Here is a 1153433-nt window from a genome sequence, read left to right on the forward strand (position 1 = left end):
TTTCTGTCTTAGATTTTAGTTATAAAAAAAATAGATGAAATTTGCCAACAAGTGTGTAAACTAATTGAGGACAGAGAAGACATCTTAATTCTTTGCAAATAGAGTTCAGAAGTATTTATTAAGATATGAGAACAGTTTCTTTGCTGTTCTTTATTATGTGGTCATATCCAGAGTAATATAGTAATAATATAGTAATTAATATAGTAATATAATCATTAATATAGTAATTAATTTTTGGCAACCTACGAAATTTTTTTATCACAATTTAAGTTCTGGGATACATGTGCAGATCTTGCAGGATTGTTACATAGGTATACACATGCCATGGTGGTTTGCTGCATGCAACCCCCCATCACCTACGTTAAGTATTTCTCCCAGTGTTATCCCTCTCCAATCTCCCCACTCTGTGCTATCCCTCCCTTAGTCCCCCACCCCCCAACAGACCCCAGTGTGTGATGCTCCCCTCTCTGTGTCCATGTGTTCTCATTGTTCAACACCCACCTATGAGTGAGATAATGCAATGTTTGGTTTCCTGTTCTTGTGCCAGTTTGCTGAGAATGATGGTTTCCAGATTCATCCATGTCTCTGCAAAGAACATGAACTCATCTTTTTATGGCTGCATAGTATTCCATGGTGTATATGTGCCACATTTTCTTTATCCAGTCTGTCATTGATGGGCATTTGGGTTGGTTCCAAGTCTTTGCTATTGTAAACAGTGCTTCAGTGAATATACGTGTGCATGTATCTTTATAAAAGAACTATTAATAATCCTTTGGTTATATACCCAGTAATGGGATTGCTGGGTCAAATGAAATTTCTGTTTTGAGATCCTTGAGGAATCGCCACACTGTCTTCCACAATTGTTGAACTAATTTACATTCTTTTCAACAGTGTAAAAGCTTCACATCCTCTTCAGCATCTCTTGATTCCTGACTTTTTGATAATCACCATTCTAACTTGCATGAGATAGTATCTTAATGTGGTTTTGATTTGCATTTCTTTAATGACCAGTGATAATGAGCATTTTTTCATATGTTTGTTAACTGCATAAATGTCTTCTTTTCAAAAGTGTCTCTTCTTGTCTTTCTCCTACTTTCTGATGAGGTTGTTTGCTTTTTTCTTGTAAATTTGTTTAAGGTCTTTGTAGATTCTGGATATTACCCCTTTGTCAGATAGGTAGCTTGCAAAATGTTTTTCCTATTCTGTTGGTAGCTGGTTCACTCTAATGATTGTTTCTTTTGCTATGCAGAAGCTCTTACGTTTAATTAGGTCCCATTTATCCATTTTGGCTTTTGTTGTCATTGAGTTTGGTGTTTTGTCATGAAGTCCTTACCTATGCCAATGTCCTGAATGGTATTGCCTATATTTTCTTTTAGGGCTTTTATGATGTTAGGTCTTATGTTTAATTCTTTAATCAATCTGGAGTTAATTTTTTATATAAGGTGTAAGTAAAGGGTCCAGTTTCAGCTTTCTGCACATGGCTAGCCAGTTTTCCCACCATTTTTTAAACAGGGAATCCTTTCCCAGTCAAAGATCAGATGGCTATAGATGTGTGCATTACTTCCAAGGCCTCTGTTCTTTTCCATTGGTTCATATCTCTGTTTTGGTACCAGTACCATATTGTTTTGATTACTGTAGCCTGGTAGCATAGTTTGAAGTCAGGTAGCATGATGCCTCGAGCTTTATTCTTTTTGCTTAGGATTGTCTTGGCTAGGTGGGCTCTCTTTTGGTTCCATATGAAGTTTAAGGTGGTTTTTTCCAGTTCTGTAAAGAAGGTCGATGGTAGCTTGATGGGGATAGCATTGAATGTATAAATCACTTTGGGCAGTATGGCCATTTTCACAATATTGATTTTTCCTAACCATGAGTATGGAATGTTTTTCCATCTGTTTGTGTCCTCTTTTATTTCCTTGAGCAGTGGTTTGTAGTTCTCCTTGAAGAGGCCCTTCACATCCTTTGTTAGTTGTATTCCTAGGTATTTTATTCTCTTTGAGGGAATTGTGAATGGGAATTCATTCATGATTTGGCTCTCTGTTTATCTGTTATTGGTGTTTAGGAATGCTTGTAATTTTTGCACATTGATTTTGTATCCTGAGACTTTGCTGAAGTTGCTTATCAGTTTCAGGAGATTTGGGGCTGAGTTGATGGGGTCTTCTAAATATACAATCATGTCATCTGCAGATAGAGAATTTGATTTCTTCCTTTTCTAATTGAATACATTTTATTTCTTTTTCTTGCCTGATACCTTGGCTAAAACTTCCAGTACTATCTTGAATAGCAATGGTGAGAGAGGGCACCCTTGTCTAGTGCCAGTTTTCAAAGGAAATGCTTCCAGGTTTTGCCCATTCAGTGTGATACTGGCTGTGGGTTTGTTGTAAATAGTTTTTATTATTTTGAGATACATTCCATTGATACCTAGTTTTTTGAGTGTTTTTAGCATAAAGGGCTGTTGAATTTTGTCAAAGGCCTTCTCTGCATCTATTGAGATAATCATATGGTTTTTGTCTTTGGTTCTGTTTGTGTGATGTATCCTATTTACAGATTTGCATATGTTGAACCAGCCTTTCATCCCCAGGATGTAGCCTACTTGATCATGATGGATAAGCTTTTTGATGTGCTGTTCCATTCATTTTGCCAGTATTTTATTGAAGATTTTTGCATATATGTTTGTCATGGATATTGTCCTAAAGCTTTCTTTTCTTGTTGAGTCTTTGCTGAGTTTTGGTATCAGGACGATGTTGGTCTCATAAAATGAGTTAGGGAGGATTCCCTCTTTTTGTATTGTTTGGAATAGTTTCAGAAGGATTGGTACCAGGTCCTCTTTGTACATCTGGTATAATTCAGCTGCGAACCTGTCTGGACCTGGACTTTTTTTGGTTGGTAGGCTATTAATTGCTGCCTCAACTTCAGACCTTGTTATTGGTCTATTCAGGGATTCAACTTCTTCCTGGTTTGGTTTAGTGTTGGGCGGGTGTAAGTGTCCAGAAATTTGTCCATTTCTTCTAGATTTACTGGTTTATGTGCATAGAGTTGTTTGTAGTAATCTCTGATGGTAGTTTAGTTTGTATTTCTGTGAAATCAGTAGTGATATCCCCATTATCATTGTTTATGGCATCTATTCGATTCTTCTGTCTTTCACTTTGTATTAGTCTGGCTAGCTGCCTATCTATTTTTGTTGATCTTTTCAAAAAAACCAGCTCCTGGATTTATTGATTTTTTGAAGCATTTTTTTTTGTGTGTGTGTGTATGTCTCTATCTCCTTCAGTTCTGCTTTGATCTTAGTTATTTCTTGTCTTCTGTTAGCTTTTGAATTTGTTTTATCTTGCTCCTCTAGTTTTTTAAATTATGATGATAGGTCATTGATTTTAGATCTTTCCTCACTTCTCATGTGGGCATTTAGTGCTATAAATTTCCCCATAGACACTGCTTTAAATGCGTCCCACTGATCCTGGTACATTGTGTCTTCATTCTCATTGTTTTCAGAATACATCCTCATTTCATTATTTATCCAGTAGTCATTCAGGAGCAGGTTGTTCACTTTCCATGTAGTTGTGCGGTTTTGAGTCAGTTTCTTAATCCTGAGTTCTAATCTGATTGCACTATGGTCTAAGAGACTGGTTGTTATGATTTCCATTCTTCTGCATTTGTTGAGGAGTGATTTACTTCCAATTATGTGGTCAATTTTAGAGAAGTGTGATGTGGTGCTGAAAAGAATGTATATTCTGTGGATTTGGGGTGGAGAGTTCTGCAGATGTCTATTAGGTTTGCTTGGTCCATATCTGTGTTCAAGTCCCAGATATCCTCATTAATTTTCTGTCTCATTGATCTGTCTAATATTGACAGTGGAGTGTTGAAGTCTCCCACCATTATTGTGTGGGAATCTAAGTCTCTTTGTTAGTCATTGAGAACTTGCTTTATGTATCTTGGTGCTCCTGTATTGGGTGCATAGATATTTAGGATAGTTAGCTCTTCTTGTTGCATTGATCTTTTACCATTATGTAATGCCCTTCTTTGTCTCTTTTGATCTTTTTTGGTTTGAAGTCCATTTTATCAGATACTAGGGTTGCAAATCCTCCTTTTTTTTTCTCTCTCTCTAATTGCTTGGTAAGTCTTCTTCTATCCCTTTATTTTAAGTCTATATGTGTCTTTGCACATGAGATGAGTCTCCTGAATACAGCACACCAATGAGTCTTGACTTTTTATCCAATTTGCCTGTCTGTGTCTTTTGATTGAGACATTTAGCTCATTCACATTTAAGGTTAATATTGTTATGTGTGAACTTGATCCTGTCATTTTGATGCTAGCTGGTTGTTTTGCCCATTAGTTGACACAGTTTCTTCATTGTGTCAATGGTCTTTACCATTTGTTAAATTTTTGCAGTGGCTAGTACTGGTTTTTCCTTTCCATGTTTCATGCTTCCTACAGGAGCTCTTGTAAGGCAGGCCTAGTGGTGACAAAATCTCTCAGCAATAGCTTGTCTGTAAAGGATTTTATGTCTCCTTCACTTATGAAGCTTAGTTTGGCTTGATATGAAATTCTGGGTTGAAAGTTCTTTTCTTTAAGGATATTGAATATTGGCCCCCACTCTTTTCTGGCTTGTAAGGTTTCTGCTGAGAGATCCACTGTGAGTCTGATGTGCTTCCCTTTGTGGGTAACTCAACCTTTCTCTCTGGCTGCCCTTAGCATTTTTTCCTTCATTTCAACCCTGGTGAATCTGACGATTATGTGCCTTGGAGTTGCTCTTCTTGAGGAATATCTTTGTCGTGTTGTCTCTATTTCCTGGAGTTGAATGTTGGCCTGCCTTGCTAGGTTGGGAAAGTTCTCCTGTATGATATCTTGAAGAGTGTCTTCCAGCTTTGATTCAGTGTCTTTGTCACATTCAGGTACAGTGATGAAATGTAGATTAGGTCTCTTTACATAATCTCGTATTTTTGGAGGCTCCATTCATTTCTTTTCAGTCTTTTTTCTCTAATCTTGTCTTCTTGTTTTATTTCATTGAGTTGATCTTCAATCTCTGATATCCTTTCTTCTGCTTCATCAATTCGGCTATAGAAACTTGTGTATGCTTCGCAAAATTCTCGTGCTGTGTTTTTCAGCTCCATCAAGTCGTTTATGTTCTTCTCTAAGCTATTCTAGTTAGTATGTTGTCTAACCTTTTTTCTAGGTTCTTAGTTTCTTTGCATTAGGTTGAAACTTGTTCCTTTAGCTCAGAGAAGTTTGTATTACCCACTTTCCGAAGCTTGCTTCTATCAATTAGTCAAACTTATTCTCCGTCCAGTTTTGTTCCCTAGCTTGTGAAGAGTTGTGATCTGTTGGAGGAGGAGAGGCATTCTGGTTTTTCGTTATTTCATCCTTTTTTGTTGGTTTCTTCCTATCTTTGTGGATTTGTCTACCTTTGGTCTTTGAAGGTGGTGACTTTTGGATGGGGTCTCTGAGCGGATGTCTTCTCTGTTGACGTTGAAGCTATTGCTTTCTGTTTTTTAGTTTTCCTTCTAACAGTGAGGCCCCTCTGCTGCAAGACTGGTGGAGGTCCACTCCAGACCCTGCTTGCCTGGGAATCACCCATGGGACTGCAGAACTGCAAGGATTGCTGTCTGTTCTTTTCTCTGGTAGCTTCATCCCAGAAGGGTACCCCCAGATGTCAGCCAGAGCTCTCCTGTATGAGGTGTCTTTTGGATATATGGGGGTCAGGGAGCTGCTTGAGGAGGTAGTCTGTTTCTTATCAGAGCTCAGGTGTTGTTCTGGGAGCTCTGTTGCTCCCTCTAGGGCTGCTGGGCAGGGACGTTTAAGTCTGCTCTAGCAGAATTCACAACCACCCCTTTTCCCAGGGGCTCTGTCCCCAGAAGGTGGTGTTTTATTTATAAGTCCCTGACATGCTGCTGCTGCCTTTTTTCAGGGATGGCCTGCCTAGCAAGGAGGGAGTCTAGTCACAGTCTCCCTGCAGAGGCGCTGCTGAGCTGCTGTGGCCTCTGTTCAGCTGCTGTGTAAACTTCCTCGCACTTTTGTTTACACAGTTAAGGTTAGAACTGCATCAGCAATGGCAGGCACCCTGCCCCCCACAGAGCTGCACTATACTGGGTTGAGCTCAAACTGCTGTGCTGGCTGTGAAACTCTCATGACAGAGGGTTTCAGTTTGCTGTTCTTTGTCAGGGTGGGGCCCCCTGAGCCAGATCACTTGGCTCCCTAACTTCAGCCCCCCTTATTTCAGGGTAGTGGGAGGCTTTGTCTTTCAGGCATTTCAGGTGACAGCCAAAACGGCCACCAAGATTTGTGCGGAGAACCTGTAGTACCAGCTGAAATGACTGCTCAGCTCTGTGCTGGAATCCCACAGCGCTTGTTGGCTAGGTGGAATCTCCTGGTCTGTGTGCTGTAAAGATCATGGGAGAAGTGCAGGATCTGAACCGGAGTGCCAGAGTGGCTGGAGAAGTCCCCAGTGGCCTCCACTGGGTAGGAGGGGGGTCCTCTGGCCAGTTGCACTTCCCGGGTGAGGCAGCACCCCATCCTGCCTCTGTTTGCCCTCCTTGGGCTACACCCACTGTCCAGCCAGTCCCACTGAGATAAACCTGGTACCTCAGTTGGAAACGCGGAGATCACTTGCCTTCTCTGTGGCTCTCGCTGGGAACTGTGCTCCAGAGCTTTTTCTATTTGGCAATCTTGGCAGACTCCGGAATCCCTCTTTTATTTTTAAGGATTTGACGTTTTTATTTTTTACTTATTTGGTGATTTAAACATCATAAAATATATGAGGATTTAAAAAAAAAGTAAGATAGGGAACATTATAATATATAATCCACTATCTTTCTGCCACAATTTTTATCATGAGAAATTATGTTTCTGTAATATTTAACTCTTTAAGTATAATTTACAGAATCTTAACAAATTTAGTTAGATGTAGTCTTAATAAAATATTGAAAAAAGCAGTATAACATATATAATAAGAAAATTAAAAATAACTTTAAAACAACAATTATATTAGATACTGAAACTATAATGTGATATTTCTATAGCATGTTACTACTTTAGTGGCACATTTGCCAAGTAAATAAATCAATAAGTAATGTCTTAAGAAAATCTCCCAATTGAAATGACATAATGAACATAAATTTGTACTATTTGTACTAACAGACAATCAGATGGCCCTTAACCACCTTGATACTGAGACCATTATAAATAGCACAAAGGAGTTCAGTTGAAATTGACCCAGATGATGCCTTGAATTGATAATTCTATTGTATATTTTTAGAAATTATCTGGAATTGAATAAAGGACAGAAAATGTGTTTGAACACTTTTTGTTAACCATTTTATGAATCATTTTAAATATTTGTAGCAGAACAGTTAGCACTGCCTAAACAACAAAGTCCAAATCCTTTTCCTGATTATCAAATTCCCTTCTCCTTTTCCCTTCCCTTCCCTTTTCCTTCCTTCCTTCCTCTTTCTTTCTTTTTCTTTCTTTCTTTCCCTCCTTCCCTCCCTCCCTCCTTTTTTCTTTTCTTTTTTCTTTCTTTCTCTCCTTCCCTTCCTTCCTTCTTTTATTCTTTCCCTCCCTTCCTTCCTTTTCTCTTTCCTTCCTTCCTTCCTTCCTTCCTTCCTTCCTTCCTTCCTTCCTTCTCTCCCTCCCTCCCTCCCTCCCTCCCTCTTTCTCTCTTTTCACTTTCCAAACCTCTGAAACTTTTTAAGCACTCATTACAAATTAATCTTTAAAATTCCTTATGGCTTCACATTTCTCCATGTCTGAAAGAGTACACTCAAATATTTTGCACTCTAATCACCATTTCCCCTATTTCAGCTTTCCTATATTATCGCTAGTCTATGATGTCATCTAGATTTCTAGGCCTCATTTATTTTTCCCTGGTTATCCACCTTATTCACTTTATACCCTTATCGACCATATCATTTTCACAACACATTTTCATGCCCCAACTCATACAAGTACCTTGCTGCACTGATCTGATAAAAACTCCTTTGACTAACACCAATAATTGCCTTAAGTATATACATAATAGCTAAAAGTTTGATATCTTCTAGGGGAGAAATTATGTAGCCATGTAGATCAGTACCATTGTAAATCTCATTTGAAACTTCAGTGTTCATAGAAAATCATTTTGTATGTTACCTAGCTTACTATATCATTTTTTATCTTCAACAATCTCTCCAGACTTTGCTTTTTTCTTAAGTCCCTTTCACAACACCCTCCACACTCACTCACAATAGACTTCCTGCCTTTTTTCTCCGGCTCTAAATGAATGGGTTAAATTGAATTTATTACATGTACTCCTTCAAATTCAAGATCCTAATAACAAAATAAACAGGTTTGCTACAATATTTCTTCATTTCATTTAGTCTATGGGAAAAAGATACTCCATTTTCTCTTCAGTTCAATGAATTCATGTCTAGATAATGGCTTCTTTAAAATCCCTGTAATCCTTCTCATCTACTAGATCTTCCCCTATACTACTTCATTTTATTATTTTTAACATCCTACATGCTTTTTTAATACCTAAAGTCTAATCATGTCAGTATTTGCAGTTTCTATTCATCAAGTGCAGATGAAAAATATTTTTAAAAACAATAAAAATACAAATAAGAAAAATATATTATAACAACAATGTATATAATGTTCACATTGCGTTAAGTGTTATTAAGTAATCTAGAGATTTTAAAGTATAAGGAAGATGCAAATATTGTTCCATTTTATATAAGGTGCTTGAGCGTCTTGTGGTTGGTATTCCCAAAAGGTCCTGGAATCAATCCCCCACAATCACCAAGAGACAACTGTATATATAGATTTGATACATTATTCTTTGCTCAAAATTCTTAATATCTTTAATTTTGTTTATAACTCAAATTTGTTAGCCACACTAATCAGGCCTAACATGAGTCTGGCTCATTATTCAGCTGCCCTCAAGCCACATACCTCACATTTCCTTTATACCACATATTATCTTTTATTTTTTATCTGAGTACATGTTGCTGCTTCTTTCTGGAATGCCTTCTCCCAATCTTTCCTGTGGAAATTCCCATATGTAATTTAAAGTTTGCCTGTTCTGTAATATTCAACCAGACGGTTCATCTTCCAATGCTCTTTCCCACCAGTCTGGGTTTCACACTCTTCTTTGTGCTCTGTGGCACTGTTCTTGATTTCTGCCTTTTGTAGTTATCTCTGAAGTGGAGCTGCAGATAGCTTCATTTACCCAAGATCACATTAACTTTAATACAAAGGGCTTCCCCCCGCCGCCAAATTAACTTGTTGAAAACCGTTAAATGATCTCATTTATTTTCTTCTGGTTTTGCTAACATCTCATATTTAAAATGCTAAAGTTGTATACTCTGTCTTTAACATTGTGGACAAAATGAATAGCACTGTTTATATAGCACATATTACAATGTCACATTTACTTTGCATGATTTGTATATTTTATTAAGCAGTAGGCATTATTGAACAAAGTACTTAGTACTGTCAGTCTAATTCTGGGCCTAAAGAACTGGATTGAAGTATTATGATTTATTGGTATGTAGTGGGCAGTGAGAGCGTCCCTACAGGAAGATTTGAAGAGTATGTTTAGATATTTGAATATAAACACAGAAAAATCTTCATCATTCATACTATTCTTCATTTATATTCTTTTATTTCTCCCATATATATTCGTTCAATATCCAGTAGGTTCTAGGCACTATGTTAGTTCATGGTTATATGCTGGTTAAATACTATAGTTATATCTAGCTGTTTGACACAGTCTCTAATCTTATTTCAATTTCAGATACAAAGTGACAACAATATCATATATCAGATAAGGAGAAAATAAACACTTCTGATCTAATATAATTATTTGCAGATGTATGACAGACAAAGGCAAATTTATGTCCAGCCTTGAATTATACTAGAAGAAAAATTTACATTAGATTTTTGCATAAGCTTCCATTTAGTCTCTATATAGATAGTTAGCAGATTAGAGTCTTTATTAGGCAATGCAGATCCACTTTATAGCTGAGGAACACTTTTCAGTTATTAATATTCTACTGGCTCAGAAAAATGTAGCCATTTTCTGTTTGGAAATGAAGGAAGAAAATAAGCATGTTGAATACTTGTCATGATTCTGTCAGTATGCTAGCCATTCTTATATGCTGTTCCATTTGATATCACAGACCTACTATTTATATTCTTACTCTCATTCTGTGGACATTGATTCAAATATTTAGGACAAAAAGGCATTCTCAAGAGCAAATATGTAATACATGTCAGACTTATTAATAGGATTTTAATTCAGCTTAGTACTCTTCCTATTACCTAGTTGCTATATGATCAAAAGTACTGGTTTGAATGGGCCTTCATCTGACCAAAGATACAGAAAGTCAAATAATTCTTGCTAGAGAAGTGGCTGTAAGGTAGTGAACCAATGAAACGAGGAATTAGCACAAGAACGCTTATTTGCTTTCAAGGACACCATAGTCTATAGTTAGAAAAAAATAAAATGTGAGGAACAGTCAGTATTGACTATCGCAGTCTCCAGTAGATAGTACAACTGAAAAAGAATTACACTTTTGAACAGAATTAATAATATCACTTAATGGAGATGTCAGCAGAAAAAATTCAATAGACGAAGAAACTTGTCCATCTGATAGATTTTCATGACAAGTTGCCAAGGGGGATTATTTCAGGAAAATAATACCACACTAGATGAATTAGTGTCAAGATTTAGCTCCTCATACTTTGAGAACTATTTTGTAGGAATTTAAGCTCTCAAACCTGTCTATGAAGGTCTTATTTTCTGCCTCAGAGCAGAGATAAACTAGCACAAGATCACCTTACATCATTTTCTATCCTCCTAAAATGTTTCTTGAGAATCTTAGGCTGAACATAATCCAGAAGTGACACAGACATTTTCCCTTTGAAACTCTAGGTTTGGCTTCGTTTGTTTTCCTTATGAGAACTAAAAAGAAGTTAAGACTGAATTTATTTTAATATGTTTTTATATGCAAATTTAAAGTATTTGTAGCTAACTTTTATTTCAACTTTGTGTAAAAAACATCTTAAAATAATTCCAGTCTTAACTTATTTTTAGCTCCCATAAGGGAAAGAGATCAAATAGGACTGCATCCAGTTAGAAGCCCTCTGTAGTCCTTCCTTGATTTATTCATTCAATAATATTTAAGTGCATATTTTGTGCCAGGCTCTCAGCATGTACTAGGAATATAGAGGTACAATAAGCAGACATGGTCCCTGCCTTCATGGAGTAGCAATGTAAGGGAAAAATACTTCATAAGATTTAAAAAATACTTTAGGGATATGAGCCATCTTGGTATACAGTCCAGATAATCCTTCCAACATATCTGTCGGCACAAACATTTTAATATAAGATGAATTAACTTGCTGTTGGTTATTCTGAGGGGAAACTCACATTAAAGGAAACATGATACCTTTTTTGTTTATCTTCTGATACTGCTATTGTGAAGAACTTATTGGAACTATAGAATCATTTGTTTTTTTTCTCTGTAATGAGCGTCTCTCAGTTTTGCTTTCTTGGTATCCATCACTGCTATGGTCTGGTAACAACACCTGGATTTTCTGTGAGGAATTACTATTCTTTCACTGTACACAGTTTGTGTGTCTATCAATTCAGGTGCCCTGTGTTATTCTTGCCAAGAAGCAGGCAAGGGACTCAGGTCAGAACAATTTGAGCCATTTTTTTTGTGGGTATTTTGAGCCAAAGAGCATAAAAACACAGATAAGGAAAAGTTGATTTGTCCCCTGACAGGACCCTGAAGAGTCAGGCCAATATTTCTGCAGCCTGTATTCTCTTTGTAGCTCTGTTATTTGAATTTTCTTCAGCTAAATTCTGCCCTAAGTGTTAGGGTACAACGGTGAACAAAAGAAAAGTGATCTTTGCTTTGACATTCTTAAAACACAGAAGGGAGGATAGACATTTATCAGATAATCACAGAAATAAATTAGTTGCAAATTCAAATTAAATAAAGGCCAGAAAAAGATTGAGATAGAGTATTAATGAGGTGTTCCTTTTAGTTAGCATCATGGAAGGTGTAGGCACCTCCTTATCTCGCTTACTTGGAGAGACTTTTAAGATTCATTGAGAATTATAGTTTAATTTGGTTTATACAGGTAGATACACATGAACTCACACAGAAAACTCCAAGAAAGCAGAGAAAGCCAGCAGCTTGCATCAGTAATGTTTGTTTGTTCTACCTGAGGAATATGTAGTACAAACAAAAGGGTTTTTTTTTAATTCAGTAGAATACTGACATCATCAAAACTAAAATGATCCGAATCAAAAAGGTGAAGCAATTATAACACTGTTAAGCCTGTATGAAATAAATATAAGGTACTCAACACTTAACATTATATGCTTAACATATAGGTAGCTAAGAGATAATTGAATATTATATGAAGGTAAACCATCTGCCTTAATGATTGTGGTAGATATTGCTTCACAGTTGAAAGTTTTCTATGTAAGTGTTATGTTTCTTTTGGAAGAAAGATAGTCATGTTGTATTTCTCTTTAGAAATCATTCTCCATGACTCAAAAAGCAAAATCAAAACAGCAACAACAAAAGTCATTATCAAAAATAAATTTAAGTAAACAAAGGTGAAATTCAAGGTTGAATAGTTATTTATTTGCGGGATTAACTCTTCTCCCTATATAACATTCACGCAACTGCAAACAACAAGTGTTATAACTATAATTAATTCTGAAAATTTTTAAATTTCTTATTTGGGTAAAAATATTTATATGTGAACCCATTATCTAATGTATGGATGTAAACTATTTCTTATTGATTACAAAATGTAATTCTGAGAAAATATTATAAATATTAGCAATACTCTTATTCGTCAATAGTAACCCAAATCTAAGGAAGAAATTGAAATAATGATTTACAGTATAAAAACAAGAGTTAGACTGGACGTGGTGGCTCACACTGTAATCTCAGCACTTTAGGAGGCTGAAATGAGTGGATCACAAGGTCAGAAGTTCGAGACCAGTCTGGCCAACACAGTGAAAGCCATCTCTTTTAAAATAAAAATACAAAAAATTATCTGGGTGTGGTGGTGTGTGCCTGTAATCCCAGCTACTGGGGAGGTTGAGGCAGGAGAATCATGTAAACCCGAAGGTGGAGGTTTCGGTGAGCCAAGATAGCACCGTTGCACTCCAGCCCGGGCGACAGTGCCAGACTCTGTCTCAAAAACACAAAAACAAAAACAAAAAACCATAAGAGTTAGAATTTCGCATGTTTCTTGGCTGTGCATCCTGGTGTTGCGACCCAGCTCAGAGGTGTTCACTGGTGTTGTCATGATTCATCCGCTAAGCTGCCCTGTCGCTGTTTCCCAGAAGATGGGCATTGTCAGGAATGGGGACATACCCTGACCCTGGCTCAGAAATAAATTCAATTCCAAAAAATGACCACAACCTCTTCAGTAGAAGGTAAACAGAATCTAGTATTTATGAGTAGAAGACCTGGTTTTCAATTACTGAAAATAATCAGTCTTTAAAGTACAGAATTAATTTAGTTCTCAGTAGAGAACTCAAGGAACCACCACAAAGAGCTAACTTTCTTGCCTAAAGTCTGGATGATGCCTTAAAACTTACTGGGCAACTAGAATTCACAAATAAACTAGACATGGTTTTCAAAGTGGGAGGCAGTTCTGTTTAGAAGGAAGCCGTGAATTAAGAGACCATTTTAAACTATTTGAGACATGGACCATGCAGGATTTTGAAAGTGGCACTTTTTCTCCCCAGAAGTTGATTTAGAGAAATAGAAACCTCTCCCAGAATACCCACAACATGTTGTCTCCAATGTGAAGGAGGAGAAAAGCATTAAGTACAAATTTGAAGTATATTAAAAGAATGATTATAATATAAAAGTGTTTTCTGATTTATTTCAAGTTGTTCTCCTTTTCTCTAAAATCTTATACATTGTTACATTAGAAAAAAGATTTTCTTTTTAAATTTATTTTTATTTTATTTTATTTTTATTTTTATTTATTTATTTTTTTTACTTTAGGTGCATGCTATATCTGGCATTTCTCCCCAAGTTATCCCTCCCCATACTCCCCACCCTCCCCATCCCCTGCTGTCTCTCCCCTTCCTCCACCAACTGCCCCCAGTGTGTGATGCTCCTCTCCCTAAGTCCACATGTTCTCATTGTTCAACACTTTTAAAGCTATGGATAATTATTTCTGAGCAGCATGTTTTTATTTCCCATTAATCTTAATTAGACTATATCAAATACCATTTATAAAATATTCTTGCTAAAGCTGTCTAAGTGCCTCTCCAAGGCCAGACTATTCCAGCACCTGCTGCAGAGATGACATTTCATACCCATCACATTTGACACTTTTGTCAGTCCTTGACATTGTCAGATTTCTAAATGTTGGCAGTATTTATTAAAGGTGAGGATGCACATACTCTTAAAAAAAGGAGTTAGATTACGTAAGCTTGTTTTCTGACTCCAGCTATATGTAATTGAGCCTATTTGTCATCATTACTTTTTCACCCCCTTTGGAAAAACAATACATTTTAAAAGTTTTAAGAAAAATCTTATTTATTAATTATAAAAATGTCTCAGATTATTCATCAAAAGACACTTATGAGTTCTATATGAAGTCTACCAGTTACTGAAACATGAGATACCTCAGATGACTCCCTGATTTTAATTTTTCATTTAAAGAGGTACAAATAAGGATCGTTTTGTGGCTTAGATTTCCAGCTCATTTTATCTTAATATTATAAGCATACTTTTCTGGGTTTCTTTTTGGTTTTTAATAATGAACATCATTGAAATTAATAGATATGGCATTTTAGCCCCCAAGCTTTTCTACATATTCAAATTTGATCTTACCCATTTAAACTCTAAACATACTTCAGGCGTATCAAGATGGCTAAAGCAATTTATAAAACATATTTAACTTTTCTTATTAAAACTTATTACAGTGTATTATACAATGATTTGAAATAATTACAGTACTCACTATTGTAACCTGTCTTCATCATTAAACACATATTTTGAATATGTTCACATTTCATTAAATATCTTGATGAAACATAAGTTTTAGAATAGGAAGAGCCTTTTGTCTTTAAGGATATATCACAATTTATTTATCCAATCCTACTTAATGGAGCATTTTATTTGTTTCCCATTTCCTTATTATGTAGATTTGCAAGAAATGCTTTAATAATTTTTTGCATCTCAGCCTTCAGCTATTTTTAAATAATTAGTAACTGGAATTAATACTGTTGGATTTATGTTTGTATAATTTGGGATTTTAGAACAAATTTTATTGTTTACTTTCATTTTTTGCTACATGTCTTTGCTTTCAAACAGAATTGTTTTCATAAAATGTGTAGCCATATTTTCAACAATTATTTAAACAATGCATTACCTGTCCTTTCAGACCACAGATTTTCATTCTTGAGTTTTGTGGTGATTTTTTAAGTTTATTATTTTATTGAATGAAGTGGATGATATTCATCCTAAGTCCTCTTGGCATTACAAGGTAGCTGGGGAGAAGTCAGTTTGGCTGGTTTTCCCCCTAACCTCTCCATTATCTTCTCATGTTTAACAAAGCAGAAAGGAAAACTAAGAACAAGCAACAGTTTTCTTTAATGAAAAGAAAAAAATGTTTGCTCTTTGGTCTTACACAGTATATAATTTTAAACTTATAGTTAAATAATTTTAATAGAATTTGCTTGAGAATTTATCTTTTTTGGATTTTGTAATATGTGAAGGACTCTTAGATGTATAGAATTTTCTCTTTAGCAGAAAACATTAGCTTGCTACCAAACATACTTTTAATTTTTATTCTATTTGTTTACACATTGTCCTCAAGAATATGTACGAAAACTTTATTAGGGGCTGGGCACGGTGGCTCACGCCTGTAATCCCAGCACTTTGGGAGGCTGAGGCGAGCGAGTCACAAAGTCAGGAGTTTAAGACCAGCCAGGCCAACATGGTGAAACCCCATCTCTACCAAAAATACGAAAAATTAGCTTGGTGTAGTGTCAGATGCCTGTAATCCCAGCTACTGAGGAGACTGAAGCAGGAGAATTGTTTGAATCCGGGAGGCGGAGGTAGCAGTGAGCCGAGATTTTGCCCCTGCACTCCAGCAATAGTGACAGAGTGAGACTCCATCTCAAAAAAAAAAAACCTCTATTAGATTTTTGTCTTTGTCTTCATAACTATCATCTTTAACTTTTTCCATCTATTTGATATTTTCTCTAAATTCATTGCCTATATTTATTCCCATACAAATTGTTTGGCTTTCCATAGTTCATTTCTACCTTTATTAATACAAAAAGTTTTGCGTTATGTCATTATAATTTGTGGTTCCTTATAATAGTTCTAATTTCATTTACCTTTCTTAAAATCTCATCTCAGTAAAAAAATTATTATACTATCTTTTAATGTGTTCTTCATAAAATTAATTTTTTTCTCAATAACCATTATTTTCTGTTGCCCGTGATATGAATGATGAAATGTCTATTTATCCTGATTATTCCCTCAAACACCATACCCCCAACTATGATATTAGAGTTTTCTTGAATTCAGACACTCCCTGTGCATACATTTAGGATCCCCTTTTTACACCTTAAGTAGTTTTGGTGACTAAGATAAACTGACATCAGCAGTCCAGGAATTTAGCATTTTGAGATAAGTAGGGCCTAAAACCAGCAGTTTTCTCACTTTTCTTTCTAACAGTAGCTTACTTGTTGTTCTGAAATCTATTGTTCTTTGTATGTCATCCAATAGCATATTTGTGCTCTAGAAGAGAAAGGTACTTAAGAGGTACAATATGAAAAAAACAAACAAACGACCCCATCAAAAAGTGGGTGAAGGATATGAATAGAAACTTCTCAAAAGAAGACATTTATGTGGCACAGAAACATATGAAAAAAAGCTCATCATCATTGATATTAGAGGAATGGAAATCAAAGCCACAATGAGATACCATGTCAAACCAGTTAGAGTGGTGATCATTAAAAAGTCTGGAAACAACAGATGCTGGCAAGGAGGCACAGAAATAGGAATGCTTTTACACTGTTGGTGGGTGTGTAAATTGGTTCAACCATTGTGGAAAACAGTGTGACAATCTCTCAAAAATCCGGAGCCAGAAATACTATTTGACCAAACAATCCCTTTACTGGGTATCTACCCAAACGATTATAAATCATTCTATTATAAGACACATGCAAATGTATATTTATTGCAGCACTATTTACAAATAGCAAAGACTTGGAACCAACCCAAATGCCCATCAATGATAGGCTGGATAAAGAAAATATGGTACATATACACCATGGAATACTATGCAGCCCTAAAAAAGATGAGTTCATGACAAACACAGGAACAGAAAACCAAACACCACATGTTCTCACTCATAAGTGGGAGCTGAACAATGAGAAATGAGGAAGAAAGGGAAGGGAACACCACACACCAGGGCCTGTCAGGGGGTGGAGGGGATGGAGTGCATTAGGCGAAATACCTAATGCATGAGGAGCATAAAACCTAGATGATGGGTTGATAGGTGCACCAAACCACCATGGCACATGTATAGCTATGTAACAAACCTGCACATTCAGCACATGTATCCCAGAACTTAAAATAAAATTTAAAATTCCTCTCCAAAAAAAAGAGGTACAATATAACAAGAATATTCAACAATATTCAGGTAATACATTTTAGACACTAGATACTGAGACAGAGACTAGGAATGAAAGCCCTGAACACACCAGATACTACACTACACCTTCATGGAGGTCACAGTTTAGTGGAATAAAGTAGATTTTAAATAAAGTAGATTTTAAACAAATGCAATGTATATATGACACATATATACACACATATATATGACATATATATTTAGCTACAACTCTGATAAATGATATAAAGGAAAAGTATATAATAACTTCCATTTACACAGGAAAAAGAATTGGCCTGGTGTGGGAGATCAGAAAGCTTTGCTGAACGATTGCCTTTTAATGAATGTGTGGGAGTAACTAAGTGAAGGCAATTGAAAATAGGATTTCAGAAAGAGGAAAATGTACATATGAAGGAACTGAAGTAGGCTTTTTGCAGGGTTAGTGAGGTCAGATTGCCCAGAGCATAATGAAAAGAACAGAGACTGGCAAGAAATGAGGCTTGAAAGGTATTCAGGGAACAGATCATGCAGGGACTAGATAGAGGGTACATGAAAAGACTGCCTAGCCATGCCAAACGTTAGGAGCTCATCTGTGGGTGGAATTTGGGGATATATTTAGGCTTTGAAAATCAACAAATTTATTCAAAAGTAAAATACATATATACCTCTCCATTCTAAAACTGTAACACTGTTAATCATACTGTCCTTTGAAAATTTTTTCACATGCATTAATTGATATTTCTTTATAATTTTCCAAAAAATGTCCATAAGGCATAACCATTGTAATTTCACAGGTAAAAAAAAAATGCAGCAAAGTAAGTTGAAGTGACTATCCTAAATTTTCATAAAAGTTAGCCGACATATGATTCCTAAATCAATTTTCTTTCAGAGTACACTGAGGGCTATTACGCAAAAAGATCATAAGATCCTTAAAGTGCTTATAGATTCTACCTTGTTTTTTATTGTGTTTGAGACCCTATTTTCTTATTCCTCCTAAGTATTCCCTTTATCAGTTCAGGAAAGTGGCTTAATCATCCTGTTTCTGTTTTTCTTATAAAGTGGAGATAATAGCCTTCAAGAGTTATGTTAAAATTAACTAGATGATATTTATTAAAAGTTCTGATGTTGGAAACATTACATAAGAACTAAGCATTAGGCTTATCTCATATGAGATTATGAGATAATCAATTATTTCAGCATGCTTAGAAATTCAAAGCACAATGCAAATACTAATAGAGTGTACCATGCATAAATACAAATTTATCAGTAAAGAATATAGAGGTTATAAAACCTATGAGTATGGTAGCAAATATCCAAAGGTGTTATATATTTCATGTGCCTCATGAAAATGAATATGAAAAAGACATGGACTGTTGCATTCTCGTGCTTTGAGTACTCAGCATTATATAAATGGATGATAGCAATTAAACCTTCAAATTATTTTTGAAGTGACAGAGCCTCTCCTTGACCAAACTGCAGATGAGCTTCTCTGAGCCCTCTTTTCACTTAGGCCTCATCCTTGGGCCTTGTCCCCAAGTTCATCCCAATTGTAACAAGAATCCTGTTCACTGTACTATTTACAGCAGCAAAGATATGGAATGAACCCAAATGCTCATCAATGGTAGAATGGATAAAGGAAATGGGGCACGGACACCATGGAATACTGCACAGCCATTAAAAAGAATAAAATTATGTCCTGTGCAGCAAGGATAGAGCTGGGGGCCAGTATACTGCACGGACTAACAGAGGAACAGAAAAACAAATACCACACGTTCTCACTTTTAAATGGGAGCTAAACATTGAGTACATATGGACACAAAGGAGGGAACAAAAGATGCAGGATCTGCTTGAGGTAGAGGGTGAGAATGGAGTGTATCAAAAACCTCTTTGTCAGGTACTTACTTATTACCTGGTTGATGAAACAGTCCGTACACCATACCACTGCAACATGCAATTTACCTATATAACAAACCTGCACATGTACCCCTGAACCCAATAAAATTAAGAAAACAAACACTTAAGAAAAACCCCCAAAGCAAAGGTAGATTGTTAGAATCGATAAAAAAGCAGACCCATCTAAATGCTGCCTGCAAGGAATGTACTTTAAATAAAAAGACATACATTGCTTAAAGGATAGAACAAGATATACCACACTAACACTTGACAAAAGAAGGCTGAAGTGGAGTGACATTTAATACTAAAGTATATTTCATAGTAAAAACATGACCAGCACTAAGCAAGGTCATTTCATAATGATAAAAATTTTAATCAAGAAGATACGACAGTCTTATATATTTATGTACATAATAACATAAAAGTTTCCAAATCCATGGTACAAAAAAGTGGATAGAACTGCAAAAGAAATAGCAAAATTCACCCTTTACTCAAGTGATGGAACAAGAGATAGAAAATGAGCAAGAATAGAGGAGACTTGAATACATTCTCCTGAAGTACCCATGGAACACTTACCAAACCAGACCTTGTTCTAGATTATGTATCTTAATAAAATCATTAAGTCAAAGGATTTAAGTCATATAAAACATATTCCCTGACTAAAAAGCAGTCAAATTAGAAATCAATAACAAAAATATGTCTGGAAAAACAACCGTTTGTAAACTAAGTAACATACATCCAAATAACCCTGAGTCAGAGGTAAAAGAGAAATTAGAAAGTATTTTGAACTAAGTGAAAATGAAAACACACCATATCATAAATTGTGGAATGCAGCTACAACAATATTTATTTTATTTTATTTTTTATTGTGCTTTAACTTAATTTTTATTTTTAAAAATTTATTTATTATACTTAAGTTCTGGGGTACATGCTCAGATCATGCAGGTTTGTTACATAGGTGTACACGTGCCATGGTGGTGGTCTGCTGTATCCATCACCCCATCATGTACATTAGGTATCACTCCTAATACTATCCGTCCCCAATCCCTCCACCCCCTGCTATTCCTCCCCAAGCCCCCCACACCCAAGCCACGGTGTGTGATGTTCCCCTCCCTGTGTCCATGTGTTCTCATTGTTCAACACCCACTTACAAGTGAGAACATGTGGTGTTTGGTTCTCTGTTCTTGTCAGTTTGCTGAGAATGATGGTTTCCAGTTTCATCTACGTCCCTGCAAAAGACTTGAACTCATCCTTTTTTATGGCTGCATAGCAGTATTTTAAAAAAATTTTCAACATTGACTTCTATATTAAAAGAGTCTCAAATCAATGACTTTGACTTTTGCCATAAGAAATTAAAAACAAAGGAGAGGAAATTAAACCTAAAGAAAGCAGAGGAAAGGAAATTATAAATACCCGTTATGGTCTGAGTGTTTGTGTCCCCCCAAAATTTGTATGATAAAGCCAGATCACAGGGTGGTATTATTAGGAGATGAGGCTTTGGGGACATGATTAGGTCATGGGGGCCAAGACCTCATAAATCTATCAATATTCTTAAACAGGTGACTCGAGAGATCCCCTTAAACCTCTTCTGCTAAGTAAGGTCATGGGGAAAAATAATGCATCTAAGAACCATGAAGTGGTCTCTCACCAGACATCAAATCTGACAGCACCTTGATCTTGGACTTTGCAGTTTCCAGAACTGTGATAAATCAATTTCTTTTGTTTATAAGTTACTCAGTCTATGGTATTTTGTTATAGCAAGATGAAAAGACTAAGATGTCAAAACTGAAACCAATAAAACAGAAAAACTGTAGGAAATCTCAATATCACCAAACAATTTGAGGAGTTCAATAAAAATAATAAACCTTTACCTAGCCAGACTGCTCAGGAAAACAAAAAGATACAAATTAATAATTTTGAAAATGAGTAATATGACAATATTATTGATTCTATAGATACTTATAAAAACAAGGCAATATTACAAAATTTATGTGAATATGACAATTTAGACGAAATTGAAAAATCCCTTGAAAAATAAAAATTACTAAATCTTAATCAAGAAAGGATACTCTCTTTTGCCTATTATCTAGAAAAGAAAATTTAGTCATAGTTGAAAACCTTCCTACAAAGAAAATTCCAGACCCAGATAGCTATACTGGTAAGTTCTACCAAATATTTTAGGAAGAAATAATATAATTCTATACAAACTCTCCCTCAGAAATAAAACGGAGTACATACTAACCCATTCAATAATACTAGCATTACCCTTAACTAAAACCAGAAAATGATATTACAAATAAGAAAACTCCCTCATGAGCAAGGATATAAAAATTCAACCAATTTTGGAAGCAAGCAAAATATCCTCCAATATGTGAATGAGTAAAATGTGGTACAGACATGTAATAGCATATTGCTCAGTGATAAAAATAAACTATCAAGCTATGAAAAGACATGGAGGAACTTAACTGCTTATTATGAAGTAAAAGAAATCAATCTGAAAAGGCTTCTTCCTGCATAATTCCAACTATGGGACATTCTGGAAAAAGGCAAAATTATGAATACGGTAAGACCAGTGGTTGCCAAAGGGTTGACAAGAGAAGGAAAGGATACATAGGCAGAGCAGAGGGTTTTTAGGGAAGTGAAAATACTTTATATGTTACATTAATGATAGACACATGTTATTATACCTTTGTCTAAAGCCATACAATGTACAACACCAAGTGTGAACCCTAATGTAAACTATGGACTTTGAGCAATTATATGTCAATGTAGGATCATCCATCATAGCAACTGTACCACTGTGGTGAGAGGCATTCAGAATGAAGGAGGCCATACATGTGTAGAGGCAGGGTCTATACAGAAAATCTCTATATCTTTCTCTCAATTTTGCTGTGAACATTCAACTGCTCTAAAAAAGGAGTCTTTATAAAAAATTCCCCCCAAAAATGAATTCAGCTAACTAGTATACAGCCTCTATGAAGAACAGTATGGAGTTTTCTCAATAAACTAAAAATACAACTACCATACAATACAGCAATTCTGCTTGGTATATACTCAAAAGAAAATCAATATATCGAAGCGATATCTATACTCCAGGGTTTATCACAGCACAGTTCACAATGATGAAGATATGGAACCAACCTAAGTATCAGCTTAAGGGAATCAACCCATCAATGGATAGTTTTTTTTAATGTGGTATATACAGTGTGTGTGCGTGTGTGTGTGTGTCTGTGTGTACCACATTTAAAAAACCTATTTATCCATTGATGAACACTTAGGTTGATTCCATATCTTCATTATATATATATATAATATATAATTCCATCTATATATAATGGAGTACTATTCAAACATAAAAATAATGAGATCCTTCATTTGCAACATGCATGGGACTGAAGGACAAGGTTAAGTGAAATAAGCCAGACACAGAAAGACAAACATCATATTTTCTCACTAATATGTGGGAACTAAAAAAAAAAAAGTGAAAAAGAGAGAACTCAAGGGATAGAAAGTAGAATGATGGTTACTGGGCAAAGTAATGGGAAGGAATTTTGTTAATGGGAACAAAAATACAGTCAGAAGGAATGGAAGGAATAATATTCAATGTTTGGTAACACAATAAGATGACTCTAGTAAATCAATTTATTCTATATTTCTAAATAACTAAAACGGTAGAATTGGAATGTTTCTAGCACAAATAAATGATAAATGCTTGAAGTAATGAATTCCTGGCTTACCTGATTTGATCATTACACATCATATGCTTGTATCAAAATATTACATGTATCTCTTAAATATGTACAACTTTTATGTATCCATAAAAATAAAAAATTAAAACAAAAGAATCTTGCTAAGTCAGTTTAGCAAGAATCCCTGACCCTTGACATTTGATCATCTGACTTGCCTTCAGCAAGAATCTCATTAAGTCAGTTTAGCAAGAATCCTCCTCTGAGTAATTTTCCATCCACCGATGCCTTCCCTTTGCTTGTGGTCTACAAATCTCTAGCAGTTGTTCCTGTATTTGGAGTTGAGCCTGATCTTTTTACCCAATTGTAAAAATCATGACGTCTATGGCTAATAATTCTGAATAAAGTCTTCATTTTTAACTAGTGTCAGAAAAATATATCTTTATTATGAGTGATTGCCTTTATGCAATCTTTTTACCATTTTTACTGCTACTTTCCCACTCTCTCTTGAAAGGAAGAATCTAATAATCTAAATCGTGAAATTTGAAATTATTAAATTTTTGCCTTTGTTTTAAATAACATAGTTCTTACCTGCTATGAAAAAATTTAACAAGGTAAATATCTTGTAGAGATGATTTTGAAATATGTCATTATGATTTGTGTTGCATATTTTATCTAAATTCAACAATTTGCAGCAGAAAAAGCATGTACTATTGAGGCAAGCCAATTGCATATATTTAAGAGTGTGGAAAGTAAACTGACCATTATTTATTTATTTTTAAAACATATTCTGACTAGTTTTACATGTCTGTGATCATATGTAGGCAGGGCTTACATAAATATTGTTGATAATAATTAACATTATTACTGAGCTTGATAAATATACATTCATTTCAACCTTTTACCCCCTTAACTGTTTATTTGCATGTTGGGAACTATATGGAAAGAATTTCACAGTATGTATTTTTCTCTTATTATTTAAAAAGATACCTCAAAAGCTGTTTAGTCATGGAATCATTTCAAGGTGTATCTCATCAGAACTGTGTTTGGACATGTCAGATGAAGACTCTTTGATCCAATGGTTTCAATGCTTAGCATTAGAAATATTGTTTTAACATTTGACTTGTGCATGTGTGCCCACCTGTGTGTGTGTGTGTGTGTGTGAGTGTGAGTGTGAGTGTAGATACCACTAATGAAAAATATTATTATGGTTTAAAATTTTTTTAATATTTTATTTTGTATTTAAATCTATGGTCAGGAAATAAGATAGTTTACAATAAAATACTGTCTTATTTTTTCTGATATTCTATAGAGCTCTTTCTTCACCTATTTTAAAAATCTGTATGTTATTTGTGAGGTAAAGTACAACTTTAAGGCATATTTCTGTGAAGACAACAGATAAGCTTATCGAAACATCATTTTATTTGCCCAATTTTCAGCTTTCATTTTATCACCAAATGTATTTTATTACCAAATGGCAAGAATGACATTTTAAATCTCAGCTGATAAATTATTTAAAACATTTTCAACAATTATTATCTTTCAGAAAGTTTGAAGTCAATCAGTGGTAAAATGAAAGAAAACATTTGCAAGTTAACCAAAGTATCCTCTATACAGACAAACATATGATTTAATAGATATATGTAAACTTGTATTAGAATATCAATTTTTCACTGGATTTTTATTCACATGTTCCTGTATCTATTTTTTTCTATTTAATTTATTTTACGTTTACTCTATCTTCTCCCTCATCTATTTCTTGAGCAATTTATACTATCCCCACATCATCACTTCTTCCTCATTTCCCAATGATCACACATCTTGTAAAATAAAATATTTGGTAAATAATTTGAGGCATTTCATAGATGGTGTCCCTTCAATTGACTTTTTCTCTTCTAAATTTGAGGACTCTACCTCAGCCAAATAAAATTATGGGCAACAAATTGATTGAACTTCAGAAATATAAAGCTATTCATCTGCCTTCATTTATCATTCAAGTCAATATTGGTCTCAAATATTTTTCAGACTGGTCTAAGGTCTTTAACTTGAGTGAACTCCTCAACCTTTATAACTCCTCACCTCCTTGATCACTTCGCACTTCCACATATCTCAAGTGTTATTACCCAAAATGTGAAGCATTTAAAAAGAAGTAAATTAACAGGATGAATTCACTAATTTCAAATTTAATTATGTACAGTGTAAGAATAATAGATTTAAGTGAAATATTAGTATTTGAGTATAGACTGTCTTTTCAAGAATATCTGGTGTCGTGTACTATGATTTATTTTACTACAAGGTGTCTTTGCACTTAAACAGAATGGCCACTAGAGTGCTGCAAGTATCCATTCAAGTCAGTCACTGTTCTGGGCAGACATTCTATTAATGATAAAAACAAGGCTGATACATCTTTAGAGCTTATGGGCCACAATCAGTAAAGAAACACCAATATTCATTTAAACTATGCATAGTTTTATTTGTTGTACATTTGTGCTGATAACCCTTCATTAGGTTAGATGCAGCAAGTGTATAGATATAATTGAAGTAAAAGCAATCGCTCAGTTAATAAAAATTAGTTTTCTTTTTACCACTTTGCTATCAGCACTTTTACAACTTACCTCATTTTAAATATATATATATATTTATATTTATAGACAAGTATCTATATAGGTATTATTTATATAACATTTCTTAATTTTTATTTACAAAAAATATAGGTCATGCTGGAGATGAACTTTGATTAAATGTCTAAGATATATTGTTTGGCTTATATATCTGTTCACTATATCAGTGAAAATATTTTTGAAAAAGTGCTCCTTTTTAATGTTTTACTGGTTTAAAATTTAAAGTTCAACCTAACACCTGTGATGCATATTTTCTGTACTTAGAGATGAAGTTTTTTTTTAAAATATCAGGCAGTATTTTATTTCTCTTCATAGCTGCAGTGTATACTATGTATTTTAGCAAACAAAATGTGAAATTCATCATTTAAGAATAGATAGACAAGTACAACGCATTTACTAGCAAGCATCGAAAAAGCATTTGCTCTAGCATGTATGTATTTTATTGTCTGTATTGTTTACTGTTATTTACCTTTAGTAAATATCACATGAAATACCTTATTTCTTCTGTTAGGATTAGAAGTATAAGGTAGTGATGTTTTCATTTTAAATATAAATTGAGGAACAGTTTGTTCCATATATTATCGATAGATACTACACTGGAATTCAGATCTCCTTAGAACAACTATTTTAATGATTTTTAAAATATAATACAGTCTTGAATTTTCCAGAATCTCCATGTCTGATCAGTTAATAGCTCAGGAAATTGTGCTATATTTTAATTGCAAACATGCCACTACACACTAACAAAGTAGAAACAGTTAACTTCAAGTTAATTAACATAAGCATTTCTCAAATAAGACCAAGAACTATTATTTTCACCAAAGTCAAACGTAAACAAGAGATCAGAGTCATTAAGTTCCTACTTCTGTTGATTTGTCTCAAGGATTAATGGATGCACTTATGTTTATATGACTGCACGTGCATGATTGCTCATTGTTGCCAGATAGAACTAGTTGGTGAGACAGTTATATTCATTTCTTCAGTAAAACTCCACGCTTTCTAATATATGCAAGTATTCAGTTGGTTTTGTATGACATTGGCGGTAATACTGTAACTTCCGGCTTACTTCCCACAAAAATCCTTAATAAATGCTATCACTTAAATCATTTTCTGCCCTACCTCTGTATGCATCACACCGTCTTTTTCTGAAATACTTATTTCCCAAGACAGATCAAATTTCAATTCATTTGTAATGCCTTCTATAAATCCGAAATTGGAAATAATTGCTTTCTTATTTGGAATCCCACAGGATTTTGTTTACAGATCTAATTTTAATATTATTAACATATGTATTTCTCTCTGTTTTACAATTAGTCTCTTTTCGTATTTCTCTCTGAAAATTGACTAATTGAATCACTTATTCATTCGATTAATACCTGCAAGTATTTATTAATGATTACCTACTATAAGTGTTCAATGAGCACCTACTGTGAGCTCAGAATTGTCGTAGGCCCTGAGAATAAAATCATGAACAAGACAAAAATTCCTGCCTTCATGGAGTTTTCTGGAATGTAGCTAAGTCAGGTTATAAGTAAACAAACAAGTATACAAACATGATTATGTACTGTTATTGTAGGAAGTAAATACTATAGAAAAAGCAGGCTAAGAAAATCAAGAGTGATTATAAGTTTCCTCTCTGTGGAGAAAGAAAAGGTGAGATCTGACTGCCTAGAGGAGGCAAGACATTCTTTGTCTAAGGAAGGAGTGATTGAAAGAGAGGAAGTAGCAAGTGCAAAACATAGAGATAAACTTGGCAAGGTGAAGAACTTAGAGATTAGCAAGGGGAAAGTGAAAGAAGGAAAGGTGACAGAGTGGAAAATTATATCTTATCACCATGCTTTATTTTCCCTTGGTTCTTATATTGCATACCACATTTAGTACACAAGATTGTACACAGAGTATGTACTCAATAGTAATACAATGTTGTGATTTTGAAGTAAGCTAAATCTGGGTTTGAAATGAAGTTTATTCCTTTATTTGTTTCGTGTCCTTGACCTATTTGTTTAATGACAAGCTTGTTGACTTAATAGAACTGGTAACACTCCTGAGGGAGTGTAAGGTCTTTCTGCATTTAAAATCAGTTCTCACAGAGTTTTGTTTTGCTCCAAAGAACAAAGTTCTTGAACTAGACTCATCTACCGAATTTCAGCATTCTGCATTTAAATTGTTCTGCATTAAGTTCTGAGGTTGACTTTTTCCACTTTCTTTCTAGAGAAGACAACTGAAAAAAAAAAAACCTCTCATTCAAATGATATAAACAACTAGCTGATGACCTTCAGATTTTACCAATCAGTTTATGTCTATGATGAAAAGCATTTTGAGATAAGAAATAGTCATAGTGATTCTCTTCTATTTTCAGTGTGTAGGTTAAAATCAGGGTCTGTAGTGAAAATGCTTTTTCTCAAAATCTAAAAGACTATACAAATGCTACCAGTCCTGCCAGAATTATCTATTGTTCTCTTTGAGACAGAATAATCTTTGGATTGTATTTATGTCCTGCACTTACATGACTTCCTGCCAGTCTTCTCACATATATGGGAAGAAAATATTGATTATTTTAAGTGTGAACTGAAGAAGTGTCTTCATTTACTTCTTTGATGAGAACTCCAGACCTAGCAGCATATTTAATATGGTTGAGAGGCTTGGGATGGCTTTACTAGAAAATAATTAAATAAATAAATAGAATAATTTTGCTTTCTAATATATTTACTTTCAGCATATACCCTGAAAAAGTAATATTGACTAATTAATTATAAGTTTAGAAATGAATTTTTTTATCCATCTTATTTGTACTAACATCCTCCTTTGTGCTTCTGCTCTCCTTTATGCCTTTATACCCTGGAAAACATAACCTGTTCTTTTATATCTCTGTGAATTGGCATATTTTGCTGTTTTTGGTATCCTCATCTCCCTTTACTAGTTCTCATCTTTCAAAAACTCCTGTTTTGCACTCACCTACAGTCACTTCCCCCACTGTTTTGCACCCCACCACAACACTACTGATCAAGTGAGCACATCCTTGTGTACCCTGGTCAAGCAGACATTGCTGGTGTGAATGTGCACAGATGCCAAAGCCCTGCTCCCCACCCTGCACTTTCACTGCCATGGGAGCAATGTGTACATGGAGTACAGCAGCCCTGCAGCCTACCAGTGCCCAATCACCATGCCGACACTGCTGCCAGTACCAACAAGCACACAAATGCCAGCAGCCCTGCCCCTGTCCCCGTGCTGCCACCACTCCCACTGCAAACACACAGGGAGGCTGGAAGTCCCACATTCAGCTCTGCATACCAGTCAACCAGTGTGTACCCTGCCATGCGGTTGCTTCTGCTGGAATGTGCAAATAAGCAGAGATCTCACTGCCATTGCCCAAACAAAGCACATTGGTTGGCATCATACATTGGAATGTTGTGGCCAGTGGTGTAGAAACACCATATCCCTTCCAGCACAATAGGTTGCTAACTGACCAGAGGACAAAACTGGTGGCCCAATATCAGCCACAAAAAGTTAGAGCATGCAGCTCAGGAGTGTTAACTGAGCTTTGGACCCCTAAAATCTTCCATAAACAAAGTCAACTGACTGAACCCACTTTATACTACAATCAAATCCCCAATGGCAACAAAGAAGATAAAATAATAATAATAATAATAAAACCCTATCCAAAGAACAGCAACTTCAAAGATTAAAGAAACATCAGCCCACACAGATGATAAAGAACCAGAACAAGAAAACTCTGGCAACTCAGAAAACCAAAGTATCTTCTTACCTACAAATGCCCATACTACTTCCCCAGTAATGTTTCTTAGCCTGGCTGAAATATCTGAAATGACAGATATGAAATTAGGAATATGGATAGGAACAAAGATCATCAAGATTCTGGAGAAAGAATACAATAAAATGACACAGGAAATAAAAGATGAAATGGTCATCATAAGAAAGAACCCAAACTGGTACAGCTGTAAAACTCACTTCAAGAATTTCAGAATGCAATCGCAAGTATTAAAAGCAGAATTAAACAAGCTGAGAAAAAAATTTGGAGCTCAAAAATTAGTTCTCTGAAATAACTGAGACAAAGATTAAGAAAAAAATTAAAGAAGAATGAACAAATCTCTGAGAAATATGGAATTATGTAAAGAGATCAAATATATGACTCATTGGCATCCCTGAAAAGAAGAGAAAGCTAGCAATTTGAAAAACATATTTGAGAATATCAACCATGAAAATATCCCTATCTTCATTAAAGAGGCTGACATTCAAATTCAGGAAATGCAGAGAAGCCCCAGAAGATATTACCTAAGAAGACTGTACCTAAGACACTTAGTCATCAGATTCTCCAAGGTCAAAATGAAAGAAAAAAATGTTAATGGCAGCTAGACAGAAGAAGCATGACACATGCAAATTGACCCCCCTTTAGGCTAAAAGAAGACCACTCAGAAGAAATACTACAAGTCAGAAGAGATTGGTGGCCTATGTTCAGCATTCTTAAAAAAAACAAATGTCAACATTTCATATGCAGCCAAACTAACCTTCATAAGTTAAGGAGAAATAAGATCCATTTCAGGCAAGTAAATGCTAAGGGAATTCATTACCACTAGACTTGCCTTTCAACAGGTCCTGAAGAGAATGCTGTATATAAAAATAGAATAAAATTGCCAGCCACTACAAAAACAATAATGTACATAGAATATTCATACTGTTAAGCAATCATACAAACATGCCTACACAATAAAAAGCAAAGAACATATCAGGATTACTAAATCCACACATATTAATATTAGCCTTTAATATAAACAAGCTAAATTCTCCAATTAAAGGACACAGAGTAGGAAGTTGGATAAAGAATTAAGACCCAACTGTGTGCTGTCTTCCAGATACGCATCTCAAATGCAATAATGCCCACAGGCTGAAAGTAAAAGGATGGAAAAAAATCTACCAGTAAAATGGAAAACAGAAGAAAGGAGGGGATAATAATCCTCTTTCAGACAAAACAAACTTTAAACAAGAAGGATTAAAAAAGATGAAGGGCATTGTGTAATGCTAAACAGTTCAATTCAACAAGAAGACCTAATTATCCTAAATATATGCTCCCAACACAGGAGCACCCAGATTCATAAAGCAAGTCCTTAGAGACCTACAAAGAAACTTATATTACCATACAAAAATAAAGGGAGGCTTCAATACCCCGATGACAGTATCAGACAGATCATTAAGGCAGAAAACTAACAAAGATATTTAGGACCTGAACCCAGCACTGTATCAAATAGACCTAATAGATATATAAAGAAGTGCCTACTAAAAAATGACAGGTTATACAGCCCTTTCATCAGCCCATGGCACATACTCTAAATTGACCACAAAATTGATCATTAAAACAACAATAGGACTTCTGCCAAGATGGCTGACAGAAAACACCTCTGGAGCACACTTCCCAGCGAGAGGCAAGTGATCTCCACATTTCCAACTGAGGTACCAGGTTCCTCTCAATGGGACTGGTTGGACAGTGGGTGTAGCCCAAGGAGGGCAAACTGAGGTAAGGTGGGGTGCTGCCTCACCCGGGAAGTGCAATGGGTTGGAGGAACCCCCACCAATGGAGGTCACTGGGGACTTTTCCAGCCAATCAGACACTCCAGCTCAGATACTGAGCTTCTCTTATGGTCTTCACAGCCCACAGATCAGGAGATTCCCGCTGAACCAACAAGCCCCATGGGTTTCCAGCACAAAACTGGGCAGCTGTTTCAGCCAGCACCACAGGTTACCAGCACAAATCTGGGCAGCTGTTTTAATTAGTGCCTGGAATATCTATGAGATAGAGCCACCCACTCCACTGAAAAAAAGGGGCAGAAGGCAGGGAACCAAGTGATCTGCTTTGGCAAGTCCCACCCCCACAAAGACCAGCAATCTGAAACCCACTGGCTTGACAGTTTCACAGCCAGCATGGCAGTTTGAACATGACTCAGAATGGTTAAGCTCCCTGGGGTGAAAGGCATTCAGCATTACCAAGGCAGTTGGCCATTACTGAGTCAGTCCACCATTACCGAGGCAGTTATAACCTTACCTGTATAAACAAAACTGCAAGGAAATTTACACAGCCATTGGGAGGAGCCCATGGCAGCTCAGCAAAGCCTCTGCAGGCAGACTGTGACTAGGCTCCCTCCTTGCTGGGCAGGGCACCTCTGAAAAAAAGGCAGCAGCACATCAGGGACTTATAAATAAAGCCCCACCTTCCTGGGACAGAGCACCTCAGAAAAGGGGTGGTTGTGAGTTCCCCTGCAACATACTTAAATGTCCCTGCCCAGCTGCTCTGAAGGGAGCAATGGAGCTCCCAGCACAGCAATTGAGCCCTGATAAGGGACAGACTGCCTCCTCAAGTGGCTTTCTGATCCCTGCATATCCAGACACCTCATACAGGAGCACTCTGGCTGACATCTGGCAAGTACACTTCTGTAATGAAGCTACCCGAGGAAGGAACAGGCAGCAATGCTTGCTGTTCTGCAACCCCTACACGTGGTTCCCAGGCAAGCAGGATCCGGAGTGGACCTCCACCAGTCCGTCAGCAGAGGGGCCTATTAGAAGGAAAACTAAAAAGCAGAAAGAAATAGCTTCAACATCAATAGGAAGGATGTCCACTCAGAGACCCCACCCGAAAGTCACCAACTTCAAAGACCTAATGTAGACAAAGTCACAAAGAAGGGAAGAAACCAGTGCAAAAAGGATGAAATCACCAAAAACCAGAATGTCTTTCCTCCTCCAAGGGATCACAACTCCTCACCAGCAAGGGAACAAAACTGGATGGAGAATGAGTTTGACAAAGTGACAAAAGCAGGCTTAAGAAGGTGGGTAATAACAAAATTATCTGAGCTAAAGGAACATGTTCTAACTCAATGCAAAGAAACTAAGAACCTTGAAAAAACCTAGACAAAATGCTAACTAGAATAACCAGCTTATAGAAGAACATAAACGACTTGATGGAGCTGAAAAACACAGCATGAGAACTTCACAATGCATACACAAGTTTCAATAGCTGAATCAATCAAGCAGAAGAAAGGATATCAGAGATTGAAGATCAACTCAATGAAATAAAACAAGAAGGCAAGATTAGAGAAAAAAGAGTGAAAAGAAATGAGCAAAGCCTCCAAAAATATGGGATTATGTGAAAAGACCTAATCTACGTTTGATCAGTGTACCTGAATGTGATGAGGGGAATGCATTCAAGCTGGAAAACACTCTTCAGGATATTATCTAGAAGAACTTCCCCAACCTAGCAAAGCAGGCCAACATTCAAATCCAGGAAATATAGAGAACACCACAAAAATATTCTTCAAAAAGAGCAACCCCCAAGGCATATAATTGTCAGATGCACCAGGGTTGAAATGAAGGAAAAAATGCTAATGACAACCAGAGAGAAAGGTCGCATTAGCCAGAAAGGGAAACCCATTAGACTCACAGCAGATCTGTTGGCAGAAACCCTACAAGCCAGGAGAGTGGGGGCCTGTATTCAACATCCTTAAGAAAAGAACTTTCAACCCAGAATTTCATATCCAGCCAAACTAAGCTTCATAAGTGAAGGAGAAATAAAATCTTTTATGAACAAGCAATAGTTGAGAGATTTTGTCACCACCAAAAAAAATCACCACTAAAGGACTGATTTATGTAAACAACCACCACCTGTTCCCCAAAAACCTATTGAAGTAAAAAAGAAAAAAAAATCAGAGATGACATAAGCAAATGGAAAAATATTCCATGCTATGGATAGGAAAATTCAATATTGTTAAAATGGCCATACTGCCTAAAGCAATTTACAGATTCAATGCTATTCCTGTTAAACTGTCAAGGACATTCTTCACAGAATCAGAAAGAAAAAAAAAAAAAACTATCTTAAAATTCACATGGAACAACAACAAAAAGCCTGGAAAGCCAAGGCAATCCTAAGCAAAGAGAACAAAGTTGAGGCATCATCTTAAGTGACTTCAAATGCCACTACAAAGCTACAATAATGAGAACAGCATGGTGCTGATACAAAAATAGACACATAGAACAATGCAATGGAATACAGAGCCCCAAAATAATGCTGCATATCTACAACCAAATTATCTTTGACAAAGTCAACAAAAGCAAGCAATGAGGAAATAATTCTCTATACAATAAATAGTGCTGTGATAACTATCTATATGCAGAAGACCCCTTCCTTATACCATCTACAAAACTTGACTCGAGATGGATTAAAGGCCTAAAGTTCAAACCTAAAACTATAAAATCCCCGAAAAATAACCTAGGGGAAATCATTTTGGACATAGGATGGATCAAAGATTTCATGATAAAGATGCCAAAAGCAATTGCAACAAAAATACAAATTATCAAATAAGACCTAGTTAAACTGAAGACCTTCTCCACAGAAAAGAAACTATCAAGAGTATACAGAGAACACACAGAATGGGAGAGAATATTTGCAACCCATGCATCTGACAAAGTTCTAAGATCCAGAATCTTTAAGACATAAACAAATTAATGATCAAAAAACAACCCCATAAAAAAGAGAGCAAAGGACATGGATTGACACTGGCAAAAGAAGACATACATGCAGCCAACAAGCATAGGAAAAAATGCTCAGCATCATTAATCATTAGAGAAATGCAAATCAAAATGGAAAGGAGACACCATCTCATATCAGTCAGAATGGCTATTATTAAAATGTCAGAAAACAATGGATGCTAGTGAGGCTACAGAGAAAAGGAAACTCTTACACAGTGTTTGTGGCAATGTAAATTAGTTCCAGTTCTCAAGAGGAATGGTTTGAGCTTTTGCTAATTTAGCATAATGTTGACTGTGGGTTTGTCAAAGATGATTCTTACTGTTTTGAGGTATGTTTTTTTGATGTCTTGTCTGTTGAGGATTTTTATCTTGAAAGGATGTTGGATTTTATTGGAAGCTTTCTCAATGTCTATTGAGATGTTCGTATGCTTTTGATTCTATTTATGTGGTAAATCACAAGTATTGATTTGTGCATTTTGAAGTGCCTTGCATACAAGGAATAAAGTCTGATCATGCTGTATTAACTTTTTAATGTGCTGCTGGATTCAATTTGCTAGTATTTTTTTGAGAATTTTTGTGTTTATGTTCATGAAGAATATTGGTCTGAATTTTTCTTTTGTCTTTGTGTCTCTGCCAGATTTTGCTATCAGGCTGATGCTGACTTCATAGAATGAGATAGGGTGGAGCTTCTCCTCCTTGATTTTTTTGGAATAATTATTTAGGATTGGTACTAGTTCTTCTTTGTACATCTGGTAGAATTCAGCTGTGAATCCATCTGGTCCAGGACTTTTTTTGGTTGGTAGGTTGTTTATTAGTGATTCAATTTTAGAAGTTGATATTGGTCTATTCAGTGTTTTGTATCTTCCTGATTCAACTTTGGGAAACTGCTTCCAGGAATTTATCAATTTCCTCTCGATTTTCCAATTTACATGTACAGAGTTGTGCATAATAATCTCTAAGGGTATTTTATATTTCTGTGGGATTGGTTGTTAATATCACCTTTGTCATTTCTTATAGTACTTGCTTAGATATTTCCTTTCTTTTTCTTTGTTAATCTAGCTACAGTCTATCAGTTTTATTTATTTCTTTTAAAAAAGTGGTTCTTGGTTTCATTGATCTTTTGTATGAATTTTTGCGTCTCAATTTTATTAAGTTCTCAAATTTTAGTTACTTATTCTCTTCAGCTAACTTTGAGGTTAATTTTACTTTCTAGTCTCTTTAGGTGCGAAATTTGATTGTTAATTTGAGATGTTTCTAACTTCTTAATGAAGGTTTTTAGCACTACAAACTTTCCCCCAAACACTCCTTTGGCAGCATCTTGGAGATTTTGGTATGTTGTGTTCTCATTTTAATTAATTTCAAATAACTTCTTGATTCATGCCTTAACTTTGATGTTTATCCAGGAGTTATTCAGAAGTAAGTTGTTTAATTTTCGTGTATTTGTGCAGTTTTGAGACATCTTCCTGTTACTGATTTCTATTTTTATTGTACTGTGTTCCAAGAGTATACTTGGTATTATTTCAATCTTTTTTGAATTTATTGAGGCTTGCTTAATGACTAAGCATACAGTCAATTATAATATATGTTCCATGTATATATGAGAAGGATTATATTCTGTGGTTGTTAGGTGGAGTGTTCTGTAGGTGTCTATTAGGCCCAATTGGTCATGTGTCAAGCTTAAGTCCAGAATTTCTTTCTTTGTTTTATGCTTCAATGATCTGTCTAACACTGTTAGTGAGGTGTTGAAATCTCTCATTGTTATTTTGTGGTTGTCAAAGTTATTTTGTAGGCCAGGAAGAACTTGTTTTATGAATCTGGATGCTCCATTCTTGGGTACATCTATATTTAGGGTCATTAAGTCTTCTTTTTGCATTGTACCTTTTATTATTGTATAAAGCCCTTTATGATCCTTTTTAATTCTTATTGTTATAAAGTCTGTTTTATCTGATATAAGAAGAGTGACTCCTGCTCTTCTTTGTTTCCCATTTGCGTGATAGATCTTATGCCACCCTTTTACTTTAAGTTAGGTGGGTGTAAAGATACAGGGACTATGTCAGATAGGTCCCTTGAAGAAGAGAGATGATTGAGTCTTGTACTTTAAACATGCTGACACTCTGTGTCTTCTAAGTGAGGTGTTTAGTCTGTTTATATTCTAGGTTTGTATTGATATGTGTGATTTTGATCCTGTCATCATGTTGTTAGCTGGTTGTTATGCAGACTCGATTGTGTAGTTGCTTTATAGTGGTTGTGGACTATATGAGCTTTGTGGTAGTATATGTCATTCTTTCAAATCTGTGTTTAGCACTCCCTTAAAAAGATCTCCTGTAACACTTGTCTAGTTGAAATGTATTCTTTTCAGCATTTGCTTGTCAGAAAATTTCTTTATTTCTGCTTCACCTGTGAAACTTAGTTTGGCTGGATATGATATTCTTAGTTTGAATTTCCTTTATTTAAGAATGCTGAAAATATGTCCCCAATCTCTTCTGGCTTGTAAGGTTTCTGCTGAGATATCTGCTGCTACCCAGATGGAGTTCCCTCTGTGGGTAACTTGCCCTTTCTCTCTAGCCGACTTTATGACATAACATTTTTTATTCATTTTATTTTATTTGTGCACTGGCCTTGGTGAATCTGATGACTCTGTGCCTTGGGGATGATCATCTTGTATAGTATCTGCCTGGAATTCTATATGCTTCTTGAATTAGCACGTTGACCTCTTGGCAAGATTAGGAAAATTTTCATTGATTATATCTTCAAATATATTTACTAGGTTGACTATTTTCTCTTCTGCTTTCTCAGGAATGCAAATGAGTCCTGTAAATTTGCTCTTTTTGCATGATCTCATATTTCTTGGAGGTTTTGTTCATTTTTCTTTTTCTTTTCTTTTTTCTTTTTTCCCTTTTTCTTTTTTTGATGGAGTCTTGCTCTGTCACCCAAGCTGGAGTACAGTGGCATGATCTTGGCTCACTGCAACCTCCGTGCTCGAGTTCAAGCAATTTTCTTGCCTCAACCTCCCAAGTATCTGGGATTACAGATGCCCACCACATCTGGTTAATTTTTGTATTTTAGTAGAGACAGGGTTTCAGCATGTTGGCCAGGCTGGTCTCAAATTCCTGACATCATGATCTGCCTTCCTCAGCCTCCCAAAGTGCTTGGATTACAGGCATGAGCCATCACACCCAGCCTTGTTCACTTTTCTTAATTCTTTCTTTCTTTATTTTTATCTGACTCAGTTAATTTGGATAAGTGGTCTTTGAGTTCTTAGATTCTTTTCTCAGCTTATTCTATTTTAAAGTTAATAATTCCATTTGTACTATGAAGTTCTTGTAGTAAAATTTTCAGCTCAAGAAGTTCAGTTTGACATCACAAATAAATGGGAAGATCACTTCAAGCTCATGGATTGGAAAAATCAATATTGTTAAAGAGGCCATACTGCCCAAAGCAATTTGTAAATTCAATGCTATTCCTACAAAACTACCAACATCATTCTCCACGAAAGTATTATAAAATTCATATGGAACCAAAAACAAGCTCAACTAGCTATGGCAATCATAAGCCAAAAAAACAAAGCTGCAGACATCACACTACCCAACCTCAAGCTATACTATAAAACCACAGTAACCAAAACAGCTTGGTTCTGATACAAAAACAGATACATAGACAAATGAAACAAAATAATGAACTCAGAAATAAAGCTGCACACCTAAAATTATCTGACTTTCAACAAGGATGACAAAAACAAGCAATGAGGAAAGGACTCTATTCAATAAATGGGCTAGCCATAAGTAGAAGATTGAGGCTAGATCTCTAACTTTCACCATATACAAAAATTGACTCAAAATGAATTAAACATTTAAATGTAAGACCTCAAACTATACAATTCCCAGAACAAAACCTAGGAGATACTCTTCCCAACATCTTGCCAAATAAATTTTGGCTAATTCCCCAGAAGCTATTACACCAAAACAAATTATACAAATAGAACCTAACTAAACTAAAGAGCCTCTGCACAACAAATTAACTATCAACAGAGTAATTAGACAACCTATAGAATGGGAGAAGATATTCACAAATTATGCATCTGAGAAAGATCTAGTTTTCAGAATCTATAGGAAATTTAAAAAAATCAACACGATAAAAACAAATCCATTAAGAAAAAGAACACGAAAAGACACTTGACATAGGAGAAGACTTACAAGTGGCCTAAAGACTCATGAAAAAAATGCTCAACATCATTAGTCATCTGAGACATGCAACAGACCTACCATTTGACCCAGCAATCCCATTAATGGGTATATATCTAAAAGAAAACAAATCGTTCTACCAAAGGATACATGCATTCATATGTTCATCACTGCAGAATTCACAATAGCAAAGACATAGAATCAACCTAGATGTCCTTGATGGTAGGGTGAAAAATGGAAATGTAGTATACTGTAGAATACTATGCAGCCATAAAAATATATAAAATTATGTCCTTATGACAATATTGATGGAACTAGAGACCATAATCCTAAGCAAATTAATGCCAGAACAGAAAACAAAATGTCTCATGTTCTCACAAGGGGAAGTGCTACAGTGGGCACACATAAACATAAATATGGGAACAATAGACACTGTGGATTACTAGAGAGTGGTGAGGGTAGGGTAAAAGAAAACTTCCTATCAAGTACTATGATTACTACCTGTGTGACAGGATCTATAATTCATACCTCAGCATCACATAACGTCATGCGTTAAATCTGTACATGTATCCCCTGTATATAAAGCAAATGTTGGGGTTATTTAGACATTTAAGAAAAATGGCTAATGATCAGTATCAGAAGCTAAATGTCTTTTTAAAGCTTTATTTATTTAATGTTACTCTGATTAAAAGGTAGTATTATCAAGGAAATATCTGGGATATTACAGAAACCAGTCAAATTTTATTTCTAAAATTAATTTCAATTGTGACACACTGAACACGCACATGGTGTTTCCCAATAAATAAGCAAACATACACACTATGGACAGAATGTTTGTGCTCCCTGAAAACTTATGTTGAAATCATAATTTCCAGTGTAATGGTATTTGGAGAAGAAGCTTTTGGGAAGTGATTAGAGCTTGAGATGGAGTCGTCATGCTGGCATTAGTCCTTATAAAAAGAGACATGAGAGAGTTTTCACACTCTCTCTCTTTAACATGTGATGGTACACAAGAAGGTTTCCCTGTACAAACCAGGAAGAAGGCCCTGTACAGAAACCAAATCAGCCAGTGCCTTGGACCTCCCATCCTTCAGAACTGTAAGAAATAATTGTTTGTTGTCTAAGCCACCAAGTCTATGGCCTTTTTTATAGCAGCCCAAATTAACTAAGACACTATGAAAATAAAAATTAACCAATGAAAACAAAACAAACAAAACTCAGTCTCTATAGGAAGAAAACCGTATGAGGAGGAAGAGGAGATACTGATAACAGCTTGACAGACTGATAGACACTGTCAAGTGTCTCATATTCTCTCAAAAATGTTTTAGGACTGTGAACCTAACAGACTGGCAGCTGACACAGAAATGTAAATGACAGCATCTGAGATGAAAAGAATTGTTCGTCCAAGCCCATTCCAAATTGCTAATGAACAGAATCATGAGTTAAATAAACGGTGTTACTTTAAACAAATAGGTTTCTGGAGCACTTTGTTCCATAGCAAAGGCACAACTGTGACACAAACCCAGATCACACTCTTTCTGTCTGTCCTAATTTCCAAGCAGAGCAAGAAAGGCAATATGAATACAGGAACATTTAGCTTATTTACATTGAATTCAGCTAAATTATGGAGCAATAAAATATGTCTGCCTTAACCAATAAGTCCTAAAGATTTCCTGTTCATTTCAGCTGTTTGTTTAGATCCCACTTGCGCCTCTTCATCACTTCATTTATATTTTACTGCACAATTTTTTTTCAAAATCCTCCTCAGTTTTGCCTACATTTCATTTCCTCCTTCATTTTCAACCTAATACTTTTCTCTATTACTGTATTAATCTCATGGGGGGCAGAGTCTAATCACCTAGACAGCTTTCAGAGGTAGTTGTATACTTTAGTGTTAATTTAAATATGTCAGGATTTTTTTAAACTTTCCTTACTTTACCCTTTAATTCTCTAAAACTGGAAGCATTTCTTTAAGTCTCTAATTTTTTTTTATCATCCTAGATTTTTCCTCCAACCATTTCCTGAATTTACTGAAAAGATTCACATTATTTTCAAAGAATTGGCATGAAAATATTAATTATATAAAAATATTAACAATTAGTATGAGTATTATTAAATGTACGTTACCAAATAATTATACTCTTCTAAACATTTTACCAGTTGCCCCAACATCATTTTTACATTTTTTAAAATTTGTCTTTTATTAACTGATAAAATACTGACTTTATTATATAGCAAATTCAAAAATTGACTCAAATTTGTTTTTGTACTTTCACTTTCAATTCCATAGACTTTCCTCATTCTTATAATAAGAAATCTCTTTAATTATGCTTTTACTCTATTTCACCATCTTTTAGGGCCTATTTGTTTCACTTAATTATTATTCTTTTGTAGCATCTATTTACCCTTTTCATAAGGCATTTTTGTTTTTATAAATTTATGTTATTGGTCAAGTTTCATAATAATCTTAGTGCTTCAATTAAAATAATTTTGAATTTAGAAAACTAGGGGAACTAAATCATATGATTATCTTCATAAATGTCAGAAAAAGCATCTGACAAAATTCAATTCTCTTTTCTGTTAAACCATGCATAGAAGAGGAATTTATAGATAGTCCTTTAATATAATAAAATTAACATAACTTAGTGTAGTTGCCAGCATGTTACTTAGGGAAGTAACAGAGATGTTTCTGATAAAGTCAAGAAAATGATAAAGATATAGACTTTTGTCATAATATTTAACATTTAGTTGATGATGTTGGCCAGTGTGATTAAACAAGAAGAAACAAATATACGTTACAGATTAAAAATTACAAATTAACAGTATTTGAGACAGATAAATTTATATCAACCATCACAATTTAGAGTCCATTGTGTGTAGTCACCACTAAATCCTCTCCCTAATGCATCCTGAACTGATTTCTCAAAGTTTCTGCATATATTGGTTACATAAAGACAGCAGGAAAGGAATAAGGTTAGATGAGGGTAGGCTAACAGAATCAGACAAGTCACAAATCAGAGGGGCTTAAAATACAGTGATAAGTAAATATCTACACAGATCTCTGGTTGGAATAGATCCTATGACTCAAGATCCCACCCTTTTCACAGATGGTGATGACTAATAATTTGAATTCTGAGGGTGACATGATAATGAAACTTGAGAATAGAGACCCTTAAAATGTTTACTTTGCATAACCTACGTATCATTAATCTTGTCTCATAGAGATCTGGTTAAACTGAGCCTAAATCTCAATTACATTATCCAAGGGAATATAAAGTTCTGCTCACACTTTTTATAGTTTTACATAATTTTTTCAATTTAACTTTCTCATGTTCTCTCTTTGCTTCTGCATCTACATGGGATTCTCTCGATTTTACTATCATTCTGCTTGGGAAGTTAACCCCTTTTCTGAGTTTCACAAAAATACCCTCTCACTAAATTTACTTTCATTAAATTTTCTGAAGATTTTGAAATCATGAAAATTAAATCATCTTCTACCATATTACTGACTTCATACTCCACATCTTACACCTTACCCCACCCCTCATATCTTAGCCCTTTATTTTTTTTTATTGTGAAATATGTTTTTCTGCATTCGGTCCCTGGGGACTTACATGCTATCCAAGGGGACTTGCAAATACTTATTGATAACAAACCTGATATCTTCCTTAATAGAAGTCATGGTTAATATGGTTTTCCTTATCTTGCTTTTTTTTTTTGAGTTTATAATGAAGATCATATAACTTTGGTTTTTTGTACATGGCTGTTGGGAGTATGACTTCAGAACCTTTGATTGTCTAAATTCTTCTGATTATAAAAGTGTTAGGTATCTGATTACTCTAACCTGCTATTTAGAAATAACAATTCTTGGTTAGTTTCACCAAAAGTTACATCAGAATTATTTAGGACAAAATTTGCTGATGCAAATTAACAAAAACACCAAAAGCAATGGCAAAAAAAGCCAAAATAGGCAAATGGGACCTAACTAAATTTAGGAGCTTCTGCCCAGCAAAAGAAACAGCAATTAGAGTAAACTGGCAACCAACAGAATGGGAAAAAATTTTTGCAATCTACCCATGAGACAAAGGGCTAATATCTAGAATCTACAAAGAACGAAAGCAGATTTACAAGAAAAAAACAAACCCATTCAAAAGTGGGTGAAGGATATGAACAGACACTTTACAAAAGAAGACAAATACGTGGCCAGCAAACATATGAAAAAATGCTCATCATCTCTGGTCATTAGAGAAATGCAAATCAAAACCACATTGAGATATCATCTTACATCAGTTAGAATGGCAATCATTAAAAAATCTGGAGACAACAGATATTGGAGAGGATGTGGAGAAAAAGGAACACTTTTACACTGTTAGTAGGAGTATAAATTAGTTCAACCATTGTGGAAGGCAGTGTGGCAATTCCTCGAGGATCTAGAAATAGAAATTCCATTTGACCCAGCAATTCCTTTACTGGCTATATACCCAAAGGATTATAAATAGTTCTATCATAAAGACACATGCACACGTATGTTCATTGTAGCACTGTTTACAATAGCAAAGACCTGGAACTAACCCAAATGCCGACTGATGATAGACTGGACAAAAAAAATGTGGCACATGTACACCATGGAATACTATGCAGTCATAAAAATGATGAGTTCATGTCCTTTGTAGGGGCATGGATGAACCTAGAAACATCATTCTCAGCAAACTGATACAAGAACAGAAAACCAAACACCACATATTTTCACTCATAGGTAGGTGATGAACAATGAGAACACTTGGGCACAGGGAAGGGAACAACACTCACAGGGATAGGTAGGGAGGTGGAGGGGAGGGGAAGGGGGACAGCAGGGTGGGGTGCGGGGAGGATGGGGAGGGATAACACCGGGAGAAATGCCTGATGTGGGCGACTGGGGTGGGTGGAGACAGCAAACCACCATGACATGTATGTACCTATGCAACAGTCCTGCAGGATGCAGGACGTGCACATGTTCCCAGAGCCCACGTACAATTTTTTAAAAAAAGAAAGAATGAAAAAGCAGACACTTTGGTCCTGGCATGCATGACAAAATGTTTAAATTCATAGAGCCAATGGAATTGAAGACAGCATTTAATTCATTTCTCATCATTCTTATGAGGACAACAAAGAAGAAAAAAACTTCCCTGTGTCCAGAGTTGCTGACAACACCAGAGCTAGAATGCAGATCTTTGAATCTGTTGTTCAAAATGCTTTCTACTGTGTAGCGTCTAATCCCAAAAGGCATATTTTTCTTTGTTTGTGAAAATGCCAGACTTAAGGAAAGCAGAATATCTTCTGAGGTACAAAGAGATTAACTTTCCTTGAAGTATGAATTGAATCACTGTTGAGAAATATGACAAGCTCCCACTTCAATCCCAGATTATAATCTCTATTCTTTTCAGACGAGATAGACAATTAGTCTAGCAAGTTCTATGGATAGTGAAACTTGACAAAATGTAGAAGGAAAGATTTGAAAGGTGTAATTGAAACTGCAGGGTTTGTTTTAGAAATAAAGTACAAACATTCTGTGTATGTATGTGACAGAGCAGAATTATTTATTGATTCCAATTTACAATGTATTGGTGAGAATTTATGCCAGATAATAAATGAAAATTATGATAAAAACAACAGGCATTTTAACCATATTGTAAATTAATACACATGAAAATATAATTAACGGTTGAAAATCAAGCTATTTTGAAACAGATGTAGCAATTAGAAAGAAACAATCTATTTTTACATTTTTAAAAGGTGAACACAGGTAATTCTCAGTCAACAAATGCAGACAATATCCTTAAGTCAGATATTCTTAAATTGCAATGCACATCAAAATTACCTGGGAAGGTTTTTAAAGAACATATACGTTGCTCCCATACTAGACCTCTTGCCTCCAAATACCTATGGAGTGAAGTTCAAGAATTTCTGTAGTGAAAATGTTCCCCAGGTGGTCCTAATGCCCTGCACTTGTTAGAATTTGGTCCCTAAATACTGTATTATTGATATGCTTTGTTGATCTACTGAATGGGAAAGAGATTTCAGGCACCATTCACTCATCATCAGTCACTTGACAACTGCTGGTGGCTGTACACTGACATCTCCAGGTGGTGAGTGATACAGGGCATGATTACTCACAAGCACAAGGACAGAGGATTTTTCTGTTGAATGAATTTTTATCCTTACCTCTATATTCTGCATTTTAAAGAATCTGGTTACTCCTTTGTGTTCCTTTATGGTGAATTGACCACTTCAAAAAAGTTTAAATAGAATTTATTGATTAGAGATGCTAGGAAAATACCACAGACTGAGAATGCAAAGCAAATTGACCAAAAATTCTAATATTAAATCTGATTTAGATAATAAAATAAAGCTTATACAAATTAGTTTAAAAACAACTAATGATACTTCTATAGTGTTTTCTTTATTGTCATTACCTATCAAAATGCTAATTACTATATTTAAAGTAGTAGAATAAATAGGTAAATTATAGTGCAATTAAATGTGCTCATTTGGATCTTTCTAAAGACTAGAAGATCTTTCCAATTAAAGATTGTGAAGAATGAGACATTTTTAACTTTTTTGTCTGTAAAATTATAAAAATAGAAGTAAAACTAATAGCACTCATCTTTATTTTTCTTACCTAGCTTCAACAATCTGTCATTCTTGTATTTTCTGTAGTTCGATACACACCACGTCCTTCCCCTAGATTGTTATGTTTCTATATTACTTTTTCAGCTAAATTTTAGATACATTTTGCAAGTTTTGAGGGGGTGAAGTTCCAAAACCACTCTCAAGCTCAAAAATTTGTCAGAAGACATGACAGAACTCACCTGAACAATTATATTCAGAGTTATGATTTATTACAAGAACAGAATACACTAAAATCAGCCAAGTGAAGAGTCTGGAAAGATTCCAAATGCAAAACTTCCATTGTTCTCAGGGAAATATTACAGTCTGGCTTTGACGTGTGATGCTGGGAAAAAGTATTGCCAACCTAGGGAACTCACCGAAGCTACAAAGTCTGAAGATTTAATTGGCCCTTCATTATAGAGGCATGACTGACTAATTTTTCACATGGTTGAACTCAGTCTCTAGACTTCACCTCCATCCTTGGTGGTGTGGCTGATAAGGTGTGACTCAAAGTGTCCACAATGAATACCTAATTAGCATAAACTATCAGGCATCGTGGAAGAGGCTCATCATGAATATCAAAACATTTCTATAACTTGAAAAATGCCAAGAGTTTAGAGATGACCTCCTAGGAGATAAGGATAAAGATCAGATCTCTCTTTAAGAAAGAATAAATTCTGCATGCATGTATTATGATGTATAACTCTTAGCTATTCAATTTGAATATATTTAGAAACCTGTATAACTCATATATCTATCACAATAAAAAAAATTCATCTTTCTAGGAAATTTTTTTGATTTCTTTTCTACTCAGATCAATCTCTATTTTGACTACTAGTATTATCATCATTATTATTACTATACTTTAAGTTCTAGAATACATGTGCAGAACATGCAGGTTTGTTATATAGGTATACACATGCTATGGTGCTTTGCTGCACCCATCAATCCATCATCTATCTACATTAGGCATTTATCCTAATGCTATCCCTCCCCTAGCTCGCACCCCCTGACAGGCCCTGGTGTGTGATGTTCCCCTGCCTGAGTCCATGTGTTCTTATTGTTCAACTCCCACTTATGAGTGAGAACATGCCATGTTTGGTTTTTTTTTTGTTCCTGTGTTAGTTTTCTGAGAATGATGGTTTCCAGCTTCACCCATGTCCCTGCAAAGGATATGAACTCATCCTTTTATATGGCTGCATAGTGTTCCATGGTATATATGTGCCACATTTCTTTATTCAGTCTATCATTGATGGGCATTTGGTTTGGCTCCAAGTCTTTGCTATTGTGAACAGTGCTGCAATAAACAGATGTGTGCATGTGTCCTTATAAAAAAACTATTTATAATTCTTTGGATATATATCCAGTAATGGGACTACTGGGTCAAGTGGAATTTCTATTTCTAGATCCTTGAGGAATTGCCACACTGTCTTCCACCATTGTTGAACTAATTTACACTCTTTCCAACAGTGTGAAAGCTTCACATCCTCTCCAGCATCTATCGTTTCCTGACGTTTTTATAATCGCCATTCTAACTTGGGTGAGATGGTATCTCATTGTGGTTTTGATTTGCATTTCTCTAATGACCAGTGGTTTGTTTGTTGCATATATGTTGTCTTTTGAGAAGTCTCTATTCATATTCTTTGCCCACTTTTTGAAGGGTATTTTTTTTGAAGTTGGAAAGGGAGGAGTGTTTTTATTCATTCATTCATTCATTTTAATATTTGTGGATAAATAGGTGCACATATTTGTGGGGTACATGAGATGTTTTGATGCAGGCATGTAATGTGAAATTGGTACATTGTGGAGAATGGGATATCTAGCCCATGAAGCGTGTCTTTATTGTTTGAGTTACAGACAATTCGATTACATTCTTTATCTAAAAATGTACAATTAAGTTACTGTTGACTTTAGTCATCCTATTATGCTATCAAATAGTAGATCTTATTCATTCTTTCTAACTACCTCTTTTTGTACTTAATAACCACCCGCCCCCACCACTGCACCAGCCCCCTGACTACCCTTCCCAGCCTTTGTACCCATCCTTCTACTCTCTATGTCCATGAGTTTAATTGTTTTGATTTTTAGATTCCACAAATCAGTGAGAACATGCAATGTTTGTCTTTCTGTGCCTGGCTTATTTCACTTAACATAATGATCCAGTTCCATCCATGCTGTGGCAAATGACTGGATCTCATTCTTTTTTATGGCTCACTAGTACTCCATTGATCATATGTACCTCTTTTTTTTTTTTTTTTAGATGAATTAGGAGTTTTATTTTTCTCTTGGTACAAGAATTTCAGAGATAGCCACTTGAAAGTATAATTTAAAGACTCACAGACATCAGGGCCAGACCCAGTTAGTTCTTGGTCTTTTCTTTCTTTCTTTTTTTAATATTATTATACTTTAAGTTCTGGGGTACATGGGCAGAATATGTAGGTTTGTTACATAGGTATAAACATCCTATGGTGGTTTGCTACATCCATTGCCCAGTCATCTACATTAGGTATTTATTCTAATGCTCTCCCTACCCTAGTCCCACAACCCCTTGCTATACCTCCCCAGGCCCACCATCCCTGAACAGCCCCTGGTGTACAACGTTCTCCTTCCTGTGTCCATGTGTTCTCATTGTTCAACACCCACTTATGAGTGAGAACATGCAATGTTTTGTTTTCTGTTCTTCTGTTAATTTGCTGAGAATGATGGTTTTCAGCTTCATACATGTTTCTGCAAAGGATATGAACTCATCCTATTTTATAGCTGCAAAGTATTCCACAGTGTATATGTGCCACATTTTCTTTATCCAGTCTATTATTGATTGACATTTGGGTTGGTTCTGAGTCTTTGCTATTGTGAACAATGCTGCAGACATAGCAATATATGTGCATATGTCTTTATAACAGAATGGTTTGTAATTTTTTGAGTAGATACCCAGTAATGGGATTTCTGAGTCAAATGGTATTTATATTTCTAGATCCTTGAGGAATTTCAACACTGTCTTCCACAATGGTTGAACTAATTGACACTTCTTGCAATGATGTAAAAGTGTTCCTAATTCTCCCCATCCTCTACAGCATCTGTTGTCTCCAATTTTTTAATGATTGCTATCTAATTGGCATGAGATGGTACCTCAATATAGTTTTGATTTGCATTTCTCTAATAACCAGTCATGATGAGCTTTTTTTCTTATTTTTTTTTTGGCTGCATAAATATCTTCTTTTGAGAAGTGTATGTTCATATCTTTCACCTACTTTTTGATGGGATCGTTTGTTTTTTTCTTGTAAATTTGTTTAAGTTCTTTGTAGATTCTGGATATTAGCCCTTTGATGGGTAGATTGCAAAGCTTTTCTCAAATTCTGTTAGTTTCCTGTTCTAATGATAGTTTCTTTTGTTGTGCAGAAGCTCTTTAGTTTAATTAGATCCTATTTGTCAATTTTGGCTTTTGTTACCATTGCTTTTGGTGTTTTAGTCATGAAGTCTTTGCCCATTCCTATGTCCTGAATGGTATTTCCTAGGGTTTCTTCTAGGGTTTTTATGGTTTTAGGTCTTAACGTTTAAGTCTTTAATCCATCTGGAGTTAATTTTTTATAATGTCTACAGAAGTGGTCCAATTTCAGTTTTCTGCATATGGCTAAGCCAGTTTTCCCAACACCATTAAATAGGGAATGGGGAGCCAGTTTTCCCAACACCATTAAATAGTGAATCCTTTCCCTGTTGCTTATTTTTGTCAAAGATCAGATGGCTGTAGATATGTGGCATTATTTCTGAGGCCTCTGTTCTGTTCCATTGGCCAATATATCTGTTTTGGTACCAGTACCATGCTGTTTTGATTACTGTAGCCTTGTAGTATAGTTTGAAATCAGATAGCATGATACCTCCAGGTTTGTTCTTTTTGCTTATGATTGTCTTGGCTATATGGGCTCTTTTGTGGTTTTGTAGTTCCATATGAAATTTAAAGTAGTTTTTTTCTAATTCTGTGAAGAAAGTCAGTGATAACTTGATGGGGATAGCATTGAATCTATAAATTACTTTGGGCAGCATGGCCATTTTCATAATATAGATTCTTCCTATCCATGAGCATAGAATGTTTTTTCATTTGTTTGTGTCCTCTCTTATTTCCTCAAGCAGTGGTTTGTAATTCTCCTTGAAGAGGTCCTTCATGTCCCTTGTAAGTTTCATTTCTAGGTATTTTATTCTTTTTGTAGTAATTGTGAATGGGAATTCACTCATGATTTCACTTTCTATGATTGTGAAATTACAATTTTTCATAAATTACATTAATTTTGTATCCTGAGACTCTATATTTTTATTTCTTTCACATTATATTAGCTTAATTGAACTTCATAAATGCAATCTGGGTAACATATTTTTGGTAATGGCATCCTGAGAAAGTTGAGAAATTTCTTTCTGTAGAAGAAATGTATAAAAATAGACAACAATGTCAAAAACAAAACAAAACAAAACATTTTCAGGACATGAAGCAGAATACAATGACAAAAACCTGAGGGGAGTATACTTTTACAAATTGGTTCACTATCAGGTAATAATGGTTGTAAGTCTCCAGACATCTTGCTTTCTATTCACCTCTAATTCAGCATGCAAAAACTTTGTCAGAGGCATGTGGTGTCCAGGTAGGTTTGGCAATATCTATGGAAACCAGCAGCTTTACTATACTAGATGGTTTATTTGGTTCCGAGTGAGAGTTACAATTTACAGTGTTACTAGTCGTGGACTCAAAACAGGTAGAAAGCACACACACACAATAAATAAATAAATTCCAGGGTTATAGGTATAAACTTTGCTTTCAGTTTAGACAAATGGCAGATCAGGCATAAATTTAACAGAGAGATGCTGGAATTGAGGGAGAGGTAGAAGCACTGACATAATAAAGTCTCCACCAAAACCCTGGTTTGCAGCTAAACTATATGTATAAGGAAAAGACCTGAAAGCACTAGACAAAAAATTCAAATCAAATTAGACTTTAGAACTTGCCAAATCTTTGATGCTGCATTATGCAATTCATTATGCAATCCACATACAACTCAAGTGGCAGAAAGTGGAAGGTTTACAGGTCCCAAATATGTGATTATAGACTCTTAGCTCTAGCTCAAATTATTGGCTGACTAGTAAACTAAACTACACAGAGGAGAGCCCTAAATGAGGATACATACATAGATACACACACACACACACACACACACACACACACACACAAAATTGTATACCGTAAAGGAGATAATTCTGCAGTTTAAGTCCAGGAAAGTAAGTAAAACAAAAGCCCTTGGAAAAATAACACAAAATTTAGAAATACTGAAATGTCTTATCTACAATGAACAGTTTTCAACCAAAAATTATTTCAACCATATAATTAATAAAAAAGTGTGAACAAAATTCAGGAAAAATAAAAGCCATTAAACATAAACCAACCTTGATTGGGCTCTGACATTGGTAAAAAAAAAAAAACAAACAAAAACAGTCTATTAAGGCAGCTATTATAAATGTGCTTAAAGAATTAAATAGCAATATGCTGAAAGTAAGATACAAAAATATACAAAAATATTCACAGACAAATGTAACACTAACTGGAAATTATAGAGCTGAAAGGTACAATAACTTAAATGTTGCAGACATGAGCCTACAAGTAATGAGACATGGATGAATGGATGGGACATAGGTCCTGTTCTAACAAGTTAATTTACCATTTCTCTGCTTGCAGCTATATTCCCTGTTAGAAAACCTTGGTATCATTCTTTATTCTGACTTTCCTTACAATCTTCTCTAATGTATTTAACATATCTGTCCCTGTTTCCTTAAATCTTTGAAACTAAAACAATAATAGTATGTATAAAACTATGTTGCTATTTATTTGCTAAGAATCATGAGTTAATTCATACAAAATTAGCATATGATGCATACTATAAGTACTATGGTCAACACTATAATTATGTTCAGAGGTTTTGTGAATAAGCTAGTAGAAATTTCCAGCTCACTGGAAAAATTTTATTGAGAAAACTTCCCAATGGCACATCTTAGTTTATCAGAGAAAAAATTATTTCCATTTATAATTATGTCACAGTATCATTAATGTGCAAAATTTCGAGTTTTAAAATAGTTCAATTTTTCTATTCTAAGATTCCAGATGTAACTGAAGATAAAATAAATTTTAGTCATGGAAAAAGTTCAGCAATAGCACATCATCTGGTCAAAATCAACCTCCCTGAATTTTGTGACCTCCCAACCCCACTCAGCTCTTCCCCATTCATATACACTGAGGCACATACCCAGATATGTGCAAACAATGTTGCCTTTTAATATAAGGAACTTATAAAGATGCCAATATTAACACAACAGTTTTCATTTCATTCATTGTTACCACTTCATTTGAATAATACAGACTAAATCATTTCTCATAAAATGAGATTTAAGGAAGAATTATAGATTTTACAAATGATAGTTACTAATTTAAGCTTAAAGACAATGAATGTATGTTTTTTTTCTTCCTTATAATGATAATCCAATATAATGACAAGAGGGTGTACTTTTTAAAGGTATACTAATAATGAGTAAATGAAAGACATACTGTTATTGAATGATAGTTCTACAAACTTTTAGAAGAAAATTTGATGAAAGAGTGTTGAGCAATGAACTAGCAGAAAATAAATCTTACTTAGAATAATATGCAAAAGATGATATACCTGAGGAAAAAACTATCTGTGCAGAGGCTACTAATTTCCCTTAGTATCTCTCTGCTTTTCTTCCTTCTTGATAATTAAATCACTCCACCATCTAGACTCTCATTTTTAACAAGAAATATGGCTCAGCTAGAAATATTTTAGCCATCCTGTGGCTAAATACAACCACGTGCCTAAGTTCAAATTAATAACATGTGATCTGAATTTTATGTAAAATGTCTCAACTACAATCTTAAAGTCAAAGTGTATTGTTTTCTGTCCTTTTTCTGCTTTATTTTGTTAAGGAAATAGAATAGCAACAACCAAAGGAGTTGCCTTGGTCGCCAAGACAGAATTTTTATGCCAAGTATAGCAAAATTAATCCACCAGCTTGGGTCTATGAATGTCATGGAGTGGAGTCACCTATCAGCCGTGAACTGTACACAAACTTCTTGTCTTCTATGTCAGAAAGAAATTCTGTTTATTGTAAATTGTATTTTGGAGTGTCTTTGTTAAAGAAGTTTAGACTTTATCTTAGCCAATATAATATTTTTCCTAATAAAAATCACAGAGAGGATTTTTTTCAAATTTCAAACCAGAAGAAGGAGATTACAGTTAAGAATGAGAACAGGAGATTGAGCTTAAAAGAAAGTACTAGTTTGAAATTTGTAACTAGAACAGCCCCCCGAGACTTCACCCCAATAATGTCACTTTTTCCAACATTTTGTTCTGCGGTCTACTACCTTGACAGGAAAAGAAAGCGCTATTGTCTTCGAAAACTGAACTGATTCTTTGGAAGAAATAGGACAGTTGGGTTTAGATTTACTCAGGGCAGGAATTAGGATGAGTTGCATGGAAGTAAGTATAGTCAAGTGAGGCAAGTAGATATTTAGATTCTATCTTTATTTAAATTATTGATATTTTTCCATCATGGATTTTGCATTAATTTGAAATTTTTTTTAATTTGCTTTCCATTTATCTTGATTACTGAGTTTTTTGTCACCATCCTAAATTCTGTGCCAGAGGTAAAGTTTCACTTACCTCACTGTAGTCCATCCTAGGTTTTACCAACTCAGTCTTCACTATTGACCATTTAGATCTCTTACAAGCTTGAAGTTACCTTATTGACAAGCTTAGCCTAAATAAATTTTAATAGCCGAGAAGCTCAATACAAATGCACAAAGGTACTAATTTTGTCATTCTTTTGTATTTAAATTATTTCTCAATTTCATCCAAATTATAGAAATAGTTTTAAAGCCAATTACTACTAAGAAGTTTATCTAAGCCAGGCACAGTGGCTCACGCCTGTAATGTTAGCATTTTGGGAGGCTGAAGTGGGTGGGTTGCCTGAACTCAGTTCCAGACCAGCCTGGTTAACATGGTGAAACCTCGTCTCTACTAAAAATACAAAAAATTAGCCGGACATGGTGGCACATGCCTGTAATCCCAACTCCTCGGGAGGCTGAGGCAGAAGAATCACTTGAAGCTGGGAGGTGGAGGCTGCAGTGAGCTGAGATTTTATTACTGCCCTTCAGCCTGGGCAACAGAGCTCAACTCTGTCTCCAGAAAAACAAAAAAATGTTTATCTAAATAACTTGAATAACTATACTTCCTACTATTCACTTTTAGATGAAATCTATATATGTCGCTATTTAATAATTATTGAGATTTTAGCTGTCATACACCACTCCTCTTTACTTCTCAATACACCAGATATATTTATATTATATTTTTGTTTAAATAGTCAGTGTTTATTTCAACTATTCTTTCATTGTTGAGTTGAATAGTATAACAAATTTTTTCATTTGTTTCTTTTCAACTTTTTTTGTTTATCATTTGCATGCTTCTCTCTGCCTCTAGTAAAGAGTAAATGGAAAGTTTGTTTTCTGAGTCCTTGAACCTGAGAAATATCTTAATTCTACAAGAATAATATTTGAATGATGATCTGATAAGCTATAGATTTCTAGACTGAAAATTATTTTCTTCCATATTTTTTAAGGGTTATATATCTTGACTTTTCAGCTGTAGTAACTGTTGACCATTTTGGTATTATTCTTATTCCTTTCTTTTCATATTACTTCAACTTTTTTCCTATTAGAAGTGTTTCAGTTTTCCTTTACTATTGGTGTTATATATGTCATAATGATGTGACTTTGGTATGAGTTATTTTTCTTTATTTCATAGTTATTTCATAGGCACTTTCAGTTGTGAAAAATGTTCTTGTGATTTTATTTTCTAGCATTTTCCTCTGACCACTTTCTTATGTGTCTTTTTAAAAACTATTTTAGTATTAAACCGCTTTTTTATTGGTTACTAATTTTGCTCCTTTTCATTTCTACTTCTAAAATATTTCTCTTGGGGATACTTTTGGAGAGGCATTCTGAAATTTGTCTTCAAAGTCTTTAATTGATATTTAATTTTAAATATCTGAAGAACAACGTTCAAAGGTGTATCCTTATTCTCTTATTTTGTAGAATGTTTTTATTTTAGTATGATATTTTAGAGTATGTTTTAAAAATTTTTTTTAAGCTTTTATTTTAGGTTTGGTGGTACATGTTCAGGTTTGATATATAGATGAACTCCTGCCATAGGTGTTTGCTGTACAGATTATTTCATCACCCAATTACTATGCCAAGTATCCAATAGTTATTTTCTCTGAATCTCTCCCTCCTCCTATCTTCCATCCTTTGGTAGACCCCAGTGTCTTTGTTCCCCTCTGTTTGGTCATGTGTTCTCATCATTTAGCTCCCACTTATAAGTGAAACATGTTGTACTTGGTTTTTGGTTCCTGCATTAATTTGCTAAGGATGATGCCTATAGGTCCATCCATGTTCCTGCAAAGAACACAATCTTATTTTTTATGACTGCATAGTATTCCACCATGTACAGTATCACATTTTCTTTATTCAGTCTACTAATGAAGGGTATTTAGGTTGATTCCATGTCTTTGTTATTTTGAGTAGTGCTGCAATGAACATATCTGTGCATGTGTCTTTATGGTATAACAATTTCTATTCCTTTGTGTACATGCCCAGTAATGGAATTTTTGGGTCAAGTGGTATTTCTGTTTTTAGTTCTTTGAGGAATTGCCACACTGCTTTTCACAATGGTTTAACTAATTTACACTCCTACCAACAATGTATAAATGTTCCATTTCTCTGCAACTTCACCAGCATCATTTTTTGATATTTTAATAATAGCCATTTTGTTTCTTATAGATGCAGAATATTAGACTATTTGTCTAATATATTAGAATATTTTTCAGATGCATAGTGTGAAAATAATTTCTACCATTTTGTAGGTTGTCTGTTTACTTTGTTGGTAGCTTTTCTCTCTCTCTCTTTTTTTTTTTTTTTTGATGTGTAGAAGTTCTGAAGTTTAATTAGATTGCATCTGTCAATTATTGCTTTTGTTGCAATTGCATATGGAATCTTTGGCATGAAATTTTTGCCCAGTCTTATGTCTATAGTTGTATTGCCTAGGTTGTCTTCCAGGAGTTTTATAATTTTGAGTTTTATATAGAAGTCTTCAATCCATCTTGAGTTATTTTTTGTATATGGTGTAAAGAAGTTGTCCAGTTTTAGTCTTTTTCATTTTGCTAGATAGTTATCTGAGCACCATCTATTGAATGGAGAATCTTCCCCCCATTGTTTATTTTTGTCAGCTTTGTTGAAAATCAGATGGTTGTAAGTTTGCAATCTTATTTCTGGGCTCTGTATTCTGTTCTATTGGTCTATGTGTCTGTTTTTGTACCAGTACCATGCTGTTTTTGTTTCTGTAGCCATGTGGTATAGTTTGAAGTCAGTTAGCATGATGTCTAGCTTTGTTCCTATTGCTTAGAATTATTGTTGATATTTGGGCTCTTTTTTGGTTCCATGTAAATTTTTAATAGGTTTTCTGTTTTTTAGTTCTGTGACGAAAGTCACTGGACATTTGATAGAAATAACATTGAGTCTACAAGTTGCTTTGGGCAGTATGACCATTTTAATGACATTGATTCTTCCTGTTGGTGAGCATGAGATCTTTTTCCATTTGTTTGCTTCATCCCTAATTTCTTTGAGCAGTATTTTGTTATTCTCATTGTAGAGAACTTCCACCTCCCTAGTTATCTGTATTCCTAGGTATTTTATTCTTTTTGTGGCTACCGTGAATGAAATTATGTTCCTTATTTGGCTCTTAGTTTGGTTGTTGTTAGAATGTATAGGAAAGCTAGTGATTTTTGTATGTTGATTTTGTGTCTTGAAACTTTGCTGAAGTTGTTTTTCAGCTGAAGCAGCTTTTGAACCATGACTATGGTATTTTCTAGATCTAGAATCATACTGGTTTTAAACAGGGATCATTTCTTTCTCTATTCTTGTTTGGATGCCCTTTCTTTCTTTCTCATGCCTGATTGCTCTAAGACTTCCAATACTGTGTTGAATAGGAGTGGTGAGAGAGGGTATCCTTGTCTTGTGCCATTTTTCAAGGGGAATGCATCCAGGTTTTGCCCATTCAGTATGATGTTGGCTTATGGTTTGTCATAGATGTCTCTCATTACTTTGTGGTATGTTCCTTCAATACCTAGTTTGTTAAAAGTTTTTAATATAAAACGATGTTGAATTGTATCAAAAGTCTTTTCTGAATCTATTGAGATGATCATGTGGTTTTTGTCTTTAGTTCTGTTTATGTGATGAATCACCTTTATTGACTCAAATATGTCAATCAAGCTTGCCTCCCAGGAATAAAGTCTACTTGATCAGGGTGGATTAGTTTTTTTTGATGTCTTATTAGATTTGGTTTGCTAGTATTTTATGGAGTATTTTTTTCCATCAATGTTCATCAAGGTTATTGGCCTGAAAGTTTCTTTTTTTTTTTTTGGTTGGGTCTCTGGCAGATTTTGGTATCAGGATGATGCTGGCCTCATAGGATGAGATTGAGAGGAGACCCTCCTCAATTTTTTGGAGTAGTTTCAGTAGGAATGGTACCAGCTCTTCTTAGTACATCTGATAATATCTGACTGTGAATCCATCTGGCCCTGGGATTTTTCTTTGGTTGGTAAGCTGGTTTTTACTGAATCAATTTTGGAGCTCATTATTCACTTGATCAGGGATTCAATTTTTTTCCTGGTTCAATCTTGGGAGACAGTATCTATCCAGGAATTTATTCATTTCTTCTAATTTTCTAGTTTGTTTGCATAGAGGTGTTTATAGTAGTCTGTTATGACTATTTGTATTTTTATGAGGTCAGTGATAATATCCCCTTTGTTGTTTCTAATTGTGTTTATTTGTCTCTTCTCTCTTCTTTTTTATTAGTCTAGTTAGTGGTCCATTTTTTTTTTTCAAAAAATTAGCTCCTGAATTTATTGATCGTTTGAATGATTTTAAGTGTCTCAGCCTCCTTTAGTTCAGCTCTGATTTTGGTTATTTCTTGTTCTTCTAGCTTTGAGGTTGAGTTGTTCTTATTTCTTAATTCCTCTACATGTGATGTTAAGTTATTAATTTGACATACTTGCAGCTTTTTGATATAGGCATTTAGTGCTTAAACTTCCTGTTTAGCACTTCTTTACCTGTATTCTTAAAGATTCTGGTATGTTGTATCCTTGTTCCCATTAGTTTCATGGAATTTCTTGATTTCTGTTTCAATTTCATTGTTTATCCAAAAGTCATTTAGGAGTAGGTTGTTTAATTTCCATGTGGTTCTATGGTTTCAAAAACTCTTCTTAGCATTGGCTTATATTGTGATTCTGTTGTGGTTTGAGAGAGTGGTTGGTATGACTTTATTTTATTGCATTTCTTTGCATTTGCTGTTCAATTCTGTGATTGATTTTAGAGTACATGCTATGTGGCAATGAGAAGAATGTATTCCGTGGTTGGTGGAGAGTTTTGTAGATGTCTACCTGGTTCACTTGATACAGTATTGAGTTCAGATCCTGAATATCTTTGTTAATTATTTGCCTTGATAATCTTTCTAATTCTGCCAGTGAGGCGTTAAAGTTTGCCACTATTATTGTGTGGGAGTCTAAGTCTCTTTGAAGGTCTCTAACAACTTGCTTTGTAAATCTGTGGTCACAAAACTCCATTGGGTGGTTCCAGCCAAACAGTGCCTCTGTGTTGGGTATATATTTATTTAAGATAGTTAGGTCTTCTTGTTGAATCAAATCCTTTACCATTATGTAATGCCCTTCTTTGTCTTTTTTTTTTTTTTAATCTTTGTTTGTTTAAAGTCTGTTTTGTCTTAAAGTAGATTATTAACTCCATCCTTTCCTGGTTTTCATTTGTTTGCTAGATTTTTCTCCTTCCTTTTATTTTGAGTTGGTAGATGTCATTGCATGTGAGATGGGTCTCCTGAAGACAGCATACCATTGGGTCTTGCTTCTTCATCCAGCTTGCCAATCTGTGCCTTTTAATTGGGGCATTTAGCCCAGAAACATTCAAGTTTACTATTGATATGTGAGCATTTGATCTTGTCATCATGTTATTAGCTGTTTATTATGCAGACTTGTTTGTTTGGTTGCTTTATAGTTTCACTGGTCTGTGTACTTAAGTGTGTTTTTGTAGTGGTTAGTAACTGTCTTTTCTTTCCATATTTAGTGTTTCTTTCAGGAGCTCTTATAAGGCTGGTCTGGTGGTAACAAATTCTCTCATTATTTGTCTGAAATAGATCTTATTTCTACTTCCCTCATCAAGCTTTGTTTGGCTAGATATAAAATAATTGATCAGAATTTCTTTTCTTTAAGCCTGTTGAATATTGGTCAGCAATCTCTACTGGCTTATAGAGTTTCTGCTGAAAGGTCTGCTATTAATCTGATTGGCTTCCTTTTTTAGGTTACCAGTCCTTTCTCCCTAGCTAACTTTAATATTTTTTCTTTCATTTCGACCTTGGAGAATCTGATGATTATGTCTTGGATATGAATATTTTGTGTAGTATTTGGTAGGAGATTTCTACATTTCCTGGATTTGAATGTTGGCCTCTTTTGGTACTTTGGGGAAGTTATCATGGATGATATCCTGAAGTACTTTTCCCAGGTTGCTTCCATTCTCCCCATCTCTTTCAAGGATGACAATGAATTATAGATTCAGTCTCTTTACATAATCCATTATTTTTCAAAGGTTTTATTTATCCCTTTTCATTCTTTTTTCTTTATTCTTGTCAGACTGTCTTATTTCAGAAAGCCAGTCTTCAAGCTTTAAGATTCTTTCCTCATCTTGTTCCACTCTGCTGTTAATATTTGGGATTACATTATGGAATTTATTGTAGTTTGTTTATCAGATCAGTTACATGCTTTTCTATACAGCTGCTGTATTCTTTCATTGTGATTCCTAACTTCCTTAGATTGAATTTTAAAATTATCCTTTCTGTCAATATTCTGAATTCTATTTCTGTCATTTCAGCCATCTCAATGCAGTTAAGAACACTTGCTGGAGAGCTAGTGTGATCATGTAGAGGAAAGAAGACACTGTGGCTTTTTAAGTTGTTGGAGTTCTTGTGCTGGTTCTTTCTGATTTTTTTGTGGGCTGATGTTTCTTCAATATTTGAAGTTGCTATACTTTCGGGCTTTTTTTCTTGTATCCTATTTGATGACCTTAGCATTTGACTGTAATATAAGGTGGGTTCAGTGTTGGTGTGTGGCAGCCCTGTGCAGGGTTTCCAAGTTCTTTCTCCTTCAGCCTACCATCTGTGCTTTACCTACCTCTGCTCTCAATACCTTCCGTCTTAAGATTTGCTAGGAGTGCACCAGTCCTCCTAATGGCCCAGTTTCTCATTGAGAGATTTTTTTTCCTGGCTACATCTAGTTAATTATCTTGGAGAAGGAATCTAAAAGTTTTTAAAACTTTTATTTGTTTAAATTGATGGGATACAAGTGTCATTTTGTTAGATTCATACATTGCATGGTAACAAAGTTAGGGCTTTTAGGGTATTATTACCTGAATAGTGTACATTGTACCAATTAAGTAATTTCCCGTCAACCACCCTTCACCAACGTCCCACCTTCTGAGTCTCCATTGTCTATCATTTCACATTAAATAATGTGTGGTAAGTGAAAACACATGGTATTTGTCTTTCTGTGTCTGAGTTGGTTCACTTTAGATAATGGCCTCCAGTACCACCCATCTTGCTGTAAAATATATGATTTTATTACTTGTTATGGCTGACCTGTATTCCACTGTGTATATACCATATTTTCCTTATGCAGTCATCCACTGATGAACAATTAGGTTGATTTCATATGTTTGCTGTTGTGAATAGTGCTTCAATAAACATAAGCGAAGTTACATTTTTGGTATGATGATTTCCTTTCGGTAGATATTTAGTAATGAGATTGCTGGATCAAATGGGAGTTTTATTTTTAGTTACTTGAGAAATCTGTTACCCACAAACGTTGTTTTTCATAGAGGTAGTAATAATTTATATTCCCACCAATAGTATTAGCATTCTCTTTTCCCTGTATCCTTTCTGACATATTATTTTTTTGTCTTTTTAACAATACTTATGCTGACTTGTATAAGGTAATATCTCATTGTGGTTTTAATTTGCATTCCTCTGATCATTAGTGATGTTGAACATTTTATCATATTCCTGTTGGATATTTGTATGTCTTCTTTTGAAAAATATCGATTCGTGTCTTTTGTCCACTTTTTAATGAAATTGGTTGTTGTTGTTGTTGTTGTTATTGAGTTGTTTGAGATTCTTGAAAATTCTGAAGGTTAGTCCCCTGCCAGGTATATACTTTGCAAATATGTTCTCCCATCCTTCAGACTTTCTGTTCACTCTGTTATCTCTTTTGCTGTACAAGAGTTTCTTAATTTAATTAAGTGCCATTTGTCTCTCTATATTTTTTGAGACAGGTTCTCACTCTGTCATCCAAGCTGGAGAGCAGTGATGTGATCATGGCTCACTGCAGCCTTGACCTCCAGGGCTCAAACAATCCTCCCACCTCAGTCTTCTGAGTAGCTGGACTACAAGTACACACTGCCATGTCTGGCTAATATTTTTATAGAGATCGAGACTTTTCATGTTACCAAGGCTTGTCTTGAACTCCTGGACTCAAGTGATACTTTCAGTTTGGCCTCCCAAAGGGCTGGAACTACAGGCATGAGCCACCATGCTCAGCTCCATTTGTCTATTTTTCTTTTTGTTGCTTGGGCTTTTGAGGTGTTATTCATGAATTAGTTGCCTAGACTAACATCCAGAAGAGTTTCCGTTGGTTTTCTTCTAGTGTTATTATAGCTTCAGGTCTTACATGTTTTTATTTTATAATGGAATATTTTATTTTATGCTATCCATCTTATAATCCTCATTTTAGAGTATGTTTTTCTTTTGTAGGATTGTAATATTTCTTGAGATTTTAATACTAGTATTTCTGAAGTTTTCTTCTGTTTTGTGCTTTGGATTTATATTTTCTAAAATTATTTTTCTTACTGTTTGTTTTGATTTTTTTTCTGCGTTGGCATATTTTCTCAAATGTCTGGTTGACTCATGATTTATTTTAGTGAAGAAACTAAAATTTGATGGGTGTTACTATATAGAGAGTATGTATAAATACAGGGAGCACTTTGTGACTGAAAAATATTACTGTTCCTTAGGGAGTAATCAGAGCTTTTTTCATGGGGAAATATTTTTTCCTCTGAAACAAGTTCTCACCCACAGGGGATTTTTTTCCCCCACATTTGGAGGGAGACTGTGAATGACATAGTAATATCTATCTAGTTGTCTTTTGTTATAAGAGGGCAGGAGAAAGGTCTTGTGAGTCTCACAGTTATGCATGTGAGATAAATAAATAAATATAAATACACACACACACACACACACACACATTATGCGTGATATTTATATTTATTTATTTATTTACTTACTGCTTAATCTGAACCTCACCTCTATGCTTCTTTATACCTGATGTTTCCAAATACATAGCCCTTATTTTTTGTTTTACAAGAAAATAAACTTCCTGTAACAATTGAAAAGATAAATATGGCCGGGCGCGGTGGCTCACGCCTGTAATCCCAGCACTTTGGGAGACCGAGGCGGGTGGATCACGAGATCAAGAGATCAAGACCATCCTGGTCAACATGGTGAAACCCCGTCTCTACTAAAAATACAAAAAATTATCTGGGCACGGTGGTGCGTGCCTGTAATCCCAGCTACTCGGGAGGCTGAGGCAGGAGAATTGCCTGAACCCAGGAGGCGGAGGTTGCAGTGAGCTGAGATCGCACCATTGCACTCCAGCCTGGGTAACAAGAGTGAAACTCCATCTCAAAAAAAAAAAAAAAGAAAAAAAAAGAAAAGATAAATATTTAAAGTCAGCTTACTGGATAAAAAGCAAATTTAACAGTGTAGGCAAAGAAAATAATTGTAAAGGGTATGATACATTCATTAAATAGTAAAAATTTTACTGAATCAGGGCATTTGTGCCCAAATAATATTTCTGAAAAATGGAGGTCCTTAATGTTTATTGAGAAAATAGATAGATTTAGGAAAAAATGAATGTAGCAGAAAAAAGGAAGGAAAGAAGGAAGGAAAAGAAGGAACAGCCTTGAGAGAAAAGAAAGATTTTTTTTTTTTCATCTTGCAGGGAAAGAGTAGGTATTCACAGATACCAAAATAAGTAAGCCTATAAGTGAGAGGAAAAACGTAAAGATAGATTAAGACCAAGAGCATTTTCTTTTTCTGTAATTCATTTGGTGGTTAAAAATTACATTTATAGAAAGTTTATTTCAATGATGCAGTAAGAATGTATAAAAACTGTAATAAGTTTTGAATAATTGGAATATAGCTTTAAAAGCTTTATTGACTCTTTTTCAGGTTTATTGAGGTATATTTGACAAATAAGAATTGCATATAACTAAGGTGCACAACTTGATGTTTTGATATTATATACATCATGAAATGGTCAGCACTAAATCAAGCTAATTAACAATTTATTACCAAATTTCTTCTCCTCCTCCTCCTCCTTCTTCCTCCTCCTCCTCCTCTTCTTCCTCTTCCTCTTCCTTTTCCTCCTCCTCCCCCTCCCCCTCTTTCTTCTTCTTCTTCCTCTTCCTCTTTTTCCTTCTCTTCCTCTTCTTCCTCCTCCTTCTTCTCCTTCGGCTTCAGCTTCTGCTGCTTCCTCTTCCTCTTCTTGCCCTTCTTCTTCTTCCTCCTCCTTCTTCTCCTTTGGTAAGAGCACTTAAGCTCTACTCTCTTAACAAACTGCAGGAATAAAATACAATGTTATTGAGTATAATCACCATAAGGCACATTAAATCTCCAGAACTTATTTATGTTACATAACTGAAACTTTATACCCTTTGACCAATATCTCCCCATTTTCTGCTCTCCTTAGCCCATGGCAAGCACCATTCTATTTTCTACTTCTATGAGTTTGGTTATTTTTGGTCCAAATATAAATGAAATTGTGCAGTATTTGTCATTCTGTGTCTAGCATTTTTGCTTAACATAATGCCCCCAAATTTCATCTATATTGTCACAAATGACAGGATCTGTTTCTGGTTTACATTTTCTTTATTCATTCACCTGTCAACAAACATTTAGATTGCTTCCATGTATAGGATATTGTGAACAATGCTGCAATGGAGTGCAGATATAACTTAAAAATACTGATTATATCTCCTGTGGATACAGATCAAGCAGTGCAATTCTGGGTTATATGGTAATTCTATTTTTAATTTTTTGAGGAAACTCCTCACTGTTTTTCATAATAGCTGTATTAATATATATTATCAACAACAATATACCAGTGCTCCCTTTTTTCCATGTTCTTTCTTTTGTCTTTTTGATACTGGCCATTCTAACAAACATGAGGTAGTATTGTGGTCGGTATTTGCATTTCTCTGAAGATTAGTGATGTAGAGCATGATTGTATATACCTGATGGTCATTTTTTAAATGTATTTTTTATTGTACTTTAGATTCTGGGGTACACGTGCAGATCATGCAGAATTGTTGCATAGGTACACACATGGCAATGTGGTTTAGTGACTCCATCCTCCTGTCACCTATATCTGGCATTTCTCCATATGTTATCCTTTCCCAACCTCCCCACCCACTGTTGTCCCTCCCCTAGTTCCCCCCAACGGACCCCAGTTTGTGATGCTCCCCTCCCTGTGTCCATGTGTTCTCATTGTTCAACACCCGCCTATGAGTGAGAACATGCAGTGTTTGATGTTCTGATCTTTTTGTCAGTTTGCTGAGAATGATGGTTTCCAGATTCATCCATGCCCCTACAAAGGACATGAACTCATCATTTTTTATGGCTGAATAGTATTCCATGGTGTATATGTGCCAAATTTTCCTTTTCCGGTCTATCATCGATGGGCATTTGGGTTGGTTCCAGGTCTTTGCTATGGTAAACAGTGCCACAATGAACATACATGTACCTGATGGTCATTCTTATAGCTTCTATTGAGAAATGTCTACTGTGATTCTTTGCTGATTTTTAATATTTTTTTTTCTGTTGAGTTATATGGGTTCCTCATATGTTTTAAATATTGACCTCCTATCTAATATATATTTTGTAAATATTTTCTCCTATTCTTTTGGTTAATTTTTTACTGTTTATTGTTTCCTTTGCTGTGAATAAGCTCTTTAATTTGATGCAATTCAGTGTATCCATATTTGCTTGTGTTGCCTGAGCTTTTGGTGTCTTACCTAAAAAATCATGGTGTAGACCTATGTCAATAAGCTTTTTTTATTTTTTCTGTTTCCTGCTAGTAGTTTTATGGTGTGGGGTCTTACATTCACATCTTTAAGCCATTTCAAGTTGAATTTTTGTAATTCTTTCAATCCATGTACATGGGATGTTTTTTCACTTATCTGTGTCCACTTTACTTTTATTCGTCAATGTTTTGTAATTTTCAGTGTGAAAAACTTACCTTTTTTATTAAGTTTATTTCTAAATGTTAGTTTTTGTTTCTTTTGCAAATGTAATTATTTTAAATTTCATTTTTGGATAATTTTTGATTTGTGTAGAAAAATTCCACTGAACATTGTATGGTGATTTTGTGTTCTGCAATATACTAAATTTATTTCTTGGTTCTAATAGATTTTTCTGTTCATTATTTATGGTCTTGTACATATATGATTATGCCATCCACAAAGAGAGGCAATCTTACTTCTTCTTCTTTTTTTAAATTTCAATTACTTGCATTTATTTTTCTTGTCGAATAGATCTGGCCAAGAATTATTAGACTACATTGAGTAGAAGTGTCAAGAGTGAACATCCTTGACTTTTACTGGTTCTTATAGGAAAAGCTCGGTTTTTTTTATAATGTTTCCTGTGGGACTTGTTTATATGGTCTTTATTGTGCTGACGGATGTTCTGTTTTTACCTATTTTTTTCAAATTCTTTTTATGCATCTGTTGAGATGATCATGTGATTTGCATCTTTCATTTTGTTAGTGTGGCATTTCCTTATGGAAATACTCAAAGATAAGGAGAATCCTTTTGACACTGAGCTAGTCTGACCTTTATCATTGGGTTACACAAGTAAAATGCTTCCTATTATTTTCCATATGACCATCCTCAGTTTTTGTGCTCCATTGGGTTGCTACAGCTTCTCTATAGTAATCTAGAGCTTTCAGAAGGTTATTTTTATCTATGGTTAATTGTTAAATCATTATTTATGTGAGAGAATAAGAAGTGAGACCTCATGGTCCTCCATCTTGTTAGATTAGAAACAATCATTTTGGCTCTGAAATTGCAGAAGTCTCATCACGTAATTGCTTGGTAGAAGTGAAATTGAGTGCTTTCAGTTTAATGAAACAAAATGAAATTATGAACTAAGAATATAAGTCTTTTGACTCCTTCAACTTTTCTAGAGTAAATTTGTGTGTGTATCACCAATGTGATAGTTAACGTTAGTTGCCAATTTGACTAAAGAAAAGAATGCCTAGATGGCCAGTGAATCATTTTTTCTGGGTATGTCTCTGAGACTGTTTTTAGAGAAATTAGCATCCAAGTCAGTGGACTCAGTGGGGAAGAGACACGATCAATGTAGATGAGCGACATCCAAATCATTAAGGGTTCAGGTAAAACAAAAAGGTAAAAGAAGGGTGAGTTCTCTCTCTCTCTCCACCCCCCCCCGCCCCACCCCTTTGTTTTTGGAGCAGTATCCTCCTCTTCTCTTGTCCTTGGACATCAGAACTCCAGATCCTTCAGCCTTTGAACTCTGAGATTTACACAAGTGGCCTCATGGAGCTTTTCTGAGGCCTTCAGCCTTGGACTTAAAGTGACATCATCAGCTTCCTGAGTTCTTGGGTCTTTTAACTTTGAGCAGGGAGCCCTCCTCTGGCTTCTCTAATGCTCCAGGTCATAAACAGCTTTTTGTGGGACTCCTTAGCCTTCATAATCATGTGAGCTAATTTCCCTGATAAATACCTTCTCATGTATCTATATCTATATATGTATACAGGTATATTTTATTGTGCTTTACTTTATTACACTTCACAAACAGTAGGTTTTTTTTTTTTTTTTTTTTTTTACAAATTTTAGTTTTCTAGCAATCTTGCATCTAGCAAGTCTGTTGGTGTCATTTTTCCAGTGGCATGTGCTTACTCTGAGTCTTTGTGTCACACTTCATTGATTCTCACAATACTACAAACTTTTTCATTTTATTACATCGGTTATGGTGATGCTACCTTTGATCATTAACCAAAGACCTTTGAATTGGTGATCTTTGATGTTAATATTTTAGTTATTTTGGGGCACCCTTGGTCCTCATTCATATAAGACAGCAAACTAAATGGATAGATGTCATAAAAATATTCATGATTTATGGTAAGATGTCAAATTATCAACATTAACTTCAGTGTAGAAGAAGTCAATTTCTGTCTTCTTGGATGACATTGAGGAGGTCAAAATATCAGTGGAGGAAGAAATAGCAGATATGATGGAAATAGCAAGAGAACTAGAATTAAAAATGGAACTTGAAGGTGTGACTGAATTGGTGCACCCTCCTGATGAAACTTGAAAAGATGATGAGTTACTTATGAATAAGCAAATAAATTGGTTTCCTGAGATAGAATATACTCCCATGGAGCTGCTAGAACATTATTGAAATGACAACAAAGAATTTAAAATGTTATGTGGATTTAATTGACAAAGTAGCAGCAGGAATTGAAACAGTCAACTCCAATTTTGAAAAAAGTTCTACTGTGGGTAATGTGCTATCAAATAACATTGCATACTACAGAGGAATCTTTTGTGAATGGAGGAATTAACTAATGTACCAAACTTCATTGTTGTCTTTTTTAAGAAATTACTACAGCCATTCCACCCTTCAGCAACCACCACTCTCATCAGTCAGCAGCCATCATTTTTGATGCAAGACCCTCCACCAGCAAAAAGATTATGGCCTTACTGATTATTAGCATTATTTTGTAGTAAAATATTTTCTGAAAGTACACAAATTTTTGTGGACAATGCTATTATAACATAATACACAGCAGTATAGAATTGTTTGTCCATAACAGAAAATTTAAAACGTTGAGTGTGCACTGGAAAGTCAAAACATATACATCACCAATTTTTAGGTTTTCTTACATGATCATAAGCACTGATAAAGTCAATGAAAGATAGGCCAACTTCTAGAACATTAAGATTTCAGACAGGTAGAAAATTTATCTTAAGTGAGATGGAACCAAACTTAAAACTTAACTTGGGACCAGAGTTTGTCATGAGCATCAAGGAATAACCGTTCCTGTGATAGGAGTTATAAACTTAAATTACTACCCAATCTGGTCCCCAGCAAACATGTTTTCATTCCTGGAAAGGCCAGCCTTCCATTTGTGAATCTTGAAAACAGATGATACAAAGGGAGTAAATACTCCTACATATTCGGAACACCAGTAAAAGAGGTAGTCAGAAAGGTAAGAGAAAAAAGTACAGCAGACCGGGTGCAGTGGCTCATGCCTGTAATCTCAGCACTTTGGAAGGCTGAGGTGGGTGGATCACCTGAGGTCAGGAGTTCAAGATCAGCCTGGCCAACATGGCGAAACCCTCTCTCTACTAAAAATACAAAAATTAGCAAGGTGTGGTGGTGGGTGCCTGTAATCCCAACTACTCGGGAGGCTGAGGCAGTAGAATGTCTTGAACCTGGGAGGCAGAGGTTTCAGTGAGGCAAGATTGCACCATTGTACTGCAGCCTGAGCAACAGAGCAAGACTCCATCTCAAAAAAAAAAAAAAAAAAAAAAAAAAAAAAGTACAACAGCTCTGCTTTGTACACAGGAGAAATAATAATATTGTAAGTCACTGGTGTGCACTAAGGAGGATCTAGATCTAGGAGGTCTTCATTCCCAGCCTATGGTCCCAATCATTAATTAGCGGCAAATGCTGCTGGGCAACAAGTGAAAATATCAGGTCTGTGGTTTCCAAATGAATAAGCTCTTTATGTGACAAGTCACTAATGTTTTCAAGATTTGGGTCAGTTTAGTTATACACACATGAAAATATTTAAAAGATAAGTTTATTAATTGTTAAGAAAGTTTTGACTTCTTTTTTTTTTTTTTTTTTACTAATAATAGGTCATTAAACTGAACTAATAATTTATTTAACTATAAATAAATTTTTATTAAAAGCAAATTTTGAGGATATACATATGTAACACAATGACAATTTTTTTTTTTGAGACAAAGTCTCACTCTGTCATCCAAGCTGGCACAATCTTGGCTCACTGCAACCTCCAATTCCCAGGTTCAAGCAGTTCATGTACCTCAGCCTCTCAAGTAGCTGGGACTGCAAGCATGCACCAGTACACATAGCTAATCTTTGTATTTTTAGTAGAGATGGGTTTTGACCCATGTTGGCCAGGCTGGTCTTGAATTCCTGGTCTCAAATGACCCACCCACCTGGGCCTCCCAAAGTGCTGGAACTATAGGCATGAGCTACCGCACCTACCCTGTATGTCACAAATTCTATTGTTAGTGATGACAGTAAACACTTAGTGTTCCTTTTTATAAATTTTGTTTATGAATTTGTCTTAAATCTTTTTTTGTTGATTTATGAGTTATAAAAACATGAATAATTATAAACTTTATGTTTAAGCAGAGAAAATAAGCTCAAATCTCACTCTATCACCAAATCTACACAACTTGTTAGATGAGAAAATGAAAACAGTGTACATAAATTACTGAAATTTTATTTCCCCTTTCAGAGTCATATTTTCACTACCAAAAATAATAAATATTCAGTTAAAAAAATGGCCTTAGGGAAAAAATCCATATGGTTGTCCTAATTCTGTTTCCAGGGGATGAATTATAGACCTTCCAAAATATATATTGCTCATGATTATCATGACTTTGGTTCAACATAAATATTAAAAGTCGAACTTTTTTTAACTTTCAAGTTTAGGGCTACAAGTGCAGATTTGTTCCATAGGCAGACTTGTGTCATGGGGGTTCGTTGTACAGATTATTTCATCAACCAGGATTAAGCCTACTATTATTTTTCTTGATCCTCTCCCTCCTCCTACCCTCCATCCTCTGAAAGTCCCACTGTGTGTTGGTTCTTTCTGTGTGTTTGTTCATGTTTTCTCATCTTTTAGCTCTCACTATGTGAGAACATGCAGTATTTAGTTTTGTGTTCCTGTGTTAGTTTGCTAAGGATAATGGCCTTAAGCTCCATCCATGTACCTACAAAGGATGTGAATTCATTCTTTTTTTATGGTCACATAGTATTCAATAGTGTATATGCTGAACTTTTTGAATTTTAAGGTATTTTATAAAATATTTTACAAAGAATAAACACAATTAAAAGTGAGAGAGTATTTAAACAATTTTGATTTATTTGGACTATTTTTCTTTTTTAGAAGGAAATCTAAATTTTTATTTTTATAATACTGTATTATTCTGTGTTAAGTAATTATTTATTACAAAGGCTTTTTAATTTGTTCATATAAGATACAATTATATGTAGTAATAAGTTAAAATTATATATTCTGACATGTTCTGTTTAAAACTGTGATCCGAAAATTTTATAATAAAAAAGAAAGAGGCAGAACTCTGATTTCCTTGTTGGAGCAGTTTCATTATGGTTATATCCAAAGTAACCCATTGTCCTTTTCTAAAACAGCCGTTCTCCATGTGAACAAAGAAAAAGTAGACATTTACTCCTACTGGCAAGGCTCTTCTTAGTAGCAGTCACTTAAAGAAAGTGATGTTATTTCTTATTTTAGAACTTCTATAATGTACCTCCACAATGGTTCAATCAAGACTTTTTAATTTGCGTGAAACAAGCAACTATTCACTACACTTTTCTGAATATAAGTCATATAAAATGATTTATATCTGCTGCATTTTAACTTTAGAATAATTTATTTTTATTTACTTATATGTTTTCATTTTATTTTCAGTTGACATGTACTAATTGTACATATTTATAGGATACAGCGTGATATTTCAATGCATCTATTCCATGTGTAATGATCAAATCACAATAATTAATATATTCATCAACTCATACATTTATCATTACTTTGTGTTGTAAACATTCAAAATCTTCCCTTCTCATTTTTCAAAATATAAAATAAAGTGTAGTTAATCATATTCACCCTACAATGATGCAGAATACCAGGGCTTTAGAACAATTTCTAGTCAGTGTTTGAAATATTTTTTTCTAAAGGGCTATTTGTTTCAGAAACACTTTATGTCTCCTTTTAATAAACCAGTGGATATTACAGTTGTACATTTCAAATAAGTAGCATATTTACTTAAATATAAAATATATTTATTTGAAACTTCGTTGAAAATGAATTAATTGGATCTTATAATTTTACTGTTCCTTTGCATTTTAAGTTGAATTTGGCCAATTGTGATATATCAAATTCTTTTGACAGGGAAATAAACACATATGATTAAACAAATATTCTTTGCTATCATAAGTTTTCAAGAATAGCTTCGTTTGGAAAACTAGAGAATTGAGTGATGCATTTTTCCTTCATTTAATTCCCTTTATGTGATTTTATTAAATATCAAGCTGCATGATCCAAACATCATGACATGTGCATGCACAAAAGACTGAGAGAGAGAGAGAAAGAAAGAACGTCAGACAGAATGTCAAAGAAAGAAAGGAAGGAAGGAAAGAAGAAAAAAGAAAGAAAAGATACTCAGGTAAAGATGCAAAAACAACTAAATAGACCAAAAAGCACACACATAAAGACACAGAAACAAGAAAATAAGAAAAATGAGAAGATCACTAATTTTATAATTTGTTCTCAGAATGTACGTCTATGAAGTACATTATATTCCCTTCCTCCTCTGGGCATAAGTTCTTGGTAAGTTGCAGTTGCAGCATGCACTAATGCATGATACTTCAGAGTACGGGTTCTAGAGTGAGACAGAACCAAATAGTAATTTAAATTCTGCCATTTATTAACCATATGACCTTGGATAAGTTACTCAACCATTCAAATTTTCAGTTTCATCATATGTAATATAGGAAAAAATAATATTGACACATTCTTTATGATAATAAATATATAGCTTTAAAAATGCATAGCAGAGTATCTAATACACTGCCAAACTTTTCTATATTCTAAAGCTTGAAAGAGGCCAATAGATTGCTCACAATCTTTGTCACCCTTCAAATAATAAAAAAGAATGAGGAAAGAGATTAAAAAAGGAATAAACATGTCAGAAATCCACTTGTTTCTCATGTATAATATTGGATTGCAAGGCCTAGACTTGTAATTTATTAATGAGATAAAATAAAGATCATTAAGTAAGCCCTACCACAAAATAACAGAACAAAAACACTCAACAGATCTTTAAAATGACATTACCTATACATTTCGTGCCTCTCAGTTGAGATTATATCTTGGAATTAATTTGAATGAGAAGAGCTTTGAGAATAAAAATCAGCACCTGGGAGTTTGGGATGGTTTTATGAACAAAAGTTTAAAATTTTTTCTTTAATTTGAATTTCTAAATCAATAAATAAAAAATACTAGATGTAAGTTAAAAAGAAAATTTGATAAGTATGGATTTTAAGTATTTTAATCTCAGGACTGAGTAGTTGACAACTCACAGGCAAAACACTGCTTTGCTCATTTTATTTCATTACCTATATTTTAGCCTACTTTTAAAGTTCGAGTTTTTCCCCATATTATATTTTTTGAGACCTATGGTGAAATTTCTAACACACATACAATTTTTTTTTCTTTCCCTCAACTTTATCCCACCCCCTGTCTGGACTCTACACACCAATATTCTCTTCCGTGATAGATATTTAGGAAAATAATTTTCAAAAAGAATGTAGAATAATTACTTAGCTTATGAATGTCCTTGTGGAAATGTATTATAATATACTTTCCTTTCACTAATACACAGACAGTCTGAAAAAATTATTCTCCTCTGTTCTCACTATACATTTCTCTGATGTTAGCAGTTTTTACTTTTTGTTGCAATAATTGATTTTCTTGTCTATTTTTCTCCACTAGTTTATAAATGTATTGAAAGAAGCTATTGTTACGTATTCATCACTGAATAGTCAGAGCATAGCATTCTATGTGTCTTTTTTTACTAAGAATTCAATCCATATTCGAAATAGTGAATAAATGAAGGGGTGAGTAAATGACATCACTAAAAAGGGAGAAAATAATGGAAAGCCACATTTCTTACAGGAAGCATTTAGAAAGACCATTTTTAAGCACTACTTGTGTCTATAATTTTTGCAAAGACAAAAATAGATAAATTTATGGTTTATTCTTACCTCATAAGGGTTTTTTTTTCCCTTCACAAAATCTCTTAGAACATGCTGTATATTATGGCTTAGTATAATGAAAGGGTTCCAATAATTGGATTGGCTAGAAAAATGGGGAATAAGTAGATTCCCTCATCAATAGTTCTTGTTAAGATAAATGCATTGCAATATTTTTTGTCATGTCAGTCTTTTCAAGTTTCTTTCTCATCATCATACCACAATAGAGAACCTATTCAGTCAATGCCATGTTTTTACAGTTCAAGTCAATGGAGAAGCATAAGAAAATCAATTTGTAAATTTATAATTCATGATTCAGGATGGAATACTGTTCTTGTTTACAGCTATTTCTTTATGATACTAACTAATTGGAACTATCAAAAGGCATGTAACAATTATTTTTGGTTTCTGTATTTTGATCCCAGTAAAATAGAAATTGAACAGAGTAAGCTTTCACTATTTGGCTGTAAAAACACAGAATAATATTATTAAAGAAGCTAAGGTTAATTATACATTATTTTAAATCAAATGCTAAGAGTGGCTCGAGTTTAGCTCATGACACAGCCGTAAATATTGTTTAATATTAAAGCACTAAATCATCAGGTGAGTCACCTAAAGCTTTATTTGCTTGGGTACTTTTAGGAGAATACAGTTAAAATAACATTTATGAGATGTTAAAAATATTAATGAAATTTGAACTCATGTTAACATTTTCTTATTTATTTTGTCATTGAGAAATTATAGAAAAGCAGAAACCAGGGTTGAAATTAACCTTATTAAATAATTGATCTAAATCTTTGAGGGAATAATCAATTCTATAGTTAGCTTATTCTTTTCAACATTGTTGTAATAAATAAAACTCTGCATAGGTATATATTTAGTTTAGTATTTTTGTATACCTTCAAGAATGTTTTGCAAGTCCAAATCAATAATCATATTTTTTTAAAATTCATGCTAGCACTAGATTGCAGGATAGCTGAAGTAGGATTTTCAGAAAAATATGAGATATTCATTTCAATTTGATTTTTTGATACACAATTTATAATTTTTATAATATATATATGTAATAATTCAGACAGTCCTAGCCTAAAAAATATTGGTTGTTTATCTGAATTTCAAATTTAAGTATTTTCTTATATTTTTAATGGACAAACCTGGCAACGCTAACTAAAAAAGTTCTAGAGTAGATTACAATAATTAAATATTTTAACCTCTAAGTGCATCACTCTTTTGAAACTATGAGCATTAAGCACAACAATTCTGTTACTATTTCCTGAGATTCACTCTATGATGTGCTGTCTCATGGCCTTCAGAATATTTGGAAATTATTAAGTCCTATTGGGCAAAAAGAGAAATGAAAGAAGAAAACTGATCATTGGAGTTAGGTTTATGCAAAGGTAGTGCAGTTTGCTTTTGTCTGTGGCAGCATTTTAATGAAACATGGTGAAAAAATGCTAAAACGATAAAGTTAAAATACCATTTAAAGAATAATTAGTAGAATGCAATTAGTGAAGCCCAAATGAGGTCTGGCTTTTGTCCTTTACCTCTGGGAGATTGTGTATGAGCCATTAGAATGTCGTGCCTAATGGCACTATCTTTGTTTGAGGGCCCTGGGCCAGCTAGATAGTAATACTGTGATCTGGGGGAGAGCATTGAGCCACACCAACAATGTGATGTAGCATCTGGGCTTTGGGTCACCTCAACCTCCTGAGAGGGTAGAGACTGAGGTCAACCACTGGGGAAGTCAACAAGGCTTATGTGATAGAACCCCAATAAAAACTGGGCACCAAGAGCTTAATTGGTTCAAAATATTCTATGTGTATTGCGATATATCACTTCCAAAGCCATTACCACCGTCTACCACTCAATAGGAAGTTTGGAACCCTCCTGAACTCTGCCTTATGCATTTCATCTTTTGGATTATTTTTTATCTGTACCCTGCTTTCCCTGTTATAAATTGTAACCATGAGTATAATGATTCTCAGTAAATTCTGTGAGTCCTAGCAAGTTATCAAAACTGAGGGAGGTTTTGAGAATTCTCTAAACCTGCATTTGAAAATGATTGTGTAGAGTCTGTTTCTTCAAACTTTGCGGTTGGTTAACTCTCACCCACCTCAATCCTACTTTACCTATAATGGAATGTCAATTAGATTAGTTAAAAAAATCTTTTCAAAAGCAAATAAACACAAAAATGGAATGGATTGATTATATACTGGTTATTTGTTGCTCATAATAAACCAGCTCAAAAATATGTGGAATAAAACAATGTGTTATCATCTGTGAGAGTTTGGTTAGTTGATTGGACTCAAATAGAAATCCTTTTCTGTCTCCATAAGGCTAGTTTAGGCTTATTCACAGCACAGTAAGCTCAATTGGTGGAGACATTTTACATAGGGCTGACATTACCCTGTAGTAAACAGTCTAAGACCACAGGAGAAGTTGCAAGGCTTCTTAAGACATAGACTTAAGTGTCACCCAGCATCAGTTGTTCTGCATTTTGTTAGTAAAATGCTAGTCATACTGCCATTTGCAGTTCAATGAAAATTGTCTACAAAAAAGTATAAATATTAGAAGGCATCATTTACTAGGCGACCATTTTAGAGACCAGAACAAAATATTCAATGTGATATCAGGAAAATAATTACCCACCAGAAAGTAACAGAACACCAAGATTTTTAAAAATACATTTAATTATATTTTTTAAAAAACAAAAACTGAGAAAGTATATAAGTAGCTGATTTCCAATAAAAGAAATTTAAAATGAGTTCTATGGCCAGAAAGAAAATAATTCCAGAAGGAAGTTTGTGATACAGGTAATAAGATAAGCAAAATGATTGTACATTTGTTGTCAAATCAAATAAGTATTGACTGAGTAAAACAAAGATAATAATATCTTATAGGCCTATGAGATTTAAACAATAAAAAATAAGATAGATATAAATATTGGTAAACATTACCATGAAATTTTGAATAGAATATTTAGAATTAAATATACAGTGGTATTTTTCTGGAGAAGAAAAATATATTTATTAACTTTACAGTTTAGTAAGTTATATGTGTTTATCTAGGATATAATAAATTTAGAAAGTCGATATTTCTAAGCACTGAGAAAGAGAAATAGAATGTGAAATTCTGTTGAACTGATTTCAAAGTTGTCAAGAAAAGGAAGAATATAAGTTCAAAAGAAAGCATACAGAAAAATGCAGACATTATTTTCATTCCAAATCAAAGATTATCAGCAAAAAAATTTCAAAAGATTAATATTAAAACAATCCAAAATTAAAATTTAGCAGGCAAATACAAATAAAAAATAAGTTATATAACTATAATTCCTAATATAACTGACTTTAACAAAAGTTATTATTAGAGATAAAGTGATCACCAAAAACAGATTTTTTAAAAATTTTAATTTAGCAGAGAATTATAACAAATCAATCAAGTATGATTCATTAGAATAGCACCAAATTGTATAACACATGTGTTAAAAACTAATATAATTAGGGTAAGAAATAGATATGCAGTATGAAATTTTAACATGTTTGTAAGTGGTAGATTAAGTGTACAAAAAATAGTTAAATTTAAGGAATTATCTGACACTACAAGCTTGATCTAATGGACTATATGTAAAATTCCACTAAAAAAGTTAACAAAACAAAAATTTTCAAGAACATACAATGCATTAAGAAAAGTAATTTTTAATATAAACTATGATTTTTTGAAATAATTATAAATAATCTTCAAAACCAGAAAAAGAAAGTATAAACATGTAACTGTGAGAATTCATAGTACTAGCATCTCAATTTTTATGACATTAAAAAATGTAAATCTTATTGGTTCCGTATCGAGTGAAAAAATGTGACATAAACCATATTCTGAAGAAAATCTTACTAAGAATTAAACAATTAGAAATTTGTAAAAATTCAGATAAATCAGCAGCCACTGAAGACATTGAAAAAGTTATTAGGGAATCACCTACTAAAATAGCTCTGGAACGAACATTTTCAAAAAATTACTGTAAACTTTCTAGAAGTAGAAAATTCACATCATGATGTTTGTTGTCAAAGATAAAGTGAAAGGATGTCATGCAATTTTGTGCTAAAATCAACAATGAGCATTAAAAAACAAAAAGGATATGTTAATGACAGTAAGTTTCAGGTCTTTTTTGAACTTCGATTCATTAGTAGTAGCTACTGACAGGTATCACATAAAGAATAAAATGTTAGCCTCATTTGCTCTTACCAAATATGATATCTATCACTAACACATGTGGCTCTACAAATGACAGCAATTCCTATTCTTGCTATAAAAACATCTATTTTGAAATAACATAAATATAAACTCCTGTATAACATCATCAGAATCAATTTCAAAACTACATTAAAAAGAAAACTAATTATCCAGAATGAGTAAGATGTCTTCATCCCAGGAATCAGAGTGGTATTATCTTGAGAAATCTATTAATGTAATTTATCACATATATGGAAAACCATATATGACTCTAAAATGGTAGTATCAATTTAACAAGTATTCCTGATAAAAAACTTTTAAATTAGTGATAAAATTTTTCTTAAGTTGGTGAATAAATTTTTTCTTAATTTGATCGAAATATTCTGTCATAAACCAATAGCTAACATCATGTTTGATGGCAAAGCTCTGGTAGTGCTACCATTGCCAGCACAGTTTCTTGTTTATAGGTTATTTTGTTTTGTTTCATTTTAGAAATTCTACCCAATGTAAAAGAACAGAAAAATCAAAATAAGTGGTTTAACTTTTGGAATGAGAGAAGTAGAAAAATTAATATTATATTCATTAAAACTTGTGATACACAAGTGATTATTGTTGCAAGATAAAACATGAAATAACTACAAATAGCTCTGACTGTAAAAATGTAGAATTCTCCTTTCAGTCATGGTATAGAAGAATCTTAAAGACATTTGTCTCATAATTTAAACAAATAAGTAAATAATAACTATACTACTTTATGTGGCTAACAAGAAGCAGTGGACACAAGAGGGAGGACCTTGAAAAACTTAATTTCAGAGAACAACAAACTATTCTTAGGTGAGTACCAGGGGCAGTAACTTTTATACCTGGCATAAACATTTGTGCTGAGACAGGTAAATTGAGAATAGGCCTTGCCATAGAGAATTCTTGCAGGAAAAAACATAAATCAACTTTATCTTGGATGAGGATAGAGGCAGTCAAAATGGAATAGAATTAAGAAGGGCCCAAATGGAAAAGCAAATCAACTGACTAAACAATTCTCCCCCTGCCCCCGACACACACACAAACTCAGATGCCACCAAGAAAGTGCCATGGTGAGGGGCCTAGACAGAAAAATTGCGTAGCCTTGTGCATTTTTATGGTAATCTCATGCCAGAGTTGAAATGTACGGTAAAGAAGAAAATATCTTAAATTTCTGCCCAACACCGTCCAGCTGAAATACTAGTAAGAGCAATACCATATATTGATAAGGGGTTGGAAGTTTGGGGTTGAGTACAGGTGAACTCACTCTAACTTCAACTCAATCTAAATTGGGGAAGAATAAGAATGATCATCTGTCACCCTGCCAGGGGAAAGGGCTTGCATTAGTTTGGAAAATAAAACAAACAAAAAATGTTATTACGCAATATTTCTAAATTGCAAACTACCACTGAATTTCATGGATTAAAATACAGTTATGTTATAATTTCAGTATATTAATACAAAGCTTTTATGTAAACTTGGCTTCTCAAAAATGTCTTGTGGAACTGAATGAAGAGCTGTTGGACCTTGAATGAATGTCGGTAACAGCCAGCCAGTGCAAGCCGCAGGCCTTAGGTAGCAGTGGCCATGGGGAGAAACTCCTCTGCTTGGGGAGGAGAGAGAAGGAATTTGTCTTGTGGCTTTGGTTCCAGCTCAGCCACAGCACTAGGTAGATTCTTAAGGTTTCCAACTCAAGGCTCTGACTCCAAGATGGCATCTCTGAAACTGCCTGGAACCAGGCAGAACTTATCACTCTGAAGAAAAGGACATAAGCCTAGCTGGCTTTGCTTCCTACTGATTGTAGAGCCCTGGGGCCTTGAGTGAACATAGATGGAAGCCAGGCAGTGGTTACTGCAGGCCTTGGGTGAGACCAAGTACCATGTTGGCTTCAGGTCTGACCCAGCACAATCCTAGTGATGGTGCCCACAGTGGAGTTTGTATCATCTCTGCCCCATCTCCAGTCAGCTCAGCATAAAGAGACAGACTCCATTTGTCTGGGAGAAATTAAAAGAGAGCAAGAATCTCTGTCTGGTCATTCAGAGAATTCTTCCAGATTTTGTCCAAGACCATGAAGGTTGTATCTCTACAAGTCTGGAAGAGCCACAGTGTTAACAAGGCATGGGCTGCTCCCTAACATAGACACAGCTGTAGAGACCAAAAACAGATTACAACACTCAAGTACTTTTTGAATACCTGGAAATCTTTCCTGAGGAAGATGGATACAAACAAGCTGAGACTGAAAGGACTACAATTAATACTTAACTCTTCAATGCTAAGACACTGACAACCATCCACAAGCATTCAGACCATCCAGGAAAACATGACCTTATCAAACAAACTAAATAAGGCACCAGGGACCAATCCTGGAGAGACAGATATCTGTGACCTTTTTTAAGAAAATGAATTCAAAATAGCTGTTTTGAGGAAACTCTACAACATCCAAAGAACTTGATATAATTTAAAAGAAGCAGAAATTCTGGAGGTGAAAATGCAATTGACATACTAAAGAATGCATCAGAATCTTTTATCAGCAGAATTGATCAAGCAGAAGAAATAATTGGTAATCTTGAAGACCGGCTGTTTGAAAATACATAGCCAGAGAAGCCAAACATAAAATAATTTAAAAATTGAAATATGCCTGCAAGCTTTAGAAAGTAGCCTCAAAGGGACAAATTTAGGAGTTTTGGGCCTTAAATGGAAGAGAAAGAGAGAGAGATGGAAGTGAAAACTTTATTCAAAGGGATAATTAACAGAGAGAACTTCTCAAATCAAGAAACATGTCAGTATTCAAGTAAAAGAAGGTTATAAAATACTAAGCAGATTTAACCCAAAGAAAACTATCTCAAGAGATTTAATAATCAAACTCCCAAAAGTCAAGGATAAGGAAAGGATCCTAAAAGCAGCAAGAGAAAGAAACAAACCAAATACAATGGAGATTCATTACATCTGGTAGCAGATTTCTCAGTGGAAACCTTATAGCCCAGGAGAGACTGGCATAACATATTTTAATAGCTGAAGGAAAAAACAAAATCATTTATTCTAGAATAGTATATCCAGTGAAAATAACCTTCAAACATGAGGGAGAAATAAAGACTTTTCCAGACAAACAAAAGTTGAGGGATTCCATTAACACCAGATCTTCTTACAAGAAATGTTAAAGAGAGTTATTGAATCTGAAAGAAAAGGATGTTAATGAGCAGTAAGAAATCAGCTGAAGGTACAAAACTTACTGGGAATAGTAAGTACACAGAAAAAGAGAATATTGTAATACTCTAAATTGTAGTGTATAAACTACTCATATCTTAAGGAGAAAGATTAAAAGGTAAACAAAAATAAGTACAACTTTTCAAGATATAGAGAGTACAATTAGATATAAACAGAAACAACAAAAAGGTATAAAGTGGAGGACAAAGTTAAAGTGTAGAGATTTTATTAGTGTTCTCATTAGTTGTTTGTGTATGCAATCAGTGTTAAGTTGATATCAGTTTAAAATAATGGGTTATAAAATATTATATGCAAGCCTCATGGTAACAAGAAAGAAGACCAAAAAATCATAAAACAAGTAACAAAATGGCAGGAGTAGGTCCTTACTTATCAATAATAACATTAATATAAATAGACTAAGCTCTCCAATCAAAAGACATAGAGTGGTTAAACAAATTTATTTTTTAAAAAGACCCATGATTTGTTAGCTAAAAGAAACATACTGCTTCAAAAGACACTCATAAACTGAAAATAAAGGGATGAGAAAAGATATTCCAGCAAATAGAAAACAAAGAAGAGCAGGAATAGCTAAGAAAAAAATTCTATAAAGAGAGACAAAGAAGGTTTTTATATAATGATGAAAGGATCAACGCAGCAAGAAGATATAACAATTGTAAACATATATGTACCCAACACTGGAGCATGCAGATATATAAAGCAAATATTATTAGAGCTAAAGAAAGATATAGACCACAATACAGTAACAGCTGGAGGATTCAACACTCCCAATTTCAGCATTAGACAGATCTCTCAGACATAAAATCAACAAAGAAATATTAGACTTACTCTGGACTATAAACCAAATGGACCTAATAGATATTTACAGAACATTTTATCCAATGCCTGCTCATGTTGTGTCCTTGAGCTTATGAATCACTGTCAAAAATAGACATTTTAGGCCACAAAACAAGTTTTAAAACATCCAAACATTTAAATTATATTAAGTGTATCTTCTCTGACTACAATGGAGTAAACTAGAAATCAATAACGAAAAATTTTGGAAGCTATGCAAACACATAGAAATTAAACCATATGCTTCTTGATGATCAGTGGGTCAATGAAGAAATGAAAAAGAAAAAGGAAAAAATTATTGAAAGTAATGACAATGGAAATACAACATACCAATACCCATGGGATACAGCAAAAACAGTACAAAAAGAAATGTTTATAAGTACCTATGTCAAAAAATTAGAAAAACATCAAAAAACAACCTAGCAATGCATCTTATAGATCTAGAAAAACAAGAGCAAACCAAAACCAAAATTGGTAGTAGAAAGGAAATAATAAATATCAGCACATAAATAAATTTGAAATGAGGAAAACAATATTAAAAATAAAATGAAAACTTGGGTTTTTGAAAAGATAAATAAAATTGGCAAATCTTTTGCCAGGCTAAATAAGAAAAAAAAGGAGAGAAGACATAAACAAATAAAATCAGAGATGGAAAAGAAGACATTAAAACCAATACCACAGAAATTCAAAGATTCATTAAAGGCTGCTATGAGCATTGGAAAATCTAGAAAAATAAAAAGGATAAATTCCTAGACACATATAACCTACTAAACTTGAACCACAAAGAAATCCAAAACCTGAACAGACTAATAACAAGCAATGAGATCGAAGCCATAATAATAATCTCCCAGGAAAGGAAAGCCCATTACCCTATGACTTCACAGCTAAGTTCTACCAAACATATAAATAACTGATATCAGTCATACTCAAACCATTCCAAAAAATAGGGAAAGAGGGAATACTTTCAAACTCATTCTAGGAAACCAGTGAATGAGGTTAGCATTACCCTGGTACCAAAACCAGACAAAGCCATGTCAAATAAAGACTTCTACAGGCCAATATCCCTGATGAAAATTCATGCAAAAGTCCTAAATTTTCATTTTGTAGTATTAAAATACTACAAAACCAAATTCAACAACATATTAAAAAATCATTCATCATGACCAAGTGGAATTTATTCCAGGGATGCAAGGTTGGTTCAAAATATACAAGTCAGTCAATGTGATAAATCATTTCAACAGAATGAAGGACAAGAATCATATGATCAATTCAATTTCACTGAAAAAACATTTGACAAAATTCAACATTTATTCATGATCAAAAACTGTGTATAGAAGGTACATACCTCCATACAATAAAAGCTATACATGACAGACCCACAGCTAGTATCTTGCTGAAAGTGGAAATTCTGAAAGCCTTTTTCTAAGGTCTGGAACACAACAAGGATACCCACTTTTATCACTGTTATTCAACATAGTGCTGGAAGTCCCAGCTAGAGCAATCAGGCAAGAGAAAGAAAGAAAGAGCTTCAAAATTGGAAAGGAAGAAGTCAAATTATCTTTGTTTGCATATGATATGAGCTTATATTTAGAAAAACTTAAAGACTCCAGCAAAAATTATTAAAATTATTAAACAAATTCAGTAAAGTTGGAGGATACAAAATCAACATACAAAAATGGTTGCATATCTACATGCCAACAGCAAACAATATGAAAAAGCAATCATAAAGTAATCCCATTTACAATAGTTACAAATAAAGTAAGTACCTAGGAATTAATTTAACCAAAGAACCAAAAAATCTCTGTGATGAAAACTGTAAACATTGGTATAAGAAACTAAAGAAGTCACAAAAAAACTGAAAAACTATTCCATGTTCATGAATTGAAATAATGAATATTGTTAAAATGCTCATACTACCTAAAGCAATCTGCAGATTCTTTGTGATCCCTATCAAAATACTAATAACATTATTCACAGAAATATAAAAAATAATCTTAGAATTTATATGGAACCACAAAAGATCCAGAACAGTCAAAGCTATCCTGAGCAAAAGGAACAAAACTAGAGGAATCACATTACTTGATTTCAAATTATACCCCAGAATTACAGTAACCAAAACAGCAGAGTACCGGCATAAAAATGGACATGCAGATCAAAAAAGCATAATGATGTGCCTAGAAGCAAATTCATACATCTACAGTGAACTCACTTTTGACAAAGGTGCCAAGAACATACACCAGAGAAAAGACAGTCTCTTCACTGAATGGTGCTGGAACAAAATGGATATCCATATGCACAAGAGTGAAACTGGACCTTTATTTCTTGCCATGTACAGAAATCAAATGAAAGTGAATTAAAGTCTTAAATGTAAGACCCAAAACTATAAAACTACTCAAAGAAAAACATTGAGAAAATTCTCCAGGACATTGGACTAGGCAGGAATTTCTTGAGCGGTACTCCACAAGCACAAGCAACCAAAGCAAAAATGAACAAATGAGATCACATCAAGTTAAAAACTTCTGCACAGCAAAGGATACAATCAACAAAGTGAAGAGACAATCCATAGAATGGGAAAAAAGTATTTGCAAACTACACAACTGACAAGGAATGAATAATCAACGTATATAAGAAGCTTAAACAGCTGTATAGGGAAAAATTAATAATCCAATTTAAAATGAGCAAAATATCTGAACGGACATTTCTTGAAAGAAGACATACAAAAGGCAAACAGGTATATGAAAAGGTGCTCAACATCATTGTGAAAGAAATATAAGTCAAAATTACAATGAAATATCTTGTCACCCGGTTTAAATGGCTTTTCTTCAATAGACAGGCAATAATAAATGCTGGCAAAAATATGGAGAAAGGGGAACACTCATACACTGTTGGTAGGAATGCAAATTAGTACAGCCATCATGGAGAACAGTTTGGAGGTTCCTCAAAAACTAAAAATTGAGCTACTATATGATCCAGCAATCCCACTGCTAGCTATATGCTCAGAAGAAAGGAACACAGTATATCAAAGAGATATGTGCACTGTGGTGTTTATTGCAGCTCTATGAAGCAAACCAAGTGTCAATCAAAAGATGTATAAAGAAAATGTGGTACATATACACAAGGGAGTACTATTTAGCCATAAAAAATGATGAGATCCTGTCATTTGCAAAAACATGAATGGAACTAGAGGTCATTATGTTAAGTGAAATAAACCAGGCACAGAAAGACAAATTTCATATGTTCTCATCTATTTGTGTGTGCTAAAAAAAAAAAAAAAAAAAAAAAAAAAAAAAAAAAAAAAAAGAACTCATGAAGATAGAAAGTAGCAGAATGGTTACCAGAGGCTGGGAAGGGTAGAAGGGTGTCAATAAGGGGATCGTTAATTGGTGCAAAAATATAATTAGAATAAATCAGATCTAATATTTGATAGCACAGCAGTGTGACTACATTCAACAATTTGTTGTGCCTTTAAAAATAACTGAAAGAATATAATTAGATTGTTTATAACACAAAGAAAGGATAAATGCTTGAGGTGATGGATACCTAATTGACTCTATTGTGATTTTTATGCATTTATGCTTGTTTCAATCGATCTCATGTACCCCATACACTTAATATGTACCCCAAAAACTTAAAAATTAAAAAAAGTCTTGTGGGCAGAAACGTTAAAAAAAAAGAAATTTATTTTTAAAGTTCTAGGTTTATGCACAAAGACACATTGATAATTTTGTTTTTGTAAAATTTCTAACTGGAATATTAAAATTCTAAACCAGATTAATTTAGGAATCTTAACTTACTGATGAAAAAATTATGTTTTATTTTTTCTAGAAACTGCTATTACTGAGTTTTCTGTAAGTGCCCCTTTCCTGTCTGACATATCCTTTAACAATATCTTTGCCTGAGCCCATAAAGTTTTTTTTGTTTTGGTTATTCAAAATGTCTTATTTCAGTAATTAAAACTTGGTCTTGTTATTTAAATACTTCAATTTTACATTTTATTCAAAACATTCATTTTCTCTGTCCAAGAGATGTTAGGTTAAGAGCTTCAGCTGTCGGGTTAGAGAGGCTGGTGGTCTCTCCTTTCACAGGAGTCTCTTTCCAACATTCTTACTCTCATCTTGATGCAGCATGTAGAGAGAGCAAAGACATTTCTTTATGCACTTAGCCCTGTGGGCTAGGACAATGTGAGTAGCCCCAAACCCTACATATCAATGATTGTGAGGATGCTCTACTGTTGCTAGTTTTCATTGGTTCTTTGCCTTGCACTGTTTAGGTCTTTGTTTCTTCTGTATTTTGTTTCCTAATGTCATCTCACCCTTGGTGGTGCACTTTCTGGTTTGTTAATGAACTGGGTTCTCACCCTGTATGATCTCCTGCATAGACAAACCATCTGAAGTGCAACTTCTTTGCTTCCTGATGCCAAACCTTGCCTCTAGCTCTACACCTTACAGCCTTGAACAGTTAGGTTTATCTCCCAGTTGGTGGCCCATTTAGAAGAATTGGCAAGAATGCTTAAGCTCCAGGAACCATCCAAAGGATCAATAAGACCCATGAGGAGGGACTTACCATTGCTATGTTAATTAGAGAGTATCTAGGCTTTAATTTCCACTCTATTTCCTCTCCTTTGCCTCCTTTGTGCCTTTTTTTTTTAAATTGCATTTTAGGTTTTGGGGTACATGTGAATAACATGCAAGACTGTTGCATAGGTACACACATAGCAGTGTGATTTGCTACCTTCCTCCCCATCACCTATATCTGGCATTTCTCCCCATGCTCTCTCTCCCCACATCCCCACCCCTTGCTGCCCCTCCCCTAGTTCCCTCCAACAGACCCCAGTGTGTGGTGCTCCCCTCCCTGTGTCCATGTGTTCTCACTGTTCAACATCCACCTATGAGTGAAACATGCAGTGTTTGATTTTCTGTGTTTGTGTCCGTTTGCTGAGAATGATGGTTTCCAGATTCATCCATGTCCCTACAAAGGACACAAACTCATCGTTTTTTATGGCTGCATAGTATTCCATGGTGTGTATGTGCCACATTTTCCCTATCCAGTCTATCATCGATGAGCATTTGGGTTGGTTCCAGGTCTTTGCTATTGTAAACAGTGCTGCAATGAGCATTCATGTGCATGTGTCCTTATAGTAGAACGATTTATAATCCTTTGAATATATACCCAGTAATGGGATTGCTGGGTTAAATGGAATTTCTATTTCTAGGTCCTTGAGGAATCGCCACACTGTCTTCCACAATGGTTGAACTAATTTACACTGCCACCAACAGTGTAAAAGTATTCCTATTTCTCCACATCCTCTCCAGCATCTGTTGTCTCCAGATTTTTTAATGATCGCCATTCTAACTGGCGTGAGATGGTATCTCAATGTAGTTTTGATTTGCATTTCTCTAATGACCAGTGATGATGAGCATTTTTTCATATATTTGTTGGCCTCATGTATGCGTTCTTTTGTAAAATGTCTCTTTATATCCTTCGCCCACTTTTGAATGGGCTTGTTTGTTTTTTTTCTTGTAAATCTGTTTTAGTTCTTTGTAGATTCTGGATATCAGCCCTTTGTCAGATGGATAGGTTGCAAAAATTTTTTTCCATTCGGCTGGTTGACGATTCACTCTAATGACAGTTTCTTTTGCTGTGCAGAAGCTGTGGAGTTTGATTAGGTCACATTTGTCTATTTTGCCTTTTGTTGCCAATACTTTTGGTGTTTTTGTCATGAAGTCCTTGCCTATGCCTATGTCCTGAATGGTTTTGCCTAGATATTCTTCTAAGGTTTTTATGGTGTTAGGTCTTATGTTTAAGTCTTTAATCCATCTGGAGTTAATTTTAGTGTAAGGTGTCAGGAAGGGGTCCATTTTCTGCTTTCTGCACATGGATAGCCAGTTTTCCCAACACTATTTATTAAACAGGGAATCCTTTCCCCATTGCTTGTTTTTGTCAGGTTTGTCAAAGATTAGATGGTTGTATACGTTAGTGTTGCCTCTGAGGCCTCTGTTCTGTCCCATTGGTCTATATCTCTGTTTTGGTACCAATACCATGCTGTTTTGTTTACTGTAGACTTGTAGTATAGTTTGAATTCCAGTAGTGTGATGCCTCCAGCTTTGTTCTTTTTGCTTAGAATTGACTTGGCTATGCGGGATCTCTTTTGGTTCCATATGAAGTTTAAGGTGGTTTTTTCCAGTTCTGTGAAGAAGGTCGTTGGTAGCTTGGTGGGGATAGTGTTGAATCTATAAATTACTTTGGGCAGTATGGCCATTTTTATGATATTGATTCTTCCTAACCATGAGCATGGAATGCTTCTCCATCTGTTTGTGTCCTCTTTTATTTCCTTGAGAAGTGGTTTGTAGTTCTCCTTGAAGAGGTCCTTTACATGCCTTGTTAGTTGTATTCCTAGGTGTTTTATTCTCTTTGTAGCAATTGTTAATGGCAGTTCATTCTTGATTTGGCTCTCTTTAAGTCTGTTATTGGTGTATAGGAATGCTTGTGATTTCTGAACGTTGATTTTGTATCCTGAGACTTTGCTGAAGTTGCTTATTAGTTTCAGGAGATTTTGGGCTGAGACAATGAGGTCTTCTAAATATACAATCATGTTGCCTGCACATAGGAACAATTTCTTTTGTGCCTTGACAGTGGAAAAGACAGACGTTTTAGTGTTTCAGCAGTTTCCTGATAAGAGGACATCATTTGTAAAAGCTTAGCAAATGCATGTTTCAGGCACTTTCTATAGAAGAAAATGCTATAGTTACTGCTATAAAAACCACATTTTTTTAAAAGACCACATTTGTGGTGTAGCTAGTGTGTGTTTGTGTGTGTGTGTATCTGTATCTTGACAGTAAAGTTTACCAACAAAGTTTAACCTTCCTTTTTATACCAGAGAGCATAAGAATCTTTTTTCTAAAAATATTTTTTTTATTGCATTTTAGGTTTTGGGGTACATGTTGCTACCTTCCTCCCAATCACCTATATCTGGCATTTCTCCCCATGTTATCCCTCCCCAACTCCCCACCCCCTGCTGTCCCTCCCCTAGTTCCCCCCAACAGACCCCAGTGTGTGATGCTCCCCTCCCTGTGTCCACGTGTTCTCATTGTTCAACACCCACCTATGAGTGAGAACAGAGCATAAGAATCTTATAGAAATAGGTTTTCTTCTAATTTAGAGTATTAACAACTTCTTTGTATCTCCACTTAAATCACTGCATTATTTGAGTTGGCTCTCAATCAGTACATCACAACTACTTTTATAAGAGTAGTTTTGTGTTGGAGATTAACAAAAATAGGAATAAATTATCCATGAGACTTTTGATCTTCAATCATCTAAAAGCACAAAGGTATGCAAACTTGTATCTTAGAGCATTTAATATTATCAGGGATAATATTGGGACATTGAGTCTGAAGAGATGGATAGCTATGTTTCCTTTTGGGCCATTTTCAAATGCATAGTTGACATTTCAGCATAAATAAAATATTCAAAGTATCATGAAAGGTGCAAATTAAGATTAGTAATAACTATGGCATTAATTATATTAATATCATTTTCTGAAGTTATTATCCCATACAAAATTCTCTTGAGAAAGACAAAGAATGAGCTATAAAATTACACAAAATATAGGTGTCTTACAATTGCTTCCTGTGAAAGCTCTTTAAATGATTACTCTCCATGTGAATATTTTAGTAGTTGTAACTATCTAATTAGAAAGACTTAGGCATGGTAAATTAAAAAGTTTATTACATCGATTGTAACTCCTGAATAAATCACACCAGGGGTTAAGCAAAGGAAAAGTGTTCAGAAGTATAAATCATAGTGAAGAAAAATATACTATTTTTGGTTTTGTAATATTTTCTGAGCTTCTTAGATTGACAGATTGTCATCACCATACCTATGTCTCTAAGAAACATGGCTAGTTTTCTCATTGTCAAAGAACAGAAAAGTGGTTTTCTGGTAACAGTCGCATTTCTGCCATCCCTTAACACCAAATTTGACACAAATGGAACACAACATCCTATAATTTTCCAAAAAGTGGCCCCAGTGATATGACACCATCTTAAATTACTGTCAGCTCTATTCCCAGAGCTAATGGCTTACTGCTGCCAGAGGAAGAACTGGAGATGAAATTCTCTCCTGATGACTGCATGGGATCTTTGTCAATATTGGGAGTTCTGTTAGTTTTCAGCAATGCTCTGATTATCACTATATTAAAAAAATGCAAAAGCAAACAGAGACATTTTAGTACTAAAGAAGGTTTATTTTTCTTAGAAAACTACAGTTATCATATAATATATGCTAATTTTCAGTTGCATCCCGACATTTGTAGCTAAAACTCCATTGTAATGAGATTATTTTATAAATTGAATTCTATTCTAACAGACCTTACCTTTCTCAAATATAGAACTAATTACAGAGCACATTGTCTTACATCATTCCATCTCCAAATAACCTTGTAAAGTAAATTATTTTACTGTTACAAGGAATAAATTGAGAGCAAATAATATTCACATTTTTGTCAAACAACAGAGGTAGTACATTTTAAGAATGGAACTGGAAGCTGAGTCCACTTCAAGATCAATGCCTTTTCTAATACACATCATAGTTGTGTCCACCATGTGAAAGTGCGATTGGTGGGATGGTGGGCGGACCTACCTCTAAAGGTTTCAAGCAAACTCAGATATGAGGTTGGATTTTGGAAAACATATAATGTGTTGGTTTGTGAATAAATGTTTTTGAGAATATTGAAAATCATGTGTTAATTTCATGATGGAAGAACTCATCTGAACTACTTATCATCAAAAACAAAGACATACAAGTTGATGCTTGATGCACTTTAATTATTCATTGCAAAGAGCAGGAACAGAGACAGAAACATGCTCTAAAGTCCAGTTTCAGATGTGTGGTTGTCTTAGGACAACTTTGTTTCATTGGTACTCACAGCCTAGAGTATGTGGTTGTTCTGTCTCAGTAAAAAAAAGTAAGAGGAAATACATGCTGCTAGCAGCATCTTTCTTTCTTTTTTTTTAAGTAAGTAATTCAAATTTTATATAAAATGCCAAAACTCAAACACTTAGAAGTGATAAACAGTCTAAGCTGGCAAATCAAAAGGGACATTAGCATTTGATTTACTATTTCAGTGGCTCTCTCACCACTTTATTGATTAGTGAGGTGGCAAAAATAGGAATGATGAAACTAAGACAGAGGAAGATGATGAAACTAAGACAGAGGAAGATAACTCTGTTTTAGCGTGCTGCTACCGCATATCAGAAGAAACAAGAGAGTGGCTTTGGTGTTTGAATGGGCATTAGCTATCTGCCATGTGACCAAAGAGGAAATGCAAACTTTGTAATCTTGAGATTCACAACCACCTCTTAATTTTTTCTCTTTTATAATGTGGAATCAGATTAGAAGAAAGTTTTTCTAAGTTAAATAAAACATAAACAATAGTGTCAGACAGGAAATTGGCAGCTACTTAGCCATTTCCTTGTAGTGTTGCATTTTTTTAAAGAGTGTCTTCCAGCTATGGTATAAAACCTTACTTTCACAATGAAAAGATATGATTCTTTTGAAAATAATTTGCCAGGGTCTTTGGGTGCTACAATCAGTACCCAATGATTAAAAAAATATCATACAATAATGATATCCTGGAAGGTGGTCAATATTCTGACACTAAGCAAATGCTCACATCCACTTGGCTTTGCTTCGCTGGAACCAACCAGAAGCCCAGCAGTCAGAAACAAGCACAAATGCCAGAAGGAAGTATGTTTTGAGCAAATAATAACTGGGAAGTAACAACAGTAGGAAGCCAGGACTAGTATGTGTAGCAACGATCTAGAGATGAGAAAGCTCAATTTGAGCTACATTATCTGGCCATCTATGAGCCATATTATGAGTCACTCTCTGAGTCTGACCTGTAAGTAATCAGATGAATTAGTTATTTCCATCATTGGGCCCTACCTCTGTGTGTAGGCGCAGCTCTGAGTAAACATAGGGAAGAGTGTAAGACTTATGACGTACTTACTGATGGTGATGCTTTCTTGATTATTAAATACATGTTTCAACAAGTTAGTGGCTATTTGGTTATGGTCTCTGTACCTCTGAAATTGCATATGGACAGCCATTACCATACTTGGACTTCAGGTCATTTTTAAAAGCCAGTGCTTCTTATGAACATTGAATCAAAGTGAACATAAATAAGCAATAACACCCTATCTTATTAATAATAGAATTAAGAACCATATTATAAACTGTGATTAGAGTATACGCTGAATAAATCCTTTTTGTATGTGAAGGACTGCCTGACTAGTGTCATTTATCTGATAATGGGATATATTTTACTGATGCAGTGTTTTAGTTAGATAATTATAGGTTTAGTCCTTCTTACTATAATTTGTGAGAAAATAGTCCTATTAAAGTACCCCAAACACCCTGGTAGGCAAATGAACAAAGCAACTATCAAATAAATATTTTTAATTAGTCTAATAATAGGATGGGCTCATTGTTTGTAGGTGTTCTAGAAACACTGAATTAATTGCATTATCCAAAAACGCTCTTGTCAATTAACTTCAAGAGGGAAGTGATAATAACGCATTTCATTGCAGACATTTACTAAAGAATAACATTTTCATACCTACGTAGAGTGTGGCAGTTTCTGTGATAAAATAGGGAGCCTCATTTTCATCTGTGCAATATAAGAAAAAAGAGGATACATTCTCCTTTTTTCTACCAGGTGAAGTTGCAAACCTCCCAGGTGACTTTGTAGATTACAGTAAGATATTATTGTATTTACTTTACCTTTTATAATATTTCTGACTCATGATGTAGCCAACTGTTTCAACAGAACCATACTCAAAGTCAGAAGACCTCACATATGAAGTGCAAATAATAATACACATGGCCAATATAGTAAAAATTTAATAAAATTATGTACATTAAAATGTTTTAAAATTTAAGTATTACTTAAAATTGTAGAAGTCAAACTTTCTATTGACCTCAATATTTCTAAGGTAATTAGTCTCTGAACTTAATTTTACCTCTTTTATGTCTGGTTATAGCTGAAATTTATTGAAATATAACTTACATGTAATAAATCAAACAGATTTTAAGAGTAAAGCATCATGAGTTTTAAAAATGTACACCATTTAACCATTATGAAAATAAATGTAAAGGGAATTATCATCATGCAATACATTTCCATTTCATCTATTTTTAGATGATCTCCACCCACCTCTCCCTGTCAGAGACTAACAAAGATCTTATTTATTTTATTATAGTTTAATTTTCCTATTTTGAACTTCATATAAATGCAGTTATACAGTATTAGTTGTATATATACCTAACATTAATTACTTTTTGGTACTTCACAAAGTTGCAAACCACCAGGTGACTTCCTGGATTATGGTAGCATTTTATTTCATCTACTTTCATTTTTTTAAGGAAAAATAAATAGTAATGCTTCCTTTATCCTTGGGATAGAGACAAGAAGTAGTCCTAAGCCTAGGCCATTAGATTTTTTTTTTTTTTATTTTACAGCTGGAGGATAAACAGAATTATTCAAAAGCTTCCACCACCAAGACACAGAAATAGAGGGCCAATTAAAGACTGAAGCTAGATACAGTAGAGTACCCCACCTACTTTGCACCACTAGGCTGGTAAACACCAAGACACTAGCTAGCATCATCTGTCTACTGCTAGGTAAGAGCAAAAGTGTTGAGAGAAATAATGAGGTACTTTGGGTGGAATAGGAAGATGGAGCAAAATTACCTGGCAATCAAGTCCTCACTTTATAAGGTAAAGGTAGGCAAATTTGAAGCTGGAAGTACACTGAGGTTACCAATAGCGACATAAAAATCCAAACCCATCTCAACATGTGACTAGATTGACTCTCTTCCTCACATTTAGTGCCAAGTAGAAAAAATAGATATGCCTGTTTCCAGGTCAAAAATAATTTACCACTGTTAGTATTGTCATACACACAGTATCTGAAATATAACGAAAAACTGAAGATATGCAAAATGCAAAAATAAAAAAGCCATTGTAAAAATACAAAGCAATGAATAAAATAAGATTCAGAGATCATCCATATGTTGGAACCATTACACAAAAATTTTAAAATTACTTAGTTTAGTGTGGTAAAGACTCTGGTAGACCAGGTATAGACCATGGAAGAGCAGACGGATAATGCCAGGGGAGAGAGGAGAGCTAAAAGAAAGAGTCCATTTGAAATGCTAGAAAAATAATGGTAACACAAATGAGGAATGTCCTGAGTAGGTTCATCAGTAGATGTGACACAAACTTGGATGGAACAGGTGAACTTAAAGGAAGGTCCATAGAAATTATCCAACCTAAAGCACAAAGAGAAGAGAGAGAGAAAATAGTATACAAAAGCTGTAAGATAATATCAAGTGATCTATTTTATGTATATTTAGAATGGCAGGCTTAAAGAGAGTAGAAAAGAAATACTTGAAGTGATAATGGTCAATAGTTGAGGTGATAATGGTCCAGAATTACACAAAAATAATAAAAGATGCTAAGTTACAGATATAACCTCAGATAATTTCAAACAGGGTGAGTACACACACACACACACACCCATAGATACATTATATTCAAACAGCTAAAATCAAAGGTAAAGAAAAAGTTTTGAAGGCACCATGGGATGGGGCGGGGCAGGGCAGGGAGGTAGGGGACATATGGGCATATTACATGCAGGGAAATGAAGATAAAATACAACAAACATTCTATCAGAAACTACACAGGCAGAAAGACAGTTAGCTGGCTTTTTTTTTTATTGCATTTTAGGTTTTGGGGTACATGTGAAGAACATGCAAGATTGTTGCATAGGTACACACATGGCAGTGTGATGTGCTGTCTTCCTCCCCATCACCTATATCTGGCCTTTCTCCCCATGGTATCTCTCCCCAACTCCCCACCCCCTGCTCTCCCTCCCCTATTTCCCCCCTACAGACCCCAGTATGTGATGCTTCCCTCCCTGTGTCCATGTGTTCTCATTGTTCAACACCTGCCTATGAATGAGAACATGCGATGTTTGATTTTCTGTTCTTGTGTCAGTTTGCTGAGAATGATGGTTTTAAAAAGAGATAAAGATTTGAACAGGCATTCAGATGCATGGAGAGCAAATAATTACAATGAAAAGATGCTCAAGATTAGTTAGCCACGAAGATATTTCAAATTAGTGAAAGTCACAATGAAATGTCACTATATAATCATTTAAAATGCCTAAAAATAAAAAGGCACAATATCAAGTTTTGGTGAGGAAGTATATGTTGGAATTCTCACATATAGATGATGGCAATGTTTTTCACTTTAAAAACAGTTTGGACATTTCTTTTAAAGTTGTGAATTCTAAATATAATAGCATCTACTTCATACAGATATGAGAATTTACTAAGTCAATACATGTCAACGACTTAGAGCAGTGACTGGCACATAATATCCAACTGTTAGCTAGCATTATCACCATCATCATCACTATCATCACCACCACCATCATCGTTATTACTAAGGTATTTTCATACAGTAGGTCAAGTAAAACTTCAAAATTAAAGATATGTTGAAGTGTATTATAATGATGATTATAGAGAGAAGAACAACATGAAATTAAGATATTTTAAATTTGGAAAAGCTATCAATTTAACATTTATATTTTTTATTATAGTTAATTATGTACATGCCTTTTTTTCCTATTTGAGTTTATGTTCTTTGATTAGTGGAAAGTTCTGGTTTTCGACTCCCAAAGTTTTGAGCAGTTGTATGCATGATTTTAAGAAAAATAAATGTCAATTTGTAAAAAAAATTAATTTAAGGGCCAATGTTGTCCTGATAGAGGAAATTCTAGAAACCTGGCAGTCTCCTGGAATGTATGTAGTGGTTATTCAATATTTATTGGCTCATCAGCAAATCAACGAATAAAGTAAGTGTCATCATTTATAGCACAGCACATTGGAAATGATGCATCATTCATGTTAAACAGGAAGTTAATTGGAATAACTAGCTATTTTTGATTAAGCACTTTTCTCACTTATTTAAAGCCTTTGAAAGCATTGAAGTTGGCTGTGTATAAAGGGATTACTTCTGTTGGGGACATGAATTAAGATATATTGGTTTGTGTTTAATTAGCTGAGGATTTTTACTAATATAAATTTCGTTGAATTCAAATTACAACCCTATTAGAAAATGAATGCTGAATTCCTTTGTTACAAGGTGATTAAACAATAATCATCTCACTGCATGTGTAAGTTGAAAGGTATTTTTTTTTAATCTTATCTTCCTACTTATTTGATAAGGCGAATAGAGTAAATTCAATAAATTTCCAATAAAAAGCCTTTTAAACATTTAGTTAAAAATTCCCTAAATGGCTAGGAAGATTCATTTTGTTCTTTTTCTAGTGAAGTGATATGGATGTTTTTTGGATTCTTATTTTGGTAATTTATGCTCAAAGTTCATGGAAAAGATGTTTCCATAAAATAATTCTGCATTAGTAGAAGATAGTAACTAGTTGATCACATACTAATTCATCGAAGGCTGCTCATGACATGAAATTAATCTTCCACAGTGAAGATTCATCCTGGAATTGTTGCCCATGTGAGAGCATAATGTGCCTTTCTCAATATTCCTGCTTGGATAGTTAGAGCATGTTCATATTGATTTGTAACAGTCAATACCTTGGTAACATATGAGTGTTCACTCTTTTGTATAAAACAATTACACTTTGAAATAAACTTTTGAGAAAACTGGAAGGCATTGAAGTGAATGTATCTTTGAGTGTAACGTTCTGTGTTAATGAAAAAAGTGACCAATGCTTATAGTCTGAAAAAGACTCTGTGTACTAACATTAGGGGCATCTTCAACATTCTGGTATTTGCTTACTGTTCAAAAAAGGTAACATGTAATTCTTAGGCAGACACCGAGAGTGCATAAAACTGCTATAAAAACGAAAAGAAAATACGTCGCGACAAATGAGATTTATTTATTTATTTATTTGGAGGTGGAGTCTCACTCTGTCACCCAGGCTGGAGTGCAGTGGTGCAATCCCAGCACACTGCAACCTCCACTTGCTGGGTTCAAGTGATTCTCCTGCTTTAGCCTCCCAAGTTTCTGGGATTACAGGTAGGTGCCACCTCACACACAGCTAATGTTTGTATTTTTAGTAGAGAAAGTATTTCACCATGTTGGCTAGGCTGGTCTTGAACTCCTGATGTCAGGGGATCCACGTGCCTTGACCTCCCAAAGTGTGGGGATTACAGGCGTGAACCACCGCACTTGGCAAATAATTCTTTATTTGGAAGTATAAAGCAAAGTGAGTATATGAGAGAAACCCGAGATCTCTTTGAAGAATTTAAAACTATAAAAAAGTTATTAATACACAAGAATGAAGGAGAAGAAAATTAACAAGCTAATTTTTTAAATGTATCTGCTAGATCCTATTGGTCACAGACATTGAGATACATTGAACTGTTATAAGAGAATATGAAGAATATTTCTGTAAAGTGCTCTTAACAGGAAAATGATATCTGTAAAGTAGTCATGTTCTGTTAATTAGAATAAAGTATTGAAGGAACAATCATTACTATAATTGCTGGTAGAATAAGCTAAAACTATCTTATTATCTTTCCAAACTTTTAGCTTCCTGCTAATTTAGAATAATAAATATCCTCATGTGTATAGTGATTTATATGTGTATAAGCGCATGCATTTTGTGTGTTTGTGTTTGTGTGTGCATGTGAATTTGTATGTATGTATTACTTTGAGAATTGTGAAGCTCTGTGAGCTGTACAGTACAATTTTATGTTATCATTATATTGATTATGAAATGTTCACTCTACTTTGGATATCTCAGGTCAACTGTAACCTATGCCTATAGAGATTATAATTGCTCTGCTTCCAATATCTCCAGTACAAAAATTATTCTCTGATAACAGTCTCTGTGTCTCCAATTCTTAACTTTTTGCCTGTCTTGTTTTTTGACCAGCTATAAGCAGCCTTTACTCTTCTCATTGTTCCAATCTCCTGAGATTCTTCCTGATCTTCACAGCTTCTCCTATATCTAGAACCTGGATTCCCCACATCATCATTCTTCCCCTCCTTGTATCTTGAGCTCCCAATACTCTATAGATCACTGCAACATAGTCTTCTGTAATTTAAGAAGACCTACTACTTTCTTTTTTTAAACTATTATTATTACATTTTAAGTTCTAGGGTACACTTACTGAACATGCAGGTTTGTTACATAGGTATATACATGCCGTGGTGGTTTGCTGCACCCATGAACCTGTCATCTATATTAGGTATTTATCCTAATGCTATCTCTCCCCTAGTTCCCATTCCCTGAAAGGCCCTGGTGTGTGATGTTCCCCTCCTTGTGTCCATGTGTTCTCATTTTTCAACTCCCACTTATGAATGAGAACATGTGGTAGTTAGTTTTCTGTTCTTGTGTTAGTTTGCTGAGAATGATGTTTTCCAGCTTCATCTATGTCCCTGTAAAGGACAATAACTCAGCCTTTGTTATGGCTGCATAGTATTCTATGGTGTATATGTGCCACATTTTCTTTATCCAGTCTATTATTGATGGGCATTTAGGTTGGTTCCAAGTCTTTGCTATTTTGAACAATGCCACAATAAACATGCATGTGCATGTGTTTTTATACTAGAATGATTTATATTCCATTGGGCATATACCCAGTAATGATATTGCTAGGTAAAATGGTATTTCAGATTCTAGATACTTGAGGAATCACCACACTGTCTTCCACCATGGTTGAACTAATTTACACTCCCACCAACAGTGTAAAAGCGTTCCTTTTTTTTTTTATTATTATACTTTAAGTTCTGGGGTACCTGTGCAGATCCTGCAGGTTTGTTACATAGGTCTGTATGTGCCATGGTGGTTTGCCGCATCCACCCCCCCGTCATCTACATTAGGTGTTTCTCCTAATGTTATCCCTCCTCAATCCCCCCACCCCCTGCTATCCCTCCCTTAGCCCCACCACCCCCTGGCAGGTCCTGGTGTGTGATGTGCTCCTTTTGTCCATTTGTTCTCATTGTTCAACACCCACTTATGAGTGAAAACATGCAGTGTTTGGCTTTCCACATTGAGATACTGTCTCACACCAGTTAGAATGGTGATCATTAAAAATCAGGAGAAAACAGATGCTGGAGAGGATATGGAGAGATAGGAATGCTTTTACATTGTTGATTGGAGTGTAAATTAGTTAAACCACGTGGAAGACAGTGTGGCAATTCCTCAAGAATATAGAACCAGAAATATCATTAGACCCAGCAATCTCATTACTGGTTATGTACCCACAGGATTATAAAACATTCAATTACAAAGACACAGGGACACACATGTTTATTGCAGTACTGTTCAAAATAGCAAAGGCATGCAACCCATCCTAATGCCCATCAATGATAGACTGGATAACGAAAATGTGGCACATATATGCCATGGAAAACTGTTCAGCCATAAAAGAGGATGAGTTTATGTCCTTTTCAGGGACATGGATGAAGCTGGAAACTATCATTCTCAGCAAACTGACACAAGAACAGAAAGCATTCCCATTTCTCCACATCCTCTCCAGCATCTGTTGTTTCCTGACTTTTGAACCATCACCATTCTAACTGGCGTGAGATGGTATCTCATTCTGGTTTTGATTTGTATTTCTCTAATGACCAGTGATTATGAGCTTTTTTTTCCCATATATTTGTTTGCTGCATAAATATCTTCTTTTGAGAAGTGTCTGTTTACATTCTTTCTCCTCTTTTTGATTGGGTTGTTTGTTTCTTGTAAATTTGTTTAAGTTGTTTGTAGATTCTGAATTATTAGCCTTTTGTCAGAGGGATAGGTTGTGAAAGTTTTCTCCCATTCTGTAGGTTGCCTGTTCACTCTGATGATAGCTTCTTTTGCTGTGCAGAAGCTCTTTATTTAATTAGATCCTGTTTGTCAATTTTGGCTTTTGTTGCCATTGCTTTTGGAGTTTTAGTCATGAAATTTTTGCCCATGCCTATGTCCTGAATGGTATTTCACAGTTTTCTTCTAGGGTTTTTATGGTTTTAGGTCTTATGTGTAAGTCTTTAATCAATCTTGAGTTAATTTTTGTGTAAGGTGTAAGGAAGGGATCGAGTTTCAGTTTTCTGCATATGGCTAGCCAGTTAACACCATTTATTAAATAGGGAATTTTTCCCCCATTGCTTATTTTTATCAGGTTTGTCAAAGATTGCATGGTTGTAGATGTGTGGCATTATTTCTGAGGCCTCCATTCTGTTCCATTGGTCTATGTATCTGTTTTGGTAACAGTACCATTCTGTTTTGGTTACTGTAGCCTTGCAGTATAGTTTGAAGTCAGGCAGTGTGATGCCTCTGGCCTTGTTCTTTTTGCTTAGGATTGTCTTGGCTATGTGGACTCCTTTTTGGTTCCATATGAAATTTAAAGTAGTTTTTTCTAATTGTATGAAGAAAGCCAATGGTAGCTTGTTGGAGATAGCATTGAATCTATAAATTACTACTGCAGTATGGCCATTTTCACAGTATTGGTTCTTCCTAACAATGAACATGGAATGTTTTTCCATTTGTTTGTGTCCTCTCTTATTTTCTTGAGTGGTAGTTTGCAGTTCTCCTTCAAGAGGTCCTTCACATCCCTTGTAAGTTGTATTCCTAGTTATTTAATTCTCTTTGTAGCAATTGTGAATGAAAGTACATTCATGATTTGGCTCTCCGTTTGTCTGCTGTTGGTGTATAGGAATGCTTGCAATTTTTCACATTGATTTTGTGTCCTGAGACTTTGCTGAAGTTGCTTATCAGCTTAAGGAGATTTTTGGCTGAAATGATGGGGTTTTCTAAATATACAGTCATGTCATCTTCAAACAGAGACAATTTGACTTCCTTTCTTCCTATTTGAATACACTTTATTTCTTTCTTTTGCCTGATTGCCCTGGCCAGAACTTCTAATACTATGTTAAATAGGAGTGGTAAGAGAGGGAATGCTTGTCTTGTGCCAATTTTCTAAGGGAATGTTTCCGGTTTTTACCTATTCAGTACGATATTGTCTGTGGGTTTGTCATAAATAGCTCTTATCATTTTGAGATATGTTCTGTCATACCTAGTTTATTGATAGTTTTTAGCATGAAGGAGTGTTGAATTTTAGCAAAGGCCTTCTCTGCAGCTACTGAGATAATCATATGGTTTTTGGTTTTGGTTCTGCTTATGTGATGGAGTATGCTGATTAATTTGAGTATGTTGAGCCAGGCTTGCATCCCAGCAATGAAGCCATTTGATTATGGTGGATAAGTTTTTGATGTGCAGCTGGATTCAGTTTGCCAGTATTTTATTGAGAATTTTCACATCTATGTTCATCAAGGATGTTGGCCTGAAATTTTCTCTTTTTGTTATGTCTCTGCCAGGTTTTGGTATCAGGATGATGCTGGCTTCATAAAATTAGTTAGGTAGGAGTCCCACTTTTTCTATTGTTTGGAATAGGTTCAGAAAGAATGATACCACTTCCTCTTTGTACCTCTGGTAGAATTTGGCTGTGAATCCATCTGGTGATGGACTTTTTTTGTTTTGTAGGGTATTAATTACTGCCTCAATTTCAGAACTTGTTATTGATCTATTCAGGGATTCAACTTCTTCCTTGTTTAGACTTGGGAGGGGGTATGTGACCAGGAATTTATCCATTTCTTCTAGATTTTCTAGTTTATTTGCATAGAGATGTCTATAGTATTCTCTGATGGTAGTTTCCATTTCTGTGGGATCACTGGTGATATCCCCTTTATCATTTTTTATTGTGTCTATTTCATTATTCTCTTTTTTCTTCTTTATTAGTCTGGTCAGCAGTCTATTTTGTTGATCTTTTCACAAAAGATCAAAACCAGCTCCCATACTCACTGATTTTTTGAAGGGCTTTTCATGTCTTTATCTCCTTCAGTTCTGCTCTTATCTTAGTTATTTCTTGTCTTCTGCTAGTTTTTGAATTTGTTTTCTCATGTTTCTCTAGTTCTTTTAATTGTGATGTTAGAATGTCAATTTTAGATCTTTCCTGCTTTCTCTTGTGAGCACTTGGTGCTGGAAATTTCCCTCTAAACATTGCTTTAGCTGTGTCCCAGAGATTCTGGTACATTGTGTCTTTGTTTTCATTGATTTAAAGAACTTATTTATTTCTGCCTTAATTTCATTGTTTATTCAGCAGTCATTCAGGAGCAGGTTGTTCAGTTTTCATGTAGTTGTGTTGTTTTGAGTGAGTTTCTTAATCTCGAGATCTGATTTAATTGCACTGTGGCCTTAGACACTGTTATGATTTCCATTCTTTTGCATTTGCTGAGGAGTGTTTTACTTCCAATTATGTGGTCAATTTTAGAATAAATGCTATGTGGTGCTGAGAAGAATATATATTCTGTTGATTTGGGGTGGAGAGTTCTGTAGATGTCTGTTAGGTCTGGTTGGTCCAGATCTGAATTCAAGTCCTGAATATCTTTGTTAATTTTCTGTCTCATGTATCTGTCTAATATTGACAGTGGGGTGATAAATTTGCCACTATTATTGTGTGGGAGTTTGTCTCTTTGTAGGGACCTGCTATTTTCTTAGCAATCTTAAACTGATATTTTTCTTTCTATTGCTTTGTCACAATGTATTTAGGATCTTCTTGATAATTATTATAATAGTAGGTAATATTTCAAGAGTGCCTACAATGTACCAGATATTCTAAGAACTTTATTAACTCATTTAATATCACAGAAACATAAAGGTGTTTGTGCAGGAAGATTTTCAGAAAATGATTAGCTTAGAAATGCAAGAGGAGAGGCCGGGCGCGGTGGCTCAAGCCTGTAATCCCAGCACTTTGGGAGGCCGAGGCGGGTGGATCACGAGGTCAAGAGATCGAGACCATCTTGGTCAACATGGTGAAACCCCGTCTCTACTAATACAAAAAAAAAAAATTAGCTGGGCACGGTGGCGCGTGCCTGTAATCCCAGCTACTCAGGAGGCTGAGGCAGGAGAATTGCCTGAACCCAGGAGGCGGAGATTGCGGTGAGCCGAGATCGCGCCATTGCGCTCCAGCCTGGGTATCAAGAGCGAAACTCCGTCTCAAAAAAAAAAAAAAAAAAAAAAAAAGAAATGCAAGAGGAGAAAGTATTTATGTCTTTTAGGGTGACTTTCTGATCCACTTCTACAATGAAATTTATATTTATAAGGTCAACTATCTTCTCTCATTTACCCAATTCACGTCTTACTTCTGACCACTTTCTAAGGTTCAAAATTGGACCAGGCTCATTGTGACAGTCTTTTTTTTTCTTTGTTTTGCTAATATTGCTTTGATTTATTTCTGTTTGTATAAATACTACTTAAGCTTTTCTCATTTCTTATTATTCCCCTTCTTTTTTTTTACTCTAAATATTAGTATTCTTTTAAAGTTTGAGACCCATAGGATTGAAGCAGGTGTCTCTTGTAGATGTGTCCTGTGTTCTCAGTTCACCCCTGCTTCAAATGTGCATTCAGCTAGGAAGTCCAGAGAAACCTGAAACTCACCTTGGCTTAACATGTCCCACTTTAGGTGTGGAATGTCTTTCAGCATTTTGCCTCAGAGCATTCTCTGAACTAAGCGGTCCCCTCAGCAAGAAGCCCAGAAATTAAGCACGAATTAACCTTTAGAAGAAATCATCTACCAATGGGATATGGAAACTAACTATTCAGGCCTCAGTCTTTGAGGTGGACAATTCTGGAAGATTTTTGTGCTTTCTAAAAGTTCTGGTAGAAATGAACCCTACTGTTTATAGGAGAAACCTTGATAACGCATCCTTATATATAGACGTTTTCTTCTTCTTTGCCCAACTTCTGCTTCCTGGAGTCACCTGCTAAATAGATTCGTATTAGTTTTTTTCTCAAGCTTTGCTTTCAGGAGAATGCAAACTAAAATAAGGAGATACATGGTCTGTGGGGCCTGGAACTTGTACAGTTTGACATAATAATGGTAGATTTCAATACCCCATTTTCAATATTGGGTGGAAAAACAAGATCAAAATATGAATAAAACTGAACTTTGAACCACACTGTTTACAGTCCGCTGATATGTAATTTTTTTCAGTAACTATGTTTGAAAATGTTTTTGAAGATTTATAACGGCTTGAAAGCCATCTAAGCCATCAAGCCCAAGACAATCAATTCCTGCTGGGGAAAATGCTGTCCAGATGTTGTGTATAACTTCACAGGATTTATGACAGAGCCAATCAAGACTCACAGATGAACCACACAGTCTAAAAATATAAAAAATTAAGGAAAAGTTAGATATGTCATGAATGGATTAAAATATATATATACTTGTCTATTTTATCATTGACTACCATAAACTATATACAACTCTATTATAAAAAGTTAAAATTTATCAAAATGTACACAAACACCATACATGGTGCATTTCACAGTGGGGAGAAATGTAAACAAATGTAAAGATGCACTACTGAATCATAACTGTGTACATACTGTGTACATACTGTACTACTGTGTACACATACTGTGAATGAAGGGAAGAAACCAGCCTAAAAAGGCAGAGAATACTCAAAATCAGAATGCCTCTCCCTCTACAGGGGATCGCAATTCCTCCTCAGTAACGGAACAAGGCTTAATGGAGAACGAGTGTGTTCCAATAACAGAAGCAGGTTTCAAAAGGTGGGTGATAAGAAACTTCTGTGAATTAAAAGAACTTGTTCTAACCCAATGCAAAGAAACTAAGAACCTTGAAAAAAGGTTTGACGAAATGTTAAAGAGAATGGACAATTTAGAGAGGAATATAAGTGAATTGATCGAGCTGAAAAACACAACACGAGAACTTCGCGAAGTATGCACAAGTTTAAACAGTCGAATTGATCAAGCAGAAGAAAGGATATCAGAAGTCAAGGACCAGCTCAGTGAAATGAAACGAGAAGACAAGATTGGAGAAAAAGGATAAAAAGGAATGAGCAAAGTCTCCAGGAAATATGGGACTATATGAAAAGACCTAATTTACGTTTGATAGGTGTACCTGAATGTGACGAAGAGAATGAATTCAAGTTGGAAAATACTATTCAGGATATCATTCAGGAAAACTTTCCCAACCTAGCAAGGCAGGGTAATATTCAACTCCAGGTAATACACAGAACACCACAAAGATATTCTTCAAGAAGACCAACCCCAAGGCACATAATCGCCAGATTTATTAGGGTTGAAATGAAGGAGAAAATACTAAGGGCAGCCAGAGAGAAAGGTCAGGTTACCCATAAAGGGAAACCTATCAGACTTACAGCAGATTTCTCAGCAGAAACCCTACAAGCCAGAAAAAAGTGGGGACCAATATTTAACATCCTTAAAGAAAAGAACTTTCAACCCAGAATTTCATATCCAGCCAAACTAAGCTTTATAAGCAAAGGAAAAATTAAATCTTTTGCGAACAAACAAGTACTTAGAGACTTCACCATCACCAGGCCTGCTTTACAAGAGCTTCTGAAAGAAGCACTATACATATAAAGGAACAACCAATATCAGCCTTTCCAAAAATATATCAAAAAGAAAAGAGCATTCACACAACGAAAAATTTACACTAACTAATGGGCAAAACAGCCAGCTAGCATCAAATGCCAGTATTAAACTTATATATATTCTAACTGGATAAAAAGCCAAAACCCATTGGTATGCTGCATCCAGACCCATCTCACATGCAATGATACACAAAGACTCAAAACAAAGAGAAGGAGGAAGATTTACCAACCAAACAGAGAGTAAAAATAAACAAATAAAAAAAAGCAGGAGATGCAATTCTCGCCTCTGATAAAGTAGACTTTAAAGCAACAAAGATCAAAAGAGGCAAAGAAGGACATTACATACTGGCAAAAGGATCAAATTAACAAGAAGAGCTAACGATTCTATAGATCAATGAGACAGAAAATTAACAGGACTTGAACTCAGACCCGGAACAAGTAAACTTAATAAACATTTATAGAACTCTCCACTTCAAATACACAAAACATACATTACCACCTCACACCTATTCCAAAAGTGAATACATAATTGGAAGTAAATCACTCCTCAGTAATCACATAGCATTTCATAGGTTTAAATGAAATATTGGTTGGCTGCTCGTTTGTTATTTTCTTCCCTTATTCTTTCCTGTCTACATCATTAAGTATAATTATTAGTGTAAAAGAGGTTTTCAATACCCATTACTAAACTGCATTCTAGCCTGGGCAAGAAAGCAATACTCGCATTCTCTCTCTCTTTCTCTTCCTTTTTCTTCATTCTTTTTTTTCTTTCTTTCTAAAAAAAAAAAAAAGAAAGAAAATGACCAGGACGAAGACTTTTATGATGATCTGCTCCCATTTAATGAATAGTGAATATTTTTCTTTCTTATAATTTTTTGAATAATATTTTCTTTTATCTAGCTTACTTTATTATAAGAATATCATATATAAGTCATAGATCACACAAAATATGTGTTAATCAGCAGTTTATGTTATTGGTAAGGCATCTGGTTAGCAGTATTGTATTAGTTAAGTTTTATGGGGTCAAAATTATATGTGGATTTTTTAATGTGCTGGCAGGTGGCCCCTCAACCCTCATGCTGTTCAAGAGTCAACTGTATAGCTAACTATACATAGGCATATGTGTATGTGTGTGTGTGTGTGTATATACATATATATAATACATATGTGTGTATATATATATACACACACACATATGTATATATGTATATACACACATATATATGTATATATATGGGGCTTTTATAAAAACATAACAAGAATTTTAAAAACCTAGTGTTGCAACTTTTACAAAAATATATGACCATGTGAATACATTACTGGAGACACTCTCATGGCTTCAGAAGGAATCCACGCAAGTGAGAGGCCAAGAAGCTTAAGCTTCATTAATTTCTTAGCATAGGTTGGTACCCTTAGTCCTTCACTCTTCTCTCTCCACACTCTCTTTCTTAGCAGTGTTAGCTATTATTTTTGTGTATTTTGTCTGATTCTCAGCTATAAAGCTACATAAATATTGATATGCTGGATACAGTGACCTGAGTGTACTCTTGAGATTTCAGATGTAATGTGCCTAAACTAAGCACATTCTCTTTCTTAGGTTCCTTTTTTCAACTTCTTAATATTTTGCACCTCATTCCTTACATGCAATAGCTTTTACATTATTCTTTGGATGACTCATCTCATATAAAATCTTATCCTTTCTAATCTAGAACAAGTTCTTAATACCTCTTTCCTGAACTTTTAGATATTCCTAAGCATAGGCTATATATTCTACTATGGAATATAGGCTATATTTTAATCGAAGTCACCAGCTGCATTATTTAGCCCACCAATGTGGAAAGCACACTGGCTGTGAGTTAATGTTTCTTCCCTATGTCTCTAATGATATTATTCATTTAATTATATATCTTTAGATTTTCCCTGCTATCTAAACTCACATATTAATTTCCAAATTATTCTCTCTTTCTTTGCAAAGATGTACTGGTAGAAAAAAAATATTTACAAAGTAATAAACAAAAGGAAAGGGTAAAACCAGAAAATTAAGCATTTTGCCCAAAATTCATTGTTTGTAAATCAGTTTCAGGATTTAACTCACGCATTTTGGCTCCAGAGAATACCCTTCACTGCTGTGCTATTCTGCTTTCTTTAATCACCATTGAAAGACAGCTGTTTGGAAATTATATCTGAAGAAATTATACAGAATGTAGGATATTTGAGACAAAGGGATAGATTTGTGAAAGAGATAATCAACAATTTCAACATGCAGTATCTAGCTATGTCATTTATTTCTACTGATGGATGTTTGCTGGGTTTTCTGAATATGAGAAATAATACCTTTTATAAATTCTGTTTAAGAGTTTAACATATGTTTGATAACGTTGTAGAGGCTTGAATGGACTGGTGCCTGATTCCCATCCAGGGACTGCTTTTTAGGAATAAGATGATTTGGTTAACAACTTGAATAGAGGAGTAAGGAGCTTTATTACTACATTGGGATTGGCCTGACTTCTGGAAATTTCCAGCTAAAAATAAAAATTTTCCAGCTGAAAATTTTCCATGGGTCAGAGGGGAGTGATTCATCAGAGAAAGGTAACAGGAAGTCACCTTAAATCTTTTCAGAAGATTGTTCGAGGGGGAATGGGAAACCAAGAAGGAGTGGAGTGAAACTGTTAAAAAAGAGGATTCAAGAAAAATGCATGTCCCATGTTTCATTAAGTACAGTCAGATATCACCAGTGGGGAGTCCCTGAAGAATCTTCAAAGTGTCCAAGAGAGATAAAAAAGACATTTAAAAATATATACTAGACCCAGAGAACACAAATCCATCTTAACAACTTATTAATCTGTGTAAGAACGTTCCTCCTCACTTAACTCCCTCTTTTTGATTAGATCTGGTTTGAAGCCACACTGAGCAGGCTTAGAGAGAAAAAAGAAGTAGGATTACACTCCTATTTCCCACATCAAGCGGCCATCCATCCAGGGAGTAAGAGAAGAAGAGGAGCATATTTTTTGTTAAATCAAATTCAGTTTTTATTATCATTGGGATGGCACATTTTCAATTACAGCTTTGAGACCGTGTTAAATCTTACACAACTGTAGGTTTTTCTATTACCTAACATTGATTAGAAAAGTCATAGTATGCAAGTTAAGAGATACTGAGAAGTAAAATAAAATTTCTCTTATAAATAATTTCCATGAGTTCTTATTCAGCGTAACAGTTACATGTAATCAATTGATTCTCAATTTATTTGCTAGGGATATTAAAATAGGTTTATCCATTTAATTGTCTAATCAACATATCCAAGACATTAACACCCTGTGAAAAATAAACTTCTTAATTCATCTAAAAAAGATCTTAATTTTTAGTATGATTAGACAAAATGTTGGCATATGTCTGCTTCTAGACCAACACCATTAACCAAAAAAATCATACATGGTGATTAGAATTCTGTATCTGGCAAGGAGGATGAGATTATCCTGATTGATTAAGACTAATCAGTAGCAGTCCTAAAAGTAAAAATAGAGCCAGCTTTGAAGGAATCAGATGGGCTGGTTGTGAAAGAGATAAATATATAAATCAAAGCAGCATTATAATTTCAGGAGGTCTGGTGAAGTGGTTGCTATGAGTTACCTAAAGGATTCACTTTACTTATTTTACCTCCATTTTGGATCCATTAAAATTCTACCTCATTCTCCCCTAGTATATACCTCAAATCTAAGTACTTCTTTTTATGCTATCCATGATTGATCTATTATCCACCATCAGCCCTTGCCTTTCCTAAACTACAGTTCCTTTTCTTTTACCTCAAGTAGCTATCCTCTATTTTCTTTGTTAAATTTGTGTGTATGTGTGTGTGTGTTTGCTGTATTGGATCCATTATTTATGAAAAACCCGTGTGTTGTTAAACATTAAGAAGAGCTGTTATATAAATTATTCCCCTTTCTCATCATATTTACCATATATTTCCTTAATTTTATAGATTTCTTATTGTCTATTTCTTTAATTTTGGTCCTATCCATACATTAATGCCAGGGTAGTTCCTTCCTTATTTATCTTTCTCTTCCTTTATTATTTTTGACTCAAGCCAACCACTTGCTGTGTAATAGTATAAAGATTGTGTGAGTGACATCTGGAGACAACCACAGCTTTAAATTATGACTGTTATCATGAATTCTATTATTATGTCTATTATCCTCCAGGACATTGCCTCCCTCAGTTGTTTACATTCAGATGTAATATGGGCTCACTGCATACCCACCCAAAATCTCATCTTGAATTGTAATTTTCATAATACCCCTGTGTCAAAGTATAGACCAGGTGGAGGTAATTGAATCATGGGGGTAGTTCTCCGATGGTGTTCTCTTGATAGTGAGTGAATTCTCATGAGATCTGATGGTTTTGTAAGGGATTACTTCCCCTTCATTGGGCATTTCTCCTTCCTGCCGCTTTGAGAAGAAGGGGCCTTGTTTCCCCTTCATCTTCTGACATGATTATAAGTTTCCTGAGTCCTCCCAGATATACTGAACTGTGAGTCAATTAAAACTCTTTCCTTTATAAATTACCCAGTCTCAGGCAGTTCTTTATAGCAGTATGAAAATGGACTAATACAAGCTAGTTGATATGACTTATAATGAAGTCCCTTAATTCATGAAGTCTTTAAGTTATAAAAACTGTTTTTCTTCCTTCCTTTGTTGTAATTTATTTGGAATCTCTTCTGAACTAAAAGTCTGCATTAAATTGTAAACACCGATAATTATTATAATCTTTCAGTTCTAATTTCTCCTACATTTATAATGTGCCTCACCCATATTTTTTTCTATGACTACCCATGTCAATATTTTAGACAATTGTTAAACATACCATTTAGGTACACAGTTCATACTTTTAGGGCTACCCTAACACTCTCCCTACTCCCCATGTCTAAGCACATACAGGTGAACTGTTGACTCCCTACATTTTGGTTCAAATTTTAGAGTACCTGACAGCTTTTCAGTATAATGTATGAATTAGGATTATAATCTTTTATTTTTTCCTGCTTCTTTAATGACGAATGCGCTCTTCTATTTTTTGTTCATTTTGTTGTATTTTATAGGATTTAACAAAAGTAAAAAAAATTAAAACAATCTGACATTGTCAAACTTAAACCTCCATTTATAACTATTAGTACCATTTATTAAGAATGATTTCCACAGTTTTGATTTTGTTAGACTAATCTGATTATAACTGCAGCACAATATTTAGACTTTTGCATTTCTTTTATCAGCTGAGAAACAATTAAAAACCTAATTGCTTTAAATCCCAATTCATAAAAAATGCTCATCTTCAATATGATTTTCTGTCTTTACTGATAAAAAAAGCAACATGTCTCAAATAAAATAATATCTAGGAAGTTGTACTTAAAATTTGGCTTTAAAATCCCATTTTTCCTTTCCTGAAAGGTCTTTTCTTAAAGATGTATTTACTTGGCTAAAATATGACTTGAGATTTATAGCTAAGTCATGCAGAAAAATGTGTAGTCCAGCTTTATAAATATCCAAGACAGTAAAAATGGGAAGAAATCTAGAGAATACCTCATTGGTGCTTTTTACATTATGCCATAAACAACTTATAGTAGACATGTAAAAGAAGAAAGTATTTTCCTTTGTAGAAATATAAAATGAATCCTGTTGTTTCCAGTTTCCAAATTTGAATTGCCAAATAACATGCTTTGGCATTCAACTTAGCATATGTTAAAGCCTTGTTATAGGATCCTTTATTATTTTTGATGTAAGTATAATTTTTTCTCAAATGGCATTCAATGGGGCTAAAATACTGAATTGTCAAAATTATTTTCTTATAAAATAGTCCTGATACATGCCCTCTAAAGGTAAAGGCTCCAGAGTTTAATGATGGTGCTCTTTTGCTGACATCTATTAGCTGCATTCCTTTCTGTGGGTGAAGAAGCATGCTTGTTTTATGTTTATACCCTTGATCCTGCTTTCAGCTCAGCTTTCTACCTTTATAAGAACCATCCTATCTCAGATTACTAACATGCCAACTTGTTCTTCCTGTTGCTATGGTTTCTCAGTCATTGGCTATGCCCTGTTGCTCAAAATTATGCTTAGGCATGTCCTCGTAGAATTTCATGTTTCTACTGTGATTTTCATTGTTCTTAGTTTTGCATAAAGCAGTTATTCAACAGCACTTTGTAATTCATTTTTATACTGAGTTTATTTGACTTCAGTGTAACTGAATGTGTCCCAGTGATTTGGTTGGCACAGGATTTATGGGGACTTGTCTTGTTAATGGTGGACACTAAACTTGTAATATCTCTACTGCCCAATTAAGTTGAGCAAATGTCATGATCCCTGAGTCTGTTTCAATGTCATCATAAATCTGCAATATGTTATTTACTTAAGATGAGTTTCAATGGTGACACAGCTGTTGATTTCATCTAATGGCTTACCTTTTGTTCATTGTGACGTGGGGTAAGTACTGACATTTAGAGTGGCATCTGTGAAAATCTAGGTCTTACAGTCAAATTATGAATTGCATACTACCACCATTCTGTGGGCTATTAGCTTGGCTAAGAGCATTTTGCTCTGTTAGTGTCATATTTTGTTAGCTAGTCTTCCTGGGAACATGCTGTTTTTCTTTATTTTGTTCTCTATTTCCTGGACTCCACGCTGTTTAATGATATTTAGCCAAAATAGTAAAATTCAATAATCTAGTTTTCTTTTTCCATCTCTAATAAAGATCTTATGTTCTTATGCTATGATGCAGTCTCTCACCTTAGTGGACGTTAGACTCATTATCATTATAAACACCACTGTATAATAATTACTAAACATTTATTAAAATGATATGCTTTGAAATAGAAGTACTGAAACAAAAAGAAAGAGGTGAATCTTTTTTTGATTTTTGAATCAAATAATTTAATTTGATTTTGATTAGTTATTTGCTTTGTACCCAAAGTTAATTTTTACATAGTACTCTTGTCAATAGAAGGCAGTACAGGAAAAAACTAAATGAGAACATAGGGAAAATGAATTTGGGACAAATGATGGCAAGATTAATCTGTATGAGATAATGAAATATTATGTTGTAGACTCACGAACTTTACACATGTGCATTCATGTATTCATGTAAAGACAAAAAAATGATCTGCTAAGAATTTTCTCCTTCTCTCAATACTTCTAATTTATAATCAGCCATTATCTGGTGTATACTACATTTAAATTTACAAGGCTAAATTTAGATGAGGAGAAACAAAAAATTATAATCTCTATTTTTTTTAATTTAGCCATGACTAGAAAGTATAACTTCATTACTGGTTAATTTAAAACATCTTAGAAGAATGTTAGACATTTAATATAGGCAATTTGAAGGTACAACCCATGTGCTAGTTTATCCTGTTAAAAACAGTTAAGAAAAATGTTGGCAAATATTACCTTTAAATTTAAGTTAACTCTAAAGGTATTGTGTATCTTGGCATCATAAATCTGAAGTTCTATTGAGGTCCTTTTGCTGGAACAAAGAGCTTTCCTAAAATATTGGGAAAGGTTGTTATTAATATTGTCAAGGATTATTGACTTGTACCCTCTAGACTGTAATAGCTGGAGGATATTAGCTGTAAGAAAAATGTAGTATGGTATTTGTTATGTAAAAGCATGTTAACTCAAAGTTTAAATGATCTTTTTATACAGAGTAAATTTTACACTACAAATTTGGTAACACATTGACTCAATTTAACTCTAACAAAACCAAACTGTATAAAAGGACAACACAGAATTTATTCCAAGTAGGTATGGCTAATGTTCTATTTCCCCTCCTAAAATATAATTATTAGTAAAATAAAAAGATAAGTAAAATAATGATGGGTTTGAATATGATACAGTTATTCAATTTGTCATCACATGACATTGAAGAATGTTCAACTGGACACAAGGGCACTAACTAAGAAGTTTTAAAAATCTCAGCATTGAGGATGTTAATGTTAAAAACTTATCAATAGTGCTGCTTTTTATGATGTACAGCATTTTGTGTTATTCTAAGAGCATTTTCCTGCCTTTGTTATTTTGAGTCCACATGGTGAATAAAACAAAATTTGGAGTCAGAAGTACTGAATTATTATGTCCTCCATGGCCTCAAAAATGTCACTTTTTATGATTTTTGGTTTCCTTTTCTGTAAAATGAGGAGGCATTGTATGAGAATCAAATGGGGAAAAGTTTCGTCCTTTTTTTTTTTTTAACCCAGGCTGAAATACAGTGGCAGGTTCATAATTCAATGCAGCCGCAAACTCCTGTGCTCAAACAGTCTTCCTGCTTCAGCCTCGCAAGTAGCTGGGAGTACAGACACGTGCCACTATACTTAACCAAGAAAAATACTTAAACTTCAAAGTATTAACACAAATGTTAATTCTTAATTTAAAGGTTGAGCCTCAACTGATAGGTTTCTGAGGGTGACATGTATTAAATAGTCTAATGTTGAAACTGTTTTCTTTTTTGTTCTTTTTTTTATTTTTGTATTTTAGGTTCTGTGGTACATGTGCAGATCATGCAGGATTGTTGCATAGGCAAGGTGGTTTGCTGCCTTCATCCCCCCATCATCTATACCTGGCATTTCTCCCCAAGTTATCTCTCCCCACCCTCCCCCCACCCTGCTGTCCCCCAACTAGCCCACCCACCAGACCCCAGTGTGTGATGCTCCCCTCCCTGAGTCCACATGTTCTCATTGTTCAGCACCCACCTATGAGTGAAAACATGCAGTGTTTGATTTTCTGTTCTTTGTCACTTTGCTGAGAATGATGGTTTCCAGATTCATCCATGTCCCTACAAAGGACATGAACTCATCGTTTTTTATGGCTGCATAGTATTCCATGGTGTATATGTGCCATATTTTCTCTGTCCAGTCTATCATTGATGAGCGTTTGGATTGGTTTCAGGTCTTGTTACTGTAAACAGTGCCGCAATGAATATACATATGCATGCGTCTTTATAATAGAATGATTTATAATCTTTTGGGTATATACCCAGTAATGGGATTGCTGGGTCAAATGCAATTTCTATTTCTAGATCCTTGAAGAAACACCACACTGTCTTCCACAATGGTTGAACTAATTTACACTGCCATCAACAGTGTAAAAGTGTTCCTATTTCTTCACATCCTCTCCAGCATCTGTTGTCTCCAGATTTGTTAAGGATCTCCATTCTAACTGGCATGAGATGGTATCTCAATGTAGTTTTGATTTGCATTTCTCTAATGACCAGTGATGATAAGCATTTTTCTATGTTTGTTGGCCTCGTATATGTCTTCTTTTGTAAAGTTCATATTTGTGGGTGAAGGATATGTCTGTTCTTATCCTTCACCCACTTTTGGATGAGTTTGTTTGTTTTTTCCTTGTAAATCTGTTTTAGTTCTTTGTAGATTCTGGATATTAGCTCTTTGTCAGATGGGTAGATTGCAAAAATTTTTTCCCATTCTGCTGGTTGCCGGTTCACTCTAATGATAGTTTCTTTGGCTGTGCAGAAACTCTGAAGTTTAATTAGATCCCATTTGTCTCTTTTGGCTTTTGTTGCCAGTGCTTTTGGTATTTTAGTCATGAAGTCCTTGCCTCTGCCTATGTCCTGAATAGTTTTGCCTAGGTTTTCTTCTAGGGTTTTTATGGTATTAGATCTTATGTTTAAATCTTTAATCCATCTTTAGTTAATGAAACTGTTTACTATGAAAAAGTAAGACAATATCTATTTTATGCTGGGTATTAGATATTTTCTCTTTGTCACTTCAAAAAATGCATGAATATAACTATTTTAAGAGAAAAATACACTTATTTTCTTCAGAAATGTTTCTCTTTCTACTTGCAAATCATTTTCTGCTTTTACTTTCAGGTTGTCAGCTCCATACATTTTGTATTTTTATTGTTTTATCTTAAACACGTTTCATCAAAATAATTCATATTCATTATAAAAGCATAAAATATAAGTAAATGCAAAGTTGCTGGAAAAAAATAGCCTATTATATTAAGAACAAACTACATAATCCAGCAGATTTAGGCTAAATTTCAATGCTGTTGCTGTCTTACTCTGATCTTTGGAAAATGTTATAAAATTATTTTGTGCTTCTAATTACATGACATGGAAAATAATATCAGTTTTTCCAAGATATTCTGTGTGACTGACATGAAATAATGCTTGTAAAGTACATTCTATAAAACATGGCACCTAAGTGCTTAATAAATGACAGCATTTGTCATTATAATACTACCATTTCCCATGGAACTATTGATCATATTCTTGTTTCTTTGTTTAACATTTTTAAATTACTTTATAACCATAATAAAATCAAAACATTTAACCCCTTAAAAATTTTTAAATTATCTATCTAAGTCTTCTTCTCATGTCATATGGCTGCTTTGTTTTCTGGGTTACAATTTATATACCTGGAGCTTAAATAACAATTCCCAAGAATTTTTACCTTTTGGATAAGCTTTTGTGTCTTAGTCTCATATTCAAAATGTAGAAGTCTGAATTAGATATCCTATGCTTAAAGTGATCGGACTCCTGAATATTGAAATGAGACAAAGCTTTCTCTTTGTCTGAATAATATTCTATTAATAGAACCTTTATAACTTCCCCTTTCACCCTTGCAAACATAATAGTGTGGCTTCCTGTTAAGCTTGAGTTCCACTGAAACATTCTATCTGCCACTCCTCAAAGAGCTGCTAAGCAGTCTTCTCTAATCTAATATCTATATTTTTTAATTGCACACAATAATATAAAATTTTATATTTATTCTAAATAAAATTTATCTGCTTTTTAGCATATTATTCTTGCCTTAGCTTATTATTATTGTCAAAATATTGTATGACAGAATTGGACTAAAACTGTGACAATTTTAAAAATTCTTACTCATTTGTAACACTGATCTGCTTGCTTTATACATTTTCAGAAATATTGTTATCTTTTAAAATTAAAAAAATAAAGCCAACATATAATCTTATGACATACCTTGCTAGAGCAATTTCTCTACAGTGACATTTCATTAATCAATACTCGTTTTTTGAGAAGATTGCACAAATAGCCATGAATCTACATACCTATAATATAAACTAGTGTTTATTTTTTACACCTTATCTGTAATGTTATATTATGCTGAATGTAGGCTAAAAGAAAAATACACTGTTTATGCAGTAGTCACTTTATGAGTCTAAAGATCAAATCAGGATTTAGCAAGTCAATTTAATTTAAGTGATATGTTTTAGGATGATCATTATTGATATTACTTTTGCATATCTTAGCAAATTTATTTAATGATCCATTGGGGTATTTTTACAGTGATATCAAACATGTTGGTTTGATATTATAGATGCTAATAAATTCATTGTTTTTCTGTTAAAAAGTCAATTTCCTTTATTTCTATCTGATCAATTTATTTTCTTTGTCCCAAATACCATAATACTGCTTTTATTATATAAATTAATAAATATATATAGACCACCTACCATGTGCTAAGCTCAACAATAGTGCAATGTTGAACTATAGACAAGTTCACTTTTCTCATGAAATTTATGCAACAGGGAGTAACATACAAAATTAATGTATCACCTAATGTATAAATAAAAGACACCTAGAAGGAAGTATAATTAGGAAGGAAACGAACAGATTGCTATGGTAAAGAATAATAGAGGCACTTTAAATAAATAAATGGCAATGATTATCTAAGGTAGTGATATTTTAGACTAAAAGGGGCCAACTAAGGAAGAACCAGAAAAAGAACATTTCAGGCAGAGAAAGCAATGCAACGACCCTAGATAAAAAATATTTAATCTTTTCTGGAGTGGGACAAAGAGCCAGGTGACTACACTGTGGGAAAAATGGGGAGAGTGCCAGAGATGAAGTTGATGATATAGTTGGGGTGAAATCACCAAAATACCTGAAGGCTTCTGATAAGAAGTTTAGATTTTACTTTGTAAATTGGCACTCCATGAATAGACTCTAAATGAGTAGTGACACGATCGTTGTCGCATTTAAAAATGATAATTCTGACAGCTTGGTAGAAACAGGATTGTTGAAATGCCTAAGGACAAAAGGAGAATGAAAACTAATTAGGAAGAATTATAGTTTTCCAAAGAAGATATAATGAATGAATCATTTAAGTTTAATTTGCCCAAGGGAAAACATAAATTATAAAATGACCAAATCCTTAAAAATAACTTATAAATATACTGAATGATTAATTTGTTAAATTTATCAAATTATTAGAAAATGTTATTTATTCATAAAATTTAGGTATATTTTGATCAAAATGAATGATTTTAATAGATTTTAAAAATTCCTGAGATGTTTTAGTCAAGCAATTTGTTTTTATTTGTCTATTTTTATATCTAGTTTGTTTTTATTTATTATGATCCATTTTATTCTAGCAAGCCAGAATTTAGTGTATGCCTGGTTGTTCTACTATTTCCTGATTTGAGGATAAAAATATATTTTGCATTTTTAATGACAGTTATAGGGCATATATTCAATATTGGGACTTTAAAATGAAAGAATAAGTTTCTATTTTACAATAAATTTTCAATTATGTAATCATTTTTGAGCTCAATTAGATTAATATTTGAGAATTTCTTGAAGTCCAAAATGTGAACCACTCTTAAAATAGACATTTGAGTAAACTAGTCCAACAAATTCAGTACAAATAACTGAAGTAAGTAAAATTTAGCATCTCAAAACTATTGTGAATCAAGTCATCTTACAATTAAAAAGTTCCTCAAAACCTCTAGAAGCCATGTATGTAAAACAATATGCTAGAAACTATAAATATTTAATATACAAATGTTTGAGTGAATTTGCATTTTTGGTAATTGGATTCTGATTAATTGGCTTTTAAACAATTGATTTTAAGCAAATTAGTTTATTTAGAAAAACAAGATTTTGGTAAATTAATCATTTGGCAAATTTAGTAAACTAGTCAGTGAGTGAATTGATTATTTAACAAATTTATTTTGGTAATGGTTGATTTTCTTAAAGAGATACTTCAACTGAATTTTAACATATTGGCTATAAGAAGATTGATTTTTGTGAATTGAAATGAATATATTGGCCTGATTTGGGCTTGCAGTCTAATAATAGAAATGGAAATAGAGGGAATTGAGTGGATATGATGCTGCTTTGGTTTTGAAGGATGGGAGATAAAAAGAGTTCAATGATTACTCCTGCACTTTTGGGTTTGAAGACATAGTGAACACTAGCATCATCCACTGAGACAGGGAAACATGGCATGAAAACAGGTTTGCTGATGGGGGACAAATTCATTTTGAATTAATATTCGAATATACTTGGGATGCTAAAAAAAAAAAAACATGTGAGGATGCTGAATATTATAGACAGTAGAATATGCCAGCCTAACAGGGAAGGAATAGAGTGGAGGTAAAAATCAAATAGTCATCAGAATATGGATGGAACTTAAAATCAGGATAGGAAGTAAAGAAAGAAGCACCAGGATTCATTCCTGAGGTTCTCCGGCATTTAAATTGTGTGTAGAAATATTAATAACATGTTGAAGAAAGGAGTCTAAAAGGAGTAGCTGGTGAGATACACTGCTACTTAAAAAAAAAAGAAAAAAAAAAAAAGAAGAAAAGACCAAAGAAAGTTTTACAAGAAGGGTAGAATTGTCATGTATATTCAATAAAATAACAATTTCCTGTAGGCCACCATACTGAATTCCCTACCTCCCTTTTATTTATTTTTAAGGTTTCCACTTTATTACTCATAATTTCTGTGCTTTGTCTTATAGATACATACACACACAATCACACACAATATGTAACTGAAAACCATGTATTGCTTTTTTTATTGAACATGCATTTTTTTCTCTAAAGTTTCCTTTTATAATTTTTATGAAAATCTTTCAAAGTCATATAGTTAAATGACAAATGTTCATCTCAGAGCAGAAAATTTGCAGATAACCGTGTCTGCCTGCTACACCACCTAATATTCTGAAACTTCAGTCTGAACCTTTATTACTAAAATTGATTTTACTCATCTTTGCATATGTCGTTGATAGGTATGCAGTTTGAACCATTACTTAAATTTTTTATTAATTTTGGAAGTTGCAGTCCGTGAAAATGATTGGTTTTCTAAAAAGCTTTTTTGCTCATTTGCACCTAGACAAAGGCCATGTGTAAGCTCGTCAACAAAGCTATAAACTTGGCATTAGGCCATTATATGAGCAAAATTTCTACAGATTTATTTATTTCTGGGATTGAAATATTTACTGATGTAATGTAAATGGAAAAGAGTTTCATTCTATGAGCTAACACTATTAAAAATAGAATAATATAGCCCAGTGTATGTAAGAAAAATTTTTTTAAAAGTCTGGAAATGAGTCTTCAAAATCAGTAAGCATAATCCAAAAAATTTGTGGTTTAACTGGTATTAAACATGAATCTACAATATTGGGGATAGGAGCAAAGAAAACTTGCATTCGTATTTCAACTAACATTTTTTTTTCTTCCAAATTATATGCTTCTGAAATAAGACATCAAAGCTTTTATCCCAGATAATCTAATTCAGTACCTTGAAATTCCCTAATAAATAATGGTGTGATTGCAAGATGAGATAATTTCCTTTCAATTATACTCAAAGTTAAGGTACCAAAAAAACCTTCTTTTTATTTGGCTTTGTCATGTATTATATGACTAATAACAGCAGCATATCAATGTAATAATAAAATTGGTCTGTTCTACCTAACTACACACTAGGAGAAGTGAGAAAGCAATGCTAAGGGCATATTGTTGAGAATTTAAAAATTAACATTTGAAATAATTTGACTATAAAGAGCACTATTTCACTCATAGTTACATTTTAAATATTTAAAATATTGATGCCTATACCTCACCTTTTCTGTAAATTTTGTAAAACAAAAGATTCATTCAATGTGAGCAAAATAGAAAAGAACTTTTAGTTTTTATATTTAAAGTATGAATCACTTATAATAACTCCCATTAGTAGTAATGGAAATGTGCATGTAATAAATCATTTTGGCGTCTGGAGAATATACCAGAGGTCTTTTAAACTGTCTGGTCATTTTACCCCTGGGTTTTTCAGAAGTGATGAGCCATCAGCTACCATATAGTGTTCCTGGAAAGGAATAGGAAGGTAATTAGAGTAACTCCAGTTTTCTGTCTTTGCATATAATAGCCACTTTTTTTTCCAGAAGTGCATGCATATGTGTCTTAATACTCTCTCACAACAACATTTCAGTAGAGCTCAAGGAAAAAAAATACCAGATCAGATGAAGGGAGGGGAATGTGATTATTAGATATGAGACTCATAAAGATATTTCTATAAGAATAATTATAATTGGTTATAAAAGGAGTTACAAAAGATTGTTTATAACTTTAAGTAATGTCTGTTTAGCATTAATATTACCATTTTGTTTTTTCCTTTGAAAAGAAAAATCTATTAAGATAAAAATCATCTTTTAATGTATCAATTTTTTATTTTATAGGGAAATAAAGTATAATCTAGTTTTTATTGATAAATTAAGCCTGAGTCTGTACACACTAATTGCTCTGTTTGATTTGTCAAATTAGTAACAAAAAAATGGACTCAAAAGGAATAACTTAATATAGCAACAAGTATTTTGTGGCTGAAAATTTCTGCTTCCTTTGTTTAAGGCCCACTATTTATTTTATTTTATTTATTGTGAAAAAATAAATAAAACGTAAAATTTACATTTTAACCCTTCTTAAGTGTATACAATTCAATGGCATTAAGTACATTCATATTGTAGTGAAAGCATCACCACCATCTATCTCGAGAATTCTTTTCATCTTATGAAACTAAAACCCTATACCCATTAAACAACTCTCCATTCCTTCCTTCCCTCAGCCCGATAGTCCTTATTTTACTTCTATCTCTATGAATTTGACTATTCTAGATACCTTATGTGAATGTGATCATACAATATTTGTGGTTCTTTTTTTGTGACTGGCTTATTTCACTTAGCATTGTGTCCTCAAGGTCCATTCATATTGTAGAATGTGTCAAAATTTCTATCTCTTTTAAGGTTGAATAATATTCCATTGCACAGTATGTACATAGTACATTCTGCTTATCTATTTACCCATTGATGAATATTTGGGTATCTTCTACCTTTAGCTATTGTGAATAATCCTGGTATAAATGCTGAAATACAAATGTCTCTTCAAGATTCTGTTTTGAATTTTTTTGAGTATGTTTCCAGAAGTGAAATTTCTGGATAATATGGTAATTCTGTTTTCAATATTTTATGAAACTGAAATACTGTTTTCCACAGTGGCTGCACCATTTTATATTATCATCAGTAGTGCACAAGGGTTCCAATATATCGACACTGCTTGCCAATATTTGTTATTTTCCCACTTGATAGTAGTCATCCTAATGGGTATGAGGTGGTGTCTCACTGTGCTTCTGATTTGCATTTCCTTAGTGATTAGTAATGTTGAGTATCATTTAATGAGGACCTACTGGATGTTAAAGCTCCTTTTTTCTTTCATAGTTTTGATACTTCTAGGGAGGTCCACCTGGCATACATGTTGACTTTAGCTCTGTGTTTAATTTCTTTTTTCATTCATAGGTTCTATGCCTTCTTACTTATTCACTTCTTCATTACTTATAATGAGCACTCCATTATTTCAGAGTTTGCTATAGTCCACATATAATTATTTCAGTTTTTCTGATGTTTGGTGGTTTTAGTCTATGATAAATTAAGAGGGTAATATTTTTAATGGAATAACATTAAGGTATCTATTTTTGTCGATAGGGTTTCTTTCCAAAATACTACCCACAGCACATTCATTCATAAGCTTAATGAAATCTGAACATCTTTTTATCATTTCTAGTTAGCCTGCTGCTTCTACAATCTCCTTCTATGTAGCATTTGAATTCCTTCAGTAGAGACTTACTGAGTGACCTGGTTATAAAATATCAAACATAAGTGAATTCTCTAAAATTAGAGTGATTTATTTATAATCTTTGTTTCATAGTTTAATAGAATGAGGGCTGTGGGAAAGTCATTAACTTGTTCAAGCTGAAGTTTACTCACATAAGTAGGGATAGCAATATAACCCATCTAGCCCTTACTGTAAATTGACATGTAACACTGAGTAAGTACTGGCTAACTGTCAGACATATTTCTTTCAGATATTTAAAGACAGTCCTCATATCAGTTATCCTGTTGTTGTTCACATAAAAAGGCAGACACATAACAAATTTTCTGATATTTCAGAATGTGTATTTCCTCCCACAGAGAGGACTTCAAGTGCTGCAAAAGTACAAAGAGAATTTACTGGTTTACATATTTCAAGATTTGTATCAGAATATATATCATTATATTTTTATCAAGATAATTTTACATATGAGAGATTAATGAGGAAACGAGAATGGAAGTAAAAATATCAGTTAAAGCTCTGAAAAAATACTTTAAGTGAGAGTTGAACAGGCCCTAAATGAAAGAGGTAACAGTGTGAAAAGTATAGATTTACCTGAAAATTAGGGGTAAATCCAACAGAGTTCATAGGTAATTATACTTGGGAAACAGGGACAAGCAGGATTTACTCCAAGTATTTGTCGTTGTATCTGAGTGTCCCTCTCATTTGATGGTGCTGTTAACAAAATAGAAAAAAAAGGAGCATTGACAGGTTTGGGAGGGAAGAAAATGAGCTAATTTTCTCTACTTAAATTTGACGTGCTGAAAGAACTACTAGAAAGACGTGTACAAGGAAATGTAGAGGCCAGAAAATAGATTGATAGGCATAAGAACTGAGGCCATGAATATACATGAAACATAGAAGGAATAAAGGCAAGAGAAGCCAAAGATGAGCCAAGCAGACATACATCAATAGATAAACAGTCTTAAGCCAAAATTATGCCCAAATTATAATAGTATAAGAAGTGTTACTGGGATTGTTTTCTATTTATTAAGGAACATATGATGTGTCCTTACATATGCAAAATATACACATAAACATAACATATTACTTTTATATATTGTGCTCTTTTTTGTCAAAATAGCTAATTATAATCAAGGTACAGGAAGTAAGTCTAGCAAATTCTCTGACTGAGAGTATACTATGGCATAAGTTGGAGAACTTGAGAAAGCGGAAATTGAGACAAGAAAAACAATTTGGATTCAGTTATGTACACAAAATCAACATTAGAGAAGATCAAGGAGGGAATGGTGTGAGTAAATGACGTCTGAGTTTATAAAGTGTCCCCTCTAAAGGTTCGAGGTGAAAAGAGGCAAAAGAGTGAAAACTACTTTCAAGTCAAACAAAGATGTTTTTAGCCAAAATCAAGACTTATACAATTATAAAGGCAAAAGAAGAGCCAGAGGAAAGAAAGAAAAGAAGGTAGTGAGGGAATGAGAACATCTGAGAGCAAAAAGAGAGCAACAGAATAGTCCTTGAGAAGTCAGAGGAATCAGAAGTATGGTATTACTATGAAATTGAAGACAAGAGGGGTATGTGAAGACCAGAATGACAAATGAAAACATGTTCTCCTATTCCAGAGGGCAAAACTGGGCATTTGGAGGAGTTTTAAATAACTAAGGTGATAATTAGCTGAATGATATTTAAGCTGGTTCTAGTACAAATTTAAACAAATGTTCTATTAAAATCCAAAATATGTCAACCATACTTAGCAATTGACTGTAAATTTCAGGAAAAAATAACGCAGAAGTTAAGAAAAAAGAGAATTTGTAATATTGCAAATGAGGATTTAGTCAAAAATAAGGGAAAAATATAAACATATGGATGTTGTAGTTACACAGAGGAAAGTTCTGATTAACCTAAACCTATGTATATAAAATTCTTATTCAAAACTCAAATTTTTAAAATACAAAATGAAAAAGATTAAAGGCATTGAGTTTACCTGTTTGGTATCTGCCATATATTTATAGGCTGATAAATCATAAATTTTTATAGAATTTGTTATCAATAAATATATTCAGATAACTACATATGTCAGAACATTTCTTTTTTTAAAAAAAAAATTCAACTTTTATTTTAGATGCAGGGGTACACGTGCAGGTTTGTTACATGGGTATATTGCACTCAGGTAGTGAGCACAAGTAGTGAGCATAGTACCCAGTAGGTAGTTTTTCAGTGCATACCCTCCTCTCTCCCTCCTGTAGTAGTCCACATTGTCTAATTGTTCTCATGTTTATGTTCATGTGTCCTCAATGTTTACCTCCCACTTAGAAGTCAGAGCATGTGGCATTTGATTTTCTGTTTCTGCTTTAATTCCCTTAGGATTGTGACCTCCAGCTCCATCTTATGTTGCTACAGAGGACATTATTTCATGCTTTTTTATGGCTGCATAGTACTCCATAGTGTATATGTACTACACTTTCTTTAATCCACCGTTGATGGGCTCCTAGGTTGATTCCATGTCTTTGCTGTTGTGAATAGTGCAGTGATGAACATAGGAGTGCATCTATCTTTTTTTGCATGATGATTTATTCTTCTTTGTGTGTATACCCACTAATGGGATTGCTGGGTCAATAGTAACTGTTTTAAGTTCTTCAAGAGATCTCCAAACTGCTTTCCACATTGGCTGAAACCATATTCCCACTAACAGTGTACAAGTATTCCTTTTCTCCACAGCTTGGTCAGCATTTACCATCTTTTAACTTTTTAACAATAGCCATTCTTACTGGTGTGAGATGTTATCCTGTTGTGGTTTTGACTTGCATTTCTTTGATGATTTGTAATACTGAACATTTTTTCATGTGTTTTTTGGCTACTCATATGTCTTCTTTTGAGAAGAGTCTGTTCAGGACATTTCTGTATTCTTTGTGACACTACTAGCCTTTATTTCTTTCGTGTGTGTGTGTGTGTGTGTGTGTGTAAAACAGAGAAAGACAGAAAAAGATTGAGAGAGAGAGAGAGAGAGATAAAACTCCATCATGAATATGTCCCCAAAAGGTTGTATGCAAAATGTGTCAGCATTCATCTTTTATCCAAACAAAACCTGAATATTAATGGTGGCTTTTGGCTAATCATGGCAAAGCAATTCTAAATAAAGATTTCTCTCTTTTTTTTCAATCTTTTGATAAATAATTTAACTTTCCCCGTATTTTGTGTTAGGTGAACTTTATTTTAGTGAGATTTTGAATTGAAAGCTGATTTCATTGCTCTGTTTTTTGAATATTTCACCGTAATTTTCAGAATCCAACTGAAAAAACATATTTTAGCAGTATTTCCTTAAGCTGTAATAACTTAAATAATTTCATTCATGCTTAAAAAAAAGAAAAATTCCATGTAAAAGACAAATGTTACAAGACAATGGGCCACATGTTTTAAGAATTATTTTTTCTAAAATCCTACTGGCATTTAATTAGATGAAGAAGAAAACCCAACAATAAAGAACTTGATAGCATTATTCTTTACATGTGATACTGCTTATCATAAATGTAAGCAGTTTTCTGAAAATACATTAATGTAGTTTTCCATTTTCTTTAAATCAACATAAAATATATTGTATGTATTAATATTGTACACCATAAATATATAATAATTTCATCAATTTTTTAAACATTTAAAAATTTAAAAAAATTATCTATATTTGAAGATCATTTGACCTGGTTATAGTTTATGAATATCCTTTTAAAATACCATAAAAGGCCAGGTGTGGTGACTCATGTCTGTAATCCCAGCACTTTGAGAGGCCAAGACAGGAGGATTGCTTGATCCCAGGAGTTCGATACCAGCCTGGGCAATATAGCAAGACCTTGTCTCCACAAAAAAATAAAAAGTTATCCAGGCATTGTGGTGTGTACCTGTAGTCCCGGCTTCTCAGGAGGCTGAGGCAGTAGCATCACTTGAGCACAGGTGGTTAAGGTTGCAGTGAGACATGGTCACAACAATTCACTCCAGAATGGGTAACAGAAAAAGACCTCATTTCCAATAATAGTAAAATAATAAAGTACATTAATATATTTATTATACAAACATTTCATCTTTTTATAATTTTATGTTAGAAAATAAAGTGTCCTATATATATCACTGAGTATGTGTTTATATCAAGTCCTTGGATATAAAATAACTACTTTAAATCTTTTATAACTATCATGATGTTGGAGTTTTAAAATGTAGTAGGATGTACATCTTCTCTATCACTCTTGAGGCTACAGATTGCATGAGGGCAGAGCAGATACAAATGCAGACCAACGAGAGTCAGATTTAACTTTTAGCGTTCCCAAGAATCTTTTGATTGAAAAAATTTACTTCTCAAAATAATGTAACATTCTTCTTTTATGCAAGGCAAAGTTACATTGTAATGATGGTTTTCAGTTATTGATGCCAAAGCAATTAAACCTTATTTGTTAAAGAAATATTTCAGCTTAGGAAATATCCATTCCATTTTTTACTAAGAAATGCTGAAGATACATTGCTCTGCTTAAAAATCTCCATGGATTCTCTAGGAAATTAATATGCAAATTCTAATTTTCATTGGCAAGGGATTTCTCACTTTTCATTTTAAATATAATTAATTATTACCATGTATATGGTGTTAATAATACAGAATTTTGTGTTCCCTACTGAAGAGACACTTCACTGTCGGACTTCTTCATATTTGCCTTTGATCTTTATCTTAAAGATCTCCTAGTAGCTGAAGCATAATTATTTAGAGTCACAACCTTGACAAAAATCAAGAAGAAAACAAAATTAAAGGAGAAGTTAAAAGGGTGAAAATAAATAAAAGGTAGAAAGATATACTTGCCTTAAATAATAAGCTCTTAAGAGTTCTTGGTTGAAAAAATTAAGCTGGGAGTAGTAACAGAATTGTAGATGATATTTCTGCTGCTATAAACTTCACAGGAAGCAGAAGCAGCCTACTTTAGAATTGGGCCACAGATGCCAATGCGTAGATGTGGGAAGTGCAGATAATGAGGACTAGAAAGAGGGTAATACAACATTTCAAGAGTGCTGAACTGTTCAAATTCTTTCTGACAGCTTCTATTCAACAATATCCAAACTGAAATCCCACTTGCTCTTATCTACAATGGGCAAGTAGGAGATATTGGCAGTAAGCAGACAGATAGAGGAAATCATCCAAACCATGAGGTGAGGTCTGGATAGCTGCTCCAAGGTAATTTTTTTTTGGAATTCCAGGGAATAATCTTTCAACTCAAACCTCAAAGAGAAAAATTAACTCGGCCTTTAAACATGGAGCCTAAAATAAACACTTGTATTTTTCTATCCTACAAAGATTGTTTTAAAATAATGAATAAAATAGGGGCAAAAAACAGAAAAGATAGAAAGAGAAAAGGCAATAGTATGTATACAGAGAAAATAATTTTTGCAATCAATTATTCAGTAGTGTGATGTCTATATTTCTTACAACGGCAAAAATGAGGAAAATATTCTTCATTTTCTAAAATATTTTAATTATTGTTGGTATTCTCATGGATAGTTTTGATTTAAAAAAAATATAGCATCTGTAGCAAATTATTTCTCCATGATATTTTAAGTTTTTTGAGTTTACAATCTAAGCTTTGTATTTAAATTTATACTGAGAATCCACATTCTTTCAATAATGTACATGAGTTAATATATTCATACTTTCTAGGAATCTATTCTTAATACCTAAAAAATATGAGATTAAAATAGAATCCATAGCATCGTAAGTTCTATCAGATACTAAAAAGACAATATAAAACTAGGACATGAGGAAATTCCTTAAAATTATATTCTATCAACAAATAATTTTTAAGCACTGATTTTGTGCAAGACAGTTTGTTAGGTGCTGTGTAATATTAAAAAGTGAACCTCCTACCCTTAAAGCATACAGCCACTGACCTATTTCTGAATTCTATGTTTTCTTACTTTGTTACAATAATTTACAATAATTATCTAACTTGTTTTTCTTCATCCAGCTCTTTCCCCTTTAAAGCTACTCTAGTTCTTGTTTTGAATCTATTTCAATTGTTGTTTATTATTTTTTCAGTATAAATGTCTGCCATTGAACACTACTGCAAATTTGTTTTTCAGGGGTAAAAATAACATGTCAATGAATGATTGTCTTCCCCTCTAGGTTGGACATTCATAAATTCAGAGATTGTATTGTAATTACATTTTCCTTAATCATTAAATATATGTCAGTTGAATTAAAGGTAATATAAATTGAATTGTATTCAACACCAAATAAATGGAAAATATTTTTATTATTAAATTTTATTTATTATACTTTAAGTTCTAGGGTACATGTGCAGGTCATGCAGGATTGTTACATATGTATACACATGCCATGTGGTTTGCTGCCTCCATCCCTCAGTCACCTATATTAGGTATTTCTCCTAATGTTATACCTCCCCAATCCCCCCATCCCCTGCTATCCCTTCCCTAGGTCCCCACCCCCCAACAGGCCCCAGTGTGTGATGTTCCCCTCCCTGAGTCCATCTGTTTTCATTATTCAACTCACATTTATGAGTGAGAATGTGCAGTGTTTGGTTTTCTGTTCTTGTGCCAGTTTGCTGAGAATGATGGTTTCCAGATTCATCCATGTCCCTGCAAAGGACATGAGCTCATCCTTTTTTATGGCTGCATACTATTCCATGGTGTATATATGCCACACTTTCTTTATCCAGTCTATCACTGATGTGCATTTGGGATAGTTCCAAGTCCTTGCTATTTTGAACAGTGCTGCAGTAAACATATGTGTGCATGTGTCTTTATAATAAGACGATTTATAATCCTTTGGGTATATACCCAGTAATGGGATTGCTGGGTCAAATGGTATTTCTGGTTCTAGATCCTTGAGGAATCACCACACTGTCTTTCACAATGGCTGAACTAATTTACACTCCCACCAACAGTGTAAGAACGTTCCTATTTCTCCAGCATCTGTTGTCTCCACGTTTTATGATTGCCATTCTAACTGGCATGAGATGGTATCTCAATGTGGTTTTGATTTGCATTTTTCTAATGACCAATGATGATGAGCATTTCTTCATGTGTTGTTGACTGCATAAATGTCTTCTGAAAAGTTTCTGTTCATATCCTTTGCTCAATTTTTGATGGGATTGTTTGTTTTTTTCTTGTAAATTTGTTTAAGTTCTTTGTAGATTCTGTATATTAGCCCTTTGTCAGATGCGTAGATTGCAGAAATTTTTTCCCATTCTGTTGGTTGCCGGTTCACTCTAATGATTGTTTCGTTTGCTGTACAGAAGCTCTTAAGTTTAATTAGTTCCCATTTGTCTGTTTTGGCTTTTTTTGCCATTGCTTTTGATGTTTTAGCTTGAAGTCCTTGCTTGGGAAAACTGGCTAGTCATGTGCAGAAAGCTGAAACTAGACCCCTTCCTTACACCTTATACAAAAATTAACTCCAGATATATTAAAAATTTAAATGTAAGACCTAATGCTATAAAAACCCTAGAAGAAAACCTAGACAATACTGTTCATGGAAAATATTTTCAAAAGAATTTTTGTAAAGAAAGAAGAAAACCTGCAGTTTGCTATTCGAGTTAGTACTAAAAATGCAAATTATTTGAGGAGTAAGTCATTTTGTAAGTTTCATATTTTGTTGGACACAATTTATATTTAAAATTATTTAAGGATTGAAAGTTGTAAGAGCAGAATAATTTCTTATACAATTAAAGATTGTCAATGTAAACGTTTATTTTATGAATAATCAAGGGATTATTTAATTCTAAGTACATTTATTTAAATATTACTGCTTTCAGCTAATGAATGAGAAATTAGTAGAGAGTAAAGAAAGAAGAATAAGTATAAACCAGATAAACCAGAACTTAGGAAATACCAGAATGGCCTAGAGGACAATGTTCTCCATGATAATAATCTTTAAGTATATCTGTATTACTTTATCCACTTCCTGTTAGTCCTTCATCTATGTATTTTTCAAATACTTCTTGAACTTATTAATAGTTTCAACATGTATCACAGATTTAACAGATTCTACATATTGATTTACACCAATTAAATCCAAAAAATATTTACCAAGTACTTATGATAAACCAGCCTCTTATTCTGACAATGAGATACAAAGACATAACAGCACCTTCTGTTTTTAAGAAAGTTGCCTAAGATAAACATTGTTATGAAAGAGTGATAAAACTAGTAACATTACACAAAAAGGGTTATAGGATCCCTATGGGGGAACACTTAACTAGTGCTAGTGGTGCTACAGCTTTTCAAGTTTGTCAGAAAACTCGAGGTAAAGCTAGGTGGAGGCAGATAAAGGAAGAAATTTGAAGTGGAGGCAGATAAAGGAAGAAATGGAAATCTCAAGCAGAGGAAAAAATGTGATTAAAATCCAAGAGAAGCATGAATCAGCAGTGCCAGAAACTACGGACAGCTCAAAGTTGCTGAGAGATAAACCTCTCAAAGGAACATTAAGGGAATGACCACTATTTGTAATGTCTTAGAATTTGGGGAATAAAACTGTATTTGGTTGTTTTTTGATTTAGATGTCTTAAAAAAAAACAAACCCTGACCTTTTAGAACAATGATAATAAGAATACTAATAGTAACTATCCTTAGTTACAGGTTTATATACCAGACGTTGTGCTAAGTACTTTGCATCTGTCATATAACTTTATCCTCACAAAATGATTTGAAAAAGCTTATAATACAAGCTACATTTTATAGAATTAGGAAATAAGGATATAAATTTACCCATTTAAGTTCTTCTTTTTTCCATGTATAAGAATCCAAATAATTTTAGATGCTTTCTCCAATTACTTTAAGTTTCCCTGTATCATTTTGAGGTAATAATTAGTCTTACTAATTGCTATTTCAAGCAAAGAACTTTTTAAGTGATGTTTTTTAGTGCTAAGTAATTGCTTATTATTTTCTCTGTTCTCCAGAATAATGTAGAATTTTCTATGAAAAATAGCAACCCTATTTGTCACTGATTTTGAGAAATAATTATCTTTGCTCCTCAAAGCTCTTTAACTCCGTACCTCATTTTTTAATCACTTTCTAAATGACCATTATTTATTCAGTCATTCAGGATTAAATCATGGTTATTATATTTTTATATCTGTTCTCTTTTCCTTCTTTGAACTGGCAAATTTCTCTGCAAAAATGGATGTACTATCCCTGCCTTTTGAAGCAGATTATGTATCTAGTATTACAACAACATCACTATTGTGACTTCTTAATCTTGATTAAACTAATTTCCTATTTTGAAACCACCCATTATCATATTTCTCCCTTAAGCTCAGACAAAAATTAGTATTTATTTTGATTGTCATTAACTTGTTTTTCTGCATTTAGAATACTTTTATTACATTTCTGAAATTTAAAAAAGGAACTATGTCAACAACTTAAACAACTTCCATTTGGCATATTATAATTGAATTCTGTCCCACCCAAAATTCCTTTCTTCCTTTTAATGATATTTCTTTTGTTGAAACGAAGTATTTATTTTGTGCTAGGCCTTTACCTTATTTTATAGACTTATTTTTTAAGATATTTTGGTTCTGAAACTTGAAAGTAATTTATTTCTATTTATATGAACAGATTTACGATTTTCTTTATGTTTGACACAAATAATAGCATCATCCTGTAAAAATGAAATGCTAGTTGAGCTTAAAAATATTCAACTCTCCATCTATTCCTAACCCAAATCCTCAGTGTACTGTATTGTTAACCCAAATTACCTATCTCTTTTGACCAGCTGTTCTCAAATGTTAGTGTGAAAAATAATTACTTCAATAACTCATTAAAATGAAGATTATCTGGCTCCAATGTAGGATGGCAGGATGAGATACAAGAATTTTTATCTGTAACAAAGTTCATTATAGAATTATAAAATAGAGGGGTTCTCAGGTAGACTTAAGAATTACTGCATTTGACTGCTCTAGAACACTCACTTTTACAGGGCTGTCCTTTTGCTTGGGAAGTTCCTAGACACATATTCCCTGAAAGCTCACACAACTAATTTATTTAAAAATGATTTTATTGAAGCAAAATTTATATATTATAAAATATACTCATAATAATATGATTTGAGGCTTTTAGTAAATTTATTGGATCAGGTAATCATTATCACAATCAAATTCTAGGATATGCCCATTATTTCAAAAAATTTCCATATGCCTTTTTGCTGTCTTCATTTTACTTTCTGCCTTTTCTGGAGAGTCTATGTAAATGGAATCATGCACTATGGTCTTTTTTGTCTGGCTTTTTCACTTAGCATAGTGATTTGAGATAAATCTATGTTACTTTGAATCAGTGGTTCATTTGCTTTCATTGATGAATAGTATTCCATTGTTGAATTTACCATATTTTTAAAGTATCTCACTAGCTCATAGACCTTTGGATTGTTTCCAGTTTTTATCTATTATAAGTAATACTGTAGATTTATATGAGTCTTTTTACATGCAATATATATGTATATATTGAGATGGAGTTCCACTCTTGTTGCCCAGGCTGGAGTGCAACGGTGTGATCTCAGCTCACTGCACCCTCCACCTCCTGGGTTCAAGTGATTCTTCTGCCTCAGCCTCCTGAGTAGTTGGGATTACAGACATGTGCTGCCACATCCAGCTAATTTTGTATTTTTAGTAGAGACAGAGTTTCTCCATGTTGGTCAGATTGGTCTTGAACTTCCGACCTCAGATGATCCACCCTCCTCAGCCTCCCAAAGTGCTGGGATAACAGGAGTGAGCCACCACACCTGGCCTATACTTTTATTGGGTAACTTTATACAATTGATTCTTAAAACCATATGTCCAATATTGAAATATTTTATTTCCACAATCAAAATGGCATTATAAAAATAATTATTTCTCAAAGAGTTTATTTACATATATTGCTTATGTTGCATTAAAGATATGATTTATAGACCATGTGCCAGAGATCACTAGTTTTCTAAACCAACTTTTATGCTCCCTTTCTCTTTAAGAAACATAATTTTGACTTTCACTTGATGTGTTGTTACCTGAATGAAAATACTTCCCAAATTCCTTTGCAGTTAAGTGTGGACATGGATTAAGTCTCAGCCAGAGTTGTAACTAAACATGATGTTTAGAATTTCTAGGAAGGCTGCTTAGAGCAAGTTTACCAAGCTTTGGGTTAGTGAAGGCATGTACTTCTCCTCTCTGTTAGGGGTGAATAAAGTTAAAAATAGATCCTCCTATCAAAGGATAGGAGGATCAAATGCTAGACAAAGTGATTCGAAATGACCAAAACATGTTAGAGTCTCTCTAAGATGTATGCAGAAAAGAAATGATCTCATTTTTTTGGTCTCATTTTATGTCTGCATACACCATTCCATGGTGTATCTGTACCATGTTTTGTTTAGCCATTCTGTCATTGATGGGCACTTAGCTTGATTCCATGTCTTTGCTATTGTGAATAGTGCTGTGGTGAACATTTATGTGCATGCATCTTTATGACAGAATCATTTATATTCCTCTGGGTATACACCCAGTAATGGGATTGCTGGGTTGAATGGTAGTTATGCTTTTAGCTCTTTGAGAAATCACCCATACTGCTTTCCACATGGCTGAACGAATTTACACTCCCACCAACACTGTATAAGTATTCCCTTTTCTCTGCAACCTTGCCACCATCCATTTTTTTTTGTTTTTGACTTTTTAATAACAGCCATTCTGACTGATGTGAGATGGTATCTCATTCCGGTTTTGATTTGCATTTCTCTAATCATGAAGACATTGAGCTTTTTTTCATATGCTTGTTGGCACGTGTTTGTCTTCTTTTTAAAAGCGTCCACATCCTTTGCCCACTTTTAATGGGGTTGTTTTTCTATTGTAGGTTTAAATTGCTTAAGGATGCTAGATATTAGACCTTTGTCAGATGCAAAGTTTGCAAATGTTTTCTCCCATTTTGTGTGTATACTCTGTTGATAGTTTCTGTTGCTGTGATGAAACTCTTAAGCTTAAAGTTCCCACTTATCAAATATGCTTTTGTTGTGACTGCTTTTGGCATCTTTGTCATGAAATCTTTGCCTGTTCCTGTGTCCCTGATGGTATTGCCTTGGTTTTCTTATAGGGTTTTTATAGTTTTGGGTCTTACATTTTAAGTCTTTAATTCATCTTGAGTTAATTTTTGTATATGGTGTAAAAAAGGAGTCTACCTTCAACCTGCATATGGCTGGCCAGTTATCCCAGCACCATTTATTGAATAGGGAGTCTTTTCTCCAATACTTGTTTTTGTCAGCTTTGTCGAAGGTCAGATAGTTATAAATGAGAAGCCTTATTTCTGGGCTCTATATTCTGTCCCATTAGTTTATATGCTTGTTTTAGTAGCAGTACCATGCTATTTTCATTTTTGTAGCCCTCTGGTGTAAAGACAGGTAATGCGATGCCTCCAGTTTTGTTCTTTTTACATAGGATTGCCTTGGCTATTTTGGTTCTTTTGTGGTTCCATATAAAGTTTTAAATAGTTTTTTTCTATTCTGTAAAGAAAGTAGCTTGAGAGGAATAGCATTGAATCTGTTAACTGCTTTGAGAAGTATGGATATTTTAATGATATTAATTCTTCCTATCTATGTGTGACATGGTAAAAGCCCCATAAAACTGCATACCTCAACCATACCTCGGCTTTCTGTTGAAACTGCTCTCTATAACCCAAATGTGAATAAGTAATTAAGGACTGTAATTTCCACCCTACCCAGACAATGTGTAAACAAATGCTAATCTTTACTTCTGTGAACCACTTAAGTAACAATCAGAATGTCAAAAGTCCCCTGGCCCTCTGAGTGTCTGGAGCCCCTCACTCTCATCTTCACCCAGGAATCCACTGGAATGTCCGGAGCCCCTTACCCTCATCTCTGCCCAGGAGGTGATTTACAGAATCCACTAGCCCTCAGAACTTCTGAAGCCCCTCACCCCGACCCTTGTCCCTCACCCTCACTCCTGAGGTGGTTTTAGGGGTATAAAAGGTCTTGATACCCTCCTTTCAGGGCCACGGGTTGGAGAGACATGAGTCCTCCGTGGCCGCAGGCAATAAAGACCCTGAAATTTGGCATACTTTTGTTTTGGTGTTGACTTTCTATGCTCGGGCCAGTACAACATTTTGGAGGTCCCACCAAGATTTATCTTCATCCATCACCAGACAAAAGCTGTCTCAGAGTCTCGCCCAAGCAGCCACTCCCACCTCGGGGACCTCTAGGGGAGGTGCCTCTTGAGATGTTCCAGGGCCCCAGAGTTCCAGCCCCATGGAGGATGAGTGACTACACAGCCGACATTCACCCGAAATTCCTCAGGGTCCCGGGAACCTCCGGAGGTAAGTCAAGTCTGGGGTCCGGTCCATCAGGGGGGCCTGAGTTGGGGGGCTGGACGCGGTCTTTGCAACTCTGACCAGGCAAGACTATCATGAGACATCACTGGAGGCTCAGGTTGCCTCACTGGAGGCTCAGGTTACCTCATTAGTGGCTCGGGTTGCCTCATTGGAGGCTCCGGTAATTTAGTTTTCGGTTGTTTTCCATAACCTCGGGTGAGTGAGAGAGTTAGTGTGTATATATGTAGTCCCACGGCTGGAAGGCTACGGGGCTTGTATGGGCCTTCACCCGTGGTTCCACGGGGACGTCATAAGGCATAACAGTGATTCATCTCAGAACTGAAAATTCTGAGGTGACCAGGCCTCCAGGGACGTGGCCGGGCAGGCATCAGACTGGTCTCCCATCTAGAGGGCACCCATCCTTTGTCTGTCAGTCGTATATGTGGCTCTGTCTTTATTGTAAATTCACCAGTTTTGTTAGACTCCTGTTGGCTCATATACAGTGGTTTAGACCTGTTACTCTTGAGATGGATGATATTCTCCATTGGCTAAGTGACCATTGACTTCAAGGAATTCTAATTGAGTTTACACCCCTGGAACTAATTCTGTTCTCTTTCCTTTTCTTCTTCTTATTCTATCATTCAGGCCTCATTCTTCCTTTTTTTCATGTCCGAGAGAAAATTCTGCCCCCGACAACTTGGGTGTAGTTTTTTTCCTCTGTTTTAGGGAATCAAACTTTAAATAAGAAACTACCACCCCTCTTTGCCTGTTTAGGGTAAAAAAGGAGTAATTGTCTCTTCTTCCAAAAGAAACAGAAACAGGGAGGAAAAGAGGAGTGAGGACAAGAAAGTAGGGGAGGGAAAGAGGAGAGAGGAGACAGAAAAAGAGAGAGAGTAGACAGAACAGACAGAAAGTAGACAGGAGAGAGAGGAGAGAGGAGACAGAGACAAAGAAAAAAAGAGAGAGTGAGAAGAGAGAGAGATAGGGAGAGAGAAATTTAATGCATTTTAGGGTCCCTGTGTCAAGGTGACCAAAGCTGCAGGGGCGGGGAACTCGCAGCTGGCCCAGCGGCTGCGAGCTCAGTTTTTAAACTGACACAAAAAGCGTTTTTTACTTTCTTTGTGGTCTGCCAGCCCCGCTCAGCTTTCTGGCAGGCCACACTGCCTCAGGGTGCAGTATTTGCATCCAAAATCTGGCTTTCAGAAAAACTTTCTAACTCTTTGTAATGCAGGTGACTTGTTAGCACAGTAGTTAAGGTGTAGGGCCTACAACTACAAGGTTATTTGTTCAAATCCTCAGTGAAGCCAGTCTTAAATTAGTGAAATCTCTTGGGGGAAATTCAAAAACTGAAGGAAAAACCAAATAGGGTCGTCTAGCTCCCGGCCTTGTATCCCCCTCCAATGCATGACAGCTAACTTCAAGGTTGGGTTTTCAGGCCAATATGGGGTAAAATTAGCCCCTGGAGAACTCTGCTCTTTATCTAAACTAGAATGGCCATCTTTTGGAATTGGGTAGCCTGACACTGGGACCTACAACTCAAAAAAAAAAAAAAATTACCCAGGCTGTATGGAAAATGGTCACAGAAACTCCTGGACACCCTGACCAGTTTCCATACATTGACCGATGGTTGAATTTAGTCCAACAACCCCCTCCCCCCACTCTGCCGTGGCTGAAAAGCTGCATAAAACAGGCTAAATACACTTCAGGTCATGTTAGCTGGCCCAAAGAAAGCCCCTTCTGGGCCAGCCATTCTCCCCACACCAGCGGAGGATCAGGAATTACCTCCACCCTACTCAAGGCCCTCTGAACCAGGGCCTCAGCAACCCCCTCGACAGTACTAGTAACCAAACCTTGTTCCCCCTGCATACCCGCAGTGGGGCCCCACACCAGCAGTCCTTCCTCTCCAAGAGGCGCCCTCAACATAAGAAGACAATCGGGGTCGCCCATTCTTTGTTCACATCACCTTCTTGTCAAGTGACTTATATAACTGGAAGGTGATAGAAATTAAAGAGAGGGCCAAAACACCAAGTGCTGGCACAAGCTTTATTAAGAGCAAGGGAAAAGCTGCCAGGCTGCACCCAAAATTGGCGCTCAGCACGCATGGCATGGCAAAGGGTATTTTTATGGCCTGCAAGCCGGCAAATGCATCCAGTGTGAGGGGCTGTGCAGGAGGGGAGGGGCTGGGGAACTGCTGAGTTTAATAGTTCCTGGGTGGTGTTCCTGCTGGGGAACTGCTAAGATGGCCAGAGGAGGAGGGTTAGAAACCTGCTGAGATGGAAAGTTCCCCAGGAGGGGGTCATGCTGGGAGACTGGGGAACTTAAGGCGGTGGCGGAGTTTTACAATGGAATAAGTTCTGTCAGAAGGCTCAACATCCCCCATTCTCTAAGAAACCCCAGGCTTTAACAGGGCTCTTAGAATCTGTGCTCTAGACTCATCACCCCACTTGGGACAACTGCCAACAATTATTACTAATTCTGTTCACCACAAAGGAAAGAGGCAAAATTAGACAAGAAGCCCTGAAAGCCATCATAGGTCCAGGGTGAGGAACAGTAGGGAAAAAAAAAAGCGGGGGACCAAATTAAAAAGGTTTTTCCGCTACCCGACCCCAATGGGACCCCAACACCTTAGGGGGTCACCAGGCTCTGAACCCTTTTCACTGATATCTTTTAGAAGGGGTTAGGGGAGCGGCCCACAAGCCCACTAACTGCTCCATGGTAGGGACTGTAACTCAGTGTCCACAGGAGTCACCGGCTGCCTTCCTTGACCGTCTACGAGACGCTTATCACACCTACACTTCTGTTGACCCTGAAGCTCCAGAAAATCAGTGAACCATCAATCTGGCTTTTGTTTCCCAGTCAGCTGCAGATATTAAAAGAAAGTTACAGAAGTTAGGGGGATTCCAGAGAATAAATTTAAGCCACTTGCTGGAAATTGCCCAGAAAGTTTTTAATAACAGAAATACTCCTGGAGCCATACAAAACAAAAAAGTTACTAAGGCAGTAATAGCAGCTCTTCAGAAGACATGAGTCATTCCACAAGGGCAGGGGGCCTTGTAAAAAGGCCCCCGGGGTCCCTGGCCCCATCAGGAAGAAACCAATGTGCATACTGTAAAGAAGAGAAAATTAGAAAGAATGAGTGCCCCTTGAAAAAAAAGAAGTAATCGCTCAGGGAAAGCCACTGAGGGCTATCCTCAATTTAAAAAGTCAGGATTAATGGGGCTGGGACTCTTATTTACTAAGCCCCCAAGAGCTCAGGGTCACTTTAAGAGTTGAGGACAAACCTGTCAGCTTCTTAGTCGACACCGGGTGGCCCACTCGGTCCTTAGCCTCTGGGACCACTATTCAGTAAAAAAACAATTATCCAAGGGGCCACAAAAAAAACAAAAAAACAAAAAAAACCACAAAAAGCCCTTAGACCACCAACCAGCTCATTAATCTGGGGAATGGTACCATCAACTACTCTTCTTAGCCATTCCAGAGTGCCTGTACCCACTCCTAGGATGGAACTTAGTTCACAAACTTCAAGCAAATATTTATCTCTGTGAGAGTCAAGCTCGCCTCTCAATTCCTCTTCCCTTGGCATCAGGGCCACCTCGGCAAATCCTCATCACCTGTGCTCTGTCAGATGAGTTTCTCTTGCAGGAAACCTTATCCTCAGAGATGAATCAACCACCAACATCAGACCTCCTCCACCAATTCCAAAAGAATGTACCCAGAGTGTGGGCCAAGACAAATTCCCCAGGCTTGGCAAGTCCCCGTACCCCAGTCATAGTCCAACTATTAGAAATGGCAACTCCAGGGGCCAGGTGTGGTGGCTCATACCTCTAATCCCAGCACTTTGGGAGGCCAAGGCGGGTGGATCACAAGGTCAAGAGATCGAGACCATCCTGGTCAAGAAGGTGAAACACCGCCTCTACTAAAACATACAAAAATTAGCTGGGCATGGTGGCGCATGCCTGTAGTCCCAACTACTCGGGAGGCTGAGGCAGGAGAATTGCCTGAACCCAGGAGGTGGAGGTTGTGGTGAGCCGAGATCGCACCATTGCACTCCAGACTGGGTAACAAGAGCGAAACTCCATCTCAAAAAAACAAAACAAAACAAAACAAAGAAATGGCAACTCCAGTCCAGGTACGACAATATCCCATGAGCCAGGAAGCCAGATGGGGAATTGCTCCATATATAACCAGACTCCTAAAAGGAGAGGTCCTTACTACCTGTAAGTCCCCCTGGAATACCCCATTGCTCCCTGTCTTAAAACCAGGCACAAAGGACTATTGGCCTGTACAGGACTTAAGGGAGATAAACAAAAGAGTGGAAACTGTCCACCCTACAGTTCCAAATCTGTACACACTCCTAAGTCTCTTGGGGCCGCAGAACACCACCATTACACTGTCTTGGATCTCAAGGATGCAGTCTTTTGCATTCCACTGGCCCCTGTTAGCCAGCCCATATTTGTTGTTGAATGGACTGACCCTGGTACGGGGGTCTCAGGACAACTCACTTGGATAAACTGCCTCAGGGGTTTAAAAACTCCCCCACTCTGTTTGATGAGGCACTTAGCCAAGATCTTGCCACCTTCCGAGCTGAGTTCCCCGAGTACACTCTATTCCAATATGTGGATAACTTATTCTTGGCTACAAAAACCCAGGAGGCCTGTAAAGAGACCACCCAGTCATTATTAAAAACCCTACAGATTTTGAATTACCGGATCTCAGCTTAAAAGGCTGAACTCTGCCAACGGAAAGTTACTTACCTAGGCTACATCATAGAAAAGGTCAACCAGGCACTGGCACCTAGCTGAGTCCAAGCGGTGCTGCAAATACCCACCCCCACCATGAAATGCCAAGTTCGAGAATTCCTTGAGGCAGTAGGGTACTGCAGGCCATGGATTTTGAGATTCATGGAAATAGCTAAGGCCCTGTATGCCTGCACTGGGGGAAATCAACCTTTAACATGGACAGAAATAGAGCAACGGGCTTTTGACAAGCTCAAGACTGCCCTGACTATGGCTCCAGCCTTGACCTTGCCAGACATCTCTAAACTCTTCTGGTTGTTTGTGCATAAAAAACAGGGAGTCGCTAAGGAGGTGCTCACCCAGATGTTGGGACCATGGTCCTGGCCAGTCACCTTCCTTTCAAAAAGACTTGATCCCATAACCTCTGGGTGGCCAACTTGTCTTAGGTCAGTGGCAGCTACAGCCCTGTTAGTCAAGGAGGTGGACAAACTAACCTTGGGGCAGGAGTTAAATTTAGTAACACCCCACGTGGTGAAGTCACTACTCCATGGAGCTCCAGGAAAATGCATGTCAAATGCCCACATAGTTCAATATCAGGCTTTACTTTTGGACCAGCCCTGCATAAAGTTTTTAAAGGCTACAGTTTTAAACCCTGCCATGCTGCTACCAGACAGCGAGCCAGAGGAGCCCATACACGACTGCCAACAGACAATGGACGTCCTCCATGCTGCTCAACCAGACCTCACTGATGTCCCCCTGCAGAACCCAGAGGAGGTACTGTATACGGATGGCAGCAGTTTCATAGTCAATGGAGTCAGGTATGCCAGCGCAGCCGTAGTCACCCTAAAGTGGGTTTTCTGGGCCCAGGCTCTTCCACATGGAACCTTGGCCCAAAAGGCAGAACTCATACCTCTGACAAAGGCCTTAGACTGGGTGGAGGGAAAAACTGTTAACATCTACACGGATAGCCGGTATGCCTTTGCTATGGCTCATGTACCTGGTGCCATTTATAAAAAATGAGGACTACTTACCTCAGAAGAAAAAAAAAAACATCAAAAATAAAGAAAAAATCCTGCCCTACTAAAAGCTATATAAAAGCCCAAGGCAGTGGCATTAATACACTATGAAGGACACCAGAAGAGAAATTCACCAGAGGCAAGGGGAAATAGGGCAGCTAACCTACAAGCCAAACAGGCAGGCTTAAAACCAGTAAAACCTCTAACTCTTCTTATAACTCTGCCGACCCCAACCCTGACTCCTACCCCTACATACTAATAAAGAAAACTTTGCTAAAGAACAAGGGGGCACACAAAATTCCACAGGATAGTGGATTCTACCGAACACAAAAATTGTAGTCCCCAAGGCTCTAGGATGGGCCCTAGTTAAGAACACACACCAGGCCACTCACTTAAGACAAACCAAACTAACTGAGCTGCTAAAAGCCAAATACTACATTCCCCACTTACATAAACTTATGAAAAAAAATTACTACTCGGTGTAATATATGTGCCCGAGTAAATCTGGGAGGGAACAGGTCTCGCCAGGTAAGAGTACGACTCAGAGGGACTAGCCCTGGGGAGCACTGGAAAGTAAATTTCTCTGAAATAAAACCCCCAGCAAATAGCTATAAATACCTCCCGGTCTTTATAGATACATTCTCTGGATAGGTCAAAGCCTTCTCCACTAGGTCCGAGACTGCTTTGGTGGTCACAATAAAACTATTAGAGGACCTTGTTCCTCGGTTCAGCCTCCCTCTAACACTGGGGTCGGACAGTGGGCCCGCCTTTACTGTACAAATTTCTCAGGGCCTAGCCAAGGCCCTGGGTGTATCCTGGAAATTGCACTGTGCCTATCTCCTCAGAGTTCAAGGCAAGTCAAACGAATGAACCAGACCTTAAAAGAAACCCTGACAAAATTTATCCTAGAGACCAGTGAAAACTGGGTCAGCCTGCTTCCTTTTGTCCTCCTCCACATCCAATGCACACCCTATCAAAAAGGTTTCTCCCCTTTTAAAATCATGTTCGGCAGCCCCCTTCCTTACTCCCCAGACCCGCAGATACCATGCATGCTGAAGTCCATAGCTATACACTCCTTAAGTCCTTACAGGCGCTCCAGTCTGTTCAATATCAGATACACCAGCTCATTAAGGACACCCGTCCCACCCCATTAGACCTTGAAAACCAGCCAACACACCCCTTCCAGCGCAGAAGCTCTGTCCTTGTTAAAAGATTTGCCACCTCTGGCCTCACTCCCCATTGAAAGGGACCCTACACGGTTATCCTGACCACACCCACCTCACTCAAGGTGGACAGACTAACGGCCTAAATTCAACACACCCATGTCAAGACTGCCCCACCAGAAGGACAATGAAGTGTCAAACACTCATCCCCCGATTCACTAAAGCTAAGACTTGTGTGCTCTTCATGGTCACCACCCTCGCCACCCTAATCTGTGCTGTAAATCCCTATTGTAATATTGGGATGCGAGATTAAATAATTCACCAAGACAAAAGTATGCCAAATTGCAGGGTCTTTATTGCCGGCGACCACGGAGGACTCACGTCTCTCTAACCCGCGGCCCTGAGGGGAGAGTGTCAAGGCTTTTTATACCCGAAAGACCACCTTGGAAGTGGGGTTGAGGAGTGGGGAGGGGGATCAGTGGGCTCCAGACATTCCGAGGGCTGGTGGATTCTGTAAATCATCTCCTGGCAGGGACGGGGGTGGGGGTCTCCGGACATTCCGAGGGCTCGGGGGCTTATTGTCACTCTAATTGCTACATAAATGATTCACAAAAGTCAAGACAAACATTAGTTTGCACATTATCTGGGTAGCAGTGGAATTTACAGATCTTAGTTCACAGGGGCCAAGATGAGATTAGCTTGGGCTGCGCATTCTGATGAGCAAAGGCCAGCAATTCTGTCAGTTACTGATGAGAAAGGTAAACAACTTCACCTGGTAGACATTATCCAGAGCAGACTAGCAGTCTTATTTACAGAAACCAAGTCAGCAGTTATTGCAAAGAGAATGGGGCAGTTATTATAACTCATTTTTGGAGATTCATCTTTGTCATATAAAATGGCATTGCTCAGGTTCTGGCTCCAGGCCAGCTATAGCACATTCCCCCCTGTTCTTTTAACACGTATTAAATCTTTAATAGGTTTCCTCTTCTTGACATAAGGGCCCATAGTTGGATCTTAGGACCATTAACTTTACCGAATCTATTCTTTCCTGGATAAACTTGAGGAGAATGTTCAAGAGGCATGGCCCAAATGTTAACCCTAGGACTATTAGGATCAAGGGTCCTGCTAACCCAGTGAGCAGGGATGTTAGCCAGGGGGACTAAGAGAACAGTTTTTGGTACCAACTCTCTGAAGTTTCTCTAAGGCGCTTTCTGGTTTCTACATTTTTTTTAACTATTGCAAGACTGTCTCTAATGATTCCAGAATTGTTTGCATAGAAGCAGCATGGCTCACCGAGAGCTGCGCATAGCCCTCCTTCCTTTAAGAACAACAGGTCTAATCCCCTCCTATTTTGTAACACTATTTCAGCCAAAGAGTCATCTATTTGGTGTGACAGAGTAAATTAGGATGATGACCAAGAACGGCGCAATAGTCTTAGCTTTAGGGGGTCCATTGAGGATGGAGCTGCTTCCCATCTTGCATCTGGGGGGGCAGTCTTGATGTGTGAGTGGTGAATCCAGGCCGTCAGTCCGTCCACCTTGACTGCCGTGGGGGTGACCAGGATCACGGTGTAGGGTCCTTTCCAGCGAGGAGTTAGGCCGGAGGCAGTGAATCTCTTTACCAGGACTTCGTCCCCAGGCTGGAAGGGGTGTACTGGCTGGTCAGCAAGGTCCACTGGGGTAGGCTGAGTCTCCCTGATGAGCGTGTGCACCTGGGACTGAACAGACTGGAGTGCCTGCAAGGACTTAATGAGTGTATGGTTATGGACTTCAGCATGTATGGCGTTCGCAAGTTTGGGAAGTAAGGGCGGGGACCTCCCAAACATAATTTCAAAAAGAGTGAAGCCTTTTTTATAGGGAGTACATCGGGTACGGAGGAGAACAAAAGGAAGCAGGTTGACCCAGTTTTCACCGGTCTCTAGAATAAATTTTGTTAAAATTTCCTTTATGGTCCGGTTCATCCTTTCAACCTGCCCTGAACTCTGGGGGCGATAGGCACAGTGTAGTTTCCAGGTTATGCCCAGGGCCTTGGCCAGGCCCTGAGAAACCTGTGCTGGAAATGCAGGGCCATTATCTGATCCCAGTGTCAAGGGCAAGCCAAATTGAGGAACCAGGTCCTGTAACAATTTTTTCGTTACTACCAATGCAGTTTCTGACCTAGTGGGAAAAGCCTCGACCAATCCCAAGAAAGTGTCTACGAACACAAGGAGGTATTTGTAGCCACATGCTGGGGGCTTTATTTCAGTGAAATCTACCTCCCAGTGTTCCCCTGGGCTAGTTCCCCTAAGCCTTATCCCTGCCTGACTAAACCTACTGCCTCCTGGATTTACCCAGGCACATGCATCACAACGAGTAGTAGTTTCCTTAACAATCTCATATAAATGTGGAATGTAGTATTTGGCCCTCAGCAGCTCAGTTAGTTTTGTTTGCACTAAGTGAGTGGCCTGGTGTGTGTCCTTAACTAGAGTCCATCCTAGAGCCTCAGGGAGCACAATTTTTGAGTCCGGTAGAATCCACCATCCTGTGGAATCTTGTCGTCCCCCCTGTTCTTTAGCAAAGTTTTATCAGGTGAGTATATAGGGGTAGAGGGCAGGGTTGGGGCCGGCAGGGTCACGAGAAGAGTTAGAGGTTTCACCGGTCCCAAGGCTGTCTGTCTGGCTTGTAGGTCCGCTGCCCTATTTCCCCTTGCCTCTGGTGAATCTCCTTTCTGATGTCCTGTGCAGTGTATTACTGCCACTGCTTTGGGCTTCCATACAGCTTCTAGTAGAGCAAGGATTTCTTCTCTGTTTTTGATAATTTTTCCTTTTGAGGTAAGCAACCTTCTTTCTCTATAAATGGCTCCATGTACATGGGCAGTAGCAAAGGCATACCAGCTATCAGTATATATGTTGACAGTTTTTCCCTCTGCCTAGCTCAAGGCCTTTATTAGAGCTATGAGTTCTGCCTTTTGAGCTGAGGTTCCGTGTGGAAGAGGCTGAGCCCAAATAACCCAGTCTAGGGTGACCACAGCTGCCCCGGCATACCTGACTCCGTCGACCATGAAACTGCTGCCATCTGTATACAGTACCTCCTCTGGGTTCTGCAGGGGGACGTCGGTGAGATCCGGTCACGCAGCGTGGAGGACATCTATTGTCTGTTGGCAGTTATGTATGGGCTCCTCTGGCTCGCTGTCAGGTAGCAATGTGGCGGGGGTTGAAACTGGTTTTTGAAAATTTTATGCGGGGCTGGTCCAAAAGTAAGGCTTGGTATTGGACTACGCGGGCATTTGACATCCATTTTCCTGGAGCTCCACGGAGTAGTGACTCCACCGCGTGGGGTGCCACTAAGTATAACCCCTGTCCCAAAGTCAGCTTTGACTAATAGGGCTGTGGCTGCCACTGCTTTCCGGCACACTGGCCATCTGGAGGCTACTGGATCAAGTACATTCGTTTTTTCAGTGTCCCTCTCATCGGCAGAGTGCACATTGGTTGTGCCTTAATTTGGGCCTTTGTTCCCCGAGGCCTCTCTGCTGGTCTCCTGGTCCTCGTGAGATAACTCGGGTCTCCTGGAGTGCTGCTATCACTGCCTTAGTAACTCCCTTATCTTGTTTAGCCTCTAAGGTATCTCTATTGTTAAAGACTTTTTGGGCAATCTTCAACAACTGAGTTAAATTCCTTCCCTGTAACTCCTCTAATTTTTGCAATTTTCTTTTATATCTGGGGCAGATTGGGAAATGAAAGCCAGGTTGATGGCCCGCTGATTTTCTGGGGCCTCAGGGTCTATGGGGGTGTAGGTACAGTAGGCATCCTGTAGGTGCTCTAGGAAAGTGACTGGGGACTCCTGTGGACCTTGGGTCACATTCCCTACCCTGGAGAAATTGGTAGGTTTTTGGGCTGCCCCCCAACCCCCTCTAGTAAGTACCGGTGAAAAATGTTCAAAGCCTGCAGGCCCGCTGAGGTGTTTGGGTCCCATTCGGGCCTGGTGGAAGGGAAAATTTCATTAATTTGCTCCTGGCGGTCTTCTACTGACCCTTTCCCCGTCCCAAGTATTGCTTTATGGGCTTCTTGTCTAATTTTACTTCTCTTCTCTGTGGTGAACAGAATTAGTAATAATTGTTGGCAGTCATCTTAAGTGGGGCGACGAGTCTAGAGTACAGATTCTAAGAGCCCTGTTAAAGCCTAGGGTTTCTTAGAGAATGGGGAATTTGAGCCTTCTGACAGAACTTATCTATTGTAAAACCCTGCCACCGCCTTAAGTTCCCCAGCCTCCTAGCACGACCCCCTCCCAGGGAACATGTCATCTGAGTAGGTTTCTAACCCTTCTCCTCTTGCCACCTTAGCAGTTCCCCAGCACGAACACTTCCCAGGAACTACTAAACTCAGCAGTTCCCCAGCACCTTCCCCCCCACACAGCCTCTCACACTGGAGGCATCTCCTGGCTCACAGGCCATAAAAATCCCCTTTGCCACACCACAGGTGCTGCGCACCAATTTTGGGTGCATCCTGGCAGCTTTTCCCTTACTCTTAATAAAGCTTGTGCCAGCACTTAGTGTTTGGCCCTTTCTTTGATTTCTATCACTTTCCAGTTATACAACTTACTAGAGGAAAAAGGGATATGAACAAAGAAGGGGCTGCCCCGGCTGCTGCCATTTGCGGGAGATGCTTCCCGGAGGGGTAGCAGCTTTGGCGGGTGTGGGGCCTCGCTTTAAGTGTGGAGAGGAGACAAGAGCTGATTATTAGTACTGTCCGGAGAGGGGTGTCAGGACCCTGTCCCCAAGGGCCGAGAATATGGTGGAGGCATCTCTTGGTTCTCAGCAGGGGCTGGAAGAATAGCCGGTGCCAAGGGGCTCTTCTGTGGGCTTGCTAACATAACCTGAAGTCCGGCCCATTTTGTACATTTTTTTAAGCCAAGGAGGAGGGTGTTGGACTAATTCTAGCCATTGATTAATGTATAGAAATTGATCAGGGTGGCCCGGGGACCCTGTCATGATGTCTCAGACAGCCTGAGTTATCTTGGGGTCGTATGTCCCCGTATCTGGCCAGCTTACCCCAAAGGCTGGCCACTCCAACTTACAGAGAGTCCGAAGCCTCTGTAGGGTTAGTTTAATCCCATACTGGCCAGAGAACCCTGTTTTAAAATTTGCCATCATGCACTGGAGGGGGGTGCATGGTCGGGACTGTGACTAGCCCATTTAGTTGTTATTGATTTTTTTTTTTTTTCCTTTCTCGGGGTCCTGGAACCTGTATTAGCTATTCTTTTTTTGTTTGTTTGTTTTAAGCCAACTCAAATGGAAAAGTTCTGTTGCAGAGAGCCAATTTTAACTGCACTAACAAGTCACTCGCATTATAAAGGGTTAGAAAGCTTTTTACAGCCAGATTTGGGATGCAAATGCTGCACCCTGAGGCGGTGTGGCCTGCCTCACACCCGGGGCGGGGGGGGGCTTCTGGCTGACAGGAGAGAAAGAGAAAAAAAAAATGCTTTTTGTGTCAGTTTAAAACGGAGCTTGCAGCCGCTAGGCCAGCTGTGAGATTCCCGCCCCTGTGGCTTTTTGATCGCCTTCACACAGGGACCCTAAAAAAAACATCAAATCCCTCTTTTCCCTCCTCTCTCTCTGTCTCTCTCCTCTCCTCTCTGTCTCCTTTCTCCTCTCCTCTCCTCTCTCCTCTCTCTCCCCCTCTCTCTCTCTGTCTCCTGTCTCTCTCCTCTCCTCTCTCCTTCCCTCTCTCCTCTCTGTCTCCTGTCTCTCTCCTCTCCTCTCTCTCTCCCTCTCTCCTCTCTGTCTCCTGTCTCTCTCCTCTCTCCTCTCTCTCTCCCTCTCTCCTCTCTGTCTCCTGTCTCTCTCCTCTCCTCTCTCCTCTCTCTCTCCCTCTCTCCTCTCTCCTCTCCTCTCCTCTCTCCTCTCTCTCTCCCTCTCTCTGTCTCCTTTCTCCTCTCCTCTCCTCTCTCTCTCCCTCTCTCCTCTCTGTCTCTTTTCTCCTCTCCTCTCCTTCTCTCCTCTCTCTCTCTCTCTCTCTCTCTCTCTCTCTCTCTCTCTCTCTCTCCTCTCTGTGATGTACCATTGGGCACTGCCCGTAACAACATTGGACACTTTTCTGGCAGAATAGGCAGTTACCAGTTTTTCCACCCCAGCCTGAGAAAGAACACTCGTAGACTCTGATCTAGGGCTTTGTTCCCTACGGCCCCAAAGAAACTACTTCTGAGGTGCTGAGGGCACAACTGCCTCCCCGACATGGAATCAGACCCAGCACGGGCAAAGATACTCTTTTCCCGGGGGAGGTGGCTGGGAGAATTTACAGGCCACAATGATTATAACAAGGAAGAGAATAAAGACAACTACAGTTAAGACTATCTGCCACATGGCAAAAGATGAAAGAGTGAGGCCTCAGTGATAGAAGAAAAAGATGACAAAGAAGGAAGAAGAGTAATTTCTGCTGGAGTGTTATCAATAAAAGTTCCCTGCATCCAGAGGTCCATCAACCACTGTAAAACATCCTCTACCTCAAGGGAAGATGGCCTGAACCAGTGTATGTCTGCTAGCAGGAGTCTAATAAAACTGACAAACTTACAAACAGGACAGGACCACATACAAGAGTGACAGACAAAGGGTGGGTGCCCCCCAGATGGGAGACCAGTCAGATGCCTGCCCGGCCACGTTCCCGGAGGAATATTTCAGGGGCGTCTTAGCGAAAGATGTACCTGTATAAGCCCCAGGCCAGGTCACCTCAGGATGGAAGTCCGGGTAGGACAGCTCTGAGGTGAATCACCGTTATGCCATATGACGCCCCCGTGGAACCGCGGGTGAAGGCCCACACAAGCCCCGTAGCTTTTCAACCGTGGGACTACATATATACACACTCACTCTCTCACTCACACAGAGGTTACGGAAAACAATCGAATGCTGATACCCACTATATCAGCTACCAGAAGGCTGGTACCCCCTGCACCAGCCACACGAAGGCTGACGCCCACTGCGCCAGCTACCAAAAGGCTGATGCCCCCTGCACCAGCCACACGAAGGCTGATGCCCACTGCGCCAGCTACCAAAAGGCTGATGCCCCCTGCACCAGCCACCAGACGGCTGCCACCCACTATGACAGCCACCAGAAGGCTGACACCCACTGTGCCAGCCACCAAAAGCCTCAAGCGACGTCTCGGTGAGGCTTGCCAGGTCAGAGTTGCAATGACTCGTCAGTCCCCCGACTCAGGCCCTTCCACTGAACTAGTTCCCAGATCAAACTCACCTCCGGAGGTTTTTAGGACCCTGAGGAATTTTGGGTGAATGTCGGCCGTGCAGTCGCTTTGCCTCCTCGGTGGCGCTCCGGGGCCCTGAGATAGCTCAGGGGGCGCCTCCCCTAGAGACCCCCGAGGCGGAAGCGGCCACCCGGACGAGATTCTGAGATGGCTTTTGTCTGGTGATGAGAGAATATCTCGCTGGGGCCTCCAGAATAATGTAATATTGGGATGCGAGATTAAATAATTCACCAAGACAAAAGTATGCCAAATTGCAGGGTCTTTATTGCCGGCGACCACGGAGGACTCACGTCTCTCTAACCCGCGGCCCTGAGGGGAGAGTGTCAAGGCTTTTTATACCCGAAAGACCACCTTGGAAGTGGGGTTGAGGAGTGGGGAGGGGGATCAGTGGGCTCCAGACATTCCGAGGGCTGGTGGATTCTGTAAATCATCTCCTGGCAGGGACGGGGGTGGGGGTCTCCGGACATTCCGAGGGCTCGGGGGCTTATTGTCACTCTAATTGCTACATAAATGATTCACAAAAGTCAAGACAAACATTAGTTTGCACATTATCTGGGTAGCAGTGGAATTTACAGATCTTAGTTCACAGGGGCCAAGATGAGATTAGCTTGGGCTGTGCATTCTGATGAGCAAAGGCCAGCAATTCTGTCAGTTACTGATGAGAAAGGTAAACAACTTCACCTGGTAGACATTATCCAGAGCAGACTAGCAGTCTTATTTACAGAAACCAAGTCAGCAGTTATTGCAAAGAGAATGGGGCAGTTATTATAACTCATTTTTGGAGATTCATCTTTGTCATATAAAATGGCATTGCTCAGGTTCTGGCTCCAGGCCAGCTATAGCACACTATAGCAACCCCCCCTAGAACCCACCTGCTATCAATGGGTCCTCACCAAGAGCTCCACTGGAGGTTATGTTAGTTCCTTAACCAGGAAGGGATCCACCCTAGTCAACTTAACCCTGAAGTACATTCCAAAGAACCCCATTACCTTCTACCTAAACCTCTGTGCCCTCCTGTGCCCCAACCTAAATTTCAGAACAAGTGAAGGTGTAGCAGGGTGCAGCAGTTCAGGGGTAGAGCAGCAACTATCTGTGCCCAGGATCCACCCCCCCCAAAAAAAGATGAAACTGTAAAACTTAAATAAATTCTTTTGCCCCCATTAGAGTTGTAAAACTGTCTCCACTGTATCAGGGTACACCAAAAACATAGACTAATAATATTAAGGTCTCAATATAAGCCCTTAGAACCAACAAACAATACTAGCTTGTTAGAGAAATCAATAATTTAATTCCTGTAAATAAAACAAGGGGGAATGTGACATGGTAAAAGCCCCATAAAACTGCATACCTCAACCATACCTGGCTTTCTGTTGAAACTGCTCTGTATAACCCAAATGTGAATAAGTAATTAAGGACTGTAATTTCCACCCTACCCAGACAATGTGTAAACAAATGCTAATCTTGGCTTTTATGAACCACTTAAGTAACAATCAGAATGTCAGAAGTCCCCTGGCCCTGGGAGTGTCCGGAGCCCTTCACCCTCATCTCTGCCCAGGAGGTGATTTACAGAATCCACTAGGCCTCAGAATGTCAGAAGCCCCTCACCCCCACCACCACCCCTTACCCTCACTCCCGAGGTGGTTTTAGGGGTATACAAGGTCTTGACACCCTCCTTTCGGGGCCATGGGTTGGAGAGACGTGAATCCTCCGTGGCCGCAGGCAATAAAGACCCTGCAATTTGGCATACTTTTGTCTGGTGTTAACTTTCTATGCTCGGGCCAGTACAACACATGAGCATGGGATATTTTTCCATTTTTTTGTGTGTCGTCTATTATTTCTTTGAGCAATGTTTTGTAATTCACATTATAGAGATCTTTTACCTTTACCTCCCAGGATAGCTGTATTCCTAGGGATTTTATTTTTTATTTTTATTTTTATTTTTTTTTTGGCAATTGTGAATGGGATTGTTCCTGATTTGGCCTTCATCTTGGCTGTTGTTGATGTATAGCAATGCTAGTGATTTTTGTACACTGACTTTATATTCTGAAATTTGCTGAAGTTTTTTATCAGATTAAGGAGGTTTAGGAATGAGACTATGGGATTTTCTAGATGTAGAATCAGGTTGTCTGCAAACAGAAATTGTTTGACTCACTCTCTTTATTGAGAGTAAGTCAATTATGCCCTTTCTTTCTCATGCCCGATTGCTCTGGCTAAGACTTCCAATACTATTTTGAATAGAAATGGTGAGACAGGGCATCCTTGTGCCAGTTTCCAAGGGAAATGCTTCCAGCTTTTAACCATTCAGTATGATGATGACTGTGGGTTTGTAATAGATGGATTGTATCATTTTAAGGTATGTTCCTTTAATGTCCAGTTTGTTGATAGTTTTTAACACAAAGGAGTGTTAAATTTTATTGAAGCCTTTTTCTGTGTCTATTTTGATTATCATGTTTTTTGTCTTTAATTCTGTTTATGTGATGAATCACATTTATTGATTTGTGTATGCTGAACCAATCTTATACTTCAGGGATAAAGCCTGCTTGATCATAGTAGATTAGTTTTTTGATATGCTGCCTAATTTGGTTTGCAAGTATTTTGTTGAGGTTTTTTGCATCAATGTTTATCAAAAATATAGGCCTAGAGTTTTTGTTGTTGTTGTTGTTGTGTCTACCATGTTTTGGTTTCAGGGTAATAGTGGCCTCATTGACTGAGTTGCGGAGGTGTGCCCCTCTTCAGTTGTTCATAAAAGTTTCAGTAGGAATGATTCTGAATCCATCAGGTCTTGGACTGTTTGGCTTGGTAGGCTATTTATTACTGATTCAATTTTGGAGCTTATTATTGGTCTTTTAGGGAATCAACATCTTCCTGGTTTAATCTTCGGAGGGTGTATGTATCCAGGAATTTATTCATCTCTCCTATGTTTTCTAGTTTGTGTGCATACAGGTGTGTGTAGTAATTTCTGATGGTTATTTTTATTTCTGTGGTGTCAATAGTAACATTCCCTTTGTCATTTATGATTGTGTTTATTTGGATCTTCTCTTTTTTCTTCTTTATTACTCTATCTAGAAGTCTATCTTTAATTTTTACATAAAAACAACTACTGTATTTGTAGCTCTTTTGAATGGCTGTTTCTCAATTTCCTTCAGTTCCACTCTCATTATGATTATTTATTTCTTATGCTAGCTTTGGGGTTGATTTGTTCTTTATTCTCTAATTCTTTCGGTTGAGATACTAAGTTGTTAATTTGAGGTCTTTCTAACTTTTTCACATAAACATTTACTGGTCACACAAATTTCTCTCTTAACACTGGCTTAGTGGTGTCTCAGAGATGCTGGTATGTTGTGTCTTTGTTCTCATTAGTTTCAAATAACTTCTTGATTTCTGCCTTAATAATTTACCCAAAAGTCATTCAGGAGCATGTTAATTTCCATGTAATTGCATGGTTTTAAGTTATTTTCTCAGTCTTGACTTCTTTTTTATTGTGCTGTGGTCTGAGAGTGTGCTTGGTATAATTTTTGTTCTTTTGCATTTGCTGAGGATTGTTATATGTCTAAATATGTGGTCAATTTTAGAGTATATGCTATGTGGTAATGAGAATGTATATTCTGTTGTTTTAGGCTGAAGAGTTCTGTAGAGGTCTATCAGATTCATTCAGTCCAATATTGAGTTAAGGTCCTAAATATCTTTGTTAATTTTATGCCTTGATCTAATACTGTCAGTGGAGTGTTGAAGTCTCCCACTAATATTATGTGGGAGTCTATATCTCTTGGTATGTCTCTAACAACTTGCTTTATAAATCTGGGTGCTCCTATGTTGGATACATATATATTTAGGATAGTTACATTTTCTTATTGAATTGAACCCTTTACCATTATGTGATGCCCTTGTTTGTGTTTTTTGATCTTTGTTGGTTTGAAGTCTGTTTTGTCTGAAATAAGGATTGCAATCTCTGCTTTTTTCTATTTTCCATTTGCTTGGTAGATTTTCCTCCATCCTTTTATTTTGAGCCCATGGATGTCATTACATTTGAAGTGGGTCTCTTAAAAACAGTGTACAATTGGGTCTTGCTTTTTGTTCTAACTTACCCACTCTGAGCCTTTTAGGTGGGCCATTTAGCATGTTTACATGCAAGATTATTATTGATATGTATGCTTTTGATTCTGTCATTGTGTTGTTAGCTTGTTATTATGCTGTCTTATTTCTATGGTGGTTTTATAGTGTCACTGGTCTGTGTGTTTAAGTACGTTTTTATATCAGCTGGTAGCAGTCTTTCCTTTCTATATTTAGTGCTTGTTTCAAGATCTTTTGTAAGACAGGCCTGGTGGTAATGAACTCCCTCAATATTGGCTTATTTGAGAAAGATATTATGTCTCCTTTGCTTAGGAAGCTTAATTTGGCTGGATATAAAATGCTTTTTTAAGTTTTTTTTCTTTAAGCCTACAATCTCTTCTGGCTTCTAGGCTTTCAGCTGAGAGATCTGCTATTAGCCTTATGGGGTTCCCTTTGTAAGTGATCTGCCTTTTCTCTCTAGCTGCCTTTAACACTCTTTTTTTAGACCTTGGGAAATCTGACAATTATGTGTCTTGGACATGATCTTCTTCTGTAGAATCTTGCAGAAGTTCTCTGTATTTCTTGAATTTGTCTGTTGGCCTCTCTAGCAAGGTTGGAGAATTTTTGTTGAACAATAACCTGAAATATATTTTCCAAGTTGTCTTCTTTTTTCTTTATTTTTGTCTGACTGTTTTATTTCAGAGAACCAGTCTTCAAGCTGTATTTCCTGAATTTGTCTGTTGGCCTTTCTAGCAATGTTGAAGAATTTTTCTTGTACAATCTTCTGAAATATGTTTTCCAAGTTGTTTTCTTTTTTAAATTTTTTTTTGTCTGACTGTCTTATTTCAGAGAGCCAGTCTTCAAGTTCTGAGATTATTTTCTCAGCTTGGTTTATTTTGCTGTTAATACTTGTGATTGCATCATGATATTCTGTCAAATTCATTAGGTTGCTTTTTAAATCATGTATTTCATCCTTCAGCTCCTATATTGTTTCATTGTGACTCTTTGTTTCCTTGGCTTGGGTTTGCCATTCTGCTGTATCTTGATGTTCATTACTGTGCACATTCTGAATTAAATTTCCATCATTTCAGCAAGATGAGCCTGGTTAAGAACTCTTGTTGAGAACAGCTGTGGTTGTTTGGAGGACATAGGACAATCGCCATTTGAATTACTGACATTCCTGCATTTAGTTTTTCTCAATTCTGCATATGGGTGTTTCTTTAACTGCAGTTTAGATTGGGTACAGTCAATAGATTTATTTTCTGGTTGTTTTCACAGGGCTGAGGCTTTGTACAGGTCTTTATTTGAAGCTGACATCTCGTCTTTGGTTTCAGACATAGCAAGGTGTTTTTGGTTTGAACCTTTAAGAAATGAGCCAATAGGTGACATTTAGGTGTATTGGTCAGTTGGTAGACTCTTTCTTGGTTTTTGTGGCTCCCCTATGTTCCTTAAAAGTTGCAGCCATGTTCCCTCTTAACTCTGTAAAAGGGTGGGTTTTCTTCCCCTTGAGTGCTGGTTGTAGATCACAGCTTGTCACTCCTGGGCTGTCCACTGCAGCTCTGGGGTAATCTCAGTATTATGTTCCTTCTCCAATGTGGAGGCAGCAGAGGAAGGAAACCTGGTAGTGGTTGTGGCCAAGGTTTTTTGCTTGTCAACTAGGGGCTCCCCCTTAGAGAGATGCAGGTCAGCAATCACTCATTGCAATGAGCCCAGGATAAAGGGTTCATGCTATGAGCCCAAGCCAAAAGTTCCGTGTCTGGTGGCAAGCAGTGGGGTAGGGTTGGGACCCATGGGAGATGGACCTTCATCTTCTACTTGAGTTGACTGCAGCTTATTATAGATGTGGATAAAACCCTAAGGATCTTTGGTTCTTTTTCAGTGTGAGGGTAGCAACTGCAGAGGCAGTGGCAGAGAGGCTTTTAGTTGGCCCTGGGGGCCCTGTCCAAGAAGTTGACAAGCCGCTCCTGCCTCTATAGCTCTGGTAGGAGGAAGCTAGAGGCCCAAGCTTGGAGGACCTGCTCAGTGAAGAGATACGGGAACAAGCACCCATGTAACAGTCTGAGGTTTTTATCATAAGGAATGCTGGATTGTATTGAAAGCTTTCTCTGTATCTGCTGAGATGATCATATGGTTTTCTTAATTCTGCTTGTGTGATGAATCACATTATTGATTTGTGTATGTTGAACCAGCCTTACATCCCCATCCCAGAAATAAAGCCCACTTGATCATAGTGTATTAGCTTTTCGATGTGGTGCTGGATTGTTTGATAATACCTTCTTAAAAATTGTTTGTGTCTACGTGTAGGCTATTGGCCTCAAGTTTTCTTTATTTCATTCATTTTGTTGTTGTGTTGTTGTTGTTGTTGTGTGATCTTGGTATTAGGCTGATGCTGGCATTATAGAATGAGTTATGCCGGCACCCCACCTCATCAATTTTTGGAACAGTTTCATAGGATTGATACCAGTTTTTCTTTGCATGTCTGGTAGACTTCAGCTGTGACTCCATCTGGTCTAGGAAACTTTTTGGTTGGTAGGATTTTTTTTTTTTAATAGCACATGTGATTTTATGAAAACTTAAGTACAACATTAAAAACTCCCCAATAAATAAGACAAAAACAAAAGAAAACTTGTGAGATAATGTTTTTAATGAAGCTCAACAGTCCAGATCATAAAGGAGCACTCATACATTTATATCTGGAACACTGTTGAGCCTGTTTTTAGACTAGGTTTTTCTTTTAAGCTGATCACAGCCTAAAGTGATTTCATAACACTCGACTAATAGGTTATTTTCTATTATTTGAAATACAGTCTTCTGGAGTAATGCTCCCACACCTCTTCTAATGGCATGCAAAATGTGGTTAAGCAGTCCACAGAGAAAGTGTTCCACAGGCAATAAATGTAGAAAATGGTGCATATGCTTTACCTTCTTAGAAATTTACAATGCACGTTACCATATTACTATCTCTGAGAAATCCTATAGTGAAAAGAAATATATTATCCAATCTTTATCAAGCATTAGCATGTAATCCTTCCCATGTATTTATTGGGTCAAAGAGAAAATAATCCCTAATATGTGGATATTTTAAAATAATAAAAACCACAATACCGTATTTTTGATTTTATAAAATGGAGTCAAAATTACTTTCAGATAAAAAGTCATAGCTTTACTAGACTTTGTTGTCTTAAAACATAATTCATATATATATATAATTTGCATTTTAGGTTCTGGGACACGTGAAGAACATGCAGGATTGTTGCATAGGTACAGACATGGCAATGTGGTTTGCTGCCTCCATCCCCATCAGCTATATCTGGCATTACTCCCCATATTATCCCTGCCCAACTCCCTACACCACACTGTCCCTCCCCTTGTCCCCACCCCACAGACCTCAGTGTGTGATGCTCCCCTCCCTGTGTCCATGGGTTGGTAGGATTTTTTTTATTATTGATTTAATTTGAGAACTTGATATTCTATTCAGGGTTTCGATCTCTTCCTGATTCATTGAGATATTGTGTGTTTCTAAGAATTTATCATTTTTTTTTCTAGATTTTCTAATTTGTGCACATACAGTTGTTTATAGTTTTCTCTGAGGATCTTTTGTATTTCTGTGGGACTGGTTGTAATGTCATATTTATCATTTTTGGTTGTACTTATTTTGATCTATTTTTTTTGTTAATCTATCTAACAGTTTTAAAATTTTATTTATTTTTTCAAAAAACAGTTTCATTAATCTTTTGTGTGACTCTTCACATATCAATTTCATTAAACTGTTTTCTAATTTTAGTTATTATTTTTTCTTCTTCTGCTAGTTTTGAATTATTTTGTCTGGTGCCTGTAGGTGCAAAGTTAGATTATTAACTTGAGGTCTTTATAACTTTTCGATGAAGGCATTTAACCTTATAAACTTTCTTCTTAACACTGCTTTACTGGATCCCAGAGATTTTGGTTGGTTGTGTCCCTATTTTCATCAATTTCAAATATATATTTAAATTTCTGCCTTAATTTGGATGTTCATCCATGAGTTATTCAGGAGAAAATTGTTTAATTTGCATGAATTTGTGCAGATTGAGAAAGTCTCTTGATAATAGTGTTTTCTGTTTTTATTGCACTGTGGTCCAAGAGTGTGCTAGGCATGATTTCAAATTTTTTTGAATTTATTGAAACTTGCTTTATGACTGAGAATCTGGTCAATTTTAGAATATGTTCTATGCATAGCTTACAATAATGATATTCCTGGTTGTTGGGTGGGATTTTCTGTATAAGTCTCTTAGGTTCAATTGGTTAAGTGTCTAATTTAAATTCAGAATTTGTTATTCAGAATTTATTTTCAGAACTTTCTGCCTCAATTATTGATCTAACACCATATTGAAGTGCTGAAGTCTCTGACTATTATTTTGTGGTTATCAAAGTCATTTTGTATGCCAAGAAGAACTTGTTTTATGAATCTGAGTGCTACAATGTTTGGTGCATATATATTTAAAATAGTTGTCTTTCTTTTTGACTGTACCCATTATCATGTAATATCCTTCTTAATGTTGATTTAAAGTTCATTTTATCTGCTATGAGAGTAGCAACTCCTCTTTTTTAGTTTCACATTTGCATGTTAGATCTTACTCCATCCCTTTACTCTAAGCCTGAATATGTCCTAACAATGAGATGGGTCTGTTGAAGAAGTCAGAGGGTTGGATCATGGATTTTTATCCAAATTGCCACTATGTATTTTAAATGAGGTGTTTAGCCCATTACATTCAGGATTCACATTTATATGTGAGAGTTTGACCCTGTTATCATGTTGTTAGCTGGTTGTTATATAGACTTGATTTTGTGATTGCTCTATAGTAACTGTTGGCTATGTGCTTCAGTGTGTCATTATGGTAGCAAGTGTCATTGTTTCAATTCCATGTTTAGTACTTCCTCATGGATCTGCTTTAAAGCTGGCATAGTTGAAATATATTCCCTCAGGATTTGCTTGTCTGAGAGGAATTTTGTTTTTCCTTCACTTATGAAGTTTACTTTGGCAAGATATGAATTCTTGGTTGGAATTTCGTTTCTTTAAAGATGCTGAAAATAGGTGCCCAGTTTATTCTGGCTTGCAGTGTATCTGCTGAGGGTATGCTGCTAACCTGATAGTGTTCCCTCTGTACATGACTTGATCCTTAACTCTAGCTGCCTTTAAGATGATTTTCTTTTGTGTTGATCTTGATGAATCTGATGACTATGTGTCTTGAGAATGGTTGTCTTTTGTAATATCTCACCAGGGTTTTCTATATTTCTTGGATTTATATGTCAACACTTCTAGTGACATTAGAGATATTTTCATGAACGGTATCTTCAAATATATTTTCCAAGTTATTTATTCTCTGTCTTTCTCTCTCAGGAATGTAATGAGTTGTAGATTTGGTCTCTTTACATAATCTTATATTTCTCAGAGGTTTTGTTCATTTTTTAAAATATTTTTTTCTTTTTTGAGTTGCTTTGAAGAATTGTTCTTCAAGTTCAGAGATTATTTCCTCAACTTATTCTATTTCATTGTAAATACTTCTGATTGCATTATGACATTATTTTAGTGACTTTTTTAGCTCTAGAAGGTCAGTTTTGTTTTCTCTTAAGATGAATATTTCATCTTTCAGCTCTTGAACAATTTTCCTGGATTTGGGATTTCACCTTTTTCTTGACCTTCGATGGGTTTTCCTGCCATCCAGATTATGAATTCTATGTCTATTGTTTTGGTCATTTCTGACTGTCTAAGAACCATTACTAGGGAGTTAGTGGACTCATTTGAAGGTAAGAGGATACTGAATTTTTTCATTGCCACAGTTGTACTGGTTCTTTTTCATATGTTAAGAGTGGTGTTCTTTTAACTGTGGTGTAATATGGGTATAGTCAGTTGACTTTATTTTTGGATGTTTTCAAAGGACCAAGGACCTGTACAGTGTCTTTATTTGTTGCTTAATTTTTGCCCTTGGTTTCACAAGGGAGTATATCAGCAAGATATTTTTGGTGTAGCAGTTTGGGCTGCGATCCATTATATGGTGCTTAAGAGTAATAGTTGGTAGATAGGCTGTTACTCATCCACACTGCTCCTCATCCACACTGATCCTCTGTATTTTCTTATGTTTGCCACAGTGCTCTGAGGTGACAGGCAGAGAGCAGTGTCCCCTCACTAGGTCCACTCCTGCACTTTGGGGAAGCCCACTTCTATCACTAGCACTGCATCTGTTTCTTTTGTTAGGTGTTCCAGGCTGTGGGCCTCTCTGGGGCAGAGGCCACAACAAGGAGTTTAAGAGTGTAAGCTTTTCTTGCTCCAGTGCTGACCACAGATCTTACCTTGACACTCCTGAGCCGTGCACTGTAGCCCTGGGGCAAGGTCAGGCTTTTTATTCTCTTCCCAGCTTGAGGCATCAGGGGCAAGGGCCTTGAGTAACAATGACAGAATGTCTTTTACTTGTCTTTGGGAGCTGCACTGCAGAGGAACACAGAGCTGCTGCCAATTGGAATAATCAGCTGATGGTGGGTGTCTGCCTGCTGGCCCAAGCTGAACTCGCTTTGCCTGGTAAAAAGCAGGGGGAAGAGTAGAGGGGCTCTCAGGAAAGACAATCTGGCCTCCTCTCTATAGGGTAGCTGTCATGTGCTGTAGGTGCAACTAAAGCACAGGCTTTTTGCTCCTCTCCCAGCCTGAGGTCAGCAAAAGCAGGTACAGCAGCAGACAGTGGCAGAAGGGCTATTAGTTGCCTCTGAAATCACCACCTAAGAGATGCACAAAGCCATTGCCAATGGGAACGTTCAGCTGAGGGTGGAACAGCTAGGTTGTGGGCCCACTGCAAAGGTTGGTGGGGCTTTCTTGGTGAGGAGCAGGGAGGCAGCAGTTTGTGGGGAAGAAAGGCTGGCCTTCTCCCCATAAGGTGGTTGTGGCTACTGGGGGTACCAGTAAAGCAATAAGGGAATCACGGTCTTTGTTTCTTCACTAGCCTGATGGCAGCAAAAGCGAGTACCACTGTGGCAGCAATGGCAGGAAGACTCTTGGTTGGCTCTCAGTGTTCCACCCCCAAAAAATGCAGGGCCACCACCACTGAAGTGATCAGGCAGTGGTAGGGCAGCTGCACTGGGGGCATAGGCCATCCCTGCTGCTGAGTGAGGAGTAGCAGGGATGAGGACCCCAGTGGAAAATGGCCCTGAAGCTTTTCTGTACAGAGGCCTGGGACAGTTCTCAGGTTTTCTGCTCCCTCTCTAGCCTGAGAGCAGTAGGGGTTGGGTGGTGGCAACAGGCTATCCTGGTGGGCCTGTTGGTTACTTCTGGATGCTCCCTCCTAGAGAAATGGAGAACCAGATGGAGTGCTCAGCCAGGGTTCAGGTGGTTGTGTGGTAACCTAACTTGGGCTAGCCTGACTGACTCCATTTCAGCTGAAAACTCCGGCCTCACTTCCACCTCCCTGCCTTGGCCCCTCAGGTTCATAACTGGGTCATGCTGTACTCAGAGCTGTGAAGTGTTGAGGTTTGAAGCATGCTGTTCTCAGCACCTGTAACCATTGTAACTGCATCCTGCTTGGCAAGCCTCCCTGGTATTGTGGAAAACTCCTCTTTGATTATTATGTAGAAAGTACCTGAACACCCCCCTTAGTGATTTTATGGAAAGTTCCCCCTGCTACCCCCATTAATGCCTGCTACTAACTTGCTTTTTCTGCTTCTGTAAAATTCTGCTTCAGCTGGGCACCCCCTCCCCTACCTAAATCAAGGTATAAAAGATAATCAAGCCCCTTTCTCGGGGCCTAGCGAATTTTGAATGTTAGCCGTTTCTTGGTTGCTGGCTAATATAGAACTCTTAATTTGGAACTCAGAGTGTGGCACATTCCTTCTAACTCACTTGGATACAACAGTTGCCCTGGGGGCCCAGGCCAGTGGGGGTTTGCCTGGTGATATGGTTTGGCTGTGTCCCTACCCAAATCTCATCTTGAATTTCCACATGTTGTGAGAGGGACCTGGTGGGAGATAATTGAATCATGGGGGCAGGTCTTTCCCATGCTGTTTTCATGATAGTGAATAAGCCTCACAAGATCTGATGGTTTTGAAAAGAGGCATTTCCCTGCACAATCTCTCTCTCTTTGCCTGCTGCCATCCATGTAAGACATGATCTGCTCTTCCTTGTCTTCTTCCATAATTATGAAGCTTCCCTAGCCACATGGAAATGTGAGTCCAATTAAACCTCTTTCTTTTGTAAATTGCCCAGTCTTGGGTATGTTTTTATCAGCAGTGTGAAAATAGACTAATACGTCTGGTGAGATACAGCAGAGATGAAGCTTGTAGTCTATCTGCTACTCAGCACTATGGATGTGACCCCTATGCTGGGGGTATGCAAGAGTGTAGTCTCCCTTGTTGGTCTACAGCAGCTGGCTCCAGGTTGCTCATGGACCCAAGGCTCATGGGCTCCATATGGGCTTGAGCAGTGGCTCTGCCTTGAGCTGCTCTCCATGTTGGTCTGGAAGTCTTAAGTGGGTCAGGGGGATCTCCCGTGCTTGGGATTGCAAAGATCAGTGGCAGAAGTCTGGCTCCTGAGGGCTGTCACTCACTCACCCTTCCCTCTGCTGGGTGCCTCTCCTGGCTTCACACCATTCCCAGTAAAGCAGCTGTCCTGCCTCACTCCTCTTTGCTCTTTATGGATTGCCATTGCTTCCTTGATGAATCCTGATGTGGCTTCCTGGATGATGCACTTAAAGAGCTAGTGTTTACTCACCACTCTGTCTCCTCTCTGTGAGAGCCTCTCACCCTCACGCTTCTAGTCAGCCACCTAGTTTCTGTTTTTAAAGGCTTTCAGCTGATTGGATGATCCCCACCCACATTATCCAGGGTAATCTCTTTTACTTGAAGACTGCTGATTGTAGATGTTAACTATATCTACAAAATAACATTCACAGCAACACCTAGATTGGTGCTTGGTTGTATTACTGGGTTATTAAAGCCTAGTCAAGTGGACTCATAAAACTGACATTTACACATGGGCTATGGATTAAATCTGTCTTGACACAAAGAAAGACAGTGGTGCTAGTTTTCAAAGTTTTTTTTTTTTCTATCTAATATAAACTTAAATTTATTGTCTGTCATTTGCATTTTAAAATAAACACACAGAATAATCAATCAAATGAAATGTGTAGAACTATATGGTGACCGGAGCAAAAGCTAACTTTGATTATTTTCTGAAAAGGGATAAAAATGAAAAACAATTATATAAAAGGCAGAGTAATTGTTCTGTCTTTGCCAAGGTTCCCTTGAAGTAGAGGCTGAGATAGAGCCTTGTGTTTAATTTATATGGGAATGTAAGCCTAGGATGCAAGAGTGAGGGACATGTGGGTACATAGAGAAAAAATAGGAACAAAATCTTGTGTCTATCACAGGAGCCAATTCTATGAGTAAAGAGTATGAGTACTTCACTTCTAAGGAATCTTATAAAATGCACTTCAGAATTGGCTTCAATTTCCTATTGGTCTAAAGTAGCCACCCTGGCCAACACCCCACACTTCTGCATGTGAGTGCCAAATAGATTTCTAAGACACTGGGGCAGAAAGTGTGCAGGCTCAGGGGAGGGCCTGTTAGATTGCAGCTGTGAGAAGCTGGTCATGTCTTGGGAAACTGGCATCTGGAGTGGTAGCTGGGCTAAGAGGTGGGCCAGGGTAAGAGGTGGGGTTATGAAGATGGAAGAGATGCATAAATGGTGCCCAGACATGTTCCTAGTATGTACAATGATGTTCAATAAAACCATCCTCCATGTCTATTTCACTGTCGGTAGAACATCTGTGTCATTAAAAATATTCCCTTAAATTTCTCACAAGCAAATGCAGCCATTTCTTTATTCGCTTTGGTATACCCAGATGACTAGAATAGACACTGAATGGCTGAAGAGATGCATTTTTCAAATGTTAGAAAAATGAAGTAATTTTCTCCTAGATTTGAGGATTCATTATTTCAACATGGAATATGGCTTCTTGATTGAGGCTCCAGGGTCTCTTTCAGGGACACTTCCATCCAATACCTCCTCCTGCATTGTTTTGTCAGACAAATCTTTTTATTCTGTTCCTTTTGAACAAATTGAGTCTTCTTGCTCCAGTGTTTCTGATAACATTAAAACTAATTTTGAGTTTTAAAACACTGCTTCCAGCATTTGAATAATTCCCAGAACATATTCATCAACTTATAGTATTCTTCTCTCTGAGAGAGAAACTATTATTTTATTTTCCTGATCTTGTTGGTAAATCTTATGGTCTATTGAATCACAGTACCTCAATATGATACTATTTTAAACCTTTTTTCTTTAAAAATTAACTATTCTTTCTTTGCTTGATGCATTGTGCATGAGCCACTGGTCACAAATATAGCTTGCATATGTATATATTTTTTTAACTCAAGAAGTTTAGAATTTTACAAACAAATATTTTCTCTGAAAAAGAATACTGTAAATGAAAGGTTCCTATATATATAATTACCATATTATATTAATTAGGACAAACATCATTTAGTCAGTTTTAACCATTACTGCAAAAATATAAATTTACATATATCTTTCTCATTTGTTCATCTCTTGTTTGGGAGATCTTCTCCCTGATATGTTTTTAATTATGGTTACTGGATTCCTCCAGGTCTCATCAAAATAACTGCAATATTTCAGAAAATAATTGACTGATGAATTATGATAGCAAAATTCATTGTGTTCCTACCATGTGCCAAACATTGCACTAAGTACTTCACATACATTACTTCATTAAGTTCTCAAAAAGACCCGATCAACAGATGAGGGCACTGAAGCGTTTTTAGTGACCTAGTTTGTCAAGCACTGCAGAGTCAATAAAATGCAGGTCAGTCTGTCTCTATGATCAGTATGACAAACCTAATTTTAAAGACACTGCAGAAGCTGGCACTACACTAAAACATTTTTAATTTCTGCTTGATATACATCATTGTCTCCACATTAATCCTTTCTGCGGCTCTCATATAAGGTCTTCTGAAAGGTACAGCTTTGACAAGAGTTTCTGTAATTTTTTTCCTCACAATCTCAATTTCACTCTTAATTTAAACACAGTCTTTCTTCTTTTTACCACAGTGCAAAAATGTATTTTTCCTGTCACTATTAAATACCACCATCACTATTACTCTGCCATTTCTTTATTGCTTCTGTCTCCTCTAATACATTGTGCATGGAATCATTCTTTCTTGCCTGTAAGTTTAATTGCTCTCTCGCCTCTAGTTCCTCCTCTTGTATATAAAAATATGCTTAACTATATTCTATTTTTTAAAGCCATTTAAAAACTGATAGAATTCCTTTGAAAACTTTTTGAGTCTTGTTAAGACTGGATTGTTGGTTGGAAAGAGACTCCACCTTTACATTAAGATATCTGTGGTTCTAGCTGTGCAGAGCAGATAGAGCAGGGACAGGGAAAATAAGACCTAAATTGTCAAATGCCATAAAAACAAAGTAAAATTTAGATTAATAGGGGAAGTAGAGGGGTGTTCTAGATTGATAAGAAAGAATGGGCAAAGGAAGAATAATTCTGACAAGTCCAACAGATAGTAAAGACTTAACCATAACTAGCAGAGAGACAGAAATTTGGCCTAGTTCACCAAGAGCTTGAAATTCTAGCCTGGGAGTGGATTTCAATTAAAATACCTGGAAGAGCTTTGCTAGGTCCTTGATGAGGAAGTAAAGAAATGAACTAGTGTTTCTGAAAGATATTTCAGGTGAAAATGAGAAAAAGAGACTGCAGTGGAAAGTATCTAGAAACAGAAATATTAGTTGAAAGGTATTTCAACCAAATGTTGGTTGAAAGACCTAGGCTTGTAGGTGACTTTGAAAAATATTGTGGTAGAAACATCAGTAAACTATAATGTCTAAATTGATAGTGAATGGAATGGTATACAGGCAGAATGTAATACAAGACAATATCAAAATTTTAAGAATAATGGACCTAGAGATTGATAGTTCTTATTGTATAGTATAATTTTGTATGAGGAGATCTAAGAAAAGCATTTTTACTCATATTGTTGAAAGCCAGAAAATTTTGCAAGTTCTCAGAAAAAAAAGGATTTGATATCCAAAGAACAGAGTTTCATAATCATTTATTTTTAATTAATTTTTAAGGGAATATGTACTATAATGTGGAAATTATTTCAGGTTGTAATGCATTTACTTTGTGTAAATCACTTGTGTATTCACAGAGTTGACCTTTTGTGGCTAGATCAATAGTTTCAAAGAGATCTTTAAATATCAGCCTTATTTTCTATATCCTGATCTGTGCTACTTAAATATCTCTTTTTTTTTTCTCTAAACTTCTGTTTTGGATTCTGTCTTACTTTGATATTTGAATATAGGCAGGGCACAACTTTTAAATATCTGCTTAATAGACGAATATATTAACACAAGCTATATATTCACCTACTAACATTAGGTTCATCGGGAATTTCCTCCTGTCTGTGACCTAGAACCCTGCATGGGTTTTCTTTCTGTCACTCTTCATTTATTAATGTGTATTTATTGGGCACTTAAGAAGTGCTAGCGCTAAGGAGCCATGTGTAACCTAGCACTTTGGGAAATTATATTCTAGTAGGTAGGAAGTGACAAAAAGTAAGTAAGTAAATAAATGGTGTATTTCTGATTGTGGAAACTGCTTTAAAGGAAATAATTATGGTATTGTGATAAAAAAAATATGGAAAGAAAAGTCAAAATTAGACAGAATGGTCAGCAAAGACCTTTCTGAAGACATGACTTTTGAGAGAAGACCTGAAAAATCAGAACACTAACCACGCTGAGTGCCAGATGAAAAGTATCTGCAGCAAAGAAAATAACAGTTAAAGGATAGGACTGTAAACGCTTAAAGGAAAACATTAAGATAAATTTCTATGACCTTGTATTTAGCAAAAAATCTTTAGACAATTTCAGAAGCACAAGATCAACAAAAGATAAAAATAGATAAATCAGGCTTCTTCAAAATTAAAAACTATTGTGTTTAAAGGGAACCACCAAACAAGTGAAAAGACAATATGCAGAATGAGGGCAAATACTTGCAAATCACATATCTGTCTAGAACATATAAACAATTCTAACAACTCAATGATGAAAAGGCAACCAAATTAAAAATGGAAAAAGAATTTGAATAGATATTTCTCCAAAGACAATATGTAAATGGCCTATAAGTACATAAAAATATGCTTAACATCATGAGTAATCAAGAAAAAGTAAATGAAAACATCAATGAGATACCATTTCACATCCGGTAGGATATTTTAGTCCATTTGAGATGCTCTAACAAAACTATCTTAAGCTGGGTGGCTTGCAAACAACAGAAATTTATGTCCCTCAGTTCTAGAGGCTAGGAAGTCTAAGATCATGGCATGAACAAACTTGAAGTATGCTGAGGCCATGCTTCCTCATAGACAGAACCTCCTCCTTGTGTCCTCATTTGTTGGAAAGGGTGAGCTAGCTCTCTGGGATCTCTTATATAGGGGCACTAATCCCATTCATGATGGCTCTGTTCTCACAATCTAATTGCATCCCAAAGGTCCCACTTCCTAATACTATCACCTTGGGATCTAAGATTTAGAGATATGAATTTTTGGGGAACATAAACATTCAGTTCATTGCAGATGCTATAATTAAAAAGTCAGATAACAACAAGTGTTGGCAAAGATATGGAGAGATTAGAATTGCCATACACTGTGGGTAGGAATGTAAAATGGTACAACAGCTTTGGAAAACTGATAGTTTCTAAAACAATTAAACATATAGATATCATATGACCCAGCAATTCTACTACTAGAAGTATATTAAAGAGATATGGAAATATATGTCCACATAAAAACTTGTTCATGGATGTTTATAACAGCATTATTCATGATAGTCAAAAGGTAGAAACAACCCAAATGTACAATAACAGACAGATTTGTAAATAATATAGGGTATATCAATACAATGGAATACTATTTGACCATAAAAAGAAAAGAATTACTGACTGACACATGCTATGATATAAATAAAACTTGAAAACATTATGGTGAAAGAAGACAGTCACAAAAGAAAACATATTACATTATTTCATTCATGTAAAAATCTAGAATAAGAAAATATAGAGACATAAAGTAGATTAGTGGTTGCTTAGGGATGGAGGTGGGGGATAGCAGGATAGGTAACTGATAGTAGCTAAAGGGTGTACCGTTTTTTGAGGTGATAAAAATATTCTAAAATTGACTGTGGTATGGCTGCACATATCTGTGAATATACTAAAAACCATGAAATGGTACATATTATATGAATTAATTATATGGTATGCGAATTATATCTCAATAAAGCTAGGGTTTTTTTGTTTGTTTTATAAAAAGTTCCTATAGAACACAGCCTGCATGACTGAATTAGAATGATATAAATTGCAGTTGGAGGCATGATAAAGCCAGATCTCAGAAAGCCTAGGATGTCCTCTGGAAGCTAACCTGTGGGCTTCCCCTCCTTTCCTACTAACTCTCACCTCAGTAGCTTCTGCCTGACATCTGGGATTACTAGCAGGTACTGAGTAACTGTTGGAATTACCTTCACAGCCATCTCCATAACATATGACTTTTCTCTACTGGCAAAACCAAATCTCAGCTTTCCTGGGAAAATGAGTGATAAAAATGGGAGTCCCACATTTCAGGCTGAATTTAACTGTTTCCTTCTCCTATTTTAAAAAGTTATCCACATACACACTTTGAGACTTGGTTATTATCCCCATTCCCTTTTGTATTTCCTCTCTTGTCTACTTTTCAGGAAAGTAGATCAGTGTCTGGGAAATTAGGGGTGAAAAGTTTGGATTTCCATATGGATCTGCACATGAAGTTTATTTATTTATTTATAAATGTACTTTAGATTCTAGGGTACATGTGCAGATAAGGCAGGATTGTTATATAAGTAATACATGGCAATGTAGTTTGTTGCCTCCAACTCCCCGTCACCTATATCTGGCATTTCTCCCCATGTTATCCCTCCCCAACCTCCCCACCCTCCTGCTGTGCCTCCCCTGCCTCCCCCAAAAGACCCCAGGATGTGATGCTTCCCTCCCTGTGTCCATGTGTTCTCACTGTTCAACACCCACCTATGAATGAGAACATGTGGTGTTTGATTTTCTGTTCTTGTGTCAGTTTGCTTAGAATGATGGTTTCCAGATTCATCCATGTCCCTACAAAGGACACAAACTCATCATTTTTTGTAGCTGCATAGTATTTGTGCCACATTTTCCTTGTCCAGTCTATCACTGATGGGCATTTGTGTTGGTTCCTGGTCTTTGCTATTGCAAACAGTGCCACAATGAACATATGTGTGCATGTGTCTTTATAATAGAATGATTTATAATCCTTTGGATATATACCCAGTAATGGGATTGCTGGGTCAAATGGAATTTCAATTTTAGGTCCTTGAGGAAGCACGGCAGTGTCTTCCACAATGGTTGAACTAATTTACACTCCAACCAGCAGTGTAAAAGTGTTCCTATTTCTCCACATCCTCTCCAGCATCTGTTGTCTCCAGATTTTTTAATGATTGCCAAAGTTTTTAATTAATGTTAAAAGGTTTTCTGTACTTGGACATGCAGCATTTTCATTGTAGCATGTCTGACACAAAAGGAGCAGGATATCACATGTGGTCTGAAACCCATTCTTTGTTTCCATTTCTTCAGTTGTGACATAGAATATTAATACATGAGAAGGGAAAGTTACATGAAATAAGGGAAACAACCATTTATTGAGAGCCTACTGTGTACAAAACCCAATGCTCAAAACACATTATATAATATAAGTCTCTGGACAATTCTATCCTATACGTAACATGAATTTAATATTATACCTAAATAACCTGAGGTTCAAATGTATTGTTCTTTTCCAAAATGGCCACACATATCTGTGGGGGGGGGCCTCTGACATTTGAGACAGAGTTAGGAGGTGACAAGAAGGTAGGTTGCAGTGCAGTACGGAGAGGGTGACGCTCTGCAAACTGCCACAGTGAATTCTGAAATGTCCAAGAATTTTAAATTTGAACATGAGCTTCAAGAATGTTCTGAGAGTAGGAAAATGGAACATATTTGTTGAATATTATTACTTTAATTTCTAAGTAAATTTAGACCTATGGTATGTGGTCTCCCTTTATCCTTTTGTCTCAGGCCCTTCAGTGTTGAATGTAGGCTCATGTCTATGTATGTGAGCATGCAAGGGTTGCAATGTAGACATAGGGGTGGGCACAGCCCAGGGTAGATTAAGGAACTGACTTTGCGTTTACAGAATATAATACATGAAGACCAAATAATTTACAGAGCTTGATATATAAAGGAAAAATAACATGATACATGAAGATGGAATATTTATTGAGCACAGAGTCTTGAAGAAAGTATTTGGCTCCATGGAGGATGTTTCTCCTAGGTACCCCTCTATAAAGGAAGAAAGAATAGATTTGCATGGCAATCTAAAGATGAGAGCCCTTATGAAGCTACCTCAGGCTGGGAGACATGGGCGCAGTTGAGAGGGTGTCTGTTGCTGACCAGAAGTAGAAACTCCACAGTGTCATCTTAGACATTTACTTTTGAAATAATTTGCAGCAGAACAAGACTTCGATCAACTTCCTTTGTGCTTTTCGTTTTTTCAGAAGCAGTAGGGTTGCAGAAAAGCAACCCAACCCTGCCTCTGACTGAAACAGAGTAGAGGATGGTAGTCGGTTGGGAATATATCCGAACACTTAAAAACACTCACTTCCACTTTGAGGGTGTCAGGGTGCACCCAGTGAAGCAGGAATTCTCTTTTCTTTTTTCTTTTTTTTTTTTGAGATGGAGTTTTGCTCTTGTTACCCAGGCTGGAGTGCAATGGCACGATCTCGGCTCACCGCAACCTCCACCTCCTGGGTTCAAGCAATTCTCCTACCTCAGCCTCCCGAGTAGCTAGGACTACAGGCTTCATCACCATGCCCAGCTAATTTTTGTATTTTCAGTAGAGACAGGGTTTCATCATGTTGACCAGGATGGCCTCAATCTCTTGACCTCGTGATCCACCCGCCTCGGCCTCCCAAAGTGCTGGGATTATAGGCGTGAGGCACTGCGCCCGGCCAAGAATTCTCTCTTATTCTGTCCACAGATCAGAGGGTATGGAGTTGAAAGGAGTGCAGAGTGACAGGTAAAGAAAGAGAAATAACAGAAATTATTATTATGGTAGATGCAAAATCCACTGGGAATATAGTAGTTTTACCAATCATGGGTTAGTTGGGAAGATATTTATCTTCCTTCTAATGTACTTAGATCAAGGGTCACAAAGGAATATAGACAGGATGAATTCAGCCTGCTGACACTTTGCATTCTGGCACATGACATTTGAGTTTGTTTGATGTATTTAGATAAGGAAACATACATACAGTTCTCTGTTTCCTAAAGATTCACATTATTTTTCATTTTATATTTACATTACCTTTCTGACTCTGGCAGCATTCTAGTTTGTGGCCAGCTTGGAGCTTAGAACATGTTGTCTCTGAAAATTAATACTTATTCTTGGAAGAGGTGTGTGTGTGTGTGTGTGTGTGTGTGTGTGTGTGAGAGAGAGAGAGAGCAAGAGAGAAAGAGAGAGAAAGTGGAAAAAGAGAGGCAGAGATAGAGAGACACAGAAAGAAAAGAATGACAGGACAGGGAAGCAACAACAGAATGCAGGTACTGAGCAGAAAACATCAGATAAATGTATGCAGCCATTAGCTGCAGCATTCACTAATATGGCAGCCTCTCAGTGGCCTTGACGTTGGGTGTTCACCATCTCCCTGACACCACTAGGAGATTGGGACCCACTAGATTGAACACATTAGTAGAAACATATTGCTATAGATTGAATTGTATTTCCCCCAAATTCTTATTTTGAAACCTTATCCTCCTATGTGACTATATATATATATATATATTTTTTTTTTTAGGTGGTAATTAAGGTTAAATGAGGTCATAAGGCTGAGGTACTAATTCAACAAGATTGGTATCCTCATTAACATGGAGATATCTCTCTCTGTTCATGTGCATGCACTAAAAACAGGCCTTATGAGGATACAGCAAGGAGGCCATCTGTAAGCCAAGAAGAGAGCCATCACCAGAAACCAAACCCTGCTGGAATTCTAATCAAAATTTCAGCTCCCAGAACAGTAAGAAAATAGATTTCTAAGTTACCCAGTCTATGGTATTTTGTTATGACAGCCTTAGCTGCTTAATACTCATATTAGAAAGAAAGAAACATGGATTTCACAGTGAGGCAACCTCTACAGTAATAAGGCTTCCTCCCAGGTGATCAGAAAAAGGAGGTACCAGAGAGTTGTATATTGAGAATAGGATAGCAAGAACAGAAAATGGGATATCTAAATGGAGTTTAACTTTGGGATGCTTTTCTTTTGTGCTCTAGGAAAGTCATATTTAGAGCAGTGATTGAAATTTCTCTATCCCCTTTTACAAAGAAATTATCTGTAGTGACCTTACCCCTTAAGAAAAATCTGATAGACTTCTTTGGTGTTGTTGTTATGGGAAATAAAGATGTAAATGTTCTGCCAACTTTTCTTCAGAGAGAGATGTAGACTATCAAAAAAGAAAGGAAATCAGAGAGAGAGAGGGAAGGATGGAGAGAGAGAGAGACAGAGAGATGTAATACACACTGACTCCCTGGCTAAATTTGGGATGGTAGGGAGACCTTAGTTATTGAGTAGCCACTGCCTGGTGGACAAAAGTAAAATGAATATGAAATAGCCCTTTGTTTATCAAGCTAAGAATAGAGAGGTAACCTCAATTAGTCCTAAAAGGCTTGCTGAAACTGGAATTTGAGTAACTTATGTAGCATTATATGAAGTAACTAGACTCAACATTACTTTGCAATCCTAAATCCTCAGCCTCTAGTTCCAAAAGAGAGATAATACACAGGAATACCTGGAGTGAATTTTCTTCTACCATATACTTTTGGACTGATAATGGGTCATACCAAGATAATAGAAGAGATTCAAAGACAAATCATCACACAGTCTTTTGCAATGGCTGGCCCTGTAGAGGGTGTGGAGATGAGAATGTGGTCAGAGCATTTGAAAAATACATCCATCTTAGCCCCAATGTTTCTAGCATATATACGTGCAAAGTATGACTCAGTGTATAGGTTAGAAGATTTTACTGTATTTCCAGGCCCCTATACTCAATGTATACTGTACATTGTATGAGGAATGAAAATAAGTGTAATGTTATTTTGTTTTGTAAAAGATCTGCATTTATGTCTGTAGAGCATGTACTGAAAATATAGATAATAAAATATTGAGTCAGCATTAGCTATAAGACTATGATAAGGTTTCCATGCGAAATGAAATAATAATGTCTTGCATGTGTATTGCACTTGATAAATTATCACAGATGATCACATTTAATCTTAACAAACAATAGCCCTTTAATCTAGGTAAAATAAATATTATGCTGTTTTTGCAAGTCCATCTAATTTGTAGATTAAAGTTTACAAAATAAGTCAACAAGAACTTGGTGAGTACAAGTCCGGTGCTCCATCCACCATGCCACAGCTCTTCTGCTGAAGTAATTTTCTAAATCTGTTATTGAAATATTTAAATTAAATTAACTTTTTATAATTTACCAGCACAGGTCCTTTTACCTTGCTCACAAATTTAATTGTAACAAAGAATATGAACTTACTATTTTCACTGGGTCATTAGATATTACAACTTTTAGCATTATATTTTAGGATTGGTCAAATATTTATTTTTGAAACCAAGAATACTTGGAGACATTTACAAGGCCATGTGTGTATTAGTTGATAGTTCCTTACAAGTGAAATCCTTGTCTTTGGTATATTTTTAGTCTTAGCACAGAATACAATGCCTGGCACATAGTAAGCATTGAATAAGCATTTAGTTAATTGAATAGAAGGCCATAAATTGCAACATTCAAGAAGTTAAAGGCATGACTTCAGTTATAAGCATTATAGTATTCCAGATAAAAATAAATTCAGAAACAATACCAGCGAATACCAAATCATTAAGCTATACATTTGTAAACATCTTTTCCTTTCCTTTAAAGTCTCAAGTTGAAAATCCTCTACATGATAAAATCCTATTGAAAATCTAGATTGGGTTTAATTTTTGTTACGTATTGTTTTCCAGTGGACAGTGAGTTTCTTAATACAGAGAACCATGATTTATCTGTAAGTACAGATTGGGCTTCCCTGCACTGTACTCCCACAGCAAAATTGACTCCCCCCCACAGATTATTCTGTAGACTAAATGCACATATGAATTTCCCACTGGACTACAATTCCAAAAGACAGGTGCTGACAGTTGATGTATCATTATTGTCTACTCAATTTCTTGTATATATCTTGCAAATAATAGACATTTAATAAATATTTATTTACTATCAAAATTATAGTAATACAGAAAATTTGCAGTTTATATAATCTCATAAATAGTGTATACCAAAGGTAAATCAGTACCTTACAACATTTATTGAACCATTATTCTGTGTAGAAAATTGAATCATATATTTGGAGACAAAAAATATTTTATAATGAAGTTAAAATAAAGCATATGAAATTACTTAAAAGGTTTATTTGACCAGATGTTTTGGCATCTGCTAAACATAATGTGAATAGATTTTTTTATCCACTTTCAACAGAACTGGCTAGAGAAAAAAAATGTCTCAAATAAATTATTTCCAGCTTCTAGAGCTGTATTTGTGTTTATATCCAGTTACATGCTGCGATTCACTCAGTTATTCCTGGGGCATTCTTTACTCAGAATCTGAAAATACTTCTTTCTTGTTCTTATTCCTTTTTCCTTTCCCTCAAATCTCAAGACAAGAAAACAGAATGCAAAAGAAAAAACTTATATTGAGGCACAGAGTTTCACTTTTGAAAGGAAAGTAAGTAAAATACTGGCAATAGGTGAGTCATATCTCCCTATTTGTAGTTTGATTGGAGCTCCAGGCTCTGTAAACCCAAGGAAGAGAAGTCCATTGGGGTCTCCTCCTCATGTTGGGCATGACCCCTACCTCAGGCATATCAACAATGTCCAATGTGAGAGATGAACCTATGTTATCCATTGATTAAATGTCTCATTTGAAGGCTGGGAAGAAAATAAATTAAATTGGTGTTTAAAAATATAAAAATAGATCCATGATGGTCAATATACTAACATCCCTGTATCACACAGTGCTCTTTAGAATTTTACAGAAGAAAAGTAAAAAATTTACTAAGTACAAGAAAAAGTCTTAACCCTAATTGTTACAGTTATCTGAAGCAGACACCAAGATTTGTAAAATCTCTAGATTTTCGGTAATTTTGACTTAAAATAGCTAAATAAATCTCTTTGAATAACCAAACCTCAAAACATTTGTAAATTTTTTTTCTTTGTTGTTCGTTAGAATTTTCAGTCTTATATTGGTGTTTTGGCCTCTCCCTGAAGCTACTAAGACAGTTTCCCCGCTGGTCTCCATGTTGCTAGTTTCTCAATTACCAAATGTCTCAAATAAAGTTTACAGAATAATTCAACATCAAATTTAAGAAAAAAATATTTGTTCCAGTGGCCACTTCTAGGATAGTGAGAGGGAAATTGTAGTGCTGGACAGCCTGAAGTTCTAAGGATACATCTTTGAGGATACGAAAAGAAAAGGCATGAGCAGCTAAAATGTAGAAATACATCTGTGGAAGTTGTCAAAGTGCTCATTCTTAGAGTAAAGATAAAGCAATAGGAAACAGAAAATACTGTAAAAGTTCTCTTTGTGGCAGAAGGGCTGTCTGAAATGATAGAATAAGAATTAGAACATGGGGCCGGGCGCGGTGGCTCACACCTGTAGTCCCAGCTACTCGGGAGGCTGAGGCAGGAGAATTGTTTGAACCCGGGAGGCGGATGTTGCGGTGAGCCGAGATCGCGCCATTGCACTCCAGCCTGGGTAACAAAAGCGAAACTCCGTTTCAAAAAAAAAAAAAAAAAAAAAAGAATTAGAACATGGACTAAAGAATCCCCTGAGAAAATATTTGTCATTCAAAAAAGTTTCTGAATATAGCATAATGACTACATTGTGAATTATTTTCCTGTCTGTCTCTTTTGGATTTGGTCTGTCAGGGTGAGACCACAAAAGAGCTATTTTACTGACACAACATGAAGGGTTATGAAAGAGAATGATTTCTGCAATTCCTTCAATTGCTTTGTGCAAACACAGGAGCACGTGGCTGGAGTTTTGGCCTAAAGAGAAAAATGAGCTTTGAGTGAATAAACTAAAGTAGATGTGGCAGAAAATGGTGACACTATTACAGGAAAACCAAGAGGATTCATTTACACAACCTATGTAAGAAGTACCATTCAAAAGAAAGACTTGGGGGCAATTGAGGTGTGGGGATTTCTTCATTTCTGAAACTATAATTTATTTTGTAAGAGGTTTCATTCCCCCTTCAGCAGTGCAATCTGTTCACGCAACTCTAGGATTTATAGTTCTATCCCTGATTTGTAAGATGCATTTTCAATTGTATAATAACTACTCTACTTGGATAACCTACATGGACCTTGAGCAACCCAAATTTATTACTTTGGCTCCAAAATCAGCGACTCTTGTTGACTTGCATGTTTTGATTAATGACACTTGCAGTCTCTCACTTACACAGAATTAAACCTTTGAGATATGTTTGACTTTTTTTCACATCTACCTGATATATTGAAAAATCCTTAATTACCTTTAACTGCCATATTCTACTTTCCATGTTTACATCTACAACCATTTTTTTAGTTACCTTTATTGATAATGACAATAGCTATTAGTATTTGGTGAGTGCTTACTAGGTGCTTACTAAAGCATGAAGAGCCTTTCATGACTACTCTTAGGTAATCCTCATAACAAATATAAAAAAGATTCAAAATTATAGTCACTGTTTTCCAGAATAGTGGAAAATAGTACTAAAAAAGAATTAATTATTTGCTTGAAGTCACTAAGACAATAAAAAATCAAGCCAGGAGTTGACCAGTATCACTGTAGCCACAGAGCCCAAAGTCTTACACATGCACTTATCTGACTTCCACAGAGATATTTGTTACTATATAGAAGAAGAATTTATTAGACTTCTACGTGAATCCTGCCTTCCAACTGACAGTCACTCATAACACTAATTTATCCTAAATATTGCTGTAAGAAATATCTTGCAAAACCTCAATTATATCAGCTTCACAGTAAACTTTTAATAGCTGCTCATTGCCTTCACAATTAAGCAAAACTGCCCCCTTTGCAATTTCAGACCTTTCGTTTTTTACACACGACCTACAGTGCTCACCCTATTTCCTTCTATTTTTTCTATGTAATAATTCCTAAGGAATTTCTGTTGTCTGATACCATAGTTTATATCGACATAAGAGTAGTTCTTTTTACCTTGGTTGCCATCATGCTGATTTACTTCTTTGTCTTTAAAACTTATTTGAAATAGTGTCTTCATGATTAATATATTTCCAAGCAAACATTTGTAGTGGGGCTTTAGGTCTCTTGGTCTCCCATCGTACTTGGTCTATAAATCACTAAAAACCCTTATCTTACTCTCATGATAGTTAAACTACATATGGGTACAATTATATTTATCAGAGAAGAAATTCCCCTAACATTGGAACTTACTTCCACTAATACTACTCATTTTTTCCACAATGATTAATTAATTGGCTAATTAACTGTGTATTGAATTGGGCTGAAGTAGGGACAGAAGGAGCAAGGAAAAGTATTCAATGTGGAAAATAACTAAGCAGAGGGAAGAGCAAAGGCCCAAAGGAAACAGTAAAATTTAAAGGAATGGGGAGTGTAAGTGATATATAAACTCCAAATTCAGGCATGAGCAGACCACAGATGCAGTCCTATCCTGGAAGGGTCAAGGGCAATATCATATGTAGTCTGCGAGAAAATTGGAAATAAATAGAATTTCTAGGATGTTTCATGGCAGTACAGAAAGTGTTAGGACAGAGGTATTTTAAAGAGGGGAAAAACCAACCATGTATGTGAGAATCACACTGGATAGCCAAATTTCATAAATTGGCAACAAAGCCATCATCTGGGACTAAAGAAGAAAGAGCAAGCTGATGCTTGAAGAACAACAATGTCTCCTATGGGGCAGAAGACAAGAATCCAACAAAAATAAATGAAAATATTTATCTGCATCATAAGACTCCAGTGAAAGAGATGTAATATGAATTCTAATGAGCATAGTGATCATGACTTTCTTACTTTTATCCACAAAGCTTAGACAGATGTCTAGGCAATTAAGAAACAGTAAGTTCTCATACAGCACCATCAAAAACATTGCATAGAAACAATTAAAATTAAATATAGATTTTTTTCATTTTTTTTATTAAAGAAAAACTTTTCCAGCAGTTTTAGGTTCAGTGTAAAACACTGGCAAGTATACAAGGTTCATATGCATGGCTTCATTCAGGATCGATATCCTGTATCTCAGTGGTACATTTGTTACAACCAATGAACCTACATACTGATATATTATTATCCCTAAAGACCATAGTTTACATTAGGTGCATTCTTGGTGTTTACATTCTGTGGGTTTTGACAATGTATAATGAAATGTATCTACCATTATAGTACCATATAGAATAGTTTCACTGCCCTAAAAATCATCTGTACTCCACCTACTCATCTCTTCCACCTTCCTCCCAATCGCTGGGTAACCAGTGACCTATTTACTATCTCGGCAGTTTTGCCTTTTCCCGACATCATATAATGGTTGAAATTATATAATATGTAGCCTTTTCGGATTGGCTTATTTCACCTATTAATGTGCTATGAAGGTTCCTCCATGCCCATTCATGGCTTGTTAGCTCATTTATTTATAGTGCTGAGTAATATTTCATTGTATGAATATACCACAGTTTATTTGCCCATTTTACTGAGAGACATCTTGGCTGCTTTCAAGTCTCGACAATTATGAATAAATCCACTCTAAAACTCCCTGTGCATGTTTTTATGTGGGTATAAGTTTTTCAAATCATTTGGGTAAATACCAAGGAGAACAATAGCTGGATCATGTGGTAAGAGTGTGATTAGGCTTTAAGAAACTGTCTTATAAAGCAGCTGTATTATTTTGCATTCCACCAACAATGGATGGGAGTTCCCATTACTCCACATCTTTGCTAGCATTTGATGTTGGTGACTTAGATTTCCCCATTCGAATAGTTGTGTAGTGACATCTTATTGCTGTATTAATTTGCATTTTTCTAATGACATGTGATGTTTGAATACAAATTTTTAACACATAATCTGTATGTGTATGTGCGTGTATATGTATATACAATCAATTTTGGCACCATATAGTTCTTAGTTCTAAAAAAGAGTATTTTATAGAGTGAAGGCACGTGTGTATATAAATGTATATTAATTGAACATTTAATTCAGATGTTTAATTGAACATAATATATGCCTAATACTCTACATATATTAATTAAATACCAAGTACAGATGAGAGGAGAAAGTAATGAATAAAGTGACACTTTTTCTTTAAACAGTCATATGTTAATATTCAAATGCAGCTAATTTTAGTAAAACTAAATATATTTGACTAAGACGATAACTTCAAATCAATTAAAATGTTACAATTTTTCCAGAATATCAGCTAGATTAATGATGACAATTTCCGCTTTAATATGGATCCCCTTGTTTTTCTTCTATTTTATTTTTATAACACTATAAATATCTGTACTTTTTATAAAACTATTTTTCTGTATTACATGGTTATCTCTTTTCCTAAATAATCCTCTCCCATGCATATAACAAATGCCATTCAGAGAGTATTATTAAAGTCTTATCATCATCAAATATACATTTGTAAGTGGTTATCTATATTTGAAATGATCACTCAGACTCTAAAGTCTCGTTCTCTTCTTTATCATGGCTCTAATTGGATATAACTGGATTGAATATTAGGATTTGTCTTAGGTTAAGCTACTCAGAAGCAGTACCTTGACAAGAATTAATGTGCGAGTTATTACATACTAAGCGAATGGTAGAAGCAGAATAAAAAAGATGAGGCAGGCAAGGGTGCAATTTTAAGAAAAATCTGGCCAAGCCTTTTTCTTTTGGGTTAAATCATTTCTATTCCATCCTCTTACTTCTATATTTCCCTGTCTGCCTCTTATTTTTCCTTGTCTGTCTCTTTAACTTTACATTTTTGAGTATTCAGCTTTTGCAATCTAGCTTATAGGGATAAATTGCAAGACAAACTTTTTTTTTTTGAACACCAAATCATTTCATAACCTTGCCTCTCTATCCAACACTGGCTTGGAATCCCAGTACCTCTCCAATCCTAGCATATTTGAGACTCATCTCTTCAAGTCTGATTTGCTCAGAAAATGATGAGGTTCCCAGAATTTACTCTGACAGTGTTTATGCAAGAACACATAGACATCATTAAATAATTAACTTAGCAATCGGTTTTTATTTTCACTTTTCCTTTTTAATGATAAATAAAACTGGATGAAATATTAGGATTTGTCTTAAGCTATTCAGAAGCAGTACATTAACAAGAAATAATGTACAAGTTATTAAACACTAAGTGAATGGTGGAAGCAGAATAAAAAGATGAGGCAGGCCAGGGTGCAATTTCAAGCAAAATCCTGCCAAACCTTTTCTTTTGGGGTTAAATCATTTTCATGCCATCCTCTTACATCTATGTTGCCCTGTCTGCCTCTTCTTTTTTCTTGTCCTTTTCTTTAACTTGAAATTTTACATTTTGAGTGTTCAGCTTTTGCAATCTAGCCTATAGGGATACAATTGTAAGACAAACATTTTTTTTTTTTCAAATATAGTAAAACACAGATAAAAATAAAATTTTTAAAAATTTTAAATTTCAGATAGTTTTAGGTTATTTCTGAGAAGGTAGGCTGACTGAGATCAGGTGGACTAAAAATGCCTAACTTGGAATATCTTTGAGTGGGATGTAATGGCAAAGAAACAAGATATAAAATAGGGTCTTTCATGCAGAAGACACTAAGCAAATGCCCAAGAAGAAAACAAATTTGCTATATTTAAAGAGGAGAAAGTAGACCTATTTAGCTGTGGCAAGGGAAAGAGGTCTCAGATATTTATGAAAGCAAATTCCTATATGGTCTTATAGCCATAGCAAAAAAATTAAATTTTTTAAAAGGTGATGGGATGCCACTAAAGGCATTCACTTTTGTTTTTTAATCTTGTTACGTTTGTTGTATGGAAAATAAACTGTATAAGGCGAGTGTAGCTGCAGGGAGGATCATATTTTAGATAATGTAAGGAAGAAATATTGATGACTTAGATTCGAGTGTTAGTTGCAGTTGTAAAAGTTTCTCACAAAGAAAACTTTCCAGTGTTATTTGCAGTTGTAAAAGGTTCTCACAAAGAAACCTTTTCAACTTGGTTTTCTTCTTTCTGTCAAAGCTTATAACCCTGTATTTTTTTTACTGTTTTAAACAGTATAACAGTAAACTATTTTACTGTTTTAAACAGTTTTAAACAGTTTAACTATTTTAAGCAGTTGTTCTACAATATAGAATATGTAGCTTGAATAATTATTTAGCATGGAAGCATTCCAATACCAGCAGATCTGTTCTGGCAATAAATAGATTCTCTATTTTTCAAAAGATAGTTCATTGCTTTTTTCAGGGTTTGTGTCATGCTCATTTATTCCAGTCCCTACGAGGATTTCTAACCCTTTATTCCATACTAAGTACCAAGGCAGTGTATTAGTTTTCTACGGCTGCCATAGCAAAATACCAGAGACTGGGTGGCTTAAGCAATAGAAATTTATGTTCTCATGCTTCTGGAATCTGGAAGTCCAAGAGAAAAGTGTTGTTAGATTTGGCTTCTTCTGAGGTTTCTCTCCTTGGCTTGCAGATAGCATCTTCCTGCTGTGTCCTCACATGGCCATTTCTCTGTGCATACATGCCCCTGGTGTTTCTTTGTATGTTCAAAATTAATCTTCTCATAAGGATGCCAGTCATATTGAATTAAGACCTATCCCCAACAGCCTCATTTTAACTTAATCACCTCTTTAAAGGCCATATTTCCACATAGTCACATTCTGAGGTACTGTGGTTAGAGATTCAACATATGCATTTTGCGGGGACACAATTCAGTCCATAATAGGGAGCCTGTTCTTATACTAACTGCCTGGATCTGTGCCCATTGCCTATTGCCAGATCCTTTGATGCCGAACATTATCTAGATTGTTTTTCTCCAGTAAACCTATGTCTTACCTGTACATTGACTTTTTCTACTGTTTATTCTTTTCACACTGTCATTCCACAGCCTTTCCAAGGTAGGTATCTAAGCATCAAATCCTATTTGCTGTTAAGGTCTGAAATACATTATTAATTCTTTTTATATGATATCTGCTCTATGTAGAAACTTTTTGATACTTTGGAACTTAATTTTGTAAAAAAGATGACTTTGCCTCATTTAAAGTTGAATAGAAAAAAAATGCATAGATGTTTCTATTACATCAGTGATGCAACATATAAACTTATTTTCCAAGGGTCACTTAAGTGAAATAGAGGGAATGGAGGTCAACTTGCTGAGCAATGAGACATGACTGGGAAATAAAGAGTTCAAAACAGAGAATTCTTTGTAGATGCTGCTCTTTGAAGCAAGAGATGTTAGTAGCTGGAGCATTTGGGCCCTCTAAGGATGTTTGTTAATTTTTTTCTTATAGCCCTTATTTTAATCAATATTCATTGAGTGTCTGCTACATGTCAGACACTGGAATACTGAGGTGAATGTAACGGAATGGCTTATGGGCTTACTGTCTTGGAATTCAGTCAGAGTAGAAGATGAGACAGAATAAACAGGTAGGCAACATGTGAGATGATCATAAGTGCCGTGGAGAAAAATAAAGTAAGAAAGCAGAAAAGAAGGTAGAAAGGGATGGTGCAATTTTCAACAAAGTGATCAGAGACAGCTTCTCTAATAAAGTGACTTTGAAGCAAAGACTTAAATTAAGTGAGGGCATAGAGATCTCAGGGAAGCATGTTTCCAGATGAATAAATATTCAGATGTTTAAATGCTGATGAAAAAGAGCCAGTGCCAAGTGAGAAGTGGAAGATCCAGAAAAGTAAAATAATTGAGAGAGCAAGGTACCTGATGAGGTGAAAATTGACAGGGAACTGTAACAGTAATCAGATGGACTGACTGGCCTTAGAGAAAAGACACAGGATAAGAGCTTAGATTTAATTTCATTATGATAACAAGTAACTCTTGTGGATTGCTTCCCATGTTTCAAACACTGCTCTAAATATTTGACATACTTACTCATTTATTCCTTATAACAACACCCTAAGGTACTAGTTATTCCCATGTTACTGATCGGGAAACTGAGGTCCCGTGAGAAATTTGCCACAGGTCACAAGCTAATAAATGGTGGAATTACGTAAATACCCAAACATTCTAGAAATGATTAAACTTTTGAGAAAATGCAATGAAAAGATGGAAGTAGTGTTGTGAGGGGTTAGATGTCAGTGAAGAGGGAGCTAGAATGGGAAAGGGTAGCAAGAATCTGGGCTTTGTGAGTAAATAAAAAGTTTTATAATTACTGTTTTTCTACTCCAGACAAAGGGATACTGTGATGAATTAAAACACTGTCATAAGAACTTGTCATCATAAAATTTATTCAGAGTGGAGAGAGAGCTAACAAGTAAATAAGCAAAACTTCACCTATTTTCTATTCTGTTCTTTTTTTTTTTTTCTATAATTACTGAGGTACAGGTGGTATATGGTTACATGGTTAAGTTCTTTAGTGGTGATTAGTGAGATCCTGGTGGACCCATCATCTGAACAGTATACACTCCACCATATTTGTTGTCTTTTATCCTTTTCCTCCCTCCTGCTCTTCCTTCCAAGTCCCCCAAATCCGTTGTATTATTCTTACGCCTTTGCATCCTCATAGCTTAGCACCCACAGATCAGTGAGAACATTCAATATTCGGTTTTCCATTCCTGAGTTACTTCACTTTGCATAATAGTCTCCGATCTCATCTAGGTCATTGCAAATGCTGTTGATTCATTCCTTTTTATGTCTGAGTAGTATTTCATTATATATATATATATTATATATATATCACAGTTATATATATGTGTATATATCTGTGTGTGTGTGTATATATATAGTTATTGTTTTTCTGTTCCAGACAAAGAAAATAGTATTTCATCATATATATATGAGATATGAATTTCACATATATATATGTATATATGATGAATATATGTGATATATATATATGTATATATGATGAATATATATGATATATATATATATATGATGAATTTCACATTTCACAGTTTCTTTATCCACTCACTAATCAATGGGCATTTGGGTTGGTTCCACCACTTTGCAATTGTGAATTGTGCTGCTGTAAACGTGTGTGCAAGTATCTTTTTTGAATAATGACCTCTTTTTTTCTGGGTAGATATCAAGTAGTGGGATTGCTGGAACAAATGGTAGTTCTCCTTTTCGTTCTTTAAGGAATCTCCACACTGTTTTTCACAGTGGCTGTACTAGTTTACATTCCCACCAGCAGTGTAGAAGTGTTCCCTGTTGGCCGTATCTGTGCCAACACCTACTGTTTTATGATTTTTTGACTATGGCCATGCTTACAGGAGTAAGGTATTATTGTATTGTGGTTTTGATTTGCATTTCCCTGATCATTAGTGATGTTGAGCATTTTTTCATATGTTTGTTGGCCATATTGTGTATCTTCTTTTCAGAATTGTCTATGCATGTCCTTAGCCCACTTTTTGTGGGGATTGTTTGTTGTTTTCCTTACTGATTTGTTTGAGTTTGTTGTAGATTCTGGATATTAGTCCTTTGTCAGATATATAGATTGTAAAGAATTTCTCCCACTCTGTGGGTTGTCTGTTTACTCTGCTGACTGTTCCTTTTGCCTTGCAAAAGCTGTTTAGTTTAATTAGGTCCCAGCTATTTATCTTTGTTTTTATTGCATTTGCTTTTGGGTTTTTGGTCATGAAATCCTTGCTTAAGCCAATGTCTGGAAGGGTTTTTTCCAATGTTATCTTCTAGAATTTTTATACTTTCATGTCTTAGGTTTAAGTCCCTAATACATCTTGAGTTGATTTTTGTATAAGGTGAGAGATGAGGATCCAGTTTCATTCTCCTACATGTGGCTAGCCAATTATCCCAGCACCATTTGTTGAAAATGATGTCCTTTTCCCACTTTATGTTTTTTATTTCTTTATTGAAGATCAGTTGACTATAAGTATTTGGGTTTATTTTTGGGTTCTCTATTCTGTTCCATTGGTCTGTGTGCCTATTTTTATACCAGTGTCATGCTGTTTTGGGAACTATGGCCTTAAAGTATGGTTTGAAATCAGATAGTGTGATGCCTCCAGATTTGTTCTTTTTAGTTAGTCTTGCTTTGGCTATGCGGGCTGTTTTTTGGTTCCATATGAATTTTAGAATTGTTTTTTCTAATTCTGTGAAGAATGGTGGTGGTATTTTGATGGGGATTGTGTTGAATTTGTAGATTGCTTTTGGCAGTATGTTCACTTACACAATATTCATTCTACCCATTCATGAGCATGGGATGTGTTTCCAATGGATTGTGTCGGCATTGATTTTTTTAATCAGAGCAGAGCTAAATTAAATTGAAACAAAAAAAAATGCAAAAAAACCCAAAAAGCTTCTTTGAAAAGATGAATAAAATTGATAGATCATTAGCAAGATTAACCAAGAAAAGAAAAGAGAAAATCCAAATTATCTCACTGAGAAATGAAACAGGAGATATTACAACTGACACTACTGAGATACAAAAGATCATTCAAGGCTACTATGAACACTTTTATGTACATAAACTAGAAAACCTAGAAGAGATGAACAAATTCCTGGAAAAATACAATCCTCCTAGCTTAAATCAGGAAGAATTACATTTTCTCAACAGACCAATACCAAGCAGCAAGATTGAAATGGCAATTTAAAAATTACCAACAACAAAAGAAAGTCCAGAACCAGGCAGATTCACAGAGGAATTATATCAGACATTTGAAGAATAATTGGTACCAATCCTTTTGACACTATTCTACAAGATAGAGAAAGAGGAAGCACTCCTTAACTCATTCTGTGAAGCCAGCACCATCCTAATACCAAAACCAGGAAAAGACACAACCAAAAAGAAAACTACAGAGCAGTATCCTTGATGAAAATTATCAAAAAGATAATCTACCACGATCAAGTGGTTTTCATACCAGGGATGGTTTAACATACCCAAGTCAATAAATGTGATGTACCACATAAACAGAATTAAAAACAAAATCACATGATCATCTTAATAGGTGCAGAAAAAGCACTGACAAAATCCAGCATCCCTTCATGATTAACACCTTCAGCAAAATCGGCATACAAAGGACATACCTTAATGTAATAAAAGCCGTCTGTTCTATTTTAAACACAGTAAAGGATTTGTATAGTTGTTGACTGATTTAAATAAGTAATGTGTCATTTGAACAGTATTTCTTGGGTTTTGCAGTATTTAAGATATCAAAAACTGGCCCAAATATATTCTCTGCAATTTATATTTTTAAATATTAAGATACTATATAAAGTGTTTCATTGGTCACATACAGTAAATATTGAATTAGAAACTAAATTAATTGATAGTTTACTAAGCAATAAAGTGAATTAAGTATTGATCTTGAATTTTTTAAGAATGAAAAACTAATTAACATCTGAATTTGATACTGGGTATGCCCTTCATAAAAAGAAGCCTTTTCTTAAAAGAAATAATACAAATATTAACAGAAGTAATTTCTAGTTTAATGAGCATTAAAGAAGCATTACTTGGTTGATGTAGTAAGCTAGTACAACAGTATGTAGAAAAGTTAACCTGGAATTAACAATACAAAGATTGATGACATATGAAACACTAGGAGATCAGAAGGTGTCAAGAGATATTTATCAAAAACAACCAGCTTTATAGGTCATATTTTATTATGGCTGCCTCTTGTTTAAGATGGTAACAATGATAGAAGCCAGAAAATGAATAGTTTTAAATTCACATTGAAAAGTTTTTGAACAATTCAAAAACACAAAGGTGGGAAATAGTGTAATCAGATTTGAATTTTTAAAAATCACACTGTCTTTAAACAATGTATGAACTGAAGAGAGAGAGCAAACCTGGGAGACCAAGAAAGTATTTAAGAAGTTATAGCAAAGTATGTGGAACAGTGGTAATGACATTTAGGCAGATAGTGGCAGGAGTAAAGCTGGAGAAGAAGCAATAAATATGTAACATATTAAGAAGTAGACCCTACAGAATTAGTGGCCAATCAAATGTAAGGAGGTGAAAAACAGGAAGGAATCAGATAGGATTAGGTCATTGATTTGTGCAACTGAGCAGGTAGAAGAATGCCAAGGAACTTATTGTGTTGGAATATTTTCCATTTTCCTTGCAAATCCACCTGCTCTGTGCTCTAGGAAGGTGGCCCCTATCAACTGTTGCAGATGTCTTCTTGTTTTGTGGCTTCTGGGTTGGATTTAGCTTATAGGTAAAAGAAAAGAAGGAAGGAAGCAAATAAGGTGAGTGTTTTTCCCTGGGTCTCTCCTGAGTCATCTCAGCTTGTGGATCCTTTCAAAGGAGCTCCCTTGACCCTCTTTTTTAGAATTTTATTAAGCACTTTTGGTCCTAGACTCAAAAGACCAGGGTTAATAACAGCCCTGCTGCAAAAAAAACTGTGATTTTTATGCTGTTTTTTGTGGTTTTCCCTATAGACCACTAAACCTCTCTAAATATCCCTCCCCTTTGGATATAAACATTCTTCACATTTTTTAGATATAATTTTGCCATCCACTTTCTGTTGAAACTCTGACTAAAATAAGTATGCTCAATTTTTATTCCAAACTGTATTTGTAGATTTCAGCTTTACATCCAGATAAGAAACAGGTACTGAATGTCCTCTCTTGCATGAAACAATAAAAAATTGTGGACATAAGTTAATAATGGACAATGAATCTGGAAAGTAGAAAATAAAAAAGATAAGCTCTATGATTACTATAGGTTTTTGAATGCCATGAGAAAACTTCTAAGCCAAGATACAAAAAGGAGTATCCATATGGAAACAGAGGTGAGAGTGCAGAGAGACTAAGGAAGTTACTATTCACAAGATGGAGTACCAAAGAGAGCTGCATACAGAGAGAATTCCAGACATCTACAGAAGGTCCCCATCAATTATTTAAGAAAAAGCTGATCAGCTAATGAGTGTGAGGAAAATATCCAGAGCTGGGAGAAAGAACCATCTGGAAGGATGAAAGGAAGCAGTGCCCAACACTCAAGAAAGCCAGGAATATCATCTGTTCCAACCAGCCAGCCTGAGAAAAAATTCTTAATTTATAGAATATTAGGTAGAATATTCAAGAAGGCTTACTCAAATAGTGGATAAAAAGCAGTCCTAGACTTGACAATGCTTCAGACTTACCTAACAAATTATTTTATTAAATAGCAGGAAATAGGGAAAAAATAATATGGACAAATAGAAAAGTCCTATGAAGAAGTTAGATTTAAATCCAAATATATTTGGTGATTCCAGTTACCCTGATTTGACTATAATACATTTTATACATGTAGCAAAATATCACATGTAGCTGTAAAATATGCACAGCTCTTACATATCAAGACAATGTTTTAAAAATTTGTAAATGGTATAGTCATTCCTATTAAAAGATACTATCAGAGAGACTAAAAACATATGACCCAATTTTATGCTGTTTATAAGTACACCAATTTTATATGAATAAAAGTAAAGGCTAAAATGAAAAGACTGAAAAATCATAAGGTATGAACACCTTAATCATAAAAAATATATAGTGGCAATAATTGTGTAATATCCAAGAATATTAGAGATAAAGTCAGTCATTTCATAATGACAAAGGAGTCAGCTTATCTAGAGGATCATAAAAATCCTAAAGGCACATGCACTTAACTGAGCTTCAACATGCCTGAAGAAAAATTTATAGAACTGAAAGAAAAACAGAAAAATAATCCCATAATTTCAGTTCAATAGCTTCTGTAAAAAACTGATAGGCCGGGTGAGGTGGCTCACTCCTGTAATCCCAGCACTTTTGGAGGCTGAGACAAGAGGATCACAAGGTCAGGAGATCGAGACCATCCTGGCCAACATGGTGAAACACCGTCTCAACTAAATACAAAAGAATTAGCCAGGCATGGTGGCATACGCCTGTAGTCCCAACTACTCAGGTGGCTGAGGCAAGAGAATCGCTTGAACCTGGGCAGCAAAGGTTGCAGTGAGCTGAGATCGTGCCACTGCACTCCAGCTGGGCTGCAGAGCAAGACACTTTCTCAAAAAAAAAAAAAAAAAATTGATATAAAAAATTGAGAGAAAATCAGATAAGTGTTGGAGATTTCTCTGATTAATTGATAGATAGTTGCATAGATCGATGATAGATAGATAGATAGATAATCATATTCTACCCAACAACAATCCATGGAAGATTAAACAGAAATGGGCCTTGTACTGAAAATTAAAATTTGTCTCAAAAAATTTAAGGTGATTCACATCGAAGTATGTTCTCTACAAAAACAAAATTAAATAAGAAATCATTAACAGGAAAATATCCAGATAATCTTCAAGTGTTTAGAATGTAAACAATATTCTTCATATAATGAAGGTAGAAGACTTTTAAAGTAAATTACAAATCATTGGAATTAAATAAAAAAGACTGACAGTATCAAATATTGATGAGGGTTAGGAGTAACCAGAACTCTCATACTTAGCTAGTAACAATTGTAAAACAAAGAAACAAACTAAAAACAAACTCTTTACAAGTTTGCCACTTCTTATAAAATTAAATATTTACTTACGATTACACTAAGAAATTATATGCCTAAGAATTTTCCCTATAGAAATGAAAGTATATGACTATACAAAGACTTGTACATGGATCTCATACTAGCTTTATAAATAATAAAAAATACTGAGTAACCCAAGTGTTCAACAAAAAATAAATGGATGACCAATTTGTGGTATAATATAAAAAGAGCAATAAATAAATATATAAATAAACTACTAATACATGCTACCATATATTATAGCAGAATCTCAGAAATTCTATCTTAACCAAGAGAAGCCAAATACAATGGATTATATAATGTGTGATTTTAAGTATTTGAAATTTTAGAAAAAACAAAAACCAATTTGCGATGACAGAAATGTGTTCTGTGGTATCTGAAGCCAAGGACTTGGGAGTGAGTAGGTGTGAAAGACCATAAGGGAAACTTCTATGGTGTTGAATATATTATATATCTTGATTAGAGTAGTGGTTACATGGGTATGTAAGTTGGTCAAAATTCATTAAACTGTGCATTCAAAATGTATAAATTTTATTATATGTAAATTGCACCTTAATAAACTTGATTTAAAACAAGAACAAACACATTGAAATGACATATTTGAAGTGCTGTGAAAAAAATTCTGTTACTGTATAGTACCAAGTTTACTAAAAATACCTTTTAAGAATAAAGACAATAAATACACTGTCAAATAAACACATACCAAAGACCTGCATTAAAAGAAATACTGCCAGAATTTTCAACTAGAGGAAAAATTGTTTCAGGCAGAAATATCGAAAGGAAATTTGAGATTTGATAAAGGAATCAATCGAGCTGGAAGATATATAATCCTAAATTTGTATTTAGACAATAAAATAGATTCAAACATATAAAGCAAAAATGGACATAACTAAAAAGATAAACATAATTATCCACAATCACAGTGAAAATTTTTAACATAACCCAAGAGCTGATAGAACAAACTGATTAAAAACTACTAAATATACAAATGACTTGAACAACTTTGACATATTAATACCTGTTTGTATAATGAAGCTAAGAGTTAGAATTCACAAACTTTCTAACAGCACATGAAATTTTACCAAAACTAACCGTAACTGATGGGATAAAGAAAGCCTAAACAAATCTCACATGATTAAATTAATTCAGAGTACGCCTTATGATCTCTGTGGAATTAAAGGTCAATAACTAACTCAGTGGAATTAAATTAAAGATCAATAATTTGAATCATATATGATGCATATGCATATTACTTAATTTTCAGCCAAACATACTCATATGTATTATATATGGTTCAAATACAAATGAAAGTTAAATTATAAAATATTTTATATTGAATAATAAAAACATAACTCGAGGGATGCAGATAAAAAGTGATCAGAGGAGAAATGTAATCTTAAATGCAGGTACAATAAAAGAACATCTGGGCCAGGCGCAATGGCTCATGCCTGTAATCCCAGCACTTTGGGAGGCTGAGGCGGACGGATCACCTGAGGTCAGGAGTTCAAGACCAGCCTAGCCAACATGGTGGAACCTCATCGCTACAAAAAAGAATTACAAAAATTAACCAGGAATGGTGGCAGGTGCCTGTAATCCCAGCTACTTGGGAGACTGACATAGGAAGAAATGCTTGAACACTGGAGGCGGAGGTTACAGTGAGCCAAGATTGTATCACTGTACTCCAGCCTTGGTGACAGACTGGAGTACAGACTAGACTCCGTCTCAAAAAAAAAAAAAAAAATCTGAAAATCATTGATCTTGTTCTAACTTGTCATGTCATCTCAAATGCTAGAAAAATAACTGCAAAATAAACATTAAAATATAGATGGCAATAATAAAAATAAAAGTAGCAATTAATTAACTAGAAAAAAAATGTGTGAAAGAGAAAATCTACAAAGCCAAATGATGGTTCTTTGAAATAACTATTTAAAATGACAAACACAGTAAGGTTGGTCAATAAATTCCAGTCCCAACCAAATAGATTTATTTCAGAAATGTAAAAGGTTTTACTATTTGAAAATTATTTAAATTAATTCATTATACTAATATTAAAATGAAAATATATAGTTGATCTTTAAATAAACTGTAGAAAAAATATTTGATAATAATGAACACCACTTCATGATAAACACTTGTAGCAAACAAAGATAGAGTGAAACATTTTTAATTGAAAAAATTTCAACAGAATCCCTATAACAAATATAGATAATCATGAAATATTGAGACATTTGTCCTTGAGAAAAGTACGGCAGTGTACTACCACATCTATTCAATAATGTACTAGAAAAAGTAACCAGTGGGGTGGGGGGGGGGGGAAGAAAACAAGAAAGAGAATTTTAGAAGGTCAAGTGAAATGGCTCACTCCTGTTATCCCAATACTTTGGGAGGCCATGGCAGGAGGATTAAGGCCTGGAATTCAAGAACAGTGTGGGCAACAAAGCTAGACACCCATCTCTACATAAAATTGAAAAAAATTACTCGAGTGTGTTGGTGTATGCCTGTAGTCCCAGCTACTCTGGAGGCTGATCCACTCTGGAGGACCTCTTGGGTTAAGGTATTTGAGGTTACAGAGGTTGCAGTGAGCTAAGATTGCACCTTTGCACTTCAGCCTAGGTGACAAAGTGAAACCATCTCCCCCAATAAAAAAATAAATAAATAAAATCAAAAGGACTGAAAAATAAGTAACAAAATTTTCTAATGCAGTAATATCATATGTAGGAAGAAAATTCAAAATAATCTAAAGACAGCTATTAGCATTCAAGTTAATTCAACAAGTTTAATGACCAATAATTAGTCAAGATAATAAAACAAAAAGTCAAGAACCAATAATTAATTGCACTTGCATATACAGCAAATAAACAAATAGAACTTGAAATCTAAAAAGACTTGATATCCAACAAACCAAAAAAATCAAGCATATATTTAATATGCTATTCAAGATCTCCATATTATAAAGAGTACATTATAATTGAGGGGAAATTTTTAAAAAGCTAAGCAAAAGAATATACAATCTTCATTGGTCAAAAGATTCAATATTTTTAATCTATTCATTCTTCTTAAATTGATCTATAGATATGATGGATTTAAACAAATTTCAAAAGGGCTTTTTCTATGGGACTTGGCAAGCTATTTCTAAAATTCATATGAAAATCAAAATGGTCAAATAGTCACAATAATCTTAAATAGTACAACATTGAGGGGCTTATATCCTGTATCAAACTGATTATAAAACCATAATATAGGTATACTGTAATACTATGTACATGTGAAGTTGATTCATAAGTTACACAAATAGACCTATGGAGTGGAATAGAGTTTAAAAAATAGAAAGTGTCACTAAGGTAGTCTTTTCAATAAATGGTGCTGGGTCAGTTGGGAATTTATATGTAAAATATATATATATTTGAGCCTATCTCACATGAACATAAAAATTCAATTCCAGATGGATTTCAGATCTAAATTTAAAAAGTAGAATAAAATCTTAAGAAGAAAACAGGTGTCCACCTATAGTTTCAAATAGTCTGAAGCCTAGAGAGAAAGATGCCTGAGGCTAAGTATTTCAGGCTGTAGTGCACTTTTATCATTCTCGTGAGTAACCACTACCCCAGAATGGGCAACATAGCAAGACCCCTGCCTAGAGAAAGTTAAATAAACAAGAAAACTAATGAACCTCTTGATGACCATGGAAAAATCACAGATTTATTGAGCAGCACATGCAAGACAAATTGCAAAGGAGAAAATAACAGTATGTACCACACTGAGGTTAAGAATTTCTGCTCATTTAAAATTACCATTAAAAGTGAAAATGAAACTGATGGAGACAGAAGAAAATATTAATAGTATGTACATTACAACCAAGGATTCACATCTGGAATTTATAGATTTCAAATAAATCCATATGAAAATAAGACAACCAAGCAGAAAAATGGTCAAAAGTCTTAAATGAGAAAAGAATTAAATGTTAAAATATCAATAAAAACCAATAAATATCTGAAGAGATATCCAACATCTATTATTAACCAAGGGAATGCAAATTTTCACTAACATATCATTACATACTGAACAAAACAACTAAAATTTAAAATTTTAGCAATGTCCATTTTATTAAAAGAGAATAACTATTGTGCCTGGTAAGTCATAATATAAAACTGTAAAATCACATAGTGGAACTTTTTGGCAGTTTCTAATAATATGATTTAAAATATATATACTCTATGTCATAGTAATTTACGTAATGGAATATTATACAGTATTAATAACACTTAATTGCCATACAAAATCTCATGGAAGAATATTTAAAATAATACTACATATATAATGTTGCAAATGTAATATAATATTGAGATACAAAAGATATAAAAAGTATATGTTGACTGATTCAAATTTTGTAAATTTTAAAACCTTGCAAAATAAATATATCATATGTAAAATGTAGACTATTATAGTTATCTTTAGAAAGTGAGTAGAGAATGCAAGGTGAGTAAAAGTGGGTTAGGAGATTCTCCTCCAGTTCTGTTTCTTGTTTTGGATGCTAGCTTTACATGTGTGTTCTGTTTGTACATATTTACTCACCTGCACACTAAGATTTGTAGACTTTTCTCTATCTAAAGTATACATCAATAAAAAGGTGACATATAATAATTATTAACAACTGGGAAAGCATTTGCATTTCTGAATATAAAGGGCATTTTCTAATGCATAAAGTGCACCTATGAATACATAAGAAAAATACCATCAACACCTTTTTACCATATGCAATGACATGAACAAAGTTTATAGAAAAGGAAATAAAAATAAAAATATCTCTTACACATTCCAGGATGCTCAATCTCCTTCATAATAAAAGATATACAAATTTAATAGAACTGATATAATGTGTTTTACCAATGTATCAGATTAGCAAAGATCCAAAAGTTCGACAACAGACTGTGATGACAAAATTATGAAGCAAAATAAATTTGATAAAATACTCTTGGGGCCATAATTTTGTTTAAAAAAAAGAGGCTAATTTAGAGATAAATATTTTTAAAAATTTTGTTCTGCTTCTAGGATATTATCTTAGAAATATATTCACATACATGAAAAATGACATAATTTACGCTCTTGGTGATATTAACAAAATTGTAAAGAAACTTGAACGTACATCAGTGGGTGTATAGCATAGACACTCATCAGTGATCACTAACATTTTATTAGTTTCTTTCTGGTCACATCACATTTATTATTCTCCGTATTTTTAGGTGAGATCAGGTAGCTGAGTTCTGTGGGTCAAAGGAATGTAGACAAAGAGATGTGACGAGCTTCTTTTTTTGCATACATTTGACTTTATTATTATTATTTTATTATTGTACTCTAAGTTCTGGGATACATATGCAGAACATGCAGGTTTGTTACATAGGTATACACGTGTCATGGTGGTTTGCTGCTCCTGTCAACCAATTAACTACATTAGGTATTTATCCTAATGCTATCCCTCCCCTAGCCCCCCACCCCCCAACAGACCCTAGTGTGTGATGTTCCCCTCCCTGAGTCCATCTGTTCCCATTGTTCAACTCTCACTTATGAGCGAGAACATGTGGTGTTTGGTTTTCTGTTCTGTGTCAGTTCTCTGAGAATGATGATTTCCAGCTTCATCCATGTCCCTGCAAAGGACATGTATCCTTTTTTTATGGCTGCATAGTATTCCGTGGTGTATATATGCCACATTTTCTTTATCCAGTCTATCACTGATGGGCATTTGGGATAGTTCCAAGTGTTTGCTATTGTGAACAATGCTGCAATAAACATACATGTGCATGTGCCTTTCTAATATAATGATGTATAATACTTTGAAAATACACTCAGTAATTGGATCGCTAGGTCAAACGGTATTTCTAGTTCTAGATCCTTGGAGGAATCGCCACACTGTCTTCCACAATGATTGAACTAATTTACACTCCTACCAACAGTTTAAAAGTGTTCCTATTTCTCTACATCCTCTCTAGCATCTGTTGTTTCCTGACTTTTTAATGACTGCCCTTCTAACTCGTTGGCATGAGATGGTATCTCATTGTGGTTTTCATTTGTATTTCTCTAATAACCAGTAATAATGAGTTTTCAAAAATATGTTTGTTGGCTGCATAAATGTCTTCCTTTGAGAAGTGTCTGTTCATATCCTTAGCCCACTTTTTGATGAGGTGGTTGTTTTTTGTTTTATTTTGTAAATTTGTTTAAGTTCTTTGTAGATTCTGGATAAATTTGTTTAAGTTCTTTGTAGATTTTGGATAAATTTGTTACATAGATAGCTTGCAAAATTTTTCTCCCATTGGGTGGGTTGCCTCTTCACTCTGATGATAGTTCCTTTTGCTGTGCAGAAACTCTTTAGTTTAATTAGATCCCATTTGTCAATGTTGGCTTTTGCTGCCATTTCTTTTGGTGTTTTAGTCATGAATTCTTTGTCCATGCCTATGTCCTGAATGGTATTGCCTAGGTTTTCTTTTAGGGTTTTTATGGTTTTAGGTTTTACATTTAAGTCTTTAGTCTCTTGTTAATTTTTGTATAAGGTGAAAGGAAGGGATCCAGTTTCAGCTTTCTGCATATGGCTAGCCAGTTTTTTTACCATTGTATATTAAATAGGAAATCCTTTCCTCATTGCTTGTTTCTGTCAGGTTTGTCAAAGATCAGATGGTTGTAGATGTGTGGTTTTATTTCTGAGGCCTCTGTTCTGTTCCATTAGTCTATATATCTGTTTTGGTATCAGTACCATGCTGTTTTTGTTATTATAGCCGTGTAGCATAGTTTGAAGTCAGGTAGTGTGATGCCTCCAGCTTTGTTCTTTTTGCTTAGGATTGTCTTGGCTATGCAGGCTTATTTTTGGTTTCATATGAAATTTAAAGTATTTTTTTCCAATTCTGTGAAGAAAGTCAATGGTAGCTTGATGGAAATAGCATTAAATCTATAAATTACTTTGGGCAGTATGGCCATTTTCATGATACTGATTCTTCTTATCCATGAGCATGTAATGTTTTTTCATTCATTTGTGTCCTCTCTTATTTCCTTGAGCAGTGGTTTGTAGTGCTCCTTGAAGAGGTCTTTCACATCCCTTGTAAGTTGTATTACTAGGTATTTTATCCTCTTTGTAGCAATTGTGAATGGGAGTTCACTGATGATTTGGCTTTTTGTCTGTTATTGGTGTATGAAAATGCTTGTGATTATTGCACATTGATTTTGTATCCTGAGACTTTGCTGAAATTGCTTCTCAGATTGAGGATATTTGGGGCTGAGATGATGGGGTTCTAAATTTTCTTCACCATCCTCCCTTCCTCTATGTATACATGGATATTTAAAACATATTGCCCTATGGGCAGGAGAATTGCATGAATGGGGATGTTGGAATAAAGAATAATAAGTATATTTTAGCAATAATGTAATATAAATGATTAGTTTCAGCTTTATAATCTATATCAATATAAATAAATATATTTTTTTATATGGAAATTACATTTTATGTAATGCCTTTCCAGCTCATATTGTCTATTCTTCTCCAAGTATATATTAATATGTTGAATTTTTAAAAACATTTTTTCAATAAATAAAATAACTGCAAAAATTAATGCTAGTTCAAATTATAGGTAAGAAATTATGAACTCCTACAATTTTCTGGGCACTTTTGTAAATGTTTAACAAGTATTTTCCAACCTAAATCTTCAAAAAATTTATCTGAGATAGGTAATATTAGCCTGATAACATGGATTTAAAAAGTGAGGCATGGCACATTTCATTAACTTGACAAGGTTAAACATCCAAGATGTAGTTGAGCTAGTCTTCAAACTCTCCCTTATATACAGATTGGATGTTTCCAATTTACATTTATTTTTAAATTAGCCTTGCATTTCTGAAATTAATGCCACTTGATTACAAGGAATTATTTTAATGTACTAATGAACATATTTTCTTAATATTTAACTTTTTTGCATTTTAGTTTATAACAGAAATTGGGGAGGTTAAAAATAAAGTTTTGGTTCACTTATATTAGCTTTTGAAAATTTTGTTGATGCCTTATTTCTTACTCAGAAATATACAGTATAGAATGTGAATTAGGCAGCTTTAGGAAAGTTGGATTGAACTCATTCATCTAACATTCAGGCTGGAGATTTCAAAGGCATTTTCTTTCCAATATTTTGATTCTCTTCCCTAATTATCTTCTATTCTGATTGTTTTTAAGCCAAGTCTGGTAAAATGGTATATTTTCTCTTAGAATTATTCTGGACCTATATTCTTGTAACTAGAAAAAGTAGAATTTGTTTGCCGATATTCTAGAAACTTTCTCTGTAAAATGACAGTTTTTTATCTGACTTGTAATTTGATCATTACTTATTTGGGTGGATATCCAGTGTGAGACTGGAATTCTCTCTTTCAAGAAATCTTTGTGCAATATGGCCATTTTCACAATATTGATTCTTCCTAACCATGAGCAGGAAATGTTTTTACATCTGTTTGTGTCCTCTCTTATTTCCTTGAGTAGTGGTGGGTAGTTCTCCTTAAAGAAGTCCTTCATGTCGTTTGTTAGTTGTATTCCTAGGTATTTTATTCTCTTTGTAGCAATTGTGAATGGGAGTTTGCTCATGATTTGGCTCTTGTTTCTCTGTTATTGGTGTATAGGAATGCTTGTGATTTTTCCACATGATTTTGTATCCTGAGACTTTGCTGAAGTTGCTTATCATTAAGGAGATTTTGAGCTGAGAGAATGGGTCTTCTAAATATACAATCATGCCATCTGCAAATATAGACAATTTGACTTCCTCTTTTGCTGTCCCCATCAAGCTACCATTGACTTCCTTCACAGAACTGGGAAAAAACACCTTAAACTTCATATGGAACCAAAAAAGAGCCTGCATAGCCAAAACAATCCTAAGGAAAAAGAACAAAGCTTGAGGCATCATGCAACCTGACTTCAAACTATACTACAAGTGTATAGTATTCAAAACAGCATGGTACTGGTACAAAACGGAGATATAGAACAGTGGAACAGAACAGAGGCCTTGGAAGTAATGCCACACATTTACAACCATCTTATCTTTGACAAACCTGATGAAAACAAGCAATGGGGAAAGGAGTTTAATAAATGGTGTTTGGAAAGCTGGCTAGCTGTGTGCAGAAAGCTGAAACTGGACCCCTTCCTTACACCTTATACAAAAATTAATTCCAGATGGATTAAATATTTAAACATAAGACCTAACACCATGAAAATCCTAGAAGGAAACCTAGGCAATACCATTCAGGACATAGGCCTGGGCAAGGACATCATGACTAAAACACCAAAAACAATGACCACAAAAGCCAAAATAGACAAATGGGATCTAATTAAACTTAAGAGCCTCTGCACAGTGAAAGAAACAATCATTAGAGTGAACTGGCAACCAAGAGAATGGGAAAAAAATTTTGAAAGCTACCCATCTGAAAAAGGGCTAATATCCAGAATCTACAAAAACAAAAACAAATTTACAAGAAAAAAAAAAACAACCCCATCAAAAAGTGGGCTAAGGATATGAACAGACACTTTTCAAAAGAAGACATTTATACAGCCAACAAACATATGAAAAAATGCTCATTATCACTGATCATTAGAGAAATGCAAATCAAAACCACATTGAAATACCATCTCAAGCCAGTTAGAATGACAATCATTAAAAAATCAGGAGACAACAGATGCTGGAGAGGGTGTGGAAAAATAGGAATGCTTTTACATGGTTGGTGGGAGTTTAAATTAGTTCAATCATTGTGGAAGACAGTGTGGTGATTCCTCAAGGATCTAGAAATAGAAATACCATTGACCCAGCACTCCCATTACTGGGTATAAACCCAGAGGATTATAAATTGTTCTGTTATAAAGACACATGCACATGTATGTTCATTGTGGCACTGTTTACAATAGCAAAGACTGGGAACCAACCAAAATGCCCATCAATGACAGACTGGATGAAGAAAATGTGGCACATAGGAGGAGAGATCCAAGATGGCCGACCACTAGCAGCTCAGGATTGTAGCTCCCAGTGAAAGCGCAGAGAATGAGAGGACACCACACTTTCAGACGAATTTTTGTTGCTCATGGACCAGATTACCAGTGGAGGAGCCCCACGGGTTGCCAGCACAACTCTTGTGGCTGGCATGGCAGTTTTGCCAGTGCCCTGGCGCAGCGGTTCTTGGTGCAGAGTAAACAGGACTGGGTCCCCTTTTGGTCGACATTTGGAGCTCCAGGAAGGCAGGATCACCTATTTAGCTGATTGAAAAAGGGCTCAAGAAGGAAGCCAGACCAGAGATTCCCGGGCAGAAAAGCACCACGAATCTTAACATCGCTGTTTTAGCCGGTGCAGTGGGTTGCTCAGATCCCAGCACTGGGAATCAACAAGTTGGACGTCCACTCAGAGACTTAATTTGAAAGTTGGTAATTACAAAGACGACAGGTGGATAAATTTACAATGACAGGAAGAAACCAGCGTAAAAAGGCTGAGAATACCCAAAATCAGAATGCCTCTCCCTCTACAGGGGATCACAGTTCCTCATCAACAAGGGAACAAGGCCTGATGGAGAATGAGTGCGTTCCAATAACAGAATTAGGCTTCAGAAGGTGGATAATAAGAAACTTCTGTGAGCTAAAAGAACATGTTTTAGCCCAATGTAAAGAAACTAAGAACCTTGAAAAAAGGTTTGACGAAATCCTAACGAGAATAGACAATCAGGAATATAAGTGAATTAATGGAACTGAAGAATACAATACGAGAACTCCGCGAAATATGCACAGGTTTTAACAGTCGAATTGATCAAGCAGAAGAAAGGATATCAGAGGTCAAAGATCAACTTAATGAAATGAAATAAGAAGACAAGATTAGAGAAGAAAGAGTAAAAAGGAATGAGCAAAGTCTCCAAGAAATATGGGACTATGTGAAAAGACCTAATTTATGTTTGATAGGTGTACCTGAATGTCATGAAGAGAATGAATCCAAGCTGGAAAATATTCTTCAGGATACTATTCAGGAAAACTTTCCTAACCTAGTAAGGCAGGACAATACTCAACTCCAGGTAATACAGAGAACAGCACAGAGATATTCCTCAAGTAGAGCAACCTCAAGACACATAATCGTTAGATTCACCAGGGTTGAAATAAAGGAGAATATTATAAGGGCTGCTAGAGAGAAAGGTCAGGTTACCCATAAAGGGAAGCCTATCAGACTCACAGCAGATCTCACAGCTGAAACCCTACAAACTAGAAGAGAGTGGGGGTCAGTATTCAATATCTTCAAAGAAAAGAATTTTCAACCCAGAATCTCATATCCAGCCAAACTAAGCTTCATAAATGAAGGAAAAATAAAATTTTTCACAAACAAGCAAGAACTCAGAGATTTCATCACCACCAGGCCTGCTTTACAAAAGCTTCTGAAAGAAGCACTATACACAGAAAGGAACAACCAGTATCAGTCATCCCAAAAACTCACCAAAAGGTAAAGAGTATCTCCATAATGAAGAATCTAAATCAACTAATGGGCAAAATAGCCAGCTAGTATTAAATGACAATATTAAACTCACAAATATCAATATTAATCCTAAATTTAAATGGATTTAATGCCCCAATCAAAGACACAGACAGGCAAGTTGAATAAAAAGTCAAAATCCATCAGTACGCTATATCCAGACTCATCTCATAAGCAAGGACATACAAAGGCTCAAAACAAAGGGCTTGTGGAAGACTTACCAATCAAATGGAGAGCAAAAAAAAAAAAAAAAAGGAGTTGTAACTTTTGTCTCTGACAAAATAGACTTTAATAGTAACAGAGACTAAAAGAAACAAAGAAGGACATTACATAATGGTAAAAGGATCAATGCAACAACAGGAGTCAATGATCATAAATATATATGTACCCAATACAGGAGCACCCAGATACATAAGACAAGTTCTTAATGACTTATAAAGAGACTTGGACTCCTGCACTATAATAGCGGGAGACTTTGACACCACATTGTTAATATTCGACGGATCAACGAGATAGAATATTAACAGGGACATCTATGATTTGAACTCATGTCAGTGAATATTTACAGAATTCTTCACCCCAGGTCCACAGAACATACATTTTCCTCAGTATCACATTACACCTATTTTGAAAGTGACCACATAATTGGAAGTAAATCTTTCTTCAGCATTTGCATAGCATTTCACAGACTTAAATGAAATATTGGTTGGCTGTTGGATGTTTGTTATTTTCTTCCCTTATTCCTTCCTGTCTCCACTGTTAAGCACAATTATTGGCATAAAAGAGGTTTTTAATACCTATTTTTAGATTGCATTTCAGCCTGGGCAATAGAGCAAGATTCCTGTTCTCTCTCCCCTGTTCTATTTCTCTTTCTTTCTTTCAAAAAAAAAAAATTCTGTTCTCTTTCCCACTTTCTCTTTCTTTCTTTCAAAAAAAAAAAAAAAGAAGCAATAATGAACAACAAACAACAAAAAATTGGTAAACATGAGTAAATATTTAAAAAAAAAAAAAGAAAAGAAAATGTGGCACATATACGCCACGGAATACTATGCAGCCACAAAAAAGGACGAGTTCATGTCCTTTGCAAGGATATGGATGAACCTGGAAACCATCATTCTCAGCAAAATGACACCAGAATAGAAAACCAAACACTGCATGTTCTCACTCACGAGTGGGTGTTGAACAATGAGAACACATGGACATAGGGAGGGGAACATCACACACTAGGGTCTCTTGGGGGGTGGGGGGCTGGGGAGGGATAGCAGGGGGTGGGGAGATTGGGGAGGGATAACATTGGGAGAAATACCTAATGTAGTTGACAGGGGATGGAGGCAGCAAACCACCATGGCATGTGTATACCTATGTAACAATCCTGCAAGATCTGCACATGTACCCTAGAACTTAAAGTATAATAAAAAACAAACAAATAAATAAATAATTAAAGAAAACCAGAAAAAAAAGAACTGTTTCACTCCTTCATACATTAAAACTAATTAATTTATATATTTAAGCCTTCCAGAAGTCTTGCAGAATATATCTACTTTGTTCTATATATGAATATATCGGAAAATATGACTATAGTCCATTATATTAAAATTTTGCCTTTAAAATTACCTACATGCAAAAAAAACCTTTCATTGAGTTTTTAAAAGCATTTCTATATTTCCAAGTAGAAATATTTTCTTTAGCATTAAAATGAAAATTTGACAATTGACTGACAATTTAAAAATTTTCTTTTTAAAACATCTATCAAAATTAAGCAGTCATCATGCTTAAAATGCCTTATTATGTCCATCAATTTCCCTTTTTACAGGTGTCTCTCAAGGTTTGTTTTGTTTCTTAATGTAATAAAATATACTAGAATATACCAGTGAACCTTATTCTACTTGATAAATATAATTTCTGATTTGATGAAAATAATAATTTCCAGTAATATTTACTTCTTTTGAAAAAGCATGTAAGTAAATTGTTTAAAAAAACAAAGAAAACATGGAGAAAAATTTTGTCTTAAGGGGGAAAAAATATAAGGACCACATATTTTTTCATGTGAAAGTGTCATCAAATAGAAATGAGGTAACTTCAAATATACAAAATGATATAATTTTATCTGGAAGTTTTGGGGTCAAGATTGCACAAGGCAAAGATAAAATTTGGGAGAGGGCAAGAATGCTAACTTACGTTCAAGAAGGAAATGTTGCAACTTCAGAGTGTGAGCCATTGGCCAGCTACTTATATTTCCTCAACACCAGAGGAAGGAAGCTCAGCCAGGTACTCACTTTTTATGTTATATGGGCACAGGAAGGAAATCTTTAGGTTAAAAGATATTTGTACATCGCTGACAGTGTGTATGTTCCTGATTCAAAAGAGAGGATGAAGTAGGAGGGGGATAGGAAATGCATTAGGAAACATCAATGGGAAGGAAATGAGCTGTGAGGGGGTGGTGTATAAATAATAGCTGTTGTCCTAATTGTTCAACAGTCAGCTTAAAAGTCTTAATTTGAGTTGGCAATATACAATGTTTAAATATGCCAATTGAATGCAAATTTAAGGTTACTTAAAAAGGCACAATTTATGTATGGATCAAATTATTGTTTACTTCTTTGACATAACCATTAGCAATGAATGATACACTAAATAAGTTCATGAGGAGTTAAGCTTGTTTTTGTAGACTTAGAAATGTAGCATAAACATAATGACAGGCATAATTTGAACACAGTTATTTGTATATATATGTGTTATTTCAGTGGAATGTGAACTCCTTCAGACGAGAAACTATTCATTTCTCTTTTGTATCTACTCATCACCTAGTACAAATCATTTTATATAATGGGTACCCAATGACTGTAAGCATGATATGGTTTTTTTTAAATATAACGTCTTTACATTTGAATCTAGTACTAAGAACAAGCAATTTGCATGATGATTTACTCTGTATAGATAGTCAAATAGTTGAATTTTAGGATATTATGCAATGATATACTAAAGAAAAGTAGGATATTAAAAAAAGAATCTAGGGAAAAGGACTCTCTATATAGCTAAATTATTATTTTCTATGAAAATGTATTCTAGCCTTTTCCCTACTGGATGCACTGTAATTTCCCTGGCTAGAATTGGCAGTATCCTTTAATTTACTCCCTTCACTTCTCATTTAAATATCATGCACTAGATGACCATTCTTGATTTTACTACTTTTTACTGCCTTTGGGCTTTTTATTTTCAACTCATTTAAAAGGCATTATGCTTTGATAATGGACTGTCTGAAGATGGAACTGAATTATAATTTTTTAAACTTCAATTTAATCAATGCCAGAGGCTACCAAAAGATACAAGTTTGCTCACAAAAAGTTCTACTGTAGTTTAACTCTTTATATATTGTTCTTATTGGAAATATTTTAGAGTGTATACACATGAATATTTGTGGATAAACATGTAAATATATTTGCAAAAGTAATTTTCATAATTATAACAAATTAAGGTATCTTATAATTAAGCATTAAGATATCTTAGAATTTTTATGGCTTTATTTATAGGATGAACATACAAGAAAGAAGCAATGTTTAGTAATTAGAACACAGGCCTTGGGATTTGGCAGGTGTAGCTTTAAATTCTTGTTCTGCATTTTTCTAGCTATGTTATATAACTTCTCTAAGTCTGGAAAATGATGATGACAAGCTCTATTGCTAAGGTCCAAATTAAATAACATTGTAAATCACCAGCATGGTAGAAAGCCTCCAAAAACATTGGTATTCCCCTTAAGAAAAATTAGAGAATCTACTGGCTTAAATCTAGGTGGTGGTGGTTGGTTTTTGTTTGTTTGTTTGTTTTTCTTTTGCTCTGGAATACATAATAACCAAAAAAGAGGAAATTGCATTTTTGCACAGAAACTTAATCTACTTATGAGTAACATAAAGCAAACAGCAACCAGATCTACTTTTGAGTAACATAAAGGAAAAATAAACTAAGTTCAGTGAGACTTCCTAGCCTGGCTATAGGTCTTCGGGTAAAATTATAATTAACTATGAATGTTAGAAGAAATTTTGCATATGTGTTTAGTTTTGCCTGATGGATTTAGGACATATTTAAAACAAATATGAAGAATTAAAGTATTTTTAAAATATATCACAAAAATGAATTCTTTATTTTGCCTCATATCTGTGCCTCTTTAATTTTTCCCTATTTAGTCATGATAACACCATCTCCACAAAAAAGTTGCTCAAACTTGGATTAGTTCTTGATATTTTATTTCCCTTACTCTTCCATATCCAATCTGTTAAGTCCTTTATGCTCTACTTCCAAAATATATCTTTAACTTGTCCTCTTCTCTTTATACCCACCATTATTATAGCACAAGCCACTGCCACCTTTCATTTGAGTTACTACATCGGTCTCCTGAATTAAGTATTACTTGTGATCATAGAAACATCCAAAATAACCATAACTTTAAAAGTTAGTTGTTTTCTCTGTAACGTAAAATAAAGAAAAGTTAAGTAATCCAGAGCTGGTATGATAGATTTATGAAGCTGTCAGAAAGAATTCAGCTAGAGCTCACTATGTAGGTGTGATCCTCAAGCCTATGTCATAATCCATGAAGATTGATAGAGCTCCAACTATCACAAACAGCAGTATGGAGGAAGTAGAGCAGAAGACTGTGCTCCTCCCATTAAAGAGACCACTAGAAGTACATATGACACTTCAATTTTCAGTACCTTGGCCAGAAATTAGGCATATGTTTCAATTATCTGCAAAGGAGCCTCAAAAGTACTTCTAGGTTAATGTGATTGGCTAACAGCTGGGCTTCTGTTTTTATCTGCTTCTTGTCTACCTCTCTAAGTTATGATGTAGTATGCTTCCATTACACTTCAGTCATCTAAGTGTATACTAAGCTTTCTCCCTCTTTATGAGCTTAGCACACACTGTTTCACATCGAGGAGGTTCCAACTTCATCTCCCACCTCCCTCCCCTGCTGGCTAACTGCCTCTCTTTCAGGTTTTGCTTTAATGCAACTTCTTCAGATAGATCTTCCCTGATAACCCAGTCAAAAATTGCTACCTCTCATCAACTATCTATTTCTCTTTCTCAGAGGCCCATTTTTATTCTTCATATAAACCATTGTTTATTTGTTCATTTTCTTATTTGATTTAAATCTTATTCTCTAGTCTAAAAAAAAAAAAGATCTATGAGAGAACTGTGTTTCTTTTTTCTTAGTGTGTAAAGCCTGGTATTAGAAAGTAAAAAAGGAAAGAAATGAAGTAAGGGAGAGAGGAAAAAAGAGAGAGAAATAGAAAATAGAAATTTATTTGAAAACCCAGGTATGTTATTATCTTTTATAGACTAAATGATTGGCTTTCACATGCCTTTTGGACACTTTCCATGTTCCTTACCTCACAGTTATAGTTCAGAAAAAGATACATCTAATTCAACAAACATTCATTGAGTGAGTAATTTGATCTTAAATGGAAAAACAATCAGCACTGATTTTTCAGTGCTGTTTTGCTGTTTCAAAATAATATTATGAAATCTATACCCACTGGATTTAACTCTCCAAGTGAAAATGGAACAGGGTGAATCTAAGAGTTTTAAATCATATTTAGACAATGCCTCCTAAGAAAATGCCTTGAATACGTTCTGGAATAATGTATGAGAATAAAGGCTAACAGGCCTCTGCAAGTACAGGAGCAAAAATATAGGAATTAAATTTGTGAATGCTTTATAAAGTACATTGTCTGCTGCTATAATTGTATGTAAGGAAGTAAAAATACTTTAAATGGCCTTTTGCCTGTGTGGTAATGAGTATGAAAGTGTTCTATTACATACAAGATCATTTATTTCCCCTAAAAAATCAATCCAACTGGATTGTTTCTGACTAGCTTATGAAAGTTTGTTAATCTTAAACATCATTCTTAAACTTGGTTTGTGTTCAGTTGTCAATAGTAGTATCTTGTTTTGCCTTTCCCTGAATGGCAGTTTAACTTTCAGTAACGAAGATTAAAAAAAATTTAAACCAACATTTATCTTGACTAGCATGAGATTATTCTCAATGCTCTTAGCCATTCCAGTCTGTACTTTGATTAGTTTTATTAAATATTTTTTTCTGTTATACAGTGTTAGTGTACATTTGGATTTTCCTTTCTCTCTCTTTTTTTTAATTGATTTGGTTTTACTTCTTCTTTTGGTTGGCTTTGTAGGAAATATAAATTTCTCTTCATTTTACTTTGTACAGGCCATCTTTGAAACTTTAGTGCCTTTTTTAAACTTATGTCAATGAGAGCTTCATAAACATTTGTGAAACAGTGTACTGCCAATACTTTTAGCTGAGCTATATTTTATTTTTAATAAAAGCATGTATTAGTATTCATGGGAGTATATTATATATTTTGAGCTCAGTCACATTTCCATTTGGCTGCTGTGTTGAAATAATTTTTCTTTTTATGTGAACTTATCAGAGAATTTTTAAAAAGGAAAAGAGCATTTGAAAGCCATTACCCTGCCACTGGCAAATGATTCAATGGTCATCATCAAATATGAAAATTATTTTCACCTAAGTAGAAGATGATTCTTCATTGACAAATACAATAACAAGCATTCATACTTAGGAAGTCATTTACCTAAAAATATAGATGTTGTGGTAGGCAGAATAATGGCCTCCCCAAAGATATCCACATCTTAATGCTAGGAACCTGTAAACATGGGGAGATTGTATTTGTGAGTTTCTTCTGTCTACTGTAAGAGATTATCACACACTTAGTTGCTCAAAATAATATTATTGTATTGTTTTATAGTTCTGAAGGTCAGAAGTGTAAAATGGGTTGGCAGAGCTGTGTTCCTTCTGAATTCTCTGGGGGAAAGTGTGTTTCCTTTCCATTTTTAATTTCTGGAGGTCACATATATTTTTTTGGCTGGTGGCCCTTTTCTCCTTCAAAACCAGCAAAGTAACACCTTCAAGTCAATCTCTCTCCTCCACCACCACCTCACTCTCTGTTTCTCTCCTTAATCCTTCTGCTTCCATTTTGTAAGACCTATGATGACATTAGATCCTCATCTCTATTAATCTTGAAACATCTTTAGTTTCTAAGGTGGTTTACTTAATCATATCGGCAAAATCCCTTTTTACCATTTAAGGTAACTTATTCACAGATTCTGTGGATTTAGAATGTGAACCCTGGGGCATTATTCAGGTTACTGCAGTCCCAGATAGTTTAGATTGCCAATCCTCTGACCTTAAAATAAGGAGATTATTCTGGATTATACTGATGACCCCAGTGAAATCACAAAGGTCTTTCAAAATGGAAGGAGGCAGAAGAGGAAATCATAGTGATGCAATGTGGAAAAGGCATAACCCATTGTGGCTGGCTTTGAAGGTGAAGAAAGGGAAACATGAGCCAAGGAATGCAGCAGTCTCTAAAAGCTGAAAAGGCAAATGCCACGTTACAGGAATGAAAAACACCTCTGACAACACGTCAGTTTTAACCTAAAGATTCCCATTTAAAACTTCTGGCCTACAGAACTCAAAAATAACAATGTCTTATTGTTTTAAGCTGCTAAATTTCCGGTAATTTGTCACAGCAGCAACAGAAAACTAACATGGGTACCCATTTTAGGCAACCCAGCAAACTAGTTAGCAAATGATCTCGTAACATTTTTCTTTCACTTAAAAAAGTTTCATTCACTTAAAAAAGTCTTAAATAAAATAATATATTTGATGAAATAATTCGGATCATGGGAAATGTCTGCTTACGTGGGGCATAGTAAAAATATGTTTGTGGCTTCACTTCACTATTCTTTAGACCATTTGGGTTGCTTTGGCATCTGGAAAAATATTATTGAGTTGAGTGATTTGTGTGTAATCACTGCCTTGCTATTGTTAACATTCAAGGAAATTACAGTAACTACTGTGACACTTAATACATTTTATATGTTTTCAGATACATTTAATGAGAAATTGATAATCTTTGAATTAGTATCTACAAATGCCAGACAAGAAGAGAAAATTTCTGTTTCTATAATTCAATGTTATCCTGAAAGAGTTAAATTTAGTTAAAGCAATAACCTGTAAGCCACAAAAATATATATCTTGATTTTATATTCTACATTTTGAATATTCTTCTTGAAAGGTATAGCTTTTGTGGTATTTGACTAATACTAGTGCTTAACAACAAGTCCTAAGAAGAGGATAACTTGTTTTATTTTGAAGATAGATATCCACAAAGGGATGACCTTTAAAGCAACATGGATTACAAGTAATATAAGAACTGTTTGCATTTCCCAGAAGTGCTGGGAAATTCTCTCTGTGCTATCATCGCTAGCCACATTTAGTTATGTCATTTTTTAACATAATGTGGTTCTCAGATGAACAGACCCTTGGGCCCAACCACCTGTTTTTGAATATTAATTCTGTTACTAGTTAGCTTAGATGCTTTGGCCAACTTAACTTCCTCATATCTCAGTTCTTTTCATTGTAAAATGAAGAGAATGGTAATAATACCCACTTCAAAGGGAATTAAATGCAGCCTTTCTATATTTGTGGATCCCATCCTCAAATTCTCTGTGTTGAGAGACCTCTGTCATGACAAACTGATGGTTCTGGCTAACAGATATGTTGGAGAAGTTCTATATTTTAATCAAGGTTTCAGATGACTATAACACTAGCCAAAACCTTGACTGCAACCTCATGAGAGACCCTAAACCAAAACCACCCAATTAAGTTGGTTCAGGTTTCCGACTCCCAGAAATTGTCTTATATATTAAATGTTTGTTCTTAAAAGCTGCTAAATGCTGTGGTTATTTGTTGAATAGTAGATAAATAATGCAAGAATTGAAATAAGCTTGGCAAATTGTCAGCATTATATAAGTGACAAGTATTGCTTTTCTCTTCTTTTGAGGATATTACTATTCTCATATATATACATATATACACACATATATACATATATACATAGTATACACATATGTATATACATATACACACATATGTACATATGTACATATATACACACATATACATACATATATACATAAATACACATATATGTATATACATACACATGCGTGTGTTTATATATGTATATATATGTGTTTATATATATATACACACACACATATATATGTATATATATATTCCCATTTACCTCATTTCAAAGGGAATTCCTAAAGTCAGAAAAGATGAGTAGTCAACCTAGTCACTTTGTGGAGTAAGCCTTCCTGCTCCACAGGCTTGTTTGTGTCTCTTGTATTTCTTTGGGGCTCTGCTCATGTCTGTTTCTTAGCAGGCTTAGGATCACAGTACTAGTAATGACCTCTGCCTTCAGTGTTAGATTATGATCGTTTAAGTTTAGTTTGATAGAACGTGGACAGATGAGCCCAACAGAGTTGGATGCAAGAACTCACAATTAATAAGTGAGAAGGATAAGCGAGTGTGTGTGTGTGTGTGTGTGTGTGTGTGTGTGAAGTGAATGCATTAAGGATTCAATATTTTGTAATGAATTGCATTATTTAAGGGGCCTTCGGGGAAAAAGATTTTGAGAACCTATTAAAAAACAGGAAAACAAGTTTATGTCTAAACAAAACTCATAGTGTGTCATTGTAGTGAAGCTTACATAAAAAATTCTTAATTGTTGACTTGCCAAATAAATAACTTTTGATGCGTTTGGTTTCTAAGGACCTAATATTTAATGAATGTTATAGGTGTATATTATTTGTCTACTTTCAACTTAGAGCAAATGAGGATTAAATTTGAAAGTACTGATTGCCTTTTTATTTATGTTTATTTTTATTTAAGTAATAAATGCCTCCTAAGAGTCTTAAATTATTATATCAGGATAAATATGAGATTGATTTTATTTCTTTAAATTTCCAAAATCCCTGGTTAGTTTAACAAGTTTATGCTGCCATCCTGCTGTCTTTATATTACGTAATCCAAGAAATACCTGAATTTTTTTTTTTTAAGATCTTTCATGCAATTAGTAAGCATAGTTTGATATCATACGTGGACAAAGTTAAGGTCTTAATTCCCAGTGTGTGTGTGTCTCTCTGTGTGGGTGTTTGCTTGCATGCACATAAGCATAAATACCCTTCAACTAAATAGGCCAATTCTGCTATGTTATTAGTGACTTTGAGAAAATAATCTGAATGAAAGAAAGGGACAGCAGCTTAACTTGAAAACAAAATGAATAGAATGAGAGACTCCTTAGCCCTGGAATCCCCTTGAATAAGTAGAATAAACAAAGATGCATTCTGAATATTCCCAAGCTTGAGATCCTATAGCAGCATTTTCCTGTTCCTAAACACTTAACAAAATTCATCTTACTTTATAAATGTTACTGAAATGTGAATTAATGTAACACAAAAATAATAATTTTAAAGAAAAAAATCAGATTTAGTTGATTCACAGTATTATATAGCCATTACCTCTATCTAGTTTACAAACATTTTATCACTCCAAAAGGAAATCCTATATCCATTAAACAGTCACTCACCATTTTCTTTTCTCCTAGTCCTTGGTAACCATCAATCTACATTTTGTCTCTATGCATTTAACTGTTCTAAATATTTCATATAAATTGAGTAATACAATATGTGATTTTTTTTGTATGTTTTTTTTGCTCAGCATAGTGTTTTTAAGGTTCATCTACATAGTACATATTGATATTGTATTTCTTTTTATGCCTGAGTAATATCTTATTGTATGGATATACATATTGATATTGTATTTCTTTTTATGACTGAATAATATCTTCTTGTATGGATACTCCACATTTTCTTTATTGATCCAATGGATGATGAACATTTGGGATGTTCCCTCATTTTAGCTATTGTGCATTCTGTTGCTATGAATATGTGACTACATGTATTAATTCGAGTACCAGTTTTCTTTTCTCTTATATATATATGTAGGATAGGAATTGCCGGATCATATGGTAATTTTATGCATTTTGGCGAGCTACCAAACTGTGTTGCATAACTTCTGCACCATTAGCCTCTGCATTGTACACTCCCATTGGCAAAGTATGAGGACTCCAATTTCTTAATATCCTTGTCAAAAATTGTTACTTTCCTTGTTTTAATAAAAATTATAGCTGTGCCAGTGGATATGAACTGGTGCCTCACTATTGTTTTAGTTTGCATTTCCTTAATGATTAATAATTAATGATATTGAGCACTATTCTGGATACAAGATATTTATCATCTATCAAAATCTACAAATATTTCTCCCATTGTGTAGGTCATTTTTATTTTACTGGTAATGAGGAACAAAACGTTTTTAGATTGAGCACAGTTTATCTATTTTTTATTTTGATTCACGTGTTTGTGATAGCATATCCAAGTATTCATTGCCAAGCCAAGGTCATGAAGATTTACTCCTATGTTTTCTTTTAAGAGTTTATGGTTTTAGATCTTACATTTAAGTTGTGGATCTATTTTTGAGGAAATTTTTGTGTATGGTATGAAGCAGGGGTGTAACTTCTTTCTTTTCGTTGTAGATATCTAGTTGCCCCAACACCATTTATCAGAGACTATTCTTCCCCTATTGAATGACATTGGCACCACTGTTGAAAATTAATCGTGATATATGAGTTTGCTTCCAGACTCTCATTTCTATTTCTTATTTCACTACCACAGTGTTTTGATTACTGTAGCTTTATAGTAAGTACTTACGAAGTCCGAGTACTCCAACTTTGCTCTTCATTTTCAATATTGTTTTGGCTATTTGGTGTACCTTGCAACTCCACAGGAATTTGAGAATCAGCTTTTACATTTCTACAAAATGTGTTATTGGAGTATTGTCAGGAATTACATGGATTCTATAGATTGCCCTAGGGAGTTAAGATACTAATACATCTTAAGAATATTAAGTCTTTCAATCAATAAACATGGGATGTCTTTCCATGTATTTAAGTCTTCTTTAATTTCTTTCAGTAATGTTTTGTAGTTTTCAGTGTATGTCTTTCATCTTCTTGGTTAAATGTATTCCTAGGTATTTTATTATTTTAGATGCTATTGTAAATAGAATTTTTTTCCTATTTTTCTTTCCAGATTTTTCATTGCAGATGTATCGTAACACTGTTTTATGTGTGTAAACTTGTGATTGCAAATTTGCTGAATTTATTACCTCTAGCAGTTTTTTGTGGATTCTTTGGGATTTTGTACTTACAGGAGTAATAGGTCTCTGGATAGACAGAGATTTACTTCTTCTTTCACAATCTGGATACCACTAATTTCTTGTTTTCTAAGTGTTCTGGCTAGTACTTCCAACATTATGTTGCATGAGAGTGGTGAAAGTAGGCAGGCTGGTCTTATTTCTGATTTTAGGGGGAAAACTGCCTTTCTCTGCTGAGTATGCTCTTACTGGGTTTTCCATAAATGCCCATTACCATATTGAGGAAGTTTCTATCTATTCCTAGTTATATATACATACTAGTTATATATAATCATAATATATATGTATATATGTGTAATACATATATACATATATATGTGTGTGACATATATTTATATGATTATATATATAATCATAAAGGGTGACTGCTCCCAAACTTTGGTCACAATAGTACAGCAGTATTTACCGCTCCTAAACATTTGCCACAATGATAAACTTTCGTCACAGTAAGACAGCAATAACTTTTGTTACTTTGCTCCATTACTTCCATTCCTCCACTTAGGTTCTGAGCTAGCCAACTGAATGCATTCAAGGACATATAAAGCACATTGTGATAGAAAAAAAAAGTATACATTTTGCCTATGGCAGCTAACAAATGGAATGAAAGCATTTAGAAGATAGAGTAAAATCAGAAATGCAAGGATATCACAACACACTCAAAGCCCAAGATCATATACAAGAAGCCTGTAGCTTTCTTCCCATGTTTGCACCTATCATTAAAATAGAACTGTAGTTACTTCTAATTTTTTTTTTTTTTTTTTGAGACAGAATTTTGCTCTTGTCGCCTAGGCTGGAGTGCAATGGCATGATCTCAGCTCATTGAAACCCCCACCTCCTGGGTTCAAGCAATTCTGCTGCTTCAGCCTCTCATGTAGCTGGGATTGCAGGCACCCACCACCATGCCCAGCTAATTTTTGTATTTTCAGTAGAGATGGAGTTTCACCATGTTAGCCAGACTGTTCTAAAACTTCTGACCTCAGGTAATCCACCCGCTTTGGCCTCCTAAAGTGCTGGGATTACAGGAATGTGCCAACGTGCCCAGTCAGAACTATAGTTACTTCTAATATCTATTAAAAATAAATGGTTTATTGTTTGATTAATTGATGCCATTGTGATTTTGAAAAGAAATAATTAATCCAACTTAATTATTTGTACTATTATAAAGAATAGTAAATATAAATATAAATATATATATACTTGAACTATTCTTTATATATATATATATATACTATTCTTTAAATATATATAAAGACATATAGGTAATTTACACACATGTGCTTGGTATTTTCAATGAGATTTGTAAAGTTATGTTTTTAAAAAAAATTGGTCATTTTTTGTGGCCAAATTTGTGAACTCAATTCACACTATAACAAAGGTTGTATAATATAAATATGGACGTATGAACTCCATGGCTGGCTAGTAAAATATGATACTTAAACTAGGGTGTGGATAAGACATTTTGAAGTTATTTTTGTTAATAACCAGCTAATTTTAAAAATATATTAATATTTTGAACTAACTTCAGATTTTCAAGAAAAGTTACAAAAAATAATACAGAAAGTTTAAATATACTCCTTATCAAATTTCAAGTGTTAATATTTTATCATACTTACTTTATCAGTTGCCATTTTTTCTTTCTGTCTTTTTATGTCCCACTTCCTTCCACCTCCTTTATGTGTATTCATAAACATTTATTTTTTTCTTAATTATTTGTAAGTAAGTGGCTGATCTGATGCCCATTTAACCATTGAACACTTTGTTGTATATTTCTAAAAACTCATACATTCATTTATATAATCACAATACATTAGCAAAATCAGTAAATTTAAACAATAGAACTTTTTTACATTTAGCCAGTTATCCCATCAATGTTTTTTCTCACACAAAAAATAAAAATGAAAACACAATATGGTCCAGGATCAAATCCAGTATTACACTTGTATTTATTTTTTATGTATTGCGATAATTTTCATTACATTTATTAGCTCTATGCTGGTTGGATGGTCACAACAGTCTGTCACTGAGCATGACATGCAATGTCTGTGTGTTCGATTTTACTATTTTACTTTCTTCTCCCAGAACTGATAAATTCTTTAATTTGGAACTGTCTATTCTAATTTATTATCATTCTCTTAAAATGCCTGGCACTTGCTTTGTAAGAACTATTTTATACAGTATACTTAATAGTGATTGTCATATGCATGATGTCTTTTAATATGAAAGAGCAGAATGACAAAAACTTATACCAAACAAATGTCTGTAGTAATATAAAAACTTGAATGGGATGGTATTCTCTTAAAATACTATTTCAATATTGATAATCCTTTTCAATTGTGTTTTTTATTAATCTTCAAATTAAATAGAAATTTAATCCACTCTTCCTTTTTTGTATTATTCATGATATAAAACAATTGCTTATACATCTGCCTGTCTGGCAAAAGTTTTAATGTACTCTAATACTGTTTTATTAAATCATGTCCTAGCCTTCATATTTTTATTTTATACTGAATACAACAGAAATTAGATCTTCATTTGATGTGTATGAAAAATGTATTTTACTGATGTGATTTTTACCTTAATGAATTGATCTTCCTAAATAATCAATAGTTGAGCTACAATTCAACAATTCAAGGATTTAATTTTAAGAATGTAGTCAATAACTTTCTTCAACAACAATAACTTTCTAACAACAGCTTCATTCCCCTTTTCTGTAATGAAGTACTGCTCCTCAGCTGCTATCAATGCCACCTGAAATCTGTCAGTGCAACAATTGTCTATAGAGATACAAGGACATCCACTCTGTCAGTTTTCCAAACACAGATACTTTAAACCTCAGAAATAGTTTCTCTGGGCTGTTAGGTCACATTAGAATTAAGAATAGTTTCTTCCTTGGCTTTCCTTCCTTTCTCCCTCCAACCCGCTTGTGAGGATTCAGAACAGCAGTGTTCTAGCAGCAGCAGACCCTCAACAAATGTCAATTATTTTCTTTCTGTCTCTATTCTGTTGTTCTTTAATTATACATTTGTGTCAGTTTAAATGTAATATGCTACTAAATAACTAGAATACTTTCCACTTAGGAAACACACACACACACACACACACACACACACACACACACACACGGCAGCTTTAAATGGTGAATATTTATGTGGTACTAATGACATATTAGCATATAGCATAAATTTTGGCTATGAGCATATTACATATTAGAAATTCCTCACTACACATGCTATTACCACTATTGGTAAACAGCAGAGCCAAGTCCCCATTTCCCTGTCCCTTCTTACACTTGTGTAGTTAGTGAAATTAGGAGAAATTAAGATAGTAAAATAGCATCTTTTATATAATGAGCTCTGTTGGGCTTTTCAGTAAATGTGAGACAGTCCTTTATTATACTTTATTATACTCTGTTCTAGGCACGAAGGCATTTGATTGCTAAATGAATATTATACACCTTCATTCTCCATTGTCATTATGTAAATTATTAGTCCAGAACAATTTGGTAAACATATGGTTCTTATTGTGAGTTGGGTTTACTGAGTTCTTAGAGTAACTAGCCAAGAGTTAGTTAATCCTTGGAGTAACTAATCAAGAGTAGCTAGTGAGGTATCCATAAAGTTAATCAGAACTCTAAAAGCAACAGAAACTGTGTTCTATTTGATAATGCAGGCTGGGTATTTTTTTATTAGTTTGCAAGGATTCATCTGATTAAATGCCCTTTAGCATGACCTTTCTTACAAGGGTATATGAAAGTATTGAATACACAGTTTGTGCTTTAACCACAGAACATATTCTATGGTGCATGACTTATTCATCCTTCAAAACCAAATTTGGTTGGGGCAAAATTTTCTATAATATCCCATTTTAAAAATAATGGTTCAGTTACTAGAACACCATTACAAATGTTTTGGGACTAAAACTCATGTTTAAAATAAGATAAATCTCTATTTAAGTTAGATGAATCAATTCAGTGGTGATTTAGGTTTAGTTATTTATATCATTAGAAGAGGTGGGCTAACCAGCAGTTATAATTTATTCAAGGATAGATACAACATATTTTATATTCAATAATCATTTTTAAAAGTTTTTTCTACTTACATTTCTGTTTATAAAATGTTTGCATTTTCAAGGTTTCTCTGAGAGTATTAAATGATAATGTGATACCTATAAAATATTTGCATGTGAAATTAATGGAGAACGTGCAGTAACACAGAGCCATCTATTGAAAACACGTGGATCTGATGCTGGATGAGTGTATACATAGGGCACTTGGAGTTTGTCTTTATGTAGTCATATTCTGTGTAAAAATAGGCAATATTTTGTGAGTTAATTCTGAAGCATATTGATTTTGAAGGGTTAATATACTTATATATCTTTATTTTACAATGTCCATCATGTACTAAGTACACAAACTTTTCTAAAGATTAGATTTTATTTTCTTTTGATTTTTTAAGTTACATGAATATATTGCTTTTGTTAGAACGCATTTTAGGTATTTGATGGGGGATTACATGAGACACTACAAATAATAAATCTTTCATTTTGATTTTGATAATAACTAGAAAAAATTAACTTGACTGTGTTTATAATGACTTGAAGACATTATATGATAAAGTCAGCACTTGGACAGCTCTCTGTGGTAGCCTGTTATTAACCCTTTAATCATAGAAAAGATGGCTGTGAATAATAATGTAATTGTTGTTGCTGGACATTATAAGAGTTACTAAACCTTTTTCATTCATGAAAATGGGTTTCTGCACATCCCTATCAGCACCATATGCTTTTAATCACTTGATATGCTGCCAAGAAAAATGTTATTGTAATTATTGTAAAATATTTTTGTTCTAATTTACATTTATTCAAAAACTGTTACAGTTTTTTGGCTGTGGTTGCCATTGTATTTACCCTTTATTACTATGGCAAATCATAGCCACCTCTTTGAAGTTTGGCAACACATTTTCCCTTTGTATCCCTATTGCAGATCAGGTGCAGGATGCATGACCCTTCAACTACTAAACATGCTGCAAACAGATAAAATAGCAAGAACTTTCTATATATATCCTCAATTCTAAATGATAACTTTGAAAGTAACATAAGAATCAGAAAGAGATTAAGAAGCACATGAATAGAGATACCAATACTTTATGGTTTCCTATTACCTTAGAATAAAATCTAAATAATTTTTATCCATCGAATCCTGGGTGTTTGTACACATCAATCCCCCACCCTTATTGATCCATCCTTTCCCAGATCACAGTAGTCACACTGACTCCAGTCAATTCTAAAAGTCGGCACAGCTCTTTCCCATCACAAGGCTTTTTTCAGGGGCAAGTTCCCCTGCTTAGAATGCCTTTCTTTGCATTTTTTACACACTTAGTTCATTATTTTCCACGAGTTTTCACCTTAAATATCATCTACTTAGCAAGACTGTATGTTTATCCAAATCAAAAATAAAGAAACTAATTTCTTCTCTTGTTTTCTCTTTCTTAACTCATCGGTCCTTTCTTAAGCTTTATAGCAGCCAACAGTTACTATTTCTCTTGTGTGCTTGGTTTTATTTATCGTCTCCCATTAGAAAACATCTTTGTGATGACAGGGAATGAATATGTGTGCATCGTGTTCACCAGTGTTTCTCCACTTTTAAATACTGACCCTAGACTCTTTTCAGTATTCAATAAACATTTATTGAATGCATATATGCACAAATAAGTATTTGAGATACAGAAAAGTAGGTTTAAGCAGCATAATCTGGATCTAAATGGTGCTAATATAGAATTGAACTTAAATCTCAACTTCAGCATTAACTAGACATGAGACGAGTTGTGTTTTGCCTCAGTTTCCACATATAAAAACAGAGAAAGTAATACTTGGCCCACATCTTTCTGAGTGCTTTCTGTGAGGACAAATTGAAATAATGGATGTGAGGCACGTTAAATTTTTTTAAACATTACATAAATGAAAGATAATCTCCTGAAATTATCAAAAAATCAAATAAAAAGGAAAATATTTAAATACAGTAAGATAACTTGGAAAAACTTCAGCATATCTTATTTGTAGCAAAGTTGGCCTTCATTCATACACACCAAAAATAATGGGGAGAGAAGAATGGGGAAATGACTGGTTATGAAAAGAGAACCCAAGACTTGGGGAAAGATTGTTTCCTATCATTTGAGGTATTCAAATTACGTTTTATGGCCGCATTGGTAAGAGGAGGATGGACTTTGCCTCCACGGTTGGTGATATCATGAGGGTTTAACTTTCCTTTAAATAGAGGTGTAATAGATAATACAAAGTAGCTCAGCAATAGTACCTGGTGAAAGAGACTGGAACATCTAAAATGAGGAGAAAGGGGAGAATTAGAGCAAACATAGTTACCTATTTTCTTGTCTCTTCTTTCTTCTACATATCTTCCCAATTTCTTCACAAAGAGTGACTAATTGATCATATATATATATACATACACACACGCACATATATGTTTTATATATATATGTTTTTAAATTCAGCGCCTCTCAACCTCCCTTCCACAGATAGGGTCTGGGGAAAGGAGGCCAGGATAGGTTATCAGAACTAATTCAATATCCCAATGATTGTACACCGGAAGCATGTTTCTGTACAATATTGCTCCGAGACGTCTTATTTGTTTATCAATGAACATCCTACTGCGTCCCTGAGATGTAGGTCATCGGAAATACCAGCTGCCGATCACATGCAGTCTTCATTGTATTTCCAGACCCAGTGCGCTGCTGATTTCTGCGCAACTGGAGTGCGTCTGAGCTATGTGAGGGAAAGGAGACACCTGTGCCTTAGGGACGCAGGTGAAGTCTCAGCTGCCATCCTGAGACTTTCCCTGGCGCTTTTCCACCCTCTCGGCGGCTCACTTCTCATTTCTATCTCCCCTGTCCACTTGGACTCAGGCCTCTCTGTTTAACCTGCGCTTTTCCCGCCCTCTCTCTCCTCCGCACCTTAGATGAAGACACAGAGAGCCCCAAAGAACTGGGCATGCCTAATAGCCAGGGAAGGCTTGGGCTGCGAGAAGAAAGCGTTTGCACCTTCCAAGCTCCCCTCCCCTCTGCAGCTGCCTCATGCCAGTCAGGCGACCCGACGTGCTCCACGGCCCAATGAAGGCCCGCGGCCCTCGCGAGCGCCGCGCCTCTTCTGGCACCACCACCAATGAGTGGCTGGCGGAGGTGGGCCGCGTCCTGTTCCCGCCTCTCCAGTTAAGGCCGCTGGTGTGAGCCGGGGTTCGGCGCGAGCGAGAGACGACGGAAGGGACGGGCAGGTGTGGGCGCGGGGCCACGCAGCCCGACGGCGGGAGTCGCAGGCGCTGGGTGCATGGGCCAGTGAGAACGCGCAGAGACCCCCTCGCCACTCGGAAGAGGAGCAGCGCAGGAGCCAGGCTGTGCCCCGCGACCCTGCATCCGAGCGAGCGGAACCTTGCGCTTCGCCCGGGGACAGTCCGAAGTCCGCGCTATGGAAGAGGAGAAATATTTGCCTGAGCTGATGGCAGAGAAAGATAGCCTGGATCCATCTTTTGTGCATGCATCGCGCCTTTTGGCAGAAGGTAGGACTTGCCCCCACCGCTGGGCACTAAGCGCCGGCTGCCCATCTTGCCCGCAGCTTGATTAGGGGAGTGAAGTTGGGGAGGGACTCCTGTCGCCGCCTTCGCAGTAACTGTCCCCTGAAGATGCTCCTCTCGGAGCTCGGGCGGACAGACCTGGTTCTTGGTTCTTGGGGAGAACAGCTGTGCTCTTTCTCCACGTCTTAATTTGGAGAAGACCAAAGCTACGGAGATCTAATGGCAGTAGAGATGTGACCTGTTAGGATCATAGATAGAGATACCATGAAGTGTAACGCGGTCCACAGGGACATTTTCACTTTGCAGAGGGAGGGGAGAGCAATTTGGAAGTAAATGGTAATCAATGTAGTGTTCTAAGAGCTTCTTAGCTACAGATAAGCATTTGTTTTTTTGATTGTTGTTGTTTGTTGTTTGTTTGTTTGTTTTTTTTTTCGCTGCATTTAGGAAGTGATGTTTGATACCCTTTAATCAAAGTCTTTCCTATGGAAAGTGTTAGAATTAAACTATGCATGTTTATATATATATTTGAATGTGGAAAGCAGAGGCTAAAGTGCTTACACATTTATTTGAAGTGTGATGATTGGGTACTCTGTGAGATATTGGTCCCTGGGAACACTCCATAATTGATCAACTGTTTTACCAAGTGTGCATTTTCTTTTGTGTACCTGCAACGTTAAAGGAGATTTCATTCCCAGAAGAACATATATGTCTTGTCTTTTGCATTGCTTTGAAAGGTTTTTTTTAAAAAAAGACATACGAACTTAACCAAATTACTCCATTTATGTTACAATTATGCCATCTAACTACTAAAGACACCTATGATGTCTGTAGTTATTTACACATGCCTTTTTAAAACATCTGCAGATATTTTTGGATGAATGCTTCATTAATAATGAATTGCTTCATCATCAAATTGTTCACAATGTAATTTTGTAGCTAAGGTTGTTCTGGACTTACCTACAGCAAAAACCTAAAAGGGATAACTTCCTCTACCCAAGCTCCTCAGTATTAAAAGGTTTTTTTTGAGACTTAGTTGTACCATGGAAGAATAAATTTTGCTCCTCAATATATGATTCAAATAGGCATTAGCTATATATTTTTAATTGATGGATTGTTATTTATAATAATGAAGTGTAAGATATGTTTCTATATTTAAATGCTAAACAATTAGGATAAGATTTATAGTCAAAACATGAAATATATGAAATAACTAAATTGTTTTCAGAGAAAAAGCAGATTTTATAGCTAAGTGGGAAGTTGAAATACAATTATGCTTACTACTTTCTTGGTTATTGAATAAAAGATAGAAATTAAAGTGGAAAAGTAAGTCAATAAAAATGAACTTTTGAAAATTTATTTAAGAAGATAACTACATAAAAATAATAGGAAAACAATGAGTTAATAGATGTTTAAGGTTTTTTGAAATGATTTAAAAGGCAAGTCTTATCAGTATTCAGTAGTCTTTAATATATTTTGAATAGTCTTTGTATTTTCTGGAAGTTTCTTCATGTAGCTGATAATGTCTTTCAAGTGAAAAAAAAAGTTACAAATTGGTCATTTTCTTTGACCTGCTAATTGGAGTTCTATTTGAGACAGGTAGCTCAAAGATTAATTTATCAGTTGTTAATGTGAGTTACTGTACTTGAAGACTGCCAAGCTGAATAAGGGCATACAAGAAACTCTGAAAAGAGTGCATAAGTATTTCTGTAGCTGGCAAAACAGTCAGTGAAGGCTATGCACTTGGTTCCTTAACATTTTGTCTTTCCTAGGAACTTGATTTCTTGATACAATACTTAGGACCATGTTCGAATGTATCTTGTAATTTGATTTTTTCCCAGCAGGGGGAAGCATGCCCTGCTTTTGTAAAGAATTAGAAGGAAAAGCTCCTAAACAGAGAAAAGCTAAGTAAGAAACAAAGAGGGTGCCCAAATTTCAGAGAAATCAGAATGAGGAAAAGAGAATGAAGGAGGTTATAATAATCTTGGGGTACATAAAGAGTTATGCAAAAGGATGCATAGGTTTTAGATTACTTCTCTAATTGTACCTCGGGCTCTTTATGTGTGCTTATTAAAGAGTGTAAGATAATTGTTCTTGGAATCTCAATAATGTTAATGTATATTTTATGGTATAGATCTTTCATTATCCTTCCAAAGGCCACTTGCCAAGATGTCCATGCTTTGTTTCAGATAGCTATAGAAGAGTATCATTGAGATGATTTTTTTTCTCATACCTGAGAATGCATTGATTGAAGGCAGTGGCTATAAATAAACCTGACATAGATATTCATTTAGAAAGAAGGTGCATACTGAAGTACATTTCAGTCAGTACTGTGCAGACAGTGTCAAGCCTGAGTGAGTAATAAAAATGATACAGATGATTCAGTTCTTCAGAATGATTTTCCGGAAGCTAATATATATAAAGGCAGTAATATAAACCAATGAGCTTTCACAGTGATTTATTTTGCGTTTTGATTGGTGATAGATGAAAATCAGTGCTCGATTGCCACTGTTTCATGTAGAATTGAAGGCTGTGGGGTTGAAAGTACTAGCTGAATGGTTATTTGAGGTTTTGGTTGGGGGGCTGTCTGTTGTAGTTTATGTCACCTGTTTCTGCTGTGTGTTTTCAGTGGAGGTGATTTCAGTTGATTGTTACTAAAAAGAGATCTTGAATAATATAGTTTGAAGTTTGTTTATGACATGCTTAAATAATCAAAATAATGTTCATTCTGTGATTATAATGTTGTTTAGTTATCCACTTGTTGTGGTAGGTGCTTTTGAATATGATAAAACAGCAAACTCAGCACCATACTTTAAGTTCTACTCAGCCTCTGAATTTGGTTGCCAGATGAAATTCCATGAGGTTATTTATATCTATGCTACTTCTGGGAAATGCATTAAACTGTCAATATAGACACCTGGATTTGAATTCCACTTTTACTTCAAGTGAATCTGTGTAAATTTTCTTTCCCTGGTCCCTGTTTCCTTGTCTTTCAAATTAAGGAGTTGGACTAGGTGATTTATTTGTTTCTTTGCATTGTAATTAAGTCTCAGACTACTGATGATACAACGAAGTGATGTTTGTATATTTGGAACAAAAAATCAATGGCTGCACATTTTTAAAACTTTTCATTCTTTCTGAGTTTAATGGTTAATAATATATTTATGGCACTAAAATGTAATTTGAGGCATATACTTTATTTTGGGTACTGGAGACAGATTTATGTTCTTAAGTCTGTTGAACTACTATTAATACTTGAGGCTAAAAATGTATATACATGAAAATATTGTCTGGAAATATTCTATGTCTGCTGACAGACATAGATCTGTTCAGATTTATAGATTAATTTATGGTGATTCCGTACTCTTAGAAGCATTATAATTTTTTTGCCCAATTGAGAGTGCTTTGGGCAAGATTTTCTAGCCTGAAATCTTTACAAGCACTGGAAGATTCATAACCATTTTAGTTGACTCATCATATGACATGTCAAATATTGCCAAATACTCCAGCAGTTCGAATGGTTTTTGAAAAACTGTAGGTGCTATTTTCAAACTTTAGTGAAAAGTTTGACCTGCCATTTAGAATTGGCATTTATTTTTGCAGATATAAATGGGTTCTTAAAAATATTAAAAGAACAGGGATTAATATTTATCACAAATGCAAACTTGTGGTGAGTTAACTACATTTAGATTATCAATAAGAATCCTTTTTTAGTTAGACTGTATTTCTTAAATATTTTTTGTAAAGCTTGATAAGCTTATAAATTAAGGAAAGTTATAGTGTAATGTCTAAAACAGCTTCTGATTAAAAAATAGTGTTCATGTGACTCTTAAGTGACTTTTCTTTTGATTAATGTAATCTCTTCTCACTGTAGATTTGGGATAATCTTACTTATGTTTCTTAAATACAAAACAAACACGGGCAAAAAATTAAATTCAAGTTATCTTTGATCTTCAATTACAATTTATGACATAGTGGAAAAATTCTACTTTGACAAGAAAAACACTTGGGAGTGAATATTGACACTTCTACCTTCTGGAAAATACAGGATGCATCATTTTTCTCTCTCAGATACTCAGTTTCTTCATCTATATAACGGGAAAAGTAAAACCTACCAGGCAGGGTTCTTTTAAGGTGAAAAAGAAAAAGCTTTTGCTTTTGATAACATAAGGGGTATTTCTAAAATTAAAAAAAAATTTTTTTGAAACAGAGCCTTGCTCTGTCACCCAGGCTGGAGTACAGTGGTGCAATCTCTGCTCACTGCAACCTCCACCTCCCAGGTACAAGCAATTCTCCTGCCTCAGCCTCCCAAGTAGCTGGGACTACAGGTGTGTACCACCACACCTGGCTAATTTTTGTATTTAGTAGAAACAGGGTTTCACCATGTTGATCAGGCTGGTCTCAAACTCCTGACCTTGTGATTCATCTGCCTTGTCCTCCCAAAGTACTAGGATTACAGGCATGAGCCACCATGCCCGGCCAGTATTTTTTTATGTGTATAACAAAATATATAAGCAAAAATTAAACAAATACAAGACGATGCTTGGGAGATTTCACCCATTGAGGACTTCACCTCAATTTGAGAAAATAAGGAAAATAAACACTGCCTTACTTCAGATCACTGTTGAGTTAAATTTGAAATCATAAAGCAAATTATAAAATAAATTACCTCATGAAAAAGAATTACATCGAGGGATTTAAAAATATCATGTTTAGTAAATGATCACTTACCGGTCTTTAACCATGAGCCTGATTAGCTCTGGTCCTATTTATTTCAAGAGTAATTTCAAACCTATTCAGGCTTTTTTTTAAACCTACGTGTTCTTTACTCTCAGCAGGTGATTTTAATATCCATTTTATCAATATCTCTTCTGCTAGTCCTCAACCGCCTACTACCTAAAAATTTCCATAGCCGTCATCACTGCCTTTCATGCTCAGAAAACCAAATGTTTCTTTTCTTCAAGGTTGACTTGCCACCCGAAATGCTCTTCATTTCTGGACGCATTCTGTAGTTAAATTCTTTCTTCAGTGTCTCCTATTCTTTCTCCCAGTTGACTCTTTCCTTATAGCAGCCTGTCACATGATTCAATCTGAATAATTTGAAAAAGTAGAATACTTCTTTCACTTGCCACCAGTATTAAAAAATAATCTCTCTTGACATTTATCCTCTCTTGTTTCCTTCAACTTCTGATAACACTGGTATATACTAGCTGCCTCACTTTCTTAATTTACCTCTTTAAAATTATTCAGTTTGGCTTCTGTCCTCATCACTGCCCTGAAACTGATGACCCTAGTGACAGAATAATCTAATAATTGGCAAATCAAATACATTTTTTCTGACCCCCTCATCAGGTCTCTTGGCTGCACTTTCCACTATTGATCTTCTTCTGATTTCTTGCCATCTTCCTTGTCTTCTGGGCATTATACTGGTTTTACTTTCTTCTTTGACCATTTCTTGCCCTCTTCGTCCTTCATTTTCCTCCTTCCCACACCAACACACATAATGCTGTTACAGTGATTCATTTAAAGTCTCACCATGTCACATTTCTTAATAATTTCCATTGCCTACAAGGTGTCGTCCATACCCCTGGATGTTCTTATAACACACTTACCTCTTCAGAAGCATGTCTTCAGCCTTTCTGCTTCATTTCTCTCAGGTATATCAAACTGCTTTTAGTTCACTTTCTATGCTCCCTTACCACTCCCATACCTATTCACAGAAAGCTGGATATTTTCCCCCCATTCCCATAATGAACACTTCTAGATCACTGTTCAAACTGTTATTTTCAATGATCAGTTTATGCCTGTCTCTCTCACTAGACAACCAGCTCCTCTCTGTGTTCTCTTGGGGAGCAGAACTACATCTTTTTCATTATTATATTAGCAGGACATTTCACAGTGCCTAGTATGTGGTGGGGCCAGGTAGAGGCCAAACAGGCTTTTCTCCATCAGACTTCAGAACCCGTCTTCTGTTGGCCCCTCTGCTACCTCTTCTGCATGTGAATCACACTTGCCCTTCTCTCTGTCCTCTCCTATCTCTAAAGTGTTATGCTTGCTAGGACCTCGCTTTAGAATGCCCTTCCTAGCTTCTCTCCATGATTAAAATTTATCTTCATTGGATAAAACTGAGTCCTGCTCTGCTATTCCTTATTCTAGGAAGCCTTTCATAATGGCTTCTCCTTCTAGTCATTATAAATTAAGTGCACTTCTGGCTTTTTTTTCACCCTATCCACTACTACGACTTTGCAACATGCAATTCTGTTTGATCTTCGCTGTCTTCCCCTCTAAACTTGAGGGCTATACTGTGACTTCTGTCTTTGAATTCTTAATGCCTGCCTTCAGTCTCATGTGAGAAGGCCTCAATAAATGTTTATTAACTGAATCATGCTGACCTCATGTCTTCTTTTTTTTTCCCACTTTTTGTTTAGAAGGTATCTCCAGAAACAATTTTTAGTAATTATATCATTTTAGAATAATTCTAATTCAGTTATATTTTATCTTTGCATAATTCAAAACCTCAGGAGGCCATTTTGAAAGTTTCCATTTGTTTTTTTAAGTCAATTTTGAAAAATTATTCATTTGCAAAAAGTTGGAAAGACAGTACAAAGAGGTCCTGCTTTACTCTGTGAGGTCTCTGAGAATCTGCCCATTTGTTTGCTTATTGTCTGGATTGAGGCTTTGTGTTATGTATCTGCTTTTACTATGTCTGAATTGCCAGCTTTTCTAGCACTCAGTCTGGCACATATAGGGCGCAAAGAAAATCTTGTAAAACCATTGACATGTCATTCCCGAGTCTTGTGGTACTCAGACAGTTGGCCTCCTTTTTTTCCAGTTTCTAGAAAAGAAAGTCTTCTTATGTTTATCTGTAATGTCTAGTCCCCATTCATTTATGTGTTTTGATTTATATCTTTATAAAATTTTCTTTTGAATGAATATTAGGCTTTTTACTTTAATGTCAATATTTCACTAACTAGTTATATAAGAATGAGCATGACCAGGATAAATTCATCTGGATAATGGACATAGTCATCTTCTCTTTATTTATCTCATTTTAAGGTTTTTTTAATGGCATGGTACCTGAGAGTGGGAAGGTAACTGATCATTCTTGCCAGTTTATCTTTATGTACACAGTCTAGAGTGAAGCTCTTTGTTCCTTCAGCAGCTGTAGAAGTGGAGGAAGTGAGGTTTAGAGGTAGTTTTTAGAAACCATTGGAAATAACTATGTAGTATCATCAGCTTTCCTTATGCACTTATTTGAACATTGAATTTAATCTTTCTTTTTGGTTTGGCTATAAGAAATATATCTTCATTGGAATTATATTCTGACACCAGTTTGTTTTTTAAAGCTATAAGCAATGTAATATTTAATATATCCATGGCTGAAATATGATACTTTTCTCCACAAACTGGTGAATTCCAATAAATTAAACATGATTTGGAAATTTTATTAGAGATGGAATACCCACTAATAGCTGATATTCTACATTAATGTTAGCAAATATCCATATTATATGGTTTCCTCTTTTTCTCAAGTGCAGACTTCTGTAATGATTGCATCTTTTATTTGCCAAATACTTGAGAGGTCATGGCCAAGCATCCTCTTGCTCAATGGTTATTAAATTTTGTGGGGGAAAGAAGTTATTTTTAGCACATTCTCCATTTGACTCATGAACAGTACTTCCAAAAGATTTTGCAGTATAGAGAGATAATAAATCATCATAAAAGCATTAGGCTGTTTACCTTATATTTTAGCTATAGTTTGGGAGATGAATTCCATCAGACTAGTACTCTACTGTATTTGACCACACAATCACACATGCCCTTGAATGTGTGTTGGTAAAAACATAGATGATATGTGCTATTTATAAATGAAGTATCAAATGTTTAATTTATGGGGTTTATAATCTATAGGGAATTCAACTACACATATATATATATAGAGAGAGAGAGAGAGAAAGAGACAAATATATGATATAAGTAAGTATATAGAAATTCTGATAGGTATTATATGAATTTTAGAGACCACTGATACAGGAATTCAGAGAAAGTCTTATCTCCTGTTGTTTATAATAATGAGAGATTTATCATTATTACCACTATCATCAGCTCAACATTTATTGGGAGTTTACTCTTTGCCAGACACTGTGCTAGAAGCTTTGCGTGCATTACCACAAATAATCTACCCACCAATCTTATTGTATTGTTTATAGTTAATAATCGTTTATAGTTAATATTGTATTAGTTAATAACTAATGTTATTAACATTAGTTTTACAAATTAGAAAAATTAAGGCTTAGAGAAATTAATTTATATCAGGTCTCAGAGCAGTGAAAATGTAAAGTTGAAACCCAGGCCTTTTCACCTGGATACCACGGGTAACCATTACACCACACTGTCTCCTATGATCGAGACCCAATATTAGGCTTTGAAAGAAGGCCAAATATTAGTATGCAAATTTTATCTAGAAGACCAGTGTTGCTGCTGACATTAGCTTCTGAAATATGTTTCTGAATGCAAATATTGGATGAATTATTACATGTTATCATAAAATATAAGTATAGCTTATAAAAGTCAAATAAATTTATAAATGGAGGAATTTACCTTAGTATGGAATTGAATTAAGCATCATCAAGACAGCCTACATTTTCTGAATGAGTTATATTAACTGCTTCTTAGAGAACTTAGTGATGTGGTGGTAGAGCAGAGGGAACATTTCAAACTTTTTTTGACCAAAAAGTGATTGGAGAATTTTATATGGTTTGCTGAGGCATTTTTTCCCTACGTTTTTTAGAGAACTGCTTACATTTGCTGAATTCTTCCAGAAACAAAGAACAACTGTAGGTCCTCTCTTGTGTCTTGAGGAGGCCAGGATTTTGTTTAACATTTAGAAGTGAACAAATTTCACATTTCATCAGAAAGAGAAAACTTGACAGTATGACTTGATTTAAATGTTATCTATAGGTTCTGAGGTATTAGGATATAACAACTTTCAAACAGATTGGCTGGTGTTATTGTACAGTTATCAGAAATGACACAACTGATGTCTGTTTCCTTTAAAACATTAAAGATTAGATTTTACTATTCTTAGAGAAAAGCAGAATAAGTGTTTTTCTCTAGAGCGTGGATATTTTTAGCAGTTCATAGAACTGTATGCTAGATAATGATGAGTCCTGACTGCAACTCAGGAGAGGGAGCTTCTGTGATGGAAGCACAATAAAGAGGCTGAATGAGAAGAAATTTGTTTAATTTTGAGAAGAAAGGGGTGACTCAAATAATAGCTGCTTTTATTGAACATACACAGTGGCTTAGGTCTTTACATCATATTCTGAGGAAGGTAATATTGTCCCTATTTTATAGGAAAAGATAAAAAAGAAGATTACAAGGTAGCACAATCAATTTGGATTTCTAAAAAAGCAATAAGTCAGAGGTTAGGCAAATGTCCAAAAAAGCGTGAAAGAGTGTCAAAAAGCAGGCATTATACATTGAAACCTTAAACAGTATTAAAGAACATAACTTATTTAAGGGAATAGCAACATCTTTCTTTGATAAACTTTTATAAGAGCGAACTAACTAGGTTATTGTATAATTTATTATTTCCTTTAAAATAATTTTCGCCAGGAAATGTAAAGATTTTTTTTTTCAGGAATTTGATTTACATGCACCAGTACATTCATTTTATAAAAGAATACTATAAAATGCAAACAGTAGATGAATGACTAAATGATATAATATATTTACCATGATATTTATTCCTGTAAATGATAAATAGGGAGATTTAAGTAAGTATAAAATTGGATTAAGAATCATCCACGTCTCCAGACAGTTTTCTGGGGAAAAGTAGAAGCTGCCTTTTTATCCATCTAAGACTTGGTGGAAAAGGGGGCCTTTAAGGAATTGTGTGAAGATGAAAGAACATTTGGTATGCTGAGGCAGATGGCATTTTATTATATGATATTGCTTTGGAATGGACTTCAGTATGATAGATGGTTATACATTAAGCTAGTCTTCTGAAATTAGTGAAAGATTGGATATTATGTCATCTCCACATAGGAAAAATCTGTTAGAATAAAACATTATGATAATTAAAAGCAGTTTAATGAAGTCAGATGAAGTGATAAGTGTTTGAAACGAGTTTCAATAAACCAAATGGTTTCCCTTTGAGTAACATGAGTGAAATACACACACACACACACACACACACACACACACACACATATATATTCAATGAGAGATATAAATATATATTGTGTGTTAAGCATACATTAGATGTAGGGAAATCAAAGAGAAGCAATATAGACTTGGCCCAATTGGTTCTTATTGTTTGTGCTTTACATTATTATCTGAGACTTACATTTAGGTTGAGGAGGGTGTAGGAGATACATAAAATCTGCATAATACAACGATAAGAGAAGTAGATGATGCTTTAGAAGTTCAAGACAAGACACCTAAATAAGCCTACAGAGATGAAAGCCTTCCATAGGAAGGGGCATATTAGTTGAGAGTCTACAAACAAATAGAATATGACCATTATTCAGTGATGAAGAAGCTATAATTTAGAGAGAATTGTACATGAATATAGTAAACAACAACTCTAAAATCTGATAAGAAAGAGAATATTTATTCAAATATGTAGAAGTCAAGCATTGTTAGAGACATAGTAAAGGGGAAAGAATAAAGAGGAGTGTGTTTGAAGAGTGGTAGAGGCTTATCATTACATAGCTTGCAAAATATGTTAGGAAGTTTGGACTTTATACTACAAGCAATGGTAAATCATTGAAAGGTATTAGAAGGGGGCAAGTGTGATGGAGTTTTATTTAAAGCATAATGTAGCTGCATTGCTGGAGACGGGATTGGATAGGTACAAGACACGGGCAGGCCATTAGGTCGCTAGAGCAACAGTTCAAGAGAGAAGTTATAGTGACCTGGATTCAAATAATGAGATCACAGACAGAGAAAAGTAGACAGATATAGGGAGGCCGAGGTGGGTGAATCACAAGGTCAGGAGTTCAAGACCAGCCTGACCAATATGGCAAAACCTCGTCTTTCCTAAAAATACAAAAATTAGCTGGGCATGGTGACATGCACCTGTAGTCGCAGCTACTCAGAAGGCTGAGGCAGAAGAATCACTTGAACCCAGGAAGCAGAGGTTGTAGTGAGCCAAGATCGTGCCACTCCACTGCACCCCAGCCTGGGTGACAGAGCAAGACTCTATCAAAAAAAAGAAAAGAAAAAAGAAATTTGCAAGTAAAATGTAAAGTATTGGGTTGGATATAGGGGCTGAAAAATAAAGGGTAGTCAAGTTGGCTATCTGGATTGCTCCTTGGCAATTAGTTAATGATGGTGTCAATTACTGAGATATTTATTCAAAGAAGGCTAGTGCTGAATTCAGTTGGATACACACTGAAGGGACTGTGAAGTGTTGAAGTAAAAATGCAAGTGGAGAGCTGAATCTGGAGAAAGATCTGTGCTGCAGGTAATGGTTTCCCTTTTTTTAGCATCTAGGTGATCATTGACCTTGAGAGTAGAAGAGATCACCCTAGGAGAGCATATGAAGTGCAGTAGGAAAGAGACTAAGGATAAAACTCTGAGAAACATCAGTATTTAAGGGAAAGACAGAAGAAAACTCGTCTGCTAAGCTGACTAAAAGAACTTGCCTAGATGTAGGTAGGAAAGACCAAGTAAGTTCAGTATCGGGTAAATAGGGTATTTGAAGAATGAAGGATTTGGTTAGTATTTTCAAATGTTGCCATAGATCAAGTGAGACAAGGATTAAAAGCCTCTAGTGGATTTGGAAACAGAGGACAGACTGAGAGAAGGGTTGGAGAAAATCCCTTATTTCTGAAGGTTTAAGAGTGAATAGAAAGTGATGTTATGAGCGAAGGAGGTTGGAGAACTCGCTCAAGAACTTTGACTTCATAGGGGAGGAGAGCTAGTAGTAAGAAAAATGTTGAACTGTATGAAATTGATAATATTTCATCATTTTGACCTGAAAAAATAGCAATTTTGTGTGATTTAACTTATAGACAGGGATAGTAGAAAAAGAGAGACATTTGAAGGTAGTGGCTGAAAGCATAGATGCTGAAGTTAGATCCCCAGTCCATGACTTCATCCTAGAATTAAAGACCCATATTATTTTGGGTGAAGTGCTTTAACTTCTATATCCCTTTTTTCCCTCATGTGCAAACTGCATACACTCTTAGTTCTAAACTGAAAAGATAATGACGGCTGCGTGTTGTTTCTTTTGCTCACTATAAACTACGACACAACTCCTGTAGTCTCCTGTTCTCTACATCTCTGTCTGCTTCCACCTTTCTAACTTGCTCAGTGTAATGTGGAACTTCCTTTTACAAAACTACGTGTGATATTATAAAATTGTAAAATTAATTCTAACTCCTTTTATAGGACTGTTCTTGGAATCCTGATTATTTTCCTCTCTCAAATCCATTGTATAAGTCTGCTTTTTCCTTTTTTTGACAATTCTTACTGACATCTTGGCATATGTGATTTTGCTGACCGCTCACTGCCAACATCTTGATACTTTTTTCCCTTGTATTTGTGCTCCTATACACAATACGGAAGTTTACTGCCTCCATTATGGTCAGCGAAGCTCTGATCCACGGTGAGCATGAGATGGAATGCCTCAGTGGGCATGCCGTTGGATCCTTACTGCTTCTTGTGGTATGAGCATTTCTCTTACTGACTGAGAATATAGTAGGAAAAGATAAATGTATTGTCTTTCAATGCAGTCTGCTACATAGGTCTGTTTCAGTATTGGAGGAAATCATGACCATGTTGGACCTACGAAAAAGGATGTGCTTATGTATCATTTCAAATACAGTCATTTGTTGCTCACTATTCTGAGAAATGTGTCATTAGGCAATTTCATCATTGTGTGAATATCAGAAAGTATATAAATGGTATAGTTACCACACATCCAGGCTATATGATACAGCTGTTGTTACTAGGCTCCAAAGCTATGCAGCATGTTACTGTACTAATTATTGCAGGAAATTGTAACATAATGGTATTTTTATACCTAAACATAGAAAAAAGTACAGTAAATATACAATACAAAAGATAAACAATGGTACACCTGTATAGGGTATTTACCATGAATGGAGCTTGTTGGACTGGAATTTCCTCTGGGTGAGTCAGTCAGTAGTGCTGAGGAGTGAAGGTGAAGGTTGAGGACATACTGTGTACTACTGTAGACTTTATAAACACTGTAACTTAGGCTGTACTAAATTTATTTTAAAAAATTTATTTCTTCAATAATAAATTAATGGCTGACTAGAACTTTTAATTTACAAGCTTTTTAATTTTAAAAAACTTGACTCTTTTTGTAATTAGCTATACAAATATCTTTATATCCTTATTCTGTAAGTTTTTTTGATTTTTAAATTTATTTTATTTTATTTTTTTACTCTTTAAACTTCTTTGTTAAAGAAGGCCCAGCCACATACATTAGCCTAGGACTATACAGGGTCAGGATCATCAGTTTCACTGTTATTCACCTCCCACATCTTGTCCTACTGGGAAGTCTTCAGGGGCAGTAACACATAGGGAACTGTCGTCATCTATGATAATCATATGTCCTTCTGAAATATCTCCCGATAGACCTGCCTGAGCCTGTTTAGCAGGTGACTTTTAAAATATGTAAGTTGCTGACCATGTTCTAAAATAACAGTAAAAAGAGTTGTATAATACCTACATAAAATAGTAACATTTATTGTCATTATCAAATATGAACTATACATAATTGTGTGTGCCATACTTTTATACTACTGGCAGCACAGTAGGTTTGCTTACACATAATCACCACAAAACACATGAGTAATGCATTGCGCTAGATGTTAGGATGTCTAGGCCTTAGGAATTTTTTTGACTCCATTATAATGCTATGGGACCACCGTGATGTTATATGTGGTTTATTGTTGATTGAAACATCATTATGTGTCATATGACTAAATATACAAACATGCCCATATATATGTATTTATATATACATATACATGTGTATATATGTATACATACATATATATTTAGGGGTAAACATAACTTTATGAAACATTTATTATAGTTTATGTGTGTATATGGAATTTGTTTGTGGATTTATCAGGTCATTATATAAAATGCATTCCTTACCCTGGAATATGGTAAAAAATGCTGAAAGCTACTGTTACGGTAGAAAGAACATGGTAGGTAAAGTCAAAATATTATTGCTTGAGTGCCAGATCTGCTAATCTGGTAGCTTTGTGACAGTGGTCTTGAGCCTTCGTTTCCTCATTTGTGACATAGGTTCTTACCAATGATCTCATAGGTCATCCAGTCATCTCATGAATCCTATGCAGGTGTATATACAATATTTATCCAATAGCAGAAATAATAAAGAATTTTTTCTTATCTACTTTGCTTTGTCTAGTTTTCTTACTTTAAGAAAGTTTAGGTAAACTATATGAACAGCGAAATGTAGTTTCTACTTATAAAACTTAATGAATTTTGGTAATTATATACTCTTGTGTGAAGAATGCGCTTGGCAAAGTAGACTACATTTCTGTCAGGCCAGAGACTTACCTTGTGCCCCCTTTCTGTAACCTGCTGTCTCAGTCTTTTTTGTATAGTTATAAAGAAATACCTGAGGACGGGTGATTTATAAAGAAAATAGGTTCATTTGGCTTATGGTTCTGCAGGCTGCACAGGAAGCATGTTACCAATATCTGCTTCCAGTGAGGACCTCAGGAAACTTCCAGTCATGGCAGAAAGGGAAGAGGAGATGATGTGTCACATGGCGAGAGAGAGAGAGAGACAGAGAGAGAGAGAGGGAGAGAGACAAAGGGTCCTAAAACCTTTTAAACAACCAGCTCTTGTGTGAACTAACAGAGCGAGAACTCACTCTTTAGTGTAGGGAAGGCACCAAGCCGTTAATGATGGATCCCCTTCATGGATCCAAACACCTCCCAACAGGCTCCACCGCCAACATTGTGGATCAAATTTTATCAGAAGATTTGGAGAGGGCAAATATTCAAACTATATCACCTCCATTTTCTTTAGGAACCACCTATTCTGATTTCTGTTATTATAGAAAACTTAGTTCTTCAACTTTATATGAAGGGAATAATGTAGTATACACTCTTCCTTTTTCTTAAGTTCAGTATATTTTTGACAATCATCCATGTTGTTGTATTAATAATTTCTTTTATGGTTGAGAAGTACAGCATTGTACAAATATGTCCCATTTTGTTTATTCAATATCATAAATGTACATATGGTCTCCTTTCAGTGTTAGCTGATTTTAGATAAGCTGTTGTAAAAGTTCACCTACAGGATTTTTATAGACATGCTTTCTTTGCATGGAGTGTAGTTACTGGATCTTAGAGCTTATATATGCTTAACCTTTTACTATAATATGTGGAATTGTCAAACAGTTTTCTAGAATGCTTATGCTATCTTACTCTCTTACCAGTGATCTATGAAAATTCTGGCTGTTGCACTTCCCTGCCAACATTTGAAGTTCTCAGTCTTTAGTGGTTTGCAGTGGTAACTTACAGTGGTTTTGATTTGCATCTCTTTCAATATTAATATTGATGAGCATGTGCTTTTGTGGGCTTTATTTTGGGCCATTTATATGTATTCTTACTTGAAATGAGTGCCTACAATATTGAGAAATTTTTCATTGGATTGTAGGTCTTTTATTGTTGTAGGAGTTATTTGTGTTCTGGGTTTGCATCATTTGTTACAAATATGTTTTGTGAATATTTTCCCTAATATGTGGCTCACCTTTTAATATTCTCATCTTTCAAAGAGCAGAAGATACTAATTTTGCTGAAGTCAGTTTATTATTTTTTCATACTTAGTCCTGTGAGTGTTCTTTCTACTGAATGTTTGCCTGTATCAAGGTCACAGAGTTATTCTCGATGTTTTCTTCTAGAAGCTTTATGCTTTTACTTTTAAGTATAGGTTTATGTCCCATCTAGAAATAATTTTTGTGTATGGTGTCAAGATAGTCAAAGTATTTTTTAATTGGAATATCCGTTTGTTCCAGAATGATTTGCTAAAAAGATTTTTCTCTGCCCAGTGCTGTGTTTAAAGTGTTCAAAAATACCGTATAAACACAATGAAGGTATCTGTTTAAATATATAAAATATGGCAAAATAAATTTTATAGTGTTTTAAGAATATTCGAATTCTTTCATTATTGACCCTCTATATGTCTGTTTCAATTTTGAAGGAGACAACAACTGTGTTGAGATTATTAAGCGTGATATTTGTTTATACTGTACTTCAAATTTATACAAAGTCATGTAATCATATCTAGTAAATCCTAAGCACTGCACTGTCCTGAGTAGCAAAGTAGGCTCTAGTGTGACAAAAAAAAGAGGAAACGTTTTACCCTCCATTAACACATTAAACATTTCCTTTAAAAAGGACCATGTAAATTTAGACAGTATGTTATATGCTTTTTATGTTTTTTTCAAGAAGACAATATAGTTTATACAAACAGAATTGGCATACCCACCCTTGGTAGAGTAGATGTCTTGGTAGACTAACAACTGAGACCTACATCTGCATCCACAATGATAGCTCATCTTTATATCTTTATCTTCAGGGGCATATTAGCTGCCAGCATTGCTGTCACTCTGAAATGTGACAAAGTTCTTGAAATTGCTTAACGGCATAAGTAACTGGTAACTTTATGCTTATCCCTCAAGTACCAAACCACTATCATTTAGTAAACATGTATGTACTCATCATGTCAACACTAATAACCAAAATGAAGATTTAGCAATGATCTAGACTGACAGAATATATCAGTGCTGGCATTTGATGAGGTAATTCTCAGAAAAATATGTTTTTATGGGCACAAAAGCTATGAACCCCAAAAGCAAATGAACCTATATAATGGGATTTAGAATAGTGTTGTAGTAGAAAATTTTTGTTTGCATTTAGGACAGCAAGACAAATAGATTTAGATGCTATAAAGTCATATAAAATTATAAAATACTGAAATGTGTTCTCATAGAAGAATTTAATACCCCCTATAGAAAGTTATGAGAAAAGGAAAATACTTCATTTTCTTAAAAAGCTATGTATTGATACTTTCTGGAAAATGGAACTTTTGCTTAGATGACATATAAATATCTATTTCATCTTATTTTTTTTTTGCAATTTCATAGTATTGAACAATAATTTATCATAAAAGCAAAACAATTTGGAAATTTAAGCACAAAATAAATTTTGTGTATGAATGTAAGAGTTGATGTTAAATAATAGTTGATAGATATAAATCCCTGAAAGCATCTTTTTACACTTTTATCAAATTTTTGCAATAGTAGTCAGTTTAATATCCACATGGAGGGACTAGGAGAGTATAAAGTCTCTGGTGCATTTCCACATTTATCATTAGTCTATAGCTCATTTTGACTAATCCCAGTTACAAACAAAAAAAATACAGTTTTCTTATGTGCAATTCGCTTTTTATTCCCTAGAAACTGTTATTATTATATAATTGATATTTCATGAAATTTTTAAGGAGATTGTCCAAGTTTGTTTTGACCCCTCTTAGAACACCTTTCTCCTTCTCTGAGCACTTATATTATGGACCCTTGTTCACCTGGCTGCAGCCAAATGTCTCAGAGCAGCTAAAAGACTCTTTCTGATGAGAACTTGGCACTAAATCTGAGAGGAAGCGAAACAGGTTGAGCTGATTCCTAATATAGAGGACATGTAAACTTTGGAGCTGTAGGTCTCATCTTCAGACAGAACAAAGCAGATGTATCGAGTGAGGTAGAGATGAAAGAGACTTTCCTTGGTTTGCTGTGGCCTTCCAAGCAAGTCTTTGAAGGGGCCCAGCTGATCTTGGTCTCTTGAGAAACCCCACAATTTTTCCAAGATAGGTCCTTTTCTGATTATTGTTTAAGATGGCTTCGATTAGTTTATGCTATTTGAAACCAAAAGGGTTGCAAAGGAGAACAGGACTGGTCATAGAATAATGGCAATCTCTTCCAATGTTTCAGTTTGGGTTCCCACAGAAGGAGACATTGAAATTAGGACTTGAGTGTAGAAACTTGCACTACTACTAATTCCCAGCACTGAAACTAGTGAAAATGCCAAAGGAACTTTATTAATTTCTAAAGAAAAAGTATTTTTTATTTGAATGTGGGTGTCTAATTATAATTATGTATAAATTAAAAACATCTATATATGTTGTACTCCATTCTTTAAAATATTTCCTTTTCAAACTCTACTAATCCTTGAAGATAAAAATAAGGACAAAGAATACAGTTATTCTCTGTTGACATCTGCATTTTTGCTAGCATGTTAGGGTAAATATGTATCTCAGATTTGCCCTTCATTCATTTTGGCTGAAATTAGGCTCAAACTTATTTAGTAAGAGGTGCACAGTGTCTTACAAATTCCTCCAGAAATAATAGACTTTGAGACAAATCATTTGAAATGCAGGTAATTTATTTTTGAGGTGATCTCAGGAAATGAGGAAACTAGACCTGTAAAACAAGCGCCCACATAGGATTTGTTTTCAAGCAAATTACTGCTACCGGCAGCTGGTGCTTAATCAGGGACATTTTAGAAGGTAAGCATACACAAGTGGAGCAGTGAGGGAGCTAAGATATTTACCTGAATTTCATCAGCCATAGATTGAGAGCAGCTCCTAGGAGACATTAATTCACTGATATTTCATGCTTGTCATGTAGGGGCAAATAAGCAGGTTCTGACAGCCAGATATAGCCCTCAAGCAAGAAATGGATAGGCCCTGACTCTTAGAAGCTGGACAGTTGCATACTGAAGCCAAAAGGACAAGGGATGGTAGTCAAATGCAGACACTGCAATGCATAGGATGCTATAATGTAACGATTTTTATTCCTTTTTGGCTGTGTAATACAGACAAAACCTGCCAGAGTCCTTCGTGAGTTGAAAATCAGTCACCTAAGTAAGGAGGAAGATGGCTTGTCAGCCCAGTCTTCTTCTTCCCTCCAAATCAAGAAATGAATAAACATGAACTAGGTTTGGAAAATACCTCCGCTGAAATGTTTCTATATGAATGAACTTTAGAATAATGCTGCTTTTTATTGAGCTGAGGTAAAATATTGCAGTCGCCTGATAACAGCCTGCCACATTACAAATCACCACTTGCAAGGTTATACAAGGTGCTTTTAGAAAAAGCTAAATGAATTACTTCAAATAGTATGTTTGTATTCAAAAGGAAAATTGCTGGTAGTTTGGGAGTGACAATCTTTTCTTTTGATTTCAAAAGGCCCATTGCCATGTTCTGCCTTTGCATTTGCTGCTGGGAGCTAAAAGCCTGCAATGAACAGATGAATATAAGATATTCCTAATTGAGAAAGAAAATAAGAAAAGAGTTTTTGTGAAATAGTCACAAGGTCTCTCATTTTACTATTGTAATATTTCTAGGCTTTTGGGTTGGTTAAACTAAATGTAATTGAAAATATTACAATTAGCTGATTCATTTTCTTAATCCTTCCTCAATTAACTTTATTTTTTAAAAATGTTCCATCTTTTTAAATCTATCTTTATGTGTTAAATTTGGAGTTCATTTAATTTCACTACGAGTGATATGTCTCAAATACACACGCGCACGCACGCGCACACACACATACACACACAGGCATACACACACACAGACACGCACACACACACAGACACGCACACACACATACCCTCACTGTAATGCTGTTATTTCTGCCTATCAAGGTGGAAGCTAATTAATTGGCAAATTTGGTTTGCAATTGAAAGGAACTAGCTGCTCTTTCAGCAAGGGTGGCATGCTGGAGAGTCTTTTCAGTGGTCTATTTTATCCTTTCCCCTTATCATTTAATTACTTATTGTATGAACAAGATCAAATAAGCTCATTTTCTATATAAATAATATTTTAGTGTATATTGCAACACCAGTATTTTCAGGGTCCCCATTGCATCCTTTAATTAAATTTTAAGTAAAACTTTAGCTTAATAGTTCTCTGATAGTTTGTGAATCTAAGCTTATTTAAATAATCATTCTCTTTTAATAAAAATGTGAATTTCCTGTGATTATGCTCTAGATCTATTTGCGTTTTAGAACTTACCTTCATATTAGATAGTTGCAGTTGTTAATCTCATGAGTTTTAGTGGGAAAGGGCAGGGATGTGAAACAAAATACTAGCTATTCAATTGTTAGTCATGTGAAGTTGTATTTGTGGGACTCCTAGGAAGACAGCAGGACCTTTAATGCCATTTACTTTTTGAGCTTCATGTCAGTTTTTAGATTCAATGATTATAATAAGAAACAGGAAAAAGGCCTAATAAATTGGATAATAAATATATATTTATCATATATATGATTAAAATATATATTTCAAAGAAACAAAAAGGCAGTTGGAATGATGTGATAATAAATCCCTACTATATATATCTCAGTAAGTGTAAAACCAGTCAATTGTTGCATGTCACAATAAGAATTACATCATTTAAAACCGTTAACTGTCTTTTGTGAGTTCTTGCAAAAAGAGAGGGCTGTTGGGATAAGAAAAGATAAAGTCTATAGTTAAGGAAAATGAAATAGCCAACCCATGCTCTTTTGTAGATTCAAAAAGTCACCAAGTTGAATTTGAAAATCACTATGAGATCACCAAGTTTAATTTAAAAACCACTGTGAGAAAAAACAAACTGGCTTTCTGTTTAAATGGGAGTGTAACTGCTCTATTAGAGTACATAGAATAAAAAAAATGGTTATGGATATATTCGTTTTGGTCTTAGAGTTTTCGATGATGGGAATGAGTAATAAGCATTTTTGGTATGACATGTTGCAAGAAAGAGAGCCCTTTGACAGATCCCTGGAACACTGATAATTATTACTTTTAAAACTAGCATTAGGAACATAAAGAAAGCATAGTAAAGTGATCAGCTAGTATTTTTTCAAAAAATGTTGTGGCTCAATCATTTCCTATTATTTGCTGACTTTGGGACACAATTTTAGGTGCTTATAAAGAATGTATATATTATTTACATCTTTATTCTGTGTATTTGGCTGGATACCCAATTTACCTGTCATATAAAGGCAGGTTGATTTTAAATGATAATATCTGGTTGATGTTTTCACATTGCATTTTGTGCAAAACTGTGTATCTAACTCTGTGTTTTGAAAATCAAAACTTCCTCTAGTGCTTTTATTTGGTAACAGTAAGGACAAGGATATCCTGTGGCTTTTATTCTGGAGGCTGAAATGATATCCCTGAAATTAAAGCATTTTCTGATTTGTGCAAAATTTGCACATTCAGTTAGGTGCAAGGATTAATTGTAAATGTTACTCTGTGTCAAGAATATAAAACCAATGTGTCAAGACCGTTCTACCTCAAGGCTTGATGCAAAGTTTTATAAATTGTTGAATATGAAGTAGTAACTAAGAGAGTTCAGTAGGCAAACATTAGTATTTAAAGTAACTTCATTTTATAAGAAACACAAAGGATTCATTATATTATGTACGCTTGTGAAGAGATTCTCAGATTTTCCTGTTATAAAGTTGAGAAAAATATTGTTATATTTGCAGTAATATTTTTTGGATGGTAAAATATGAAAACAGTTGCTATGTATTATTCTAGTTGGAATTAACAGATTATCACTCTGTTAAACAAGAATAGTTTATTGTTTCTATTACAATAAACATTAATCATGCATTAGTAAATTTGGTTGAGACAATATGCAGCAACTCTTATTTTTTTAAATATTTTCAAAAAATATAGTTGATATCTGAAGTAATGGAAAAAAGAATTGATATTACATTAGCTGCTAGATCCCAAACATGCTAAAAATACCGCCGTGTTTTTAAGCGTTAAAATGTTCCACATTATTACCCCAGAAAGTAAATGGTATTTTTTGTGAAAATTTCATAACACTGAATGCATTTTTAAAAATTAGGCTGAATAAAGTACACTTACTGCAAATGGTTAGAAAATGCAAATATAAAATTCTAAATTACTAATGAGTCTTTCCTTTGAGTTTTCTTGGCAAACACGATATATGGCAGTGTATGAAAATCAGGTTTGTTTCATGTAATGTTAATGTTTATACTCAAACTTTGATCTCTTGCTTTTTGCTTGCTTGCCTGCAAGGCATGACTAAATGTCAGTATGACACAGGTAAAGCTGACCAAGGTATCAGTTTTACATAGATTTGTTTTTAAAGAGAATGGTTTCTCTCTAGAGAAAAGTACACATATTTTCTATATATTTGTAATTATTTTTTTTGAAATTTGGTTTATTTTTGGCAATGATGGACAAATACTTGTGGATACTTTCATGTATTAAACATATTCTAATAATCCAGTTTAGCCAATACTAATTGAGTATAACCATGTTTTAAGCACTGTGCTAGATGCTAAAAATCAAAGATAATAAATCAATACTTGCTAAAAATAAGTCCCCTGGTACCCCCAAAATTTATTAGAATTTCAGATAGTATTAGGGTCAGATTCCAGTTGAGATTTGATAGATTTCAATAAACATTTGTTGAAACCTATATTTCAAATTATTGAGATTTTTTAGTGTTCATCTTTGTCTTTTATTATTTCATGGTGTGGATTAATATGAATACTCGATTTTGCTGACAGTGACAGAAATGAATAATTCTGTGATATAACCTCACACGGTTTGGCTGACCGATGGTTTTTAATGTAATTTAACTTGAAGTTAATTTCACCTGGTTGTATACAAAACAGGAATCTTTTTATAAAGTGAAGTTAAGTGCTGGAAATGCACAACGGATTCCTGAGTCCTCATTTCTGTGTTTTTGTACTAAGAGAGTATTTCCAGAGTTATCTAGATACTTGAATCCAAATACTGGGGTATTTGTCCTGCCATGTCTTGATAAAATAAACAAAATAAATCTATAGAAGTTCAAAGGTAAGTAGAAAAAAATGGAGTGAGAGAAGCTACAGAATGTGAAATTTTGTTGCACTAAATTCACACCACAGGATTGGTGACCTTAATGAACTTCTAATGCACTGTACAGTCTACATAAACCTAAATCCAAAAAAAATAATAACTCAATGGAAATTATCTTATAATTTTAAGAGTAATCTAGAACTTTGGCCAAATTTGTCAGTTCTTAAATATATCAAAGCCACAAATGAAAACTGCTAGATATATGCTCATATGTTTCCACAACTGATATTTATGGGGACTTTGGAATGAGAAAAATCTCACTATTTTATAAGTGTTGTCAGAATTATCATCCAATTTATGAGCTTTTTAGTATACTAAATGCAAGACTGTGATCATGAGCTTTATAATTAATATTTATTATGTTAAAATTAATGAATTCCAAAAATTTCTTTTATGATCAGCCAAATGCCTCTGAAGCAGATAGGTAATATATGATTTAGAAAGCTAATTTCTAGTCTGGGTCTAATTTGGTTTACCTAACATGATAACAAAAACCATTGTTTCTTGCTTCAGTAGAACTCGATGGCTAATGCTGCCACTAATGGGAAATGGTTCGTTTGTCTCTTATTTAGAGGCCTATTTACTTTTATACTACATAAATAGAATTGGAAAGAGCATATACACATCTCTTTAGTCATGGAACACTTTATATAATGCTTTTTGGTATTATTTTAGCAGATAGTAATGCACTGCTCGTATTATAAAATGGGACTAAATAGTTACCACTCATTGAGACAGGTGGGCTTCTGTCAAAATAAAGACACTGCTAATGATACTGATAATTCTGATCTTTCAGTGCAGAACTGTTAAGTAATTCCATGGAGCTAAAACATAGGCACATGTGGAATAAGGAGTTTGCAGAAATTGACAAGGACAAAATCATGAAGAAATATATACCCTAATGAGCTGAGTACTTATCTTTTTGGTAATAAGGAGCAATTGTAGATCTTAAGTAAAGGAGTAAAATTACTGTATTTGCTTAATGCTACTTAACTGAACAACTTTAGCACATTCATTTGGGATCCCTTCAGTTTTTCACATTAAAAGCTATCATTATGGAATAAAAGTGAATATGTCTGTCGAGAGTCTACAATTTGATATATTGCCAGTGACTAGATTTTAGGAGGAGAGAATTCTGGCTCTGAGAAATGAAAATATCTCAGATATCCTTGAAAAAAGGATACTGGAAGACAAAAGCTCCACTAACACTATTATTGTTATTAAATTGTTATTTTCTTATTAATAAGTAATTCTTCATTTTGCCTGGTTCTTAAATTTTTATTTAGGGATTATGCATACTCATTATACTTAAAAACAATAGGAATGGAAATACTCAGACCTAAAATTTCCCACAATCAGCTTTAGTTAAACTTGCCACAGGGAGATTGAGACTATTTCAGAAGTTATTTTCCTCTAAAATGCACCTTGGAAGTTAGATATATTTATCTACAAATATAATTCTTGAAAGAGATCACCAGGAATTCCAGGTGAAAAAAAGCAAGATTAATCAGGTTTGCTTTAAAAAAAGATTCTAAATACCAGTTTATTGGCGAGATCAGATCTATATCTAACATGGCTTTTTCTTGGACAAAAGAGAAGTGGAGATCAAAGACTTGTTGGTAACTGCTTAGAAATAGTGTGGAATTGTTAAATCCAAGGGTGGATGCCACTGCGTTCCATTTAGTCTAAACATACAGCTCAGCCTGGACCTCTCTGACAAAGAGATTTGGATAATAGAACTAAGAATTGTATTGACGGAAGTTCATTCTGCCCTTCCTTCAAGAGCCACAATCTACATTAATCTGTAAGATTCTGTAAAAGGAAGGTACCTGGCACTTATTATTTCATTTGAGACTCATTCTGCCCTATTATTGATAAGCACAGTCTACATTAATTTATAAGATTTTTTAAAAGGCAGGTAACAGGTGCTTATTACTTCATTTGAGCCTGAAAGCTTTTTGAGATAAATATTGGTATTACCTTCTCATTAATGACAGAGCCAAGGTCCATACAGCTAGGGAGTGGCCTATCTCAGCTTGGACCCCAGCTCTGACTGGCAGCAAAGTCTGGGTTCTATGTACAGCACTACGTGGTCTTCCTGACAACAGTAGAAGATCCTCGTTATATGCCTACACCTACATGTAACAGACTCTACCCTGTATAATGTTGACAACATAAAACTGCCTTGATAATTAGACTTATAGAACTGTGCAAGGTATTTGAACATATTTTCCCTATCAGAGTATAGGCAAAAACACATTTTAAAAACTAATTCTGATTTAAACTTTTTATTTATGCTTTATTCATACAAATAATAATATTTTAAGGGTTAAGTGGCAATGAATATGATGTGTAAAAAATTGCTTTGGAGTGGCATTTACCTTTCTGTGGTTCATGATTTACTATCATAAAAATTATCATAAAATATGAGGCTGATTATTTAATCAGGTGATCAGAGCAAGATTTATTATTTTCAATCAAGAAATGCTTTCTGTCATCTGATTTTTATTTTAATTAATCTAAACCATTCCCCTCTATTCACTTGACTACATTAACAAAATGAAACATTGAGAAACTACTATCATTTATGTAAGAGTGTTTATTCATCATAGTAATATATAATGAAGTAATGAGTAATGAAATTGTACATTGAATGATGGAATGAGGCAGTGGAGTGATAAAAAATAATAAGTTTTGGCCAGGCGCGGTGGCTCATGCCTGTAATCCCAGCACTTTGGGAGGCCAAGGTGGGTGGATCACGAGGTCAAGAGATAGAGACCATCCTGGACAATATGGTGAAACCCGTCTCTACTAAAAATACAAAAAATTAGCTGGGCATGGTGATGCGTGCCTGTAATCCCAGCTACTCAGGAGGCTGAGGCAGGAGAACTACCTGAACCCAGGAGGCGGAGGTTGCGGTGAGCCGAGATCACGCCATTGCATTCCAGCCTGGGTAACAAGAGTGAAACTCCGTCTCAAAATAATAATAATAATAAAAATAATAATGATAATAGGTTTTAAAACTAAATTCCCAGTCAGTTGTCTTGTGAGGTACCTTTTAATGAAATACCATGTAGAAACAAAATATAATATTTGAAGAAAATTTAAGGACTAAATGATAAGAAAAATCATAGAAGAAAAATTATATGTGTAATATGATCCTGACATAAATATTAGAATATATATACCTAAAATTTTGAATTCTGGAATTATCCATGATTATTTTCATTATAGTTTTGGTAATTTCCATTTTTCTTACAATGACCATACATTTCATTTAGAATCAGTAAAATATTATTAAAAGCAAAGTCTTACTATTTTGACCTGTGCCTCTAATAGACATAACTCTTTTATCTTTTGAAATACATCCTTTTTGCCTTCCTTATCTATTAGAGCACAAGACTGGTTTCTCTGCTGGGCTGTACCTTGGTAAGTGAAAACCTGGAAGAGGAGTAATTTCTCTTTTCCTAGTTTTCTTCTCTTTGAAGTGAAGTCATTGCACCTGATCACCTGAGGTCTATTTCTGTACCATCACTGGGTATGTTCCAGAATGCTGTCATGGCTGAGAGGTCACCCTGATGGCAACATGTGCAGTGCTGAAGCTACCTCCCAAGGGTTACCAACAGGAATACTACTCATCTTCATGTACAGATTGAGTAACCCATATCTGAAATGTAGAAGAGTTTTGGATTTCAGATTTTTTAAGATTTTGGAATATTTATATATACATAATGAGTTATCTTAGGGCTGAGACAACTCTAATCATGAAATTCATTTACATTTCATATGTACCTTACACACATAGCCTGAAGGTGATTTTATACAATATCTTAATAATTTTCTGAATGAGACAAAGTTGATGTTCATATCAGAAAGCAAAGGTGTCACTCTCTCAGCCACCCATGTGGACAATGTTTGATTAGTCTGGCAACACTGTCCTTTCTGACTCTGAACTTATATGCCACTAATCCTCAGTCATTTTCTTACATTTCACACATAAGTACTTAACAGTAAGAAGTATGACATGCCATTAATACAATGAGAAGCATAGTCTGTTCCGGGTAACTAAGCAGTACAGAAGCATCACTAGAATATCTATATTAACCATCAAACTACAGCAACAAAAAACAGTGCCAGGCTTTCAGTCTATCTACGACACTGTGTTTTGATTAAAAGGTCACTATAGACTGGAGGAAACATTTAAAAAACCCATCCAGCAGAGTGCTTCTTTATCCTTTGAGGATCCACTTGGTGGTCCCTCAAGTGCTTCTGATGTTTCTTATTCTGGTCTGTGGCATCATGTTGGCACTCATTTTGGAGCATTTCAGATTTTGGATTTTTGGGTTAGGGATACTGAACCTCTATTGGTAACTAGTTAAATGTGCTTCAGGCTTGAACACAAGCTGGGTCATCCTAGAGAGCAAAGGGAGCAAAAACTTGGTAATTGGGTAAAGACCAGATGACGGATGTGAGTTTATGCTTCCAGAAAAGAAGCAAGGTATTTGCTCCATGGCTTTAGTGTTTCACAAAGAAAATCTTATTGGGAAGCCGGTTGAGTGAGAGGTTTGAAACTTTTAAAGTAGGTCACGAAAAGAGGGAAATATGTGGCTGAAGGTAGCTGTGCAAAATGTGGATTTTTCTCATGTAGCTGCAAGGGCCACCTCTGCCCAGATATCAGAGGAAAATAAACTGCTTGAAGATTTTCAAGCCATAACTTAATATTCACAGTAACTTTTGAAAATAAATATGAGTTATTAGAGAGCAAGTAAAAATTAGCAGTAAACGAATGCCTGTTGTAGGAGGCTTAATTGCCTCATGGTGCTGTGAAGAATAATCTGCTGTTATTTATTTCAAGTATTTTTGAGTTTGATAGTTTTAACAGAGCCGAACAGATAATACACAGCTTAAAGAAAAGAAGGAATCAGTGTGTATAGCATCGGTTGTGTGCTATTCAATATTCTCGTGTTTTACACTTCCTTAAATCCATTTAACAACCCAGTAATAGAGTTGATAATAGGGATGGCAACAAAAATCGTAACAATGCATTTTATTGCAAGTTATGTGTCTAGGAGAATGCTGCAAGATTGGAGCTGAAGGTCTACACCGCTAGTGTTCAAATCCCAGTATTAGTACTTACAACCTGATTTACCTTGGAAAAAGTCCTTATCATTCTGCAAACCTCAGTTTCCTATTTGTAAGATGGCAATTACATTTCACTTAACATGAATGGCAGTTTGAGGACTGATCTATATAAAGCATTAACAAACTACATGACATAGGATGTGATGTACTGAGTGAGATAGCCGAGGCTGCTTTTCCTCCACCACTATCTTGTTAATCACCCGCACAGCCAACTCACGGTGCACGTACTGTTTTAACCCTACATGATTAAAACAGGGTTTTTACAGGGAGACAGGATTAAGGAATACAGGCAACTAGCTCAAAGTCACAAGAGGATCCAAGAGTTTCTGTTTCCATATCCATGTAGTTTATCTTCTGTGCAACCTGCATTTGCAAAAATAACTACTGCAGTCTCCTTCCCTTGGCTACTGGGGTAACAATGCTGCCCCCCTGGCAGCTTTTGAGAGGAATAATTTAAATTCTTCAAAAGTAGATACAAGTGTGTATTAGTCTATTTTCATGCTGCTGATAAAGATGTGCCCAAGACTGGGCAATTTACAAAAGAGAGTTTTAATGGACTCACAGAGTTCCACATGGCTGGGGAAGCCTCATAATCATGGTGGAAGGTAAAATGTGTGTCTCATATGGCTGCAGACAAGAGAAGAGAGTCTGTGCAGGGAAACTCCACTTTATAAAACCAGCAGACAGGCAGACTTATTCACTATCATGAGAATACCAAGGGAAAGACCCACCCTCCATGATTCAATTACCTCCCACTTGGTACGTCGACAACATATGGGAATTGTGGAAGCTACAATTCAACATCAGATTTGGGTGGGGACACAGCTAAACCATATCAAAGTAAGAAACTGGGCAAAATGCTAACAGGTTATAAGGTTCTTTGGGTTTATTCAGCTTGTAGTGTGATGTCAGGGCAGAGGTGGCCCCTGTAGCTGGGGCTTAAAATCTAAAATCTTTCTTTAACACTGAGATGAATATTATTTTTTGAGGTTTTTATTTGTTTGATTATTTTTGTTTGTTTTTGGGATGGAGTCTCACACTGTCGCCTAGGTTGGAGTACAGTAGTGTGAATCTTGGCTCACTGCCACCTCTGCCTCCCAGATTCAAGTGATTCACCTGCCTCAGTCTCTCGAGTAGCTGAGATTCTAGACATGCATCACCTCGCCCAGCTAATTTTTGTATTTTTTTAGTTAAGATAGGGTTTCACCATGTTGGCCAGGCTGGTCTAGAACTTCTGACCTCAAGTAATCTGCCCACATCGGCCTCCCAAAGTGCTGGGATTACAGGTGTGAGCCACCATGCCTGGCCTTCTTTCTAGTTTTTTAAAAAAATTGTGTCAATATAGTTTACCAACTTAGTTCATGTAAAAGTGTATAGGATGGTTTTACCTGGGATAGTATAGCAGTATATCTAGTATTCTGAGATGGAGTAGCAGGATATAGTAGTAAATTCCAAAAGGGTTTGGTAAGAACTCACAGTCAAACAGCAACCATTTCTACATTGTGCGTGTGTGTTCACAGTATTTACAGAAATGGTTGCTTCCTTTGAACTGTGAGAGTTTAACTCCCTGCCCTGTTGCTAGTGCATGGGCTAGTTTTTCACCTCTGTGTTTCTTAGTGTTTCATCCATAAGATGGAGATAGCAATAGTACCTACCTCATGAAGTTACAACAGGCTTCAATTAATTAGTGCTTACATATGTTGGCACTCATTTAGCGTTCAGTCAATAGTGGCAGTCGTTATTTTCCTCTGAGATATCATGTGGACGTCTAACTCCAAAAACTAGTGTTAGTAACATGTTATAGATTAGATAGAATTCTCCAGGATACCCTAAAAATATAGGTAACATGTTTTGTTTCTATAAGAAAACGTGTTTTGGATTTCCAAGGACAGATGTGTAAGGAGAGTTTGGAAAGATGATCTACTTGTAAATTAAAAGCTGCCTGTTTATTTTTCTCATATTAAAAGTGCCACTATCTATACTGATTACATTTGCATGACCTTAAGAAGAGTATATCTTACAGTAACTCTCAGGTAAGGTCTTGGCTCACAGCACGTATTTCAGAAATCATGGGAGAAACAACAGCAATACATTTTTATCACTAAAATTTATTTTGGATATACATTGTGTTGTGTACGCTATTAATATTTTACATGTGTTACCAGTTTAGTTGAACAATTGTTTTATGATAGTATTCTTTCTTTTTAACTATTTAAATTGTACTTTAGGTTCTGGGGTACATGTGCAGATTATGCAGGATTGTTGCATAGGTACATCATACGTGGCAAGGTGGATTGCTGCATTCATCCCCCCCATCACCTATATCTGGTATTTCTCACCAAGTTATCCCTCCCCACCCTCACCATCCCCCACTGTCCCTCCTCTAGCCCCCCTCAACTGACCACAGTGTGTGATGCTCCCCTCCCTGTGTCCATGTGTTCTCATTGTTCAACACTCGCCTATGAGTAAGAACATGCGGTGTTTGGTTTTCTGTTCTTGTGTCAGTTTGCTGAGAATGGCGGTTTCCAGATTCATCCATGTCCCTACAAAGGACACGAACTCATCGTTTTTGATGGCTGTGTAGTATTCCATGGTGTATATGAGCCACATTTTCTTTATCCAGTCTATCATTGAAGGACATTTGGGTTCATTCCAGGTCTTTACTATTGTAAACAGTACCACAGTGAACATATGTGTGCATTTGTGTTTATAATAGAACAATTTATAATTCTTTGGGTATATACCCAGTAATGGGATTGCTGGGTCAAATGGTATTTCTATTTCTAGGTCCTTGAGGAAGTACCATACTGTATTCCACAATGGTTGAACTAATTTGCACTCCCATCAACAGTATAAATGTGTTGCTATTTCTCCACATCCTCTCCAGCACCTCGTCTCCTCATTTTTTAATGATTGCCATTCTAACTGGCGTGATGTGGTATCTCAATGCAGTTTTAATTTATATTTCTCTAATGACCAGTGATGATGAGCATTTTTTCATATATTTCTTGGCCTCATATATGTCTTCTTTTGAAAAGTATCTATTCATACCCTTTCCCCACTTTTGAATGGGTTTGTTTTTTTCTTGTAAATCTGTTTTAATTCTTTGTAGATTCTGAATATTAGCCCTTTGTCAGATGGGTAGATTGCAAAAATTTTTTCCCATTCTGTTGGTTGCCAGTTCACTCTAATGATTGTTTCTTTTGCTGTACAGAAGCTCTGGAGTTTAATTAGATCCCATTTGTCTATTTTGGCTTTTGTTGCCATTGCTTTTGGTGTTTTATCCATGAACTCCTTGCCTATGCCTATGTCCTGAATGGTATTGCCTAGGTTTTCTTCTAGGGTTTTACGATGTTAGGTTTTATGTTTAAATCTTTAATCCATCTGTAGTTAATTTTAGTGTAAGGTATCAGGAAGGTGTCCAGTTTCTGCTTTCTACACATTGCTAGCCAGTTTTCCCAACACCATTTATTAAACAGGGAATCCTTTCCCCATTGCTTGTTTTTGTCAGGTTTGTCAAAGATCAGATGATTGTACATGTGTGGTGTTGCTTCTGAGGCCTCTGTTCTGTTCCATTGGTCTGTCTCTGTTTTGGTAACAGTACCATGCTGTTTTGATTACTGTAGCCTTGCAGTATAGTTTGAAGTCAGACTGCATGATGCCTACAGCTTTGCTCTCTTTGCTTAGGATTGTTTTGGCTATGTGGATTCTCTTTTGATTTCATATGAAGTTTGAAGTGTTTTTTTCCAGTTCTGTGAAGAAGGTCATTGGTAGCTTGATGGGGATAGCATTGAATCTGTAAATTGCTTTGGGCAGTATGGCCATTTTCACAATATTGATTCTTCCTAACCATGAACATGGAATGTTTTTCCATCTGTTTGTGTCCTCTCTTATCTCCTTGAGCAGTGGTTTGTAGTTCTCCTTGAAGAGGTCCTTTATGTCCTTTGTTAGTTGTATTCCTAGGTATTTTATTCTCTTTGTAGCAATTGTGAATGGGAGTTCACTTTAGATTTGGCTCTCTGTTTGTCTGTTTTTGGTGTATAGAAATGCTTGTGATTTCTGCACATTGATTTTATATGCTGAGACTTTGCTGAAATTGCTTATCAGTTTAAGGAGATTTTGGGCTGAGACAATGGGGTCTTGTAAATATGCAATCATGTCATCTGCAAATAGAGACAATTTGGCTTCCTCTTTTCCTAACTGAATGCGCTTTATTTTGTTGCCTGATTACTCTGGCTAGAACTTCCAATACTATATTGAATAGGAGTGGTGATAGAGGGCATCCTTGTCTTATGCCAGATTTCAAGGGAGTGCTTCCAGTTTTTGCCCAGTGAATATGATATTGGCTGTGGGTTTGTCGTAAACAGCTTTTGTTATTTTGTGGTATGTTCCGTCAATACCTAGTTTATTGAGGGTTTTTAGCATAAAGGCTGTTGAATTTTGTCAAAGACCTTCTCTGTGTCTATTGAGATAATCATGTGTTTTTTGTCTTTGGTTCTGTTTATGTGATGGATTACATTATAGACTTGCATATGTTGAGCCAGCCTTGTATAACTGGAATGAAACCTACTTGATCATGATGAATAAGCTTATTGATTTGCTGTTGCATTCTGTTTGCCAGTAATTTATTGATGATTTTTGCGTTGATGTTCATCATGGATATTGGCCTGAAATTTTCTTTTTTACTTGCATCTCTGCCCGGTTTTGGTATTAGGATTATGCTGGTCTCATAAAATGAATTGGGGAGGATTCCCTCTTTTTGTATTGTTTGGAATAGTTTCAAAAGGAATGGTAACAGCTCCTCTTTGTACTTCTGGTAGAATTTGGCTGTAAACCCATCTGGACCTGGGCTTTTTTTTAGTTGGTAGGCTGTTAATTGCTGCTTCAACTTCAGCCCTTGTTTTGGTCTATACAAGGTTTCAACTTCTTCCTGGTTTAGTCTTGGAAGAGTGGAAGTGTTCAGGAATTTATCCATTTCTTCCAGATTTACTGGTTTGTGTGGAGAGAGTTGTTTGTAGTAATCTCTGATAGTAGTTTGTATTTCTGTGGAATCTGTGGTGATATCCCCTTTAGCGTTTTTTATTGCATCTATTTGATTCTTCTCTCTTTTCTTTTTTATTAGTCTGCCTAGCAGTCTATCTGTTTTGTTGATCTTTTCAAAAAACCAGCTCCTGGATTTGATTTTTTGAAGTGTTTTTTGTATCTCTATCTCCTTCAGTCCTGCTCTGATCTTAGTTATTTCTTGTTTTCTGCTAGCTTTTGAGTTTTTTTGATCTTGCTCCTCTAGCTCTTTCAATTTTGATGATAGGGTGTCGATTTTAGACCTTTCCTTGCTCCTTATGTGGGCATTTATTGCTATAAATTTCCCTCTAGACCCTGCTTTAAATGTGTCCCAGTGATTCTGGTATGTTGTGTCTTCGTTTGCGTTGGTTTAGAAGAACATCTTTATTTCTGCCTTCATTTCATTGTTTATGCAGTCAATTTTCAGGCCAATTGTTCATTTTCCGTGAAGTTGTGCGGTATGAGTTAGTTTCTTAATCCTGAGTTCTAATTTGATTGCACTGTGGTCTGAGAGACTGTTGGTTATGACTTCCGTTCTTTTTCATTTGCTGAGGAGTGATTTATTTCCAATTATGTGATCGATTATAGAGTAAGGGCGATGTGGTGCTAGTATTATTCTTATCTTTTTATAATTCTTCCATAATTCATTCCTCCATTGCTTTCAAAGGTTTCAGAAGTTGGAGCATATTGTCAGTCTTCTCCAAACTCGAACTGCCTGTTGCAGTTAGAATGAAATCCAGTATCCTACTCTACTCCGCCATCTGGCTGCTGTCTATTTTATGACCTGATTTCACACCACAGTCATTCCACTGCTCATTTTATGCTAGCAGTGCAGATTTCCTTTCTCACTAGACTGGATATTGGCTTTTTCCTGTCTTAAGGCTATTATAGTAGCTGATTACTTTTCTGATAATGATCTGCTTACTTTTCAAAGATCAATCCCAGATCTTTGCATGACTGATTCCATCTTATCATTCTTGCCTCAGCACAGAGTGATTTTCTGTGGATAGTATAAATCAAGTAACCTCCTCATACTTCTCTGTCCCATCATCATCTTTCTCTTATTGAAAACATTTGTCACTAACTTAAATGTGTTAATGTGTAAATATCTTATTGCTTGTCTCCTTTTGATTATATTGAAAATTCTATGACAGGAGGATTCTTTCCTTTATTTTTGTGGTTCACTGTACCTAGACGTATACTTGAAATATACCAAATATTCAAATATTTGTCGAATGAAAAAGTGGGTGCAGTTTAGCACGGTTACAAATGTCTCCTTTATCTAGAGCTTAGTAAAGTGGCCGGACACGGTAGCATTTTAATCTAAAGGCTTCTGTGCTCTGAGCTGGTGAACATATAAAAAATGCAGGAGCAGCAACTGAAAGAACTATAAAAGCGTGTTATGTAATAGTTTTTTGACGTTTATTTTTTCAGTACTCTACCATGCTTTACTTCTTGTTGCACCTTTACTTCCCATGTGAATGAGTTTCTGTCCACAGTGATGTTGTGGATCAGTCATTTCAATCTTTGTTAAAAGTTAGGATTCTTGCTTGTGTTATTCCCCATGGCTGCTAATGGAATAATTTCTCAAATAAAAGAAGAACTCTAACATGCGGTCCTCAGCGCTATGCAAATGAAGAAAAAATATTCCCCACAGTTACACCAGAAATAGCAAAATTTTATGACTTTGCAATAATAATGCTAATTGCAATACATTGTAAGTTCAACATTCAATTAATTTAAGGTCATTTAAGGAATAGTGAGAATGCATTTGGGCCTCAGGGTCAGATGGAAATATTGACTTCAGGGACACGGGCTGTTATTGTAATAATTATTACAGTAAAATTTATTACAAATGGATTTCAAAAATAATAGGAATTTTTTCTTTTTCTTCCTCCTCCTCCTCCTCCTTCTGTGTGTCAGTTTTATTCACTGATAGATTTTTTTTAGAGGAAAGGAAACCTGGATTTCAAACAAACAGCGTTCCAACTGTACAGCTTGCATTTTAACTAAGATAAAGAGAGGGAGTGAAGGAAAGGCCAAAGAGGGGGAGGCAGGGTTGCACACAGAATAGAGAGAGAGAGATTGCCTTAATGAATTTTCTGATCCTAAATACAAAAATCCTAGAGATGGGTCTCGTTGACCCAGATTTGGCTCAACTAGCTCTTTTCAGGGGAGGACCACATAGAGGACAGTCTGTGAGTGTCTGTAATTTTGTATGAATATCTATAAATAATGTATAATTAATATATATACATATACAAAGCAAAAAACCTCCCCTCATTAAAATGTGAGACAATCTTGATACATGACAATATTACTGTATACCAGAGTCCTGGAAATGATGTTGGAGAAATAAAAGATACTCATTGGCTTCAAGAATCTCATAATGACATTTGGGATATATTAAACAAACAATAGTTATAAAGCCCACTCTGTTTTTTTTTAAAGAACATAGTGTTGTATATGCTGTTTATAGAAATTTGAGGGGGAGGTGATCCATGCACAAGAGATAAACCACCCAGTGTTCCACTCTAAGGCTATTTCTGATAGTATCTTTATGTATGCCATTCTAGTTGCTTTAGTTGCTTTATAATGTAACTTGTTTTTTTCATAGTTATGATCATAATTTACATGCAGTTTCTATTTTATGGGTTTTACTTAAGGTTGTACAAATCTGTGATTCAGATTCACATTATCAATAGACTGACTTGAAGAAGAAGAGGAACTGGAAAATTCTGTGAAAATATCTTCATTTGAATAGGAGTTTTACAAATAAAATATTTTGAGCAGAAAAAAGGAAGGGCATTCATGCCATTTGTTTTATTTTTTAAAAAAATAATCAAAAGATTGAAAGTTATTTTCACTTTCCTTGTGAAACTTTGAGACAGATAAAAATAAAATCAGTAAGTAAGTATTGAGTTGACTCATCTAGAGGCTTGTAGGCATTATGGTTAATGAAAAGAAATCTGATACAGTCCTTAGCTCAAGGGGTACATCATCTGTTTGGTTGGAAATGATAGAATTGGTAAAAAAAATAAATAAATAAAATCCAATATCTATAATAAGATTTGCATAGCCTTTTAAAATAATAATTAGAAGACATAATAGAAAATGACATTTATTGCTAAACAATGAGAACAATTGAGTCTGAAATAGGAAAGGTGTTATTCAAATAGATAAGATAAAATTGATCTGAATGGATGAATGGAGACCAGTAGTGACATGATGCTGGCTGGCATGTTGATAAGAATGAAAGCATAGAGACCCCAAAAGTATGAAGTATTGCTGCAAATAAGTCTACCATGAAATGTTCTTCTTGAGTAAATCTAGTACTGATTATATTGAGTGGTATCATCAAGCAATGAATATTATCTTTATTTTTTTGTCAAACTCTATTAAAAATTTTAAAACCTGAGGGAAACAAAACATTTCTAAAAAATTTATTATACCTCTTTTCATAAATTTAGTCAATAAATATTGTTATGTGAAATGCTATGCCAAGAATTTTCTCCTCTTCCTTGGAAGCTATTCATTCATGTTCACGAATGCCCCACTTTGAGGTATTATAAATGGTTATGGAATTGTATTTTTAAATATTTTAACATTTAGTAGGATATTTATTATCCTCATAACTTTAAATATTATTTATATTTTATCTTTCATACTACATTGCTATTTTTTCTTAATAATTGTGAATTTTCAGTAAAAATGTGAGGCTTTGCATGTCTGCAGAAAACAATCTATTTTTGGTTGATTTTCAGAATTATTTCTGTATGTGTGATTACATCAAACATAGTGTTAGGTATATATCCAGGTTAGAGTTTTAGTACCTGGAATCGTTATTAAGTAAGCATCCTCTAACCCATCTCTGGGGATAATTTACTACTTTAATGCCATTTATTAAAACTCCTCAGCTCCCTTTGTTATGTATACTAAGCTAATATTCTATTATTTAACAAAACAGAATTGTCCTAGGAGTAGAGACTTTGGATTTGAACTGCTTAGGTTTAAATGTCACCTCTGTCAGTTATAATCTATATGATATGGATTTGGTTGCTAACTTCTCTGTGCCACATTCTAATATTTCATTATAAAGTAATTGCAAACTTACATGGAAATTACAAAAATAAAAAATGTTTTATGAGCACCAATATACCCTTTACCCAAATTTATATATTTTAACATATTCGTGATTTTTTATGAACCATTTGAAGATAAGTCGCATATATCATGACTCTTTGCTGTTAAGTAGGTCAGTGGGTATTATCTAAAAGTAGAGATATTCACTTATATAGCTACAGTTTAGTTATCAACCTCAGTGATTTAACTTTGATGCGATACTTTAACCTACCTTTCTTAATAGAATTGTATCATTAACATGATAATATTCTTCATAGTATTTCTTCCTTTATTCAGTACAGCATCTAGCTTGGGACCAAATGATCTGTTGAGGAGTCTCTTCAGCCTCCTTTATCTATAACATTTCTATAGCTTGTCTTTGTCTTCGATCACTGATATTTTTGAATACATTTTATCCCCCCCTTTAAATAAAAAGAAACTTCCTTTTTTGTAACTAATATTTTTCCCTTGAAACTTGTGAGCTTATAATGAGAAACTTCAACACCATGAAAATATCTAGTTTCTCCTAGATTTAGCATCCATTGATAATTCCTGTGTTATCTAGTGTTTACTATGAAGATTTAAAAATGATGGTTTTCCAACTATAGCCTCCCTCCACATATACTAGCCAGCCTTCAACATTCTGTTGAAAGCCAGGGTTCTCCCTTTTCTTTCCTCCCTCCCTCGCTCCCTCCACCCTCCCTTCCTTCTTCCCTTCTTCCCATCCATCCTATCTTCTCTCCTTCCTTATTATTTCCTTCTTTCCTTCCTGCCTTTCTTTCTTTTGATATGAGCTCTATTTTTCTATATCTGAAATATATTTCCTAAACTATGTTATGGAATTCCTCATAGAAGTTACCTTTTTAAGTATGTAAAACAAATTGATAGTAACAGTTTTATTAGAATTACAAGACACTTGTCTGATTACACTTTAACTTGTATTAATCAAAGCTAGTTGTCTTCTAAAGCTTGTCATTTTATGGTATTATTTACAGGAAATATCAGGAGATAATATATATGTGGAGAAGCATGTCTAAACAATAATTTGTAATTACAGTATTTCCTTAACAACAGCTGATCTAGAGGATGTCATTTTTCCTCTGCTATAACTGAACTTTTATTCATTTGTCAGGATAGTCAATATGCACTTTTTATTCCTTAGGATTGACTTTTGAAAGTTTTCTGGATAGCAGACCATTGCCCGTGAAACCATTTCCGTTTATCATCTTAAACCATACAATAGTATTTTTCGCTAATTTAAGTCTAGTACTCAATGCAAGAAAGAGTGCTACAGTTAATAAAGAAGATAATTAAGAGACAACATGGGGATAAAATTGGCGCCTTAGTAGATCTTCAGAACATCCTAGGAAGCTGCCTTTTTAAATGTGAACTTTAATTATATAAATTTATATTACTTATTTGAAGCAAAGTTTTTTTTTTTATGGCAGCGTTCTTCATAAATTTAATCTTACGTTAAGAATGGAAGAGCAGTTCTGTTCCTAAATATGAAAGCAACTTTTCTGAATAATTCCACATAGAAAATAGGCCTTTTATAGAGAAATAGAACACAGTCATGCATTGGTTTTCATATGGACAGCAAGCTGGCAGGTTTTCAATTATAGTTAAATGGCCGCCTGCATTCCACAAACTATAGGAAGTAAACTTATTTTTGTTGAATTTTATATATTTCCTAAGTTACTTAATATTTATGAGTTAAGGGTAGAGGAAAATATACAAATTAATGTTTTCCAAATACTGTATTTTTTTTGAAAATCTTAAGTAGGCTTTAACTATACAATTATCTAGATAAGATTTTGGTACATTAATATGTGTGATTTATGACAAATATCCTTTATAGTGTTCAATGATTTTCCTTAGAAACTGACATTTAAAAATCACTTTCGAGTATCAATATGCTGTTATTATTTTGTAAAGTGTGCCTTACAGAATACTTTACAAAATCTATTGAAGGAAGCTTATAGAGTCAGACATTCATTAAGGACTTACTGATTTTCTGTACTTCTGATCACTGTGACTATAAATACGGTGAAATGACATGTATATATATCCATAATTATGGCATTTAAGCAGTTGTGGGGCCACTTTATGAGAATTTTTACACATTTGACCTATAAATTACTTCAAAGAATTTATATAGAAATGGCTGAATGGACATCTTTTTTTTTTTTAATTGTACTTTAGGTTCTGGGGTACATGTTCAGATCATGCAGGATTGTTGCATAGGTACACACATGACAATGTGGTTTGTTGCCTCCATCCCCCCGTCACCTATATCTGGCATTTCTCCCCATGTTATCCCTCCCCTGACCCTCGCAACAGATCCCAGTGTGTGATGTTCCCCTCCCTGTGTCCATGTGTTCTTATTGTTCAACACCCGCCTATGAGTGAGAACATGCAGTGTTTGATTTTCTTTTCTTGTGTCAGTTTGCTGAGAATGATGGTTTCCAGATTCATCCATGTCCCTACAAAGGACACAAACTCATCATTTTTTATGGCTGCATAGTATTCCATGGTGTATTTGTGCCACGTTTTCCTTGTTCAGTCTATCATCTGTGGGCATTTGGGTTCATTCTAGGTCTTTGCTATTGTAAACAGTGCCGCTATGAACATACGTGTGCATATGTCTTTATAATAGAACAATTTATAATCCTTTGGATATATACCCAGTAATGGGATTGCTGGGTCAAATGGAATTTCTATTTCTAGGTCCTCCACACTGTCTTCCACAATGGTTGAACTAATTTACACTCCCACCAACAGTGTAAAAGTGTTCCTATTTCTCCACATCCTCTCCAGCATCTGTTGTCTCCAGATTTTTTAATGATCACCATTCTAACTAGTGTGAGATGGTATCTCAATGTGGCTTTGATTTGCATTTTTCTAATGACCAGTGATGATGAGCATTTTTTCATATGTTTGTTGGCCTCATATATGTCTTCTTTCAAAAACTGTCTGTTCATATGCATCTCCCAATTTTGGATGGGTTTGTTTGTTTTTTTCTTGTAAATCTGTTTTAGTTCTTTGTAGATTCTAGATATTAGCCCTTTGTCAGATGGGTAGATTGCAAAAATTTTTTCCCATTGAATGGACATCTTTAAAGCATCTTTTGAAACAGATTCTTCAGCACTGAGTTGTGAAAACATTGATTAGTCTCATTACTTTTCCATCAACATTTTGCTGAATTTACATGGTCTAAATGTAAAGAATTATTTATCCAAAAATATTACATTTAATATAATAGCATTTATGCTAGGTTTGTTTTTCTTCTCTCTCTATCCCAGGTCCCTAAGTTTAAATGCTCTCATTGTCTTTTGAGCACAGTTTTTACTATCTATGTTGGTAGATTTCACTTCTCGTGTGGTCGTTTTGCCCTGTTTGCAGTAGCAATGGTATAGCATGTTTACTTTGTAATTGTTTTGTAATATAACTTTTGCCCTTTAGCGTTTTTCTCAAAGCAAAAACAGGCAATTCAACTGAGCTCCCCATGAGTCTTTTGAAGATGAAGATATAATGTCATCATTAATATCTTCAATATTAATATCTTTGATAATTCGAGATGGCTTATGCCTATAATTGCAACACTTTGGGAGGCTGAGGTAGGCAGATCACTTGAGGCCAGGAGTTAGAGACCAGCCTGGCCAACATGGTGAAACCCCATCTCTACTAAAAACACAAAAATTAGGTAGGTGTGGTGGCACATGCCTATAATTCCAGTTAGTCTGGAGGGCAAGGTGGAAGAATCTCTTCAACCCAGGAGATAGAAGTTGCAGTGAGCTGAGATTGCACCACTGCAACTCCAGCCTGTGTGACAGAGTGAGATTCTGTCTCAGAAAAATAAAATGGAAAAAATAAAAAAATAAATAAAAGTAAAATAATATTAAAACTGTATTAGATGTTTTGCTGAGCCCCAGTTTAAAAAAAGAAAAGCACTACAAGCTGTCCTTTATTGTACTAGTAATTTTACCTAATTCACTTAATTACCCATGCTTTTGTGTTAGTAACTGTCTCTTTATTTCCTTCTATTTTTATTTTTGGAATTATAGAGGTAATGAAGGCTAGAATACTCACAACCTTAGTTTATGTTAATTTAATGAAATTTATCTTGTGACTACAACTAGGTGTAAAGTAGAGCTAACAACTCTAAAGTAGGCTAATAACTGAGAATTATTAATTTATGGGTAACATTTCCTGTTTAGTAATCTTATCTAAAAATAATTTAGAGGCTGAGATTTGAAATGCTTTATTTGTTTTAGAATACTATTTCATTTAAGGAAAGATATAATCTCATCTTACAGCTTTCTAGGAAAACTCCTTTTAATCGCTACTGAAACTTTATGGATTTTAAAAATGGACATATTCTCTGGAGAGTTCCTTGAATAGAAAATTAATACCTACCTATGGCCTTGTCTTTGACATGTGGAGTGATAGTATTGGTTCCTTGGTATTCTAATCTTTTACAGTTATTAGTAGAATTAACTGAAATGTAATTGTTATTGTGCGAAACACTTATAGGTTTATCTCTTTTCATAGTGATGATTTCTCTAGGAAGTATGAGCTATCATTTGCTCTCTTTTACAAATGAAGGATATGATGCCTAGAGGACCTAAGACAACACAGTGAGTGAGTGGAGCAGCAAGGTCTGGAATCCAAGTTTGCTGGGCCAAAAAGCCTACATATTAATTAACTTGGATAAGCACAATACATTTGTAAAATATTTACTGTAGTTGGTTTCTCTATTTAAGAAATACCATTATTACTTTAGGACAATTCTGAAAAATCTCCCTTTTCTCTTTAAAAGCCAAAAATTTCTTGTTTGTGTTAAATAACATGCGATATAAGTATATACTCTCTTTGGTGTTGAGTTGGTGCAAAAGTGATGTGGTTTAATGGAAAAACCACATGATTTTTGCACCAACCTAACACCAAAGAGAGTATATACTTGTATAGTATATAGTACGTTGCATATAGTATATACTTACAGGTAGTATATAATATACAGTATGTAGTATATACTTACATTATAGTATATACTCTCTTTGGTGTTAATAATAATGTGGTTTATCCATTAAACCACATTACTTTTGTACCGACCTAGCACCAAAGAGAGTATATACGTATACTACATGTTATTTACTTTTTAAAATTATACTTTAAGTTCTGGGGTATATGTGCAGAACATACAGGTTTGTTACATAGGTATACACATGCCATGGTGGTTTGCTGTTACTTACTTTTAATGGCAAAAAATGCAATTACTTTTGCACCATCCTAATAACTTATACTATAATATCTTTGGAAATAGAACTTAAACTTTATGCTAGAGCTATGGCCCTAGTGGGTAGATTTCTAAATGCCCAGAAATGTTAAGTATAATACTACTGGTAACCCAGGAGTGAGAACAAAGAGAATTACTATTTCTCTTTACTTTTAGAGGAGATTTCCTTCCCTTCTCCCCCAAGAGACAGTTTGTGTGAATATATTTGGGAATTGAACAAATCTTGATAGTGAATTGTTGGTAAAATTATTTCAAACATATCTTTTGGCCTAGGATTTAGCAGTCAACACGTTTTATAAATAAAACTTAAAGTAATTTGCCATCAGGTAATTATTCACTGTTACCACTTTTTATGATTTACTTGCTAAATTTTCATTTCCTTTATTTAAAAAATTATAACCTTTATATTTAATTGGCTTATTTGATTGAAATTGAAATCATTATTACTCATGATACAGTAATATTTTGACTTACCAAATTAGGAAAAAATATCTTAATATCAGAAATCACTAAGATATGTGTGGATATATTTCCCTGAAAGCTTCGTTAAAGATACATGGGGGTCGATTTTTCTATTCCTACTTTGTCAGCATTTGAAAATGGTTCTATGTCTTTCTTCCTAAAGCTGACTTTGATTAAATGTCCTATGTACTATACACTAAAAAGTTCTTGTTTCTTTAATTTTGCAGTGCAGGATATAAGTGCAGCAGTAGAAAAGAAAGGAGGAGTGAAGGTTTTTCTTATAGAGGTATCTCAGATATATTTTGTCAGAGAAAGTAAGTTTTCTGAGATACAAAATCATGTAAGTCCAGCTAGCCTATATAATTTGCTGACTAATTCAAAAAGACCTTGTCTATATCCCCTTTTGTAGATACTTCATGATGATAAGAACCCCTTATTTTAATATACATTCTTCTGCTTTATGCACTCTTTTACACATAAAACACGATTAGTATTAGTTTATCTGGGAAGCTTTAACATTGATTATATATATGTATATATGTACATACACATATACACACACATAACACATTTATATATATATATATATATATATATATATAATTGATTACATTAATGTTTCTATGCTGTAGAACTCATAAAATACTATATTCTCCTCTTCAGCAGAAAGTCACCTTTACCTTCCTGGTGTGAGCAAGGTTTGCACATGCTGCTGCATGGCCCAGGGTACTACAGCCCTGAGGTTGTGAGGTCCAGATGTTTACTTGACTGACCCTGCCCATTCTTGTATTTAAAGTCACAAACCTCCACAGATACAATGTGAAAACATGGTGGGACTAATGCAAACTGCTCTGTTCCCTAGAGGTGACATTCCAAAGACCTGAGAGTAGATACAAAAAGGCTTACTTCACAGATCTGTGATAAAGATTTATTGAAACAGATTAAATCTAGTACTTAATGTATTTCTATTTATCGAATGTTTAATTAGAGCATATTATTATTTACCACATAAGTTCATAAATGATGTGTTTGCAAATAGTATGACATTCTTATTCCTATAAACTGTCTTCAACAGACTGGCATTGGCACATGATTTCTCCTATTTTATATTTAAAATATAGATTGAATCTTTTAAAGATATAAATAAACATTGTTTGGGATGATCCTTGCCAATAGTTATTGCAATTATTGAATTTATTTAGGCCCAAACTTTATGGTCAACTAAAATTGCTTGAAGTAGAAACTGAAAGAAAATCAAAGATAATTATTTGATGTCAAGTTTTCAAAAGATTTCAACCACTGTTTTGAATTTAGGGGAATGACGTAATCCTCAAAGTTGTTTTTTTTTAGAGTAGTGAAGCCAGGATTTTCTTTGCATGAGCTACATAGGGTTAAAACATGCAATTAAAATTTTCTTTTAATATATCTGGGCAACAGAGATGACATTCATGAAATTAAAATACTAGAAAGACAACCAGAAAATATGTTGAAAAGTAACAGGGAGACTAGCAGGAACAAAGAGAATGCAGCAAATCTTCTAGGAAACATTAATGTGTTGGAGAACATTTCTGATTTGCACTTTCCACCTTGTGTTCAGTTATTCAGTAATGAGTCTCCAAAAACTCTTCTAGCTGCATGAGAATATTGGTTCTGTTTTCAGTTTTCTAGTATATAGGGATCTCAGGAATATGCTGTAGCACTCATAAAATACTGTATTCTCCTCCTCAGCAGAAAGTCACCTTTACTTTCTTGATGTGAGCAAGGTTTCCACTTGCTGCTGCATGGCCCAGGGTACCACAGGCCTGAGGTTTGTGAGGTTCAGATGTTTGTGTGGTCCTGCCCGTTCCTTTTATTTAAGTCACAGACCTCTGCAGATACAATGTGGAGACATGGTGGGACAAATGCAAACTGCTCAGTTCCCTAGAGGTGACATTCTGAAGACCTGAGAGTAGATACAAAAAGGCGTACTTCGCAGATCTGTGATAAAGATTTATTGAAACAGATTAAATCTGTTGCTTAATCTGTTTCTATTTCTCAGCCTACAGTAGGGACCTGGATTGGTACTGTGGTGACTCAATTCACCTGCCTACAAAGAAGATGTTGAAAAATGAAAAAAAATTAAAATATCTGAGCTATGCTCCCCAAAGATCTAGCCCATTGTCTTTAATCTCAGGATATTCTTTTAATTACTACTTAACAATACTCATGAGCTTTCTTTATTATGTCATAATGTTGACACTTGTTAGTCCTCTCTTACTTCTCTCTATTCTCTTTGTTTTTTTAAAGCAGAACTAGGACCATGGAGAGACGTTATAGGCAGATGAATTTAAATTTCTTTTACATTCTTTTTAAAAAGGATAATCATTCAACAATGGGAAGAGTCATTTAAAAATAGGCAAGTTTCATCCAATTTTCATGGAACTTGTGATATTTATGATATATAAATACTTTTTCTAAGTATAGAGAAATACAGAAATATCTCAGCTTTTATTTATGATAGCTAGCAAAACCTAACACAAACTGATAAAGCAAACAAAGCAAAAATCTAATAATTTCATGTGTAAATTTAGATACAAAAACCCTACATAAACGATTAGCAAACTCAGCAATGTTTTTAAAAGTCGCAGATGACAGGAGCAGGCAATGTTTTGTTTTGTTTTTGTTTTGTTCTAAGACTGGCAGCATGCCTCAATATTGGAAATATGATTGGTAATATTTATCACACTAATTGATTAAAGAGGAAAATAATACTTGAGGTTCTCTAAGAAATTCCAAAAAAGACATGAAAATCGAATGAATTTTTAGTACCCTGTGTATAGGATGCTTCCTTAATCTGCTAAAGATTCACAGCCTCCATTTAGTGAATATCTGCTGTATCAGGCTCTCAGGTTGGCATTTGGCGTACCTCCTAACATATCCACTCAGCAGCTCTGCAGTGTTGGTGATGACATCTTCACTTTGTAGATGAAGCCCCAAAGGATTATAAACTGAGAACTGGTTTTTGAACCTTCATGATATGACTAAAACCACATGCTTTTCCTAGTAGTTCCTTATTACAGCAATTCTCTTTTCTTGCAGTTATTTACAGTTTTTCCTAGTATAATGAGTTGTGTTTTTTAAATAGGTATGATGCAGTATTTTTGAGTCTACTTCATACTATCATTTTTGTTCATACTTAAGAGTAAATGTGATATATAAAGTAATCATCCTTGAGGGTGGGCATCTTAACACATCACATGTCTGTAATTGGCTTAAAAGCCAGACTAGCAATGTGATCATTTCAATTTTAGATTTCTATGTTGAGGCTACTGACTCTTAGGGTGTCTACTGTATAGAAATAATATTTGCATTATACATTTGAAATTGACCCATGAGTACGTATAAACTGCACCCTGTCAATATTTATCAAGAGGTTCACTGACCGTTATAGAAGCATATAGAAATTCACCATTATAGAAGCATATAGAAATAGTATTTGCTCCCTGGAAAACATTAGCATTTTCACAACAAATATTCTATTAATTTGTATATATTGTATTTCTAGAGCAACTTGCACTGTGCCCAAACAGGTAACAGTGAGCCTTGTAGTTAGGCCACTGTGTGACTTCCTTTAAACTTCAGATACAGTGGTAAACTGATGCAAAGCTTACCGAATGGGAAAGTGTTGCTGAAAAAAAAATGATCTGAGTATACACACTGTTACTTTCATACCTTCTGTGAATGTTATTGTTGTGGCACCTGACAAAGTATATAGTAGCAAAAAGGCATGTCCTGCAGGCATAACATGTGGGTCAGATTTGGATTGGATTTTAAATTGTGTCAGTGCCATAAGGGCAGATGTCTTTAAAGAAACAAGAAAAACATCAGTTTTGAAAGAGATTACCTTGTTCGGTTCTCCACTTGTAAAGATGTAATTTTTAGAAGAAAATATTTTTCTTTTTTCTTCAGTGCAACTGAAGACTGTATTTTAGAATAAAATTTGTTAACTCCCAGGGGGAAAAATAACCACCTTTGTTTTTTAAAAAAAATTAAAACTTCTCTTGTTTGCTGTATTACCAATGGTTCTCCTTTTCAAATTCAATAAATACTATTCATCTGAAGTATTGGTTTTCATCCCGGGTAATATTGTCCCCAGGGGGCATTTGGCAATGCCTGAAGACTATTTTGCTTGTCACAACAGGGGAATGTTACTGATGTCAGTGAGTGGATGCCAGGGATCCTGCTAAATATCCTGTAATGTGCAGAATAGCCACCATGACAAAAATTACCTGTCCTGAAATGTCAGTAGTTGAGAAACCTTGCTCAAAAATGTATCCATTGTTTTTAGTAAGTGGAAGAAAAGGTGTCATCAAGAAAAATGAATAACCTGACTTGAAGATTTTGATAGTCAGGGCTGCTTTAGGCTGATATAGATAGAATGTTCTCTAAATTAAAACTCCTGCAGAATGGCTTACATGTTTGAACGGGGTTCTTAAGTCTGTAACCATGGTTGTATCCTCTTTACGCGTGCTGGTCTTTCTCTTGGATTGCCAGGTCCAGTGTAAATTTTAATAATAAGATGCTAAATACCTGTTTTCCTTGTTTGAAGTAAACTGAAAAGAGTGTAAAGTCGTTTGATAAAGACTACAAAGTAGAAGTCTTCAAAAAGTCTGTAAGTTAGGACAATCTAAACTATCTGATGTTGAAATGCTACAAGATGGCATTTGGGAGATCTTTCCCAACCATCTTCCAAAAAAGAACACCACTCCTGGAGATCAGAAGACCAATACAGCAAAACTTTATTTTCAGAGCCAGACTATATGCATATTATATGTATAATACCAATTTGCCCTTGTACTGCACTTGACTCACAAATCTTGAATCCTGGATAACCATGATAATTATTGCTAACATTTTCTGGCAATAACTAGGTTCCAGGCATCATGCCAAATGCTTTATTATCCCTGTGTTCAAGTAAAACTTAAACCTAAAGTATTTCAGTAATTTATTTAAAGTTACTCTTTTAGTTAATGGTGGAACTGAGAGTCAAACCATCTGGTTCTAGACCTGAACTCTTATCCACGATGCTGTGCTGTGCTATCAACACACTTATCCAGGATAACGGAGCACTGCTGGGAGAAAAAACCATCATCTAAAACTATGTGGAATAGTAAAAGTGTAAATGTATTTTTTAACCTCAGCTGGTTTCCTTAGTAATCAATTTATTATTTTCTTCTATTTCAAATGAGCTATTTAGTGCTTTCAACATTTTCTTCAAGTTTATCTTGGGATTCTTACTTCAAATTAATGACCTTGTATCTTTTCTCATAGAAAAAAAGAAGAGAAAAAGACCTTTATTATTGTTTTTAAAGTTAATTCTTGCAGAGAACCTTATTCTGCATCCTTATATGGTGTGTAGTTTCACTGTCATTGCAGTTTTCTTCATTAAGTTACCGCAAATATACTAAGAAGCTAATAAAGCTTAAGGTTCACAGTCTCTTTTGTATGCTTTTTTTACGAGGCACTAGGAGAGCCCCTAGTGATGTGTTTGCACAACTTTATGATTTTATAAATTTTTCAAAATATGTTTTACTTTATTCTTTCCAGATTTAAAAAATTTTGAAACACTTCAAATGGACAAAGAGTTAGTAACAAAACACCCATATAAAGGGAAGAGGTGCTGATCTAATTTTCTTTGGAAATGAGTGCAGTCTGTAAGATTAAAGGCAGAAGGAACTGCAAATTAGCATTGTGCTCTGTTGATAAAGTTGTGTCCTATGGAGATAGAGGTCAACAGTTATGAAACCACTGTATATGTATACTGAGGTTGAAAAATGAATTAAATCTATGATGAATGGTAGAGTTGAAAAGGGAAGTTACAGACAACAGAGGGGAGACAACTAGAATAATTTCTGTGGTAAAGGTTTTGAGTTAAAGACATTCATGTGAGCTCACGTTTAGCAATATATATATAAATACACATATATGTGTGCACGTATGTATATATGTAGATATATGTGTATATGTATTGCATCTATGTGTATATATAGTCACAGATATTTATAAATATTATATATCCAATTGTATGTATGCAATTAGTGTACACCTACTTATTTCCTTGTTCTTTCAGCCCAACTGGCCTGCAAGCAATGACACCCCAAGAGCAACAAACATACCCATTACCCACATCTTAATTTTTGCTAAACTTCTCTAGAAAAGGATTCAGGGTGTTTCGAAAAATGGCTGAGGTTGGACTGGGTAGAATGTATACAAGATGAGTCTGAACATCCTTTAGTACTAGCAAGTAAGGAATTACCCAAAACAAAACACCCACAGTGATGGGGTGTGTCAGAAGTACACAGGAGCCTACTGAGAGAACTCCCAGTGGCAAATCTGGAGCAACTTGAGTAAGAAAACAAATAAAGCAATATTGGATTATAACACAAAATATAATGTATCAGTGATGGTTCATTAACTGTGACAAATGTATCATACTAATGTAGGATGTTAATAATAGGAGCAACTGGTATGTGATATGTGGGAACTTTCTGTACCATCTTCACAACTTTTCTGTACTGTGTATTCTGAAATAATGTTTTTTTTTTTTTTTAAGTTTAAGGCCTGGCATGGTGGCTTAGGCCTGTAATCCCAGCACCTTAGGAGGCCAAGGTGGGCAAAACACCTGAGGTTAGGAGTTCAAGACCAGCCTGGCCAACATGGTAAAACCCCATCTCTACTAAAAATATAAAAATTAGCCAGGTGTGGTGTCAGGTGCCTGTAATCCCAGCTACTCAGAAGGCTGAGGTACAAGAATTGCTTGAACCCAGGAGACGGTGGTTGCAGTGAGCTGAGATCCTGCTACTGAGCAAGGCCCACAGAGCAAGACTCAGTCTCCTCCCACCTCCATCAAAAAAAACTTCAAGAAACATCCACCTTCTAGGGTTTTTATGGTGTTAGGTCTTATGTTTAAGTCTTTAATCCATCTGGAGTTAATTTTAGTGTAAGGTGTCAGGAAAGTGTCCAGTTTCTTCTTTTTGCACATGGCTAGCCAGTTTTCCCAACACCATTTCTTAAACAAGGAATGCTTTCCCTATTGCTTGTTTTTGTCAGGTTTCTCAAAGATCAGATGGTTGTAGATGTGTGGCGTTGCCTCCGAGGCCTCTGTTTTGTTCCATTGTTCTATATCTCTGTTTTGGTACCAGTACCATGATGTTTTGATTACTGTAGCCTTGTAGTATAGTTTGAAGTCAGGTAGCATGATGCCTCTGGCTTTATTCTTTTTGATTAGGATTGTCTTGGCTATGTGGGCCCTCTTGGTTACATATGAGATTTAAGGTGATTTTTTTCCAGTTCTGTGAAGAAGATCATTGATAGCTTGATGGGAATAGTGTTGAATCTATAAATTACTTTGGGCAGTATGGCCATTTTCACAACATTGATTCTTCCTATCCATGAGCATGGAATATTTTTCCAACTGTTTGTGTCCTCTCTGATTTTCTTGAGCAGTGGTTTGTAGTTCTCCTTGAAGAGGTCCTTTACGTTCCTTGTTAGTTGTATTCCTAGGTATTTTATTCTCTTTGTAGCAGTTGTGAATGGCAGTTCGTTCTTAATTTGGTTCTCTTTAAGTCTGTTGTTGGTGTATAGGAATGCTTGTGATTTTTGCACATTGATTTTGTATCCTGAGACTTTGCTGAAGTTGCTTATCAGTTTCAGAAGATTTTGGGCTAAGATGATAGGGCCTTCTAAATATACAATCATGTCATCTGCAAATAGAGACAATTCGACTTCCTCCTTTCCTAATTTGATACTCTTTATTCCTTTTCTTGCCTGATTGCTCTGGCTAGAACTTCCAGTACTATATTGAATAGGAGTGGTGAGAGAGGGCATCCTTGTCTAGTGCCAGATTTCAAAGGGAATGCTTCCAGTTTTTGCCCATTCAGTATGATATTGGCTGTTGGTTTGTCATAAATAGTTTTTATTATTTTGAGATATGTTCCGTCAATACCTAGTTTATTGAGGGTTTTTAGCATAAAGGGCTGTTGAATTTTGTCGAAGGCCTTCTCTGCATCAATTGATAATCATGTGGTTTTTGTCTTTGGTTCTGTTTATGTGATGGATTACATTATAGACTTACATATGTTGAGCCAGCCTTGTATCACTGGAATGAAGCCTACTTGATCGTGACGGATAAGCTTTCTGAGTTGCTGTTGCAATCGATTTGCCAGTATTTTATTGAAGATTTTTGCATCAATGTTCATCATGGATATAGGCCTGAAGTTTTCTTTATTTGTTGAGTCCCTGCCGGGTTTTGGTATGAGGATGATGTTGGTCTCATAAAATGATTTGGGAAGGATTCCCTCTTTTTGGATTGTTTAGAATAGTTTCAGAAGGAATAGTACCAGCTCCTTTTTGTACATCTGGTAGAATTAGGCTGTGAACCCTTCTGGACCTGGATGTTTTTTGGTTGATAGGCTATTAATTGCTGCCTCAACTTCAACCCTTGTTATTGGTCTTTTCAGGGTTTCAACTTCTTCCTAGTTTAGTCTTGGGAGGGTGCAAGTGTCCAGGAATGTATCCATTTCTTCCAGGTTTACTGGTTTATGTATATAGAGTTGTTTGTAGAAATCTCTGATGGTAGTTTGTATTTCTGTAAAATCAGTGGTGATATCCCCTTTATCATTTTTATTGCATCTATTTGATTCTTCTCACTTTTCTTTTTTATTAATCTGGCTAGCAGTCTATCTATTTTGTGGATCTTTTCAAAAAAAAAAAAAACAGCTCCTGGATTTACTGGTTTTTTGAAGAGCTTTTTGTGTCTCTATCTCCTTCACTTCTGCTCTGATCTTAATTATTTCTTGTCTTCTGTTGGCTTTTGAGTTTTTTTGATCTTGCTCCTCTAGCTCTTTCAATTTTGATGATAGGGTGTCAGTTTTAGATCTTTACTCGCTTCTCATGTGGACATTTAGTGCTACAAATTTCCCTCTAGGCACTGCTTTAAATGTGTCCCAGAGATTCTCTTATGTTGTATCTTTGTTCTCATTGGTTTCGAAGAACATCTTTTTTTCTGCCTTCATTTCATTGTTTATCCAGTTGACATTCAGGAGTCAGTTGTTCAGTTTTCATGAAGTTGTGTGGTTTTGAGCTAGTTTCTTAATCCTGAGATCTAATTTGATTGCACTGTGGTCTGAGAGACTGTTATGATTTCCGTTCTTTTACATATGCTGAGGAGTGATTTACTTCCAATTATGTGGTCAGTTTTAGAGTAGGTGTCGTGTGTTGCTGAGAAAAATGTATATTCTGTGGATTTAGGGTAGAGAATTCTATAGATGTCTATTAGATGTGTTTGGTCCACATCTGAGTTCAAGTCCTGGATATCCTTGCTTATTTTCTGTCTCATTGATCTGTCTAAGAAAACCTAGGCACAACTATTCAGGACATAGGCATAGGCAAGGACTTTATGACTAAAGCACCAAAAGCATTGACAACAAAAGCCAAAATAGACAAATGGGATCTAATTAAGCTTAGAGCTTCTGTACAGCAAAAGAAACAATCATTAGAGTGAACCGACAACCAACAGAATGGGAAAAAATTTTTGCAATCTACCCATCTGACAAAGGGCTAATATCCAGAATCTACAAAGAACTAAAACAGATTTACAAAAAAACAAAACCCATTCGAAAGTGGGAGAAGGATATGAACAGACAGTTTTCAAAATAAGACATATGTGAGGCCAACCATATGAAAAAATGCTGATCATCACTGGTCATCAGCGAAATGCAAATCAAAACCACATTGAGCTACTACCTCATGCCAGTTAGAATGGTGATTATTAAGAAATATGGAGACAACAGATGCTGGAGAGGATGCGGAGAAATAGGAATACTTTTACACTTTTTGTGGAAGTGTAAATTCGTTCAGCCATTGTTGAAGACAGTGTGGTGATTCCTAAAGGATCTAGAAGTAGAAATACCATTTGACCCAGCAATCCCATTTGACCCAGCAATCCCATTACTGGGTATATATCCAAAGGATTATAAATTGTTCTATTATAAAGACACATGCACACATATGTTCATTGCAGCACTGTTTGCAATAGCAAAGACCTGGAACCAACCCAAATGCTTATCAATGATAGACTGGATAAGGAAAATGTGGCACATATACACCATGAAATACTGTGCAGCCATAAAAAACAATGAATTCATGTTCTTTGTAGGGGCATGGATGAATTTGGAAACCATCATTCTCAGCAAACTGATACAAGAAGAGAAAATCAAACACTGCATGTCTCACTCATAGGCGGTTGTTGAACAGTGAGAACACATGGACATGTGGAGGGGAATGTCACACACTGGGGTTTGTTGAGGGGGCTAAGGGAAGGACGGTGGTGGATGGGGAGGATGGGGAGGGATAACATGGGGAGAAATGCCAGATATAGGTGATGGCGAGAAGGAGGCAGCAAACCAGATTGCCATGTATGTACCCATGCAACAATCCTGCATGATCTGCACATGTACCCTAGAACCTAAAGTACAATAAAAAAAAAAAAAAAAGAAAAAAGAAATATTCACCTCCTGTCATCTAAATTGACAGTATGCCACTTTTTTTTTTTTTTTTTTTTTTTTTTTTTGCCACAAGCACACTTGTGTTTTATTTTTATTTTTTATTTTTTATCCTTTTATTGATATGGGAGTCTCACTGTGTCATCCAGGCTGGAGTGTAGCGGTGCGATCTCGGCTCATGGCAACCTCTACCTCCCAGGTTCAGGCTATTCTCTTGCCTCAGCCTCCTGAGTAGCTGGGATTACAGGCATGTGCCACCACTCCTGGCTAAGTTTTGTATTTTTAGCAGATACGGGGTTTCACCATGTTGGCAAGGCTGGTCTTGAACTCCTGACCTCAAGTGATTGCCTGCCTCAGCCTCCGAAAGTGCTGGGATTACAGATGTGAGCCACCGTGCTCAGCCACACTCATGTTTTCAATGTTTGTAAATGTTTTTGCAAACCACTTGAAACTAGGTTACAGACATCAAGACAATTTCAACCCTACTCTAAGGATTTCATTATGTACTTCTGAGAACAAGGACATTCTCATATATAGCAATCTACTATAATAGCCAAGAAATTCAACGTTGATTAATAATACTTAATTTATATAGTCCATTTTTAAGAATCAGGTTTAACACAAGATTCACATATTACATTGAGATGTCATGTCTCTTTAGTCCCATTCATTCTATGAGTTCCTTAACTTATTTGTCTTTCATAACATTGAATTCTTTCTAACAGTTCCATCTAGTTATGTTACAGCATCACTGCACTGCTTAGATTGTTCTCTCATTATTAGATTCTGGTTATACATTTTTGGATAATGTATTATAGAAGACACATAAATCTCCCATGACATCACATGAGAAGGTGCATTATTTCCATGTGGCCCATTATTGCTCCTGCTAAGTTGGTTTACTTGGTTAAGGTGGTACAGACATATCAATTAAAAAAAATTAAAAATTTTCCCACTGTAATAAATAATCTGTGGACTGTAGTTTGAAACTGTACTCAAATATATATATACTTAAATATAGATGTAAATTTTCTTAAGAGCCTTTCACCCAGTGTTCTTAGCATCCATCAATGGTGATTGCCTGAGTTATTATTTTAAGGTTTGAATATGGGAACTTAATAATTATATATTTTCACATTTAGGATCTTGAATTATTGTCTAAATAAGAGTTTTTCCTTCCCTCCAAAACTGACTTTAGTCATTATATATTTTCTGAGAAAATATAGTTTTATTTTATAAATAGGTATTCTGTTAAACATAATATATTTAGGTCATGTCCTAAGAAAGGAAAAAGGGAATAACATGTTTGAGTTGCAAAAAACAAACAAACAAACAACAACAAAAAAACTTTTCTGAAAACAGTTTGGGAGTTTCTTATAAAGTTAAAAATATACTTATATAAGACACAGTCATCACACTCTGATGGGTCTCTGTCTCCTTCTCACGCTTCTTATGGGAGAATAATAACAGGCAGCACTAACTGATAACCTTGTACACAAAGATGCATATTTTTTTCATATATAATATTAATAAACTACTGTGAAAATAATGTATGCTAGACTATGTGAGCATATAAATTAATATATCCCAAATGAAACTTACATTTAAAAAACTAGATAATTTTTTAAAATACATTTTTTATTGTACTTGAGGGTTTGGGGTACATGTGCAGAACATGCAGGATTGTTGCATAGGTACATACATGGCAATGTGATTTGCTGCCTCCATCCCCCCTGTCACCTATAGATGGCATTTCTCCCCATGTTATCTCTCCCTGACCTCCCTACGCCCACTGTCTCTCCATTAGTCCCCCACAACAGACCCCAGTGTGTCATGCTTCCCTCCCCGTGTCTATGTGTTCTCATTGTTCAACACCTGCCTATGAATGAGAACATGCAGTGTTTGATTTTCTGTTCTGGTGTCAGTTTGCTGAGAATGATGGTTTCCAAATTCATCCATGTCCCTACAAAGAACACGAACTCAACGTTTTTTATGGCTGCGTAGTATTCCATAGTGTATATGTGCCACATTTCTTTGCTCTTACTGAGAAACTCTATCAATATTTTTCTTGATGTGAGACACAGCAATGATGGCGCAAGGTTGATTTCCAGATGTGGTGTACATTTTCCCTCTAGTGGAAAGGAGTGGTATATTTTTTCACTCCTTTTCATTGCCCTGTGCATATTATAAAATACTTCCATAGTATCAGTCTAATATTTTTATATTTAGGCAAAACACCTGATTTCCAAAGTGGTCAGACATTTATTTGTTTCACCCATCATATTTCTACCTTTTGATACTATTATACAAATAAAATTCAAACCAGAACTTTTTTAGACAACTGCATATCCAATTATGCATTTGGATCCTGATAAGGATTAGGACTTTCAGTAGGTGATTTATTAAAATTAATTCTTTTTGAGACTAGGGAGTAGTTGTTGGACTTATTTGTTCCTGACTTGTCTAAAACTATGTAAAACAATAGACCACTCACACAGGACACTTGCCTTTATATAACACAACCTATAATTGTGATTTAATAAATCCACTGCACAGCCATTATAAATTTTTTTATTAGATACAGATTGTGAAATTCAAAGAAATACATGTCTTAGAGTCTCTATCTTTTTAACACTTTCTTTAAAAATAATTATGCTTATGTAATTGTATAGTTTTTTTGCATATAAAAAAGCACATGTAATGCAATGACGATCTGGAAAACAAAGTGAGCCACCTTGCGTCATTTAGAGAGGAAGTAAGCCATCATATGAAAGTCATAGGCCCCAAGTATAACACTATAATTCAGGACAAGATAGTTATTGAAGCTCAAAAATGGATCCTGAGTCATCAAATAATCTCTTTTGATAGTGAGAAACTTCTAAAATTGTTCTTTTGTATTAAAAAAAGAAGATAATTCCAAATGATGCATTTCTTGAGGATTTACCAAATAAGCTTATTTGTTAACTTACATTTCTATAAATCTTTTGGCACTGTCAGTTATGCTAAGCACTTGTTTAGTATCATGCCATCTTATCAATGTAGTAATATACCTAACAATCTATTCGATACTTTTTCTGTGTCAATTTTTAAGCATTTTGCAGGTATTTTCTTTTTTTAATTATTAGAATAAACATTTGAAAAATGTACTGTTACTGTCCCCATATTATTGAAGAGCAAACTGAGGCACAGAGAACAAAAGCTAATGTGATAAGGCTAGTGTTAGAACTCATATTTACAGTATTTTTGTATGAAATTGCCTTATTCTTTTAAATACTTGTTGGTGAGTTTCTGTGGAGGTCCTGATGCTCCCCATTCTCAAAAACATATAAAATGATTCTGCTAATAGATTATTTTTAATATTATATGTATATATACCTAAAACCCTCTTATTCTCTGGTAAAATTATGTTGTAAATCCTGAAAATCAGAAAAATAGAACTTTTTCATTAATTCTTTTAGTTTCTCTTGTTTTAGTATACTGCTAGTTAAGACTTTGAGATCAAACTATTAATGTTTACTGATTAATCTGAAGATTTTTTCTCCACTAAAACTATGTGCATAGAACATGATATTAATGAAGCTTTCAAAAGAAAAAAAAATCCCTCCTCTATTGTTAAAATATAGAGAGTGCTGCCAGCTCCTCTTTGTAGCTTTGGTAGAATTTGGCTGTGAATGTGTCTGGTCTCAGACTTTTTTTTTTTTTAATTAGTAGGCTATTAATTGCTGCCTCAACTTCGGACCTTGTTATTGGTCTATTCAGGAATTCAGCTTCTTCCTGGTTTAGTCTTGGGAGGGTGTAACTGTCCAGAAATTGATCCATTTCTTCTAGATTTACTAGATTAAATGCATAAAGGTGTTTGTAGTAATCTCTGATGGTAGTCTGTATTTCTGTGGAATTGGCGGTGATATTCCCTTTATCATTTATTATTGCATTTATTTGATTGTTTGTTCTTTCGTTCTTTCTTAGTCTGGCTAGATGTCTATCTATTTTGTCGATCTTTTCAAAAAAATCACTCCCGGATTCATTGATTTTTTTAAGGAATTTTTGTGTCTCTGTCTCCTTCAGTTCTGCTCTGGTCTCATGTTCTCACTCACAAGTGGGTGTTGAACAATGAGGATACATGGACACAGGGAGGGGAACATCACATACTGGGGCCTGTTGGGGGTGTGGGGGGCTTAGGGGAGGGATAGGAGGGAGTTGGGGGATTGGGGAAGGATAACATTAGGAGAAATACCTAATGTAGATGATGGGGGAATGGATGCAGCAAACCACCAAGGCACGTGTATACCTATGTAACAAACCTGCACATTGTGCACGTGTGCCCCAGAACTTAAAGTATAATTTAAAAAAAAAAAAAAGAAAAACAAGCTTACAAAAAACACTAGAGGGAGTGCTAAATAATAAGCAGTTTATAAAGAACTCTAATATATAATGTGGTATATTTATGGTGTGTCATAAATAATTAGTAATCAAGAAAATTATTTTGAAAATTAATTAGTGGCCTGTGCCAAGACCATGAACAATTTTGATTTTGATTATCATTAAGCAAATTCTATAAACATAAATAGACTATTGAAAGACATTAGAGTTGATCTAATTTTCTTCTTCCAGAATAAAATATTGTATTTGAGACAGATAATGTGATTTACCTGAGATTATAATGCCAGTTAATGTTAAATCGAAATGTATAATCTGTCACTTCTTTAGGCTCATAAATTATTTTCAATGTAATTAACATGGACTTTATATTTTATAAATCTCCAAATTATACCATGGAAGAGTTGTGATGTGTTCTTTATTTTGGAGAAGTAAATGGTGACAAGGAAGGGAAACACTTTGCTGATATCCCCATTTATTTTATTAAATTTTAAAAGGACTCAGGATGTTTTTTTATTTTCATCTTTTAAATGGATGTCACTGAAAATATTGTAGTATTACATCAGGTTGTCAGGAAATTCTGATTTTTCCACTGCCTTTTTGGGACAGACTTTAAAAATTTTCAGTGAGAAAGCACAAGGTAACTGCACATAATATCTGATCCCAGAGGAAATAAATATAATTCTGGGACCAGAAGATAAAATTAAAAGCAAATAAAATTCTCTGTAATAATTAAACTCAGAAAGATGTGAAAAGATAATTTGAGTTTTGGTTTCAAGTTTGCTAAAATAGATACAGAATGCAGGCTGGTAAATAGGTGGGTTACAAAACTAATATGTGGGAGAAGAAAGTATCTATTTGGCAGTATTTGGAAGGTTGTGGTACCAGTCAATTGAAGATTAAGATCTAACAGTATATCTCTAGAGGCAATGGAGAGATAAATATAAAACAGAGTTCAGAGTATAAAGAAACAGGCTTTCTTTCTTTTCTTTCTTCCTTTCTTTCCTTTCTTTCCTTCCTTTCTTTCTTTCTTTCTTTTTCTTTCTTTCTTTCTTTCTTTCTTCTTTCTTTCTTGACGTCTTGCTCTGTCGCCAGGCTGGAGTGCAGTGGCGCAATCTCAGCTCACTATAACCTCTGCCGCCTGGGTTCAAGGGATTCTTCTGCCTCAGCCTCCCAAGTAGCTGGGACCACAGGCGTGTGCCACCATGCCTGGCTAATTTTTGTATTTTTAGTAGAGATGGGTTTCACCATGTTGGCTAGGATGGTCTTGATCTCTTGACCTCGTGATCTGCCCATCTCGTCCTCCCAAAGTGCTGGGATTACAGGCGTGAGCCACCGCGCCCGGCTGAAAACAGCATTTCTTAAACAATTTACCGTCCCATGTATCAAGTGTTTAGTCAACTATAAACTGAAAACCTAAAATAGAAATAAATCATGTAAACATTAGTCCAATGTTTCCTTATTTTTAGCTGGCTCAAAAAAAGCCTAAAGTAAATGGAAACATCTCAGTTTGTAAGAATATGTTCTATCATTTCACATAATAATTTTTGTAATTTTTATTCATTTTTTATCATTATAAACAAATTCACTTAAAAATAAGATATACTAACATTTTAAATATTATAATTTTTGCAGTTTAAAATTTTGTTTTAGTTGAGTTTTGGTGACAAAGGGGAACCTCATGGAACTTTCTGATTTAGAAGCTCAGTTTTAATCTTTGTAAAATCTACTTTAGCCGTAGAGATAGCACTGTAATATTACAGATAATGATTGTGTGGTGGTGTCAGAAGTGCTTCTGGATGACTTCTTTTTAAGTACTCCTAGGAGCTGGCCACCATTCACTGCCCAAGACAAGTAATGAGGTAGTCAGCATTAAATGGACATTAGGTATTTGATGATGTTAAGGCCTATTCTCTCTATCAAACTTGCTCAGACTACTCTGTGGCTATTGAGTTAGAAACTTTTCAAACTAGCATTCTTCACCTTATTACAACATTTTTATATTTTTAAAACCATTGTTTTTTTTTATGTTCCAGGTTAAGTATGATGAAAAATATTGGATATAATGAAATGATATTTGTCATTTTCATCATTGTGTGTGCATTTTCTGGCATATAAAAAGTTCTCATTAAATATTTTTTATTGACTGAATAAATTACTTTCATTCAAATTGACCTTTCATATGCAGGTTGCTTAATCTTTATAACAGAATTATGCTGTAATTAGTAATAAACCTACATTGCACACAGAGAGAGAAAGATTAGATTGCTTTTCCAGGGTGACCCAACTAGTATGTAGTAAACTAGAACTCAAATTCGTTTTCTTCCAACCATAGGTACTAGTTTGGGAGATGTTTTTACCTTGATCATTTCAAAGCATAGAAGGGTGCTATTTTTGGAGAATCCTGGAAAGATCCCAAGGGGATTTTATTTCATTATTGTTACAGACAGTTGTCAGTCTGGAATTTATTTTCTGAACATATTGCTTTTATTGACCAATTTTTTAAACAGAAATACTACTTGACACAGCAACCCCATTACTGTGTATCTACTCAAAAAATATAAATCATTGTATCACCAAGACACATGCACACATATGTTCCTTGTGGCACTATTCACAATAGCAAAGACATAGAATCAACCTGAATGGTTGACTGGATGAAGAAAATATGGTACATATACACCATGGAATATTATGCAGCCATGAAAAATGAGATCATGTCCTTTGCAGGAACATTGATGGAGCTAGAGGCCATTATTATGCTTACAAAACTAACACAGGAACAGAAAATCAAATACTACATGTTCTCACTTATAAGTGGGAGATAAAGGATGAGAGCACATGAACACATAGAAGGGAACAACGTACACTGGGTCTATCAGAGGGTGGAGGGTGGGAGAAAGAAAAGGATCAGGAAAAATAACTAATGTGTACCAGGCTTAAAAATAACTAATGTGTACCTGGGTGATGAAATAATCTGTACAACAAAACCCTATAACACAAGTTTATCTATATAGCAAACCTGCACGTGTACCCCTGAACTCAAAAGTTAAATTTTAAAAAGATCAGTTTTTGTTAACTATGCTATGCTTGAAATAACTTATATTAAATCTTCTCTAAATGTTAAAAGCTTAACATTTAACGGTATTGATTAGATATGAGAAGTTAAATCTTTGGTTTCTGTGAAATGAATGTGATATTGACAGCTTTTAATGAGAACCATTAAATTTCCATTTTACACCTTCAAGAGTTAGAAACATTCAGACAATCATGGTGTGAGGTCTAGGAGAAGGAGATTGTTTGTTGGATGTGTATTTTACCCACTTACTCATTATGCCTTCATTCCTTCCAATGGAAGCCAGATTTTCCTCTGGCATCTGAGCCTCCTTCACACAGCTTTGTGGTTCTGAGTAAGCTACCCTCTTCCTAGCTTCAAGGGTGAATCCCAATTAGTCTAAGTTAATCACCATATGACAATTTTTAAGCAACTATGGGAAACTTAATATTGCCCATTGAGACCGAGTGGAAGGACTTATGGCTATGGTTCAAAGATTGATTTCTTTCTCCTTGGTTAAGATGTGACAGAGGGCTATAACAGTACGTGCTACTCTTTGGTTGGGTATCAGAGCAAGGAGAATCAAGGTCTCTTTGACCTTGTTCTACTTTGTTGGTGGCTTTTAGTTCCCTAGTGGTTTGCCTCAATTCTAGGCTTCTTAAAATGTCAAATAATTAATTACAATTTTGAAGCCATTTTGAGCTTGTTTTTTGTTACTTGCAGTTAAAACCAACTTAACTGTCCCCTTCAAAGACATTTCAAGAGAGTTTCACAATAGAAAAAAATGGACAAAAGAAGATAATAATTTGTTTACTTGGCTATCTATAGGGATATGTGTAATAAAGTGTTAGGCACAACATAGTCACTGGGTTTCAAGTGTGTGTATTTCAGGTATATTTGCATAATTTAAATAGCATATGTGTGTATTTCAAGTATGTGGTTGTGTGTATTTAAGGTGTATTGTTTTTTCCACTGGGGAAGTGACTGGTACCTTTTCCTGTTTTAAACTTACTTCCTTAGAATTATTCCATAATAGAGCAATGGTACGGTCAAAATATAATGTTCATACTATACATAATGGGATTAGGTAGGATGAAAATCATTCTCAATTACATGAGGAGAGGACAATTAAACTTATTTTCTGACGTTTATTCATTCAATAGTTATTTGTTAAGTGACTATTACATACCAGGCAATATTTTGAGCGATGGGAATATAGATCTCAGTAAAACAGAGTTCTTTCTTTCATGGGGCTTATAAGTTTACGTACCTAACATATTGTCATATTACAGTGTTATTATATCTGTACTGTTCATGTAAGTTTGAAAGTTGTATAAATAAAAAGCAAAAAAGTTCTCTCCTTTCTAAGAATAATTACCTTTTCCAATAATTTGCTTTTTCATCAATAAAAATGACAGTGTAACTCAGGTTTAATACTGCCCTCAAAGAATACAGCAAATGAGTAACATTAGATAGGCACATTATTTCATAACATATTAAGCCAGGAAACTCTGTTTAGATTTATTTCTATGAAATATGGCAAATTAATGTTTATAAGAAATATTTTAACAGAGCTTCATAAGAATTCATCAGGAGGTAATCAAGACAGATTGGTATCTTGAGCAGTGCATCATAAATAGAGTATTTATTCTACTTCATCTCAAATAAGCGCTGAGAGTAAATGCTTCCAGAGAAAGAAAATTCTTCATGAAGAATAAACAAAGGGAAAAAATGAAAGATATTAAAGATCTTCTTTGGAAATTAAACTGTAGTGCAAACAATATTCTATAAATTTTACCAATTTATTTCCAGCTGCACCTGATATGCACGATTTGGGCTTGATGTAAAATACTCTTGATGTTTTCTTGTTCTCATTGTTGAATAATCTTGGGATGTTTTATATTGCAGGGTAATATGGTTTGGCTCTGTGTCCCCACCCAAATCTCATCTCAAATTTTAATCCCCCTGTGTTGAGGGAGGGACCTCTAATCCCCATAGAAAAGAACCATCACAGCGTGAGAATCCTGCATTAGCAACCCAGGTATCCAGGCTCTGTCATCAGGATGGACTAGGAGGCTGGTGTGACCAATGAAGAGGAAGGAAGAGTAGTGTGGAATGGCAACCAGCCTGAGAGTCACAAGGGGCAGGGGAGCTCCTACCCCCCCAGCCAAGTGAGGTGGTGAGTGAGCATGCTACCCAGCCTGGGAAAACATGCTTTTCCACAAAACTGTAAAACCCATGGATTAAAAGTCTCACTTGTGAGCCCATGCCACTGGGGCCTAGGGCCCCAACCATGGAGTTGCACAGATTCTCAACAGCAACTAAGCTAGAATCTGCTTAAGCCTGCTTAGCTCCCATGGGGAGGGGCAACAAGCACCACAGCTGTGGAGGCCTGCTGTCTAAGCCATCTGAGTTACTTGGGAGAGGGGCGATGGCCAATACTGGGACTGATAGCTGCCTGACACACTAAGCTCCCAGGGCTGGGGAAGGGCAGCAGCCATCTCTATAGCTCCAGGCCACACTTTTCTCCTGCTGGAACCTGGAAGACTAAATGGCTTGGTTGCAAGAGGTATCCTCCACAGCCCAACACAGCAGCTGTGACAGACTGTGGACAGAGTGTCTCTTCAGGCCTGACCTTGACCTGTCTTTCCTCACTGGGCAGGACCTCCCTGAAGGAACTCTGACAACTTCTGCCAGGGGCTCAGTACAGAACTCTGATCTCTCTGGCATGAGCCCCTAGGGGAAAGGATGACCACAGTCTCCATAGACCAGCTGACTTAGCCTTTCCTCCTGCTAGTTCTGAAGAATGCCGGCAGCCCAGATGATTGGGTTTCCCCCCAGGGAACCACACCTCCTCCACCAAGGGACAGTCAAAGTGCTTTGTTAAACAGTTCCTGCTCCCTGTGCCACCCAACTGGGTGAGATCCTCCAACAGGGGTTGTCAGATGCCCTATACAGGAACGTTCCTACTGGCATCAGATCAGTGCCCCTCAAGTTCAGAGATCCCAGAAGAAAGAGCAGGAACACATCTTTGATGTTCTTCAGCCTCCTTGAGTAGCAGCTCCAAGCACAGGAGCAAACCAGATGAACAGGGCCTGAAGTGAACCCCCAGCAAACTGCAGCAGTCCTACAGAAGAGGGATCTGAGCAATGCAAGAAAAATAAACAGAAAGCAACAACAGCATCAACAAAAAAAATCCCCACAAAAACCCCATTCAAGGGTCAGCATCTTCAAAAATTGATACTAGAAAAATTCATGAAGATGAGAAAGAATCAATGAAAAAACACTGAAAACCCAACAGGCTAGAATGCCTCTTCTCCTCCAAATGGTCACGACACCTCTCTACCAAGGAAGCAGAACTGGACAGAAGAAGAGATGGGTAAATTGACAGAATTAGGCTTCAGAAAGTGAGTAATAACAAACTTTGCTGAGCTAAAAGGAGTCTATTCTAACCCAATGCAAGGAAGCTAAGAACCTTGATAAAATGTTACAGGAGCTGCTAACTAGAATAGCCAGTTTAGAGAGGAACATAAATACCTGATGGTGCTGAAAAACACAGCATGAGAACTTCGTTAAACATATACAAGTATCAATAGCCAAATCAACAAGGCAGAAGAAAGGATATCAGAATTTGAAGACCAGATTGCTGAAATAAGGCACGCAGACAAGATTAGAGAATAAAGAATGAAAAGGAACAAAGAGAACCTTCAGGAAATATGGGACTATGTCAAAAGACCAAACCTACAGTTGATTGGAGTGTGTGTAAGAGAAAGGGAGAATAGACCCAAGTTGGGTAACACACTTCAGGATAGTATCCGGGAGAACTTCTCCAACCTAGCAAGACAAGTGAACATTCAAATTCAGGAAATACAGAGAACACAACTAAGTTACTTCATGAGAAGATCAACCCCAAGAAACATAATCTTCAGATTCTCCAAGGTTGCAATGAAGGAAAAAATGTTGAGGGCAGCCAGAGAGAAAGGCCAGGACACCTACAAAGGGAAGCCCATCAGACTAAAAGCAGACCTCTCAGCAGAAACCCTACAAGCCAGAAGAGAGTGGGGCCCAATATTCAACATTCTCAGGGAACAGAATTTTCAACCCAGAATTTCATATCCAGCCAAACTAATCTTCATAAGTGAAGGAGAAATCAAATCCTTTCCAGACAAGTAAATGCAAGGAGAAAAGAGATTTTGTCACCACCAGGCTTGCCTTTCAAGAGCTCCTAAAGAAAGCACTAAAGATGGAAACTGCTTTCCATATTTAGTGGTATAAGCCATTGCAAAAACACACCAAAATATAAAGTCCAATGAAAATCTGAAGAAACCACATCACCTAGTGTGCAAAATAACCAGATAACATCATGCTGACAGGATCAAATTTACATATAACAATATTAATCTTAAATGTAAATGGGTTAAATGTCCCAAATAAAGACACAGACTAGCAAATTGGATAGAATCAAGACCTATCAGTGTGCTATATTCCGGAGACCCATCTGAAGTGCAAAGTCACACATAGGCTGAAAATAAGGGGTTGGAGGAAAATTTACCAAGCAAATGGAAAGAAAAAAAAAAACGGGTTGCAATCCTAGTCTCTAACAAACAGACTTTAAACAAACAAAGCTCCAACAATACAAAGAAGGCCATTACATAATGGTAAAGGGATCAATTCAACAAGAAAAGCTAACTATCCCAAAAATATATGCATCCAATACAGGAGCACCCAGATTCATCAAACAAGTTCTTAGAGACCTACAAAGAGACTTAGACTCTTACACAGTAATAGTGGGAGATTTTAATACCCCACTGTCAATATTAGATAAACGAGACAGAAAATTAATAAAGATATTCAAGACTTGAATTCACCTCTGGATCAAGCAGACCTAGTAGATATCTACAGAGCTCTCTACCCCAAGTCAAGAGAATCTGCATTCTTTTTAGTGCCACATGGCACTTATTCTAAAATTGACCACATAATTGAAAGTAAAACACTCCTCAGCAAATGGAAAAGAACTGAAATCATAACAAACAGTCTCTCAGCCCACAGTGCAATCACATTAGAACTCAGGATTAAGAAACTCACTCAAAACCATACAATGACATGGAAATTAAACAAGCTGCTGCTGAATGACTCCTGGGTAAATAATGGAAATTAAGGCAAAAGTCAAGAAGTCCTTTGAAACTAATGAGAACAAAAAGACAATATACCAGAATCTCTGAGGCGCAGCTAAAGCAGTGTTAAAAGGGAAATTAACGGCACTAAATGCCCACATAAGAAAGCTAGAAAGATCTCCAATCGACACCCTAATATCACTATTAAAAGAGCTAATGAAGCAAGAGCAAACAAATCAAAAAGCTAGAAGATCAGAAATAACTAAAATCAGATCAGAACTGAAGGAGATAAAGACACAAAAAATCCTCCAAAATATCAATGAATCCAGGGAGTGGTTTTTTGAAAAAAATAAAAATAAAAAATACAGAGACAACTAGCTAGACTAATAGAGAAGAAAAGAGAGAAGAATCAAATAGACACATTAAAATGATAAAGGGGCTATCAGAAATACAAGCTATCATCAGAGAATATTATAACGACCTCTATGCAAATCAACTAGAAAGTCAAGAAGAAATAGATAAACTCCTGGACACATTCACCCTCCCAAGACTAAACTAGGAAGAAGTTGAATCCCTGAATAGACCAATAAAATGTTCTGAAATTGAGTCAGTAATTAGTAGCCTACCAACCAAATAAAGCCCAGGACCAGATGGATTCACAGCAGAATTCTACCAGACATATGAAGAGGAGCTGATACCGTTTTTTCTGAAACTATTTCAAACAATAGAAAAAGAGGGACTCCTCCCTAACTCATTTAATGAGGCCAGCATTATCCTGATACCAAAACCTGGCAGAGATACAACTAAAACAGAAAGTCAATGGTAGCTTGATGGGGATAGCATTGAATCTATAAATTACTTTGGAAGTATATCCATTTTCATGATTTTGATTCTTCCTAACCATGAGCATGTAATGTTCATCCATCTGTTTGTATCCTCTCATTTCCTTGAGCAGTGATTTGTAGTTCTCCTTGAAGAGGTCCTTTACATCCTTTGTTAGTTGTATTCCTAGGTATTTAATTCTCTTTGTAACAATTGTGAATGGGAGTTCACTCATGATTTGGCTTTCTGTTTGTCTGTTATTGGTGTATAGGAATGCTTGTGATTTTTGCACATTGATTTTGTATCTTACCTGTCTCCTTCCTTCTTCAGCAAGCTACTCTCCCATAGGAAAGTTGTATTTCACTCTGCATCTTCATGATCTGGATTGTAATAGGCAACACTCTCCATGCAAGTTAGGAGATATAGCACTGCATGTATGTTGGTGAGGAGGGAACTATATCGAATTCTAGAGTTCAGAATTGGAAAACTCTCTTGTGTATATAAGTTATATTTTTGAGTTTTTACTTTTACAGTAATGATGTGATATTTTGGTCTTTCTAATGCTTCACTTTTATTTTTCAGCTGGTTCTGACTTAGCATAGGGAAAAGGTATGCTACTTGTTAGACAGACCCCTGTTAGCTTTTTAAGGAAACAATAGACAATTCAACAAAACGGTTGAGATTTTGGATTTTTAAAATTTTCTTTATCTGATGTCTTGATTTGTATGTATATCTCTGTCCTTAGTTATCTGAATGAATTTAAAAAATGTGAGTATCATATGAAGAAGAACATATGGTTGGAATCATTGATAGAAGAGAATAAGGCTTTCACCCCCTCAACTTTGGAAGAAATAAGGGAAAATTGATTATCGTGATATGTTACAGAAAGAAGAAAAGTATATGTGTGACGTACTTAGCATCCTGCTAGTTTTGCTGCTCTGGGTAAACTCTGTATGTGACAGAGACTTGCTGGATGCTACTCAGACGGTTTCCTCTTTTGAGCACTCAGAAAAATCTACCTTCCTAAGTATCCCTTTCAGATAAGTTGCAGTCATGTGAATGAGTTCTGGTCACAGTGATGTGAGTAAAAATATTGTTGACCACTTCGAGTCCTGCTTCCGTTTCTTTTTCAGTGCCCTCAGGGGGCTGTTTTTCTTGGTTATGTCTTCAGCTTACTGTTGTTATCCATGGGAGGACTGGTCTGATAAGGTTGTAGCCATTAACAACAGTCAACTTTTAGATGAGTGCATAATATTTGTAAGTTACTATATCTAGGAAATTTTATCCTCTGAAATTTCCTGTTAATTCAGTTTTCTAGGGTCATGATTCTTAGTATTTAAAAAAAACTCATAATACATTAAAATGTCATACTTACCTGCATTGATATAATAATTAATGGCTGTTCTAATATGATATATAATCTTTTCCTGCATATGGAAGAATGGTATAAAATTTCTATACTGTGGTTGAAAAAGTAAAGGGTATATCAGCAGTCACGACATCAATATAGGCTTTGCACAAGGAAATTTTGCCAGGGATGTATTTTCTGCAATATAAATTAAATCTAAAAAGTAAACAAGTGAAACATCAAAAAGATTTGAACCTACAGAGAGATCTACAAGAGCTAGAAGATAAAGCTGTCCAATTTGCCATAGACAAAATATTACAGCTTGTTAGCTATTTTCTAAATATGTTTTATACTCAAATGTCTAAATATTTTATCATCATGTGTTTCTTTTGCTAGAAAATCTATTTGAGAAAACAAACACACACGTATGAGAAGGAGTTGTTTAAGATACTTCATTGTTTATTTTAATAAGGATAGCATACCCCAGACATGATTCATCTCTTATATATGACTGCAGTTTGGTTTCTTCTTTCCCCATGACTCTGCTAAGTCTGTTTTATCAAAGTCATCTCTTCCAACATTCTATCCCTGCTGAAAGTCTTTCTTACTTTTCACTTTTCTGATTTTCCTTTGATTTCTAAGACTTTTGTCTTTTCATTAACCTTCATGATCCCTCTTCTTCTGCTGGCTCTCTAAAAGAGGTAGGGTTCCACAAACCCCTATTCTCAGATAATTTTTTTTTTCATATTCTGTTGTATTTGCAACGGCAAACTCAATCTCAGGACATAAAAAAACACTTTGGCATCTTCTCCCCCGAACTTGCTTCTACTCTTGAGTTTTCTCTCTCAATAAACATCTCACTGAAAGGCAAAAAAAGATTGAAACTGAGAAGGTACTTATCTTATAATCATGTTATCAATGCCCCAGCATTATACTGATAGCCATTATAAAAGGATTAAAATTCCCCTTTCTGCTTATCTCTGGAATCCTACACTTTGCTACTTGTGCTGCCTTGGATGAGCCAGGTAGCAATATTTCTTTTTTCTGAACCATTCTCTGAATAGCCTTTTTTACAGTCTCCCCTGTCTTTAAGTGTTCCATATTCTACAAAAATATTTATTCACTTTATTTATATACCTAAATCTTTTAATAAGCGATTTCCTAGCGCAGATCATGGTACATATTATGTACCCCCTTCCCTCTATCCCGTGTTCCTGTCTTCCTGTAATTAGTTTGCTAGGGCTGCCTTACTAATTACCAAAAATTGTATAGTTTAAAATGACAATGACTTATTGTCTTATAGTTCTGGAGGCCAGAAGTCCGAAGCTGAGGTGCTGGCAGGGCTGTGCTCTCTCTGAAGGCACTAGGGAAGAATCTGTTGCTCTGTGCCTCTCTCCTAGCTTTTGGTAGTCTCAGGTATTCTTTGACATGTAGTTGCATCATTCTAATCCTCTGTCTTCACATGCCATTCTCTCTTTGTCCTCTTTTTATAAGGACACTAGTCATATTGGATTAAACGTCCACCCTACTCCAATATGCCCTTATCATTTTAACTTTGCTAACTGCATCTGCAACAATACTATTTCCAGAAAGGTTATATTCTGAGGTACTTAGAGGGTTAGAGCTTTAACATATTAATATCTTTCAAGGGGACACAATTCAGCCCATAACATTTTCCTTTTTCCCCTTTCCTCTTTATCTCTTATATCATTTCTCTCTCTCTTTCTCTCACTCTCTCTCTGTATGTATATACATACATGGTATAATATTTTATGTATTTCATATGTATATGATTGAATATTTTTTAGTTTGTAGTGAATTTTACATTTACTATGTATAGCATTTACCTATCTATATATACAGGATATATAGGAGATGAAAGTTCTACATTGCATTTGACTGAGCTTTTCTCTAACAAGTATTCAAAAATATTATCACAAGTAATTAGTCTTAAGTTTAGTATCTCTATCAGCCATTAATCCTTGTGTAATGTTAACATGATGCAACTGATAATATAGATATACAAATAATTTTTATTTTTGTAAAGTAAAATATTTCATTTTTTATCAACCAGAAATTATGTTATCAAATAAAATGTGGTTCCACATGATGTTGCAATGTTTATTTTCCAAATAATTGTGAATTTATAAATATTAGTTAATGCATTATTAGTCTATTAGTCTATATGACAATAATATTTCTGCTTCAACTATTTCTGCATATCTCTGGAAATTAAAGACTAAATTTAAGCAAACGTCTAAACCTTAGATTTGATAATTTTATTCATATAATATTCTGTTTGCAGAATAATTTAATAACCCAAGATGATTTTTTTTAAGGAGTACACATCTGTTTTGGTACAGACTAGCTTATAATTACAGCAATTTAGATGCTTAATTTATGATGTAGCTTTGTTTTAGTATAAACTAAAAGGGATAATTTGGAACTGTGTATGGGTGTTTGAACATATGTATATTTAGAGAGAAAAAAAGAGAAAGGAATTAGGCTGGGTTTGACATTTTGATAGCTTTATTTCATTTTTTAGTATTTATTATAAATGGAACCTAATAGTATATTAGGCTATTATTAAGAAAAAATTTACTGTCTTTTTGGTCTGTACTCAGCCTCACTTTGTCATGTTTATTTTATGGAGTAACTCTGTGAGAACTGACCAACCTCATCTTTCATGCGAATGAATTAAATTAATGATAAATTATTATTTATTGAATTAGAATGTTAATTTAACTATTAATATTCGGGGTTCTCTGTTAAAATAATTTGTTCTGTGAATAACTCTTAATTGGAAATATGTGAAGAAATAAGATATTTCTAGAAAAAGGATATTCTATTTACCAGTGTTTTTAAGAATGATGGAATAATACGACTTTTTTCCTTTAGTGGCTAGTATGTGCAAAAATAGGATCTCCATTTTAAAGGTGAAAAACAACAGTAAAATATTATTGTATATTTACACATATTACCACATTTTCTTTATCTATTTGTGCACTGATGGACACTTAGGTTGTTTTAGTATCTAGGCTAGTGTGAATAATGCTGCAGTGAACATGGGAATGCAGATATCTTTTTGAGGTGGTGATTTTACCTCCTCTGGATGTATATTCAGAAGAGGGATTGCTGGTTAGTCTGGTGACTCTATTTTTAGTTTATTTAAAAACCTCCATACTGTTTTCCATAATGACTGTGCTATTCTACATTCATACCAATAGTATACTGGGTTTCACTGTTATCCACACCCTTGCCAACATTTGTTATCACCTAACGGGTGTTAGGTGGTATCTCATAGTGGTTTCAATTTGTGTTTCTCTGATGATTAGTGATGTTGAGCACTGTTTCATAGATATTGGTCATCTGCATGTCTTCATTAGAGAAATATCTGTTCAGGTCTTTTGTCTATAGAAGAAAAGCCCCTTGACATGGGCCTTGGCAATGATTTTTTGTGTGTCACACCAAAAGCTCAGGCTACAAAAGCAAAAATAAATAAATAGGACTACCTCAAACTTAAAAGCTTCTACACAATGAAGGAAACAATCAACAAAATAAAAAGACAGCTTACAGACTGGGAAACATACTTCTTCAACACATATCTGATAAAGTGTAATATTCAAAGTGTATAAAGAGCTTGAACAACTCAATAGCAGAAATACAAATATTTGTATTTCTTTAATCATTTAATATGATTAAAGGGAACTATATAGTTTTAACGGTAGTAAATAATAGTAAATAATTCCTTAGAAAATCCATGGTAGGAAAAATAGAAACATGATTTTCAACATGTTTTGTTTGAAATGATCCTATCTGGCAAGGTGGCGCGCCCTGTAGTCCATGCTACTTGGAAGGCTGAAGCATGAGGATCATTTGCAGCCAGGAGTTCAGGACTCTAGTGCACTATGATTGTGCTTGTGAGTGACACTGCATTCAAGCCTGTGCAACAAAGGGAAACCTTGTCTCTAAAAAACAAGAAAAAAATTGTAGCTTTTGCCATTTGTTATAACATAGATGATCATGGAGGACATTACGCTAATGAAATAAGTCAGATATAGAAATAAACATATTTCCTGATCTCACTTATTTATAGAATATAGCTCAACTATACAGAGATAGAGAATGAAACAACATTTATTATGGGTGAAAGGGGGCAGAGGAAATGAGGAGGTGTTAGGTCAAAGGATATAAAATGCAGATGTATAGCTTGAACACATTTAGAGATCTAATGTAAAACAGAGGACTAATAAAATTGTATTGGAGATTTCTGTCAAATAAGATTTTAGCTGCTCTTGTCACAAAAATAAGTATGTGAGATGATGTGTATGTTATTCAGCTTCACTATAGGAACTATCTTACTATCTATATGTATTCCGTAACATCATATTGTAAACATCAAATATGGACAACATAAATTAGTTTTTTAAAAATCCAATATCATTTTAATCTTTGTATGAAATGCTCCTCAAAATATAGAGATGACATTAGGTTTAGCCATATGACAATTAATGGGGTTGACAGATGTCAAAGGCAGCTTATCCTGCTGTGATAATACTTAGTTAACAGTAAAGAGCTTTGTGGATTCCTATTAAATTTTATTGTTTTATTATGTGTATCTTTTATTAGTTACAAGTTTTTTTTTAACTTAAAATTCACATGGATTTTTACTTTGGCTTTAAATAGTCTGTAAGATAAATTGGTATAGTTTTTACATACTTACCTTCAGGGCTAAGTAGGTATCAGGTTTTGTAATGTAATGGTTTTCATTTCTTTTATAGTTTATAAGCTTAAACTGGCAGATCCAGGAGTCTTGTTTATCACGTAAACCACATCAGCCTTGGCATTTGTGGATAAAGCAGACATTGATAATACATATTGAAGTATATCTGTGGATAGCAAAGTAGATCCTTTAAAATCATTAATTTTAGTATTATTAGTGTATTTATATATACATATGTGATTTTCTGATTTTTACATAATGCCTTATCATTTACAGAATCTTTACACTTTTTTCCTCTGATTTTCATAACATAGACATAATTCTGTTTTATAGCTTAGAAAATTAGATGTTGAACAAGTTTAAAGATAAATGCAACTCACAGATAGGAAGTATCACAGGTAGGATAGCTACTTAACCCTACAAAATTAAAGTCTTACAGGATTAAAGTCCATTGCTTTTTTCATACATTATATTGTGATGTGTTTATGTATACAGCACTTGCAAACATGGATATGTACCTGTACACATAAGTTTGAAGAGAGAAGATACGGACATTTTTATTCTTGGGAATGAATCAAGGATTGAAATTTCAAGTTAAAACAAATTAAGGGATTTTTGTTGAAGTCAAACTTTATTCTTCATCACAAGCACTGAAAAACAAAATATTCTTTAGCTTATGTTCCCAGTTCTTATCCTCATATACTGTCCAAGTGAGAGTCATTATTGCCACACATACATGTGGCATGTAGAGGAACAAACTAAAGCAGAAATTTGAGACAGGAAAACAAATAATTATAAAGAATTGAAACCTATTGGGAAAAGAGTAATTAATTATGTAAGCATTATTAAAATTATTCCTGACTTAAAAATCTTATTATAGTTTTATTTCTGTATATATAAAGAATATTCAAAAGTATCACTGTTTTCATTTTATTGAAGGTATTTAAACACTTAGCATATGAACGAATAGTGAAATATATGAGAATATTCACTAAAAAATAGGACTTAACATAATGTTAGTATTTAGAATTTTCTAAACACAAGTGGCCTTATTAATAACAAGGCGTCTGAGAATGCCATTCATTTACAGTCAATTGATATATGTTTGAGTTTCTTTTTACCAAAGAACATTGTAGAGAAAAGCTACCCAGAGCTCTCTTTTGTGGGCATTTGCTAGATTTATTATGACATATTTGTGCATAAACATTTAGGTTAAAAAATGAAACCTAAGTAGATTTGCTCAATGAACTCTACTTGTCATGTTAATGATTTTCTAAATTTATGTATAGTTTTAAAAATTAAATGTAGATTCTATTGAAGTTAATTTTAGTTTGGGTCTCAGTTGTATATGGACTCTTTAGTCTCCAACAATTATTAGTCTCCAACAAGTATTAGTCTCCAACAAGTAGTTTAAATAGAATGAATGGATGTTTACTTCTAATATGTAAACCATACTATGTATATGTATACTGTGGTTTACATATTAGAAGTAAACATCCATTATTATTCACCATTAAGCATTTGACCATTTTTTCTTAAGCTCCTTTAGTAAGTTGGCTTTTCTTCTCTTTAACTAAAATTCATGAATTCCCAATTTTTTGCTATTCATTCTTTTTTGCTTTTGCCATACTTCTTGGATTCTCAGAGTCCCAAAACCAAATTCCAAATCCCACCAAACCTGCTCTTTTGCTTTCATTTCCTGTCACAGTTAAAATAATCACAAGTATTTGGTAATCCATGATAGACAGTTTGATATGTTTCTACACACAATCTTGTCTACCATTCCCTAAATTCTAAGATGTGCAGATTTTATTTAAGGCATGGGAGGAGGAAATTTGCTAAGAAAGGAAACCTTTCTTCATCCTGTCTTCTTTATTTTTCATTAATTTTTGCCTTACCATGCATCTCTACTCTTTTCTTTTCTCTCTAATGCAGATTCTGTCTTTCCTGTTTGCTAACCCTCTTGCAGTCAGCTGTTCCTGAAATTAAATCTGGGCTTATCAGAAGGGAAAGAGACCCTTAGTAGGTTTAACCTGTGATTTCTGCCTAGTTCAGGAAGCTGTGTTGTTATTTGGGTCACAAACACAGCCAATAATAAAGAAGACCTTACTTTGTGTTATCATTGCATCTTATACATTTGGGGATCTAATAGGAAAAATATGGATGCTGAGTAAGGCTAGATTCAAATATTTCTGGGTCCCTTAACCATGGTACTGCCAAGAACTTGAAATATATTAGATTTAGCCCCACTTGTATACTAACAAGTTAGCTTGCCTTATGGACACTGGCAGAATACATAAATCTCCTGGGTCATTTATGGAAGACTTTACTACTCATAGTAATAGCAGTAGCCAGAGTCTCAGCATTTGTGTCAATTCCCTAAATTCCAGATCCCACATGGTATTTTGAAATGGATCACATGATTCCTCACCATGCAGTGGGTTATGTTACAAAAGATGAACGTTAAGTTTAGGCAACTTGAATGTTTTAAAATTGGCAGTAAGCTGATTAGCTTTGCCCCCGCAAAAAAGATATGATCTTCATTATATTAATTAATTAACAAACATTCCCTTTGCTCCAGAGGGAGACACTATTTCTGTCCTCTGAGGCCGTTTCCTACCTACTATTAACCCTTGAATAACATGGGCTTGAACTATATGGGCCCATTTATACATATATCTTTTTTAACAAAATATACATGGAAAATACAGTACTCGCAGGACATGAAACCTGCATATACTGAGGACTGACTTTTTGTATATGTGGATTTCTCACAGTCATGGGTTGACTAACCATGGGTTTTTGTATACATGGGAGTTCTGGAACCCACCCCTGATTTGTACCAAACAACCACAGTAAACATCTTCAAAAAATTAGTCTGGTATAAAAGCAGTCAATGCCTTTTCTCCTAAGAAGTACAGAAACATGAGAGAATATCTAGCATTCTAATACAGGTTGGGCATCCAAAATCTGAAAATTCAAAATCTGAAATGCTCCAGAATAGATTACTTTTTGAGTGTTGACATGGTGCTTAAAGAAAACGCTCATTGAAGTATTTTGGACTTCAGATTTTTAGATTTGGGATGCTCACCTGTTAAGTATAATGCAAATATTTCTAAACCAAAAAAAGTCCAAAATCCAAAACTCCTCTGGGTCCCAACCAGTTTTGGACAAGGGATAGTCCACTTATAATATCCAGTTTGCCTCATTCCATAAAGCTACTTTCCAAAGATTTCATGAGTCAGTTCTTTGCTAAGGAAACTCATTGCTGCAGTCTTAGTTTTAGTACTGACATTACAGTGCATTTCAACTGATCTTTGATAATCACTTCAGCCTCTTTGAGTAAGTTCCCAATAATTTTGTATTGCCTAGTGTCATAATCCATTTGTGTTGCTATGAAGGAATGCCTGAGGCAGGATAATGTGTAAACAAAATAGGTTTATTTGGCCCACAGTTCTGCAGGCTGTACAAGGAACACCAGCAACTGTATTTGGTGAGGGCCTCAAGCTGCTTCCACTCATGGCAGAAGGGGATAGGAACTAGGGTTTGCAGATCACAGGGGAGAAGCAAGTGGGGCAGAGGGGAAGGCAGGCACTTTTTAACAACCAGCTGTCATGTGAATTAATAGAGTGAGAACTTATTTGTTACCTTGAGGAAGACACCAAGCCATTCTTATGACATCTGCCCCCATAATCCAAACATCTGCCATTAGGACCCCCAAAATATTGGACTAAACTTTAATATAATGTTTGGTGGGACAAACATCAAAAGTATGTTTGATGTTGGTATGTAGGAAGTACCAGATAAATGCTAGTTATAGCTATGTCTCAGTTAAAAATCTGATCTTGCCAGTTCCCTCTAGTATTCTGCCATAAACTTACCTTTTATATAAAATCTTTTATGATTCAGCTATGGCTACTTCATGTACTCCTGCATTGGATAGTCTCACGTGGATGCTTCAAACATATCAAGCTCAAAACATCTTATACAAATCTCCTGGTCCTTTTGCCTCCTTTCCCCCACCCACAACATGCAGACTCATTCTCTCACAGTTCTCCTGATCTGAGTGAATTTTATGCAAGTACCAGTGGTGCAAATCAAAAACTTAGAAGTTTTTTATTGTACATTCCTCTTTTCTGCCCACATCCCTGATCTATTAATAAGTATTTTGAAATTTATCTTCTAAATAAATATCAAGTTATTTCACTTCTCTGCATTACCACCCTAGTCCAATCTATCATTAGCTCCTCTCTTTCCTGAAACATTGCACTGGCCTCCTATCTGTCTTATCCCTGCCCTCTCACTGCCCCCACATGTATTTCAGTTTTTCTAGGTGTAAATATGCTTATGTTAACATCTTTAAAATCTTCCCTAACATCTCATTGCCATGAGGATGAAGACAAACTCCTTCCACATCCTAAAAATACCTGCAAGATGTTTTTCCTGGCTACCTCTCCAATCTTATCCCACGCTTGCTCCCCCTGGCTCCTTCTACTGCAGATTCACGTCATTGGTCCTTCAACAAATATTACTGAACAATAATTTTATTTCAAGTGCTGGGGTTATAGCAGTAAACAAAGAAAATATTCGTAACCTCAGAAATTGCATTCTGTTGAGGAAAGATGGATAAGAAATAATAAAATAAAATCAGTTATAGTTGCCATGACCTTTTCTGCCATAAGTTGATCATACATGCTATTTTTACCGCCTGGAATGAATTCTCATACCCTTTTCACACAGTTATCTTATCCCTCATTTCTCAGATCAGGGTCCCTTGCTTGGGATTGCCTCCTCTGGAATCATAGACTGAACCCATTCTACTGTAAACTCTAATAGAACCATGTACTTTTTTTAGTGGCACTTGTCATGATCATGACTTTACATTGAGTTATATGATTAATAGATTGATATTTGTCTTAACCAGCAGGCTGTAAGCAACTACTTTGGTTTTCCTCTTCCATAACATATCTTGGGTCTAGAATGAATACCACATAACAGTAGACTACCCAAAGCTAGAGGCTTTGTTCTGTTTTATTCACTGATGTGTCCCAATCAGCTTGTCAGTAGGGAGAAGAAAAAAAAAAAAAAACTCTCTCTCTCTCTAAAAATCTCTCTCTCTCTAAAATCTGTCTCTATTATATAGCATAATACTTTTGTCTCATGATTGAATATGATATATTGTGTGAGTATATGAAAATATTTTAAAAGGAAACTGAGGAAATCGAGCAATGTCTTAGATATATAAAGATAAAAACTTTTGAGGTTAAGGATGTTGCACAGTTTCTATGTTTTTAGGTTACCAACAGATGATGACTTGGATTGGAAGGTCAATTGTTAGTCACAGTTGGTGTGGGAGTCTCTAAGAATACAGTTTCTATTCATTTCAAAAATCTTATTTACTGATTACACATATTTGAGAATGGTATAATCTGTTTTAAACTACAATTTTCAACTAAACTAGAATTTGTATACTTTTTTGAAGTGCATAGTCAGAAATACAAGTTCTATACCCAATTCCAATTTCTCTTTAAGATTATCTTTGCATATTGCTTGAAAACCTCATCTTAAAAAAATGAATATTTATTTTTTGTACATTTAAGTAATTACATAAAGTTTTTGACCCTAAAAGTTATTTAAAGATAATTTTTAGATATCCATAAGAATAAATATTTCTGAAATTCAGGAGATATATTTCAATGTGCCTTAAACATATATGTCTTTACTTTTAGAAATGTGTGTAACTTTGAAGTGTGTAAACATTGACATGTCTATTCTCATGTCTATAGTCTGTTGACTATGATCAATTTTAAATAAAAATAAATATTTTTAATAAAAATGACTTATGAACAGGCACTTTTAAAAAGAAGACATTCATGTAGCTAGCAAACATAAAACGCTCCTCACTGGTCACTAGAGAAATACAAATCAAAACCACATTGAGATACCATCTCATGCCAGTTAGAATGGTGATCATTAAAAAATTTGGAGACAACAGATGCTGGAGAGGATGTGGAGAAATGGGAACACTTCTACACTGTTGGTGGGATTGTAAATTAGTTCAACCCTTGTGGAAGACAGTGTGGCAATATCTCAAGGATCTAGAACTAGAAATACCATTTGTCCCAGCGATCCCATTACTGGGTATATACCCAAAGGATTATAAATCATTCTGTTATAAAGACACATGCACGCATATGTTCATTGCGGCACTGTTTACAATAACAAAGACTTGGACCAACCCAAATGCCCATCAGTGATATACTGGATAAAGAAAATGTGGCACATATACACCATGGAATACTATGCAGTCATAAAGGATGAGTTCATGTCCTTTGCAGGGACATAGATGAATCTGGAAACCATCATTCTCAGCAAACTGACACAAGAACAGAAAACCACACACCACATGTTCTCACTCATAGGTGGGTGTTGAACAATGAGAACACATGGACACAGGGAGGGGAACATCACACACTGGGATATGTTAGGGGCTGAGGGGCTAGGGGAGCGATAGTAGGGGGTGGGGAGGGTGGGAAGGGATAACATTAGGAGAAATACCTAATGTAGGTGAAGGGGAGATGGAGGCAGCAAACCACCATGGCATGTGTATACCTAGGTAACAATCCTTCAAGATCTGCACATTTCCAAGCTTAAAGTACAATTTAAAAAAAAATAGAAAAAAAATGACTTATTTGCCCTACTAGTTTAAGGTATTAGGCACAAATGACTTTATAATGGTTTCTGGTGTTTTAAGGTGGTGGAACAAAGTATTTTATCCTTCTAACCGTTTTTTCCAAAGCAAAAGTGAAACTTTAAATTTTCAAATTAACTTAGTTTTGTTAGAAGCATGTATTTTTCAATTGTAGCTTATTGTCTTCTTTTATTTATATACTAGGTAGATTTCATTTATGAAATTTGTTAGAAGCATATATTTTCTATGCACAGCTTGTTGTCTTCTATTTATATACGAGGTAGATTTCATTTATGTACAGTCTCAAAGTATTTTGGGTATTTTAATAAAAACAGCACACTAATGTTCTAAGCATGTCAAATGATTCACAGCCCCTTCCTACAACTTTCAAAATGCCTTTCAAATGTCTGCCACATCTGCCACATTTTAATTGTACCTTTTCTGTTCTAATTTTGTATAAGCTATCTTTCATCTATTTATATAAGCATTAGAATTCTTGTCCCTACTCTAAAATCTGTATTTATAAATTCATGGACTTTGTCTCTACTAGACACACTAGAGGGATTTCATGTTTATTAATCTGAAAAACTGGGCTCAGGAAAGCTCATTTTTAATGCTTAGTGTGATAAATACCTGAATTGGCAAATAACATGTCTTACAAGAAGGGCAAACTCCTTCAAGACCCATTATCCCTAGAAGCAATGTTCTTAGAGTAATCTTAAGGAACGGTTTCTGTAGATGATTGGTGATATATTGTATATAATACCAGTCAGAATTCATGCTGATTTGATTGTAACCTTAGGTTTTCTCAGTGAAATACAGGTTTTCACAAATATTGTTTGAAATTGAGTTTGCAAGTTTTAACTTGATATTACAGTACATATCTTTATCCCATTTGTGTCGGCTTGTGAGGGAATTTTAGGGACTACATAAGACTGTTAAATTTACTATATATGACAAATTCATTTACTATAATTTAATGCCCATTTTTGAAGGGAAATCTTCATGTTCTATATTCTTGTTATGAAAATTTTCCAGAAGATTAAAAGGTTAAATAGTTGCTCTACTTACTGTGCAACTTCTTTCGTCAGTGTGATTTTACTCATGTTTCTACTCATGTTTGTTAGTGTGATATACTCATGTTTATACTGCAGTGTGATTTTTATACTACAGTGCTAGAGGACAAAGTAGATTATAGAATGACCAACATAGTACTGACCCTATTATAGCTGGATTGGAGGGGCCATCTGTGCTTTATGGGAGCTTCCTATGGTTCTCTTCTGGCTGTACCCATACCATAAGGCAAGGAGTGTCATAGGGCCCAGGTGTGAGCATGTGGAGCCAGTGTTCCCCTTGTCATACTCTAGTACATATTCTGAGCACCTGAAATCCCCCAAGTCCTTGCCTATTTGGTCCCAAACCCACCTCCAGGACCTATTTAAGTCTGTTCCTTCGGTGCATCTACCTGTGAACAGACCTCATTGCTAGTGAATGAACTTCTAGGTCTGCAGGGTTTCCAAGAAGTGGATATGTGCAGGGGATGTATGACAGAAGCTGGCAGTGTGGGTTTAGTGTCGATCTTCCCAAGGGTAGACCATAACACAGATGTACGTACCTCAGACCTAAAGGATTCCAGGACATGAGTCTATATAGGGAGCTCAGTGGTGTGGGAATGGATGACCATGCAAATGTGAGCATAACCTTTTGTAGTACTGTACATAACTAAGAGTGAGTCTAGACCTTCCCATACCGATCTGTTCTGGCACAGGTGGAGTTCTAGAAATCTAAATTCTATAAGGCTCTTTGCCTAATTGGAAGTATACTGATAGGAAAGTAATTAATGCAAAGCCAATATGAATAAGAAGGTCTAATTGTCATGGTAGAAGTGTAGAATTTATTTTATTTTATTGTTAACTTGGCTTATAACTCTAAATATTTTAACTTATGCTATAGGAGCTTCCATTTGCACTACTACCCTAGGCTCAACGAATGTTAGAAGTCTATACAGGGATTTCAAATTCTGTTTTCTAAAATCAATATTAATTAATTTATTAGAAAATTTGACTCTTTTTATAAAGCTTTTGATCCTAAAGGGAACCTTGAAGTCTTCGGGTCCACTGACTCACTCACAATGGGAAATCACTTTCTAGAATCCATAAAAGATGCTTATTCTGCTTCTGTTTTAATATTTTTAGAAACTGTTTTAATATTTTTAGACTTAGTATCCTTTTAAGGTCTCAAACATTACAGCATCAATTATAAATTATTAATATTTAAAGGTAGTAATGAAATATATATGATGAAAAGAATTGAGAAATTTTAAATTAAGACATTTCAGTTAAGCTCATAAAATTTCATTTTATCTTTGGGAGGCCGAAACAGGTGGATCATGAAGTCAGGCGTTTGAGACCAGCCTGGCCAACATGGTGAAGCCCCATCTCTACTGAAAATGCAAAAAGATGGTCGGGCGTGATGGCACACACCTGTGGTCCCAGCTACTTGGGAGGCTGAGGCAGAGGAATCGCTTGAACTTGGGAGGTGGGGGTTGCAGTGAGCCGGGATCTTGCCACTGCACTCCAGCCCAGGTGACACTGTGAGACTCTGTCTCAAAAAAAAAACCAAAAAAACCCACATTGGTAGGGAGTGATAGAAAATTTTTATTTAAAATAATTAAAAGAAATTTAAAAATAAAAACAAAAAGAAAAAAGTTTTTAAAAAATGTCATTTTATTTTCATTTAAAAGGGGATTCACATTATTGATACCTGGATAACTAATCATATTAAAAGACTATGTGGTTCCAGCTCAACTTTTAATATATTGTATCCTTTAAAATTATCATGAAGATTATAATTCTTTTGGGAAAGTTTTTCTTTTTGTTTTTTGTTTGTTTTTGAGACGGAGTTTCGCTCTTGTTGCCCAAGCTGGAGTGCAGTGGTGCAATCACGGCTCACTGCAACCTCCGCCTCCCAGGTTCGAGCAATTCTCCTGTCTCGGCCTCCCCGGTGGCTGGGATTGCAAGCGTGTGCCACCATGCCCAGCTAATTTTGTATTATTGGTGGAGATGAGGTTTCTCCATGTTGGTCACACTAGACTGGTCTCGAACTCCTGACCTCAGGTGATCCACCCACCTTGGCCTCCCAAAGTGCTGGTATTACAGGCGTGAGCCACCATGTCCAGCCGGGAAAATTTTTCAGATAGCAAAGATTTCAAATGTTAAAAGAGATAAAAGTCAGATAATACTATCATAAACATTGAGTCAGAAAATCTTTACTGTATAGAAGTTGCTTTCCTGATCAAGTCTGAAGTTCAGCTAGTGCTAGAGAACTATTTTCTATGACTTACTTTAACCAAGTTTTATTTTAAGCTGTTTCTTTCATAGATTGGCCATGAAAATAGGATAGGAGGAGATAAGGGATTGGTTTGGTCTTTCTCAATAAAGATAGAAGTTGTTGAGGTTTTCTGAATTAATAATGACTTAGATTGTGACCTTTTAGATTTGGTGTTGAGCTCTGTGTTCTATTACTTCCTAAAAGATAATGCTTAAACATTAAGCATTAGTGTGCTCTTCATGTTAATATGGCAGACTTTTGTAAACTAAATTAAAACTTACTGATATATTGGAGTTTGAGCCAAGGGAAAGAATGAGTACTATCTTTCCAGATATCTTAAGGGTAAAAGCTTATTCTAAGATTGTCTGTCCATTGAGATTATTAGATTTCTGACTTGCAAATATGCTTTGTGCTCCAGAAGAATTAGAGGGAAAGCAGATACTAGAATTCTAATTGAATTACATATATAGCAGTCTTTGTTTATAGCGTAGAATTCTTTATATTTTGTACAAAAACTAATTCTTCTGGTAAAATGAACCATTTACAGTTTTGTTTTGCACTCTGAGTCAAAGGATTTTCCTTTCAATGTTTGTCTCAATTTTAGTCTGGTCTTTTGGACTTTTCTTCAGAAGAAATGAATTAAAGGGTACAGCTGCATAAAGTGGGGTTTTATCCTAATGTATTGGAAATAAATGATAAACTTTAAAAAAAAAGTAATAAAAAAATTGGCAACATGGTGAAGCCCTGTCTCTACTAAATATGCAAAAATTAGCTGGGTGTGGTGGTGGACACCTGTAATCCCAGCTACTTGAGAGCCTGAAGCAGAGAATCACTTGAATCAGGAGGCAGAGGCTGCAGTGAGCTGAGATTGTGCCACTGCACTCCAGCCTGGGCAATAGAGAGAGACTCCATCTCAAAAAAAAAAAAAAAAAAGGAAGGAAGGAAGGGAAGTGAAGTGAAGTGAAGAAGTGAAGTGAAGTGAAGTGTGGACATAAGAACAAACATGTAGATCAATAGAATTGATTAGAAAGTCCAAAAATAGACCCTTAGACATTCATGGTTAATTGATTTTTTTTACAAGGGTTCCAAGAACATCCAATGTGGAAAAACAATAGTCATTTCAACAAGGGGTGGTAGAACAGCTGGTTATCCACATGCAAAAGAATGAAGTTGGACTTTAACCTTATTTATAAAAATTTAGCTCAATATGAATCAAGTAATTAAATGTAAGAGCTGAAGTTATAAAATTCCTGAAAAAAAAATAGGAGCATATTTACCACTATGGGTTAGGCAGTCGTTTCTTAGATATGACACAAAAGTTAAATGGTGAAGAAAAATCAAAATAAATTGAACTACATCGAAATTATAACTTTCATGGTGCAAATAGTATCAAGGAGTGATAAGAAAACATGCAGAATAGGAAAAATATTTGGAAATTATTTTTCTGATAAGGGACGTGTATCCAAGAGTATAAAGAACTTTTATGACTCAGTAATAAAATGACAATTCATTTGAAAATTGAAAGCAAACTTGTGTGTTTATTTATAGAAGATACCAAATTTCCAGTTGTCATATGAATATATGTCCAACATTACTGGTTATTAAAGAGCTGTGAATCAAATTCTCAATGTAATACCACTGCATACATGCTATAATGGCTAAAATTAAAACAGACAATAGCAAGTGTCAGTGAAGATGAGGAGATCCTGGAATCCTCATGCATTGCTGGCATGAGTGTAAAATGGTACAGTAACTTTGGAAAACATTTTAGCATTTTTTAAAAATGTTAAGTGTATAGCTACTGTATGACTTATTCCAATTCCAGGAATTTACCCAAGATAATGCATTAGAGTAGCTTTCTCCTTTGGAGTTGTGTGAAGGGGTTATTGTTAAAGGGAAATGATGTATAATCTTTTCCTGGAGATTAAAAATCATCACAAACATTGACCCTTAAGTTATATATATTAGGGCTAATTTTCAAAACAACTCAACAAGTCCAGATGTAGTTTCATAATTTTATATGAGATCTATTTACATTTTTCAGGCCCATAAAAATTAGGACACATTTTTGATTAGTCTGACTTCAAAAATTGTGGCTGTTTTATCTTTCATCTCCAACCACAGAATCAGTTTACAAAATGCTGATCTATTTACCTAAAACAAAGGGACCATATCAGATTTCAGATACACCTTAAATTTAACAGAAGAACAATCTTTGATGGAGTATTTATCCCTGGGAAAACATATATAAATATATATGCATATGTGTATATAGGTATGGGTATATCTATACATATATTGAGATATACATTAAATACATATATATTCATTTTAAATATATTTAAAGAGACTATCTTAACTTCTTTGATAGTATTAGTATTTATTATATTCAGCCAAAATATTGATGCTGAGGGAGATGGCCTTCCAATTTATATTTAAGCCATTCATAAATACTAGAAATGTATTTAATAAACTTCTCAATTTGCTTTATGTAAGTTTGGCTTCTTGAAATATACAGGTAATAAATTAGGAATAGTATGAGCAACAAAAAGTAATGACTGTTTCATTGTGATCCTTGCGATGAATGGTCACGGGATAACCAGGAGTTTAAAACAGTGTAACATCACCTTCTTCTACTTCCCAATAATTTATACACAGTAAGATACTCTATAACATGTGCTGAGTGAATGAAATTATTTGATGAAGAACCTGTGCCCTGGGGCATGATGGATGTGAAGCAGGTCACATTCAGTTCTATTTAAATACCTCATGCTATTGACATCGCTGGAATTTTTGCCTCCAATGAATAATGGCTTGCCTCTATACATTCAGGAAAATTGAGTTTTAAACACAAGGAATGCCTAATGTAATTAGAGTTCTGAACATCTTGAAAATAAATTAATACAAATTCAAGCACATCTGCTTGTAGCATTTCTGTAAATTGAGTCTAAATGGTGAATGTCATTTTATATAATTATCACAGTAAAAGTAGGATCAGGGAAAAAAGTCTTTTAGTTTGAACCAAACGAATGCAGCTTGAGTTGCTGATTTTAAATGTGGTGTTTTCTTTTCATTAAGATAGTATATCTCAAGATATCTTTGGCAACAGTAAAGCCTCTTACTTTTTCACACACATATAGGACATATGTTCTACTCATGCTCTGGAAATAAATGCAATTGAATATGATTCTGAGAAAATCAGAAATAACTTGGTAGTAAGTACAGGTTGTTCCCAATTAATAATTCATTTTAAAAAATCAGATGTGTTGCTTTTCATATCAATATCAGATCTGTTGATTTATGAGATACATTGAATAAAAATAAGCTCTCTGAGAGCTTATTTTCTAATTTTTACATGAAAAAAATTACAGTGCATATCATGTCAACTCAAAACCTTCAAACAATTTCTTAAAATATAACCAAAATTGTACTTAACCGTTAACATATAAGTAACGAGATTATGCTAGGTTGTAAAATGCTCAAAATATCGTTTTCTAATCATTGATCAATAAGGTTGTTAAAGTTTTTTTGAATTCCTATCACCTCTCTTAGATGTCACCCTTTTGTTATGGTTTCCAAGATGTGTACATGATATTAAAACCTATCCAGGGTATTAAAATGTATTGCATTTTGTGGAAATAAATATGAATTTTAAAGTTTAGTACCATGTTTTATGGAAATAAATGTTAAGTTTTCTTGTGTAAATAACAGTCTAAAAATCATTGTATTGAGAGTTGCATATGTTTTATGAAATTTTCATATTAAAAACCAAGTGATATTCTTCTAGAAAGATTTATTCAGAGGGACAGGCCGATGAGTGACGTGACTGAGTTTAAACTTTAAGTTATCTATTGTGATGAGTGCTGGGAGTGAAAAATAATAGATGTGATGTGGTCTTTGGCTTCAAGGAAGTCACAGTGTAATGAGGAAAACACTTTCAAATAGCACATTAAAAAGTGATAAAAGTGCAGCATTTAGAGTACAAAGTGCTAAGGGAGACCTGAGATGAGGCAATAATGCAATATGAGTATTAAACTTGGGCCTGCCTTAAAGATGGAGTAATATCCCATGGTAAGAGGAAGAAGGGAAGATCATCACCAAAAGCCTAAGGACTCTGAGAGTACCTTTTGCTTCGATTATATATAAGGATAGAATACAGCGTGCCTGTTTTAAGGTGGCAAGAAAGAAGACTAGAAAGTGGTGAGAAACAAGACTAGAATGGTTGATCCGTTTTTAGTGACCAGAGAAAACTTAGAAGTTAACCTTCCGACAGTGAGAAGCAGGTACATGTCAGGGTAGTGACACTCACACTCATACATTCAACAAAGATTTGAATGCTTAGTACAGCCAGGGAATAAACACAGTTCATATACCACATTCCAATAGAAGAGAGATATGTGGAATGCTCAGATCTGTGTTTTAGAAAGACAGCTTGGATATGGAAAATAAGTTTTACATGGATTTTCAGGGAAACTGAAATACCTGATGTACCTCTTGCATTCCAAGATGTATCCAGCAAGGAAAAAAAATGTCATTGATTTATATCTAACTCTTAATGAAACAACAGAAAATACACATCTCTTTAATGAAATATTGATGAGCAGTGTCCAAAAATTTAGTTACTAAGAAATCCTCCTTTGAATTCCAAAATACAGAAATAATAAAGAAGACTCAATATTAAAAAGAAATTAATATAAAAATAAAATGACAGGTTCTAACACCCGGACATTTATTTAAATGCTCCTAAACAATATTTTGGGAATAACAAAATAAAATTTCAGAAATTCTACAAATAAATTTCAACGAAAAAACAACTAATCAGAATCTATAGGCACAGATAAAAAAGTTTTTTTAAAGGAAAACTCATAGCATTAAGTATTTTTACCAGTAAAAAATGTAAAAATAAAAGGAATTAAATAGACAACTAAAAATCTTTAAAAAGAAAACCAAGAGAAAGCATAATTCAGAAAATAATATTCACAAAGAAAATGAGGGAGTGGTGAGGCAAGAGCAAAACTAAATATTTTATACAAAATAGCTCTACCTTCTTACCATAACTTCCGTTTGACTTAAACCAATGGGTTAAGTGGTGCAAGTGGATGCAGACATGATCTGACTTGGCTCTTTTGTAATCTTCACATAATCTTAGTACTGTGATGATAACCACATCAAATACAGTCAATGAAGGCTAAAATAAATTTTTGGATGAATATATACATTAATAAACTGAAAGATCAGAAAACACTAAACTCTCTGTAGTCTAACTTTTTTTTCAACTAAAGATAAGTGGGCTCTAATATATCGAGTATATTTTCCCAACAATACTACAGGTAAATTTAAATAGACAACATATAATCAAGTATGGAAAGGATTCAGTGCCACTACACAACACTATCTAGTTATTGGAGAGTGATAATACTATGGACATCTTTAAATTTTTATGAATACCTATATTGTCTAAATGTTCATAGGTTAGGCACAAAGAACATGCATTAATTATTAAATTAAAAACAGTTATTTTAAATTGAAAATAAAATAATAAAGATGCTGTTTAAATTAGCTTTCTTGGGTTTTAAACCCAGGCAAGTTTGGCATATAACATTTTGTTACTTATGTATTTGACAAATGCAAGTATTGAGCTATTACTCATGGAGATATGCCAAAGAAGACAAGATAACTCCCTGAAAGTATTAGGAGGGCAAAATAATACCCCCAAAATTCAAAAGAAACTTGTAGAATTGAACAGAAATAGCAGTGGAAATGCTATTTCATGTAACTCTGTTTCTTGATGGGAAGGTTATTAGAATTAATTGTGGCCTGATCAAATTGCAAATGTCTAAAAGAAGCCTAAGGTAGTAGTTTTGTGGATAGCAAATAATGTCAGACAAATTCAATTTACTTTTATGAAAAAGTAACAAGGGAGAAGCCATATGTATTATAGATCAGGAACTGAGACAGCTTCTTCAGTGTGTTCCACATTACAATTGCCTCAGCAAGCTACAAAGTATGACATTATGTAGGTGCATGCATCCATAGGGCAGTGATCAAAAGTTTATTCTTAGTAACAGAGGACATAATGAATAGCTTTTCTTTGCAGTTATCATAGTTCTGGTTGTAATAACTATATAAGGGATTGAAAGATTGGAATAAAGATCGATTTTCAGTTTAAAGAGGCAGTTAGTTAAAGTGACTTGTTAACACTTCCGTGTAGGAACATAGGAATCTAATGTTATCATACTAAATAGAAATTATAGACATATAACTTATTTTCAAACAGTTCAGTTTAGTTCAAGATACTTGTCTTTAGGGAAATTGTACCATGTAACTGATAAGATGATTATAAATGACTTTGTAAAATTTATGCAGTTTAGATTTCATGCAGGTACTACCTGGGTAAGTAATGTAATATTACTTCAAAATAATTGTTTTAAATTCCACACAACCCGAATAATTAGTATGTAAAAAAATTACTAACTGGAATGTTTTAGGGATTTTTCTTTAAGTCATTTGAAAACATGGGGGACAAATTTCGGTTAACTAGAATAACAAAGAAAAACACTGTTAGATAAAATGTATATTCCACTTACCTTTGGAAGTAGTCAGACCTTTAAAAAATAATTGTTTTAATATGCAGTATAAATAAATGTATATGAAAAATGTTCATACTTAATAACTATCATTACCTTTTCTCTACTCCAAAATAACAAAAAATAGGATGTTTTGTTCTATCCATAACAAAAGTAAAACACTGTCACATTCATATCTTAATTTAGTTAATATTTTAGTACATTGACCAAGAGCAAAGAAAAAAAATATTTACTGATTATATTATCATTATAATAACTATGTAAAAAACATAAAGGCAATTTGTAAAATGAATTTTTTAACAATTCTTCAAAACACTTATTTTATATGGTGCATTGCATGAGATGACTTGCTGTAGCTATACAGTCTTCTAATATTTCATTCCTACCTTGTCAGCATTGTTTCCCAGCTTGACAAATTTAAGTTGGTTTCCTTGTTTGTTTGCCTTCTGCTGTGATTGGTTTTAAATATTACATATGATGTTATCCTTAAAAATACAATGTGGCTGCCTTCCTTTGTCCTTCAGTGGTCCAGAGGCTTACCATTACGGTCACAATAAAAAGCAGAAAACGTTATGTATCCTACAATTCTTACATGATCTGTTCTATAACCACCTAGCAAGTCTTTTTTCTACATTCACTATTCTTCAGCCACACAGGCTTTCTTGCTTCTTGCTATTCCAAGAGCAAGTAAAGCATGTTTTTCATAGAACTGTTAAGCTCTTCTTCTCAGTCTTCTCATGGCTTACTCTTCTCTGTCATTCAGGGCTTTGCTGAAATATCACTCTGCAAATCTGAAGTAATAGCCACCGTGTGACTCTCCTTTGTATTCTTAACAGCTACATTGTGTTTATTCTTTGCTCTCACCCATAACTGTATTTGTGCCCATGTATTCTTTTTCTCATTGTTCATTTTCCATATTAGAATATATAGTCTATAAAAGAAGAGATATGTTATTTTTTTTCTGTTGTATTTCTGGTGCCTAGTAGAGGTTTAACATTTTTTATGGAATAAATTAATTCAAAAATGAAGGGGCAGATAAGTATGCTTCAAAATGTCAAATTTGGTAATATTCTAAAGTTTTTCTTGAACATCTAGATAAATAATGTCATGTTGATGAATACCAATGTTACCAATTTTAGATTTGATTTCATCCTTTTTTTTTTTTTTTTGAGATGGAGTTTCACTCTTGTTACCCAGGCTGGAGTGCAATGACGCTATCTCGGCTCACCGCAACCTCCGTCTCCTGGGTTCAGGCAATTCTCCTGCCTCAGCCTCCCGAGTAGCTGGGATTACAGGCACGCGCCACCATGCCCAGCTAATTTTTTGTATTTTTAGTAGAGACGGGGTTTCACCATGTTGACCAGGATGGTCTCGATCTCTTGACCTCGTGATCCACCCACCTTGGCCTCCCAAAGTGCTGGGATTACAGGCGTGAGCCACCGCGCCCGGCCTGATTTCATCCTTTATATGACTTTTCTATAACCCTTGTAAAATATCATGCAATTTTTCTTTACTATCTATTTTAGCTAACTTAATAATTGCCATTTTAATTATTTTTATTTTCTTAGGAATAACTCTGAGTAAAAATAAAGTATATATTCTTAGAATGTATTTTGTTCTATTTGTTGCTACTGGAAAAAATTATGTTTGCTAAAACAGTTTAAATAATCAAAGGACGTATTTTACCTTTTTATTGTGTTTGAAGATGTTAAAATTAATTACATTCATCAATTTTTTTCACAGAAGACACAGTCACATCTTCAATTATCAATTTTTAGTTTGGGTTGACAGAGGTTCTCTTAAATACAGTAGCAGCATTCACATATCTGTTTGTGAGATGCTGTTTCAGGCCTTTTATTCATCAAAATGTTATTTGAGAAGAGAAGTAATATGAACGATCAGCATATTTATGATAATATTTTTCCTCATTTCACTTGTCTTCTTCTTGTGATTTTTTTTCCAGAAATTGAAAAATTTCAAGGTTCTGATGGTAAAAAGGAAGATGAAGAAAAGAAATATCTTGATGTCATCAGCAACAAAAACATAAAGCTCTCAGAAAGAGTACTGATTCCTGTCAAGCAATATCCAAAGGTACTGCCAAATATACTTTGCTCTCATAGAATTGAGGAAAAAAATGATAAAATAAGATGATATTTTATTTGTTGACTTTTATAAAATAAATATTTGAAGCTTTATTAGGTAAGTATATGTAAGCACATGATATTGACATAAGGGAAGGAAAATTTTTGAAAGTGCAATGATGAGGGTAGTTTTCAGCTGAAGGCTACAGCATTTTTGTTCTGTGAATGTAGGAGGCAAAATCAGATATTTTATTCATTTATTCAAAATATAAATGATTCATCAGTTTGTCCAAATATGAACATCCATTTGGCTATGTTTGGTTCATGTTAAAATGTATATCCTTATTATAAAAGGGAGTAGAGTTAATGATACTAAATATGTAACATTAGAAAATCAGCAAGGAATCGTTATTAATATATCTAAGAAAATCACATGGTGGTTATTAGACTCTTAGATTATAAACTATAGTCTTCTATATTCAAGGTTCATTCATAAAATCATTATGATACAGTTCTTAATGTTATATCTTTCTTTAAACTATTTTTTCACTGGTAGATTATTGATTATGAAAGATAGCATTCAGTGGCATGGTTTCATCAGTTATATTCATAAATGTCAGTGGGTAAAAGGAGGGATTTTTTTTGGTGAAATGAATGGAGGAAGCTAAAATATAAATTCAACGATTCAAGCTGATAATTTACTTTCTGAAGAGTGAATGTGAAGCAAGGACCATGTAATTATCCTAATAGTAATGATTACAGAAATAAACGCTCTAGTTTACCAATTGTCTCCTAATATGATAAACTTTAGTAAATATAATTAACTAGATGGTTTGTCTATAATTATTTCAAACAGGGATACAATTGTTAAAGCCCAGCAAACCATAAAATTTATATTTCAGATGAAGTATTTTGGGCGTGCGATTTTGTTTAGTTTTGTTGTTGTTGTGTTTTGTTTTTTTTGTTTTGAGCTAGACTCTGTTGCAAGAAAGCCGTGTTAAATAGGTATATGTTTTTAAAAATAAACTTTATTAGATTTGGTTTATAATAATGTTCTCTTGAATATTGAATTGGGCAGTCTTAGAAATATACATGAAAAATTTGCATAGTAGTAAAATAAGGTAGAAATATGTTGGAGTATAAAGAATAATGTGTCCTCTTTCACTTGACCAATTAGCTAGTATAATCTTGAATACAAGGGTCTTTTCTTAAATCATATATTTAAATATGGCATAACTTGATGATGTTTCTTGGATTAACATTTTTGTATTCTCTGGATATGGGAAAGTCAATGACAGTTTAATACTTGCCTCTAAATAAAAATGTAGTTCTATAGTCTCTGATCAAATTAAGCTGGCAAGATATATAAGGCATTAAATTCTTGATGGCTCTTCAAGTGGTTTTATGCTGATTATTACCAGAGTCTATGCTTGATTCAGAATGATGAATACCAAAATAAGAATATTCTATGGTGTCAGATTTTTGTGTTTAGTTTAATTTCATAATGTATAAGAAAATGCTCAAACAATAAAACTGCTTATTCTTAACTGCCATGAACCACAGATCACCAGCAAACTGTTTTATCTCTTACAATTTTTAAAATCATGGAATGCATAGGCTGGAACTAATCTTGGAAGTCACAGAATATATAAAACTTTTATTTTACGGATGAGGTAACTGAAAAATTATGAATTGCTCAGGGTCATGCTTTTGTTATAGATGGAAATCTTTAGTACAGTTACCATTATTTTAGATTCTTCAATTTTGGTGAACATTACATTTTTAACTTGACTGATCAAGCCCACATATTACCATTACATTTTCATGTTAAATGTGGAAGATGTGAAAAATGATAGCACCTGATGGTTAATGTAATAGTTGTATGGAACAGTCTCAAATAACAAGTCATGCTTGAGAAAATTGATCATTTCTTTAAATGAGTAATAGCTTGCCAAACGTCTTTAATTTCTTTTTAAAGGAATATTCATTTCATTTAATTACCACACAAGAGACCTTTAGAGCTCCTTTACAGAGAAAGAGTGAAATTCTGAGAAGCAGACTGTACTCACTTATCAAAGTTGACCTACCTTGTTCTTTTGTTTTTATACTACAACAATCAATCATAATATTTTGGAAACAAATTCTATTTTATACTTAATCGTCTTTTGAAAACAAACCGTATTTTATTATAAAAGTTGTGATATTCTCCTGCTGTTTATTGTCCACTTTTTAGAAAAATATCAGTGAAGTAGAGTTGATTATGATCACTAAACTTGAGCTGTATTTGATGTACATTTATGAGCTGTAAAATGTGGGATATGGTGTGATACTATGAGCTGTTGAGCAGAGTACAACAGTATTTATGGATTTAAAGTTTAATCTTTTATAATAAAAAAGTGATTTATCCTTCAGGGGGCCACACTGGTGAAAAACCTGCTTTATACAGCTTTCTCTCAGAACCATTTCTCCCCTTGATGCCTGCTGTCTGTTTGTACCAATAATTCATGCGGTGATGATACATTCTTCTCAAAGAGCAATTAATGACTATGGGAATTCTTGAGGAAATGGCCTTCCCAAGACTTGGCTACATGACTTTTTTTGGATAGATTGTGTTTCAGTTAGTCTCCAATTTCAAGTTAATTTGCTTAGTTGAATACTACAAGCAATTCAAATGAAGTTTAAAATTTAAATTATAAAAATGCTCTTTGAGAATGATTTGTCTAGCTCTGGTGCTTTATATTTAATAATTTAACCTGGGGAAAATATGCCATATTATAATATTAAATTATTTTAATTAGCAGTTTTTCTTAATTGGCTTTATATATTTGTAATAAAATTAATAGACGTATATTTGGGATTCATGCTAAAGGAGTAGACTTTAACTGCTCTTCCCTACAAAAACGAATAAAACAAATGGGCAACTATTCAGATGGTGAGTATATTACTTTGCTTCACTGCAGTAACTTTTTTACTTTGTGTATATATTTCATAATATAATTTTGTGAACCTTAAAAATATACAATAATATTTATTTGCAAAAGAGATTAATAGAGAAATAGATGTTGCACATCTGTTTGCATTTGCAAATGTTTCAGAATCACAGCAATTACTTCTTTTTAATTTTTATTTTAGTTTCGTGGGTACGTGCACAGGTTTATTATATAGGTAAATTGTGTGTCATGGGGGTTTGGTGTACAGATTATGTCCTCACCTAGGTAATAAGCATAGTACCTCATAAGTAGTTTTTCCATTCTCACCTTCTTCCCACACTCAGCCCTCAAGTAGGCCCCAGTGTCTATTGTTTCCTTCTTTGTGTCCATGTGTACTGAATGTTTAGCTCCCACTTATAAGTAAGAACATGCAGATTGGTTTTCTGTTCCTGCATTAGCTCACTTAAGATAATGACCTCCCACTCCATCTGTATTGCTGCAAATGACATGGTAACTTCTTTTATGACTGCATTGTATTCCATGGTTTATACGTACCTCATTTTAAAAAAATCCAGTCTACCATTGATGGACATCTAGGTTGATTCTGTGTCTTTGCTGTTATGAATAGTGCTGTGATGAGCATATGTGTGCATGTGTCTTTATGGTAGAATGATTTATATTCCTTTAAGTATATATACTATAATGGAAATTGCTGGGTCAGATAATAGTTATAAGTTCCTGGAGAATTTGCAAAGCTGCCTCCCACTGTGGCTGATAAAATTTACAATCTCACCAGCAGTGTATAAGCATTTCCTTTCCTTGGCAACCTCACCAGCGTGTGCAATTTTTGGACTTTTTAGAATAGCCATTCCAACTGGTGTGAGATGGTATCTCGTTGTGCTTTTATTTGCGTTTTTCTAATGATTAGAGATGTTAAGCATTTTTTCACATGCTTGTTGACCACATGTATGTTTTTTTAAAAGTGACTGTTCATCTACTTTGCCCACTGTTTAATGGGGTTATTTTTTCCTTGTTAATTTTTTTATGTTCCCTATAGATGCTGCATATTAGAACATTGTCAGATGCATAGCTTGCAAATATTTTCTTCCATCCTGTAGGTTGTATATTTACTCTATTGATAGTTTATTTTGCTGTGCAGAAGTTCTTTAGTTTACAACCCATTTGTCAATTTTTGTTTTTGTTCCAATTGCATCTAGTATCTTTGTCATGAAATCTTTGTCAGAGCCTATTTCCAGAATAGTATTTCCTACATTATCATCCGAAGTTTTTATGGTTTTGGATTTTTCATTTAAGTCTATAATCTATCTTGAGTTTATTTTTGAAAGTAGTGTAAAGAAAGTGTCAGTTTCAATATTCAGCATATGGCTGCCAGTTATTCTCATTGCCTTTTGTTGTTGTTGTTGTTTGTTTGTTTGTTTGACTTTGTAGAAGATCAGGTGGTTGTAGGTGTGTGACTTTATTTCTGGGTTCTCTATTCTGGTCCATTAGTCTATGTGGTTGTTTTTGTACCAATAACATGCTGTTTTGGTTATTGTAGTCTTGTATAGTTTGAAGTCAGATGCCTCTAACTTTTTCCTTTTTCTTAGAATTGCTTTGGCTATTTGGACTCTTTTTTCATTCTATATGAATTTTGGAATAGTTTTTCCTAATTCTGTAAAGAATATCATTGGTAGTTTTATACGGATAGCATTGAATCTGTAAATTGCTTTGAACAGTATAGCCATTTTAATAATATTGATTCTTTCATTAGCCATACACATGGAATGTTTTTTCATTTGTTTGTGTCTTGTCTGATTTCTTTCAGGCAGTGTTTTGTAATTCTCATTATAAAAATCTTTCACCTTCCTGCTTAACTGTATTTCTATTTTTTTGTGTGTGGCTATTGTGAATGGGATTGTATTTTTTGATATGATTCTCAGCTTGGATGTTGTTGGTGTATAGAAATGCTACTCCTGATTTTTGTACATTGATTTTGTACCCTGAAACTTTGTTGATGTTCCTTATCAAATCTGGGAGCTTTTGAGAAGACACTATGGGATTTTGTAGGTATAAAATCATATCATCTGAATATAAGGATAGTTTGGCTTTCTCCCTTTCTATTTGAGTGCCTTTTATTTCTTCCTCCTCCCTGATTTATCTGACCAGGATTTCCAGTACTGTGTTGAATATGAGTAGTGAGAGAGGGCATCATTGTCTGTTATCGTTTTGAAGGAGAATGCTTCCAGCTTTTGCCCTTTCAGTACGTTGTTGGCAGTAGGATTTTCATAGGTGGCTCTTATTATTTTGAAGTATGTTCCTTCAATGCTTAGTTTGTTCAGGGTTTTTAACATGAAGGGATATTGAATATTATTGAAATAATTTTGTGCATCTGTTGAAATGATCATGTTGTTTTTGATTTTAGCTTAATTTATGTGATGAATCATATTTATTGATTTGCATATGTTAAACCAAGGTTACATCTCAGGGATAAAGCCTGCTTAATTGTGGTAGATTAGCTTTTAATCTGCTGCTGGATTTGGTTTGCTAGTATTTTGTTGAGGACTGTTGCATCTATGTTCATCAAGGATATTGGCCTGGAGTTTTACTTTTTTTGTTTTGTTTCTTCCAGGTTTTAGTATCAGGATGATGGTGGCCTCATCATCCTGATGAATTAGAGAAGAAGGACTCCTCCCCTATTTTTTGGAATAGTTTCAGTAGGAATGGGACCAGCTCTTCTTATACATCTAATAAAATCTGGCTATGAATCCAACTGGTCCTGGGCTTTTTCTGGTTGGTAGTCTATTAGTCTATTTATTACTGATTCAATTTTGGACTTAATTATTGGACTCTTCAGGGATTCAATCTCTTCCGGTTCAATCTCGGGAGGTTGTATGTGTCCAGAAATTTGCCGGTTTCTTCCAAGTTTTCTAGCATGTGTATATAGAGGTGTTTATAATAGTTTCTGAAAGCTTTTGCATTTCTGTGGGATCCCCACAGTGGTAACATCCCCTTTGTTATTTCTTGGTGTTTACTTAGATCATGTCTTTATTTTTCCTTTATTAGTCTAGCTAGTGGTCTATATATTTTATTTATTCTTCAATCAACCAACACCTGAACGTGAACTTTTGTGTGTTTTTCATGTTACAACTTCCTTCTGTTCAGGTCTGGTTTTGTTTATTTCTCGTCTTCTGCTAGCTTTGATGTTGCTTTGCTCTTGTCTCTAGTTCCTCTAGGTGTCATGTTAGGTTGTTAATTTGAGATCTTTATAGTTATTTTGTGTGGGCATTTTACACCATAAACTTTCTTATTAATAAGGCTTTAGTTGCATCCCAGAGATTCTTGTATGTTGTATCTTTGTTCTCAGTAGTTTCAAAGAATTTCTTGATTTCTGCCATAATTTTATTATTCACTCAAAAGTCATTCAGGAGCAGGCTAATTTCCATGTAATTCTGTGGTTTTGAGGAATCTTCTTAGCATTGATTTATATTTTTATTTTGCAGTGGTCCAAGAGTGTGCTTGGTATGATGTCAGTTTTTTCAATTTGCTGGGGATTGTTTTATAGCCAATTGTGTGGTCGATTTTAAAGTGCCATGTGCAGAGAGAAATATATATTCTGAAGTTTAGGGGTGGAGAGTTCTTTAGATGTCTATTAGGATTATTTAGGCAAGTGTTAAGTTCTGGTTCTTTTATCTTTGTTAGTTTTCTGCCATGATGATCTGTCTAGTATTGTCAGTGGTGTGTTAAAGTTCTCCCACTATTTTTGTGTGGTTATCTAGGTTTCTTTGTAGGCCTCTAAGAATTTGTTCTATGAATTTGGGTACTCCTATGATACATGCATGTATGCTTAGGATAGTTAAGTCTTTTTGTTGAATCGAACTCTTCTATTATGTAATGTACTTCTTTTTCTCTTTTGATTTTTGTTTGCTTAAAGCCTGTTTGTCTGAAATTAGAGTAGAAAACCCTCAATTTTTTGATTTTCTTGTTTGTTTGTTTTCCATTTGCTTGGTAGATTTTTCTCAATCCCATTACTTTCATCTTTTTTCTTCATCCCATTATTTTTAGATTTTTTTCCATCCCATTACTTTGGATGTCATTGCATGTAAGATGGGTCTCTTCAAGGAATGTATAGTTGGGTCTTGCTTCTTTATTCATTCTACCATTCTGTGCCTATTATTTGGGGTATTTCACCCATTTATATTCAAGATTAGTTTGTATATGTGTGGATTTGATCCTGTCGTCATGTTATTAAGTGGTTATTATGCAGACTTGATTGCCTGATAATGTGAATGGTCTATATACCTAAGTGTGTTTCTGTGGTGGCACATAATGGTCATTTGTTTCCATATTTAGCACTCCATTAAGGTCCTTTTGTAAGGCAGGTCTTGTATTAATGGATTCCCTTAGCATTTGCTTGCCTCAAAAGAATCTTATTTCTCCTTTGCTTATGAAGCTTATTTTGGTAGGATATAAAATTATTGGTTGTAGTTTCCTTTCTTTAGAAATGCTGAATATAGACCCTCAGTCTCTTCTAGCTTACAGGGTTACTGCTGATAGGACTGTTGTTAGCGTCGTTGGGTTTTCTTTGTAGATGACCTGCCCCTTCTCTCTAGCTGCAGTTAATGTTTCTTCTTTCATTTTGACTGAAAATCTGATGACTATGTGTCTTGGGGATGGTCATCTCGAATAATATCTTGCAAGGATTCTCTGCATTTCCTGAATTTGGATGTTGGCCTCTCTCACAAGATGCCATTTTCCAAGTTACTTGCTTTCTCTCCCTCTCTTTCAGGGATGCCAGTGAGTTGTTTTCAATCTCTTTACATAATTCCATATTATCATAGATTTTGTTAATTCTTGTTTATTCCTTTTTCTTTAAATTGTCTGACTGAGTGGATTTTAGAACCAGAGTTTGAGCTTTAAGATTCCTTCCTCAGCTTGGTCTATTCTGTTGTTAATACCTGTGATTGTGTTATTAAATTCTTTAGTCCATTTTTTAGCTCTATCAGGCTACTTTGGTTCTTTCTTAAGATGGTCACTTCATCTTTTATTCTCTGTATTAGTTTATTGCATTCCTTAGATTCCTTGAATTGGATTTTGACTTTCTCCTGAATCTCGATGGTCTTCATTTCTATCCATATCCTGAATTCTGTATCTGCCATTTCAGCCACTTCAACCTGGTTAAGAACCATTGTTGAGAAACTAATGTAGCTGTTTAAAGATAGGAAGATATTCTGGTTTTTTGAGTTGCCAGGGTTCTCACTGGTTCTTTCTCTCTGTGTAGGCTGATGGTCCTTTAATATTTGAAGTTGCTTTCCTTTGGTTGGGGTTTTTTGCATTTATTTTCTTTGATGCCCTTGACAGTTTGACTCTGGTATAAGGTGGGTTCGGTCAACTGGCTTTGATTCTGGAATATTTCAGGGGGCCATGGCTCAGTTCTGCTCTCCTGGGCTACATGCTCTTACCTGAGTGGGCTGGTACCAGGTCCTCAGCTTTGTTCTCTGACCCCCTGAGGTTAGGAACCTGCTGTGCTGGGGAGATTAATGTGTTCCTGGTTTGTGGCCACAACTGTTTGATGGGGAATGCCAGCCAAAGTGCTTCATCAGTGCATTTTGGTAGTGGGATCCATGGTTGTTCTCATGTGCCAGCAGCCATGGTGGTATAGCAGGGTGCATATGTGTTGTCTGGGATATCCTGGGAAAACATTTTAGTCTTGTATTTTTGGCCACAGTCCAATAGATGGCACTTAAGAGTGCTAGCCAGCAGATGGCCTCTTTTTTTTAATTAAACTCCAAATTTTATTTTGGTTTCACTAGTTTTTCCACTAATGTCCTTTTTCTGTTCCCAGGTCCAGTCCAGGGCACCACATGGCATTCAGTTCTCATGTCTCCTTCGTTTCCTCTGTTCTGGGACAGTTTTTCAGTCAATTTGTTTTTATGACCTTGACAGCTTTGAGGAGTACTGCTCAGGTATTTTATAGAACGTCTCTCAATTTGGGTTTGTCAGGTGCATTTTGATATGATTAAACTATGATATGGGTTTTTAGAAAGAATATCAGAGGTGAGGTATCCTCATTCTGTTATGCCCAGAAGTATTTGAGATATCTGAAGAGGTATTTGATATCAACATAATATAACATAGTGATGCTAACTTTGATTACTTGGTTAACATAATGTTTGCCAGATTTCTACACTGTGAAATTACTACTGATTCCATTCCATAGTCTATTCTTCTGAAGCCAGTTCATCCAGTCCGTGCTCAAGCTGGGGAGAGATTAAGATCTACCTCCTGGAAAAAGAGAGAGTAGCTACCTATAGTTTTCAGAATTATTTTTTTTTATTGCATTTTAGGTTTTGGAGTACATGTGAAGAACATGCAAGATTGTTACATAGGTGCACACATGGCAGTGTGATTTGCTGCCTTCTTCCCCTTCACCTATATGTGGCATTTCTCCCCATGCTATCCCTCCCCAACTCCCCACCCACCGCTGTCCCTCCCCTGTTTCCCACCAACAGACCCCAGTGTGTAGTGCTCCCCTCCCTGCATCCATGTGTTCTCATTGTTCAACACCCGCCTATGAGTGAGATCATGCGGTGTTTGATTTTGTGTTCTTGTGTCAGTTTGCTGAGAATGATGGTTTCCAGGTTCATCCATGTCCCTCCAAAGGATGTGAACTCATCGTTTTTGATGGCTGCATAATATTCCATGGTGTATATGTGCCACATTTTCCCTGTCCAGTCTATCATCGATAGGCATTTGGGTTGGTTCCAGGTCTTCGCTATTGTAAACTGTGCTGCAATGAACATTCGTGTGCATGTGTCCTTATAGTAGAACGATTTATAATCCTTTGGATATATACCCAGTAATGGGATTGCTGGGTCAAATGGAATTTCTATTTCTAGGTCCTTGAGGAATCGCCACACTGTCTTCCACAATGGTTGAACTAATTTATACTCCCACCAGCAGTGTAAAAGTGTTCGTATTTCTCCACATCCTCTCCACCATCTGTTGTCTCCAGATTTTTTAATGATCGCCATTCTAACTGGCGTGAGATGGTATCTCAATGTAGTTTTGATTTGCATTTCTCTAATGACCAGTGATGATGAGCATTTTTTCATATGTTTGTTGGCCTCATGTACTCGGCTGCATGGCTGTTTTGTTTTTTGGTACATTTGGCAGTACTTCTCTGTGATGCTTCAGAGAAGAATGACCCACTCATACAGTCTACTTCCGGGCCTTGGAGGAACTCCCTTCAGTCAGGCTCCACATCCACATTTCTCTTGTTGGATGTTTGGTCCATGGGGCTTTCTCAGGTAGAGGCCATGGTCTGCAGACAGGCTTTACGTGGCCCCGTGGAGGGAGGCACACCCTGATCCTCCACCAGCCTATGAACACAGGTTTCTCACTTCTTTCAGTGAGCGCTCCTCCCTGCTTAGTCACCACCCAAGCCATCAAGTCCCACTCAGCTAGGTGCTGTGGGAGTGGTTGGGTCAGATGACTATCTGGGTGCTTCCCTGTGGAACACGTGCTTGTGCCTGTCCACAGAGTTCAGACAGAAGTAGGACACGGGGCTCAAAGATCTAGCAGGCGTGGTGCACACTACTTACCAGTGTTGGGGTAGGTGAAGTCACCTGCCGTGCTATATGAGTGTTTTCTAAGACAACAGAAGACTGTACCCGCCAGTTGAGTTCAGGCAGCAGTGGCTCCACTGGGCCAGAAGCTGGCTTCAAGCTTTGTTTGGTGAGAGTGGATGGATCAATCTTACTGCTCCCATGCATTGTGACTGTGGCTTCTGTCAGGGCTATGTCGCTGTTACCAGTTTGTTCCAGGGTCCAAGGCTTGAGAGGTCTCTGTGGACTTGAGAGTTACCTTTGCCAAAACTACTGGTAGCTCCCTGCCTCCGTCTAGAAGTGTGTGGTGTAGTGCAGCAGGGCCAGGCATTTTCCCATCCCCAGTCCTGCACAGGTTCCTGTCAAGAGAGTGTGACTCTCTCATGGGACTCCTACTCACTTAACCTTTCCCATGTGGGGAGCTTCTCCTGTCTACACACTGATTCCAGATGAGCTACTGCCCAGCTTTGCTCTTCTCTGCTGTGTGCCCTTCCTGCCTTGATGGATCCCAAAGCGGTTTCTTAGGTGATCACCTTATTGGGTCAGTGTTCACTAGCCCTTTTATTTCCTCTCCAAGAGAGTAGTACACATGAGTTTCTTGCTTCTAGTCCACCATTATGATGCAATCCCCAATTATTTCTTGGTAATTAAGCCTCTACAAAGGCAAATATGTCAATGTGTTCCTTCATATTCCTAAGAGATTCATGTAGAAGACTCTGGAGGCTGACTCTCAGTGCACTGTCTATGAGTTACCCTGCTTTGCAAGGAGTAGCTAATATGTGTGTGTGTGTGTGTGTGTGTGGTGTGTGTCTGTGTGTGTGTGTGTGTGTATATATATATATAGAGAGAGAGAGAGAGAGAGAGAATGAGAGAGAAAGAGAAAGACTGGAGAACAAACACTATTCTTAACATTAGCTGTTTCTCATCCACATATACTGTGCTTCATAGTTCAATACACCATTTCTTTAACATTTTAACAGAATTTAACATGTTAAATTCTTACAGTCAGAATCATACTACAATCTCTTTCCGGCAAGCAGTGGTCATAGCTCACAGTTTTTGCCTGTTCATGTATAAACATGGTACTGGCTCCTTATAGTAAGTTGTTTGTAGGGTAGGAACTTTGTGTATGAGTTTACTTGCAGTTTGAAATGTCTTCAACACAATTATATCATGAGTTAGTGGTGAAATGCAAAGCTGTAACATTACAAAAAGAATAAAAACATATCTTAGGGTATAAATTTGATGTTAATGAAGACAATTATTATCCTTGGAGAAATGATAAAAATTCCATGTCATATTTTCTTGTGCCACAGCAAACAAGTGCCTTGTAGGATCTAATAAACCAACATATACGTACGTGGCACAAGCTGTGCTATATTTTGTTACTGCTTAGACATGCAAAAGGAATGTTTGGCATGTGTCTGGGTAAACTGAGAGAGCATTAGAGGACTGGAAACTGCGGCTTCCTCTTGTGAAAAGGTATCTACTTGTTGCTTTCTGGTGTACCTGTTTGTTCACCTAGGCAATTCAGCCTCTCAATGCCTTTTAACAGTATCTTTTTGATGTACTTTTAGAATTCTGTGAAATACATCGGACCTTTCCTTCATTTAAATTTGCCCCAAGGCCCACTTTATATTTCTTGAGTTACTGCCAACTTTTTAAAGCAATATATTGCCAGGAGTATAAATCTGCCCCAAATTTGGTCTTTTTAAAGATCAAACACAGCCACATTCCCCTGTGATGGTGTTCAAATCAATTTCTTATGTAGATTAATGCAGAAAATTAAAGTTCTAGAATATGTTTAGAACGATTTTACTTGCTCAATACTTCTTAATCTGTTCAGTCCCAGAAAGAGGGGCAGCCTTCTGTGCCTGGTTAGAACAAGTCCCGTCCAAGGTTGCAACTTGCCATGTCTTCCTATGGAGGGTGTGCTTCCTTCTTTATACTTCAAAAGATGAAATACTGAAGTCCAAGTACTTGATGACTGTGATTTTTCTGACTTTTAAGTAGTTATCAGATCATTTAAGAATAGTTGCTAAATGTAGAAACTATGACTACATTTCAAAGCCAAATACAACCACTTATAATCTTGGAAATATGTCTCTATTTTTGTAAGCAATATGGTTTTCCAGAAGCCACTCTGTAGCTTACAGCTTAAACCTGTTTTATTTTTACCACAGACCACTGCACAGCATTGCTTTTTGTTTCTCTAAAGTAAATGGAAGAATGGATTTGATGGGCTTTGTGATTTCAGTTTCATTCATGTCAGTTTCCCAACTCCTCATTTGTGAATTTAAATTTTAATTGAGAAAATGATGTGATACTGATTCACATTTTTGTGAGGGAAAAAAATTTCAAAGTGTTGTAGACCGTATTCTCTCCAATAGAATGGGATGTGAAATAATCCTGTTTTCTAGAAAAATTTAGAAATTTTCAGTGGTATTATGTCTAGAATTTGTCTTTTCTGATTACCCCTCCTTTTAATTAATGCCTATCCCATGTACTTCAGATATTATTTTTCCATTTTATATTTTTAATTTTTTTTGTTTCCATCCCACATTGACTCATGTATTTCTAATTCTGAATTAGTTGAATTGGTTGTGCTTCTACTGACGTCATGTTTTATGACCCTTTGCAAATATGTCCTTGATGTTCTGGAAATCATGCCAGTCTCTCCCTATCTAGGTCCAGTGAATATTCAGCCTGTTTTAGCTAGTTGTTTTCATTCTGTCACAAAGCCCCTACCCCTTTCCTTCTCACAGCTCAGGCTAATATTTTCTACCTTGTTTGGGAGGGTTGCTTCTTATTTTCACATTTACCCTCAGCTGGAAAACTGAAAAATACTTCAAAAGGACCATTAAAATGCAAGCACTTTTTGAAAAGTGTCCAAACCTGTATGCTTACTTTAGGGCCCCATAACAACAAAAATATCTTTTATCTCATATCCTTCTCTACAATCCTGCCATTCTTCATTTGCTTGTTTGTTCATTTGTTTGTTTAACTCACTGAGCCTTCAGTAAGCTCCTCTACACTCATTACAGCACAGATGAATCTTCTGGTATTCCTTTTGTTGTTGCAGTAGGAGTGACTTTTTATATAGACAGATGTTTAAGAGATCAGACAAGAAATATCACCATTAAAATCAAGAGACTTTGCATTATCAAGGGATTATTAATACCTTTCTGAAGTTAGGACCTGAAATCAAGCAACTTGTTGAAAGACATTTAAATCCATGTAGAAAATTATAAGTAACTTTTATTTTCATTTTTAATGTAAATAATTATGAAAAAGTGTAATATGTAATTTTTGATTTATGCCATTTTATAAAGAACTTTCTTAAAAATATATGGGTTTCACAAGGATGTCACAAAAATAAAACTGTAGAACAACCTCACTTGTAAATACCAATTGGATAACTGTAAAATATTACCAAGTGTGGAGCACTAGTGTACATAGAAGTATTATTCACAATAGCCAAAAGATAGAAACAGCCCAAATATCCTCAACAAATTAGTAGATAAATAAAATGTGACATACACACAGAATGGAATAGCATTCAGCCTTAAAAAGTAATGAAATTCTGTTACATTCTACAATATAAATGAACATTGAAATGTTATGCTAAATAAAATAAACCAGTCAAAAAGAACAAATATTTGACTCCACTTTTATGAGGTTCCTAGAACAGGCAAATTTATAGAGACAGAAAGTATAATAGAGGTTACTGGGCACTGTGGGGTGGAAGGAATGAAAGTTTTGTTTGGAATGATGAAAAAGTTACAGAAATGGACAGTTGCACAACAATGTAAATGTAATTAATATCACATATTTGTGCACTTAGAATTAGTTACAGTGGACTGGGTATAGTGGTGTGCAGCTACTTCCCAGCTACTGGGTAGGCCAAGATTGGAGAATCACTTGAACCCAGAAGTTCAAATCCAACCTAGGTAACATAGACCCTGTCTCTGAAAATAATAATGACAATGATACATATTTAAAATAGTTAAAATGGTAAATTTTATCCTATGTCTATTTTACAATAATAAGAAATATTACAAAAATATTAGCAAATGTATTTTAGTAGCACACATCCATCAATGTAGAAAATTATACTCAAATGTAGTTCATTTCAGGAATGCAAGATTGATTTAGTTTTTAAACATACTTAAGCAAATTCACTAATTTTATTAGATCAAAAAAGCCATTTAATAAAACCAATTTTCTATTCCTTATGAGATAAACATGGACATATATAATTAGTAGATATTAACAAGGGTGTGGAGAAATCTTATGAAATAAACATGGACATATATAATTAGTAGATATTAACAAGGGTGTGGAGAAATAATTTATTGAATAAGTGTTAGAGAGATAACCAGTGAGATAATTTGAGACAAAAGAAAAGGAAGACCAGATCCCTATCTTATCTCATACACCAAAATAAATTCTAACTGTGTCTCACCAAAATTGAGTGCCAATAAATAAATAAAGAAATAAATAAACGTACTAGAATGAGTTATGGGCAATTTTATTTCATAAAGTTTAATTAGGGGAAAGAATTTTTTAAAAGATGCACATTACTGATGCCAAAAGTAAATGAATAAATTCTTTTACAACATAAATTTAAAACTTCTGTACAAGCAAAGTCATGTTGATAATTACTAAAATCAAAAAGAAGATTCTAAATTCATATGAATATATGAAACATATGACAGAAAAATTATCCCTTTCTATATAGAGAAATCCATATTTCTAATTGAAGAAGCAGCTAATGTTCCTATCACACATGTATAGTTTAAGGAAAATTTCAAAAAAATGTGAACCTTACTTCTTAGAAAAATACAAGTTATGATTAATTTGAGATGCTTCTGTTCTTTATCAAACTGACAAATCCGTTTTGATTATAATCAATAATGATTTTAGGGCATGTGGAAAATTTCACTCTATAATATCTTAAAGAGTACGGACTCAAGTATTTTAGAGAGCAGTTTTGCAAAATTAATATCACAAAGACATAGACTTTTGAAAGCAGTTGCATATCTAGCAGTTTATGATAGAATTCTGTATTTGCAAAAATACGTATTATTAAGTGAAACAAATGAGTTTGTTCTTCTTGAGTATAAGAGGTATACATGCATGTATATATACATGCATACATTTACATATAAATAAATGTAAGACAGATAAAACAGACACTTTTGTGCCATTTGATTGTTACTATATTTTATTTTTCTAATAATAAAGACATTTTGAAAATAGTTTGGGCTAATATAAAGCAATTAATGAAAAAAAAGATTGGTTCTATATAGAAGCTTTTTTCCTATAATGGAGGAACAAATAATTAAAACTAAGAATTATTATGTGTTTTCTATATGCCAAATACCTTATAGTTTTTACATATACTGACTCATTTGATTGTCACAAAATCCTAATAATACTATCCTGCACGTTTTATATATAAGGAAACTCTCATAGGAACTGACTTGCTAAAATAACATCATTAATAAGTTTACAGTCTGTTGCCTTTACCTCATTACATTGCATAGTTCATTATTATAATTTAAGCAAATTGTATCTTAAAACATGCAGTAGAAACTTAACCCCAAACATGACTCCAAAACCCGTCAAAATCTATTATAAATTTAAAAACCGATTCAAATATTCCCTTTATGGAAAAAACGATACACATTTTATTTCTGGTTTATGAATAGTTATGGTGCTTAAATTAAGAGCATAGTCTAAAACTCAGGCTTAGAGGAATGACTACCTTTAAAACATTGTAGAATAGTCCTTAAACCTGGGACCTCACACTTAAGAGAATTATAGTTTTTATGACTACCCTGTATATATCAGACACTGAGAAAAGCAGAATGAACTGCTATTTTCTTTTCTCAAGTATATATTGTCAAGTGTTCTCAAGAAGAGAGTAAGGTTTAAAACTATATAAGTCACTTTCCTAAAGCCCCACAATATATTAATGATAGCGTTAACATTTCCTAGGTCTGTCTGCACCGAAGACTCTTTGCATTAAACTATTGTATTATTCACTTTCTTTTATCTTAGGAGGCATTGAGATAATTCTGGGCACAGACTGCCAAGACTTCAAAGGCCTATATATGGAAAAGCAGATGTATTTCTCCTCTGTTGTTAGTGAGGCAGAAATAATCTACTCATTAGTTGGGAGTGTGTCCCATAGATCATATGGCTGAATCTTCTACCCCAATTTAGAAATCATTTATACAATATTTGTGCTACTCATCAGTCTGTATATGAATATTTCTAGGATTAAAAAGATAGTTCAGTGCCTCATAAGCCAGTTGGATCTAATATTGAGCAGACATCACTGTTCAGTTTTTTCATTTCCTTATTGAAATATGATTCTTATTCCCATAAGTTTCCACTGGTGCTGATTTTGCCTCTGCAGCAATAAAGAAATCACAGGAATTAAAGTCTGTCTTTAACTATTATTGATACATTGTCTTCATTGGCTTCCAGGTCAAGACTATTTTTTATCTCCTGTTGCAAAACTGCTTGTATTTTCCAGCCTAGTTTGCTGGTTTCTACTCTTCCACACAACTTAATAATACTGAAGTTCCCTAGGGATTATCCATGGTGCTCTTCTGTATCTACACCCATACTCCCTTTGTGACGTCACATGTGCCATGCCCTACATAATGCATAAGTCTCTCCAAGACTTACTTGAAGCTGTCCAATTGACATCACTATATGGATATCTAGACATTTCAGATTCACCCAGTATTCTTCTCACTCCATTTCTACTCTGTCATCTACACTGTCACCTTATCCTTTTACTTGGTCATGTCAGAAACTATGGACATCACATTCACTCCTCTCTCCTGCACATTCTGTCCAACCTGTCAGGAAAACTTAGTAGTTTTATGTTTAAAATATACCATGAATTTGCAAAGGGACTGTGGGAAGATGATGAAGTAGGAAACAACAGAAATCTGTCTTCCTACCTAGACAACAATTCCAATTGCAGAATATGTCTGATGTAACTATTCCATAACTACTGAAGTCTATTAAAGTATTGCAAAATATAGGGAAAGCCATGAGAAGTAAATTGCCATTAATTTTGGTCCATTTCAACTTTTAACACAGTAGTAGCTATCCATCTCCCAGCATTATCCCCTGGCAGAAAGAATCTTGAAAGCAGCAAGAGAGAAGCAGCTTGTTACACACAGGTATACTTAATAAGACTATCAGTAGATTTCTTATCAGAAATTATAGAGACCAGAAGGCAGTGGAAAAATATATCTCAAATGCTAAAACAAAAATACTGTAAATCAAGAATCTTATATCTACCAAAACTGTTCTTTAAAAGTGAGAAATAAATTGAGACATTACCTGTCACATGAAAGCTCAAAGAGTTCATTGCCACCAGACCTTCCCTCCAAGATTGCCACCACAACTTCCCTGCAAGAAAAGCTTCAGGGAGTCCTTCAGGGTGAAATTAAAAGACACTAGACAGTAACTTGAAGCCACATGAAGATATAAAGATCTTAATAAAGGTAAATAAATGGCAGTAATAAAAGTTAGTATTATCTTAAAAATGGTTTGTAGCTCCATTTTTTATTTCCTACAGATTTAAGAGACTAATACATTTTTTAAATGATCTAAAAGCTGGTAAAATTGTAACTTCACTTTTTTTACAATATAATTAGAAGAGATTAATGAACTTAAAGAATTATTGGTTTATGTTTTTGGACATGTAATACATAAATATGTATTTTGTGACATCAACAATGGAAACAGTTATAAAGCCGTGAAGATGAGAGTTTTTGTTTGTCACTGAATTTAAGTTGGTATAAATTCAAATTAGAGTGTTATAATTTTGGGATATTAAATATAATGCCCATGGTAGTCAAAAAGAAAATAGGTATAGAATATCTACAAAAGGAAATGTGAAAGGAATTTAAATATTTCACTACAAAAAAAATGAAGTAAACATAAATTAAGACAATAATGCAAGAAATGAGAGACAATACAGATATAAAGCACGTAGAAGACAAGTAGCAAATGACAGAAATACATTTCTCCTTATCAGTACAGTTTTTTATTGAAATCTTCAAACGATTTGTTCTGGGATCCCTTGCAAATACCAAAATTCTCAGATGCTCAAGTTCCTTATTTAAAATGGCCTAGTATTTGTGTACAACCTATGCAATTCTCACGTATACTTTAAATGATCTCTATTTTACTCATAATAACTAATACCATATATATAACCTATAATATTTAATACTATGTAAATTGTTGTTATACAGTATTGGTTTTTTATTTGTATTGTTTTATTATATTGATATCTTTTATTTTTTTCATTTCTTTTAAATTCATAGTTTACCATTTGAATAGATGTGGAATTATGAGTATGCAGGGCTAAATTGTAATTACTTTAAATATAAAACAGTTTAAATTCTCCAATCAAAAGTGATTGACAAAACAGATGTTTAAAAGTGACTCAAATATATGCTATCTATAAGAGACTCACATTATATCCAAAGACACAAGTAGATGGAAAGTGAAAAGAAGGAAATCCTGGCATGTGCCACAGCATGGATGAACCAAGAGGACATTATGCCATTCATAAAAGGAGAAATACTGTATGATTACGCTTATCTATGATGCATTTAAGTAGTCAAAATCATAAAGATGGAACATAGAATGGTAGTTGCCAGGGCCTTGGCAGAGGGAGGAATGGAGAGTTACTGTTCAGTGATTACAGTGTTTCAGTTTCAAGGATAAAAAGAGTTATGAAGATGGGTGGTAGTGATGATTGTACAACATTGTGAATGTGTTTGACACCACTGAACTGCATACTTAAAAATTGTAAAGATGGTAATATTTTATGTGTATTTCCCCCAAATTTTAAAAAATTAGAGCAAATAACATTTGCTACCCAGGCCTATGTCATCACCTTTTCTCAACTGGGCTCTTACCCAGGCTGAAGTCATCATTTTTCTCACCTGGGGTATTCCCGGGCCTAGGTCACTATCTTCTCTCAACCCGGCTATCTGCTCCTATACCTGTGTCTTTACAATCTATCCTTCACATAGTAGCCATGGTCATCTTTAAACACATAGGTCATACAGATCATGTGACTCCTCAAAAAGTTCCAGTGGTCGTCCATTTTACTCAAAGTAAAAGACAGGGATTTGCAGTTGCCTACAAGAGCTGGCTGCCCATTGTCATTCTGTCCTCCTCTCCTGAATTGCCTTGTTTATTCATTGTGCAGCAACCCTGGCTGGCTAGCTTTCCTAACACATAGCAATAACTTTACAGTAGGCTTTCCCCAACCAAGAATGTATTTCCCTCATATATTTACAAAACTAACTTCCTCATGTGAAAGCCACTCTTTGTTTTGATAACACTTTCTTAGTGAGGTCTTAGACAATCTATTTAATACAGTAGCTTTCATCCATCCCTACCCAAGTACTCGCAGTCCCCTTGCCTTTTTCTAGTTTTTCTTTCTTCCCATAGCATGTATTGTCTTTTAATGTAGTTTGTAATTTGGTTGTTTGTTAGGTTATGGTCTCTTCATGTCACAATGTAAGTAAGCTGCAAAATGGCAAGTTCAGCTTTCTTGGTCACTCATCTATTCCACTCACTTAGAACAATGTCTAGCACATAGTAGGTGGTCAATAAATATTTTATGAAAGAATATACAATACAAATGACCCTTGAACAATGGAAGTTAGAACTACTTGGTCCACTTTTGCATGGATTTTCTTTCACCTCTGCCACCTCTAAGACCACAAGATCAACTCCACCTCTTCCTCCTTTTCCTCAGCCTACTCGATGTGAAGACGATGAGGATGAAGGCTTTCATGATGATCCACTTCCACTTTAAGACTAGTAAATATATTTTTTCTTCCTTATGATTTTATTAATTGCATTTTATTTTTCTTATCTAGCTTTCTTTTTGTAGGAATATGGTAGTTAATACATATACAAAATATGCATTAACTGACTGTGATCAATAAGGCTTGTGGTCAACAGTAGGCTATTAGTAGTTAAGTTTTGGGGGCATCAAAAGATATATGTGGATTTTCAACTCTGTGAGGAGTAGATGCTCCAACTCATTGTTTAGGGATCAACTTTAGTAACGTAGTCTCTTCTCTAAGATACTTCCACTTAAGGAAGCACAGTTGCTGTAGAATGGATTCAGAACAAGGATCACCTGATCTTACAGAATTTACAGGGGACCTATCACAGTTGCTGCAGTGACATCATGGGTACTCTGGAAGAGGCTCTATATTGCTGGCTTCATTGCTGCCTCAGTGCTGCTCTAATCTTGGCAGAGAGAGTTAAAGTATAAGAATAAAGCATGACTGGGCAGGGTGGCTCATACCTGTATTCCCTGCACTTTGTGAGGCCAAGGTGGGCGGATCACCAGATCAGAGATTGAGACCATCCTGGCTAACACAGTGAAAACCTCATCTCTACTAAAAATACAAAAAATTAGCTGGGTGTGGTGGCAGGTACCTGTAGTCCCAGCTACTGGTAGGCTGAGGCAGGAGAATTGCTTGAACCCAGGAGACAGAGGTTGCAGCGAGCCGAGATCATGCCATTGGACTCCAGCTTGGGCCACAGAGTGAGACTCCGTCTCAAAAATAAATAAATAAATAAATAATAAAGCAATTACAGTGTAAATTTTACTCATCTCTAATGCCTACCTAATCGGTTGCTTTACTTAACCACATTTTCTTGTTAAAATGAAATGGAAAAGTTAACTCAGGGATCACTTTCAAGTTGTTACTGAATATTATGCTTTCATTATTTAATTATCTATTTTTACTAAGTGCAGCATATTGAACGTTATTTGACTTTTTACAAATAAACCTACATATCCTCCACATCATAATTTTGAATATTAATTCCAATTAATTCAGTCTTTCGAAAGATATTTATTGGCTCTGTATGACAGTCACATACCATTTAACTAATAAATGTGAAAATACAGAAGATGCTATCACTGGTCTAAATAAGTCCTATAGTACATTTGAACAGTTTTCCTAATTTTATCTCACAGTAGGATGGCTTGAGAAACTTTGAGATTGTATTAGTTTGCATAGAAACTTGACGTCAGATTGTTTTTAATCATTTTCCTTAAAATATAGAGGCTAAGGTTTAAAAAAAAAGCCAGAATGCAAAAAAAATAGATCATTATTTTTAAAACATAGAGAAAAGAGAGATAAGGTATTGTTTGGAATATAGTGTTGAGAGGAACAGAGAAGTAAGATCAGGGTAATGTTTATATTCTCCTCTCAAGTCCTCTCAATAAGAGAAACCTTAATTAATGTGGATGTTTTGTCACATGGTAATTATTATGTATGGCCTCTTTCCTTGCCTGTAAAGTTTCTCTCTGGAAAGAAATCTTTAAGAATATATTAAGATATAGAGTTTTTGAGATGCTAATGAGATCTGTGGAGAGATAACATAATATAATGGGAAAATAAAATTTTGAACCAGATAGACCTGAGTTTGAACCATACCTGCACTTCCGTTTAACTATGACCAGTGGGAAGTTTCATAAACCCCTTGATCTTAGCTGTTTTTCAGCTGCAACATGAATATAATGACATGCCATGAGATTTCATCAGAAATACATGAGAACTTATGTACATACCTGGCATAGTGTCAACACATGGTATAAGCTGACACAAGTATAATTATCAAGTAAATATTAGCTGCTTCTGTTTTTTTCATTTAATGACAGTCTTTTTAAAGGGATTACCTACTCTGTGCCAAATTCTCTGTGTGTGTAATAAAACAGTTGGAATTATTTCTCTAAGAGTTCTGTAATGCCATTCCTGAATAAGAGAATGATTAAGACACTAAGAAGAATAGGGATAAAATGAATGAAAGGAGATGATGATTATATTACAGATAATAAAAGTTGTTATTTGCTGACTGCTTACCATGTATCAAGCACTTTTCTTTGTGATTTATATTATTGCCTGATTAAATCCATTTAATATCTGTGGAATAAATACTATACAGAAGAGAAGATTGAGGCACATATAATTAAATTGTCAGAACTCACATAGACATTTGAAAATGCAACAAGATTGAAAAAAAGGGGGAAGCTATGCATAAATCTTACATTGATATCTGCATTGCTTACTTACAAACTAAATTTTTCAGCCATATTCACTTAAATACAATTCTAAAACATTATTTATCTTTATACTGCTTCTTTGTTCAAATATTTGGAAGTTGTGATTGATATTTGTGTAATGTCATAAATTGGAAAATGAATAGTCTACATAAATTATGAAATGATAAAAATTATATAAACTTCCTATTATTATTGTATTTTATGTATTAGACTTCTGACTCATATGCCATTTTGAATTAAAATAAATGAATACATACTTCAATAGTATATTTCCTGTATTCCCATCTGAACACACATCTCAGAGCAAAAATTGATGCTGTTGCTCATTATCCCATAAACTAGTTTAATTTTAATTGTATGTACTAACTAAAGGAGAGCAAAATGTTCTGCATTTTAGTTAGTTGGATAAATGTTGAATAGTTCCAGAACTATAAAAGAAATACTGAAGCTTCACAAACATGAATTAAATTATACCCATATTGGGCTTAACTTACTTCATTCTTATTTTCTTCTTTTAGAATAAGTTATTATATTTAACTTAATAGAAAAAGTATTAATTTCATGTGTCATAAAAAGCTACAAAATTAACTTTTTAGAAGAAGAACTCTAAAAAAAAATCTAGTAACACATTTTTATGACTTTATTAGCAAATGAAATCTTGCAAAATGTGAAGAATATTTCCCGGTGGTACGCTTTTTATTTCAGTCTTAAAATAGTTTTGTTTCAGAGTTTTATACTAATATTGCAGTTGTCTTGATTACCAATGTATGATCACGTATCCCATTACTTCATCATGCTCCTAGTTCCATCTAAGTGTACCGAACTGGCCAAATAAATATTTTATTGTAAGATGTAATGTAGTCTTTAAAAGCTTTCTCAGAAATTAACTATAAGCATATAACTTTTTGGGTAATAAAAAATAGATAGTACAAAATACATTAAAAAGTACATAGTTTAGTAGAATCTGGGAAACATTTTTCACGTTTATCATTTTTATATTTGCCATAGTCTTTGAAATTATTAAGAGTTTTTTACACACAGTGATTCTGTACCTGAGCTATCAGGTATAACTGGATTGATGGCGTGGCTAAGATCCTTTTATTTTTTCGTATATAAAGAATTTTTTTCTGACTACACCCTGGAAAATGTATGGGGAAATGCCTTAAATTAACATACAAAATTTTGCTGCCAAACAATATATTGTCTAACTAGACAGAGAAATTGCTGCAATCTTATTTGACATGTGTGAGAAAAAGAATGAGCCCATTATGTACTCTGAAATTATGATGGGATTTTTCCCCTAAAATATACCAGCAGGATAGCACACTTCAGTCTTCACAAAAATGGAAAGATTATGCTGAAACACTCACTTTTTAAATTTTTACCCCATTTTCATCCTTCTTGTAAATGACTTACGTGAACTCTTGTATATTTGTAAACTGTGGAAAACAGATATGGGAATATCTTCTACTGTTCATTTTAAAAACAACTATATGGGGGAATTTTTTTAGATTATATAAATAGTATTCATGAGTTACAGAAACGATAGCTTAGCAATGAAGTTGAATGAAATGTTGCTTGCATACTTTGCTATGTCTTGGGCATTGTTGGAGGCAGAGCCAAACCTTAGTAATCTTAAAGACTGCATGCAAGTCAGAAGGCATATGCACAGATATTGGCCTAGGTCCTTTATATCCGTCTGTACCAATCCCAGGCAATCTTGTCTTCTGCCATAATCTTCAGATCCATGTATTTGCTAATGACTCCTAAACCTGTATCTTTTCCCCAAAGCAGATACCTTTCTCGACCTCCAGATTTATATATTCAGTAACTTAGTTGACATCTTCACATGAATCTTTCTAAGATGATGCAAACTCAACACATTCAAACCCAATTAATTTTATTTTATTAAGAATCTTTGCTGGTACTCATCTCTATTCCAATGAATTTATTCTTTGTTACATAGTCAGAATTGGGTGTCATCTTTAACTCTTGCTTTGACTCTGCAATACTAAATCCTGTTAATTTTTTTTTCTCTAAACCTAGCTCAAATCCAGTCACATTTCTTCAACCCCACTGCCACCCCTGTCATCCAGACTATTGTCTCCCAGGCTATCATTATAAATGCTATATATATTTCTGCTACAGTCTTCTGACTGGTTTTGAAGAATTCAGTCTTTCTCTTTCTGATTTATTTTTCAGAAAAGATCTTAGTGAGGATTTTAAAATAATGTCATTCTCTGGTGTAAGACATTTCAATATTTCTCCAATGCCTGAATCCAGTCTACATGATGCTTCTTGTACGACTTGAATGGTCCCCCCTCCCTTGAATTGTGTCATTAGTCACTTAGCTGTTCTGGTTTATTTGTGGTATGAATAATTCTCGAAAATAAAAGCTTTTGGTGTCATTTTGTAACCAGAATCTAAATAAAATAAAGCTATGTGCTAGTATTTCTAATGCGGCGTTCCTTCAGTTGGCTTGCTCCTCAACATCGTTTGTGACACCCTCATTGTTTAATCGTTTTTGCTCCCATTGTTTTTTAACCCCTTTATCCATGAATCAGTCATTCCCTTTTCTATATTTTCCTGTACGTTTTAACTCTTAACATGAATAGGAGATCGATGCAGAGAAGGCCTTTGACAAAATTCAACAGCCCTTTATGCTAAAAACCCTCAATAAACTAGGTATCGATGGAACGTATCTCAAAATAATAAAAGCTATTTACGACAAACCGACAGCCAATATCATACTGAACGGGCAAAAACTGGAAGCATTCCCTTTGAAATCTGGCACTAGACAAGGATGCCCTCTCTCACCACTCCTATTCAATATAGTACTGGAAGTTCTAGCCAGAGCAATCAGGCAAGAAAAAGAAATAAAGGGTATTCAATTAGGAAAGGAGGAAGTCAAATTGTCTCTATTTGCAGACGACATGATTGTATATCTAGAAGACCCCCTCATCTCAGCCCAAAAGCTCCTGAAACTGATAAGCAACTTCAGCAAAGTCTCAGGATACAAAATCAATGTGCAAAAATCACAAGCGTTCCTATACACCAATAACAGACTTAAAGAGAGTCAAATCAAGAACGAACTGCCATTCACAATTGCTACAAAGAGAATAAAATACCTAGGAATACAACTAACAAGGAATGTAAAGGACCTCTTCAAGGAGAACTACAAATCACTGCTCAACGAAATAAGAGAGGACACAAACAGATGGAGAAACATTCCATGTTCATGGTTAGGAAGAATTAATATCGTGAAAATGGCCATACTGCCCAAAGTAATATACAGATTCAATGCTATCCCCATCAAGCTACCAATGACCTTCTTCACAGAACTGGAAAAAACCACCTTAAACTTCATATGGAACCAAAAGAGAGCCCGCATAGCCAAGTCAATTCTAAGCAAAAAGAACAAAGCAGGAGGCATCACACTACCAGACATCAAACTCTACTACAAGGCTACAGTAATCAAAACAGCATGGTACTGGTACCAAAACAGAGATATAGACCAATGGAACAGAACAGAGGCGTCGGAGGCAACACAACATATCTACAACCACCTGATCTTTGACAAACCTGATAAAAACAAGCAATGGGGAAAGGATTCCCTGTTCAATAAGTGGTGTTGGGAAAACTGGCTAGCCATATGCAGAAAGCAGAAACTCGACCCCTTCCTGACACCTTACACTAAAATTGACTCCAGATGGATTAAAGACTTAAACATAAGACCTAACACCATAAAAACACTAGAAGGAAACCTAGGCAAAACCATTCAGGACATAGGCGTAGGCAAGGACTTCATGACCAAAACACCAAAAGCATTGGCAACAAAAGCCAAAATAGACAAATGGGACCTAATCAAACTCCACAGCTTCTGCACAGCAAAAGAAACAGTCAATAGAGTGAATCGGCAACCAACAGAATGGGAAAAAATTTTTGCAGCCTACCCATCTGACAAAGGGCTGATATCCAGAATTTACAACGAGCTAAAAAAGATTTACAAGAAAAAAACAAACAAGCCCATTCAAAAGTGGGCGAAGGATATGAACAGATACTTTACAAAAGAAGACATACATGAGGCCAACAAGCATATGAAAAAATGCTCATCATCACAGGCCATTAGAGAAATGCAAATCAAAACTACATTGAGATACCATCTCACACCAGTTAGAATGGCAATCATTAAAAAATCTGGAGACAACAGATGCTGGAGAGGATGTGGAGAAATAGGAACACTTTTACACTGTTGGTGGGAGTGTAAATTAGTTCAACCATTGTGGAAAACAGTGTGGCGATTCCTCAAGGACCTAGAAATAGAAATTCCATTTGACCCAGCAATCCCATTACTGGGCATATATCCAAAGGATTATAAATCGTTCTACTATAAGGACACATGCACACGAATGTTCATAGCAGCACAGTTTACAATAGCAAAGACCTGGAACCAACTCAAATGCCCATCGATGATAGACTGGACAGGAAAAATGTGGCACATACACACCATGGAATATTATGCAGCCATTAAAAACGAGGAGTTCGCGTCCTTTGTGGGGACATGGATGAACCTGGAAACCATCATTCTCAGCAAACTGACACAAGAACACAAAATCAAACACCACATGTTCTCACTCATAGGTGGGTGTTGAACAAGGAGAACACATGGACACAGGGAGGGGAACACTATACATGGGGGTCTGTTGTGGGGGAGTGGGGGGGACAGCGGGGGGGTGGGGAATTGGGGAGGGATAGCATGGGGAGAAATGCCAGATATGGGTGAAGGGGAGGAAGGCAGCAAATCACACTGCCACGTATGCACCTAAGCAACAACCTTGCATGTTTTTCACATGTACCCCAAAACCTAAAATGCAATAAATAAAAAAAAAAAAAAAAAAAAAAACATGAATAGGAGAAACTAAGGGAATTTTAAGAAGCGATCTTCTTTCACACAGAGAAAATGAGCAGAGATTGAGACGGCATACAAATCCAAACCCTCCTTCTTTTTTAAAATAGATAAAGACCAGGGCTTATATTGCTTACTATTTTTGTAAATTAAAATTTGATATATTCTAGAAGTAATCTGACTAGAAGTCCTATAAAATCACTTTGGTGAAGTAATTTTAGGGAATTTCATTTCCTTTTCTTCTACGCAAATCCAGATGAGGAGGTAATACAGCAGATGAAATAGGCAAAAGAAAATCCGTATGGGAGAAGGGTCTATCAAGAACAGATACAGACAGAATCTTCGTGCCACTTGAGTGGTGGTGTGTCCCTGGAGCCCAGGCATGTTATTTCACCTCTGTGCCCACCTTTCCTAACCTGGCACTTGGTTGTTCCAATGTTTTCCACAAAATCTTCTCTGATACTTTGTCATACAGCATCTCTCTTGGTACTCTCCTTACTTACCCCTTTTTGCCTTGTCTGGAAAGAACTGTGGTCATTTACTACCAAGATAATTAACTCGATGATAAAAGAAAGAAACTCTTCTATTAGTGAAATGAAGAAACCAAACACCCAGGACTCTAGAACCTCAGATTCCTTCAGAGAGGCCTATTTTGTGGCTTCAGTGTAGGCAGGTGGTGGATGACATAGTGGGATGCTATGTGAGAAATACCTGAGACTGTTGCTGTTAAAATCATACTGTGAATGCTTTAGGCAAAGTCTGGTTGGAGAGTTTATGAGAGTACCAGAAGAATCTCCCTTAGACTATACACATGCTTTAAAAAAACTAAGTATCCTTTATGCCAGACATTGTTTTAAAAGGCACTAGGATTGAGTGAGTCTGATAGTAGTGGTAGGGACTCCTAGATTATGACATAAGTAAGCATGACCCTAGTAAATAGCAGTGATCATTTTTGGCAATTTTTATCCCCATACCTTAAAATCAACAAAAATAATTACCAGAGTTAATGTGTGTATAGTTTATTTTTAAATGCATACTCTTTTAAAGGCGGGAAGCATTGTGCTTATTTTTCGTGCTTAAAAAAAAAACAACATAAAGGCTGAAAAGTTTTTTAAGAGTCATGTATTGACTGTTTTGTCATAATATCAATCTCAGTACAAGGAAAAAGAATGTGTCCATTTGCTATTTGAGATGAAATATACTTGGACTCCAAGAATTTGATTCTCTACTCAAATTATCTTTCCTTTATTACTAATTGCACAGTATTAGAGTTGTACAAGAAAATTTGGATTTGGAATTTGACTCTGCAGCATGTTCTGTTTAAAATACTAAGCAGGTTATTCCCTAATGTTCAATTCATTCATAGTTTATGGTAATTAATTTAAGTCTTGGAAGAGAGTGAAACTAATCCTTGAGATATGACCTTAAAATGTGCAATTTAATATTTTTCCCATTGAGCAAGCTGTAACTGTGATAATGTTTCAAAATCCAGGATTTCCCCTCCAAGCCGTTCATTCAAATACATAATCACCAGTGAGCCACATGTGGGCTAAAGCCCTGATGCTATCAGGTGGATCTGGGATGCTGTATCTTTACCCTGCTGTGTTCATAGAATCCAAATATGCAATTTAAAGAGCCTGTAATAGGCTGGAGATATTAATTTGTTTATTTCAGATCTGAGTTATGGTCCCTGAGGTTGCTTGTCATGCACAAGTTACTTCTCAGTCACTGCTGAGGATAGTGTGTGTATGTGAATGACAGCCACAGAGCAGCCTGCGCCAGTTTGTACCAGGCATCTCCGTGGAGCAAGCAGGTGGCAAAGGGATAAATGAATCTCAAAGAGGATTTAGTCAGGTCAAGATTTGAATATGTATTTCTCATCATCATGTTCAATAATATTTTAGACAGTCTTCTATGCAAATTTGACCTCTTCAACTTTTTAAATAATCTGATAGATTAAACGAGTAGTGTATATCACACTAAGAAGAATTTTTTGTCATTTATTTTCTTTCTTGAGAGTCAATAGATTATTAAGTAAATAAAACAATGCCTTCTCTAAAGAAAGACTGTCAATCTCATTTGTCTTAATATGCATAAGAACTAACATTTAGTGAATTCTTAATAAGTGCAAGACCCTGTGCACTGGTTTTGTTTTGTTTTGGTTTTGGGTTTTTTTTTTTTTTTTTTGGTTTAGTTTGGTCTTGTTTTTTTTTGTTTTTGAGAGGGAGTTTTGCTCTTGTTGCCCAGGCTGGAGTGCAATGGCGCAATCTCGGCTCACTGCAACCTCCACCTCCTGGGTTCAAGTGATTCTCCTGCCTCAGCCTCTGGAGTAGCTGGGATTACAGGCATGCACCACCACATCCAGCTAATTTTGTATTTTTCTTAGAGACAGAGTTTCACCATGTTGGTCAGACTGGTCTCGAACTCCTTACCTCAGATGATCCTCCCTCCTGGGTCTCCCAAAGTGCTGGGATTACAGGTGTGAGCCACCACACCTGGCTAGTAAATATTATTATTTCCATATAACAGAAGAAAACACTAAGGCATGGAGAAATAAAATGTTGCCCATCACATACCTATTAAGATATGGATGTGGTTCTTAAATGCAGGTAATCTAACTCCAGACAACATACTTATATTAGCTGCTCTATAAAGTAGATGGGCAGATGTTACCTCTCATCATTTTTTATCCATGTAATTGATATTTGCTGCATTACACTCTACCTTTATTTGAATTTATTCACCAGTGCTAATTCTTTGCTAGGACAATCTACTGACGTTTTTCATTTATATTGCATTATTTGAAGTTGTGTGTGTGTGTGTAAATACACATTCTTCTTATTGTAATAATAAGGACTTCTGTTCACCACCTAACAGATCGAGTGTGCCGCTGCCACTTCCTTCAGAGGTCGTTGAGTTAATTTGTATTTCCAAGATGTGTGCCAGTGTCTGTTTCAGATTATACAGGCCTGGAGAATATTAAATTGTGGTGGGTTTTTTGGATAGCTTCAGAAATATTTCTTCTTTTATTTAAGATAAATTTTAAAGATGCCCTATTCATCACTAAAGAGGAATATCTTAACTATAGAACCAGCTTTATTGTTTAATAGATTTTCAAAAAGTGGAATATCAGGAATATTCCCAGACAGGAAGAGGTTAATTCTGGGACTGTGATTGTGAATTGTACAAGTAGATGGATTGTGTGTGACTGTATTTGAATCTAATATATGTTTCTGTGCTAGAGGAAGGGAGAGCAACTATCAGCAACTATTTATTGGCCACTTAATAAGGGGCAAGTTTTAGCCTGGTGTTCTTATGTTCAATTTAGAGATGAGGAAACTGAGGCTAAGGGAAATTCATTAAATATATTGGCATTTCATCAATAGTATGTGATCAATAGTACATGGCTAAGCCAGAATTTGATGGTTTTGAGTCCAGAGTCCATATTTGCTTCCACTCTGTCCCTACTATCTTGTAGCAAAATGTGCAGGTAGAAGTATGGGGTAGGGAGGGATCAGGTGATGGGATGAGGAGGGGGAAAAACTTACAAAGTAAAGCTAAAAGATGGTCCTGGGAGAATTGAGATTAAATTAAGATCAAACATGAATTATAAATAAGGATTAACTTTGACTCTTAAGTGGATGTAAGAATGAGACAGAGATCTGTCGGTTGCCTACAGAAGTATAAATTAAATTTGTTAACACATTGATTTGATGTTTCCTTTTAAATATTTCGTGGGCTGTAGAAATGTAAAGATTTCTGTGACACGAAGCTTAGATATCAAAGGACAAACTACTTTTGGAAAAACAACATATATATTAAGAGAAAATACCCAAATAAGTGAAGGGGAAGGAATCAGCATGTTTTATTTGGGTGCTTTCAAAGTTGTACAGTTGGTTCAAGTATTTTTTTTTTAAATAATTTGGATTTCAATCTTTAGTGGAACACCCTTAGAAAGAAAGGAAAACATTATGATTTGGCATTTAGGCCCTGAAATGGGACTGCTCTGAATTCAAATACTGTACAACTCTATTACTTACTAGTTGCATAGACATAGGCAAGGTACTGTCCCCTCCTAACCTCTGTGATCTGGTGGCTACCTACAAAATGAAGATATAAGCACCAACTTAGCATTCTTTCTTTTTTTAATTAAATAAGATAGTAAATGTCAAACACTTAACACATCTTTTAGAACATGGTAAGCAAGACTGTATGCTACAATTTCTAAAACCTTTTTTTCCCACAATCTCTTAAACATGATCCCTGCATCAACTTTCACCAGCCACATGGTGGCAGCAAAAATACTGTCAGGGCCATTAGTGAAGAGAGTACTCCCTCATATGATGAAACTGGATGTGGCAATGAATGAACCAGCCCAGCATAGCTGGATTGAATCTAGTAATTCCATTGGCTAGGTGACTTTCTAAGACTCCTTTAATGCTGATTGGTTTTTACCATGAGTGAAAATGAAGAAGGGTAGATTAGCCTGAATTCAGGATGTACTCTGTACTAGCAACAGAACTATATGTTTTACATTTGTTACCTCATTTCATTGTTTTAATAGTTTATGATCTAGACATTGAAACTTCACACAGAAAAAAAAAGTTCAGGTGAATTAAATAGCTTCTTACGATCCACTACTAATACGTTTTAAATGTAAAAGGCTGGAACACACGTTTTCTAACTTAAGCCTATGCTGATGAAATGCTGATAAAAGACAGCATGGATCACCATGTTTCTGGTATACCTTTAACGAAAGCTGATTTTCAAAAAACCTTTCTTTTTTTGGCTGTGACTTAAGTTCTTAAATCACTGCACCCTATTATACTTAGCTACAAAATGACTGTCAAATTCTTTTAAAGTGTTTTGCTTATATCAGTTAATTCTCATGTATTTATAAGTTAATTTATTTAATGAATATTTGTTAAGAAAATTACAGTAGGCAGTGTAACCACAGACACCAGTGGTAATACTTGCTTTTTAAATGCTTACATTTTCTTAAAAGACCTTGTAGTTTGGGGAATGGACAAATAAGCAGACCACTAAGTACAGTATGGATGGATCCTGAGAGGTGAACTGCAGGGTGATTTGGTAACACACGAGATAGCTGTCGCTCCAGACTTCAGAATAAGGAAAGGCCCCTCAGAGGATCTCAAGGACATCTGAGATGTTTAGGAATTAACCCATAAAGGAGGAAGGAAAGGGAAAGGGAAAGGGTGAAGGGATAGGATTTGCCAGTATGTTAAAAGTGAATATGTAAAAGCCTTTATGTTGTGACTGTGATGTTATAAGCAACTTTGAGTGCAATTGAAATAATTATGGGTATTTTTTTAAGTCAATTTAAAAAATGACTGAAGTAGTCATTTTAGGAGGTTTATTTGCCAAGGTTAAGGATGTCTATGGGAAAGAACACAGATTCACAGGAAAAATTGTGGTCCATTCTTTTTTCAGAGGCAGTCTGGGGACCTCAATATTTAAGGAAATAGGACAGGTATTAGAGAAAGAGGATTACGTTTTTAAAAGGATGTAGGTAGATAAGAGGCAAGTGGTTGCATTCTTTTGAGTCTTTGATTAGCCATTCACATTTGAGGAGGATAGAGGAATAGGTACTTAAGTATTCTCCTAACTCAGTGAATCTGCATTTTTATGTAAGAGGAAATAAACATAGGGCAGAGGAAACAATTAGATATATTTGTCTCAGGTGAGCAGAAGAATGACTTTGAGTTCTGTCCATTGTTCAATACTTGTGAAGATAGGCTATCAATTTACATTGTCAGGGTGAAATTTAACAGAGCTGTTTTAAGGTAAAGTTCTTGGGGCCCTCAGGGAATTTTTTTTGTAGGCAAATGGTGAGATAAGTCTGTGGCTTTTTTTTGTTGTCTTTAAAAAAAATTTTTTTTTAACTATATATAGCTATCTTATTTAGGAAGAAAATGGGAAGCATATTTGTGTGACCCAGTTCTTGGCTTCACTTTTTACTTTGGCGTAGTAATTTTGGGATTCTGAGATTTATTTTCCTTTCACAGTGGTTATGATGGACTCTGTGTTTAGCCATATAATGCTTACCATATTGCACTCTAATTCTGTCTATTCATTGTCCTTGTCTCCAAGACTCACCAGCTACTTAAGGTTAAGGACTGTCTTTAATCATATTATTCTTACTGTTGAGTAGAGTGTGAAGCTCATAAAGTGAGCTTACCAAGAGTCTGGGTATATTACCTAATTTATATCCATATTATGGGCCTTGTTCTTTAGATCAATAAGTACTAAGAACTAGAGGTTTGGTCTATGGTCAGAGAATAGCTTTTGTCAAAATGAGGGCACTATGATTTTTGTTTTAATTTGTCTTTTTGCTCTAATCAATTAAAAAATATCACCAAAGAAAATCCAGTTATACCAACTTTGTATTAATTTCCAAAGTCAATTCACGAAGTTAATCTGCTCTGCAAATGTTAACATAAAAATATTTCTTAACCCATTTGCTTTGAATGGTATTTATTTTTTTCAATTTGCTTGCTTTAGAATATTTAACATTTTTTTCTACATCCTGTGGAGTGTATCTGTCTATGTTTATTTATTCTTAGTTCTGAAATGGATAAAATTTGTAAGAGCTTTGTGTTACCCTTGCATATGCAAACTTTCTAGTGCTGAAACAAATTACTTAGTCATTAGCTATCTGACCTTCTCAGGCACCAGTGCCAAGTATAGAGAAGAGCAAAGAAACTTTGCTGTAATGAAAAAAGATAATGCTATCACTATTATCACACACAAACACAGCCCTTCTTAACAAGGCACTATAAGTGGTTTAATGATTACATTCATTATCTCCTCCAGCCACTGGACTTGCCAGATTATTCAAGGGCACACTTTCAGAAATGTTGGCAATTTCTAGGATTTTAAGAATTACTTGAATTCTTTGTTACATCACAGTCCTCTTATAACACATAATTACTCTAAAGGGCCTTTGAGTAGAAGCTGCTGATGTGGTAGCCAAGAAGTTACAGCTGCAGCCTCTCTGCACAGAAAAAAGAAACATACTGAGGAACTGAACAAAGAGAAATGAAGCAATGCCTAGTGGCTTATGGGAAATTGTATGTTTTCTCTTTCTCTGTCTCTTTAAAAGATATTGATAATGTAATTTATAAAATAAGAGAACACTAGCTTACTAAACATATTGTTATTATTTGGCAGATTTAAGGAAGCTCTTCTGCTTAGTAGATCATTTCTGGGAAGGGATAGAAAAAAAGACTTTTGCTTACTTCAGTTTGGGCCATCTCCAAAGTCTTTGAAGCCCTAGATTGATCATCCTAGGAAACTGAGGGAACATAGTGCAAACTTCTAAACTGGAGTTAGGATACCGTATATATAAGAATGACTAATAGAAACCTAAAGTGCAATTTCTGAATAGAATCCAATTGTAGGGCTGAATAAATGTGCATAAGGTCATGTGACTATTCTTTTGTATATCTCATAAGCATTTTTAATAGTAAGGAATCTAAACAACTGGGTGTAAATATAACTGCTGGGGGTGTGTATTTGGGCATAAAAATGTAGCCTTTTACAGTGGGAGCTGTTCATATCCAAATTCACTGGATCACAGATTGGGCTCCTTTACAAGTGGAGAAGCCTATGTTCACATCATTATGCAAAAATATCTTTGAGTGTGTCTGTTGACATATCAAAAGTTAGCATAGCCATAAATGTATAGATTTATCATTTTTTCATAATCCTTGAATTGGTGTTGGAGCAGAAGAGAAAAATCTTGCCTCTGCTATTTAAGGGACAGCTTTCTTTTGGTCTCTTTACACATTTTGGCACATAAATGGAGTTTATGTGCATATGCCTTCCTTTATTTTTATTTGATTAAAAATAAATTTATTACTCTGTGGATAACAGACCTTGGCAGTCAGATAAAAAGCATTGTAGTAGAGAACATGTTTTAGAGAAATCAAACCTGTAGAAGCTTATATAAAAGCTATCCTTCCAAGTTGACAAGTATGTAAGGGAATTTTTAACCCTTTTTATTTTTTTTCTTTTAAAATTCATCTATAAAGTAGCTACTTAAAGTAAGATTTAATGAGGTAAGGAATAGTAGATAAAAGAGACAATAGTGAATTTTAAAATACTTTTCTTTGCTTACGTGACTTTGGAAACTGGTCATCCAATATACAACCTTGGATGGTATGCCACCTTGGAGAGAGATTATGGAAACAGGTAGTGAGGAAAGTTCAAAAGCTATAGAGGATTTTCATTTGTTTGTTTCTGGGAGGTATTAATTTATAATATTTGATGATACTCTGAGGGTAGTAGCCAAATAGTTTTGCCCTTTCAGTAGAATAGAAAAGAAATTACACTATAATTCTCAAGGGGAGATATATGCATATGGAATCTCTGAGAGCAGAGATAAGGAAGAGACTTAGCCAAAACAGACAGTGGTCTCATTATTTCATTAACGTAATTGCCAAACCTTCTAAGATTCTTAGCTGACCTATGAGTAGAGAAACTGAAGGGAAGATATATTTTGAAATATTTGCATATACATAATGAAATCTCTTGGGGATGGGGCTCAAGTGTAAACACAAAATTCATTTATGTTCCATACCTACCTTATACATATAGCTTAAAGGTAACTTTATACAATATTTTAAATAATTTTATGCATGAAACAAAATTTGTGTTAAGTGCTTATGTATAGAATTTTCCATTTGTGGTATCATGCCAGCAGTCAAAAGTTTTACATTTTAGAGCATTTCAGAATTCAGATTTTTGGATTAGGGGTGCTCCATCTGTGTTAGATTACAGTGAAAAGTTTGATTAAGCTTCTACAGTAGATGTGATACAGCTCACATTGATGTGTTAAAATATGATTAAACTAGAATTAATAGGTAAAGCTAACTCCAACTCCTGATTACTTGGAAGTAAACCTAAAAATGAAAGAAAGAAAAAGAACTACTTCAGTATCACATTGGTTCAAGAGTAAAGTAAAACTGAAATTATTGTCTGGAAAATAATTTTATGGAAAACACTGTACATAGAAAAAGATATGATACTGACAAAATTTTTCTCATACAAAAGTCAGTGTCATAAATTACTTTTCTTAAGAATGGAAATTATTAGAAATACATTAAAAAGTGAAAAAACAATGTAAGCTTAAATTAAATATAATTAATTAAAATGCTAAATTAGAAAACTATAAATTTATTAATTCATGAACTGATATTTTGAAAATATCTAGCCTACCAAAAAAAATGAAAAAGAGAAAGCATTAGGAATGATGTATTGGATGTAATCATTATTTCAACAAATAATTTTTGAGAACTGAAAACATAAAAATTATTAAGACATTTATACAACTGTCTTAGTCCTATTGTATTACTGTAAAGGAATACCTGAAGCTGGGTAATTTATAAAGAAAAGAGTTTTATTTGACTCATGAATGCAAGCTGTACAAAAAGTCATGATGCTAGAATATGCTTCTGTTGAGACCCTCATACTGCTTCTGCTCAGGGCAGAATTGAAAGGAGACCAGCAGTGGGGGATCTTTTAAAGATATAAATTGAATTATGAATCCTGCTGGAGACAATTGGTGGCTCCCTAATGCACTAAGGACGTATCTTTAGTGTTTAACAAGGTCTATTACATGACCTTCCTTCCTAAATTTGTAGGCATACTAGTCTTCATTACTTACTATTCTTCATCCATGGCAGCACCTGACATGCATAATCTTATCTCAGATATTTCACATACCTTGCATGTTCACGCTGGGATGTTCCTTGCACTGTGCTTATTATTTTTATTTATTTTTTTGTGGTTCACAAATGTAGTTTTTTTTAAAATTGTACTTAGGTTCTGGGGTACATGTGCAGATCATGCAGGATTGTTGCATAGGTACATACATGGCAATGTGGTTTGCTGCCTCCATCCCCCTGTCATCTATTGTTAACTAAAAACTGCTTTTCTTTGAGCTATTAGATTGGATGTTATTTTTGCGAAGGAGACTTTCTTAAAAAACTAAATTAAATAGCGCATATTACTGCAAATGTTAGAGTAAATATAGATTGGTAAGATGAAAGTGAGATTCAAATCATTGAGTATGTAAAGAGCATGTAGCTGTTTCACGTGAACTCCAGGCTTCTAGAACTTAGAAGTTACATATAGAGGTCTTAGAGGAAATTGCAGACAAGATTATTTAGCCACTGTCAATGTTTGCTAAGGAAAAACAAACCATGAGGTTAGGGAGAGTTTTGAAGGACTAAATATAGGAAACTGCCTATTAATTTAAAAATATGTTAGTCAAGTTTACAAATTATTAACTGGGTACTTGCTATCAATGCTGAATGCAATTTTAAAAATACATATTTTGTTAACATCTAAAGCAGGAAAAATGTGTGATTATGAGTAATTAGTTTGGGTTTCAAAATGCAAATTCTGTCAAACTAGCTTTTTAGATAAGAAATATACACAGCACTTCTTGTCTCTATTAAGAGATTTTCACTAATTTCTTTAAGATATAATAAATAGAGAAATATGAAACAGGTAAAATTAAGAAGATGGTAACTGGTTGAAATAGTGTGCTTGATTTTAATAGTCAATTTTGAAAGATGTTTTTGGTATGCTACAGAATTTATGATCACTGGCTTAGATGAGATAGAGAGTGGGCTTATCAGATTTTGTTGTTTCAAGTTGCAAAGGATGGCTGTTACGTTGAATATCTGAATTAAGTGATAAGTTTTTTATCTTAAAAAGCATAAATTTCGAAAGGATAAATATAAGACCATGTAATTTGTTCCCAACACTTATTTCAGAAGTACTGTCAACATGAATCCATAATACAGAACAGCTTTAAGAGTAGCATACCATTCAGAATAAGTGAGTTAGTAATCCTACTCTGCACTATTCAGACTCTTAAATATTACATTCTATTCTAAGACTAACATTCTGAAATAGAGAAAAATAATAATAATCTGAGACTTAGCCAGGAGAGAATAGCCATTATGATTGGAGAGTTACAAAATCATCTCTTATAGAGAAGAATGCATGGAAGTGGAAATTTACCTTGGAAAAGAGAAGACTCCAGAGGAAAATAAATGTAGCAGTCTTCAAACACTTGAGAGTGATACCTGGTCATGGACTAGCTGTGAACTGTGAAGTTCATATTACTAATGAGTGATAAATAACAGAGGCATTGCTGCCCGATGAAAAATTATGTGAATGAAATAGATTACTGTCTTTGACTATTAAATATATACATTAAAATTAATTGTTATCCATGATAAAATAGTTTATCTATTATAATATAAAAACCAAAGCCTATATTCATTTCTGAGTTCAGTACAATGCAAAATATGTGTAATTATGCATAAAGGGAAAGCTTTTGTGGGAGGGGCAGATGAATTGGGAATTATACCTTTCAGCTTAGTCACAATAAGTTTGTATCATACTGGTATTACATAAATTTTTTTGTCGGAAGACTGAAGCATCAAGTATATGCAGAAACATTACTGCAGTTTTTGATGTATTTTCCCATAGTTTTTAAACCAGAATAAGTCACTTATGTTATAATTAGCTTTAAGGTAACTCTATTATTGAACTTAAGATTTCACAGACGCAGAAATGAAAGTGATTTTAAAACTCAATACTTTATACAAACTTAAAACGTATGTTTTCCAGTAAATATGATATCTTTGTTATATGGATGTTGATCAATTAAAATAAATTGTTACTAATCATTGAAACATAAGTCAATTCAATTATTTAAGAGTGGGATGACATATACTATTATTATAAACCATATATATTTTTTCCTTTTTGTCTCTCTCAGTATATATAATAATAATGTTTGTCTGGATATATTTTACCACCTGTTTGTTTGAAATATGAAGATAACTTTTAGAACTTCAAAATACATTTTTTATAAAAAGTATACACATATAGCTGTTAGATGCTTCAGCAGTTATCCAGACCTTCCCAATTTATAGACATATTCATCTGGACTTAAAGTAGTCCTATATCCTCTTTATCATGAAATTTCTTCAAATATTCATGCTGATTATTTCATTGTGGTGTTCTAGAGCTAGGAACAGTGCTGCTAATGTTTACTTAAGAATAATTACTTTGATTAGAGTTTTAGAAGGAAAATAAACTCATATTTGCATGTAAAACAAACACAATGGTTTGGTACTTAGAAGAGCTAATCACGTTATGGATGACACCCAAAGGTTCTCATTGAAATCTGTATGTAAATTTATCCAGAGAGATGAAAGGTTGCACAGTTGTACACTCCAGGAATATTAATCAGCAATCTTTCAGGCTACAAGACACATTTATACGCATCAAAACACAAATAGAGACCTAAAACAAGACAACAATTAGAAAGGATGAAGGCAGAAGTTTTTTAGCTTGTTCCAATTTTATATTCTCTTCACCTAGATCTGGGCCTTTGGCAACCAGGAGCCTTGCTACAGTTTACCCACTGTTATTTTAAAATATCTTGGCAGATTAACCCCAATTGCTTGCCCTTTATTAGTACTCTTCTCTCTATATTTCCCACAAACTCAGTATAATCAGAGAAAAGTGTAGAGATGCTACTGGAGAAGAGGTCGTGTAGTATGCAAAGACTTCTAGGACTGGTAGTTAAATTTTGTTCCTCTACTTTTAGTGAGTTTTTGTATGGACTCCTTAAAATTACTCAGCGATATTTTTGCCTCCATGTAGTGTTCGATAAAGCTTAGGAAAGGCATACTTTTAAGCCCAGGAAAATCACACAAGATAATATGTTGTAGATGTAATACATTTGACTAAAAGCTCTGCAGATCAACTTTTCTTCTAACTCAAGATCTGAGGGTAAAATTGTATTAGCACTCATGTACATGAAAATTATCAAAGGATATCCGCTACCGTTTATATTATTAAGGGCCAGAATAATATCTAGGATAGAGTAAGTGCTCAGAAAAAGAAGAAATGTTTACTCTATAGAGGGATTGCATATGTATATCAAAACTGACTGTAAAAATATGATCACGTGCCTATGATACATTTTTTCAAACAGCTACAAATGTAGTATCTTATTCATTAAGCACAGGGAAAAGATTTTCTTTAATGTACTGCAGTAAACAGATGAAAAATTAGAAATCATCTACTTCACTAACACTCTACTGTATTTTATGGAGATAATTCATAATACCCAAGGGCATCTCCTTCCCCTGTCACATAGGATGAGGTTTTTTCTCTCCTATATGAGGTCAGATCATTTATATTTTTGCCAGTTCTTACAGCATTCAGAGAACTTCTCCGGAGCCTTGGTCTATGATATTATTTTTTGATATCACTTTCTCTTCAGATTTTTTACTCCTTAGTCAACATATATGTTTAAATCTTCCCTCTTCTACAAAGAAAGTATACATCTAGCTGCTCTCTAGTATCTTTTCTTTCTTTCTCATTTTAGCTTTACGATATGCATTCTACTCTCAACGTCTTCACTTTTACATTGCCATTAGTTGCCAGGTCTGCCCTATTCTGACTTTCATGCTTATGTCTTCATTGTTCAAGATAGTTGCACATATTTTGAAAATGTTTACCATCTCTTAATCCTGTGAATTAAATTTCAGTCTTTATAACAATCTGACAACACATCATACATTTCCAAACACCCTTGATGGGATGGAATTATCCTGATTATAAATTATTGTTCTTTCAAAAACTGTTCTTTTTAAGGTGCTCAGTGACACTCTAATTTTGAACACCGATTGAAGTTTCTTTGCATGCAAGACTTCCATGCTTCATTGTACACAGTTAAACTCATTCTCCTTTTTAAAAGCTTATATTTCCTTTGATTGTAAAGCAGTACACTCACCAATTTCTCTTTATACTTCTGTGATTTTTCTCTTTGCTCTTTTCCCTTGATCTACCCCTTAAATATCAGTGTTACTCAGAGTTACATTCTTAATCCACTGCATGTGACACTCTACAACAGAGGTTCTTAATACTTTTGGGCTTTTTTGAGGATCTCCTTTAGAATCCATCCCAAAAGGGAAAGTGTGGATGGTAATATGTATATCAAACAAGGAAAGACAATTATATGTACATTTCAGAAAGCTTATGAATTATTTGAGACTCATTAACGGACTTTTGACTAAGAACTCCTAAACATCTCTTCTCTTTAACTGGGTTAATTTTGATAATTTTATATAATTTATCTCCATGTTCAGTAAAAAAGTCTCCCAACTGTCCCTGCCTCTAATCTTGCCTCAACAAATGCATCTTCTATTTGGCTGTCAGAATCGTTTATCTAATATGGAAATCTGATTGCCAAACCTAAGGTCCACATTATCTGCTTCTCATTATCTGTCCGTACCTAGCTCTTCTGCCTCATCTCTTGTCATCTCCAGTATAGAAATACTTTTCACGGGGTGCTTGCAATGAACGAGACATTGTATTAATGATTTACTTTGCCTGTTTCAAAAATATTGTATCTTTTTAAAAGATATTGCTAAAAAATTTGGAATTTTTAGTGGAAACTATAGTAATCTAGGAGCTTAAGCAAAATATGGAAGGAAGGTAATAGTGAAGGAAAATATTTCCTGGGAATCATGGAACAAGATTAATAAACCACAGGGTTTAGGTTTTTTAATTTATATCCAGACATTTACAATATTTTAATTGAATATTTGAAAGTAAATAAAATGGGTTGAGTAAAGGAATAGTGATTGCAAGGTCTCAAGACAAAAGGGAAAGGTGGAGCTGACATTGGAGGCAGTAGCAGAATATATTTTATCTGTAAAAAATCTAGGTTAATTACCTACAGCTAAAGCAGCCCTTAGATGATTGCCATTTAATGAATGGTTGACTTATCTCAAGTTAGTATAATGGTTAAAAGTCAATGACCTTCTCATTCTTCTCATCAGTACTGCATAGCTCAGATGAAGTCTATATTGTACTAGACAGGGTGTTATATATTCTGAAATACATATATTGAATCAATATTTGGGCAATGGGACAATAAACAGTAGTCACAGGATATATTTTATTTCCTCTGAATTTGTCATTGCATATAAATAGTTTTTTAATTTTTAACTCTAATTAATAGTTCCTTTTGCATAGTAATATATATATATAATATATATATATATATTATATATATATATTCTCTTGTCTTTCCATTGGCATCTAGGGAAGATTTTCTTTTTCTGAAAATTTTTGTCAATGGCTTTTTGAAAAGTAATAAAATCTGAAACTAAAGGTTTCAAAAATGCTATGTTCTCAAATTGTTTTCCATCTAAAAAACATCAAGCAATTTGTTTTCAGCACCACCCATTTCATGATGAAAAGAACAGCATTGTATTTGCTAAGGTAAAAGTGGATTGCAAACAATTACTTATTTTCCCATGGACATTTGTATATACTGCCTTGGGGGAGTAATTTAAAATAAACAATTTTACACTCTTCCTGTAAAAACATGCAGGCGCATTGATAAGATAAAACACTAAAGATGCAAGTTGGTGTATATTTAACATTATATTTTGTTGTAATAGCAACACATATAGTTTTTGGTAACATATCTTTTCTTAAATTTTTCTTGAGGGATTAATCTATATAAGTCATATCTGCAAAGTATAATGGGTTTATAAAATCTAGTTCACAGTCAATTTCACAGGGAACCATTTCTAGGTTTAATCAACTCCTAGATAGTCTTGACAAGCTTCAGTTATTCTGTTATTTCTATTGTTTGGCAACAGACTGCTATTTTAGGATTAAATGAAAATGCAAAAGGGATGACTCACTGTAGAATCACTTTTTTAAATCAGCCTTTGAGTTGGTCACAGTAATAAAAGACAACATTTTTAGTTAAATTTTTCATAAGTAGAAATTTAGAGACCCAGTTGCTTTAACACAATTTCACATAAATTACAGTGGATGGTATAATTTTCTCCTGAAATATGGATCCTTTAAAATACCAAATGACTTTTACCAATATTGGCTTTATTGCAGAAGTGGCACTGCATCTCAAGTTATCTGATTAGTCAAAAGAGCAAATGCATTTCAAGGGCACAACTGTTGAAAAACAGTGGCAATTACAAAATAATTGAAGCATGTCAAGATAACCTAGATAGCTGAAGAGGAGAATATGATAACCTTTATGTATATGAATACAGTATTTGGAATCAAGAAGACAGGAGGTTATTGAGTGCCCTTTGCATAGGATTACTTGAATGCCACATCTTATTCAGAATACAGTCATCAGTTGTGGTTGTGCTCCTACAGCAGAGTCAGCCCACAAGTCAGTTAAAATCCATCAGCTGGGGACCTAGACAATGAGGAAATAGGAAATGCCTAAGTGAACATTGCAACAAAGCAACCATGCAGAACAATAGACATAGAAAGACAGCACATTATGAATTTTTTGATGTGGTATCAAGATCACAGCTAAATCTCACTGTATAATAATTAAACCACTTAGAAGAAACTTTGTTCATATAACTTTGGGAACACTAGAATATAAACTTGGATATTTTAAATAATATATAGAAACTCAAAGTTTCTCAAGTGGTAGTCTATGAGCAGTCAGTCCTTTTACAAAAAAAAAAAAACTTTGTATACTGCTTTGAGGGAATTAGTAGACAGTATTTATGACTTCAGTATGAAAAAACTGGAAAAGAGAGTACCCTGGGATTTTATAGTCTAAGATTGGTAGAAAGAAGTGACTGTTTCCTTTCTGTAGAACATGTCTGTTCCAGTTTGCCCAAGTCTCCACCACTCCCTATTGTTCACTGACACTAAGGTTAACCATCAGTTGTCACTTAATGTAAATGTTGCAATGCTTTTTGATTTATTGCTGGCATTTATAATTATTATTGTTTGTTGCATTGCCTCTGAAGACCTTGTCTTTATAATTCTGCTCTAAATAAAACTGATTTGAAATTATATGTCTAAAATGAGTTATCCCAGAAGTGTCTACTTTACATGCCAGAAATCTAAAAGAACAGGCACAGAATCTGAGAATTACATCGATTTATGAAAAAAAGATGAAAGTCAGTCACATGAGGTTTAGCATCCAGGGGTCAGACCTAGTAATAGGAAGAGGGGAGGAATACATTTCAAATAGAGAGACAAAGCCAACTCTGCAGATGTTATCACCTTAAGCAAGTTCTTACTTATGTCATCAAAGAGCAAAGTACTTTGCTTCAGGGAAAAGGATGGATGGCTGTGTGTCTAAATAGCTATGCTTTTAAAATGGTTGGCAAGTGTTTGCCAGGCAGAAGCCAAGAATCTCATGTGATAGTGGCTATTCATTGTGATAGGGGCCAACCTCTCACTGACATTTTAGCATTAGTAATGTTCTTACATTATAATTGATTTTCTAGTGTTATCATCATGGAAGAGAAAAACACAAAGCCATAACATTATAAAACGTAATTTCAAAAACAAAACCTATCATCTAAAGGAAAAGCAAACACCATTTCTTTTGTGACAGTCATACAAACTTAAGATAATCTAGAATAGAATATAATGAATAAAATATACTAATAGTAATGAATGATGCTGAACTTAAGCTATAATGCATTTTAAAGGAGCATATCACCTGATTGAGAATCAGTTAGTGAAACTGCCTTATGTTCAGCTATATGATTTGTACAAAATTCTTCACCTGCCTTAGTTCTACTTTTCTTATGTAAAGTGTTATCATTAGAATACAAGATTCCTTAGACCAAGAGTAGACAAACTGTGGCCTGTGGACTAAATTCCATGAGTTGTTTCAATAAATACAGTTTTTTAAATGTACACTTTAAAAATATTTTATTGTATATATTTAAGGTATACAACATGATATTTTGATATACATATGCATAGTGAAATGATTACTACAGTCAAGTAAATTAATATATCTATCATCTCACATAGTTACCTTTCTTTTGTGTGAGTCTGGTGAGAATACCTAAATCTACTCTCTTACCAAATTTCCAGTGTATGATACAATATTAACTATAGTCCTTTTACTATACCTTAGGTCTCTAAACTTATTCATCTGAGATAACTACGTCCTGGTGCCCTTTGATGCATATTTCTTATTCTCCCCCACCCGACTTTTCAACTCTGTTCTTATAGTCCTTTGTTTTGTTTTGTTTTTACTTTCCATATGTGAAATAGACTATGCAGTATTTTTCTTTGTCTGGCTTACTTTACCTAGCATAATATCCTCTAGGTAATCCACTTTGTGGCAAATGGCAGGATCTCTTTCCTTTTTAAGGCTGTATAATGTTCTATTGTGTGCGTATGTATATATTCGTACATATGAACATATATATATATATATATCTCACTATTTCTTTACCCATTCATTTATCCATGGATGCTTAGGTTGTTTCTATATCTTAGCTATTGTGAATAATGTTGCAATAAACAGGAGTGCAGATATCTTTTGGAGGTGATGATTTTATTTTCTTTGGGTTTGTACACAGAAGAGGCATAGCTGGGTCATATAGTAGCTCTATTTTGAATACCTTTTAGGAATATCCATACTGTTTTCCACAATGGCTGCACCAGTTGCATTAGTCTGTTTTCATGTTGCTGATAAAGACATACCTGAGACTGGGTGGTTTATAAAGGAAAAGAGGTTTAATGGACTCACAGTTTCATGTGGCTGGGGAGGCCTTACAATCATGGCAGAAGGCAAAAGACATGTCTTACATGGCAGCAGACAAAGACAGAATGAGATCCAAACAAAAAAGGATTCCCCTTATACAACTATCATACCTCATGAGACTTATTCACTACCACAAGAACAGTATGGGGAAAACTGCACCCCTGATTCAGTTATCTCCCATGGGTCCCTCTCACAACATGTGGAAATTATAGGAGCTACAATTCAAGATGAGACTTGGGTGAGGACACAACCAAACCATATCATTCTGCACCTGGTCCCTCCCAAATCTCATGACTTTGCTTTTCAAAACCAATCATGCCTTCTCCCAATAGTCTTCCAAGTCTTAACTCATTTCAGCATTAACTCAAAAGTCCATGGTCCAAAATCTCATCTGAGACAAGGCAAGTTCCTTCTGCCTGAGCCTGTAAAATCCAAAGCAAGTTAGTTACTTCCTGGATACAATGGAGGTACAGACATTGTATAAATGCACCCATTTCAAATGGGAGAAATTGGCCAAAACAAAGGGGCTAAAGGCCCTATGCAAGTCTGGAATCCAGTAGGGTAGTCAAATCATAAAGCAATTTTGTCCTTTGACTACATGTCTTACATCCAGGTCACGCTGACGCAAGAAGTGGGTTCCCATGGTCTTGGGGAGCTCTGCCTCTGTAGCTTTGCAGAGTATATCCTTTCTCCTGGCTGCTTTCACAGGTTGGCATTGAGTGTCTGTGGCTTTTCCAGGTGCACGGTGCAAGCTATTGGAGGATCTACTATTCTGGGGTCTGGAGGATGGTGGCCCTTGTCTCACAACTCTGCTAGGAAGTACCCCAGTGGGGACTCCGTCAGGACCTCAACACCACATTTCCCTTTCAAAATGCCCTGGCAGAGGTTCTCTATGAGGGCTGCCACCCTTCAGAAAGCTTCTGCCTGGATACCAGGTATTTTTACACATCCTCTGAAATCTAGGCAGAGGTTCCCAAGCCTTAATTCTTGACTTCTGTGCACCCACAGGCTCAACACCACATGGAAGCTGCCAAGGCTTAGGGCTTACACCTTCAGAAGCCATGATCTGAACTGTACCTTAGCCTCTTTTAGCCATGGCTATAGCACCAGGGACACAAGGCACCAGGTCCCTAGGCTGCACACAGCAGGAAGGCCCTGGGCCCAGCCCACAAAACCATTTTTTTCCCCCTAGGCCTCTGGGTCTGTAATAAGAGGGGCCACTGCAAAGGTCTCTGTGTGACCCTGGACACATTTTCTTCATTGGTTTGGCATTTAACATTTGGCTTCTCACTACTTATGCAAATTTATGCAGCTGGCTTGAATTTCTCCTCAGAAAATGGGATTTTCTTTTCTGTTGCATCACCAGGCTGGAGATTTTCCAAACTTTCATGTTCTGTTTTCCTTTTAAACCTGAATGCTTTAACAGCACCCAAGTCACATCTTTAATACTTTGCTGCTTAGAAATTTCTTCTACCAGATACCCTAAATCACCTCACTCAAGTTCAAAATTCCACAAATCTCTAGATCAGGGGCAAAATGCTACCAGTCTCTTTGCTAAAATATAGCAAGAGTCACCTTTGCTCCAGTTTCCAACAAGTTTCTCATCTCCATCTGAGACTACCTCAGTCTGCATTTTATTATCCATATCACTATCAACATTTTGGTCGAAGCCATTAAACATGTCTCTAGGAAGCTCTAAACTTTCCCACATTTTCCTATCTTTTTCTGAACCCTCCAAAATATTTCAACCTCTGCCTATTACCCAGTTCCAAAGTCACTTCCACATTTTTGGGTATCTTTATGAAAGCACCCTACTCTACAGTTACCAACTTACTGTGTTGTTTCATTTTCATGCTGCTATTAAATACACACCTGAGACTGGGTAATTTATATAGGAAAAGTGGTTTAATGGACTCACAGTTTCACTCAGCTGGAGAGGCCTCACCATCATGGCAGAAGGTAAAAAACACACCTTACATGACAGCAGGCAAAGAGAGAATGAGAGCTAAATGAAAAGAGTTTTCCCTTACAAAACTGTCCAATCTCATGAGACTTATTTACTACTATGAAAACAACATGGGGAAAACTGCCCCCGTGATTCAGTTATCTCCCATCAGGTCCCTCCCACAACACATGGGAATTATGGGACCTATAATTCAAGATGGGATTTGAGTGGGGACACAGCCAAACCATATCACCAATCTACATTCCCACTATAAATATAGAAGGGCTTCCTTTCTCCCACACCCTCACTAACATTTGTTATCTCTTGTCTTTTTAATAACAGACATACTATTTTTTTTTTTAAAAAAAAGCCCATTTGTATATGTGTTGTCTATGGCTGCTTTGTGTTATGGCAGAGTTGAATGGTTTCAAGAGACAATACGGTCTGAAAATACCAAAATATTTACTATGTGGCACTTTATGGAAAAACATTATTGACTCATAGCTTAGATCCTCAACTAATTTTTATGAGCAAATTAGATCAAAGCAAGCCATGTTGATCTGAGTTAAACTATTTGGATCTGTGTTATGATATATAATTTCTGAGCTTAATGTTAGAATTTATGGGAATTTCATAAAATCCATTAGAAAGGAAGAGAATAAAAAACCTGATAGCTTTTAAACATATTAAATTATGTAATGAAAATAATAATACCATGTTTTATGTTTCTACTAAGCATCTTTCTGAAAACAGAAACATAATGGTCAATAGGTTTCTATGGAGACAGATTTATTTTTAAATCAGCCTAAGACCATAGAAAAATCAGTATATTTTGGTTCTTTCCAGACACTCAGGTTTCAACCGAGGTAGCTGCCTGTAGGTGATTAAAGGTAATCCATTAAAGGAGTGGTTCTCAAACTTCAGGGGCATCAAATTCATCAGAGGGCTTGGAAAGAGACAGGTTCCTGGTCTTCACCCTTAGAATTTCTGGTTCAAGGGGCCAGGAGAGGCAAAAATATGAATTTATAATAAGTTCCCAGCAGGTAATGATTGGGATGCTTGGTCAAGGAACCACACTTTGAGAATCACAACCTTAAGGTATTTACTCAGCGATGAAAAAACAAGTGGTGTCCTATATGACATCTTCATGTGTACATTTTGCTATAAGAATGACTTAGACGACAGAGTAATCATTTAAGCAAAATAAGGAAAGTTTAAAGCAACAATAAAGGTGTGAATCTCAGTCCTGGTTCTTCCATGTTTTCATCAAATCAAGTAAAATTTCAGAATTCTCATAGTGAAATAGAGGATGGAGATGAATTTTGCCTTTCTTACAGGTTTATTTGGTAGTATTTTTTATTACTTAGTAATGTGAAAAAATTACTAAAGTGTAAGATATTTATGAATATGTTAAGATTATCAAGTTTATAGAGATGTAGTTCATCAAAATACACTGTATGATTTCACTGATTTCTATTCAGATTGTCTACTTCATCTTATCCTCAATATATTTTTAATGAACACTGGTGTTATTTATATTGCTGGAGCCTTTCATGTACTCTTTCAGAACACATTCCAACATAAAAATAATAAACCATTTATTGAAAATGAAACAGTGTGCTGGAAACCTTAAATGTATAACATATATTTCTCACTTACTTCTCTCCATATCTACTTTTTACTTGTCTTCCCCGTTTTCTGCTATGGGAGGCTGATATACATGGGTATCATCAACAGGTTTTGTGGCCTCTGGCCTACTGTTGAGTTTAGACATTTAAGACCCTGACAGGAAACCAGAGGATGAGAAGAGAATGGAAAGTAAGGGAGGATATCTATTCCCCTGGTTCTGCCCTGTGAAATTCCCTTAGAATGTCTATGTTTCATCAGTGTCTCTGTTCCTCTCATAGTAGCCTGCTCTACACAACTCCCACTCCTTCTGCTAACCTTGGCTCCCTCCTTCCTTCAGACTTGATGAAGATACAGCTTGATGCTGCCAGCTTTACAGGGGGATTTGTTTGTACTACCCCTATACACTACTCTAATCTTCATAAGTAGCCCTTTTGTAAATTAGCTCCCTTTAAATTATTGCAAGTTCAATAGAATTTGTTGAGATGCTTGCTAATAATAGCATCCTTGTAATAATTTAATGAAGGAAATATTTTTTCATTTAACAAATGAGAAAACTAAGGCTCCAGGAGATGTGTCAGTGTTGAGATTCAAAATGAGTCAATTCTCAAATGTACTGCCAAAGGTTCTACTACCAAAAGTTCTCAAGTGTGGACAAATATAAGATTGCTTGGGGACTTTGTAAAACATATCGATTAGTAAGCTTCAACCTAAAAAATTCTGATTACAAAATATATCATATGTTTTAAAAATCTGTATTTTAATAGTAGCCCAGGTTTTTCTTAAAATAATGCTGCTAACAATATTAATTCTTATAACATGATTATAATAATTATGTAATCATACCAGTATAGGTCTTTCTTAACTTGAAATTATTTGACTTACTTCAACTTTAACATGGTATGAAAATGATATGCATTCTGTAGAAACTGTACTTCCAGTACCCATACAACCATTGTGTTTTATACTTTTAGTACAGTATTTAATACATTGCATGAGATATTTGACACTTTATCATAAAACAGGCTTTTTGTTAGATTGTTTTTGACCAACTATAGTTTAATGTAAGTATGCTGAGTATGTTTAATCTAGGTTAGGCTAAGCTATGATGTTCTGCATGTTAGTTGTTTTAAACACACTTTCTACTTAACAGTATTTTCAACTGACAGTGGGTTTGTCAGGACATAACCTTATCGTTAGATGAGGAGCATCTGTATATTATTAATTAAAGATGAATCATCAGTATATTAATATATTATAGTAAATGACAATTATAGTAAAATGACAATTATGTTAATACAAGTTCCTTTATAAATACCACTGCTCATTAACATTTGTTATCTTCCCCATTAGTTATCTTCATAACAATTGTAATGAAATACGTAGTATTTTTATCTTCTTTTACAAATGAAGAAACTAATGAATCAAGAATTTAAGTAATTTGACTAAGATTATATAATTTAGTTCAGTGGCACAGATATCTGATTACAGAGCCCATGCTCTTGAATCCTGCACTATGCAGCTGGCCTCTGGATGATTTTTGGTGAGCTGCAACAATCTATCACTAGGTCCCCAGTTTTGCTGCCTCAATTTTCTCACCTTATCTTACATCGCTACTTACTCATTAAAGTAGATGATCCTACCACAATTACTGCCCTAATTTTAAATTTATCTTCTCATGTGAAGGGCTGTAAAATGAATGAGTCCACCTGTTTTTATTTCTTTATTCATTGGTTTTAATAGACATAGTTGTATCTCTTCTGAGCATTTTGGAATTAAAAAAGATAACCATAAACAATGAAGCTAGTTTTAAAAAAATTATCTGGATTTATTAGTTATACACAAATATATGTCCAGTAGGAAATGCACAGGTGTTCTTTCAACTAATTATATACAAATAATCTCAGCTAATTTTCCTCAGTTTTTAAATATCATTTTAAATGTCTAGAACATTGCCTTTAGGTGCTAATGACAATTTAATTATATAGTATTTTCTTAAAATTCTAGAATACCATTCTCCAGTAAAACTGTGCTGATTAAAACTATCTGTCTGCACTACCTAATACAGCAGTCACTAGCCGCATATGGCCATAGAGTATGTGAAATACGGCTAGTAAAAGTGAAAAAAATGATTTTGAATGCTATTTCAATTCAACTGATTTAAATAGTCTCTTGAGCAGCAGCCATCTTTTTGGACAGCACAGTTCAGTAAAACACCTTAAAGAGCATTCTTTTGTTCTTGCTTCTTTATTTGACATATTTTGAGAATATTTTAAATCTATGTTCTTTTTAAACTTGGACATGGTTAAGATATTTAAATCATTTAAAAGATTTTGGTCTTCTTAAGTTCTCTTTTATTGCCATTTTAATTTAACCCACTGTATGAAAAATATAGTTGCATTTATGTATTTTGAATCTAATGACTTACTCCTTTTGTTCTTGTGTTATATTTTTCATGACTGCAATTTTTTCACCTTGGAACTTACCTCTCTGTAACTGTGATGGATGTTGTCAGAGTACTTCAGTGTTTGAACAGTTCCTCATGAATGACATTTACCTGTAAGAATGCAATCCAGTGTGTCTTCTATAAATCTTTAATCAAATATATAACTTGTTGTGGGGTTTTAATAAACTTGTAAACACAGGAAATTTAAAGCCATCATTTCACACTGTTTTAATCCATAAAACATAGAAAAGTGGTTATTTTATCCATCTGCAGCAAGATGGAGTAATTTTAACAAGCCTTGAAATAAATACATTGAATATGATACACATTTGTCAGTTGAGTCTGACATCCAACTTCATGAATATAAAAGGTCCTATTTATCATGCAGTGATAGTCACACACATTACATTTATCATGTCTATACAGGAATGAGGTATTTTCTGAAGCTGTCTTATGTTACTATATAGGAAATATCTAAAACAAAGTAATTATAATCATGTTAAGCATACAAGCAGAATGTAACTACTTCAAATTTGCATTTAATTTTATATTAATCTGTATGTTGGCTGGGATATGATTTTAATTTGTTGATATTTTTATTGTGTTCTTATAATTGTTTTCATCTGGAAGAAGGAAAGATTAATTCTATCCTGCTTGTAAATAGCTGTATTAAAATGTATTTAGAAATATATGAATTTAATTTATTAAGCTGAACAAAAACCAAAATTAAAGCAGTTGACTTTTTTTCTAACAGATATAAAAGGAGATTTTTATTTTAAGAGACAGTGTTACTTCTACATTATCTATAAAAGAGAATATTCAAGGAAGAGTGAAAGAGAGATATCATTAAAAGAAATTTAGAGACATCATTACATTTTGATTTAAATAGTGTCTCATTCCTAAAAGTCACTTCTTGTATATTTCCAGTAAAATACTTATTAAAACACATTCTTAAAGAGAAAAAGCTCACATGATGAATAGTTGGGCTGTCAGTCGATTTTTTACAGGAACACAGAAATCTTTTCACCACCTGCATGGCCAATGAAAGTAGGCTGAAATATCCAGTCACAGAAACTCTCACAACAACCTTTTAGGGTAGCTATTGATTACATCCCTATTTTACAGGTGGGAAAATGAGCTCAGAGTCGTATGACCATAGTTCTATAGGGAGTAAGGTGCAGAGTCAAGATTTGAACCTAGTCCTGCTCATTAGTTCATGCTCTTAACTATAATTATATAATCACCTAATAAGCTCTGCCTTGGGAGACACTAATAAGATGAGGAAAATTTGTAAACATTTAGATGCCAGGAAGTAACTGTTTCTGCATTAGAATCATGTAAATAGACATAAAAGAATAAAAGTTGCTAATTCTGTAAAAGATAGAAAAAATATAAGACAGAGTCTATTGTTATCAGTAGCTTCTCAGCACAACCCATGGTCCCTGGCAGATGTTAACTAATTGATAATTGCATGGTTGAATAAATGAATCAATTAGCTGATCAATGAATTGATCATCTATGAGTGAGAGTCTTAACAGAAAATCATAATCAGAATGTTGAAAGAATCTTGAAGTATTATACAGAAACTATAAATATTAGACTTGAAAGACAAATATAGCCTTCTTACAAGTAAAAATCTTTCAAATAATTGAAGACAGGGTAGATTTATTCTGTGTGGCTCCAGAGAGCAAAATTAGGACAAATTAGTAGAAATTACAACCCAGCAAATTCTAATACAAAATCAGAAAGTATTATATAAGAGTTATTTTGATTTGAATTTTAACTTATAAAATGTAAAATAAACATTAGTGTAGTAAGGAACCATTTTTTCAAATTACATGTATTTTAGCTTATCAGTTTGTAACCTATCAATATATTATTGAGATTATAAGTAAGGGTTATTTTATTTTGATCAACTCAGAGATAAGATTGACCAATTTTAAGTTTTAAGCTTAATTTGTCTCAGCTTGATTCTTTTTAATTATTTCAAACTTGTTGAGAAATTCACCTGATAGCATCCCAAATTTCTCCTTTGTGTTATCTTGAATTTCATTGTGTTTCCTCAAATAGCTACTTTTCATTCCCTATCTGAAAGGTCACATATCTCTATCACTCTGAAATGAGTCACTTTTGCCTTATTTAATTTATTTGGTGAAGTCAGATTTTCCTGGATGGTCTTGATGCCTGTAGTTGGTCACTCATGTCTAAGAATTAGTTAGGTATTTCTATTAGTCTTTGCAGTCTGGGCTTGTTTGTAACCATCATTTAGGGAAGGCTTTCCAGATATTTGAAGAGACTTGGATGCTGTGATCTGTTTTGGGTCACTACAATTGTATCTGCATTAAGGGGCACCCCAAGCCCAGTAATGCTGAGGCTCTTGCAGACTCAACGGTATGGCCTTGGTGGTCTTGGATAAGATCCAGAAAAATTATTCAGATTACCAGGCAGACTCTTGTTCTTTGATGTGGTTTGGCTGTGTCCCCACCCAAATCTCACCTTTAATTGTAATAATCCCCATGTGTCAAGGGCAGGACTAGCTGGAGATAATTGAATCATGGGGGAAGTTTCCCCAATATTGTTCTCATGGCAGTGAATATGCTTCATGAGATATAGTGGTTTTATAAATGAGAGTTCCCCTGCACAAGCTCTCTTGCCTGCTGCCATGTAAGATGTGCCTTTGCTTCTTTGTCTTCTGCCATGATTATGAGGCTTCCCCAGCCATGTATAACTGTAAGTCCATTAAATCTCTTTTTTATAAATGACCCAGTCTTGGGAATATCTTTATTAGCAGCATGAGAGTGAACCAATACAGAAAGTTGGTACTGGGATGCTGCTTTAAAGATACCCAAAAATGTGGAAGCAACTTTGGAACTGGGTAACAGGCAGAGGTTGGAACAGTTTGGAGGGATCAGAAAAACATAGAAAAATGTTGGAAAGTTTGGAACTTTCTAGATACTTGGAGGGCTCAGAAGACAGGAAGGTGTGGGAAACTCTGGGACTTCCCAGAGACCTGTTGAATAATTTTGACCAAAATGCTGATAGCAGTATGGACAATAAAGTTCAGGCTGAGGTGGTCTCAGATGGAGATGAGGAACTTGTTGGAAACTGGAATAAATGTCACTCTTGCTATACAAAGAGACTGGCAGCGTCTTGCCCTTGTCCTAGAGCTCTGTTGTACTTTGAACTTGAGAGAGATAACTTAGGGTATCTGATGGAAGAAATTTCTAAGTAGCAAAGTGTTCAAGAGGAAGCAGAGCATAAAATTTTGAAAATTTGCAGCCTGAAAATGCAGTAGAAAAGAAAAACCATTTTCTGAGGAGAACTTCAAACTGCAAAAATTTGCATAAGTAATAAGGAGTCAAATGCTAATCATCAAGACAATGGGGAAAATGTTCCAGCACATGTCAGAGACATTGCTGGAAACCCCTCCCATCATAGGCTGCAGGTCTAGGAGTGAAAAATGGTCTAGGAGTGAAAATGGTTTCCTGGGCTGGGTCCAGGGCCCCCTGCTGTGTAGCCTTGAGACTTGGTATCCTGCATCCCATCCTCTCCAGCCCTGGTTAAAAGAGGCCAACGTACAGCTTTGGCCATGGCTTCAGGGGTGCAAGCCTCAAACTTTGACAGCTTCCATGTGGTATTGAGCCTGTGGGTGCACAGAAGTCAAGAATTGAGGTTTGGAAACCTCTGCCTAGATTTCAGAGGATGTATGGAAACACCTAGATGTCCAGACAGAGGTGTACTGAAGGGGCAGAGTCCTCACACAGAACCTCTGCTAGGGCAGTGTGGAAGGGAAAAGTGAGGTGGGGGCCCCTACACAGAGTCCCCACTGGGGCACTTCCTAGTGGAGCTGTGAGAAGAGAGCTAACATCCTCCAGACCCCAGAATGGTGGGTCCACCAACAGCTTGCACTGTGCATCTGGTAAAGCCACAGGCACTCAAAGCCAGCCCATGAAAGTAGTCGGGAGTGGGGCTGTACCCTGCAAGGTCACAGGGGCAAAGCTGCTCAACAACATGGGAACTTACCTCTTGCATCAGCATGGCCTGAATGTGAGACATTGAGTCAAAGGACATCATTGTGAAGCATAAGATTTTACTCCCATGTTGGATTTCAGACGTGTATAGAGCCTTTAGCCCCTTTGTTTGGGCCAATTTCTCCCATTAGAATTGGTGTGTTTACCCAATATCTGTGCTACCTTTGTATCTAGGAAGTAACTAACTGATTTTGATCTGACAGGTTTATAGGCGGAAAGGATTTGCCTTGTCTCAGATGAGACTTTGGACTGTGGACTTTTGAATTTGTGCTTAAATGAGTTAAGACTTTGGGTGACTCTTTTGTATCATGGGAGTGATTTCCCCCATACTGTTCTCAAGGCAGTGAATAAGTCTCATGAGATATGATGGTTTTTAAATGGGAGTTCCCTGTACAAGCTCTCTTGCCTGCTACCATGTAAGATGTGCCTTTGCTTCTCTTTTTCCTTCCACCATGATTGTAAGGCCTCCCCAGCCATGTGGAACTGTGTCCATTAAACATTTTTCCTTTATAAATTACCCAGTCCCATATCTGTCTTTATTAGCAGCATGAGAAGAGGCTAATACATTCTCTTCCCTTACTTTCCCCCAACAAATGAAGTCTCTCTGTGCTGGGCTACCTAGAGGTGAGGGAGGAGTGATCCAAGTACTTCTGTGGCCATCACCACTGGAAGGGTACTAGGTCATAGTTGAAGCCACCGTGGCTCTAAGTTTCATCTAAGACTCTTGGTAACCACTGTCTGGCTACTGCCTATCTTTGCTGAAGAACCTATGGTTATACAATCAGCAGCAGGTGAAACCATCCATCCTTTAGCAAAGTAGTAGCTCTAGGCAGGTTCAGAGATGCTGTCCGGGAGCCAGGGCTTAAAGTTGGAAACCTTAGAAATCTACCTGGTGCTCTACTCTACTACAACTGAATTGGTACCCAAGACACAAGATAAAGTTCTGCCCACACTTCCCTCCTTTTTCATAAGCAATGGAATCACTCCCCATGCCCACCACTGTCCTAAGCCCACGGCAAATACTGCCAACCTACTGCTAATGTTCACTCAAGGCCCAAGGCCTCTTCAGTCAGCTTGTGGTCAATAAGGCCAGGCCTAGGACTCTCCTTTCAGAACAGTAGGCTCCCTGCTGGCCCAGGGCAGGTTCAGAAATGCCATCCAATAGCCACGGCCTAGAATTTGGGACCCAAGAGACTGGTTGATGCCCTACCCCACTGTGGCTGAGCTGGTACCTAAGCTGCAAGACAAAATCCCCATTACTCTTTTTTCGTCCTTACTGAAGCAGGAGTCTGTCTCTGTACCCACCACAGCTTGGAATATTCTGGGTTATACCTGAACCCAGCACATCTCTGAGTCTCATCCAAGGCCCAAGGTGAGTACTTCCTGGCTACCTCTGCTGGTTATTTAGGATCAAGGGCTCTTTAGTCAGTAGGTGATGAATTCTTCCAGTACCGGGCCTGTCCTCTCAAGGCAGCAGGTTCCTTCTGGCCTAGGGTATGTCTAGAAATGTCATCTAAGAGCTGGTGCTTACTCTTCCCTCTCTTCTCTTCAAGTGGAAGGAAGGCATTTCTTTCAAAGCTGTTGACTGTGCTGCCTGGGGCTGGGGATGGGTGATGCAAGCACTACCTTGGCTACCCTGGCTAGTGTCTCGCTGGGTTGTTTCCCCCCAAGTCCACTGGCTCTGAGCTCAACATAACACCAAGACTTGCCCAGAAATTTTAGTGCGAGTAGCATAGACTACCTTTCAAGTTCACTGAGGACCCTAGAGCCCTTTAGCCCAGGATGGCAAGGCTTACTGAAACTCAGGTTCTGACCACTGGAATGGGCATTTCCCCTCTGGGTAGGTCTGAATGTTCCCACTGTGGAAGCCAGCTGAGTTCTTCACAACATTGCTTTCTGCTGTGACAAGGCAGCAGTGAGTTCCAGTGCAGAGTCTGATAATCACTGTCCTCTTCCTCCCACAAGCACACAGATTTTCCTTCCCTCCCACACAGCTGCTGCTGCTGCCAAGGGTTTTGGGAGGCATGGCATGGGTAATTCAAGACTGTCTTACCCACTTCCATGCCTCTTTCAGTGGAATGAAGTTAAAACCTTATTAATAAGTGGGTAAAGATGAATGTTTTTCAAAAAAAGACAGGTGGCCAAGAAACATATGAAAAAATGTTCAATATCTCTAATTATCAGAGAAATTCAAATTTAAACCACAATGTGATATAACCTTACACCAGTCAGGATAGCTATTATTAAAAGCTCAAAATAACCACGAATGTTGACAAGGCGGCAGGGAAAAAGGAACAGTTATACATGGTTGGTGTGAATGTAAATTTGTATAACCTCTATGAAAGACAGTATGGAGATTTATAAAATAAAAATTGAACTACCATTTAATTCAGCAATCCCAGTACTGGGTGTCTACCCAAAGGAAGACAAATCATTATATCAAAGAGATACCTGCACTTGTGTATTTATCATGTTATTATTTACAATAGCAAAGTCATGGAATCAACCTAAGTGTCCATCAACAGATAATTGAATAAAGGTCATGTGTGTGTGTGTTTGTGTGTGTGTGTGTGTGAGAGAGAGAGAGAGAAAGAGAGAAAGAGAGAGTTCAGAAAAGGTGTCATGATAGAGCTGATTCTTAAATTGAGCAAGTTTCTATTGAATTAAGTAGAGGACATTCCAGGAAAAGGGAAATATGTTAATAAAATACAAAACAGGTTTGCATCATAAGAATTTCTACATGTTTTTGTGAGCCCACAGCACATGGTTTAAAGTGGTGTCTGTTGAGGGGAGCTCTCCAGAGAATGATTTTTAGAAACAAGGTCACACAAGAACCAAGTATTCATCTAAAAAAAACCTTGGACTTTATCTTACAGGCATTACAGAACTATGAGCAACTTCTGTCTTTTAGGAAGTTATAAATTGCTTGAAATTGGTACTCAGGATTGAGGTTCTAAGTAAACATTTACGACACTTGAAGCCAAAGAGATGAACAAGTTCACTCAGGCAAGATTAGGAGGCTATACTGAGACCCCTGGGGATAATGATATTTAGAGTCCCCATGTCTTTACAAAGTAGTCAAGTAAGATGAGAGCAGAAAATTGTCCATCAAATTTAGCAACTTTGAAGTTACTTGTAATCTTTGCCTGAGCAGTTTAAACATATACAATAAAAAGGGCAAGTACAAGGGGAAAATAAATCAATGACTCAGTGTGATAGGATTTTATGTACTCTGCATGTTACCAAGTTTCAAAAGATGAGTTGTTTTATAAGGAGTATGTCTCATTTGTTTATATTTTAATTGATAAATGCAAATTTCCCAACAAAACAGTACATAACAAAAGGAGCAATATTCATAAATGTCCATAGGCCCCAGACTGCCTGATGTCAAATAGCACTGTAGGATTTCCATGTCTAAATGCACTAATAGAAAATGCATCTCATCAAGTGGAGCTATCAATGGTAAAGTTGAGATATTCTCATATTTATGGCCTAATGCTCTCTGAAAAATTAAACACAAGTTTGAACAAATGTAGTTTGTTGAATGGTATAAATTATTTAAAAAATTGTGAATCTCAATATAGCTAAGATATTAAGAGGCTGGCTGTACCATTACAAAACAGTAGGCAGGATTTCAGGGTACAGGATACATTTTGTGGTGTGTTTTATAAAACCTTATTAAAAAGAAAATAAGAGTTTATTCTCAAGTACTCTGATGATGTTTATGAAACTGGCCTTGTTTAAAACTGGCCTTTACACACCCAAGTGGACACTGGTTAAAAGGGGGCTGTAGCTCTACAGCTGTCCACTTTCAGGTAGTGTTTCCATATAGTTCAGAACCATAGTATGCAGGCACCACTTGTAAACCAGGCCCATTCTTCTCTTCCTCTGTCAACTGATCACGGGGAATTCCCCATGAGGCCATCAGTGCAGGCTGAGGGAGAGAAGGCAGGGTAGTAGGAGTGAGGACAATGGGCATTTGAACTATTTCATCATGAAACCCGCTTGTTTACACAGGACCCGCTCAAGCCCAATCACATATTTACTGCTTACATTTGATGATGGAATGGAATGCTGCTGTGTAAGCACAACTTTATGGTTAGATGGGTCAAAAAGCAGTTTATGATAGGCAGTTCAGGTCACATGGTGACTTGATGACCCATAATCAAATATTCAGTTTCTACCAAAGCCCAGTAACAAGCCAAAAGCTGTCTATCAAAAGGAGGGTGGTTATCTGCAGAAGATGGCAGGGCCTTGCTCCAAAATCCTAGAGACTTCCTCTGTGATTCACCTATAGGGGCCTACCAAAGGCTCCAGATAGCATCCCTATTTGCCACTGACACCTCAAGCACCATTGGATCTGCTGGATCATATGTTCCAAGTGGCAGAGCAGCTTGTACAGCAGCCTGAACCTGTTGCAGAACCTTCTCCTGTTCTGAACCCCACTCAAAACTGGCAGCCTTTCAGGTCACTAGAAAAATGGGCTAAAATAGCACACCCAAATGAAGAGTGTGTTTCCTCTAAAATCCAAATAGGCCTACTAGGCGTTGTGCCTCTTTCTTGGATGTAGGAGGGGCAAAATGCAACAACTTATCCTTCACCTTAAAAGGAATATCTTGACAGGCCCCACACCACTGGGCTCTTAGAAATTTTACTGAGGTAGAAGTTTCCTGAATTTTAGTCAGATTTATTTCCCATCCCCTGGCACACAAATGTCTCACCAATAAGTCCAGTGTGTTTGCTACTTCTTACTCACTGGATCCAATCAGTATAATGTAATCAATGTAATGGACCCTTGTGATATCCTGTAGAAGGGAAAAGCGATCAAGATCTCTGCAAACAAGATTCTGACACAAAGCCAGAGATATGATATACTCCTGAGGTAGGACAGTAAAGGTATATTGCTGGCCTTGCCAGCTGAAGGCAGATTGCTTCTGGTGGGCCTTATGGACAGGAATGAAGTAAAAGCATTTGCCAAATCAATGGCTGCATACCAGGTACCAGGAGATGTGTTAATTTGCTCAGGTAATGAAACTACATCTGGTAGAGCAGTTGCATTTGGAGTCACCACTTGGTTAAGCTTATGATGATGTACACTCATTATCTAAGACATCTGTCTTATACACAGGCCAAATAGGAGAGTTGAACCGGGAGGCATGTGGTGGGAATCACCACCCCTGAGTCTTTCAAGTCCTTAATGGTGGCATTAATATTTGCAGTCCCTTCAGGGATGCAATATTGTTTCTGGTTTACTATTTTTCTAAGTAGAGGTAGCTCTAAAGCTTCCATTTGGCTGTTCATACCATAATGGCCCTCACCCTACCATTCAGGGAGCCAATGTGGGGATTCTGCCAGCTACTAAGTATGTCTATGCCACATATACATTCTGGCACTGGGGAAATGACCACAGGATGAGTCCAGAGACCCACTGGACCCACTAAGTCAGACCTCAGCTAAAACTCTGTTAATTACCTGACCTCCATAAGTCCCTGCTTTAACTGGAGGACCACAATGACATTTTGGGTCCCCTGGAATGAACATCAACTCAGATCCAGTGCACAGTAGTCCCCGAAGAGTCTGAACATTTCTCTCTCCCTAGTGCACAGTTACTCTGGTAAAAGGTTGGAGATCTTGTTGGAAAAGGATGGGAGAAAGATTAGTAGCATGAATTATTAGTAATGTAGTGGGGTCCTTTTTCAAAGGGACCTGGCTTCCCCTTCATTCAAGAGGTTCTAGGTCTGTAAACTGGTTAAAGTCTTAAATTGATTGAGGTGTCATGATTCTCTATTTTTATAATTTAAATTACTCATTTGTCCTTTTGACCTGGAGGTGTTCTGTGTATACAAATTAAATAAGAATGCAGTAGGCTTCCTATCAGTTTCACTTCTAGGGATACTGTGATTAATTAGATAATACCAGAGCTCTACATGAGTCAGACTATTCTGATTGCTGCTTTGCCTCTGCTTTCCATTACAGTAGCTACACCCACCTTGCCTTTGACAGTTGAGTGCCACCACTTGGCCCCTGCCACTTTGGGATCCAGTTATTCCCATTGCATTTAAATATTCTAATTGAGTGACTGTGGTTCCACTGTAAGATCTGGCATACAGAGAAGAGTGATCACAGAGCTCTTCAAGGATACAGATGCTCCCCTCACAAATCTTTTTCACAAAGTATTGATGAAAGGCATGTGTTCTGGACCCTTCCAGCTGGGATGAGTAGATCTAAAGTGACTAATGTGCTTTAGCATCCCGATCTTCCTAAGCCTTTGGATCCCTTCTTCTACCTTAAACTAAGGAAGATCAGGCATTTTCAGCTCATTCACAGTGGGCTGCCTTTTTATTTATATTTCAGCTAACCAAGCAAATAAACTATTAGAACCTTTTTCAACTCCGTGAGCTGCAACATTAAATGCAGAATCCCTGCTTAGTGGCCCCAAATCAATAAATTCAGCCTGATCCAACTTTTTATTTCTTCCACCATTATTCCACACCTGTAATATCCATTCCCATGTCTGTTCTCCAGATTTCTGCTTATATAAATTAGAAAAAGCAACCATTTCTTTTGGGGAGTAGTGTACTGCCTTGTAGTCACACTCTGAACCTCACCTCTAGGGGTCTGCTAGGAATTTAGTTACAGGTCTAGAAGCAAACAGGGGTGCTGGGAATAGGTCCTGAGGAGAATTGGCATTGTCTTGCCTAGCAACTGCTTTAAGAGAGGCCATCACTGTTGCCTTAGGCAGTGCACGGTTAATCTCAGTCAAAGGTGGAAAGCTGATGGCAGTGTGGGTGGAAGAGGGGATGTTGCCACCACTGAGGGTGGGAGGCTGTTTCCTCTGGCAAAGGAAGGCTTATCAGAGTTTATAAGCTTAGTGTCCCCAGCTTCATCAGGGTCCTCCCACATGTCCTCATTCCAAGTTGCAGGGTCCCATTCTTTTCTAGTCAGTGCCCTCACTTTAACAGTAGACAGCTGGTGAGGCTGTGCATGCACCTGTTGTTGCAGGTCAGCCACCTCCATGATAAGAGCTTGTGTCTGATTTCCCACATTTTCAGCCCTTTGTCTACAGGAGATAAGACTCTCACTTAGGGCAGTCTTTGGAACTGACTAACAACAGGCAGAGGCTCAGTAAGTGCTTCTGGAGCCATGAGTTGGAATCCCTGAGCTCATCATTTTCTTTCTTCACTTTTTCCAGTGAACTTAGGAGCAACCAACCAACTTCATTATATTCCTTTGTTACCCACATATGGTTGAAGGTATTATGTATAGAGTACTAAACTTCTTGCCTCTCAAAAGTAGTGAATCAGAAATATCAAATGCATTTATTTTGCATAACCCTCTAAACAGTTTACACCAAGGACTATTAGTGTTCTCCATATATTAGAGTCCTAGCATTTTGGGTCGAATCATATTTAGCAGCCAACTCCAGTAACCCCAAAACCGTCTTTAAATTCTGTATCTCTAGAACCACTTTGGGTATTATAAAAATTAATTGTGCTTCATATTCAAACCAGTTCTCTTTTGAGGTAAAACAGTTTTGAAAGAAATCAGACAACTATGAAAATATTAATTTTGAAATGAGAATTTACATTTCTTTGTGGATATTTTTAAAGAAAATTCAGAATGATTTTAATACTCCAACTTAGTCACTCCTAAATTGAATGAGTACAAATAGATTAATTGATAAATAGTTTCAAAAATCAGATAAGAATTTGTTAAATATTTATGCCAACAAAAATAATCGTAGATTTAAAAATTACTTACTAAATATTAAATATCTTGTTTTCTCAACAGAATTCTTTTTTCAATTTTTAACATAAATTTCTAAAAAGTTAAATTATTACATATTGCAATCAACATCCATTTATTGCATGGCTTTGTTTATTAAATTAGGATAATAAAACTGGAGTGCCTGAGAGTTCAGACTCTGTAGCCAACATTTATTAATGTAATGCCTTTGATTCCTTGTCTGTAAAATGGACATAATAGAACTGTTATTATGTTAATATATTTATTATATGTAAAGTACTTGGAACAAAACTTAGTGAAAGGCAATGCATATTAAATGTAAGCTATTCTTGTCATTGTTTATAATACCAAGATTTCTGCCTTCCATCACTTAGATCACAATATAGTTAGATGATGAATATTATTTGTACAGAGAAATCTTTTAAAATAATTTTACCTATTTTATTCTATTTAACACTATTTATAATTGATATCATTGCTATTCCATTTCTCAAATAAGAAGTTCCTTAAAATATGCTGTTTCTTCTTTTACTCAACTCACAACTCACAGCCCTATTACTTCTATTTATTTTCCTTTATGCAAATAAATGTTTTATGCAAGTGACACCAGATTTTGTTACTGCAGCATCTTATGGCCCTTGGTTAATTCCACAGGATAGGAACTGATATGGTTTGGCTGTGTCCCCACCCACATCTCATCATGAATTGTAGTTCCCATAATCCCCGTGTCATGAGAGGGACCCTGTAGGAGGTAAGCGAATTAGGGGCACAGTGATTCTCAGAATGTTCTCGTGATAGTGATTGAGTTCTCATGAGATCTGATGGCTTTATAAGGGACTTTTCCCCCTTGCTCAGCACTTATCTCTCCCACCACCTTGTGAAGAAGAATGTGTTTGCTTCTCCTTCTGCCCTGATTGTAAATTTCCTGAGGTCTTCCAGCTATGTGGAACTGTGAATCAATTAAACCTCCTTCCTTTATAAATTAACCAGTCTTGGGGGTTTATTTATACCAGTGTGAGAAGGGAATAATACCGTAATGTTGGCATCTTGTCAGCTCCTGAGATTCATTCCCAAGTGTGTCAATTGTTGTAATGTTAAGAGTTTGGAATTTGTAATTTCCCTGTTAGTAAATATATTTTGTCAGATCTCTGATCCTTCCTGCTGATTTCTCAGGTAATTTTCCTCATTTGATAAACAGCAAATATGCAAGGTATTTTACACATTCGAAAAAGGCTCTAGAGAGAGCCAGATATTCATAATATTACTCAGTTAAGAACATGGAGGCCATGCGATTGTATTAAAAATAGCATTTGGAAAATATGAAAGGGGAATAAGGTTTGTTATTTTGACATAAACATCACTTGTCATGTTTCTCTGAGAGAGTTTAGAGCAAAACAAAACAAGTTTTTTTGTTTGTTTGTTTTGTTTCTGTATTTTGTATACTGAACCTAAATACCTGGCTCTAAAATGATTTCTTCAAACTAACATTTGGTAATGTTGGGTTTTCAGGGATTAATAAGATATTTTAATTACATTAAGAATTATGTTCTCAACTGTCAGTAGCAATTCAAATATACTGTGACACAGTTTTTCCTCCTCTCCTAATTTTAGATCTTGTTTGCCTGAATTTAGGTAGAAGTCAGTATATTTAATGAATCATATGTTCAGCCAAAGCCTGAATATGTTGGCATAATATGTGCTTAAAGAATGTCAGCTCTTAATGGGAGGTTTGTTCTAGGCTTCAATATCTAATATACTGCTTTTATAGTGACACAATCTCCTTGGCTTAAATTTCAAATGAGATATTTCAGGTAATCCATCCACTGGGCAGCTTCATTGGCTTTAACCAAATAACCTCATATCATTTTGGATGCCATGTATTATGCATCAATGGTACTTCAGAAAAGTTATAGCTAGCTATATAGATATGTAGGTGAGAGGATGGGTAGGTGAATGGATTGATGAGGAGAGCCATCAAAATTTTGAAGTGTATTTCCTTTTTCAGTGAAATCTTTTCACCTACCTAGGAATTCCAGGGATGATCACTAGCTAAAGATAATTTTGATGCACCAGCTGCTCTGTTATTCTAACAATATTTGTATTGCACCATGTTGCTAAAGGTATGGAATCCACTGAACACTTCAGTGGACAGTATTCCTGTTTGTAACTGCAAAATAGTTTATTTCAGTGAGATAAAAATCAGAGGAAGGTTACCAAATAATTCACCATATTTATTAGATTTTGCTACCACCCTTTCATCATATAGCTGTTTTCATTTATGAAAAGGATTCTCATACTATATAGTTTACTTTATTACCTTTCTTTAAGTTCCAGTCATCTATTTTATTTTCCTCATGGGAACTCAGTGATACTATTTGCTGGTGTATAAATCCCAGTGGAGATGCCCTATTTATTGAGTGTTAACCTGAATGTTTTATCACCCTGAGGTGATCCTTTCACCTCAGCCTCCCACATAGCTAGGACTACAGATGTTTGCCACCTTACTCAGCTAATTTTCTAATTTTTTGTACAGATGGGGTCTTACTATATTTCTCAGGTTGACCTCTAACTCCTGGCCTCAAGCGATCCTCCAAAGAGCTAGGATTACAAGTGTGAGCTGCTGCATCTAGCCTGCAGTCTGTTTTTTAAACAAACTGTCTAGTTAACTTTGATGATGCTGAAGTTTGAGAACCACTTTAACAAATCATCTAACTTACCAAAGAACAATTGGGTATGAGACTTGACGTGACTAAATTGCCTCAATGTACTGTCCAATTCCACAAAGTACTTGTTAGACCTCACCATCAAATAATTTTATGTAAGATATTATACCATGATAGAGGCCACACACAGAATAGATATTCAAAAATACTTGTTGAGTGACTGAATGACCTCTGTGCAGACTTAGTTCATTTAGGCTTTATAGTGGTACAGTAATTTCAGTATTTTAAAAGTGACCTAACATGCAGCATATCTAAATGTTGTTATCTGTGTTTAAGGGAAGTTGTAATACATTACAAATTTTTAATGTTAATAAATTTGAATCTATCTGTAAATTCAAGATATGTGGATACTTTAGCTTCTAAAAGATGCATAAAATATCTACAAAGCATATAGTGTGAAAAATACAGTTAAATTGCAGTAATTGATCTTGTTCTGAAATTGGTTGTTACAAGTTGTAAGCAGTTTCTCTAGATCCTTAGTTAACCAGGAAAATAAAATACTAACTTTATGTATTTAATTGGTTATTATAAAGGTCTATTATACTTAAAAGCAAGTTCTAAATTTTAACATGGGTACTGGTTTACTCTGCCATTAAAATACCACTTTACTTTTTTTTTTAATTTAACAACTTTATTGAGGTAAAATTGCACTTGTAAAATGTACACAATTTGGTAAGATTTTACATATTTTTACATCAGCGAAATTATTACTACAATCCAGATAATCACTAAAACCTTCAACCTCTAGCTTTTCTTGTTGAAAAGATTGCTTTGTAATCCCTCACTCCTTAGCCTCTTCTACCTGATGTAGTCCCCGGGAAACTGTTTCGATTTTCAGTACTATGCATAAATTTGCATATCCTCAAAATTTTATATAAATAGAATCATGAAGTATGTGGGATTTTTTTGTTTATTTTTTGTGGGGGAGGGTACTCTGGAGGACTCTGGCTTCTTTTACTCAGCATAATTATTTGAATATTCATCCATCTTCTATGTGTATAAATAGGTCATTTCTTTTTATTGCAAAGTAATATTCCATTGTATGGCTATAGTACAGGTTCTTTGTTCATTGATGCGATGAACATCTGGGTCCCAGGTTTGGCTTGTTTCCAGGTTTGGCTATTACAAATAAAACTGCTACAAACTTTAGTGTGAAAATCTTTGTATGGATACAGATATTTCTTTCTCTTGAGTAATTATCATTTGAATGGCTGAATCATATGACAGATATATGTTGGCATCTTAAGAAATTGTGAGATTGTTTTCCAAAGTAGTTGTATCATTTTATATTTCCATCAACAATGTATCGAAGTTCCTTCACATTAGCACCAGTATTTGATATATTCATTCTTTTTAATTTAAACCATTCCATTAAGTAGGTAGCAGTATCATTTTATGAGATATATGCTTTGGAAAGACTTTCTTCCTTCTCGAGGTTTTTCTTTTTATTCACTTGAGAAGAGCAGAAATTTTAATTTTGATGAAGATCAATTTATCACTGTATTAGTGTTTCCTTTTATGACCTTGCTTTTGGTTTCATGTCTAAGAAACATTTTCCTAACACAAGGTCATGACAATTTCCTCCTACATCTTCTTTTAGAAGTTTTATAATTTTAGGTTTTAAATTAAAGTGTACCATCTATTTTTAGTTTATTTTTTTGAATAATGTGATTTAGATTGAAATTATTTTTTTCTTTCCTTCTCTTCCTCTTTTTCTCTCTCCCTTTTCTTTCTTCCTTATCTTCCTTTTATATCTTCTCCTTCTTCTCTTCACTCTTTTGCATATAGATATAAAATGTTTCTAAAACCTTTTTTTAAAAAGTACTATTGTTAACATTTTTAGATGCTATTGTAAATGGTATTTTAATTTTCAATTGTTCATTGCCACTATATGAATATATTTTATATATTCATATTTTATTCTTTCCCCTTGCCAGACTTTTCTATTAGTAGCTTTTATATAGATTCCATTAAATTTTCTACACAGTCGTCTGTGAATAAAGACAATTTTACTTACTTTCTAATCTGAATGACTTTTTTCTTTTTCTTGCCTGAGTTTGCTGGTAATGTTGATTAAAAGTGTTAAAACCAAACATCTTTATATAATCTCTAATTCCACTAAGTATGATATTAGCTATAGAATTTTTTAAAAGCCCTTGAAAAAAATAAGGAATTTTCTTTTTTTTTCTAGTTTGGTGAGTACTTTTTAAAAAAAGGTCTGGATATTTTCAAATGTTTCATCAACATCTTGAGTAGATGATAGAATGTTCATATGGTTTCTATTATTTAGATTGTTGATATGATGAGTTACATTGCCTTATTTTCAAATTTTAAACACCTTTGCATTTCTAGGACAAGCAGCCCTTGTTCAACCTTTTTATACAACTGTTGGTTTCTATTAACTAAAATTTGGTTTTGAAATGTGAAATTTATGTTCATGGGGGATGTAAGTCTGAATTTTCTTTTTCTGTTTATGGTACTTGGGTAATGCCAGCCTGTTAGAATGAGATGGGTATTTCTTGTCCTACTTCAACTTTTTGGAAGAATTGATGTAGAATAATGTTCGGTAGAATTCACTATTGAAGCCATCCTGACTTGTTTTATTTGTGAGAAAATGTTTAACTAAAAGATTGATTTTTTAAATTGATATAGGACTGTACAAATGATCAGTTTCTTACTGTTAGGAATGAATTTGTTTTTCAATGAATTAGTCCATCTTTCTGTGTTTTCAAGTTATAGACACAGCATTATTTATGATATTCTCATATTTTCCTTTAAATATCTCTAGAATCTATAATGATGTCATTTCTTTCCCTTCTGTTACTGGTAGTTTTTATCTTTCCTCTTCTTTTTTGACAAGTATCACAGAAGGCTTATCAATTTTATCGACCTTCAGTAAGAAATAGTTTTGTTTTGTTAATTTTCTTCTATTATTATGTGTTATCTATTTCATTTATTATAATCGTGAATTTTTTATATGTTATTTTATAACATATTTATTTCTTTCTTTGTTTTCATCTTCTTAATTTGGAACCTGAGGTCACTGATTTGAGAACTTTCTGTTTTATGACAGGCATGTAGTGCCATCCCTTTTCCTTATGGAATGTTTTGGTGAGATGTCACAAATTCTGATTTTTTTGGATTTTGTTTTTAATTCAGTTTAGAATACATTTTTATTTCTCTTTTGATTATGTTTTGACTCACGTTACTTAGAAATGTGTAATATACTTTTCAAATATTTGAGAATAATCAAGATTTTCAAAATTACTGATACCCAATTTTATTCTATTATGGTAGTGGGACATAACCATGAATGACTTGAATTACTTCAAATTTAACAAGATTTATTTAATAGTAAAAAGATAGTCTAGTTTGTGTAAATGTTCTAGGTATACTGGAAAGAATGGGTATGTGCTGTTGTTGAATAGAGTGTTCTAAAGATGTCAGTAAGGTAAACATAACTGAAAGTTTTAAGTCTTTTATACATTACTGATAGCCCACATTGTTAGTGTATTTGTTTAAACAGCAATCATTTAAAAATTTAAACAATAAAAATCCTATTTTTAATAAGGTTATCATTATTTCCAGTGTCCTTCGGCCCTTTTTTGTAGATCTGTATTTCCCTCTGGTATCGTTTTTCTTTTCCATGGTCATCCTTTATGTTTCTTATAGAAAGATCTGTTGTTGATGAATATGTTCTGCTTTTGTGTCTAAAATGACTTTATTTCACATATACTTTTAGTGCTATTACACTTTTAATAGAATTGTAGATTGACAGCTTTAATTCTTTCAATACTAAGCATCAGTCTTGTTTCATTGTTTCTGATGAGAAAAGTGTTTTTGATGGCGGCAGCAGTCCCCTGTAGTGGTCACTGCGAGGTCGCCAGCTGCAGTGGGAGAGATGCGGCTGGGGCTTGCCCTCTCTGCCAAGACAGACGGGCCAGGAATAGGTATTACCAGAGGGGGCGCCGTTGTGGGGTTGGAAGCCTGTGCTCCTTGGTGCAGCTGCATCTGCATGATTGTGTAGGGCGGAGGGCCAGGAAGTCCCCTGCCTTTGCAGGCTCGGAAGTGTCTCTTCCCACACCCTGGCCTTTCTCTGCTCCTGGCACTCAATCCAGTGGGGAACAAAGTTTTGCCCAAGCTCGGGCATGTGGCAACCCAGCCAGGTATGCAGCTGGTGGCAGTGCTGACATGCCAACCCTTTTATTCCCTCCCTCTCTGGACTTTAGGCACTGATGAGCGTGAGAGGCAAGCCAGAGGGCTGAGGGCAGTTTGGTGGGGCCTGGAGGGGCCACTTAGTACGGATAACCTGGCAGATGACATGTTGATGTCAGTAGGAGGCAGACAGATTTCTGGGTGGGAGGGATCGAGTCCCTGGTGAAACCCCATCTTCAAGCCAGAGATGGCCAGAAGTCTGAGGGCTGGACTGCAAGTTCTGGGTGGAGTCTGCGACCTGGAGTGAGAACTTCATTTATGCTTTTTGGCCAGTTGGATGGTACTTCTTCCAGGCCTGCCCATGGCTGCCCATCGACCAATCAGCATGCATTTGCTCCATTCTGAGCACATAAAAACTCAGACTCAGCCAGACTCAGGCACTCATGGGGACAACTACCTGTGGAAAGGAGCTATCCACTTCAGATCTCCTGAGAGCTGTGTCACTCAATAAAGTTCCTGTCTGCCATGATCACCCTCCAGTTATCCATGTAACCTCATTCTTCCTGGATGTGAGACCAAAAACTCAGGACCCTGCAAACATAGGGAGCGAAATGAGCTGTAACACATTCCTGACTGGCTGGTCAATCTGCAGGTAGTGACACACTCACAGAATGCAGGAGTGAAGAGTGGTAACCCTTCTGGGGGCCCAGATCTTTGAGTTTTCCAAGCCAGAGCTGCCATAACACTCTAGTCCTCCCAGCCTCTGCTGATGCCCAGCAGCCACCCCATTTGACAGGGGCATGGCAGCCCAGGAGCTGTGAGCCAGAGTAGGGCAGCGGGACCAAAAGAGCTGTAGCAGAAATGGGCTGAAACACACATTCCTTGCCACCCCACTCACCATGCTGTGGCAGCAAGGAGAGAAGAGCTTCAGCCTTCTGGGGGCCCAGAACTCGGGGCTCCCCAAGCCTGAGCTGTGACATGCTGTAGCTCTCTCTTTGAGGCTCTGTTGTGCCTGGCATCTGCACGGTTTTGGGTACTATTGCATTCCCCAATGCCCTCAGTGGAAGCCACTTGCAGTATGCCTAGTCCAGCCACAGCCTCGCATGGAGCCAGCGTCTCTTCCAGCACCTGGGGCTGCCCTCTCCACTGTGGCCTGTGTGCCTAGCTCTGCGCTGTGGCCAGATCCTGCACTTGTTCAATCACATACCCTTCTCCACTCTGCTTGGCTCACTCCTGGCAGGCATGGGATCTGGAGCAGTAGCGTGAGTCCAGCACAGCCTGCCAGACCAGGCAGGCAGAACGAGCCCAGCAGGTGCAAGCAAAACCAAAGCACAGGTGCTACTGGCTACAGAGGTTTCCAGCTGGTGAAGCAACACCCTAAGGATCCTGTGATGCTGCTATCCTCATTGTTTGTCTCAATGTGTCTTTATTCTCTGGCTCCTTTAAAAATTTTCCTTTATCACCGGTTTGATCAATGTCAATATGTTGTACCTTGGTGTAGTTGTCTTCATGTTTATGGTACTTGGTGAGCAATGACTTGAATCTTTTGGTTTATAGTTTTCAAGGATTTGGAAAATTTTCAGTCATATCTTCCTATTTTTTTCTGTCCACTTTCAGTATTCAAATTGCATAAATATTTGAGCTCTTGAAGTTGTCCCACAGTTCACTGATAATCTTTTTATTTATTTTTGATTTTTTCTTGCTGTTTTATCTCAGACAGTATCTGTTGCTATTTCTTCAAGTTTAGTAATGTTTTGTTCTGCAGTGTTTAATCTATTGCTCACTACATTTAGTATTCTTTATCCTTGATATTTTATCTTTCATATCTAGAAGTTATTGGGATCTTTAAAAAAATCTTACATTCACCTCTAATTTTTTGAACATATGGAAAACAATATAATGATTGTTTTTATATCCTGGTCTGTTGATTACATCATCTATATTAGTTTTGGGTCTGTATCATTACTTGATAATTCTCATAATGTATCAGGATTTCTTGCTTCACATGCTTGGTAAATTTTTGATTGTATGCTAGATTATGAATTTAAACTTGTTGGACACTGGATATATTTGTATTGTGATAGATATACTTGAGCTTTTTCTAAGCTACTGCTGAGTTATTTTGAGATAGTTTAATTCTGTCAGGTCTTGCTTTAATGATATGTTAGGCAGTTTCAGAGCAATGCTCAGTCAAGGCTTAATTATTCTTCACTGCTGAGCCACAGCCTTCTTGGATATTGTATTCAGCGCTTGTGAAGTTTTACTTATTCAAACTGACTGATGGGAACAAGCACCATTCCCAGCCCCATGGGAGTGCAGGCAATGTTCCCTTTAATTCTTTCAAGTGGTTCTCTTACTGACCTCAGATAATTTTCTCACATTTATCTGCTAATTGGTAATATGCTGAATACTTGAGGGAAACTCTGTATATCTCTGGTGTTCTCACTTGATAAAGCCCCCCTCTTCTCTAATACTCAAGTGAATTCTCTCCAACTCTTAACTTTGTCTCTCAACTCAGGGAGTGTATAGCTGTCTGCCTGGGAACCCCTCATCTACCTCATTCCCTAGAAACTATGGCAGCCAAACTGGTATAGACTTAGGCTTCACCTAATTTGTTTCTTTCCTGTCTCTTGGGGGAACTGTTCTTCATTACTTGATAAGCAGTATATTAAAAAGTGTTTTTCTTTTTTTCTTCATATTTTTTTTAAATTTATTTTTTGGTTGTTTCATGCAGGAAGTTAAGATTTAAAAAAACTGGGATTGAATTTACCTAGAAGTTGAGAAGCTATGTATCTTTAACTGGCTTTTCCGCTAGGCTTTATGCTCCAGCATTATTTTGTTCAGAATGTAATAAAACCTGCTGAGACACCCATACATGTATATCATTTTTATGTTTTTGCTTGCATAACAGTATTTAGTATACCTTATGTTGCGTATTGCTCAGTGTTTTTCCACTGTTACTGACTTAAGTTGGTTTCAAGTGGCATATCTCAAAATTATATTTTTTTCAAACACATGCAGTAGAGAGTTTAAGTTTTGTTAACAGAAAAATAAAATATTGTTGCAAGTTTATCTCTGTGCAGAACCTTGTTAAATTAACTGGAAAGGTTAAAAATATTAGCTGGATAAACTTGGTACAAATGAACAAATATTATTTTACATTTACATTAATCTATGCCTTTGTGCTTTATTGTTTTCTATTAACTAACATTGTTAGGTTATCATTTGTTTCAATTATTATTTCTCATGGTTACTGATTGTTTTGGAAAAGTTTGAGTAAACAAAATTAGTATATATTTATATTTAAAAATTATCTAGCTGGGCATGGTGGCTCACACCCATAATCCCAGCACTTTGGGAGACTGAGGCAGATGGATCACCTGAGATCACCTGAGTTAGAGACCATCCTGGCAAACATGATGAGACCCCATCTCTACTCAAAATATAAAAATTAGCCTGCTGTGGTGGCACACACCTGTAATCCCAGCTACTCATGAGGCTGAGGCGGGAGAATGGCTTGAACCCAGGAGGCGGAGGTTGCAGTGAGCCAAGAACACACCGCAGTTCTCCAGCCTGGGTGACAGAGTAAGACTCCATCTCAATTAAAAAAAAAATTATTCATTGTTTAATGATATAATTTCCACAATTAGAAATTAAATAGGAACATATCTGATATGATTTGGCTGTATCCCCATCCAAAATCTCATCTTGAATTATAAACCACATAATCCCCATGTGTCAAGGTGGGATCAGGTGAAGGTAGTTGGATCATGGGGTGGTTTCCCCAATGCCATTCTCATGACAGTGAGTGAGTCTCACAAGATATGATGGTTTTACAAGCATCTGGCATTTCGCCTGCTTGCACTCACTCCATCCTGACACCCTGTAAAGAAGGTTCCTGCTTCTCCTTTGCCTTCTGCCATGCTTCTGAGTGTCCTGAGGTCTCCCCAGCAATGTGGAACTGTAAGTCAGTTGACACTGTTTTCTTTATAAATTACCCAGTGTTGGGTATTTCTTCATGGCAACGTGAGAACAGACTAATATAATATGTAATAAATTAACAACTCAGCTATCATAAGAAACCCTCTAATTATATTCAAAATTTGTAGGTTTATTAATTTATAAAGTTAAAGCATCCTGCATTTTCAATGCCTATTAAATAATTACCATTAAAATATAGCTCATTATTATTTTATAAATATACTGGAAAAATAGACATAGGAAAATATGATTTAGTTATTGTAATCAAAGAATGTTGCTTATTACCCAAAACAATGACATAACTAGTGTATTTGCTTAAGTGTAAAGTCTTATATACTCAAGGAAAAAGATTCATAAATACGAGTAAACTTCATGTTAGAGTTATAATACTTCTTTGTGCATTTTAAAGACTTATGACAAGACCATGTTAGGTTAATATAATTGTATCTTTAAATTTTTGAAGATGTGTGCAATAAAAGAATGATGCAGAAATAAAGAAGAAAGTCATGTGGTATTTGCATTGAATTTTAGGTCCTTAAGAATAGATGTTCATATACAAAAATTAACATTCCTACAGCTAATATGTCCAAAACTGAATTACTGATCATCTATCCATTCTCTAATTTCCTTTACTTATGTTTCTTTCATTTGTTTAGACCAAAACATCTTTGATACTTGTTTCTCTCATACTCCATATCCATCATTCACTACATCCAGCTAGCTCCACTTAGTACCTATCCAGAATCCTACTATTCTTCCCTGACTGACACTATTGTCTGATCCTCTGTCATCTCTTGCCAAGATTATTGCAGTGACCCAACCCATCTCCTTGCTTTCCTTCTTTTACCCTGACGTATATTCACAACACACAGTCAAAGTGATCTGTTAAAGTGGAGTTTTTCCGACCCCTGCATAAATCCTGTGGAGGTTCTCATTTTGCCCCACGAAACCCAAGACCCTGCAGTTACTTAGAAATCCATACATAATCTGTTTTAAGCCCACTCACCCCCTTTGAGGCCACTGCTGCAAAACTGTAGTTGTTCCTATCTTGTAGTGTAAACCTGAGATTGGCCATAGCATCTAGGTAGGAAAAAACATTTTAGGACAGGCTTATCATAGATATAAATTTGGAGATTTTGATTGTGCAAGCCTAGATTTTCATACCTGGTATGTTTTATTCTCTTCACATTTTAAGTAAAAAACAACTGCCTGAACATTTTAAACTCAAGGCCACATTATGAATGAGCTGTAGCGCTTGTCTTGCTGTAAAAAAGGAGTTTAAAATTCATGCTCTTTCAGATACTAGAGATAGATTTTCTGCCTATAAAACTATTGGAGGACTGTTTTGAGTGATGAATATTTATTCTCATCAATTTGTTAGTTTTTGTAAAAATCTATTGCTGTAATACAATAGCCTTCATCTCTTCTTTTAGTCTACAAGTGTAGACATACCTCAGAAATGTTATGGGCTTGGTTCCAGACCACTGCAATAAAACAAATATTGCACTAAAGTCACACAAATTATTTGATTTCCCAGTGCATATAAAAGTTATGTTTACACTACACTATAGTCTATTAAATGTACATAACATATGTACATTTATGTCTAAAAATGTACATATGTTAATTACCAAATAAATTATTGATAAAAATGCCAATGATTGCCTGAAACTTCAGTGAGTCAGTCCTTTTGCTGGTGAGGGTCTTGACTTGATCTTGATCACTGCCGACTGATCATGGTAGTGGTTGCTGAAGGTTAGAGTGGCTGTGGTAATTGCATAAAAGACAACACAATAATGTTTGCCGCATCAATTGCCTTTTCCTCTTATGAAATGTTTCTCTGTAGCATATGATGCTGTTTGATAGCATTTTACCCACAAGTTTATGTAATATTCTGAATCCTTTGTTGTTATTTCAACAGTGTTTATAGCATCTTCACCAGGAGTAGATTTCAACTCAAAAAATGACTTTATTTGCTAATTTATAAAAAGCAACTCCTCATCCATTTAAGTTTTATCATAAAATTGTGACAATTCAGTCACATCTTCAAGCTTCACTTCTAATTCTAATTCTCTTGCTATTTCCATGACATCTGCAGTTACATCCTCCACTAAAGTCATAAAACCCTCAAGGCCATCTATGATGGTTGGAATCAACTCTTCAAAACTTGTTGATGTTGATATTTTGACCTTTCCCATGAAACATAAATATTCTTAATGACATCTAGAATGACAAATCCTTTCCAGAAGGTTTTCAATTTACTTTGCTCAGATTCACAGAGAAATCTCTATCTGTGGCAGCTATGCCCTTATAAAATGTATCTCTTAAGTAATAGGACTTAAAAGTTGAAATTATTTTTTAATCCATGAACTGAGGAATGTATGTTGTGTTAGCAGGCATGAAAACAATGTTAATGTTCCTGCATATATCTTCATCAGAGCTCTTGGGTGACTAGGTGTGTTGTCAATGAGTGGTGGCCTTGAGCCACCAATAAACCTCAGCAGCAGGCAGATCTATTGCAGTGTGGTCCTTGGATGTGCCCCTCTGCTGTGCTTTGTGACTGTGGAGCAAACATGAAGAGAGGCATCATTTGCTTGAGAGAAGGAGGCAGTAGTGGACACAAGATGTTGCCTTGGAGGCCAATGCTGGCCCTCCACAGAGAGTCCCAGCATGAGTCACAGCCCCACAGTGCATGACCCAGGTGGGTTATCATGGACAGTACATCTGGACCTGCCCTAGCCCCAGGTAGAAATTCACAGACCCAACAGAATATATTGCCATCTTTAGGACCTACCCTAGGGAACAACACACCAACTGGGGATATGGGATATATCTGGGCTTAGGACACCTCTACTGTTGAAAAGTGGCAACATACTAACTGCAGATGTTTAGCAAACCTGTGCTTTCACCACTAAACAGAGGTGAAACTGAGGTGGTGATCACAGGCTCTAGAACATAGTAACTAGCCTGTTTAGAATCTCTAGAAGGACTGGCATCAACAAAGCTGTGTTGTGAAGACTAAAATATCAAATCATGGAAGGTGCAGAAATCATTGTATGCTCATAAGCATTAAGAACATTTAGGGAACCATGACCTCACCCCAAAGATCTAATAAAGTGCCAGAGACCGACCCTAAAACAGTGAAGTTGTAATTTCTAAGACAACAGATAATTTAGAATAGCTGTTCAGTGAAACTCAATAAACTTTAAGAATAGAGAAACAATTGAATAATTTACCAGAAAAAAACTTAACAAAGAGATTAAAATAATTTTTTTAAAAAGCCAGCAGAAAACCTGGAGGTGAAAAATACAATGAACTAAATAAAAAATATAATAGTATCAAAAGCAGAATAGATCAATTAGGAAAAAAAAATTAGTGAGCCCAAAGACAGCCTGTTTGAAAATACACAGAGAAGAAAAAAGAATGCAAAGGAATGAAGAAAGCATGCGGGAACTATGGGGCAGCATCAAAATAGCAACACTTCATGTTATTTGGGTTTAAGTGGGATTTGAGAATGCCAAACGGATAGAAAGAATATTCAAAGAAATTATAACAGACAACTTCCCAAACCCAGAGAAAGATACAAAATCCAGATACAGAAAGGCCAAAAGCCACTTAGATTAAATTCAAATGAGTATACTGCAAGACATATCATAACCAAGCTCTCAAAAATCAAAGACAAAGATAGGATTCTGAAAGTAACAAGTGAAAAGAAGCAAATATTTAATAAGGAAGTTCCAATTTTCCTGGCAGCAGACTTTTCAGCAGAAATCTTACAGGCCAGGAGAAAGTGTGATAATATAAAGTGCTCAAGGAAAATCAAAACAAACTGTCAACAGAAAATGCTGTAGCCAACAAAGTTATCCTGCAGAAACAAGAGAGAAATACTTTCCCAGAAAAACAAAAGCTGAGAGAATATATCACCACCGGATCTGTCCTATAAGAAATTCTAAAAAGAGTTTTTTATACTGAAAGAAAGAGATTCTAACCTATAACAAGAAAGTGTTTGAAGTTATAAAACTCACTAAGAGTAAGTATCCAAACAAATTCATAATATTCCTATAGACATTGTAAACTAGACATATCTTTAGAATGAAGATAAAATTATTAAAAAATAAATTAATTTGTGAAATGATAGGCAATATAAAAAGATGTAAAATTGGACATCACAAATTCTAAATGTGTGGAGAATTGATGTATAGTGTAAAGTTTTTTTGTTTTATTTCCTATCTTTGTGATAAAAGTAAAATTGCTATCAGCATAAAATAACTTGTAATAAATCCAAGATGTTTTGATAAGACTTTTGATAACTACAAAGCAGAAACCTATAACAGATACACTAAAAATAAAGAGCAAACACATCACTGGAGAAAATCACCTAACCACAAAGGAGGATAGAAAGAGAGGAAGAAAGAACTACACATGAATGCATGCACACACTCAAACACACAAGAAAACAAATAACAAAATAGCAGTAGTAAGGCCTTATTTAATGGTAATTACCTTAAATATAAATTAAAATATGTAATTACAGAATAGATTTTTAAAAAGATCCAATATATGCTACTTACAAGAAACTCACTACACCTGTAAGGATACACATAAACTAAAAGTGAAATGATAGAAAAAGATATCCATGCAAATGGAAACTGTAAAAGAGCTGGATTAACTATGCTTATGTTAGATAAAATAGACTCTAAATAAAAAGCTGTAAAAAGAGACAAAGAAGGTCATTCTATGAAGATAAAAGTGTCAATTAACTAAAAAGATGTATGTGTACCCAATATAAAAGCACCTAAATATATAAAGCAAATATTACTAAACTTAAAGGGAGAGAAAGACTCAATTGCAGTAATAGTAGGGGACTTTAATACCCTACTTTCAGCAATGGACAGGTCATCCAGATAGGAAATCAACAAGGAAACAGTGGAGTTAAACAGTATGCTAGACCAAATGAACCTAACAGACCTGTGCAGAACATTCTACTCAACAGCTTCAGAATACACATTCTTTTAAACAACCAATGAAACATTCTACAGGTTAGATCATGTGACAAATCATAAAATAAGTCTCAACAATTTAGGAAAAAAAAAGATTATATCAGGTGTCTTTTCTGACCACAATGCAATAAACCTAGAAGTCAATAAGAGCTTAGGAAACTATACCAATACATAGAAATTTAAAAATATGCTTCTGAACAACAAATAGGTAAAGGAAAAAATTAGAGGAATGATTAAAACACTTACTGAGATAAATAAAAATGGAAACACAGCATTCCCAAACCTATAGCATTCGCTTAGTTGTTATAAACTTCCCTCTTGGCACTACTTTTGTTGTAATGTCTGTATCAGAAAAAATAAAATAAAATAAACAACCTGATGTTTCAGCTCAAGGAAATTAAAAAACGCAAATATAGCAAACACAAGTAAACAGAAAGAAATAATAAAGATAAGAGCAGAGATAAGTGAAATAGAGATATTAAATCTGTACAAAATATCAATAAAATGAAAATCTGGCTTTTTTGAAAAGATAAACACAATTGACTAACCTTTAGCAAGTCTAACTAAGAAAAGAATGAGAAGATTCAGATAAATACAATCAGAGATAAAAAAAGAAATCATTAAAAGTGACACCTTAGAAATACAATGAATCATTAGAGACTATTGTGAACAATTATAACTCAACAAATTGGAAAATCTAGAAGAAATGTATAAGTTCCTGGACACATACAGCTAACAAAGACTGAATCATGAAGAATTAGATAATCTTATGAGACCAAAATTGAGTAACAAAATTGAATAAGGAATAAAAAGTCTCCCATCAAAGAAAACGCTAGAACCAGAAGCCTTTACTGATGAATGCTACCAAACTTTTAAAGAAGAACTGACATCAATTTTTCAAATTATTTTCACAGCAACAACAACAACAAAAACTGAAGCAAAGGAAATTCTTCTAAATTTATTGCAGCACTATTGACAATAACCAAGATATGGAATGAACATAAATGTCTATCAATGGATGAATTGTTAAAGAAAATGTGATATATATATATATGATATATATATGTATACACACACACACACACACACACAAACACATACACAATGAAATACTATTCACCATAACAAAGAATAAAAACATGTCATTTGCAGCAACATGGATGAATCTGAAGGACATTATGTTAAGTGAAATAAGGCAGGCTCAGAAAGACAAATGCTGCATGATCTTATTATATGAGACTCTAAAACATTGTTTTTATAGTAGAGAGTAGAATAGTGGTTACCATAGGATTTGGAGGGTGTAATGGACTGAAGTGTTGGGAGATTGGTCAACAAGCCCAAAGCTATAGTTAGATAGGAATAAATTCTGGTGTTCCATTGTATAGTAGGATGATTAGAGTTAACAATAATATGTTGTTAAATATACTGTATATTTCAAAGTTTTACCTAGAAGAAAACATTTTTTAATGTTCTCAATACAAAGAAATGATAAATGTTTAAAGTGATGAACATACTAATTACTCTGATTTGATCATTACATAACTTATACATCTATGGATATATCACATTCTACTCTGCAAATACGTATGATTATTATGTATCCATCATAAAATAAAGCTTAGTTGGGAAAGTAATATCTATAGAGAATTGCCTGAAGCTTACCCATTCAAGTTGAAACTATAAATTTTGCTCTTGGATTTGGTGAAGCCATCTGAGACTTGTGCTTTGCATATTTTTCTTTTAAATTATTCTTACTTTAAGGTCAGGACAATTTCTCCATTTCCTTATTTTTATACTGTTTTATTGTACATATTGTTGAACTTTTCTTTAGGATTTTTAATTACTTTCTCCCCAATGGATTAAAAGTAGAGGATCTCACTTGCCAAATGTTCATAGTTGAGTAAGACATACAAATATGTATTAATAAAGGTACTTAAACTAAGTAACATAAAACGCTTATACTTCCATTGATTTCCCAGTATTAAACCAATAATATAAAACTCATTCAATATTGCTATCAGCCCTTTAAAAATTAACCTATCTGATGATTCTTGCTGGTTTTATCTAAATTAATATCTCAGTGAAACCTAGAGGAGGGGCTACGGGTGGATGTTTTTTATTTCATGCTTATCCAGGATTCATATGGCTCACATATTAATTGCTAATTGAATCTAAATGTAGAATTTCTTTTTCTATAATGAAAATTAAGTAATTACCTTGCCCTTTCATTGTGAAATGCCTTTTGCACTTTGCTTGTAAATTAAAGTAACAGAAGACTGATGAAAATAAAGGTCATTTATAAAATCATACCTATTTCAGGGCGAAATGTTTTATGAAAACATGTAATAGAAGAAGCAGAGTTACAATGAAATATTATTTTTACTTAAGTCAGGTAGGCAATTATGATTAGCATGAAATAACCACTTTGCCCACTGGCAGAGGCCGGAGGGGAAATAAAATAACTTAGACATTACTTCTTACCAGGCTGACTTTATAGGAAACTTTTAAAGAATCTTATCATTCCAACTTCATAGGAAACTTTTAAAGAATCTAGTAAAATTGTTCTTTGTAACATTTTGATTCAATTGTATCTGTACTTTCTGATGTCAATGAGAGCTAAGAGAAAACATTTGAATCTGATTACCTCTATGGAGATATTTCAATAAAGATATTATCTATTTTTAGGTAGTTCTACTTACAAGAATATGATTTGATAGATCTCTTTGTGGTACTGTAGCCTAGTAAATGCCATTTGGGTGAGTTGTGAGTTATGCAGGGGGGTTGCAGGTGTCAAACCCCAATTTCACTATCTGACATGAAAGGGAATGAACAAGAGAGTCTCAGGTTCCTGGAAATGGTAAAGAGCTAGTGGAAGCTGACCAGAACATTTGAAAAAAAACAAAAACAAACAAACAAAAAAAACTGGAGACATCAAGCAAAACTCTAGGAAATGTGTAATTGGATGTGAATAGAGAATAGTAACAATAGGCCTAATTATCAAGTAGGAGTAATTTTATATTATCTTTGCAGCGTGCTCACTAAAAACAAACAACTTGGCGCATCCACTTAGAGCCTCTTTGATTTACTGAAGTCTCTTTGATCCAAAACCTGGAAGATAATTATATTTAATAATTAATAATTAGTATGTAATTAGAATTGTTAGTCACAAACCATAGTGTTAACTATCAACCGTGCTTTATAGTTCAAGAAACAACAGTATTCCATTAAGTATTTTGTCATGGAACAGATCAAGGATGGACCAGGTGATCTGGCTCCAGCATGTGTACTTTTTTCTTCTGTACTCTACTTTTTGATGATCTGTATATATTTTCATACTTTTTCAAAGCGAAAATTTTAAAAAATTGAATCGTTTCAAATTTGGTGAAAATTTGATATCTATTATTAATTGGTAATTCTGACAGCCAACTTGGAACAACAAATTGCACACATATGGACTTTTAAGTAACTGTAGAAAAATACGGTTTATTAAAGGAAAATGAAAAATATCAACAACTACAGTCATTGTGGAATGAGTGCCCTATTTAAGTAAATTAATTTGGTAGCTTTCTATTAAATGCCAAGGGATTTGTAGCTTCAAACAAATTACTATTGCCTCAGATTTCCTTATGAATAGCAACAGGGTAATTAAATACAGTTTGATATTTTATACTAAGAATTATTAGAAAATTAGAAATCTGTATGTATGTTACATAATCTAACTAAAAAATAAAAAATCTGTGGTACAACTATATCAGCAGCTGTATGTATGCACTCAGTGACCTTTGGGCTTCATTCTAGGGTTAAGATTGTATGATCATCCTTGTAAGGCCCCCACCCTCATAGGATAATTTAAAAGTACTGTCCAGTGTGTCCAGGAATGTGGCAGTTCTTGTTCTGAAAACCTCCTTTTAGGAGAGGTGTTGCTCTCCACAGTCATTCAAACAGGCACGTAGATAGCATTTCTGCTCTCCTCCAGATGGCAGAGTGGCAGCTAGGTTGCAATGAACATTATGATAGTTCCTGACATTTCCAATTACAGTGTCACTGATAGGTTGTGGGAGTGAGATTATGCCAGTGGTAACTTTATTTTTCATAAAAGGCTATGCCCATTCTAACCCTGCTGAGTGGTACTTAAACTGGTTGTTGGTCAATACTCCCTGTGACACTTGCTAAAATTGTGTACCTAAATATACCTCAGTAATATAATAATGTTTCCCCTCCATTTAGGGGAGTTTGAAACAAAATTTAAATCAATAATATAGAATGTTGAGTTCATTGGAAAAAAATTGGCACTTAACTGACGGGTAACATTTGTCATATGTACTTCATTTTAGCAACTTCTGTTTCTTTTTAAATCAGACTCTTGAGTAATATAAATGTAACTCTGTTCTCTCTAGCACATAAACATTTTCAGTTCTCTTTAGAGAATCATGCATGACCGGTTCTCATTAAATGTTAAAAAAATTAAATAAGTAAAATTAAGAAAAAAAAAACAGTTTTCCTGTACTCACTGGATGTTTTTGGGAGAGCGAGCATTGCATTGGTGTTAACAAATATAGCCCTTCTCTTAGACATTTTGTGCACCAAAAGGGAATTTGCTTTGACACCAAATTATCTGACAGTGTAATGCACTTACAATGCCAGGCACAGAATTATTGACTAATACATATTTTTATTCTGTTTTCTTGAGATAAATGTTGTCCATCTTTAAAGCCAACTATTTTTGGGGCCTTAAAACTAGCAACTGTGAATTAAAATATATAATCCCATTAAAAATTTCTAACCTTTTCAAAGACCAATCCCTTGAGTATGGTGAAGGAGCCATTTCCTTAAATAGTTCTTGTTAATATCCACTCAAGCCTCAGATTACTTTTGAAATAATTTTTGGTGTCTTTTATTTTTGTTATTATCTTTGTTCTACTGTCATTTCTTCACCTCTCTCACCATCATATACCAGCCCTGAGCAACTTCCACATATTTATTAATGCTTTTTCTACCTTGAGCATTTTATTCTGCCACCATCATCTGAGAGTCATTTTCACCTGAGTGGATGCTCCAGTCATCATGCAGACATCGCATTTCTTTAATATTCACTATTTACTCTACATCAGGCCCCTTATCTGTGGCTTTATTCTAAGCTTTTCTTAAACCTAGAGTGGCTCTACATCTTTTTATTCTAAGCTTCTCTTAAGCCTAGAATGTCCCTATATCTTTATTCAGCCTTTACACACACATTACACAAACAATAGTCTGCACAAAACATAATTACTTAAGAGTAAATTAAATTTTAGATACAGAAAACAAAAAACAAATGTGTGTCTTAATGAATAATTGTAAGACAGAAAACTTATACTTACTACTCAGTTTAGAGATACAACTTTGCAGGATTACTGGGCAAGATGGGTGAATAGGAACAGCTCCGGTCTGCAGCTCCCAGTGAGAACAATGCAAAAGGTGGGTGATTTCTGCATTTTCAACTGAGGTACCTGGTTCATCTCACTGAGACTGGTTAGACAGTGCGTGCAGCCCATGGAGGGTAAACAGAAGCAGGATGGGGTGTCACCTCACCCAGGAAGCACAGGGGTTGGGGAACTCCCTCCCCTAGCCAAAGGAAGCCTTGAGGGACTGTGCCATGAGGGGTGGTGCTATCCAGCCCAGATACTACACTTTTTTCAGGGTCTTTGCAACCCAAAGACCAGGAGATTCCTTCGGGTGCCTACACCACAAGAGCCCTGGGTTTCAAGTAAAAAACTGGGCGATCCTTTGGGCAGACACCCAGCTAGCTGCAGGAGTTTTTTTTGTAACCCATTGGTACCTGAAACCCCGATGAGATGGAACCATTCACTGTACTAGGGAGGGAGCAGAAGCCAAGGATCCAAGGGGTCTTGCTTAGTGAATCCCACTCCCACAGAGCCTAGCAAGCTAAGATCCACTGGCTTGAAATCTCACTGCCAGCATAGCATTCTGAAGTCAACCTGGGACATTCAGGTTTGGTGGGGGAGGGGCATCCATCATTACTGAGGCTTGAGCAGGCTGTTTTCTCCTCACAGTGTAAACAAACATACAGGGAAGTTCAAACTGGGCAGAGCCCACTGCAGCTTGGCAAAGCCACTGTAGCCAGACTGCGTCTCTAGATTCTTCTCTCTGGGCAGGGCATCTATGAAAGAGAGGCAGAAACCCTAGTCAGAGGCTTATAGATAAAACTCCCATTTCCCTGGGACAGAGCACCTGGGGGAAGGGATGGCTGTGGGCACAGCTTCAGCAGACTTAAATGTTCCTGCCTGCTGACTCTGAAGAGAGCAGTAGATCTCCCAGCACAGTGCTTGAGCTCTGCTAAGGGACAGAATTCCTCCTCAAGTGGGTCTCTGACCCCTGTGCCTTCTGACAAGGAGACACCTCCCAGCATCAGTCAACAGACACCTCATACAGGAGAGCTCCAGCTGGCATCTGGTGGGTGCCCCTCTGTGATGAAGCTTCCAGAGGAAGGAGCAGGCAGCAATCTTTGCTGATCTCCACCCTCCACTGGTGATACCCAGGCAAACATGGTCTAGAGTGTAACCACAGCAAACTCCAGCAGACCTGCAGAAGAGGGGCCTGATTGTTAGAAGGAAAATTAACAAACAGAAAGCAATATCAACATCAATAAAAAGAAGGACCACACAAAAACTCCATTTGAACTTCACTAAAAGCAAAGATGAAAGACAGATATCTCCATGAATATGAGGAAAAAACATTGCAACATACTGAAAATGCCAAAAACCAGAGTGTCTCTGCTCCTCCAAAGGATCACAACTCCTCACCAGCAAAACAAGAAAATTGGTTGGAGAATGAGTTTAGTGAATTAACAGAAATAGGCATTAAAAGGTGGGTAATAACAAACTCCTCCAAGCTAAAGGAGTATATTCTAACCCAATGCAAGGACGCTAAGAGTATTGATAAACAGTTACAGGAATTGCTAACTAACCAGTTTAGAGAAGAATACAAATGACCTGATGGAGCTGAAAAACACAGCATGAGAACTTCATGAATCATACAAAAGTATCAATAGTCGAATCAATCAAGTGGAAGAAGCGACATCAGAGATTGAAGATCAACTTAATGGAATAAAGTGTGAAGACAAGATTAGAGAAAAAATAATTAAAAGGAAGAAACAAAGCCTCCATGAAATATGAAACTATGTGAAAAGACCAAACTTATGTTTGATTGGTATACCTGAGTGTGACAGGGAGAATGGAACCCAGTTAGAAAACACACTTCAAGATATTTTTCAGGAGAACTTCCCCAACCTAGCAAGACAGGCCAACATTCAAATTCAGGAAGTATAGAGAACACCAGAAATATATTCCTTGGGAAGAGCAACCCCAAGATACATAATCGTCAGATTCACCAGGATTGAAATGAAGGAAAACATGCTAAGGGCATCCTGAGAGAAAGGTCAGGTTACTTACAAGGGGAAGCCCATCAGATTAACAGGGGGGTTCTCAGCAGAAACCCTACAAGCTAGAAGAATGGGGGCTAATGTTCAACATTCTTAAAAATTTTTAACCCAGAATTTCATATCCAGCCAAACTAAGCTTCATAAGCAACAGAGAAATAAAATCCTTTACAGACAAGCAAATGCTGAGGGATTTTATCACCATCAGATCTGTCTTACAAGAGCTCCTGAAGGAAGCACTAAATATGGAAAGGAAAAACTGGTGCCAGCCACTGCAAAAACAAACCAAAATGTAAAGACCATCAACATTATGAAGAAACTGCATCAAATAATAGGCAAAATAACCAGCTAGCATCAAAATTACACGGTCAAATTCACACATAACAATATTAAATTTAAATGTAAATGGGCTAAATGGCCCAATTAAAAATCATAGATTGGCAAATTGAATAAAGAGTAAAGATTCATTGATATGCTCTATTCAGGAGACTTATCTCACATGCAAAGATACACATATACTCAAAATAAAGGAATGGAGGAAGATTTACCAAGCAAAAAAAAAAAAAAGCAAAGATTGACAAACTGAATCCAGCAGCACATCAAAAGCTTATCCACGATGGTCATGTGAACTTCATCCCTACAATGCAAGACTGGTTCAACATATGCAAATCAATAAACATAATCCATCACCTAAACAGAACCAATGACAAAAACCACATGAGTATCTCAATAGATGCAGAAAAGGCCTTCTATAAAATTCAACACCTCTTCATGCTAAAAATTCTGAATAAATTCACTATTGATGGAACATATCTCAAAATAAAAGAGCTATGTATGAAAACCTCACAGCCAATATTTTACTGAATGGGCAAAAGCTGGAAGCAGTCCTTTTGAAAACCAGCACAAGACAAGGATGCCCTCTCTCACCATCCTATTCAACATAGTATTGGAAGTTCTGGCCAGAGCAATCAGGAAAGAGAAAGAAATAAAGGATATTCAAATAGAAAGAGAGGAAGTCAGATTATTTCTGTTTGCAGATGGCATTTTTGTATATTTAGAAAACCCCATTGTCTCATCCCAAAGACTCCTTAAGCTGATAAATAACTTCAACAAAGTCTAAGGATACAAAATCAATGTGCAAAAATCACAAGCATTCCTATATACCAATAACAGACAAACAGAGAGCCAAATCATGAGCAAACTTTCATTCACAATTGCTACAAATAGAATAAAATACCTAAAAGTACCACTTAAAAGAGATGTAAAGGACCTCTTCAAAGAGAACTACAAACCATTTCTCAAGTAAATAAGAGAGGAAACAAACAAATGGAAAAACATTCCACGCTCATGGATACAAAGAATCAATATTGTGAAAATGGCCGTACTGATCAAAGTAATTTATAGATTCAGTGCTATATCCATCAAGCTATCTTTGACTTTCTTCACAGAATTAGAAAAAACTACTTTAAATTTCATATGGAACTAAAAAAGAGTCTATATAGCCAAGACAATCCTAAGCAAAAAATCAACATTGGAGGCATTATGCTACCTGACTTTAAAGTGTACTACAAGGGAACAGTAACCAAAACAGCATGGTATTGGTACCAAAACAGATACATAAACCAATGGAACAGAACGAAGGCCTCAGAAATAATACCACACATCTACAACCTTCTGATCTTTGACAAGATATGGGGAAACAATTCCCTATTCAATAAATGATGTTGGGAAAACTGGCTCGCCATATGCAGAAAACTGAAACTGGACCCCTTTCTTACAACTTGTAGAAAAATTATCTCAAGATGGATTAAAGACTTAAGCATAAGACCCCAAACCATAAAAACCCTGGAAGAAAACCTAGGCAATACCATTCAGGGCTTAGGCATGGGCAAGGACTTCATGACTAAAATAGCAAAAGCCAAAATTGATAAATGGGATCTAATTAAACTAAAGAGCTTCTGCACAGCAAAAGAAACTATCATCAGAGTGAACAGGCAACTTACACATGGGAGAAAATTTTTGCAATCTACTCCTCTGACAAAGGGCTAATATCCAGAATCACAAGGAACTTAAATTTACAAGAAAAAACCCCACCAGAAAGTAGGCAAAGGACAGTAACAGACACTGTCAAAAGAAGACATTTATGTGGCCAACAAACATATTAAAAAGAGCTCATCATCACAGGTCATTTGAGAAATGCAAATCAAAACCGTAATGAGATACCATCTCATGCCAGTTAGAATGGCGATTAAAAAGTCAGGAAACAACAGATGCTGGAGAGGATGTGGAGAATGGGAATGCTATTACACTGTTCGTTGGGGTGTAAATTAGTTCAACTATTGTGGAAAACAGTGTGGCAATTCCTAAAGGATCTAGAACTAGAAATACCATTTGACCCAGCAATCCCATTATTGGGTATATACACAAAGGATTATAAATCATTCTACTATAAAGATACATACACACGTATGTTTATTGCAGCACTATTCACAATAGCAAAGACTTGGAACCAATCGAAATGCCCATCAATGGTAGACTGAATGAAGAAAATGTGGCACATATACACCATGGAATACTATGCAGCCATAAAAAAGAATGAGTTAATGCCCTTTGCAAAGACAAGGATGAAGCTGGAAACCATCATTCTCAGCAAACTAACACAGGAACGGAAAACCAAACACCACATGATCTCACTCATAGGTGGGAATTGAACAATGAGAACACATGGACACAGGGAGGTAAATATCACACATCAGGGCCTGTTCTGGGGTGGGGGACAAAGGGAGGGATAGCATTAGCAGAAATGCCTAATGTAGATGACAGGTTGATGGGTGCAGCAAACCACCATGACAGATGTATACCTATTTAATAAACCTGCACGTTCTGCACATATATCCCAGAACTAAAAGTATAATTTTAAAAAAAAGATGCTCTAATAGACCAACTATTCAAAATTCAAAATAAATAGAACTTTGGTGGAATCTCTCCACATGACCAAAATAAAACTACCTGTCTCCCACCAAAATTAGCCACTATTTTGACATTTATAGAAATTTGATTTGTTTTATTATATTTTCTTTCAATTATTTATAGTTATATCATTCAAATATTAAATGTTAAGCACTGTAGTTTAGCCTTGCCGATTTTTTGTTTCATTTTCATCCCCTTTCCTTATAGTTTACTTGTTGAAGAATTCATATTTTCTGTAGACTTCTTCATAGTCTAGTTTTTTCATTGCATGTTTCTGATACAGTTCAACATATTCCTCCAACCCTTTTATTCCTTCCATTTTTACACATTGGCAGTTAAATCCAGAAACTTGATCAGACTCAGGTTTAAGCCCTTTAGCAGACCCATACATTTTTTTTCTTCTTTCTCTTTTGGAGATGGAATCTTACTCTGTCATCCAGGATGGAGTGCAGTGGCATAATCTTGGTTCAAGTGATTCTCCTGTCTTAACCTTCCCAGTAGCTGGTATTATAGGCGTGTGCCACCACGCACAGCTAATTTTTGTATTTTTAGTAGAGAGGGGGTTTCACTATGTCAGCCAGACTGGTCTCGAACTTCTGACCTCAAGTGATCTGCCCACAAAGTTCTGGGATAACAGGTGTGAACCACCACGGCAGGCCAGGACCACACTTTCTGTGTACCTGTATGGCTTTCTGTATGTATCATGACAACCATTGTTGATGCCCAGTGCCTGAATCTACTTACTCATTGAGGGATATGCAAATTAATAATTTGTCAAAGCTATCATTACTTTTTAGGCAAACTTTACTTTTCAGCAAACATTTTTTTTAATGTATTAGCTAGAATTACAAAGAAATCCTTCTACCTATCTGCTATTTATTTGTCAGAATGAATACATTCATTTTATATAAGCTTTCAAGATAATGAATTGACTCATCATTCATCAAAGTTGTAAAATTATTTATTTTAAAGTATCTTTATAAACTCTGAGATGAAAATACATTTTTAGGGTTTAGTACATTACAATTTTCATCCTTGTTGAGCTCAGATTATTCTATTTTAGGCCAGTGGGTGTTTTATTCACATTTTAAATTGGTTTTTGGATTTTTTTTTTTGACATGGCCTTAGTAATCTTTAATGGCTTCCTCACTGTCTGCTATTGCAAGAATTCCAGTGTTCTATATACTCATTTTGTTGATTGACTACCCAAGAATATGTTATTTATCTAAGAAACTCTAATTCATTTTAGTGGGAGATGGTATACAGGACCACAGTCTACGTGCCAGGACTGTGGCATCATTAGGCCATATGTTCATTATTCTTTTGGGGACTTTTTAGTAGACAGAGCACCAAAGACTAGAAGGAGCACAAAGTACTTAGGTGTAAACTTCTCATAAGTACCCATTGATACTCTCAGTTCAAACCAAGACCATGTGATTCTTACTTAACTTCTTCAAATTTATATGTATATGACAAGCACATCACACACCCTGGTCCTCCAGGAGTATCCCATATGGTAGACAGATTCTAATGTGACCCCCAGTGACCTCACTTTCTGTTATTCATCCTTTTGTAGTCTTTTTTCCTTGGCTGAGAGACTTGCTTGTAAATCAATGGAATATAGCAAAGCTGACCAGTTGTCACTGCTGTGATTGTGTCATGTAAGATTCTATCTTGCTAGCAGACATATTTTTTTTTTTCTAGTTGGATTATAGATTTAATGTTAAGGGAATCTCCACTCTCAGGAAACCAGTTTTCGGCTTTTGCTAACAATACATTGGAACAAACCGTAGTGATCTCCCTTAGAGCCCCAACAGTATCCCCTCCACAGAAGGGATACAGTTTGTATTTTCTAGTGTTTTCTTCGTATGAAATAATACAGCATGAAATAAATTTGTCAGCTAGCAGACATATTTTAAAGACTGTCTTGCTGGATTGATCAACTAAGTGACCATGTTGAGGAAACCACATGGCAAGGCATTCCAGGTGATTTTTCCAAACTGCAGGTGGCCTCTAGAAGCTGAGGGTGTCTTCAAGCCAACAGCCAGCAGAAAAACAAAAACAAAACAGAAAACTACCAGTGTTACAGCTGCAAAGAAGTGAATGCCACTAGCAACGATGTGAGTAGTTAAGAGGCTCCTTCCTTATCAAGGCATTAAAATCAGAATCTAGTCCTGATCAACCTGTTATTTATAGGCTAAAACAGAGGATTCAGTTAAGCTATTATTTTAAAACACTTTTTGGCAATTTGTTATGCATCAATTGGTAAAGAGTAATCTCATTCAAGTGCTTGTTGTATACCAAATTACACATATAATAGCATAATAGTCTTAGAGTAACAATTTTAATACTATCCACCAGTATAATTACTATAAACAGTATAAATAGTAAAGAAATAAAATGTTTTCTCACATACACATTAAAAAATAATTGTATAATACTAACATTGTCAGAGCATATAGCTATTATTCAATGCACTTTCCACCTTTTAACTCTTGTGGAGACCAAGTACTGTATATAGTGATCTATTTAATGCTACAATTCATATTTTAATGATGCAGTTATTTTGGTTATCCAAACTACTTCTTCATAGGATTCCTCAGAACATATTTCTGAGCACAATATTTTCTGAGTTCTTACATGTTAATAACAATTGATTGTGGCCTTTGGGCTTCAAATTTTGCTGGATACAAAATCCCTAGTTATGTTTTCTTCTCTTGAATATCTTAAGTATGTTAGTACATTGTCTTCTTGAATAAAGTGTTACTGTTGAAAAGTCTGATGATAATCTCATTTTGTCTTTTTTTAAGTCATTTTTGACTAGATGGTCAAACGATATTTTTTCCTTTTTATTTAAAGTTCCGTAATTTTATCTGACAAAGTTTTGAAATTGTTTTTGGTCAGTATTCTCAGATAAGTGATATGGACATTCCATATGTAGCATCTGTTTTTTTCTTTTTAATTTCAGGAAATTTTCATGAATTATAATAGTATTCATTCTGTTCTATTGTGTTGGTTTTCTTCAGGGAACCATCTAATTCTGTTTGGAACTATTTTACTTACCTTCAGTATTTCACTTTCTGTTAAATTTTATTCAATATCTTTTTAATTTTTTTAAATGCTCACTTCTACCTTTTGTCATAATTTTTTTTGTTATCTTCTAGATTAGTCTAAATTTATGAAATAGTCTCTTTATTTCTAATCTTTGTCTTAGTTTTAAAATCCAGTTTTTAGATTCTAAAATATTATTCTTCCTAATTCTGATTTCTTTTTAACTCCAATACAATTTTCTTAACGTCTTTTAGGTTGTTCGGAGTCATGAAAAACAGTATTCATGTATTTTGTGACCACAAACTTTTGATATGCTTTCACTGTTTGTGGGAATGTTATATGGATCAATATTCTAAGTTATAATAACGGCATGAGATTGGATTTCATCCTTTCTTTTGCTCATTTTCATGTGAATTTATATTTTTCTGAATCTTCTAGATGCTGACATGGTTCATACATGTCTTATAAATGTATACAGTTCCTTCTTTTGTTGTTGTCGTATTGAGTTAAACAATATAGTGGATTGTTTTTGTGATTTCCTGGCTCTCATCCTTTCTCTCACCTATATCTTTTCCTTTCCTTTTTTAGTTATTGCCACTATTCTGCTCCAATTTTGACTTTACTCTTGGTAATTTTTGCTCAGTGTGATGTTCTGCCCTGAAATGGATCCCTGCCTGTCAATTTGGAGAGGTTACAGAGGCTGAACTGCTCTTTAGAACTTAAAGTGGATACCCTGTACCTACCTGCTAATCTGTTGGGAAAAACCCTCATGTTCAACTGCTGATCTCAAATTGACCAACTGTATTTTCCAGTGAATGCAATTTAACAATTTGGGGATTCTTCTATTCTCAGGTTTGTCAGACAACTTGCTTCTCTCCTTTATCCTGAATAGATGCGAATAACAAACAGTTTACCATCATTTGTGTTGTGTGGTTCAAGGAGAATCTTTGTCACCTTGTTTTGTTATGGATTTGCTATCTAGTTGCTCAGTTTGTATTATGAAAGCATTCCAGGAGATTTCAACACTATACCACCACGACTGCCTCCACTTTCCCAATATTCTCAGACTTCTTGTATTTAAAACCCAAATTTCTAATTTTCTACTACATTCTGTATAATTTTAGCTCTCCCACTGTTTTGCTTAATTAAATATTTTCTATGACTATACCAAATCTTCTAGTCTTTCTACCCCTTCCTATTTTTTGAACCTTTGAATCATTTCCTATTCAGTCAGAATCCTGGGATTAATCAGTCACTTTTAAGTACTCAATAGTGCTGTCATTTCCCTAGTCTTCTTTTCCTTTTTGAGAACAATTCCTGTCTGTCAAAGTCCCATTGTATTTTAAGCCAACTTTCCTGCTTCTTTACCCTTATATATATCTATCAAGCATCACTGAAAATTGACAAATGAAATTGCTAGACATAATTAGACATAATTTCCAAACTCTTTCAAACTTCTAGTTGAATTTTTGATGTACATTGGTAATTCTTTTGTTTGTTTCCACTCAGCAAACTTCCTTATTCTTCATAGCAAATTCCTAAATCATCACCAGTCTTCAGAAGCCCTTTAGCCACTCTTCTTAACTATTAGCAGATCACATTTTTTGATAATTCCCAAAGAAAATCCACTTCATCAGATACTATTTCCCCCAATCTTAACCGTAACTTTATTCAAGGAAATTATTTTCCCCTCTTATTCTTCTCTTTCAGTGCCCTTTTTTCATGAATTTTCAACATGTAATAACATTCTATGATTCTGAAGTCTTCAAATTAACCCTAACCTTAACTCTAACATTAACACTTATTTTCTATTTATTTGTCAATGCATTGCCAAAGACCTTTGCCCTTCATTATCTGGTAAAAATACATTCCTCAGTATTTCCCCTAATTTTCCAAGAGCTGAGATTCATGCACTTGATTTTTCAACAGCATTTTGTTTATGTTTAATATAACATTTATGTCATTTATACATTAAACTCTTGACTTCTATAAATGCAGTCATTTTTATGGCATATTAAAGATCTTGGATTTTTCGTAACATGTTTTCCTGTTGGCCTTTCCTTTTTTTACTGAAATTTTGCTTCTTTAACACTAATCTTTCCTATTTTTTTCAGTTACTTTTGATAATAATTTTCTGCTGCTTTCACTGCCATCTATATTTTAATGATTCTGCTTTTTATATCTCACTCCACAAATTTTAATGTGTCGGACATTGAATTTATGCCTTCTTTTCAATCCACATTCTCCATTGCCTGAATTCAGAATTTCATTTAATTTTGCCAACAGTTTCATCTAGCTAGCTTCACCATGTTTTGTGTCTCAAATAAATAATGTAAGTATTTACATTATTTATTGATAATGTAATTATCAATTGATAATAATTACATTATCAATTGATAATGTAATTACAATTACAATGTCAGTTGATAATAATTACATAATAAATTACATTATCAATTGATAATAATTATTATCAATTGATAATGTAATTTATCTATAATTTTATGATAGCAGTTTATTGTTAGATGCTTGAATTTTGATAAATAATGTAATTTTATGATACCAGTTTATTGTTAGATGGTTGAGTTTTGATAAATAATGTAATTATTTATCAGTAAATAATTTTATGATACTAGTTTATTGTTAGATGCTTGAATTTTGATGAATAATGTAATTATTTATCAATAAGTAAATAATGTAAGTTCTAAAGAGCGATACTGTCTCTACAACCTCTCCCAATTGACAGGCAGGGATCCATTTCAGGGCAGAACATCACACTGAGCAAAAATTACCAAACCTAAAGTCAAAATTGGAGCAGAACAGTGGCAATAACTAAAAAAGGAAAGGAAAAGATATAGGTGAGAGAAGGGATGAGAGCCAGGAAATCACAAAAGCAATCCACTATATTGTTTAACTCATACAAAAACAACGAAAGAAGGAACTGTGTAAATTTATAAGGCATGTATGAACCATGTCACCATCTAGAAGATTCAGAAAAATATAAATTCACATGAAAATGAGCAAAAGACAAGGATGAAATTCAATATCATGCAGTTATTATAACTTAAAAAGAGAATATTGATCCATATAACATTTCCACAAACAATGAAAGCATATCAGAAGGATACGGTCACAAAATATATGAAAATTGTTTTTCATGATAATAATGTCTCAAACATAATGAGTTCTTAATATCAGAATGAGTAGGTTCTTAATAACACTCCTTTAGAATTCTAAGAGACTAATATTTAAAATTAATTTCTTGGAAATATACTATGATGCAGATAATTTTATGATACCACTTTATTGCAAGATGCTTGAGCTTTGCCTGCACACATTTAAGTGTTTTGTTAGAATTATTTTGTAGGCACTAGTATTCATTTATATGTGCTGTAAGAATTCTGAATTCACTAAATCACTTATCTTTCTTGAAAGCAAAGGGAAATAGTCGTAAGTTAATTTGTCATGAAAATTGTATTTCTGTAATGGGTGAAATACATTTAATGAACTATGTAATGGGAATGCTTTTCTCAGCCGAAGCATATTTTGAGAAATGTGAGAAACCATGATTATAAATCCACATAATACTTCATTAAGACTATTTACAGAAAATACATTTTTCATTTTTAATGATGCAACATTAATAATTTTGTACTTTTAAAAACATCTTTGTGATTAGTTCAGAATAATTTTATTTCAGAGAAAACCTTGTTATTTTATTCATGCCTTGAGATAGCCCCATAAACATTTTTCATATGTCTGTACTGTAACTCTGATTTCTGATTCCTTCTTTTTTATGAAATGGAGTCTTGTTCTGTCACCCAGACTGGAGTGCAGTGGTGGGATCTCAACTCACTGCAACCTCGGCCCCCCGGGTTCAAGCAGTTCTCCTGTATCAGCCTACCAAGTAGCTGGGACTGCAGGCACACACCACTGCATATGGCTAATTTCTGTATTTTTAGTAGAGATGGGGTTTCACCGTATTGGTCAGGCTGGTCTCAAACTCCTGACCTCAGGTGATTCACGCACCTTGGCCTCCCAAAGTGCTGGGATTACAGGCATGAGCCACTGCTCATGGCCTCAAACTCTGATTTCTCTGTCTACCTATTGTTCCTCTGGGAAAATGCTAATCTCCACAAGAGTCTCTCTCTCTCTCCAGGGTACACACAACTGAGTGTCATACTTTTATTATTGTTATTATTATTATTATACTTTAAGTTCTGGGATACATGTGCAGAACATGTGGGAGTGTTACATAAGTATACAAGTACCATAGTGGTTGGCTGCATCCATCAACCCATCATCTACATTAGGTATTTCTCCTAATGCTATCCCTCCCCTAGCCCCCTGCCCACAACAGGCCCTGGTGTGTTTGTTCCCCTCCCTGTGTCCACGTGTTCTCATTGTTCAACACCCACTTATGAGTGAGAACATGCAGTGTTTGGTTTTCTGTTCTTGTGTCAGTTTGCTGAGAATGATGGCTTCCAGATTCATCCGTGTTGCTGGAAAGGACATGAACTCATCCTTTTTAATGGCTCCATAGTATTCCATGGTGTTTATGTGCCACATTTTCTTTATCCAGTCTATCATTGATGGGCATTTAAGTTGGTTCCAAGCCTTTGCTATTGTGAACAGTGCTGCAATAAACATATATTTGTATGTATCTTTATAATAGAATGATTTATAATCCTTTGGGTATATACCCAGTAATAGGAGTGCTGGGTCAAATGGTATTTCTAGTTCTAGATCCTTGAGGAATTGCCACACTGTCTTCCACAATGGTTGAACTAATTTACACTCCCACCAACAGTGTAAAAGCATTCCCATTTCTCCACATCCTCTCCAGCATCTGTTGTCTCCTGACTTTTTAATGATTGCCATTCTAATTGGCGTCAGATGGTATTCAATTGTCGTTTTGATTTGCATTTCTCTAACGACCCGTGATGATGAGCATTTTTTCATGTTTGTTAGACGCATAAATGTCTTCTTTTGAGAAATGTCTGTTCATATCCTTCACTCACTTTTTGATGGGGTTGTTTTTTTCTTGTAAATTTGTTTAAGTTCCTTATAGATTCTAGATATTAGCCCTTTGTCAGATGGATAGATAGCAAAATTTTTCTCCCATTTGGTTGGTTGCCAGTTCACTCTAATGATAGTTTCTTTTGCTGTGCTGAAGCTCTTTAGTTTAATTAGATCCCATTTGTCAACTCTGGCTTTTGTTGCCATTGCTTTTGCTCTTTGAGTCATGAAGTCCTTGCCCATGCCCATGTCCTGGTATGTATGGTATTGCCTAGGTTTTCTTCTAGGGTTTTTATGGTTTTGAGTCTTAGGTTTAAATGTTTAATCCATCTTAAGTTAATTTTTGTATAAGGTGTAAGTTAAGGATCTGGTTTCAGCTTTATGCATATGGCTAGCCAGTTTTCCTGGCACCATTTATTAAATTAGGAAATGCTTTCCCCATTATTTGTTTTTGTCAGGTTTGTCAAAGATCAGATGGTTGTAGATGTGTGGCATTATTTCTGAGGCCTCTGTTCTGTTCCATCGGTCTATATCTCTGTTTTGGTACCAGTACCATGCTGTTTTTATTACTGTAGGCTTGTAATATAGTTTGCAATCAGGAAGTGTGATGCCTCCAGCTTTGTTTTTTTTGTTGTTGTTGTCGTGTTTTGTTTTGTTTTGTTTGTTTGTTTTGCTTAGAATTGTCTTAGCTATGTGGACTCTTCTTTGGTTCCATATGAAATTTAAGGTGGTTTTTCCAATTATGTGAAGAAAGTCAGTGGTAGCTTCATGGGGATAGCAATGAATCTATAAATTACTTTGGGCAGTATTGCCATTTTCATGATACTGATTATTCCTAACCATGAGCATGGAATGTTTATCCATCTGTTTGTGTCCTCTCATATTTGTTTGAGCACTGAATTGTAGTTCTCCTTAAAGAGATCCTTTGTATTCCTTGTTAGTTGTATTCCTAGGTATTTTATTGTATTTGTAGCAATTGTGAATGGGAGTTCACTCATGATTTGGCTCTCTGCCTGTTATTGGTGTATAGGAATGCTTTTAATTTTTGCACATTAATTTTGTATCCTGAGACTTTGCTGACATTGCTTATCAGCTTAAGGAGATTTTGGGCTGAGACAATAGGGTCTTCTAAATATACAATCATGTCGTCTACAAATAGAGACAATTGGACTTCCTCTTTACCTGTTTGAATACCCTTTGTTTCTTTCTCTTGCCTGATTGCCCTGGCCATAACTTCCAGTACTATGTTGAATAGGAGTGGTGAGCTGGGGCATTCTTCTCTTGTGCCATTTTTCAAAGGAATTGCTTTCAGTTTTTGCCTATTCAGTATGATATTGACTGTGGGTTTGTCATAAATAGTCTTCTCTCCATCTATGGAGGTAGTCATATATTTCTTTTCTTTGGTTCTGTTTATGTGATTGATTATGTTTGTTGATTTACATATTTTGAACCAGCCTTGCATCCCAGGCATGAAGTCAACTTAATCATGATAAATAAGCTTTTTAACGTACTGTTGGATTTCATTTGCCAGTACTTTATTGAGGACTTTTGCATCGATGTTCATCATGGATATTGGCCTGAAATTTTCTTTTTTAGTTTTGTCTCTGCCAGGTTTTGGTATCAGGATGATGTTGGTCTCATAAAATAAGTTAGGGAGGATTCTCTCTTTTTCGCTTATTTGGAATAGTTTCAGAAGGAATGGTCCAGCTCCTCTGTGTACCTCTGGGAAAATTTGGCTGTGAACCCATCTGGTTCCCTTGTTATTGGTCTATTCAGGGATTCAACTTCTTCCCGGTTTAGTCTTAGGAGGTTGTAAGTGTCCAGGAATTTACCCATTTATTCTAGATTTTCTGGTTTATTTGCATAGAGGTGTTTATAGTATTCTTTGATGGTAGTTTGTATTTCTGTAAGATCAGTGGTAATATGCCCTTTATCATTTTTTATTGCATCTATTTGATTCTTCTCTCTTTTCTTCTTTATTAATCTGGCTAGCAGTCTATCTGTTTTGTTAATCTTTCCTAAAAATAAGCTCCTGGATTTATTGATTTTTTTGAAAGTTTTTTTGTGTCTCTATCTCCTTCAGTTCTGGCCTGATCTTAGTTATTTCTTGTTTTCTGCTAGCTTTTGAATTTGTTTGTTCTTGCTTCTCTAGTTCTGTTAATTGTGACGTTAGGGTGTTGATTTTAGATCTTTCCTTGTTTTTCTTTTGGGCATATAGTGCTTTAAATTTTCCTGTATACGTTGCTTTAAATGTGTCCCAGAAATTCTGGTATGTTATGTCTTCGTTCTCATTGGTTTCAAAGAACATTTTTATTTCTGCCTTCATTTCATTATTTATCCAGTAGTCATTCAGGAGCAGGTTGTTCAGTTTTCATGTAGTTGTGTGGTTTGGAGTGAGTTGCTTAATCCTGAGTTTTAATTTGATTATACTGTGGTCTGAGAGACTGTTTCTATCATAATTTTTTTATATACTGATTTCCTCATGGGAGCTCTTCTTTATTCCACTCAGAAATGGAGAAATACCTGTTACCAACTTTGGAGAGTTTTGTCACCAGAGCTCCCCAGCATTATTGGATAATGTTGAATCTTTAAAAATTTCTTTGGATTTTGTATGTAGTATCTTGTTCTTCAGAAGCTAAAAGCCAGTCTATGAAGTTGAGAACAGGAAGACATTAAACCATCTCCTTTATTTTTCTCCTCTTTTCCAAAATTCATCTCCCCTTTTTCAGTCCAATATTATGCAGAGATACCAAAGGTAGACAAGAAGCATATGCAATCCCCATTATTTAATATCTTGTTAGGGATCATACCTCATAGGACTATATGGCCATATAAAAATTTGTACTACTTGGAGGAGTACAAGACAGGAATAACAAAGTATCTGGTAATATCCTTTTCTAACATGTGAAAATTAGAAATGTATTTTATTTATCAAGGTATTTTGTTCATAATTACATTTAGCATTTCTACCACTTTCTTGATGATATCTATTACTGTTTACCTAATTGTTTCTAATGGGACAATAATAAATTTGGAAAACAACTAATATAGTGAAGCACTGTTGTGATAAACAGCTTGTCACAGGCCTATGAAATACAAAAATATGTATAGTAGTTAGCTACTGATGCTGCATTTTTCAGAAATCTTTTTTAAACGGATTAGTTCCCTTGATTCCTTTGTGGGACTTGTGAAGGGATTGGCTGGTTACTCAGCCCACAGCTCTCAAGGTCTTATGAAATGTGGAGCATGCAGGTAAATGGGTGAAGAGGCAGGGATGAGTGCTTCTGGGCAACTGGCAGGAGCAGAACTCCCTATGGGCCTGCAACAGCGTCTAGGGGTTGCCTGCAACAGCGTCTAGGGGTTGCCTGCAACCCCTGGAGCCTCAGAGGGCATGTGTTACAATGTGTTCTTTTAGTTTTGACATCCATGGATGGCTTAAGTGTTAAACAGCTCAGTGGGTGGTCAGTGTAACAGCCTCTTGAACCTGCACTTGGGTCCTTGTCTGGCATCCAGGAGGAATCTAATTGCACAAATGAATTGAAGATGGTAAATGCAGAGGATTTTATTGCCAATGAAAGTTGGTCTCTGTGGGATCGGGAGCTGGAAAGGGGATGGAGTAGAAAGGTGGTTTTTCCCTGGAGTCTGGCTGTCTCTGGCTGAATTCTTCACCAAGTTCCCACCATCAAGCCATCTCTCTGGAGTCAAACTGCTTCTCACTGATATTAAGCTGCTGCTTCTCTTCTCTCCTTCTCTGCTGTGCCACTCTTCCCTCTGCCAGTGAAGCCTGGGGTTTTTATGAGTACAGAATAGGGGCCAGGGTGGGCCAGGGTCATTTTGGAAAAAGCAACATTTGGGTGGGAAAACAGGAATGCATCTTCTTACTTTGGGCCACAGGTCTAGGCTTGAGGGTAGAAACTTAACCATGAACCCTGCCCTTTCTACCTAGTATTTCCTTGCCTTCTATCCATATCATTGCAATTGCCAGTGATGAGAATTCAACTTAGAATATCTTTATCATAGGGGGAATTAATAGTGGATTCTGGGGGTATCTCGCATACTTGAAGGAAGGATTGAACATTTAAATTCTGGAACATGGAGGACTTCAGCTGAGCCTCAGGTGCAACTAGTAAGCAGGGTTCCAAAGACATAAAAGCTTATTCATCATCTCTAATCTCTGTTTTTAATCTAAATTGCAGCTTTATTTTCCTCCATTTTATACCTATTTCCTACACAGGACAGAAAACATGGCTACACTTAGCTCTGAATTTCATATTTAGAACTCATGTCAGAAGGAGGTTCTTTGTCAAGTTTTTAAAAATCCCAAGAAAGGGCCCTTGTTGATCTGATCACACGTGTATCTTTGTACCATTCAAATGTTAGAAGACAGATGTAGTAATAAAAGTATGAAATAGTTTCCATAAAAGGAGAAGTCTAGCACATAATATGGAGGGAGAAGAGTATCCCCTGGACAGCCTTAAGATTTATTCATTATTTTCCCTGGTCTTCACCTCAAACCAGGAGAAAAAAGAAACCAACTTTTTATCATAAATATGGAAAATATTCCTAGGAATTCTTCTATGATATATATTAAAGTTGGGTTTTTCACACACACACACACCCCCACACACGAGTGTGCTTTTGTTCTCTTTTTAAACTGAGAATTTCATTTTGGCCCTTTTTCTTGTAAGAAGATGGATTTTAATAATCTTTCATCATTTTGTTTCATAATTTTTCTTAGTCTATAAGTCAGATTAACTAGGCAGTAATCCAGCCCCAATCCTACACTTCCATTAGCTCCCTTTTAAGAGATGAGTCTTATCCGTGGCCTCTTAAAGTAGCTGTTTTAATGGTAAATTATCAATTCCCATTGGGCATACAACTGTTTTCTTCATTCTAAATTCTCAGATCAATACCCTCTTATGTTTGTGATACATTTCAATATTGCAATTAATTTCTTTAGTTATTTCCAACAATGGCAACAATATTATGTGTATACTAGACAATTAAATCTGACTATTCAGAAATAATAGGAAGAAGAGTAGGTAACTTTAATATATGTATCGTTTTCTCCTTTTTCTCCCAAAAAGTGTCAGAAAATTTATGAACATCTACAAAATTTTTGCTAACAAACCATGCTAATAACTGCAAATATGAGAGGATAGGTTAAAAAAAAAAACCAAAGGAACAATTTATTTGCATAGTTTTATACTTTAGTAATTAAGATATTTACATAAAAATATGTTCTGGTTTGAATAACTCTTTGAAATGTACTACAGTTGAGTACGTTTTGTTAACTTTGGAATATCCTTCCTTTTCCTGATCTGCTTAAAGAGAACTTGGTCTTATTCTTTTGTCTTACTGTTCTAATTTTGCATGATTCCATTTATGCAACTTCAGTAAATTATTATTGCCCCAAATTTAAATCTTTGACAGCATATGTTATTCAAAATTTTCAAACTCATTCTCTGTTTAGGCACAACTTTAATATACAAGAAATTTAGTTTTCCCTTTGGAAAGTATTAGGGAAACATTTAATTCCTCTCTCTCTCCTTCAAGTATAACACTCTATTTTCTTTAGAAGTCTTCCCAAGTCTCTCCAGGTACATTTGATCTCATTTAAGAACTCATTTAATCCCAGGAAACTTTATTATTACATTCTTTTTGCTATTATTTTACTGTATCTTTTAGCATTTCTGTATAAATGTGACATGTCCATCTATTACATACATAAGACTTTTTAAGGTATCCTAATTGCTAAAAATGCATCAACATTACCTTTGTCCTTCCTAGATATATGCAGAATCCCAAAAGAAAATAGGACACATTCAAAGTTGGTGATTTACAGGAGTTTTATGAAGAGGATATCTGTAAAGTATGGTCAGTATTGAAGGAAGCTAATATGAAATGACGATGTTCATCAGGGATCGTAACAGTGGGGAGCCTTATGGTTCCTAGCCCTAGAGGGACAAGGAAAGAGAGAGAGACCATAAGCTATAGAAGAAGGCTGCCAGACAGGAGCTGTATACTGTAATTGCCAAACCAAGATGAAGCAAGGTGGGAGCAAAGTTATAAGCACTCTAGCTTATCTGTTCTACACTCCAGATGCTTGAATTGTCTCCAATTGGCCAAGCTCAACAAGAAGCCAAAGGGAAGGAGCGTGGACAAATCAGGATCCACAGACTTCACAGAGAAGCTCAGACCACAGAGCAAGATACAGAAGGGTAGTCAGTGGGTCTGAATGGACAAGTGGAGACTATCTAGAACAATAAATAACATACAAAATCCTCAATCAGTGTGTTGCCACAAAATATAACCACAAACATTCACGTCACTGTTCAGATCTTATCACATACTTGATTGAGAAGAGTATAATGGATTCTATATTATAAGACTTTGAGCTCATTTATGCATTTACAAAGTCTATATGTTATCTCTAAATTGATCCCCATAATTAAAGAGGCTATATTTTTTTTTCTCAATTCTCATGTCTAATGGAAAAAAAAAAATGCCTTTGAACTGTTTTTGATATTATCCCTGAAAACTTGGGTACATAAATCAACACCTCCATGTTGGCACTCCGCAAAACAGGTTTGTCTTTTAGAGGTTTATCCATCATAGGTTTGTCTTAAGAACTAAGTAAAATAATGAATGTATACTATTTAGTATGTGCTTGGCACATCACAAACGTTTAATAGGTATTGGTATCATGTTTTTAGCTTACTTTGAGGAATGCAACAAGAAACTGCCTTTTGTAACATGTCTCTGAACAAATTATTTTATGTAATTGAGAATCTATTTGTAGAGTCATAAAACATTTATTTCACATGTTTTTTATTATTATGCTTTAAATTTGCATTCTGTTTATAAATATATATATATATATTTCATGAGGAACATTGTACATTTTGTAACTTAATCATATTTTATTTTAGCCACAAGAAAATTCATGGCCAAATGTGCTCCCTTTATGCTCGAATGTCTGTAGGCATTAATTTTTAAACTATTATGTTGTATGATTGTATTTGGAAGAGTTCTGATAGTGAAAGTAAGAGAACTATAAACATAAATAAATACATCTTCCTAAGTCTTGGATTTAATTATGTGGAAACTTGGGATATGTTTGTCCTTGCATCCTCCGTCTTAGCAGAGACATTAGGAATACAATTAATATTTGTCGAAGTAAATTAGATATCACTCTGTTTGTGAGGTTAATTCTGTATTTTCAAAGTTTTATGGGATTAAGTAATTAGAAATAAATATTTGAAGCAGGCTAGGTTAAATTTTCAATTTTACTTTGTCAGTGAAATTCCTTTTTGTCGTTTGAAATTCAACAACTGGATCCAGTACCATTACAAAGATCCTCAAATGTTGTATAGTGTTTTTCTATAACTACCTGTGCAGCCTTAAATTTGTCTTAGAATTCTCTGCAGTGACAATTGTAAAACATATTCTAATTGTTAAAAGTTTGTTAAATGCTAAAACCTGATTCTAGGGTGTACGATAATGCTACATACATAGTAGCTGCCTACAGGATTTCTGACTTGTGTTCTGGTGACCATTATGTTAAATGCTACCATCTTTCTTTGTTATATTTCACAAGAATGACTAACATGTAAATAAGTAAATAATTATGTATCAGATTAAAAGAAAAGGCACTTTCCATTTAAAATAAGAGACCAACAAGCATGCTAAATAAAAATATAATGAAATGCATATCCTTACACAGAAAAACCCAAGATGACTTTATTCACAGTGGGCAGACAGTTAGGGATCATGGTGAATTATTGTTTGTGCTTAGTTCATGATTTAAAGCAATTTTTTTTTAGATATGCCACACTGAATTTTTCTAGTGAGCTGTGCCGCATTGATTATCATCCCTTTGCAAGTCAGTCAGAAACGCAGTTTGCATTTGAAGAAGTTAGATATTATGAGAAATTTTTTGTAAAGAAATAGCTTAAAAATATAGCTGACTTCTCTAAGAGCAAGTCTTCCAACAGTGACACACAAAAAATGTTCCCTTTTAGTAGCAAATGCAAAACATATTGATTGTCTCTAAAGTATGTCATTTGCCATTTTACGTCAAACCACTTTAAAACCTTTTAACATCATGGAAGTAGAAACTAAAGTACATTAAATGTACTTTCTGTGGTAATTTTCTTCAGACTATTAGATCTTAGGTATAGAATAATTATTACATTTCATGCACACTTTTATGAATTTACTAAGTTTTCCTTTCAATTTCTGTCATGACCTCAATGGTATAAATAATTAAAAAGAGTAATCCTTTTCTCAGTTCCCCTAATAAAGATTAAATTATAAATTAAAATATTTTGCTCTAAGAAGTCAAGTAGTCCATATTTTTTTCTTTGTTTTAAGGAAAATAGTCATAAAAATTCTTCCCTTACCTAGAGGTAAAATTACAACATTTTGGATTATAAAATTTGATACTTTGAACAGTCTAAAATACTTTACATATTTGACAATATACCTGTTATCATCTCTGATGAAGCCGTGCAACTGATAAATTTATGAGAACTTTGATAAGAGACTATACACACACACCAAAGAAACACAATTATTTTATACCATCATCTATTACTTGTATATTGTTTTAAGATATTGATAAAAATATCCTAGAGCATAGACATTTCTGAATTTCTCAATCACTTGGAATTTACATTTGGGCAGTTTTATATTCATAAATTATGTCAAGGTGTTACATCATTAGAGTGAATTGCAAAGCTATGGAGACCAGGTGATTTTACAAGCAAGGTGTTATGCAAATACTCTTAGTCAGCAGCATTTATTAAGTCACTTTGCTGAAAACAACAAAAAAAAATGCCATTGTAATGATGCTATGTGTGCATTTTCAAATATGTGGTAAGATGCTCTTTCCCTTATGTTGTAAAGGTACTTAGAAAGATAAACATTGTATTTCTTAATGAGTGGGTTTTTTTTTTTTTTTTTTTTTTTGAGACAGAGTCTTGCTCCGTCACCAGGCACCAGGCTGGAGTGCAGTGACAATCTCGGCTCACTGCAATCTCCGCCTCCCAGGTTCAAGCAATTCTCCTGACTCAGCCTCCCAGGTAGCTGGGACTACAGGTGCACGCCACCACGCCCAGATAATTTTTTTTGTATTTTTAGTAGAGACAGGGTTTCACCATGTTGACCAGGATGCTCTCGATCTCTTGACCTCATGATCCGCCTGTCATGGCCTCCCAAAGTGCTGGGATTACAGGCTTGAGCCACCACGCCCGGCCGATGAGTGTTTTAAATCAGAGGAGATGCTATGGCCATTGGCACTGTACATTTCTGATGAATTTATTTGTTCCTCAATTTATTGCCTGTGACATATCTTTCTTATTCATTCATTAATTAATTTTTTTCTTCAGTTTGATTAATAGAGCAACTACTATGTGTCCAGCTGCCAGGTGCTAAGATTGTCTATTAGAACAGTGAGCATAACTGAAGGTAATAGTCAAGCCCTCATTCAGTTGCTGTGCTAGTGCAATCAAAAGGCAGAAAGGTGATGTGGGCCATTTTTCTCCAAGGGTTGGCACCCGGTGAACATCAGATGGATGCAGCACAGATGAGGCAAACTGTCTTACTGACAAGGAGCCCCAACCAAAGGCTCCTGTCTTATTGGACTGAGTGTTGAATCAGACCTGGGAAAATTGCCTCATTCAAGATCCCAGATAAAGAAGTTTTCACGGAGGTGCCTGGAACTAGGAATGCAGACATACATATGAGTATGGCTAGCCTGAAGGCCTGAGTCCTTGACTGTAACTCTTTTCAGAAAACTGCGGTGCACTAGCTGCACAACAAGACTGGTGTGGGAAGGGCCCACCACCTTAAGGCCTGGCAGGCAGTTTCATAATTGCTTCTAGTAGGTCTGAAAGATCATACATAGGATCTAAGCCTGGAGTCAGCCTTCTTAAAGTGTGATGTGCACTAGTAAGAATAAAAGAGCATACTTAATAATATGGTCCTTGCTCTTCAGTAAATGAAGTTTTGTCAAATGCAGCATTTTTCTTCAAAATAAAAAATGTATTCTGCAATGATAAATTCAACAAGTAATCCTACAGTTCTGCAAGATCTTGGAGTGAATTTATTTTTATTTATTTTATTTATTTTTATTTTTTTAGACATAGGGTCTTACTTTGTTGCCCAAGCTGGATCCCAGTGATGCAATTATAGTTCACTGCAGCCTTCAACTCCTGGGCTCATGTGATTCTCCCACATCAGCCTTCTGAGTAGCTAGGACTACAGGTGTACCACCACCACACCTAGGTAATTTTTAAAATTTTTGTAGAGGTGAGGTCTCACTATATTGCACAAGCTGGTCTCAAACGCCTAACTTTAAGCAATCCTACTGACACAGTGGCCTCCCAAAGTGTTGACATTACACGTGTGAGCCACTGTTTTTATTATTCATTTGCTCATTCAGCAAATACTATTGAGCATCCCTTCTATTCTCATCAGTGTCGGGACCTGGAAACGTGAGGACGAACTAACAGACTTGCATCCTAGGCAAACACTTTTAAAGCCTCTGTTATCTGTTAAATGACGTCAAGACCCTTTAACCTGGCATTTGAATCATTTAATTAAATTACCCCAAGTAACTTTCTAGCCAAAAAGCCTTCATAGTGAATTCCTGGAAGAAGAGCCTTTCCCCACATTTCATTACAACCAACATTATCTACTGATTTACACCAATTACAGATCCACTTAATGTACCTTGACTTCTTTGAACCTTTCATGAACATCTACCTAATTCTTACCATCACTGTCTCTTCGTCTTCACACAATGCTTTTAGCACTTATTATAATGCACTTTGTATTAATTATAATTTAACCATGTCACCATATGAAATCATAGCTGTCAAGATGAGATGAGTTCTCCTTTTGTGTAATCCACAATAGCATGTTTGCTGGCACAGAGTGATAACGCAATATGAATTTGTGTAATTCAATTCAATATAGTGTTTTAATCCATTTTTAACGTCTAAGAGAAAAACTCTTTAAATCAAAAATCAGTTGGTACTGCACTAGGGCTGACAGAAATATATGGGGGTGAGGAGAAATAAGCATAGATATCTGAGTTAATTTCATTAACAAGAAATATTGAGATGTGTGGATGAGATCCATTCCCCTGCCCCATATTCAAACAAATGCATAATGCATGCACATAGAAACTAGAGTAAAAGCATAAAAGCAACAAAAATCTACATGCAAATTGACCAAAAGGAAATTCCTTGGTGCCATTAAAATTGAACAGAGAGAAAGAGAGATTGCCAGGCCACCAGCAGGGTGTACACAGAGATTAGACAACAGATAGGCTTTTGAGTCTGGAGACTAAAAATAGAGGCTCTATTACTTACAGAGGCAGAGTGTTACCTTAATTAAGATTGTCATAATATGCCCACAATGTCAAAGTACAATTGTGCTCACGGCGTAAAGCTTCGGATGATAGAGTTACTTATCTATAAAATGGTACCAAAAAAACTTATGCCAACTACACAAAGAAAGCAGGAGCAAAAAAATTGATGCTGATAGAAGCTAGGAATCGGAAAAAAAAGTTACTTATAGAATGAAACTCCAATCCACTACCAAAGGCAAATGAGAATCTGTGTACATCTTCCCACATGGTATTTTACACTCAAGCAATTAAAATTCATATAAAATTTAACCAGGATCATTGGTATACCAGGGTTTTAGTCTTTTCAGCCTACTTTAACAAAATACCTAGAACTGGGTGATTTATAAACAACAAAAATATATTCCTCACGGTTCAGTTGGCTTGGGGGTCCAGAATCAAAGCACCAGCAAATTCCTTGTCAAGCTTTCTCTCTGCTTCATGAATGGCCTATTCTTGCTGTGTTCTCACTTGGTGAAATAGGGTAAACAAGCTTCTTCAGGCCTGTTTTATAAGGAAGTCTCATTTAGGATAGTGTGGCCCTCATGACCTGAGGCCCCACTTCTTAATACCATCATCTTGGAGGTTAGGTTTCAACATACAAATTTAGGGAGGACACAAACGTTCAGACCATAGCACAAGAGTTCAAACATAAGCAAACGTTTACTCTCTATTTATAAAATCTAAGTGTTACTCTCAGTTTGTCTCAGTATCTCTTTCACATACACACACATACAAGTTCATTTTAACTAATGAAAGAGAATAAGTAATCAAAATCATAATTTAAAAAGTATTAGAAAAATGATCCTAAAAATGAAATTCAAAAATTGGAGGGATGTTAAACAGCAAAATTCATAGATTGCATAATACATTTACTGAGCAATCTGATAATATCTTCTAGGATGTAGTTCAGAGAGGCAAAAATGTTGAAACTATAATAAAATATTTAAGGTCTTAGAGGATATAATGAGAACATTTAGATGATTTCTTTTTTATTTTTATTGTACTTTAAGTTCTGGGGTACATGTGCAGAACATGCAGGTGTGTTACATAGCTATACACGTGCCATGGTGTTTGGCTGCATGCATCACACTGTCATCTACATTAGGTATTTCTCCTAATGCTGTCCCTCCCCTAGACCCCACCCCAACAGTCCCCTGTGTGTGATGTTTCCCACACTATGTCCATGTATTCTTATTGTTCAACTCCCACTTATGAGTGAGAACATGTGGTGTTTGATTTTCTGTTCTTCTATTAGTTTGCTGAGAATGGTGGTTTCCAGCTTCATCCAAGTCCCTGCAAAGGACACAAATACATCATTTTTTATGGCTGCATAGTATTCTATGGTGTATATGTGCCCCGTTTACTTTATCCAGTCTATCATTGATGGGCATTTGGGTTGGTTCCAAGACTTTGCTATTGTGAACAGTGCCACAATAAACATACGTGTGCGTGTGTCTTTATAATAGAACGATTTATAGTTTTTTGGGTATACACCTAATAATGGGATTACTTGGTCAAATGATATTTCTATGTCTAGATCCTTGAGGATTCGCCACACTGTCTTCCACAATTGTTGAACTAATTTGCTCTCCCACTGACAGTGTAAAGTGTTCCCATTTCTCCACATTCTCTCCAGCATCTGTTGTCTCCTTACTTTTTAATGATCACCATTCTAACTGGTATGAGATGGTATCTCAAAGTGTTTTTGATTTGCATTTCTCTAATGACCAGTGATGATGAGCTTTTTTTCATATGTTTGTTGGCTGCATGAATGTCTCCCTTTGAGAAGTGTCTGTTCATATGCTTCCCCACTTTTTGATGGGGCTGTTTGTTTTTTTCTGTAAATATGTTTAAGGTCTTCATAGATTCTGAATATTAGCCCTTTGTCAGATGGGTGGACTGCACAATTTTTCTCCCATTCTTTAGGATGCCCGTTCCCTCTGATGATAGTTTCTTTTGCTGTACAGAAGCTCTTTAGTTTAATTAGATCCCATTTGTTAATTTTGGATTCTGTTGCCATTGCTTTTGGTGTTTTAGTAATGAAGTCTTTGCCCATGGCTATGTCCTAGGTCATCTTCTAGGAATTTTATGGTTTTAGATCTTACGTTTAAATCTTTGATCCATCTTGAGTTAATTTTTGTATAAAGTGTAAGGAAGGGATTGTTTCAGCTTTCTGCATATGGCTAGCCAGTTCTCCCAACACCATTTATTAAATAAGGAATCGTTTCCTCATATTTTGTTTTGGTAAGGTTTATGAAAGATCAGATGGTTGTATGTGTGTGGCATTTTTTCTGAGGCCTCTGTTCTGTTCCATTGATCTATATATTTGTTTTGTTATCAGTACTATGCTGTTTTGGTTACTGTAGCCTTGTAGTATAGTTTGAAGTCAGGTAGCATGCCTCTAGCTTTGGGGTTTTTTTTTGTTTTATTTTAGTTTTTTTTTGTTTGTCTTGTGAGTATTTATTTATTTATTTATTTATTGCTTAGAATTGTCTTGGCTATGTGGGCTTCTTTTAGGTTCCCTACAAAATTTAAGGTGTTTTTTCCCCCCAATTTTGTGAAAAAAGTCAATGATATCTTGATGTCAATAGCATTAAATCTATAGATTACTTAGGCCAGTATGGCCATTTTCACAATATTGATTCTTCCTAACCATGAGCATGGAATGTTTTTCCATTTGTTTTTGTCCTCTCTTATTTCATCTACAAGCCAGAAGAGAGTGGGGGCCAATATTCAACGTTCTTAAAGAAAAGAATTTTCAGCCTAGAATTTCATATTCTGCCAAGCTAAGCTTTATAAACAAAGAAGAAATAAAGCCCTTTGGACAAGCAAATGCTGAGAGATTTTGTCACCAGTGGGCCTGCACAGCCAATATCATACTGAATGGGGAAAAACTGGAAGCATCCCCTTTGAAAACTGGCACAAGACAAGGATGGCCTCTCTCACCACTCCTATTCAACATAGTTTTGGAAGTTCTGGCCAGGGCAATCAGGCAAGAGAAAGAAATAAAGGGTATTCAAATAGAAATAGAGGAAGTCAGATTGTCTCTAACTGCAGACGACATGATTTTATATTTAGAAGACCCTATTGTCTCAGCCCAAAATCTCCTTAAGCTGACAAGCAACTTCAGCAAAGTCTCAAGATACAAATTCAAAGTGCAAAAATCACAAGCATTCCTATGTACCAATAACAAACAGAAAGCCAAATCATAAGTGAACTCCCATTCACAATTGCTACAAAGAGAATTAAATACCTAGAAATACAAGGATGTGAAGGACCTCTTCAAGGAGAACTGCATTTAGTTCCTTTCTTATAGCAGTTGTAGAAGAAAGTAAAAGAGCATATTTGAATACATGACTAACAATATGTGATAAAACTCCAGCCGGACGTATTTAGCTATGATAATACATTTTAAAAAATTGGAAGTTTTTGAAACTTTGATCTAGTTAAATATCTAGATCAAAGAAAATAAAAAATAAAAGTTAGTATAAATAAGTAGACACACAATTAATTTGTGACCAAAAACTGTAACTGAACCCAGATTTGGCTGCTTACCAGTCAAAAGCCAGACTTGAAAGTTGAGGGTTTGTGGGAGGAAAATCATGTTTATTCGGAAAGCCAGCAAAACCAATAACATGGTGGACAATGTCACAAAGACCATCTTAAATTGTCACACTTCCATCGAGTTTTTAAAGGGATACTTGTTATGGGAAACATGCAGGAATGGTGCAGGGTGCAGGATCTGTGTGTCTTTGACTACAGATCAAAGATGACTATGATCTGTAGTTCCAATGACTATCTTGGCTAATCACCCATCTGGAGGTCTGGTTGGCATTTTCTTGACTTTGGCCTGATGGTGGTGGAAAATTGTTTTGAATTCCCTTAAGTGAAAGGATCCACAAAAGCCTAAGCCTGGTTTATTTCAAGATGTGTCTCTAGAATTTTTTTAAGTAAGAACATAATTAAATAAGCATTCATTGCTAGAGAAATGTGTCTACAGTGAGAAGGAATGAAGGAATGAAAGGGGAGAAAAGGAAGGAAAAGTGAATGATTAAAATATATTTTTAAAACTGAGAACCTCATTTACAAAATTAACATAATAAACAGAAAGAAGCAATAGAGTGCATCAATAGTACCAAATGGGATTTCTTTTGGAGAAAAATAATAGAAAGTACCTTTAGTGATACAGTTTAATAAATACTAGTCACCAATATAAAATATTATCAATGAAAATGGTACATAAGTACAAATAGAGTTGTTTCAAGAAATTTGAAGGGTCTGCCTTATACTGCATTTACTTAATGTGTTAGCCTGCCAATTTTATGGAGGCTGACAGAAAATACATGACTCTTGAGTCACAGACAAAGGACGTTATTACTTATGGCACAGCATACAGCATAATCATTGGCCTATTTTCATCAGTTCCCCTTGTCCTTAAATTTCAAGAGGTGACAGCAAAGGGACCATATGTATACCTGCACATTCAGTGGGTCGCATTACAGGATGGTAACCCTAGGATCACAAAATGTGAGGATAATAGAGCATATGATTTTTAAGAAAAACTGTTTGCAGTTCTCATGCTGATGACACAGTAATAAAACTGTTATTCTAAGATTATTGAGTTTGTGATATAGGATAAAATGATTGTGTATATATGGGATATACCAGTTTTTATTTTATAGAACAAATTGCCATAAATGTAGTGGCTTAACACAACATAAATTTATTATCTCACAATTTCTATGGTTCAAAAATCCAGGCATGGCTTAACTGGATCCTAACTTATTTAATTTGGGTTTGGTTAGAGATTGTGTTTAAGCTCCTTGTGTCAGTGAAGATTTAGCTTCATGCCAATGGCTCTGTGTGTGGTTTGGGGAATGCTCTCAAGTCTGCCACATTCTTCTTTCTGCTCCAGTCACTCCTAAATGGGCACAGTTTAGCACAGTTTTACAGCCTCACCAACTCTCTGAGTTGACTTTGATCCATACTTACAGAGCACGTGTATTACTATAGAAAAAGTGGGTCCCACACCCGGTTCTTGTGCAATAGTGTGGGAGATCCACTTAGGGGAAAAAGCAGGGCATAATTCCAAAGGATCTGCAGTTCTTCTTTTGAGGATAAATATTATTTGTAATAGAGAGTGGAGAAATACTTGATTCCAACTATTGACAGCTAATGCCTATCTTGGTGGAGAGCTATTAGGAGGAAGCTGAGAACTGCATGATTAAAAAAAAAAATCAAATAGCAACCAGAAATTTAATAAAGAGATACAGGAAATAGTAGCCAAGAAGTGCCCTTCTGAGACCACAATAAATGCCTATATTAAAAAGAAGAAAGGTCTAACATCAATAAACTAAACTTCTACCTTAATAAACTAGAAAAAAATAAACTAGAACCAAAGCAAGCAAACAAAAAGAAATAACATTAGAATAGAAGTAAGGGAAAGGGAGAATAAAAAAAAAATAGAAAAAATCACCAAACCAAAAGTGGGCTCTTTGTAAAGATCAGCAAAATGGCAAACAATTAAATAGACTGAAGGGAAAAAGAGACAAATCAAAACTACTACAATAAAAAATGAAACTGGGACATTACTAGTGACCTTTGAGAGGTAAAAAAAGTTATGAAAGAATATTATAAACAAGGGTATGCCAACATATTAAATAATGCAAATAAGATGAAAAATTCTTAAAAATATACAAATTATCAAAACTGACTGTAGAAGAAATAGAAAATGTGAATAAAACTATGACATGTACAGATAAAATTAGTAATTTTAAAACTCCCACAATGAAAATTCCAGGTTTGGATGTCTTCACTAATGAGTTCTACCATTCAAAGAAAGAATAAAATAAAATGTTCTAATCCTTTCAAAGATTAGAAGTGAACACTTTTGAACTTATTTCACAAGAGCAGTATTTTTCTAATGCTAAAACCAGACAAAGACAGAAAAAGAAAACTATATATCAATATCCCTTATGAATATATGTGTAAGTCTTCATCAAAATACTACAAACCAAATCCAGGACCTATAAAATGGATTATGTGCTATTACGAAGAGGGACCTCACAGGGATACAAATTGGTTTAACATTTATAGATCAATTAATGTAATATACCATAGTAATTAAATAAAGAGCAAAAACCATATGAATCTCAATAGATGGAAAAAAAGCCTCTGACAAAATTTAACACCTTTCCAAGATAAGACACAATAACAAAACAAACTAAAAACCCTAGGAATAGAAAGGAATGTCCTTATCAAGAGAAAGGGTATCTATGAACTATCCACAATTAATATTATACTCAACTGTAAAAGACTAACTGCTTTCATCCTGAGACCAGGAATAGGACAAGGAAGGCAAGTTTTATCATTTCTATTTGACATTGTACTGGATGTTCCATCTGACACAATTAGGCAAGAAACATAAATGAAAAACACCCAAATTAGAAAGAACTGAAACAATTTTTATTTGCAGATGATATAATCTTATATATAGAAAATGCAAAGAATACACTAAAAATGCTATTATTAGATTGGTGCAAAAGTAATCATGGTTTTTTGCCATTAGGAGTAACCTAGAACAAACAAAAAGTTTACCAAGTTTGTGACACATTAGATTAGTATATAAAAAAAGATTGTATTCCTATATAATAGCAATGAATAATCCAAAAATTAAATCATGAAACTATTTTATTTATAATAGTATCAGTAATAAGAATAACATTCCTAGGAATAAATTCAACAAGAGAAATATAAGGCATGTGCATTGAAAACTAAAGAATATTGCTTAAAATTTTTTTAAAAGATATGGATAAAGACATAACATATTTGTATATTGGAATATTAATACATTTGACTTTTGAATAACAGATTTGAACTGTGTGGGTTCACTTACATGCTGAGTTTTTCAATAAACACATTAGAAAATTTTTAAGTTTTGCAACAATTTGTAAAAACTCTAGATAAACTATATAGCCTAGAAATATCAAAAAAATTAGGCATGTCATCAGTGCATAAAATGCATGTAGATACTAATCTATTTTACCATTTACTACCATAAAATATACTCGTTTATTATAAAAAGTTAAAATTTATCAAAATTTACTCACATAAATTCTCAATTGAGAGAAATGTAAACAAACATAAAATCAGAACTGCATAAAATGAATGGTAGTACATACTGTCCTACTGTAATAATTTTATAGCCATCCCCTTGTTGCTATTGCAGTGAACTTAAGTATTGATGAAGGTATCCACTTTAAATGTTGTGTAATGTTAATCATCTCTGTATGAGTCATTTATCTCTCCAGTAAATTGTGTATTCCATGAAATGTGATTTCTCACAATTCTGTTGTATTTTTCATTGTGTTAAATGCTGTATCATAAACCTTAAATAACACCATGAGACCTATATGAAGTATCACTAGTGATGCTGGAAGCACTCTCAGAAAGCAAAATCATGATATTATAAGAAGAATATTAATAACTTGATATGTACTATAGATTGAGGGCTGTAGCTGGAGTTGTCTGCCATTTCACACAGACCATTCACCTTCTAAACAGATGACATAAACCTATGGATCAATACATTTAGTAAATTACTACAAATGTATTTTCTGTTCCTTACGATTTTCTTAGTAACATCTTCAACTTACTTTATTGTAAGAATACAGAATATAACACATATACAAAGTATGAGTTAATCAACTCTCTTTTATCAATAAAGTTTCCAGTCAACAGTAGACTATTAGTGATTAAGTCTTTGGGGAGTCCAAAGTTATATGCAGATTTTTAACTGCAAAAGGGGTCAGTTCCCCTAACCCACATGTTGTTCAAGGACCAACAGTGTTGCTAAGATGACAATTTCATCACAATCTCTATCAAAATCCCTATTGTCTATTTTCCAGAAATTTAAAACCAATCATAAAATTTTAAGATGAAAATATAAATAGCCAAAACAGTCATGAAAGTGAAAAACAAATTTAAAGAACTTAAACGGTAAATTACCAAATATATTACAAAGCTACAATAATCAAGATGGTTTAGTATTAGCATAAAGATAAAAACAAACTCTAATGGAATAGAATTGAGATTCCAGAACTAAATCCATGAGTCTGTGGTCACTTGGTTTTTTATAATAATGCCAAGATCATTCAATAGCGTTTCAACAAATGGTACTGGGACAACTGATCAGTCACATGTAAAGCAATAAAGATAGAGTACTACCTCACACCATACACAAAAACTAATTCAAAATGGAGCACAGATCTCAATATATGCATTAAAACTGTATGATTCTTGTAGCAAATCACAGGAGTAAATCTAGGTTAGGCAGTGGTGTTTTAGATATGACACCAAAATCACAAGCAACAAAATAAAAAGTAAGTTAGACTATTACAATTTTTAAAAGTTTGTGCTACAAATGACAGCCATCAAGAAAATGAAAACACAGCTCCAAGAATGGAAGAGAATATTTGCAAATCATACATCTGATGAGAGTCTTTGAGCCAGAATGTGTAGATAACTTACATCTCAATAAGAAAAAATAATTAAAACTGGATATATCATCCACATAGACATTTATTCAAGGAAGTTATGTAAGTGGTCAATAAACATATAAAAAGATGTTCAATATCATAATCCATCATTCAGTTTCAAATCATAACAACTTCACACCCACTAGGATGACTACAATCCAAAAAACAAATAATAGCAAGTGTTGACCAGAATGTGGAAAAATGAACCCACATGCATTACAGGTGGAATTGTTAAATGTTGCAGCCACTTTGGAAAACAATTTGATGGTTCAATAACATATTAAACTTAGAGTTCCCATATATCCATTGATTCCAGTTCTAAACATAAGAGATAACAGCATTCAACTCACACAAGAATATGTACACAAAATTTTCTAACAGCATTATTATAATAGCCACAATGTGGACACAACTTAAGTGTCCACTGTTAAATGGATAGACAAAATAAACTGTATCCACATTATTGAATATTTTTAGCAATAAATAAAGTTCCAACACATGTGTGAACCTAAAAGACAGTAAGCTAAAGGAAAGACCACATGTTGTGTGACCCTATTTAAATAAAATGTGCAGACTAGGTAAAATTAGGCAAATATATAGAAATCAAAGTAGATTAATGGATGTTTAAGTGTAGGGGTGCAATTGGTAGTAAGTAGTATTAAGAATGGGATTTTTTTACAGAAGACTTAAACATTCTAAACTTAGATTTTGGCAATGGTTGTATAACCCTGTGAACTTAAAAACTGAATTTTACACTTTTAATGAATTTACTTTATGCTATATAAACTATGTATCAATAAATATGTTGAAAATATTCAAACCAATAGCTGAGACATTCTGAAGGGGATATAATGTAATGATGAGTTAGCAGCCATGACAATTTTAAATTTATCAGCAGAGTTCTTAAGATAGTCTTTAGTTTGGACAGAGCCTCTTGCCTTATTAGAATTATGTACAAGCATGGGACACATTGAGTTTAATAAAGAGTGTTTCTGTTTCTGGTATAAGAAACTTTCTTTAAAATATACATTACCTTTACTGTTTTCTAATACCACTAAATGAGCACTAAGAAGAACTTAATGGGTAAGAAGAAATTTGGATTCTCTTTTTCTTTTTCTAACAGATCCGTATCAGTTTCAGTTGAGGCTCTCAGAAAAACAGATAGGAATACTAAATGGACTTGGGTAAAAAGTAACCTAAGTAATCTGCTCAGAGTCCTTAATCCTCTATCTACTTGAACAGATTGACGATATTTATTTATTTATTTTATTTTATTTTATTTTTTTTAATTGCATTTTAGGTTTTGGGGTACATGTGAAAAACATGCAAGGTTGTTGCATAGGTGCATACGTGGCAGTATGATTTGCTGCCTCCCTCCCCTTCACCTATATCTGGCATTTCTCCCCATGCTATCCCTCCCCAACTCCCCACCCCCCCACTATCCCCCCTCCCCCCAACAGACCCCCGTGTATAATGCTCCCCTCCCTGTGTCCATGTGTTCTCCTTGTTCAACACCCGCCTATGAGTGAGAACATGTGGTGTTTCATTTTGTGTTCTTGTGTCAGTTTGCTGAGAATGATGTTTTCCAGGTTCATCCATGTCCCTCCAAAGGATGTGAACTCCTCGTTTTTAATGGCTGCATAATATTCCATGGTGTATATGTGCCACATTTTTCCTGTCCAGTCTATCATCGATGGGCATTTGGGCTGGTTCCAGGTCTTTGCTATTGTAAACTGTGCTGCAATGAACATTCGTGTGCATGTGTCCTTATAGTAGAACGATTTATAATCCTTTGGATATATGCCCAGTAATGGGATTGCTGGGTCAAATGGAATTTCTATTTCTAGGTCCTTGAGGAATTGCCACACTGTTTTCCACAGTGGTTGAACTAATTTACACTCCCACCAACAGTGTAAAAGTGTTCCTATTTCTCCACATCCTCTCCAGCATCTGTTGTCTCCAGATTTTTTAATGATCGCCATTCTAACTGGCGTGAGATGGTATCTCAATGTAGTTTTGATTTGCATTTCTCTAATGACCAGTGATGATGAGCATTTTTTCATATGTTTGTTGGCCTCATGTATGTCTTCTTTTGTAAAGTATCTGAACTAATAAAAAAGAAAAGAGAGAATAACCAAATAGATGCAATAAAAAATGATAAAGGGGATATGACCACAGATGCCACAGAAATTCAAACCATCATCAGAGATTATTACAAACAACTCTATGCACATAAATTAGAAAACCTGGAAGAAATGGATAAATTCCTGGACAGTAGCCTCCTCCCATGCCTAAACCAGGAAGAAGTCGAAACCCTGAATAGACCAATAACAAGGTCTGAAGTCGACACAGCAATTAAGAGCCTACCACCCAAAAAAAGCCCAGGCCCAGATGGTTTCACAGCCAAATTCTACCAGACATACAAAGAGGAACTGGTACCATTCCTACTGAAACTATTCCAAATAATCCAAAAAGAGGGAATCCTTCCCAAATCATTTTATGAGACCAACATCATCCTAATACCAAAACCCGGCAGAGACTCAACAAGAAAAGATAACTACAGGCCAATATCCATGATGAACATAGATGCAAAAATCTTCAATAAAATACTGGCAAGCCGATTACAACAACACATCAAAAAGCTTATCCACCATGATCAAGTAGGATTCATCCCGGGGATGCAAGGCTGGTTCAATATACGCAAGTCTATAAATGTAATTCACCACATAAACAGAACCAAAGACAAAAACCACATGATTATCTCAATTGATGCAGAGAAGGCCTTCGACAAAATTCAACAGCCCTTTATGCTAAAAACTCTCAATAAACTAGGTATCAACGGAACATATCTCAAAATAATAAAAGCTATTTATGACAAACCGACAGCCAATATCATACTGAATGGGCAAAAACTGGAAGCATTCCCTTTGAAATCTGGCACTAGACAAGGATGCCCTCTCTCACCACTCCTATTCAATATAGTACTGGAAGTTCTAGCCAGAGCAATCAGGCAAGAAAAAGAAATAAAGGGTATTCGATTAGGAAAGGAGGAAGTCAAATTGTCTCTATTTGCAGACGACATGATTGTATATCTAGAAGACCCTATCACCTCAGCCCAAAATCTCCTGAAACTGATAAGCAACTTCAGCAAAGTCTCAGGATACAAAATCAATGTGCAAAAATCACAAGCATTCCTATACACCAATAACAGACTTAAAGAGAGCCAAATCAAGAACGAACTGCCATTCACAATTGCTACAAAGAGAATAAAATACCTAGGAATACAACTAACAAGGAACGTAAAGGACCTCTTCAAGGAGAACTACAAATCACTGCTCAACGAAATAAGAGAGGATACAAACAGATGGAGAAACATTCCATGTTCATGGTTAGGAAGAATTAATATCGTAAAAATGGCCATACTGCCCAAAGATTGACGATATTTAAATGACATACTAAACAATTTGGCTGTTATTCTTCAAAATGTTAAAGTTAAGTTAAAACTTAAGACTTAAGTCAAAAAAAATTAACTTTTTTTTACTCCACTACTGAATTGATATTTAACCTTAGGAAATTCAGGCATACCTTTTTTACAATGGTTAGAATGCTCTGTATGGTATGCAATAAAATAGTAAACAATAGAGTAGTTGATTTTTAAGCAACCCAAACTTTGAATAATCTAGATATTATCTGGGGAAAAAAAAGCAATTACTTATTTTAAAATATTTTGGTTGGAAAATGAATTTATATTCAGAATATAAATTCCATAGAGTCAAAGATTTTTGTTTCATTTGCTTCTATGTACCCTAGAACAGTGCCTAGCACATAATATATGCTCAATAAGTCCCTCTTGATGGATTAATTTGTTCTTATCAAACATAAGCATATATATTTATTTCATAAAATCATGTAGTGATTGAAAACTTCTTTAAAGTACAAACATCTGTAATTTGCACATGTAAGCACAGCATACAAGAGATTTGTTTTGTGACATTTAAATAAAGGATTTACTTAGAAAGCCAAGATTTCATCTAATGCAGTAGTAAAAAATCTGAAAGCTCCATTATGGCTCATTTAAAGAAAGTCAAAATTCTAAAATATAAGAATATAGTTGACATTAAGATGTTACTTTTATGACTATTTAAAAGGCTAAAGAAATATCTCTTAAGTACTAAAAGGGCAAAGATTTAGATAAAAATAGAATTGTTGGCCAAGCGCGGTGGCTCACGCCTATAATCCCAGCACTTTGGGAGGCCGAGATGGGTGGATCACGAGGTCAAGAGATCGAGACCATCCTGGTCAACATGGTGAAACCCCATCTCTATTAAAAATACAAAAATTAGCTGGGCATGGTGGCACACGCCTGTAGTCCCAGCTACTCGGGAGGCTGAGGCAGGAGAATTGTTTGAACCCAGGAGACGGAAGTTACAGTGAGCCGAGATCACGCCATTGCACTCCAGCCTGGGTAACAAGAGCGAAACTGCGTCTCAAAAAAAAAAAAAAAAAAAAAAAAATAGAATTGTTAAGCCACATTTCACTGTACTGAGTGTACATTCAGTCATCTACCTCTACAGATGATTTTATGAACTGCATACAACTCTAGAAACATTTGTATTCAGGCAATTGTATATGTTGAAGAAGTTAAGGTTTGGTTTTGAGCTGTATTTATAATTAAGATTAGGGCTCTTTGTTGATGTTAATAGTTTTTACTTAACAATAATAGTTTAAATGAATCTTTTTAAATAAAAAGTTGAGCTTAGAGAATGTACCCCTAATACATTTGTATAAATATGGCAAAGATGTGTCTTGGAACACATTTAAGGATTCTCCACACAGAATAAAAAACATTTAAAATATGACCAAAGGCTCTTTAGATGTCTCTATGAAAGAAATACATGATTAACACACACAACAACACAGAAGTGTAGTAAATAATTATTTATAAGAGAATTAATGGTACATGAATTGTGTATGTGTTGACATTATTAAAATTCATGTTGAATCATTTTTATCAGCATGTTCTTGTTTCTTTGTTATTTCTGTATAATATGGATCATTCTCTAAACTATAATATGATTTTAACATAGATTATGTCATTTTGAAACATCTGGGGCATGTATCCATTAAGTACATGGTATATATAATCAACAGATTTGAAAGGACCTACATTTTTATACTTAGTATAAATGGATTCTATTCTCCAACTATGTGTGCTTTCTTCAGATTCAACTGTTTTCTTCAATAGAGCAATGCCAAGTGAGATTTTTGGGTCTTTTGGCAAACAAGAGTAATTGCTTTTTATATTTGTGGAAGATATTTCTCTTTTAAATTCCTTTTAGTTCATATATAGAGACCCTCACTATTTCACTTTGTAATGTTATATAAATTATGAGATTAAGTATAACGTAAGATTGGTATCTTTTCCCAGAATCATCATTTTTCCTGATTGCCAAATCCAATGAATTATTTCAGTTTTTCCTCAAATTCTAAATTACTCCCATCTGTAGGCTTTGGTGTCATGATTGTTTCCAGATTTCTATAGCCCTTTCTGTACTCCTTTCAATCCTCGCACTGCAGTCAGCAAGATGCTTTAAAGGTAAATGTTAATTATGCCACAGCCTACTTCCCACGCACCCCCAGCCCATCCCTCAGTTCAACCCTTCAACTGAACTACATTGCTTTCACCTGAAGACCAGAATTTTCAACATGGTCAATAAGTGCCTGAATATTATTTTCTATATCACCCCTTCAAAGTGAATTATTTTCCATTTATCAAATTTGTCATGCTCTTGGAGTTTTCTCACATATTATTCCCTCTGCCAGGAAATTCCCCATCAGCGCCTTTCTCTCATGTTCCTGCCCCAACTTCTCATACATCACATCTCAGCTTAAATACTAGAGAAATGCATCCTTTCCAGGGAGGGTTTCCTGCTGATTCCGGTTCTGGTTATACATTCCCATAGAATTCTAGACTTTACTTTGCACTTAGCTAGCCACATAATTGTCATGTGGTACATATTTGCTCATTAACAGATTTATAAAAAGTTTTTCCTTCTGTTTTGTTTGTTTGTTTGTTTGTTTTTCCTTGAAATGGAGTCTCGCTCTGTCACCCAGGCGGGAGGGCATTGGCGCGATCTCTGCTCACTGCAACTTCGGCCTCCTAGGTTCAAGGGATTCTCCTGCCTCAGCCTCCTGAGTAGCTGGGATTATGGGCACCTGGCACCATGCCCAGCTAATTTTTATATTTTTAGTAGAGATGGGGTTTCGTCATGTTGATCAGGCTGCTTTCAAACTCCTGACCTCGTGATCCACCTGCCCCGGCGTCCCAAAGTGCTGGGATTACAAGCGTGAACCAGTGCGCCCGGCCCCCTTGTGTTTTTTAAAAAAAATATTTTGTATTCTTCCAGAAATTATTCACCCTTCTTTCTTATTTTTTCTTTTAAATAAAAGTATTCTTCAAGTTTCCCTCCTGTGCCATCCCTCTCTCTTAGCAATTTCATGACTTGAAATACAACTCCTGTATAGAAAATTACTAGGTATATATTTTTATCTTATATTTCTCTCTAGGGTCTAACCATACATGGTTGCTAGGTTTCTCCATTTGGAAGGTATCTCAAATTGAATATACTCCAATTTTTTCTCCAACGTTTTTGTTCCTGTATTCCATAATTTTATTAATGGTATACTACCTATCCAATAATTTGTGATTATAATATATTTTGATTACTACTTCACCTTACTCTCCTCATATACCCCCCCAATTTAATATAATAAATTGCCATGTCTTATTGAGGGTATTGCTTCAGTCTCATCTTATCTCCTTTTCTTTCTTCTGTGGTCTTCATTCTGCTTTATGTTCCCATAATCATTTATCAGCTTATACCAAACAACTTCTAGAGCGCTCCGTCGTCTTTAGCTATTTCCTGCTCCACTGCATCTTTCCCCCCAATTTTTTTTTTTTTTTGAGCTTGTTTCTATTGCTGCCTTTTTCCATGCCCAGCTTCAAGCTCCCTATTCAGTACTCAGTGCTCAGCACAAAAAAAAACTTCTTACCTTTTCCTTGTGGAAATCATTTTTTCTTCCTTTTAATTCTCATAGCACTTAATCTGTGCTTCTTGTATGGCACTATTAGTTTTTTGTTTAAACTACAGTGTAATTGTTTATGTACAGCCCCTGTCACCTCAGCGGAGTTTTTACTTTTTTTTTTTTTTTTTTTTTTTTTTGAGACGAATTCTCACTCTGTAGCTCAGGCTGGAGTGCAGTGGCGCGATCTCCATTTGCCGCGACCTCCGCCTCCCGGGTCCCAGCGATTCTCTTACCTCAGCCTCCCAAGTAGCTGGGACCACAGGCGCGTGCCACCACAGCCGGCTGATTTTTTGTATTTTTAGTAGAGGCGGGGTTTCACGGCGTTAGTCAGGATGATCTCAATCTCCTGACCTTGTGATCCGCCCGTCTCGGCCTCCAAAGTGCTGTGATTACAGGCGTGAGCCACCGTGCCCGGCCCGAGTTCTAAATTTTCTAAAAGAAATATTTATGTCTGGTTCTTTCATACATTTCCTAAGTTTCAGGTGCTAAGCAAACGTGGTTATTAGTGAGTGACTGAATTGATTCCATCTTTTATTTTATAGAAATATATCCACTGAATAAAGTTCTGTTTGTGGTAACATATTGATATTCACTTTAATAGTTAATTCTAAATCATTCTGCTTTTATTCTCTGTTTTCTTCAATACTCATCATTGTCTATTTTGTTACATTGGAAGTGGTTTTCTTTGGTAGAAACCTCTGTAAATTCCAAATGAAATTAATTTTACAGACATTGCTTGATATTTTTGCAATAGAATGAAACAATATTCTACTCTATTCTAATAAAACTTTATTTCCTTGCTCACCAGTGTTCTTTGATGATTGCTACTATGAATACCTGAAGTGTTGTCATTTCCTATTTATACAGGAGTATTTTTTATCTGCGACTATGGCTCCACTTAGTGCAATCTGCCCCGAATTGCTTTAACTTGTTTTAATGACAACAAACACAAGGATAGAGTATGATTCAATGTTGAGTTCTCAAGGCGTGTAACAGTCGTTTTGTGAATTCCTATTGATTAAAAAGGGGATTCATTCTCAATTCAGGAATATGAAGGACATGAAAATTGCATTCAAATATTTTCAAGTGTTAGGAAAAAAGAAGTTTGAGTATCAAGGAATTGAGGAATTCAAGACCAGCTGTATCATATGAAAAACGATGACTTCTCTCTGCACGCTGTCTACTGTAGAGAACTCATAGGATACAGCTGGCAGTTCAGGAATTCTTCACAGGTGATGCCAGTGAGCAACACTGACCTTCCATCACTTGGCAGATACAGTTTCAGTGCCCATAAAAAGTGAAATAAGAGTAGGTGGATTGCTTATCTTATTTGAGAAAGGACAGAACTGATGGAATTAGTTTATATACACGTGACCAGAAAAATGTCACGTGTAAAAATAAATGAAAGGTTCTTTTTTTTTTTTTTTTTTTTTGAGACAGTCTCGCTCTTTCACCCAAACTGGAGTGCAGTGGCACGATCTCAGCTCACTGCAACCTCCGCCTCCCAGGTTCAAGCAATTCTCTTGTCTCAGCCTCCCTAGTAACTGGAATTACAGGCATGCGCCACCAAACCCAGCTAATTTTTGTATTTTTAGTAGAGATGGAGTTTCACCACATTGGCCAGGTCGGTGTCTGTCTCTTGACTTCGTGATCCGCCCGCCTCAGCCTTCCAAAGTGCTGGGATTACACGCCCGGCCAGAAAAGGTTTTTTTTAATGTGAGTATTAATGAAATAATATTAATCATGAAGAATTTCAAATATGCCTGATATTATTGATGTTTGTTTTGACTTAATTTTAAATCGTTTTTGGGTAAACTGTGTTAAAAATGTCCCTAAAATATTTTTCTTAAAACGGCCTGACACTTATGATAAGTACCCATTTTACCACCAATTATGTTTTGTTGGTTTTCAAATCCATTAAAACATATTATTTTGGTTTATTTTACTTGTAACATAATTTAAATACTTGCTTTTAGAAACAACTCAAAAATGATTAAAATTGCCCCACTTTTTTTAATAGACATGTTATTACAAAACGACTGTTCAATGACAAGCGTAAATGAATCTGACATATGACTTATATGATTGACTTATATGACTTATACAATTGTCTTAAAACACATGTGAATAAAATACCTTGAAATTATTTGAAGTTATTAATATACTGAAAACATAGCTGTGTTCACTCTGTTAAGCCTAAGAATCTTAGACATTCCTAAGTTACTAAATTATGGTTAAGTATTAAAGACACTGGTGTGTAGTGTTTGATTTATTTTCTGTCTTCAAAAGAGGTTTGCTTTTAAGAAAAGGTTAGACACCAATTTGCTGACTAAGAACTGATGATTCACCTGTCGTGATTATGTCAATTGGCTTTGTTTGAAAAGAAACTGAGTACAGGGTAAAAGTAGATGGAAAAAATCTTATTAGAACAACTTTTGTGTTGATTATTAGTTTCAGTTTATCTTAAAATAGATTTCCAAGAACTAAGAACAGCATCATAAATACATAACCAACTTCGTGACTACTTCTAATGCTTTAAATTTCAAATAGAAATGGTATCTGATCTTTCGTAAAAAAAAAAAAAAACAAAAAAAAACAAAAAACAAACCTTCTAAGCCTTTCCAGAGTGTTGTCTTCAAAAACTCCAGATATTGTAGAAGGGATAGAATCACATAAATAGACTTAAACTGTGACAAGTAAATACTTTTGAGCAAGAGCAAATAGTAGATTGTACTTTTATAAATTTTAAAACATGCACATTAAAAGAAAGATTGCTTGATTAAAATAATTTTATATAGTTAATGTTGCTCATAAAAGCTCATTTTCTCTCACTTTGTGAAATTCAGCCTCTGATTATACAACATCTTCATTCTACTGGCTCTTTGTGTTCTATTTTAACAGGCAGAGTGTGTAAAAGAATTTAAGGACATGTTTCTCTTACAGCCTCACAGTTTGGTTTCAAATTGATTATTGGTTAGAAATAAAATGAGTATTGAAATAGAAGTATTGGGAAACATGTCACAAGAATCAAGACAAAAAACAAAAAATTCTGAAAGTAGGTACCACATATATATTCTGTCAATAACCTGTCCTCAGCCAGGATTGTGTGAAATTTTCTCTTTTCGTAGTCTTAAGCATTCCTGGTGGAGACATCACTTTTGGATGCTTTGGTACTTCTGAATTTGATGTTTTGCTGTCATCAATAAAGGGGAAAGGTTTTGTAGCAGAATATGAAAGAGAAGTTCAGTGAGATTCGGCTAAATTTGAATTGTTTTTAATTTTTTAAAAGTTATATAACATGTAATACATCCAAAAGAATATGTGTAACTTTCATGTGGCATATAAAACAAAATAAAATGAACACTCTTGAACCCATAAATTAAACCAAAATCTAAAATATCACCTGTTGCTTTGTACTACCTGTATGTCTTTCTTCAATCATGTCCTATATTCCCCATTCCCGGAGATTACCAAGATTATAGATTTTGTGTTATTATCCGTTATTTAAGAAATATATTTACTACATAGGAATTTGGTCATAGTAGAATATTATTTAATTTTACTTGTTTGTGAGTTTTATAAAAAGTGTTATATGTGTAAATGAATTTTCAGTCAAAATTTTATTTCTTGGATTTATTAATGAAATTTTATATAGTTATGAGTAATTCATATTTACTGCTCTATAATGTTTCACTGCTAATATATCATAATTTATTTATTCATTTGTACCAGTCAGGATTATGACAGGCAAACAGAAGCCACTCTGTATTTAACAGTTAGAACCTACAATTCAATGCTAATATAACTGTGTGAAAAGATGAGGGAAGGGTCTTCAGGAAAGTTCCACCCACAGTAGTAGATTGAAGCCTAATGCCTCAAAGCACAGGGGAGAACCCAGAGCTCCAGGATATTCTGTGAAGCCTGTCATGATCACAGAGTGAAAGTTTTGGGAAAGATTTGCAAAACTTGCCAAGACCAAGTACTGGGAATTTGTGGACAGGTCTGTGACGCTGCTGCATCTATGGAGTAAGCACTCACAGAAAAGTTAGCAGAGCACCACGTCTGACCTCCATGGCTTGCCAAGAATAACACCCCCATTCATGTCCACCTTCCAAATTTGATGCAACTTCTCGGTATTGACAAAACCCACCACAAAAGGGAACATACATCAAATGGGATCTGAAAAATTGTTTTGAGACACAGAAATGCTGGTTATGGTGTTGAGTTGACAACACAACATTCTTGAATTGATCATTTTCCCCCATTATTTTGGCTATTGCGAGGATTGAGACTGAATACCCTTGCACATATGCCAAGACTTCTGTAGATGGTCTATCTAGGAATGAGATTGCTGAGGCATAAGGTAAATGGATTGACAGATTGACAAGACACTACCACTATGGTTGTATCCATTTACACTTTCACAGGTGGGTATATAAGTAGATGTTTCTCCACATTCTGGCCAATGCTTGGTGTCTGATCTCTTCATAGTCATGGACCTCTAATATAGTGTCTGTAAAATTATATCTCATCATCATCTTAAATTTTATTTATATAAATTATGAGGTTGAATTTCTCATAAGATTTTTCATTCTTCCTTTAATGACTTTATAAAGTCATTCCATTTATGACTTTATTAAGTCATTTTTCTTTTTCTTAGTTTTATATTTGTTTCTGTAAACTACTGCTTTATTGGTAATATGTAATGTCAGCCAACTATATTTGTAATTATGTTTTCACCTACTTTGTGGTGTATTTTCACGAGCAGATATTCTTAATTTTAATCAAACTTTTATTTTATGGTTATTATATTTTTGTCTTTAAAAAAATACTTGCAAAACTTGCCAAAACATTTTCTGGAAGAAAACTAGACAATTTTCTTCTAGAAGTTCTAAAGTTTTACCTTTCACATCTAAGTCTATAAACCCTCTAGAATTTAGGTTTTTTGTTATGATGTAGGAATTAATTTTATTTCTCTTACTATGGAGAGCGTAATATGCTATATATTGGGTAGTTCATTCATATTTTAGTTTCCTGTTGCTTCTGTAACAATCACCACAATCTTCATGGTTTAAAACAAAACAAATTTATTAGTTTACAGTTGTGAAGGTCAGAAGTCTGAAATGATTTCTTTGAAGCTAAAATCCAGCTGTTTGCAAGGTTGTATTCCTTCCAGAGGGTTTAGGGGAGAATCTGCTTCCTGTATTTTCCATCTAATAAAAAGTACCTTCATTCTTTGGCTCATGGCCTACTTCCATCTTCAAAGCCAGCAATTGCCCCACTCGAGCCTGTGCTATTGCCATCATATCTACTTCTCTGACCCTGCTGCCTCCCTCTGTCATTTAAAAGACATCAGGAACAGCTGGATTATCCAAGATACTCCTCCATCTCAAGAGTTGTAATTTAATCACACCCATATAGTTTCTTGTGTAGGATAACATATTTACAGATTCTTGGTACTAGGACATGGACATCTTTAGGGGACAATTATTCACTCGATCTATAACACCACCTGTGTCAAATGTCATTTTATCATACACAGGAGTCTGTTTTTGGATTCTGGATTCCATTGCTCTATTTGTCTATCTGTGCCCCAGGACTGCATGCTTCATACTATCATAATTAACACAGCTTTATTAATATATAAAGGAATAACTCTTGACTTTTTCTTTTGCTTCTGAATGGTTTTGGCTGTTCTTGGGCTTTCACTTTTTCAAACAAATTTAGAACCAATGAATAAGTTGATCCAAACCCTATAGTGATTGTAATTAGAATTGCATTGGATCTGCAGATGAAAATCTTATATTCATTGAGAGTTCCTATTTATGAACATAATATATCTCTCAATAAAATGTATTTTATACATGCTCTGTAAAGGTTTGAAAATCTGTGGCTAAATTTATTTCTAGAAAAATCTAATTTTTAAAATTCCTGTTGTAAATTATATCTTGTTTCTTTAAAAAAATATATAATTATATGCTGCTGGCATATAAAAATACAATTAACCTTTTTTTGTATAATAGTACCTTGCTAACTTCTCTTACAAATTCTGAGACTTTTAATGAAAATACTTTGTTTTCTATGTACATAATTATGTAAGTGGCAAATAATTTTTCTTTCTGATATTTATAACATTTATCTTGTCTTAGCAGATAATTTGAGTCATTGATTCTGAATAAAGTGCCAAGAATGTGCATCTTTACCTTGTTTATGATTTTTTTAATTAGTAAGTCTACTATTCCTATGAATTTTGAGTAGAAGCCTTGTGTTGACCGATGATGTTTCATTTATTTTTTAGATGAAGTGAGTTTTTATAATGATTAAATTTAAATTCTATCAAATCATTTTTCCAAACAATAAAGTGTTAGCCTTTTTCTCCATTAATTTATTAATAAGTAAATTACAATTAGAGGTTATAAATCTTAAAATACTTGTATACGTATGATAAATACAACTCAATCATGATGTATTATGTACATACAACAGGGCTTGGCTATGCTTCTCTTTAGCCAAGTGAGTTTTTTCATGTTATTTTTTTTCTTTTCTGGGCGGCTTTGGTCTATACATTTCCTTTTCTAATTTGGTTTTGATATGACACTTATATTCTCCTGCTGAGTTCTTGGATATTTCTCCATTTCTTTCTCTGGAATATTATGCATAGATTGGAATAATATATTTCCCATAAGTCTAGAGAGATCTCCTTGTGCATCTCATGAGACTGGTATTTCTTTATAGTACATTTCATTATGTTTTTTTGCTGATTTTATTTTTTAATACATTTTATTGTATGCATTTGAGGTATATAACATGACGTTATAGGATAAATATAGATAGCAAAATGTTTACTGTTATTAAGCAAATGGACATATCCATCATCTCACAGTTACCCTTTTTTCTTTTTTTTTAGTTTTTGTGGCAAGAGCAGCCAAAATCTACTTATTTAGGATGAAATCAAAATACAGAACAATTTTAGTACCTATACTCTACATAGTGTACCCCAGGGGTCCCCAGTCCTTAGGCTGGAGACCTGTACTGGTCTGTGATCTGTTAGGAACTGGCACGCATAGCAGGTGGTGAGCAGCCAGCAAGCCAGCATTACCGCCTGAGCTCCACCTCCTGTCAGATCAGCCCTGGCTTTAGATTCTCACAGGAGAGGAACTCTATTGTGAACTGCACATGTGACAGACCTAGGTTACACATTCTTTATGAGAATCTAATGCCAGATGATCTGAGGTGGACAGTTTTATCTCAAAACACCCCATCCTTTTCCACCGAACCCCCACCAGTGGAAAAATTGTCTTCCATGGAACTAGTCCCTGGTACCAAAAAGACTGAGGACTACCAGTGTACACTCTGTCTCTAGACAAGTTCATCCTACATATCGCCTACATTATATCCTCTTACGTCTCGTTATTTCCACCCCAACCCTGGTAAACACTGTTTCATATTCTCAGTATATTTGGGATTTTTTTTTTCAGATTCCATACATAAATGAGATCATCCATATTTTTCTTTTTGTGTCTGGCTTATTTCACTTAACATATTGCCCTCCAAGTTCATCCACATTGTGACAAAAATTGTTTCTTTATCCATTTGCCTGTCAGTGGACACTTATAACATTGTTTCCATATCTTTGTTATCAAGAATAATGCTGCAATGAATATTAAAGTGTAGGTATCTTTTCAAGGTGATTTTTATTTCCTTTGGGTATATGCCCAGGAGAGGGATTGTTGGGTCGTATAGTAGTTCTATTTTTAATTTATTTAGAAACTTTCATACGGTTTTCTATAATGGCTACACCAATCTACATTTCCACAGGCAGTCTACAAAAAGTAGCATTTTCTGCTCCCTCATGTCAAAATTTATCTTTTCACTTTTGGGTAATACTTAATGAGTATGAGGTGATATCTCATAGTGGTTTTGATTTGCATTTTCCTGATGATTAATGATGTTGAGCATCTTTTCATATACCTGTTGGTTATTTTTATGACTTCTTTTAATAAGTGTCTATTAGGTATTTTGCCTGTTTTTAAATTGGGTTGTTGGTTTTTCTGCTGTTGAGTTGTCTTAATTCGTTATAAATTTTGAATAATAACTCCTTAGTGGTTGTGTGCTTTGCAAATATTTTCTTCCCAATCCAGAGGCTGTTGTTTCAGTTTGGCGATTGTTTCCTTTGCTGTGAAGGAGCTTTTCAGTTTAATGTAGTCCCATTTATTTGTTTTTCCTTTTGTGGCTTGAACTTTTGATATGACATCGAACAATTCTTTACCAAAGCCAACCTCCAGAGGTTTGAACCTATGTTTTCTTATAAATAAATCTAAATATATACGGTCAAGTAATTTGTACAAGTGCACCAATAGAGCACATTGAGGAAAGGATAATCTTTGCAATAAATTGTGCTAAGACAACTGGATTTCTATATGCAAAAGAATGAAATTGGACTTTTATCATATATCATATGCAAAAATTAACCCAAAATGGATGAGACCTAAATATAAGAACAGAAACCATAATGTTATTTCAAAAATATTTTTACATGAGTTTTCATCCATTTTGTTTTGCACATTCTTAATTGAAGTGCTATTTCCATACAATGAAATAATAGTTCTTAAGAGTGTAGCTTGATTAATTTTAATAAAAGTCTACCTATACCTCCAACAAATATAGAACAATTCTGTCACCCCAGATATTTTCTTCATGCCACTTTCCATCCAGTCCAACTCCAGGCTCCGTTCTCAATAGATAACCACTCTTATGGACTCTAACACCATATATTATTTTTGCTGCTAGAATTTTGTAATAGTGAAAGCTAACAAGATGTGTTCTTTTATATCTGGCTTCTAAAATGTCTGTTAGATACATCCAGATTGTTGTGTCAATCAGTGGCTAGTTCCTTTCTGTTTATGTGTAAACTTGTTTGTCCGTTCTTCTAGGATGAACACTAGTTTACATTTGACTTAATGGTGATTGTGAATAAAATGTCATGAATATTCACGTGCAAGTTGTTTTATGAACATATTTTTTAATTCCCTTGGATAAATACTTGGCAGTTGAATTACTGGATCATAGTAGAACTGTATGTTTAACTTTATGAATAGCTGCCGATCTGAAAGTGATACTACTGTATCATAAAAAGTAATACTACTGTAAACTGCCAACAACAATTGCTCTAATAATTCCACATCGTCATCAACATTTACTATGAGTTTTCTTTTCAGCTGTTCTGGAATGTGTGTGTATGTGTGTGTGTGATTCACCATTGATTTGATATAGTTATTTATAGATTATAGATATTAGTCATTTTTCAGAAGTAAAGAGTGTTTTTCTTGAATCTGTAAATTACTTTGGGCAGTATGGCCATTTTCACAATACTGATTCTTCCTAATCATGAGCATGGAATGTTTTTCCATCTGTTTGTGTCCTCTCTTATTTCATTGAGCAGTGATTCATAGTTCTCCTTGAAGAGGTCCTTTACATCCTTCATTAGTTGTATTGCTAAGTATTTTATTCTTTTTAGCAATTGTGAATGGGAGTTTGCTCTTGAGTTGGCTCTCTTTTAGTTTATCATTGGTGTATAGGAATGCTTGTGATTTCTGCACATTGACTTTGTATCCTGAGACTTTGTTGAAGTTGTTGCTTATCAGTTTCAGGAAATTTTGAGCTGAGACAATAGGGTCTTCTAAATATACAATCGTCATCTGCAAATAGAGACAATTTGACTTCCTCCTTTCCCAATTGAATACCCTTTATTTCTTTCTCTTGCCTGATTGCTCTGGCTAGAGCTTTAAATACTATATTGAATAGGAGTGGTGAGAGAGGGCATCCTTGTCTAGTGCCAGATTTCAAAGGGAATGCTTCCAGTTCTTGTCCATTCAGTATGATATTGGCTGTTGGTTTGTCGCAAATAGCTTTTATTATTTTGAGATATGTTCCGTCAATACCTAGCTTATTGAGAGTTTTTAGCATGAAGGGCTGTTGAATTTTGTCAAAGGCCTTCTCTGCATCTATTGAGATAATCATGTGGTTTTTGTCTTTGGTTCTGTTTATGTGGTGGATTACATTTATAGACTTGTGTGTGTTAAACCAGCCCTGCATCCCCGGGATGAATCCTACTTGATCATGGTGGATAAGCTTTTTGATGTGCTGTTGCAATCAGTTTGCCAGTATTTTATTGATGATTTTTGCATCTATGTTCATCATGGATATTGGCCTGAATTTTTCTTTCTTTGTTGAATCTCTGCCAGGTTTGGTAACAGGATGATGTTGGTCTCATAAAATAATATGGGAAGGATGCCCTCTTTTTGTATTGTTTGGAATAGTTTCAGAAGGAGTGGTACCAGCTCCTCTTTGTACATCTGGTAGAATGCAGCTGTGAACTCTTCTGGTCCTGGACTTTTCTTGGTTGGTAGGGTATTAACTACTGCCTCAACTTCAGCCCTGGTTATTGGTCTATTCAGGATTTCAACGTCTTCCTAGTTTAGGCTTGGGAGGGTGCAAGTGTCCAGGAATTTATCCATTTCTTCCAGGTTTCCTAGTTTATGTGCATAGAGTTGTTTGCAGTAATCTCTGATGGTAGTTTGTATTTCTGTGGAATCGGTGGTGATATCCCCTTTATTTTTTTTTATTGCATCTGTTTGATTCTTCTCTTTCTTTTTTTATTAATCTGGCTTGTGGTCTGTCTATTTTGTTGATCTTTTCAAAAAACCCACTCCTGGATTTATTGATTTTTTTTGAAGGGTTTTTTTTGTGTCTCTATCTCCTTCAGTTCTGCTCTGATCTTAGTTATTTCTTGTCTTCTGCTAGCTTTTGAGTTGTTTTTTAAACTTTCTCCTCTAGCTCTTTCTGGTACCAAAACAGAGATATAGACCAATGGAACAGAACAGAGGCCTGGGAGGCAGTGCCACACATCTACAACCATCTGGTCTTTGACAAACCTCACAAAAACAAGCAGTGAAGAAAAGATTCCCTGTTTAATAAATGGTGTTGGGAAAACTGGCTAGCCATGTGCAGAAAGCAGAAACTGGACCCTTTCCTGACACCTTACACTAAAATTAACTGCAGATGGATTAAAGACTTAAACATAAGACCTAACACCATAAAAACCCTGGAAGAAAACCTAGGCAAAATCATTCAGGACATAGGCATAGGCAAGTACTTCATGACTAAAACACCAAAAGCATTGGCAAGAAAAGCCAAAATAGACAAATGGGATTTAATGAAACTCTAGAGCTTCTGTACAGCAAGAGAAACAATCATTAGTGTGAACCAGCAACCAACATAATGGGAAAATTTTTTTACAATCTATTCATCTGACAAAGGGCTAATATCCAGAATCTGCAAAGAACTAAAAACAGATTTACAAGAAAAAAAAGCAAAGAAACCCATTCAAAAGTGGACAAAGGACATGAACAGACTCTTTACAAAAGAAGACATCGATGAGGCCAACAAACATAAGAAAAAATGCTCATTATCACTGGTCATTAGAGAAATGCAAATCAAAACCACATTGTGATACCATCTCATGCAAGTTAAAATGGCAATCATTAAAAAATCTGTAGACAACAGATGCTGGAGAGGATGTGAAGAAATAGGAACACTTTTACACTGTTGGTGGGAGTGTAAATTAGTTCAACCATTGTGGAAGACAGTGTGACAATTCCTCAAGGACCTAGAAATAGAAATTCCATTTGACCCAGCAATCCCATTACTGGGTATTATCCAAAGGATTACAAATCGTTCTATTATAAAGACACATGCACACCTATGTTCATTGCAGCACTGTTTACAATAGCAAAGACCTGGAACCAACACAATTGTCCATCAGTGATAGACTGGACACAGGAAAATGTGGCACATAACACCATGGAATACTATGCAACCATAAAAATTGATGAGTTTGTGTCCTTTGTAGGGACGTGGATGATTTTGGAAATCATCTTTCTCAGCAAACTGTCACAAGAACAGAAAATTGAATACTGCATGTTCTCACTCATAGGCGGATGTTGAACAATAGAACACATGGACACAGGGAGGGGAGCATCATACACTGGGGTCTGTTGGGGGGGACTAGGGGGAGACAGTGGGGGGTAGAGAAGTTGGGAAGGGTTAACACCAGGAGAAATGCCAGATATATGTGACGGGGGGATGGAGGCAGCAAACCACATTGCCATGTATGTACCTATGCAACAATCCTGTGTTATCTGCACATGTACCCAGAATCTAAAGTACTATATATATATATTAAATTAAAAAAAAAAAAACACCTCTTCTCACATTAGGTTCTGTTTAACATTCTCCCAATTTTTCATCCCCAAACCACAAAACAGATCATCATGTCCTCCTTATGGCTAAATTCACTTATCACTGCATTCATATTAAATTTCCTTGAGGAATATCTCCAAAGAAAAAAATAAAAGAGGCCATGAGGTAGCTCACACCTGTAATCCCAGCACTTTGGGAGGCTGAGGCGGGAGAATCACGAGGTCAAGAGATTGAGACCATCTTGGCCAACACGGTGAAACCTCGTCTCTACTAAAATCCAAAAATTAGCTGGGCGTGGTGGTGCACACCTGTAGTCCCAGCTACTCGGAAGGCTGAGGCAGGAGAAATGCTTGAACCTGGGAGGCAGAGGTTGCAATGATCTGAGATTGCACCACTGCACTCCAGCCTGGCACCTGGCGACATAGCAAGACTCTGTCTAAAAAAAAAAAAGAAAAAAAAATGAGTGTTTTCTCCTACCCTGTGGCTTATCTATTCAATTTTTTAATGTTTTTTTTTTTTTTTTGTCATTAGCGATATTTTTTTTTCTCACCACTCTTTTTTTTTTTTTTTTTTTTTACTTTAAGTTCTGGTATACATGTGCAGAATGTGCAGGTTTCCTTTATTATTATTATTATTATACTTTAAGTTCTGGTGTACCTGTGCAGATCGTGCAGGTTCGTTACATAGGTATACACATGCCATGATGATGGTTTGCTGCATCCATTGCCCTGTTATCTACATTAGGTATTTCTCCTAATGCTATCCCTCCCCAATCCTCCCATCCCCTACTATTCCTCCTCTAGCCCCCAACCCTCCAGGCCCTGGTATGTCATGTTCCCTTCTCTGTGTCTGTGTGTTCTCATTGTTCAACACCAACATATGAGTGAGAATATGCAGTGTTTGGTTTTCTGTTCCTGTGTCAGTTTGCCGAGAATGATGGTTTCCAGTGTCATCCATGTCCCTGCAGAGGACATGAACTCATCATTTTATATGGCTGCATAGTATTTCATGGTGTATATGTTCCACATTTTCTTCATCCAGTCTATCATTGATGGGCATTTGGGTTGGTGCCAAATCTTTGCTATTGTGACCTCTGCCACAATAAATATACGTGTGCATGTGTCTTTATAATAGAATGATTTATAATCCTTTGGGTGTACACCCAGTAATGGGATTGCTGGGTCAAATGTTATTTCTAGTTCTAGATCCTTGAGGAATTGCCATACTATCTTCCATAATGGCTGAATTAATTTACACTCCCACCAACAGTGTAAAAGCTTTCCTATTTCTCCACATTTTCTCCAGCATCTGTTGTCTCTTGATATTTTAATGATCACCGTTCTAACTGGTGTGAGGTGGTATCTCAATGTGGTTTTGATTTGCATTTCTCTGATGACTAGTAATGATGAGCTTTTTGTTTTATGTGTGTTGGCTGCATAAATATCTTCTTTTGAAAAGTGTCTGTTCATATCCTTTGCCTAATTTTGATGGGGTTGTTTGTTTTTTTACTTGTAAATTTGTTAAAGTTCTCTGTAGATTCTGGATATTAACCTTTTGTCAGAAGGGTAGATTGCAAAAATTTTTTCCCATTTTTTTGGTTGCTGGTTCACTGTATTGATAGTTTTTGCTGTGCAGAAGCTCTTAAGTTTGATAAGATCCCATTTGTCTACTTTGGCTTTTGTTGCACAGGTATACATGTGCCATGGTGATTTGCTGCACCCATCAACCCATCATTAAGGTTTTAAGCCCTGCATGCATTAAGTGTTTGTTCTAATGTTCTCCCTCCCCTTGCACCCCATACCCCGACAGGCTCCCATGTGTGATGTTCCCCTCCCTGTGTTCATGTGTTCTCATTTTTCGACTCTCACTTATGACTAGGAACATGTAGTATTTGGTTTTCTGTTCCTGTATGTTAGTTTGTTGAGGATGATGGTTTCCAGCTTCATCCATGTCCCTGCAAAGAACATGGACTCATCCATTTTTATGGCTACATTGTATTCCATGGTGAATATGTGCCACATTTTCTTCAACCAGTGTATCATTGCTGGGTGTTTGGGTTGATTCCAAGTCTTTGCTGTTGTAAATAGTACTGCAATAGACATATGTGTGCATGTGTCTCTATAGTAGAATGACTTAAAGTCCTTTGGGTATATATCCAGTAAAAGGATTGCTGGGTCAAATGGTGTATCTGGTTCTAGGTCCTTGAGGAATTGCTACACTGTCTTCCACAATGGTTGAACTAATTTATACTCCTACCGACAGTGTAAAAGCCTTTCTATTTCTTCACAGCCTCACCAACATCTGTTGTTTCCTGACTTTTTAATAATTGCTATTGTAACTGAGGTGAGATGGTACTATCATTAGATAACAGGCAATCTACAGAATGGGAGAAAATTTTTGCAATCTACTCATCTCTCAAAGGTCTAATATCTAGAATCTACAAAGAGAATAAAAAAACAACTTTACAAGAAAGAAAATCACCATCAAAAATGGGCTAAAAATATGAGTAGACACTTCTTAAAAGAAGACATTTATGAAGCCAAAAAACGTATAAAAAAAGCTCATCTTCACTGGTCATTAGGGATTTTTTCTAGTGCTCTTTGCTTCCTAATTAAGTAATCTCTTCCTAGACTAGATTCAAAAAGGGTTTTTTAAAATTTTTTCTTCTTAGAATCTTTATAATTTTAGATATCACATATGCTTCTATGATCAATCTCAAAACAAGGTTTGCTTACCTGTGAAAGAGGTCATAAAGGTTTTTTTTGTTTGTTTGTTTGCTTTTGTTTTGTTCGGTTCTTTTTCATGTAGATATTCAATTGTTTCAGTACCATTTATTAAAAACACTATTTTTCAAATTTGGTTGCTTTGGCATTTTCTGGAAAATAAATTGACCATCCATGTATAGTTTTTTTGGGCATTATACTGTCTCATATCTCTTTACCTATATGTACAATAATCCATATTCCAGTACAAAACTGAATAAATGTGGTAAGAGCAGACATCTTTCATTTTATCCTGGACTTAAGGAAAATACTGAGTTTTATACCATTAACTGTGGCATATTTCTTACTGTGGGACTATGGCAAGAAAAAAAAGAAAATCTCTCATATAGAAAGCAATTTAACTTAGTCGTACTTATCATTGTTCTTCATGTTCCCAACATAGTTTTTGGTGCATTCTATGCTCTTTGTATCTTTAATTTAATCAATGGATTGTGGCACAAATTATTACCTCAGTCATTCAGTTTGGTAATGTTCTTTTTAGTAGCTAATAAATACTTTCATCACTGCTCTTAGTTCACTTGTTCTTATTCATGTTTCAAGATGATTAAACAAATTGTATGGACCCCTAGAATTTTTTATTTAGACAAAGTGTTTTGTGTATACGTTTTATAAATACTATTTTTCAACTTTTATATGCTCACATCTTTTATTTACTAATCCTGAAATAACTCTTTAACATAGAGAATGTAAGATTGAAGAATAATTGAGTCCCTTTATTCCTGATTATGAAAGTGGTAATAGAAAGTTATGGGTGCCAGACAATGCTTAACAAACTTGAATATCAAATTTTATTTTAGAAGTTGATTTAAAACATCAATTTTAAAATATTGATTGTAAACTTTTACAATTTTGATGGTCTGTAGACTTATGTTAAAAATCATCTTTTATTTCAATAATCTAGCATGAGAGAAAAAGCCTTTAGAAATTCTGTAAACCAGCGTGATTCTACCTAATAAGTGATTTATTTTATTATATATGTAAAATGATATTTTCAACATACTTTTTTGACTTTGACATTTCCTTAGGAAGAGATGTAGCCTTTAAAATGAGTGTTAGATTCGTTATCTGAAATGGTTTCGGTTGTGTGTGTGTGTGTGTGTGTGTGTGTGTGTATGTATGTTTATGGCATGACTGTCTTCTCCATGGTAAAGTTTCAAAAACCTGTAACCCATCAATTATTCTTGGTGCAAATCATCACTTTACTTTACCTTAAAAAATACATTCTATTGATTTTGTTTCCTAGTTCAATTTTGTGGGGAAATTGCTTGGACCAAGAGGAAACTCCTTGAAGAGACTACAGGAAGAAACAGGTGCTAAAATGTCTATCCTGGGCAAAGGATCAATGAGAGATAAAGCAAAGGTACTGAACTTTGAATTTGATATTTAACACATACAGGAGGTTACCTGTAACACTGATGGCTAAATTTACAAGCACACCTGAACAGCTCTTTCACCGTTTCCTATGATTTTCATCTCCTGGAGTCACCCTGTGTCACTTTCTGCTAGCTCCTCTGTCCTCCTAAAAAGCAATTATTGCCTCCCCTTCTTTTTCTTTTCAGAATGTATATTCTCGTATTTTCATTTTCTTTAGTCCTTTGTGTAGGTTGCTTTCAAATCTTTTCACTTTTTCTGTGTCCTCTGCAGGATGTTTCTATAAGTCTGTGTTCATTTTCTTTTTTTTTTTTTTTTTTTTTTTTTTTTTTGAGACGGAGTTTCGCTCTTGTTACCCAGGCTGGAGCGCAATGGCGCGATCTCGGCTCACCGCAATCTCCGCTTCCTGGGTTCAGGCAATTCTCCTGCCTCAACCTCCTGAGTAGCTGGGATTACAGGCACGCGCCACTGTGCCCAGCTAATTTTTTGTATTAGTAGAGACGGGGTTTCACCATGTTGACCAGGATGGTCTCGATCTCTTGACCTCGTGATCCACCCGCCTCGGCCTCCCAAAGTGCTGGGATTACAGGCTTGAGCCACCGCGCCCGGCCCATTTTCTTTAATTCCCTCGCTGTTTCCTTTTTCTTTCTTCAGTCATATCACCTAATCTCATCCATTGTATCATTCTCTCATTTTCTCTCTGCTCTATTTCACTTTGATCCTCTTACCTGAAGCAATTTCAAATACTTATCTGCAAATCTAAGAGAATCCTGCTTATTTCTTGAAATGTTTCAATGTTATTAAACAACTCACCTGATCCCCAAAAGAACAATAAGCTAAAAATATATATCAAGTTTGATGTTTGAAACAATTTATTTCACATATGAACCACATTATTTCTTATTTTATAAAGTGTTAGCAGTTTTCTCTGTGTTAGAATTCCGTGTTTGGGAGAAATAACAATTTGTAGAGATTTATTCTAAAAGGATCTTTGAAAATTCACTGTGAAAGGCTGGATATGTTTGGTAGTATCATTGACCAAGCCATACTGTTAAAATTTGGTAATGTTATTATGGAGAATGAAATGTTTAAATATTTATTTCTGATTGTGAGTATCCTTAGAAAATTACTCAGGAGTTCTGTATTTGTGTTAATGAAACATATTAATTGAGGAAATTTATAGTATGAAATGTCACTGAACTGGTGAATATATCATACATAAAATATCTTTACTGTGATGAGTCTACATTTGGAATTTGAGCAAGCACCTCTCTTTGGGTGCTTTCTTAGAATGGTTCAATAGTCAACTGTAGAAAGTCACAGAAGGAATGATTTTTACAAGCCTTTTCTTTGGGATGACTTTTGATCATTCTATACTGTGTACAATTTCAGCAACAACTACATTCTTGCCAATCTTCCTGCCTCTAGGTTCTCTGACTACATTTAAAATACATATTACAAGTATTTAAAAGATGAGAAAACCAGCATCTAGATAGTAGATAAGTTTTTGTCCCTGTCACAGATTTAGATTTTCTTTATGTAGGAGGAGAAAATGACACATAATAATCTATGCCTGTACTTTCATGTATTCTTTAATATTATTTTTGTTATGAATTTCCCAAATGCTTCATACTGTTATAAACTACATACACTGTGTGTTTCTATGCTCTCACACATTCTTTAAGATTTAAGTCTGGTATTGTCTCCCCAGCAGGGCTTCCCTGAACTCCTGTAATAGGCTAAGTCCTCTTTTGTCACTTAACATGCTTTACTGTATCTGTTTATCTCCAGGATGGGGAACTGTTCTAGTTAGCTTTGCACGTGTAGAATCTTCATGTAGTATTTCTATATCTTTTAAAACAGATGGATGCATATTTTTTTATTCTTAAATATTTTGACATTTTTCCTGTTCATAAAGTTTTAAACTAGATTTACTTTTCCCTGGGAGCATGTTAGGTACCAGCAAAGTATTAGAAAACCCAATAGGAAACAAATTTGCTTCTATTAAGTTTCCATTAGGTTTAATTTACTCGTATTACCCGTTACTTACAATTCAGTTTCTTATTACTCTTTTCGTGATCCATCATATGTGGCTATGATTTGAGTGTTTTCACTTTTTACCAAGTTAAATAAAATAAACATATTTAATACAGTATTGAATTACAAAATATTTTTTAGAATCTAGATAAGGCCTTTTCTTTCATTTATTTTATTTTTGGCTCCACTTGCTGGCTTTTGAATGATAAGGTCTTAACTTTCTAGAGTATTGGATACCTAGCTGAAATAAAACCACAGGCATGGGTATGAAAAATTTACCTTAGGCCAGGTGCAGTGGCTCACACCTGTAGTCCCAGCACTTTGGGAGGCTGAGGTGGGTGGATCATCAGGTCAAGAGATCAAGACAATCCTGGCCAACGCGGTGGAACCCCGTCTCTACTAAAAATACAAAAAATTAGCCGGATATGGTGGCACATGCCTGTAATCCCAGCTACTTGAGAGGCTGAGACAGGAGAATCACTTGAACCCAGGAGGCAGAGTATGCCGTGAGCCGAGAATGTGCCATTGCTCTACAGCCTGGGCAACAAGTGCAAAATTCCATCTCAAAAAAAAAAAAAAGAAAGAAAGAAAAAAAGAAAAAAAAGAAAAAAAAAAAAAGAAAAACTTACCGTAGTGAACACTTGATTAAAATAAGAAATAAATCCTCGGTAAATGGTTGATTGTGATGCTGTTATTTTGCCTCTCTGCATCATGACATGAACAGGAGAAAAGATTTTACGTAATTTTTTTTTTCTAATTATTAAATAAATCACATGTCATTGTGCAATAAAAGTGTGTATGTGGGCCGGGCGCAGTGACTCATGCCTGTAATCCCAGCACTTTGGGAGGCCAAGGCAGGTGGATCATGAGTTCAGAAGTTCAAGACCAGACTGGACAAGATGGTGAAACCCCGTCTCTACTAAAAACACACAAAAAATTAGCCGGGCATGGTGGCATGTGCCTGTAGTCCCAGCTACTCTGGAGGCTGAGGCAAAAAATCACCTGAACCCAGGAAGTGGAGGTTGCAGTGAGCCAAGATCATGCCATTGCCCTCCAGCCTGGGCAACAGAGTGAGACTCCATCTAAAAAAAAAAAAGTGTGTATGTGTGGTTGTGTGCACACATGCACACAACCATACAAACAGTCATATATTCATGTATTAATTATTTTTTTTTTTTTTTTTTTCCTTTACTCTTTTTTTTTTTTTTTTATTTATTGCATTTTAGGTTTTGGGGTACATGTGAAAAACATGCAAGGTTGTTGCTTAGGTGCATACGTGGCAGTGTGATTTGCTGCCTTCCTCCCCTTCACCCATATCTGGCATTTCTCCCCATGCTATCCCTCCCCAATTCCCCACCCCCCCGCTGTCCCCCCCACTCCCCCACAACAGACCCCCATGTATAGTGCTCCCCTCCCTGTGTCCATGTGTTCTCCTTGTTCAACACCCACCTATGAGTGAGAACATGTGGTGTTTGATTTTGTGTTCTTGTGTCAGTTTGCTGAGAATGATGGTTTCCAGGTTCATCCATGTCCCTACAAAGGACGCGAACTCCTCGTTTTTAATGGCTGCATAATATTCCATGGTGTATATGTGCCACATTTTTCCTGTCCAGTCTATCATCGATGGGCATTTGAGTTGGTTCCAGGTCTTTGCTATTGTAAACTGTGCTGCTATGAACATTCGTGTGCATGTGTCCTTATAGTAGAACGATTTATAATCCTTTGGATATATGCCCAGTAATGGGATTGCTGGGTCAAATGGAATTTCTATTTCTAGGTCCTTGAGGAATCGCCACACTGTTTTCCACAATGGTTGAACTAATTTACACTCCCACCAACAGTGTAAAAGTGTTCCTATTTCTCCACATCCTCTCCAGCATCTGTTGTCTCCAGATTTTTTAATGATTGCCATTCTAACTGGTGTGAGATGGTATCTCAATGTAGTTTTGATTTGCATTTCTCTAATGGCCAGTGATGATGAGCATTTTTTCATATGCTTGTTGGCCTCATGTATGTCTTCTTTTGTAAAGTATCTGTTCATATCCTTCGCCCACTTTTGAATGGGCTTGTTTGTTTTTTTCTTGTAAATCTTTTTTAGCTCGTTGTAAATTCTGGATATCAGCCCTTTGTCAGATGGGTAGGCTGCAAAAATTTTTTCCCATTCTGTTGGTTGCCGATTCACTCTATTGACTGTTTCTTTTGCTGTGCAGAAGCTGTGGAGTTTGATTAGGTCCCATTTGTCTATTTTGGCTTTTGTTGCCAATGCTTTTGGTGTTTTGGTCATGAAGTCCTTGCCTACGCCTATGTCCTGAATGGTTTTGCCCAGGTTTCCTTCTAGTGTTTTTATGGTGTTAGGTCTTATGTTTAAGTCTTTAATCCATCTGGAGTCAATTTTAGTGTAAGGTGTCAGGAAGGGGTCCAGTTTCTGCTTTCTGCATATGGCTAGCCAGTTTTCCCAACACCACTTATTGAACAGGGAATCCTTTCCCCATTGCTTGTTTTTATCAGGTTTGTCAAAGATCAGGTGGTTGTAGATATGTTGTGTTGTCTCCGACCCCTCTGTTCTGTTCCATTGGTCTATATCTCTGCTTTGGTACCAGTACCATGCTGTTTTGATTACTGTAGCCTTGTAGTAGAGTTTGATGTCTGGTAGTGTGATGCCTCCTGCTTTGTTCTTTTTGCTTAGAATTGACTTGGCTATGCGGGCTCTCTTTTGGTTCCATATGAAGTTTAAGGTGGTTTTTTCCAGTTCTGTGAAGAAGGTCATTGGTAGCTTGATGGGGATAGCACTGAATCTGTATATTACTTTGGGCAGTATGGCCATTTTCACGATATTAATTCTTCCTAACCATGAACATGGAATGTTTCTCCATCTGTTTGTGTCCTCTCTTATTTCGTTGAGCAGTGATTTGTAGTTCTCTTTGAAGAGGTCCTTTACATTCCTTGTTAGTTGTATTCCTAGGTATTTTATTCTCTTTGTAGCAATTGTGAATGGCAGTTCGTTCTTGGTTTGGCTCTCTTTAAGTCTGTTATTGGTGTATAGGAACGCTTGTGATTTTTGCACATTGATTTTGTATCCTGAGACTTTGCTGAAGTTGCTTATCAGTTTCAGGAGCTTTTGGGCTGAGATGAGGGGGTCTTCTAGATATACAATCATGTCGTCTGCAAATAGAGACAATTTGACTTCCTCCTTTCCTAATTGAATACCCTTTATTTCTTTTTCTTGCCTGATTGCTCTGGCTAGAACTTCCAGTACTATATTGAATAGGAGTGGTGAGAGAGGGCATCCTTGTCTAGTGCCAGATTTCAAAGGGAATGCTTCCAGTTTTTGCCCATTCAGTATGATATTGGCTGTCGGTTTGTCATAAATAGCTTTTATTATTTTGAGATACGTTCCATCGATACCTAGTTTATTGAGGGTTTTTAGCATAAAGGGCTGTTGAATTTTGTCAAAGGCCTTCTCTGCATCAATTGAGATAATCATGTGGTTTTTGTCTTTGGTTCTGTTTATGTGGTGAATTACATTTATAGACTTGCGTATATTGAACCAGCCTTGCATCCCCGGGATGAATCCTACTTGATCATGGTGGATAAGCTTTTTGATGTGCTGTTGTAATCGGCTTGCCATTATTTTATTGAAGATTTTTGCATCTATGTTCATCATGGATATTGGCCTGTAGTTTTCTTTTCTTGTTGAGTCTCTGCCGGGTTTTGGTATTAGGATGATGTTGGTCTCATAAAATGATTTGGGAAGGATTCCCTCTTTTTGGATTATTTGGAATAGTTTCAGTAGGAATGGTATCAGTTCCTCTTTGTATGTCTGGTAGAATTCGGCTGTGAACCCATCTGGACCTGGGCTTTTTTTGGGTGGTAGGCTCTTAATTGCTGCCTCGACTTCAGACCTTGTTATTGGTCTATTCAGGGTTTCGACTTCTTCCTGGTTTAGGCTTGGCAGGAGGCAGCTGTCCAGGAATTTATCCATTTCCTCCAGGTTTTCTAATTTATGTGCATAGAGTTGTTTGTAATAATCTCTGATGATGGTTTGAATTTCTGTGGAATATGTGGTGATATCCCCTTTGTCATTTTTTATTGCATCTATTTGATTATTCTCTCTTTTCTTTTTTATTAGTCTGGCTAGTGGTCTGTCTATTTTGTTGATCTTTTCAAAAAACCAGCTCCTGGATTTATTGATTTTTTGAAGGGTTTTTCGTGTCTCTATCTCCTTCAATTCTGCTTTGATCTTAGTTATTTCTTGTCTTCTGCTAGGTTTTGAGTTTTTTTGATCTTGCTCCTCTAGCTCTTTCAATTTTGACGATAGGGTGTCAATTTTAGATCTCTCCTTTCTTCTCATGTGGGCACTTATTGCTATATATTTTCCTCTAGAGACTGCTTTAAATGTGTCCCAGAGATTCTGGTATGTGGTGTCTTCATTCTCGTTGGTTTCGAAGAACGTCTTTATTTCTGCCTTCATTTCATTGTTTATCCAGTCAACATTCAGGAGAAAGTTGTTCATTTTCCATGAGGCTGTGCGGTTCTGGGTTGGTTTCTGAATTCTGAGTTCTAACTTGATTGCACTGTGGTCTGAGAGACTGTTTGTTATGGTTTCCGTTCTTTTGCATTTGCTGAGGAGTGATTTACTTCCAATTATGTGGTCAATTTTAGAGTAGGTGTGATGTGGTGCTGAGAAGAATGTATATTCTGTGGATTTGGGGTGTAGAGTTCTGTAAATGTCTATTAGGTTTGCTTGTTCCAGGTCTGAGTTCAAGTCCTGGATATCCTTGTTAATTTTCTGTCTCGTTGATCTGTCTAATATTGACAATGGTGTGTTGAAGTCTCCCACTATTATTGTGTGAGAGTCTAAGTCTCTTTGTAAGTCTTTAAGAACTTGCCTTATGTATCTGGGTGCTCCTGTATTAGGTGCATATATATTTAGGATCGTTAGCTCTTCTTGTTGCATTGATCCTTTTACCATTATGTAATGTCCTTCTTTGTCTCTTTTGATCTTTGTTGCTTTAAAGTCTATTTTATCAGAGATGAGAATTGCAACTCCTGCTTTTTTTTGCTCTCCATTTGCTTGGTAAATCTTCCTCCATCCCTTTATTTTGAGCCTTTGTGTATCCTTGCATGCGAGATGGGTTTCCTGGATACAGCACACTGATGGGTTTTGGGTTTTTATCCAATTTGCCAGTCTGTGTCTTTTGATTGGGGCATTTAGTCCATTTACATTTAGGGTTAATATTGTTATGTGTGAATTCGATCCTGTCATTTTGGTGCTAGGTGGCTGTTTTGCCCTTTGGTTGATGCAGATTCTTCATTGTGTTGATGCTCTTTACCTTTTCGTGTGTTTTTGGAGTGGCTGGTACTGGTTGTTCTTTTCTATGTGTAGTGCCTCCTTCAGGAGCTCTTGTAGAGCTGGTCTGGTGGTGATGAACTCGCTGAGTTCTTGCTTGTTCACAAAGGATTTTATTTTTCCTTCACTTATGAAGCTTAGTTTGGCTGGATACGAAATTCTGGGTTGAAAGTTCTTTTCCTTAAGGATGTTGAATATCGGCCCCCACTCTCTTCTGGCCTGTAGGGTTTCTGCTGAGAGATCTGCAGTGAGTCTGATGGGCTTCCCTTTGTGGGTAACCCGACCTTTCTCTCTGGCTGCCCTTAGTATTTTCTCCTTCATTTCAACCCTGGTGAATCTGATGATTATGTGTCTTGGGGTTGCTCTTCTAGAGGAGTATCTTTGTGGTGTTCTCTGTATTTCCTGGACTTGAATCTCGGCCTGCCTTGTTAGGTTGGGGAAGTTTTCCTGGATAATATCCTGAAGAGTATTTTCCAGCTTGGATGCATTCTCTTCGTCACATTCAGGTACACCTATCAAACGTAGATTAGGTCTTTTCACATAGTCCCATATTTCTTGTTGACTTTGTTCATTCCTTTTTACCCTGTTTTCTCTAATCTTGCCTTCTCGTTTTATTTCATTGAGTTGATCTTCGACCTCTGATATCCTTTCTTCTGCTTGGTCAATTCTGCTGTTGAAACTTGTGCATGCTTCACGAAGTTCTCGTGTTGTGTTTTTCAGCTCCATTCATGTATTAATTATTTATTGAGCACCTTTTGTGCAATTCACAGTTCTAGTTTATAGTAATGAATGTGACAGGTTTTCCTCTGAGTTTACATTCCAATGGGAAAGACAGATGATAAGTACATGAATAAATTTTGTACAATTAGGCATTGATACTTTTATGGGTTTAAATAATTCAGATGCAGGGAAAAGAGGTTAGTGGTGATGGGAGCAAATTTTGGTAGAGTGGTCAGGTAGAACACTAGATGATGAGAATGAGCCAAACATAGAAAGATCACAAAGGAGAGAGAATGCCAAGTGTGAAGATCCTGAGGGAGAATCCGTACTTTATGTGTAACCATATATATAACTAATATGACAACTATAGCCATATATTCTTATTCCCCTTTGGCTACCAGCTGATTTCTTAGCACATCTTTATAGTAAAACTCCTGAAAAGTTATTTGCCATCTGTGGCTCACATTCCTTCTTTATAGTTCTCCTCCGCAGTCTCTGTGACTGGATCCTCTTCTTCCAGACTTCCAAGCCCAGACTTAGTCATCAGATTTCCTTTTTTCTTTTATATTATAGCACCAATGTGCTCTGAACCTCAAATTTATGTCTAACCTCCAATCTCCCTTTTAACATTTTTTAAAATGTTCTAGATTCTGAATTTATATATTGACCTACTCAGCATGTCAATGTGGATGTAACAGGCATTGAAATGTAGTATGTCTAAGGACACATACATACACACAAATATGTATAGGCATGCATGTTGACAAAGATTCTCCTTGACCAAACTTTAGTAAGGCCTCTCAGAACCCTCTTCTCAACTGTGCCTGACTTTACCAAGATTAGCCATGTTTAAAATTTAGATCAGCAAGTATTAAGAAGTTCAACATGCAACTGCCAATCTTTTTTTACATTTTATCCAATAGAAAAACTAAATAACTAAATCCATATGAGGGGCTCCTTGTGTGCTTTACAAAGCCTGGGCCAGCACTCTCCTCTGTGGTTTCATAGATAGACTACTTTACAGAACATAGTGTTTAATAAACATGTTTTCTTCACCTTTATATGACATGATGATGCAGACTGCTTTTCGATGTTGGGTATGCTGCTAAGGTAGTATATGAATGAATGTTCATTCATTCGTATTTCTTTCTTTGTTTTCTTTCTTCTCTTTTCCTTCCTTTTCTTCCTTTCCTTTCCCTCCCTCCCTCCCTCCCTCCCTTCCTTCCTTCTTTCTCTTTCTTTTTTTCTTTTCCTTTCTCTCTTTCTTTCTTTCTTTTCTTTCTCTTCCTTTTTTTTCTTTCTTTCTTTCTTGACAGTGTCTCACTCTGTTTCCCAGGCTGGAGAGCAGTGGCACTATTGTGGTGCGATCACTGCTCACTGCAGCTTTTATGCCTCCACCGGGCTCAGGCCTCAGACAATCTTTTACCTCAACTTCTCAGGTATATAGGACTAGAGGAGCACACTACCACATCTGGCTAATTACAAAATTTTTTTTTGTAGAGATGGGATCTCATTTTGTTGCCCAAGCTGGTCCTGAACTCCGGGATTCAAGTGACCCTCCTGCCTCAGCCTCCCAAAGTGCTGGGATTATAGGTGTGAGGCACCTTGCCTGGTCCAATACAAAGTATGTCTTAAACTTGATCTTTACTTCATTATAAAAGAAGATACTTGGTTGTGTAAGTCAGGGAAAAAAACCCAAAATATTTATTCTGTAGCTACTGTTAGTTCAAGAGTAGATTCAATATTATGCTGTATAAAAAGTATTAGACATGACTCACGCCCTCACAAAGCTTGATATTTAATTAAATATATTACCAGTGTAACTTTTTTTTAAATTATATTTTAAGTTCTGGGGTACATGTGCAGATCATGCAGGATTGTTACATAGGTTTACACATGCCATGGTGGTTTGCTGCATCCATCCCCCCATCATCTACATTAGCTATTTCTCCTAATGTTATCCAGCCCCCTCACCCCCCAACAGGCCCCAGTGTGTGATGTTCCCCTCCCTGTGTCCATATGTTCTCATCGTTCAACCCCCACTTATGAGTGAGAACATGCGATGTTTATTAAAGTTAAGAAAATAGTCTTAACCTATTTGGATTAATAGGTTGATAGAATGACAAACTCGTTTTGTTTTGTTTTTTGTAGATCTAATAATACTTCTTAATCCTTATATAAGAAAATATGAAGTATTAAGATTTGTTTCCAGGTCATTATAAAGTTAGCTGCATCAAATAGAAAATAATTCTAGCGGTATCTAATAAGAAGACTCACATTCAATGTTTTTCTTTGTGTTATTTTGTTCTGGGGAAAACATTGTCTTTTGTTCAGTTATACCTAGCCAATAACTCTGTAGGCAGAAAAAGAAAACAAAAACAAAATCAAATATAGTAATATTCAAGGTAACACCAGTAGCAAAATCTTACAATACAGTCATGATTTCTTCCCATTTTGTTTGGATTCCGCAATATACGAACTCACATCCTACTTAAGACCAACCAGGCATGCTTGCACAGAAGCTACATTTTAAATTGTGAGAAGAAAAAGTATTCTTAGAGAAATCTAGAAAGGAAAATATACAGTATGTGTGCAATATTTCCAAATGCCTTAGGAAATTAACTAGCAGTTTAGAAAGTTCTTTTAAGTCTAAGTCCTTCATATACCATATGGCCAGCTAGTTCTAAACAACCACACAGCTGCCGCTTTCGCTGGCAATTGCTTCTGAGCAATCTTCAGGGTAACTTACTGTAGCTTCAGATAGAGTGTTGCTATTTTTGGTGGTGTTGATGGCAAAGACTGGTGAGGGAGAACCGAGGAAGCAGTAGCTCTACTTTAATAGCTTAATAAATAAAAATGTTTTGCAATATGGTGGGAGAGACTGATTCTGTGATTCTCTCATTTCACTCTTCTTGGGAAATAAGGGTACAACACAAATAATGAGTGACAAGGAAAAGCTACTTCACAAACAGCGTTAATAAAATATTTTCTGTATGTGAAACTTGGTTTGTGGCTGTGACATTAGGTCCCTGAAAGTTTCCAAGGAGCAAGTCTTAATTATAAAAATTAAAAGGAATTTGTCTAAGCTTATTTTTGAAAAAGGTGACAAACAAACATACTATCTCTAAGAAAAAAAGATTAGAGGGATTAGAGAAAAATCAGACAATAGCTGAAGGCACTCAAGAGAAGAGTGAGGAAAATAGGAAAGTTTGAAAGCAACTTTCTTACAGATTCACCCATTGTCTGTCTTTAAATGAAAATCGCAAATGTCTGTGTTGCAAATAAATTATGTTGTAATGAAAGGTATTTTGGCATTTCTGTTCATAATCTTGGTTGAAATTATGAAATAGAGTATTAGAGCTGTCTCATGATTATATGTTAAAAGTACAGTGCTGTTTGGTGGATTTTTATTTGAAAACTGTAATACTTCTCGAAGCAAGCTTTTCTGTCTTTGATGCAGTAATAACATGTAGTTTCTATTCTAGAATATATCTTCTGCATTGAGTGATGACTACTTTAGTAAATTCTTTGTGATTTCATGGCAAATTGATTTTCATCAACAATAAAATCAACAAGAAACCTTCAAAGAAATGTGGCTACCTAGTGGGCAATATGGGTGTGAACCTAGCACCAGCCATCTCTCATTTGGCTTCTGGGCTCTGCCTAACATCAAATAGCATGATAGTCTCGTAAATCCTGAAGGGGCGAAGTCACAGTCATTGCTTGTCAGTCAGGTTGTGACTAGTTACGTAGACTCCTGTTTCAACTCTTTAGTATCTTGAACACCAAAGTAGTTTATAATCAGTATATAATCCTGACGTTCATTTTAGCTGTGCCTCTAACGAACTGCACAGTAGATCAACATTTCTTTCTCAGCTTTCCTTCTGCAGAAAAGAATGCCTAACTCATTTTGACTTCCAGTAGAGTTAAAGGAATAAGCATAAGAATTTGCTTAAATATCATTTATGTTTGTGAAAGATAAGCAGAAAATTAGAAAATACAGATATGTGGAATTTTATTTATGTTTGATTCATTCAACTTCTCTGTTTCTCTGATCTGAATTTTAGAGTAGGAGTAACAGACTGAAAGATCCACCTGAACCATAGCTCTTGTGATAAGAAACTTTGTGTTAAAAATATATATTTGTGGGACCACAATGAAACTTAAATGTTGCAATTTTGAACCAATATATTATTTCAGTCTGTTTAGTTACACCTAGCCCATAACTCTCTAAGAAGAAAAAGAAAACAAAAACTGAATAAAATATAGTACTATTCAAGGCAACACCAGTAGCAAAGTCCCACTGTGCAGTTCATTTGGACTATATGTGACCAAATAATTAAACTAATTAAGTTGGAGTTGAAGAGTGAAATAGATCATCATATTTGTGAGTCAATTTTTCAAATTAGCATCTTCATTTTTTTGTGTATGAATAATTTATCATTCACTGTAGTGTTCCTGTGACCTTAGAATGAAAAAAAAAAACAAAAGCCATAAAGCTATCTAGGCTCAATGTCTTCATAAGCTTCAGTGATGGAGTAAGAGGTAGTTTTAGGAATTTTGAATCAAAGTTATACAATATCTTAAATCATTGATTTTCTCCCATCTGATTTTATTCACATCTAGACAAGTTCCTTTTAATTTTTGTAATTAACACCTGCTCCTTGGAAACTTTCAGGGACCTAAAGTCACAGCCATAAACCAAGTTCTATATACATAAAATATTTAATTAATGCTACTTGTATAGTATTTTGTCTTGATTGTCACTTGTCACTCATTATTTGTACTGTACCCTTATTTCTCAAGAAGAGTGAAATGAGAGAATCACAGAAGTAGGGTCTCTCCCACCATACTGAAGACATTTTTATTTATTAAGCTATTAACAAAGAATGTATGAAAATAGAAATTTTTAGACATTTTACATTTTGTAAACCAAAAGTATAATGATGTAGCTCCTTTCTACCACTGAGGATAGTCTATTATTTTTGGTCATAAGCTTTACTGGCCCTCTAGAAAATTTTTCTTCTCTATCTTTTTTTTTTTTTTTTTTTTTTTTTTTTAAGACACGAGTCTCGTTCTTGTTGCCCAGGCTGGAGTGCAGTGACGTGATCTTGGCTCACTGCAGCCTCCACCTCCTGGGTTCAAGCCATTCTCCTGCCTCAGACTCCCAAGTAGCTGGGATTACAGGCGCCTGTAACCATGCCTGGCTAATTTTTGCTTATTTGGTAGAAATGGGGTTTTTCTATGTTGACCAGGCTGGTTTTGAACTCCTGACCTCAGGTTATCTGCCTCCCTTGGCCCACAAAAGTGCTGGGATTACAGGAGTGAGCCACTGTGCCTGGTCTAAAAATATTACAGTAAAATAAAAATGTGATATAACCAATATAGAAAGGGGCCAGATTATATATCTGGAGAATATTTTAAATTTCACATTCTGTGAAACTTTTGAAAATGGCTGCAAATGAATAGAGTCCAATTCTCTTCCCTTTGAATCTGGATAGTTTCGGTGACTTGCTTGTTACCAATAGAATGCAGATTAATGTTGGTTTGTGATTTTTGCAACTATATTGGAAGAAGCTGTGTACCTTCATTCTCATTTGCAGAAACACTATGTCTTGGAGCTTACAGCTTCCTTGCAAGGATTCTGAAACTCCTGATGCTGCTTTCTGTGAAGAAAGCCAAATTACGTGGAGAGTCCATGTATAGGTGCCAGTGGGCAGTTCTACTTGAGTCCAGCATTTGAGGCACCTTAGTGCAGGCTTTACACATGCGATTAAAGAGCTCAGCAAATGATTCCAGCCCTTAGCCATTTGAGCAATCAGCTGCTCAAATCTGCATATCTATGGCCCAAAAAATCCTGGAGCAGATGCAAACTATATCCATGGTACACAATTTAAATTTCTGACCCACAGAAACCATGTACATAATAATAATATTAAAATCATTATTTTAGAGCCCTAAATTTGGCATGGTAATTTATGCAACAATAAATAACTGGAACACATTAATACTTTTTATATATATAATGTTATATTCTCTTCTTGCATTTCTGCTGTCCTCTAATGGCCATCAGTGCAGACTGATCATTTCTAGAGGAGTGTGTGTGTGCGTGTGTGTGTGTTGGGTATTTGTCTTTAGTTTTGTTGTATTGTATGGTATTGTATTGTATTGTATTGTATTGTATTGTATTGTATTGTATTGTATTGTATTGTATTGTATTTGCAACTTATTTTGAATTTGCCTCTCCCGCCATCAAATAATTGACACACATGTCAACATTTTATTTCAAACTTGTCAAGGAAAACACTGCCAAGAGAGACAATTCAAACATTTCTTTTCGGTAGAGATGTTTTACAAGATACTAGACATCAAAAATAGAAAGCTCTAGTTTAAAAAGCATTAGGTTAGTCATAAACCTGGTTTAAAGTCTTTCTGCTTTTGGATATCTGATTTAATGTCACAAGACTCAAGGTTAATTGGGCAGGTGATTCCAATTTCTCTGTAAGTCTTCTTAATTTTACTACAGCTTGAAAAAGCAATTGTCTAACATTTTATCAGGGATGCTAGATGGATCCCAGAAGGGAAAGTAAATGGCACCACACAAACGTGCTGCCCCAGACCAAGACTGGGAGAGTTTTTTTCTCTTAGTTCCTTCATTTGAACATTTTAGATTGTTGAAGATTTGTCTTGGTCAACAGTGTTCTATATGGTGTTTTTGTGGAGAGACTATTAACTGAGTTTCTTACGTCATTAGTCGTTTCTCACATTTTATAGAAAAAAGAATTTAGATACCTAGAGATCAATTTATGCAATACCTAGAACAAGATTACTGGGAATATATGTAGCCATTGACATGATGTATTTTGACTAGTTTGCTATATTTCAGAAAAATGAGCAGAATCCCAAGTTAATTAAGTTTAGAAATATATGCTTGGGTTTTATATATATATATTTTTTTAGTACCACATACCTATTATTTAGTGGATAATTTCTCTCTCCATACATAAATATATATGAATTTTGAATGAAATTCAAAATTATATGAAATTCAGAATAAATATATATTTCTGCTGTCCTCTAATGGTGATCAGTGCAGACTGATAATTTCTAGAGGGGTGTGTGTGTGTTTGTGTGTATGTGTGTGCATGTGTATCTGTATAGGTAATGCATAGCTATATAGATATATACATACTGTTTTATTTAATAGAAAGCATGATTAACACATAAAACACCCATAGCTGTATAGCAAACAAATCTAGAGCATGTATAATTTGTCAAGTTCTGTATTGCATATATTACTTTTTAAAATATTAAGATTTGCTTAATTTTTTTATACTCGATGCTGTCTTTGCTTTGCTCACAAACTCAGTAACCAAAGTAAAGGCCCATATTAACAGGTTATTGTTCTAATAAGGTTGAATATTAAAAGAAAATTTACTTAAATAGCTTTATTTTCCTTGTTGTAAGATATAATACATTATTAATTAATGGGTAACTTTAATGTCAAACCCAGTAGAAATGGTTATTAAAAAGGCAAAATAATAATGATGTTTAATTTTTTAGAAAAATCCTTGATGAAAAGGTTGTTGTTATTATTTGAATGTTTTTAGAAAGATCCCGTTAAAATACAAAAAATTAGCTGGGCATGGTGGCTTGTGCCTGTAATCCCAGCTACTCAGGTGGCTGAGGCAGGAGAATTGCTTGAACCCAGGAGGCGGAGGTTGCGGTGAGCCGAGATCGCGCCATTGCACTCCAGCCTGGGTAACGAGTGAAACTCCGTCTCAAAAAAAAAAAAAAAAAGTTTATTTTAATAGTTGAAATGACCCCAATAAGCCATATTTTTAAAGAGATACTTGAACAACTTGTTCTAGCACAGCTTGGGGAATTTGGAGGTACGGTTAAGAGCATAATGGGACCAGAGTGAGAATGTTAATGAGAAAAAATCTGCACTTAACTCAAGTGCATCATCAGCACTCATTTAGATTCTGAATTTCATTAGTTGCATTGATGTTTATTTGACAGTATTCTGTTTTCAGTTTTTTAAATTCACAAGTCGTTCAGAAGTTGAATAGTAATCTATTTTTATCAGTCATAAATATCTGAATCATTCCTTAGTTGAATAGAGTTGTCATGAGGCTTGCAAATTTGTTTGGGCTCTTGACAATCATTGTTAAACAGTAGAAAACTCTGTTTTCTGGCTTTAGTTAATGACACTACACAGCTCAAAGAAAGACCAAAAAAAACACCAGCTTCTCAATCTAATGAATAACAACACTGCAGAGTTTACCTTTAATTGTTTTCTGGGTATAGGGGTTCACCAAGAGTAAAGTCGAAAACACTAAGGAAAATGAAATGCCAGGCACACAAATAAAAATTTACATATTTTGCTATAAACGCAATGGATTGCACCACTTTGTTTTTTGCAGCAGGACAGTGTTTTATGCACTTCCAGGAATGCTGTTCACGAGGCATTTCATGTGAATGGTGCCTCTGAGTTGTTCCACTGTGGCAATTAAGCAAGCTATAGGAACAAGCATACCAAATGCCAATAAAGGAAACACATTTATGTATTTTTGCTTAATATCTAAATATTAAAAATCATTGGCACCCATTATGAATAGATTTACTTTTAAAATGTTATATGCAAAGTAGTTTACTCTTTGCATATTTTTGTACAAACTTAGCATCTTGTTTTAATTTTGAAAAATACTAACATTAAATTTCTTTGTTTTTGAGGTCAGAGTTTTGAGATGGACAGTAAAACTATGCTAGTATTCTTGCATATTTTTTTTTTCCAGATAAGGAATCCCTTAGCTATAGGTATATAATTGCTATCATCTAATTTTAACACCACTATGGGATTAAAACAAAAAACAAACAAACAAAAAAAAAAACAGGCAAACAATATATGAGCCTGAATTTAAAGAATTTGGAACATCTCCAGAAGCTTTAACGTTTACATTTCTAAACTTGTAATGCTGTCTACTTGCTACTTCCTCTTAGTGAGCTTATTGCTACTTCCTCAATAGTGAGCTTATTGTTTTCTCTTTGTTTTGAGTATTTTGCAGTATTTTATTTCTGTCATTCAACATTCTTATGGAATGTTTTTCCCAGTCTTCGTTTTCTGTTTTTCACCTAAAAATTTTAAACTAAATAATTATCAGAATAATTTTTTTCAGAATTTGAAACACGAAATGACTCTCATTTTTATTTTCTTGAATGTGCGAGAGATGTTTATTTTCCTCAGCAACACCACCAATATCAGATTCACCTAAATCAGGTTGTTTAAGAGAAGTCACTCCTACCAGTCCAGAAACATAAATGATGCAAGCCATTTTTTTAATGGCTTTTGTAATGGCAAGCCATTAAAAACAGACATATCCTACCAGTGCTGAGTTAATATTTTCAGGATTCCAATTATATAAATTTTAGGTTTAAAAATTTTATCCACATTTTATTTTATACTAATAATCTAAATAAACTATGTAAAAACTTATGATTGGTTATAATTTGTTTTAAGAAATGTTTTATAGGAGTAAGGCAAGGCTGTGTTTCGTTGGCAACTCTATAGCTTTAACATAATAATCTGGGACATAAGAATTAAACTTGAGCAACATTTAATTTCAGAATATTATGAGGATGACTGTGGGTTGTGTTAGTTTCATTCATCTGGTCTGAAGAATAACCTATGTGGTTTAGTGTCATAATGCTCATAGTAAATTGGTTTATGCAATCTTAAAGGTGGCAGAAAACTTAAAGATACTAATTTAATTCTTTGATTTGTATAGCTGTGATATATTATTGCCTGTGAAACAGTAATTTGCCTGAGATTACTGGGCAATTACTAGGACATACATAATTATTGACTGTAAAAAATGCCTGAAAAACATGTATGTCATTTTATGAAATCAGCTTGCTTTTACTAGTAAATTAATATCAGGGAACCAAAACATTGGAAGAAATATACTTTTCCAAGCCTTCTCTTGATGTTTCTTTGACTATTGCAACCTAAGTTAAATAAATAGAAAATTCGTCCAAATTACTTTTTTTTTCTTTCCAACTGTAATCTTAGGCTCAGGGAATAAAAGTGCAAGTTTGCTACATTGGTAAGTTGCATGTTATGGGAGTATGGTGTACAGATTATTTTGTTAGCCAGGTGATGAACATAGTACCCAGTAAGTAGTTTTCTGATCTTCACCATCCTCCAACCCTCCACCCTCAAGTAGGCCCCGTATCTATTGTTCCCTTTCAGATTACTTTAAATATTGTAAAATTATTGAGAGTACATAGAAGATTTAGTTGACTGGTTCTTCATTATAATATGGTCTATATAAATTTGAGTGGTTGAGATATGACTTATTTACAAAGTGTTGCTCTCCATCCTTTCTTCTGTTTGCCACAGATGATTTACACCCTGTGCTCAGGGTGCCTGAGTCAACAGTTTATACGTTGGGATTTGACAGCTCTCTGCAAAGAGTGAGGCAAAGGCAGAGAAACTAGTTTACCACTTCTTTGCAACTGTAGTCCCACCCTTAGGAGAAGACTAGGAGTAATATGGGCTCTTCTGGGAAATCTTCATGTCTAGAGCCCAGAATAATCTTTTTAGGAGGAGAGAGTTTCCCTATATAGTTTTGTAGGTTAGAAAATTGATCAAAGTATATTTAACTGCACATCTAATGAACAATTTCTTATCACATTGCTATAAATTATAAAGCTGTAAACCCAAAGTGCTACTTTAGTGCAGATGTTCCCTCTTTAACCATTAGTTTTATTAAAATGGCCAGAGCCAAATTGTTACATTTTTAGAAATGTTTTTAGTTTAATTGTTGTGGGTACACAATAGGTGTATTTATTTATGGGGTACATAAGCTGTTTTGATACAGGGTTGCTATGCGTAATAATCACATTGTGTAAAATGGGGTATCCGTCCCCTCAAGCACTTATCCTTATATTATAAACAATCCATTCATATTCTTTTAGTTATGTTTAAATGTACAGTTAATTTATTATTGACTATAGTCACCCTTCTGTGTTATCAAATACTAGGTTTTATTCATTCTTTCTATTTGTTTTGTACTCATTAACCATGCCCACCTCCCGCCACACCTGTTCACCCCTTCCCAACTTCTGGTGACCATTCTCCTACTTTCTGTCTCCACGAGTACAGTTGTTTTCATTTTTAGACCCCACAAACACGTGACAACATACAATGTTTATCTTTCTATACTGGCTTATTTCACTTGGCATAATCACCTACATTTCTATCCATGTTGTTACAAGTGACAGAATCTCATTCATTTTATTATGGCTGAACAGTACTCTATTTTATATAAGTACCACATTTTCTTTATCGATTCATCTGGTGGTGCACACTTAGGTTGCTTCCAAATCTTGGTTATTGTGAACATGGAAATGCAGATATTTCTTTGATATATTGATTTCCTTTCATTAGGATATATCCCCCGCAGTGAGATTCAGCAGTCTCACTGCTGGGGATATACCCTAATGAAAGGAAATCAATATTTAAAGGCAATAATTAATTAATGGTAGCAAGGATGTGGAGAAAAGGGAACCTTTTTATTGCCTTAAATCAACATTTAAAGGCAATAATTAATAAATGGTAGCAAGGATTTCTCCACATCCTTGCTACCATTTATTAATTATTGCCTGACTACTGGATATAAGCCATTTTAACTAGAGTCAGATGATATCTCATTGTAGTTTTGATTTGTATTACTCTGATGATCAATGATGTGGAGCACCTTTTAATATATTTGCTTGCTTGAGAAATACTTATTCCAATCTTGTGCACATTTTTAATCAGATTATGATTGTTTTTTCTTCCAGTACTGTGTTCAATAACAATGGTGAAAGTGGGCATCCTTGTTGTGTTGTGTTGTGTTCCCAATTTGAGGGGAATGGTTTTTCATTTTGTTTGTTTGTTTGTTTTCTGTTCAGAATGATACTAGCTGTGGGTCTGTCATAGCTTTTATTGAGATATGTTCCTTCTATACATAATTGTTTTAGTGTTTTTATTATGAAGAGCTGTTTAATGTTATCAAATGCATGTATCATGTTGATTTATTTGCATATGTTGGACCATCCTTGCATGATGAATAATCTTTTTAATGTGTTGTTGAATACAGTTTGCAAGTATTATGTTGAGAATTTTTGCATCAATATTCATCAGAGATATTGTCCTGTGGTTTTCTTTTTTTGGTGTGTCTTTGTCTGGTTTTGATATCCGGGTATTGGCCTTATAGAATGATTCTGTTAATATTCCTTTCATCTCTGTTTGTTGGAATACTTTCAATACGATTGCTATTAGTTCTTTAAGTGTTTGGTAGAATTCAACAGTAAAGCCATCAGGTTCTGATCTTTTTTATTTATTTATTTTTTACCGATACATCTTTTATTATCGCTTTGATCTCATTACTTGTTGGTCTTTTCAGGTTTGGAATTTCTTCCTGATTCAATGTTGGTAGGTTGTTTGTGTCTAGGAATTTGTTCATTTCTTCTAGATTTTCCAAAATAATGGCATATAGTTGTTCTTACTAGCCACTAATGATTCTTTGAATTTCTGTGGTATCATGGTATCAGTTATAATGTCTCCTTTTTCACCTCTGATCTTATTTATTTGGACCTTCTTTCCCCACTGCCTCTCCCCCTTCTTTATTTCTCTTTCTCTCTCTCTCTCTTATTTATTTATTTTTTTGCTTACTCTGGCTAAGGATTTCTCAATTTTTTTTTTAACTTTTCAAAAGAACAACTTCTCATTTCATTGCTATTTCATGTAATTGCCTTTATTTCAGTTTCAGTTATTTCTGCTCTCATGATGATGGGTTCAAGCAATTCTCCTACCTCAGCCTCCCTTTTGTTTATCTTAGAAAGTCATTATTTCTCCTTCACGTTTGAAAGGTTTTTTTTGCTAGATATAGTATTCTAGGGTAAAAGTGTTTTTCCTTCAGCACTTCAAATATATTATGCCAATCTCTTCTGATCTATTTGATTCCCACTGAAAAGTCTGCTCCCAGATGCATTTGAGCTCCATTGTCTGCTATTTGTTTCTTTTTCTTTCTTTTTTTTTTTTTTTTTCTGACAGAGTCTCACTCTGTTGCCAGGCTGGAGTGCTGTGGCATGATGTCGGCTCACTGCAACCTCCGCCTCCTGAGTTCAAGCGATTCTCCTGCCTCAGCCTCCTGAGTGGCTGGGACTACAGGCATGCCCCACTGTCCCCTGCTAATTTTTGTATTTTTGGTAGAGACGGGGTTTCACCATCTTGGCCAGGATAGTCTCAATCTCTTGACCTCATGATCCCCACACCTCGGCCTCCTAAAGTGCTGGAATTACAGCTGTGAGACACTTGCTATTTGTTTCTTTTATCTTGCTGCTTCAGTAGCTTTTCTTTATTCTTGATCTTTGGGAATTTAATTATTAAATGCCTTCAGGTAGTCTTCTTTTGCTTAAATCTGTTTGGTGGTCTATAACCTTCTTGGACTTGAATATTAATATCTTTCTCTAGGTTTGGGAAGTTCTCTGTTGTAATGTCTTTGAATAAACTATGTCCTTATTGCTTTCTCTACCTCCACTTAAGACCAATAACATTTTACCTTTTTGAAGATATTTTCTAGAACCTACAGTTGTGCTTCTTTGTTTTAATTCTATTTTCTTTTGTTTCCTCTGTCTGGGTATTTTCAAATAACCTGTCCTCAAGCTCACTAATTATTTCTTCTGCTTTGTTTATTTTGCTATTAGAAGACTCTGATGTAGTTTTTAGGATGGCAGTTGCATTTTTCAACTCCAGAATTCTGCTTGATTCATTTTCATTATTTCAATCTCTTTGTTAAATTCATCTGATAGAATTCTGAATTACTTTTCTGTGTTACCCTGAATTTCATTGAGTTTCCTCAACACCACTATTTTGAAATCTCTGTCTCTTATCTCTGTCTCTGCAGGATTGGTCTCTGGTTTCTTATTTAATTCATTAGGTGAGGTCACATTTTCCTAGATGGTATTGATGATAGAAGATATTTTTGGTGTCTGGGCATTAAAGAGTTAGTTATATATTATAGTCTTCACTACCTGGGTTGATTTGTAGCTGTCCTTCCTGGAAATGCTTTCCAGATATTTGAAGATACTTGGGTTTTGTGATCTAAGTTTTTTCAGCTTCTGTGGGTACCCCAAGCCCTATAATACTGTGGTTCTTGCAGACTCATAGAGGTACCACCTTGATGGTTGTATTAGTCAGGGTGTTCTAGAGGGACAGAACTAATGAAATTTATATATAATTATAATATGTATAACATATACATATTATTTTATATATAGGAGTTTATTAAGTATTAACTCACATGATCACAAGGTCCCACAATAGGCAATCTGCAGGCTGAGGAGCAAGAAGAGCCAGTCTAAGTTCCAAAACTGAAGAACTTGAAGTCTGATATAAGAGGACAGGAAGCATCCAGCATGGGAGAATGATGTAGGCTGGGAGGCTAGGCAAGTCCTCTTTTCACGTTTCTTTTTTTTTGCCTGCTTATATTCTAGCTGCAATGGCAGCTGATTAGGTTGTGCCTACCCAGATTAAGTGTGGGTCTGCCTTTCCCAACCCACTGACTCCAACTTTAATCTCATTTTGCAGCACCCTCACAGACACACCTAGGATCGATACTTTGTATCCTTCAATCCAATCAAGTTGACACTCAGTATTAACCATCACAATGGTCTTGGACCAAATCTGGGAAAATTCTCAGGATTACCTGGCAGAGACTTTTGTTTTCTTCCTTTAATTTCTCCCAAATATGCAGAGTTTCTGTCTCTCTTCTGAGCCAACTAAAGCTGGGGTTGGAGTGACCACCACTTTGACTATTTTAGGTCAAACCCAAAGCCAGCACAATGCCAGCATTGGCATTGGTCTTGGCTAAGACCTGCTATAACCACTTTTGGCTACTGCCTATGTTTGCTCAAGGCTCTGGGGCTCTACAATCAGCAGGTGGCAAAGCTCACCAGGTCTGTGTCCTTCCCTTCTGGGTGGCAATGATCCCTAGGCCCTAAATGGGTACAAAAGTATCAACTAGTGGCCTAGGACTAGAGTTAAAAACTTTATAAGTCTACTTGATTTTCTCTTGTACTGTGAATGAGCTGACATTCAAACCACAAGACACATTTCTTCTTACTCTTCCCTCCTCTTTCCAAAGGCAGAGGAGCCTTGCCCATAGCCACTGCTACCACTGGAGCATGGTGTGTACTGTCAGACTATCACTGATAGTTCCTTAAGGCCCAAGGCACTTCATTCACCTTGTGGTGAATGCTTCCTCACCTGGGACTTACGCTTAGGCTTTTTCCTAGCCCAGGGAAGGTTAAGAAATGCCATGTTAACATTCAAGTCCTGGAATTAGGGACCTCAGTAGTTTACCTGGTGCTGTATTTCACTGGGGCCAAGCCTGGTACCTAAGGTACAGGACAAATTCTACCTTACTTTTTCCTCTACTTTTTTCAAGTGGAAGGAGAATTGCTCCATAGCTGCCACAACTGATAATGTGCTGAGTTGCTCCTGGAACCAGCAGTTCTTAGAATCCTACCCAGTTTTCTCAACATTTTATCTGAGTATCATTACTGGTTATTCTGGGCCCAAGGGTTTATTTTTTTATATATACTTTAAGTTCTGGGGTACATGTGCAGATCTTGAAGGATTGTTACACAGGTATATACATGCCATGGTGGTTTGCTGCATCCATCCCCCTGTCATCTACATTAGGTATTTCTCCTAATGTTATCCCTCTCCAATTCCCCTACCCCCTGCTGTCCCTCCCCTAGACCCCTAACCCCCCAACAGATCCTGGTGTGTGATGTTTCCCTCCCTGTGTCTATGTGTTCTCACTGTTCAACATTCACTTGTGAGTGAGAACATGTGGCGTTCGGTTTTCTGTTCTTGTGTCAGTTTGCTGAAAACGATGGTTTCCAGCTTCAACCATGTCCCTGCAAAGGACATGAATTCATCCTTTTATATGGGTGCATAGTATTCCATGGTTTATATGTGCCACATTTTCTTTATCCAGTTTATCATTGATGGGCATTTGGGTTGGTTCCAGGTCTTTGCTATTGTAAACAGTGCCACAATAAATATACGTGTGCATGTGTCTTTATAATAGAATGATTTATAATTCTTTGGGTATATACCCAGTAATGGGATTGCTGGGTTAAATGGTATTTCTAGTTCTAGATCCTTGAGGAATCACCAAACTGTCTTCCATAGTGGTTGAATTAATTTACACTCCCACCAACAGTGTAAAAATGTTCCTATTTCTCCACATCCTCTCCAGCATCTGTTGTCTCCAGATTTTTTAATGATCGTCATTCTATCTGGCTTGAGATGGTATCTCAATGTGGTTTTGATTTGCATTTCTCTAATGACCAATGATGATGAGCTTTTTTTCTTATGTAATTGGCTGCATAAATGACTTCTTTTGAAAAGTGTCTGTTCATATCCTTTAGCCACTTTTTGATGGGGTTGTTTTTTTCTTGTAAATTTATTTAAGTTCTTTGTAGATTCTGGATACTAGCTCTTTGTCAGATGGGTAGATTGCAAATTTTTTTCCTATTCTGTTGGTTGCCAGTTTAATGACAGGTTTTTTTTTGTTGTTTTTTGTTTGTTTGTTTGTTTGTTTGCTGTGCAGAAGCTCTTAAGTTTAATTTAGATCCCATTTGTCTATTTCAGCTTTTGTTGCCATTGCTTTTGGTGTTTTAGTCATGAAGTCCTCGCCTATGCCTATGTCCTGAATGGCATTGTCTGGGTTTTCTTGCAGGATTTCTTTTGGTGTTAGGTCTTATGTTTAAATCTTTACTCCATCTGGAGTTAATTTTTGCATAAGTTGGAAGGAAGGGATCCAGTTTCAGCTTTCTGCATATGGCTATCCAGTTTTCCCAATGCCATTTATTAAATATGGAATCCTTTCCCCATTGCTTGTTTTTGTCAGGTTTATCAAAGATCAGATAGTTGTAGATGTGTGGCATTACTTCCGAGGCCTCTGTCCTGTTCCATTGGTCTATGTCTCTGTTTTGGTACCAGTACCATGCTGTTTTGATTACTGCAGCTGTATAGTATAGCTTGAAATCACGTAGCATGATGCCTTCAGCTTTTAGTTTTTGTTTTTTGCTTAGGATGGTTTTGGCTATGTGGGCTCTTCTTTTCTTTTATATGTAGTTTAAGGTGTTTTTTTTCCAGTTCTGTAAAGAGGTCGATGGTAGCTTGATGTAAATAGCATTGAATCTATAAATTACTTTGGGAATTATGGCCTTTTTCACAATATTGATTCTTCCTAACTAGGAGCATGGAATGTTTTTCCCTTTGTTTGTGTCCTCTCTTATTTCCTTGTGCAATGGTTTCTAGCTCTTCCTGAAGAGGTCCTTCACATCCCTTTTTAGTTGTATTCCTAGGTATTTTATTCATTTTATTTTATTTTATTTTATTTTGAGACAGTGTTTCGCTCTTGTTGCCCAGGCTGAAGTGCAGCATGATCTCAGCTCACCACAACCTCCACCTCCTGAGTTCAAGCGATTCTCCTGTCTCAGACTCCTGAGTAGCTGGGATTACAGGCATGCTGGGCTAATTTTGTATTTTTTACTAGAGACAGAGTTTCTCCATTTTGGCCACACTGGTCTAGAACTCCCAACCTCAAGTGATCCACCACCTTGGCCTCCCAAAGTGCTGGGATTACAGGCATAAGCCACCACAGCCAGCGTATTTTATTCTCTCTATAGCAATTGTGAATAGGAGTTCGCTCGTGATTTGGCTCTGTTTGTCTGTTACTGGTGTATAGGAATGCTTGTGATTTTTGCACATTGATTTTGTATCCTGAGAATTTGATGAAGTTGCTTATCAGCTTAAGGAGATTTGGGGCTGAGTTGATGGGGTCTTCTAAATGTGCAATCATGTCATCTGCAAATAGAGACAATTTGAATTCCTCTTTTCCTAATTGAATACACTTTATTTTCTTTTCTTGCCTGATTGCTCTGGCCAGAACTTCCAATACTATGTTGAATAGGAGTGGTAAGAGAGGGCTCCCCGAGGGCTCTTTAGTTAGCAGGTGATAAATCATGCCAGGACTAGCACCTGCCCTTCAGGTAGTAGGTTCCCATCTGCCCGAAAAATTTATTTGAGCCTCCCTCCTCTCCTGGTCTCTGCTAAGCAGTAATCTGCTTTGTGTTACTATCATCTATTTTTTTTCTAGTGTTGCATATGTAGACACACGTTGACTTGTCCCTGCTCTTTTCACTTAAAATAATGCTTTCCAGGGTTATCCCTGTTGTGTATATCAGTAGTTCATTGTTTTAAGTCACTGAGAATTTCTTCTTCATGTGGGTATTCCACCATTTATTTACTCATTCTCCTTTTGATGGTATTTTAAGTTGTTTCCAATTTGGCTATTATGTGTATTGCCACTACAATGATTTATATGTGCCTTTTGTGGGTGTATGTTTTCACAGCAGAGTATTTAAAAATTATTCATCAAAAGTTAAAGTGTGGCACATATACACCATGGAATACCAAACAGCCATAAAGAAACAATGAGTTTGTTCTCAGCAAACTGACACAAGAACAGAAAATCAAACACCCCATGTTCTCACTCGTAGGTGGGTGTTGAACAATGAGAACACGTGGACACAGGGAGGGGAGCGTCACACACTGGGGTCTCTTGGGAGGGCTAGGGGAGAGACAGTGGTAGGGAGGGAGGAAGGGATAACATGGGGAGAAATGTCAGGTATAGGTGATGGGGGGATGGAGGCAGCAAACCACCTTACAGTGTATGTACCTATGCAACAATTCTGCATCTGCACATGTACCCCAGAATCTAAGTACAATTTTAAAAAAAGTTAAAGCACATTATAAATTTTTTAGAAAGTTAGAAAGTGCTAATATATTGGCTGAATATTTACTCTGATTTTTGGTTTAGTTTATTTGCTGTTGGTAACATCTGTTAACTCTAGGAAAGATTCTTCTTAATTATTCATTTTTTATTCTGCAAATAATCATTTTAAATTAAGGTTAAGGAGATTTTTTTTTTTCAGAAGTACCCTAAATGAAGGTACCAATATTCAGAAGTTAAGTTGAGATTGTGATTCCCTAGGAAGAGAGACTAGATTTGCTAGAAAAATGAAGCCATCTGCATCAATTTAGACAGTTTTACCAAATTGATTCATGAAATGTCTAATATTTCTATGTAATTAGCTGTGGCATTTTCAAACTCTATAACCAAGAGGAAAATTTAACCTTCTCTGAAGAATTGCACACTCTAGGGCTGATACTTTAGAAAATTATATTGTTCTAAGGGAGTACTCACCAAAGAATTATATCAGACTTTGAACAGATGCTGCAAGATCCTTGTCTTATTACTGTGCACCAGAGTGGTAATATTAGAAATCTTCATCTCCTCCCTCGCATCTGATGTTAAAGCAGATTTCCTATTTCTCATCTCTGACAGTTTATTGGTGAATCTCTTGTGGTTGCCAGAAAAGTTCTGTTTTCTCTTATATTTTCTACTGTACTATAAAATTAAATTATAGTCATTAAGTCCAGTGTATGTCTTTTGTTGGATTCAAAAGGGTCTTTTCCTCTAATGGAAAATAAAGGGCTTATTTCAGATGATAAAATCTGATTTTTTTAAATTGAAATTTTATTTCTTAGTAAAAGAGCTTATATCTACATGTGCACATTCACTTAAGGTAAATAAAAATGCAGAATCTATGTATAATATTAGGGGAATTTTATGTATGACAATAAAATCCATGCATTGAATGTCTTATACAAGTGCTTCACTTGCAGAAATCTTGAAGATAGATTTATTATGAAAATCCACAGGTCTCCTAATATGCCACACTCTCTTCTGTTTTATCTTTGAAGCTTATATTTTTGATCTTTTTCTCCTTTGTTCTGTGTTCCTGGTACTGAATGGAGATGACTCATTCAGCTATTTTATGTAATGTGGGATAGATATGCTTGGATTATTAATCTGGAGAATGTTTGTCTCCATGACCTATTGCATAGGAATTAAAAATGAATTCATAAACCAAGCTATGTTTCTCAATAATATTACTTATTCATACATTTCTTTCACAGTATAATAGATGCTAGATTTAGCTTATTAAGTTAGAAAATATTTGATACATTTTATGAAACAGTTTCATAAAAAAAGTTAGATAAATTGAGCATATCTTAAAAGTCGTTTGAAGATTTGGTTTAACTCTACATAACTCAGATTAAAAAACAATTCCTTTCCAAATGTCAAGCAGTACATGTCAGTTGGTCCTATTAATGTTGAAAAATAAGTTTTGTTACTGTATTCCTAATATTTTCTTGAAACTGTTACTAAAATTTTGTTACAAATTTTTGATAATTTAACATTATTACAGTACATGCCATCAAAAATTATGTTTAGATAATTATTATACAAAAATTTAAAATATAAAGAACCATTACCCATACTTAGATAAATTATAATGTAATTCATAACTACAGTTAACTTTTACAAGTCTTTTCTAACTCAGTTTGAAGAATGTAATTTGCCAGATACATGTGCTTATAAACATGTTACTGTTACTGTTTCTTTGAATAATTGAACAGAATTCTTGTAGATTGGAGAAAAATCCTTCAAGTCACAAGAAAAAAAATTATCACTTCTCAGTCTTAGTCATTTTGAAGCATTTATTATACACTAAGACAAAGCGGTCTTGTGAATTCTCCCATGTGTTGACAAGTAAATTTTCACTTTCTATGAAATTGGCTAGTTGAAATTGAGCATTACTTTATTTAAGCAGGTTATTTGATAATGTCTTTAAGAAAACAAATTACCAATGAGTGCTACTAGTCTGTGATATTTCACACACGTATCCTCATGCACACAAAGCTGTTCTTGTATAAAAAGTAAACATGGAGACAACATTTCTCGAAGATCCAAGATGGCCATATAGGAACAGCTCTGGAGTGCAGTTCCCAGCAAGAACAACGCAGAGGGTGAGGGATCACTGAATTTCCAAATGAGTTTTCACTGCCCACAGACCAGGAGATTCCCAGGCCAAAAAGCACCACAAGTTTCCAGCATGACTTTTTCAACCAGTGCTGTGGGTTGGTGCACAGAAACTCACACAAATCTGGGCAGCCATTTCAACTGGCACATGGAATGCCTGGGAGACAGAGCTACCCATTCAACTGAAAGGAAGGGGGCTGAGACAGGGAGCCAGTTGATCTGGCTCAGAGGGTACAACCCCCACAAAACAAACAATCTGAAATGCTCTGGATTGAGAGTTTCACAGCAAGTGCAGCTGGACCCGGGATGGTCCAGCTCAGTGCGGGGAAGGATGTCGCCATTACCAAGGAAGTCTGCCAATACTGAGGCAGTTCTAACTGTACCTCTATAAACAACATCTCAAGGAAGTTCACACAGCAGATGGGCAGAGCCTGCAGCAGCTCAGCAATACCTCTTCTGATAGACTGTGACTAGACAACTCTGTGCTGGGCAGGGCATCTCTGAAAAAAGGCAGCAGCACGTCAGAAACTTATAAATAAAGCCCGACCTTCCTAAGACAGAGCAGCTGGGAAAAGAGGCATTTATGAGTTGCTCTGCAGCAGACTTAAATGTACCTGCCCAGCAGCTCTGCATGGAACAATGGAGCTCCCAGCACAGCACTTGAGCTCCTATAAGGGACTGACTCTCTCCTCAATCAGCTCCCTGACCCCTGTGTACCCAAAGAGACACCACATGAAGGAGAGCTCAGGCTGACATCTGACGGGTACAGAAGAAGAGATTGGCAGCAACCCTTACTGTCCTGCAGCCCCTGCAGGTGATCCCCAAGTAAGCAGGGTCTGGAGGGGACGTCCAGCAGTCCTACAGCAGAGAGGTGTGACTGTTAGAAGGAAAACTACGAAACAGAAAGAAATAGCTTCAACATGAGAAAAAGGAGGTCCACTCAGAGACCCCATTCGAAAGTCACCAACTACAAAGACCACATGTAGATAAAGCCATGAAGACGGGAAGAAACCATTACAAAAAGAATGAAAACATGAAAACAGGAATGTATCTCCTCCTCTAAGGAATCACAACTCCTCACCAGCTAGGAAACAAAGCTGGATGGAGAATGAATCTGATGAATTGATAGAAACAGGCTTTAGAAGGTGGGTAATAACAAACTTCTCTGAGCTAAAACAACATGTGCTAACCCAATGCAAAGAAACTAAGAATCTTGAAAAAAGGTTAGATGAAATGCTAACTAGAATAAACAGCTTAGAGAGAAATATAAATGACTTGATGGAGCTGAAAAGCACAACACGAGAACTTTGCGAAGCATACACAAGTTTAAATAGCTGAATTGACCAAGAAGAAGAAAGGATATCAGAGATTGGAGATTAACTTAATGAAATAAAATGAGAAGACGAGATTAGAGAAAAAAGAGTTTAGAAATGAACAAAGCCTCCAAGAAATACGGCATTATGTGAAAAGACCTAATCTACATTTGATAGGTGTACCTGAATGTGATAGGGAGAATGAATCCAAGCTGGAAAAGACTCTTCAGGATATTATCCATGAGAACTTCCCCAACCTAGCAAAGTAGGCCAACATTCAAGTCAAGGAAATACAGAGAACACCATAAAGATATTCCTCAAGAAGAGCAACCCTAAGGCACATAATCGTCAGATTCACCAGGGCTGAAATAAAGGAAAAAATGCCAAGGGCAGCCAGAGAGAAAGATGTGGTTACCCACAAAGAGAAGCCCATCAGAGTCACAGCAGATCTTTCAGGAGAAACCCTACAAGCCAGATGAGAGTGGGGGCCAGTATCCTTAAAGAAAAAAACTTTCAACCTAGAACTTCATATCCAGCCAAACTAAGCTTCATAAGCAAAATAGAAATAAAATCCTTTATGGACAAGCAATTGCTGAGAGATTTTGTCACCACCAGGCCTGTCTTGCAAGATCTCCTGAAAGAAGCACTAAACAAGGAAAGGAACAACCAGTCCCAGCCACTCCAAAAGCATACCAAATTGTAAAGACCATTGGCACAATGAAGAAAATGTGTCACCTAACAGGTGAAACATCCAACTAACATCAAAATGGCAGGATCAAATTCACACATAACAATATTAACCATAAATGTAAATGGGCTAAATGCCCCAATCAAAAGACACAGACTGGCAAATTGGATAAAAAGTCAAAGACCATTGGTGTGCTATATTTAGGAAACTCATCTCATGTGCAAGGACACACACAGACTCAAAATAAAGGGATGAAGGAAGATTTATCAAGTAAGCGGAGAGCAAAAAAAAGCATGAGTTGCAGTCCTAGTCTTTTATAAAATGGACTTTAACCCAACAAAGATCAAAGGAGACAAAGAAGGGCATTACATAATGGTAAAAGGATCAACGCAACAAGAATTAATGATCCTAAATATATACGTACCCAATTCAGGAGCAACCAGGTACATAAAGCAAGTTCTTAATGACCTACAAAGAGACTTAGACTCCCACACAATAATAGTGGGTGACTTTAATACTCCACTCTCACTATTAGACAGATCATTGAGACAGAAAATTAACAAGGATATCCAGGACTTGAAATCAGATCTGAACCAAGTGGACCTAATAGACATCTACAGAACTCTCCACCCCAAATCAACAGAATGTACATTCTTCCCAGCACCACATTGCACCTACTCTAAAATTGACCACATAATTGGAAGTAAATCACTCCTCAGCAATGCAAAAGAATGGAAATCATAACAAACAGTCTCTCAGAACACAGGGCAATCATATTAGAACTCAGGATTAAGAAATTAACTCAGAACTGCACAACTTCATGAGAAATGAACAACTGGCTGCTGAATGTCAACTGGATAAACAGTGAAATAAAGACAGAAATAAAGATGTTCTTTGAAACCAACGAGAATGAAGACACAACATACCAGAATCTCTGGGACACATTTGAAGCAGTGTCTAGAGGGAAATTTATAGCAATACATACCCACATGAGAAGAGAGGAAAGATCTAAAATTGACACCCTATGATCAAAATTGAAAGTGCTAGAGAGGCAAGATAAAAAATACTCAAAAGCTAGCAGAAGACAAAAATAACTAACATCAGAGCAGAACTGAAGGAGATAGGGACACACACAAAAAGAAAACCCTTCAAAAAATCAATAAATCCAGGAACTGGTTTTTTGAAAAGATCAACAAAATAGACAGACCACTAGCCAGATTAATGAAAAAGAAAAGGGAGAAGAATCCAATAGATGCAATAAAAAACGATAAAGGGGATATCACCACTGATCCCACAAAAATACAAACTACCATCATAGATTACTACCAAAAACTCTATACACATAAACCAGTAAACTTGGAAGAAATGGATAAATTCCTGGACATTTGCACCCTCCCAAGCCTAAACCAGGAAGAAGTTGAAACCTTGAACAGACAAATAACAAGGGCTGAAATTGAGGCAGCAATTAATAGCCTACCAACCAAAAAAAGTCCAGGTCCAGATGGGTTCACAGCTGAATTCTACCAGATGTACAAAGAGGAGCTGGTACCACTCCTTCTGAAACTATTCCAAACAATCCAAAAAGAGGGAATCCTTCCCAAATCATTTTATGAGACCAACATCATCCTGATACCAAAACCCAGAAGAGACTCAACAAAAAAAGAAAACTTCAGGCCAATATCCATGAGGAACATAGATGCAAAATTCTTCAATAAAATACTGGCAAACTGATTGCAACAGCACATCTAAAAGCTTATCCATCATGATCAAGTAGACTTCATCCCGGGGATGCAAGGCTGGTTCAACATGTGCAAGTCTATAAGCGTTATCCATCGCATAAACAGAACCAAAGACAAAAAACACATGACTATCTCAATAGATGCAGAGAAGGCCTTCAACAAAATTCAGCAGCCCTTTATGCTAAAAACTGTCAATAAACTAGGTATCGACCAAACGTATCTCAAAATAATAAAAGCTATTTATGACAAACCCACAGCCAATTTCATACTGAATGGGCAAAAACTGGAAGCATTCCCTTTGAAATCTGGCACTAGACAAGGATGCCCTCTCTCACCATTCCTATTCAATATAGTATTGGAAGTTCTAGCCAGAGCAATCAGGCAAGAAAAAAAAAATAAAGGATATTCAATTAGGAAAAGAGGAAGTCAAATTGTCTCTATTTGTAGACAACATGATTGTATATTTAGAAGACCCTATCATCTCAGCCCAAAATCTCCTGAAACTGATAAGCAACTTCAGTAAAGTCTCAGAATACAAAATCGATGTACAGAAATCACAAGCTTTCCTATACACCAGTAACAGGCTAACAGAGAGCCACATCAAGAGAAAACTCCTATTTGCAATTGCTACAAGGAGAATAAAATACCTAGCAATACAACTAACAAAGGATGTAAAGGACCTCTTCAAGGAGAACTACAAACCACTGCTCAAGGAAATAAGAGAGGACACAAACAGATGGAGAAACATTCCATGCTCATGGAGAGAAAGAATCAATATCATGAAAATGGCCATACTGCCTAAAGTAATTTATAGATTCAACACTATCCCCATCAACCTACCAATGGCCTTCTTCACAGAACTGGAAAAAAACACTTTAAACTTCATATGGATCCAAAAGAGAGCCTGCATAGCAAGGACAATTCTAAGCAAAAAGAACAAAGCTGGAGGCATCATGCTACCTGACTTCAAAAATACTACAAGGCTACAGTAATGGAAAAAGCACAGTATGGTACCAAAAGAAGATATAGATCAATGGAACACAATCGAGGCCTTGGAGGCAATACCACACATCTAAACCATCTGATCTTTGACAAATCTGACAAAAACAAGCAATGGGGAAAGGATTCCCAGTTTAATAAATGGTGTTTGGAAAACTGGCTAGCCATGTGCAGAAAGCAGAAACTGGACCCCTTCCTGACACCTTACACTAAAATTAACTCCAGATGGCTTAAAGACTTAAACATAAGACCTAACACCATAAAAAGTCTAGAAGAAAACCTAGGTAAAACCATTCAGGACATAGGCATAGGCAAGGACTTCATGACTAAAACACCAAAAGCATTGGCAACAAAAGCCAAAATAGTCAAAAGAGATCTAATTGAAATCCAGAGCTTCTGTACAGCAAAAGAAACAATCATTAGAGTGAACCAGCAAGCAACAGAATGGGAAAATTTTTTTGCAATCTACCCATCTGATAAAGGGCTAATATCCAGAATTTACAAAGAAGTAAAACTAATTTACTAGAAAAAAACAAGAAACCCATCCAAAAGTGGGTAAAGGATATGAACACTTTTTGAAAGAAGATACATATGAGGCCAATAAACATGTGAAGAAATGCTCATCATCACTGGTCACTAGAGAAATGCAAATCAAAACCACATTGAGATACCACCTCATGCCAGTTCGAATGGCGATCATTAAAAAATCTGGAGACATCAAATGCTGGAGATATGGAGAAATAGGAACACTTTTACACGGCTGGTGGGAGTGTAAATTACTTCAACCATTATGGAAGACAGTGTGGCGATTCCTCAAGGACCTAGAAGTAGAAATTCCATTTGACCCAGCAATCCCATTACTGGGTATATACCCAAAGGATTATAAATCATTCTATTTTAAGGACACATGCACATGTATGTTCATTGCGGCACTGTTTACAATAGCAAAGACCTGAAACCAACCCAAATTCCCATCAATGATAGATTGAACAAGGAAAATGTGGCACATATGCACCATGGAATACTATGCAGCCATAAAAATTGATGAGTTTGTGTCCTTTGTAGGGACATGGATGAATCTGGAAACCATCATTCTCAGCAAACTGACACAAGAACAGAAAATCAAACATCACATGTTCTCACTCATAAGCAGGTGTTGAACAATGAGAACACATGGATACAGGGAGGGGAGCATCACACACCGGGGTCTCTTAGAGGGGTCAGCAGAGGGACAGTGGCGGGGGGTGGGGAAGTTGGGGAGGGATAACATGGGGAGAAATGCCAGATATAGGAGATGGGGGGATGGAGGCAGCAAACCACCTTGTCATGTATGTACCTATGCAACAATCCTGCATGATCTGCACATGTACCCCAGAACCTAAAGTACAATAATAAAAAAAAAGTAAACATGATTTAAGAACACATGACTGTAAAGTCTTTCTAAAGTACATGGGAAACGTAAGTGTATATGGAAACTAGTGGCTTTAGAGTAAATATAGATTTTTACATTGCATAACTAATCATATACTGGCAGTAAGAATATTATATTTACTGTATATAAGTACAAAAATTTATATGAAATAAGTAGCTCATTTGCAGGTTCACCAATCAACACAGGGTTAAATCTGACAACATACATACAGAAGATGTTTTAAGGTATTGAGTTCTCAAATATTTTCATCACAGCACACTGCACAGAAAATGATTAATAGTAACCTTAAGTCTTATTCAGATTTTATTCTGCTGATCCCAATATTCTATGAAATCAGTAGTTTTCTATAGTGTTTTTAAAAAATAAAACATACATTGCATTTTCAAAGAAAGACACTCCCATTTCTTCTATACTCTGCTACTATTCTCAAGACTTTATTTCTGATTGCAGATGTGTGGCTTTTTTTTCCAGTACCAACTTGATTCTCTGACACCAGCTGGGTGTCCTGCAATTCAACTCAGTTCTGATACTAACTGCCTGAAGTTAGTACAGATCTCATAGGTTAAGTGTTCTGCCTGCCTCATGTCAAAGGCTAGTCAGAAGTGGTTTAAGTCCCTGTGTTATCTACAATTTGTGACTGACTTAGCTACAAACTGGAGGTTCCTACGACTATCTCCCCAGGTTCATTAATTTGCTAGACTGGCTCACAGAACTCAGGCAAACAATTTACTTAACTAGATTATTGGTTTCTTATAAAAGGTTATAGCTCAGAAACAGCAAGATGCAAGAAATGCATAGTGCAAGTTATGGGGAAAGGCACAGACCTTCCATGCCCTCTCTAGGCACGGCACCCTTCCTCTACCTCTGTGTGTTCAACAACTTGAAAGCTCTCCAGACTGTCCTTTTGGGTTATCATGGTGGCTGCATTTCATAAGCATGATTTATAAAACCATTTACCACGTATGGTTAAGTCAGTCTTTAAGCCCTTGCCCCTCCCACTCCTAGAAGTTTAGGGGAGTAAGGCTGAAAGAGCCAATCCTCTAAATCACATGATAAATTACCCTGGCAACCAGCCCCTCTTCCTTGGGGACTTTCCAAAAGTCATCCCATTAACATAAACTCAGGTGTAAAGAAAAGAGGATGGGATCTTTTATGAATAACAAAAGATATTTCTTTCACCTTTATTGCTTTTACTGCTTAAAAAATTCTAAGGTTTCTAAGAGTTCTATGCTAGAAAACAGGGACAGGGAAGAAGATCAAATATATATTTCTTATTATATCACAGTCCTACATATTTGTCTTCATATTTTTAATTTTTAAATACTAAATGCAGTTGGGACTAAGAAATAAAGGTTATGTTTTAGCTATGGTTTTGTAAACTTTGTAATGATAATATTTCTCAACACACTCTCCCCACAAAAACCACTACAATACAGCTTTATTCTCTTTCTTCTAACTACAGTAGAAAAAAATTGTATTTAGTGGTCTGCTTATTTCTAACATGAATAGTTATTTCTTAAGTTCCAGAGATTGATTTAAAATACAGGCAAAGACATCCACCACATGCACAATAAGAGTTCTCAAAATGAAAAAAAAAAAAAAAAGGAAATAAGAATTAAAAGCCATAATGGAATAAAATTTTCGTGTACAAAAAGCAAATCTTGAAACTACATCCAAAGTATTCACTATGTATCTAGCTAGACTGGCCAATAAGTATGAGACACTAATAAAAAAAAACTTAGACTGAAAAAAGAGGATTTATGCATGCAGTCACAAATCAGGCTGTCTCACCAATGACTGTTGCCAGAGTTATACAAGTAACTTTTAAAATATACTTAAGAATGGTGATCATTAAAAAGTCAGGAAACAACAGATGCTGGAGAGGATTTGGAGAGATAAGGAACACTTTTACACTGTTGGTGGTGAGGGAATGTGTTCTCTTTCTGAGTCCACAAGGGGGCGTGCTTTCAAGGGCAAGAACTTCCCAGCACCATGCCCCCCTCCTATCTCTCTCCATCTGGGAGATTTAATTGTCTCTGTTTTAAATTTTTGCACACACAGGGCGGGAAGAACCAAAGGTCAAGGATACTCTTTTCATTGGTCAAGGGACTTTGGGGAAGGAGGGAATTCCTCCCAGGTTAAAAGTCCCTGTCTCCCTCATCTGGGAGGATTTCTCCTCTGGGGTCCCCTTCTACCCAGTGTGGAAGCTGTTTTTCTCTCTCCTGAATTTGGTCCCTCTTGGGTCCCCTTCCACCCTCATGGAGCTGCTTTTTCTCTCCTAAATTCCATCTCTCTCTCTCAGTCCCCTTCTACTCAGTGTGGAAGCTGCTTTCCTCTCCTGGATTCCATCTTTCTGGATTCTCTCACTCAGTGTGAGAGGAGCTTTCTTTCTCTAGTTTTACCCCTTCTGGAAACTGTTCTCACTCAGTGTGAGAGCAGCTTTTCTTTCTCTCACTCAGTGTGAGAGCTAGCTGTTTCTCTCTCCTCCTCTTTCTCTTTCTCTACCTAAGTAAATCACTTTCTGCAAAAACTTTTTTGGGGTCCAGTATTTACTTTACAAACGCACCTGCCGTGGTCCCTTCTCTCATTCTTGAGAGAGCAGGAGACCAAGAACCTACAACATTCTCTCTGGGGAACTGTCCCCTACACTCAAAATCCGGTCACAGTGGGACTGTAAATTAGTTAAACCATTGTGGAAGACAGTGTGGCAATTCCTTAAGGATCTAGAACCAGAAATACCATTTGACCCAGCAATCTTATTATTGGGTATATACCCAAAGGATTATAAATCATTTCTACTATAAAGACACATGCACACATAGGTTTTTTACAGCACTGTTCACAATAGCAAAGACTTGGAACCAACCCAAATGCTCATCAATGATAGACTGAATAAAGATAATGTGGCACCTATGCACTGTGGAATACTATGCAGCCATAAAAAAGAATGAGTTCATGTGCTTTGCAGGGACATGGAAGAAGCTGGAAACCATCTTACTCAGCAAACTAACACAGGAACAGAAAACCAAATAGTGCATATTCTCACTCATAAGTGAGAGTTGAACAGTGAGAACACATGGACACAGGGAGGTAAACATTACACACTGGGGGGCCAAGGGATGGGGGGCTAGGGGAGAAATAGCATTAGGAGAAATACCTAATGCAGATGATGGGTTGATGGGTGCAGCAAACCACCATGGCACATGTATACCTATGTAACAAACCTGCATGTTCTGCACATGTATACCAGAACTTAAAGTGGAAAGAAAAGAAAGAAAAGGAAAAAGAAAACTAGAAAAAAAAATACTTAAGAAAAGATAATGTGAACCAGTAATTTTTAATTCAGTCATACAGACTTTTATGCAGGAAAACACTGTGCATGATGGCTCATGCCTATGATCCCAACAACTTAAGAGGCTGAGGCAGGTTGATTGCTTGAGCCTAGGAGTTCAAGTCCAGCTGGGCAACATAATCATAATGAGATTCCATCTCTGAAGAAAGAAAAGTTAGCCAAGCACAGTGGTGCATGCCTGTAGTTACTTAGGAGGCTGAGGTAGGAGGACTGCTTGAGCCAGGGAGGTTGAGGCTACAGTGTGCCAATATTGTGCCACTGCATTCCAGCCTCAACAACAGAGTGATAGCTTTTCTCCAAAAATAAATAAATAAAGAATAATAATAAATTAAATTAATTAAAGAAGGAAAGAAAGAAAACCCTCATATGTGCAGTAACATGCAAGAACTAAGAGAATAGTACTGTTCTTATGGGTTTTTTATGAGTAATTTACTACAGAAATCAAGTGTAATTGGCTTATTGTGTCACCTGCATTGCCTATTGCCAAGTGGGGAAAGCATTATAGAATTCTGTCATTTATATAAGTAAATGGGTACTTAGAGCTTGAAATACCTCATCATAATAGAAGAATATAATTAAGTCTGTAGGTCTCAGGAATCAACTTGAAGTAACTCCTTCCATTCAAAAAAACGGGACAGTTTGAATATCAGTAATAGTCCATTGAATCAAAGTAATAAATCTATTGAATTGAAACACAACAATTTTTTTCATTCTATGATAAAAACATACAATGTTACTTATAAGAAATACTTTCTAAAGAGCTGAATCTGTTTATCAAACCTTTATATGTAATTAAAATTTATAGCTAACGGAGAAAGAATATGTTAACAATGCAACAATGAAATTATAAGCAAAAGTTGGACGATCATGACCTTACAGGAAAAAATGTCTGGGTGTCTTCTATAAGGAAAAGACGTGAGAAAATAAGCGATACTGAGGACCAACATAAAAATTAAAACAATCTTAAGCAACTTATGAACCAACAACAGTCCATGCACTGGATTTCAACCCTGATACTATCCAAAAAAGCATAAAATATTATAATTGGATACATCAATAGTAACTTGTTAGTTGTTGAATCAAAAAAATTATTGTAAATTCTTGCATGTGATAATGGTATTGAGGCATTATATTTTTTTAAAAAATTATCCTTTAGTAACACATACTGAAATAGTTATACTTTTTAATAATCTACATATGTAGAATAATTTTTTATATAAAATAGATTAACAGTACATATTCTAATTTGAAAAAATAAGGTATTTCTTTCAGAGGTAGAAAGACACCAATATCTTTAAAGTTTTTCTAGTAAAGTAATTAGGAAGAAGAAAGTAGTAAGCAACTGACGGTATTAGTTTTGAAAAAATAGTGATAAAAGAAACATGCAAAATTGAAAACTTATGTTCTAAGACAATAAAATATAAATCACCATTAACATAATATTTTTATAAGAATAATATACCAAATCAAGACTATCTCTTTAGCTGGGAAAGGAATAAACATCTATCAAAATTAAATATCAGTTTTATTAAGTATATCAATTTGAGAACATTGGCAAATTTAAAGAAATTTGCTATTCATTAGAGTGATTTTTTCCTGATTTTTAAATGTAAACATATTTAGAAATTTCAATACTTTGTTGATTTTTATAAAAATAAGTTTTAACTTTACTCTTTAGTTTAATGGTTATAGTTTTGACTTTTTTACATGTAGAGAAATAGAGACCTATTATTGTGAATTATTTGTACTGATTGTATATCCCAGGTTTCTATTTGTTGTATTATTGGTACTGATAAGGACCAATGATAAATACTTTTAATATACTTTAATGGTTTACTGTTACAAGAAATTTTGTAATGCCATGATAGAGACAGCATTTTCATTAAATTAAATTACAGATTATAGTTAAATAGAATGATGAAAAAATAAAAACTAAAAGCAGCAACGTTTTAGAGCTCAGATAAATTAGATTCCTTGTCAAACAATTCAAGAAGATGATAAACAGAATTTAGATAACTAAACAAAATAATTTTGTTTGTAATAACACCATTAAAGATTAATGATCTCTTTTAGGAAGTTTCATAAGTCAATAACATTATTTTATTTTGATAAATTTATATCACAATGTTTTGCTTTCATATGTATCCATGATTATTTTTATTTAAAAGTTATGACTTTAAATAGGGTGACATATGACAAAACTTTAGTAATTTATGGTTTTCAAAATATATATGTTGAATGAAAATTTTATGGTGTGTGCTTCAGTTACTACGCACATGCTTGGCAATAGAATGAAAAATAATGTTACACAAAAACCTTGAAATGTATCTTTACCAAGTGAATGTTTTAAAAATAGTGTGAATGAATCATTAAATGTATTTATTTTGTCATTCTCATCCTCTTTTTATCTCTACATTTAGATTTATTACTTTTGAACAGTACAGTCACAAATTATTACTTATTATAGTTATATTCTGTTAGGTCTACAGGCCTAAGACTTATTCAAGATGGTGAATAAGTTGATGAAAAAAAATTATAAATTCTATTTCTAATTTTTATGATAAAGATATTCAGATTTCCTAAAATAATATATTAACTCCTATTGTATACATATTTAACATATGTATTTTCTTATATTAAGATTGAATGTTTAATTATTTTGGTAGAGACTCTTGGTCAAAAAATTTTAGAAAACAATGATCGAATGCCATGAAGATGCAAATTACATAGATGTTAAAAATAAAGGTATAGTTTAAAATAATATGGATTATTAGGTGAAAAAAGCCTCTGTTTTTTAGCAATATTTATATTTTACATAGCTTGAATATCTAAGTAATTTTAGAAATAATGATTATATAAATATTCTCACATTTACTATAATTACAGTCTTACTTTAACTTCATTCACATTATATGAAGTTGCTGACTGAAAATTTAGTTCATATAACTGATGAAAAATGTTATGAAAACCATATATTTGGTTTTTTTTATGTTTTTTATTGTTACTTCATATTAAAAATAAATGTATTCATTAAATACAATTTCTCTTTAATATCTAAAAACATTAGATATTGCTTATTTAGGCATTTAAAACACAATAGTCACAAAATTATTTTTAATAAAATACTTTCCACATAAAGTATTGTTGGGGTTATTTTTTCTTAGCTAAACAAAAAAAAAGAAAGGGGGAAATGTTAAATTAATATGAAAAATAAGGGCTAGAAAGCAAAATTGTATGACTGATTACAACGCTTTAGAGAATATCTATGCTGGAAACCAACATTAATGAAGTCCATTTGACCATAGAACCCACTGTAAGTGCTCAGCATCAGGTCTTTTTATTTTGTAATGAATCACAAAGATACATAAGTATGTACCCAGATTGTTTCTTGAGGTACACAGTCATTGCTTATAAATTAATATTGTTTAAAAATCTGGAAACACATTTTAATAAGCTGAATTTTTATGGATCTTTCTTACACATAGATTAGTATATAATTCTCTTAATCTTACTTTGAACTCTTAGCTTTTGATGAGATTTAAGACACTCGTTTTTAAGGTATTGCGTTTTTTCTTTTCCACGTTCTAAGCTACACATCCTTCAATATTTCTAAGGTCATAGAAGCCTGCCCTTTTGTTGGAGCTTTTAAAAGTTTATTATCTTTCTATTTCTTAATTTTGATGATAACTTCTTGCTACTTCAATTTAAAAGCTGCTTCCAGTTTCCTGAGAGCTCTTAACATGTTTTTACTGCTTTGTGAGATAGCATATTAACAGAAAAACAACAAAAATTAAAGAACTTTACTATTGCAATAAAGCAAATATTAACGCATAGGAGAAAAACATATGCTGTGCACATGTTATGTGATGATTACATTGATAAAATGAGAATTCAGAAATTTCTTAAAGTTGAAATTCTATTGAAGTTTGAATGTTTTTTATGGTAAGTTAAAAATTAAAAGCTGAGGTAATAGCCCAAAGAGGGAGCTCATGAATTCCATCAGGACGAAATGAACAATAGAAAATAATTCTAATAAAAAGAAATAAACATTAAGCAACATACAAACAATTTTCTCAATTGTCATTATAAACTTAGTTGTCTTTTTTGGATACAGTACACAAATAATTTGCCCAGAATTTCTTCGCCTATTAAGATGGCCAGTACAGCATGTTAACTTGTGGTTACTGAGAGACTGAAACACAGAAAACATATACAGATACAGGTTGGTCAATGCATACAGGCCTAAAGCCTTTGGGAAACCTCAGGGTGCTTCATAATATGATTGATGCCTGAAAAATACTTGATAAAATCCAAGAACCATTTCTAATAAAAATATTCTCCGTAAAATTGGAATAGAAATAAGCTTCTGCAAACTTATAACAGCATCTATGAAAAACCTGCAGTTAATATATTATACTTAATCTTATTGGTACTTACTAATACTACTAATACTAATTTTATTAGTACTTATTAATCCTAAAAATGAACCTAACTAAAATTCTAGTGCTCAGTTCAATGGGAAACTTCAGTTATTGCAATGAAAATAAATGCTATTTCAGATCAGCACTTTTAACAACTGTCATTCACCTTATAATGAATTATTTGTTACTATCTATTTAGCATAAACTAGCTTATTGTGTCTTCATTTTTAAAGTTCACTAGTGTCGGAGATAAAATCCTCTTTAATTTTAGAAAATAATGTGTGTATAACTAATAACATTAGAAAAATGATGCACACATAGCCAAAATATAACTCAGCAGCCCAGTGAAGTATATTATTAAAACAATTGTTAGATAATAGCAAAGTAGGTGAATTCTAATTTTTTTAAAATCTGTACTATTTAATGGGAAAATCAGTAAATAATACAAAAATATTTTAGTAATGAGAGGGTTTTAAAGTAATCTCAAATTATAACTTAATTAATTCTTAATTAAATCTTAATTAATTCTATTGTCTACTCAGTCTTATGTCCATGAGTCTTCTGTTGGTATCCTAAGATATTTTGGCTTGCTCCTTAGTAGTATTCTTTATAGTAGAAATAGTAATGCTAATGTGTATGTGAGTGCTATCTATTATTATTCCTTCATTACCATTATAAGTACTAATTGTGTTAGTACTTACGAATACAACTAAGAGTAATTTTAGTAATACTTATTTATACTAATACTAGTTGTATTAGTGCTTATTAATTCTAAAAATGTAAATCCTAATAAGTACTAATGACAAATGTTTAATAAAATCATATGTCTTCAGTAACTTGCAGTGGGGAATAAAGTTTTTATATCACATTTATCAGAGGCAAATTGATGTATTAAAAATGGCTCTTTGTTCTCTATGATTATATAATTCAAATCAAAGTAATAACCAAACATTCTTACACTTGGGATCTGTTTGCTATTTTGCCACCTATTTAGCTTTTAGAAAGCAGAAGATTACAATCTAAATTGTTATCCAAAATTACAGTTCTAAATTAAATTGAGAGCAGTTTAGTTCTATATCTCTGAACACTACAATAGTACAAATTTCAATACTAACTTCTATGGATTTTTCTTTTGGTAACGGGGAAAAAAGATAATCTCATTTTGTTCTTTAATTTATGCCACTCGTGGAGATAGTAGTAGATATCATCTTATCAGAATACAACCTTTTTCTAAGAGTTTTTCATAGGATGTTTCTTTTTCAGAGTTTTGAAGAGTTAGTTCAAAGACAATAAATGGGTAGCATTATTTTTTCTCATATAACAATCCTATTAGTTTGTAGTTTGAGGATTGATTTCTAAAGAGATAATTATTTCAGGTTCATATTTCAACCATGAAGTTTTGTGTTTGTTATTATTATTTAAGATACATTTTTTATTACTCCTCTTACTGAATTTTATTATGTTCTGGTGGCAAGTCTGATTATTCTGTCTAAAGCAATGTTTACCTTCTTACAATGATACCAGAATGCTACTGAAACCACCGTGTCATGTGACCCTAGGCACAGTTTCTTATAGGTATGTCCATCAATCTGAAGATTAGGAAGAGAGAACATAGTATATATTATTGAGTTTTGCATTTTTGTGTCTGTTTGGTTTATTTCATATACCTTATAAAACAAAGTCAGCGATGAGGAAGTGAGAAGAGATAAAAGAAAGAAAATTATTTAATAGAAAAAGCAGATTGATTCTACCAATATAGGGCATTTCTTTTCACTTGATTATTTTGTTTCAATTTGCTGAATATTTTTTAGTATGTATTCCATTATTTTAAATGGTAAAATTTGAGTAAAAGAAACAAAGGGTTTGTTGACTTTATATAATGTTGAGATGGGAAACACTGCCTTAGAAGTAGTAACATTATAGTTACTGACATTTAACTGGAGCTTAGTTATGGCCACTATTTATGACCAGTATCTCTTTGGATTGCTCAGTGTCTAGGGATGTTTGGTCTGTACACATTGCTAATTGATCATGACCCATCTGTACCAGTTCTTAAATACTTTAAATGTTGCTCTTGATCAGACTATATATAAAATCAGATTACATATAATATTAATATTGAATTATATATACTATACCTATGTGTACTACATATTATGTAAATATGTATTTAGAATCAAATATTTTTATATTTATATAAATATACATCTAAATGTATAGACATTTATATTATATATGTATATATATGCACTATATATTATATATGTATATATGTACTACATATATACATATATATATAAATATGTTCCTTATTTCCTTCTCATCCAAATACTTTACTAGACCTTTTCCAAAGTCATCAAGTATTTTCTGAACACTTATTTATAGTCAGTGATATACTGAATGTTCTTGTATTTCTGCTAGTATGACTAGTACTAAATTTTCTACACTAGCATGAGAATACAAGCAATTCAGTCTCATAAATTATTTCTAAAAATGATTACATGTGATGAAACTTTTGAGATTGGTTTATTTTGATCCTACTTCATTTTATATACTGGGGTCTCAAGTTTAAATACCCAAGTATAAGCTCATAGAACCACTAAAAACTAAAATATCTATGGGGGGAAAAAGTGAAAGAAAAAGGAAAGAGCTTTTCTGAGAAAGACTCTTTAGTTTTTTTGTTTTTTGTTTTTTCTGAGGTGGAGTCTTGCTCCGTCGGCAGGCTGGAGTGCAGTGGCTCAATCTCAGCTCACTGCAAACTCTGCCTCCTGTGTTCAAGTGATTCTTCCGCCTCAGCCCTCGGAGTAGCTGGGACCACAGGCGCGTGTTCCCACGCCCGGCTAATTTTTCTTTGTATTTTTAGTAGAGATGGGGTTTCACCATGTTGGCCAGGATGGTCTCGATCTCTTGAACTCGTGATCCACCTTTAGTTTTTATAATTTTTGTTCTTTCTTTCTGGGTCTAATTAATGCTTGATTTAGAAACATACTTGAAAGTCTAAATCTGGATGAACCAGCTTGAAGGTTCAGAAGGAAGGCTAATGACTATAACCATAAATGGCACCATCTCTCTTTGCTGACACTGGAATAAAAGTATTGAAATTATCAGAGCAGGAAGGAAAATCTTCAAACAATTTAACCTTTGTGATTCAAGAGGGAATGCTAATTGTACTTACTCTAAGAGAAATGCAGAAATGACATGAAATCTAATTTTCTGATCTGTGGATAACAATTCTGGCTTTCATCAGTAGGATTTGAAAATGTAAAGGCTTTCTTATCTTTTCGACATTTTATACCTATATGGAGCTGTTGTTTTTGCCATCTCTGCAGACTTTTTAGTCTATCTCTGAGTACCTATCTATGGAACTAAAGGTGGAGTTAGTGAGTAGAAACAAAGCTTTTCAGTTTTTGTCTGGAACTCTGGAAATTGTCAGTGCACTAAAAGAAGGATCATGGGACCTTTACATGGAGTGCTGATCATGAACTAGGCCATTTTTGGTTAAGATGTTTTTACTAGAGGAATGTAGACTATATGGTACTGCCCAAGGTAAAGAGTGGCAGGGTTTGAGAATACTGCAACAGACAGAAACCATGTCCCTGAGTCTCTACCACCTTTTCCTTATGTCTTGTAAAGGCAAGTGCAGCAGGATGTGGGATCTGGGTAGGGCTCCAGCTGTTTCAAGCAGTAAGAACTTTAGTAAAACTTTTAATACTATTAGACTTCAGTGTCTTTATCTGTAAAAATCAAATTGTATAAATAGAAAATTCCTCTAATTCTGTAATGTCATATGTACTCTGTGTGTATTAATCTTAAAATATCATTGAACTAGTGATATAATGATTATTCAATTATGTAAGTTTTTTTATTATTATACTTTAAGTTCTGGGGTTACACGTGCAGAACGTTCAGGTTTGTTACATAGGTACACACGTGCCATGGTGGTTTGCTGGATCCATCACCCTGTCATCTACATTAGGTATTTCTCCTAATTCTATCCCTCCCTTTACCCCAACCCCTTGCTATCCCTCCCCTAGCTCCCCACCCCCTGACAGGCCCCTGTAAGTGATGTTCCCCTCCCTGTGTTCCTGTGTTCTCATTGCTCAACACCCACTTTTGAGTGAGAACATGGGGTGTTTGGTTTTCTGTTCTTATGTCAGCTTGCTGAGAATGATGGTTTCCAGCTTCATCCATGTCCCTGAAAAGGACATGAACTCATTCTTTTAGATGACTGCATAGTATTCCATGGTGTGTATGTGCCACATTTTCTTTATCCAGTCTATCATTAATGGGCATTTGACCAAAATGTCCATCAATTATGTAAGTTTTAAAGGAGAAAATTATGTAAGTTTTAAAGGTGAAAAAAAGAGGCAAGAATTACTTTTGAATGTGTCCCTTGTTGCATTAACATTGAGACAACCAACCCTAATCTCATTTACTGATTATAAATTGTCCTCATATGATTCTAGTCTTTTCTTGAATATCTTCTAGGTATGATTTGCCAAGGCAAAAAGCCCACATAAGAAAACCAAAGCTGGGAAACTAAAAGATAACATATTTGCAGATATATCTTTATGTATTAAGAATCTTCCTAATTGAAACCACATTCTTATTCTTAAGTAATGTAATTTATATAATTTATTAATTATATGACAAGCTGTCAAAATGGTAACATTCACTTGAAAATATTTCATGTGTTGTTTAACTAGACAGAAGTAAAAAATACAAAATGTTCCATTTAGAAAAGAAATAACTCTAGAATCTAAATTAAGTTTTGAATATTATTTAAGAATAAGAAAAATATTCAGTTAATCTTCATTTTATTAGTAAAATTACTTGGATTTCATGTCACTTAAACAATAATTTTAGGTCTTTCATTACCATATGAATTGAATTATTGTTTCCTCATTTATTCTGACACTTGTACTGTATCTAGCCAGTCGGGTTATACAGTGTTCAAAAGAAATCAGAGACATCAAATTGTTATGTTTATACTTTCAGGAAACTTATCTGTTTCTTACTTATTCATAAAAAATTTTGAACTAGAATTTCAACATATTATATGAGTACTTTGATAAACTAAATCCTCAGTCCAAAAATTGGATTTTAAAAACCAGATAGAAAACACTTTTCTATCCCTAAGCGGGATAAAGCAAGATCTCAGAACATTTATCCTTTATTTATGAGAAACTATAAGAAAGAAAATTTAAATGTAATTGATTCTTATCAAAGATATTTGAAACTAATATATTGTAGACTGAAAAAATGTAGAGGAACTCATTGAGGGTAGATATACCACCTAAGAATTAGATGGAGAATAACTAACACTTATTTTATTAAAATATGTTTGCAATTAGTTAATACACTATGCATTTAATCTTATGTTTAACAATATTTTCTTAGAAATATTAATCAGTGTCATTCATACTCACTGCAACAATCCACTTAGTTTTCAGATCTGTCAATCAGAACTCTGTAGTGAGACTCTCGTCACACATAACTGCTTTGTAACCTAGGAAACGAACATGGTGCAGAACTGTGGAGTAGGAAACACCTCTTTCCTTCCTGTGGTTGCTGGCATCTCTTTGACTTAATTCTGCTATTTAAACTCTTATGACATTTGCCACATCAATGATCTTTACTGAAGTGTTTATATCACTGGGTTCAGAAGCCCAGAGGTATTAGCATTATGGTGATACTGTGGGAATGGTGTCTGGTGTGAGGCAACCCACTGCCAAAGGATAGTAGCAACCTCACTGAGTTACTTCAAGGACTGATGCCTGTAAAGGCATGGCTAATTAGAGTTTCTAAAATCACATACAACAGTATCTGACTGAGTGTTAGTTCATAATAACCTCAACTTGCCTCATTTTTATAATAATAATGTAATAATAGTAATTTAAATAAAATTGATTTTGCTATGATTTTACGTTGTACTAAACACATCATTTTTGGATAATATAATCATTAAAATTTTCATTAAATTATAACCAAATGATAAAATTCTATTATTTTAAAGAGGCCAAAATGTTGAGGATGTAAAATAAAATTTTCTTTCCATTTCAGTTTGATCAAATTATATCAGTAAATTTTAATTAATACATTTAGTGTCTAACCTATTTGAAATAATTTAAGTATCTTATCAATTATTGTTTTTTGAATAGACTCAACATTAGGAGTTATTTTTTAATAAATTCTATTCATGTTTATAACTAGTTATACATCATATTTTCTAGCTTTACATACTGCTATCTAGAGGTATGAATAAAATGCTCATAACTTTCCAACTGATTAAAGCTTCATAGAAATCTTCTCCATTAACATGGCTCCATAGGCTCTCATTTGAATTCCAAAGAAATCAAGTCCCCCTCTTAGTTTTGCAACCAGACTATATTTTTACAGTGAAGAAGCTATTCAACTGCTAGGAGCACAGTGCATGATGTGATCCTCCCTCTCAGTGTCATTGCAGTTCCCAATCCTTCTTCCACAACACCATCTGTTCATTTTCTAGATGCTAGTGATATTGCCTGAACAAGACAAACATCTCTGCTTTCACTGAACTTAAATCCTTTTGGGGAGTGCAGTAGGAAGTGAAAGAAAATAGATGAGCAAGCAAACAGAAAAATGCCTCAGGTTGTTAGTAGTGCTACATAGGTAACTAAAGTGCCGTCATGTGATAGGAATGCCTGGTTAGCTGATCTATTTAGAGTAGTCAGGAAAGATCTCTCTGAGAGAGTGGCAGTGAGGCTGAGATACTAAGCCAAATTACAAAAAGTCAGCCATGTGAGGGTCGAAGAGCATTCTAGGTCATGGGAAGAGTTAATGCAAAGACCAGAAGGAAGGCACTTGCTTGGTTTGTTTGGAGGACTTTAAGTTTCCTTGAATATAAAGGGCAAATAGAAAAGTGTCACAGATGAGGTTGGTGATATCTAGATAAAAATAGGGCATTTAAGCCAGAAAGAAGAGTTTGGATTTTCCTCCAAGTGAAAGAGAAAGGACTTGAAATGAATCTGATTTATATTTTAAAAACACAATTTTCTCTGTGTGGTGAAAAAGGATTGTGGATGAATAAGAGTGGATACAGGGTAACTTGTTAGGAAATTGTTACAATGGACAAGCAAGATTATGCTGGCGACTTGGACTAGAAACCTAGAACTCTAAGAGAGAGAGAAGTGCATGATTTTGGAATGTGTTTTGAGATCAGAATCTGCAGGACTTACTGATAGATGTGGTATAGTTAGTGAGGAAGAGTAAATAATCAAGATTACTCTTGGACTCTGGAGGGAATGTGAACAATTGCTGTCAGGTAGGTTTGCAGTGGTAAAGTTTAGTTTTAGATGTCTTCCTGACATCCACATGGACTCGTCAAGAAGGGGATTGTTATGTGAATCTAAAGATCTAGGGAGAAGTCAGTATCAGAGTTCAAATCAAGAAACGTTTGTAAGATAACATTTTTTTATTTGCTTACTTTGTGTAAATACCCTTACCACTTTTTTCTTGTTTGTGTAAAAATTCCTAAGTCACTTAAAATCTGTGCTACTTTTAGAAACAGTTTTAATGCCCTTAACCTATTTGCCGAACTTGTTTTCCGGTAATACATTTGAGAAAGTTTATAATAAAGTGAATGTGAATAAGAAACTAAAATAATAATAATGATACATAACTTACATTGAGCACTTAGTATATGTCAAGAATTTCTACAAATACTTTCAGACGTCTGTTATCAAAATTAATAATCACAACAATCGTAAAAAATAACTATTAATAAGAATAAGAAATCAAGACCTTAGAGATAAGGAGCAAATGGGCTAGCCAGGAGTATTGATGGTATCACTGTCATTGATCCCAGTGTGAAAGTGGGTTCCCTGTAATGCATTTGACATAAATCTTGTGGTTAATATGGAGAAAGCATAATAGTTTTTCAAAGGAGAAAAATATTGTCTTAGTACTATTAACAAGACGATTTTCCCAGCGAGCATGTTATTTAGGCAGTATTGAGTTATAGAATTTACCTGTATTGCCATATTTAATTCATTGTAAACTGCATATTTTTTTCACATTTCTACATCTCAAGAATTAGTATGCCTATTACAATCATGAAAAACTAAGCAACAGTCAGGCAATCATAGTTGTCATTGGGCTTCAGAATTTGCAGAATATACATTTGAAAGAAAGACCTGGGGATGTTAGTGAACTAATCTTTCAAGAAATGTTGATTCAGCAAATATTCCTGATGATACAGTGATCAGGTTGTATGATGGGGTACACTGAGTTGATGATCCTAGGTCTTCTCTCCATATGCAATGTAATTTTGCAGTTCCCACTAGTTATGAGTGAATTGGTCTGTCCCACATCTTGGTACTGGGTTCTTGTTTTAGCCAATGAGAAGTTAGTAGACACCACATAAGCAGAGGCTTGAAAAGACCTTGTTCTCTTGCACACATGCCATCAACATAAGGATATTCTTCCACCATCTTGCTGTAAGATGAGACATAAGTGGAGATGAGATCACCTGCCTCCATGGGCCAATAGCCATCGAGCCCCGACAGGTAAGTAAACCTAGCCAATTTCAGCGAAGTCACGTAGCCAACATCCAGACAACTACAGGTGCATGGGCAATAAATGTTTATTGTTTTATGCCTCTGTAGTTTGGACAGTTGGTTACTCAACAAAAGCTAACTGATACTTCTAGAACAAAAACAGGCATCAACCAACCCAGAGATGAAAATGATTCAGAAAATTTATACTGTATGAAAACATTTTAGAAACTACTAAACCTATTTATTTTGCTAATATTTTCACTTTTTACATAGGCACAACAGAGGCATACAATTTTAAAAATCTGCCTACATATGTCTAAAACGACTCTATCAGTAATATAAAGTGAAAATTCTGAGGTAGAAAAAGAAGCAGTACTTTGTAGTTAAATTGCACCATGTTGTTTCTTAGGGGTACACTAAATCTAGGTGGGTCTTACAGTCGATAGAGCCCCTATAGTACATGTAAGTAAATGATTATATCATTTCAATGTCCATTTCTTCCCTTGAAAGGCAGGAACCATCTCATAAAAATCACCAGATTAGTCATAAGCCCTGTTGCTTTTATAATTAATAAATATTGTTCTATCTGCGTCTATAGGGCAAAAACTTTAATAAATAATTAATTAACATGCCCTTTTGACCATCACCATCCTTTTTCACATAGTTCTTTGGACTTCAGTATTCAGATAAAAAGATACCTATTACTTCATCTGCTTTTTTTTTTAATTTATTTGCTTATTTGACGTGGAGTCTCACTCTGTCACCCAAGCTGGAGTACAATGGCATGATCTCAGCTCACTGCAACCTCCACCTCCAGGGTTGAAGTGATTCTCCTGCCTCAGCTTTCCGAGTAGCTGGGATTACAGCTACTCTGGACTAATTTTTGTATTTTTCGTAGAGACAGAATTTCACCATGTAGGCCAGGCTGATCTCAAACTCTTGATCTGAGGTATCTACCTGCCTTGGCTTCCCAAAGTGCTGGAGGTACAGGTGTGAGCCACCATGCCCAGCCTTCATCTGCTTTTAATATAGCATGATGGTATGACAAAATGGGAAGATACTGGAAGTTGTCTGAGAAATTTAATTATTTCAAAATATTGTTATTTGAATATTCAGTTTTCATGAGAATAGAAATCAATTTACTTTGTATTTGAAAAATCACTAGTTAAAATGCATTCTCTCATAAAATGTTTGTCATTGATTGAATGTCACCAGGCTACATAATTGCTTACTTTTACTTTTTATTTTCATGTTCAATGTGTTATTGCTTTCTAATGTTGGTTCATAGTAGAATTTATGTTTGTAAATACTGTCACTTGACTTCTCATGCAAGTTTTGTTAACACTACCAAAGAAATGATAGAACTCATTTCTACCCAATCCATTCCAAATTCTAGGTGCTCCTTGAGTTTCAGCATATGTAATTCTGAATGGATGGTGAACTTTTAAGATGAATTCTAAAATTTCTTTCACACTACCCTGATTGTATATTTTTAGAGGGATATGTAAGTCATCAAAATGTTTCTGACATTATATGCCTGACTATTATTTAATAATAACCTCTTGGTTGGAAACCACAAAATGAAGATCTGTGCAGGTAAATTAAACAAAAAATCTTTAAAGTAAGGATCTGAAATAAGAGGGACATATGTTTATTTTTTTTTAATATAGGAGTTGGAATGTTTAGGCCTAATTTTCTTTGCTGATAGGTTTCTCTGCATTATTTTTAGAAAAGTTAATTTTAAAAAAGTAAACATTTTGGATAGGAATTAGGTAATTAACAGTTTTTAAAAAATCATCTGTTAAATACTTTAATGAAAACTAGTAAAAATTATTGGTCTTTGGCCTTTGCCATCTATTCCTAAATATCTTGTTTTACAATTATCATTTTGGATAGGAATTAGGTAATTAACAGTTTTAAAAAAATCATCTGTTAAATACTTTAATGAAAACTAGTAAAAATTATTGGTCTTTGGCCTTTGCCATCTATTCCTAAATATCTTGTTTTACAATTATCGATCAAATTTTTAATGTGCATCTTTCTGATACCTTGTTAAATAAAACATTTTCATTTTGCATAAGCCTCATACTTATATTAAAAATACTGTTTTAATTTTCAAGACAGACTTTGATTACTTTTTATAAGGGGTTAAGGGACTGTTAAATTTTATTTAAATTAATTATATACAAGGTTAACAACCCTCTACTTTCTTACCATATGAAGACATGCCTTTTATTTTCAAGCACAATGATTTATATAAATTACGTAGATTACTTTGGAGAAAAATTTATTTGGCGTTAACAGTCTTCAAAAGAATGTGCTTACAGGTGATAGTTTATGAATTGATGTCTCTTGCTTTCTAGCTCTTTCCCTTTGGTTCCACTCTACACCTTACCAGTCCCCTAGGAGCACTACAGTTCTGATGTCTCCATTAAGCTTTGTCCATCATTCAACCTACTTTGATTCTTTTTTGTTTTTTGCAACAGGCTGGAGTGCAGTGGGGTGATCGCCCAGTGCAGTTACCCAGACTGGAGTGGAGTGGGGCGATCGCCCAGTGCAGTCGCCCAGGCTGGAATGCAGTGGGGCAATTTTCCAGTGCAGTCGCCCAGGCTGGAGTGGAGTGGGGCAATCGCCCAGTGCAGTCACCCAGGCTGGAGTGGAGTGGGGCGATCGCCCAGTGCAGTTACCCAGGCTGGAGTGCAGTGGGGCAATCTTGTCTCACTGCAACCTCCACCTCCCAAGTTCAAGTGATTCTCCTGCCTCACCCTCCCGAATAGCTGGGATTACAGGTGCGGGCATGCGCCACCACGCCTGGCAATATTTTTTAAATTATTTTTAGCAGAGACAGTGTTTCACTCTGTTGGCCAGGCTAGTTTCAGACTCCTGACCTCAGGTAATCCACCTGCCTTGGCCTCCCAAAATGCTGGAATTACAGACGTTAGCCACTGTGTCCAGTCCCCATTTTTTAAATCTTTTATAAATTTTTCATCACCTGTAGACACTGTCATATAGCAGTTTTCTTATTACAGTTTTGTCACTCAGTTGTCTCTTATAATTTTTAAGTGAAGTCATAAGCATCTAGATGACAAAAATAATACCTTAAACCTGTATGTTCTGTAGCAATTAGCCTCAAACAGGAAGCTGTAATTAATGTATGGAAGAAGAGAGACAGAAAGATTCTCTATTTCAACCTTGAGGTCAGTGGCTGTTAAAGAACGTTAAGTCTGCAGTTTTATTACAGAGGTCTGCCATATTGATGTGTTTTCCCAAGTTAGGAATAACAATGATGAAAACAAGAAGAATAATAACTGCTGTTTTTAATGCCAACTGTGAACTATAAATTGCACTAAAGTAATTGTGTAGGTCATGACCTTTAATCCTTACAAGAAGGCTGTGAGGGAAGAATTACTGCCCTATTGCAAAGATGAAGAATTTGAGGATTTTGAGATGTTAGATGACTTAACAAATGTCAACTTATAACTACCAGGTGGCAGATTTGGGCCTTAGAATCACATAGGTTTAACTTCAGAGCTTGTGCTCTTAACCCACTAGCGTGCCCTCAGTAGAGCATTCTCTTCTGATACATAAAGCTTAATAAATCAGAATGGTGATTCATTATCTTAAACTGGGAAATTTAAATTTTCAAGTGAGTATTTTCTGACGAACTGTTGTCATTTAGAAACCTTATGCTTCTGTTTGTATTAATCACTAATGTGGTTTTCACTGTTGCATTTTATGTGGAATGTCCCTTTTTTGAATCTGAGGGTAAAGAAAAGTTCTCAGCAAAACACTATAAAATGTAGGCTCATTGTTATCAGTTAAATTTAGGGGTCTGTTAGTCCATTTTTACAGTACTGATAAAGACGTATCCAAGACTGGGTAATTTACAAAAGAAGGAGAGTTATTGGATTTACAGTTTCACTTGGCTAGGGAGGCTTAACCATCATGTTGGAAGGCAAGGAGGAGCAAGTCACATCTTACGTGGATGGCAGCAGACAAAGAGAGCTTTTGCTGGGCAACTCCTGTTTTTAAAATCATCAGATCTCATGAGACCCATTCATTATCAGAAGAACAGAATGGGAAAGACTCACCCCCATAATTCAGTCATCTCCCACTGGGTCCCTCCTACAACATATGGGAATTCTGGGAGCTACAAGATGAGATTTAGGTGGGAACACAGAGTCAAACCGTATCATTCCACACCTGGCCACTCCCAAATCTCATGTCTTCACGTTTCAAAATTAATCATGCCTTCCCAACAGTCCCCCAAAGTCTCAACTCATTTCAGCATTAACTCAAAAGTCCACCGTCCAAAGTTTCATCCAAGACATCTTAGACATCTTAGTTTGTTGTGTCTTCTTTTAAATTAACAGAAATTTACTATTTAATTTTTCTGTATATATGTTTGAAAGTTATACATTCTGTATTATACTTTATTAGTTAGCTTTAAAACATTTACTCTGGCCTCATAAAGGATAAAGCAGATCAGTATTTTAATTTCACCCATGAGCAATGGAAGAATTAAAGATACTTTATTATTGTCTGCTGAATAACAAATGTTATGGCATTCAGTATTTTAGCAGTATGTGTGTGTGTGTGTTCTAAGCCATGTTTAGTTGTTATTGTGTTTTTATATAGTCTTTGATTAGATGTATCTCTTTGCTTATGAATTTCTTTGCTCATTCCACCTTCAGCTCTGACCTTCATTTTTAGTTGATTTATTCTTTCTTGAAATATTTTTTTTTTTAGCAATTTCTTTGGAGAAAATGAGACTTAGTTTTATTTACCTGAAAATGTTTGTCTTGCTCTCTGTCTTACCAGATTCATTTTTGCATATATAACTTTAGATTGGCAGTGTTTTACTCTCAGAATTTCAAATTTATTACTATATTTCTTTTTGTCTTCCATTGTTGCCTTTAAGAAGTCTCTGTCAGTCTCTGTAGTTTGTGCATAATCTATCACTGTTAGATTTTTTTTGCTGTTCTACAGTTTCATTACTGTATAGTCTAGAGTAAACTATTAAAAATTTGTCCTGCATGAGATTTATTCTTGACTCACTTTTTAGAAAATCTTAGCCCATAGAATATTTCTTTTTCCCAATTCTGTTTTCTACATTAGAGGCTGCTATGGAATATATGTTAAACAGTCTTATTGCATACTCCATTTCTTAATATTGCTTTCAAATTTTTTATCTCTTTGTGTCTCTCTGTTGTGTTTGGTATAATTTCTTCAGTGTTTAGTAATCTCTTAAGCTGTGTATTATCTCAAGATTGGTTCATCTATTGAATTTTATATTTTACCAATTTTGTTATTTTCATTTCAGGAAATTCTATTTAGTGGTTTTTACATCTGCTTTATCGTTATTTTTTCTTTCACAACTGTAGGTTTTTTATTTGCATGATTTACAGTTAGAACCTTATAAATATATTGTTATTATATATTCTTTGTTGATGATTTCAAGATCTAAAGATTTCAGTTTTTATACATATTTGGGTTTTTTTCATACTCACTTGGAAAAGCTTATATTTTTAGTGTTACTAATATTTAAGTGAGTTTGATTTTTGGTCTCTAAAGACTTTCCTTCCTCTCTTGTAAGTCTATAATGTACCGAAAGGTATGTTTGTTGTAATTTTCTAAAAGGAAAATCGTATTTTAGGAGATAGCTCTTCAAAATATTTTATTTTTTCTATTGTTAAAGCACATTGGAATAATTTGATTTTATTTTCTTATAGGACAGATAAATTAGAATTGTTTTTAATTGGAGAGTATTGCAGTGGCTTCAAAATAATGATGACAAAAACAGAAATGCAAACAACAAAAATTAACAAGGTTAATAACAATATCTTTACATGTCAGTTATATTTTAGTTATAAATAAAATCAGTTCTATAACTGAATTTTTCCTTTTAAGTAGCTAGTTTGCAAATGTTACTTTGTTGATGAGGAAGACGAGTGGATTGAAAAATCACTTATTATATTGGCAGACATAACCCTACTAATCAATGACCATTAATATGATATATACAGTAACAACATCAAGAGATTGTAATCAGACCTTCAGACCTCTTAAATGAACTTTAAAAATGAACGTGTGTTGCTTTTGTTTAAATTAAAGGAAAAGACAGCTAGGATTCTCAATCATAGAGTTGAAAGATTTTCTCCTCTCAATAAATAACTTGAGAGTTTAGCTAATAAGAATTATATTTTAGTTGAATAAATGATTTTGTTCTAAAATATAGAATCCATCTATGTGGGTACAAATGTGATTTTATATTATTTTATTTTTTTGAAAGACAGGGTCTCTGTCACCCAGGCTGAAGTGCAGTGGCGTAATAGGAGCTCACTTCAGCCTTGAACTCCCAAGCTCAAGTCATCCTTCCACCTCAGCTGGGATTATAGGCATGTGCCACCATGCCTGGCATTTTAAATATTTTTTATAGAAATGAGATTTCACTGTATTGCCCAGGCTGGTCTTGAATTCCTGAGCTCAAGCAATTCTATATTTTACAAATGTAGAAAACCATCAATTGGAAACAGTGTTGTTAAGAAAGATAAGGACTATTGTCTTAATTGGAAATATGTTTACATGCAAAGAAAAATGAGTTAGATATATCAGTTGGAAAAAAATATGTAATTTTGCCAAAAAGTAAAGGGATTCATTTTTATATACATTAGGTTTTAACCATGAAATTTTTACAGATGAGTGAATGGTATCTACTAAATCCTAGAATGGTTTGATAAAATAGAGTAATTAGGAAATTTTAATTGTCTCAATTTTCTAAATCACATGTTATTATTTTAAAATTGTGTTAGAGAATATCATATTTTAACTTAACATGTAGGCAATAACAATAATAAAAATAATTAAGAAAATTAAATTATAAGAAATTTAACCTATACTATATTTTCTCTTTATGTTATGACACTTGTGACTAAAATGCAAGTATAGAAAAAGAACATGCAATAGATGAGACTTTGTTGATAATGCAATTTTATTACCTTCTTTGTAATTTTTATTGAATCACTGACATTTTTAAATAATTATAATGATTTTTGCATTGCTCTATTACACATTACAATAGAAATTTTCACATAATTTATTTTTCAAAAGAATATATAGTATTTAAAATACTATATTTAGAGTGTATAGGTTAAACACTGTTATTTAGAGTGATGTGTATATAAAGGAGGAAAATAAATAATTTTATAACATTAATATAGAAATTGTTATAGATAGCAAAAATGATAGAAAAGACAGTTAGTTTTGATGTTTAATGAACATATTTGAAAATACATTTTTATCAAAAAAGTATCCCAAAGGACAGCTGATGCCCAGATATATAATAAATTTTAAAAACCTTACTTTTTATTTTATTATTTCAAGCAATAACAGTGTACTGAGAAAAGGACTCATCCAACCAATATTATCATCTTACTTCACTCATGATTTATTTTTAATAATACAAAATTTTAGAGACCCATAAATAACAAACACCTTTGGTGAATTTTTTTTAATCAGTGTGGTGATTATGCTTCTTAATGCCCATAAAGGAAGCTTAAAATGTCAAAATTGAATGGTTTCAAATGTGTGCACTTTCTGATTACTCAAGGTAATCAAAGAACATGCTCTAACTATTCAGTAAAAGCTTTACAGATATCAGGGAACATTACACTTTCTATGCTTCAGCTAAAGTGAGTAAAGTGTCATAACGTGCTCAAATTTATTTTCCCTTTGATCTATTTTGCAAGTTCACTTGCTTCTTTCAAATAATTTCTCAAATAACCTCCTTTCAGTAAAAGCCATGCAAGATAATCCTCCTCTTTTCAACCTAAAGATGAAATAGATGTGTCATTAGTAAGCACAAAGAAAATTGAAACAAAAATTCAATAACTTTTCACCTCTGAGATTTGTTCACCTGAGTGTTATTTTAGTTCAATTTCTGTATGTGTCATTAATGTTTGCACAGACCTTCTATGTGGTATTTCATCGAAAGACCAAATTAGTCTGTTCATATTCAACAAATTCTGGAAGTAATACCAGCAGGGTCTATGAATGACTTGCATTAACATTGAAATGTGAATATATTTACCAGATGTTAAAATGTAATCTTATTACATTAAGAATATGGACCATGCTAAGTATCACTTTGTTGTCCTAGTTTTCTGTAAATTTTTTCCACCCTGGATAGTTTCAAGTTAGCAGTTTTATTCTATTTTTTCTAAAAATATCTGTTATTTTGAAAAATATTTTTATTTTTCCAATATATTCCATGTTTTTAATGCAGTGTCACAGTAAGAAGTGCACCAATATGTTAAAAAAAAAAGAATGGTTTTAAGGATTTCAATTTTACATCATACACCCACGAAATAAACTTTCTTAGTAATGCTATATTCATAGAAAATAGTGTGTCACTTTTTTTTTTTTGATGAAGCTCTGTATAGTTGATGGTTTTTAAACTTTAACCCTGAGACTACTGACCCACTAATGCCACTAATTAGGCTGAAATCTAATTTACATGTTCTTTAAGGACTTTGCTCTTAAGTTGCTTATCTGTTTTACATTTCACTAATTATTTAAATTGTCCTCAAGTAAGGTGACCAGAACACAAGAAGCTTCTTCGAGAATGTCTGAATGAGGCCAGGAAGGGCTGCTTCTCAAACCCACACATTATTGCTCAAGCACAAATGGTGGCTCTTGTCAAAGTCACTTTGTGTTACTTTTGCAGCATCTTCTTTTCTTAGTTTTTCTGTTCAACCATTTGTATGTCAACTAAACATATTTCTGCTGAATTTTTGACTGATTTAATAGTATCAGTTTTTCGTAATAGCCAACTTTGTTTCTATTTTTGCTATTGAAAGGCCATACTTTTCCAATTTTAAATTGTTTAAAAATTCCAAATGTTTTGAACATGTGACGCTGACTGAGGCCATGAAGTATAGCTATTCTGGAAGAACCTCACAAGACCGCCTCTCTGCTGAGGTGCTCTACCTTCCTGCCCACCTGTATAAATCTTGCCAAGTGCCACTTTCTGCAGGAAGCCATCCCAAAGCTGAACCCTTAGCATCTTTTTGTCTGATTCCCTATACTCTTTTACTGGACATCTGTAAAGCTTATATTTGACCATTTACATGAACACTGATTTAACTCTCACAAATCTTTATGGTGCTTGATTTGATACTTTTTTCTAATTTTCCTATCATTTCTTTGACAAATACCAAATTTTCAGTTTAATTGGAGAGCTCATTGTTGCTATTCTTTCAACAATAATGCAATTAGGAGAGACAGTAAAAAGTGAAAAACTTACATTCCAAACCCAGACAACTAATATTTTGTTAGAATCTGTGTTGAGAAGGATTCTGAGGTTGCATTTAAGTTTAGCGGGGAAAAGAAAATGAGATCAATTAGTGACATTTACTAGACTGTATGACTTGGGAAATGGTATAACTTTTGCTGCATATTTTTCTATCACTGGATCTAAATGAGTATTTCAGACGTTTTTAAACCAGAACTCACGGTAGGAAGTATGTTTTATATCATGATACAGAATGCACATGTGTGCACATGCTCACACACACACACACACACTCACACAATTGTGGTGGTCTATATATGGCCCCCTAAAGATGTCCATATCATCCTAATCCTGAAAACGCTAAAGAAGTTATCTGACATAGTAAGATACTTACAGATATAATTAAGTTAAGGATCTTGAGATGAGAATACATATAAAGGAATAATTTTTGTTTTGTCTTTATAGTAGTAGAAAAATAACTATAATGTCCTTTGATTTTCACTGTAATATATCTAATATCTAACTTTAATTTTAATAATAAAGATACCTTTCTGTAATTTAACAGCTTTTTACTGGCTTTAAAATTCGTTTTGTTCTAATATTACCAAAACTCACTTGGTCAAATAATTTTTTATCTGAGTTGGTAGACTTAAATTTATGCAATTTGTGGGATATTAAAAATATTTGTAGTTTTAAGCTCTATAGGAACTAATTGTGAAATTTAAGAAGGATCATAGCTTTGTAGCTTTGGATCCATAAATTCCAAAGGTATGTGCCATAACACATCCAAAGGTATGTGTTTTTGGTATGCCCAAAAACGTGTGCCACAGCATATAAAGGAAGGAAGTATACTGAAAACAACCTTAAGTTATCTCAGCATTATTACTCATAATAATGATGCTGGGCCAGATATGAATTTATAGAAATGGTTCTCCATACATACATAACTTAATAAATATCCATTTCAGTAACTATGAAAACCTTAATTAGAATTTTTATTTACAGGATTGCTTGTTTGCTAATACAGAAAGAAAAGTTAGCATTTCTCTGGGCACTTAAATAAAACCACTTGAGGATGATTTTATTTAGGTTGGAGGTTAGAAATTGGTGACCAGATTTGTATCCTAATGTAAATGAGTGAGGTCATTTGTTAGGTCAGTTTATAAGTGTAGTTTTGTTTCTTTCATCCCAATTACTAAATATTTTCAACTTGATCTATACTTTGCCTAAATGCAAGAAAATTTTAGGCAGCTTGTAAGTATATAAAGGTAACAAGTTTCAAAACAAAATAAATGAGAAAATGCAGGCATATAAAACAAATTTTAGAAATATAGCTAAGCCTAAAACTTATAAGATATAGTTAAAAACATATATGCACATATATGTGTGTATATGTGTGATGTGTATCTGTTCATATATGAGATAAAGTTATACTTAGATGAACAGGCAGTATTTTGTATGAGTTTGAGGTCAACATTTGACGCAAGAAAGGTCAAGAGAAGCAGAAAGCCGTTTTGTCTTGGAGTTTTTCTGATTAATTCAAATGGATTAAAGTTTTTATTTTCTTTCTAGCCAAGGTGACCTTTTTAATTATTGGCATGAATTTGGAAAGCACAGAACAAAAGAGAAAACACACACAAAAACATACTAAAATGATATGCCAGAAAGAAAGACTAAAACAGTATTTTCTGGAAATTGTATCTGTGTATTTTGGTTTAAAGTGACCTCGAAAAATAAAGATCAAGAAAAAAATGAGGTTTCCATTTTGGGAAAAAAGTCCCATCAAATTCGGCATGTTTGGCCATTTGGTTTTGTTCATAAGATAGAGATTGAGTATTACTTAAAACAAAAATGTAGATCTTATGACAAAAAGAAAATCTCATTTTGCTAGAGGGAATTGAACGTCTTCCAGACACCTTTGATTAAAGTTTTCAAGAGTGTAAGAAATAGCAACTTATTATCGTATGAGTAAAATATCTTCAATGAAGTATGATTACAAGATGGTTGACTGAAAGTTGTTCAGTGAATTAATTCAATTACTTTTCACTCTTTAAAATTGCCTTAATTGAACTGCATTAAAGATTTTTTATTTTACTCATGGTTTTTGAGACTGCTTTGACGTTTTCAATAAGTCTTCCTCATTCGGGTTCTTAATTTAACTAAATCTATTTAAAAGTAAATGTATTTCATTTCCAGTACCACTGTGTGCACAATAAGTGAATTATGTAATGTTAATTTATACCTACAATTCAGTTTTAAGATTAATTACAGTTGCTTTATCTCTAAACTTTAGAGAACATTAGTAAACGAAGCCTATTAATTCCAGCTGATTTTAGGCTCCAACTTCTTTGTTCTAAGCATTTTTCTTAGACATATTTTGGAATATCTAACTCTTTCTGAATGTGCAGTAGTTATTTCTCTCCTCTGTAGTACTGTGCATTTCTTATAGAATGATGTCATTGATCTTTGCAGCATGGCAACAGAATGCCATTGGAGCTTAGGAAACTAACATGCAACCTGGACTGGGAGTTAGTAGGGAACAAGGCCTTGAGAGAAGATTCTCCGGAGTCAGTGTACATGATGCTGCTCACTCTCCCCTCGAGGGCTTTGTTGAGGATTAGGAAGATTCATAGCTTGTTAAACCCTAAAAATGCTTATTTAAATGGATTGGCATCAAATTAGAAGAAGGTCCTAAGTGTAGGTAAGGTCATTTTTTCCATGGGCGTTGATGGGAATGACAATCACATCCTCACCAAATTTGCAAGAGGAGAAGAGACCTGGAGGGAGATGTTTGGGACAAACTGGTATAGATAAACTTAAATAATGGGTTGCTTTAGTTCTTTCAATTAAAAAATTTAACAGCTCGTTTCAGAATACGAGTGATACTACTTATGAGCATTTAGCAATACATGTGACATAGTCCTAGAGGTCTCCATTGACTATAAGTCTAAGAGGAGTCAAGTGTGGGGCAATCCTGTCTTATCAAGTATTTATGTATCTTTGCACTCAGAACCAATAGGGTGATAATGATTTTCTCTTTTTCATGACAAAATTATTCTTTTAAACTTGTAGGCAGTTAAAAGCTACACTTTAAGAAGAATATTAAACTAGAATTTATCAGAATGAGAAGGTCCAGGATGGTGAAAGATGCAAAGTATGCTTTAACACAGAAAACAAATAATGGAAAATGTCTTAGTTTAAAAATATGTGTGGATGGGCCAGGCACGGTGGTTCATGCCTTTAATCCCAGCACTTTGGGAGGCCAAGGCAGGTAGATCATGATGTCAGGTGTTTGAGACCAGCCTGGCCAACATGGTGAATACCTGTCTCTACTAAAATTACAAAAATTAGCTGGCCATGGTGGCGAGTGCCTGTAATCCCAGCTACTCCCTCCTGAGGCTGAAGCCAGAGAATTGCTTAAACTCTCGGCGGGGAGGTTGCAGTGAGCTGAGATCACACCACTGCACTCCAGTCTGGGTGACAGACCAAGACTTGGTCTTGGACAAAAAAAAAAAAAAAAATGTATGGATGTTTATTTAGTATTTAAATAATATTTAAAAGGCTATCACAATGAAAAGATATTAAAGTTATACATGACTCAAAAAGAGCAATAGGTAAAACTTTCAATTGGGTTCAATTCAAGTTAGAGGACATTATAAGAAATAGGAATACCCTGCATTGGAAGAAGTTGCCTTTTCAGAGGAGGAGCATTTCCACTTTGCCCTCTACTAACCATTCCTTGATATAACACAATCCAAAATGCAAAGTGAATACCTAACTTGCCAATAAAAAGGCCCAGGAAAAAAAAAAAACAAACATTTAGCAAACTTGATTATCAAGACATGTAGGAATATAAATAAAATAGCAAATATCCACCTAGGATATTAACTAAATTGGATAGAGAGATATTTAAATAGTGCTTTTTTTTTTCCTGTTTGTCTCATGTATTTAATGTCTTCAAACTCTTGACATCAGTATCTTACTTGGCTAATCTTTGGGTCATTGAAAAGTTTTCCTTAGCACATCGTTTTCATTTTCATGTAAGTACTTTTTGAAACTCTATGTGATGCTCTAATTGGAGATTGCATTCCAAGTCACAGATACCCTTTTATAAAGTAGTAAAACATTTTTAACATTTGCCCTAGAGGTAGATTAAATATGATAATATTGCTTTTAAAAGATATCTTTGAAAGACAGTTCACATAGCCAGTCATGAGGTCATATCTCCAGAAATAGTTAGACTTGTGTTCTATTTTTTTGTCTCCTTTCCTTTTTAACCAGTGTTATTAGATGATCTATAAGTTTCTCAAGCTAGCATGCATTGATGGAAATCTAGACAAATGTATTTTTCACGAACAGTAATTTGCCATTTCAAATTAAGCAACTGATAAAGATCCTTGTAAGATGATACTTAAACAACATGAATTTAAGGCATCTATTTACAAATAGATAATTGGTGGGGAGAAAAGTGGTGAATCAACTTAAAAGTAGGCAGATGCATTTTATAAATTACTAGCTGACTCTTTTTTCTCTGAAACATAGTACTAATTACCCTCCTCATAAATATTCTTCCCCACTCTCTGGTAAAATAATTCAAGTCCAACTCCTCAGTTATAACTACAGAGTCCACACTCTCAAACTCACCTGACTTTTGCACATGAGATCACTTGCACCCCTTGCTTGCCTGCCTTTTGAGTGGCTTCTGAGAGTGAAAGGAAGTACCATTAACTATGGGACAAAGACAGTGTTACAAGCCTGGACTTCCCAAAGCAAACAGACAGGTGAGATTACATTCTTGATGTTCCTTCTTGACTTAATCCTTGCTCCCTGTTCATTTTTAATCCCATTCTTCAAAGCCTAGCTGAGCCAATACCTCTTCTATCATACATTGTATGTTAGAAAAATAGACATTAGTAGCCCTCTTAGCACAGTGGGCAGTGTGTCAGTCTCGTAATCTGAAAAGTAGACATTAAATATGTTAAAAAGTAAAAATAGTCACTTGTAGAATAAAGTCTTGTTTTTCTAATATTTTGATATATTAGCAATTTTATCACTTGACAATTGAGCATTTCTTACCATTTACCTCTTCTTAATTAATTGCACCTTTTGTGATACACTTAGCTCAAAATTCATCATCAAAGCTCCCATCTTCCCTAATGAGCAACATACAGATATTCTATATATTATACATGATATAGTGCTTTGTAGGCCACGATAAATGGTTCAAAAGAAAGAAAAATGCTTTTGAACCCGGCATCTTGGCCTTACAAAGCCCCATATTAGTTGTCCACATCTTCTACTTCAGACCTTATTTGCTTCCATTTTCTGTTTTATTCTCTATGCTCAAGCCACACAGGCTTTCTTTCTGTTCCTCAGACATGCCAGTTTTTTTCCTGCCTGCCTTAGAATATATATTTTCTCCTCTTCTCCTCTGTGCCTGCAGTACTGCTTCACCCACTCACCCCTGGGATCCTTGGAGGTGAGCACCTTCTCATTACTCACACTAAGACCCAAACACATTCTGTGCAAATAATACACCATTTTACTAGGATCCTCCCACTCCGTTTTGTTTCTTTTATTGCACTTATAATAAATATTTTGCATACTTACTCAGTAAACTTTGCTGAAGGAGTATATAAGCTCATGAATCAACTTCTCATAACTTTGCTTCTGACCTTTATCTCTTACCAGAATCCATTATGTGTAGCTGCCTTATCTCTCTGTGTAAACAAGGAGCTCTCTCAGGTCAGAGTCCACCCCTAAAAACTCATTAACACAGAGTCTTCACAAGAAGGTGCATTTTATATTAACATATGTTAGTGACTACTGAGAGCACAACCATCAAGGCCATCTTTCCAGATCCTTATTTTTCAGACAGATTTAGGTGTTCGCGAAAGGGGAATGGCAGAGGTTTCTTAAGTAAGTGATCAGTTTCTTCTTACCAGTCTTCCTCTGGAATAAAAGTAATCTGTTGTCAATTCATGCTGGTCCTGAAAGACATTTTTTTAGAGGTGAGTTCCATGCCTATTCTGGTCAATGGGAGGCTTTGAATTTAGAAGACTGAGGTAACTATATCCTTGAATTATTCCTCCTTGCAGAAATCCTCCCTTGAGAGTTAAAGCTTTGTTAGAATTCCTGAGACCACTGAGATCAGGAAAATAGTAATTTATTTGGTACCTTACATTCAGCTCACTAAGGGGAGCTCCTTGTACACCAATAATATCTGCATTCCTGTCAGTCAGTTCCGTGAGCAACTGGCAGCAAGGTAAACAGCAAAATACCCTGTAGATCAGAATCCAGCCTCAGGCTTGACTTGACTTTCTATTTTGTTACATGAGATAAAATATGATTATCAAGTGTGAGTTTGACAGTTATCATTGAGCTAAGCATTTGAGTCAATCCATTTCCTAAAGTTTATTCTGACAGTCAAAAATCTTTTGTTTCCTTAAGAGTCAAAATGCAGGTAATGTTACCCTATTACAAGGTTTAAATAAGTTCGTAGGTGAGAAAATCCCTAGTGTTGTTGTAAGATGTCGTGGATAGCCAATATACGTTCGTTTTCTTCTCAGAGCTTTAGCAATGTTAGCACCAGGGGCAAGCAGTTGAATATATAAGCTCACATTAAAAAACAGGTATATGGTTTTATGGGGCAGAAGAGTAGAGGGCAGTTATAGCCGTCCTGTCCATGATCTTGGTTCTCTAGATATGTTACTAGACATTACTTCTGACTGCCACAGCTGTAGGCACACTGGCTTTTGAGGCTAGCAGTGGTGGGGTGGGGAATATACTGAGAAGAGATTAGATTAAAACTATATTTTTTTGTATCTCTTCTTTAATTATTAGTTCTATAGGACAAATACTTATTTTAGGCTATTATTTTCCTTTCTATTTATGTAACATCTCTATATGCTTGCTGACCTGGAGTAAAGAAAGAGTGAGTCTAAGCCCTATGTAAACAGATAGGTGGTGATGAAAGATTTTCAAGGGATACTGTGAAGAAAACATCTGACGTGGCTAGTGGGGAAAAGTTTCTCTCCTGGCAAACGTATTTTCTGGGCCATGTGAAACAAAGTGTGTGCCAACAAGTATAAAGTATAATGGGGAGCCCATATCCAGGCCTTAGGTCTTCATCCCATACTCTGCCCTTACACTTTTCCCAAAAACACCAATTTTGCACACTTGGAGAAAACATTCTGCAAAAGGGCTTTTCAGGCCCAAGAGAAATTTCTTAGCAGCCTCCATATCATATCAGTTTCCTGGTAAGTGACTGTGCTTGAAGCTTAATTACAGAAGGGCACCAGTATACCCTTCCTGCCATATACTCTACCTCTTACAGGTTTGCAGGCATCTCTGGTGCTGGGATTGTACTTCCCAGTGTTGGTAGAGCATTCAGTAAGTTGACAAAAATAACGGACAGAAAGGGAAGAAAGATCGTTTGATAAGACATTGCAATATTAAAAGGTCAAATTCCTGTGTCCTTCATTTCTTCTGGAAAATACTTGTTTTCCAAGTAACAGAAAGCTAAACTGTTTCTTTGGTTAAAATGATGAATACAAATGTATACAGTGATTAGAGATTATACATCTTATTAACCATTTATGATTTTAAAAGCCTCACTTAACTATACTCTTCCCACTCTGGTTACACATATAAGCGCATGCACGCGTGCGCGCATGCACACACACACACACACACACGCACTATAAGTCAGATCCCTACAGAAAAACATACTCCATGTTTAAAAGGACCCATGGAGCCAAAGATTCTGAGGCACGATAAAATTGATATTAGTAATATAATATCAAATATTTATTATCTAATATCATTTAGAATATATTACATGGAAGACACTATGGAGCAATCACCTAAGCATTGTTGAGTCTGTGGAATCTAGCTAAATATATTCACCTTGCAAGAAGAAGAAATGTCCATAGAGGTTTGAAGGAGGATGGTAATTTCAAAGAAAGGTGATTGAAAAATGTTGTTCACAAAGGAGATGGCAGAAGATGAAACAGATAAACTAAGCCAGTGTCAAATTAAAAAGGTCTGAAATGCCAGGATAAAATTGTAGAACTTTATGTAAACTAGATGTTAGTAAAGACTTGTAAGCAGGAACTAATATTATTGAGTTTGAGTTTCAAAAGCTGAAAGTGGCAGCTGAGTATATTTTCTGCCCCTGGCATTTATTGACCTTGAGTCCATGCTGTAAATTTGGATGCCCTTTCACACTGATACTGGCTATATTCTATCTAGTAAGTGGTTAGCCACTTTATAGGTCCTAATGGTGCTTACTTCTCAGTCCGTTTGCCTGATAAATAGCATAATGCATCCTTCCTAAATAAAATCACATTGTGTAGGGCTATATCGATCTGTCTGCAACCATAGCCTTCCCAATGGGCAACCTCTATACAATTCTACAAGACCTTCTTCAGCAGCCTTGGTAGCCTTTTGTTGTGTTCTTGATTTCCCCTGTCTGGCTTAGTCACTCCATTCAGTGCCCTGGGTCATCCTACTGCTGGCCCCTCCACAAACAAGATGTCCTCTCGGAAACTGATATTCCACCTTGAAAATGTCTTTTAAAAACAGGCATTTGGCCTATTGCTCACTGCCAACTGGGACTCACTTGTGTTTGCTTTTCCACTATTGATTGGCAGTGACAAGTCACCCTTTCAACATCATAAGGCTCAGAAGTGATTCTGACAATATCTACAGAGGAAAGATTACTTTGTTGAGATCCTCTTGCCCAGCTCACTAGCTGTCTGCACTTCTTAATTGGTTTCATAGGTTTCTTTTCAGCCCATCTTTCTTCCTGGGCCCTATTCCAAACTCAAAACATGCCTGTCTCAGACTTCATTAAGCCTTTTCTTCACAAGGATGCGTCTTCTTGAAATAGAAAACAGGACCCAGCTACCCTAAGACTTTGAATGCTGCATAATGTAATTTCAAAATGCTATCCACAAAGATCTTCTTGACAATCAGCTTTTGATTTGCTTATTGCTTTATTTGGCATATACTCAGGGCATTTTAAGTTCTCATTAATTTTAGGCTACTGAGCCTTCTTAGAAATAAACTTCTCCTGTTTGCATTAGTGAAAATGTTTTAATGGACTTAATTCCAGATGATCTGAACATTGTATTTCCTGGAAGAATATCATATTTTATAGTGGAAAACTCAAAATGATGACACATCGCCTTATTATACTGTAATCATCCATGGCCCTGTGAACTCAGGAGTCATATAGTTCTCAATACTAAAAAGGACTATCAAATGCTAGATACCATTTCTGAAGTACAAAATAAAATTATGTGTGTAAAGTACTCAGCACAGAGCTTGCTGTTCAGAAGATGTTATTTATTATTCTTATTTCTAAATTCAAATTTTCGTAGATGAGAAGTTCGATGCCAATTGAATTTTTTCTTTGTAGTTCTAGTTCTAGAAGTCTGTGTGAGCTTTTGTTTGTTTTTTTTCCTTCAAGTTCAGAGATTTTACTGTGATATACCCTGTGAGTCTTTTCAGTTAAATGTGGAATTAAATAAGCCAGTGTAATCAACAGATTCATTATTCATTTTTGTTATTTCTTATGTTTGCTCTTTGTAGAATTTATATAAGTAGAATTTTTGAAAATTATTATTATTTCCATATTAACTTTCCTGGCTCTACCCTCCACTTCCCTCCTTTTTCTTTCATGATCTTTGTTAATTCATGGCTTTATTTTGCATTTAATCTTTCTGGACAACAATTCTGACTTCAGCTATCTTGTTCTTAATTTAATCTACTGAATTACTTTGGTTTGAGTCCTCTCAGCAAAGGTGCTGTGGCAAAATTTACTTATGTGAGGTTTGTTCGGAAGATCTCTTGTGGTCCAGGTAGAGGCATGAGCAAGTAAAATAAGAAAATGAATGACACCCAGAGAGGGTGCATTCTCAAGCAAGTTAAAATTGGGGCAACTTGTGCTTATCCCACTACCAAACTTGAGAAAGAACATACAAGTCAGCACATGCAAGGTTGAACAACCTTAGCTACTTATACACCCCACCATCCCCACCTCAGTCACTAGTTAAGACTTAGAAAGGGGATTTCTTCCCTGCTCTATGCTTGGGTGGAGCTATCCACAGGCCAGAGCAAGCCCTCAGGCAAAAAGACAAATAAATGCTGACCGCAGGGAGATAGTAAGGTAGAGGGATATGGGCAGAGTATCAACAGCATCTGTTACCATTTGTTTCAATGGGTGATGGGGAAATACAATTAAAAACAAAAATCTCTCAACCCAGAAAAACTCTCCTCTTTCCAGAGAAAGTAAGTACTTTTATTAGTGAATAAGCATTAAATCTGAATGTGATGCACATCACAGGCAATCTGCTAAGAGATTGCAAAGACAAAAAAAGCTCAGGCTTGTATTCAGCCAAGCAGATGAAACACATTACATATGTGTTTTTTCAAGATAAACAATAGGTAGGCCTCAAGTAAGAGAATGTGAGGGCACCATTTGTCAAACATAATTCACTCTAACTTTACCTAGTAATTGGCGTGAGCCTCTGAATTAGCTAATTGGCTTTACCCAAAGGAAAAACAAACTTCTTGAATCTTTAACAAGAAATCCATCAAAGTTAGGCTCCTATCCTTTGACAAAAACTGGGAGACAGGGATGCTCTCTCCACTGATGTTTACATTTTAAAGAGATGGTTTCCTGAGCCCTTGGGAAAGACATTACTAGGTCATAAACCTGACAAAAGGCCTATCTAGTCTTCAAAAGGATTTATATACATTTCAAAGGGAGGAGAAAGTACTTATAATTACAAGTTTTCTAACATCATAAATGCTCTGAGAAAAAGGAGAGTGGGGAAATCTATTTTCAACAGGGAGAATTTAGCCTCTTGATTTTTAATTTGTATTTGTCCTTATATGGTAAATCATGGCTTTTAACACTGTAATTTTTTGTGTGTCTGCATTTTGTCTCCTCAACTACTTTTAAAAATGTTTTTGTTCAAGTGTTCATCTTTTTCTTCCAGCAATTCAATTGACGTGTTCAAATGGCATGTGTTGAAATGTTCTTTCTGATTTTCCTCTTTACAACTGCTAGTTTTGGTGGTTGTTTTTATTTGCGAGTGTAAATATAGCTGTTGAAATACAATAGTGTTGGAATCCAACACAGTGAATTTGGTTCCACAGACAGTGGAAACCAAAGTGATTCTCACCCTCGTGGGCCTGTGATGCCTCTCCTGATACCTTTGCTCTTCAGTTTTTCTCATTTTTCCCAGTCTCAAAGGCAAAATATACTCAACACATTTCTTGGGGAGGTCAGAGAGAACTAGTTCACTATTATGCACTTCCCCTGTGAGTCCAGAGATCTCTGAGTGCCAGTTTCTTCCCAGGACCCACTCCCCACTTTCTGTGTCTTGTCATTAGGTTTCACTACTGGTTTCCAAGTACCTCTGTAGTCTCAGACAAGTTTCTTTTACTGAACCCTAAGAAAGCCCATTTGTGTCCAGTTGGAATAAGGAAAGATAAGAGAAGCTCATTGAGGTTAGTGTGCTCCCATATTTCCCTGTTCCCATAAAATAAGCATTTCTGAGTATCCTAATTAATAGGCAACTGAAATGTAGGAACACAAGTCTCTCATATGTTAATTCAGAATGAAGACCTATAAACTTTTCTGTAGACTCCATTTGGTCAAGATTAATTGTCTTCTTTTCCTTGATTAATGAATCAGATGTTCTTATTGTATCAAGGCACTCACTGTGTGGACAATGCCCTTTTATTATTTGAGGAATTAACCATCCTTGTTATAGTCTAGAGTGTATGATTTAAGGGTCCTACTCTCTAGTAAACACACAGACCACAAACGTAAGATAAGTAAACTTGTGTTTGGCAGTAATCCCTTCTCTGTGTTCAAAATCCTGGGCTACACTTAAAATATCACCCTTAGTTCTATTGATGCTTCTAGTACTTACTGTGCCCTTTGTGAATCTAGTGAGTATTGGATGGATGTGCAATTGTGAAAAGATTTCCCTTCTCATAGATGACCATTTGGAGTATGGATGGCCTGATCCTGGAAGAATTCTTGCAACATTTAATTCAAAGAGAGCAGGCATTTGGAAATGAAGTGACAAGAGTTTGAGGTGCTCTTTAGGATCTAGCTATTGCTACTCTATCATGCACTTATGTGCATCCATTTGTACAAAAACCCTTTGTGTGTGTAAATTTGAGGCAACTAGTTTGTACTGGTATGAAATAATTTCCACATATGCCCATTTAAAAATGTCTTTAAATTGGGGATTCAGACAAATCCCACTCAGGCCAAGGTATAAATAATAAATGTATGTTTATTTGAATTTCTTGATGGTAAAAGCTGTGCAGACAATAGACTTATTTATTTCGGAAGAAGATTTATATTAAAAGAAAGTTCCCTGGGGCATCAAGAATAAAAAAACCTGCAAAAAGCACTTTAGTAAGTTATAACTCTGAGGGTAAAATATGATAATAATAATTGTTAAAGCAAAAATACAAGTGTAAAACTTGCATATGCTGCATATCATGCGTTTTCAACTTTTTTGTTATTTGGTTTATTTCTGTCACTGGAAGAGCTACTCCCGTGAGATTAATTGGGATTTTAGAAGTTTGACTCTTTTGGTTTATATATAATTTAGCATATTGTATGAAAACTAAGATTTTTTAATGATACTGTTTAGTAAGAGTAATATTTGGTTTGGTCTTGAGTTATTACTGTTATAACTACCCATATTTTATAGGTGAGGGATTAGAAGGATGAAATAGTGAAGTCACTTGCCCAAGTTTACACACTATTACGTGGAAAAGCTGGAATTTTTAATTCTGGCCATCATGAAATAGAAACTGTACTGTTTTTTTTTTTTTTTTGAGACGGAGTTTCGCTCTTGTTACCCAGGCTGGAGTGCAATGGCGCGATCTCGGCTCACCGCAACCTCCGCCTCCTGGGTTCAGGCAGTTCTCCTGCCTCAGCCTCCTGAGTAGCTGGGATTACAGGCACGCACCACCATGCCCAGCTAATTTTTTGTATTTTTAGTAGAGACGGGGTTTCACCATGTTGACCAGGATGGTCTCGATCTCTTGACCTCGTGATCCACCCGCCTCGGCGTCCCAAAGTGATGAGATTACAGGCCTGAGCCACCGCGCCCAGCCTAGAAACTGTACTGTTAACTGCCGTGATATGTGGTCTATGTTATGTGATCCATGTAACGTATTGTAGACAATAACCTTACAGTTTGTTTGAATGGTACAAATTCAGGAAAGTACACATGATTCTGTGGACTAAATGTTTGTGTCCCTCAGAATTCATACGTTGAATCCTTAATCCCTGATGTGACAGTATTTGGAGGTGGGGTCTTTAGGGGTAATTAAGTTGAGATGAGATCATAGGGATGGAGCCCCCCCATGGTAGGATTAGTACCCTTGGAAGAAGAGGTTCCGGAGCCTTCTCTTTTCTGCTGTGTGTGGGAGGATACAAAAATAAGGTGACCTTTCTGCATGCCAAGAAAAGAGCTGTCACCAGGAACAGAATCTGCTGGCATCTTGATTTTGATGTCCAGGCTTCAGAACTATGAAAATAAATGTCTGTTGATTAAGCCACTCAGTTTATGGTTTTTTTTTTTTTTTTTGATAGCATTTTTTTTTTTTTTTAATTTATTGCATTTTAGGTTTTGGGGTACATGTGAAAAACATGCAAGGTTGTTGCATAGGTGCATACGTGGCAGTGTGATTTATGGTATTTTGTAATAGCGGCCTGACCAGACTAAGAAACATAGTGATGTTTATTTTTCCTTATCTTTCTAAAACACTTCAGCTTTTTGGTTAAGAATAATTTTCAAGTATATGTTTTCTTTAAGTTATACATTTAAATTAACTTAATAACTAAACCAACATCAAACTGATATACTCTTCCTTATACCAAAGCAACATTTAATTGGAAACCTTTGTAATTATATTATTTCAAGTGAATTTTATGTACAGAATAAACATTTATTAACATAAAAATGTGGCTTGGGCATAGGGCAGACCACTTTCAAACCCCTTACTAACTGGATAACCACAACCAAGTTACTTAGCTTCTCTGAGAGAAAAACTTTAACTTTCCTTGAGTGTTTATAGTATGCCAGGCACTGTACTTGTAATTTATGTATGTTACCTCATTTCATTTTTACATGAGAAGTCCACAGTCTTCCTGTATTACAGATTAAAAAGCTAAAGCTTAAAAATTAAGCAGCTTTCTTCAAACAACACAGATAATAAATATCAGACCTGTTAATTCAAATCTATATTTCTCTGACTCCCAAATTCATTTTTTTAAACCACTATACTCTAGTGCTTCCAAAATCCACCCAATGTTTCTATGATTCTATAAAGATTAAATTACATATGCACATGAAACATGCAGAAATTTCTATATTATGTATGCTTAAATATTAATAGAAAAGTAGTTATTTATTTTTAATTTTGCTGGTCATCTATCTAGAAGACACTGTATTTGGATCATAGTATATTCTAATACTGAAGTTCTAAGTATCAGGATGCCTGTGAAGGAAAATCACATGGTAAGTCATAAACTCCTGAGGCTGTGAGCAACCTGAGACATCATCATGTCTAATGTTGCCTTTTGTTTTTGGTTTATTGGACTTGCAGAACATTATCATCTCATCTGAAACTTTTCCGTATAACGAGGTTCAATTTGAGCTGATGTTGTTGAATGCATAGGGAAGGATCCTCATTTTGATCCATGGTGATCCCTGAAATGCCTTCTGGAACCTCTGTGACTCCCTATAACAACATTTGAAAATTTCCTCTTGGGTTACCTCCTCTTATTTTGCATATGAAGTTAAGGGGGAACCACAAGAGCAAACTACTTGCTGCAGTTTTACAGTTAGTAGTTCTAAGGCAGCTTTTAAATTCTGGTCCAATGCTCTTCCTGGACCCAGGGCTACATAAGGATCTCTACAGGAAAAGTTGGTATTTGAAATATTGAAATTCGAGTTTTTAAATATTTGTTTTTATGCTTAGAGATAAGTATATATATATGTGTGTGTATATATATACACACACACACAGAGATAAGTAAATTATATGTATTTGTGTGTGTGTGTGTGTGTGTGTGTATATATATATATATATATATGGACCCTACAAGATTTCATAAGGTTGATTTCAGGGTGAGAAATCGTAAGCACTGTATTTATACAGCTATGGATTCTCCTAAAGTTGGAATATCCTAATTAGAACCTATGCAACTGCCCATACCATTGTCCAATAAGGTAACAAGCCATAGGAGGGACTAGATGGGAGAGCCTGTTGTCGAAAAAATTACTGAATGCTAATTTGTTTATGAGCACGATAGTCTTTTGGATTGCAACCTTCTATTTTTTGTTTACTTACACAGCCTCTGTTTGTGCTTGTAATTTCAGAACAAATATGTGATGTGGTGCATACTTTAATTGCATAATTTTTTTAATCATAAAATGAGTTATACCTGCATATGCATATTTAATGTGGGCAGAAAACTTCCTATTCTAACTTGGGTCCAACAGCAATAGATTAACAAAGGAAAAGACAAAGTTTACTTACACAGGCATGGGGCAGTTGCTCAGTAATGAGCAGTTCACTGAATAGCCAGGGATAAAGTTTATATACCAAACTTTAGGAAAGGGAAGTTTTCAGGTTTTAATGAATGGATGGTTCAGATAGGCTTTTTATACAATATTTTGGAATGTCCTGGTGCCTAAGGTCAGTGCCTCCTTGACTGGAGACCACTCCAGAAGGTAGGGGTTATGGTAACTGACTTTAGTAAATGTCTGTTTTAGTAAGATTAGGGACATTCAGATCATATTTTTTCTCTGCTTCTTTAGCTCAACCGTTTTCACTTTAAGATAACATTTGTAAGAACCCTGGCGCCCCAAATGGGTCTCTAAATTTCTCCCATCTGAAACTTCTCTAGAAGTTTCACACACACACACACACACACACACACACACACACACACACACACAGCTAGATTGATTGCTCTGGGGAGAAATTTTAGATTAAAAATTATCAAGTATGATATCTGTGAGAGGGAAACAGAAAAACGAAGATGAATGGTTGGAGCAGACTAGGTAAATCCAGTTTTTAAGTTAATAGTATAGCCCACTGAGAAGAGTACTTGACGTTGGACTCTAAGTATCTTAAGTGAGAACAGAAGTGGTATGATTGTAGTCATAGTTAATTTCTGGAACACAGCATGGAAGGTGCAGGTGTTCTGGTGAACTTTTTGAGTGGCCCAAACTGTTTCAGCAATAAATCTTTTGGTGTTTATGTAAAGTCAGCAAGCTTTTGTTACAGGATTTTGGTGAAGTGGCAGTTTTAGTTCTCAGTGATGCCAAGTAAAGTGGTTGAGAGAGAAAGTGGAACTGTTAATTACTGACAAAATTAACAAGATGGTAGGACCCAGTTTACAAAGAGATGCAAGTAGCTAAAAGACAATAAAGATTAGAATGTAATAACCCATAAGAGTTGTTTATAGTTTTTTATTGAGACATAAACCTTGTCTTTACAGTTAACCTCATTTTTAATCAATGATAATCAAAGGAAGATAATTCTTGTTTGCAAAACAAGTCTGATTACATCTGATTTAGTTTGATTATAACCGAAGGGACGCAGTAATGACAACTGACCACATGGATCTTTTTAAGTTTCTTCTGCTGGAGTTTTTTATTAACATAAGGAATCTCAGATTGGACTTTTAAAAGTCTTCTCAAAATTGGATATAATTTGAGCATATTCTTCAAAATAAAATCAGGTAATTTTACAACTTAAAATGAAAATGACCTTAGTGATTTTCTCATCTAAATTCACTTTACAGCATTTGAAAATCAAGGGCCTATAAAATTAAATGACTTGTCCAAGACCACAGACTTAGGTAGCAGCAGATACAAGTCTAGACGTTAGTCCTCATTCTTCATCTACTAGTCTTTACTTTCTCATGTAGTGGAAATAATTAAATAAATAAATAAAAGTCTTCTCAATGCTATGAAACCAAGCCAAGAACCAACCACCTTACTTCACCTGTGGTACGTATAAAATTTGGTAAATTCCTCTCTTCTCAGGGTTCCCAGAATATCCCAAGTATTCTAGGCCCATCCAGAAGTGACCTCTGTTATTCATCTTAAAGGCTAGAAACCCTGTAATCTAGGTATGAGGCGTGTTTCCAAGAGAGCAAGCAGCGACTCCATAAAGTCAATCTTAGTTATGGCCATGAGATGTGTGGTAGCTCACACCTGTAATCCCAGCACTTTGGGAGGCCAAACTGAGAGGATCACTTGAGCCCAGGAGTTTGAGACCAGCGTGGGCAACATAGTGAGACTTAAGTCACTATATAAAAAAAAAAAAAAAAGAAAAATATAAGGAAAAAAAACCTTAATTACTCAAACTGCCTGAGCATACCTCATCCGATGCACATAATTCTCAAATATGACATTCCAATCCAAGCTATGGTTATATAATCAATGTTTCTAATCATGATTTTTTTTTTCAGGGACAGATTCCTATTGAACTTACGCAACTATATTGCCATGAAAATAAGAATATTCAATAAGAGTTTCCCAATTCCAAAGGAATTAGACAAAGAGAAAACGATATATATTTCATTTCTGTTTATAAAAGTATCATCAATTCAAACAGTATGAATTACAGATAGCTTGAGAAAAGAGAAAAGAGTTCCTTAAATTTAGAAAACAGAACATTAAAGGACCAATACTGTTTTAAACAAAGGCCATAAAAATTATAATCACCCTTTCTTAATCTACTGTGGCCCATATAATTACTTCTTGTTCTGCTTAATTCTATGAGGGGTCCTATGAATTCCTCAGCATCTCCGCTAGAGTTCTAAAAATCCTTACTTAGTCTAGTGGCATGTTCTTAAAAGTATTTAATGACGTCAGAAGGTTGCATCCCAGAGTACTTGTCATAGTGCTTTCTGTGGGTCTCAGAGGGAATCCCTTTTTGTGAAGACAAGGCATGCTAGCTAGTAGCTGCTTGCAAGAGCTTTCAGAAAAGCATCAGAGTAAGATATTAATAGTAACTACCTATGGATGACAAAAAAGCTTAAAATGACAATGTTAAAGATCTGATGAGACTTCATTATAGGACGGTTGACAAGGGATTTTGGTGGTTTCTGTGGAATACAATATTTAATTTATGGAATTTAGATCACAGAATTATGACTGACTGTATTATACCAGGACATATCAGGGAGATCAATGTTATTGACCAATGCCTGGGAACTTCATAAAATTTCTGAAACAATAAAATCTGCCCATACAAATATAATGTCAGGAAATGTAAATATCTCTTCTTATTTGACAATGCTTCCCATGCAATTTAACATATCAAATGAACCTAATTAGTTTAACGCCTGGCTTTTTACAAAGTGAGAGAACATGAATCCTTAGAGATTTTCCAGGGGCTTTCTGAAAAATCTAAATCCATTTGAGGTCAAGCAGACTTCATTTAGAATCTGATTTTTACAAATTGTCAAACATGTCAAAAGATGGAATACTTCATTAAATAGGATCACAGGTCACTGTGAAACAATACTTGGTTATCCACTTACCTAACTAACAATACAAGATTTCAAAAGTATATATAGGAGGTAACATATTTGTGGGGAGAAAAGAAACAACAATAAACAAACAAATTAAAAACAAACAACTCTTAGTTCTTTTTTTAAGTGAGAGGACTTGGTTCTCTTAAATAATTGAAGGTGATAAATGTTAACATAAAACATAAGAAATTATTCTAATAAGACACAGAATGTTTTCTAGGCAGATTACTTAACAGGTAAAGAAAAGCTTTTATAATGTCTTAAGAGCAGACCAATAATCGAAGAAAACATTGTTGTTTTAACAGAGAAAAAACAAACTCTAGTTTTGAATCAGCGATCTATTGATATAAAAGTTGTCATTTGAAAGACCACCAGGATGGCTAAATAGTAGATAAGAGAGCTTTATTGACAATATCAGCTTGCAAATTTGAGAAGAGAAACTCTCTAGTGTGGATCAAAGATGCTCTTTCTTTAAAGAAGGGAAGGACACAGAGAAGGGAGCATCACACTGGGGTCCTTTGCGGGGGCTAGGGGAGGGATAGTGGGAGGGAGGGTGGGAAGGGATAACGTGGGGAGAAATATCAGGTATAGGTGATGGGGGGATGGAGGCAGCAAACCACCTTGCCATGAATGAACCTATGCAACAATTTTGCATGATCTGCATATGTACCCTCGAATGTAAAGTACAATAAAAAATAAATATAAAAGAAGGGAAGGACGGAATAGGTTTTATGCCTCACAGGGCCTATGTTATACATATTCAGCAGGTTTGGGGGAAAAGCTATACCTATTTATGATAGAACAGAGGGCATGCCCAATGGGTAAACATGTGTATAACATACATCCCATGTTCATTTTGAGGTGAGGTTTTAGCATTAAAATGACATGGAATTCAGCTCTTTATGTCAAAAAGTGAATTGTAGTACACAAAGACAGTTTGTATGCAGCCTCTATAAGCTGGCTGAAACTGGCTTAAGTTTTGCAATAGCTAATCAGAAAAGAATATTGTAAGGTCAATCCTCTGTCCAGTCAGAGTTGCGGTGGGTTGGGTTGTAAGTCAGCCTGAAAGCTCTATTGGTAGGAAGTTTAGCTAAGGTGTAGTTTTCCTTATAGTGGTAGGAATTTGGAAATTTGCCATGCCATCTGGGTCCTGAACACTGGACTCACAAGTAACTTCTGTTTTCTTAGCCTTAGGCCCATCTTAGTTGATTAATGGGCATAAATTTGATCCCTTAGATTACAAGTCCATTAAAATCTGGCTGGGCTCAATGGCTCATGCTTGTAATCCCCGCACTTTGGGAGAAGGTGGGTGGATCTCCTGAGGTCAGGAGTTTGAGACCAGCTTGGCCAACATGGTGAAACCCTGTCTTTACCACAGATAGAAAAATTAGCCGGGCATGGTGATGTGTGCCTGTAATCTCAGCTACTCATGAGGCTGAGGCAGCAGAATTGTTTGAACTGGGAGTCAGAGGTTGCAGTGAGCCGAGATGGCATGCCACTGGACTCCCGCCTGGGCAACAAAGCAAGACCCTGTCTCAAAAAATTATAATAAATAATAGTCTTTGTAAAGGAACCCATTCAAATGTAGCCAGTTTTGACCAGGCAACATAAGACTTATTTTCTATAAAACTTCTACAGTTTTTCATATCAATGCAATATGAGTTATTTCCCACTAACATTCTAAAAATGTTTTATATCCATTCAGGTTTTCTTTTATTGTTTCCCACCTTCGTTCTTTTTCAAAAAAAAAAAAAAAAACTGAGTCCATTAGCACCAGATTAATGATATTTTGCCTTAATAAAAACATACCATTTGTACTTCATACCGTCTATGGTTTTTCTTGGAAACAACACTTCCTACTTTCTTCCATATTTCACAAGTAGAGTTGGTTACCTTCAGCTTTATTATTTCTGGATAGTCATGTGTGCTTAATGATGAAGATATGTTCTTAGAAATGTATTGTTAGGCAATTTCATGATGATTGTGTTTAAAGGAAAAATATAAAAATACAGTAAAATACCATAACAAAGCATACAATAACAAATACTACGACTAGTATAAATAGGTTTGCAAACACATGATGCTGACTCTTGTTTATACAATTTAAGAGATGGGAGCTGATGCATTTGGGTGTACTAGAGAGGAATCTACTACCCTGAGCAGTCAAACTGTCTTAGATATTAATTTTAAAACCTCATGTGGGGGGTAAATACTTAATTTGATGAGGCAGTTTAGTGGATGGTAGTAAAGATTTATTCTCTAATTAGATATGTGAGAAAAGACTACATATGTATCATGTGTATGATATGCACATAGGTGTTTAAAAGTCATCACCTCAGTTACTCAGGAGTTCTTTCTGGTGGTGGTGGTGGTGTGATGCCTCAGAGGAGGATCTAGAAGGACAAAATAACAGCACCTGGAGTAGAACAAAGGAGGCATACATGGTCCACATATTGTGAACAATTTATGATATGTTATTCATCAGAATACAAAAAGCAGGTAGCTACTATTCTTGACAATGTAGAAACATTTTCCTGCATGATAATCTCCCTATAAAGCACCCTATATCTTTGTAAAATTCTTGGACACACTGCTTATGGAAGATGTGATTGCAAAGCGTCATCCCAAGTAGCAAATGATGATCACCACTGTATCTTCCAAGGATAGTAGGGTCAATTAACTGCTGTTTTCTTTATTTTGTTGAGCTCTATCATGAACTGGACATGTCACTATAGGAAATATCACTCAACGACCATATTATTTTGCTTAATAGAGGCAAAAATTATTTGAATTCCCTAGGAAATTCTAGGTGTAAGGAGAGAGTAACACAAAAATAACCAGATGGGAATCAAGACAGGAAGTAATAGAAAGACAGTGTCAAGAAATCTCTGACTTAATTACTTCAGTATCAAACAAGCTGGCCTCAGAACAGACAAGCAGCTTGCATCTTAGCAGGACCCAAAGAGAAAAGAAATGTTTGCTATACCTCATGGGTGGGTTTTCATTCAGTCTAGTCTGCTTCTCCTCAAACTGATAATTGGTCACTAAGAAAAGTTCTTAAGTTAAAAAGTCCTAGTTAGGTTTGTCAAAGATCAGATGGTTGTAGATGTGTTATGTTACTTCCGATGTCTCTGTTCTGTTCCATTGGTCTATATCTCTGTTTTGGTACCAGTACCACATACACCATGGAATACTATGCAGTCATAAAAAAGGATGATTTCATGTCCTTTGCAAGGACATGGATGAAGCTGGAAACCAACATTCTCAGCAAACTGACACAAGAACAGAAAACCAAACACCACATGTTCTCACTAATAACTGGGTATTAAACAATGAGAACACATGGACACAGGGAGGGGAACATCACACACTGGGGCTTTTCGGGGTTTTGGCTGGTTAAGGGAGGGATAGCAGGGGGTAGGGGGATTAGGGAAGGCTAACATTAGAAGAAATAACTAATGTAGATGATTGGGGGATGGATGCAGCACACTGCCATGTCATGTGTATACCTATGTAACAAACCTGCACATTCTGCATATGTACCCCAGAACTCAAAGTATAATTATATATATATATATATATATCTCCTAGTTAGAGTTTGAAAGTATCCTTAGAGAAGTGAACAGTGGATTTCCAGGCTGCAAGGTGGTATTATCAGAAGGATTTGAGTAGCTGAAGAGTACATATACAGGAAAGAAGGGATGCCTTCCCATCTCTTTCATGGATCCTTCATCTTTTAAAACTCTGAGCATTTCTAAACAGATAAATACTGACCTTAGCATGGGTTATACAGTTAACTCCCATGACATCAACAACAAATTTGTTCTGTTTTGAGTCCAGGTTAGGTCTATTCATGTCATGTTTCTAATCTCTACATAAAATTAAGAATTACATATTTAGTTTTATTTTGTGAAATTTAGTGTAGTAACTGCTGGTTGTTTCTGTGAGGGGCAAGAAAGGTAAAATATAATTAATGTTATTTATATTAACTTTTCCACAAAATTTTACATATTGAAATTCTAAAAAATACAAATCTCCTTGCAAAATGAACTGAGTTTGGATCCTAATTTGGCTGAAGCCACTTAAGTCATCTAACCTCAATTTCATAATCTGAAACATATGACTATGTACAAAATGATTGTGATTAGAGATCATATGTATAAAATACTTAGCATACATTAACAAAAAAATATATGTAATATGTTGTTTTGCTCTGCATGTGTACTGAACTAACAAGGTTTCAATAATGGCTTGGGCACAGTACTAGGAAAAGTCTATTCCAATAGAAATGTATTAGGTTGGTGCAAAAGCAATTGTGGTTTTTGTCATTGAAAGGAATGCCATTAAAAGGTTTTGCCATTACTTTTAATGGGAAAAATTACAATTGCTTTTTCACGAACCTAGTATCATTGGTTAAGTAGAAGTTATGTAGCCCATTCAGAATCAATACCAGCAAAGTGTTAAACCACCATCCTTTTAATATAACCTTATTGACCAAAAAAAAAGAAGAAAAAAGAAAAAAAAGGCAACAAGTGATAGAAAAGATGTGGGTATGAAGCTTGCCGATAAGCTGAGCTGGTGGGAACACAGGCTTGGAAATAAGCCTTCATTTGTATAGTTAGCCTACTTTTTATCACAATCAAATAACCTTTTCCTAACTTCTTAAAAAGTAGCTAGAAAGTCCTAATTTTCTTGAAGAACACAGTGACGATCTTTCACTTACTATCTGCAAAATGCTAAACCTCAAGCACAAAACAATTCTTTCCTTCCAGAATGTAGTCATGTAGACTACAGCGTTAATGGCATTTCTGTGACTTATTTTCAGGAGTTTAGCATTTTCATTTAGCTGATTAAAATCTGTTGTGGATGACAGTTAATGCCAGTTTTTTAAATCATTCAAACACTCAAAAATGGTTTTAAAATCTTTAAATGGCTTGTAGCAGGTTTTTATTTCTCAAAGGTTTTCTTTCTACTTATGGAAAAATTTGCTTAAATTATGTCCCTTTATCATATTCTCAGTAAATGTTAAATCAATGTAAAATGTGTGGATTTGTATTTCTAAAAATAACCTTTTTCACAGGAAGAAGAACTAAGGAAGAGTGGGGAAGCCAAATATGCCCACTTGAGTGATGAACTTCATGTATTAATTGAAGTGTTTGCTCCACCTGGAGAAGCTTATTCACGTATGAGTCATGCATTGGAAGAGATTAAGAAATTCCTGGTTCCTGTAAGTGTCTTTCATTTTTTACAAAGGTGTTTCTCATCAGCTTCTATTTTAAAATGCATCTTTGATCTTCACTGACTTTTTAAAGGAAATTTGTATTGCAAACCAATGATCTCTCCATAAGATCAATACAAAGCTATAATAAAATAGGTACCAAAGCCACTTAACACAGGACCTGGTATGTTGTCACGTAGTGATGGTTTAACAGCATTATTTGTCATGCTGGTGTCATGCCATGCACCAGTTCATAGTCACGAAGAAAAAGACATGTTTATAAACAGACATATATAATTGAAGTTGTATGCCTTTTTATTGCATCTTAATCACTTGAAAGGTTATCATTTGCAATTTTTGATTAATAGGGAAAGAATTTCCTGTTATAGTGGAAAGGGAAAGAGATCAGATATGTAATATTTGAAAGAAGACAGTGGTATCATTTAAACATATCAAATGTGTTTTCATGTGATGGTATGCCAGGTGTTGGCACATTATAAAACATAATATAAAATAATCAATATTAGTAAAGCCAGACATTTGTTGACTTTAAGCAAAAATTGGAGAAATAAACTCACTCTACTATGTGAGAGCAACAGAGAATGTTCACTTAGTAGGACAACAAATTCAGGGTTGCATACTGAGTAGAATTCTCTACTGATTTTCTAAGAAATAGAGGAAGGTAAAATGAATGAAGCTTTCCTAAAGGTTGAAGATTTAGCATTCTAGGAAGAAGTCGTTCAAATAGAAATCTTGGCATCAGGATTAGAGCTGGGAATAAGACAATTAGAAGAGAATGCTGAGTAAAGTTTTCTGGAGTGTCTGGCAGAGTCTTCAACAGAGAAAGCTAAGATAGATCTGTACAATGAAGAAACTGTAGATTTTTAAATAAGCAATAAACTAAGAGGAAATGTTGGGTAAGATTCATTGATTGGCAGTGATTTTGAGAATAGGAAAAGAAAAATAAAACCAGAGAACTTCAAGAATTAAAAAGCATCAAGATGTAGTCACATAATCTATTTATATGTCCACTTTAAAAATTATTTTCTGTCAAGGCAAGGTTATAGCATAATTGCAGACCATTCTGATTGTTCCTTAACTTCATGTGCACACTGCATTTCTGCACAATTTATTATCTGGTGCTCGTCGGAACATCTCCCTAATTAGATCCCATATTTCTTAAAAATGAGGATACTATGTTTTCTTTTCCTTTTGCCTCCAAACTAAATTCCTACTGCTGTATTGAGTAACAAATTTTATTGTATTTAGTTCAGACCAGACTTCTGGTAATATACATAGTATAGGATGAGACTAGGACTGTATACTACTAACACACTTTGTAACTACAGAAAAGTCATTTAAATTTTCAAAGCTTCAGTTTATTCATCTTTAAAATAAAGATAATTATAATTGACCATCCTCTATCACAGTTATGGTGAATGTTAAATGGGGTAACGCATATGAAGGAACTTAGAAAATTTTAAAACACAATATTGATGTATGTTTTACTTATATTGTTACAGTAAATATAATAGAAATATCTAGGAATGATTTTCTGCATAGTCATCCATTGGTATACACACACACACACACACACACATATATATAGTATTGGTATATATATCTATATTGGGTCATATAACTCAATATATAATATAGGCTCTTTTATTAGAAATGTCAATAGTACATCTCACTTGCTCACTTCCTACTCATAATGATTCTTGTAATCATTTCATTTGTATACACTCCACTGAAATATATACTGTATGAGGTTAGGGCTGGTAGTATCTCTCTTGGTCAACACTGTATCCCCGTCTTAGCATCATGCCTAGCACAATAAATATTTATTTGATTGTTTGAATGATGGAATGATGGAATAGCTAACTAAAGGCGTGAGGAGTGATGCAGGAGATAAAATAGTTATCCAGGTAAAATTTGGGGGTCAGTCCCCACCATCAAGATGCACCATATATACAGATCCAGATGAAAAATGAAAATATTACCATGGCTGGTGTGACCTGGCCATGCTACCCCTACCTCTATGATTTTATCTCTGTATGTCTAACTTCTTATTCATCACACTGCAGACATGCTGGTTTTTTTGGTCCAACAATCCAGGCTCACTGCTCGCAAAGTGCCTTTGAAGATTATGCTCCAAAATGTTGGCATGGCTGTTTTCCAAACATTCAGCTGTCAGCTTAAACATTAGCTTTGTAGAAAATTCTTCCCCAACCACACAATCTAAAGTAGCTGCCGCCTTTACCTTCTATCTACTGTTTTACTATATTTTGCTCATAGTATCACTGACCACTCTATTTAACATCATAATTCATTTTTCCATTATGCCCTAGTCCTTTTCACTTATTTAGTTTCCTCAAAGCTCCTATCACCTTCAGGTATTTTATATCTATGTGTGTGTGTATGTGTGTATGTGTGTGTGTGTATCCTGCTTATTGTTGGTTTCTATGCTAGAATATAAATATCATGAGGGCTATTCTGATAAGTCATAAATCTAACCCATTTGCCTTGCTTGCATTAGCAGAAAGCAAAGGATGGGATCTATTTTAACCATCACCAGAACCAAAAGGGGAAAAAATGAACTACCAATTTTTTTATTCTGTGAAATCAATTGGTGATCTCAGTTTCTGTTGACATTTGATATTAAAGCCCACAGAAATGCTAATGTGTTTATACATTAACATTTGCAAACATTGTAGATGAAGAATACCAGTAAGAGGCATGCTAGAACAACAAAGAAGCCTAATATGGGACAAGACTCTGGAATTCCACTGACATCTTGTTCTTCTACAAAGGGAGTGATTGTCCATCATAGAACTTTTTACCTTCCATTCCTCTTGTATGTTATACAAGATTTACTCAACCTGCTCTATGTCCAATGGGGATAATTATCTAAGACAACCAACTTCAGAACAGAGAACTCCTTGTGAACTGTCTGAATATTATAAAATATTGGAAAACAACCCAGTTTCAGCATTTTTTTTTTTTTTTTTTTTTTTTTGAGACGGAGTTTAGCTCTTGTTACCCAGGCTGGAGTGCAATGGCACGATCTCGGCTCACTGCAACCTCCGCCTCCTGGGTTCAAGCAATTCTCCTGCCTCAGCCTTCCAAGTAGCTGGACAGTTTCAGCATTTTAAGTGGATTGTTGAAGATAAAAGAATTATTATTGGTTTGGGGAAAATTTACAGCCTGTTGGTATCTATTCACACACTGTAGTCTTATAAAAACAAATAGAGTGTCAAGAGTCAATAAAATACCTTTAATTTGGACATTGCTAATTTTAAATCTCTAGTACTTTGGGGAGGTGAAATATTAAAGTTTTCATTATATATGATTATTTATCTTAAAAATACAGGTTAGAATTTTAAAATAAATTATTTGATGAGTAATGAAAAACAGTATATAAAATCCTAAACTAATATACGCTTCAATTATGCTCATGCATTCCTCTTCCCTTTATATTCTATAAAGAGGTAAACAAATATTGCCACTATTATATTTTATACTATTTCTTTCTTTTGTAGTCAGACACCAGGATTGCCACATATGGTTGTGAGAGTTGTGTCTTGTGCAACTCTAGGGGGTGACATTTACGTAACATAGTTTGTGAATGGTACTCCCTAAAACCATGAATACAACTTCTCTTTTTCTCATCCTTCTCAGTAGGTTACTTCAAAATAATGACAGTTTTATTTTCCTAAATTGATTTATTCTTACCTTCAATTAAATTGAATTAATGTTTTACTAATGCTTAATTATTAACTCCTGATTGAAACATAATACATTGTCTCATAATTAGAAATTATGAAATGTTCAATGAAATTCTGCTCACTGAATGTATGTTTATATATTCTTTCATTAAAAAGACGAAAGGAGGAGTTTTTGCACAGATAACTTGATTAGGTCATGGATAACAAATAGATTGCTTTTTTACCTCTTCCAATAACTATATTACATACATAGTTAAGAAACTGTAATGCTCTTTTCTACCTTGGCCCATAATGGCCTAGAATCTTCCCAACACAGCATTCTGCACAGCATTACAATATTAGCAGAACTGACAGAACTTGGTAAATGTTTGTCATACCAGGCTTAATTTTTTAATGATTATCACTACAGGTCTGTATAATCTAAAGAAAAGATACATATAATGTTTATACTGAGTAAAAATGTGTTTATGTGTGTAGTGTGTATCTGTTACCAGACTCACATACAAGATTTTAAGTCAACTTAACACAGAAAAAATATATAGATCATTCCAGGTTCTTTCTTTCCTACGTTAGTTAGATTTGTGTTTTGGTGACAGCTATGATTCTTGAAATGGGGCAATTAAGGCATATTATCTTATTTTGAGTTTGAGATACTGGTAACACATCTAGAAAACGTACCAAGAGTCTGACTATGGAGGAAAAGTAAAATCTTTTTCTTCTTATGGCAAAAGCAAATGGGGAATTTTCTTGCCTCCCTTCTTCAAACACTGTAATCCTAGACCTGAAATTGGAAAATGACACTGATTACTAACAGCTATCACACTGGAAAGTAAGTAGATATAAAATAATAGAAAAGGGAAGCAGGGTATTTTCAGTCTAGGAGATAGATTTCAACTTTTGTGGACTAAAATTTTTTACAAAGTTTTAGAATATGATAAATATAAAATTTGTCCCTGAAATTGATGCTGTAATTTGAGGAACAGTGAAAATCTGTTAAGTCTATTTTTTTTTTTTGAGATGGAGTCTCACTCTCACCTAGGCTGGAGTGCAGTAGCGCGATCTCAGCTCACTGCAACCTCCTCCTCCTAGATTCAAGTGATTCTCCTGCTTCAGCCTCCAGAGTAGCTAAGATTACAGGCACATGCCACCACACACAGCTAATTCTTGTATTTTTAGTAGAGACAGGCTTTTGCCACATTGGCCAGGCTGGTCTTGAATTCCTGACTTCAGATGATCCAACCTGCCTCAGCCTCCTAAAGCGCTGGGATAACAGGCATTAGCCACCACACCCGGCTGATCAGTCTTTTATGCAGGTGAATATATAGGGAAAACAATGTATTCAACTAAACCCCACGAGCCAGCAAAAGTAACATTAATAAATTGCAGGACCTGAAAGGTGAGAGATGGAAGATATAGTTTGGCTGGCTGGCGGCAGGAGTTCAGCATTTATAGCAATAATATCCTACAAACAAGAGAGTGATTGGTTACAGAATTTAGAAACAAAGTTCAGTACAGAGAGGGAAGCAGAATCCATAACCCAGATTTCATCCTTCATTGTTGTGGTTGTTAAAATGTTGTGAAGAGTTCCCTCATATTGCTATCACAAAAACAATCCCTTTTCTTTCTTATAATTAACCATATTTTAACAGTGCGGTAGCTAATGGCAGTAAGCACAAAGCCACATGTATTTATGTAATTATTACTTGCTCAGAAATATTTCCTGTATTGCTATAGTGCTATAGCACTATAATAGTAATCTGATTTTATTGGAAGACATTTGTAATCATCTCCTATGGAGTATTTCTTCTTATCTGATAAGTTGTAATAGATAATATAGTCTTTCAACTTAGAACAAAACTAAAATTCTTATTAGTTCTTAGAACAGAATAATAATAAGGATGATGATAATTATTACTGAAATCCAGGACTACTCTTGCATTGCTGATTGATTGACATAACCTGGAAGACAGATAAAAGAAGCAGTTGGCATAATAAGCATATGTCAACACTGACCTACAAATAGTTTTAGATGAATGCAACTCAGAAAGACTCATTTTTACTGGAGATTCATTCAAAAAGGGAATCAAGGACAGAAAACAGGCTCAGTAATCAGAATCTGTTAAATAAGGTTTATAATTTTTATCTGAGAAAAGAATTGGAAATAAGTGAAATAAATCATACTACTTAACATAACAAATATTTCTGGACACCAAACATATGCCAGACACAATTCTAGAAATTTGTGTTACATGAGCCACTGACCTAGTAGAATTTAAGAACCAGAAAACTATTTCCAAAATGTAAAAGACAAAGATTATAAAGACTTATTTGACAGCTACTGGAAATGGGAAACCAGATTGGATAGTAATGTGTTTAAGGAAGGATGGTGGCAGCAACAGAGCAGGAAGCACTGATCAAACAGAAAGTGATATTCCTAAGGTCAAAGAAAATCAATTCCACCATACAAACAAGGGTAATTTATCTACTGAGTCAGAGAAAAAGAGAGAAAGTGGAAAGGGGAGAGGAAGAGAGAGAGAAAGAGAGTTTGATTAGCCTCTTGAAGACATGGATGACCCACAGCCAAAGATTCTATTTCACAGTGAGAAATTTAAAATATACCAAGAAACACTTACAGAGAATAGCACATTTAAAAACTGATTTTTTAAACAAAATTGTGTATTTCTGAAATGTATCTTCAACTTGTAGCAATTAGTTCTTACTTTTTAAAGAGCTAATTTTACAGCTAAATAACATAAAACTTTTTTTTGAATTGCCCTTTCTTGATTAACCGATCTCATTTTACTACTTTGAAACTCAACAAGCTACAGTGAAAAATGTATTGATTCCTCCAGACAGTATTTAAACTAGATAGCCAGGAAACTTCTAAGAATCCCTATTCTACCAAAAATATAAAACTGCTTTGTCGTCATTAGTATTTTTGCTGTTGTTGTTCCCTTCCCATTCATTCCAAGCCAGTCTCTCTACATAGTGTATGTAAAGATGCACATACAACAATGCCTTAAAATACAAGTACAGATGGCTTACTGGATGGTCTGTACTCAATGTGATACAAATAGGACTTGGCTTTATTCTTAACAACTGTCATTCTCCTTTTCTTATTCTTTATTGCAGCTTGAACAAATAACACAGTTTTCTACTCATTCTTCTATAAGAAGAATCTTAATTTAGGCAATTGAGGTTTTAAGAAGCCCAATTGTTTTCAATTTATAATTGTCATTTCAAATCTAGTGCAAAACTTCTCCTCCCACAGGTTTAGAATAAATTTATGGCTTGGAGAGTAGCAGTGAGAAGAGGGCATGATGTACTCATTCATCTCCTTGTACTGTCCCCAGCCTTTAGTGTTCGCAGAGCTTTGTGAAAGGTCATGGAGAGTGAGACTGGGAGGTGATGTGAAAGTAGAGCAAGAGGATGGCGCCGTGGCTCACGCCTGTAATCCCAGCACTTTGGGAGGCCAAGGCGGGCGGATCACGAGGTCAGGAGATCCACACCAGCCTGACCAACATGGTGAAACCCTGTCTTTACTAAAAATACAAAAATTAGCCAGGCATAGTGGCAGCCGCCTGTAATCCCAGCTACTCGGGAAGCTGAGGCAGCAGAATCGCTTGAATCTTGGAGGCTGAGGTTGCAGTGAGCCTAGACTGCGCCATTGCACTCCAGCCTGGGTGACAGAGGGAGATTCTGTTGAAAAGAAAAAAAAGAAAAGGAAAAAGTAAAGCAAGAGAGGCATATCATTGGTCTGGTAATAATCTGCTTGGCCTGGTTAGTTTGAGTCTTAATTTCAAATATTTTCCCCTGATAGGATATGTGAATGATAGACCAGTAGAATTATTGGAAATCCTCAAATGACTTTCTTCCTTTTAGCTCGGTGGACTCTTGGAGGTGTTCAGGATTCTCACAGTGAAGTGTTCTCTCTCAGTAATCTCTGAATGCTGGGGTACTGTTTTCCTGTGTCCAGTGCTGCAGATGAGCTTTGTTCTATGTACTTAACATGGTCTTTTTGTCTGAGAGCTGTAAGATTATTTTACCTTATCCTTAGAGTTCAAGCATTTTACTAAGATATGCTCAGGTTTTGCTCTTTTCTCATCAGCCCATCCTAGAAAAAAAATGATAGATTTTTTTTTTGTTTTGAGATGGAGTCTCACTCTGTTGCCCAGGCTGGAGTGCAGTGGTGCAATCTCAGCTCACTGCAACCTCCACCTCCCGAGTTAAGTGATTCTCCTGCCTCAGTCTCCTGAGTAGCTGGGACTACAGGTGTGTACCACTACTCCCGGCTAATTTTTGTATTTTTAGTAGAGATGGGGTTTCACCATGTTGGTCAGGCTGGTCTCGATCTCCAGACCTTGTGATCCACCCGCCTTGGCATTCTAAAGTGCTGGGATTATAGGCATGAGCCACCTCGCTTAGCAAAATGGAATTTTTTCAAAATGCATTTGAAAGAGTCTGAAAATATGGAGTTATTTTGAACTAATCAGCTCTTTATTCATGCAAACAAAAAACTTTTTAAAAAATGACCCAATCAAGTAACATGGGAGTTCAATAATGAATTACTGATTTATGATGGTGGTGGTAATAGCACCATTTTTTATTTGTCAATCACCAGGATTGTGTGATATCATACATATATATACACACACACATATATATGATATCATACATATATGTGATATGTATATCATATATATATATAAACACACACACACATATATAGAAGACAGTCATTTATGTTATTTCTAGCTACATAATAAGTCAATTATAATTATCCAAAACCTGTTTCCTTTACCATTTCTCAGATGTCGTTTGTTCCCTTTCTTTATTTTCTCTGTTCTGAACTTTAGGATTTTAGGGCTTGGCTTCCATACCACAGAAATTTTAGTTGCTCTCTTATACCAAGAATAACAACATCTTAAAATTTTGAGAGATTTTATATGGTTTGTTTCAACCACACTTCTCATTTAGAATTCTATATCCTCCAACTAATATTTATCTTTATGTAGGTCAAAATAAAGTTTGAACATATAGATTCATATAATAATTTCACCCAGTTTCACTGGTCTTGTCTGTGAACCATAGCATACTGAAGGCAGAGAAAACACCATCTGATGAAATTAGCACATTTTTCTAAGATAAATTATATTTTAACTCTCTTCTGTTCTTTTCTTCTTATTGCTAATCTAATTCTTATTTGAGGAATTTGAAGCTTTAGAAAGACAATTTATAAGACAACATAGATATCAGAATCAGCAGAAAATTCATTTACAAGTGAAAAAAGAATGTTTTACAAATAGAGTGTTTGTGACTACTCTCCTTAGACCCATAAATAGACAAGTTACAGTTAGGATAAGATTTCCATTAAAACTAGTCCTCATACAAAGTAGGGACATCTTTTTAGACCAGACACGTTTTTACAGCAAAAGAAATCCACTGCATAGAACATATTTTATAATATTCTTTGTTTAGAGAAGCATATGAATTGTTACGATTAACAATTTGCTAGTAACTGTACATGTTAGTGGTACAAGGAGAGTAACCTTTTCTCTAGAATCTAGATGATGTCCTCACCAAAATGTGGCAAAACACAAGTCACTTCTTATAAGAATTACATTATCAACCTGAGGTTCTATGAGCAATGATGATCTGTTACCCAAAAATTATTTATTTATATAACTGTGCTAGCCTTGCATTAAGTCCAGTTGACTTTGTCGCAGAACAATCTACGTAAAAGCTTCTATCTCAATACCAGTGTGGACTGATTCCTATACTTGTAGAACCAGAAGGGATACTTAAGCTCAGAACAATTAATAGGTTTCTAAGGCAATTTAAATATTAACGTTTGGAAGAGAGTACTTGAAATTCATTCTTTTTTTTTTTTGTCAATCCTCTAAAGAATTTTCAGAAGTCATAGAGCTCCAAAGAGGGTTGTTTGAAAACGCAGGTGGAATTTAACCCTCATTTTACCAGTGAGGATACTAAAATAAAAGCCAGCATGGTTACTTTAATTGCCTGAGGTCAGGCAACAGAAAAGGACTGATCAGATACCTCCTCATCAAGGATATTATCAACATATGCAGGCCCAGATGCTCTAAGTTTTCTCATACTGTATTGAAGAGCACCAAACAAGTAACTTGCAGTGGGAATGGTTTGTGTAATTAGTGTTAGGCTTCTCTGTATTTAGAGCATCATATAATGCCTATTTCTGGTTGCATAGACAACTCTGGACTGATCATCCCTCCGTAAGCACTTGCCAATATTATTTTTAGTGGTAACACAGGTGCAGTTTTTCCTGCACATTCTTAGATATTCATTAATTCAGTAATATCTTCATAAGGCTATTCTGTTTGGAGACCTCTTCCTTGTTTTCACTTTCTTATTTTCATGGCAGAAACATATTATACCCAGTGGTGAAATCAATTTGCAGTTGTTTTAAACACAGGCAAGGAGTATGTGGCACTACTGTGGTAGGAGTAGGGGCATGAACATACCATATGTTGGAATTATGCATTGCCAAACATTTTAAGGAATATTTTCTCATCTCTAGAAGCAAGATAATAACTTTTTACATTATAAAGTGGTCATTCTCACACCTAGTAAGAATGGTTAATAGTGCAGTGTACTGAAATATATTTAGAAACTATATTTCAGAAGGAAAAGAGGGACCGGCACAGTAATATGTATTTATCATCTGTTGTCTCAGGAATAAAAGAAAATACTATCTATTTAAATTACAGTAACATGCTAAAGCTCGTTAGACTTAACTAGTATGCCATACACTATGAGGAGAGCAGAGGGAGGGGGTATATTTTCAGTATGTATATGTGTGTGTATGTATGTATTGAGAGAGAGAGAGAGAGCGCCAGAGAGAGAGAGAAAGAGAGAAGGTAGATTCTCATAGAAATTTTAAGAGCAGGCAAAATAATAAATACAGAGCTTCACAGAGAACTGAGAACTGTGAGGTCCTAGACAGTTCTCAGTTCAGCATTAAAATAATCCTGTGTGCCTATTCACTTGTCAGCCTCTTCCCAACCAGCTTCCTTGACTTCACAGCTTCTACTCACTCCTGATTTGGAACTTCTCTGAATCTGGGTTTGTTATAATAGCTCTTGCCCTCTCCTTTCCCCACTGGCCCTTTATAACTCTCCTTTCAGCAACAGCCCCCACTGCTGCCTCTTGTTCTCATTCATATCTGTCTATATAATCCATGTATCTATCTATCTATCATTTTTCTATCTATATATCCATCTTCTTGGCATGCATCTTGGAAAATAGCTTACATTTCAAAACACTTTGAAATCAATTATTTTATCTCTCAAATTTCACAGATATGCTATGTTTACTGTTATAAAGCATTGCAGTTTTTTTACTTTGTTTTATTCCTTCCTTCTTCTTATGTCTGTAATTTCACTGGGCTCATTTTTCCTTTTTTTTTTTTTTTTTGTAAACATAGTGGAAAGAAATCCTACTCCAATCTAATAATTTAAACGTGGCACACAATTGTAATTTCATGTGTCTTATTATATTTGTATGACTTTAAATGAACAAGATAATTTTAAAATTGTAAAAGAAACTACCACAATTCTATTTTTCTTTAAAATTTATCTCAATTAAAAATGTACAGAATTTTATAGAGTTCAGTGTACAACACTATCCCATTCATTTATTAAACATAATTAGGAGTTGTTTAATTCAGGAAACTTCAGGAAATAATCTTGACCTGAAAACTGCACATCTTTCCAACACCCCACCCCCTTGACTTTTGTCATCTGGTAAATACTAAGAGATCAGGAAAGAGCAGGACTCCTAGTATCTGCCTGTCTCCTTCCCAGGCTTAGCGCTGGGCCATACCTGCAGCAGTCTAGACTGGGTCTTCTTGCCTCTTTACAAGACCTTCAAGTTTCCAGATGCATAAAGGCTATGATTGATTTGTAAGTAGGGGGAGCACATGTTTCAAGTACCCTGAAACTGATCCCTGGCACATGGCAAACCCTAAGCCCTCACAGAGCAGAGTGGAAAAACTGTCTGGACTCTTGTCACTGGGTAAAACATTGAACAAATGTTTTTAGTTTAAGTTAGCTTCATTTTTATAATTATAAATATATGAATGAATGAATGAGCATTTCTGACTATTCTGTTTAAGGAGAGGTTTTCTTTAAGTGCATGATAGGGAGGGGCAAAAAAACGGAAAATAAAAAGAAATATCTGACCCAGGAAACTAACCTTATTCTACTGGTTTCATGGAAGCTTAAGATTCAAAACCCATATTCCAAATAATAATAATATTAGAAAAGTTATTGTTACAAGTTAGAATAGTTGTGGGGTACTGTGGAATACCATGTAACTAGTGACAGCATGAAGAATTGGGTGCTGAATTTTAGCTTAAGATACTGTGTAATTTGTATTTTCTGTGGTCAAGTAGATCACTGATCACTTTGAGATCACCTTCAAAATGAGAAGAAACCTCTGGATTCTCTGCCCAGAAAAATGCACATGCATATTATGTTGTCCCTGGACAACAGAGGTCCAAATTTGTATTCATGGATCAAAGATGAAGGAGATCTACACTGGAAGCATCACAGTCATAGTATGGGAGAAAGAAATATTAAAACGCATGACTGAAATTGTATTAAAATGCTAAATATATTTCATATTGAAAATTAAATGATCTATATTGAAAAGTACAGGTCATTTTGCCTCAAACTACCCCAGGATAGTTATAATAGAAAAGTACATCTTCTTACAGTTATCTTCTAAAATGAATGAATATTTTATCTTATGATGAGATAATTTTACTACCAAAGTGTAATTCACTACCTTTCAGTATAATTCTCATTTTCAAATTTCATTTTAAAAGTGAAACAAATTCGATGTCAATTATAGTACAGTTAGAATGCATTGCATCCCCCGATATCAATCATAACACTTGGTCTGCAGGAGCAAGAATGAGAGTCTGTATACTGTGAATAATAGGAGGCTTGTCTGTTTATTTCTGACTGACCCTAAACTTCTTATCTAAGTATTAAAATCAGGAAGTGTAGCTCATTCTAAAGAATATACACAAAGGTGAAGAAACGACTATGGAATGTCTATTATATTTTAGATTAACTTATGGCAGTCACTCAAACTTGTCTTTCCAATTTAAGTGACTTTCTTTCATCAAAACATCAGTAGTCCCTTTGCTCTCTACTTTCCTCTGCAAGAAATTGCCTTAACTTATCCTCTAAAGTAGGAAAACTTTACCATAGTCAAAATATCCATATCTATAAATTGTACATATTATTTATTTCTGATTCTTTGGAAATAAAAAATAACTGTAAAATATTTTAACAAAAGAAATACTACCATGTATTGGTAACCAGAATGACTCTTGTTAGGATATCATATTTTTCACTACCTGACTCCCAACCAATCTGGAAATATCTACCCTCTCTTGCTTTTTACTCTCCATTTGCCTTCACTGATCATACAGTTTTAGGAGATAACCACCTGTAATCCCAGAACTTTGTGAGGCTGAGGCGGGTGGATCACGAGGTCAGGAGATTGAGACCATCCTGGTTAACATGGTGAAACCCTGTCTCTACTAAAAATACAAAAAGTTAGCCAGGCGTGGGGGCATGTGCCTGTAGTCCCAGCTACTTGGCAGAAGAATTGCTTGAACACGGGAGGCAGAGGTTGCTGTGAGCCAAGATCGTGCCACTGTACTCGCGCCTGGGCAACAGAGCGAGACTCCCTCTCAAAAAAAAAAAAAAAAAAAAAAAAGGAAAAAGGAAAAAGAAAGAAAGAAAGAAAAAGAAACTTAAAGAAATAATCTTGACCTGAAAACTGCACATCTCTCCAAACCCCCTTGACTTGTGTCATCGGGTAAATACTTAAAGATCAGGAAAGAGCAGGACGCCTATTATCTGCCAGGCTTAGCGCTGGGCCATACCTGCAGCAGTCTGGACTGGGTCCTCTTGTCTCTTTACAAGTCCTTCAAATTTCCAGATGCATAAAGGCTATGATTGATTTGTAAGTAGGGGGAGCAGATGTTTCAAGGACCCTGAAACTGATCCCTGGCACATGGCAAACCCTAAGCCCTCACAGAGCAGAGTGGAAAAACTGGACTCTTGTCACTGGATTTTAGCATTTCCCCTTTAATTTTTTACATCTCAACCCTAGAAAGTCAACGTCAAACTCCTCTTTTCCAAAAAGCAACAGAACTTCTTTTACGTTCCCCCAAGTGCAAAGATTAACAAATTCTGCACAACATACATTGATATTCATGAATATACATATATACTGAAATATAAAGTGAAACATTAAAATATCTAAATATTTCTGGGTATCCAGATGTTTACCCATGTGTAGAACAAAATGTACGGATATTTGACTAAAGTATTTTTTATCCTGTTGACAGACTCTATTTTTGCCTAAACACCTGTGTCGAAATCTGTTTAAGTGCTTTTCCTTTGAAGCACATTTCTGCCACTGCTGTCTTGCTTATTTGTCTGTTATTCATGTTACAACTCAAATGTCAGAATCGCTTGAAAGCTAGACCAAGACAGTGATTCCTTAATTTATTCTTTTAGATAACTCAGTATCTGTAAATCACACTAGCTAATTAAATTTATCAAGTGTTACTTTAAAATAATTCAAAAATCAAATCACAAGTAATTTTCAAGGAGAAAAAAAGCTTATTTTTTAGAAATAGTCAAATTTGCTTTTATAAATTAAAAATTTGATTGGTAAGTACACTAGTGCATATCTAATATGCTGGGGAGACAGATAAGTTGACAGAGGATATGCTATTTGCAAATGTGTCTGTCTTCTCTCCTTCATGGGACGCAGCTTCATGAAGTCAGAAATCAGAGCTGAATTATACTTTATAAGCCCCATGCTGCCTGATGAGATTGCATGTGCTGCCATTCTCAATAAATATTGATTGATGAACGTAGCCTCTTACGATGTGAACAGGTTAAAAATGTTTAACTGAATTTTTGCATTAGCCAGAGGTTCTTCTACAACGTATATATGTTTGGGCTTCTAAAGAGAAGCATTATTTCTCCATAGCACCAAGAGATACAACAACCTATAAGTGATAAATCTTGGCTTCATGCTCGATTTTTTTTCTGTAAGTGAACTTGTGGTAAGGAGCTGCAGTGCAAGGAGGTTCAATATTTTGTGTTGTGGTCTATTCAGTGGGAAAGAAGCACATGCCTTTAGATGTCATTACATGTCATAAAGACAACTGGAAAACAGAATTAAAATCAGTCATTCCTTTGGGCATAAGATGAGAATCTTAAAAGTTGTCTTTTTGTTGTGGAAAAGCTTAGCAAGTTGTCTTTTTGTTATGGGAAAGCTCCTTTAAACCTTAGGTGTAAAGGAAGAAACAATATTTTCCTCAGCTTACTTTCTAAAGTAGGACTAAGAAATTATTCTAATTTGTAGATCACAGAAGTTATCTCCTTTAGTTATCGAGAAGAAACCTTTCACTTGGATTTATTGGGCCCACATATAGGATTGCAAATCAAAATGTGGGAGATGAGGAGAAACTCTTGTAAGATTCTGCAGGTCCTGTGTTCCAATTAGACTGTGTTAGGGAACTTTCCTTAATTTAGATTGGGTTAGGACATCATTTCCCAAAATATTACGTGGAACATTTATTTCTCACAGTGATCTATTGGAAAAGAAAAAGCGAGAGGGGCTCTGTACTCAATTGGTTTAGAAAATGCTGTCTTCAGTATTCCCCTTTCATAGAGTCACAGCCCTAACTACCATTTAAAGGCTCTGAGGAGTCCTGCGATGAACAAGCTAAACTTTTCAATCCAGTGTTTGCATATTTATTTGGCCAAGTAGTCTTTGTTCTGGAACTTATCTAATTTTTTGTCAAAATACTTGAGATATGGTTATATTAGAGTAATGTTTCAGCTTTTGTAAAGTGAGTTCTTAAAACAATAGCATTTCCCTCATTCTGAAATTTCTGTATGCTCAGGTATTTTCTGAGACTGCTAAAATGTAATTCTTCATGTTTTCATAGCATTTTCTGCATCACTAAATGCCATAATTTATAATTACGTTAAACCAAGAATTTATCTCGTGCTTAGAACATAGCCTTAGGTAACCAAACTGATTTGGAATATTATCTGCTTTGCATATATTTGTGATGGCACCTTTAATCCCTGTAATCATGTTAACTGCTGTGTTTTATTTCACTACTAAGTAGTAACCAGCTTAAGTGGTGTTCGGTAGTGAACAAGTCTGCTGCTGTCAGTGTGAGAAATACGAACAGAATGGTCAACATGTATACTTAGCATTGAGACTCATTTCCTTTTCAGAATATGTGCTCAGCAGGGAAGATCTATTCACACATTGGCTATCACACTTAAAATATAAATGTTTCCTTTTTATTAACTGAAAATCTGAGCTTCCAGAGCCAAATTCCACATTGAGGGTTGGTAGAACAAAGGTTCTAAATCTTATTTGTATAAAATTGGCATGATATTTTTTATTGTCACAACCTGGGAGTGACCTGGCCCAGACTACAGTCATGACTATCTAATTTTTGTCAGAAAGCAGAGATGAAAATTGATAATAAAATGATCATTTTGACAGAATCCTCCAAATTTATTTATCATAATTTATTGATTGTGAGCATCTTCTACATATAAAAAGAACTCTCCAAATTTTACAAATTTAAAGTTCAAAAAGTTATTGGATCTTCTACAGTGTAGTAGTTGTACTTTGTATTAGTTGAAAGTTCACATGCAAATATAGTATAAAAAGATACCTTTGCAAAACCTTGACCCCTCCCACACACACACACACACAAACATCTAAACACTTAGAGTGTGGAGCCCATAGACTGGGAACTACTGAAATGGAGCACAGATCTACAGGCCACACATACTATTTTGTTCATGTGTTAGAGCAGCAAGGTTTGAGAATATTCTTGGTTGTGCCCACAGTTACTGCTGCATCACAAGCTGATGAAGAAAAGTCATGTTTCTTTCTACTGAAGCAGGTAGCCTAGGGAGACCAGTTTTTTAGAACCTAACCGTTAACTTTCAAAGCATATGGTTATACTTTTGATTGGCAACACAACAGGACTGCCATTCAGCTTCTGCCAGAGATTATAAACTCAGATACTTAGCTGCCTAATTCCTATGAAAACTTACTTCTCAGACATAGTGTTTATTGAAGATTGCCTGTAAGATATACTTGCCTTTTGAACATGAATTCATCCATGCATTACCTTTCCTAGAGTATTTTTCATGGAACACAGGTTCTGGTTGATTCTCTGTAAAGAAGAACACATGCATGTACATATATATGCCTATAAACAATATGCTATTATATTTATTATCTGGTCCCCGCATAGTCTATTTTAAACACAGCTGCCAGAATGATCCCTTTTACACTATAATCCAGATCATGTCAGTCCTGTTCTTAAAGCTGCACACTGGCTCTCTGCCTCATGCTGAGTGAAAGTTATAGAATGTATAATGGCCTCCAAGGCCCTGTATGATTTTCCCCACCCAACAATTTCTCTTTAACCTCATGTGCCATGGTCTTCCCTTTGTTCCCTCTGGTCACTGTAACCTTTTCACTGTGCCCTCAGCAACTCAGGCTTGCTCTCTCCTTAGGGTCTTTGAAAGAACCCTCTGTATGAAAGCCTCCCCACAAGTTTCCAGTTCAGTACCTCAGCTTTTTCAAATCTTTGTTTAGATGTCATTCTTTCCAAGGAGGCCTTTCCAACAACCCTACTTAAAACGTCTTGCTCCCCCTGCCAGCACTCCTGATTCCCCTTGCCCTGGTGTATTCTCTTTTCTGTTCTGTTCTGTTCTTTTTTCTTTCTTTTCTTTCATTTCTTTTCTTTCTTTTCCTTTCCTTTTTCTTTCTTTTTCTTCCTTCCTTCCTTTTTCTTTCTTCTTTTTCTCTTTCTTTCCCTCCCTCCCTCCCTTCCTTCCTTTCTTCCTTTTTTCTTTTGACTCATCACCTTCTAAACCACCCCTTACAATGAGCTTAACTATTAGGTCTGTTGTTTACTATCTGTCTCCCCTACTAGAATGTACAATCCATCTTTTTATTTGATGTTTTATTCATTGACTATCATTAGAGATAAGAAAAATCCCTGGCCACAGCAAGCACTCAGTGAATCAGTTGGCTAATTCAATGAATGAAAGTTTATTGTAGGGCTGTTGTTGCAACATAGTATAATGTTCATTTTCTCAGAGTCTCATAAGGAAAATTTCTCTCAGGTTTCTCTTTATCCACACAAGGCTCATTTCTAGACTGTGGACTGACTTCAGTCTGGTCCAGGGAAAAAAGGAAGGGAAAAAAGTGGTAAAGTGAGCACCACTTCAATGGTATTATAAATTATGGTTTCTATTCCCCAATCTGCATGATGCCCTTTTCTTTTTAGTATTTTCAAATAACTGCTTCGTGCACTTAGTGGGTGAAACGTTGTAAAGTATGCTTATTTCATCTTACCCAGAGCAAGATACCTTAATGGAATTCTTCTACCCTTTACCTCATAAAGATTAAGCCTTTAATCTCAAATTTTGCTCTCAATGTCCATAATGTCTATCAAAAATAAATTTATGTATAAGAAAATAATTGGTAATTTTCATGCAGCAAATTTGTTAAAATGCTTAGAATAATTTATCTGTAACTGAATTTCAAGTTTTGTTAATGGAGACATTCTGCTTTCTGCTGAAATTTTACAAATATGACCTTTTGTGCTTATAAAACCCATCCCTATAAGCAAGTCATGTTTTTATTGATCTAAGTATCAATATGTTTATTGCTGCTGAAATATCCCACTTTATTTCACTATAGTATTGTGGTCATACATAATTGTGATAGTTAATAACTGGTTAGTTGAGTGTAAAAATTCCCCCTGCATCAATTAGATGCAGTTTTCTTCTGTGTCGCTTCAAAAATATAAATCAGAAAAATATTTAACACTCTTACTTGTAACTGCTCCAAAAGGATCAAGACTGATGATTTTTTTTTAAATTAATCTTCCCTGAAATTGGGCAGTTTTTGCTACCTGTCTCGACGTCAATAGAAAGAGACAGATTACTAGATTAAGGACAAACAAAGAGGTACTACAAACCCAGGTGGAGAAGCAGGTTGCATGGTACAGATTAGCTCAGACAGAAAATGCTTTAATAAGTGGTTTTAAGGTGGATACTTTCTGAGCCCTGGGGATCATCACAGAGAGCCATGAAGCCAAGCAAGATGCCTGAAAAGTATAGGGAACTATTTGGCAAGAAGGGAGAAGCTATTAAGCACACACTCCAACCTTTACATGTCATCAACCAGTCTTGATAGTGATGCAGTATTTTCTGAAACAGGTGATCCTTATTTTTTTATTTTTCCAAATGAAATCAGAATCAAGTCTTGACTCCACTGAAAAGGAAAAACATGCCTAGCTAGAATTTAGGAGCACAGAGGCAGGGAGCCAAGAATTTCTAATGGAAGCATTTAAGCATATTTAATATCTTATTGTAGAGCTAAGATTTACTTTGTTATTAGAATTTTTCTACGAATATGGCTGCCATCGAATGCAGACATAACTTTGTTGTGAATCTAACATTGTATTGCATTTTACCTAACTCATAACCGTCTTCATATTTTGCTTGTACTTGGCAGAGTCTACTTTCTATTGCATTTTATATTTTATTCTTGGTCTTGTTATATAATTAAGAATAGTAGAAGTATCAAGAAACAAGACTATATAATCTCATGAAACCCTTAATTGACTTACCTATTAACTTTTCCAATTTCCCTGCAGAAATTGTTTCTATCGATATTTTAATTTCATGTGAGCGAATGACAGGAAGTAAAGAGATTATAGCAGATGGTTGCCACAAACTACATACTACATTTCAGAATTGGTCTACAAAATTCTGCAGCTTGGCAGTGTGCGGTGGATCATTTTACTGCCTGGTAATGCCAAAAGAAATCTGGCAGAAACGTGTGTGTTGTCCCGTTTAATTTATTCTCTGACTTTATTAAGAGCTACCAGACTTGATTTACTTGTGTCTGATGCATCCATAAAATTTAAATTCAAGAAGTTTCACAAGTCAATTGTTTCCCATTTCCCTTAAATGAAATTTCATGGCATCTAAGAGTCAATCTTCAAAGAAACTACTGATAGCTTTAAATATTATTCTCAATAGGCAGTCTATAAATACAGGTGGCAAGTGATGTATGTGGTAACTAAGAGAATGCCCTTATATTTTCACCCTAAATCAATATTTTCTATTCTTAACAATCTCATTCGATAACTCCCTGTGAAGTAGAAGGCAGTATTATCTGCTAATTGTGAAGGCGGAGAAGCTGGGCTGGAAACTGGGAAAGACGTATAAAATGTTTGAACATTGTGGACATTAGAAGACACTAGAGAAACACGAAAACGTTTGAAGAATAGAGGTCGTTGAAGTGACACCAGTTGAGGTTGTAGTGGCACCATTGATTCTGGAGTATATTGTTCTGCAGCATTGTCTGTCCCTCTCACTGACCACAGCAGTCTAGGTATGGATACTAAGCCACAGAGATGTGGACTGACCCAGAGCTGGATTTGTGTCAGGCTGGTTTGATGTAGGAACAAGGAGCCCAGAGAATTGAAGGCATTGTCAGGGGCATAGACTAAATCATAGATCAGGGGGTTGAAGCTTGACAGAGCAGAGAATAAAGACAGAAGACAGGAGGGCTACAACAAAAGAAGGCATTAGGTAAAATAGGGTATTTTATGTAAGAACAGGTTCTGTAAAGTAAGAATATTTAAGACAGAGTTGGCACAATTCTGTAAACAAGGCTCGTGGTGTTCAAAGTAATATTTACAAAAGTAATATTTAAGAAGTGAAACAATCCCGCCTGATGCAAATTCTAGGGTGTGATGATTATGATGGATCACTGAAGTGGAATTCAGAGAAATATCAATGTTGGTGAGAGGAAAATTATTATATCAATGAATAGTTTCTTAGAATAAACAAAAATTTCAAGTCACAAATGAATGAAATTACATCTAGGCAGCTAACAGGAAATAGCATGAAGGGTGGCCAAATGGCCTTCTCTTCAAGGGTGTGGGCATTTTTACCCCCCAAACAGGAAAGTAATTATATGGAAGCAACATTGATGAGGGGACTCCTTCTTCTTGACCCTGACAGATACAGGATGTGCAGAAACAGCCTGTACTAACTAGACCGCAGAGAAGCGAGGCTTCAGTTAAGAAAATGGAAATTGTGTCTACCAAGAAATTAAGAATATAAGGGATATTGTTCTGTGTGTCTTCTGTTAAACCGTAGAATGGAGTACAGAGAACAGAGGGAAATTGTTTAGATGTGAATGGAGAAATCAGATGCCGAATTAGAGACTAGGTCCATCAGAACTTTATGAATGAGAAGAGAGGATAAAAGTGAATTATAATAATGATGGTGGTGGTGATGATGATGTAAACCAACAACAATGGAATGTTTGCTATGTGTAAAGTACTGTTCTAAGTGACTTAACTCAGACCTGAATTTTTTTTTTTAAAACAGTCTCCAAAATCCTTTATTATTTTGCAAACATACATGCACACATGCGGATACATATATACACCATACGTACCCACACACACAGTAGGCAAGAGGCCCAAGGGACCCATGATGATGGGTGATGAGGGGGAGGAAGGGTGTGTGATGAACAGATGGCCTTGTTCAGCTCAGCACCTTCTTCCAGAGGCCAGAATACTCCCTGTCGCTCAGGAATTTTTGCTCTAGACCTAACATCACCTCTGTTCCTCTTCATGCTTGATTAGCAGTGCTTAAATCCCATGACTACACCAAAAAGGGTCAGGAGGCAAGGGAAAAGTTGGGAGTCAAATATTCAGAGATTGGGAGAGGGACACCTTAGGGATCCAGAGAGGGCAGGAGGGTAGAACTATTGCTACTGCTCATTGGGGTTGGGGTTGGCATCTGGGTACTTGGTGAGGTCGACGGTCAGGACTTTGCTGATCGCACAGTCCCCTTGCTCAGGATAGACTCCAATGAGGCTCTCGGCCTTGGTGTAGAACTCTTCCTTGAGGGAGATGATGATGGCCTGGAAGTTGCAAGTTGACTGCTCCTTGATGTAATTTGCCACCTTGCCAATGTTGGTGTTATCCAAGGCAGCATCAATCTCATCCAGGACGAAGAAGGGGGCTGGCTTGTAGCTGTGGATGGCAAAGAGCAGGGCCAGAGCTGCCACTGTCTTCTCCCCCGCTGACAAGTTGTCCATAGGCCGGAAGCGTTTCCCAGGAGCCACACAATTATAGTTGATGCCATCCAAGCAGGGCTCTTCAGGATTCTCAGGGCCCAGGAATGCCTGGGCACTGCTGTTGCGGGACAGGGCCTTAGAGATCTCATCAATGTTGGTAGCCACAGATTCAAAACAAGCATTGAAGCGGTCAAAGCGTTCCTTCTTGATCTGTTCAAATGCCTGCTTGGCCTTCTTTGCTCGCTTTCGGGCTGCTTCAAATTCATCTGAGGTCTCCTGGAACTTGTCTTGGACACTTTCCAGCTTTTCCATGGCCTTCGTGTTGGGGGCGGCAATATGCTGAAGCACACTCTGCTGCTCATTCAGCTTCTGCTGCAGTGTGTTCATCTCTTGCTTGATCTCTTCCTCAGCCTGGGCATCCTTCAGATCCTCACACAGATCACCATAGTCAATCTCAATGAGGGCCTCTCGTGCATAGATACTGGAAATTCTCTGGGAACCACTCACTGAGTCCTCTCCCTGAGAGCTACCCTCTTCCTAATATCATCCATGGTGCCTTTTGACAGTGGCAACTTAATGTCCTGCATCTTACAGGCCTGTAGCAAGTTGTGACGGTCACTGCGCTTCTGTTCAAGCTTGGTCTCAATGGCTGTCACCTCCTTTTGTAAATGGGTCATTTCCTTGTTGGCGCCCCAAGTTTCTTACAAATCTCCTCCATCTCTGAATTTTTTTTTTTTTTTTTAAACAGGTCTCTTGTTTTTTTAAAACAGGTGATTCTTGTCATTTACTTCTGACTTCTTGGCCAGATGCTGATTCTTCAGGTCTTGTAGCTGAGCCATGGTCTCATCTATAATCTTCATGTGTCTCTGTTCCTCCTTTTTGAGCTTTTCTATCTTATTTTCATCCTTTTTCACTGTCTGCTCCCACATGTGTACTTTATCCTAATCCTCCTTCAGATTATTCAGACCTGAATAATCAAATGAGATGTTACTGTTTTAAATTTTAAAATGTGTTTAAGGCACAGAGACTTTTAGTGTTTTGGGTCACGTCGCTTGTTATGTGGAGAAGCTGGAAAGATTGGTGGAGTTTAACTTTGCTCAGTGGCCAAGAATATAGGGATGTGTAGAGAATGAAGAATTTACCTGTTCTCATTTTCTAAACACTAGACTCTTTAACCCTTCGTGGGCTTTTCTCTGTGTATATGTGACGAGGGAGGGAAGGGAGATTGGTGGTTTGTTTTCTGAGTGCTCACTGTGGCTCTGACAGTGGTTGTAATGGTTAGTACCCTGGAGAAGTAACAAAAGATGTACCGGCTGAAGGAGTTTGAGATGATCAAGTGAAACACCACAATTGTGTACCATGAAATCAAGAGCAAAAGAGGTTTTGACTTCGATTTTGTCAGTGAATCATGAGCTGTTTATAAGTTTACCCTCTATGATGTCTTTTAACTATACTAGTTGATGGTGCACAGTAAAACCAAGTAGATAACATTGGCTTATGAGAATTAGATTTACATATGCTGGAAAAAAAATTACATATACTGGTGTGCTATGCTTTGAACATGAGAGTGTCTTTTTGTTTTTTGTTTTTTGTGTTTTTTTTTGAGATGGAGTCTCCCTCTGTTGCCAGGTTGGAGTGTAGTGGCCAGATCTCAGCTTACTGCAACCTCCACCTCCCAGGTTCAAGTGATTCTCCTGCCTCAGCCTCCTGAGTAGCTGGGACTATAGTCACAAACCACCATGCCCAGCATATTTTTGTATTTTTAGTAGAGACAGGGTTTCACCATGTTGGCCAGGATGGTCTTGATACATATGAAATATATAGCTACAATTCCTGCTTTCAAATTCTTGCTCCTTTGCTTAGTAGCTGTAGTTATGGGCAAAGTTAACTCTTTTGTGTCTCAGCTTCATCTATAATTGAATAAGAAGATAATTAGATCATTATAGTGCTGACCTCATAGGATCTTTCTGAGCATTGAGATAGATGACTAGGACTTAAAAATACTCAGTAAATGCTAGTAGTTATATTCTGTCTCTATTCATATATATATATATATATATATATATATATATGTATATGTGTATATATATATGCACACATATTTCTATGCAAGCATACACACATAGAAACCTACACATTCACACACCCATGCACACACATTTACACACACCCCTATGGACTGAATTATCAGACTGTATAAAAAAACCAAGACAGTTCCAGACCTTGGCAGGTGTTTCTGGAAACAATGACATACCACTGAAGCATATTTCTCAGTGTTATGCCTGGTGGCACTCTGAGATGCCTGTGGAGTCTCCCTCTGCCAGAATATTTCTCTGTTGCTATTTGACAGACCTTGATTTTGTGGCAACATTGTCCTGATGTCTTGTTTATTCACTTGTCATATTTCTATCACCATCTGTTTCCTTTCCTGGTCTCTTTTTTCAGTCTAGAAACTTGTCATAGGTCTTCTTACAGCTTACAGCTTTCTTTCCTCTCCGCTAGCTGCAAAGTTAACTGTGATATCTTGCTTAGGTTTATTTGCCTGTGGCCCATGCCCTTTCCCTCACTCTTTCTGAGTCAGCCTTAAATTTTTTCTCTCTCAAGCTGCACTTGTATCTTCTAAGTAGGCAGAGAGGTCGTGGCACTCTCTCTCCAACAGTATCAGCAAATTGTGTTGATTTCTAGAGCATGGGTGGATCATGTGCTTTTTATTTTCCTGCAGAAAAATGAATTTCATGAACATGAAAAGAGAGCTTCACTTTTTTATTTTGTGTACAACTTTGTGGCTGAGAGCTATACTTCATTGTTCTAGTAGCCTGCTTTTTCAGTTTGTGGCTGGAGGGTGTTGTCATCAGGTACAAAAGCAGCTATGTCAAAATGCTAGCAATATTAAGTAAAATTCTGCATTTTCTGTCAAAGCTGAGCTGACATAATGAGTTTTTCTTAGACAATGTCAAAAATTGTAATGATATTCCTAAATTTCAATTTACCTTATTCAGTTTAGATGGTTCTAAATCAGCATGTATATCACTGCAAGTAACAAGCTCAGATGGGGAAAACTGCAAAAATACTGACCATTCTAATCTTTATTTTTCTAGTACTTATCAAAGACTAACTATAATTTTTACAACTCTTGTAAGTTTTTGAAAACTCACATAAGACTGTTTGGGGTGAGACTATATAAAGTCATGGAGGGCATCATTTAAGCCACAGTTTCTTCATATTTAAAACAGAAATGATAATAGCTTCCCTACTTTTTACTGGGTCATTATGAACCTCCGGTTATCTAATATATAAGAAAGTGATTTGAAAATACTAGATAAATATAAGATTTAATTATAAATAAAGTACATAACATTTTGGGGAATTTTCTAAGTTGGGTCAAATATGAACAGGTGTTTTTTTTAAAACTTTGAGTTATTTTAACTTTGAATAAGCATCATTAATATATTTAAAAATTTTACAAATATAACAAAATAAGTAAGTTCTAAAGCATATGTTTCAGAGTATACACAGAAACCATATTGCAGCAATACAGCTCCCCAAGACAGAATGTGAATGGAGAAGACAACAGAATATGCACACAGGTATTGTGTGTTGTGAGTTGAAGTGTGGTAAAATGATTAGCAGGAAAACTAAACCATTTTACACATTTGTTTTGTTTAGCTTTATTAATGGCAATTTGAAGTCATGGCAATGCTTTCTATCATGTGTAAGGCACTTGACACATTAGGCTATGATAATCATTGTACAATTGTCATAGTTCTATTTCAAGTATGTAATGATATCCAGGTGGAAAATTGTACTTGGCTTGAAGCTATAGTGAGTGGAATAAGGGAAGATAGATGTAAGTCATGGGATAATCCATGAGCTTATATTAGGTTTGTGCAAATGTAATTGTGGTTTTTGCCATTGAAAATAATTGCGAAAACCACAATTACACTTGCACCAACCTAATAAAAACATGTCTATATGGTACTTATTAGTTTTGAATTTATGTTCAGTACACGCATGGAAAAGTTCTAAATGTCCAAACTGGGAAACAAAAAACTTATTTTGACAAGCTTATAGAAAAAACATCAGGTAGAAGATCCAAAAATGTTGTGTGATTCCGGTGTTCAATGTGTCAGTGGTGTATTGACACCACAGCCATTGTCCCCAGCTAAATTGTCCTTATTGTGATGCTTCTGACTTGGGTAGGTCTGAGTCTGCCTTTTCAATGTGTTTTTTTTTTTAATTTTTGATATTAAATTTTTTTATTGTAATTTAGATTCTGGGGTACCTGTGCAGATCATGCAGGATTGTTGCATAGGTACATACATGGCAAAGTGGTTTGCTGCCTTCATCCCCCCATCACCTATGTCTGTTATTTCTCCCCTCATTATCCCTCCCCACCCCTGCTGTCCCTCCCCTAGCCCCCCCACCCACACTGACCACAGTGTGTGATGCTCCCCTCCCTGTGTCCACGTGTTCTCATTGTTCAACACCTACCTATGAGTGATAACATACGGTGTTTGGTTTTCTGTTCTTGTGTCAGTTTGCTGAGAATGATGGTTTCCAGATTCATCCATGTCCCTATGAAGGACACGAACTCATCGTTTTTTATGGCTGTGTAGTGTTCCATGGTGTTTATGTGCCACATTTTCTTTATCCAGTCTATCAATGATGGACATTTGGATTGGTTCCAGGTCTTTGCTATTGTAAACAGTGCTGCAATGAACTGAAAAGTTCTCCTAACCCACCCTTTAAAACCAATTAGTTTTATATCATTGCTTAAAAGTAAAAAATGGAACAAAGTGTTCTGCTAGGTATGCTTATGCTTAGTTGTAAATAAAAATGAATTGGAAAATATTTATGGAATCTTACAAATTTTGCCTTAGTCATTATCATCAAATAAATACAGTATACTGATGGAAGTTACATCATTATTCTCCAGTGTAAAGTATTTAGTATAATTACAGAATTTTAATCAATAGTTTAGCTCTTGGTCTAAGGAGTGGCTTTCTTTGGTTGAACAGATGTTTTATTGCACTTTAATGTAGTTATTTAAACTGAAAAAATTATAATTACAGAACCTCTCTAATGTGTTTTTTGAACTTGTCTGACAGTATGCCTACTTAAAAATCTCAACAAGGGAGTGAGGAAGGGATTGCTTATGGAAATAGTGAAGTGATAAATACCTTTTATGCACTTAAATTTAAATTATGCACTCTAAATATGGCCATAAATAGCTGTATTAGGGTCACTTTATGGCTACTAACCCAAGATCAGTGGCTCCTATGAGTGTTCAGTAATTTATACGGTACACTGATTTTTCTAATTCTGTCTTTGAATTCATTGAAGTACCTTTGCTGTGTGGCTAATACATTTAAAGGAACTGGGTGAGTGAGCAATCACACATATTAGTATGCCAAGGTGTTACACAAATGCCTTAAATTATTGACCATATGTTAGGAGGCATAATCGTAAGCCTCTTCCTTAAAAATGCTTATGATGATAAAGAAGGTAGCAATGGTACTAGTCTTTCTAGTACAATACTAGTAGAGAAAGAAAGTTTTTAATAACTAAAATGTACTTGTTGCATGTCAATTTAAAATGACTAGTAGGTTGATAGGTATAAATTGTCCACTTACTTTCCTGTGCCCAGTATATTTTAGAGCCACTTTAAAGTCATATGAAGAATTTATTCTCCAAAGAAAATGTACTCCCTGGCCGGGCACGGTGGCTCAAGCCTGTAATCCCAGCACTTTGGGAGGCCGAGGCAGGTGGATCACAAGGTCAAGAGATCGTGACCATCCTGGCCATGGTGAAACCCCATCTCTACTAAAAATACAAAAATTAGCCAGGCGTGGTGGCACGCACCTGTGGTCCCCACTACTTGGGAGGCTGAGGCGGAAGAATGGCTTGAACACAGGAGGCGGAGGTTGCAGTGAGCCGAGATTGCGCCACTGCACTCCAGCCTGGCAACAGAGCAAGACTCCATCTCAAAAAAAAAAAAAAAAAAAGAAAAGAAAAAAGAAACTAAAATGTACTTTCTGTTTGCACATGGAGCCATTTGTCAATCTCAAGTCTATCTTTTTAGAGCAGCAAGGACACCTTTACTCTAGTTGTCTTGGTGTGAGAAACCTGCCCCTCATACAGATTCAGTGACAGTGACATCACACAAAGTTTTTCTCTTACTCATTCTTCCCCATTTTTGAAATACTGAAAGTATTTATAAAACCATAGAATTTTCTATCTATTTCTGTGTAGAACAGAACAGATACAACATGAAATTTGCAGCCAATCTCCATTCCACCTTATGCCTCATGCTTCTTTGGAAGGAAAAATATAAAAGACATAATAGCTCTCAGCATTTATGTATGCCTGTGATATTTGTTACTTCAGTCACCCCAAATTTGTACATATATTTCCTAATTATGAAAATACTAGTAGTGAGATACTCATTACTGTAAACATCACAGAATTTAGTACATTGCATATTTAAGTGTATAATATGTATAAATCAAGAAGTACAACCACGCAGAAGAAATGGCAGTGGAACTCAGATTCTTATCCTTCTCTGACTTGGCATTCAGCTCAGCCTCACCTCAAGGAAAATCAGCTTCAGGGAAATATCATTTAAAGTCCTCAGGAGATATCTTATTTTACACATTCTAAGTCTTGTAAAGACAAATAATCTTATTCCAGGAAAGGCAATAACCCAAAAACTAGCATAGTTTAAATAAATACATCAAGATAAAAGAATTACATAGAAAATATACCTTTTCATAGCACTCAAAATGAAGTATATTAACACAAAATCTAGAATCATACCAACATCATTGATTGGTCAGGGAAACAGAAGGAAGCTCTATCTATATGAAAAAAAATCTGGAATTAAAAATCTTGGAACATCTGGAATGTTAACTTTTAGTGAGCATTTCAACACTCTACTATCTTAATTGAGGAAATTCATTTCCTGGCATCTGTTTCAGAAGGAAGTTGGTGATATCAGTAGTCATTACCATACAATCACTTACACCAAAGTAATATATTGAATTTTCAACATCAGCACTTACTGTTAAATAGAAGCCATTCAAGTCTTGGAGCTGTACTGTATCCAAGGAAAGAAAATTAAGATGCAACAAAATAGCATTTTCACACAGAGTCTTTTCCTACAGTATATCAACTGTCACCCAATAAACTTGCCAAAGACTGCTGTTCGCAAACACAACAGGAATTTTTAGTCATGCAATTACCCATCTTCCTGTTTGTTCTGTTATTAGGTTTTTTTGAAAAAAAAAATAACAACAACCAGCTTTCAGAACTATCAGCTGTAATGAAACACCACATTTTGATTTTGAATATTGTACTAATAACCTTTTTACTGACTCAAGAAAAATATTTTATTTTCAAACAGTTAAACTAGTGATAGCTAATATTGCCAATTTCTATTTCAAGTTTAAAACATGAGGTAAAAGAATGGTAGATAAAATAATTTATGGATGTTTTCATATTTAGGAAGACATATTTAAATCTATAAAATACTTATTCTTGAGAATATAAATTGTTGATATGCATTATTCTTTTAATATTTTGTCCAGATACTTTCACGTCAATACACAATACTACCTATAAACATAAATCTATAAATAACAGTATAATTGAGAGTAAATTTAATGGATTTAGATAAAATTTCTAGTATTTGTCATGTATAAAGATATTACCAACATATTTTCCAATGTGAGAGATGACAGGAATTTTTGGACAAAACTTTTTTTTTAAATAGTATATTGTTCCTATGAACAGAGATGGATATCCTTATATATAGAAGCATATAATTGTGAAATATGCCCTATAGCTGAAGATAAGACTGATTTTTAACTCTCTTAAGACAGTGTCTCTCATAGAGGAAGGTCATTCTGTTTGTTCACCATGAAAATCATGCAACATGTAATCAAACAAGTACAGAACTATTAATCACCATGACTTCAGAATGCAGGAGGCTAATAAACCTCCCTATCTTTTCCTTCTGAGTTCAAAACAGATTGAGAATCAAGTCACAAGTCAAAATAATTTAAGATAAGTTGAGTAGCTTTAAATATTCAGTCAAAAGAGGTTAATAATTCTCACCCCTACTTAAACAGAATTACCACCATTTCGTGGGGCAGGAAGACAGTCACAGCCTCTTCCAAGGGGCCTGGTGCTGGATGTTTATAGGATGGAGAAGATGAATGATCTCTTGGAGGAAGCTTGGCTCCCAAAAGAGGGAAGGAAGAAGAGATTGAGCTGAATAGTTGCATTTCTTCTTGCATATCAGCTAAGTTGCAGGTTGCTCCCATGGGTGGATGGAGAGATCTGGAGTATTCTACTCTCTTAAATACTTACCCGTGGAAATCTGAAAAGTGGGGCATAAATGCTTTATCCCATTGTTATTCTCACCATCAACACTATCACCAAAGCCACTGATTTGTAAGGGTTTAGAATATGTGAGGTTATAAACTAGGTGAAGAGGCATGTGCCCATAGTTGCAACTACATGGAAGGCGTAGGTGGGAGGATCACTGGAGGCCAGGAGTTCAAGGCCAGCCTGGGCAACATAGCAAGACCTCATCTCTAAAATAATAATAATAGTAACAATAATAATGGAATGTGAGGAATAAACTGGTTATCACACATTATTTTTAACAAACCTCACAATGATGCTTTATGGAAAGAATTACAGTCTCATGTTATAAGAAAGAAAATTGATGACAGAAAATTTAGGTAACTTGCTCAGAGATACAGAGATGGTTGGCTATGCCAAACTCATTCTTTTCATTCTTGACTGATGAGGGTATCATTGCTGTAATTTAAAGAAATATCTACCCAATGGCAAAAGTATGCATAGTTAAACATACTGAAAAACAAGTTTTTCTTCAGCTAAAAAAGAGAACTCTGGATTTTAAATCACATTTTCAATGCAATTATTATAGCTTATAAAATGCAATTATACAAATCACACAGATAAAATAATGAACAAATATTAAAGCAAATGGAAAGTTATACTCAAAGGTCGCTTACTTACCTACATTCATGATTTATCTGTACAAATGTTCTGATTTTCTTCATAATTGCATAAATTTTATATAATTTGCATTTCTTATTGTCATGTGCTTTCCCAGAATGTTTCCTTTCCAAGTATCTGCTTTGCAGTATAAAATTTAACTAAAATGCCAGCATTCGTAGGCTTTGGTTTCTAATATATTGTTCTTAGTTGAATTATTAGCAAATTACTTTCCCTTTATGTACTGTTATGATATTTATGTTCTCTTTCTGAAGCTATCCTGGACTTCATGTTCTCATGATTTGTCATTCCTCTGTTTTATTTTATTTTATATTTTATTATTTGTGTGTGTGTGTGTGTGTGTGTGTGTGTGTGTGTGTGTGTGTTTTCATGCTTCTGGTTTTTGTTCCTAACTGAAATCAAGGAGGTGCCTGTCAAGCTTCCATGTGCCAGTGGTTTTCAAAAATTTTGAAATGAGAGCACAATACAACATGCATTTCCCATGACAACTCAGTGTATTCATGCATATAAATATGAAGCAAACATTTCACCTTACTACTTGTGTTGTGTGCTGAAAATCCACACTACATTTTTTCTTTGTATTTCTTTAAAAAACCCTTCTCAAAACTCACTAAGTTTCTTTTGTGATATACTAGGACCCACACTGTCCTAGAATAAAATTTTTAATTCCTCTGTCAGGGATTCTTGACTGCAAAGCCTGATACTGCATTTTCCCTTAGCCTTTCCATTTCTGTTTTTCTCCTTTTCACCAAACAACTCATTTCTTCCTTAGCAATATCTCTATCTCATACTACAGAACTTAATCCTACAAATATTTAGTGGGCTTTTAATATTTGTGGCTACTCTGTCAGGAACTGGATCTATGAAAATGCACATCATTGTCTGTGCACTGGAGGTGAGTAATGAATTGGGCAGTATCTTTAATAGAGAAATTGGATCATCTTGTGCAATCTTTTCCAAATTATTATTTAGAGACTGTTGTGTTTTGTTGAAATTCTCCGTTGCCAATTCACATTAACGGACTGATGATAACTAACCTCCACTTTGTAGATGTCTTATAATAGTGGTTACAAATAGGAAATGGATGATTGTCAGCTGTCTAATGTCAATGGATAAGATGTAAAAGACAAAGTTGACATACAATTTTAGATAAATGCTTTGGTCAAATCGTCCTTCTTAATTATTGATCTCTTTAATTGGCTGAATATATGATTCTAGAGTGAAACAAGAATACGATTTTAAAAAATGTTATCTCTGTTGGATCTTTATCCATTTGCCCACCCAAGATCCATTCTTTCTTTTCTTCTATAAAACCAGGAAGGCTGACCCCTGAATCGTGTACTCCCCTAATTCCTAGCCTGCTGGTTTAAGTGGGGTATCTGAGTGGGCCAATGAAAGGCAATAACAGATGGTCAGGAGAAAGAGGGAGATATGGATATTTCATACGTATGTTCTCTTTGCTTCAGATCAACATCCTTAGCAGCAGCTACATCTCCCTAGGACTAACTTCCACTGGGCAACTCCTCCTCCGTAATGCCAGCAATCCAACAGCTATTTCCTCCCCTCATTTCCTCAGTACCAGTGATGGTCACAGCTTGCCATTTTGTTAGATTCAGTATGGCTTATCCTCCCTAGCCCACACTTCTTCAAATAGCTCCCTCATTAAAATATGTTCATATGAGTCATCTGAGGGAAGTTTTTATTCTTGCCAGGATTTGACTGATACACTACTTTTTTTAACTTAAAAAGTAGGTTTGAAACATTTTAGGCTAGGCTTGACTTTAGGACAATATTCTGCACTGTTTGAAAACAATTGTAAAAGAGCACTGTCCTGTACATAGGTCTAGTGCCAAGCAAGACAGCATCGTGAATGACCTAAGTAAGGCTTTATGCCATTCTATCTTTAAACTTGAAACCAGAGGGCAAAAGGTAATTTTTAAGAGGTGGTTTTTATGCATTTTTAAATACATGATATTCTTTCATTATGATATTGCTAAAAGAATCAAACCTGAGTGATTAATTCATTGTCAACCTAAGAAGTAATAAGAAGAAAGAATAGTACACAGATATGTTTGTAATGTCCAGTTGTTTCAGATGCGGTGGAGGGCTTTGATTCTCTGGTCACTAAGATTTCTGAATTGCATCTTATGCTTATGCAGTTTATTTCCCAGTTCTTGTGTAGGATGATGTACTTGTGTAAAAGAGATGACATTTCTCTTTCTCTTTCAATCTCTCTTTGTGAGTTTGAGTATGAACACATGCATAAGGAAACACAAAGATAAAATATTTATGTGATTTATAAAGGAAGACTTACTAGTTCTTTATATACCTGGATTGTGGCATTTTGTGTGCAATTTTAGTGTTTTTTTTCTAAGTGGAAAATCATTCTTGTATGAATAAGTATTTGCCATTAATGGACATAAATGGATTTTATGTATTGATGTTACTATTCTAGGAATCCTGTCTTTTTTTTCCATAGGCTTTTGCTCAATGGTCTCAATTATAGTTATTTATATCTAAGACATTTCTATTTACTTTGAAAGGTGTTTTTGGCTTAGTCTTATACAGAAATAGTAGGAAAAAATAAATCAAGGAAAGATGTTTAAAGGTAAATCCATAAAAATCAGATTTTCAGGGAACAAAGTAGAACGTATTACAAAAAAAGTTTCTAAATAAATAAAATTTTATATTCAAATATTCTTATATGTGTTTGAATATTGAATTCAGTCAAAAATACAGATGTGGTTAAAGTTGTGTCTTTTGTATCTTGCTGTGAAATGTAAATAAAACGTAGTAATAGAGAAACTGATACTGATGGAGAAGTGGTAATAAATTCTGCCTCTGGCTATTGTTAGCAAAATTTTTAGTACAATAAATATGGCATAATTATATCTTTGTAAAAATACTATTTATGAAAATTTTAACGAATGATCTAAAGAAGGTAATCCTGTTTTATTTTTGTGATACTTACTCATCTTAAAAATATGGTTTTAAAGTATTGAGATGTTAAATGAGAGTTTTTAATAATAAAATCTTACTATTACAAATAAACTTTAGCAAGTCAAGTCTGTGTATATTTATATGATCTATATTGTTGCATATGTTTTTTACTGATATATAATATTTTATATATTTAGGGGGTTTATGTATTATTTACATATATATACTGTGTAATGATCAAGTCGATATAATTGGGGAATCCCTTATATTAGCTATTTATCATTTCTATGTGTTGGCAACATTTCAAGTCCTCTCTTCTAGATATTTTGAAATATTGTAATATATTGTTGCTTAATCACCCTGGTCTGCTATCAAATACTAGACTGCATTTCTTCTAAGTGTAAGTTTGTACTAATTCACTACCATCTCTTCACTTCCCCCTCTGACCTTCACAACCTTCCCCTCCTGTGGTACTTATCATTCTATTCTCTCTCAGAGATCTTTTTTTTTTTTTAATTTGCCCATATGTGTGAAAATACGGTATTTGTCCTTCTCTGCCTGGATTGTTTCACTTAACATAATAACCTCCAGTTCAATATATGTTGCTGCAAATGAAATGATTTCAATTTTTTATATGGACTAATACTATTTCATTGTGTATGTATACCACATTTTCTTTATCCATCTATTCATTGATGGACACTTAGGTTGATTCCGTCTTTGCTATTGTGACTAGTGCCACAATAAACCTGCAAGTTCAGGTATCTCTTTGATATAATGATTTCTTTTCCTTCAGATACCCAACAGTGGGATATCAGGCATTTATTGCTATAAACTTTCCTCTTAATACTGCTTTTGTTGTGTCCCACAGATTTTGGCAAATATACAATAGTATTTCCATTTTCACTTATTTCAATATATTTCTGCTTTTTATTTTAACTTTTTCATTGACTCAGTGTTTTTTTAGGAACTTGTTTAATTTTCATGTTTTGTATACTTTCTGAAGTTTCTCTTTGTATTGATTTTTAGTTTTATTTCCTTGTGATCTGAGAAGATACTTAATATGATATTGATTTTTAAAAGTTTGTTGGACTTATTTTGAGGTTTAAAATATGGTTTATCCTGGAGAATGTTACATTTGCTGATGAGAAGAACGTGTAGTCTTCAGTTGAATAAAATTTTCTACACATTTCTGTTAGGTTCATTTGTCTAAAGTCCATTATAAATCAAATATTTCTTTGCTAATTTTATGTCTGGATGATTTATCTAATGCTGAGAATGGGATGTTGAAGTCCCTCATTATTATTGCATTGGAGTCTATCTCTCTTTAGATCTAATAATGTTTGCTTTATGAATCTGGGTGTTTTAGTGTTGGGTGCATATATATTTAGAATTGTTATTTCCTCTTGTTGAATTGATTGCTTTATTATTATATAATGACCTTCTTTGTCTTTTTCTTTTACTATTTTTAACTTAGTCTGTCTTATCTGATATAAGTATAGCTACTCCGGCTCACTTTTGGTTTTCATTTGTGCAGAATATTTTTTCCATCCCTTTAATTCAGTTTGTATGTGTCTTTAAGGTAAAGTGTGTTTCTGGTAGGCAGACTATGGTTGGAACATGAGTTTGTTTTGTGTGTGTGTGTGTGTGTGTGTGTGTGTGTGTGGTTTTTAAATTTTTTATTCATTCAGCCAGTCTGTATCCTTTAAGTGGAGAATTTAAATCATTTACATTCAAAGTTATTGATATGTGAGGCTTTGTTTCTGTGATGATATCTCACATGAGCAATACCTCACATGACATGATATGTGGGGTATTGTTCATTGTTTTCTGGTTGTTTCATAGAGTCTTTGTTCCTTTTTTTTTCCCCTTTCATTGTTTATCACTTTGGCTTGGTGGGTTTTTTGGTGGTGTCATTTGAGTCCATTCTCTTCTGCATTTGTGTGTTTGCTTTACCATAGTTTCATATGTTTCCATGATGATAAACATTGTTTTCTTCCAGGTGTGGGACTGCCTTAAGCATTTCTTCTATGTTTGCTCCAGGATGATGAATTTCCTGGGAAAGACTATTTCTTAATTCATAAAGGATAGTTTTGCTGGATACATTATCCTTTGCTGTCAGGTTTCCTCCTCCCCACTCCCCCTCTCCCTCCCCTCCCCTCCCTACCTTCCCTTCTCCTCCCATTCTCTCATGGCCTATACCGTTTCTTGTGAGAAATCCAGCTAGTCTGACTGGGGTTTCCTTATGGGTAACTAAATACTTTTATCCTTCTATTTTATAATTCACACTTTAGGCAGTTTGCTTTTCAAGTGCTGTAGAGAGGACTTCTTTGCACATTTCTGGTGATTTCAGAGCCTCCTGTATATGGATTTCTAAATATCTTGCTAAACTTTGGAATTCCTCATGTATTATTTTGTTAAATAGGTTTTCTTCCCCTTTTGTTCTGGGACTTTGATAATTCAAATATTGGGTTGCTTCATTGTGTCCCATATATTATGAGGGCTTTGCTCTTTCTTGTTTATTCTTCATTTTTGCCTCATTGGGTTATTTCAAAAGGCCTGTCTTCAAGTTCTGACTTTCATTTTCTGCTTCATCTAGTGTATTATTGAAGTTTTTGAAAGTAATTTTTTTCATTCATTTTATTCTTCAGTTGCAAAATTTCTTTTTTGTTTTTTTTGTGTGATACGTATCATTTGGTAAATTTCTTATTCATATCTAAAGTTAATTTCTGATTTCTTTGTATTGATATTCAAAATTATCTTATCTCTAGCTGAGCTCATCTAGAATCTTTAATTTGAATTCTGGCCAACTATGATGTCTCTCACCTATAATCTCAGCACTTTGGGAGTGCTGAGACAATATAATCACCTGAGTTCAAGATGTGCCTGGGCAACAAACCAAAACTCAGTCTCTACAATTTTTTTTTTAAGTAGGTGGGTGTGATGGTATGTGCTTACAGTCCTAGCTACTCAGGAGAATGAGGTGGAAGGACTGCTTGAGCCCAGGAGTTCAAGGCTACGGCATGCTATTGCATACCACTGCACTCCAGCCTGTGTCGCAGAACAAGTCCCCATCTCAATAATAATAATAGTAGTAGTAATAATTTGAATTATTTTTCTGGAATTTTTTGAATTTATTTTTCATTGGGCTCTTTTGCTGGAGTATTATTATGTTCCTTTGGAGGTGTCATATTCCCTAACTTTTTCATGTTTTCTTTACAGTTCTGTTGATAACTGCACATCTGATATAACGGTTGCTTCTTCCGGTTTTTAAATTTGCTTTCATAGGAGAACACTTTTTCCTAATGATGTTATCTATGGTGTTGGTTGTGTAGGACACTTTGGCTTTGATTCTGTATCCATCGAGTAATGTAGTATGTAGTGTCTCTGTGATTCCTTCAGCTGTGAACAGTATCCACGGTCTCTGATTTGCTTGGTGGCTTAGGGTGCAGTTATTGGTGGGGGCTGTGGTAAAGTTTTACTGCAGACTGCAACACCAGGTTAGGTCAGTCTTCAGGCCCTAGTGGTAGAGGTGGTGGGCTCAGCATGTCTGTCTTTGGGCCACAGGTTAGTGTCTGCTGGTACTGGCGTTTGTGAGTCCAGCTGGGCCAAATCTTAGGCCTCTGGGTGGCTTACTCAGATGTTAATAGTGGCAGTAGTATGGTGGGTGGGTGGACAGGTTCTTGGGGCCCCAGAAAACTGACAAGGAAGTAGCAATGTTATTGTCAGTGACAAGATAGCCCTCTGAATTCTGAGTGGTGTGTGCTGGTGTTGGTGGTGACTGTAATGTGATGGGCAGGCCAGTCTCCATGCCAACAGGTGGCATGTGCAGGTAGGTCCAGCTATGGTGGTAGGGGCCAGGTGTATATGCCCAACCTCAGGTCTCCCTGGAGAACCTAAGATGCCAATGGTTATTGACTGGGCTGGGCAATCACCTTGTCCCCAGACTGAGTGCCCTGGCACAGGGCTATGGCAAAGCCAAGCTGGGTGGACTTGTTCTCAGGCCCCCAGTTGTGAATGCACATGCCAGGCCACCAGTGGAATGTTTAGGAGGGAAGTGGCAGCAGCCACACTGCTTCCCTGCCAATGGGAAAGGCAGTGCTGTTTTTGGTGTTGAGCATTCTAGTCCAGCAGACGGGGAGCATGACTCCTCTCACAACTCAGCCCTGGCGGTGCTCAAGCCTCAGGCCCTGCTGCAGCAACTGGGAGTTCACTCATGCCTAAGCCTCAACAGCAGTAGTCCATGCTTGGATCGCATCTCAGCACCTCACAACTGGGGGCCTGAGAACAAGCTTACCCATCTTGGCCTTGCCATACCCTGTGCCAGGGCACTGAGTCTTGGGACAAGGGGATTGCCCAGCTAGTCAATAACCATTGGCGCCTGAACATTCTCCAGGAGGAATTAGTCCATGATCACTTGGCACCTAAGCTTCAGGATGCGACCTTGGAAGCAGAAGCCAGCCTTACCTTCCATCTCAGACCTGGCACCACTGGGCTCCAGGGCAGTGTGTGGTCCACTGGGTGTGGGGCTTTAAAATGGTACTTTGCTATAGCTGATAGAGCTTCTTTAGAATCAGTAATTTGAATTCTGGCCAGGAGTGGTGGCTCACACCTGTAATTTAAACACTTTGAGAGGCCAAGTCAGGAAGATATATTGAGGCCAGGTCTCATGGAGCATGTGGGACCCAGTACAAGTACCCTCCACTCCCTAGAGCAGTACCATTGCATAATCTCCTGGTAGCTCCCTATGTTGGATGTGGGGCCTGTGAGGATTGCAGTACTCTCCCATGGCTAGGACTGGAGCAATCCATGGTGGAAATATGGACCACTGGCTTACCATTACCCCATACTGGGAAGAGCCTCTTGGCTTCCAGCTGATCTCCCTGTTCCATATAGGTTTTTAATGTGGGTAATATATTCACTTTTATGAACCTTCATTTACCACTACAGTATTTTCAAAGACCTTTCAACTGCAATTCCTGTGTTTCTAATATCAAACATTTTGTTGTTCCATTAAACATATTTTAATTAATAGTTATTTTTATCTTTGATAAATAACAAAGGTAACATTATTTATCTTAAAAGCTTATACATTTGAATATGTGAATGGAGATTTTCCCAATAATGAATTTTTATGTTTCTCTTTTTACTTAATATCGTCATGAGCAGTATCATTTATGGTTAATAATATGGGTTTAGAAAAAGTAACAAGAAGAATAGTGGAAGATTTATTTTGTGGATTGAATATCAGAAGAACAAAACGTTCTGCTGTAATGTGTCTACGAGGAAAAGTATTAGAATACTTCTGAATTGATTGTTAGGAAATCTGTAATTTCACAGCTCCGTAGGCTTCAACTGTTCTTGTCTTCCTTTTAATATCTAACGAACCAGTATGTCCTTTGGTTTCTTTCCAAAGTTTTATAATCCACATTGAATAATTTTAGCACATTGATTCTTCAAAGAAAAGCTGTTCTTGGAGTCTAAAATTCAGCATCATTTAAAAGTGTAAAAGCAGGAAGTAATCTGTAAGGAGGATAATTTACAGTCATACCTACTCCCTATTCCTCCACGTTTCTTAATTTCTAAATTTCTATGATATTAGGTAATAAGAAATCTGTGTATTTGTTATCATTATTCATTCATACAAATAGTGTTCTCTAAGATTCTATTCTTGCCAAGCACTAATGATGCAAAATATCTGCGAAAAAACTTTCAAAGATCCTTGGGCTGATGGAGCCTACATTCAAACAATTACAGAGGGTAAGCAGCAAATTAAAAATAAGAATAAAAATAATCAAAAATTTGAAATAAGAGTAAGAAATTGTGATGTTCATAAGTACAATGGTAAAAATAGAGCAGGTTACAGTGGATTATTTAATGTCTCAAATCAACTGAATCCATGAATATGCCTATACATACTAGCCACATTAAGCATATATTTTATTTCCTTAAGAAACATTTGTGAGAGCAAAGTCCATTACATCAGTGTATGTTAGATTTCACAATCTCAGCATAATTAACATTTTGGACCAGATAATTCTTCTTTGTGGGGCCATCCAGTGCATTGCAGGCTATGTCAGCAGCATCTTTTACCTCTAGCCACTAGGTACCAGTAGCACACCCTCCTCCTACCCAGTGTGACAATCAAAAATGTCTCTGGATGATGATATATCTCTCCAAGGAGGCAAATAGCCTCCACTGAAAAACCATCGATGAGCATGAATAGGAGAGCTCTTTTCAGAATTTGTGTCTCGAAAAAAATTGTACTGCCCTTGAGGAGCACACTTGCAATATCTTTATATTTTCACTGCCAGCCAGAAACCATAGAAGCATGAGATCAACAATTTTGCTTTTTTCTCCTTATAGAATTCCCTCTTAATATTTCCATTTTATCCCTCTGTGTTTTCTCAAAGAGACACCAGACCTTTTGTGGACAAAAGGAGATTTGAATACATTGAACTGCCTCTGTTATTTTCCTTTCTTTTCCACTCCCCTTAGCAATCTACTAGTCTGAGCCTTTTACAACTGAGTTATTGCCATGCCTTCCTTTCACTGTTCTCTCATGCTGTGATTTAGAACACTGCCGGAGTAACCTTTTCAGAGTAATTATTTCATCCTAAAACATTCTTATATAAAATATTCTCAGTAAACAAAGTTCAAAAATCTGAAAAACAAAGTTCTTTAGAATTTATTTTCCAATATCTTTGATCTGCTCAAGGCCAGTAATATAATCATTATTGTCTCAAAATACTTTGCTCACCCTCATCTTTGTAGCATACCCTGTTTCTTTTAACTGGAAACACTTTTCCTAAATCTATGGCTTTCCTAAATCTATATGTTTTTTCTAGCAAGTTAAGATTTCTAACTATTCCACGAAATCTTTTTGTGCTGTTGTCATTTGCAACTCTCCTGAATACACACTGACCTTATGTCAGCACATTTTTATATTTTTAAAAAATATAAGTGTTTTATCTCATTCAGATCACTAACAGATTTTAAACCCTTTGTAGGGAGATATTGAGACTTATATTTATGCCAAGACTCCAGTGCTATAAACTCAAAAGGCAGACAATAAATGATTAGTGATTTGAATTGATTGCTTGGGGTTATAGAAGGTTTCCTGGGAGCTTCCGGTTAAGATGGTGAAATTAGCTGACATGGACCTGAGAAACAACCCTAATTACCCAGTTCACATACAAATACTAGACTGAAAAATTTGAGGTAATAAAAATGGAAAGTAAGACAATGAAATCTTCACGTACCAGAAATTATGAGGAAGTTTACAGCAGTGCCTAGGAGTGGACCCATGTAACTCATGGGTTTAAAGCTGTCCCTATATAAGCCTTAAAGGATGGAGTTTAATTCTGTGTAGAGGTCAGAAAAAAGACCATAGGCTTCTTGTATCTAAGAGTTACTAATCCTGATCTTCTTTTATAAATCTAATTATAGGATAAAGGAAATCCTAATGAAAAACTTCAGACTGCTGGTGCAAGGCTGTAAGTACAGAATCAAATGAAATAACTGTGACTTCCAGCCTTATAACATAAATAGGTGTGTTACCTAAGTTCTTGCCCTATGTTCATACAGTAGAAACTCTCAAAGAAGAAATTAGTAAAATCACCCAAGGAGTTCAATAAACATAAGACACATCAGACCAAAGATGAGTCAACAATAAAATATTACAAAACACATGAGGAAATAAGAAGCTTAATGTCATTGGGTAGTAGTTAAATATAACAACTAGAAGAGTAGTAGAAGTAGCTTCTCTATACTGGAAGAATTAGAAGAAAGTCTGACGTAAGAATGTCTGATATGGTTCAATAAATGAAAGAAGAAATAAGATTCACAAGACAAGAGAAGACAGTATAAGAAAAAAAGAAAAAGGATGCGTTACAAAAAACCCAAATGTAGATTTTAGAAAATAAAAAATTAATTGAAATAAAAAACACAATAGGATGGGTAAAGGGGGAGTAGACACAGTTTAGGATAATATTCATGTACCAAAAGATGTATGTGAGGAGATGACCAGAATTTCACATCACGAGATGAAGAAAAAGTCATGAATGAAGGAATGAGATGGTCCTACACATGCCAAGTAGCAAGTCAGGGGGAGAATAAAGAAAATGGGGCAAATGTACTATTTGAAAACATTTTTGATAAAAAATTTTCAAAACTAAAAACACATTAAGTCCTAAAAATAAAGTCTTCAAATGGATAAATTAGATACATGTTTGTTATGCTATAGAACAACAAAAAATGAAATTTTTAATAAGCTTAAATTACTGACAAATTTCTCACCAATGAACTTTTCATCAGCAAAACTAAAAGAAGAAGATAGAGGAATACTATTTCCAAAGCACTGACAGAAAATAATTATCGACTTCAGTTCAATATCAGACTAAATTGTCCTTCAAGTTAGAGAACAATAATTATATTTTTCAAGCCTATAAACAACAGTGGTTTATCAATTACAGAACTTCATTGAAAGAACTGCACAAGATAAGCTGAAGTCCAAAGGAAACTAAACATAAAATAGAATAATGGAATATAAAATAAAGATGAATCAAAATTGAGAAAGCACAATGTTCAAATCTAAAAAAAAAAAAAACTAACTTAAAAAGAATAATGACACTATATAGGAGTATAGTTAAAACAATATAGAGGGACACAGGATAACACCAAATGAAAAAATAAAAATGGATGACAGTTCTAAATAAAATACAAGCAGATTTAGGAAGAGGGAGAATGTGGAGCAGTCTCTGTGGGTAGATGAAAGATATTAATGTTACATTTTGTTGGAATATTTTGAAGCCAGTTTGCCTATTTAAAGTATAAAATAAAACATATATTTCCCAAATTATTACAGGGAATAAAAGGTAAAGAAAGAAAACATGATCAGTCTAGTGGAAAGTAAAAATTAGGAGTGAGGAGGAAGTAAAGAATAAAAGGTAAAATGTATGTACATAACATATTTATATGTCTCAATATAGATAGAGCTTTAAGAACAGTTTTGACTAAAAACTGAAAAAGCACGTTGCTAAAAGATTTCAGAGTATACATGGTTTCTCGTTTATAGGTGCATAGACAGATGATAAAATAGAGATAAATTTAAAATTTAAAATCATGAATTAGAAGGATGTAAATCCAGTTTACATCTAGAAAAGGAAGACATCAAATGATATGAAGAACCGGAAATTTCCATTTTAACATTATTATCGTATGAACTATTCTGATATCAATGACAAGATTGTTACTCTCTGATGGTATCTGAAGTTAAATTTTGTTTCCAAAAATAAAGATGTGGTGAAGAACCATGCAGTTTATCTCCATATTTGGCCTTAAATAAATAGCTTTTACTTTACTGTTTTTCAAATTTCACTAACTTTAAAATGAGTAGATTGCACTGAATTGTCTCACAACATTCATTTAATCCCAAAACACTGTACAGAATATAAATAATACTGAAGATTTAGCAGCACTGAGCAAAGCAATGTCACTCAAGGGAATTTGTTTCCCATTTGCAGAATAATGTGCATAATTTCTATGATAGTATTGCAAAACCTCAGATAATTAACTGGGACTGTAATTGTTTAGGTAATAAGCTATTAAGCATTCATGCGTGTTCTGACCTCTGCCAACACAAAGTATTGTTAATGAATGATCCCTGAAGAATAACCTGGGTTTTCTTTCACCACCAGTCATGCTCAGTTACACTGATTCATCCCTTTGCTATCTGGATACCCCTTAACTATTATCTCTTTTTCTCTTGTCCTGTTGTTAGTCTAGGACAGACTTGACAGAGGTGATACTGGCAATGGCCAGTGGAAAAAGAAGGATCAATGAGCTTTAAACAACTCTCATTCAAAATCACTGCTACCTTCCTACATTCCAGGGATGCTATCTCTCAAGCAACATTTACTACCTCATGTTCTCTACTCTTTTGAATGTTTGTATAAAAATTTAAATTCCTTCTTTTAAATGTCTGTATAAAAACCCGAATCCTCAAGACTCCATCTAAATTTTCTTAGTGAAAAATGAGGGGTTTTAGAAATAGAAAGAGGGCTTATACAAATTTGACTCCCCTCTACCCTTAATTCTTCTTCCTTTGTTGCTAGAACTCTTAAAATTCAGAGCACCTCAAATGGCAAGGTGTTTGTGGAGAGAAAGAGAATGGAAGAAACTGATTGTGAGAGATAGACAAAATTGTTAGAAGTCATACTTAGTAGCAATGATGAAGCTCTTGAGATCACTCTTCAGTTTCTCTAAAGAAATCCCATGAGTTTGCTCAGTCTTCTATGCTTTTCCTAAATGCCTAGGTCTCTATTTTCACATCCCTGTAAATCCTCACTCCCAAATTGTTTTTCCAGTGACTCTGTAAGAATTCCTAAACTCCAAGTTTCTATTATCCCATTTTGGGATTCTGAGTGCATTCTTCCATTAAAGTAATAATAATACAACCACAACATGCAGTTTATTTCTTTTAGTTTCTAATATAGCAAAATCTGACATTCCTATTTCTGTTAATCAAGAAACTTGACCTATTAATGTGAAAACTAAATTTAATAAATAAAAAGGCTTATGTTACGCTGGATTCTACAATTTATAGTGAGAAGATAATCTACTTCTTTGAATAGATGTTGTTTACTGGATGTGTTTGTAAGTATGCTAGATTATGACAATGCATATACTTTATTATGGATTGTACCAGTGTGATATCTCACTTTTCTGTTAGATTTAAGAATTAGCTAGTCTCCTAGGAGAAATGCTTCATGACATTGTTCTGAGCAAAGATTTTTTTTGGATAAGACCTCAAAAGCACAAGCAATAAAAGCAAAAATAGACAAGTGGAGTTACATTAAACCAAAAAGTTTCTGCACAGCAAGGGAAATAACCAACAGAGTAAAGAAACAAGCTACAGAATAAAAGGAAATATCTACAAAGTATGTATCTGACAAGGGGTTAGTATTAAAAATATATAAGAAACTCTAGCAATTCAACTGCAAAGAATGCACAAATAACTCAAATTTTAAAATGGGCAAAAGACCTGAATAGACATTTCTGAAAAGAAGATATGCAGATGGAAAACAAGGACATGAAAGAAAGGTTCAACATCACTAATGCAAATCAAAACCACAAATCACATCACCCTAGTTAGACTATCCAGTATGAAAAATTATGAAAGAAAGCAAGTTTTGATGAGGATATGGAGAAAAAGGAATGCTTATACACTGTTGGTGTGAATGTAAATTAGTACAACCATATGGCGAGTAATATGGAAGATCCTTAAAAACTGAACTACCAAATGATCCAGCAATCCACATTATTGATTATACAGCAGTATGCTACATAACAATATTTTAGTCAATTATAGATTGCATATACATGGTGGTCTTATAAAATTATAATACTGTATTTTTACTATACCTTTCTGATTAGATGATACACAAATACTTACTATTGTGTTACAGTTGCCTACAGTTTTCAGTACAGTGAGATGCTGAACAGGTTTAGAGCCTAGGAACAATAGGCTGTACCGTGTATGCTAGGTGCGTGGTAGACTATACCATCTAGGTTGGTGTAAATTCCTTCTGTGATGTTTGGACGATGATGAAACCACCTAATGGCATAGTTCTTAGAATGTATCCCCATCCTTAAGCAGCACATAACTGTACAGCCAAAGGAATTGAAATCAGTACATCAAAGAAATATCTGCACTACTATGTGTTTTGCAGCACTAGCCACAATTGCTAAAATATAGAATCAACCTAAGTATCTCAAATGGCTTGGATTTGTGTTCTCACCCAACTCTTATGTCCAATTGTAATCTCCAGTGTTGGAGGAGGGACTTCATAGGAGGTGATTGAAACAAAAGTGCAGATTTCCCCCTGGCTGTTCTTGTGACAGTGAGTTCTCATGAGATCTGGTTGTTGGAAAGTGTGTAGGACCACCCTCCTTCTCTCTTTTCCTCCTGCTCCAGCCATGTGAGATGTGCCTGCTTCCCTTTTGCCTTCTGCCATGATTGAAAGTTTCCTGAGGCCTCCCCACCCATGCTTTCTGTACAGCCTGTGAAAACTTGAGCCAGTTAAACCTCTTTTCTTTATAAATTGCAGTTTCAGGTATTTGTTTATAGCAGTGTGATTAATACAGTGTCCATCAATATGGATTAAAAAATGTAATCTGTATACATAATGAAATACAATTCATCCATAAAAAGAATGAAATCCTACCATTTTCAACACATAGATGAATCTGTAAGACATTATGTTAATGGAAATAAGCCAAGTACAGAAAGACAAATACAGTATGATTTCCTTTTATGTGGAATCTAAAAATGGTGATTTCACGGAAGTACAGAGTAGAATGATGGATACAAGAGACTTGAGTAGTTAGTGGAGAGAGGTATGTTGGTCAAAAAATTCATAATTACAGTTAGATAAGAGGAATAACTCTCAAGAGATTTGTTGTGCAGCCAGGCAACTACAGTTAATGAGGATGTATTATTGAAAAACATAGGAAGTAAATGTTATATTCTTTCACTACTAAAACTATAACTATGTAAAACAACACATTTGTTAATTAGCTAGATTTAACTATTCCACGATGTATATGTATAGTTGATCCTTGAACAATATGGGTGCTTTGGGGTGCTGACCTCATGCACAGTCGAAAATCAGTGTATAACTTTGACTCTCCAAAAACTTAACCTACTAATAGCCTACTGTTTGCTGGAAGCCTTACCAATAACATAAACAGTCAATTAACACATATTTTTTACCTTATATTATTAAATACTGTATTCTTACAATAAAGTAAGCTAGAGAAAAGTAAATGTTATTTTAAAAAGCAGAGGGAAGAGAAAATATGTTTACTATTAAGTGGAAGTGGATCATTATAAGAATCTTCATCCTTCCCAGCACTTAGGGAGGCCGAGGCGGATGGATCACAAGGTCAGGAGATTGAGACCATCCTGACCAACATGGTGAAACCCCATCTCTACTAAAAAATACAAAAATTAGCTGGGCATGGTGGCATGTGCCTGTAGTCCCAGCTACTCAGGAGGCTGAGGCAGGAGAATTGCCTGAACCTGGGAGGCGGAGGTTGCAGTGAACCGAGATTGTGCCACTGCACTCCAGCCTGGCGCCTGGCAACAGAGTGAGACTCTGTCTCAAAAAAAAAAGAAGAATCTTTATCCTTGTCTTCATTCTAAGCTGGGGAGGAGGAGGAGGAGAAGAGGGATTGGTCTTGCTGTTTCAGATATGGAAGAAGCAGGGTAGTTGGAGGAGGAGGAAGAGGAGAAAGGAGAGGCAGACACACACAGTGCAACTTTCCTTAAAAAAAATGCATATTAGTATACCTGAACAGTTCAAACTTGTGTTATTCAAGGGTAATTGTTCTGACTTTCAGAAGTTTATGGATTTATGAACATATACTCTAAATTTTCTTACAGTAATTTTCAGTGAAGATGTGTAAGTAGTATTTTGGATGCAACTTCTTATATTTTTAATAACATAAGTATTTTTTTCATTATAAGGATGCATAGAAAAGTATTGTATATGTGTAATATGATTGACTGTTTTGATTTATTATGTAAAATTGGAGGGTGTTATATTAAATATGCAAAGGAGTTGCTTATTGGAAACAAAAATCATCAGCAGATTATGTCTATCCACCAGAGTAGAAAAATTGCAATGTATTATATTTGAATAATCTTTCTTTGAGTAAAGAATGTGTTACTAGGTTTAACATTGAAATGAAACAGAACTCTAGTAAAGCCTGATACTTAGCTTCCTCCAGGCAACTCATGAACTAAGTTGCTTAGGTAAAGTCACCCCTTATTTGTATTTATTATGAGTCTGGGCTTGTTTTTGTTGTTGTTGTTGTTGTTGTTTTTTCTATATATACTTTCATTTGACTTACATTGACTAGTCGTCTTTCTTTTCTTTTTTTTTTTCTTTGAGACAGAGTCTTGCTCTGTCACCCAGGCTGGAGTGCAATGATGAGATCTCAGCTCACCACAACCTCTGCCTCTCGGGTTCAAGCAATTCTCCTGCCTCAGCCTCCAGAGTAGCTGGGACTACAGGTGGACACCATGCCTGGTTAATTTTTTGTATTTTTAGTAAAGATGGGATTTTGACATGTTAGCCAGGATGGTCTTGATCTCCTGACCTCGTGATCCACCTGCCTTGGCCTCCCAAAGTGCGTCATTTTTCTTTAAGGACTATATGGAGTTCATCATTACTTCCCAATACATTCAGAAAGTCCACACTTGGCACACAATGATAAGTATAAGTTATTCTCCTTGAGCATTTCCTATAAGAATGACCAATTATGAGAACTAGTTCTTTATTTTGTTTTGTTTTGGGATGGAGTCTTGCTCTGTAGCCCAGGCTGGAGTACAGTGGTGAGATCTCAGCTCACAGCAACCTTGGCCTTCCAGGTTCAAGCAATTCTCCAGCTTCAGCCTCCCAAGTAGCTGGGATTACAGGCGCATGCTACCACGCTGGGCTAATTTTTGTAACTTTAGTAAAGACAGGGTTTCACCATGTTGGCCAGGCTGGTCTCGTACTCCTGACTTCATGTGATCCACCCGCCTCGGCTTCCCAAAGTGTAGGGATTACAGGCATGAGCCACTGCACCCAGCCAAGAACAAGTTCTTTCTTAACAGTTCTGTTTCATTGTCCTTACAAATAGAAATGGTAAGTCATAAGATGTTTGATTTGAGGAACGTGTTAATTTACTCCATTTGTGCTGCTGTAACAAAATACCACAAACTGGGTAATTTATAAAGAAGAAAAATTTATTACTCACAGTTCTGAAGTCTGGGGAGTTTAATATCAAAGTGCCTGCAGGTTTGGTGTCTGGTGGAGTCAGCTCTTTGCTTCCAATATGGCATCTTTTTCCAGCATCCTCTGAGGGTGTGAATACTGTGTCCTTACATGGCAGAAGGGGTGAAAAGCAATGAACCCCCTCCCTCACACCCTTTTATGAGGATCCTAATTTTATCTAATTTATGAACTCTGCTCTCATAACTTAATCACCTTTTTAAGGCCTTATGTCTTAATTCTATGACATTGGCAATGAAGTTTTAACATATGAATTTTGTCAGGCATTTTCATTCCACAGCAGGGAGGGAGGCTAAGAAATAAAATAGTTATGATCATGTATTTAATGGATGAGGAGACTGAGGTAACCCAGAGGGGACATGTTCATGTTAAATCAAACAACTTCATCTAACAATTTTGAATATAATATATATCTATAGGAAATGTAGATTAACATTCGTTGAAGGACAATGATAACATTTTTAACTTTTTTGTTTTCTGCTTGTAATGGAATACAGATTTGCAGTGTGTTTTTTGTTATATTTCATGATAATATCCAGGGACTTAAGAACATCAGAGGGTCCTGCTAAATTAGTGCATTTTGAGTAAGCAATTTTGCCTCTCTTTGTGATATGTTTCAAACTGTCAGAATCTTCTTAATATCTCCGGATTTTCCTTTTACTTCTCAGTAAGTTGAATGTGAATGACTGAAGGGGGTCTTACTAAATTACAGGTATACAGATGGTAGAAAATGGCCTCTGGGCAGACTCATATTACATTGCTATTACGATGACTAAGTGATGGAAATTAGTTACTGTAACAAAATGTTCCTTAAGCCAAATTCATGCAGGTTGAAAAATGAAAAACTGATGTTCAGTTTTTATTTTGGCCTATATCACACATGTTAAAGACAACTATGAAAAATCAATATGAAGATTTTACTACTACAGGGATGAAATTTTTCCATTTCAGTAAAATTAGAATATTATTCCAAAGTTATTTTTTCTGATAATTACTTGAAATTAAAAGATTGTACAACTATCTGATTCAGGTAAAATACAACATTAATTTGGTACTGTCTTAGTTTGGTTTATTTCTTTTGCCTCCAGAGGATGGAGGTCTAATCAGGACATCATGATCAGGTTCTGTGCGAGGACTCTTTTCCTAGTGATGTCCTCCCATGGCCTTTGCTTGGCGCATAAATGTAAAGAGAGAGGTCTGTTCTCATCTTCTTGTAAGTACACTAATTCCGTCATGGGGCTCCACCTTCGTAACCTCATCTAAACCAAATTACCTCCCAGTGGCCTTACCTCCAAACACCATCACATTGGGGATTAAGGCTTCAACATGTAAATTTTAAGATGACACAAACATTTAGTCCATAGCAGGTACACTTCTTTTAAAATTAAAGATTTCTTCAAAAACATAGCTTTAATGTTTTTAAAAATAACAAAAGTATTTGATATTGCAAAAGATGTTGTAAGGCATCCAAATAATAATGAAAAATAAATGTCACTGGTACTTAGAATTTTCATCACTCTGTAAAAGTTTGGTTTGTGAGGATGGCCATTATTGTAGAATATTTTGAAATTAAATACCTCCCAGAAATTAAAAAAACAAACAAAACAAAACCCAGAGCACTGGCTAGTATGTTCGGATTGAATATTTAAGCACAACTGTTACAACTACATGTAATAAAACATTATCATTCACTAAGGTATAATTTGACAGCAGATGGTAATGTTTTTACACACTCAAACACAGAGCTGGCACATGTTATTTTCATAAAATGATAAACTTCTGAGTTATAATTTTGAATACCCCATATTTGCTTTATGGTCTCTCACTTCAGCACTTCTTCCCATTGTTTTCTGATGACGTTGACAACCACATGGGAGCAAACCTGCATCACATTCAACTTCCCGTAGATTGATATTGTACTTCCTTGCCTAATTTGGATGTTTTTTTGTCAGCCATCTTTAGGGGAAGGAAATTTGCTTGTAACAGATTTGTAATTTTTATGTAACTGTTAAAATATCACATTGTGTAATAATAAGTATTGCTCTTCACTTTCAGATTGCACTACCAAAGAGCTGCCAGTAGTCTTAAAAAAATAATGGTAACAATGGAAAAGGGAGTCAGAAAGAAAATAAATTTTATAGCATAACAAACAATCCTAGTTTTATAGTATATTTTTTAAAGCATCGTAAAATCTAATTTTCAGCCATGAATATGAGATATATCATAAATTATCTTTGCTTTAAACATATAGGTAGAAAACACAAGCATGATAAAACCTGAGAAAATGTATATGCCCTATATGAATAATTGTTCTATTTATATTGCTAAAATGTAATGGCTTGCATATAATCCTCTTTTAAATCCATTACATACAGTGCCACTCCATTAAAATGAATATTGTTATGATTATATCATTTCAAAATATGCAGAAAAATACATTGTGAGTAGAGTCAGAGTAAATAAAATGAAGTAATTATATGATATTTGATCATTGTGAATAACAATGTGAATAATTTAGTACTTAAAATTCTCATGCCTCAACAGAATGAGAATTATACAAATAATAGACTCATAATTCCTCTTTACTAATCTATTTCCACACAGTGATTTTATAATTTTATCATGAAAATAGTGTTTTTCTCCTCTGAGTATTGGAGAGTTGTAAATAAGAAGGAATAAGGAATTATTTCCTCGTGAATTCATTCAGCTTTGCTTAGCAGCTTATACCAAATAAGTTCCAGGCACCACAATTACTAAGCAAGCATAAATTTGAATATAGAAGCCGACAAGAATTGTTGCATTAAATACTGCATTTGAATAGGCAATCAAAATGTGAGTTGATAACAATCACATTGTTTTCTGTAGGAAACTTCCATTTGTCCTGTGAAAGTTTTTAGCACTCTACATAATAAGGTAAACACAAGAACATGATTTGCATGACTTGTCAATGCAAGCAGTAAGTAGAACCTAGCAGGTATTACCTCTGACCACTAGAAAGATACTTCATGTCTTTCAAAGCTACAGTGTGTTTAAACAGTATCCAAGATTGGGCAGAGCTCAGTGAGGTCAGTGTATCGATCTCTGTATCTGCATAACAGATTCCAATAATTATCTGCTTTCATAGCCTACTTAATTTGTAGATACAGAACTATCACATGCCACAATTTTATAGCTAACTGAAAATCTCAGCTGTAAGAATTAAGACAAATTTGTCATCCTTGTGTTTTCCCATTTTCTGTGCAACAGATGGGCATTATATGGTATTCTGCATTACAGCATACTTTCATGCACTTATTGTGAATGGAATCAACCTGTGTTTTCAAAATGATTATTTTGAATGTGATCACAGACTCCCTTGGGCTACCAAATTGTTAGGTTATTCAAGCAGTAAGTAGATTGGGAGTTTGGATAATCAGTTCTTAACTTTAGACAATTAAGGGAATTTTACTTTCAAGATTGCAGAATGTTATTTTATATATATTTAAATGAGTAATAGCCTTAAGATAGTTGGCTTGGAGACTCTGTAGAAGGTTTCTATAACAACACGTTGGGTAACAAGCACCACTTTTTTCAGGTAGTCAGTACCTAGTTGAGAGTACTTCTGAAATTTTGATGACCAACGTTGATGTGACTGTATGTCTTATAGGACAATTTATTACTTAGATTTTATGCTTCTTGAGAGTAAAAATACTTGTTCATAATAACATTACCAATATTTAACTTATAATAGTTATACATATGTTTTTTGAAAATAAGTCCATAAATCTATCATGTTCCAATGTTATATTTTCCATTGATCATCATTTATTCTCCTAAGGACTCTAAAGGTGAATATTATATTATTATTGTTGCTGTTACTGTTGCCTCTGAAAAGTTAAGGAAATTTTCCTATTTGCCCAGGTTTTCACTGACAAAGTTAGTAACCTAAAATTGGCCATAATTCTAACCTTAGGCAGTTTCTTCTGAGTGGCATAGGGTCAACCAGACACTGCACTTGGATAAGCACTAGATGATGATTGCTAAGGATAATGGAAGTGGTGAATAAAATCAGGATGCTAGAGATTTGTCTGAAATCTTCCCCATAGTTTTTCATTATATGCACACATGAGAATAAAACCCTGAAGAAAAAAAAACAACAATAACAACTAATAAATCCAGGAAAATGGTGTTTAGTCTGTGGCTCCTTTGTCTCTTTCTCTTTGAAGCTTTTGTTTCTGGATGACATCCTCTGCTCTATTGGCTGTCACCCTTACCATGTAGCTGATGACACCAAAAACTCTGGCTTCAAATTATCTCCTGAGTTTCAAACCCTCAGACTCAATACTTAACCCAATTCTACTTGATACCAAGAATTTCTGTGACCAATAATCCTAAATCCCTGCTGCTCACTTAGACCCTTAAAGATGATTACTGGCCCAACTCTATTCCAGTTTGCTGCGGCCCCTTGAGTGCTATGATTTTGACTTGAACACCTGCCTGGGAGTGCTGCTCTTTCCTTGTTTAATATCTCCAAAATTTTGCTTTTTATCTTCTAGCATATTATGTACAGTTACTAGTTTGGAGAGAATTCTACTCCTTTTCAATTATTGTCTTTCTAAAGCACTCTACATAAAAAACCTTTGTAACCTACTTGCCTACATAGGTTTAATTTCAAACTCCAAAAATTCTTACTTGCACTGTCAGGTTTAATTTCAAACTCCAAAAAGTCTTCCAAACTACCTTACAAAGCTAATTCCCTTTCCCTTCTAAACTCACCCCACCCTATATACCATCGAGCTAAGAGTAACACTTCCTACACATTCTTTAAAGAAAATACATTGTCCCTTTACACATGTGGTTCCTCCTGTTATGCTTTGCCTCTTTTCTGTCACCCAGATTCTACCCACATTTCCTCTGCTATGGTTCCTATATGCCCGTGGACTTTCTTCTATAAACCCACAGCACTTTTCCATAACACTAAAACATTATAATTATTTCTGTAAAAATACTTAAGTTTTCATAATTATACTACTTGTATAATTACAGACATGCATTTTATCTCAGTGTCGCCTTCCTCATTATTAAAATGTCAGTTAAATTACTACCTACCTACTTTAGATATATGTACATTGGAGATATAAAGCATGTAAAACAAAATACCTAGTACATAGTAAGTACTTAGTAAATGTTCCATAATGCAGTGTGCTAACCACTTTTTATTATCACAGCACAACATTGGGAACTACCTTCAATAAAAGTTCTATGTAATACTTATGTGTTAATCTTTATTAGAAATTTTTTATTGCCCCCCAAAGCTACAAATTATTATTTTTTTTTTGAGAGAGGGCCTCACTCTGTTGCCCAGGCTAGAGTGCAGTGGTGCAATCAAATCTCACTGCAGCCTCAACCTCCCAGGCTCAATTGATCCTACCACCTCAGCCTCCCCAGTAGCTGGGACTACACAGGTGTACAGGTGCATACCGCTATGCCTGGATTTTTAAAATTTCTGGTAGAAATGAGGTCTCACTATGTTGCTGAGGCTGGCCTTGAACTCTAGGCTCAAGCAATTCTCCTACCTTGGCCTCCCAAAGTCCTGGAATTCAAAACATGAGCCACTGTGTCTGATCAAACTGTAAATTGCTTGATGAAAATATAACATCTTATTTCTCTTTGGAACTGTGAGAGATCCAGTGAATTAATTATTTACTCCTTAACATCTCTATGTTGGTAATTCTGAATCTTACTTTTTTATTTCAAAAAGTGTGCATTGTACATATAACAATGTAAATTTAATAATATCACTACTGAGTAGTGATTGTACACATGTTGGCAACTGCAGCACACAGTACATACCTGTGAAACAGAGCATCCATTTAACTCTTCTGTCTTTTGTTGGAAATCTTAGTGATCACTCTTACAGAAAGCTAATTTTGTAAGTATTAATATCAACCAATTGAATTACAAGACTACATGCTATTTGAGGCACTACAGTATAAAAAAGGATGCTTATTAATGTAAATAATTAAATGACTTAACATTAGTATTAACAGTCTTAAATGCAAGCCCATATTATGCCTTTAGTTTTAATGAATTCAACCTATGAATGTCTGTCCACCCTACCCAATTACAAATGAAGAGCAAAAGAGAGTGAGCTAATTCCAAATAGATAGGAAGAAACAAATGGTTACTGGATATACAAAAAAAGTTTCTTTTCCTTGTTTGGCTTTATTCCTATGTCTCTGACTTATCTGGGTACCATGCTGCTATGCTATAGTAAACAGGTTATTGCAACTGCCTAATAACTGCTCTGTCTGATCCACCATGGGCCTCCCTCCTGCCCACACCGTGTTCTCAGCACAGCAGCCTTGATACTTTTAAAGAGCACATATCATGTTAGTGCTCTGTTCAAAACTTTCTAATGAACTTTTCTAGTTCATCTGGGATAAAGATCAAAGGCTTCTCCAGCCAAGCTGGCCTGACGAAAGTCTCGTAAATGTGGCATGCATATTCCTACCACAAAACCTCCACTTGTGTTGTTTCTGCTTCCCATAAAGCTCTTCAGTTAGATCTCAACATTCAGCCCTTTAAGATTGAGCTCACAAGTCATCTTAGAAGGCCTTTCCTGGGCTGACCCTACTTAAAGTCACTACCACCATCTCCAGCATTTCGTGTTTTCTTCCTTATCCTTTTAAATATAACATATATCATCACCTGATATTTATTTTACTTTTTAATTTATCTATTACTCTTCCACTAAAATTCTAGCTCAAGTCAGGCAAGAAGTTTTGTCAATTCACCCATTTCTGTACACATTCATCTAAGAGTATCTCAAGTCAGGCAATAATTTTTGTCAGTTCATCCAATCCTATACATCATCCGTCTAAGAGTAATACTTCCTACACAGTTCTTCATTTAGATCTTGACATTCAGCCTGAGCTCACAAGTCATCTCAGAAGGCCATTCCTGGGTTGACCCTACTTAAAGTCACTCCTGTGCTGATGTATTACAGGCACTCAATAAAAACCAAATGCATTATCTAATCACTCAATAAAAAGGAAATGCAAGGATAATTAACTTACCTATGAAGTTCCTTGGTTTAAGTTATCATGTAGTTTTGTGTAACTACTAGCAATAATAATCCATGTATAATAATTAATACATATTTATTTGGAAATAATAAAGAATAAATTCTAAATTGAATAAAATTTAAAATAAATATTAAATAGAATATAAGAAAATATTTATATGACCTTAGGTTTTGCCAGGATTGTAATGTAATCTAAAATCCCAGATTATATAAATAAATTACTAGATAAATGTATTTGATGAGACATATTTATCTATACAATAATAAAAACAAACAGTAAAAGATACAATGAATAAACATAACCATTGTTAGACTTTCAAAAATTGTAGTTTTCATCACAGTTTAAAGATTAATATTCATAATATAAAAGAAGTACCTAAAATTAATTTTTTAATATGACATTATAATCTGATTAGAAATTTTAGCCTTTAAGAGAGGTAATTTGATGTTTGATGTATGCATCTGTAAAAGAGTCACTACTATCAAAATAATGACTCTCTCCATCCCCCCTAAAATTTCCTTATGGCCCTTGGGAAAAAAAGTATCTTCCTCCTTGCTATCCCCATGGCCTACTTACTGTTGCAGGAAGGCACAATAGATTAGGTTGAATTAAATAGGTCAATCAATTTCAGGAGAATCAATAATTTATCAATACTGAATTCTTCCTACATCCATGAACATAGTGTACATCTGTTTTTATTTAGTCTTCTTGAATTTTTCTCAGCAAGACTTTCTAATTTTCAGTGTATAGGTCTTTAATGTTGTTGGCAGATTATATCTAATTATGTCATTTCTTATTGTAAAGGGTATGATTTTGTAATTTCAATTCCTGATTGTTCATTGCTAGTCAGTAAAATAGAATTTTCTCTATATATTTTATATTATATTTCATTAATGAATTTATTTACCAATGGCTCCTATTTACTTTTTAGTAGATTCCATTAGATGATTTACATAAACCAATGTCATATCCCAATACAGTTTAACTTCTTTCTAATTTGAATACCTTTTATCTTTTTCTTGCCTTGTTCATTTAGCCAGAACTTCAGTGCAATGTTGACTAGAAGTGGTGAGAGCACACTTGCCTTTATGGCACAGAGAGAAATAATCTAGACAAGATCATTCTGAGCAGTCTACTGATGTCCATGTGAATGATGGCATTTCTACTCTAGCTGGTCCTCCTCTACTCCTGGTTCCCTGTGAGTGAAGTGAACTATTCCTTCTAGTCTTTTCTCATGGTTCTTTTCCTGGCCGTATATAGTTTTCTCCTAAACCGGCACTGAATTGTTGAATACTCCAAAAAAGATCCTCTTCAGTTTTCCAGAGTTGTCTGTTTTTGGAGCTCTTTGTTCTTTAAGGAAGTCTAATCACCCTGATTTCCCTGGGCTCTCAACAATGTATCTGCAACTCAGGGTATCTGTTGGACTCTGCCTAGATTATTCCTCTCTCTGCCATAATTTGGAGACTTTCTCAAGGCAGTAAGTCACAGGGCTTAACTTAGTTGTTCCCTATAGTTCAGGGATCACTATCCTTAGTTGCCTGATGTCTAGTGCTTTGAAAAACAATTTTTAAATATATTTTATCCACCTTTTTGCTTGGTTCAGAGGGGAAGATAAATGTGGTCCAAGTGACTGTATCCTGATTGGAAGCTTAAATCTCTAAAAATAGACTTTCAGAAATTATAAATATCTCAATACAGATAAGCAATTCAAAAAGGAGAAAATCCAAATGGCTAATACATATAAAGTGATATCTACTATGAGATACAATTTTTTAACTATATGAATGTCAAAGAAAAAGAAGAATGGCTTGCCATTCTAAACAAAGCACCTGAATGTTTGAAGAAACAAGCACCATCATATTCTGTTGATAGTCATATAATATGATCATTATGGAAAGTCTGGCAATGTGCATTAAAATTTAAAAGTACTAACACATCATTCAACGCAATAATTCCTTTTCAGAGAATCTAATCTCAGAATATAAAGGAAGCATGTAATAGAATGATAATTATAGAATTACAGTGGCAAAATGGTGGAAAACTCTCAAACATCCATAAATAAATAATTGAATGTATTAGTGAACTACAGGTATGCTGTGGAAAACTAATTAGCTACTGAAAAGAATGAGTTCTGTCTTATTGGCTTGGAACAATGGTCGTGATGTATTGTTCAGTTGAGTGTGTTAGAGATGTGTCATAAAAAGATAATATTAACTTCTAAAAAATTATATTTGACTCACATTGTATTGCTTTCATGATTTCTTTTAAAAAGTGTAATAATTTAAAAATTCCAGGAAAGTTGCCAACCAGAGTTTATTATAATTTGCTGAAATATTCACACACATATTGAAAAAATGTCAATAAAGAGGGTTGCTTTAATGTGTGCATAATGAAACTTGGGAGTTAATATGATATCCTCTTCATCAAGAATTGCAAGAGAAATTACTCAGTAGATGAATAATATAAGAACTCTTGCTGATCGGGACAATTTAGCATTTATTCTGAAAACAAGACAGTGGAAATGACAGGAGCTTTTAAAATGCTTTGACATGTCCTGTAACTTTGACTTGTATGGCTCATTGCCCAAGGATATTACCATGCAATTTAAGATGGGATTATAGTTTTCATTAATTAATTCATAATGTACATTATCTTTGTTTATACATCTCTCCTAAGTGAATTGAATTTAAAAGTTTTATCTTTAGCATTTCTGTTCTTTAAAACTTTTCTTTCCCTTTTTAGATTTGTTTTTCATTTAAACAGATTTTGAAATATGTAATTTGCCTGCCTCCTTTCCCTGAATAACTATTTTCACTTATGTTGCCATCTTATTAATTTTTCCCTTTATGGAAGGACTTGCTTCAGTCTCTTAATTTATTATAAGTGTTTTACTTTGCTATCTTTCCATCTATATTTCTACAGAATCTTCACTTGAGTCAGTATTTTGTTTCATTTCTCTTCCTTAGACCTTCATTTCATACCAATGATACTAGAAGAACTATGTCTAAATGTACTCTGCAGACTTTTTTAGGACTGAATCCTTTCCAACTACTCAGTCAAGAACAGCTTCTGACTCAACTGTTTGTCTGTAAAATGTTCTCACCCTAGGCCTTAATCGTCTAAGGATAAATAGCCAAAAAACATTTTTTTATATTTCATAATTTATTGTAATTCAAAGATTCTCTACAACTTAAAAAAATGCATTCACATATACTTAGCACTTCACAATTTCTTTTTTGACTAAAATTCTTCAAAGAAATAAAGTAAGATAGATGTAACAGACTTACCTTATTGTTTCATATAGGTGGTAAAGGAGAGTAGGCAATTCTATAATGCCCCTGGCGAGCATAAGTGCTAACATTTATCAGGTACTCAGTATGTGCTAGATACCATTTTGAGCAATTTACATGTTTGTTTAATCCTCCCAACATCCATATTATGTAGCTTATTACTATTATTGATCTATTTTATGATATGTAAATTTAGACCCTAGAAAGACTAGCATTTTACACTAAGCTACAAAGTGTCAGTGTCTCTCATCCAGGCAAGGGGAACACAGAGTCATATTCATAATTGCTGCATGAAACAACCTCTCCAGAATCTAATACACATAATTTTAGCTCACAATTTTAAAACTTAACTTCTGAAAATTTGCAGGGTGCAAATAAATTTTATCATGAAATTAAGCAACCTAAATTTTACCACTGTATAGTAACACTCTAATCATGAGTTTCATCTACTTTAAGCTCTTGGGGTCATGTATCTTATTTTTTTAATAAAAATTGATTTTTCTTCCAACTCAAAATACGTAAAAATAGATTTTCTCAAGCCATTCCTAGAACCTAAAAGAGGAAAAAGGGACTAAAATGATATTTCACCCCATGTGCCTTTGAAACATTTAGTGTTAATAGTATCACATATAGAATACTAGATGTTACGTTACAGCTTCCCAAAAAGAGAGAGCAGATCTTCTCTTATTATTGCTTATGTATGCCGCCCAATGGTTTTCAGAATTAGAAAGGTGTGGTGGTTTGGTGGGTTGTTTTTGTGGTGTTGTTGTTCTTCAGGGTTTTTACAATTTTACGTCACAGTGAACATGGCCAGAAATAACTTAAAATGAAGAAATTAAACAAAATAATACTTTTTAGAAGGAAGACACTAAATGAAAGATCATCTTGTAGTCGTATTTCTACAAATAGAAGTTATGCAAAAAAGTAGTCAATAATCAGAGTTGAGAAAAATAAATGGTCTTCTGAGCCAGCTGGTTTACACAAATGATTTTGACATTACAGTTTCATCTAATCACACTGTAGAATTTAGACCTCATCAAGCTCTGCACCGTCGATTTCCAATGTGCCTACAAATGACTCTGCTGTCATTTACTGCCCATTTTGCTATAATGTGAGCTACTTAACCCCATTGTTCTCATGCCCTTAGCCACATTTATATTGCTCTTGCTAACCCTTTTTTGAATTCTTCAGAAGTCTTCCTTTTGTATTTTTTGAAAATATATTTACTCAATCACATATTTTATATAAACCCATTCTGCTGTGTATTTGCTGTTTCTATTCCTCTAATCCTTGCCTTCAGTTTTTATTTCCTTTCCAATTTTATACTGTCTGGTACCCATAAATGTGTTCTACATAGACACACATAAATGTAAATGAACATGTGTGAGAATGATACGTGATTACCTAGAATCTCTCCATACAGTTTGAATTGTCTTCAAGTCTCCAGAGGTGGGTTCAAGTTTTATTTAACTCTATTTAGAAATTAAAAAAAAAAAAAAAAACAGGTGATAGAAGAAAGCTGATTTCTGTAATGCCACATAAACTATAAACTAGAGCTCAGAATTCCCATGTTCAGGCCTAAAAAGTAGCCTGTCTGATTTATCTATGTAATTTGCTTACTTAGTCTCAATTTATTAAACAGCTACAATGCACACATTTTACATGCATGTCAAATACACACATACATGACCACCACCAACAACAACAGTAGCAGCAATAATACCAGTTTCACAGGAAGGGCAATATTTTATTCTTTGATTACCTTTTCTTTCCTCAGAAAGAGCACACCAATTTAGAATAGCACCCATAGTCAGCTCGGGCTGCCCTAACAGAACACTGTAGACTGGGTGGCTTAAACAACACACAGTTCTGAAGTTTGGAGGTCCAAGAGCAGAATCCCAGCATAATTTGGTTCTGGTGAGGGATCTCTTCCTAGCTTGCAGATGGCCACCTTCTCACTGCAATTTTACATGGTGGAGAGAGAGGGGGAAAGAGAGAGCATGTTTTGGTGTCTCTCCTTGTAAGGGCAATACTCTCATCATAAGGGTTCCACCGTCCTAACCACATCGAAACCCGATTTCCTCCCAAAGGCCTCACCTCCAAATACTATCACATGTGTGGTTAGGGCTTTAACATATGAATTTGGGAGAAAGACCTAATTCAGCCAATACTATAGTCCCTTATAATGTATGCATAGTAAAGGACTTAGATCTCTGATTTAGGCATCTATGAGCTATTGATTTCAGCATTCTTAATTCTGAATAGGTCTTGACAGATGGAATGTCAGAACAAGAAGAAAATTAAAAAAAAAAAAAGAATAACTTAACTGGTGTAAAAATGAGAAATGTAAGGCATTTAAAATGTTTTCTACCACAAAAAACCTGCTTGTGATTTGCCTCATACTCATCACTTAACCTCTGAGTCCATAAATGGGATAATAATCTTCCAACACTTCATCATTCGCCAGGGCGCCATAAAGATGAATTTGGTCTGTTTCAATGCACTTAGGGCTCCTTGGAGATCAGAAATGAATATGGAGGAGGCTTCAGAGTCCTCCCATCTCTGATGAAAAGGTAAAAAGTACTTATTTAGCAATTTAATTTTTTAAGCTTGTATAGAGTGTTTCAACTTGATGCAATGGTCTATATTTCATAACATCATGCTATTGAAATAATATTCTTACCAATCAAATAAAATTAATTGATCTTTTATTTTAAGAGTAGTTTCACATTCACAGCAAAGTTGAAAAGAAAGTAAATAGATTTCTTATATACCCCTTTTCCCTCAGCCTTCCATACCATCAATACTATGCACCACAGTGGTACAGTTGTTACAATCAATGATGTACATTTACACCTCATTGTCACTCAAAGTTTACAGTTTACATTAAGGCTTACTGTTAATGTTGTACATTCTTTGGGTTTTGGCAAAGGCATGGCATGTATCTGCAATTATAATATCATATGGAATAGTTTCACTACCTAAAATTTTTCTGTGCTTCACCTGTTCATTCCCTTAACCCCTGTGAATCACTGATGCATCACTGTCTCCATCATTTGGCCTTTTCTAGAATGTCATATATTTTGAATCATATAGTATATACCCTTTTCAGATGGGATTCTTTTACTTGATAATGTGCATTTAAGCGTTTTCCATGTCTTTCCATGGCTTCATACAAACTCTTTTCTTTTTATTGCTGAATTACATTTCATTTTCTAGATGCACCACAGTTTACTTGTCCATTCACCTACTGAAGAACATCTTGGTTGCTTCCAAGTTTTGGAAACTATGAGTCAAGCTGCCTGTAAACATTTGTGTGCAGGTTATTGTGTGCATGTAAGTTTTCAACTCATTTGGATAGATAACAAGGAGCACGACTGCTGGATCATATGGTAAGAGTATGTTTAGTTCTCTAAGAAACTGTCAAACTGTCGTTCAAAGTTGCATTACCATTTTGAATTCCCGCCAGCAAAAATAAAAAAGAGTTCCTGTTGCTCCACATCCTCATCAGCATTTGGTGTTGTCACCGTTCTGGATTTTCCAAATTCTAATAGAAACATAGTGGTATCTCACTGTTGTTTTGATTTGCAGTTCTCTAATGACATATGATGTTGAGCATCTTTTCTTACACTTAGGACTTGTCTGACCTACTTGTCTGACCTTATACCACTTTCAACCTTGCTTACTAAATTCTGTACATCTGTACATCTTTGATGAAGCGTATGTTTAGATCTGCTCATTTTTAAGTTGTTTGTTTTATTCTTGTTGATTTGTAATGAGTTTTTTTGTTTATTTAAAATAACAGTTCTTAATCAGATATGTCTTTTGCAATTACATTTTTTCCAAGTCTGTGGCTTGTCTTCTCATTCTCTCAACATCCAGATACATTTTAAAATTTATCCTATGTCATTTTTTCACTTTTTTTAACTAAGTCAGTGTTTGCATTGATAGCAATGATTAACATAATAGTTCTTTTATAATACTGAGGCATAACTTAAAAATTTTTCTAATATGATATATAGAAATATACCACAGTTATACTTTAAACATGAATAAAGCAAAGGTTGTGATATCTGGAAAGTTTGGGTAGAGTCCCAAAATTCCAGTTGTGTTGCAAATAATTTAAGGGAATAGCAAGAGTAATTTTTTGAGAAAAGAATTCTGTCTTTCCATGTACAATTTGCCTGTATAAAAATCAATAACTTAAAACAATACAGGTCTGTAGGCCAACAACATTTTACAAATATCTTTTAGCTTTTCATAGCAAGGCCATATGAAAATCTCTTAAACTGAATTCTAAGCCTCTGATGGCTGATTTGCAGACATCAGGAGAATTAGGTTTAGAATTAAGTCTTTTGGAAACGTATGGAAGTCAAATCTCTTGGAAAATGTTTTTGACCATTACAAATAAGAATCTGGGTATGTGTATTTAATCTACAGATTATCTCTATGGTGAGAAAGGGAAGAGATCACAGACCTGCTCTGTAATTACTGATGCTTTGGAAGCAATATCCATGACAGGGCAGAAGACAGCCTATTAATGGCTTTTGTGGTTTGCTAAATGCCTGAATAAAATCGAGGTGTTTAATAACCACAAAAGCCCTTAGCTGCCACTGTAGTCCTAAGACTTCAATCGCAATTCATAGTCTATGTCAACATTAAAGCTGATACAACAAACAAAATCATAAAACTCTTTTTATAACATTCTCTTTCTCCTCAAGAGAGTTTGTTGATAGTATTTTTAAAATTTCGTTTTTAAAAATAATATTTTTGTTTCCCTCATTGACTTTGTAGCAAAGGCATGCATAAAATGAGGTGGCGTGGAAAGCAAATTGTTATTTGAGTAGGAGTTTTATAAATAAATTCTTATATAAATAGGCATTCAGCCACAATTCCAGGTATACATAGCACCCTGATCATTTGTATTTTGATTCTACCATGGGACAGGAAAAATTCAGTAGCCTCCCTTCCTTTTACTGTCACAGAAAGTTCCTTCATGAGAAGATCTTATGGAGACATCTTGAGAAATACTTAGTTGAGTCATTATGACCAACTTCCTATTTTCCAGATATAGAAATGAGGGCAGATATGACTTGTTCACAGGAACAAAAGTAGTTAATAGAAAAAATTGAATTCTGCCCTCGTTCCAACATCCATTGCCTTTTGCCTGGATTGTTGTAATAGTCTTCTGTAGTAATTAGTTTTCTGCAGGACCATTTGACATCCTTCCAACTCAAGTTCCTCATCCATATTTCTAAGAGTGATTATTCCAAAGGCCATCCATAGTGATACACCTTCTTGTGAGGACTCTTTACCTTAAGAACACAAGGCTCCAATCTTCCAGCCTGTGTTCCGTCTACATACCCGTCTACTGTCCACCCCTGACATAATACTTAGGAAAATTTGATTATTATTTTAGATTAGTATTATTATGACTGTTCTTGTAACTGTTTTCTAACTCTTAGTCTTCTGTTGTGGCTTTGCACGTGGATCTACCTGAATTGCTCTTTTTCATCTCTTAACTAACAAGTTCCCAACTCTATTTTTGATCATTGGATATCTTCATATAAAAGTATTTATTTCCTTTTTTATGATTAACAAGCTATATATTTTGTTTTTAAATTTTTTCCAAAGCAAGATTATTGATGATTTTTCTGTCTACTCAGAAGATAGGCGATCTACAGAAGAGAGAAATCACACCACACTGAAAGATTCCCAATTTAAAAAGCCTCTTTGTTTAGAAATGTTATTTGCTTCCCTATTTAAAATTAGAGAGAGACAAGAGGGAAGTCCACATTCAGTAGCTTTTCCATCTCAGTGACGGCACTACAACTGAATCAGTTGCACAAACCAAATATATAGAAGACAGCTTTAAGTTTCATTTTTTAAAATTATTTCTCATGTCTTATCCATTAGCGATGATCTAATGGCTCTTGTTCTCCACCACTTACAATGGTACTGGTAAAGATGACTGTAGTACCTAATGCGTGTACTGCTTATGATGGTGTCTTAACCCCTCTCTCCTTGTTTCCACTCTAGTCCTACTTTAATCCATTTTCCTCATGGCAGCCAGAGTATTCTTTTTGAGATATAAAAGTGGTTATTTCACTGTCCATCTTAAATACCCCTTAGGCCTTCTGCTAAACTTACAATAAAGCCAAGAAGCACCACCGTGATACAGAGAATACCTACTTGTCTGACCTAATACCACTTTCACCCTTGCTCACTAAATCCTTGATAAATATGCACTGGCATTCTCCGTGTTCCGTAGAGATGCTCACCTCTTTCCTGGCCTTTGCATTCCATTTACCTGGAAGACTGGTGAACCAGATCCTCGCATGACAGACTCCTTTTCATTTGGGTCTCAGTTCATATATTACTTCGAGTAGGGCACTGCCAACTTCCCATCTAAACTAGCTTCCCCAGTCCCTCAATTCTGTTTTTTTTTTTTCCCTGGTATTATTACTCTCTGAACGAAGATTACTTATTTCTTTCTTTGTTCTTTTTTTTTAGTCTTTCCCTACATTAGAATATAAGGTTAATGAGGGCTATCTTGTTTACTGTATTCTCATTATCTAGAACATATATATATATACACGCACACACATACATATATAAACAAACAAGCATATTTGTTTTATTTACTATATATAATGTTCATATATTTAATAATAATATATTTCTTCACTGAGGAAAGCAATAAAGGGGTCCCAAATGCTCCCTTCCTGCCCTTTGGAATGCATGCTTGGTTATGTTTGCACGGGTTCAACAGAAACCCAGTTTTCTGTCCCCAGTGCGCTAAGCAGTATGAACTTGTTCCAGTACTCCACATCTTAGAACACTATAAAAATCTCACCTTCAGGCAAAGGACAGGAGCATTGTGGGTAGTATCCAGATATTGCTTGAAACTGAATTTCCTTTAGCTGATCTTCACTTCTTGAGATCCTATCATTTCTCTTACCGGATGAAAAAGAATCAAAGTGTAACCTTAATCATAGAGTGTATAAATGGCCTTATACAGCTGAATGGTTACCTTTTCCCAATCAGAGTGTGCAGAATGAATTTAAAAATAAGTAAGGAAAGGGGGTGGGAAAGATTATGACTTACATTCTGACTCTTGATACCATGGTCTTCTCTCATGTCTGTGATGAAGGCACTTGATAGACATGAGCAACTTAGCAGTGTGGCTTAATGGTCTTTAAGTACCTGATATTGAGAGTGATTCCAAGAAAGCAGGCATTATTTTTGTGGTTGCTTTTTAAGATACGGGATTGGAGAGGGAAGAGATCCAAGAACTGAAAGGAGCCTTAGAAAACAACTATCTTTCCCATGGTTGCTGAGAATATCTAGTGACTTCTTTGCCATAAAACCTTTGTGCAATATACAAAATAGGATTGATTCTGACCGCTTGGTATGTATGTCTATTTTGCAGAGGACAGAAAGTGGGCTCCCTGATTCAGCTGAGTGTATTTTTTTTTCCAGACAGCTATATAGATGGGCTGTGGAATTACCAGATCTTGGGGGAAGTCCGAGAGCAGAGAGACGTCCTATCACCCTTCAGAGGAGAACCTAGTTGTACCAGTTACTCTATCATGGGCTCACTAGAGCAAAGAACCCAGGTCTCCCTTACTTAGGTCTGCTCCTGCTAGAAAGGTTTGGACACAAGACCCATTTGGAAGCTGAGTGAATTCACCACAAAGACAGGCAAATACAATTTGTAACCATTGAAAGGACTCAGGTAATTGAGGACAAGAAGCCCAGCTGAACAATTCAACAGATGTTTCCTGTTGAGGCAGAACCAACAGCAGCAAGGAAAGGAATAAATTACGTGTACCTAGGTCTTCTAAATATAAATCTTTGTTCTTTTCATTTTGCAATTCCGATTTATCTTATTTTGTTTCTTGAGAACCTTAACATCACATTTTGACATATCTTTTGGATTTTTTTTCAAGTACTTTTTCACTGTATTGTACTGTATTGCATTTCACAATACATTTGTGCATTTCTTGTTTACTATATTCTCATTATCTAGAACATATATACACAAACAAGTATATTTGTTTTATTTAGTATATATAATGTTCATATATTTAATAATATTTCTTCACTGAGGAAATTCTTCAGTTACTGACAATGGCAGTAAAGTTTTTTATCATCTTTTCCTTAATTTTTGAGCATTTATCAGCTAGAATGCTTCACTTAACATTCTTAACTCTTGTCTGCTCTCTCTCCCTCTTGCTTGGCTGTGCTCATTTTCTGTGTTGATTCACTTTTACCCCTCTGGAAATTGGTGTTGCTTTATGCTGGTTGGAAAAAGTGGCACAATAATTGTTTTTAAGGACTATTATAGTCTAATATGATTAAATATCCAGAAAGAATAGTATGCAGAGTGTTTTTTACAAGATTAAATTTTGGGGGAGCTAGAAACTGCAAGTCAAATAAAAGGATAACTTGTTTTAAAAAGGCATGCACAGTGATATTGTATACTCTCTTCAAAGAGCTTCAAGAAAATTACTAAGACAGAGTAGCTTGTTAAAAAATTCAATTGGAATCATCACAGCATTTTCGTTTGGGGAAAAATGTAGGAGAACTTGTAGAAGCGATTTTCTCACAAGGAAATATAGCAAATGTCTTTCTTTCTAAGACAAAACTCTAGAATTCAACATTTTTTAAATAAAACAAAAAGCAGCAGCCACTAAATAATTGGCATAATGTTTTGAATAAATTAAATATTTTAAATCAACAAAAGGATCAAACTTGAATTGAGCATGCACTAATTCAGAGCATATTGAAGAAGGCTTCTATCCTTGCCTACTATTTCATTGAAATGTTTCTTTAGTTGTTATTTACAATTACATTACATGAACAAGTGTAGGGCTTTAGTCATCTACATTCACTTTAACTCCCCTGGATCAGAACTTTCCTCCACTCTCTCCCTAGAACCTACATTAGTGTCTGCTGCTTACTTGCTGCTCAGAAATGAACTGACTACATAAAAGGATGATTTATGTTAGCAAAACTCCTTCAGGCACTTAAAAACATCTAACAGGTTAAATGCATACCTATCTTGAATATATAAATTTTCCATGTCCAGAGGAAGGCATGAAATTGTTAGGTTATTGGTAAAATATCACCCACAGGGCCTATATCCTATCAACCCTTTTTATGCACAGAATATGCACACTTTTCTCCTGGTGTATCCTTATCATGATAGTTTCTTGATTAAGATTTTGGGCACATTAGACCCAACCAAGAATCATCAATTATGTGTTAACCAAGAGTTCATTTTATGTACTTTTAAATATAGGTGGATAACTTGCTGAAGGATTAAATCAATGCCTATTTTGGCTTTAAATGAAATAAAGGTCCTATATTATGTGCACAATAATTTGCCAAGAAAATTTATTGAAAATAGTTACTATACATGGACAAATGGAACTTGTTACTGTTAGAATTACAAATCAAATCTTTCATTTAATATTATCTAAATATCTACTATCCTGAATTTACCCTGAAGAGTGGTTGATTTTCCAGGTGAGGATGGGTGAAAGTATAACACCAAATACATAAGTTCTTTGTTGCTTGTTCACAAGGTCTAGGCTCTTAAAACCTGGTGTATCAGTGGTCAAAGTTTAATAAAGTCAAATAAAACAAGATAAAAAATAAGCCTTTCCAATACTCCTGCCAAGTGTCTACATAATATCTGTATCAATATTATCTTACGCTCTGATGATCTTTGCGTAGTGGACGATATGACTTCAGTAATGGGAAAACAAGAGAAAATATTGTTTAGTTACAGAAATTTACAATCTCAAACTCAGAGTTTCAGATACAAAGCCCACATTTTGACTTTGTGATATTCAATCTTCTTTGATTAGTAAGCTTTATAAAGCCTTTATATAAAACTTATGCAGAGTCATGCACCAAGCAGATGCTTAATAAATCTTAATTGACTGCTCTTTGACTACATTTTGATAATGAGTTTTTTCTGGTTCCAAGCCTGGGCTGATTAAAACTCACCCTGTGTTGGCTAAGAGATGTTATCTAATAGCGTGTTCTGTTTTGCTAAATAATATCCACCACAGCACTAATTGTTTTCTGAAATAGTTTCCTACCCATTCCAACTTAGTTGCAGGTCTGATATGGGACAGGACACAACACTTCCCACACCGTTTTATTTACTCCTCCAGTAAAAGTGCCCTAATCTGTTTGTAGGAACCAGTTCTCTTTGTGATGTCCCAGAAAGGCTACAGGCTACATATCATTTCCCTCTGATGTTTTCTGAAAGTCTTGGCATTTCTAGAGCTGAGTATACATTCACATGTTACCAGTGGCTATAATCAGTTTTTAAATGTGCAGCACCAGTGCCTGCTGGAGACTCGGAGGAAGGAATTTGGCAGAAAATGGTCCCTCACTGCACCACCAGGTAGCCTGTCTACACCTGCCATTACCTGGCATCTATAAGCAAGTTAAATAATCTTCCCAATTTGTATTTGGGCAAAATGCCATCATAACAGATGGACATGAGTGTACATAACTGGGAAATTATGCATGTACATTAAATATGCAGACTATAAGCATAAGTCCTTTCTAGGAACATTCAAACATCTGTCTGCTCTGAGTTTTTGTGTATACTGTTTACACCATATGGCGTCACAGTGGGAGGGCCTTGTCAGAGAGGCAAAAAGCCGGACTCATGAATTTCATGGAAATTATTTCATAGAGGGACTTTCCCTCATCTTGGACAAAAGGAACATGTAAAATTATTGTGAATATCTTTGCTATTATTTCAAATAACAAAGTTTTTTATTATTTATTTATTTAAAGATGGGGTTTCACCATGATGGCCAGGCTGGTCTTGAACTCCTGACCTCAGGTGATCCACCCACCTCAGCCTCCCAAAGTGCTAGGATTACAGGCGTGAGCCACCACACCTGGCTATTACAACAAAGTTTTAAAACTTATTTTGATAGCAAAAAAGCAAGTTATTTGGATACTATAGGAAAATAAATTTAAAATTCCATTCAGTTATAAAAAGAATATCCATGAGGCCAGACACAGTGTCTCATGCCTGTAATCCCATCATTTTATGAGGCTGAGGTGGTCATTTCTCTTGAGCTCGGGCGTTGGAGACCAGCTTGGCCAACATGGCAAAACCCTGTCTGTACCAAAAATACAAAAAATTAGTTGGACATGGTGGCCTGTGCCTATGATCCCAGCTACACTGGGGACCAGGGTGGGAGAATCTCTTGAGCCTGGGAGGTGGAGTTTGTAGTGAGCTGTGACCATGCTACTGCACTCCAGCCTGGGCAACACAGAGAAACCCCATCTCAAAATAATTTTTAAAAATATTGTGTATGATATGTATGTGCTATTTAAGCTCCAGTAGATTCTTTAAAGGTTCACTATAACTTGAGTCCTTTCTGTCTGAAATCAAAGCCACAGATCAAACTAATCATCATTTTTAAAGCAACTTTATAATTCATCTTGCAAGGGGAATTTTTATAGAGTGTGTATATTTTATTTACTGCAGGTATATGTCAGAACAGTCAAGCATTCTTTACTATTTGAAATGTGGAATTCCAGTAATTTGTAATCTTATCTAACATACCATTAAGATTTATCCCTAGATATAGCTTATTTTTTTTTTGACAAGTGGAACATTATCTTCATAATATGAGTAGGCCTAGGAATTATTGAAATTTTGTAATATTCTAGTTTTCCAGACACATGAAATACATATGTTGATTTGTCTTTTTTATGTATTGATTTTTAAAGACTGGAAATTAATCTTTTCACTTTGTTCATTCTGAATGGCCATAACTTTACTTTGTCTCTTGTATCCTTATTTACATACTTAGGTAAATATATGTCTATCTGTAACTCTTTATCGCTACAGGGTGTTTTAATACTAAAGTAATAAATAAAACAATAAAACAATACTAAAATAATATTATATAAGCATAAATTATCATCATTACCATTTATGCACTCATATTTTTACTTTTTAATGGATACCTATGTTAGCAAATTGAGCATGAACACTGTAAATGCTACAAAACTATAACCACTCAGTCATAGGTATTGTATGACTCCCAAATCTTAGAAATCAGTGCCACTCTAGTGAACTAATATATAGTATATTTCTGTTGATTGGAATACTTTGTTTACTCATATCTTTAAGGTGTTATATAACTGAAGCATTAGTAACATATGCAACAGATAAACATCAACAGGATGTCCGAGCTTCATGTAGACTCATGTACTAGTGAATGAAGGTTAATTCAAAGTTAGACTTATGTTTAAGAAAGGATTGGAAAAAAGCACTATAACATAAAACTTTGAGAGTTTAGAAAATTATATATGTTATAAGAATAATGCACAGGAACTCATTTTGGACAAAGGTACCAAGAACATACATTAGGGAAAAGACAGTCTCTTTAATAAATGGTGCTGGAAAAACTGGATAACCATATTAGGAAGAATGAATCTGGACTCCTGTCTCTCACCATGTACAAAAATAAAATCAAAATAGATAGAAGACTTAAATATAAGACCTCAAACTATGAAACTACTAAAAGAAGACATTGAGGAAACTGTCTATGACATTGGTTTGAGCAAAGATTTATTGAGTAATACTTCAAAAAGCACAGGCAACTAAAACAAAAAACGGATAAATGAGATCACAGTAAGCCAAAGACTTCTGCACAGCAAAGGAGACAATCAACCAAGTGAAGAGACAATACACAGAATGGAAGAAAATATTTGCAAATTACCTATCTGACAAGGGATTAATTACCAGAATATATAAGGAACTCAAACAACTCAATAGGAAAAAAGCAAATAATCTGGGTTTAAAATGGTCAAAAGATCTGAATAGACATTTCTCAAAAGAAGACAATATAAATTGCCAACAGGTACATGAAAAAATGTGCAACATTATTAATCATCAGAGAAATGCAACTCAAAACTGCAATGAGATATCAACTCACCCTAGTCAAAATGGCTTTTCTCCAAAAGACAAGCAATAACAAATGCTGGCAAGGAATTGCAGAAAGGGGAACCCTCATATACTGTTTGGTAGGAATGTAAATTTGTACAACCACTATGGAGTACAGTATGGAGGTTCCTCAAAACACTAAAAATGGAACTAGCATCCGGATCCAGCAGTTCCACTGTTAGGTAACTATATCCGAAAGAAAAAAATAAAGAAGCCAATCAATATATCAAAGAGATATCTGCACTCCCATGTTTGGAATTAGCCTAAGCATTCATCAATGGATAAATGAATAAAGAAAATATGGTTGGAATACACAATGGAATGTTATTTGGCCAGAAAAAGAATAAAATCTTGTCATTTGCAACAATGTAGATGGAACAAGTCATTCAGTTAAGCAAAATAAGCCTGGCACAGAAACACATATTTTACACGTCCTCACTTACATGTGAGAGCTAAAAATTAAAACAATTGAACTGATGGAGATAGAGTAGAACAATGGTTACCGGAGACCAGGAAGAATAGTGAGAGGGAGAGAGGAAAGCTGGGGATAGTTAATGGGTGCAAAAATACAGTTAGATAGAATGAATAAGATCTAGTATTTGGTAGCACAACAGATTGAATATAGTCAATAATAGTTTGTTATATATTATAAAAGCTCTAAAAGAGTGGAATTTGAATGTTTCTAACACAAAGAATGACAAATTCTTAAGGTGATTGATACCCCAATTATCCTGATGTGATTATTACAAATCATATGCCTATATCAAAACATCACATTTACTCCATATATATATACACACACACACATATTACACACCCATAATAATTAAAAATAAAATTTTAATAGCAAAAAATATAATGCACAGAATATGTTCAGTCTAGACAATATTTAAGAGTTCAACTATCCCTAGATTTGGACATTTTAAAAAATGTTTTCATCCAGGCACAGTGGCTTATGCCTGTAATCCCAGCACCTTGTGATCCACCCACCTCAGCCTAACAGATAGGCTTAGGTGGGTGGATCACAAGGTAAGGAGCTCAAGACCAGCCTGGTCAAGGTGGTGAAACCCAGTCTCTACTAAAAATACAAAAATTATCCAGGTGCAGTGGCAGGCACCTGTAATCCCAGCTACTTGAGCGGCTGAGGCAGGAGAATCGCTTGAACCTAGGTGGCAAAGGTTGCAGTCAACCAAGATTGTGCCACTGCACTCCAGCCTGGGGGATAGAGTGAAACTCCATCTCTAAAAATAAAATAAAATAATGTTTTCTTCTGTATTTATTTGAAGTATTTAGGTGCCTCATTGCTACAAATCATGTAGAATATGTATTTTGATTATTTAATCAGGAAAACCAACATTTATTAAAAATCTGGGTAATTTAACATTTAATGATATAAATATTTCAATTGATAAATCAAGTAATTATCTTCTGTGATAAAAATTTGCATTAAAATTATGATGAGAACATTTCTGTCTCTATGCATAATTTTACTGTTTTCTTTACATAGTCTTCATCCTTTAGTTATCACAAGTATGTGTTGACACTCAAATGTCCTCCCTCAACCCAGATCTGAATTTCTAAGATAAGCCTGAAGACCTCTCTGACATTTTAAACTTAAGATTATCAGAACCAAATATAAATTCTCCACCTTCAATTTTTTTTTCATTCCTCCCTTTCTCTGGCTAATGGGTCATTATCTTTCTGGCCATTTCTGCACCTAGAAACTCCATTTGTTTTTACCTTTCTCATTCATATCTATTCATTTTCTACTAGAGCATTCTTAAACAGCCTGTGGTTACCCATATTCTCTCTCTCATACCCTACTACACACATGCATGCACTAGCCTTTTCATTATTGCTACAATTTCTCTGTGTCAACCAATTTCTTCCAGTCTCTGGCGCAAAATATGGTTTGTGTTTGCCCATCTCCATGAGTCTTTTGTTATTTTCTCATTAAGCAAAGTGTTGAAAAAATTGGGCAACATACAATTTATTTTCTTAAAAATACTCATTGTTACCCTTTTTGGACATCAGTAATCAGTTTCATGTTTATTCTCTAACCACTTAAAAGTAAAAGGATGACAAGCAGTCCAATTTAATCATACATAGTATAAAGTATGTTGAATGGGATAGGCTCAACTAGCATTACCATAAATGGATTTACCAAAGCTCTCAGTCTTGTGATCTTAGGAAGTTGATTTTACCAGCATTCTGTATATTAGTTTGGGTCCTCCAAGAAGCAGATGTAATAATGGGATTGAACATGTAAGAACTATATTAGAAAAATCTTCTTGTAACAAAAAAAAGAGGGAGCCAAGGAAGGCTGGAGAGCCCTCAACCTACAATGTCTGACCTCAAGGAAAGAGAGGTAGAAACCTTCTGGATTGCCCTGGTGCAATGAATTTATAAGGTAAGTTCAGCAGTGCTATTAAGGAATCACCAGAGGCCCACTTAGAGGAATCCTCTGTGGCCAGGAGTGGATCTGTGTTAGCATTTAACTACATTTGGTTATCAGCTAGGAGACGCTTTTGGGTAGCATAACCTTGGAAGCAATAGGACTTCAGAGTACAGCAACTGGAGTCTTTGGTCAATTACATCTGTAGTTGCTGGTCTGTATTCTCTTGGCCACCACAACTCTGGAAGGTGATTTATTTCTTAAAGCGTAGCTCTCTAGCTAAACTCATAAGAAAATTGGTTATATTATATTAGTTGCTTTGCTTACACTAAGAATGAACATAACCTGCAGTGTCAAATATTCATATTAATAAGAATAACAAATCCCCTTCATGTTGTAGATTTCTGTCTAGGAGCTGAATTCCAATGCAGTTGAATTGGTGAGCATGAACTCTGAACAAAGATTTAAATGGACAATTCAAACTGTGATGACACCAGGATATGACATTTCAGATATATTCACCTCCAACTAAGACTACATCTGCTCCAAGAAACATTCAGATCACACATGGACCAAGAACTCTCCCTCTAGGCAGGACTGGAGAGAGGGTGCTGACGTATGTTCCCTAAGTGTATCTCTCATGTACCTTGCTGACCGGTCCCCTCTGCATTTGTTAGCTTTTGCACAAAACAAACCACCACAATACTTACTGGCATAAAGCACCGATTTATTATCTATTTCTCCAGATTCTGGGGTTGGCTAGGTGATTTTTCTCACTGCACCAGCTTGACTGGGACATGGTGGCTTAGGATGTCTGGAGTCTAACTCCTCACTCTCATGTTTGGGTGCTCGAACAGGATGACAGAGAGAACAGAGATGATTGGAGCCTTTCCCCATGTGGTCTCTCATCTTCCAGAAAGCTAGCCTAGGCTTCTCCACTGGGTGGCATAAGGGTTTCCAGTGTGAAGAAAAGAAAAGCTTAAATACACAAGCACTTTTCAAATCTCTGCTTTTGTCATGGTATTTTAGCTAAGGCAAATTACATGGCAAATCCCAGAGTAAGTATGGTAGAAACTATCTAAGGATATGGATGCAGGGAATCCTGAACAAATTGGCTTAGTCTATGACACCATCTGATTAGTATGTTGCTCTTCCTCTCTCTCCTCTTCAGCCTCCTTGACTTCATCCTTTTCCTCATTCTCCTTCTTCATCTTCTTTATTATTATAAAATGAATAAGGTCACATCTACATCCTTACATTTTCTGATTCTGGCCTTAAAAAAATTGATGCTTAAGGTACACTTCTATATATGTTGAATTAAATTGCAATATGTTAATTTTTATTCTAACATTCAGTCTTGCCAGCAATGACAATCCATCTCTTTCTACAACTCATAAGCACCTGAGTATCCTTGGGTTTTCCTCAGAGAAGAAGCTACAAAGATCCCCTTTGTAACTGGTAAACATTACATTGCAAAATTATGGGATTAATGTTTCATTTTGATAGTACCTGGTGAGTTCACTCAGTAGTGAAAATTCATTATATTTCCTGATTCCAGTAAAATAATAGACATGTTTATTTTTAAGTTTAGCTGTTTCAATGAGAAAATTAGGAGGTATAAATTGAATAATAGGTGGCTTGTTAGAAACTGTAATTTTCTAGTCTATGGCTCTTCTGTCAGCTAACTGTGTTGAGCCTATTATCACTATAATCAGGTGCCAAAGAATATAAACATGAAAGCAACATGCTAAAAATAAAAAAATAAAATAAGTGAAATGCTTGGGGGCTTTTTGCTTGTAATCTAGGCAGTTTCTAGAGCATGAGGTGAAGCTGTGACACAGAAATTCTTGTAGGCTGAATGCTTTGCTGCCATTTTCTTGACAGAGGTGTGTGAGTGACCTACCCAGTCTTCATTCATAGCACACATATGCAGAGCTACATTGGCATCGTTTGGTGCAGATGATACTCTTAATTTTTAGTCTCACTGCTAGGCCTCAAATATCATTTCTGTTAGCCAAACCTCTACAAATATTTCTAGTCTTAATTCCTGGACCCGTCTCCCCACCACCAGAAGAGCCACTAGATTGATGTCACTTAAACATATGTTTACAGAAAAATAATTGATCAAATTGGCTATTTGGCACAAATAACAAGTTACTCAATTTTGTACTATTCAGCCAGGGTGTCTGTGTACGTGAGAGAGGGTGTGTGTGTGTGTGTGTGTGTGTGTGTGTGTATATATGTTTTGATTAGTAGTATCAGAAACAGGTGAGACTGGCACTTGCTTTTTAAAAGTAGCATTTACCTTTAATGATTCAGCTCCACTCTTTGGTCCTCTTGAATTGATTGGTATATTTCTGGGAAAAAGTCCGTTTGACTGAATCTCTGGTTGTTATTGTGAAATTTACCTTTTACCCTGGCTGCCACTTTCCCTTTACCCAGTACTGGAACTCATGGAAAATTTGTGGTGGTTAAATATTTCATATTGCAGCCAGACACGGTGGCTCATACCTATAATCGCAGGACTTTGGGAGCCCGAGGTGGCTGGATCACTTGAGGCCAGGAGTTCAAGACCAGCCTGATCAACATGGCAAAACCCTGTCTCTACCAAAAATAGAAAAAATTAGCCAGGCATGGTGGCGTGCACCTGTAATTCCAGCTACTCAGGAGGCTGAGGCAGGAGAATCGCTTTAACCTGGGAGGCAGAGGCTGCAGTGAGCCAAGATCATGCCACTGTACTCCAGCCTGAATGACAGAGAATTTTATTTGATTTCACTTACTTTGCAAAGAAATTGGAATCTTTTTGTATTAGAATGTGTTTTGCAGGATTCTGAACTGTTCAAGCTTTTAATTGAAGGCATTGGTTTGAAAAGAGGTAAAGTAAAAAATACTCATAGCCTTCACAGAACAACTGCTTGATTAAACTATTCTCTTCCCTTTGTTATAATTGGCCTTTAAATCTCTAAAGGACAGAGATCTAAAATATTATTTCATATATTACATAAAAATTATCTTAAGATATGCTAAGATATTTTTCAGATTCAGTTTGGTTATTGAAATTATACCTCAACCACCACTGTCAACATAGCCACTGTTTGTAACACTTATTAAAAATATCTCAAAAAAGAAAATAAATAAAAAATGAAAGTAAATAAATAAATATTTCACATCAAGCTGTTTAGTTAGATTCCACAGCTGCTGGTTGTCTAAAGCAGGGACATATTATTGTACTTCTTTATGGTTGTAATACATGCTCAGTATCCACTCTGGGCCCTTGGGATTGCTGTTTTTTGTTTATGCATCAGAAGCTATTTGAATATCATGTAGTCATTCATAGTCTACACACATTCATGCAAATAAAGTTATTTTTTAGTAATCGTCTGTTAACAATCATAACTTTAACACATTCCAAGTTCTTGTTTTATCTTGCTCTCTTCCCTTTTCTAGCTAACACATCAAGTGATATCTCAGCAAATCTAATGTGATGTCCTGCTGAGTGCTTTCTTGATAAAAGAAGCAGTTTCAATTTCCCTGCACAAAAACAGGAATTTAAAGTATATATACTTTTTAATATCATTTTAGATTTTTGTATATAAGGTACCAGGAAACAAAAGAAAAAAATGATATGCTATTGTGTTTCGTTCTGTTTCTTTTTTTTAACTCCAGCTCTGTGAACAACAGCATGTCCCATTTTTAACTCATCACATCAATTTTTTTTTCCAGGACTATAATGATGAAATTCGTCAGGAACAACTACGTGAATTATCTTACTTAAATGGCTCAGAGGACTCTGGTCGTGGCAGAGGTATTAGAGGCAGAGGGATCAGAATAGCTCCCACAGCTCCTTCAAGGTACATTCACTCTTACTTTAAATAAACTAAGGATGATGGCAGGCCTTTGTTGTCCTGCTTTATGTCATGATTATCACTAGCAGTAAACAACAACATTAGCCACAATCACTACCACCACAGCAAAAACAATAATGATGAAAGCTTATCAGTCACAGAAGAGCTTTACACGTAATAACTCACCAAATTCTCCATATTAGGAGATAAATAGCATCTGCAGAAATTGAAGTAGAGAAATATGTTTGAAATTTACCTAGGGTCACATAGACAGTCTGACTCCAGAATTCACATTTTATACTCTTTAACAACTACCCCTAGAAAATAGGGCAGCAAACCTGAGATTTTCTGCTTTCTTGTTCTGTCCCCCGAATCAGGGTACACAGATGATACAACTATTCACCAGTTCAAACCAAGATAACCTTGCACTAAGAGAAAACATAAACTTTTTCTGTGCTTTAAATGGTCCTTGAATTGAATATAGTCTTGCTACATAAGTAAGTAGATAGATAGAGATATAGAGATAGATATAGATAATATATATGCCATCAGCCCAGAAAGCCAGAAGAATACTTCTTGCATGGGTGATGGTAAGGGTATTTAAAGTTCAGAGGGTATTTATAGTTCCTCTTGGTGATCAGAGAGGATTTTATTTGATTTTGCTTACTTTGCAAAGAAATTGGAATCTTTCTGTATTAGAATGTGTTTTGCAGGATTCTGAATTGTTCAAGCTTTTAATTGAAGGCACTGGTTTGAAAAGGGGCAAAATAAAAAATACTCATAGTCTTCACAGAACAACTGTATGATTAAATCATTCTCTTCACCTTGTTATAACTGGCCTTTAAATCTCTAAAGGACAGAGATCTAAAATATTATTTCATATTATGTAAAAATTATATTGAGATGATAAGATATTTTTCAGATTCAGTTTGTTTACTTAAATTATACCTCAAATATCCAACCACCACTGTCAACCTAGCCACTGTTTTTAACACTTAAATAAAAAATATCTCAAAATGTTTCACACTGGTCAGAAAAAAAAATTAAGAATGATAAATTCCCAAATAAAATATTACGGAATACTATTTACTAGAGGTAAAATGTGGCAATTCTGGAAATTTGAGTTTATTTGTATTTTATCTTTAAAAAAATCAAAAGTAAGCTCTTTAATGCTGTTCAGAATCATGTGTTTATTGCTTAGGATTAATGTGACATAATACAATATTGTACATTTTTATGGGATGAGCGTTTTATAAAACCTTGTACATTTCTAACCTCATCTTAATGAGGCAAAAAAGACATCATTGCTAGTCATCCTTAATGGATTTAGTCATGTGTTAAACCATATGAAATTGCAACTTTCGTAGTTCAACAAATGACAATTTTATAGTTTTATGTGGTCGAACCTAAGTTTATATTTAGGATGCCTAGAGAGAGCATCAACTTTTCTGTTTGCATGACTAAAACATGACTAAAAGCATTGGCAACAAAAGCCAAAATAGACAAATGGGATCTAATTAGATTTCAGAGCTTCTGTACAGCAAAAGAAACAATGATTAGAGTGAACCAGCAACCAACAGAATGGGAAAAAATTTTTGCAATCTACCCATCTGACAAAGGACTAATATCCACAATCTACAAAGAACTAAAACAGATTTATAAGAAAAAACAAACAAACCTATTCAAAAGAGGGCAAAGTATATGAACAGACACTTTTCAAAATAAGACATTTATGAGGCCAACAAACATATGAAAAAATGCTCATCATCCCTGGTCATTAGAGAAATGCAAACAAAAACCACATTGAGATACCATCTCACTCCAGTTAGAATGGTGATCATTAAAAAATCTGGAGACAACTGATGCTGGAGAGGATGTGGAGAAACAGGAACACTTTTACACTGTTGGTGGGAGTGTAAATTAGTTCAACCATTGTGGAAGACAGTGTGGCAATTCCTGAAGACCTAGAAACAGAAATTCCATTTGACCCAGCAATCCCATTACTGGGTATATATCCACAGGATTATAAATCGTTCTATTATAAAGACATATGCACACGTATGTTCATTGTGGCACTGTTTACAATAACAAAGACCTGGAACTAACTCAAATGCCCATCTATGATAGACTGGACAAGGAAAATGTGGTACATATATACCATGGAATGCTATGCAGCCATAAAAAACAATGAGTTCATGTCCTTTAGGGACATGGATGAATCTGGAAACCATCATTCTCAGCAAACTGTCACAAGAACAGAAAATGAAACAGTGCATGTTCTCACTCATAGGCGGGTGTTGAACAATGAGAACACACACATGGACACAGGGAGGGAGCATCACACACTGGGGTCTGCTGGGGGGAACTAGGGGAGGGACAGCCGGGTACAGGGAGTTGGGGAGGGATAACATGAGGACAAATGCCAGATATAGGTGACGAGGATAGAGGCAGCAAACCACATTGCCATATATGTACCTATGCAACAATCCTGCATGTTCTGCACGTGTACCCCAGAACCTAAAGTGCAATACTATATATATATATATAAAATCGGGGCCATTAAAAAAAACAATGAATTTTTATGCATTTGATTATATGAAATCATCATAGAAATAGATTTTGCTTTGTTATTGATATTCCTTAGTAGAATTTTGCATCTGCCATTTTTGAGTGGAGGATATAAGATTTTAATTTAAGAAAAGCTTATTCTAAGATTTTAATCCATTTAATAATTGAATATTGGATAGCGCATTGTGGTCTGGATTTTAACGTATCTTCTTAGAAGAAAAATTTGATTGAAAGATTTTACTATGTAATCCCATATAACATACAGATCTGATACTAGATACATAAAAAGAAAATAAAATTAACATTAAAAATTAAATTTCACATCCAATGCTGTATTGACATCACTGGTGGTACGAACATCAATGAAAGAAAATGAAACAGAATTTTGTTGTCTTCTGTTTCAAACAATATGATGAACTGTATCTACAATGTAAAATGATTAAGGAAATAGCTTTATAAAATAGAAAATCATATTAACAAGAGAACTTTGCATAACATGAGTTAACAGTTGCCAATTTGAATGAACAGTTATGAAATTATTAGTTTATGAGGTTATTTAATTACACTTAAATTCAAAAAGATGATGCCTAGAATATTTTTAAATTCTATAATTTGTTGAAAATGTATTTAATTAAAGCAATTTATATTTCAATAATCCTATCTGTTATAACTCGAATTTTCTAATAATGTGTACCAGAGAATAAAGCATTACATCTATATATTGTAATAATAGTTTATTTTGCATAATTGACAAATGAAAATATATGACATCTCTAACACACATCATCACTACATGTTACAGTGAGTGCAATCACTGGAAAATGAAACATTAGGGGTAAATTTTGAAGACTTTTGTTTACCACAGTGAGAACTAACACGTAGAACTAATGGAGTTTGTTAAAGAGGAGAATAATCATACTTGTTTCTAGGAAAGACTACTCAGTCATCACTGTGGATGATGCAGATGAGTTAGAGGGATTGAAAGAGAGATAGAGACAGAGAAATCGTCTTATGGCAGGGGAGCCAATGAGAAGACAAGTCCATCATTCCAGGCAGATAAAAATGAGCAGCATTTGGAGTGTATAGAGAAGGGGCCAGCTCAGAGATTAATGTTTATATAATGCCAATTAGATGTTGGATAAGTAGGCTTGCCCAAGACAAAGATAAATTGTTGGTGTCTAGCCTGGTAAGAAATTGGTGATTATTATTAACTAAGATTAGGTGAAGGATCAAATTAAATGAAGAATATAATTATTCCTGTAAATCATCTGAGCTCTGTGGATTGCTGGTGTGACCTCGGGCCGGTGACTTGTACTCTCCATGTCTTGGTATCTCAACTTACTGTTAAAATAGATTAGAACTGCCCACATGACAAGTTTGTCCAGATGCTTAAATTAGAGAATTCGACTGGGTGCGGTGGCTCATGCCTGTAATCCCAGCACTTTGGGAGGCCGAGGCAGGCAGATCACAAGGTCAAGAGATCGAGACCATCCTGGCCAACATGGTGAAACCCCATCTCTACTAAAAATACAAAAAATTAGCTGGGCATGGTGGCATATGCCTGTAGTCCCAGCTACTCGGGAGGCTGAGGCAGGGGAATCACTTGAACCCGAGAGGCGGAGGTTGCAGTGAGCCGAGATTGCACCACTGCATTCCAGCCTGGTGCCTGATGACGGAGTGAGATTCTGTCTCAAAAAAAAAAAAAAAGAAAAAAAAATCAGAGAATTCATATAAGGCAGTGGTTCCCAAATTGGCCTGTACTTTGGAATCACTGGGAGCTCCCTGTCTCCAGAGATTGTGGTTTACTTGCCCTAGGGTATGGCCTGGAATCTGGAATTTTCAAAAGATCCTCAGGTAGCTCTAACACGCAGGCAAGTTAAGAAACTTCTGATATAAGGAACACAAGCCAAGATATAGCATTATGTCAGGAAGAAATCAGATAATAGCCGTCATCAGAGTTAGGGACTGCCGGGTGCAACCATGAGATTGAGGACTGAAATTGGGGACATCCAAATTCAAAAGTGGATCCAGGAATAGAAGCCAGTGAAGGAGGATGAGGAGTAAGAAGGAAGGAGAAAAAGTAGAGAAAAGCAGTCATAAAAGCCCGAAGAAACATTTTCCAGATAATAGTCCACAATCTAAAAAATAATAGGAAGGTGCTGTGGCATGGAGACTGTAAAAGAATCTAGTGGATTTGGAAATCAGTAGGTTACTGGTCATCCGAGCCAAGAGCATGTTCAGCAGAGGGGTGAAAGCAAGAACTAGACTGATAACATTCAGTTCAGGAATGTGGAGGAAGTAAAGAATTAAACATGGAAAATGTTCTTTCAGCAAGTCAGCCAATAAAGGAAAGGATACTTTCTTTTATTTGTGGTTTTAGCCAGGGGCAGTATCCTAAAAAAAAGTGATGTGAATTAAATTGGAGAAGAGAACAATGAGGTTAATATCCCAGGGAAAGGACATAGTGGGTAAGAGGTAATGAGTCAGGTTCAGGAGACGGGTTTGCTAGGGCTATGTCTGGTAGTCAGCTGATGAAGGAAGAAAATGGAAAATTAGTTTTGATGTGAGTATCATATAATATTAGAGCAGAAGGAAGCACTATAAATTTAGAAATCTGCATTTTACTCATTCAAAAAAAATTATCTACTTCAAGCCTAGGTAGTTATAATACTTACCCATGACTATTCAATGGTATAGCCAAGACTTGTGAATATAGTTTAGAGTAGGGTGACCATATAATTTATTAGCCACACATGGACACTTTTGAGAGTGTTAAAATGCTAAACTGAACAGGAAGCTGGAACAACAGTTATAAAACCTGGACATATGCTCATCTTGCTTATGAGGAAGCAGAAATGTGCTTAGAGGACTAGTGAAGGCAAAATTGGTCTTTACATCCCTTTTTAATAGATGCATTTATATATCATCATGGTAATACAGAATACTGTATTCTCAGCCATGTTGTACTTGAAGCCAGCACTGGGCCTCTGGGTCTTTGTGTTTCACCTTCTCCCAATCCAGGAGAGTATTCTTTATACATTAGACTCACAATAAATTATCTGATCATTTCTCTATTCATCAGCTCTATAATTATTTAAAAATTTTAATAGCTTTACCAGCATTCTGACTTTTCACTCATAAAAGCTCATTTTATTTTAAGCAAGGAAGAGCCATCTGAGTGCTATTCATAGCAGACAGCATAACCTACATCCCCATATGTGGGTACAGCCAAATACTGATTGTTGACATCCCAGTGATCATCATTTTTCCCAAAGCTTTAGGGTTCCTGCTGAAAGCAGTGCTCTCTGGAGGCCAACCTTTCAGACATAATAAAAAGTGAAATAGCAGTGCTTTTGCCCAAAGATTTCAGACAAACAGTCTTTCTAAAGGCTTCAAAATACCATAAAAATTGGCTACAACCATTTGATCTTACACTTGGAGTGCAAATTAATCTCGTATGAAGAACTGCAATACAGAGTATTTAGTCCATTATTTTCATTACAGATACTAAAGTATTCCTCTAGCATCATAGATACCGTAAGAAAATGTATTCTGTCAGGGACTGCACCAGCTCACGGGGTTACATGCATGATGATAAATCAGGGACAAGGAGTTGTGATTTCAAGTGACCTCAAACTTAAGCTGCTATAATAAACAGAAATGATATCACCACGGTTAGAGTTCCACAGTTTATTAAAGTACAGAAAACTTTTCTTTTTTTTTGTAAATGACAGCATTGTCCATCACTGTCAGTAATCCCCAGCATAGAGAAGACATAGACATCTAGCCACTCAGTTTCAGAGATGGTCCAGTGAGTCATACATCAGACGATGCTCTGATTTGTGTCTTCTTGGAGAATTTGGAATATAATGGGGTTATATTCAGAGTGGGTTTTTGTTTGGGTGTTTTATTTTGCTTTGGTTTTTAATTTTATAAAAGACAATAACAAAGTATTTTACGTGTTTTTTCTAAGAACTAAGTCATAGTCAGTATTTAAAATTAATGTCTTCTATAGAGATCAGCACACTTTATATCTTATGTAATTTATATTAAGCACATATACACGCACATACAGAGAGAAAGAGAAAGTGAGAGAGAGACACAGAGAGAGAAATCTGTATTTATTTCATCGTATGGAGGCTGTGAGAGGAAAGCTTTTTCTGTGATAGGCCCTTTTCTCCCATCACCTGTTTCTCATCTATCATGACTTGTTTATCTAGGGGCCGTGGAGGTGCCGTTCCTCCTCCCCCACCACCTGGACGAGGTGTTCTCACCCCTCGGGGAAGCACTGTAACCCGTGGAGCCCTTCCAGTGCCGCCTGTAGCAAGAGGTGTCCCCACTCCTCGAGCCCGGGGGGCACCAGCAGTGCCGGGATACAGGGCACCTCCTCCTCCAGCCCACGAAGCTTATGAAGAATACGTAAGTACTCTCAAGAAATAAGTTGTAAGGATGAGTTAAACTGGTTAGTTAACAACGCTATGTCTCAAGCCATTCATATACCATGAATATATCAGGTAATGTTTGCTGCAAAAAACAAATGTCATTTGTAAGAGAGTTTAAGCAGTGCATTTAAATGAGAACATTTTGAGAAAAGGTTTCGTTTTACAGGTGTCTTCAATGTTGGTGCTAGTTAAAGAGCTTGCATTTTAATAACCAAACTATCTTGAGGTTTTTTTTATCCTTAGGAAGTTTGATCAGATTTCAAATGAGAAATAATTATAAACAAAAGATGAATTGCCATATATTCAGCGATTTCTAGAACTTCATAAAGATTAGCATAAAACTCAGAAATATTTGACAAATGTAATATGATTATATTATAAACTTTGGTAATAATGTAGCCCATGTGGCTGGTCTTTCGTTTATATATCCTGCGTCTTTCTTTCACCGTATTAAAGATGTGGATTGGCATAAAGAATTCAAAAAATATACAATGAACAGATAAAATGCAGTGTTTCCAAGCATCCTCCTCCCTTCCTATCTACAGTATCTTTTGGTCATCTAATGTATCTAAACGTCTTTTGAGCTTTAGTTCTGATTGCTAGTATTCCACTAATTACATTGTGGTCCTCGTGTCCATTTCTCCAACTAGTTTGTGAAACTTAAAAAGGGAAAATTTACTAATAGTATAACCGTAGGAAGTCTTCTGTAAATGTTTAACTGAGGCAAGCCAGATTATTCTACTAAGAAAAAGATTTCTTTTGCCTTTAACCTCTCCAGCATATCCATCTCCTGATCTAGGTGCTTGTTTCATTCAACTGCCCATAAACATGCTGTCCTCTTCAATGTCTTATGTAAATTATTTCTCATTAAATATGAACTCTTCAAGTATAGTTACTGTCACATACTGGGCACTCAAAACATATGGACTGTGGTTAATAATCAAAACTTAATTATAAGATAAAGCGAACATAGTTTATGTGTAGTTCTAAGAATATGTTAATTCTTAGCATATATTCATTTTTAGGAAAAATGTTAATGCTTAAATATGAAACATTGACAAATATCTGTAAGAATGAAGAAAAATTAACTAAAAATTCTCTTCTACTGAAACAGATAAAACATGTTCATCCAAAGCATCTTTACTACATCAAGTACCAATATTTAAAACCTTAGACAATCTTAAAATTGCAAAACCAGAAACAGAAAACATATTCTACTCTGCAAACAAACCCACAAGTTAAAATAACTCAGGGACTATCCCTGGTTCTGCCATCTCTTGCAGAAGAGACATAGTATGTGCAAAATAAGTACTTGTTTAAATGAATTAAAAATCCACAACAAGGGTGGTAGGATCACATTTTTATCTTTAAGGAACTACTTAGCTCCACAGTCTTTATGTATATTGTCACTACGGTGTTTTCGTCCTCCAAATAGAGGCTTAAACAGATCAGTTTTTAAAAATTAAGAAGCGAGAAAAACTTTTCAGGTAATGGTAGTTAACATTGTTATTGATAGAAGAATTTAGTTTGCCAAACAGCTGTAGCCTTTCATGTGCATTTCAGTCTATGGTGATTACATCACTAGAATGTGAATCAAATCAACAAAAGCATAAAGAGTTTATGGAAATGTGAGTGAAAGGGTTATATTCTTAATGGGAAAATTTAAGAGGTAAGGATATTCCTTGGAAAAGATAACAGAAAATAGTACAATATTAAATATTAAGTAATCTGAAAATTTTACTTAGAATTTAAAGTACCCACCTGATTTTATTTATTCACTCAGTCATTTACTGAGCTTCCATCTTATTTGAGGTGTGTTGTGAAGGTCCTGGAGACATATCTGTGAACAAATCAAATCACATGTCTGCTTTCATAAAGCTTACATTGTAATGGGAAGAGACAGAAAACAAACATATGTAAATAAATGAATAAAAGTTAGTGACGTAGAGTTAAATGCTCTGGAGAGAGATGAGGAGAGTCTCTCTGAAGTGGAGACGTTTGAGCAAATGCCTAAATGAACTGAGGGTCTTGGGCAAGTGACTGCCTCTGTAAACAACATCCCTAGTAGAGGAAACTGAAAGCATAAATGCCCTTGAGTGAAACCTGTTTGAAATATTTGGGGATCAGCATGGAGGACATAAAAGCTGGAGCAGAATGTGTGAGGGGGAGGTAGCAAATAAAATCGGGGCAGTGGACAGGCCAATTCATGGTGCTGTTGGAGGGTGTGGAGGAGGAAAATGGCTTGATTAGATTTATATTTTTAAAAGGTTTATTCTGCCTACATCATGGATAATAGAACATGAAGGTAGAGGTAGGCACACAGGTGGAAACAGGAAGACTGTTAACTGGTTGCGTTGCCCCCCACCCACCCCATGAGAGGATGATGGAAGGGATGAGAGGAGGGTCGGTTCTAAGTGTACTGCAAAAATCACCTGTTCAGATTTGATGATGGAAAATATGTGGACATGTGAAAGAGAGAGGAGTAAAGGAATGTTTTTATGAAGTGAAAGTGATTACACTGAACGACTGGGTTAAATTGAGACACTGTTTATTGAAATGAAGATACCACAGGGAAGTTGAAGGGTTCAGTCTGAGATTCCTGAGTGTCACTGGGTGGACAGGATGTGGCATTTTGAAAGAGACAACAGCATCTCAAGGTTTGAACTCTAGCTGTGTCACTCCCTGTGTGATTTTATAAACACTCTGAGGTTTGGATTTCTCTTCTATATGATGGAAATAATCATTTCAGCCTCTCAAGATTCTACTGAAGATTAAAAACAAATATTCATAATCACTTTTAAGCATGCATAAATACCTAGAATATTGTTGATATTTAGTAAGAGGTAACTCTTACATAAATTTTATCATATATAATATTTAATTTTTTGCTTGGGATAAATTATGGACCCTTTGAAGTTATAGACATTTATAATCTATTTTTTGTGAATCAGGCATTATTGATTGCAAAAAGGCAGAAGCACTTTGAACTTCATTTAGCAGAATTTTTAAAAACTGGCATGGGGGAAATATCGTATGAATATAGGTTCATAAAATCCTGCAATAGGAATGTCATCTGGGCTTAGGAAAGGTCTATACCAAGGAACTAGAAAATCATAAGGAATCTTTCTTCTTATCTCTGTTTTCTCTGCATATGTGTTTCCGTTCCATTTAATCTACATACTGAATTTTTTTGGCTTCTTTGACAATGTGGCTTACATATAGTAAAATATCTCCTCCCGTGGCTGCCGTGTTTTTATGTCCAGCTCTAGTCACCAACAGATACTAGCCTCTCAGTTCTGTTCCATATCCGCAGGTGAGAAAATGGTACTCAGCCAGGCTTGTCAGGTGTTTAGCACTAGTCAGTCACCTCTGACTATAGGGAGAAATTCACTTGAAATTAGGTCTGGATCTACCACTCACCAACCACCAATGGCAAGGGGAGGGGAGGGGAGAAATTCACATAATATAAACATAGTTCTTGGGACCCAGCCCCAAGGACAATATGGGGAGACACTAATTTTCAGAGAGAAAAAAGTATTAAGAGCTTGGCAGACATCCCAAAAATATACCTAGGGGAATATACTATTGATCATAGTAAAAAGTATATGGATATATCTTTGAAAAACATTTTGTAGCATATTTTATTAAAACCTGTCCTGTATTATATTTTCATTAATTTTTTTTTTAAAGTTTAATACATGGCTGACAGGCTGCTGACTGTACTCTGAAATCCTTAGTACCCAACCCAGATTAGCACTCAAGAGCTGCTACTCTGCTCTAATTTTAAACTATTGATTCCTCCGCAAGGGGTAAGAAAAACAGAAGTTTAAGTGTTTCAATAACAAAATAATAGCACCATGCTGAGTTGATGGTGAAAATCTCAAAGGAGTTCTTAACTTTCAGATAAAATTTCTTAGAAAAGCCTCCTTTTATTATAAATCACACTATGAGTCGATTTGCTCTTCAGACTTCTTTCTCCCCTGCTGCGCCTCAGCGTTAAATTTCTGACCACATTGAACGTATTTAGGTAATCAAATCCACTCCTTGCAACTGGCCTGACAAGAAACAGCTTACTGTAATTGAGATTGCTGTTTAACCATCATTAGTGTTAGCCTAGTCTAAAAAAAATTTGAGTTTTAGTTTGTTACACATCCTAACCCAGACTTTAAATATTTTAAAGCTTTTTTTCATTGACCTTCTGCTAAGATAAGTACATTTACATTTTATAGATCCATCATCATGATCGAAGTAGATTTGGAGAATCAAAAAGAATATTTCCACAAAAACTCCCATATGACAAAATATTGAGCATTATCAGTTCTACCAGTGGATAATATGTTAAAAGACAATAAACTAAAACTAAAACTTTTGAATACCTCCTAGGTTCTAGTCACTGTATATTAACTCAATCTCACGATAATACTATCAACTAGTTTTAGATTTTACTTTTTTAGTAGGTGAAGAAACTGAAGCCTGGACTTGAGAGTTGCATCCACTTTTCTGTCTACAGCCTCTCTATATGATACATTGTGTTTCCTCTTAGTAAGGATCCATAGTATCCTATACAGTAATTAGCTCGCAGAGAACTCAAACACTCACACAGATCATTTGAACTTCATACTCCCATCTAGAGCACTAGCCAGTGTTTTAGTCCCCTCAGCAATACTTAGGATATCTCCCCGTATTTATACCTGCATGAATACCTCCAGCTATGGAGAACTGAATACCTCCAGAAACTAAGTGCTGGAAATATAAAACTAAGTGGTTAAAGAGAAACTGTCCCTACTCTAAAAAAACTATGCCATCTAGTGGTAGAGACAGCATTAGTCCAACAATTAACCTAGATGTATTTGCTATCCAGGGCTCTTATCTTACTCTACCCTCTATTAGAAATCATTTCCTATTATCTTCTCTCACAAGATTTTATACATCCTAAAGGCAGTGCTTCTTAAATTTGCCTTATTTTTGCAGTTCTAAGTAAAGTGCTTTGAACTGAACCTACTTATGATATTTTGGAAAAAAGGTTATACTTAAGCACACTGACACATATATAAACATATAAATAATGAAAGTAGAACACAGCATATATTAAGTACTAAATAGAAACTCTACATGCTCCTGTAAAGGGAATTATCACTAATGGCTAGATGGCTGTTTTAGAAAAACTCTAAGAGGGTAAGAAAAACAACTGCAGGCAGACCACAGGGAAAATAGGTATAACAATTAGAAGTAGAGAGAACAGGGAGAAAACTCCATGCAGAAGGAATGGTAAGACCAAAGACAAGACAAGGAAACTTTCAAAGCAAGTCTGAAGAATCTGGAAGAACAATTTGGTGAAATAGAGTTTCTTTAAGATAGCAGGGAAATAATGGAGAGAAAAATAGAGAAGAGTTACATATAATTTGAAGGCTGAGGTTGTAACTTCACTTATAATAAAATGCCACCTGAAGATTCATAGCAGAAGGTAACCTGAAGTTTTGGGGATTTTCTAATTCTCAGTTGTCTGGGGAGGATTAAAGAACATGATGAAGAAAGGAGAAGATTCAGGGAATTAACAATAGTGAGACTTAACGAGATGTGGCCCTAGATATGAGGACAGGGATGGGATTGGAGGTATTCAGGCCAAAGGTAAAGCTAAGGTAAAAACCATAGGGTTTGATGGCAAATGGATTTGGGAGGAGTAAGATGAAGCAGGCAAGCCTCGCTCCACGGTATCTTTGTACATGGGAGTGGGTAAAGGAAGAGGCAAAGGAAGGAAGGCTGTAGTGAAGAAAAGTGAAGAAGTGACTTTGACGCTTAAGAAGCTATTCTCGGCTGGGCGCGGTGGCTCACGCCTGTAATCCCAGCGCTTTGGGAGGCCGAGGCTGGTGTATCACAAGGTCAAGAGATCGAGACCATCCTGGTCAACATGGTGAAACCCCGTCTCTACTAAAAATACATAAAAAAATTAGCTGGGCATGGCGGCGCGTGCCTGTAATCCCAGCTACTCAGGAGGCTGAGGCAGAAGAATTGCCTGAACCCAGGAGGCGGAGGTTGCAGTGAGCCGAGATCGTGCCATTGCACCCCAGCCTGGGTAACAAGATCAAAACTCCGTCTCAAAAAAAAAAAAAAAAAAGAAGCTCTTCTCCAGTGCAATGTGAGGGGCTTATAAATGTGTTTACATGGCCATCTCTCTTTGTTGCAAAAGTAAGGTATTTTACCTGTAATCCATTGAAATCACATCCTCACCTGTCACACTGCCGTTTGGTTCAAATAGTGGTAGAGTGAGCGTGACTATCTGTGAAGAAGAGTTCATTAGAAATGTATTTAGTTGGATTTAGAGGAATATTTTGTTTGCATTATTTAGATACTGCTGCTGTTCTGTTATAGAAATATTTCTGGGAATACTCCTACCATCTCACATGGTATTGTGACACAGGTATTCACAGACAGAGATTTACTGCTGTTTGATGGTGAACTAGAGCACTGATACGGAAAGGATGTGGTCAGTGGCGGAGAAATAAGATTTGAATTGTATTGGGCCAGATTATGTTCTGCGGAAAACTCTTACGTATCATTCACCTCAGCTACGAAAGAAAATTGACAGAAGTGTCCCCAAATGTCAGAACAATGCTAATGGCTGTAACATAACCAGCAATGAGTTGTGAAAAAGAAATACACTTTTTATTTTATTTTATTATACTTTAAGTTCTGGGGTACAAGTGCAGAACGTGCAGGTTTGTTACATAGTTATACATGTGCCATGGTGGTTTGCTGCACCCATCAACCCGTCATGTACATTAGTTAGTTCTCCTAATGCTATCCTTCCCCTAGCCCCCCATCCCCAACAGGCCTTGGTGTGTGACGTTCCCCTCCCTGTGTCCATGTGTTCTCATTGTTCAACTCTCACTTATGAGTGAGAACATGGGGCGTTTGGTTTTCTGTTCTTGTGATACTTTGCTGAGAATGATGATTTCCAGCTTCATCCATGTCCCTGCAAAGGACATGAACTCATCCTTTTTTATAAAATACACTTTTTAAAACTGTTGATAACTTTTTTTTTCCCCTATCAACCAGCTAGAGAAAAAAATCCTTAATGTTATCTCCTCTCTATAGAAAATATTATCAAAATCATTGTCATATTAGAAGATGATCAAAACTTGGACCTCCAAAAAGCATAGGGATTTGTTGACTAACAAAACAAATTCTTTATCGTTTTCTAGATTTTGTGATGTTGATAATATTTTCAGGTTTAGAAAATGTACGGTTATTTGTTACTGCTTTTCTCATTCAAAATAAATATTCACTTTCCTGCCAACTATGTATTATATTTTTAAAATCTTTTTCTTAAAGAAGGAATGCAAAATTACATAATTTTGAGGCCCCACAAACTTTGCATCTCACCCTGAAGAGGAAAATAATGGCAACATTTATAGGAAAATACGTATCTGTATGAGGGACAGGGCAGGGAGAGATTGTTTAAAGAAAAACTTGACTGTGTAACCTTAGTTTCTTTCTGATACTAAAAGTCTGTTCTGTGCTTAGCTAGAACCAAGTTAGTGCTGTTAATAAGTATGCTATTCCTTGTGGAACTGCTGTCCTTTTAACAAAGGCTACATGGAAGAATTAAATGTGCAGGTAAAAGCACACAGCTTCTGGAAGTGTCTGTCAAAACATTTCACTCTACAGAAACACACAGATAACATAAAAATCTGCTTATATAAGCACTCCCTTTGTAACTCATATGTTGGTGTAGCTTTTTAAAAAAGCAGATCAAAAACAAAGACTGCAGGTACACAAAACAGTTTCTAGTTTCCAAAGACATACGTTTAATTTATTTTTAAATTCATATTTTCTCTAAGGGTTAATGGCTCGACATCAAGGAGGTGTATCAGCACAGCAAAGCAGGAAGAAGAGATGTAGTTAAAATTCAGTTCAGCACTACATGAGAAATTCTGACTCTGTGTAATCAATCATGCTAATCTAATTTATAAAATACATTTTGACAAATTTTTGAGAAGTTTCTCTTTTCATCAGCCTTAAGTAAGCCTATTGGCATTCCAGCCCATCCTATCATCTAATTCAGGCTCGGAGGCATCCTTCCAGTAACAATGAGAGAACTAGAAAATTCACTGGTAAATCAATAGTCCTTAAAAGTTCCATAAATGAGTTCAGGCTGCCAACCCGCAGTTTCACTTGTATGGAACATTTTTTGACAGGAGAGGGAAATAGGTATTAAATGATAATTGAAATCAATTCTTGTGCCATTTTTGTGCAAGGAAAGATTATGAGCCTGATCTATAATGCATTTTGAGGGGAGCCATGTGTGGTTTTTTATGTAATAGCCAAGAGCGTTTACCCAAAGAAGGGAGATTGTTATTAGAGTTTTTAGACTGATATTTGTATTCCATCAAACATTCTTTTGAGTTTCATGCTCTAGTCCCCTCATATTAGAGACTAATTTACCAAGATACATTGCAGGGTTTTGTTTTTGAAATTAGCTAATATTTAAAATAACCAAAATATGCAAAGTTAGTGAAATGTATTGTGAAACTATAGGATAGACATACTACTACTGTGGTTCAAATATTCATAGAAAGGATAAGGGTACTGGTATGTAAATACTATTAAAATATTACATTTTTTCCCATAGTTATGTAAGATGTCACCTTTTAAAATTGTGATGATTATTCTTCTGCAGTTGAAGTTTAAATAAGCCATCCTTCTTCTAGCCTTATAATTTTAAGTCATTTTAGAACAGATGCAGATTCTTCTATTGGCTACAATACTCAGAATTATATCCAAACCTGTACTTTATACTTAACATGATGACTAATGTCTTTTGTAACACTTACAAGGATGAAAATAGGTTTCCTCTCTGTGCCGTTTTGAGATGGCTTCTAGCTGCTGTAAAGTATTATATCATAAAGTATTTTAAAGTTTCCTCTAGGCTCTGTAGGAGTAAAAAATGCCATGATCTTTATGCAGTTTCTGCTCTAGACACGGGGAGGAGAGCAGTGGCAAAAAATGACAAACTGCCATCTCGGCCTTAGGGAGTTCAACCATTTTGGTTTTTTTTTTATTATTATTTTGGCAACATTATTGGTATATTTTAGGCTATATTATTTTCTATCTTTTGATCATACACATGGCCTAAAGATTAAAAATGAAATTGAATTGAGCCTTGATTTATTTCTATAGGTATATGCCTAAAAAGATATGTTGGGTACAAATTAATAATTTTAAATCCTTTTTTTTCTTCTGAGTTCATGATAGCTTTGACAATTATACTCCCACTGAAAAATTAACAGCCTATATTGGGTTACAAATCATACCTCAGAATCCCAGAATTCACTTTAGAATTTGTTGGTTGAAAAACATTAATGACTATATTTTGACAACACCACTCTTAAAATTTTCTGGCAAGTAAAATGTAAATAGAAATTGCTTAGTTAGTAAGATTGTCACTGGTTTTGCAGAAAGCCTTATAGGCATAGTTAATTAGAATTGAGTTCTTTTCCACATTTAGGACCCTTTCTGTTATAGATTCCCGATTTAGTGGAAAATAGAGGCTGCTAAATCTTTCTATCAGAAACAGATCTTTGTGATTATTTTCTATAATATCTTATGATCCAAAGGCTTTTACTAGGGAAGCTGCAGACGTTCTTTGCAATAACTTGTAATAATCTCAAGATTTGGGTTAAGAATATTTCTCTTCATTGTTGAATATGGAAAATCATATTTTCCCTTTATATGAAACCATATTATGGATCAATTTGGCAGAGGAAGGACACAGAAAGGACCCTCATTTATTCCTTCTGCTTTGTATTTCTCAAATAGAGAATATACCACATAGCTTAGAAATCAAATAGAGAATATACTGGTGGGCTTTTTATTTTTTCATTTTACTTTAAATGTTGACATTCATTCTTCAATAGTACCCTTGACTTACAAACATCCATATAAAGTGAGTTCTTTATTTTATACTGCCGTGTATACTAACAGAATTGGAGAGCTGCAGATACAACTGGTGTGAGTGTCAAGAAGGTTCAGGTTGCTGGAGGATGAGTAATTTGTTATTTTAAGTGATCTTTTCTTTCTCCTTCTCCACATCTACAAATAAGTCTGAAACCTTTCCTACTTTTTTTCTGTTCTGGTTATAGGGGAAGAAAACCTCACATGTTAAGAATCACAGATATTGTGTATCAAAGAGAACAAGAAACATTTTACTTTTACTGTTCTCACTGTCTTCCTCCTGTGCAGCAGTACTGGATGTTGTAAACTCCTTGAAAATAAAATATGATGCCGTTTGTTGTAATTTAGCCCCTGTTGTAATTTCTGGAGGTCACTTCTATTGCAATATTTTGGGATGAAATAATACAGCTACAACATATGCCTTTGCAGAATAATAAACAACCAACCAAAATAGTAATTGGTGCCCACAGCCAGTATTATTTTGCTGTTCTGCACAGGTACAGTGCTCCAGTTGTTGTCAGACCTACAATTCAATTTGTTGGTGCCTGAACCATACTGACTATGAATATTGTAACACTTCCATACTGGTGAACTGTAGAAATCCAGCATTACAGGTGTTCCCAACTAGACAAATTAAGCTAACTAAATCAGAGATTAGGAGGATTCCCTATTCAAGCCCTTGAAGCAGATGTCTAAGCCAGATGGTTGCACTGCACCAGAACCTCTTATGGTCACAATTAGTGCTGATGGCACTTGTGACTTCAGAAATCCCAGTACTCTGCCTGTCAAGCTGTTGAACTTTCTCACTGTCTCTTTCCTCATCTTTCAGTGTGTCCAACATCTGTAAAGAGAGTTGAATATAATCTAATGGACCTCACTACCTCTCTCCAGCATTTATGTAGAATCTCCTGAATGCAAAAGACTATCATGCATTTTGAATGTTATAAAAAGTCTTACCGAGTTCACTATTTTAATTTAATGTTGGAGAAATTAAAGTTAAGAGAATAACTGACTAAAGTGACACAACTGGCAATGCCAGTCATAGGTTTGCTGACTTTTCCTACCACTCTTTTTCCCATGGATATTACAAGGACATAAGAAAAGGTACAAATACACTTACTCATAGGTCTTCCAGGTGAGTCATTTGGCACCTTTGTGGGTCTGAGGTTCAAGTTTTTCTAAAATTACAGGAGTTAGTCTGAGAGCATGGTATATGAGAATGTTTGAGCCTTTATACCAAGTACATCTACCCACGAGGTTTATGAGGCCCAAATTTCTCCTCTTATCTTTCCTCCTCAGAAACCTAATGGCTTTCTAGAAGCTGCACACAACCCCCATGACATCCTCTCTTTTTTATTTGTTAGCTAATGACACTCCCAAGGAAGCATATGTTTGTCAGCAGCGTGAACAAAATGAAGTTTTCCTTCATTTATCGGGGTAGTTTCTTCTTGGAAACAGGATTAATAAAATAAGAATATTCTTTCCCCCACATACTCTTTCACTTCTTTCTAAGACTTCACCCAAAAGTAAGAAGTTACAGTTGTCAAGACAGAAGTATAGTTTACTATAGGACAGAAAACACACTTGGAGGCAGGAAAAGATTTTAGGAGCTATTTCTGGGGATTTAGTCTGTTAAAGAATAGATCCTTACTCATTAAGCAGGAACTGATCCCTTATATGTTTGAAACCAGATCTTTAGAAAATGTGTCTGTTTTATAGTCTAAATAAATAAAAATGTTTAAAGCAATATATCCAGTACAGAAAAGAATTACACACATAGATCTCTGATATAATAAAGCAAAAATATATTTCATTTCCTATCTAGATTTTGAGATTTTCTTTTACATAAAATATACACTTAAGATCTAGACAACAGAATATGATTGTTTCATATGTAATGTAGGCAGCCAATATTACCCCCAAAACAGATTTACCAAATCCTCTCCCTTCCGGAATGCAATCTCCTCCATTAAAATTTGCTCCCAAATTAACAATTTTCCTCCAGCTATATTTCCCATTTTTTTCTATTATAAGTTTTTACAGGGCTATTATAACATTACAATTTCAGCTTTCATCTCCAAAACAATGTTAAATCTTGACACTCTCTATTGTATTTGTTCGACAGTCTTCAATTTTGTGTGTACTTTCCCATTCGGAGTACCTCTCTTCTTTTATTCATGCATCTGAACCTGATTTAATCAAACAGTCCCAATTTAGAATTCCTCCTGATTTGCCTACTTCTACTTGGTTGAGCCCTAAAAATCTAAAAATTACTTTTTGAATCTTTCTTTGCTTTGTCTCAAATACTAAATCAGATTAATTTTCCTAAAATGCTGAATTCATATTATCACTTCTTTGTTTAAAAAATCAACCTCTCCCTGTTACCTAAAGGTTAAAATTTCAATTTTTTACATATATAAATATAAAATATTATGAGACGATAGAGATAAGTAGTTTTCTGAACTTACTGTTAACTAATTTTTTTCAAATAAGGTTTTGATCAAAAATAATTTAAAGTAGATGAACAAGAGACAGAAGTCCTAAATTTATATAGTACATACAGTTAGCAGCAACTTGAAGGTCTTAGTATGTTAAAGGATACTGTGCTATTTGACTCCATTTACTTTAATGTTCATGGACTCCCCCTTCTATATTATGCTAATTTCCACAGGCAGAGGCAATGAAGGATAAAAAAGGTGGTCACCTTTATTAGATTTCTATTATATGTTAGAGCTTTATGTATTTAATATCACAATAATAAAATTAAGAGGTATAATTCTTGTTTTTTCCATTAAGGAGTTTTAGGGTCTGATAATTAGATAAATATATCAGGCACAGGCCTGATAACAGAGCCAGACAGGTCTGTCTTCAGAGCTAACAGTGTGTAAAGATGTGAAAGGCAGAGTCGCTGGCTTTAAAAAGGAAACAGGTAAGATAGCTGGACAAAAACAAAGCTCACAGATAAAGGGCAGAGTATAATTTGTGAGGGTGAATTTCAGACTTCATTGTTAAACATATGCTGATATTTTCCTGACTTACCTCATTAAGTGAGTATGAAGTAGTACCAGCTGGAAATCCCATTAAACTAAATATATCTGTAAGGTTTTTTATTAGCCTTGCTTTTACTCAGAAAGCCTGAATAAATAAGTAGGTATACTGCATTCTATTTGATACGGTAAATCCATAGGAATTTGGCAGAGGGGAAGCAACCAATAATCTTCAACTTTATGGTAGTCAGGATAGAAAAGACTAGGGCAGTTAGAGGTATAGTCAAATTCTTCGGAAGTCTACAATATTAATAGTAGCAACAAAAACAATAGGAATAATGAAAATTATAATAGAAGCAACTAATATAATTGAGTAGTTGTTATGATCTACAGACTAGGCAAAGTTCTTTACCTTCAGCACTTAATTTTACAGCCACCATGTTTTATTGGTATTATGCGCATTTTACAAACATTTGAAGAGGTTAAGTAATATGCTCAGAGTTGCTTTGCCAGTAAGCGACAGAGTCAGTGTTCATAAGCTTGAGTCGAAGGGTAGTGTTCATAGCCTCGAACCTATAACACATGGCAGGTGCTTGTCTAAGTGCTGTATACGTGTTGACTCAGGTTATTTTCTTGGCCCCTGTATAAATATTATTCCTGTACATGCAGAGAAATTGAATAACTCAACCAACATCATCTGGGCAACCAGCAGCAGAACAGCAGATTCAAACCCATAAGTCTAGCTCCAGTTCATGCTGCTCTGCTATCCCTGGGAAAACAGCAAAAGTCTCATTTAGACAGTCAGCCGCAGATAATACCAAAGGAAAAGAAACGAGTGAAATATTTCAAGGAACCGCCTGGTCAATCTACCTGGACTATAAGTGAATATATAAAAACACGGTCTTGTTGGGAGAAAAATCTTGAAAAATAAGTTGGGGCAAAAGTAGTAAATGAATTGTGAAAAAAGTTGCCTAGAAGAAAACTTTAATAATTAAGTTGGCTATTAGTGGGGAGTTCAGTGTTTCTGAGACTTCTGAGAAAAGCTGTACTTCTTGAAGATTAATGTGGCTGTGCAGAGCAGCAGGGACTGGAGCAGGTAGATGAGCAGAGACAGGAAGTGTCATTGAAAGTTATGTAATGACTTAAATAAGGTGGAATAGAAAAGAGGGAACTATGGGAAAAACCACGGAACATATAGTAAATTAATTGGACCTAGCTCTGGAAATAATTCCAAAATTTTAGTCATTACATAAGACGTTTTAGGTAATCCAAAAATGGAGTGCTATTCAATATTAACTTTATCATCCTTGTTTTTTCTATAAAACATGTTTTTGATTCATCTACATAATAATAAAAGCTTCAACTATTAAATATTTTAGATAATTTATATAAAAATTCTTCATGAGATTTAAAAAAGTATTTAGAAAAGAAAACAATATGTGTATTTTCACTATAAGTAAAATAATGTAATCATGTAATGACTACAGATTTTTTAGCCAAATGCTTGAACCATTTTCTAAAGAGATGTTTTAAACATAATATTACTGAAACACAGTGGTTTTTTTACACCATTTTTTTTAGAGGTACCCATCTGTCAAAGGTAATTTTAGCCCTCGCTCCAGTTGCATAATAGTTTTTTTTAAAGTAGTTTGTATCTTTATTATTTGTCGGAAATTACATCTTTGTTTGCAGAGCCTTCGCAGCTCCTCAGGGGAGCAGTGTAGATTTGTGGGTGCTGTGACCCTCCAACTCAGCCGAGTTAAAGGAGGGAAGCATGTGGGTAAGGCAGAGGGAAAGGCAAAACGAAACTTTCTGTTTACCAAGAAAGACTGTTTTCCTTTTCCGTAAATCCTCCACTGAATTTTCTATTTCCCCTCCCAGGAAAGCATTTAAAAGACACTCTATAGGAAATGTGTAATTATCTTTTTCCTAATGTATTTTCTAGGCATTTCTGTCTCTTATGACTTCCTCTTTTTCTTTCTGTTCCTTTGGGTCTTTTAGCCATACCAGAACCAGGAAATTTAGAGAGTATGTTAGACTGGAGTTCCAGTTCAGGGGTCAACAATCTTCATCTGTAAATAAAGGGCCAGATAGTAAATGTTTTTAGCTCTGTGGGCAATGCAGTCTCTTAACTCTGCCATCATGGCACAAAAGTGGCCATATACAATATGCAAATGAATAGAGTAATTATATTCCAGTAAAACTTTATTTATGAAAACAGGTGGCATGGCTGGATTTAGCCCATGAGTCATAGTTTGCCAACCCCTGGTCTAATGTATACTGCGTACTGTATTTGGGTCTCATGTCAGATATCAGAATCAAATTTACAAGGAACATGTTTCTGCAATGGTGGGAAAAAGAAGTCCCTGGAATTTTAAGTTGGTTAAATTACCCAAGGCCACTTATTTCCTTTTCTCATAGGGGCTGCATGACAAAGAGATGGGATGTAACATTACATAAAACCAGGTCAGATTTACTCTCTCAGTTCTCAGAGATGGCAGTTTGCATATACTTCTGATTGCAAGTTCCTCCCGTCCTTTTAATTTAAAGATACGTAAGTGATGCAGCACATTGCCAAATTGCTCACTGCAACAACTGAATGCCATTAAAGAAAAAAAAAAATCTCATTTTCAGCAGAGCTTCTGAAGGCTAGGTGATAAAGGCACCAGGCAGGTGAGTATCTTGCTAAATGATAAATGAGCTTGGATCCTCATATTTTTTAGAAGAATGTAGGTACACTAATACCAATATTCTATAAAACTACCTACTTCTGATGATAAATTCTTCTGTGTCACCTCACTGGTAGTGCTATGTCCCTGCCATTTGTAATAATCTAGTACTGTAAGCTACTGTCAGATAAATATTCACATAAGCTCACTACTTGTTTTCTTCTGGAAGAACCTGTTAGCCATCATGCTTTAGACAGACTCAAATTTAATGCATCCTTTAAAAAATGTATTTGGCAGTAAAAATGTTGTGAAAATTGATCTTGTTATAAAATTTAGCACCTTAGATTTGACATTAAGGCCACTTAGAGACTTCAGCAATCAGCAAGGCATAGAGGGAACAACTGAATTTCAAAGTAATGATTTGGAGGGCATATAGTGAGAAATTGCAAGATGCTGCAAAACCTAATCTTTTAAGTTGGTCATTTATTTGTCAACTGTTTCTGCTCCAGGATACTCCACATTTACAAACAAATAAATATTTTTCTCTCTGACATTGTTTTAAATCTGAGAGGAATATACCTGAATCTTTTAAGGTTACCCCAACTTCACAAATCAGCAGGGAAAGAAAAACCCAAATCATACAGAAAATGACAAAAAAGAATATAAAATAATAAATACAATAAGGTAATTATAACATGTAAAGTTGGACAGTTATAACCAAATCTGCTAGTTTGACTTCAGAAATAAAGTACTATAAAATTAACTATTATGCACATGGGGAATAAAGTAATTATCACATTAGCAGCAGAGGGTGAAAAGTCTTATTTGTGTTTGGTGCCTGTTAGAAGGTTGATTTTAATGACGTGTTGTAGTCATGACACAGTTCAGTAGAAGAATAGGTATAATACTTTGTGGAAATGTGGAAAGTTCCTTGTTCAAGGCTTCCTTTGGTCTGTGAAGGACAGGCAATAATACAGATGTAATGGAACCTATTTCTCAGAGTTAAGCCTGAATCAGTCCTGACAAGTGTAGGTTGTATAATTTATGAAAAGCATCATCTTCAGGCAAGAGTGGGGTCTGAGTAAAGCAGATTGAAAGAACTCACTTATTGGCACGTGTAACATACTTAGAGGGCTTTTTTGTTTACCCTGGAACTGGGCTTTTATGGACAAGCTGGACTTCTTGCTCCATCTCATAAGCCTGGCTTCAGCCTGATCTATTTGCAGTGCACAGAACATTATATGGGTTTCCACATCTCCCTGATTTTAATCTACATGGAATTCTTTCTGCTTTTCAACCCCTCTCTTTCTCTCCCTGTCCCCACCATGCCTACACCCACACACACACTCACACATTTACCTGTGATGGGATCTATTCAACCCATCAGGTCCCTAAATCAAAATTCACATTACCATTCCTTAGCTAACACCTTAAAAAACAATGCTTGGTCCAGTCAGCCTTTGATGTAGTAGTTACATACTGGCCTATCTCTTCTGCTAGATGGTAGGCCTGAGGGCATTCCAGGGTTTATTCTCATTTCATTTCTTTTCTTTTCTTTTCTTTTCTTTTCTTTTTGAGACGGAGTTTCGCTCTTGTTACCCAGGCTGGAGTGCAATGGCGCGATCTCGGCTCACCGCAACCTCCGCCTCCTGGGTTCAGGCAATTCTCCTGCCTCAGCCTCCTGAGTAGCTGGGATTACAGGCATGCACCCCATGCCCAGCTAATTTTTTGTATTATTTTTTAGTAGAGATGGGGTTTTACCATGTTGACCAGGATGGTCTCGATCTCTTGACCTAGTGATCCACCCGCCTCGGCCTCCCAAAGTGCTGGGATTACAGGTGTGAGCCACCGCGCCCGGCTCATTTATTTTATATATTGTTTTGCAAATAAGTGCTCAATAAAAAAAAATCAATTAAATGACTGACTTTTTTCAGCTAGATAGCTGGTTCTAAAGAGATGTGAAATCCCTGCCAGGAGTTGGACAGATTTAAGAAATACCAGGAGGCTTTGACATCATGGCATCAGTTCTGACTAGACTCCTGTACTGACACTGGGATGGGAGTCGAGAGGAGAGAGGTGGTGCCACATGCTTCTAAGTTAACCTTCTTCTTCTTCTTCTTTTTTTTTTTTTTTTTATAAGTTCTACTCAGTTTCCTTGGCTTTTCAGACTTGGTTGTTCAGATCTGTTTGACTCTCATGAAGATCTTTGAGACACATTTAGATGAGGTGCTTTTCTCATTACCTATGTTGAGCTCTGCATTCTTGTAAGACACGGCTTTCTCTACCTGGGTCAACATTGCTGTAGATATTTTTAAAAAGGCACCTAAACAAATACTGTCTAGTTACTAATAGAGAAAATGAAGTATATGTGTAGCAGCGATTACTGGTGTTGAAAAAGGGGAAAAAAGCAGACACATTTAGGAAGGAGGGGACTAAAAAACATTAATTCCTGACATACATTAGAGACAAGCTTTGTGCTTGTTCTGCTAGCTTTTCTGTTGAATCAGCATGAATTCTTATTCAATTTGACAAATGTTTTAAGTGAGGTACATTTTGAAAAAGATGTCAAATACTGTATTTCATTAAAATTAATTTTCTGCATTTATTTTTGGTAAAGACATTTACTATTAAAACTATTTTTGTGTATGTGTAATAAATGTTAGTTACTATTTCTTATTTTAAAAAAGTCTTCAAATGAATAAATTCCTCTAGCATTTCACATAAAAACAATATTAGATAATCACAGGCAATTATCAAAAAATAAAAATGCATTAATCCCATTGTCAAATACTATATTTCATTAAAAAATTAATGTTCAGCATTTATTTTTGGTAAAGACATTTACTATTAAAGCTATTGTTGTGTATATGTGTAATAAATGTTAGTTACTATTTCTTATTTTAAAAAAAGTCTTCAAATGAATAAATTCCTCTAGCATTTCACATAAAAACAATATTAGATAATCATAGATGATTATAAAAATAAAAATGCATTAATCCCATTATCCAAACAGTTGCTTTCATTATTTTTTATGACTGAAGAATTATATATATATGAGTTAATATCATTAATGTGTAGTTTAAAAATAACACTTATAAAGTAAGCACACATGAAGTACACAGATTAGAAAACAAACAAGTCTGAATGTCCCCCATGCATCTTTGTCTGATCATATCCCTGATTATTCTCCTAAGATATATTGTCTTGAACTGAATTATAATTATCACCTTGCTTTTCTGTTATTGTATATACGTATCTCTTAACAATTATTTTATTTAGTTTGTTTCTTTTTAAACTTTAAAGAGAAGAGACATACTATGCATATTTTAGGTTTTAAGGTTTATTCATATTGATGCATGTAGCATAGCTTCTGCATTTGCACTGATGAAAATACCAGAATTAAAAAAAAAACCATTTGGTTGTATATAAACATTTGTTTTTTTTTGTTTTTTGTTTTTTTTTTGCTTTTATGAACAAAACTTCCATGAGCATTCTTGTGCTTGCTTCCTGGTGCTAGTTCATAAAGAATGAGAATGTTCAACCCTTGAGATAAATTTTTCTTCTATATACTAAATTACCTAGTATATTATTATTATTATTACTCTCCTTAGATCCCCACATTTTGCCAACTAATCAAGTATAAAATCAAATTTTATTGTGGTTTTAATTAGCACTTTTATTATTACAAATGAAGTTTGTTATGTTTTCATGAATGTATTGGCTGTTGCTACCTCCCCTTTTTGGAAATGCTTGCATAACTACTGCCTGTTTTTCTATTGTATTGCTTGTTTTTGCATTAATTTGTAAGAGTTCTTTATATATTCTGGATACTAATATTTGCCATTTATATATTTTTTTAAAATTTTCACTGATTTCTGATTCTGTCTTTTCACTCTCTTTATGATGTTTAGTGAAGACATTATTTAAATGTGGTAGAATATTTAAGTTTTTTTTATAGACTTTGATTTTTATGTCTTCTTTAAGAAATTATTTTCTATTCCAAGGTCATAAAAGTCTTCTCCTGTGTTATCTTTTTGAAATGATACTGTTTTCCCTCCAGATTAATTCAGCAGGAACAGATTTTACACATGGTATGTGAAGGTATTTAGGTTTTATTTTTCTCCCTTCATGGATTACCAATTTTATCAGTGCAATGTATTTATTCTATTCTTTCACCCATAAATGGGCAAAACCATCTTTTACGTATCAGGTTTATAGATGTGCAGATCAGATTCCAAGTTCTCTGGAATCTGTTTTTCTTTCTATAGGCCAATATAATACCAACTTAATTTCGGTAGCTTTTTAATTGAATCTTGGCATTGATCACACAAGATGTCTTGGTTCATTTTTCTCCTCAGGACCATCTTAGCTTCTCTTGTTCTTGTTTTCCTGCATAAAAATAAAATTGATATATTATTTTGGAAAGAATCAACATCTTTATGATATCAAGTTATTTGTCTTGTACATGGCCTATATCTCTATTTACTTAGCTCTTCTTTAATTACTGTCAATAAAGTTTAATATATATCTACATATCTTTCACATCTTTTAGGCCTAGGTTTCTTATATTTTTGTTACTTTGATACCTAATAACTTTTTTTTTTTTTTTTGAGACGGAGTTTCGCTCTTGTTACCCAGGCTGGAGTGCAATGGCGCGATCTTGGCTCACCACAACCTCTGCCTCCTGGATTCAGGCAATTCTGCCTCAGCCTCCCGAGTAGCTGGGATTACAGGCACGCGCCACCATGCCCGGCTAATTTTTTTTTGTATTTTTAGTAGAGACGGGGTTTCACCATGTTGACCAGGATGGTCTCGATCTCTTGACCTAGTGATCCACCCGCCTCGGCCTCCCAAAGTGCTAGGATTACAGGCATGAGCCACCGCACCTGGCCCCCTAATAACTTTTTAAAAATTATTCTGTTTAAATTTATTATATACCAACTTATATTTTGGATATTCATATCATATCTAGAAATTTTTCTTATGTTATGAATTTTTATGATATCCAGAAATATTTCAAAAATTTATTATATATTCTAATAATCTGAAGATTCTTTGGGCTTATAATTTTGGATTCACATGCATTATTATAACAACATATACAATCTACCAGTTTTTTTAACTGCCTCTTGAATAACATAGGGAGCTAAGATTGCTTTAATTTTAATGTCTCTCTCAAATTATATACTGTTATTCAGCAATTTTTCAATTTATTCCTGAATTTAGATACTGAATTTATTGTTTCGTATGCCATTATGGCTTTAGATTTACTCATTTGTTCTCTGTTTTCTTATTTCATCATGTCTTCTTGTAAACCTTCTTTGGATAAATTTTCTTCTGCCTAAAGTACATTATGTAGAAGTTCATGTTGTCAGTTTGTTAATAGTAAGTCTCTCAGTTTTTATTTGCCTAAAATATTTTTATTTTGCCTTGTTACTAAAAGATACTGGTTTTATAATTCTATGTCATCAAATATTTTCTCTCATTATATTGATGATATTCCACTTGATTCTATCATTGCCATTAAGAAATTAGCAAAAGCAATAGAAACTTTTGTGAAGAAGTAGCTACAGTGCATGGCATCCACAGAGAGGAATGAAAGGCTTGAACAGATACATCACCTTCAACCGAAACATCCAGGTACTCACATTGAGACTGATCAGGAAAACAACTTGGCCCATGGAGTAATATGTATAATATGAATAATATGAGAAGAACCATTTATCTCAAACATATTATACATAGTACTACATGGGTCAAGAAAAGCAGGGCAGGGCGATGGCCCACCCGGGAGCAACATGGAGCCAAGGAAACCCTTATCCCCAGCCAAGGGAAGTAGTGAGTGAATGTGTAACCCCTGGGAAACCAAGCTTCTCCCATGGATCTTTGCAACCCTCAGATCAGGAGATCTCCTCATGAACCTACTACACCAGGGCCTTGGATCCAACACACAGACCTATGTGGAGTCTCAGCAGAGCAGCTGCTCAGGCACACCCAGAGACCCAGGACCTTTATATACTCTGGTCCTAGGATCTCCAGCAAAGGTGACTGCAACTCAGGCAAGGCAGGAGGTCCATAATACCTCTTGGAAGGAGGCTGACTCCAGGGGGCTGGACAACCTCAGTCTACAGGCCCCACATCCATGGCACCTCACAAGATGAGACCCACTGGCTTGGAATTTCAGCTAGCCACTGGCAACAGGGTAGCAACCACCTGAGACTGGACTGAACTCCCGGAGCAGGGAGGGGTGGGCGGCCATCTTTGCTACTGGAAGTATTCAGCCGAACAGCCTGCAGGCTTTGGAGAGTACACATGGTCTGGGCAAGGAAGGACCCCTCCTCCCCCAGCACAGCACAGCTGTTTTATCAAAATGTCGCTAGACTGCTTCTTTAAGTGGGACCCCAATCAGTTCCTCCTCACTGAACAGGACCTCCCAACTGGGGCCTCCAGCCACCCTTGCCCAAATTCTATGGACAGAGTTCTTATTTCTCCTTGGGACCTCTAAGTGGGACCCTGATTCATTCTTCCTCACTGGACAGGATCTCACAACTGGGGCCTACAACCACCCTCTCTAGTACTCTAGGCTGACAGAGTTCTTATTTGTTTCTGGGATACAGTGTCTGGTAGGAAGGGGCAGACTGCCACCTTTGCTGTTTAGGTGACTTCGTCATTCCAGCCAGTGGGCTTTAGAGAGTCCAAGACGACAGGGGTGAAGGCAGTTCCCCAGCATGGGATGGCTGCTTTACTGAGGTGTGACCAGACTGCTTTAGATGAGACCTTATTCCATGTTTCCTCCCTGGACGGGTCGTCCCAGCCACATCCATTCAAGTTCTGCCTCCTACAGAGTTCTAATTTCTCCCTAGATAGAGAGGTTGGGGTGGGCTGCCACCTTTGCTGTTTGGGCATCTCTGCTGGTCCAGCCTGCAAGGCTTGGAGAGCACAAACTGATCAGGACTGAAAGGATCCCCCGGCATAGCACAGCTGCTCTACCGGAACCTTGCCAGATTGCTTCTTTAAGCTGATCCCTGATCTCATTTCTCCTGACTGGGGAGACCTCCCAACCCTAGCCAGGGTCTCCAGCCATCTCCTACATGGTAGGCAAAGGACCTCAATATATACACTTCTCAAAAGACATACATGCAGCATCCGAGTCATGGCACCCGCCCCCCCAAAAAAAAAAAAAAAGCTCAACATCACTGATCATTTAGAGAAATGGCAAATCAAAACCATAATGAGATACCATCTCACACCAGTCAGAAAGTCTATTATTAAAAGGTCAAGAAAGAACAGAGGCTGGCGTGATTGTGGAGGAAAAAAAAAAGAATTCTTTTACACTGTTGGTGGGAGTGTAAATTAGCACAACCATTGTTAAAGACAGTGTGATGATTACTCAAAGACGTAGGGACAAAATACCATTTGACCCAGCAATTCCATTACTGGGTATCTACCCAAAGGAATAGAAACCATTCTATTTTAAAGACACATGCGTGCATATGTCCACTGCAGTATTATTCACAATAGCAAAGATAGGGAATCAACCTAAATGCCCATCAGTGACAGACTGGATAAGGAAAATGTGGTACATATACACCATGGAGTACTATGCAGCCATAAACAGGAACAAGATCATATCTTTTACAGGGACATGGATGCAGCTGGAGGCTGTTATCCTTGGCAAACTAATGGAGGAACAGAAAACCAGAAACTGAATACTCTCACTTATAAGTGGGAGCTAAATTATGCGAGCACATGGACACATAGAGGGAAACAACACACACTGGAGCTTATTGGGGGCAGAGGGTGGGAGGAGGAATAGGATCAGGAAAAATAACTAATGAATACTAGGCTTAATATATGGGTGATGAAATAATCTATACAACAAACCCCCATGGTGCGCGCGCGCGCGCGCGCGCGCGCGCGCGCACACACACACACACACACAAATAAACCATGAGTCTATCTCTTGTTCTGTTGTGGGGAATTTGTGTGTCTCTGGTTGCTTTTAAAACTTCTTCATCTTTGATGTCCTACTGTTTTTACCATGAGGTGTCTAAGTGTGGATTTATTTTTACTTATTCTGCTTTGGATTTTAAGATTTACTAGATCTGTGGGTTAGCATTTTTTATCCATTCTAGAAGCTCTTGTAATTTTAAAAATTCTCTCTTCTCAATTCTTCTATTTTCTCATTTTCAAACATTGATTATGTTACATTGAACTTTCACACTCTGTTCTCTATGTCTCAAATAATGTCCTGTATTCTTCTCATTTGCAGACTTCTGTGTAATCTCTCAGATCGTTCTTCCAATTTACTTATTTTAGTAAGATATTTGAATTCCTTGTTACAATTATTACATCTATAACTTCTAAAAGTTCTATATTCCAGTTCAGTCAAATGTTATTGCCTCATATTTTTTCTTATTAATTATCCTTTTCTATTTATATACATGTTAAATATACATATATCACTTCTGTCATTCTGATACACGCGCTTACATGTTTATGTTGATTTATATTCATGATGACTTATTCTCTCATGTGATTAATGAAGTGCCAGCTGAGAATCCTTGGAACTCCTTTGAGGCCTAGGTTTAAAGTCCAAAGGCATACACACTTACCTCCCAGGCTTCTAGGAGCACTGACAAAGAGGCTGTTTAACCAGCTGTTTTACTTGCAGGAATTTGTGTCAATTAGTATTATGAATACATGCCTAAACCCCATATAAATCGGAGAAATTTTTTTTCTGTTTGACTCAGAGATAAGACCCTTTCAGGAAAATATTTCCATTGTGTGTATCTGATGAACAATACGTTTCCTACTTACTCACTAATGTGTCACTTTAAAAGGGATTCTAACATTTTGTGGATTTTTTTTTTTACATGATTTTTATCTTTCTTGTGTTAATGTATACATCTCCTGCCCCAAGTAGATGTAGCCTGCTAAAAATTAAACATTTGGCAGCATGGGTAAGTAGAGACTCTGAGGAAACACTTGGAGTTGTTAACATACTTTTCAGAATCGCACATTCTAATCATTTGAAGCGCATGAGGAATTCCTTTATATCTGCCCACCTATATAATTTTAAATAATTTTAAATATATATATTTTAATCTAGTACCTGTATAATTTTAAATGCATGTATTATAATATGACATTTTTGTCCCTCATTTTTAAGTCCAACACAACATAAAAAAGCTTCTGCTAAATTTCCCATCAATGGTATTGCTGAGAATAACTTCTATGTGTTCCATATTTTCCAGTCTTTATCCATATCTAGACATAATTTTAAATGTATTAATTGCAATGTATAAATAACTATACAATAAGTTAGATGTTAAATCAAATAATTTATATTACTTGCATAGGTTTGCCAAGAATCTGGCCAATATACACCTGTTATGTACAAACTAGCTATTATATATTAATTGTAAAGTTAGTATCTTGGAGAAGATACATCTTTGAATATGAAAATTTAACTCAATCTTTTAATCGTACTGATTTCCATAGTTTCAGACAAAAAATAGCAGAAAATTTGATTTCTTTATAGACATCAGTGAAAGTTAAGCAAAATTTCAACCTTTAGGAGAATTTGTATGGCCCTGGCTATGCTTGAAAACTGATGCAGTGAAACTATTGTTTGTGAAGTAAGAGATAATCTCATATTGCAGTAAATTAGTGTAAATACATGCCTTTTCACAGAATTTCGTCGTATGTCTTTACAAGGGTCTAAAACCAAAATTTCAGTTAAAATTTAAAATTATAGGGACAGGGTTAATGGTACTATACAGAAAAAAACTAATATTGAGAAATAAAAAATCTGATGCCAGATTTTAAATTGGTCACTTGGTAAAAGTAGAAAATGGAATAATAAGATTATTTCTCTAGTATCATATGTCTTCAAGGGTAAATTTACCCTTTTTGGGTAATACAGAAAAATGTTGAATTGCATTATATTATTTTTTATTTTCTTAAATTGCATGAGACATTCTTAAAATTAAGATATTAATTCTCTTAGATACAAATAGATATTAAAGAGAATGTAAAATGGGAAACAGGAGTAAGTGCTTCTGAGGTGCTCATTTGGTTGTATCAAAGGTAGAAAAAGAAGTTGAGCTGCTTGACAGCATGACTAATATAAATCTATGCCGTGATTGTCAGTCTTGAATGCATTTTATTCTTCACGCTGAGTCCACTTTACTTAGCCTATAACCTTTCTTAGATGTCATACAAATATATGATACAGTATGAAAGTGTGCCATAATAGACATATTACAACAATATAAATTTTAAATAATTCATTTGGCAAGTTGAATGGATTTATCTTATATATAGAATTCATACATATCATTTAATGTATGAAAAATCCCCACCATGTTGCACTCTATGTTTTAATAAAGGAGGTTATTGGATACTCGGAATTTCAAGGTATTGCAGAGAGCCAGAGTTGACACGAATGATTTATAGTCACATTGGCATTACCCTGCTTGGGGTTTATGAGATCATACTGTTCAATGTGTATATGTTACTGAGGTTCACTCCTGCAACAAAATCAGTATGTTGCTAACATGGCTTTTTCTTGAAAGTGTTAGGAAAATTTTATTTTTTAATATGAAGTCAATAATCACATTTTCCATTATCCATAAAAAGATTGATTATAGGTTATACTAGAATCCAGAGACTATTACTTTGAAGAGGCATGAGAAGAAAATGCCCATATGCCACCCTTGATTTTTTTTAAATTTTTTCTACCATACATGCCCATTTCTTATCATGAATGTGGTTGATCATTTGAGACTATTTTTAAGTCATGGTTATAGTTAACTGGATGATTGATATAAAAAGGAACATCATTATAAAGTCATGAAAATTTAAGAGAGATGTTTAATCATTCTTTCAACTTTTATAGTGAAAGTTATATTTTGAAATATTTTAGTTATATGCAATTATATCCAGGATTTACTCAACAGAAAATTTTCCCATTTACTGCTGAAATATGTAGTTCATAAAATTACTGAAATCCATGAATCTTAAATAGAAAAGAAAAGGACCTCCAGGAGGAAGCCTAGTTACTTAATAAAAGTCTATTTGGCACTATTATCATTACTGGAATTACTATTAATATATGATTACCAGATGAAGTATGCCCTAAAGCAAGAATCCTTTTTTTAGACCCATTATTCACATTGCTGCTATGCACTTGGGCACAGGATGTGAAGAAGGCCAGAGTTTTCACTCTTACAACTGTTCTCATTTTCTGGACAAAGAAACAGTTTTTTCCCAATATGTTCTACCAGTACTATATGTGAAATGAAAGGATTAATAAAACTGCATATATCTGGCCCCACTCTACCTCCAGCAATCCCAGGGGTATGCCTTGACCTCTTTAAGTGCCTGAACAGTCTTAAAAGCCACTGCAGTTGGAGTTTAGCATGAAAATGCACCTGTGCACCTAGGGGAAAGCAGAGGACAGGTTAGGACAGTTTTATAAAACAATGTAATGTTGGGGTTCAGGGGAGCCCTCAGCTCCCCTGAGAAGATGTTTCTCCAGGTTATTGGTCTATCCCTCACCCAAGAATGGGAGAGGAGACCATGATGCAGTGTGCTCATAAAGTAAATGCTGGACCCTAAAACAGTGTTTGCAGAAAGTGATTTATTTAGGTAGAGAAAGAGAAAAAGAAGGAGAGAGAAAGCTTCTATGAGAGAGAGAGTGTGGAAGGGAACCCCAGAGGGGAAATCCAGCCAGATGTTGGGATAAGGACTTTTAACCTGGAGAAATGCCCACCTTCTCCAAGTTCTCTGGCCAATGAAAAGAGTTGCCTTAAACTTCTGCTGGAGTGATTGACTTTTGACCCTTTCCCGTGCCCGCAAAAATTAAAACAGAAACCATTAAATCTCCTGGATGGAGAAGCATGGGAGTGGGGGATGGCACTGGGAAGTTCTTGCCCTTAGAACTGCGCCCCCTTGTGGACCCAGAAAGAGAACACCTTCCCTCATTCCCCACTCTGAACAAGAAAATTCAACTTCTTTTGGAACACGGGCATCGATCGCTCTTTACTTACTGCTGAAATGGGGTGTAGAAGGGGCCCTGCAGTTGAGGTTTCTTCCAGAGGGGAGCTTTTCAGGGATGCAGGTTGATCCTGAGGTCCATGATAGAGCTCAAGAGCCAAGGACATCCAGGGTTCCAGTGGCAAGATTATTTGTAACCTTATGGTTTTAGAAGAAATGAATGTGATGAAAAGGTTAAAGAGGAGAGGCCCAGAGGCCAACAAACATAGAATGGTTATAAATGAGCCTAGGAGAGAATAGAGCCAGGACAGTCAGTTGTTAAACAAGCTTCGCAATACTGTTTCTGGAAGATTTTTAGCCCTGTGTTTGATTGATTCTTGAGTTCTATGTTTAAAACAACACTTAAGTGGTTTACAGAATAGCAGCATTTTTCCTAGAAAGAGACAGGTTCCCTTCCCACTATGGAAAGGATAATCAGAGCTCGAGAGTTATTTTGGTCAGACCAACTTCTCCTCCTACTGCCTGTAGGGGGCAGAGTCTGGGCATCCTGGTAGCCTGAGATAGCCTGGCTATTTCGGCCCTCCCTGGCTCCTGCTGGGGTACAGGAGCGGAGGAGCCCTGCTTGTTACTGGTGGAGGTAGTTGCCACAGGGAGTCCCACATGTCGAGGTAGTCCTGAGGAGAGCTGAATCGGGTATTGGGTACAGGCCTGACAGAGCTGAGGCTTATTCCTTAGGGAAAAGGAAAACTGCACATATGGGACCTCAAACCATTTACCCTCGCTTTTATAATACAGTCTAATTGTAGAATAGTGTCATAATCTATACTTCTCTTTGGAGGCCAGGTTTTTCCACTTGGCAGGGGGTAATTTGGCCATGCTGTTCAACAGAGGAAGATAAGCTGCTTCTTCTTCAAATGTAGTGTGTTTAATTGGTCCCAGTTTTCCAGTATACACTTTACTGGGGACTTGATCTTGGTAAGATTGGCACCCATCTGACATAGAACACAAGGAATGCCAGCATTCCAGGTTAATAATTACAGCCACTCGACCTGAGGCAGCCCTCAGGTAAGATACTGGTAATGGAGCATCCTCCAGTCATTATCTCGAAATTTCGATGCCTAAGATGCATGATCATCTTTTTCAGGGGGCCTCCCATGTACTGGATTTGAATCACGCCTACCAGCATTATGAGACACTAATGCTCACTGTTTGCATGCCTCCAGTGACCACTATAGAGTCATGAAAGCCTGCTGGGTTGAGTGGTTCATACCAATGAGTCCTTGACGAGGCCAGTGAGGCTCAGGAGATGGGTACCAATATTCCCCAGCAAAAGTCCAATTTACACAGGCCAATTTATAAACTGCCCTAGAAGGGTAAACTTCTAAGAAGGGGCCATTAGAGCACACAATTCAAAGAAGACAGGCCACATAGCTAAGGCTGGAACAATACCCTCAGGACCTGGGCCTCCTTTCCCGACCCATTTTCCATTGTAGGAAAATGCCCTTAGGGATGAGACCTGCCCTTAACTATTTGGGTCCTAGACTTGGTTTAACTATGATCTTCTAGAGGGAAAAGTTCTGCCATAGAGAGAGAGCCAGTCCTAAGCAAGACAAATTATACATAAAACATGAAGTCCCATAGCCTTCAGCTTCTGAATTTCCCAAGTTTTCCCCAGTTCAAGACTGGCTCCAACAGGGATTTGAACCAGTAACCTTATAGGTGAAGGCCCTATGCCTTAACCCCTTTACCATTTGACTGCTTGTGTTAAAGCAAGGCAGAAAGTTTTCTTATGCCATGTTTGAATGAGAATGCTGCACCCTGAGGCAGTGTGGCCACCCAAAAGCCAGGCAGGGCTGACAGCCAGCAGCTAATTGTTCCTTTCCAGCTGGCATGCCCAGAGAAAAAAAAAAAACGCTTGCCACTGTGAGTTTAAAAGCCAGTTGTGAGTTTTGGGAACCATGCCCTGCCCCCTCGCTTTTGTTCCACCATGTTGACCCCGCCAGAACCACGTGCACAGTTGGGCCACTCCCAGAGCCGCTGCCCACACAGGAACCCATGGCCGGCAGGCAAATAAGCCTTTTTACACTCCTGCCTGTGACCAAGCCAGAGAGGCCTGCCAGAACCATGCACCAGGCTGCCATGCTTCCCGGTCCCATGTAGGCTCCGGTTTCACACAGGCTCAGGCTATACCCTGCCCCTTTCCTGATGCTTTTCTCTGGCCTGACTGTGGTTTGCTGTGTGGGCCTTGGCCCACCCCTCTGGGGCGGGGCTGCAGTTTTCCCAGCCCCAGATCCCAGCTGGCAAGGAGTGAAAGGCTTGGGGGGAAGTGCTCACCTTCTCCCCACAGGCTTCTGCAGGCTTTTGGTCCAGGGATAACAGCTGAAGGATAGAGAAGGAGCAGAAGGCAGAAAGCAGAGAGAGAGAGTTTAGAGGAAAAAACTGTGCCTTTAATTCTGGGTAGCCCACTCTGCTTTACGGGCTGGGCCGTGCCTCTGCTGTTTGGCCACACCACTCCCATGTTCTTAAAGAGACAGTACAGAACAGGGCCATTTTTACTTACAGTTTGAAGTCTTACTTTCCTGGCTGGCTCACCAAATGTAATGTTGGGGTTCAGGAGAGCCTGCAGCTCCCTTGAAAGGAGGTTTCTCCAGGTTCTTGGTCTATCACTCACCCAAGAATGGGAGAGGAGACCACAGTGCAGTGCGCTCATAAAGTAAATACCAGGCCCCAAAACAATGTTTTCAGAAAGTGATTTATTTAGGTAGAGAAAGAGAAAAAGGAGAGGAAGAGAGAAAGCTTCCACGAGGGAGGGAGGGAGGGAGAGAGAGTGTGTGTGTTTTTGTGGAAGGGGACCCCAGAGGGGAAATCTGGTGGGATGTAGGGACAAGGACTTTTAAACTGGGAGGAATTCCCACCTTCTCCAAGTTCCCTGGCCAATGAAAAAAGTTCCCTTAAATTTCCGCTGGAGTGATTGACTTTTGAGCCTTTCCCACTCCCCAGAAAATTACAAACTGGGGGGGCATGGTGCTCGGAAGTTCTTTCCCTTAAAACTATGCCCCCTTGTGCACCCAGAAAGAGAACCCTTTCCCTCAACAACATACTAACTCATAATTTGGGAAGGGACCTTCTAAATCTACTTTCTAAATCTCCTTCCAAAACCTAAATGCACAAGAAACTCTACAAAATAAAACTTACCTTGAAAATAAGAAATACTTCACAATTCTTTTTTTTTTTTTAAGAAAGTGATCATACTACAGGCATTTTTATTGTTATATCTGATAGTTTTCTTCTATTTTCAAGTAAAGTAAAAGCAGGAGACATTTAAACAGTTTATGAAGATTTGGGAAAATTTCTTCAGACTCTACCATCTGCTCTGAGTAAAAATAAGTAAGTGACTATTGCAAAGAAGTAAAAATAAAGGAGGCTTTGTTTCTGTTATTAACAGGGTAATGCAATAGCCAGTGGGTTTCAGGCAAATCAGCGTTACTGGTTCTCCATTACACTAGCAGTGAAGCTTAGACACTAAATATGAGGCCACAACACCAAGATCCCATTGTTGACACAGTGTAATACAAGGGGCAGGAAAGAGGAGTCATAGACAAATTAAAATACTAAATGGAGTATGAAAGCACATAGTGAAATTTTAATATCAAATATCTGAGAGATGGAAAAAAACTACATGAAAACTATACCTAGCAACAAAAAAGGTAAAGGCAGTGAGACTAGGAAGTGTAGGATGAAAATCACAGATGTATCTCAAACAGGACATAATAATGGTAATATCTGTCTGTTTTTATTATGACAAAAGCAGAACCTGAAGCAAAGATTTGAGTGCAAGTAATTTATTAAAAGGCGATCCCAATAACCAAAATGAAGGAGTGGGCTGAGTGAGAGAAAGGGAAAAAGGCAATGAAGGATGTGCTAATGAGCCGGCTACTATTTGGGAAAGACGAGCTCATTTTCACAGGGGACTCCCTAAAGAACCATGTTGAAGGTACTTCAGAATTGTCCCACCAAAGGAAAGAGACACTGGGACATTTATAGACTGCTGTTCCCCAGGACATTGAGTACCCTGGAATCTCTGGGTTATGTCTGTGTGGACTGAGTGTCTTAGACTTCAGGGGAAAACAAAACAACACAAGAAAAAAACAGGAACATACTTGATGTTGAACCTAGCAGTGTGCATAGAATCATCAATTTCAGCCACGTTGAAATAAAACGTACTAAAGAGATGTAGTTCTAATATACCATGAGGGTCTAATATGCACATACATACATATACACACCGATATAAAATCATTTTATTCTCAAAGAAACCTTGGGAGGCATGTATTATTATTTTTACCATTTTACAGATGGAAAAGCTAAGGCAAATAAATAAATTACCAAAAGTAAAACAACTAGTAATGGTCAGAGCTGGGATTTGGGCTAAAATACAGTTTCAAAGGTCTATGTATTTTTTACATAATAATTGTTCCTAAAAATTTACAAAAATCAAATGATCCTCATATCCTATAGCATTATAATGTTTAAAATTTAGAGTATAGAGCTATGTATAGGATTAATCTTTATTTACAGATGATATGGCATGTCTCCTAATGCCTGCCTATGATGTCAATAAAATTGCGACAGTCATTGTACGGAAAAATTGAGGTTTCAGTTTGTTCAAACTGGTTAATACATAGAAATTTTTTAATCCTTATATACCTTGAATATTAGGGAAGATGGAATTTATTGTCATTGCTTTGGGGACTTTAGACAGTCCTACATGTGGATACAGGTTTGTTTATATGGGGAGCCATGGCATATGCAGCACAGAAGATATGTGGTCTTTCAAGAAGTTTTCTTGCACTATTAAATCCAAAAGCCACCACATGTGTCAATTAGTTCAGCTTTCTCTAAGATAATAATGGTCTTCAAAGACTTGGTGAATATTTTTTACCTTTTTTAATTATCAGGACAAAGTATTTTCCTCTGTAAATATTCTCATACCCCATTTTATTCTGGTTCATCTTCAAAACCAATCAATTCTCTAAATAACTTTGGTATTTGACTATGTAATCATCTTAGGCTTGAAGTTCTTAAAATTATAAAGATCAAGTTTTGATTATAACAAGTTGTAGGTGTAAAATAGTGAATGAGATACGGATGAGTTACAAGAAGGAAATTATAATTTTGTTTCATAAAGCTCTATTTTGCTCAAATTGTGCCTTTTTAAGATATTTTGTAATGATTTCAGAGTATTAAAGTCTCATGCCACTTGGTTCAAGAGTATTGGCAAGGTAATCATTATAATATTATAAGAAAAAGTATCTACATGAAATTTTAAACTGGGTATTTATATATTTAGTTCTTTAAAAAAATGAATATATAAAAATTGTGCTCTACTCTGAGCAAATATAATAGTTAAGTCATAAAAGGCATCATACATTAAAGACAGAAGAAAGGAAAAATTTGAAATAAGAAATTTAAAATCAAGATTATACAAGTCAAAGATGTTATCAAAACAAAGCGGTAGAAGGAAAAATTAGAGCGTTATAATAAAATTGCCATGGAGAAAACAAAATTTCAGAACTTGAATTCTACAACTATTTTTCAAAATATTCATAATTTGTGAGAGAGTGCCAGAAATGGTGAGTTTTTTTCTTTATTAACTTTGTTCTTTATTTTTCATATGAATAAATATATAACTGTGACCAAGGAAATCCCAAATAGGGACTAGATGTCCCAGACTCCCTGGCAGCTGGGTAAATAGAGACACGTGACAAGATCTGGACAATGTAAAATATTCTGTGGCAGGTTCTAAAATCTATTCTTAAGACAGTATGAAAGGTTCTTTATCTCTTGTTCTCTTTTCCTTCAGCCAGATGCAAATAAAAAAGCTGCTACTTTCACAGACCTTTAATATCAAAGTCATGCAGCATAGAGCAACAAATAGGAGCTGATGTATGAAAAACTTCATCAGCCCAAAAACCATCTACCTTGATTTTTATGTGAAAGAGCAATAAAAGTTCATCCTGTTCAGCTTACCTTTGTTTGTGGTTTTATGTTTTCTGCCCCGAACCTAATCCTAGTGGATATAGTGACAAAATCTCGCAATTAAATATCGTTACTCTTGCTATAGATGACGTATCAAATGGCAAATGTTGGCTTAAGCCACTTTTCCTTTTCAATCCATTTTTACATTGAGGAGATTCCACAATGTCAGCATGGTACAAGAAGGGAAGAGACAAAAGTCCTCCTTAAGATTTTAGTACATTTCCTTCTAGTCTTTTTTTTTTTTTTGGGCCTAGGTTTTTGATCACATAACTGTAATTATGTTTATGCAACTTTTTATTATAATCATTTTTCTACAGTATGACACAGGCTTAATAAAAATTTTAATGGCTATAAATTGTTAAATTGTGTGGTAAATACATTTAATGGCGATATAGTGTGAAATTGGAAACTAAAAATAGCCTTAATAACCAGCTCAGTGAGTAGACTTGGAGATAGACTCTAGAGAGTTGTAGCTTAAGCAAGAACTCACTGAAACACATAAGACCCAAGAAGCAGAAAAAAGGAAAGCTCAATCCATAGAGGTGGGCTGAATCCAAGGTCAAGGAAAATATAGGTACCAGATCCCAAATTAGTAAAGGCCAAAGACAAAATAATCTGTGTTCATAGCCAGGAGCTCAAAGTTCAGAGGCAAGATCCAATGGCAACAGATCAGTATCTCAAAAGTACGTGTATGGGTGTGTGAAGATGGAGGAAACAGGGTCATAGCCTTTAGAAGATTGTTCTAGCTTAAATGATTAGGTATGGTGGATAGAGTTAAGATCTTTAATATGTTGTTGTTATATATGTAGGTGGTTTTTAATTTTTCATTGTAAATAACGTTTCAATAAAGAAAAGTAAACAGAACACCCTACCTACACAAACACACACATACTCAATTTTTAAGATTATTTTAATAAATTATTTAAGAAAAGTAGAATTGCTAAGTCATAGTATAGTTTATGTTTTTGTTATCTGTTTACAAATTTTCTTATTAAAAAAGATAGCCTTATAAACCTTTCCATAAATGTTGTAGCAAATAAGACTGTCAGCAGTAATGGATTTGACCTCTTTTAATCATACTGGGTATTATTAGAATAATTAAAACAGGGAAATCTTTATTTGATAAATGGTAAGGTCAATATTATTCTGGTTTACTTTTTTAATATACGTAAAGTTCTGGGGTACATGTGCAGAACATGCAGGTTCGTTGCATAGGTATACATGTGCCATGGTTGTTTGCTTCACCCATCATCCCATGATCCATTAGATATTTCTCCTAATGTTATGCCTCCCATATCCCCCACATCCCCTGATAGGCCCCAGTGTTTGATATTTCCCTCCCTGTGTCAATGTGTTTTCATTGTTTAACTCCCACTTACGAGTGAGAATATGCAGTATTTGGTTTTCTGTTCTTGGGTTAGTTTGCTGAGAATGATGGTTTCCAGCTTCATATGTCCCTGCAAAAGACATGAACTCATCCTTTTGTTATGGCTGCATAGTATTCTATCGTGTATATGTGCCACATTTTCTTTATCCAGTCTATCATTGATGGACATTTGGGTTGGTTCCCAAATGTCCATCAATGATAGACTGGATAAAGAAAATGTGTATATATATATATACACACACACACATATATTTATATATACACACATATATTTATATTTATATACACACATATATTTATATTTATATTTATATACACACATATATTTATATGTATAATATGTATTTGTATAAACAAACTATATATATCTATTTGCTCATTTTTTCAACAGAGGCTTTTGGGCAAGGAAGTGGAATAATCATATTTATTTGGGGATAGTTAATCCTAGCAGCATTGTAGAGGGCAGAGTCTATAATGAAAAAATGAAGATGAGTGGCCAACTGTGAGGCTGCTGCTGCAGTTTAGGAAGGAAGACCTCAAGGTCCTCAACCATGCTGAGGCAAAGGTACTGGGTGAGGTAGTCATTCATGGGGTGTTTTCTATTGCTTAGGCAAGTAATCTGCAGTTTTCTCCCAACTAGAACAAACCTGGAGGATACAACAAAATCTCTTTAGTTGTGGTGGCTTGTGACAGCAATGATTTGGGAGGGGGACTGAGGTTCTAAAGGCCCCCTGTTTCCCTGTTGGTTCTCTTAGGCTCACTCCACCCCTAGATCCCATGACCGCCCTGTTCACAGGTATTGCCTCAGCCTCCCCTCAACAGTTATCTCAGCTGGATTAACACGAGCTCAATCTTAGGTAGTTGACAGTTTGAAATCAGACTAGTGCCTGAAATTAGAATAACTCAATTTTAATAGAAAAAAATTATCTAGGTCTTTTACATAAATTTTGTGTCAAATGACTCTGATGATTGACCTTTTCTGAAGTGTGATTGATACAAATTATAAGTGAGTTATTTTAAATAGCCTCTTCAGATACTATAGCAACGTCACATGACTAGATAAAGTTGGAAATACCAGCAGTAGCCTTAAGGCTGGGATACACTAATTTTTCAAGAGTAATTTTCTCTTTGCTAATTATTTGCTTATAATAAATGCAAATGTATTTCCCAATGGTACAATAAAAATGACTATATATTTTCCCCAAACACTAGCTGTCTGCGATTAGTTAGAATTGACTTAGGGCTGCTCAAAAAGCAGATGCCAAAGGAGTTTGTTAAAATTATAGTCGGTTCTGATTTGTGTTACCAGGTCTTGGACTAGGTAAACACTTAGTCCAAAAAAACTAATATAAATTTATTAGTTTTCTCAGTTTATCCTCCCAATATTAAAATCAAGATTTCAAATCTCCATTATACATCATAAGAGATTGAAGCTCTGAAAGGTTTCCCAGCGATGGAGAGTTAACAGGTATCAAGGCTTAGAGTTAACCCAAATCTTTGGGAGACAAGGCCTAATTTACTGCTGTGAGGAGCTTGGATTTTTAGAAAGCATTTGTGGGTGCCAGGTTTGTTATCTAAAAAAATTTTTTTAAATCAAAATTCTGACAGATTAAGTTAATTGAGATGCTAGTAAATTAATTTAAATTAAAATAGTTTTGGATACTGGCATTTCCATTCAGTAAGCCATGAGATTCATCCACAGGACAGCTGGGCAGTGTGCTATTTCCTGTTTCTACCATAAGGTTAAGATTAGTTCTAATAAACCTTGAACCACAAGGGAGATCTTAAGAGATCTTTAGCTGCTATAAAATTCAAAAGAGGCTTAATCATGGTCTATGATTCATATTAATAGCTTTTTATGAATCTCATTGAAAGCTCCTTCTGGGTCTTTGGGAAAGATTTAGTTTAGGAAAAAAAAAAAAAACTTTTGTTCTGTGAAGGACATTATTCATCAGGCCATGGAAATCCAAAGTCAATACTAAGAACAGATACATTCTCTCATACTTAGCAAGTTAATAGTTAAAACAGGTTCATATTGATAATCCAAATTAATATGTTCAATTTCCTATTTTGGAACACATTAAATAGATTTTCGATTGGAATAGAACTTAAGTTATGTACCTTATTGTTTCTATTTAATAATGTAGATGTTTCAAAACAGCATGACTTTTAGTACATGTAAGCATCTTCTAAGTGATATTTGAAAACAGAAATAGCTCTTTTAATAAGGAAAATATTCATATGAAGGTGTAATTTCCAAAGAGGTAAAACCATTACTCTCAGACAAATGTCACAGGAACCTGTGTCAAAGGTTCTAATTAATTAATTAATTAGTTAGGGAACTAGTGATAGTATAATCAGTTCATCTGAACATTTAAGGAGCTAGGGTATTTATAGTCAATTTAACAAGGGATGTTAGGATAAAAAACAAACTGGCTCATTTCTAACAGGCTCTCAATCTCTGTAGTTGGTTTTCTGTTCCACTAGATAGGAAATATTTGCATCTCTACTAGAGAAAATCTACTTGTGAATAAGCAAACTCAGGAGAAAACAGCAAAATGAACCACATACATCCCTAGAAAAAATAGGTAGCTGTTGTCCCTGTGTGATATGTAATGATTGTGCTGCCCATCTTTTTGCTTTCTTTCAAATATTTGGATAATTTTCCTGGCAACAAAATGCTTACATTCAAGTTTATGTAAAGATATATTGATTTAACTATTCAAAATTGTACATTTTATGTCTGCTTTTCAACTTATCACAGGTGAAAATATAAATAAAAAATTTACCCTGTATTCAAATAGATTACTGCATAAAAAGGAAATTAAAAAGTATACAAATTATTATTATAAACATCCTAAAACAGATAGAAATACGTGATTGTAGGATTTTGAGTTAGGCCAGTGATTGAAGATTTCAGTGACCAGGAAAAGTGCTTCGGAGAGATCAGCTGAGCTATAGTTCATTGAAGAACAGACAGCACATATGAAAGAAGCCTGGAATTGAGTCAAAAAAATGTATATACCTCCATTTCTGTCACAATATAACCTTTGGAGCATTTCCTTCTATCTTCATTTCTAGATGGGGAGTGTTATACATGTTAGTATTGGACATGCAACATTGCAACCTGCTTGTTTTCTTACAAAAGCACTTTTCTACAGATATGTCAAGCTCCAGGATTTTGATGTGGAATGAAATAGAAGCAAGTAGTCAATTTCATAAACTGTGATTCATAAAATGTGGGCTAGAGGCTACTTGCATCAGAATTAAAAATCTTGTTAAAAAGAGAGTTTCCTGAAACCACTTCCCCAAAATACTATCTTGCTTTGTCTTGTACCCCAAGTACCTGAATATAGCATGGCAGATTATGATACTTAAGCAATTGTTTACTAAATGGAACTGCAGGAGCTGTATGGTAACAGAGATTAGGCTAGAAGTAGTGATAATATTAAGAATGTGCTGCCAGTCAGTAAACAAGTAGAAGAGAAATGCAAAAGTATCTAACGAATACCAGTAATGGAAGGGCAGTGACTTTTCAGTTTAGTAACAATAAAATTAGCTTATAACATTAATCAGAAAGAATCCTTTTTAAAGACTTTATTAAATATAATCAATCAATCTAAAGTATAATTGATTGATTTACATTCATTACTCTGAAGTAACATCCCTATATATGTTAGTAACTTACAAATCATTGAATAAATATAGTTAAAAATAAAATATTACAACCCAGAAACCCTCCCCATGAAGGAAGTAGAGAAAGAAAACACTTTTATTATGGAATAATCACTAAACCAAAATATGATGCAGACCACAGGCAATCCACTAGAAGATTACAAAGACAGAAAGAAAACTCCCTCTTTTATATAGCCAAGCAGATACATCCTGGTTCATACATGTTTTCAAAAATAAACAATAGCTAGTCCTCAAGTAAGAGAATGTAATAACACCCGTTGTCACACATACATAGCTCATCCTAACTTTACATGGTAATTGGGTTGGCCATCTGTGATAGCTAATTGACTAAAACAGATGAAAAACAAACTTCCCATATCTTTATGACAGGAGGTAGTTCTGCAACTTGGAGAGAAATGCCCACCAAAGTTAGCTCCCAGGTCCATGAGAAAGACGGTCCTAGGTCATAAAGCTGACAATAGGCCTACTTAATCTTCAAAAGGATTTTTGGACATTTCAAGGAGTGGAGAAAGTATTTACAGACATAAGTTTTTTAAAGTAAAGGTCTGAGAAAAAGGAGAAGAAAGAAGTATCTTCCCTTATTTTCAATGCTGAGAATCTAGCCTCTTATTTTTATTGTATTTGTCCTTACCCTATAGAAAGTAAACGTTATGAGAAACGTGCTGAAAACTTACAAAATAGAAGATAAAATTAGAATCACGTCGTCTTCTAGCTTTGTATAAAATGTCGACAGTGTATTTTATGTAAAATAAAAATTGTTCTTAATAAATGTTTGAAACCAAGGCACATTTCTCAGGAAAAACTATGATAGTTGTGATTTACTTACAATCTTTCCCCACAGCACTAAAAACTATTATACACAAATTGGATAGCCATCATATTATTAGAAAAAAATAGCATCATTTTTTCTAAAAGTAATTGAAGGAAAAATTACTGTAAATGTAATTTTTAAGATGTTTTACACTTTTAAAACAACAGATTAATCAACAGTGTCTTACACTTATCAGTGTAAATACACATATATATGTGTATTTACAGGGGCTATATTATATTTAGAACCATGAAATTTCACAGTATTTGTTTTATGGAGTTCTTACCTGTGCAATCATTTAACACTTACAAGGAAAGTCTCATATTTTTGAAAACAATGTATTATATATAATTATTATTAGACTTCTTAGTGGATAGAGAAAATTATATTTGCAAATAATTTATTAGTAGTAATTTTAAAATTTGAACTCCTCTTTCTTGCTGGAAATATTTTCAAATAGGATGAGTTAGATGGCAAAATCCATCTCAGGGCAGACTTTTCTGAGCTCATTCTCAACAAATAGACACTAGCCATGCAATAGGTAACCAATCAAGAAGGTAGTAACACATGAATGAAACACGTTTATATGACTCGTTTTATGGAATTTGTAGCCACTTTGGGGTAAACAAAGGTAGCAACTGTGGTTAGATTTTCTATTATGTGACAGATTTACTTATATATTCACATATAAAATACTTCCCATGGAGCATGCAATTTAATCAGTAGTCTATAATTTAGTCTATTTTACTCTGGCCTAGTGTATTAGTCTATTCTCACATTCCTATAAAGAAATACCTGAGACTGGGAAATGTATAAGGAAAGGGGTTTAATTGGCTCACAGTTCTACAGTTTGTACAGATGAAGCATAGAATCATCTGCTCCTGTGGAGGCCTCATGGAGCTTTCACTCACGGTGGAAGGCCAAGTGGGAGCAGGCACTTCACATGGTGAAAGCAGGAGCTAAAGAGGAGGGAGAGAGGTGCCACACATTTAAATGACCAGATCTTGTAAGAACTCACTAGAATGAGGACAGCACCTAGCAGATGGAGCTGAAGGGTTCATGAGAAATCTGCCCCCATGATCTAGTCACCTCCCACCCAACACCACATCCAACATTCAGGATGAGATTTGGGTGGGGAAAAGTATTCAAATAATATCACCTAGAAATGGTAATTACAGTAATAGGAAATGAGCGATGTGCAGCAACTATGAAAACACTACTATTATTTGGAAAGAATGATGTATAGAGAAGCTTTCTCAAATTTATTCTTTCCTCATTCACCACCAACAACCTAACCGGCCAGTAGTAGTTTAGTGAAGAAATGTTTTAAAATTCCACTGGCACCAACTCTGATCTTAAAGTTGACATGAAGAACTGTATCCCTCATTTTGAATCAGAATTGGGTAGTGAGGGCCTCTGCCATCACTGACTATTGGCAAAATGGGTAAATACTTATATATGTTTGCCTTCAAAAGCTACACATTTTTGAATGATTTTTTACTAGTGTTGTCATATGTCAATCATATTTATTTTTAATAGGCACATTCCATATGATTCAACAATTCCCAAAGAAAAAATGTCATGGCATACCATTTTAAGTAAAAACTGAATAATGAAAATACTTATTTTGTCAAGTAGTTTTTCTCTTTCTAAGCATGTAATATTTATGTAAATCAGCCTGCAGCACAAACAATCCAAAGCAGATATAGTTTCCAAAGTGAGCATATTGGGCTCTGTTGATTAATTTAATTCAGCCAATATTAACTGAACAGAGACCAAGTGTAAGGTGCTGCATTATAAAATTCAGGAAATAAGAAATGAACAATTACAAGGAAAATAAATAAAGATAAGTAGTCAAATAACTAAAATATACAGCAGAATATGAGTATAATAAAAAGGTAGCTTTACATAATTTCAGGAGAAGGAGCGTGAACAGGAGTATCAAGAATGTATGGATGCTATTAGCTCCTTCATCTAACTATAACTTAATATTGATAGATTGATTGAATTTCTACTTTGTGCCAGGCACTGTTCTGGTCATTGGGGTTGAACTAGGGAATAAGGCAAAGTTCTTGCTTTCATGAGATTTTGTATTACCTATGATTTACATGAGCCATGAGAAATGAATAAAACATCAATAAGAGTACTAGAAGTGAAGTCATTCCAGGCAGTAGGATGTCACAAGGATAGTGATAAGAATGTGTGAGAATGGGAAAAATAAAGAACCTATTTATCTGATTTATAAGATAGATACAGGAATTGGTAAAATATGGGATGGGAAGGTCAGAAAAGCTGAAATATGTTCAAAATTATGCTAATTTTAATAGGAAAGCAGCATTTGCTGAAAGTTTGTGAGAAGTATATTATAAAGGAATGTACTTTAGTGAAGAATAAAAGTGTAGGATAAATTAGAGAGGTGGGGCCAGTGGTTGGATGATGCCAGTTATTAGCTTATTTTTATAGTCTCAGGGAAAGGTAATGATAGATTTTGAGAAATATGGTAATTTGAGGTCTTTAAAATATATTCATTTTTGCCTGGGAGGTAGAACTTTATTTCCAGTAGTCTTCTAGAAACAGAATTAGAAAGTAGAAACAGCGTTCTTTTCCTTCGTACCTGTACCCCAAAGGCAATAGGATAAATTTTAAAACAGCTTGGATTTTAAACCAACATGAATATGAGCAATGGAGTAATTCTGTTTATCTGAAACATAGAAGATTGACAATTAAATATATTCAAGAAAATCAAAGAGAATTAAGGATTCATTCAATAAAAAGAGGTGAGAAATACCAAATATAATAGATTGAATGATAATTAGAAACACATTTTAAAAACTAAATCTTGGGCTGTTTGATAAAAATGTAGAATAGTGATTGACATAATTTAAGTGGTTCTTAAAAGAAGTTAAGCTAAATAAGCTTTCTATGTGCATGTGAAAAGAAGAAAATAAAGACCAAACAATTAGTAATGCAAACATGCATAGAACATGAAGACACCAATAATATTATAATAGGTCCAGTGTGGTAATCCCAGCACTTTGGGAGGCTGAGGTGGGCAGATCACTTGAGGTTAGGAGTTTGAGACCAGCCTGGGCACCATGGCAAAACTCCATCTCTACTAAAAAAAAAAAATACAAAAATTAGCCAGGTGTGGTGGTGGGCGGCTGTAATTCCAGCTACTCTGGAGGCTGAGGCAGATGAATTGCTTGAACCAACCTGGAAGGTGAAGGTTGCAGTTAGCTGAGATCACCCCACTGCACTCTATGAGGTGACAGGGTGAGACTCTGTCTAAAAATATGATAATAATAATAATAAAATAGATATAATTCACATACCATGCCATTTGTCTTTTTTAAAAATTTGCTAAATTTTAGTATATTCACAGAGTTGTGAAACCATCACCATAATCGAATTTCAGAACATTTTTATCACCTCAAAAAGATACCCTGTGCTCATTAGCAGTCACTTCCCATTTACCCCTGAACCCTTGGTCCATAGCCATCTACTTTCTGTCTTTGTGAACCTACCTATTCTGGACATTTCATATAAATGAAATTGTATAATTTATGGCTTTGTGTATGGCTTCTTTCACTCAGAATAATATTTTCAAGTCTCATTCATGTTTTAACATATATCAGATCATTGTTGTTTTTTATGGCTAAACAATATAAAATTGAGAAACTGCCTGATTTTTTTTTCATAAAGCAGCTGCACCATTTCATATTATCAACAGCAATTCATGAGTATTCCAATTACTCCATATCCTTGCCAGCACTTGTTATTGTCTATCTGATGTGTGTATTTGGCCAGAAAATTTAGAAGCATACTAATGCCATTTCATACTTTGCCCTTTTCAGCTTTTTAGACAATTATGATACAGCTAACAGGTCAGCCCCAGGAAGCATTCAAAATGATTCCCCTCTTTAGTATAAAATTTGGGTCACACATGCACAGGTAATATAGACTGTCGTTATTCAAAACAAGTTTTGAATATGAGTGTTTGTGTCTCATTGAATAATCAAAGTGTGTCTCACACAGCCGGGATGCCAGGTCCTGTCAGTCTACACAGCAGCAACCAATTTTGCTCTTCAGTATGTATGTCACCAGAATACTGCATAAGTAATAGCGATTAGATTCCCATACTAAACTGATGTTCTGACCTTGTTTTGTCATGGGTGGCAGCACAAAGAACCTTAGCAGCTTTCAGATTGGGCGGCTAGGTAAACATTGCTTTCAGTTAAGATCCAGCAGGAAAGTAATAAAGCAGCAATTTCGGATGTCATAGAAGCCAAGAACACATAGAGTGAGGTGCATTTTCTTTACGCAGCTAAGAATATAAAGGACAGACATTCTTCATCTGTCAGTTCACTGAGGAAGGAACAAAAGTGGTTTAGCATTGTTTAAAGCTCATAGACTGCATCCATAAATCAGAAAATTAGCTAATGATTGCCTCTGGGTAGTGATTCATGATAAAAAAAACAAATGAGGAAAGGTACTCAAGCATTGCACGTGGTAGCTACTGAAAAAATTAAAGTTCCATTATCATAAAAAAACTCTTTAAGGGATGTTATAAAGGGTTGTGCCCTGGTAGCAGAACAATTACTGCTTGAAATGAGTATGTTTTATAATAAATGCTACCACATCAACTGTGCTTTTCAATGCTAAGTGTTGTAAATGATTCATACCGTGCCCAGGAAGATGCAGTTGTGGGACTCATTTAGGAAGATGTAGTCAATGCTGTTTTGACAAAGTATATGGAAATAACAAGAATCTAATGCATGGTACCAAGACTAGGGCCATGTCAGTAGTAAGGATCTAATAAATATTCATTAACGAGGTTGCTATGAAACTCAGAGAGTAACATTAATCTTTGTAAAGCCAAATTAATCTTCTGGATCTTGTTTACTTTCTATTTCTATTTTATCATTTATTTTAAACATAATGATTTTTTACGTTGAATTATTTTCTCTTATAAATGTATTCAAGAAGTATGTACTGAACATTGCCTGTATGGAAAGCACAATTATAGGAAAGGAGGTAAATTTAAAGACATGGAGCCTGCCCTCAAAGAGTTTAGGATCTAGTAGACCATGCAAAACAATGCTTAGTGCATTTATTACATGTTTTCAAAGTATTTAAGTAGCAGTAAAGAAGAGTAAGTTGAAAATGAATGTTTAAACTGAGACAGATTGATTCCGGTTACAGCTTGTTAGACACTTAGTTTACCTTAAAAATAAGAAAGCTGTTTTTTTTCTTTTTATTAGTACTAGCAGAGCTAAAATGAATTGATTATATAAACCTTAGTGGTTGTAAAGGCCACTATAGAATGCAAATTCAGGTTGATTTTGATAAATAATGTAACTCTCAAATTTAATTCAAGAATGTCATAAAAACACATGAAACAGATGGCTACCAGTGGTCACTGAGGTCTGTGTTTGGACTGTACGTCTCCATTTCCATTTATGAACATCATTTTCTGCACATTTAGGGAACGAAAATTGGGGGCTTAGACAGAATTGGTGACCTCTTTTTTTCTACTGCCATGTAAAAACACGATAAGAATTTTATTTCTTCTTGGTTCAAATTTCTGAGCTTAATGAGCTCAGCTGGGATGCAACATTGAGGATTCACCATGGAATGCAGCTGGAGCAGAAGTCACCAATTGTGCCAGAATTAGCATGTGCCATCACACATGCCACTTGAATGAGAAATGTGACTGCCCCTCTCTCTCAGTAGATACTGTAGTTGCTCTTGTCTTTAGAAGACCAGCTTAGATAGGCTAGTTAGAATCAGCTACTCTTATACTCTAGTGGCATCTTGGTTGTAGAGGATTTTAAGCTTCAGATTTCCCCCACTTACTTGTATTTGATTATTTAAGGAGATGTTGTTTTAGGAAGCCCTTGTCCAAAGAACTTAAAGTAGCTTTAGTCACTATTTATGTTATATTGATTATCAACAGAAAGTCGCTGTTTTATAAAAGTGCTAAATTATATGCCGAATCTTGGAATATATGAACTGAGATGTTGGAAGAAACCAAAGTCATTTTTATATTACCTGCTTTGTAATGAGAAAGTTTTTATTTATAATGATGTGAAAAAAGATCCCTTGCTACTAGTTTGACATTGGCAAAATTATATATTTTAAATGCATGCAACTTTAACATCAGTTAACAGTGTGAATTCTGGTACATTTTTATTCAAGGCTCTACCCATTTGAATTGAAAATGATGTTGTGACACTGTTTTGAATATCCTTTGAATGTGACCCTTCCTTTTACTCAGGCAAAACATTTTTTGTTCTAGTAATAATTGAAGACAAATATTATTATAAAAGGTAGCAAAAAACTGGATAGATTATTTTACTGAAAATATTTTGCTTAATCATTAATGCATAAATAATGTGCACTATTTTCATTCTAAGATAAGTATTCACTCTAATGGGGAAGGGAATGGCAAAACTAGAAGCCATCAGTCATGAACTGGAAAGAAGAAATACTTCCTATTTTCTCCTTCATATTTCTTTCTCACCTATTCCCACTTCTTTCTTTCAGTATCCATACAATATTTTTTCTTTATTCAGGTGGCATTTCTGCTTTATTCTTTCTAAGGATATCGAAACACCTGGGTTCTTGATCTTTCACCCGATTTCAATAACTTGTTAACACCACAGATTCCCTACATTCTCTTCAATTTTTATCATTTTTTTCTTTTTTTTTGCTGAGTCTCCTATCCCCCAAGTCATTGCAATATTTTTATTATGGTAAAGCCAAAAACATAAATTAGAAGACTAAGAAAGTTTATTAACTTGTCCAAAGTCACCCAGAAAATAAATAGCCAAGTTATATTTAAACCTAACCAACAATGAATGCTTTACCGTTGACTATTAAACACATTTGCCTATTTTGATATTAGTTTTAACTCTATCCATTTATCTTCCAATCCATTTTCTCAGTCATTTATTCACACTCTTACAAATATCTATTACTTGCTGGTTTGGTACTAGTCATACCCTTGCAAGGCACAGAGTATTTAATGCGAAGTAATAGAAACAGTCATGGAGTGGGGTGGAGTAAAAGAGAAATAATACAAATAATCAGAAATAAATACATAATTACAAATTATAATCTTTCTATAAGAGAGAAGAAGATATCACAATGAGACAATATAAGATGAACAATGATTTAAGATTGGAGACACAGAAGCTCCTTTTGGATGAAGAAGTTTTGATGGTTCCCCCCACCCCATTTCTATAAGATGAGATCTGGAAGATGTGAAAAAATTATCCAGTTGTAGCAGAGGGAAGCACATTCCAGCCAAAAGAAAGGTATCTGCAAAACCCCCAAGGTGAGCAAAGAGATGCTGGAGCATTGTGATACTGAAGGAGAGTGGTGAGTATTGACCCTGGAGAGGTAGACAGGGATGGATTATTCAGAAACTTTCAGCTCATATTGAGTAACTTTTTGATCTCATGCAAGGAAAAATCTTTAAACTTTTAAAACAAGTGAATATATGAATGCATTTGGATTTTAGAAGATCACCCTAATTGTGGCATAGAAAGTGAATTGGAGGCAGGCAAGTGAAGAAATAGGGTGCAGTTAGAAATCCATTGTATTTAGTCCACGTGAAGGATGATAAAGATTCGTGTGTTGTGGTGATACTGGGACTGGGGGAAAATAGATGGATTCCAGTATGTTTATATTTATTATCCTTCACTGAATCCTGGATAAATCACAGATTCATTCTGAGCTCTAGTGTCTCTTTCATGTCATTCATGAATTCAACACTATAATAGATTGAAGAAGACAAAAGAAGTTAAGGAACTTTGATTTCTTAGAAGAGACAATAAGATGTTTTATTATTGTGTTATTACAATAGTGTATATTAATATTTTGAGATAAATTATACACAGAAGAAATAGTCCCAGGATTCAAGAAATAATGTAAACACTAGCATGCCCTTCATTTTTATATGGGTCAGTGATATGATAGTATGTTTTCTTTAATTTTCTTGTATCTTTGGTGTTAGGCATTACTCAAATATAAATATAACTCAATGATGTTTTAATTAGAACATCTCAAAAATTGAGATTTACAAAACATGTTTGACAACACATTTTAAACAAAATGGACTTGCATTCCCAACATTTAGCTTCACAATACTTGTAACCTATATGTGTGAGAAGTATTCCATATAAACACTGTACTAAGACAATCTTTGATTAATTCCTATGGAAAAATCCACTGCAAAGTCGAAAGAATTTGATTAAATTAGTGCCCGTCATTTTTCTGGAATGTTTTCCTTTCTAGTTTATTAGTCCTGAAGAAAAGTTTGCTGTGTTTAGATTCTTTCTGACTCTCACACTGGTACCAGAAGAGGATCTTTGTGTCAACTGCTAAGATTCAAGGTAGTTCTCCGTTACGTATTTTTCCTCTTTGATCAGCTGATAGAGCATCCACTTCATACTGCTCTCATAGATGTCCAGGTTCTTGTTCTCATAGGTGTCCAGGTTCTTTGAGAGTATTTCTGGTTTGGATGGTATGCAGGTGCTATGGGTTTCCTCAGTTGTTGAATGAGGGTTGTTCACAGAAGCAGGTTGGAATAAGCATTGCTGTACATAAGGCAGTAGTCTGCTGCATGCTGTTAATTGTTTGTTCCTACCAGACAACAACAAAAGTGGTAAACGGCCCTACAGCTTTTGATGCTTGTAGTGTTTGAGTCAGGTGCTACTTTTGCCGGTGTGGTCACTCATCACCTATTTCCACCCATTATGACCATAATCAGGACATTAGAGGAAAATGAAAGTAGGGCAGCATTATTAACTCTGAGAGTAAATGTTTGAATGTCCTGTCTCACGGTAAGCCTGGCTGCTTTTTTACTTCATAGTATAAATCTCTTTTTAACTTCAATTTGAAGTTTTATTGTGACGCTCTCCTCCAGTACAACAATAGCTGACTCACGTCTAGCTGTTGGTGCATAAAGAAGATATGTCTTCAGAGTTCAAGTTTTGTGATAACAGATGGAGAAAGGCATCCAAAATCGTTCATATTCATGATTATTTCAGTAACTACTAAAACACGAAATAATGAACATTTTGAATAGTTATGTGACACTCAGATAGTAATGCTTTGTCTTAAACATTAGATAGATAGAATGAGATGTGTCCTGATTTGCGAATTATATTTTCTTCCTGCTTTTTAGAAGTTACAGTAGTATTAGCCTAATATCATTTAGGGTTAAATCCAGAATGTTGCTCCACATCTAAGTTTTCCATAGTATACTTTATCATGTATTTAAGATCTTTTTATGACCCCTTAGATCTTTGGTCTAGAAGGATTCTGTCATAGATAAATGAATTCTGTCAGTACTGCACAATAGAAAAATTTTCATATTTCCAACAATTTATTTTCCAACATATAACTGTTTTAAAACATAGCATTCTATTTCATAATATGATAGCATTTTAAGCCTCTTGTCAACACTAACTAATTGAAGTATAAATACTTTGGCCTCCTAAAGTAATATGATGACTTTGGATTGCTCAACCTTGTGTGTTATTAATGTATTGCATATATGTGTGTACGTGTATGTATCCTATCTTGAATTTCTACCTAATAGGTATAACACTAAGTACAGCCATGGTGTTACTACTTTTAGCCAATTGACACTTCATCCTTACTAAATAATTGAAGAGAGGTCATAGACATCCTTTTTATTTCTCTAGTTACTTATAGCACTGATGTCTGAATACAAATTAGATTCATCTGTTGCAAATAACACAAGGCAGTCAAAGGATTTTTCATGCTACAGGCACATTTTTCTTATTTATTGGAAGCATTAAAAATGTGTCCCACCTAATTTTATCTGAGTAGATAGATAATAAAACATGAAAAATTTCATGAAGTTAGAAACAGACAGCCTGCCTGATCTTCCTGTCATTTTGCCAAGTCTTCAGATCTATCCAATAATAAATGTGTCTTTCACAATGAAAAAATATGAAACTTGCTTAACATGGAGTCTGTCCTTAAGGGAAACCTGGGTGTGTTTATGGAATACATTAACTAACATTCCTTCATTGGCTGATGAGACAGGGTTTTAGAGTAGTTTGAATAGCCATTTTTTGTTGAACAAAGTGGTGGCAAAGATGAGATGATGCTGTTAATATTATTGTCCAGACGCATAAATCTCCAACAGTTCTGACTGCATGTGGTCGATGGTGAAAAGAAGCCTAGATTGAAAATTAGAGGGTATTACCATTTCAGCTCTGCTACTCCTAAGTCATATAACTGTGAGTATAGTACTTAATCTTTCTTGAACCTCATTTTGTCACTTTAAAATTTAAGGAGACCAGGAGCCGGGCACGGTGGCTCATGCCTGTAATCCCAGAGCTTTGGGAGGCCGAGGTGGGTGGATTGCCTGAGCTCAGGAGTTCGAGAACAGCCTGCGCAACACTGTGAAACCCCATCTCTACTAAAATACAAAAAATTAGCCAGGCATGGCGGCGTGTACCTGAAGTCCCAGCTACTCGGGAGGCTGAGGCAAGAGAATTGCAAGAACCTGGGAGGCGGAGGTTGCAATGAGCCAAGATCGCGCCACTGCACTCCAGCCTGGGTGACAGAGCCAGACTCTGTCCCCCCCAAAAAAATAAGGAGACCAGGTTGACATAGATGGTGTATTAAGTTGCTCACAAAGTTTGTTATCCTGGGAAATATTCTCAAGTTTAAAAATAGTAAAATAAAAGCAAGTGCAGCAAGTGTCCTACATGTGGATGAAGGTTGAGGAAATAAATGATGATCACCAGATTTTCAACACTGGTTAAGTCATTCATTAATAAGACTACAGCATATTATTAATTTTCTTAGTACCTTAACTGCTTCTGTTGAAATTTGTCTTAGACGTCTCTCTGTCTCTGTCTCTCCATCTGTCTCTGTCTCTGTCTCATTCTCATGTATACACACAGAGACACACGTACATATGCATACATAAACATTAGCTGCACTGATGCAGTATATTTATATTTTTGGAATCTGGAAATGATGTCAGTGAAATATTGTTTTATTGTAAGGGCATAAGCCAAATCCCTCAAGGGTTTAGGAAAGCATCATGTACAATTTGTGTTAAAATAATAAGTACTTGTCTTTCTATACCACCTTGCACTATTCAAAGCTATTTCATATCCATTATCTCAGTAGATCTTGGCGATGGCACTGTGAAATGGCTGTAGCTGATGGCAATATCCCTGTGCTATGGAAGAAAGAAATGAAACGCTGTGATTAATGATCTGTATCCAGGGATCACACAACACAACTGATTAGTAAAAGACCCTCTGACACTTACTCATATACTCTTTTCATGCCTCATTGCCATTGCAGTTAAGATACATTAATAAAAAACATTTCATGTAGAATTTCAACATAGACATGAGAAGGGTGATTTTCAGAAACTTTCTGCAGCTGATACTAGTCTAAAGTTGTCATCTCCATCTGCATTAGTTAAAATGTCAGCAGTGGATTTTGGCTGCATCACTACAAGATTAAAAGCTCCAAAATTCAAATAATAAACCCCAAGCTTTTCTTACTTTCCTAATCAAATTGGCAAACTTAAGAACCTAATGAAAGTAAAATCTGTGATAAGTGAAGGTATCATTCTGGCAGAAAAATACCCAGTTGGAGACCCTGACAAGTGTACTTTGTATCTCTTTGCTTTTCTCATTGTGGGCATTTCATGTTTGAAAGGAAGGATAAAAATGAATTAAGTAACATAACGTTTCTTTCAAGAAATTATAAATCATATTAGTATTCAAGAAATTTGCAACACCAAGTTTTTAAATCTGTATTAAGTAAAATTGACTGAAAACTGTAAGTACATGTAGACTTGTACTTTTTCTATTAAATTATCCATTTTACAAAAGACTCCTATGCGTTAAGATTTCATTGATTTTATATTAGTCTTAGAAAAGGAGACTTATTTTTAGTGCACCCTTTGTAATGAGAAGAATTAAATGATGAACCATACAAATAACCAGGAGAAGATAGCCAAGTCTCTATTTTGTGATTCCCATCAGCTAAGAAATTTGGCATAGTGACATCTTTGCATTTGCTTCCAGAGGAACAAACATAAAAAAATACAAGCACAATAGATGCCCTTAAACCAAAAGAAATTAGCTTTTGAGAGTATTCTTTACTTCAATTATGATAAAGAAAATTAAACCAGAAGCAGAGCTATCAAAGGTGAAAGAACTCATCTTCTCTGCTGTTAATTAGTTTTACAATGCTAAGTGATTACATTTACATGTCGACTTCATAATGTATATTTCATATGCTGATTAAATACATATTTTTGTTTTTAAATAACAATATTGAAGTGAAGAAAGTAAGGAAATGACCTTTTGTGACTTTGGGTTCCAAAAATTAGGAGAACTCATTTGGCACCTCCAAATAGGTCTCTTTATTTGATTAATTCTACCCTGAGAGAATTTTTCTGATGCTATTAATGTTTAGTAATACATGCAGAAACAATATGTATGGTCGAAAAAGTAAAACAAATACTCCTGAGGTTAATGGAAATATAGGTGAAGGCTATGTTTGCACAGAAAGTAAAAGTGAAATGATTTTCCATTTAGAAAAATGTACCAACAGACATAGATCAAGTCATCAGTGTTTATCAAATGTTTGTCCACTTCTCTCTGATACCCACATGTAGCCTTTAGCCAACTTCTGGCTATTATATAGAAACACTTGCAGTACAATTCTTTGAAAAAGATTCCAATGAAGGGTAGAGGAAGAAGGGAGGCAAACAGAGAGAGGTATATATATATATATATATTTTAATTTTAAAGAAATTGAAAAATTGCTCAGGGATATTATGTTCTTTCAACAGGTTTTCTTAAAGAGTTTCAGATATATAATTTACAAAAGAGAATCTGGGCACAAGTTCAGTGTAACCATAGTATTTTTTCCTCCAAAATGTCTGGAAATGCATTTGCCCTTGGAAGAGCTTTTCAAGTCATTAAAGCCTGTCTTGTCTAACTACCTCGAATGATGAATGATGAAGAACTATATGCTGGGGTTTCATTTAATTTGTATCTGGAAGGAGTGTTATAGCTCACGACCAAATGTCTTCCAAATAAACACCTTGTTGACTGATGTGACGCATTATAAGACAGAAGGTTTTTTGAACTGGGAATATATGATAGAAGCTGAACATATGGTATTATATAGGAAAAGAAACTCTTCCAGAATGTGTGAATGAAATAGCAGTTTCAAAGCAATTTCAAAAATACTACATTTTGGAAATGTTAGCAATTGCCTGGCCTAGAATTTAATCAACAGCAAGAGCTTTGAAAAGACTCCAGGACAAAGAATGTCGGTAATGCGAAAAATGTTACTCAGGCCAGAAAGCATTACTAACAAATTGTCATGTCTCTGTGCTATAGATATCATTCATACCAATGTCAATAATAGCTCCACAAACTATAATTTCATAGATACACTGAGATAGCTAATGTAAAGAACCTGCCCATTTTGTCTTTTAAGCATTTATCTGGTAAATCCATTGGAATATGGAAAAAGTCATGGTGTTTTATAGGAAAGTTGTAACAAAACTAAATTGATAAATTATGACTTGTGCATATAAGTAAGGACCAGCACAAATTACATATGCCAAGCCCAAAATGTATTTGTAGTCTATTAAGGTTTTAATAAAAATTTAATTTTAATCAATGTGTTAAGTTTATGAAGATAAAAATATGGAACCTAAATAAAATCTTCAAAACATTTAGAAATTAGGTTTTTTTGCTATAGTCTTAAAACCAATAAAGTCATGGTTCAATCACACAATCCATTTGGAGACAAAAAGACTTGAGACTCCCATCTCACAGGTATCTTAGTTTTCAGAAACCCCATAGGACATCAGCAACTAGATTATAACTAGGCTTATATCATTGTATCTTTCTCCGTTTGGACTGTTCTTAAGGAGTTTGGTAAATCAGCCAGTTGTCTATAAGACATAACAAACAAAGTGCTAGTTGCCTAATGTGACACTTCTCAGTTTAAAATAGTCTTACAGGTTTTTTTTCTCATGCCCCTCCCAGCAATCCTTTTAGTTAAGTATTTGCATCATCTCCTTTGAGGAAAATGAAGCCAGCACTTTCCCAAGGCAGAAATGGCAGCTGAATTCAAATTTTTGATGTCAGGTTGTAGCTTTTATTTACCTTATCACCTTGTTAACACTTTTGAAGTTACTTGAAGCTTTTGAGACACCCATAAGACAAGAGGGAAGAGACCTATAAACAAGAAGGTATATAGGCCATACTCCAAACCATGATTAGGTGGCCTTATTTCTAAAGCCAATCCTTAAACATGTATTTATTGTGATATTTAACAATAATTTAGACCATTCAATGCTTTCCTTTTTTTTCTTCTTTTGAGATAATGTCTTGCTCTATTGCCCAGGCTGGAATGCAGTAACCCAAATGTGACTCACTGCAACCTCAACCTGCTGGGCTCAGGTGACCTTCCTGCCTCAGCCCCCTATGTATCTGGGACCACAGGTGTGTGCCAGCACAGCAGCCTAATTTATTTTAGAGACGGGAGTCTCACTTAACTGCCCAGGCTGGTCTCAAACTCCTGGACTCAAGCGATCCTCCCACCTCAGTCTCCTAAAGTTCCGGGATTACAGGCATAAGCCATCACACCAGGTCAAAAACTTTCCTATTTTATTAGTGTACAAATATCTTCATATAATGAAATCCCTAATTATGCTCAGAATGGGCTCACAGTTTACTATTGTTAAGATTGCCTTTGGACATTGTTGTGAAAATTGCTATGTAATTAAATTGTTCCTTAAGTTATTCTATATTGGCATATTTTGAATAGCTGATTTCATTTGTCTTTGCCAAAAAGGAAGTGTTTCCTTAATATAATTGTATTTTTACTATTTAGGAAGATATTTTAAGAAATTTTAGATAAATCTATTGATCATATTATATACATTTTATGTGCATTGAGCATATTAATTATACTCATTAAGATACAGAAGTCTGTTTTTAATTGGGTTATACTATGAAGGTTCATGTATGAATCATTTTCTCAGAATTCGATTTTTCTCAGGAAAATAATGTTATAAATAATGACTAAATCAGAATACCTTTCAAAAGTCCTTTTAAGTCATGATATAGATGAAGGAATCACAGAAATAATAATAGTATTGATAGAAACATTTTATTAATTAAAAGTAAGGATACATTATAAACAATGCTTAAATACCACACACATACACACACACACACACACACACACACACACACACACATTCTCATTTTTCTTCTCTTCAGGAGTTGGACAACTGGTAATGCTTTAAGGGTTAATAGGTCTGTAACCTTTTTATTATTTGTGGTTTTTTAGTCCATAATATAATAAGACATTAACAATAAGCCAGTCATTTAAAATGTCCTTTAAAGGTCTGAGTTCCTTTGGTATAGAAATTACTGAACATGTCTTAAAAAGGCTTAAGGGGGCTCAATGCTAATCACAAAGATTTACCAACTTCAAAAAGAAGAAAAACACTGATCCTCTGACCTGTCATTATGTTCAATGCATTTTTAAGTATGTTAAGAGAAGTACATTTGATCTGATTACCATTTTTCTCAAATTTTCAGACTTTTTTTTATATCTTAATGTATCTGAAAAAGAAGTATACTTTTAGAAAAAAAAATTATTTAGGAGCTTTTTCCCTTTCTTAATGGCATGTAAAGTAATAGCCTATCTTATCACCATTTTATATTTTGCAAAATAAAATGTTACAGATATCTAAATTATCTACATCACCAGTATTATTTTTACCTTATTATCATGATGAAAAACAAGCTTTAGAGCATATTATTACCAATAAACTCAAGCATGTATTCCAACTTCTACTTCACCATTTGGCTCAAAGGTAGAATGGCAAGCTAGCCTTAACCTGGACCCAGGCCATGACATTAGACCTGCAAATGGGAAAGCAAAGACACAGGTGCCAAATTAAAGCAGACAAGCTAATGAGAAAAGGTTGGCCTGCCAGCCTCTTTGTCAACTATAAGAGAGAGGAATGGGCATTAACAACTTCAAAACTAAATTCTGTATGATGAATGCAGAATTGTAGAATTTAGTAATCAGTGGAGTATTTTAACATTCGTCTCTCTTGATCACTTTAGGGAAAGTTGAAAACAAGTTGCCAAAATTTTCTATGGTTTACCAATTATTTTTTCCAATTTTCTTTCTTAGACAGTAAGTTGTATAGGGACACATTTAGAGAAGAGTTGGATAGGTATCAGAGAAGACCTCTAACAACTCCTGAATGTATAGCTGTCAATTTATCATTCTTGAAGTTCACTCCAGACTTACCCCAAATAGGAAAAGACAAAACCATACAAAACTTGGCCAGGCTGAGTATGAGTCCACATTCCTTTACCCTGAGAATAAGCTCTACTCATATCAATATACCCTCCACTTTCCAGTATTGTCGGCTTGGAGAATTTAATTAGAGAGGGCAGGGAATTGTGGTTTCACATTGTATCTCATCTTTCTTTTCCTTTAGGCTTCTCAAAATATCATCCATATGAGGCGTGTGCTTATCTATTTTTTAACTTAGAATGGATTCAGAGTAGTAGACAACTTGAATAGGAATAGTAAATAGTTAATTCCCTTGAAATGTTTCTGAAACATCTGTGAGCAGGTATATGGAGGAAGATGGAAAAGGTAGGGTTTTAAATGTGTCTCTTATCTGCTTGCTGCTTTGCAGTTGGAGTAATCTGGCCATGACAACTTTTGTTCTCTCACTCTAAGTTCTCTCTGGTCCCAGACTATGGATCCAGTCTTTGTCCTGACCACTGTTACTGCACCAAAGGTTTATACTATGTATGACTCCAGTTTTACGTTCGTGTATCACTGTTAGCTTGCATGAAAATGATTTGATACGTGAGTTTATGGGCACCATTTTCTGCTTTACCTCTTGCCTTACGTGTAATCTGACTATAAAACTGTGTTTCCCACAGTGCTTAATTGACCTGCTGATAAATAGTTTTAATAAATAGAGTATTGTATTATCTTTTATTAGTTTTTTTTTTTTTACCTTCTAAGTTTTTTAGGGTTGACTTTTGCTCAATTCAGTTTATTTTTCTAAGTCAATAAAACAAAGCAAACTCCTTAAAATTCTCAATCCCAACCACACACACACATGCACACAATCTCAGCTATATACACCCAAAAGAGTACATCTGTGTTAGATTAATAAATATTAGAAAATTAGTGTGAATAGAAAATAGCCGTATATAACTGTCTGGAGTTAAAGACTGGATAAATTTTTAAATAATGATTTTACTTGTACTTAATTGTTTCCAGAGTAAACTAATAATCCTAACTCACTGTATACTAATGAAGAGAAATGCTTTCAACACAACTTAAGGTTCATTTGACAAACTTATGTGAAGCATCACCTATGTGTCATGTATACAAAAATAAATAAAAGTATATTAGGACAAATGAAAGATAGCAAAAATATACAAAGATAAATAAAATGTTGTATCTGCCATCAAGGGTCTCATAGATGGTCAGTGTAAAATCTTGTGATAAATGTTAAGTGCAATAAATGCTTTAAGAAGCACATCAAAGGCCCGGAGTGGTGGCGCACGCCTATAATCCCAGCACTTTGGGAGACCGAGGAGGGCAGATCACAAGGTCAAGAAATCAAGACCATCTTGGCCAAATAGTGAAACCTTGTCTCTACTAAAAATATAAAAATTGGCTGGGTGTGGTGGCGTGTGCCTGTAGTCCAAGCTACTCAAGAGACTGAGGCAAGAGAATCACTTGAACCCGGGAAGCAGGGGTTGCAGTAAGCCAAGATTGCCCCATTGCACTCCAGCCTGGTGACACAGTGAGACACACACACACACACAAAGCACATCAAAGAACAGGGCAAGGGGCAGAGAAGAATGAGGAGACTTGCTGAATTGCAGAAATGGTTACCTCTCAGCAGCCTGAGGGATACCCACAAGGTATACGGAGGAAAGGACCTTTGAGCTAAGACTTAAAGAATACATAATATCTTTTAATGACTTATTTATTGGTTATGATAAACTCTTGATGTTTTATCAAATGCTAGGTTAATAATGACAGAAAATTGATAAAAATTAACCATACAAAGAGTAACGAAGGGGAGCTATAACCCTTCACCCCCACCTGCAACCTGTAGCTCTCTTTGCTAATCTGAACCTTTCAAGCCTTACTCCTGAAGTTACCTTTTCAGAAAGCCTTCTTTGACACCCAAATCTAAATTTGATCCTCTTTTTTACTCTCTTAAGATACCAGCACCTTTTCTTTATAGACTTTATCAAAATTGGTAAACAGATGCAATCTCTGCTTATTTGTGCATTGAAACCTCATGAGACTGTTGAGCTAATATGCAGGATCAGATTGTCACATCAAAACCATTGATCAGAGATTATACCCAGCATGAATATCTGTTAAGAATATCAAGGATTCAGGAAATCCAGAAGGCTTGGGCAAATGACAGAGAGATCTGAACACCATAGGTATTTCCCAGCTCCTTCTTCCTCAGATCAGACATGCATGTCAGTGCCAGAATGATCAGTGATGTATGCAGATGAGGTCCACAGGGTTATCTCACAGAACAGGGAGGATATCAATTATGCAGCATCTCTACTTTATACCTGCTGTGGACCTAATCGTGCCCTCCCCACAACCCACAAAGTCATATGTTGAACTCCTATCCTCCAATATGATGGTATTTGGGGATAAGGCCTTTGGGAGATAACTGGGTTTAAATGAGGTTGTGAGGGTGAGATCTTCATGATGGGATTAGTACCCTTATAAGAAGAGACTCTAGAGTGCTTGTTGTCTCTTTTTCTTAGTCATATGAGGACACAGAAAGAGGGTGTGACCTTCAAGCCACAGAGTCCTCACCAGAGTCAGACCACAGTGGTAATCTGGTCTCAGACTACCAGCTTTTAGAACTGAGAGAAAATAAACTTATGTTGTTTAAGCCACCCAGACTATGGTATTTTGTTAAGGCAATCTAAGTGGACAAATACATACCCCAGAGAGCTGTCCAAGTTACTTTTATTGTCCAAGGAACTATGCCTTAAAAAGCCATAGATTCTAGATGTATCGACTATAAGGAATCTTTTAGCAGGAACATCCTGCCTAGCACTTTCAGTATAAAAAATTGTTTCCTCCTAACAGGCATCACATGTCAGTTACCTGGAGGTCCAATGGATAAGAAAATAGGTGAAGTTTTCTTGCTTCTTCTCTTTCTCAAAAGAGGAACACTCACACCCCTATAAAGTTAGTGAGGGGATCACAAGCAGGCTGTATTAACATTCTCCTCCCAGCTGTAACCTAGAAGAGGGGAGGGACTTTGTGCATTTTGAGCACCATTGTGAATCCTGGGCTATGCAACTCATCTAGTGCAGAGTTATTTAAAGAATGAATGACCTAATGATGTTTTTTACCTAACTTACATTTGTTTCTTCTAAATATTCTCTCTTGAAGCCCCAAAAAGTATACTTCCAGCACAAGGTGATTGCAATAATCGTCGAAGTGGCTGTCCTGTAGTTTCTAATGAAGTAAACAGTTGATATAATTTTATGTGGTCTCAATTATTTCCTTGCTAAAATTATGTTGTGGTAGATAAAAATAATTGAGGAAAAGAACAGGGACTTTGGTACCTTCTAGCTAGCTATGTTGTGTGAGGATGGATTCACTTTTAATATTGTTTTGGGTTAGATGACTCACACTGAAAAAAATTGTGAAAGTAATCTGCTTTTAAAAAACTTGCCAAATAATATGATAAGCATTTGTGAGTAGAAATCTCTTGCAAAGAGCCAGTGCATTTTATACAAATAAGTGTTTCAAGGGCAGATAGGAAATAGTGAATCAGCCTATTATTTTAAACATTCAACATAATTTCTTTAGAGTCTAGAAAGGTCAAATTTATAACTAATTAATGTTTACTACCTGTATGGGTCAGGTTGCTAGCGTTAACCAGATGGTATACTCACTGGGGTAAATGAAAAGAGCTCAAAAAAGGGGCCATTTCAACTAGGGATGGTAAAACAGCCAGAAACCAGTAACAGCAGGAAGCTTTAAAACCCCTGTCTGAAGGGGAAAGGAGGAGGCAATGTTAAGGAGTCTGTAAAAGCGGCCACCGTGGGAGAGTGGCTGTCCCACAGGAGCCACTATCAAATCTTGTCCCAGCAGAAGACAGCAGATGTGGCAGTGGGAGATGTACATCCTCTTCTTTTCCCTTCCTTCCCTCTAATTTCTTGCCAGTTCCTGCCCCTGGCTTAAGGTAGGAGAAAGCCAGGTGTCAAGAGAGCTTAGGGGATGCAGCCTAAAGAGGTCTCCTGGTACACAGAGAAGAGTGAGTGAGACAAGTAATAACTATGGGAAGCAAAACCTAAAATAAGCCCATAAAACTCCTAAAAAATGCCACAGTTGTTTACATGAAGACCAGAACCAAGGAGTAAAAATAAATTAGGGGTAAACGAAAATATTGGAAAACTCCTTCTTTGATTATTTGCAACTCAGAAGTATTTTTTATCTACTTGTCAGATTAAGAATGTTTATCTCCTATTTTTGCAAGAGAGAAATCATCCAAGTGGTATCCGAATCTAGCACCGCTTCTTACAAAGTTATTTAACCATCAACTTTACGGTTCTTAGTATATGGCAGGTACTGCTCTAATATTTTTCTGAGTATTGACTTAATTAATTTAATCCTCAAATAGTGATGTGAACTAGGTTCTATTCTCATCATCCTCATTGAGTACACAAGGACACAAAAACCCAAAGAGGTGAAGTAGCTTTCCCTACTCTACACAGACAGAAGGAGGCAGAGCTACCATCTGAATCCAGGTTCTTTGGGCTTCAGTGTCTGTGTTCTTAGCCACTACAATATGCCACCTCCTTTATGGGGGACTTGTTGCATGACCACAAGCACATAAAATTTTTTTTTTTTTTTGAGACGGGGTCTCACTTTGTCTACAGGCTGGAGTGCAGTGGTGTGATCTCGGCTCACTGCAACCTTCTCTTCCCAGGTTAAAGCAATTCTCCTGCCTCAGCCTCCTGAGTAGCTAGGACTACAGGCACACACCACCATGCCCGGATAATTTTTTTGTTTTTACTAGAGACAGGGTTTCACCAGATTAGCCAGGGTGATCTCCGTCTCCTGACCTTGTGATCCATCCGCCTCGCCTCCCAAAGTGCTGGGAGTACAGGCATGAACCACCTCGCTTGGCAAGCACACATAAATTTTAAACTGTCACTGTGTCAGCAGATCAAAGAGAATGATTTTTCTTAGATGAATGTTTACAACCGTCTTAACTGTGTTCATTTACTTGAAAGATCTTTAAAGAAGAAATGTATTTTCTACTCAAAATCAAACTACAGAAAATACTCAGGATAATTTTGGTGTAAGTAGACATAGGTTGGGGTGCTATTTGTCAGAGCTAGTAATTTAGAGGTACATTAGAGGATTAAGTGTGATTAGAGGCAGAATTATGGCAACTATTTATATGATCAAATCCAGCATTTACACTGTCAATCTCAAAGACTGAGAACATGTTTTAACTGTGGAAACACTATTTTAAATTGATAATTTATTTTATTTTACAATAAAGAAAATGTACACTTTGTCAGATGACAATTCTTTGATAAACATAATTTTTAAAGACTGCAATGACATTTTATAGAAATACCCTTTTAGCATAAATTAGTTCTATTTTCAGACTCTATATTCTTTTTTCTACATGCTTTTGTCTGATAAAATAATTTCCTTTTCTATTTCAACTAAAATAATATAAATATTAAAGTGAAGATTAACTTTGTACTACAAAGATGTGTGTCTCTGAAAATTTTCCAGATAAGAATTGTGAAATAATGGATTTTTAAAACCTATAGCATAATGAATTTTCACAATGTCAGTACTGTTGAATATTTGGCAATGTGGACAATCAGCCATTTGAATGACCTGACTATGATTATTGTGCTACTCTCATTTTTTAAATGTGTAGTACATTTGATTTTTAGAAAGCTTAGATTTCTGATAAATATCTAAATATTTTACATAAACAGGTATTTGCAGGCTATTTGACAACTGAATTTGGCCACATTACACTATTAACCAAAACAAACAGAAATGATTTCATGTCATATTAATAAAACTTAAAACCTCCCTAGTTATGTATGTTATGTGGAATTTTCAAAGTATCTTAAATTTTCTGGGGAATTTGAAAGTGGAAATTCTAAAATGTGTGTTTTTTCAGTGCTCCAATTTTAGTACAAAGTAGAATCCTGCTCTTTCAATAGATGTTGTTATCTTAGTCCGTTCTCATACTGCTATAAAGAACTACCTGAGACCAGGTAGATTAGAAAGAAAAGAGGTTTAACTGATTCACAGTTCCAGAGGCTTAACAGTAGACATGGCTGGGAGGCCCCAGGAAACTTAGAATCATGGCAGGAGGCTAAGGGGATGCAAGCACATCTTCATATGGCAGCAGGAGAGAGAGAACATGAAGTGGGAGTGCTAGACTCTTTCACACAACCAGATTTTGTGAGAACTCTGTCACCATATAGCGCTAAGGAGATGGTTCGAAACCATTAGAAAACACCTTCATGGTCCAATCACCTTCCACCAGGCCTTCCAACACTCAGGATCACAATTCGACCTGAGATTTGATTGGGGACATAGAGCCAAACCACCCACCCCCATATCAGTTGACTGTCATGAATAAAAATGGGAGCATAAGCTTTACCAGATTCAGGGCTTTGTTTATTATAAACATAATTGCTTGGTGCTCTTAAAATACACTCTGAACTTTTAAAGTCATGCTTATCTTGTATTATTAAGATCAAAAAAAAATTAGGGGAAAACTATGAAGATAAAAGTTAATATTTTCTGTTTGTTTTTTGTGTCACCACATTAAAAAAGAATTGATAGTTAATATTTCTGCATAATTTAACTTGGATCTCATGTTTTGGAGCATGTTATTTCAGACAGTATTTCTTCATTAAGAGACTCATATACATGTTTCACTGGTCCTTGATTTTTCAGTTTTAATTTTATAATCTCCAGATTTTGCATAGCCACACATTTTTGAAAACTGTAAATTTGAACAACCTATGCTTCCAGTACAGAGTCACCTTAAATGCACATACTCAGGAGATAAACTGTATATCATAAGGAAGCAACAATTCATCAGTACCTCCCAACATTTGGGAAAAGCAATAGATAATGGAAAACCATTTTGAAGCAATTACCTCATTGATGAGGATAATCATAAAATTAACTTGTTCGTTATAATGTGTATCATGTTCTGAGAGAAATATCCTGTATCAAGACAATATCCTGGAAGAAATATTCTATTTCTGAGTTTGTTCACGTGGCATACTGGACTGTTACTTTTAACAATCAGATAAATTCTCCCCAATCTCTGCAATCTCTTTATTTAAAGAGAGGACTTCTTTACATAAAAAATGTATAGAGAGTAGCAATGATATTCTGCACACACTTTATCAGAAAATATATTTAATTTTAGCTTAATATCAACAATTATATACAACTTTTTTTTAGATGGAGTGTCGCTCTGTCACCCAGGCTGGAGTGAAGTGGCTCCATCTTGACTCACTGCAACCTCTGCCTATCGAGTTGAAGCGATTCTCCTGCCTCAGCCTCCTGAGTAGCTGGGCTACAGGCACACGCCACCACTTCCACCTAACTTTTTTTTATTTTTAGTAGAGACGTGGTTTCACCACATTGGTCAGACAGGTCTGGAACTCCCGACCTTGTGATCTTCCCACCTCGGCCTCTCAAAGTGCTGGGATTATATACAACTTTCTGCAGGGTTCCAATATAAATTGAATTTTTCCTCACTGATGATCTGGGTAAAACCTTTAGTGAGAACTAAGAGATGCCAGCAATGTGGCATGGATGTCTCCCCAGTCCTCCTTCATTGACTGTGGCAGAAAATTAAAGCATTCTCATGGCCCCTTTGCTACTGAGTCTAGTCAGAGACATAGAATTTACTTTAACTCAGTAAATCCCAGCAACCAACGCCTATCAGTTAGAATGACCACATCATGCATCATTGCATATATATGTTAACCTAGGCATTGTGCCAGACACTGGAGTTTAATAGTAGAAAAACAAACACCCACATAGGAATGGTTTCCTGTCCTTATGGAGAGGACCAACTGCTGGAATACAGAGTTACAAAAACAGATAGCTAATTATAATAGACTCTCTCAAGCGTTGTAATAGAAATAATATGAGCTATCATGGGTATGGAGAAAACAGACACTGATCTCTTCTGAGGGGATGTGAGAGAGTATTTAGTTAAGGTTTTAGCCCATGTCACAGCTTAGAGAGTGAAGATAGAGTCTGAGGAGAGAGCTTGTTTGTAAGATTTCATTGTTGACCTAGTGCACTCAGTATGGAGTAGAAATAGGTTTGCTGGAGAGTTAATCTGGGGCCACATAAACAAGTAAGAAAAAATCTAGGGTGTTTTAACAAGTTAGACTCTATCCTAAGAATCATGAAAAACCATGAGAAGATTTTTAAGTATGCTAGAAGGAGACCTGAGTTTTGTGGAGAATTAGTGAGAGGAGTAGAAAATGTGAAGGGAAAACACATTAGAAAATTGAAGCACAGATCAAGATGATAGAAAATGGTGATCTAATACAAGGCCCAAAGCACTGGGGTTGAGGAAAAGTCGAGATTCATGAAATATTTGGAGAATAAAGTTGACAGGACTCAGTGATTAAATATAGAAAGGAGGGAGGACAGAGGGTTCATGGATGTTGCCTAGCTTCCTGGTTTGGGAAACTGGGTAAATGTTGACATAATTCGCTGAGATAGGCTCTAATAGGATGAAGAACAAATTTGGGAAAAGAAGATGAACTTAGTTTTGGATAGACTGATTTGGAGGTACCTACAGGTTAGCCTAAAAAAGATAACTAATTGGCAATGGGCAGTACAGGTCTAAAGTTTATCAGAAACGGTTGGTTTGGAACCATACACCTGGCGCTTATCCCTAGAGATGGCTATGGATATCACTGAAATGAATCAGGTAGTTTTGGTTCTGAGAGTATTTTAAGAAACAAGAAAATGAAATAATCTCAAATAAAAACATTCAAGGGAATTTATGAAAATCCTTTAGAAAATTTTACACAATGGGTCAACTATGTCTTCTGACTACATAAATGAAGACGTTCTTATCTGGAGCGTGCATACTAGTAGGTTCAAGCCTTAGACTACATCAGACACCTACAAAATCTATACTATGTTGAATTCTTACTCTAACAGAAATCCCAGTCATTGGTCCCTAAGAGAATAAAAAACCTTAGCAGTGTGACACCCACTAATAATGGAAGCAGTCCAAAGAATATCTAAAATCTAGCTAAAATAAATTCATAGCTTCTAAGCTTTATAAGTGGAAAAAGATCTTTATTGCAGCAGTAAAATGAGTCTCAACACTCATCACTCTAGCAAACTGCAGATGCATAGTGGGAACATAGTCAAGGAAAGATAGAGCTTGCCAAAGAAACTTTTACCTTCAATTCAGATAGTTGATCTCAGAAGTGTCATCTTACCCTTTATATGCTCTCAGCATTTTAGGTCATTGATACCTGTACATTAGCATTAAAATGTTTCCAGATAGATCCACCTGAGTCCTCACTCATATCCTGTGTCCTTTAATGACACAATACAATTATACAAGTTCTACAGAGTACATTAAAGCCATCCTCAAATTTTAGGAAATATAAAAATCATCCTGAGAGGTTATTAAAATGCAGCATTTAAAACCCTAATCTACACTTTCTGATTTAAGATATCTTGCCAGTAGGGGCCAGGTTTTTATATTGTTTGAATAGAACCCCAGTAGATTCTAACAGAGGTGGTGCAATTTGAAAACCTCTGAAATAAGAGAAAGTTGAAAGTTAAGTATTTAGGTTACTGAGGGGTGCACTTGTTTAATTGATGAGGAAACATAGATTAATAATGCTTAATCTTATGAAACCAAGGGAAAAATTAATAGACAAACAGGTTTAAATCCTGACTCAGGCAGCTTACACAGTCCTTCGATATAGATTTCCCAATTCTGAGTGAAATTCTCCTCACACAGTCTGTAGGAATCTAGTCAGCACCATTAGAGTATACGTTAGAAACTCAGAAGGAAGGGGTGCCACACATATATGACTGTCCAGGTAGCACGTTCAATTATCTGTTGTTTACTGCCACTCAGTTTATCTCTAACCTGTTATTAAAAACCACAGACCTAATAGTTTGACTAAATGTGTTCCACATGCACAGAAAAGACCATAAGAGATGTGCCAGCAAGTGAGATCCCGTCTGCATGGATTATGTAAGTCTGTAGTCTGCAAATTTCCATTAGACAGTTAGGAATACAAATGTGACTTCCAGAAAGCACCTATGAGCAAAAATGTTTTTGACAGGAAGTAGGGATAGGTTTGACCTCCTAATTAGTTTATCTTTCATCAATTTTAAATTGACTTTCTAGAAGTAAATTCTAAGATCTGAATTTGTTAATCTGACTAACTGCTTAAAATAGCTGAAACATAATTTCTGTTCCGTAACCTCAGGCCCTGTCAACCCATCTTTTCTTGAATATTCTTCATTTATATATAGTATCTCCATTCACCCATTGCTCAAGCTCAAAATCTTATATTTCATCCTATGTTTCTCCACTTTCTCACCTCCCATATCAAATCCATCAGGAGGTGATTTTGGTTAAACTTACAAAACACATCCTGAACATCCCCCTCCACGGTGTGGTCTGATCTGAGCCATCATCATCATCCCTCGACTAGAATCCCATGAAAGTCTTCTAAAGGCTTTCAGTCTTAACATCCTTCCAGATTATAAATCAGATATCACTCAAGTGCCAATGGATCTTCAATATCATCCCATGATAATTTGAAAAAGTTAATCGCACCCAACCAAGGTCACTGGCTACCATCTCCATTAACTTTCTTTGTGGCTCAGACAAGTGGCTGTGTGCATATTGAGAGCAAGTTTCTCGAAACAGATTGCCCAAGCTTGCATCTTGGCTTTACCACTATCTAGCTTGCACGAGTTAATGCACCTCTCTGTGCCTCACCTGAAAATAAAGGATAAAATGCTATGAATTTCAGAGGGTGTTTGATAGTGCTTTTTATTTTTGAGAACTTCACATTTGTTTGTTACTCAGGACTTTGGCACCTGCTAGTTCCTTTAATCAGACTGCTTGTTCCCAGCTATTGGCTTGGCCATTTTATTATTATCAGTTGGTTTCAGTTGGAAGTCAGCTGTTCAGACCTACCTTCCCTCATCTGACTGCTTATTTCTTACTATCATCAATTATCATGTTCATTTGTTTATTTTCCTGTATGTCTTCACCTAAGTGTTAGGAAATGGAAACTTTGCCATCTCTAATACTGAAAACAATATTTCTAAACATGAATCAAATTTAATGTAAGGCTCTATTTGGGAAGAACAAGATGGTTTGTGGACCTCAATTAATCTCAGAACAGTGCCCTCAGTTACTAATCAATAAAACAACAAAATGTCAAAAACACAGTGTTGATATTGTTTATAGACATATCTTTATATAGCATTAAAAATAGAGAAGATATGTATCATCTTGAGAATTATGTATGCCTCTCAGGAAAAAGAAAGAGAGGAAGAAATTCACAGTAGGGACAATGTGACAATATATTATATTTGACAATTTTTGAAGAAATAAATATTAAAATGTTTTCATTCAAATTATCAATTAACACTGGGTGGAAAAATTCTTTCCCAGATCCCTTATTCTCTTAAGCCTTTATTTGGCCTCATTTGAATATTCATTTCCCCAAGATCATTTGTATGAATGAAATCATTTTATATTTTACACATTAAATACCTCCTGCCTTTCAAAAGGGCTAAAGATTTCTCAATGGTTAAAATGCATTATGATATTATAATTAAGCATCTTTAGAAGAAAAAGATATTGGAAAAAATTAAGAGCAAAGACAGAAATTAGAAGAATTAGTTAATTCAATTATGCACCAAACTTACTACTGAGGATATTACAGATTTTCCCAAACCTTTTTGGGCTTCAAAAAAGCAATTCCTCGTAACATACGTAAGAATGTATACTTTATTTGACCTAATAATTTTGCGAACATTATTCTGAGGGAAAACAGTCACTCAAAGTAACAAGGAAAAACGTTGTTGGGGAAAGATTAGACTGATGGTATAATCTTTTATGCTTATTTGATTCACTTTGGAGAGCTGGAAATCTGCTTTTACTTCAGGACTTAGCAGATTCTGGAGAAATGGCTTACAGTAACCAAACCTACAGGAAATGGATGAGTGTAATAAAATATTAATTTCACAATTTACAAAAAGAGACACATGTTTTCAATGACCTTTTTGTCATTTCCATTGTCCAGTGTCAAAAATGTGTGGTGAGCATGGAACAACAACATGATCTTGAAATGCATTTCTTCTAGATCCTGGTAAAACCATATGAATTCACTCTAGCCGAAACCCAGTATGCAGAAACCAGGATTCTTCACTCCCTGGATGCTGCTTCTTTAAGTCTCTCAGAGATAGTGCAGAATTAACCTCCCAATTTTTTAATGTTGGAGCTTCCACTTCTCTTTTTAATCATTTCTTCTTTTCATCTTAGTATACTATGCCAAATTTCAATAACTTCTTAAGGGTCCTAATATCTTCTTTCCATCATTTTCTCTTCCCTCATCCCCGTATTGCCTGCTCTCCCTTTCTTTTACTCAGAGATGTTTTCTCTGCCTAATATTCTGATTTTAACAATTGCAAGGTCTTTTTAAAAATGCATAGCAGCAAAATGTCCTTTCTGAATGGAACTGATGTGAAGAACAGTAGAGTTGCATCTTATCATAGAGATATTATCTTGGCAAGTTGAATATGAAATAGTAAGTGAAATTCCTGTGTAAATTGTGTGGCACTTTTAGGAATGTTTCCCTGTGATTCAAGCCTCTGGGTTTTAAGATAGGAGATGTGGACAATGTGCTAAAAAAATTTAATGACTTTAATCTATGGGAGTTGTCAATCAAAATACAGAACTCCAGATAGACAGCCTTAGGCATATCAGCACCCTAATTACAGAAAGTCTGGCCCGTCACCAATGTTTTAACACTTGATTTATATCCTGTTCAATTTGTTCAATAGAGCCAGAGTTAATTGGTTTTCTGAATGAGTGTTAAAAATATAAAGATCTAGCTTCATTAAGTGGAAGCTATACTTATTATGCACCAGTGACTTGTAAGTCCATGTAAAGGTTAGTAGGGTGAAATTTGAGGTCATTATATACAAAACAACAGCTTTTGAGTTGGCACTAATATGGCTAATAACTAATAAATACCCAAAGCCATAATGGCTGGCAAAAATAGAGAAAGGTTTGTGAACTAAAAATTCCTCCCAAAACCAAAGGTATGTAAACAGACTGTGTTAAAACATAGCATTTTATTTTTCAAATCTAATGAATTTTATTTTCTTTAGAAAGAGTTGTTTAGGTTTTTCTGATAGCAAAGGAACAAAAAAGTCTAATGTACCAGTGGATATGTAGCACACTGCATTTTTATATAGTGCTTAGTATTTCTATAATTGCCATTCTTCTATGGTATAGCAGTGCATTTAATGTGCTATTTTGACACCACGGGTGACAAATGGGGGACTAAATAAAGAAAGCTAATGTGTACTGGGACAGTTTGGGGCTCCAACACGGACACAAAAAAATCATAAAGTGGTGATTTTCATCTTACCATTTTCCACAATTAGTGCTTTCTTAAAAAAACTTGAACACCATCATCAGTAATGAACTGTTAAATGTAATTCTCAAGAAATGCAGTCATCACCTTGCATTTGAGTCATTATTCAGAGGGCAGCATTTACATTCTTTTTAGAAAAACTAGAGAAATCTGATTGCTTTGGGGGAAGTTTTTAGAGAACCTGAATATTATCCACAAGTATAGAACTCATACCTCCGTACCTCTCCTTAATGTTTCAACCATCATTACCACTTGCATTGTTTTTTGATTTGGTGAAAAATATCACCATGTAAGTTGTCTCAAGTAGAAATGCTAAAAATCAGAATTGACTAACTTCTAGCTACTGCATAAATTGCAAAAGTGCATGGTTTAAATTACGACAACACTCATAGATTTAAGAGGAATATTTTTCACAAAAAATATTAATTTCAAATGTATGTGGGAGAGTTATAAATGTCACCTTGAATGAATGTGAGTTAATTTTGTTTCATTACGTAACATGGTATTCTACATTTTAGTAGGTTTATTCTTTAAGAATAAACTAGTCTATATTTGCAAAACTGGATTTTCAAAACAGATAACACTTGTATTTGTTTCATAAGGTTGTGATAACTAAGTATCACGAACTGGGTGAGTTAAAAGACATTTTTTCTCATAGTTCTGGAGGCTAGAAATCTGAAATTAAGATGTCAGCAGGGTCATGCTTCTTTAAGACTCAGGGTAGAATCTCTCCTTGCCTCTCCCTGGCTTCTGCTTTTGGCCATCAGTTCTTGGCATTCCTTGGCTTACAGCTGCATCACTCCAGTATCTTCCTCTGTCTACACATGTGTTCTCCCTGTATGTCTCCATCTTCATACTGGCATCTTCCTTCTTCATATTAGGACACCAGCCACATAGGATTAGGATCTACCCTAATGAATGCCTCCAAATTTGATTATATCTACAAAGACCCTATTTTCAAATAAGGTCACATTCACAGTTTTCAAGGGTTAGTATTTAAAACGTATCTTTTTGGGGACACAATTTAACCAGTAACACCTGTTTTGTGGAAGTGTTTTATATGTCATAAGCACTATGTGTTATTTAATTAAAATTTAGTTATTGTTTTAATGAATAATTAGAAGTCTAAGAAATATATTATTCCATCTCAAAACAGTGTGCTTTTTGATTTGGTAGAGAGTTTTAGCTCACTATGGAAGTGTTGATAATTATGAGTGTTCTGTTATCTAAGCAGCATGGTTGAAAGTCCTTCCTATAATAAAATACTGTGTTTTGTTTATTGATTCAGCTTTAATACAAATATACATTATAGCAGTGCATATTTTAAAAATGCATTTGCAGGGGCTTTTCGACGCAAATGCTATTGTCAACATATGGTATTATATAAGTACTAGAGACAAGTTATATGAAGCCTGGTCAAGGATAAACAAGCCACTCAAAGTGAAAGCAGTGTCCAGGACTCATTTACTTGGTTGAGTACATTAATTTCACATACTTTACTAAAAGCAAGAACAAAAATATTTTCTTCCTTAATAATTACTTCAGGGATAGAAGTGTTCACAGAGGCCGTATATCCAAGGTCATGGAATTACACACTCTGTGGACCATTCTTTCCCTCTTGTTCATTGCCATTGATCCTAGAGATAATCCCAACTTCTTGTAAATGCAAAGTCACCAGATCGTTTTAAATAGATGAATAGATTGGCAAGAACTCATTACTTTTGTTAAAACCATAAAATATATACCTAGCACTTGTGGGCAAAAACAATGGCATTTGGAAAGACAAAATATTACAGTAGTTCCTCCTTATTTGTGGATTTGCTTACTGCAGTTTCAGTTACCTGCTGTCAACTATGGTCTGAGCATATTAAATGGAAAATTTCAGAAATAAAAGATTCATAAGTTTTAAATGACATGCCATTCTGCGTAGTATGATGCCTTCCCACTCTGTTCCTCCCGGGACATGAATCATCCCTATGTCTAGCATATACATGCTGTATGTGCCACCTGCTTGCTACTGTACAGGAGAAAACATAGTACACTTGGCCCTCTGTATTCATGGGTTCTGCATCCATGGATTCAACCAAGCTTGGGTGGAAAATATTTGAAAACCAAAAAAAAGGATGGTTGTGTCTGTGCTAAACACGTGCAGACTATTTTCTTGTCATTATTTCCTAAACAGTTCAGTACAACAACCATTTACATAGCATTTACACTGTATCAGGTATTATAAGTAATCCAGAGATGTTTTAAAGTATACAGAAGGATTGTGTAGGATATATATACAAATAATATACCATTTTATATAAGGAACTTGAGCTTCTTCTGTGCTCAAGTTTAGTTAACTGCAGAGTCCTTAAACCAATCCCCGACAGATGCTAAGGAACAACTGTATAAGTAGGGTTCAGTACTATCCACAGGTTTAGACATCTGCTGGGGATCTTGCATCAGTCCCCAGCAGATAAGGGGAGACTACTGTATTTTCATTGTGTTATGTATGCCCACCCCTTACCACACTCACTTGAACCCAAGCAAACTCATACAATTCTAATCTTTAGGTAAAGTGAAACCATATTAACCTCACATATATTTTTTAATGTGACTAATTAGCTCTTAGATTGGGGTATGTTCATTTATTTTAATTTCAGTCATAATGAATTATAACATTAAAGAAGAAGACAGCTGCAGCTCAAAGTTTGATGCTTATTGAATAAGTAAACGCCATTTCACCCTGAAGAATTCACTGGATGTATCTTTGCTACAGAATTCAAAGTAGCATAGAATCACTGATTTGAGTGGACTTAAAAGTCAGCTAGTATAAATTTTCAGCCACAGCTTCATAAATAAATGAATAAATTTGTTGTTTTATTTCATTCATCTTGTTGGAGTTCATCCAGACTGAACCCAGGACAAAACCCTTTATTACTGGCTTAGGGATGGGAGTTGTTCATCAGGATTCTGATCAATAATGAGAAGTAAGTAAAAGCAGGAAGCAGTAATGGAGGCAAAGTGCCTACTGTGTGTCATACTACTACTACTATGCACTGGAGGGTCACCAAGGAGGAAAAAATAATTTTTCTTTGTTATAATTAACTACTATTTAGTTCATTCCAGACAATAAGTTAATTTCATATAACTCTTATGAGATTTCACTATGTTAATATTGATAAAGTAAAAGCAGTTGTGCTGGTAGCTAGGAACTGAGCAGGGAGCTGAGAATTCAAATGGAAACCACACCCTGAAAGACTGTACTATAGTTTGTAAAACAGATGAACTGTACCAAGTAATGACATGCGTGACTATCTTGCCAATGACATGCAAAAACTGTCTAAACGCAAACTCTTCTAATATTAGATTACTTAGATCTAGATACACCATCTCAAAGCCACAGACAATACTAACTCCTCACAGATTAATGCAGTTCCAGCAGTTCCTAGGTTTGCAAATCCTATCTGATCCCTGCTAATTCAACGGCCTCCCTGGTGTTGTGGTCTCCTTGCAGCAGGATGCTATTAAACCTAGTTTAACCAACTGTATAGTTGAGTTCCAATGGCCAGTAAGCTTTAGTAGTATCATATCAAGAATAATTCAAAACACAGTATTGTCACATTACAGCAAAAAAGATGGTCTTCCATCTGAGTAGTCAATGCCTCATTATCTGAACCAACCCTAACTTTCTCATCTTGGATCATCTTGCTTTTCCTCCTGTATGTCCTTTTCATAATACCAGAATACTTTTTCCATTCTAATTCCTGTGTATATTCTTAGATTTGATTTTCTTAAAATTATTACTTTGATTTTCTTCTCCATTAAATTTTCATAATACATATAATTTACACATACACATTCACTTGTGTACGTTATATATAATGATAGAAGCAAAATCTTTTATTTGTTGCAAACTATGTTAGAGTTTGATAGGCTTCCAAAATAAAATAATAAGTGTCTTCAAGTAACTTAAATTCTCATGATCTTAATCGACATGTGAAAAGACATAACTATATACATATAAATGTGAAAATATGCTGAAGCCAAGGTGCAAATGAGAAAATGTACTGAGGCTAAGGGTATTAGAAAAATATATAAATGGTTATATCTCAACTCTCAAACTATGATTTATTACTAATTTTTTTTATTCTTGTTTCCTTGTAAGGAATTTTAGCACATAAAATATGCATTTATTCTGTTTTACAGAGTAGTGGTTTGTTTTATATTTTATCTTTTTATTGGCAAAGTTGACTATGTGAAATGTATTATGGGTCTTTCTGATGTTATAGTTTCCTTAATATGAAATTCAAAGTTATTAGTCATTAAAAGTTATAAACTAGTTGATTAATGGGCCTTGTTTTTTATATATTATAATTATATATAATATATAGATAGATATTTAGTTCACTTTGGTTCACTTATTTAATATTTATAAGCTTTAGTTTCCTCCTGGGTTGTCGGAAAGATTAAATCGGATCATTCGTGTAAAGCTCTTCATAAGAGGTCTGGCATTTAGTAAGCATTGCTTTTGGAGTTATTATTTATCATGCATTTATTGAGCACCTACCATGTGGCAAGCACTCTTCACAGTACTAGAAGTACAGATGTGTAGTACACTCTTTATTAATGAACCATTCAAGGTTTAATTATCTGGAGAATGCAAAATCATATGGGTTATTTTAAAGAGTGCTGAAAGGCTGTCTTGATGGTTGGAAGGAGATAAAAGAAGGATGTAAAAGTAAGTGAAATTAGTCACTGTGGTTTTAAAGGAAGGTAAATTCTAAAATGAGCATGACACCTAGTAGTATCAATGTAGAATAAAAAGAAAATGTATACAGAATCCTAAAAAATACAAAGATTTTTCCATATGCTGTAAGATAAAGATATAAACTTTATTGACTTTTTAGAATGATAATTAAAGAAGATAATTTTAATGGAAAATATATAAAGGCTGTGCTATAGTCATTTTCATTTAGAAGTTAGAAGACTTTTGATTAAATCACACTGGAACTGGCATAAGAAATGTAAACGGAATTGTGCATGAAGAAACCTCAGGTTTTATTGTGGGTTGACTGTAAGTCTCAAAGGAGTAAAAGAAGGAATTTTGTGACATTTAGGTTTCTGATCTGATAATATATAAAAGCTAACGAGAAAAATGTTAAATGTGTTTAAGCTTGGGAATAAAAATAACCAAGAGGAGAGGAACTAGATTGAGCACATGATATTGAAGCTGAGATATCATAGAAACATGTTGGTTCACTCACACAGTCAGAATGGCTATTAGAAAGTCAAAAAATAACAGATGTTGGCAAGACTGCAAAGCAAAAGAAATACTTACACACTGTTGGTGAGAATGAAAATTAGTTCAGCCACTGTAGAAAGCAGTTTGGAATTTTCTCAAAGAACTAAAAATAGAAGTACCATTGGACCCAAAAATTCTAGTACTGCATATATACCCAAAGGAAAATTTATCATTCTACCTGAAAGACGCATGAAATTGAATGTTCATTGCAGCACTATGCACAATAGCAAAGACATGGAATCAACCTAGGTGCCCATCGGTAGTGGACTAGATAAAGTAAATGTGGTACATATACATCATGGAATACTATGCAGTCATAAAAAAGGAATAATCACGTTTTCTGCAGCAACATAGATGCATCTGGAGACCAATATTCTAAGTGAATTAATGCAAAAAGAGAAAACCAAATATCACATGTTCTCACTTATAAATGAAAGCTAAATCTTGAGTACACAAGGACATAAAGAGGGAAACAATAGACAGTGGAGACTACAAAAGAAGAGAGGGAGGGGGAAAGGGCTGAAACACTAATTATTGGGTACTATATTTACTATCTGAGTGATAGGATAAATAGAAGCCCAAGTCTCAGCATCACACAATATACCCCCATAACAAACCTGCATATGTACATCCTGGAATCTAAAATAAAAATGGAAATTCAAACTTAAAAAATAATAAAATGGTTTTCCATGAGGAGAAACAGGAGTAGGGAATAAGAACAGAAATGCATTTTAAAAACATATTAGTCCTAAATCTCCTTTTCCTTTATATGTCCCAAAAAACCCGCTCATTCATTGAACTGTAGATCACAATGCATTATTTTACTCTATTCTTATTTATTAAGGATGTAGTTTATTTTATTCAATTCTCAGACTCTCTCTAAATGTTCTAGGAGATTTTTGTACCTGAAGTCCGTATTTTTGCTATGTCTTTATTTTCTTTTTAAATATGTAATAAGCAGTATATATTTAATAATCTATCCAAAGTCTCTTATGTATGATAGTATTCTTTTTTCATTCTAATATATATTTTTATTAAATTTTTACATTATTTACAAATTCGTTTGCTTCATTATAATAACAAATCATGTATTACTGATTAGAACATACAAGTACGCTGTGACCTGATGGCTGGAAAATGCTGCTCTGGAGAAATTAACACTGATTAGGCAGGTGAGAAGAGGCATAGGAAGCCCAAGGCTTATATACATACACCGAGGCCCTGTAAGTATGACTGCTCTGCCACTCTCTTCCGGCCTGTTACTGAATTGGTCACCTCTCAACACCACACATCAACCTTGGGCCTGACCTCAGCAATGTCACTTTGATCATCTTCCTTCAGGGCATAGTCTAAAGGCAACTGGGCTAGTTAGTAACCTGACCCTGCTCTCAGTACTCCATAGTCATCAATATTATTACACAGAGGCCATTGCAGGACACTCGCTGGTGACCCTCTGGCTTAGATCCCAGTCACCCTAAGAAACAGAGGTGCGGATGGAGAATGCTTTACCTCAAAGCCATCTCCCTCCTACGAGTATCCAATCTAGTGATTCTGGATCTAGTGGGATAGTTAGAATCACCAGTAGCTTTTTTTATTAAGTTGCTGATAAGAATCTCTCAGTATAGAGTTCAGAGATAATATGCTTTCAAATCTCCCCACATTGATGGTAACAGAGAGCTAGATTTGAGAACCACAGTTCCCAGCCCACCTGTCTTATCTATCATAGTCTACCTTATTTGAAACCCTGTGGGACCTCCAGTTTCTCAATCCTTACTTGTATAGTATTCTTTTTAACATTCATTTTCTTGAGATACTGCCACAAGCTATAGATTATTCTCTTATACTTTACAACAATTTTCTTTACATTATGAATCTTCACAATGATAAAAATATTCCGGCCGGGCGCGGTGGCTCAAGCCTGTAATCCCAGCACTTTGGGAGGCCGAGGCGGGTGGATCACGAGGTCGAGAGATCGAGACCATCCTGGTCAACATGGTGAAACCCCGTCTCTATTAATACAAAAAAATTAGCTGGGCACGGTGGCGCGTGCCTGTAATCCCAGCTACTCAGGAGGCTGAGGCAGGAGAATTGCCTGAACCCAGGAGGCGGAGGTTGCGGTGAGCCGAGATCGCGCCATTGCACTCCAGCCTGGGTAACAAGAGCGAGACTCCGTCTCAAAAAAAAAAAAAAAAAAAAAAAAATATTCCACGACTGATGTTCCAGGATCTCCCCTATGATTTATACAGCTAAATCCTTGTTACAGTATAAAAACTGCAATATTTATTCATAGCCTTGAAGTGATTGAAAAGAAGGGGTTGTCAGGTAGGGTCTTGATCAGAATGTGTCTAAGAAGCTCCATCATATTTGTCAGATAAGTTTTTGAGGCTGACATTTTCTGGGCACAGCAGTTTAACCTGACATTGGTTTGCAAAACTTAATAAAAAGACTTTGCAAGCCACATTAGTTCAAGTATCAATAAAACATTGGCTTTAGGGTTATTTTTAATTGATTTGACATCAGCTAAGAAGAAAGCAGTAGTATGAAGGTCAATTTTTTCTTAAGATATTTTGTAGAGACCTGTTCTAATAACAGCTGAGACATTAGAATAGATCAGCATTTCAGGCATGTGTGTGGCAATATCCTTTTGCCTGAAAAGTTGCCCAAGTTTCTAGCTAACCAAATGTCAAAGCATGTACTCGGGCTGTAAACTAATTGGTAGCAAAACTCATTAAGAATTCTGGTTGCAGTAATAGCTTTTCTTCTATTGCCATTGCCTTTAATGAGAAGCAGAACAACAGAAGCCACATTACCGGTCTGACAATTTGTTCTATTGATTTATTATGCCTGCTCTGCTGCCATCTACCTGAAGGGACTACAAAACATTAGTCTGGTATTAGTACATTTGACTTCTACAAATATAGTAAAGAGAGGCTAATACTTAGATATGATACCATTGCATGACAGTTTACCTTCTTTTTTTCCCCCTAGTGGAATTCACTGCCTAAAATATAGATAAGAAATATATATTCAGAAAACCATTATCATAAGATAATTTTTATTTCAATCATGGAAATAAAGAAATAGATGCTGCATTTAACAAATTTCCTAAACACATTTTATGTCAAATTTAATTGAATTTCATTTAATGTTTCATTTTCTCTTCCCTTTATTCCTTTTATAGAATTTTTTTGTATTTTGTTTTAATTCCTGTAAAAATAGAGAAAGAAAAAAAGAAAATTTGAATTTAGTTTAAAAATAACAGGTGAGATATGTGACATATCAATACATACATATTTTTTACATTCCTATAATATCTCATTTCAAATCCTAAAATGTTCAGTTTTTCATTTAGTTACAATTGCAGTCATTGAAATACAGAAATTTAGACTGTAATCCAACTCTAAACTAAAGCATGCATTTCTCATTTATCTATTTTTTTTATGTTTTATTCTTAATAAGCATACAATCCAAAGATGTGACTCTGACAATCACCGTTTTACAGAGTTATATTTAGGAGAAAATTGATCATCTCACTGAGAAATCACATTTACTTTTTGGTCAATACTTCTTCAGAAACCTAATGCTAAAGCTTAGTTTCACTGTAATTACAGTGACTTCTGTAATAAATGTATTTAATGGAACTAGAACTAGAATTCTGGATAGAGTTTCATGTTTATAACCTAACATATAAAATACAAGTTTTATATTTTGTTTCAAGGTACATTTGAATTTTCCAACTTCATATTAATGGATTAGTAGCAATTTCTACATCTTTCCAGTGGACATACATAGGAATTGGGTACTGAATGTGATTGTCCCCTGAAAATCAATTCTACCTTCAAATATTTAAGATGAATCAATTTAATAAATTTAAACTACTAATAATAGTTGAGCTTACACTCTCCCATTTTACTTGACATAATATATATAAAATTATTTTAAATAAAGCTTAAATAAGTAAATAAGTTTGCCAGTGGAAACATTACTTCTCAAATAAGATGCCCACTGAATGATAAGATGTAGCTTACTGGGTGAACATCCAAGCAGTGACTTTATTTAAGTGACTGAAAAAGCATTTAATTGTTCTTCAGATCTCTCCCTAACATGAAAATTAATTTAATATTGTTACCCAGTACAAGTCTTATGGCTAGATTGTTTATACTGCCATATGGTTTATTCTTATTACGTTAATTTTTAGGTTCAGGGGGACATGAGCAGCTTTGTTACATAGGGAAACTGTGCACTATGAGGGTTTAGCCTACAGATAATTTAGTCACCCTTTTAATAAGCATAATATCCAATAGGTACTTTTTTTCTAATCTCCCTCCTCCCACTCTTCACCTTCAAGGAGACCCTATTATCTATAGTTCCCCTCCTAGTGTTCATGTGTTTTTGTTGTTTGTCTCCCGCTTGTGAGACACATGCAGTATTTGGTTTTCTGTTTCTGAATTAGTTTGCTTAGAATAATGGCCTCCAGCTCCAGCCACATTGCTGCAAAGGACATCATCTCGTTCTTTTTATGGATGCATAGTATTCCATGATGTAGATGTAACACATTTTCTTGCCCAGTCCACCATTAATGGGCATTTAGGTTGATTCCAGGTCTTTGCTATTGTTGAGTAATGCTAAAATGAACATATGCATGCATGTGTCTTTATGGTAGAATGATTAATATTTCTTTGGGTATATACCCAATAATGGGATTGCTGGGCCAAATGGTAATTCTTTTTTAAGTTCTTTGAGAAATTGTTACACTGCCTTCTGCAATGGCTGAACTAATTTGTACCCCTACGAGCATTGTATAAGCATTCCCTTTTCTCCACAACTTCACCTGCATCTATTATTTTTTGACTTTTTAATAATAGCCATTCTGACTGGTGTGAAATGGCATCTCATTGTGGTTTTGATTTGCATTTCTCTAGTGATTAGCGATCTTGAGCATTATTTCCTATGCTTGTTGGCCACATGTATGTCTCTTTTGCTTTCTTATTCACAATGTAGAATATGTTGCATCACCAGAAGGGGATATTTTGCAGTAATGTGGACTTTTCATCCTGAAAAGTGATTTGACATAATTGATGACAGTGAGTAAAATATAAGCTTAATTTAGCTGCCGGACAATGTATACATACATGTATCAAAATTTTATGTTGTACATCATTAATATATACAATTTTTATTTAATTATAAAATAAAAATTAAAAATTGAAAAATAAGATACAACTTTTAAAATTTAGCCAGTATCTATAGAAATTAGATTTTTCTTTGAAATAACAGAAGGCAAAACAAAACTAGTAACTAGATTACATCAACACTTAAAATTCAAATGTGATAATATAATAAGAATATTTGTATTTGGGAAATCAGACCCATATACCAATATAATAACATAATTTAAAGACATTTTAAATATAGTAATTGTATTGCTTCATTTTAAACTAAGTCCACTTATCTCCTGTATAAAGGGTGTTGAAATCATCCATTTGCATTTGGGAATGGGTTTAGCAAAGCAATTCTGATTCAGATCTGTCATGTGGTTGAAGTCAAATTGTGACTGGTGCTGAAAGAGTGGAGATTCTGTAGCAGCTGGTAGCTTCCTGGGCATCTCTCCATTTTTATGTAGTCTCAGGACCTCACCACATAGGCCTTTCTTATGGACCACTTTCAGCTTTTTATGCCATGGTGGTCCAGTTCTCACTTTGGAACTTTCAAGACTAGATAATAAAAGGAGATACAGCTTTCTTGTTTCCCAAGGATGGTGGTCCCAAGGATGTCAGGCTGCTTTTATGGCAGCTCAGTCTGCAAGTATGAGTATGCCGACCGAGAATCAGGTGAAAGCTCGATCTCCTTTTATTACCTAGCCTTGAAAGTTCCAAAGTCATTTCTAGCTTAGTCCCAGACATTATCAGATTTAAGAAAAAGGAGAATATAGACCCCACTTCTTAAGGGAAAAATGTGTCACAATCATATTGTAAGAAAAAGTTGGATATGAAATATTGTTGTCGATATCTTTGGAAAATAAAATTTGCCACAGCATCAGTGAATAGAGCACAGACTCTGAAGCCTATCTTCCTGGGTTCATATCCCACCTCTCCCACTAACTACTAACTAATTGTATGACTACGCACAAATTACTTATCCCTACTGCCTCTATGTTCTTCTCTCTGAAACAGCAGTATGGTGTTTACTGCCTGATATAGTGTGGCTCTGTGTCCCCACCAAAATCTCATCTCAAATTGTAATCTAAATTGTAATCCCCATGTGTTGGGCAAGGGACCTCATGGTAGGTGATTAGATTGTAGAGGCAGTTTTCACATGCTGTTCTTATGACAGTGTGTGAGTTCTCATGAGATCTGATGCTTTTATAAGGGGCTTTTGCCCCCTTCATTCCATACTTCTCTCTCTGCTCCCCTGCGAAGAGGTGCCTTCTGCCTTGATTGTAAATTTCCTGAGGCCTCCCCAGCCATGCAGAACTGTGAGTCAATTAAACCTCTTTCTACGTAAATTACCCAGTCTCAGGTATTCCTTCATGTCAGCATGAGAACAGACTAATACAGTAAATTGGTACTGCAGAAAGTGAAGTGCTGCTATAAAGATAACCTGAAAATATGGAAGCAGCTTTGAAACTGAGTAACAGGCAGAGGTTAAAACAGTTAGCAGATCTCAGAAAAAAAATCAGGAAGATGTGGGAAAGTTTGGAACTTCCTGGTGGCTTGTTGAGTGACTTTGACCAGTTGCTGATATTGATATAAACAAAAAGTTTAGGCTGAGGTGGTCTCAGATGGAGATGAGGAACTTGGGGACTGGAATAAAGGTGATTCTAGCTATGCTTCAGCAAAGTGACTGGTGGCATTTTGCCCCTGCCCTAATGATCTGTGGACCTTTGAATTTGAGAGTGATGATTTAGGGTATCTGGTGGAAGAAATTTCTAAGTAGCAAAGCATTCAAGAGGTAATCTGGATGCTCTTAAAAACATTCAGTTTTATGTATTCACAAAGAGAGGGTTTGGAATTGGAACTCATGTTTAAAAGGGAAGCAAAGCATAAAACTTTGGAAAATTTGCAACCTAATGATGCGATAGAAAAGGAAAACCAATTTTCTGAGGAGAAATTCAAGGTAGCTCCAGAAATTTGCATACAGAATGAGGAGCCAAATGTCACCAAGACAGTGGGGAAAATGTCTCCAGGGCATGTAAGAGGTCTTTGTGGCTATTCTATCCATCACAGGCCAGAGGCCTAAGAGGAAAAAAAATGGTTTCATGGGTCAGGCCCAGGGCCTTGCTGCTTTGTGCAGTCTTGAGACTTGGTATCCTGCATCCCAGCCATGGCTAAAAGGGGCCAACACACAGCACAGGCTGTTGCTTCAGAGGGTGCAAGTCCTAAGCCTTGGCAATTTACACGTGTGGGACCTGCAGGGGCACAAAAGTCAGGAATTATCAATGTTTGGAAACTTCCACCTACATTTCAGAGGATATATGGAACTGCTTGGATATCCAGGCAAAAGTTTGCTGCTGGGGCAGAGCCCTCATGTACAACCTCTGCTAAGGCAGTGCAGAAGGAAGATGTGGGGTTGGAGGCCCCAGACAGAGGCCCCACTGGGACACTGCTTAGTTGAGTTGTGAGAAGAGGGCCACTTTCCTCAAGACCCCAGAATGGTAGATCCATCAATGGCTTGCACTATCCACCTGGAAAAGCCACAGACATTCAATGCCAGCCCATGAACACAGCTGGGAGGGGGGTTGTACCTTGCAAAGCGCCATGGGTGGGGCTGTCCAAGGCCATGGGAGCCCACCTCTTGCATCAGCCTGACCTGGATGTGAGACATGGAGTCAAAAGATTATTTTGGAGCTTTCAGATTTAATAATTGCCTTGTTGGATGGATTTTCAAGGGGCCTATAGCCCGTTTGTTTTTGGCCAATTTCTCCCATTTGGAATTGGTGTATTTACCCATTGCCTGTGCCTTCATTGTATCTAGAAAGTAACTAACTTGCTTTTGATTTTACAGGCTCATAGGTGGAAGGGACTTGCCTTGTCTCAGATGAGACTATGGACTTGAACTTTTGGGCTAATCCTGAAATGAGTTATGACTTTGGGGGGCTGTCGAGAAGGCATAACTTTGTTTTGAAATGTAAGTAAGATGAGATTTGGGAGGGACAAGGGGCACAATGATACAGTCTGACTCTGTGTATGCACCCAAATCTCATCTTGAATTGTAATCCCAATGTGTTGAAGCAGGGAACTCATGGGAGGTGATTAGATCACGGAGGTTGTATCCCCATGCTGTTCTTGTGATGGTGAGTGAGTTCTCATGAGAACTGATGGTTTTATAAGGGGTTTTCCCCACTTCACTCTGCACTTCTCTTTCCTGACTCCTGTGAGGAAGTGCCATTCACCATGATTTTAAGTTTCCTGAGGCCTCCAAAGTCATGCAGAACTGTGAGACAACCAAACCTCTCTTCTTCATAAATTACCCAGTCTCAAGTATTTCTTCATGGCTTAAGTAATGAGGAGCCAAATGGTAATCACCAAGATTGTGGGGAAAATGTCTCCAGGGCATGAGAATGGACTAAGACACTACCTAATAGTATTGTTTTGAAGATTACATGAGATGGCATGTGTAAAAATGCCATGAACCATACCTGACACATAGTATGATTCAGTGCCGGCTATTATTATTATTATGAAGGTTGAAAGTATACAAATATATAAGAGTCCATGGGCTTCTCAGTAATAGGTAATGTTATCAACACACAGCTGCAGAGTCAGCAGGCTTTTAATATCTGTTCTTCAAAGGATGCCCATAACCATTCAGTCCCCTCTCTGAAAAGTGTGCTGGGAACCACCTTGATTCTTACAATTCTTAATAATCATTGTTTACACAAGCAACAATGCTGACTGCAAAAGAATTGTGTCTTTGATTCTGAAACCAATTGACATATTATTTTGCTCCCAATTCACACTTACTCAAACAACAACCAAAGAATTGATTATGAGGAGTAGGAGGAAGCAAGGCATCATGATCTAGTCTGTGACTCAGAAAATACATTTTGAATCTGTGAAAACAAAGTCACGATTTAAATGAAATCCATGTGGTTATCCAAATGCTCAGACCAATAAACCTTTCTTATTTTCCTGCTTTTATCACCATGAATTTTTGAGATAATTGCCTTAAATCTTCCTATCTGCTCTTTATTAGGATGTGGAGAGCCGTAACTGTCTCTTGGTTAATTACCATTCTCTGTCTCTGTGTCTCTGTCTGTCTCTCTCTCTCTCTCTCTACACACACACACACACACACACACACACACACACACACACACACACAATCTCCCTCTCCCTCTCTCTCTCTCTCACTCTTAATTCACTCTTCCACCTCTTTTACTCATTCCTCTGTCATTCTGGGTTGGGAAGGACAGAGACGTGAATGTAGCACTCCTTGTTTCTCCTCTGTGACCCTTTCAGGCCTTAGCTAAGGTGAGAGATTTGCTAATGTGTAGATGAAAACAAAGCGTCTGTGAGGCCTGAGGCCACAAATTGTACCAAGAGAAATGTGTGAAATTGTAAGGAAAATACTGAAGAAAGATTTATAACTCCCTACCTTACCCCTAATGAAATTTGGAGCATTTTCTAAATAATGCCTTAGGTACTTAACAGACATGAGAGCCATTTTAAGCTTCTGTGTCTGTGTTTGAAACTAGAACTTAGGCGAAAATAATATATAATTTATTGTGAACAGATTAGGAGGCAAATCCTTAGTTGTAACATCAAAAGTAAAACTGCTATAATATGAAAGCATTGTCTTCACAATAGTGCTGTGTTTTACATTGTCAACCATACTGATGTATGGTAAATAAGAGCAAAAACCCTTAATGTTCACTTTCCTTATTTTAAAATAATGTTACCGATTTACATGATTAAGAGCATTTTATTAGTTTTCTATTGTTGCATGACAAATTACCACAATTAGCTCAAAACAGTGTTGTCTTATCATATATTTCTGTAAGTCAGAAGTCCAGTCAGCCTTAATGGATTTTTCTGTTCAGGGTTTCTCAAGACTAAAACCAAGGTGTCAGCTAGGCTGTGGTCAGGAGCTCAGTATCCTCTTTCAGGCTCATGTGGTCCTGAATTCGTTTTCTCAGTTGAAATTGATTCTGAGACTCCCTTACTTTGTTTCCTTGCTGGTTATCAGCCAGGGGGCGCTCTCAATCCTACAGGCTACCCATTTTCTTCTCATGTGACCCTTTCCATCTTTAAAGCCACCAATAATGCATTGATCCTTCCCATGCTCTGGATCTGTGTGACTCCAGTGTCTCTGACCCAGATTTAAAGGATTCGTATGATTAGTTCAGGCCTACCTAGATAATCCTCTGTCCTAAGGTCAACTGATTTGAGGTCTTAATTACATCTCTACAATCCTTTCACAGCAGTAGCAAGATTAGTATTTGATTGAATAACTAGGAGGAGTTGTATATACAGAAATGGCCATAAGTATTGAGGGCTGTCTTAATATGATCCCTATTATGTGAACCAAATTGGATAAAGCCATAAGGCTATAACGCCATTGTAACAAACCTCCTGGAATATGTAAATAGGAGGTGTTGTTTGCCACCAACCAACGTCATTACAATTACCATCATCACTACAAGACAGGGAGCGGTGGCTCCTTCAGTCTACTTTGGCTGAAATGCAACAAAATTGAATAAGACAACTGAGCTATTCATTGGTGTTCTTTCTTCATAAAATATTATTTCTATAAATTATCAGTTTAAGTAGAGATATATGAAAGCAGATACAAATCCATTGCACATTTTCTTAAATTGTACTCAATTAATGCTCAGCTTAAGTGTAAGCACCTTCTCTAGAAAGCTCTAACTCATACTACTTTTCTTTTTTCCTTAATTAGGGAATCCTTGTATGCTTTTAGCACCATTTGATTTCACTATATTCCATTCTCCAAGTAGTATTTAGACCCCTTAAGGATAGAAATCAATGTCTGTATTTCCTAGGAAATGCCCTGGCAAAACAAAGGTGCTGTGGGATTATTTGTTCAATAAAAAAAAAAAGTCAATGAAAATGTGAGAAAAACGTATGCTTTCATGTTATATTACCTAAAATTAAAGCAAATAATGAACACTATTGATGTAGTGTAATACACAAAATATGTTGATAAATTAGAATTATAGTAGAAATTGTAATAACTCTTGTTATTGCTCCTGTTATCATCCTTACACAGGTGCAAATGCAAGCATCTATTTGGCCTAAAGGAAATCCAATATATGCACCCAGGATGTCTGCAAGGCAGGCAAGTGGGCTATGGCAACACAGCATGCAGGAACTGATAATATTTAGATACCCATGAAGGCAGTCTGCCTTAGGAAGTAGGGCCTTAGTCATAGATGTTTGTAAGCTGTCCAGGTGCAAGGGATTGACAAGAACAAGAAGGTGTCCCAATCCTAAAAACAGAGGAGACTAACAAATGGATTCCAGCAAAGATAAATGAGTTAAACTTCCATACTAGGATATGGGAATGAGATGCCCAGGTCAGAAATAAGGGTGGACACATGAAGGCTATGTCCCCTACCTGCAAGTAGAATAGATTCCATATCTGGAGAAAGAAGTAGATTCAGCTGTTAAGTTGAAAAAACACCAGAGTCAGGAAGTTCGTAAAACAACATGTCAGAGTTAAGATTTTCTCCCATTAGAATATATAAAAGAAAGTAAATGAACTGTTGTACTATACAATTATGCCCCAGTGTAGAACCAGGCAAATTTTGGACATGATAACTCTGAGACACAAGCAGTGTTTTTGCTTTGCAGTTTATGGGGAGGAACTGGGGAAGCCAGGACACAAATGCAGAAAGGAGCATTTATGATCATTTCATAAAGCTCCTCATATTAATTAAACAGGAACTGCCATTCAAACATATTTTTAGGCTGGACCACCTGACTTCCTATTCTAACAATATACTATATAGCAACTTGAAGTTTTATCAGTGTGTAATTTGAATAACAAAAAAAATTAAGTTCTTAATCATTCCCTTTGAAAAAGTTTTGCACTAGATTAATTAAGGACCAAGAACTTTGATTCTTAGCTTAAACGTTAGGAAAACTTCTAGACACTAGGACAAGTCCAAGTGGCCTTATTACAATTCAGAATTAAATCTTACCATGTATACAAAATGCTGTAGCAATCATTCTTACAGACATATTATAGAGGATATCTTGTTACTTAAAAATCTGTGTGTATATACTTATACACACACACATATATATGTGTGTATATATGAATACTAGCATACATATAACTTAGATATGTGTTTTGATTAATACACATAACTTCCTACTTCATCACTTTTATACATAATAATGCTTAAAACTAATATTTTCATAGTGTTTACTGAACCACAGAATTATTATTATAGTGTTGACAGTGGAAGAATGTGGATATAGAAGGATTAATAAATTAAGGATTATCCTTCAGTCTCCTCTTTACTGTCTATTCAGCTGCTTTTTGTCCTCTAAGCATTATCTTAATACATTCTAACCCTGAATTAATATAACATTATGGAGAGAATAGGGGTCATGGTAGTGTTGATGGCAGGTTTTGGTTCTATATGTGAAAGGATTTATTTGAGAAACTCTAGTTGGAAGGAAACTAACTGAAAAGTAATTTACCAAAAGGGGCAGATCTGTGATTATGTGTTTTAAAAAATTTTGGTTCCTATTAGAAACTCTAAGATATTACTTTGTTTTCATTAAGATGTCATAATGATGGTAATATTTACTGATCATTCTATTGCAGATATACGTTATTAACAAAATCACAAACTATGTGAAACAGAAAAAGGCTTAGTAATATGAATACATTTTTATAGGTCAGAACAGTAGTCATCTGCAGTGAAAAGCCCTTGGGATATTCAAAATTATGAAAAGAAACAGAAAGGCGCTTATGTAGCTTATATCTCTGCCTACTTACATCTCTGACTGCCTATTTAATAATTTTTTTTTGTTTTTAAGAAAGCATAATGTTTTGTAACAGATAGCTTGGGGACAAAGAACTGCAGCATTAAGTAATTCATGACTGACGCCTCACAGCCCAGTAAAAGTACAGCAAGCCTTATGGAAGATGGGTTAAGTCCAGACTCGTTTTTCACTGTTCCTTTGGCTCCTTTTTTGATGGATATCAAATATCCACAAAATTCAAGACTGTCTTCATCATTATCATCATCATCAGTTATTTTAATTTTCCTTTCATTTTTAGTAAATTTTAACAACTTACCATTATAAATGTATAACTATTGAAGTGTTAAATATATTAAATAGCTTTTTTTGGCTTTATATATACTAAAGATATGTACAACTATAAAAAATACGCAGCATTTTTTTTTTATAAGGGAAAAGTACTTTTGAGAGTAACAGCACTGAAAAACATAAAAAATGTGGTTTCCAATTTTATCTTTTAAATAATAAATAAGCTAAAATCCCTCCTTACCCGAATTATGAATGTGATAGGAAAATGATAATTACTTGCTTTTATGCTGATTGTGGTGGCCAAGTAGAATAATATTTACATTTAGAAATTATTCTACTGTCATAAAATTATCTTTTTTAGCTTACTGTAGTAGAGGGCATAAAATGCATTTGTACTGCAAAACATTTATGTTTCATACTTATCAACTAACCATAGAATTCTTTAACCAAAGTAACCATGACTAATTACTCCCCTCTCATGGTGTACATAGCTTTAAACAATTTTTATTGGAAAAAATGTGGTCTTATATTCTTTTTGCTGCCTTGTCAGTATGAACACAGATTAAGGACATTCAGGCTTTTGAGCATGGAAGTGAAATAATTCACCTTGCGGAAAGTTCTTTGATTCTGCATTTAAATGTTACTACTCATAGGCAGAATGAACTACAAACATAGGCTAACAGTCTGATATGGGTGCATCAAAAGGACCACTCTTCATTGAGATATTTTTATGAATTGTGGCATGAGATATGTCTCCTGTGACCCAAAAGACTGCAAATTAACGCAGGAACAGAAAATCAAATAGCACACATTCTCAGTTATAAGTGAGTGCTAAACAACAAGAATACATGGACACAAAGATGGGAACAAGAGATATCTGGGCTGACTTGAGAGGAGAAGGTAGGAGAAGGTTGAGGGTTGAAAAACTACCTATCAGGTAGTATGCTCATTACCTGGGTGACAAGATCATTTGTATACTAAACCCCAATGATATGCAACTTATCTATGTAACAAAACTACACGTATACCTCCTGAACCTAAAATAAAAGTTGAAAAAAGGAAAATAAAATGGCTGAAATCCCCTCTACAAATGCATGTATTTTTATCTGAAAAATAAATAGATCAACATAATATATAAATTATATATGCATATATTACACACACACACACACCCCCCACCATACTGACTCAATATCAGTTATCATCAGGCTATTTTGTTTTGTTCTTTCTTAGGCACAATTATGTTACAATGTGGTGTGTTGGGTTAATGCATATGGGGTACAATCAGTAAAGTGGAACTTGGCATTTGGCATTTCCCAGGGAGGCTCTGACAGTTCAGAGACCAGCAGTAAAAAGGAAAGAACACATATATTTGGGAGAGGCCTGGTACTTGCTAAGTGCTTTAAAAAATGTTTTTGAGATGGAAAGGATTGAATCTTGATGACCAGTTATTTTTTTCTTATAGCCACACTTACTTAAGCTTCTCTCACCTCTTGCCAGTTAAAGACTTTATGTGATCTTTGGTGGAAAGATGGAGATATAAATACCTACCTTACTGGGTTGTGATGAAAATTAATTGAAATAAGATATATCTCAAATATACTCAATAAGCTATTAGAATGCTATTATGCAAAGGTGGGAAATTGTGTAGCATTGTTTTTGGCAAAGTCTGTCATATCATCTTCAACAAACATTTCCCCTTCATTCCATTTCTTTCTTACCGCCCCAAACTGCTATGTGAAACAGAACCTCCATTTTCCTCCTTTTTTGTGGTCAAAAATACATGTTCAGCTACATATCCTCAGGGATATTTAGTATTTTTTAATTTTTTCTTTATTTGCAAGGAATTTATTTAAGAATACATCTGAAAATGCTGTATTAAACTGGAAGCTTATTTCTCTAAAGACCAGACTACTTCATTTTATTCTGTATTATCACTTATTTAGAAAATTGAGGCGATATTTGTTCTGTATATTTTACATGAAAACATAAAATGCAGATAACTTGGAAATTCAAGCACACTACCAGGATTTCATAGAGTTACAAATAGCTCTCATTAAATACTGGGCAGTCTTCATACCACATGATAAATTTTCAAACACAACCATCTTTTCTTAGGAACCATTGCTGTGGCATACAACATGTGGGGTAAAATTGCATATTTTGAAAGTCTGTCAAAATCAAATATATAGCCCCTTTCAGAAATAATCAAAAGTTTTAAGTATAGAGGGCATTTTGTATATCACCAAAATTATACCCATGCTAGGTATTAAATACTTCTTTTAAATTTCTTAAGCATTTGTGTAGATTCTTTTGTCATTATGCGCTACATTATTCTTCCAATTACATAATATTTATTTATATAAAATCATTTACTAATAGTTTTTAATGTACCCTTTAAGAAAAATAGATTCAAAAGTGAGGTTTGTAAATGGAAGAATATGCCTTCTAGGATTAAAAGCAAATTGTGATAATGTAAATCATGCTTGGCAGATAATAGATATTCTGTTAATATTTTTAAATAACTACATCACTGAAAGATATATGTTGAATGCTACAGGGCACCTATTAAAATTATTACATATTTTTGTCATTATATAAAAAAGATTATGCTGATTACATAATATTATTATATAATCAGGCTCTGCCAAGAAAGCCAACTCCTAATTCCTTACACTGAAAGAAAATAGTTAAATAACATGTTTCAAGCTTATTTATTTGTCTTACATTTACATAAAAATAATAATGAAGCCAAAACATGATGATCTCAATGAGTGAAACTACATAAGACTAGTTATTTTCTGTGTTCTAGGAAATATAATTTTAAATCCTATTTAATCTTAGAGAACACTATTCATATTTTCATTTCACAAATGAGGAAACACAATTGATTGGGGTCAGATTACTCAGTTAAAAGTGACAAAACTGAGACTCACACCCATTCTGTCCTATTCCACCCTTATGCTCTTAACTACTGGACTTTACTACTTGTTCTTTGTTCTTTTTTTCTTCACATTTTTTGGGGGATTCTAGGATATTAGAAAGGTAATTCCTATATTTTGGCAAAAAAGTACTCAGGTATGCTGAAAAATAAGATGATTGAACTGGAACAGACAAAGTAAACAAGCCAAAGAATATAGCATATTATCTATTGCTCAGATAAATACTCTGCAGCAAGAAGAAAGAGGCAAAATGTAAAAATGATTTTCAGGGGAAGAACAAATTATAAGTTGCATTGATCTGCAGCAGGCATATACACATGAGAAAACTGTGGCAAGTAAAACCTGCCATGAAACTGAAGGAAGAGAAATAAAACTGGAACAAAAGTGGCATAAAACCATCTTTTTCTTCTTACATTAGTGAGCATTGATTTTCTTAACATATAATTTGTATCAGTGGCTTCAATAAGCCTGCCTCAACTACAGCAGTTTTTTTTTTAAGATGTGCAAGTACTTGTGTATGACAAATACAGCTCTGAGTGTATAGAGTCCCCATCAAGTTATTGGCTGAGAAATGTTTTACAGCAGGAGATTTAATCATGGGTATAAGTTGACACGCCTCCCTTTTAGTGCTTTTTGTGTTGAGTTTTTGCTGAATTGTAAGCCATATACAATAAGTCATTCTCTTTTACTCAACATTTCTTAATAGTGTGACTTTCAATACTGTGGATTCAACATTGCTGTTATATAGTTGAGACCTATGTACATAATTAGAAGGTAGTGTAGAAAAGATACAAAGAAAAACTAAATTATGTTTTTCTTTTCTTTTTCTATCTTCCTTTTTTTTTCTTTTCTCTCTCTCTTTTTTTTTTTTTTTTTTTTTTTTTTTTTGAGGAAGTATCTTGCTCTGTCACCCAGGCTGGAGTGCAGTCAATCTCAGCTCACTGCAACCTCCACCTCTCGGGTTCAAGTGATTCTCCTGCCTCAGCCTCCTGAGTAGCTGGGATTACAGGCACTGGCCACCATGCCCAGCTAATTTTTATATTTTTAGTACAGACAGGGTTTCACCATGTTGACCAGGCTGGTCTCAAACCCTTGATCTGCCCACCTCAGCTTCGCAAAGTGCTGGGATTACAGGCATTAGCCACCACTCCCGGACTAAATATGTTTTTCTTAATTTCTAGCAGAATTTGTCAGATTTACCAAAACTCGCTGATGAAGCAGCCTTGAGGGATATACTGTGTTGAAAAAACAACATCATCTATTTGTGTCTATAACTTTCTAAAACTTGTTAAGAACCACTTTTGTTGGTACTCTATGATGTCATCTTGCCCATATTTCAAATTGCTAATGGTCTGCTAATTTGCAGAGCTTCTACTATTCTGTTGTTTTTTATAGTATTTGATGAAATTTCAAATATTTTTAAAGAATAAAACATTAAGAAAATGTTTGATCTGTTCTCATCCAGCCAGGCAAAAATCTATTACTTTTAAGATTTTGCACTAGATAAAAATTGTTCACCACTAAAATGTACGAATGCTTCAGTAGCTTAAAATACAGCTGGCTAACATGCCATAGAAAACATCATTTTTCTTTTGGAAAAAAAAAAAACCAGTTATTTAATAATTATAAAGTTGTTCCTAATGGCCAACACTTTGGAGCTTGGCTGGGCTGCATTTGCTTGATTCTGCCACCTGTTATGACATCATGCACGTATTAGAACACTTAATCTTGGTTTCCCCATCCATGAAATGGGTAATATTGTACTACCCCGGGTTATTCTTTAAATCAAATGAGATAATGTGTATAGAATTCTTGACTGTGTATCATATAGTGAGGGCTCCATAAATCGAGCTTTATTAATGTACTATAAAGATTTTAGTTTGTCTTAGTAGTATCAAAACTCTCTAGACCTTAATTATTACTGTTTTATAATTTTGTTTTAGTATTCTATATATTTAACGCCTTTTCAGGCAAAGAAATACTGTTTGTTCCTAGCTTGGTAGCATGCTGAATATGAATCATAACACAGTACTGAAATTGTCATCATGTAGGTAAACTGCCATAGCCCATTGCCATCTGAACTGTTCTTATTATATAATACATGGCATTAACTCCCCTGTAATTCAAAGATAACACTACATTCGATGATGATTATCATCTTTTTTATGAGGTAACATCTGGAAAAATCAGTGTGTGTTCACCAGGAACAAAATACTGTCTGCACATAACCATTTAAAAAAATAAGTGTTTGATTTGGTTTGTGGCATCTGGTGCAATTTGCAAAGCAGGTTTATATTTCTGAATTAACTTTTTAAAATTATGAAATATTTTTAACATACTAAAAAATATGCAGAATAATATAACATACCCCCATAACTTCCCCAACTACATTTACTTAATATTAAAATTTTATTTTGAAAAAAAAAAAAGATGATAGTTTTGTTGAAACTTTGTTTTCACATCTCCTTATCCTGATTGCCCTCCTTAGAAGTAATTAGTTTACCTAAGTTGGTAAGTTCCTGTTTATATTTTTATTCTTTTACTGCATTTGCCGGCATTTATAAATGTAGTATTCCTTAATCATTGAGGCATTTGTGTCTTGCTTATATCACACGTACCCCCTAAATATGTACACATAGTACGTATCAACAGATAAAACCTGACCCTACACAATGACATACGTATTCCTACATTTACTTGTACATTTTATACATTTTACTTTTTGGATTTAGATATTTATCTGAAATCTGTTTATAAATAGCGTGCAGTAGGTTTCAGATTTTACTTTTTTTCCGCAATAAGCTTACTGTCCCAACATATTTACCGTCCCAACATAGCACATTGCTTCACCACGGGTTTCTAATGTCTACACTGTTGTACAGCAAGTTCCCATGTAGGCATGAATCTGTTTCTGAGCATTCTCTTCTTTTGTGTTTATCCCTAAATAAAATTAAAGATATTAATTATCGAAGCTTTGCAATACCTTGATAATGAGTGGAAGAAACTCTGCATTACTGGTCTTAATCTTAACTGTTTTCTTGGACCCTCTTGGCTCTTCATACCTGTCTATGAATTTCAGTATGGATATACACAGGTAAAGACAAACCACAAACCTTTTAGAATTTTAATTGAAATTGCATTGTATTCACACATTAATTTGGAAATGGCTGGTATCTTTCTGATACTGAGTCTTCCTATTCAGGAGCCTGCTGTATTTCTTCATTCAAAATATACTATATTAAGTTAATTTATATTTTTACAACTCCTAGCTAACCTACAGATTTGGAGAAGAGGGGCTTGAAAGTTTTTTTGTTTTGTTTTGTTTTCTAATTCGTAGTTGTCATTGTGACTTTTCAGCAGCAGCAACAATGAAGGTAAGGTGATAGGAATGATATTTTCAAAGTTTCAAAAGTAAAAAACTATCACTCTACAATGATACACTCTATATTTCTTATACAATTTCAAATTCAGTCTTTTAAAAATGAAAGCCAACTTATTAAAGGAAAACTAATTGACATATCTACCACCAGTTACTCATTAAAGAAAATTTTGAAATGATGTAAGAAAATAAGTGATTTCAGGTGGAAATTATGAATTTCAAGAATAAATAAGAGGACTGAAATATGCTTTTAAAAGACAAATTTTATTTATTTGTAGGAAAACTATGATTAAAAATAATATAGAATTAAATATGAATATAAATTAATACAAAAACCAGTAGCATATGCATCAAAGGAGAGGAGCAGTGGATTGAATCAAAATGTTCTAATGTTGTAATCGCTTATTTTTTATGAAGTAGGTACAGATTTCAACTTTAGACTTCAGACTTTGATGAATTAATTATACTAATTAAAATTTAATTGCCACATTAAGATTTTAGTAAGCTAGAGAGACAAGGAATAGAAAGAGTATAATTTCTAAACTAGCAGAAAGCAAAACCTTGAAAGAGAAGAAAAGAAATATTTGGCAAATTTAAGAAAGAGTAAAGAAACAGACCATGAAGGACCAAAAAAAAAAAAAAAAAGATGGTAGGAATTAAACTGAAACATATCAACAATTATAGTAGTTATAAATGGACTAAATTGAAAGAAAGATATCATAAAGTAAAAAGAAATATACATATATATCAAATACGTGTATATCAGGGGAAATTTTTAAAAAGAAAGAACTTCATTATGTTAATATCTGAGCAGTATGAGAATAAGGCCAAAAAAAAAAAAAATCTGCTACAGACAAATTTTTTTTCATAATGATGAAAGTTTCAATACACCTGTAAGTTGTAATAATTTTCATTTTTATTTTTGATCTGCACCCAGCAACTGCAGAATCACATTCTTTTCAAGCTCATGAAATCGTTTAGGAAAAATTTATGGTAGTTAGACTCTAAAACAAATACATCTTATTTTAAAAAAACTGTAAAATATAAATTTTGACCTCAATGTATTTCATCTACTAAGCAATAAGATACAGCTTGTATATAACTAATACTTTAGGGAAGAAATTCAAGTGGGTATTAGAAAAATATTTATAGTTTAATGATAATAAAAATCTTACATGTTAAAACTTGAGTGGTTAAAGCGATACTTGGAAATAAACTTAACACATATTAGTAAAGAAGATAGGCTAAAGTTTAAGGAGCCAAGGAAACATTTTTTTAAAAAAGATAAGGAAAAGCAAACTAGTCCCAAAGAAAACAGTAAAAGGAAAGAAGAATAATGGAAATGATGAAATAGAAACATTCCAGAGTGAGGCAGGAAAAAAACAAAAAAGACCCAGAAGTTGATTCTGTAAATAATGGCAATAAATTTAGCAAACCTCTGATTTAAATAATTAAAAAATGGGAAAACTCATAGACTAAGAGAATTCACTAAGGAGATCAAACTATGGACATTAAAATAATGAGTATATTACAGACAACTTCATTCCAATAAATGTGAACATTTAGATTAAGTGGACAAATTTCTAGAATAATATAACTTGGCAAAATTGGCCAAAGAAGAACTGAAAATCCAAGTGACCCTATAGCCATTAAAGAGATGTTGCAAATCATTATGTATCTTTTCTATTGAGAAAATTCTAGACCATAGTGACTTCATTGGTATGTTAAATTATACATTCAAAGAATAAATACCAGTGTTTACTTACACAAGCTATAGAAAAGGGGTAAGCCATTCAAGGGTTCGTTTTATTGAAGCTATATAAAGTGGATGTCCAAACCTGAGGAGCAGTGCATGAAAGGTAAATTACTGAACACGACCATGCATAAACACAGATGAAAAAAATCCTAAACAATGGGTAACAAAAATTTTAAAAAGAAAATATATCATGGAAAAGTTAGGTTTATCCCAAGAACACTAGGTAATTTAATTTAAAAATCCATGCATGACCTCATGACAAAGACAGATTAAAGAAGAAAGTGATTTTTCTTTAACTTAGAGTTATTTTGAGGACTATGTGAAACCATGCAGGTGAAGAGCCTGTTTAGTTGAACTGTCATTAAAGAATTATTCTTGTTGGTTCAGGCTGCTGTTGTCTGCTTCTGCTGTTGTTTAAAAAAAAATCCCAAGTAAGGTGTACTGGGAGAGCTTTGATTAATTTCTTTAGCAATTACTGCTTTAAATTGCATTCACTTAAGCATCTTTCAAATCTGACGGATTAAAAATCTTGATGAAATGAAAGGACGAATTCTTCCAAAGAAATAGAGAAAAAATTAGAAGAGTGCTCTGATGAGCATCCAGTGAGGAAATTTTACATGGATTTCTCTTTTATTTCTTATAAAGACATCTTTTGAAAAACACCCGTAAATGGAAAACGCATTTCTCATTTTGGTCAGTACAATCTATAATCCTGCTCTGGATATAAAATGTCATTGATTTTACAGGGGTTTTATATGTCTGAGTTAATTCACTAGCACCCAAACCAACATAAATAATAGGTGATCATTTATACTCCATCTTTATAAAACATTATTTCACAAGAATTTTAATTAGCATAATAATAATCTCATGGGATTTTGTAATTCCCAATTAATAATGGGGTCTTACTTTATTTCCCTGACAATAAAGTAAGCATAGTGATGCCTTCACTGGATCTTTGTGAGAATTAGGTGAGATAAATGTACTTCAGCAGCTTTTCACTGGTTACCAGTATAGATGTGGTCATGCATCCATTAAAGTTATTTTATTTACAAAACAAAGTCTGGAACTCTAGACCCAAAGAAATAACTTGAAAATTATTCTCCTATTCAGAAATTATTTAGGAGTAAATAAATTATGACAAACCAGTGCCTCTCCTATAAGAGTCACCCCAAAGCCTGGTTTTGTGTGTCAAAGACAAGATATTGAAACACATACCTAACAAGGTCTCTAATTTATTTGGTGACGTTTTCTTGAGGCTAATCTCTATATATACATTTCCAAACATGTTACTTGCCTATACAAATAGTTCTTTTTGAAACACTGATACTATAAGTTTCTTCTTTCCATGCTTGTGTGCTTAGCAATTTCACTGTTTAAATTTCTTTCTTTATTCTTTCATATTTATTAAATCTATTACATAATATTGATTTTTGCTTTTACTACCAATTATTCTAATAACTTCATTTAGTTTCTTGCTATGCTCAAATTTTTCTCCTACTACCTTACTTTCTATTTTAAATACTCAACATTTGCTGTTTCAATTTGTTTTTTCAAATTGCTAATGTCTATTAAATGCTGCTCTGCTAATATTGGATTTTCCAAAAATATTAACTGATGAGTGGATATGTAACTTTTCAAAGTAAGGTACTACAAATGTGGTATTAATATTTTGAAGATTATTAAATGCCAACCACTATTCTGTTTTATATAAATTGCAAGATAACTATTCATTTTTTTTTACAACTATTTTGCAGATGAGAAAACTGAGGCGTAGAAAGATAACTTGCCAAGTAACTAAGTGATAAATCCGTGATTAAAACACAAGAATTTTCAGTTTGGAAATTTTACTATTAACAGCTTCAGCCTATTGTATCTCTAATTTATCTTCACTATTTTTACATGCATCTTGGGTTAAATATATTTTAAAAATTTAATCAAGTTCAGGCATCATGATACATAATATCTATAAAATAGTCTGAACATTTAGCTTCCTAGGAATGGCATATTCTTTATAAACTTCAGTCAGTATGGTTTCAGTAATCCTTGTAATTCTAAATTATTCTCTTAGAATTAGCATTCTAATTTAAAAAAGAAAAGCAGAAAACTTCGGAGTTTTCCACTTAAATAAAATTAGCCTATCTGAATTTACTCTGTAATGGAGTTTAACTTAATTAGATATATGGTATCTATCTTTAAAAATAAGAGGAATATTATATGCACATAAAATATGCAAAACCCTTTTACAAAAACCAAATAGAAATATGTGCAAGATACTACATAAATATCTCACAATTACATGTCAGATGTATACCAACAAATTGTTCTCATACCTGTTTTTCATGATAAAGCAACATTAGAACCCCAGCTGGAAGAAAATCTATTCTCTCTCTCTTATTAAAATACAATGTTGTTAAGCAAATGATTTGTTTGAAATGACAATAAGCGTAGAAATAATCACCACTGAAACCTTATTTAAAAGCTATAAGTAGTAAAAGTCTTTAGTAATTTTTCTTCCTCATTATTTTTTTTTTGTTAGCCAATGAGGACACAGGCCAAAGTCATCAATGACTAACAAAAGAATCAAAGATCATGCAAGTGGCTAGGTTTTCTTTGCCAATATATCTAATAGAATATTTTGTTCTGTAACAATGTATGGGATCACTATTTTGTCCATATTTGTAAATTGAAAACTACTCAAATTGTTGGCCACCATTGATTTAGTATGCACTTAAAAAATTATGTATGAATTCAATTTCACTAAAATATAGTACTTCTCTAATGCATTAGAATATCTCTAACAGTGATGTATTATATGGTGCACACCTATGTGTTGTTCTTCAGAACGATACATAAAGTAACTTTAGAGGTGTACAGTTTTAGGGAACAGACATTGTGTAAGTTTCCTGAGCTGAGCTGAGCTGAGATTATGATAAATTTTTACTGTTAAAATGCAGTCTGCTTATAAAAACTCATCTATAAAAGCAACATTACACTGTCATTTCCAAGAAAAAAGATAATAAATTTTCTAAATGAATCTGTTTGGAAGAAAGCAGGAAATTTGCAATTACTCAAATTGGCACTGGGCTGGAACACAGATTAAGACCTTGGTATTAGTGAAGAATACCAGGGCTTTTTAGATTCATAATGGGTCAGAGCAATTTACAAACTAAAAAAGCCAAAACAAAACCAGCAAAAAAAGTAAGAGGAAGGATGAAGTGCCTAATATGAAACCTTTGATGTTTGTTTATTAAAAGGCATAGGTAAGGCTGAGTAATCAGGTTCTAAAGAAAATTACTCCATCGTTTTCATTTGTGATGAAAAACCACAAAATATAAAATGCGTAAATTATTCACATTCTAGAATAGTATCTGTCACATAATATCCTCAAAATTGCAAGAAAGGTGAAACTGTGATCATAGCGAAGTCATAAATAATTTCACTCAGTTTTATATTACATAGAGATAGACACCCTTTGGCAGTTAATTTTATTTCTAAAAATCTATACTAAAGAGATAATAAGAGATGAGGTCAAAGATTTATGTGCACAGATGTTCATTACAGCATTATTTATAATAGCCAAATGTTTTAAACAAACTAAGTATCTGATTTAAAAAAAAAAAGCCCTGGTAAAAATAAATCACTGTACATTTCTAACAACACTATAACTCTATGCACCAATATAGCATGCTTTTAAGAATATTTAATAAAGAAAATAACTTGCTTAACATAATATCATATATATAACTATTTTATATATATAATATAATACTGACAATTACATAAAATGTACAAAGATATTTATGTGAAGGAAATTATAGGAAATGAAAAATTTTAAAAATTGTTACTGGGATTCTTTTGGGATTATGGGATTAAAAGAAACTCAAGATAATTTCCTATCCCTGTGCTAAACACTTCTATGACAAAGCACATATTCCTCCTTTAAAGTGTGTGAGTATTTGCTGGGTAATACTGAAAACCAGCAAAAAGATATAAACTGTTGTACCTGCTTCTTGAACTTAAGACTAGACCAACTGAAACTCACCAAGACTATCTGATTACTCAAAAAAGCAGAGTTTAGGACCTCCACCTTTGTCTACCCACCAATCTAGAATTACCATGTCATAAATTCTCCTGATACCAACTAATTCCCTTGCTTGCAAGGCTCACCTCAAAATTACTCAGCTCATCACCTCAGATTCTCTAGATACCTTTAACTTTTCATTTACAATAACAAATAAATTGAGCTATGTTTCATTTAGCAGATTCTTTGATCTTTGCTTTTCTAGCAATCTCTTGACAAAATTATAGATATTTTAATTTTCAGAGCATTTTACAAATTTCTCCAGTGAATATGTGAATTTTATCAAAATTGTTTATTAAGCAAATAAAATGTTATAGTCAGTGATTAAATATGACCGTCATGAAAAAGGCTGTCTCATAAGTGATTCGCTTAAATAAACTAATATGTTTCAGGGGGTATGATATATTTTTCAGAACATGTGTTTTGATTAATAGCAAATTTTTCCACTTTGTACTCCATTTTCCTTTTTCCTCTGTTCTCTCTCTCTCCCTTCCCCTTTCATTATTGGATTATAGAAATTAAAAGTGCAATTTAAAGACTAGCATTGTTTATACTTTTCAAACTCTTACAGGAGTGCTTGGTACCTGTTACATCAGGTATCAGGGAGCTGTGTGTATGTGTGTATGAATGAGAGAGAGAATAAGAGAGACTCTGTGCCTGTGTGTGTATGTGTCTTGATTTGATATTAGCCAAGGATATAGTCAGCAGAAAAACAGATGTAAGTAATTTGTGACTATATTTGCCTGAATAAGTTAAACTGAATACAATTGGAAGAAAAAAAGCAGCATAGTTTCACCACATTGGACAATGGAAGCTCATTTCACGCTATTGCTATTATTACATTGGCAAAAAATGTATATACATTTTTTTCTCTTTCTGTTTGGAGGTGAGGGATAGATAACTTTAAAAAAATGTATTTTAAAGCATTATATTTTAAATGTAGACAATGTTTTTTAAACACCCAGAAAACAAATGTAAGATCTAAATAATACCAATACTTCATCTTTCTATTGCGGTTGGAACATATATTTTAAAAAGAGAATCCTTCCACTATTCAATCCCATAGGCAGTTACTTTCAACAGTTTTTATGTCTTTCCAATTTTCATATGCATATACACAGACACACATTTTATTTTTCAGGAAAAGGGTCCAAATGCACTTCACCTTAGTATATTTGTGAAATAAAATCCTAAAAATATATCACTAGGTTATAAGGTATGCACATAGTAAATTTTCATACCTATTGTCCAATTTGTCTGCAAAATGTTTATACAAATTTATACTCTCAAAAAGAATAGGAATATTGCTACTTTTCTTACATTGTGAATACTAATGGTTATTGGCCATTTTTGTTGAGATGAGAGGCCAAAATAACATATCTCATTTTATAAAATTTGCACTTCTCTAAATATTAGATTCTGAGTAGCATGTTTGTGCTCTTCTGTCTTTTTTGATTTCTTTGATTGCCTGTTCATGTCTTTTTTTTTTTTTTTTTTTGAGACAAGGTCTCATTCTCTTGCCCAGGCTGGAGTATAGTGGCATTATCATGACTCATTGCAGCCTCCATCTTCCCAGGCTCAGGTGATCGTCCCACCTGAGTGTCTCGAGTAGCTGGGACTACAGATGTGCGCCAAAGCAAACTGCTCACCTCAGCCTCCCAAAGTTCTAGTGTTACAGGAGTGAGCCATTGTGCCCAGCCTACATATTATATTTTTAAAAGTTTGTATAATTTGTGCTAACTTTAAAATCCTAATATTGATAACAATTAAAAATGAAACACTAACATTACTATATGGATACACATAGATTTAGGATGTTTTATAATAAACATTTTAAATTAAGTTGAACCATGTGAAATTATCATTTGTAGGTAAAAATTTCAGTAGATAGTGTTAATTTCATTTTCATGCGGTTCCACCTAATGTATTCACCAGAAATTATATGAACAGTGTTAAGGTGAAACAGTTTATACATTTAATTGTATCAAATATTCATTTTATACCATATAAATTTCCAAATTAAATTGATTCAAAAACAAAATTGGTATGCAATGAGAAAAATTCTATTCTGAAAGAAAGCACTCTTACTCCTATTTTGAGTTATTTCACATACTAGATTTGTACAGAATTTCTTAGCTTACCATTTCAAAATAATTGAAAGGAAATAATCTTCATAGAATTATTAAATGACAAAGTACACCTCTCCACAGTCAATAATAGATAATTTCTTAAACTTATCCAATTACTACAGTAATTAGAGTAATAAATACTTTTCATATGCTTAATGAGAAGCTAAACCTTGGCACCTGAGGCTAAGATTCCTAAAATACTAAAAATTTTTAGGAATACGCATGTGTTTTCAAATTAAATAACATATTTTTGATAAATCTCTCAATCCAAATATTAAAGTAATTCAGGCTTGGAAAACTATTTAAAAAAATACTCCTACGTGGGTCACCTATTCTTATTGCTAGATTTAATTTTAGGGTTTAATTTTTAACTGAATAAAAGAAAACTTACTTGACAGAGTCATTCTAAGGTTTGTTTTTATACTTCTTTAATGAGAAATGAATGCTGTAATCCAATTGCTTCAATGATTCACACTTTATAATTTAACAGAATGATGCCTGATATTATCAAGTAATCGTTTACAACCATTTACAATAATTAAATGCTGTATTTTCCTCCTAATATAGCAGTCAGTAGTTTACATATGATTAACAACAAAGCCCAAGCTCATATAGGTAATGACTACTGTTATTAATCTCCTATACATATTATAGTTTTATATAAAATAAAAATTTAATTAGTTTTAGAAAATATATACATTTCATTTTTTTAAAGGTGACAGTAGGATTCTAAATGTTTTCATGGATAATTATTCACTTATATGATTTTGTTTCAGCAAGAAAATCAATTTTTTTTTTTTTCTTTTTTTGAGACAGCGTCTAGCTCTTTCGCCAGGTGCCAGGCTGGAGTGCAGTGGCGCAATCTCGGCTCACTGCAGTCTCCGCCTCCCGGGTTCAAGCAATTCACCTGCCTCAGCCTCCCGAGTAGCTGGGACTACAGACGAGAGCCACCACGCCCAGCTAATTTTTATATTTTTTGGTAGAGACGGGGTTTCACCATGTTGGCCAAGATGGTCTTGATCAATTTGATTTTATAATTCAGATTCACTGTACAAAACTGTTGAGACAATGTATTTTTAGTGCACAGAGCATGAATTTTGGAGGCAGGGACTATACCTTTTTTATCTTTCTTCTTTTGTTTCTATTTTCTTCGATAAGTATATAATGAGTGCTTGCTACATTCTAGATGCAGTGCTGGGAACAAAATATTCAAAGGAGCTCTCGGCCTTCTGGGGAAACTGACAAATAGATCATGACAATGCAACATGGAAAGTGCTGGGCTGCAGGACTTGTCCCTCTTATAGAAAGTGATACGTGTGCTGACATTAAAGGATGAGTAAAGATGTATCAGGCTAAGAGGAGGAGCAGGACATTTAGGATAAGGAGCACTCTATGAGAATATACAGGAAATGAATGGTAGGAAGTAGTTGATTACAAATTATATATAGATGAAAGCTGAATATCATTATTCTTTCTAAGAAAGTGATTTGCATTTCATAAAATGAATTATTTTCTCTTGCAAGTGTGGTAGTTTCAAGTATTGTACTCAATTATCAATTCCCCTGTAATAACATTACACATCCATACCTTTGCATGGCCTCATGGTGGGCAGTATATGTCCTCACCTCTTGAGTATGGACCTGGCCATATAAATCACTTTGGTCAATGTATTGTGGTATAAATTAAGAAAAGGCATAAAATGTGCTTGTGTCCCATCTGTTTCTGCCATTGTCATAAAAAGAATATGGCTGAGTAGCCATCTAGTTCAAGAAGAATGAGAGACATGAGGACCCAACCATGAGCTTGAAGTAAGTCCAGCCATGTCCAACCTAGATCAGCCCAACTATATATAGTTGTGTGTGTGTGTGTGTGTGTATATATATATATGTATATGGTGTATGTGTATATATGTACACACACAAACTTTATACACAGGTATAAAAAATGCATGCTTATCGTTACATGCTACTAAACTTTTGTGGTCTTTGTTATGCAATAATACACAACCTTGAGCACAAATGCTGCCGTATTGGTAATCTATACAAATCTTCTGAAAACGAAAGTATTTTAATTCATCTGTGATAGTATCTCGAGATTTAGATATATCTATATTTATATAAATCATATTAAAGTTTCACATAATTCCCCTGAAACTGCACAAATAAACTAAGGGTTCCTGGTGCAAAAGGCTCCTTTTTGAGCCCTTCAGAAATGGTATTTCATAGTCTTTAACAGGAGCACAAAACCAGCAATTCAGGCCGGCAGCGGTGGCTCACGCCTGTAATCCCAGAACTTTTTTTTTTTTTTTTTTTTTTGGCCTAATAAGTTAGACTTTATTGTAGGTATGTATGTATAGGAAAAAACAGTATATACAGAATTCAGGACTACCCACAATTTCAGGCATCCACTGAGATCTTGGAATGTATCCCTCATGGATAAGGGGGACTACTGTACTGCATTTGGGGAAAATGAGTTATGTGTGCTGCACAAGTTGTGGCAGGATTTAACGGGAGATGAGATTAGGGTAGACTACTTTAAAGGCATGTTACAAAGACCTGTGATTTGAGGTTTCTTTGGTGGGCAGTGGGGAGCCACGGAAAAGGCTGATGTGATGCTAACCTGCAAGTGGGTGGACAGTTCCACTCAGTCCCCTCATCCACAATGCAGCTACTTCCCTAGCTCAGGAGGGCGGGAAGAAATGGGCAGACCACGAGGTCAAGAGATCAAAACCATCCTGGGCAACATGGTGAAACCCCTTCTCTACTAAAAAATACAAAAATTAGCTGGACATGGTGGCGCGCACCTGTAGTCCCAGCTACTCGGGAGGCTGAGGTGGGACAATTACTTGAACCCAGGAGGCGGAGGTTGCAGTGAGCCGAGATCGCACCACTGCACTCCAGCCTGGTGCCTGGCGACAGAGCCAGACTCTGTCTCAAAAAAACAAAAAACAAAACAAAAAAAAAACCTAACAACAAACAAACAAAACTAGCAATTCAAATGAGTTGATTGATCTTAAACCCATGAAGTGATATATCTTAGCATTAGCATCCCACCTATGACAGAGATTCAAATCTGAATCCTGATAAAACAAGAATTAAAATAACTCCTTCCTCATTTATTCATTAAAACCTCTTCCTGGAAGACAAAATAAAAAGGAAAGACAGTTCATTGCCCACACAGTACCTAATCAATTAGCTCAAATATCCCCAGTTACTCAACACAATTCACTGCCAGACTTCGATTTGCTGATAGCTAACAGAGAACAGATTTTCATCTCTAACCTGCCCTCGCCCCATCCCCTTACCCCACCCCCACCCCCCCCACCCCCCCCACCCTCGCCAAAAAAATCCAACAAACCAAAAAGCACTTCCAAATTTCCCTTTCTGGAGTTCCTTAAAGGTGTCTCCTTCCCAACATTTGTCCAAAATTATTAATTTGGCATACAAGCATCGTTACAGGTGCTGAGTATCATGTTTCCATTCCCTAGACACAATTCATTTCTCTTCCTGTCATGCAAAAGTTCTCAGAGTGAGGGGAACAAAGTCAGATCATAACAGGTTTCTTCTCTATCTCCCTGGAGCTTTATTTATTGATAATCTCTACCCTCCAGAGCCAAAAGGTTTAGGGAGGGATGAAGTGGATGATGAAAAATCAGTTAATGGTTACAATATACATTATTCTATTTGGGTGATGGATATCCTAAAAGCCCTAACTTGACCACTACACAAAATAGGCGTGCAAGAAAATTGCACATGTATCCCATAAATTTATAAAATAAAATACATAAATGAAATAAACAGGGAGAAAAGGTTATAAAAAATGAAAGTTTGGGAAAAGCAGAAAGTTTGCAAATTTCTAATGGGGAGAATGCTAGTTTTACTCATTATTTATTTTGTTTTATTTGCTTGTCTTGAATCATAGATCTTATTTATAGCATGGAGTTGTCTACATAATATGATTTTCAAAAACAAATTTCAAGAAAAGGGTTACCCTGGGTTTTTAAGATTGGATTTCTTAAAGTTTATTTTTAAGGGGAAATTCCATTTATATTGTGAATATTATTCACATTTTACCAGTTTTTACTTTATCAGTTATTTTAAAAAACCATTATATATGAATATGGAGTTGAGAGTTACTGAGAGAATAAATTATATACAAACCTGTCTTAAAATGATTAATATAATTGTGGCATTTAGAGATAAAATGGAAGGGATGCTAGAATGTAAATCAAATGACATTTCTGTCTTTGTGTTATTGCATTTTGTGAAAATGATTAGATGTATTTTCCTCAAATTTAGAACATATGTTAGGGATGTTGTTTTAAAATACTGGCTTGTGGCTTACATAATTGTCACTTTAAGAACTTTACCAGACACCTCAAAGGGTAAGCCGATTTTCTTTTTTAACAAATGAAACTGATATATAGGGAAAGACCTGTACACCTGCTAAATGGGATGCCTCATATGCATAAAGATGCTGCTGAGAAAACATAAACTGGTTTCAGATAGGCCTGCCCAAGAAACACTCACAAGGGACAGACACCCTGATCACAGGAAGGTTGCTTCACACTTGAGCAGTAGTGGGTAGCAAGAGGGATATATTTATTATAAATGGTTTACTGTTTTGTCGAGCAGCTACAATCTAGGTTTCAGAAAGAAGATCCATAATTAGATTTAAATGAATGTTTCTTATAAAGAAATTACTATGAAGCCATAGCTAGGTTTGTTTTGGGGGTAAAAATGATCATGAATAGCTTCAGTGTTTTCAGTAAGTGAAATGTTAGTCATGTGGTAGAATACAGTGTTACATATTTTCCAAAATCAACACGAGTTTTTTTGCTTTTTTTTTTTTCTGAGACAGAGTCTGGCTCCAGGCTGAAGTGCACTGGTGTGATCTATAATCTCTGCCTTCCAGGCTCAAGCCATCCTCCCACCTCAGCCTCCCAAGTAGTTGGGACTACAGGCACACACCACCACACCAGACTATTTTTTGTATTCTATGTAGAGATGGGGTTCCACCATGTTGCCCAGGCTGGTCTGAAATTCTGAGCTCAAGTGATCCACCTGCCATGGTTTCCCAAAGTGCTGGGATTACAGGCATGAGCCACTGCACCTAGCCTTAAACAAGTGTTTTACAGTCCACTTCTGAAGGTATATTTTTAAAATTTTTAAATTAAAAAGAATATTCTAAGTATAACTGAATATAATTATTCAGACCACTATTCTTAAGTCATCGGTTAAAATAAGTTCTCAATTTCATGGACAAAAATGTACTGAGGGTATACTGTGTACTTCAAAATACTTCTTACATGTCTGTTTTTATAAGATGCACAGAAGAGTAGTGTACTGAAACTTAGCTCAGAAGAGGAAACAAATTGCTACAATTTAGTAAGTTTTTTTTTTTTCAGTAATTTGAAATTGGGTGCCATCTATGAATGCTAAGCTTCAGATTCAGATGGACTTGGACTTGATTGCCAGCTTGGACACATTCTGTCTATGCAGTATTGGACTTTATTCCTCAGTTTCATCATCCATAAAATGGGGATGAATAGGCCCTACCTATTGGGGTTATAATTAGAACAAATGGCAATTGTTAATATAAAAAATGTAGCATGGTTCCTGAAACATCACACTCATTGAATATTAGTTATTATTAGTATTAATATAAAATTTACTTATAACAAACATCATTTTTGCAGTGTCATATTTTCTAATTGAGTTTTTTTTTTGGTTGGGTGGTTCAAAAAGTAAAGCATTTTATACACTTTCTGGTCAAATATTGTTCTCAGTCCTTCTTTAACTTCTTTTCCAATTTAATTCATTTAAGAAAAGTATATTTTTTGTTACTATATTCTACAGATTACCATACCTTTTTTTCTTCTTGTAATGCGAATTAATTTTTTTTTTTTAACAACTTACTCATCTAAAAATCAGCTCTCTTAATCCAGTGGTTCCCATACTATTTTCATCCTTATATTGGTACTACATTTATTAAAACAAATATCTAGCTTTTACTTTGATATTCTCTCATGTCATAGAAACTCCACGCGTCATTTCTTATGGCCCCCATGGGAGGATATTTCTGAGTTGAGTGACTTCAGATGGTAGGAAGTAGATCCCAGAAAGATTATATAAATTTTTTTAGTGTCATTAAAAAAATTGGTATACTACATTACATTTACATATTTAATGAAATATTTCTCTTTTTTTTTAGGGTGATAGATATGGAGGGAGGTAGATATGGAGGGTGACAGATATGGAGGGTGGTAGATACGGAGGGTGGTAGATATGGAGGGTGGTAGATATGGAGGGTGATAGGCAGGGTGACAGATATGGAGGGTGACAGAAGTGGAGGGTGGTAGATATGCAGGGTGATAGGCAGGGTGACAGATATGGAGAGTGACAGAAGTCGAGGGTGGTAGATATGCAGGGTGATAGATAGGCAGGGTGATAGATATGGAGGGTGGGGGTTCCTGCTACGCTGTCTCAGCAGGGCTCTTTCTGAAATTTTTTTTTTTTTAAATTTGGGTGACCCCAGTGTTGTCATAAGGGTCCTTTTTTTTGTTGTTTTAATTTTTTTTTTATTTTTAGAAGAAAAAAAAAGGAAGAAAGAAAGAGAGAAAGGAAAAAAAGAATGAAGAAGAGGAAGAAAAAGGGGGAGAAAGAGGGAGAGAGAATGGGAGTATTGCTTTATTGCCCAGGCTAGAATGCAGTCTAAAAATGGGAATTGAAAACCTCTTTTATGCCAATAATTGTGCTTAACAATGGAGACAGGAAGGAATAAGGGAAGAAAATAACAAACAAGCAGCCAACCAATATTTCATTTAAACCTATGAAATGCTATGCAATTATTGAGGAGTGATTTACTTCCAATTATGTAGTCAATTTTAGAATAGGTGTGATATGGTACTGATAAGAATGTGTGTTTTGTTATTTGAAGTGGAGAGTTCTATAAATGTTTATTAAGTTTACTTGTTCCGGGTCTGAGTTCAAGTCCTGGATGTCCTTATTAATTTTCTATCTCATTGATCAGTCCTTTTACCATTATGTAATGTCCTTCTTTGCCTCTTTTGATCTTTGTTGCTTTAAAGTCTATCTTATCAGAGGTGAGAATTGCAACTCCTGCTTTTTATTTATTTATTTATTTTTGCTCTCCGTTTGGTTGGTAAATCTTCCTCTGTCCCTTTGTTTTGAATCTTTGTGTATCGTTGCATGTGAGATGGGTCTGGATACAGCATACCAATGGGTTTTGGCTTTTTATCCAGTTAATAATATATATGAGTTTAATACTGCCATTTGATGCTAGCTGGCTGTTTCGCCCATTAGTTGATGTAAGTTCTTCATTATGTTAATGCTGTTTACTTTTTGATATGTTTTTGGAAAGGCTGATACTGGTTGTTCCTTTATATGTGTAGTGCTTCTTTCAGAAGCTCTTGTAAAGCAGGCCTCGTGATGGTGAAATCTCTAAGTACTTGCTTGTTTGCAAAAGATTTTATTTTTCCTTCACTTGTAAAGCTTAGTTTGGCTGGATATGAAATTCTGGGTTCTAAGTTCTTTTCTTTAAGGATGTTGAATATTGGCCCCCACTCTTTTCTGGCTTGTAGGGTTTCTGCTGAGAGATCTGCTGTGAGTCTGATAGGCTTCCATTTGTGGGTAGCCTGACCTTTCTCTCTGGCTGCCCTTAGTATTTTCTCCTTAATTTCAACCCTAATGAATCTGACGATTATGTGCCTTGGGGTGGGTCTTCTTGAGGAATATCTTTGTGGTGTTCTCTGTATTACCTGGAGTTGAATATTATCCTGCCTTGCTAGGTTGGGAAAGTTTTCCTGAATAATATCCTGAAGAGTATTTTCCACCTTGGATTCATTCTCTTTGTCGCATGCAGGTACACCTATCAAACGTAGATTAGGTCTTTTCACATAGTCCCATATTTCTTGGAGACTTTGTTCATTCCTTTTTATCCTTTTTTCTCTAATCTTGACTTCTTGTTTTATTTCATTAAGTTGGTCTTCCACCTCTGATATCCTTTCTTCTGCTTAATCAATTCGACTGTTAAAACTTGTGCATACTTCGCGAAGTTCTCGTGTTGTGTTTTTCAGCTCCATTAATTCACTTATATTCCTCTCTAAATTGTCTATTCTCGTTAGAATTTCATCAAATCTTTTTTCAAGGTTCTTAGTTTCTTTGCATTGGGTTAGAACAAGTTCTTTTAATTCACAGAAGTTTCTTATCATCCACCTTCTAAAGCCTACTTCTGTTTTTTTTTTTTTTTTGGAATCTTTTTTTTTTTTTTTTTTTTTTTATTGCATTTTAGGTTTTGGGGTACATGTGAATAACATGCAAGGTTGTTGCACAGGTGCACACCTGGCAGTATGATTTGCTGCCTCCCTCCCCTTCACCTATATCTGGCATTTCTCCCCATGCTATCCCTCCCCAACTCCCTACCTCCCCACTATCCCCCCTCCCCCCCAACAGACCCCCGTGTATAGTGCTCCCCTCCCTGTGTCCATGTGTTCTCCTTGTTCAACACCCGCCTATGAGTGAGAACATGTGGTGTTTGATTTTGTGTTCTTGTGTCAGTTTGCTGAGAATGATGTTTTCCAGGTTCATCCATGTCCCTACGAAGGATGTGAACTCCTCCTTTTTAATGGCTGCATAATATTCCATGGTGTATATGTGCCACATTTTTCCTGTCCAGTCTATCATCGATGGGCATTTGGGCTGGTTCCAGGTCTTTGCTATTGTAAACTGTGCTGCAATGAACATTCGTGTGCATGTGTCCTTATAGTAGAACGATTTATAATCCTTTGGATATATGCCCAGTAATGGGATTGCTGGGTCAAATGGAATTTCTATTTCTAGGTCCTTGAGGAATCGCCACACTGTTTTCCACAGTGGTTGAACTAATTTACACTCCCACCAACAGTGTAAAAGTGTTCCTATTTCTCCACATCCTCTCCAGCATCTGTTGTCTCCAGATTTTTTAATGATCGCCATTCTAACTGGCGTGAGATGGTATCTCAATGTAGTTTTGATTTGCATTTCTCTGATGACCAGTGATGATGAGCATTTTTTCATATGTTTGTTGGCCTCATGTATGTCTTCTTTTGTAAAGTATCTGTTCATATCCTTCGCCCATTTTTGAATGGGCTTGTTTGTTTTTTTCTTGTAAATCTTTTTTAGTTCATTGTAAATTCTGGATATCAGCCCTTTGTCAGACGGGTAGGCTGCAAAAATTTTTTCCCATTCTGTTGGTTGCCGATTCACTCTATTGACTGTTTCTTTTGCCGTGCAGAAGCTGTGGAGTTTGATTAGGTCCCATTTGTCTATTTTGGCTTTTGTTGCCAATGCTTTTGGTGTTTTGGTCATAAAGTCCTTGCCAACGCCTATGTCCTGAATGGTTTTGCCTAGGTTTCCTTCTAGTGTTTTTATGGTGTTACATCTTATGTTTAAGTCTTTAATCCATCTGGAGTCAATTTTAGTGTAAGGTGTCAGGAAGGGGTCCAGTTTCTGCTTTCTGCATATGGCTAGCCAGTTTTCCCAACACCACTTATTGAACATGGAATCCTTTCCCCATTGATTGTTTTTTTCAGGTTTGTCAAAGATCAGGTGGTTGTAGATATGTTGTGTCACCTCCGACGTCTCTGTTCTGTTCCATTGGTCTATATCTCTGTTTTGGTACCAGTACCATGCTGTTTTGATTACTGTAGCCTTGTAGTATAGTTTGAAGTCCGGTAGTGTGATGCCTCCTGCTTTGTTCTTTTTGCTTAGAATTGACTTGGCTATGCGGGCTCTCTTTTGGTTCCATATGAAGTTTAAGGTGGTTTTCTCCAGTTCTGTGAAGAAGGTCATTGGTAGCTTGATGGGGATAGCGTTGAATCTGTAAATTACTTTGGGCAGTATGGCCATTTTCACGATATTAATTCTTCCTAACCATGAACATGGAATGTTTCTCCATCTGTTTGTGTCCTCTCTTATTTCATTGAGCAGTGATTTGTAGTTCTCCTTGAAGAGGTCCTTTACGTTCCTTGTTAGTTGTATTCCTAGGTATTTTATTCTCTTTGTAGCAATTGTGAATGGCAGTTCGTTCTTGATTTGGCTCTCTTTAAGTCTATTATTGGTGTATAGGAATGCTTGTGATTTTTGCACATTGATTTTGTATCCTGAGACTTTGCTGAAGTTGCTTATCAGTTTCAGGAGATTTTGGGCTGAGGTGATAGGGTCTTCTAGATATACAATCATGTCGTCTGCAAATAGAGACAATTTGACTTCCTCCTTTCCTAATTGAATACCCTTTATTTCTTTTTCTTGCCTGATTGCTCTGCCTAGAACTTCCAGTACTATATTGAATAGGAGTGGTGAGAGAGGGCATCCTTGTCTAGTGCCAGATTTCAAAGGGAATGCTTCCAGTTTTTGCCCATTCAGTATGATATTGGCTGTCGGTTTGTCATAAATAGCTTTTATTATTTTGAGATATGTTCCATCGATACCTAGTTTATTGAGGGTTTTTAGCATAAAGGGCTGTTGAATTTTGTCGAAGGCCTTCTCTGCATCAATTGAGATAATCATGTGGTTTTTGTCTTTGGTTCTGTTTATGTGGTGAATTACATTTATAGACTTGCGTATATTGAACCAGCCTTGCATCCCCGGGATGAATCCTACTTGATCATGGTGGATAAGCTTTTTGATGTGCTGTTGTAATCGGCTTGCCAGTATTTTATTGAAGATTTTTGCATCTATGTTCATCATGGATATTGGCCTGTAGTTTTCTTTTCTTGTTGAGTCTCTGCCGGGTTTTGGTATTAGGATGATGTTGGTCTCATAAAATGATTTGGGAAGGATTCCCTCTTTTTGGATTATTTGGAATAGTTTCAGTAGGAATGGTACCAGTTCCTCTTTGTATGTCTGGTAGAATTCGACTGTGAGACCATCTGGGCCTGGGCTTTTTTTGGGTGGTAGGCTCTTAATTGCTGCCTCGACTTCAGACCTTGTTATTGGTCTATTCAGGGTTTCGACTTCTTCCTGGTTTAGGCATGGGAGGAGACTACTGTCCAGGAATTTATCCATTTCTTCCAGGTTTTCTAATTTATGTGCATAGAGTTGTTTGTAATAATCTCTGATGATGGTCTGAATTTCTGTGGCATCTGTGGTGATATCCCCTTTATCATTTTTTATTGCATCTATTTGGTTATTCTCTCTTTTCTTTTTTATTAGTTTGGCTAGTGGTCTGTCTATTTTGTTGATCTTTTCAAAAAACCAGCTCCTGGATTTATTGATTTTTTGTAGGGTTTTTCGTGTCTGTATCTCCTTCATTTCTGCTTTGATCTTAGTTATTTCTTGTCTTCTGCTAGGTTTTGAGTTTTTTTGATCTTGCTCCTCTAGCTCTTTCAATTTTGATGATAGGGTGTCAATTTTAGTTCTCTCCTTTCTTCTCATGTGGGCACTTATTGCTATATATTTTCCTCTAGAGACTGCTTTAAATGTGTCCCAGAGATTCTGGTATGTGGTGTCTTCATTCTCGTTGGTTTCGAAGAACATCTTTATTTCTGCCTTCATTTCAGTGTTTATCCAGTCAACATTCAGGAGAAAGTTGTTCAATTTCCATGAGGATGTGCGGTTCTGGGTTGGCTTCTGAATTCTGAGTTCGAACTTGATTGCACTGTGGTCTGAGAGACTGTTTGTTATGGTTTCTGTTCTTTTGCATTTGCTGAGGAGTGATTTACTTTCAATTATGTGGTCAATTTTAGAGTAGGTGTGATGTGGTGCTGAGAAAAATGTATATTCTCTGGATTTGGGCTGGAGAGTTCTGTAAATATCTATTAGGTTTGCTTGTTCCAGGTCTGAGTTCAAGTCCTGGATATCCTTATTAATTTTCTGTCTCGTTGATCTGTCTAATATTGACAATGGTGTGTTGAAGTCTCCCAGTAATAATGTGTGGGAGTCTATGTCTCTTTGTAAGTCTTTAAGAACTTGCCTTATGTATCTGGGTGCTCCTGTATTAAGTGCATATATATTTAGGATCGTTAGCTCTTCTTGTTGTATTGATCCTTTTACCATTATGTAATGTCCTTCTTTGTCTCTTTTGATCTTTGTTGCTTTAAAGTCTATTTTATCAGAGATGAGAATTGCAACTCCTGCTTTTTTTTGCTCTCCATTTGTAAAGCCTACTTCTGTTAATGGAACGCACTGATTCTCCATCAGGCCTTGTTCTGTTGCTGATGAGGAACTGTAATCCCCTGTAGAGGGAGAGGCATTCTGATTTTGGGTATTCTCAGCCTTTTTATGCTGGTTTCTTCCCATCATTGTAAATGTATCCACCTGACATCTTTGTGATTACCGACTTTCAAATTAGGTCTCTGAGTGGACATCCAACTTGTTGATTCCCAGCACCGAAATCTGAGCAATCCACTGCGCTGGCCAAAACAGCGGTGTTAAGATTGATGGTGCTTTTCTGCCCGGGAATCTCCAGTCTAGCTCCCTTCTTCCTTCAATCAGCTGAATAGGTGACTCTGTCTTCCCAGAGCTCCAAACAACATCGGCCAAAAGGGGACCCAGTCCCGCTCACTCTGCACCAAGAACTGCCACAACGAGGCGCCGGCAAAACCGCCGCGCCAGCCACAAGAGTCGCGCTGGCAACCCATGGGGCTTCTCTGCTGGGAATCTCCTGGTCCGTGAGCAACAAAAATTCGTCTGAAAGTGTGGCATCCTCTTGTTCTCTGCACTTTCACTGAGAGCTACAATCCCGAGCTGCAAGTGATCGGCCATCTTGGATCTCTCTCTCTGAAATATTTCTAAATAGAGGAATTTGTATTTCTTGTTAATGGATGGCATGATGGGAGGATATTTGGTTTATATGTCTACCAATATCCCAAATCACCAAGTAAACTAAATGCTCCCATTTCTTTCCTTAAAGCAGTTAGAAACTTGAGTATATTTGTACCATGAGCGTAATAGAGAGAAAGGAAATGCCAGTGTGGAGATGGGTCTGATGCCCATCTCCCAGTTAGGCAGGAAATGAGTAGTAAATTGTCAGTTGGCAAAGCAATGGAAGATAAGGTTACAGAAGTAATAAGAATCAAATTGCTAAGGGTCTGAAATCAAGACAGAATGGTTTGGCTTCCAGTCAGTAGCCAGTCCATTATTTCAGGCATTTATCCTTTAAACTGGCTGAGCAAAGATATTAAAAATATAATCTACTGCCTCTTGACATTAAGGGTTTGGCATATGCCGTTTAGGACTGATAGGAGGAACGAAAGAAGAAGCAAAAAAATCAACTTGGGGTATGGTGGCTCTATGTCCCAGCAAAGAGGAATCATCTATGGCTTTGGGTGACTTTAGAAAACTGTCTATTATGCTATCACATGGCACCTGTATCATTAGAATTTGTCTTTTCATCTTTTTCTTTTAACTGCCCATTTTATTTTCTATTATTCTCCTCTGTAAGTCATGTTTACTGTGCCTTCTGTTTGGAGGGTTACATGGTACCTGAATTTGTTGTGAAATAATGCAGTTTTATGTTTTTTGGGCACATTATAATCACCTCTGTAAGTTTATGCAGCTATAATTTAGATGAAAAATAATTGTTTCACTGAGTTATGGTAAAGATTTATAACTGAGATCAAGAAAGAGAATGTGTCTTGCACAGTCCCAGCTATGTGATATTTTTATTTTATACCCTTAACATAAGAGTGCTGGAATTTTGGAAATATATCAAAAACAAGTTTTTATGCTTTTTCCCAAACTATGGAGCATATTTCCTCTGAGGTTTCTATCACCAGACAACATCAATGTCCTATATAATTCTTTTTCTCCTCTAACCATGGATCTCTCTGGAGGCTCTCATTTTTGTGTCAGTTGAAATTCTACTCTATACTTTCCCAAATGAGAAATAGAATGGTTTTAAAAATTTTTTTCCCAGAGGTTTTGGCATTCTCTGCCTTGATGTTTATTTGCAAAGGGGAAGCAAAATAAGTTTATTATTCTTCGTCTGTGTTGGCAACCTCCTCTAGCATTGCTGAGTCTTCCTCAATGAGTTGATAGCACAAAATTCAGTCCCTCCTCTAAAAATAAAAAGTATATTTTATTAGACCCAGTGGAATTTTAAAATCATAAATATTTTAGATTCCTTTCATTTACTATCAGTCTAAAATTCAACATATTAAACTGCAAAAATGGTTTAAAAGACCATTCTCTCTATCTGATAATTTAAATTTCATTATAAATAAAATTTACCAAAGACACTGAATAAAGGCTGGAAATCAGAAAGAACTGGCAATATAATTCTTTCACATACAGAGTTAAATGATACAGATAGACTTTGAATTAATAAGAAGGTAAGAGGAGGAGACAAAGCCAGGTGACTGAATAGAACCCTCCAGCAATTGTTCTGTATGCAGGAACACCAAATTGAGCAACTGTTTACACAAGAAAGCACTTTCATGAGAACCAAAAATCCTGTAAATGATCATAGTTCCTGGTTGCAACATCAAATCAAGGGCAGTGAAAAGGGTAGGAAAGACCACCTTGAATTGTGGACACTACTCCTCCCTCAAACCCTGGAAACAGCCATGTGGTTTAGCTAAAAAAATGCAATTAACATACTGAAAAATGCATCAGTCTCCTATCAGCAGGACTGACCAAGCAGAAGAAAGAATTTATGAACTTGAAGACAGACTATTTGAAAATACACAATTGTGGAGATAGAAGAAAACAGAATAAAGAGTGAAAGCATGCATACAAGATCTAGAAATAGCCACCAAAAGGCAAATCTAAGAGATATTGGCCTTAAAAATGAGGTAGAGAAAGAGATGGGGTTGTAAGTTTGTTCAAAGGGATGATAACAGAGAATTTCTAAACCTGGAGAAAAACATCAATATTCAAGTACAAGAAGGTGACAGAATATCAAGCAGATTTAACCCAAAGAAGACGACCTCAAGACACCTAAAAATCAAATTCCCAAAGATCAAGGATAAAGAAAACTCCTAAGCACTGAGAGAAAAGAGAAACACAACATGCAAAGGAGATCCAATATGTCTGGCAGTGGACTTTCAGTGGAAACCTTTCAAGCCAGGAGAAAGTGGCCTGACATATTTAAAGTACTGAAGGAAGAATATTTTTATCCTAGAATAGGATATCCAGTAAAAATATGCTTCAAACAAGAAGGAAAAATAAAGACTTTTCCAGACCTGGCCTATAAGAAATGCTAAAGGAAGTTCTTCAATCTGAAAAAAAAGGACATTAACAAACAATAAGAAATCATCTGAAGATACAAAATTCTTAGGTAATAGTAAGTATACAGAAAAACATAGAATATTATAACTTTTTAACTGTGGTATGTAAATAATTCATATCTTGAATAGAAAGATGAAAAGGTGAACCTATCAAAAATAGCTACAACTTTTCAAGACACAGTCAGTACAATAAGATAGAAACGATAAAATCTTTAAAAGTAGGGGATGAAATTAAACTGTAGAGTTACTAGTTTTCTCTTTGCTTGTTTGTTTATGAAATCAGTGTTAAGTTGTCATCAGTTTAAAATAATGGGTTATAAGATGTTATTCACAAGCCTCATGGTAACCTCAATGAAAAAACACATAACAGATGCACAAAAAATAAAAAGCAAGAAATTAAAACATACTACCAGAGAAAATCGCTTTCACAAAAATAAAGGAAGGAGGGAAAAAAGAAAAGTGGGTGAAAGGAAGGGAGGAAAAGATGACAAAAAAATAAGAAAACCAAAAACATATTAGGAGTAAATCCTTACTTATCAATAATGATATTGAACGTAAATGCACTAAACTCTAATCAAAAGACAGAGTGGCAGAATAGATTAAATAAAAACAAGACCAAATGATATGTTGCCTACATGAAACACACTTTAACTATGAAGACACACACAGACTGAAAATAAAGGGATAGAGAAAAGTATTCTATGCAAATAGAATCAAAAAAAGAGGATAAGTAGCTAGCTATACTGATGTCAAAATGAAACAGATTTCAAGACAAAAACTATAAAAGACAAAAAACATCATATATAATGATAAAGGGGTCAACTCATCAAGAGTATATAACAATTATAAATATATATGTACCCAACACTGGAGCACCCAGATATATAGAGCAAATATTATAAGAACTAAAGAGATTGATAGATTCCAATTGATAGCTGGAGAATTGAGAATTCAACACCCTACTTTTAGCATTAGACAGATTGTTCTGACAGAAAATCAATAAAGAAACATTGGACTTAATCTGCACCATAGCCCCCAGTAGCCCAAATACGTATTTACAGAACATTTCATCCAGTGGCTTCAGGATACACATTCTTCTCCTCAGCACATGGATTGAAGACAGGCCATATATTAGGCCACAAAACAAGTCTTAAAATTTTTTTTTTAAATGAAATCATTCAAGTATCTTCTCTGACCACAATGGAATAAAACTAAAAATTGGTAACAAAAGGAATTGAAAATTATACATGCACACGGAAATTAAACAATATACTCCTAAATGACCAGTGGCTCAATGAAGAAATTAGGAAGGAAATTTGAAAATTTCTCAAAACAAATTAAAATCGATATATAACATACCAAAACTTATGAGATACAGCAAAAGCAGTACTAAGAGGGAAGTTCATAGCCATATGTAGAAAAAGTAGAAAAACTTCAAATAAGTACCCTCACAATGCATCTTAAAGAAGTAAAACAGCAAGAGCAAACCAAACTACAAATTAGTAGAAGAAAAGAAATAATAAAGAGCATAAATAAATAAATAGCATAAATAAATGAAATTTAAAAAAATACAAAACATCAATGAAACAAAAATGGTTTTTTGGAAAAGATACAATTGGCAAACCTTTACAAAGACTAAGTAAAAAGAAGACCCAAATAAATAAAATGAGAAATGAAAAAGGACACATTACTACTGATAAAGCAGAAATTCAGAGGATCATTAGAGAGTACTATGAGCAACTACTATATGTGAATTAATTGGAAAACCCAGAAGAAACGTATAAATTCCTGGACATAAAGACCTACCAAGATTGAATCATGAAGAAATTTAAAACCTAACCAGACTAATAACGGGTAACAAGATTGAAGCTGTAATGAAAAGTCTCCCCACAAAGAAAAGCCTGGGACACAATGACTTCACTGCTGCATTTTACCAAATGTTTAAAAAAGAGCTAACACCAATCCTACTCAAATTATTCAGAAAAATAGAGGAGGGAAGAGTTGCAAATTCATCCTATTACGCTGATACCAAAACTAGACAAAGGAATATCCAAACAAAAGAAAACTACAAGCCAATATACCTGATAAACCTTTCTGAAAATATCCTCAACAAAATACTAGCAAACTCAACTCAAAGACACACTAAAAAGATCATTCATCATGACTCAGTGAGATTGCAAAGAGGATTCAATGTATGCAAATCAATCAATGTGATACATTATGTGAAAAGAATGAAGGACAAAAACTATATGATTTTTTTCAATCAGTGCTGAAAAAGCATTTGATAAAATTAAACCCTTTATGATAAAAAAAAACCCCTCAAAAAAACTGGGTATAGAAAGAACATAACTCAACACAATAAAGCCCATATATGACAGACCCATAGCTAGTATCATTCTGAACAGGAAAAAACTAACAGTCTTTTCTCTAAGATTCATACCCCATAAATAGACATACCTATTATGTACCCACAAAAATTAACAATTTAAAAAAAGAATGTAGGATCCTTGATTGATTGATTGATTGATTTTACCAGGTCTTGCTTTGTTGACCAGGTTGTAGTGCAGTGACATAATCAGAGTTCACTGTAACCCCAAACTCCTGGGCTCAAGCTCTCCTCCCACCTCAGTCTCCCAAGTAGCTAGAACTAGACACACATGCCACCACACTCAGCTAATTTTAACTTTTCTGTGTTGAGATAGAGTGTCCCTGTTTTGCCCAGCCTGGTCTCAAACTCCTGGCCTCAAGCGATCCTATAACCTTAGCCTCCCAAAATGCTGGGATTATAGAAATGAGCTAGCATGCCTGGCCAGTTTCTTCTAAATTCCCTTTAAGTCAAACCAAATTTTAAAACCCATGAGTTCATCATTTTAAATTCTCTGTACCCTTCTGTTGACAACTGAGAAATGACTTTTGTAATTAAACGTTCTATTGAAGAATAGTTCTATTATTATTAATCTTGATTTCAATGTAAGTTTAATTTTTTGAAAATTTAATGTAGCTATTGTTTTTGAATTTTTTTTAAAGTACAACAGTGTACACCTGAAATGTGACCTACTAACATGAGCCAACAGATAGTCTATCAGCTTTTGCACAGCAAAAGAAACTATCATTAGAGTGAACAGACACCCTATGGAAAGGGAGAAAATGTTTGTAATCTATCTGTCAAACTTCTAATATCTAGAATCTACAAGGAACTTAAACAAATTTACAAGAAAAAACAACAAACAACCTCATTGAAAAGTGGACAAAGGACATGAACACATGTCTCAAAAGAAGACATATATACGGCCAACAAACATATAAAAAAAGTTTGACATCACTGATCATTACAGAAATGCAAATTGAAACCACAATGAGATACCATCTTATACAAGTCAGAATGGCAGATATTAGAAAGTCAGGAAGCAACAGATGTTTGCTCTGTTGTGGATAAATAGGAATGCTTTTACACTGTTGGTGGGAATGTAAATTATTAAAAGTAATGGTAAAACTGCAATTACTTTTGCACCAAGCTACTAATTCAGTTATTGTGAAAGCAGTGTGATCATTCCTCAAATACCTAGAACTAGAAAATACCATTTGATACAGCAATCCTATTACTGGGTATAAAGGAACATAAATCATTCTATTATAAAGATACATGCACGCATATGTTCATTGCAGCAAAGATATGGAATCAACCCAAATGCCCATCGATAACAGACAAGATAAAGAAAATATGGTACATATACACCATAGAATATTATGCAACCATAAAAAGGAATGAGATCATGTTTTTGCAGGGACATGGATGGAACTGGAAGCCATTATCTTCAGCAAACTAACACAGGAAGAGAAAACCACCAAACACCACATGTTCTCACTTATAAGTGGAAACTGAACAGTAAAAACACATGGACACACACTGGAACCTGTCATAGCGGGAGAGGAAGGGAAATCATCAGGATAAATGGCTAATTCATGTGGGGATTAATAAGTAGGTGATGGGTTGATAGGTAAAGCAAACCACCATGGCATACATACATTTGCATATGTCCTGCACCTGCATATTAAAATAAAATTTATTTTACAAAAGATAGTTTTTATCAACCCACTTATGCAGAGAAATTCAAAATTGGCCATTGTGGAAGGACAATCATAAAATGACTTAAGGTTTCCATATAAGTCTAAAGTGGTAAGGTGTCACCTCTAGTTTTAAAAAAAATGTAGTTCTCTATTATTATTAGTTTGATTTAAATACTGCATGCCTCATGTGTACTTTCATTGTATAAAATATGATACCTGTAAAGGTTTTATTCTGGACACTTGCCCTTTTTCAACTCTGAAAGGGCTCCTAATGATCTCTTATTTGATTCCTAATGCTCTCTATTCATTTTAGAACTTGGTTAGAAATTCACATTTACTACTGCTCAACAGAATCTCTCAGGAACATTTGGCCTCTCATTTTACCCCTGTCCGTTCCATCTACATTCAGACAATGTTCCATATTCTTCACAATAAAATCTAAGAGGCCTACACATACTGCCTCCACAGTATACAAGTTAGAGCTACAACAGCATTAGGAATCAGAATGCTAATGTATGAATATTGTTTGTTTATCCAATTATGTATTTATTCCATAATATTTATTAAGCCCATTTCAAATACAATTATGTATACGTAAATACAATTATGTATTTATTCCATGATATTTACTAAGCCAAGTTCTCCCAAGGTGGAAGAACACTTCAGTGATCAAACAAACACCTTCACTGTCTTGGAGTCTCCAAGTATCTTTTCCACTCCCCACTTCTAGCAGATTTCTTGGGTTTCTCTGCTCAGCTCCTGGACTTTCCCTTGTTCTGACTGAGACCATATATGATGAGAAATGGGCAACTGGAAGGACATTATGTTAATATATGTTAGCAAGATCATGGAGCTATGCATTGAAGAGTAGACAGAATACATCCCAAAAGCAGGACACGACGTGAGGAAGTGAGAGTAAAAGTCAAGGAGTAGGCAGAAGAGCGACCTTTTCTCTACTCCTCATCCCTGCTGCTGGCTTGATTGAGTGGGGATGGGAAAAAAAAAAGTAAGGATTTTGAGAAAGAGATGGGCAAATAAAATTTCAGTAGAACCTTCTGGTTTGTGATACAGGCTTTGTTGCTACCTGTTTGAGAGACTTTCAATGCTGATTGTTTTTCTGTGATACCAACACTGACTTTGAGCTTCTTTCTGTGTGAAACTATGCTGTTACTGGCTGTCTTACCTCACTTGTGTTGCTAAGGTTATTTATAAAGGAAAGGTTATTTGGTTGACAGTTCTGTTGGCTGGAAAACTGGGCATCTGGTAAAAGCCTCAGGTTGCTTCCAATCATGGTACAAGGTGAAGGGGAGCCAGCATGTGCAGAGATCACATGGAAAGTCAGAGAGGCAAGAGAGAGGGGAGGGAAGTGCAAGATCCAAGCAACCAGCTCTAGAAGAACTAATAGAGCAAGAACTCACTCATTACCATAAGGACAGCCCCAAGCCATTCACGAGGGATCTGCCTCTGTGACTCAGACACCTCCCATTGGGCCCTATCTCCAACATTGTGGATCAAATTTTAACATGTGTTTTGAAGGCTCAAATATCCAAACTATATTAATGACTAAGAGCCAGCCCTGTTCTGTTTGGGATATACAAGTTCCCAGTAGACTCTTCCCAGGACAAAAAACTAGGGAGGAAAATGTATCCAGTTTATCCATACCCATATCTGGAATTAATTATGGAAAAGTTGTGCAGAATTTTACCTTTCTAGTGAATTTCTCCCAATTCTCAATTTATTTTATTCTCATAGAGTACTTCATCCTTGACTTAGGCTAAGCTGATCACTGAAATGTATGAAAATAACCAAATGAAAATTATCCCTTTTGCTAGTTTAAATCATTGTGTATTAGTATCTAAAGATTGCTCATTTGCAATGAAAAACACCAAGAATTTTCATTCTTGTTTATTACCCTTTAGACCAAGGGGAATACATGATATTTTGATTTATGTTTCCATTATTTATTATTAGAGCTGAACTTACATTTTTGTTAGTAATAACAGATATTACAGAAAATGACTTTTTAAAGCTTAAAAGGACAAATCAGATCTTGTGTGATTTTATGGTGCCAGGACATTCATATTTAGCTGTGCAGATTAACTCAAATTCTCCTCCACCACCCCGAATACAATGTATGTATAAGTATAACCATTTTGCAAAATAGAATGGTGTTAAAGCCAAAATTCAAATAAGAATTAATCTGATTTCAATTTCTTTAGTTCTCTACTGCATCATATTATAATAGCAGTTCTATTTAGTACATAAGTATATATTTAAAATAATTTCCATCAGTAGATTTAAAGAACCTGTGCTAGGTGATATTTATTTGACATTTATGATGTTAGTCCTCAGAAAAATAGTACCAGATACTTTATGCAATGATCTGCAATTCCATTTTGTAAATATTCAGGAACATATTAGTTGGTGTGTCTAAATCTCCCAGATTAAAATGAACCATTAGAATTTTATAAGCTGTTATCACCAGCATATTATTAAAATAGAAAACATAAACAAATACTGTGTGTCACTGGCACCAAATCAATAGGCATTTATAGGAACAGCTTAGCAGACATGTACTTGTTTTCTAAAACATGTAATAGTCAAAAGTGTTAGTTAAATTGAAACCCAGCCACCCTGATTAATTCCAAAAGAGGACAGCTTCTGTGACTGACAACATCTTTCTCTGATCTGCATCCTGATTTGCATTGGATAGGCATTAATCTCTTCACTGACCACATATTGTAAGCTTGAAGACAATTTCTCTGGAAAACCTTAGCTAAAAGACAACAGAAATAGCTATTCCCTATAGCGTATGAAGCTCATCCCAAAACTGTAGCTGTGGAAGATACTCAGCGGGCAAACTGCTGCAATTTCATTTTCAATACCTTTCAATCCTGACTATTTGCCTGAATCTTACCACTAAAAGTAGCTTTATATTAATAATAAGCAACATATAATATGAAAAGCAATGATCTTTGCCTCTCTGTTATAGAAGAATGTTTCGAAACTGTTTAAGCATTTCTTCATGGCATTTCCAAATGTGTCGTTGAATAAACCTATTAGTGTTATACCTGTCAATATATCTAAATTTTATGCTTAATATGAAGGTGGTTTGCCAAATTATTGGTCTTCTATCAATTTCTGTGATTCTGTGTTTTCATTTCAAATAAGCTAAAACCAGGAATATCATAAAATATTCCTAAAATATATGATTTTCTATTCTGTTGGTAAGGGCTTTTCTTTCTTTCTTTTTTTTTTTGTTTTTCCTTTTTTTCTGCTTGAGGTTGGGTCTTACTCTGTTGCCCAGGCTGGAGTGCATTGGCATGATCAAGTTTCACTGCAGCTTCTACCTCCCTAGGTTAGGGTGATCAACCCACTCAGCCTCCCAAAGTAGCTGGGACTATAGGCACACGGCACCACACTCAGCTAATACTTGTATTTTTTGTAGAGATGAGGTTTTGTCATGTTGCCCAGGCTGGTGTCGAACTCCTGTGCTCAAGCTATCCAGTGGCCTTGGTCTCCCAAAGGGCTGGGATTACAGGCATGAGCCACTGCAGTCAGCCCAGTAATGGCTTTTCTTTTAGAAATCATCCTCTCCAAAGTCCTAATTGGTTTACTAGTATCAGTAACAATTTGGAGGCTTCTTCTTTTGTTTCTATACTTGTTTGCAAACCTTCTCTATGAGAACAATACCAATGCTTTTACAAAAACAATTACAAATTTATTAAGTTTATCTTACCTAAAATGTCTTTAGGATGTTTAGCACAATATATAATTGAATTACCTCATAAAAAAATACAGCATTAATTTTAAATAGCTCATTTTTTAGATGAGGTTCAACATTAAGGAAAAAGTATTTAAGTGCACATTATTTTTTCAAGATTATTTTGTGAATAAGTAAACAAATACAAGAAAGCTGAATTCATTTAGAGTAAGTCAAGTTTGCCGGAAGCCTCAGACCTTTAAGAAAGTTTTGCCAGGCTTAAAATACAGCATGTTCTGGGCAAAGACAAAAGTTAATTAAAGCAGAAAGAGACGATCCTTTTCACACATTCTGGCTCCTTTAGGCTGCTAGTGTTCATTTAATTTTTGTTGATTAGCCAAATCCTACTATTATGATTCCCATCATTGTATCAGAAGGCCTGCCTGTTTAGCATGACCTGAGGCTGAATCGTGCTAACAAGGGAAATGAAAGAGATCAAACATTTTCCCAAATAGTTTCTGGTGTTTAGCCAAGAAATAAATTACCTACTGGAAAGCATATGGCTTAGTGAGTTTGACTGCATCTTCAAAGAGACCTGGTTAACTTTAGGAGTACTCTGAAAACCTAACAGACTAAACAAAATTCCTATATCTGAAAAAAAAAAAAAACTTCAAAAAGAATTAAGATCAGTAAGTTTATTTTAATAGTATCTTTATAATGTTTTACCTTATGAGAGGTAAGAAACTTTGAATTACTATTAAAACTGCTTTCTTAATTGCATTTAGAAATGCATTGTACAGGAGGAATGGGCATTGCATTTTAACTTTCATGTTTTTAAGAAGCACATAAAGGACAGGATCACAAAAAATAGACAAATGCAAAACCATAAAATACAACTATATGGAAATATAAATACTTTTGGTGTACACTGTTAGATAAGTCATGGATCAGTATCCATCATAGTAGTAACAGAAAGCAGATCAGTAGTTGCCTGAGGAAAGAGGCTAGAGTGGAGAGGGAAAGGAGAGAGGAATTGCAAAATGGCATGAGAAAACATTGGGGATGATGAATATGTTCATCATCTTGATTGTGGTGATAAGTGCACTGGTGCATAGCTGTGTGTACACACTAGTTTGCACCTATGTCAAACTGTACACTTGAAAAATGTTTGTGAAATTACTCTAAGTTAAACTATTTTCTTTTCAAGTCTAACCATTTAGTGAAATGTACTGCTGTTTGTTTCCTAAAGATTTCCACAAATTGAGAATGAATGGTGTTCAAGATTAGTCATATGTAAACTCTGAAACACTAAAATTCATAATGAGGCTGGGCATGGTTGCTCAAGCCTGTAATTTCAGCACTTTGGGAGGCTGAGGAAGGTGGAACACTTGAGGTCAGGAGTTGGAGACCAGCCAGGCCAACATGGCGAAACCCCGTATCTACTGAACACATAAAAATTACCCCCAATCAGTTGAACCTGGGAAGTAGTGTTTGCAGTGAGCCAACATCAAACCACTACATTCGAGCCTGGGCAACAGAGCAAGATTCCATTTCTAAATAAATAAATAGTCATAATGAACTTGACATATAGTAAGCACTCCCTAAATATGTATGAATAAAAATTAGTTCGTAATTCAATTATTATATCCATAAGTCTATTAGACTTGTCAAAACTATGTGTCTGGTTTAGAAAACGTCTCAATGCATAAACTTTCCCTGCCAGAAGCCATTGTAATATGCTAGTCAATAATGATGTTGATATACTAAGCACAATAATACTATGTGTCACTCTTAACAACACCCACTACTTTCCTTAAAAGCAATACATGAACTAGAAGATGTTGCTTAATCATTGAAAAGTGAAAGACCACAGAACAAGTAGTTTTCAAATTACAGCATTGGTGGTCTCTAACTCCACCTACTGGCCCAGTAAGTCTTTATTGGACCCTCACCCCATTCAATTATTACAGTACATTTCCAAAATAATCTACTGAATTTTATACACATATTCAGGTTGACCTCAGGAACTGCTTAGGTTCTCATGGCAATTAAATTTGCTGATGGGCTCTGTTTTTCCAAAGACTAGTTTTGATGAACTTTTAGCCTCATTAGGAGGTTTTCTTCATAGTTCAGGACTAATAAGGCTCTAAGGCAATGGTTTTCCAAACTGTCTATGTATCTCCATAACCTGAAGAACTTTAAGAATTCACCAATGCTCAGTACCTAAAACAGATCAATTCAATCATAATGTTGGGATGGGGCCCAGATAAAATAGCAAGATATTCTATTAAATAATTATTTTAATACCTAATTTTAAAAGCATTTCTTTAAAAATACTTTATAGATAATCCCTAAAGATGCTCCATTTTTACACATTCTTGAATTCAAAAATATCCTGTGTGGAGGATAACATAAACCCAAGCTGTTCAGAGAAGGAACTGCCTGAAGTTCTAGCCTTTGCAAAATCCCTTGAAATACTGATTTATTAGATGTAAAATAGATGAATATATAGTTTTAGCTCAAATAGACAGTATGTTATACTAGATTCTATTATAAATTTAGTATTGACATCAAAATTGCAATGAAAATTGCTGGAGGATGTTGAAAGTGTTCTATCCACTAATGCTAAGAGCTGAAAAACTGCTATTATTTTCATTTTAGCATAGCAATGCCTTACACTAGCCTTCAAAGTCATAATTTTATAAAGACATCACTAAATGTGTGCTTCTTGGTTATGATTGTGTAACTGGGTTTTTTCCTTGGGTGCTGGTGAGGCACAGCTCCCCTGGGAGAATGCTGTGGGTTCTTGGTCTCCAACCTCTTAAATAATAAGCGATGGGACCACTGTAGGTGCGCGTATGCCCATAAAAGTAAATATCGGACCCAAGAAGTGTTGCAGAAAGGTGATTTTATTTAGGTAGAGAAAAGATAAAGAAAAGGAGAAGAGAAAGACTTCCACTAAGAGTGTGGAAGGGGATTACAGAGGGGAGATTACAGAGGGGAAATCCCAGAGGGGAAAGGGAGCTCCCACCATGTGAAAGGGGATTCCAGAGAGCTGGAAGTCCAGCGTGGGTGAAGGAGCGGGGGAATTTATCTTGGGAGACATTCCCAACTTCCTAAGTTCCTCTGGCCAATGAAAGGAGTTCCTTTAAACTTCCGCTGGGGTGATTGACTCTTAGTTTCTTTCAGCGCCCGAGAAATTCAAACATAAACCGTTAAAGCTCCCAGACGGAGAGAGATGGGAGCGGGGCATGGCGCTGGGAAATTCTTGCCCTTAAAACTACACCCCCTAATGGACCCGGAAAGAGAACACATTCCCTCAATTTCTCAATGCATTCCTATATTTTTTCATTTTTTCTATTGCATCCATTTCTTGGTTTATATCCAGTCCACAGGAAGTAAGTAGCCTCCACACACAATACTGCATTTTTTCCAATAATCAATTAGAAAGATTTGTAAAATACCATGAGCAAAGTCCTGTGTGAGGTGGAACATCAAGGGGAAGGCAGATACAAAAAAAGCATAAAACATAGTTCAGATCCTTCAAGACGGTCACTTCCATAAGCCCATGAAATCCTGTCTTTGTGTGACAGGATTTGTTGTCCAGGTTTGTAACCCCAGATGCTCAAACGTGTACCTCAGTTTAGAGAGAATCAGAACTTTGGGGATGTAATACTAGGCTCACTTGCTCGCTTATTGAGTGTTAAGTCTGCAGCACACATGGAACTGAAGACTGGTGAGCTCTCAAACCTATAATGTTCGCTTGCCCCACTCATGAGTAATGGGTCAGGTCGTTATTCCGTTTTTGTGTTCCTTCACTAGGCGCTTTGGCTATGTTGTTTTAACACAGGTGGCTTTTTACCTCTCAGCTTGCCAAGAACTCCAGATATATTGGCTTTTTACCCATCTATATCTGTATTAGTTACCTAATGCTGCTGTAACAAACTGCACAAACTTAATGGCTTAAAACCACAAAAATTTATTCTCTTACAGTTCTCTGGAGGCCAGAAGTTCAAAATAAATGTGTCATGAGAATGTGTTTCCTTTCTAGAATCTGTGGAAGAATCCTTTGTTTCTTCCAGCTTCTGGGGCTGTCAGCATTTCTTGGCTGTGGCTGCATCACACTTCAAATTCTAGCTCCATCTTTTTTGCACATGTCTAATCGCCCTCTGCTTCCCTCTTATAAGACACTTGTGATGATAGTTAAAGCCTGCCTGTATAGTACAGGCTAATCTCCTCATCTCAAGATTCTTAATTATACATGCAAAAACACTTCTTACAAATAAGGTAACATTTAGAGATTCCTGGGATTGGGATGTGGACATAACCATTCATGCCATTATCCGTCTACCATACCACTTTACAACACACCTTCATTGTAGATAGCAGAGTTGAAGGGTTCTAGGAATGGCTGCCATATCCCCACTTTTCCTCTTACCCTTATGCTTTCTTCTTCTATTTTTTTTTCCCAAGGAAGAAAATAAAAATTCTAACACCACGCACTAAGAGCAAAAGATCCTATTGATTAAGTCAGCAGAGCTATGAATTGCAATCCTCTCTCTGCTTAAAAACAATGTTTATGTCCATTCTACTAAACAGTTACTTTTATCTGTCCAGAATATCATCCTCTTTTATCTGAGAAATGTTCATATGGTTTGGTGGTCGTGCCACCACCTGTCAAGTCCTGTGACCTAAGCTAATTAGAGTCCTCTTTGTCAGTTTGAAAACTGACAGCGAGGAAGAAGCTTTCTTCTCTCGTTGGTTAGCCACTAAATAATGTGACTGCATCCCCCCGTCACCTACATCTGGCATTTCTCCCCATGTTATCCCTCCCTGACATCCCCACCCCGCCGCTGTCCCTCCCTTGGCCCCCACCAACAGACCCCATTGTGTGATGCTTCCCTCCCTGTGTTCATGTGTTCTCATTGTTCAAACACCCGCCTATGAGTGAGATCATGCAGTGTTTGATTTTCCATTCTTGTGTGAGTTTGCTGAGAATTGTGGTTTCCAGATTCATCCATGTCCCTACAAAGGACTGTACATGTACAGTAATAATGTGACCGCAGAGCAGCTACAGGGATGCCTGTGTTTTCTGCTGAGTGGAGGTGGCTGAAAGACAAAGGAGGATGATAAATGGAGAATAAAGGGAAGAGAGGAAAAGTGAGGGAGAAAGAAAGAGCAACAAGAACGGTGGGTTTATTGTTCCTAGTGCTGCTTTTCCTTCCATTCTGTGAATTAAGCCCAATGTAATTCTAGCTGGTTGTGTGATACAGAGTGATGAACAAAATGCTTATGAATAAAATACCCAATGAAAGATAACTAAGAGCTTGGGTTCCCATAGAATTCTACAAGTGTGCTTTTAAAATTATTATTCTGTTAATCCGGAACACATCCTCTCATTCAAACAATGTGTTCAGCCTCTCAGCAAAGCCTGCTCTGACTACATTAATTACAATTTACATACCGACCCTCACCTCAAAAAATTGGCTTTATTTTTTCTATAGTATCTATCTCCATATAGTATAATATATACTCAGTTTAATCTTTTTGTTTATTCTCTGTCTTCATCTTAAACCATCAACTAGAATATGACCTAAATAGCACGGAGATTCTTGTTCTTTTTTTAAAAAAAATAACACAATCTCTAGAATAGTGCCTGGTACATTTCAAGGCCTCAAAACATATATGTCAAGTGAAATAATTGTCTTAAGCTTATTAAAGTCTATAATCAAGATTAAAATACTAGAAGGAGCTAATGGAATGCAAATTTAAGAATAATGCAACTGAATAGCATACCTATTTGTATTTTAGCTATAATTATGTTGTATGTTTGAGCTTAGAGAAAAGCAGAAATAGCAGCACGATTTAATGATTTAATGGAACAAGACTAGGATTTAGAATCAGATAAAGCTAGATCAAATTCTGTGTCTGCTATTTATGAATAAGTGAGATCTTGAACAAGTTACTAAACTCTGTGAGCCTTATTCTTCTCACCTTTGAAATAGAAAAAGTGATCCTTATCTTGCAGACTAGTCCAGATGTCATCTAACTGTTGCATAGGACTGACTCATGGCAATCTGGTGAGACTTGGCCCAAACCCCATCTCCGGGCCCATGATATCTCAGTGCCTTTCCGCCAATTCCTGTGATTTACAGTGACTTACTTCCTTATGGGCTGAATTGTGTCTTCCTCCCACAAATTCATATGTGGAGGCTGTAATACTTGGTACCTCAGAATGTGACTGTTTTCAGGATAGGACCTTTAAAGAGGTAATTAATTTAAAAAAATGGGGACATTAGGGAGGACTGTAATTGAATAGGATTTTGTTCTTGCAAGAAGAGGAGCTTAGAACACACCCACCCACCACACCCACCACACACACACACACACACACACACACACACACAGAGAGAGAGAGAGAGAGAGAGAGAAGTGCGTACACAGAGGAAAGACCAAGTGAAGACATAATGATAAGGCAGGCATTTGCAAGCTGAGGAGAGAGGTCTCAGAAGAAATCAAACAAGCTGACACGTTTGACACCTTGATCTTGGACTTGTAACCTCTAGAGCTATGAGAAAATGAATGTCTGTTGTTTAAAACCTCCAGTCTGTGGTATTTTCTGATGGCAGATTTAGGGAATTAATACACTGTCTCAAGCTTTTTCTGTTAACAGGCCATTCCATCAATCAGAGTGCCAATTTGGTTAATTGCTAAAATTAAAATAGCAGCCCCTTCCTACTTTTCCAGACAAAATACAGCACCATGCAACATTTAGGTGCTGTGTTTATTCTGTGGAAATGTGAAGGCCTCTAAAGATGAATTGCAGCATGGACAGTTCAGCCTTGGTCAGGTAGCCGACGGCCTTGTCCCCTTTTCTCTGCACCACTTCTTGTGTTTTACATTATGAAATCTGTGCCCCTGCAATAGGGCACCTTGTTCTGTGTGTGACTCCTGAGGAAGTTTATCTTATACCCAATTCTTACTGTTTCTGCCATGGACGGACCCCTTTGGCAGATTAGCAGATTGTCATCAGAAGCCCCTCGAATTCAGATGATTACAAATGTGAAGATATTACCCCTTATGTAGGAATCAACATTGAGAAGCCATTAGTAGTTGCAGCAGTTAGAAAACTGAGTATAAATTTTGAAAAAGAACGATGGAAAATGTAGGGTACAGTCAAAAACATCAGAAATTGAGCCACTGTTCCTTTAGACAGTTACAGTTTTACTTTAGAAATCGTACAGGGTTATCCTCAGTTGTAAAATGGGTATGATATAAGTAGTAGCTTCTTAACAATAAATGGAATAATTTATGCAAGTATTTAGTACCGGTCTTAGAATACGTCAATCAAGTTCTTTTACTATACTATTATGACAATGTAATATAAAATTATATATCTGTAGTTTTAGTGGTATATGATAATAATAGCAATCATGATAATTATTGTCATCGTTTGCCTTGCACTGCTCTCCATATGGATATATTAACACTTTCTATGCAGGCTGCTCAAGATAAAATTAGAAACATAGAAATTCCACCTTGGAAGGAACTGTAACATTTGTCAAATTTGACTACTCCCGTGATGATTTGTTGCCTCCTAGATATTTTTTGCTTTTTACTCTGGTCATAAATGAGAAGAAGAAAGTCATTCCCTGGTAAATAAGCAAAATGTGAAAGGGGGAAATGAAGCAAATTGAAAAGGAGATAGAGAGGCATAGAATTAGGAGATGGATTTGTCTGAAAACACTTGGTTACTTCCCCAAGAGGTATGGTAGAGGTAGTGAGCCAGGCACCACTGGTGGGTTAGCAGATTGAAAGGGCGTAACTGACGGTGCTGGTACATAGGAATCCAGACATAATGCAGTACCTATAAGAACAGCAGAATTTCAGAAAGACATGGCCCCCTGTGAGCTGCATAGCTAGAAGTCTTAAGACTGAACAGAAATCTAGTTAGAAAGAGCCTGAATGCCGTAGACTGGCATGGCTTATTCCCCTTGTTTCCTACTTTATCAGTCTTTGTACAAGCACCATCACAATTACTCTGCTCATTTTATTTCAATTTCCATTTGTTACTGGAATTAAAGGAAGCCTGTATTCATGAGCGTCCCTCAGATTTATGTCAGAGACTTTTAAAAGAATGACCTTTTGTCTCTTTTGATGCTTTTGTCAATCCCTATTTTCTTCTTTCTATATTTCAGATATTCCTCATGGTAAGAATGTTGTCTTGGTGCTGTGGCCTTTTAAAAATAGATATCACATATAAGGTATTTCTGATGTCCTCCCTTTTCCACACACTGATCCTTTTATATTCTTCAACCTAACTCCTCATTATTATTTTTATGAGTGCTGAAAGCCTCCTTAAGCATAAAATTCAGAGGTCATTCTAACAGTTTATAATAAAACAATAACAAATAGACTGAAAACATAAGATTCTTCTTTTAAAATAACAGTCTTTTAATCATCAAAGACTTGGACATATGGGTCTAATTTTTTCCCTGTTGTTAATTCTTTCAAATATTTATAAAAAGATACGTGCAGAGTCAAGAAGTGTTTTTCATGATCCCCAGGCTCATTGCTCTTTGATATTGTTCGGTGTTTGTATACTGAAACGTTCCCCAGAACTCTTAGAGATTATGACGTCATTAATATTTTCTTCATTTTATTGTTGAGTGTTACCAAAGAAGTAGATCATATAGAAAATACTATCTAAGCTACTAGTTCATCTCATCTATTGAAAAGCTGAATCATATAAAATCACACAAGAGAAAATCAAAGGTAATTTAAACAGTGGGACAGAAAAAATGAATGAGAAATGAAGAGTAGATTCAAAAAGTATAATTTTGCTATCACACTAACATCATTATCATTCTAAGTTCTTTGGCTTTTTATGTTTCTACAGTTAAGTTTGAACTGAAGAAGTAAACAGATATTTAAAAAATTTCTAATCAGCTATTTTCATAGCCATCTATTTACTAGTTATTCTATGTCCAACAAGGTTGCCAGTAGCCACATGCAGCTACTTAAATTGAAAATTAAATAAATTAAAATTAAACAAAATTTAAAATTCAGTTCCTTGGTCATACTAGCTACATTTGAGTACCCATTAGCCACACTGACTGGTAAATATCATATTGGATAGCACAGGGCATAGAAATTTTCCATTAGCACAGAAAGAGCTATCAGACAGCACTATACTAACATATATGAAGTCACCAAGTGTGATATATAACAGGAGTTTTAACATTATAAACCAACGCAATGCTAAATTTGAAAAGAAATGAACCACTACCCAGACAATAAATAGTTAATAGAATAAGATAGCAGTTTGAATTGTCCTTCCATGGAAATTTTGGTTTCTATAAGGCAAACTGGTATTTTTAGCTCATATAGCTTACATTTGGTAATTACAATAGAATACAGAAAAATGCTTAAAATAGCAGAATGTTGTACAACAACATATTTGAAACCTTTTCCGATAGAATTATTCAAAGACATCTCATGTGGAACTTAATATAGAGCTGGTCAGTTTGCAGTGTTGATGGAGGGCCTCTTCCTGCTCACATGGTAGGCCTCCAGGACTTCTGGTTTCCAGGGTAGCCCTAAGTCACTGCCCTAAGCAAAGCTTGATGTATCAAAAATAAATGAACAAATAAATAAATACCCTTACCAGATCAGGAGAGAGCAGTTTAGAAAATAAAATATTGAAGATCAGAACTAAACCTAAGATAGCAGTGAGGCCCCACCCTATTCAAATAGTATCAGAATACTTTATTATCAATAACAATTAACCTGAACATTTACATTTTATCTGTTAATCAGCACTGCTAGAATAGAAAACAACATGCTGGGAAAATAAAATTGGTAATTCTGTCATGACTAAGAACAGGATTAAATTTTAGAAGGCAATTCATGCTTTTCACTCTTATGTACTAGAGGTTAAAGATGATTACTAGGGCATTGTTAATATACTTTTAATCATAAGAATCCCAAAACAATTAGAAATGCCTTCCTCTCAGGATAACAAAGGCATTTTTGTTACATTTGGTACCATATAATAGAAAAATAGCCACCATGAAAATGAAAATTACTTAACTGGCTTATACAAAATTAATTACTTTATTTTGATATGTATTTGTCATGCATAATTTATTAGAAAGTGATGGTTGTGTGAAATAATGTGTAAAAATTGCTTTATATTTGTCAATGTAAGTGATAGGTTCTTAAATTCCTTCTAATTGAAAAAACTATTACTAAAGATCAGAACTGAAGTATTTCGGGGCAAAAATTTGAAAATATTAAATAGGTACATCATATCATCATGCTGTTATTTAAAGCTATAAAATTCTTTTTCAACAACCGACATATCACCAAGAAGTGTGGCAGGAATCATTATGGGATGTTGATTTCTTATGTTGCTTTTGTTTTTGTTTTCCTAATTCATTCTCTGCCAAACACAGGTTGAATTAGATAAATTGAATGAGGTCAGCCATGGTGATGCCAACATTTTAAGCTTTAGTTTCTTATGTCCTAAAATAACAACATAAAACACATAGAAATGATGATTTTTTGTTGTTGTTGTTGTTGGCCACATAAATTCTTCTGAGAGATGTCTGTTCATATCATTTGCCCACTTTTTGATGGAGTTGTTTTTTCTTGTACATTTAAGTTTCTTGTAGATTCTGGATATTAAACCTTTGTCAGATGGGTAGATTGCAAAAATTTTCTCCTATTCTGTAGGTTGCCTGTTCACTCAGAAGCTAGTTTCTTTTGTTATGCAGAAGCTCTTTAGTTTAATTTGATCCCATTTGTCTATTTTGGCTTCGTGCTATTGCTTTTGGTGTTTCAGTTATGAAGTCTTTGCCCATGTCTATGTCCTGAATGGTATTGCCTAGGTTTTCTTCTAGGGTTTTTATGGTTTGGGGTTTTAGATTTAAGTCTTTAATCCATCTTGAATATTATCATTTGAGTAATAGCATTCAGAAATACTATTTGACCCAGCAATCCCGTTACTGGGTATATACCCAAAGGAATATAAATTCTACTATAAAGACACATGCACATGTATGTTTATTGCAGCACTATTACAACAGCAAAAACATGGAACCAACCCAAATACCCATCAATGATAGACTGGATAAAGAAAATGTGGCAGCTGGGCTCAGTGGCTCATGCCTGTAATCTCAGCACTTTGGGAGGCTGAGGGTGGATAATCTGAGGTCAGGGGTTCGAGACCAGCCTGGCCAACATAGTGAAACCCTGTCTCTACTAAAAATACAAAAATTAGCTGGTGTGATGACATGTTCCTATAATCCCAGCTACTCGAGAGGCTGAGGCAGGAACCTGGGAGGCAGAGGTTGTAGTGAGCTGAGACAGTGCATTGCACTCCAGCCTGGCTACAAAAGGGAAACTCCGTTTCAAAAAAAATGTGGCACAGATACACCAGAGAATACTATGTACCCATAAAAAAGAATGAGTTCATGTCCTTTGCAGGGACGTGGATAAAGCTGGAAGCCATCATCTTCAGCAAACTGACATAGGAACAGAAAAGCAAATGCCTCAAGTTCTCACTCATAAGTGAGAGTTGAACAATGAGAACACATGGACACAGGGAGGAGAACATCATACACTGGGACCTGTCAGAGGTGGGAGCAAGGGGAGGGACAGCATTAGGACAAATACTTAATGCATGTGGGGCTTAAAACCTAAACGTGTTTTCTAAAACTTGATCCTGTTCTTAGTCTTAACAGCATTAACAATTTTATCTGTCTCCTGGTTGATTGGAGCAGAAAACCACCATAGCACATGTATACCTATGTAGCAAACCTTCACATTCTGCACACGTATCCCGGAACTTAAAGTAAAATAAAAATAAAATAAAATCTCTTTGGGAAAAGAAAAACATTAAGTCTAAGTCTAAGGGACTGGTGGGACAATGGAAATGGGGCAATTTCTAAAGGAATATAAGACATGCACTCTTTGCCCTTAAGGACAATCTAGTTAAGCAGAAAACAATTATCAAGTATTTTTAACTCCACTTAAAGATATGAACAAATAAAATAAAAATCACACAGCAGCCACCTCAAGTCACTATATAGATAAATGGCAATAAAAACCCTTTTATAAACAATAACCACAACTCTCTTGTATGGCCAGTCTATTGGATTTCTATTAGAAATACGGTAAGATATGCTTCTGCCCTTGTATTCATCTTTAACCTTTTGGTACTTAGAAGTGAAAAACATGAGTTGTCTTCTAAAACTTAATCCTGTTCTTAGTCATGACAGTATTAACAATTTTATCTGTCTCTTTCTGGTGAGAGCATTAGAAGGCGTTAGAGACTTATGCCACTGACTTTAAAGCATTTGCTTTGGGCTCTCTTCTGAAGCAGTAAGGATGCCTACAATATGCAGTATGTAAAGTATTAACACATTTAAAATAGATCCATTAGGAAACTAGCACTTGATTACTCTAAACTCCAGTTTCATTAGTCATAGTTCTATTCATTAACTGGGTTGAACAGATTGCTGTCTAATTTCTAAGGTGTTAAAAGGCATTTATAAAAATGGGAGTAGAGGGAAACCTACTGACAACTGAATACTCTCAAAAATTACAAAGTCAACATCCTTTCATGTCATACTAGAGAAAAATAACTGAAATGTTTCAGGATATCTCATTTTAAGTATAGCCTAGAAGCAATCTCTAAATAGCCAAATTTTAGTTTGTCCCCACCAGGCACCAAGTTTTATTATTTTTTAATCTAGAGTTTACATTGTACTTTTGTTTATTATATCGCTTCCTTTTTTAACAGGAAATTAGTGCAGCTGTTTATGATTAGGAGTCACCTACTTGGAAATCTAAAACACATTAAATGGTGTTCATCACCAAAAATGGTTAGATGAGCTTTGAAACTTGTGAAACTATGGAAATCAATTTTTAGTAATTCTTTCCAAAAAAAGGGAAACAGGTTTGAAACTTATGGTAGAAAATGTTAACATTCTGTAGGAACTGGGTAATCTTACTAAAGTAGCTATGTTTTTTAGGAGATAGTATCTCACAACTGACCATGTTTCTTTCTCCTAGTAAGAAAGGATTACTGGCTGGTACTCCCCTTGGGTAAAACATTATATAGAACTCTAGAAGAAAAAGGAATACAGAATAAAAAGGATAAAACATGGTAAATTTTGCTGAAGAGATAAAAGTAAAGGACATACTGTCATCTGCTTACCTAGCCTTCAAATATCAAATAAACAAGGATACAGTATACCCATCTGCCCTTCCCTCCTCAATACAGCAAATCACTTTTGAAGGGCTCCCATATTACATATGTTTTGCTCATCTCTTGGTAGGAAACACAATTTGCTATGGACTCTGAGCATCCTTGCACTTTCTGGCTGGTTATGCCAGGCATACAAGTCCCGAATTGCTCTTTACCTGGGTGATTTATCAAGACCGTTCCTGTAGCTAGCAACATAAGGAACGGATTAGCATCCGTCCCCAAAGTAAGAGCAGGTTTTCTTCCACTTACTTTAAATATTCCATAAGCTCACTATTCCTACCTTGCAATACAACCCACTGAGTGTACAGGCATCTAACCTGGACCCACTTGCATTGCTCCATGGGATGTAGGGTAAGCCAATATGAAGCTCTGAGTTTTACTTTATTGTAAGTAATAAAGTCCCTTGTTTCTAACCCAAGAGTTATGTTTTCTGTCAGCATCCATGACTAGTAAGAAACTAGCTTATTAACTTAAAGTACACTAAAATCCAAGATATGCATAGTTCTTCACTTTTTATATTCTCATAACATTGCATATCAATTTAAAGATAAAACACTAATTTTTATGAATATAATACAAAATTACTAATCCCAAATGTTTTTTTCATTTTTCTTCAGTACATGTTTCAACAAATAAAATCCCAAATTGAGTTTGTGCTACCATTGTAAACTTACTGAAATGATTTAAAATGAGAATTATATTTTGCCATTAGTGATATTAGGCCTTTAGTAAGGCAACTAGAGATTCAATACTAGACAGTGTCAGAGAACTGAGTTTACATTGTAGCCAAGACACTTCCTAGTGGGCTATGGTCTCATGAAATAGTTCTCATTTTCCTAATCCGTTAAGTAGGTGTAAAGATATAGAACATGTCATATAGGCTTGATTTTGGTTTTTAACAAAATAACTGTGTATATAACTGCTTTACATACTGGCACTTACTCGTCTCCCAATGTATGCTTGTTATATATGATTATGAGTGCTGTTCCCTTGAATGGGATATTGTTAATTTTATTTTTAAATATATACAACTTCCACATGTGTCTCTTGAGGTTTGTTATTCGATTTTACTGGGCTGATTGAGAAGTGTGCATTAGCCTCCCCAGAGATTAATTTGTTAATGTAGAATACTGGGTTGCATACACATGGCTGTCAGAGAACGTCTTGTAGTTTCTTGAGAGCCTTAAATTTCCAAAGAATCTAGATTTCAGAAATATGCAATTTCCAGCCTTCATATTGAGTGTACATATATAAGGGAAAATTGTTTAGCAGCTACAATCTACATAGGAAAGGAAGGTGCAGAGTAACTTCCTTTTATTAAAGACTGATTTACTGATTTCTATAGAAAACTTCAAAGGTTTAAGTATATTGCCTAATTGTAGAGCTAAACTGTTAGGTGTAATGACCTCATTGATGATATGGACCTTTATGCTCTTGTAGAATTTTGAACACGTAATGACTTCCCATGTTGCATCAGAAACAAAAGCTACATACTGGGAAGGAACCATTGCCATATTCTCCCAAGCCATCAACCGAGTCATTCTTTCAGTGGGAAAAAAGAGATTAAAGATACCATTAAAATATTTCCTATTTTATACAAAACTCATCTATATAATATCAGAGATAGAATGTAACAATATCAGAGATAGAATGTAACACTTTTAAGAAAAAAAGACATGGAAAAGTATAAGTAACCTATGGTGAAGAGGATATCCAAGCACTAATAATTTCCATCCTAAAGAAATATTAACTATCAAAACATTGGCATTGTACATTTAGTTTTTGTTTTAGTAATATTTTATATTTTAAATTTTTAATCATTACCAAGATGTGTTTTTGTAGTAACAAGAAACCATATATGAAGTAGACATGCTATGCATTTTATGGTTTAAATAAACTAAGACAGGGTCATGTTTTTAAGAATTAGCCACACTTCATAAACTAAGTTAAATGTTAAGTTCCTATCTGACCTGTTAATTACATTCAATAATATTAAAGGGCAGCATTCGCAAATTGCTTTTGTGCCTAGCATTTTAGTTTTTGGTGACAATTTTTGATCTTGACCCTCATAATTAAATTACTTAATTATAGAATCTTTTATGGTTCTTGATTATTATTGCTTGCTTCACTTTATTTTTCTCTCAATTGTATAAGAATATTCCACATTATTTCCCTTTATATATTTTATTTTAATACCTGCTGACCTTTTACAGAAAATAAAATCCAAAGTGAAAATAATGAACAGATCCTAAATCTGTCACAAAGACCTGTTAATTTTTCAGAGTCTTCACAGAAAATATGAGTATATAACATACTCAGGATGACATTTCATATCATTAAATTTCTAAATAATTTTCTTCTAGAAGCCATAATAACTTACTGGTATCACAAGACACTTTTTTTCTCTTTAGTTGACAAAAACATGGCAATTTCACAGTTTCTAATATTAGCATTAGGTTGAACCTTAGGAAATTGCCAATATTTGACAATTTTTGACTTAGAAAAATGGCAATTTCCTGCGATCCTACTTCACTTTTTAAATAGGTAAAGAAGAACTACCTATTGAGTCCTATACTCACTACCTGGGTGATAGGACTATTAATACCTCAAACCTCAGCATGATGCAGTATAATCATGTAACAAACCTGCACATGTACCCCCTGAATCTAAAATCAAAGTTGAAATTATTTTTTAAAATTAGCTGAACTGTCAGTGATGTAATGTAATATTTTCAAAACATATTTATTTTCAAAAATACGTGGTGAGTTGTTTCTAAACTATTTATGGGTGATGATTCCCTTTTCTGAATTACAAGCAATCTTCAAAAACCTTAGCCTCCATAAACTAATGCTGACTAGAAAAGCTCTATCTAGAGGTAATTTAACATATATTGTTTACATTTCCTTTTTTTTTTTTTTTTTTTGGAACTTTTTGATTCTGTATCTATGGGATAGTAATGCACATAAGAGTAGAGCCAGAAATTTTCACAGGTCTCTGTTAAAACAAAAAACATTGACATGGAGATTTAATAAGGTCTTTCAATAAATAGTATCTTTCAGGTAAATTCAAGACTGATTTTTTTTTATAAAGTGGGGTCTTTCTGTACAAACTATATGTACTACAGGTGACCTTGTGCCCTTATCTCCTAGAGGGGAAATAGTGCTTGGAACATTGTGTTCACATAGAGCTTTGAGTAGATTAAGTTTCTCCTCTCAGATTAAGTTTCTCCTCTCAGAAGACACTGCGCACAATGGTGGCAACTATGGTTACCATGTATATGTTGATGGCTACCAGAGCCATCTATCTAGCTCAAACTGTCTAAGCTTCAAACCCATATATCCAGGTGCCTGAAACCAACTCTAAATGATATCAAGGTTACCTGTTGCTATCCTAATGACCTGCCAAGAAAACACTTAATGCTTTTTGAAAGAAAATACCATCTGCCAAAGCTTTCAGAAATTACCTTACACAATATCAAGAGTCAGTGAAAAACCCTAAGATGTGTTAAAAACAATAACAAATCAATGAAAATTAAGAGGAAAAATACTCATGGGTATTTCAGATGTTAGAGTTATTCAGGGACTTTACAGTAACTATGATAACATGTTCAAGAAAAAAGTAGGAAAATGTTGCCTACTCTAAAAAGCCCTGGTAATTTTTATTTTTGAGTCAAATAAAATATATGTTTATTTAAATTTTGTCATTCTACCACCTGGAACCCTTCAATGGCTTCCTTGCTTACTGGACATAGATAAATCCTTTACCATGTTATAGAAAAGACTTCAGACCCGACTCCTTCTTCTCTTTAGCCCAACTCCCTACTGTTTCTTGGACATTTTGTGCTTTAGTTAGATCCAGCTACTAGCAGCTCACAAAACACAATTTATTTTCATAATGCCATGCATTCACACTTGGTGCACCTGGAAATGGAATGCTCTCAGTTTACCTGTTTGTCCACCTGAAAAACACTTATCATGAAATACCAATCTCAAATAACAAATTTTGTGAGAAATTCCTCTGGAAATCCTCAGACCTATTTAGGCATTCCTCCAGTGTGCTTCCATAGTGCCTGTTACATACTCTTAGAGTGCTTTCTTTGACATTTCAATTGCATATACATTTGTTGATATTCTTTAGTAACCAAGAGCAGTGATGTACTAGAGGTGATTCAAACTGTCTCACAAGATTTCTTGTAAAACTTTTGGGAATTTTGTAAATTGATTGTTAAGCACCGCCATTATTTAAAAATTGAATTACATAAATTTAAAATTTAAAAGATTGTATTGAAAATAAACATTTACAGACTCATCAGTATCTATTTTATTAGAATCTGTGCCCTTTCAGTTAGTTATGTCTAGTGTATCTGTTTAGTGGAAATAACATATAATGGTGTGTTAATGTTCACCTCTTCCCAAATCTGTTTTCAATGGTAACATGGTGATAGCTTAAAATCACCTGTGGTAAGAGTGTTTTTGTTTTTGTTTTTAATACGGAACATTTCGTGAATAGCTTTTGGCAAATGCTAAAAGCCAAGACTTTACTTTTTGTTTTATTCATTATCTAGACATTAAAAAGCTATAGAGAAAATGTTAATAATGCAGATTTTATTTAAAAGTTTGTTATGCTGATAGCTTTTACATTGTAAATGGAACACAAAATTGAGGAAATATTCTTCTAGTATGTCAAAACCACTATCTAATTCCAAACATTTTATTTATTTAAAAGTGTGTTATGCCTATAGCCTTTACATTATATAAATGGAACATGAAATGAAGGAAATATTCTTCCAGTATGTCAAAACTGTTGTCTAATTCAGAACGAAGTTGCTCCTATCACTAAGAAACAAGTAAAATTCTGACATAGATATTTGAGATTTCACTTTCATTTTACTGGTCAACATAAATAAAAATGTCAAGTAACAGTCATGTCAGAACCATGCATGTTTATCAATAACATTGACACCATTGCTGAATAAGATAATTAGCATTTATCTGTGCTGTGATATATTGGAATTCTATTGTGGCAATACAATTATAAAAACTTATAGTGGATTTTGCAAAAAAATTTTCAAGTCACACTGAAGTTATATGTTTATAGAATTTATAACAAATTCTATATTTTATTTGTAAATCATGTGCTTTATGTCAGTAAAAGATTTAATGATTTGTTACAATTTTTTAGAGGCAATTATTAAACATTTACCAGAACCTCATTGGATAAGAACTTCTCAAAGACAGGATTTATGTCTTAGTCTTCCCTTACGTTTAACACCTGGATAATATGTAATTCAATGATTAATATAACATCTGGTGAATTACTATTATTTTAAGCTCATATGCAGAGCCAGTATTAGATTTGACAACCCAAAATTGGTATAGAAATCATAGTTCAACAGTAAGTGTTTAAGTCGATGACCTCATTAATTTGAGAAATTTGTAGACATATTAAAGACAAAAAAAATGCATTTTCCAGGGTTGATTTGAAAAGGGCTAGTTTAGTTTCGTAAAGCTATGTGTTTATAGTAATATGTATTTGTCCTGTAGGCTGCTTTGCCCAATACTCTAATGCATAAAGTGATCTATAATTCATAGCAAGCTACAGAGAAATTGCCTTCTTTCATTATAGCTCAGGCTTTCATTTTAGACCCATACTGCACACTGTACCTTAAGTATATTGTAGAGGACTTAGCAAAGACTCAGAAAGTAGCCAAGATTGTGTTTTGTAAGGATCCTATAAGGACTTGTTTGTTTGACTCAAAGAATAGAAAACTAAAGAATTTATAACTTCACAGATGGAAAGAAATCTTAGAAGAGATACTTTTTATGACCATGTTCCAGAGAGGAATGAATCATAACTCCTTGAGTATTTTCTTTTTTGTGGGAGATACCAAATCATCTGTCCACTGCTAGAAGAAAGTAAAGGTAAAATTGTTAGTGTATTTAGAAGGTTTTCTTTTACTGAAGACATCAAGTGGGCTCTTTGTACTTGAGCAAATTCTACTTTGAGACTCTGATAAGTACTATAAAGTAGTATTTTTTTTAGTTAGAAATATACTAATAAGTCAGGACATAATAATATAGTAATTTCATCAAACAGTAAAAACAACAAAGCAAACATGGAAAAAGTATCATTTTCAGAATTTTTTATCTTTTATGTTTTGATTTCTTAGTTAAGTATTCATATTCAACTTTAATCTCATGCAGATACTGACTGGCTTTTTAGGGAGCATGTCTATTTTAGTGATTTATCTTAGACAATCATCAACACAATGCATATTTTTGCTTGTCTTAAGAAAACCACATAAATATGGTTTCATAGAACTGTGTTTCTCTTTTTTTCTAGAACTTTCTTGGTCTTAATAAAAACTGTATTATGCAAAACATTTCATGTTCTACCTTTACTCTTCCCTAAGCCTTATGAGTTTCCACATCTGTGAATCTTATTATGATTCAGGATTTGAATGCATACAGAATAAAGTGGGACTCCATGCCTTTTATGGCTCTGCTGTTGTGTCTCCCTACCCTAGGTGCTAGAACACTCTTGCTTTCTTCCCACTTGTTGAGAAATCCACCTGCTACTTCCTTAGTGCTAGCATTAGGAAAATGATCTGATTTATGCAAAAAGGATATACCAATTAATAACTTAAGGTTTGTTTTTAAAATTTAGAATGCAAATATTGGCATCTTAAACATTGTGATGCTCTTCATTTTGTGACTGTGGTCTAATGATAGTTTACTGTTTTGTAGTAATATACGTTAACAAACATTTACACATATACATATATATTTACAAATACTGATGTGTATACATATTTCTTAATCAAAAGATGGCTTTAAAAATACATCAAGGATTAGAAAAATATCGTAATTTACTGTCCCTTTTACAGTAAGTACAGCCATGTGAGGATCATTGCACTATATGCTTTATGAAATTTTAGGTTGACAGGAAAGATTTCCATCTACTCTGGATTTTCTGTGTAACACTTAAAGAAGTAAAAGAGTAAGTGAGGGAGTAAAATGAAATAATCTTCCTACACCAAATTGTAAAGATATTCTTCATAAATAGAGACAATAGCTCTATATATTTATCATTTGAAACATTTATCTTTTAGTGTTGATTAATTTGTGTTAATCCATTTCTACAGTGGATAAGAATAGTCTTTGGCTAATTTAACAATTCAATATTATTTATTAAATGACTACTCTATGGAATACACTATGCTAAGTGCTACAATACATCAAAAAAGTTATAAACTATAATATAGTCCTTGCTTTTCAGAAGCTTAAATTCTAAATAGAGAGAAAAAAATTACAGAAAAATAAATACAGTATACGTTTAGGTATTTTAAGAACAATGAGAGAAAACAACAGGCTTTTGGAATTCAGAGGACTAAGGGTTGATATATGGTTGGTAGAAAGAGGTTAATATTTCTAAAGATGATAGAGTGTAAAATGGCCTTAAGGAATAGGTAGCATGTCAACAAATGGAAATGGAGGAAACAGGGATTTCAGGAGCCTGGGAACCCTGAATACAAGTACCTACTTATATTCCTGGGTCTTGTACCTCCCTGCTCAGAAACAGAAACACAAAAATAAAGTGTAGCAAAACAAACAAATTAAAACTTCCTTGCCTCGTGTTGGAAGCTAGAGATCTTGAGTACTGAAAAAAAAATGAAGGTGAGTGAAGCCATATTTATAATAATCTTGGTGAAGGGTCAAAAGTCCAGTTCCTAAAAAGAAGTTTGCATCCCTTGAAGCACCTGTGGATGTCCTCATTACTGACCAGGTGGATCCTCAAGACAGAGTGGTGGACTGTCCTGACTCTAGCAGCTCAAAGAAGTTCCAATTATTATATTAACCATTCTCCCATCACAAAGGAGATGAAACCTTGGGCTAAGAATAGGATGCTTAAACTATACCCAAGAACACAAAACATCCACTCCACATCCTAACAGCTGTTAGTGTGTGTGTGTGTGTGTGTGTGTTGTGTGTAATTGAAATTAAATATTTCATAGAAGAGTTAGAAGATAAACTTACAGAATTCTCCCATTAAGTAAAGTAAAAAGAGTAAGTGATATCATATAGGACAAAAAGGTAAATTTACTGTGTCAACCCAGAAGACTCAATCTCACTAGTAAGGGTTCTTAAAAAAGAAAGAAAGAAAGAAATGGAGAAACATTGTCTACATCTGAAGAATATAAGCCTCTAGATTGCAAGAGCTCATTGAGTACCCAACACAATGAATGAAAAGAAACACACACACACAAAGGCGTTGCATTCTGAAATTTCAGAACACCAGAGATAAAAATTGTAAAAACATCCAGAAGAAATAAAAAAGAGACAAAACAGATCTAGGTCACATGTAAGTAATAGGAATTCTCAACTTTAACATGGAATGGTAAACATTAGACCAAAGCTCTCAAAATTCTGATTGAAAGTCATTGTTTTCAGCCTCAAATTCTCTACCCAACCAATTAAGTATGAGACAACAACTTAAAATTTTCCAGTAACATAAATGTCCAATACAGTATCACATGTTATATTCTTTCAAAAACATTAACTCTGAATATAATTAGGAGAATAATCAGAGAAATTCAGAATGTGGCATGGTGTACAAAACAGTTGGTTTGAACTACTCGAAAAAGTTAATATTAAGGAAGCAATAAAAGGTTGGAGAACTATGCTAGCTCTAAAGACACTAAACAGATATAATCATTGAATGCAATTCAAAATTCTTTATTGAATTATGATTTTTAAAAAGCTATGCAAGATTAAAATAGCTGAAACATTCATAAGTGCTTGGGACGATTGTAGAAATTTGACTAGGGACTTCACTGTATTGTGAAATTCTTGTGATTTTTAAGGAGTAATAATATATTTACGTAGAAGAATGTCCCTACAGTCAAGAGATAGAAGCTGAAGTATTTAGGGATAAAATATCATGTTTCTGGTACTAATTTGCAAATGGTTTCTTAAAAGATGTATATATAAGATAACACAAATCAGACAAAATGTCAGTAATTGTTGAATCTAGGTGAAGGGTAGATGAGTTTCCATTGACCTCTTATTCCAACATTTGTATAATTAAAATTTATCACCAAAAAAATAGAAAAGCTGCAGTGAGTAGGGGGCAGTGTAAAGCTAAGCAAGAGAGAATCAGAATTTTTTTCTATCTCTTAATAGAGGTTATTGAAAGAGATGTTTCAGCAAGAAATTAAAGCAAGGAAAAGATGGAATCTGGCCAAAGGGAATTCACTACCAATAATGATGAAAGAGGCCTTAGGAAATCACCTTGGTCTTCAGGCCTAGAAATTCATCAGTGTGAACCAAATCACAATGACACAGTTCTTCAGGAGATAGTCTCCATGTTACACACAAAAACATTATGGATCAGCTGATGTCTCTGAATCTTAGAAATATTACTGCTAGTTTAATATGACCATTGGGACAATTGATGAAGACATTTCTAAATATTTGGAAAGCCAAGAAAATAAGATGAGTGAATGATTATTAACTTTGGGAGAAAGGAAAAGGTGTATGAGAATAAAAACAGAATTATATTAATTTGTGTCTTAAGAGAATGCTAATTATATATTATTAATAATATTGGCATTGACTACTAAAAATTATGATGAAACTGTATTGGAAAGATAAGTATAAAGGGAAATAATAGAAGTAAATGTAACAACCTGAATGGCCAGCCAATAGAAAATGACAACATTTATAAATCAAACAACAATAACTTAGCTATATTACTTAATAATACAAAAATAAATTATAAAATAATAGATGAAAATACTGAAAGAGTGCCAAAGGTTAAAGGAGAACAAGACAAGGAACTACTGTTTTGGGGAATAAGCTTGTTTTTACTATTTGTAAATAATCTTCATGTTATTATTTTATGATTAAAATTAGCTTTAGAATATTAAAATTAGCTTTAGAATCTATAGGAACTAATTAGAGTATCCAAGTATCAAATGGAGAAACTATTTCATACTGCAGAACAAAAATATAATGAATACAAGAAATGGAATTTAGATTTAGAAAACTTCATACGTAAATAATAGCATGACATAAAGGTTAAACCACATGAAAATAAATAAATACAATTTTTTTAAAGTTCCTTAAGTTAATAAATATATTAGTCTTTTCATTAAATGGACTTAAATGTGTTAGTCAAGATTAATGTCAAAGATTGCACATGTAGGTATTTTCTATTGGAACTCTTGAACAAAATAAAGAGAGATTTGTAAGCCTCTAGACTGAAAAGAAGTTATGAATTGGTAGAGTGGGGTGGAAGTTTATTCCAGGGAAAGAGACCTGCCAGCACCAGGCACAAAAACCTGAAGATTTTTCCAGAAGTAGGGAATAATCGAGATGGATGGCTTCTGTTTAAAATTAATGACCACAAAGAGAAAGAAAACTAAATCATTCAAGGTGATTGATTTAGAGTGTATAATTACTAGCTTATTTGCACATGCTGCTGTGACAAATCTGTGTTAGCTTTGTTAGTGTAATTTACTCGAGTAATAAATCTCATCACACATTATTTTACTTATGAGATTTAAAAGTTACATAAGGTACACAAAGTCTTTTTTTTTTTTTTTTTTTTTTTTGGTAAGACAGAGTTTTGCTCTAGTCATCAGGCTGTAGTGCAATGGTGTGATCTCGGCTCACTGCAACATCCGCCTCCCAGGTTCAAGTGATTCTCCTGCCTCAGCCTCCTGAGTGGCTAGGATTTCAGGCACACACCAATACGACAAGCTAATTTTTTTTTTTTAATTTCTTCGTAGAGATGGGGTTTCTCTATGTTGGCCCGGCAGGACTCAAACTCCCAACCTCAGGTGGTCCGCCTACCTTGGCCTCCCAAAGTGCTGGGATTACAGGTGTGAGCCACCGAGCCTGGTCACAAAGTCTTTATTTCACTCATTCTTTTCATTTTGCTTTTATTTATTTACTCAATAATGATTCCATAATTTTTACCGAAAGTTAACCACAATTTAAGGGTCATGTACCTTATAATTTCTGTCTTAATTGTGATTATTAAAGGAGAAGAAAAAACTCCCAGTGGAGAAGTAACAAACATGTTAGCACCCCATTAGGTAATCACAGTTGTTCTTAACTACCCAAGTAGAAAAACTTATTTTAAGTTTGGGGGTACATGTGCAGAACATGCAGGTTTGTTATATAGGTATACATGTGCCATGGTGGTTGGCTGCATCTGTCACCCCATCATCTACATTAGGTATTCCTCCTAATGTTATCCTTCCCCTAGCCCCTCAGCCCGCAACAGGCCCTGGTGTGTGATGTTCCCCTCCCTGTGTCCAAGTGTTCTCATTGTTCAACTTATGAGTGAGAACATGCATGTTTGGTTTTCTGTTTTTGTACTAGTTTGCTGAGAATGATGGTTTCCAGCTTCATCCATGTCTCTGCGAAGGACATTAAATAATCCTTTCTTATGCTGCATTGTATTCCACAGTGTATATGTGCTACATTTTCTTTATCTAGTCTATCATTGATGGGCATTTGGGTTGATTCTAAGTCTTTGCTATTGTAAACAGTGCTGCAATAAACATACATGTGTATGTGTCTTTATAAGAGAATGATTTATATTTCTTTGGGTATATACCCAGTAATGGGATTGCTGGGTCAAATGGTATTTCTAGTTCTAGATCCTTCAGGAATTCCCACACTGTCTTCCACAATGACTGAATCAATTTACACTCCCACCAATGGTGTAAAAGTGTTCCTATTTCTCCACATCCTCTTCAGCATCTGTTGTCTCCAGATTTTTAAATGAGAACCATTCTAACTGGCATGAGATGGTAGCTCAATGTGATTTTGATTTGCAATTCTATAATGACCATTGATGATGAGGTTTTCTTTCATATATTTGCTGGCTGCATAAATATCTTCTTTTGAGAAGTATCTGTTTATACTTCTTCCCCCATTTTTTGATGGGGTTGTTTTTTTGTTTTTCTTTTTTGTAAATTTGCTTAAGTTCTTTGTAGATTCTGAATATAAGCCCTTTGACAGATGGTAGATTGCAAAAATTCTCTCCCATTCTGTAGGTTGCCTTTTCACTCTGATGATAGTATCTTTTGCTGTGCAGAAGCTCTTTAGTTTACTTAGATCCCATTTGTCTATTTTGGCTTTTGTTGTCATTGCTTTTGGCGTTTGAGGCATGAAGTCTTTGTTCAAGCCTATGTCCTGAATGGGGGTATTGCCTAGGTTTTCTTCTAGAGTTTTTATGGTTTTAGGTCTTACATTTAAATCTTTAATCCATCTTGAGTTAATTTTTGTATAAGGTGTAAGGAAGGAATCCAGTTTCAGCTTTCTGCATATGGCTAACCAGTTTTCCCAATACCATTTATTAAATAGGGAATCATTTTCCCATTGCTTGTTTTTGTCAGGTTTGTTGAAGATCAGATGGTTGAAGATCAACAGCCTTGCATCCCAGGAATGAAGTTGACTTGATCATAATGGATAAGCTTCTGGATGTGCTGTTGGATTCAGTTTGACACTGTTTTATTGAGGATTTTCGCATTGATGTTCATCAGAGATATTGGCCTGAAATGTTCTTTTTTAGTTGTGTCTCTGCCAGGTTTTAGTATCAGGATGATGTTGGCCTCATAAAATGAGTTAGGGAGGGTCCCCTCTTTTTCTATTGTTTGGAATACTTTCAGAAGGAATGGTACCAGTTCCTCTTTGTACCTCTGGTAGAATTCAGCTGGAAACCACCTGGTCCTGGACATTTTTGGTTTGTAGGCTATTAATTGCTACTTCATTTTCAGACCTTGTTATTGGTCTGTGCAGGGATTCAACTTCTTCCTTGTTTAGTCTTAGAAGGGTTTAAATGTCCAGGAATTTATCCATTTCTTCTAGATTTTCTGTTTTATTTGCATAAAGGTCTTTATAGTATTCTCTGGTGGTAGTTTGTATTTCTATGGGATTGGAGGTGATATTGCCTTTATCATTTTTTTACTGAATCTATTTGATTCTCTCTTTTCTTCTTTATTAGTCTGGCTAGTGTTCTATCTATTTTGGTGATCTTTTCAAAAAAACAGCTTTTGGATTCATTGCTTTTTTTGAATGTATTTTTTGTGTCTCTATCTCTAGACCTGTTCCGAAGTTAGTTATTTCTCATCTTCTGCTGGTTTTAGAATTTGTTTGTTCTTCTTCTCTAGTTCTTTTAATTGTGACATTAGGGTGTCAATTTTAGATCTCTTCTGCTTTCTCCTTTGGGCATTTAGTGTTATAAATTTCCCTCCATACACTGCTTTAAATATGTCCTAGACATCCTGGTATGTTGTGTCTTCGTTGTCATTGATTTCAGAGAACATCTTTATTCTGCCTTCATGTCGTTGTTTATCCAGTTGTCATTCAGGAGCAGGTTGTTCAGTTTCCATGTAGTTGTGAGCTTTGAGTGTGTCTCTTAACAGTGTGTTCTAATTTGATTGCACTGTGGTCTGAGAGACTGCTTGGTATGATTTCCATCCTTTGCATTTGCTGAGAAGTGTTTTACTTCCAATTATGTGGTCAGTTTTAGAATAAGTGCAGTGTGGTGCTGAGAGGTATGTATATTCTGTGGATTTGGGGTGGAGGGTTCTGTAGATGTCTGTTAGGTCTGCTTGGTCTAGATATTGGGGTGGAGGGTTCTGTAGATGTCTATTAGGTCTGCTTGGTCTAGATATGAGTTCAAGTCCTGTTTATCTTTGTTAGTTTTCTGTTTTGTTGATCTAATATTGACAGTAGGGTTAAAGTCTCCCACTATTATTGTGTGGGCAATTCTCCTTTTTTATATTAGACACTATCTGAAATCCCCCTTTTTGTATTTTATTTTGTGATGCAAAGTCCATTGTTGCCAAATGGAAATCAAATCTAGATAGGGCCTGACAATCTGGAGCATTGCTTTGATACAAACAAAAAATACCAATGATAGAAAAAACACAGAAATTCATAATCTAACATGTGTTTCTTTCTATTAATTCCTCTGAAAGAACCAGAGGCATCTATGAGCCACAATCGCACTGTAATTTCCCATTCTAGAAACATTATGTTTGTGTTTTATTATTCTAAGCCACCTTTGGTCTATAATACATCTGCCTACAATTTATCATTGCTTACTTGGGCTAGGCAAGAAATTGTAAACGTGTTTACATGTTCAAAATCTCCTTTATGAAAACACAATATATTTCCAAAAGACAGAGGTCACGGAAGCAAAGTAGTATCCAAATTATCCATTTCTCTTGATATAAAATTCTTTTAGATTTTAGTTCAACATATTAGTTATTCCAAATTCCATTTTCACCTGGTCTATGAGGCTGCAAAGGCTATTCTGGAAAGCTGATCCCTCTTCACCTGTACATGTTTCTACCATATTCTTGACCAGTAGAATCACACAAAGCTAGTAAGAGACAGGAGTCAAAACAGTAAGTCTAAGTCTTTTTGTAGTTCTCTAAGAACTTGCTCTATGCATCTGCTTGCTCTTGCATTGGGTGCATATATATTTAGGAAAGTTAGCCCTTCTTGTTGCATTGATCCCTTTACCATTATGTAATGCCTTTTCTTGTCTCTTTTGATCTTTTATTGTTTAAAGTCTGTTTTATCAGAGACTAGGATTGCAACTCCTGCCTTTTTTTGCTTTCCATTTGCTTGATAAATCTTCCTCCATCCCTTTACTCTGAGACTATATGTGTCTTTGCATGTGAGATGGGTCTCCTGAATACAGCATGCTGATGGGTCTTGACACTTTATCCATTTGCCAGTCTGTGTCTTTTAATTGGGGCATTTAGCCCTTTACATTTAAGGTTAATATTGTTATGTGTGAATTTGATCCTGCCGTTATGATGCTAGCTGGCATTATTTTGCCCATTAGTTTATGTGGTTTCTTCCTATCATTGATGGTATTTACAGTTTGGTATGTTTTTGTAGTAGCTGAACCAGTTGTTCCTTTCCATGTTTGGGCTTCTTTCAGGAGCTCTTGTAAGACAGGCCTATAGTGAAAAAATCTCTCAACACTTGCTTGTCTGTAAAGAATTCTATTTCTCCTTTGCTTATGAAGCTTAGCTTGGCTGCATATGAAATTCTGGGTTGAAAATTCTTTTCTTTAAGCATGTTGAATATTGGCTCCCACTCTCTTCTGGCTTGTAGGGTTTCGCAGAGAGATCTGCTGTGAGTCTGGTGGCCTTCCCTTTGTGGGTATCCTGACCTTTCTCTCTGGCTGCCCTTAGAATTTTTTCCTTCATTTCAACCTTGGTGAATCTGACGATTATGTATCTTGGGGTTGCTCTTCTCAAATAGTATCTTTGTGGTGTTCTCTGTACTTCCTTAATTTGAATGCTGCCCTGCCTTGCTAGGTGGGGGAAGTTCTCCTGGATAAAATCCTGAAGAGTGTTTCTAACTTGGTTTCCTTCTCCCCTTCACTTTCAAGTATACCAATCAAACATAGATTTGGTCTTTTAACATAATCCCATATTTCTTGGAGTCTGTTTCATTTCTTTTCACTTTTTTGTCTCTAATCTTGTCTTCTTTATTTCATTGAGTTGATCTTCAATTTCTGATATCCTTTCTTCCTCTTGATCAATTCAGGTATTAAAACTTGTATATACTTCACAAAGTTCTCTCGCTGTGTTTTTAAACTCCATCAGGTCATTTATGTTCTTCTCTAAACTGGTTATTCTAGTTAGCAATTCATCTAACTTTTTTTCAAGGTTCTTAGCTTCCTTGCATTGGGTTAGAACATGCTCCTTTAGCTTGGAGGAGTTTGTTTTATCCACCTTCTGAAGCCTGCTTCTGTTAGTTCATCAAACTCATTCTCCACCCAGTTTTGTTCTCTTGCTAGTGAGGAGCTGTGATCCCTTAAAGAAGAAGAGGTGTTCTGATTTTTGGAGTTTCCAGACTTTTTGTGCTGATTTCTTCCCATCTTCGTGGATTTATCTTCCTTTGGTCTTTGAGGTCAGTGACCTTTGGATTAGGTCTCTGAGTGTTCATCCTTTTTGTTTATGTTGAAACTATTTCTTTCTGTTTGTTAGTTTTCCTTCTAATAGGCCGCTCTGCTTCAGGTCTACTGGAGTTTGATGGAGGTCTACTACAGACCCTGCTTGCCCGGTTATCACTGGTGGAGTCTGCAAAACAGCAAATATTGCTGCCTGTTCCTTCCTCTGCTGGCTTTGTCCCACAGGAGTATCTTCCAGATGCCAGTCAGAGCTCTCTCATATGTGGTGTCTGTCAGCCCCTACTGAGAGTTGTCTTCCAGTCAGGATACACAGGGGTCAGGGAGTGACTTGAGGAGGCAGTCCGTCCCTTATCAGCACTCAAACGCTGTGTTGGAAAATCTCCTGCTCTCTTCAGAGCTGCCAGGCAGGGACGTTTGGGTCTGCTGATGCTGTACCCACCACAGTCCCTTTTCCTAGGTGTTCTGTCCCAGGAAGGTGGGGGCTTTGTTTATAAGTCCCTGATAGGCTGCTGCCTTTTTTCAGAAATGCCCTGCCCAGCAAGGACATCTAATGAGACAGTGCCTGCAGCTTCTGGGCTGTGTTGGGCTCTGCCCAGTCCGTTTTCCCAGCAGCTTTGCTTACACTGTGGGGTTGAAACCACCTACTCCAGCCTCAGATATGGCAGACACTCCTCCCTCAACCAAGCACAAAGGTCCCAGGTCAAGCTCAGACTGCTGTGCTGGCTGCAAGAATTTCAAGCCAGTGGAGCTTAACTTGCTAGTCTCAGTGGAGGTGGGGCCTGCCAAGCCAGACCACTTGGCTCCCTGGCTTCAGCCTCCTTTCCAGGGGAGTGAAGAGTTCTGTCTCCCTGGTGTTCCATTTGCCATGTGGGTATTAAAAAAACTGCAGCTAGCTTGGTTTCCTCATACTGCCACCCAGTTTTGTGCTAGAAACCCAGGGCCCTGGTGGTTGTGTATGTACTAGAGGGAATCTCCTGGTCCGTGGGTTGTGAAGACAATGTGAAAAATGCAGTATCTAGGCTGGAGTGCAGGAAACTGTCTCTAATGACTTTCCTTGGCTAGGAGAGGGAGTTCCCTGGACCCTTGTGCTTCTCAGGTGATGCAATACCCCACCTTGCTTCGGCCCACCCTCCTTGGGCCAAACTCACTGTTCAACCAGTCCCAGTGAGATGAACCAGGTTCCTCAATTGTAAATGTGGAAATCATCACCTTCTGCATCGATCTTGCTGGGAGGTGCACACCAGAGCTGTTCCTATTTGACCAACTTTCCCAGGGACTCCAAGCTTGAATTTCTTAAATAGTCATTATTATTGATGAAAATGCTAAATAAGCTTTAGAGTAGGTATTGCTGCTTTAATGATATGCTGAGTTTAATTAATAAACATTAATATCTGATCAATGAAATATTATTTAAGGTTATGTGAGAATTGTTAATCTAGTAAAATCTGATATATACTTACCAAACATAAAAATTAAACCAAGATCACATTGCATAAAATTATGTTAACCGAAAACAGAACAAAGTTAATCAAATTAATTTCTAAAAGATGTTTCAACCATTTTGTGTCTCAGGGTTATGATGATGGCTACGGGGGTGAATATGATGACCAAACCTATGAGGCTTATGATAACAGCTATGCGACCCAAACACAAAGGTAAGGCATTTGCTGTCTAAAGCATCCTTCTCTGGATTATCTCTAATCAATTTTGTTTCTTGAATCTGAATGTCAGTTATATCATGTGAGAATTTCTAGTAGTCTTTTTTCTCCATTATCACTCTGAATTATTAAGTTGCTTACCAGACAGTGAGAGGTAAAATATAATGATCTTGCAACTACAAACAATGAGATAGTGTGTTATCTGAGACTGGATGATTATGGTAACCAATCAGCTCATTCAATAAGTTTGTATTTAACTAAATAATGTTATTTTTAGATTTTTAAAAAAAGACAATAATAAAAGTAAGGCATTTGTTCAATTTGGGTTTTTTTTCCTTAAATGTCATATTTATTTGTAAAAGGTAATAAAATGTCCTTGGTACTCTGGAAAGAGGAAAATTCTTGAAATATCTTAGGGAATCAAGAATTCCTTTGCTTCTTTGATAGATCTTTTATTGATTGTTGAATATATCTCTTTAGATTGACCCAAAGTTTGTGATATAAATGATTTTTTACTTCTTTAAAATCAGATTTATTGAAATGTTATTTATATACAGTAAGATTTACCCATTTAGAATACAGCTGTATACATTTGGCAGATGCAAACTACTGTGTAATGACCACCAAAATTAAGATATAGAGCATTTTCACCATCTACAAATGCTTCTTCATGGCCCTTTGTAGTCAACTTCCCCCTCATCCTCAGGCCCTGGAAACCAACTATCTGTTTTTCACTAACATAGTTTTTTACCTTCTCTAGAATGGCTTGTAAGTAGCAGCAAAATAATAAGGTAACCTTTTGAGTCTGGCTTTTATTTTTTGTTAACATGAATAAAATTGGTGTAAAACAAATGCATTTTTAGAAAACTCAATCACTCAAGTTTTTTTTTTTTTTTTTCTATAAAAAGTTACACATTTCATAGGAAAATACAGGAGGTCAATGTGATAGTTAAGTGAGTCTCCCATTTATGTGACTGACAGAAGCCAATGGACCTTATCGTTACAAAATCATTATAGCATTAATCATTTACTGATCAACTTTGTTGGCACCCAAGAAGACTTAATAAGCCTCCTTTAGGACTTAAGTAATATTTGAGTGAGGAGAAGTGGCAAAGAAGAAAACTTTAAGGTCATTATAGATTAGAAGAAATCTACATGTATTGCAGAAATTTGGATTTTCCATGGCCTGAGTGACAGCACAGTAAAAGAATTGAAGGGAAATTTTATTTAGAGAGAATACTGTGGGCCATTAGAAAAAAGATGAGTGTGAATTGATACCCTTAAAGCTAAGCATGACTTACGTTATCACTATGGAAATGGCCATTGTTGACACTGAGTAATTGGTTAATTTGTAATAGGTTAAATAGAGAAGCCATCATGAGCCAAGAGTTTCTGAGGCAATATCTTAATTGTCCCAATTACATATTGGAAAATAGCACAGTTATTTAGGCTTTGGGTAAGTTTTGCATCACATTACAGATACTGAACAGATCATTATTTGCAAATTGGCTGCATATTTAGACCATCTGCTAATATTTTCAATCAAATTGTTAGTTTATCGTTATACATTAGCACATGAAATTGTGATAACAAAGTTCCATAACTAGTTTCAGAAACCCTTGATAGAAAGTGTAGTTACCACACACTACAAACACAATTAGAAGAGACTAAAATAATTCCTTGATGCAGCTCTGTAGAGCTACATTTAAACAGGAGAAATTTTGGAATAATTTTGTGAAAATGAGAGACTTTCTCTTCTGATCAGATTTAAATGGGCTTAAATGACTCTAAGAAAAGAAAAGAAAAATATAGGATTGAGATAATTTAGCTTTTAATATTTAAAAAGTGAATATTAGAATTGTTGAACACACACATATATACATAAAGTAATGGCTATAAACAATAATTTTATAATAAAACTTGCTTTAAAAATAATTTATTTGTAAAGGGACATTTTCTAAACACTTCTGCTGCCTTCCCTGGCTCCTTTCCTATCTACTCAATTTTTATAGCTAAATTCTTCCCATCCTTCTAGCCCCAGCTCAAAAGCCAACTCTTCTAAAAAGTCTTATCTTCATTATGTTTGGGGGAATAATCTGTTATTGCCCTGAATTCCAGTAGCACCATATATTTACTTTTCTATAGCATTTATTTATCTGCCTTACATTGGGATTAATTATACATATGTGCCTTATCATTTTTGCTATTTGTTCAAAATCCTTTTCTAATACAGCCTCATGTCCTTCACAATACCAGGTACGAGGTCTTTCATGGGGTGTGAACTGAAGGGATAATTGTTGAGTACATGAATGTCGAGCCTAATATTTTCTACACTATGGGGATACAAAATAAGAGCCTCATTCTTCAAAGAGAATACAAAATTCAGAATTACATAAATCACATTTACTGACATAATATTTATGTGCTTCTCTGATACTTTACTGTTAAATCAGAGGGACAAAGAAAGTAGGTGATGAAATTAGTTGCCGTGATATTAACGCTCTATATTACAGTAATGATAAAATGCCTATTTTGGTCAAAATTATATCCTCAATACTAGTATAGTTTCTGGCACACTAGAGGTTCTCAATGAAGATTCATTAAATAACTAAATGAAAAATGAGTAAATGCATTAATGAGTGAAATTTTTTTCAGAAAACTGTGATAAAGAATATGCCAACTTCTAATAGAAATGGATATACACTAGAGCACTTTTAGATAAGGTGTTTAATGCCTGCCTTTAGATTATGTCTTTTTTAAATCAATTGGATTTGATCAAAATTAAATTTTGTTCTCTAAAAGACACTATTATTTAATAAAATGGCAAGCCACAAACTATGAAGCCATATTAGCAAAACATCTATTGCTAAAGAATATCTTTGATTGTATCCAAAATATGCAAAAAAAACTAAAACTTCAGAATCGAATAAATAAACTGACTTTTAAAAATGGGCAAAAAACTTGAGCAAACATTTCACCAAATAAGATATACAAATTGCAAATAAGAGTCATAAAACATGTTCAACATCATTATTCAGTAGAAAAATGGAAGTTAAAATCACAATTAGATACTAGTACACAGATTGTAGAATGACTAATATTAAACAGATTGAATTATCAGATGTTAGTGAGGATGTAGAGCAACTGCAATGCTCATATACTCCTGATAGGGATGTAAAACTGTAAACCAGTTTAGAAAACAACTAGGCAGTTGCTTATAAAGTTGACCTACATTTACCATATGACCCGGCAGTTCTTCGCTTTGGTATTTGCTCAAGTGAAATGAAAACATGTATCTATCATGGAGGTTGTTGTACAGATTACTTCATTACTCAGGTATTAAGCCTTGTACTGTCAGTTATCTTTCCTGATCCTCTCCCTCCTCCCAAAGGCCAAAAGGTCCCAGTGTGTGTTGTTCCCCTCTGTGTGCCCATATGTTATCATCATTTAACTCCCACTTGTAAGTGGGAATGTGTGGTATTTTGTTTTCTGTTTCTGTGTTAGTTTGCTAAGGATAATGGCCTCCAGCTCCATCCATGTCCCTGCAAAGACATGATCTTGTTCTTTTTTATGACTTCATAGTATTCCATGGTATGTGTATATATGTCACACACCACATTTTCTTTATCCAGCCTATCATGATGGGCATTTAGGTTGATGCCATGTCTTTGCTATTGTGACTAGTGCTGCAGTGAACATACGTGTGCATGTGTCTTTATAATAGAATGATTTATATTCCTTTGGGTATATGCCCAATAATTGGATTGCTGGATAGAATGGTATCTATGCTTTAGTTCTTTGAGAAATCACTAGACTGTCTTCCACAATGGCTGCACTAACTTAATAACAAACCTGCACTTGTACCCCTGAACTTAAAAGTTTAAAAACATATATATAGAAAAAAAGAATGAGACAAAGTCACCCAAATAGTGTTGTGAACATACATATTTGGAGTTTCTATTTATCAATGTATCACCTTTTTATCTATCTTTCCTGTGTGTTAATACATCTACCTATATTTGAAATCATATATTGCAAACTGTTTGGAAATTTAATTTTAACTCTTAAGCGCATAAGAACATCTTTCTATGTTAATAAATGCATGTCTACAATGTAATCTTTAATGGCTGTAGATTGTTTCATTGTATGACTGGATCACAATGTAATCATTCTAGTACAGTTATTTTCAGTTTTTCATAACTCTAAACATATATGTGATTCATATCCTTGTAGCTAAGTATCTTTTTTTCTTCAACTCTTATTTTAAATTCAGGGGTCCATGTGCAGGATGTTCAGGTGTGTTACTATAGGTAAACAAGTGCCATGCTGTTTTGCTGCACAGATCATCCCATCACCTAGGTATTAAGCCCAGCATCCATTAGCTTTTCTTCTTGATGCCCTCCCTCCATCCCAGTATGATATTGGCTGTGAGTTTGTACTTCTGTGGGGTCAGTGGTGATATCCCCCTTATCATTTCTGATTGTGTTCATTTGATTGTTTTGTCTTTTTTATTAGTGTAGCTGCAGTCTGTTTTATTAATTGTTTCAAAAAACCAGCTCCTGGATTCATTGATTTTCTGAAGGGCTTTTCATGTCTCTATTTCTATCAGTTCCACTTTCGCCTTGGTTATTCCTGTCTCCTACTAGATTTGGGGTTTGTTTGCTCTTGGTTCTCTAATTCTTTTAGTTGAAATTTTAGACTGTTGACTTGAGATTTTTCTAGCTTTTTACTATGGGCATTTAGTACTATAAATTTCCCTTTCAACACTGCTTTAGCTGTGTCTCCGAGATTCTGGTACATTGTCTCTTTGTTCTTATTAGTTTCCAAAAACTTCTTGATTTCTACCTTATTTACCCAAAAGTCATTCAGGATCAGTTGTTCATTTTCCATGTAGTTGTGTGATTTTTAGGGAATTTCTTAATCTTGAGCTCAAGTTTGATTGCAGTGTGGTCTGAGACACGGTTAGGATTTCTGTTCTTTTGTACCTGCTGAGGAATGTTTTATTTCTGATCATGTGCTCAATTTTAGAATAACTGTCATGTCACAATGAGAAGAATGTAGATTCTTTTGTTTTGCGGTGGAGAGTTCTGTCTGTATCTACTAAGTCAACTTGATACAGAGCTGAGTTCCTGAATATCTTTGTTTATTTTCTGTTTTGATGATCTGTCTAATATTGTCAGTTCAATGTTAATGTCTCCCACTACTATTGTGTGGTAGTCGTAAGTCTCCTTGTAGGTCTCTAAGAACTTGCATGATAAATCTGGATGCTCCTGTATTGGGTGCATATATATTTATGATAGCGCTTCTTGTTGAGTTGAACCCTTTACTATTATGTAATGCCTTTCTTTGTCAGTTTTGATTTTTGTTGGTTTAAAGTCTATTTTGTCAGAAACTAGGATTATAACCCATTTTTTTCTGTTTTCCATTTTCTTTTCCTTCATCCTTTTATTTTGAGCCTATGTGTGTCTCTGCACATGAGATGGGTCTCTCTAAGACAGCATACTAATGGGTCTTGGCTGTTTATCCTGCTTGCCATTCTGTGTCTTTTAATTGGGACAATTCATCCATTTACATTTAAAGTTAGTATTGTTATACATGAATTTATCCTGCCATCATTATGCTAGCTGATTATTTTGCAGATTTGTTCACATGGTTGCTTTATAGTGTCACTGGTCTGTACTTCAGTGTGTTTTTGCAGTGGCTCATAATGGTTTTTTCTTTCCATATTTAGTGTATTTTTAGGAGCTCTTGCAATGCAGACCTGGTGGTGACAAATTCCCTCCACATTTCCTTGTTGAAAAGAATTTTATTTCTCCATCACTTAGTTTGACCAGGTATGAAATTCTGGGTTGGAAGTTCTTTTCTTTAACAATGTTGAATATTGGCCCCTGATCTCTTCAGGCTTATAGAGTTTCCACTAAGAGGTTCTCCATTAGTCTGATAGGCTTAGCTTTGCAGGTGACCTACCCTTTCTCTCTGGCTGCCCTTAAATTCTTTTTCTTTCACTTTAATCTTGGAAAATCTGATGGTTATGTGTCTTGGGGTTGATCTTCTCATGCAGTATCTTACTGGGGTTCTCTACATTTCCTATATTTGAATGTTGGCCTGTGTTGCTAGGTTGGGGAAGTTCTTCTGGATAATATCTTAGTTTTCCAACTTGGCTCCATTCTCCCTCTCTTTCATACCCTCATCGGTCATAGGTTTACTCTCTTTAAATAATCCCTTATTTCTCAGAGGTTTTGTTCAGTCTTTTTCATTCTTTTTTCTCTGGTCTTGTATGCCTCTCTTATTTCAAAAGATAGTCTTCAAGCTCTGAGATTCTTTCATCCACTAGATCTGTTCTGCTATTTATACTTGTGACTGCATTATGAAGTTCTGGTATTGGGTTTTTCAGCTTCATCAGGTCAGTAATGTTCATCTCTGAAGTGGCTATTCTGCCTATCAGCCTCTGTATTGTTTTCCTATAATTCTTAGCTTCTTTGAAATTGCTTTACAGCTTGCTCCTTTAGCTCAGCAAAATGTATTGAGGGGACTTTTCCTTGTCCAAACAGTTTGTATTCTCCAAAGCTGGCAGGCTGGAACAGCTGAGTCTACTGAACCACAGAGATGGCAGCTGCCCTTCCCAGGGAGTTCCATCCTAAGGAGAGATCAGATCTCTAGAGAACCCTTGCTGGAGTGGCTGAAGCCTCCACAGGGAGATCCCGCCTAGTGAGGAGGAATGAATCAGGGTCCTGCTTAAAGAAATAGTCTGTCCACAGTCTAGTAAGGTAGCTGTGCTGCATTGTGGGTGACCCTTCCTCATCTAGACTGTTTGTATTCTCCAAATCCACAAGCTGGAGCAGCTAAGTCTACCAAACCACTGAGAGGGAGGCTACCACTCCCCCCAGCAACTTGGTTCTGATTCAGGCCAACTCCAGCCTCTTGCCATTGGCTGGCTGGAATTCCTAGCCAGTGGGTCTTAACTTGTGAGAGGCTGTGCAAGTGGTGTTTGTTTGCAGAATGTTGCTGCTCAGCTTCCTGGATCCAGCCCCCTTTCTAAGGATGTGTACAGATGGATCTCTGCCTTGCCAGGGATCCTGGGGCTGGAATATATAAAACTCCTGAGTCTCGCAGAATTCCTTGAAACTGGAAAATGGAAGTTGCAGGGAGCTGGGATCGCGCCACTGTACTCCAGCCTGACGATAAAGGGAGACTCTGTCTCAACAACAACAACAACAACAACAACAAAAACAACTCCTGCATCTCTGGGTGTATCTGAGTGGCTACTTTGCCAAGACTCCACACAGCTCTGTGTATTAGACTCAAGGGTCTGGTTTCATGAGCTCACAAGGGGATCTCCTGATCCACTGGTTGCAAAGATCCATGGGAGAAGCTGGTTTCTCCGGTGGGGTTGCACAATCACTCAACACTTTCCTTTGCTGGAGGTGGGGGTTTCTTGGGCTCTGTGCTGCCATCGTCCCACTCTGCTTTTCTTCATTTTCCGTGGGTTGTTGTTTACGTAGTTAGTCCTAATGTGAGAACCTGGATATTTCAGGTGAAGGTGCTGAATTCATTCACTGCTTTCATTCCTCTCTTTGAGTTCTGTGGACTGTAGCTGCTTTTAACTGGCCATATTCTCTGGTCTCCCTAGATTATTTGTTTTGGTCCAAATACACCAGCAGAAAGTAAGATTAGTGGTTCAGTTAAAGCAGCAGTTATTATATTATTGTATCTGTCAGATAATGTACTAACCATATAGTAGCAATTCTTATTTTTAATGTTTTAAATACATTTTAATGTTTCCTCCTAAAAATACAAACACATATATACACATACATACTTAAACAAATATAAGTCAAATAACAAGAAAGCAAGTATGGGAATTAGGAGTGGAGAAAGTTCATTTTCTACAAGAATCAGTGTAGAATTCTCTTTCTTTTCAAGTTGTGACTTTTCTGATGGACTTTGAAATGTAAGATTTGGATTGCTAGAGGAAAATGTTTCCAAAGCAGTAAAATACAGATAAATAGATAATTATAATCATCCAACATTTACAAACAATCTTAATATTATTTTAGCATTGTTACAGTCTAAATCAGAAGAAATGCTGATTCTGAATCGTGAAAATAAAACAGTAGAATATGTGTGACTTAGAAGAATTAAGATAAAAATCTTTAGAGAAAATGGTCTTTAATTGACTAGTTAACATAGATGAACATAAAATTTGTGAGATTATAAAATAGAATCTGGCAGATGCTTAAATGGAATAATTATATCATCCTCAGTAGAGATTCCAGAGGAGGTTCACAAGGTAACAACCCTACACAGGTTCACCCGAAGTTCAGCAGCTATAACAATTTTAATTAATCCCCAGTTATCTCGCAAGGTATTGTTAGTTCAGGAAAATTTCAAATGGATCATAAAAGGTGCTTCACCAAAGAATCCTCAGGAGGCAGGTTAACTGAATGGCATTAATGACTGGTAAAGATGACACTGATAGAAGGGTCTCTGATCATCATCTTTTTCTCTTGGCTGTGTCTATGAGAAGAGAAAGTAAAGAAACAAATTGATGAGTGTATTATGCAAGCTTCAAATTACTGCTAGTATTGCAGTTTCCAGGGGAACTCACCTACTCGAAGTTTTGGCTTAAGACAAGTTACATCCTGGGATTAACACCTTTAATTAGACTAAACATTTAGATTCTGTTCGTGTTCTGATATGTTGTTTTTTACATACTCCTCAAAGACATTAGCATTTTCAAAGATCAACCTTTTGAAATCATGGAAATTCACAAGATTCTGTAAACATTTCTGAATGTCCAAATGAAGAAAAAAAAACTATACGAAACCAAATTATGCATGTAAGAAAAAGTTATTTTCATTTACTTAGATACAAGTGGTAATATTGCAAACAAAAGCCAAAAGACCAATTCAGATCTTTGATTCTAATTAATTTGGATATGAAATGTTAAAAATTTATAATCTTCCAATGTAAAATTTTAACTGTAGATTGGTATAATAGGCAAAATATCAAAATAGAAACCTTTGCTTTTCTTAAATAATGAACCAGGTGAGAAACTCACACAACCTAGGAAAAGAAGCCTCCCTTCTGTAGGGATATTCTAGGAGAGCAAAGATGTATAGATATAGATAGATATGTAGATATAGATTAGATATAGATAGATATGGATAGATACCTCCCTCTAAAATATAAGGCAGTAGTTACAAAGTTTTCTAGAATGATAGCCCTTTTTGAATATCTGTAGCTGTCAAGGCTGAAACAGTAGGGGGAAAAATTAGACTCCTAAATTAGGAAAATTTGTGGAGAGTTAAATCAGGGAACTATTTTCAGTGGAAGAGTACCACAATGGACAATTTAGTCCCCTGAAGACAGTATCCCGAAGGTGAGGTGCTCCACTGCCAAAAATAGGAATAAAAGGTAGACAGAGGAACCTGCAGGAGAGGCCACCTGACAGGAACTGAGACCTCTGCTTCAGAATGGCGACCACAGCCATCCCACAGGAGGAAGTACAGGGAGTTTGGACCCTGAGCTCACTCTCCTTCCTCCTGCCAGTTTCCTGTCATTGCTCCTACTAGATGGACCCATTAGAAAGCAGAGGAAAACAGATCCAATAGACGGTGCTACCATTAGTCATCCCCTAGTAGAGAACAGGATGGAGGCGGGAATGAAAGTGGGAAGGCAAATCAAAAAGATCCAGGACATCTAAAATTTTTATCACACTTCAATAAGTTGTAACTGTGCATACTGGTGTCAGTTGCTTGAACTTATAAATGATGATATGAAATTGTTATGGAAACCGTAATGCTTTTAAATGCAATTTGTATTTTATTTACAAGAAAGCAAAAGAAAGTTAGAATATACAGTAAATATACGTATCGACATTTGGTGGAAAAATAGGTTCTCAGACCTCTTGCACAAACTTCTTAGCTCCTAGAGGGTCAGAGCCTATAGGATGGGATCCACTGCTTTTTTTGCAAAAGGTTACTTGTAGGTATTGGCTTACAATAACTAACAATCATTTTGTGCTGCTAAGCTGTGTTTGGAGGTGCTTTATCTCATTTAATCCCTGCAACAACATATGAGGCAGGCATTTTTTTCTCCATTTTATATAGAAAAAACTTAAATTTTAGAAATGCTAAGTGATTTTTACAAGTAGAATACATTTTAATAGTAAATGTTGGATTCAAACCCATATATACCAACTCTACAGTCTGAGACATAAAGACCAACAAATACTACCTGAAAACCTAAATCAATTCAGACTTCCGTTATGTACCTCAAAAGGCCAGAGAGAATATGCATTTAATATAAGAAAATAAAGAATATGGATTTATCTGCATGCTTTGCAAAAAGCTCTAACTAAAAGACACTTCTGAGCAAGAAAAAAAGAAGAAATTATTTACTGTTTTTAGGCTGTAAGTTTAATGTAAGCCCTTACATTTGATACTGAGTCTACAGAAATCCCTCTAATGAAAACTAAAGTGTGAGGCACTGCAGTTACCCAGTAACTTAATAAAAGTTATAATATTAAGTATATAACAGCTTGTTGTATTCATTTAAGTGGCACTATTCACTATAAAGTCATTCACCCTCATTTTGTAATTTAATTCCCTTATGTCTCAGTGCTATAGTCTATGATGAGATTGAATTTACAGAAGGTTATTGGATTTAAATATTTTCCCACAGTTATTCTACAATTTAGTTGTATTTTCCTGCCATCTACAGACCTCTGCATGCATAAACAGTAGATTTGATGTTATTTGAATTTACCTTAGCAGGATGAAAATTCAGGTGTGGATAAACACTATTTTTTTTCTCTTTTTTAGTTCTTATTTGACATATTTATTTTAGGCACTTTAGAAAACTACTGTTAGTTTTCGGAAAGAAACAATGTGTTTCCTCAAATTACCATTAAGTATGCATTGGATTTGTTGAGTTTTTAATTAATTTAAGGTTAATTTTGCTAATAACTGCTTGCCTAAGTAGTTTAAATACAGTTAGTCTGTATTTAAAAATAGACCGTTAAAATACTTTTTATCAAACTCTAATAAGAGTTAGAAAAACCATTTTCTCTACTCACATGAATGACAAGTCTCTCAAGAAAATCTAAGGAAATAATTTAGATGATAGTAACGAAAACCTGCTTAATCATTTATTGAGATCAAGGCATGTCAACATGTCAGTCATTTCCCCTCACCAGGTTAATTTAGAATTGGAAACACTCCTCAGGAGGAAACAAAAAGGTATTGGGGTAAACCATACACAATCAGTGCTTCAAAAATAGGAAGCATTAGATCGTCTTAAATACTGAAAGAACCTGATGTGTTGCAAAAAGCCCAGGATTAAGGACAGGTAAAGAATCTAAGGTAACATTCTGGTTCACCAGTAGGTGAAGAGAAGCCTAGCTTCCCCCCTCCCCCACCCCCCAAAAAATAAATAAGTTTAACATATGAATAACATATTTAAGGGATCAGGAATGTTTATGAAGGCATATGACTGTCAAAGTATGCAATAAAGATTGGTGGAGACTGTGGCAGACTGGAACTTATGTGTCCTATCTAAAGTGACTATCATTTTTTCAATCTTAGGATATTGTGGCCATGTATTCTATGTTTGAAAAAAAAATGGAGGTCAGTAGTGTTTGTTATTTTTTCCTCCTCAAGAAATTTTTCCCTCTTGTTGGGGAGGGAAAAAATAACAAGCAGTTACTATTCCTGCATTAAGAAACTACCCCAAAACCTAGTAATATAGAATAACCATTTTTACTATGCTCAGGGATTTTGTGGGCATCTGGAGTCTAAACAAGGTACAACAAGAGTGGCTTATTTCTGCTCCACTATGTCTGGGGCTTCTCAATGACTAGAATGTGAAATCACTTGGGGATGCTTCTCTCATATGATATGTAGCAGCTGGTGCTGGCTGTCAGCTTGCCCCTTAATTAGCATTGTTGCATGGAACACCCATACAGTCCTTAGGCTTCCTCATAGCATGTCACTTAGGCTTCCTTATAGCATGGCAGCTCAGGCTACCAGATATGAGTATCCCAAAAAGTAAAAGAGAAGTTGCATTATTTTTTGTGATTTGGTCTCATACCGTTAGTTGCAAGCACCTCACAAGTTCAGCCAGATTCAAGAGAAGGGATAATAGCTTTTACCTCTCAGTGGGTGACAGCATAGTTCAGGAATAGAAAAAAAATGTTGAAGCCATTTTTAAAAAATGTAACCTGCTGCATCAGTTTTTCTGTGCAATACTCTGAGTTTTAGATGCTGGCAACTAATTTAAAGAAATTAAACACTTTAAGGATTCAGACATATCTATAGATAACCATGGTCCTGAATTTCTAAATTCTGTTCGACACAAAATAATCAAGATAGAGGAAAAAAAATCAGTATACAGGAAATGCTTCCAAGGGCACAGTAGGAAGGACATACTAAAATACAGGGGACTATTTGTAAACAATTAAAGACAGAATTCAAATAAATAGATAACATGTGATAAGTACTGTGTTAGGAGGATGTGTTAGAGGATATGAGAGAGCATGGGAGGTCATGCAGGTAGAGGGTTAAGAGAGAATATCACAAGACTTCCCAGAAGAGCTGATGCCAAGCTGGAATTATAATGGCAAGTAAAACTTAGGTTAAGTGCAAAGACAAAGAAATGAGAAAATGATTCATTACTAAAGAACTACATTTTCTTCAGGCAGATAAGACATTTGAAAGTATTGGGGCATATACCTGAGGCAATAGGAAGGAAACAAGAAAGATTAAATATACCAATAAAAAAATAAGAAAAAAGGTGGTATTTGGATGGAGTTTGAGGTTATCATCAAATTTAGCAAGACCAAATTCATCTTTGGAGAAAATTATGATCATCTTTTTTCTGTACCAGGCCAATGTAGTTATCTGAGCCTAATAAGTTCTCCAGTGGTTTTCTGAGCAACCTTTCTGTGCTTTCATTGTTTTTTTTGGTTTCTTGCTCAATTTGCATGTCAAAATAATTGCCTACAGGTCTTGTTATTTTGCAATTGTTATTTTGCACTGGTAATGAGAGAAGAGAGATATTTTCATATTTTTATGTAAATGTATGGAGCACAGGTGTAATTTGCTGCATGCATAGATTGCATAGCAGTGACGTCTGGGCTTTTAGGGTAACCACCACCCACATACCGTACATTCAACCTATTAAGTAATTTCTCATTACCCACTTCCCATCTCTTCTGAGTCTCCATTGTCTGTCATTCCACACTCTATGTCCATGCGTACCTATTATTTAGCTCCACCTATAAGGGAGAAATGCAGTATTTGTCTTTTTGGGTTTAAATTATTTCACTTAAGATAGTAGCCTCCAGTTCCATCCATGTTGTGGCAAAATATATGATTTCTTTTTTTTTAATGGATGAATAGTATTCCATTATGTGCATATGCCAGGTTTTCTTCAGTCATCAACTGATGAACATTTAGGTTGATTGCATATCTTTGCTATTGTGAATAGTGTTGTGATAAACATGAGTGAGGTATTTATATATGTATGACTTATTTTGCTTTGGGTAGTTACTCAGTAGTGGGATCACTGTATCAAATGGTAGTTCTGTTTTTAGTTATTTGAGAAATCTACATACTGGTTTCCTAGAGGTTGTACTAGTTTACATTTCCACCAGCAGTTTATAAACATTTCCTTTTCTCCACATCTTTGCCAACATCTATTTTTTTGACTTTTTAATAACAGCCATTTGGACTTATGTGAGATGGTATCTGATTGTGGTTTTAATTTGCATTTTTCTAATGATTGGTGATGTTGATGGTGGCCATTTGTATGTCTTCTTTTGAAAAAATTTCTATTTATGTGTTTGCTTTTTAATGGGATTAGTTGAGGGGTTTTGCTGTTGTTGTTGTTACGTTGAGTTGTTTGTGTTCCTTGTAGATTCTGGATATTAGTCCTTTGTCAAATGCATGGTTTTTAAATAGTTTCTTCAATTCTGCAGTTGTCTTCTCACTCTGTTAATTATTTATTTTGCTGTGGAGAAACTTTTTAATTTATTGTAGGCCATTTTATCTATTTTTCTTTTTGTTACCTGTGCTTCTGTGCTCTTAGTCATGGATTATTTGTTTAGACCAAAATATAGAAGAGTTTTTCCTAAGTTTTCTTCTAGTGTTCTTATAGTTTCAGGTCTTATATTTAAGACTTTAGTACATCTTGAGTTGACTTTTGTACATGGTAAAAGATAGGGATCTAATTTTATTCTCTTGTGTATTGCCATCCAATTTTTCTAGCATCCTTTATTGAAGAAGGTGTGTTCTTTCCCCACCGCATATTGTCAATTTTGTCAGTGATTAGTTGGCTGTAAATATGTGGTTTTATTTCTGGATTCTCTATTCTGTTTTATTGATCTATGTGTATATTGTGTATAGGTATAATGCTGTTTTGGTTACTATAGGCTTGAGATCCATATGGAACCAAAAAAAGAGCCTGAAAAGCCAAAGCAATTCTAAGAAAAAAACAAATAACAACAACAAAAAAAACAAAGCCCAGGGTTTCAGGCCACCTGACTTCAAATTGTACTACAAAGATATAAATAAGAATGATATTTATCTTCTAACACTGCAGTCCACATGGAAAAAGATAGATCTTTGTGGTCTTAAATCATAGAATTGGAGAACCAGTAACAACACACTATATCTTTGGAAGGCCTCTGTAATGAATCAGATTTACCTGGAAAAAATGTGGGACAGAGTCAAAAGAAGATATACATATTATTTATTTTTCATAATTAGAATTTTAAATTTCATGAACATCATTTAATATATCATGAAATTCATGTTTATTAAGGGTTTGTTATTTTTCTAGGTGCTAAAAATAGAATCGTTAACAAATAAGGTACATTAAAGTACGGATTCACAATCTTCCAGTTGCAATACTGTATACCAGATGTTTCATATTCAGAATTGTCTATATTTGAGAAAGACACTACAATGCATATATTATATATTGCATATCACTACTTGTGACATCTGGACCAAAAACATGTATTAATATAATTGTATTGAATATATGAATAACTATACTAAGCAAGATATAAATCATTATAAATAGCTTATCACTTTTCATCAGAATTTTGTTGCATAATTCTTTCAGACACCCTATTTAAGAAGAAACTTTGGTTTTATAGCTTTTGGATTTGGAATTTGAGGATACATGATTGTGGAGTTGCATTATATAATATTCAGTAATATTAAATTATAGGAGACATATGAAAGAAGCAAAAGAGAAGTATAAAAGGCTAGGCAGCGGACATAACCATTTCCAAAGGTAGTATGTTACTACTAATAATAATAATAGCTACAATACTAAGCATTTGATATGTGCCAGAGGCCCGTAGTAGGTACTTTGTAAACATTATGTAATGAAATAGATAATTTTATTTTCATGTTACAGATAGATACTAGGATCCAAAATGTTTGCCATGTCCAGGACTTTATAGCTTAACAAATTAAAAGTCCAAACTTTGAACTGGTTTCTATCCAATTCCAAAGAGTGGACTCTCTGCCCTAATATCATATTGCTTCCCAAATACTTCATTACATTTTTTAAATACCTCAACCTATTGGGAAACTCTAAAATGAAGCAACATCTACCTCCTTGTAATATCCATTTATATACATTGGTCTCTAATGTGTCCTGTGAACCTACACGTAAATAAATCTAGTTTGTTTTTTCATCCACATGTCAGCCTTTCTTGAAGAAGACATCCCTCTGTCAATATCCAACCCAGAATGTGGTAGAGTATTCTTGGCTGTAGTTCTTCACCCCACCCTATGTTCATGATCTTTGCTGTATGATTTTTCAGTACCTCTCATGAAGTGGCAGAGTATGTTTTTCTTAAGTTTTTCTATAAGTTTTGACTTTTTGCTATAATGTATATTGCCTCAACTGATACAGTAAGGTCACCTTTAAAGCTAGGTCTTAGGAGGTCTATGTGTTTCCCACTTGTCTTCTTGCCACTGCCATGAGAAGAGCTTCCTCATGTGCCTGCTTTTCGCTTACTCTAAGCTTTAGAATGAACACATGTGGAGCTCTGACCTCAGGGATTGCCAAGCCCAGTTCTGTGCATAGCTAGAACAGAACGCAGCAAGCCCAGCCTACAGCAGCCTACTTCCAGCCAAACCAAAAGCATATGAACTAAGTAATTTCTTATTGTTGTATGATGTTGATATTTTGGAGTTGTTGGTTATGCAGCATTATTGTACCAGTAACAAACTGGTATCCAGCATAAATGCCCACATAGACATGATTTCCTTCAACTGTTCTTGGTATATCATAATTCCCATTTCACCAAATATCTTAGATGATTTCTTCTGAAACCATTCCAGTGTTTCTAGTGTCCGTCTTAAAGTTGGGCTCAGTGATCTTGGGATATATCAGATGAGAGTTGACTGGCGTCTTTAAAGAAATGACACTACAACGTCCTGTGCTTCTTTCTTCAAAAGTACTTCAACATAATCTGACTTTGTGGTTTTCTTAAGTGGCTATGTCACATTATTGGGTTTTATTAAACTTGTTATAAACTGAAAAATGAGATTCTTCTAAATTAACTGCTGTCAAACCAGTTCTAACATTATCTTGAGTTTTCACAATTGATATTTTTAACCTAAACGTAGACAAGTACATTTATCTCTGTGATATTTCACCTTGTTGTTTAAGCTCCTTATTATTGGTTTTGAACTATCTTTTGAATACTAATTCTTAAAACAAGGATTCTAGTTATACGTCCAAGCACATCTTATATTTATTATTTTTATTCAAGTACTATTCAAGAAAAATTTTAGGAAAAAAGAATACCAAGAATTAACTTCAGTAGCAACCCTTAAATTGACATTGACCACTAATAAATGTTCCATAAGAACAGTTATAAACATAGCCACAAATCTATGTGTGTACTGTCAGTCAGCTTACAAATTATTCACATAGAAATTATTTAGTATTTTTAAATTATTCATTTATTCAACAAATATTTATTGAATATCACTATTCTGGACTTAGGTATACAGAAACAAATAAGGCGTTGCTCAGGCTTTCATTAATTCACATTTACTATAGGTTTTTAAAAGCATGATCTCAGACTTCTGCATCAGGAACACTATAAATGAAACTCCAGATTTCTGGGCCCCTGCTGAGTCCAGTTGCATAAAAATCTGAAGAATGAGGCTCAAAAGTCTGTAGTTTTAACACAGCATTCTTGTAATGCTTATGCATATTAGATATTAAGAATCATTGTGATAAAGGGTGAGATCAAGATTAAAAAAAAAACAAAACAAGCTCAGGTACAATGAGAGCTGATCTACCTGAAGGTATGAGCAGAGTCTTACACAACACAAGTGTTAAAGGGTAAATCTTGCCTGGGAGGGTGGGTAAATCCATAATATAAAGCTGACCATTGAGCTGGATCTCAGGAGGATGATGAATACCTTGCCAGATGAATAAGTAGAAGGAGTTTCATGTAGATAAAAATTACCATAGTCAGGGACATAGAGTCATAAAAAAACTCAGGTTTTTAAGAGACACTGCACCGTGTTTTGATACAGAGCATGTTAAGAGGGAAGTGACAAGGAAGAGCCTGGATAGAATTAAAACATAGACAATGGACTTGTGCTCGGTGCTAAGGAATAATCACTCATAGTCTGAGACAAAAAGAAGACATGAAAATACATAATTAAAATTGAGTTCAAAGTATGCCACAGTGGTGCTAAACAAAGACAAACAGAATTCTGATTTCCTTTCTCTTTGCAGTAGTTCTAATTATTATTAATGTTTTGTATAATAATTATTCCTAATGTTCTGTAGTAAGCAGGCTTTATAATGTTTCTAATCACAAAAAAGTAAAAACTTTACCTGACTTCAGTTATGTGCCAAGAGTTTCTGGATGAATGTGACTTGTTTATTTTTTGCACAAAGAAAAACTGTCAAAATGAAATCATTGTTGTCAACTGACATATTCTTTTCCCAGAGGCTGGTCATTTAAATTTCTAAAGTCTGATGCATGAAAATAACCTTTTACTTAATAAGTGGCAAGTGATTTCTGCACATAATGCAACACATGAGATTCTATTTGGGACCTGAATGAGGAAAAACATAAATCACTATTAACACATAGCCATAGTGCTTGCACCAGTGAATTCAGTTGCAAAGTCTACTAAAGTACTAAAATAATTATAAACTGTACTGATGTTTACAGCATTGAAATCCTACTGATACTCATGAAATGTGACAGCCAAAGAGAAATGTGATATAGTTAAAATTATATCCATTTCAAACTAGGGTTCAATAGCTTCTATGTACTTGTACCAAAGGCATGTAACAGTTCATTTAATAATGTCAGCTACCACTGAGCCTCATTAATCAGTCAGTGGAAAGCATTATTTATAGAAAATTATTGCTATGTTCTAATAATAATTCTACACAATAAAAGATGAATGTTTTGTTAGAAAATTGCTCACCCTCATTTATGTAATAAAGGGTCCAAGTAAGCCAAAAATGGAAGCTAAATTGAAAAAATATTAAAGAGTGTTTATAAAGGGTGACAGTTTGCAGTGTTGTATGCAAATGTATGTATGTTTAACGTTACATTAAAAAAAAACAAAAGCATATATGAATATATTTCCTTCTCATTTGAAGCATGAGTTTGCCTCAAATGAGGCAAAATACCCATTTTTTTAATAAAATGAATCTTTGCAAAGCTGATCATTATTCTACACTAGATGCCTTATATAGATCATCTATCTTGATCCTTAATCTATGAGTAGAGCAAATATGTCACTTTCCTCATGAATAATTAGGCTATATTTCATCTTGTGAACATTAAATACCATCAACTAAAACCTTAGAAGGCATATATGGTTATTTCATGTTTCAGAATATTTCAAGAAGATGAAATATCTCCAGCACTGCAATCTTTATGAATATTAAAAAGAGAAGAATTGTGTCTATGCCTTTATTGATTGGACAAACACCATTATTAATAGTTATTGAGTACCTGATATGTAGTAGACACTTATAATAGTGGTATCACAGGTTATCTCATTAATATGTCAAGTAGACATCATTATTGCCCATATTAAAGATGAGGAAGCTGGAAGTTGGTGAGATTAAATGATTTGTCCAAAATGACACACAGCAATTCTCAATTTTAATTTCAGATACATTTTTTTTGGATTATGTATATATTTTTAGAAAAAATACTGATTGTATTCCAAAGGGATCATAGAATGGAAACCTCACTATTCTCCACCATGAGACTGTGGTCTTTTCTTGTCTCACAGTAAGTTGGCTGTGAGTGGAAGATTTACTTCTCTGACTTTCTCAAAACAAACCAGTCAGAAAAATAACTGCAGGAAGTTACCCTGCTTTCTATCTATCTGTCAATATACCTATACATCTATTTATGTTTAATGTATTTTGTGTACTCTCTAATTTTGGAAGACAGTAAGTTACGTTACATTTATATACAAATATGGCCGCCCTGTAGCACAGTGCTTTCTGTGTAACATTATTCACTAAATGCACTGAATAAGTAAATAATACAATAAAATTTCAAAAATATTTAAAAATTATTCATTCAATTTTAATGGAATTTCAAAGATACTTTATAAATACAGTTATAAAACCCATGAGTTTTGCTTTGTTAGTCTGTTAGAACCAGTGATATTTGAGCACAGAATGAGGTATTTGCATTTTGATTGAAACATATACATGCAAAAAGACAATCTACTTTATGTAATATTTTTCAGTAAACAAAATCATCTATTTTTCAATTTTTGAGTAAAAATTATTGAGATATTTCTACTTATTTAAAATACATTTTAATTACTTCTGTACTTAAAATGTGTAAAATAAATGTTATTTAGGGAGTTTAAAAGATCGATGTGGTTTATTTTCATACCAATATGAATATAAGGATATTAAATTCTCAGCAAAGCAAATGATCACACACGTGAACACTAATTTCTAATATCAGAGAGATTAACTCGTATGTTTTAATACTCTTGCCATCCTTAAAGGCCAATTTCTAAGGAGAAAAAGTCTTGAATGAAAAATGAACTGTCTAAAATATGTACACAGAATGCTGGCTAAATAAGTTAATATTTTATATTTATTTTTATATTTAAATATCTTGTCCATTCCAATGTTATAGGCACCCATGATTTTATTCTACAAAGATGAGATTAATAAGTTTTAACTCTGTAAGAATTAACTCATAATAGTAGTTACATGTAGTATGTATTATCTTTCCCATGCTTTTCCATTATGACTGGATGTATCATACTTGCGTTTTATAACTATCTATTTTAACGACTCAGAGCATTTCATTTCTAAACCCTTGAAATTAACAGCAGCCTGATAAATAGTATATATCTACACTTCTATTTACTTATAGTATTAATATTAATAGTGTTAATCATGACTGGATTCGGAGACTACTGCTCATTTAATTTAGTTATCAAACTTCAAGCTTACTTGAATGTAGATGCTTTCAAATAAATTACTGTTTTCCCAAATTACTGTAATTTTACTTTTTTTATTTTTTTGAGATGGAGTTTCGGTCTTGTTGCCCAGGCTGGAGTGCAGTGGCACCATCTTGGCTCACTACAACCTCCGCCTCTCAGGTTCAAGCGATTCTCCTGCCTCAGCCGCCTGAGTAGCTGGGATTATGGGCATGTGCCACTACACCCAGCTAATTTTGTATTTTTAGTAGAGATGGGGTTTCGCCATGTTGATCAGGCTGGTTTCGAACTCCTGACCTCAAGTGATGCACCCACCTCAGCCTCCCAAAGTGCTGGGATTACAGGCGTGAGCCACCACGCCTGGCCCTTGTAATTTTGCATTTAACTAAAATAATTGGCTTTTAACATTTGAATGAAAAATGTATATTTTTTTAACCTTAACAGTATTACAGCCAATATTTTGAAACAGTCATGCCACTTTGATTTTAATGGGGATATTCGTATAATTGCTATTTTATATTGGAAATTTCTTTATAGAACTTACAGAGTTTGTGGTCAGTGAAGGCTTAGGAATGGATCTGATGGCACAGATGAAGAAGGTAGAGAGAGAGCCAAGTGAGTTCAAGATACAACTTGAGTAAAGACTGCACTTAGGGGTGGATGTGGAGTAGAATTCTCGATCCCTCCCTCATCTCCTGTAACTCTCCCTTGCTTCCTCTGCCCTGACACTCTGGCCTTCTTGCCATGCCTTGACTACACTAAGTACACTCCTACCTCAATGCCTTTATGTTTTCTATTCCTTTTGTCTAGATTGCTCTTTCTCTATATGTCCAAGGATTACTGCTTTAACTCCTTCAGGTCGTTTTTCAGTGTAAGGTCATCGGTAAGGACTTTCCCAACCACTGTAACTATAATTTTACCCTTATCCCAAAACTTAATGTTCCCCCTTCCATATTTAGTCTTTTCACCTTAGCACTTATAACTGTTTATTTTATTTGTATAATACTTTGCTTGTGAACTCCGTGAGGGCAGATGTCTTTGTCTATTTTGTTCACTGCTATATATTTCCTAACACTTTAAATAGTATCTGGCACGTAATAAGTTATAAATTTTGTCACATAAACTGAGACAAAGTAGGTTGAAAATATTCACAATATTATTCTGTTCATGTATACCTTAAAACATTTATGTATTTTATTCCAACATATCTAAGTGGTATGTTAAGATATCTTTTCCTCTTCGTATGCACAGAATAGTACTGGTACTCCAAATACTTACTGAATTATGTAATGGTTTTTATGTGATCACAATTGTCTAGGTAAATAGAAGGCAGATTTTGGTCCTCAATTCATGAGAAGTAGTAAAGGAGAATCATCTCAAATTTGCATACTTTAAACTCAAGCCTCAGATTACCTGGCATAGTTTCAAGGCTTCTTATCTAAATCTCCCAGCCCATGTCTTATCTTCTCTAGGTGAGTAGCGTCTTTTCCCTATCATTTAGGAGCCATCTAATAGCCATATCTACTTTTCTGGATACAAACTTCTCAAAACCTTTAGGTTCCCCCATATGTTTTTTAAATATAGTCAGACCGTTGACTTTTATTGAAGTTAGGTCATGGAAGAGTCAAGGAAAGTGGTAAAGGAAATTGCCTAGCTTGTTCCAAATAGAACTGAATGCTAAGGTGTTCGATCAGTGTCATAAGATAGCATGAGGGTCCCAAAATAGAAGGGGTAGTGAAAGGGAGAGTTCACAGGAAGGGCTGGGTGGTAATTAATGGTGATGCAATGAATTGTTGGATGACGATTGCAGGTTAGAAGGTAGTTCTTTAGAGTTGGAATGAATATAAAGCACAGCAGTTCCAAGACTTCAGTTTATTCATTTGGCCAGTATTCCGTTTACTATGTGTCAGGCACTAGGTTGCCCCCTGGGAATACAGTGATGATGTAAATAGCCCTGACCTTGTGAAAATCACATTTTAGTAGAGAAGACAGACAAGCAAATAATAACACATATAAAGATGGGGTTTCAACACCACCGTGCTATTTTTGGGTAATGTATAGCTTTGTAGGGTTATTGAGTATCTGAGAAAGCTTCCCAGAGGAGGAAAAAATTGTAAGGGATTGAGAGGGTGTTGAGAAGCATGTGTGCTTGGGGCAGGCCCTTGTTCTAGATGGTAGCTGTGATTTTTCTAAGAAGGAAGAGCAGGACAGGTAAATAGAGAGGGGAGCTCATAGCTCATCTAATATTCCTAATCACAGTCAGCTCAAGATCATACTGTAAATAGTTACCCATTTTTCGTCTGGTTTTATGCAAATAAACATGAGAATGACTATTTTGGAGGCATATAATGAATGGACTGGATGAATTGCAAAGCTGGATTTATTTAAGACAAGTAACTTAATTAGCTAAAAATAAATTTTTTCTTCTGCTCTTGGGCTAATACCATCACTCAAACATTGTAGCAAATAAATAATGAAGATTATTATGTAAAGCTCTCAGCAGTGTTTGGTGTGTACTAAGTGCCATAGAAGTATTAAATATATATTTTTAAGGTTGTTGTTGTTTCTTGGAGGGGAGAAGAGGTAGAAGAATGTTAAAGAGACAGATTACTTAGTTTGTTGTTGAAGGCCCCTTCTCATTTTAAAATTGACGACTCTGGAAATCAGATGGTAAAGGGGTAAGGGAGTAGGAAAGATTTAAATCAATTAGGAATTAGCATTTAATGGATGTAGGTTCTATCTTTCACTACGGATGTCATTAAAATTTTGGAAAAAAGATAATTAAGCAAATCCTGCTTCTTAATAAACTATGCATTTGAGTTTGGACCTCCAAAATATCAGATTTTACAAATCTTTCAAAATGCTCTTGAATTGCTGATTGAAGTTAGCCCAGAATTATCCTGCAAAGTTGTAAAAAAGAAAAAAAAAAGGTACATCTAGCAGTTTAAAGTATGGATCCTGAATGTAGCATCTAATGACTTGAGGTATTATAATTTGTGTTCACAAATCACTTAATATGTCAAGATTCTCACATTTTAATTTTAAAAAGCCAAAGTTCATGGATACAAAGGAAATACAGGTATAAAAACACAAGGCAGAGATCAATTGTGGAAGTTATTCATACTACAGTGATTTGCTTCTCCATTTATTATTTATACATTAAATATTTGTAGAGCATCTATCATGTGTTGAATAATGTGCCAGGTGCTGATGATACAGCAGCAAAAAAGAAAGACACCACCCGAAGAGTGACCCGTTTAAGCAAAAACATAATCATGCTTCCCTCTTAAATCCTTCATTGTCTTCAATGGCTCCTAATATAAAATCCGAACTGCTTCCCATGTTAAGACAAAGTCCTTCAAGATCTGATACCTATATTTGTCTCGAGATTGAATATTGAGCCCCTCTCTCTCTAATACTAATATGCAGCCACTCCAGCAAAGTAGCTGCTGATGGCACTTTTTCTTGCCTCTGGGCCTTGGCTCCTGCTGACCCCCTGCCTGTAAGGCTTCTTTATTCCATCTTACCCAGGTAATTCCTACTTATTTTTAGGGTTTTCATATATGAACAGCAACAACAAAAATTGAATGAATCACTCCTTAACACTTGTTTGTTGGCTTTCCTACTAGATTGTAATTTTCATGAAGGCTTTTCCAGCCCCATTTATTTGATGTTTAATGTTTTTCAAAATTGACTGAATGTATCTATATGTAGCTACTAAGCGTTATGGTTATTATACTATTACTTTGTATAGTTAGGGATAATGAAAATGAAAGAATGTGTTGGGATAGGTAAAGGAGGGAGAGACACATGCAGCTAGTTTCTATGGGAAGGAAGGATTTTCTCTGGAAGGAATAGACAAATGAAAATCATCTTAAAACCTATTTTCAAATAGGTTTTCCAACATCAGCATCATTCCATAGGTATAGGTTCCCCACCATAGGCATAAAGTTGAACTGTTGGTTAACTTCACCTTCAGTACTGGAAAAAACAGATGTTCTCCTTCAGGGTAAGATTCAGGATAACCATCAGAATTTGCAGCTAATACAATAGTAATGAAATGTGGATGGAAGTGAGTCTTGAGCTATTTGGTGAAGAGTTTCCCATTCCTTCAATCTAGCAGTGTTTAGTGAATGCCCTGAATGACGTTAAGAGGGGATTGTGGTTGGTGGTAAGAGCTGATATATCTACATGCATGTTACACTCATTTATCTACAGAGTAGCTTTAATGTTTTTTAAATAGCATTTTCATGGAGCTTTATGAAACTTAATGGAAGAATTTGATCAACATGTAAGTGGATATAGAATTAAAGGCACTACCAATTTACAATTTGAGGATAGGAACCTGGCTGAAAATTTATCTTTGCTTGACTAATATCTCTATCGATATAATGTAAATGTGCAGTATAATAAGGTTTCAGTGTAAATGCTGATAAGAACAAAATTTAAGAATAGCCCCTTAAATGCTAAGAATAGTTGGATAGTTATATATCCTTCCCATGTGATTTTTATATTGTTGTTTTATATTATTTTTAACATAGGTTAATTGGCTTGATTATAGTAACCATTTCACCATGTATATCAAAAGATCATGTTTATACCATAAATATGTGCAATAAAACAATAACATTTTAAAATATGTGACATTGACTAGAAAAAGTCGGTTCTGTACTTCTCATTATTTCAGAAAGCTATTATTTTTATTATATTTGTTTCATTTATCATGTTCTTTAATCATGTTTAAGTAGGAATAAATGCGGACAAATGAATTCTATATAAATACAACCTAGTTATTTTTTAATTCACTAATATTCTATTTTATATTCTAGAAATATAGTGATTAAGGTTTCTAAACATACTGTTATAATTATGGAGGTGTTAATTAAAATTATGGCAATTATCAGTGATTTGGAATTTAATTACTTTGGTGGTTATAGCAGATATAATTTTTAAGTAAATGACACATACATAAAATTAAGATATATCATATTAGCTGCATTGACTCAAAAATGTATCTAATTATTAATAAAATTCTATACACCATATTGGCTTTTTGACTTCTATACCTTAAACACTAAACATAATGAAATAATGTGTAAATAAGTAAAAAAGGCAGGAGTCAACAGCAGATTAATACATAAAATAAGTGGAGTAAAGGAGGCAAGAGTCAACAAGAGATTAATACATAACTTTTTAAAGATTATACTGCAAGTTCTGAGGTACATGTGCAGAATGTTCAGTCTGTGACATAGGTATACATGTGCTAAGGTGGTTTGCTGCATTCATAACCCTATCATCTACATTAGGTATTTTTTCTAATGCTATCCATCCTCTAGCCCTGCAACCCCTCACAATCCCCCTACGGATCCCCAACCCAGACAGGCCCCAGTGTGTGATGTTCCCTTCTCTGTGTTCCTGTGTTCTCATTGTTCAACTCCCACTTATGAGTGAGAACATGCAGTGTCTGGTTTTCTGTTCTTGTGTCAGGTTGCTGAGAATGATGGTTTCCAGCTTTGTCCATGTTCTTACAAAGGACATGAGCTCATCCCTTTTATGGCTGCATCGTATTCCATGGTGTATATGTGCTATATTTTCTTTATCCAGTCTGTCATTGATGGGATTTGGGTTAGTTCCAAGTCTTTGCTATTGTGAATAGTGCCACAATAAACATACATGTGTATGTGTCTTTATGATAGAATGACTTATAATCCTTTGGGTATATACCCAGTAATGGGATTGCTGGGTCAAATGGTATTTGTATTTCTAGATCCTTGAGGAATCGCCACACTGTCTTCCACAATGGTTGAAGTAATTTACACTCCCACCAACAGTGTAAAAGCGTTCCTATTTCTCCACCTCCTCTCCAGCATCTGTTGTCTCCTGATTTTTTAGTGATTGCCATTCTAACTGGCATGAGATGGTATCTCAGTGTGGTTTTGATTTGCATGTCTCTAATGGTGAGTGATGATGAGATTTTTTTCATATGTTCGTTGGCTGCATAAATGCCTTCTTTTGAGAAGTGTCTGTTCATATCCTTTGCCCACTTTTTGATGGTGTTGTTTTTTTCTTGTGTTGCCATTGCTTTTGGTGTTTTAGACATGAAGTCCTTGCTCATGCCTATGTCCTGAATGGTATTGCCTAGGTTTTCTTCTAGGGTTTTTATGATTCTAGGTCTTATATTTAAATCTTTAATCCATCTTTAGTTAATTTTTGTATAAGGTATAAGGAAGGGATTCAGTTTCAGCTTTCTGCATATGGCTAGCTAGTTTTCCCAACATCATTTATTAAATAAAAAATACTTTCCCCATTGCTTGTTTTTGTCAGGTTTGTCAAAGGATCATATGGTTGTAGATGTGTGACATTTACTTCTGAGAAAGTCATTCTGTTCCATTTGTCTATATCTCTATTTTAGTATAAGTACCATGCTGTTTTGATTACTGTAGTCTTGTAGTATAGGTTGAAGTCAGGTAGTGTGATGCCTCCAGCTTTTTTTTTTTTTCCTTAGGATTGTCTGGGTATTCAGGCTCTTTTTTGGTTCCTATGAAATTTAAGGTGTTTTTTTCCCAATTCTGTGAAGAAAGTCAATGGCAGCTTGATGGAGATAGCACAGAATCTATAAATTACTTTGGGCAGTATGGTCATTTTCACGATACCAATTCTTCCTAACCATGAGCATGGAATATTTTTCCATCTGCTTGTATCCTCTCTCATTTCCTTGAACAGTGGTTTGTAGTTCTCCTTGAAGAGGTCCGTCACATCCCTTGTTAGTTGTATTCCTACATATTTTACTCTTTATAGCAATGGTGAATAGGAGTTCACGCATGATTTGACTTTTTGTTTGTCTGCTATTGGTGTATAGGAATGCTTGTGATTTTTGCACATTGATTTTGTATCCTGAAACTTTGCTGAAGTTGCTTATCACCTTAAGGAGATTTTGGGCTGAGATGATGGGGTCTTCTAAATATACAATCATGTCATCAGAAATAGAGACAATTTGAATTCCTCTTTTCCTAATTGGGTACGCTTTCTTCCTTTTTTTTACCTGATTGTCCTGGTAAGAACTTTTAATACTGTGTTCAATAGGAGTGGTGAGAGAGGGCATCCTTGTCTTGTGCTGGCTTTGAAAGGGAATGCTTCCAGTTTTGCCCATTCAGCATGATATTGGCTGTGGGTTTATCATAAATAGCTCTTATTATTATTATGAGATATGTTCCATCAGTACCTACTTTATTGAGAGTTTTTGGCATAAAGGTCTATTGAATTTTGTCAAAGGCCATGTCTGAATCTATTGAGATAATCATGTGGTTTTTGTCTTTGGTTCTGTTTATGTGATAGATTACTTTTATGGATTTGCATATGTTGAACCAGCCTTGCATCTGAGGGATAAAGCGAACTTGATCATGATGGATAAGCTTTTTGATATGTTGGTGGATTTGGTTTGCCAGTATTTTATTAAGGATTTTCACATCGATGTTTATCATGCATATTGTCCTGAAATGTTCTTTTTCTGTTGTGTGTCTGCCAGGTTTTGGTATCCAGATGATGTGGTATCATAAAATGAGTTAAGGAGGATTCCCTCTTTTTCTGTTGCTTGGAATAGTTTCAGAAGCAATGGTACCATGTCCTCTTTGTAACCCTGGTAGAATTTGGCTGTGAACCCATCTGGTCTGGACTTTTTTTGGTTGGTAGGCTATTAATTGCTGCCTCAATTTCAGAACTTGTTATTGGTCTATTCAGGGATTCAACTTCTTCCTGGTTTTGTCTTGGGAGGGTGTAAGTGTCTAGGAATTTATCAATTTCTTATAGATTTTTGGTTTTATTTCCATAGAGGTGTTTATAGTATTCTTTGATGGTAGTTTGTATTTCTTTGGGATCACTGGTGATATCCCTCTTATCATTTTTTATTGTATCTATTTGATTCTTCTCTCTTTTCTTCTTTATTAGTCTGGCTGCCGGTCTATTTTGTTGATCTTTTCAAAAAAATAGCTCTTGGATTCATTGATATTTTTAAAGGTGTTTTTTTATGTCTCTATCTATCTCCTTCAGTTCTGTTCTGATCTTAGTTGTTTCTTGTCTTCTGCTAGGTTTTGAATTTGTTTGTTCTTGCTCCTATAATTCTTTTAATTGTGATGTCAGGGTGTCAGTTTTAGTTCTTTCCTCATTTCTTTTATGGTCATTTCATGCTATAAATTTCCCTCTACATACTGCTTTAAATGTGTCTCAGAGATTCTGGTATATTGTGTCTTCATTCTCATTGGTTTCAAAGAACATCATCTTTATTTCTGCCTTCATTTCATTATTTCAAAGTGAGTTTCTTAATCTTGAGTTCTAATTTGATTGCACTGTGGCCTGAGAAACTGTTAGGATTTCCATTCTTTTATTTGCTAAGGAGTGTTTTCCTTCCAATTATGTGGTCAATTTTAGAATAAGAGCAAGGTGGTGCCTAGAATAATGTATATTCTGTGGATTTGGCATGGAGAGGTCTGTAGATGTCTACTAGGTCTGCTTGGTCCAGATCTGAGCTCAAGTCCTGAATATCCTTGCTAATTTTCTGTCTCATTGATCTGTCTAATATTGACAGTGGGGTGTTAAAGTCTCCCAGTATTATTGTGTGGGAGTCTAAGCCTCTTTGTAGGTCTTTAAGAATGTGCTTTATGTATCTGTGTGCTCCTGTATTGGGTGTGTGTGTGTGTGTGTATATATATATATATATATATATATATATATATATATATGTGTGTGTGTGTGTATATATATGTGTGTGTGTGTGTGTATATATATGTGTGTGTATATATATATATATGATGGTTAGCTCTTCTTGCATCGATCCCTTTACCGTTGTGTAATAGCTGAATCAATCAAGAGGAGGAAAGAATATCAGAGATTGAAGATCAACTCAATGAAATAAAGCAAGAAAACAAGTTAGAGAAAAAAGAGTGAAAAGAAATTAACACAGCCCCCACAAAATATGTGATTATGTTTGATTGGTGTACCTGAAAGTGATCGAGAGAATAATACCAAGTTGGAAAACATCCTTCAGGATATCATCCAGAAGAACTTCCCCAACTTAGCAAGACAGTCCAACATGCAAATTAAGGAAATACAGAGAATACCGCAAAGATACTCCTCAAGAAAAGCAACCCCAGACACAGTCATCAGATTCACAGTGGATCTCTTGCTAGAAACCCTACAAGCCAAAAGAGTGTGGGGGCCAATATTCAACATACTTAAAGAAAAGAATTTTCAACCCAGAATTTCATATTCAGCCAAACTAAGCTTCATAAGCAAAGGAGACATAAAATCCTTTACTGAGAAGCAACTGCTGAGAGATTTTGTCGCCACCAGGCCTGCCTTACAAGAGATCCTGAAGGAAGCACTAAACAAGGAAAGGAACAACCAGCCCCAGCCACTCCAGAAACGTAACATCACTCTGCACATGGATACACTCAAAGGGAAAGGAGATGATTAGAAAGTGTAGTCTTGAGCTGATCAGTATCTCATATGGAATAAGGGACAAATGGATTGTAGAAGGGAACAATGAGAAGTCTTCTATAGCCCAGTGCTCTAGTCATCCACATGTGAGTGGATCTCCTTCTTTCTATTAAAAAAAAAAACAAAAAAAAAAAAACCTACTTTCTTTCCAAAAAAGAAAAGCTAAGTTTCATTCCAATTACTGCAACCAGTTCAAAATCCAGGATCTCTGGAAAATATGCAGATCTCCACATTATGTCTTGATGTACTTCTTTACAAGATGGCAACCTGAAAAATGATTGATAGATTATCTTTCTTACCCTCAACCTTCTTCCCCATACAGAAAACACAATATAAAGTGGTCAAAAGGGAACAGAATAACTGCAATAGAAACTATCATTAAAAAAAAAAAAAAAAAAAAAAAAAAAAAAACAGAAGAAAACACTTAAGACTCAGTGGGCAATAACAGTTACAAAATCTTGCCAAGAAGAGGTAAAGACACCTAGAAACAGCAGTGAAATGTTTTGTTTTTTGATACGTGCATCTGCAACTTCTGATCTGTTTTCTGGGAGTTAAGCCAGATATCCTAAAAGAGTCTTCTTTATCCCAGTGGATAAATGGACTTTTCCATGCCCACATCTGAATCCAGTAGAGTAGAGTATGCCCTTCTTGGGAACTTTACAATTTTTGCAGCATTCTTCCTGCTGGTGTATGTTTGGAGGTCTAAGGATTGCTTTAGAGATCATATATGATAGCAAAGTCCAATGGGAAGATGTGAGGAGATCCTTTTTTTTTTTGTTATTGCATTTTAGGTTTTGAGGTACATGTGAAAAACATGCAAGGTTGTTGCATAGGTGCATACGTGTCAGTGTGATTTGCTGCCTTCCTCCCCTTCACCTATATCTGGCATTTCTCCCCATGCTATCTCTCCCCAACTCCCCACCCTCCACTGTCCCCCCCACTCCCCCCCAACAGACCCCCATGTATAGTGCTTCCCTCCCTGTGTCCATGTGTTCTCATTGTTCAACACCCGCCTATGAGTGAGAACATGTGGTGTTTGATTTTGTGTTCTTGTGTCAGTTTGCTGAGAATGATGTTTTCCAGGTTCATCCATGTCCCTACAAAGGACGTGAACTCATCGTTTTTGATGGCTGCATAATATTCCATGGTGTATATGTGCCACATTTTTCCTGTCCAGTCTATCATCGATGGGCATTTGGATTGGTTCCAGGTCTTTGCTATTGTAAACTGTGCTGCAATGAACATTCGTGTGCATGTGTCCTTATAGTAGAACGATTTATAATCCTTTGGATATATGCCCAGTAATGGGATTGCTGGGTCAAATGGAATTTCTATTTCTAGGTCCTTGAGGAATCGCCACACTGTCTTCCACAATGGTTGAACTAATTTACACTCCCACCAACAGTGTAAAAGTGTTCCTATATCTCCACATCCTCTCCAGCATCTGTTGTCTCCAGATTTTTTAATGATCACCGTTCTAACTGGCGTGAGATGGTATCTCAATGTAGTTTTGATTTGCATTTCTCTAATGACCAGTGATGATGAGCATTTTTTCATATGTTTGTTGGCCTCATGTATGTCTTCTTTTGTAAAGTATCTGTTCATATCCATTTTTGAATGGGCTTGTTTGTTTTTTTCTTGTAAATCTGTTTTAGCTCTTTGTAAATTCTGGATATCAGCCCTTTGTCAGACGGGTAGGCTGCAAAAATTTTTTCCCATTCTGTTGGTTGCCGATTCACTCTATTGACTGTTTCTTTTGCCGTGCAGAAGCTGTGGAGTTTGATTAGGTCCCATTTGTCTATTTTGGCTTTTGTTGCCAATGCTTTTGGTGTTTTGGTCATAAAGTCCTTGCCTACGCCTATGTCCTGAATGGTTTTGCCTAGGTTTCCTTCTAGTGTTTTTATGGTGTTAGGTCTTATGTTTAAGTCTTTAATCCATCTGGACTCAATTTTAGTGTAAGGTGTCAGGAAGGGGTCGAGTTTCTGCTTTCTGCATGTGGCTAGCTGGTTTTCCCAACACCATTCATTGAACAGGGAATCCTTTCCCCATTGCTTGTTTTTATCAGGTTTGTCAAAGATCGGGTGGTTGTAGATATGTTGTGTCACCTCCGATGCCTCTGTTCTGTTCCATTGTCTATATCTCTGCTTTGGTACCAGTACCATGCTTTTTTGATTACTGTAGCCTTGTAGTAGAGTTTGATGTCCGGTAGTGTGATGCCTCCGGCTTTGTTCTTTTTGCTTAGAATTGACTTGGCTATGCGGGCTCTCTTTTGGTTCCATATGAAGTTTAAGGTGTTTTTTTCCAGTTCTGTGAAGAAGGTCATTAGTAGCTTGATGGGGATAGCATTGAATCTGTAAATTACTTTGGGCAGTATGACCATTTTCACAATATTAATTCTTCCTAACCATGAACATGGAATGTTTCTCCATCTGTTTGTGTCCTCTCTTATTTCGTTGAGCAGTGGTTTGTAGTTCTTGAAGAGGTCCTTTACGTTCCTTGTTAGTTGTATTCCTAGGTATTTTATTCTCTTTGTAGCAATTGTGAATGGCAGTTCATTCTTGATTTGGCTCTCTTTAAGTCTGTTATTGGTGTATAGGAATGCTTGTGATTTTTGCACATTGATTTTGTGTCCTGAGACTTTGCTGAAGTTGCTTATCAGTTTCAGGAGATTTTGGGCTGAGGTGATAGGGTCTTCTAGATATACAATCATGTCGTCTGCAAATAGAGACAATTTGACTTCCTCCTTTCCTAATTGAATACCCTTTATTTCTTTTTCTTGCCTGATTGCTCTGGCTAGAACTTCCAGTACTATATTGAATAGGAGTGGTGAGAGAGGGCATCCTTGTCTAGTGCCAGATTTCAAAGGGAATGCTTCCAGTTTTTGCCCATTCAGTATGATATTGACTGTCAGTTTGTCATAAATAGCTTTTATTATTTTGAGATACGTTCCGTCGATACCTAGTTTATTGAGAGTTTTTAGCATAAAGGGCTGTTGAATTTTGTCGAAGGCCTTCTCTGCATCAATTGAGATAATCATGTGGTTTTTGTCTTTGGTTCTGTTTATGTGGTGAATTACATTTATAGACTTGCATATATTGAACCAGCCTTGCATCCCCGGGATGAATCCTACTTGATCATGGTGGATAAGCTTTTTGATGTGCTGTTGTAATCGGCTTGCCAGTATTTTATTGAAGATTTTTGCATCTATGTTCATCATGGATATTGGCCTATAGTTTTCTTTTCTTGTTGAGTCTCTGCCGGGTTTTGGTATTAGGATGATGTTGGTCTCATAAAATGATTTGGGAAGGATTCCCTCTTTTGGATTATTTGGAATAGTTTCAGTAGGAATGGTACCAGTTCCTCTTTGTATGTCTGGTAGAATTCGGCTGTGAACCCATCTGGACCTGGGCTTTTTTTGGGTAGTAGGCTCTTAATTGCTGTCTCGACTTCAGACCTTGTTATTGGTCTATTCAGGGTTTCGACTTCTTCCTGGTTTAGGCTTGGGAGGAGGCTACTGTCCAGGAATTTATCCATTTCTTCCAGGTTTTCTAGTTTATGTGCATAGAGTTGTTTTTAATAATCTCTGATGATGGTTTGAATTTCTGTGTAATCTGTGGTGATACCCCTTTATCATTTTTTATTGCATCTATTTGGTTATTCTCTCTTTTCTTTTTTATTAATCTGGCTAGTGGTCTATTTTGTTGATCTTTTCAAAAAACCAACTCCTGGATTTATTGATTTTTTGTAGGGTTTTTCATGTCTCTATCTCCTTCAATTCTGCTTTGATCTTAGTTATTTCTTGTCTTCTGCTAGGTTTTGAGTTTTTTTGATCTTGCTCCTCTAGCTCTTTCAATTTTGACGATAGGGTGTCAATTTTAGATCTCTCCTTTCTTCTCATGTGGGCACTTATTGCTATATATTTTCCTCTAGAGACTGCTTTAAATGTGTCCCAGAGATTCTGGTATGTGGTGTCTTCGTTCTCATTGGTTTCGAAGAACATCTTTATTTCTGCCTTCATTTCAGTGTTTATCCAGTCAACATTCAGGAGAAAGTTGTTCATTTTCCATGAGGCTGTGCGGTTCTGGGTTGGATTCTGAATTCTGAGTTCTAACTTGATTGCACTGTGGTCTGAGAGACTGTTATGGTTTCCGTTCTTTTGCATTTGCTGAGGAGTGATTTACTTCCAATTATATGTGGTCAATTTCAGAGTAGGTGTGATGTGGTGCTGAGAAGAATGTATATTCTGTGGATTTGGGGTGGAGAGTTCTGTAAATGTCTATTAGGTTTGCTTGTTCCAGGTCTGAGTTCAAGTCCTGGATATCCTTGTTAATTTTCTGTCTCGTTGATCTGTCTAATATTGACAATGGTGTGTTGAAGTCTCCCACTATTATTGTGTGGGAGTCTAGGTCTCTTTGTAAGTCTTTAAGAACTTGCCTTATGTATCTGGGTGCTCCTGTATTAGGTGCATATATATTTAGGATCGTTAGCTCTTCTTGTTGCATTGATCCTTTTACCATTATGTAATGTCCTTCTTTGTCTCTTTTGATCTTTGTTGCTTTAAAGTCTATTTTATCAGAGATGAGAATTGCAACTCCTGCTTTTTTTTGCTGTCCATTTGCTTGGTAAATCTTCCTCCATCCCTTTATTTTGAGCCTTTGTGTATCCTTGCATGTGAGGTGGGTTTCCTGGATGCAGCACACTGATGGGTTTTGGGTTTTTATCCAATTTGCCAGTCTGTGTCTTTTGATTGGGGCATTTAGTCCATTTACATTTAGGGTTAATATTGTTATGTGTGAATTTGATCCTGTCATTTTGATGCTAGCTGGCTGTTTTGCCCATTGGTTGATGCAGATTCTTCATTGTGTTGATGCTCTTTACCATTGTTTTTGGAGTGGCTGGTACTGATTGTTCTTTTCTATGTGTAGTGCCTCCTTCAGGAGCTCTTGTAAAGCTGGTCTGGTGGTGATGAAATCTCTGAGTACTTGCTTGTTCAGAAAGGATTTTATTTTTCCTTCACTTATGAAGCTTAGTTTGGCTGGATATGAAATTCTGGGTTGAAAGTTCTTTTCTTTAAGGATGTTGAATATCGGCCCCCACTCTCTTCTGGCCTGTAGGGTTTCTGGTGAGAGATCTCCTGTGAGTCTGATGGGCTTCCCTTTGTGGGTAACCTGACCTTTCTCTCTGGCTGCCCTTAGTATTTTCTCCTTCATTTCAACCCTGGTGAATCTGATGATTATGTGCCTTGGGTTGCTCTTCTAGAGGAATATCTTTGTGGTGTTCTCTGTATTTCCTGGACTTGAATATTGGCCTGCCTTGCTAGTTTGGGGAAGTTTTCCTGGATAATATCCTGAAGAGGAGCATTTTCCAGCTTGTATGCATTCTCTTCGTCACATTCAGGTACACCTATCAAACGTAGATTAGGTCTTTTCACATAGTCCCATATTTCTTGTTGACTCTGTTCATTCCTTTTTACCCTGTTTTCTCTAATCTTGCCTTCTCGTTTTATTTCATTGAGTTGATCTTCGACCTCTGATATCCTTTCTTCTGCTTGGTCAATTCGGCTGTTGAAACTTGTGCATGCTTCGTGAAGTAATCGTGTTGTGTTTTTCAGCTCCATCAATTCACTCATATTCCTCTCTATGTTGTCCATTCTCATTAGCATTTCGTCAAGTCTTTTTTCATGGTTCTTAGTTTCTTTGCATTGCGTTAGAACATGTTCTTTTTGCTCATGGAAGTTTCTTATTATCCACTTTCTGAAAGCTGATTCTGTCATTTCCTCACACTCATTCTCCATCCAGTCTTGTTCCCTTGCTGGTGAGGAGTTGTGCTCCCTTGTAGGAGGAGAGATGTTGTTCTGGTTTTGGGTATTTTCATCCTTTTTGTGCTGGTTTCTTCCCATCTTTGTGGGTTTATCCACCTATCGACTTTGTAGTTGCTGTCTTTCTGATTTTGGTAATTTTAAGTCTGCAGCAGCAGAACTCATAAACCCCCTTTTCTTCCCCCCAGGTGTTCTGTCTCAGGGAGTTAGGGCTTTATGATTTTCCGCTGTCTTGCTACTGTTTTCCCTGCCCGCAGTCTAGTCACACTCAGCCTGCAGAGACTTCGCTGAGCTGCTGTGGGCTCTGCCCAGCTTCCGTGTGAACTTCCCTGCAGTCCTGTTTATATGGGTCTAGTTAGAACTGCTTCCGCTATGTTGGCCCGCCCCTGTAGTGACGGTGTCTCTGTAGTGGTGAGTTTTGGTTACGGCAAATTGCCCTGGGAACTGTAGGGTGTTTCCCAATGGAGGACGCCCCTCCTCCACAGAGCTGGACTGTCCCGGGTTCAGCTGTGTTTCCCATGGCACCCTCTTTGCCCGGGAATCTCTTGGCTTGACTCCCTGCCTCAGCTCCCCTTGCTGGCCCAGAGGGGACCCAGTCTTGCTCACTCTGCACAAGGAGCCACTGCTCCCTGTCCCAGATGCAGGCCGAGCGGCCGCGCCGGTCCAACCAGCGGCACTGGCAACCCATGGAGCTCCTCCGCTTGTGAATCTCCTGGTCTGTGGGCAGTAAAAATCCGCTGCCCTGTGAGCCGCTGCGTCAGCCAAAGCAGCAGCTCTGAGATTCGTGGCACGCCCTTGCCCGGGAGTCTCCTTGCTTGACTCCCTGCTGCAGCTCCCCTTGCTGGCTCAGAGGGGACTCAATCGTCTCCCTCGCTCTCCACAAGGAGCCACTGCCCCCTGCCCCAGGGCGTAGGCCGAGCGGCTGCACCGCTCAAACCAGTGGCGCTGGCGACCCGTGGGGCTCCTCCTCCTGTGAATCTCCTGGTCTGTGGGCAGTAAAAATCCGTCTGGAAATGCGGTGTCCACTCACCCTCTGCGCCTTCTCTCGGAGCTGCAATCCCGAGTTCCTCCTAACCGGCCATCTTGGATCCGTGAGGAGATCCTTGAGCAACACATAGTATCTCTTGCTATTGAAATACAGAAGCAATTAACTTCATTGTACCCTGTTAAGCCTCAAATTTTTTAATCTTCTGTCAATTTAAATTATAGAACTAACATCAGAAAAAAATAGCCTCTCTTAGTAAAGTTCTATTCAGTTTTGCTTCATCTTGCAAAATGATGCTTCTTATTTGAGTTCTTACATTTTGTAAACCTTTCTAAAAAATAGCAAGGATTACCAGTAGTTGGGCTTTAACATTTTTCTCTAGAAAGTATATCCAGTCCCATAGCCTACTTTCCAAATTGTCACAGGTAGTGGCATAACAAGGATCTCAGTTATCTACCCTAAAGTACTTTTTATTTGCACCCTCCTTCCTCCCACTAAGCTAATGCCCTGAAGTTTGGGATTCAAATGGCATTTCCACATTTCTACATAGTGATTTCGGTATTCATCTAATGTGTTGTAACAGAGACTCAAAATTCAGTGACTCAAATAGTATTTTTAAATGAATTTTCTCTTAAAAAGCCCTGAGGCAAGTGGTAGTGTAAATTAAGTGTGCTCCATGTGATCATTTAGAGGAAGAGGTACCTCCCGTGTTGCAACTTATGACGTCTTAAGGCATTGTCTTTATTTGCATGGTAGACACTAGATCATCACACTGAATGCCTTGTACCAACTGAGAAAGTAAAGGTGCACAAGCCCAGGATGAGGAGATTATTCTTAAATGGGAAAGGATCTTGATTTCCACTCCTATCTCTGCAGACATCACATATGATCTAATTTAGTCACAATGGCACATGTAGCTGAAGGGGTGGCACAGTTAGATGAAAAGGTGTATTCACTATTAGTGCAGCCATTTGTCCAAGTAAACATTTATCTGTGGAAGAACTGAGAAGCTATATTTTAATAACCTAAGGTATAGACTCTAGCAGAGTCCATTTTGATTGATGATTATACATCATTTTCCATTATCTTCCATTATCCATTATTTTATATCTTGTATGTTCTCTTCTCCCTTTTTTTAGAATTCTGTTAAAATTCCCTCTTGGTGTGTATGTATCACTTACGATAGACAATAACCATGCTTCTTTATCATATTCTCTCCCACTACCATTCTTTTTCTCTCTCTTACCTTAATTAAAATAAAAATTGAGAAACATATTAATGCCACTAGATGCTGTTACAGAGCTACTGATATTCACACAGCACACTTTGGAGAACATGATCAGAGGCTTACTCACAGAAAACGTATTGATGATGACAAAGGCAAGGATAAGCTTCCCTCAATGCCAGCATTTTCCTCTACATTGCTGTCAGTGGGAATGCTGCTTATTAAATTATTTTCTCATGATGGCCACTTCTTGATCATTTAAAAAATCAATATAACAACTCTCAGGAGTTGGCTATACCTATAAGAGGACTCTGAGTTGCATTGCATCATTTCTATCATGACAAGTATGTAAAAGAAGGAGATACACATCCAGATTCCAGCCAATCACATTAGCCCTCTACAATCTCAAATCATTAGAAGGATGGGGAAAACACATCACCATATGTTTTTCAGGCACTTTGAATGTAAACACGTTGAGCAGTGTGAGCTGAGCTGGCAATTTTTTTTAGCTTCTTCGCACTTAAATTGAAGTTCATGCATTATAAATTGCCTTCAAGGGAGATAAGGATGACCCAAGTCCTCTCTACCTCTCTTTTTATCTCGAATATATAGACTTTTCTTTTGTTGTTTCTCTTTCTTTACTATCAATAAAATCAAAAGTACTTAATGAGACCCATGGAATCACTTTGAGGGATAATGACAACTACATTTGGAGAACATGTAATTTTAAGCCCTTCTGTCTTTCCTTCCATCCTAACCCTCTGGCATCTATCTCCTACCCTCAGCCCTTACAGAATTTGGTATTTGATATTCAGCCATTGTCTTGACATGCTTTCATATACTTAAAATGAATTACTGACCTTGAGATAACTTAAAAATTAAGACTGATATGGGGGGCAATGAATGATATCTAACTTTAAACCAATAAGTGGATTTGAAGGAAAATATAATGTATCATCAATACTTATATATCCCTCAGTAAGATTAAAAATATATGAATTAGCCCAATACAAATTAAATTACAATAATTTTTACTTTTGCATGTTATTTTTTTTAATTGTGACTTGGTTTTATTAGGCTACTCATTTAAATGGTGTCTGATCTTCCTATGAGCAGTTTATTCTATTGCCCTATAAATACCCACTGAGCAGCTGTTATGTGCCAAACATTGTTCTAGAAAATCTGCTTGGAACAATGAGAGCAAGTGAATAAATGAGAGCCCAATATTCTATACCAAGAAGTTTATATTCTAGAAGTGGGCAATAGCCAATAAATGAATAAGCAAATGGGTGTTTGTGTGTTTGTTTATATAATATGTATGGTGGTGATCAATGAATGCTAAGATGGGCAAAGCAAGGTAGGGGTGGGTGGGTCCTAGTCTAAACAGATTTACAGTGGACTCTAAATAGATTGATCAGAAAAACCTCTCATAAGTGACATTTGAGTGAGCTCTGCAGGAATGAGAAAAGGGACAATTGGATATTTAGAAAAAGCATGTTTCAGGGAGGAGAGACAGTAATGTGTTTGTCAAGTTCAGAGAACATCTAGGAGCCTAGTGAACTCTGAGTAGGGTGAGTGAGCAGGGAGAAAGAGAGCATGAGGTCTGAGAAATATCAGGGCAGGGCTGGGGCAAATGGTATAGGCAAAATAAGAATTTTTTTCTTTTTCTCCTAAAGAATATGGGAAGCTATTGATGAATTTTGAGTAGAGAGCTAATATGATCTAACTTACTTCTATAGGAATGACTTTGCTACATAGATAATAGAAACAGAGCAATCATTGCATAGAGACCACTTAGAAGGATAGTGTACTCATTTAAATAAGAGATAGCAATAACTTTAACTCAGTAATAGCTGGAGATATGTTTAGACATGTTCAGATTCTAGATATATTTTGCAAGTAGAAGTGAATTTGCTCTTAGATAGAACGTTCAGACCAAATGAGACTGTCTAGGGAGTAAGTATGAATAGAAAAGAGCAGCATTCTAATAACTGAGCCCCAGTGGTCACCAGGATTAAGTGATGGGAAAAATGAGAAGATACCCATAGAGAAGGATGAAGAAATAAAGTTCATTAGAAGACCCATGAAAAAGGAGATCCCAGAAGCAAGTGAAGTGTTTGCAGAATCATGAAATAATTTGTGTTAAATGGTGCTAAAGTAAAATGAACACTAAGTCTTGACCATTGAATGTGGAAATGTTGAGATCTTGTCAAAAGCTGTTTTAGTGGAACGACAGCCTGATTGAGCATCTTCAAGTGCATATGGAGGAAGAGTCAGTGAAAAGAGTGAGTAGAGTCACTTCTTTTCAAGAAATGGGATAGTTAGTTAGTTGCTAGAAGGAGATATGTGGGTAAGGGAGAGCTTTTTAAGGATAAGAAACACATAAGACTCTGGGATGCTAGTAGGTATTATGCCTTAAGGGGGGAAGCTGATGCTGCAGGAAACAGTGAGGACAATTGTAAAGGGGTAGCAGAATGGGTCAGGGGGAGAGTGTGCTTTGAGTAAGATATGAAGGAAGAACATCTTTTTGACAGTTATTGAAATGTGGAAGCATCTAGCAAAATATTGGGTGAAACAAAATAGCTTATGTATTTGGGGCGTGCACACACATGATGTGAAAGGTACAGAGGGGAGTATAAATACAGTTTAGTGTTTCAAAGTGAAAAAATGATGCATATTTCTTAAGATAACAGCATTAAAAGTCATACATGATTGACCAGATTGTCATGTTAGGGAGCACTTTTTCTTGGAAAGAGACCTTTTATAACTCTCTTCTTGACAAATTCTGAAGTGTTATACTTGTGTTTTAGGGGAAGTCTGATTTATCAAATTGGAGGATAGAGATAAAGAAATACTGAGGTGGCATTTTAAAAAATCATAGCACTCCTTGTCAATAACCTGTGTTTTTGTTACTGAAGATTTATTAAGGATTGTGTTTTATGCCTTGAGGTTCCTGGAATATTACCTCAGCACGCATTCTGCCTGCAAAGTCCATATAAGTTTCTGGGTTGATTCTTCCTAATTATAGTAATATTGATTGCTGTCTAAATCTGTTGCAGTGTGCCTGAGTACTATGACTATGGTCATGGAGTAAGTGAGGATGCCTATGACAGCTACGGTAAGACCTTTTCTTTACTAAAACTGTGAAATCAGAAGATCCATCAGTCACTGACAACTCAAAAATTATTTCCATCTTGCTCCCCCTAGTTTTTCCAGAAGTCTAGACTAAATTGATCTATGTAATTCCAGGGTGAGATTTGACTTACACAGCTAGTACCAGAAAATTAGACAGATCAATTTTGATCAAAATTGTAAAAGCAATTAATCACAATCATTAATCATTTTCAACAGCAACAGTGATCATTCTGAATAGTGTCTTATATGTTTTACTATGTTCATTGTCTGACTCATTGATTTGGCAATAATATTGTGTCTTTTCTGCTGTCAAAAGATCTCAGAGTTATATATATTTGAAATATTTATAAATTTTAAGGGCAGAAATTATTATATAGTAACTCTCAAATTATTTTTCTAGCATGCATAGCCAAATAATGCTTGGCTCATAAGAACTGATAGTCAATAAGGATGCCAGTCTATAAAATTAATTCATTTAAAAAGACATTCCTTAATTAAAATACCACTTTGAAAATCATATTCAGTTAAGATCTATTGAGTTTCTAAAATATATTAATACAGTACATCATTTTTGAGACATAGTTTGTGATTCCTTAAAATACATACATGGCATCACCAGATGACCACTTTGAAAAGTGACACTCATTTAAATATTTACAGTCTTGAATTTTTATTAAAATAATACCAAGGCTGCTGGGCATTGGTGCAGGCCTGTAATCCCAGCTACTTGAGAGGCTGAGGCAGAAGGATTGCTTCAGCCCAGATTTCAAGCTATAATTGTGCAATGATCATGCCTGTGACTAGCCACTGCACTCCAGCCTAAGCAACAGAGTGAGACTCTGTCTCTAACAAAAATAAATAATACCAGGTTCACTTTGTTCCTCTCTATGGGGAAGAGTAAAGGAGACTATGTTTGGGGCTTCATAGGATGCTGCATCAGGATGGTGAATGGCACGTCCTGATGTGGAGAGGAAAGGAGGAAGAATACCTTCCCCTAAACCAGTCATAAACTAACACAAAGCTAAGCCTGGAAGTAAGAGGAGAAAAATAAGCCACGACCATAATTATTGCCAAGCATAAGCTGATTACAGACATTTTGTATTTATTTCTTCTTTATAACAAATTGAAATATTCAGTATTTTTACCTCCATTTTTATGAGGAAACTGAACAACAAAGTTGAAGTCAATGTGAGAGTTGGCTATGAGGCTCAGCTCTGTTCTTATATTCTCATCAGTGGTTGGAATACCTATTAATTGAGTACCTATTACAGCTCTGTATTAAGCATTTATGATGCGGATTAGTAATTGCAGAAGTAATCCTTATAGAAATTATACATCTATCTATTTGTATACTCTAACCCCATTAGAATCCTCTAGAGAAGGATGGGAAACAGATAAGACTTTGGGATGCATACTTGGTTTCTCACCTGAAAAATGCAGATGACAATATAAGACTCAGAGCATTAAGTACCTTGCCTTAGTTCAACAATGTGCCAGTGACAGAACAAGAATGTGAATTCAAGTGTGTTTTATTTATTTGGTTGGTTGGTTGGTTATTTTGTCAGGAGGCAGGAGTAGGGTTCAGTAAACTTGGTAAAAAGATTAGGATGTGGTACTTTAAACCAGAGTTTGTTTAGAGGAAAGATGTTCAGCTTCCTCTTTAAATCCTGAATCTTCCTTCCTAAATTTGGATTTCTTAAAATGCTATCATCACTTGCTATTTCACTATTTTAAGGGGAAGGAGGTCTTTTATACTATTTTACAGGAAAAAGTAAATAATTAATCCAAAATGAGCACCAGGCTTACTCTCTCCCAAATCCAAGGTTCTCTAGCACTAACCAAATTAACCTAATCTTTTGCTGCTATGGGAGGTAGAACTATTTTCCAAAACAGATTAACATACTTTTCAGAAATTATTTCACAGAAATATAAGTGATGAACAAGTCTGCACATATCTGGCTCAGTTGGTAAGCGGCTTTAGGAAGTATAGCTTTAATTTTGTTCCTTATGTATTTTCCATTCATTGGAAGGAAGAGGTCAGAGGCATCAGATGGTATTTCATAAAAACACTACCCTCTAAAACCCAGGATGTCTCCAAAGCCACACCAGGGGGCAGCCAGGCTGAGATGTGAGACTGCCTAGGATGTTAGAGCATCTACACCTGTCCCTGCAGCACTCTTTGAGTTCAACACAGTAATAACTATATTTCTCTTGTTCCATGCACATTCTTAATCATATAGGAATCAGGCCAGAGCCTTGTACAACTGGTAACTCAGGATGATCCATGAATAAGACACAAACTCTGCCTTTCTTTAATTCACTGAAAATTTGCATATAAGTATTGATGCACATTTGTAGAAGGTGGACATTTAGTGTTGAGGAACTTACACCTACATATAAAAAAAATTGCACCAGATTTTAAACCATGTTATGTAATAATTTTATACAAGTCCCAAGAACATTACTCATTTAACAAATATTTACTGAATGGCTAACACATGTAAGCCATTGTTCTCAGTCTCGGAGATACTGTAGTGAACAATATCTCCAAGCTTACAAGATATTGTAGTGAATAATATGAGAAGGCATATTATTATTTGTAAGTAAGTAGTGACTTTTTGAAAAATTGATTTTTTAGTTGCAAAATACACTCATTATTTTTTACATTTGATACATCGGTTTGAGGAAACTCATGGGCTTTACAGAATTACATGCACTGAAATCAATGGAAAGGATAAATTTGATTATATTTGTCAGGATAGTTGGTGATAAGAGATGAGATTTCTATTTCTGAATTATTTACATTTTGAAATGTAAATACTATGTAATGCTATTGAAAAAAGTGTATAAATACAAACTATTGCTGCTAAAACCTTTTAATGGAGATGCAGGGGCTGTGATCAGGAGGGCCAGGAATCACCTCTATAATCCTGTGATCTTACATTGTACTTTCTTTGTACTCTGGTTCGCTAGCTGTAGCAAAGTCTACAGAGAAATGATCCACTTTAGGAGCTCTACATGCCCATAAGCACTAAGTTTCATTCGTGGCCAAATTCCATTTACCAACAAGAAATTTTCTGCACATAAAAAGTAGTCAATAAATTCTTCATAACAAAGTAATAAGGAAAATATAGAAAGGGATTTGACTAAACAAAATAAGGAAGATATTAATTAGACAGCAATTTTCACCTAATAACTTTTATTTACCTATTTTACTAAGTTTTATTCCTCTTTTTGCATAACCAAAAAATAAAGTACTTGCTGTAGATCCATATCATCATAAGATTTGAATTTTGGGAATCCTCATGCTCTCACATCCGACGCAGGCAACAGAGCAAGGACAAAGTCAGAGGACAAAGAATAGTAAGAGCTCAGCACCATAATCTTGCAGCCCAATTAATATGCCCTATGTGTACTCAGATTGTGGTATTAGGTATTATGTAGTATATTAGATACTAGGTAGTTGATGATAAGTTGCTCATAATAAAATATACAAATGAGCAGATGATAAAAGGTAAATACATACATTGAGCAGTAATTTGAGGACCCACAAAAGTCAAATATCGATTTTGATTAACTGTCCATACTTACTTACTTCACATATTAACAACTATTACCCATTTATAGCTCTTTAATCAATGATATACAATTTTTAAATCAATAATGGTTATTCAAAAATGTAAATCTCATATCTCCAGTTATTCATTCACTTCCATTCTAAATCACTAGCTCCTCTCTGTTACACTGTGGTTGTATCATGGGTACAGGTACAAAATTCCAATGGAATGTCTGTATTTTTACAAAACTAATAGCCTCAACTTTCACCTGGCACCCCCCCACCAAGACTTGGAGAGTTATGTGAGGAGTCTTACAGTCAGTCACATCTCTCAGACACCTTCCTTTCCAGCTCACACTGGCTGGAAGAACTGTGGGGGCAAGTGAAGGACTGGGAAGAAGGAATGCTCTCCTGAATGACAGGGTCTTGCATTCCAAAGACTCATATATGGAGCTTCTCATTTAGACTTCTTCTAGAAATGATTTAAAATAAGTTAGTTAGCAGAAATAAAAATTAAGTCCTTCAGTGGGACACTTCATTCTGAATCTTCATACTTTATGATGTTTTGTGTATAAAAACTGAAATTGTATTTGTCTTTTTTGGGCCTATATTTTATCACTGAAATAATAAATATGTTGACTTTGAGAAAATAATATATTATTTTAGGTTTTATCACAGCTAAATTATTCAGGATATTTGCAGATAATATTAAATATTAAACTATCTTGCTGATAATGTAAATATAAAATTTAAATATTAAAATTGCAAATGAATTTTACTAAAATATAATTATTTTGCTTATTATAAAAATTAATGTTTAATGCATTGGTATTTATTAAATATTTAATTGATTTTAAATTGGCTATAAATTAATATTTAAATATTACATTTCTGATAACTTGAATTTGGTTTTGGAGCATGAATATTTGACTTACAGGAATTCCAAATCAGTTTCTTCATTTTAAAAATATTTTCTAATTTATCAGAATCACTATAATTGTTTCAGATGAGTCTGAATAGCTTATAATTCAGTAAGACTGCATTTTAAATACAGTGCCTACATTAGCTTAGCTAAGCCATGCTTCGCATAAAAATACCCTCTAAGTTCTCTCTGAGATTGATAGCTAAGAATGGACAGCAATATTCTCTTCTTGAGAAAAGAAAAGAGCTATTTATTAAAATGTATTTAATGTATGAACTGAAGAGCTAATTATGCATCCATTCTTTAGTGGCATTTTAGATGACAGCTGTGTGGAAGCAAAGAGGATAATATTAATACACTATCATCTTGAAATGAATGAAAGCAAAAAGAAATTTTGTGTCATATTCTAGGGCATTTGAGTGCCTCACTTCAAGTCAATTGCAGAACACAAATGTATTCATTTTGTGTTAAGGAGCTGGAATGATTATTTTCCCAATGTGAAAATAAGCCCTGCATTGATTAATCTGTGAAATCAGCAAAGGAAAATGAAGCTAACTGGCAGTTGGGTCAGACATTTAATTCAAGAACAAAGACTGTCTATTTTTAATAGTAAATAGAAATATAAATTTGGGAAAATTGACTTACAAATGGAAATGAGATTTCTTGATATTGTCAATAATTTATCACTCATTTTTCCTGGGATTTATTGTATTAAAGCTGTTACATGATAGGTTACATGATAGGTTATAGATTTTTAAACTTTATTTGTAATCGAAAGTAAAAAGGTCTAGTGAAATAGAGCTTCTAAAGTATTTTAAAATTCATTTGTGAAATTAATTTTAAAATTAGCTTTCTCTTTTTGCTATTCAGAGGTTGCCATTAGATGGATATCTAATCATCTTAGATGTGGTAATAAACACAGAGCAAGTTGCCTAGGCAAGGAGCAATAAAAAACAGCAGTGCACTACTGCATAACTGCTTGTATTGCTAATTTTAGGTTCAAAGTATTTACAGTTCAGTTTTGTTTTGAATAATGCACTCTTTAATCCAACAGTTTTAGGTGACACAGAAACCTGCTTTTGAGTGTTTCAGAGATTATTAACGATGATTACACATTTTAGGATCACTTTTTGAAAAAAAAAATCAATGGTGTTCAGTTTCCACCCCAGACTGGGTCTATCACAACCTATGGAGATGAGAACTAGCCATTGGAATTATTTAAAAGCAGGGATTTCTGCCAAGACCACTGAATAGGAACAGCTCTGGTCCGCAGTTTCCAGCTAGAGTGACGCAGAAGGCAAGTAATCTCCGCATTTCCAATGGAGTTCAGACGGAAGCAACGGATCTCCCAGTACAGTGCTCCAGCTCTGATAAGGGACAGACTGCCTCCCTGACCCCCATGTATCCTGACTGGGAGACACCTCAGACAGACAGGAGAGCTCTGGCTGGCATCTGGTGGGTACCCCTCTGGGATGAAGCTACCAGAGGAAAGAACAGGCAGCAATATTTGCTGTTCTGCAGCCACTGTGGGTGATTCCAAGGCAAGCAGGGTCTGGAGTGGACCTCCAGCAAACTCCAACAGACCTATAGTAGAGGGGCCTAACTGTCAGAAGGAAAACTAACAAACAGAAAGAAATAGTTTCAACATCAACAGAAACGCAATCCAGTCAGAGAACCAATCCGAAAGTCAAATACCAAAGGTAGATAAATCCACAGAAATGGGAAAGAATGAGGTAAAAAGGCTGAAATCTCCAAAAATCAGAATGCCTCTTCTCCATCAGTAATCACAGCTCCTCACCAGCAAGGGAACAAAACTGGATGGAGAACGAGTTTGATGAACTGACAGAATCAGGCTTCACAAACTTCTCTGAGCTTAAGGAACATGTTATAACACAATTCAAGGAAGCTAAAAACCACACAAAAAAAGGTTAAATGAAATACTAACTAGAATAACCAGCATAGAGAAGAAATGACTTGAAGGAGCTGAAACAAACACGTAGCACGAGAACTGGGTGAAGCATACACAAGTTTCAGTAGCCAGACTGAGCAAGCAGAAGAAAGTATATCAGAGATTGAAGATCAACTCATGAAATAAAGCAAGAAGGAAAGATTAGAGAAAAAAAAGAGTGAAAAGAAAAGAAATGAACAAAGCCTCCAATATATATGGGATTACGTGAAAGATCAAATCTATGATTGATCAGTGTACCTGAAAGTGACGGGGAGAATGAAACCAAATTGGAAAACATTCTTCAGGATATCATCCAGGAGAACTTCCCCAACCTAGCAAGGCAGGGCAACATTCAAATTCAGGAAATACAGAGAACACCATAAAGAAGATAAACTCCTCGAGAAGAGCAACCCCAGGCACATAATCATCAGATTCACCAAGGTTGAAATAAAGGAAAAAATGCTAAGGGTAGCCAGAGGGAAAGGTCAGGTTACCCACAAAGGGAAGCCCCTCAGACTCATAGCAGACCTCTTGGCAGAAACCCTACAAGCCAAAAGAGAGTAGAGGCCAATATTCAACATCCTTAAAGAAAAGAATTTTCAACCGAGAATTTCATATCCAGCCAAACTAAGCTTCATAAGTGAAAGAAAATAAAATCCTTTAAAGAGAAGCAACTGCTGAGAGATTTTGTCACCACCAGGCCTACCTTAGAAGAGGTCCTGAAGGAAGCACTAAGCATGGAATGAACAACTGGTACAGCTACTGCAAAAACATACCAACTTGTAATGACCATTGACCTATGAAGAAACTGCATTAACTAACAGGCAAAACAACCAGCTAGCATCAAAGTGGCAGGATCAAATTCACACATAATAATATTAATCTTAAATGTAAATGGACTAAATGCCCCAATCAAAAGACACAAACTGCCAAATTGGATAAAGACTAAAGACCCATTGGTGTGCTGTATTCAGGACACCCATCTCACATGCAAAGACACACATAGGTTCCAAATAATGAGATGGAAGAAGATTTACTGAGCAAATGGAAAGCAAAAAAAAAAAAAAAAAAAAAAAAAAGCAGGGGTTGCAATCCTAGTCTCTGATAAAACATACTTTAAACCAACATAGATCAAAAAAAGCAAACAAGGGCATTACATAATGGTAAAAGGATCAACAATGCAACAAGAAGAGTTAACTATCCTAAATATATATGCACCCAATACAGAAGCACCAAGATAGATAAAGCAAGTTCCTAATGACCTACAAAGAGACTTACACTCCCACAAAACAATAGTGGGAGACCTTAACAACCCACTGTCAATATTAGATCAGTGAGATAGAAAATTAACAAGGATATCCAGGACTTGAACTCATGTCTGGACCAAGTGGACCTAATAGAAATCTACAGAACTCTCCATGCCAAATCCACAGAATATACATTCTTTTAAGTGACACATTGCACCTATTCTAAAATTGACCACATAATTGGAAGTAAAATACTCATCAGCAAGTGCAAAAGAACTGAAATCATAACAAACAGTCTTTCAGTCCACAGTGCAACCAAATTAGAACTCAGGATTGAGAAACTCACTCAAAACCACACAACTACATGAAAACTGAACACCTGCTCTTGAATGACTACTGAATAAATAATGAAATGAAGGCAGAAATAAAGATGTTCTTTGAAACCAATGAGAATGAAGACACAATATACCAGAATCTCTGGGACACATCTAAAGCAATGTGTAGAGAAAAATTGATAGCACTAAATGTTTTTTGAAAAGATCAACAAAATAGACATACTGCTAGCCAGACTAATAAAGAAGAAAAGAGAGAAGAATCAAATAGATCCAACAAAAACTGATAAAGTGGATATCACCACCGATCCCACAGAAATACAAACTACCACCAGAGTTTACTACAAACACCTCTATGCAAATAAACTAGTAAATCTAGAAGAAATGAATACATTCCTGGACACTTACACATTCACAAGACTAAACCAGGAAGAAGTCAAATCCCTGAACAGACCAATAACAAGGTCTGAAATTGAGCAATTAATAACCTACCAACTAAAAAAAGTCCAGAATCAGACAGGTTCACAGACAAATTCTACTAGAGGTACAAAGAGGAGCTAGCACCATGTCTTCTAAAACTATTCCAAACAATACAAAAATAGGGAATCCTCCCTAACTCATTTTATGAGACCAATATCATACCAAAAACTGGCAGAGACACAACTACAAAGGAAAACTTCAGGCCAATATCCATGATGAATATTTATGCAGAAATCCTCAATAAAATACTGGCAAACCAAATCCAACAGCACATCAAAAAGCTTATCCATGACAATCAACTCAGCTTCATCCTCGGGATGCAAGGCTGGTTCAACATATGCAAATCTATAAACATAATCCATCACATAAACAGAACAAGTGACAAAAACCAAATGATTATCTCAATAGATGCAGAGAAGGCCTTGACAAAATTAAACAGTTCTTTATGCTAAAAACTCTCAATAAAGTAGGTATCAATGGAATGTATCTCAAACTAATAAGAGCTATTTAAGACAAACCCACAGCCAAAATCATACTAGTTGGGCAAAAACTGGAAGCATTCCCTTTGAAAAGCAGCACAAGACAAGGATTCCCTCTCTCACCCCTCCTATTCAACATAATATTGGAAGTTCTGGCCAGGGCAATCAGGCAAGAAAAAGAAATAAATGGCATTCAATTAGAAAGAGAGCAAGTCAAATTGTCTCTATTTGCAGATAACATGATTGTATATTTAGAAGGCCCCATTATCTCAGCCAAAAATCTCCTTAAGCTCATAAGAAACTTCAGCAAAGTCTCAGTATACAAAATCAATGTACAAAAATCACGAGCATTCCTATACACCAATAACACCAATAAGTTCACTCAAATCATAAGTGATCTTCCATTCAAAATTGCTACAAAGAGAATAAAATATCTAGAATACAACTAACAAGTGATATGAAGAACCTCTTCAAGGAAAACTACAAACCACTGCTCAAGGAAATGAGAGGACACAAACAGATGGAAAAACATTCTATGCTCATGGTTAAGAATAAATATCGTGAAAATGGCCATACTGCCCAAAGTAATTTATAGATTCAATGCTATCCCCATCAAGCTACCACTGATTTTCTTCACAGAACTGGGAAAAAAACACCTTAAACTTCATATGGAATTGAAAGAGCCCACATAGCCAAGACAATCCTAAGCAAAAAAAAACAAAGCTGGAGGCATCACGCTACCTGACTTCAAACTACACTACAAGGCTACAGTAATCAAAACAGCATGACACTAGTACCAAAACGGAGATATAGACCAATGGAAAAGAACAGAGGCCTCAGAAATAATGTCACACATGTACAACCATCTGATCTTTGTCAAACCTGACAAAAACAAGCAATGGGGAACGGAATCCCTATTTAATAAATGATGTTGGGAAAACTGGCTAGCCATAGGCAGAAAGCTGAAACTGGATCCCTTCTTTACTCCTTATACAAAAACTATCTCCAGATTGTTTAAAGATTTAAATGTAAGACCTGACACCATAAAAACCCTAGAAGAAAACCTAGGCAATACCATTTATGCCATAGGCATGGGCAAGGACTTCATGACTAAAACACCAAAAGTAATGGCAACAAAATCCAAAATGGACAAATGGAATTAATTAAACTAAAGAGCATAGCACAGTAAAAGAAACTATCATTAGAGTGAACTGGCAACCAACAGAATGGGAAAATATTTTTGCCATATACCCATCTGACAAAGGGCTAATAACTAGAATCTACATAGAACTTAAACAAATTTACAAGAAAAAAAACTCATCAAAAAGTGGGTGAAGGACAAGAACAGACACTTCTCAAAAGAAGACATTTATGGAGCCAACAAACAGATGGAAAAAAGCTCATCATTAGTGGTCATTAGAGAAATGAAATCAAAACCATATTGAGAAACCATCTTATGCCAGTTAGAATGGTGATTATTAAAAAATCAGGAGACACAGATGCTGTAGAGGATGGGGAGAAATAGGAACGTTTTTACACTGTTGGTGGGAGTGTCAATTAGTTCAGCCATTGTGGAAGACAGTGTGGCAATTCCTCAAGGATCTAGAACCAGAAATACCATTTGACCCAGCAATTCCATTACTGGGTATATACTCAAAGGATTATAAATCATTCTGTTATAAAGAAACATGTACACATATGTTCACTGTGGCACTGTTCACAATACCAAAGACTTGGAACCAACCCAAATGCCCATCAATGATAGACTAGATAAAGAAAATGTGGCACATATACACCATGGAATGCTATGCAGCCATAAAAAAGGATGAGTTCATGTTCTTTTCAGGGACATGGATGAATCTGGAAACCATCATTCTCAGCAAACTGACACAAGAACAGAAAACCAAACACCGCATGTTCTCACTCATAAGTGGGTGTTGAACAATGAGAACATATGGACATAGGGAGGGGAACATCACATGCCAGGACCTATCGGGGTTGGGGTCTATGGGAGGAATAGCAGGGTGTTGGTGGACAGGGGAGGGATAGCATTAGGAGAAATACCTAATGTAGATGACAGGGTAATGGATGCAGTAAACCACCACGGCACATGTTTACCTATGTAACAAACCTGCACATTCTGCACAGGTACCCCAGGTCTTAAAGTATAATAATTAAAAAAAAGGAATTATTTTAAAGCCTCATGGATGGTTCTACCCTAAGCTAAGGTTGAGAATAAGTTTTAGATAGCCACATGCATGGGGGCACATTAAAAGGAACCTATGAGCTTAATTTGTAATATCCAACCTTTGATAATTATCTTTATAATTTCTCTTAAAGTAATAAGACCAAATTATACTTAAAGCCCATTTTTGTCCTGTCAGTATCTGCTTGTCATGACCACTGAAAAGATCAATGGTCAAACTATGCCAGTCATTTGCATTCTTGAAGGTGATATATAATTTATGTGCAGACTACTTTTATAACACTGCGTATTTTGTTAGAAAACATTGTGTTACAGAACCTGGTATTTTAAGTCCACTTTACAAAAACTGTAAGTTTAAGTAGTAATAAACATAATTAACTACCTTTTTGAACAATTGTGTGTTGAAGAGTTAAATCTCAACCTTGACTTAAATGAAAAAAAGCTGGTAAAAATTATGCATCACATGCAAAACTACCTGGAATATTGTTCTTGGTGCAGCCTCAAGTTTGTCAGGCATTTTTTTAACCCTCCTTGAGTTCACAATTAGGATATAACAGTAATTCAAACCAACTAAGCTTAGGCACAAAAGATAAAATTGTGAACCAGGTTATGATATGGAAATTAGATATATACATGGCATAAATTGGAGATGTTAAGCACAATAAGTATAAAAGTACAGAAAGATTTAAAAAATGATTCTAGGATTGCAGAAAGGAATCTTTGAATAAGAGGCAGAACAGTAATGCAAATGCAGGTCAGCTGTAAGACTCTGGAAACTACCATTCAAAGTGAAGGAATCCCTCTGAGGGAAGCCTGTGGTCTCTTCTGTGGGTTTGAAAGGAAGATGTAAAATATTTAAATATAATTAATTTATTCACTAAATAATTACTGATTGCCTGCCGTGTGCCTCATAAGATTCCAGGGTTGAGAATAGAGTTCTCAGAAAGGCTTAGCCCTTGTTACTCTCAAAATGGATTATCTCAAGTGATACATTTTTTCTAACAGAGGATATCTAGTTAACAATTTGAAAGTGTGATAGAAGCTGTAAATGCTTCCCAGAAGTTGACTGAATTTTCTGAGAGCATAAATGATGGTAAACTCAAAGTTAGCAACCCTTCTTCTTCGAATATAATGCACCGTGTTCATCTGTGAAAAGATGCTGGTCACCCGTATTTCTCCCTCCTCTGTTAACCCTCTGCATCTTAAAATAGTAAACTCTATAATTACAAATAGTGGGAATACATGTTGTGCAGTTGAAATAGTTAAGCAATTTAGTTCCAAATTTCCATTAATATTCTAAAATGCTCAGAGCAGTGCAGATAACTCCACATACCACTTTGGATGATGAACATCTCGATTTGCACCTTAAAAAATTCAGTTGAAGTGGCCCACATTCTTGCTAACAAAATTAAAACTACAATCTCACTCATGTGGCTAATTAATCATTGTTGGAATCAACACTAATTATATAATTAGTACTATTATATAATTCAAGGGAAGTAAAATAAATTCAGTCTTGTTTTCTAGGGGAAAAGAGGAAAAAGAGAAAGGGTTGGTGGATAGATGGTAAGACAGAGATAAAATTCTTTATGTTTCCAACATCTAAACTTTCTGAGCCAGAAAAAGAAGGCAATGTCAACAGCTACCTTTTAGGAAAATTGTGATATTTGCTAATAATATACACAAAATACCTAGCACTGTGATAGGCACTTCAAAGCTGTAATAATAGCTAGAGGTTTTTTTTAATAAGATAGGTGTTTAAACATTAAATAAATAAAATGGATGTTATTAAAACAGTGAGATAAAACAGCAAAACATCTAACCTATTCTTTGAGACTAAGTAGCCTCAAAACAACCCGTAAATATATATTTGAAAGGTGCTTTCAAATAAAATAATATTCCTTAGAAACATCACATCAGAAACATAGCTGAGACAAACAAACTGAGTGGCTCAAAGCCAGGGTGAATTTTAATCAGCCATGTCATAATGCCATTATATGATCTGCAAACCAAAAACACTAGAGGTTTGTAATGGTAGAGACTAACTTAGGTTTCCTAGTTTAGTTGTGGATTTTGCATACTGATTTACAGTGTACCAAAAATAAATAGCATGAGTTTCCTTATTTTGTTGTGGGCCTAACAAGCTTTATATGTAGATAGACAGATAGATAGATAAATAGATAGATGGATAGATAGACAGATTCTTTTTCAGACTTCAGAAATACAGACAAATATCTAAGATAGTAAAGTGAGAGTATTATGACTATGCACTCAGTAAGCTCCATGATCTCCTTTATCCTTTCTGAACTGATCTCTAAAATTAATTTCCTCTGTAGGTGGTATTTTAAAACTACTTCCTGAAAGACAAACATTAAAAGTTTACTTTCCAGATACTGACATAATGCCAACTTTTCCTGAACTGGCCCCTCATTCCTATGCTTCATGTTTTTCCCAGCTACCTCAGTATCTCTGGAACAATAAGAGAACACAGTTCTTCAACTTTAAAAATCATCCAGATTTATCTTTCCCTCTGTGAATGCTCCCCAAGGTACCTGTTCCCACTGCAGAAATGAGAACACATTGACAAATGCATAGGTCTTAATAGGCCTCCTTTCACAAAGTATTTGAGATACAGAAACTTTTGAAGTCACTAGAGTAGTATTTAATGCACAAAAAGAGTTACCTAGGTAATTTACACTCTTCTATCAAAGTCAAATGTTCCTCAATGATGCCGATTACTATGAAATGGAGATGCACTCTAGCAGTCCATAAAATCTGATTCACTGGTTAAAATAGCAGCCTGAGTTAATAAAAAACAGATACAGTAACTAACTTTCAAAAGAAATATTGACATATATTGTATATGTACGTGACAACCTAATTGCTAACCATGCCTTTCTGAAAAGTTCTATTTTACTTATTTTGCATAATTGATTTAAAACCCCCTTTTTGATTTAGTAGCACCATTTATTTATATGCAGCTTACAAATATTTATGGTGTTCTTATTCAGTGAATACCACCGTAGACAGTTTCTCCTCTCATAGATCTTAGAGTCCAATTTAGAAACAAGGCCAGATGATACACCATAATTAACATAGGAAAGTCTTTAAAGAAAGTGAATTCTCTTAGATAAGTTAACTTGCACCTGTGTTCGTACTGAGTACATTTGCTCAGAAAATCCCTTCTTTCAGATGATTAAATGTTAGAGTTCAATCCAAGTTCAACTGAATGATGAAAGTTAGAACTGCCTTCTCTGTGCTTTCCCCAGCATCTTCTTGAACATCAATTAAAATTGTTACAATCTATGAAATTTCATGTTAATTTTTTTGTGTGTCTTTTATAGGCTCTTTAAACTGTCCTTATATGCAGGACATAGTATAGTAACTGGCATATAGGAAATCTTCAATAAATAAAAAATGTATTTAGTGATGCTTTATTATTCATATAATGAATACAAATTTATCTCATATTTCTTATAATATATGATACTTTAAAGTCCAAATTGGAAGCCAAGAAAGGGTGGCAATTAGATCAAGTCATTAACTTCTTTTTCTCATATCCTAATTTGCTATTATCAAATACACAATTATGTAACCCATTCCATAATTTCAATTTGGCAGATAGTTATTTGGTAACTTTTTTGAGAAGGAATTTGTTATTAGATTAATTCACAGCCTAGCCAGTGCTTCTCACGTGACAATGATCCTGATATTGAGAGATTCTTACTTCTTTTATCATTTCCCTAAAGGACAAAGAAATTTCTAAATTTCATTGAATGCAATTATTTTTTAAGATGACATCTTAGACTACACCATGGGACTAGAAAAATACAGGACTCTAAAATTCATAGAAAGGCTTAAAATATTTAGAATCAGGTCCCCGGGCAAGATGGTCAAATAGGAACAGCTCCGGTGCACAGCTCCCAGCGAGATCGACACAGAAGGCAGGTGATTTCGACCATTTCCAACTGAGGTACTTGGTTCATCTAATTGAGATTAGATGAACTTGGTTGGACAATGGGTGCAGCCCAAGGAAGGTGAACCTAAGCAGGGTGGAGCTTCACCTCACCTGGGAAGTACCAGGGGCCAGGGAACTCCCTCTTCTAGCCAAGGGAAGCCATTAGGGACTTTTTCCTGCACTCCAACCCAGATACTGCACTTTTCCCTTCACAACCCACAGACCAGGAAATTCCCTCCAGTACCTACACACCACCAGGGCCCTGGATTTCCAGCACAAAACTGGGCAGCCATTTGGGCAGAAACCAAGCTAGACACAGCAGCCTTTTTTTAATACCCCAGTGGCGCCTAGAATACCAGTTAAGACCGAACCATTCACTCCTCCTTGAAAGGGAGCTGAAGCAAGGGAGGCAAGTGGTCTGGCTCCGCGGGTCTCACCCCCCACTGAGACCAACAAGCTAAGATCCACTAGCTTGAAATTCTCACAGCCAGCACAGCAGTCTGAGCTCAACCTGGGACGTTCAAACAACTTGGCAAGGCAGGCCAACATTCAAATTCAGGAAACAGAACACTACAAAGATACTCCTCGAGAAGAGCAACCCCAAGACACATAAACGTCAGATTCACCAAGGTTGAAATGAAATGAAGGAAAAACGCCAAGGGAAGCCAGAGAGAAAGTTCAGGATACCCACAAAGGGAAGCCCATCAGACTCACAGACCATCAGACTAAGTGGCAGGAGGGGCATCTGCCATTGCTGAGACTCCAGTAAATGGTTTCAACCCCCACAGTGTAAGTGAAGCTGCTGGGAAAACTGACTAGGCAGAGCCCAACAGAGGCCAGAATCTGCAGGCACTGTCTCATTAGATGTCCTTCCTGGGCAGGGCATCTTTGAAAAAAGGCAGCAGCCCATCAAGGAATTATAAATAAAGCCCCCACCTTCCTGGGACAGAATACCTGGGAGTGCCTGGCAGCTCTGAAGAGAGCAGTGGATTTCCCAACACAGCATTCCATCTCTGATAAGGGACAGACTGCCACCACAAATGGCTCCCTGACCCCATGTGTCCTGACAGGGAGACACCTCATACAGGAGAGCCCTGGCTGACATCTGCTAGGTACCCCTCTGGGTCGAAGCTACCAGAGGAAGGAAGAAGCAGCAATCTTTGCTGTCCTGCAGCCTCCACTGGTGATTCCCAGGCAAGCAGGGTCTAGAGTGGACCTCTAGAAAACTCTAGCAGACCTGTAGCAGAGGGACCTGACTGTTAGAAGGAAAACTAACAGAAAGAAATAGTTTCAACATCAACAAAAAGGACATCCACTCAGAGACCCCATCCAAAGGTCACTGACCTCAAAGACCAAAGGAAGATAAATCCACAAAGATGAAAAGAAACCAGCACAAAAAGGCTGAAAATTCCAAAAACCAGAAATCCTCTTCTCCTCCAAGGGATCACAACTCCTCACCAGCAAGGGAACAAAACCGGATGGAGAATGAGTTTGACAAATTGACAGAGTCAGGCTTCAGACGGTGGGTAATAACAAACTTCTCTGAGCTAAAGGAGAATGTTCTAACCCAATGCAAGGAAGCTAAGAACTCTGAGAAAAGATTAGACTAAGTGATAACTAGAATAACCATCTGAGAAAAGAACATAAACGACCCGATGGGGATGAAAAACACAGCACAAGAACTTTGTGAAGCATACAGAAGTTTAAATAGCTGAATCGAACAAGCAGAAGAAAGGAGATCAGTAACTGACGATCAACTCAATGAAATAAAGCAAGAAGACAAGGGAAAAAAGAGTGAAAAGAAATGAGCAAAGCCTCCAAGAAATATGGGATTACGTGAAAAGACCAAATCTATGCTTGATCGGTGTACCTGAAAGTGAAGGGGAGAATGAAACCAAGTTGGAAAACACTCTTCAGGACATTATCCAGGAGAACTTCCCCAACATGGCAAGGCAGGCCAATATTCAGATTCAGGAAATAGAGAGAACACTACAAACATACTCCTTGAGAAGAGCAACCCCAAGACACATAATCGTCAGATTCACCAAGGTTGAAATGAAGGAAAAAATGCTAAAGGAAGCCAGAGAGAAAGGTCGGGTTACCCACAAAGGGAAGCCCATCAGACTCACAGCAGATTTCTCAGCAAAAACCCTACAAGCTAGAAGAGAGTGGGGGCCAATATTCGACATTCTTACAGAAAAGAATTTTCAACCCAGAATTTCATATGCAGCCAAAGCAAGCTTCTAAGCAAAGGAGAAATAAAAATCTTTACAGACAAGCAACTTCTGAGAGATTTTGTCACCACCAGGTCTGCCCTACAAGAGCTCCTGAAAGAAGCACTAAACATGGAAAGGAACATCCGATACCAGCCACTGTAAAAACACACCAAATTGTAAAGACAATAGATATTAGGAAGAAACTGCATTAACTAATGGGCAAAATAACCAGCTAGCATCATAATGCCAGGATCAAATTCATACATAACAATAGTAATCTTAAATGTAAATGGGCAAAATGCTCCAATTAAAAGGCACAGACTGCAAATATGATAAAGAGTCAAGACCCATCAATGTGCTGTATTCAGAGGACACATCTCACCTACAAAGGCACACATAGGCTCAAAATAAATGGGCAGAGGAAGATTTACCAAGAAAATGGAAAGAAAAAAAAAACAGGGGTTACAATCCTAGTCTCTGATAAAACAGACTTTAAATCAGCAAAGATCAAAAGAGACAAAGAAGGGCATTACATAATGGTAAAGGGATCAACGCAACAAGAAGAGCTAACTATCCTAAATATATATGCACCCAATGCAGGAGCACCCAGTTCATAAAGCAAGTTCTTAGGAACTTACAAACCGTCAATATTTGACAGATGTTAGAAACCTAACCCCCCACTGTCAATATTAGGAAGATCAATGAGACAGAAAATTAACAACGATATACAGTACTTGAACTCAGCTCTGAACCAAGCAGATCTAATAGATATCTACAGAACACTCCATCACAAATCAACAGAATATACATTCTTCTCATCACCACATCACACCTATTCTAAAACTGACCATGTAATTGGAAGTCAAACACTCATCAGCAAATGCAAAAGTACAGTTATCATAACAAACAGTCTCTCAGGCCACAATGCAATCAAATTAGAACTCAGGATTAAGAAACTCACTCAAAGCCACACAACTAAATGAAACCTGAACAGCCCACTCCTGAATGACTACTGGATAAACAAAATGAAGGCAAAAATAAGGAGGTCCTATGAAGTCAATGAGAATGAAGACACAACATACCAGAATCTCTGGGACACATTTAAAGCAGTGTGTAGAGTGAAATTTATAGCACTAAATGACCACAAAAGAAACAAGGAATGATCTAAAATTGACACCCTAATGTCACGATTAAAAGAACTAGAGGAACAAGATCAAAAAATTTTAAAACCTAGCAGAAGACAAGAAACAACTAAGATCAGAGCAGAACTGAAGGAGAAAGAGACACAAAAAAACCCTTAAAAAAAAAAAATCAATGAATCCAAGAGCTATTTTTTTTTGAAAAGATCAACAAAATAGACAGACCAGTAGCTAGACTAATAAAGAAGAAAAGAGAGAAGAATCAAATACATGTAATAAAAAATGATAAAGGCAATATCACCACTGAGTCCACGGAAATACAAACTACCATCAGAGAATACTATAAACACCTCTACAGAAATAAAACCAAAAATCTACAAGAAATTGATAAATTCCTAGACACTTACACCCTCCCAAGACTAAACCAGGAAGAAGTTGAATATATGAATAGACCAATAACAAGGCCTGAAGTTAAGGCCACAATTAATAGACTACCAAGCAAAAAAAACTACAGGACCAGACAGTTTCACAGCCGAATTCTACCAAAGGTACAAAGAGGAGCTGGTACCATTCCTTATGAAACTATTCCAAACAATACAAAAAAAGGAATCCTCCCTAACTCATTTTATGAGGCCAACATCATCCTAATACCAAAACCTGGCAGAGACACAACAGAAAAAGAACATTTCAGGCCAATATCCCTGATGAACATTGATGTGAAAATAAAATACTGGCAAACCAAATCCAGCAACATATCAAGAAGCTTATCCACCATGATCAAGTCAGCTTCATCCCTGGGATGCAAGGCTGGTTCAACATATGCAAATCTATAAAGTAATCAACCACATAAACAGAACCAAAGACAAAGCCACATGATGATCTTAATAGATGCAGAGAAGGCCTTTGACAAAATTCAATAACCCTTCATGCTAAAAACTCTCAATAAAGTAGGTATTGATGGAAGGTATCTCAAAATAATAAGGGTTATTTATGACTAACCCACAGCCAATATCATACCAAATGGGCAAAACCTAGAAGCATTCCCTTAGAAAACCAGCACAAGACAAGGATGCCCTCTCTCACCACTCCTGTTCAACATAGCATTGGAAGTTCTGACCAGGGCAATCAGGCAAGAGAAAGAAATAAAGGATATTCAATTAGGAAAAGAAAAAGTCAAATTGTCATAAAATCTCCTTAAGCTGATAAGAAACTTCAGCAAAGTTTCAGGATACAAAATCATGTGCAAAAATCACAAGCATTCCTATAAACCAATAACAGACAAACAGAGCGCCAAATCATGAGTGAACTCCCATTCACAATTGCTACAAAGAGAATTAAATACATAGGAATACAACTTACAAAAGATGTGAAGGACCTCTTCGAGGAGAATTACAAACAAGTGCTCAAAGAAATAAGGGAGGATACAAGCAAATGGAAAAACATTCCATGCTCATGGTTAAGAGGAATAAATATTGTGAAAATGACCATACTGCCCAAAGTAATTTATAGATTCAATGCTATCCCCATTAAGCTACCAATGACCTTCTTCACAGAATTGGGGGAAAAAAAAAAATTTCATATGGAACCAAAAAGGAGACTGCATAGCTAAGAAAATTCTAAGGAAAAAAAAAAGGTGGAGGCATCACACTACCTGATTTCAAACTACTCTACAAGGCTACAGTAACCAAAACAGCATGGTACTGGTACCGAAACAGACATATAGACCAATCAAACTGAACAGAGGCCTCAGAAATAACTCCACACACCTACAACCATCTGATCTTTGACAAACCTGACAAAAGCAATGGGGAAAGGATTTCCTATTTAATAAGTGGTGTTGGTAAAACTGGCTAACCATATGCAGAAAGTAGAAACTGGATCCCTTTCTTACGCCTTATATAAAAAGTAACTCCAGATGGATTATTTAAATGTAAGACCTAAAACCATAAAAACCCTGGAAGAAAACTAGGCAGTACCATTCAGGAAATAGACATGGGCAAAGACTTTATAACTGAAACACCAAAAGCAATGACAACAAAAGCCAAAATAGACAAATGGGATTCAATTAAACCAAAGAGCTTCTGCAGAGCAAAAGAAACTATCATCAGAGTGAACATGCAACCTACAGAATGGGAGAACATTTTTGCAGTCTACCCACCTGACAAAGGGCTAATATCCAAAATCTACAAAGAACTTAAACAAATTTATAGGAAAAAAAAAAACATCAAAAATTGGACAAAGGAAATGAACAGACACTTCTCAAAAGCAACATTTATGCAGCCAATGAACATATACAAGAAAGCTCATCATCACTGGTTATTAGAGAAATGCAGGTCAAAACCACATTGAGATAGCATCTCACACAAGTTAGAATGGCAATCACTAAAAAGTCAGGAGACAACAGATGCTGGGGAGGATGTGGAGAAATTGGAATGCTTTTACACTGTTGGTAGAAGTGTAAATTGGTTCAGCCATTGTGGAAGACAGTGTGGCAATTCCTCAAGGATCTTGAATAGAAATACCATTTGATCTGGCAATCCCATTACTGGGTATATACCCAAATAATTATAAATCCTTCTGTTATAAAGACACATGCACACGTATGTTTATTGCAGCACTGTTCACAATAGCAAAGACTTGGCACCAACCCAAATGCCTATCAATGATAGACTGGATAAAGAAAATGTGGCACATATACACCGTGGAACACTATGCAGCTATAAAAAGGATGAATTCATGTCTTTTGCAGGGACATGGATGAATCTGGAAACCATCATTCTCAGCAAACTAACACAAGAACAGAAAACCAAACACCACATGTTCTCACTTATGAGTGGGAGCTGAACAATGGACCACATGGACACAAGGAGGGGAACATCATACATTGGGAACTCTTGGGGAATGTGGGGCTATAGAATGGATAGTATTAGGAGAAATACCTAATGTAGATGACAGGGTGATGGATGCAGCCAACCACCATGGCACATATATACCTATGTAACAAACCTGCATGTTCTGCACATGTACGCCAGCACTTAAAGTACCATAAAAAAATTATAATCTAATTGTCTACTAAGAGACCCAGGAAGACAGATAAATTCTGAGTTTATTCGTGGGTCTTTATAACTTCAAATTTCGAGAAATTCCATAATGTGTGGCCCAGTCATGGTTTGTCTCTCCCTATGTTTGGGTCTCTTCCATGCTCAAGAATCCATGGGACTCAGGTTAGAATCCCTTCTATCTGTGGTACTTAAAGAAATCAGAGGCCTAAATATCACTGGTGAGCACTGAGAGGATTGGCTGACCATATAAAGTTCAATGACACACTATATGGTAGCACTGGAAAGACGTTCATTGGATCAGTACTCTCTAAGCGCAATCCAAAGAACTTATTTTCACCAAGAAAAACTGGCATGCATTATCATGTGGCAACTGTAAATGTGTAACTATATGTAAACATTCTGGTATTAGGAAAGATATAGATGGACATAAAAATAATACTTTTCCTGATCTTTCTTTATTGTTGTTATCAAGAACATGTAAACAATGGAAACAAAGTCTGAATTAAGTGAAATAAGTCCTTAATTTCTTCTGCTAATGGTGTGGAATCTTGAAAAATCAGAAACTTACTTTTGCTGGGTAGGAATTCACTTTGGCTGGCGTTTTACCTTCCCAGTTACAAGTATTATGAACTAACAATAATTTCCATTTCGTAGCCTTGAGCAAGGAGGAGAGAGCATAGTATTAATCCACATAAAGGCAGAGAGTTATAAAAGAACACATTTTTGTGCCACGAAACATGATGTTTTTGTACTTTTTAATAATAGGATCCCACTACAATTTCTTCATTGAATTCAGTAGTGAAATATTTTTGGTAGATAACTAACCCTTTTGAGTAAGAAGTATGATTTTTAACTCTATAACAAGTATGTAAGATTTCTAGTTAAAGAGCTTTTAAAATAAATGCTAAATTTCCGTAGCTCAACTATATCTGTTTTTTGCATTATCACTGGAACTTTCTGCATAATTCCTTTGTTCATTCCTCCACCCTTTCTTTCATGTAATCTTTCACTGCATTCAGCCCTAACTAGGCATTGCTTTTCTCCCAGGCACTGGGGAAACAACAGTGAACAGGGACAATCCCTGTTCTAATGCTGGCTAACAGTTAGGAAACGAAGAGTTAGTTCATCAATTAACTGCCCTAGAGATTTAGAAAAAGTCAACTGAAGCCATGTCAATGAGTACTTATTAAATACTTAGGTACTCTGTAGCAAGTCCAGGGGTTTATGTCAATTTACAATTCTGAAAAAAATCTAGGAGTGTATGTGACAAGTATTCTGTCACTCTGCTCATGGTTGTTCAGCTGTTTTGCAGGAACATTTAGAATCTAAGAAAGAACCTGGGACTTCTAATTCCTGGAAAAACTTGAAACCTCTATGATCTCAGCTCTAAATCCTGTAGACTGAAACCCAGTGATTTCTAATACTCTAGGAAAATTGGAGCAAAAATGGGGATACATTTTACCATCAGAGGATAAGAACAATGATATAGTCTTGACTGTCTCATAAATATGGTATAAATGTTCATTTTACAAAGGGGTTGCACATGCTAAGTGTGTGTTCTTTTTGAGTACACCAAACCAGTTTTATTTAATTCCAATCAAGCAAATGCATGGAAAATACTCTTCTCATTTTTATTAGAGAAATACAAATGGTTTGGGGATAAATTCCTGCCCTCAAAAGATTACAGCAGAAAGATTTCACCAAGACCAACATTTGCATTTTCCCACCAAAAACAACATGGTCTAGAACCAGGATCTATAAACCTTTTCTGTAAAAGCCCAGAGTATAAATATTTTTTGGTTTTTTAAGCAGTATAATCTCTGTCAAAGTTACTCAACTTTTCCTTCGTATCGTGAAAGCAGCAATAGAAAATATGTAAATAAGCAGCATGCCTGGGTTCCAGTAAAACTATTTACAAAACAAACAGCTGGCCAAATTTGGTTCACAGGCCAGAGTATGACAACCTCTGATCCAGGTAAACCTATGTTCTGAGCAATGGAAACATTTTTCATATTCATTTAGTTTCTTACTCCTATTTTATATCCTATCACATACTGAAATAAAATACTAAATAGATATAATTTTTTTTTTATTAGGTATTAGTTGTAATAATAACACCCTGGTGAGGATATTCTCAGAAAACTCATGTTTGTCCATTTAAGTGCCACTTTTCCCAATACTGATAAACTTTTGATCATTTTTCTACACAGTAGATTGTTTTCATTTGCTCTATATTATAATGAGTACAACTGAAATTTTTTATGCTTTTCCTGTAATCTTTCTGAACTAATTCTTATGAACAGATGAACTGTCTAGGGGTAAACACTCTACATTTGTTGTCCTCAGTCTACACTTATTTCCTAGTTAATATTTCCATTACTTTATATATCAGTTATCAATATCTGTGTAGTAATCTTCCCTCTGTCCACACTTCCTTTTACCCACCCCCGCATGAAATATGCCCTTGATGAAGAACTAAATTCTGACTGAGAGACCAAAATAACCTAGTTGTTGGAATTACATATAATGTCACCATAAAACCAACGTTAAATTCTTTTAAAGAAGAATTTCTTTTCTGGGGACACAGACTTGACAATAGCTATTTTCCACAGTGCTCAAAAGCTTGATTGCTTGTTTCTTGCTTTTTGGCTAGATTTCAAAATATTTAGGGTAAGAGAAATATGATTAGCAGGTAAATGGAGTTTTCCTAGTGTACTAATACTTCTTTATTTACTGAGTTGTTTACTCAGAAGAACTGATGTCTTTCGGGTTTTTGTTGTTCATTTTGTTTTGTTTACTGATTTTGCTGCTTAAAGTTTTTTCTACTCTGTAATCTGCTTATCTATCACTTTCTCTATATAAGTTAGCACAAGGGACTTCAACCCATATAACAATCATCTGGGGAGTATTTGAAAAATACCAAACCCTAGGTCCCAGCCTGTAGAGTTTTCTAATCAGTAGATTTGGGGAACAGAGAACAGGCATTAGTTATCTTTTATTTTGATTGTTTAATATTCCCAGGTGATTCTCAAGTTATTCCAGGGCTAAGGACTACTGGTTTACTATATCCAATTTTTTTTTTTAAGAATTCTGTGTAAAAAGATATTATGGGCAGGGGTTCACACTGATACTCTTTCTGTTTTGTGGCACTGAAATCTAACACATAATAAATACACAATACACATTTACATACTCATACTTTGTGGATGGTCTCATGATGTAGAAAAAATAGGCTTCACCATTCAGTTTCGAGATCTTTTATTTTCTTTTTCTTGGTCAACTATTGTGTCTTAAATGACTATTTTTGGTAACTGTGAAGTCATATGTGCGTTACTGTCTTTCTCTTTTTCATAGCAACAGAAGAATGGGCCACAACCCGCTCTAGCTTGAAGGCACCACCTCCGAGGTCAGCCAGAGGGGGATACAGGGAACACCCCTATGGTAGATATTGAAGGTCCTTCCCACCTGTGACCTCACCTCAAAGACAATTCATAGCCTGTGGTCTCCACATAAACAGCAACAAGACAAGTAATAGTCCTTTTTTTGTTTGTTTTTTTATATTCTAGGGATAACTGCTCATGATTACTCCTATATATTTCTTGTATTTCTCTCTATACTGTTGGCGTGACATTGACACTAGTATTATTTTACAAAACGGACTGAAAAAGACATTGGCAAGCATAGTCTAGAAACCTTTTAGTAGAATGATATTCTCTTAGTTGTTTTCATTGTTGTGTGTAATCTTTTTTTTTTTTGAGAAAGAGCATGAATCTGTTAACAGATTTGGAGTCTCAACCAACTAGCAGAAACTTTGTTTAGAGTTGCTAAAAGACTGTAATATGATTTTTGAACTAGCTGATAATAAAGTTGTAGATAAGATGTTTTAACCTGTCTTTTAATATCTGTTAGTTAGGCAAAGATGTTCGATATTAAGTTTGTAAATTTAATTTTAAATGCTGTTTTAATGGGGCTGAAAACAAGCAGCTACTGTATGTATGTAGCTAACTGAATTTGTTCAGTGTTTTAACCTGTATTTGTTAAAAAAGAAAAAAACACACACATAAAGTTCCATGTGTAAGTTTCTCTAAATAGGAAACCACAATTTGTCAAATATGTTTGCCATAATTTGTCAATAAAGCTGAAAACTTTTGTAAAAACTAAATTTGGAATTACTTGTTTTCTAGCTTTAAATGCCTGCTTTATTTCTTCTTCAAGAGATGCCTAAAATGTTTTCTATTTAAAAATTACAAAAATGAACCCAAGCCTGTTTTAAGATTTTTGTGTAATACTTAAAAATGTATTAATAACTTATGGTTGTTAAATAATTTAAAAGTTAACAAACTAAACTGTTACATGAATCATGGTTAGTAAACACTAATGTATAACATGTTAATGGAAAAAAATGGATTTAGAATAATAAATGGATTTTAAACTATCCTCTAAGCTTTATCTTGCTAAACACAAATTCTGATTGACTTGTTTGCATTAGCATGTCTCTCGTGAGAAAGAGTAATGGAGTATAAAGAGGTAAGATTACCACTTACCACTGTCTAAATGCCTAGTTCTTCAACCTTTGAGTTTCCCCGCACATTAAATATCCCATCCAACATGTAAGCATTGCGTAGATTCACTTTATTGTTTTCACTCAAAGGAGTGCGTGGACTTCATTTGCGTAGTTTATAACAATTTGTTTCGACAAACAAATCATCAGTGTCACTGGCCAGTTGTTGCTATTCAACCTCAAAAACTTTATTTGTAATTTTCAGTGCTAAATATCACCGCCCTTGAAGGCAGTTTAGAGGGCTGATATTTCTTTTGAGACTATCAGACTTGATGGCTGATGATTGTTAAGGAAATATGTCGCAGGACTCAAAGGATGACTAAACGTTAAACAGGTAACACTAATAGTAACTCTGTAATTTTGCCTATGCAACAGTAATGTTAAATATTCTCAGTTATTAAGTTCCTGATAGTTAAAAAAGTAAACCTACAAAAATATAACAAATAGGTCTATAGGCTATTAAAACAACTAATTAACATTAACTAGAGGCACCAAAATTATTTTACAATATATAACCCTCAAGGCAATAAACAGAACTAAAATTAACAATAATAGTAATGCAACTCTTGCTAACTTCAAAAGTAAGCTAAATTTTGATGGAAAAAAAGAAACTGAAAGACTTGATGGTAGGGATGAATGCCAAAACTGTTAATCTTTTAAATACAGTTTTTTTGTTTATGGTGGCTTTTTGTCGATGTGATTGGTTTACTTTTTTGCTGCTAACCAGCTTAGGCATATTGCTGTTCAGTTTTTGCAGCTGGAGTTGCATGCTAATAGTATTATGAAGTGTGTGTCTGTCATCAATTAAAATTGTAAATATTTGCCTTTTACAAAATGCTGTTGAGTTATATTTAATTTTCTTTTTCTATTCCTTCTCATTATTTCAGGTAGCCACAAGCAAAGAACACATAATTGAGTAATGGATGTGATTTACGAAGAAAGATGAAGGTAAGTAAGCTTATTTTTTGTCTCTTTGAAATAGATAATCTCATCAGCATGAACACATAATAAAACATGGAGCTATAGTGGTGAGCTAAAACACCTAATGCCACTTGTTGAACTACTGAAAAGGCTTAGATTGTTGTTAAGAAATGGAAGTATTTTTATCCTCTTTGAAATAAAGTGGTATGACTTAGTACTTACCTGGCAAGACTTTGTGAATTTAATCAGAAGCTTGTCAAGTGAATTGTGAATTAGTAGTTAGTTTTCAGCCCTTTTCTTTGCTATAAACTACTATCTTCTACCTCTCCTTAGTTTTACAAAGAAAGAGTGTTAAAACTTGGTTATAAAAGAAGTAACTCACAATCAGGGAAGGGAAAGGCTGGTCTGTGACCAACTCCTTACCTACTCCTTGTCAATAAGAGTAAAATAACTAAACATTACCATTATTTGCCCCAGTTATTCCATGAGACTGATCAGCAAGCTTTTCTATTAGATTTAGCATATTGTTACTGAGTAAAATCACTATTTGAAATTGAGACTTGGTTTCTGTACACCAGGAGTTGAAAACTTTAGCCAATAAACTTCAGACTGAAAATAGTGCAGGGTTAGTTACAAAATCCACATGCTGAGCTGGTGGTCAAAGAACTGAAATGACTTGGTGAGGTTTAAAGCAGGGTTTTAAACCCCAAGTTTTAATCTTCTGTGTCTAGTCCTGTTTTTACTCATAAATATCCATAAGACATGTTAACTTTAATGATTGGCATAGGAGAGCTATGAGAGAGCCTGGAGATTGCTTATGATGGGGGGAAAGGGGCAGCGGCAGAGACTGAGGGAGACATGAGGTGGAATGGAAGGACAGGAGCAGCTCATCCACTGTGAGGAAGACAGCACCTCCTGGTGAGGGGAATAGGCTGTCTCAATTTGTGCAACTGGAAAAGTTCAATGTATTTGAGAAGAAAGCAGAAGCTCAGGGAGCCCTGAGGGGCAGACTTACGAAAACACACAGAGAAAAGGCAAAGCCTGGAAATACTACTGGTTCGAGTCAGGTCCCAGTTGTCACTAAGTGCTGTATTGAATTTTTTTTAATTTATAAGGAAAAGAAAGAAGAAGCCACTACAGGTTTGAAGTAAAGAATGAGTGCTGTTCTTAAGAAAGCTACCCCAATAATACAAGATAAACCTCACATTTAGTCGATTTTATCATTCCAGCCTCTTTATCTGAGATAGCTTTTCTAAAATTCAATCTGTTAAAACAATTATTTAATACTGTATTGCTTCAACTAAAGTTGTTTCTCTGCAGAACTGAACACCAAAATTACACAGTTAAATTCTGAAATTGCATTTATCAGTAACATTTCATATATGTGTAAATATTGAAAATTATCACTATTTTTATACAGCAAGAGGAAAAAGAATCTCTCATCCAGACATCCTGCTCATTATTCTCCTTTATCCTTTTCAAACAATGGGCTTGATCTGGTAAAGTGATGAAAGAACAACCAGCCATAGGCTGTTACTCTTTTGATGTATTAATCAATATGACTTATTCATTCTAATTATTTGATTGTTGTGGTGGTCTTATAAACCTATGACCCTCTTACCATTCAGGTTACATTTTTATATGCATTAACTCATGGCAGTTATCACAGCAGAAAAATCAGTGTTGAACAAGAAAAGAGAACGTTGTTTTTAAGTACAAAAGCAATCATTTGCAAGAAAGGGAATTTTGATTTTCAGATACCTTCATTTTGAGTAAGATAAGCCGGATTAACTTTGAACATAAAGTTTATGTGTTAAACAGCAAATTGAAAAGACTTCTATCTAGCTACCTACATGTAGCTGCAAGATAAAGGAGGTCTAGGCTGAGAAGAGAGCTCAAAAGGCAGCAATATCTAAAATATTAGTATGGCCTTGAATGTGGGCTCTATACACTGTGTCACTTATCCAATAAAAGCCTCAGATAGGTTTGGAACACAGAGAGAACCTCTAACTCAGTGGGAGTCTGGGAGGTAGCAAGCCTCACAGGGTTCTCCACACCAGTGTATGTCAGGTGCAGTCCTGTAGAAGTCTCTATAGAATGTTTCACCACACTGGCAAGAGTGAGTTGGGTACAGCAGAGAAAACTGCACACACAATTGCTTTCACAGAAAGGTAGGGAGGATGCAGTAGCTTCAACGTAGACCAGTGCTGGCCAGGAAGCAGATGTGGACACAATATCATTGGATACAATAAAATGGAAAGGCAAGAAGATAAGCTCCTCCCGGCATGCAGTGCCTACAGAACTTAAATCCAAGCCAGGAAAAAGAGAAAGGGAAAAATAAATCCCTGAGTTGACAGAGGAACTTCTGTTCAAAATTAATCTGAATTGGCTGGGATGATCTTTCTCCACCCAGCAGAATGGGGACTGAAGTTTGAAATCAAGTCGAGGTTTAGAAAAATATAATTATATACAGCATAGAGTTGCTGACTCTTAATATAATCATATTATAACTTCCCTGACTGTTAATATAGTCATAAATGAATATGCTAGGTTTCTCTAGCAACAGAAAATGATAATTTTAAGTTAGTAGCCTTTTAGTGGAAACTTTTATTTGAACAAAAACCATTCAGCAAGTGGTCCTAAGTGGCAAACATATGCACAATCAGAGGATGCCTTCTCTTGTCAGTATCAGAAAACAATGCCGGTCCCATTTGGGTTCATGGCATCAAGTCTGCTCTCACAATCTTCAGTGTGATGCCTCCCAAAGTTGGCAAACATCATGTCTGACATTCACTCATACAAGTGATACAAACTTGCATGGCAAATTAAGGTTTTAGATTATAGTGCAGTCTGTCTAAGCATATTTTAAAGTTATCTGTATGCATGCTCCATGTATTTTTTCGGATAATGCTCTAACTCTTGGTACACTGATGATCACATTACAACTGGGAACTCACTGAAAAAATCAGATTAACTAAAAACTAGACAACCAGACTAACTAAACGAAATATTTTAAATAGTAATAATAAAATTAAGAATAAATTATTTGTGCCTACTAATATTTAGCAACAAAAAGTATTACTGCACTCAAATATGATTAAATCAGAATCAATTTGATGCCATGTAAGAAACTGAATAGTGCACTGAGGTCTTACTTGTAATATTTAGATAATTTTCACTTTTAGTTTACAGTATTAATGGAATTGTGACCATTTAGCTTAATAACAAAGCATTAACAGTTTTTAAATCAGGTTATCACAAAATGACATATGAAAGGTTATCAGGAATTCTTTGAAAGGAAATTATTTTTAAAAGTATGTTGTTAAAATATTACTCTTGTTCTTTTAGGTCTTTACATGAAAATATATAGACTAGTATTTTTAAAACTACAAATGCCTTTTAAGAATGTAACATTTTAAGGTTGATTAATGGGTACAAATATTCAGTTAGAAGAAATAAGACCTAGTGTTTGATAGATCAGTAGGGTGACTATAGTTCATAATAAGCTATTGTGTATTTCAAAATAGCTGGAAGAGAATAATTCAGATGTTTCTTGCATAAAGACAGACAAATATTTAAGGTGGTGGACATCCCAGTTACACTGATTTGATCTTTACAAATTATACAAATGTATTGGATTAGCACCTGTACCTCAAATATATGTACTCTATCACACAAAAGTAAATAAAATTTTAAAATATACTCCTTATATCATTCTCTTTGTATTTTCTTTCATGTAATACAGAAGTTTGTAGGGTTGTTCTATTTTGTTTTATTTCTAAAGGGAATAGAGAGCAATGATCAGGAATCTGAGCTGGCTGAGTATCAAGTATTAAGTTTCAGTACCAAAAGCCCTGTTGCTAAAAAAAATATTTAACTTATACTGCAAAAAAAAAAAATCATGTAGTAAGTAAATGAAGATATTGAATTGTATGGTAGTTTTAAAATTGATTACATGATTTATGATTGATACAAGGGTATATAGCATTAATAGCAATAATGATAGTGGAATCCTCTGGTTTTTTGAGCATATATGCTGGACAAGTTACTAGAATTTTCACATAAAAACTTAGAGGAAGCATCTGTAATTCTTTGAACAAGCATGCAAATGAAGTCTAATTAACCTCATCTTACAGAAGAGGAAGTAATGTCACACTGCTAATTTGTATAGCAAAGCCAATATTTAAAACAAAGTTTAATAACCCACACATTTTTCAAAATACTATGGAATTTCCTGACTGAATAAATGTGATTGAAAAGAGGATAAAGAATTTCAGGTAGCCTTAACATAATTTCCGTTCTGTAGTAATATGATGAATATTTACTTAAAAACAGATAAGACAAAATATCTTCACTTGCAGTCAGTCTTTACTTTGATCTTTCCCCATTTTTCATTCTGATTTCATCATAGAAAAACATAGATAAAAGTATTCCACACTTGCCACAAAGCATGACTATAGTCATTGGTAGAACAAATGAATTCATTTATAATCTAAATTCCATTTTGACATTTAAGAAAACCACTCACATGATTAAATAAGCATGAAAGCAATTTCAAGCTTCTATTCGTCAATCTATATATCAAAACTCTGCTTTAAAGAATAAGGGTCAATTTCAAACCAGAAATATCTTTGTATAAGCCATGCAGTCATGTGTTAAGAACACAAGTGAAGATACCATTTAATGTTAAATATTTTTAAAAGGCATTTCCTGTTGTCAATATAATGTGTAGCATTTGGCTGAACATTCTAGTTTCCAATTAAATATCTGAGGTAATAATAAAATAGCTGGTTTTGGTGACAGGCACCAGTTGACCAAATCCATCATTAAGATTAATTTCTTAGTATCTTTATATAGAATATATCAATTGTTATCAAAGAATATTTACAGTGTGCATTGGGGAAGGTCACTCTACTTGATACTTTGTTTTACATCTCAGTCTCTTACACTATTATGAGAGGAACTGAGAGAACAGTAGAGAAAGTTGCCTGATTCATAGACCACTGGTTGCCCTAACAACAGTTGGCTTATCTTCCTTTATACCCATACATACAAAAATATAGAATGAACCAACTCAAAAATTGGCAACTAGTTACTGAACACTAATCTTACGTTCCTGTTCCACTGTGTTTCATACTTCACCATGGGATATAGTGAAGGATCTATTTCGAGGAGAAAACTGGAGATGCTTGGATCTCACAGGTTTTCTATCTTTTTTTTTTTCTTTTGAGACAGAGTCTCGCTCTATCACCCAGCCTGGAGTTCAGTGGTGCCATCTCAGCTCACTGCAACCTCTGTCTCCCTGGTTCAAGCAATTCCCCTGCCTCAGCAACCTGAGTAGCTGGGATTACAGGCACCTGCCATCCCACCCAGCTAATTTTTTTGTATTTTTAGTAGAGACAGGGTTTTACCATATTGGCCAAACTGCTCTCGAACTCCTGACCTCAGGCAATCTGCCCACCTCAGCCTCCCAAAGTGTTGGGATTACAGGCATGAGCCACTGCAATCGGCCAGTTTTCTATCATCTTAATGCACCTCAGGATGACTTACATCAGTAGGAACATGTTATCTCTCCTTCGTCTCATTTGTCCATTCTTGAAACGGTAAACCGTATTTCCTATCCTCTAGATTCGCGGTCTGCCTTTTTAGACATCATGACATTTTTCAACTTCTCTAATGTCATCGTGTTCCTACATTCTCAGTATCTTGTGTCATTTCCCAATAGCGTATGGGAAAATGAGAAGACAAAGTGAAAGACGATTGACAGCTATGTGGGAAAGAGCAATGCCCAATCCATTGAACAGAGCTCCTACAATGAGAAATATAATTGGTGTCCATTGTAAACTAGAAATTGTAAAAGGAAAGACAAATACAATAAATGAAAATGGAAAAAGACAACAGTTAACATTAATATATAATCTATTGTTCACAAAATCTTGATTTCTATAAAGTATAAGAGGATGTATTAGGTAAGCAAACATCTCTGATTTGTCCAACTTCTATAAATATTTTAAAATATAGACTTCAAAATTAGAAATGAACACTTATATGTGAAATTTACAAAGATCATCAAATAAAGTCTGTGACTGGAATGAAGACAATTTTAAATGTCTTTAAACAGGGAAAATCATAATTATAATGTTGCCTAAAGATATTCTTTAAAATGAAATTAATGTTGAATTTTTAAACTGTGCCTTTTAACTTTCCTGTTAGGGGTTTAGGAGTATAAATTTCTTTGTTGACCAATAAATAATTATTTTGAATTTATTTAGATATGCTGCTTTATGCTTTCTTGTAAGGTAATAATTTGTAAAATAAGCAATATCATATTTCATCAGAAAAACTTCTCTGGAATCCTTTTATCACTGATAACCTTCAGTAAAGCAAAAAATGGCATAATTTTTTAAAGATCATTTTTGTTTCTAGTGAGTAATTCAGGTACAAATAATGATTGTCTTAGAATATGACAGAATTCACAGGAAATTAGTATTTTTGGAGGCTTTTTTTTTACATTGTCATTTTATGATTACAAAGTAATCCACTTTCAAGGTAAGGAAAAATAGTGTATGATGTAAATATGTAATTTAAAAACAAGCAATGTATACTGTTACTCCTCAGAGATAGCTGTTCATAGATTGGTTTACAGTTCTTTTCAGTTTCTTTGTCTTACTTTCCTTCAGTTCCTCCTCCATTCTTCAGCTGTTTGTTATTTATTTGAAATGGGATTCTGGTGTGTAAATATATGCAATTTTAATTTGCAGAAGTCAGCTGAATTTTGTTTCTTTCTGAAAAATAAGCTAATACCTATTTCCAATAGGTGGATTTGTGTGTGGAGGGGATTAAAGTTGTATCATGTATTATGAACTAATCCATAGTACACACTCTACAGTGTGAGCAAAATTTTTTTTATATTTTCAAGCTTAAATTTCTAATAGATAAAATGGTGATAATAATAGTACCTACTCATGGAATTGTGAGCTATGTTAACTGAAATCATTCAGGTTTGTGTTTTTCTCCGCAAGTTTTGTAAATATCCTCCCCAAGTTACTTACTTTATTCTTGAGCAAAAAAATTTAATGTTAAAATATCTATGGTACATATCAAACATGTAAATAAAAATTTATTCTATAAACATATTTATATATTTGAATATATTTAAACATTTAAACAGCTTAATTTTTTTTAAATGTTCTCTATAAAATATTTAGCTAATGTAGCCTTTAGAACAGTTGTTAAGAAATACTCATTATATTTATAAGCAAATATATATTGGATGTATTTATAATAGGTATTATAAGGTATAAGAATCATTGCAATAATGTTGCATACATATTGTTTACAATGCAACAGTCGGGTAAAAATGAAAGTGAGACTAACAATTGTTTCAATAATAATTATCTGAAGAAAAAGACATTTACAATAACTGAGTGCATACTATCTGTCAAGCACTGTTGTGTTTTTAAGAATTATTTCATTTATTTTCTCAACAACCCTATGTATAAAGTTGATACTGGCGCAAGATACTGAGTCTTGTACAATAACCCTAATCATCATGGCTATTATGCCTGTCTATGTGTTTGCCTACCTACCATTGATTAAATAGAAGCTATGTTTTTCTAAGTATAGAATTCAGCCTTCATAGAGGTTAAGATATCCTAAACAATATAATAACATAAAATCTCAATGAAAAATTAAAATAAATGAGAAGTTATCCTACTAAAAAAATAGTCATGGTTACTTATTTACTAACAACATGCTCTATTGTATTGATTTGTCCCAGTCTCTGTGACTGCAAAAATAAAATGGAGTTTTCCATTTATCTCTTTTCCAGTCAGATGATACTTACTACTGAAATATACTTTATACCTTATTATACTTAGTAATAGGATACCAAAGTGAAGGTGAATATGAAAATAAGGAAAAATATTTAGAAAGAAAAAGAATGTAGCTAGAAAGGTGATAAATGTTCATTAGAAGTGCTAACATTAAACAGATAGATAGTAATATGAAAAAGAAAGATAGACCTCTCCTTAATCCTTTAGGGAATGTAATGTCCTGAGATCTAATAATTCTCATAAATTGCCATCTTGTACAGTTTATCACATAAATCAATAACTTTAGAAATTTACAATATGCATTCCCTTTACAGCGAGAAAAGAAACATTCAACTACTGAATACATCTGGAGCTTCTGTTTTCTGTCTCAGAATAATTATTTTCTTAGATCATTACACTTTCCCTTTACTTCTACCAGCAGATTTTTCTTTTATCACTTTGGAAAATTTCTGTGTCCAGTGTTAAGAATAAAAATTTATACCAGCCTTTCATTTGCTGTTAATTAAAATTTGTACTTTTAGAAAGTTATAATACTGCATGTCATGTACCTACAGATTTGTTCAGAGATATTACAAAAGAGGAGTACTACATCTATGCATGCCAAAGGTATGCCAAAGTAATTTTTTTACCACACTACTTTATAAAGATATTGATGTTTGAGAGATACTGTTTCTGAACCTATATTTTAAGAGTTCTGTAATTTGGTATATAATACTATATATTGTATGTACAAAATAGACCCTGTTGCAAGCTCCAACACTATAAAGGTTCTCAATAAAAATGTATTTTTTATTTGTTGTATTTAGATTAATAAGAAATATCTAGAGTATTTTAAAAGTTAAGTACTCATAAGTAAAACTTAGTGATAAGTTCATCTGATTCCCCAGAAGTAGGAAAGAACCACTAATTAATTTTCTTAGGATTTAATTCTAAGGTGTTTGCATATTTTAAGTGATATCCAGATGATTTACTGAATCCACATAAATTTCCATCACTAATTCTACCATTTCATTGTATCACCCAAGAAAACAGTTCACCCTACAAATGTCACTAGTAATGATAGCCCGTGACTAAATGAATAAGTACAAAAGAAAGTGGCCTCATGACAATTTAGTTAAAAAATATTCAGTGAATACAAAAAGTCTGCTGTGGTAAATATACTGCTAGCTGTCACATAAGGAAAAATGGTATCAACTGCAGTACCTTGGTTTAAAGATGAGGAAGAAATATTTTATAGAAAAACAGCCATGATTTACCTTTCTAATGCAAGAACTGAATCCACATAAACTTACAATATTTATCCACATAAATTTACCCTCTTAGGAAAAGTCTTAATGTTTTTTTCTTAACTAGTATATTCCTCCAGCTTGAAGGGAGACAGTTGTCAAATTTAACTAAATGAATACATATCAATATGCTTTCCTCTTTTCTGGTCTTAAAATATTTCTTATGTAATGTTTATAATTTATGCAAATTATCCTATTGATTTGTATGCAAAAATGCTAATATTGTATATGCTATTACACTTACCTACATTAATGTATGAATTGCTAGTTTTAACAACTTTTAAGAATATTATTTATTATTATTATTTATAGGGTATTTAATTATCACAACAGTTCCAAGAAGAAAACAAGGCAATTTTTCTTATTTTAAGGATAAGGAAACAAAATTTCACAGGTTTAAAATTTATCCAAAAATTACATGAATTCTGCATGGCGGGAGTTGGGCTGAAACACTATCTTATGCAAAATAATTTAAGCTTCTCATTTTGTAAATGATAGTGTTCAATGGTAGAAGAGAGAGCAGTCAAGATTGTATGAGAGAGAAAGCTGTTCATGTGCAGGAATTATTAATATCTTTTTATAACCCATTCCAACTTAACTACAAGTATTGGGATTTTTTATATATATAAATATTTACTCATAGCCTTATTTATATGTTTACTGCAGGCATGTCATAATATTCAATACTTTGAAAAATAGCATACTGGGAACAGATGCATGTGAAATTACTCACAATTGATAACCTAATGATCACAAAGTATACAGTGAATTTGTAATAGCTAAATTAAGTAATAATGTAAGGAACAATGTTTTTTGACTTTAGCTGTTAAAGAATAGAATTGAAATTAATTGAAAGTGTGAAACACTAATAACTGGAAACATTCTAATTTATATTTAAAATATATCCAAATTGTAATTTCATTTCTTTAGCATCTTCTATTACAAGAACTTCAAAAAAGAAAGAATTAGGTTGTTATTCTACCATTAGATAAGAATTAACATAACTTTCGTTATTCTTTTTTAAATACTTACTTAACATTAGTCCTTTCCTCTTAAAAAAAAAAAAGAGGTACTTTGCAGCTATTGGATAATGGATATTTTTAAATGAGTTTAAAGGTCTAATTTTGGTTTGGTTTACAAAAGCCAGAACATTCACAGAAGTTTTCCAATTTTCAACTGAGAATGCTTCTTTTGAGAAAAAAAAACAAATCCCAGAAGGTTTGTGTCTAAATTAAACAGGTCAGCAGTTGATCTTAATTTAATTTGCTAAACAATTTCATTAAGCAGTTCAGAGACTTGGACTTCTTCCATCAGAGTGTACTCATGGAAGATTCTACTATTTGGTCTAATTTATCTTTGTCCACCTTTATTGCTAAAGTGCATCACATGGACTCAGAAATACCTATTTGTCACAAACACACTATGGAAGCACTACATGGCAAATCAGTACAGAGTACAGTGTTTTACAATTAATTTCTTATATTATGTTGTTAAAAAAAAAAGGGCTTTTTCAATATAAAAGCAACATATTTCAAAGTCTGAGGCTTACGCATTTCCAGGTCAAACTATTTTCAAATTCAACACAAGTTTCTGAACTTTTATTCCTGTGGCCTGATAGTTCCCCTGTGCTGTACACTTCAGGGTCTGGTGTGCTCAGAAGCACACAGATTTCTGATTAACTGCAAGGAGCAGGAAATGCACTTTTGTATTAGGGAGTGATACCTAAGTTGCAAATCGTGAAACAAATACATATATTTGGTAATAAAATTTTCCCCACCACCTATTCCCACCCTGCAATGTAGAAGGAAGGGTCTAGAAACACATGTAAATGAAAAATAACTTTAAGTATGTCTACAATGTCCACAGCAAAAATAATAATAATATTTTAAGATGCTACAGAATGTTTCTAGAATGTGTATTTATTTACAAAGCTAAATTATTTGATAATATTTGGTAAACATTTAGGCATTATTTTATTATCTGGATACGTTTTTAGAAATGGGAAGATGTAAGTGCTCTATTGTATTTACTTTTTAAGTAGACTTTATTTTCAAGTAATAGAAATAACACATATCTCAGTTCTCAAATGATTTGTATATGTGACTAATAGTTGTGTTTATAATAAGATGATAGACAACATCAAAAAATAATTATTCAATTTGTTAGACTGTGGGTTCCTAAGTATAACAGTAATTTTTTTATTTTTAATTATTTTCAATGTACAAATACATATGAAAATATAACTTGAGAATAGAAGTTTCAGAACTAAGAATGGTCTATTAATTTGGTAACTATTTGTTATGATGAATTGAATTTCAAAATCAAATTTTTAGAGTTTAATCTATGAATATTTATAATTAAAAATTAAAATAAGGTTAAGGTATTCTTTATATTACACAGAACATAAGTTTTATAATATATTTAATTCTGGATATATTTTTTCCTTCAAAAGATATTCAGATTTTACCAGTACTTACTCACATAAATGAGTAAGATCGTATTTCAGACTTTAATGGAGCATTATTTGTGTAATTTTTCTATTTTCCATATCATATACTTACCCATCTTCTAATTTTATTGATTACACAGTTTTCAAAGTTTAATTTTTTTCTACATTAAGACAGTAAAGTTTAGAAATAAGTGTTATCTACTAAATCAGCCAACAACATGTCAACTCTGTCTTCTCAGTTTTTGTGAGAATGTGTTACTATAAGTGATGCAATTCCTCTTACACTTAAAAATATACCCTTATATTGTAGTGAGTGGAAAAAGACTTATAAAACACTTAAATATTTCCCCATAGTTCTGGCAACATTTAACAGCAGTGATTTATTTCCTATATTAACATGATAATACCTAAACCTTATTCCCAATAGTCGATTCCCTAAAATATTTTCTTCTACTTCAATTTTTGTCATATGAAAATTAGCTATAAAAGAAATGGAGAAACATAATATACTGATTTTTAATTGGAAGTAAAATTAAGGATTCATAATTTAACTCCTTTATGAAATGTATACCAAACACATTCAAATTTTTATGTAACACATTATTTGCTCAGAAGCATCAAAAATAGACTAGACAGGAATTAAAATATGAATTATTAGCTAGCAATATGTAGAATTAGAAAAAGTGTATCTGTTAAATTACAAATAAATTGTTTTAATATCAAAGAGTTATATATTTAAAAATTAGAAGTAAATTAGTTGCTGAGCTAAAATATTTTTATATGCTGTAACACCACAGAGACACCTTTATTTATTACAGATAATAAAACTATAGTGCTAAACTAATCAAATTCAAATCAATTTAATCAAGTATGTTTCAGTGAAACAGTGTTTAAGAAATGCAAAATAAACTAAAAAATGAAAAATTCATTGCTTTATCATCAAAAGCAATTGGCGAGGCGTGGTGGCTCACACCTGTAATCCCAGCACTTTGGGAGGCCGAGGTGTGTGAATTATGAGGTCAAGAGATTGAGACCATCCTGGCCAACATGGTGAAGTGAAACCCTGTCTCTGCGAAAAATACAAAAATTAACTGGGTGTGGTGGCGCACGCCTGTAGTCCCAGCTACTCGGGAGGCTGAAGCAGGAGAATCACTTGAACCCAGGAGGCAGCAGTTACAGTGAGCCAAGATCGCGCCCCTGCACTCCAGCCTGGGAGACAGAGTGAGACTCCATCTCAAAAAAAAAAAAAAAAAAAAAGGCAATCAGTTTACAACTTCTACCCACCAGGGTATATAATACATTTGTCATTTCTTAGCAGGAAATTGTCAGGAACGTTTGGCATCTCCTAAACTTGCATCTAATTTGTCTGTGTTTTTGAACCTATTGTTCATACGTAAAGCCACAGTACCGGAAGAAGAGGATGGCTACGGTTCTGTTAAAATATGTACACATCGAGATTTGCAAATATCATGCATAGTGTGAAAGATGCTTATTTTCCTAAAGGAAATGGGCATTCTCTTTTCCTCAGTTCTTGTTTTTTCTGTGTTGAAGGAATCCCCACTAAAGTCGGGACAGTAAGGGACATTATTAACCAATTTTCCCAGTATTGGATATATTAGAATGAATAACAATGGATGAATATAATACTGCTATATCCAAACTGCTACAAAATTCAGAAATGTCAACCTTCTATTGACACAATATTTTCAGTAATTTTATAACTTCTACTCAAGGAAGGGTGTTGAAATAAAACATCAAATCTGCTTGTACTATAAAAATGCTAACTTTTATGTAAGAAAAGTAGAAAGATCAGTAAGTGTGGTGTTACAAGTTCAGAAAGCAGTTGATATACAAAGGTTAAGTCTTGCTGGTATAATAAACCAAGTTTCACTTTTGACTGGTTAGACCTGATTATTTCTATTTTAACCCTGTTTTGATCTTCAATTTCAAGGCAGCAAGAGTCAAGCCACATAGATCGATACTTTCCAAACTTTTGATTTTTATTTCATTTTTACACGAGGGTAGAGTTTTGAATATCAATGTATGTGCTTTACTCCCTAGCTGACAGTATGAGATATTTTAAGAATCCCAGGAATTTTTAGTAATAGTTGAGGTTTCATTAAATTTAGTTCTCAAGTGACCTCTTAAAGTTTATTCATCAAATAATTCAGGGTGTAAAAGTAGCACATAAACATTAATTGAACAGTCATTAAGCAGTATAACTGTTTGTTTTCAGTTGATAGAGGACATTAAGCTCCATACCCTGTGGTGGAAAACAATTAGGTCTTATGATACACATGCCATTAAGGATACTGCTACCAGACTTGACCAGTTTCACTTTGCAATATAGCAGTCAGCTGCAGTCAGAAGTTTGCCCAAGTCATAGGAAGTCATATTTTTACTGCCATGTCCTAGCTACTTATAAATATTGTTATGTGCTTCATGCCTTATGCTAATGGCAATGACTAATGTTTGTCAGTATCTTCACTCAATCTTATTTTAAAAACCTCCTCAGGACAGACTGATCCTAGCTAGAATGCTAATTAAAGTGAGAATGTTTTTCTAAAACAAATAATATAAAAACCACTTAAATAGAAAAGGTTAGATGATAATTTATTTTGAGTATGCCAGACAACTGCTACTGTCATTAAATTTGCCATGAGACTGACTGACCGATATCCTATTTGAGAATGCCTTATAGATGCCTGTATGTGTGATTGCACAATGCTTTAAAGTTGTTCTGCTCATCTGGGACTGTAGGTGAAGATGTATGACAGAAAAACAAAAAGCTGGAAAAAACCCAAGACTGGCTGTTTGGAGGTTTACTGTTTTTAACAATGAAGGTGAGTCCCTTCATCCATTTGTGATTTCATTTATGAACCCTACTTACAAGACAGGTACAGAACACTTCATTATGGGCCCAAACAAGTATGTTTAAATGGATAAAGTAGCTCTTTGCATAAGATGGAAGCTAAGTGTGACATTAAATTAATGTCAAACAAGTGAGAAACTCTTTTAGTTTTAATCTACATGTAGCAGCATAGTGGTAATGTGTTGATTTTCATATGCACACAATTTCTAGTCTCATATCACCAGAATGTGAGGTTATAAATTCCTGTATTACAAAGTAAAAACAAAAGCAAGAAGCAACTAATAAGGAAATATATTTTGTTGAGAGAATGTGATGAGTGTTCACACTGTTTTTCAGAATGAGGAAGGTGGGGGACAAAAGTTTCTGTGAAGAAGAAATGTCATCCGCCATACATGATGGCTCTTTATCGAGCCTTTGTCTAAAGTACTACTGTAGCTATCCTGCCAAATAAATCACCTTTTTTATTATAGGAAAAGTTCAATTTCACTGAAGAGGGCCAAGACATAGGGACTTCCAATACATCTTTGTAGAATGAAATGGAATGGAACAGTGTAGAGTAGAACAGAACCCAATAGAATAGGACTACAATTATTTGTTCCTTCCTTTAATTCTAATTTGTTCTGAAACAAAAAGAGAAATAAATGTATGGCTGGATGATGAGAGATATAGATGATTCAGAAGATAAGTTTCTGTTTTCTTCCTTATATATTCTTGTATTTTAAAGTAATTATTTAAGGAGAATAAGTTACAGTTACATGTTTGTTTAAAGATATAGGGAATTGTGTAAGATATTTCAGAACTTAAGTCATTTATTTAATGAAAATACCTTTCCTAGGACTTGATATTCAGAAAGACCCTCCGGAAGAGCTGAGATCAGTTATGGTTACTATAGAAACAGCATGCCTTCTTCTATTTTGTCTCAGAGGAGTTTGGAAGAAAACAGAAATCTTATCTTTATGACCATCTTGAATCTGATCTTTCCAAACTCTTTGCAGAGTCCCACGTAAATTCTCCTGTACAATATAACACTCTCTTTGGAATTCACTGTCAGTTACAAACTGCACTGTAGATAAAGTGACCATATGTCCTGGTTTATGCTTTTTGTTTTAGGGTCATTATCATTAGCACTACCTTTCACTCTGATATGTGTCCCAGTAGGGATGACAAATTATGGTAGCCTTATCTATAAATAATAATACCATGTCAATAATAACCAATAACCTTACTGGAAGCTTGCTATTTATCAAAGGCTTTGAATGCTTTTATGTGTAACAAATTTTTCATCATAACCCAATAAGGCAAATATTTTATTTCCCCCATTTTACAGTAGAAGAAACAAAGAGTTATAGAGGGTAAATAGCAAGACCTACTCACATAGTGGGCCCAACCTGAATGCAGACGAAGGTCTGACTTTATAACATCATATGCCAGAAGATGGTTATGCTATCTTCTTATTGGCTGGTTGAAAGAATTAGCTTTGGTTTTTCTTTTTTAATATATTCAAAGATTATCAGTAGTTCTCACTTACTATTCTTCCTAGATGTTATAACTATATTTTTATAAGGACTGTGGATTTTAAGAGGCAAGAAAAGAGCACCAAAGTGAACTAAAATTCATCTGGGTTTTAGTTCATGTTATTAATTTTACTGTATTAATAAAAATAACTGATTTGTTGAGTGACTAGTTTATGCCAGATTGGGACTTACCCTGTGTTACATCACTGACCCTTAACACAGCACTGCAAGGCAAAATATTTGAACCCCATGAATGTATTTGATTGCTTTAGCTATTAGCCCTAAAATGGTTCATAGGTTACAAATGAAGCTTGGGGCATTAAATCATTTCAGCAGGCCCCTCCAGCTCTGACATTGTCATCCCTAGCTGTCTCTAGGAGTATTTGATTATCAGGGTATAAGACACGGAATCTGGATGCAAGGAGAAATTCTTGGGGACAAAGGGACTTCCCCAGCACCTCATGTTTATATTAACTCATGTTTATTGAGTGCTTAATAAGGGCATGCACTTTACATATTTTTGTAAACATATTTTCTTCTATTTTTCTCCTTACCATAGGCTGAAAAAGAAGATAATTTGGATTTGAACCAATGTAAGTTTAGCTCTGCTATGCTAGAGAGATCCGTCTCTGGCACTCTGTACAGATCACCATAATTTAGAAACTTTTCTGAAAAGCAGTATTAAAGTTGAATTAATATTTGCTCATAATCAAATTTGTTCCACCACTGTATAAAGAATATAAATATAAATATAAAAACAGACATAATAGTATTGTATAGAGATTGTTGAAAGAAAATTCCTTATCATATTTTCAGATATAAAGTGTGAAAATTTTTACTAGTGCAGATTAAGTTCTGTATACTGCAGAAAAGGTAAATGTAAATCTGTGCCTATACTCAAAAGATGATTACAGTTCACTTGGGAATACAAGAATATAAATGCACAAATGTGGGTTCTGTATTATTATAAAATGCCAAATTATACAGTGTAGTTTGAACAGTGGTTCTCAACTACATATGCATAGCAGCATCATGCATGGTGTGTTTTAAAACGACAGATGCCAGGACCCTACTGCATTGACTAAGTACATTTCTGAGGTCAGAACCTGGAAATGTGTGTTTTAAAATCCCACGGGTGATTTTGAGGTGTGCTATGGATAACAACCACTGGATTAAAATATATGTGTAATATACTAATATGTTAAATATGCAGATTTTAAAAGTTAATTTTGGCCGGGATGTAATAAGATGGCTTTATAGAAGAGAAATGATTTGAATGGAAGGTCAGATGTGGACAGAAGGTAAAAGAAACATTTCTTTTTCTTTTTCTTATTTAGCCCAAAATAAAATTTTATCTTTTAAGGTTTTTATCTGCATTTCAGATTCCTAGTTGGATTGAGCTGGAATGGATGATAAAACATAAAACAATAAATACCTGAAAATGTTCAATTATTTTCCTAACCTATGATATGGCTTTATGAAAATCAGGTTTGAAAGCTTGCCTGAAAACTTATATATTATTATATTTATATTTTTATCAATAATAAGGAAATCTAATCAGAGCTAATAAATGCAATTTAGGCTGCAAACTACCAAAGGACAGGATTCATGTTTTATTCAAATTTGGATTCTTAGATATTTAGCATAGTGGACTAGCTTATGCATAATATATATTTGTTTGCTGAATGAATTAGACATTTGGATTTATTTGCTTTATTTATTCTACCTTGGGGGGCAAATTTCACTAGTCTCCATTTGAAGGCTTAAGAACTTTTGCTATGAAGGTTTTGGTTTGTTCATCTATTTTTTTCTTGACCCAGAACCAATGTCCAGGCAAACAATCATTAGCTTATAGGAGTAAGATTTTAGGCTTTTTCTTTCCAAGAAAAAGATGGAAGAGAAGGGCATACAGGCGGAAAAGGCAAATGAGACTTGCAGGAGAGTTCCTTTCTAATAACAGGAGACTTCTCCTTCCAAGTTTATGCCCAGAACAGCTGGTAGACCACTCTTCTCAGACAAGTCCTTCCACAGGGAGCACTGAAGCCACCAAACTGTCTATGATCAGGAGAAAGGCTTCCAAAGTTTTCCCAAGCTCTACCCACTGACCAATTTTTTTTGTAGGACACGTTCATTTTGTCATTGGTTTTGGTTTGGGGTGATAATGCAGCTTTAAAGACACAGTCAAAAAGATCACAAAGACTCTTTATCTTGCTTTGCATTATGTCTTCCCAGCACCAGGCAAGCCAGGGTTCTTTTGCTTTTTACTGTTGTTGTGGAAACAATGTCAGATGTTCATATTTTCCCAGTGGAATTTTATAATATTTTGGGAAACAGTTTCATAGGGTGGAAATAAGAAGAAAGAATGAAAAGAAAGCAAAACACAGATGGGAAAAAAGTACAGTGAGCTGATGACAGAAAGCTTTGATTTTCATCATTCTACTTTTGAAAATAAGGGGAAAAGTGGAGGGCATCACACAGTGCCTAACTGTGGGCATCCATGTGTAAAACAGTTTCAGTGTGAGACAACTTTGATAATGATGACAGCCACTTATTTCGGTATTAGGAAAGAGGCAGGTAAGATCCAGAGGATGGAGCGTGGGCAGAAGCTATTGTTACAGGACAGGATTCCTGCAATCTACTGTCTCTATGTGCCTTCTTTTGAGTCGTTGCACTTTTTTGGCCTCCCTACTCCTTTCTCCAGGAGCTACGTGATTTCTTCACCCTATACAAGCCTGATTATCCTCAAGGGAAAACCAACCGAAAATAAACATGATTACATAATTTTTTTTTTTTTTTTTCCAGATGGAGTCTTGCTCTGTCGCCAGGCTGAAGTGCAGTGGTGCAATCTCAGCTCACTGCAACCTCCACCTCCTGGGTTCAAGCAATTCTTCTGCCTCAGCCTCCCGAGTAGCTGGGACCACAAGCCACCATGCCTGGCTAATTTTTGTATTTTTAGTAGAGATGGGGTTTCACCATGGCCAGGATAATCTCGATCTCTTGACCTCGTGATCCACCCACCTCGTGATCCACCAGCCTCGGCCTCCCAAAGTGCTGGGATTACAGGCGTGAGCCACCGCGCCAGGCCTATATAAGCAGTGATTGAACAAGATCATATCCAAAACAGTTTAATTCATATTGGGTGGCATAAAACAGCTGAAAATCAAACGAATTTCTGTTTTAGGAATGTTTCAAGAGTGGGCTATCACGTGCATGGTATATACGTCATCTTGAATACAACAGTCATTTTAATCAGTCAGTGATGTGCTGGCATGGGCGCATACAAACTCATAGGATCCAAAAGCAAGCATCTCTTCTCAGCTAGACTTCAGTGACTTCATTTTGGTAGCTTGAAGGAGACCCTAGTGTGTCTACTTGTACCATAGAAATTCAGGAATGTTACAAATCAGGACTTTTTAATTATTTTGCAGACAGCCAGTTTACCAGCACACCACTGAGCGACATACACATTTTAGAAGTAAAAAGAGACCCAATATAAACATATGTCTTTGTAATTAGTAATGTTACTTGCTGAGTAAATATTTAAAGAAGACACTGCATAAGAGACACAGTATTTTGTTAGACTGCCTAGGCCCAAATCTTTTATTAGTTGTGCCTTAACCTCTCTGTCCTTTTGTCTTCTTAACCTTAAAATGAGAACTTCATACGATTACTTTGATGATGAAATGAGTTCATTTATGTGATGTGCTCGAAAAAGTGCCTGCCACAGAGAAGGTTCTCAATAAGTATATTCTATTAGTAGCAACAAGAGGAGGCTATATGGTTTTTTACAATCTTCTCTTAAAAGACTGCCTAAATTCAGTGTTATTTTCCTTGTTGAGCTTTTACATCTCAGAAGCCCATACTCAATTTCCACAAGTTTTGTTAAGATCTGTTAAATGAAAGCACATCAAATCACTTTGAAATGCATAGAGCACTATGTAAATGAAAGGTGGAATAATTACGTTAAAGGCATCATCTTGAATTCTGTTTATACTGCATCTCTGAAATGAGCATCAGATTTTTCTCTAGGCAGTTACTGCTCCTACAGAAACAAACGCAGATGGTGCCCAAACTTCCTACTGAATAGTTTGAGGCAATGGCATTTATCAAAATACCTCTGGTCACTAAATGTACAAAAACTTCAAATAAACTCCAAATCTCAGTGTCAGGAGAACACAGTTATTTAGGCAAATAAGCCTTTGTTGGATAATTCAAGGATTTTCTGAGGTGTGAAATGGACTACTATAACAAATAAAAAGTCTTACATGTAGGCTGAGTTTTATAAAATAGGCTATTAACATAGGCAATTTCTCTTAAAAAAAAACACTATTTTTTAATAATTAAAAAAAGAAAAGAAACAGGCAATTTATTTTAGAGGAAAAAAATCAATTTCTCTTCTGTGATGCGCATTTCAAGCCAAATTAAAATTTTTGGGTTGTGGATGAGCACGTTTCCTTTTCCCATTGACCTCCTGGCCACATGAAGCAGAGAAAAGATATGTCTTAAAAATAAGTATTTAGGCCTGGCATGGTGGCTCATATCTATAATCCTAGCACTTGGGAGGCTAAGGTGGGTGGATCATGTGAGGTCAGGAGTTCGAGACCAGCCTGACCAACATGGTGAAACCTCATCTCCACTAAAAATACAAAAAGCTTAGCTGAGTGTGGTGGCACATGTCTGTATTCCCAGATACTTGGAAGGCTGAGGCAGGAGACTTGCTTGAACCTGGGAGGAAGAGGTTGCCGTGAGCCGAGATTGCGCCATTGTACTCCAGCCTGGGTGACAGTGAAAAACTCCATCTCAAAATAAATAAATATATATACATACACACATCTATATTCCAAAGACTAGGTTCTTAGAATACATATATATGTATATAGATATAGGTTCTTAGAATATAGAATATATATATATATATATATTCTATATTCTAAGATATATATTCTATATTCTAAGAACCTAGTCTTTGGAATATAGACATTCTTATCCACAGGATAGTCCTGGGATTTCTATAACCTAAACTCTCCTTACTGGCTTTTGTGCTGTTTCTGGGCATGATTGCCCTTGAATCCACTCCTTGCCCTTCGTCTGGCTCAGTTAGGGGGCGGGAGATCTGACACCTGAGGTTTCGTTTCCCAGAGACCTGTCTCAGCTGGTTTGCAACTGGCTTCTGCTAATGGGTGTTTGGGGATAAGGACTCTGGCAGGAGCCTGGGAGACTGAGCAGAAGGTAGAAGTCAGGTTATTTTCCCATCATTCACTTTGCCTCCTGCACCCTCCCCAGCGTCAACTGTGTCTCTTCCCCACTCTGCCTCTCATCACTCAAGTTTGCCACAGTTCCAGTTCCAAGCAGGTAATACAAGACTTCTGTGTTAGTTATGTAGCATCTCCCTGTCCTGTCCTGTGTCCCTCCAGCCTAGGGTTAGTTATGGCTTGCTCCTGTTACTAATTTCTCAGTTACTCACTTTTCTCTGTTGGTTACTTGTCTCTTTCATTACCCATTTCTTGCTTTAATTAAACCCCCGCATTATAGTCCTTTAACTACTCCAAGTGAACCCTGTATTCCTAACTGAACCCTGATTGACCCAAGGTCTAATACAGGCCATTTGCTCATACTGGATTCTTGAGCAAACAACACTGTTAGAAGTGCAGTTCTCTTGTTCCCATCATGAAGGTTCCAGGGATTTCTGGTTCATGAACACTAGCAATCATGGTTCCCTTTACAGCTCTCCTCCTTTAGTTAAATGATGATTCTACCTTGAGTCTGCACCATGTTCCTGAGACGTTGGCAGAGAGAAAGTATTTTTCTGTGTTTCTGCTAACATTAGTGTCACAAGACATTCAAAAATTATACTTCATTATTAACCTTCTTCAGGCTACATCCCTCAAACTCACTGTAAGAAACTGATTTATAGGTGGTGAGTCTATCAAATGTTAGTGCCCTTTCTAGTAAGTCACAAAGAATGACAGGGTCTCCAGATCTATTTCCACATATGAGAATAGCAGGATTGGAATATGGACCTGTTCATTATTATCATTCTAAAATTCTATTCCTTATGTTTTCTTTTGAGGAAGGAAACTGCATCACAAAGCAATGCCATATCATAAAAGCTTAAATTTATCCTATAAATATACTCTTAATCCAAAGCTGCCAAACTAGGGTTGTGGGTTACATGAATTTTTTAAACTTATTTTGGACTTTGCATGTGATCTTGCCGAGTTTCTAAAAATAATGTTTTATAAATTTTGTCACCATTTTTCTGTATACCCATCCTATTACACTATTCCTTCTTCCCCAAATGATTTATTATTATTTTACTTTATTTTGCTGTGTTATAAATTCTAAACCAAATAACTATCCTTGCAGGAGTATTCTGTGAACTCTCCCAGTCACTATCTGGGGACTGTGGCTTCTAGCCTCAGTTTATGCCTCCATAGCGTGTTTTATGAAATGATTTATTTTTTTTTTCTCTCTCTCTCTCTTTCACTGTTTCACATTAGACTTGAAGTTCCATAAAGAAAGGACTGTTTTATCTTTGCATTCTTAGTGTTAACGAACTTCCTTGGCACCTAAAAATCATTCAATTAATATTTATTAAGCTCATTCTGAACAACATTGAAAGTCTCAAGGCCTCTCATGCTGGACAAATTTTAGTATTAGGTTTTTATTTTTAAATATTTTTAGAACTAGGAATATTTCACTAACAAACATAAAACAGACTGTTTATTTCAGAAGATGCCTAGTGTTTATACTCCCTCCATAAAAGTAGTTATATCTTTGTTGAACATTGATATGTAAGGTAAACAGGCACTTCAGGCCAGGCGCGGTGGCTCACGCCTGTAATCCCAGCACTTTGGGAGGCCGAGGCGGGTGGATCACGAGGTCTAGAGATCGAGAACATCCTGGTCAACATGGTGAAACCCCGTCTCTACTAAAAATGCAAAAAATCAGCAGGGCATGGTGGCGCCTGCCTGTAATCCCAGCTACTCAGGAGGCTGAGGCAGGAGAATTGCCTGAACCCAGGAGGCGGAGGTTGCGGTGAGCCGAGATCGCGCCATTGCACTCCAGCCTGGGTAACAAAAGCGAAACTCTGTCTCAAAAAAAAAAAAAAAAAAAAAAAAAAAAAAAAAGGCAGGCACTTCAGAGAACCAGTAGCACTTAGCACTTTAACGAATTTAAGACAAAGATTTTCAACTCATTATCTTGTTTACATTCTTTTTCATTAGAAGTTGCATCCTCTCTCTGTGTCTGTCTTTCTAAATTTAAGCCCTTATTTTCATTGTCCATCTAAATATATTCTCACTGACTCCACCATCAATTAAGTAAATGCCATGTCTCTAACTCATTTCCTTTAAAAAGGATGAGCTCAGCCATGCTCTGTTTATTCCATTTATAATGGCTCTCTTTGCACATTTTGGTCCATTGCCTCCGGTGTCATTTCTCATGCATCTGTTTATTCTACCCAATTAGACTCAAGGCTTTGCAGTCAAAGGTACTTTTTCTTTTATATCTCCTCACAGCATGTTCATAACATAGGCTTGTAAACTCAGTGTCTTCTAGATTTCACCAATCTGTGCTGGTATGTTTAGTTCCTTGAAAATGAACACACTGACGTGCTCACTCTGTGGTTACATCCATGGGCATTTTGGCCACCCACACAGGATACAGCTCTGGGCGGTTCCTTTATTCCAGACCAGGGATTCCGGGAGCTGTGATGTGAAGCATGGGGATCTCAAGTCCCCTTTGCCACTTTTCTTTAAATCAAGAAATATACCTAACCTAGCTCTCCCCAGGGACTCACTATTGCCCTTCTAGTAGTTCCCATCATTAATAATTTGTTATCTGCCAAATAACCTGTTCATTTCCTTCATAGCACTTATAATTTGTAACTATATACACATGTAAAATTTGTATGGAATAAGCACATAAAGTGAACAAGTTTAAATTATATAAAAGTATGTAAAGTATATGGAAAATATAAAGTAGATGCATGTATAAGTAATACATACAAAAATCACATCATATGTATGAGTGTACATATGTGTATGTTTCATGTTTTAAACTTTTTTCCTCCACAGAGTTTCTTCATCTCAACTCGCCTCACCACTACAGATCCAAGCCTAACACAGAGCCTAACAGAAGTAGGTACCATAAATATTTGTTAAAAAAGTAAAAGGTGAATGAATGTATCTACAATGGTGATGATTTCCTTCCAGTCATTAATTACATCAGATCTTAAGTTTTACTGAACAAAAAGCATAGAGAGGAGAGAAATAGGAAAAAAAAAAAAAAAAAAAAAGAACCAATTTTATCCTCTCCATTCCAAAATCTCATAGTTTTAAAATCTATCTTATCCCAGAAAGAGGCTCCCAGACCTCTCAGTTTGTTTTTACCTGGAGAAGGGAAAGGGGAAGACAAGAAAATCTCTGCTGTCCATGGTTGGTGCTACCCACAGATAAAATCTATAACATTATAATTAAAAAGCTAATGATTTCCAAGAAGTGTAGCAAAAAGTACTAATTGGGCATTCCTATATTTACTGTTACAGCCTCCTACTTCTTCTTTACCAACACAGTCTGTGTATCTTTAGAACATACTTATAGCATATGCACTTCTTTCTCCTAAATAAAAAATTCCGATGACTAAACAACAAGAGTGGGACATAATTACAGGAGTAAGTATTGACTGTGCTGATTCATGACAAGGATTGTGAGCCAGAAGGCTTGGTTTCACGTCCTGGCTCCACAATTTTCTAGCTGTGAGATTGTGGACAAGTTATGTAATCTTACTTTGCCTCTGTTTTCTCATTTGTAAAATGAACATCATAATAGTTCAGGCCGAGCATACCTAATCCAAAATCCAAAGTCCAAAATGCTCCAAAATCTGAAAACTTTTGAGCACCATATGATGCCATAAGTGGAAAATTTCACACCTGACCTCAGGTGATGAGTTGCAGTCAGAATGCAGGTGGAAAACACACAGTTTATTCAGCACCTCCCAGAGGAAAATAAAATCACCTTCAGGCTATGTATAGAAGATGCACATAAAACATAAATAAATTTCCTGTTTAGACTTGTGTTCCATCCCCAAGATATCTCATTATGAAGTAAATATCTATTATAGCAAATATTACAAAATCTGAAAAAGAAATTGAAATCCAAAATACCTCCGGTCCTATGCATTTCAAATGAGGAATATTCACCCTGTACCTAAGTCATAGGCTTTGTTTTAGCATTAAATCAGTTAGAGCATCTAAAACCCTTAGAGTAATGTCTAGCACATAGGAAGCACTCAATAAATGTTTACCAATCATCTTATTATTATTTGCATTATTATTTCTGTCACCATCTCCAAATTAAGACAGTTTTACTTCTAATACAGAGTGATTGAATTTCCACTAAGACTAAGCAAGGGAAACAGAGAGAATGTACACACTGGAAATAGTAAGAAGGAAAAGGGAATATAGCCAGAGATGCTTTCAAAATGTAAAACAGCACGGTAGAAAGTCAGGATTCTCCAATATCGTATGTCTTCTTAATGAAGTTTTTCTTTTTAATTCTTTTCCCCAATAGAAAACCTTTCCTTATAAATCTTCTAGACACCTAATGATGATCATTACTCTTATTTTATCGTCTTCGGTCTAAAAAATTTGGAGAACAACTGATCACAGTGTACTTTTTAGTACCCCATCCTTGCTAAGGAATTGTAATTGATTTAACTCTATGATGTTCATATGTATTCATTCGAGCACTATTCATAGTCTCCATAGCTGTTGAAATCCTTGGCCTAATAAAAAAAGGCATTTTTAAGTGTTTCATGTATTTGACTGTATGGCATAAGACAATAACATCATTAATCCTTAAAAAGAAAGACCTTCCCATCTGACTGTGCTTATTCACTTATTTTTTATGAATATATGTTTGTATTTCAATTAACAAATATTTAGTTAGATTCAGTTATGTGCCAGCACTGCACTAGGTATCTGGTTAAAAGAAAAAAACATTTTTTAAACAGTGAACAAGGCATGGTAGACAAAGTATTTGCTTGTATGAAGCCTAGAGTCTAGAGAGAGTTTGGAGCAGTCAACCAAACACATGATATTTAAGTTACAAACTGAAATCACTGTTGCACCAGAAATAAATGGAAAGCATAAGAGAAAATAATGGGGATGGGAGGTGGGGAGGTTGAGAGAAATGTTAGGCCAATTACATAAGGCCTCTCTGAGGAAGTGACATTTAAGCAACACCTGAAGGAAGAAAAGGAACCAGCTATTCAAAGTGCTGAAAGAGCTGCATATTGCAGGCAGAAAGAACAGCAGTGAAGAGGCGGTGCTATGGAAGAGAGCAAGCATGAGTCATTGGGCCTGTAGCTGGACACTGGTGAGCAAAAGGGAGGGTTTGGAGGGAGAGTTACATGTCCGATGACGCAGGGTTTTCTCATTTGAATAGTCTCAGTGTGGAACATGGTACTGTTACAAGGCATTTAAGCAAAGAGTTTGTATGATCAATACATGTTTCAAAAGATAACCCTGGTTGCTGTATGAAGAAGCTATGGAAAGGAGGTATGAGTAAAATAAGAGAACAACCTAGCAGAGCATTAGAGTAATCCAAGCAAAAAATATATGTAGCTTAGTCTTGAGTGCTGGTAATGTAGCTATCGATAACTGGATATGAGAGACAGTTAGGAGGTAGAAATGACAGAATTTCTTGATGGTTTGGATTGAAAATGGAAGAACCATGTATGATCCTTAAGTTTTGCCTTAAGTCTTAGATGATAGTTCTATTTACTAAGAAAGAAAAATTGCGGAAGTACTAGTTTTGTCTTCGATAGGTTAATTTCATGTTATTTATGTGACACCCCAGTGGAGATAATACATAGGCATTTGATTATACTGATTTATACTGATGTGAAACTGTTATATCAATGAGCCAAAGATGGCCTGTGTGTATTGATCAGCAGGTTCTTATTTCCTCAATATAGGCTGACACCCACCAGCCTGAAAGCCCACCATGGGATCAAATCAAATGTTTACACATGCATTTACTTTTAAAATAGGCTACATAAGCAGATTTTTCGCCATTTAAAATCTGGCTGTTTTGCCTATCCACCAAAACCTCACCCCACGGCTGCTAGCAGTAGATAAATCCCTTGAGTCATAAAGACCCAAGCCACTACTGCCCTTTGGAGCTCTTTGACCCAGACTCCCCACCATGCCACTGAGCAACATGGCCTTGACACGTAAGCCCCTTCTCTCCTAGGAGTTCCCTTGCCCTCCTTGCCTTCTGAATAGTGACCCTCTGACCCTTAGCTTCTGGACTGACTTCTGCTTTGAGGGACTTCCTGGACCTGAGAAACTGTCAGAGTAGCCCCCAGTAAAGCTATTGCTACCTTGTGGTGATATTATTTTCACTTGATTAACCACACAGTCCCTCAAACGCCCTACAAAAGCTCGGAAAGATCTACCATGGAGATATCTATATGGATGGAAATACTTAGCACAGAGATGGAATTAAGGCCAAAAGAATCAGTGATACTACTTCAGGAAGAGTGCCTAAAAATAAGGTAGGAGGGCCCCTACTAAATCTGATGAGTTACAAAATTTGAGATCCAGTAAAGAGGAAAAACATACAAATATTACCACTTGGCCAGTATCTACTCATATTATTTTACTCACGCCACACATTAACTTCTTTAAGATAAAACTCTATCTCCTCCTTCCCTCCCCAATCAGGATGGTTAGAATGACAGCCTTGTTCTCTGCTTCTGTGTTTTTTCTATATAATTGCTTTTGCCACATATTATTAAAAGTGTCTGATTATTTGCCTGTCTTCATATGGTACTGTCCTTAGAGGCAGAATATGTGTTAATCTCTAAACTCCAGGAATCTAGCACAGCACCTGACTCACAGTGCAAAATAAATATTTTCTAAATGAATAGGCAATCTGAACATATTAGAATGGCTGTGGAAAAGCTTATGATGATAATGTGGTGATAGAGGATTTCAGATGGCTGGGGAAGGTTAGGACACTTTTATTTTCATGATGATGGTATTACTATCCATTCTCTGTTCTCAATCTGAAGTTAGATTCTAGCCTTATCCTAAGCAAAGACATTAAGATATTGAGCTCACATGTATTGTACCACAGGAATAATATAGGGAGATAATGAAATAATTTAAAAATATTTCAAGCAAATAGAAAGGTAGCTAGTTCCATAAAAACTCAAGATGGCATAACTGAGGGCATAATTGAATTTTATCTTAAAATATTATTACATTAATTTGGTTTTGCTTTTTTAAAAGAAATTTAACATAAAAATTAGAATTTTAGGACAACTTATGTAAGATCTGAATCTGAGATGATTTTCTGTTCCTAATTAGAACCCCTCTTTGTTATTTCAGTGCTTTTTTTTTTTTACTTTTATTTAAGGGAGCAAGGCTGGTCCACGCATGTTATGACTTAGGTAATTGCTTCTCCCTATTTTTTACTAAGATACTTGTTCATAGTTCACAATTTGGCCATTGAAAACAAAAACTAACAAATATCGGGAAGTCTATGACCTCTACATCATGGCATTTACTGATTAAGGTAGAATAATAGCTAATAAATACTTCATAGCAAAAATAAATAATTGGAATGCATAAAAGATCACGGAGGCTAACTGAGTGTTATAAACCTATCCACAAAAGATCTTTAGACACATGATGGTACAATATCCTCTGCTTCTTTATGAAACAAAGTTGGTTGCAAGACATGTCATACATTAAAGGGAAACTTTTTGTATAAAATATAATCAGCAGTTTTTTGAACACTGATTATGAGAAGCACCTGATTTCAGAATTTAAAAACTAAGTGTATCTTATCTATTTTTTAATCCTGTGCATCACAACTAATAACTGAACAGAATTCATTTGTATGGCAGAGAGTAATGGTTAACAAACATTGGAGTTCTGTATTCATGTTCTATAATTATCTGCAATTATAGATAATTGTAGATAATTACACATTAGCTTACATAAACATCATGTTTTATTGACTTATCGATATCTATTTATGAAAATACTAAGGTTGGTCCCTCCTTTGAAATATAAAACAACTGATATTATAAATCTAAGTACGAAAATCTCCACATACTAATTTGTTATTATTGCTGTCAGTAAATATATTTTCAGAGTGACTTACCATATAGAAAATACTTTGACCATTCATTACACATTTATCCTCAGAATCATAAGAGTAAAGGTTGTAAAGATGATAAAGATCAATTGCATATTTAAATTTGTAGCATATGGGCCCAGTGTGGTGGCTCATGCCTATAATCCCAGCACTTTGGGAGGCCAAGGCGGGTGGGTCACCTGAGGTCAGGAATACAAGACCAGCCTGACCAACATGGTAAAACTACATCTCTACAAAAATACAAAAATTAGCCGGGCATGATGGCAGGCACCTGTAACCTCAACTACTTAGGAAGTTGAGACAGGAGAACTGCTTGAACCCAGGAGTAGGAGGTTGCAGTGAGCCAAGATCACATCACTGCACTCTAGCGTGGGCAACTGAGCAAGACTCCCTCTCAAAAAAAATTGTAGTATAGGTATTCATTTTCTGCTTGTTCTTTTTCAATAAAAAGTAAGATGCAAAAGAGCTCAAATATGTAATAAACTTTTCTGATTGCATAGATAGATGACTAAAATATGTTTTTCTGGAAGGTAAAGATGAAATGGGAACTGAGGAACTTCAAGAACTTTTCTGAACATATGCGAAAGCCAAATTACAAAAACTATGTTCTTCACAACTTTATAAATTCAAGAAACCAGAATAATCATTTTCTTAATAACGGACAAATGAGTAACATGTATTGACATGTCGCTCCATAATTATCAAATGCCTTTTTTTTGCATATCACAAATAATGATATTTTTATATTTTTTTTAATTGACAAAAAAGCAACACAGAAGAAAAAGTAGTTGTCCTTGGAGGAAAAGACATACCTTGTGCAATATGACCCTGAAAGCATCTGCCTACCCCTCTGGATCTGGGAGCAAAGGGATCTGGACACAAACTGTGTTTAGAGACTTGGTACTCTGGGAACTGATTTAGTGTTCACTGTAGAAAACAATACCTTTGTTTATAGCGTCGTGTGCTCATTTACACAACATTCCTATAACTAAAAAGTGCCAGACGGAAAGGTTGCCATTGTGTGGAAATATTAATGTTTTCTAGCTAGTCACAGGAATTCTTTCAAAACCTTATGAATAGCTATTAGGTTATCTTGATTTTACAAATAAAAGGACAGAGACTTAGAGATTAAATAACTTGCCACAGTTATATAACTGATAAATGATAAGATGGATAAGAGCGCAGGAAACTGTTCAAGGAACAAAAATATATGTGTTTACTAACAGGAATATGAGTGATGCTGCCACACCACCATCCATACCACCATGGCAATCATCAGCCAAAATGTTATAGTTCTACTTAAGGTAGATATTGGGGATGTTATGAAAGGCTATGCTTTAAAAAATGTGATTTATTATCAAACATATCAGAAACATGATGTTAAAGATTTTTTTCTTGACAAATGTTTCTAAGCCTTTAATGTGTTATTACGCTCCATAACTCTCTCAGAGATGTATTTCACCAACACATTTAGCTACCAATTATTTCTTTTCCCAACTTCCACACACAAGTTACATCTTTTGGTGATAGCATTCCAGCAAACACTGTGAAAATACTAACCTGAAATATCCTTAGGTTATCCATCTGCTAATTCAAAGCTCCACTGACTTTGAAAAAAAGACTCAAATTATCTTTTTTTTTTGCTGCAAAAGTATGTTTTTGGTTTTGTTTTTACTTTTTAATTTTTATTTTAGGTTTAAGTGTACATATGCAGGTTTCTTATGTAGGTAAACTCATCTCACAGGGGTTTGTTGTACAGATTTTTTTTTAATCACTCAGGTGCTAAGCCTAGTACCCAATAGTTATGTTTTCTGATCTTCTTCCTTTTCCCACCTCCCCAACCTCTGATAGGCCCCCATGTATGTTTTTCCCATTCTCTGTGTCCATGTGTTCTCATCATTTAGCTCCCACGTATAAGTGACAACATGCAATATTTCATTTACCATTTCTCTGTTAGTTTGCTAAGTATTGTGGCCTCCAGCTCCATCCATGTTCCTACATAGGACATGATCTCATTCTTTTTTATTGCTGCATAGTATTCCATGGTGTGTATGTTCCACATTTTTATTCAGTCTGCCACTGATGGGCGTTCAGGTTGATTCCGTGTTTTTGCTATTGTGCATAGTGCTGCAAAGAACATGCAGAGAATGGTATGCGTTAGTCTTTATGGTATAATAATTTTTACTCCTTTGAGTATATACCCAGTAATGAGATTGCTGGGCCAAACAGTAATTATGTTTTTAGCTCTTTGAGAAATCACCACACTGCTTTCTACAGCTGTTGAACTAATTTACGCTCCCACCAGCAGTGCATAAGCATTCCCTCTCCTCCACAATCTTGCCAGCACAGGTTATTTTTTGACTTTTCAATAATAGCCATTCTGACTGGTGTGAGATGGTATCTCATTGTTGTTTTGATTTGCACTTCTCTAATGATTAGTGATACTGAGCTTTTCTTCATATACTTGTTGGCCACATGCATGTCTTCTTTAGAAAAGTGTCTGTTCATGGCTTTTGCCTTCTTTTTAATGCAGTTGTTTTTGTTTCTTGTAAATTTTCTTAAAGTTCCTTGTAATTTCTTGATATAAGAACTATGTCAGATGTACAGTTTGTAAATATTTTCTTCCATTCCATAGGTTGTGTTTACTTTGTTGATAGTTTCTTTTGCTGTACAGAAGCTCTTACGTTTAATTAGATCCTATTTGTCAGTTTTTGCTTTTATTGCTCTTGCTTTTAGGGTGGTTGTCATGAAATGTTTGCCAATTTCTGTGTCCACAATGATACTGCCTAAGTCGTCTTCCAGGGTTTTTATAAATTGGAGTTTTACATTTAAGTCTTTAATCCATTGTTAGTTGATTTTTTATATGGTGTAAGAAAGGGGTCTAGTTTCAATCTTCTACATATGACTAGCCAGTAATCCCAGCACCACTTATTGAATCGAGATTCCTTTCATCATTGCTTGTTCTTGTTGGTTTTGTCGAAGATCAGATGGTTTTAGGTGTGTGGCCCTATTTGTGGTCTCTCTATTCTGTGCCATTGTGACCTATGTGTCTGTTTTGAACCAGTACCATGCAGCTTGGTTACTATAGCCCTGTAGTATAGTTTAAAATCAGGTAACATGATGTCTCCAGCTTCGTTATTTTTGTTTAAGATTGCCTTGGCTATCTGGACTCTTTTGTGGTTCCATATGAATTTTAAAATAATTTTACTAGTTCTGTGAAGAATGTCATTGATAGTTTGATAGGAATAGCATTGAATCTGTAAATTGCTTTCAGTAGTATGACCATTTTAATGATATTGATATTGATTCTTCCTATCTACAATCATGGAATGTTTTTTCATTTGCTTGTGTCATCTCTGATTTCTCTGAGCAAGTGTTTTGTAATTCTCATTGTAGAGATCTTTCACCTCCCCAATGAGCTGTATTCCTAGTTATATTATTCTTTTTGTGGCAATTATGAATGGGATTGTGTTCTTGATTTGGCTCTTGGCTTGGCTGTTGTTAGGGTATATAGGACTTGATTTCTGTGCAATGATTTTGTATCCTGAAACTTTGTTGAAGTTGTTTATCAGATCAAGGAGATTTGAGGCTGAGGTTGGGGGCTTTTCTAGATGTAGAATTATGCTGTCTGCAAACAGGGATAGTCTGACTTCCTCTCTTCCTATTTGGATATGCCCTTTCTTTCTTTTTGTTTCCTGATTGCTTTGGCCAGGGTTTCCAACACTGTGTTGAATAGGAGTGGTGAGAGAGTATATCCTTGTCTTATGCCTGTTTTCAGAGGGAATGCTTCCATCTTTATTCCATTCTGTATGATGTTGGCTGTGGGTTTGTCATAGATGGCTCTTGTTATTCTGAGGTATGTTCATTTAATACTTAGTTTATTGAGAGTTTTTAACATGAAAGGTTGCTAAATTTTATCACAAAAACTTTCCTGTCTTTCTCATTCCCAGGAGAAATTTTTCATTTCAAAACTTTTTGAATTTTTTTATATATAGAAGTTGCTTGATATTTCTGATATAAGCTATAACTAGGGAAATAGGAATATACAGTGTGTCTGTATATATATACACATATCAGAATATATGTCAGTATACATATCTGAAAAAATATTCATATATATGCACACATTGACACATATCAGTATTTGCACACTCAAGCTCTCTTTTAAGTGGCCACCTTTGTGAGCCATGCATCTCCCAAATAATTTTTAAAAGTCATTTTTGGAGTTGGATTTAAAAACTACATTTTAAGTGTCCTCACAATGGTTTCATCCTTTCAGAGTAGAAAACACTTCTTTAAAGAATGAAAACTATTTGGGACAAGGAGGAATTTAGACTATAAAGTAATAAAATATATTTTCTTATGAGACATACATGATTCTGAGAAAAGTTACAGAAGTGGATTAGAACATATTTGTTGGAACACAATGGCGTTATTTATATAGGCACATAGGCTCATGACATTCCTGCTTTGTGGAAGTAAATGCAACTTATATACTTATGTATTTTATTTAAAATATCTTTTTTTTTTTAAGGTGGAGTCTCACTCTGTCACCCAGGCTGGAGTACATTGGTGTGATCTCACCTCACTGCAACCTCTGCCTCCCAGGCTCAAGCCATCCTCTCACCTCAGCCTCCCCAGTATCTGGGACCACAGGCGCACTCCACCATGCTTGGGTATTTTTTTATATATAATTTTTTTATAATGATGGAGTTTACCATGTTGCCCAGACTTGTCTTGAACTCCTGAGCTCAAGTAATCCACCTGGCCCAGACTCCCAAAGTGCTGGAATTACAAGTGTGAGCCATGACACCCAGCCTAAAAATTATTCTTAGCACATTAAATGAAGAGTTACATATTTCAGTGCATTCAAGTAAATAATTTAAATATGTCAAATTATCAGGTTTAAGACAAAGGTAATAGAGAATATAATGGCAAATAAAAAAGTGAATGCCCTACTTTCCAGGTATTTAAGGTAAAAATAAAAAATGTCACTACACAAAACAAAGAAAACAGAAATTTTTCTGTCACAAAAGTAGGGAAGTGGAAGTGAGATTATCATCTATTTTAGTTAGAGGTGCCCCTCGTGATATGTCCTCAAAACCTAGAGCTCCATAGACATGTTAATAGTATAATTAGAAAGGAAATCTCAGATAGACCACATATAGACAAGCTACCTTATCTCTCCAAATCTCAATTCCCTCATCTCTAAAATTACAGAAATGAGAGGACTAAATGTGACAATGCAAAGAATGCAGTTAATCTAATGTCCAGCACTGCCCTAATTGAATGATAATAATTTATATCATTACCAGAATTTAAATATCATGATGTTTCAGTTTGTGAAAGCACTGCTTGGCCTTTATCTCTACCTTTGCATAGAACTTTTAACATTCTTTCTATCAGCCTTTTATCCAATGTTTACTAAACATATCCTAAATACAGACCACTGTGCCAGAGACTAGGGATACAAAGACGAAACAAATCAGTTGTGTTTTCAAAGAGCTTGTGGTTGACCAAAGAAATGGAGCTCCTAACATATTATAATACCAGTGAGAAAAATATCTAAGATACACATGAAGAGCTGTAGATTCTTACAGAGTAAGAAGCTAATTCTGACAAGGCTACTTGCTAAGGGATGATGAACTGAAAAATTGGAGGGAGTGGAAATATTTAAAAAGAAATGCTTTAAATAACAGGAAGAAAGAATGGAGACCCGAAAGTACAGAGAATTTTCAGGGACCTGCAATTAGTTCAGTTGGTTTACAGTTTCAAATACTTAAAGAAAGTCAAGATTAGAGTATGGATTCGACAGATTTGTGAGGTCTGAAATACCCAATCAACAGGAATGTGATTTATTTAATAACAGGAATATGCTTTATTTAACATTTCACTGGCAATGATGAGCCAGTAAAAGCTTTTGAATATGAGAGTGTCATGGTAAGTGCTGTATTTTAGGAAGCTTGACCTAAAAGCACCCCGTAGTGTGTGTTGCAGAGAGAAAATACTGGAACCAAGAAACCAACAGAGAAGTTATTGAAGTAATCCATAGAAAAATGGAGGTGCAACTCTGACAATGGAGGGAAGAGCTTAATGGTGACTGAAAACTGGGAAGGCAGAGCAGTTCTTTGGAGGTTGTGTTCCCGTAGCATCCACAGGAACATAACTTAGATTTTATGCTTTTTGTAGGGGTGGTTTTGAGAATGCTAATAGATAACTGAGATTACAGGCTTCACATTAATGGAAGGAGTAGTAAAGAGGAGTTTGTCTAAGAAAGTGACAACAAAACTGAAAGACTTTGTAAGTCTAAATTTCAAATCACCAATCCATCTATCTTCTGACTTTGAATGACATCTTTCTTTACTGTTTGCTACCTGACCATTTCCAAAATTTGTGTGTCAACTTAGCTGATCCCTGGTATGTCTGTTAAAGAAAGATTTTCATCCCATCATTTTTCTTCTATGATGTTGAGGATGAATGGATCCAGCTCAGCTAGCAAAGAAAAAGAAACACTCTGCCTTTTACAAGGTTGTTGGTCATTCTCAGGATGAGAGAGTAAATCATTTTGGGTCAGTAACTATCTGTTGTGTTGACTCCAGTCTCCTTTAAACCAACCAGTTATGAGTAACAATGATGGGTCCTTAGAGAACAGGGAAAAGCCAGACTCACTAAGCATTCGGTAGCCTTGTGTGGTATACAAGGGAGTAGGACATTAAGCAACCAGTAGAATGTGTTTGTATTTGAATTGGTCTTCAGTGTTGGATTACACACTGTAAAATGAAAATGTATTCTAATAATAGAATCTTTTATAGTCAGTGTCTTAAATAACTGAATGATTACTTTCCTACTATATGAATGACTGAAAGATTATTCTATGGCATTTCACTTTATGTATATTTAAACTTTCTGTGGAAATATTTAGACCTACACTAAATGAGAGAGGTATAGTGTAACGTACACCATGTACCCTTCACTCTGCTTCGACAATTACCAATATTATGCCAAATGCTGCCAAGTGTTTTATTATTCCTCATACTTTTTATGTAATATTTTAAAGCAAATATCAAACTGGTTATTTGAAAACGATTCACTATGCATCTCTAATTGATAACTGTTTTGACATAATGAGCATGCCTTTCTCATACCACAGATTCTTAAAATCATCTATTACGCATTTCACCAACTGTGCCAAAAATGCTCATTTACATGTAGTTTGTTCAAATCAAATTCCAAACAAGATCCACATACCACTTTTGGTTACTATGTCTGTACATATTATGGTTTGATTATTTGATTATTATAACAGTCTCCTCTTTATTTTTTCTTGACATTTACCAGAAAAACACTTTATATTTTATAACAAGTTTGTCACACCATTTTTTACTTCTAAAGCAAAATTGTAACTCATTCACATTTATTTAACTCCTGTATAATGAACAATTACTATGTACAGGACAGTGTACTACTAGGTGCTGAGTGTGATTCAAAGATGTGTGTAAATCATGGTCCCTAACCCCAAGACTTCACCATCTGAGGAAAAGGAAAAATAAAAGTGCACAACTATAATGACAACAACATTGTAGCAGAACTTAATTAACTAGTATAGCGACCGTCATTTCCAAAACAGAAGTATGGTTTGGAAGATGAGGGGCGGCCATTTTGGAAGAGTTAGCATGTGAGATGGATGAGTTACAGTGATTAGCAATTCAAGAGGAAGCTGGATTGGGAGAAGGGTAAAAAGAGAAAGCTCAACTTGTGACTGAAAAAATTTCATTCTATAGATTTTAGGAGGGAAAAAGACATAAATAATAGAGGTGGGGAAAGTGAGGGATATATTTAAGATATTGTAAGTAAAATAATTCAGCAGAAGCAGAATGTTTATGAAAGAGATATGCCTAAAAGATAAGTAGGGGACAGCTTTCGTAGAATATCAAATGGCAAGCTGAATAACTTTAACATTGTCCTCTAAAGCAGGCAGCCACTAAGTTATATTCATTTTTTTGTATATGGGAAAATGTTGGACATTATGTAAACATAGATATTTGATTAGTAAGCAAAATGTATGAGTTCGTTTCATAAGGGAACTTAAAAAACAGTTTATTTCAATAGCAATCATATTCAAATATTTATAGCAAATTGGCAAGATATTTTAATATTTTGCCCAACAGCTAGATGTTCCAGTTAGAGGAATGCAAACAAATTGGAGCTGATTTAACCAGCACCTACTGTACAGCTGCTGAGAGACCTTCATAAAGCTAGGATTATTTGTTTGTAGCTCAGTAAGACAACAACAATTCAACACATTTAACATAGGAGAGACAGAAGATAACTCTATTAAAGATAGATATATTAGCTCTGCAAACCTCAAACTCTAAACTTTTCATCTATTATAAACATACAGCGAAGTTTATAATATAATGTTTTTCTGCTTATCAACTATAATATATGTATTGAACTATAAGTTCTCTCTTTACCAGAATAATGCTTACTGATTTTTACTATTAAAAGATCCTCAAATGACAGCTGAATTATCAAAGTCATCAAAGAAAGTATATGTTGAATTTAATGTAGCTTTATTGGTATTTCCTTCTTACATATTTATTCAATAAATGGCAATCCAGATATTCTAGGTCATATAGGTGTTTTACTATTTTTGAGTGTCCACACATATACCAGCCTTTGTACTGTGCCTTTTGAAGAAATAAAATTGTACATGGGATGTGGTCCTAGTAGTTCAAAGGCTTGTATTCTAGTACAGATGATTAAACACATACATGTAGAAATAAAACTATAGGCAGGATTGAAACAGAGGTGTAAGAGTGAATTAGGTTAGGATTTTCAACAGCAACACTGTTGACATTTTGAATCAGATACTTCTTGGTGGTGAAGAGCCATCGTATATATTGTGGAATATTTAGCAGCATCTCTGATCTGTATCTACTAGACAGCATCTCCCCAGTGGTGACAACCAAAATGTCTCCAGACGTTGCCAAATGTCGCCTGGGAAATGAATGCAAAATCACATGCAGTACTGGGCCACAAGATTAGATGGAAAGTCCTATATATATTTTGTTAATGCAAACAATTTCCATTTGAGGAATCAAGGAAAGTCCATAAAGGTATGAGAAGTAATATGAGTAGGTTGAGAAGAGGAGAGCATTTCAGGAACAGAGAAGGTGGCTAAACTCCAGATCGGAAGACAAATTAATAAGTAAAAATTATGTTCAGAAGTCATAGAATTCAATGTTTTAGAGGTGATTAGCAAATAAAAAATGACATGGTAAATAGGAATCATATTATGGAGGTTCTTGAATGGAGAGTGAAGAAGATGTTTCTCATTTTGCAAAGACATAATTTGAACATGGAAATGAAATGAAGAAAGCATCATTTTCAAAATGTTATAATGGAAGTTCCAAGCAGAATGATTTAACTGTACAAAACAGTTCATTTTAGATGTGGGATTCCATTAAAAACCTAATTTGGAAGAAACTGGGGAATACTGTGGGATATATATTTCCCGGCATAGGATAAGAAGGGAAACAAAAAAGAAAAAGTTAACTCTATAATTTTCTTCTATGTGTGATCTTGGAAATTGTTGTTGATTTTTTTCTCATAATACAGTTGATAGTTGATATTAGAGCTGATTGACAGATGAACTCAGATTCTCTGGGTCTCCATGAAGTGGAAAGTTGTAACTGATGTATTAGAATGGTAAAGGAAAAGATGATATTATTCTCATCAATAACTCTCCAGTGATCTAGAAATTATGAATCAAGGCTTTTAAATAATTATTTTTCTTCGATAAGTTTTGAAAGTTTGCCTGTGGGAACCTCAACATGGAAAGCAGGTATGTAAAGAGTACCTTTTCTGTCCCAGGCCTTGAGATTTAAATTGAGTTATCTTGCTGAAGACAAATAATTATTTAAAAGCCTAGATGTATTCATTCATTTTAATTTAGCTTCATTTCCCCATTTGCAACATGAAATACTAGGACAGGACAAAATTCAATTTTGAGTGATATGCAACCATTTTACTAGAACCCCTGAGAACCCCCTAAATGTACACTTGACGTAAATTTACCCTTGATCAGTAACTATACTGTTCATTCCCTCTGAAAAGATTTATTATCCCTTTGAACACTAAATCCTCTTATGTACGGACACTGTGGTTTTAAAATTAGGGAGAAAAAGATGCAACTGACAAAGAGACAGACCAGTTATCACTTCCCTTTTACCCTCACATCTTCTCCCATTCTTGTCCAAGACATTCTGACTCGGATATGAGAAAGGGGCATTTTCTGAAATCATAGAGACCTTCTAGTCTTTGTTTACCAATGGGTTGGTATATTTATTTCGGAAATTCTTAAACTGCATTTTTAAGATGATGACTATATCTGGTAGTCACCAAAAAATTAAAATGTACTATTTGAAAAATGCTGATGCATGAAGTAATGAGATTAATTGGATAGTAAGAAATGAAAACCTAGGAAAATTAACGGAGAAAATTTCATCTCAAGCACAGGAATGTTGATTTTGTTAAAAAAGAAAACTAGTTTCATAAACAAGAAATTACCTATGGTGGAAAATTATGGGAAGGTTTTTTTTTGGCAGTTAGCTATAAAATAGATAATAACTGGAAGGAACTTAAATAAAGTGAGACAAGTTAAGAGGCTGCTGCAATAATCTAGATGTTGTTCATTTGTCAAAAGCAATTTTTAAGTATCCACAGTATTAATGATGCTTTATTAGATACAAATTAATGCTTACTTGAACTAGGGCAGTGACTACAAAAATGGAAATTATCCTATTGAATATTAATATACTGATTAAATCAGTTCTGAGCCCATTTTTTCTTGAGACCTTTATGCCTACATTTACAGATTTTACATATTTGAAACTGATCTACAGTGTATAGATGCTTTCCAAAAACAAATTGAATCAAGAATCATGGGGAGAATCTAGCTAACAGTTACAGATCAACTGCTTGTCAGCCTGTACCAAGATGGCAATTTTCGGAGATAAACAACACAAGTGTCTATTAGGACAGGGGAAGAGAATGAAAAGCAATGCAACCCCACAGGTTTTGTCAAAGGCTCTTATTTTTGTCTCTTATTTTTATTCTCACCAGAGAATTGAAATCCATCCCAGTCCAGTAAGAATGCTTTTAGTGAGTTGTGAGCATGTTCATTAAAAGAAATGAATGGAACCAAATGGTCACCATTATTGATTATTTCTGCCCTTGTGGGTTTAGACTGGAAGTGGTTTCCAAGGGTCCCAAAAGCCATTCCCAATTTTTTTTTAAATTTGATCTACATCGTTGTGGACACAAGTCATTCTAGCCACATATAATCTGTCTGACTAGGCCATAATGTCAATGAATAAAGGACCTGCATTTGAAAGCCTTTTAAATCCTTCAATATATTAAGTTTATACCGAACTAAATAAAAAAAAAAAACAACAATTTTCGTCCCAACTATGACTTAAAGCATAGCTCAGCGTAAAATCTAAAAATGTGGCTAAGAAATGACATCTCTGTCATTGTCCTAGTTTATCAACATAATGTTCACCACTTAGAATTTTTAAAGTAATATTAATTACGGTATTAATTACAATGACATGCTATTTTAGTACTTTATAAAACTTAAATGATATAAATGAGTTTTATGTAAGTCCTTTTTGAAAGGAATTCTGGAAGATTTAAACATAATCAGTGAACATATGGGTCTATTTTCAACACTTGAATAATGTAAAGGTAGCTCAATCTGTATATTAATATATACTCTTTTTAATAAAAAAAATTGCCCTTGGGCTCCAGTGTTTGTTTACTCATTCTTATATTTGGCAAACATTTATGGATACATCTATTATGTGTTATGTACGACACAAAGGACTGGGCACATGAGGATGTGCAAGACAGAGTTCCCCAGTTTTAAGGAGTTGACGATCTCATAAAGGAGAAAAAATTAAAATGGCACATGGAGAAAAATCGAAAAAGTGCTATTATTGACATGAGCACTTAGGAGAATACCTAAGCCAGATTGAAGATTTTGTATTTTAATGTTGTTTATTCTTTTTCCAGTATATTTAAAATTCTGACAAAAATCTTAGAAATTACCTATGAAAAAATGGCAGTGTGACCATGTGGCATCTGTAAACACTCAATATCCTCACTGTGTGAAAAGGGTCTATAGGCATCTATAGCAATGACTGAATGATTATTTTTTAAATAAGTTCATCAAATATTTCCCATATTTTGACATTCTTATGAAATCTGTGAAAGTCCTCCACATTTCATATTTCGAGAGTATCTTTCTGAGTCAAAATTCTTGTATTTTTCCCCCCATGTTTCTCCATTTCTCTCTAAACAAGTAAGTTTGGAAACAGTTCTTTTCTTTGGCTGGTAAATATGATTTATCTGCTTTTGGAAGGAAAATAAGAAACAGTAAAGAAGCTGTGGTGCATTTTCTGCTTCCATAAATGGGTCACACTTTGTCAGATTCTGAATATATTAAGCCTTTGTGGAGTTCTGTTTTTCTCAAATACTAGGTTGCTGCACTGGATATCAAAGGGTAATTTACTTTGTGATAAGTAGACTTTTACTCAGTTACTTTTTTTAACCTCAAAACATAAGTACTTCAAAAATATAACTGAGAGATAAATTAGAATGTTTAACCAAAAAGAATATCAATTTTCATTTACATTTGTGTAACTGTACACTGCCCTTCATGTATGGGAAAACTATTATTGTGACCGGTAATCTGTAGGAGATCTGCTTTGTTAATTTTCCTGTGGCGGCGATGAATTTGAGATGAACCATCCCTGAGAAAATGTACAGTGGCCCTGCCAGAAGAAGTAGCTTCAATCAACAGGGAGATGAAAATTAACCATCTTCGTAGGGACTGAACGAAAGCATAGGCAACAACAGAATTACATAGAAACAATGGTAGAAAATATATATCATCAAGAATATGCCATTCACAATCAATTGCCTAAAAGTTTTAAATTTTATCTGAACTTCTACTTTTTGATTTCTAAATTATTTTTCACAATTGTTTATGCTGTAGTCGTATTTGCTAGGATGAACTAATGTATTCTGCTAAACTTCTCAACCAAGATGATAAAATATGATCTGTGCACATTCTAATTCATGAAGTATTTTTATTCTAGTAAAACACCTAGCATAATGCATGAAATATAAAGGCTCCGTAAGTGTTTTCTTCCTTCATTACTGCACTGGTATTTATCATGATAACTTATTTTGAGTTTGCTAGATTCTCATACTAGGATTTTCTTCTCAAGTGTCACATATCACTTTCTTCTAAAGATCATTTGGTATCAAAATAACATTTAGGTATATATAAATTTATTTATCAATTTATTTTGACTCAACACGTTTCTATTGGCCATACTCATAATATTTGGTTCCAATCCTTTCACAGTCATTCCTATTTGCTTTTAAGAAATTTTCATAATGATGAAGAAACAGTAGCAGAAGCAATGTTAAATGAAAGGATAAAGGGCATGTAAGTGGACACTAGTACCTTCATCTAGGAACCAACTTTTACCTTCTTTTCTGTTATATTTATTCCCTTGTCTCCTTTAAAATCTGTATTTACATCTCAAAAGAGTTTCACAGTCTTTGAACCAGTCATCAGTTATCAGTTGGATGCTCTTGCTGATGGGTTTATAGTTTTCTCCTCTCCTCTAGTTTGGATCAAATGACCATTCCTATGGAAAAGCCACTGGAGACAAACTCAGAATCCAGACTCACATTCAGATGATTTGTGCTCTCCCCGTAACCACTGTCCCAGATTCAGGTTTCCACTGCCCTACACTTAAGTTGTTGAACAAAATAGTTAACTTATCTCTCCACCTCCAGTCCCCTTTCCATCTGATTGATCTATGAACAAAAAGCTTTAGAAGAATTTCTGCCTTATTATTGCTCCCAGCTTAAAAATTTAAATGACCTCCTATTTCTACCAAGTCACAATTCTCTGGTTGACATTCAAGACCCAACACTAACTCATCTCTGAATGCCACTGCTATAATTATTTGTCACAATTCAACAGATAGCCCTTTATGCAAACGCTAAGACATATTTGATATTTAGACTTACTTCAGCCACTGCTTCTTTGAAAATATTTTCTAACCCTTCCCCCTTTCTCCTGAAGTGGATTAGGTATTCCCCTTGCAGAGCAGCTTTGGCAAACTTATCAGAAAATGTAACACAATGTATTTTTTTTTTTTTTTTTTTTTTTTTTTTGCTTATTCATCTGTGTCCTCTATAAAGATATAAGTTTCCTTAGGGCAGAAGGAAACCATTTGTCTTTATAGCTCCAGTATCTAACATTATATTAGCATGTAAGGGGTGCTCATAAATGATTATTTAAAATGATGGCATGTCCTGAATAAGTATTGTGTTTCTGATGCTGATGCCAAAAACTGAGTGATGTGTGTCTTCTAGGTAAATAGCTGCCTTTCCTTTTTATCTTTCTTTATGTTTCTTCCCACTTCCAAAATTTGGATCAAATTTAACTCCCTTGGAATTGGTCAGATGTTCTTCAAAGAAAGACAGAGGTGCTACTTGAGAATCCTAAGCTGAGACAAAGCAATTGATTCCAAATCAATCCTGCCTCTTACTGAAGAGTCTAAAAAACCACAGAAACAAGACAGACAGTCTATGCAGAATCCTGATAGGAGAGTTCACTATTCAACTCAGTGCTAAAAATATGCACCCAACTCCAAAATGTCATCTTTAGGACAGTTTATATCCCCCGTGTTTGGAGCCTAGGCTCCCCTCAATTGGCAATGTGATGAAATCTGTTCCCTACTCAATACTCTTGCCACTTTTTCCAGGACTCCACTCTTCTCTGGCTCAATGTCTGAGGACCCCTAAGAAACCTCACTTTATTGGTAGCTATTCCATAACTCCTTGTTTCAGGCATCATTTGGGAATTTCTGTTCCGTAAGCATACAACTCACTGTTGCCATAACACAATGCTTGATTGCATTTGAGAAATTTCCCAGGAAGCATTTCTCAATCCATGTATGTCTGGTTTGGTTACAGATACTTTCCTCCAAATACAATCCTGTTCACCATGGAAGACATTAAAAGCTTCAATGGTTGCTGCTGGGGGCCTTCACCACAAAACAGCCATTCAACTTTGTTTTGCTCTATCTACAAAAAATATTCACTGGCACACTCCAGAAGTCAACTTTGATTCAACTATAGTCTTCAGTTACCAGACCTTATCACACGTCTGTAAAACTGAGAAATAAACAAGTGTTTAAAATATGTCCTTTTTTTGTATTTCTTTCTACTAGTGTCGTTTCTTATTAGCTTGATATAAAGCTTAACTAAAGAGGCAAGAATAAGAAAGTAAAAATAATTGAACTTTTCAGTCACCATGTCATTTCATAGAGTATTATATCAGCACATAGTTTTGCTATCCCTTTGAGTTGATAGAAATTAATTTAAAAATTTCCTACTGGGCACTTTAAAATGTGTATTGACCCACAAACCTGTAAATGGTTGAAAGAAATCATTATTATTTGAGAGAAATCATTAACTCAGATGTAGGAACATAGAACAACTACAAGATTATATTTCATAAAGCAAGATCTGTAAAAATGTATTTACATTGACAGTAAGTAAAAATAATGTGGACTCTTATAAAGAAATTTGAAATTTATCAGAGAAACCTTTGCAGAGAAGTAAATTTTCACTATTCACTTCATCTTTATTTTCAAACACATTCATCTCTATTCACAGGTTAGATGTTCTACACTTTAAAATTCGGCTTTATAACATTATAGTTTTCCAGTATTATTATTGATCAGTCAGCTTCAGAACATAGAAACCTCTTTAAAACAAATATAGACCTAATGCTGCAGAACCCATTTGCCCAAAAAGCTTAGTAAATTCCCTGCAGTCACTTCTAGGATTTTATCTTTCTTTAAAAAGTTGTGTTTTCTCAAACTAGGCCTATTTCTGCACAAGGTATGTCTCTTTCTATTAAATGAATGCTGAATTGTGTATCTTTTTTGATTAGGGAGACTGAAGTGTTTTCTTCTCTTTACCACAAAATGAGAAAATTAAAGAATGCTAATATTTAGTCTTCAATTATATATGGGCATATGGTAGTGTGAGAAGATATGCCAAATTATGGATGCAAAGCTGCCTGAAAATGTTATATTCCTTAAATGATGTTTGGGACATTATTCCTTGTCTGTTGAGTAAGAGAAGGGGCTGCCTTATTATACTTAAAAGTGCAGCTTTGCTTGGTTCTATGGTCAAAAAACTAAGCCTTTGTTACCTGGACATTCAAGTGAGAAAAGTTTGGATTTTTACTTACTGTCAATTTGATTTACTGTCAAGTAAGTGAAAAACCACACATGCCCTATTGATTAACAGCAAATAAATATCAGCAAATGAATTTCTCTGTAACTGTGGCTATCAACTAGACAGTATGGACAATGCTATCTCTACAATTTCAAGGACATTTAAATTATTGGGTTAGAATACATTAAGAATTAGTAGCTAAAATATTTTTCTTACCTTCATTGTTTTTGCAGATCAGACTTGACTGATTGTACTAATTAGACAAAATAAGAGAAGCTCTATAGCAAAACTGAAAAACTTATACACCTATTACATATGCCTTGAGATCACAAAAAAACTTCTATTTGCCTGTTTTCCTAAGTCCATGGTATAGTTTTACAAAAGCGCTTGCAATAACAGATAACAACCCTAATCCCATGTAGTATAGACTAGTAGCCAATTGATAACCACATACAACACATACAGTATGGAAGTATGCACACAGTAAGTGCTACAAAAATTCAGAAGTGAGAGCTATCCCTAAGGAGTAGAGACATCTAAAAAGACTCGCAGCATAGATGGAACTTAGTACAAAGGGAGACAGAGCCTTTTAGACAGGCAGTTTGGTCAGTGGAATGGGGATGGATCCACAGTGTTTAAGAGTAAGCAAAGCCATGAGTAAAGTAATTGGTTTGAAACACAGGATTCATTTATAGACGAAAGAGAGGATGAGGTGGAAGAGGTATGTAGGAGACAATTGCAGGGTCCTCTATAACCATGAAGTTTGGAGAGCAGGAAGACATTTGTTCAGCATCTACAGGTGTGCCTGTTACTTGAGAGATGCCGCAGTGGGTTCTAGTTAGACACCTCTGAAAAAGATATTTGAGTCTGAAGAGAGTGTAAGGAAGATGAACTTCACTGGGAAATATAGGATAGTTTAATGAAGATAGGCCAGTTTAAGTAGTATTGAAACAGGCCAGGCAAAAAAAATAAAACGTTATATATGTTACAGTGGACATGAACTGAAGGAAGGCAAGGTTTACGGAGAAGAAATTAGACCTGATAATGTGTGAGAAACAAAGTTCACCAGGTAAGCCTGTTGGCTCTGGGAAAGGATTATGCTTCAGGATTTAAAGAATATGCAATGCAGTTCTGACACACTAACAAACCAAATTAGGTCAAACTACAAAGGTTAAGGGTACAGAGCCCATAAGACTGCCCTCACTTGAGATTCTAGTCACAGGGTCTGGAGTTCCCAGGCCACCCACACTTGGGACCAGCTGGTTATAATTTTTGAAGTTCTCACTAACCTCTTAGGTTTGAAAATTCACTAGAACAACTTACAGTTTTCAATAAATTATATTAATACTTCTAAAAATTCAGAATTACAGTTTTGTTAGAAGGGATGAAAATCAGGACCAGCCAAATAAAGAAATGCATACAGGAAGATCTGAGAGGCTCTCAAATATAAATCACCCATGTCCCCAGAATGTATCAGCCACTTGGCACATCAATGTGTACCACCAACCAGAAAACTCAACGGAGCTTCATTGTATCGAGTTTTTATTGGGGCTTCATTATATAGGCATGATTGATTGATTGATTCATTGGCCATAAAGGTGAACTCAAAATTCAGCCTCCTTCTTCTCCCAAGCCAGAAATCAGGCCAAGATCAAATGGCTCAAAGCCCCAACCCTATAATCACATGATAGGTCTTTCTGGCATGGCCAGCCCCAATCTTTACTCATCTAATCAGCATAAACTACCTAAAGGCTCTCCATTAGTCATCTCACTAGCATAAACTTAGGTGTTTATGCTAATAAACCATAAATAATGAACGCTTCTATCACTTGGGAAATCCAAGGGTTTGAAGGCTTCCTCCCAAGGACCAGAGACAAAAACCAGCTAAATTCTTCATCACACAACAGAATGAATTTGAGGTAACTATTGGCTCTTCCAGGTGGAAACTCCAGCAGGCAGAGGAAACTCCAAAAACAAACTGAAATAAGAGAAAAATGAAGACTAAAGATAGGGCATCAGCCACAGAGTGAAAGGCCACATGATATGTAATTCATTGTTCATAGCCACTCAGCAAGGGCTGCAGCTGAGGGCAGAGTCCTTGACAAGACACTATGCATAGGAAAAGCCACCCAAACATAGCAGATTTTTCTAAAGAAATCTACTCTTAACCTGATACAGACTTCATCTTGAATAGAAATAACTGTTCTTGTATCTCCTTTTTTAACCAAATGTCTGGAATATATATCTCTAATGAGCAGATAAAACAATCTCTAAAAAAAAAAGAAAGTATGATTTAAAAAAATATGCAAATCCAAAGTTAACACAGCAGTGACTTAAATACTTCATTCTTGTTAGACAAATACAAAAGTAATGAGGTCAAAATTATTAATGCTCCCTGTATTTTCTGCACGGCATACCAGGGGAAACTTAGCTGTAATTACCTTACTTGGCATGTCCTCATTTTAATTAACAGTCACAGAATACTGCAGTTTATAGCTAAGAAACAGTAGAAAGCAACCAGCCTACCCTCTGCACCTGCAACAATACCCACATGTGTCTACCGCCGAAGAGGATTTTCTCCAAATTAAAACTACTACTTTTTCTTTTGTTCTGCAACAATGGCACAATTAAAAACTATATAAAAATTATATTTCTATTTAGGCTATTTATCGTTCAATCTTTGAATGATCGGGATGGATTCCAGAAGAAATATGACTTCCTTTAAAGTGTATCTATAAGTAGAAAAGGAATATATTGTTTGACAAATTATAATACACTACATTGGAATTTTGCTTCTCTCTACTTCTGTAATAGATTATGGACCTCTGACAAATATAGATGAACATTTGTTATTTCAAATTAATAAATGCAATATTATATCCATTTGTTCACATAATCAAAATTTATATGCATGTAAATTATTCACAGTTTCATGGTTAGGAATTATGAGAACGTTGCTTAAGAAATCAACCATTTCTATAATATAGTAGAGTGCTTAGTTTTAATCACAGTGAGAACTTTCATAGGCATTATCTGATGTGTCAGTTTGAATCCTGTGAGAAGCAGATTTCAAGACAGAATTAGATGTGTAAGTGATTCACTGGGAGGAATACCTGAAGAGAATAAAAAAACAGGAGCAGGAGCAGGAGAAGCCTCCAGTTTCTGATGCAAGTATGACATCTGTGAAAGGAGAGAAGAAGAGAGCTTGGGTAGGGCCAACAGTACAATCCCAAGGCAAAGATGGGCCATCAGCTAAGTGCTGTGTCAGGCAGGAATTGCCTGGCCCTAGTCGCTCGGCTGTCCTCAGGCTGTTCCTGGGCTAGGGGCAGCCCAGGAAGAGCACGAACTTTACATGAACACTGCGATGTATCCACAAATGTAGCAGACAGAGGCTGTTTGCCAACTATTCTTGCAGTAGATTCTTTTGAAGGAGATATCTGCTTGGTACACTTCCATGGCCACCATAGTCCATCTCAAATGTCTCAGAGTCTCTGCACACCAATTTGCAGTTCACCCCCGTATATCAAACTGACCTATTCATAAGCTAGACAGGCTATTTTCCCTTCTTCAGCTGGTCACAGGGGACAACCTCTATCAGGCCATATGTGCAAGTTGGAGCACAGGCACTGAAGCAACAGTGGTGGGTAACATGAACCCTCAAAGGGCTACCTCCTTACGTTTCCTACTCCTGCCCTCTGGTTCTGCTCAAGCTCAGTCCATGATGTATTATTTCCATCTTAAAATGAATGAAATGCTAATGGACCCATTCAACTTTATGATTTCTAGTTCCAACAGAATCCAGTTTATAATGAGTAATACTGAGTGGAAGGTCACTTGTTACTCCATGGACAACAGTGTGTCTCTGTCAGCAACACAGCAGGAGTTGTTTCTCAGGAGGCATATATTCTGCTGCTGCAGATGGCACAGCCTTGCTCCAGAACTCCACAGACCTGTGTTGTAATTTTCCCACTAGAGCTTATAAACTCCACTCTGTATAATTATCCACCACTGACATTTCCAACACTGTAGGATTTGCCACAGAACAAGGGGAACCTTACAGTCTATTCTTGCTACGTTGTTGTAACATCCTTCCTCCTGGAACCCGCATCTCTCATTCAATGGGCGTTATACCAGAAAATTTGTTCAGATACAGGAATTCAGCAAGGGATCATGACTTTTAATCAGGGAAACTGCTTTTAGACTCATGTTCCTTCATTTTTGCCTTCTTCTATTTGTAAATGTGAAAGAGCTCCCTCATTTCTGTCCATCTAATTTTATCCTATAGATGCCATAACCATCCCCATAACTTCTTGCAAGTCAAGTCCTCATGGCTGCCCTTCCAATCCTGCCAGTCATTACAGTAACTGTGATTCCCCAGCTTCAGGCAATCAAACATCTCCAAAGTGGCTCTATTTCTTTAGGGCCCGTTATTCCCTTTGCTACTCACAAAGCCAGCTCTGCCAACACTTATCCCACTATCAGCCCTTGCAGAGGAGAGCTACCACTGACGTTCTTGGTGATGCAGATGCCCCTATCATATTCTCATTCTTGAACTTAATGAATGGTGTATATTGTGGGCTCTTCCATGTAATATAATCCTCTGTTTTGGTCTTCCGGGCTTACATAATACAGCCATTCAAGCATCCTCACTTCCCTAACTTTTTTTTTTTTTTAAACCACATCTGCTGTTGCCTGCCAGGGAAACTGAGGCATTTCCACTTTGTTTAGCATGGACTATCACTTTGTCCAGGCTTCTAATTGCCCCTCTAACACTGAATTTGCCTTATCCCCTATGGTCCTTGCTGTAGTGTTAAATCTTTTGTTTCAATAAAAGACACCCCCTATGGTCCTTGCTATAGTGTTAAATCTTTTGTTTCAATAAAAGACACCCCAGTCAATGAAGACACCTTTGCATAGTTAGACTTACATTCTGGCTTACTTGATCAAGCAACCTCAAAATCCAATCTTATCATCACTCTCTTGAATCCATCTGGTACATTTTAAGGAAATTTTGCAGTTCCTTTGGGTATAATCTCTTTCCTCCATTGTCAGGATCAGCATGTTTCTAGCCAGGTTATACTGAGATTTAATGCTAGTTTTTGACCCAACTCCCAGAAAGAGGAGGTGAGGCAAGTACTGGAGGGGTGTGTGTTGCCTTACAGAGAGAACTTCACAGTATCCTTACAGATGGGGGAAGCCCCTAACAGAGAGATGTGAACATCTTTGCAAGCAGTTAACGTTTAAAGACGTTTACCAGTCTACATTAGTTTTTATTTCTGTGTAATAAATTATCACAAACTTAGCAGCTTAATGCACGTTTATTATCTTAAAATTCCTGTAGGTCAAAAGTGTAGACCTTAGCTAGATCTTCTGCCCAAGTTCTCAGTTCTCACAAGCTACAATCAAAATGTTGCCGGGGAAAAAAGCCTACTTCCAAACTCATTCAGGCCATAATGAATTATATTCTTCTGGCTGTATAACTGAGGTCGAAGCTTCTTACTAGCTCTGTGGTGAAGCTTTTTTCAGGTGGTAAAAAATACATAAATTCCTTCTCATGGGATCCCCTCTATAGTCAGTTCATTGATGGCTGTTTGTTTCTTCAAGACTAGCAAGAGAAACTCTCTTTCCAATCTGTTAAAATGAGAGTCTTATATAAATGAAACATATTCACAGGAGTGACATCTTACCACCTTTGCCATGTTCTATTATGATTAGAAGCAAGTCAGAGCTTCTACCCACACTAAAAGAGGAGGAATTATACAAGAACATGGATCATTGGGGGTTACTTTAGAGTGTATTCACCACAAGTATAAAAATATTTCAGAGCATCCACCCAGATGTCTCGTCCAATGTTTCAGAGGGCCAGATTTTCCCTTATTGGAACAGACCTAGTTTGGCTGTGTATTTAAATGTCTCTGGAGCTCTTAATTAAGAGCTATTAGCTGTGGGAGCTTTAGCATGTTACTCAGCTGTGTCAGCTCTTTTAGTGAATGAGATAAGGGGCTCTTTCTAAGCTACCAAAAGTTCCTCTGGTTATTAGTCTATCTATTAACTACTTGTTATCCACAAATAGTTTTCGTAATTTTCCCTTTACAGGAGTCAATACAACGCAGCAATAAACGTATGACTCCACCATCCTTGTAGGCACTGTTCTTCCTTATGTATTTCACATGACTGGATCATTGTATTGGCAAGGGGATTCCCCTCCACTGGGATGGTTTTCTAGGTTATCACTGGATGCTTTTTCAGCAATTAGGCTTCCATCTTGTACCAGGGATTATCTGTGCCCCACATTCTATTTAGGGAGGTGTCTTTCATGCCAGCTGGGCAGTAAGCAATGTAGTCACCAGCCCCATCATACTGCATGCTTTCTTGAATTGCTTCTGTATCAACTGGGTTACTTTGAGTCCTATGAGAAGCAGATTCCAAGAAAGAGGCAGATGAGCAAGAGAATTATTGGAGATAAATATTAGAGATAAAAGAGAGGTGTAGGAATAGGGGAGGAGACTTCAGATTGCAATGCAGGTCGAACAGATATGAAGGGAGGGAAGCAAGGAAGGAAGAATGGGTAGCAGGAGCAACAAATGACAATTTTAGCTTTCACTATGGAAAGCCCAAAGCAAAGACTGCCAATTAGCAAACGCCTGCATAGGCAGGAGCAGCCCAGCTCTAATGTCCCTTCTGATTTCAGCTATCAGCTGGGAGTAGCCTAGAGAAATAGTAGCATCTAGGTGAATGCTGAGTTGGAAGGAGCAGCTTGCAGCAGTTTCTCCTAAAGCGATATCTAAGGGTCACAACTCCATAGCTACATTTCACTTAATCTCTGTAAATGTTATTGTTTCCCTTTTGCAATAGTGAAATTTAACTTAGCAACTCTGAGTAACTTCACAGAATCATACATCTCGTAAGCTGCAGAGACAGAACTTTCATTCAAATTAGTCGGGATCCAGAGACCATGCTGACTCTCCAATAACACACTGTAATTACCAACTTTATACCCTCTGACTTAGCAAAGGAAACTCGGAAAGAATAGAAAATTGTTTTAAATACATAATGTATAAATATGTAAAAATCTCAATTAAAAGGATTAATAATAATACTAATGAAATAGGATCCTTGAGTCTATTTGCTTAAAGGGCCACTGGTAGATTAAATTAGAAATTTTTTAAATGATTACCAAAGTCAGTGAAAAGGAATTAAGGAGGTGGGAGTGGAAGTAAGCTTCAAACTGTTTATAGTTTCATTTATTTTATATTCACTTTATATTGCATATGTTTAAAAATATAATTTTTAGTTAAAAATGATTTAGGCAAATAAAAACTACACATGGAGTTTTAGGGGGAAATAGTAGCAATGGAATAATTATTATGTGACAAGCATTTTTCTAAGTGATCCATAACTATCACATTTTTATCTTCCTAACAACTCTTACACAAGTAATCTAAACAAAAGATTAGAGACTGGAGGTCTTAATGCATAATAACATACTTTGATTGAAATTTAGTCATTTTCTCATTATATGAAAAAGATACCTGTACATATATGTTTGTAGAGGCACAATTCACAACTGCAAACATGTGGGACCAATCTAAGTACCCACTGACTAATGAGTGGATAAAGAAAGTGTCATATATACATACCATGGAATACTACTCAGCTATTAGAAAAAAAATAATAATAATGTATTTTCCAGTAACTTGGATGGAAGTAGAGGACATTCTTCTAAGTGAGGTAACACAGTAATGGAAAACCAAGAACTGTATGTTCTCACATATAAGTGGGAGCTAAGCTATGAGTACACAGAGGCATACAGGGTGATATAATGGATTTCAGAGACTCAGAAGGGGGAGGGTAAGGAGGGAGGTATGGATGAAAAACTACACATTAGGTACAACATACACTACTGGGGTGATAGGTACACTAAAATCTCAGAATTCACTGCTGTATAATTCATCCATATAACAAAAACCACTTGTATCCCAAAAGCCATTAAAAATTTTTTTTAATTAGACTTTTTTTTTAAATATTCAACTTCACTAAGCTCACTTACTCTTCAATATTATTTCTTAAAATGACCCAGTTTCACAAAGACAGGGAAAAATGTTTTGTTCAATGTGCTGCTAAGGAACGTACCATAACACAAAAGAGGGAAAAAAAAACTCTGCCCTCATAGAGCTCACATTCCTGTAGGAAAACCAACAATAACCAAAGAAACAGATAAATATAAATAAATAAGGCACTTGAGAAAGAGCTATACCTGGGAAAACAATTAAGATCAGATATATAGATATCAACTGAAAGGCTGATGAGCTTCCTTTGCAGGGACATGCATGGAGTTGGAGGCCATTATCAACACAGGAACAGAAAAGCAAATACCGCATGTTCTCACATATGAGTGGGAGGTAAATGATGAGAACACATGGACACACAGAAGGGAACAATGCACACTGGGGCCTATCAGAGGGTGAAGTGTGTTAAGAGGGTGAGGAACAAGATAAATAATTAATGGGTACTAGGTATAATACGTGGGAGATGAAATAATCTGTACAATGAACCCCCATGACACAAGTATACCTATGTAACAAACATACATTTGTACCCCTGAACTTAAAAGTTAAAATAAATACATAAATAAGTAAAGGCTACTAATTGTCTAACAGCAAAATGTAATGTAAAAATTAAAATATGTTCAAAATGTCTTTAAAAACCATCCTTTAAAATCAATTTAAAAATTGGCCATGTCATGCATGGGACCTAAAGAATGTTCCATGTATAGTGATAGACTGAATTCTGGAATTTCTAGGTAACTAGATCATCATGAAAAGACAGCCATTTCCCAAAGACACAATCCTTGGTACACAACTGGACTCAAAATAATGCCCCACAAATGGTAGAGTCTACATTTGGTGACTAATGGATTCAGGTATCCAGACTGATTTGGCTTTAAAACTGTTATTGCTAGAAAACAAACAAACAAACAAACAAACAAATTGCTTATAATTTTGACTTTCTGTTTAGGTTCAAATTCCTAAATTTAAAAAATTTGTATCAATGTGGAAAAAATGGAAAGATGGAAAGAATAAAGAAATAAATGGCAAATTATTCTAAAATAGTGCAGATTTTCTTGGAAAAATAGCAATTTGGGGAAAAAAAAACTTATTGCTTTAAAAAAAATTTAATGTTATATAGTATTCTTGAAATCCAAAGGCTAAGTAAAACTTGATGAAATTCTCTAATTATTTCTAGGGAATGTGAAGTAATTAATTACCTAGTGTCTAGACGTAAGCCAAATACTTCTTCACACAAATTCAATTTTATTTGTGCTTTTATAAGTTATTAGCATTCATTTGGACACAATTTTTTGTTAAATTACTTAATGAGGTATGCTATGAACATGTTATTGCTGACATTAGATATTCAAAATAGATAAAAATTCAGAGTCTTGTTCAATTAATAAGTTTTCAGAATAAAATAAATTAACATTCTTCTTAATTTGTATTTTAATATTTAATTCTAATCACATACTATCACTGCCTAACATGTAAAAATAAATCTGGTTTACTAGCTATTAGAATGTTATAAAGTACTCCTGCAACAAAATAATCACGTCATTATTTTAATAATAGTACTTTGTAAAGAAGATAATCAAAATAAGATGATAACTAGGACAATGAAACTGATCATCTAGATCAAAGCATAGCTATCATTCAAAATAGATACCCAGAATGCATGCAGACAGCCACATTGATCATTTAGAGGTCTAAAATGAAAAGTTTTTTTATGAATCAATCTTTAAACTCCAGGTTTACAGAACTGTAGAGACAGAATTGTTTAAAATGTGATATAGAACTACTAGATTAGTGCTTCCAAATTTAAGGTAAAAAACACTTGCATATATCAAAGTAGATCAATTATATTTTTAAATCCCAATAGTCCAATTATTTTTGGTAAAAATGCTTTGCATCTGCATCTATATCCTCATTTCTCTTGTTCTAAAAGTGGCCCCTACGTTCTCCATTTCGTAGTCAATGGATAAGAATTACTGAGAACAAATATGAGCGTTCTGGTTATCACATAAAGTGATCTAAAAGAGACTTCTAGTGACTGCTAGACCTCTTGAGGAACACAATCAAGGTGTCACTGGCCATTTCCTGGGTCTCCTGTTCACCTCACAGAGCCCTAAGGGTCAGGAGTTGGTTTAGCCCTATTCATTAATGTGCTCCACCTTGAATTGCATATCCAATTAAAACACAGAATCTAAATTAAAGTCACCTACCAACTAAATTGGTCCCCAAGGTACAACTTTCTGACATTTGGCTATTTTTAAACTCTTTGTAAAAGAAATTTACATCTATAAAGAAAATCTTTATTTGAAAAGACATCTTCCTCTTTAGACCTAAATCACCAGAAACTTTTACAATGAGAAAGGTATTGACTTAAACATTTACATCAAATATCTATCTTACCTTTGTTTAGGATACTTTTCCTGCCTATCATGCCTCAACTAGGCCTTTACCTATGCCCTTCATTGTTTTGGCAAAGAAAAAAAAAAATGATATTCAGATCTAAGTTCTGTGTCTTTGAGATACAAATTTCTACTTTGTTTCACCTAAGAGTCATCCCTTTAGAAGTACAAACATACGGCTGCCTAGTTAACAACTACTTAGAGCAGTAAAACAAGTTAGAATATTTATGGTCTAAACAAGGGAAAGAAAAACTGTTTGGAAGCTGGCAATTAAAGAATCTTATCCAAAACTAGAAGATCTGCTTCTGTCTGTGTATCTATATGACTGCGTGTCTATGTATATTAAGTATACGTGATATTTCTATGTAACTTGAGACAATATTTGGTAAAAACAGCTAATTTTAGAACTGTTGATAAAATGTCTTCAGAATTTTCAGTATGATAAATAATTTAACTATTTTTGCATTGATCAGATTTTGGTTTCCTGTGTTAGCAGTCTTAATACCATAAAATTGTTGTTTGTGTAATGTTTTTGATATCTGCTTGATTATTCTGTAAACTGAAGCTGTAAGGGCTGGCTGCTGGGCTTCCCTGAAGCCTTGCACACATCTTGCTGTGAGCTTATGTCTTTGTTTTTGAGCCTCTGAATTCTGAGGTCTGGACAGGTGGCCATGGTGAGGTGCGTCTATAGCACCTGGGCCACCAGCTGCCATCTTCACAGCTCTGTCCACTGTTCTGAGCTCCACACCTGGTGTGTGAATTCAGAACCCAGATGGGCCCTGCCTTTCACAGCCATCCTGTATGCCATGTGGGTACCTGAAACCCAAGATGACTAGAAAAAATATTAGGGAGGGTACCTGTGTCATAGCTTCAAAATTCTTTTCAGTAATTAAAAATATTAAAGTATGTTATGTTAAATTAAGAAATAATCATAAATGTCTGAGTCATTTATAAGTTAAACTACTAAAACATTATTAAACATATTTGTTTGTATACTTTGACATCTTTTTATATCATAAAGTTAACCTTAGATTAACGAAAAATAGAAAAACCATTTTTGTAAAAAATTATGAAATATTTTTCATTTGAAAATACTGATATAAAATAGTTCAAAATTACTTTCTAGGTATTCACTAGAAATTAGAGCTACCACAGTCAAAATGTAAATTATTACATGTAATTGAGAATATTAAAATAAGAGAAATAATTTTATATGCAAAGGGTAGGAGAGAAGCAAGATATGCTTTGGTGAGGTAAATTATAAAGGCATGAAGATGTGCCTTTGTTGAAAAAAAACAGCTTTGTTTCTAAGTGAAGAAAAAAATGATACAGATTTTTACCTTGAAAAGTTGGGGAAATGGATATAGATAGGTAGGGAAATGGAATTTCAAAATAATGTGTGATTAAACATCCATTAACATTAAATCTTCATTCATCTGTTAATGCACACTTAAGTGGTTTCTAAATCTTGGCTTTGTGACCAGTACTGCAATAAACATGGGATGGCAGATATTTCTTTGACATGTGAATTTCCTTTTTTTAGGGGGGTGTATACCTAGCAATGGGATTGTTTTATTATAAGTGTTTTTAAGTTGAGCTTTAATATCAAAAATACACTAATGAAAACCTAGAATTTGAGTTTTAACAATAATGTTATATATTATTAAAAAGAAATGGCAAAAGACGTTGGTTCACCCTTTAAACAGAAAAAAACAATGGAGAGAGAGAAAAAGAAACAGCGACTGTATGTCTGATGTGGACTTTATTAGGTCTTTTGATTATTTGGAAATTGCGTCTCTTGTCTTGATGAAGATTTTAGCTTTCCAAAACCTTTTAATTATCACTTTGACTAAATGAATAACTGTTATTTTACAGTGATTTGTGATACTATTTTGGCCAAGTATATTTTAAAACTTTGACATATTTGATAGGCTTCTAAAAATCAAATTTCACAAATCAAAATTAAATCTTTTTGACCTCAAACTTACTTTGAGATGTTACAGACAGCTCCTGAGCTATCTGAAAGAGAGATAATAAACAGATTTATTTGATATGTTAAGTTATATGGGAAGCATTGTCCAAAAAGAAATAATGCTTAATCTTCTTTGCATTATATTTGTATAAATGTGTTCCAAAATTGCATGAGATTCTCAAAAAATCTGATATATTAAATTGTAGGCCACAGAAAAAAACTAAAGGTATTTGTCAATTGCATCTCTAACCATGGCCATTTTAAGCCTTTTGTCTGCAGTAAATTGCTTTTTTTTTCCTAAAAGCTCTTTGCAAATCCTAAAGTATTGTGTCTTCAAGGAGCCTTATGGAGAAGACTACAATGAGTACCATGAAATACAGGTTTCTGACAACTTTAATATAATATTATACAACTGGACTAGGTAAGAATTTTGAAAACTCCAATTAGAAAACTGGACTCACAAAATTACCAACACAACATCAAGCATAACAAGAATTAAATACATGGAACTGAACTGATGAAGTAATGAAATGACTTTTGTAATTTTTTTTGTTTCTTTAAAATATTGCTCATTTTTTAATGTTTTGCTTTCCAGAGTTAAGAAAACTTTTTTTTTCCTTTATTAAATTTGTAGCTTACAGGAATTGGATGAATCATACTTTTGTGAGTAAAATAGAAATGTTTACCTTTTTCACTACCTAATCCCTCCAGAATTTATGTATTGTTTGGGAGTATTCTTATTTTATGGCAGTATACATATTTGTATGTGTTCAATAAAGTTGTTTTGTTTTTTTGTTTTTTTATTACTAGTCACAAATGGAAAGACTGTATTTTACCAAAACTTTGACTGGAATGTCATATTTTCAAGTGTAACCAGACTGCTTTGAGGTGTTCAGCTTGACTTTATAAAGCCAGTAGACTTGGAAAAAGATGAACCTGGTGCTTTCTCTATGAAGTTTCTTTACATGGTTTCTGACCTTGCGGTAAGTAAAGAATGTGACAGGCCCAGGAAATTCAAGAAGAATTCACCCAATTCACACAGATATTACAGACACAGTCTTTGGTTTGGCTCCTAATTCTTTAGAATTTTTCAAAGTCTAATCCAAAAGTCCTTATGAAAATGTTTCTGTAAAGCTAACTTACAAATAATCTATATGCCAATTACTATTCTTGCTGCACTTTATGCAAATAATCAGGCCAAGTATAATAAGACTAACATTTATTTTGCAAATAAATTAGTCTTACTATAAGTTATCTTTGGTAGCAATGAGAGACTTAAGAGAGAAAAACCACGTGTCAAAAAAAAAAACCTATAGTACACTTGTAATGAGATTCCAGCCCATTTTGGCTTTTAAAATGAGATTTTATAATTTAGCTGAAATATAGACTAAAACCAAATTTTTATTTTCCTCCAGTATCTGGTTGTAATTCTCCAGATTAACATTTCTAACTTTTCTCCTACACCTCTGACTTAAAATCAGTAGAGATTAAAACTGCTTTTCTTAAAGCCCAACAAACTGAAACTAGACAACTTGACATAAATAGGAGAAATTGCTATAGCAACTTACAAACAGTCTTCATGCCTGTTGACTTAGGAACTATGCAGAAAGTTTACTAAAACACTTGACTGAAATTACAATCTAGGAACATCTGTCAGTTTGCTACTGCCCAATCCAACTAAAGATGCTTCAGAGACTCTAGAACTAGTTTATAGACTACTTTAGGCGTTAACCTTTTTTCTTTCTTCTATTTCTGTAGGAATTCTTCTTAAAGATCTGTTTGCATAAATCATATATAGATGCCTAGCTTTGCATTTCCATCTGCAATGCCACCTCCTGGAATGGGACTCAACAGTTTAACTCCTGGAATGAGATTCAACTATTTAACTAACCACACAGATTGTCATGTTCTCAAGACTATGAGATTGATTCAAGAAGATATGTCTGCTTGTCCTAATCTATGCTTTTATTTTTCTTCACCAATCTTTTATCTCACAATCTCTAAGCAAAAACTCTATGAAACTTTCTGAAAATAAACGTTCAACTGGGGGACTAAAAGAAACCGAAAATATTTCACCCCAAAATACACTTCTTTGACATACTTTGAGTTAGCTATTCAGAAAGCCTGCAGACAAGAATAGCCTTGAAAAGCTGTCTTTTGTGGAGAATATTTGCATTTGTAGAGAAAAATCTACTGCAGTGAAATAAACTGCCAGACTTTCTCTGAGGCCCTCCCCTTTACGCAGATCTAGGAAAGATTAACTCCACCATAGGCTTCCATTTATTCTTTCTGATGTCTGCTAACATGAGGCTTCATCTGCATAATAAGACTATCTTTGCTGGCCTTACCTTTCTTTCTTCTTCTCTCCCATAATCTGTCTTGCCATGCTTCAAGCCCTTATTTTTACTGTAACCTCAAGATGACATAAAAGGATAAACCATCTGGCTTCTTTTAATTTTTATATTTTGTATGACTTCCATGCACACTTGTGCACTTAAAAAAATCTGTATGCTTTTTCTCCTTTTTATTTATTTATTTTTTTAAGGCAGGGTCTTGCTCTGTCACACAGGCTGGAGTGCAGTGACACAATAATGCCTCACTGCATGCCTCTCCTGGCTCAAGTCATCCTCCCACCTCAGCCTCCAGAGTCACTGGGACTACAGGCCTCAGACACCACCCTGGGCTAGTTTTTTCTGTTGTTTGTAGAGATGGGGTCTCTCTGTGTTGCCCAGGCTGGTCTTGAATTTCTAGACTCACTCAATCCTCTCTTGCCTGGCCTCCCAAAGCACTGGGATTATAGCTGTGAGCCACCACACCTTGCCCCTTTTCTCCTTTTAATCTGCCCTTTGTCAACTGATTTTCAGCAAACTTCCAGAAGGTAAAAGGGAAGTTTTCCCTTGACCCGTTCCCCGCTTTGATGATTACTGCTTGTCCCTTATGTTTTTTGAAAAAGAAAGAGCAGGGTTGTGGTAAACTTGGGATGTGACTTAAATTGTTTTACAGGTACAGACAACTTTGTCTTTCCTGAAAATTAATAACTCCTTGGTATCTTGTCTTGATTTTACAGTTCTGATCTGTGGACCATGATTTGGCTTCTGGCTTCATCCTGTGACCAAGTACCACACAAACAACTGCTTGATCAAGTAAGGGAAAAGAGGGAGTTATTAGAGTTTAGTTCCTCCAGGTGCACGAGATGTAGCTCACCAGTGAAATCCTCCTGACCAATGTCGCATGTTCTCTCCAACAGGAAATACCACTACCTCAGAAGGATTCTGATCATGTTTTATATTTTGTTTTCCTGTTGTTTTACTTTTCATTTATCCATGTATGTTTGTGTTTTAGATTTCAGAAATTTCATAATGGTTTTGGTTTTCTAATGGCATTCTATATAGCTTCTCCATAATTAGGGAATACTTCATTGAATAAGTTAATTTTTATATATTTTCATAGGCTTTTAGAAGGGAAAGTCTTAGTTTTCCATTTTGGTGCAATCTCCCTGCTGCTGATGATAGTCCTGTGGGAAAACTTGACACTATTCTAATGATGAAGGAATTCCAATATACATTATTTCCTCACAAGTACAAGTCTCTGAAGCACAGTATGAGAAACAGTGATCGAATCAGCTCCTATTCTTGTGATTTCATTCTCATCTTGTAACATTTTAAATGTGATCTGGCTTCCCATATTTCTCTACCTATAGAAAGAATGTAAATAAGGCCCTTTGAGTGTTCTAACCTGTACGGTGGCAATTTCTTATTGTAAATTATAAAGTACTCATTCTGGTTTGAAACATTAGTCTATGGATTTTGTCTCAGGTTCCTCCAAGCCTAAAGAAGAAGCATCCCATGACCATGAACAGAATTAAATTTCTTAAAATTCAACGTTGAAAATTAGACCTTGGATATGTAACCATCAAACGTCTGGACTTTGGTACCAAATTTCCAGAGTATGAATTCCAGCTTTGTCACTTAGTAACTATACCATATTGTTAGCTCAGTCTCCTCATCATAAAAAGTAGTTTGGCTTTTTATGAAGTATTGACAAAAGATACCAGAAAGAAAATTCACATACGCCTTATTTCCCAAAGTAAACTCACAGGATAGTAAATGCTTCAGAGAGAAGTCCTACTGTGTGAAACAAATGTAAAAAAGGCTTATTTAATGTATATATTCTTAGATCCCATAATAAATGTTATATATAACATGTTTGAGTCTCTAATAGTGAGATATGATATATAAACTTATTTAACTCTAAAAATCTTTTTTATCTCAGAATAACTCACAGAATTTATTTTCTCAGATAAGACTTTGGATGCACCAGGGTCAAAGTCACCTTGATGGTCTCTTGGGAGACTACAGAGCTGTTATATGTCCAAGAGACAACACCTAAGACATCTCCATGTGTCTGGCAGTGAATGAATTTTTAGTATTGGTAGCTTTCTGGAGTGCAAACTCAATACCAAGAAATTCTGCATCACAAAACTGCTTCATACTTTCAATAGTCCTCATCTTTTTTCATTACTACAACTTATTTTTCAAGATCCCAGTCCCCCAGGTCTGTTGACCAGAATGACTAATCCAGGAATGCAAATAATGGGTAATAACACACACTGAATAGGCTAAACTATTGAGCTTCCACATCTAATATTTGTTTCTATTTGGCTGCTATTTTGTTTATCAGCAGATGCTTCTTGGAACTGTAACACTTAACCACATCCAAGAGTCCCATGTAGTGGTCGGTTTTCCTGTTACCATGGGGGGACTATTTTTGAGCAGCTGAACATTTGGGAATTTGAAAAGATATCATAAAGTTGCCTCTTTCCTCTGTTGGTGATCGGGACTGACTGTAACCCTCATTGGGAATGTGAGAGAGATTATTTATAGTCCTCTGTGAGGAAAACAAAACTCCAGGTGTAATGTCGCTAATAAGATTATTTTCCAATATCCACCAACATCTCTTTTTGGCAAATGAATTTCTCTTCTTCTGTTGCCAAATACTTGGGGCAAGGAAGACATAGAAACAGAATATCATCCATTGCTGGGATTGGGAGTCCTTTCCCCCTTAACTTTTTTCTATCCACCTCATAGTTTGCTCAATTTATAACCAAATAGTGAAAAGGGGTATTTTGAATACATTTGAGTGATGTAGCTAGTTCATAATGTTTTCAGGTCAAATTATCCTGAGAAACTTGTACAGTAAGAAAAGAAAATGTTACTCAAACTTAGAAAATCTTACTCAAACAAAAAAGAAAAAAGTTACTTGAACTTAGTTACTGAAATACATACTTACTCTCAACTATAGAAAGACATTTAGGTGTTGTCCTGAATAGGCAAGCTGTCTCCCAAGAGGTCTCCCTAGTGACTTTCATTCTTTCTTGAGAATCTAAAGGGTCAAAGCTAGAATTATCTGAATCATCTAACTGTAATCATGAAATTAACTTGATATCTATAAAATCTTGATACCTATTTTATTATTTTATTTTTACTTTAAGTTCTGGGAGACACGAGCTGAACGTGCAGATTTGTTACAAAGATATGCATGTACCATGTGGTTTGCTGCACCCATCAACCTAATGTCTATGTTTTAAGCCTCATATGTATTAGGTATTTGTCCTAATCCTCTCCTTCCAATTGCGCCCTAACCCCCAACAGGCTCTGGTGTGTAATGTTGCCCTCCCTGTGTCCATGTGTTCCCATTGTATGACTCCCACTTATGAGTGAGAATATGCAATGTTTGGTGTTCTGTTCTTGTATTAGTTTGCTGAGGATGATGGTTTCCAGCTTCATCCATGTCCCTGCAAAAGACATGAATTCATTCTTTCTTATGGCTGCATTGTATTCCATGGTTTATATGTGCCACATTTTCTTTATCCAGTCTATCATTGATGGGCATTTGGGGTTGGTTCTAAGTCATTTTTTTTTTTTTTTTTTTTTTTTATAGGCTCTTACCCTGTTACCCACACTGCAGTACAGTGGTGCAGTCATGGCTCACTGCAACCTTGGCCTCCCAAGCCACTGGGACTATAGGCATGTGCCACCAAGTCCAGTTAAGTTTTTTTTTTTTTTTTGTAGAGAGGGGGGTCTCACTACGTTGCCCACATTGGTCTCAAACTCCTGGTCTCAAACAACCCTCCCACCTCAACCTTGCAAAATGCTATGATTCTACTTTTTAATAAAATAATTTGTGTAGGGAGCCAGCCCTATATCACCCGTGGGTACCCCAAGTTCAGTGGTGACAAAGGAATGAGAGAAAGACAGATTAGGAGAAAAAGTGGACTAGGGGGCTACCACTTTATTACTCTGGAGGTGACAGTGAAGGCCCCGAGCTCTGATCATCCACACTATTTATTGATTACAATCACTTTGATCTATAGGGTAAGGGTGGAGTCATGGTGGAGTGAATCCGTGAGCCGGAACTGGTGTGTCATCCTAAGGATTAATAACAGTGGCGGTTTGGGAGTTTCACAAAACAAGAACATGTGGTTATCTTTAGCTTATTATCTATGTACAGCTGATGGAACACAGACCTTATAAGGAGGCTACAAGTCTGGCTACGTCATAGTGCTACGAAGGAGTTTTATGTCCTTCATTGTCCATAAACCACAATGTTTATGGTAACACAGCCGAGGTCACCCTGCACCGGAATATGAGGCATGGAGAGGCCTTTCTCCTCAGAGGCCTCCTGTGGCCTTCTGCAGTTTGTTGTTCCTTGTTTATATGTTACTCATAACCAATTTATGTAGGCACCATGTAAGTCCTTTCTCTTTTGCAGCTTTTCCCAACAAATATGTCTGAGTATAACTGTGAATCTTCCTAATTTAAATTATATGATCCATAAAGAATCACTCTCACATTCTCAGACAATGCAACAATAATCATGGTCAACATAATGGAGGCAAAGAAACCAATATTTCTTAAATTTGTGCAATCTCAAAACAAGAGAAGGTAGAGAAAGAAATGAATACAAAACAAACAGCAGCAACTGCAACAAATGTCCTCTTTATCTTACTGTTGCTTTTAGAGTACTGACACAATTAATCACTCATATTTGCATGCAGCTTTATAAATTTACAAAGTGAACAAGCAGTAGTTATATGAATCATAATTAGGATAATGCATTAACAACCCTAATAAACAGACACTTAACTAAATGGAAATGGAACTAAGAGCTCTCAACTCATCTTTTATCAACTGGTTTGATGATGATAGGGTGTAGCCTTCTCTTGCTTGCCATGGTGTCTGGCTTAAAATATGCACTTCATAAATATCTGTCAATTACATGAATTAGAAATTGATGACAAAGGATGAAGCAATCTATTGCCTGCAAATGCAGTTTCTTAAGCACAGATTTGAATGCAAGAATGGGAAAGATGTCTACAGTTAGTTTTCTAAGCATCTATAATTAGACAGTAACACCAATCTCTGGAAGGGAGAGATGATTGGTCATTTAAAGTGATGTGTATGCATGGGCCAGTGTAAGGGCATTTGAGAGAAAGATGAAATTGGGGAAAGACAGTTTAGTATAAAGATCTGTTCTGTAACCAATGACATTCTGAAATTTAACCAATCCGTTGGTCTTATAGCAAAAAGAACCACAATCTGTCAAATCAAAAATACCATTTTTTTTTTTGGCCTCAACTCTGGGGCCAAAACTAGTACTAGCACTATATTGGACTGACTCCACATGGAGGAAGATTGGGACGTCCATGCCAACCTTCGTGTTATTTCTGAATGTCTGAAAATGAGACACATAAGTTTTCTATTGAAATATAACAACAGTCAGGGTAAAATGCAATATTAAGCTAGTATTATGCAAGGTGAGGGCAGATGTTCCTGTTGGTCTGGAGATGTGTTCTCACAGCTGGTTCTTCCCCCAGAAACCTGTTTGCAGAGAGAGAGATTAAAAAGCTATCTCTTCATAGTCTCCCTAGCACCAGCTGACTGTCCCTAGACACATGGTCAGCAAAATGATGGTGAGATGTCAGTTACAACACAATTCATACGCATGCTAGTATGTTTTATTTGACAGCTCCAAAAGAAGTATCTGCTAAGTCTACTTGATATAAGGCCCAAGTTGTGACTCAAAAAGCTAGCCATGGCCGCTTCCTCATTAGGAGGCTAACTATCAGGAGAGTGATAAGCACTGTTGGTAGGGGAGTAGGGAGTGCTATCAGTTTTCCCAAAATGAACGACGACATCAAATGCTGAAAGCAGAGAATAAAAATATCAAGGAGAAAGTGAAATGAACAGGTTTGCAGCTAAATTAGTCAGAAGGTATCTTTACACACAAAGAAATTTGAACACGTTTTCTTATGTATTATTAGTCAAGACTTGAGAAGTGCAAAAACCCTATTTATATTAGATTAACCTCGAAAGGGAATTTAATGAACTGAAGAACAGAGAAGTTCAAGGATGTAGCTGACTTCAGGCATGTAAAGAATATTGGTCTTGAATGCAATCTTCAGGGCCCTCTCTTGGCCCCATTCCTGCTTTCTTCTTCTTCTGGGCTGGCTTTATTCTTTCCTATTGCATATATATTTTCTTTCAAGTGACTGGACACATGCCCACTGGGATCCATCAACTCAAATCCTCCCAGACTAGAACCTCAAGTAGAAAAAAAAAAAAAAAATCCTCTTTCCAAACGTCACAGATTGCTATCAAGAAAACTTCTAATTCCTCTACAGAGTCCTATGTCCAGCTTTTTACTAGTCACCCTGCTGAGAATATTGGATTCTTTGATTGGCCTGAGCTAACACAAAAGTCTTGGACATTGTCATTACAGGCACCATTAGAGCAACTTAGAGAGAGCTAGGGAGTTTGCTTAGAGAAAGTGAAAGTGAAAGCTGGTCCCAGAAGAAGTGAGGTGGAAAACATGGAAGATATTCTTCCCAAAAATGAATCTGTTTCATAAACGAGCAGGGTGGAAAAATGTACTGAACAGAAAGAGAAATCACTACTAAAGGGTCAATGTTCTGATACTGAGACAAGTACACATGTCAGGAGACACATGCTCCTTGAAGCTTGTGTAGCTGTATCTTAAAGCATTTTCCCAATTAATATCAGCACGATTTTTTTTTTACTATAAGTAACAAATACCTAAATCAAACTGGCTTAGCAAATAGAGGATTTAAGTAACTAAAAAATCCAAAGGTTCTGGTGTCTTATGGGAAGCCTTGATTTAGAAGTTCGAACAAAGTGACTCTGACCTCAATTCTAGTTCTTTGTTTTTCAGTGTTATCTCAGTGTTGGCTCCACCATCAACAAGCTTCCCCATTCATAGTGTGGAGACGGCTATTAGTCTGGATATAGCTCTCAGATTAACATGCTTTCTCTTTCATGATTAACACAGAAATTCATTATTCTCTAATTTCTAAATAGGAGATCTGGGGTTGAGTCTAACTGAATCAATTGGATATCAGTTAGATCCAGTGAACTACTAAAACCAGAGAAATTGAATTATACCAATTATTATAAGCTTGAGCTCTGGTATCAACCCTGAAGCAATGTAGTATGTGAGGGAAGACTGAATATCAAGAAATATTTGAGTACTGTTCCCAAGAGATGGAATAGATGCTGAGTGTGCAAAAACAGTAAATGTTCAAAATAAAAAGTTTGACTATAACTGCTTTGATACTCAAGCACATTTCAGGACTTTATAATGCTTCAGAGTCATCACAATGATTATTAGTTATTATAAAGTGTGCTGGTACATCGATGTCCAGAAAAGATCTTGCAAATCATATTTTCTAAGCCTCTTATCTTAGAGAATAGGAAAGAGGTTCAGAAAGGTGAAATGGCTTCTCAAAAGCTATAGTTAGTGTGTACTATAATTATAATTTTTGTCAAACTTTCCTTGTATTTCTTTCTCATGATCTTGATGGTAGCCAGCACCATTGAATTATTATTGCATGAGTTTTGGAACACTGTAAAATGCTTTCATCACTGGATGAAGCCTTATAAATGATGAAGTACCATTTTTCTCTGTTATGGTTTTTTTTTAGGACTTTTTAAAAACCACAGCTCTGTCTGATGGTTTCTCTAAGTTTTACTGTACATTTTTTTATTGCTCTTTTATGCACTGAATGAAAGATAGTCCTAGGAAGAAATCCACAATGGGTTTTAAGTAAAAATCATTTGTTATGTACAAAATAACGTTGCATTCAAGTTGTTTTGCTGCAGCTCTTTTCTATGCCCCATAAAAATCACATAATTTCTACATTATATTACCTATTTTTCCATGAAAGGGATAGAAAAAATAATTTCAAAGAAAATTTATAATTTTGGTCTAAATTTACACAGCTACATAGAAAAAATTTCAACTCTCAATATGAAAAGAAAATTTGCAACAGGATTATAAAATTTACTTTAAAGCAAAAATCCAAACATTCTGGTATCTATGGCAAGGCTTTAAAGCAAATTTTATGCTTTCAAAAATTATGCTTTAAAAATTTTCTTTTGCTTGTTTTCATTAAAAAAAAAAAACACTTAAGACTCAGAATAAGTTGTTATATTGTGATTTCTGATACCACTGCATGTTCCCAATGTCTACTTTGGATTCTGTTTGCTAAAAGTCAATAAACAAGCCTAGAGGAGGTATTATGTAAGATGGCTAAACAAGAAGAATGAACTCACACTGATACTATATTTTTATTCTAATGATCTTAAATGTCTTATTAGATATGTTTGTTAAGTCATCCTCTTAATATTGCTAAAATTACAGATACCTATGTCCTTTAAAAGAGCAAATTAAATCCATCGAATACAAAAAAATGATAAACTCTGTACCAAATGAGGTTTATCCCACAAATGCAAAGTTAGCTTACCATATGTAAATCAGTCAATATAGTTCATCACTTCAGCAGATTGAGGAAGAAAGGTCACATAATAATACATATAGATGTTTTTCGCAACTACTCATTTATATTAACTACTAAAACCAGAGAAATTGAATTACACCAATTATTATAAGCTTGAGTCCTGATATCAACCCTGAAGCAATGTACTATGTAAGGGAAGAGTGAATATCAAGAAATATTTGAATAGCGTTCCTAAGAGATGGAATAGATGCTGAGTGGGCAAAAACAGTAAATGTTCAAAATAAAAAACAATAAATGTTCAAAATAAAACTCCAGAAACAAGAAAAGACAACTTCTTCAAGCTCTATGAGCATCCATGAAGAACTTAGAGCTAATGTAATGCTTCACAGTGAAATGTTAAACACTTTCTTTCTAAGATCAGAAACAAAACAAGTTGACTACTTTCATCACTTCTATTCAACACTGTGCTAGAGCGAGTGCAATGAGACAAGAAAAGATAGGAACAGACATGCAAATTGGAAAAGAAGTACTAAGACTGTCTTTATCTCTGTCATGCAGATAACACGATAATGTTATCTAGAAAGTTCTAAGGAAATCTATGAGAAAAGTATTAAAGCTAATAACTAAATATAGCAATGACACAGGTTACAAATAATATAAATATAAATCGTATTTATGTATACTAGCAAGGAAAAATCTGAATGTGAGATTTAAAGATGTCATCTATAATACCATTCAAAACATTAAACAGTTATGCAAAAATTTAATAAAAGATATACATATATATGACATCTACCTTAAAAACTGTGAAACATTTTAGAGTTCAATTAAAGAGGACTTGAGAGATATACACTGTGTGCATAGCTTGGAAGACTCGATATTGTTAAGATATTAAATTTCCACAAATTAATCCATATATTCAGTACAGGCTCAATAAAAATATTAACAAGATTCTTTCTAGAAATTTAAAAGATAATTTAAAAATTTATTTGAAAAACAAAGACATAGAATAGCCTAAATAATCTAGAACACAAAAACTAAATTGAAGGACTTATTCTACCTGACTCCAGATTTGCTGTAAACCTACAATAGTCAAGTAAGTGTGGCAAAGAATGAACAAATAGGTCAATGGAACAAAACAAAGAATTAGACTTACACATATATGGTCAGATGATTTTTTACAATGATGTCAAAGTAATTCATCGAGGTAAATAAAGATCTCTTAAATAAATGATATCCATATAAAAAAGAATCTTGTTCAATTCATAATAAATAGCTTTATTCATATTGGCTCCAAACTGTAAATAGCCCAGAGGTCCATCAAAGAATAAATAAACTGTGTTATTTTACACAATAGTGTTCTACTCAGCAATAAAGAGAAACAAACAACTTATATATGCAACAATGTAGATGAATCTCAAAAATATTTTGCCGAATGAAAAAAGCTAGAAAAAAAAACGTAGATACTGTTTGGCTCAGCGAAACTTCAGAATAAGTAAAATTCACCAATGGTGATACAAATCAGATCATACTTCTCAGGGATACCAGTTCATTGAAAAGGGCATGATGGAATTTTGTAGAATGGTAAAAAATTTCTTATTCTTGATATGCAACCTATTTTTCTATGAGAGTGAAAGAGAATGAAAACATGACTACATGTTAACAATCAGGGAATATAGATCAAGAACATAGGAAGTTTATATTACTATTTTTGTTGCTTTTCTGTGGGCTTGGAATTTGCTTTACATAAAATGTTTTTTAAAGAAAGTAATTAATTTCGTCCAATTCTCGTTCTGAAAAGATTTGAGGACTTACAGCAAGAATACACATGAAATTATAATTATACAAGAATGCAGAAAATAAATTATACATTAAAATGTAAAATGAGGTCTAGAGAAAAACAGAACCAAGAAAAGATTATTACACATCTGCAACCATATATATCTTTAAGCTTTAAATTTATCTTTGTGCTTCTAAAACAAAAACCAGTAAAAATACAAGTTACATAATAATTATCAAAAGGAATATGAAGATTTATTTTTGTCAGATCCTGAATATTATGCTAGCTTTATAAAATCGTTTAAATAAAGCTGTTTTCCACCTTTTTTTAAGTTCTGGAACATTTTATATGATATAGAAATTTTGTTCTTTATACTTTTAAGAAATTTATCTCTTAAAACCACCTCTTCTCTGAATCATTTTATTAGTGGTATTTTGAACACTATTTTACTCATCTGCTTAATGGTCTATTCAGGCATTATACTTTATTCTGAGTAAATTTAGGTATTTGTATAGCTTTCTGGCAGTATAAAATTTTATTTTTCACATCTATATCATTTGTATATTATTGTTTTAAATTTTTTTCTCTTGTATGGGCCTTCTAGGTTTTTTTGCATGTATTGTTTTCTAAAACAAAATGACTTTTCATTGTTCATTCTAAATAACTATTTTCTGCTTCTTATTTTCTTCTATTTATTGTTTTTATGTTTGGTTATTACTTTTGTCTAATTCTTTAAGCTAAATGCTTAGCTCACTTATTACCACTCTATTTTCACTTTTGCTTTTAATATAAAACCTTTTTAGTGAATTTGCCAATATTCCAAAAGAGGTTCACTTCTTTTAACTTAAATAATTATATGTTGTAGTATTCTCTTTTAAAAAAAAAAAAGAAAAATTCCTTTTTCTTTTTTTTTTTTAATCTCTAAGTTTAGAGACATTTTCCCTTTACATTTTTGTTACGACTAGATTTAAAATTGGAAAATGTGGTTGCTATAATTTCTAATTTTTCTTAGTTTTTAAAGGGTAAATTTTTCATGAGCATTTCATACACTCTTTTTGATCTTGTGCATAAAGCTGTATCTCTTTAACCAGCCACCTGAATGTTATTCAGATTCTCCATTTCATTTCTGCGGTCAGAAACAGAGATTGAACAAAATAACTCAAAAGAAAAAGTTTGTTAGAAGATATTGAGGTTCTTCAGAAGAATTATACCACCAAACCACAGAAAAAAAGAACACAAGCATCCCATTTTTGAGGACACAATGCACAGTACCAGGCATGGCAAAGAGAAAATGACCTATGGTTTGGAAAGAATGTGTTCTACAGCCTGAGTGAGCAGAGAGTTTGCATTGGGGATGAGTAGAAAAGGGGAATTCTTATTGATTTCTAAATGCTCGATGACTCCTCTCCCTCTTTTTAAAACCCAATCTGAAATGTAAATTTAAAGTGCCTACCTTCTATATTATGTTTCATTATTTGTACTAAGTACATATTATTATTATTTTTTGATTATATGGCTTATGAGTCAGGTTTGTACTTTTACTCCTGGCTGGGAATTCTTAAATAAGATAAAAAGTGATTAGTTGTTAAAGTTTACTTCAATCATAGCTGGAAAAGTTTGATCCATAGATCTTCTCTTCTGTTGCTGTAAGATTTGTGTTTTCATTTATCAAGAAGAAGCCTTTCTCATTTTCAATCTCTGGAGTCATGCTTGGGGATTAAGAACAGTCAATGTCCCTATTCAAGAGAAATTCTCAGGGTTAAGTCAAATTCTCATAACTCAGTGGTTAATGACACAATTTTTGCATTTTCTTATATAAATTTTTACTCTGCTAACTTTGCAAGTAGTTTCAAATAACCTTTGGTCACTAGCCATCATCAGTCCATTCATGATTTGCCATGGTAATTTATTCCTATCACCCTATCTCTTCTGCATTGCTGAGTAAACAATGAGCGACCTAAAGCATGTGGAAAACAAAGTAAATAGAGACTGAACACCAAACCAAAGCAAACAAAACAAAACAAAACGGGAATTGTGAGGTCAGTCTTTCAGTTTCAGGCTCAGGCAACCTTTCTAAGGAGTTTGCTCCGGCTCCCAGTATCTCTACTCGAACCACACATATTTACTGCTAGTCGTAATACGGTACTAACAATTTGTACAGGAAGAAGATACCAGGATTTCCACACATGGAGTCCTGATAGTTTATTCTTCGTTACCAAAAAGAAGTTGAGCAGAACTCAGAGTTCTGTGAGCAGAACTGAACTGAGCACAGAATTAAGAGCCCGAAAGAAGTTATGAAGACAGTAGAGCGAAGGAGGGAGGTTTCTATCAATAACTAATGTGTTCTCTTTACTAGTCGTAATCTCGAGCCTACGCGTGTGCTTATTCTGCATTTAAACTTAGCACTGGAGCCCACCTCCCTCTCTTCCTGCTGCAGGGGCTGGAAAAAAAAAAAAAAAAACTGATATTTTGTGACAAGCTATCACTTTGCACTTGTTTAAATAGGGATAAAACTATTACCAACCTTCCTCCTGGGCTGAGGGAGGAAATTACTAATAACATGTAAATCCCATGGAAAGTAAAAGATACTAGAGACAAAAGGAAAGTGCCAGCCAAATGTTAAAGAAGACAATGAGGAAAGAAAAAGAAAATCCTCTTCTCATTGCCCTCAATAAATTGGAATCTGCTTTATTTAGTTAGCGAAGATCGTTTCACCGTCCAAGCATCTGACTATAATCGCTCCACTAGCGACAAATCTGTAAAAAGATAATTTTATCGCATTAAAAATATCTTATCACTATGACTATGACACGAACGCAATGGGGCAGCCACACTTCTTATTTGATGAATCCAATTTGGTTTTTATAAGGCAAATTTTTACTGGCAGATAAAAGCACTTTAAGATGAACTGTAGCATACAAGGGCAATGATATCTGGAACACTTTACCCTACTGAAAGCTTTACTGCTGTGGAGATACAAGCGGCTGACCTAATAAACTAGAGACTTGCAAAATTCATTCTATAAAAGTCCAAGATTTTACAGCTACACTGTCTTTTCAATTCCAAATGCAATCATGACACATAATTGTCACTAAAATCTCTCCCATACACACTTTGGACTACTGTACAGTTTTTCGGAATCATCACTTAGAATTCCTAAGTGAAAATAAGCAGCTAATACCACAAACACTTGACAAAACGTTGATGCAATGTGCCATTAATGAGCTATTAGGTTGGTGCAAAAGCAATTGAGGTTTTTGCCATTTAAAGTAACAGCAAACACTGCAATTACTTTTGCACCAACCTAGCCTGTTCCTTTTGTGATCTGATCTCCCCACTATCCATGCCACAACCCTTCACCCCTTTCACCTTCTCCTGGTCTTACTGCTTTAACCAAGCTGAGGACATTTAACATTCAGCATTTTTTTTCTGGGAGTCAGTCCAGTGTCTTCTACCTTCAAGACTTGAGGCTTATTTATATATCAGAAAAATAATGAGTGAAGTTTTGTTAATGAAAAGAGACTTTTATAAGGTAAGCAGTTTTCAAGTATCTGCTTATAATGTTTGATATTAATTTTGCTGTCAAGTTTAACTTTTGAGAAATCATCACTGAATTAAAAACTGGGAGGAAAATACTCTTATTTCTTGACTAAAATTTTTGCAACTCTCATGTTCGACATGTCAGGATAATAAAAACAAAATGAGTGTAGTATTTTACCTGCCCCAAAACGGTTACAATAAAATGTTAATAATAAATATTTTACTGTAAGAATACTATTTCTATACTCTGTTCCTAATTCTATGAAAAACATATATTGTATAAAGAGCATTTCAGTTATTAGTATATTTCTGAGTTAGGATTGTTAATTCTCATGGTATATTTCGGTTAAAAAGTCATAATTTAGAAAAGAAGCCTTTAAATATATGATTTCCCATAAATGTTCATATCAATCATAAACAAATATTCAAAGCCCTTTAAGCAATGTATCAATGCTTTCTCTTCTCTGTATCAAAAGTCTGAGGTTGGGGAGGGTGCAGTTTGCTGGTATTGGATCAGTGACCCTAAAATAGGATTTCAAATGTCTCTGACATGCTCTAGGCCTTTCCCTCATGTTCACAAGATTGCTGCTACGCATCTATGTTTCTTTCTCCAGTTGAAGATGAGATTTCAAGTACTTTGTGCAACCTTACACAGGTGTGGAAGAAGATGGTTTGAATGAGGTAGCTGGGGCTAGGGACACCAACCTGCAGCATTTGCAAAGTAAAAAGTAGTGATTCCTGCTCTACACTTCATATTTTACTCCAAAATAAATTTCAGTAAGACAATCCAAAAAGTACTAAAAGAAAAGTTGATGGTTAAAAAAAAAAGCACAAAAACTAAGTGTTAGAGACCTTGCTAAATAAAACACAACTATCAGCCACCATAAGAGAAAAGATTGTTAAATTTAATTGCATAATATTCTACCCACAATAGAATAAGAGAGGCTGGACTTATCCTCCCACCTGAAAAACTAGACATGATCTATAAATCAACACTTTCCTGAACACTAGAATCAGGCAACAAGGTATAGTGATACTGAGAAATAGGAAACAAAGTTTTCAAGCTAAGTTTCTCCGATGGTGAAATTAGAAAGTATTTTAACTGCATGAAAATAAAAATAAAACATAATAGAATTTGTGGGAGGCTGCTAAATCAGTACTTCATGGGATTACAAAGGAGGATGATAATATTTTTATAATGTATTTCCTATTGTGACATAAGTAATGGTATCACAGGTATAGTCTTGTGTTAAAATTTATCAAAGCACATAGTTTATATACAGTTTATTTTGTGTCAATTACATCTTAACAAAACTATTTCTCAAAAGCTCAAAATTTTGAATAAAGGTGTTAATTATGCCTAAATAAATTTGTGAACATATTTTAATTACATCAGGCAAAAGAAATAAAAGACATCCTAATTGAAAAAGAAGAAGTTAAATTCTGTGCTGATGATATAATCTTATACTTAAAAAACACGAAAGACTCTCCCAAAAGGCTCCTAGATTTGATAAATGAATTCAGTAAAGTTTCAGGATACAAAATCTGTAGCATTTTTATGCACCAATAACAAGCTGAGAAACAAATCAGGAAGTCAATCCCATTTACAATAGCTACCAAAAAATACATACCTAGGCATACAATTAATCAAGAAGGTGAATGATCTATACAAGAAACACTACAAAACACTGATAAAAGAACTTTTAGATGACACAAACAAATGAACCAACATCCCACACTCATAGATTGGAAGAATAAATATTATTAAAATGATTATACTGCCCAAGACAATCTCCAGATTCAATGCAATCCCAATCAAAGTATCAGTGTCACTTACTTATTTTTGTTTTGTTTTGGGGAAACAAGTGTTTTCAGGTTACATGGATAAGATCTTTAGTGGTAATTTCCAAGATTTTGGTGCACCCATCACCTGAGCAGTGTACATGGTACCCAATGTGTAGTCTTTTATCCCTCACCCCTCTCTCAATCTTTCCCCAAAGTCGCCAAAGTTCGTTATATCATTCTTATGCCTTTGTGTCCTCCTAGCTTAGCTACCACTTAGAAGTAAGAACATATGATATTTGGTCTTTTTTTCCTGAGTTAGTTACTTCACTTAGAAAAATGATCTTCAACTCCATCCAAGTTGCTGCAAATGCCATTTTTTTGTTCCTTTTTATAGCTGAGTTGTATCCTATGGTATATATATACCACATTTTCTTTATCCACTCATTGGTTGATGGTCATTTAGGCTGGCTTAATGTTTTTGCAATTGTGAATTGTGTTGCTATATGTGTTCACACATGTGAACATGTGTGCAAGGCTTTTTTCATAAAATGACTTCTTTTCCTCTGGGTAGATACCCAGTAGAGGGACTTTTAGATCAAATGGTAGATCTACTTTTAGTTCTTAAAGGAATCTCCATACTGTTTTTTATAGTAGTTGTTATAGTTTGCATTCTCAATTTTTACTACATCCATCCAACATCTATCATTTTTTGGGTTTTAAATTATGGCCATTCTTGCAGAAGTAAGGTGTTATCTCATTGATATGCATTTCCTTCATAATCAGTGATGTTAAACATTTCTTCATTTTTTTTTTGTTATCTGTATATCTTCTTTTAAGAATTGTCTTTTCATGTCCTTTGTCCCACTTTTTGATGGGATTATTTGTTTTTTTCTTGCTGATTTGAGTTCCTTGTAGGTTCTGGACATTATTCCTTTGTCAGATACAGAGTTTGCAAATGGTCTCTCCCACTCTGTGGGCCATCTGTTTACTCTGTTGATTATTTCTTTTTCTGTGCAGAAGCTTTTTAGTTTAATTAGGTCTCATCTATTTATTTTTGTTTTTGTTGCATTTGCTTTTGGGTTCTCGGTCAAAAACCCTTTGTGTAAGCCAATGTCTAGAAGAGTTTTTCTGATGTTATCTTTTAAATTTTTATAGTTTCAGGTCTTACATTTAAATTTTTGATCCATCTTGAGTTGATGTTTGTATAAGTTGAGAGATTGAGGATCCAGTTTCATTCTTGGGTTTGGATTGTTCCTGTTTCACTATTACCATTCAGTTCAAATAATTTTTTAATTTCTATCTTTATTTCATTGTTGACCCAAAGATAATTCAAGAATAGATTATTTAATTTCCATGTATTTGCGTATTTTGAGGGTACCTTTTGGAGTTAATTTTCACTTTTATTCCATTGTGCTTTGAGAGGATACTTGATATAATTTCAATTTTCTTAAATTTATTGAGACTTGCTTTGTGACCTATTATATTGTCTGTCTTGGAGAATGCTCCATGTGTTGAAGAAGAGAATGTATATTTTGCAGTTGTTAGGTCAAGTGTTCTGTAAATATCTGTTAATACCATTTGTTCCAAGGTATAGTTTATGTCCATTGTTTGTTTGACTTTCTGTCTAGATCAACTGTCTATTGCTGTCAGTGGAAAATCAAAGTCCCCCATTATTACTGTGTTGCCATCTATTTCATTAGGTCCAGTAGTAATTGTTTTATTAATTTTGACACTCCAGTGTTAGGTGCATCGATATTTAGATTGTGAGATTTTCCTGTTGGGCTAATCCTTTTATCATTATATGATATCCTCTTTGTCTTTTTTACAGTTGTTGCTTTAAAGTCTGTTTTGTCTGATATAAGAATAGCTACTCTTGCATGCTTTTGGTTTCCATTTGCATGGAATACCTTTTTCCACCCCCATAGATGAGTCTCTTGGAGACAGCAGGTACTTGGTTGATGGATTTTTATCTATTCTGCCATTCTGTATCTTTTAAGTGGCACATTCAGGCCATTTATATTCAATATTAGTAATGAGATGTGAGGTACTGTTGTGTTTATCATGCTGGTTGTTGTTTTAATACCTTGTGTTTTATTTAGTTTTGTTATTGTTTTATAGGTCCTGTGATATATATGCTTTGAGGAGGTTCTATTTTGAGGTTTTGTTTCAAGATTTAGAACTCCTATTAGCAGTTCTTGTATGCTCTTGGTAGTGGTGAACTCTGTCAGCATGTGTTTGTATGAAAAAAACTTTACCTCTTACTTTTTTTTATTTTGAGACAAAGTCTTGCTCTGTCTCCCAGGCTGGAGTGCAGTGGCATGATCTCATCTCACTGCAACTTCCGCCTCCCAGGTTAAAGTGATTCTCCTGCCTCAGCCTTCTAAACAGCTGGGATTACAAGCACATGCCACCATGCCCGACTAAATTTTGTATTTTTAATAAGAGATGGGGTTTCACCATGTTGGTCAGGCTGGTCTTTAACTCCTGACCTCATGATCTGCCTGCCTGAGCCTCCCCAAGTATTGGGATTACAGATGTGAGCCACTGAGTCAGCTATCTCTCTTTTATTTATGACACTTAGTTTTGCTGGATACAAAATTCTTGGCTGACAGTTATTTTGTTTCAGGAAGCTAAAGATGAGACCCTGATCCTTTCTGACTTGTAAGGCATTTGCTGAGAAATTTGCAGTTTATCTGATAGGTTTTCCTTTATATGTTATCTGATGCTTTTGTCTCATAGCTCTTAAATTCTTTCCTTCATCTTGACTTTAGATAATTTGATGACTATGTGCCTAGGTGATGTCTTTTTAGATAACTTGATGACTATGTGCCTAGGTGATGCTGGAAATGATGACATTTCCAACAATGTCAGAGAAGTTTTCCTCAATCATTCCCTCAAATCTTTCCTCAATCTTCCCTTCAAACTTGAAGATTTCTCTTCTTTTTCAGGAACAATTATTCTTAGGTTTGGCCAGTTAGCATAATCCCAAATTTATTGGAGGCTTTATTTTTTTTAATTCTGTTTTTGTTTGTTTGTTTTTGTTTGACTGGGTTAATTTAAAAGCCTTGTCTTTGAGCTCTGAATTTCTTTATTCTACTTTCTCTAGTCTATTGTTGAAACTTTACACTGTAATTTGTATTTCTCTAAATGTGTCTTTCATTTCCAGAAGTTGTGATTGTTTTTCCTTTCTAGTTATCTGGAGAATTTTCATCCATATCCTACATTGACTTTTAAATTTCATTAAGTTGGTTTTCACCTTTCTCTGGTATCTCCTTGAGTACCTTATTGATCAACCTTCTGAATTATTTATCTAGAACTGTGGAGATTTCTTCTTGGTTGGAACCATTGCTGGGGATCTATTGTGATCTTTTGGTGTGTTATAGAACCCTGTTTTATCATATTATCAGAATTACTTTTCTAATTCCTTCTCATTTGGGTAGACTATTTCAGTGGAAAGGTAGGGAACTCAAGGCCTGCTGTTCATATTCGTTTGTCCCATGGGTTGATTCCTTGACATGGTGTTCTCCCCATTTCCCTAAAGATGGGTCTTTCTAAGAGCCAGACTGCAGTGATTGTTATTGTCCTTTTTAATCTAGACACCCTGTCAGGCTACCAGGCTCTGAGGTAATGCTGGAGAATGTCTGCAAAGAGTTCTGTGATGAGATCCATCTTCAGCTCTTCCAGCTGTAGATACTAGCACCTGCTCTAGCGGAGGTGGCAGAAGAGTTCAGGGGACTCTGCGGAAGTCTTTGATTGTAGATATGTTTAGTGTGCTGGCTTTCTTGAATGATGGTTATGCTACCAGTTGTCACATGGACACACTCAGAACCTCTGGTTAGCCAGGATGTTGCAGATAGTGGAATTAGCTGTTGATTTCTCCTTTCTGGGATCAGGATTAGTCTGTCATGAGTTGCTATAATGTCCTCAATTGATTGGACTCCAGCCAGGAGGTGGCATTTTAAAAACAGCACCAGCTGCAGCAGAAGTAGAGGGACCTAAGCTTGCTCTAAGTTGTCCAGGGTAAGTATTTTGATTTTGCAGGTGATGGGCAGGGCCATAAAGCCCCTAAGAGTTTCTATCTTTTGTGTTTGGCTACCAAAGTGGGTAGAGAACTACCATCAGGTGGGGGCAAGGTTAGGAGTGTCTGGGCTCAGACTCTCCTTATGCAGACCTTGTTGTTGCCACTGTGGAGCATGGGAGGGTGGTTCTCAGACCAATGGAATTATATTCCAGAAGAAATTTTGGCTGCCTTTGCTGTGCCAGGGAAGTGAGAGACAGCCAGCAGCGAGAGGCCTTATGCAGCTCCTGTGCAGTTAGTGAGGCTGGTCTCCCACAGTGCCCAACTCAGAACTTGTCCCATGCCATGAGCTTCCCTGCCAAGAAAGCAAGCATGGCTTTTGGACCTCACCCCTCCCCATATGCCCACTCTGTCAGCAGCAGCTCTTGTCCTTTTATCTGCAGCAGTTCCCATTTTCTCCCCAGATTCTGCTCAAGAAAATTCACGCCAAGTCAAAATTATTACTAATTTCAGTTGGAAAATTCTTTTGTCCTGTGACCCCTCTCTAATTACTCTTGCTGACTTCCCTGAGGGCCCCTGTGAGAGATAATCAGGGATGGCTTCCCTGGGTTTGAGATGGAGACTAGAAGTGCCTATAAGGCACTTCCCACTGCTTCTTCTACTTTTATATTTCACACAGCTCCCTAAATCTATTTCAGTTCTAGGTAAGGTAAAAATTCTTCTCCTGTGATCTGGATTTTTAGATTCCCCAGTGGGGATATGTGTTGAAAGGCAGGTTTCCCCCCTCATACTTTGGGAAGTCACAGTTTTTCACCTATCTGGCAGAACTTACAGTAGCATTAAAAGGATCTGTGATTTTTTTCTGTTACTCTCATATGTTCTTGGCATGGTTCTTGGAGCAAAAGTTTACACTGTGAATCTCCACATGCTGTTCTGTTCATCCAAGTGGGAGCTGCGTAATAGCCCTGTCTCTTTTCTGCCATCTTAACACATCCTCTCACTAATGTCATTATTCACAGTTAGAAAAAACAATCCTAAAATTCATATGGAACTTTAAAACAGCCTAAGTAGCCAAAGAAATCTTAAACAAAAAGAACAAAGCTGAATGCATCACATTACTTGTCTTCAAATTATACTCCAAGGCCATAGTAACCAAATCAACAAAGTACTGGTATAAAAATACACTCATAAATCAATAGAACATACTACAGAACCCAGAAATAAAGCCACATATCTATAACCAACTAATGTTTGATAAAGTCAACAAAAACATACACTGGGGAGAGGACATCTCATTCAGTAAATAGTGCTGGGAATATTGGATAGCCACATGCAGAAGAATGACATTAGACCTGTATCTACACACACACACACACACACACACACACACATATACACACACAAAAATTAACTCAAGATGAATTAAAGACATATTTAAGACACGAAACTACAAAATGATAGAAGAAAACCTGGAAAAAGATACTTTTGGTCATAGACCTAGGAAAAGAATTTATTACTAAGAACCTCAAAAGCAAATGCAACAAAAACAAAAATAGACAAACGGAACTTAATTAAACTAAAAAGCTCCTGCACAGCAAAAAATGTAACCAACAGAGTAAAAAGACAACCTACAGAATGAGAGAAAATATTTGCAAACTATGCATCCAACAAAGGACTAATATCCAGAATCTACAAGAAAATCAAACAATTCAACAACAAAAAAGCCCCATTAAAGTGTAGGCAAGGGACATAAAAATACATTTTTCAAAAAAAAAAAAAACAAATACAGGAGACCAACAAGCATATGAAAAAATAATGCTCAATATCACTAATCCTCAGAGAAATGCAAATTAAAACCACAGTGAGATACCACCTTATACTAGTCAAAATAGTTATTAAAAAGTTATTATTAAAAAACAACAATTATTTTGAAATTATTATTATAAAAAAATAATAACCAAGACAGTTTATTATTTAAAAAAAAACAGATGTTGGTAAGGATACAGAGAAAAGGGAATGCATTCACAATGTTGATAGGAATGTCAATTAGTAAAACCCCTATAGAGAACAGTATGGGGATTTCTCAAAGAACTAAAAATAGAAGTATCATTCAATCCCGCTATCTCACTACTGGATATCCAGAAGAAAATAAATACATTAAAAATATACATGCACTCATCTGTTTATGTCACAGCACTATATATAGCACTATATGTACTATATTTTCTTTCTACCCAGAAGAAATATATTTAAAAATCTATGTGCACTCATATGTTTGCCTCATAGCACTATATACAATAGCAAAGATATGGAATTAACCTAACTGTTCATCAACAGATGACTCTATAAAGAAAATGTTGTGTGTATGTGTATGTGTGTGTGTGTGTGTGTATGAGTGTGTGTATATATTCAATAGAACACTACTCAGCAATAAAATAAATAAAATCATGTCTTTTGTAGCAACATGGATAAAACTGGAGCCCATTATCTTAGGTGAAATCACTCAGAAACAAAAAGTCAAATACTGCATGTTCTCACTTATAAGTGGGAATGAAATGCATAGACATGGGCATAGCGAGTGGAATAATAGACAGTAGAGACTCAGAAAGGTAGGAGGCTGGGGGAGGAATGAAAAATGAGAAATTACCTAATAGGCATAATGTATATTTGGGCAGTGGTTACACTAAAAGCTCAGATTTCACCATTACACAAAATGTCCATGTAAAAACACTGTATTTGTAACCTTTAAATCTCTATTTTTAAAGGTTTATTTAAATGACTCTAGAAAAAGCTACTATAAATAAAGTCAGAAAAATTTCAAGATTCAAAACAGTGTTTGTAACTCATATCACCATAATGGTATAATTTCCATAATATATAAAGAACTGTTATACATTAATAGAAAAAGTAAAACAGTAGAGGATGAACAAAGTATATGGGCAGATGGTTTAAATTATAAGATATACATACAGTTATTAAGTAATGAAAATATGCTCATCCTCATTCATAATACAATACAAAAATCCAAGTTAATAGCACAAAGCAACACCAACTGGAAAGTTTGATAGTAAATTGTGGTATTGAGGATATAAAAAAATAGAGGTCTTCATATGTTATTTTATTGTAGGAGTGTCATTGATAAACTTTTTGAAGAGTAATTTTCCAATTTAACAAATTTCCAAATTAATTTAAGAACTCCAATTCTGGGAATTTAATGTATAATGTTAACATGAAAGTATTTCCAGGATATATTTTTAATAAAAAATTCAGTGTGCAGGTAATTTTATCTTTTTATCATGGTGGTTTATCTACCAGCTAATGCAGCAAAAAATACAGTGAAGGATGTTTAATCTAGGGTCAATTTAGTAGAACTATGTGAAAGAAATATTTGTGTAATTTGTAGAACCAGGATTCTTTTTCCCTTAAGTACATTCAATCATTATTAACTTCTGAAGCCTTTAAAAATTTTTAAACAAAATCTTTCCATCAAGTCTCCTATTATTCAGTTCCTGGAAGTCGGGTTTATTCTGGCTTACGTGCTATTAGATACGTCTCCTAAATGCCCTTTCCACTTTCATATGCCTATTAAAATCATGTCTACCTTCAGCAATCATCTTTGAGCACTTACTTTTCACGTTGCTCTGAAGCAGGTATTGACTAACAAGGCAATTTAAAGCTAAGAGATCATCACGAAGGGTGATAATAGCTATCACGTATTTTTAATTTTTTCAGGCTTTCTCCCAAAAATGTGGTGTCTATTATAGGTGTGAGACTTTAATAGTTATAAATATTAACTATAATGTTTAATACAATATGACAAAATTATTTTTCTTACTGTAAAATTTATGTATTCATCAGTAAAATATAGCTTGCAATACTCACAGTAGAATGGGCTTTTTAAAACAATCATAATGTGTTTTCTAGGAATTGAGAGAGGGAAAGCAAAGTACAAGGTTTAAGAGTATAGACATTGTCTTACAGGCGATGGGGACAAAAGGTAATGAAATCTTAATTTAAACAAGCATAGTATATGGAGATACTTATATCAAATATCTAACTGTCCCCTAAATTCTTTGAAAACCAATTTTCTATAGGGGTAGTTTCATTTATTATTTGTAAACCAAGGATAAAACACCTTTATTTTGTGGCAATAGCTAAACTGGCAAAATGCAGTCATAGAGAGAATGTGCTAGGCAAAGTATGTAGAACGCACATGGTTAAAATGATTAGGAAAAAGAAAAATCCCTGGTAATCAATACAGGAGCAGATATTAGAACTATATGATATATGAGGACCTGAATTTTCTTTTTTGTAATATCCAGATTCCAACATAAAATAAAAACTTAAAATAACACATCTGTGGAGATGAGTCTTATATGGAAGAGACATAATAAAAAATATTAATTTAGTATTTGTGCATGTATAAACATATTCTGTATTAAGTAATTACTTCAACAAAATTTATTAAGCATCTATTATATGCCAGGCACCATGTTAGGAACTGGGAAGATTTCAGCAAATTCCTATGTTAAGATGATTCTTTTGTCCTGTTACTTGTGTCACTGTCATTATATTTGAAGCTGACCTACTCCTTTAGCCTAGCAGCTGCTGAATCCATCTAGGCTCCCATTTAGAGAATGGAATGCCATTCCCTAAAGAGGAGACTTGGAGAGCACCATTTAACACAATTGGAAGTGAGAGAACACCACCCATTTTCTGGGGACACTAGTAAATAACATATTCCTTATGCCTATTTCCCCATGTGAGTACATCACAGGGTGGAAGAATTTGGACGGCCATAATTTCTTCAGACCAAGAAACACATTGTATAGCCCATAATGTCCAGAAGTGGGAAAAGAGATATCCTTCTCAGAGTAATATCCTTCTCTGATAGAGAAGCAGAACGGGCAAATAAAACACTGGTTGTGTGAACGTGGGAGAAGGTTGAGAATAAAGGCATTCTGAAGGACTGGCTTACACATTTTTCATGAGTAGGTCCTCATAGTCAAGATGAGTGGGGCTAGAGGAGTGTCCCAACAAATTTTCCTCTCTTTTTCTGGTTGATTTGAGGAAGAAGGGGTGGGGAAGGATGCTGGTGTAACAATGCAATTCTTGCCAAATGAAGAGTATGCTGATATAATGATTATACCTTTTTTCTTTTTCACATCACCCCAATTTCTTTTCTGCACCTGATGCAGTAGTCACAGGACCAGGCAGGCCTGCAACTTCACGAGTGCTGGAAACAAGGATGATTCCTAACCAAGCGAATTCAACTATGTTTTTAAACTTTATGTTGGAATTATTATTATTTTTTTTTGAGACGAAGTGTCACTCTGTCACCCAGGCTGGAGTGCAGTGGCACGATCTTGGCTCACTGCAACCTCCGCCTCCCAGGTTCAGGCAATTCTCCTGCCTCAGCCTCCTGAGTAGCTGGGATTATAGGCATGTGCCACCACGCCCAGCTAATTTTTGTATTTTTAGAGCAAGGAGGTTTCACCATGTTGGTCAGGCTGGTCTCAAACTCCTGATCTTGTGATCCACCCAGCTCGGCCTCCCAAAGTGCTGGGATTATAGGCGTGAGCCACCGCACCTGGCTTATGTTGGAATTATTAAGTATCTAATGGGGATGGATTTTGCCTTTACCTCGTCTGGCATAATTGAAGTTAACAGTGAATGCAGCTGAGTTGCCGGTGGTAAAAATAGTTCACTAGTTCTGCACCATGTAACCTTACCCTGTCTGAATTGGAGTACACTAAGTAGGGGAGGGTGTTTGCTAGACTAGTACTGCTGCCTGCAGTCTAGGCCAGCACAGTGGTTGATCTAGATGCTAATGTCCCTTCCAAAGATAAAACAGTTTGGCTCTTAATGGAGGAGAAGAGGAATAGGAGCTAAGGGGAAACATATAAATAAGTGGGTCATGTAATCCATGGATTCATTGGGTGAAAATCCAATATTGTGTTAATACCTCAAGAGAGGCTCAGAGCAAGAGACTCTATTGGCTCTTAGCTCAATCATACCAGATGCCTGAGAGAGTGTAGTTACATGTTTGTTGAAAACACTCTTGTTTTTGGAACCTGACGATATTGACGGAAGATTGCAAACCAGAGTGACCTCACCCTGAGAGACATATTCATACAATATGATGATGAACTGGACTAATCATTAATGCGACTGAATGGGATTCTAGTAATGTGAAGTATCTTTTGAGCTGTATCTTTTCATGTAAGAGATCCAGTTCAAAGATCAGTGGCAAACTGTAATAATGTAAAATATGTATTTGACTTTTCATCTCATTTCCTTGCATACAACTCCTAAAATTCTTAGAATTAGTCTTTTTCTATGCTAATGAGTTAACTGGCAGATCCTAAATAGCTCCAAGATGGAGGCTGGTCACCTAAAGGTGATTAGAGGGTTGGGGCTTTAAGTCCCACCTCACCTGACCAATGGTTTAATCAACTATACCTATGTAATGGAAGCCTCAATAAAATCCCAAAGTACAGAGTTCTGAGAGGTTTCTGAATAGCTGAGCAAGTGGGAGTTTCTGGAGGGTGGCATGCCTGGGGAAGGAATAGAAGCCCAGTGCCCCTCCACTATACCTCCCCATTAGCATCTCTTCATGTGCATCCTTTGTAAACCAAAACTAAAGTTCTAATCTTTCCCAGATAACTGAATGGACCCTTTCTCTCAGCCAAGGGCATTCCATGGTGAATCTGAAAAACAGTTTAAGTTATGATGAGAAAGGGAAGTCAGACATGCCTCATTATACCCTCTCCCCTTTTGGAATTACTAATACAACAGACTCTTTAAGTCTGATAAGAAACATTTATAATCTATTCTCTCTGAAGCCTGCTACCTGGAGGCTTCATCTGCATTATAAAACCTTGGTTTTCACAACCCCTTATCAAAACCCAGACATTTCTTTCTATTGATAATAACTCTTTTACCTAATAGCCAATCAGAAAATGTTTAAATCTACCTCTGACCTAGAAGCCCCCACCACTTTGAGTTGTCCTGCCTTTCTGGACTGAACCAATGTGTGTCTTACATGTATTGATTCATGTCTCATGTCTACCTAAAATGTGTAATACCAAGCTGTATCCCAACCACCTTGGGCACATGTCATTAGGCCCTCTTGATGCTGTATCAGGGGTACCTCCTTAACCTTATAAAATAAACTTTCTAAATTGATTGAGATCTATCTCAGATACTTTTGGTGTGCACCTTTATAATAAACCAGTAAACTTGGAGGGAAAAAAAAAAAACAATCTATCTACCTCTCCCTCTGCTTTCCCAATAATCTAGATGCTACTTTTATGATGAGACAGAATAACGTACATTTTAGGCTGGAGATTTGGGCAATCTTTTAATCTGAGCTGTTCAGAAGGGATCAATGAAGAAAAAACGAGGAAGTCACTTCTCAAAACTTGCTTTGTGAAGTAAAGCAGGGTGGTAAAAAATAGATTTCTTTCTAACCTTCCAGCCTCATTTGCTGAGAAATTTAAATAGAATTGTGGGCAGTGGTCCTGTTCATGGAATTAGAGTGTGCATTTGGCCTGGCCATCACTTTTATTATTTCTTATAAAACACAGCTGGGCCAAGGTCACAGATCATCAAATACTAGCCCTGTCTTTTCATTATCCATTTCTTGTCTTCAGGATCTATATTGTGCTTTACTGTCTCTCTATATAAGTACCTATCTAAAAGTTAGTTATACACTTTAAAAGTTTCATGTGGAACACAGTAAGCTCTTAGGAGAGGAGGTGCTATATCAATTCAATAATAAGTAAATATTTGATGATCCACATGAAGTTTGTCAGCAGCACTCCTATCAGCTTGAATAAAATAAACAGGCTCAGAAAACAACTGACCCAAAGGGAGTCACTACCAGTCACAACATAAATATGTGCAATTCAAGTCAGCAATAATTATATTATCCTCTACCATATCCATGTCTTCACCACTACTTTTTATTAAAGCAGCTACTTTCAAGCAAAAGGATATACACTTTGATCATTAGTGTGTGTGCTCTAAACTCTGTATTCAGTGCAATCACTGTATAGCAATTCACACAAGAAGAAAGAACATTCACCTCCTCTTCATTCTGACAGAAGAAGAAAAGTTTTATTATGTTCCATGTTTCCATGGAAAGTCAAGACTACAATTGATATGCTTGATGCTTCCAATTCTCTTGCCTTTCTCCCTCCCTATTGGCACATTAAATTCTCCAAGATGGAAAAAAATAAGTTATAGCTGAATTTCTACTAGTAATACAAGAAACTTTTTTCTACTCCCAGGTTTGCAGAGTATATATGTGAATTGTGGCCACTGCTACAGTTTGAGTGTGCTCCCTCCAAAACTCATGCTTAAATTTGACCCCCAATTTATCAATACTAGGAGATGGGACATAATGGAAGGTATCTGGATGTTGGGGACACCATCCTTATGAATAGATTGACGCCGTCTCAAAAGAGTAACATTTTACCCTCTCAGGTATACATTCGTTCCTGAATTATTCTAAAGCAAACCTAGCCTCTCCTACATATCTCTTTGACCAAGGCTGCTCATTTTTCCACTTCACCATGTTAGGAAGCAGCACACGGCCCTCACCAGAAGCCAAGCAGATGCTGGAGCTATGCTCTTGGATTTTCTATTCACCAGAATTGTGAGCCAGATATACCTCTTTCTGATAAATTATCCAGTTTCCAACAGTTTGTTATAGAAACACTAAATGGTCTGAGACAGCTACAGTGTAGAATAATACAGATGTCCACATGTAGAAAAGAATAAAGAAATACTCCTTATATTCCCCTGTGCCAGAATTAGGTTAGTGTAACAGGAAAAGGATCTTAAAACATGCCATTTTATTAAGTAACTACAAATTTCTGAAGGGAAGAAGAATTCCACATTACTATCACAACTCTACGATTAAAGTGGTTACTTAGAAAGGCTGCGGCCATGAGCAGCTGGGACACAGTGTGGGAGCGCAAGAAAGTCAGTACAGTGTGATCTAGTCCAGAGGCCAGAAGTACATCAACACTCAACATTAAAGTCAACCATGAATCAGAAACCAGTGTGGCAAAGAAAAACCATGGTGATACAAAAGCATTAAGCAAAGTGCGATGTTAAAACTTCAGACAGATAATCAATGGCCAACATATTTACAAGACTGAAAAAAATAAGGCAAAGCAGGGAGGAAACCAAATATGAAGAACGTTATAAAGGATGCAACACTTGAAATTGTCAAAGGAACTGCTTTGTCCTTCATGCAAAAGTTGAAGCAGATTTCCAGACATAGTTAACTTCAGAGATTCATGTAAAAGTCTATACATAGAATACAACAAAATCAAAAAATAAGCTAACACAAAGAAGCCCTGGCATTTACTGAATGCTTATTATATGCCAGTCAGAGTTCTAACTGCTTTAAATTTATAATTTTTCTATTGAACAAGCTTGAATCCCAGTATATAAGAAGAATGTAACTTTAGTTTTCATTCCCACTGCCTGTGAAATGTACTCAATGGAGGAATTCTTTCCTTCCACCTGGACGAAAACTTGTGTAGGCCCTATGAGTTCTCTGTCACTGGTAATTGGAAAGTCTTGCCATCTTTTTACCTTATAAACACATTCTCAGTTTAGTAAATTAAAAGTTCCCTGGTTCCATTTAATCAAATTGCTCCACTTGATAGAGGAGGAAAATGGTGCAGAAAGATACGGAGGGCAGAAAGATTCTCATATCCCATAAAATGATGTCCTGCTCTCTGTGCCTGGCAGGGTCCCCTAACTGATCTTTCTCCCATAGGCCCGCGATCTTGGTCACTCCCTCAAAGTTCCCTGGTTTTCAGGATAATGAACTCCATCGGGTCACTTTCTCTACTCGGCTCCTGGAAACCCTGTGTTCCATATTGAGCTTCTCTCATGTTAAGTCCTGATGGTCCTCCAAGCCACCCCTTTGGACACATCTATCAGCACACATCTAGTCTACATCTGGTCCATAGGTAACACTCATGCTTTTGTTTCTAGAACAAGCTCAGTAAGTGCAAGTGTATAGGGCAGAGCCAAGGAGCTCTATTTAACTTCACTCTGCCACAGAAGTTTATCATATTTCTACCGGGGTAGGAATTAGATAGCAGGCTCCTGCATCCCTCAAGCTAGAGTACATATAGCAAGCTCCTCTAACTGATGTGACAGAAGTCCTCTCCCCTGACCCCGGGTGGGAATATGAAGACATCCTCACTCTTATACTTTGGCATGGTGGTAAAAGACAGATAAAGAACAGAAGCTGTTCTCTTCAAGGAGATTCTGTTTAAAAATCTAAACTCCAAGAAATTTGACTCTTTTACACTAGCAATGCGTCTTCATCTAACCTACTTTGTTATTTCTACAGAATGGGCTATCTTACAAAACCACTTTAGCACTTATTTTCTTTTGGGTCTCAGTTGAAATTTCCAATTTGACATCCTTTTACATGGTTATTACTGTTTGCTCTTCAAATGATCTCTGTCCTCTGAGTGGTTTTATCTTCATTTAGAGAGATAAAGGAACTAAAGTTAAGTACTTACCCAGGTATAATTTATAAAATACCCAAAAGCATCTACCTCCAGGATGCAGTGCAGATTTTAATTCTGGTTATATACAGTGACTGAGTGAAAGTTGTCATATAGTAAGTAGTAGGGCAGTCTGTATTCAAAGCCTATGTGCTTCATATATGTCATATTATATCATCTCTCAAATATCAAAATGAAAGACAAAATTGGGGAGCAAAAGTATAAGTCTTCCCTGATATCATTTCTGAAAAATGAGCTGTATTACATCACTCTTAGCATTGGCCCAAGGCACTATTTTAAGAAAGTGAGAGAGACCCAGAGGAGAGTTGGCATGCCTTGTGCTGTCAACTAATAGATGACAGAAGTGAATACTGGCTCACTAAATTTAGGGCTTGTTATACCAGCAGCTATACTTACTCTATTGCCTAATGTCATTATTACCATTTATTAAATTCTGGAATTTTATTATTTCAATAGGTTTTGGGGTAACAGGTGGTGTTTGGTTACATTAATAGAGTTCTTTAGTGGTGATTTCTAGGATTTTGGTGCACCCATCACCCAAGCAAGTATATATGGTACCCAATGTGTAGTCCTTTATACCTCACCACCCCGACCCTTTCTTACAAGTCCCCAGAGTCCATTGTATCATTCTTAAACCTTTGCATTCTCATAGCTTATTTCCCACCTATGCGTGAGAACATACAATGTTTGGTTTTCTGTTCCTGAGCTACTTCACTTGGAATAATAGTCTCCAATTCCATGCAGGTTGCTGCAAATGCCATTGTTTCATTCCTTTTTATGGCTGGGTAGTATTCCATGCTATATATGTACCACATTTTCTTTATCCACTCATTGATTGATGGGTATTTAAGCTGGTTTCATATTTTTCCAGTTGTGATTATGCTGCTATAAACATGTGTGTGCAAGTATCTTTTTCATATAATGACTTCTTTTCCTCTGGGTAGATACCTAGGAGTGGATTGTTGCTCAAATGGTAGATATACTTTTAGTTCTTTAATGAATTTCCACACTATTTTCTATAGTGGTTATACTGGTTTACATTCCCACCAACAGTGTAAATTGTTCCTTTTACCACATCCATGCCAACATCTATTATTTTTTGATTTTTTTAATTATGGCCATTTTGCGGGAGTAAGGTGGTATCACATTGTGGTTTTGATTTGCATTTCCCTGATAATCAGTGATGTTGAGCATTTTTCATGTTTGTTGGCTGCCTATATATCCCCCATTGAGAACTGTCTACTCATGTCCTTAGCCCACTTTTGATGAGATTTTAAAAATTTTTTAATTGCAGATTTGAGTTCTTTGTAAATTCTGAATATTAGTTATCTGTTGCATGTAAAGATTGTGAATATTTACTCCTACTTTGTGGGTTCTCTGTTTAGTCTGCTGATTATTTTTTTTGTTGTGCAGAAGCTTTTTAGGTTAATTAAGTCCCAGCTATTTATCTTTGTTTTTATTGTGTTGGCTTTCGGGTTCTCTTTTTAAAATCTGCAACTGTTCATTTATTCTTTTCACTCTTTTTAAGTAAAATTACTTACCTGGCTTTTGACCATAGCACTTCCCTGTTTGGACTCCTGCTAGTTCAAACTTTACTAATAGGTAATAAATAACCTAATACTGGCTCTGTAAGAACCATTATATAACCATTTCCAATCAGCTTGTGTCTGCCAGCCCCAGGAACTAGAATAAATTAACCACCATGCAGGTCCTGGCTAATTGTGGATTATTACATCTTCCAATTATGAAGATCCGTAGAAGCAAGAAATTTTTCTAAATGAAAAAGTCATATTCTTTCAAAATGAGCACCTGGATTTGAATGAGCAAATCAAGTAATAAAATAAATTGGATGAAAGCTTATGATGGATATTTTGGGGTATAGTTTATCGAAACATTGCTTTGACATTAATTATTGCTAGGAATCTTAATCATATTTTTATACTTTCAAAAACTATTTTTTAGTTTTTTATATTGACAGTAATAAAGAAAATATCAAATATTTCATATAACATTTAGGAAAACAGACCTATTTCCATAGTATTGTTTATAAATTATGTTACCAAAATTAAAAACTATCTTCCACATTTTATTCTAAACCATAAATATTATAAAATAACCAAACTTTTTTTATACATGTAATGGTGATTTTACTTCATCCCACAAAACATTGCAAATAGTTCATGAATGGTAAGTTCAATCATATTTAAGGTTGTGATAAATACATTTCATGATATTCTAATTGATTACTGCCAAGTCTATTATTAATATGCTAATGTGCTTCTGATGCAAATGTCCATTATCAAAGCATGGTTAAAAAATGTTAATATATTATGAGAGCTTGTTTGGAAGTTCTAGCAGAGGAGCACGGTTACTCCTGTACCCTTGACCCTTGACTGAAGACCAAAGACCAAAGATCAGATGGTTGTCCTCTTTGAACAAGCACGCAGCTTTGGGAGCAATGCACTTGGAGCGGTGACGGAGCAAGGGGACGCCCGCCCAGCCAGCCAGATTAGCCGAATCAACCATGGCAATCACAGCCAGATCGCCCTCACCTCCAAAAAGGTTAATATGTTAATGCATTAGATGCACTAATGCTTGGCTTCATAGATTAAAAAAGAAAAGATGAGGAAAAAAAGAGGTAGAAAGAAAAAGAGAGAGAGAGTATTGTGTTAGGAAGGAGCAGGAAAGAGAAGGAGGCAGAGAAGAAGAAAGAGGAAGGGAGGGAGAGAAAGAGAAATATCCTTTTTTCTTTTTATTGTTTGGTTTTAAGGCAAGCATTCTCTTTGTTGCCCAGGCTAGAGTGCAGTGGCATAAACATCTCTCACTGTAGGCTCAAACTCCCAGGCTCAGCCTCCCGAGTAGGTAAGACCACAGGTGCACACCACCATGCCCAGCTAATTTTTTATTTTTTATTTTATTTTTTTCTGTAGAGACAAGGTTTTGCCTTGTTGCTAAGGCTGGTCTCAAATGATGGGCTGAAGCAATCCTCCTGCTTCAACAACCCAAACAGTCTTAGACGTATTTTACATTTATCTTCGTGACCAAGAAAACCTTAATATTCCCCCTCACCTTGACTAAGCTTTAGATCTAGGCCCCTTCCTGACTATAGACCCTGGCCTCCCTTTTCTTAACACATTTACTTCCGAAAACCTGCAGCTTTAACAGCGGTAAGTTTTTTTTTGTTTTGTTTTTGTTTTTTTGCCCCTTTGAGATATAAATCTTCTACAACCCAGAAATGTCTTTCTCAAGAACATGGGAGCCATCCTTTTGAAATGTAATCATTGAAGGAGATAGCATCCTTGTCTCTCAGTCTCTATGGCAAAGTAGGAGCTAATTTCAATAAGAGATAACTAGCAAACACAGATGGTCAAATAACATTCACCAGTCCTCTAGTAATGTCCCATTAGCTCATTTCAGCATTTAAAAATTTTGCTGCCTTTTATTCAGTAGAGTTAGGTTCGATCTTTCTTCCCTATTGCATTAGTCTTAAATAAAGTTTTCTTGCCGGTTTAAGTGGTTTTATATATTTTTTCTTTTACATTACCATTACTCTAACATAGTTTAGTACGTTTTTAATGCATACTCTAAGAAGTGAGTGTCAGCACTCATATCCTTCCCTTGGAGCTGTGGCTCCTAGATCCCTGAATAAATTACTGAAAACAAAGTTTGGTTGGCTAAAAAAAAAAAAAAAATTTTTAAAGTTACTGAAACCACCTTTGCGAAATTTATAACTGAGGAAATTATGACAGCAAAAGAGATCAGACCTAACCAGTTCCATCTTGCTTCTAACCTTTAAGCTGTCCTTGTTCATTCCTGGCCATAGGCCAAACTAACCTTGGGAGAAATTCAGTTTACGGTTTGACTCTAACAAAATTGATAATAACCCTTTCCCAAAAAGACCTCTTCTTGCCTGGGGACCAGTCTGCCTTTGTAGGACTAACAAATTAACTACAAAATTAGAAATTAAGGTTTAGGAGTCATGCAGTCTCTGGCTGAAAGTCTGAATCTCCCCAGATCGTTCCTGGGGATAACATCACTATTGTAAAACCTAAGCTCAGTGCTTGAGATATTTTGCAGACCCTGCACTCCATGGATCAGCTGACACCACCCAGAATGATATATAATTCCATCTCCAATCTGACGAGGCATACTTCCCACTTCCTGAGCCCCTATCCACCAAATTATCTTTAAAAACTCTGATCCTGAGCACGCTGGAGACTGATTTGAGTAATAATAACACTCGGGTCTCCCACACGGTTAGCTCTGAATGAATTACTCTTTCTCCAATTCAATTCCCCTGTCTTGATAAATTGACTCTGTTTAGGCAGTGAGCAAGGTGCACTCATTGGGCAATTACATAATGATTACATAATAATTAAAAAGGTTTATGGGGTACATGTGACATTTTAATACAAGAATATAATGTGTAATGATTAAATCAGGTTAACTGGGATATCCAACACTTTAGACATTTATCATTTCTTTGTGTTGGGAACATTCCAAATCTATTCCTTCAGTTACTTAAAAATATACAATGCATATTGTTAACTATAATGACCCTATTGTGCTTCTGAACACTAGTTCTTACTCCTCCTATCTAACTGTAATTTTGTACACATTAACCAACTCTTCCTTATCCCCCTGCCTCTGGTAACCATCATTCTATTCTCACCTCTATGAGATCGAGTTTTTTAGTTCCCACATGTTCGTGAGAACATGAGATATTTGTCTTTCTATGTCTGGCTTATCTTGCAATATCATGTCCTTCAGTTCCATCCATGGCATTGCAAATGACGGGATTTTTTTTTTATATGGCTGAATAATATTCCATTGCATATATATACGTACACACCACATTTTCTTTTTTTAATATATATTTTATTGCATTTTAGGTTTTGGGGTACATGTGAAGAACATGCAAGATTGTTACATAGGTACATACATGGCAATGTGGTTTGCTGCCTTCCTCCCCAACACCTATATCTGGCATTTCTCCCCATGTTATCTCTCCCCAACTCCCCACACCTCACTGTCCCTCCCCTAGATCCCCCCAACAGACCCCAGTGTGTGATGCTCCCCTCCCTGTGTCCGTGTGTTCTCATTGTTCAACACACACCTATGAGCGAGAACATGTGGTGTTTGATTTTCTGTTCTTGTGTCAGTTCGCTGAGAATGATGGTTTCCAGGTTTATCCATGTCCCTACAAAGGACATGAGCTCATCGTTTTTGATGGCTGCGTAGTATTCCACGGTACACACCACATTTTCTTTATCCATTCATCTGTTGGTGGATACAGGTTTATTTCATATTATGGCTGTTGTGAATAGTGCTGCAATAAACATGAGAGTGCAGAAGTCTCTTCAATACACTGGTTTCCTTGCTTTTGAATATATATACAGCAGTGAAATTTCTTAATCATATAATAGTTCTATTTTCAGTTTTCTGAGGAAACTTCATACTGTTTTCCATAAAACTTCAGATTGTTTTCCATAGCAGCTGTGTTATAAAGATGTGTATAAACATTCTACACAATAGTCTTTCATATTTGCATTCCCACCAACAGTGTACAAGCATTCTCCTTTCTTTATATCCTCACCAACATTCATTATGTTTTGATAAAGGCCATTTTAACTGGAGTAATATCTCATGGTGGACTGATTTGTATTTTTCTGATTATTAGTGATGTTGAGCATTTTTGCATATTCCCACTGGCCATTTGTATGTCTTCTTTTGAGAAACATCTATTCAGACCTTTTGCCCATTTTAAAATTTATTTAGTTTCTTGCTATTGAGTTGTTTGAGTTCTTTTTATATCCTGGTTACCCTTGTCAGTTGAACACTTTCCAAATATTTTCTTTCATTTTGTAGGTTGTCTTTCCAGTTTATTGATTGTTTGCTTTGATGTTCAGAAGCTTTATATAGCTTGACGTAATCTCATTTGTTCATTTTTGCTTTGGTTGCCTGTGTTTTTGCAGTCTTAAGAAATCCATTGCCACCAACGTCCTAAGCATTTCCCCAGTGTTTTCTTCTCATAGTTGTCTAGTTTCAGTCTTACATTTAAGTCTTTATTCCATTTGATTTTATATTTGTATGTGGTGGGAAATAGGGGTTCAGTTTCATTCTTCTGCATTTGGATATTCAGTTTCCCTAGCATCATTTGTTGAAAACACTGTCCTTTCCCTTAAAGTATGTTCTTGGCACCCTTGTTGAAAACAAATTTACTGTGTATCTGTGAATTTATTTCTGGGTTCTTCATTCTGCTACATTGGTCTACATGTCTATTTTAATGACAGCACCATGCTATTTTGTAGTATATATTTCTGCAGTATAATTTGAAGTCTGATAATATGATGTCTCCACCTTTGTTCTTTTTGCGAGGATTCCTTTGGCTATTAAGAATGGGACTTTTTTTTTTTTTTGTCTACATAGTATCTATAAGAGGCAAGCCTGACCTAGAAAGGGAAAATGTCAGGGCCAATCGAGAGCCACTATTCAATACTGAAACATTTTATACAATAGTCTCCTCATTTTGCCAGGTTCATCTCTGGCTCCACAGCCTCCCTTTTCCTTAATAAATAGAGTAAAAGAGGCAGGAGTGGATATTTCTTCCTTCTGTTTTGTAGTTCTGTTTGTTTTTTTATTCTCTCGGATACTAATACTATCCTCAACTTTACGTTTATGCCTTGGAAGATACCAGATCCCCTACATTTTACATAAAGGAGGGCGGTACTCACCAGAGAACCATAAAATGCTGTAGACAAACCATGACTTAGGACAACAAAAGAAGCAAAAGGAAAACCATCATGTAAATGTAGGCCATGTAAAGCTGGCCCCACATGAGGAGCTAACATATATCATTGTTTTATATGGCAAGAAAAGCTGAAAAATTATTTCTGGATTTCTGCCCAGTTTATTCTAATTCTGTTTGAGTATGGAGGGTTTTGAAGGACAGAAACATTATCTTCTACTCCCTTTATAGTATTCAGAGCACGTCATGAACGTCTGTGGTAGGTGCTTAATAAAATGCACATTAAATTGAACTTAAATGAATTGCTGTGCTTATTAAAGCTAGAGACAAGAAGTAGTTGATTAGTGCTTTTAAGATTTTGAGAAAGATTTGTTTTGTGCTTAGCTGCGGTATTTAACAGAGACAACTACTTGTTTTCTCCAAGCTGGTGATCTTGTGACAGTAATCACAAAGATACAGAAAATCCTTCTACTTGACCTGAATATGATGACCGTTAACATGAAAGGTGAGACAGACTACCAGCACTAACTAATAAACAGTCCAAGGGCATAAGCAGACTCTCATTCCTCTATTGCTGCATGTTTTAAAACTAACTCGTGGAGTGGAGAAGCAAACTTTATTTATGTGCAAATGACCTCCAAAATTCTTTTTCACACGCTGCAGTGAGCTCTTTTTGGTTAACTATCTCATCCTCTCTTAGACTCTAACAGTCACTGTATAATGTGTTTTTTATTACTAGATCTCAAAAATAGTATCTTTAGAATTTATTTTAATAGACATTTTGTCCGTACATATTTTGTCTGAAAAGTACAACTGCAAGACTGATTAAAAGGATGCCTTTTAGGAGGTTCAAGAGGCTGTGACTAAAATTACCCTTGATTCCTCTAAATCCAAATTCTATCGACTGTGACTCTTATTTGTAATGTCTGAACCTTGTTTCTATTTGTTAATAAGTTAAATTGCTCCTATCAATATTACCATTAGTAGAGTAAAGGTCAGCAATCAGTTAAAATTCAACATAAGATTAGGAATTAATGTTTACCTCTTAAACCAGAAATCTCTGGAAGACAATAATTAGAAAACTTTAGAAGTTATTCTTTTTATACCTAAAATTAAGGAGGTTTAAAAATACCTTCTAACTTAGGAGTATAGATAAGATGTGATTTCATAGATGGCATTTCCAAAGACATTCTTATTAAAAGCAGAATTTCCCAAGGACCTCATATTTGCATACTAGAGCAAAGAAGCTAACGTGGGCAAAAGCAATAAAATGTAGTTGAAAAAGTGGTATTTTTAAGACTTCATTTTGAGCAATTTCAGACCAAACCTGCAAACACTAAATACTTATTAGTGTTGATACCAGAAAGTGGCTAGTCTTGCAAAACCTGGTGGAGGAGAAAGACAGTTGGGGAACCAGTATTGGGGAAATATAATTTTAAAAATGTCTTCTCCTAACCTGGAAGTCTTCTTGACAAAGGTGGTGACAGACAACACTTTTATTGTTGAATAACCATTAAGCCAGTATGTAATGTGCGGCACAGGTAATCCACTAAAACACAAAGACAGAAGGAAATCTTTCCTTTTTAAATAGCCAAACAGATACCACCTATTATATACATGTTTTTAAGATACATAACAACTCATCCTCATGTAAGAGGACTTGACAGCATTTGTCAAAAATAATTTATATAAACTTTAACACATAATTGGGGTAACTGTCAGTGTTAGCTATTTGGCTTCATCCAGAAAAAAAAACGAATGCCACATACTTTTACTACAGGAGGTAGTTTTGTGTTTTGGACCAACGTACCCACCAAAGTTAGGTTTCTGCTCTCCCACAGAGACTGGGAGATGGGGGTTCTATCTTCCAAAGACTTGACTCTGGGGTCCCTAAGAAAGACACTTCTAGGCCATAGTACTGACAAAAGGCCTATCTAATCTCTTAAAGGATTTATATACATTTCAAAGAGAGAAGAAAGTACTTACAAAGTTTTAAAAAGCAAAAACTCTAAGAAAAAGAGGGAAAGGAAAATATTTTCTTTTCAACAGGGAGAATTTAGCCACTTATTTTTAATTTGAATTAATCTTTATACTAGAAGCAAATCCATAAACCAGACAACAGTAGAGAACCACCCTGTGAGAAGATTCCTAAAGGATAATGACAGAAATATTCCCTTGATTACTCTTGGCTGTATGACTTACCAAAGTCTGAATTAGATACAATTGAGTTACCTCCCTGATTTTGCCTCTCAGGCTAGAGTAGTATCTCATCTTGCTTGAAATTAGGATAAATCTGTCAAATCTTCACAGACTACCAATTTTACTAGATGATTTGAGAAAAGTTTTGAGTTTTTACAAAATTTTTGCTCTACATATATGCAAGAAAAATTAACTAAATATATGATATATAAAGTAATATTATCAGAATTTTATGTTATTATGAGGTCAAAAGTCTGAAAATTTCCCTAGAGTTGGTTAAACAAACAACTAGAAGTATTGTTTTCATAAGAGAAGTGACTAGGAGGTATCTTGGTATTTAAGGAGCTAGAGGTAGGCTGTTGGGAGTGGGGAGGGAAGAGATACAGGTATGTATACAGTGAAGACCGAATCCATGGTAGGCAAAATTGTAGATTGGTGGCCTGAATCAAAACTATGATTCTGTCTTTCTGAACCTATCCTTGGCCAGAGAGGAGCCCACTTCCCTGAGGGTAAGCACCAAGTCTGTCAGCATTCATCACAAGCTGACTGAAGAGCCTTTTGGCCCTAACTGAACATTAGTGATACCATGGCAATATTTCCATTTGCCTGTGGTGGTGGTGGCCATGGGGAGGGGCTCCTCTGGTTGTGGAAAGGAGAGGAAAGAGTAGAAAGAAATTCGCCTTATGGTTTGGGTGCCAGCTAAGCTGCAGTAGAATAGAACACCAAGTAGGTATCTAAGGTTTCTGACTATAGGTCCTGGCTCCCAGACAGCATCTCTGAACTTGCCTGTGGCCCAGGAAAACTCACTGCCCTTAATGGAAGGACCTACTGATTGTCAAGCCATAGGGTTTTGAGAGAACACAGGTAGTAGGCAGGTAGTAGATACAGGGGGCTTTGGGTGAGACCCAGTACTGTGATGGCTTCAGGTTTGACCCAGTGGAGTCACAGTGATGGTAACCACAGGGGTGCTTGTGTCATTCCTCCCTTAGTTTTGGGCAGCTCAGGAGAGAGAAAAAGAGAGAGAGAGACAGAGAGACAGACACCACCTGTTTGAAAGAAAGGGAAGAGAAGACAACTGGTAATCCAGAAAATTCTTCCAGATCTTATTCAAGACTGCCATGGTGGGACCTCTATGAGTCTGCAAGAGACACATCAGTACTGGGTTTGGGGTCACCACCTAATACTCATAAGACTGCAGTGCTCAAAAACTCAGATCACAACTCCCAAGTACCTGTGAATATTTGAAAAGCTTTCCCAAGAAGGAGAGGTACATATAAGCCCAGACTCCAAAGACTAAAATAAATACCTAACTCTTCAATGTCCAGACACTGAAGGATATGTACTAGCATCAACACTATCCAGGAAAACATAATCTCACAAAATGAACTAAATAAAGCACCAGGGATAGTCTAAGACAGACAAAAATAAGTGACTTTTTAGGCAGAGAATTCAAAATAGCTGTGTTGAGGAAACTTAATGAAATTCTAGATAGTACCAGAGAAGGAATTTAGAATTCTATCGGATAAATGTAACAAAGAGACTGAAAGCATTAAAAAGAATCAAGTAGAAATTCTGAAGCTGAAAAATGCCATTGGAATACTGTAGAATGCATCAGAATCCTTTATCAGCAGAATGGATCAAGAAGAAGAAAGAATTAGCGAGCTTGAGAACAGGATTATTTGAAAATACACAGTCAGAGGAAATAAATGTAAAAAGAATAAAAAAGAATAAAGTATACCTACAAGATATAGAAAATAGCCTCAGAAAAGTAAATCTAAGAGTTATTGGACTTGAAGAGGAGGTAAAGAGATAAGGGGAGAAAGTTTATTCAAAGGGGTAATAACAGAACTACCCAAATCTAGAAGAAGATATCAATATTCCAGTACAGCGGAGTTGGCTGGACACTAATCAGACTATACCCAAAGAAGACTATTTCAAGGAATTTAATTATTAATCTTCCAAAGGTCAAGGTTAAAGAAATTACTGTAAAATCAGCATGAATAAAAAAATATATAACATACAATGGAGCTCCAATATGTCTAGCAGCGAACTTTTTAGTGGAAACCTTCCAGGCCACAAGAAAGTGGCATAACATATTTAAAATGTTGAAGGAAAAAAAATTACCCTAAAATAGCCTATTTAGTAAAAATATACTTCAAACAAGAAGGAAAAATAAAAATTTGCCCAAACACAAGCTGAGGGATTTTATTAACACCAGACATGTCCTACAAGAAATGCTAAAGGGAGTTATTTAATCTGAAAAACAATGGATGTTAACGAGCAATAAGAAATCATCTGAAGAGGCCAGGCACGGTGGCTCATGCCTGTAATCCCAGCACTTTGGGAGACTGAGGCAGGTGGATCATGAGGTCAGAAGTTCAAGACCAGCCTAGCCAAGATGGTGAAACCCCATCTCTAATAAAAATACGCACACACACACAAAAATAGCCAGGCATAGTGGTGGGCACCTGTAATCTCAGCTATTTGGGAGGCTGAGGCAGGGAACTGCTTGAACCTTGGAGGTAGAGGTTGCAGTGAGCTGAGATTGTGTCACTGCACTCCAGCCTGGGTGGCAGAATGAGACTCTGTCTCAAAAATAAATAAAATAAATAAAAAATAAATCATCTGAAGATACAAAACTCACTGTTAACCGAAAACACAGAAAAACATAGAATATTATAACATTGAAATTGTGGTGTGTAAACTTCTCATATGTTAAGTAGAAAGACTAAAAGATGAACCAATAGAAAACAATAACTACAACTTTTCAAGGCATAGTACAATAAGATATTTATAGAAAAAACAAAAAGTTTAAAATGTGGGATTTAAAATGTAGTTTTGTAAGTTGTCTTTGCTTCTTTATTTGTTTATGCAATCAGTGTTATGTTGTCATGAGTTTAAAATAATGGGTTATAGAATAGTTGCAAGCTTCATGGTTACTTCAAATGAAAAAACATGCAATGAATACACAACAAGTAACAAGCAAGAAATTGAAACATACCATCAGAGAAAATTACCTTCATTAAAATGAAGACAGGAAAGAAAACCATATGATAACCAGAAAACAAATAATCAAATGGTAAATGTAGGTCTTAAATTATTAATAATAACACTGAATATAAATGGACTAACCTCTTCAATTAAAAGACATAGACCGGCTGAATAGATTTAGAAAAAAAAACCCAACAATCTGCTGCCTACAAGGAACACATTTCACCATAAAAATATGCATACACTGATAAGAAAGGGATGGAAAAAGACATTCCATGACAATGGAAACTCAGTAAGAGCAGGAGTAGCTATACTTAGGCAAAATAGATTTCAAGACAAAAACCTTAAGAAGAGACAAAAGAGTTTATTATATAATGATAAAAAATCAATTCAATATATGAATATGATTGTAAATATATATGCACCCTACACTGCAGCACCCAGATACGTAAAGCAAATATTATTAGAGCTAAACAGAGAGACCCCATCACAATAAGAGCTGGGGACTTCAGCATCCCACTTTTAGCACTGGACAGATTCTCCAAACAAAAATCAACAAAAACATCACACTTAATCTACATTATAGATGAAACGGACCTAATAGGTATTTACAGAATGTTTCAAACACTGGCTGCAGAACACATATTCCTTTCCTCAGCATAGGGATCATCTTCAAAGATAGACCATATGTTAGGCCACAAAACCAAGCCTTAAAAAAATTCAAAAATAATGAAATTTTGTCAAGTAACTTCTCTGACTACGATGTAATCATACATCGTAGTAATTCTGCATTAACAGAAATTTTGGAAATTATACAAACACATGGAAATTTTAAAAAAGTATATTCCTGAATAACCAGTAGGGCAAGGAAGAAATTAAGAAGCTACTTGAAAATTTTCTTGAAATAAATAATAATAGAAACACAACATACTAAAATCTATGGGATACAGCAAAAACAGGTTTTTCTGTTTGTTTTATTTGTTTGTTTGTTTGTTGAGACAGGCTCCTGCTGTCATCCAGGCTGCAGTGCAATGGTATAATCACTACAATCATGGCTCACTGCAGCCTCAACATCCTGAGCTCAAGTTATCCTTTTATCTCAATCTCCCAAGTGGCTGGAATAATAGGCACATACAACCATGCCCAGTTAATTATTTTGTAGTTTGTAGATATAGGGTTTTGCCATGTTGCTCAGGCTGGTATCAAGCTCTTGGACTCAAGCAATCCACCTGGCTTGGCTTCCCAAAGTGCTGGAATTACAGGTTTGTGCCACTGCACCCAGACAAGGAAGTTTATGGCTATAAGTGCCTACATCAAAAAAGTAAGAAAACTTCAAATAAACAACAAAATGATACCTCTTAAAGACCTAGAAAAACAAGAGCAAATCACACCCAAAAACGGTAGAATAAAATAAATAATAAAAATCAGTGCATAAATAAATGAAATTGAAATAAAGGAAATAACACAAAAGGTCAATAGAATAAAAAGTTGTTTTTTTAAAAAAAATTTTAAAAATTGATAAGTCTTCAGCCAGACTATGAAAGAGAGAAGACCCAAACATATAAATCAGAGATGAAAAGGGAGACATTACAACTGACACAGCAGAAATTCAAAGGATCATTAGGGGGTACTTGGAGCAACTATATGACAATAAACTGGAAAATCTAGAAGAAATGGCAAAATTCTCAGACACATTCAGCCCAACAAGTTTAAACCATGAGGATGGTGAATGCCCTTCTTCAAGAAATAGAAAGAACCATCCTCAAATAAATATAGAACCACAAGACCCAGAACTGACAAAAGCTATCCTCAGCAAAATAAACAACAGAAATCACATTGCCTGACTTTAAGTTATACTATAGAACTACAGTAACCAAAACAGCATGGTACTATCATAAAATCAGACACATAGGCCAATGAAATATAATAGTGAATCCAGAAACAAATCCATACATTTACAGTGCACTCATTTTCAACAAAGGCATCAAGAACATATACTGGGGAAAGGACAATTTCTTATATAAACAGTGCTGGAAAAACTAGATATCAATATGCAAAAGGATGGAAATATACTACTATCTCCTGCCATATACAAAAATCAAATAAAAATGGATGAAGGACTTAAATCTAAGACCTCAAGGCTATGAAACTCCTAAAAGAAACACCAGGAAACTGTCTAGAACATTGGCCTGGGCAAAGATTTCTTGAGTAATACCCCACAAGCACAGGCAACCAACCAAAAATGGACAAATGGGATTACATCATGTTAAAAAGCTTCTGCACAGCAAAGGAAACAATCTACAAAATGAACAGACAACCCAAAGAATGGAAGAAAATATCTGCAAACTATCCATCTGACAAGGGATTAATAATCAAGGTATATAAGGATCTTAAAAAACTCCATAGGAAAGAAATCTAATAATCTGATTTTTTAAATGAGCAAAAGATCTGAATAGACATTTATCAGAAGAAGGCACACAAATGGAAAACAGATTTATATAGAAGTGCTAATCATTGATCATTAGAGAAATGCAAATCCAAACTACAATGAAATGGAATCTCACCCCAGTTAAAACAGCTTTTATCCAAAAGACAGGCAATAACAAATGCTGACAAGGATGTGGAGAAAGGGGAACCCTCATACACTGTTGGTGGGATTCTCAATTAGTACAACCACTATGGAGTACAGTTTGAAGGCTCCTCAAAAAACTAAAAATCGAGCTGCCATATGATCTTATCCACCAATCCCACTGCTAGGTATACACCCAAAAGAAAGGAAATCGGTACATAGAAGAGATATCTGCACTCCCATATTTACTGAGCACTATTCAAATAGCCAAGATTTGAAGGTGACCTAATTGTCTGTCAGCAGATGAATGGATAACAAAGGTGTAGTACATATACATAGTGGAGTACTATTCAGCTGTAAGAAAGCATGAGATACTGTCATATGCAATACCACAGATGGAGTTGGAAGCCATTATGTTAAGTGAAATATGCCAGGCACAGAAATAAACTTTCCATGTTCTCTTATTTGTGGGAACTAAAAATTCTAACACTTGAACTCATGGAGAGAGAGAGTAGAATTGATCATTACCAGAGGCTGGGAAGGGTAGTGGGGCTGTAGGGGTAAGTATGGATTTTTCGTGGGTACAAAAAAAGTAGTTGGAAACAATGAATAAGATCTAGTATTTGATAGCACAATAATGTAACTACAGTCAATAATGAGTCAAGTGTACATTTAAAAATTACTAAAAGAATATAATTGTATTCTTTGTAATACAAAGGATAAATATTTGAGGTGGTGGATATGCCATTTTACCAGCTATGGTTATTATGTATTATATGCCTATATCAAAATATCTCATGTATTTCATAAACATGTAATCCTACTGCATTCCCACAAAAATTTAAAAATTTAAATAAAAAGTATAATGAGTTTTTAAAAAAGTATTATTCTTGCCAGATTAATGAGTAGCTTCAGCAGATTTTATAATCAGCACCTTAACTCAGAGTCTTATGGAACTGTAAATCTCATAAGTAAAAGTTGAAGGTTTTTTGTATTTAAAAATTTTTTTTTTTAATTTTCAAGAATTTAAAAGTAAAAGGCACATTGCCTCCAAGATAAAATAGCAAATAAATAATAAAGGGCAAACCCCCTTGTATAAAATGCTTATTCTTCTCCCAACTAGGTTTAACTGGGGAAAGTGGTAGGGAAGAGAAAATCTTGAAATCATTCTTTTACTTCTCGACTCTCAGGTGTAGTTGAATGATTGACTTTCCGAAAGATTTCCTGGACACTATGTTAGATAGGAGGCTAAGTAAGGAGTTCTGCACGAAAATTTAAGTTAGAAGCTGCTCCATGACTAGCTCAATGTTTTTAGGTCCTTACTAGAGACCTAAGTCTGGCTTAGGAAGTGATAGTTGGGCCTGCACATGGTGACTCATGCCTGTAATCCCAGTACTTTGGGTGGCAGAGGTGGAAGGAGCAATTGAAGCCAGGAATTTGAACCAGCCTGGGCAACAAAGTGAGACCCCATCTTTATTTAAAAAAATAAAAACCGATGTGATAGTTAGGCACTAGGCCATCATCCCCAGTTGCTTCTTTCTTTCCCAAGATAGATTTACTCTTCTGAATTTTCCCAAAGGACCCTCTCAGCCTTAGTCTTGTTATGTGGATCCTCTGCTTCAACATGTGCTTTTGAGATGTTTTTTTTTTCTTGTCAATATTATAATGAGAAAGCAATGTTGAATCAAACAACGTTATTTGAGGAACTGCTATAGTTGTATTCTGCCTCTTCTTGGAGGATAGGTTTGAGGAAATTGCCCTACGCATTCACCCTTACATTCTTTTTAGTGTGGATGCAGATTTAACTTAAAATTTGCTATTTATTAAACTTTCTATAACTTATTCCATAGTGTAATGTCATTTCTTCAATATTTTTGCTGTTTTCATAAAACCAGGTTAAAAACAAACACTTGAGTAATTCTTACAGATACATAGCTAAATCTGATGGATCCGGCTGACAAATTTAATTACTATATATACTAGTACCAAGGATAAGTAGACCCCTTAATGAAAGAGACTCCTGTTACAGGGTGGCTGACCAAGTCATGTTTATTTTTGGCTTTGCTCTTTGGTAGAGCAGTGACTCTCAATCCGTGGTTTGCAACACTTTGAGAGTTTAAAAAAAAATACAGACACATGAAAACAATGCTGGACCAATTAAGCCAGTGTGTCTAAGAGAAGGGAGCAGTACTTGGGCTTCTTAAAATCTTCTCAAATAATTCTGAAGTGCAGCCGGGGTGAGATTGGCTGCCTTAGAGGGACTTATTTTAACTCCTATAAATTTGTTAATACATTTTATATGCATTCTTCTTCCCCAAAAAGTCCAATTTCTCTGTCAAGCTCTTGAACTATATGATAGTAAATTATGCTGGCCTTTATAGCCAAGGGCTGGGAATGATTCACAGAAATCAAAGGTACAGCATTTTAACACTTTACTAATTTAGTAACACATAAAAGTGAATCTCCAAATCAAGAGGGAAGAAAAAATATGCACCAACTCTGACTGATCATTCCACAGAGCAAAGAATTTACACATCAATATTTTCAAGGAGACAAAAATCTAATAGGAACTGAAGTGATTAATCTGATGCTTCAAAAGAGAATAGAAAATCTGTTTTAAAGGAAATGGATTCTGAAAATACATAGAAACATTTCAGTATTTGGAAAGAGACTTAACTTAACTATGGAAAAATAACATTGAGGACAAACTAAGGAACAAGCCAAAATATGACATATTTTGGCTAAACATAACACGTTTTATGAGGGCTATATTTATATAGCAACAATTTTCCAATTATAAGGCAGCAAGCTGAAATCATTAGAACTCAAATTACCCTAAGCCAGTGCTCACAAACACGGTTTCCATAAGAATCACCTAGGGATCTTGTTAAAATGCAGATTGGATTAAATCTAGGGTGAGGCCTAAGAGTCTGCATTTCTACCAAGCGCTCAGGGGATATGGAAGTTGTTGTCCAAGAACTACAATCTGAGCACTAGCAAGGCAAACTATTAATCTTTAAAGTCCTTGCAAATTATGTTATCCAGAAGATAGCCAAATTTAAAATGTAAAGTGCATAATGTGAACTTACGCTTCAAAAACAAAGGATATTTGATTCGTTTTACACTTTTGTCTTCGTAACACACTGAGGGTCCAAATAGGTGACTGCTAGATAGAGATTCAATAACAGAAAACTGACTCTGATTTTTGGTTAGTGATATCAATATCATCGCCACAGGTAAATTCCAGTTGAAAATAGGAAAAAGAATTATCTTTTCTCAAAAAACACAAATCATTGACCATTAATATAGACCTAGACCAGGGTATATTGGAGCTGGCCACTACCACTCAGGACAGTAGGCTGTGTACCTCTCTTCCCAATTCCAACACCATCAACAGTTATATCAGGTTGGCAGCTTAAAGATGGCAGCAAACACTTTAAATGGGGCCTTAAAAAAAATTTTCCCCCAGAGTGGGTTTGCCAACATAGCATGACATGGAGCTTCTGGCTTAATACGATTCTGAACAAAAAGAAATATAAACATAATATGAAATACAGTGAGTAATGCAATGACCTAGGGAATGTCAAAATTAGAAGACCACAGGGAGCTTAAGGAGGCTGTCTTCTTATCTAAACAATGAAAATAGATATTGGGAAAAACACCAAGTATGAGACATGAGAAGAAAACACCAAAATAAGAAATGGATCAATCTAAATTGCATTAAACAGTGGTATAATCTTAAACAATGTGAGTTTTAGTTGTTTTAGTTGTTTTAGTAGTTTTAGTTGTTTCTTTGTGGTACTGGTTCAAAGACATTGGTCTCAGGACTCCTTTACAGTCTTAAAATTTTTGAATACTTCAAAGAATATTTATTCATATTATTATACCAATTGTTTATTATATTCAAAATTAAAAGAGAGAAATTTTAAACTTGTGTATTAAGTTACTTACAAAAAGCAGCATTAAGCCCAGCATTGCATGTTAATATGCTATTTATAAGGAATAATTCTATTTTCCAAGACAAATAAAATGTAATGAGAAGAGTTAGCTCTAATAACAACAGAAGGCTCCTCCTATTTGGTTATGCCTTCATTCTATTGCTATGTGTTTTGGTGGAAGTATATCAAGAAAATCACTCCATACAGGTTAAGTATTAGTTGGAAGAGGGAGAAGTATTAATTTTTTCAGATGACTATGAATATTTTTCTTTGATTCTACATCAAAACAGGGATAGTTTTAGGTTCAAACTAGCAACGAATCTTTAAGAAACCAAACCAATGAATTTTTTGCATTATTACATAAAAATGTATTAGTTTATATACTAGGTTAAATGATTCTTTTTGGTCATTTGAAAAAATTGTTTCAGAGTTATGCAGAGCTTCCAAAGATTGACATGTTTTATGATGCACTATAAAAAAAACACATTCTTTTTTTATTTAGAAAGGCATGGATATTTCTTTAATCCCTCCATGCACACAGTTTCTAAGTTGAAATTTCTTTTGAATGTTTCTTTTAGGGTGAGTGGTACATATGCAGGTTTGCTGTGTGAGTAAATTGCATGTCATGGGGGTTTGGTGTACAGATTATTTTGTCACTCAGGTAATAAGCATAGTACCCGATTGGCAGTTTTTCAATCCTCCCCTTCCTTCTAACCTCCGTCCTCAGCTCCCAGTGTCTATTTTTCCCTTCTTTGAGTCCATATGTACTCAATGTTCACTCCCATTTAGTAGTGAGGATATGTGGTACATGCTTTCTTCAGCTTCGTCAATTCTGCTGTTAATACTTGCATTGTATTCTGAAATTCTTGAAGTGAGTTTTTCATCTATCTCAGTTCAGTTTTTTTTTTCTTAAAATGGCCATTTCATCTTTCATCTTCTATATCATTTATTGTATTCTTTAGAATCCTTGGACTGGGTTTCACTTTTCTCTTGATCGTTCATGATCTTCATTCCTATCTTCTGAATTCTATTTTTGTCATTTTAATCATTTCAGCCTGGTTAAAAAAAATTGCTGGGAAACTAGTGTGGTCATTTGGAGGTAAGGAGACACTTTTGCTTTTTGAGTTGCCAGAGTTCTTGTGCTGATTCTTTTACATCTGTATGGGCTGGATGTTCCTTCAGTTTTTGAAGTTGCTGTCCTTTGGATGTTTGTTTCTTTTGCTTGCTTGTATCTTCTTTTATGTCTTTAGGGGTTTGATTGTTTTACAAGATGTGTTCTGTTGACTGGCTTCATTTCTGGTAGACTTTTGGGGGTTGGGGCAAGGATCAGATCAACACTCCTGGACTGTATGCTTTAACTTGGGGGCCTGTTATCTGACCTCCACGTTTCTTCTCTGGCCCACTAAGGCTGGGAACCTGCTACACTGGAGAGGCCAACATTTTCCTGGACCATTCACCACAACACTCCAAACGGTAGTGCCAGCCAAAGCAATTCATTGGGCAGTGGCAGTGGGGCCCATGTTCATTTGCACATGCCAGCAGCAGTGGCAGCTTGATAGGGTCAACTCTTGTCATCTGGAGCCACTGGTGGAGGCAGGGCTGCCTGCCTCCATGTGGGCATTGGCAGTGGTAGCCATGGTGCAAAGTGGAGGAGGGAGACAGAGCTACGGGGGTCTGTGTGCATTTGCTCCTGCAGTGGTGGCAGTGCAGGGGGATGGTGCTGTCCACCTTTGTGTGCACATTCACACCAGTGATGACAGCAGCATAGCGGAGGGGGCGGGGCTACTGGTGGCCACGTGTGCATTCACACCAGCAGCGGTAGCAGAGCAGGGAAGGTGGCAGGGGTGCCAATGTCCATGCTAGAAAAATCATATTATTTTAAGCACTACTGATCTCATCAAAAAAGTCAGTAAGAATGGAAAGGAAGTCAAGATTATGGTGGCAAATGTAAGTTTTTCACAATTCTAATTTTTACCCCAAAATTCAAATACATTCATTGGCAAAGACGTTCTAAGTTGTTTTCTTTGAAGTAATAGGCTCACTTCATTCATTCTGAGAAAATGCCTATCAAATACCCAAGTCTCAAAAACCATCGTTTGTCAGTTTTTTCTTTCAAGAAAATATAGCTTAACCAAAAAAGAAATGAATTCAGCTTAGAGCACAGTGTTTTTCTTCAAGATGTTCTGGGAACTTTGGTGTCTGGTATAAGTGCTTTAAGCATTTGCCATCCCCATTTTCTCATATAGAATATTCAAAAGGCATGTACTAAAATGTCTTGAAATAAACTCACAATATTGTGGAATATTTTGTGTCTTCAGTTGTATAAAATTAAGAGAAAAGATAGTGTCTTTGATTTTTCACCATTATTTTATGTGTGTGTATGTGAAAGTTAATTATAAATATTAATTCTCTGTAAATAATATGTAGGCCTATACACATAGATGACTAAATGTTTTTACTATACGTGTTAATACAGCACCTATGCATATGAATGAGTGCATATGTATATATTTTTGTATTGCTCTTGGAATTTTCAAACATTTTATGGCAGAAATGGCTAATTAGCTAACCTTAAGCTTTGTACACTTCTTACTTTTTAAAAATATTTTACTTGCTTATGATCATTTGAAATTTTTCAAGTCATTTTACACCTATACTCTCATCTGATTCCCTCAACAACCCTGAGAGGTAAGAAGATGTAGCAGTTATTTTCTCCTCCTGTATTATCAGGAACTCTAATTTTATTCACAGAAGGAATATGTTTAAAAAGGTTATTTCCCAGCCTCCTTTGAAGCTTGAAGAGGCCATGTGATATGAATATGGTTGTGTAGCCAATTAGCTGTAAGTTGAAGTTGACTGGGGATTTCTAATAGAGGTTTGCCCCCTTCTCCTAGTTCTTTCTCCTCCTCTTGTTCTTGATAAACTGATGGTATAACTGAAGAGCCAGCAATTATCTTTGAGCATGAAGGAAATGCCATGGGATCACAGTGATCGTAGCCTAAACGTTCTTGAGCCACTCTATCTGCTCCAGCCTGTTCCCATAGTTTTTATGTGACTAAAAATCTTAACCATTTTTTTTGTTACATATTGTCAAATACATTTCCAAAATGGCATAGAAGTATATTATTATTAATTTATTTGTATACATCAGAAAATGGAGGCTGATTTGTTGTACAGCCAAATAATTGGTACAGGGCAAACCTCAACTGGGAGAAATTAAGAAAAGAGAAACATCAGCCCAATACACTTAGAAGACAAAAGAGACTCATCTCATAACTATGTGAGGCAAGGAATTTGTTAACTTTAAATCTGCTATGTTTATAAAATAAAACTCTGATTTACACCACTTTCCTGTTCTTCTTTCACTTGCTTTTTTAAAGGTAGAATTAAAGACCAGGAATTCCTGACATATCTAGTAATTGAAGAACAGTTAGTTGGTGATGTGTAAGGCCCTCACTTTCTCAACAATATGTCTGAGCTCCCTTCCCTTGCACCATTTATCCTTCTTCGAACTCACCAAAAGCTCATAGGTTACTGAGAATTTTCTTATACAGGTCTTTCTTGTGTTTCAAAATCCTATTATTCATTATCACAACCTCGTTTAAGCATTACTTTCCTGGGAAAACCTTTTCAGATCTACCCCAGTTTATACATCTCTCTTATGGGAGCTATTACCATATGTTTCTTTTAGATTAGTTGTGAAGGTGTTAACCCTGGACTTCTTAAATGTCTAATTCAAGCCCTAATAATTATTTCATGACACCAATACTAACACAACTAGTACACAGAAGATGTTCAATTAATGTTTCCTATGTTTCCATGGGGGAAAAAAAAAACAGAATCAAGGATTGAAAATAATACTGCTTTCATATTCTTACATTTGTTAATCAATGTTTTTAAATTGTAGTTAATGAAATTAATTTAGTAAGTCATGATTAGCACTTTACAATAGCTTAGAAATACCAGAGTGTATCATATAATATTTTGTTGGTTAATATAGTCATTCATGTATCCATTTAAAAAATATTTATTGTGCATGTACTATGTTCCCTGCACTGGGGTGTGTGTGTGTGTGTGTGTGTGTAGTGGGATACAGGGTCATATAAAATGTGTTTTTAATTGTGAATATAGTCTCATTTATTTGAAATAATCTGGGATTTCTGCCTGTCAAGCCACTCCTTGTAGGAGACTTATATTCCCTGTCTATTGACATTTGGTTTGGGTAGGTGACTTGATCTGGCCAATTAAAAAGAGAACAGTGATATGTACCACTTCCGAGCGGAAGATTTAGAAGTCATCTTATGGTTCCACCTTTGTTCTTTTTTTCTGTGCCATAAATCTGATGATATCCTAGATAGAATCTAATCCTTAAGCCTGAGTCTTGGAATGAAAATGACTTGGAGTAGAACTGTACTCAATCCCCAATGGGCATATTTTGACACAAGAAAGCAACTGAGAGAGAGGGAAAGAGAGAGAGAGAAATTTGAGACTCATCTGCAGCAACAGCCTGCCTTGGGCCAAAGTAACTATTATCTGCTGGGCAGATATTGAATAAGAACTCCTTGGTTTGAGGGTAAAACAATATGGATGTGAGTGCATGAAAGGAAAAATGATATTGGGAATGTAATTTTTCTTATATAGGTCTTTCTAACATTTCAAAAATCTGTTATTCATGACCTAGTTTAAGCATCACTTTCTTGGGAAAACATGTCAGATGTACCCCAGTTTATATACTTCTCTCATGGGAGCAATCAACATGTTTCCTTTAGATTAGTTGTGAAGATATTAACCTTGAGCTTTTAAAATGTCTAATTCAGGTCCTTGTGTTAGTATAGTATCTATACTAACACAATTAGCACACAGAAAATGTTCAATTAATGTTTACTATACTTTCATGGAAAAAAATATACAAATATTTTCTTAATATGTAGATGTTCCCAATATTGTCTTTGGACAAAGTATCCCAAGCAAAGAAACCCCAGTTAGACAAACTATGGTACATATAAACATAAATGTGTGTGTGAGAATGTGACAAATGTCTATTTTCATGATGTTCATAGTCATTGGGAATATTGTCATCATCATTGTTAATTATGGATATGTGCAAATAAACAAAGTGAGAAAAAAATCCTAAAAGTGACATCTGTCTGCATATAAATATTCAAAATAAACTTGTTTATATGAACATTTTGTCATCTTTCAGCACAACTATTATGTATATCATTAGAAATATAGGCCGGGCGCGGTGGCTCAAGCCTGTAATCCCAGCACTTTGGGAGGCCGAGGTGGGTGGATCACGAGGTCAAGAGATCGAGACCATCCTGGTCAACATGGTGAAACCCCGTCTCTACTAAAAATACAAAAAACTAGCTGGGCATGGTGGCGCGTGCCTGTAATCCCAGCTACCCAGGAGGCTGAGGCAGGAGAATTGCCTGAACCCAGGAGGCGGAGGTTGCAGTGAGCCGAGATCGCGCCATTGCACTCCAGCCTGGGTAACAAGAGCGAAACTCCGTCTCAAAAAAAAAAAAAAGAAAAAAAAAGAAATATATCAGAATAGCTTTGTTGTTTTATTTTATTTCCAAAATAAACCCTAAATATGTACAACCAGTTTTCATGGTTTCAGGTTTATGCTGCATGTTCTTACGGTCACAAAATAAGAAAAAAAAATTATAAGGCATAATTATCAGTCTTAAAGATTTTCTCTTAATATATAAAAGCATATACTTCTTTTTCTCCTTTGAAACTAGTATAATAATACATGTCTACTTAAAATGTTTACTGGGCCAACTTATTCTGCCTGACGGGTCTCCAAATTTGGCCTGATACAAGAATTCGGTTAATGAAATTTAAAGAAGCCTCATTTTCATCCTTTTTTTAAACACAAATATGTATTAGAAATCTGGCAAAGACTTCTGTCAAATTGAACTACTGAACTCAGGGCAGTAGAAGTCCCTCCCCAGGCAAGAGATTTAAATCATTTTCAAAGTTAATTTCCTGCTCCCAGATGGAGAACAAATCTAATCGGGTTTACTTCATTCTTAGGATGAACAGGAAAATGTCACTTGCATACTCAAAAAGGAAAAAGAAAATCTTAGGAAAGGCAGCCTCCAATCCACCTCACAGCAGACAAAGAAAGTAATCCTGAAATGGAATGTATGGGGTCATTTTGAATCTGAAAGCAGATCTAAATTTAATCTAGACAAACCTCTAAGCTTACTTCTAACCTAGTTCTGTTCAGACATGATGTCTGTTTACAGCTGAAATACACATGTTTTTAAAACTGTTCGCTGTAAAGGGGAAAAACACTTTCTAGTCCTAAGAAGGGATCTGAGTAAACTGCCTGAGCTTAATATGTGAAATGAGGTTAGAACCCTTCAAAGCCCTATGGACAGTAGGGGAATTTTTCTCCTTATCAGCTATAGCTTAAATATAAGACAGGGTGAGTTGACGTTTGAATCACAGAATAATAGTACTATAGAAATAGTGAAGTAAATATTCTTGATCTAGATTTAACAGCTACTGGATTCTATTTAAAGCTGTGTTGCTATGTACCTGCTAGGAAAGATTCCCATCTGCTGTTGGTAGACATTGAGTGCCTACATCCCTCAACGGTGTTCTTTCTTGGTAACCAAAGCATCCTCAGTAAAGAAGCAGGTATATCATTAGATCTTCATGAAGCAGGTTGACACTGGCTGGGCTTCTCTCAATCTACCCTACCACATATGGCTTTGCATGGCCTCCAGTGAAAAGAAAAGCAGTAGGTTACAATCTAACATGGAGACATTTTCCTAAGTAAGTTACATAACTTTATCTCTTCTTGAAGGACAAATTACCCCTGAAGTCAGCAATACAAAAAACTCTTTTTTTGAGCTACAGTGGACTTCGTAATATTAAAGAGCTACAGTGGACTTCGTAATATTAAAGTCTATATTTTCTTATGAATATGAAGGAGGAAAACAAGCGGAGGCCTTTAGAGTTTGAAGTAGAATTTCATCCATCCTTTGTTTTACGTATCAGTTCAGGTTGTAAAGCAGAAGATGTTAAAAAGAAAAGAGAAAAGAAAAATTTGTCTTCTTCTTTGAACCTTTCCCCAGGACATCCCCTTTTCTTTCACCATTGCTCTTTGTTCTGTTCTCATCACTATTTTTGCAAGTTTTGTAAGTTCCTGTTTTCCTATCTGAGCAGCACAGCGAAGGTCACAAGATATGCCTGAATTGTAAACCTGTCACCATTTGATAAACTGCCTTTGTTCTGACTCTGTAAGCCTTCTTGCCTGCCTTGCAGGTTTCACACCACTAAACTAGCCAACCCCTTTTGGTTGTGTGTATAAAAGTCTAGTCCTGTCTTTGCTCGGGTCTCAGCCCTCGGATGCTAATCCACTGAGCTGGTGCGCACCTTAATAAAATCTTCCAGTCTCAACCATTATTCTCTCTTGTCCCTTGATTCCCGCAACATTTCTGGCGACCCAGATGGAACTGGAGACAAAAGCTTTGCTGTCTCCTTTGCCTGTGGGTCTGGGGAGACCTGTGACCTCAGGCGCCATTGGGGGAATTTAAACCTGGAGGAGGGTTCAGTTCTCCCGCAACCCGGTGCCCTTCCTTGACAGTGCAATGGAACCTAAGGGGCTACAGGACGATTCCAGGACTAGCGGGTTACAAGACTGCAGTAAGGTTTGGGGCTCAAGGCAGGACCCATCCCATAAGAACGGAAGGAGAGTCTGATCAACTCCCAGGGTGTACCAAGTAGTCCGACCCAGGATGCAGGAGGGCTCACAAAGTCAGATGAAACCTATGCCCCAACCTCAGAAGGGGAACTGGGAGTGGGGAAGTATGTGAATGTGTGTGTAAGAGCACAGTGGAGTGTGTAGGACCGCAAGTCTCCTTAGTGTGAGACTGTACTTCTTGAGCAAGTGTGGGACTGACGGGCTAGAAGTGGACTGCATAAGGCTTATGGAGGCCCCCACAATTTAGTGATTGTGGGGTCCCAGTTCAGGATTTATATGAACCCTCCAATGTCAAGCGCATCTGAAATACTCCCGTGAAGGAGGCGGTCTAATCAGTCTGCGAAAGTAAATAAAATGAAGAGAGTGAGTTGCGCTGTAATTGGGAGGAGATGGGAGGAAAGCCATAGAAATCCACCCCATTAGAAAGTATGTTAAAGAACTTTAAGAAAGGTTATAAGGGACATTATAAGATCAAGTTAACCACTTAGAAGTTAAGAACTCTGTGAAATAGAATGGCCCTCTTTTAATGTTGGATGGCTGGCCGAAAGAACAATACATAAAGGAACAATTGTGTGTCAAGTGGTGACTAGGGTGGAAGGACAGCCAGGGTGTCAGACCAATTTCCTTATATTGAATCATGGCTGAATATAGCCCAAACCCAACTTTCATGGCTACAGCCCTGCCTGGCAGCTTACTGCAAAATGCTAGTAGCTTGATCTGAGCCTATGCTAGTAGCTTGATCCGAGCCTAAAATGAGAGAAAAAAAATCAGCTTTGCTGGGAGCTTCGGAGACAAAGGAAAAGCCACAGAAAAGACAAGAAAAACCAGTTTTGCAAGAACCACAAGAGGAGATAGAAATCCCTCCTCCCTATATCACTATCTACCAACCTCTACCAAGGCCAGCCTCCAAGGAGTCAAGTTCAGATGATGAGACTCAGGTTTCACCAGGAGAACAGTGAGGAAAGTCAGAATGATCAAGCAAGGTACCTCTGGTCTGGTCGCACTCAGGCTTTGCAGATGCCCCTCTGGGAAACTCCAGGACTCCTCTATTATGATCAACATGGCCATTTCCAAAGGGGGCAACGGACCTTCACCTATCAGTCCTTCTCAACCACTGACCTCCTTAACAGGAAACACCATATTCCCTCCTACACAGAGAAGCCCCAGGCCCTTATAGATCTAATGCAGTCCATTTTTCAGACACATAACCCAATAGGGCCAGATTGCAAACAGCTCCTTCTGACACTGTTTAACACTGAGGAGCACTGAAGGGTGACCCAGGTAGCCCTCCACTAGCTAAAAAACAAGGCACCAGAAGGCACACTTAATGTCCAGGCATATACTCAGGGCCAATTCCCAGCAGCAGACCCATACTAGGACCCAAATGATGCAACCCAATTACAGCACCTGCAGAAGTTCCGAGAGGCGCTCCTGCAAGGTCTGAGGGAGGGCACAAAGAAAGCAGTCAATAGAAGAAAAATATCAGAAGTATTTCAGAGAACTGATGAAAGCCCTAGCCAGTTTTATGAGAGACTCTGTGACTCTGTGAGGCATTCTGGCTCTACACCTTGTTTGATCCTGAGGCTACTGAGAACCAGTGCATGGAGAACGCAGCATGTGTAGGACAAGCCCAAGGAGACATCAGGCAGAAACAACAAAAGCTAGACGGTTTTGCAGGCATGAATGTCTCCCAGATTTTGGAAGTAGCCAAGGTGAAAGTTAATGGTGACCAGAAGGCAAAAAGGGAAGCCGATCGAAGACTCGGGAAGAAAGCCGGTCTGCTGGTTGCAGCATTCATGGAAAGGGGAGCGAGTGTCACAAGAGGATGTGGATGTAAGCATGGACGAGGAAGAGGCCAGACCAGAAAAAGACCCAAGAATCAGCCAAGACTGGATAAGGACCAATGTGCATGATGCAAGAAGAAAGGACACTAGAAGAATGAATGTCCAGGCAACAATGAAGGAAATGACGAAGGCCATAAAGCTACAAGACCACCAGCCAAGGGCTACTGCACAGAAGGAGCCAGACATTGACCTTATCAGGCTAGGAAGAACCAAAAGGTATGAAGACTAGGAAAGACCAGGCTCTGTCTCCTTAGGCCCTCAGGAGCCCATGGTCACATTGGAAGTAGGGGGTCAACTGAAAGACTTTACAGTAGACATAGGGTCTGAGCACTCAGTAGTGACACAGCCCATAAGGCCATTATCCAAAAATCACGTGACTACTGTTAATGCTAAAGGAGTCCCAGAGAAAAGGCCATTCTGCCATCCTAGGACGTGGTTCATAGGGGGACAAAAGGTCCAACATGAATTCCTATACCTCCCAAATTGCCCAGTTCCCTTGCTAAGAAGAGACCTGCTCCAAAAACTGTAAACCCAGATTGCTTTTAGGCTACAAAAGAATATGCCTTTAAATCTGACTCACCCAGGGGCCATGGTGTTAAATCTTACCATCCTGTAAGCTGAGAAATAATGACTATACTGAGAGGGGCTGCCAAAACCAGGGCTAGATGAACTGTATAGGCTGTCTTGTAAAATTCCTGGAGAACAGGCCAAAGATAACCCGCATGGGATGGCTGTAAACCGGGTACTGGTGATAGTGTAACTAAAAGCAGAGGTAACTCTGGTTCAGGTTAGTCAATACCCACTTCCCCGAGAAGCCAAATAAGGCATCCAAGGATATTTGAAGTGGTTCTTAAAACACAGAATCTTAGTCTGATGTCAGACATCTTGGAACACTCCACTTTTGCCAGACCAAGGACTAATGAATACAGGCCGGTGCAGGACTTGCATGCTGTAATTCAGGCTACCGTAACCATCCATCTGATTATACCAAACCTGAACACATTGATGAGACTCAATCTGGCTAGTGCCACCTGGTTTACTTGCCTGCACTTAAAAGATGCTTTCTCCTGCCTCTGCCTGGCACCAATCAGTCAGCCCATCTTTGCATTTCAATGGGAGGATCCAGTCACAGGCATAAAGGAACAGCTCACCTGGACTAGATCCCCACAAGGATTCATTTCTCTCACGATCTTTGGAGAGGCATTGGTTACCTACACTTCACCAGAGAACAATTGCACCTTGCTGCAATATGTGGATGACCTCCTTTTGATGGTCCCAACTCATGAGGACTGCTACCAAGGAACCCAAGACTTTCTCCTCCTCCTCTGGAAGGCTGGATATAAGGTGTCCAAGAAAAAGGCTCATATTTAATGACAGAATGTCAGATATTTAGGCTTAAAAGTGACCCGAGGGGAAGGACAGCTAGGCATTGAATGAAAACAGGCTGTTTGTGCACTCCCAATCCCAACCACCCGGTGCCAGATAAGAGAGTTCTTCGGGGCAGTGGGGTTCTGTCATATCTAGATCCCAAATTTCTCATTTATGGCCAGGCCATTATACGAAGCCACAAAACGGGGTGAAAGGGAGCCCTTCCTCTGAAAGGCTGACCAGGTAAAGGCATTTAAACAAATCAAAGAAGCCCTAACTCAGGCCCTGGCCCTAGGACTGCCAGATATAACGAAACCTTTCTTTCTGTATGTCCATGAACAAAAAGGAATGACTTATAGGAGTCCTGACTCAAGTCATAGGATCATGGCATCACCAGGTCACATACTTATCCAAACAACTGGACTCCGTGTTGCAAGAATGGCCTCCTTGCCTTAAGGCACTGGCTGCCACTGCCATGCTGGCACAAGAGGCTGACAAACTGACTTTAAGGCAACAACTGACTGTCCAAGTTCCACACTCAGTTATAACTTTAATGGATCAGAGAGGGCACCATTAGTTATCAAATCTAAGGATGACCGGGTACTGAGGGCTCCTGTGCAAAAATCCCCACATAACTTTAGAAACAGTAAACACCCTTAACCCGGCCACCTTGCTCCCAATCAAACGGGGAGCCCTGATTCATGACTGTGTGGAAACAGCAGATGAAGTGTTCTCGAGGTGGGGAGATCTCATGGATCACCCCCTTAAAGACCCAGATGTTGAATACTTCACAGATAGGAGCAGTTTCATACTGGAAGGGGTCCACCGGCAGGGTATGTGGTGGTAACACTAGACTCACGGGTGGAGGCTCAGCCTCTGCCCACCAGGAAATCAGCCTAGAAGGCAGAGCTACTAGCCCTGATGAAAACTGTTTTGCTGGCAAGAGACCAAAGGGGGTCAGTGTCTACATTGATTCCAAATATGCCACCGCCACATTGCATGTTCATGGAGCTATATACGAGGAGAGAGGACTGCTAGCTGCTGAAGAAAAAGAAATAAAGCAAAAGGAAGAAATTCTATAGCTCTTAGATGCTGTACAGACCCCCAAGAAGGTAACTCTTATACACTGCAGGGGCACCAAAGGTCAGGAACACTGGAGGACAAAGGAAACAAAATGGCAGACAGAAGCAAAATGGGCAGCTACGACTACTCCGCATCCTAGAAAAGCAGCCCTGGCTATGGCCCTCCTCCCAGGGCCTCCGCTCCCAGAGGTCCCAAGTTACTCTCCAAATGACAAGGTACGGTTTGCCTGAGAATCTAGAAAATACATTGAGGGACGATGGTAGAAATTCTCCAATAGAAGGCTAGCCATCCCTGAAACGATGGCCCCCAAATTTGTAAGACGATTCCACCAATAAACTCATAGGAGGAAAATGGCACTAGAAACACTACTAGGACTCCATTTCTATGCGCCACAGCTCACTGCTGTCACCTGAGCCATTTGCAAACAATGCCTAACTTGTCCCCAGAACAACCCACCCATGACAAAGGCCCACTTGACCCCTGGGGATTCAGGAAATGAAGGGCACACCCTGTGAAAACCTGCTTACGGACTTTACCAATTTGCCTGGTGGGGGCGGGGGCTGTCGGTACATGCTGGTACTCATCTGCACCTTTTCTGGATGGGTCGAGGCTTTTTCCACCTATACAGAGAAAGCACCAGAAATGACTAAAGTACTGTTAAAAGACATCATTCTCAGATTTGGACTGACTCTAAGATCAGACAACAGACTGACATTTGCAGCCGAGATAGTCCAGGAACTAACACAGCTATTAAAAATAAAATGGAAATTACAAACAGCCTATCAACCACAGAGTTCAAGAAAAGCTGAACACATGAACCAGACACTCAAACAGCTACTAAAGAAATAGTGCCAGGAAACCCATCTGAGATAAGAACAAGTTCTGCCCATTGTCAGGTATATGTCAAGTGCACCCCCACCAAACCAAATATTCACCCTATGAAATCTTCTTCAGCCAGCCACCCCTAATCGTAGGTCAAATTAAAGATAATCTCCATGAAGTAAAATAATTGACCTTGAGAAGGCAAATCCAGGCTTTAAGGATAGCTATGCAAGGTGTCTATGGCTGGGTACAGGAAAGAATGCCTATAAGCGTCACAGACCTAATACATCCTTTAAACCTGAAGACTCTGTTTAGGTCAAGAAATAGAGTCCAGTCACTCTAAGACCCACATAATATAGGCCCCATACTGTAATCTTATCTACCTATCCCCACTGCTGTTACAGGAATTGTGCCTTGGATCCACCACAGTCGGCTAAAACCAGCAATCTAAGACAAGTAGACCAGCCAACAAGACCCAGACCACCCGAGCCTGCTCATCCTACGACAGGATCCAGTTGCCATCATGGACGACAACAGTCCTGCTCTGATTCCCACAACAGTTGCAGGACTGTAATTTGGTTTAAAGTAAGTGTAAGGCCGGTCGCCTGGCCGGGAGCTCAGACACACCCACCTCCCTCGCCGGGAGCTCGGACACAACCCCCTTCGCGGGGAGCTTGGACACGCCCACCCCCCTCCGCGCCTAGAAACTATGAAACCACTCCACGCCCAGCACCAAGCTCTGCACTCAGCACCTAGCTTGCTGTTAAAGAACCCCACCAAAATTCAAAAGAAGCCCTGCTAGAACCTGCCCGATAACATTTTGTCCCGTCCAGGCCCCACTCCCTCTGGGCAGCCTGCTCACCAGAAATCCCGCCTACCTGCCAATAGCAGCTTGCTACGTCTACGTCCTGCTCTCCCACAACCAATCAAATGCCTCCACTCCTTATAAAACCCCACGTCTGAGAGGAGTCAGCGGGACTTCTGCGGCACATTCTGTCGGACCGCACAAGCTCGCCCAGGAACTGAATAAATTTCTTTATTTCAATAACTGGCCTCTGTTGCCTCTCGTTTAAACCTTACAGTAAGTTTGTTCGTTTTACTCTACTGCTTAATCCAAAGCCTGTCTTCATAATTAAAATTGTATATGTCTAATGAGCAGAATACTCAAATCAATAACATAAAAATTTATAGATTAAAAAGAAGACCTCAGGGATCTGTTCTTTTTCAAAACAGACATTGTTGCTCAGTCAAAACAAGGTAAGTTTTAAGATAAGACTATAGGCCATGATTTTTCATGTCACAGGGGTGTGTTGTAAAGATTATTTTATCACCCAGGTATTAAGTCTAGTACCCATTAGTTATTTTTCTGACCCTCTCTCTCCTCCCATCCTGTTAGTTCCCAATTGTAATGAGATATTTGGTGTTCTGTTCCTGTGTTAGCTTGCTAATGATAATGACCTCCAGCTCCATCCACGTTCCTGCAAAGAACATGATTCCATTCTTTTGTATGATTGCATATTATTCCATGGTGTATATGTATCACATCTTTATCTAGCCTACCACTGATGGGTATTTAGGTTGATTCCATGTCTTTGCTATATAAATAGTGCTGAAATGAACATACACATGCACGTATCTTTATGATAGAATGATTTATATTCCTTTGGGTATATAGACAGCAATGATATTGCAGGGTTGAATAGTGGTTCTGCTTTTATGTCTTTGAGAAATCAGCACACCACTTTTCACTATGATTGAACTATTTTTCACTCCCACCAAACAGTGTATAAATGTTCCTGTTTACTCCACAATCTCACCAGCATCTGTTATTTTTTGACTTTTTAATAATGGCCATTCTGACTGGTGTGAGATGGTATCTCACCATGGTTTTGATTTGCATGTTTCTAATGCCCAGTGACGTTAACCTTTTTTTCATATGCTTGTTGGCCACATGTATATTTTCTCTTGAAAGGTGTCTGTTCATGTCGTTTGCCCACTTTTTAATTAGGTTGTTTGAGTTTTTTCTTATAAAATTTACTTAAGTTCTTTGTAGATGTTGGAAATTAGAACCTTGTCAGATGCACAGTTTGCAAATCTTTTCTCCCATTCTGTATGTTGTCTGTTTACTCTGTTGATCATTTCTTTTGCTGTGCAGAAGCTCTTTAGTTTAATTAGGTCCCATTTGTCAATTTTTGCTTTTGTTGCAATTGCTTTTGGAGTCTTTGTCATCAAATCTTTACCCATTCCTATGTCTGGAATGGTTTTGCCTAGTTGTCTACCCAACATTTTTATCATTTTGGGTTTTAAATTTAGGTCTTTAATTCATCTTGAGTTGATTTTTGTATATGGTGTGTGATGTTTAATACTGAGTGACAACTTCATTGAAGGATGCAAAGTATTGTTCCCAGGTGTGTCTGTGAAGGTTAAAAAGATTAACATTTGAGTGAGTGGACTGGGAGAGACAGACCCACTCTCAGTCCGGGTGGGCACCATTTAACTGGCTGCCAGTGCAGACAGAATAAAGGGGCAGAAGAGGATGGAAACAGCCGACTTGCTGAGTCTTCCAGCCTTCATCTTTCTCCCATACTGGATGCTTCCTGCCCTCAAACATCAGACTCCAAGTTCTTCAGCTTTTGGGCGCTTGGACTTACACCAGTGTTTTGCCAGAGGCTCTCAGGCCTTCCGTGACATACTGAAGACTGCACTGTCAGCTTCTCTACTTAAGAGGCTTTGGTACTCAGACTAGCTTCCTTGATCTTCAGCTTGTATATGGTATATTGTGGGACTTCATCTCATGATTGCATGAGGCAGTACTCCTTAATAAATTCCTCTTTTTATATACATCTATCCTATTAGTTCTGTCTTTCTAGAGAACCCTGACTAATATATGAAGTAAGGAAGGGGTCCAGTTTCAATTATCTGTATGGCTAGTCAGTTATCCCAGCACCACTTATTGAATAAGGAGTCCTTACGTCAATGCTTGTTTTTGTCAACTTTGTCAAAGATCAGATAGTCATAGCTGTGCAGCCTTATTTCTGGGCTCTCTATTCTGTTCCATAGGTCTATGTGTCTGTTTTGGTACCAGTACCATGCTGTTTTGGATAACATAGCCCAGTAGTACAGTTTAAAGTTGGGTGGTGTGATGTCTCTTGCTTTATTCTTTTTTGCTTAGAATGGCTTTGGCTATTCAGGCTCTTTTTTTTGCTTCCATATGAATTTTAAATAGTTTTTTTTTTCTAGTTTTGTGAAGAATGTCATTCGGAGTTTGATAAGATTAGCCTTGAATCTGTAAACTGCTTTGACCAATATGGCCTTTTTAACAATATTGATTCTCCTATCCATGAGCATGGAATGGTTTTCCATTTGTTTGGCATCACTGGCCTTCAATGACTATAAGATAAAGTTTGCTTTTAATTTCAACATTTTTTCATGGGTTGATTATGTAATAGTACTATATTGACCAAATGTTTAAAAAACTTTCCAAACCTGAAACATCAAATTGTACAACCTACCAGGGAAATTTTACCTGATTTCTTCTATATAGCTGGTCTTGTCCTCTGGAAATTTAAAACTAGTAAGGGCAATAAAACACATTCATGAATTAAAGTAATATATTGCAGATGCTATAGGAATTGCAGATAAAATAAGTAAGGATTCCTAGGAAGGGTCATTTTGTTTCAGAAACAAGAAAGGATGAGTTCATGGAAAAAATACACTGGAGACGGATTTTAAGGTTGGGGTGGGATTTACACAGGTAAAATAAGTTTTAGGGACAAAACACTACCTACCACACAGATATAAAGATATAAACAGAAGTGTGAAAGCAAGAACTAAAGAAAACAACAATAATACAAGTAACAATTGTCATTTATTGAGTACCTACAGTGTGCCAGAAATTAAGCTGAGATTTTATACATACTATATTTAATATTCCTACAGGAGGAGTACTATTATCTTTATAAAAATGTAAAAAATTGAAGTGAGGTTCATAATTTCAGAGACATCAACAACTATAATAAGGAAAATTCAGAATTTATATTTACATCTGCCTGACTCTAAGATTTGTGGTATTTTTAGTGTGTTCATACTGTTCAGGCCAATAAAGCAAGGTCCATGACAGGGAGTTCTTAGCCATGTTCAGTGCTACTGAGAAGTTGAATAAGGGAACTGAGAACTGACCTTTGGCTATGACCACAAGAAGATCACTACCAGCATTGAAAGGAACAGTTTTAAAGTTTTGTTGAAGCTGAATTCCTGATTACAGTGGATTACAGAGAGAATGCGATGTGAGAAAGTGGAGACACTGACGGTAGACAAATCTTTAAAGAATTTGTGTAAAGGAGGAAAAAAAATAATTTTCTATCCTTCACAGTTCTTAGCTAGAAACAAGACAGATTAGTAAGGGAAAACAAACAGAAAGAGATATATCATGTAGATCTCATGTACACGTGGGAAATACTCAGGGAAAAGGAATAAATCTCAACAAGGTGACCTGGAACCCTGACTATTATATAGCATCTTCAACTCAAAGAAAGAAAGAAGGGTGTTGGGGAGGCAAGGTATAGAAAATTTACGGTACATAAAAGTTAGTGAAGTTGGTTATGTAGATTCCTCTAGTACCATATCCAATTTATAAGGGTCTAAAGTAATCTCTAGTGATCAGTCTCTGTCTTTCCTGATAGAGAGGGAGTGGAGGGACACTTTTTAAATGTATGTCCTGCTTTTAGGTTAACAGAGTGTGGGGACCAGCAGGGAACTTCCCCTTCTGAAGGTTCTGAATTGCCTTCAGCTCAAAATAATTCTTAAGCCAAAGTGGCATATTCTGCTGTTTTTCAGTTATCAAGAAAATAGGCAAGTAAGGCAATAACTGGACAATGATTTGGGGTCAAGGAAGTTTTTTGGTTTTGTATTTTGTTTGTTGGTAAACATGATCTAATAGAGAGAAAGAAGATGATACAAGAAGAAAGATCATTATAGGATCCAAGTCCTCAAGAAGGTGACACTGCCTGGGAACCAGAGGAATAAAGGGCTGTCTGGAACCAGTGGGAGGGTGAGAATGGTGATAACTTATAGTGACAGAAGAAGGAGAAGACCTCGGCACAGATCCAGGCAGGCTGTTTGTTTTGGTTCTGGGAAAAAAGGAAGGCATTCTCTGATTTTTTGTTGTCAATAAAATAGGAAGCAAGATTGTCAGCTGAGAAGTAGGGCAAGGGGACATAATGAAGAGTATGGTAGTGAGTTGTACTGAATCTATTGCATTCTTTTTCTGAAAATCACAGTACGAAGTCCGAGGCTGCTTGCTTTATGGAGGAAGCAAAGCACACTTGGAACAGAGGAAAAAGACTGAAGTCAGCAGTGCTGAAATAAGAAAATCCTACAAAAGCCTGGAGATAATTTCTATAGACACAGATCTGAATAGCCCAAAGTGAAATGATAAATAGATGCCAAAGTCTATAAAGCATCTTAGATACTGACAGCAAAGCATCCACAGAGCATTAGGCAGGAGGAGTGGAACCAGCTGACCATGGGAGAGTAACAGCAGTGCGATTCTCAATCTTGTATTTCCGTATATGAAACATAGATATGTTCCATACATGAAACATTTGTTGCATTAAATGACAAGTTCTGTAATGGCCTTGGAGAAGTGGATGGCAGATAAAGCAGCACAGGTAGTGGGCTTCTAGTGATACCTGAGAAAATGCACACTTATCCAAATGAAGCAACAAAATAAGGAAATTCAAAGGAATTTGAATACAAGTGTGTATTTATAATCAGTTTCAGGTGGTATTCTTTAAACATGTCACTAGTTAGGTATTTGCTTATCTTTATTCATTCATACATTTTAAAAATCGTATTACACAAATGTGTTGTATAAAATTAGTTTATATATAAGTCACTTATATAGATACTACAATGTGTGTGGTGCAAACAGCTTTACATACATTAACTCATTTAATGGAAACAACAACTCTTTGACATATATACTGTTATTATACCCATTTTATAGATAAGGGAATTGAAACAAGAGTCCTGCAAGGATTTCATCCTTAGCAACAGGTGAAGCTAAGGCTATACATGCAGACTGACTCCAGCTGCTCTAACCCTCTACCATAGTGTTTTATCTTCTAATTACAGACATTGAGTTGCAATAAGTACATTAAAAAAATAAAACTGGAGAACAAACTAGATATAAGAAATAGAGAAAAATTATTGTACCAGACACAAGTGCAAGAACCACTAAATAGATTTCTAAGTTTTTAAATGTTCGGGGTAAAAATAGAAACATAATTTGTAAATCTGCAGATTTGGCATGACTGCTGTCTATAGATAAATTATAATAGGTAACAGTCTCCAATGATAAATTATGAGTGTTATGGGCTGAATTGTGTCTCCTCAAAATTTATATGTTGAAGACCTAAACCCCAGTACCTAACAATGTGACTGTGTTTGAAGATGGGTCCTGTAAAGATACAATTAGGTTATGAGGTCCTTAGGATGGGCCCATATGAAGCCATTAGAATGGTCTCTTACGGGTTCTTACAAGAAGAGGAAATCTAGACACACAGAAAGACACCAGGGATATGCACAGAGAGGAAATGTGTGGAATGAACACAACTAAAAGGCAGCCATCTGCAAGCCAAGGAGAGACTCCAGGAGAAAGCAAACCTGACAATAAGATCTTGGACTTTGAGTCTCTAGAACTTTGATATTATAAATTCCCTGTGTTTAGGCCACCCAGTGTGTGGTATTTGGTTATGGCAGCTGGAGCAAACCAGTACAACGGGGCTTGTATTTTGCAACAAAACAGTTTAAATGGACCTCAGGACAGAAGGAGAAATTTTGACCAAGATTATTCATCAGTGGAGTATGAATGAAGAAAGCTTTAGGCCACATTATAACCCCTGTAGAACCAGATAACCTCACCTGCTATCAAAGAACAATAGTTGAAATCCAATAGTAATTATATTAACTAAAATCTATGTACTGGCCATTTCTCCTGCACATTTCAGGGAAATGGGGGAAAACAGGAAGACGCTTTCACAATAAAGGATGATCCTTCATTACATGATTTTCTTTGCCAAAAAATGATTATTTTCTCCCATCTCCTTTATTTTAGCTACACATTTTTGTAAAAGCTACTTGCAGAAACATGTTCTGAAAACTGACATTTTCAAGCAGGTCCAGGCACTGCGCAGGGCACCGAGACAATCCTCTCAGCATGTTGACCTCTGCCTTTCCCTGAGCCAAGTTCTGATCGCAGCGGGAGATTTGAACTCATTATGAAACAGAATTCAGCTTCCAGAACTGGGTACCATATGTCTTCCTCGGTGATAAGGTTGACATTTGCATCCATTGAAAATACATAAGTCAAGTCATTCTTGTGCTAATGCTCAAGGGAAGAACCTGCTGCTGACTTAAACCCAAGCATTGACAGATAGCAGCCCTGGGATCTGCAGGTTTTCACATCAGCACATCTTCCACAAGGTGCAACTGTAAAGCAGTCATGCCTTAGAATTTTGAAACAGACAATAGAACAGAGGTAAAAGGAAGTTAGGATTTTTGCTTTCTCTTCTTCTGTCTCTATAGCTTACACTGCTCATTGACTTTCCTCTCATGCAGTTTCCAGTTGTTTCTTTTTTACAGGCAATTAGTTTCTCGATAGAAAATTTTAATAGTCTGTCTGTGCTCTGCTTTAATTGGAAAATGTGAATATTACCTTGCATCAGCATAGAGTTGAGAAAAATTCATTTACTGAGGTTTCTTATTGTTCACTACATTCTATTGGTGATCCATTATGACCTTTGAGTAATATTTTGTAGCAGAACCAGAATAAAAAGTATGCAGAAATAACCATTTACATTATTCTCTAATACCGAGGGACTGTGTTAAGAAAGAAAACTTCTCTTCCTGGGTCCATCAGGGGCATAGTTTCAAAGGCAGGAGTTTCCCAGTGCCACGCCTCTATCCACGATCCATCCAGGAGAGCAGAGTTCTTTGGGTTTCCCCAGCCCAGGCTAGGTAGACGAATCCAGGTGGGCTTCTTTGTCCAAAAAGACCCGGGAAAGCTCTGGGAGGAGGGGGCTCTGTTGTGGACCAAGCAGCCAATCCGGTATCAGAGTTAAAGATCAATCACTCCAGAGGAAGTTTGAATGAACTCCTCTCATTGGATGATAATGTGAACAAGGAGGGAATAACTCCAGGGTTAAAACGCGCTGCTCCTTACCTATACGGATTCCTTCTTTGGATCCCCTCCCAGGACAGCGTGGGAGCTGTCTCTCCTTCTCTCTCTTTCTCTCTCTCTCTGCCTAATAAATTGCTCTTTGCAAAACTCTTTGGGTCCACAACATTTATTCCAATGGTAAGCTCACCACACCTCTGGGGCTCCTTTCTCCATTCTTTGGGGTAAGAGAAGCCAAGGACCTCAGATCAGGGAACTAGAAACGTATTTGGGAGGCTCCTGCTCCCTCCCCCAGTTACAATATGACCTTGATAAACAAAAAACTTCAAGATGTAATAATGACTGTTAACTTACACTCGTTTTCTAATTTATTTTTACACCTTAAATGTATTCAAGTTCTTGCTTTGTTATTTATGTGACATTAGTCAAACCATCTTAAATCACCACAATTACTTAATAATGTCTATCATTCTACAAACAGTAGACATAATGTTATTTAATTATTTCATGGCCAAATATTCATCTTGGATCTTTGGGAAAATGTGGGATTGGTTAACATTCCACTAGAGAACAAGAAGAGGAAGAAAGATTTAATAAAACTTCAATTCATTGTCTTTATGTTAATTGTGTATTTGAATACTTAAGACTTCTCTTTAAATCACTGAAGTAATAGGGAACAATTTAGCTTTTAGTTCGTTATTTTGCTACATTCTTCCAATGCAACCAGGCTGAAGATATTACAGAAGTCAAAAACATAAGCAGTGTTGGGGGTGTGTGACAAAAGCAATGCTCAGGTAGTTAAGAGGGCCTGGCTTTTTGCCTTGCCTCTGCCCCTGATTTTCTGAGTGATCTGTCACATTCACAAGATCTGTGACATTTTCCTCATCTATAAACAGCAGTAGTGAGACCTTGTCTGATGTGGTTTGGATTGTGTGCCCTCTAAATCTCATCTGGATATGTAATTCCCAGTGTCAGAGGTGGCGCCTGGTCGAAGTGTTTGGATCATGGGACGGATCGCTCATGGCTTAGTGCTGTCCTCTTAATAGTGAGTTCTTGCAAGATATGGTGGTTTAAGGGTACATGGCATTTCTGTCCCCACTCTCATTTTCCTGCTGCTGCTTTTGCCATGAGACATTCTGGTTCCTGCTTGGCCTTCCATCTTGAGTAAAAGTGCCCTGCCTGAGGTTTCCCTAGAAGCTGAGCCAATGCCAGTTGGATGCTTGTACAGCAAGTACAACTGTGAACCAATTAAACCTCTTTTCTTTATAAATTACCCAGGTTCAGGTATTCCTTTATAGCAATGAAGAATGGCCTAACATGTTGTGTATCTAATGTTTCTTGTGATTAAATTAGGTAATGCATAAAATGTAGTTAGGAAATATATAAGTATAAAGTATTCTATTAATTGGAAGCTTATCTGTTGGTTAACTTGGTTAACTTGAATGGTGACTTAGTCTAAGCATGAAAAGATTCTTTCATAAGTGTTACTCCTCAGAACTGGTATTGGATTGTGCCTGTTATATACCTTTTATTTAAGTAACATTCTTACAGATTTAAAAATATATCTACATAGTCTCATTTAGTTTTGTGTACATCTTATAGACTCCATGATATTAGGCAAAGTGTCTTGGTATGATAGGTATTCAGCAGATAATGAAATAGATTTTGACTAAATGAATCACCTAATAAATTTAAGTATGTTCAAGGCATTTGGTGGTCACAAAAGGAAAAGAAAATTAGATGATAAAGTATTGTAAAGGTTATACATCATTTAAAAGATGTTGAGTGATTTCCAGTAATTATATAAAGAAGAAACTGTCTCCCCTAAATTATTATTTTGCATTATTATTTCAATTAGTTAGTATAATTTTATCATTAAAAATTATTTTTCTCTTGTCAAGGAGACCTGGGATGAAAGTTTAGCCTATTTTATTGCCCTGGATGCACTGGTGGAGGTTGATGGGCAACTGCTGTGAGTTAAACTTCTGGGAAATGCGACCTATCCTAGCAGCATTCAGGAGGTTAGGAAAGGCAAAGGGGTGAATATTTAAGATAATAAACATCAACCTAAAACTAAATGAATCTATCTTGGTCAGCTTTAAAATTCAAAAATAGAGCCTTCCATTGAGATGTAACTGAAGATTTAGGAGATGCACCCACCTCCTTCCCTTTCTCCTGCCCTCTCTTTCCACCTTCCTGTCTCCTTTTCCTTCATTTTTACTTTCCATAAGCTCTTGGAGTCCTTTTTATTCCCCATCTGGGTTTGTAAATGATTCTACTTTTTTAATATTCCACAGTTACTGCCTTTTGCTTTCAGATAAGTAATTTTCTCTGCTTTCGAAGATGAAACCATAGAGACTGGTCTTGTCCACTATTTCCTTTAGTAATCTTCTCACCATTGATATTACTATAATTTATCAATGCTTCACAGGCTATTTCTTTTAATTCCTGTGTTTTTTTTAAATACTTAGGTCCTTAACTAAGTATAACTACTATCATCGCCTACATAATATAGAGTTTTCCAAGTAGAAAACAAAGGTAAGTAGCTATCTATGTAACAAAATGGCTTATCTGTTTTTTCCATGGTAAGTTGATGAGAAAATCCAGTTATGTACCTAAGAGCACACTTTGTTTGCAATATATATTTTATTTCAGTGGGAAGGTAACTGGAGCTTTGAAAATTGAAATACTTGATAGGTAAAAAGTATTACAGATAATACTGTAAAGCTCAAACATTTTATGAGAAAACATATCAGACTCATATATACACTGATATTTAGCCCCAGTTTCAAGATTCTCTTCTATTTTCACCATATAGTATTTAGATTGCATTTCTCAATTTTATCTCTGTAACATATTACTTACATAATTTGCATTTGAAAGAGTGGTATGATATTACCTTTACAAAAAAATTACTTATAAAACTTTGTAAAATGTCTGTATAAAGATATCTCTTAATAATTATATTGAAAGCGGGAGTTGTCTAACATTAATTTTACTATAGCTTAAAAATAGAACCTAATAGTATTTTATTCAAGCCTTATACTAGAATATTTTCTGCATATCAGATTTTTTATTTTAATTACTTTATTCTAGTTGTACTGAGCTACACTTGCTTATCTGAATTTTTATCCATTTCTCCTGCATATATGTATGAAACAGTTCTCTTATTTATTAATGTATTATAATCTCAATGCAATAAAGTTTTTAATTAACCTCTCATATTTGAAACTGACTTCAATTTTCTTGCATTATAAGATGATATATTTTCTCCACACACAAGTATTTCTAGGAATTTAGCTGTTAGAAATATCCCTACATTTTAAACCTATGACTGAAATACGAATTATTTCCCAACTATTGTCCCTGTGTACTATGGCATATAAATCAAGAATATAGATTTCTCAAAGCATATGTAAACAATCAGTAAACAGAAAATATATAACATAACTATATGAACAAATTGATATATTATGAGGGCTAATACTTTGAAAAGCCTTTTAAAATTAAAATATTTGAGTTAATAGGTGTGTGTTCTGATTTCTCTGAGACAATTAGTTTCACCCATCTAATTTGTATTTTCTTAGAAAAGCCTTTTAAAATTAAAATATTTGAGTTAATAGTTGTGTGTACTGATTTCTCTGAGACAATTAGTTTCACCCATCTAATTTGTATTTTCTTATCCTGACTATCAATCAAATGTAAAGCTTAGTTAATGTAAATACAAATTCACTGAGAGTGAGAAAATAAGAATATTAACTCGGATTGTACTTCTTTGTGGCTTTGTGCAAATCACTTAAGTTATTTTACCCTTTTTGGCTGTTCAACGTTTACATCACACTCTTCTGGAAGCCATGCTTTATTTCCCTAACAGCAGTTGATTCCTTCTCTCTGCATTTTCACAGCCCAGTGTTTGATCATAGAACATACCTCATTTTTCTTCTTATGTTTCAATTTAAGTTCATTTCTCTCACTAGATTTTAAATTCTTAGGGGTCAAGAAACAGGCCTTTTCCTATAATATACCTTAGGACATTTTGAATTAATGACATTTGCTTAATGACAAAGTTTTAAGTCTGGAACTCTGAAGGATCAGTGATGTTACCCTGCTTGCAAACTAAAGAGTTATCATTCTGTAGAAACTTCAGATCTCTAGTTCAGAGGAAAGAACATTTACCCATAGAACATGTTGGACAAGTATCCCATGTCCTAAATCCCTGCAAGCCATGCAATGAGAGCTAAAATTGCACAACAGGAGAGGAATTTTGAAATATGAAAGTTGGAGCTTATATAGGGTACTGCAAGGTCTTACCATTCTCTACTTGGAAAAAGAAAGAGAAACTTTGCTTTGGAATGTAGACAAATCCTCTCTAGGAAAAAAGGATAAAGTTACTAAGTCACTATTCTGAAATGAAAACCAATAGCTCTGAGAGACACATCTCTGGTCATTCCAGTGGCTCTATCTGTAGGGGTGCTATACAATCATCCTTTAATTCAAATGCCAGTGCTCCTGCTCAAAATAATCTGATCATGCAGAATATTCATGAAACATTATCTCCAGTTACACATAAATAAGACGATATTTATTGTCCAAACTAGAAAGCTTTTGGGAGTGAAAGGAGTACTATTAAAATTTTTGCCAGAACGATACTATGAAAGACAAAGGAAGACTGAGAAACTATTGTAGATTAAACAAAGAGGTGCATGTGCACAGACATCATCACCCTGCCCCCACCAGTGTGCATGCGCCCCACTGCACCACTGCCACCAGCACTCACACATGCATGGTCCCTGCCACCCCACTGCCACTGGTGTGTATGTGTAGAACCAACCATATTACTGCCGATGGCATTGTATGCAAGTACAGATCCTGCCATGTCACTGCCCTGCTGCTGCTAGCACACATGCATGAGTGCAGATCCTGCTGGTACCACTCCTATGAAGTACTTTTTTGCCAGAAGCCCCCATGAGAGTAATGCTTCCAGTAGACTGGGAACACCTCAGCCCCTCCAACACAGCAGGTGCTTATCCTCAAGTGGCCAGGGAACAAAGCTATAGGCCTGGTACCAGCCCCTTAGGGTTAGAGCATGCAGCCCAGGAGTGGTGAGATGAGCCTTGGATCCCTGAAATAACCATAAACAAAGCCACTTGTCTAAAGCCAACTCATATCACAGTTGAACCCTCAAGGACATCACATAATGTAAAAGCAAAAAACCCCATCCAAAGAATAAAAACTTCAAAAATTAAAGGTACCTCAGCCCACACAGAAGATAAAGATCCAGTACAGGAACTCTGGCAATTCAAAAAGCCAGAGCATCTTCCTACCTGCAGATATTCACACTACCTTTCCATCAATGGTTCTTAGCCAGATGGAAATGACAGAAACAACAGACACAGAATTCACAATATAGATAGCAACAAAATCATTGAGATTCAAGACAAAGTAAAAACTCAATATAACGAATTGAAGTTATCAAAAAAATGATATAACAGCTAAAAGATGAAATAGCAATTTTAAGAGGGTACCAAATTGATCTGATAGAGTTGAAAAATCACAAAAATTTCATAATACAATCAGAAGATTTTTTTGTTTGTTTGTTTGTTTTGAGACAGAGTCTCACTCCATCACACAGAGTTCAAGTGATTCTTGTGCCTCAGCTTTCTGAGCTAAAAAATATAGAAAATGTATGAAGAAAGAAGCTACTAAGCAAAGGAAAATAAAAAAGAGCAGGGATTGCTATTTTTATTTCAGAAGAAAAGGACTTTAAGTCAACAATGGTCAAAAAAGGCATTACATAATGATAAAAGGCTCAATTCAACAAGAAGGCTCATCTATCCTAAATATATATGCACCCAACTCTGGAGCACGCAGATTTAGAGACCTATGAAGAGACTTAGTTAACCACATAATATCAAAAGAAGACTTCAACAACCCACTGACAGTATCAGACAGATCATCAAGGCAGAAAAGTAACAAAGATATTAGAGATCTAAACTCAACGCTTGACCAAATGAACCTAGCAGGCATCTAGGGAACGTTCCATCCAACAACTACAGGACATACATTCTTCTCATCTGTGCACAGCATGTACTCTAATAGGCCACATACTCAGCCATAAAACAATTCTCAACAAATTCAAAACAAAAACCAAATCATACCAAGCATACTCTTAGTCTACAACACAGTAAAAGTAGAAATTAATACTAAAAAGATATGACCAAATGATACGATGACATGGAAATTATGTAACCTGCTCCTAAATGACTTTTGGGTAAACAATGAAATTAAGGCAAAAATCAAGAAAATTTCTGAAACTAATGAAAATAAAGATATAACCTACCAGAATCTCTGGGACTCAACTAAAGCCAAAATAAGAGAAAAGTTTATATCACTAAAGCACCCACACTGAAGTTAGAAAGATCTCAAATTAACAACCTAACATCACACTTAAAGGGAACTGGAAAACAAAACCAAAGCAACCCCAAAGCTAGAAAAGAAACAGACAAAATCAGAGCTGAACTCAATGAAACTGACACACAAAAAACCATGCAAAGGATCAATGAAACTAGAAGTTAGTTATTTGAAAGAACAAATAAGACTGATAGACCATTAGCTAGACTAATAAAAAGAGAGAGAAGATCCCAATAAACACAATCAGAATAGATGAAGGTGACATTACAACTACCCACTGAAATTGAAAACAAACCCCAAAACCATCAGAGATTATTACAAACACCTCTTTGCACACAAACTAGAAAATACAGAAGAAAGGGATAAATTCCTGGAAACATAGAACTTCCCAAGAATGTACCAGGAAGAAACTGAACAGACCAGTAAGTTCTGAAACTGAATGAATAATAAAAAACCTACCAATGAGAAAGAAACCTGGACCAGATGGATTCATAATCAAATTCCACCAGACTTACAGAGAACTGTAATAAACCTACTGAAACTATTCTAAAAATTTGAGGAGAGACTCTTCCCTAACTCATTCTATTAGGCCAGCATCATTCTAATACCAAAACCTATCGGAGACACAACAAAAAAGAAAACTTCAGGCCAAGAGCTCTGATGAACACAGATGTAAAAATCCTCAATAAAATACTAGCTCACTGAATTCAACAGCACTCAAAAAGTTAATCCACCATGATCAAGTAGTCTTTATTCCTGAAGTGCAAGGTTGGCTCACTATTTGCAAATCAATAAATATAATTCATCACATAAATGGAACTAAAAATAAAAATCACATGATCATTTCAATAGACACACAAAATTTTTTCAATAAAATTTAACATCACTTCATGTTAAAAACTCTCAATAAACTAGGCATTTAAGGAACATACCTCAAAATGAAAAGAGACATCTATGACAAACCCACAGCCAATATCATACTGAATGCACAGAAGCTTGAATTATTCCCTTTGAGAATCAACACTCTCACCAAAGTATCAACACTCTCACCACTCTTATTCAGCATAGTACTAACCCAGAGTAATCAGGCAAAAGAAAGAAATAAAAAGCATTCAAATAGGAAGTGAAACTATCTTTCTGTCCAGGTCAGATGATTTTATATGTGGAAAACTTCATAGTCTGTCCCCCAAAACTCCTAGATCTGACAAATAACTTCAGCAGTTTTAGGACACAAAATCAATGTACAAAAATCAGTAGCATATCTATACTCAAACAATGTCCAGGCTGAGAGCCCAATCAAGAATGTGAAACAGCTCTACAATGAGAATTACAAAACACTGCTGGAAGAAATCAGAGATGACACAAACAAATGGAAAAACATTCCATACTCATGTATGGGAAGAACTAATGTTATTTAAATGGCTATATTGCCCAAACCAATTTACATTTTCAATTCTATCAAACTACCAATTGCATTCCTCACAGAATAAGAAAAAAACTATTCTCAAATTCATATGGATTCAAAAAAGAGCACAAAATGCCAAAGCAATCTTAAGCAGAAAAAAATTTGGAGGCATCACATCTCCCAACCTCCAATTATACTTCGAAGCTACAGTAACCCAAACAGCATGGTAGTGGTACAAAAAAATAGACACAGAGATCAACGAAACAGCATAGGGAACCCAGAAATAAAGCCACACACTTGCACTTATCAGATATTTGGCAAAGGTGACAAAAACAAGCAATGGGTAAAGAACTCCCTATCTGACAGATGATGCTGGACCCTAACCTTTCACCACATAAAAAATCTACTCAAGGTGGATTAAATGTAAAACTTAAAACTATAAAAACCTAAAAAACAAACCTAGAAAATATTATTCTGTACATCGGCCATGGCAAAGATTTCATAACAAAGGCTCCAAAGCAATCGCAACATAAACAAAAACAGGTGAATGGGACTTAATTAAACTAAACAGCTTCTGCATAGCAAAAGAAACTACTAACAGAATAAACAGACTACTCTGCAGAATGGGAGAAAATATTTGCAAACTATGCATCTGTCAAAGTTCTAATATCCAGAATTGGTAAGCAACCTGAACAAATTAACAAGCAAAACCAAATAACCTCATTAAGAAATGGGCAAAGGCGGGAGATGGAGGTTGCAGTGAGCCAAGATTGTGCCACTGCACACCAGCCTGGGTGACAGAGCAAGAAATGGGCAAAGGACATAAACAGCAGACAATTCTCAAAATAAGGCACACATGCAGCCAACAAGCATATGAAAAAATGCTCAGTACCACTAATCATTAGAGAAATGCAAATCAAAAGCACAATGAGATAATCACCTCACACCAGTCAGAGTAGCTATTATTAAAAAGTCAAAAAAACAACACAAGCTGGTGAGGTTGCTTATACACTGCTGGTGGGAATATAAATTAGTTCAGCCACTGTGAAAAGCAATTTGGACATTCTCAGAGCACTTAGAACTATGATACCATTCAAGCTGGGTATATATCCAAAGGAATATAAATTGTTCTACTATAAAGGGCTCATATGTTCACCATAGAACTATTCAATATTCATTCATAGTACTATTTATATTCAAAGGAATATAAATTTTTCTACTATAAAGGACTCATGTTCATTCACAGCACTATTCAATAGCAAATATATACAATCAACCTAAGTGCCCATCACTGTTGGACTTGAAAAAGAAAAGATGGTGCATGTACACCATGGAGTACTATGCAGCCATAAAAACGTACAGAATCTTATCTTTTGCAGCAACATAGATGGATCTGGAGCCCTTTATTCTAAGCAAATTAACACAGGAACATGAAACTAAATGCCATATCTTCTGACCTAAGTGGGAGCTAATCACTGAGTACATATGAACACAGAGAAGGGAACAACAGACACCAGGGCCTACCTGAGGCTGGAGGGTGGGAGGAGGGTGAAAATTTAAAAACCACCTATCAGGTACTATGCTTATTATCCAGTTGAAGAAATAATCTGTTTATCAAACCCGCATGACACATAATCTATCCACATGAGACACCTGCACATGTATCCGCTGAACCTAAGATAGAAGTTGGGAAGAAAAACTAAATAAATAAAAATAAAAGAAAGAAAAATTTGAAAAAAATCAAAGACATATGTCACCTAAATTCAATGTGTGAGCTAGATTGGACCCTGAATTTGAAATATATAAAAAGATTGCAATAAAAGACACTATTGGGTGATTGAAAAAAACTTAAGATGTATTATATTATTAGTTAGCATAGATTACATATACATATATTACAGCAAGTTTAAATTTCTTGAATGTAATAATTTTACCAAAAAGGTAAAAGAAAATGTTTTTGTTCTTGGGATACAAGTGCTAAAGTATTCAAAGCTGAATTGCTGTAATGTCTAAAATGTATCCTAAAGTGGTTCAGAAAAAACTATTTTTTGTATGTGCATATATACATACACACATGTATATACAGATATACATATTTAGAGTGATATATATAGACATGTATATATACACACACACACACACACACACACATATATATATATATATATATATATATATATATATATATATATATATATATAAAGAGCAAGAGAAGCAAGAAAATAAACGTGACTCAATTGGAAAACTTGGTGAAGAGTAATATGTGGGTGTTCAATATATTATTCATGCAACTTTTCTAAAGATTTAAACTTTTTCAAAACTAAAAGAAACTGAAAATAGGTTTAAATTGAGATAAGGGTAAGCTGGGGTTGTGCCAGGCAAGGCAGAAAATAAGAGTGCCCTATCTATAAAAATATGCTATGTGCCAAGTATTATTCTAGGTGGTAGATACACAAAAGTAAGCCACTTCTTCCTTTTAAGGAGTCCATCACACAGAGGATAAAACAGATAGGTTAACAAATCTGAAATTTCCTGGAAAAAAAGTATTTGTTGTGTTCCTGTGCATTTTGGTCAATCTGAACAAAATCTGGTGAAATCTGAGAACCATGCTAAAAGATCAAACTATGGAAAGAAATTTAGAACTGTATACCTAGTGAGAGTTCCTGAGGGAATTACTTAGCTCCAGAGGTTTGTGTTTACATTTGAAGAGTGGACTAAACCAAGGACCTTGGAGTCATCCCTAGGTTGTGAAGCTGGGGACACTGGGTTATCTGCCTGCTAGACAGCGCTATTGACATATTAAAGGTTAGAGTTAGAATCCCAGATCCCTTGTATTATTGCATTTTCCAGATTCTCTCACTAGAAGAGGATATCTTTTTTTTTTTTAATCGTACTTTAGGTTCTGGGGTACATGTACAGATCATGCAGGATTGTTGCATGGGTACATACATGGCAATGTGGTTTGCTGCCTCCATCCCCTCATCACCCACATCTGGCATTTCTCCCCATGTTATCCTTCCCCAACCTCCCCACCTCCCCAATGTCCCTCCCTTATCCCCTCAACAGACCGCAGGGCATGATGCTCCCCTCCCTGCATCCATGTGTTCTCATTGTTCAACACCTGCCTATGAGTGAGAACATGTGGTGTTTGATTTTCTGTTCTTGTGTCAGTTTGCTGAGAATTATGGTTTCCAGATTCATCCACGTCCCTACGAGCACCACAAATTTGTTTTTAACTGTTCTTGCCTATGATATAGACTCCATATATCTAGAACATTTGATCTGGCTTTCATTGCATTGCCCCACAGATTAGAATTGTACCAGCACTATTTGCTGGAAGCAAATAGAAATTTGTCTCTGATCCAAAAAAAATCTAGTCTGTGCATGCAGAACAAAAATCAGTGATGATAAATATTAAACACCCAAAAGAAATACATTAGAGGTTCTCTTTAGCACAAACCCAGAGCAAGGAGCTGCTACTGTCCTTCAGGATTTGGTCTGGTTCTTGAAGACTTACTAGCTCTACAGAGATGAAGGAAAAAGGGTTCCCATAACAGGTTTCAATAAATGTACATTTGAGTTGGAACATATACCATATTTCCACTTTGTGTGTGTGTGAGAGAGACAAGGTCTTGCTCTGTTTTCCCAGGCTGTGTGGCAGTGGTGCAATCTCGCCTCACTACTAGGCTTGACCACCCAGGCTCAAGGGATCCTCCCAACTCAGCCTCCCAAGTAGCCGGGACCACAGGCGTGTGTCACCATGCCTGGCTGATTTTGTTTATTTTCTGTAGTGAAGAGGTCTCACTATGTTGCTCAGGCTGGTCTCAAACTCTGGGGTGCAAGCAATTCTCCTGCCTTAGCCTACCAAACTGCTGCATGAACCACCATGTCCAGCCCACAATCTAAATTTATGAAGTAATTCCTGTTGTCTCTCCTCAACTTGAAAGATTGTGTGACAAGAACAACATAATAGTGGATTTTATTTGGCAGACGTTCAGGGAGGCAGCAAATACAGCAGAGAATGCAATCATAGGTTTCAGAGCCAGTCAGTACTGAGTTTCAGTCTCAACCACAGAGTTTAAACCTTTTAATTCAACACACAGTAGTATCTTAAAAACTGAATATTAATGTTTAATTCAAACAATTGCAAGGAATAAATGAAACAGCCTCTGCCCAATGCCTAATGCAACACTTAGAATAACTGGTGCTAAATGAGTATTTGTTCTCTTTCTTTCTCTTTACCACTTTGTAAAAGGCCATGACATTATAGGAAGAAACATGTTGAATAGTTGTAGGGCATTATTTCTATTTACCTATCTCTGCAAATATTTTATTTTTGAAATGGCATTTTGTACACATATTTCTTATGTCGGTAATTGAGTATCTGTTGTTAACATGTAAAGAATGACTCTGTTTGAGTGGGTGGCGTTAGACTTCTGAGAAATCTTAAAAGAACCACAGGACTTGGAGGCATATTTCATCAGTTACCTATATTCATTACTGCAAGTGAGATGAGTATATTAGCCACATTTAAACTATTTTTAGGTCAAAACAATTAAATTAATAGGAGAGAAATGCCATTTTTATTTTCTTCTTTCATTTATAGCTTTATATACTTGACTGAAATTATATAGATTTTGCAGTGGAACATTTCTCTTTAAAATTTTTTAGATGCGCAATCTGAGAAAGAGATATATGGATTTATCCAACTACATGCTTTGAAAGATTTTTCAAAACTATGTGTTTTGAAATATAAATATTTCTATTTATATTATATATATATATATATAAACTTTATATATATAGCCATCAGGATGATCACAATTGTCTTGGTGAAAATAAAGTATTGTTTGAAACTGAGGCCATCTCAGAGGAACTGTGAAGCTCAGACTTCAGGCATTGCCTATTTCTAAAGTTAAGAACTCCTTGGCTTTCTGAGTGAATTTAGTTGACTCATGTTTTGTTGGCATTAATAAGAGCTGAAAGTTATTCATAATCTGCTGATTGCATAGGCTGATTTTGCTTCTTCTCCCATCATTGGTTATGGTGTAATACTCAGAGACAGAAAATTCTTTTGAATAGAAAATAAAGTCATGTGTACATATCAAGGGAAGGATAGAAGAAAGATCACTAAGGGCATATAACTGTTCTAAATAATTTCTTTATATAAGACCAATGAAAATGAACATAAAATGAAAAAATGTTATTGCAAATATATTCATCACTTTTTCTCTATACTATTAATTTAAAGTTTTCTGAGGTAGTAAAAGTTTGATTTTCCATAAATATATTGTATTAGCTGGATTAGCCAGCACCTTCTATTTCCATTTGAGATATAACCAACCAAATGGAGCTTTGTAGGTGATGTTTGAATTGCTGTGAATGCCAAAATTATTTGAAGGAGTATTCAGTTCACTTCCCAGAGCAGAAGAACAACAGGTTAATGTAACGTCATGAATAGCAGTCAATCATTTTCAACCCAGTGACCCCATGTTATTCTACTTTTGCTCTGTCTTTCCTCATTGTCTCCCTGTCAGAAACCTTTTTCTCCATCACAGTAATGAAATTAATGAGAGGAGGAAGGCTGGAACATTTTGAATTAGTCTTCCATCAACCCTGGATCTTTTTACTGTGATAGAGCTAAGAAATCTGTCCCTCCTTCTGTTACATCTCTAAAAATTTCAGAATGGTAGAATTATTCTATCACATAAATCTTTTGACAGAAAGATTCTTAAGTATCTAGAGCCAATGGTTTCCAGATGCTTACGGATCTTCCTGAAGTTGAGGTGAGGACATAATCCATTTGCTGGATCCCTCCCTTAAAACATGCATGCCTGAATACCCTTTCTTTAGTTTCTCCTTTAATTTATCTTCCTTGTTAAAGACTTTCTATTAAGAGATTTAAAAATATTTCAATATGTCAGAAAATTCTGCATCTTTGTGATGACGAACATGGCTCTAGTAAATTTTAATCTTCATATTATTTATTTGTTCTTTCAATAAATATTTATTGAGGAATTACTATATGGTTAGCACCATCTTTTCTTTCAAGAAACTTACAAACTAGTGAAAGAGACAAAGAAAAAACAATTTACTGTGCATTAAGTGCTATGATAGAGGTAAGAGAACACATGGAGTGGACATTCAATTTAGTTTTGAGGGGGATAAGGAGGACTTTTTGGTGCAGTTGATGTCTCAGAAGGTATCTGAAGGACAAGGCAAGTTTATCTAGCAAAAAGTGGGAAGAGTATTTCAAGTAAAGGAAACAATATGTGCTAGTTGAGCCAGTTAATAAAGAATGTGTTTTTTTTTTTTTTTTTTTTTTTTTTAGCCTAGGCAATGTAGCAAGACCTCATTTCTCTCTCTTTCTCTCTTTTTTAAGTTCCAGGATACATGTGCAGGATGTGCAGATTTGTTGCACAGTAAATGTATACCATGGTGGTTTGCTGCACAGATCAACCCATCACCTAGGTATTAAGCCCAGCGTCCATTAGCTATTCTTCCTGATGCTCTCCCTCCCCAACTCAACAAGTTCCAATGTGTTGTTCCCTCCTATATGTCCATGTGTTCTCATTGTTCAGTTCCCTCTTATAAGGGAGAACATGCAGCGTTTGGTTTTATGTTCCTGCTTTAGTTTGCTGAGGATAACAGCTTCCACTTCCATCCATGTCCCTGCAAAGGATATGATCTCATTCCTCTTTATGGCTGCATAGTATTCCATGGTATATATGTGCCACATTTTCTTTATCCAGTGTATCGCTGATGGGCATTTGGGTTGATTCCATGGCTTTGCTGTTGTGAATAGTGCTGAAATGAACATACACAATCATGTACCTTTATAATAGGATAATTTATATTCCTTTAGGTATATACCCCATAATGGGATTGCTGGGTCAGATGGTATTTCTGTCCCCAGGTCTTCGAGAAATCACCACACTATCTTCCACAATGGTTGAATTTTTGAAATAATTTACACTCCCACTAACAGTGTAAAAGTGTTTTTTTTCACAACCTTGCCAGCATCTGTTTTTTGACTTTTTAGTAATCTCCATTCTGACTGTCAGGAGATGGTATCTCATTGTGATTTTGATTTGCATTTCTCTGATGATCAGTGATATTGAGCTTTTTTTTTTTTTTCATATGCTTACTCACTGCATGAATGTCTTTTTTGGAGAAGTGTCTGTTCATATCCTTTGCCCACTTTTTAATGGGGTTTTTTGGTATTTTTCTCATAAGTTTGTTTAAGCTCCTTGTAGACTCTGGATGTTAGACCTTTGCAAAATGGATAGATTGTGATAATTTTCTATCATTCTGTAGGTTGTCAGTTTACTCTGATAGTTTCTTTTGCTATGCAGAAGCTCTTCAGTTTAATTAGGTCCCATTTGTCAATGTTTGCTTTTCTCTCAATTGCTTTTGGTATTTTTATCGTGTTATCTTTATCTATGCCTATGTCCTGAATGGTATTGCCTAGATTTTCTTTCTTTTTTTTTTAAATATAGTTTTGGGTTTTACATTTAAGATTTTAATCCATCTTGAGTTTATTTTTGTGTAGGGTATAAGGAAGAGGTCCAGTTTCAGTTTTTCTGTATGCAGCTAATCAGCTCTCCCAGTAGCATTTATTAAACAAGAAATCCTTCCCCTATTGCTTGTATTTGTCAGGTTTCTCAAAGACCAGATGGTTGTAAGTCTGTGGTCTCACTTCTGAGTTCTCTAATCTGTTCCATTTTGTACCAGTACCATGCTGTTTTGGTTACTGTAGCTTTGTAGGATAGTTTGAAGTTGGGTAGCATGATGCCGCCTCCAGGTTTGTTCTTTTTGCTTAGGATTATCTTGGCTATATAGGCTCTTTTTTGGCTCCATGTGAATTTCGAAATAGTTTTTCTAATTCTGTGAAAAATGTCAATGTTAGTTTAATGGGAATATCATTGAATCTATAAATTACTTTGGGCAGTATGGCCATTTTCACAATATTGATTCTTTCTATCCATAGGCATGGAATGTTTTTCCATACGTTCATGTCCTCTCTGATTTCCTTGAGCAGTGGTTTGTAATTCTCCTTGAAGAGGTCCTTCACTTCCCTTGTTATCTGTATTCCTAGGTATTTTATTCTCTTTGTAGCTATTATGAATGTAGCAAATAAGCTCATTCATGATTTCCCTCTCTGCTTGCATGCTGTTGGTGAACAGAATACTAGAGATTCTTTGCACATTGATTTTGTATCCTGAGACTTTGCTGAAGTTGTTTATCAGCTTAAGAGGTTTTGGGTCTCAGATGATGGGGTTTTCCAGATATATAATCATGTAATCTGCAAACAAAGATAATTTGACTTTCTCTTCCTATTTGAATATCCTTTATTTGTTTCTCTTGCCTGATTGCCCTGGCCAGAACTTCCAATACTATGTTGAATAGGAGTGGTGAGAGAGGGCATCCTTGTCTTTTATTCAAGGGGAATACTTCTAGCATTTGCTCATTCAATATGATACTGGCTGTGGGTTTGTCATAGATGGTATGTTCATAAAGGTATATTCCTTCAGTACCCTTTATTGATAGTTTTTAACATGAAGGGATGTTGAATTTCACTGAGCCTATTGACATAATCATATGGTTTTTGTCTTTAGTTTTGTTTACGTGATGAATCATATTTATTGACTTTGTGTATGTTGAACTAACCTCACATCCTGGGGATGAAGCCAACTGGACTGTGGTGGATGAGGTTTTTGATGTGCTGCAGGATTGAGGATTTTGCATTGATGTTCATCAGAGATACTGGCCTGAAGTTTTCCTTTTTTCTTGTATGTCTGTCATGTTTCGGTATCAGGATGATTCTGGCCTCATAAAATGAGTTAGGGAGGAGTCCCTCTTTTCAATTGTTTGGAATCGTTTCAGTAGAAATGGTACCAGCTCCTTTTTGTACCTCTGGTAGGATTCAGCTGTAAATCTGTCTGGTCCTGGGCTTTTTTTGATTAGTCAGTTATTTATTAATGCCTCAATTGCAGAACTTGTTATTGGTCTATTCAGGAATTCAATTTCTTCATGGTTCAGTCTTGACAATGTGTATGTGTCCAGGAATTTATTCATATCATCTACGTTTTCTAGTTTATATGCACAGAGGTGTATATGGCATTCCCTGATGGTTGTTTGTATGTCTGTGGGTCAGTGGTGATATCCCTCTTATTATTTCTGAGTGTTTTCTATTTGATTTTTCTCTTTTTCCTTCTTTATTAGTCTAACTGCCTGTTTTACGATTTTTTTTTTTTCCAAAAACCAGCTTGTGGATTTGTTGATTTTTTAAATGGTTTTTTGTGCCTCTATCTCTTTCAGTTCTGCTCTGATCTTGGTTATTTCTTGTCTTCTGCTAGCTTTGGGGTTTGTTTGCTCTTGATATGAGACCTTATTTCTACCCAAAAAAATTAGGTTGGCATAGTGGTGTACACTGGTAGTTCCAGCTACTTGGAGTGGGGCTGAGATGGGAAGATAACTTGAGCCCAGGAGGTCAAGGTGGCAGTGACCTGATTCTTCTTAGAACTTTTACAATGATTATCTTTGTAAACTATTCCATATGTATATTACTAATTTATTATTCATCTGAGCAAATCAATCCCAACCAAAGAGTTTACAGTTAGTTTTTCATAATTTACTGTTCAAATTTTTCATAAAGTACAAACTATAAATCTTTATTATAATAACATTCAATTTAAAAATTCTGACATAAATTCATATAGCTGTCAGTACATGCCAGAATATACACAAAATACATAGGTAAGTGGGTGCCTTCATATTGTTTTTCTTCCTAGAAAAATAATTTAGCTTAATTTTGAAAGCTGAAAATATTAGATAACATTTCTGAATAGCTGCATGGGAATTTTCTTCACTTTGTTTTGCATGCATACACTCTTAATCAGATAATTCCATAGTAGTTTACATGAATCTGCATATGCAATTGGTATATCATTGCTTGTAAACCTTATATGTCCCTAATTATAATGACTGTTCTGCCTATTACCAACCATATTTGTAAAGTCCCTATAATGAATCCAATACAACCTCTAATTGTAAAATTTATTAGGTATAGTCCTGATTATCCAACTGAAAGAACAAACAGTTTGGGGAAAGGAATTAACTAATGAACATAGACACACCCATTAATTACAGAATGAATCTACTCTTTCAATGCTTTGTCAAAGCAATGTTTCAGGCCAGCACTTTCAAGGGAATTGCCCCATATAGAAATGTAATGTTTTGCCTCCACTAATGCTTCCACGTTTAGACGTCTATTCCACCTCCTCTTAAATTAGTTTGCATAAACAAACTGCTAAATATATTAAAATAGTAGATGAACTAGAGCATTTAAGGACAAGCAACACTGTATTTCACTGGGTTTGTTTCCCAAGGTAAAATTTGTTGAATGTAAATTTTGTCTTTGTTTTGTAAATTTAATACATTCTGAGTTACTTTTATGCAATACTTAGAAATTTTGCCTTCATCATTTTTTTCCACTGCTTTCTTATCCTCATCTATGCTCTAAATATTTTGTGTGGTTAGCAGACCATGTACTCCCAGACACTCTCCTAAAACCTTATTATATGCTCTTCTGTAGTGGTCTAAAATGGGGTATTTACCCCAAGGTTCTTAACATAATATTGGTATGACTATGTGAATATCAAAGGACAAATTTCTAGGACATTCCGAAAGTTCCTATATATAGGCACACACCCTATAATGAATTTTCAGGTAACGATGAACCACGTATGATTGTAACTGGGTTTTTTCTTGGATGTTGTGGGTTCTTGGCCTCCAACCCCTCAAAGAACAAGCGGTGGGGCCACTTCAGCTGCACTGTATGCTCGCAAAATTTTGGACTCAAAACAGTGTTGCAGAAAGGTGATTTTATTTAGGTAGAGAAAAGAGAAGGAAAGGAGAAGAGAAAGGCTTCCACGAAGAGTGTGGACGGGGATTCCAGAGGGAGCTCCCACTGTGTGGGAGGGGATTCCAGAGAGCTGGAAATCCGGCACAGTTGAGGGAGCATGGACTTTTATCCTGGGAGAAACCCCCACCTTCTCCAAGACCCTGGGCCAATGAGAGGAGTTCCTTAGAACTTCCGCTGGAGTAATTGACTTTTAGTTTCTTCCTGCGCCCTTGAAATTCAAACATAAACCGTTGAATCTCCCAGATGGAGAGAGATGGGAGCGGGGTATGGCGCTGGGAAATTCTTGCCCTTAAAGCTACACCCCGTCATGGACCCGGAAAGAGAACACATTCCCTCACAATGATGGTCCCATAGATTATAATGGAGCTGAAAATTTTTCGTCACCTAGTGACATCATAGCTCTCGTAAAGTCCTAGCACAATGCATTACCTTTTCTATATTTAGATATGTTTTCATACAAGCATACCTTGTGTTACAGTTGCCTACAGTACTTAGTACAGTAACATGCTATACAGATTTATAGCCTAGGAGCCTACATGCCATATAGCCTAGGTGTGTAGTAGGCTACACCATCTAGGTTTGTGTAACACCCTATGATGGTTACACAATGATGAAATTGCCAGATGCATTTCCCAGACTGTATCCCCATTGTTAAGTGACCCATGACTGTTTTAGTGAGATACTGTTGTAGAAAACCAGCAAAGTGTAAGAAAAATCAATTCACAGAAAATTTAAAATCTTACTGCAAAACATTCAATATAATATATAAATAAGTGCAAATTAGAACAACAGTATACTTTTTTTAACCCACCAGATTTGCAAAAAATATTACTCAAAAAGTTTAATATCTAATATTGATGAATATGTAGAAATGATTATTCTCATAAACTGTTGGTGAACATATAAACTAATGCCACATTGGTTTTGGGAATATGACAGTATTCTTCATATTTTTTAGATGTTTGCAATCTTTAACTCAACAATTCTACTTTTAGAATTTAATTCTTAATATAAATTCACACAGTATAATTTGTAACCAACAAAGCAAAAAATAAAAATAAAAAAACCCAGAAGCAATATAAACTGTAGAACATCCATTTAATACTACAAAGCAATTAGAAAGATCTCTCTATAAATTAAATACATATGTATATATAAATATGTGTGTCTGTATATATATCTAATGAAATATTTATGACATATTATTTTGGAAGGGTAAGTACAATACATGTGGCAGGAACTGCACCAAAATTCTTTGGATTTAGAGCATTGGGCTAGACCTTCTATAGGAGTGGATGTGGACCAAAGTCAGGCTAAGGAGACATAATGGGAAAAATACAGAGGGATCGTAGAAAAGTTTCCACTACTCAATAAAAGGAGAGACCAGTTTGAGCAGAAGATCTCTACTCGTTCCATCCTGTACCCTTCTTCTGGCTTTGTTACAGTGAGGGATTAATGCTAAGCTATAGCTCCCTTCTTGTGACCATGAAGCCATAAGGCTGAAGATTAAAAAACTACAATGTAGAAGTTGTCAGAACAAGAAGAATGAGGAATCTGGATCTTTGATGTCATTGATCAGCTGCTGTCTGTCCTGTAATACCTACTTCCATACTTCTTATTCAGTAAACAATAAACGTCATTGTGATTCATGTTCTTTGTTATTTAGACCCAAAATCATTGTTCCTTGATAAAATATGGATAGCGTGATTGCATTTGTGTAAGTGTATGTGTGTTTGTGGTTCTGTTTGTTAATTTATGACTTTAATGAAGGTTTTTGAGTTCATTCTTTAAAAGAGGCTACTTGGAATATATGCTGAGTATAAACTGTTAAAAGAAAAAACAGACATAATTACTATCCTCATGTGTAGTCTAGTAAGGAAAAATGACAATCAGCAAACAAATCACAAATCACAGGGGCCCTCTGGAGTAAAGGAACATGTATTATTCTGTAGGTTGTGCTTGTCCATGTACCCTGTTTTGGCCTATGATATGTTAGCAAATGTCCCTTAAGCAACGTCTTACGTTTCTTTGTATGGTTTGGTTTGGCTTAGCTTTCGTTCTGCCATTTACTCTAAGATGATCACGCTTTGGGTAGCTACTGGTCCTGGGTCAGTAAGAGTCACATGGAGAGGACCTGAATGCCTCTGGGGTCTGGTCCAAAAAAAGCCTAAAGTCTAGCTTTGTCCAGTGGAAGCCAACACAAATACATGAGTAAGAAATAAATAGTTGTTAATATAAGCCACTGAGTTTTGGGGTGGTTTGTTACAGACCATCATTGTGGCAATAGCTAACTGATCTATGAGCAATACTTTCATGTGTTCTTATACAACTGTTTCTTATATTTAATAAATTCAATTCTCCTGAAAGCCTCATCTTTTGTATTTAACTTTTCTTTCCCTGGGCTTATATTGCTTTTGTGTTATTTCTATGCAGATAACTTCCAATTCTGTATCTCAATCCCTAATTCTCTTACTTACTAAAACATAAGCAATACTTGACAACAGAATTGGTACTTATAGTGGGGTTTTATATAACTCACTCTCAGAAAGAAGGGACGTGACTATGGAGTTATGTTGGGATGCAGTGAGCGAGGATGAGCACCTGCCTTTCTTAAGAAGCGAAGTCAGCAGTACATAGTAGTAACCAAAGAGTCAGTGAAATGAAATGTGCCCTCAAAAGGTGAAGCTGTGGGATACTTAGAGGGCACAGCACCAGAGCAACTCCCACAGCATAAAGAATTCAAGGGACGTACAATTAGATGCATATCTTAGAGCATTAAATGATGTCTATTACAGAAAGTATAAATTTAATTCCCAGTTTTGGAGCAGGAAGCAGATTACCATATGATTCTGCTACAGCATATATTTCCTCCAGCAACCAGTACTTTGAGCTTTTGTGTGTTTGTGTGTGTGTGTGTGCACGCGCACTGAATTAAAACATTTGCTAATTTCTAGTTCATTTAATTTTTCACTTTTGTGATGAAAGTTTATCTCTCAACTATCAAAAATGAGATGAATATATTTAGATTAGAAGCAGAGGATTCTGAACACCCAGTCCAGTAAAAAATACTTCCTCTGTGTATTGTCCTAAACATCTATCCCACTCTGAGGTGTATCCAGTCATGAGATATCCCTTAGGCCTTAGAGGAATTGGAAAACTAAAAGTGGAAAAATAATAAAATACAACCTATGCTTTCATAAAAGATTATATACAAACAAATAAAATGATTATATAAATAAAGGCTGCAGTAGAAAACTATACATGCTACTACTGTATATAGCAGTGTTTTCCAAATCTTCCTTATTAGAATCATTTGGAATTTTTATTAACACACAGACTTTTCGTCCTAGTGAAAACTAACTGAATCAGACTCTCTAAAAGAGGGTAATTAATATGTTTAAGACAAACCCCAAGTGAATCAAATAATCTGGTCAGACTGAAAAATGCTGGTAAAATTGGTCTTATTCTATAGCAGTGGTTCTCAACATGTGATTACTAGGCCAGGAGCATAGCATTTTCTGGAAACTTACTAGAAATGCAAAGTCTCAAGCTCTATACCAGACCTACTGCCACAGAAATTCTGGGGGTGGGGCCCAGCAATCTGTGTCAGTACAAGCCCTCCAGCTGATTCCAATTAAAGTTAACATTCATGAACCATTGTTCTACGCCTTTCAAAAGGGTGACAAATACACAAAAATTTTAAGTAAAAAGCAAATACCCAGATAGTTTAAACTCTAAGACATATGAACAGATTTTTATTTAAAAAAATGTTTTTTTTCTTGGAAACAGAGTCTCACTATGTTGGCCAAGCTAGTCTCGAACTCCTGGCCTCAAGTGATCCTCCTGTTTCGGCTTCCCAAAATGCTGGGATTACAGGCATTAGCCACCGTGCCCAGCTAATAAACATATTTTTTAAAATGGACTTTGACATTGCCTCTGTAAATAGTATACAAACCTACAGCTTTTGAATTTTTTCCTACTTGGAAGAGGATGCTATTCTATTCACAATTGAAAAGGTTCTATGAGCCCAGCATGGATTAAGCACCTTTAATATATCTTTGTAATCATTAAACCACATTTCCAGGTAAGCACTTCAAGAAGAAGCTGACATTGTAGTGAGATCTTGGAAGTTTAAACTAGTGTTTTCACAGGTAAATGGTGGAAAAACTTAAATTTAATTTAGGTAGAGAAAAGATAATTAAGAAAAGCATGAACAAAGAAAAGTAAGTTGTATTAGGACAAGAGTGAATGCAGTAGGGCAGTGAGTCTTAAACGTGATCTGCATCAGAGACATGTAGTGTTTTACTATTATTATTAATATTATTTAAGTACTGGAATACATGTGCAGAATGTGCAGGCTTATTACATAGGTATATATGTGCCATGGTGGCTTGCTGCACCCATCAACCCATCATCTAGGTTTTAGGCTTCACATGCATTAGGTATTTGTAGGGACACGTAGTGTTTTTTAAACACTGGTATTCAGTGCATCTTGGGTGACAACCAAGAATGTGAGATTCTAGTATGTTCCCAGCTGTGCTGAAGCTGCTAGTCTGGGGGTGACACTTTGTAAATTGCTGGTATAGTAGTATAATGGAAGATTATGGTAAACAAATATCTAGAAATATTCATATATGAGGCAGGATTGCAGAACACATGAATTCTTATCAAAAAGTATGACTTCTTTTATGTATATATGTATTTATTCATTTACTTAAGGTTTCATTTAAATGAGGACCTCTGACATGGCCAGAGGCATTCAGGACAATTCTGATATGATATGCTAGGTTGGGTCAAAGAAGGAAAGACTGAGGCATGTTCTAAATTACTCAACCCTAATTTTCCTACCCTACTGCTACTACTCCCATTCTTTAGTTCTTTATCCTTATCAAATGACATATCAAATTATTTCTATTTTGAACACAATCAAACAAATTAGACTACAGTGTGAATAACTGATAATTATTTAACCTGTTTTAATTATCTACATTTTGAAGTTGGTGCATACTAACCTTAATAAATTTCAATTCTGAGACTCTAGCTACCATAAAAGTGAAAAGAAAAATGTCAACCAGTGTGCATGTGACAGGAAAGGAAATACACCTTTTTGGGTAAGGGCTTCCTTGTAGGTTGCACCCAAGGTCAGTTCTCCCCAGCTATTTTTGTTTGTAGGATATTACCAGCTTCACTTTCTTAACCCACAGGCTTTAAACAATGTCAAGTTTCTTTGTGGTACATCTGTTCCTGACTGCAGTTGTATTCTGATTCATTGCTAACCAATTGGCTGTGCCAACTATGTGTAGTGACCTATTCTAGTTGAAATTTGTGCTTTCAGAATCTATTTAGTTGGAGTATTCATGTTTCTGTAGATGACAAAGCTTAAGGATATGGCATACCAATTTTTAGCTTGCATGTGAAAATATTCCCATATCTATAGAGTTTTGGTCTTTCATTCTTATTTTAAATGCCCGGTGTAAATTCTGCTTTTATCGTGAGTTTCATGAAATCCCTTTTGAAGTTGGTGGAGACCATAAATAAATAAGACATGGGAGTATCATCATAATGGTTATGTCTTTTATTTGCTCCGGTCCCAGTTATCACTTCGATTCCATATTAAAGACACATGTAAAAAAGAAAAAGAATTTGCTTATGTAAGAAAATGTTATTTTCTCAGCAAATGATTCAATAAAGAGAAGTCTCCCAGCAGAATAACCTAGCAGAGGTATTATTTGGCTCACTAATGAACAGCTACTCCATATGCAGCCACATTCCTTTCGCTGTTGTCATTTCAAGGAAACCAGAGAACACTTTACTAGACAAAAGGGGGGCATAAACAGAGGAACACTGGATGCTTATCCAGGAAAAAAATATCGTAGCGGACTTTAACAACCACCAGTGATAGGGGATAATACTTTGACAAGGAAATACGTGAAGTTACCGAGAATACTAACAGGTAGATGAACATCAATAGCTGATTGTTTGAAAAATAGAGATGATGAGAATAAGATAGAAATTTCAGGCAAAATGAGTAACCCAGAAATTAAAATCATACATATGCATTTGAAAAATAAACTTAGGAATGAAGTGGGAAATTTAGCTATATCACCCAAGTGTGTTGAGACTTGGGCAATATAGCTAAATTGTAATTCCACCCTTCTTGCCTTATGGTAACAAATAGCAAAGTCACAAAAATTATTATTTTATTTTCTCAACAATCAGTTGCAAATTGTTGAAAAATATATGTATATGCATATATAAAACACATCCAATGTAGTATTTCACATTATAGAGAAAGAACAACAATGAAATCAGCAGGATCCATTTTCTGAATGGTCACATATTTTGAAATGAATCAGAAATGGTGCTGATGATATTTTTATTTTACTATCTCAGAAAAATAATATATGAGCTTTCCAGCAACACTATCAGGCTGATTATGGTAGTGATGAATTAGACTTGATTGAGATTTGAGTGCTTCAAATGGTATTTTACAAACACCACTTTTCCTGAAATAAAATGTCATTGGTGATACTTCTACATGATCCCAGAAGGCAAGAGTAGAAAAGCAAGGAAAATGAAACTGAGGAGAAGACAAAGCCAATAGCATAAGGATTAATTATTGGGTTTGCTACTTAGATGACAGAATCTTACGTCTTTTTTTTTTTTGGACAGAGTTTCACTCTTACTGCCCAGGCTGGAGCCCTATCTCGCCTCACAGCAACCTCTGCCTCCCAGGTTCAATTGACTCTCCCGCTTCAGCCTCCCAAGTAACTGAGATTACAGACACCTGCCACCACACCCGGCTAATTTTTTTTTATTTTTAGTAAAGATGGGGTCTTGCCATGTTGGCCAGGCTGGTCTCAAACTCCTGACCTCAGGTGATCTGCCTGCCTCAGCCTCCCAAGTGCTGGAATTACAGATCTGAGCCACCACACCTAACCCTTTTTATTCCATTTTAAATCAACCTTAGAATAAGTGCTAAACATTTTATTTATAATGATCTGAAATTTCTACATACATCCTTCTGAAGAAGAAACAATAAGAAGGGTAGTATTCCCATAAGTTTGATCTTATAAAAGTGTGATTAATCATATTGCTTTAATTATGAAGAAAATGTGTGTTTAGATAATCTTTTGAAAAATCTTTAGCCATCTTTTGAACTTACTGTACCACTGTCCCCAACAACCCACCTCCACTTTAGTAGTAGAAAAACATCAACCCTTGGCAAAGAAAAACACTGTTATTTTTTTTTTTCTCTTATAGTGTGTCTTATAGCTTTGATTCTCAGATTTTGGTTTACTTTTTAAAGTCCACTGCTTTTGCCTTTACTTATTAACTGCTTCTATTATGCTATTTCTCTATGTCTAATTTTTTAAAAACTTGTTGCAAAAGCTCTCCTCTATCCTACAGGCTGGTCCACAGGATTCCTATATACTTCTCATCTTCTTTCCCCCTACCCTACTACCAATCTGCTTACCAAAAGTCAGTAGAAAACTTCCAATCCCTTTCTTAGAACTCCATTTTTATACTCTCTCTCTGAGTCAAACTATATAGCAGGCAGTTACCTCTTAGTTTCCAAACAATTCATTCATATTCATTTCGTCTCACTCTCTAAATGGACTTGAATGCAAATTTAGTGATTGTATACAAAAGGGAATAAACTAAATGATCAGGGAAATAGAGCACTTTCATATTGTGGGGCTAATATATTATCAAACCAATTCTTCTTCTTCCTGGACATGGAAAAACTACATTTCCCAGCTTCCCTTTCAATTAGGTGTGGCCATGTGACTGAGTTCCAACCAGTGGAAGCCAGAAGACATAATATATGTAAGACCTTCCTGGGCATGTTCCATAAAAAGCTCCCTGATGATCCTCAGGGCTCATTTCGCATTTGTCAGTGAAATGCCAATACCTAGGAAGACACTTTTTGATAGAAGAACCTGCAGCAACCTGTGTCATTGAGTTTCAGTTGTGTGAAGCAGCAGACCCTTCCTCCCATTCCAAACTGAACCAAGTCTAGTATCTTAAATAAATAAACAAGAAATTTATATGGTTTTAAGTCAATCAAATACTGGAGTTAGTTTATTATAGCAGTTACTCTACCTTAGCTAATACAGAAATCTTTCCTTATAACTGAAGACATTTTACAAACATATTAATGTACTCACTTGACTGTTACAATATTGTATGATGTATTTTTATAGCCATTTTCAAATAAAGAATTTGAATTAAGTAATGTTATCAAGGGTTTGGGGTTAAGTTCAAGATATATTTATAGAACTTTAAAGATTAGAAATACACTGGTGTTGCCAAGGGGGCAAGAGGCTGAGTGAAAGCAGTAAGCTAAGACACAGGTAAAATATAAGGCCTGATCCTGGACCAAAGATGGAGTATTTTCTTCTGTGTTTTGGAACTGCAGGAGTTTTCAACAATGTAGGAATGTGTAGCTAAAGGGAACAAAGCATCCCTAGAGATGCAGCTCATTCCTGATAAAATTAGGTTAGAAGGCTAGGCCTTCTGGGAGTTGCTTACACCAAATAGAAACTATGCTAACACATGTTACATTCCCAGCCACTAGACAATACTCAGCCCTCCGTAATTATATCCATCCTAGGTACTGTAGAGGAATCCCTGTAAAATGTTCTATGTGATGAGTGGGGTTCAAAAGCTTTAAAAGTATAAAATATGGGGCTATATTATTGTGAGAGTAATGAAATCTGTAGGACCCTGTACAGCTAGCATGCAGGGAGCTGAATGTCCTACTGCCTAACCCAAGCACCCTTTTCTATTTATAGTTTTGCATCTCCCATTTGCAGTTGTCTCCTCCACTTACTTCCAGTTACATATCAACAATGCCAGACCCTATGGGGGCCTGCAACAATGCTAGCCCCTGACTGGGGCCCCCTGCAACAGTGTCAGACCTAGTTGTCTACCTTGTGTCAATACTACAATGTCTTAATTGCTTTAATTTTATACTAATCTTTATGTTTAGTAAAATATGACTACCTTCTTTGTTCAAGAATTTTTATTTTTTCTTGACATTATACACTTCCATATAAATTTTAGAATAAGCCTGTAATTGATTGGCACTGCATTTAATCTACAGAAATATTTGAGGAACATTTACTTATGTTCAATAGGTAGTTTTTCGGTCCATGAATGTATCTAATTTTTCTCAATAGCATATTATAGTCTCCCATGCAGATTTTTAAATAACAGTTTTCTCAATATATAATTCATGCACCACAGAGTTCTACCCTTTAAAACACAGAATTCAGTGTTTTGCTTTTAGGATATTCATATATTCATCTATTAACACTATCTAAATTCAGAACGCTCCATTTCTCTAGAAAAAAGCTTCATATTTATCATCAGTCACTCCAAATTTTCCTTTCTGCTAGCTCCTGGCAACCATTAGTATACTTTCTGTTACTGCGGATTTACATAATCTGGACATTTTCACATAACTTGACTCATACAACATGTGGTCTTTTGTGATCTGACTCTTTCACTTAGCATGATATTTTCCAAATTCATCTCTATTGTTGCATGTATCATTTTTTATTCTGTTTTATGGCCCAAAAAATCATGATATAGATAGACCATATTTTGTTTATCCATTCATCCTTTGGTAAATAGTTGTTTCCACTTTTTAGCTACTATGAGAAATGCTTTCATGAGCATTTGTGTACAACATTTTTGATGGACATATGTTTTTAACTTTTGGGGGAATATATCTAGGAGTTTAGTTGTCTAGATATGGGTCATATGACTTTCCATTCCCCACAATTCCTACTATGATTACTCTGACAGAGCTGAAAGCCACAGTCCTTATTCTAGCCTGTGCATAACAATGAAACACCAATGGGAAGTCTCCCTCCAAATTTCATACAGCTTGTTTGATATTACACAGTGCTATAACCAACTACTCATAGGATTTGGCTCTTGATACTATAATAAATAACTTTGAGCAACTTAGTTTACTAGTCAGAACATTATCATTTCCTATATGCTGCAAGCCATTTCCTCACTGAGCTCAAGATTTTATTAAGAGGCCTGTGGATGCTGTATCTGTTTACTGCAAGTAAAACACCACTGTTTGCTAACATTCCCCAAAAGTTGCCTGCGTGTTTGATGATTTCCTGGTATACTCAACTTAGTAGAAGTGGCCTTCTGAAGAAAATACAATGGTCTTGGAATCATATGTTCAAGACATAATTTTTGAGCTTTATATAATTACACAGAGAAGACACTGAAGAATTGAGGTCTATACAGAGTGTTCCATTCTGCAAGAAAAATAACATCACTGCTGCCTATGGATTCACTTCTAATATGGCCTGCATGTATGTGCAGAAGCACTCCTTCCCTGTAATATTTAAAAGATTTTTGCTGGACATAAAATTCTTGGTTGACAGTCTATTCATTAAAGCATTTTACATACATTATACAACTGCCTACTGGACTCTTGTTTCTGATGAGAGTTCGGCTATTAATTTTTATCAAGGGTCCCTGGTAGTGACGAGTCACATTTTTCTTGCAGATTTTAATATACTCTCTGCCTTTGGCTTTTGGCAACTTGCATAGGATGTATCAAGGTGTGAATTGCTTTCAGTTTATTCCACTTGGAATTCGTTGATATACTAGTCCCACATAAAAGTTATTTTTCTTTAGCACTTTAAATATGTCTCACCACTATCTCCCGTCCTGTAAGATTCCCACTGAAAAGTCTGCTGCCAGACATACTGGAATTCTACTGTGTTTCTTTTCTCTCGATACTTTTTGGATTTCTTCTTTATCCTTGACCTTTGGGATATTCTTTTCAGACATTTGGGAGTTTGATTATTAAAGGCCTTCAGGCAGTTTTTTTTTGGGGGGGGGGAGTTGTTAAATCTGCTTGGTGTTCTATCACTTTCTTATACTTGGATATTGACATCTTTCAATATTTCAATTGGGAAGGTTTGGGAAGCTCTCTGCTATTATATTTTTGAAAAAACTTTCTACCTCAATCTCTTTCTCTGCCTCATCTTTAAGCCAATAACTCTTAGATTTGTCTTTTTGAGGCTATTATCTAGATCCTTTACATGTGCTTTATTGTTTTTGATTGTTTTTTCTTTTGGCTCTTCTGTGTATTTTCAAATAGCTTGTCTTCAAGCTCACTAATTCTTTCTTCTGCTTGATCCATTCTATTAAAGGACTCTGAAATTCTTCAATATTCCAATTGCATTTTTCAGATTCAGAATTTTTGCTTGATTCTTGATAGAATTCTTAATTCCTTCTCTGTGTTATCTTGAATTTATCTGAGTTTTCTCAACGCAGCTATTTGGAATTGTCTTTTTGAAAGGTCACATGCCTCTGTTTCTCTACGATTGGTCCCTAGTGCCTTATTTAGTTCATTTGGTGATGTCATGTTTTCCTGGATGGTGTTGATGCTAGTAGATGTTCTTCAGTGTCTGGGCACTGGAGAGAGATATTTAACATAGCCTTCACTGTCTGGGCTCATTTGTAGCCATCCTTTTTGGGAAGCTTTCCAAATATTTGAAAAGACTTGAATGTGATCTAAGCTATTTCTGCTTTAGGGGCTACCCAAGCCTAGTAATGCTTTGGTTCTTGGAAACTCTTAGAAGTACCATCTCGATTATCCTGAAGAAGTACTGGGAGAATTCTCTGGATTATCAGGCAGAGACTCCTGGTCTCTTCCCTTACTTTCTCCCAAATATATAGTCTCTGTCTCTGTTCTAAACTATCTAAAGCTGCGGGTGAAGCTACACAAGTGCCCCTGTGTCTGCACCACGATGACTGTACTGGGTCAGAGCAAAAGCCTGCTGCGTCTTGCCCAAGGCCTGCTGTAACCACTTCTTGGCAACTGCCTATGTTTTTTCAAGGCCCTGGGGCTCTGCAATCAGCAGATGGCAAAGCCAGCCAGGCCTGTGTTTTTCCCTTTAGGGCAGTGAAGTCCCCCAGGCTCTGGGGGGATCCAGAAGTGCCATTCAGGAGTCAGGTACTAGTCAAAAACTTTAGAAGTCTGCCTGGATTTCTACTGTATTACAGCCAAGCTGGCACTCAAATCACAAGACGCAGTCCTTCCCACCATTCCCTCTCCTTTCAAAAGGCAGTGGTGTCTCATTCTGTAGCCACTGACACTTCTGGTGATAAGGAGTACTTTCAGACTATTACTGATATTCTCTTATTGTCCAAGATCTCTTAAGTCAGCTTGTGGTGAATGTTGTATGGCCTGGGACTCACCCTTCAGAGCAGTGGGCTCCCCTCTGGCCAATGGCAGGTCTAGAAACGTTATTCATCAGTCAAGTCTTGGAACCAGGGACCCTAAGTGGGGTCCCTAAGTGGACTGGGCAGGGGGCACATGATATCTTAAGACATCAGCCAGGACAGCCAAGGGAGTGCTAACATCAGCCTTCCCTTAACCCCAGGCTGCATAGCTCATGGCTTCAAAAGACTTGGTGCAAAGAGCACTCTGTGCTCTGCCCCACTGTGGCAGTGTTGGTACCTAAGGTGCAAGACAAAGACCCTTTACTTTTCCTCTGTGTTTCTAAAACAAAAGTAGTTTTGCCCTGTAGCCACCACAGCTGGTAATGTGCAGAGTCTCACCTGAAGCCAGCAAATCTCAGAGGGTCACTAAGGCACTCAATGTATATCTGGATATGCCTGCTATTCAGGGAGCAAGGGCTCTTCAGTCAGTAGGTGATCAATGCTGGCAGGAATGAGTCCTTTCCTTCAAGGTAGTGCTTCCCTTCTGGCCCAGGGTGTGTCTAGAAATGTCATCTGGGAAATCAGGTCTGGAACGGGGGCCTCACGATTCTGACAAGTGCAGTATCCTGCTATGGCTGAGCTGGTATCCTAGAGGCAAGACAAAGTCCTCCCCACTCCTCCCTCTTCTCTCCTCAAGCAGAAGAAAAGGGTCTTGTTGAAGCCATGAGCTATGCAACCTGGGGTTAAAGGAGGGGTGATGCCAACACTCTTTTGGCTGTCCCAGTTGGTGTCTTAATGTCACCTGCCCTCCCCCCACCCACACGCCCAGACCACTGTCTCTGGGCCTAGTTGAGCCCCCGGACTTGCCTATGAGTTGCAGTTCTTATGGCCTAGACTTCCTTTCAAGTTTACTTAAAGACAGAGGGCACATTAGACCCAGGTAGTGAAGCTTGAGAGTGCTCAAATTCAGACCACTGGGATCAGCAGTTGCCCTCTGACTAGGGCTTATTTAGATGCTCCCTCTGTGAGCAGGCAGCAGCTGAGTGAGTTTGGTCTGGGTTTCCTTTCTACTCTTAACAGAACAGCACCGAGTTCAGTGCCTCACAATGGCTGTGTTCTCCCACTCCCAGTGCCCAAAGACACTGGCAGCAACATGCCACTACTGACTGGGGTTGGGGAGGGGTGGTGTCAGTGATTCAGGATTGTTTTTCTTATCTCTTCAGTGCCCCTTTCAGTGATATAAAGTTAAAATTAGGTACTGTAAGTGCTCACCTTATTTTTGATTCTTATGAAGGTATTTTTTATGTGTAGATAGCTGTTACCTTGGTTTACTTGAGGGGTTACGGAGAGGATGATCTCTGGAGTTTTCTATTCTGCCATCTTGCTCTGCTTCTCTCAATGCTGTATTTTTCCATGACCTTCTAGATTTCCAGATACATGTTGGAATTTATCAAAGTCCCCTATGGGCATATTATTTTCAAGTTTTCCTTTTGATTTTTTAATCAGCCACTTGTTAGCCCCAAGTCATAATGCTATCTCAGTCAGCTGTGTTTTTATACAGTTGTTCTTGATTTTTTTTGACAAGTTCACTGGAGATAACATTATTTTCACAGCTCGGAGTCGGGTAAGATAAACACAAGCTCTGAAAATGGAGCTTTACAGTGAATTGCCAAAAGAGTTAACAGAGGCAATTGTCTGGGATGGGGCTTTTGAGTATCTCCCAAATCTGTTCTCTTCCAGTGCCAGTGAGGCTACTGGTTTTTACAGCTACTATAGTTGCAAAGCTGATGATTTTCAAGCCCACCACAGTGTTGGGGAGAGAGTAATATTAGACTTTTTTTTTTTTTTTTGGTTTACATAAGTTTTATTATGGTATTTCAGGCAGTTTTTTGATATCGTTATGGCTGATATTATTTTTGTTTATCCTAAGATTCATAAAGCTTATTGCTTGATGTCATTTGTCAATTTTGGAACAGTATTGGCCACTTTCTCTTCACCTATTGCTTGTACCTAATTCCCTTTATTTTTTTCCATACATGGCTTTAAATAAATATATATTATGCCTTTATATCACGTCTCATATTTCTCTTATGCCCCCCTCTACATTTTCCATTCTTTTCAAGCTGTGTTTTAATCAGAATGTCTTTTCTGATTTATTTTCTAGCTTATTAATTTCTCTTCAACTGTAACTCATTCATCAAATTCTTAATTTTGTCTGTTGTATTTTTCAGTTCTATAATTTTCACTTTTCCTTCAAATTCTCAATTTTGTCCTTTAACCACTTGAATATAGCAATCATAATTTTTATAAAATCTCTTTCTGGCATTTTTATTATTTGAATTTCCCATGAGATATCATCTGTATTTCTAAAGTTTTGATCACATCATCCTATATTCTTGTAATTCTGCTTGTTTTGGATAAGTCCTAGGCATTATATGTGATAAATAATAAAGAAAAATTGAGGTTCTGGAAGATCTGTTCTTCCAGAGAAGATTTAGTTTGTTTCTGGCAGAAAACTAGGTTGGGGCATTCACAATTCCAGATAACTTCAATTAACTCACATATTCGTACAGATTAAATCTGGGCTTTCATTCATTCTTGTGAAGGTTGATCCATTTGTGGTTTACCCTTATTCTTAGCATGTTGCCTTTTATTAAAGTTTCCCATGGAAACTTTGGAGTGTTTGCTAGGAAACCTCCTCTTTGGTGTTGTGTAAATTCCAATTCTTCTTCTCTCACACCTACGAGTCTGACTGAGCTCAATTCAGTTTCTCATATGTTAATAATACTGTTATCATTAATGAACTATTCTAGGGAAAAAAAATAACCCAAATGCTTGATTCACTTCTCTGGTCATATCTACTTTTCTTTCTGCCTGCATAGGTGTCCCATTTTTTTTTTTTTTTTTTTTTTTTTGAGACGGAGTTTTGCTCTTGTTACTCAGGCTGGAGTGCAATGGCGCGATCTCGGCTCACCGCAACCTCTGCCTCCTGGGTTCAGGCAATTCTCCTGCCTCAGCCTCCTGAGTAGCTGGGATTATAGGCACGCACTACCATACCCAGCTAATTTTTTGTATTTTTAGTAGAGACGAGGTTTCACCATGTTGACCAGGATGGTCTCGATCTCTTGATCTCGTGATCCACCCGCCTCGGCCTCCCAAAGTGCTGGGATTACAGGCGTGAGTGGTGTCCCATATTTTTAAGTAGCTGTTTCTTTTTTATTTTACCCCACTGGTCTTTCCAGTTGTTTTAAGAGAGAAGTCTTTTTTTTCCTTTTCTTTTAATATGTAGTTGCAAGAAAATATTCAGATCAAATTTTTGACAAAACACTAACCTTTGAAGAAAATCTTGCTATCTTGCTTCTAAGTGCAGTTCATTACTACACCAGATGCCACAGGAACATATTTACTTATTTGTTGTAGGAACTTTCCACATGACATTTTGAGTGTTATAGGAATTCATTTAAAGGGAAAAGAAAAAAAAGAGAGAGATAAAGGGAGAATGAAAGAAGGAAGGAAGGAGAGAAATAGAAGAAGAAATTTAAAAAATTAATTGGGACAATAATAATTTTCTGCTTAAAACTGGATATCTGATAAGTGCCGTATTTCTAAATTTTCTAAATGACATATTATTATGAAATAAAATCTCAGTTGTTCTTATTCTATCTCTGCTTAGTATGGCATAAACTCTAGAGAAATTCTGTCCGATAGAACTTTCTGTGATAATGGAATTGACCTATTCTGTGATTTAATGTAGTAACCACAGCCATATCTTACCACTGAGCAGGTAAAATGTGGTTAGTGTGAATGAAGAATTAAATGGTATCTTATTTTAATACATATATGTCCAAATTTAAATAGCCTTGGGTGGGGGGTAGTGATTTTTCTATTAGACAGTGCATCTCCAATGGACTCGATCTGCTTTCCTTCTTTGCTCAGTTTCTCCAATCCATTTGAAACTAAGTTTCTCTGGTGGCAACATCTACTTCCCTTGTTTAATTTTGACACAGGGCTTTCTCCATGATTCCAGAACATCATGCTTCACATCAGGCATGCACACACTCACATTGTTTGGAGGCTCTTTCACTTCTGAAGTGCTGCATCAAGAGTTAAATGTTAATGGTTTTAACATTTAACATCTCCTCAGGGTGACTTCTTCCACTCTTTTAATACTAAATACCTTTAGCCTCCCCTATGCAAAAACAGTATATTCTGAGTCAAAGTCTTCTGTTGTGGGTAACAGAAACCCAGATCACTAAGACCCAAAGCCCTGGCTCCTCACTTGGAAGGAAAAGGAATGGAAAAACCTGTCACTTTTGTTTCCATGCTGAGCTCACAATAGGGAAAAGAACACAATGAATTCCTCAGTCAAACTATCCTGCTATTTGTAGCTTATTGTGACAAAAAAAGGGAAATCTAGCAAATGAAGGAAATCATGTGTATTCGACATTAGTGCTCCTATTTATAAATGTCGGCAATGTTTTTACTACATTACCAAGCACATGGTAAATGAGAAAAAAATGTGTAGAAATATTCTTTGCAGGCATGAATTTTGCATTTCTGGGAACCAAATGCAAGGTAATAACTGTGTAATAATTTGTGAATTATTTTAGCACTCTAGCTTAAACACTTCTATATAAGCAAATTTGAAACATAGGGAGATAGTAACATAAATGGTCATAAAGATTCAATGATGACTGCCTTAAAATGTCCTTGTTTCCATGGCAATTTTAATTATCTAATCTCCCAGTAAACGTATGCATTCTGGTTTAGTTACAGAATATTCCGATTATCTGTGCATGTCTTGTTACAATAAAAACAATCTACCTCTTTTTTATGTTAGTAAATACATTCATGTAATTATTATGGCTTAACTTGAACATCTGGCTAAATAACTTTTGGAAATTAACCAAGTAAAATATATTCTAAAAGTTGTGTATGACTTACAAATTTTAGTAAGAAGGAAAAAGTCAACATTATCCACAGTAATACTTGTTATTAAAATGACATTGTATTCATGTTGTAAAAATGAATTTTCCCATTTCTGTAAATCAGTTGAAACCAATTATAATATTGGTTTCAACTGATTTACAGAAATAGGAAAAATCACAAAATTGACTTGGCTACAGACATAAAAAATAATATGACTTCATCTTTCATAACCATTCAGGGTGTAGATTAAGTTGAAATACGTGATTTCTTTGCTGTTACAGAGATGATGCCTGGTAATATATATTTAAAACTCCACTACAAGTTTGGAAATAAACATGACACAGTGAGAATGAAAAAATAACATGAGGTACTTAAAGTAATGTGACTTAGAGAATTTGGAAATCATCATGTGTTAAAATCCAAGACTTTAAAAAATATTCCATATCGGTCCTTATCATATATAGATGCATTTTCTGCTATTTATTAAATAGTAGACATATAGAGCAGAAGACAAAAATTTAATCCTAATTCTGTATCTCACCAGAATGAGACCACAAAATTTTTTTTTGCTATCTGTTGTCACAGTTTATTTAATTACTAAATTGCATTAATTTCCAACCTGTTCACCTTAGAACCATGTAGTGATGATCAAATGATAAAATTAGAATACAGGAAACTTACAACACTTTTGACCAGTAGATGGTGAGCTACTGAATAGTCAAAGCGCATCTGATTTCAAGGCACAAGATAGGTATTCTAGTTAGGAGATGATTTGGGATAGTGATTACATATAATAAGGGTACACTTACTATGACCGATCTATTGGGTTCAGAAAGTGTGTAAGCCTATATAACTGCATAAAAGTTATAGAGGCTACTTAGTATGAAGATCCAGATGCTATATTTCAGAACATAATTCCTTCCCAACAATATTATGAGTAACACAACACGGAAAGAATAAATATGCAGTAAAACAACATGCTGCAAAATGTTATGGGAATGATCGTAATGAAGATGGATGTGAGAAGTCTTTAGGAATCAGTTAAGAAGAGACTAGCCTGCATGCATATAACAGAAAACCCCAAATATCTGCTACACAAAAAGTTTCATTTATCTCCTACAAACAAGAAGTCCAGAGGAGGCAGTCCTCAACTAGTATAGCAGCTCCGTAATCATTCGGAACCAAGGTTCCTTCCACCTTTGACACTGCTATCCTTAGTTAGTGACATCACTTCTCAAGGTTACCACATGGTTCAACATAGCCACAAGTTTTTGTTTCAGGGAAGCTGGAAAAGGATATTCAGAAACTGTCTGTAGTATATTTTGCAACGTTTTATAAACCCGAATTAATTTCAAAATGAAAAGTTACAATTTTTTTAAATACAAAGGAAAGAAGGGGTTCTTAACTGGAGAAATTGGAACCATTTTAATTTGACATATATTATTATAATGGGGAAAAGAATATACTGAGTTTATAAAGTATTATGGTTCTATAAAAAATAGTTATTATTTAATGTGATGGAGAGATTCATGAGAAAATGTATAATTCTGTTTATCTGTGCATTTAGTAGTTGGGGGGAACAAAATACTTCATTATTTTCATTAAAATTTTAGTAGAGTGTAGCAGAATGGGTTAGTTTTAAATTTTGTACCTAAATATTCTCTTTTTATCAATAAATTCTATTCTTAAATTTGAGTCCAAACAAAATCTATGAGTTCATAATATTACATGAAAATGAGAAAACTAAAAGCAACATAAATAAAACACAAAGTAAAACCTATAAACTCACTAGTCATAGAGAGTAAGTATGACACAAGTCCTTATGAAAATTGGCACTACACAGGAAAATAGTTAAGCAATTATTTATTTATTTGTTTACTTTTTCTTGTAGGACTTCTCTGTAAGGTAACCAAGTAATTCATATTGATAAGAGAAAGATATTCTTTGTTGTTATTGTTTCCTTATTTCCAGTGGGGTTGGAGAGAAAGCTATTCTTTATGGAATATACCATGCTAATAAATGTAGAAGAAATTACAGAATTATAAAATCATGATGTTGTGATTCTTAGTAATTTAATAGTCATTATTGCTTTAAAATCATTGAATAAAAAACTGATGGGTGATACGGTTTGGCTATTCCCCACCCAAAATCTCATCTTGAATTGTAATCTCCATAATCCCCCAAATACCCACATGTCAAGGGAGAGACCATGTAGACATAACTGAATCATGGGTGTTGTTTCCCCATACTGTTCTCTCTTGCTGCCTTGTGAAGAAGGTGCCTGCCTTCCCTTCACCTTCCACCATGATTATAAGTTTCTAAGTCCTCCTCACCCATATAAAACAATGAGTCAATTAAACTTCTTTCCTTTATAAATTACCCAGTCTTGGAAAGTTTTATACAGCAGTGCCAAAATGGACTATTATAACGGGTAATCTTCATCTCCTAACACATAGACGCAATATGAAATTCAACCACATTTATGAAGTATTTTTGCTAAAAATGCTGAAACTTAACCTAATCAAGACTTCTCAGATAATGTCCAGTTTATCAGACATATAGAGGATACCAAAGAAAGAACACAACAAGGCAGGGGAACAAACACATGCAGGATGTAGGCTATTCTACAGAATCCTCAATATGGTTCTTGGAATAAGTTAGTAGAAAGAAGAAAGAGAGAGACTCAACAAAACAACTGTGGCAGGCACAGAGATGTGCCTCTCAGATCCTCCATTGAAAAAAAACACTTCTTGCCTAGCTGACAGCCTCCAGATGTGAGTTCCTGTAGGCTGTCCTCAGCTTTTTGTTCTCTGCTGTCCCTACTGAGTTAACAAGAATGTAGCATATAGGTCTTGTCATTTCTGGCCAAGATGGGACATCTCCAATGGGCTCCAGAGTTTCCTGTTGCGCTGGCAGAAATTTTATTACGATTACATGGTGGTGTTATGGTTTCCCCATGCCCAATCTTGCTTTCTCTTTTTCTTACTCCCAACAAAACTCTTGCACTCTTAATACCATCTTACTGCTTACTGCTTTCTTGGAAATATAACTGGTCCAACATCCAAATGGCCATGTGAGAGTAGCCTGATACAGATTGTAAGACATAAAGCCAACCGTGAAACATATCTTTCGGGCAATCAAAAAATTTTAAATACAACTTGAATGTTATTCTTACTAAGGTATTTTGTTAATTTTATTGTGTGTGACAATGATATTAGAGTTATATGATAAAACATTTATATATTTTGGAGATGTTTACTAAATAAGTGGTGAAATAGCATGACATTTGAGATTTTCTTTTTTTATTATTATTATACTTCAAGTTCTGGGATACATGTTTAAGTTCCTTATAGATTCCAGGTATTAGCCCTTTTTCAGATTGCCATGCGGGCTCTTTGTTGGTTCCATAAGAAATTTAAAGTAGTTTTTTTCTAATTTTGTGAAGAAAGTCAATGGTAGCTTAATAGGGATAGCACTGAATCTACAAATTACTTTGGGGAGTATGACCATTCTTTAAAATATTTTAGCTAAGAATAAGGGATAGATGAAACAGGTAGAGCAATAATCTTGACAATACTGTTGATAAGATTATTATAGTCTTTGTGATATGGTGATTATAGAACACTAGGACTCATTTTTTTGGGCATTTAATATGTGACCTTGGATGAATTTACAATGAGGAAGCTTCAAGAACTTTTTGAGGGGAGTGCATGACATGAAAAAATGAAATAGGAGATGGATAGTTTATAAAAACAGAGGAATGGATAGGATGCGCTTTGAAACTACAAAAAATAAAAATCGTATTCAATTAATCACATCTCGTTTTAAGATTGATGTTTTCAACTAATAATTTTAAAAGATGAATTGCTGTAAGATCAGGTCCATTTTCATTTAAATCAGATGATCTAGACCTTCTTACTTCCAGTACTTGCAAATTATCTTAGAATAAATTATTTAAATATACAGAGCTTCAATTTCTAAAACTATAAAAAGGGAACAATAATCTCTATTCTTATAGTTGATTATTGATGTTTATATCATAGTAAATGAACACAAATGCAAGAAACAACAATGTATACTAAATGACATTGCCATTTTTGGGGGTATAAAATTTGAGCATTGCCATCTCATGGATTTCAACCTATTATCTCACTGAGGTGAAAATACATACAGGGCCTGGGCATTATGGATCATGCCTGTAATCCTAGCACTTTGGGAGTCTGAGGCAGGTGGATTGCTTGAGCCCAGGAGTTGAAGACCAGCCCTGGCAACATAGCAAGACTCTATCTGTAGAAAAAATTTGCCAGGTATGGTGACACATGACTGTGTCCCAGCTACTTGAGAAGCTGAGGTGGAAGGATCACCAGAGCCCAAGAGGTGGAGATTTCAGGGAGCCAGGATTGCACCACTGCACTGCAACCTGGGTGACAGAGTGAGACTGTCTCAGAAAATAAAAATAAAAATAAGAAATACATCCACAAGAAGTAATAAAACACAGAGAATGCACAAAAACATTGAATGTCTTCAAGAGTTTTGGGTGGTTTTGTTTTCCTCATACTTTATTTCTTCGTATTTTTTCATATGCTATTCTTTTTTTTTTGAGACGGAGTCTCACTCTGTCACCAGGCTGGAGTGCAGTAGCGTGATCTCAGCTCACTGCAACCTCCACCTCCTGGGTTCAAGCAAGTCTCCTGCCTCAGCCTCTCGAGTAGCTGAGACTACAGGTGCATGCCACCACGCCCAGCTAATTTTTGTATTTTTAGTAGAGATAGGGTTTCACCATGTTGGCCAGGATGGGCTCTATCTCTTGACCTCGTGATCCACCCGCCTCGGCCTCCCAAAGTTTTGGAATTACAGGCGTGAGCCACTGCACCTGGCCATATGTTATTCTTTATTATGTTTCTAGGTAGAGAGAATGGACATTAAATATTTTGGTAATTAGAAAGAAACTTCAGAGAAAAAGATCTTGCTTTTTAAATTTTAAAGTCATCTCATAAGATAATATAAAAATGTAAAGTACTATACATAATAAGAGTTAACATTTGTTTAATGCTAATTATGTGTAAGAGCTTTACATGTTTTACTTCAGTTAATCTCAAATACACTGTGATTTTGGAATGATATATGAAAGGTGAGGTACAGTGAGGTTAAAGCATATTGTTCAAATTTACCTGGCTAAGGGCAAAGTTAGAATTTGAATCCAGACATTCTGGAGTCCAAACGTTTACTTTTAATTATATATAGTCTGGCATCCTATTATTAGGACACAGGAATGTGATAGTGGAATGGTATCTCTTTGAATTTCCTTACATTGTTTTAGAAACCACATTGTGATATTCTTCACCTCTTATTGAAATAAAATCAGCATTTAAATGATATTTTTAAGCAGAAAAGAAAAGAATAAATGCAAACAAACGAAATTCCACTGCTTTCCAGGACTTCCTGAAACCTCTCACTTACTTCATTGGTGTGTATCAAAACCTTATACCTTTCATGTAGTCAACAAGCATGCATGGAGTAGCCGTATTCACGCTGTACATGCTAGAAGCTGTATTTTTCTATTTCTATATAATCATGATGTTCTATCCCAATCCTCCTCACCATTTCTCTCACTGTGAGAAATAAGCAGAGCACTTAAGAAGTGTCCTGATTGACTGACATAAATTTCATCTTCTCTTTTTCTTGCCCACTCTCAGGGGTGAGTGCTAATGAGCACTGGAATGAATGCAGAGGGGAAGGTAAGCAAGACCAAGTCCAGAAATGCAAGCTCAGTAATCAGCTCCTAAAAACCTGAGAATTGGCAGGATTTCTTGAAAACTTAGTTACTAGAGTTACAGATGGCCAGTCATCTATATTTTATTTAATGCCATTTATAGCATTTTCCTCCATTCTATCACTTGAGAAAACAGAAACAGAGAGGATATCTAGATGGTCTGAAGCCACAAAATGAAATTAGAATAGAATTCAGGTATTTCTGACAATTATTTCTGTATTTAGAGTATGAAGGTCATTACTGTTATCCTTTTAGTGCTCTCCTCTGTATATACGTTTCACTATTTTTCCTGAAAATGTTCAGTAAAAAATTTACTTGAAAATGTTCAGTAAACCTGCAGATGTGCTTGATACATGATAAAACTCATTTATAAAGCATCAGTTGTAGTATGAATCAAGTCATATTTTCCAAGAATCTATCTATAATTATGTATCTATATATATAAAACTTAGGGTGCATTAAAATCATCTGAAATGCTTATTCTAAGGCATATTTTAAAACTCCATCCTTGAAGATACCCTATAATCAGTAGACAGAAGAGGAGAGACTGGGGCTTGGTTTAGAGGTGGTTTTCGGTGACATGCAGGCCCCACCTGAGAATGGACAACTGTAGCATTATAGCCTTTTTAGGGGACATTCCTGAAGGACAGTGGTGAAGGGAAATCTTCCCAGTGGACAAAATTTGGGCAATGCACCTGGTTGTACACTTTGCTTGAAGGAGAAATAGCTAGATACGTGATTATATTCCAACTCTTGGGATATATGTATGTCATACGTCAATTGTACGGCTGAATAGTGAGGGAGTTGGAAAGAAAATGACTGGAAAGGTGGTGACAAAGAAATCTGAGGAAGAGATATGTGGAAAGAACCTCTCAGAATAGTCAAAAGACATGAAGATATTTGTGTGCCACGTGAACGTTCACCAAAGGGTGACCTCAGCAGAGGAAGACTTTCATAATCAAGTGGACTGTTTCCTTTCTCTCAGGGATTATTGACTTTGCTGCCTGTAAGCTATTGCTTTATATATTTTGCCCATTTTTCAGTGGTTTCAAGTATGAGGATATATCTGGTTCCCATGTTTTCATCTTGTCTAGAAGCTTACCCTTTTTCATTAAAAGTCTTATTGAACACCTTTACATAATTGCTTTCCTGCTATTCATCCTATTTATACCTACATATCCTTCCATAATCAACGCTCTGTAACCCACCCCAAACATTCTAACGTGTTAACATAGTAAGACTTTACCTTGTATCTGTCTACAAGATATAGAGTAATTTAGTAGGAATGAGACAATTTTTTTTGATACATTCACATTTTCTGTCTGTGAATAACTTAATCCACAGTTGTAAAGAAAAAACATACCATTTGGAAGCAACTTTGGAATAAAGATATATCTAATGATTATAACCCTTATGCAAAAATATGTTCACAGCATGAAGCATACAAATTATTTTATGTGCATTTATATTTATCTTGCTTGCAAACCACACATACAAAATGGAAGAAACACACCTGCTAGACAATCAAGTCCTTCTCTTTCAAAGTCAAAATCAATTCATAAAATATCTTTTGATAACAAAGATTAGCAACATTGTCTGCGGCCCTGAAAGTAGCAGTACACTGTCCTCCCACCACAGATGTTCGAGAACTTCCAAGTACCGTGATAGCCAATGCTAGGGTCCATCTCTTTTCATTAAGAAATCTCTCTCCACTTGGTTTACTTCTACTTTTTATTTATCCAGTACTATTGGTATGTTAATAATTACTATAAACACTAAGCTGATGTTTTAAAGGTTATATATGCATGGTTAATTTACTCCGCATAAGTGCCATTTGAGAAAATGGACTCAGAGAGGATAAATGACTTACCCAAAGTCACACATAGTGGATAAGAACTAAAACTTAAGTTTGTTTGATTCTGAAGTGTTTATTTAGAGCAGCTGTAAGAAGCTACCCTTAGTTGCTCTAAGAAATAACAAAAACAGTTAACACTTACATGGTCATTACATGTCAGAGTTAATTTTAATAGTATTATAAATATTAACTCATTTAATTCTTAAAACTATATTATGAAAACTAGATAGGTTTTATTACCCTTATTTTACAGACTAAAAAATAGAGGCACAGAGAGGTCACATACCTAATAACTGGCAGAGCTGAGATCTGAACCCTGACAGTCTGCTTTTGCAGTTCATCATCTTAACCTCTAATCCATGCTGACCATGTGCTGCCACATCATCTGCTGGTTTTCATTCTAGCTTTCATTTGCCTTCTCTGTTTTTTTTCTGATTACCCTGACACCCATAACTGGCAAAGGAAATAGAGTCTTCATATGTTTATAGTCCTTAAATCTTATCTCATGCTGTACTGATTTATTTGGGAAATGTCAGATGGCTACAACGTCATCTCAGTTAAGGTTACCTCGGACTCACTTTAGCTTTGTGTAGTTGAAGAAATCAGACTGTTCTTTCCTATGTGTGTTTTTATCTATTTAAGTTGACCTTAATTACTGCCAAAAGTTCCTGGGACATGTATTCCAAATGAAGCACCCAAATGCCACATACACATACGGGCCTACCAACAAACCAAAAGGGGATATATTAATAAAGGGTACAAATGATAATTGTGTATGAAAGTGTGTGTGTGTGTGTGTGTGTGTGTGTGTTGTGGACCTGTTTCCTCCTGTCAGATAGGTGTACTAGCACTTTCCATGATCATTATATTTATCCAGTTTTTCCTTGCCTCTCTCATTAGACAGTAAGCCTATGAAGACACGGAACTTTTAAATTAGTACAATAATACAACTTAAAAGCAATCTTAAATATGATTTACTTCCTAAAGTCTAGGGAACTTTAATGCTTGTGGGACTGTGACTTTGATCTATTTGCACATACATTTCTAACAACACATTCTCCCCCATACACCACTCCCCCACTTCTGCTACAATTCTTTCTTATAATATTCTCCTTGCCCACTATTTTATTTTCTCTTACTGATGTGTTTGGAGCTTATGGGCCATCAACTATTTTAAGTTAGACATTCCATCTGTGTCATAGGCCTTTCCACGTAAAAATGGTATTAAAATCCAGAAATTATTCCTAAAATCAAGCTTGAAAAGTAAAGACAATACAGAATAATCCAAACACTCACGTTAGGGGGTTCCAATTAGTTCTCGGCTTTAAGACATGTATTTCAGATCATCCATCAATTTCTTTACAATGAAGAGATTGCACTTACTCAGCTGCTATTAACAAGAATGAATTAATACAGAAAGAGTGGGAGTTTGGAATTCCAGTGTTGAAAAGGATTTTGAAACCTCTCTTAACTCCTTCTCTCCAGGCAAAAATTAATTCTTTCTAGAAAGGTGGGCATATGTCCTATTTTTTGAGGATACACAACTCTTTCAACACTTACTAATGTATACTAAATATTCAGCTACAACCTTTACAGTGGAGAAAGCTGACAAATACGACCACAGCCAGATAATCAAAGTCCACAACGATGGTGGTGAGTCATATTGATTGCATGTATCCTTGCCTTGATATGACACATTGAGAAGGCACCTTACCTGTGTGGTCTTCCTTCCCATAGTCCATGGCCCTAAAGGAAAAACATCAGATAAACATCAATAAAGAAACATTTTACAAAATACTTAAAATTCTAATACTAGTACTACCCCAAACTATCAAGTTTTGGGTATTTGTATTATTGTACCCAAAACTATCAAGGCCATCAAAAACAAGAAAGTCTGAGAAACTGTCACAGCCTAGACAAGCCTAAGCAGACAGGATAACTAAATGTTATATGTTGCTCCAAATGGGATTCTGGAACGGTAAATGGTCATTAGGGAGAAAGTACCGAAATCTGAATGAAGTCCAGATTTCAGCTATAATAATGTAGCAATATTGGTTCACTGATTGTGACAAATGTACCATACTCTATGTTAATAATAGTAAAAACTGAGTACAGGGTATATGAGAACTCACTGTACTGTCCTTGCAATTTTTCTGTAAAAAAAGATTTTTTAATTAAAAATTTATTTAGACATGAAAAAATTATGCAACAACAGAAAAGTTTCTTTTCATTTAGACATGAGAATACCTTGCTGTAAACAAAGATGCATGTTTGTCCTGTTTTACTCTAATGACCAAAGCTGTTACATGATTTTAGATTATGATAAATGATAGTATTAGGGTTGGTTATCTGTACAGATGTTTGAAACTCCAGAGAGTTTCATCAGCATTCCAGCCTTTTAAAACTAAACCAATGGCTTCTTACCCTTCAGCAAGTTCCATTAAATTGAGAGTCCAGTTACAGTGAAAAATTTCTTGTTCAGGCTCAATTTATTTCAGAGAGTTAATATCAATAGGAAGGATAATTACTTCCAAAAATTTAGGAAACAATATTGGTATGGTCATTTAACATATTCCAGGGATCCTGACATTTCTTGAAGTGGTATCCTAAAAACAGCACACCGATTGTTTTGTATAAGCAGAGCTATGATTGTATTTTATTTTATATTCTAAACTCCCTCTTTAGGAATCTTGCCATTGTATTTTTAAAGTCTTATATAGAGGAAACATCTCCTATTTTGATCATGTCTTATTCCAAGAATTCATATAGTTTATGGCAGCCTGAGTCATCATTCTTTCTTTGAACAAATAATACAAAGATAGTAATAGTTACATTTTATGTCTCTATAACTATTTTATTTAGTTTTTGTATTATCTTTAAAATTTTTAACTCTAACAAATGAGACAGAAGCACTTTCAATGCTTTATATAAAATTTTCTGCTACTCAGAAGTACATAAATCCATTTATTTGACCTTCACAATGAGGTGGAGTTGATATTGTAAGGTTAATGAGGCAATTATTCTTAAACAGAACATCAGTCATAAAGGCACAGTTTCTTCCTCCCTTTAATATGCACATTAATTAAAATAATTCTTTCTTTGCCATTTGCATTGATAAGTAATCATCAATGAGGTAAGGAATAATTAACATTCTAAGTATCTCCTATGCAATTTGGGGTCTTAAGTTTCACAGTATTAAACTTTTTCTGGAATAAAATGTACTTTCAGACATTTCTTGTATTATTTTCTGTACTTTTCTATTTGTTACAGATGCAGAAGCACTGGGTGTTGCTGTGACTATCTATCAGTTATTTTGGAAGAACGTACACTAAAAGTGTTGTCAGAATCAGACCTTAACTACTACCCCAAGTACAACTCCGTTGGTTAGCCATGACATTTATTTATTTATTTATTTATTTTTATTTATTTATTTATTTTTGAGACGGAGTTTCGCTCGTTACCCAGGCTGGAGTGCAATGGCGCGATCTCGGCTCACTGCAACCTCCACCTCCTGGGTTCAGGCAATTCTCCTGCCTCAGCCTCCTGAGTAGCTGGGATTATAGGCACGCGCCACCATGCCCAGCTAATTTTTTGCATTTTTCGTAGAGACGAGGTTTCACCATGTTAACCAGCATGGTCTCGATCTCTTGACCTCGTGATCCACCCACCTTGGCCTCCCAATAGCCATGACATTTAATCAGAAACTCATAGTTCAAAATTATTTACTGCATTTTCCTTTAGGTTGGTCTATAGAACTTATTTTAGGACACAGAAAAAATTACTATTTATTTATAGGTATACTTATCAGAACACAGTTTTTTATTTTTTTTATATACACACAAGATAAATCTACTGTAAGAATCAGCCATTCTGATCTATGAGTATGTAAAACTATTTTCTTTAAAAATAGAAAAATAAATAAAACCAGAGCTACTCAATGAAGGCTTTCCTGTTTTTTTTTTTTTTTAAGGTTTTTTTTTTTGTTTTATGTTGTTTTGTTTTTTAGACAGTCTCACATTGTCACCCAGGCAAACATTGCAGTGGAGAGCGGTAGTGTGATCTTGTCTCACTGCAACCTCCACCTCTCAGGTTTAAGCAATTTTTCTGTCTCAACCTCCCGAGTATCTGGGATTACAAGTGTACACCATCACACCTGGCTAATTTTTGTATTTTTAGTTTAACTATATTGTCCAGGTTGGTCTCCAATGCCTGATCTCAAGTGATCTGTCCACCTCAGCCTTCCAAACTGATGGGATTACAGGCGTGAGCCACTGTGAGTGGCCTTTAATGTTGAATTAAATATTACTTGGCTGATGCACAGTAACTTTCCATGGTATATGTAAATTAAATTTAATTACAGTTAAATATACATATCTGTTTTGCAGCTACATTTAGAAACAGATACTTATACACACTTTTGGAGAGAAAATAGAGTTGCATTTTGTAAAGCTAACAATGTATCTGCCTCTAACTTACAGAAATACAGTAATTTTTCTCAGGTTGACTTTTTTTCCATGTGAAAGGAAAATAAAAACTAGGGACCCCAATTCACTATGCCAAAAAAATAAAAAGTTATGATGAAAGCTGAGTCATGCAAGAAACTACCCTTCCTTTTGTTCCCAAGCAGATAGCTACAGTTAAAAGGTAAAATATCTCCACTCTATGTTCACCTTATCTTATACAAAGTGCAGATTTACTGAGCACAACGTGAATACATAATTGACTATCCCCCTTCCTGCTCTGTTTCCCTTGTAACGTGGATTATGATACCCTCCCTCTTTCCTCTTCACCCAGCCTTTTCCCTTTAAATATGGAAGCCCTCAAAATCAACTTTGGAGAAAGGCACAGATCTCAGACTTTCTGTGATTTCATGACATTTTTTCTTCTGGGCATGGGATTAACCTTGACAAAATAAACTTCTAAATTTATTGAGACTTTCACAGAGCCTTTTTGGTTTTCAAACTGGTGACCAATGGAAGAAACTCTGAGTGAAGGTGGCCCTGTCTTTGACACATCTCCTATGGGAGCTTAGTGCCATCCTGGGCTACCTTTAAGGCCCAAACCAAAAGGACAATTTACTGAGACCTAGGAGCCTTCCCCTCAAGGGAATCCTTAATCTCCTAAACTTTGGTTGAGATCTAAGGTTTATTTTGCTGTACAACTCTTCTTCTGCAGTTTTCCCGACTTCCACCATGGAAGGCAGGCTTTTCCGGCTTCCATGATGATGGAGGGCAGACAATTTCATTCTGGAGTTTCAGCTTGCTTCCAACAGGGAAGGCAAATTTGAGTTTTCTCTGGCTTCTAAGGTGGTAGAGAACAGTCTTCAGCCTGGGCCCCATTCCTAGGTAAGTAGCTAAACTGGGATTTTGTCTTAAAAATTTTCCTTAGTAGCTAAAAGTTAAGATTAATGACCAGATGATTTTAATTTCTCTTTACCATAAGAGTGCTCAGTAATTGTATTATTTGTATTTTGTTGTTGTTTCTTGGGCTTTTCTCTCATCAGATTTGATCCACTCTACCCGGCTTTGTCAAATCCAAATGAGAATTCAAAGCTATGGGGAGCAAGGCCTCGGAACTAAATAAAATCCCCCACAGCTGCAAAAAGAAAGAAAAAATCATTCACTCGATTTCTCTGTTCACTTTCTTTCTTAAAAATTGTACTTTCATTTATTTCTTCCAACCACCCTATTTCTCCTCTCCTTTTGCCATCTTCAGTACTGAGTGAGAAAAAAGAAACAAAAAACCCTAGAGAAGACTTCTAATGACTCAGACCCCTTAAAAAACTCAGAATAAAGGTACCACTCATCTCTTTTGGAGATATTCTGCTTTCTTTGTGGAATTTCAAGAGTCACATCAATATCAAATTACCTGATTTATTTGGGTTTTGGTGGTAGCAGAGAATACTTTGTACTGTGAGACCCTCTGACTTTGGTGTGTGGAATAGTGAATGAAAGCTACAATGTTAGGGAGTGACTGCAAAGAGTTTGCTGGAAATGGTCACTACTACAGGGGCCTATCTGTTTGTTTGCACATTTGAATAAGAAAATTACGGTTCAGTCCCTAGAAACTACATGTTTTCTTGGCCCTGTTCCTTAAAATGCTCCACCCTAAAGCCAGTAATCTAAGCCAAGTTTTTTTTTTAATCACCTATGAAAATAAATCACTTTAATTAAGTACTTTGTAAAGGAAATTTACATCTTTAAAGGAAATCTCATTTTGTAAGGGCATCTCTGTTTCTCCCCCAAACCACTAGCAACTTTAGGGGAAAGACAATGGTTTAAAGATTACATAACAGACTTTGACTTTGTTCAGATCTATCTGTCTGTGTCTTTGAGATGTGCCTTTTCTACCTTGTTTCACCTAAGTCATGCCTTTGGAGATGCAAAGCAACAGTTGCCTAGTTAACTGTTGATGAGGACATGGAACATATAATCAAGAGATTAATAAAGTAGGGAAGAGAAAATTTTTGAAAACAGGTGAAGAAATCATAAATCTAAAAATTCTGCCTCTGTGTCTGTTATGTCTATATGATTATATATGTCATGTGGAGGTGATATTTTACTACCAAATTATATGAAAGAACTGTAATTAATTTGATCAAAGAAAAGTAAGCATTTATCAAACTAATAGAAACTAGCTTAGAGGCTTTTTAGTTCACAGGACTTTAGTAATCTTTGCTAAGATTAATTTGATAAATTTAGTCTCAAAATTCTCTCCAGTAATTTAAAATCTTAAAGCCATGTTATGTTGAATTAAACAATTCTAGGCTTTCAGCTGAGAATTAGGGTTACTAAGAATTTGAATAGCAGGGGAGTAAGATGTGTTTTGGATGAAGTTTATAAAAAAAAATGAGGATATGGTTTTTGCCTAAGAAAAATATTTTTTCTAGTTTAGAGGACTTTTCTACTTGTGCTGAAATAAAACCCACTGTCTGCATCCAACCATTTTTTGTAAGCTAGTGAGTTTTGATATCTCACAGCTAAAGTTCCAAAATAAAAGCTATAGGATCTTTCTTTGCATAAGTGTGTATACATGCTTAGATGTGTTTACATGTATGTATGTGTGTTTTGTTGTGTGTTGTGGCCACAAGGAACCAAACTGGCTTAAAACTAAAGGAGCATTGATCAAATTAAATAAATAAGCCTAGATGCTTTTCAAGTTCATGTGGCTTAAATTAAATCCTTAAAAAGTAAGCTTGCTTTAATATTTCTAGTAAAATAAAATTAGAAATGTTTTCATATTTGTCAGCATGCTTTATTGTTTAGATGTATTGAACAAATGATTTTATAATAAACATTTCTGCAAGTTATTATAAGGTGTCAAAATCTGGCATAAACCTAGCCCAAAACAGAATGATCTTATTGTAATTTTTTGATAAATATGTTTTCTAATAATGTTGGTTCATTGAAAACATTAAATCCTGAGTTATTGGCACACGCACAAAAAAATCCAAAACATTTATTTAACCTTAAGATTCCTACACAGGTAAATACCTGAAATTTGCAGGCTATAAAAATTTTTAATAAGAAAATAAATAATTATTATAATAGTTTTCTTAAGTAATCTAAGCAAACTATTAAAATTAATTAAGTACATGTAAGGAAATAAATGTTTACAACAAACATCGTATAATTTAGAATCCAAAGTTATATTAAATTAAATAATATTTAGTGACTAAATATCTGGGCCATTTCCAATTTTTAAAAACTTATAGGAAAATAATCTTCTAAAAAAGCTTTTACTAAAAGGAAGTAATTTTGTCTAATTTAAAGCCTTTCTATGAAACAAGGCAAAAAGAACCAGTAAATAAGAGAGATGTAAAAAAAAGTTCTAGACATAAAGAAGTATTTTTGGTAAGAAAGTTTAAAGGGAAAATAATTTTATATAAGAAAGAATCTTGTATGGTAACTTTTGTCATAAAATAAAATGACTGATTATTTAAGAAAGAGAGATGTCGGATTGCTGGCAAGATGGCCAAATAGGAATAGCTCCAGTGTGCAACTCCCAGTAAGATCAACACAGAAGGCAGGTGATTTCTGCATTTCCAACTGAGGCACCTGGTTCATCTCATTGGGACTGGTTGGAGAGTGGATTCAGCCCAAGAAGGGTGAGCCAAAGGAGGTAAGCACAAAGGGTCTGGGAATACACTCTCCTAGAAGAAAAGTCATTAGGGTCTGTACCCTGCATTCTGGCCTGGATAACACCCTCTTCCCACAGTCTTTGCAACCTGCAGACCAGGAGATTTCCTCTCGTACCTATACCTCCACCAGGACCCTGGGTTTCCAGCACAAAAGTGGGTGACCATTTGGCAGACACCAGCAAGCCCCAGCAGTTTTCTTTCTTCATACCCCAGTGGTACCTGGAATGCCAGCGATACAACGTTTACTCCCCTGGAAAGGGGGCTGAAGCCAGGAAACCAAGTGGTCTTGTTTAGTGGGTTCCATCCCCATGGAGACCAACAAGCTAAGACCCACTGGCTTGACATTCTTGCAGCCAGCACAACAGTCTGAACAAGACCTGGGAAGGGCAAGCTTGATGGAGGGAAAGGCTTGAGTAGGCAGTTTTAACCTTACAGTGTAAACAAAACTGCCAGGAAGTTCAAACTGGGTGGAGCCCACCACAGCTCAACAAGGCCACTGCAGGCAGACTGTCTCATTAGATTTCTACCTCGTTGGGCAGGGCATCTCTGAAAAAAGGCAGAAGCCCATCACGGACTTATACATAAAGACCCCAACTCCCTGGGACATAGCGCCTGGGAAAAGGGGCAGTTGTGGGCACAACTTTAGCAGACTTAAATGTCCCTGCCCAACAGCTCGGAAAAGAGCAGCAGATCTCCCAGCATAGTGTTCAAGCTCTGATAAGGGACAGACTGCCTCCTCAAATGGATCCCTGACCCTCATGTATCCTGACTGGGAGACATTTCTCAGTAGGGGCCGAAAGACACCTCATACAGGAGAGCTGTGGCTGGCATCTGGTGGGTACCCCTCTGGGACAAAGCTACCAGAGAAAGGATCAGGCAGCAACATTTGCTGTATTGCAGCCTATGCTGGTGATGCCCAGGCAAGGAGGGTCTGGAGTGGACCTCCAGCAAACCTCCAGCAGCCCTGCAGCAGAGAGGCCTGACTGTGGGAAGGAAAACTAACAAACAGAAAGAAATAGTTCCAACATCAACAAAAAGGATGTCCACTCCGAGACCCCATCCAAAGGTCCCTGAATTCAGACTCCAAAGGTAGATAAATCAAAGAAGATGGGGAGAAACCAGTACAAAATGGCTAAAAATTCCAAATATCCAAATGCCTCTTTTCCTCCAAGGGATGAGAACTCCTCACCAGCAAGGGAACAAAACTGGACAGAGAATGAGTTTGATGAACTGACAGAAGAAGGCTTCAGAAGGTGGGTAATAACAAACTCCTGTGAGCTAAATGAGTATATTCTAACCCAACGCAAGGAAGCTAAGAACCTTGAGAAATGGTTAGACAACTAACTAGAATAACCAGTTTAGAGAAGAACAACCTGATGGAGCTGAAAAACACAGCACAAGAACTTTGTGAAGCATACACTGTTTTAATAACTGAATCGATCAAGTGGAAGAACAGATAACAGAGACTGAAGTTCAACTCAATGAAATAAAGCAAGAAGACAAGATTAGATAAAAAAAAGAGTGAGAAGAAATAAACAAAGCCTCCAAGAAACATGGGATTAAGTGAAAAGACCAAATCTATGTTTGACCAGTGTACTGAAAGTGATGGGGAGAATAAAACCACATTGGAAAATATTTGTCAGGATATTATCCAGGAGAACTTCCACAACCTAGCTAGGCAAACCAACATTCAAATTCAGGAAATACAGAGAACACTACAAAGATACTCCCTGATAAAAGCAACCCCAAGGCACATAATTGTCAGATTCATCAGGGTTGAAATGAAGAAAAAATGCTAAAGGCAGCCAGAAAGAAAGGCCGACTTGCCCACAAAGGAAAGACCATCAGACTAACAGCAGATCTCTCAGCAGAAACCCTACAAGCCAGTAGAGTATGAAGGTCAATATTCAACATTCTTAATGAAAAAATTTTCAACACAATATTTCATATCCAGCCAAACTAAACTTTTAAGCAAAGGAGAAGTGAAATCCTTTATGGATAAGCAAATGCTGAGATATTTTTGTCATCAGCAGGCCTGCCTTACAAGAGCTCCTGAAGGAAGCTAAATATGGGAAAGAACAACTGGTATCAGCCACCGCAAAAATATACCAAATTGTAAAGACTAACAATGCTATAAAGAAACTGCATCAACTAATGGACAAAATAACCAGCTAGCATTAAATGACAGGATCAAATTCACACATAACAATATTAACCTTATATGTAAATGGGCTAAATACCCCAATTAAAAGACACTGACTGGCAAATTGGATAAAGAGTCAAGACCCATTGATATGCTGTATTCAGGAGACTCATCTCACATGAAAAGACAAACATAGGCTCAAAATAAAAGGTTGAAGATTTACCAAGCAAATGGATAGCAAAAAAAAAAAAAAAAAAAAAAAGCAGGCACTGCAATCCTAGTCTCTGATAAACCAGACTTTAAACAAATAAAGACCAAAAGCGACAAAGAAGGGCATTACATAATGACAAAAAGATCAATGCAACAAAAAGAGCTAACTATTCTAAATATATATGCATCTAATACAGGAGCATGTGGATTCATAAAGCAAGTTCTCAGAGACCTACCAAGTGACTTAGACGCCCACAAAATAATATTGGGAGACTTTAACACTCCACTGTCAATATTAGACAGATCAATGAGACAGAAAATTAACAAGGATATCTAGAACTTGAACTCAGCTCTAAACCAAGCAGACCTAATAGACATCTAGAGAACGCTCTACCCCATATCAATATACTATACATTCTTCTAAGTGCCACATCACGCTTATTCTAAAATTGACCACCTAATTGGAAGTAAAACACTCCTCAGCAAATGCAAATGAAATGACATCATAACAGTCTCTCAGACCACAGTGCAATCAAATTAGAACTCAGGATCTAAAAACTCACTAAAAATCACACAGCGACATGGAAACTGAACAACCCGCTCCTGTATGACTATTAGATAAATTAAAATATGAAAGCAGGAAAAAAAAGATGTTCTTTGAAACAAATGAGAAGGAAGACACAACATACCAGAATCTCTGGGACACATTTAAAGCAGTATGTAGAGGGAAATTTATAGCACTAAATGTCCACAAGACAAAGCAGAAAAAAATCTGAAATCGACACCCTGATGTCATAATTAAAAGAACTAGAGAAGCTAGAACAAACAAATTCAAAAGCTAGCAGAAGACAAGAAATAACTAAGATCAGAGCAGAACTGAAGGAGATAAAGGCACAAAAAAAATTCTTCAAAAAAATCAATGAATCCAGGAGCTGATTTTTTGAAAAGATCAACAAAATAGACCATTAGCCAGACTAATAAAGAAGAAAAGAGAGAAGAATCAAATAGATGCAATAAAAAATGATAAAGGGAATATCACCACCAATCCCACAAAAATACAAACTACCATCAGAGAATACTATAAACACCTCTAGCAAATAAACCAGAAAATCTTGAAAAAATGAATAAATTTTTGGACACTTATAGTCTGCCAAACTAAACAATGAAGAAGTCAAACCCTGTATAGAACAATAACAAGTTCTAAAATTGAGGCAACAATTAATAGCCCACCAACCAAAAAAAGTCCAGAATTAGACAGTTTCACAGCTGAATTCTACCAGAAACTTAAAGAGGAGTTGGTACCATTTCTTCTGAAACTAGTCCAAACAACAGAAAAAGAGGGACTCCTCCCTCACTCATTTTAAGAGACTAACATCATCCTGATAACAAAACCTGGCTGAGACATAACAAAGAATGAAAATTTCAGGTCAATATTCCTGATGAACACTGATGCAAAAAGTCCTCAATGAAATACTCACAAAACGAATCCAGAAGCACATCAAAAAGCTTATCCATCATGATCAAGTCGAATCCATCCCTGGGATGCAAGGCTGGTTCAACATATGCAAATCAATAAACAATTTATCACATTAATAGAACCAATGACAAAAACCACATGGTTATCTCAATAGATACAGACAAGGCCTTCGACAAAATTCAACAGCCCTTCATGCCAAAAACTCTCAATAAACTAGGTATTGATGGAACATATAACAAAATAATATGAGCTATATATAACAAACCCACAGCCAATATCATACTGAATGGGCAAAAACTGGAAGCATTCCCTTTGAAAACTGGAATAAGACAAGGATGCCCTCTCTCACCACTCCTATTCAATACAGTATCAAAAGTTCTGGCCAGGGCAATCTAGGCAAGAGAAAAAAAAAAGATATTCAATTAGGAAAGGAGGAAATCAAATTGTCTCTATTTGCAGATGACATGACCATATATTTAGAAGACCCCATCGTCTCAGCACAAAATTTCCTTAAGCTGATAAGCAAAGTCTCAGGATACAAAATCAATGTACAAAAATCACAAGCATTCCTTTACACCAATAACAGACAAAGAGCCAAATCATGACTGAACTCCCATTCACAATTTCTACAAAGATAACAAAATTCCTAGGAATAAAACTGACAAGGGATGTGAAAAACCTCTTTAAGGAGAACTAAAAACCTCTGCTCAAGCAAATGAGACAACACAAGCAAGTGGAAAAACATTCCATGCTCATGAATAGCAAGAATCAATATAGTGAAAAATGGCTATACTGCCCAAGTAATTTATACGTTCAGTGCTATCACCGTCAACCTACCATGAACTATTTTCACATAATTGGAAAAAACTACTTTAAATTTCATATGGAACAAAAAAAAGAGCCCATATGGCTAACCTTGACAACTGAAGAAAAGCAGTCCACCCTGCAGACAGCAGAGAATTTTGGGGATGAGCTTTGTATCTCATATAGTGCCAGGGAAGAAGAGAAGCCTTACCCAACTGGAAGAATATCAGTACCACTGGAGGACTTTAAATGGGACCCCGATGATGAAATGGGAGAATGGAAAAGACAACACTATCAGGCTTGAAAACTAGAGGGCTTACAAATGACTAGAATTAAGCCTCTCAATTACTACAAGCTATCCATGGTAGACCAGGGATTAGAGGAGAACCCCACTGCCTTCCTGGAAAGGATAAGTGTGGCCTTGGCAAAGCATACGTCTCTATTTCCTGATCCAGTCAAGGGAAAACTGATCCTGAAGCATAAGTTTACTACTTGAGCAGACTGTGGTATCAGGAGGAAGCTGCAAAAACAGGCTACGGGATGAGACAGTACTTTATAGAAACTCCTGAAGGTGGCCAACTTGGTCTTCCACAATAGGAATTGGGAAGAAGTGCAAAAAAGAGGAAGGAAAAATAAGAAAAAGGCAGAGGCTCTAATAGCAGTGTTGCAAGCTCACAAACTTTAGAGTCCCCAAGATATACATGTCGCCTGCTACATATTGCGCAAGCCAGGGCAGTTTAGGAAGGACTACCCAGGCAACATGAGGAAGCCACCTCAACCCTGTCCAATTTGTAACGAGGACCACTGCAGGGCAGACTGTCTCCAGAGACACCGGGTCTAGAGCAAGTCTCCCAAATGGTTCAGCAGGACTGATGGGTTCCGGGGCTCCCCTCCCCAGCTCTGGTGGCCCAGACTACCATTGCCATCCTGGAACCCAGGGTGATTTTGGAAGTTGAAGGGAGGAAGGTGGACCTTTTCCTGGTCACCAGAGCAGGCCTTTCTGTTCTCATCTCCAATCCAGGCCCCTCGCCTCTCTTAGCACAACCATGAGGGATGTCTCAAGAGAGCCTTTAACCGATATTTTCCCCAACCCCTTAGTTGTAGCTGGGGAGACCTCTTATTTACTCATGACTTTTAAATAATGCCTGAAAGCCCAACTACTCTGTTGAGTAGAGATATTTTGGCTCATATGGGAATCAACATCCTTATGGCTCCAGGACAGAGTCTTTCTCTCCCCCTAGTGGAGACCAATATTAACCCAGAAGTTTGGGCACCACAAGGGAAAATTGGCCAAGCTACAACCACCACACTGGTCCACATCCACCTTAAGGATCCTACCTCCTTCCTTAACCAGAAACAATATCCTCTAAAACAAGAAGTTAAAAAAAGACTAAAAGCCATCATTGCTAACTTGAGGATGGAGGCAAGACCTCCTCAAACCCTGCAACAGCCCTCCCACAACACCTGGGGATTATGGGAACTACAATTCCAGGTGAGATTTATGTGGGAACACAGCCAAATCATATCATTCTACCCCAACCCCTCCCAAGTCTCGGGACCTCACAATTCAAAACACAACCATACCTTTCCCACAGTCCCCCAAAGTCTTAACTCACTCCAGCATTAACTAAGAAGTCCAAGTCTAAAGTCTCATCTGAGACAAAGCAAAAGCAAGTTAGTTACTTCCTAGATACAACGAGGTTACAGGCATTGGATAAACACACCCATTCCAAATGGGAGAAAATTGGCCAAAATGAAGGGGCTACAGGCCTCATGCAAGTCCAAAATACAATAGGGTCGTCACTAAACTTTAAATTTCCAAAGTGATCTCCTTTGACTCCATGTCTCACATCTAGGTTACACAGATGCAAGAAGTAGGCTCCCACAGCCTTGGTAAGCTCTGTCCCTGTGGCTTTGCATGGTACAGTTCCCCTCCTGGCTGCTTTCATGGATTGGCATTGAGTCTGCTGATTTTCCAGGCGCACAGTACAAGATGTCAGTGAATCTACCATTTTCTGGGATCTGGAAGATGGTGGCCCTCTTCTCACAGCCACACTGCCCTAGCAGAGGCTCTCTATGAGAACTCTGCCCCTGCAGCAAACTTATGCCTGGACCTCCAGGCATTTCCATCTAGGCAGAGGTTCCCAAACCTCAGTTCTTGACTTCTGTTCACCCATAGGCCCAACACCATGTGAAAGCCACCAATGCTTGGGGCTTGCACCCTCTAAAGCAATGGTCTGAGGTGTACGTTGACCTCATTTAGCCAAGGCTAAAGCAGAAGCAACTGGGATGCAGGGGAACATGTCCTGAGGCTGCACAGAACAGGGGAGCCCCGCCTTCCCTATGAAACCATTTTTCCCTCATAGGCTGCTAGGCCTTTGTTGAGAGGGTCTTCCATGAAAGTCTCTGACGTGCCTTGGAGACGTTTTCCCCGTTGTCTTGGTGATTAACATTCGGTTCCCCATTATTTATGTGAATTTCTGCCATGGGCTTGAATATCTCTCCACAAAGTGGTCTTTATCACATCTTCAAGCTACAAATTTTCCAAACTTTTAAGCTCGGCTTCGTCTTGAATGCTTTGCCACTTAGAAATTTCTTTCAGCATATACTCTAAATTACCTCTCTCAAGTTCAAAGTTCCACAGATCTCTATGGCAGGGACAAAATGCCACCAGTCCCTTTGCATAGCAAAAATAAACTTTACTCTAGTTCTCAACAAGTCCCTCACCTTCATCTTAGACCACTTCAGCCTGGACTTTAATGTCCATATCACTATCAGTATTTTGGTCAAAGCCATTCAACAAGTCTCTAGGAAATTCCAAACTTTCCCACATCTTCCTGTCTTCTGAGCCCTTGAGTCAGGAAGTTCCAAACTTTCCCACATTTTTCTGTCTTCTGAGCCCTCCAAACTGTCCTAACCTCTGACTGTTACCTCATCTGACTGCTCACCTCTGACAGTTACAAATCTGCTTCCACATTTTTGGAATCTTTATAGCAGCGTCCCACCACCTGGTTCCAATTTACTGCATTACTTCATTCTTACACTTATAATAAAGTACTTCCCCAGACTGGGTAATGTGTAAAAGACAGAGGTTTAATTGCCTCACAGTTCCAAATGGCTGGCGACTCAGGAAACTTGCAAGCATGGCAGAAAGCAACCCTTCACAGGGCAGCAGGAGAGAGAATGAATGCCCAGCAAAAGGGGAAGTGCATTATAAAACCATCAGATTTTTTGAGAACTCACTCTGAGGAAAACAGGATGGGGGACACCACTGCCATCATTCGATTTTCTCCACCTGGTCCCTTCTATGACACAAGGGGATTATGGGACCTACAATTCAAGATGAGTTTTGGGCAGGAACACAGCCAAACAGTGTCACACCCTGACTCTCAGTATTTGTTTGCATTTGAGAATCCTTCCAACCAAGATGCTCAGTTAATCTGGACTGTGTTATCTCAGGGATTCTAAGATGGACCGCATCTATTTGGAAAGGCATCATCAGATGATCTCTCTGAGTCTCTCAATCCTCAGATTAAAGTTTCACAATATGTAGATGACATTCTCCTTTGTGCCCCAACTGAAAATCTAAGGCTCAGTTCTGTCTGATGTCAGTGGAGTGCCTAGGTCTAATCTTGTTAGAGGGGACCATGGAACTTGGTGCAGAAAGACTCAAGTCGATCTCCTCCTTTTCCCTCCCCTAAACCCTCCAGCAACTGACGGGATCCTAGGACATTACAGGATTCTGCAGGCTATGAATACCTGGAAACAGTGAAATGCTCATTCCTCATATCATCTAATAAAAGCAACTTGGGCAGCTAAAACCCATTCCCTAACTTGGAAACCAGAGGCTAAAAGGGCCTTTTATGGAAACCAGAGGCTAAAAGGGCCTTTTACCAATTAAAACAGTTCTTGCTTGATAAACCAACCTTATTCTTCCCAATGGGGAGATGTTCAATTTTTTGTCTCAGAAAAGAAGGGAATCACCCTGGGAGTTCTAACCCACGCCTGGGGTCCAGTTCTGCAGCCTGTAGGCCACCTAAGCAAGGAGCTTCACTTGGTAGCTAAAGATGGCAGGCATGCCTCCAAGCAGCTGCAGCAGTAGCTTTGTTAGTACCAGAGGCTGTAAGTTAACCATGGGGAATAACTTAACCATTTATATCCCTAATAATGTGACAGAATTGCTGTCTTCTTAGGGGAGTCTCTGGCTAATGGACAATTGCCTCCTGAAATATCAAGATTTGCTATTAGAGGGATCTGCAGTCCAGTTAAGAACCTGTCCCTCACTAAATCCAGCCACCATCCTCCAAGAGAAAGGTGGGGTGCTTGAACATGACTGCAAACAGATAGAAGTGCAAACCTATATTGCCAGAGAGGACTTCAAAGAAACCCCCTTAGAGAACACAGACTGGATTTTCTTATGGACCGAAGTTCCTTTGTAGAGCAAGAGGTCTGTAAGGCAGATTATGCAATGGCACCCTAAGTGACATTATTGAGAGCACGCCTCTCTCCTTGGGCAGAAATGCTCAACTAGCTGAGCTAATTGCCTTCATTAGGGTACTTGAATTAAGCAAAGGGAAAGCAGTTAAAATTTTTACTCATTCTAAGTATGCTTTCCTAGTCCTCCATGCCCATGCCACTATCTGGAAAGAGGAACTTCCTCACAGCCAATGGATTTCCCATTAAATACCATAAGGAAATTGACAGACTATTACCCTTGGTTTTCCTTCCACAGGAAGTGGAAGTAACACATTGTAAAGGCCACCAAAAGGGGATGGATGAAAGAGCTGAGGAAAATAAGTCGGCAGACCAGGCAGCTAAACCAGCAACAAGAGGGCCCTAGATTTATGATTCATTTGAGGCCCCTCTGATCTTGGATGGCTCCATGAAAGAAATAAAACCTCAGTATTCCTCTGCAGAGACAAAATGGACCACCTCTCAGGGATACACACTTCAGTAGTCAGGGTGACTCCAACTGGAGGATGGCAAGCTTTCTCTACCAGCTACCAGCCAACGGAAAGTTCTCAAAATTCTCCACCAAGCCTTCCACCTAGGTAAAGATAAAACTTATCAAGTGGCCCCAAGGCTGTTCTCAGGTAAAAAATCTACTAACAACAGTCAAACAGGTCATTAATAGTTGTGAGACAGGCCTTAAAAATAATCTCCTCAATTGATAGCCTCTCCCCACCAGAACCTAAGGAATGGGAGGCTACCCAGGGGAAGACTGGCAGGTGGATTTCAACCATATGCCAGAGACAAGGGGCATCCAGTGCCTCCTAGTATGGGCAGATACCTTCACTAAATAGAAGCATTTATATGTTGAACAGAGAAAGCCTCTGAGGTGATAAAAACACTAATTAATGAAATAATTCTTCACTCTGGACTTCCTAAGTACCTCTAGAGTGATAATGTCCCCTCATTCAAGGCAGTTGTCAAAGGGCATCTGAAAGGCACTAGGCATAGAATACCATCATCACTGTGCTTGGAGACCACAATCCTCGAGAAAGGTCGAAGAGATAAATGATATTATTAAAAGGCACCTCAGAAAGCTGCCTGAAGAGATTCATCTCCTTTGGATTCCTCTTCTCTCCATTGCCCTACATGTTAGAAACACTCTTTCAAATCTGGGTTTAGGTCCCCTTGAAATGATGTATGGATGACCTTTCCTCACCAATTATTTCTTGCTACACCAAGAAACCTCTGATTTAATTAAATATGTACGTTCTTTGGTCCATTTCCAACATGAACTGAAACAACTGTCGGAGGCCCAGTACCATGAACTAGGGCCACCTCTATTCAACCCAGGGACTTAGTCCTGGTAAAAGCACTTCCTTCCCTTTTTCTTCTCTAGGCCCAGAATGGAAGGGACCTTACACTGTACTTCTTTCTACTTCTACAGCAGTAAATGCCACTGGAATAGATTCTTGGATTCATTATACTAGCGTTAGGGCCTGGGAAACTAATGAAATTACCTCCATTGACCCAGGAGAGCACCCAAAGTACCAGAGCAAATAAATCAGGGACCTCAAGTTAACAATCACAAAAGATAAGTGCTAACAATTAACCCTCCATGAATATCCCACGCTGCGGTTCTTGCTTTTGTTCCTCACCACAGGGCATCTTCATCAAGGACCCCTTAATCCTGAACTCCCAAGGGATTACCTACTCCTGTAAACAGTTATTTTTCTTTTAAATTTTAAATGCCCCCATACAAGATTTAATTTCTTTTACCAGGGTGAAACAGCTCTAGCCACAACATTGTTTTCAGAATGATTAATCTATTTTACTTCTTATTTCTGTTATCTTTGGCACTAGATTTTTTCCTTTGCATACTTAACCTCCTTGTAAAACTTGTTTCTTTGAAGAAAGAAATAATAGCAATAATAATAAAACAAAATCTTATCATTTGTAGTTGTTATATAATAGTTGCTATGTAATACAGTAAATGTTGCTGTGTTGTGCGCTGTTGACTATTATACCTCCTCAGCTGTTTCAGGCAGAATAACTGCCTTCCTGCAAACACTGAACCTTATCTATCCTCCCCACATTCTTAGCAAAGTTCCCAGGCATCTAGAAATTCCTGTTTTTCTTGCTGACCAGCTGCAAGATCACAAAGCAGATAAACTCAAAACTGCAAAATGTGTTTTTGAAGATGTTACTTTTCAAATGTAAAGTTTATCACCAAACATGTTACAAGTTAATTAACTGCTCTTTGTTCTGGCTTCTGTAAATCTAACCTACTTCCTGCTTCATCATCCTGTACCACCGAGGTACATAAAAGGCACCCCATTTTCTTTGTCCTTTGCTCAGAATTAGGAAGCGATTCTGGCTTAGTCCATGATCACATTAAATAAAATCCTTCTGCAACCCCATTGGTCTCTCCAGATCTCTGATTTCCTGCTACATTTTCCTACACCCAAACAGAGATTGGACGGGAGTCTTACTGTCTCCTTCACCTGCGGGACCAAGGCCCCAGGCAGCAGGAGACCCACGACCCTAGGCGCCACCAGGAGAACTTCAGCTTGGAGAGGAGACTGCTTCTCCTGCACCCCAGCGCCCACTCCCAGACCGTACATCTGAACCTTGGAAGGGGCTGCAGGATGATCTCCAGGACCAATGTACTTCAGGAATTATGGTAAGGCATTTAGGAAAAAGAGAAAAAAGCCCGTCCCAAGAGGGTGTACAGGGAGTCTGATCAACCCCTGGGAAGTGACTATTAATCTAACCCAGGAAGGCTAGGGGAAGCAAGATCAGCTAGATGATTTGAATAAAACTCACATCCCCACCAGCACACCAAACAGGCGTGACTCATTAAGCAGGTTTGTAGAGGAAAATGGGAAAGGGGGAGGACTGTGGAAGTGTATAAAAGAGACGGTTCCAGGAGGAGCCAATGTGGGGGTGAAGTGGGGAGGTGTAGATCCCCTAGTGTGGACTGCATGCTCTGAAGTGAGTGAGGGCTGATCCGCTAGTGGCTGACCGCATATGGCTGACAGGAGCTGCCCCACAGTTGCAGCCGACTGTGGTGGAAATAAGGCATCTCCTAGCTAAGTGGCAGTCTTAAAACTCCCATAAAAGGAGACAGTGATCATCCAAAGTGACAGTCTGTGAGAGTTCATGTCATGTGGGAGGATGGGAGGAAAAGAGTCAAAACCCACACCACTGGAGTGCATGTTAAAGAACTTTAAGAAAGGCTTCTCAGGAGACGATGGAGTTAAAATGTCCCCTCAGAAGTTAAGGACCTGTGTGAGTTAGAATGGCCTTCCTTTGAAGTTGGCTGGCCAGCAGAAGGAATGATAGACAAACAACTGGGCAAGTGTTTAGGGTGGTGACTGGAGTTTGAGGACAGCCAGGGCATCTGGGTCAGTTTCCATATATATAGTCCAGATACACGCCCTAAGTGGTTGCAACCCTCCCTAGCCACCTACTGCAAATCCGTAGTGGCACAGGCAGGGCCAAAGGAGGCCAAGGAACCTATAGACCCTAAGGTCACAAGAGAAGAGAAGAAAGGGCAAGAGGCACTAGAGAAACAAATTTTAAGCCTCTCCCTGAAGAAAGAGAAGTTACACCCCCTTAAGTTCCAATACAACCATCCTTCACACACCTGAGGTAAGGTGAAGACCAAGGAGCAGGAGCCCATGCTGTGCCAGGCCTAGGTGCAGGGGCTCAAGTAGAGTCAGACTCAGAGGGGAGTGAGAGCTCAACATCTCCTCCTCATAAGGAAAGAAGAGAGAAAGAAAAAGAGAGTGATGCGGCCAGTCATCTCTGATCTGGCCGTACTCGGGCTTTGCAGATGCCTCTCCATGAAACACGAGCACCACACTATCTAGATGAGCAGAGGCAGGTTCGTGATGGGCAAAGAATCTTTATCCATCAGCCCTTTCCCACTTACGACATTCTAAATTGGAAACAACACACTCCCTCCTTCATGGAGAAGCCTCAAGCTCTCATTGATCTGATACAGTCCATCTTTGCTACTCATAACTCTAACTGGCCGGACTGCCAGGAACTGCTGTTAACATTGTTTAATACAGAAGAGTGTGGTAGAATAAACCAAGCAGCTCTCCAACGGTTAGCAAATAATGCACCGTCAGGCACTAATGATGCCCTGCAATATGCAGTGCAACATTTCCCTCAGATAGACTCCAAGTAGGACCCCAATGGAGAGGAGGGGCTGCAAAACCTACAAACATACAGGGCTGCACTTTTAAATGGGAGGAAGGCAGGTGGGAAGAAGATAATCAATATAGATCTGCCAAAAACCTGATAGAAGCCCAGGTGAATTTTATGAGAGGCTCTATGAAGCATACCGGCTTTATACCCCATTTGACCCAGAAGCCCCTGACAACCAATGTATGGCATATGCGGCTTTCATCAGCCAGGCATGAGGAGACATTAGGCAGAATCTGCAGAAGCTAGAAGGATTTGAGAGCAAAAATGCTCCTGAACTCATATAGGTGGCCAAAAAGGTGTTTCACAATCAGGAGGAATAGGCTTAAAGAAAGTCAAGATGAAGGACAAAAGAAAAGGCAGACCTGACAGTGACTGCCATAGTTGAGAGGGGTGCTGGTGTAACGAGAGGATGTGGAAGAGGATGTGGAAGAGGGCATGGGAAAGGTGTAGTCAGACTGGAGTCTGAAATTCGGCCCAGATTAGAGAGATCAATGTGCGGTGTGCAAGAAAGGACACTGGAAAGATGAGTGCCCAGAAAGAGTAGGATATGAAGATTAGGTACTCCCAGACAGCCACCAGTTTTACCACCATGCAATACCTAGACTAGCAGCGGCAAGCCAGCAGGCTGACACACCAGCCTGCTGCCAATCATCCAGTAAAGGTAAGAAGGCACTCTTAAGGACTTTCCTTAAAAGGCTCTAACAACACACTTGATTAACCCTTCCACCCTGACATTCAGCTACAAAGTCATAGATATATTTAAATAAATCCAGTAAATAAGCTCATAGAAATACCAATCAGGTTAAACCAAGAAAGAGAAAAAGAAGAAAGGAAAAAGGAGAGAAAAACAAACCAAAAATGATGTACCTCTAAAGGTAATAGTAACTAAGATGCTTAGAGTAGTGGTATTGCTTTCTATTTGTAAGGCCGATCGCCTTGCTGGGAGCTCGGACACGCCCACCCCCTCCACGCCTAGAAACTACGTCACCACTCCATGCCCGGCACCAAGCTCTGTACTCAGCACCTAGTTTGCCATTAAAGAACCCCACCAAAATTTAAAAGAAGCCCAGCCAGGACCTGCCCAATAGCATTTTGTCCTGTCCAGGCCCCACTCCCCCTGGGCGGCCCACTCACCAGAAATCCCACCGACCTGCCAATAGCAGCTGGCCCCGTCCATGTCCGGTTTCTCCACAACCAATCGAAACGCCTCCACTCCCTATAAAACCCCATGTCTGAGAGGAGTCCGCACGACTTCTCCGGCCCCTCCTGTCGAACCGCAGAACCTCACCCAGGAGTAGATTACATTTCTTCATTTCAATAACTGGCCTCCATTGCCTCTCATTTAAACCTTACACTATTAAAGGGTTATTTATAAAAAGCAACAAAGGGGAGAAAATGAAGAAAGAAATTAAATAGCAGCAATAACAGTAAACAAAACCTTGTAATTTGTAGCTGCTGTATTATCATTGCTATATAATAAATTTGCTGTGTTGTGTGCTGTTTAATATAATACCTCCCCAGCTCTGTTTCAAGTACAACAACTGCCTTCCTGCAAACTACTGAACCTTACCTATCCTCCCCACATTCTTAGCAAAGTGACCACGCATCCAGAAATTCCTGTTTTTCTTGCTACCAGCTACAAGGTCACAAAGCAGATAAACTCCAAACTGCGTAATGTGTTTCTCAAGATGTTACTTTTCAAATGTAAAGTACATCACAAGACAGGTTACAAGTTAACTAACTGCTCTTTGTTCTGGCTTCTGTAAACCTAACCCACTTCCTGATTCATCATCCTGTATCACCAAGTGCATAAAAGGCACCCCATTTTCTTTGTCTTTTGCTCAGAATTAGGAAGCGATTCTGGCTTAGCCCGTGATCATGTTAAATAAAATCCTCCTGCAATCCCATCGGTCTCTCCAGATCTCTGATTTTCCACTACATCTTCTCACCTAGAAGCCATCAAACTCCAAGCAATCATGCAGCTGGAGCCTCAGAAAATGGATCTCTTTTTACCAGGGACCCTTAGATAGGCCTCTGAGAGAGATCTGCCTGCCATTTTCCCCAAAACAATACCCCCGTCAACATGCAGGCGTTAAGAGCAGTCATTGTCCCTATCCTAATGGCAGTCAGATGTACGTCTTCAGAGTTGGGGGTTGATGGCAGTGGTGGCCTGTCTTGAGCAGGTGCTGCAAAAACACCAACTACAGCAAGGAAGGCATGGCCAGGGCTGCATGTTCCCTGGAGCTGGCGAGAGCTGAGAACAGGTGGGAGCCCCACCCGCTTCCACACTGTTGGGACTGGAACTCCACCCTCCAAGGTGCAGCTACAGAAGCCCAGCCATGACTGTGGATCCAGGTATCCCTGCATTCTTGGGGGCCGAGGAAGCCCCACTTCCCCTGTAGGCTTGGAAGTACTTACTCCCACTGCCTGGCCTCTGACCACTCCCAGCACCCACTCCAATTCTGGAGCGAAGTTGTGGCCAAGCCTGGGTGCCATCGTGACCAGGCCAGGTGTTCTCATGCTCAGGGCAGTACTGAAACATCTGTCTCCTAATGCCTCGACCCCCTCTGAACTTTGAGCACTGATGAGCATGCAAGAGAGGGTGAACGGGGGCTAAAGTGGCTCAGATGGGTCTGCGGGAACCACATGACATGGACAGCCTGGGCACTGTAGGCACCATGGATGGCAGGTTAATGGTAGCAGGAAGAAGACAGGTTCCTGAGTGGAAAGGGGTGGGTCCCCAGTGAAGCTTCCCCTTTAGGCCTGGGGTGGCCTGAAGCCTAGGGGCCAGGCGGCCAGCTCCATGGACCAGAGTGAGAACATAATGTGGTTTCTCTGGGCCTGCCAATGGCTGCCTATGGACCAATAAGAACACACTGCTTCCCCTCTGAAGGCCATAAAAGCCCGCACTCAGCCTTACTTAGGCAGACGTCAGAATGACCTGCCTTCAAAGAGGAGCTACTCACTGCAGGTCTCCTCTCTGCTGAGATCTGAGTAGACATTGAGATGACCTGCCTGCAGAGAACAGCTACCCACTACAGATCTCTTCTGAGCTGGTCTGTTGCTCAATAAAACACCTCTTCCTTGCTAACCCCCCACTTATCTGCATACCTTGTTCTTCCTGGATGTGGGACAAGAATCAGGGCCTGCTGAATGGTAGGGCTGAAACTGAAAGAGCTGTAAAACAAACAGGGCTGAAATATGCCACCCACTTGCCAGATTATGGGTGATGAGAAGGAGGGAAGTGCATCCCTTTGGGGACCCCAGAGCCAGGAGCTCCCTGAGCCAGGGCTGTGACACCCTCTTTGGGCTCTGTGGTTCCTGGCGACTCCAAGTTTCTGAGCACCACCACGTTCCCCGTGCCTGCAGTGGAAGCTACTTGTAGCATTCCCGGACCAGATGCAGCCTCGCAAGGAGTCAGTGCCCATGCCAGCACCTACAGCTGCCCATACTGCTGCAATCAGCATGCCTGACTGTGCACAGTGGCTGGACCCCACGCTTGCCCACTCTTGCACCCCTAACCACTATGCACCTGGCTCACCCTTTACAGGTGTGGGATCCAGGCCAGTAACATGAGCCGAGCGCAGTCTGCCAAGCTGAGTGGGTGAGATAAGCCCAGTGGGCCCAAGCAAAACTCAGGCAAAGGCACCACCAGCCACAGAAGTTTCCAGATGGTGAAGCAACACCCGAAGTATCCCCATGTCAATGCAAGAAACTGCCTTTTCTTTTGTTCCTAAGCAGATAGCTGCAGATAAAATGTTAAGTATCTCCACAGGTAGCTACTCTATATCCACCTTATCTTATATGAAGTACTGATTTAGTGGGCACAGCATGAATACATAATTGAGTATTCCCCTACCTGCTTCTTTTCTTTTGCAACATGTGGATTACCATAGTCTCCCTCTTTCCCCTCCAGCCCACATTTTTTTCTTTAAATACCAAAGCCCTCAAAATCATTTTTGGAGAAAGGCACAGACCACAGACTGTTTCTGTGATTTGCTGTTTTGTTCTCCTGGGCACATCCTTAACCTTGGCAAGATAAACTTCAAAACTGATCGAGACATGTCTCAGATACTTTTTGGTTTACACTTGTTTAGCAAAATGCTTTCCTAAACATGGAAAACGAGGCTTAGACATAGCTATGAAGGCTGAGGAGATAAACCAACATTACATTGCTGTTAGTACATTATAAAATAAGACTTTTTGAATTTCCTGACAACAACTTGAGAAATGGAAAGTGGAAGTAGAGTCACTAGAAGGAAGAGGAAGAAGGCCAATAACCCAGGGAAAGCCAAATGCTACACCCTGTGATGGCAAATGAGGATGGCTGAAGGAGCGCTTATAGACAGGAGGGTTTCATTTCCCATCATCAGCTCTTGGTCATGCAGAATCCTCCTCTTCTCCACCCCACCATCATATCTTAATACTTGATATCTTGATACTTCAGTGACACTTGAGCAGGGGGGCATGTCTACTTGGGGAATGGATATGTAATTTATTTTTTTTCAGGATTAAGAAGACCCAAAGAAGCATAGCAGTAGCTTGCCTTGAAAAGAGAAAGGATCCACAGACTGATCCATCTGGGCAGAGCAGGAACTCAGAGCTGGCAGGTTTCAGAAACCAGCAGAATAAATTCTCCCTCATGTTTAATTTGAGTGGTCAAGGTGCCAGTGCCTCACCAATACCCAGGTTACATACACAATGTGTGTCATGCTTTGTGTACATGCTATTAGATCACTAATAGCATCATCCCTATTAGATCACTAATAGCATCAATGGTGTGGGACATTCCCCAATCGCATTATCTCCAGATTCACCAGTATCAGATGATACCCAATAAGAAAGGAAGTCAGATTTCTAGTGGGAAAATGCCACACATAGTAAAAGCTCAAACCATTTCTCTCATATACTCTTACAATATCGTATTAAAGGGGCACGTTTCTCTAAGGTCACAGAATCTACTTGACAAATCTGGGAGGGAGGGTGTGTTATATTTCACGGCCTCTCAAACTAAAGGAAGGGAAGTTTTGGGCTTAATTTAGATTTTTCCACTTAAGGCAGATGTAAGTAGTCGAAAAAGTTAGGATTTCTTAAGATATGGAACGTAAGAAGTGGTTTGGGGTCATAATTGAAAGTTAGTCTCCGTTAGTCCTTGCCATATATGGCTGGCAATCAACCCAAACAGCTGTTAATATAGTTAAGAGATATATTTTCTTGGTTATGTATTTTGAACAAAAAAAATAACTTCTGAAAAGCTCAGGTTATTACACTGATATGGCTGAGTAAGTGTCCCCGTTATTAGATTAGGAAGAAAATTTCATTTTAGTCTCTTCCATCCATATTGATTTCACAATTTAGAAACTCCATTTGGTTAATAAGTGACTCTTTTAAAGGGGAAATGCATGGGAGCCATGAGTCACTCATACTTTAGTATGAATGGTTTATATGCTGACCTTTCTCTCAACATATATATAATCATTTACAATGAATAATTGAAAATGTTAATATAGTCACAGAAGGATATTTAATTTTAAGTAAGGGCCAGTGACAATAGTGTCCCTGGCAGTGACCATGTGGATGTTTCAGAAAATGAAAAAGATGAAAGTGAAAAAAGAAAGCCTCCAGTAAGCTTTTCCACAGTTTTCCTATAGTAACTCATATATCTATAATACTCAGACATTAAGGTAAACATACAGATTTAAGATAGCCAGAAAATATGTGGAGAAAAACATCCTTTTTTTCCTAATGGGTCAAAAATTTTGAAATCTATTTATGTCCTACATTGTAAAAAATGCACTATTTCTGTGTATCTCCCTTCTAGGCTCCTGCATCTACCAACAGTAAATCATTAGCAACCTTATGAAACGCCACAGAGAATGGGCTTTTGTGGTAGAAAGATGAACATAAAAGGAGAAGCTGAGAGCAATCAAACATCCACTTAGGAAGCAGTTTTACCTATGGGAATCTTCATTGGGTGCCTTTATTTCATTTTGATTACTAGCTTTAGTGTTTCCTGGAGAACAAAGCCCTGATTTCTAGAAGTATGCTTTCTCTCCTGAGCACATAATTTCTGAGCCTAGGGGTATCTTATAGACAGTAACCATACTGATTCAGTAGACTTAGACAATTTCACATTTTCTGATTTTTTTTCTTGGGCAGATTCCAAATATTTAGGATAGCTTTTTTTTTTTCCCTCCAAAAACACATATAGCACAGTATAAAATTAATTTCCATTGCTATGACTATCTCATAGGATATCTTTCTTTCAAGATGCTCAACAAACTTTTTGACATGAGTCAAATTCATTTGGGGCCTCAATTACTGAGTAGACACAGTATGTAAGTTAAATTTTATTTTAGGGCCCCTAAACAGTAGCTGTTGTCCATAGAACTGTGGGAAGAATCGTTTTAGAGATAAGATATGTAAAAATGACATAAACTACAAAGTACATATAATTGCTATTATTCTTACAGTCCATTCTTATCACTTGATATAATACATACCGTATACTATTATACCAAAATATATATACTTGATATAATACATAATACCTTATGCTATTATAACACATAATACCTTATGCTATTATACCAGAATACAAGGTACAGAAAACTTACTAATATAAAGAAAGTGTGTATGTAAAGTAGAAACTATTTTCGACAGTAAATTAGGCAACCCATTTATCTTCTTCTTAACTTTTGTTAATTATATTTGAAAACCTAGACTTGAGTATAGGTTATCATTTAAGTTTTCTAAATTTTAGTTACCTTTTCTGCCATACAAGTTCAGGGATATCAGCAAGAACAATTACAGTAGATGACCTCTAAGATTCCTTTCAGCTCTAATATTTTATCATTTGCAGAATAGTACATATTCCATGGTAAGCAGTAAGCTTCCAAACTAAAGTGCAGTTAGGTTTCAGGGAAACTTCCCTTATTATTTTAAATATGTTGACGTAATTGTTACATAGTATGGATAACTATTTTTAGTTTAAGACAGGTCTACATAGAAACTAGGTGCACAGTTTGCTCACGGTTATACAGGAATGAATCACAGATGAAATTTCTTTCTTTGCCCAGGCTGGAGCACAGTGGTGTGATCATAACTCACTGCAGCCTCAAACTCCTGGGCTCTAGTGATCCTCTTGCCTCTGTCTCCCAAGTATCTAGGACTACAGGCACACACCACCATGCCAAGCTAATTTTTAAATGTTTTTTGTTTGTTTGTTTGTTTTTGTGGAGATGGTGTCTTGCTATGTTTCCCAGACTGGTCTTTAACTCTTGGCCTCAACTGATCCTCCCACCTTAGCCTCTCAAAGTGCTGGGATTATAGGCATGAGCCACTGAGGTCAGTTTAAATTTCTTGATTTTGAACATTTTCTTAACATCTTTTTGTATTCTATTGGGTCTGGATTTTTTAGAGAAAAGAGAAACCACTCTGGGTATCTGATGCAGAATGACAGGAAGAAGCAGGAATTATGCTGTGCCTCCAAGTATGATTCCCAAAACACAAGGAACTGACCCATCAAAGAAGCTACCAGTCCTACCACAGTCAGAAGATGATTCTGGAGGCCACTGTGATAATCTCATTGCTGAAGCTCTGATCCAAGAAACAGGAAGCTGAAGTCAGGCCACCTCTTTTGCTACTGCTACTGCCACTGCCACTGCCACCAGAGAGGCCTCTTAGTCCCCGTGAGTCTTACACTTGCGAAGGTAATGCCATGTCCAGTTGCCTCCTTTGCTGGAAGCTGGACAAAAGAATGCTACCATAGAAAACCCCCAGTTCTCTATACCCTTCTTTGCCACAGACAGTAACAGCAAAGATCGTGAAATTAGTTTTTGTCTTTTATGCATTCTCCAAAACACAGGTGAGAGCATTTAATTAATGGAACTAGATTCACATCTGGATCCCTAGCTGCAAGGCAATCTGGAAAATGTAGTTTTTGCTTTCTCGTCTCTGCGGTGCAATGAGGTAGTGATACTCAAAATGTGATCCTAGGATCAATAGCATCAACATCTCCTGGGAATTTCTGAAAAAGAAAATTTTTGGCCCACCCCACCACTGCTGAATCAGAAACTCTGGGGATGTGTCCAGCAGTTTATCTAATAAGCCTTCCAAGTAATTCTGATGCATGCTGAAGTTTGAAAACACTGTGGTAAGGCAGACTACAAACAACTGAAAAATAATGCTGATTATGTTCAACTATATTCAAGAAATATTCTCAAATTGCGTACCATGACACATAGGTGGTTCAAAAAGAAATAAAAACAAATTAATTACAAAAAATGTATTTCAAATCATAGTCCTGTTTATGTTAAATTATTATCTATTATTTATTATTAAAAGTACAAGGATTTAAATTCTTATTTATGAAACTGAATACTCGCCCCATGATTTTCATAGGCACCTGCTACTCAAAAAAGTGATTTTTATGCTTTTTCTCTCTAGTACAGCAATACCATCCTTAATATACCACTAGGTGGCACATTCTGGTGTGAAGTTCTAAGAGGTTAGCTCTCAAAAACTGGTGGAAGAATCAATCAACATTTATCAGCTTTTATGTGCTTTTTTTCCTAACATTTTAAACAAAAATGTAAGAATATTTGCATTTAGTGTTTCTTTTTTAAGTCAAATCAATAACATTTCTTGAATATGTACAGTTCTGTTCATACTGAGAAGGCATACATTTGTTTGATAGATTTTTTTTTTGAAGAAAATGAACTTATTAGGAGTGACTCATATTTGTTTCCAGAATGTAAAAATTGACAAAAAGTGAATCTCTTCATAATCTTACTACTTAAAGGCAATACAAAGTCAACTCCCAATCCCATCCTTCTAATCCTCTTTCAGAAGGAATCAGGTAACAAAAGTTTTAAGAATTTCGATGCTTATACAAATTACACACCTACACATAAGACAGTAATTGAGCTAACATTCATTCATTTGAAAAAAGTATTTTTATGAACTCACTTTTTTCAATTGCCAGTTCTATCATGGGTTTATGAATCAGCAGTTCATTATTTGTGATGACTGTATGATATCTTGATTGAATAAATGCACCCAATGGAGTTAACCATTCTATCATTATATATTTCTATTTTTTCAGTTTTGTCATATTTAAAACAATAATGTATGGTCTACCCTTTTACACACATGCTGTGTATTGTCCTTTTTTTAGGCTGCATCTTAAAGTGTATTTACTGAGCATCACATCTTAAAAATATTAATAGATATTACAAAATACCTTCCAAAGTGGATATCCTCATTTACACTTTCAATAATAGTGCATCTTTTGAAATGTTTATTAATAAACATTAAATGAATTTTATATGTTGTTTCAACTTTCATGTCCTTAACTAGATATAAAGGTAAACAGTTTTAAAAATTCCTGGTCATTACTATTTTCCTTATGAATTACGTATTGCTACCCATGACGCATTATTCTTCTACTACACTGTTTAATTCCTTATTGTGAGGAGATTTTCACATATTTGTATTAGCTAATTTTTAAATGTATTGCAGGTATTTTCTCTCAGTGTATTGCTTTAAAAAGTTTTATTTTAGGCCGGACGCGGTGACCTATGCCTGTAATTCCAGCACTTTGGGAGGCAGAGGCGGGCGGATTGCCTGAGGTCAGGAGTTCAAGACTAGCCTAACCAACATAGTGAAACCCTGTCTTACTAAAAATATAAAAAATTAGCAGGGCATGGTAGCGGGTGCCTGTAATCCCAGCTACTCAGGAGGCTGAGGCAGGAGAATCACTTGAACCCGGGTGGTGGAGGTTGCAATGAGCTGAGATTGTGCCATTGCACTCCAGCCTGGGCAGTAAGAGCAAGACTCTGTCTCAGGGAAAAAAAAAGAAAAGAAAAGTTTTATTTTATTTTACTTTTTACCAAGAGTTAGTTTTAGGTTTTAGAAAGTCAAGTTTTAAAAATACATAATGGCTTTTGGGCTTCATGCCTTGCTTAGAAAAGTATTTCCACCTCAGAATTATTTTTAAATGACTTAATATTTAATTAATTATAATTATTTATAGTTACTTTTATATATTATATCTTAACATTCCATTAATATATTTTATAGCATATATTTCCTTGTATAGGGATAGACAACATCACTTATTGGGTAATCTGTCTCCCATTACTTGGAAAATCCACCTTTAGGGTATGTTAAATTTTCAAATACTGTTGGCCCTGTATCTTACTTTTGTAGTCTCTTCTACCCACCTTATGTTTATTCTGTCAGTATCTTATTGTTTTAATGACAGTCGTGTTTTATGTGTTAAATTTTGTCCCCTTGTGATGACTTTAAACTGGCTTACTAGAGGAGCCATCTCATTTTCCTTATCTTAAAATAATCTTTAAGAATTATACATATATGGAAATTTCTAGTGCATCTGAATTGTCATTTTTTTCAGTCACCAATCACTTTATTTGCAGGGTTCAATATAAATATTAATTAACCTTTAATCAGATAGAGCATTAAAACCGTGTATAACCCTGTATTAAAACTTGTTTATAAATTCCTGGGAGTGTTTCTATGATAACGTTTTCAATTTATATAAAGAATATTTGTAGTCATGTATCCTTTTACGGAAAATCAAAAAAATCAATACAATTTCAACTACCTCAGAATATGAAGTTGTCCTTGTTAAACTCTACGTTGTTATTTAGTGCTGTTCACTCCTATTAAGAACTAGTCGATAAGAGTAACTTGTAACAAATGTATATTGAGTACCCAGTGGATATGTGTACACTGCAGGAACTCTCTGGAAGACAAACTAATTCTCTAAAGAATTCTCTGGCTTCATAAGTATTCAATAAGATCATCACTTACCTCTGAAAAGCTCAGCGTAAAACAATATTACCATAGATTTTTTGGGAAAGGAGGCTGGGGATGGAATGGGGGTTCTAGGACTAGAAGTCCTTTCTCGAGATAAAGATTCTTCTGCCTACTGAATAGGCAGGTCTTCTTAGATCTACTGAAATTTATCATAAACCTGCTCATGAAACAATATATCAAAAGTTCCAAATCTGTGGACATGTTCACTGTATGGGTTAGCAATCAATTAGGTTACAGCTGTGTTTCTAATTAATTGATATTGAAACTCCTAATTTTTTAGCAGTCAGATGTTTAGTGCTGCTGACTCTTGAATGATTATTTGCAGTAAATTATTTCTTTCTAATATTTTATGTATATCATCACTTAGATTGAGAGTGTCATTATTACAGCAGCAATAAGCATACTTTTCTTGCTTTCTTTTGAAAAAGACAGAAAATAAGATAAATATTTTACTCAATGGTTAAATACAACTATCTCACTTTAAAGGAAGATTTTTTATAGTTTTTGGATAACAATATGGCCTAACAAGATCTTTCATTAACTTTTCACCTAGAAAAAAATATAAGTAGTGAAATTGTAATACATCACAAAAAAACTATTTTTGTTATTTATACTTTAATCAGAATGCTTGATTTATAAACACTAATAGATGAACAAGTTAATTCTAACCATGATATGTTCAATATACATGAACTTTAATTTCCATGTCTGGAGATGCTAGTATGAATCACAATACTTTTCAACTTCTATTTTTAATCAAATGGTTTTTTTTTTAGTAACATATAATCACACTTTCTTTCCCTTTGTTTACATGTCTTTCTCCGTGCTTTCCACCTAGTATAAAACCTCATTAAAATGCTGTTTTACAAAGTCAGATATACTGCAACTCAAATCATGTCTTCTAAAACATAACTACATACAGTGAAATGTTGATATAAGACAGCTTAAACAAATGAGTGTTTTTATTGTCCTCTGACAGCATAATAAAGAATTTCTGTGCGTACCCATGTATAATGCAAGGGTGGGGAGGCAGCATAGATTGATATTTTGTAAACAACAGAAATGCTTTAAAAATCAATTCTTTTTTGGTGTGTAGCCTGAATAATACTTGATGGGGTCAGGACCTAGGGTAGGTGGTAATAAAGTCTGTGGCATTGATTATATTTAACGGGCTTGTACTATTTCCCAACTAGACACTGTGGTGTTGTGCTAGAGGAAATTTTGTACAGAGATAAAGGGAGACATTCCCTTTGTCCTACCAAAATTGATTGTTTTGTAAACTTTTCTTTAAAATGATTCAGAATTCAAACAGACAAATTAAAAAAAGTGTTTCTCAGATAGTAATGTGCACAAAAATCATTTGGCGAGCTTGCTAAAATGAAAATTTCAATGCAGTATGTTTGGGGCAGGGTTTACGTTTTGATTTCTAATAACCATTTAAGATTAGTAAAGACTTACTGCTTGTTTCATCAGTTTAAAAAAAAATTTATACTCAAAATAATAAGAGGTAATCATCACATATGTCACTGGTGTCTCAGCCCTCTGCTGGTGACATTACTACTTGTGTAAAAGCAATGCTAGCAAATCCCAGCCTTCCTCACATCGCTTTTTTAGGAAGAGTGGCTAAAGAGTTTTAGAGATGATCTGGTCACTACTTCCAAAGGTTTCCAGGATACATGGAAATGCAAAAACAAACTAACATATAGAAGTAATGATCCTAGCTGAGGAATTTATAATTTGTTACTTTTATTTTAGCTATATGATAAAATATTTTTATATAAGCTATTAAGTGTCTTCGTGAAAGGACACACAGCCTACCATACCTGTTAACATTTGAATGCACAGAAGATTTGTCTAATCATTCCAAAATGAGACTTGAAATTTATCTTTAGTCCCTGGTTTGTGATTTGCTTAAAAATTGAAAAGAAAATTGTCATTTTGTCAAATCTAACAAAGGCTAAAATTTCCCAGTCATTTGGTGAGGAAAGAAAAATGACATTCCTTAATAGTATATTTATTACCCACAATTTTTTCTCTCATCCATCTTAACTTTTCTCTATTAATCACATAAATAAATTTCTTTCCAGTATCTCCTGCTCTGTGCCCTCATAATGTTTAGCACTGGATTCTCTTTTAATCTATCTCAGTCATAGTAATTATCCTCCTCCATATAGTATCCACCAGCCATGCTCCCCCCTCCATCTCACAAGTACCCGAATCTTACCTCCCTCCCTTATACATCTCCTTTTCATCCAATTTTAGTATTTCATCAATCATATGAGCTCCAGCTCCTTATATATTTCATCAAGTATTCAGGCTTTTTCAGCACATCATTCCACTTCACATGTATTTTTACTTGCATTTTTATTGTGCCTGTTTTACCTTTTGTTATCTTTTTTTTTTTGGTAAAAATTTCCATTTGTTTCTGTAATATCACATTCTAGCATCACATTAATGTTGTGACTATTATGCCCTGAAATTTAGTGAATGACCTCTTAGAAAATACCTCACCTAGGGCCTTGTTAGAGACTCATCTCAAATGCCATAAAGGAATTATCAGATTTTCAGCTAGAGGTTTTATTTTCCAGTAGGTGATATCACAATTTCTGCAATCAAGATTGGTAGAAAACCTGGCACCAACTTCTGTCTTCCAGGCAAACTGAATTATTCTCCTTGGTAAAATCTTTAATCATTCTTACCACTGTGGACAGATTAAAAATTGGCCTTATTATAATAAGAAACATTTCTGCATTTTCAGGGCTTTCATATGTGAAACTTCCTTGAGAATCAGCATTTATGTCTAATGTGTGTATGTATAATTATAATTCACACCTCATATTCTTCCTTAAAGATTTTGAGTCAGTTTTTAATAAAAGAGACACATAAATGAGATTATTAAAATCTGCAGTCACAAGTTAATGAAACAAACAAGTACAGAAAATACAGAGGAATTAAATCAAATCAATATTCCATTCATTTATTCATTCAATACTATCTAATACCCAGTGTGTGACAGGTATTAATTAGGCTTTAGATTTAAAAAAATAGGATATAATATAGGTCCCAATTTCAAGAAGATCACAATCTAGTAAAAAGAGACATTAATGAAAATAAACTGAATGTTAATATGTTGAATACCACAGTGTCAGATATATGTGATAATTGCAGTTCACAGGGCTGGAGGATTTGACTCGTGATTCTTTTAAAGAGCGAGTCAATTTTCCTTGATTCTCCAATGGTACCATTTTGGCTTCACTGTATGTAAAGATGAGGCACAGCAAGATCTTTTAATGATAAAATGAAGGATACTTTTCTGCATCTTATAAAAATGTTTCTAGCGGAGCCTTCGATAGCTCAGTTGGTAGAGAGGAGGACTGTAGTGGAATAAAAATGTTTCTAGTTTTTCTTTTGGAACCTCTTTGTTCCAGTGTATCGACACATATATCCCTTAGGTGAGTTTAAAAAACAGAAAAGGGAAGCTAGGTTCAGGCTTCTTGTGCTCTTAGACACTTGTGAAAATTGCCTGAGTCAGAAATAATCTATCCCTATTGCACATCCTGAAGAAGGTAGTTGGTTTTTTTTTTCTTTGGCAGGGGTGGGTGGGTGGAATTACATCAGATTTGAACAAAACTTTTAATAACCCTTATTCTACACTAAACTGACTTGTGGGTAGGCTGATGCATTGCAGTGTGAGGTCTGGATTAAGTTGAAGGACTATCAATATCCCTACTGTTGGAAAGAAAATTGGCACATTATTTCTACAGGGGAAAAACCAGAGGTTAAAACATGTGACTACAGAGTATCAGGGGATACGGAGTCAGATGGATAATGTATACTCATCTGTGTGCACCAGCTGTTTTGAATTCTGGGAGTAGTCTATAATAGCACTAGAGTTTTCTTTCCATCAAAGATGACCAAGACATCGACAGATGCATAGAATTTACAAATTCAACCACTTATTATTATCCCTGGCACCAGCTTTGCAAAAATGACCTAATTTGTTTTTCATTTTTGCTTTTCTTTTTTCCATCCTGATTCACGCATTCAACCGACATCGCTTATGTTCCCTAAGACCAGCTCTGACTATCCGTTTAGTGCTTTCCTTCTAAAAGTCCAAGCTCTAAGGCCAGTCCTTGATGACTCCCAGTGAGTTGAAGTCAGCCTTTCTTTCCAAACTCGACTCCTACTATCCCTTGTCACCCACTGGATGCTTAAATGTACCCACTCACCATTTGCCCTTGACACCCAGCATGTTCACGTTTTCACATTTATGTCTTTGCTCATGTGTGGCTGAAGGGAAAACTCCCTTTTTGCCCTCAGAAGTTTCACTGGAAAATTAACTCACCAAAGGAAGATTAATAAGAGAAAATGCATACAAACTTATTAACATGAATGGGGGTGGGGAATCACAGAGTGATTAAGCCAACTCCCCAAGTGGTACAGAAGCTTAAATACAATTTTGAGGTTACAGAAAGAAAGGGGGGGCTCAAAGCACAGCCAAAAACAGGTTATGGTGGTCAATCACGTTATTAAGAGGGGAGAAGACCTGGCTAGCAAAGGTGGTCTTGGTGCACAGATGAAACTTCACAGGTAGCCCTCAGAGAAAACAGATGGTAAATGTTTCTTTCAGACTTTTAAAGATGTCATACTCTCAGTTAATCTTTCCTAGAATGGACAAGAAATTGCCTCAGAGAAAGCCTGGCTGCATCAATGCAGATTCTCTGCAGGTGCTGATGTTCCCCACAAAGGACAGCCTTGCAGGGCTTTTTCTGTTTGCAGGATCTCTAAAGAGCTGTCTCAAAATATGTCACAGTAGTCTGTTACAGGGTAAAATATTTTGATTTCCTCCATTCACATGATCCTCTCTGTACCTCTACATGTATATCCAAATCCTACCACTCTTTCAAACTTCAGCCCAAATTCCTCCCCCTGTGCAGGCTTCCCTGGTACCTCAAGTTGGAAACAAATGTTCTGTCTTCTAATTAACATACACCAAAAGCATGAAGCATGACATCTGTATCTCTATAGGTAGACTTACTACCTTCTGTATAACATTATAATCGAGTGTAAGTCCTGTTCCCTTTAAAATTCTTGGGAAAAGAGTCTGTGTCTTATTGGTCATTTAAATTGTAATAATAATAGTTAACATTTATTGATGACTCACTCTCCATTATTTTAATATGTTTAATACAACTGGGCAGTAAAGATTACTGAATAAAAAGAGCTCACTTAAGAAATACAACTAAAGAATGACTAAATTAACTGCCCCATTAATGTGAGACCTGAATGATTGAACTTAGTACTCTATCTGCCTTATGAGGCAAATATTATGACCCCAATTTAAGTGAGAGAAGACCAGGACTTAGAGTTTAGAATCTTCCCCAGCATCACACAGGGAGTAAGTGGTGGGCTACAATCCTAATCCATATGTATCTGATTTCACATCTAAATTCCTGGTCATTATTCTGTTTTGCTGCTCATACAGCTCCCACACACATTTTTGTTCCTTTTTGCCTCTCATGTTACATATATGCATTTTTTTTTGTTCTTAGAATACAGAAAGAGCTCATAAAGCTCTGTTGGATAAATGAGTGACTAGATATTTAAGCAATCAATCAATATTTAAGAATTATGTGTATGTGTGTGTATGTGTGTGTGTATGTGTGTGTGTGTGTGTATTTCTATCCAAGCTTCAAGATAAGAAAATTTAATTCTTTGTATATAGAAAATAATTGACATAAGATTTTTTTTCCCTGACACATAAACTCTAAGATTTATGCAAGTGTTCTGATTTGTACTTTTTCATCACACAAAATGGAAGAGTTATACAAGTTTTAAAAATCAGTTAACTCATTTGAAATTTTTAAGAGCTTCAGACAAAAAAGAAAACTTCACTAATCAGGAGGAAGATATTACACAATTCCAAATCTTTATACTACAGGCATGCCTCGGGGAAATGGTGGGCTCAGTTCTAGACCACTGGAAAAAAGCAAATATCACAATATAGCAAGTCACACAGATTAGTTGGTTTCTCAGTGCCTGTAAAAGTTATGTTTACACTATACTATAGTCTATTAAGTGTGTAACAGCATTCTGTCCAAGAAACAATGTACAGAACTTAATTAAAAATACTTTATTACTAAAAAATGCTAATGATCATTTGAGCCTTCAATGAGTTGTAACCTTTTAGCTGGTGGAGGGTTTTGCTTTGTTGCTGTTGGTTGCTGGTTGATAGCATTTTACCCATCGCACAACTTCTTTCAAAACTGAAGTCAATCCTCTCAAACACTGCCACTGCTTTAATCAACTAAGCCTGTATGATAGTCTAAATTTCTGTTGTCGTTTCAACATTGCTCACAGCATCTTCAACAAGGCTAAATTTCTTTGTTCTTTAAGAAACCATTTTTCTTTGCTCCTTCACAGGTAACTCCTCATCCATTCGATATTTATCATGAGATTGCAGCAATTCAGTCCCGTCTTCAGGCTGCACTTCTAATTATCTGGCTGTTTCTACCACATCTGTAGTCACTTTGTCCACTTAAGTCTTGAACTCTTCAAAGTTATTCACAGGGTTAGAATCAACTTCTTCCAAATTGCTGTTAGTATTCATATTGTGACCTCTTCTCATGAATCACAAATGTTCTTAATGGCATCTAGTATAGGAATCCTTGCCAGAAGGTTTTCTATGTATTTTACCCAGATCCATTGGAGGAATCACTACCTATGGCAGCTATAGCCTTACAAAATGTGTATTTTTCATTTTTATTATAGGCATAGGATCTCACTCTGTCACCCAGGGTGGAATGCAATAGTATAACCATGGCTCTCTGCAACCTCAAACTGCCAGACTTAAGTGATCCTCCTTCCTCAGCCTCTCAAGTAGCTGAAACTATAGGCACTGGCTACCACATCTGGCTTTTTCTTTTATTTTGTTAGAGACAAAATCTCAATATGTTCCTCAGGCTGGCCTCAAACTTTTAGCCTCAAGCAATCCTCCCACCTTAGCCTCCTGAGTAGTTAGGCTTACAGGTGCAAGCCACTGCACCCAGCCCAAAATGTATTACTTAAATAATGAAATACAAAAGCTAAAATTACTTGATCCATGGTCTTCAGAATGGATACTATGTTAGCAGGGATGAGAACAACATTAATCTCCTTGTGCATCTCCAACAGAGCTCTTAGGTAAACAGATGCATTGTCAATGAGCAGTAATACTTTGAAGGAAATCTTTTTTTCTGATCAGTACATATCAACATTGGGCTTAAAATATTCCGTAAACCATGCTACAAGCAGATGTGTTGTCATCCAGTCTTTGTTGTTCCATTCATAGAGCATTTGCAGAGTGCATTTTGCTTAATTCTTAAGGTCCCCAGGGTTTTCAGAACTGTAAATGAGCATTGGCTTCCACTTAAAGTCACCAGCTGCAAAGTCAGCCTGTGTTCTGAACCTTTGAAACCAGGCATTGACCTCACCCTCTCTCTCAAGTTTTAGATAGCATCTTCATTCAATAAAGGGCTACTTTATCTACTTGAAAATATGTTGTTTGCTGTAGCCACCTTCATCAATGACCTTAGCAAGATCTTCTGGATAACTTGCTGCAGCTTCTACATCAGCGCTTACTGGTTCACCTTGCATTTTTATGTTACAGAGATGGCTTCTTTCCTTCAGCCTCGTGAACTAACCTCTACTAATGTCAAACTTTTCTTCTGCCATTTACTCACTTCACCCTCCACGGAACTGAACAGAGTTAGGGCCTTGCTATGGATTAGGCTTTGGCTTAAGGAAATAGCGTGGTTGGTTTGATCTATTAACGTCACGCAAAATTCCTCAATATCAGTAATAAGGCTGTTTGCTTTCTTACCATTCTTGTGTTCACTGGAGTAGCACTTTAAATTTCCTTTTAGAATTTTTCATTTGCATTCCCAGCTTGGTTAACTGTTTGGTGTAAGAGTCCCTGCTTTCAGCCTATGTCAGCTTTCAACACGCTTTCCTCACTAAGCTTAATCATTTAGGTTGGTGCATAAGTAATTGAGGTTTTTGCACTGCTGAAATTTGCTATTTGCTATTGGAATACATTCTTAAATAAATAGTATGTTATATGTCATTTTAATGTTCATTTCTCATTTCACTTTTTTGCTAATGATATCTTACTGTTTATTTTATATTTATTTTAGACTATGGAAATGATGTTAGACAAAAAGCAAATTTGAGAGATTTTCTTATTCGGATTCAAAATGGGTCAGAAAGCAATGGAGACAGCTTTCAATGTCAGCAGCACATGTGGTGCAGGAACTGCTAATGAACATACAGTGCAGTGGTGGTTCAAGAGGTTTTGCTAAGGAGATGAGAGCCTTGAAAATGAGGAGCATAGTGGTCAGCCATGGGAAGTTGAAAATGACCTACTGAGAGCAGTCATCGAAGCTGATCCTCTTGTGACTATATGAGAAACTCAGTATCAACCATTCTACAGTTGTTGGGCATTTGAAGCAAACTGGAAAAGTGAAAAAGCTCAATAAGTGGGTGCCTCATGAGCTGACTGAAAATAAAATTGCCATTTTGAAGGGTCATCTTGTCTTATTCTACGCAACAACAACGAATCATTTCCCGACTGGATTGTGATGTGTAATGAAAAATGGACTGTGCATGACAACTGGTGATGACCTGCTCAGGGGTTGGATGGAGAGGAAGCTCCAAAGCACTTCCAAGGCCAAACTTGCACCAAAAAAAGGTCACGGTAACTGTTTGGTGGTCTGCTGCCCGTCTGATCCACTACAGCTTTCTGAATCCCAGGAAAATCATTTCATATGAGAAGTATGCTCAGCAAATCAATGAGACGCAACAACTGCAATGCCTAGAGCTGGCATGCATCAACAGAAAAGGCACAGTTCTTTGCCCCAACACCCAACCTGCATACCGCACAACCAACTCTTTGAAAGTTGAACGAATTGGGCCGCCAACTTTTGCCTTATCCGGCATATTCTCCTGACCTCTTGCCAACTGACTGCCACTTCTTCAAGAATCTTGACAACTTTTTTCAGTTTGCAGGGAAAACACTTTCACCACCAGTAGGATGCAGAAAATGCTTTCCAACACTTCGTCGAATCCTGAAGCACAGATTTTTATGCTATAGGAATAAACAAACTTATTTCCCATTGGCAGAAATGTGTTGACTGTAATGGTTCCAATTTTGGTTAATAAAGATGTGCTTGAACCTAGTTATAATGATTTAAAATTCACGGTTTGAAACTGCAATTACTTTTGCAGCAACCTTTCTGCACCTAGCTTTTTGATTTAAAGTCAAAGATGTGTGTCTCTTCCTTTTACTTGAACACCTAGAGGCCATTGTAAGGTTATTAATTGGCTTAATATCTCAAGGAATAAGAAGGTTCAAGGAGAGGAAGGGAGTTGGGGAACCGCCAGTCTGTGGAGCAGTCAGAACACACACAACATTTATCAATTAAGTTCACTATCTTACATAGGTGTGGTTTCTGTGGTTCACTATCTTACATAGGGGTGGTATCTTACATAGGTGCGCACCATTACATTACAATAGTAATATAAAAGATCACTCATCACAGATCATCATAACAGACAAAATAATAATGGCGAAGTTTGAAATATTACGAGAATCACCAAAGTGTGACACAGAGACACAAAGGGAGCACAGGCTTTAGGAAAATTAGCACTGGTAGACTTGCTTGATGCAGGGTTGCTACAAACCTTCAATTGTGAAAAGCACAGTATTTGCAAATTGCAATAAAGCTAAGCACAGTAAAATGAGGTATGCCTGCAGATACCTGCATTTAAATGAAATAAACATTTCACCCCTGAATATACTTACTCAGCATAGCTTGAGATGGCTACTCAGAGGGCCTGCAGATAGGAACAACCCTACAAAACTGCCTAAGGAAGAGATTTGCATCTGTAGAAAACAATCGCATTGATAGCACAAACACTCAGGTTTTCCCTGAAGCCATCTTCTTGTTTGCATCTAGGAAAGATCAACTTAATCACAGGCTCCCATCTGTGCTTTCAAGGGGCAGCTCCGAAATTTCCTGAGATATTTTCATCTGCACAACAGGACACCTTTTGCTTGACATAATTTCCTACCTTCATTCCTCTAACCTATGATGCCACCTCCCTCAGAGTTCAGAGAAACTTGGTCCTACTTCATTGTCCTTGGGCTCATTCATTTCCTCTAAAAATCATTAACTCCAAGCACCTGTCATCCCCCATATCTCCAATAAAAAGGATATTTGAGCATCAACTATCTTGCCTTTCTTTTTCATTTTTCTATGACTCCTGTGAATGCATATACAAGGTAATAACTTTGTATGTCTTTCTTCCTGTTTCCCGACACATTTAATGTCTCATCCAAGTCTTGATCTGTTTGCCCTTTAATCAATTTCTTCCTCTGGTCTAGATCATGGAGTTCATTCCTGGAAACCATGTTTCCCAGCCTTTCCTGTCACTGGTTTCCAACTCTGGACAATGAGAGAGACTTGAAGAAACAGGGCAGAAGGAAGGGAGAAGCTAGATGTTTCCTGCCCTTTCTGTCTGTCTCAAGTAGCATCATCTATATAGCTACATCTCCTCTTTGGCTCTGCCTTCCCCCAGACAGGCCCACTGTGCTTCCGCCGGGTGACTCTGGCCCTGGCCTCTGTCAATACCCCCAGTTTCTTTTCATCATCGATTTAGAAATGGTTTCATCTTTGTTCAATTGCTAATCTCAGGATTGCTTCACTATTCCTGGTTAGCTTCTCAGCAACTCTATCATCTGTGTACCAATTCCTGATACTAAATTTTTCGGTTTTAAATACTAATTGTGGTTTATCTTTTTCTAGTTTGATCCTGACTGATGAAATATCCTATGAAATTACTGGTGATATGAGTAAAGTAGGAAATTTTTTCAATTTAATATTGAGAATATTTAAAAATATTTATATATGCTCTTCTTCATATATGAAAATAAACAACACAAATATAGGATATGTTATTTTCTTTTTGCTACAAGAGATGTATTGTTAGTTTCATTTTCACTTTGTTACATTTTAATCAATAGCTGAGGATCCTGGGTAGCTGGCCATAGTTGGTGATGTAGTCTATGGGCATAAACGGAATGGAGTTAACTGGATGATATGGCAATCAAAAGTATTACCTCAAGTCTACCAATGTTTGAATCAAATGAACTGATTAACTACAAAGACTCCAATAATACATATTGTAGTAGTATACATTTGACAGTGAATGGCTAAGAATCAACTTACAGAGCAATCACCTATTTTAAAATCACAGTGTAAAATCTCAATGAGAAGAGCTATCTGTTGAACTTATTATGTCATGTAGCACATCAGCTTTTATTTTGCTCCCTGTTGCTTAATTCAGCAAGACTTTAAACAGACAGACAAACCAGAAGAAACTCAACTAGCATTTTATTTGCTGTATAAACCACTCATTCGGTGCTGGGAAATACTTATATATGTGTGGTTCTTAATCTTGCCACTAAAATGGCAAAAACACTGAAAGGTGATAACTTTAGTTGAAAAAGGGATTATGTGAGGGTCTTATTTTTCATATTTAGACTTTAATTTTTTTTTTTTTTTTTTTCTGAGATGGAGTTTCGCTCTTGTTACTCAGGCTGGAGTGCAATGGCGCGATCTCGGTTCACTGCAACCTCCGCCTCCTGGGTTCAGGCAATTCACCTGCCTCAGCCTCCTGAGTAGCTGGGATTACAGGCACGTGCCACCATGCCCAGCTAACTTTTTGTATTTTTAGTAGAGACGGGGTTTCACCATGTTGACCAGAATGGCCTCGATCTCTTGACCTTGTGATCCACCCGCCTCGGCCTCCCAAAGTGCTGGGAATACAGGCTAGACTTTAATTTTTAAACAAAAGTGCAGAGCACTGTAAATTGTCAGGGATCTCTATTTACATATTATGGCAATGTTTTCAGTATAACTGGATGGTGTAGGGAATTTTAAATTTCTCCCTTAAAGTTTTGATAATTTGATTCCATATAACAAACCGGTAAGAGAGAGATTTAAGAGAAAAAGGGCATACATAGTTTATTACATGCATGTGTGTTCACAGGAGTCATACAAAATAGAAAAAACTCAAATAAATGCAATATAGTTGATGTTGTTTCTATACCATCTTGAGGTTACTGAAAGAATGGGGACTCAGAACATGACAGGTTATGGTGATCAGACAGGCTATGGCAAGGAGAGAAGAGGAAAGGTCTGGTTAGCAAAGCAGTCTTGTTATACGGATGAAATCTCACAGGTAGCAGCCCTCAGAAAGAATAGATGGTAGACAGTGGTAAATGTTTTTGTCAGACATTTAAACGTGTCATACTCTCAGTTAATCTTTCCTAGGTCCAGACAACTGGGGATTGGGGGGTGGTGTTCAGATAAAGCCTGTTTGCATCTGTTGTTTACTTCACTTTATTTCCTCTGCAGAGGCAAATATCCTTTACTAACGTCAACTTTTCAGCTATTCTTGTATTTCAAGCTCTCCTGAATAGTCATATTAAAATATGTCCAAGATGTATATTTTGGGGTTAAATATTTTGATTACCTTTCCTCTCCTCTTTGGAACTTTACTTTTGGAAAAATTCATATGTTAAAAGCCAAGTAGATAGATTTGGAGAGATTTGAGTTAGAGGTTTTAGGTAAGAGATTAAATGAAAGCGGAAGAAAACATAAAATTAGTAGAAAGAATAAATTTAAGTATATTATATCTCATGTCTTCTTGAATCAGTCTCTTAGTACTAAAAAATAGGTCTGTTTTGTTAAACAGTTGTATCTTACTTCAGGAGGTATTGTTATATATAGGTTCTCATCAAAGTTAAGACTATAGCTAATGCAGTTCTTTAATACGAGGCATTTCTATGGAAACAGAAGGAAAAACAGCAAAGGTTAACATCTGTAGTAGTCTAGGAACTACTCCAGAAAAACCATTCTAGAGTGTCTGAAGCACCTTCAGTTAAAGTGACAATCACAGAGTTTTTTGGATTGTAGTTTGAATTAGGTATTCAAGTGAATTTTCTGAGTTGTCCTTACACCAACTAGCATTACAACTTTTCGTATATGAGTTGCTGTAGTGATTTATCCCAACCTTTACAAGTTGCCTAGCCTCAGTTTGCAGTGCTTCAAGAAGAATAGAGTTTTAATTTCTAGTGATTTTAAGTCGGAATGGTGGGAGAAAAGAAAAAATGTTAGTCTGAAGAGCCACAGACAGTTATTAGAGGAACTAAAAGTTGAGCATTTAGTCCAGATTACAGGTAAACAACAAAATCTCAAAAGCCTTGTCTAGGACTAGAATTTAATAACAAATATACTAGGGTTTTCTTCTGAAACATAATTTTTCTCTCTCTAGTTCCCTGTGTCTACTAAAAACAAATCAAAATGAGACTAATTTATTTGTTAAATGTTTTGGTCTTATTATACTTGGGCTGATTTTTGCATAAAGTACAGCAAGAATAGTAACTGGCCATATAGCTTCTTTTCAACTTGGCTTAATGGGAACTTTTTTTCATAATGGATTTCAGATTAGATTTTTAAAAACCCCTGAAGTTTTAGGAGCTAACCTAAAGACTATGTCTGTAATATCTGTACAAATTGGATGAGTTATTCTCTTCCCAAGAACCCCAAAATATTTTGAGTCTCCTCAGCCTATTAGAAAATGACATTTTTAACTTACTACAAGATCAGGAACCTTGTCAGGAAACTGTGCAGACAAGGTTATCAGACCAGCCTTTATCCAAATCTATTGACTTTAAAGTCAACTTCAATTTCTTAAAGTGGTGGCGCCATATCTGAATATGACATTCCAGTCTAAGCTGGGATATATCTAATTTTTTTTCCATTGGAGTTTTTGAAATTTTTACCCAGTAAAGTTGAATAATTTCAAAGTTATAAGCAGAGGTCTGTATTTGAGAGTACCTATCAGGGTTGTTTATCCTTTCCATGAATCACCTGGAAGACACAACACTGTAGGATTTGCAAAGTGCTTTTAGAAAAATAGCTTTCAAATAAAGCTATTTAATGTGGTCAAAAAAACTAAAAATGGTCACGGTTAGAGATAAAATTGACAAAGAAATTTGGTTATTTTCTGTGGTCTAGAAAAAATTTTAACATATTATAACTAATAATACATATCAAGATATATCATACATTTCAGAAATCATATAATTTGCAACTTATTAATAACTTTCTTACAAGTATAACCAAAAATGTAAACATTATTTCTTATTTGACAATTCTTTCCATATATTTATAACATACCAAGTAATCTAAACATGTTTCTCTTGGACTTTCAGGGTCCCAACATCTTTGTTGGAATGGTTTGAATGCCCAGAGTTAGTACGATATAATCAAGATTGAATTTTAGAATACTGAAGTTTTATTTTTGAAGTTTGTCAAATATTGAAGGTTTAAAACTTTTATATCAATAAGATCACATATCATAAAATAGTTACTCATTTAGCCAAAGTAATAATTAAAAGATTTTAAAAGGCAAAACCCCTTAATTTATGATAGATAGAAGACTGTTTTTCAAAGAAAAGACATAATAAAGACAGCATGATGCAAACTCTCCCCCGCCTTTATTTTTTGCAATTTACTCAAATGGTAAACCAAAGTTATTTATTATCTCTTCTTAATACTGTATGAAAATCTTGTTCAAAAGAGAAAACCAAATTCTACCTTTGTGTTGGTACAATGTTCTAAATCTAATTTTAACAAAACCTTGTAAATAAATGTATCAAATCTCAATCAGCTGTGACCACACAAGATAAAACTTACATAAACTATTTATAACCTCTTAAACATTTTTTACTCTTTTTTAGCTTTCTATATCCATTTAGTTTTATCTATATGATTTTTTAAATTTCTTGAATTTGAAGTAAGTTTTAAATAACCTCTAGACAAAATTACTTTTTTAAAACAAAATCACATTCTCATGTCTTTTTGTATAAACTTCCTTACCAAAAACACATCCTACTTCTCTTGTACACTTCACATACAAAATTGTTTTCTATACTTCTAATATTTTTAATTACATATATTAATCACAATATTTACTCTTAGTCATCCTAATTTTCAGTACAAAAAAAAATCTAGTAATTAAGCAATTTTAATTGTTTCAGATGCAGAGCCAGGACAAAGGATAGAACCATGGAAACAATGCCTGTAGGATTCAACTCCTCATAGTATAGCCAGGAGGCAGAGCTGCGTCCAGAAAGACAGGCTTGACTCTGTCCTATAGCTGATGACCCAGACTTGGTGAATACACACATGCCCCCAGGCCTCAATATGGCCACTTGTCTAGATATCAGAATCTAAGAGCCCAAAACAAAAGGCATAAGGTCACAGAGAAATCAGGCAAGTGTCACGAAATTACAGAAGCAATGGTGTTAGGACCTTAATAAATCTAGCAGAGAAAATGCTAACTCTTCTGACCAGTAGACCTAGGCAAAAATGTCTAATTCAATTCCGAAGACATTACTATTTCTATTTCATTTTAACCAACAATTTGAAAACCAGCTTTACTAACCAAAAATTAATAAAGTCAGGTGAATCTGAAGAGATTTGAGATATTTATTTTTATGAGCACTCATTTATTTTTGTCAATTTGGTATCATGCAGACAATAAGCAAGCATAGACACCTACACATGTACACATAACAATACAGACGAATATAAATAAAAAGCTTGTAGAGTTGATTTTAAAATTTTAGCCATGATCCAGGTGAAACTCATTCTTTTAAAAGCACAGTTGGATTATACTGTGGCCTGTAACTAGAACAAGTAAAACAGTTTATATGTCCCACACGGCCAAAGACCTTACTGATTTCTAGAGGAAGCAGAAGAGTAAATTTATGTCTCAAAGTGCACAAAGAGAATTTAAGATTTTTCAAGAAGGAGTTGAGATGTGTTACTTAGAGGAAGATTGAAAATGAATGTCAAGGTAACATAAGATTACAGGAATTCATCCAGGATTTTACAGAGGAGCGTAGGAAAAAAAAAAAAAAAAATCAGAAACATGTTCACAATACCAGCTGAATGTCAAAAGGTTGCATTTTGGAGACCAATTTAATTGACACGTGGCTTTTTAATTTTGTTTCTGTTTCTTAACTGGATTACTAATTCAGGGTGGACCCATCAGTAAATAGGACCAACAAAACGTTTGCAGTTTTCAGGGAAAATACTTCTATATGTGAAAAGCAGGTGTAGCTGGAAGGCACAGCACCTAGATCTCCAGAAATCTAGGATCCCATTTTAATACTGAGTCATGGGTCTCACCAAAAGAGGAAAACATCATGGGACAAGCCTATGAAACACTTCCACAATGCACCTTGCTGCCAGGACATTCCCCAAGGCTTGTTAGAGACCCAGCGCCAATCAGCCCACTCTGTAATTAGCTCTTTCCCATAGAAGTCTTACCCCTTGATGAGATGATTACTGTTCTCACAACTTCCAAGGGTTCAAACTTCATCTTTCTACTTAAACATGCAAGAAAACGAGTAACATTCTGTAGTAATAGCCATACACTGCAAAAAAACTGCTGTCAGCTACTTTCAAACCTGCAGTCCTTGACAGTGATTTGTCAGCCACTGCACACTTAAAGGTCAAGTGCTCTCTACAGAACAAAATAATCTCTGATATCCTCCAAAGTCAAAGAGATCAGAGAACTCAATGCAAAAGAGAATAGAGCTTTAGATCTGATGAAAACCCGCCCACGACTCTTGGGGCTCCATAAGATAGATAGAAGACCCCAAAAAGGCAATGTGTAAGGTCTTCTTTTGTGTTTGTCGAGGGGTTTCAGAGCTACTAGAAGTCCCCTCTAGATCTCTTCATGTGATATCAAAGGTGGCAAAAAAGCAGGAGTAGTAGATGTAAATGGAAGAGCAAGTCATAGAGAGGCCAATTGGGAGAGATTTTTAATCTTCCCAATGAAGGTCAATGAAGTATTACAATTCCTCAGCAAAAATCATACCAACAAAAAAGAAAATTAACAAAGGAAACAAACATAAAATAAAAATGGGTTTTAGTGAACTGAAAGATATTCTCACAAACAGAATCCAAAAGAGAAAGAACAGAAACCTCCCCACTTTTCTTTTTTCAAAATAAAATTACAGCTTGAATATCACCTCTTTATTAAGCTGACTTTTGACCATAGAACTCTTTAAAATATATATCCTTCCAGATTTCATATTAGATTTTAGCCAGGACAAACAGCCAATATTCCTGAACTTTCAACCTTTTTCCCTTTCTTTTAAACCAAAGCAACCTTCAAAGTGACTCACCAAAACTGACAGTCTTAACCAAGGTTATGACTTAACCAGGGATGCACGAGACATCTCCAAACAGGTGCAGAGAAGCAGTCTGCATAAGACCGAGAACCATCCCAAAGACAGTTTAAACAAAGAAAAGTTTTGCTAGCCACAAATGGAGCACAAACCACATTTCTATCTGACCATATTCTCCACGGTCTCAGCTTCTTAGCTGATGTTCTGCACACAAACGCTAACCATCTCATGTGTCTCACTGCCAGAAACAGTTGATAAGACAGAAAATCAAAGCTGACTATGGAATAGAAAAAAAATCAATAGTGAATGGGTACCCTAAAAAGTCAACAGTCACACAAATATCAAATCAATTTTTATAAATGTTTCTTCTCCAGAGTTAAAGGACTTTTTTCCAAGGGACTGGTTTCCTGACCAGGAATTGAACACCAGGCCATGGTGGTGAATACATGGAATTTTAACTTCTTGACTAGAAGACAAAATGCCCTTCATTGCAAATCCCAGAGGGGATCCAAAGCAGGCAGTTTGAGTGTACAAATAATTTTAGCTTTCTTTTAAATCTGATTTCTGCTTTCTTTTAAAAACAATCTGTCAAGGGAGTTTTAAGGCCATATTTTTTTTAAGTCCTTTGGTACCATTAAGATAGTTGTTTAAGACAAGAGCTCTCTAAAAAGCTTTCTTTTAAATATAGCCAATTCATTCATTTACCAAGTGAACTATTTCACATATTTTTTCCTGTTAATCCAATAGGGAATTTAAAAGAGGCAAGACTCTTACCACCCTCATTTGACCTGGGGTCAAAGGCAGAGATCTGGGAGAACGGACTTGGTTAAAAAAAAAAAAAAAAAAAAAAAAAATTCTTATTTTCTTTGTTGGCTTTGTGTGAGTTATCCTAAGATTATATCTGCAGACTCCAGAACAAAGAGATTTGTTAACCTATTCAGTGCACCAAAACTGTAGGGAAGTTTAAATTTCCCCCAAAGATTCAATAATTTGAGTCTATAAAACAAACTTATAATAGATTAAAGGAGAAAAATGATATACAAATTTTATTACATGTACATGTATGCAAAAGGTAACATGGTTGATGCTTTTATACCATCTTGAAATTATAGAAAGAACAGGGACTTGGAGCATGACAGATTATGGTGACAAATGGATTATGAAAAAGAGAGAAAATAAACACTTGGCCAGCAAAGATGATCTTAACATGCAGTCAAAACTTTGAAGGTAGAAACCATCAGAGAGAATAGATGCTAAATGCTAAATGTTTTTGTCAGGCCTTTAAAGGCATCAGACTCTCAGTCAATCTTTCCTGGATTCAGACTGGGGTGGTGTGGTTCAGAGAGAGCCTGTTCACATCTGTTGTTTATTTCACTTTATTTCCTCTACAGATGGAAATCTCCACAAAAGTCAGCTTTTCAATTATTCTTGTAGTTCTATCTTCTCTGAAATGCCATCTTGAAATACGTCAAAGAAGTATATTATGGGGTTTAATATTTTGGTTTCCTACAGTGAGTAATAAGTAGTTTATAGGAGAGATACTCATTAAAAAACAGTAAGTAGATGACTAAAAAATTAGAAACAGGTGCTCTTCATAAATTAAAACATTCAGAGAAAGTGGTAGGAAGAGTATCACATCATAGTTAGAAGACCTGGTTTTGAGTCTTAATTCTGCTTTATTAGCTACATGAGTTGGGCAAAACCTTTTGGAATAGTACCAGCATCACCAAGCCAACAAGATCTTTATAGAAAGGCAGAGAAGCAATGTAAATAAACATTTTATAAGCATGAATAATAATAGTCATATTTCTATAAACATTCACTGTCTCTAAGCAGATCCAAAGATTTGCCGAGTTTTAATGAGATGGAATGTGGGTTGTTCTATCTTAATGTATAATATGTCTAACAGTAGATGTGTTGAAGCTTAAGTCTTTATCCATCATTTCCTTTTATATTCTGAAGATCACTCTTTATGAGAATGAATGGAACCCATGAACGTGTCTACTTTCATTACCTTACCCTATACCATTTTAAAACATTTATGAAAGTGACTTTGCAAGAAGAGTATAATGAATTTTATATTTGGGAGATAATCCACTGCGGTGAAAAATTATCAAAATCAGAAAACAATGTTTATTTTCTCCCTGTGACAATCTGAGAATTAAGTGAGAAGATTTCTTCTTTTACTTCTTTGTATTTGTTTCTATTCTTTAGTAAACATAATGATATTGAGGATATTTTCATAATTTATCGGGCATATTATTTATTTATTTTGGAAGCCTCAGAGCTGAATTCAGGCTTTTTTTTAAATGGCATATATATATATATGCCAAATTTTCACCCTTTTAAACAGTATGCAGTCCATCTGAAAATATGGGTTATTCTTCTTTCAATATACTTTCAACAAAAACATTCAATTTGCAGCCTTGCTATTGAGTATATTTAAATATATTCATAAGCTTTCACAAGCACTCTTGAAAAACGGTTTACTTTTTCATAATATTGATAATTTTGTTAGTATTGCTGGTATACACATTGAATTATATTTTTATTAAAGTAAAATAGTTATAGTTGGAATTACTCTTATTTCTAAATGCTATTTATAACAGTATTCAGCATATTTTTTCACAAGCTAAATGACACAAAAAAGCTCAAAACCAAAACCATTTCCAAATAATTCATTTATTTTGGGGAGGGGGATCGGAGGTGGTGGGTCTTTCCTAGTGGGGGCCACTTTCAATATTCATATTTCTAAGACATATACTGAAGCTCTAATTTCTAATATCTCCATTCTATACATTGTTTGTTGTGTTCCACTATGGAACTTGAGGATTTTGTTTCTTCATATTATACTATAATGCCTTTGCATCTTTCCCTAGTGCCTTGATTTGTGTTTAATTGAATTTTTGTACTGTTGATTGGGACTATATAAATATTGCTAACTGCTGAGCCAAACAGTGTACTATTTTTATTAAATATTATTCTTTATATACTTTTTCTGGGCATTTACCTCTTTTTTATATTCCCAATGTTTTGTGTACTCAATTTTAATTTTATTTATACCTTTCCATTAGTCTTAATACTGTTTTTTACGGGGTTTAACGAATTATCGGTCAGAGTCATTCATTTTCCTGAAGGCCATGCTCCCGGATTCCTTCAGTACTAATCTAGACCAGCTGCTCTGTAAACCTGTTTTACAACTCTGCTTTACCTTTCATGTTCTTGGGAATTCCCTTTGCCTTGCTCTTATACTGAGTCCCTAGTTTCCTGGATTCCATTATAACTCTTCCTTGGTTTTATCTCTAGATTTCATGGTGGATTCTCCGGTAGCTTCCACTGAAAAGGTGAGGAGAGGTAAATGTTTACAGGCAGTTCATGCACCCAAATATTTTCATCTTTGCATTTGATTAACGGTTTGTCTGCAAAAATTTGGGCTAAGTATCACTTCCTGTCAGAGTTTTCTCTATCCCTAGTGCTCTGAAATTTCAGGAGAATATGCTGTAATCTGAGTTCTTTTCTACTGATACTAAAAATATCCTTTCAATTTGTAGACACAGATCCTTCAGCACAGGGTAATTTCTTATAAAATTTTTTGTTCATTTTTCTACATTTCTGCCCCTGTATTTTCTTTCAGTAACTCCTGTTATACAATTGTTAAATCTCTTGAAAAAATTATCTTTATTTTTGTAGGTTTTGGTTGTGATTTTTTCCATTTATTTTTATTCTACTTTTTTTGGGAGATTTTCTCAAAATGGTCTAAGCCTTTGTCTTCTAATTTTTCCACTGAGTTTTAAAGATATTTTCATCTATTTTTAAAAACTGTTTCATTTTGAATAACATCCCATTTTTGCTGCATAAATGTAGTATTTTATGTTTTGGGAAGTTAATTTCAATTTTTGATAAATTTCTCCTGTTTAATGCTTCAATTGTCTCATATTTCCCCACTTTTTGTTACTTTTTGTGTCTGTCTCATTCAGGCATTTTCCTCAAATGTTTGGTATATTTGGGTGTCTGTGAGTCAACACTGAGATGCTGGATAAAGGCTGTGTGTGTGGGAAAGGCTATGTTTTAGAACCTTCATGAAATTGATGTTAATGAAATTTGCCAGATTTCACCCTATTGAAAATTATCAAATGTCAGTGTCTATGTTTTTTCCTCCAGGATTTTTTGGTTTCTTCAGAATGTGCTTCTTCATTCTTCTGTTTTAGGGTAAGGCTGGCTACGGGCTAGGGAAGGTGGTGGGGTCTCAGTATTAGGTGTACAGTTATCTATTGAACCTCGTGTTTTTAGGCCTAAGCCTTGCACCCGTCTCTGCTCTGCATAGTATCCAAGGCTGTCACCTATCTTCAATTCATCTGGGAAGAATCCACCAGGTCTCCTTTGTACAGGGAAGAAATGACCACCTGCTTAGTGGGGTCAGGCAGATAACTGGGAAGGCTTAGAGATTATTTCTGCTCTTTTTAGCTCTGTAGCTTACTCTCTTCGGTGGCGTCTAACATTGCCATCAGCTTTGCCTATTCTGGGTTCTGAATCGTCACTGGTGTGCCTCTTTCTTCAGGCACTTGATTTACACTTCCCTTTGCTCTGCTGCTGAAGTTCTCTCTTAGTTTTTCATCTTCCAAAACTTTCCTGACATCTCATGTTGACTCCTCTCCTATTCACTCACGCTTGAGGGTTTACATATGTTTTAGTCATTTACTTTAATCTTTGTGCTATGGGGGTGAGAAAGATGGATGTTTGCTGCATTCCACAAAATGTCTACTTTTACATTTATAAAACTCCAATTTTAAATTTTAAACCACAAAAAGGGAGATAAATAATCTCCTCAAACACATAAAAATCTTTAAAAACTGCATTTTAAGCTTCTTTCCTAGTTCAAAATATTTTAAACATGCATATGTGAACATGTTTATTTTAAAATGTGGCCTGCTAGTTTATCCTGAGGTGTTGAAATAAGGCTGTGGGTCAAAACATACTAATGGAAGTTGATAACCAATGACTATAGCTATAGTTTACATTTTAAAAAATATGGATCACTAAAGCATTGATTCTAAAAAGTCAAATTGTTTCTCAGCAAAGGTTGTAGCTTCTTCTTTAGAGGATAAAATATTTTGTGAACTTTAGTCTGCTGATGTCAAAATAAGTGTTAAATTGTGCCAACTTGGTTCAATAACAGCATTTAGTCTTGGGTGATTTTATCTAGCTCTCACTGTGAATTGGCCTTCTGAGCCTCTGACTTTGTTTCTTTCCGTCTTATCACTCAGTTTAGCTAGTACAAAGACTTCATTTCAGTGCTGAAGTGTGAAGGTATGAGATAAAGATCAAATTACCTGTACAAGAAAGAGAAATGGATGACTTATCATGTTTTCACATTCTTAAGCTTTCTAGGTGAAACTTCCTTCCCATAAATGTCAGTTAAATCAAAGTCTGAAACTGCATGACTTTCTTTTGCTAAAAATGGCATTAGAATTGCTATGACTTATTTTGCCTGTGGGACTAAATTACAGACAAATCCCCAGAATTTTTTCTGCTGTTACCTTTATACTTTTAGAAGTGAGATTTCGTTAATTAAAATTATTGGGAAAGGTTCACGGACAGTAACCACATAAATAGTCAGGATGTTATAAATAGTCTCGTCTAGAAAGATTTTATTTCCCGAACCAATCAGTCAATTTTTTAAATGGCTTTCTCTCCTTGCCATGAAGAAATGGCTTCTATAATTTTCTGTGATGAGTTTTAAAGCAATGTTTTAAAAAAGCAGTCATATATTGTTGCTTCTCTAACAACTCATTGCACAGCAAGTGAAGGCCAGTACATCTTAACAGATAAGAAATACCATGTAAAAGAAAAAACAAATTTAAAAAATTTAAAAACCAAATCCTACATTTATAGTTTTAAACATGAGTTCTCAGAGCACATATTTTGTACCTGTAAAATATATATTTCTGTCTGCAAATGTTTTCAACCCTGTCAGAGAAGTGAATACTGCTAATACAAGAAAAACACTCTGCGTGACTGAGGGCCGAAATATCTACTGAGATTCTTCAAATGCATTGCATGTGTGCTCATTACACCAACAATGAAAGGAGCACATCTAGGTGAACCCTACACCTTGACTCACATCACACCAAGATTCTGAAATGGGATAATCTTGAGACCATGTCCAAAACACGGATGTTTTATTTTCCTGGATCTCTCACTGATGAATCAGAATCATTCCCTGGCTGTCCTTAAGACCAAGGAAATGATACCGTGTTCTTGATCTTAAACTGCATTCCGTAGTCTCAGGGTTTGTAAATCAGAGAATCTGCTGTTCCACAGTGTCTATTGATAAATTCTGATCTTGGCATAGTGGGCTGTGCTCTAGCAAGGTTTACCTGCTATTTAAACCTGTCATGAAAAGCTAAAAGTACTGACTCACATGCCTAAGGCCCAGAATAAATTAGAACAGGCCCACAAAAGGGTGAGACAGCAAAACTAATGAAGACTAGGCAGGGAACCCACAAAAAAATTTTAAAAAAAGGGTAATACACTCTACTTCCTCTTCATACTCTCTTTTGATTAGTTTTTTATCAGGCTCTCAGGAGCAAATTCTGGAGTATATGTGCAACCAGAGGATGCTTGTGCTCTGCAGTCCAGCATTATAGGAGCAGTAGCTGGGGTTTGTTAAATGTGGATGGGAATAATACAAACTTTGTAAGCTGTATAAAAACTTTGTAACTTTGCAGAGTTTTGAAGATTCTGTATAGTATTATTACAGCAGGAGTACATTATTATAGCCTAGAAATCTAAGTTAGACTAAATAACCTCTGAAGTTAAAGTCAACATTTTGAATTTGTGGTTTGTTTTTTTTCTCGACATCTATCTTAAAGGTAACCCAGTTGGCATTTTTGAAAGGGTTTTCTATAAGACGTAATTTCTTTATCTAATGTATAATGTAAACGAAGATGCAAACATTTTGGCTTTCTCCAAATTTCTAACAATTTTCAGTTTATATCAAATAATATTAGTTTTGAATGAAAATAATGCATCTGCAGACAGTGCTGAACTGCATAAAATTAATTACCTCATATACAAGTTTTCAGTAATTAATTCCAGTGAGGCCTGTAAAGATCCATTGTGAGAGGAACTACATGCTTCTTAGCCTCTTCTCTTCCAACCTGAATTTTTTTTTTTTTAGAACAGGTTAAAGTGACATGGAATAGTCAAGGTCATTTAGGGGAAATGCATTATGTCCTTGGGATGTAAAAGAACCAAGCTCTTAGATTATGTTGAGTTCCTAAGTTCTCACGCCTTGTAGGTTTTGATTTAAAGGGTGATTCTCTCTCAGGGATGGGATGGGAAAGTCAACATGGCAGTGCCAGTGCTGTTGCCTTGCATATGCGGTCCAGTCATGCCTGCACATAGATTGACAGTGGGATTTGCCCAAAGTCTTGGTCCTTGGCCTCAGCACTGCAATGGGATGTCCATTTCCCTCTCATTTTCCGGTCTTTATAAAAGAATGTTCGCAATACAAAAATTTAATTCATGCAATTGGATATTTTGACTGTAGTATTAAATATATTTTGTCAAAACCAGTAAAGTGTCTGCACTTATCAGGAGTCTACTACTACTGGATGATGAATAAACAGTAGAATTTCAGGCTTTTAATTCAGACTAATAATATTTAATAGTGAGAATTTTCACTAGGCATGTAGGTTTGACTTTGACTCATATGCCTTCATATCTTTATGAAGTCTGGGAATTGTGAGAACTTCTAAGCCACTCTCCTTTCAGCCACATGGGATAAGGCTGTCTCTGTTATGAAATCTGATGCTAGATTTGAATAATGTTTAAATGAAGGCATTTGGTTTGATCATCACTTATTCATGTGAAGAAAATTAAGAACTGTCTTAATAGATAAAATAATTTTAAATATAATCTTGGAAGACCCTTAAAGACTAATTGATCTTCATAAGATACGATGCACTACCTTTTAAGCATCAATATTCTATTTCTTTACATATGCATACAGCAGTGACTCTCCATCTTGGCCATTTAACAAATCAACTACAGGGCTTTTAAAATAAAGTTGATGCTTGGGCATCACCCTAGACAAAGGGCAAGACACAAACATGTACATGCTCACTTAACCACTCATACGGTTGTCACTAAGCTGTCTCTTGGCTGGCTGGCTGGCTTACAGAAACCTAAGCCAAAGTTTGGGGAAAAGTTTCTTACTTCTATTGCTTTGTAAGTATATAACCTTCATTCTAGGCTCCATGAGATATCCCATGGCTGGGGGCAGATTAGAATAAATTACAGAAAGAATTCAAATATTACCATTAAGTAATACTCAGTTTCTGACTTTCAAAAAATAGAACTTATCAATAAAATAAATCATTATATGCAAAACTCTTATACTGAGTATAAGAGTATAAGGATCCTCTAAATTACTTTAACTCCATTTAAGGGACAGTTGTGGAAGTTGACACCTTAGAGTTTTAGATAAAATAGTTACAGATGAGCAAAAGAAGGAAAAGTCTTCACTTTATGACCCTAAAAAAATTGTGAGCAGAGGAGAAATAATTATTAGCAGTGCAAAATGAGCTAATTTCTAACATTTTGCTTCTCCAAGCTTTGTTCTTCAAAGAAAGGTAATTTCTGTCCTCATATTTCCTGTTTTGGACACTAAGAAGAGGAGGCCACTTTGCAATCCAACAATATGGACCACAACTACATCAAATAAAGTCCCACAAAGGTTGGAAAGATGGAAGCCTTAAAGGGCAGCTTTCCTGAGCTGCTCTTGTTTTCCAAGTGACCTTCAGCAGACTCAGAAGTCACTGCAGTCTGACTGGCAAACCGGTCAGAGGAGGAAACACGTTGGTGCAGAGTAAACTTATAGTGTGGCATAGGAGACACCTTGGGCTTAGAGTGAGTGGGAGTCAAAACTAGAGGACAAAAACCACGGTGAAGTCAAGTTCAACAGGAAGCACCACCAGAAATCTTGCTGGTCCAAGAGAAGAACCATGATTAATCAGATGAAGACTTCCACATAGGAGTCCAAGTGGGCACCCAGTCACCTGCCCAATTATAATTGCTCTGCTCAATCATAATTTATGTGTATAATCATAATAGGCATTGCTTCAGTGACCAGTGGATGCCAGCCAGCACACCCTCAGAAGCCATGAAAGGCTACAGACTCCTGCCACTCCATGAGGACATTAATGCCACACTCCTCTCCTCATATATACCTGGATATCATACTAAGAAGAGGCACTGGGAAAAAAGAGGGATGATTATCAGAGAGACTCTACTCAAATTATATCAGACTAAGCAATTAAGCTTGAAGCCTGTTCAGACTAATTGGGTTTGTTTATTGTTTATATATTTATTTATTTTAGCCATCAGATCAGGACTTCGGAGAAAGATCATATTAGTCCTATAGAAATTTTTGGCCCGCAACTGGAGTTGTAACGTAAGGTTTATACGATACATAATCTTAGAAAAAATAGCAGGCAAATAACAGTCATGTAGATATTTCCACTTGTACCACACATTAACTTTAGAGTAATTCAAAAGCATTCATTGAAATGAAAAATTTTTTTTAAATTTGAGTTTTAACCAACTAAATATCTAACTGTCTATCTCAAATAAAAATCTCAATTTTTTTTTTTTTGATGCAGAGTCTTGCTCTATTGCCCAGGTTAAAGTGCAGTGTTACAATCTCAGCTCACTGTAACCTCTGCCTCCTGGGGTTAAGGGATTCTCCTGTCTCAGCCTCCTGGAATACAGGCGCATGCCACCATACCCAGCTAATTTTTGTATTTTCAGTAGAGATGGGATTTTCACCACATTGGCGAGGCTGGTCTCAAACTCCTGACCTCAAGTGATCTGCCTACCTCGGCCTCTCAAAGTGTTGGGATTACAGGCGTGAGCCACTGCACCTGGCAAAAATCTCAATTTTTATTTCAGATAGGAAATTCAACATTCAGAGACTTTTGAGATTTTTACTAGTTGCAGTGAAAAGTAAGATTTCATTGATTCAGAATCCAATTAGCACCCTATTAGTCTTCTCAGACTACCAGACTGAGTGACTTAAACAACAGAAATTTATTTTCTCACAGTTACAGAGACTGAATGTCCAAAATCAAGGTGCCAAGAGGGTTGAAAGCTGGTGAAGGTGCTTTCTTTGGGTTGTTAACAGCACTTTCTTGCTGTTTACTCACATGATTTCTTGTGTGCACTTGGAGACAAGGAAATAAGAGAGAGAATCACTTCCTCTTTTTCTTCTTATAAGGCCACCAATCCAACTGGATTAGGGCCCCAACCTTGTGACTTCATTTAACCTTAATTACATCCTAAACATCCTATCTCCAAATAGTTACATTGTGGGTTAAGGCTTCGACATATAAATTTGTAGAGAACAGAATTCAGTTTATAGCAGCCTTAAAACTCAAAGATAGTATTTTTAGCATAGTTTTGTCCAATTGAAATTTAAGTGTATAAACATGACTTTTGGCAACCTAAAATACTGCAGTACCTTCTGAATTAAAATAAATAAATTAGACTATATCAGTATGCTTCTTGTGTTAAATTGCTTTTTAAACTGGTCATCCATGTAGAGAGCATATGCTAACATTTGATAACTGGCATGATAAATTGGCCACCCATTCCATTCTTTATTAATTCTGGGAAAAACAGAACTCATCTCATTATATTTTTTCAGTTGTGGAACTGATATAATTTAAAAGATATTTAGGAAAGATGTAAAATCGACACCCTATCATCAAAATTCAAAGAGCTACAGGAGCAAGATAAAAAAAAACTCAAAAGCTAGCAGAAGATAAGACATAACTAAGAGTAGAGCAAAGCTGAAGGAGACAGAGACCCAAAAAACTCTTCAAAAAATCAATAAATCCAGGAGCTGGTTTTTTGAAAATATCAGCAAAATAGACAGACTGCTAGCCAGATTAATAAAAAAAGACAAGACAGAAGAATCAAATAGATGCAATAAAAAATGATAAAGGGGATATCACCACCGATGCCACAGAAATACAAACTACCATCAGAGACTACTACAAACAACTCTATGCACAGAAACCAGTAAACCTGGAAGAAATGGATAAATTCCTGGACCCAAGCCTAAAACAGGAAGAAGTTAAAACCCTGAATAGACCAATAGTAGGGGCTGAAGTTGAGGCAGCAATTAATAGCCTACCAACCAACAAAAGCCCAGGTCCTGATGGGTTTACAGCTGAATTCTACCAGACATATAAAGAGGAGCTGGTACCACTCCTTCTGAAACTATTCCAAACAATACAAAAAGAGGGAATCGTTCCCAGGTGATTTTATGAGACCAATATCATCCTGATACCAAAACCCAGCAGAGACTCAACAAAAAAAGAAAACTTCAGGCCAATATCCATAAGGAACATGGATGCAAAAATCTTCAATAAAATACTGGCAAACCAATTGCAACAGCACATCAAAAAGCTTATCCATCACAATCAAGGAGGTGTCATCCTGGGGACGCAAAGCTGGTTAAACATTCGCAAATCTATAAATGTAATCCCTCCACATACACAGAACCAAAGACAAAAACCACATGATTATCTCAATAGATGCAGAGAAGGTCTTTGACAAAATTCAACAGCCCTTTATGCTAAAAAGTCTCAATAAACCAGGTATCGATGGAATGTATCTCAAAATAATAAAAGCTATTTACAACAAACCCACAGCCAATATCATACTAAATGGGCAAAAACTGGAAGCATTCCCTTTGAAATCTGGCATTAGACAAGGATGCCCTCTCTCACCACTCCTATTCAATATAGTATTGGAAGTTCTAGCCAGAGAAATCAGGTAAGAAAAAGAAAAGGTATTCAATTAGGAAAGATGGAAGTCAAATTGTCTCTATTTGCAGACAACATGATTGTATATTTAGAAGACCCCATTGTCTCAGCCCAAAATCTCCTGAAACTGATAAGCAACTTCAGCAAAATCTCAGAATACAAAATCAATGTGCAGAAATCACAAGCATTCCTATAAACCAGTAACACACTAAAAGCCAAATCAAGAGCAAACTCCCATCCACAATTGCTACAAATAGAATGAAATACCTAGGAATACAAATAACAAAGGATGTAAAGGACCTCTTCAAGGAGAACTACAAACCACTGTTGAAGGAAATAAGAGAGGACACAAACAGATGGAAAATCATTCCATGTTCATGGTTAGGAAGAATCAATATTGTGAAAATGGCCATACTGCCCAAAGGAATTTATAGATTCAAACTTATCCCCATCAAGCTACCTATTACCCTCTTCACAGAACTGGAAAAAGCCACCTTAAACTTCATATGAAACCAAAAGAGACCCTGCATAGCCAAGACAATCCTAAGCAAAAAGAACAAAGCTGGAGTCATCATGCTACCTGACTTCAAACTATACTACAAGGCTACAGTAATCAAAACAGCATGCTGCTGGTACCAAAACAGAGATATAGACCAGTGGAACAGAACAGAGGCCTCGGCAGCAATGCCACACATCTACAACCATCTGATCTTTGACAAACCTCACAAAAACAAGCAATGGGGAAAGGATTCCCTGTTTAATAAATGGTGTTGCAAAAACTGGCTAACCATGTGCAGAAAGAAGGAACTGGACCCCTTCCTGACACCTTACACTAATATTAACTCCAGATGGATTAAAGACTTAAACATAAGACCTAACACCATAAAAACCCTAGAAGAAAACCTAGGCAAAACCATTCAGGACATAGGCGTAGGCAAGGACTTCATGACCAAAACACCAAAAGCATTGGCAACAAAAGCAAAAACAGACAAATGGGATCTAATTAAACTTAAGAGTTTCTGCACAGAAAAAGAAACAATCATTAGAGTGAACCAACAACCAACAGAAAGGGAAAAAAATTTTGCCATCTACCCATCTGACAAAGGACTAATATCCAAAATCTACAAAGAACTAAAACAGATTTACAAGAAAAAAGCAAACCCATTCAAAAGTGGGCAAAGGACACAAACAGATACTTTTCAAAAGAAGACATATATGAGACCAACAAACATATGAAAAAATGCTCATCATCACTGGTCATTAGAGAAATACAAATCAAAATCACACTGAGATACCATCTCATGCCAGTTACAATTGTGATCATTAAAAATTCTGGAGACAACAGATGCTGGAAAGGATGTGGAGAAATAGGAACACTTTTACACTGTATGTGGGAAGGTAAATTAGTTCAACCATTGTGGAAGACAGTGTGGTGATTCCTCAAGGACCTAGGAATAGAAATTCCATTTGACCCAGCAATCCCATTACTGGGTATATACCCAAAGGATTATAAATCGTTCTATTATAAAGACACATGCACACGTATGTTCACTGCAGCACTGTTTACAACAGCAAAGACCTGGAACCAAACCAAATGCCCATTGATGACAGACTGGACACAGGAAAATGTGGCACATATACACCATGGAATACTATGTAGCCATAAAAAACGATGAGTTTGTGTCCTTTGTAGAGACATGGATGAATCTGGAAACCATCATTATCAGCAAACTGACACAAGAACAGAAAATCAAATACCACATGTTCTTACTCATAGGAGGGTGTTAAACAATGAGAATGCATGGACACAGGGAGGGGAACACCACACACTGGGGTCTGTTGGGGGGGACTAGGAGAGGGACAGTGCAGGGTAGAGAGGTTGAGGAGGGATAACATGAGGAGAAATGCCAGATATAGGTGATGGGGATGGAGGCAGCAAACCACATTGCCATGTATGTACCTATGCAACAATCCTGCATGATCTGTACATGTACCCCAGAACCTAAAGTACAATAAAAATGATAGATAGATATTTAAATGTGGTGAAGTACAAGCATTCACTTAAACTAAAACTTATAATGTTAAGAGTGGGTACTGAGTAAGAAGTTACTTTATTTAGCCATGCCCAGGGTCATAGTGAATAATTTAATTAGACATATATAATTGGCATATTTTGAAACCACTATAATGATATGCTTTTCGTTCCTTGTTCTTATAAGTTACATTTCCCAGCACTCAACCACTATTGCTACCAAAGCAACAAGAAGAAATAAAATGCTTTTTGGAGGCAATAGTCTTTACTTCAGGGCTGCCACATACAGCTACACCAGTTGTGTGCTGCGTGAGATTGTCACATCTAGTAAGGATCCATTCGCATTACAGACATCATACTTTGAATATTTAACAAAAATTTTCCAGTAGATGGCAGCGAAATGTCTTACTCTAAGAAAATCAGTATAAAGCAACAATTTTCTAACAGATGAAAACAATATCTATGGAAGAAGAACCATCTTTTTCTAATTTGCAAAAAGACACTGAACCAGTTAGCTCATGGGGGACATACCTCATCGGACCTACTTCATGGGGACATACCTCAAGGATTTAATGAGACATAATAGTTTCTGGCTCACAGAAAGCTCTGAATAAGTATTAATTTCTAACAAGATCACTACAATTACAACTACTGCCACTATTATCATTATCTCCACAAAGACAAGCAGAGTCCTCACGTATACAGAGAATACCATCTGAGAGAAGAAAAATGGTATGGGATTTTTTTTTTAACCTAGAAAAGCAGAATCTTCTATATTATCTAAATATGTCCAGTGGTGACTTCAACTTTAAATAAAATGAATATTAAAAATGGAAGAGAGTTGAATTTTCTTCTAATGTGGTGGGAATTGAGAGTCAAGGACTTTTAAGGAAGATTACTTGAATCCTAGAAAAGCCGCGATTTTCTTCCACTTATGAGTGAGGTGTTGTGTCAGTTCAAGTCCTCTGAGAAGAAAACTCTAAGACAGGATTCCAGCACAGGAAATTTATTGAGTGTAAACACCTGTAAAAGATAAAGTTAGAGCAGAAGCGGGCACAGAAAACCTTCAGACTGTGATATTGTTTGAATATCTATGAAAGGAGAGACAGAAAGAATGAGAATTGGGAAGGAATGGTTTCAGATCATAGCATGCTTCTGAGAAAGGCTTGGTCAAGACAAAGGCAATTCCCAAGCAAAAATTGCCCACTGAAGGTGTTCCACATTGAACAAGAATAGCTCAGCTCCCGAATTCTGGCCATGCTCAGTTATTGGCTGGGAACAGCCCAAAGAACTGTGTTCTCTGACTGTGTACAATGGTAGATCCAAAGGTACAACAGCTGGGGGTGTCAGTCAACTATGTTCCCTGCAGGAGATTGCTTGAAGGGACATCTGAGTGAGCTACCTACATGGTCACCATACATGTGAATGAACTTTCTGATCCTACTTCATAGTGATTTAAGGCATCAATACAATTCCATCCACACCCTTAAAAACACATAATGGTATGAAGCAAACAAGTATTTACAGAATTGAAAAGAGAAATAGATAGCTCTAATAATAGTAGGAGATTTCCATATTTTCAATAATCTAATAGAATGATCAGACAAAAGATTGATAAGGAAATAGAGGACTTAACAGTACAGACTAATGGAAGCTAACAGACATACAGAACATCCTACATCACAGAAGAATATTCATTTTTCTCAAGTGCGCATGGAACACTATCTAGGATAGACCATATATTACACAACAAACAGTTCTTAATAAATTTTAAAAGACTGAAATTTTACAAAGTATCTTTTGTGACCAAAATAGAATAGAAAACAATCATGGGGGAAAAAAATGGAAAATCTACAAATGTGTGAAAATTAAACACATTCCTTAAAAACAAATGCATCAAAGAAGGAATGGGAAATTAGAAAATATTCTGAAAAAAATGGAAATGAAAGCACAATATACCAAAATCTATGGAATACAGCAAAAGCAGTACTAAGAAATTTATATGTATAAATACTTACATTAAAAAAGAAGAAAGATCTCAAATCAACAGCCTAACTTGACACGTTTAGGAACTACAAAAAGAACATAATATGGTTTGGCCGTGTCCCCACACAAAATATCGTCTTGAATTGTAATCCAAATTGTAATCCCCATGTGTTGGGGGAGGGATCTCATGGGAGGGATCTCATGGGGGTGCTTCCTCCATGCTGTTCTTGTGATTGTGAGTTCTCATGAGATCTGATGGCTTTATAAGTGGCTTTTCTACTGCTTCACTCTGCACTTCTCTTTCCTACCACTCTGTGAAGAATATGTTTACTTCTCCTTCCATTGTAATTGTAACTTTCCTGAGGCCTCCCTAGCCATGCTGAGCTGTGAGTCAATTAAACCTCTTTCCTTTATAAACTACTCAGTCTTGGGCAGTTCTTTACAGCAGCATGAGTGGACCAATACAGTAAACTGGTACTGCAGAGAGTGGGGCACTGCTATATAGATACCTGAAAATGTGGAAGCAACTTTGTCACTGGGTAACAGTCAGAGGTTGGAACAGTTTGGAGGGCTCAGAAGAAGACAGGAAAATATGGGAAACTTTGGAACTTCCTGAGACTTGGAAGGCTCAGAAGACAGAAAGATGTGGCAAAGTTTGCAGCTTTCTGGGGACTTGTTGAATAGCTTTGACCAAAATGTTCATGGTGATATGGAGAATGAAGTCCAGGCTGAGGTGGTCTCAGATGGAGATAAAGAACCTGTTGGGAACTGGAGTAAAAGTCACCCTTGCTGTTCTTTAGCAAAAGACTGGCTGTATCTTGTCCTTGCCCTAGAGATCTCTGGAACTTTGAACTTGAGAGACATGATCTGTAATTGGAACTTATGTTTAAAAGAGAAGCAGTCTATAAAAGTTTGGAAAATTTGCAGCCTGAAAATGCAATAGAAAAGAAAAATCCATTTTTGGAGGGGAAATTCAAGACAGTTGAAGAAATTTGCATAAGTTAACTATGAATGTTAATCACCAAGACAACGGAGAAAATGTCTGTACGGCATGTCAGAGACCTTTGTGGCTACCCCTTCCATCACAGGCACTGAGGCCTAGGAGAAAGAAAATGGTTTTCTGGGCTGCGCCTAGGGCCCTTCTTGCTCTATGCAGCCTTGGGACATGGTACCCTGCATCCTAGCTGCTTCAGTTCCAACCATGGCTAAAAGGGACCAATGTACAGTTCAGGCCATTGCTTCAGAGGGTTCAAGCCCCAAGACTTGGAAACTTCCAGTGGTGTTGGTCCTGCAGGTGCACAAAATCAAAGAATTAAGGTTTGGGAACCTCTACCCAGATTTCAGAGGATGTATGGAAATGCCTCATAGAGAATCTCTGCTAGGGCAGTACAGAAGGGAAACGTAAAGTCAGAGCAGCCCACACACAGAGTCCCCACAGCGGCACTGCCTGGTGGAGCTGTGAGAAGAATGCCACCATCCTCCAGACCCCAGAATGGTGGATTCTACCAACAGCTTACACTGTGTGTCTGGAAAAGCCACAGACATTCAATGACAGCCTGTGAAAGCAGCCGTGAGTGGGGCTGTACCCTGCAAATCCTCAGGGATGTAGCTTCCCAAGGCCATGGGAGCCTACCTCTTGCATCAGTGTGACCTGGATGTGAGACATGGAGTCAAAAGAGATCATTTTGGAACTTTAAGGCTTAATGACTGCCTTGAATTTCTGACCTTCATGGAGCCTTGTAGCTCCCTTGTTTTGGCCAGTATCTCCTATTTGGAGTGGGTGTATTTACCCAATGGTTATAGCCCCACTGTATATAGTAGGTAACTAACTTGCTTTTGATTTTAGAGGCGCATAGACAGAAGAGACTTCCCTTGTCTCAGATGAGGCTTTGGACATGGACTTTTGAGTTGGAATGAGTTAAGATTTTGGGGGAGTTTTGTAAAGGCATAATTATGTTTTGAAATGTGTGGACATAAGATTTGGGAGGGGTCAGGAGTAGAATAATATGATTTGGGTTTGTCCTCCCTCCAGATCTAATATTGAATTTGAATCTGAATTGTAATTCCCACGTGTTGGAGGAGGGACCTCGTGGGAGGTGATTAGATCATTAGGGGTGGTTCCTCCATGCTGTTCTCATAATAGTGAGTTCTCATGAAATCTAATGGTTTTATAAGGGGGTCCTCCTACTTTCTCTTCAATTGTCTTTTCTGCTGCCGTATGAAGAAGGATGTGTTTGCTTCCCCGTCTGCCATGATTGTTAAGTTTCCCGAAGCCTTCCCAGTCATGCTGAACTGTGAGTCAATTAAGCCATTTTCGTTTATAAACTACCCAGTCATAGGCAGTTCTTTATAGCACCATGAGAACAGACTTATTAAATACTGTACCTAAAGCTAGCCGAAGAAAGAAAATTACAAAGATGAAAGCAGAGATAAACAAAGAACAGAAAACAATAAAGTTAATGAAACCAAGTGTTGAGTCTTAAACGATAAACAAAATAGATAAAACCTTAGTTCAATTAATGAAAAAATAGAAGACCCATCTAAAATCAGAAATGAAAGAGGGTACATTAATACAAATTTTAGAGATATAAAAATATATGAGAGTATTATGAACAAATGTGTGTTAACAAATTAGATAACCTAGACAAAATGGACAAATGCCTAGAAACATGCAACCAACCAGACTGAATCATGAAGAAATAGAGAAACCTGAGTTAGACCCATATCAAATAAGGAGATAAAATCAGCTAGTTAAAAAAAAAGCCCATAACAAAGGAAAACCTGGGACCGGGACTAGAGGGCTTGACTTGTGAATTTTACTGAACACTTCAGGAAGAAATAACAGTAATCCTCCTCAAACTCTTCCAGAAAATTTAACAGAAAGGAACACTTCCAAACTCATTTTATTAGGCCCTCATTATTCTGATACCCAAACTAGACAAAAACACTTCAAGAAAATAAAACTAAAGATCAATACCTCTGATGATTATTTATTCAAAACTTCTCAACAAAATAGTACCAAGAAAAATTCAACAGTAAGTTAAAAGTCTTACACATATAACCAAGTGGGATTTATCCCTGGAATGCAAGGATGTTTCAACATACAAAAATTGATCAATATTATACACCACATTAAAAGAATGAAGGAAAAAATCAACATGATCATCTCAACTGATGAAGAAAAAGCACTTGACAAAATATAACACCTTTTCAATATGAAAACTGTTAACAAACGAAGAATAAAAGGAAACTACCTTAACACAATACAGACCATATATTCAATGGTGAAAGATGAAAAGCTTTTCCTCTAAGTTAAGGAATAAGGCAAGGAAGGCTATATCTTGCTTCTGTTCTTTTACACAGCACTGAAAGTCCTTGCCAGAAAAATGTATGCAAGAAAAAGAAATAAAAGGCATCCACATTGGAAAGGAAGTAGTGAAACTGTCTCTGTTTGTAGGTATCATGAACAATTGTAGAAAACCCTAAAGATTTCACAAAAAACTTTTATGACTATAAATAAATTTAGCAAAGTTGTTGAATATAAAATCAACCCTCAAAAGTCAATTATACTTCTATATACTGACAATGAACTTTCTGAAATGAAAATTAAGAAAACAATTCCATTTACAATAACATTACAAAAAATAGTTAAGAATAAACTAAGAAGGCAAAATGTTTGTTCCCTGAAAACTGTAAACTGTTGCTGAAATAAATTAAAGAAGACACAAACAAATAGAAAGATATTCCATTTTCATGGATTGAAAGACTTAATATTGTTAAGATACCAGTACTACCCAAAATGGTTTACAGAATCAATGTAATTCCAAATAGCATTATCTGTAGAAATAGAAAAATTCATCCTAAAACTCGTACAGAATGTCAAGGAGCCATGCATCACAAAAATAATCTTGAAAAATAAAAAGTTGGAATTCACACACTTGATTTCAAAGATTATGAAAATGCTGCAGTATTCAAAAGAATGTGGTACTTGCATAAAGACAAACATATATACTAGTGGAAAAGAGTAGAAAACCTCTACATAAACCTTATTTTATATGGTCAAATGATTTTTGGCAAGGGTGCTAAGGCTATTCAATGGAGAAAGGACAGTCTTTTCAACAAATGGTGTTGGGAAAACTGGATATCCACATGTCAAATAATGAAGTTGGACATTTACCTTAACTACTCAAACTGGATCAAAGACCTATACATATGAGTTAACACTACAAAACTCTTAGAAGAAAACATGGAAAAAAATCTTTATAACACTGAATTTGGAAATGATTTATTACACATGACATCAAATACTCAGGCATCAGAAGAAAAAATAGACAAATTATAACACATCAAAATTTGAAACATTTGTGAATTGCAATATACTATGAATGGAGTGAAAAGGCAACCCAATGGACTGGGAGAAAATATTTACAAATCATATATTAGAAGAGGTTAATATCCAAAATATAAAAAGAACACCTCAACTGTTCTTTTTATACAACTCAACAACCAATAACCAAACTTAATTAAATCATGGCCAAAGACCTGAATAGACATCTCTCCCCAGATATACCAATGACGAAGAAGCTCATGAATGGATGTCCAATATCATTAATTATTACGGATATGGAAATCAAAACTTCAATGAGCTACTACTTCAAATCCATTTGAATGCTACTGTCTAAAACAAAAACAAAAACAAATAACAAATGCTGCAGATGTGAATAAATTGGACCCTTGTGCACTGCCAGTGGGAATGTAAAATGGTGCTGCTGCCGTGGAAAACACTACAGTCATTCCTCAAAAAATGAAAAATTACTATATAATACAGCAATTCATCGCTTCTCAGCCCTTTGGCTCAGATCAAGGGTATAATCCAGCATGTCCACTTCTATCCACATACTTAATACCCAGAAAAACTGAAAGCAGGGACTCTAACAAGGTTTGTTTACCCATGTTCTTCTTAGCATTATCCACAATAACCAAAAGATGGAGGCAACCCTTTTGTATTTCTGTATCTTTCTGTTTCCATCTCTATTTCTGCCTCCCTTTCTTTTTTTCTTTCTCTGTCTCTATTTTATTTCTTATTCTGTCTCTCCTCTTCTCCCAATTCTTCCCTCCTTTCCCTCTTTCTCCTCTCTCTCTCTCTGTTTCTGTTTATTCCTTTGATATTCCATTGATGTTCTTATCTCTGTCCTATCCATCAGTGAACAGAGAAACAAAATGTGTTATGTATAATAGAAAAATATGAAAAGAAAGAACAAAATACACTTTTTTTTTTTTTTTTGAGATGGAGTTTCGCTCTTGTTACCCAGGCTGGAGGGCAGTGGCACGATCTCGGCTCACCGCAACCTCCGCCTCCTGGGTTCAGGCAATTCTCCTGCCTCAGCCTCCCGAGTAGCTGGGACTACAAGCGTGTGCCACCACACCCAGCTAATTTTTGCATTTTTAGTAGAGACGGGGTTTCACCATGTTGACCAGGATGGTGTCGATCTCTTGACCTCGTGATCCACCCGCCTCGGCCTCCCAAAGTGCTGGGATTATAGGCGTGAGCCACCACGCCCGGCCAAAATACACTTTCTATACCTAGGGTGCTCAGGCTGTGACTCAGTGACCTTTACTATGTGTGCAAGACCAACTGTGTATATACTTTCTGAGTGTTTTCCATAAACTTATAAACCAGATTTCACTGCATAAATATCCAATAAGTCCTTATCTGGTTTCCGCTTGAAAAAAGGCAGTAAACCAGAAAGCTAAGTCAATTTACATTTCTATTATTCTATAGTTGTGCTTTTATTTCAACCAACCAATTACTGATTTGATTTTCAAGTTTTTCTTAGGTTATCAGGTGGAAAATTGTGTTCTGCAGAAACCCAGATGTATGCGCCCTGTGAGTTTTCTGGAAAGAGCAGAAATATATGCAAAGTGAGTGGGCTTTGGAAAGGGAAAAGATGCTATGCAGAGAAGAGGTGGTAGTAAGGAGAGATTAAGAATGAAGGAAGAATGCTAAAGGGAGAGGAGGAGAGAGAGATCAACTGATTCAGAGAAAGACAGAGATAGAACATGGATATCTAACATCAGTAACAGAGAAATTTGTTTGGCAGCTTTGATGGGTTCAGAAATTTCAGGAAAAGAGTACTAGCAAACAAAGATAAGAAATCATGTGCAGTGTTAGGTGATATGTACATTTCTTCTGTTTCTTAGATTTTTCCAAGTCTTCACATTGACTAAAATTTCTGCAACGAAATGCTTTTGGAGTTTCATTTTTTAAGTGCAGCAGTTGGGTATGGAAATGGCCCCAGAGGTCACCAAAAAAGCAAAATTGTGTTTGGGTTACACTTATATACCCTGAATTTAATGGGATGCAGAAAACTGGGGTCATTGTTGAAGAGTAATAAAATAATGTTTCCTGTAGCATTGTTATTTTTACTTACTGGGCTCCATCCAATTAAAAGTATTTAAAAATCAACCTTAGAGTTTTGTGTGCCCCTTTCTATGTTCCATACAGTCCAATTTATGTTTGACTGTCACCATTAACCCAAAAATGCCAGCTTTGTCCTTTTAATAATTATATGCAATTTCAGCAAAGAGCAGGCAAATTTAAAGAACTTCACAGTCCCTTTACCTTTAATAATTAATAAGAAATTCTGACACCAATCTATAATTACCTAAATCAACAAGCAAACCAGATTCACAAAACAGAGTTATTTTTAAGATATGGACTATCTATAACAGACATAAAAAATTTGAAATATGAGTGTGAGAGCAATAATAGCCTAGGAGCCAAGAGACTGGGGCTCCGGACGCTGAGCCCCCTCGATTAGTCACGTGACCTTGGCCACCCCATTTAAACTCTTTTGGCTTCTGTTTTCTTATCGCTTATATGAGAAATTTTATATAGATGACCTTTTAAATCTCTTCCAACTCTAAACTTTTATGTGTATTCTGAGGGTTGCTCACTCAGAAAACCAGGGTCAAAGGGTACAACGCCAGTGTTTTCAGGGAGAAATGGTGTTTATGATTTGCTGTGACTTTGATATTCAACTGTAAAGTAGCTAATATCCTACAGCACAGCATGTTTAATGAATTGTTGTTTCAAAAGCAGTATGAATTATCACTCTCTTCATATACTAAGAAGTATTTTCTGGAAAGTTTCATATAATTTTTGTGTTCCTGTAGGCTAAAAGTTTGATGGAAGTAGAGGAGACTCTTCCATATATTTTTTTCAAGTGATGCTTTTTACTTTAAGGTAATTGTAGATTCACATACAGTTGTAAGAAATAATACAAAGAAATCCTGTGTATCTTTTAACCAGTTTTTCTACCTGATTATACTTTGTAAAACTCTAGTGCAATATCACAACCAGGATTAGATTGTGACATTGATACACTCAAGATATAGAACACTGCCATCACTACAAGGACCCTACAACAAGCCACCCATATTTCCCTTCCACCCTCACTTCCACCTTAACTCCCGGCAACCACTAATCCGTTCTCCATTACCGTAATTCTTCATTTCAAGAATGTTATAGAAATGGGGATCATAAAGTATTTAACCTTTTGAATTTTATTATTCAGCATAATTTTCTGGAGATGCATGCAGGTTGATGCATGTATCAACAGTTCATTTCTTTTTATTGCCAAGTAGTATTCTATGGTATAGGTGCGTCATAGCTTGATTAATAATTCAACCATGTAAAGACATTAGGTTTTTACCAGCTTTTGGCTATTTTGAATAAAGCAGCTATAAAGCTTTGTGTAAATGTTTTTGTGTTGAACACCAATTTTCACTTCTGTGGGATTAATGCCCAGGAGTGCAATTCCTGAGATGTAGTCTAGTTGCTTGTTTCTGTTATTTAAAAAACTATACTAAACTGTTTTCCAGAGTGGCCGTACCATGTTACATTCATATCAGCAATGGGAGTGATCATGTTTACCCACAATCTTGGCAGCAATTGGTGTTATCACTAGTGTTTTCACAGGCTTTTTTTTTTTTGAGACAGAGTCTCACTCTTGTTGTGCAGGCTGGAGTGCAATGGCACAATCTTGGCTCACCACAACCTCAGCCTCCCAGGTTCAAGTAATTCTCTCCTGGCTCAGCCTCCTGAGTAGCTGGGATTACAGGCATGCACCACCATGCCTGGCTAATTTTGTATTTTTAGTAGAGATGTGGTTTCTTAATATTGGTCAGGCTGATCTCGAACTCCCGACCTCAAGTGATCCAGCCACTGTGCCCAGCCAAGGCTTTACTTTCTAGAATAGTTTTAGATTTATATAAAAATTGAGCAGGTAGTACAGAGTTCCCATATATTCCCACACACAGTTCCCCTATAATTAACCTTTTACATTACATGATACATTTGTTATAATTAATAAAGCAGTGTTAGTACATTAGCTAAAGCTGGTAATTTGTTCAGATTTCAGTTTGAAACATAATGATCTTTTTAACTCTAGAATCCCATTTAGGTTACCACATTACATTTAGTTGCCATGCCTCCTTAGGGTTGTGTTTTGTTTTTGTTTTGGGCTATGACAGTTGCTCAGAATTTCCTTTATCTTGATAATATGATATTATAATTTTACCAGTTGAAGTGTGGTGCAGAAACCTTCCTTTACATCCCATTACCCATTCTCATTTATAATTTCCTGAAGCATTTCTTCTACACACATTAAGAATAGTATCAGTCAGTGGTAGAATTTTTGCTTTAACTTTCAAACAATTAAGGGCAGAAAATTCTCAAGGAGAGAGAGAAAGTCTATTTAATTTACTCACATTTTACTAAGTTCTTTCTTTCTTTCCTAGTATGCCAAGGTTTTTTCTTCATTGTTTCCTTTATGTTTAAAGAGCTTCCTTCACCCATTATTTTATAGTAAGTCTGCTGATGACAGTTTTTCTTCATCTGAGCATATTTTGATTTCATCTTTACTCTTGAAGCATATTGTGCCTGGATATGGGATCTAAAGCTCAAAATTATTTTCTTTTAGCCTTAATAAATAAAGCTCTAATTTTTCATTCCACCATGGTTTTTGATGAGAAATCCCCTATCATTCAAGTTGCTTTCCACTATAGATAAGGTACTCTCCCAATGCTTCCAGATACTTTTGTTTGTCTTTAGTTTTGAGAAATTTGTGTTGTGTCTTGCTGTACATTTATTTAGATTTATCCTGTATGGGATTTGCTCACCTTCTTAAATCTCTAGGTTTATGTCCTTAGTCAAATATGAGAAGTTTTCAGCTATTGTTTATTGAATAGTTTTTCTACTCTGCCCTCATTCTTCTCTCCTCCTGGGAGGGAGTCTGATAACATAGGTCCCCGAGGTTCTAACCTTTTTTGTTGTTGTTTAAGTATATTTTCTCTCTGTTGCCCAGATGGGCTAATTTCTCTGTCTTCAAGTTTACTATTTCTTTCCTCTGTCTCTTGCATTCTTCTTTTGAGTTCATTTCTTGAACTTTTTATTTCAAGTTTATATGTTATAGCTCTAAATTTCCACTTAGTTCTTTGTTATGTCTTCTACTAGTTTAGACTTTCTATTTGTTTCATTGATTTTAAGCATGTTCATACCTACTTAGTGAAACATTTTTATGCTGGATGCTTTTAAATCTTTGCCAAATAATTCTGTCATCTCTCATCTTGTATTAGCAACTAGTAATAATATTTTTTCTATACTTGGAGATCGTCCCGATTTCTAGTGTGATAAGAAATTTTGATTTTGACTGGACATTTATTTTGATGTTAAGAGACTCTGGGTCTTACTTAAAGCTTCTGTTTTGTCTTGCTTCCTGTAACGTCATTCTGACAGGGGAACAAGGTGTATCCTGCCTTTGTTATTGCAAGGTGGGGATAGATGTCCATCTTCCCCACTTGTCATCTGGTGGGGGTGCTTCTTCTTATTTCTGAGTGTAGGCAGGAGTCCCAGTTCCCCACTAGCCTCCACTTGGAGATACAGGAATGTCTTATTATTGCTTCTAAATGGTCCTCATGACAACAAGATCAAGGGGTAGGGTGAAGGATGGTCTTGTTGTGAATGAGTGGTGGTAAAAGTCCTGACTTTTCATTAAGTTTCTTCTGACACCACCACAATGGAAAGAGGGAGAAGTATCTCTTCACTGCTGTGTGAGGGTAGAAGTCCAGGCAACCCACTTGGGCTCCAGGTCTCATTACTGCCTGGTAGGAATCAAAGTCCTTCCTCTCTTCTCAGTCTCTTCTGGTACCACCAGAAAGAGGACAGAGCACCCCATTATAATCTAGATGTGTGAATATCTAGGCTCCCTACTCGGACATTGCTGGCATTAGTGAACATTGGTCACGGTTTTCTTTCTGTGGTTTTTGTCTGAATTAGAGTAGTTATTAAGAATTTACTGTCTTTCTAGGTTTCCCCTTTCTTGATTATTTGGCTAAAAGAGCAGGCTATTTTACTTTACTTATTATTTATTTTATTATATCCCAGATTTATTATATCTGCAGTCATTGGTGTTTCTGGTTTTCTAGCTTTCAGTGCCAAATCTGAGATACATGAGGCAAAAAGAAAACCTACAGAACTCATTGCTATACTGTTCCTTGGGTTCTGGAGTCCCTAGCAGTCCTTCTCTCACCCTCTCAGAGTCCAGACTGGAGTGCAATGGTGCGATCTCAGTTCATTGTAGCTTCCGCCTCCCAGGTTCAAGTGATTCTCATGCCTTGGCCCCCCAAGTAGCTGGGATTACAGGTACGTGCAAGTATGCCTGGCTAATTTTTGTATTTTTAGTAGAGATGGGGTTTTGCCATTTTGCTCGGCCTGATCTCCACCTCCTGGCCTCAGGCGATCCACCTGCCTTGGCCTGCCAAAGTGCAGGGATTACAGGCATGAGCCACCAGGCCCAACCCCCCTCTCAGAGTCTTCTAATGTTTGTTTTCCTTCTAAAGTCTCAGGGTTTTCTTGGAAGGATAGGAAAAATTATGGTCTACTCCAATGACTCAGAAGTGCAATTCTAATCTTTTCTGTATATACTTACTGATTTATTTTAGAATTTCAAAAAGTAGGTTAAACTTGATGGCATTTGTTTGCCACTCCAAGTAAAGCAAGAATATTCCTTCCTGGTAAGAATCTTCACAATACCTTTTTCATCTGTGGCTACTCTACTTTTAGGCATTTACACCACCCTATCTTGCCATAATTTCTGAACTGCCACTAGTGTTGGCATTCCCAAATGACACCATTAACTGCCCCAGAAAGTTAATAGTTCCAGAACCTAAACTGAGTCAATGAGGGTGATTTTGCTTAATTGATCAGTTGAATAAGCTAATATGCATTTAGTCACTACTACCACTTTTCTCCTAAGACTGAAAATTTTAAGTTAATTTATCTCTTTTTGAACTAGGACTATTTTTTTTCTGTTCATTACAGAACCCCTTGATAGTGATAACCAACAGTGAAAATTAATAAATAAAAATACACATCTTTGCTTCCGTTGAGTCTCAAACAGAAACCTCTTTCGTAGGATCTCGTCTCTCTTTTCTGATGTTTGCTAGAAAGCTGGGGACTCATAAAATGTACCTAAATGATCTCAATTAGAACCTCTGTGTGCTTCTATAACCTCTGTTTACAGATTGGGAAGAAAAAAAGAGACTCAGAAAAGTTAATCAATTTGCCCACATTTGTAAGTAATTTCTGACTCCAAAAGCTGAAATCTTTCTATACATTCCCTTTTTCTGAGGCTGGTGATGCTCTAGAGAGGGGAGAGTGAGAGAGCATGTGTTTCTGTGCAGCTTCTCTGAACTTCAGTGTGGAAACCTGTCAACACACACTCGCTAAGCACCTACTATATGCAGAATATAGTACTAGGCTCTGAGTATGGATGTGTCAAGAAAGAAGTGGGCTGACGAAATGATTGAGCTACCTAGAAGCATTGAACTGCCATGTTTTAGAATTTAAAAATTTGGCCAGATGCAGTAGCTCATGCCTGTAAGCCTAGCACTTTGGCAGGCTGAGGCGGGCAGATCATTTGAGCCCAGGAGTTCAAGACAAGTCTGGGCCACATGGAGAAACTGTGTTGCCGCAAAAAATACAAAAATTAGGCAGGAGTGGTGACGGGCACCTGTAATCTCAGCTACTTTCTGCATGGAGTCATGATCGTGCCACTGCTGGCCAGCTTGGGTGACAAAGCAAGAATCTGTCTCAAAAAAAAAAAAAATTAAAAAAATTCTATGAACATTTTATAGCTTTAGCCTAGTGCAATATAAAAATGAGTCCCCTATTCAACAAGCAGAAAGGGGGCCATTCAAGATACTAAAATATAAAGCTTTTTCTTTTCTTTCAACATTGCTCTCTTGGTTTGTCATAGTGTTTTTTATTTGTGACTTAATGTTGTTTTAAGTAGAAAAAAATTTTAAATTCTAAATTGTGAGCATAAAATTTACCAACTTTATTTTCATACCAGTTTTAATGTAATATAAAACCACTTAAGTCCTATATAGACTCACAGAAAGTAATTACCAAAAGTTACAAAAAATTTTGTGCATACATGTGAATTTTGTTCTTACTGTAACAGTGGAAAAGCCACACAATACTAAGTCAACTGTTGTTATTTCACTTTTCGATATGTACACTATTCTATCAATGCTCTATCTTTAGCCCAGTGGTGAGTACAGAAGGACTAAAAGGAACGGGGACTACGGATTGCTCTGTATTTCCCTTTTCTTTGATGTCATCTTTAGCTTAATTGGTTAGCTCTAACTGGGAAGTGACATAAGTAAGAAAAGGTTCCCTGACCATTTGTGTTTCTTAGAACTCCACTGCATTCTTTTTGCATTTGAAGCAAGTTCTGGCTAAAATGGAATACCTGGCCTCAGGTCTGTTGGTGCCCCTGCTTACTCAGTTGCACATGTCACAGGCTTACCTTGTACTTGCTTTGAATCTCACTGAAGTCCCTTGGGTTGTGAGTTCACCAGAATTTTGTGTGCATGGGGCATCAGGAGCTCTGTATTTAAACACTCAGCAACATATGGTGGGCAAGTATATTGCATGTATTTATCTCCTCTGCTCACAGGTATGCTCCACTGTCCCACAGGACTTCACTTACAAAACACATATTCACAGGAAAAATTATTTTGTCAGTTCCAAAAAACATGACGGTAAAGTATTAAACCAAGCACAGTTCTGAACACAGAGCCCTGGGCAACTGCACAGATCACACGGCATATAGCCTAATCTTATGGATCAGAAACAAGTTTTCCTGTATTTTTAGTGCCACACATCTAAATTCTCCTAGTCTCTCTGCTTTGGCCACCTAAGTACTGTGCTTTCCTATATGCTTTGAAATCTGGCATCTCAGTTTCCTATCACCTACAGGATTTATACTTGAGCTCAATTTTACTTAATCAATTTTTGTTTGACTGTTTAGTTTCTAACCTGCCACACTGCCCTGTGCTGTCTATGTAAGAACATATCTTTGTTTCTCATGTTTCAAACTTTCTACTCTAATTGTGGTACGTGGTTACTTCAGGCTGTCTGTTTACTGGAATAATCACTGTCTAGGTTAGAACTCAGGCCTTCTAGCTGTACCCAAACTCACTTGGTTCCTGGTTTGTTTTTTGTTGTTGTTTTTGTTTGTTTGTTTGTTTTTATCTGCACTCCACTAATTCCTAGAGCATAATTCTGATGTGGTCTAAAGCAGTTTTTTGGGTTTTTTTTTCAAACTGTGGCAACACATATACATGTAAATGTTTTTCAATATACACACATACCCAAAGTTGTGTGTTGGTTCACGTTTAAAAGTATTTCTTAATGTGGGCCACAGTGAAAATGTATGAAATCTGATCTACTGTAAGCCCAAATTATTTTCACATCAAAAATAAGCTTAAGTAACTATAAAAATTACAATGTTTTACAAACTCAGTATATGCTATGCCAAAGAAACACTATGTAAAGGAGTGAACACTGTGCCAGAGGATGAGGGATACTTCCTGTTATCATATACCTCAATGTGGATTACAAACACACAGGAAGAGGGAGGGGCCAATAGTGTGAGAAAGACACGGAGGAAGAGATGAAATGTGCAGATTAGCTTGAATGTAGGAGTCAAGTCTTTAAGGAAGCAGAGAACAGCGGGATTTCTGTTCAGGAAATATAAGGCCACTTTTTGTTAGAGGATGTTGAGTACATGGATTCTGAATTTGATAGAATAATTTAATTTGAAGGACGCTGGAGTTTACTGAGCAAAATAGTGATGCTATAAAGGTAGGACTTGAGGATGATTATCTTGATAATCTATAGCTTGGCTTGGAGAGGAGAAAGGTTAAACTTTGAGATCAGCTAGAACTGTGCTACCCATCCATATGGTAGACTGGCCACATGCCACTATTGAGCACTTGCAACGTGTCTAATGTGAATGAGGAAATGGATTTTAAATTTCATTTTATTTTAATTAATTTGAATGTAAATTGAAAACTGGAGCAGTGTAAAATACTTTCCATTAAAAACAACTATTGTTTTCTTAGAACTGTGTTTCACTTAAACCATTGAAAATGTATTATCTGAATTGAGGTATGTAATAGATATAAAATACTCCCTTAGTACAAAAAAGTAATATCTTTTAGCAATAAATTTATACTATTACATGTAGAAATGGTATTATTTTCAATATATGGAATAAATTAAAATATCAAAGAGTTAATTTCAGTGGTTTATTTTTTACTTTGTTTATGTGGCTCCTAGAAAATTTAAAATTACATATGTAGATTATGTTAAACTTCTACTAAACACTAATCTAAATGGCTGTTACTCTGAGGATTGAGAGTATTTTCATATTCAGAAAGCACTTACATAATGGAGATAACCCTACTTTTTAAGTCACGTTTTCTTATCTATATCAACACATATGGATTAACTAAAAACCAATTTAAGATTACTGAATAAAAGTAACTGATCCAATTGTTTTAAACCATTTAAATTAGTAGGTTTTTCTTTTCTTTCTTTCTTTTTTTTTTTTTTTTTTTTTTTTTTTGAGACAGGGTCTCATTATGTTGCCCAGGCTGGACTTGAACTCCTGGGCTCAAGGGATCCTCCTGCCTCAGCCTCCCAAGTAGCTGGGACTATAGGAACACATTACTTCCTCCAGGTTTGGAAGTGGATCTTTTTGACCAAAAGCAAGAAGTCTGGTAAAAAGTGAGTTATTAAGATAAATGTGTCCATTAGCCAACTTCTAGACTAATTAGAATATGTAGAATCTTGATTATAAACAGCATTTTTCGTAAATCTGTGTTTTCCCCTTGATTAAATAATCTTATAAATAACATATTGTGATAATCAAGTAGAGAATATATTTTACACCAAACTTAAAATATGGCTAGGGTTACAGGAAAACATCCTTCATAGCATGGTTGTCACGAACATGGATGTTGGAACCAGCCTCTTTATGACAGTTGTGTAACCCTAGCCAATTTTCTTAACTTCACTATGCTTTGATTTCCTTCCCCATCTGTAAAAAAAGAATGATAATAGTACCCACTTTATAGAGTTGCATAAGGCTTAAATGACTCATCCATGCAAAGCTCTTAGAAGAATACCAGGCACGTAGTAAGTAACTAATTAATATCAACTCTTGTTTATAATGTTCACAAAAATACCATGTACTTGAACAAGTGCCCACATATATGGTAGTCCCAGAAATGTTCGGTATGAACAAGTGAAGAAATTCTAAGTACCCTTTAAAAACCTTTATACATTGCCATCAATTTATTTCTTAACCTATGTTGAGATAGAATAACTATATATTTATGAGTCAAATCTCAGAAGTCAGATAAGGCTGGTCAAGTTTGTGACTGAAGGCAAATTACTGAACCTCAGCAAGTTTCTGTTTCCTTATCTCTGGAATGAGCATTAAAATGCTACCTCAGCCTATGTGTCCACTGTTAGGAAATGATGAATGGAAAAAGTCAAGCACAGTGCCTGACAGGTGATTTTAGATCTACTTCCAAACCTGGATGAAGTAGTGTGTTCCTATAGTTCCAGCTACTTGGGAGGCTGAGGCAGGAAGATCCTTTGAGCTCAGGAGTTTGAGTCCAACCTGGGAAACATATCTCAAAAAAAAAAAAAAAAAAAAAAATCACACGTCAGGCACAGTGCTTGACTCTTTTCATTCATCATGTCAGTGCCTGACATGTGATTCTGTGTTTATTGCTACTGTATCTAGAAGAACTATTTGCAGTCCTGTAAGTCTAGAACATTTTATTTTTAATGTCATAACAATAATACATTTTTAATTATGGTCTTCAGATTTGAAAGACAGACAATTCAAGTTTTCTTTTCATTTTCTCTTTTATCATTTAAAGCTGAATTACAAACATACTATTACTATTAGTCTTTTAACCTCTCCACTGGCTTATAAAACTGTTAATTAGTTATGGAAAACAGACCTCTGCCAAGTCTACTGTATAGCTCAATACCTTTATTTTATTCTTCTTTCTAGTCTAAGCATCTTGTGATTTATGCTTCTTTTACATCTTTTTCTCTAGATATAGTGACTTCTTTCTGAACCTCTGCTTCTGTTGCCTTGACCATGGAGACCTTGCTTTGGAGATTTGGAACCAAGTAAATTAAAGGAAACCATTATGAATAACAAACTAGTTTAAGACTTACTGCTCCTTTATATAAGAATACATAGTTTCCTTCTAATCAAACACCAACACTCTAGAAAAGGGGTTTTTTTAAAAAAGATCATCTCTGGAATGAACAGTTACTTACTGTGTGTGAATGAGAGGAGATATTTTTAAAGAAACACTTTTTGTCTCATCGACTAAATAGCTAGTTCTAGCGGCCCAGTTATAGCATAGGATTCTAAAGGATATGCTCAGGGAATCTGGTGTGTGTGTTCTCTCATCAGCAATCTGACCAACATAAGTGCAGGGAGCTTGAAATAGTACTAGATTGCTACTCTTGGTAGAAGGCATTATAGAGCTTTTTTGAAAAAAGGTTAAATTATTTGATTTAGCTAACGACAGATTTTCAAGTTATTCATTAATCTTTCTACATATGACCTAAATGGGACCACATATTTATTATAAGATTTCTTTATCTCTTCTGTGCTTTTCAGTGTTTGCTTGATAGATCTGTGTATTTGTTTACATAGACTGTGACCTGAGGAACAGGGATAGCTTTGAAAACAGAGAATATAAGTTATACTTCACATGTTATGATATGCATAACTGGGAAAGACTTCTTAATTATATATCTCTTCATTTGAACTGATAACTCATCATTCTTCAAATTGGCATTAGCTTGAGAATTATCTGTTGCAAGATTAAGCTAATGGTAGATCTTAAGACAATGTATTTACTCTCATAATAGGCCTTGGGAGGCAATAAAGGTTGCCAGGAGATAAGGAAAAAAGTAAGAACTAGATCCAGGATTCAGAAAATTTTCTAAGTTTAGAAAAAATTTATATATCTAACAGGAGTAAGGCCAAGGACAAAAACATGATCAGTTGGATGAAAATCAAGGAAGTTCCTTCACATCTAAATGCAGCTAGGAACTAGTATTATCATGCTCTTCATTTTTGAGTATCATAGTATAATTTATTAGTGCTCTTAATAGTGCCTGGCATGCAGAAAATGATCAGTCATGACAGGCATCATCATCATCATCATCACGATCATCGTCGTCCTTTTTATTTGAATTGAGGAAGCTGTTCTGGATACTTGCCAATTATGAAAATTTATATACAGTTTCTTGTATCCTTTTCTAAACTTAAAAACATAAATGGGTATTTGTGCATGCTACTCAACTTTAATGCCGTTGCCGCTCACGTCACATGATCCTTCATCTTTATTTTTATCGCAGAGGGATGCAGTCTCTCCTATCTATGCATGATGAGTTCAGTGATTTAGAAATCAAGCCCTGTAGCTACATTACCTATTCAGTTGCTGAACTGTGACACACTGTTTCATTAGTCATACCAGGTTGTTTTGGAAATATGTCTCATCAACATATAAATTATGGAGCTGCTCTTATAAATTCATAACACAACTATATGGAAAGTTTTACATTAAGCTCATATTCTCTTTGCCTGAATTAAAATTTGAATGAGCTACTTTGCATCCCAGACTTCGGTTCACTGAAAGTCTGAAGTGGGAGGATGATCTTAGAAAAAACATATATGAGAACACAGTATTATTTGAAGTCCATATCCAACCTGTCATTTTGACAGATGCATGTTCTTGGCTTATTTTAATACTTAGATTGAAAAAATTTTAAGGATTCTAGTTCAGTCTTCTTATGGCTTTTCAAATCTATAAAGATTTTTACTCCCAAGGGACAGAGAGGATTATGAGAAACTCTAAAGAATAAGAGGAAATTTTATGCCTGATCATGATTATTAATCCAGCATGTTGTTTATGGCTCTACTAATGCATTGCCTTATTCTGCTAAGTCCTTAATCCAATCGAGCAACAAATACATAGTGAATGTTAGGTTATACTGTTACTATGCTTTACACCAGCCTTCAAATGGAATGTGACACAGATAAACAAAAAGGCAACAGTGGTATAGGGTCTATTGTATTGTTAAACAAAAGATACTGGTAACAAGTGCTATTAAACTTTAGAGTAACGTCTTTCACTCTAAAAATGGTACAGAGATTTTGTTCTTAGGCTGGAGGTAGGATCTCATTGTGAAAAAAAAAACTCCAGCTTTGCCTCCATCTTTGACCTGTGTACCACAATGGGGTTATTCATCTCTCATTGCCTGTAGAGATAAACTAGAGTATGATTTAACCATATGAAGAGAATCATATACTGAAGCTAAATATATAGACTGTTTATAGCATCTTATCTAGTCTTAAACCTAAACTTTCCCCTCCAAATTTGTCGTCCAGTGATGTCACATTCCCCGTTTGTAGTGATAGTGCTTAACAATAGTGCTTGGCTCAAAGTAGAAACTTAACAGATGCTTATATAATCAGTGGTTTCTTAAGTTGATTTAACCTGTATTTGAATGTCACTATTTATACATTTTAAAAATACAGTTACTACATTGAATTTTTAGAGAAGCTCCATGACCACATACCAGGTTTATGCCACTAGTCATCAACATCTTTGTACATTCTTCATATACCTCATCATATACCTCATACTCTACATATGTCCCTTAGATGGGATTTTTGTAAGTACTTTACTTTCTACATTTATTTATTCAATTTTTCTTTCAATACATACATTTATAGAATACCTATAATTCCAGGCACCAGAGATATAGAAATGAACAAGAAATACAAAGCTTCTGCTCTTGCATGCTATTGGGAAGATGAACAATAAACAGAGACATAATAAATCTGTAATTATGAAGGCTAAGAAGAGTAACAAATCAGGGTAAGAGGATGCAGAGGGATTTTAAGGGGAGGGTTGGTTAAAGTAGTCCTCTCTAAAATGATGCTATTTGAACAGAGATTTTAATATAGTGAGGGGGTAAGCTGTGAGCACTCAGGCAGAAACAGCAAGGTAGGTACTGAAGCTAGAAAGTGACTGGCATGTTCAACCAAGACCAAGGAGGCCACAGGACTGGCTGGGATTAAGGGAGGCAGGTAGTAATAAGGTATGAAGTTGCATAGTTAGTAGGGACTTTATTGGAGAAAGATTTTTAGACTACCATAAAGCTTTGAATTTACCCTGTATGAGATAGGGAAGAGAAAGGACAAGTTCTGACTCGTGCTATAAAAGCAAAACTCTGACATGTTGAGACTAGAATTTAGGAAGTCAAGCCAGAAGAAGGGTGAACATGTAAAAACCTTTGCAATAAACCCAGTGGGAAATGATGGTAGCTCCAGCAGGAGTGGTAGATGTTAAGTGGGAGAAGCAATGAGCTTTCTTGATATATTTCAAGGGTAGTTCTACAAGATTTGTTAATATATTGGATGTCAGTGTCATCAAGAAGAGTCAAGGTGTCTCCAAGATTTTTGGAAGCCTAGAATTCTACTTCCTGAGATAGAGGACACTGCGAGAGTAGCAGGTATGTTTGTGTTTAGGGACAAAAAAAAAAGTTCACTTTCGGATACATTAATTTTGAGACAGCTAACAGATACGAAAGTAGAGGGGCTGAATTGACAATTGAATATATGAGCTTAGAGTCGGAGGAGTAATGAGGCCTGACAATATTGAGAGTCTTTTGCATGTAGATGGTGTTCAAAGCATGCAGCTGGATGAGATCACTCTGAGAGTAAATGCTTATAGAGAAATGAATGAGCCAGAGGACTGTCGTTAGGGCACCCCAAATATCAAGGTAAGGAGGTGAGGAGGGATTTGTTAGGGCAGGAGAAGCAATGAGTGAGGAAGGAAGAGTCCCAAGACAATGTCATCAGAATCAAGAGCAAAAGATGTTTCAGGAAGAAGAAAATTATTAAGAGATTTATTAAATGCTGCCGGGAGATTTATTAAAACGAGAATGAAGAACTGACAATAAGATCATTGGTAACTCTTTTCCTGAAATGCCGTTTCCCCACCTTTTCATCTAGGTCAGTGGTCCCCAACCTTTTTGGCACCAGGGACCAGTTTTGTAAAAGACAGTTTTTCCACAGACTGGGGTTTGGGCATGGTTTTGGGGTGATTCAAGTATATTACATTTATTGTGCACTTTATTTCTATCATTATTACACTGTAATATATAATGAAATAATTATAAAACTCACCATAATGTAGAATCAGTGGGAGCCATAAGCTTGTTTTCCTGCAACTAGATGGTCCCATCTGGGGGTGACGGGAGACAATGACAGATCATCAGGCATTAGGTTCTTATAAGGAGAGCAAGCCCTGGATCCCTCGCATGTTCAGTTCACAATAGGGTTTGCGCTCCAATGAGACTCTAATGCCGCTGCTGATCTGACAGGAGGCGGAGCTCAGGTGGTAAAGCAAGTGATGAGGAGTGGCCGTAAATACAGGTGACGCTTCACTCACTCAACCACCACTCACCTCCTGCTCTGTGGCCCGGTTCCTAAAAGGCCATGGGCCAGTACCCATTGGTTTCCCAGGGCTGGGGACCCCTGATTGAGCTGATTCCTACCAAATTTTAAGGCCCTAGTACAAAAATATTTATCCAAAAACAGAACAAACAAAAACAAATAGTGACAGACAGAGGATGGACAGCAGAAAAGAACAGGGGACAAAAACAAATAAAACTGATGGTTATATGTAAAATATTTTAAAAAAAAACACTAAATAGGGGTGAGTTCTAGAAAGAGGTCTAGGCTAAATGACAGCACTGACAGGTACTATGTTGTGGAGGTGAGTCATCGGCTAAACATGCCTGCCAACCAGTGACATGGGAGAATATGTCTATGACGTTCTGAGAGCTTGCTAGGATAGAAAATGAACTAATAACACATAGAAGACTATTAAAACAGAGCTTTGCTTTCTTTGCATCATCACCTAATCTGATGACAAATGAAAGTCCATTTTCAGACACTGTGTCCGCACTATCCCAAGAAAACAAGGTGCTAATATCATCGTATAAGGAGATTTTTTTTCCCCACAAATATTCTGAGAAATAACAAAAAATGTATCCTGGGAAATAGTTTTTGAAAGCACAATAGATATTCCTATTGGATTAGAAAATAAAACATTTGAGATACAGTGCTGCCTTCTTAAAATAATATTTAATAAGAAAACTAGTACAAATGAACAAAAAGGCAAGTGATTGGAGCCCTACCAATAAAGAGACATCACACAGGTGATACGCCAGTTAACTAAATGTATTAAGTAAAATACAGTTATCAGCGGAATGGCTCCACAGTATATCAAGATACTTAAAGAAATTGTGTGATGGATTAAGCTAAGCCATTTGACAATTGTTTTCTTAAGTCTTATGGTATCAGAAGAAAACATAATTGAGATTTAAAAATTATCTTACTTCAATATAAAGCTAAGGGAAGGCAGATGCACAGATAACAACTGGAACACGTACACATAGCACAAGAGAAAACAGGGCTAATAGAAACAGGATATTAAATTGTAAAAATAGTCATCCATTTTAATCCCAGCTCCTTTCCAGGCTAAAGCAGGAGAATCCCTTGAGCACAGGAGTTGTACATCAGCCTGGCCAATATAGCAAGATGCCATCTCAAAAAAAAGAGTAGTCATCTGTTTTTATTAAAGTTTCTTGAGATGCTATCACTCATCAAGTGAAGAACGTTGACCGCTGTTCCAGGAAGATATTTATTTACTCTTATGCATAACGACACAACAATTCTAGAGATGTTATAATAGATGTACGAGTTGATGCTACAAATTTTGGGGTCTAACCCAGTACTTCTCAAACTTGAATATGCACACATATCAACCAGGGAATTTTGATAAATTCAGATTCTATTCCAGTAGCTCTGAAATGGGATTTTGATTCTGCATTTCTAACCAACTCCCAGTGAAGTCAATGCTGCTGACTGATGCATGACACTTTGAGTCAGAATATAGACAGGAATACTGGCAGGGCTGATTAAAGGTAAGTTGTACTTGGTTCTTTATCACAATGAATGACTTTGAAGTCGACTTCACTTTATCTGCTAGAATCCTTCAAATTTGCATTGTTTCTATAGACGAAGATGGCTAATAGTTTGGCCAATAACTGGGCATGCTTCCAGTAGATGCGATGGATTTGCTTGTCTGTTCCTGCTCAGTATGCAGGCTTTTATGGCAAGAGGAAAGACTTTGAGTGTTGGAGAACATCCTGTGCCCATAAGATGGAATAAAATCAGTGGTCTTGTGTAAAATTTGTGATCATGGCCTCATTAGCACTGTGTTAAAAGCTAATTTTTTATTCATTTTTGTCAATCAGTCCAACTGTTTTATCTAATGAGGCCAAGGTCAGGCCAAAGATGTATATCTTGTTTCATGACTGCAGACTGCATGCCAAAACCAAGCTACTTCAGAAGTATGGGCTATGGTTATTTGAAGAGGCGGTGTGTTTAATGAAAAGAAAAACAAATACCAATACTGATAAAAGGTACTCCCACACACATACACCTCAAAAGGCATTAAACAAATTACTTTGATTGCATTAAGCAACTAATCTTTAATATTATGTATTTACTTTAGTGAATTTTTGCCTCCAAAGGCAGTTTTTTTCTGAACTCATCATCAAATTCTGGAATGCCATACTTTTTCTTCTATGGAGCAGACACATCATTTAAATTAAAAAGCATATACGTTGACTCTGACAAAAAGAATGTGATGACAGTGACATTTAACAAATCGATCCCCTTTTAAAAATCAATCAAATCAATTAGGTTTATATTAGTCCATTCTCACACTGTTATAAAAAACTACCTGAGACTGGGTCATTTATGAAGAAAAGAGGTTTCATTAACTCACAGTTCCACAGGCCATACAGTAAGCATGGTGGGAAGCCTCAGGAAACTTACACTCATCACAGAAGGGAAATGGGAAGCTGGCACACCTTCACACAGCCAGAGCAGGAGGAAGAGAGAAATGGGGGAGGTGCCACACACTTTTTTTAAAAGACCAGATCACATGAAAACTCACACACTATCATGAGAACAGCAAGGGGTAAGTCCATCCCCATGAGCCAATCACCTCCAACCACGCCCCTCCTCCAACACTGAGGATTACAATTCAACATGAGATTTGGGTGGGGATACATATCAGTTAGTAAAAGCCAAAGCTCACACATGGTATGTTCAACAAGGCATGATGACCAGAATTGCTACACACTTCAGAATATAGGGAGATGTAGCCAGCACTCAACACAGGAGGCTAGGAAAATAAGGAAGAACCAGTGAAACATAAAATTCTTCACAGATTGTAAACTGTAGATGAGAGGGCAAAGCAGTAGGAATCACATGCAGTGGGACACAGCCTAAGCCTTAACAATCTCAAAGCATTCAATGAAATCTTGGTTTTAGAAGGATAGAGAAGAAACTAAAGAATTTTTTTTTTTTCCTGAGATGGAGTCTAGCTCTGTCACCCAGGCTGGCTGGAGTGCAGTGATGCAATCTTGGCTCGCTGCAGCCATTGTACCTCCCAGGTTCAAGCAATTCTTCTGCCTCAGCCTCCCGAGTAGCTGGGACTACAGGTGTGTACCACCACACCCCACTAATTTTTGTATCTTTAGTAGAGACAGGGTTTCACCATATTCATCAGGCTGGTCTTGAACTTCTGACCTTGTGATCTGCCCACTTCAGCCTCCCAAAGTGCTGGGATTACTGGCATGAGCCATCGTGCCCAGCTGAAAATACTATAGAGAACAGAATCTACAATAAGCAAACCACTGGGGAAGGGACTAGCAGAGAAAGACCTCAGAATATACTACTGCAGAAGTTCACAAAGCTGTGAATGCTTCAGAGGTAGAGGCAGGACAACTTTCTGAATCAAGCTAAGCCTCAAAAACCAGAAAGACATGTATTTCTGAACACATCATGGTAATAACAGAGGAAGGAGCTCTTGAGCCATGAATGTGTCAAAGTGACTTTGGCTTTTCTCTGCTCTTCATGTAGAAACATTCTCTGAATAGTTAATAGAAACTGAACTTTATTTAAACACAGAAAAAAATTAAAATCAAATACCAAATAAATAAGTTGTAAAACAATATATAAACAAACCAAATAATGTTCCAACAAATAATGAAAACACATCCAATAAACACAGCCATGAACAAGATAAAACCAATATTCTCAGATTTTTAGATAGTCTAGAAAATTTTTAAATGGTCAAAGCTTTGCAAGAAAAGCATAAATCAGTAATAGAACAGCTCTAAAGAGAGGTAACTAAACAATTATTGAATCTGTAAAGAGAATAGAAAGGAATTAGTAATGAACTAGATAAATGTAAAAGACATACATTTTAGAAACCGACTTTAATATAGAATACAAGAAAAAATAGTTGCACACAAGAAAAAAATGTGGTATATGAATTAAGGTACACAATAGAGGAATGCACATTCAATGAACAACAATAAGAACAACAACAACAAAATAAGGTGAAAATATTTCGAGAGAAAGTTATAAATATAGAATATAAAACAATAAACTGGTAATTTCAATAAATACAAATTAATTAACTCACTTATTAAAAAGAGAATTTTAGTTTGATTAACAAAGCAATTAAATTAGAAATTTCTAACAGAAAGATCTCTAGGAAATTCTTCCAAATATTTGGAAATGATACAATGCATTCTAAATAATCCATAGGTCAAAGAGATCAAAGAACATTTAGGGAGTATTTTGAACTATTCAGTTCAAAAGAAAATACTACCTATCGAAACTTGTGCCATGTTGCTAAAATAGTATTTGGGGAACATTTATAGCACGAAATACTTGTATTGGAAAGGAAGAAAAGTTTCAAGGCAATGACCTCAGCTCCTACCTAAGTAAATTGGAAAAGATAAGAAAGAAATATCTCCGAAGTATGCAGAAGAAGGGAAATGATAAAGATTACAGTCTGGAAATTAATGAAATAGGAAAAAGAAAAACATAGACAATCAATTGAACCAATATCTGGTTATTTGATAATATTAAGAAAGGATAAACTTTTAGCCAGACTTACCAAGAAAAAAAAAATGATGTTACAAATTGCCGACTGCAGGAATGAGAGAAACTTCTCTTCCTGTGTCCATGTGTTCTCTTACTACAGATTCTACATCCATTAAAGAGATAATAAAGAAGTATTATGGAAACCTTTATGGTAAAAAAAGCAACAATTTAGATGAAATGGACAAATTCCTTGAAGAGAAAAAAAATCTCATTTAAGAAGACATACCTAATATTAACAACCCTGTATTTTAAAATGCTCATTTTTAGTAAAAACCTTCTTACAGAGAAAAATGCAAAGTCCAGATGCCTTCCCTTGTGGATTCTAAGAAACATTTAGGGAAGAAATAATATCAAACCTATATACACTATTTTAGGAATTTTAAAAGAGGGAATACATCATACTCATTCTATGAAGCCAGAATTACCTTGGTTCCAAAATCGAACATTACATAAGACAATTACAGACCAATATCCCTTATAAACATAGGGCAAAAGTGCTGAACAAATTTTCTAAAATTAAATACAAATGGACTTTATTCCGGGAATAAAGTATTGGTTGATTTAAAAATCAATCAGTGCAATTTACTATACAAACAAACCTGGAAAAAGTAGATTATAAATTCAGTATCTATTCCTGTTAAAAACTCTCAGAAAGGTAGTTATAGAAGGCATATTATTTTCCTTTGGCTGCTATAACAAATCACCACAAATTCGGTGGCAGAGAACAACAGACCTTTGTTATTTCATAAATCTGGAGGCCAAAAATACAAAATCAAGGTGTCAGCAGGTCCATTCTCCCCAGAGGTTCTGAGGACACTTCCTCTCTGCCTCTTCCAGGTATGGTGACCCTTGGCATTCCTTGGCTTTTTTGGCTTGCGGCCAAATCACTCAAATATCTGTCTCCATCTTCATATCACCTTCTGTGTGTGTCTACATCTTCTCCTTTCTGTCTCATATAGATACTTGTCATTGAATTTAGGACCCATCTGGGTAATCCATAATGCTGTCATTTCAAGATCTTTAACCTAATTACATCATAATTACTTTTTTTTTCCAAATAAGATACCATCCACAGGTTCCAGAGATTTAAGCGTGGGCGAATCTTTTGGGGGTCGCTATTGAACCCATAACGGCTGGAAGCTCCACATCCTTACAAAGGGCATCAACAGAAAAGCTACAGCTAGTATCGCACTTAGATGAAAGACTGAATGCTTTTTCCCTAAGAACTAGAACAAAACAAGGATATCCACTCCCACTACTTCTATTCAACATTGTACTGAAGGTTCTGGCCAGGACAGTAAGGCAAGAAAATGAAAAAGCATCCAATTTGGAAAACAAGGAAACCCATTTTTAGTCAAAGATTAAATGGTCATTTATATTAAAAAATATATGATAGAACCTACCAGAAAACTATTAGAACTAATGAATGAGTTTAGAATGGTTATATAAGATCAATATATAAAAAGCAATTGTTATTCTATCTGCTAGCAACGAACAACTGCAAAATGAAATTGCACAAAAATAATCTCAGTGAGACTTCATTAGTGACCAGAATTATTATTTGTTGTTGTAATAATAGTAACGTTTGCTCTAAATGACACTTTTGAAACAGTAGCACAATAGAAAGAATGTCAGTCAATTGTGTAATAGTATTATATCAATATTGATTTTCTGATTTTGCTAACTGGACCATGGTTATGTAAAAGACTAATCTTTGTTTTTGGATATACATACTGAAATACTTAGGTGTTAAGGGCCATCTCAAATTGTTATGAAGATGCATAAAATGTACATATTTGAGAGAAAGAGAAACAACCAAGTAAATGTTAATAAGGAGACAATTAAGGAATCTGGATGAATGGTATACAAGATGTCTTCACACTATTCTTACATCTTTTCTGTAAGTAAGCCTGACATTATTACTTCAGAGTAAAATCTTATAAAACAGAATGTGAGGAAAGAAATTGAAAATGATGCATCTAAATCACTCTTGAGGAATTCTGCTGCAAATAAAGCCATAGTTGACTGGACAAATAGGGTCAGAAGGTATGAAACTTTATTATAATCCCTGGTACAGAGAGGTGCTAAAGCTATGAGAGGCATTAGGTCAGGGGGATAAAACTCAAAGAATGCCATATCCTGATCACTCTGTGGCCAGAGGACAGGTCAGCAATATTATTCTTTTTCTGTTTTCATTCTCTTTTCTCTAATTCATACAGTTGGGTTTGTGTAAGGTAAGTGCCTCCATTATACACTTAACATTTTATTTATCACTTCTCATACTCAAGATGAGAATTTGCAATGTACAGCTATATGACTTAAAAAACCAAACATCACAAATAACTTTTTTTTTTTTTTTTTTTTTACCAAGTCTTCTTCTAAACTGGAATGAAGCAATTACCATCAAGCTTTATCATAACATCGTCTATAGAAATAGAAGGTGGGCAGGGACACAAACGCTTTTCTAGAACTGAATTAATCATTTATGAGGATGTTTCCCTACCTACTGTACTGTCCTCCAAGAGGTAGAATAAATGAATGTGGAATCATAGTTCTTTTGTAAAGGATCCCGATACTTCCTCAGGCTGCGTGATGCTGCTGTGATGCTCTCAGATCATTGTGGGGAACAAGGCACATGAGGTCTTGCCTCTTGTATTCTTTCCCACTGCTGTGCAAGGAGGTTAATCAGAGAGACTAGGCAAAGGGTGGTGGGAATCCTTGCTCTATGAAGGCTGCAGTCAATATTTCAATTTAAGTTACACATTGGAGAGAAAAGTACTCATTATATGGCAGTTTTGTTAGACTTACATCAGATTATTGTCCTTCAGTTATGAACACACATTTATCTTTGACACCTTACAATATTATTATTAAGTGTCTTCTCTCTTGAGCCTGGGAGTTGGAAGTTGCAGTGAGCCTAGACCTCGCCACTGCACTGCAGCCTGGGAGACAGAGCTATGAGACTATCATCTCAAATGTGTGTGTGTGTGTGTGTGTGTGTGTGTGTGTGTGTACATATAATTTAGGGGAAGAATACCTAAAGGATATCAATTTTAAAAGCCTATATAGGTAGAAAAGATGATTTAGATAGGGCTGTCTGTTTAAAAATAAATTGGAATGGTAATAGCCAGTATGCGATTAATTCAATTTTTTCATTCAAAATAAGGTAATACTATTTTCTGTGCTTGTCTGGACAAACCATCCTTCATAAATGGCAGTGTTTTGACTATCTTAGTAACAGCCAGCAGCAAAGGAATTTCGAGAATATCAAGTAAGTAAACTAAAAACAAGAAAGTTTGACTTCCAGTAGAAGCAAAGAACAAAAATTTTTCATTTGGCAAAGCTTGGCCAAATTGAAATGGCCCTAGACAAGAATCTGTAGGGTATAAAGGAGAAAGAAAAATTGTTCAGAATGTAGTAATGGGATGCAATTAAGGAAAAGAAAATGTAGGCTGAATATCAGAAACAATTTCCTAACAGTCTATTAGACTGTACATTAGCTTCCCCGGGGAAGAAACGGAAGCCTCATTGCCTAAGTCATTTAGAGCTAGTCTGATTCCCAGAGGGTGTGGCAACCCAGAAGGAAATGAAAAATGTAGAGTCATGAAAGTCAGTCTAAGCTAATTTTATAGCGCCGTGAACTGCTGCCGTAGGTATGGAAAGGGGTGTAAAACCACCGTGAAGACATATTCCATCACTTGAAAATGAATGGTTCACCTAGCTATGTACCATCACCAACATCAGATTATGCTGTCAGGTAAATCCAGGACTGCCCCTGGCTGAGTGCTAGCACAACACAATAGCAGACGAGATTAAAATGAGGAAGGAATCTTAACATGGCTGCAACTTCCGCCACACCGAAAGACACACGGCTGATTTAGATCATCTAGCTGCCCAAGTATATGCTTGCCTCTCCCCTCTTTGCCTTATGTGTCTCCCCCAGAGCTCCACGGAAGAGCATGGACCTTGTAAAACAGCCTGTTCTAAGACTAAACTTCTAACCTGAAAGTGCTTTGGGGATCAGCTGGTACTGTTTATTTAACCATATTAATAACAGCGATCTTGTTTTAGATTGCATGGAACATTTCTTTTAAATGTCTTTTATTCTTTTCTAATTCCTCCATCTTTCTTCTCCTTACCACAAAGGTGAGATTCTGCAGTTTCAAAACACACTTATTTTCCCAGACCAAAAACAATTTTCCAGATACTTCAGGATCCAGCTAGCATTAATATAAAACAGAATTTAAGGGCTATTAACATAAGACATTGTTATGACTCACAAAGAAAGAAAAAAAATGCTGCCCTTAAAACTGTGACACAATGCTTTTTCTAACTTTTATCTTATGCGTATTGGAAGAGCTTTTTAAAGCGTTTTTGTTGTAGATGATTTACCATTGTCAAATTTGTGTATGTTTTTAAATTGGTGAAATACATTTCTTAATATATTCCTAAACAATTCCACATTTAGACTGTAACTTTTCTGCATCCCTTTCAAACCCAGGAGTTTTGATATTTATCTGCGTTTCATCACTAAAAATGGTCCCCTATGCCATAAAGAGCATTAGTGATGCATTTCCTTTAAAAGTACTCTGCTATAGTCTCTGGGATTTTCTCACAAGTTGATGACACCTGTTCTGCAAAATTTGCTGCTGGCGCTTTCTTGCTTGGCATGTAATAGTTAATAGAAGCAAAAGATAACACATCTTTTTCTCCCTGAGGTATCTTTCTTTCTTAACTCCAACAAATCACTTTGTTATTGATTTCCAAGAAAATTTTAAGATTTCTTTCATTGCTTTTAGGATGGATATTTGTTTCTGGGCTATTATATATATGTCCTACTGCATGCTTTCTGTTCCTTTCTTCACATATAATAATTTTTCACTTTAGTACAGAATCATAATGTAATTTTTAAAGACATTTTTAAAGGCAATTAAGCATAATGATTGTAGCACATGCATAATTCATTTAAAATGGCAATATGAATAACTATGACCAAATTTGCTTATGTGCAGTCAGTGATGTCTATGTCATAACTGCCACCTGGTTGACAATGACAGGAGGATGTCAAAACTGTACTTTCCAGAAAGATCTTAAATCCCTTCTTTTTTTAACATTTTCCTCAGGCCTTATTCATCCCAGCTGGAAAATTTTACTGGCTCCTGGGTTAAAGTTAAGTTATTGAGAGTGTCTTTCTTAAGAAAAACTACAGGACTTTTTTTTTTAAGCTGCTCATGGCAAACATCCTGCTTGAGGAAAACACACAAATTAGAGTGCCTGAAACTTTGCCTGCCATTCTAAGCATTTTTGTTGCATATTATCGTAAGGGCTGTGTTCCTCCCAATAAGCTATAGCATTACTTCCTTGTAAAAGGTATTTGAAGAAGTTTCTGCAAAGGCATTCTTCCATGCTGTACTCAGCTAGTAAGGAATAACTTTTTATTCCTTTAGATCTCCTCACTGATTTCAATAATTATTAATTTTAATATGAATTATTACTCTTGAAGGGTTAAACTATGGGGAAAGATGTATCTTAAAATTGACACAGTAAAGCATCTGTCATTATATGGCCTTTCTTTCCTATTCATTTTTGCTCCAGCTAAAGTCAGCTACCATGTGTATACTCGGAGTCTATTGCCAGTGAATGCTATTTGGATATCACTTCCTTCCTATGAACCATCCCTAGTTACTGCAGGATTAGTACAACATAGTCTGTGTCTGTGTGTGTGAATACCATATCCCTTATTGTTCAAAGTATCTTTAGCAGCTACTACTATCACTAGGGAGTATGTATATGCTTAACCCTATATACTCATGACCTATTTCCCAGTGTACAAACGTATATTGAGTACCAACCATGTACTAAATTTAGTGCAAAGCATGAGAAATAACAACGAACAAAACAAGCATGATTTCTGAGCTTTCCACGTCTACAGTCTCGTTCTATACAAAGTCTTTATGGAATAATAAGGAGCTGTTAGGTGATCCAGATAGCTTCAGATTCCTAAGATATGCCCCTGAAATTATTAAGAAAGTTCCAGAACAAAACATTGGAATAACTGTGATCTACATCATGGCCACTTTGGAATTGTGTGTATGCATATGCATGCGTGTGTGTGTGTGTGTGTGTGTGTGTGTGTGTATTTACAGTAAAGGATTTAGAATACTCCCAGAATTCTGGTTGGAAGGCAGAAGACCCAAAGCCTTCTGAAAGAGAGCACATGAAATGGTGTGTTTTTATGTGGGGGCTTCTCAAAATATTATGCAAAGCCTCTTCTTGAAGTTAAAGAGCCAAAAACTGAGGTCATTAGAATCATTTTGCTAATCTCTGTACACTTTAAGGAAATTAAATGTTAACAATAGTATGTTTTAGAGTTTCAATAGCTAGAGGAGAATACTGGACATTTTCAACGCAAAGAAAAAATGCTAAACAGCTGAAATGATGGATATGCTAATTACCCTGCTCTGATCATTCTGCATTATATATATCACAGTATCACATGTACCCCATAAATGTGTACAATCATTATGTACCAATTTAAAACATTTTTAAAATAAAAATTAAAAAACTAAAGGCAAAACAAAAGTAAAGTATATGAGAGGATGTGCATAATTTCTATGTAAAAAAAAAAGAGATAAAAGAAAGAAATTAAATGGAGAGAAAAAAGTACCTATTTAAATTTACCAGGAAAGTGCTTTTAAGAGACTGAAATAATCCCCTTCAAACCATTCTAAGTTTCAAAAGGGCAAGAAAATTGTTACTCGAATGTTTAATTAACATGTATTGCTAGCATATTAGTTTTACATGACTCACATTTAGTAACACAGTAGAGTTGTGTTCTTGCTATCCTATGCGCACTTTACAGCATTTTCAGCCCTCATATATAATCAACACATATGGTTCATTTATACCCATTTTGTAACACTTGGGATATAATTTCCCTATTTCAAACGATTATAGGGGTTTATAGTTCTATCACTGCTTCCACTGAATTCAGCAAGAATTTATTGAGGAAACTAAGTGTAAAGTAATTTGCAAACAACACTGTGAGAGGCATAAAGGTGAAATAGGTATGCTTTCTATGCTTAAAGAATGTGGCATCTGAAGGGTAGAGTGGGTACGATTATGCACCTGTATGTGCCTTGTGTTGTGCTGGGCAAACAGGTACAAAAAAGAGGAAGGGTGGTTGCTATCTTTCAGCAGTTTAACTTTAGTGGGGTATCAGAAATAAATACAAGGGTGTCGAAAGGTTCAGAGGCAAAAGAGACAAGGCAAACTTGCAGAAATGGAAGTGTGTTCAACATGTATTAAGAATAGAATGCAAAAGGTGAGGGAAATAACCAGAAATGAAACCATGAAGTAGCCGGGATCTGACAGCTATAGATGTCACATGTTATGAAATATGGAAAATAATTATGGATAGTCATATTGGTGAGTTTTAAACTAGGGGATGATATGGGTACCCTTTCGTTGTAGAATTATTATTCTGGTAGGGGTAGAGGGAATAGAGAGAAAGACTCAAGGAAGGTTATGCCACACTTCTGAATCTCATGCATAGAAAAGGTGAGGGAATGGAGGGGTTAGGATTATGAATTCCTACTAATAGCACCTCAATTCTAACCTTTTCTTGTATACCCCTCTCCAAAACCCCAACCCAGATAACATCGACATTCCTTCTATATGTACGTCTGCTCTGTCGTTCCCTCATTGTAACAAAATTATCCTTTTCATATTTCATACTTTGCAGTCCAAATCATAGAGGAAGCTGTTCCAACTGATTTAATTAACATCTTGGTAGCAGCTCTAGAGCCCTACGTCCAACTCCTTATTATTGCCTGGATATTTCAAGGGCTTCCCAGGATTTAAACTAGTTAAATACTAATTCTTATTTTTTGGCAATTTCTAAATTCCAGGCAATGTGCAAAGCAATTGATATTCACTGTATTACTGAAAGATCATGTTGAATTTGGAAAAGATCTAGGAATAAGGAGGCACTCTAGTCCTGTCTTGCTTCCTGCAGCTATGCTATCACAATCCAGTGCTAGTTATCATTATTATAAACCATATACTTTCACTGAAGTCGGTGTGATGTTTCATTTTATGTGTCAACATAAGCATTAGTACCCAGTGACTTAATCAAACACTAATCTAGGTGTTGCTGTGAAGCTATTTTGTAGATGTGGTTAACATATATAGTCAGTTGACTTAAGTAAAGCAGATTAACCTCAATAATTTTGGGGGGCCTTATCCAACCAACTGAAGTCCTTAAGAGCAAAACCTGAATTTTCCTGAAAAAAAAAAAAAAAAAAGAATTATGCGTCAAGATTTTAAGGTGGATGTCCTGCCCATGTTTCCAGTCTGCCAGCCTGCCCTACAAACTTCAAACTCAAGACAGCAAGAATTCCTGCCTGTGTTTTCAGCCTGCTAAACTGCCCTACAGATTCCGAAATTACCAGCTCAGCCCCCACAATTGCATGAGCCAATTTCTTTAAATAAATCATGTATATTTCAAATATATGTGTGTGTGGTGTGTATACATGTACATACATATATATATGTGTGTGTGTGTCTGCACATAAAACAATTGCTCTATGTACACCTACTGCTATTTGTTCTGTTTCCCTTAGGAACCCTGACTGATAGAGTTGGCTTAGCTGCCTGACCTAAGGCTTCTTTCCCTAAGGAGAAAAGTGGGGAGGAATAATGGGGAAGATACTGCATCTATTCTAAGCAAAATGTGACAAGGGACCCAAAGACTGAAAACATTTGGAATTAATTTATCCTGACAGTGGTTCCTATTCTTTTCAATGTTTGGATCTACTCATTCCTTTTATTATGTAGCCTATCTCCTATCCTTCCATTGGGTCTAACTCTCCATGAGAAATACTAATCAATTTTTATGTGTTAATTACACCATATATTTTCATGAGGTATGTGTAACCGTTGTCTTTATTTAAATGTATAATAAAATGATTTTAGATATTAATGTAGAAATCAAGTAACTTTTTCTCTCTTTCACATTTATATACTATTTACACCCTATGATAGATATTAAGTGTTCCAATTTCCCTAGGTGACTTTTTTTTTTTTTTAAGATGGAGCCTCACTCTTTTGCCCAGGCTGGAGTGCAGCGGCACCATCTTGGGTCACTGCAAACTCTGCCCCCCAGATTCAAGCAATTCTCCTGTCTCAGCCTCCTGAGTAGCTGGGACTACAGGTGTGCGCCACCACATCCAGCTGTTTTGTATTTTTAGTAGAGATGGGGTTTTACCATGTTGGCAAGGCTGATCTCCATATGAGACTTTTTTATTAGTGTTTTATTTGCAGGATAGAAGGTTCACCACCATTCCTAAATATAAAACACAGAGGCACTATGTTTTTTTCCCCCATGACTTCCATCTTAATGCTACTTTCAGCAGCAGGAAAAACTTTTTATATACATTGAAACACTGTGGGTAATGATCCTAAAAACATTTTAGCCATGCTCTCTAACCAGTGCCTCCCCAGGGAAGAAGTGGTGAAAGCAGGGGAAAAAATTGATTATATATTCTATAGATTAATACTGCTACAATGAAAGCAGATAACAGGAAGATAATTTTTAAATTACTAAATTAGTTGAATGGAAACCAATCAATCGACTCATATGCTATTCAAAGGCAAAATAACTGCTGCTCTTTATAAATGTTTAGAACGCTTTATCACTATCAGTATAGTTGCAGACATAAACAGCATGTTTCTGTGGCAAGAGGCACAAAAGAGAATTGTGCATTCTTGACTTCTAATCCTGTGTCGTGCACTTTGGACACTGATTCCATATCCATTAAAAAAATAGGATGATAAATGACACTGTCTTTTAAAAAGACAGTGATAAGTACAATACTGAAAAGTGAATTGAAGAAATAGGTAGTCTTAACATTGGAAGGTTAGATCATATAGGATTCAACACTGAACCCTGCTCTGCCCCTACTCACAACTTTTTGGAAATAATAATTCTCTTGATAACTTAAATATACATTTGCATGGGTTGGACTAGAGCAGAACTTTGTCACTTCAAAGGGGAAAAAAAAGACTGTAGTTAAGGTCTCCAGTTAAGAAGAGTTGACTGTTAACATTCCAAAGTTATTAATTTTTTTAAAATAAAACTATTACAATCCAAAAAGGTTTAGCTTCCTTTTCTGTTTTGTTTCTTGATCTGAATACTACTTTTTAAAGTTCCTTAAGCTAACGCGTCATCAAAGCTGGCTTCATTGTCATATGATCTGGTGGTTGTACTAGGTACCATGCTCAGAAGAGCTCCACATTTGATTAATTGCTCTGCTGAGAATGTCTTGGAATTCTTAATAATTTTATGTCTGAACTTGTATTTTGCAAGTGAAGCCTGGTGGGACAATGGAGTATGTGTGCAGGCAGGGGAGATCCATATATGCAAAACGTTATTTGTGCCATTCCTTGCTGCCTCATTTCCATAGAGTATTCATGATGCCTCATGAGCACAGAAATATTGTGAACTCAAAGTGTAGAGCAGTTCAGAGAGACACAAAGCAAGTCAACGAATGCCTATTACATCATGATTGGGTAAGCAGGCGCCAGGCAATAATGACAGACTACATTTCCATTTGAACCAGTACTTGATTCACATGCAGAAAGAAGGCAATGGCATTCTAAGAAAATCAACCACCATGAAACTCTGCCATATTCTTTCTTACTCGTTACTTTAATGTATTTGCCAACTAGGTACAATGAAAGTGATAAAGAAGAAAAGAGAAAGAGTTACTCATAGTTACTTTTTCTTTCATCTCTTTTGTACTCAACAGTAAGCCTGAGGTAGACAGTATTGTCAGAATGTGTGCCTATCAAGAACTGAAATAAAAATAACTGAGTTAGTTTTGTGCAGTGTTTTCAACTGCCTGATAACAAAATGTAAGTCCATGTAAAAGGACAAAATACAAATTGTATAATTTCAGTGATTCTACTTAAATGGTTAACAGTCTTATTTTTGCATTTAAAACTGGAATTACACAATATAAACATAGGTGGCAAAATTCATGCTAATGAATAACTTTTTTTTTTTTACTTAAAGCAACTTCAGAGAGAAAATTTAAACACACACATGCACGCGCGCGCGTGCGCGCGCGCGCACACACACACACACACACACACACACACACACCCTCATGACAAGTCATGGAAGAGGCCACAGAAGAAAGGGAAAACATTTTTAGTACCTCTAAAGGAAGTATTTTTCTGCGTTTTGAACAAATGGTATCACATTTGCATTTTGCACAGAGTCCCACAAATTATGCAATCAACCCTGAATGTCATCAGCTTTTTTCAATCTTGATCACTCTTTTGGCTAATACAGACATTATAGCGAAATTTATTTTGGCTTTCATAAGAATTGCCTTCCTATTGGTCGGAGCCTGATCTCTCATTCTGATCCCATAGGCTCAATATTTCGTGAGTTGTTCTATTTTTCTAAGATGTCACATTCAGTTCCTTTAAAATCAATCATATTATAATTCCCATTGGCAAAATTGATTTTGTATTAATTAATTATATAATAGCAACAACTGGAACAATGGAAACAGAAATTTATCAAAATAAAAGTTAACTCCGAGCAACCCCTCCTCATTTTGGCAACATATCTGTTTCAAAAAGATCTTTTGCTCCAAATCAGTGTTCTCTGCTGCCAGAGATAGTTCTTTTTCCTGTATTTATCTTTTTATCCCTAAAATTCACAATAATTTTCTTCATAATATTTTTAACTACTCCAGTGACACAAATGATGTCTATTACTTGTCTTACATTCAATCACCAACTCATTATATGCATAAAGCATAATACAGCAGTTTTCCAGCTATGTATACCAACCTATGATGCTAATCTGTAAGAACTAACATAGTTTTTCTTACTTTAATCCATTTAATTAAAAAACTACAAAATTATTTCCAAATAATATTAATAAGTATGTATGTGCCTTTACATTGTACTGGGTACTATTTACTGGTTTTCTATTTACATTCTTTACATCTCTTTTCCTGATACATTTATTTTTACTCAGGCAAAAAGCAAAACACTTTATAAATGTTACTTAACAGTTTATTACCAGTTAAATAACAAGAGAAAAATTTATTTATGATGAAGTGCTGAAGATAGTACTTTATAAAATAACCTTAGCTCAACAGACATTCAAAGAATTTTTATCTGACCAGTTGTATAATCTTGGATGAGTTACTTAACTCCTAAGGGCTCTAGCTTCCTTCTTTGTAAAATAAAGGTCATTAGAGTGCCTAACTTGAACTTTTGTTAGAAGCATGCTTGTCATATCATAAGCATTTAATAAATGTTTTCTAATACCGGGTCATTATTATTATTGGTTGTGGTGGCATGGTTATTATTCTTATCACGTGTTGCTAATTGCTGCAAATGTCATTTTCTCTTTTTTCCTGGCTAACGTAAGTTGAATTTGGAAATGAAGCAGTGATGTGTTCACTTCAGGTAATGGACCACGATTAGTCTGAGGTAGAAATAAAACTCTTGTTTCTCACTCTTGCTTAATTTCCCAGTATCTCTTGCAGCAAGGACAGCCAAAGGATCCCAGATAGGCAAATAAGATGTAAGCAGAAATTTTCTGACGATTTTTCTGAGAAGACACTTAATTACCTTGTAAAAGGGGACAGATGTGCCTGGCATAGTCCCTTTCCTTTATTGTCTATCTGCCTTCCTTGAATGTGAATCAGATCCAGCAGCCATATTCTGACAAGTCATGAGGATAAAAGCCAACATACTCACCATGGCAAGCAAAGAACTACAAAAAGCCCGCGTGTCCAATGACATAACTGAGCAGTGAAGCATAGTGCAGGTACACCCTATGTCTGCTAAGGGATACAGAATAGCATCATTTTAAATACTTTGGATGCTTCTAATAACTTATCCTTCAGGATTTTTCAGATAAATAATTTTGTTTTCAGTGTATAATTATAACAGCATATGGTAAATGGGAAGTAGAGTCATAGAAATGATTTTAAGGGGAAAAATGAGTTAGATCTAGTCTGTCTTCCAGATGAATTTAAATGATTTTCCTGTAAAACTGGCTGAATACAAACTTTTAGAAATTTTAAGATGGCCTGGGTATTGTCTACTTACTATAGGACCTACAAGAGTCATTTAATTTAAATAATTACACATCATTCTAAATAATTATTTTTAAACTTACAGGGCAATGGTTCTCAACTGATTGCAGCTTTGCATTTGGCAATGCATAGAGGTATTTTTTGTGCCCACAAGCATCCAGTAATTCTACTTGGGAATTCTACTTGCATCTACTATGTACAGCCAGGAATACTGCCAGACGTCCTACAATGCACAGGAGTGCACAAGGCACAGGGTATTTCCTCCCAACAAAGAATTATCCTGCCCAAATGCCACAAGTGCCAAAATTCTTGCAAAGAATATGGAATCCATCTATTGAGAATGTTAAGAGTTGGCTTTATAAAGATTAAATTAAGGTATTTATTATACTTAGTCACAGTTAATGGCCAGATTATACCTGTGACAAAGCCAGTGCCAAATTTCAGGTGTCTTAATATCTTCTGTAGTTGAAATGATATCATTTCAAAATAGTTTTGATTATTTGGCTATAGATGAGGGCAAAACATTAAACAATAACTACACGCAGTAGAAATCTGAGATAAAACGCATAGTGAGACCATCTGAGGTTCTAAAGGGATTCCACTCAGCCAACTATTGAAGAACTTTTGTCATTATTTCTGCAACCTCATCCCTTCAAAATTTTACACCTGTCTGATGCAGTAATAAAAGTTTAGAAGTTAAAAATCTTTTCTTACACTTTGATTGTATCTATTGTCATACATACATTGTATTAATTAGATGACTAGTAACAGTTTATATTGCAGCCAAAAAATTAGAGGAGCTACCATAATCTAACGCAGGAACAGAATTGGAACCCCAGGCATGGGGGGGATCAAATTTGCTAGGTAATTTAGAGTACTAACAAAGATAAACATATTTAGGCACACATTTTTTATGATTTAATTTTTCAACATTTTACCATTTCTGTATTTCTGGCTCTTCTGGAACAGTAAATTATTCTATTTTTGTTTTTCTAAAAAAATATATGATACCATACACAGTATAACTGCTTTCTATTAAGGAGTTAAGCTACATTCACCATTCATCATTTTATGACCCTAGAACCACTCTCTTAGAATTTTGTACAATAGAGAATGCAATAAGGATCAAATGAGATGATGCAGGCAAAAAAGTGCTTTATTTTCTACTTGACACAGAATGAGGTTCTCAATAATACTAAGTTACTTATCTCTGTGCTTTGGCATTCTTGCTCCAGTAGAAGCGCTTGCAATAATTCATGGTTCAGCCAGGCACATTGGCTCATACTAATCCCAGCACTTTTGGAGGCATGGCAGGTGGATCACCTGAGGTCAAGAGTTCCAGATCAGCCTGGCCAACATAGCGAAACCCTGTCTCTATTAAAAATACAAAAATTAGCCAGGCATAGTGGTGTGTGCCTATAATTTCAGCTACTCCAGAGGTTGAGGCAGGAGAATCACTTGAACGTGAAAGGTGGAGGTTGCAGTGAGCTGAGATCTTGCCACTACTCTCCAACCTGGGCAACAGAGTGAGACTTCATCCAAAAAAGAAAAATACAAGTGACAGAGGAGTGGCTAGCAAGATGGCTGAATAAGAACAGCTCCGATCTGCAGCTCCCAGTGAGATTAACACAGAAGGCGAGTGATATCTGCATTTCCAACTGAGGTACCTGGCTCATCTCATTGGGGCTGGTTACAGTGTGGGTGCAGCCCATGGAGGGCGAGCTGAAGCTGGGTGGGGCATTGCCTCCCCAGAGAAATGCAAGAGAAACTCCCTCCCCTAGCCAAGGGAAGCTGTGAGGGACCCTGCCATGAGGAACGGTGCATTCTGGCCCAGATACTATGCTTTGCCCACAGACTTCGCAACTCGTACACCAGGAGATTTCCTCAGATGCCTACACCACCGGGCCCTAGGTTTCAAACACAAAACTGGGTGACCATTGGGAAGACATCGAGCTGGCTGCAGGAGTTTTTTTTTCCATACCCCAGTGGTGCCTGGAATACCAGAGAGACAGAAATGTTGATTCCCCTGAAAAACAGGCTGAAGCCACAAAGCCAAGTGGTCTTGCTCAGCAGATCCCACCCCCATGGAGCCCAGCACGCTAAGATTCACTGGCTTGAAATTCTCATTGCCAGCACAGCAGTCTGAAGTCGACCTGGGACACTCAAGCTTGGTCAGAGGAGGGGCGTCCACCATTACTGAGGCATGAGTAGGCGGGTTTCCCCTCACACTGTAAACAAAACCACCAGGAAGTTCAAACTGGGTGGAGCCCACCACAGCTCCGCAAGGCCACTGTAGCCAGACTGCCTCTCTAGATTCCTCTTTTCTGGGCAGGGCATCACTGAAAGAAAGGCAGCAGCCCCAGTAAGGGGCTTATAGATAAAACTCCCATCTCCCTGAAACACAGCATGTCAGGGAAGGGGCACCTGTAGGCTCAACTTCAGTGAACTTAAAGATTCCTGCCTGCTGAGCTCTGAAGAGAGCAGTGGATCACCCAGCACAGCATGCAAGCTCTGCTAAGGAATGGACTGCCTCCTCAAGTAGGTCCCTGACACCCATGCCTCCTGACTAGGTGACACCTCCCCACAGGGGCCAACAGACACCTCATACACGACAGCTCCGGGTGGCATCTAGCAGGTGCCCCTCTGGGACGAAGCTTCCAGAGGAAGAAACAGGCAGCAATCTTTGCTGCTCTGCAGTCTCCACTGGTGACACCAAGGCAAACAGAGTCTGGGGTGGACCTCCAACAACTCCAGCAGACCTGCAGCAGAGGAACCTGACAGAAGGAAAACTAGCAAACAGAAATGAAGTATCAACATGGACAAAAAGGACAGCTACACAGAAACCCCACACAAAGGTCACCAACATCAAAGACCAAACATAGATAAATCTACAAAGATGAGTAAAGACCAGTGCAAAAAGGCAAAAATCACAAGCATTCCTATGCACTAATAATAGACAGAGAGCCAAATCATGAGTAAACTCCCAATCACAATTGCTACAAAGAGAATAAAATACCTAGGAATACAACTAACAAGGAATGTGAAGGACCTTTTCAAGGAGAACTACAAACACTGCTCAAGGAAATAAGAGAGGACACAAACAGATGGGAAAACATCCCATGCTCATGGTTAGGAAGAATCAATATCATAAAAATGGCCATACTCCCCAAAGTAATTTATAGACTCAATGCTATTGCCATCAAGCTACCATTGACTTTCTTCACAGAATTGGAAAAGGCCACCTTAAACTTCATATGGAACCAAAAGAGAGCCCACATAGCCAAGACAATCCTAAGAAAAAAAAAAAGTGGAGGGCATCATGCTACTTGACTTCAAACTACTCTACAAGGCTACAGTAATCAAAACAGCATGGTACTGGTACCATAATAGAGATATAGACCAATGGAACAGAACAGAGGCCTCAGAAGTAACACCACACATCTACAATCATCCGATCTTTGACAAACCTGACAAAAACAGGCAATGAGGAAAGGATTCCCTATTTAAAAAATGGTGTTGGTAAAACTGGCTAGCCATATGCAGAAAGCTGAAACTGAATCCCTTCCTTACACCTTATATAAAAATTGACTCCAGATGGATTGAAGACTTAAAATAAGACCTAACACCATAAAAACCCTAGAAAAAAACATAGGCAATACCATTCAGGACATAGGCATAGACAAGGAGTTCATAACTAACACACCAAAAACAATGGCAACAAAAGCCAAAATAGACAAATGGGATCTAATTAAACTTAAGAACTTCTGCACAGCAAAAGCAACTATCATTAGAGCAAACCAGCAACCAACAGAATGGGAAAAAAATTTTGCGATCTACCCAAGTGACAAAGAGCTAATAACCATAATCTACAAAAAATTAAACAAATTCACAAGAAAAAAAAATCCCATCAAAAAGTGGGCAAAGGATATGAGCAGACATTTTTCAAAAGAAAACATTTATGCAGCCAACAAACATGAAAAAAAGCTCATCATCACTGGTCACTAGAGAAATGTAAATCAAAACCACATTTAGATACCATCTCATACAAGTTAGAATGGCAATCATTAAAGAATCAGGAGACAACAGATGCTGGAGAGGATGTGGAGAAATAGGAACACTTTTACACTGTTGGTGGAAGTGTACATTAGTTCAAACATTGTGGAAGAGTGTGGCAATTCCTCAAGGATATAAAAGTAGAAATTCCATTTGACCCAACAATCCCATTACTGGGTATATACCCAAAGGATTATAAATCATTCTACTATAAAGACACATGCACACCTATGTTTATTGCAGCACTGTTCACACTAGCAACAACTTAGAACCAACCCAAGCGCAGAAAGAAAATGTGGCACATATATACCATGGAATACTATGTAATCATATAAAAGGATGAGTTCATGTCCTTTGCAGGGACATGAATGAAGCAGAAACCATCATTCTCAGCAAACTGACACAAGAACAGAAAACCAAACACTGCATGTTCTCATTCATAAGTGGGTATTGAACAATGAGAACATATGGACACAGGGAGAGGAACATCACACACCGAGGCCTGTCAGGGGGGTGGGGAGGCTCTGGGAGGAATAGCAGGGGGTGGGGGTATTGGGGAGGGATAACATTAGGAGAAATACCTAATGTAGATGATGGGGGGATATGCAGCAAACCACCATGGCACGTGTGTACCTATGTAACAATCCTGCACGATCTGCACATGTACCCCAGAAGTTAAAGTATAATAAAGAAAAATCCAACACCCTTTCATGCTAAAAACTCTCAATAACCTAGGTTTTAATGGAACATATCTCAAAATAGTAAGAGCTTTTTATGAAAAACCCACAGCCAATATCATACTGAATGGGCAAAAACTGGAATTCCCTTTGAAAACCCGCATAAGACAAGGATGCTCTCTCTCACCACTTCTATTCAACATAGTATTGAAAGCTCTGGCCAGGGCAATCAGGCAAGAAAAAGAAATGAAGGTATTCAAACAGGAAGAGAGGAAGTCAAATCGTCTTTCTTTGCAGATGACATGTCTGTATATTTATAAAATCAAATAGTCTCAACCCAAAATCTCCTTAAGCTTATAAGGAACTTCAGCAAAGTCTCAGGATACAAAAATCAATGTGCAAAAATTACAAGCATTCCTATACGCCAATAATAGACAAACAGAGAGCCAAATCATGAGTAAACTCCCATTCGCAATTGCAACAAAGAAAATTAAATACCTAGGAATACAACTTACAAAGGACATGAAGGACCTCTTCAAGGAGAACTACAAACCACTGCTCAAGGAAATGAGAGGACACTAACAAATGGAAAAACATTCCATGCTCATGGATAGGAAGAATCAGTATCATAAAAATGGCCATACTTCCATAAGTAATTTAGATTTAGATTCAATGTTATCCCATCAAGCTACCACTGACTTTCTTCAGAGAATTAGAAAAAAACTACTTTAAATTTCATATGGAACCAAAAAACAGCCCATATAGCCATGACAATCGTAGGTAAAAATAAGAAAGCTGGAGGCATTATGCTATCTGACTTCAAACTATACTACAAAGCTACAGTAACTAAAACAGGATAGTACTGATATTAAAACAGATATATATACCAATGGAACAGAACAGTGGTCTCAGAAATAACGCCACACATTGTGGGGAATCGGTCAGAGTGGTGGGAAAAACTATAGGGAAAGGACGCAAACTTTCTGAAAGGTCTGAAGGTTCTGCAGAATCTGGGGAGAACAGCTGAAGGCAGCTATTCAATAACCCTGAGGCAGAGGGCAAGGAGTAGGTACAAGGCTTGTTTACCTATGTTGACCAGAAACTGACCTTTGATCATCTGCAAGCATGACATTCCCTGAACAGGGAAACAATAAATGTTAATTATCTACAGGTTGTGTTGGCTCCAGGTTTTCAGCATTGTGCCTGTAATGAATAAAAGCAAGCAGCTCTAGTTTTTCAGGGCTGCCATCTGGCCACTGGAGCCAGGGAGTCACCTGGCTGCTCTTACACTGCATACCTGTGTCCGAGTACTCATTTCATCTGTTGGCCTGGGTCTGTGGGATAGACTCAGCAGGTGGTGACCCATGTGAAGAACGCTGCCATGGATCCCTACGGAAGCCTTGAAAATGAAAGTGAAGTGACTACGCAGTAAGTAATTGATGCCCACTGGAGATTTTCAAGTTCAAGGGGATTTTTAAGCTAGGGTTTCACCACGGGACAACAGTTATCGGCTCAACAGCAACAGTATATAAAAGTATTCAAACAGCTGCTTAAAGCTAGCAGAGTGTACATCTCAGAGGCACATGTCTAGAGCTCTAGGAACAAGTAGGAATAAATCTTGAACAACATCATGTACAAGGGCAACGTGTCCTAGTAACATCTTTAACATTATGCACCTTAGTTAGGGCTGCTTTGGCGCTGTCTACACAGAAGATCCCAAAAAGAGAAGGGAGCAAGAACCATCATCTACCCTACTGCCTCCTCCTCCTCCCTCAGACTCACCATTACCAGGTAAAGGTGCCACAGAGGAGACACAGATTTTCTGTGAGCCCCCTCCCCCAATTAAATTGGAAAAAAGACAAGGGATACACTACAGTTATGGGACCCTGTTTTAGTCAAACAGCATTAGAAGGGGAGCTCTTGGCCTGCCTGGTGATGCAAGATCAACAAGGCAATTGGATATATGAACCCATTACTTTCAACACTTATAAATAAGCAAGAAAAAGCATTAGAGAAAACAGCCGCTAGCCCATTTACAAAAGGATTAACTGAGGCCATACCAGACAACTTCCATATGACCCCATGGGACCGGTCAGTGCTAGCTCAAACAACTGTAGCGGTCAGTCAATACTTCCTCTGGAGGGCAAAATATGATGAGTTGTGTGAACAACAAGTCAACCAGAATCAACTGGCCAGGCAAAACATAACGGCTGCTATGCTCCAGGGGAGGGGTCCCTATGTCAATGTACAACAGCAATTAAATTTTGTCCCCCAAGCCTATGTACAAACGTCCTTATGTGCTCACAGGGCTTGGGGCTGGATCCCCAAAGCAAGAGTTCAACAGGGATCTTTGGTAAATGTTTGACAAGGGCTTCAGGAGCCATTTGTTGAATTTACCAATTAGTTAACCCCGGCAATTAAGAGACAAATTAGTCATTCCCAGGCCACTGTTATCTTACTGTTGCAACTGGCTTATGAAAATGCTACAGTACACTATCAGCAGGCAATGCAGGCAATCAGAGGAAAGGCAGCTACAGTCGAGGAACTTACACGAGCATGTCAGCTGGTGGGGACTGAAACACACAAAGCCAGAATATTGGCTATGGCATTAAAGCCTCCTAAAATAAAAAGGGAAAGCCCCAAATTGTTTTCTATGCAGAGAGCAAGGTCATATGAAGCAGGAATGCCCAAATAGTAAAAAACCAAAGTAACTCAGGAAAAGAACTCCCCTCTATATGCCCCCAATGTATAAAGGAAAATTGAGGAAATAGAGCAAGCTATTTCTCAGAAGCAAGTAGATTGCACAGACCCACAATATTCAGTCCAATTATCTGTATTGCCTACTAAACATTCCGCAACAGGATTAATAGGACAGATGGCCCCAGGGCTACACTTACCTAATCAGTTATGGCAAACAGATGTTACCCACACCCCTGAATTTGGAAAACTAAGATATGTACGTGTATCCATTGATACCAATTCCCACCTAATTAGCACTCATGCTCTTTCTAGACAGTCTGCCTGATATGGTATTAGACATTTTCTCTTAACCTTTGCATTTATGGGGCAGCCCACAAAGATTAAACCGGGTAATGGTCCAGCTTACACCAGCTCACAATTTCGACAATTTTGTCACACATGGAATGGCCAACATTCCACGGGTATCCCATATAACTCCCAAGGCCATAGCAGAACGTGCCCACTCCACCCTTAAAAATATGTTCAGAAAACAAAAAATGGGGAATATGAGAAAGGACCCTGCAACACTATTAGCACAAGGCTTATTTACCCTTAATTTCTTAAACTTAGATGATAAATTTCAATCAGCTCTAGAAAAGCAACTGGCAAAAATCACTCAAGATACAAAACCTTCAGTTTTATGGAAAGATGTAAATAATAATACATTGTGTGATCCAAATGATTTGCTAACATGGGGAAGAGGTTACGCTTGTGTTCACACCCTCTCAGGTCCTCTTTGGGATTCCAGTACAACGGCATCAAACCTCATCATGGTGTGGCTAGGACCAAACCTAGTACCAGAAATGAAGAAAATGGTCCTGCAGAACCTGCAACCCTGGACAATGTGACTTCCTCAGATGACACAGGGTCCAGACATTACCTGGGGGATGCTGAAGAAGACAACTCAGGAGGCTTAGTGAATCCTTCTCCAGACACAAACACCATTCACTCCAGAATATTTGTTTCTTGCTATGCTGTCTGTTGTACATTGCAACTTTTGTAGTGTATTAATCTTTTTTATTCTCTCACTTTGCTTGCTACCTGTACCTGCTGCACTCTATTGGGACCATCTTCTAGGTCCGCCTTTTTTTGCCTTGTTACTTGGGCAGACACTGCCTTCCTAGCCTCTAACAATGTGACCGATTGGCTGGGAGAGACTGACATACCTTGCTGCGGACCCTCAGTAATGGCATACATTGGACTGAGATGCCAAGTAATACTACGTATCACTCATTGACTGGAAAAGAATAGTACTGATTATACTCATGTTTATGTTATTTACTGGTTCTAGGATGCAAAGCCGGAACATGAGTTGGAACGACTGCACCAACCAAACAGGTCACTGTGGATATCTGCACACTTCAATCAACAAAACCTGATGCAAAAATAAATAAATAAATAACAGAAAAGGGGAAGATGTGGGAGATCGGTCAGAGTGGTGGGAAAAACTACAAGGAAAGAACGCAAACCTTCTGAAAGGTCAGAAGGTTCTGCAGATCCCTGCGGGAGAATAGCTGAAGGCAGCCGTTCTATAACCATTGCATTTATGGGGTGGCCCACAAAGATTAAAAATGATAATGGTCCAGCTTACACCAACTTCCAATTTCAACAATTCCGTCACACATGGAATGTCCAACATTCCATGTCCAACATTCCCTAAGGCAGAGGGCAAGGAGTAGATATAAGGGAGTATGGCAGAATGTATCTAAAAACAGGCTTGTTTACTTATGTTGACCAGGAACTGACCTTTGATCATCCACGCACATAACTTTCCCTGAAAGGGGAACAATAAATGTTAATTACCTACAGGTTGTGTTGGCTCCAGGTTTTCGGCATTGCACCTGCACTGAATAAAAGCAATTCGCTCCAGATTCCCCAGGCTGCTCTCTGGCCACTAGAGCCAGCCAGTCACCTAGCTGTTCTTACATTGCATACCTGTGTTTGAGTACTCATTTCATCTGTCAGCCAGGGTCTGTGAAACAGATCTTGCAACACTTCTACAACCAGCTGATCTTTGACAAACCTGACAAAAACAAGCAACGGAGAAAGGATTCCCTAGTTAATAGATGGTGTTGGGAAAACTAGCTGGCCACATGCAGAAAACTGAAACTGGATCCCTTCCTCACAACTTATACAAAAATTAACTCAAGATGGATTCAAGACTTAAATCTAAGACCTAAAACCATAAAAACCCTAGAAGAAAACCTAGGCAATACCATTCAGGACATAGGCATGGTCAGACTTTATGACTAAAACACCAAAAACAAATTGCAACAAAAATCAAAATTGACAAATATAATCTAATTAAACTAAAGAGCTTCTGCACAAGAAAAGAAACTATCATCAGAGTGAAAAGACATCCTACAGAATGGAAGAAAAATTTTGCAATCTATCCATCAGAAAAAGGGCTAATATCCAAAATGTACAAGGAACTTAAACAAATTTACAAGAAAAAAACAAACCACAAAAACAACCACACCAAAAACTAGTTGAAGGATATGAACAGACACTTCTCAAAAGAAGACATTTATGTGGCCAACAAACATATGAAAAAAAATCTCATCACTGGTCATTAAATAAATGTAAATCAAAACCACAATGAGATACCATCTCATGCCAGTTAGAATGGCGATCCTTAAAAAGTCAGGAAACAACAGATTCTGGAGAAATAGAAACGCTTTTACTCTGTTGGTAGGAGTGTAAATTAGTTCAACCATTGTGGAAGGCAGTGTGGCGATTACTCAAGAACATAGAACTAGAAATACCATTTGACCCGGCAATCCCATTACTGAGTATATGCCCAAAGGATTATAAATCATTCTGTTATAAAGACACATGCACACGTATGTTTATTGTGGCCCTATTCACAATAGCAAAGACTTGGAACCAACCCAAATGCCCATCAATGATAGACTGGATAAAGAAACTGTGGGACATATACACCACAGAATACTATGCAACCATATAAAAGGATGAGATAATGTCTTTTGCAGGGACATGGATGAATCTGGAAACCATCATTCTCAGCAAACTGACACAAGAAAAGAAAACCAAACACCGCATGTTCTCACTCATAAGTGGGAGTTGAACAATGAGGACACATGGACACAGGGAGGGAAACAACACATAGCAGGGTCTGTTGGGGGATGGAGGATTACGTGAGGGATAACATTAGGAGAAATACCTAATGTAGGTGACGGCTTGATGGGTACAGCAAATCACCATGGCACATGTATACCTATGTAACAAAACTGCACGTTCTGCACATGTATCCCAGAACTTAAAGTATAATTTTAAAAAAAGACTTCCTAAAAAAAAAGATACATATTTTTTTTAAAAAGCCAGTGTTTCTAAAAAAAAAAAAAAAAAAAAAAATCACATAATTGAAAGATTTGAGTATGCCTACCAAGTTGTTTATATCTCTTCTCCGCACTATCCCCTTGTAATTTACACACTTGTGCAAGTTAAAGGATGAAAAGAAATAGAATGCATACCTCAGAGAGGAGGAGCTGCATGAGAAGATGAACCAGGGAAATTACTAGAATGGGCCTGCCCTCTCTCAGGCATTTCCATCCCTCTTTACGGTAATAGAGGGCTTTGTGAATTCTCGAACACTATCTCTAGTAGTGGTACCATAAAAGCTTTTTATCGACAGTAAACGTCTATCAAGTTTTAGCCTTGATAGCTAAACATTGTTTACTTATCATCTTTGCTTGACCACGGTCATCGCTTATACTCCAGTTGTCTCTACAAGTGTATGTTTGATCCTTGTGAAATACAAAATGAAGACTTTGCTTGATCATTAAAAAATTTTCGTTAGTGACTTCCCTCTGTTCGGAAAGGCAGTTGTTTCTGAATGTGCTCATATTATGCAGTCTCCACAATATATTATTTAATGAAAAAAGCAATAGACATAATAATCTATTGTGTATGCCCTCATATGCATACAAGTGGGGTCTATGTGTATGTATGTATATATATTTGGATATCTATCTATCTTCTTGGCCACACACAGATTATCTTGGCCACACACAGACTATCTAAAGATTCAGGAGAAATTGATGATGATCACCTTTGAGTAAGGCTTAAAGCTCTGAGAATGAGGTTCATTTTTCCAGCATGCCATTTATTCTATTTGAATTTGTGACAATATAAATGAATTATTCTCCCATTAATAAAAAGGTGGTTAAGAATAAAACATGTATTCCATTACTTAGTTGAGATATGAGTATTTTTTAAACCAATCAGAAATTTACACTAATCTAATTATCTTAAATTATTTTTAGGTAGCACCACTAATACAATGGGAATTCATAACAAGCATTACCCTTTGTTTTGTCGTTTTGTAAACCTGTACATATTTTACTTAAAAATGTTTACAGTTATATAATAGAATTCTATAGGCTATATTTTTTAACATTTATTTTGCCTTGCTGTATTTTTACCTCTTCTGTTCCCCTTTATTTCCCACATTAACCCCTTCCAACCTTCCAAAATATCCTCCAGGCTCAAAGATTCATGTAAAACACCCATACACATAAAGGTGAAATACTTGGAGTAGTTTTAAAAGAGAAGGAATCATGCCGTGGGCTTTTCTCTGCAACTTGCTTTGCTTATAGTATATTCTGAAAGTGTCTTCAAGTCAATTACTGTATTGCTGACTCATTCTTTTTAATCTGTGTATAATATTCCATAGCGTTAATATATCACAGTTTTATCAACCATTCTTAAGTTAGTGGCCATTAAGGTCATTATTATATTTAGCCACCACAAACCATGTTGTAATAAGCATTCTCATCCTAGTGTGATAAACTGTTGCTGATATTCCTTAGAATAGATCTATAGGTGTGAAATTGCTGGGTCAGAGGGTAGGCATGCTTTAAATTTAAAAGATACCACCAAAGTATATTCTAAAATATGAATAGTAATACATATTCATACATAGCAGTAAATTTTTCTTGACACACTTACCAAGTATAGCTGTTTTCATTACTTTTACTTTTTAATTCACACAATATTTAAAAAGTAGGATATTATTTTAATTCTTAGTTATTGTACTATTGATGAATGAATGTTGATTCATCATTCTATTTGCCACATAACTTGTCTCTTCTGTGACTTTTCCATACATTTCCTTCATTTATTTTCCAACTTGGTTGTTTTACTTTTGTTATAATTTATAGGAAGATTTTGTTTCCCCAGTTTTATTGCAAATCACAACACAAAACAAAAAAGTTGAAAATTTGCCAAATAAAGATGAACTCTCAAAAAGATCCCAGCAAGCCTAGAGTCTATAATTCCAATCCTTACTTTGTTAAAAACAGCAGGAATGAAAATGTGACTTAATTATTATTATCAAACAGATGTTAGATTATTGATATAAAATTTCTAGATATCTGTAAAATTATTCTAAATTCCCCTTAATGCCTTATGTTTTGTTTAATGCAGTAGTGTCCTACTACATGACACATTTTATTACAAACTTTAACCCTATAGAGGCTATTTATTGGGTACCATAAGCCTGTAAGACCAGTATCGCAAAAGGGTTCTTCCACAGGCCAAGCTGATCTTCTCCTTTAATGACCTATGAATCATCAGTTTTTCCAATGATTTGGAGGATGATACTGGCTTAAATCTTTCTTTTGCTTGTGCGAGAATATTCTTCCGCCTCTCATCTGTTTTTCTGTTTTTCTTCTTTAACACAGTTCCAGTTCTATAGTGAGCGTATATAGGCACACCTAAAACCAGTGGATACCAGAAATGGGCATGACGAGGCTGTGCATGAATTTTCATGAGGAACATTAAGAGATTCCTCAGCTATAGACCAGTCTCCAGAGTCTAATTTTAATCAAGCTTTACACTCTGGGCTCCAAAAATAAATCAGCAATTTTTTTTTTTCATATACTTTCCTACTTCTAACCTTTGCCTAATTTCTTCCACCTAGAATATTCTTTCTTTACATTTCCATATGCCTCAATTTTACAAATTTTATCAAGGCCAATGTGGTAGATGATTTCCAAAGATAGCCACCAACAATTCTTCCCACAACTGTATACACATGCTACTTTCCCCTCCTTTTGAATATGATCCACTCTTGTGATTTGCTTTAACCATCAGAATGTGGCAGGGGTAACACTTTGCCAGATCTGGGCCTAGACTTTGCTGGGCCCGCAGCTTCTACTTTCACCTTCTTTGAAACCAGCAACCATGTAGAGAAGTCTAATCATCCTCCTAGAAAAACAGCCTCTGGAGGATAAGAGAGCATGAAGGGCAACAACGAACGGACCAGCCAACCCAGGTACGATACCAGACATGTGAGTTAAGACATCTTAGACCCTCCAGTTTTAATCAAACGATCATAGTAAGCACGACTTGAAGCAGAGATAAGCTACCCCTATTCAGCCTTACTAAAATTGCAGAATTATGAGCAAATTAATGGTTGTTGTTGTTAGACTCTTGAGTTTTAGGCATGGTGTTCTCATATGGATGTGATGTGAACTCTACTCCTCTGTGAAATCCAATGGCATTTTATTTCTCACTTTTTTTGTGGCACATCACTTTCTACACTGTATCGAATAAAATATCTCTCAGACTGAACTCTGTGTAAGATTCTTGAGAGTCGTTTACTGTTATATCTATCTTTGCATTTCCAAGCTAGGGCAATATTTTCTTGTATGGGACTTAACAAACACATTTATACATGAGTGATTATATGTGTGTGTTCATATATGCTATTCACACATATGAACGCTACACAATAAAATTAAGTAGGAAAGATTCCCTCCTCACCTAAAGCAATCAATGTTTTCTTTAGAATCTAAGGATAATACTTTATCAGTTAGATTGGCCCAAGGTTGATACTGAGGTATTCTTAACAGTATCGGTGTTTTCTGCTAACAGCTTGAAATACTGAGATAAAATTAACCATTAGAATGCATATGTTTTGTGTGTACCTTCCTGCAGATAAATTTTAAAGTCAAGTCACCATCCTAAGGTCCGTTTTCCAGTTTTTTACACATGCTTTATCATTTTCCTGTGGATTTTTCAAGTGTTTTATGGTGAAATAGATGCTTGTCCTCCAAAAATGTGCATTCATAACACTGATCACTTAGCTCACGGTGGCTGCCAGTAAAGGTTTAGTATACCCGACAGCGTGTCATTGGCCTTATGGCATAGAGACCAGACAAGAGTGAGGAAACACGCAAATTTTGGAGCAAACATCAGCAACAAGGACACATCCAGCACAAAGTCCCAACCATAGTCTGTGGACACCTGTCAGTAACAACGAGTCAGAAATAAAAAAGCAGGGGCATAGCTTGGGGAATGTGATCAGAGGAGAAATGCACAGAGCCACAGAGAATGTGGCATTGAGTATGTCGGTTACAAGTGAGGCGAGAAAGGTGAAAAGCAGATGCAAAGAGTTCGCAGGCTCCTTTAAGTGAGGGCAGGTCAGCACAGCCTACATGGGTCACAGACCTCTATTTTTCATAAATGCCAAATATTCTAGGTGGTGAGATAATTGACAGTCTGCTCTCCTCTTTGAAAAAGGAGTAAGAAGTCAGAAATGGAGCAAACTAGATTTTTAGGAGTACCTCTAAAATGGCAAGTTTTGGCAACAAACTCCAGGATCCCTCAGCCTTTCTAGCATGGAAGAGGAGAACAATCTTCTTGAGTATCACAGATGTAATGATAGCTACCACTTATTGCTGACTATCGACCCAACAAGGTAGATCACACACGCAATGATAATATATAGCCACCACTTATTACTATTATATCAACCCAGTAAGGTAGACACTATTTTCTAGATAAGGAAACTGAGGTTATGAAAGGGGAAGTTACTAGCCCAGGATTTGAACATAGGTCTACTGGCACAATGCCCAGGCTCACCCTGCCTATCCCTGCCTCTATCCCTGCCCACCCCACTTTGGAGAACTACAGTTGCTCCCCAAGATCAGGTTCCAAGGTGTTGGAACAGTAAAGTCTACAGACGGAGGGGCCTGAGACTAACAAGAGTTTTGTTAAGCCTAGGATAGAAACTGACACCTTTGTCAATATGGCATATTTATTCCAGAACAGCCTGAGAGATGTCATGCTGAAAACAATGTACTCTGGATTTAAGGGAGGAGTGGCAAAACTATTAACCCTGTGGATTCAAAAGACATCTTCCAAAGAAACAGGCTTATTGAAAACACACACACATGCATATACACCTACAAACTGCTTTTTACATTTCATTAAGACTAGTGCTGGGTAGATAACTAGAAATTATTCTTCATGTTCCAGAGCAGGAGGAATTGAAAGAACTTGTTCAATGAACACAAAGGCTCCTTGTATTCATCAAACTGTTAATTTTCAAATTCCTGTTTTGGATTTGGCTTGAAATAACGTAGATGAATATCTTTAAAATATATATGTTCTTTCTCCAATTGGTGTGATATGGCATCCTGAGCCTTCAAAAAGTACTTCAAAAATGAAGTACTCATCTTGATTTTTTTAGACATATTCCTGCTCCTTTAGGAACCAACTTTATAGTAACTTCTTTTAGTATTCAAAAGCTTGAGCTTTGCAACGAGATAACCCTGAGTTCTAATCATGACTCTGTCACCACTAGCATTGAGAAAACTCCTTAACTATGTTCTCTGAGAATTAACTTCCCTGTATTGTAAAAGGGGCTAATAATACTGATAGGGTTTGGATCTGTGTCTTCACCCAAGTCTCATATTGAAACGTAATCCCCAGTGCTGGAGGTGGGGCCTGGTGAGAGGTGATTGGATCATGGGAGCGGATTTCCCATGTTTTCATGATAGTGATTGAGTTCTTGTAAGATCTGATTATTTAAAAGTGTGTAGCATCTCCCCTCTCTCTCTCTCCTTCTCCTTCTCTGGCCAGGTGAAGTGCCGGCTCCCCCTTCCCCTTCCACCATGATTCTAAGTTTCCTCAGGCCTCCCTAGAAGCCAAGCAGATGGCCAGCATCATGCTTCCTGTACAGTCTGCAGAACTGTGAGCCAATTAAACCTCTTTTCCTTATGAATCACCCAGTCTGAGGTATTTCTTTATAGCAGTACAAGAGCAGATTAAAACAGATACTAGTCTCATATACGTGTACTGCCAGCACCCCTCCTACAGCAGTTACTCCTATTATTGCCGCTATTGCTCCAACAAGAACAACCACAGAATGCACTATATATTCAGTGTTTACTATGTGCTAGGCAGTAGTTAATTACTTTATATACATTCTGACTAATGCCCATGCCAACTTTTCAGAGAGGCAGGGTATTTATCCCCTCTTCGTGGCTGAAAAGACTTAAAGACTAAGTATCTTAATACCGTTAGCTACTTCTGAGAAACTGGGATGAAAATCCATGTTTATAGGGTTTAGAATGGGTACACTTAACCAGCAGGCCATACTCCCTGTGATAATGAAATGAGCTACTGTAAGTGAAGTATTTAGCACCACCCTAGGAGTGAGTGGGTCCTCCACAGAGAGTTGCCGAAACTCTCTTTCCCCCAGAGTGAGGCCTTTCTCACCTTCCCGAAACCATCATTCATTCTTCTGTGCTCTCAAAGTACATATTTGTATATATGTACATATCTTTATCTTTCTGTGTATATCTTTACTGAAGCATCTTTCTTTTTATAATTAAGTATATATCTGCATCCCCACCAGCCCATGGGTTACTACAGAACAAGAACCCTTACACAACCCTGTTTTACACTCCCCACATCTTCACTGTCTCCCTCCCATCCCCAGACAACATTGTAATCTTTTCTTTTTAAGACCCTACACTGCTATAAACTACGTTTTAACACTGCTCATATCACAATTACTCACTTTGATACCAGTCATTGCACAAAGGCAAGAATTTATATTCCCCCATACTTCAAGTACCTTGCACATTGCAGGAACATAACAGATGTTGAATGAATGAATGAGGTGATAAATGAATATATTTAGACTTCCTTCCAGTTTCCCTTTCTTTTACATTTATTTAATAGCAACAAGTTATTAAAGTCTTAATCAGAAATTCATACCCCATTGATTAAATCCTAAGCTGGAATGAGATCAACCAGTATGAAACATCATTTACACAGCTGTAGCAAATTTTGCTTTAAATCATCTTACATGAGCTAGCAAATCCCAGAGGATACAACAAAAAAGCTTCTCATTTGTATTGTGCTTCTAATTTTTACAACGATGTGGTGGAAAACAATCTCTCGTTTTCCTTTCATCCATGAGTAAACTAAGGCTAAGAGACAGATGAAGTAATTTGACATATATTCCAGGGCTAATAATTGACACCGATTGTCCTCAAGTTCAATCTTCTGATATGAAGTATGGTTTTCTATATAAACTAGAGCTACCTCTCTTGATATTTTATATCTAAGAAAAATTCTGAGATATACGGCCACTAAAATAAACCTGAATTAAGCTGAAAAGCTATATAACTGAAGGAAAAAAAGGAAAAAGGGATTTTTTTTTTCAGTTAAGTTATCCAGGCAAAATTTTCAAAGTATTAATTGTGTGAATGGCAGTTTTGCAAATAGAGCAGCTTTTTTTCCTTCCATCTGTAAGTTTGAGAGATGTACATCTCATGCCTTTATTGGCTAACTCAGGGAAAAACAGACACTTCCTCAGGCACACAGGCTGTGACTGGGCATACTGTATCCAGGGCTAAGTCAGCAGCCACACACCACTAGTTATTCTTTAACCTGCATGGTGGTTACCTAACAGTGAAAAAAATTACCGAAAACTAGTCTCTAGTTGCAAAAACAACAACAACAAAAAGCCCAAGAGAACCTTTGGATCTACCCAAACACTGATCTAATTTCGCATTCATAATACTTCTAAAACAGCAATATAGTTAAACTTATACTACGGAAGAATAAGCAATTCCCAAAGGCATTATTTTTTATTGAGTAGTAAACCTCATCACCTAAACCATTATAGAGAGAAACCATTCTGGAATAAGGTACCTGAAAACAAAGTATTTCGTAATTCCTAAAGACTAGCTAATGCAGCTGTTCTGACAATGTCATTTGAATATGTGAAAATTCATTACGGAGAACAATAACTCATCTCCCCATAAATTGTTTCCAAACAAATTAACCCAAAAGCCATTAATGCAACAGCTGCTGCAATTAACCAATTCTTCCAACTTGCTGATTTGTCCATTTGGAATAGAGGAGGGACATAGGGAAGCTGAGAATACTTAACAATTTTCGTGTGAAGACAAAGCTCAGTTTCAAAATCCCTGAAGGTAGAAAAAAGAAACCCTTAACCATTATGTAAGCAAACACAGAGCACACATGCTTCCAGAATGCCTGGCCATGTTTACAATTAGAGTTCAGAATCGCTGAAACCTGAAGACATGCAAAGAGTCCGTGCTCATCACATTACATCAGGTTTATCATGTTAATTCCTGAAGGGGACTGTAATTTTTTATTCCATAATATTTCAGACCATAAATTTGCTGCACAGAAACACATTTCCACCTCTGCTACAGTTTTTATCTGGGATCGCTCTCTAATGGGCTGCTCCCAACCTGTATCTCTTATGTAAAACAATCTGTTTAGCACTCTTGGGTTTCTAAACCCCACTAAGCATGTTTTTGATTTGTTGTTGGTGGTGGTGATTGCATTTCTCCCCTTTGACCTCATGCTCTGCTAGGAACTGCAGCTAAACCTACACATATAAAGATTAAAGGCAAGTCTACTGTGGCTTTTGAACATCAAACAGCCAGAGTTGTACATGACTCAAGTAAATTGCATGGAGCTGGCTCTATTTTTGTCCTTCATGCTAGAAAATTCTTCATTATCATTCTTGTTGTGACTGCTCTTATCCACTCTCTTGGTGATGTTAGATACCCATAAGAAGTGATAAACACCCTCTACCAAGAGAAAATACGTTCTAATCCACAGCACAGGGGTAGGCAAGAAGCAAAGAGGGGAGGGGAAAGATAGAGGCAGGACTGTTAGGAGAAGAAGAGAGGGGAAATTTGAACTGACCAAGTAAAGCTTTTTAGAAAAAGCCACATGTATTTACTGAAAGAAAATGTATTGTTTGCAGAATACGTGCTGCTCTGAATCTCAATATCTGATTACAAGCATGATCTGAATTTGATACAATTTATTCATATTAAAGAAAACCTCCTGTGGAGAATAAGCCTTTGTTGGAGAGAAGAAACCAATGCTAAAATGCACCTGCTTCAGTTGGGCATGATTTATCACTTATCTTCAAGAAGAGGAAGCCCTAGTAACAAAAAATGTAAAGAAGCCTCATTCTGACACAATCCTTAGAAGCTTGAAGCTGAACCATGGGATCAGTGAGGCTGTATCCTAATGTAGCTCCTGATGTTTCTAAACTTGAACCTACGTCTCTTCTCAGAGACTTTCATATTCAGTTTTTCAGACAAAATGTAGTGAAGGATATATTGTTTTCTGTATAATTAATAGTCAATAAATGCTGTAGACTACGTAAAACAATCTGTTTAGTGCTTCTGGGCTGCTAAGCTCCTCTCTAAACATCAGTAGAACAAAAAATTGCTTCCTGTGAGTCCCACAGGTAGTCTAGAAATGTGAAAAGGTAATTTCCTATTGTAGAAATTCCCACAATTGAAACTCTTCCAATTAGCACCTTAATTGGCAGGACATAATTTGAAAACACTGAATTAAACTGTGGAAAGAAATGCATTGTTTTGTTAATATTTCAGAGAACTTCTTTATGTGCTCTGGGTTTTCTCTTATCCTGGTTTAGTCTTTCTAATTCATATCATTGAGGGAGCTCAGAGAATCGTAACTCCATGGGCTTACCCACCCACTGCTCTTAGTCACTTACTTTGTGTCCGTTTCTACCGCAGAAGGTGAGAGAGCCGGTGCTGTTCATCTGGTCTAGCCTCCTCTTGTGCACCCCGACTCTGTCTCCTCTTTTACTACTTCTGCATTTGCTGTACACATCTCATAAATGCACAGGAGCCTCAGAACTGGTTTGCTCCTTTATGCAAACACATAGTTCTGATATGCTTAGAACAAAATTCCATAGGGCTTCCTGAAATCGCAAGGCTGCAAGTATACACTAACACGATTTAGAAATACAGCTGTTGCCTTACTTTCCCTTAGAAAGTTAGTTTCTTGGAGACAAAAACCAACTTGAAGAGACGAAGTTAAAGGCAAACAAAAATAGTCTTTTATTAGCTTCTCCCTATGCATATTCACCTAACTAAAGCTGATTCCAACCACCGCCCCAATCAAAGAACAATGACCTATATAACAGGTCTTCCAGGGTATCCTTGAGAACCCTGAGAAATGGTCCAGCCTTTTTCTCAGAGGTTCACATTTAGCATATTCTTTATGGCCTTATCTCAGGTTTCCCCAAAGCAATTAAGATTACAGCAACAGACAGGAACTGTGGTACTGTGTCAAGTGGTGGTTTCCTAGCTTGAGTAAGGAAAGCCAGTTATCCATCCTGGGACCCTTGCCCTCCTCTGCCAATCATAACAAGCATTTGTCCCAGGCCCTGTCTTTGCAGCAGTCAGTACATACAGCTGTTATAACCGAGCGAGCACGAAATCACCACTAAGACAAAGACTAGGCCAAATTACAGGGTATTTATTGCCGGCGGCCGCGGAGGACTCCTGTCTCTCTAACCCGCGGCCCGAAAAGAAGGTGTCAAGACCTTTTATGCCAGTAAACCACCTCCTGGGCGGGGTGGGGGCGAGGGGCTTTGGACATTCTGAGGGCCAGTGGACTTTGGACATTCCGTAAACCACCTCCTGGGGTGAGGGGCTTCGGACATTCTGAGGGCCAGGAGACTTTGAACATTCCAATTGTTACTTAAGTGGTTCCCAGAAGTCAAGATAAGCGTTAGTTTACACATTGTCTGGGTAGGGTGGAAATCACAGACCTTAGTTACTTATTACAAGTCGCAGGGGCCAAGATGGCGTGGGTTTGGATTGCTTGCCTGTCACATTAGGGTTACAGAGAGCAGTTTCAATGGAAAGCCGAGATACGGTTGAGGTATGCAGTTTATGGGGCTTTTACCATGTCACACAGCTGTATTCAATGTACTGAAAAAAATCACAAGAGCAGTAATGCCCAGAAACATAGCAGTGTAAGAAATGCTAATGAAACGATTTTCATACTGAAATCCTATTTTTTATGATAATTAAACATAAATTCTAATTAATTAAGGCTAAGAATCAAGAAGTTTCCTTAAACTTCAGTAGCACTACTGCACAAACTATTATGTGGGCCTGCTGGTAAATCACAAATTGCAGCTATTATGGGAAGAGCACTCTATTAAAGTCAGGGTATTTTCTCCATTCATCTTTTTTAAAAATTGTACAATATATTACTCTATACAAGGATTCATTTTTAAGCCTAACAGAAGCTGTTAAGACACCACTTACAGTACCATTTAAGTGCTCACTGCTGAATCTGTAGCCTTTGAACATATACTGAATTATGGCTCTGTCAGACTATGCACATCCCAGCCAAAGGGTAGTCAGGGGAGGGAGCCAGGGGAAAAGCAGTGAAGTACCCCCATCTATATTCATTTGTTTGTCTCTGCTTAAGTTGATTTTAATGTCAGAGTTTGCTTACACTTTTTAAACTGTGTAACATATTTCAAAGAGACAAGTTCAATTTTCAAGTCAAACAGCAGATAATGGCATCAGGGATGCCTGCAACCACAATGGAAATATACATAAAGAGGGCAAAATGCAAGTTAAACGTTTGCATAAGCAGCCAGATGGAAATGAGATTTCAAATGGTCCCCTCACTACCTGGAGCTTTCTCAGCACTGTGTGTTTTTAGGACACTTTCTAGTCACTAAAATAGCACAGAATTACTATTATCTCTATTATACATGCTCATCTGTAAGAAACCAATATATTAAGTAATTTTTTAGTGGCTATATTTAGCAAGACAGTGACAAAGATACGAATGGCACTATTCAGAGGACAACTAAAATATTTTGCTCACTTTAGGGACACAGAATTCATTAAATACTCAGGATTTTAAGATTTATGTTCAGAAAGCTTAAAGGAAGTTTTGTTTTGAATTAAACCTGTATGTGACAAAAGTATAGTCTACATTATTCTTTTTTTTTTTTTTTTTTTAGACGGAGCTTTGCTCTTGTTACTCAATCTGGAGTGCAATGGCGGGATCTCGGCTCACCGCAACCTCCACCTCCTGGGTTCAGGCAATTCTCCTGCCTCAGCCTTCTGAGTAGCTGGGATTATAGGCCTGCGCCACCATGCCCAGCTAATTTTTTGTATTTTTAGTAGAGATGGGGTTTCACCATGTTGACCAGGATGGTTTCGATCTCTTGACCTCATGATCCATCCGCCTCAGCCTCCCAAAGTGCTGGGATTACAGGCGTGAGCCACCACGCCCGGCCCTAGTCTACCTTATTTACTGCTACCTAGTGCAATGTCAGCTCATCGAATGAAAAACGAACAAATGATTGAATTAAACATCAATCACAAATTAAGATTTCTGACCTATAGAAACTTGATGAGTACACCCAGTTAGTGTTTTAAGTAAGAATTTAAGAAATCAGAAGAGCATATCCTCTAATTTGGATTTTCCCTACCCAGTACATTTTTGTTTTTGTATCTGTACTGAAAGAGGAGCAGAGGGGGAATGTTCCTGAAAGAACAGCATATGTGGGAAAAATTACACGTGCATATAGATTGAAAGTCATGAGACTGTAATCAGGCTTTGCTGTGTAATCTCTGACAAGGGGTGACTTTTCTGAGTTTCAGGGTCTGGAAGACAGGGCAACCATCACACTCTAAGGTGACTCAAAAGAGTGAAGAGCAATTGGGGGAAGGTGAACTTGAAACCACCAAACTCTTTCAGGCCACTCTGTGGTTGAAGTTTGGGTCTTTTCGTAAGTCAAAAGAATGGTGAGTTCATTTCAAAGATGACCCAATTGCCTTTACTATCAGCTCTCATGGCTGTGGGCAAAGGAGGGAAGGTAGAGAACCTGGTCGTATGGGGTGATAGGCTAGGGGTTAAAAAGCGGAAGAAGTGAAGATGAAAATAGATGAGTTCAAGGAGACAATGTGGCATGGAGGAGAAGGAAGAAAAGAATTCTCGAAAGACATACAGATTGGATTTTTAATATTTGTGGGTCACAGAACTCTTTGAAAATCTGATGAAAACAATAAATAGTCAATCCAGAAAAATGTACCTACAAAACTCATTGTTTCCAGAGTTTCAAGCACCTTTTTTAAACGCATGCTTGCAGGGAATCAGGACAACACACCAGATGTCTACAAAGACACTTCTATTTCTGATAATGATGATCTCATAGAAATATATTTTTTAGGGTCAGGCAGGGAATCACTTGAACCAGGGAGGCAGGCAGAGAGCCGAGACCGCACCACTGCACTCCAGCCTGGGTGACAGAGTGAGACTATGTCTCAAAAAAATACATATTTTTAACCTGGTGACATTCCTGAGATGTACTGAAGTAATGCATATCACAAAGTTTTATTCCTTTTAAAATAACAGCACAAAATTTTCTATCTCTAGTTCTTTTGCTAAAGCAAAGTTTGAGGTTTCTCAAATATAGTTTAAGTTATAGAAATAAAGAGCCAAATATGTCAAAATTCCTAAATAATGAAATTGTGATTGAGAGTGAAGAAACTATTGTCACACTGCATGAGTTTGAATCCCAGGAGACCCATTTTGTGACCACACATAGCTTACTATTCTGTGCCTCATTCTCCTTATCCATATAGTAGAAATAATAACGGAACCTTTTTCAAAGACTAAATGAGTTTGAATTACTAAATGTGTTTATGCATGGAACACATTAAGAGCAATGTCTAATATATCTTGAATTCTCAGTACATGTCAGACATGGCATCATCACCATTATTCTCTTGGGAACTTGCTGTGTTTGGAATTGCCTTAGCCCCATAGGCAGAGAAAGATACTTTCTTAGGAGTCCTGGTTCACCACTCAGACAACATCTCCTGAGGATTAAGCATGGTAGTACCCACAAAGTTACTTCAAAATTCTCTAAATTGAATTCTGGCCACAAATTCCTGACTTCTCTGTCCAAAGACTGAGGTCTGATTACCACACCCACTGCCCCCCGTCTTTACGCTATTATAAAGCCTGACTTGGAATAAGCCGTAATTGCAATAATTGTGTCCTTGTCTGTGCCGTCCTATGGTATCACCCATGAGTCTAATTAGCATCAGCATAGCCACCCTATGTATCACTTTAAAAACACAGGGTAAATGAGCTTGGTACATTTTTAAGTGTGTGCAGTAATTACTGCTTTGCTACCTACTTCTTTACATTAGAGCAGTTTTAGTTACTTAGTGGGATTTGAGGACAGCCCAGAATTCATTTCACAGTTGGAAGGATAACATAATGTCGAACACTCAGAAGGTGTAAGACACTGAATATTGTCTTCACTTTAACAGCCCCAGACCCTGGAACTGAAGCACATGACCAAAGCATTAAGTCATTTTCTGAAATCCTGCTGCTGCTAGCTGACTCCACAAACATGCACTTAGCCATATTCTCCTGGGGCTTGCCACTCTGTGGTAGTAAATAGACACCAATTGAAGCCACGTTAACTCTTTCAGCTGCACTTCCACTCCCACCACTGAATAGAAGGCATAAAAGCAGCAATTTACTATATGATTTTGAATCATTCTCAACGCAATTCTTAGAAAATGATGGTAGGTCTTAAGGGATTTCAAAGGTTGCAAAATCAAAGAGAAGTAGTAAGAAAAAAATATATAACATTGAGAATTTCTCGTAACTATAAGAACAGATACTAATTCTATGCAAACTATGAAGCAAAACATGCATGTTTTCTACTATTAAAATAACCACCTAAAAAAGTTCATGGTGGAAGTGTAAAACAGCTCTAGCTGGATAATTAATTTGCTCAGTGACACTGTCCTCAAAACCAAAACTGTCATGTCCTTTTTTATTACTTTTAAATATAAGGAATTAACCATGACAGTAGATTTCAAATGACAGAGGTGGCTCATGGCAATTGTGAAAATTATCAGAATATAGCCAAACACTCAACAAGCATATATAAGCTACAAAGTGAATTAGAAAGGCAAGATCAGACAAATATTCCTTACGGGAATCAAAAATTGCCCTCATGGTTGTCATTACCTCTTCCTGAATGTTACCACTTAAATCCTGGAAATAATTACATCCTAGGTTCCTAATTCCCAGCTACATAATTTGACCAATTTTGTGGTGCTCAAAAAGTGTTCATTTAGCATCTCTGAAATTTCATTCGAATGCTTTTACAATCTCTCCCAGATCATTAATTAAGGCATTCTAAGAGGCCAGTCATCTGGTCTCACAATAACCACTTCCTTCAGACTCAATAGAGGGTTATTTATCAGCAATCTTTGCGATCATTCAACCCTTTTTTAGAGAAGTTTTTAATCCCTAGCAACTTCTAAACACAATGAAACCTATAAAAACTTCAAATTTTATCTCCATTCAAAACAGACTGTTTTAAATTGCCAAATTTTGTGGTTTAATTGATCTTTTTCATCTTTCCTCAAGATATCTCTATAAAACAAGAATGAGTATTCTGTTACTATCACACTATGCATCTAACGACAACAGAAGAGAATTTTAGGCTATATCTCCTTAGACTGAACAGGTTTAAAATTTAACTGGTATCCCAAGGTCAAGTTATTCAAATTGCTCACAAATAAAGTGTTTCTTTTCAGACTTTATTTATCCTAAGATATTATCATACTTTAATGATCTCCATGGTAAACATATGTTTTTAAGATGACATAATACATGAGTTAAAAATAATTTTACTTGTAAGAAAACAAAATGTTAAAATACTTCCATATCTCAGTGCTTGACAAATAGTAGTTATTCAATGAGGTTTGTTAAACCAAGTGGGTCTTTTTCATATGGTTGTATCTAGGTACACACAAAGCACATCCTGTACTTACATACTGCATTAGTTAAGAAAAGGACGTTATTCTGACTTGGAAAAACTATGCAGGTTTGAAGGCACAATCTCCACAAGACCACCCTCACTTCAGAAATCAGCCTAAGCTTCAGGGATCCCACACCACCCTCACTTCATACCAGCTGGCTATAAGTTTCAGGGTTTCCATGAGCACTGTCAGGTTGCATAATTCACTAGAAAATCTCAAAGAATTCAAGAAAACACTCTACTCATGACTAAAGTTTTATGACAGTGAAAAGATACAAGTTAGAATCAGCCAAACTGGAAGAGATGCCTGGATGCCAGAATCTCAGAGAGGTCCAAATGTGGAGTTTCAGGTCATCTTCTGTGGCATCTTGTGTGATGGATATAGTGTGTGACAAAAGTGAGCATTGCCAACCAAGGAAGTTCACCTTTCAAGTCTAGAGTTTTTATTGGGGATTGATCACACACTGCCCAAGCGGCTGACCTTTAGTCGCCAGCCTCCTCTGATAGTTCAATTTAATACCTTTAGTCACCAATTTTTCAGGAGGTGGGAATTCACTGTATATTATGGCAATCCCATTGCAAATCCCATTGTTAGATTTTTCCAATGGCAAAAGTCCCTAGATGAGAAAAAGGAAAAAGAAAGAAAAAACCTTCTGTCAGGCAAGACATTCCAGAGAGGTAGAGATCACCTCCCAGTAGCCAAGAGTGGAAGCCAGATCTCTATTTGGTGAAAGTTGGTTGTTTACTATGTAGACATCATCATTTCCTAATGGATTATTGAATATTAGATAGGAAAAGGACACTAGAATAAGGACTTATAAGCAAATCTTCCCCTATAGTCAGGAAGAATTATATGCATAAGTATGTCATATCCAATTTTAGCCAACAAGTTCACACCAAAAAGCTTTAAGGATGACAAGTAGCAAAAACTATTTAAATTTTTTTTATTAGGCATGATAAAATTGAAAAGAGTTAAAGAAAACTGGTCCTGAAAAGATAAAATTAAGTGAAGTCAAAACTCTTAAAGCAAAATGAATTTTACCTAGCAGTTGTTAATGGACCTATGCAGATCACATACTCTGTGAGGTATTTCTGATAGTCACTACAATTAGAAATGAAGTTTCAGGGGTCTGAGTAGGGAAAAGCAAATTGCTCATGCGAGAATTAAGACTATGAGTTTTGCTGGACATTTCAACCAACTGACCTTTAGAAAATGAAAAATGTATAGATAGCAAAAGAAAATGTATTTAGAAATTAATATAGCCCTGAAGTGAAAGGATAATTCAACATTTGGACAGCCCTAAAAGATGCAACACAATCTCAACTCATAGAAAGCTTTAAAAATGGAATCAATAAAGAAAATTTTTTTTTATAAGAACAAAATGACATTCAAACATAAATTGGAACCATGTAACACTCTGGACACCTTGACAGTATACAATTCTACAAGTTTCTAAATAAAACAAAAGCAAAAGCAAAATTCTTCGATTATGCATAAAGTTAATGTTAAAGAAACTGTCTAAAATAAACTAAAACCTCTGTGACAAATTTTATTAAGAATAATATAATATTAAGAAACATTTAATTTATAACATTCACTTTTTAAATAAAGTTTTATAAAAAAAACTTTGGGTTACTCTTGGATAAACCAACAAAATAAATGTTGAAGTGATGTTTTAAAATTACAACATTCGTTAAGGAGCCTAACTAACAATTATCTTTTGTTAAAAGTAT

At 35.7% G+C, this 1153433-nt stretch overlaps 2 protein-coding genes and 1 pseudogene across 3 annotated transcripts; all 3 read left to right on the top strand.

Moving 5' to 3' along the window:
- Positions 1-6378: 6378 nt before the first annotated feature.
- Positions 6379-134495, top strand: LOC105723024 (dihydrofolate reductase-like; annotated as a pseudogene).
- An 85008-nt stretch (positions 134496-219503) lies between these two features.
- Positions 219504-846832, top strand: KHDRBS2 (KH RNA binding domain containing, signal transduction associated 2). The gene is made up of 9 exons (XM_064360936.1): positions 219504-219868; positions 311465-311592; positions 453265-453381; positions 537977-538123; positions 616386-616513; positions 623296-623494; positions 779542-779624; positions 820702-820760; positions 845677-846832. Exons 1-9 carry the CDS (start codon positions 219778-219780, stop codon positions 845772-845774), a joined length of 1050 nt encoding a protein of 349 aa, XP_064217006.1. The 5' UTR covers positions 219504-219777; the 3' UTR covers positions 845775-846832.
- On the top strand, positions 845765-892233 carry LOC105709640 (putative protein SNX29P2). Of its 2 annotated transcripts, XM_064360937.1 has the most exons (9): positions 845765-845850; positions 847771-847831; positions 862135-862217; positions 864320-864353; positions 869044-869112; positions 871839-871901; positions 874063-874139; positions 881470-881611; positions 890374-891157. In XM_064360937.1, the coding sequence occupies exons 3-9, from the start codon at positions 862212-862214 to the stop codon at positions 890391-890393; spliced, it is 411 nt and encodes a 136-aa protein (XP_064217007.1). In that variant the 5' UTR covers positions 845765-845850; positions 847771-847831; positions 862135-862211; the 3' UTR covers positions 890394-891157. The 2 variants fall into 2 exon arrangements, with proteins under 2 accessions (XP_064217007.1, XP_064217008.1); XM_064360938.1 differs by lacking the exons at positions 874063-874139; positions 881470-881611; positions 890374-891157 and adding an exon at positions 892002-892233.
- The last annotated feature ends 261200 nt before the right edge of the window (positions 892234-1153433 follow it).

The sequence above is a fragment of the Aotus nancymaae genome, unplaced genomic scaffold (assembly GCF_030222135.1).
Source record: "Aotus nancymaae isolate 86718 unplaced genomic scaffold, 86718_ANA_hifiasm-v0.15.2.pri h1tg000040l, whole genome shotgun sequence".
Classification (NCBI taxonomy): Eukaryota; Metazoa; Chordata; class Mammalia; order Primates; family Aotidae; genus Aotus; species Aotus nancymaae.

Coding starts and splice junctions, on each gene's coding strand:
- KHDRBS2 (XM_064360936.1), top strand. CDS start 219,778: ATGGAAGAGGAGAAATATTTGCCTGAGCTGATGGCAGAGAAAGATAGC. Junction 311,593..453,264: donor CTGTCAAGCAATATCCAAAG/GTACTGCCAAAT, acceptor TTTGTTTCCTAG/TTCAATTTTGTGGGGAAATT. Junction 623,495..779,541: donor ACGAAGCTTATGAAGAATAC/GTAAGTACTCTC, acceptor TTTGTGTCTCAG/GGTTATGATGATGGCTACGG.
- LOC105709640 (XM_064360937.1), top strand. Junction 869,113..871,838: donor ACAGTTCCAGTTCCAAGCAG/GTAATACAAGAC, acceptor TTTCCTCCACAG/AGTTTCTTCATCTCAACTCG. Junction 871,902..874,062: donor TAACACAGAGCCTAACAGAA/GTAGGTACCATA, acceptor TGCATATTGCAG/GCAGAAAGAACAGCAGTGAA.